Here is a 1,126,972-nt window from a genome sequence, read left to right as displayed (position 1 = left end):
TTCTATTGGGGAACCTGCCGCTCATTGGAAAATATTATTCTCGCTGTAAGAGACAGTGAGAATCAGAATGAAAACTGTTGGTTCGATGATATTGATATTTTATTTATATCGCGCTCGTACACAAGTGTTTCAGAGCGCAACAAGGCAAGGGAGGGGAACAAGGGAAAACAAAAGCAACGATCTTACTAGGCCCAGTGACATTGAGAACGCGCAAGTGCATGATGTGTTTACATCAGTGAATAAACAACGTTCAAATCAAACATCGTCGAAAAAATATTGCTGGCTATTACCTCGTTGTTCCAGCTTTAGAATGCGTACTGAAAAAATTCCTGTCCCTTAATTGTCATTCGATCATTATTGACAAAGCAGGACAGAGCCATTCTTTAATTTGATCCATTTGTTTATTTTCTTCACTCTCCCATTTACCATGCCCCTTTAGTAGGAGTACTTACTACAGTCTCTGCCGGTCTCCATGTCCACCCTGGGACCCAGAGAAACACTGCACAAGGATTCGATTTACCTGGCACCCTCCATCGCATCCAGAAACAACTAAGCCCTGATAAGATGGCTGCCGCCTTTTTCGGGCCTCCACTGAGCTCCCAGGCCACTGCAGGCACTGTGGAGCAAATCTGATTGGCTGCCCGGAACATCATCTTGGAGCTGCACCGGCAGCCCGGGAGGCGCAGCCGGCCACAAACGAAGGTCAGAAGCAAAGGTTGCTTACTACGGTAGGGTGACCAGATTTTTCAACAAAAAAAAAACGGGACAAGCCATATACATAGAAGTAGGACGAACGTAAAAATAAATTAAAATGTAGTCCTACTTCTATGTTGCTGGCCTGTGGAGGGGGTGTGCGCTCAGGCACACTCCTCTCATTGGGGGAGAGTGGCCGGGGAGGGGAAGGGGGAGGAAATGGGGGCGTGAAATGCTTTTCACGCCCCCATTTGCGCAGTAAGAGTTGCGCGGGGATCCACAGCCACGGGCAAGCCACCTACCGATGTTCTGCCCCACTACTTCTAGGGTCTTTTACATACCCAACCAGCACCTGCACCCCAGAGCTTGACCACCTGCCTCTACGAAGCGGCAACCTAAATCCAGAAGCTTAATCCTCCGCCAACGCACACCCAATCCCAAGGTGCTGCCCAACGACACGCACCTGACCCCCTTTCCTTGTACCTTCAAGCCCCGACCTGGTCACAACAATACCCTGAGGTACCACACACGATCCACATTTATTCCATGCGCACTAAGAAAATCTGAAGGCAGAAACCTATGCGTTGGAGCACGCACCCTGTGCCCCACACCAACTCTCATGCCCGGTCGCCGCCTCACACAACCACAAGAAAGAACTCCACCGCCCCACCATGTCCCACAAGTGTGATCACACTGACAGCTTCAGCACCGTCCAGGAGTATGCGACACCTAGCAAACCGACATAGAACACTACGGACACTCTCATGGTCCGCGCACCTGGAAACACTGCAATGAACATCACAAACAGAGGATGCCCTGCACAAACAGCAAAAATGAATGTACACATTGATAAGTATGGGGAAATTAATGTATGCACTGCACAAACTGCCAAAATTAATGTGTGCATTGATGCATGTACTGCCAAATTGGTCAAATCCAATATCTGCCTATCAATTCAGAGAAATTAATTTATGCATTGCTAAAACGCTCGCAAATAATGTACGCCCTGCCATCTGCATGCCCTGCCAAATCCCAGACCAAACAGCCATCACAAATGTAAATCCTGCTGTAGACACAGCTGCCCACCTCCAGCCTAGAACTACTTATTCAGACACCACCTCTTCCTCTGCTAACTCGCCCTCAACTGCCTCGCAACTGCACCCCTGCTCGGATGGAACCAACTACACTCACCCAAATCCTACAACCAAAAGCAGCCCCTGCAGCAACAATCCTTTGCTAAAATGTGCACTCATCAACGCCCGTTCTCTCCCAGTGTCACGCTCACCTGATTCCCACGGAGGCGCAGGTCCGGCTACGAGTGCTGATGCTTCTTCAATGGTGAAGCGCAGGACTCAGAAGATGGACAGGAAGGGCCCCTCTACTCTGGCTTGTCTGGCTCGCAGGAATATTCCCCTTAGGGTCTGGAAGGATGAGTTCTCCATCCTGCTTCTGATGCAGGGGCGCGTTGAAACCCAGTTACTTCACTGGATTGAGGTTTGATGGGAGTTCAAAATAAGCTTGACTATTCAGGTGAGGCGCTGTAAGAGTTCTGTTGCAAGTTCAAAAGTTCAAGCTTATAATAATGTTCATTGTCTTATTGCAGCAAGCGCTAATGCTTATGTCTTTTTCCCCTTTGGGGCCGGGGTTCGGAATGCCGGAGATATGGCGCCGACCCGAAATGAAACGTGCAGTTCCAGTAAATGACAGGTAAGTTCTGGATGAGCGTTCTGGTAATGTCTTTGCATTCGCTCACTCAATGTCTTTGTCTTTTTTCCCCATAGGGCCGGGGTCCGGAATGCCAGGAAGCGGCTGGACCCGAAATGAAATGGGAATGACCCAACAGGTAAGTCTTAGAAGGAAACTGAGCCTTTCCTATTCCCTTCCTTCTCTCACCTTGTCTTCTTGTCTTTTTCTCGCTAGGCTCAGAGAAGTGGGTGCGGATCCGGATGATCGCTGCTGAAGATGGAGGCGCTCAGGAAAGGTGAGTTAAATGCAGCGCTGCAGCGATCGAAGCGAAATGCTTTTAAAATGATGTCTTCCCTTTCAGGATCGTCGGTGTGATGTCTCCGTGATGCAGCTTTAGCTGGTAAGGTCTTCTTTCTCACCAATTCTCTCTTATCTCCCTTTGCAGGCGACCCAGGATGCTGACAGGCGTGGCTGAAGTCCAGATGCAGGAGCTGACACGGTGAGCGTCCAGCTGCGAGGAGCAGAACAACGCGAAGCGTGAGTTGCTGATCGGGCGTGGTTTAAATAGCTTTGGATGAAGTTCCAGGTATGTATCCTTCCACCGATCAGGTATGTATCCTTCCCTGACCACACCCAGGTGGAAAGTAGTCCCACAGGTAAAGTAGTTCCATTCAGGCCTCAAGAGGGCCTGGATGTAGCAGCATGGTCTGCATCAGGTAAGTGCACATTAAAACACTTGAACACATGTCTAGCTTTATGAGTCTGGCGCCTAAGGCGCCAGGACAGGGGTCTAACATGAGCCTGGCGCCGACTGTGTCCAAAGGGCCCCAGCTTGGGCCCGCTGGCACTTCCCTGGGGGGAATGATGCCTGCCTCTGGGGTTGCTGGGTCGGACCTGGCTCCTTGGAGGTAGGCATCATGACAGTACCCCCCCTCAAGGCCCCTCCCAAGGTTGTTCCCTCCGGGGGTTTTGGCTTGTTCGGAAATCTCCGGTGGAACCTTTGTATTAATCGAGGTGCGTGAACATAGTTACTAGGCTCCCACGATCTCTCCTGAGGTCCATATCCCTTCCAGTCAACAAGATAGAAGAGTTTTGACTTTAACACCTTTGAGTCTAAAATGTCTTTAACTTCGAATTCTAATTCCCCTTCAATTTGAACTGGGTCTGGAGGCTTGGACAGTCGGGTCCCTGGTTGTACTGGCTTCAAAAGTGATGCATTAAAAACTGGATGAATACGCATGTTAGACGGTAAATCCAGTTTAAAGGCCACGGGATTGATTATAGCCTTGATGGGATAAGGTCCTATGAATCTGGGATTGAAGGTTCGCGGGCCCTTGAGGGGTAAATGTTTCGTTGCTAGCCATACCTGGTCTCCTACTTGGTAAGGAGGAGTTTTACTTCGGTGCAAATCAGCGTTTTCTTTATACTTTTTCTTGGCTTGCTGTAAATGAGTTGCAGCTTCTTTGAAGGCTCGGGTTATTGTGGAATGCAGATGATTTACTGCGGGCATTTCCAGGGTCAGAGGTGGATCTAGGTCAGAGGTCCGAGGATGGTGACCATACAAAGTATAAAAAGGAGTTTGTCCGGTTCCAGAATGCACTGAATTGTTGTATGCATATTCTGCGATCCAAAGGATGTCTTTCCAATTTAACTCGGATTGGTGTAACATGCACCGAAGATATTGCTCGAGAGTCTGATTGGTTCTCTCGGTTTGTCCGTCGGTCTGGGGGTGGTGACTAGTGGATAACCGCACATCTATTTGTGCTAGTTGGCAACACTTCTTCCAAAAATGGGAGATAAATTGACTTCCACGATCCGAGACTAATATGGAAGGGAAACCATGTATGCGAACTATATTCTCCAGAAATTCCTTGGCCAAGGTGGAAGCTGAAGGCAAGCCTTTTAAAGGGATAAAGTGGGCCATTTTGGAGAATAGATCCACAATTACAAGGATAGTGTTGTAACCAGCACAAGGAGGCAGGTCAGTTATAAAGTCCATTGACAAGGTGTGCCATGGTGCCGGTGGAATATCCAAGGGTTGAAGTAGGCCGGCTGGCCTTTTCTTTTGACCCTTGTTTTGGGCGCGAATTCCGCAAGACAATACAAAAGACTTTATGTCTTTTCTCCAAGAAGGCCACCAGAAGTGGCGTTTGATTTTTTCCTCCGTTTTAGCGATACCAGGGTGTCCTTCCATTAATGATTCATGATGATGGGCAATAACAAGTTCTTGCAATTCTTTACTTGGCAGAAACAACCGCTCCTGGAAGTAGGGTAAATCATCCTTAACGGTGTAATGAGGACCCTTTTGACTCCATTCCAGTAAGGCTGAAGAGTCTAGAAGTTGTTTTACTTGCGTTTGGATGTCCTCAATAGTTTGCAATGAAGTTAGGCCTAAGATTCTTTGTTCAGGTATGATTGGCACAGGTTCTAAACTCGAATTGGGTTCTTCCATGCCAATCCGGGATAAGGCGTCCGCTTTACCATTCTTGCAGCCAGGGCGATAGGTAATTACAAAATCAAATTCCGCAAAGAATAGAGCCCATCGGAGTTGTCATGAAGATTGAGCTTTGGCCGTCTTTAAATACTGTAAATTTCTGTGGTCCGTAATTACGGTGATGGTGTGTCTTGCCCCGAGAAGGTAGTGACGCCAAGCCTTGAAAGCAGATTTAATAGCCAGTAACTCTTTGTCGGTAATTGCGTAGTTGATTTCAGGAGGAGAACATTTCCTGGACCAAAAGGCCACAGGGTGTAGTTGGTTAGTTTCTGGGTCTCTTTGCGACAGGACAGCTCCCATGGCCGAACTGGATGCGTCGGTTTCCACAATGTAAGGGAGATCTGGGTGCGGGTGCTTCAATACAGGTGCAGAGGTGAATTTGGTTTTCAGGTCCTGAAAGGCTTGTTCGGCCTCAAGAGTCCATTCAAAGCGTGTGTTTTTCTTTAGGAGAGCTGTGATGGGTTGGACTGTTCTGGAAAATTCCGGGATGAATCTTCGATAGAAATTGGCAAAGCCGAGCATGCTCTGAACTCCCTTCACCGAGCTAGGAGATGGCCATTTGAGGATGGCGTCCACCTTTCGCGAGTCCATTCGGACTCCTTGAGGTGTCAGGATGAATCCGAGAAACTCAACTTCTGTGGTATGAAAAACGCATTTTTCGAGCTTTGCAAATAGTCTGTGCTGGCGCAATTTCTCAAGAACTGCCCTAACATGTTTTCTGTGATCGGATTCTGAAGAAGAGTACACCAGGATGTCGTCAATATAAACAATGACACAGACATCGATAAGTTCCCGAAGAACATAATTCATAAAGTACTGAAAGGCGGCAGGTGCATTGCACAAACCGAAGGGCATCACCTGATATTCAAAGAGCCCAAATTTGGTGCGGAATGCAGTCTTCCATTCGTCGCCTTCTTTTATACGCACCAGGTGATAAGCTCCTCGGAGATCTAACTTGGTGTACACACAAGCGTCTTTCACCTGGTCGATAAGCTCAGGGATCAGGGGCAGAGGATAACGATTCTTAATCGTTATTTGATTTAGGGCGCGATAGTCTATACATGTTCTAAGGTCGCCCTCTTTTTTCGGCACGAAGAACAGAGCTGAGGAGACAGGAGACTTGGACGGGCGAATAAAACCATTGGCTAGGTACTGATCTAAATACTGACGCAAATGCAGGTTCTCAGGTTCCGTAAGAGCATAAATCCTACTACAAGGTAGTTGAGCATTGGGTACCAGATCGATTTGGCAATCATAAGACCGATGGGGAGGTAACGTGTTAGCCTGTTCCTTCTGAAAAACGTCTTGGAATTCTTGGTATTCTGACAGTAGCTGTACAGGGGTGAAAGTTGCTGAGGCTAGACCCATAACTGGATTTCTTGGATAACAAGTTGGTTCACAATCAGGAAAACTTATCTTCTTTGCTCGCCAGTCAATTCTGGGATTATGTGTTTCTAACCAAGGAATTCCAAGAATTACTTGAAATTGTGGGGCCTTGATCACATCAAACACAATTGCTTCCCGATGTCCATCCTGACCCACCAGTGTCATTTCAACAGTGGAATGCGTTACAGGCCCTGAGGCTATTTCGGTTCCATCTACTGTAGTAATGACATCTTGGGTTACTTTCGGGCGGAGAGGGAGCTTAATCCTGGAAGCCAATTCACGGTCTATGTAATTTCCAATAGCTCCACTGTCGATGTATGCTTTTATAGCATGCAACTGCTGAGGCTGTTTTGGGTCCACGAGCACCATTGGCATGACAAAATGCGAGGTCAAAGAGTTTGTTTTCAAGCTCGGCAAGCGGACCCCTACGCTTGTCGGGCTAGGTCGTTTCCTGAATCAGGTGTCAATAAATCGTTATCAGTGGCTCCAACCACCTTCTTAGGTGGTTTAACCGGACAATTTCGAAGAAAGTGACCAGAAGTCCCGCAATACAGACAAAGTTGGATTTGCCGCCTTCTCTCTTGTTCTTTCTGCGTTAATGGTCCTTTAACACCGCCGATTTGCATAGGTTCGGATACGTCGGTACTCTTGGAGTTAGCGTGGGTTTTGATCGGTACTCGGGTTTCGTACTTGAACCGATCTGCTTTTCTATTTTGAAGTCTGTGATCAAGTTGAACCACCAAGTCTATGTAGTCTGCGCAGACCTGGAGTAGATTTATAATCTGAGCTAGAACATCCTTAAGCTCTCCGCGCAGGCCTCGATGAAACAATGTAATCCTTTTGTTTTCTGGCCATCCAGTTTCCACAACCAGTCTATTAAAGGTGGCAACATAGGACAGGAGATCCTGATTACCTTGTCGTAAGGATAACAGTTCGTTATCAAGGGCCTGTCCTTGAGAGTGTCGAGCAAACAATCTTTCCATGCTGGCCTGGAAGCCCTGAAAATCCTGGAGAATGGGATCATCCTGATTTACCAATGGAATAGACCAATCGGCAGCACTGCCACTGAGGTAAGATAGTATAAAGGCTACCTTGGTCTGGTCGTTAGGGAAGGCCCCGGGTCTGCATAGAAAGTGTAAACGACATTGGTTCATAAAGACGGCATATTTCTTGGGATCCCCCGCAAAACGTTCAGGCGGGGCCAAAGGCATGTGTCCAGGTAGATTGATTTGTACCGGGTTATTCAAACCCATTGATGTGGAAGTACCTCCGGGATTAGGTAAAGGAGTGTGCCCTGCCTGGGCCTGCAGTAACCTTTTGGCCAGGTCATCTGTTCTTTCCTTTGATAGGATCAGTTCTCTTTTGAGAGCGTTAGTCTCCTGGCGGGCTGAGTGCACCTCTGCCTGTAATTCCCCCAAAAGCTGGGCCAGCTGATCTGTCTCGGAAGTCTCCATAGCGCCCGGGTGGGAAATTGTGGGTAGGCTTCGCGTTCTGTCACGCTCACCTGATTCCCATGGAGGCGCAGGTCCGGCTACGAGTGCTGATGCTTCTTCAATGGTGAAGCGCAGGACTCAGAAGATGGACAGGAAGGGCCCCTCTACTCTGGCTTTTCTGGCTCGCAGGAATATTCCCCTTAGGGTCTGGAAGGATGAGTTCTCCATCCTGCTTCTGATGCAGGGGCGCGTTGAAACCCAGTTACTTCACTGGATTGAGGTTTGATGGGAGTTCAAAATAAGCTTGACTATTCAGGTGAGGCGCTGTAAGAGTTCTGTTGCAAGTTCAAAAGTTCAAGCTTATAATAATGTTCATTGTCTTATTGCAGCAAGCGCTAATGCTTATGTCTTTTTCCCCTTTGGGGCCGGGGTTCGGAATGCCGGAGATATGGCGCTGACCCAAAATGAAACGTGCAGTTCCAGTAAATGACAGGTAAGTTCTGGATGAGCGTTCAGGTAATGTCTTTGCATTCGCTCATTCAATGTCCTTGTCTTTTTTCCCCATAGGGGCCGGGTCCGGAATGGCAGGAAGCGGCAGGACCCGAAATGAAATGGGAATGACCCAACAGGTAAGTCTTAGAAGGAAACTGAGCCTTTCCTATTCCCTTCCTTCTCTCACCTTGTCTTCTTGTCTTTTTCTCTCTAGGCTCTGAGAAGTGGGTGCGGATCCGGATGATCGCTGCTGAAGATGGAGGCGCCCAGGAAAGGTGAGTGAAATGCAGCGCTGCAGCGATCGAAGCGAAATGCTTTTAAAATGATGTCTTCCCTTTCAGGATCGTCGGTGTGATGTCTCCGTGATGCAGCTTTAGCTGGTAAGGACTTCTTTCTCTCCAATTCTCTCTTATCTCCCTTTGCAGGCGACCCAGGATGCTGACAGGCGTGGCTGAAGTCCAGATGCAGGAGCTGACACGGTGAGCGTCCAGCTGCGAGGAGAAGAACAACGCGAAGCGTGAGTTGCTGATCGGGCGTGGTTTAAATAGCTTTGGAAGAAGTTCCAGGTATGTATCCTTCCACCGATCAGGTATGTATCCTTCCCCGACCACACCCAGGTGGAAAGTAGTCCCACAGGTAAAGTAGTTCCATTCAGGCCTCAAGAGGGCCTGGATGTAGCAGCATGGTCTGCATCAGGTAAGTGCACATTAAAACATTTGAACACATGTCTAGCTTTATGAGCCTGGCGCCTAAGGCGCCAGGACAGGGGTCTAACATGAGCCTGGCGCCTAAGGCACCAGGACTGTGTCCAAAGGGCCCCAGCTTGGGCCCGCTGGCACTTCCCTGGGGGGAATGATGCCTGCCTCTGGGGTTGCTGGGTCGGACCTGGCTCCTTGGAGGTAGGCATCATGACACCCAGCCCACGCACTCGACATCAACAACCTACTCATCTCACACAACATTGACTCCCTAGCCATCCCAACCGGCTACACAATGTTTCAGGAAGACCACCCCTCGGGCAGAGGAGGGGGTGTTGCCCTTGTGACGAAGGCTACCTTTCATACAAGTCAACTGGTTAATGGCCATTTCATCTAAAACCATTGCATCTAATGCCATTCCATCGAAATTTTTCTATCTAAAAAACTTCCATCTAATGCATTTTTTTTCTTTTTCTTTTTTTGGGGGGTTCCCCCCCAGACCCCTGTTTTTTACCCTTTAAAATAGACCGGAACAAAAATTAACCCTTTACCCCTCAAAAACATGCATTAGATGGAAACATTTTGATGGAATGGTATTAGATGGAATGGGTTTAGATGAATTGACTAGATACCAAGTCAACTCCTCCCTCCAAGGAAACAGTGACATTCTATCACTCAAATTATCCATAGCACCCACTTGTACTATCACTGTCCACATCATCTATCACCCGCCTGGCTCCTTGGCCAGCTTCCAAGAAAGTCTCCTCCACATCTTGAGTGGCAACATCAAAACCTCAAAACCACATCTGAAATTATACTATTGGGTGACCTAAATCTGGGCCTCAACGACCCTCTTGATACCCATGCCACAGCACTTTCAAACGCCCTGGAGACATTAGGATTCAATAACTACTCGAGCAACCCTACACAACGTAAAGGTTGCACACTAGAACGGGTCGCTGAACTAAACTGCCCTATGACGATCAACTCTAACACCCCATGCCCCTGGTCAGTCCACCATGTGATCCATTTTTTCCCGCCCGCCCGCCCTGGTATGCAGCACCAGGAAGCTCACGAAAGAACAGCTTCTTCCCCATCTGAACATTCCCTAGCTCAAACATCCTCTATCTAGAGACCCCATCACCCATGCAGACGTTTATGCCTCCACATTAGCTAAGGCAGTAAATACTGTCGCCCACTCAGATCCCAAAAAGCAAAACCAATCAGACACTCTAACCCTTGGTTCATCCCACAGCTACTAGAACTCTGCAACAAAAAAATATGGACACTATCCTTGTGGTGGAACAACCCCACGGACTCAACGAGATCAGCGTTTTTTGTGATCTCCAAAGCATATAAACAACCGATTATCTCAGCCAAATCGTCCTCATTCAATGCAAGAATCACTCACGCGAAGTCAGACACCAGAGAGTTATTCTCCATCTTCAGAGAACTTGAAACTCCTGACACCGCCCCTCCCCCCCCCCCCCGAGCTTCTCACTAAGGACAAAGCCTAGTGCACCAGCATACAAACCGCCCTGGTCAATCCAATTGACACCCTATCAACAAAATCTCCTCCCTATAAAAGGACTTGTTCACAACCGATCCCTCAACAGTCTCAAATCATGGGGTGAATCCTCAGGAAATCCCCCTGTTCCATTTCACAGAGGTTACAGAACAAGAAGTACAAGCAATCATAGAAAAGATGAAACCGTCCAAATGCAAGAGGACGTATGCTCACCCTCAGTTGTCAAAGACTGCTCTGTCGCACTTACTCCTCTCATCACCAGCTTCATAAATGCCTCCTTCAATGCAGGAATAGTGTCCGCCAGCCTCAAGGAAGCCTGGGTTCGCCCACTTATAAAACAACCCTCACTGGACCCCCTTACTCCCAGTAACTACAGACCCATAACAACAGTCCCGTTCCTATTGAAAATCCTGGATAGAGCCACTACCTACAGGTCCAAAACTTCCTTGAAACCCACCGCATTCTAGGACTACGCCAGTCCGGCTTCCACCCCGGCCATGGCACTGAATATGCACTTCAGGATTTAAAAAAACAGATGGGTGAGATCAGGGACAATGGAAAACCAGCCCTATTCCTCCTTCTGGCCCTGTCAGAATATTTTGATTTAGTGGATCAAAAAATCCTTTGCCACCACCTCACCACTGCAGCCCACTTCCCTTCTGAAGTGTCCAGTTGGATCGCCTCTTTCCTCGAAGGGAGAGGCATGAGAGTGTTCTCAGAGTAGACCAGTGCAGCCCCTACTCCCATCACCTGCGGTGTACATCAAGGCCCATGCATCTCGCCCACTCTGTACAACATTTTCACGAGACCGCTCTTTAATATCCTGGACTCCATTGGCATAGCCTACATCAACTACGCTGATGACAACCAAGTCCTCCTCCCACTCTCTGGCAACTATGACCAACACTTGGAAACGCTCAACACGGCCTAAACTACATCCAATATTTGATGTGGTTTAGACCGTGTTGAGCTTTGCCTCAATGGGGAAAAAAATGAAATCCTGCTGGTCGGCGGTTTTCCCTCTATACTTAAAAAATAGAGTGACCAATACGTGGCATTCGACATAGACAACATCCGAATTCCCGTCTCCTCCACAGTCAAGACCCTTGGGGTCTACCTCGATGCAATGCTCTCCATGTCCCGTCAGGTGAACTCATAGCCTCCTCGGCAGCATACTCAACAAAACTATTGAATGCTGCAAAACCTTTCCTCTCCACCAACAGCTGCCTCACCATCGCCAGGGCAATCATAGGATCTAAACTTGATTACTGCAATGCCCTTTTTGCTGGCACCTCAGCAAAAAACATACAGAAACTGCAAGTCATTCAAAATAATGCACTCCGAGCTGCCCTCAGCATACCCAGAAGAGAACACATCTCGGGAGCCAGGAGAGCAGCCCACTGGTTACCCATCGAAGACCGTGTCCTTTTTAAAACTCTCCCCATTACCCATAAATGCCTCACCAACTCAGCGCCCCTCTATCTCTCACAAACGTTCACGAGAGACTGCTCCTCCAGGACCATAAGAACCCACTACGACCACCGCCTCATACAACCGAAAGTCAAGCGTGCCAAAGCCGGAGGGGTGAGCTTCCCATTCATTGTAGCCAAACAGTGCAACTCCCTCCCTCCCAGCCTCAGAGCAGAACCCTCCTACGAGGCATTCCGCAAAGCCCTGGAAACTCTTCTATTCAACTAATCAAAATAAAGTGATCTTCTACGCGGCATTCAACGCTCTAACCTTGTATAAAAGTACCTGACATGATGCACACTGTAGCCATGCATAGATGTTCACGACTATTCTCTGTAACAGCGCCGCGATGCATCCGGACTGCCGTGAGCTTTATAAATGAAAATAAATAAATACACCCCCCACCATGCCCACCCTGCACCTCATTTCACACTATCTCTCACTATCCTCGCCCTCCGTTGGCTCACATGAACACACCTGCTCAAATTTGCTCCTGCCTCTCTAGGCTTGCCCTTGGCAAATATTAACTGACACACATGCTGCAGGGCCACCTCTTTGCTTCTTCATTTCAGAGAACTGTGTTTTCCTGGGAGTTTCGGTGCTCAGACTCTGAACCGGCAAATAGTGTACTTGCAAGCATGGAAGCTTGTCTTGGGATTACTCGTGGCGTAAACGCCATCGGTGTTCCTTTTGCAAAGCTGTCATCATTTGAAATCAGAATCTTCCAGTATATATAGGATATAATGGTTTCATGCATAAAACGAAATGATGTAAAAGGGCACCCTTTTTTCAACGCTTTTTCTGTGGCTGGTGCTTAATTGCCCAATTTAATGTTAATGTTAAAGATATTTATATAGCGCACCGTCACCAACGGAGTTGGTGTCCAGGCGCAATTTAACCCATAGTTATCAAACTGCACTGAGTTAATCAATCTCAACTGCATCTTGGCCAGATTGTACTTGGTTACCTGTGAGCCAAGCCACTCAAATGGTTCATTGAGTCCATTCAGTGGGAGATACTGCACATATCCATGTTCCTTCAGTTTCTTTACAGTGCAAAGTTAATTTCAATATCTTGAATACATTCCGGAAATTCTGGTATAATTTTTGTATGGCTATATGGAATTAAGTAAAATGTCCTTTGCTGTGAATGTTTGCTTGGCTAGTCCTGTAAATTATAGTCCTGATTGCTCTAGGTTCTGCACGGCAGGCTGGTGAGGGGCGTTATTGCAAGGACATCATTCAGAGGCAGATTTATTCCCCCCATTTTGCTGATCCCCATGGCCCCCTCAATGTGCAATGTCTTATTACAGGTGCGTGTAGCAGTGGTCCACTAAACAACATGTCCATCCACTTCATTTAGGCAGGTGCTCATCTCACCATTTGTCACGCTAAAAAAAATCATTGGCAGTCATAAAAAAGCCTGGCACCTGGCGCAATGTTGGCATTGGTATCTGAAATAAATTGCATGAGCGCAGTCACAGAGATTGGCTGGGATGTGCGAACGAAGGGACGCAGAAGCCGAGATTTATGGTCTTTATTTGTGCAGAAAAAAATGGCAGCACAAAAACCAAAATGTATTAGGAACCAACAAGCAAAGTTTGTCATCCTGGTGCCCAGTCATCTTGTCTTCAGGTGGTTGCCACTTCTTTTTGACAGGAAGTGGGTGTTCCTGGGCCCTGTGCCAATGTATATGCAGCTACAAGCATCTGAACCTAGTTCACATCAATTTTCAGTTTCCTGGTGCTCCTCGTTGAAGTACTGTAGCACCAGATCATCACCACCTCCTCTGATTACTACTACTTCCTCCGGATCTTCCCCAGTCCTCTTATTACCACATGCTCCAGATCTCTAGCAACTCCTCTGGTTACTATTACCTCCTCCAGATGTTCATCATTCCTCCTAGTACCACCTGCACCAGATCATCAACACCTCCTCCAGTTACTACTACCTCCTCCGGATCTTCCCCAGTCCTCTTATTACCACCACCTCCAAATCTCTAGCACCTCCTCCGGTTACTATTACCTCCTCCAGATCTTCATCATTCCTCCTAGGACCTCCTGCACCAGATCATCAACATCTCCTCCAGTTACTACTACCTCCTCCAGATCTTCACCAGTCCTCCGATTACCACCTGCTCCAGATCTCCAGCACCTCCTCTGGTTACTACTATCTCCTCCAGATCTTCACCAGTCCTCCTATTACCACCTGTTCCAGATCACCACCTCCTCCGGTTATTACTGCATGCTCCAGATCTTCACCAGTCCTCCTATTACCACCTGCTCCAGATCATCACCACCTCCTGCGGTTACTAATACATGCTCCAGATCTTCACCAGTCCTCCTATTACCACCTGCTCCAGATCACCACCTCCTCCGGTTACTACTGCCTGCTCCAGATCTTCACCAGTCCTCCTATTACCACCTGCTCCAGATCATCACCACCTCCTCCGGTTACTAATACCTGCTCCTTATCTTTACCAGTCCTCCTCTTACCACCTGCTCCAGATCATCACCAACTCCTCCAGTTACTATTATCTCCTCCAGATCTTCATCATTCCCCCTATTGCCATCCCCCTACTGCTCTAGCTCATCACCACCTCCTATGGTTACTACTACCTCCTCCAGATCTTCACCAGTCCTATTAAGACCAGCTCCAGATCTTCACCAGTCCTCCACTTACCACCTGCTCCAGATCTTCACCAGTCCTCCTATTATCACCTGCTCCAGATCATCAACACCTCCCCCAGTTACTATTACCTCCTCCAGATCTTCATCATTTCCCCTATTACCACATGCTCCAGATCATCACCGCCTCCTCCAGTTACTATTACCTCCTCCAGATCTTCATCATTCCTCCTATTACCACATGCTGCAGATCATCACCACCCCCTCCAATTACTACTACCCCGTCCAGATCTTCACCAGTCCTCCTATTACCACCTGCTCCAGATCATCACCCCATCCTCCAGATACCACTGCCTCCTCCAGATCTTCGCCACTCCTCCTATTATCACCTGTTCTGGATCATCAACACCTCCTCCAGTTACTACTACCCATTCCAGATCTTCACCAGTCCTCCTATTACCACCTGATCCAGATCATCACCACCTCCTCCAGTTACTATTACCTCCTCCGGATCTTCATCATTCCTCCTATTACCACTTTCTCCAGATCATTACCACCTCCTCCAGTTACTACTACCCCCTCCAGAGCTTCACCAGTCCTCCTGTTACCACCTGTTCCAGATCATCACCCCATCCTCCAGATACCACTGCCTCCTCCAGATATTCACCAGTCCTCCTATTACCACCTATTCTGGATCATCACCACCTCCCCCAGTTACTACTAACTCCTCCAGATATTCACCAGTCCTACTATTACCACCTGCTCCAGATCTTCAGCAGCCCTCCTATTAACACCTGCAACAGATCATCACCACATCCTCTAGTTACTAAAACCTTCTCCCGATCCTCACCAGTCATCCTATTACCACCTGCTCCAGATCTTCAGCACCTCCTCCAGTTACTACTTCCTCCTCCAGGTCTTCACCAGTCCTCCTATTATCACCAGCTCCAGATCTTTACCAGTACTCCATGTACCACCTGCTCCAGATCTTAACCAGTCCTCCTATTACCACCTGCTCCAGATCTTCACCAGTCCTCCTATTACCACCTGCTCCAGATCTTCAGCACCTCCTCCAGTTACTGCTACCTCCTCCAGATCTTCACCAGTCCTCCTATTACCAACTGCTCCAGATCATCACCCTCTACTCCAGTTACTATTACCTCCACCAGATCTTCACCAGTCCTCCTATTACCAACTGCTCCAGATTCTCACCAGTCCTCCTATTACCAACTTCTCTGGATCATCACCACCGCCCCCTGTTACTACAACCTCCTCCAGATCTTCACCAGTCTTCCTATTACCACCTGCTCCAGATCATCACCACCTCCTCCAGTTACTACTACATCCTCCAGATAGTCACGAGTACTCCTATTACGACCTTCTCCAGATCATCAACACCTCCTCCAATTACTAATACCTACACCAGATCTTCACCAGTCCTCCTATTACCAACTTCTCCAGATTCTCACCAGTCCTCCTATTACCACCTGCTCTGGATCATCACCACCTCCCTCAGTTACTACTTCCTCCTCCAGATCTTCACCAGTACCCCTATTACCACCAGCTCCAGATCATCACCACCTCCTCCAGTTACAACAACCTCCTCCAGATCTTCACCAGTCCTCCTATTACCACCTGTTCCAGATCTTCACCAGCCCTCCTATTACCACCTGCTCCAGATCATCACCACCTCCTCCTGTTACCAATACCTCCTCCAGATCTTCACTGGTCTTCCTATTACCACCTGCTCTGGGTCATCACCACCTCCTCCAGTTTCTACTACCACCTCCATATCTTTACCAGTCCTCCTGTTACCACCAGCTCTGGATCATCACTACCCCCTCCAGTTACTACTACCTCCTCCAGATCTTCACCAGTCCTCCTATTACCACCTGATCTGGATCATCATCACCTCCCCAAGTTACCACTACCCCCTCCAGATCTTCACCAGTCCTCCTATTACCACCTGCTGCAGATCTTCACCAGTCCTCCTATTACCACCTGCTCCATATCTTCAGCACCTCCTCCCGTTACTACTACCTCCTCCAGATCTTTACCAGTCGTCCTATTACCACCTACTCTGGATCATCACCACCTACTGTGTCCTCCTATTACCAACTGCTCCAGATTCACACCAGTCCTCCTATTACCAACTTCTCTGGATCATCACCACCGCCCCCTGTTACTACAACCTCCTCCAGATCTTCACCAGTCCTCCTATTACCAACTGCTCCAGATTCTCACCAGTCCTCCTATTACCAACTTCTCTGGATCATCACCACCGCCCCCTGTTACTACAACCTCCTCCAGATCTTCACCAGTCCTCCTATTACCAACTGCTCTGGATCATCAGCACCTCCTCCAGTTACTACTACCTCCTCTGGATCTTCACCAGTCCTCCTATTACCACCTGCTCCAGATCATCACCACCTCCTCAAGTTACTACTACCTCCTCCAGATCTTCACCAGTCCTCCTATTACCACCAGCTCCAAAATTTCACCAGTCCTCCTATTACCATCTGCTGCAGATCTTCACCATCCTCCATTTACCACCTTCGCCAGATCTTCATCAGTCCTCCTCTTACCACCTGCTGCAGATCTTCACCAGACCTCCTATTACGAACTGCTCCAGCTTTTCACTAGTCCTATTACCACCTGCTGCAGATCTTCACCAGACTCTTATTACCACCTGTTGCAGCTCTTCACCAGTACTCCTATTACCACCTGCACCAGATCTTCATCAGTCCTCCTATTACCACCTGTGCCAGATCTTCACCAGTCCTCCTAATACCACCTGCTGCAGTTCTTCACCATCCTCCTTTTACCAACTGTGCCAGATCTTCATCAGTCTTCCTATTACCACCTGCTCCAGATCTTCACAGTCCTCCTATTACCACCTGCTCCAGATCTGCACCAGTCCCCCTATTACCACCTGCTCAAGGTCTTCAGCACCTCCTCTGGTTACTACTACTTCCTCCAGATCTTCACCAGTCCTCCTATTACCAACTGCTCCAGATTCTCACCAGTCCTCCTATTACCAACTTCGCCGGATCATCACCACCTCCCCCCTTAACTATTACCTCCTCCAGATTTTCACCAGTCTTCCTATTATCACCGGCTGCAGATCTTCACCAGTAGTCCTATTACCAACTGCCCCAGATCTTCACCAATCCGCCTATTACCACCTGCTCCAGATCATCACTACCTCATCCAGTTACTACTACCTCCTCCATATCTTCACCAGTCCTCCTATTACCACCTGCTGCAGATCTTCCCCATACTCCATTTACCACCTGCGCCAGATCTTCATCAGTCCTCCTATTACCACCTGCTGCAGATCTTCACCAGTCCTCCTATTACCACCTGCTCCAGATCTTCACCAGTCCTCCTATTACCACCTTCTGCAGATCTTCACCAGTACTCTTATTACCACCTGCTGCAGATCTCCACCAGTCCTTCTATTACCACCTGATCCAGATCTTCACCAGTCCTCCCATTACAACCTGCTGCAGATCTACACCATCCTCCATTTACCACCTGCACCAGATCTTCATCAATCCTCCAATTACCACCTGCTGCAGATATTTACCGGTCCTCCTATTACCACCTGCTGCAGATCTTCGCCAGTACTCTTATTACCACCTGCTGCAGATCTTCCCCAGTACTCCTATTACCACCTGCACCAGATCTTCATCAGTCCTCCTATTACCACCTGTGCCAGATCTCCACCAGTCCTCCTATTACTATCTGCTGCAGATCTTCATCGGTCCTCCTGTTACCACCTGCTCCAGATCATCACCACCTCCTCCAGTTACTACTACCTCCTCCCGATCTTCACCAGTCCTCCTATTACCACCTGCTTCAGATCTTCACCAATCCTCCTATTACTACCTGCACCAGATCATCACCACCTCCACCGGTTACTACTCCCTCCAAGGAGTCAAGTTCCAGGGGAAAGGAGGGGGAGTAGGAGTGCAGTGGACAGGGAGGACCAAGTTGGGCTGGTCCGGCAAAGGGGGCCCAAGGGCAAGTGCTGGGAAAGGATGCTGGGAGGACTGCTAGATGGTGGCCTGGCCCCTGTATGACTGTGAAGGGACCAGGCCCTAGGCACAGAGGCAGATGGAGAGTTAGCACGGGAGGGGGGGAAGAAAAGGAAGAGGAGAATAGGAAAGTCTTGAGAAGTTTCCTGAACTTAAGAAGATCCGGCTCAAGTATGGGGGAGTGGAGGGAGGCAGTTCCAGTGGAAGGAGCCAGCCGAGGAAAGGGATCTCCGTCCCACTCTTTGCTTGGAGAAACGTTTGATCTGCAGACAGTTGGAACCAGAAGACCAAAGGACTTTGGCTGTGAGTTATCTAGGGAGGGAAAGCTGGATGTAAAGAGGTCCCATGCCCCAGAAAGCCTTGTGGATGATGCAAAGGGTTTTGAATTTGATACTTGCGGTCACTCGTAGCCAGTTGAGAGATTTTAGGGCTTTAGAGGTGCGGTCCCTGGACTTGAGGCCATGGATAAGTCTTGCAGTCCTATTCTGGATTAGTTGAAGGGGGCGAAGGGAGGAAAGAGGCAGGTTGATGAAGAGGCTGTTGCAGTAGTCTAGCCTAGAGAGAACCAGGCCTCTGGAGACATTGAGCTTCTGGGGGAAGGTGAGGAAAGGAAGAATGCCCCTGAGGAGGTGCAGTTGAAAATTGGACTTCTTGGCAAGGTCCCTGATGTGTGGAGAGAAAGAGAAAGAGGAGTCAAAGATGATCCCAAGGTTTTTTGCCTCACAAGTGCGTGAGGGGAGAGGACCCTGGGAGTCTGGCCAGAGAGTGGGGGAGGGAGCAAGGAGCAGGCATCCCAATGAGAAGGATCACTGTCTTACTGGCATTAAGGCACAGATCATTGGCAGAGCGCCATGTCTGACTAGCAGTCAGACAGTCAGATATGAGGGAGGAGTGGGGGAAGGAGGTAGAGGATGGCAGCTTGAAAGAGACCTGTGTGTCGTCTGCAAAACACTGGAAATTAAGGAAGAAATTGGAGATCAGGTGGGCCAGAGGGGCCAGGTAGATGTTGAAGAGCCATGGCGATCGGATATAGACCTAAGGGACGCCACAGGTGGAGAGTGAGGAGGAGGAGAGAAAAGAACCCATTTTTACTTGTGAAGGTCTGTTGGAAAGGAAGGAGGTAAGCCACGCCAGTGCCCTGTCCATGATGCCTAGGGTATCTTGGAGACGGTTTATGAGGATGGAGTGGGTGACTGTGTCAAAAGCAGAACAAAGATCAAGGAGGATCAGGATTGAGGGAGAGTTAGAGTCCAGGTTAGACAGTAGGTCTTCACGGGTGTTCAGGGGAGTAGTTTCCATGGTTTTGGCCAAAATGACCGAATCTAAATGACCTACACCACCAAATGTCCTAAAAGAGATACCACTAATTGTTCTACTCACCAAAAGTTTGACTTTTGGTAAGTAGAACATAAAAATGACTGTGGCGGCTGCGGGGGTGTCCCCCACAACCCCTGCTCACTATACTACATAGTATAGTGAGCAGGGTTTGCGGGGGACCCGCAGCTGTCCCGCAGTCACAAAAAAAGGCTGCAGGGGTGTCCCCCGCAAACCCTGCTCACTGTACTGTGATTGGGGATAGCAGGGGACACCCCTGCAGCTGTCCCGCAGTCACAAAATAAAAAAGGCTGCAGGGGTGTCCCCCGCAAACCCTGCTCACTATACTACATAGTATAGTGAGCAGGGTTTGCGGGGGACCCGCAGCTGTCTCGCAGTCACAAAAAAAGGCTGCAGGGGCATCCCTCACAACACCCCCTCACTATAATATACAGTGTAGTGAGTCAGGGTTGCGGGGGACACCCCTGCAGCTGACCCGAAGAAAAAAGAAGTGTCTTCTGTTTAACTTGGATAAAGACTTTTATCAGAATACGTGTGTTTTGTCACAATTATTGTTTCTGTTGTGTTCTTCTTCTCTACTTACCTTTCTCCCCTCTGTCCCTTCTTTCCTTTCCCAATAAAACTGTATATATTTTGAATATATTTGAAGATGTGTGTATATATGTTTACCTATCTGTGAAAAAAATGTTTTTCATTTATGAAACCAACAAGTGGTTAGATTTATGTTCACTCTTAAAAATAAATATATATATATATCTTTTTCTCTATATGTATTCTTTTGAGTTCTTTATGATATGTGCTACCAATAATAGGCACAATTGAGGTTTAGGGCGACTGGTTTTATAGGTATATATGTCAAACTTAATGATTTGTTCTGTTTTAACTATTAGTTGAATATGCACTGATAGCTTTTTAAATTACTTTATAACTTTAGCCATATGGGAACATCTCGTGTTTCTTGTTAGCTTTTTGCTCCACTGTGTTCCCTAGGCATTTGGAGTTCCTCTCTGTTGATATACTATTATTATATGAGGCCCAGCTACCATTTTGGAATTGCTTCCAGTCTCTCTCTATACCTCCTTGTGTCTGGATGCGCTGTGCTCAGTACTAGCAAATAATCATCTGGTGAAGGTGACCCAGAAATGCAACTACGAAGGCGTTGTCCTCCCATTCTTTTGTTATAGGTTGGGTTGGTAGGAATGAGTGTTTGCCGGGACAGTCTTGGTTCGGGTATTGCCATATTTCTGTCTCTGAGAATGCTAGGCAGACAGGCCTGGAAAGCTAGAACCGCCAGCACTGGTTTCAGAAGCCAGAAAACAACAAGCTTCAGGGAGTGTGCTCTTCCCATGAGCACCAGGAGCACACACACCTCATGTAATATGTCCTTGAGGTCTGGAGTTCATTCCACTGCTTGCATGTGAATATTGATGTTTCTGGACTTACACTACTGATACTAGTCCTCCAAACATTCTGGCCAGGCTGTGGTGTCATGCTTAGAGCTGCTGGGCTCCGGTGAGGTGTTCCGGAGGGGGTTACAAGTGTTGAGAATCTGGGCAGTGGTGGTGTGACCGTTCGCTGACCAGTAGCCGGCACCGGTGGAAGGTAGCCATCTGATCCTCCCGATTCCGCCCCCAGGCCTGTCATCTACTGGCCTTGGGCCCCTGAGACACTTTCTTGGAGTGGTCCACAGAGCAAGGGAGTGAACTCGGTCAAAGATCCTATAAGATTTTTGCCAAATCTCCTGCAAGATTTGCATCTGTATTTATTCTTATTGTTTTGCCTGCTTTGTCCAGTTCACCATGGGATTTCCTTATGTGCTTTCCATAAACCCATGTCCCTACCAGTTGTCATATCCTTCTCTGGCATCCACCATCGTTAGATCTATGCAGCATAACCATTTCTTTGCTTTTTATAATGTAATTCTCTGATCCTACCAGATAATTATGCACATGGATTACGACTCTACATGTAACATAACAGCTGTATTTGTAGAGTTCACGTTCACGTTCATCTTGGCGCTATTGACAGATAACAGATGTTTACTGTTACCCAACTCAATGGTACTCATTTTATCCTCCTTGGAAGGATGAAGGGCTGAGTGGACCTGCCGGGATTTGAACCACACCGGCCCCTTTGGTGGATGCATTAGTCTGCTAAGCCACAGACCCGGCTGTTATTGTTGGAATATATATGTTTCAGGATTCCTTGGAATACAAAGGCCTGCATTATGAGTTCAGCGGTATTACAGGAAGTAACACAGCCACACAGAATTAATTTTACTGCGGGTGGTAAATGGTAAGTGTCCACCTGAACATGGCTTTCAGTTATTCCCATTAGACTTCTTTACGGATTGGAGGTATGTCCACCGGTGTTAATACCACTGCCTGCAATCCTGCCATTTTTCTCGAGGTAATACCTCCCGCCATGTAGTGGAGGTATTAAAATCCTGTGGGTTTTTAAAGGCCATACATAATCTGGCAGGCTAGAAAGGTCATCTGTAGTGTCATAACCGCCTCAAGCTTCCTTCACAAGGTGTAGCTTCATTAAAGTCATGTTCTAGCAAAGGGTCATTTTGTTGGGTTTGGGCGGAGTCTTAGAGTGTATGGGCGTCATTCCGAGTTTGGAGGTAGCCATGGCGCTACTTGCGCCATGGCTGCCTCCAAACCCTGGTCCGTGTCCGGTCTGGGTGAATGAGGATTTACCGAGAGATTCCGACCTGTGCGGACCCGGTGAGTCCCCATTCACCCAACCATTCTTCATTCCCATTTGAGCCCCCATAGGGCTCAATGGGAATGGGGAAGGCGCTAATTACAGGCCTGCTCATAGGAGGCACGTAATTAATGCCCTGGTCCCTTAGCGGGACCTGTAAAGAATGTGTGGTCCGACCACACATCCTTTGCGGTACCCGCTAAGGGACCACGGAATTGGGCGGTAAGGGATTACCGGCACCGGTTTCCTTACCGGTGCCCGGTATCCCTTACCGCCCAACTCAGAATGACCCCCTATGTCTGGGGTGTTGCCTTAACTGATCAATTTTTCTGAAATGAAACATGATCAGATCGAAAGTAACTGCTTGAAAATGCGATAGGTTGAAAAATAAATACTTCAAGCCTCAATAGATAGAAAAATGTGCCAATAGCAACTTTTATTTATTTATTTATTTATTTATTTTGATATTTATAAAGCGCACCCAACCCAGAGGCATCTGGTAGCTGGTTTACATGAAGGTAGTGGTTGCAAACATAGGTGGTACATACATGGTGCATAGATCTGAGTTTCTGGTCTCTGCCGAGGTGGCGATTGCACGTGCTTACGAGCATAACATGGTGTATTCTTAGATGTTAGAAAGTGAAAGGAGTGCTTTTTGAAAATCAATACATATGATATTCATACACTTTAAATAAGGGAGCTCTGGGAATGCAACATTAAATGGTGCTTGAGTTTTCCTGCTTTCTGAATGTGTTGGAGAGCTTTTAACTGGCGTGGCTGCAGATTAGAACAGTCTGTGTTTTTGAGTCAGTCCGGGGTAGGTTCAGATTGCTCTCCAAGCCTTATTGTAAGTGATGCAGTTAAAGGAGGTAGAAGGGTCTGCAGGAGGGTTTCCCTGTTCTGTATGGATATAGGGGTGAGGGGTAAGGAGGGGTGATCTGGGACTGACGAATACGGTGGTGATTGGCACATTATAGGGACTTTCCAACATTTTTATTTTTAACATCAATACTCCAGGAGCTTTAGAAGTTACTCAAAAGGCATAGTAGGCTCGTCCATTTTCCCTTTTCCCCCCACTACTCTTAAATATTGTTCTTTGTAGTGTGTCTCACTCTCCTGTTCCCTCCCTTTGCCCTGTGGGCACTCTAAAACAGTATTGTACTTGCTGTATAAGTGCCTAACAAGCAAACAATAAATAAATAAATAAATTAATGTAGACATTTGGAGTGTTTTAAGTGTGGCTGCTTTGTTTTGGTTTGTTTTTCCTCTTTTTTGTTTTAATGTCATTTGGTTAAACCATAAGCTCTGACATACAATAAAATGCACAGGTACTTGAACACTTTCAGCATTCAAACATTAAGATTTGCAATCAAAATACCAAGTTCACTCAAAATGCATGCAAAGTACAGACTAAATCCCATAACAAAAGAAACAATATTAAAAAGTGGGATGCAGTGATTATATTGAATACAAAACAACTGATGAAAAATAAGAAATGAAAAAACAAGTACCAAAATAACTAATTTTGAAAAAATCTAAAAATGGGGTTGTGGGAGAGGGAATAGTGGTTATGGGGGTGTGGGGAAACTATTATTAAAGGGCCCCCCACCCCAGAAACAAAAAAATGAATTTGTTATTTTGAAATGAGTTATTTTGTATTTGTTATTTTTTTTCATCAGTTATTATTTCATTAGTTAGAATAGCATGTAAGCTAAAAGGTTTACATCAATGTCAAGCAGCTCATAAAATCAACCACTGCAACCACAATTGAAGTAGACGCTCCCCTCACGCAACAATCCCAAAATTGCTCACAATCCGTCGAAGCACCCGGATACACACATTTCTTAAAAGATGCGGTACGCTTCCCCTGCACGGCAGGGCAGTACACTAATAGATGTTTCAAGGATTCCTTCTCCTTGATGTCATTACAACATCTACAAGAGATAATGCCATCCTCCAAAAGAACATATTTAATCAAAACCTGCTAGGTTGGCTACAGATTGAACCTAAATCTTAAAAAGGATACTCAAATAGTTTTGTTTTATTTTATTGATTTATTGAGCATTTGTTAGGTGCCTATACAACTGGATAGTGTTTCAAGGCACCACAAGGCTAATTGGGAAGGGAACAGGGGAGTAAATAACAGTAGCAAGAACAGTAAATATACAATTGTGGTCCTACTAGGCCTTCGGGCATTTGGACATGCAAGTGCAGCGAAGAGAAGTGCAGGAGATAGGGAGGGGGGAGTGTGTGTGGAGGAGGGGGAAGCAGGGTACCGACGCGACTTGGTGGGACCCCAAGAGGGAAGGGCAAAGGGAGCCAGGGAGGAGGCCACTTGCAAAATGCTAGGGTGGATGAATCCCGTGGTTAGTTTGCACAACCGCTAGGCTTGGGGCCCGTAAGAGCCGTGCTGAGGTCGCGGTGGAGGTGGTGGGGTGCTGGTGTCGACTGGGTAGAGGGCTGAGTAACTTGGGAGATTCATGAAGGACCAGGCTTCCAGTCTCAGCTGCAGTAGGGTGATTAGCAGGGAAGGGGACGAGGGAAAGAGTTAGAGAAAAGCAGAGTTTAGAGAAGTTTCCAACACTTGAGGAGGTCTGGCTCAAGTCTGAGAGGGGCAGCGAGGCTGTTCCAGAGAGAGGCATTGCTTGGAGAAGTGTTTGGAGTTAGAGGAGCGGAGGGCTCGAGTAGGGAGGCATTTACAGAGGGAGAGTTGGAGATTGCGTGGTCCCGGGACCCAGCAAGCCTTGTGGATGATACAGAGGGACTTGAATTTGATCCCTGCAGCCACTGGGAGCCAGTGGAGAGTCTGGGTACTGTAAGAGGCCCAGTGCCAAAACGCCACTCTTTTATGCTCCATTTGAGGATGCCTTAACGACTCATAACCGTGAAAGCACTCAATCGCTGCAATCCAATCCAGCCTATCTAGCTTCTGTTTAATATTGCCTGGATTAATAATCGGATCACACTTCGTGCAATCCATCTGCTGCAATAGTTTACAACAGTTCTCTCGCAGACTACATAACGGCTGCACACTGCTTTATGATGCCCCAATCCTCCATTTTCTAAAAAAAAATGTATTTCTTTAGTCGACAAGTTAACTTTTCAAATTCTTTTCATTACAAAACTTATTATACATATATTTTTACACAAATAACAAAGATATTTTCCAACCAGCTACAAAGTAGTTATTACAGTCATTACTATTGTGATTCTTATAAAAACTTAAAACAGATATAATCCATCTATTGATTATTATTTAGGACTTCAGAAACAAAGCAAAATAGAAGCATATACCCAATCACTACACATTGTTGATGAGAAGAGGAAAGAAAGAGAGCTTATCACCTGTTTTTACATCAATGTTCAAATATCAGTAAAACCACATCAAGATAATGTACTATGGCTATTTGCACTGTTAGTTTCAGGCTTGGGAAAATCTACTGCCATATCCGATCATGATGTAAATTTCTATGCAGATCAAATACTCTCTTGAAAAACATTTCTCGTATCACACTTAATTCAGGGCATACCACAATGAGAGGTTGTAAAGTCTCTTTTTCGTTTACATTCAGACAGTAGCGACAATGGTTCAGTGTTGAGGGTACCAATTTCCTACTACATAAAACTTCACGGGGTGTGCCATAAATTCAATCTAAAATGCATATATTGTGTGCGAATGTATGGAGATGGACATTTATTCAAATATTCAGCCATTACTCCATATCTCTTGCTCCCAAACAGAAAGGTATTGAAATCTTTATATGAGGTGCATTTGGCTACACTATCTGTCCAAACATGTTGGTATATTTTTATTTTGGCACGTCCTGGATTTGTAATGAGTAAATCCAGGGTGACTGAAGCATCCTCTAGCACATTCGTGGTACAATTCCGCCAAGCTAATGGACATTCATTTTCAGATGTTAGCAGATAATGTGCCACTACTCTAAGAATATTGGATGTTTCTAAGCCTAAGAGACATTTTTGAAATAGTGCACATCTCTTTCATGTCACCTGCGAATGTAAAGACAGGGCTCCAATTTCATATCGTATCATGGATAAGGGAGTGCCATTCGGTAACTGCAGAATTTGGTTCCAAAATTTCGACTCCAACACGTCCCAAAGTTTCTGTTTTGTGGGCGAAGTAGCTTTCACCCCATAAAGTAAGATAGGGACCACTTTAATTTGATAGAATGTCACTATTTGCTTGAGGGAGTATTTTCCAAATCTATTGGCAAGAATTTTGGCTTGCGAGATTAGTGTTTGCAATTTACTTCTGAGTTCTAAGCTGTACAGATAAAAACAACGTGTATCTTGTACAACCACCCCTAAGTATTTATATTGCTGAACATTAAGTAATTCGCTACTCTGTAGATACCATTTATGCTTGTACTTTTTGGCCTTCACATTATTGTTGCAAACTGCTATTTGGGTCTTGCTTGTGTTTATAACCAAGTTGTTCTTTTTGGCATACATCTTTAATTGGTTTAACATTTTTTGAAGACCCACTGGTGTTTTTGACAAAAGCACCAAATCATCCACATACATGGAACTTTTTGGGTGCCTAATCTAGGGGGATCACCAGAGCAATTTCTAAACGATTCCCCTATATCTAGTATGAAAAAGTTGAACAGAAAAGAGGTGAGCGTGGAACCCTGCTTTAATCCTCTTTGCGTGAAAATTGAGGGAGGTAATTTACCATCAAAGGTTACTCGCACTTGCATTAGGGTTTCCATGTGAAATAACATTATCAAGGATATTAGGGTGGTCGGACAATCATGTTTTCTTAATTTTGCGTATAGAAGTACTCGATCTATGGAGTCAAAGGCCGCCCGAAAGTCAATGAATCCTAAATAGAGTGACTGACCCTGGGCAGCATAATGGGACTTGATTATGCTTAAGGTGAGTATGTTCGGGATTGTGCCTAGGCCCCTGACAAAACCGGATTGAAATGGATCTATAAGATTCTCTTTCACGGTCCACGTTTTTAGTTCTCTGAGGATTATTCAACAATAAATCTTGCCTGGCACATCTAACAGCGAGATGGGTCGATAGCTATTTGGAGAATGCTGATCTCCCTTTTTATAAATGGGCACTGTGATTGCTTGTGTCCAAGTTTTAGGTAGAGTCTGGGTATGATTTATAGCAAATAAAATGTTGTACAAGACAGATGCCCAGATCTCTGGATGACATTTCATTGTATGATTCGACAAGCCATCTGGGCCCATCTCTTTGGAGGTACGAGCTGTTTTGATGAAATAAAGAATGTCATTTTGATCAAAGGAAAGATGGAATTTGATGGGGATTTTTAACGATTCCAAAGTTTCACAACCATTAGGGACAGAGTATAATTCCTTAAAATGTGTTACCCATTGATGTGTATTCACAGCGGTGGATTGCATGGCTGTTTGAGGGCCTATGCTAGATTTATTTATAATGGCCCACATTTTAGATGTATTTTTGTTTGCCAAGATCTTTAGCATGTCGCCACCATATCTCTGATATAGCTGCGCTCTGTGACTCTTGATTCAGTTCCTATAGTCAGCTCTGATTTGTTTTGAGAACTCGTCTCTGATAGAAGGAGGATAATTGACGAGCTTTCTCAATTCAGCTTGGTAAAGCAATTTTCTTTTTCTCGCAACATTATCATATATATGCAAGTGATGTTGTTGCCTAGTGACGTGTATTTCGCGTCTGCTGAAATAGATGCATCACATCGCTATATACTATGCCCACGTTTTCCAATTGCGTAACTCCACTACTCAAAGAGTGAGTTAGATACTGATTGAAATGAAAGAGATCATGCTCCGACCATCAGAGATGATTCTTTCCAGAGTTGACCACTAAACATCCTTTTGGTTGTCTTACTTCTCCCACAACATTTCCAACTTTGGTTTCCCATTCTGCTATCAACATATTATGGTCACTCATAAGGGAATTGATCACATGAAATTTCTTCACAAAAGGCAAAAGATCATGATTGACAAAGATATAGTCGATGGTTGTTGCACTGGAGCCTCTGCTCCATGTCGGTGCTGGTGGTATATCAGAGTCAAAAGTGCCATTTAGCATATGTAAACTTCGTGATTCAACCAATAAATTCCACCAATGTAATCACTTCTTGTTATACATGTTAATCAAGCCAAAGCAGTTGAGATTCGGATCCCCAGCTAATTTGAGGTATGCTGACTTTTGATCTTCAGCCACTAAATACAACAAAGCCTTTAGATCTCTAAAGAAGCAATCATCCGACAACACCACTGGATTCCAGTATATATTAAGTATGGCGTATTCAGTATTCTGGATCTTTAGTTTTACCAACAGCATGTACTTATTTGGGGCAGCCCAAAACTCAGATGAGAGTCCCTTGCCTATCTTTACAGCTGTAAGTAAGCCCGAGGCTGGTCTTCCTTGGAGAGATTTGGATGCTGGGTTCAAGTGTACTTCATGATTATCCCAAATTGGAGGTTGAGTCAACCACGTTTCCTGCAGTAAAACTATGTCGAATTTGCCTATATTGCTATGATCATTATTTAGCAGATGTTCAAAGCCTCTTGTTTTCCAATTTATGAGAGAGATATCACAATTACCAGGCACAGAGACTAGTTAACATTGATTGCCATTGCATTTGCAATGGCATTGCTTGTCATTTTGTTGAGCACTATTTACTCTAGTGCTCACTAGAGGTTTGATTTGTTCAGGTTGGAATTGTTTCTTGTCAGAGGGAAACTCCCCACATGGGGTTGGATCTACAGAAAGATTGAATCCCAATTTGTGTAGAGCTCCCTTTGCTTGCAAAATTAGATTTTGGACTACTCGCAAGTTCATCTACAATCTAACAGAGTTTAGATGTGTAGTGTCTGTGAATTCAACCAGTGCAATGTCAGTAGAAATGATATCCCCAAGCTGGTGTACATCTGAGAAACTCGCCATCACTGACCTTCGATTAAGTTCATATTTGATGGCAGGAGAAGGCTTACAGGCCAACACTAAAGAATGGGAAGCAGGTTGTTTGCAAAATGGTAAATTGGAGCCCTTGTTCATGTCACCATTGTGGGAAGTGGTCACATCAATTTGTCTGTTGAGAGTGCTTTGCTCCTTAAACTTGCTCAATGCACTCTCAATGAGACGCATTAGGGGCTGTGGTGTGAAAACAAAGCGAAAATATCGAGGCTGAGTACCCCAAAAAGAAATACACCGAACACAGGTTACAAAGGAACATACAAAAGATCTTTTAATTTATACTGAACAGTTTCAAAGGACAAAATAATCAGATAGCTATCAGCCCTCAGTACAACACAGCGAACTCCAGCAAGGTTCGGTGTGTTCAGCGAGTGGGACTGTACAATTAGTCGCACTTTTATACCATTTGCGAACATGATGTCCAACCCTACTGCGGATTAATATTCCTCTAATACATTACTGATCTAGGGTTCATGCCGAGTTCACACATCTATATGCATAGGGTTTGCCTTTAATACATTTGCCAACAAGTCTACACGGTAACAGTGTATTTTAGGATTTCTCATAAAGTCTTCTCAGACATTAATACAATGTATGTCAGTCCAGAAAAACCAAACACCCCTTGAGGGTCCGGAAATGAATGATACTTGGTTGGCCGAAGACCAACCGCCTCATTTACAGTGTTAGGAATATATATTCATTAGTTATTACGTAGCTATTAGTTCAACTAGAGTGAGGCCATTTAAAGATGACCAGAATCGCCATTTTTTTTTCTCTCTCTGCTCTCTCTAACGTTGCCACTTTGCCTCATGTAAAACTGCTTTGCTGTAGATATTATTTCGCTTCAATGGTGCAAGGCTAAGAAACATGTTGAAACATTACACTGGAGATGTTACGCTCACCTGGTTCCCACGGGGGCGTCGACCGGAACTGGGCCACTGTTGTTTCCACCAGCGTGACGTGTAGCGCCGAGATGACTGACTGGACTGGTCCGCTCAGCCTAGTTTGTCTGGCTCGCAGGAATATACTTCTGCAAAGGAGAAGAGGAATTAACCACCCATGGAATTGAGTGTCAACCCACCTTCCCCACTTCCGTTGTCTTCCCACAGATCACTCTTGATGTCCCCTCCTTAGTCTCACCTGATGGTTTGGAAGGATGAGCTCTCCATCCTGCGTCGACCGCAGGGGCGCGTTGATGACCAGTTACTTCACTGGCGTAGAGGAATTGGTGAGTTCCAGTATTGACTCTAAAGTCCAATTGTTCATAAGAGTTCAAATGTCTGATCTTCACTCTGTCCGATTCCTTGCAGGTTGCCGATTAATCCACTCGAAGATTTCCAAATGGCAATTGGTAAGATTCAGGTAAGTCTATTGTGGTTTTCCCCTTAGGGACCGGGGTACGGCGATGAAGCAGAGTTGACTGCGCCGACCCGAAATGAGGTGAGTACCCCCCGTGGTAAATCAGGTAAGTCTTTGGGGGTAGCTTGTATAGCCTTAGAGAGTCCCCTTGCTCACCTTGCTGTCTTTGTCTCCTTAGGTGTCGGAGGGCGGCCGCGAGATGGAGAGAGCGTGATGGAATGCTGAAGTACCGCCAAGCAGGTGAGTTCAACGCGGCACCGTAGGAATGCGAAGCGATGCTTCAAAGACTTCTGTCTTTCAGCTCCGTGGCGAAATGGATCAGGATTCAGGTAAGGATTAAAGTTAAAACTCCTGTTCTAACCTTTATCCTTCTTTTCTTCTTGTTTCAGGAGTCCCAGGACTGAAGCGGGCGTGGCTGAAGACTGGAGCTGCTGAAAACACGGTGAGCGTTACGCTGCAGCAAGCAGAATAACGCGAAGCACGTGTGGCTGTCCTGGCGTGGTTTAAATAGCCTTGGAAGAAGATCCAGGTAAGTATTCTTCCACAGCCCCACCCAAGTAACAAAATAGTCCCTTCAGTAAAATAGTCCCTCCTAAGCCTCATTTGGCTTGAGTCTTCATGCAGCATGGTCTGCCTCAGGTGAGTATGCAGCATGGTCTGCTTCAGGTAAGTTATCAATAATGAGCCTGGCGCCCATGGCGCCAGGACTGACTTTATCTTTATGAGCCTGGCGCCATAGGCGCCAGGACTGCACCCAAACAGCCCCTAACTGGGGCTTTTGGGCATGCTCCAAGTGGCATGATGCCTGCTTCCGGGGCTGCTGGGCCTGGTCTGGTCTTTCGGGGGCAGGCATCATGACAGCACTCCCCCTCAAGGCCCCTCCTAAAGTCCTTCTCCCCCTTGGCCGTGGTTTGTCTGGAAATTCCCGATGGAACCTCTTCACTAAACGAGGTGCATGCACGTGGTCACTAGGTTCCCAAGACCTTTCCTGCGGACCATAACCTTTCCAGTCAATTAGGTAAAAGAGTTTTGATCTCACTCTTTTTGAGTCCAAAATATTCTTGACTTTGAACTCGGGCTCCCCGTCTATGAGGATAGGTTCAGGTGGAGTGGTTAGCCTAGTTCCTGGTTGCACTGGCTTCAAAAGAGACACGTGGAAGACGGGATGGATTCGCATATGAGCAGGTAGGTCCAACTTGACGGCCACTGGGTTAATAATTGCCTTGACAGAAACAGGTCCCAAATACCTGGGGTTAAAGGTTCGAGTCCCCTTGAGTGATAAGTGCTTAGTGACTAACCATACTTGGTCCCCTATTTGGTATTGAGGAGCTTCACTTCTGTGCTGATCCGCATCCTTTTTGTATTTTTCCTTAGCCTTTTGCAAATGGATGGTTGCTTCTTTAAAGGCTTGTGTAATAACAGCGTGGAGATGGTCCACTGCGGGCATATCTAAATGCTGGGGTGAGTCCAAATCCGAGGTTCGAGGATGGTGCCCATAAATGGTAAAAAAAGGACTTTGTCCAGTTCCTGAGTGTACGGAATTATTGTACGCATACTCTGCGATCCACAGACTGTCTTTCCAATTCCCCTCAGACTGATGTAGCATACAACGGAGGCACTATTCAAGAGTCTGGTTGGTCCTCTCCGTTTGACCGTCAGTCTGAGGGTGGTGACTGGTCGAAAGCCTAACATCAATTTGTGCCAGTTGGCAGCATTTCCTCCAAAAATGTGAAATGAATTGACTGCCCCGATCTGAAATTAACACTGAAGGAAAGCCATGCAGGCGGACAACATTTTCAAGGAATTCCTTGGCCAGGATTGAAGCTGAAGGTATCCCTTTTAAAGGAATGAAGTGGGCCATTTTAGAAAAAAGATCTACAATAACTAGAATGGTATTGTAACCTTGGTACGGGGGTAAATCCGTGATAAAGTCTAATGACAAGGTATGCCAAGGGGTAGGTGGTATGTCTAATGGTTGCAATAATCCAGCAGGTTTTTTCTTTTGCCCTTTATTTTGTGCGCAAATGCCACAAGACATGACAAATGACTTGACATCCTTTCGCCAGGTGGGCCACCAAAATTGCTTCCTAATTTTAGCTTCGGTTTTTGCAATACCCGGATGCCCTTCTATTAAGGTGTCATGGTAATGGGAAATGGCAAGTTCCTGTAGTTCTTTAAGCGGTAAAAATAGCCGGTCTTGCTAATAAGGTAAATCATCGATGACAGAGTACTCTGGACCTTTCTTTGCCCAGTCCTGTAGGGCAACGGAATCAAAGAGTTGGTGGATCTTGTTTTGAATGTCCTCCAGTGTCTGTATGGATGTCAGGCCAAGGATTCTCTGTTCCGGAATTATGGGTACGGGTTCTAAAGTTATTTCTGCTTCTCCCATTCCAATCCGGGACAAGGTGTCTGCTTTACCATTCTTACAACCTGGTCGATAGGTTATTACAAAATCAAACTCGGCGAAGAACAATGCCCAACGGAGTTGGCGCGAAGATTGGGCTTTAGCTGTCTTTAGGTATTGTAAGTTGCGGTGATCGGTGATGACCGTGATGGTATGTCTGGCACCCAGTAGATAGTGCCGCCAAGCCTTGAAGGCGGACTTGATGGCCAGCAGCTCCTTGTCGGTTATGGCATAGTTTAATTCGGGGGCTGAACATTTTCTTGACCAAAACGCCACTGGGTGAAGCTGGTTAGTTTCGGGATCCTTTTGGGAAAGGACTGCTCCCATGGCTGAACTGGATGCATCTGTTTCCACTATGTAGGGAAGCTTGGGGCGCAGGTGTCTTAATATGGGAGCAGATGTGAATTTAGCTTTTAACTCTTGGAAGGCGTTCTCGGCTTCCTCTGTCCACACAAAGCTTTTGTTTTTTCGCAATAGCGTCGTAATGGGATGTACAATGTGCGAGAAGTCTGGGATAAACCTGCGGTAGAAATTGGCAAAGCCAAGCATGCTTTGAACTCCTTTGATTGAACTTGGCGAAGGCCAATTAAGAATGGTATCCACTTTTCGTGTATCCATCTAGATTCCTCTCGGGGTCAGAATAAATCCAAGGAATTCCACTTCCGTAGTGTGGAAGATGCACTTTTCCAGTTTAGCATATAATTTATGCTGGCGTAACTTCTCTAGGACTGCTCGGACGTGTTTTACATGCTCAGATTCAGATAAAGAGTATACTAAGATGTCGTCGATGTAAACGACCACACAAACGTCGATAAGCTCTCAGAGGACATCGTTCATGAAGAACTGGAAGGCTGCTGGTGCATTGCATAGTCCGAAAGGCATCACCTGGTACTCAAATAGTCCGTACTTGGTGCGAAAAGCAGTCTTCCATTCGTCACCCTCTTTGACACGTACCAATTGATATGCCCCCCGAAGGTCTAGTTTCGTGTATATACAAGCGTCCTTCACCTGGTCTAGTAGTTCTGGGATCAAAGGCAGTGGGTATCGATTCTTGATGGTTATCTGATTCAGTGCGCGGTATTCTATACATGTTCTAAGGTCGCCTTCCTTTTTCGGTACGAAGAACAAAGCTGAAGATTCAGGGGACTTGGACGGGCGAATGAAGCCATTAACAAGGTACTGGTCTAGGTACTGGCGCAAATGAGGATTTTCGGGTTCCGTAAGGGCATAGATTCTGCTGCAAGGTGGTTGTGCTCCAGGTACAAGATCTATTTGACAATCATACGATCTGTGAGGTGGTAAGGTGTTTGCCTGTTCCTTTTGGAAGACATCCTGAAAGTCTTGGTATTCAACAGGTAATTGTATGGCTACTGGAATTACTGGGGCCAGGACTGAGTTTTGAGTTTTCCTTGGGTAGCAGGTGTGAGCACATTCTGGGAAGGTTAGTCTCTTCTCTCGCCAATCAATACAGGGATTATGTTTTTCCAACCAAGGTATCCCCAGTATCAGCTGAAACTGTGGGGCCTTGATTAAGTCAAACACCATAGCCTCTCGATGCCCATCTTGACTCAGCAATGTCATCTCTGCAGTGGAATGAGTTACGGGTCCAGAGGCAATTTCCGTTCCATCTACAGTGGTGACAACATCGGCCGTGGTCTTGCGGGTGAGAGATAGATTCATCCTGGTAGCCATTTCCCAGTCCAAGTAATTTCCTATGGCTCCACTGTCTACGTACGCCTTTACCGCATGCATGCGTGATGGCTGCTCTGGATCTACAAGGACCATGGGTATGGTGAAATGCGAGGTCAGAGTGCCTTCTTTAAGCTCGGCAAGCGGACCTCTACGCTTGCCGGGCGTGGTCGTTTCCCGAGTCAGATTTCACATGGTTTTCGTCTGCTGCTCCTATAACTTTCTTGGGTGGTTTTACAGGGCAGTTCCGAAGAAAATGACCAGTAGTTCCGCAATATAAACATAATTGCAGTTGCCGTCTTCTATCTCTTTCCTTCTGGGTTAAGGGTCCTTTAACCCCCCCAATTTGCATAGGTTCTGAGACATCTACTCCCTTGTAGCTTACGTGGGTTTTAACCAACACCCTGTTCTCAAACTTGGTTCGGTCAGCCTTCCTGGTTTGAAGTCTGTGATCGAGCTGGACCACTAGATCTATATATTCAGCACAGTCTTGAGGCAGGTTCACGATTTGGGCCAAAACATCTTTGAGTTCTCCCCGAAGTCCTCGATGGAATAATGTGATTCGCTTGGCTTCAGGCCATTCAGTTTCCACTACTAATCTATTGAAAGTTGCAATGTAAGATAAAAGATCCTGGTTACCTTGACGTAGGGATAAAAGTTCGTTGTCCAAAGCCTGTCCTCGGGAGTGTCGGACGAATAGTCTTTCCATGCTTGTTTGAAAACCCTGGAAATCTCGAAGAATCGGGTCATCCTGGTTAACTAGTGGAATGGACCAATCCGCCGCACTGCCGCTGAGATATGACAGTACAAAGGCTACCTTGGCTTGATCGTTTGGGAAAGCTCCAGGTCTACATAAAAAGTGCAAGCGGCATTGATTCATGAATGTTGCAAACCCTTTTGGGTCTCCGGCAAAGCGTTCAGGCGGAGCCAAAGGAACGGCTCCAGGTAAATTTATCTGCACCGGGTTACTCGATGGTACAGGAGCTGGACTTGCCCCAAGTCCTGGTAGAGGTGTTTGTCCAGCCTGGCTCTGTAATAGTTGTCTGGCCAACTCATCAGTTCGTTCTTTTGACACTATCAGTTCCCTCCTGAGGGCATTGGTTTCTTGGCGGGCGAAATGCACTTCGGCCCTTAATTCCCCTAATAATTGGGCCAACTGATCAGTTTCCGAGGTCTCCATGACGCCCAGGTGGGTATTTGTGGGTAGGCTTTGCGTTCTGTTACGCTCACCTGGTTCCCACGGGGGCGTCGACCGGAACTGGGCCGCTGTTGTTTCCACCAGCGTGACGTGTAGCGCCGAGATGACTGACTGGACTGGCCCGCTCAGCCTAGTTTGTCTGGCTCGCAGGAATATTCTTCTGCAAAGGAGAAGAGGAATTAACCATCCGTGGAATTGAGTGTCAACCCACCTTCCCCACTCCCGTTGTCTTCCCACAGATCACTCTTGATGTCCCCTCCTTAGTCTCACCTGATGGTTTGGAAGGATGAGCTCTCCATCCTGCGTCGACCGCAGGGGCGCGTTGATGACCAGTTACTTCACTGGCGTAGAGGAATTGGTGAGTTCCAGTATTGACTCTAAAGTCCAATTGTTCATAAGAGTTCAAATGTCTGATCTTCACTCTGTCCGATTCCTTGCAGGTTGCCGATTAATCCACTCGAAGATTTCCAAATGGCAATTGGTAAGATTCAGGTAAGTCTATTGTGGTTTTCCCCTTAGGGGCCGGGGTACGGCGATGAAGCAGAGTTGACTGCGCCGACCCGAGATGAGGTGAGTACCCCCGTGGTAAATCAGGTAAGTCCTTGGGGGTAGCTTGTATAGCCTTAGAGAGTCCCCTTGCTCACCTTGCTGTCTTTGTCTCCTTAGGTGTCGGAGGGCGGCCGCGAGATGGAGAGAGCGTGATGGAATGCTGAAGTACCGCCAAGCAGCTGAGTTCAGCGCGGCGCCGTAGGAATGCGAAGCGATGCTTCAAAGACTTCTGTCTTTCAGCTCCGTGGCGAAATGGATCAGGATTCAGGTAAGCATTAAAGTTAAAACTCCTGTTCTAACCTTTATCATTCTTTTCTTCTTGTTTCAGGAGTCCCAGGACTGAAGCGGGCGTGGCTGAAGACTGGAGCTGCTGAAAACACGGTGAGCGTTACGCTGCAGCAAGCAGAATAACGCGAAGCACGTGTGACTGTCCGGGCGTGGTTTAAATAGCCTTGGAAGAAGATCCAGGTAAGTATTCTTCCACAGCCCCACCCAAGTAACAAAATAGTCCCTTTAGTAAAATAGTCCCTCCTGAGCCTCATTTGGCTTGAGTCTTCATGCAGCATGGTCTGCCTCAGGTGAGTATGCAGCATGGTCTGCTTCAGGTAAGTTATCAATAATGAGCCTGGCGCCCATGGCGCCAGTACTGACTTTATCTTTATGAGCCTGGCACCATAGGCGCCAGGACTGCACCCAAACAGCCCCTAGCTGGGGCTTTTGGGCATGCTCCAAGTGGCATGATGCCTGCTTCCGGGGCTGCTGGGCTTGGTCTGGTCTTCCGGGGGCAGGCATCATGACAGGAGAGCCAGACATAAATGCCCGATTCCCTCCCTCACATATCCTTGAAGACAGGGAGCAAGGCATTTAATCAGTACACGAATGCCAGCGAGTCTCCTGAAAGAATAGCAATGTACGAAACTAGCATTTAAAGAGTTGAATTATGCTCTTCTTTAGGGCCCCCTTTCTGAGCCCAGTGAGGCCCCGGAGAGTGGGCTGACCTCTAGAGCGAGAATCGAAACTAAGAGATAGTGAGGTCTGGTATGTGCCAGTCTCATACGCGCAGCTTGCCCATGAAAAACAGAAACGTTGTGTTCTCGCAAATATAGAATGGTGTCTGCAAAATTGAAGATTGCAAACCGTTACTAAATATGGTGGTCTAAGGTGTCATATTTATCACACTGGTCAATCATTGCCTCTAATTCAAAGGGAAATGAATTGGGGGCGGCATCAAATGTGTCATACTGTGTCATTGCTGATTGTAAGGTGCTCGGTTTGTATATATGTAACTGATGTACGTTTCATTCTCTCTTGCGTCCCCCGAGGTCTGTTAGACACATGTCGTGGGGCGTGGGACCATTTGGCCAACTGGGACTTCTTTGTATTGCAATAAACCCTAGATTTTGGGAACGGAACCTCGTGTCTGCTGTATCTATTCGAGTGTGGTGACTGTGCCTTGTTTCCACATCCGAGGGTCCCTCAGGGGCCCCTTCAAGATGATGCCCGAATAGGGACCCTCCCCCACTTGTTCCATCGTGTACGTTGCAAAACAAGGAAGGCGGTAAGAACGGCGAGGACAGGAGCGATCGAGCCGGGATCAAGAGGTGTACGGGGCGCCCCTGCGAAAAGTGATGAGAGACTCCTTTGCAGATCTGCACACCGCTGATCCCTGATCGACGTCCCTGGCCAGCGAACAAGGAGGTGGGGGTCCTGAAATGAGGCAGAGCCGAGATACGCAGACACAATGGGCCTCATTACACGGACGGCGGTAAGGGTTAACGGTCACCGTTAATGGCAACGGTGACCGTTAACCCTTACCGCCGTACTACGAGGTCCCTTTGCGGGTTGGAGGATTTAACGCCTGCTTCTTGCAGGCGTTAATATCCAACCCGCTAAGGGACCTCGTAGCTAATTACGGCACCGCAAAATTGCGGTGCCGTAATTAGCGCCTTCCCCATTTCCATAGAGCCCTATGGGGCAGAAATGGGAATGGGGAAGGGCAATGGCGGAAAGGGGATTTACCGCCCCTCCAACCTTGGAATGGGGCGGTAAATCCCCTTTCCGCCAAGGCTGTGCCGGTATTTTACCGGCATGGACCAAGGTGCTAATAGCACCTTGGTCCACCGCCTACCGTGTAATGAGGCCCAATGTCATTGGTTGCGTCAGTATACGGACGTATTGCGTCTTGAAAAGACAAATTGACTAATCAGGTGAGTTGTGCCCCGATTCGATTTTGCAAAATCAAACACCCAAAGCAAGTTTGATTAGCCAAGGGAAAGGTTAAAACATGCCTGGCGTAATGTCCACCTTAGCGGGATTTTTCTGCTGCGGCGATCAATCTTTGGAAACTGGCCAGGAAGCACCACCGGAAGGAACGCGGGTTTATGATATGTACATAAAGTATGGTATGGGAGCGATAATGTTTTGTGAAACTTGGCATAAGCAAACCGGAAAACAGGAAAATCTTCAGTGGCCGAGGGATGGGAGTTTTGAGATGGAACGTATAGATAACCTGGAAAAGGTGTTGATAAGTAAGAGAGCACGCCCTGGGGCACTTGATATCCTTAGGGACTGGTGGAGGGAAGCAATGCTCCGATTTAGAAGTAGAGAGAAACATGCGCGCAGGCATAAGTCAAAGGCAGAGAAAGCTGAGGAGAAGGAGGAGGAGGAGTGGAGTAATGGCTTGAGAAAGAAAAGACGGCGCGATGAATTAAACATAGAAAAAATATATCCACAAAGAGAGCTACACTCATCGGACGAATTAATAAACAAAATCTTAACTGAAACAAAACAGGGCCCGAGGAGTGAAACTAAAAAAACTACGTCAGTAGCTGCCACTCAACCCCCTCCCGTTGCTCAGCCCCTCCCAATCCCAGCACAGCCACTGGCTACATCAGTAACTGCACTGCCCACTAGCCAGCCAGCCCCGAGTGTTTCACAATTACCACAGCCCCAGCAGACGTATCCAACTCTCACTGCCCCCTACGCACCTCCCGATCAAGAGGGTGCCACTGTTCCGACCACGCGAGAATCGAAACTAAGAGATAGTGAGGTCTGGTATGTGCCAGTCTCCTACGCGCAGCTTGCCCATGAAAAACAGAAACGCTGTGTTCTCGCAAATAAAGAATGATGTCTGTAAAATTGAAGATTGCAAACCGTTACTAAATATGGTGGTCTAAGGTGTCCTATTTATCACACTGGTCAATCATCGCCTCTAATTCAAAGGGAAATGAATTGGGGGCGGCATCAAATGTGTCTTACTGTGTCATTGCTGATTGTAAGGTCCTTGGTTTGTATATATGTAACTGATGTACGTTTCATTCTCTCTTGCGTCCCCCGAGGTCTGTTAGACACACATCGCGGGCGTGGGACCATTTGGCCAACTGTGACTTCTTTGTATTGCAATAAACCCTAGATTTTGGGAACGGGACCTCGTGTCTGGCGTATCTATTCGAGTGTGGTGACTGTGCCTTGTTTCCACATCCAAGGGTCCCTCAGGGGCCCCTTCATGTAGTTAAACAAGTGTTCTCAGTTCAGTATTTGGATACATTGTTCTTAACATATGCTCGCGGATTAGTTTCAATGGCACGAGTAATCCTTTACACACAGGTCAGCGAAGGACAAGGTCTCAGTTCATGTAACGCTCACCTGATTCCTGTAGAGGCGCCGGTCTTGACTGGGCGTATACCGTATCTTCAAAGGTGATGTGTAACACACGGCTGGCTCTTTGGGCTGGACCTCTGTGCACTGTATGTCTGACTCGAAGGGTAAGATGTCTGCAGATAGAAAATATGGGATTAAGGAACTGGGTTATTGAATGTCTCTCTCTTCTTCCCTTTCTCTTCTCCTGTAGAACCCCAAAGGTTAACGCTCTCACCTTAGGTAAGTGAACGCTGTGCTCTCCATCTGCCTCGGGGCAGGGTGCTGTAACCAGTTTCTTCACTGGATAAGGGGAGCAGGCCTCTTGACTTCAGAGGACTGCTGTCCGTCGTTTACTGCACGAACGGTAAGTTTCGAGTAATTCTAATGTCTTTAAAGTCTTTAGTAATGATGTCTCTTGTTTTGCAGGGTTCCGGCGATGGCGGATGACGGGCTGAAGTGAGTTGAAGATGGAGCCCGTGTGATGAATAGAAGCGCCTGGAAGCACGTAAGTAAGCGCTTGTTGCCTGCTTCACGATGCGCTCTAACTGTCTTTTTATTTTGCAGGTACAAGTTCGGAGCGGCTGCAGGGTGCCGGAATACCCACTGGGTTAGATGTGGAAAGGAGTAATGGCACGTGAGTATTAAAGTTCCCCAATGTCTTTAAACGCACCTTGTTTTGTCTTTCAGATGCGGGATGCAGCGCCGAAGGCCTCCGGAGCGTGCGAAGAGTTGGTAAGCTTTGGAAGCAGAGATCATGACATTACCCCCCCTCAAGGCCCCTCCCAAACCGGGCTTCTCCGGGGGTTTTGGCTTGTCAGGAAATGTTCGGTGAAATCTTTTGATTAGGCGAGGAGCGTGGACATATTCAGCAGGTTCCCAGGATCTCTCTTGGGGGCCGTAGCCTTTCCAGTCAATTAGGTAAAATAGTTTAGATTTGGAGATCTTGGAGTCCAGAATGCTTTTGACTTCAAACTCGAGTTCTCCATCAACTAGGATAGGTTTTGGAGATTTAGTTAGTCGGGTTTGAGGTTGCACGGGTTTTAATAGAGAGACGTGAAAGACCGGATGTATCTTCATGTGCGGGGGCAAGTCCAACTTGACCACTACTGGGTTTACTATGGTAGTGATGGAATAGGGACCAAGGTATCTTGGGTTGAATGTGCGTGGCCCTTTTAGAGGTAGATATTTGGTGGATAACCAGACTTGATCCCCTACTTGATATTGAGGGGCTTCCTTCCGATGTTGATCTGCTCCTTTGTTCTTTAGCCCTTTGAAGGTGAGAAACAGCTTCCTTAAAGGCTTGGGTGATTGTAGAATGCAGGTAGTCTACTGCTGGTGTTTCAAGATCTTGGAGGGGATCCAACTCCGAGGTTCGAGGGTGACTGCCGTACAAAAGAAAAAACAGGGTTTTCCCAGTTCCCGAATGGACAGAGTTATTGTAGGCATATTCGGCTATCCAAAGGATGTCTTTCCAAGTTTTTTCAGTTTGTTGCAGCATGCAGCGTAAATACTGTTCCAGAGTTTGATTGGTCCTCTCGGTTTGTCCGTCGGTCTGAGGGTGGTGACTGGTCGATAGTCTCACATCAATTTGAGCCGACCGACAGCAACTTCGCCAAAAATGAGAAATAAATTGACTACCTCGATCCGAAATTAGAACCGAAGGAAAACCGTGCAGTCGGACGATGTTTTTGAGAAATTCTTGGGCCAGAGTTGCTGCTGTTGGCAAGCCTTTGAGCGGAATGAAATGCGCCATCTTGGAGAATAAGTCCACGATTACTAGAATCGTATTGTATCCGGAGCATGGAGGTAGATCGGTGATGAAGTCCATAGAAAGCGTATGCCAAGGGCGAGGTGGGATGTCAATAGGGCGTAAGAGGCCTGCTGGTCTTTCCTTTTGACTCTTGTTTTGGGCGCATACTCCACAGGACATTATAAAGTCTCTGATATCTTTTTTCCAAGACGGCCACCAGAAGTAGCGCTTGATCTTTTCTGAGGTCTTGGCCATACCGGGATGTCCTTCCATTAAAGAATCGTGATAACAAGAGATTACTTTTTTCTGTAAATCTGTGCTGGGTAGGTATAATCGTTCTTGGAAATACAATAAGTTGTCCTTTACTGCAAAGTCCTTTCCCTGCAGATGCCAATTCTGTATGTCTGCTGGAGTTACAAGTTGCCTGGCTTTATCCTTAACTTCCTCTATGGATTCTGTGGCGATTACACCCAGAATTCTTTGTTCGGGAATGATTGGTACAGGTTTAGGGTTGATTAAGTGTTCTTCCACTCCCATCCGAGAAAGGGCATCAGCTTTACCGTTCTTTGTACCAGGTCGATAGGTAATTATGAAGTCAAACTCGGCAAAGAATAATGCCCAACGGAGTTGTCTAGAGGATTGGGCTTTTGCGGTTTTCAAATATTGCAGGTTTCGGTGATCCGTAATCACAGTAACGGTGTGTCGGGCCCCCAGCAGATAATGCCGCCAAGCCTTAAAGGCAGACTTGATAGCCAGAAGTTCCTTGTCAGTAATCGTGTAATTGATTTCAGGAGGCGAGAATTTGCGGGACCAAAATGCCACGGGATGCAACTGATTGGTTACCGGGTCCTTTTGTGATAGAACTGCCCCCATGGCAAGGCTTGAAGCATCAGTTTCCACGATGTAGGGGAGTTCGGGACGAGGGTGTTTTAAAATTGGTGCAGAGATAAATTAAGTCTTCAAATCCTGGAAATCTTGTTCCGCCTCGGTAGACCATTCAAAACGTTTGTTTTTCTTTAACAAGGCAGTGATGGGCTGGACTATTCGAGAGAATTCGGGGATAAACCTGCGGTAAAAGTTAGCGAAGCCTAACATGCTTTGCACACCTTTTACGGAGGATGGTGATGGCCATTTGAGAACTGCATCGACCTTCTTTGAATCCATACGCACTCCGCCAGGTGATAATATGAATCCCAAGAATTCAACTTCAGTCACGTTGAAAACACATTTTTCCAACTTAGCGAAAAGTTTGTGTTGACGCAATCTTTCGAGGACCATTTTCACGTGTTTCCGATGTTCAGAATCCGATGAAGAATAAACGAGGATGTCGACAATGTAAACAACAACACACACATCTATGAGCTCTCTGAGGACATCGTTCATAAAATATTGAAAGGCGGCCGGGGCATTGCAAAGTCCGAAGGGCATGACCTGATATTCAAATAGCCCATACTTGGTGCGGAAGGCCGTCTTCCATTCATCGCCCTCTTTTACTCGTACCAAGTGGTAAGCTCCTCTAAGATCCAGCTTTGTATATATGCATGCTTTTCTGACTTGGTCCAGGAGTTCAGGGATCAAAGGTAACGGATATCTATTCTTAACGGTGATCTGGTTCAGGGAGCGATAATCTATACAAGTTCTAAGGTCTCCTTCCTTTTTTGGAACGAAGAACAAAGCTGAAGAAGCAGGGGACTTGGAAGGACGAATAAACCCATTTGCCAGGTATTGATCCAGGTATTGTCGAAGGTGAAGGTTCTCAGGCTCGGTGAGGGCATAAATTCTACTACAAGGAGGAGTAGATCCAGGTATCAGGTCTATCTGGCAGTCATAAGACCTATGAGGAGGTAGAGAGTTAGCCTGATCCTTCCGGAAAACATCTTGGTATTCTAGGTATTCGGGAGGTAACTGGGGAGTCTCTGAAGAAATTGCTGCCAGTGCAACACCAGGTGGAGGGTGACAAGTAGAGACACATTCTGGAAACTGGACCGTTCTTGCTCGCCAATCGATCAGAGGATTGTGTTTCTCTAACCAAGGTATTCCTAGAATAATCTGAAACTGAGGGGCCTTGATCACATCGAACACGATCTTCTCATGGTGTCCATCTTGACTTACTAGCGTCACCTCTTGAGTGGTATGCGTTACTGGCCCGGAGGCTATCTCCGTACCATCCACCGTAGTAATGACGTCCTTTACAGCCTTGGGACAAAGAGTTAGATTCATCCTCAAAACCATTTCATGATCCACATAATTGCCGATGGCACCGCTGTCGACGTAAGCTTCAATTGCATGTAATCGATCCGGATTATCAGGGCTAATGAGGACCATAGGTATCACGAAATGCGAGGTCACGGAACTGGTTTTCACGCTCGGCAAGAGGACCTCTATTCTTGTCGGGCGAGGTAGTTTCCCTGCTCAGAGTTTGTAACTTTGGTAACTGCAGCTCCTACTGCCTTCTTGGCAGGTTTCACCGGACAGTCTCGAAGAAAGTGCCCTGAGTTTCCGCAATAGAGGCATAATTGCAACTGTTTTCTCCTTTCCCGCTCCTTTTGTGTTAGAGGACCTTTCAGACCCCCTATTTGCATGGGTTCCCCGGAGTCTACTCCTTTGGAAGGAGTTGGCGGTTTGGAAAATACTCGAGCATCAAACTTGGAACGATCGGCCTTCCTGTTCTGCAGTCTGTGATCTATTTGAACGACTAAGTCTATATAGTCCGAACAATCTTGTGGGGGATTCACTACTTGGGCTAACACATCTTTGAGCTCTCCACATAGACCTCTATAAAACAGCATAATCCTTTTGTCCTCAGGCCATTGAGTTTCCACTATCAGTCTGTTGAAAGACGCAATATAAGCCAAAAGGTCTTGATTACCTTGTCGCAACGAAAGAAGCTCATTGTCCAAGGCCTGCCCCTGTGAATGTCTTGCGAACAGTTTTTCCATACTGAGCTGAAAAGCTTGAAAATCATGGAGGACCGGATCATCTTGATTTACTAGAGGGATCGACCAGTCTGCCGCATTGCCACTAAGATACCAAAGCACGAAAGCTTCTTTAGCTTGATCAGTTGGAAAGGCTGCTGGCCGGCATAAGAAATGCAACCGGCACTGATTGATAAATACTGCAAACCTCTTTGGGTCACCAGAAAATCGTTCGGGCGGAGCCAGAGGTACATTCCCAGGTAGGTTGATCTGCACTGGATTCATAGAGGATGTAGAAGGAAGATTTCCCCCAGATGCGGGTAACGGGGTCTGTCCGGCTTGTGACTGTAGCAATTGTCTAGCGAGATCATCTGTTCGCTCCTTGGAAATAATCAGTTCCCTTCTTAGAGCGTTCGTTTCCTGACGGGCTGCATGCACTTCTGCCCTTAGTTCCCCAAGTAACTGGGCTAGCTGGTCGGTATCCGAGGTTTCCATAGCGCCTGGACGGGAGTTTTGTGGTAGGCTTTGCGTTCTGTAACGCTCACCTGATTCCCGTAGAGGCGCCGGTCTTGACTGGGCGTATACCGTATCTTCAAAGGTGATGTGTAACACACGGCTGGCTCTTTGGGCTGGACCTCTGTGCACTGTATGTCTGACTCGAAGGGTAAGATGTCTGCAGATAGAAAATATGGGATTAAGGAACTGGGTTATTGAATGTCTCTCTCTTCTTCCCTTTCTCTTCTCCTGTAGAACCCCAAAGGTTAACGCTCTCACCTTAGGTAAGTGAACGCTGTGCTCTCCATCTGCCTCGGGGCAGGGTGCTGTAACCAGTTTCTTCACTGGATAAGGGGAGCAGGCCTCTTGACTTCAGAGCACTGCTGTCCGTCGTTTACTGCACGAACGGTAAGTTTCGAGTAATTCTAATGTCTTTAAAGTCTTTAGTAATGATGTCTCTTGTTTTGCAGGGTTCCGGCGATGGCGGATGACGGGCTGAAGTGAGTTGAAGATGAAGCCCGTGTGATGAATAGAAGCGCCTGGAAGCACGTAAGTAAGCGCTTGTTGCCTGCTTCACGATGCGCTCTAACTGTCTTTTTATTTTGCAGGTACAAGTTCGGAGCGGCTGCAGGGTGCCGGAATACCCACTGGGTTAGATGTGGAAAGGAGTAATGGCACGTGAGTATTAAAGTTCCCCAATGTCTTTAAACGCACCTTGTTTTGTCTTTCAGATGCAGGATGCAGCGCCGAAGGCCTCCGGAGCGTGCGAAGAGTTGGTAAGCTTTTGTCTTTCAGATGCCGGAATGCAGTGTGAAGACCTCCGGAGCGCACGAAGAGTAGGTAAGCCTTTGTCTTTCAGATGCCGGAATGCAGCGCGAGGCGTTGGTGACAGCCGATGGACCAGGTAAGTGAAGAGCTGTCACTGAAGACCGTAATGCTAACCTGTTCTTTCTTGTCTTTATAGGTGTTGCTGAAGACTGGATTCAGGATGGCAAGCCTTTTTCCTTAGGCCCAGGATCAGATGCAGAAGACACGATGAGCGTTCTGCTGCAGAGGATGCAGAATAACGCAAAGCAAGATTCATCCATCGGGTGTGGTTTAAATAGCCTCCTGTAGTGCTTAGGTGTCTCCTTCCACAGCCACGCCTAGGTAAGAAAAGAGTTCCTGCTTTCCAGAAGAGTTCCAGTGTTCTGAATCTAGGGAGTGGCTCCTGCCCCACCCAACAGGAAAAGTAGTTCCAAACAGAAGAGGATCAGAGGCTCAACTGGCAGGCAAGTAAGCAGCATGGTCGGCTGCAGGTAAGTCCACCCAAGCATTATGAGACCGGCGCTTCCAGCGCTGGGACTGGGCATATTTATGAGCCTGGTGCCACTGGCACCAGGACTGGGTCCAAAAGGTCCCAATTAGGACTGGTTGGCACTCGGAACCTGGGTTATGGATCTGCTTCCAATGGAGTTGGGAAAACCCTGACCTTTTGGAAGCAGAGATCATGACAGTTCACGACCGCAACAAGTGGCCTGCAGGCAAGTTACATATTAATTGCACACAGAGGTCAAGACGGCCATGTTGTATTTCGGAATGACATCATCCACCATTTTAACTCACAGGGTGATTTTACAAAATGGCAGATTGACCTAAAATGGCGGCTTACATTGATTCTAAGGTCAGGACCTTGCAACACGGATTTCTTCGCAAGTGGCTTACAGGCAGCTTGGCGTAGGCCAATATACGTATATTCATTGCAATAGGAGGCACGATATAATTTCCCGTTTGACAAACCCTCCTTTTGGCCTATGCCAAGTGCTAAACTACTTCTGATCTCCTTGCAAACAACTCCATGCATCATCGTCCATGCACCCTGAATCGCTGTTAGAAATATCTATTGCCATCAGATCATTCGCTAAAATTTCTTTTAACACATATTCCTTGGAAGTTTTATCTGGGGCATACACTTTATGTCCTATTGTACCTATCGCTTGTGCGCAACATCCCCCTAGCATTGAACATATACTAGGTAAACACTGGATACAACAACAAAGGAACAACAGAATCCCCAAAATGATCAGTAAGACCGAAAGTACCTTCCAACCCCAAGATCGCAAGAAGTCCCAGAACCAAGCTCTAAGATCCCAATTTCCCTCGGGAACATGCACTTCTGAACTAAGGACGTGCAGATTCTGTATTGCTTTGAACATAGTTGGGGAGGAATCTGGCACGAAAACACAGCAAGCGGACCCACTAATTTACACACTCCACCACGTTCAGCCAGAATGACATCTAATGCCATCCGGTTCTGGAGCGCTACTAGTCTTATCGCTTTCTGTTCTAATGTCATATTATAGAGTATGTCTGTGGTCCGGTTGATGGTTCTTTCCAGTACTCTCGCTAGTCTTCTGAAATCTTCGGAATTCGCTATCTGCCCCCAAAATGGCACAATTGATTTTGCTACATCTCCCAAGACCTGTGCTGGAGTGTCACCATTCTCGTCCCGCCGTGCACGAGCCTTTTCAACCTCTATAGTACTAGCTATGAACACCCCAGGTAACAGGATCCCTAAATAACAGGTTCCCTGCCAATCCCTGGGCAACCATGGAAATGCTACATTACCGCAAACAAAGTAGACAGGTTCGCCTACATACAAAGGTCAGTCTTCCCCAGTCAAGTTGGCAACATTGGCACAACCTTTAAAATCTCCCATTGACTGAGTACCATTCCTCTGTATGCAGAAAGAAACTGAATCGGGGCTATGGTTAACAGTGTAAGAAGGAGGCATGGCATCCTTATTGCCTATCAGAGCCATCGTGAAGGAAATCAAAGATTGAAAGGGACGAGACAGTCTATCAGAAGGCCTAATAGAAGGAACGTTGAGCTTACTCCTATTTGCGAAAAGCGAGCAACCCAGGGGAGTCAGAACACGTTCTTCAAACTAATTCAAATTAGTGCCATCAAAGTTCCCTGAGATGCTATCGTTCCATCGGCCAAAGAACAGTACTCTAAGAGAAGCATCACAAGCAGTTGTCAAAGGTAAAGGATGAATATACCAACCTAGCCCCTTATCCCCATGTTGCAGTAAATGCGAACAGACCTAACAGTTGGACCTATTAAAAATGGCATGCGCAGCATTCATGATAAGTAACAGAGTATTGTTATGGTACCTTTGTCTATGCTGGGAGTCCCTAAGGGACAGAGTATGCAAATGTACGAAGGGAGTAGGAACAGTGGGCACATTTTCAGTCCGTAACAAGGACTCTAAAGGATGAGTTTCCTCGAGGTACCATAGGCCTAAAACAGTGACCATTATAAAACCAAATATTATTATAAAAACACAGAAATACATTTTCAGGGCCCAAGTGCTTTGTCCATTATCCCAGCTGGTCACACAAGCATTTACAAGTCCCATACGAGCGGTAGCGGTGGCAGGCATTGTAATCTTCAAACGGAAACCCCAAATGTTCGTTCCTGGCGACCTCCCGGCCGCGTGACTTCTTAGTCCTTCCACAACCCTAGCCAACAGAATCCCCTTTTTCCTCAAACAATTATTTGGGCAAAAAGCAAGCCTTTGATGATTCTTCTCCTTCTTCGAAATGCACAGCGGAACCGTGCCGTAAGTCTATCAGATGAACAGCAAAACCGTGCCGTAAGTCTATTTTCTTGGACGCAGATTGTGCCTTGCTTTTCCCGGTACTGATTGATCCGGAAACAATGTGTCGTCACTTCTCGTTGGAAGCAACGTATCAAGAGCATGTGAAGATGCCGAATTTGAAACGACAGTTTCCGGAAGTGAAACTTTTGGAGAGTGTGGAGACAGAATGGCAGGTTCCGCAAGCCTCACGGGCTCAGAAAGATTCTCCGATGCACTCTCAGCGCTATTTACTGCTTTGGGATCGTTGGTTGCAGCGTTAGCGAGGGGTTCTGTTTCCTCTGTATCGTGTGGCACTGGGTGAGGAAGTCTCTTGACATGCGTCACGTGGATCCAGTTCTTTCTGCCTGAGACACGCACTGCCGTTTGTGTGACCAACAGGATCTGGAATGGGCTCCGCCAATGAAGTGCGAGGCAGGAAGAACCCTCAAATGCCTTGATGAGCACCCAGTCCCCAGGCCGTATGCTGTGGCCTGGGCCCTCGTATCGCACAGGTAAAGCCTCTCGCATCTGGTGATAAATCAAATACAGGTTTTTAGTCAACTGGCTGCAATAATCTGAAAGAAGTACATTTTCAACATTTTTCAAGGATCTACATTTAGGAAGATTCCAGATATTGGCAGGTCTCCCCATTACCACCTCAAATGGAGAGAGCCCAGTCTTAGTTTGAGGGGTTGTACGCATGGCTAATAACACGATTGGTAAGGCGTCCGGCCATTTTAATTTACTGCCGGGCACACGTCTTAGTGAGCTTGTTCTTGATGATACCATTGTGTCTTTCCACTAGTCCGGTGCTCTGAGCATGTCTGGCCAAATGGAACCATTTATCAATCTGTAATGCCGCACATATCTGCAGAATTATGGCAACGACAAAATGTGGACCATTGTCTGACCAGATGACTCTTGGTAGCCCGAACCGAGGAAAATATTCCTTTAACATGGTTTTTGCAGTAGTCATGGCTGTAGCATCTTTGACAGGGAAAGCCTTGACCCATTTACTAAAAGCACAGATGACAACTAATACATACTTCATATTGTTGCACCGTTCCATTTCAATAAAATCTCAGTGAATGACTTCGAAGGGGACAGAAGGTGGCCCAAAACTTCCCCTTGGAGTTGATGTCCCGTTTCCCACATTGTGTTGTAGGCAAATCATGCAGTCCTGAACATAGCGCTGGGCAATTTTCGAAAGTTCGTCATTTGCCCAAACTTTCTCTAACATTTTCGTAACTTTCTGGGCACATATATGCGTAGGACCATGGGCCATAACGACCATCATCATCACATAAGCGTCTGGGAGTAGCCATTTCCCTTCAACTATGTCCACCCAACACCCATCATCATCGAGTTTCCCCAAGCCTTCAGCCCACCTCTTGGATTCTTCTAACGTGGCATCGACTTGGATATCCCGTACAAACCCAACACCCTCATCCATTGCATAGGCATTTACAGTCTCCCTTGAAACATACATCTCCGTAAAGAGATCAGTGGCAGTTTGTCTAGCTATCTGATCAGCAAAAGCATTCCCTTTACCTATATCATCTATAATCTTTCGATGTGCCGCACATTTCACGACAGCTAACTGAGTAGGGAGCGCAAGCGCTGAGAGCAGTTGTACTATTAGGGAGCCATGTTGGATCTTTGTGCCATGCAAAGTTAAGAACCCTCTCTCTGACCAAAGTCTCCCAAAGTTGTGAACCACCCCAAAGGCATACTGACTATCAGTATATATGTTTACTGTAAGCCCTTCGGAAAGTTCACAAGCTCGGGTCAATGCTATAATCTCTGCGGCCTGCGCGGAGTTATGCGTGATTCTCTTGGTTTCCACGACTGTGCTCAATGTGGTGCTTGCATAAGCAGCTGTGGATGTACCATCCGGAAGTTTGAAGCAGGAGCCATCACAAAACAGCTCTCCTTGTGGATTGTTGAAAGGAGTGTCTTTTAGATCAATTCTACCCTTTGTCTCTTGTTCGGTAGTATACAGAAAGTCATGTGACTCTTTGTCGCCGCAAGCAGTACCTTGCGGGAAAGGTAGGAGTTCAGCCGGATTAAGAACACAACACCTCTTAATTTGGATGTGAGGAGCAAACAAGATCAATTCATATCTCGTCAACCGTGCGGAAGTGAGGTGTTGCGTTTGGGTTCTGTTCAGTAGAACATCTACAGAGTGAGGCACCATCAGGGTTAGATCATGGCCTAGGACCATTCCCTCACTCTGTTTTACAGACGCAGCAGCAGCAGCGACAGCTCGCAAACATCTTGGCAAAGCGTATGCTACAGGATCAAGGTCGGAAGAAAAGTAACCGCACGGCCTATTCTTCCCTCCATGTTCCTGCAATACAGCCAAAGCACATCCATCACTTTCATGCACAAACAACACCAGGACCTTTTCATAGTTTGGTGTGCCCAAAACTCGTGCCGAGCATAATGCAGTCTTGAGCAGATCAAATGATTGCTGGTGCTGTGTGTTCCACGGCAATGGCGAAGAAATGCCCTTCTTTGTCAAAGCCAACATCGGTTTAATCACTAGTGAGAAGTTTAGGATCCACAACCTACAGTAAGAACCCATACCTATCAAGGCTCTAACTTCCTTCTGTGTATTTGGGACAGACATGCCAGAAATGTGTTTTATTCTTTCAGGTGTCAATCTTCTTCCCTCCTTTGACAGGAGATAGCCTAAATAGGCGACCTCCTGGCAACAATATTGAAACTTTTTAAGCAACGCTTTGTGACCATGTTTAGCTAGATGAATAAGCAACAACACAGTGCGCTCCTTAGAGGCACTTTCGGAGTCTGCAGCTAAAAGCAAGTCATCAACATACTGAAGCAGTGTACAAGTAGAGGGCAATTCAAGAGTATCAAGCTGTTCTTTCAAAGCCCTACTGTAGATGCTAGGACTCTCTGTGTAATCTTGAGGTGCACGAGTAAATGTGAACAAGCGTACCCCAAAGGTGAACGCGAACAAATATCTACTGTCCTTCTGTATAGGAATACTAAATAAAGCATTCTTCAGATCCACAACACTAAAGTAAGTAGCTGTAGCTGGAATCATAGTTAATATTGTCGTCACATCAGGCACAATTGGAAATTGCAGAGCAACGACTTTATTAATGGCACGTAAATCAATTATGAAACGGAATGGAATTGCATTATCGCCTTTTTTGTACAAGGGTAAAATCAGACTATTGCACAAACTACCTGAAATTTCCTCAATTACCCCGCGATGCACAAAATCGGAAACAATGCATTTCAAAGCTTGCTCGCCCTCAACTGAAATCTTATACTGTGGAATGCGTGGCAGCTCAATTCCATGTTTCAAGACTATCTTAACAGGCTCAATCTGTAGAACACGGACATCATTGTCGTCAATTGCCCATAAGCACTCTGGTACATCAATGAATTCTGGCGGCAAAGGTCTAGTTAAGAATTGAGAGACAGAAAGTTGCTGTGGTGAAATCGTGAAACACACTCCATCAGAAGAACAATGAATTACCGCGTTTAATTCTTTCAATAGATTCAACCCCAGCAAATTCTCTCCACAATTTGAAGTCAACAGAAAAGGACAGTGGTCCATAAAGGGACCCAAAGAAATAGGTACCGGCGAAGAAACTGGACAAACAACTGGTGTGCCAGAAAACCCTACAGAAACATTGGTTTGCCCTGACAGTGGAATGTTTGGAACCCGTTAATGATCAATGGAACACTTGTGCTCCAGTATCTATCAAAAACGGATGTTTCCTATTTCCCACTACCATTTCAACATAGGGACCTTTCTGATTGACGGGAATAGGTGTAGGTTCCAAACCCTGCTTCGGGCAATCCTAATGAAACAGAATGTCATCAAAAGGAAGCTCTTCATATAGATATGCAGCAGAAGGATGATCAAATATGTTTCTAGTATCCACACTCGGAGTCTGATTATCCTGTGAAAAAGTGTTATTCGACCTCTGTCGAAGGACGGGGCATTGTGCACGCCAATGACCCTCTTGTCGACAATAGGCACACTGGTTAATGTTCACAGGACACAAGGGCACATTCCCTTGTGGAACATACTGACCTTTAATCTGCGAACTACCCTCTCTGGGGCCTCTAACAATTTGCTGTAATAATACTTTAGTCTTTAAATCATCTTTTCGCTTCTCAACTCTATCTTTTTCATTGTTGACACGAGTCTCGTAGTACTGAGCCATGTGCAGTACTTCAGATTGGGACTTCGCCTGCCAAGCGCTCTCAGAAGACATCATTTGTGACTGGATGTCAGGCAGCAATCCACGCACAAATTTGTCCACAAATAATCTCTTTCCAGACTCTGTGCCTAAGTCTGGTCTGCTGAAATCCGAGAATACCTGTTCAAACCGATTAAAGAACTCGTTAGCACCCTCAGACTTCCCTTGGACACAGGCCGTAAGCTTGTCCCATATAATCCTCTTTTCGGTAATTATAGTCTTCAATTTTGCAATGATTCTATCAGGCAAAGTTAGTATCACCTGGGGCGGTCTCTCACCAGCTGGCCTTTCTTCATCGAGTCTAGTTATGTTAGCCCATGTATCTCCCAACCCTGGTACGTCGTCTATAGTCCTAACTTGTTTCCACAAATCTATGTGCAGGAGTACAGGAAATAACAAATCAATGTCACCTAGGGTGAATGCTGAGGACTGCAAGACAGACTCTATTTCTTTATAGAATCCTGTTGGATTTTTACTAATATCAGGAATAGATTGTCTAATAGTATTCACTTCCTGTCTTGAGAATGGGACGTGAACAAACTGTGATACATAATGTGCAGGAACGTTCACAGCAACTATACCCGCTGCAGCATCGGCCGCAATCTCAACCTTCGGGACAAATGTTGGAGGAACCTCTCTCATAGGCAACTGAGAAGTAGGCAACTCTGAACGCTTACTAAGCAACAGAGCCAAGTTGAGCGCTAAAGCAGTTGAAGAAGTGTCAAGTGAAAAAGCTCTCTTATAAATACTCAATAACTCTATGGGACAACTAATCTTTCTCTTCACACAATCATCCTGTATGTACTCTATCATTACCTGTATCACTTTCCTCTGCATTTCTGGCGTATACTGACTGTATGTGTGATATACCTCAACTGGAGTTATCGACATATCTGAAATCCATCTAAGCGCGTCTTTCGTACAAAATCGTACTTCCTCAGATATTGATTTTCGACAAGGAAGGAACCATTTCTGTACATACATACTTCCCCCCTCGTCATCCTCATTCTGTAACCTTTCCAACTCCTTTCTATACTCAAATAACCTCTCGACATGCTCATTTACTTTCTCCATAGTGTTTCTTGAAAACGCTAAAGTGTTTAGATCCCTTAACCCTTGCGAGAGATCTGTGTTATTTAATTTGCCCCACTTTACACATAAATGAACCCCTAAACCTTCAATGAAAACATTTTTCTCAGGAAATGTATCCATATTAGAAAGTGTGGCAAAAACGTTAGTTTGATCATCTCTCTCTATACAATGCTTAGCCCATGCAATCAATTCCTGTTTCTTTTCTGGAGATACGGTGTTACGAGTGACAACCCTTGACCCCGCACCCTGATCGATTACAAGCGGTACAAGACCACTTGGAAGAGGAGGGGCAGGCAAATTCCATGTAGGTACTGTTACTGGTGCAATAGGAAGAGGTGGAGGAACAGGTGGAAGAGAAACAACTGGAGGAAGAGGAACATTAGGAGGAGCAGGAACAACAGGTAGAGCAGGAATAACAGGAATAACAGCAGGAAGAGGCACAACAGCAGGAAGAGGAACATACAGAGGTGGCGCAGTGGCACCAGACCTTCACTCGTTTAACAATTTGCCAATGAATTAATCAGAAACATGGAAATCTTTAGAAGGATAGATTTTCTGAATACCAAGTGAGAAAGCCCTATCTATATTCCTAGCTGACAGACTGTTTATCTTGGTCATACAATAATGCTTTTTCGGCGTTCGTCTTATGACGGCGCGCATGTTTTTCCCTACTCCTAAATTGCTGCAATGCTTCTTTTTTCCAATTTTGCAAAACATCGAATGCTTCAGGTCTAGCCTTTTTCTTTAATAGAATTGACTCTAAATACTCAATACGAGGGATTTCAAAACTACCATTGATTGGCCACTGAAGTTCGGAGACATGTCTGGTTTGTCTGTGCCAAATATCATTAAACACTATACTTAAAATGCCATACTTACAGTACATAGTACACGCCGGCGACCCCTCCTGTGGTGCTGGACGGCTAAATTCCAAAGATTGTCTATCGCTGCGGAATAACGCCCTGAAGCAGGTAGACAATTTGTCAGGCATATCAAAATATTGGTGTTACCTGGTCAATAATTGTGTCTGCAGATACAATACCTCAAAATCAAATTATCAGGATATTTAAGAATCGCGTCACAACTCACCTGATAAATCCTAAGGAGGTCCGATTGGAATACAAAGAATCTTACCTAACAAATCTTACCTCGTGTTTGGTGATTTCGGCAAATCTGCCCGCCTCGATAAGTGGACCCTCGTCAAGATGCCGTCTCGTACCACAAGCTAATCGTCCAGGGATCGGGTCGTGCAGCGCTGCTGAAGTGTCGCGTCTCATTCAGAAGGGGCCCCCTTCATCGTCCGAACCCGGTTTGATAGCGCGTGTCAACCTTTGACAATCCGGCATCAATCTTGAGGGTCCCTATTCGGGCGCCAACTGTGAAAACAAAGCGAAAATATCAATGCTGAGTACCCCAAAAAGAAATACACCGAACACAGGTTACAAAGGAACATACAAAAGATCTTTTAATTTATACTGAACAGTTTCAAAGGACAAAATAATCAGATAGCTATCGGCCCTCATTACAACACAGCGAACTCCAGCAAGGTTCGGTGTGTTCAGCGAGTGGGACTGTACATTACAATTAGTCGCACTTTTATACCATTTGCGAACATGATGTCCAACCCTACTGCGGGTTAATATTCCTCTAATACATTACTGATCTAGGGTTCATGCCGAGTTCACACATCTATATGCATAGGGTTTGCCTTTAATACATTTGCCAACAAGTCTATACGGTAACAGTGTATTTTAAAATTTCTCATAAAGTCTTCTCAGACATTAATACAATGTAGTTAAACAAGTGTTCTTAGTTCAGTATTTGGATACATTGTTCTTAACATATGCTTGCGGATTAGTTTCAATGGCACGAGTAATCCTTTACATTCAGGTCAGCGAAGGACAAGGTCTCAGTTCACGACCCCAACAAGTGGCCTGCAGGCAAGTTACATATTAATTGCACACAGAGGTCAAGACGGCCATGTTGTATTTCGGAATGACATCGTCCACCATTTTAACTCACAGGGTGACTTTACAGAGAGAACCTAAAATGGCGGATTGACCTAAAATGGCGGCTTACATTGATTCTAAGGTCAGGACCTTGCAACATGGATTTCTTCGCAAGTGGTTTACAAGCAGCTTGGCGTAGGAGAATATATGTATATTCATTGCAATAGGAGGCACGATATAATTTCCTGTTTGACACTGGAATGTCTGGTGTAACTGTCTTAACATCCGAAATCAAAGGTGTAGCATTAGCTAGTGGAGGCGCACTGGGTTTAGATATGGCTATTGAGAGGTTTATTTCCCAACTCTTATCCAAGCTAGCTAATGAGGTTGGCCTAGGCTGTTCTGATGTGGATGCTCCTAGTATCTGTGACCGCTGCATTTCGCTACGATCCTGCTCCTTGTGGAGTGGTTCAGCTCCACTGGATTGCTCTCCCACCTGTTGGGGCCCATTTTTAGATCCCGAGACTGCAAGACCTGTTACTGCGAGGCCCGCCATATAGGCATCCACTGTCTTTCAAATTTCAGCTCTATGTAAGTCCATCGCTTTCTCATTTCCAACATTAGTTGCTTTGTTACTTGATGGATCTTTGGGAAAAGACGCTGGGCATTTTTCTTTGGATTCAGCATTTATGATCTTATAATTCGTAACTTCTTTTACCAATTTTTCTAAAGGTGGATAATCAAGCACATGCACAGGTTTAAATGGAGTGTCAGCTCTTTTTTCGCTTGTGATTGCTGTAAGTATTTTTTCTTAACAGCCTGAGAGGCTATTGAAACACTCCTTTTGGGCAAAGTAATTGCCTTAAAAAATTGTTTCGAAATGGCACTCCCTGCACCTTTGACTGCTTTCTGATTTTTGGTCAGTTTTGCTAACACAGTGTTGTTATTATTGATGGATATTCCTGGAGTGAATATCGTGTACGTTTTCTTTTTTCCCTCTCACCAAGTCATCGAGTTCCAAGGGCTTTGAGGTTGGAGTACTGGTAGATTAGTATCCTCTACTGTGTCCTCCTAGATTACCTTGTCTATGAATGGTAATGTTATGTTTACATCCCTTTTTCTCTTATGATGTGCAACTGGTTGTGTTGAGTGTTTGTGCTGTTGCTCCATATCCGTTTGACAAGCTATGGAGATTACAGGGACTTGTAAGGATATTGGTTGTTGTCACAGGCCCCCTTTCAAATTCAGACATGCACCCACTGAGTTTTGCCATGCATGCATTTTTTCCAAGTGATCTCCCTGATTGGAAAATTTTCGATCTAGGGATTCGAATAATTTACCCAATGATTGTATTCCGAAATTCATTGCGTGTAGTTCAACCTCTACTAATTTATCAGTATGTGTTATTTGCGTAGATGTATCTACACTGTGCGTTGATGATTCCGGCCTCCGTGGGGTAGGTTGAATAAATGAAATGACTGAATCTGTTATGCTATGACTAACATCAGGGAACATGACAGGTGAGCCAGATAGGTTTTCAGGCAGCGTTTTAGCTGAAACAACTGAGTCGTTAGGATCTAAGTCAATTACTGCCTCATCCGCTGCGATTGCCTATACTAGCGAAACAGGCTTGGTTGTTTTCCCTGTTGGTGGAACCATGTTCAGGATCGGGGTGTCAGACAAGGATACATTATTCTTGTTAGTTTGTATTTCGGCATTTGGAATTAGTGCCTCTGCTGGGGGAGTCATTTGAGAGGGGATTTGTTCTACAAGAGACACACTTTCTATTTGCAGGACCTCCTGCTTGTGTCCAGTGGGATCTTTGTTTCTAGATTGCCACCCCCGTGCCGCCCCCGGATTTGGCCATATGAGCGAAAGCGTTCCACTGCAAAAGGCTCTGATATCATAGTTTATGAGGCCACTCGGTGACGCTCTAAATGCTTTTTCAGTTTTGCGTCTCATAGGTGTAGAACATGAGTAGCTAACAGCTCTTGAACGCGCTACAGATTTTTCGTTTATCGGTAGAGCGGGGAGCTTAATGCAGGGCATACCCGTTTTCAATGTTCGCAGTAACATTTTGTTGCTACTGTCAGGAGTTAATGTGAGCCTTGAAGCCCGGGGAGACTTTGTTGCCTCGACATCACGACGAACGCGGCGAAGAGGCAAAGAGGTACTTCCAGGTACTTGCACTCGGTGCACAAGTGCTGGTGATTTTGTAGTGTTGCCTGAGAAGTGGGCGTGGTTTGGCAACAGTTAACAATGGAAAGCCAGATTAATGTTCAAAAAGGCTCTTTAGCAAATCAGAATGGTGGTCCGTCTACTTAATGGTGAGAAGACGTGTTTGGTTATAGCAGTCGTGGGCTTCATGGAAAGCCAGATTAACGTTCAAAAAGGCTCCAAAAAGTCTCTTTAGCGAATCAGAATGGTGGTCCCGTCTACTTAATGGTGAGAAGACGTGTTTGGTTATAGCAGTCGTGGGCTCCTTCAGACAGTTTGGCTTGGACAATTCATCAAAGAAGGGACATAATCGTCCCACTGAAATGATCGCTGCTGTTCTTGGAACGTCTTTGAGGGGAGGGGATCTCTCAACCTGATAACCCTCAATCCGCCAAAAAGCAAAACAGCTACACCTCACCCTTTGGTCCTCAGGGCTTACGGCACAAGGGCGGAGGAGGTGTGTTTTTATGGACAGCTGCACACAATGGGCCTCATTAGGACCCAGGCGGTAAGGGGTTTACGCCGGCGTAAACCATGCCGACCCTTACCGCCTGAGTACGAGTTCCCTTAGCGCCATGGTGATTTTAACGCCTGCTTTTAGCAGGCGTTAATATCCATGGCGCTAAGGGACCTTGTTGTTAATTACGCCACCGTAATTTACGGTGGCGTAATTAACGCCTTCCCCACTCCCATTATGCCCTATGGGGCCAAAAATGGGAATGGGGAAGGGTAAATGGGGATTGGGGACTTACCGCCCCGCCAAGGTCGGAATGGGGCGGTAAGTCCGCAAACCACCATGGCGGAGTTGGCAGCTTAGCGCCATGGACCATGGTGCTAATAGCGCCATGGTCCTCCGCCAAGGTCCTAATGAGGGCCAATGACTCGTCAGCAGTCTTGTGTAACTTAAAGGTGCAGGTTTTGTTTATTTCGTTTCTCTCTGTTGCTGAAGTGTGTGTTTTTCAATCCATACACACTTTAACAGCATCCGGCTGGATGATGAATAATCATGCACCAATGGCAGATCTGTGTGATTAAATAAATAAATAAAGATCAACAGACTCAGTACCGTAGGGGAATCCACACAGCAGCAAAACAGCTACACCTCGGCCTTTTGTCCTCAGGGCTTAAATCCTCCATTAAGGAGTCAGACTCTGGGGTTATAAGCTTATAAAAAAAGGTCAAGATCCAATGAGCCAAAATCTGCAGCGATCTGATCCCCAATTCGTACCTTATGGCTGCAATTGGCACATGATTTGGCAAACTCAGTACCTTTCTCCAGATAAATCCTTCCAATTTAGGAAGGATATCAAGAGCCCAATACCATACAGTAACTTAGGTACGATTTTACTTTCTGGCGTGAGCAAGAATTTACTATGCTTGACATCTAGTCTGCATGGCTGATTGGTTAAGGATTTGATCTTACTTAACAGCCATTCTTTAACCTGTGATCTGTGGGGCTCCGATGTTACAGGAGAGTCAAGGTAAACAAAACTGTCTACCCCTTGCAACGGTTCTGTCATTTCATCGCCTGCAATTTCATCCACTAGTATTTTAACGTGTACATTCTAACGGAAACGCTCGTTTTTTTGTTTTTTTTGGTGGGATTACCGCCCAATCCTCCTTGCCCCACTTAATTTTAGCTATTCCTTACCCCCCCAAACCCTTATCTGCCATTTCCCACGCCCGCCCTAAAAAATTCAATGAGCATATTCATTGTAATATACATGTTAAAATGTCAGGGGATGAAATTGCAGGCGATGAAAGGATGTTGTACCCTTCCAACGCTTCCGATGAGATGCGCCCCTTATATTCCCCCAGCTTTCTCTTTCGGGTACACTGTATCACAGTAGTCGTACGCAGACTGATTTCCATAAAAAGGATCAATGAATAATCGATAAAGGCATTAATCAATCGCTGTATGCCCCTCTGTGCAGAATCAAAGAGCAGGGAATCATCCACATATGCTACCCAAATACATTCGCGATCCCCCAATCTTGGAGGAGTGACACCTGCTGGTTCCAATACTCCTCCGATATCTGAGACGCATACATTAAAGAGACAAGGGGCTAAAATGCACCCCTGCCTCACTCCGACACTCGTTGGTGTTTTTCAGGAGCGGGAACCTCAATGATCCAATTTCACCCGAATGTTAAGAGGCTCGTGCATGGATATAATAAGACACAATAAACCACAAGGGAGTCTCCATCTCTTTAACTTACTCCTTAGCAGCCCTCTATCTACGGTGTCAAAAGACCCCGAGCTGTCCAGTGAAGGAACTAATACAGATTTGTATAAATCTTAGACTACAACAGGTCTTGAATACACCCTAGACGGAGCAGCCCTCTTGGTGTGATCATTTCACGTCCTCGTTCCCCTCTCCCGCTGTGGTCCCCCACAATTACCTTTCACACATTCAATTCTTGACTCTGTCGCTCCTGACTGTTGGCTTGGCAGCCCCAGATTATTTTCCTAGGGTTTGCGGGGGTACCCAAAAAAACAAAACACGCTACCTGCCAAACCTGGCTTGCACACTTCAAAGGCTCACCTCCGCACTTTGTTGGGTTCACCACGCAACCATTCTTTCACTCATTCTACGATTTTCACATTACATGGTTGAAACGGCATCATTGGAAAATGCGTGTTATTAGACTGTGGGCCTCATTACGAGGTTGCCGGTAGGGCCCCGGTAATCCCAGCGGCCTATGGGCAACCTCGCTTTACTGTTTCTGCCGCCTGATATCCCGGTGTTACTGGGATATCAAAGGCAGTGGAGGAACAGTAAGTTCCTATTCCCATGAAGCACTGGCACCATCAATAAGGGTGCCCGTGCTTCCGTGAAAAACCCACTGTTACGGGCCTGATCTACTGGCAGTTCAGGCCTGCCGGTAGTTCACAGCTCCTACTGGCAGACTTGAAGTTAGCCGGTCCGAAAAGGGTGCCGGTAACACTGTTACTGGCACCTTTATTTCCGGACCGGCTCACTTGTAAATGTCTAAATTCCCCTTGTTCTGATCACCATTTGTTTTGATCCACTTCCGACCATTATACATGCCCCCTTTTAGACTCTTTCTACCTAACCCTCCTCTCTGAAACCTTCCAAGTTGTTAGCCCCTGTGTCTGTTTAACCTACATGCTTCTCCCATCCCTTTTTTACCTCCTTTTCTAATTTCCTCCATAGGATCTGGTGCCTTAACACCACTACGAAAGATATTGGACTTGTATAAAAGGTTAATACTGTTATGTTATGTTACTGGGATGTATACTACGCTGGCTGCCATTTTAAAGGTCTCCAGGCACTCTGATGGACCTGAGAGTGAGGTGGGAGAGGCAAGTAGGGCAGAGAGGGAAAATGCAAGATAGCTCTGCTGTTGTGTTAATGCATGCAGACCGGAAGTACCCTGCACTCTGCGTGGGGTCAATTTCCAAGCGCCCTGTGTCAAGTGCATAGAGGTATTTGTGTCTCCAACTATTTCATTGAACAGAAGATGATGAGGCTTAACTCAAACAGGTGAAAACCCCGTCTGTTTCTCACCACCCTGTCAATTGTGGCTTCTCTAAAACTCATTTGTCAAAGCCTTAATGTGTCTGAAACGCAAAGCAGCCATTTTGAATGTCAGCCCCTCACGTTTTCAATATTTTCAAAGAAGATGAGGACAGAAGCCATTTTGAAAATCTCGCCTTACTTTGAAAATAATGTCACAAGCGGCTGCAGGAAGCGCTTCGGTGAAGCAGAAGCAAGTAAAAGTCTCAGGTCATTAGGCGCTCTTCCTTTTTCGGTTTGTAAAATGAGTATAATTCAGGCAGACAGTCTGGGCAATTTAAAAACTCCTGCATTGCTCTGCACCACAGCATGAAGTGCCTAAGAGCAAAGTCAACTTGACAGTCCTAACAGGCCCACTGAAAGGGCTAATGGGATGGACCCAGGAAAGCCATTATGGGCCATTTTTCTTCAGAATGAGCATGTAAGGTTGGAAAAAATGTGTCCGCCACTTGCGACTTCATTGAGGGCTCATTTGCAAGGATTTGTCAAGGCCTGTGGGATGCATTTTCTGCAATAGTATGGCAGTACCAAACAGACATTTGCCTTCATTTTCAATCCGGCAGGGTCTGAACCCTTATTGACAGCACAACATATATTAATTTTACACAGAACTCATTACGAGTTTGGCAGTAAAAAGGTTTAACATTACTGCCACTCGCTCCCATGGCATTGCCACAGGATTACGGATGGTGGTAGATGGTGTAAATCCCCATTTTTGCAGTACATAGGACTCCATGGGGATGTTTTGCGGATTTACCGCGAGCGGTAATCAGGCGTGGACTGAGAACCAAAAAAAGACCTGGAAATGCCCACCCTATTTCCCTTAAGAAAGTGTGTAGATAAAATAGGTAACGACACAAAAGATGTCCTTGATGCAAAGGCCCCACAAAAAATGTCCAGAGTTCCCCACAGGCCAGTCTACCCTTGGTGGTAATTCCGCATGGTAAATCCACCAGTAAAGTAGGGGATTTACCTCCCGCAATTTACCTGAGGTAAATCCTCTTCAAGTTCAAACTCAGAATTCGGCACGGCTGTAAAAACTGTGGTAATTCCATTAATACCAATAAAAAAGAAGCGGTAACAGAATTACTGCTGCTTTTTTACCGCACCGCCATACGCATAATGAGGCCGAATATACCGACAACTGGGCCTTTTAAGGATCCACAGGGGTTGCGCACTATACGGGCAAAGAGCCTTAAGACAATTTATAATATATTTGCAATATACTGTGGTTTCGTGATTCCATATACTACAAAAAATGATACGGGTACCCATCCACCTTTTGAGGTAGTCAATAATAGTTAATAGTACTTAGTTAATAGTAGCTCGAAGATAGGAGAATGTTTCAGTACTGAAAGAGGCCTGTCTTGTGTAGTGTAGCTCGCTACGTATTAGGCACCAAGGTGCCTTCCTTGTGAGTAGCGAGCGCGCATCCGTAGGCGGAAGCTACGTCCTATGAGCCACTTCCTGTCAGTATCTGTTCAGTGGCATGGCACGTTGCAGGTTTCATGTCTGCACTAGTGGATTGTAGATGAGATGAAGAACCCGCACCTGTGCATTATAGGGAACCTGCAAGAGCCCAAGGAGTGCCCTAAAATGCAATGGCACGAGACCGGTGTCTTTCTAGGGTCATGTAGGGTCATGTAGTATCAGTTTTATCATGTAAAGTTGGTGGGGGTTTTTTCATTATAAGAAAGGTGTAGAGAATTGCATGCCTGTCTCGCGGCGGTCGCGCGTGCTCTCTGGTCATATTTAGAACGAGAGCCGCGTAACCGCAGTGGACGGTTGCTGTGTTTGAAAAAGTAATTGGCCCTGCAGCTGTTGAGGGCTCCGGGGAGCTCCGTAAAATAAAGGACCTACCTGTTGTCGTTGTACCGCCTCACTTTCTTTCAAGTGGCGACGAGGATTACGCACACGGAGCTCGCCGCGGAGCCTGGCGACATCTCTTCCAGAGCCGCAAAGGAGAACGTGTCGTCCGCGGCACGGAGGTCGGGCCTCTGCGACCGGCAGAGCGGGCCGCACAGCAGTGAGCGGAGAGGTGTGGGGGCGGCAGAGGGACTGTCTCCGTGGCGCCCAGGGAGCGTGGCGCTGCAAGAGGACGGTCTCCCCGCCTCTGCTCAGAGCAGCTGCACAGGGAAAGGCAGCTCTTCTTGGTAAGTGCCGCCTATCCTGGCTCTCATTGGATAGAAGAAGGTGAGGAGCAGGGAGAGGGGGGGTTGGGCACAACCAGAGGGGGAGGCACATCTGAAAGGGAGGACAGGGCCAACCATAGGCCATTGCAGTGAGGGAGTGCCTCCCAGAAGACATTGAACCCACTGCAAGGGAGAGAGTGCCTCACACAGGACATTGTGTGGAACAAGCAGATAGACGGTGAACTGGCACCAGGAGAAAAGTTGCTACGGTGCATTTATGCACTGAAAGACTGGCAAGCACTGCATAAAGAATACAATAAGGGACATAAGAGAGTGCATTGGTGCACTTTGTGATATTTGGTGTGACTAGAACACAAGATTCTTATAAAGATGGCTGCAGCTAGTATGTCACCCCGCCACCGTTTCTGTCAGAACCTGGTGCTCCAACTATAAGGTGGGACAGGTGGAAGAAGTTATTTGACACTTACCTGATTGCAATTGGAGGGGATAAGTTTGCAGCGGCGAGAAAAGAGGCGATCTTTCTTCACAATTTGGGTACTGAAGGCAGAAGTGTTTATGATGGATTACCTGATCTTCCACAGCAGGGCCAAGGGGGGTGGATCAATATTCCATGGCGGAAAGGAAGTTGGAAGTCCATTTTGAAGCCAAGAAAAACATAACATTTGAAATACAGAAGTTCTTCCAAAGGATACAAGACCCACAGGAGCCAGTGGAAAACTTTATTGCGGCGTTGAGGTCCCTTAGCCATACATGCGAATTTGGACTACTCACTGATTCCCTCATAAGGGACTAATTGGTTTGATGTACGAATAATATAAAAATACAAGAGAGGCTATTGTCAAAAGATGCATCACTGGAGTCGGCCATAGACACGGCGAGAAGCATGGAACAGACCCATAAATATATGACCACTATGAAGGGAGACAAGTCGGAAGGAGAAGTGGCTGTGGTGAAGGGATTTCAGAAGGGAGTCCCCAACAAGGAAATTAAGTGCTACAAATGTGGGAGTAACCGTCATATTTCCACAAGTATGTTTTGTCCAGCCAGAAATATCTCGTGCTTGAAATGCAAGAAGAAAGGTCATTTCGTGAGAGTTTGCCGTGAATCAGGGACAGTGCAGAGCATTGAAGCAGGTGGAAGAGTACCTGAGCAAGAAGAAGATCTGGGAATGGGAATGAGCAGCCAGACGAAGCATGTGCTGGAAGTATCAGAAGTCTCAAACAAGGGTGGTGCACCTACAGATGTATTTATGGTCAATGGAAGAGTGGTGACAATGAAGGTGGACAGTTGTTCACCATGGACTTTGATGTCGAAGGCAACATTTCTGAGTTGTATGCAAGGAGACGTGAGACAATTGAAGAAGCACGATATAGAACCCTATGCATATGGGAATGTGAGAATTGAAATTGTAGGGATGTTCCAGGCTTCCATTAAATATAAAGGGAGAAGATGTGAGTCAGAGGTATATGTTACCCAAGAAGGTTCTTCACTCCTGGGATGGGGTGAGCAGTGGAAATTGGGAATCAGAATACAGGCGAACGCTGAGAAACCGATTGATGTAGCTGAACTGAAGGACAGATGGGAAAAGGATTACCCCATGGTGTTTCGCGTGGAATTAGGTATGTTGAAGGGATTTGAACATGAGATTCAGCTGAAAGCAGGTGCCAGTCCAAAGGTGCACAAGGTGAGGCCAGTGCCTCATGGGTTGAGTGAAAAACTCAAAGCAGAAGTGGAGTTGTTACTTCAAAGAGGAGTAATAGAGGAGAGTGAAAGCTCGGAATGGCTGTCGCCGGTAGTGGTAGCCGCTAAGTCTAATGGAGATATTAGACTGTGTGTAGATCTGCGAGACCTGAACAGGAACATCTTAGTGGATAGACATCCTCTACCAATAATTGGGGACAAGTTATCTGTGCTGAACAATGCCAAAGTGTTTTCTGTCATTGACCTTTCCCAGGCATACCATCAGATTCCGCTGAAGGAGGATTGTCAACACTTGACGGCATTCATTACGGTGTTCGGCTCATTCAAGTTCTGTAGGATGCCATTTGGGCTTGCCTCGGCGGCAGCTGTATTCCATAGGGTGTTGAGTGGAGTAAAGAACATTATTGTGTTCCAGGATGATGTTCTGATATATGCTAGCTCTACCGAAGAACATGATGAGGTGTTGAGACAGGTGTTGGGCAGATTGAGTGAGGCAGGGTTGACGGTGAAGAGGAGCAAGTGTAAGATTTCGGTGCACAGGGTAGAGTATCTTGGCCATGAGATTGATGAGCAAGGGGTGAAGCCTAAGAAGAATTTGGTGGAAGCAGTGAAATGTGCACCTGTGCCAAAAGATAAAGAGCAAGTGAAAGAATTTTTGGGTTTGGCCGAGTATTATCATAGGTTTGTAAAGAATTTTGCCAAAGTATCAATTCCCCTTAGAATGTTACTCAAGAAGGGGGTAAAATTTGAATGGTCCACTGAATGTGATGTGGCTTTTGAGTGCATTAAGCAAGCAATGGGTGAGGCACCATCCATAGGTAGATTTGACCCCAAGGACAAGATTGTTATGGTGGTAGATGCGAGTATGTTGGGTCTGGGTGCGACATTGGTGCAGTACGACAGAGACAATACAGAGAGAGTTATCGCATTTGCGTCTTGGACGCTGAGAGGTGAGGAGTGCAAATATTCTGTTATTGAAAGGGAAACGTTGGCCATGTTCTGGGCGGTGAGTCATTTTAAGTACTTCTTGTGGGGGAGGAGATTTATTGTCAGGTCGGACCACAAGTCCATGGTTCAGATGTTTGAGAGTGGAAGATGGGCCATGGGTTCTCCAAGAATAAGCAGGTGGGGTTTGGGACTCCAAAACTTTAACTTTGATGTGAGCTATTTGCCCGGGAAGAGAAATGTTGTGGCGGACTGTCTGTCCAGACTGCCAGTCAAAGGTAAACCTATGGAAGATAGAGAGACAGAGGAGGAGTCAGTAGTGGCAGAAATACAAAGTGCGGTTAGTAAGGAAAAATGGACACAAGAAGAAAGTTCAGATGAGGATCTCAAGCTAGTAAAGTGTTGGACTGTGAGGGGGTGGCCAGCAAAAAAGGACTTGGATAGCAAATTCAACACTTGGTGGGAGGTAAGGGATGAGTTGAATCTGTGTGATGATAGGTTAAGGAGAGGAAGGTGCATTGTTCCTCCTCACTCCCTTAGGTCAGTGTTGGTTGGGCTGGCTCATCAAGGGCATCCTGGAGAAGCGGCTATGAAGAGGAAATTGAGACAGAATTATTGGTGGCCGGGAATAGATAGGAGCGCTGAAAGGTATGTCAAAGATTGCATGGCTTGCCAAACAAGTGACAAATGCAGAGTGGTGAGAGAAGCTCCGTTAATACCTAATGTGATACCAGACCAACCTTGGAGCAAGTTAGCGGTGGACATAATGGGTCCTGTAGCGGGTCTGGGAGAAGGCTTGAAGTTTGTGTTTGTTGTGGTAGACTTTCATTCCAAATGGTTTGAGTGGGAAGCAGTGAAGGAGGTCACGGCTAAGGAGTTGATTGGCTTCTTGGAAAAAGTTTTTCTTAAGGAAGGAGTACCTGTTGAAATTGCCTCTGATAATGGGGTGCAATTTGTATCTAAGGCAATGAAAGAATTTCTTGCAGGATACAGCATAAAACACACAAGGACTGCTTTGTATAACCCTAAAGCTAATGGACTTGTTGAAAGAGTCAACAGATACATAAAAGGGGGCCTGCAGATGGCCATGAAATCGAGACAACCATGGAGGGAGGTTTTAAGGATGCTAACATGGAATTATGTCACTACGCCACATTCTGTGACAGGTGTGTCTCCATTTGTTTCTACGAAAGGGAGGGAACCTGGAACAAGACTTTGTCCAGGTTGGCTGGGAATGGCCAAGGTGGTTAATGTGGATCAGGACCACATTATGAAACTCATTACATTGAGTCAAGAAAGAAATAAGGAACTGTTTGATGACAGGATGAAAATGAAGGAACAAGAATGGAAGGTTGGGGAGATGGTATATGTCAAAAATCCCAGGCTAGTGAACAAATGTGTGGAAAGTAGGTTCCTGGGACCGAAGAAGATATGTGCTGTGAAAAGTAATGTGGTCATCTTGGAGGGAGGAGAAGTTTGGTCGAAAGGAAGGTTGGCGAGAGTGGGTGATGGGAATGAGAGTAAGTCGGATGAGCTGTTGAGCGGAAGGGTTGTGAAGGTGGATAATCATAAATTGGAAGAGGAGACGAAAGGAAGGGTGCCTGATGAAAACAATAATAATACAGGTGCGAGAGTCAACGAAGATTGTTTACATAGGGCAAGATCTAAGCCTGTGTGGATGAGAGATTATGAAACTTGATATACTTATGTTTTTCTCATGTCATGTCTAAGCTGTGCACTATAGTGTACAAACAATTCTTTCCATTTAAGACAAATCTTCTAATATTACTGTGTTGGTTACTTTGGTTAAGTTTTCTCTTTGCTATTAGTATTATTATAGTGTCAGTTATTTATTCCGTTTAAGGGGGAAGATGTGTAGAGAATTGCATGCCTGTCTCGCGGCGGTCGCGCATGCTCTCTGGTCATATTTAGAACGAGAGCCGCGTGACCGCAGCGGACGGTTGCTGTGTTTGAAAAAGTAATTGGCCCTGCAGCTGTTGAGGGCTCCGGGGAGCTCTGTAAAATAAAGGACCTACCTGTTGTCGTTGTACCGCCTCACTTTCTTTCAAAAGGATCCCGGGTTTTATGGTATTTATTTTTCTGTTATTTTCATCTTTATTTGTCCATATTTATTATCTGGTCATTTTTTCTCTATTTATCCTCATTTTTTATTTGTCATATAAAAAGTGTATTTACAACCAGTACTTTTCTGCGTTTATTTGAATGAAAAAAATCAATTTATTAAAACACATGTGCAACCATACGGGACACAAATAGAATTGGTATTAGATTTGTTCATTTTTATTTGGCCGAATGGTGCATTTGACTGAATTTGGCCTGTACCATTCGACCGAATAAAAACAAACAATTTGGCTAATACCTACCAAACATGTGGACAGGGGGTTATGTAGGTGTTTTTTCCCCGCTCCACATATTCGGTACGTATTAGCCTTGAGGGGTTGCGGGGGTGTCCCCTGATTCCTCAATATTGGAGGCGGGGGAACAGGAAAAAAAAAGAAAAAGGACCCTGCAGCGTCAGATCCGACCCACGTGAGAGGGAAATGAGAGGGACGGATCTAATGCTGCAGGCCTGAAGTGGACCAGGCGTCGAGCGAATAGGTAAGTAGGGAAGTAGGGAAGGGTGTGGGTGGTGGTGGGGTGGGTAGTGGTGTTTGATCATTTGAGAATTGATCGCATGCAGGCTGTTTTTTTTCGAACAGTTTGCCGTGATCAATTCTCACACGATCAAACACCCACAAACCATGGAATTGGTTTCTTCCACATCAATGTTAGTTCATTTTTTACCTAACAAATGATTGCTCCTGTAATTGCTGCTGAAATAAGATGCATGTTGTCAGCTATTTAAAGTAGTTTAATGCTATTTTTCATACAACATTTTCATTCTCCATGCTGCCAATCAGCAATGTGATTGGCCTGCAATTCATGATTGACAGCTTAAGGAACCAAGCTGTAACACCAGCTTCTCGGTTTTTTCCCCATTTTCTATAAATACATACAGACAGAAAAACGATGGATTTCTGTCGGTATGTTTGTGTAAATAGGGACCCTACCTATAATAAATTATCAGAATTGTTTTTCCCTTTTAAGATTTTAGTTCTCCTTCTCTGCATCTATTAAACTTTGTAATTTTGCCACTTGTTTTTTGGCATGTCAAGATTTCGGTGAGAAAACTTGTTATGATCGAGCGCCTGGCGGACCGTTTATCATAACAGCACCACATCTGCACGGTGAGTCTGCGTCCGCTCTGACTCTCCGCGCCTTGGTGAATTGAACTGACTTTGTAGGTCACGAGTGTTCCTGTAAGGCAATTGGCTTATCCCTGCTCGATTAATCTGTTTGCCAACTCTGCCCAACTCGCAGGAGCCTGTTGGGCGAAGCCCTTAGATCCGTGTCAGTTGCGTATACAACTGGATATGCGGCGGAAAAATAAGAGATATCGCCTGAGCGAAAATACCATTCCAGTGGAATTGGCCGATACTTTTCCTCCAACACATCTTGACCCCAAAGTGGTTGTTATGGACAAGGTAAAATACCCCCTTTTTTCCCATGAAGCAACTGGCAACCTATTCAGAGGCCACTCAAGCAGGGGCAAAAATGCCTGATAAAATTGTTATGAACACCGCTGACAGCAATATCTCATGACCAGTTCTATCCCAAGCAAAAGAGGATGGGAATATATCCATGTTCGAAGCCTGTGTGAGCTTGGAAAATGAAATCCAAGCAATCGAATTGATAAGGGACCGCTTGAGCACATCCCCTGGTCTCTTTCGAACATTAACGAATCCGACTGAGGTAATTGGAGATACATTTGTATCGGAAACCTGTAAGTCCATTGATATGCCGGCGACAGGGGACTGTAATTCTCAACTTCCTTTTGGAAATTAATCGACCCGTCATGATACCTCAGAAACAGGCGAGAGCCCTCTTACAGCCCCCATTATAGTGCTGCAATCCTTCATCCGCCGCTATGATATGGTGGCGTATGAAGTAAGAATGAAATCGGGGCTACTAACTGAGATAAGGTCACTTCTTCAGAATGGACTCAAGCAGCAAGCAAACTCCAGTGAGTTCTCGGCTTGCAACCTACCGATTAAAGAAATCAGTGAAGCAGCTATAAATCACACTCGAGTGCTCATTGGAATAAACGCCAAGAAGGTTGCACAGACAGATTTTTTTAGAAAACTTTATTTTTGTTTTTTGTGTAAGAGTAATGCAACAACGTTGCACAGGCTACAGCCGAAGATCCTCTCCTGCCCCCCCCCCCTCAAACCCAACAGCGACCGAGTCCACAAGTAATGTATTTAGTCTATATTCTGCAGATGGCATTTGCATCGTATCGGTGACCTCAACGGACTGGACCAGGGGATGAGTTCTGTGATGAGATTGAGTCAGTGGTGGACATCAGATATTTGATGTAGGGGCCCCAAATGTCTGGGAGTGGAGTTGCAGCGTCTTTATGAAGCTTGTTTCTATATCTTGGCTGTATGTCACGTCTTTTAGCCAGCATTGCAGGTTAGGGGGAGGTCCACATCCCCATGTCATTGCCACCCTTCTTCCCGCTAGGACCAATAGTAAAGCTGCCAGTTTGCGACCACAAGACGGTAAGAGTCTGGTTAGCCCCAGGAGTGCCAAAGTGGGGTCGTGGTCTAGTTGAGTTCCAATGATTCCTGCAATTTTCCCCAGCACTGAGTTCCAGAAGTGAGTTATGATTGGGCATGTCCAAGCTAGATGTAGGAAATCTGCCTCTGGGGGCTTGCATCGCTCGCATGTTGCCGGGGCCATCGTCAATTGCGAGTGAAGTTTTGCTGGTGTGTACTACACTTGGTGTACGTAATTGAAGTGTATTTGTTTGTAGCGTGTGTTGAGTGATACTTTTTGAGTTTGATGCAGGATGTAAGACCAGTACTCGTCTGTTATTGTGGTTTGTAGGGCTTTTTCCCACCTTCTTTTAGGTGCTAGGGATGTGGGCGCCGTGTCGTTCAGGAGTGACTTGTATATCTACGATACCAGTCTCCCACTGCCTTGCGATTGTTCATTCCGTGAAAAAGTTGCCACGTCGGTGGCTGTTGAGGGAACGTGGTGAAGATGGTTTGGAGTGAGTGGCGTAGTCGAAAGTATATGAACAGGTCCAGGGCGTTGCTACCAACTTTCAGAGTAATTCATAGAAATTCGCACAAAAATGGCGCACGCAGCTGGCGCACAGTGTCCCCGTGCGATACACTGCGCCAGCCACGTGCGAAAAAATCCTTTTCATTCATGGATTTTAGCCTCAGAAACCAGCCGTGGCGCAGAGTGGCGCAGCGACCCTGCAGCAGCGCCAGTTACACCCCCAAGAACGCCCTCGCGCAAGGAAAAGCCTTCAAAATCCCCAAATCATCGCGAAGGGCTGTGCTAACCCTGGACCAGTTCACAGGGCTGCCAAACAGCAAACGCCAAGCGGGGAACGTGTATTTCAGTGGTTCGCAGGAAGTTCCACACGCGATTGTCCTGGGTACGTGTACATCAGGGGTGCGTGGGAAGTAACACACGCGATTCCATCAGGGCACGTGTATTCCAGGGGTGCGCGGGAAGTATCACACGCAAAAACAGCTGTGTACGTGTATTCCAGGGGTGTGCAGCAAGTATCACACGCAAAAGCAGCAGGGTACGTGTATTTCAGGGGTACGCGGGAAGTATCACACGCAATTCCATCAGGGTACGTGTATTCCAGGGGTGCGCGGGAAGTATCACACGCAAAAGCAGCAGGGTATGTGTATTCCAGGGGTGCGCGGGAAGTATCACACGCAAAAGCAGCAGGGTACGTGGATTTCAGGGGTGCGCAGGAAGTATCACACGCAATTCCATCAGGGTACGTGTATCCCAGGGGTGCGCGGGGAGCACCACACGTGAATTGCACGTGTGGGTCCTCCCAGGTGTTCCCTCTACACCCTCCACGGCCCCTGCAGGTGGCCCACACCACAGGGGCCTACCCTGCACATGTCCCGCAGGCACCCCATCCACCATGGCCATGCCCCCCAACCAACCCACATGTCACCTTGCGCTACTGCCCACCAACGGATGTCCCCCTGCACCCCCAGCCACCAGGGGCACCCTCCACCAGACCCCCACCCATGTCCCCCATCACCCCCACCCCCCAGCAGTGCAGGGGCAGCCTCCACCAGGCCCCCACTCATGTCTCCCACCACCCCCACCCCTCAGCTTCCAGGGGCACCCTCCACCAGGCCCCCACTCATGTCTACCATCACCCCCACCCCCCAGCAGTGCAGGGGCAGCCTCCACCAGGCCCCCACTCATGTCCCCCTGCACCCCCACCCCCCAGCATCCAGGGGCACCCTCCACCAGGCCCCCACTCATGTCTCCCACCACCCCCACCACCGAGAATCCAGGGGCACCCTCCACCAGGCCCCCACTCATGTCCCCTATCACCCCCACCCCCCAGCATCCAGGAGCAGCCTCCACCAGGCCCCCACACATGTGCCCCTGCACCCCCACCCCCCAGCAGTGCAGGGGCAGCCTCCACCAGGCCCGCCACTCATGTCTACCACCACCCCCACCCCCCAGCATCCAGGGGCACCCTCCACCAGGCCCCCACACATGTGCCCCTGCACCCCCATGCCCCAGCAGTGCAGGAGCAGCCTCCACCAGGCCCCCACGCATGTCCAACTCATGCCCCCCTGCACCCCCACCCCCAGCATCCAGGGGCAGCCTCCACCAGGCCCCCACTCATGTCCCCCAGCCAACATGTCACCACAATCTAGATCCCTGGCCCTTATGGTCAGCCTCCAAATGCCAAACACCCACCTGAGTATTGCATCCACCCACTTAGAAATGGCAAAAACATGATAGAACCCCAATTGCAAGTTTGGAAATGAACACATGTCCCTCACATACACCCAATGGGTGTCAGTGAATGTCAAAACCCATATCATGATATGCATGAAACCAATGAGATGATACTACACATTGAAGTTTGAAGAAAAAATATGTATTAAAAGCAACATAAATTGAATCAAAAATAAACAAACAATAATGGAAATAAAAAATAAAAAAAAACAGCAGGTACGTGAAATAATGCAAAACCACAAATCATAATGCAAAGGAAAGGTGTCCAAAGTCACAGTCCATTTCCAAGTAAATCCAATGGAAAATTAAAATCGAAAACCATTGCTCCATGGGGAAATCATTAAAAAAAATGAAAATCCAAAAGTCAACTATATACAGATAAACAATCCAGGGTCCATGATCCCAACCGAAGAAATGAAACCTATCTAATAACACTGCCTAAAAAAAAAACTATATACAAAAATGTGGCCCATTGTCCAAAAGGTCCAAAAAAAATGCTAAACCAAAGGAAACCTAACACTAACTACAGAACTATTTACAGTCCGACGGCTCACTTCGGGATGTTCCGGGCCAGGGCATCATCGAACTCCTGCTCAATGTCCCGGAGGCGGTCCTCCTCCATGGCCCCGAGGATCCGCAGGGCCGTCCACATGTTCACCCCAAACTCCCTGCGGATTGCCTCGAGGCACTCGTCCCGCCTCAGGGCCCTCCGCATGGGGTTCTCCGCCCTGACCATCGTGAGACGTGCCTCTTCCGCCCGCTGCCGCTCCGCATTTATGGCGTGGCCCAACCGCTGCCACACGGAAGACATTTCCCATCCTGGGTCCTCCTGCCCTCCGGCCGATGCCTGCCCCTCCGATGTCGAAGGCCCCGAGCCATCATGGCTCCCACCACGTTGCTGCTGCTGCTGCGCCTCTGCCCGTGCACTGCCTCCTGCTGCCTGCACAATCTCCGCTGGCTGGGGTGCAGTCGTTGATGTGGCCACCCCTGCTGGACGTCCGACTCCCGACTGTGGCAGGGATGCCTCCTCCACCAGCCTGGCCGCACCGTCAGAGGCAGCTCCACAGGGCACCCAGGTGACTGATGGGTGGGAAGATGGCACGGAGGACGACTGGCGCATAGGGGGTTTCGTTGAGGAGGGGGTCTGAGCAAGCCCCATCAAACGGAGGAATCCGGCCTGAGTGACCTGTCCCAGTAGGCCGACGCGGTCAACGAGCCATTCGAGATGACGTGCAGTCTCCTCATGAAAAGACTGCAAGTCACCTCGCATTGCCCGTTGACGCAACGCCACACCAGTCAGGACAGGCTAACCTGGACCCAGATAGCCACGTCCGCAGGCAGAGGAAGGCCAGTTGTCGTGAGCACATCCCCTGCCTGAAAACGGGTCTGGACGTAGGCATCCCTGCTGGTGCAAGATGATGCAGTGACAGGATTGCACACAGGCACCTCCGCGGCGACCTGTGCTGCCTCCTGTCCCTGGTCCTGCACTGCACCACTAGCACCAGTGGAATCCCCACCTCCAGACCCCGTCTCTGTTGCTTGCACGGCCTCCTCCTCCACCAAACCCCCCACCAACCTGGATGACTCCATGCCATCTTCCCCCGTTGGGCCCTGTGGGGTCCCAGCTGCCCCTTCTGCTGCCGAGGAGTCCAACTCCGACCTCCGCCTCTTGGACCTACCCCCGGCAGCTGCGGCCTGGGACACGGCACCGGACTCCTCACTCCCCGACGAGATCACAACCTGGGAGGGGAGCCGGGCCTTGCGTCTCCGGCTGGCGGTGCGATCCCCGCCGCTGTGCTCCACAGCACCTTCTCCGCCCTCTTCATCAGTTGACGCTGCAGACAGGGAGAAATAAAACACAGGCATCAGGGCACTGTACAATGGACACATACACACATGACAGTTGCACATGAGTGGCATTGGCAAACCTCAGACATGGCATCACAATTGGCAACACACATGTCATTTCAACTTGCACACATGAGCCATACCACAGCCACATTGCAACTGCCAGCACCATCCATACACATACAACAGCATGAGCAGGCAAAGGTGAGCCAGACATCACATGCAACACAGGGAGTGCACTACACATGCACGCACACCACCACACTTGCATGCATGTGTACACCTCAGCCAACTGTCGCAGTGTTCCGATGGGCATCCATGTCACATCTGCCCATCAGGCTTCCACATCCCGCTGTCACATGCATCCATGTTGCATCACTGTTGCACCCTTGTCAAATAAACACACATGCACATGTACACAGTGCTGATACATGCAGCTGAAAACAACATACATGCGTGACATCACGAACATGCCTACTTACATACACATTCATCCAAACATGTGTGCCCACACAATTGCATTTGGCATGCAAGCATACACACACAAGCACCATCCATGTCTCACACATGACAGCCCTCGCATGTGTTAGCCTCATGGTCCTGTACACCCCCACCCATACTCGGCCCCATACAAACAGATGTGCAACCGGCACACTACTGGCACATCACGACACGCACAGCTTACAATCATGATGCATGTACACTTACCGCTCGACTCCAGACGGGTCTGCCTCTCAAGGACCTGGACGTGGAGCGCTGGGGATATGCGTTCCAGGACCCTCATCTGATCTTCCGACAAGTGGCCCCGGTGCCCCTTAGCATCCGCTGCCTTCAAGAGGCGCCGGGCCTTGTTCAGGGTCCTGGACCTGAAGTCCTCCCAGCGTTTCTTGACATGTTGGAAGTCGCGGACTGCCACCCCCTCTGCGTTGATGGCAGTCACAATGTCCGTCCAGATCCGAGTCCGTCCTTCTTTGTCGGCGCGCACACTTCCGTAGAGGGCATCATACTGCCCCAGGACTTGCTCCACCAGGACACCAACTTCCCTGGCACTGAAGCTGGTGCCCCTCTGCCTCTCTGGCCGGGGGTTGTCAGTGGTGCCAGATGTTGCAGTGCCCGACATGACAACCCCAGAGGCAGGAGTGGGTGGGCAACTGGGTCCTGGGGCTGGGCTGTGGAGCGATGGAATCCCAGTCGGGAGTCTTCGGTTCCAGCAGGGGTGGTCACAGCAACAGCACCCCTGGCTGATATGCAGGCAGCAAATGGCAGGGCACGTGGGCAGCAGGCAGTCAGGCAGCAGCAGATGGCAGGTGGGAGCGTGCTCGGGGCTCTGGGGGCAGTAAATCGGCTTTCTGGGCAGGAGCGTGGTCTTCCGTGTGCTTACGCGTGGCCAGCTTGATACGGAGTGATTTGGCACGTGAAAAGTCCTGCACGTCTGCGTGTAATTCGAGGAAAGGCCCTTAGCGCGTCTGCACGCATACGCGATTTCATTGGCCCAAAGGCCCCCATGCGCAGCTATGACGTCACGCGCATGGCCGTAGAGAATGGCGCGTGTAAAAAAAAAAATACACGTCTGAGTGTCAAAGCGTGTAATTGGTGGAAATGGCCTCATCGCGTATGCGCATCTGTGACGTGTGTATAAAAGGTACGTGTAGAACGCCATTTCCTTGTACGTGCTTTTCGTGGAGAGCGAGTGGGTGAAATCTGTAGTTCTTGTCAGTTCACACGCGATTTACTTCACGGCGTTTCAAGTTCGTACTCCCTGTTACCTCTGACAGCTTTTTCTCTTTTCCTCTTTTTCATGGGCCTGTTTCCTCAAACAGCGTTCCCTTCTACTGTTGTCCTGTCTCCTCAGACAGCGTACAATTCTTCTTTTGGCGGGGGTGTTGCCAACGCGCACACGCGCATATTTTCCACGCTTTTGTTCCTGGCAGACGGTGAGTCGCGCACGTATTTAACATCTGTGCTTGCCCCGTGTGTCGCGTACCCCTTCAGAGGTCATTCTAGGCTGCGTGTGACACACATATACGTTCATTCTTGTGTTTCTGGGTGCCACAGCGTAGTGCAGGTTTATTTTTCCACACACGTGGTCTAGGAGGGGTTGCGTGCACCTTACTTCCCTTTTTTGGGGTGCCTGTGCGTTGCGTGACCCGTCATCTTTCCCCAGGGGTGACATACAGCCTTGCTAGAGCACTAGGGTACGATTACCATCTGGTACCCAACCCCTTTGACCCCCAATTACCCAGGACAATAGTTCACATCGACTCCCATACGCACAATAACATCAGTGCCATGGCTGGGAGGCGAACAAGCCGTAAGGGTGGCAAAGGTGGCCGAGCCCCAAGTGCTGGCCGTGGTGGATCCGGTAGGGGACGTGGCCGTGACTTGCAGGGTGCCCCTAGCCCCCCATGTGTGGAGGAGCAGTCAGGGACACCCATGCCCCCCCCTGGCTGAGGTTGACGTGGCTGACACCATCCATGCTCAGCCCTTGTTGGACCAGCCCACTGTGGAACCAGACCTGGCACAGGGTGACTCCATGGCTGACTTCCAGGTCAGCAGGTCTAGGCCATGTGCGCCGGTGCACGTTGGTGTCATCAGGCCACGTGGATGAGGGGCAGCTAGGTCATCTGCTGCCCCGCGTAGGCAGGCTGGGGAGGCTGCAGGGGCAGCTGGGGCTCCATCCACCCCACCTCTCACACACTCAGCCAGGACAGTGTCGGTCCAAGTCCATCATGCTGACATTCCCCCTGACACCATCACACTTGAGCTAATGCCTGCACCAACTCCCATGCTGAGTGTGCAATCCCACACTCCTAGTACAGACTCCACCGGGGCTCCTGCCCCTAGTGTCCAGAGCGGCGTAGGACACTCAGGATCCCCACCACCTTCCAAGCGGAAGAGGAAGAGTGCTCGTCCAGTAGAGGCTGATGCCCCAGACATGGCTACACAGTCCGGCCCGTCAAGGAAGCCCAGCTTCAATGAGGCCGAACTGAATGCACTTGTAGAGTATGTGTCCGCACATGACCGCGAAATGGTGATTGTTGCAGGATCCAAGACCACACCTGCACAACGTCAGGCACACTGGCAGACCATTGCGGACATCATAAGTGCCCTTGGAATCGTGAGGCGCACAGCTACTAAATGCTACAAGCGCTGGAATGACCTGAAGCGCAGGACAAAGAATAAGCTGGCCTCAAGTCATGCCGCAACTCTAGTGACTGGAGGTGGGTCTCCAGCAGAGGACACAGAACTCACTCCACATGAGCAGGTTGCTGGGACCTACGTCACGGAGGAACAGATCCAAGGCGTGGGAGAACTGGCAGATTACGAGGCATTGTCCGGTGAGTGCACATGCATGTGTGTGTCATCCATGTGCATGGTGTGTGTGGGAGGGCTTCTGTTTCGGTGCCAGGTGAGGGTGTGTGTGCCTGAGTGGTTTGGGTCACCCATGTGCCTCATCCAATACATTCTGCGCACCAGCATTTGGGTATAGCAGCATCCCTTCTGCCAACATTAGACATCCAGCCCAACACCACGCCAGTTGCCCTTGAAGTGTCATCTTGCCACAACATTGTTGCTTATTTTCCTCTCTTTATTCAGGCAGATTGTTTGCATACCACCACTTTTACTCGGGATTTCTCAGTCCTATTGTCACATGTCTGACATGGCTATGGTACAGTGGACTGGCTTTGTTTCCTGGACATGATTTGTTTAGACATGTCCCTGTGCTATAGGACCATTTTGGACTGGCAGCTCCAGGTTAAACATTTGAACCATTTCAATGAAAAAATCAATTTCATGAGCAAACTGGACTGAATGAACATTGGTGCCCTCTTCTCCCTCTTCACTTTATGGCTAGGGTACATGCCATCTGTGTGATGGCATGTGTATTTGACCTGCCAATCACTGGCCAATGTGTGATGCCACTGCTAGGCAGCATGCAGCAAATGTGTTCATCTTCCATCTTGGTGTCATCAATGTGTGCCATCTGCCTACCCTTCACACACAGTGACGGTGCATGCATGGGAGGGTTTTAGTCATGTGGGACATGTGTCAATCAAGTACTGTTTCTGTAGCCTCTCAGCCCTAATTGTGTGCCATAGTGCTAATGCCTGTTTCCATTTTTTTCTTTTATGTCTTTGCAGGGGATGACGCACTTGAGGGGTCTGAGGCCCGACCGACCACCAGTGAGGGACGTGGTGTGGTGGTGGGTGAGAACCCACAACTGCTGCAGGCTGTGCTCTCAAGGGGTGTCTCTGGCTGCACCTCCCCCGAGCTGTATTCAGGTGTCGATTCGGATGATGAGACCTATGTGCCGTCACAGGTGAGTGTTCCTGGGAGGGATTCTGTTCTGTCCGACCCACCTGCACCAGGGTTAGAACCCTCAATGAGGATGTCAGTGTTGGCAGGTACGCCGTTGGTGGTTACGGATGCAGGGTCACACTCCGCGACATCTGATCCTGTTCCTGGGCCAGCAGATCAGAGGGGGAATGCAGTCCTGCAGCCTCAGGCAGTGCCGGCACAGCAAGGCGCAGTTCGCCTTGCCCCAGACAGGTGTGGTGCCCGCCGACGTGGTGGCCGTCCGCCACCTGGCAATACCGCATGGGAGCAATCCATATACGGTATGGCAACCCAACAGGCAGCATCATCAGAGATGATGGCTCAGGCCATGGATAGGGTGGCCACTTCCATTGTCCCCCCGAAAGGCTGATGGAGCGACTACAGCAGGCAACAGACTCCATCTGCCAGTCACATAGGGAGGACATGTTGGCATCCGACAGGGACAGGCGGGCGGCACTGGCGACTCTCCGGGAAGCCATTTCCATAGAGTCCCAGGGCCACAGGGAAGCCCTGAGGGTGGAACTCCTTCACCTCAGGACGACTCTTGTTGAGCTTGAGGCTTCAACAAACAGAAGGACAGAACAGCAGCTGGAGCGTCTCACACGTACGCTCTCAGCTGAGATGCAGGCAACTAGGGCGGCGGTCCGGGCATCCCGTGAGTTGTTGCATGGGGACCTCCGCACAATTATCCTCCAGAACGAGACCTACCACACCCGCATGCTTGCTGCCATGGAGGAACAGACTAGGGCTTTGCGTAGGCTGCCTCCCATAGTGCCACCACCTCCTGATGCAGCTGCAGAGGGTGAGGAGAGCGACAGCAGTGATTCTCCCACAATAGGGTAGCCATGTAGGCCATGAGCCCATGGAGGTGTTTTTTTTTTCCGCAAGATCCACACTGGTGGGTTTTGGTGTGCACCCTGTCCTCGGACCTCCTGGGTGGCCTCCCACACTCCCATTCGATGTGTGGGCAGTCTGTAGTCAATACTGTGTATACATTCATAGTGCATATTGTTGTTGTATTGTACACTCATCCTCCTAATTTGCAGGTCCATTTCTCATGTCTTCACAAGGCGGTCCACCTTGGTACTGGAGTCCATGTTGTAAGCAGTGCGCCTACACTCTTGCGTGGCACTAACACTGTATACTTGGAAGTGTTTGAAGTGCTGGCATCATCAGGTAGTGAGGCTAGCAAATTTTTAAGTCTGTAATGTCATGTTAAGGTAGGTTGGAGGTTGTGTAGGTGATTGGTATTCTTGGTAAGTATTTGGTAATGTGTGTTGTAGGTCCTGCATTACTGTGAGCATTTCATGTGTGGCCATGTTTCCATTAGGGACACTGTAGCTGGTGACACTTGGGGCATGTTGTGGGGATTAATTTGTTTGCTCTCACATTGCATGACATGCCATGGTGTGTTGTGTGGCCGTGCCGGGGAGGGGTTGGGTGACATGGAACTGTTCTCATTTAGTATTTTGCAAGTGGGTATTCATTTCTGCAGCATGGAAGTGTGTCTTTTGATGACACTGCATTGGTGGTGTTTGTGTAGGTAGGGATGCACACATTGTGACACTTCCACATGAACAATCTCAGGCTGCTATGGTTCTGATAGTTGACTGTCCCTTTGTTCGTCATAATTGTCAGGTCGAGTCATCATTGCTTATCAGATGGTATGCGCCAGGGCTGTGTGCACTCCACAGGGGTGTGATTTCTATGTGAAGTAATTAGCCACCAGCTGCGTACGGGCTGCCTCACCCCGTGCCCTTTCCCCTCCCATGCACAGTGGGCGTGCATGTGGTTGGGGATGTGGGGATGTGGGGGCACCACCATGTCCACAGCCAGGCCCCGGCGTGTTGCAACATTGTGCGGGACACATGCTGCCACTATGATCCTGCACACTACTGGGGGCGCATATAACAGCTGCCCGCCAGAACGGTCAAGGGAGCGAAAGCGTGGCTTGAGCACTCCGAATGTGCGCTCCACTATGCCCCGGGTTGCAATATGGGCTGTGTTGTATCTTACCTCGGGAGGCGTGATGGGGTTCCGAATTGGCGTCATCATGTGGGTGCTCAGAGGGTAGGCACTGTCCCCTGGTGAGGAGGTGATGGGTATCATTAGTGGGGTAGTGACATAACTCTGCATCTGACATGCATGCATGTGCAGTGGCATTCATACTCACCAAGCAGCCATGTATCGCCATGCCGCCCAGCTTCTAGGTCCCGGCTTAGGGTAGACATTCGGTAAATGAAGCTGTCGTGGGTGGACCCTGGATAGTTGGCATATACTGAGGTGATGATTCCCTTGGCATTACATACTACCTGCACGTTGATGGAATGCCAGTGCTTGCGGTTCCTATAGATGTGCTCAGATGCCCTGGGGGGACGTAGTGCGACATGGGTGCAGTCAATTGCACCTAGCACTTTGGGGAATTGTGCCACACCGTAGAAATCGAGGGCGGCAGCCTGCCTTTCTGCAGGTGCCCTGGGCAGGTATATGTGCCTACGGACTGATGGGCGGGCAGTGATGATGTTCAAGTCCTGGTGTAGTCAGCGTGACTGCGTGGCCTGTGACACCGCACCCACTATGGCACTTGTCCGCTGAAATGATCCTGTGGCCAAGAAGTGCAGTACATTGAGGACCTTCTCCAGGGGGCTGAGTGCTTGGGAGCACAGGGTGGGTGATATGAGGTCATCCTCCCACTCACTGACCAGGTCCAGTATTATGTGTGGTGGAAACCTGTACCTCCCATACACCTGGTCATCAGGCATCCCAAAACGGCTGGTACTGGGAGTGAAAATTCGGGGCCTCACTATCCTCCTCCTCCTCCTTTGGTAACCCACGGCCGCTGCTGCTAGGAACGGTATATTCATCCTGGCATCTGAGCTTGTTTGTTGTTTGCGCGCACTTTTATGCTGCGCGGGTCGACGTACGCCTGCTTCATGCTGGCGTACGTGTTTCAGGATTGGACCATTTATTTTTTGGCGCGTTGTAGGCGAACGTGTGAATCTTCCCGCCTACCCCAGGAATACACGTAACACGCTCTCCCAGGCCCAGTCGCGAGTAAATATTCCAGCCCACCCCTGGAATACACGTACCCCACTCTCACAGGCCCAGTCGTGTGTGGAAGTTCACGCGCACCCCGAAATACACGTACCCAGGGCAATCGCGTGTGGAACTTCCCGCGAACCCCGTAATACACGTAGCCTGCTGGTATCGCGTGTGGAAGTTCACACGGACCCATAATACACGTACCCTGATGGTATTGCATGGGAGACTACCCGCGCACCCCGGGAATACATGTACCCTGGAAAATCGCACTGCTGGGGGGTGGGGGTGTAGGGGGACATGTGTGGGGGCCTGGTGGAGGCTGCCCCTGGATGCTGGGGGGTGGGGGTGGTGGGAGACATGAGTGGGGGCCTGGTGGAGGCTGCCCCTGCACTGCTGGGGGGTGGGGGTGCAGGGGACATGTGTGGGGGCCTGGTGGAGGCTGCCTCTGCACTGCTGCGGGGTGGGGGTGATAGGGGACATGAGTGGGGGCCTGGTGGAGGGTGCCCCTGCACTGCTGGGGGGTGGGGGTGCAGGGAGACATGAGTGGGGGCCTGGTGGAGGCTGCCCCTGCACTGCTGGGGGGTGGGGGTGGTGGGAGACATGAGTGGGGGCCTGGTGGAGGGTGCCCCAAGATGCTGGGGGATGGGGGTGGTGGGAGACATGAGTGGGGCCTGGTGGAGGCGTCACATGAGTTGGACATGAGTGGGGGCCTGGTGGAGGCTGCCCCTGCACTGCTGGGGGTTGAGGGTGATGGTAGACATGAGTGGGGGCCTGGTGGAGGGTGCCCCTGGATGCTGGGGGGTGGGGGTGGTGGGAGACATGAGTGGGGGCCTAGTGGAGGGTGCCCCTGCACTGCTGGGGGGTGGGTGTGCAGGGGGACATGAGTGGTGGCCTGGTGAAGGCTAACACTGCACTGCTGGGGGTGGGGGTGATGGGAGACATGAGTGGGGGCCTGGTGGAGGGTGCCCCAAGATGCTGGGGGGTGGGGGTGGTGGGAGACATGAGTGGGGACTGGTGGAGGCGTCCCTGCACTGCTGGGGGGTGGGGGTGCAGGGAGACATGAGTTGGACATGAGTGGGGGCCTGGTGGAGGCTGCCCCTGCACTGCTGGGGGGTGGGGGTGGTGGGAGACATGAGTGGGGGCCTGGTGGAGGGTGTCCCTGGTGGCTGGGGGTGGGGGTGGTGGTAGACATGAGTGGGGGGCTGGTGGAGGCTGCCCCTGCACTGCTGGGGGGTGGGGGTGATGGTAGACATGTGTGGGGGCCTGGTGGAGGGTGCCCCTGGATGCTGGGGGTGGGGGTGGTGGGAGTCATGAGTGGGGGCCTGGTGGAGGCTGCCCCTGCACTGCTGGGGGGTGGGGGTGGTGGGAGACATGTGTGGGGGCCTGGTGGAGGGTGCCCTGCACTGCTGGGTGGTGGGGGTGGTGGGAGACGTGTCAGGGCCTGGTGGAGGCTGCCCCTGCACTGCTGCGGGGTGGGGGTGATAGGGGACATGAGTGGGGGCCTGGTGGAGGGTGCCCCTGCACTGCTGGGGGGTGGGGGTGCAGGGAGACATGAGTGGGGGCCTGGTGGAGGCTGCCCCTGCACTGCTGGGGGGTGGGGGTGGTGGGAGACATGAGTGGGGGCCTGGTGGAGGGTGCCCCTGGATGCTGGGGGGTGGGGGTGGTGGGAGACATGAGTGGGGCCTGGTGGAGGCGTCCCTGCACTGCTGGGGGGTGGGGGTGCAGGGAGACATGAGTTGGACATGAGTGGGGGCCTGGTGGAGGCTGCCCCTGCACTGCTGGGGGGTGGGGGTGATGGTAGACATGAGTGGGGGCCTGGTGGAGGGTGCCCCTGGATGCTGGGGGGTGGGGGTGGTGGGAGACATGAGTGGGGTCCTGGTGGAGGGTGCCCCTGGATGCTGGGGGTGGTGGGAGACATGAGTGGGGTCCTGGTGGAGGGTGCCCCTGCACTGCTGGGGGGTGGGTGTGCAGGGGGACATGAGTAGGGGTCTGGTGGAGGCTAACACTGCACTGCTGGGGGTGGGGGTGATGGTAGACATGAGTGGGGGCCTGGTGGAGGCTGCCCCTGCACTGCTGGGGGGTGGGGGTGGTGGGAGACATGAGTGGGGGCCTGGTGGAGGGTGTCCCTGGTGGCTGGGGGGTGGGGGTGGTGGTAGACATGAGTGGGGGGCTGGTGGAGGCTACCCCTGCACTGCTGGGGGGTGGGGGTGATGGTAAACATGTGTGGGGGCCTGGTGGAGGGTGCCCCTGGATGCTGGGGGTGGGGGTGGTGGGAGACATGAGTGGGGGCCTGGTGGAGGCTGCCCCTGCACTGCTGGGGGGTGGGGGTGGTGGGAGACATGTGTGGGGGCCTGGTGGAGGGTGCCCTGCACTGCTGGGGGGTGGGGGTGGTGGGAGACATGTGTCAGGGCCTGGTGGAGGGTGCCCCTGCACTTCTGGGGGTGGGGGTGGTGGTAGACATGAGTGGGGGCCTGGTGGAGGGTGCCCTGCACTGCTGTGGTGTGGGGGTTGTGGGAGACATGTGTGCGGGCCTGGTGGAGGGTGCCCTGCACTGCTGGGGGTGGGGGTGGTGGGAGACATGTGTGGGGGCCTGGTGGAGGGTGCCCCTGCACTGCTGGGGGGTGCGGGTGGTGGGAGACATGAGTGGGGGCCTGGTGGAAGCTGCCCCTGCATTGCTGGGGTGTGGGGGTGGTGGGAGACATGAGTGGGGGCCTGGTGGAGGCTGCCCCTGCACTGCTGGGGGGTGGGGGTGCAGGGGGACATGTGTGGGGGCCTGGTGGAGGGTGCCCCTGGATGCTGGGGGGTGGGAGTGGTGGGAGACATGAGTGGGGGCCTGGTGGAGGGTGCTCCTGCACTGCTGGGGGGTGGGGGGTGGTAGACATGAGTGGGGGCCTGGTGGAGGGTGCCCTGCACTGCTGGGGGTTGGGGGTGGTGGGAGACATGTGTGGGGGCCTGGTGGAGGCTGCCCCTGCACTGCTGGGGGGTGGGGGTGCAGGGGGACATGTGTGGGGGCCTGGTGGAGGGTGCCCCTGGATGCTGGGGGGTGGGAGTGGTGGGAGACATGAGTGGGGGCCTGGTGGAGGGTGCTCCTGTACTGCTGGGGGGTGGGGGGTGGTAGACATGAGTGGGGGCCTGGTGGAGGGTGCCCTGCACTGCTGGGGGTTGGGGGTGGTGGGAGACATGTGTGGGGGCCTGGTGGAGGGTGCCCTGCACTGCTGGGGGGTGGGGGTGGTGGGAGACATGAGTGGGGGTCTGGTGGAGGCGGCCCCTGCACTGCTGGGGGGTGGTGGGAGACATGAGTGGGGGCCTGGTGGATGCTGCCCCTGGATGCTGGGGGGTGGGGGTGGTGGGAGACATGAGTGGGGGCTGCCCCTGCACTGCTGGAGGGTGGGGGTGGTGGGAGACATGAGTGGGGGCCTGGTGGAGGGTGTCCCTGCACTGCTGGGGGGTGGGGGTGCAGGGGGACATGAGTTGGGGCCTGGTGGAGGCTAACCATGCACTTCTGGGGGTGGGGGTGGTGGGAGACGTGTGGGGGCCTGGTGGAGGGTGCCCTGCATTGCTGGGGGTGGGGGTGGTGGGAGACATGTGTGGGGGCCTGGTGGAGGGTGCCCCTGCACTGCTGGGGGGTGGGGGTGGTGGTAGACATGAGTGGGGGCCTGGTGGAGGGTGCCCTGCACTGCTGGGGGGTGGGGGTGGTGGGAGACATGTGTGGGGGCCTGGTGGAGGGTGCCCTGCACTGCTGGGGGGTGGGGGTGGTGGGAGACATGTGTGGGGGCCTGGTGGAGGGTGCCCCTGCACTGCTGGGAGGTGGGGGTGGTGGCAGACATGAGTGGGGGCCTGGTGGAGGGTGCCCTGCACTGCTGGGGGGTGGGGGTGGTGGGAGACATGTGTGGGGGCCTGGTGGAGGGTGCCCCTGGATGCTGGGGGGTGGGGGTGCTGGGAGACATGTGTTGGTGATCAGTAGTGCAAGGTGACATGTGGGTTGGCTGGTGGGCATGGCCATGGTGGATGGGTTGCCTGTGGGACATGAGCAGGGGTGCAGGGTAGTCCCCTGTGGTGTGGGCTGCCTGCTTGGGCCGTGGAGGGTGTAGAGGGAACACCTGGGAGGACCCACACGGCCAAATCACGTGTAGCATTCCCCGGCACCACCGAAATACACGTACACTGCTGAAATCGCGTGTAAAACTTCCCGCGCACCTCGGAATACACGTACCCAGGCCAATCGCGTGTGGAACTTCCCGCGCACCCGAAGTACACGTACCCAGGACAATCGCGTGTGGAACTTCCCGCGCATCCCGAAGTACACGTACCCAGGCCAATCGCGTGTGGAACTTCCCGCGCACCCCGAAGTACACGTACCCAGGCCAATCGCGTGTGGAACTTCCCGCGCACCCCGAAACACACGTACCCAGGCTAATCGCGTGTGGAACTTCCCGCGCACCCCGTAGTACACGTACCCAGGCTAATCGCGTGTGGAACTTCCCGCGCACCCCGAAGTACACATACCCAGGCCAATCGCGTGTGGAAATTCCCGCGCACCCAGGAACACACGCACACGCTATTTTTCACACAGCGGGTGTCCGTGTTTGTCGGTACCCCTTTGCACCTCATTTGTCCTAGAGGGCCACTGTATGGACCATTCATCATGGCTGTATATGGGTGCTTTTTGTTAGCGCACATTTTGGCGCACATTTTTTTCAGGCACAGGGGCGCTACCGCCTGCTTTCTTGTGGCGTACTTGTTTGGCCCTGTGCGCGTCTTTGACCGTGCGCTGGTTTGCCCTATTCGATTCCATGAATGTGGGTTGTAGGCGAGCGTGTGGGCGTTCCGCGCACTTGCCTCCTGTACTTCCCCCGTGACGCCCATATTTTCACGCGTTGTTCCCCATTCCGAGTGTTACGCCCCGTGTTACGCCTACTTTTGTGATGCGCGCCGCGCTATGTGTGATTTCGCAGTGGACATGGCGCACGCTGTTGGATGACCTGTGCGCCGGCGTCCGCGGCGCACATTTTCAGCGCACATCCAATGTTTTTCTCGCGCACGGACTTCCATGAATCGATGTGCGCTGGTTTCCCTGCGATTTTCGCACGTGCACTGCGATTTTTCGCACTTTTACTGCGAATCGCACGTTTTGGCACCTCTGCGCAGGAATTTTCGGCGCACATTAATTCCATGAATCGACCCCTTTGTCTCTGGCCTGTTGCGGAGTGATAAACGTGCCATCGACGAAGAGGTCTCCCAGCGACTTTATTTGCAACTTGTCCGTCCATCTTAGATATGTTCTCTCGGTGGTTAAGGGGAGTCCTGTTATGAATCTTGCTGGAATTAAAGGGGAGAACCTAGTCTGGATGCAACTTTTTTGTGCAATTTTTTTCCAGCCGGCCTATGTGTTGTGAACTACGTTAAGCGTGGTGTGGGATATGCTGAGGCTTGATCCTGATCTTTAAATCTGTGTTTGAGGATGAGTGGAGTACACCCTTAAATGGATGAGGAGGTATCCGGTTATATTTTTCGAAAACATATTTTCGAAATACCATTTTGTCAAAAACAATTTGCCGAATTTCTTTTTTTTAATGTATTATTTTTTTATTTTATATGTTTTTTTTGTTTAGTAAGTTAAAAAAAGTGCTATAAAGAAAAAACGGGGGGTTGAGAGGGGAACCCCCATTTTAAAAAAAAGAATAAAAAAACATTCGACATTTTTTTTTCTGCAATTTTGTGTCAACAAAATGGCATTTCAAAAATATGGCAGTCGAAAAAATCACTATAAACCGAATGAGGATTGCTGGCCTTGCTATTAACTAACCCGGAGCTCAGTACAATTTCCTCTGGAGACTTAAAGTTTGTTCATCTGTTCAACGGTGCCTGCTTGGGGAAACGCGCTGTTCATTTCCATTCTAAAATGATAGAAAGGATGGTCCACAGACAACAAGGAGAATTTCTTTTGAAGGGTTTGAGTGCTATCAGGCTCGCCATGGAGAAGCTGCACTTACAGCGTCCTAACCTTACAGTAAGATGCTACTTCGATCAAGATCAAATGAAGTATGTGCCCGAGGAGTTTGAAAGTCCGAGTTGGGGCTGGCTTGCTAGTGCCCTCCGAGCCTCAGCAGTAAGGGGACCAAGCTTCTAGGGATGTGTGTCAACTATTAAGTTGGAACCCACTGGGTCATTACTCCTTTTGACTAGAGACCAGCGAGGGGTCTTGGACAAAATCAATATTATTCCCCTTCAAGAGACATGGCTTGGGACGGGTATTCAATCTGCTCCATGCTGGCAAAGAAAGGATAGAGGGGGGAGGCTGAGGGGAGGGCTTTTAACAGCTGTGAAAATATTTTTTTTTGCCATACCAAGAAAATACCCACAAACCCTGAAGCCATTCTAGCAATAACAATATGTGAAACGAGCGAAACAGACATACTGGCCCTCATTACAACCACGGCGCTAAACCATGGCGCTATTAGTCCCATGGTTGGTGCCGGTGTTGTAACGAGTCCGCCATGGTGGAATGGGGAAATACCGCCCCATTCCAAGGTTGGCGGGGCGGTATTTCCCCATTTCACCATGGCCCTTCCCCATTCCCATTTTCGCCCCATAGGGCTCAATGGGACTGGGGAAGGCGCTAAGTACGGTACCGCAAATTGCGGTACCGTAATTAGCACTGAGGTACCTTTGCGGCACCCTACTTTAACGGCTGGTAAAACCAGTCTTTAAGGTCGGGTCCCGCAAAGGGACCTCGTAATCAGGCGTTAAGGTTTTAACGGCGCCGACAACTTTTACGGCGCCGTTAAACCCTTAACGCAACTATCCTGCAGGTACTGCATAACTTCCATCCAATAGGCACTCTTGTTATATAGGCCCTCATTACGACCCTGGCGGAATTCGGAAAACGATGGCGGAAATGCAATACCGCCATCGAATAGCGCTCGGTGCGACTATGACCCGTCACCGCAAAGTACGAAGCCATTAGCGACACCGTAGTGAACGCCAACGCTAACTGCACCAAGCACGCGCGCGCGCGCCATGCCAAACCGCAAACACCACCATGGCGCAAGGGTACGCCAATTCCGACCCTAGCGGACATGTACCTAACGCCATCAAGCATGGCGGAATGTACCATTCCGCCATGGTGAGAAGTACGGCATCGCGAATCAACCGTAAACGGCCCCACTGAGTGCCTGTACACCGCTCCCTGCCCACAAAGTACAACTCCCCGTAGGTGCAATGAAGTCACAATGCAACCAGTGAAATGTACAAGTCACCCATGCATGCCAACGAACAAAAGAAACACAACAGGGGCCAATGGGAGCTGCAGGGCACAGATGGCACGAATACAGAAGCCATCCCAATGGACATGACCACAGTCCCCCACCAAGAAACGCACGCAAACACAGGCACCTGTGACCAGCAATATTCCGAGAATCACATCATTCCACCAGTCCACCTGGCTGACCGGCATCTGTTACACAAAACCCAATCCCCCGCCCCTGAGCATGACAACATTCAAACTGTCATATTGGCAGCCCCCATCCCTGACCACACGGGCTTCGTAGGCAAACGCGCCCAGTACAGTACCACGCAACTAAACTCCGAAGCTGGAACCCAATGCAGATCTCCTCACAATACATCGCCCCCCAAATAGGCATATGCCACATCACTTGCAAAGAAAAACGCTACACGGGCCAAATCAGAATAGAAATTTAATGCACATCAAAATCACCAAGCCCATACAGCCATCAGGCCATGAACTCCAAAACACTTTTCACCATTGTGGGCTGCATCCGCAAGAAATGACCAGCCACTACTTGTGTGACGCCCTGTTCCATCATGGTACACAGAGCCACATTCACGTACGAAAAGGCAACATGGAAGCGCACAGAACCGCAGGGCCGTCCCGATGGGGAGGCACTAGTCCAGCTGAAAGGCCGAAATGTTGCTCCGAGCCACCAGTACTGCGTAAGGGCATGTGGGCCATTGGCGATCGTCCCATAAGATCGTAATGCTGCTCCACTGATTAACACGAAGCAGCAGGTGTCGGGAGTAAAACCCATCTGCAGGAGTGGCATACAGATGGCAGTGGCAAAAGGGGAGGAGATACCTGTCAACCAAAAGAAAAGAAAAATAACAGAATGGCCATCAGAACTACATTCCAACAACACACTCCAATGACCACACTAAATCCACAGCCATATGCATGCTAGCCCACTCCAAAGGATCATCACCACCCCAAAACCACTTGCGACTCATAACCATCTATATCGAGGTGCAAACACCATCACAAACGAGTGTACCTGTGCATGCGTCTGTCAAAACAGAATCCATCAGATGGGAATGTTAACGTGCATGGACACAAGTGTCTGAGGGCGCGTCGAGACAGGGAGGGCTCAACAAGGCCAGATAGACGATGGTCCCACTATGGCAGCCCTGCATCACATAGCGTAGGGGAGGCGGATAGATCCCAAGAAGCCCTGTACATGGCAAACTCTGTATCAAATCACCTGCCCATGCATCCATTCATCATTCCCTCATCCCGGGATTAAAACGCCTGAATATTTACTCACATAACATTAGAAATATCCATTGAGTCTGTGCGTTATGCAGCCTGCAAAATCCACAGTGCCCCAGCCCGTAATTCCAGTGTAGTGGAGTAACATGTATTTGGGAACGTCCGGCCTCATCGCCCACGTCGCAATTGCGCATCCCAAACTATTCATATCAATCATTGCATCCTCGCCATGGCCCCTGTCTCAAGGACATTGAACAATAGTACGTTATATTTGCAGTCAGACCTGTGGGCATTTCCTCGCCGCTAGCTGAAAACCGAAAGCGCCGCCCTTCGAATTCCTCATTTGCAACATCACGTCGAAGAGGCATCTGTGGCCGTTTGAAATCACTAATTATTCCATCGAGTGCGGCTGTGTGTGAAAATGGCAACTGCCTTCACCCACAAATGGGACGCCCCGCCCGTCGTTGCAACTCGGTACAGTGATGCATGAGGGCCCACCGTTACTCGAGTACTACGTTCCACTGACCCTTCACAAGTCTGTTCGCGACTGCACAGATAGTATGTGAAACAATGGGACCACAGCAGAATGAACATATCAACCAATCTTACACGGCCATCGGGTACAAATACATGATTGCAATAGCAAGATGCCATTCCCCGAATTGCAGCGTTGTGCGCGGGACGTGCCCGGCCAAAGGGGAGAGCAGTTTGCACAGGTGGAATGAATCACCACAGGTGGAGGCCATACAGCCTGAAAACACATAAATTGCACACCCAGTCTCCTCCCACAACCACACCGAAATGCTACCGGCAGGACTCGCGATGTTGGCCCTGGGGGACCTGATAGCACTGCAAGTACTCCAACTCCAAGAAGAAGACGAACACCAACTACAACCGGCCGCACGGAGGAGACGCAGGAGGAGGAGGAGGGCAAGGCAGGGCCAGCAAGGGCCGCCAGCACAGCCACTACCACCACGCAGGCAGCCCGCAATCCCACGCCTCCGAGCACATCCGTTCAACCTCACTGATGAGCAGATCCACACCCTCTACCGCCTGGACCGGGACACCATAGCCGCCATTGTGGACATGACACAGGCTGACCTTGTCAGCATGATAGATAGCCCAACCGCCAACCCACCCCTACTGAAGGTGGTGTCTGTACTACACTTCCTGGCCACAGGCACCTACCAGCACACAGTCGGACAGTTGCATGGCATTTCTCAGCCACTGTTCTCACGGACACTATTTCAAGTGCTCGATGCCCTCCTGCAGCACGCAGACGACTACATCTCTCTACCACGCTCGGAGCAGGAAATTACCAACACAAAGGTGGGATTCCATGCACTTGCCGGCATACCGGGTTGCATTGGTGCCATCGACTGCACCCATGTGGAATTGGTCGTCCCACATGCCATGGAGGCCCAGTACCGCAACCGAAAACAATTTCATTCCCTCAATGTACAAATGGTGTGTGACTCCAACAGGATCATTACACATTGTTGTGCCCGATTCCCTGGATCAACCCATGATTCTATGGTCTTGAGGAACTCAACAATACCACGCTACATGGAGCGACATGCAGGGAACAGATCCTGGCTACTCGGTGAGTCTCATTACATGCATGATTATGTGGGGTATGTGATTTGGCAATGACCTGGCAGGAAGGGGGGGGGGTGTGCGTACGTAGCAATGGCATTCCACATCATACGTTTCTCGTCCACATACAGGTGATGCTGGATATCCACTGAAGAGATGGCTCCTCACACCAGTCCGGAACCCACGGGACCAGCATGAGGAGGACTACAACCATGCCCACTCACGTACCCGTGTAGTCATTGAACAGGCATTCGGCCTACTGAAGGGTCGTTTCCGCTGCCTCAGCAGGTCTGGCGGGGCACTCCTGTACCGCCATGTGAAGGTTGCAAAGATGGTGATGGCATGTGTCATGCTCCACAACATGTGCGTACGTAGAAATGTGCCCATGCCCCCTGACGCAGAACTGCAAGCACCTGATGATGGTCATGATGAGGGTGGGGATGTGGCAGCACCTCATGGAGTCTGCGAGGCACCGGAGGCCCGTGACATTCGTCAGCATCTCATTGATGCATGCTTCTAGCACTCACGCCTGGTGGCTGATACATGGACACGGGACTCGTGGCACTGTGTGTGTCTGGGACATGCACAATATGGACTGTACGCCTATGATGGCCTAGTACACAAAGATCAATGTCTACACATCTCATTGGTTGATCGTGCACTGTTTATGGCATATGTGATATCATGTTAAACACCCTATCGACCCGCCACCCAAGTGAGCCCAACACACCCCCTCCACCCTCCTACCTCCCCCCCGAACACCAGTGTCCAAAGATGCTCATTGTCAGTGGGCTGTCGCTATTGCAAGCCCCCTCTGCGGGTATCAGGGGCACCCCTGCCTGTGGAGCGCAGGTTCCTCCCAGATCTACGTTGGGGGCTGCCCTGGACGGAACTTGCAACGGATGATGTGTCTGCCTGCTCACGTCCATGCATGTCCCTAAGGGTTTGCGAGAGCTCAGTGAGCACACGGCGCACTGCGGCAAGTTCGGCACATACGTCTTTGGACGTCGCATGCAGTTCCCCCCTCAGGCTCTCGGTGCTTCTCTCCATTTGGACTCTCAGGCTCTCGGTGCTACTCTCCATTTGGACTCTCAGGCTCTCGGTGCTACTCTCCATTTGTGCCCTTAGCGTCTCTGTACCTCTCTCCATTTCTGCCCTAAGTGTCTCAGTTGATGTTTCTATGTCTGCCTTAGTGCCCCCACATTCATCGGCATGGTCCTTGAGGAGCGTGGCCAGTTGCTGCTGTTGCACGATTAACTGGTCGAGGGACTGTTGCCTCTGCTGGGCCATGGCCATTTGCGGGGGTGTCACAGAGGGGCTGTTGTCCTCATGTTGCCTTGCCACAGGGCTTGTGGGGGATGGCCAGTCGTCGTCTTGTGGGTGCCCCTGCGTGGTATCCTCATGTTGTACGGGATGGGACAGACAGGGGGATTGGGACAGGTCATGGATGGATCTGACTTCGACATCCCCGTTTTCTGTGTCCGAGCATGCTGCCATCAATGGGGTGTCACCTATGGTGCTGCTGCCACCAGAGGCAGTGCCTTCTGTGGCATCCATTGGGGGGACCTGTGGTGGTGGTGTTGTGGGCATGCTGGCTGCTGGGGTGCCTGTTGATGTTCCCTCCTCTGTGCTGCCACCTGATTTGTGCTGCTGCCGTGTCTTGATGCGTGCAGCTGAGGTGGAGGGTCTCTGGCCGTTGGTCTTGGCCCTCTTTGCAGGTGTGCTGGTAGGGGTGTCCTGTAGCTCGTCGTTTGGATCGGACCCTGTGGTGGAGTAAAGGAGGGCGAGGGTTATTGATGGGTCTGTGGGAATTGGAATGGCATTGTATCACATGCATTGGGGTGGTACCTGAGGGTGATTTGGGTCGGGGCCTTGGAGGTGCTTTCATTTGTGTGTGGAGTGAGGGTGCAGTTGTTTGGCAGCCTGCAGTTAGGGTGTGCCTGCTGCACGTGTAGTGGGTGTTTTAGGGGTTTTTAATTATTTATGTATTTATTGTGGGTTTTAACGTGCGCTATCAGGCCGATGTGTGTGGACGTTCTCCTGGACATGTGTTTCTGTTGCACTATGTGGACGCATGGTACTTCACATGGATGGACTGTGTGGATTTGGCATTGTTTTATTTGGCCCACCTACCTGAATCTTCGGATGTCTGCACTCCTTTCTCCATCCCTCCGACTCCCTCTATGCTCTCCATTCCGATGGTGGAGGCACAGATTTCTTCCCAGGGGGTCAACTTGATGGGTGATTCAGGACCTCCCCCGGTGGCTGTGGCAATGTTGCGGTTGGCAGAGAGTATGCTGCGGACGCGTATCCGCAGGTCGTCCCATCGCTTGCGGCATTGCTGTGGGGTGCGGGGTGCGGTCCCCACCGCACTTACCCGCTGTGCCACCAGAGCCCATATGGCCTTCTTGTTTGCAAGTGCCGTTCTGGTCATTTGCGTGGAGAAGACGACGGCAGCATTCTCCTGGAGGGTCTCTGTTAGCACGGTGAGTTCCTCACGGGAGAAGTGGACCTGCCGCTTGCGGTCGCACGCTTTCTTCGCTACTTTTCCCATTTTTCTTGGTTTCGCTAGGGTGGATGACGGGTTGGGGTGTGTTTCAGGGTAGTGATTTTAGTGGTTGTGTGGATTTTGTGGTTTTATAGGTGTACGGCGGGATGTTTCCCGTTCCGGGCCCATGTTTTTGCTTCCGTTTCCGTATATTTCCGGTCACCGTACTTTCCGGTAGGCGCACACTGCGGTGACCGCTAAGTGGGGTGGCGGTATTGCACCTAGGGCGCCGTACGGCGGCGGTGTGGGCCGTTTTGGGGTCATTTCCGCCATCGCGGACTTTGCACTTCCGCCATGGCGTGGTGCTCGTGCCCGATGGGTCGGAATGGGCCGCACTTTGCTCCTTCGTGCAATGGCGGAAACGCTATTTACGCTGTGGCGGTCCGGTCAGTCACTTTCCGCCAGGGTCGTAATGAGGGCCATAGTGTGTATATTGTCTATTGTTTGTTTTATTCATATACAAAACTGTTGCATAAGTAAATCTGCAGTATGAAAGAAACCCCATAAATAAGTAAAAACAAGCATTGGCAAAGCTGTCAGTTTTGTCTTTTGTGTCGTCATTGGTGGAGGCATTTGCCAGACACTCCCATCATAGCATTAATATGAGGTGAACATCAGGAAAATGGTGTGAATACGTGGGCGTATGTTTGAAGTGCCTGGCAAATGCCTATTGAATCCCTCAAAAACAACACAGTTCAACATATAGCATTCAGACTTCAAGTGCAAAGTACATCTGGTTAAAGCATATGCCATTTTGATATCACTCGGTACTGTTTCGAACTTGTCTATATTTCAAATCTTTGGCTACCACACTACACTCCAAGACTAAGAGCCTCATCACGAGTTGCGCGGTATTACGGGGGTAATACCGCCGGGATACTGACCAACATTAATAGTACTATAGCAACTCGGCCCGGTGCAATTTGCGCTGGATCGAGAGTTGTGGGTGACGTTAAATCCCCATTCCCGGAGTGCTATTACCGCCGGCGGCAATTGCGCCAGCAGTAATAGCACCGAAAACGGCCCAAAATTGTCATCATAAAGCTGGAGGTAAATATATCATTTTCCGCCCCAATTTGGCCAGCCCTTACATGCGGCATTAATACTGTTACCACTGCATTTAAGAGCGCATTACAAACTTGTGTTGAGGCCCTAAGACTTCACCCCTTAGGTGTGTAGTGGCAACACAAAATCATGTTTATGCCTCATTCACTATTATGCCCTGAAATGCTCCAGCATTCCTCCATCCGTCATCACAACCCTGTCTCACTGTTGTTCAAAAGGAAGGTGCCCAGTGACTGTGCTTTAGCTACTGACGTAAAATGGTGTACTGCTGCAGAACCCTAAAGGAATGACTTCACAAGTCGCAGCATCACATCTGAGCGGTCACCTCTCTGGCCGCTGCCCGAGCTGGTTTACACTCCTGCACCAGTATTCACCCCCCACTAGCCATTTAGTCTCAGGTGGAAGGCTTTCAAACATTAAATAAACTGTTATCTGGCAAAGGTCTTAAAAGTGGTTGTTGACATGGCAACCTACTGTGGGAGGAGTCTCACAATGCCCCATGTTGACCAATTATCATTCATTAAAATGAAGCAGCACTACACTGGGGAAGACTAGGCCAAGTCGGTCATAGCTAACACACCAGCCCGCAACCTCATGTACCCACTGCTGCCCAACGTGCACCTCTGTCTCGTCTATCTCCTGCTTCAACAAATGAAAACAATCACAAATGTTTCTTCAAATGGTGAGTCGGACTTTAAGTAACGTCACAATACACATTCAAATGACACCAACAGGGAATGAAATGCGAAAAAGACACCCCAAAAATTCTCTGAGCGGCTGCAGCACAAACTCTCGTGTTTGTGTCCTAGTGTAGGTCAGCCATGTCCCTCCAATAGTCAAGCACCACGGGCAGAGAACGAGGAAGTAAGCTGAGCATTACCTCCCTAGAGTATCAGGGACTCTGATTGGCCCACCAAAGCTCACTGAGTGTTTCAGTGGTTCTGATTGGCCCGCAGAAAGAGGTTGCACCTGCTCATTCTCTCATACGAGGTCAAGACCAATTTTGGGCTGCTGGTGCTTACCATGAGATCTGCCAAAACAACTGGTTCCCAAACACTCGCTCTGGCTTGGCCGGAATCCGTAAAATAGAACGGAAACAAAAACTGAAGGGTACATTTTGTACAGCTGAAAATTTCAAACACATCTACCACTCGGTACCATTGTAGCGAACAGGTCGAGCGGGGGTATCCCCCGCACCCTTGTTTGTTGAAATGTCATCGGGGTTGCAGGGGTGGCCACCACTCAGTCAAAAATAAAGTTTAAAAAAAGGACCCTGCAGCGCTGGTACCCATGCACGGAAGTGAAGGGAACCGGCGTCACAGAGGGATGGAGGAGTCGCCGGCACACAGCGAAGTGTGCCGCAAAAGGTAAGTAAGGAGTAAGGGGGCGGAGGGGTGCGGGTTACCAGAAATGTCCGGGGAGAGAAAACTGAAAGTCATTTTCATTCAAATGACTTTCGATTTTTTCTCCCTCAGACATTTTTGATTTGATTAAATCGTGGCCAACCGGCTTGGCCCATGAGCCTGCCCAGGCCACGGTTCATCCAGCCGTAGTTTTGGGACTGTAACCATTTTTTAAACTGCGGGCCAACCAGTTTTGGCTCAGGTAAAGATGAGATGTAAGAAAAGGATTTGAGTTCCATAAATACAATGGTAGAAGTGTACCGAAAAAAGTAGTGGAACTGTGGTCTCGGCGGCAGGGGAGAGGGTAGGCAGAAGCATAGTGCGACATGTGCCAAGGTGTTGCAACCGGGGGACTGCAATAGTCTTAAGTAACTAGTAACTAATCTAAGTAACTAGTAACTAAGGCTCATATTACAACTTTACACTTGCACAGGGACATGAATGGACAAATCCTCTGTATAGAAGGATGAATATGGTCGTAAAAAGTAGAGGAATGGTAAACAGAAAAAAATAAAAGTAGTGGAACACCGCTCCCGACCGTTCCCGCTCACTTCGATCACTGCATAAATAACAGCACAGGACCTTGGCTCCTCCTATAATTCCGTGTATGTTGAGCCATGGCTGTGACTAAAGCACAGATGCCAGACTCAGGACACACAATACATGTCCAGAGATGAGTGAGAGGGAGAGAGACATGGAGGGAGGGACACGGAAGAGAAGACTGCGACAGACAGGGTGGGAGGGGCAGCATAACGAGAGAGAGCGATTGAGGAGACAGAGACAGAAACAGAGAGAGGGGGAGGGAAACAGGGAAAGGGAGTGAGATATGAAAGTCAGGAAGAGGTGGAGGGTGGGAAAAAGAGAGAGAGAAAGGGAGAGGGAAACAGGTGAAGGGGGAAAATAATATGAAAGTGTGAGTCAGACAGAGGGAGAAAGCAGAGAGAGAGAAAGAGGGAGAAAGAGGTGGAGGCTGGCAGAACATTTGAGAAGGAGAGAGAGGGGGGAAGCAGTGAGAGAGGGAGGTAGGGGGAATGTTCAGGAGAGAAAGTGAGAGAAGGAGGGAGAGAGTAAACGAAAGAGGAAGACAGCAAGAGCACGCGTGCAAGAGAGGGGGGAAGGAGTGAGAGAGGGAGCGAGGGAGGGTGGAATGTTCAGGAGAGAAAGTGAGAGAAGGAGGGAGATAGTGAAAGCAAGAGATAGAAAGAGAGCACGAGCACGCGTGCGCGAGAGCGAGAGAGCGCGCGAGATGCATTAGCGCCACGCGCCACCGCGGCACGGGGCTTAATGATGTCGGCAGATGCTGTGTGTGAGCAGTTTCCTGCATCCGCTCCCCCCGAGGACGAGAACCTAATGAGGAGTGTATTAATGGAGTGGCGCTGATGAGCTGGACCTCATGGCGCAATTTCAATGTGTCATGCTTTATATGCCACGGTGCTGCGAAGCGGAAAGAGGCGCAAAGGAGCAGGGCGCAGACCGGGCCATGCAGCCCCACCGCGGCACACAGTGTCCTTTCATACACGTACAATTCAACATTAAAGCGGCATGACATCGCCAGCCGCCCGTAGCCACCCTCCGTGCCCTCTCTAAGGTAAAACACACACAATCACATCAGCGCTTTCAATTCTCTCTTTACTTTCTCTGGAGATGTCCTCGCGTGTGAACTGCTGCGCCACGAAGCAGCATCTGTTTGCAAAAGTGGACTGTTAAGAACCAGCAATATGATGAAATGCTCCCAAAAAGTGATGTGGGCCTCCGTGCCCAGCACCAAAGCCATTAGTCTTAAAATGTTTAATGTGCCTTGCATGGGCCTAGCACTGTTGAACTGACCAGTAAATACAGCTGTATATTGCATAGCACAGTTCCTTATAGGATATAGTGACTGTTCAATACATCAGTAAATACAGCTGTATATTGCATAGCACAGTTCCTAGTAGGATATAGTCACTATTCAATAGTCCCAGTAAATACAACTGTATATTGCAGAGCACAGTTCCTTATAGGATATAGTCACTGTTCAATAGTCCCAGTAAATACAGCTGTATATTGCATAGCACAGTTCCTTATATGATATAGTCTCTGTTCAATAGCCCAGTAAACACAGCTGTATATTGCATAGCACAGTTCCTTATAGGATATAGTCACTGTTCAATGGGCCAGTAAATAGAACTGTATATTGCATAGCACAGTTCCTTATAGGATATAGTCACTGTTCAATGGGCCAGTAAATAGAACTGTATATTGCAGAGCACAGTTCCTTATAGGATATAGTCACTGTTCAATAGTCCCAGTAAATACAGCTGTATATTGCATAGCACAGTTCCTTATATGATATAGTCTCTGTTCAATAGCCCAGTAAACACAGCTGTATATTGCTTAGCAGTTCCTTATAGGATATAGTCACTGTTCAATGGGCCAGTAAATAGAACTGTATATTGCATAGCACAGTTCCTTATAGGATAGAGTCACTGTTCAATAGACCAGTAAATACAGCTGTATATTGTGATAGGCAGTCAAACAGGTATAGCAGAGAGTTAAAGAAACGCAGAGGTAAAATAGTGGGGAATCTATAGGAGAAAACAGGTGGGGACAGATGAAGCTCAAGCTGCGCAGCTCCTAGCCAGCTGCTAAAATCACGCAATCACTATATTTCGTAACACACCCGACCACGGTGACGCCAGCATGAACCTTAAGGATAATGGCTAATGCTGGTCTTACCAAGATGACGTGGGATTAATAAAGCATATTTGTTGTTTTTACCATTCCTTAGTCAAAGCCTTCTCACACCAGGGGTAGCCTATAAGGGTAAGACCCTCAGAATTAGATTGCCCGCCTCTATGCATAATATCAATGATGGCTTTTTGAAATAGGACCCCATGAAGATGTTCTACTAGGGGGGGTTGTGGCCTGGAGCTCATGGTGGTTAGAGGCTGAGACGCCGAGCTCCGGCCGAGATGCCGCATCTCGATCCTATTCCGCGGAACGCAGACATTTCTTTCCAGTGGCAATTACCTACGGTGGTGCGGGAACTGAATCCGAGCATAGGACGACTAGTCTTTTGAAAAATCGGAGCTGCGTTCAGTTCCCAGACTCGCCCGTACTCCCCTGCCCCCCGTCCCTGCCTGCACCTAAGATGGCGGCCATCGTGTGATGCCGCAACAACCCGAGACAAGGCAATCGAATTCCCCAGCTGCAGTGGCCACAGAGGGGGAGATTGGCTGCGACTGGGACCACGGAGAACGGGGACCCTAGCGGGGACACCGAAGACCGCCGGGTTCCCCTAACTCCAGTAACTTTAAACGCTCACCATACGGCAGCCGGGGGCCGACCCCGAGGGAAGAGGAAACTTCGCCCGCAATACGCCGGACACTGGAGAGGGGCACAGCCGAAGAAGCCAGTCATGACACGACCGCTCCTTCAGCAGACCGCTGACCGGAGTGTGTCAGAGCACACATCAGGCCACAGAAAGGACCGCCGCTACGAGCGACGCCGGGTGAGAAAAGGGAAGGGGCGCTGCATTGGCTCTCCATCTCCTGATCAGCTGCTGCATTGCCACGCACGGCGGGGTCTGAAACCACAGACCTGGAGGTGAGGAGGCCTAGGGGGCGTATAATCTAGGCTGCAGGAACCACCACCTGGTTCAGTGCCTCGTGACACCTTGGCTGCAAGCCCACTGTGGCCCCCCCCAGAAATCACTGAGGGGAGGAAGACATTGTTTCCACACGGCTCTGGGAAACACTAGCCTCACTGCAATGTGCATTATCCGAATCACGCAGCGGCAACAAAGAGACATTTAAGCCATTAGGCATATCCAAAATGCTGCGACACCGGCGCTGCAAATCACGAGCTGACCACACTCCACTAGGGGCTGCTACAGGTCCACTTCCACGCATCTATCTGACCCTAAGATCCTCCATCTGGGCCAGAAGTGAGAGTCAAGGCGTGACCCTTTCCAGACAGGCTCAGCGCCACAGCATTGAGGCTTTGACATGGCTGCCAGAAGTAAATCGAAACCTTCCACAATGGACACTTTTGTCACCACCAAGACAAAGAACTTAGCCAACTCGCACCCCTCCACTCCTGAACCTACACACGCAAAAGGACCCGACTCCACTGAGAGTCAATCCCAAGTACTAGAAGCCATAGCATCGCTGCGCACGTTCATAGACTCGAAAATAGATGAATTCAGATTAGACATCCAGCTGGTGCGCCAAGATGCCAGGAAAATAACAGAGAGAGTGACAAACACCGAAGCAACCATAAAGGAGACGACAGAAGACACTGTCAAATTAAAAGCCAAGGTCGTGGACCTTGAAAGGAAGGTCGTCATCCTCGAGGCGAGGGCCGAGGAGGCAGAGGGACGGGCCAGACGGGGCAACATCAGGATACTGGGAATACCGGAAGGCGATAAGGGCCCGAACCCAACAGCATATGTAGAGTCCCTGCTGCAACAGAAATAGGCATTAGAAAACTCTCACAAGGCTTTGCAGTTGAGAGGGCACACCAGTCCCTCCAAAAGAAATACCCCCCACCGGGCTCACACTCTCGCCCGATAATCGCCAAAATGCTTAATTTCCAGGTCCGAGAAATCATCCTGAGGCACTCCAGGGAAGAGGGCCCCATTGAATGTGGCAACGCCAAAGTATCTGTCTACCCAGACTACACCCCAAAGGTGCAAAGGGAGAGGAACTCATTCGTACCAATTAAAGCCCGGCTTCGCCAATTAAACCTAAAATATATGCTACTCTACCCATCAAGACTGAAGGTCATCTTCAAGGGTCGTGCGATCTTCTTAGAGTCCCCAGCGCCCGCCAATATGTGGATGGAAGACAACAACCTCGCAGAAGGCGGGGACGCCCACCACAAGGACAAATAATGAAACCCATTCACCGGCACGCACGAAACACAAGTGCTTGCCACACCTCAATCCCCCATACGAACATGAGTAATCTGCAACCAAGGAGGTAACTTACACCATAATTAGCTGAACAGATGCGGCTCTCGCTTGGCCTCGCACCAGGCACAGGACTCAACCCCCACGAACAGACCAGGACAGGCCAGTTGCCTGTCTGACCTCGCTCGAGCCCGATACCCAGATGGGTCCTGACAGTGCGAGAAAAACGCAGTCGCTGGGCGCACCAGTTCCAGTTTTGTTAAATGTTCCACTGGTTACACAGTCTTCATAACACCAACGACAATAAGGCAGAGGGCAGGGCTACCACAGATCCTAAACAGTATCAGAACTATGAACCGTGAATTGGGAGTCTCCAGGGAAAATCAGCAGCCTCTGAGAGACGACAGAATGGGCAGACACAAATGGTATACCACTCCATTCCAATGGCAACACAATTGAAAGTAATAACGTGGAACGTAAGAGGGATGGACTCGTATTTGAGAAGGAATCGAATTCAATCTTACCTTCGCAGAAAGAAGATCTCGATCGCAATGCTCCAAGAGACCCACCTGTCGAGGGAGGCCTCATCCAAGTTGGCAGAAGGGTGGGGAAGCACTGTGAAAGGAGCACCCTACTCGAGGTACGCTCGAGGAGTCTTCACGTGGGTGAACCCGAACGTACCATTCCAACTATTGCGTTCGGAGGATGACAAAGAAGGCAGGTACCTAATAATGTGGGGGACCATTGAGCACACCGTGGTCTGCCTTGTGAACTCCTACTTCCCGCAACATGGAATTCCCTCACATCTTAAAGCACTATTTCCAAAATGGCACACCACAGGGAAGGGACATTCATATGGGGTGGCAACTTCAACTGTGTCAGAAACGGGAACATGGACAGATATGCTCCTCCTCAACAACCACACAACACCGCCACCCAAGCACTCAACGATACGCTGGAGCACCTTGACCTAATAGACATCTGGAGAGAACAACACCCCACCGAGAGAAGCTACTCATACTACTCGGCCCCACACAAGATCCACACAAGGACTGACTATTTGTTTATCAACAAAGAGCACACCTCAATGGCAGACGCAACAGAATACCTAGGCAGAACGATCTCTAATCACTCACCTTTACTTATGCTGTGGAAATTAAGGGGGCCCAGACCACCGATCCCGACATGGAAAATGCCCACCGCAGCTCTCAATGATCACAAATTTAGGGAAACCCTCGGCACCAAACTTGAGGACTATTTAGACAACAACAAGGGATCCGTATCAAGCTGGAGTACACTGTGGGAGGCCATGAAGGTAGTGACATGAGGAGAGGTGATATCGGGGGCTGGAGGCATCAGGAAGCACTTGATGGCAGCACTCGAGGAACGGGAAGCCGAAATATCGTGCCTCGAGAACTGCTCTGAAGCCTCTCCGGAACTAGAAGCGACCCTGCATGAACTCCGAGATGAATGCCACACAGCCTGGGATAGATTAGCTAAATTTGATTTTACAACGAATACCGCCATGGCCCACAAAGAAGCCGATAAGCCGGGAAGATTACTAGCCTAGTTGTGCAAACGCGAACAGCCTAGACACTTTCCAACAGAGATCATAGATGAGAACGGGACAATATACAAGTCCCAACATGATATCAACAACGCTTTTGCAGAGTTTTACTCCAGGCTATACTCCCACGACAATCAAATATCCAGGGAAGAAATCAAGGCTACCCTAGAAGAGATTGGGCTGCCTAAATTAACCGAGGAACAGAGAGAGATGTTAGGAATGGAGATCACCACAGAAGATGTTACGGAGGCTACCAGGTCTCTAGCTACTTGTAAGACTCCTGGTAGCGACAGCCTCCCACCCAAATGTTATAAAGCCTACGAACCCACCATCACCCCAATTTTACATGAGGTCTTCATGGAGGCATACGAGAATGGAATACTCCCTAACACCATGAAGGAGACAATTATAGTTCCTATGCTCAAGCCCAACAAACCACCCACAGATTGCAAATCGTATCGCCCATTAGCAATGCAAAATTATGATAGCAAGATCCTGACCACTATTCTGGCTAATAGACTTGCAAAGGTGGTGGGTACCTTGATCCACAATGACCAAAACGGCTTCGTTCCGGGACGCAACACCACGGCAAACCTGCGAAGACTTCAAAACACCATGGCGGAAACCCACACGAGAGACAAGGACCTTGCAGTGTTCTCAATTGACGCCATCAAGGCTTTCGACTCCATATTCTGGGAATGGCTGGTTGAGGTGCTAAGAGAGTTTGGATTTGGTGAAGGGTTTGTGAGATAGATCAAGCCATTCTAGCAATAACAATATGTGAAATGAGCGAAACAGACATACTGGCCCTCATTACAACCACGGCGATAAACCATGGCGCTATTAGGCCCATGGTTGGTGCCGGTGTTGTAACGAGTCCGCCATGGTGGAATGGGGAAATACCGCCCCATTCCAAGGTTGGCGGGGCGGTATTTCCCCATTTCACCATGGCCCTTCCCCATTCCCATTTTCGCCCCATAGGGCTCAATGGGACTGGGGAAGGCGCTAAGTACGGTACCGCAAATTGCGGTACCGTAATTAGCACTGAGGTACCTTTGCGGCACCCTACTTTAACGGCTGGTAAAACCAGTCTTTAAGGTCGGGTCCCGCAAAGGGACCTTGTAATCAGGCGTTAAGGTTTTAACGGCGCCGACACCTTTTACGGCGCCGTTAAACCCTTAACGCCAGGGTCGTAATGACCCCCACTGTCTGCTATTCTGATGATCAATATCTGCTTTAACCCTTTGAGTATGGATGTGGATGTGGTCATAGATGACATTGAGAGCGTGTTAACAGCGTGGCTCTCTGATCATCCCAACAGACCTATAGCCTTGTCTGGAAATTTCAACTGCTGATGCTTGATAATGGAAGGGGGTGGGAAGATTTAGATGATATTTCTGGCCTCTCTCGGTCCACTCATTTGTCTAAAAGGGAGAATTGTGGTAAAATGTGTTTGAAATACCCTTCTAGAAGTACCTTTGTACAAACTAATGATCTCTTTGGACGGATTATCGCGGAGGTTCCAACATGGTCAAATGCTTTCTCAATCTCTATTTTCGATTATATTTTTTGTAAAGAATTTCAAAGTAGATGAGGTGGATAAAATTAAAACAACGAAGTCAAGTTTCACCGACCACTCAATGCTACAACTAGTCCTCAGCGGTATTGGTCCCAGGGATCCTGTAGAGCTGATGGAAAGTCGCTCACTGGTGGTCTCAGGTCAAGGCACTAGGGTTGCCCATTATAGTAAAAACTTGGATCAAATTAATGAGTACTTTTTTGATTGGTGGAACAACTTGACTAAAACAAACCAGTGTTTACATTCAGCTCCAGGGGCATTTCCGGAATTGTTATCAAGGCAGAGGGAAAGAAAGAAAGCAAACACACTGATCCAATCTAAGATACTTGTGCCAGGGAAACGCCATAAATTTGACAGGGATATCCAGTTTTGAAAATGCCAAATGAGGAGAGAGGTTAGGGATCTTACAAGTAGTTTATCTAAAATTTAGGAGGAGAAAGAAAGGGGTAAAAATGTGGTAACACAACACTTCAGAAACTGGTATAAATCACATTAACATAGGAAATTAATAGCAAACAATCAAGATATACTAAGTAAAATTGTTACTAAGGATACACGTGCCATAAGGTGGGTTCTGAACAATAAAAGTAAGAATCAGTCACACTACTCTGGAGTTTCAGAGGAGGCATGGGTAAAGCATTTTACTGATAAATCTGTGGCCAAATGCAACATTGGGAAGTCCTTGAATGCTCTAAATATTCCCCAAGCACCCATTGTGCCTGTATTCTTTTATCGACTGTATATTAAGCTCACGATCAGTAAATTAAATACCTCTCGGGCTTCTGGCCCTAATGGGGTGACGAATGGCATCATGAAAAGCAACCCCGTCCTGTGAGCTGACCCCCTCTACCATCTTTGTACTCACATTGTAAAGGATAGTATCTCCTCCACTTGCTGGAACTCTTCGATACTCGTCTCCATTTTTAAAAGAGGTGACAGAGATAACCCCTCTTGGTATTGATCAATTCCTTTGACTGATACAACATGAAAAATCTTCGCGACACTTCTTCTTAGAGAACTGACTACTTGAGCTGAAGGGGCCAATATCTTGAGCCCTCTCCAAACTGGGGTTTAGGAGAGCTAGCGGCACAGTAGTGAGAGGGATTGCCTTAACAGCATGCCTGTCTGATATTGGACCTCCTAGGGGTCGATCTCTCTTTGTCGCTACAATTTGGGGGCCGGAGGTGTACTTTATGATGGGCACAAAGGTTTTGCAATGCTGGGCTTGAGCCGATTGTCACCCCCCCACCCCCAATGATGGACGCAGCAATGCATCTGTGAAGGTGATAGAAGACAGGATGGGCGTGAAAGCAACTGCTATCATAATTCAAGTAGAACACCTTCATTTTTTTTTAAAACGTATTTTATTGGCATTTAGACATACAAGCTTGGGCTGTCATGTGTCAAATTAGGATTTTAGCGGTTCGTCTGATTTTTATGAATAACAACATATAACGAAAAAGAAAAAAACAACAACATAAGGAACAAATAAACAAAACAGTCTTCATTTGGTGCTGCGGCGTCTTCAGCGTCCGTTCCGGGGCAGAGGTATTCGGGGTCCCAAGTTCGAGTGCCAAGAGTGAACCATGTCGAGTCTCTTCGGGAGTTTGGGTGAGTCTCTTTCCGAGGCTGTGCTGATCTAGGGATTCCCTTCAGGGGGGTTTGTGATCCGCGGTAAAAGGTATGTCTCTCAGAAGGGCTTTCCACGCTTCCAGGGTGTTGTTTGCTTTGTCCGCTCCAGAGTTGGCCCCTTCCTGCCATGCTCTAGTCTCAGCCTCAGCCCACCTTTCAAATTCCTTAATCCAGCGCTCGTATCTCGGGCCCCCTGGGGACTTCCAGGCCATTGCTATGGTTCTTTTTGCAAGGATTCATGATAAGTCCATCAGCTTGACTATATGTTTTTATTTACCTATTCTGGGGTGAGCACCCAATAGGCAGTCCTTCGGGTCCCATTTATATCTAGTGATACCCGCAGTCGAGCAGGTCTGCCTGACTTTGGACCAGAGTTTCTCGGTCTTATTGCAAGTCCAGAACATGTGGATCAGGTCAGCTGTGTCGTTGCCGCACCAGGGGCAATTCAGTGATATTTTCTTGTTGAAGCTAGCAACCTGCTGTGGGGTCATGTACGTCTTGTAGAGGACATTCATTTGTATCTGCCTAAATCTGGCATTGCGGGACACCTCTTTGGGGTATAGCAGTATTCTTTCCCATTCTTTGTCCGTAAGTGTAATGGCCAGGTCGGTTTCCCATCTTTCCTTAAATGCTGTGCTTTTGGGATTTGGTTTGTCCATCTATCGGCTGTAGAGTCCCTCTACCGTGTGCAGTGATTTGAAGTCTCTGAATTTGTTCTTTTCAAACATATCCCCCCATACATAGATCCGGTTCTCTCCCAACTTCTCGCCACCTTGAGGTCTGCTGTGGTTTTGCATGCATCCACTAGGATGGGAGTGTTGGGTGAATATGGATGGCTAGACTGTAAGATGGAGCGGGTTCTAGTCCAAATCTGTCTTCCCAATTTCGTGATCATGGGGACTTCATGAACCTGTTTCAGTGGGTTCAAAAGTGCCTCTTTGGGGAACAGGTTAGAAGGTATCTGTTTTAGTAGTTCTGACTCGCTGTTCTGCTCGTCTTGGAGCCACCTTGTCGCGTGACTGAGTTGCGCAGCTAAGTAGTACATTTGAAAGTCAGGAAGCTGCACTCTGTCTTCTTTGTGGCGCAACGTGAGATTCGACAGGGGCAGTTTGTGTCTGGATGAGCCCCATAAGAAGTCTCTGATTATCGATTCCAGCTTCTTGAAAAAGGGCGGGTGGATATAGTGGCAGATATTTGTGAAGAAGTAAAGGAAGCGGGGGAGAATTATCATCTTCGCAATGGATGCTCGACCCATCATTGCGAGTGGTAATTTCGACCAAAATTTCATTGAATTACAGAGTCCTTTCATTGCTAATTCGGTGTTGTAGTCATGTGTGAGTTCTGGAGTATGATGAATGTTGATTCCTAGGTATCGGAATGCCTCTGGCTGCCATTTTATCCCCACTCCCAGTAGGTCGGTTTCTGCCAGGCCTCTGAGTCATGCCAGCGGGAATGCACAGGATTTCGATCTGCTAAACTTGATCCCTGAGTAAAGTGCATAGTTGTCAAGCACGTCTTTTATGACTTGTGCATGCACATGTGGGTCTTTCACATACAAGAGTATATTGTTCGTGTACAGGGATATTATAGAGTGTTGGTTGCCCAGTTTGATGCCTGCATCAAAGAACTGCCTCCTGAAATAGATAGCAATTTGTTCCAAGCATAGGATGTATAGCATTGGCGATGATGGGCATCCGTGCCTGGTACACCGCTGTATCTCCCAGGGTTTTGAAATCATTCCTCCAGTTTTCACCCTTGCCACCGGTGAGTTATAAAGTACCTTCATCTATCTCACAAACCCTTCACCAAATCCAAACTCTCTTAGCACCTCAACCAGCCATTCCCAGAATATGGAGTCGAAAGCCTTGATGGCGTCAATTGAGAACACCGCAAGGTCCTTGTCTCTCGTGTGGGTTTCCGCCATGGTGTTTTGAAGTCTTTGCAGGTTTGCCGTGGTGTTGCGTCCCGGAACGAAGCCGTTTTGGTCATTGTGGATCAAGGTACCCACCACCTTTGCAAGTCTATTAGCCAGAATAGTGGTCAGGATCTTGCTATCATAATTTTGCATTGCTAATGGGCGATACAATTTGCAATCTGTGGGTGGTTTGTTGGGCTTGAGCATAGGAACTATAATTGTCTCCTTCATGGTGTTAGGGAGTATTCCATTCTCGAATGCCTCCATGAAGACCTCATGTAAAATTGGGGTGATGGTGGGTTCGTAGGCTTTATAACATTTGGGTGGGAGGCTGTCGCTACCAGGAGTCTTACAAGTAGCTAGAGACCTGGTAGCCTCCGTAACATCTTCTGTGGTGATCTCCATTCCTAACATCTCTCTCTGTTCCTCGGTTAATTTAGGCAGCCCAATCTCTTCTAGGGTAGCCTTGATTTCTTCCCTGGGTATTTGATTGTCGTGGGAGTATAGCCTGGAGTAAAACTCTGCAAAAGCGTTGTTGATATCATGTTGGGACTTGTATATTGTCCCGTTCTCGTCTATGATCTCTGTTGGAAAGTGTCTAGGCTGTTCGCGTTTGCACAACTAGGCTAGTAATCTTCCCGGCTTATCGGCTTCTTTGTGGGCCATGGCGGTATTCGTTGTAAAATCAAATTTAGCTAATCTATCCCAGGCTGTGTGGCATTCACCTCGGAGTTCATGCAGGGTCGCTTCTAGTTCCGGAGAGGCTTCAGAGCAGTTCTCGAGGCACGATATTTCGGCTTCCCGTTCCTCGAGTGCTGCCATGAAGTGCTTCTTGATGCCTCCAGCCCCCGATATCACCTCTCCTCATGTCACTACCTTCATGGCCTCCCACAGTGTACTCCAGCTTGATACGGATCCATTGTTGTTGTCTACATAGTCCTCAAGTTTGGTGCCGAGGGTTTCCCTAAATTCGTGATCAGTGAGAGCTGCGGTGGGCATTTTCCATGTCGGGATCGGTGGTCTGGGCCCCCTTAATTTCCACAGCATAAGTAAAGGTGAGTGATCAGAGATTGTTCTGCCTAGGTATTCTGTTGCGTCTGCCATTGAGGTGTGCTCTTTGTTGATAAACAAATAGTCAGTCCTTGTGTGGATCTTGTGTGGGGCCGAGTAGTATGAGTAGCTTCTCTCGGTGGGGTGTTGTTCTCTCCAGATGTCTATTAGGTCAAGGTGCTCCAGCGTATCGTTGAGTGCTTGGGTGGCGGTGTTGTGTGGTTGTTGAGGAGGAGCAGATCTGTCCATGTTCCCGTTTCTGACACAGTTGAAGTCGCCACCCCATATGAATGTCCCTTCCCTGTGGTGTGCCATTTTGGAAATAGTGCTTTAAGATGTGAGGGAATTCCATGTTGCGGGAAGTAGGAGTTCACAAGGCAGACCACGGTGTGCTCAATGGTCCCCCACATTATTAGGTACCTGCCTTCTTTGTCATCCTCCGAACGCAATAGTTGGAATGGTACGTTCGGGTTCACCCACGTGAAGACTCCTCGAGCGTACCTCGAGTAGGGTGCTCCTTTCACGGTGCTTCCCCACCCTTCTGCCAACTTGGATGAGGCCTCCCTCGACAGGTGGGTCTCTTGGAGCATTGCGATCGAGATCTTCTTTCTGCGAAGGTAAGATTGAATTCGATTCCTTCTCAAATACGAGTCCATCCCTCTTACGTTCCACGTTATTACTTTCAATTGTGTTGCCATTGGAATGGAGTGGTATACCATTTGTGTCTGCCCATTCTGTCGTCTCTCAGAGGCCGCTGATTTTCCCTGGAGACTCCCAATTCACGGTTCATAGTTCTGATACTGTTTAGGATCTGTGGTAGCCCTGCCCTCTGCCTTGTTGTCGTTGGTGTTATGAAGACTGTGTAACCAGTGGAACATTTAACAAAACTGGAACTGGTGCGCCCAGCGACTGCGTTTTTCTCGCACCGTCAGGACCCATCTGGGTATCGGGCTCGAGCGAGGTCAGACAGGCAACTGGCCTGTCCTGGTCTGTTCGTGGGGGTTGAGTCCTGTGCCTGGTGCGAGGCCAAGCGAGAGCCGCATCTGTTCAGCTAATTATGGTGTAAGTTACCTCCTTGGTTGCAGATTACTCATGTTCGTATGGGGGATTGAGGTGTGGCAAGCACTTGTGTTTCGTGCGTGCCGGTGAATGGGTTTCATTATTTGTCCTTGTGGTGGGCGTCCCCGCCTTCTGCGAGGTTGTTGTCTTCCATCCACATATTGGCAGGCGCTGGGGACTCTAAGAAGATCGCACGACCCTTGAAGATGACCTTCAGTCTTGATGGGTAGAGTAGCATATATTTTAGGTTTAATTGGCAAAGCCGGGCTTTAATTGGTACGAATGAGTTCCTCTCCCTTTGCACCTTTGGGGTGTAGTCTGGGTAGACAGATACTTTGGCGTTGCCACATTCAATGGGGCCCTCTTCCCTGGAGTGCCTCAGGATGATTTCTCGGTCCTGGAAATTAAGCATTTTGGCGATTATCGGGCGAGGGTGTGAGCCCGGGGGGTGTATTTCTTTTGGAGGGACTGGTGTGCCCTCTCAACTGCAAAGCCTTGTGAGAGTTTTCCAATGCCTATTTCCTGTTGCAGCAGGGACTCTACATATGCTGTTGGGTTCGGGCCCTTATCGCCTTCCGGTATTCCCAGTATCCTGATGTTGCCCCGTCTGGCCCGTCCCTCTGCCTCCTCGGCCCTCGCCTCGAGGATGACAACCTTCCTTTCAAGGTCCACGACCTTGGCTTTTAATTTGACAGTGTCTTCTGTCGTCTCCTTTATGGTTGCTTCGGTGTTCGTCACTCTCTCTGTTAAGTTCCTGGCATCTTGGCGCACCAGCTGGATGTCTAATCTGAATTCATCTATTTTCGAGTCTATGAACGTGCGCAGCGATGCTATGGCTTCTAGTACTTGGGATTGACTCTCAGTGGAGTCGGGTCCTTTTGCGTGTGTAGGTTCAGGAGTGGAGGGGTGCGAGTTGGCTACGTTCTTTGTCTTGGTGGTGACAAAAGTGTCCATTGTGGAAGGTTTCGATTTACTTCTGGCAGCCATGTCAAAGCCTCAATGCTGTGGCGCTGAGCCTGTCTGGAAAGGGTCACGCCTTGACTCTCACTTCTGGCCCAGATGGAGGATCTTAGGGTCAGATAGATGCGTGGAAGTGGACCTGTAGCAGCCCCTAGTGGAGTGTGGTCAGCTCGTGATTTGCAGCGCCGGTGTCGCAGTATTTTGGATATGCCTAATGGCTTAAATGTCTCTTTGTTGCCGCTGCGTGATTCGGAGAATGCACATTGCAGTGAGGCTAGTGTTTCCCAGAGCCGTGTGGAAACAATGTCTTCCTCCCCTCAGTGATTTCTGGGGGGGGCCACAGTGGGCTTGCAGCCAAGGTGTCACGAGGCACTGAACCAGGTGGTGGTTCCTGCAGCCTAGGTTATACGCCCCCTAGGCCTTCTCACCTCCAGGTCTGTGGTTTCAGACCCCGCCGTGCGTGGCAATGCAGCAGCTGATCGGGAGATGGAGAGCCAATGCAGCGCCTCTTCCCTTTTCTCACCCGGCGTCGCTCGTAGCGGCGGTCCTTTCTGTGGCCTGATGTGTGCTCTGACACACTCCGGTCAGCGGTCTGCTGAAGGGGCGGTCGTGTCATGACTGGCTTCTTCGGCTGTGCCCCTCTCCAGTGTCCGGCGTATTGCGGGCGAAGTTTCCTCTTCCCTCGGGGTCAGCCCCCGGCTGCCGTATGGTGAGCGTTTAAAGTTACTGGAGTTAGGGGAACCCGGCGGTCTTCAGTGTCCCCGCTAGGGTTTCCGTTCTCCGTGGTCCCAGTCGCAGCCCATCTCCCCCTCTGTGGCCACTGCAGCTGGGGAAGTCGATTGCCTTGTCTCGGGTTGTTGCGGCGTCACACGATGGCCGCCATCTTAGGTGCAGGCAGGGACGGGGGGCAGGGGAGTACGGGCGAGTCTGGGAACTGAACGCAGCTCCGATTTTTCAAAAGAGTAGTCGTCCTATGCTCGGATTCAGTTCCCGCACCACCGTAGGTAATTGCCACTGGAAAGAAATGTCTGCGTTCCGCGGAATAGGATCGAGATGCGGCATCTCGGCCGGAGCTCGGCGTCTCAGCCTCTAACCACCATGAGCTCCAGGCCACGACCCCCCCTAGTAGAACACCTTCATGGGGTCCTATTTCAAAAAGCCATCATTGATATTATGCATAGAGGCGGGCAATCTAATTCTGAGGGTCTTACCCTTATAGGCTACCCCTGGTGTGAGAAGGCTTTGACTAAGGAATGGTAAAAACAACAAATATGCTTTATTAATCCCACGTCATCTTGGTAACACCAGCATTAGCCATTATCCTTAAGGTTCATGCTGGCGTCACCGTGGTCGGGTGTGTTACGAAATATAGTGATTGCGTGGTTTTAGCAGCTGGCTAGGAGCTGCGCAGCTTGAGCTTCATCTGTCCCCACCTGTTTTCTCCTATAGATTCCCCACTATTTTACCTCTGCGTTTCTTTAACTCTCTGCTATACCTGTTTGACTGCCTATCACAATATACAGCTGTATTTACTGGTCTATTGAACAGTGACTCTATCCTATAAGGAACTGTGCTATGCAATATACAGTTCTATTTACTGGCCCATTGAACAGTGACTATATCCTATAAGGAACTGCTAAGCAATATACAGCTGTGTTTACTGGGCTATTGAACAGAGACTATATCATATAAGGAACTGTGCTATGCAATATACAGCTGTATTTACTGGGACTATTGAACAGTGACTATATCCTATAAGGAACTGTGCTCTGCAATATACAGTTCTATTTACTGGCCCATTGAACAGTGACTATATCCTATAAGGAACTGTGCTATGCAATATACAGTTCTATTTACTGGCCCATTGAACAGTGACTATATCCTATAAGGAACTGTGCTATGCAATATACAGCTGTGTTTACTGGGCTATTGAACAGAGACTATATCATATAAGGAACTGTGCTATGCAATATACAGCTGTATTTACTGGGACTATTGAACAGTGACTATATCCTATAAGGAACTGTGCTCTGCAATATACAGTTGTGTTTACTGGGACTATTGAATAGTGACTATATCCTACAAGGAACTGTGCTATGCAATATACAGCTGTATTTACTGGGACTATTGAACAGTGACTATATCCTATAAGGAACTGTGCTCTGCAATATACAGTTCTATTTACTGGCCCATTGAACAGTGACTATATCCTATAAGGAACTGCTAAGCAATATACAGCTGTGTTTACTGGGCTATTGAACAGAGACTATATCATATAAGGAACTGTGCTATGCAATATACAGCTGTATTTACTGGGACTATTGAACAGTGACTATATCCTATAAGGAACTGTGCTCTGCAATATACAGTTCTATTTACTGGCCCATTGAACAGTGACTATATCCTATAAGGAACTGTGCTATGCAATATACAGTTCTATTTACTGGCCCATTGAACAGTGACTATATCCTATAAGGAACTGTGCTATGCAATATACAGCTGTGTTTACTGGGCTATTGAACAGAGACTATATCATATAAGGAACTGTGCTATGCAATATACAGCTGTATTTACTGGGACTATTGAACAGTGACTATATCCTATAAGGAACTGTGCTCTGCAATATACAGTTCTATTTACTGGCCCATTGAACAGTGACTATATCCTATAAGGAACTGTGCTATGCAATATACAGTTCTATTTACTGGCCCATTGAACAGTGACTATATCCTATAAGGAACTGTGCTATGCAATATACAGCTGTGTTTACTGGGCTATTGAACAGTGACTATATCATATAAGGAACTGTGCTATGCAATATACAGCTGTATTTACTGGGACTATTGAACAGTGACTATATCCTATAAGGAACTGTGCTCTGCAATATACAGTTGTATTTACTGGGACTATTGAATAGTGACTATATCCTACTAGGAACTGTGCTATGCAATATACAGCTGTATTTACTGATGTATTGAACAGTCACTATATCCTATAAGGAACTGTGCTATGCAATATACAGCTGTATTTACTGGTCAGTTCAACAGTGCTAGGCCCATGCAAGGCACATTAAACATTTTAAGACTAATGGCTTTGGTGCTGGGCACGGAGGCCCACATCACTTTTTGGGAGCATTTCATCATATTGCTGGTTCTTAACAGTCCACTTTTGCAAACAGATGCTGCTTCGTGGCGCAGCAGTTCACACGCGAGGACATCTCCAGAGAAAGTAAAGAGAGAATTGAAAGCGCTGATGTGATTGTGTGTGTTTTACCTTAGAGAGGGCACGGAGGGTGGCTACGGGCGGCTGGCGATGTCATGCCGCTTTAATGTTGAATTGTACGTGTATGAAAGGACACTGTGTGCCGCGGTGGGGCTGCATGGCCCGGTCTGCGCCCTGCTCCTTTGCGCCTCTTTCCGCTTCGCAGCACCGTGGCATATAAAGCATGACACATTGAAATTGCGCCATGAGGTCCAGCTCATCAGCGCCACTCCATTAATACACTCCTCATTAGGTTCTCGTCCTCGGGGGGAGCGGATGCAGGAAACTGCTCACACACAGCATCTGCCGACATCATTAAGCCCCGTGCCGCGGTGGCGCGTGGCGCTAATGCATCTCGCGCGCTCTCTCGCTCTCGCGCACGCGTGCTCGTGCTCTCTTTCTATCTCTTGCTTTCACTATCTCCCTCCTTCTCTCACTTTCTCTCCTGAACATTCCACCCTCCCTCGCTCCCTCTCTCACTCCTTCCCCCCTCTCTTGCACGCGTGCTCTTGCTGTCTTCCTCTTTCGTTTACTCTCTCCCTCCTTCTCTCACTTTCTCTCCTGAACATTCCCCCTACCTCCCTCTCTCGCTGCTTCCCCCCTCTCTCTCCTTCTCAAATGTTCTGCCAGCCTCCACCTCTTTCTCCCTCTCTCTCTCTCTGCTTTCTCCCTCTGTCTGACTCACACTTTCATATTATTTTCCCCTTCACCTGTTTCCCTCTCCCTTTCTCTCTCTCTTTCTCCCACCCTCCACCTCTTCCTGACTTTCATATCTCACTCCCTTTCCCTGTTTCCCTCCCCCTCTCTCTGTTTCTGTCTCTGTCTCCTCAATCGCTCTCTCTCGTTATGCTGCCCCTCCCACCCTGTCTGTCGCAGTCTTCTCTTCCGTGTCCCTCCCTCCATGTCTCTCTCCCTCTCACTCATCTCTGGACATGTATTGTGTGTCCTGAGTCTGTCATCTGTGCTTTAGTCACAGCCATGGCTCAACATACACGGAATTATAGGAGGAGCCAAGGTCCTGTGCTGTTATTTATGCAGTGATCGAAGTGAGCGGGAACGGTCGGGAGCGGTGTTCCACTACGTTTATTTTTTTCTGTTTACCATTCCTCTACTTTTTACGACCATATTCATCCTTCTATACAGAGGATTCGTCCATTCATGTCCCTGTGCAAGTGTAAAGTTGTAATATGAGCCTTAGTTACTAGTTACTTAGATTAGTTACTAGTTACTTAAGACTATTGCAGTCCCCCGGTTGCAACACCTTGGCACATGTCGCACTATGCTTCTGCCTACCCTCTCCCCTGCCGCCGAGACCACAGTTCCACTACTTTTTTCGGTACACTTCTACCATTGTATTTATGGAACTCAAATCCTTTTCTTACATCTCATCTTTACCTGAGCCAAAACTGGTTGGCCCGCAGTTTAAAAAATGGTTACAGTCCCAAAACTACGGCTGGATGAACCGTGGCCTGGGCAGGCTCATGGGCCAAGCCGGTTGGCCACGATTTAATCAAATCAAAAATGTCTGAGGGAGAAAAAATCGAAAGTCATTTGAATGAAAATGACTTTCAGTTTTCTCTCCCCGGACATTTCTGGTAACCCGCACCCCTCCGCCCCCTTACTCCTTACTTACCTTTTGCGGCACACTTCGCTGTGTGCCGGCGACTCCTCCATCCCGCTGTGACGCCGGTTCCCTTCACTTCCGTGCATGGGTACCAGCGCTGCAGGGTCCTTTTTTTAAACTTTATTTTTGACTGAGTGGTGGCCACCCCTGCAACCCCGATGACATTTCAACAAACAAGGGTGCGGGGGATACCCCCGCTCGACCTGTTCGCTACAATGGTACCGAGTGGTAGATGTGTTTGAAATTTTCAGCTGTACAAAATGTACCCTTCCGTTTTTGTTTCCGTTCTATTTTACGGATTCCGGCCAAGCCAGAGCGAGTGTTTGGGAACCAGTTGTTTTGGCAGATCTCATGGTAAGCACCAGCAGCCCAAAATTGGTCTTGACCTCGTATGAGAGAATGAGCAGGTGCAACCTCTTTCTGCGGGCCAATCAGAACCACTGAAACACTCAGTGAGCTTTGGTGGGCCAATCAGAGTCCCTGATACTCTAGGGAGGTAATGCTCAGCTTACTTCCTCGTTCTCTGCCCGTGGTGCTTGACTATTGGAGGGACATGGCTGACCTACACTAGGACACAAACACGAGAGTTTGTGCTGCAGCCGCTCAGAGAATTTTTGGGGTGTCTTTTTCGCATTTCATTCCCTGTTGGTGTCATTTGAATGTGTATTGTGACGTTACTTAAAGTCCGACTCACCATTTGAAGAAACATTTGTGATTGTTTTCATTTGTTGAAGCAGGAGATAGACGAGACAGAGGTGCACGTTGGGCAGCAGTGGGTACATGAGGTTGCGGGCTGGTGTGTTAGCTATGACCGACTTGGCCTAGTCTTCCCCAGTGTAGTGCTGCTTCATTTTAATGAATGATAATTGGTAAACATGGGGCATTGTGAGACTCCTCCCACAGTAGGTTGCCATGTCAACAACCACTTTTAAGACCTTTGCCAGATAACAGTTTATTTAATGTTTGAAAGCCTTCCACCTGAGACTAAATGGCTAGTGGGGGGTGAATACTGGTGCAGGAGTGTAAACCAGCTCGGGCAGCGGCCAGAGAGGTGACCGCTCAGATGTGATGCTGTGACTTGTGAAGTCATTCCTTTAGGGTTCTGCAGCAGTACACCATTTTACGTCAGTAGCTAAAGCACAGTCACTGGGCACCTTCCTTTTGAACAACAGTGAGACAGGGTTGTGATGACGGATGGAGGAATGCTGGAGCATATCAGGGCATAATAGTGAATGAGGCATAAACATGATTTTGTGTTGCCACTACACACCTAAGGGGTGAAGTCTTAGGGCCTCAACACAAGTTTGTAATGAGCTCTTAAATGCAGTGGTAACAGTATTAATGCCGCATGTAAGGGCTGGCCAAATTGGGGCGGAAAATGATATATTTACTTCCAGCTTTATGCTGGAGGTAAAAATGACAATTTTGGGCCGTTTTCGGTGCTATTACTGCTGGCGCAATTGCCGCCGGCGGTAATAGCACTCCGGGAATGGGGATTTAACGTCACCCACAACTCTCGATCCAGCGCAAATTGCACCGGGCCGAGTTGCTATAGTACTATTAATGTTGGTCAGTATCCCGGCGGTATTACCCCCGTAATACCGCGCAACTCGTGATGAGGCTCTTAGTCTTGGAGTGTAGTGTGGTAGCCAAAGATTTGAAATATAGACAAGTTCGAAACAGTACCGAGTTTAGTTTAGTTTAGTTTATTATTTGTATAGCGCCGCCTGGCCCTAGGGCATCCAGGCGCTTGCGATGAATACAACAAGAATAATGAATACAACAAGAATAATGCAGCAGAAATGTACAAATCGATTACATATTTACAAATTTACAGTCTTGGTGCATGCTAGTGCGGTAGGGCTAGGCAGTTTCTTTGGATAGAAGCCAAGTTTTGGTGTTGTGTCTAAATCTGTGAAAGGACGGTTCTGATCTCAGCTCGAGTGGAAGTGAATTCCAAAGTTTGGAGGCAAGCACGGGGAAGCTGGAGCCACCTGCTTTTTGGAGCTTAAATCTTGGGATATTTAAGCAGTGTGTTTGAACTGATCTGGTAGGGCGCGCTGGGGTGTGGTGCTTGAGGTTGTCGGATAGGTATCTGGGTGCTTGGTTAGCTAGGCATTTGTGTGTGAGTGAGATGGTTTTATATTCAATTCTTTGTGGTATGGATAGCCAATGGCAGGTGCGTCTGGCGTCCGAGATGTGTTCATGTTTGGGTATGTTCAGGGCTGCTCGCAAGGCGTTGTTTTGTATGACTTGTAGTTTGTTGATATTTTTCTGACTGGTTCCCAAGTATAGCGCATTGCAGTAGTCAACTTTGGAAAGGACTAGCGCTCTGGCTAAGGTGATGCAGTTGGATGGTGAGAGGTAAGGTCTGCTGGCATTGATAAGTTTACAAGTGTAAGCAGTGGCTGATGAGATGGAATTGATCTGTCTTGTCAGTGTGAGGGAGGAGTCGAGGTAGATTCCTAGGGTTTTGACGCTGTTAGAGACGATGATGTTATTGCCGTCTATAGTGAATGCTTGATAGAGTTTGTCGAGTTTATTAAGTCTGGGTTGGGAACCTAGGAGAAGAAGCTCGGTCTTGTCGTCATTAAGGCATAGGCCATGCTTGGCCATCCATTCTTGGATAATGGAATAAATGTTGTTGAGAGCAGTGAGGTCGGTGGAGTAGTCGCCTGTTAAAGGGATCAGTATTTGGGTGTCATCTGCGTAGTTGGTGTAGATGACACCCAAACGGTCCAGTATGTCAAAGAGGGGTTTCGTGAATACATTGTATAGAGTGGGGGAGACGCAGGAGCCCTGGGGGACACCGCAAGTGACTGGGGCTGGGATGGCAGAGGCTGTGGGTGCGAAGACTCTCATGGATCTGTTGTTAAGGAAGGAATGGATCCATGCGTTGGCGTTATCTGAAAATTTGGCTGCTGAGGATAGATGTTTGCAGAGGATGTCGTGGTTGACCAGGTCGAAGGCGGCCGATAAGTCAAGGAGGAGAAGGAGGGCTAGTTTACCATTGTCTTTAATGTTGTCCATCTGTGTCTTAAGGTCAATCAGGGCGGTCTCAGTGCCGTGTTTGGGGCGGAATCCTGATTGTCTGAGTCCTAGTAAGTTATTTTTCTCAAGGTGGTTCTGTATCTGGAGATAGGCAGCTCTGTCGAGGATTTTTAGTAGGAAGGGTACAGTCGTTATGGGTCTGTAGTTGGTGGTATCAAAATGGCATATGCTTTAAACAGATGTACTTTGCACTTGAAGTCTGAATGCTATATGTTGAACTGTGCTGCCCCTTCCCGCCCCCACCGCTGGTTAGGACTGGGAAAACCACCCTTAGCCTGGCCATGAAAAATCCCTGACTTCCTGTTAGGGAGTTTTACACAAGTCCACCAATTGTGGGACTTGTGAAAGCTTACACTTGATACACAGGGCTCCAACTCTTATTATAGGCCTGGACCACACATGTTTTTTTTTGGCAGCAATGGCTGAGCCGCCAGGCTTATTTTAGGAGGGGGGGAAGGGCTGTAGGGGGGTACAAAGAACTAAAGAGAATACACGTAGGCCAAAGAAACACAGACACGCTAAAGCTATATAAACATAATTGTTTATTTTATATATACAATAAGGTAAAGGTAAATGGTAAGTACTGTAACACACAATCAGTAATTTAGAAAAACCAAAGCATTATTCACAGTAAGAAATTCACTTTGTGACACTGTTAAAATGGCGGTATGCAATTCAAAGGTAAGTAACACGTTTATAATAACTTTTCAGAATGCATGTTTCATGTAAAATAAATGAAACAAAACCAACATACGGTAAGAAAAAACTGTGCAATATTTTCTCAGAGGCCTAACACTTTAGAAGTCCATCCCTAACTAGTTATGAGTGTCTTCGAGTCAGATTGGAGGGCACAACAGGTAAGGCACAGCTGTAGAAAGTTCAAAAGTTCCACGAGAAGTCTTCAGTAGCAAGTAAGAAACAATCTTTGTTGGAAAAAGGGGCAGGGACTTTGGAGAAGTCTCCCTGTAGGCTCACTGGTGGTGTTAGGCCTGGACATACGTGTATGGGCAAATTCCCAAACACACAAATCAGCACTCCAGCAACACAGAAGCAGCAATTCAGCTCAAGGTAAGTTCTACCAAGAGTCTCACAGTACCTTAGGAGTGAAGAAGAGGTTGCAGCACAAGGCGCCGCAGAGCAGCAGACCCGGTCACCGGATTCTTGGTCAGGCGGACGACGGAAGGGACACTGGAAAGAATCTTGCAGCAGCAGCCGAGTGGAGAGGCCGCAGACGAAGGATTCTTCTGGGTCCTGTGATTTTGGCACATGTTGGGAAGCACCAGGGAAGAATGGGTACCACTGGGTCGATTTGTTTTGCTTTCTCAGTCCTGCACTCTGGTGAGGGGACTTAAAGGAGTGGAATATTGCCTCTGGAGGATCCGATGGGTCCAAAAAAGTGTTGGGAGGATTTGATCATCGGAAGATAATGCACTGCACAGTCACCACAGGTTCCAGGGTGTTGTCGGTTTGCAGCCTGTGAAGGTCACAGCTCGTCCTGGGATGGCTTGAAATGCAGGTTGTCTCAAGACTGATTGGTCCCACCAGTCTAAGGGGGAGAGTCATACTCTTCAGAGTTCTCCTGACGCTTGAAACAAGGGGTCAGACATCAGCGATTACACAGAAGGCATCTCTGGTCACCTGGGAGCGGCTGCGGGCATCTCGTCTTCAGCCTAAGGATCCATGCCTTTTATGCAGGAACCCAGCCAATCAGCACCCATGCACCATTCAAACTCTGGGTGGTGGCTGCCCTTTTAGGACAGCCAGCCCCCCAGTTGGAACTGGTTCCAGGCAGGCACATCAGATGCCAAAGAACAGCAGAGGTTTGGACTCATCCCCCATTTCCTGTCCTCTCAGACACACTGGAGCCTTGGTGGGCTCCATAAAGGATTCTCGCCAAATACAAAAGTTAAACCAGGACCTCCCCCACCTAGCACGGCAGAAGAAGTACCAAGAAGGAACACACAACCTGGGCATACTTTTACGGTGGGACAAGGGTGTTAGTTCGCACCAACGTTTGCGGCACACCATTTTGTCCCACTCATTTGGAAGGTTGTATACGAATTGTTTGTATTACAACTGTTCGAATGATAATTGACCTTTTCACAATTGACCGAATTGTGAAGGTCAATTGTAACATATATGCGGGGGGAACCCCCCTGGAACCCCCCCACCCAACCCAAACCCGCCCAAAACCCCTTTTATATATATATATATATATATATACATATATATATTTTACCAAAGCAATATATATATATATATATATATAAATGTGGTCAATTGTGAAAAGGTCAATTGTGACCCTTTAAATTCGGTCAATTGTTCCTTCGAACAATTGTAAACAAACAATTTGGGTAATACCATTTGGAAGGGGCCCCTTTCATTTAGATGTCATGTCCCCTCCAAATTTTCAGCAAAGTTACTCCACTGACAAGCAAACAAGAAATGACGAAAAAAAGAAACACAGTCGCCATTTTGGGTCATTGGTGACCCTTCTGTGCACTACCGTGGCTGTAAGTACAGCCAGGGAGTAAATATTGCACACATGAAGGTAGGATAGGACTACCGCCACCAGCTATTCAGGTTACCTTGTCACTGTAACCACAAAGTTACAGGAGCAGTGGGAAAGGGGATACTGCGAGCCACTCAGCACTCCACATAAGGTGGGGTGTGCTGCTCTCACAATAGAAAAAAATAGGAAGGATGAAAATAGGCCACTATAACAAAAAATAAAAAGGGAAGCCCAACAGCCTCACGGCAACACTGCACAGAGAGTGCCGTCTGATGCAAAAGTCAAAAGACAGATGTCATGCCACCAGGAGGAAAGTATAACTCCAAGAAGAATGTATCAAAAGAAAAACAAAATATCCCAAAAGCTAGAGTAAGAGTAAAAGAATGAGTGAGTGTGGGAAAAGAAAGGTTGCCACTCACTCAGGAGAACAGACCAAAATAAAAATCGAGTAGTCCAGCAAAAAGTGCTGGAAGACTTACATGTAGAGAAGATTGTGCATACAAATCCAAATCTACCTAACACTTCCACAACGCCATTTCACTCTCTTCATTTCCCCAGATGCGGATCGGCAAGGCATGGAGGCTGCGCAACCTCCTTCCTAACCCCCCTCTCTGACTCGTCCCTCTCCCCATCCTTGTAAGGTTCCGCAAAAGAAACAATTCCTTAGCCATGAATGACCATGACGTCCCTCGTATCCCTTCACTCGTACTCTCATTATCGCCCCCCTCCAGTATGGATCGCCAAAGCAGCCGCCGGCTCAGCCATGAAGGACCATGACCTCCCCCTCGCTCTGACTCCGCCCACACCCTCAGCGTGGTTATATGTTTTTTCTGAATGCCCTTGTACGTCCAGCTTTCAACACCTTAATTGTTTACGTACTGCTTGCATGTCCAATTGCTTACTCATAATATCTGACACCCACCGTCTCACTCGTCTTCGACGCCTGCATTGTTCTGTGAATTAACAGAATGCCATGCCTTGAAAGGCATTTTGCACTGCGCAAACTCGGTTCCCGCCCTCATGCCTCAGCCCTTTGTTCTGGACACCGATAACAGTTTCAGAACGGTATACAGTGTTTATGTCGAAATATTTTATATTAAATGGACAGATATTGAATATTTTATATTGAAAACTTTTATAGTGAATGCATTTAGGGGTGCAGTAAAGGGGTAAATATTTTTGGGAAATGGTCGGAGTGGGTTTTTAGGGGTGAGAAACAAGGGTTTGGGGGGACCCCGCCCCAAAAAATAAGCATTCACTATAAAGATTTCAATATTAAATATTCGATATATGTTCATTCAATATAAATATTTCGATATAAAGAGATGTAACCTTTCAGAACACCCTCTGAAACGAAATAAATGGCTCAACTGGGATGGAAGTGGAGTGGGAGAAGAGAAAGTCAGAAGTTAGGGAGAAGGGGGCAGTTGGGGGTCCTTCATGGCTAAGTCGAAGGCTGTGTTCTAAAAAAGTATACAGCTCTCCAGTACTTATGCACTTCATGACTATGCCCAAGACTGAATTCTAGAAGAGTAAACAGCTCCCCGGTACTTATACACAGACCTTGAGGAAGCACCTGCAGCCTGCGAAACACATGCCCCCTCAAAAGAATTCAATACAGAAATGGAAACAGGACCATACAACCATGCACTTCTGATCTAAATAAACAAATTTGTGAAACAAACAGCAGGAACCATTGTTGGTTAATTAAAATTCTGCTGACACAAGGAAGGAAGCCATGCAACAACTTTGACTTGAGAAGCATATGCTTCTCCTCTGGTATTGGTTGGTCGTAGCAATGAGGAACGTGCAAGTCTCATCTGGATTATTCCGTATCCCCCGCCGTCATTCGCAGTGGCACTTGCATTTGTCTTCTGCATTAATGAATTAATCTTTTGTAACACGCTTAATACCAGTGACCGGTCTCTAAGCGCGGGCCGTGTGTACTACATTGCCTTGTTTCCAAGACAAAAGTATTGCCCCTGAGCTATCCTCCCATTCCATTTCAGCTCCTAAGTTAGATGGAGTGAGTGCAAAATGAGGATTTAATGTGATGGGGCCCTTAAAGGCATCTCCACTTTAGATGTGCTTCCAACCAACCAGAAGAGCTGTGGGCGTGGCCAATGCCTGCCCGCCCCATGTCCCTCCAACCTCATTGGTTCCTGAAATGATATGCAGGTTGAGCACGCCTCTTTAAATTAAGATCTGGCTATGCAACGCTGGTCCTTGCTGCCTTGGCCCTCCCGCAACACCCAGAATCCTCTTTTTGAATGAGAGAACTTCTTTTATTTCTATTTATCATTTTACATGGATGGGCCCTTCTACCTGACATGCCACAGAGCGAGCAAAATTGGTGGGGAAGGCCGTCATTGTGCCTTTTTCTAGGGCAATTCACATATAGTTAGTTCTATAAGGTAGGGCGTGGAGACTTGAAAAGTGGACATTAAATACCAAAGCAAAATAAATGATTAAACAGTGCAATTGGGCGTTGCAACAGCGATACACACATAGAGTGGTTTAGTGTAAAATTAGTGTGGGCACTGTGCTAGAGTCTTAGGGGTAACACGTTCGTCTTGGCTTGGTTCGCAGGTTCGATCCCCGGGTCCGTGCTTAGAAAACCTTGGGTATTAAGCGCGTTATAAATAACCCATTACAATTACACAGAGGAGCGGGGAGTGCCTGGAGGGTTGTTGGGAGAGATTCACCCCTTCACTGGCTAGCAGATGGGGCTTAAGCCCGGTCTTAAATATTTTCACTGATAGGATTTCCTCAATATAGTGAGCCCTGCTTGCTGCGTGCAAACGCTTCACAGCATGCAGCAAGGAATGTTGTCAAATGGGGCACCTTTGCTTTGTGTAACACAGGGGTCTGCGAACTGTGATCTTTTGGACTTTGTCTCCCATGATGCGCTACCATTGACTATGCTGGCCAGGAGTGATAGGAGTTGTAGTCCAATATACCTGGAGAGCCAAAGGTTGCAGACCCCTGGTGTAACACGTGGAAAAGGGGAGCCGAGCAGCTTTGCTGAACTGCCTTGCGTGCCCCTTCTGGAACCTAAGCCCAGCCCCTCCCCCCTTCAGAGGACGGAAATAGCCAGCATGTTAGAATCCATCCAAACACAGTTTGGGTTCGTTACAGGAAGAGGGAACGTGGAACGGGTCCAATGCAAGGTTGTAATTAGGTTTAACATGTTCAGTTGGGAAAATCTGTTTAGTGTGCACAGGCTGACAGCCTGCGATAAGCATGTCAATTATACATGAGGCATGCTCTTAAATGCTCCTTTCCTCCTTCGACTCTAGGCCCCCACCGCATCCCCCGCACGGGCAAAATAACGCGCTCATTTTTGGGGTGCTGCTTGTCAGCGGCTGAGGTGGACTGGCCTTTAGGGAACTCTGGAGATTTCCCGGTGGGCCTCTGCACCCTGGGCCTCTTTTCTGTGGTATTTCCAAATTTTCTCATAGGAAAAGCATTGGGCTTGCTGAAAATGTGTCATATAGGGCCACGTTGAACTTCATTTCCAGGGCCTCTTTCGGTCCCCAGTAATTATTTCCAGGGCCTCTTTTAGTTCCCAGTCCAGCCCTGGTCAGCGGTTGGTTAGATTTGATGATAAAAGAGGGGCCCTGTGCTTGTGGAGGTTTCGTATTCTCTGAGGTAGCAGCTTTTAGTACCCCCAAAACGGCCATAGCTGATTGGCCAGGAAGAACTCAAGGGGTACACACGCCTGCAAGAATAGCAGCAATTGCAGAAATATGGGCGATCAAAGGCCATTTTACAGAAACTTTGCATCGATGCAAGCAAAATTAGCCTAGTGAAAAAAGCATGATTTCAATGCACATTTGTACCAAGGCAAGGGGTCTAGGACTAAGGCAAACATGACCCTGGCACAAACACGCTTTGAAGGACTGTGGGGCTGATTTAAATAAGTACCTTAAATAAGTGCATAAGTCATTTTTTCTACTTACACCTTTTTTGAGCTTAGTAAATTTAGGGCCCGATTCATCGCATAAGCGCTCAGGCCGCGCAAAGGACTCTGCACGTAACACCACTTTGCGCGTACCTGTATGCAAAGCATGTTATGCGCGTTCTGCGTATTAATGGAATTTCAACTGCAAAGTAACCCTAGGCGCAAGTAGCGGCCGGAACGGCCACGACACACTGCCACGCAAAGCAGATTCAGCCACACATACCAACCTTTGTGGAGTCTACATCCCAGCCATCATGCACCCCATAAATACTGCAGACCGTCACCCCACAATCAAGGCAGCACCCCAGTGACACTACGTACGGTCGCCCGTAACTCTTAACTGCACCCCGATAAAATGCGTTACATGTCACATAAGTCAAGTCGGCCAATGGTAAATCTGCGTGCGAACCCTGTAAATGACGGCTGCACCCTGCTAATCTGCATACGTGCACTCCTAACTTCAATCGGCACTTTAACTGCATTCTGGCACCCCTATATTCCTGACTGTATCTTACCTTACCTATGCGATTGGGACTTTCCGGGTGCTTTCATGTCACGGTAGGATCGCAAGCTTTGCATGCTTCCTCACCCGACGTCACGTTGCACGGTCAGATCCATAAATACGCCTGTGTTTGCGCATTGCTGGGCATGTGATTCCTTTGCACAGCCCGCCCCTCGACACGCCCATGTAAGTCCTTGTTCTTCCTCATTCTGCTTAGGGAATGGGCAATATGCATGTTCCAGCCCCTATTTATTTATTTGCGTAGGCCGGTCCCACTATTTGCATGGATTCTCACGCAGGGCGCCCGACTGCACACAAAGACACAACGGACATGCGCAAAGTCCCCGCAAGGTCCTGGAAATGCACACAAAGTCCGTTCCATGAATAGACAAAATTAGTTTTGTGCGCTGATAAGTGTATAAAATCACTTATCAGCGTACATGAAATTCTGTAAATCATGCCCTTAGTTTTACTTATACTATTCTTTGGAGCTTAGTAAATATGCCAATACAAATATATACATGAGAGTGAATTGTCAGGTCCCAGCGGCTTGAATGTATTGAAAGGAGGGTCATCCTTTCCTCTTTTTACCGAGGTAATGGTAACCACTGCCATTCAACAAATCAAGTCAGGTGCTCCTTCAGACGCGGTCCCACCAGCAGTCATGTAGGTCATCTCCCCCGAGTTATTGAGGGAGATCACGTTAGCTATTAATAACGCCTGCCAGTCGGGGGTATCCCTCCAGAACTCAAAGTTGCTACGGTGATTCCCCTTTCGAAAAAGCCATTGTTGGACCCATCACTTCTTTCCAATTTTTGTCATATTTCCCTTTTGCCTTTCCTTATGAAGCTTCTGGAGTCCTTGGTTTCACACCTTCTATCCTCTTTCTTGGAGTCCTCTGAACTTCTTGAACCAGCCCAGTCAGGCTTTAGGCCAGGCCGGGGGACACAGAAAGTTTCTTGGTCTCTGTCCAGGACGATATGGCCAGGCTGGTGTACGCAATGGGGGGGGGGGTGGGTTCTTGCCCTGATTTTATTACACCTGTCAGCAGCTTTTGACACTGTGGACCAGCCCACCCTGCTGCCCCGCCAAGCCCAGATTGGAATATCTTATCAAGTGTTGGCCTGGTTCTCCTTGTTCCTGGCCGATAGAACTCAAATTCTTTTTCTCGCCATGGTGGCGAGCCGATTGCACTATTGTAATGCCCTCTATCTGGCTCAGCCTAAGGGTATAGTCCAACAGCTTCGGTGCCTGCAAAATCTTGCTGCAAGGGTGGCAATGCAGTCAACCTATGGGTCCCATATTTTGCCAGTTTTGCGCTCCCTGCACTGGCTTCCGGTGGCTCAGCGCATTGGGTTTAAGGCACTCTGCATTGTCCTTCAGGCACTGCATGATCAGGGGGCAGAATACCTCTGGTCTAAATTAACTTTCCAAAGTGCTCTTTGCGATCAGCTTCGGCAGGCTTGCTCTGTGTGCCTCCCATCCGCTGTGCTCGTATTGGTGGTCGGGCCTTGTCGGTGGTAGCTGCACAATTACCGAATGATCTTCCATTGGCAGTAAAAAAACTGCTATTCAGAAAGGCTATAAAAAGCATATTGGTTCTAGATGACTGCTGATGATGGGCCTATGGTTCACTGTCCTTCCTCTCCAGCGCCCATGATACCTTCGGGTGACCGCACGCTTTATACATAAATTAGCTATTTGCACATGCACCGGTGGACAATGTATGTAAAACTGCCTCAAAGGAATAAACAGGCCTTGATATTTCAACAAGTTTCAACATCCTATAGCTGAGGTCTGGCTCTTCAGATGTATGTTTTTGACTGCAACTCCCATCAGCCCTACCCAGTATAGTCACTTGAGAGAGATTGTGGGAATAGTAGTCCAAAATATCTGGCTAGCTGCAGGTTGTTGAACCCTTCATGTACTGCAATCTTATGACAAAAGTACCCTTCAACAATGGCAGTGACAATAAAAAAGCTTTATATGTGATTTTGTTGAAAAAGCGTGCAATACTGTTGTTCTTGCTTCCTGGTCTTGCGTTTTTCCATGAAAAGATACAGGCAACAAAACACATATTGCACTTTTAAAAATGATACAGTTCAATACTAACGACATCCCCCTGTCTTAAATCAGATAATACATTATACACTTTTAATATGATAAAGTTCAATACTGTGCCACATGGCATCCCCCTGTCTTAAATCAGATAATACATTAGAAACTTTTAATATTTATACAGTTCAATACTGTGCCACATGACATCCCCCTGTCTTAAATCAGATAATAAATTAGACACTTTTAATATTTATACAGTTTAATACTGTGCCACATGACATCCCCCTGTCTTAAATCAGATAATACATTAGACACTTTTAATAATGATAAAGGTCAATACTGTGCCACATGACATCCCCCTGTCTTAAATCAGATAATAAATTAGACACTTTTAATATTTATACAGTTCAAAACTGTGCCACATGACATCCCCCTGTCTTAAATCAGATAATAAATTAGACACTTTTAATATTTATAGAGTTCAATACTGTGCCACATGACATCCCCCTGTCTTAAATCAGATAATACAGTAGACACTTTTAATAATGATAAAGGTCAATACTGTGCCACATGATATCCCCGTCTTAAATCAGATAATGCATTAGAAACTTTTTATAATGATACAGTTCAATACTGTGCCACATGACATCCCCCTGTCTTAAATCAGATAATAAATTAGACACTTTTAATATTTATACAGTTCAATACTGTGCCACATGACATCCCCCTGTCTTAAATCAGATAATACATTAGACACTTTTAATATTTATACAGTTCAATACTGTGCCACATGACATCCCCCTGTCTTAAATCAGATAATACATTAGACACTTTTAATATTTATACAGTTCAATACTGTGCCACATGACATCCCGCTGTCTTAAATCAGATAATACATTAGACACTTTTAATAATGATAAAGGTCAATACTGTGCCACATGACATCCCCCTGTCTTAAATCAGATAATAAATTAGACACTTTTAATATTTATACAGTTCAATACTGTGCCACATGACATCCCCCTGCCTTAAATCAGATAATACATTAGACACTTTTAATAATGATAAAGGTCAATACTGTGCCACATGACATCCCCCTGTCTTAAATCAGATAATAAATTAGACACTTTTAATATTTATACAGTTCAATACTGTGCCACATGACATCCCCCTGTCTTAAATCAGATAATACATTAGACACTTTTAATAATGATAAAGGTCAATACTGTGCCACATGACATCCCCCTGTCTTAAATCAGATAATAAATTAGACACTTTTAATATTTATACAGTTCAATACTGTGCCACATGACATCCCCCTGTCTTAAATCAGATAATAAATTAGACACTTTTAATATTTATACAGTTCAATACTGTGCCACATGACATCCCCCTGTCTTAAATCAGATAAAACATTAGACACTTTTAATATTTATACAGTTCAATACTGTGCCACATGACATCCCCCGTCTTAAATCAGATAATAAATTAGACACTTTTAATATTTATACAGTTTAATACTGTGCCACATGACATCCCCCTGTCTTAAATCAGATATTACCTTAGAAACTTTTTATAATGATACAGTTCAATACTGTGCCACATGACATCCCCCTGTCTTAAATCAGATAATAAATTCTACACTTTTAATATTTATACAGTTCAATACTGTGCCACATGACATCCCCCTGTCTTAAATCAGATAATACATTAGACACTTTTAATATTTATACAGTTCAATACTGTGCCACATGACATCCCCCTGTCTTAAATCAGATAATACATTAGACACTTTTAATAATGATAAAGGTCAATACTGTGCCACATGATATCCCCCTGTCTTAATTCAGATAATACATTAGAAACTTTTTATAATGATACAGTTCAATACTGTGCCACATGACATCCCCCTGTCTTAAATCAGATAATAAATTCGACACTTTTAATATTTATACAGTTCAATACTGTGCCACATGACATCCCCCTGTCTTAAATCAGATAATACATTAGACACTTTTAATAATGATAAAGGTCAATACTGTGCCACATGATATCCCCCTGTCTTAATTCAGATAATACATTAGAAACTTTTTATAATGATACAGTTCAATACTGTGCCACATGACATCCCCCTGTCTTAAATCAGATAATAAATTCGACACTTTTAATATTTATACAGTTCAATACTGTGCCACATGACATCCCCCTGTCTTAAATCAGATAATACATTAGACACTTTTAATATTTATACAGTTCAATACTGTGCCACATGACATCCCCCTGTCTTAAATCAGATAATACATTAGACACTTTTAATATTTATACAGTTCAATACTGTGCCACATGACATCCCCCTGTCTTAAATCAGATAATACATTAGACACTTTTAATATTTATACAGTTCAATACTGTGCCACATGACATCCCCCTGTCTTAAATCAGATAATACAGTAGACACTTTTAATAATGATAAAGGTCAATACTGTGCCACATGATATCCCCCTGTCTTAAATCAGATAATACATTAGAAACTTTTTATAATGATACAGTTCAATACTGTGCCACATGACATCCCCCTGTCTTAAATCAGATAATAAATTCGACACTTTTAATATTTATACAGTTCAATACTGTGCCACATGACATCCCCCTGTCTTAAATCAGATAATACATTAGACACTTTTAATAATGATAAAGGTCAATACTGTGCCACATGACATCCCCCTGTCTTAAATCAGATAATACATTAGACACTTTTAATAATGATAAACGTCAATACTGTGCCACATGACATCCCCCTGTCTTAAATCAGATAATACATTAGAAACTTTTTATAATGATACAGTTCAATACTGTGCCACATGACATCCCCCTGTCTTAAATCAGATAATAAATTCGACACTTTTAATATGTATACAGTTCAATACTGTGCCACATGACACCCCCCTGTCTTAAATCAGATAATAAATTCGACACTTTTAATATTTATACAGTTCAATACTGTGCCACATGACACCCCCCTGTCTTAAATCAGATAATAAATTCGACACTTTTAATATGTATACAGTTCAATACTGTGCCACATGACACCCCTTGTCTTAAACCAGATAATAAATTCGACACTTTTAATATGTATACAGTTCAATACTGTGCCACATGACACCCCCTGTCTTAAATCAGATAATAAATTCGACACTTTTAATATTTATACAGTTCAATACTGTGCCACATGACATCCCCCTGTCTTAAATCAGATAATAAATTAGACACTTTTAATATGTATACAGTTCAATACTGTGCCACATGACACCCCCCTGTCTTAAATCAGATAATAAATTAGACACTTTTAATATGTATACAGTTCAATACTGTGCCACATGACATCCCCCTGTCTTAAATCAGATAATACATTAGACACTTTTTATAATGATACAGTTCAATACTGTGCCACATGACATCCCCCATTCTTAAATCAGATAATAAATTAGACACTTTTAATATTTATACAGTTCAATACTGTGCCACATGACATCCCCCTGTCTTAAATCAGATAATACATTAGAAACTTTTTATAATGATACAGTTCAATACTGTGCCACATGACATCCCCCTGTCTTAAATCAGATAATAAATTCGACACTTTTAATATTTATACAGTTCAATACTGTGCCACATGACATCCCCCTGTCTTAAATCAGATAATAAATTCGACACTTTTAATATTTATACAGTTCAATACTGTGCCACATGACATCCCCCTGTCTTAAATCAGATAATACATTAGACACTTTTAATAGTGATGCAGTTCAATACTGTGCCACATGACCTCACCCTGTCTTAAATCAGATAATACATTAGACACTTTTAATAATGATACAGTTCAATACTGTGCCACATGAGACCCCCCTGTCTTAAATCAGATAATAAATTAGACACTTTTAATATGTATACAGTTCAATACTGTGCCACATGACACCCCCCTGTCTTAAATCAGATAATAAAGTAGACACTTTTAATATTGATACAGTTCAATACTGTGCCACATGACATCCCCCTGTCTTAAATCAGATAATACATTAGACACTTTTAATAGTGATGCAGTTCAATACTGGGCCACATGACCTCACCCTGTCTTAAATCAGATAATACATTAGACACTTTTAATAGTGATGCAGTTCAATACTGTGCCACATGACATCCCCCTGTCTTAAATCAGATAATACATTCAACACTTTTAATAATGATAAAGGTCAATGCTGTGCCACATGACATCCCCTTGTCTTAAATCAGATAATAAATTAGACACTTTTAATATTTATACAGTTCAATACTGTGCCACATGACACCCCCTGTCTTAAATCAGATAATAGATTAGACACTTTTAATAATGTCCAAGGTATTTTTTTCAATGGAGAGAAGCGAGTACAGTATCAGATACAACAAACATGGCTTCAATCTCATCTATCTCTCAAAAGGGGGCGGCCTGGCAATGATCCTGATCTCCCTTGTTCCTATACATGCACAAAATAGAAAAATAATCAGGGTGCGTTTTCAGATAGACGTCAATGCAGCTGTGCTGATGCGAAATCACCTCAGCTGATCTATTTGTTCATCAAAAACATTTATTAGGTGATCATATTCATATAAAACACGTTGGTACTTCGAAATGAAAACAAAGAAAAAGCAAACATAATCATACGCATTTAAAACAACACGAATATACAAATACTTGACAATTTCAGAGACAAGTTGCACCAATACTAAAAACCAAACTGTAAAGAATAACACACAAAAAGTAATATGGAAAGGAATTAATTAACACAAGAACCTCAATGACTCTTTCTTGCATGTACTAAGTCAGATATCTTGAGGTTAAACCTATTTCTGTTCTTTCCCTCGTACCTTCCTCTAACTTACATGTACTCTTATTCTTAGTTCAATAATGACATATTTAAAAATGTTTATCGAAACATTGTGATAATGATGTCAACACGCAGTGTTTTGGCCCTGAGAGCTACTGGTCTTCATCAGGACTGTAGAATGTTTTTGTGTCCTAATAATGCATTTTTTTGTATAGATGGCCAAATATAATACATAAAATATGTTTTGAAGTTCTGTAATAGCCCAATAGTTCACCTGCGAGCTCGGACAGAGAGAATGAAAGCAACAGACCAGTCACAACTACAAATATGGAGGCCAGTGCGAGCGTTAGCAAAGTACCATCAAACAAAAAGAGCAATTTTTTAGATCAGAAAAACGAGGCCATTGGCAGGATGCAACAAAACACATACATTTCGCAAAACCAATTACCAAAGATATGTACATGTACATAATATACATGTGATGTAAGAAAGATCCCCAGTGGAGGTTACTATCCCTATTTGTTTGCAATTGAACACCAAACACGCAGCAACAATTGGTCCAACACTCATGAGGCCATAGCCGTGCACCTGTGTGAACACTACGTGCATCACCCAATGACCCGTGACTTGCTTCCTATCATGTGCAAATCACTATGCCCTTTGTGAATGTTCTAACTATATAAAATATCTCCATGAAGTTAGCTTTACTGTTGTTTCTTAAATAGTCATACAAGGTTTCACCGTATGTAACATTTTGGGGGTTGTGGTTTCTTGCAGGAAGCATTATCATGACCATGGCCCGAAAGTATGAAGAAGAATGGAGTCATACACTAGACATGGAACTGATTATCCTAAACGGCATTAGGTAGGAAAGACAACATGGAGCATTCACAGGTTCCCAGGCAGCAAATTATTTTATGCGAAAAACATAGTATAAGTTACTACATAGGAATTACAAAGGAGTAATACACCTTGGAGAACACTTACGTAGGAGGTACCTCAGTACGAATACATCCTAAGGTAATTGGCTAATCACATGTGCTTTGAAGCACTTCACTTGTTTATAAGCACTTTACAAATAAACAATTACAATTACAATTACAACACAAATCGTCAACAAAAATGATTGGAACACATTTATTTGGTTAAAAACGTTTTGGACAGACCTTTCTATTGAGTTATTACAGAAATTCAAAACAAATATATATAGATATTTGTATAGGCAATTTACACACAGGAATTCATTAATAGGACATATCAACATTCTACAGTCCTTATGAAGACCAAAACATTAAAAGAAAGAGCTCACAGCATAGCTCTCAAGGCCAAAACACTGTGTTTCGACATCCTTATCACAATGTTACGATAAACATTGTTAAATAGGTCTCTATTGAACTAAGAATAAGTGTACATGCATGTGAGTAGAAGGTACAAGGGAAAGAACAGAACTAGCGTAACCCTCAAGATATCTGACTTAGTACATGTGTTCATTCATTCCCGTGCAGATGACCATTTGTGTGTTATTCTTTCACGCTTGTTTTTAATACAGCGGCACATTGTCTCTCTCTACTACATTGATTGTACAATAAATTGAGATGACAAGTAGATTGGAATAAATTCTAATTAGTTTACCAATGTATTTATAGATCATGGGGCACACCCCACCCATCATAGAGGCAATGCGCAATTGTCAGTTGCCCTCCATTCTGAGGAAGGTTGGCAAAAAGACTGGGGCAAGACATCCTTTACCCGCCGTGAATTACAACCGAAACCATTGTCAACAGACATATATCTCCTATATTTGTATAGAGTGGCACATCTGTAAAACAAATGAGTCTAATCTTAAATATGTGTTTTGTATTATGGTATGGTGACAATGGACGCCTACGTTAGATATAGTTGTTGGTATGAACATGGTATGTATGAGTTATGAATGAAGTTTGAGTGGTGTAGAAAATTGTGTGAGTTTCTGTTGTGGTCTACATTATGAATTGGTCGTGATTAGAAATGAAATAAACATCATTCATTGTTTTTAAACAACTGTGTTTCACTATATGCACACGGAACCCTGTCATCATTTATCTATTGGTCCATTTATGTTATTTTGGTGTGTACACACCTGGAGGACCATAGAATCACACCAGGTACCCTTTTGGTATTATTATGTCTGAAATGATCAAATATTTCGATGTTTGTGTTGTCTTAAATGTGTATGATTATGTGTAACGTATTCTTTGTTTTGCTTTCGAAGTGCCCACATTTTATAACATGAATATGATCAACCAAAACATGTTTTTGATGAAAAAGTAGATCAGATGAGGTGATTTCGCAGCAGCACAGCTGAATTGACGGTCTATCTGAAAATTGACCCTGATTATTTGTGTACTTCGATCTCATCTAGAAAGATTTACTGGGCTGATTGTCAAAGGAGCTATGGAAAATAACTCTGAATGACCCCTGACTTACTCCAGGAGAGAGACAATTCCATTTGCAAAGAAGTTACCAGGAGTAACTCTGAAATAATCATGGCTTTCTTTTAAACAGAGACAGTTTCATTCTCTAAGTTTTTATCAAGTGTGATCCAGTCTCTCCAAGAGCAAGTCATTTTGACTGACAAAAACAAATCACGAGGAGTAGCTCTGACTTACTCTTGATTTACTTGTCGAGAGAGAATGTTCAATTCACAAAGAAGTTACCAAAGGTAACTCTGACATACTCCTGACTTACTCCTGAACAGACATTATTTGATTCACAGCGACTCTATCAAAAGTAACGTTGCCTTGCTTTGATTTTCTTCTAGAAACAGAATATCTGATACACAAAGAAGTCACTAGGTGTAACTCTGACTTATTCCTGGAAAGAGACTCTTTTGATTTACTAAGAAGTTACTAAAATGACTCTAATTTATTCCTGACTTACTCATAGAGCGAGATTATTCAATTCACAAAGAAGTTGTCATGAGTTACGTTGACTCACTCCTTGAAAGGGCAGAAGAAGTCAGAAGTAAATCATAGTTACAAAAAAGTTTGTTTGTGAACCGGCTCCTCTATTATTAGACATGAAATGGAATGTAAAGTGGTCATGTATGGCGCACTTAGGCCATTTTGGTAGCCTCTTGGCGCATATGCAATCACAACTGTGTCAATACCCTAGATGTCAATGTACCAACGGCTCTAGAAAGATATATAGTTTTACTTACTGGGGCTCATGTTCCAAAACTCCAGAGTGTAATAATAGTTGCTAAAGAGTAAAGGTGCTATAATTGTCTTAACACCTTTTTTGAAGCTCAGGGGCATGCTAGTGATTTTTTGGATGTGGAATAGTGGCACGTAACAAAGGGTACATTTCCGCCACTCTTTTTTCCCTCTAAAAACCACTTGGCTTTACGTCAGCATGCATTTTTATGCAGATGTTAGCTTTTTACACCAGAAAGAAGCAGGCAGATTCCATAGGAATCCATTGTAAATGTTTCCTCCCAGGCATAAATGACAGACAGCATTTACTCAGTTTGCACTGCACATTGCAAAAAGGAGTGAAGGGGATTTTGCCTGCTATATACAGTGCCGTTTTGCAAGTCATAGTACAATACGGAAGGGATCTGTTTGCAGGTAGGTTCAAATGTAAGTTGTGCCATTTGCCGATACATATGATGATCCATTCTTGTATGAAATGTATATCACGTTACAGTAATACTGTAACCATATTTGTCATAGTGTTCTTAGAAACAATGCTATGTGTTGCCACTTCCTTTTTTGTCAAGGTGTAAATGGTTGTGTTCTATCGCTTTCTGTGATGCCACTTCGGGGGGGTGGTCACATTACTTCACTTCCTGTGATGTCATCAGAGGTCAAGGGTCATGTGATGTCACTTCCGCTATCCCTGGGTTTTTTGGTAAAATGACGTCCCTGGACAACAACCTCTTAGGCCTGCGTCAATCTGGATTTAGACCTAGACATGGGTGTCCAGTCAACTCGTCGAAAAAAAACTGGTCGACTGCAATTTGGTCGACGCAATTTGGTCGAAAACCATTTCGTCGAAATTTTTTTTTATTTATATATTTATTTTTGGGTTTTCGTTTTGTTAAAAAATGGGTTTTTAGAGAAAAAAAGGGGGTTGGGGGGGACCCCCCCCAAAAAAAAAAAAAAGGGTTAAAATAGAAAAAAAAAAATTCGACGAAATGGTTTTCGACCAATTTGATTCGACCATTTGTCTGGTCGACCAATTTTTTTCGACGAATTCACTGGCAACCCTAGACATGGTACGGAAACAGCCATCCTCGACTTCAAAATCCAAATGGATGAATTAAAGGATAGAGGTAACATCGCCATCCTACTGCTGTTTGACCTCTCAGCAGCTTTTGATCTGGTTGACCACCAGATCCTTACCAATCATCTGACTACAGCAGCTGCTTTCTCTACTAACGCTGCTACTTGGATTAAATCCTTTCTAGCCAATAGGACCATGAGGGTCTTCTCTCCTACTTCATCTGCTAATCCAGTACCAATCTCTTACAGAGTCCCTCAGGGCTCCTGCGTCTCTCCTACCTTATATAATAGTTTCACGATGCTTCTGTTCAATCACTTTGATGGCTTGGGTGTTACCTACACCAACTATGCTGATGACACCCAAGTCCTCATCACTCTTACGGGCTGCTACGACAAGGATTCAAAAATATTAAACGATATCTATCTTCAGATCCAGGCCTTGATGGCCACCCATGGCCTGTGCCTAAATGATGATATGACAGAGCTTCTTATCACACGCTCTCAATCACGACTAATCAAGCTAGATGCACTCTACAAATCTTTCAACATCGATCGATGGGAACCTCATTGAGGTTTCTAATGAGGTCAAAACCCTAGGCATCTATTTAGTCTCCACCCTCTCCCTCACTAGGCAAGTCAATGCCACTGCTTCAACAACAGCATACACAACCAAGTTGATTAAGGCCTGCAAACCTTATCTATCTACCAGCAGCTGCATTACACTTGCCAGAGACCTGATTTTATCCAAGCTTGACTATTGCAACACTCTTTATCTAGGCTCTAATGAACATAACCTAAACAAACTTCAAGTGCTTCAGAATAACGCGCTCAGATCAGCCTTAAATATCCCTCAATTTAACCGTGTCTCAGCAATCAGGCGGCATACACACTGGCTACTAGTGCAAGATAGAATCTCATTGCGAACTCTAGTTATCACTCATAAATGCCTGTCCAACACGGCTCCAAAATACCTGGCTGACAAATTTACTAGGAGCCGATCCACCAGACCTACCAGATCTAACTACTCACATCACCTTCACATTCCATTATATAGGCGGATCCAGCTTCCCCGTACTAGCAGCCCAGCTGTGGAATACCCTGCCCAACATTCTCAGAGCAGAACCATCCTTCTGGTCCTTCAGAAACAGCGCAAAAGTTTGGCTCTTCGCCCAGTAGAACTAACTTACTCTCCTTGCCACTCCGTACCAATTGTTTCAGTGACTTTTCCTGTAACTATGCAGATCATTGCTTTCTATACACTCTCTATAAGCATATGTAGCCACTGTTCTGAAAATGTCTTTGTAATTCATGACACCCTTCCTATCTCCCTAATTCTCATTGTACTCCTGCCTGCCACCTGATTCTCAGATTTGTTATGTAACTTAAGTCAACTGCTATATGTTTGTCCCTGCAACTGTATGTAATTTAATTCTATTGCTATCTGTCTTGTTGTTGTAACAAGTATAAGCGCCTAGAGACCTGAGGGTTAATGATGTAATGATAATGATGTGTTATTTATATAGCTCCTTAATCCAAAGTGCTTTAGAGAGCACATATTTACATACAATATCACCCAACTGAAGTTGGTACTCATTTATTGACCTCGGAAGGATGAAAAGCTGAGTTGGCCTTGCCGGGATTCAAACCTGCGACATGCAGATCACGCTCAGATCGCAGCAGCGAGCGCTCAACCCACTGAGCTATCTTACCAGATTGCCGGGTTAAGTGTGCTCTATAAATAAATAAACGAAACTAAACTAAACTAAACAGCATGCAATTGCCCAAGCTCCAAGTTACAAGCAGGAGCAGATGAAGGGCTATTACCAGACGGTAAAGCCCCCTATCAAGGTGGATTTAGCTATTAAACCTTTTGGGGGGGGGTACATTTTTTCTTGGAGTTGTGAAATGCCATTCTGCCAGTTTCACAAGTGAAGGTCCCTTGTCCCTTCCCTGGTGGCCATCATGATGGGCTGGGAAAGTGACAGGTAAAAGGAGAGAAAGTTGTAGAGAAGTCAACCAGCTGGAACAGTGAGCGTGGCGGCTGGCACAGGGTAAGTTGGCCACGGAGATGAAGACGGTGGGGTGGCCGGAGCAAATTTAGGATTTATACCGGGGTAAGATGGTGCTGCCCCACTCATCGGCTTCTTGGTTGGATCGGAGGATGGGCAACGTCACAACAGGCGCTAATTATCATTAAAGATTGGAAGAGGCATCTGTCATGGCAGCATTTGCAGTGGGACCAGGGCTGCCGGAAATGTAGGTGTCCTGGACAAAATCCCTGTTATTTCCTTTGCAACATTGACATTTTATTAAAATAAAAAACAAGCTTGTCTGTGATTGTATTACAATAATCAGACCATGTCATAAAAGTATGGCAGGCATCGTTGCCTCCATCCAGCTGAACAAATCCTTGGTCAATACAATTTGTTGCAAACCTGTGCTTATTTCTCCAGCGACAACACAGTTACGCTCGATCGTATTTCCATCTGAATCAGGCCATTAGCTTATCTGTGTTCTTCCAATGATTCCCGAGGATCTTGGCTTCCAAGCTTCAAGGCGCCACTTTATCAGCACTTACATAATAATCTTTCATCGACTGCTTTTAACTCTCGAATCAATCACAGGCTAATTTAAGTTTGGAAGCCAACATCATTTGATCTGGTGTTTCTATGTCCAGCACAAGAAGGCAGCAGTTCTGCTTGATTGGGAATATTCCAGTAAACGGGGGGTTGGACTGACTCATTTCTATATCATTATCAGCATTTATTATACCAGCAAAAGTATAATAGTGGTTTAAGGATCATATTTGGCCTGCCTAGGGCCCCGAATGGCTTGCTTTAAGGTTGGCGAGGGCCACACTTGTAATATGCAATCTTGCCACGACTGTTTATGGACCATGAATATGTTTTACTGCCTTATGATTTTAATGTCATAATGAGGCTCATTGACTACCAACAGACATCAGGTTAAACCATAATAAGTAATTCCTGTACCAGCAGACATCAGATGCAAACATAATAAATCACAACCATTCTAACAGACATCAGGTTCAACGATAATAAATCATACCCATACCAGCAGACATCAGATGCAACCATACACAATCACAACCATTCTAACAGACATCAGGTTCAACAATAATAAATAATACCTGTACCAGCAGACATCAGATGCAACCATAACAAATCATATCATACCTGCAGACATCAGGTGCAACCATAAAACATCATACTCATACCAGCAGGCATCAGATGCAACCATAATAAATCACAACCATTCTAACAGACATCAGGTTCAACCATAACAAGTAATTCCTGTACCAGCAGACATCAGATGCAAACATAATAAATCACAACCATTCTAACAGACATCAGGTTCAACCATAATAAATCATACCCATGCCAGCAGACATCAGATGCAACCATACACAATCACAACCATTCTAACAGACATCAGGTTCAACAATAATAAATAATACCTGTACCAGCAGACATCAGATGCAACCATAACAAATCATATCATACCTGCAGACATCAGGTGCAACCATAAAACATCATACTCATACCAGCAGGCATCAGATGCAACCATAATAAATCACAACCATTCTAACAGACATCAGGTTCAACCATAATAAGTAATTCCTGTACCAGCAGACATCAGATGCAAACATAATAAATCACAACCATTCTAACAGACATCAGGTTCAACGATAAAAAATCATACCCACACCAGCAGACATCAGATGCAACCATACACAATCACAACCATTCTAACAGACATCAGGTTCAACAATAATAAATAATACCTGTACCAGCAGACATCAGATGCAACCATAATAAATCATATCATACCTGCAGACATCAGGTGCAACCATAAAACATCATACTCATACCAGCAGGCATCTGATGCAACCATAATAAATCACAACCATTCTAACAGACATCAGGTTCAACCATAATAAATCATACCCATACCAGCAGATATCAGGTGCAACCATAATGAATCACAACCATCCTAACAGACATCAGGTTCAACCAAAATAAATCATACCCATGCCAGCAGACATCAGGTTCAAACATATACAGCATACCCATACCAGCAGACATCAGATGCAACCATACTAAATAACAACCATCCTAACAGACATCAGGTTCAACTATAATAAATCATACCCATGCCAGCAGACATCAGATGCAACCATAATAGATCACAACCATTCTAAGGATGTGTTCACCTGGAGGGAGACATCAGGTTCAAACATAATAAGTCATACCCATACCAATAGATATCAGATGCAACCATAATAAATCATACCAGTACCAGCAGACATCAGATGCAACCATAATAAATCATAATCATACCTGCAGACATCAGGTTCAACCAGAATACATCATACCCTTACCAGCAGACATCAGATTCAAACATAATACATCATATCCATACCAGCAGACATCAGGTTCAACTGTAATCGGTCATAGCCATACCAGCAGACATCAGATGCAAACATAATACATCATACCCATACCAATAGACATCAGGTTGAACCATAACAAATCACACCCATACTAGCAGACATCAGATGCAACCATAATAAATCATGCCTGTACCAACAGACATCAGATGCAACCATAGTAAATCATAATCATACCTACAACATCAGATGCAACCATAATAAATCACAACCATTCTATCAGGCATCAGGTTGAACCATAACAAATCAGACCCATACTAGCAGACATCAAATGCAACCATAATAAATCATGCCTGTACCATCAGACATCAGATGCAACCATAATAAATCATAATCATGCCTGCAGACATCAGGTGCAACCATAATAAATCATAATCATACCAACAGACATCAGGTTCAACCATAACAAATCACACCCGTACTAGCAGACATCAGATGCAACCATAATAAATCATGCCTGTACCATCAGACATCAGATGCAACCATAATAAATCATAATCATGCCTGCAGACATCAGGTGCAACCATAATAAATCATAATCATACCAACAGACATCAGATGCAACCATAGTAAATCATAATCATACCTACAACATCAAATGCAACCATAATAAATCACAACCATTCTATCAGGCATCAGGTTCAACCATAATAAATAATACCCATAGCAGCAGACATCAGGTGCGACCATAATAAATCACAACCATCCTAACAGACATCAGGTTCAACAAAAATAAATCATACCCATGCCAGCAGACATCAGATGCAACCATACACAATCACAACCATTCTAACAGACATCAGGTTCAACCAAAATAAATCATACCCATGCCAGCAGACATCAGATGCAACCATAGTAAATCATAATCATACCTGCAGACATCAGATGCAACCATAATAAAGCACAACCATTTTAACAGACATCAGGTTCAACCATAATACATCATACCCATACCAGCAGACATCAGATGCAACCATACTAAATAACAACCATCCTAACAGACATCAGATGCAACCATAATAAATCATACCCATGCCAGCAGACATCAGATGCAACCATAATAGATCACAACCATTCTAAGGATGTGTTCACCTGGAGGGAGACATCAGATGCAACCATAATAAATCATACCAGTACCAGCAGACATCAGATGCAACCATAATAAATCATAATCATACCTGCAGACATCAGGTTCAACCAGAAAATATCATACCCATACCAGCAGACATCAGGTTCAAACATAATACATCATACCCATACCAGCAGACATCAGGTTCAACTGTAATAAGTCATAGCCATTCCAGCAGACATCATCTGCAGCCATAATAAATCATAACCATACCAACAGACATCAGGTTCAACCATAACACATCATACCCATACTAGCAGACATCAGATTCAACCATAATAAATCATACCTGTACCATCAGACATCAGATGCAACCATAATAAATCATAATCATGCCTGCAGACATCAGGTGCAACCATAATAAATCATAATCATACCAACAGACATCAGGTTCAACCATAACAAATCACACCCATACCAGCAGACATCAGATGCAACCATAACAAATCACACCCATTCCAGCACACATCAGATGCAACCATAACAAATCACACCCATACCAGCAGACATCATGTACGACCATAATAAATCATACCCGTAACAGCGGACATCAGATGCAACCATAATTAAGCAATAAGCCCCGAGTTGGGGGCATTACTGCTTCAGATAATGCCCCGGGCCCATAGTTACCTGGAGACATTACCTGAAGGCATAACCTGGGGCTCCCAATAACAGGTTTTACATTTAATGAATCTTTCAAAGTTTCTATCTATGGCATAACAACCACATTAAGCTAGAAAATAACACGATCAACCAGAGAGAACGTCAAGTATCAGGGTTAAACTAGGGAATTGATCTGTGTGATGCCCGGCACCTATTATCGTTTGCCCAACTCCAGGCAAGGCACCCCATCCAGAACATAGAATGTTATCATTTTTTAAGTTAAGAGCTTGCCTTTCAGAAACTCATCTGAAAAATTCTCCAGCAGATATCATTGCAGTACCACATAACTATGAGTTCAAGACATACACGGCATCCAAAATGCGCAAGTTACTGAAGAGAAAGAAATCTACAGCATGCGTAGAAATTGAGCAGACGCAGAATGATGACTTGCGCTGACACCACCTGTCACCGACCAAGACAGATGGCCTTTAATCTGCAATTCTACCCATTTATTCAAATTCTCCACAACCGTCTCGCAGAGTAGATCCCTCTCACTGCACTGTACAGCTTGGACTCTAGATAAAATATGCCAAGTTGGAATCAGGGATAACAACCTATGCTTGCACTGCTCTGATGGTATAGGCGATCTAATCCATATGTCATTTTGGTGCAAAGATTTGTAACCTTTCTGACAGGAAATTGAGAGAGAGAGATTAGCACGGGTAGTATAGCTCAGTGGCAACACGCTCGTCTTGGAAGCAAATTGACAAGAGAGAGATTAGCATAGGGAGTATAGCTCAGTGGCAATGCGCTCGTCTTGGAAGCAAATTGACAAGAGAGAGATTAGCATGGGTAGTATCGCTCAGTGGCAACGCGCTCGTCTTGGAAACAAGCTGGCGCCGAGCAACACAGGTTTGAATCTTGGATCTGCGCTTAGAAACCGTTTTGGTATCAAGCGTGTTCTAAAAAAACAATTTTAACATTTTTAAAATCACTCCTGAACTCGACTGTCGAGGTGCCTCTGCCACCCAACTCATAAACAATGTCAACCATCAATATCTTCTCCTTCTTGATTTCTACTTATTCCCGCTACAAGCCTTTAAAAGAAACACTGACGGTATCGACAATTGAGTATTTTGGCATACATTAGATAAATGTTCAAGCAATACCCCAACCCACTCAAATTAATGAATAAACCCAATTTCAAATGTGGTCCCCAGAGAAGCTACCTATATTAAAAAACTCCAATCAAGTCACTGCGTATAAATTTCGGGTCCCCGACTGTTACAATCTTACAATAACTATGCCACGTCCTGTACGCTTCTATTCTATATCCCGTTCTAGGTGAAAAGATATTTTTTTGAAGATCTTTTCACCTAGAAACCGATTTAGAAAAACGGCTCCGTGACGGCACGGAGCTGTCTTTCTAAATGCAACTGTAACACCCCTGCTGCACACGAGTGCCTGCAGAGACTGACAGGCATGTCTGGACCCGGAAGCGCAGGACAAGGAGAATGGGCAAGTGTGTGGGTGCATGTGTGTTGGTGTGAGTGTCGTGTGTATGTATGTGTTTTAGTTTGGGGGGGTGGGGGTTGGGAAGATGGGGAGACGGGGGAATGGGGCTGGGTCTGGGGGATGGGGAATCCCATGGGAGAGGGGGGGGGGTGGTGTGAGGAACAATGGGGTCCTTGGGCATGAAACTCCCCAATATTAAAAAAAAAACACATTTTAAAGGTCTCAAAAGATAAAGAACTTATCAATGCTGGTTTTCCGATCAATATAAAATCGAGCATTGTAAATCGGTCTTTTTCTCTTGAGACCTTTAAAATAAGAACCCTATCTCCTCCACTCATCTCAACCTCCTCCCAATCTCCTTGCTCTCACCCCCTCCCTTCAATTTTCTACCCCTATTCACACCGGTTCATATATTTGGTGGCAACTTGTGTCTCTTATGAATATTAATTTGTTAATCCACTTATTCTTCATGGAAGTTGATAGTTGTATTTTGCTTTTAAAACCCAATAAACAAATGTGCACATTTAAGGAACTCAAGTCAGTTGCAAGTAATACCAATGATTATATGTGAATTAATATTGATATCTTTAAGTTCTGTACAAAACTAAAATCTATTAGAAAAACACAAAAGATCAAAGCAGTGATCAGAAATTAGTGCTGCATTTTAGAAGACGAACCCTCACAGGTTTGGGTGATCAAGATGAATATACTATCTACAGATATATTGTTGAACAAACAATAGACACCGAAGTGACAAAATCCAGCAACCTGAAGCCTAAATCAAAATGCATCTTGGCTTTACTGCAAGCACTTTGACTGATTGTATCTATACAATGGTTATGAGCGATGGAAGACAACTGCAAAACAGCAACCATAAGAAAGAAATGAATTCTGAAAAAAAGTATAATCTCAAAATAAAAAGAAACAGAAGCATTTGAAAATCACAGTAATGATAATAATATTATCATCAAACTGGCTGAGAACTGAGGAACGACTGTATTTATGCATAGAAAAGACTAGGTTCCAGGAGGTTTGAAACAAATCAACAATTAGAACTGTTCTGGGACCATAGTCAAATCTGATTTGTAAGCAGCCAATGAAACATGGCCAGAGCAGCTCAATAAATAGAACCAAAGAGGCCTACTAGATGATGATGATAGTGTATCTACATGCAAAACATTAAGTAGTATTTACAATATATTGTTTCCCAAAATCCCTAAGGAATATCACATTTTCCCACCATGAGGACCAATTATTAAAGGCATAGTTTCACTGAATGAACCAGTATCTGAATATATTGATCAGTTTCTAACCCCTCTGATTCAAGTATAAAGATACAACAGAAGTAATCAAACAATTGGAAAATATCAGCTTCCAAAAAACTATATATTAGTGACATTTGGCATTATATCGTTTTGCACAAGTATAAAGCATGAAAAAGGGCTACAAGCCATATGTTATTTCCTCAAATCAAGATCAGTGTCTCATTTTCCCAAAACCAGATGATTGTTGAAATGCTACGAGTTACGCTTAATAGTAATATGTTTTGTTTCAATGTCTATGTTTACAAACACATATAAGGGACTGCAATGGGAGACAAATATGCTCCTTGAAATGCTTGTCTATGTATTGGTTTCTTTGAATTGAGCAATGTATGGGCCCATCTGGCCATCATTACAAACAATAACATTGTCTATTGGAGCAGATGTAATGATGACATCCTGACAATATGTATTGGAGACAATGTTTCACGAAATCACTATGGTGATTTTCTAAATAACAACAACTATATCATCAAGCTAACCACAAAAAGATCATATTACTTTTCTTGATTTACAATTATACATATAAAATGATTGCCCGTGCACTATTATGTATAGAAAATGGACATTGGCCACACAAACCTACATTCCAGCAGTAACCATCCACAGCAAACAATCAATGGTATCACCTATGGTGATATTTGTATGAGCCAAAAGAAATTGTAGCAAATTCAAAGAGTATGAGATAATTGCACAAGACTTCATGAAAAGAGTCAGAGACTGGGGAACAGCAAATGCACTATAGGTAGAGCACATTAGAAATCTAAGCAAGTGATCATTATCGGAATCAAAAAAGCATAGTATCAAGAAACGTGAAGGTTAGGTTTGTTCCAACACGCAGTTCTGAAACCTTTCTTCTATGCAGACTATTGAACAAGCACTGGAAGATATTTCAAGAGCGATGAAAATATTCAGAAACATATATCAAGAAAAACGATTTAGATTTTTCCGTAAAGCAGCAACTTAAGAAAAAATCATAAGTCACCCTTTTTCTCAAGCCAGATGGGGAATTATTGACAAGGAATAATATCTGGTTGGCAGTTAGACCAAAAGGGATCTCATGTCTGTGGAAATCACATTATCTGACCACTCATACCTCAAAAAGTAAAGCTCTGTGAAAGGAATGTTCATGCTGGCTGGCCACAAACAATGTCAATATTGCCACCGCCCTCTAAAGCATATGTTCATGATGGCTGTGCAGCATACATGCAGCATTGCCAGCGTAAAACCCATGTTCATGCTGGCGGTGCTCAAGATGTGACAGAACAACATATATGTCAGAATTACCACTATTTTTATGATGACAATCTAATATAGGTCAGCATTAGAATGTACATCAAATGTTCAATGCTGTCAGCACATGAAAAAACAATATGTGTTAATTTTGCTCTCTGAAACAGGGTTTTCATGTTGTCAGAGCTATTTTCCTAACATTCATGTTACTCATTCAGGCCCTCCTCCAGCTGCTAACCTTCACACATACACACATGCTCACAAACATTCAGACTAATTCAAACCCTCACAAATACATACATGTGCAATGTGAACACACAGAAGCACTTTTATACTCCTACGTTTGCTTGCACTTGTGGTGGTGTGGCCCTGTGGTGCAGCCTCTCTTTGGGCAGCAGTGGCAGAAGATGGCAATACCCAGGGGTGAGGGTAAAGTGACTCCTCCAGTATTCTTTCTCAAGGCTTCTGAATCATGTTGGGCCTGGTGTCAGCATTCCAGCCCCACCCTTAGTTTGAGACAGACAGGTAGTGGGAGAGGTGAAGACCTTCATTGTTTTCTATAGGCCCTGCAATCTTTAGTGCCCACAATGAAGACTGTGACGTCAATGTCACTGGTGTGTGGCCCTCCTGATAGCATGCCCGGTGCAGTGCATGTGTCATTGTCAGTGCTGTTTTGCAATAACCACACCTTTGGCGGCTCATGAACAGCACTGTTTAGACTGACAGCACTGGCATTTGCCTTTGTATAGAATCTAAATATGTGTAGACTCTTTGCAAATGCAAAGTCTCTACACTGCAAACCCCCCTCGCATTAAGGAGCAAGTGAATGACTCTAGCATGAAACATGGAGTGAACAGGTTTACAAGAGGAGAGGAAGTGTCCAGCTGCTCATCAGAAACTTGGAAACAGCAGAGTGAGGTTGTCAGGATGGGGGACGGCAGCAAGCCCTGTTGGCATCTTTTCCATATTCCTGTCCTCCTCCCTTTCCACTCATTAGGCCGGCACATGGTCTAGCTCATTTAATAAATGATGGGCAGGAGTGAGTTGAGTAGATGGCGCATCAGCACATTGGTGCTGCTCACTGCAGTAAGAAGGTTGTTCTGAGAACAAGTTGAAATCTCCCCAGGGCAACCCAGGTATTCCTTCAATTGCCTGACATGAGAAAATGAAGCATCAGACTACTGTTCCCACATGTACAGTTATATTTTGAAGTTTGAAGGTGTGTCAGTGTGTATGAGTGTGACTGACTAACTGAGCTTGTGTGCATTTGTGTGGGTGTACATGTGCAAGTGCCTTGTATACATTAATGTATTTGATTAGTCGAGGAGGTTGGCTGCACCGGCAAAGTGAACAGGTCTTAGAGTGGCAGAGCTAGCATATACTGTATATGCAACATCATTAAAATAATTTACAGTAGGAATGTTGCCATATATTGTGGGCACAGCTTCAGAGTTGAACACTAGCATATACTGCTGGTGCAGCTTCATGCAAGTGGTACATCATGGCAATGCTAACATGTACTAGTTGTACTATATCATCAGAGTGATTTACAGAGTGAATATTAGCATATATCTTGAGTTCAGTATAATGGATAGTCATTTACAGTGGCAATGCAGACATACATCATTGAAGAGATTTACAATAGGAAATTGAGTTTATATTGTGTGCACAAAATCATGAAAGAGATCTACTGTGAGGATGCTGGCATATTTTGTCAGTAAAGCTCAATGGAAATGATTTACTGTGGCATTGCTGAAATGTATTCTGGATGCAGATACTTGAAAGGGATTTATAGTCGGAATGCTGACATATATTCTTGGGGCAGCTTTGTGAAAAGCATTATAGTGATAATGCATGCATAATATGGGTGCAGCATCTTGAAAGTGGTATACAGTGGACATTCTGGGCTAGATCAAAGTGATTTACAGTGACAATGCTGGCATGTACTGTGAGCGCACAATCATGAAAGTGATTAGGAGGGTTAGTACAGGCCTGTGTTGTGGGCACAAGCATTATGAAAATGATGTACAAAGCTCTAAATTGAATGGCTTTTAATCCAGTTTTTCACAAAAATGGTGCAAAAACACACCGACCCAACCTAATATTTTAAACATTTTCTTGTGAGTAGAAACATTTCCCAAGCCCCCTTGGACCGCTATACAGTAAGAAGGGCTCCCCCACTATGCTTAGTTTTGCTTATGCTAATTAAGGAGAAATATGACAGCAAATGTTCCCCAAAACACCCTGCCCTTGAATCATTGTTAAGGCTGCTTCCCGCTCAGGAACTCCCTGCCCACTGGCACCAAAAAGCAGCCGCTGAATACGCTGTTGGATGAGAATCCCGCAGAATAACCGCAGTCCTGAGGACTGCCGATGCATCCATGGAGAGACTGAAGACCATTCACTCAGGGAGACAGTGTCCAAGGAAGTGAAGCTATTTGAATTGGTATTTATGGGGGAAGACTCTCACTTCATCCTCGTTGCATTTAGAGGCTATCATTCCATGCAGGCTGCTGCCTTTGTTCAGGTACCGTGAACTTTGCACTGTCGGGGGGAATCTTTACTTTGGAGTAGTAGTGGAGTGTATTTGAATGTTCTCTAAGAGGTGTGGGTAGTGGGAATCCCTGCATTTCTCATTCACCATCTGTCGTTGATGGGGGGGACTTTGGCTGCTGAAGTCCTGTTTCTGCATCTTTGCCAGCCACCAGGAAGAGGCATCTGTTTCCATCTTATCAGTCTCACTGCAGGGACGTCATTTCACCAAAATGCCTGGGGTAGCGGAAGTGACATCACACAACCCTTGACCTCTGATGACATTATAGGAAGTGATGTCATTTGAGCCCACCCCGAAGTGATTTTGTGGGACGCGATGGAACACACACTTTCACCCCTTGACAAAACAGGAAGTGGCATCAAATAACATTGTTCCTAAGTACACAAAGAAAAATATGGTTACGATATCACTGTAATGTGATGTGCATTTCATGCGAGAATGGATCGCCATATGTATCGTTAAGATCAGTGTGTATAGGCCCATATTACCAAATTACTGTGAATACAAGCAGACGTCCATGGCCAAATGATAATGATGTGTTATTATATAGCACTTTACGCTTAAGCGCTTGATATAGAAAAAATATACACCCAATATAACCCAACCTGTCTTGGTACTCATTTATCGACCTCAGAAGGATGAAAGGCTTAGTTGAGGTGTTTAAGAAAAGACTGAATCAGTGACTCACCCCCTGAAGTGTGCCTGAAATAAACCTTTAATGAGTCTAGCAATTATTGTATACAATTCCAGAAAGACACATTATTTGGTATTCCTATTCTTTCTTATTTAGGTTCGCTGCTGAAAGTGTTGGATCCCCTGTTTTTTTTTTGTTTTTTTTTTTTTAACAGGCCTGATCAAGAAAGCCAGCCACTGCAGACGCAAGGAGCCACATGGCGCTGGCCACAGCCCAGGAGCTTGCAATAATAAAAAAAAAAAGACTTATTTTTTACATTTATTGTTTAGGGGTAGCAAGGGAGACCACAGGGGTAGCAAGGGAGACCTCAGGGGTCGCAGTTGCAACCCCTGGCGACTCCTAAATGACGTCCCTTTCTCACTGTGTGTGAGACTTAAGCTACACCTCACCAATGAGGCTGAAACAAGTCTGAGTTTGCTTGTGGTATTGTGTAGAAAGGATGTGGCCTAGCTATTTGGGCTGGACTGCCTTTTTTGATGTGGGACAAAGCCTGACTTCCACATGGTCTTTACCCTTCTGTAAGGTAATCGCTGGCTGAAATAAGCCAGCATAGAAGGTTGCACAGAGCAATGTTGGAGCGTATGATTAAATCAGAACCTCCCAACCATCAACCGTGCTGCATTGTCCCTCCCTTGCGATGGGAACGGTAGTGTTCTCGGCTATCTCCAACTTCCGAATGGCCGCCATGGAAAGGGAGAAGGGACTACGAGTAGGTCCTTTCTCCACGATCCATGAAGGCCATCTTTTTTTGTAGTTTTATCATGAGCTGCGAAAACGGCAAATACGCCGTTTCTCAGCTTGTGAAAAAAACACTATTAGTACCCTGGTAGAACGTGCCCGGGTACTAATAGCAATATAACCATTGGCGTGGGGCATTATCGTGGGAATGCCCCAGGGCTCACAATAAAGCCATTGCTTAGATCTGGCTTCTATCTGCTGCCTTTGGGGCATTAGCTCACCGGTAATACCGCCGTCCTCAGGTTATATTGCTTAAGAAATGTGAGAACATGGAAATGCTTATTTGAATATGCAGAACAAAATGGGTAACTATTTAACATTAATAGAAAATAGATCATAGGGTTGAGGGATTGCTGACACTGAATTTAAAAGACCTTCTGATATACTGAATAATTGTCAACCCTATGTTGTGATATTTTGGGATGAAACAGTTATTAGCAGTTCTTTCAGTCGAAATTGAAATGTATGTTTGTTTGTGCCAAGATAGTAAAAGGGAGAAAAGTAAAGTTAATATGTTCTATTTTATAATGTCCCATTACCCATTCAAAAGAGGTATGCCCGAAATCACACCACGTGTCAGCAACATCCATGATTCCCAGTTCTGCTGCGCAGCCTTAGATTGATCCCACTGCCGAAGAAAGTGGTTTCAAAAGAGTGCCACCCACATTCCTGCTGCATTCAGAACATTTGTTTGGGTGAGGCAATGCTGGTGACTAGGTGCTTGCACCTCTAGGGCAAGGGCATTCGTGCACTCACTGCTGGCACCATCTGCTGTCCCCTCTAGGATAACTCTATCCACACATGTACTGCTGGCACGATGTGTCTTCACCTCTTGGTTAAATCCATCAAGGGTAGGGCTAAATTCCTGCTGCCCTGAGCATTCTGAACATGTGCTTATGTAGGGCAATGCTGGTGACTAGCTGCTTACACCTCTAGGGCAAGTCGATCTACTCTCCCCTAGAGGTCACTGCATGCTTTTACCTCTAGGGCTAGTCCATCCCCGCTAGCACAGCTGTCACTGCAGGCTTTTACCACTAGGGTACATCCATGGAGTCACTCACAGCCATTACTACATGTGTTCACCTCTAGGGTAAGTCCATCTCCGCTCCCACAGCTGCACTGCAGGCTTTCACCTCTCGGGTACATCCATGCAGTCACTCACAGCTCTTACCACATGCGTTCTCATCTAGGGTAAGCCCACCCACTCTCCCCCAACTGGCACTGCATGCCTTCATCTCTAGGGTAAGTCCATCCTCGCTCCCACAGCTGTCACTGCAGGCTTTCACCTCTAGGGTACATCCATGGAGTCACTCACAGATCCTACTACATGCGTTCATCTCTAGGGTAAAGCCATGCAGTCACTCATGGCTCATACTGCATCCGTTCACCTCTAGGGTACATCCATTTAGTCTATCGCATTGCTTACTGCATGTGTTCACTCTAGGGTAAGTCAATCCATGCTCCCATACCTGCCACTGCAGGCTTTCACCTCAAGGGTACATCCATGCAGTCACTCACAGCTCTTACTACATCCGTTCACTTTAGGGCAAGACCATGCAGTCACTCACAGCTCTTACTGCATGCGTTCACCTCTAGGGTACATCCATTCTGCCGCTCACAGCTTTTACTTCTTGCATTCACTCTAGAGTAAGCCCACTCACACTCCCACAGCTACTACTCCAGGCGTTCACCTCTAGGGTACATCCATGCAGTCACTCACAACTCTTAATACATGCGTTCACTCAAGGGTAAGTCCATCCACTCTCCCCCAGCAGGCACTGCATGCGTTCACCTCTAGGGGACATCCTTGCGGTCACTCACAGCTCTTACTATATGCGTCCACTCTTGGGTAAGTCCATTTACTCTCTCCCTGCGGGCACTGTATGCGTTCACCTCTAGGGTAAGCCCATCCACTCTACCCCAGCTGGCACTGCATGTGGTCACCTCTAGGGTAAATCCATCCACTCTCCACCAGCTGCCACTTCATGTGTTCACCTCTAGGGTAAGTCCATCCACTCTACCCCAACTGGCACTGCATGCATTCACCTCTAGGGTAAGTCCATCCACTCTCCCCAGCTGGCATTGCATCTGTTCACCTCAAGGGTAAGTCCATGCACTCTCCCCCAGCTGGCACTGGATATTCTCCCCTCTTGGGTAATTCTATTCACTCTCCCCTAACTGGCACTATATGCTCTCACTTCTAGGGTATGTCCATCCATTCTACCCCAGCTGGCACTGCATGCACTCACCTCTAGGGTACGTCCATCTAATCTACCCAAGCTGGCACTGCATGTGTTCACCTCTGGGATAAGTCCATCCATTTTCCTCCAGCTGGCACAGCATGCGTTCACCTCTAGGGTAAGTCCATCCACTCTCCCCCAGCTGGCACAGAATATGTTCAGCTCAAGGGTAACATCACCCACTCTACCCCAGCTAGCAATGCACGCGTTCACCTCTAAAGTAAGCCCATTCATTCTCCCCCAGCTGGCATTGCATGCGTTCCCCTCATAAGTACATCCACTCTCCCCCAGCTAGTACTGCTTGTGTTCACCTCTAGGGTGAGTCCATCCACTCTCCCCAGCTGCCTCTGCAGGCTTTCCATTCGAGGGTAAGTCCATCCACTCTCCCCAGCAGGCACTGCATGTGTTCACCTCTAGGGTAAGAAAAGAACAAACAGGGAAGTAAATGGGCACCACTAGTTTAGAAATTTTTATATATCCAGGTAGATGTAGAGGTAAAAAATGTATAATAGTAGATATTTGAATGGAGCTGGCTGTGACAAGTCTGGAGACACCCGGACTTCAAAATACACCAACAGCTAAAGACCAAGTAAGAATACAAGGTCACACAACCGCTCTCTAAAAGGGCCCGGATCCGGGCTTTAAATCAAGACATTCAAAAATATAGTTCTTATCAGGGTATCACAGGAGTACTTCAAGGTTGGTAAATAATAAAGATGAGGTTGTCAGTTGATTTTCATATAGTATTTTATGGGAAGAATAAAGCTGTCACTAATATTTCCTTACTGAGGGAGCATTTGCCGCAACCCATATATATTTCAGACTAAGCCAATGCATTTCGGAACATTTTTCCTTCATCAGGGCAAGTCTATGTAATTCAACATTGAAAAAATAATATGCCGATTATAATACACACAATACAAACAGTGATATAAATAATGAAAACATACCGATCAGTAGCAAGTGCACACATGTTCATAAAATAGAGAAAAACAAAAATGTAACATAGTAAGTGGATTAATGGTAACCAAATACAAAATGAGAATCAGAACAACAACTGCTTTTACCTTGGAAGATTTGAATGGAAGCTGACAAGCGTTAAAGCTGCCCACAGTAGGGTGCAGCGGTGCGGCATGCAGCAGGCAGCCGTAATGTTAACACGTACGTGTTTCAGAGTGAAATCTGTTTGGAAACAAAGGTCGGGTTCAGAATGTCAGCGTGTCTGACAGGATCTGTGATAAAGGCAGTGTGAAATGGAAATGCTAGCGAAAATCGCGGCGAGAAAGTCGCGTACCTTAACGCATCTGGAGCACAGAAAAGCTCCTGCGTGTAGCCGCCGTGCTTAGATTCCACTGAGCAGTGTTTAGGCGGTTGCCTGGACGACCTCTCGTGTTATAGCACACGTGACTCACGAGCGCCATTAAGTGGCCGGTGCTCGCGGATCACGCTGCATCACAGGTGTGGGCCTGCAACATTACACAAATTAACCAATTTAGAGGCATGCTAGGGTGAAATGCATCCTAAAAATCAAATTTAGCTAGAACCTAAAATGTGGAGATTTTCATAGAAATAGAAAAAACAGTCAAGGGTGATGAAATAAACAGACAAGTGTGGATGTATCTAAAATATTGGAAGTAAAGCAGAAAACAAAACAAAATACAAAATGCAAAATACAAGTTTTAGCGGGAGGCACTATGTTGAAAATTAGTGCATAGGCAAGGCTGGTACAAATATGCGCAGTCATGAAAAGTAAAGAAAGGTCAACAGACAGAATTCATTAGGCATATCCTCGTCCAAAGTGGTGTTGCCCACAGGAGGCAGCACCTTGGGTCCCAGACCAAGGTCCGGGAGGTTGGACGAGGAGAATACAAAGATCACAAGCAATCCTAGTGATGCATGATGTCTTAAACGTTTTAAACATATTGGTCAGTATTGGTATGAGCACAACAGGAACATCAACAGCCAGCACAATAAGCGTGCAGAAATGGATTCAAATATAACAATGGTAATTTATCTCTTTGTTCAAACCATGGGGGACCAAACTACAGAGTTTATCGATCCAGAATGTTTCTCTACGATTAAGACGTAGGCCCGAGTCCTCGTGGGGATTGTTTCTGGTTAGAACCTCTAACACCAGGAATTTGATCTGTGACAAATTATGGTTATTCGTGGCCCAATGTCGTGCTACAGCAGAGTTAAGATTGGAAGTTCGGATGCAGGATCGGTGTTCGTTCCATCAGATCTTTGCTGCTCTGGTGGATTGGCCCACGTAATATTTTCCAAATGGGCATTTAATGCCGTAAATGATGTTGGTGCTGTCACAGGTACCAAATGTTTTTAGAAAAATCTTTTTGCCTGTTCTTGGGTGAAAGATAACGTTTCCTTTGATTACCGAGTTGCAGTTAATGCAATGGAGGCAGGGGAATGTACCCATGCGCTGTGTGGACATTTTGGTTGGAGATAATCTTGTCTGGACAAGTTCATCCCTAAGATTCCTGCTCCTCTGGAAGGCAAATACTGGTGGTTCACTAAATAGATCCTGGACTCTTGTGTCGTTCTTAAAAATGGTCCAATGTTTCTTGATTGTGTTCTTGATTTTGTTACTTTGAATTGAAAATTTCGACACATACACCGGTGATTTCAATTCTCTAACCGGTTTCTTTGAAGCAGAGAGTAGGGTGTCCCGATCGAGGCTATTGATTCTATTAGCAGCAAGATCCAGTTCCTCCTGGCGGTAGCCTCTCTGAAGAAATTTCTCTTTCACTACCAGTTGTTGTGCAATGCAGTCTTCAGGGTCACTAACAATCCTTTTTACTCGTAGTAGTTGGCTGAATGGTAGATTCCTGAGAAGGCTGGGTTGATGGAAACTCAGCCTGTGGAGAAGATTATTACGATCGTTTGGTTTCCGGAATAATGTAGTCTTGTAGGTCATATCTTTCACTGTAATTTGCACATCAAGAAATGTAATTTTCTCTCGTGATGATTCTCTGGTAAACTGTATCCGTGGGTCAATGCTATTGATGTATTCCTGGAACTCATCGAATCGTTGCTCAGTGCCTGTCCATACACCGAAGATATCGTCGATATAACGGGTCCACATGTGGATGTCCTTCTTCCATTCTTGTTTGGTCAGTATGTGATCCATCTCATATTTAAACATGAAACAGTTGGCGTAAATTGGTGCCATGGTGGCACCCATAGAGGTGCCTAGAGTTTGTAAATAAAACTTATTGCAGTATTGAAAATAGGAATTTTCAGAGATGAATTGCAACAAAGCTAGGATAAATTATTTTTGTGCGCGTACATCCGGTGATTGAAGTAACAGCCATTCAACGGCTTCAATGCCGAGGTCGTGTGGAATGGAGGTGTACAAACTTTTGACGTCTATGGTGAACATCAATTGGTTCTTTTGTGGGTTGATTGAATTCAGTTTTTGCAGAAAATGGATAGTGTCTCTGGTGTAGGTCGAGGTTTTCTGTATCAGCGGTTGAAGGAAAAATCAATGTAGATTCCTAAGGCTTGATTGAGACTGTCCATCCCTGCGACTATGGGTCTGCCAGGGGGTTTTCTGAGATCTTTGGATTTTTGGAAGTGTGTAGAAGTTGGGAACTCGTGGGTGGTTGTTGAGGAGAAACTTGCGTGTAGAATCACAAGGGCACCCCCCTTGTCAGCTGGTCGAATTGTGATTCGTGTATCAGCTCCCATACAAATCTTCCAAGGTAAAACCAGTTGTTGTTCTGATTCTCATTTTGTATTTGGTTACCATTAATCCACTTACTATGTTACATTTTTGTTTTTCTCTATTTTATGAACATGTGTGGACTTGCTACTGATCGGTATGTTTTCATTATTTATATCACTGTTTGTATTGTGTGTATTATAATCGGCATATTATTTTTTCAATGTTGAATTACATAGACTTGCCTTGATGAAGGAAAAATGTTCCGAAATGCATTGGCTTAGTCTGAAATATATATGGGTTGCGGCAAATGCTCCCTCACTAAGGAAATATTAGTGACAGCTTTATTCTTCCGATAAAATACTATATGAAAATCAACTGACAACCTCATCTTTATTATTTACCAACCTTGAAGTACTCCTGTGATACCCTGATAAGAACTATATTTTTGAATGTCTTGATTGAATGCCCGGATCCGGGCCCTTTTTGAGAGTGGTTGTGTGACCTTGTATTCTTACTTGGTCTTTAGCTGTTGGCACCTCTAGGGTAAGCCCATCCACTCTCCCCAGCTGGCACTGCATATGCTCATCTGTAGGGTAAGTCCATTCACTCTCCCCTAACTGGCACTGTATGTGCTCACCTCTAGGGTATGTCCATCCACTCTACCCCAGGTGGCACTGCATGCGTTCACCTCTAGGGTAAGTCCATCCACTGTCCCCCAGGTGGCACAGCATGCGCGCACCTCCAGAGTATGTCCATTCACTCTCCCTCAGCTGGCACTATATGCGCTCACTTCTAGGGTACGTCTATCCACTCTCCCTCACCCAGCTGGCACTGCATGTGCTCACCTCTAGGGTAAGTCCATCCATTCTAACCCAGATGGCATTACATGCATTCACCTCGAGGGTAAGTCCACCCACTCTACCTCAGCTGGCACTGCATGTGTTCACCTCTAGGGTAAGTTCATCCACTCTCCCCCAGCTGGCACTGCATACGTTCATCCCTAGGGTGACTCGATCCACTCTACTCCAGCGGGTACTGCATGCGTTCATCCACTCTACCCCAGCTGGCACTGCATACGTTCATCCCTAGGATGAGTCGATCCACTCTACTCCAGCGGGTACTGCATGCGTTCATCCACTCTCCCATAGCTGGCACTGCATGCGTTCGCCTGTAGGGTAAGTTCATCCGCTCTACCCTAGCTGGTAAATGCATGTGCTCACCTCTAGATGAGTAACTCCATTGACTCTACCCCAGCTGGCACTTCATGTGTTCACCTCTGGGGTAAGTCCATCCGCTGTCCCCCAGCTGCCACTACAGGCTTTCACCTGTCGGTTAAGTACATCCACTCTCTCCCTGCTTGCTTTGCATGCGCTCATCCCTAGGGTAAGTCCACCCACTCTACCTCAGCTGGCACTGCATGTGCTCACCTCTAGGGTAAATTCATCCACTCTCCTCCAGCTGCCACTGCATGCGTTCACCTCTAGGGTAAGTCCATCCACTCTCCCCCAGCTGGCACTGCATGCACTCACCTCTAAGGTAAGTCAATCCACTCTAACCCAGATGGCATTACATGCGTTCACATCTAGGGTAGGCCATCCACTATACCCCAGCTGACACTACATGCGTTCATCTCTAGGGTAAGGCCACCCATTCTACCACAGCTGGCACTGCATGTGTTCACCTCTTAAGTCCATCCACTCTCCCCCAGCTATTACTGCATGCGTTCCCCTCTAGGGTAAGTCCATCCACTCTCCCCCAGCTGCCACTGCATGCATTCCCCTCTAGGGTGAGTCCACCCACTCTAGTCCCGCTGGCACTGCATGCGTTCACCTCTAGGGTAAGTTTACCCACTCTACCCAGACTGGCACTGCATGTGTTCGTCTGTAGGGTAAGTTCATCCACTCTGCCCCAGCTGGCACTTCATGTGTTCACCTCTGGGGTAAGTCCATCCACTCTCCCCCAGCTGGCACGGCATGTGTTCACCTCTAGGGTAAGTCATCCATTGTTAGGGCCCAAGGACTAAATCCAGCAGTGGTGGATTGACACGTCGTGATGCAATTGAGTCTTTCTTACAATATACCCCTCAAGAGTACGAAAGGAGTGAGGTGAGCATTGCCCGAAAATATTGGTACACCCTGGTACCTAGACAGCTGGCTGCAAGAAAAAGTAACCAAGTATTATGACTTAGGACGATGTAACAACTAAGCAAGATGATGAGCAGATACTCACAAGCTAGAAATGTAGACTGGGACTGATAGTTCCACGCTAGATTGGTGAGTATCCTGAAACAAGAGAGGCAGCTATTACCATTAGTACAGGATAGTAAGAAAAGGAAGAACCAGGCAGTTGTATGCTTACCAATGATTGTCCTGGATGGATTCTGAAGAGGAAATTGTAGTAATGAAGTGGTAGTCCTGGGAACACAAAGTCTTGTTTCCTATTCCCGCCGGCACGAGGACGCCTAAAGAAGTCTTTGATCCTTGCACAGTTGCGCTAATGTCCTTGGATCCTTGCGCTGTTGTGCTAGTGTCCTTTAAGTTCCTTAGAGTCTTTGGACCGAAAAAAGAAGGAAGACTTGATTATGGTTTGGAGATGAAGCAGTCCAATAGACGTTCCGTTTGGCAGTAGGCAGGTAAGACGTGAGGGATGAGATGAATGCAGTCCAATGGACATTCCGGTTTGGCAGCAAGCGGGTAAGACGTGAGGGATTAGACAAATGCAGTCCAATAGACGTTCCGGTTTGGTAACAAGACTTGAGGGATGAGACGAATGCAGTCCAATAGACGTTCCGGTTTGGCAGCAGGCAGGTAAGACGTGAGGATGAGACAAATGCAGTCCAATAAACGTTCCAGTTTGGCAACAGGCAGGTAAGACGTGAGGGATGAGACAAATGCAATCCGTGGACATTCCGAGTAAACAACAGATACCAAGTAAACAATGACAAAGAACGAGGCAAGGAAGGTTAAAAAGCAGACCAGGGAATCGAAGAACAGGATAACAAGGTACAAAATACAGAGCTTGGAATTACAAATTCAGAAGCAGCGCCGTGCAGCAGAGGCGGGGTTAATATACAGATCAGCTGACCGTACGCACAATGCGCCGCCGTAGGCTTGAACGCCTAAGTGAATGCAAAGGGCGCCAGCGTGTCCATGGCAACCCATATCGTTCTCTGAAGGAACGCGTAAACAGGGATGAACAAGGGTTCTGAGGGTTTAATGAGAATCCCGAATTCAAATGTATACTGTTAAACCTACTGGGGAGTCGGGAATGTTTCTTCTTGTGTGTACCAGATCTATGGTAAGAAAAAGGAATCAAACGGAACCCTGACATCCACTCACCCCCAGCTGGCACTGCATATGCTCACCTCTAGGGTAAGTCCATCCACTCTCCCCCAGCTGGAACTGCATGTGTTCACCTCCAGGGTAAGTCCCTGCACTCTAACCGAGCTGGTACGGCATGCATTCACCTCTAGGGTAAGCCCATCCATTTTCCCCCAGGTGGTACTGTATGTGTTCACCTCTAGGGTAAGTCCATCCACTCTCCCCCAGCTGGCACTGTATCCATTCACCTCTAGGGTAACTCCATCCACTCTACCCCATCTGGCATTGCATGCATTCACCTGAACGGTAAGTCCACCCATTCTCTCCCAGCTGGCACTGCATGCGTTCAACTCTAGGTTAAGTCCATCCACTCTCTCCCAGCAGGAACTGCATGTGCTCACCTCTAAGGTAACTCCATACACTCTACCCCAGCTGACACTGCATGCATTCACCTCTTAAGAACATCCCATCTCCCCCAGCTAGCTCTGCTTGCATTCACCTGTAGGGTAAGTCCTTCCATTCTCCCCAGCTGCCACTGCAGGCTTTCCACTCGAGGGTAAGTCCATCCACTCTCCCCCAGCTGAAACTGCATGCGTTTGCCTCCAGGGTAAATCCATCCACTCTACCCCAGCTGGCACGGCATGCGTTCACCTCTAGGGTAAGTCCATCCATTTTCCCCCAGTTGGTACTGTATGTGTTCACCTCTAGGGTAAGTCCATCCATTCTCCCCCAGCTGCCAGTGCAGGCTTTCCACTCAAGGGTAAGTTCATCCACTCTTCCCCAGCTGGCACTGTATGCGTTCACCTCTAGGGTAAGTCCATCCACTCTGCATGCGTTTGCCTCTGGGGTAAGTCCATCCACTCTCCCCCAGCTGGCACTGCATATGCTCACCTCTAGTGTATGTCCATCCACTCTACCCCACCTGGCAAAGCATGCGCTCACCTCTAGAGTAAGTCCATCCACCATCCTCCAGCATGCAATGCATGCGCTCACCTCTAGGGTAAGTCCATCCACTCTCCTCCAGCTGGCACTGCATGCGTTCACCTATGTGGTAAGTCCCTCCACTCTTCCTCAGCTGGCACTATATTCGATCACCTCTAGGGTAAGTCCATCCACTCACCACCAACTGCCACTGCATGTGCTCACTTCTAGTGTAAGTCCACCCACTCTACCTCAGCTGGCACTGCATGCTTTCACCTCTAGGGTAAGTCCATCCACTCTCCCCCAGCGGACACTGCATGCGTTTGCCTCTAGGGTAAGCCCATCCACTCTACCCCAGCTGCCACTGCATGCGTTTGCCTCTGGGGTAAGCCCATCCACTCTACCCCAGCTGCCACTGCATGTGCTCACCTCTAGAGTAACTCCATCCACTCTCCCCCAGCTGGCAATGCATGTGCTCACCTATAGTTTATATCCATCCACTCTACCCCACTTGGCACTGCATGCGCACACCTCTCGAGTAAGTCCATCCACTCTCCTCCAGCAGGCACTGCATGCGTTCACCTCTGTGGTAAGTCCCTCCACTCTCCCTCAGCTGGCACTATATTCGCTCACCTCTATGGTACGTCATCCACTCTCCCCAGCTGGCACTGCATGCATTCACCTCTAGGGCAAGTCCCCCCACTCTCCCCCAGCGGGCACTGCATGCACTCACCTCTAGGGTAAGTACATACACTCTACCCCAGAGGGCACTGCATGCGTTCACCTCTAGGGCAAGTCCCCCACTCTCCCCCAACGGGCACTGCATGCACTCACCTCTAGGGTAAGTACATACACTCTACCCCAGAGGGCACTGCATGCGTTCACCTCTAGGGCAAGTCCCCTCACTCTCCCCCAGCGGGCACTGCATGCACTCACCTCTAGGGTAAGTACATACACTCTACCCCAGAGGGCACTGCATGCGTTCACCTCTAGGGCAAGTCCACCCACTCTCCCCCAGCGGGCACTGCATGCACTCACCTCTAGGGTAAGTACATACACTCTACCCCAGAGAGCACTGCATGCGTTCACCTCTAGGGCAAGTCCCCTCACTCTCCCCCAGCGGGCACTGCATGCACTCACCTCTAGGGTAAGTACATACACTCTACCCCAGAGGGCACTGAATGCATTCACCTCTAGGGCAAGTCCCCCCACTCTCCCCCAGCGGGCACTGCATGCTCTCACCTCTAGGGTAAGTACATACACTCTACCCCAGAGGGCACTGCATGTGCTCACCTATAGTGTATGTCCATCCACTCTACCCCACTTGGCACTGCATGAGCACACCTCTAGAGTAAGTCCATCCACTCTCCTCCAGCAGGCACTGCATGCGTTCACCTCTGTGGTAGGTCCTCCACTCTCCCTCAGCTGGCACTATATTCGCTCACCTCTATGGTGCGTCATCCACTCTCCCCAGCTAGCACTGCATGCGTTCACCTCTAGGGTAAGTACATACACTCTGCCCCAGAGGGCACTGCATGCGTTCACCTCTAGGGCAAGTCCACCCACTCTCCCCCAGCGGGCACTGCATGCACTTACCTCTAGGGTAAGTACATACACTGTACCCCAGAGGGCACTGCATGCGTTCACCTCTAGGGCACTTCCCCGGGTACATCCGTTCATTCGCCCACAGCTGGCACGCCCAGCCATAAGCTCTTCCACCCTATCGATTCCTTGCCTGCAGCCTAATTCTTTCCTGCCACACAATTCTCTCCAGCTGCCTCGTCCATTGAATCTAATCAACCTGCTGGCGCGAGCTAAATTATTAAGCCCATGCGGCTGATTGAAATGAGCGTGTCTCACCACTTAACCCCGGTGCGAGGCCGCGCGCGGAGCGTTGGACCGCCGGGCCACCTGAGCAGAGCTCCACAGACAGCGGCCTCCGGGAAGTGGGCCGCGTGCCCGCGTGAAAGGAATTAGCACAGAGAGGGGGGTGGCCGCTGAAAGCTGTCTGCAACTGCCGGCGGGTCAAAAGATGCATAACAAAGTACTCCAGTGTCTCGATGGCGAGGCTCGTCAGGAACACACTCCCAGACAGCCAGCACACAATCCTTCTGGCTGCACGGAGCCTGCACCCCCAGGACTGTGTAACTCCGTATTGTGCCATGCTTATATCTCCCAGGTGTGCATTAAGGAGACCTTGCATGCACCCCACACCCAATTAGTGAATAAAGGCTTGGCAACCCCCTTCCCAATACATAATTAAGATTTGTTTTCATTTTCAAACAAAGCATGCCCTGAATTGCATGCTCTGATTATGCATAACAGTGTCTTCTTTTACATGCATCATGCAAATGCACAGTTATTCTGCAAATGTTTCGGCCATAGCCCTTCTTCAAGGCTTCATTTCAGACAACAAACCGTTAATCTACAGAAAAAAAAGACAACGGTCTACTACCTTACTACCTGACTCTGCAACCCGTGATTTGTCTGATATTTTGGACTACAACTCTCATGATCCCTCACTATTCACCAGGCTAGCTGTGACTGATGGGAGCTGTAGTCCATAGCATTTGGAGAGCGCCAAAGGTTGCAGGTCCTTGATCTACAATGACTAGCATTCAATAACATCATTAGAATGCAGAATAATGAGAATGTGAAAGGAACTGAAATTGCAGAGACCATACCACGGCGCAGAAACCAGTTCCTGCAACAGCTCATGGATCTCTGCCAGTCGTGTTATTTCCCTTTGTTGAATAGTTTAAATAAATTCACTTTTTATTACATAGTTACAGGTCAGATACACATCTATGCAGTCTCTTCCCGAGCAAGCAAGTATGCATGAGGTGGTTTTTGCAGAAGGGCTGTGGGTTGCATGTGTTCTAGAGCTTATTTGTTAGTTCAGAATGGTTCATGTTTATATGTTCATGGTTGTCATTTTGGCATAGGGATGTCTTATCGTGGGAGAATCCATTGAATTCGTTTTCAATTAATTTTTTTGATCGAATTTTTTTCAATTCTTTTTTTGATCGAATTTCTTTCCAATGAATTCTTTTGATCGAATTGTGCCCCAGATATATGTGGGAGGTAGGTTTAGGGTAGTAACTAATGTGGAGGGGTTATGGAGAGGGTGCGGGGGTGCTCCCCCCGTATATTTTTGCAGCAAAATCTATCAAAAGACAAAATAAATTAGATGAAAACTCATTCGATGGATTGTTTTTGACCACATCACCTAGAGCCGTCAAATTCAGCGCAGCAGCAAAACGCGGGAGGGGAAAACACCCCGTGCACCCCCATAATGCCCCAAATGTGCTCTCCACCCCCAAATAAGCCATGATCCCGTTTTCCAAACATCCTAATTGCAACATTCTTCCAAATATATATTATAGGTGATTTTATGTGCAATGGTTTTTCAACATTAAAAAATGTGTACAGTGGCTATTCTTCTCCGCAATCACTGGGTACCGGTCAACATAGGCTGAAAAATCCTTCACATTTTTTCTTTGAGACTAGACAAAAACTGCTGGTGTTTGAGAAACTCCTTGGCTATTGGAGCATTTTAAAGTACATTTTCTAGAATAATCCCTTTCACAAAGCGACTGGGCTGGGAGGATAGCTCAGGGGCAACATGCTCGCCTTGGAAGCAAGACGACTTGAAGCAATAAAGGTTTGATCCCCGGGTCCGCGCTTAGAAGCCTCTAGGTATTAAGCGCATTATAAATTTACAATTACTGGTACTGAATATCTCTTGATGCACACTAGTTATTGCTCCTTAGGAGGCTCACAACTGGTTTTGATCACCTGTATTGATCAAGTAAAGTGACCCTTTAGCATGCGTACCGCTATATTTTGTAGAGCGTATCCTCTTTTGGGATATCCTTCATTTGTACGTGGCGAGGGACAATCAAATTGTAATGATCTATCTGATAAGCCCTCACCAAATCTTTACCAGGCCGACAATGCCTTACCTGCAGGCATGTCCCTCGACGTTATTTATTTGATTTATTTTTGCATTTGTTGCAGCACACTGAATGCTTGGGTATCTAGGCGCTAATTACATTGTGAGACAAAAAATACAGAATACAAAGAATACAAGAAACAAACGTGAACACACAGGGGTGGGGGAAGAAACCTAGAAACACTTGTGTACAGGTGCATTATAAACGACTGATCATATCATATCAATGGCATTTTAAAGTCTTGGTTCGAGCGGCAAGGGGGGTTAGGAAGGGGAGACAGATATCCGATTGTCTTAGTCTGTTAGCCCAGGGAACTTTAAGCCGAAAACCCACATTTTTAGATTTTTTCTGAAGGTCCAGTAGGAAGGTTCCATTCTCACGGTGATGGGGAGATTGTTCCAGAGCTTGGCGGCCATGACGGGAAATCTCTGTCCCCCTGCGGTCTTTCTGGTGAAGGTGGGCACTCTGAGAAGATGGCTGTTTGTGGATCTAAGAGGGCGAGGACCGTGTATTTCTCCACCTGCTATATGTAGGCTGGGGCAGTGCTGCACCCGTGTGCGATGGGGAGGGTCTTGAATTTAATCCGTTCACGGATCGGAAGCCAGTGGGTGTTTTCCTGGCATTTCTGACATGGTCGTGCTTGCACAGATCTAGAGCTACAGCATTGTTTTGGATGGTTTGCAGCTTGCACAGGTTACGTTCAGAGGTTCCTGCAAAGAGACCGTTAGAGTAATCCAATTTGCCTCTGGTGATGGCTCTAGCTATGGTGAGGTGGTTGGTTATGGAGAGCAATGGCTTGCTGGTGTTCAGTAGTTTTGTGGGGTAGGCAGCGGACGAGGCAATGGCGTTGACCTGACAAGCGAGGTTTATGGTGGTGTCTAGGTAGATGCCTGGGGTTTTGGCTGCAAAAAATGTTTGGATCTAGTTGCTTTCAAGGTCAAATGCTTTGTAGGCTGGGTCCATGCTGCGAAGGGTAGAGTGAGAGCCCACAATGAGGATCTCGGTTTTGTCATCATTGAGGCATAACTGGTGGGTGCCATCCGGTTTCGGACAATGTCATAAACTGAGTTGATGGTTGCAGCATCAAGGTGGTAGGTGCCTGAGAGAGGGAGGAGGATGTGGGTGTCATCGGCATAATTTGTGTAGGATATGCAGAGGACATCCAGATGATTGAAAAAGGGGTTTAGTATAAATGGTATACAAGGTTTGGGAGGTGCAGGATCCTTGAGGGACTCCACCGGTTACTGGTGTTGGTGGGGCAGCATGGTCGTCCATGAAGGCACAGGAGGATTTGTCTGCTAGAAAGGATCTGATCCAGCCTGTTGCTGCTAGGGAGATGCTTTCTGCTGTGGTGAGGTGGTTGCAGAGTTTGAATGTTGCTGATAGGTCCAGCATAAGGAACCGGAACCGTTTGCCTGAGTCTTTGATGTCATCTAACTGGTTTTTAGGTCCAGTAAGGTGGTTTTGGTTGCATGCCCTGGTCATAAGCCTGAATGGCGGATGCCCAGGATGTGGTTGTCCTTGAGGTACTGTTGGATCTGGATATATGCGTGGTCAAGGATTTTAAGGATGAAGGGTACCGTGATGATGGGGTTGTAGCTGGTGGGGATGGTGGGGTTGAGGGCAGGTTTTTTAGTAGTGGGAGTATCCAGGCTTCTTTTGGGGCAGTTGGCACAGTTTTTGTTGCGAAGGAGAAGTTGATGATAGACATAACGATGGGTGTGAGCGTTTTGGCGCAGTCTTTGATGATAGGGGCCGGACAAGCCTCTCTTTTGCATCAGGAGGGCTTGAGGACTTTGATTATGTTTGTCACTTTGGTCTCCGATACCATGCGGAAGTCAGATTGGGAGATGGGTCTGCTGATCAGGAGGATGAGGTGCACGGAGGTGGCTGGTGGTGGTTTGGCAAGGATGGCTAGTTGATTGGTGCAGATACTTGTCTGGAGGGAGGCAATTTTCCCCATGAGGGCTTCTTGTGCCTTGGTACACCAAGTGTGATCTATGATGAGGTCAGTGGGAGGGGAGACTGGCAACTCAAGCTCGCGTAGGATTGTGAAGAGTTTGTAGGTGATGGATTGTGCGTTGTTTATTCAGCAATTGTAGCTGCTGGCTTTGGCGGTGTGAATAGCTCTTTTGGAATCATTGGCTAGGGAGGTGTACTGGGCTTCAGAGACTGTAGAGGGGTCTTTCCTCCATGCTGTTTCAGCGGTGCGTTTCTTGGCTCAGGAGGCAAGGAGCTCTGGGGTGATACAGGCATTCTTTTTTAAAGCTTGCTTGGCTTTGTGCCTTTTTAGCAAGGCTAGAGTGTCGACAGCTAGAGCAATGGTGTTGTTGTACAGTTTTTCCAGGGACTCTGGGTTCGTATACATGTTGTATAGATTTGTGAGGGTTGAGAGGAGGGGTGTGTGGCGGTCCTTGTTCAGGTATTTGGTGCAGTGGGTTAAGGCTTCAGGTTTCCTTGGGTGACAGGGGCTGGGCAACTTGTTGTCAGGGAGGTCGAATATAATCTTATGGTGGTCAGGCCACGGGCAGGTTGTGGTGGTGAGGCTGGTCAGTTTGTAGTTGAAGTCAGCAATCCAATCGAGGGTGCGGCAATAGATTTGGGTGGGTTCAGTGGTTCGCTGAGCAAAGCCAAAGTTCCGGAGGGCTGTGGCTGGGTATTTTGCGTGTGGGTCTGTGAGTTCATTGAGGCTAAGACTGATGTCTCCCCGGATTAGGATTTTAGGCTGGGCTTGATGGTGGGATTAATGATAAGCATGAGGCCTTCCTCGAAAGACGAGATGGGGCCTGGTGGGTGATAAATGAGGTGGAGGTTGAGGGTACTGGTGGTGAGAGGGTATGTTTGGAGGACTGCATTTTGCAGTTTGGGATAGGGTTGGACTTTGTGGCCCTAATGGTGATGGTATTTTGTAGACCAGAACGACTCCACTGCCTCTACTGTGGGCTCTGTCAATGCACGTGATGGCATATCCTGGGGGGATAGGGATGAACAGTGCAGGGCCTGCTGCAGGGTGAAGCCATATTTCGGATTTAGCAAGCAGTTTGAGATCGTTGGAAGTGAGGAGGTTGTACATTATGGGGCCGTGCGTGGGGACTGATCTGGCGTTGATCAGAGCACATTTGAGGGGCTTGTTAAGGGTGGCCGCTGGGGGAGCTGCGGGGGCGTGAGCAGGAGCAGAATTTTCTGGAGGGTGGTAGGGGGGCAGGTGTGCAAGTGGAGGAGCTTGTTTCTGGAGTGAATGGAGGGTGGTTTTGAGGGGGGCGGCGTGAGCTGATTGTGGATGTGGGGTTTTCTAGTGCGGAGCTGGGGGCGCCGGTTCCTGATAGATATCGAGGGAGGTAGGCAGGTGGGAGCCATGGTGTCTACAGATTTCGAGACGGGTGTTTTCCTGTGAATTGTGGGACTAGGCAGGGCACAGGTGCAGTGCTTTAGTGCACGTGGCGCGATTGTGCTTACCTGATGTAGCGGGTGGCGGGCCTGGGCGGGAGTCGGGCGCAGCTCAGGGTACGAGATACAGGGTATGGGTGCAAGTGGCACGATTGCGCTTACCTGATGGGATGTTGGGGTTCCCCATATTACGGCGCTCAACACCTGCAGCGCACAACACTACAACATTTGCCTGTGTCGGCTTCAGTACCTGAAAGATATGTAGTCCATGTCAGAAGTTGCACCTACGTGGCGGAAGTGTAGGCCGGATGAATGGTCGAGCACAGTCTTGCGCACCTATGGCACACAACACTGTGGCCTTTGCCTGCGCGGGCTTCGTTTCTTCCCTTTCTCCTACATGCCACCATGGAAAAGGAGAAGGACTGCGTATATCCCTTCTCCCCATTCCAATGGCGGCCATTCACTTTCTTTGCTTTTTTTCCCCTTTTAATTGCCGCAATGGAAAGGGAGATGGGACCATGTGTATTCCCTTATCCCCGTTTCATGGCGGCCGTCTTCTTTCTTTACTTTTTCAATGGCCATCATAAAAAGGGAGAAGGTACTACAAATAGTCCCTTCTCCCTGTTCTATGGGGGTCATCTTTTCTTTTTTTTTCAGTTGCGAGACGCATGCGACATCTTGCAACTTAAAAAATACACTATTATTACCTTATGGGATTTGGTACAAATAGCAATAAGCCCCGAGCTGTGGGGGAGGGGGGGCATTTGTTACGCTCACATGGTCTCTTCAGGGGCATTTGATGCTGCTGTTCCTCTTCGGATGGTGGGCAATCTCCCCTTGGTCCACTGGCCAGGATAACTCAGAACAGGTTTCTTGGGGGTCAGTCCTATGTAGACAGGGAGAGGGGGATGAGTTGAGGGCAGCCCCAGGTTGTGCTACCCACCTCCTGTACCCCCTTTCAGTTCGTAACCCTCTTGTGAGGAATATTCCAGATGGCTCACCTGGTAATTAGTAATGCTGGGCTCTCTGTCCTGCTTTCTTGCAGGGGCACAGTGCTTCCTCGGACCAGTTACTTCACTGATCCCTGATGGTCTGCTGTGACGTAGCTTTGTCGGTTGCTGCCTTTTCCCTTTGCAGTTTGTTAACTGTCCTTGTCCTTTCAATGCTCTCCTTATCTTTCTCCTTGTTGTTTGTCTGTATAATCTGTGTTATTTGTCTTATTATGTGTTGTTCGCTCTGTGTTTTCCGTGTTATTTGTCTTATTCCGTGTTGTTCGTTCGGATATTCTTGGGCCTTGTATAACATTGTTCTTTCTCTTCCCCAGGTGCTGGATTGGCAAGAAGACAAGCCGGGACAGCCCCAGGAGCGGCCCGCGATAGCAGAGGCGGAGGCGCGATGTCCAGAAGTGAAGACGCAGTGCACAGGATGGAGCCGCGGTATGCAGGATGGATCGAGACGCAGGTATCTAAGTTCGAGCACGCCCGCGAGCGACTGAGCTGCAGCGCGTGGTTTCTTCAACTTGCTAACCTCTCTTCCTTCTTCTCTTACAGCGGTCGTGGAGAGGCATTGGATCCACAAAGGTAAGTGTATGCGAGGATCCCGGTTTAGCCGCTGCTGAAGTCGGAGTCAGCTGCAGGTCGGTGGAGGTGAGTGTTGCTGTAGACAGGATCGCAGTGAGTGTCACGTTGCAGAAACAAAGTAACGCAAAGCATGGATCAGTGTGAGGGTGGGGCTTATATAGCTCTGGGCTGTTTAGACACGCCCTCGAGCAGTCTGGCTGGGCATGCCCTGCCACACCTAATACTAGATTCACGTGCCGAGTGAGCCTGGAACGTTCCCAATGATTCGGACTTCTTCATGAGCTTGGCGCCCCAGAGGCGACAGGACAAAGCCCACCTGGCTCCAAGTTGTGTCCCATAAGGGACTTGGGAGTGCCCCAAGGAGTGCCCCAAGGAGTCCCCACAGGAGGGCGGATGGTAACTGTGCCCCTGCCTGAGTGTCCATAACAGTTCTCCCCTCAAGGCCCCTCTCAAGGGTGGTCTTTTCTCGGGTCCCGGTTTGGTTGGATGGTCACGATGGAACCGCTTGATCAGCCGTGGCGTGTGGATGTGGCTGCTAGGTTCCCAGGTTCTGTCTTGAGGCCGGTACCCCTTCCAGACCACAAGGCAAAACAATTTGGTCCAGATACGTTTGGAATCAACGATGTTTTTTACCTCAAATTCTGGTTCATCATTTACGACCCCCGGACCCAGTGGTGTATAGATCCGTGTGCCGGGTTCTACGGGTTTCAGAAGGGAAATGTGGAACACTGTGTGGATCCGCATGTTGGATGGCAGGTCTAATTTCATGGCCACGGGGTTGACCACGGTCTTGATGGGGTATGGGCCTAAATACCTTCGGCAGAGTGTTCGGGATCTTTCTATAGGGATATATTTGGATGCCAACCATACCGCGTCTCACACCTTATATGTAAGGGCCTCCTTTTCCGTAAAAGTCTTTTGTCTGTCTTTGGCTTTCCTTTGGTGTTCTGTGGCTTCTTTTGAGAATCCGAGTGATGGTAGAGTGACGGGTAGCTACCACTGGCATTTCTAACACCTACAGTGGATCAAAGACTGATGTGCAAGGGGGTCGTCCATACACCACATAGAAGGGACTTTGTCCGGTGCTGGTATGGATAGAGTTGTTATAAGCGTATTCTGCTAACCACAATACATCTTTCCAGGTGTTTTTCGGTTTTGTGCAGCATGCATCTCAAGTATTGCTCCAGCGTTTGGTTGGTATGCTCCGTTTGCCCATCAGTTTCGGGATGGTGCCTTGTGGAAAATCGTAGATCGATGTTAGCTAGTTCGCAACTTCTTCTCCAAAATGTTGAGATAAACGGACTCCCACGATCTGATACCAGGGCTGATGGGAATCCGTGCCATCGGATGATCTGCTCCAGAAACACCTTAGCCAGGGTGGAGGCAGTCGGAAGTCCTTTCAGTGGGATGAAATAGGCCATCCTTGAGAACAGGTCTACTACCACCAGGATGGTATTGTAGCCCCTACAAGGGGGAAGATCTGTAATGAAGTCCAATGAGAGTGTGTGCCAAGGTATAGGTGGCACTGCTAAAGGATGTAAAAGACCCGCAGGTTTTTGTTTTTGAGATTTGTTTTGTGCACAGACTCCACAGGTTGCGATGAACCGGATGACGTCTTTTCGCCAAATTGGCCACCAATATCCCTTTTTAATCTTTGCCTGGCTCTTAGAAATGCCTGGATGTCCTTCCACAAGGGAATCATGTTGACTGGTAATTATTTGGATTTACAGGTCCCTGTTTGGGATTTAGAGGCGCTGTTGGTGATATGGTAGGCCATCAGTAACGGTGTGATACTTTCCTTTTGCTATCCACTCTTGTTGTGCCTTCTTACTCATACAACCTTGAAGTTTGGTCTTACATCGTCCAAGACTGAGGGTACTGTAAGAGCACCTAAAATCTTTTCCTCCGGAACGATCACCACTGGATCCTGTGTAGCATATGCAGCATCCCCTCTCCCATGCGAGACAAGGCGGCGGCCTTGCGTTGTGCACTCGCGGACTGTACGTGATCACATAATCGTATTCGGTGAAGAAAAGTGCCCACCTAACTTGAAGGGATGATTGAGCTTTGGCCGTTTTTAAATACTGTAAGTTGCGATGATCAGTTTTCACGGTGACCGTATGCCGGGCTCCTAAGAGATAGTGTCTCCAGTCTTTGAATGCTGCCTTGATCGCCAACAATTCTTTATCTGTGATCGCCTAATTTAATTCAGTTGGAATAAATTTACATGACCAGAACTCTACCGGGTGCAATTGTCCCGTGTCGGGGTTCCGTTGAGAGAGGACTGCTCCCATTGCAACATTGGAGGCATCAGTTTCAACCACATACGGGAGGTCTGGTCGAGGGTGTTGCAGAATTGGTGCCATGGTGAATTCCCTTTTTAGTTTCTGAAAGGCTTCTTCCGCTTCTGCGGACCAACTGAATGGCTTGTTTTTTCGTAATAAGGAGGTGATTGGATGGACGATTTGGGGGAACCCTGGGATGAAACGACGGTAGAAGTTAGCAAATCCAAGCACACTCTGGACCCCCTTTAAGGATGTTGGTGAGGGCCAGTTGAGCATGCGTCTATTTTGTGTGTGTCCATTCGAGCTCCATGCCTGGTGAGGATAAAGCCTAATAACTCGACCTCCGTTACATGGAAAAAACATTTTTCCAGTTTGGCGTACAACTTGTGCTGCCGTAGTTTTTCCAAAACGTCACGAACATTGTAACATGGTCCTCTTCATTGGCTGAATATGTCAAGCTATATACCAGGGTACAGACGTCCAGCAGCTCCTGAAGCACGTCGTTTATAAAGAACTGAAACGCCGCTGGGGTATTTCAAAGCCCAAAGGGCATGACCTGGTATTCAAAAAGGCCATACTTTGTACAAAAGCCGGTCTTCCATTTGTCTCCTTTTTTAACTCTTACTAAGTGGCAATCCCCCTTCAAGTCCAATTTTGTGTAAATCTTTGCATACTTAACCCGGTCTAGGAGTTCCGGGATGAGTGGCAGAGGATATCAATTTTTTACATTTATTTGGTTGAGTGAGCGGTAATCGATGCAAGTACTCAGATCCCCCTCCTTTTTAGGTGCAAAAACTGGAGGTGGGCGCAGCAATTGAGTGGCAGGGTCTGGTCAATGCTTTTTGTCAGCTGCTGGCCTAGCTGAACACTCCCTTAAAGTAGTGTTTCATGCAGCAAACAGGAGTATTGTTTGAGCCTGTATATAGAACAGCCTACAGCCTATTTTTCTATCTTTGCCTAGGCTTTGGAAATTCATTTTCATTTCAAGGTTGTTTGTCTAGCTTTTAAAATATCCTAATGAAGGAGGAAGGAGAGCTCATCAACAAACCAGGCCTGCAGAGGGTTATTTGTCAAAGTCAAATATTTTAGCCTGGGTGATGAGGCTGCAGTGACTATGGGGAGATTAGGTACTGACACACGCTATCCGATGTAGGGCTCATAGGGAAAAAAGGAAGGGACCCCAAAGCTCACCATCCCATCACAAGACTATAGAGATACACTTTCTAAGCCCATGTCATGAGACTCCGAAATATAGGGGGAATTGGTGGCATAGCGCAGAAAGATAACAATAACCCCGGAGGGGGAAGTTCACATGGAGGAGTACTATATTAATTTAAGTACCCAATTTATAGGAATAGAGGTGGAAAGGAATAGTGGCCCAATCATAACAGATTCGTATTTTCATATTTTAATAATCATCAAAAAACATTATAAAATTACATAATACGTAAACAGTATAACGACAATAAAATAGATGAATTAATGTTAGTATAAAATGCTTGTCAAGTCTAATACATTAAACCATTCAATCGCAATTTAGTTACCACAATTCATGACTCAGTATTAGTCAGGGTAAAGCATCACTATCTTCATATTTTTGAATTTCATTCGAATGATAAGGATGCTATGAAACAGGAAATTACTGCCAATGGAACGAAGTGCTAGGTGCAAAAGGGTAATGAGTGCCTAATCCAAATAAAGCATCGTTGTCTCATGTTTTTTAAAATTTCATTTGAATGATAAAGATGCTGTTGGAAAGGAAATTGCTGCCAATGGAATAAAGTGCTAAGTACAAAAAAAGTGCTAAGTGCAGAAAGATACCTTGAAAACAGCAGAAAGTACTTAACAGAAATTTGCACCATTTGAGAGTGAAGATGGAGTTTTTAATCCTTTGGGAGGGGGTAACAGAGATGAATCCTTTAGCCCCTATGCCTGCTGGGTACAACCCCCGTAAACCTCATGGTCTCCATTATGAGAAGCATCTACCCCATCTTTGTAGAGAACCCCCAGAATTATTCGGGATTTGTATGCCACGTCTCTATGACCCTTCCCTTAATTTTACAGCCCTCCACCCAGACCACTGAAACCTATTATTTTTCAAACCCTCAAAGCCAGAAATCCTGTCCTTTCAAAAAATCCTGCCAAATCATAGCGCCCTCAGGAGGGCAAACACAGAACACACGAAAACCTTGCCCAGAGACCGTTGCACCAAACAGAGCGTATCATCAAAATCTTTAGAAGGACGCACAACCTGGGTCAAAGGTGGGTGTCGGAGTTGGTGGAGGAGTGATAGAAGTGGAGTCACGAGATAAGAAGGAGAGAGTAGAGATTAAGAACTAAGAAAGGTCCCGAATATGCAGAGTACTGCGCTGCAGAATTGGTCTCAGGAGAATTGGTCACAATTATTTTTGACGCATTTTGCCGCATATATGTGAGGGGGTATTGGGATATAATTATTGCAGCAAGGTTAAAGGGGGAATGCTGGGGGTCTCCCCCGCATATATATGCAGCAAAATGCACCCGACAAAAAAAGAAATTCGACCAATTCTCCAACGTCCAAATAGATTTGACCAAAGCACAACAAACCGGAAAGTGCTAGTGAGGGGAAAAGGAGGATGATGGGAACAGCAGAAAGGAGAGTGAGGAGACCTGGAAAATGGAATATAAGGGAGAGGCAAACAGTACAAAGGCGATAGGAAGGACCTGAAAAGGAGAAGCGGATGAACAGAAATAAGGACAGAGGAGAGACCGAGAGTGGAGGAGAGAAAAGCGTGAAGGCTTAATTAAAGAATGGAAAGTGGGACGATATAGGAAGGAAGGGATAGCAAAAGGAGAAGAGGAAAGCACAGCGGAGAAGAATAGAAGTTAAGAGGTGCCATGAAGCAGAGCAGGATAAACACCAACCAGAGAAAGATATTGATTAAAAAGAAATGTATTGAGGGAAGCTGCAACATTTGGCATTTAAATAAAAGGCCTTTAAACTGCTTGCCAGGCCTGTGGCATTATCCTTGAGGAACCAGGACTGTGATTGCAGAGTGGAGTTTCTCTAAGGCATCAGTAGTGTACTAGAACTCAGAATGACTTCTCCATAGACAGCCATTCTCCTGGTCACATCACCCTCATTCCCAATAATCTAGGGTTTACCAGCTAAGAAAAACAGAACTCGTCTAGGGGGTGTCTTCACCTTGGGGTTCATACAGCCATTGGTGAGTACAAATACAATCTCTGGATTTAAATATGCCTCTGGGTTTAGAAAAGTCTCTGGGTTTCATTATTCCTTAGTCCACGGATTCCATTTGTAGAATATCCTCACTTCTCAGTCACTCACAGTCTTGGAGGTTGGAGTGTCCCCACAATTATTTCTTGGTTACTCCTTCTATAGATTCAGGTCCTCTTTTTCTTGTCCTTGACTCCTGCGAGATCCCTCGCCAGAGTCTCAGACCGCATATGTTTTCATCTCAGGCTTGGATAATGGTAAAAGTGAGTGCCACGAGATACTGGGGTACAAGTGTCCACTAGGAGGCAGGCCAGATGAGCTCTTTCAGCTGATTGTTCGGGGTACATTCTGCACCTCACTGTCCTAGGGTTACCACCCTACTCTACTTCATAGATGAGTTATAATGGTCTAGTGCCCAAAGTGACTTTTCTAGCACCTCATCTTCATGTGCTCGGAGCATCCCTGTCCCTTGCCACCAGGGGTGTTGCTAGGTCTGGAAAAGATCTGGGGCTACGCTAATGTTGGGACTGGCGGGACTCGGGGCTCGCTAGCCTTTTGGTTGCAGAACCTGAGCTTCTATCCGGGGCTGTAGCCAAAAGACCCGGGACTATAGCCCCCTTAGCGCCCCCCCTAGCAACGCCTCTGCTTGCCACCACTTTATCTTGTACTTCCTTAATGCCCAATCACGTGCTCATTCCTCCGCCCTTCCTTAACTCTCTCTTTTCAGTTTTGTAACATCTACGTTCCTTCTCTTCAATTCCTCCAACCTCTTGTCTGCTATTGCAGTCCTAATACTATCCCAATCCGGATTAAGGAATGCCATGCCAGGATGCTTTGCGGTCAGTGGTGGTCCAGTATTAACCATATACGATGGCTTTTGTGTATGGTTATATGCTGGATGGGGAGGTTGTAGTTTACATGCACTACTCATGATTCTTTTAATGGGACTGTGGCACATTCCTTCCTAATGTGACAAACTCTTGCAGATGGCTTAGGCATGGTAGTGTAGGCCTGGAGATTCTTCTCACACAACCCCATGTCCAGCATCAGGTAGCAGGTGGTGGACCCCGGTCACCTTGGCCACCACTTCCTCCAACTCAAAGGCCAGACATGGGAATTTGTCAGATAACAGAGGTACAGAGGCCCACCTTACTGCAGGACATCCAGGAGAGGGACAGAGAAGATCAGAGGCAGAGCACAACAGAACAGGAAGTTGAGGAGTGTTCTAGGTAGGGCCCGGGGGAAGGGGTGATCATTGCGGCTGGCACCACCTGAGGCAGACGCAGCTATCTGTATCCTGGTGCTCATACCTAAAGCTCCCAGAACCCAATGGAAACTGACAAAACCTATTGCAGATGTGGTGTCATCTTACTGCAGTGGACTCCTTGAATTTGGCAAGTGGAGACGACCACCTAGAGAGCTCATCACCCTGACTCCGATGATGACTACAGCAGAGAGGACCACACACACCAGGAAAAAGTGTGAGGGATGCTTAAAACCAATAAACTTTCATTTTCACCACCAGGGGGTGGAGCCCCAGAGAGGTGAGGGGTGCACTGATGGACTGTGGTCCTCAAGCAGGGGTAAGAGCCTCCATTATCATTTTTTTTAAGTCCCCTCATATATGTATCATTCCTAGGCCTATTTTGAGTTGTAAAATCAACCAGATTGAATCTTACTTTGTGATTCCCAGGTTAAGTGGTGATCCCTCAGCCTTGACAGTCGACACAGCGCCTTACAGGGAGATTTAGGACTGACACTGCCAGAGGTAAGACTTTGCCGCCTGATATCATGCTATAAATGAGCATATTCCAATGTTGTGAAAAAATCAAAGTACCCAACAAAACCCTCTACGGTCCATCAATCGGTTTATTGAATCGCCCTGACTCTTATAATGTGAAACACTATGCAAGACTACATTTCATAAGCCATCACAAACAAAAAGATTGCCCTATTTTATCATTAAATCATTAATATTTAAAAGACAGCCCAGCAAGGCATACTTAGCATACAAGATCATTAATACAAGTTACATCCGTCTGTGTCTTTTATAGTCCAGACACAGCCATAGCTTCAGAGTGATGGGCAACATCCTTCGAATCATTAAGCATCTTCATGGGGAAACTATTCTGTAGTCATGCTTCTTCTTACTTTCCAGTCTATGCAAATATAGTTGGCAACAGCCCAATAGGTTTTAACGCAATCTGTATATACACAGAGGTCTATAGAATGGTGCAGTTGCTGAAGACATTTTAAACCAAGTAGCGCCGGTTAATATATCTACCGCTTATCCACCTATACACTGGATAGAGTAGGAAAAAGCAAATTAATGAGTCCTGAATCATATTGTGGTGCTCTGAGACATCTGAGCTTCCCTCTTCGATCACAAAGAGAAATAAGCACACTTTAAACATTGAGTCCTGAGGAAGTACTTGTAGCACGAAACATGTGTCAACTCACTTTGGTCACAAAGTATGGACCTATAGGTTTGGTAGAACTTCTTGTGATGCAACGTATACTAATACATTGTTCTTCAAAAAACAAGAGGGGTCCTGGGAGTCCCTCTGCCAGGCATTAGTCCCGGTTACAAGAGCCTTACATAGATTTGTTAGCTGACTAACTTCCACTGAGGAAAAATATCCAAAACATATCAGTCTTTGTCCTGCCCTGGGGCAGTCCAGCACCGAAATGCTAGGCAATTTTCCTATGAACAAGAGTACAAACAGCCAGGGACGTCATTTAACCAAAATGCCAGAGGTAGCGGAAGTGACATCATATGACCCTTGACCCCCCTGATGACATCACATGAAGTGATGTCATTTGACCCCACCCCGAAGTGATTTCGCAGGAAGCGATGGAACATGACCTTTCACCGTTTGACAAAAGCGGAAGTGGCATCACATAGCATTATACACTATGAAAAATATGGTTACGATATCACTATAATGTGATGTACATTTCATACAAGAATGGATCGCCATATGTATTGTTAAGATCAGTGTGTATGGGCCCATATTACCAAATTACTGTGAATGCAAGCAGACGTTCATGACCAAATGATAATGACGTGTTATTATATAGCACTTACGCTTAAGCGCTTTACATAGAAGAAATATACACCCAATATCACCCAACCTGTGTTGGTACCCATTTATCGACCTCAGAAGGATGAAAGGCTGAGTTGAGGCATTTAAGAACAGACTAAATCAGTGACTCACCCCCTGAAGTGTGCCTGAAATAAACCTATGAGTCTAGCAATTATTGTACAGAATTCCAGAAAGACACATTTTTTGGCATTCCTATTCTTTCTTATTTAGGGTCAGTGCTGCAAGTGTTAGACTTGTGGCACTCCTGTTCTTATTTTTCTTCTTTTTTAAGGGGCCTGAACAAGAAAGCCAGCCAATCCAGAATTAAAGAGCCACAATCCAGGAGCTTGCATTACCAAAAAAAAAAAAAAAAAAAATCACATTTTTTTTTCATTTTTTTATTAGAGGTCGCAAGGGAGACCACAGAGGTCGCAAGGGAGGCGACCCCCAAATGACGTCCCTGCAAACAGCAACGAAGACACGTGTTTGTAACTTAAGGTGAAACCCAAAGGTTTCACCTTAAGTTACAAACACGTGTCTTCAACCAGACCGAAACACGTGTCTGGGTTGCTGTTGGTACTCCTGTTCAGAGGAGAATTGCCTAGCATTTCGGTGCTGGACTGCCCTAGGGCAGGACAAAGACTGATTTTTTTTTGGATATTTCTCTTCTATGTAAGATAGTGAGCTAAAGACTCTGGGTAAGTCTCTCGTAACCAGGACTAATGTCTGGCAGAGGGACTCCCAAGACCCCCCGCCCCTTGTTTTTTACAATACATTGTTCTGAACACTACCTGAAATCTGTGGACTCATGTTCCTAACATACTGCTACAGATGAAACCAGATATAATTGTAATTGTTGTTTGCTTTATAACATGCTTAATACCAACGAGTGGTTTTCAAGCGCTGCGTTGTCTTGCTTCCAAGACAAACGCTTTGCCCCTGAGCTATCCTTCCTCCCCATACACCGAGAAAGAGTCAATGAATAGCATAATTTGGATTCAGAGCATGTCCTGTTTGAAGCGGACATGCCATGTCACACCTATAAACTCCTGTATTATCATGCTAATTTCATACGGGAGTTAGCAAATCAGGGTAGGGCCCCAAAGCTGAAGATTAACTCATCTTAACCCTTTATGCGCAGTAGGAGAAATATAGTTATACAACCCCAACTCTTACTCATAGGCAACGTACCATAAAATAATCAGCTTGGTCTTATTCTTCTCCAGGAGGTCTTCTCTTTTCATACGCCAAAGTCTATCTTCTACTCCTGTTACCATGGCGGTCCTACCCGTATCTTCACCCTCAAAAGGACTCAGTGAGACTTGTTGGGATTCATAGAGTCTGCTGAGCTCCAAACTACTTTCAAACCAGCAGTGGTCCCAATCATAAGGGTGAAACCGGCACAGCCTGGCAGGCATACCCACTTTGTCTCTTTGGCAAACATGGCAGAGGGTGAGCCATACTCTTCCGGAGGAGCGTGAGCTAATACAGTTGCAACACGAACAACGATAGCGTGGTTGTACCAAAATTAAAGAATGTCCAACAAAGGGTCTCGGAAATGTAACAATGCACAGAAGTAATTGATAACACCAAATACCCACCCAGGTAAATGAACCTCGTAGACAGCAGACTCTGAGAGCAGAGAGGAACTCCCTTGTTTCTCTGCGCCTCTCACCATGTTCTTCCCCCTATGATTGTAAGCGCTCTGTTGCTTCCCGGAGCTAGGTTTGCCCTCAAAAAATGCCATAATAATGATAATAATAATAATAATAATAATAATAATAATAATAATAATAATAATAATAATAAAAATAGATGAAGATAGCAGTGCAGGCAATTGATTTGAGCAACAAATGTAAAAATGACCTGTAAGATGTTTCTTTAAAGGGTAGTGAAGATGGGCTTTAAAGTCGCTAGTCTCCTTTAAGGCGTACCAAGGGGTCAGGACTTTTATTTATTTATTATTTATTTATTGAACATTGTATGGAGCCTAGACAGCTGAAAAATGTTTCCAGGTGCCACAAGACTAAAGGAGAAGGGAGCAGAGGAGGATAAAAACAACAGTACGCTGTCCTACTGGGCCTTGTGACGCTTGGTTCATGCAAGTGCAGCAACAGGAAGTGCAGGGGGGGTGTTGGAGGGGCAGGGTGAGGGGCAGGCGAGGGGCGGGGCAGGTAGGATGCAGGAGGGAAGGGGCGCAGGGCTTGGTAAGTGCTAGGTGAGGCTTGGTGGGAAAGTGCTCTGGAGGATGGGGTGAGGGTCAGGTAGTGCAAGGAGGGGGGAGGTCCAGACTCAGTTGTCTGATCAGGTAAGAGTACCCCAAGGCAAGTGCAGGGTGCTCAGACAGATTGGTCGAGGGGGAGGGCTGGCCCCTGTGTGACTCAGAAGGGACCAGGCAGCAAGGCGTATCAGCGGGGGGCCATTTAGCAAGGAAGGGGGAGAGGGGAGAAGGAGACGAGGAAGTCCTTGAGAAGCTTCCAGAACTTAAGGAGATCAGGCTCAATTCTGCGAGGGGCAGGGAAGTCGTTCCAGAAGGAGGTCCCTGCTGAAGAAAGAGTTCTACCCCCCCCACTCTCTGCTTAGAGAAACGTCTGACCTGCAGAGAGTTAGAGCTGGAGGACGAACGACTCTAGCAGGGTGGTATTTAGTGAGGGAAAGTGTAATATAGCGCAGTCCCTGGCCACAGAAAACCTCGTGGATGATGCAGAGGGTCTTGAATTTGATCCTTGCATTCACTGGGAGCCAGTGGAGAGCCTTTTGGGCTGGAGAGATCCGGTCCCTGGGCTTGAGGCCAAGGATACATTTTTCAGTCCGATTTTGTATTAGTTGAAGAGGGCGAAGGGAGGAAAGAGGTAGATTAAGGAAGAGGCTGTTGCTATAGTTCAGCCTTGAGAGAACCAGAGCACTGGAGACATTGAGTTTCGGGGGGAAGGTGAAGAAAGGGAGAATGCACCTGAAGAATGTGAAGCTGAAAGTGAGCCTTCTTGGCAAGGTTAGCAATATGAGGTGAGAAGGTGAGAGAGGAGTCGAAGATGAACCCCAGGCTGTTTGTCACACAAGAGGGTGAGGGGAGGGGGCCCAAGGAGAAGGAGGGCCAGAGTGTAGGCGGGATTGAAGGGGGTGAGTACCAGTGAGAGGAATCTTGGTATTAGTGGCACTAAGACAAAGATCATTAGTAGCACACCATGCCTCAATAGCAGTGAGATAATGAGGAGTGAGAGAGGAAGGAGGAGGAGACCGAGGAGGGAAGCTTAAAGGAGAGCTGGGTGTCGTCCGCATAACACTGGGAGTGAGGAGAGAAGGTGGAGGTCACGTGGTGCAGTGGAGCAAGGTAAATGTTAAAAAGCCACAGCGATAGGATAGAACCCTGAGGGACACCGCAGGTAGAGAGTAAAGCAAAAGAGAGAATCCTTTTCTTCTTGTCCTTGGGGGTCAACATCTTCGAACCCGGCTTTTCGCAAAGAACCGAACCGTGCCGAGTGGGAGTTTTAAAACTCATTTTAGTTCCAACTTCAAAAATAGGGAGCACAATGCTCTCTCTTTACAATCTTATCTAGAACCCTGCCTACAAGCACGCCTCAGAGCCTTCTCTGTGACTACTTTAGGCATAGTTAGAATAACGTATTTCTTGCAAGTTTGCCGGAATGCGGACCTTTCCACTGTAACACATGAGAGCCCCTGTCTCATGACCGTACTCCTTCTCCAGTTGACTACATCAGTTTCTGGCTTTTCTGTCCTCTTGATAAAGGAAGTGATGGAGAGTAGGAAGTCAGGGAAACTTAAGAGCAAATAAAAAGCCTTTCTTCTTGGGCAGTGCTCCAGGGTGGGGGTCAGTCCAAAAGCAACATCAAGTGAGTAATGGTCGTAGACAATTGTTTCTCTGTACACTCAAATGCCCTGTAAATCCATTAGGGAAGTTAATTGGATTTCAGACACGTTTAGTGGTCATGATGTTATAATGCAAAGTCATAGATTATTCAAGAGCTTTGTCCACTCTGTAGGATACGGCAGGTGTGGAATAGTTTTGCTGATGGCTTAGTTTAATTAGCAAGCCTTGAATGACCATTTTGTGTGATAATGTGGAAAAGATCTCACAAGTTGTTTAGTTCCTGAAAGAGCAGTTGAACTGGAAGGTCCTGTGTAGTGGTATCGATTAATTTATTGAAGATTTTTATAACATGCAAAGCGTGTTGACAAATGGCTGCTGAAGATCACAGAGTGTGAACATAGTTCCCAGAAACAGGCAGACCCTTCATTAGGTATTGCTGAGTTATTATTATTAATTAGAACACAGCAGTGGGGGTGTGGCAGCCTCTCAGCCAATGAGGAGGCTGGAACAGGGGATTACCAGCGGTAATCCCCCCGCTCCGAGCTGCCTCACGGCTGGAGGCAGCCATCCTCCCCTGCCGGGGAGTGAGGTAAGTGTGGTCTTCCCCTCTCCCTTCTCTCCTCCCCCAGCCACATAATTCCCTCCCCGCACTCCACCCCCTTCCCCCAACCCCACTTACCTTCTTTTCAGTCCATTTCGGGAGCAGGCGTGATGGGAACACTTCTGTCCCCAGCGCGTCCGCTCCAGATCTGCGACAGGACATCATGGAAAGCAAGAAGGGACTACAAGTAGTCCCTTCTTCCTTTCCATGGTGGCCATTTTCTTTTTTACTTTTTTTAATGGGCGCCATGAAAAGAGACAAGGAACTACGTGCTGTCTCTCTCCCGTTTCCATTACAGCAATTTTTTGTTTACTTTTTTCAATGGCTGAGAGGGAAAGGGAAACAGACTTTGTTTTCCCTTCCCCGGCGGCCATTTATTTAAATGTTTTGTTCCTGTTCCAAAACACTGGTGTGTTTCGGAACAGAAACAAAAATGCTTTTAGTACCCTGGTCTTACGGGCTGGGGTAATAGTAGCAATAAGCCCCTCTCAGAGGGGCATTAACACTTCAGGTAATGCCATAGGGAATTCTTTAAGGCCCTTTTTTCACTCGGGCCTGTAACTATGGGTCCGTGGGCATTACCTGAAGTGGTAATTGCACCCCCTGCTCGGGGCCTATTGCATAAGTATTGCATTCTGTGTGTTTGGGCTTTCATGCATGTTCTCTGATTCAGACCACCGCACTTTAGCCCTCAAACAGTTTAAGTTTGAGTGTCTGATCTTACATTTCAAAGGCTTCTCTGAATAGAGAAAACTTCACGGGCGTGGTTTCAATTGTTTTTTTTTCCTCAGACCATGATCCAGGAAATTCAAAAGCTGGTGACCTTGAGTTTTGAGGGACTTTCCTTTGTACCTGATCAAGTGGAATATGGTTTATTTGTATCGAGTGGGAGGAATTTGATGCAAGGCGCTTGAAAGATTTGGTGAATGGTTCATACAGTTTTGTACATGAATCTGGAGGATATGTCAGCCTAGGGCCTACCCTTTCTGCAGGATAATAGCCAACATATAGCTTTTGAAGGAGCTTCTTGCAAAGGGACAAGTAAAAAGCTCTTCATATCACCAGACACGTGGTGATTTCCACAGATTATTCAGAGTGTAACACATGGTCATTTCAACAAATATTCGGAGTTGAACATTGGAAGTATTCTCCTGCTCAGATGTCAATTTCTGTGTTTTATTTATAATTGGAGTTTTGTCACGCTCATTACTTTTTTTACTTTCAGTAATGCCGAAGAAACTCCTGGACCAATGAATTCACAAATAGAAGAAAAACCTGGGATACGCAGGGTGCATTGTGAGGAAACCTGCAAAGTCCTCACAAAGACCCTACCTATAGTCTCTTTCCAGGTGGCCAGGCAGCCGCTACCTGATCCTGACCCTGGGGTTGAATCACCTGGTAGGAGAAGGACTCCATTGTGAGAGACGCAGTACTTGTCTTCATCAGAGGACGAAATGTCAGTGATGCTGGAATTTGTAATGCTTGCTGTCGGAGGGAGCTTTTCTTTCCCAAAGCGAATTATGCAGATGGTAGTCAAAACTGCCATAACAAATCATTTATTGGGAGTAAGAATTGCCCCCACAAAGTCTTTCACATTTATAAAGGTGAAAGCTCCTGTGATCAACAGAGGAATGTTAAATGTGAATCTCCGAACATTAACATCTCAGATTCTGAAAATCCTAATTCCCCTGTAAATCTGTAATGCTCACCAGGTATCCACGGGGACGTCATTCAGCCTGTTCTGACCTCTTACGACCTCAAACCCTTCCCTGGAGGATATTCGACTGGAGACTGGGCCCGAAACACAGGATTGGTAGAGTTTAACTCCCTATTGTCTCTGTGTGCTTGAACCCATTCTTCCCCGGGGTCCAACCCTTCCCTTTGAGTTCAAGCACACAGAGACAATAGGGAGTTAAACTCTACCAATCCTGTGTTTCGGGCCCAGTCTCCAGTCGAATAGGCTCCAGGGAAGGGTTTGAGGTCGTAAGAGGTCAGAACAGGCTGAATGACGTCCCCGTGGATACCTGGTGAGCGTTACAGATTCACAGCTCACCTTGTTTTCTTGGATAGTGTGCTCTCCGTCCTGCTTTCAGCGCAGGGGCGCGTTGATTGATGCGCGCTCGTGGCTGCCTGGTTACTTCACTGGCAAGAGTCCGACTGGTAAGTATAATGAGTCTTTGAACAGTTCTCTAACTTCGTTTCTTTCCCTCCTTAGATGATAGCCGGCGCACAGGGATGGCGCTGTGCTGCTGAGATGAGCAGCGCTGAAGGTGAGTGAGAGCGCGATGCGCGATGCACCCCTTTCGTATTTGCATTGAACTGAGTTATTTTTCTGTGTCTTTTAGGTGCCGCGACGTTTTCAGCGTGGATGCCGGTTATGAAATACAAATGCGGTGGGTAAGCGCGGTATGCGGCGCCTCTAGATGTTTCCACGCTAACCTGGAGTGTCTTTTCCCTCTTGCAGATGGATGAGAAGTTCCGGAGACAGAGTTCCCCCAGAGCGGCTGGGATTCATGTAAGCGTTTGAAGCTCGTACAGTATTTAAAAATAAGCGAAGATTTGCAGAATACTTACTAATTCCTTTTTTCTGTTCTTTTCCCTTTTCCTTAGGAAGCAGCGTGCCGGGATGGGAATGACACCGCCGAAGGTGCCCGCAGAACAGAAGGAGAGATGACTGATGGGCAGAAGCGCTGCAAGGTAAGGCTGTTCCTAACGGTGTTCTTGTTCTTGCAGGAGCTGAGCGCAGAAGAAAGATGCAGGCCTACTGGAGACCGATCCGAACATGGTGAGTGTCACGCTGCAGGTGCAGAAAATGCAAAGCAAGTTTCTCAGCCTGGGTGTGGCTTAAATAGCCTCTGGGTATCCCAGGTGCCTCTGGGCTGAACCACACCCAAAAGACTAGACCGCACATGCAGTTCTGGGAACCAAAATATGTGGGGGCATCCATCTTGTCCCCATCAATGCACTACAAGTCCAATCCCCAATGTTATCCTATGGGAGTGAGTGAGTCTGGTGCCACAAGCGCCAAGCCTGACTCCAAGTGGGTCTTTGGAGGGATGGAGAGGCCCTTGAGGGCCATGTAGTTGATCATGGCCTGGCTCCAGCCTGACATCTTGGAGGGCTGGGGTCATGAGGGGCAGGAATCATGACAGCACTCCCCCCAAGGCCCCTCTCAAGGTGGCTCTTCTGTCTGGTCCTGGTTTGTTTGGATGGTTTTGATGAAATCGTCTGAGCAAGCGAGGTGCATGGATGTACTCACAAGGCTCCAATGTCCTGTCTTGTGGACCATACCCCTTCCACTCTACTAAGTAGTATAATTTGGATCTGACGTACTTTGAATCTAGGATGTCCTTGACTTCGAATTCTGGCTCCCCGGCGACTACTACTGGCTGCGGTGGCGTTGCTACCCGGGTCCCAGGTTGAACAGGTTTAAGGAGAGACACGTGGAACACAGGATGAATTTGCATGTTTGACGGCAAAGCTAGTCTGACAGCCACAGGATTTATCACGGAGGTGACAGTGAATGGACCCAGGTATCTTGGACAGAAAGTTCGGGCTCCTTTAATGGACACGTGTTTAGACGCCAGCCAGACTTTTTCTCCCACTTGGTATTTGGGGGCCTTTGCTCAGTGTTGATCAGCAAACTTCTTTTGGTGATTCTTAGCTTGAAGTAGGTGTTCAGCTGCCCTTTTAAAGGTTTAAAGGTTTGAGAAATGGTTGTGTGCAAGGTTTTGACTGCTGGCATTTCCAGGGTTGTAGGAACGTCCAACTCAGAAGTACGTGGGTGGTATAAAAGGGTGTCTGCCCAGTGCTGGTGGGTAGGGAATTATTATAAGCATATTCAGCTATCCATAATAGGTCGAACCAGCTTCCTTCAGCTTGGTGTAACATGCAACGCAGATACTGCTCGAGCGTCTGATTTGTCCTCTCAGTTTGACCATCCATTTGGGGATGGTGACTGGTGGATAGCCGGATGTCAATGTGGGCCATAGAGCAGCATTTTCTCCAGAAGTTAGATACGAATTGAGTACCTCGGTCTGAGACCAAAACTGAAGGAAACCCATGGAGCCGTACGATGCCTTCAAGAAATACCTTTGCCAGAGTGGAAGCATTTGGGAGCACCTTAAGAGGAATTAAATGTGCCATTTTTGAAAATAGGTCCACGACCACAAGAATAGTGTTAAACCCTTGACTTGGTGGTAAGTCAGTAATAAAATTGAGGGACAACGTGTGCCATGGTGCTGGTGGGATTTCCAATGGTTGTAATAGCCCAGCCGGTTTCTGCTTGGATGACTTGTTTTGAGCACACACTCCACAAGATAGGATGAATTGGATAATATCTTTACGCCACGTGGGCCACCAATAATTTCGTTTTACCTTGGATAGGGTTTTAGCGATTCCAGGGTGGCCCTCGATCAAGGAATCATGATAACCGGACATGACTTGTTCTCGTAGTTCTTGGTTTGGTAAGAATAAACGATTCCTGAAGTAGGGCAACTGATCTTTTATCATGTAATGTTCTCCTTGTGCACTCCATGCTTGTAATTGCTCCGGACTCATCAGGTTTTGGATTTCTTCATGTAATTCTTTCTGAGTTATGATTGCTGTGATTCCTAGGAGCTTGTCACTCGGGATGATTGCTATTGGGTCAGGGGTCTGATACCCTTGCTCTTCCACCCCCATACGGGAAAGGGCATCAGCCTTCCCGTTTTTCACCCCTGGTTGAAATGTAATCACGTAGTCATATTCAGCAAAAAAAAGAGCCCAACGTAGTTTGCGTGAGGATTGGGCCTTTGCCATTTTTAGGTACTGGAGGTTCCGGTGGTCAGTTATTACGGTGATTGTGTGTCTGGCCGCCAAGAGGCAGTGCCGACATGCCCTAAAGGCTGACTTAATGGCCAGGAGTTCTTTGTCTGTGATAGCGTAATTGAGTTCAGGGGGTGTGAATTTACGTGACCAGAAGGCAATAGGGTGTAACTGGCCCGTTTCGGGATCCTTTTGTGAGAGGACGGCTCCCATAGCCATGCTTGAGGCATCCGTTTTCACCAGGTATGGGAGATCAGGGAGAGGGTGGCGTAAGATTGGGGCAGATGTGAATCTTGCTTTGAGTTCCTGGAAAGCCTCCTCGGCTTCTGTTTTCCACTGGAACTTTTTGTTGCTTTTCCTTAGTAATGACGTGATGGGATGCACGATTTGCGAAAATCCTGGGATGAACCGACAGAAGAAGTTTGCAAAACCCAGCATACTTTGAACCCCCTTGAATGAATTTGGGGATGGCCAGTTCAGGATAGCATCTAGCTTGTGCACATCCATTCGGATTCCATTCGAGCTGAGAATAAAGCCCAGGAATTCCACCTCGGAGGTGTGGAATGAGCACTTTTCGAGCTTGGCGTAGAGCTGGTGTTGACAGAGTTTCTCCAATACGGATCGGACGTGTTTAACGTGGTGCTGCTTTGATGCAGAATATACTAGGATATTGTCGATGTACACTAGAGCACAGACATCAATCAATTCCCGTATGACATCCTTCATGAAGTATTGAAATGCAGCAGGTGCGTTGCAAAGGCCAAAGGGCATTACTTGATATTTGTACAAGCCGTATTTGGTCTGAAAAGCGGTTTTCTATTCGTCCCCCTGTTTTACGTGAACAAGGTGATATGCCCCCCTCAGGTCTAGTTTTGTGTAGATTTGGGCATCTTTCACTTGATCAAGCAATTCAGGGAACAGTGGCAGGGAGTAGCGATTTTTTATGGTAATCTGGTTCAGTGCGCGATAGTCAATGCACGTTCTCAAGTCCCCCTCCTTTTTTGGTACGAAGAATAGAGGACTGGCTGCTGGAGACTTCGAGGGACGGATGAACCCGTTGGCCATGTATTGGTCAAGATAGGCCTTCAGGTGCTGGTTTTCTGGTTCCGTGAGTGCGTAAATTCGCCCACCAGGGATTTGTGCACCGGGTATCAGGTAGATTTGGCAATCGTATGGTCTATGCGGTGGCAGGGTATTAGCCTGTTCTTTCTGAAAGACATCTTGAAAGCCCTGGTATTCACTTTGCAGGGTGCCGATTGCCACAAGCGTGGCGGTTCTGGTATCTATTGGTTGTTTCTCTTGGCGATAACATGTGTGGGCGCAAGTCTCAGGAAAAGCCAATTCTTTTGCTCACCAATCGATTCAAGGATTGTGAGCTACCAACCATGGCATTCCCAAAATCAACCGGAACTGTGGTGCCTTAATGAGGTAAAAAACGATAGATTCTTGGTGTTCATCCTGGCACAGAAGGGTTAAAGCTGCAGTGCATTGGGATACTGGGCCAGAAGCTATTTCCATGCAGTTGACTGTGGTAACAGTGTCGGTGGTTGATTTAGGGCGTAACGGAAGCCCCATCTTTGCCGCAAGATCCTGGTCGATGTAATTCCCAACAGCTCCACTGTCTATGTACGCTCTTACTGCGTGCATCCAAGATGGTTGTTGGTGATTGATAAAGACCACAGATAGTGCAAAATGGGAGGTCTGTAGTTCACTTTCTTCGCTCGACAAGTGGACCCCTACACTTGCCGGGCTGGGGAGTTTTCCGATTCCTTGATGGTATCTTCCTTGTCCGTGGCCCCTACCATCCTCCTCGGTGGCTTCACAGGGCACTCTTTAAGAAAATGACCTGACATTCCGCATTACAGACATAACTGCTGCTGTCTCCTTGTATCCCTTTGTGCTTTAGTCAAGGGGGATCTAACCCCCCCGATTTGCATTGGTTCTCCTGAACCTTCCGTTGTTAGGGCAGTATTGTCCTTTGAACGCACATACATAGGGCGAGGGTCCGGTCTGGTTCGATCTGCTCTTCGGTCCTGCAACCTATGATCCAGTTGAACAACAAGGTCCATGAATTCTGAGCAGTCTTTCGGGGGGTTCACTACTTGTGCGAGAACATCCTTGAGCTCCCCCCGCAACCCCTGATTAAATAACGTGGTTCTCTTCTCCACTGGCCATTCTGCTTCAACTACGAGTCTATTGAACGTGGCTATGTATGTTGATAGGTCTTGATTCGTTTGAACGTATCGAGCCACACAACACTGAGAATGGCAATCGCACCGCAGAAATAATTAGCATATAAACTTGTTCAATACAAACGTTAAATATATCAAGACCAAAGAAACGATTTTTGAGATACTGTGAAACAAGCTGTGAATTTGAAAAACTTTAAAGAAAACAGAAACAAAATACAGTGTTTCAATTAAACTTCATGTTGAAAAATCTAGCCGTCACACCCCTGAAGAACCGTTAAATTGAACAAACGGAGAAACACGTGTCAGGATCAGGCTAGTCGCTGTATAAATGGGATCAGGCTAGATTCCCATAAATGAATTTGCATACCGTTTGACCACAATAAGAGCACAAACATAAGAACAATAATTGAATGACATTAATTCAATGAAGATAACCTGTTTGTGAGCTCAAAATTTAAAATTTGGATTAAACCGAATTTGCTTAGATTTCCGTTTTGAGTTTTCTCTTTTTTTCTGCATGTGAAAGCGCGCAGTACGTCTGGATCAAATTCTCTTTTTGTGTATTTACTGTGCCCTTTGCAGTCTTTTGGGCAGGGATCCAGAAACCGCAACCACCACTAAAATAATACACAATCTGACTGAGAGAAGCGCGTTTAACAGTACATAAGACTGTGCGAAAAGTATTTGCAATAGGTCTTGATTCCCTTGGCGTAAGGACAGAAGTTCGTTGTCTAATGCCTGCCCATGTGTACGACGGGCGAACAGCTTTTCCATCTCCTGCTGAAAGCCCCTGAAGTCATGTAGCAAAGGATCGTCTTGGGCCACAAAGGGTACAGACCAGTCCGCGGCGCTACCACTCAGGTAGGATAGCACAAAAGCAAACCGTGATTGGTCATTCGGAAAGGCCCCTGGGCTACAAAGAAGTGCAGGTGGCACTCGTTCATGAATGTTGCAAACCTCTTGGGATCCCCGTAAATCATTCGGGCGGGGCCAAGGGAACTGCCCCAGGAAGGTTTATCTGAACGGGATTGGCTGATGGCGCTGGCATCGAGGGCACGCTTCCCGGCAATGGTACATGCCCTGCTTGTGACTGGAGAAGTTGCTGGCTTGAATCATCAGTGCGCTCTTTGGCTACTATCAGCTCTCTCCTCAGGGTGTTGGTCTCCTGCCTGGCTGCATGTACTTCGGAACGTAGCTGCCCCAACATGTGGGCTAACTGGTCGGTTTCTGACGTTTCCATGATGCCCTGGTGGATTTTGATGTGAGGCTTTGCGTTCTGTAACGCTCACCTGGTATCCACGGGGACGTCACTCAGCCTGTTCTACCTCTTACGACCTCAAACCCTTCCCTGGAGGCTATTCGACTGGAGACTGGTCCTGAAGCACAGGATTGGTAGAGTTTAACTCCCTATTGTCTGTGTGTGCTTGAACCCCTTCTTCCCCGGGGTCCAACCCTTCCCTTTGATCCACAGCTCACCTTGTTTTCTTGGATAGTGTGCTCTCCGTCCTGCCTTCAGCGCAGGGGCGCGTTGATTGATGCAGGCTCGTTGCTGCCTAGTTACTTCACTGGCAAGAGTCCAACTGATAAGTGTAATGAGTCTTTGAACAGTTCTCTAACTTCGTTCCTTTCCTTCCTTAGATGATGGCCGGCGTCCGGGGATGGCGGCGTGCTGCTGAGATGAGTAGCGCTGAAGGTGAGTGAGAGCGCGATGCGCGATGCACCCCTTTCGTATTTGCATTGAACAGAGTTATTTTTCTGTGTCTTTTAGGTGCCGCGACGTTTTCAGCGTGCATGCCGGTTATGAAGAACAAATGCGGTGGGTAAGCGCGGTATGCTGCGCCTCTAGATGTTTCCACGCTAACCTGGAGTGTCTTTTCCCTCTTGCAGATGGATGAGAAGTTCCGGAGACAGAGTTCCCCCAGAGCGACTGGGATTCAGGTAAGCGTTTGAAGCTTGTACAGTATTTAAAAATAAGCGAAGATTTGCAGAATGCTTATGCCTTTTTTCTGTTCTTTTCCCTTTTCCTTAGGAAGCGGCGTGCCAGGATGGGAATGACACCGCCGAAGATGCCCGCAGAACAGAAGGAGCGATAACTGATGGGCAGAAGCACCACAAGGTAAGGCTGTTCCTAACGGTGTTCTTGCAGGAGCTGAGCGCAGAAGAAAGATGCAGGCCTACTGGAGACCGACCCGAACACGGTGAGTGTCACGCTGCAGGTGCAGAAAAGGCAAAGCATGTTTCTCAGCCTTGGTGTGGCTTAAATAGTCTCTGGGTATCCCAGGTGCCTCTGGGCTGAACCACACCCAAAAGACTAGACTGCACATGCAGTTCTGGGAACCGAAATATGTGGGGGAATCCATCTTGTCCCCATCAATGCACTACAAGTCCAATCCGCAATGTTATCCTATGAGAGTGAGTGAGTCTGGTGCCACAAGCGCCAAATCTGACTCCAAGTGGGTCTTTGGATGGATGGAGAGGCCCTTGAGTGCCATGTAGGTGATCGTGGCCTGGCTCCAGCCTGACATTTTGGAGGGCTGGGGACATGAGGGACAGGAATCATGACAAAAACAGAACCACTCATTACATTCTTATAATACTCCTTTAGAAAATGTGCTTAAGGATAGTAATGAAGTTGGTAACAATATTCCCATTAAAATAACTAATTTGAACATTGAGGACTTCAAATCGCACAATGCCCAAAGTACTGGGACGAAGAAGAGGGATGCAAAGGCAGAGGACTGCAAGTTGCAGCCTAATAGTGTTAATGACCCACATCTGAGAGAGCACCGGCGAAGTCCCGAGAAAGTCCCGCTTTGCCGCTGCTCTCTGCTACTTTCCTGCCACCTCCGTGAACATTTGCTACAGAAAACAACTGCAGTTCCCATAAGGCTTTGCTACCTCTTGTGTGGGCGTGCCTATTTAAGGGGAAACGCGCGCGCACCGCGCGCGCGCACCGGCGAAGTCCCGAGAAAGTCCCGCTTTGCCGCTGCTCTCTGCTACTTTCCTGCCACCTCCGTGAACATTTGCTACAGAAAACAACTGCAGTTCCCATAAGGTGAAGACTTCAGGATTAGCAGAGTTTTGTGACTAAGTTGTTAAGTTGTTAACTTAATATAACTTGATAGATATATTTATTTTCACACTGTGTCTTTTATATCTAGGCTTTGCTACCTCTTGTGTGGGCGTGCCTATTTAAGGGGAAACGCGCGCGCACCGCGCGCGCGCACCGGCGAAGTCCCGAGAAAGTCCCGCTTTGCCGCTTCGCCGCAGCGTCGCGAGCAAAGCGAGGACCGGGGGTCTATCGCCAGTAACAGTGATTGCTGGTAACCTAGAGAGAGAAAGTCCGCGTATCTCCAAATTGCTTGAAGTACAAACTGTCGGAATCTTCTCTTCAAAGACCTTGATAGGTACGGGCAATCACCTATTATTATTACTATTATTACCATTATGAAACGAAATTTGTACACACTACGCACGGGCATGCCTCCAATCCAAGGGCTGTCCCTAAACGGCATTGATAAATCAACTGGGGCAGTGCCATGCGTATCAACTCCTTGTACAGGTAAAACAGAAATGCCAAAGAACTCCAAAGTAAAAAAGCGCGCTGTGACTTCGGTCACTAATGCTCGAAAACAAAATCCAAGTACTACAGATATACGCTCATTCTACCCTGACTGTATTACGCAGAGTGCATCCTTAAAAAACGCTAAGGATCCAAAGACAGCAAACCACAACCAGGGCTGTGGCACCACTCTGCATGTCTCTTTATCGGACAGTACAGTTTTAAGAGGAGAATCATTGGCGCAACTTTCTGATACAAAGTCTAGTCCGGCCCCAGCCAAAACGCTGGGGGATGCAGCAGTGATTGACTTACCCTCTCCCGGTTCGGATTTCACAATACAAGAGTCACTTGCGAATCTTTCCTTCTCCCCCAAGTTGTTCTCAAACGGGGGCTATACGAAATCAAATCTTACCTCCTCCTTTCTTTTTCCCACACCGCGGCTGCGCTCACCTACGCAAAAGGTTCAATCGACATCAAATGCACCAAACATAATTGAACTAACCTTAGGAGCAATGAATTTAACGTTACAAACTATTACTACTCTGTTCAACACATTGAACACGAAACTGGATGTACAAGGTGCCCAGTTATTAGCTCTTTTAGCTTGGCAGGCTAAGCAAGAAACAGGGCGAGCGCCTGCACACTCGACTAGTAAAGTGCCCTATCACCCGTCGAACAGTCCGATAGAATTGCCCTTAATGCCAACTAAATTGGTTACTGTAGCCACTATGACATCAGCTATAACTCCAATTACCATTTCTGCTAATGAATCGGAAAATACTCCAGTAGTACCAAATTCATTTGCTCAATTGGAGAATCAACTGTCTCCAATTACCATAGACAACTCCGGCATATTGTGTTCTTTGCCGTATATAGGACAGGTGATTAGAGAGGTTGTTGTTGTTAATGAAAAAGAGATAGAGCGTGACTCTACCAGCACACCAACGCCAGAGCCCTATACAATATTTTGTAAAAAAGTGACTCTACCTACTTTGAAGTCCAACTCATCTGGGAAAACAGTACAGCAAAAAAGGAAAACTCTTGAGACTGGCAAAAAAACAAAAAATGTTAAAAAAAATGAAGTACAGGCGCCAACAAGTTCAAAACAATTCTTTAACAGGCTGACCATTCCAAACAAACATAGTCAACAAACGGCCTGTGCTATCACGAAAAAGTACTCCCAATTGAACCTAATTCGCAAAAATAAATTGGGCTCTGCAATGAAAGAGCAAACATCTGCAACGCCCTATGAGCCCTTAGATAATTTGATTAAAGCAGTTAACAACCATGAACAAGAACAAGCTGATCTGAAAATACATCACTCACTGACAATATCAGAACCCAATGCGAATCTATCTTCTGCCAAAAGAGCTAAACCTCCATGTAATAATAAAACTAAAACAACTGTAGCTCGCGCCTCTCAATCATCTTCAGTAAATGAAGATGATTATGGACAAGACACGCTTATTAGCTGTCGTGCTGAAATCAGAAAGGAAGTTGATGCTTACATGAGCAGAATTACTGCAGCACCGATACTCAAAGCCCCCTCACTTGAACCACAGAAAGCTGACAATTTTCAAACGCATTATTCATCATTGAAACCCTCAGTCTCATTTAAACTTGATAAAAACACAGAAGTAATAGAGTCGCCTCCTCCTTTAGCTACCCACAATGATGAAATTGTTACTATGCTAAAAACTTTACGCTCGTCTGTAGTTAAACCAAAACCTACAGTTGCGCAAAATACTCCTAATAAACTACCAAGTAAATCAATTTTGAAATCCAAAATAGCAAAGAATAATAATATTGCATTAGTATTGGGATGCCGGCCAGCCCCATACCCGCAATATGTGCTAAATCGACAAAGTATATTACAGGTGTTCTCCGATATTCCGCTACTGCAGGATATTGGTTCTGCAGACATAGCACAGGTGGAGTTTTTTAATGACAACTCAGTAAGCACGGCATGCATATGGTTGACGTCAAGAGTCGTCAGAAATCTCATCTGGGAAGCTAAAAACCAACTTTTGTCACTGGGATTCATACTACTTCTGGGTCCCACGAATTCATCTAATGGTTCTTTTAGTGCTGAAGCGTGGACTGATTCTGCTATAAGGGAACTTAATAAAGGTACTGTTTATATTGATAGCGATGTAACTATGGAGGCTCCCTCCAAATGCTGCTGTAATTGCGATCCCAGGAGTTAACTCGCGCACAAGGTGGAGAAGGAAAGATATGTCTCGTTGGTCTCATGGAACACGCGTGGTTTTAATCATTTGGTTAATAATACACAAAACATCTTAAATAATCACGATGTGATCCTCTTACAAGAGACATGGCTAACCACTGTTCCCTTATGGAACAACCACGAAATTCATTTTTTGCCAGCTCTCCAAGGAAATAGAGGCCGTCCGATGGCTGGTCTTATCACAGCAACTAAATTAAGCGCTAACATCAGTATAATATTCTCCTATATTCCAAACTCCTTCACGCAGTTGACTATTATGTCAATCGACTCAACCTTGTACGCTATAGTTAATCTCTACTGGAACCACAAAAGCATTGATAATTGGAAGTTCTTGGGTGATGTTGCTTCCTTGTTGGATTTCACCATGCTTGTCCCAGAAATTCAGCATACAGTCGTTGCTGGTGATTTAAATATCCATTGCCTCCCCTCGATGGGCATATCAGGAGACTCAAATTGTAAGCTGTGGGAACAACTTATGCTGACGAGAGGATTTTGTATGGTGAATGAGAGTAAATTTGACAATAGTGAGTTGACTCATACGTGGCAACAGGGCAACGCAAAAGCCACAATTGATTACATTTATGTGGATGACAGACTTTTCTCACAAATTCATTCTTTTAATATTGTAACAAATCCAAATAGTGATCATCGATTGCTCACGTTACAGTGGGCTTCAAAAGTGACAAGAACTAAACGTAGTACAATGGTGAATTCGGGTCAATTAACAGTCTCTAATCAGCTGAATCGTATTATTTGGACTGAAAACAAACTAAATGACCTCAACACTACGCTGCAAGCTGCCTTCCGTTACTCACGGAATAATATACCGTTTACCCCAGTTCCTTATTATGATATAATACATCATTTCGCAGAAAACAGGGTACGGAAAAACTACAACTTTAAAAGATCACATGTATTTGACCTGGAAATCCAAAGCAAGAAAACTGATTTTCGCCTTAAAAAAAGAGAAGCCATGAAACTTCCATTGTGTATTAGGTTTACAATATTGACTCAAATCAAAACATCATATAGAAATTGGCGAAGGAATCATCGAAGTAAATTATTTCAACAAGATGGTGAAATGATGTTACGAAATATTCGTGATAGCAATACAGCCCAAATCTGGAAAGCCTTGACCAGCGCTGTCTCTCCGACGCAAACAAAGTGCCAAACACAGAGTGTTCCAAAAGCAAGATGGATTAGTTATTTCTCTAAAATCTATGCCAATCCGTCTGACGGTAAACCTCCTGTAAGTTCCACTCCTCTTAAACGGTTTCATATTAAGATTGATAAAACTGACATCTTACATTTTATCAATAAAATAAGTCAGTCTAGGGCGCCCGGCCCGGACGGACTATCAAACAAAATTTTCAAAGAACGCCCAGTAATATGGTCAAATATTCTATATCATATATATGAGCATATTAATGTATCCCAAGAGCTTCCGGCATCATGGACTCACTCTTTGATAGTACCAATTCATAAAAAAGGTGATCGGTCTCTCCCACAGAACTATAGACCCATCGCCTTATTAGATGCACCAGGCAAACTTTACAGTCGCATTATTCTGCAAGAATTGAATAACTGGACCCTAAATGAGCTTAAAAGAGACCCTTTCCAGACTGGTTTTGTTGCAGGGCTAGGCACCTCAGTGAATCTAATCACATTAAATATGCTTAAATCTAAATATGCAGAACTTAATCAACCCCTGTATATGGCATTTGTCGATTTTCGGGTAGCTTTTGATTCAGTCGATAGATCATTGTTATTCCAGAAATTACAGAACTATGGCTGCCCATCGTCATTGTTAACTATAATCAAGAAATTGCACTCGAATACGACAATGCAAGTTAGACTATCGCTTGATGGGCTGTTGTCTGCAAACATCAATACCATGAGAGGATTGAAACAGGGGTGCATTTTGGCGTCCACCCTTTTCAACCTTTTCATTCTAGACATTGGGACATCCTTTGAGGAAGTTTTGTCAGATTGTCCCAAATTAGGTGTCCAAAAAATCACATGGCTCTTGTATGCTGACGATCTTGTCCTAATTTCGCAAACGCCAAGCGGATTACAGAACCTTTTGAATAAATTGGATACTTACACTCATACCAATAATCTAACTATCAATGTGGATAAAACTCAGATAGTGATTTGCCAAAGAAAAAGGCACACACAAATGGTGAGAAGTCAGTGGTTTTTGCGTGAAGTTCCCTTACAGATGGTACCAAGCTATAAATACCTAGGATTACCTTTCTCTGGCCTTATGTCAAATCAAATTTATGATGACTATGTAAAAGCCAAAGTCATGACCTTGATTTCACAAGCCAAAATAATCCTATACAAGTACGGCAAATTCACTATAATGCATGTGGCAACCTTTTTCAATCAAAAAGCTGTTCCGATTTTATCTTACGGAGCAGAAACTCTGTTACCTCAATCTAGAACTTACTGGGACCGACTTGAAGGGAAATTTTGGAAAACAGTTCTGTGCTTGCCAGTGTGTACTCCCTTGTGTATGTTAAGGTATGAACTTGGTAGTATTTCCTTGTTTGGTCTAATTCTTTGGAAATTTTGCAATCTTTATCGAAAATGTCTTCTGGGTATACAAACTAACAATATGTTGGGTGCAATTGCAATGTATATTTGTGAATCCAATGATGTATTCCCCAAAAAGTGGACAAGTGAAATCATTAATGCTCTAGCCAGTGCAAATGTTTCAATTGACTTGTTACTTAAAAATCCTGTGCTAGCAAAAAAAAGATTGTATTGGCATGATTGGAATGTAAGCCAAGAGCTATGTAAAAAATATGTAGATTTTGATCAGAATTTATTTCCTCACAAGAAGTTTAAACAAATGGCCTATTATCTTTTAAAATCTCCATCACATCATGTTCGTTCTGAAATGTTAAGATTGCGTTTGAACTTACAGACCACAAACCAAATTCTAGCGCGAAGAGGTGCAATTCCAAAAACTGAGGCATTTTGCCGTTTTTGCAAAAACGCTATGCAATTAGAGTGCTTAGCTCACCTAGTAGTGGATTGCCCTGCTTTGAGTGACATACGAAAACATTACTTTTGTAATGTATTACAACTATACTGTGATCGCTCAACTTATGAGATATGGATTATATTAATGACAAGCAATCGCATTGCTATTAACATCGCTCTAACGCAATTTATAAAAACGATATTACCACGCAATTTGTCGCCCATAGCCAATTGACAAATGTATTTTAAATTTTAGGATATATGTGATTTTTATGTATTTATATGAGTCTCAACTTTTAACATTATTTGCCAATTATCTCTGTGAATTGAACACTGTTTACTATTTTTGAAACAAATTTGTAAAATTTATCAAATCAATCAAACATGTATATAGGCTATGGAAAGTATGAATAAGCGTAAAAATTGGTAAAGTGATATAAATTTTGTAAAAATGATACATGTAAATTTGTAAAACTGGAAAAAATCAATGTATTTTGTAATGAAGAAATTTTTGAAAGGTTGAATGCTTTCAGCCAACCAAAATAAAATAAAAAAAAAAAAAAAAAAAAAAAAACATCTGAGAGAGACTGGGAGGCATAAAAGGCCCCCTGAGGTGCAGGCCATAGAGAAGAGTAGTGGGAGGTGGAGTGATTGCAGTGACTCCACATTGCAGTTGCTGCTGAAGAGCAGAGACGCAGGAGCCACGGTTGTTTGCCGAATGGTTTCCGGTTCTGAGATGGTCTCTACCTTCAGAGACCTTTATTGCAGAGGTTGAACAGCGAGAAGCATTGTGTTTGGAAGCTTTCCCCCTGAAAACCGTAACTGCAGGGGTCGCGCTGCAGGAAGCTTTCTCCGTTGTAAGTTGGACCCCGGTTGCAGGCGACCACCGGAGTGCCCCAGGAGCGAGTAGAGTTCTTTTTCTGAGCGGCATGGGCTGCAGAAAGCAGAGAGAAGCAGTATGCTGGGCCGAGCGGAGCAGAAGAAGCAGAAGACCTAGAGGCAGCAAACCGAACGTACGCGTACGCGATACCCGGTGAGTTCACCAGCAATGTGTGACCCCATAACGATCTGTGATTGCCCACTGGCCAGATCGCACCATTTTGAATACCGAACTGATGTAAAAGAAAGGAAGTGGCAGAATAATAAGTATTTTAACCACCAAACTGATGTAAAAGCTGGGAGGTGGAAGAATAATAGTTATTTTGAATACCAAGCTGATACACAGAGGAGAAAGTGGCAGAATAAGAACTGTGGGAACAGGCCTTGAACTTATAAAGGCCAGAGTAATTGCCTAAACCAAGAGAGGGCAATATTCCAAGATGTGACTGCGAACTATTGTTGCCAAAGATAGAAGAGGGCAATAGAAAAGCAAGTTGATAAGAACCAGCATTGCCAAAGCCAAGAGACAGCAATTAAGAAGCATGTTGTTTGTAGACCCTATGGCCAGAATGAGAAAGAAGCAATAGTGGGAACTGGCCTAAACAAGCATTGGTTAAGCCAAAGAAGAGCAAGAATGAGAAAAAGCCATTATCAGCATTGGGTTAATACAAGAGTGGGAAAACACGAATGTAAGGCAAGCTGCCCTTCTGACAGAATGTTCAGTAGGAGAGGAGCGTGACCTGCATTGCAAGACAATCACGATCCTGTGTGAATCTGGGTAATCTGGGTAATCTAAGGAAGGGGAATTCACCCAGGTTACAAAGAGAAACAGTTATCAGGTTGAACATGACTGTTATTTATGTTATATTTGATTCAACATATGTTATCATGTTAGGTTGGTTGTATGTATAAGAGTGAGGGTCAGATTCCTTTCGTTAGAGTGTTTCTCATTAGGGTACGGAGAGTGAGACTTTTATCAAACTCTTATAAATTAATAAAATGGCATCTTATGACAAACTTTCACAATGTTATCTGCCTCACATTTCTGAGCCCTCACACCTTGTTTGAGGGAGTACTCGGGGTTTGATTTCCCCTAAACAGATTACTAAAGGGAATATAGCCAGCTATGCTATTCTATGCACCACAGTTACCCTTCAGCTATGCCCTACCTCTGCCCATGTCCACCCTTGAGAGAATAATCAAATATACCCAGTTATACAAGTAAGGGAATCGTTTGAAAAAATGGCTGACGAATACAGGGACAATAATATGTTTAGTGATGACGATATATGCAACCACATAAAGCATTCTGTAAACATTCACACACACAAAGTTCCCATTTACTTCAGAAAACAATAATAACATATTAAAAACAAATCTGTCCCTTTCTCCTTGTATTAGAGCTTTCCTGAGATGTACATCTGCCTACATGCAGTAATGGACTCCTTTGTGAACCGTTATGATCAATCAGTCTATGTATTTTAAGGCTAGTATGAAATGTAAATCTATATCAATTTAGTTATAACCTGCTGCGGAAATTCGCAAAGTAATTCAATTCATGCATGGGGTGTTCTGTTCCCTATTGGCATTATCGAACTTCCTCAAGAGGCATTGTGACATCCAGGGGAAAAAACAGCAATCTAGTTGATTCCGATATGAGTCAATTATTAGTGCTGGCGAATAGATCCCTTCAACCAGCCCTACAGATAATGGGTATGTCGGCCATTTTTACACCCTAAAAATTGGCAAATACTCCCAAAAAATAAAAATAGGGAGCAAAAATAAAACAACAACAAAAAATAGGAACAAGACATGTAGAGTCTTGCGCCACTGCTTTCCCCCTCACAGCTCCATGCATATGTTTGGACCAGTAGTGTACGTAGTACCACAGGAAGAAACTTCTATTTTAACTGCCTGATTGCAAGAAGTAAACCTGTATCTTTTAATGTGCATGAATAACTAGGTGCAAAGAAATAAACATTACAAAAACATTTCTGTATTTCAGTAAAAACATATTTTTACTCACTTATAATATACTGTCATTGAGAATTGGACTTACATTTTTACTCCCTAAAAAATCATTTTGCTCCCAACTTTAAAAAATAAGGTTTAAAATAGTGCCACTTCCAAATCTTATCTGTAGCACTGTCTTCAGCCATAATATGTCACGGTCTTAAGAGTAGCTCGAGAGAGCTGTTGATTCAAAATGTAATCCCTAATGATCACATTCCTCTTTTAGACCTAGTAGCCCATTTTCAAATGTTCTATTGTGGCTAGGAGGGTACCTCATTAGGACCATACAAAATGAAGATAACTCACTAGGAAGGGAGTGTCCAAACATTTACAATGATCCCATGATTTTCAATAGTATTTATAGGATGGTCTTCCTTGTTCATGATGAACTGTAGCATCCATAAAATAGGTGCTTCTTGTGTTGATATCATAATGAATTGCATTTTGATGTAACATAAATTCAAGTATTGTGTAAAGACACCTGCTTTGGTTGTAGAGTCAACACATACAAGAAACCAATGCATTGTGTGCAAAATCTGATGTGCTGTGACCTATCAGATAAAAAATTAATCTTGTGCAGTTATCCTGTATGAATATATCAGCCAAATTAGACACGGAAATTGGTGCCTGTAGAATTCCCGGGAGGATAGCTCAGCGGCAATGTGCTCGCCTTGGCAGCAAGACGACACGAAGCAACACTGGTTCGATCCCTGGGTCCGTGCTTAGAAACCTCTGGGTAATTAAGCACGTTATAAATGCGCAACTAAGACAAAAAAAACAAGTATGCAACTGAAAAACAAAACAATTCCTGTAACAGCACCTCGATGCCCGCAGGCTGTGTGAGCGCTTTAAAAATGCAAAAATAAAAATACATTTCACTAATTTATTTGTAAATTGAATATCATGTGTAGAAATGTGTTTTCGAGGACAACACTCAAAAATGTGATCACACAATCATGATGGCCCTCATTACGACCCTGGCGGAGATCCATGGTGCAATTTGCACCATGGTCCATGGCGCTAAGCTGCCAACTCCGCCATGGTGGTTGGCGGACTTACCGCCCCATTCCGACCTTGGCGGGGCGGTAAGTCCCCAATCCCCATTTACCCTTCCCCATTCCCATTTTTGCCCCATAGGGTATAATGGGAGTGGGGAAGGCGTTAATTACGCCACCGTAAATTACGGTGGCGTAATTAACAACAAGTCCCGTAGCGCCATGGATTTTTCCGCCTGCAAAAAGCAGGCGTAAAAATCACCATGGCGCTACGGGAACTCGTAGTCAGGCGGAAAGGTACGCCATGCTTTACGCCGGCGTAGACCCCTTTCCGCCAGGGTCGTAATGAGGGCCCATGTCTTTCCTTGACCGCAAAATGAAGCACTCTCCACCTAAGAATCTTAGTGCTTTCTTCCTGCGTTGTGCTTGCCTACAGCGGAATCAAATCACAAGCCTCCATAGTTATATTTGCATCTTCTAATCAAGTTGTTTGATTTTTATTAATAAAATCAGCAGGTGTTCCTCATAACATTTGTATCCCTTTTGATCAACTTGTGTTACGAGGTGTCGATGTACATTGATAATGGTTCAATAAATACTTCTTCCCTGTAACACGATTGGTCATTCTTCTGGAGGTCGAATCTATGTGTGAATACATGGTAAACAGACAATAAAATTGTTTAAAAAAAAGGGAGCAGGCGCTCCTCTCCAGAAAGAACATGGCATGATAACCTGTTCTGAGATGAGAGTTTGCAGCACACGCTTTTTGCTCACTATACCTTTCACAGATGGGAAATATCCATTTGCATATCAGTCTTTGTCCCGCCCACATGGGCAGTCCAGCACCGAAATGCTATGGCAATTACTCTCTGAACAAGAGTACCAACAGCAACCCCATACCCGTGTTTCAGCCTTGTTGGGCCTCATCAGTGAGGTGAAGCTGTGCCTCTCTGAGCACAGTGAGCAGGGAGTACACGTCTGGTTGCCCTCATGTAACTCAGGGTGACCAACCCCAAGTTCCTTGCAAATATTTCAAAAAAAGGTAGCAGGCGCTCCTCTCCAGAATGAACATGGCATGATAACCTGTTCTGAGATGAGAGTTTGCAGCACACGCTTTTTGCTCACTGTACCTTTCACAGATGGGAAATATCCATTTGCATATCAGTCTATGTCCCGCCCACATGGGCAGTCCGCCACCGAAATGCTATGGCAATTCCTCTCTGAACAAGAATACCAACAGCAACCCCATACACGTGTTTCAGCCTTGTTGGGCCTCATCAGTGAGGTGAAGCTGTGCCTCTCTGAGTACAGTGAGAAAGGAGTCCACGTCTGGTTGCCCCCAGGTAACTCAGGGTGACCAACCCCAAGTTCCTTGCAAATATTTCAAAAAAAGGTAGAAAATAAAATTGTGCTTTTGGATATCTTGCAAGTAAAATTCCTACTTGTTCTGTAAAATGTATTCCAATGAAAATCCTGCACGTACCACACCTTTATAAATGGGAAGTATGGACACCAATTCGTCCATTTGTTGCTTGAATTTTAGAGATGTAACCATGCCATTAATCAGAGGTCAATATAATATTCTGGCCAAACAGGATTCTTAAATTGCAACATTTTGCATCTGTCTGAATTCAGTGAAGGCTATTCTATTGCAATAAGAACACAACATTAAGAAAGGGGGACCTGGAATGCCTTTGAGCTGTTAGCTGAGGCCAGCAGAAGGTGCTCCAGCTTTGATTGCTTGATCCATGTGTATTCTTCCTTAAAACAGTCGACGTGAGAGGCCGGAAAGGCCGAATGAGAACGCCATCCCTTCCCCCTCTCCAATGGCTACCCACCATCTTTTTACTGCCTTTCCTGAATGAGTCACCTTTTCTGGGGCCATCCTATCTACCACACAGTGGAGCCTACTATTCTTAACCAATGAGATTATGAGAAGGTAGGCTGATGGGTAGCACTGGGAGAGATGGAGAGTTCACTGTTTTAACTGCAGTTCACAATTCACCCCAAGGATCCAGGTGCATTGTGGGACTTGTAGGCATGGAGTGTTTGTGGAAAGAATGCGACAAAGTGAAAAGTGGGTATTTTTGTTAGCATTTGCGCTTATGTCAGACAGATAGTGGTATAGCTTGATATTTATTTTTTTATTTTTTTATTGTGTATTACTCCAAAAATAAAATTAGACTTTTCACAAAGTAGAAAGCATTAAATTTACAATATATCAATTCAAATATATATTTAGTTTGTTATTTCAGTATTATAAAGTCAAAGTAATTTCACCTTAGAAGACATCATCAATAATAGGCCTTTAAAACTTCAATATATTGGTCTACTAGGGGACTTAGAACTATGGGGCCGATTCATGGAACAAACGTGCGCCGAAAATCCATGCGCAAGCAGGCGCAAGGGAGCGCAAGCGTGAGAAACGCAGCGCACGCACACGCGTGCGATTTAAGGAAGACGCTGCGCGTGTTTCCCGCTGTCCGTGCGCCCAAACCAGCCATGGCGCACGCAGGCATACACGGCGTGCGCTACGCGCACAGCAAAAGCGCACATAGCGCGGCGCACCAACCAAAGTGGGCGGAACAGTGGGCGTAACACGCGGAATGGGGAACAACGCGTGAAAAAGAAGGCATAACTGGGGAAGTACTGCAGGGAACTACACGGAACGCCCACACGCACGCGAACAACCCGTATTCATGGATCCGAATACAGGAAACCCACGCACGGCAAAAGACGCGCACAGGCGTCAACGCGTCCGCCACACGAAGGCAGGCGGAAGCGTCCCCGTGCACAGCATAAAAGTGCGCGCAAACAACAAACGTGTATATACAGCTACAATGAATGCCCCATTTGTCGCAGCACTGATCGTGGGACACCGCAGGAGGAGGAGAATAGCAAGGGCACGCATTTTCGCACCACAGACAAGCCTTTTTGGGATGCCTGACGACCAGGTCTATGGCAGGTATAGGTTTCCACCCCATATCATCCTAGACCTGGTCAGGGAGTGGGAAGATGACCTTACATCCCCCACCCTTTGCTCCCAAGCTTTGAGCCCCTTGGAGAAGCTGCTCAATGTCCTGCATTGTTTGAACACTGGGTCATTTCAGCGGACCACTGCCATAGTGGGGGGGGTCTCACAGGCCACGCAGTCACGCTGCCTACACCAGGTACTGGCAATCATGACAGCGTGCCCCTCAGTCCGCAGGCGCATATACATGCCCAGAACACCCGCAGAAAGGCAGGCCGTTGTCCTGGATTTTTTCAGGGTGGCACACTTCCCCAAAGGGCTCGGTGACATAGATTGCACCCATGTGGCCCTACGTCCACCTAGGGCCGCTGAGCACATCTACCGAAACCGCAAGCACTGGCATTCCATCAATGTACAGGTGGTATGCGATGCAAAGGGAATCATCACCTCTGTCTATGCAAACTACCCTGGCTCCACCCATGACAGTTTCATATACAGAATGTCCGCCCTGAGCCAGGCCCTGGAAGCTGGGCAGCATGGCGACACATGGCTCCTAGGTCAGTACAAATGCCCTTGCTCATGCATGCAAGTCACACACAGACAAATATCCAAACCCTAATAATCTCAACTATTATCACCTTCCCAGGGGACAGTGCCTACCCTCTGAGCAACCACATGATGACGCCAATCCGGAACCCCACCACACCACCCCAGGTAAGATACAACGCTGCCCATATTGCAACCAGGGCCATAGTGGAGCGCACATTCGGAGTGCTCAAGTCATGTTTTCGCTCCCTTGACCGCTCTGGTGGGCAACTACTCTATGCACCACCAGTAGTGTGCAGGATCATTGTGGCAGCATGTGTCCTGCACAATGTTGCAACACGGCAGGGCGTCCCGGTGGACATGGTGGTGCCCCCACATCCCCAACCACAGGCACAGGCGCTGCCCATGGGAGGGGACAGTGCACGTGGCGAGGAAGCCAGGACCCAGCTTGTGGCCACATTTTTCACCTAAACTCCCACCCCTGCGGAGTGCACACAGGCCTGGCACATACCAGGTGACAATCGATGATGACAAAGAGACAGTCAACTGTCAAATCCCTACCACCCTGAGATAGTTGCCATGGAAGTGCCACATCGTCTGCATCCCTAGCTACTTAAACACAAGCTATCCCATGTGACCAAAAGGCACACATATGACATATGATATGATATGGCCTATACACAAGTATTTCAAGGTGCGATGAGGCAGGGAGGGGGGAACAAGGGAAGACAGACAACGGTACTACTAGGCCAGGTGTCATTGAGATTGTGCAAGTGCAGGGGTAGGGGGAAGGGAAAAGTGCAAGGGGGTGGGGGGGAGTGCAGTACAGGGGAAGTAGCCCAAAAAAATAATACATAGGTCGGCTGGTGGCAACTGCAAAGGTAAGTGCAGACAAGTGCTGGGAAGGGTGGGCTGTAGGGATAGAGAGACAGTACCACAGTGCAGGGGTTGCCAGGGAGGCAGTGCAAGTGGAGAGTGGCTGGGCCAGGGACCGAGGTCGGTGAGAGTGGCCCAGTTGCAGCTCCAGTGCAGTTCCAGTGAAGAATTCTGCAAGGGAGAGGCAGAGAGAAAGCAGAAGCAAAGAGGAAGGCCTTGAGGTGCTTCCAGAACTGGAGATGGTTCCCCTCAAGTTCAAGTGAGGCAGGAAGGCTGTTCCAGAGGGAGGGCCCTGCCACTGAGAGAGATCTACCCCCAGCTAGTTGCTCTGAGAAGTGGATGACCCTGACATGCAAGGTGTGCATCACACACACCTGCAAAACAGGCCATGGCCATCACTGTCATGTCACTCAAACCCTCCCAAACCACAACATGACATGGCAAGCAATACCCATACACCAACACAGTAACGATAAGGTACACATTGCCATGTCCTAAATGTACAGTGGCATCAGACAATAATGCCTGACCCGGAATCAGATGAAATGACAGACCAACAAAATCTCCCACCCAAAATAAGTCATTTCCAAATGCATTACAAGAGTCATAGACGTAACATAACAATGAATGCTTGTCTACATGCACATTGTGCATTCCAAAATCAACACTGCAGCTCATGTGTGCAGTGTCCTACTCCTGCAACACACTGCTCAGCGCACAGCACAGTGAACAACCATTGTGTGTGATGCACACCCTGAGCATCACATCTAAGTGACAGACCACATCAAACAGCAAATTAGGCATGTACAGGATCCATAATCGGTCACAGAACATGTGCTGCAGGGACACAGTGGGCACCAGAAGGCAAACAGTGTACACGTGGATATGCAGGGGTGGGAGTACATGTAGTGCATCAGAGTGCAAGTGTGTGGTTCTGCAAGGACATGTACTCCACATATGCATGTGCAATCAAGTGACCATTAGTGTTCTCTCCACATCACATGTGAACATTCACCATGTGTACACCCCAGCATGTCAAACCACAACTATCCCCTCGCACCTGAAAGGTAAACACAACACATGAACAGGCATTGATCAGCAGAACACAACATGTACATAGGATACCACCATTACAATGTCAGAGTTCCCATCACACTGCAGGGCAAGGCAACTATCAACAACAACCCCCCTTCAGAAATGACCATGACCCACTGAACAACTGCACCTGGGTCATGGAGCCTTCAAACCTCAATTCCACCTGGCCACAGGATCACCTTTACCCTTCGTCACCATCTCCCACCTTGTGTGTAAAAAGGTGCCTGCACCCTCATAATCAATGTCCAAAATCACAAAATCCAACCCAGAAAAATGAACCAGCAGAACACCCTCCAGTAGATGACTTGACGTAGCAGTACCTCACAAAGGCCAAGTACTACCACAATGATGCAACAACCAAGGTAGCACAGTAAAACAATGTCACGACAGGATGTGAAACATGTGTGGTACATGACATAGGATGATGCACCATGAACGGATGTGTACTGTCACAGGTCCCCTGTACAGGCGCGGGAGTGTCACGAAACAACCACCCCTACCATGTCCCGGGTGCCTGCAAGGTCAAACTCACACAGGCCCCTGAGACCCTGGTGGGGAAGGAGGTTCAGGGATATGCAGTCGGGACAGGTGTTGACACACTGGATGACTGGAATGAGTGGCAGGAGAGGGGAGGAGGAATGACACATGAAACTAGGGAATGCACGAAAATGTACTACCTGCATGAACACATACACAATCCAAACAAACTTGGACATTATTGTCATGGCCTTCTGTAGTCCAGGCTCAGGAGTGGTACGAACCAACCACCCCCTCTAGGGTTTTGGCGCCTGCAAGTTCGGGGCTTACATAGGCATCCACAACCCCAGCGGGGAAAGAGGGTCAGGGAACGTTGCTTGGATAGGTACGGGAAGCAGGAACACCGGGTAGAGGGTACAGGGTTCAAAATTGCATAGGATCACGGGTGATTAGGGAGAAAAAACATACCAAATTGAACCACACATACATCCATGCATTAGTACACTCCCCAGCAAGCCTATGCAGAGCAGTTCGAAAGAAAAACAACAAGACACTTAGCTCTGGTTTTGAGTGCTGGCCTCCTGCCTGCGCACTCTCAGGTCCGGTTACAGGAGCACTGCAATGCTGCAAAGAGAGCCACAGTCAACAACCTGTACGTGCCAATTACACAAAAACACAACACCAAACATGCCCCATAGCAACAAACTACTCTACAAACAGACAATCTGGTGTAGATGCTTCATACCCATATATAACATCACCCCTGTGACGGGTCATACACAGTCAATGCAGTAAGTCAGCCGCTGGTGGGTGCGTGGCAAATGGAACACCAATGTGTCACAATTCACACAACATGCAATGTTCCCTGGGTAAGCAGACAGACCCATATAGCAAGCCATGACTTTAGAGCAAGTTGCGTGCCACCATGACCGAAACAAAGTTGGCAGTGCATTTATCATAAAGTACATGGAAAAGACATGCACTGCACCCGAGTATGACCCTTGCTGTATGTCCCTGTGAGCTGCCCCTTTCCATGTCTCGGAAGGCTACATGGTTGATACAAGTGCCTCAATGGACCTTGGTGTACCGGAGGGTATGTGCCACTGCCCCTGCATGTTTCCCAGACAACCCTACTATCAACAGCCATCAGTCCACCAACACATCTGAGCTGCATTGTGTGCTTCAACACCAATATTCGTCTAAGCTCACCCTCAGTGCTGTGACTAAGCCTGCATGTGCAACTCGCCTGGTGCAAGCTTTGCTGTGTCGTGGCCCCTCTGTGCTGCTCACCTTGCCTGGAGTTCCTTGGAACATGTCAGCAGTTCTAGGATGTGGGTCTGCAATCCCTGTGCCTCTGCTTGTGCACACATGTGCATGTGGGCACCAACAAACGGGTCCAGAATTCCGTCGTCCAATGGGCCATGTCTGCTGGCAAAGGTGCTCTGAAGGCTCATCCCCCTGCAGAAAGGGCATGAAACACATGATTAATGCTTCAAAGTCATCTGTGTGTGTCTCATCAGGCAACTCATTACTTGACCATGTCAGAGAGTCACATCACAAATCACACCATCAGTCCGTCTTTCACATCCAAAGTGTGGAACACTATCTACAGCATGAATTGCAACAAGCACGTGTACAGGAAAGATATGAAACATACTACACAATGCATAGCAATCAATGTACACATTAATCATGACACACCCCATCTAGCAAAAGCTGAACAGTGGACAATAACACCAAAATCATCCCCACTAGGGGTGTCAACACAAGTCACACAGCACCAGACATGCCACAGATATGACAGTCCAAAGCCCTTGTGTAATATTCTGTAACACCGAACCATTCTTGCGAGCCCATGGATAAGGGAGGCAGGAGTGGCATATGTGAGTCAAGGACCCCAAGCAGCAAACACATACACAAGACAAGCCTGAAGGGCCCAGCTGGAACAGACAGTGGATGCCTTCAAAAGCCACAAAGCACTGCACCGTCACATGAAAGCACAATAGACTAGCAATTTTAAACTAAATCAACTATTAACTAATTACACTAACAATGGAAAACCTACATTACCTAATTAAACTAACTATCAAACAGAAACTTAACTAACTAAACTAAAAGAAAAATCAAAAATGGCCACATACGACCCGGGGGAGGGGAGGCACCCAGGAGGGGGGAGGTACAGGGTGCTGCTCAACATCCACATGCGATGATGCTGAGCCAAAAAAAAAAACCTCCATGGACTCAACGCCTGCACAGCCCGACCTATGTGGGAGATAGATGGTCGTCCGAGTCTGGCTCATCCTGTAAAGGAGGACGTGGCACAGTAGCCTGGCCACGCCTAGCCGCAGCTTGCCCCTCGTCGGCAGCAAGTCTGCCGGACGGGTGAGCCTGGTTCTGTGTGGCGATGTGACGTAGGTCTGAATGCAGAACCTCACGTGATACACGTGCTTCCTCTTGCAAGGTAGCACATGTAACATGGAGTTTCTCCTGCAAGGCCTGGCTGGACAACCGCTGCACCTCCCGGCAAGCCTGTAGCTCGGCCGAGATGGTACGCTCAAGCTGTGTAAACCTCTCCTCTGCCTGCTGCCTCTGGGACATCATAAGGACACCCAGAGTGGATCTGAGGGAAGCATACTCCTCCCTCAGGGCATCCATGTACGCCTCTGCGTGAGCAGCAATTGCTTGACACAGAGACGACATTTCAGCCTGGCGTGCCCTGTCTGAGGCCGCCATGCCCAGCCTGAGCGAGCGGGCCGTGGACCGTGCCGCCTGCTGCTGGAGAAGCACCTGCCTAGCAGGGGGAGCACAGATCGGCCACACGCTCCATGCTCTCAGCCATGTTCTCCATTGCTGCCCCTTGCCGTTCGGAATTGGCAGTCATGTCTTGCTCCCACTCAGTATACAGCGGTTGCGCGCGGCTACTGCGTTGCCGGGCTTGACCCCTGCGGGACCCAAGGAACGGGGGTCCTCGCTGTGTTGACACCGCCCGCGGCTGCACGACTACATGCCCCCGTCGACGTGATGTCCCAGGCACATCAGTGACTGGTGTGGAGGGTGACCCTGCGTCCCGATCCACCACGGGCGGAGGAACCAAGACTGTCTGATCCCTCAGTGCAGGGGTCGCAGACAGAGGAGTGTCCACATCAGAATCACTCACCCCTGACACATGGACTTGATGCTCATCCAACTCAACATGGACGTCAGAGTCGTCATCAAGGCTGGACTCATAGGCAGCCAGAGACAGTATGGACTGCAGCACTTGGGGGTTTTCGTGGCCTACCACCCCACGACCCCCACTAGTGCCGGGTTGATGTGGTGTTACCAACCCTGTGTCTGGCATGACAACACCATCCTCTGCCTACATTGCGTCATCACCTGAAAAATAGAGAGAAAAAAGGTCACTACACATGTCAGAAGCACATGACACACACACACACCGAGAGCAAACGCATCCGGCAGACATGTGACACACAACATATAACCTGGCATGCATGCTGGGTCAACTTTGAATAGCTTCTGTGATCAGACCTGTTGAAAGGTGGCAGTTTCCATGGAAGTGGGTCTATGCAGTGCAGAAAATGTGTACACCACTCACTACCTACATGTACAAGCACTCCATGGTGTGTGCCAGGAAATGTGCAAATTCAGACATCACGTGCATTGTGCATTCAATGTGTACCATATCTAGAAGCCAAGCACCCCTCCACCCCAGTACCAAAGCAGGGATGCCTAGCATGGTATCAAAAGGCTGACCATACACCTGTGTATTGACAGGCAGTGTTGACTGGCATCAACAGCTTAATGTGATTCAAATGACAACACTGCAAATGATGCTGGGACAGTAGGCAGGACACATGATGAAAACTCCGGAGCCCGCCCATGTGTGAAGAAGACACAACAAGAGTTGGACAGAGTCATTGGCCATTGAACAGGCTGAGGCCTGTGAGCCACACAGATTGTCAGAGCCTAAACATGTGTGCAACGCAGGACTGAGCCACAGTTGACATGGGAAGGCTGATGAGATGGCAGGCAATGTATGTAACCAAGGACTTATATTACAGTGATCATCCAGTCAAGGACACATAGGGGCATGCGTGCAATGCACATGGAGCATGAATGGGCACTCATGTCCCTGCGGGACATCTGACCCATGCACAGTACAAGTGAGATACCCTGCATCGAGTACTAAGGCTGTACCACACGGCATATGTCTGGCAGATTCTACGCTGGAAGTTAGCATCTACACAGGACACATGAACAAGAAACTACACATTGGCAAGATTGAAGCAGACCAGTGCAAAGGTGGAACTGGGGTGCAGAGTGGCGGAGGAGGGGCAAGGGAGCATGCCTACATGGAGTCCCGCATGCAGGCAGAGGAGACATGCATGACGGAAGCATTGCATTACTTACACATCAGAACCATGTACACGTCACATGTAGCAGCAATCATGCACAACACATCCCACAAGTGAAACACACACGTCCTCAACAAACACGCATCAACACTCACTGGACTGCGCATCAAAGTCCAGCATCTCTCCCACTCCTTCGACCAATTCAGGTGGTATGAACTCCGCAACGAGAGCCTCATGCGGAGTGAGCTCTTCCTCCTCTGGTGCAGGCCCACCGCCAGTCACCAGAGTCAAGTTGTAATTAGAGGCACGCTTAGCCTTAGTGCTGCGCTTGATGTCATTCCAACGCTTTTTGCACTCGTGCCAGTGGGTGTCACGTTGGGCAGCCGTAGTCTGACTATTGGCACCCACTAGCATGTCACGGCTGTGGCCCCGCACGTAGTCCATGAGGAAGTCCAGTTCCTGCTTACAGAAAGGCTTCTTCCTCGACGTGCAGGAGGTCGTGGCTGTGTGTGGGGTCCCAGCCTGTGCTGCAGGTGCAACCTTCCTCCTCTTGGACTGTGGCGCAGATCCTGGCTGGCTAATGCCGCCCTGACCAGTATGGCCAGTGGGTTCGGTGGATTGAGCCAAGGGAGTGGCAGGTGGAGGGATGACCAAAGGCCTGACTTGTGTCAGTGGCAGCTGGGTGCCCACTAATGGACCCTGCGCAGCAACATCAGCTGTGGCAGGGTCATTGACCGCAACGGTCCTGGTTGGCAGACCCACAACCGGGGTGATGTTGGGTGCATCTGCCCCTGCACTTGCCAACACCCGGCTGTTCGGGGCAGCAGATGACATGACTGCCCCAGGGACATGTGTCTTGGTCTGAGCAGCCCGGCCTGCCCCTATGGTTTCCCCCCTGGCCTGTTGGAGATCTAACAAGGGCTCTTCAAGTGCCAACGCAGCCTGCGCTGGCAGACCCTGAGCCTGGGTGGCGGTGTCCACAGCTGCACCTGCAGCTACCACTACCCTTGGGCCCGTGGCAGTCGATGGAACGGACTGCCGGGTCGAACGGGTGCCAGTGCCAGATGCAGGAGCTGCATCCCCCGGAACCACAGGGGGTGGTGGCATGACTGCACCGACACATGGCACAACATTGTGCTCAAGTGGCGCACCCCTGCCTCTTCCCCCTCTGTGGCCGCCCTGGACACCCTGGAGTCCCCCTACTCCCTGGTCACCACGGCCACGTCCCCGACCACGCCCGCCACGAGGAGTACGCCCAGCTGAGGCGCCCCTCACATTTGGTGGCCTCCCAACCATGGCACTGATGTAGTAGTGCTGGCACAGATGGAGTGGTTCCAATGAGAGGTGTACACCACAATTGACCTGGGCAATTGGGGTGAAGGGGGTGGGAAGCAAGATGTTAACAGCCCCCCTGCACCTGCAAGGCTGTATGTGACCCCGGTGATGTGGTGACGGGTCACGCAACGCTCAGGCACCCCAAAACTGCAGTAAAACCGTGCACGCAACCCTGCAGCCTACGTGCGTGGATTCAACCTCCCGCAGTACGCGGTGGCACCCAGTAACACGAATAACGCGTACGTGTGGGACACGCAGGCTACTATGACATCGAAAATGGGTGCGATACACAGGGGCACCCGCAGTGGGAAAAAGAGCGTCTGCGACTCACCGTCTGACTAGCGCGATTCAGAAAAACATGCATAGCCAATACCCCCGCCAAAAGAAGAGATACGTCCTTGATAGCTGTGAAGTTGTGATGGCGCGCGAAACAACAGGAAGCAGCAACACACGTCGGTCTCCACAAAAGGCACGTACAGCGAACTGCTGGGCCCGCTCACCTTTAACCCGTGCTGAGGGAAACGCACGCGCGCGTCACATCACTTACGCGCATGGGCCCTTTCCTCGTATTACACGGACGTGCAGTTTTTCACGCGCGCTGAAATGCCCATGCACGCCTGTACGCATCACGTCACAGGGGCGCTTGCGCTTGAGGGGCCTTCTGTCCATTGAAAATGCATATGCGTGCAGACGCGCTTACGCGCTAAGGGCCTTTCCTCGAATTACACGCTGACGTGCCGAATTTTCACGTGCCAAATCACTCCGTATCAAGCTGGCCACGCGTAAGCACACGGAAGACCACGCTCCTGCCCAGAAGGCCGAACTACTGCCCCCCAGAGCCCCGAGCACGCTCCCACCTGCCATCTGCTGCTGCCTGACTGCCTGCTGCCCACGTGCCCTGCCATTTGCTGCCTGCACATCAGCCAGGGGTGCTGTTGCTGTGACCACCCCTGCTGGAACCGAAGACTCCCGACTCGGATTCCATCGCTCCACAGCCCAGCCCCAGGACCCAGTTGCCCACCCACTCCTGCCTCTGGGGTTGTCATGTCAGGGCAAACACCATCTGAGACCACTGACAACCCCCGGCCAGAGAGGCAGAGGGGCACCAGCTTCAGTGCCACCGAAGTTGGTGTCCTGGTGGAGCAAGTCCTGGGGCAGTATGATGCCCTCTTCGGAAGTTCCCGCGCCGACAAGGAAGGACGGACTCGGATCTGGACTGACATTGTGACTGCCATCAACGCGAAGGGGGTGGCAGTCCGCGACTTACAACATGTCAAGAAGCGCTGGGAGGACTTCAGGTCCAGGACCCTGAACAAGGCCCGGCGCCTCTTGAAGGCAGCGGATGCCAAGGGGCGCCGGGGCCACTTGTCGGAAGAACAGATGAGGGTCCTGGAACGCATATCCCCAGCGCTCCACGTCCAGGTCCTTGAGAGGCAGACCCGTCTGGAGTCGAGCGGTAAGTGTACATGCATCCTTATTGTGAGATGTGCGTGTGGTGATTTTTCAGTAGTGTGCAGGTTTCAGATCTGTTTGTATGGGGTCGAGTATGGGTGGGGGTGTACAGGGCCGTGGGGCTAACACATGCGAGGGCTGGAATGTGTAAGACATGGATGGTGCTTGTGTGTGCAGGCTTGCATGCCAAATGCAGTTGTGTTGGCACACATGTTTGGATGAATGTGTATGTAAGTAGACATGTCCGTGATGTCACGCATGTATGTTGTTTTCAGCTGCATGTATCAGCACTGTGTACATGTGCATCTGTGTGTATTTGACAAGGGTGCAACAGTGATGCAACATGGATGCATGTGACAGCGGGATGTGGAAGCCTGATCGGCAGATGTGACATGGATGCCCATCTGAACACTGCGACACTTGGCAGAGGTGTACACATGCATGCAAGTGTGCTGGTGTGTGTACATGTGTGGTGCACGTCCTGTGTTGCATGAGATGTCTGGCACACCTTTGCCTGCTCATGCTGTTGTATGTGTATGGATGGTGCTGGCAGTTGCGATATGGCTGTGGTATGGCTCATGTGTGCGAGTTGAAATGACATGTGTGGTGGCGATTGTGATGACATGTCTGAGGTTTGCCAATGCCACTCATGTACAACTGTCATGTGTGTATGTGTCCATTGTACAGTGCCCTGATGCCTGTGTTTTATTTCTCCCTGTCTGCAGCGTCAACTGATGAAGAGGGCGGAGAAGGTGCTGTGGAGCACAGCGGCGGGGATCCCACCGCCAGCCGGAGACGCAAGGCCCGGCTCCCCTCCCATGTTGTTATCTCGTCGGGGAGTGAGGAGTCCGGTGCCGCGTCCCAGGCCGCAGCTGCCGGGGGGAGGTCCAAGAGGCGGAGGTTGGAGTTGGACTCCTCGGCAGCAGAAGGGGCAGCTGGGACCCCACAGGGCCCAACAGGGGAAGATGACACGGAGTCATCCAGGTTGGTGGGAGGTTTGGTGGAGGAGGAGGCCGTGCAAGCACCAGAGACGGGGTCTGGAGGTGGGGATCCCACTGGTGCTAGTGGTGCAGTGCAGGACCAGGGACAGGAGGCAGCACAGGCCGCCGCGGAGGTGCCTGTGTGCAATCCTGTCCCTGATCCTGTCCCTGCATCATCTTGCACCAGCAGGGATGCCTACGTCCAGACCCGTTTTCAGGCAGGGGATGAGCTCACGACAACTGGCCTTCCTCTGCCTGCGGACGTGGCTATCCGGGTCCGGGTTGAGCCTGTTCTGACTGGTGTGGCGTTGCGTCAACGGGCCATGCGAGGTGACCTGCAGTCTTTTCATGAGGAAACTGCACGTCATCTCGAATGGCTCGTTGACCACGTTAGCCTGCTGGGACAGGTCACCCAGACCGGATTCCTCCGTATGATGGGGCTTGCTACGACCCCCTCCTCAACTGAACCCCCTACGCGCCAGTCGTCCTCCGTGCCATCTTCCCACCCATCAGTCACCTGGGTGCCCTGTGGAGCTGCCTCTGACGGTGCGGCCAGGCTGGTGGAGGAGGCATCACTGCCACAGTCGGGAGTCGGATGTCCAGCAGGGATGGCCACATCAACGACTGCACCCCAGCCGGCGGAGGATGTGCAGGCAGCAGGAGGGAGTGCACGGGCAGAGGCACAGCAGCAGCAGCAACGTGGTGGGAGCCATGAAGGCTCGGAGCCTTCAACATCGGAGGGGCAGCCATCGGCCGGAGGGCAGGAGGACCCAGGACAGAGAGTGTCTTCCGTGTGGCAGCGGTTGGGCCACGCCACAGATGCGGAGCGGCAGCGGGCGGAAGAGGCACGGCTCACAATGGTCAGGGCGGAGAACTCCATGCGGAGGGCCCTGAGGCGGGCCGAGTGCCTCGAGGCAATCCGCAGGGGTTTGGAGGTGGACACGTCGACGGCCCTGTGGACCCTCGGGGCCATGGAGGAGGACCGCCTCCGGGACATTGAGCAGGAGTTCGATGATGCCCTGGCCCGGGACATCCAAAAGTGAGCCGTCAAACTAGCCCGCTGCCCTTGTACATAGTTATGTAGGTAGTGTTAGGTTTCATTTTTTTATTTATTTATTTTGGACCTTTTGGACATTGGCCACATTTTTGTATATAGTTTATTTTATTAGTTAGTGTAGTTAGATAGGTTTCCTTTCTTTTGTTGGGATAATGGACCCTGGCTCGTTCGTATGTACATAGTTCACTGTTGGATTGTATTTTTCTTTCACATTTTAACCATGGAGCAATGGCTTTCATTTTTATTTCCCATTGGATTTTGTTTTGTGGACAGTGACTTTGGACACCATTACTTTGGATTTTGATTTTTGGTTTTGCTTTTTTTCACGGACATGCTTCTTTTCATTTTTGTACATTCCCATTTATGTTTCTTTATTTTTGATTCTATTTATGTTTCCTTTAATACATATTTTTTTATCAAACTTCAATGTGTAGTATCATCTCATTGGTTTCATGCATTTCATGATATGGGTTTTGAGATTCACTGACAGCCATTGGGTGTATGTGAGGGAAATGTGTTTGTTTCGGAACTTGCAATTAGTGTTCTGTCATGTAATTGCCAATTATGAGTGGGTGGATGCAATACTCGGGTGGGTGTTTTGCATTTGGAGGCTGACCATAGGGACCAGGGATCTAGATTGTGATGACATGTTGGCTGGGGAACATGAGTTGGACATGGGTGGGGGCCTGCTGGCAGGTGCCCCACAGTGCTGGGGGGTGGGGGGGGTGGGGAACATGAGTTGGACATGGGTGGGGGCCTGCTGGCAGGTGCCCCACAGTGCTGGGGGGTGGGGGTGGTGGGGAACATGAGTTGGACATAGGTGGGGGCCTGCTGGCAGGTGCCCCACAGTGCAGGGGGGTGGGGGGGTGGAGTACATGAGTTGGACATGGGTGGGGGCCTGGTGGTGGGTGCCCCTGCACTGCTGGGGGGTGGGGGGGTGGGAGACATGGGTGGGGGCCTGGTGGAGGGTGCCCCTGCACTGCTGGGGGGTGGGGGTGGTGGGGAAAATGAGTTTGACATGGGTGGGGGCCTGCTGGCAGGTGCCCCACAGTGCTGGGGGGTGGGGGGGTGGGGAACATGAGTTGGACATGGGTGGGGGCCTGCTGGCAAGGACCCCACAGTGCTGTGGGGTGGGGGGGTGGGGAACATGAGTTGGACATGGGTGGGGGCCTGCTGGCAGGTGCCCCACAGTGCTGGGGGGTGGGGGGGTGGGGAACATGAGTTGGACATGGGTAGGGGCCTGCTGGCAGGTGCCCCACAGTGCTGGGGGGTGGGGGGGTGGGGAACATGGGTGGGGGCCTGCTGGCAGGTGCCCCTGCACTGCTGGGGGGTGGGGGGAGGGTGGGAGACATGGGTGGGGGCCTGGTGGAGGGTGCCCCTGCACTGCTGGGGGGTGGGGGGGTGGGAGACATGGGTGGGGCCTGGTGGAGGGTGCCCCTGCACTGCTGGGGGGTGGGGGTGGTGGGAGACATGGGTGGGGGCCTGGTGGAGGGTGCCCCTGCACTGCTGGGGGATGGGGGTGGTGGGAGACATGGGTGGGGGCCTGGTGGAGGGTGCCCCTGCACTGCTGGGGGGTGGGGGTGGTGGGAGACATGGGTGGGGGCCTGGTGGAGGGTGCCCCTGCACTGCTGGGGGGTGGGGGGGGGGGGTGGGAGACATGGGTGGGGGCCTGGTGGAGGGTGCCCCTGCACTGCTGGGGGGTGGGGGTGGTGGGAGACATAGATGGGGGCCTGGTGGAGGGTGCCCCTGCACTGCTGGGTGGTGGGGGTGGTGGGGAACATGAGTTGGACATGGGTGGGGGTCTGCTGGCAGGTGCCCCACAGTGCTGGGGGGTGGGGGGGGGTGGGAGACATGAGTTGGACATGGGTGGGGGCCTGCTGGCAGGTGCCCCACAGTGCTGGGGGGTGGGGGTGGTGGGGAACATGAGTTGGACATGGGTGGGGGCCTGCTGGCAGGTGCCCCACAGTGCTGAGGGTGGGGGAGGTGGGGAACATGAGTTGGACATGGGTGGGGGTCTGCTGGCAGGTGCCCCACAGTGCTGGGGGTGGGAGTGGTGGGGAACATGAGTTGGACATGGGTGGGGGCCTGGTGGAGGGTGCCCCTGTACTGCTGGGGGGTGGGGGGGTGGGAGACATGGGTGGGGGCCTGGTGGAGGGTGCCCCTGCACTGCTGGGGGGTGGGGGTGGTGGGAGACATGGGTGGGGGCCTGGTGGAGGGTGCCCCTGCACTGCTGGGGGGTGGGGGTGGTGGGGAAAATGAGTTGGACATGGGTGGGGGCCTGCTGGCAGATGCCCCACAGTGCTGGGGGGTGGGGGTGGTGGGAGACATGAGTTGTACATGGGTGGGGGCCTGCTGGCAGGTGCCCCACAGTGCTGGGGGGTGGGGGTGGTGGGCAACATGAGTTGGACATGGGTGGGGGCCTGCTGGCAGGTGCCCCACAGTGCTGAGAGTGGGGGGGGGTGGGGAACATGAGTTGGACATGGGTGGGGGCCTGCTGGCAGGTGCCCCACAGTGCTGGGGGGTGGGGGGGTGGGAGACATGGGTGGGGTCCTGCTGGCAGGTGCCCCACAGTGCTGGGGGGTGGGGGGTGGTAGACATGGGTGGGGGCCTGCTGGCAGGTGCCCCACAGTGCTGGGGGGTGGGGGGGTAGGGAACATGAGTTGGACATGGGTGGGGGCCTGGTGGTGGGTGCCCCTGCACTGCTGGGGGGTGGGGGGTGGGAGACATGGGTGGGGGAAAGGTGGAGGGTGCCCCTGCACTGCTGGGGGGTGGGGGTGGTGGGGAACATGAGTTGGACATGGGTTGGGGCCTGCTGGCAGGTGCCCCACAGTGCTGGGGGGTGGGGGGTGGGGAACTTGAGTTGGACATGGGTGGGGGCCTGCTGGCAGGTGCCCCACAGTGTTGGGGGGTGGGGGCTTGGGTAACATGGGTGGGGGTCGGCTGGCAGGTGCCCCTGCACTGCTGGGGGGTGGGGGGGTGGGAGACATGGGTGGGGGCCTTGTGGAGGGTGCCCCTGCACTGCTGGGGGGTGGGGAACATGAGTTGGACATGGGTGGGGGCCTGGTGGTGGGTGCCCCTGCACTGCTGGGGGGTGGGGAGGTGGGAGACATGGGTGGGGGCCTGCTGGCAGGTGCCCCACAGTGCTGGGGGGTGGGGGTGGTGGGGAACATGAGTTGGACATGGGTGGGGGCCTGCTGGCAGGTACCCCACAGTGATGGGGGGCGGGGGGGTGGGAGACATGGGTGGGGGCCTGCTGGCAGGTGCCCCACAGTGCTGGGGGGTGGGGGGGGTGGGGTACATGAGTTGGACATGGGTGGGGGCCTGGTGGTGGGTGCCCCTGCACTGCTGGGGGGTGGGGGGGTGGGAGACATGGGTGGGGGCCTGGTGGAGGGTGCCCCTGCACTGCTGGGGGGTGGGGGTGGTGGGAGACATGAGTGGGGGCCTGGTGGAGGGTGCCCCTGGTGGCTGGGGGTGCAGGGGGACATGCGTTGGTGGGCAGTAGTGCAAGTTGACATGTGGGTTGGCTGGGGAGCATGGCCATGGTGGATGGGGTGCCTGCAGGACATGTGCAGGTTAGGCCCCTGTGGTGTGAGCCACCTGCAGGGGCCGTGGAGGGTGTAGAGGGAACACCTGGGAGGACCCACACGTGTAATTCACGTGTGGTGCTCCCCGCGCACCCCTGTAATACACGTACCCTGATGGAATCGCGTGTGGAACTTCCCGCGCACCCCTGGAATACACGTACCCTGCTGATGTTGCGTGTGATACTTCCCCCGCACCCTGAAATACACGTACCCTGCTGAAATCGTGTGTGGAACTTCCCGCGCACCCCTGAAATACGCGTACCCTGCTCGCACGGGGCCAATCGCGTGTGGAACTTCCCACGCACCCCTGAAATACACGTACCCTGCTGATGTCGCGTGTGAAACTTCCCCCGCACCCTGAAATACACGTACCCTGCTGTAATCGCGTGTGGAACTTCCCGCGCACCCCTGAAATACACGTACCCTGCTGAAATCGCGTGTGGAACTTCCCGCGCACCTCTGAAATACACGTACCCTGCTGGTATCGCGTGTGGAACTTCCCACGCACCCCTGAAATACGCGTACCCTGCTCGCACGGGGCCAATCGCGTGTGGAACTTCCTGCGCACCCCTGAAATACACGTACCCTGCTGATGTTGCGTGTGAATCTTCCCCCGCACCCCAAAATACACGTACCCTGCTGAAATCGCGTGTGGAACTTCCCACGCACCCCTGAAATACACGTACCCTGCTGAAATCGCGTGTGGAACTTCCCGCGCACCCCTGAAATACACGTACCCTGCTGAAATCGCGTGTGGAACTTCCCGCGCACCCCTGAAATACGCGCACCCTGCTCGCACGGGGCCAATCGCGTGTGGAACTTCCCGCGCACCCCTGAAATACACGTACCCTGCTGAAATCGCGTGTGGAACTTCCCGCGCACCCCTAAAATACACGTACCCTGCTGAAATTGCGTGTGGAACTTCCCGCGCACCCCTGAAATACGCGTACCCTGCTCGCACGGGGCCAATCGCGTGTGGAACTTCCCGCACACCCCTGAAATACACGTACCCTGCTGAAATCACGTGTGAAACTTCCCGCGCACCCCTGAAATACACGTACCCTGCGGGAATCGCGTGTGGAACTTCCCGCGCACCCCTGAAATATGCGTACCCTGCTCGCACGGGGCCAATCGCGTGAGGTACTTCCCGCGCACCCCAGTGATACATGTAGCCCGCTTGCCGTGCTGGTACAGGGTTAGCGCAGCCCTTTGCGCTGGATTGGGGATTTTGATGGCTTTTCCCTGTGCAAGAGGCGTTCTTGGGGGCGTAACTGGCGCTGCTGCAGGGTCGCTGCGCCACTGTGCGCCACGGCTGGTTTTGGTGGCTGGAATCCATGAATACGCTGTGCGCGGAAATGGATTTTAGCGCACGCGGCTGGCGCAGGGATCGCACGCGCACACTGTGCGCCAGCCGCGTGCGCCACTTGTGCGCTGAATTCTATGAATTACCCCCAATAGGATCTACTTTCCATCACTATAACATCTATGAAGCACTGTCCAGACCTAATGGAAGACCTGGATCCGGAATCAGACAGTTTTCTCTCTATATCTGCCACAGCTGGTCTAATGGAAGACCTGGAACTGGAATACATGATCTTTTAAACTCTACTTTCACCACAATGCATGGTGCTGATCTACCGGAAGCCTTGGGATTGGAATCTTCAATTTTAGCCTTCCAAAAACAGTCAGGATGGATACCATGTTGTAGAAGACTACATTTCCCAGAATGCAGTTTACTGGTCCGGTGTAAGGACTGGAACATGAATGTGAATGTTTCTGCCCCATTAAATAGGAACATCCAGGAAATGTACAATATATCTCATATTAAACATCACCAACATGTGCATGGTGCATTAAATAGATTCACAGCATGTAAGGTCCTCAGTTAGGCAGAGTGCATTCAGGCACATACACTGTGTTGTGGTAGTGCATTTCCTTTGCCTACATCTACTTTCCCCTGCAGCCATTGCACAGCATCCAACATTCAATACCTCCACGCATTCAAAATCAGTGCAAATGCCCCATGTCAATGCCCAGATAGCTTCCCTGCAGCTATATAGAAACACTTCTCTCACCCATAGTCTGGCTGTGTGCAAATACCTACAAACGGAGATTGCCCGGCTGTTCTTGTGGTTGTGTCTATCAGGTACATAATCCAAAATTTCAGTGGGATGGGTTTGGGACGTTGACTGTACATTGTTGTTAGTTTTCTAAGGGAGTTGTTGCACAGCGTGTAATATTTGCTGTGTGTTAATCTAGCTCGCTATACTTTGATCAATACAAAGATTTTAGAAATACACATTGGGTCAAATGCTGGAAACATTTAGGGAGATTTGGGGAAATCATCAGGCACATTTGGACGACACGTTAGGGAGATTTGGGGAAATCATCAGGCACATTTGGACGACACGTTAGGGAGATTTGGGGAAATCATCAGTCATATTTGGACGACATGTTAGGGAGATTTGGGGAAATCATCAGGCACATTTAGATGACACATTAGGGAGATTTGGGGAAATCATCATGCACATTTGGAGGTCATGTTAGGGAGATTTGGGGAAATCATCGGGCACATTTGGAAGGCATGTTAGGGATATTTGGAGAAATCCTCAGGCACATTTGGACGACACATTAGGGAGATTTGCAGAATCATCAGGCACATTTGAAACATGTTCGGGATACTTTGCGAAATCATCAGTCACATTTGGATGACACATTAGGGAGATTGGGGAAATCATGGGGCACATTTGGAAGGAACGTTAGGGAGATTTGCGGAAATCATCAGGCCCATTTGCAAGGCATTTTCAGGATATTTGGGGAAATTATCTGTCACATTTGGGCATCACGTTAGGGAGATTTGGGGATATCATCGGGCAGATTTGAAAGGCATGTTCAGGATATTTGGGGAATCATCAGTCACATTGAGACGACACGTTAGGGAGATTTGGGGAAATCATTGGGCACATTTGGAAGGCACGTCCAGGATATTTGGGGAATTCATCAGGCACATTTGGATGGCATGTTCATGATATTTGGGGAAATCATTGGGCACATTTAGAAGGCAAGTTAGGAATATTTGGGGTAATCATCAGGCACATTTGGACAACAATTTAGGGAGATTTGAGGAAATCATTGGGCATATTCGGAAGGCACATTAGGGATATTTGGGGAAATCATTGGGCACATTTGAAAGGCATGTTCTGAATATTTAGGGAAATCGTCAGTCACATTGAGGCGACACGTTAGGGAGATTTGGGGAAATCATTGGGCACATTTGGAAGGTATGTCCAGGATATTTGGAGAAATCATCAGGCACATTTGGAAGGCAAGTTAGGAAAATTTGGGGAAATCATCAGGCAGATTAGGATGACACCTTGGGGAGATTTGGGGAAATCATCAGGCACATTCGGAAGGAACGTTAGGGATATTTGGGGAAATCATTGAGCACATTTGGAAGGCAAGTGAGGAATATTTGGGGAAATCATCAGGCACATTTGGAAGGCAAGTTAGGAATATTTGGGGAAATCATCTGGCACATTTGGAAGGCATGTTCAGGATATTTGGGGAAATCATTGGGCACATTTGAAAGGAACGTTAGGGATATTTGGGGAAATCATCGGGCACATTTTCAGGACATGTTCAGGATATTTTGGGAAATCATCAGTCACATTTGGACGATACGTTAGGGAGATTTGGGGAAATCATCGGGCACATTTGGAGGACATGTTCAGGATATTTTGGGAAATCATCAGTCACATTTGGAAGATACGTTAGGGAGATTTGGGGAAATCATCGGGCACATTTGGAGGATATGTTCAGGATTTTTAGGGATATCAGCAGGCACATATGGACAACACGTTAGGGAGATTTGGGGAAAATCATTGGGAACGTTCGAAAGGCATGTTAGGAATATATCATTGGGCACATTTGCAAGGCGTGTTCAGGATATTTGTGGAAATCATCAGGCACATTTGGACAAGACCTTAGGAAGATTTGTGAAAATCATTGGGTACCTTCGGAAGGCACTTACGGGATATTTTGGGAAATCATTTTCCATGTTTGTAAGGCATGTTCAGGATATTTGGGGAAATCATTGGGCACATTTGCAAGGCATGTTCAGGATATTTGGGGAAATCATTGGGCAAATTTGCAAGGCATTTTCACAATATTTGGGGAAATCATCAGACACATTTGGACGGCACGTCAGGGAGATTTGGGGATATCATCGGGCACAATTGGAAGGCATGTTCAGGATATTTGGTGAAATAATCTGTCACATTTGGATGCCACGTTAGTGCGATTTGGGGAAATCATTGGGCACATTTGGACGACACGTTAGTGAGATTTGGGGAAATCATTGGGCACATTTGGAAGGTATGTCCAGGATGTTTGGGGAAATCATCGGGCACATTTCGAAGGCATGTTCATGATATCTGGGGAAATCATTGGGCACATTTGGAAGGCAAGTTAGGAATATTTAGGGAAATTTTTGGGCACATTTGGAAGGCAAGTTAGGAATATTTGGGGAAATCATTGGGCACATTTGCAGGACACATTAGGGAGATTTGGGGAAATCATTGGGCACATTCGGAAGGAACTTTAGGGATATTTGGGGAATCATTGGGCACATTTGGAAAGCAAGTTAGGAATATTTGGGGAAATTATCAGGCACATTTGGACGACACGTTAGGGATATTTGGGAAAATCATTGGGCACATTTGGAAGGAACGCTAGGGATATTTTGGGGAAATCATTGCGCACATTTCGAAGGCATGTTCATGATATCTGGGAAATCATCAGTCACATTTGAATGACAATTTGGGGAGGTTTGGGGAAATCATTGCCACATTCGGAAGGGATGTTAGAGATATTTGGGGAAATCATTTGGCACATTTGCAAGGCTTGGGATATCTTGTGAAATCATCAGTCACATTTGGATGACACATTAGGGAGTTTTGGGAAAATCATCAGGCACATCTGGGAGGAATGTTCAGGATATCTTGGGAAATCATTGGCGCATTTGGACGGCACGTTAGGGATATTTGTGGAAATCATCTGGCACATTTGGAGAGCATGTTAGGGATATTTGGGAAAATCATTGGGCACATTTTCAGGAGATGTTCAGAGTATTGTGCGAAATCATCATACACATTTGGACGACACGTTAGGGATATTTGGGGAAATCATCGGGCACATTTGCAAGACATTTCGGAATATTTGGGGGAAATCATCAGGCACATTTGGATGACACCTTAGGGAGATTTGGGGAAATCAATGGGGGCACCTTTGGATGGCACTTTAGGGATATTTGGGGAATAATTGTGCACATATGCAAGGCATGTCCAGGATATTTGGGGAAATCATCGAGCACATTTGCAAGGCACATTCACGATATTTGGGGAAATCATCAGGCACATTTGGATGGCACATCTGGGAGATTTGGTGAAAATATCAGGTAATTTAGCTTAATGAGTTGAACGGCCCTTTTTGAGGGGTGTGTGTGTGTGTGCGTGTGTGTGTACATGACCGTGCATGCATGCGTACATATGTGGACATTACTGGGCCTCATCACAGGTAGGGTGGTATTCTGGCCGTAAATCCATTGGAATACTGCCCAATGGCATTATAGTTATAGGCACTTGGTCCAGCAGAATTACCGCCAGATTACAAGTGGTGGTGCCAGAGTTAATCCCCATTTTCTGGACGCTAAGGGGCATTTTTAGTGAAATTACCGCTGGTGGAATTACTGCCACTATAATTTTGCTGATTTCACCCATTTTCATTGGAAGGCAGGAGGGTTTACCTTCAGCATGATGCTGGAGGTAAATCTCAGACTCCAGAGCCATTCTCATAGCATAGCGGAGCGGGAAAGTGGCGGTAATTCCGTTAACCTCAATTGTTTACTGCACCACCATACGCATAATGAGCCCCACAGACTCTATTCTCGGACATGTTTGAGCTTCTTCTCTTAATGAGCACAATGTATTTTGGGAAGTGTAGTCCTGTGGTTTCTGTGTACTTTGTGAACGTGGACGCTTTTTAGCATGTATTTTGGGCACCTAAGCGTGATGATGGACAACGTTGGCATGTTGGGTTATCTGGGCAAGTAGGGTCCTGCCTAACATACAAGGATCTATTTGGCATATGTAATCCACACGGCTCCAACATCAAGCCTTTGTTCCTGACTGGTGACAAAAAAAGAAAGGAGACCGGTGGGACTCCTAAGACCAGGGGATCTGGTAGTGGCTGAAGGATCTGGAGGCAGCTGAGTGCCAGCTAATGTTTGATGGTATGAGGGCAGCTGCTGCTTGTCCCAGATCAAGGTGGTTGCCAAAGATACCCACAGGGTAACACTTCTCCTGCACTCAGTTCTGTGTTATCCTCTGCCCACTCTGCACAGCTCTGTGAACCAGGGTGTTTGTTGGCAGTGTAAAGTCACTTTGCACCGTGCTAAAAATTCCACGAATCAGGCCCTCTGGCTCTTCTTCAACAACAAGCAAAATGAATGCCTGATTTGGCCGGTGAGCGGCAAAAAAAAGAGAAATCATTCACTAGCACCCAGGCACTCCCTTCACTGGTGAAAAGCTGCAGGTATTATAATAATAATAATAATAATTTGGCATTTATATAGCGCTACGAACCCTCAGGTATCTGAGCGCTGCTTATTATTACCCACGGTGTGTGGTGCTCATTTATCGACCTCGGAAGGATGAAACGCTGAGTTTGGCGCTGCCGGGATACGAACCTGCATTCGCAGGCTCTGCACTGATGTCAAAGCGAGCGCTCTACTCGCTGTGCCACTTGACCGGCATTATAAAATGTAAAGGGCTTTCACGCCAAAAAGCTTCATATTTAAAATGTTTATCGACAGTCACATGGTGCGAGCACCTGGTAACTGGTACACAGTATGACTACCACTATATATGATGTCTATACCCAGGTGTGGTAACAAAGGGCCTCATTATAACATTGCTGGTCTGGTAACAACGATGCCGGTAGGCTTACCAGCACCGTTGTTACCAAACCATTGTTCAAAACCCTGAGCATTACCCACAAATGCATTAACAACAAAGCACCAAAATATCTCCTTAACGCAGTTACCAAGAAACACCACACCAGACTCCTCAGATCGAACTACAGCGAAAATCTTGGCATCCCACCTTAGAAAAGTGAAAAAGCAGGTGGAATTAGCTTCAAAGTTCTCGCCCCCCAGCCACTGGAATGTCCTTCCCACTAATATCAAGAATGAAAACTCCTACCCCAATAGTGGGGTAGGAGGTTTCATTCTTGATATTAATGGGAAGAGCATTCCAGTTATAAAAAGTCACAAAAAAAACTGGATTTTCAATCAATTCTAACATGAATACAGAACCTAACTAGCGTATACCCAACCCACATGCTATGTGTGTATAACTGTTATAAAGTGTACTGTATTATTTCCTGTATTTCCATACTCTATTCTAAGTTTGTATATTGCCATTGTCTGTAACTACGCCGTGATACCTCAGGGTCTGGGCGTATAACAAATGTAATGAATAAAATAAATAAATAAAAATAAAGTACAAGTTTGCAGGCGCGAAAAGTTTGACCTGGAGGGCGGTACGGCACCCGTACGCAGCCTTCGACGGACGCACCGGCACTGTTGCACACGCTGCCAGTGCATCCGTCCTCCCCATTCCCATTGAGTCCGATGGGACTCCAATGGGAATGGGGAGTGGCATTTTCCGGCGCTTGGCTTCAGGGACCACCAGGGCTGTAAAGCCTCGGTAATTGCCCAAAGCCAGGCGCTGGAAAAAATGCACAACTTCGACCGCAACCTGTCGTAATTACCGGCACAGCTACCGCTGGGGTTGTAATGACCACCAATATCTGTTATATTATGTACATACCACAGCATATAATTGGCAATTGAGAAATTATGGCATTTCCCTAGTTATGTCACTTTGGAAAATCCCTCAAAAGCCCTTTCCAAACACTGGTTGGATTGCATTCAAACCTGTGGAAACGCACATTCATTTGCACCAAAACTGACCCACCGGCAGAGTAAACATTTTTCGGCCATAGGAAAAGGCGTGCTGCAGTTCATGCATTAAAAACATTTCTTTTATTTTTTTTTATTTTTTTATTTCATTTAGTTTATACAAACTTTTTGAAAATGAAAGAAAGAAAAAAGAAAGAAAAAAGAAAGAAAGAAAAAAGAAAGAAAAAAGAAAAAAAAGAAAAGAACAGAACAAAACTATTTGTCGCTTTTTGTCCTACTTTACAACCTTTAAAATGTTCAATTCATTCTACTCAATGTTACACTAATAAATGACTCTTGATTTCTTCCATTAGATCCTCATAGTTCCTTAACCTCTTAGTCTCGAGCTTCACTGTTCAAGTATAAGTAGGGTGACCAGACGTCCGGGTTTTCCTGGCACAGTCCGGGGAAATCACCTGACGTCCCGGGGTCCCGGGAGTTTTTTTAGTTTATAAACCCCGTCCGGGGTTTTGATTACAGACCTTTTTTGCCGTTTTTTTTTTTTGCCGGGCCCCGATTTCGAAATCCCGAAATCGGGTCCCGGCGCAACTTTTCCTGTGAGAATGGGCCCCATTTCCTCCCCCTTCCCCTCCCTAGCGCTCTCCTCCAATGCGAGGAGTGTGCCTGTTAGCACACCCCCTCCATGACCCCCGCAACGGGCCAACGAAACAGAAGTAGGACTAAAGTCGAATGTGTATTTTCTTTAGTCCTACTTCTATTTCCATAGCCCGTCCGGGTTTTTTTTTTAGAAAATCTGGTCACCCTAAGTATAAGGGCTTTTCTCTAATTGGATTTGAATATGCTCTAAGACTAAGAGTCTCATCCTGCCAATCATCAGCGCTTTACTTTCGCCAATGTGAAGATGTTTCCACCATTCTTCGGAGTTGTACGACTGGAATGAACTCTTCAAAAAAAAAACATTTCCCGATACCCTTTTTCCTTGAAAGGGCTTCCAAAGAGAGCCAGGTGTGTGCATGCACGCCTCTGATGGCAATGACCTGCAAATGGCGTGATGTCCTGAGCACACAGCGATTATGCCCGGCAAGTGGCAACGCGGAACACAAATGCTGTACAAAACGAACGCACAACTGCTGACATCGTCAAGATTTCTCGCCAGAAAGGGGACATGCCCATTTTTAAGTTCATGGCAAATCTATGGCTGCCCGTGGTTTGAACATACTGCCCCATGGACACAGTCTATGGATGCGCACGGCCTGTCCATGATGATTAGAATGCCCCAGGGACAGTGCATGGCTACCCAGGGTCCAGTGGCGTCCGTGGTGCCCTGCATGCACATGGCAGCCTCTGATTGTGAATACGCAAGAATAAACATGAAGCTTTACATGTCGTAGCATGCTCGTTTATACCTCCGATAGTTAACCGTTTCATTTAAGCCATATATGACTGTGGCTGGCAATATAGACCCCAGCGCAGCACTGTTCCTGGGTCCATTGCTGCAGCTGAAACAATCATCCCTGCTGCACATGTTGGCTCTTAGCAGTACTAGAGTACCGCTTCCAAGCAGACAACCATTAGGAATATGCAGAAAACATAAAAACAGCTGCCCTTTCTCTCTCTCTCTCGCTCTCTCTCTTTCTCTCTCTCTCTCTCTCTCTCTCTCTCTCACTCTCTTTCTCTCCCTTTCCCCTGTCTCGTTCCGCCTCCCTCTCTCCCTCTGCCTCTCACCTGCTCCCCCTCTCTCTCGCCCCCTCTCCCCTCTCTTCTCTTCATTTACCCTCTCAGTCTATCCCTCTCGCCCTCTCCACCTCCCTCTGTACATCTACGTCTCTCCCTCTCGCCTCTTTTCCCTCCATCTCCCCTTTATTCTCCGTCTCTCCCACTTTCCCTCTGCCTCTCTCCCACTCCCTCTCCCTCCCCCTCTCTCTCCCGGTCCCTCTACCTCTGTCTCCCTCTCTCTCCCCTCTATTCCCTCCATCTCCACTTTCTTTCCATCCCTCTCTCACTCCCCAATTCCCTCTCTACATCTACGTCCCCCTCTCCCTCCACTCTCTTCCCTCCATCTCCCCTCTTGTTTCCTCCCTCTCTCCCCTCCCTTTGTCTCTCCTCCCGTTGCCTCCCCTTCCCCCTCTCTCATCCCTCGCTCTCCCCTTTCTTCCCTCGATCTTTCCCCCCTCCTCTTTCCCTCTCCCTCCCTTTCTTTCCCTCTGTCTCTCCCCCTAGCCTCTTTCCCTCTCCCTCCCTTTCCCTCTTTCTCTCCCCCTCGCCTCTTTCCCCCTCCCACCCTCCCCACTCTCTCTTCCTCTCCCTGTTCCCCTCCCCCTCTCTCCATCCCCTCTCTTTCCGTCCGTCCCCCCTCACTCTCCCTCCCCTGTTTTCCTCTCTCCCCCTTTCTTCCTTCCACCTCCCCACTCGTTCCCTCCCTTTCTCTTCCTCTCTCCCTCTCTACCTCCCTGCCTCCCATCCTCACGTTCCCTCCCTCCATCTCCACCTCCAGCTCCCTCTCACTCTCCTCCCCTCTCCTCCCTCTCGCTCTCCCTATTCCCCTTTCTCTCTCCCCTTCTCTCTCCCTCTCTTTCACGCCCCCTCCATCTATCATCTCTCCCCTCTTTTCTTCCCTCCCTCTCCCTCTCTTCCCCGCTCTTTCCCTCTCCCTTCCTCTCCCCTCCCACTCTCTTCCCTCCATCTCCCCTCTTGTTCCCTCCCTCTCTCCCCTCCCTTTGTCTCTCCTCCCGTTGCCTCCCCCTTCCACCGCCCTCATCCCTCCCTCTCCCTTTTCTTTCCCTCGATCTCTCCCCCCTCCTCTTTCCCTCTCCCTCCCTTTCTTTCCCTCTGTCTCTCCCCTCGCCTCTTTCCCCCTCCTTCCCTTTCTTTCCCTCTGTCTCTCCCCCTCACCTCTTTCCCCCTCCTTCCCCACTCTCTCTTCCTCTCCCTATTACCCTCCCCCTCTCTCCATCCTCTCTCTTTCCCTCTGTCCCCCCTCACTCCCCCTCCCCTGTTTCCCTCTCTCCCCCTCTCTTCCTTCCACCTCCCCACTCGTTCCCTCCCTTTCTCTTCCTCCCTCCATCTCCACCTCCTGCTCCCTCTCACTCTCCTCCCTCTCGCTCTCCCTATTCCCCTTTCTCTCTCCCCTTCTTTCTCCCTCTCTTTCACGCCCCCTCCATCTATCCTTTCTCCCCTCTTTCGTTCCCTCCCTCTCCCTCACCCTCTCTCTCCCAGTCTCTCTACCTCTGTCTCCCTCTCTCTCTCTTCCCTCTCTTCCCTCCATCTCTACTTTCTTTCCATCCCTCTCTCACTCTCCAACTCCCTCTCTACATCTACGTCCCTCTATCCCAACCCCTCTCTTCCCTCCATCTCCCACTTGTTCCCTCCCTCTCTCCTCTCCCTTTGTACCTCCTCCCGTTCCCCCCTTCCCCCTCTCTCCTCCCTCCCTCCCTCCCTCCCACCCTCACGTTCCCTCCCTCCACCTCCACCTCCTGCTCCCTCTCACTCTTCTCTCCTCTCTTCCCTCCATCTCCCCTCTCTTTCCCTCTCGCTCTCCCTATTCCCCTCTCTCTGGCTTTTCTCTACCTCTCTTTCACGCCCTCTCCATCTATCCTCTCTCCCCCCTTTTGTTCCCTCCCTCTCCCTCTCTTCCCCGCCCTTTCCCGCCCCCTTCCTCACTCTCCCCTTCCCCTATCTTTCCCTCCCCTCTTTCCCTTTGTCTCTCCTCCCTCCCTCCCTCCCTCCTTCTACACCTCCTGCACCTCTCTTCTCTTACCTCCATCTCCCCTTTTCCCTTCTCTCTCCCCTCCCTACTCTTCACTCTCTGCCCCCTCTCTCTCTTCCCCCTCTCTTTATTTCCCTCCCTCCACCTCCCCCTCTCTCCCGGTTTTCGCTTCTTAGTGCAAGCACACACCTTAGATGGTCCTTAACACTGTTAGGATGCCTTTAATTAATTTGTTAGGATGCCTTTAATTAATTGTTTAGTGACAATATCTCGCATTCCTGTAAAGGATAATTGTACAGTAATGTGTCCATTCATGTGGGAATGGAAACATAGCTCGATGTAAATGTGCAAAGGCTTGTGGGTATGCAAATGGGCTCCGCCCCCAGCAAATAGAGCTGCAGTTCCCTACCCTGCCAGCAGAGGTCCCCACTCTGCCCTGCATTGCATAAAATGCACCCGCCTTGATCACATTTCACGCTGAATCTGCAAACAATGATTTATATAAACTGAAGGAAAACTGGAATCAATGGGATTGGTCTGAAATTGTGAATTTTAGGAGGTTGGAGTTTCCTTTCATGTGGTGAATGTGATTAATATCATAAATGCAAGATGTCCTACCAAACATTAGCACCACTACACACAACATGTATCCATAGAAAAAAGAAATGAGTGAAACGAAGATACGGTCAAATTCATTCCACACGATCAAGGCTGGCCACGTCTGGCAACGGAGAGCTGGGGTCTGCCCTGTCCATCCCTGCTTTATTGGCAGAGGCCATGGACCCAATGAAAGGGGTTCCTGGACAGATCATGGGCAAACATATGGTGGACAAAATGCCCTTAGAGAACAGGGGTGACCATGTTTATGCACCAACATCTGGGCTTACCCGTGACATAATGGACAACCGAAGAACGGGGCCCTTGACCGGCAGCGACGGCGACTAATGCTAGAGGACAATTCATCTGCCTCGGTGGCTCAACAGTAGTGAGCGGGGCCACCAAAGATTTAGAGAGTGCTGGAAATAGCTGCTGGCAAAATTGAAGGTCAGTGGCGGCTTCAACCCAAGTAAAGCTTTATAATCCCTTGTACATAAACTATAAAATACAGATCACGCATGCTTCCAGGAAACAGGACAGCATCTTTTCCTAAGAATTCATGTTGTTTCATGAGCCATTTGAATGTGGTTTGCCAGAGTTTTTGAACATAGTGCCAATGTTTTAAAATACTCTGAACAATCGTCATAAGACAATGGTACAGTGCATTAAAGTGCATATAATCTATGCCCCTTGCAATATCGTATTTAAAGGATAGTTCTGGGACTTTTTTTTTATTGTCCCTACGGTTCGGCCATGTGTTTTTAAGCATAAATCGGTAGATCGTAGAAAACTTTCCTATGGACCTTACCCGACTTTTCGTCCATTAACGCACTCGAAATCAGCCGCCATTTTGTGATAATCCTATCATTTCCCCCCATCGACCTGGCTCACCTGCGTTTGCAGAACTAAATCAAATCCCCCTCCCCTGAAACAGACTTTATCAAAACATTCATATTCCCCGCCTCTATCCGTGACGTGACTGTGCTGCGTAGGCAAACGCGCCCAGGCGTCTTCTACGCGACTCCACACAGAACCCGGAAACCAACACAGATCAGCTCACAACACAGCGCGCCACAATTCGGAATATGAAACTGTACTTTTAAATCAAACCGCAAGATTGTAAATTCGGTAAAGTACATTTATTTGACATCAAATGTTTAGAGAATATTCAGCGATTTGCATTTTTATTTGCTCACGTTCCAAAAAGTTCATTTTCAGGCACGCGATGTTCCTTTGCTGTACACAGGGTCTTAGATCATCTCACAATACAGCGCCACAATTCGGAATATGAAACTGTGGTTTAAAAGCAAACGGCAAGATTGTACATTTGGCAAAGTACATTTATTGGACATCAAATGTTTAGAGAATATTCAGCGATTTGCATTTTTCTTTGCTCTCGATCCAAAATAGTTCGTCTTGAGGCAAGCGATGTTCGTGTGCAGTACACAGGGTGTTGGTTTACGATAAAATAAGCTCTTCGGTCGCACTGATAATCGCATGGCTGTTCCAACAACGAGGCACTAGGCCACCACAACGGTATGTATGTTGCATCTAGCCATTAGTACCGCGTAAGGGCATACTTGTACTTGGCGATCGTCCCATAAAATAGTCAGGGTGGTAACGTTGTTCACGCGGAGAAGCAACTGGCGGTTGTAAAAGCCATCCGCCGGTGTCTGGTACTCGTGACACAGACAATAATGAAGGATGTACCTGTTTTAAAAACATAAAAAATGAAATTAGTCTCACCATCAGATCTTTATTAAAATTATTCATTTTATATATTAGGTCGGGAAATTATTTCATAGCTAGGACAGTGCAACTGGGTATTATACGTCATTTCCAGTAACCCACCCCCTCTCCTCCGCCTTTTTCAGAGCCGCCTGAGCGCCAGTGGACCACTTCGTCACTGATATGATATAATATGGCATTTGCAACGCGCCTATACACAAGTGTTTCAAGGCGTGGCGAGGCAGGGAGGGGGTGGGGAACAAGGAGAAGACAGACAGCGATCCTACTAGGCCAGGTGTCATTCAGATCGCGCAAGTGCAGGGGTAGAGGGAAGGTAAAAGTGCAAGGGGAAGGGGAGGGGGGAAGTGGAGTACAAGGTAAGTAGCATAAAATAATAAATACATAGGGCCAGCTGGTGGCGAGTGCAAGGTAAGTGCAGAACAAGTGCTGGGAAGGGGGGGCTGTAGGATACTGAGACAGTCCCCCAGTGCAGGGGTTGACAGGGAGGCAGTGCAGGTGGAGAGTGGAAGGGCCCAGGACCGAGGTCGCAGACAGTGGACCAGTTGTAGCAGGGGAGAGGGAGAGAGAAAGCAGAAGCAAAGAGGAAGGTTTTGAGGTGCTTCCGTAAAAGGAGATGGTTCTCCTCAAGATAGTGCGCGGTACAAAACAATATGCCACATAGAACGAACAAGTACAACTTAACCCGTCTTTAAAGCTACTGTATAGTAATTAAATTGCGGTATAAACTCATCTAAAGAGTTACTTACATTATATTTGCATTTTCCATTGTGTCTGTGCGTAGGGCAGCCCCGAAATACCACTCCTTCTATGCCGACGTTATTTCTTCTAATGAACGAACATTAAATGGCTATCGTTTCTGAAATGTTATTCATTATCGTTTCTTACGTTATTACACCACACCCCCAAAAAGAAGTCTTTCGGGATGGTCCCGGCCTGTCAAGGTCAAATAACAATAGAACCTTATACTGAGTTGTGGGCCATTCCGGCACCCGAGCAAAAAATCAAAGCAGCTGACCTTCACTTTGAACGAGCACACATTCCTAGTTAGCTACATTCAGTGTAAGGCCATCTCACAGGACTTGAAATTTACACTCCATCTTTGCATTTTGTCTGCGTGCTTTGCAGCCCCAGAGAACCATAAATACGGAGACATTCTATATTTTTTGAAAAATGATTTATATTACTGTTTGGTTTCATTTAATGCGCAAATGAACAAGGTTGGATAGACACTTTGCATGTACACTGAGCAATCACTTTTATTTACACAATACATAGCTACACATATTCAATGGGCCTGCGACATGAGGAGACTCGAGAGCAAAGTCACAGGTGACACCCGGGTGGTTCGCACTACTGCACGGTGAAGGGAGGGGCAAGGGTGGAGAGACACATTGCATGTACACTGAGCAATCACTTTTATTTACACATTACATAGATACACATATTCAATGGGCCTGCAACATGAGGAGACTCGAGAGAACAGACAATCAAATTACAATCATTTAAACCGTGATGTGTATTTCTCAATGAGCTCTGCTTTAGGTGGACATGGAACAGAGGCAATGTTGGGTGGAAATGCAGTTGTCCCCTGCACAGGTTCATTCACAACTCCATGTATGTGCCTATCTAGGACGTCAACAATAAGTCTCTCAATAAACTCATATTGCATATCCTCAAACACTGGTTTGATCACCCATTGTTTACTTCTTTTAGTGAAGGCATTATTGTAGCGAAGCGTCCCTAAAGTTCCGGTCGTCCTACTTTGTTGACGGCCAACATTATGGTTATGTGCCAAGACCGCTAGAAGAGTCCGATTTATCATGCCCTCCATGCCAAAATGCAATCGTTTTGGCCTGTACTTTAGGCACATATTGTGGAACACCTCCAAATCTCCTGTGTGGCAGAATTCCGTGAGTCCCCTCAAATCTCTTGTTATAGTTTTATCAAATACAATCTTTTCAATTGCTTTGTGAGTGGTTGATGAAGGAATCAACCACTTCTTCTTCCGTGCCTCCTCTGTGGACAAATGGCCATATTCACAATTGTGGAAATGTTGGTTTGTGGTCCAGCGGTGAACGTTGCTACAGTGTAGCATTACTGACCGCCATTTTTCCAGTAGAATTTCCAACGACCCTTCACATGTTTTTGAGCTCCACCAAAGATGGTTGCTGATTGACTTGGACCACTGTGAAATACCTTGCAAATCTTTTTTTTTACCTGCAGCCGACATTTTTTTATTGATTGTTTTTGCAAGATGCCATACATCAAATTGGTGATTTATATTTTTGTACTCTTCTCTCATTATCTTGGCAATTGAAATGTGTCTGTCCGTGGCTATTGGGTCGATCACCATTCCCCGCGATTGTAGTTCTTGCAATGATGCTACAAAGCCAACTTTCTCCATGGCCACTGAGGATGTACTTTGTGACACCTGCACGACCACCGAACTCACAATTTTCTTACTTTCCATGTCCTGAAAGTGGTAGGTGCAGTACTTGGCTGAAAATCCTGGGTTGTCGCACTGTCCATCACCGGCTAGCCTGAACCGTTTGCCCGCGAATGTACTTTCAATAGACATTTTTTCCATTCTCCAAGCTTCGCTAATGGCTGGAAATAGATAATCGGTTTGGTATTTGTAGAACTGAGTTTTCGCAATGAAGTGGATTCCCACAAACTGAAAGAAATACTCTAACTTTTTAAAACTTGAACCACTAAAAAGTGCGGCCGCTGCACAAAGTAGATTGCCTGCTGGCAGTTGCCCCAGCATGGGTTGTGCAGACCATGAGAACTGATGATATTGTGTACAGGTGGCATGTATTTTAAGGTTAGTGCCTCGAATTGCACGAGTCACATTAATCAAAGGCTCCCCACATACTTGCCCACCAACCGAATGCCCACATTTCATCTTAATAATAATATCAATCAAACAACTATCGAATACAATGAATTTGGCCTCTTTCCTTATACTGTCACTCTGCATCCCAGCTGGTTCGGCCTGTAACGTTGAGGACATGTCACTCACATTAAAGGTACAATCTCTGATATCGTCTTCCGCTATGTTCAGTGATATTGATGGTGTTTCATTGTCGTCCATTTCATTCTCTTCCATTGCAACATCTGTTCCTTCTCCGGCGATGGGAGAATAAAACAATTTCTTCAACTTTCTCGCGGTCTTAGTTTTTGCGGGTGTGGATTCTGTGAATTGATCTCCGACTGCATCCGAACTACCAGGAGGACATTCACTATCAATGGCTGGTGGTGGTATAGCTCCGTTGTCAATCACTTCATATTATTCCCATTGGCACGATGCATCTCCAGTCTCAAGTCCCTGCCAAAAGGTTTGACAAGCAACATCTCTCGTTCGCTTCACTGTCTGTGTAGATCTAGTTCGTACACCCACTCGCAACTAGAGGACAGATTGGAAAAGGGATGTTCAGTTTAAACACAACTTACAGTATTGAACTATTAACAGTGAAAAACAACATAATATAGTGACCAGGACACTAACCTTCTTTTGCTTTCTTTTCTTTGAAACTTTCTTGCCTCGAACTTCAACATCTGGACGCTGTTGCTCCGACTCGTGTGTGCATGTCTCCACTTCCTCTTGCGCTGCAACGACTATATTTTCATGATAAGCACATCCATCACGCACTGACGCTCCATCGACTCCCTGAAACATAGAACTTTCATTAGTATGTATAATAATATTGAAAACACAAAATGTACTTGGGGACCAATATCCACGTACATCTCAATAGCAAAACACGAATGAACGCATTGTGTAGAACATTCAAACGACAATTATTCACGCATTGTTGATCTAGTTAGATGGAACTGTCCAGATCCATACCTCGGGCTCCGCATAGACTTCCATTGATGATATTATTGAAGATGACGCTTCAGCAACTCCCTGAAACACAGTAATTGCATTAGTATGGTTTTCTATTTTGTTAAAAAGAACATAAACTTTGTGCAGGCGTCAACGGCTCATCTAAATAGACCTGCACAAATGATCAGTTGTCTAAAATAAATAATGGATATCTAAATATGATTCGATTTGCTCGATCGCTGGAAGTGTCACCACCCAGAGATCTGCATCAACTACTAGGGGTGATGTTCTTGTAGAAGAAGCTCCGTCATCTCCCTGAAACATAGTACTTGCGTTAATAAAGAAGGAAGTATAGCGGATGTAATCACGTCATATGATCTCGCTTGATCGAACTGTCAGTATCCATACCTCGAAATGCATAAGAACATCAAGGGACGCTGTAACTGCGGTGCACACTTCTGCAAGCTGTTGCGCCGACCCGTACCTGCATGCTCCCCCTTCTTCTTGGACTAATGCTCCATCGACTCCCTGAAACATAGGACTTTCATTAGTAATGAACACAATATTGAAAAAAGAAGACACATAGGAGGGCGACGACAGAAGGACATATCAATGGCTAAAAACGAAAGAAACATGGTGTGTAACAATCACGCTACAAGAATGCAAGATCTGATGATCTCCATCGATGGAACTGTCCGGAAACGTACCTCGAGCATCTGAGTGACATCAACGGTTGTCGTCAATGCGTTGGACTCCTCAGCATCTCCCTGAAAGACAGTACTTGCATTATTTTGGATAACAATAATTATAACTGAAAACAAAGACTAGAGGACGAGTACTAGGGTGTACCATTTGGTAAAATAATTACACGATAAATTAAAACTATTGATTTACATGCCTAAAACAAGTCAGTGGCAGAATAGCTAAGTAAGATTACCCGATAGGCGCTTGAAGTGGCTGATGACTGCAATAACGACACGGATGGAGAATCTTCCGCCTTCATATTGAGTGGATACATAAATGGGGAAATTATTGTTAGCTAATGCTACACACTACCGCAAGGCCGAGAGATAAATACGTAAACTTGACTCACCAGTGGAGGGATGTGGACGAATAGAGTGGGAATAGCGGTGGAGAGCAATTTTCGCGTCGCTCGCGGTGTTTTCTTCTTTATTAGCAATGATGTGGAGCACATGTCTGAGCTAAAGTGCCTGCTGCAGATGCGGTATCGATCACCCCTCTTGTCCGCAAAGACTTCTAGGACTCTACTTTCAAGCTCAGACGGTGGATATCCGCAATATCGGACCCATTCTCTTATCTGATCTATTGTCTTAGGGAAAACATGCATTATAATACCTTCAGATTTATTATGGGTCTTCGAAGGGCAACCGCCAATGGAACAGGCAGGCATTGTGGAAAGTTCTGAAAAGTAAAGATCAACAATTCTCTATGAATACCAATGTGTTAAAAAATTAAATGACACATAAAAGGTTCAATGCAAGGTTCTTTTTGGTTCTTGGAACTATACACGTTATTCACATGCGGATAAGTATTTGAATAACTTTAAAAAAATAGAAAAATAATTTGACTAAACTCAGAACATGTGACTAGTTCCTTGCATGTACTGTCTCGAACGAAAAGAAAACATGGATGCAATTTGATGACTACTACCAAATAGATATAAATTAAAAAATTGGACGCAAAATGATTATGGTACATGGCCTTACCTTGACAAACAAACAGTTAGATGCAGGGATCAGAGTAGTTTCTTGTCATAGAACAGGGAGCAGTTCACAGGTTGCAAACTGACGAGTTTGCTCGAAGTGGTCACGGAAGTTCACAGAGACGAAGAGCAGATAACCAGCACCTTCACGGGTTGACTAGCAAAGCGCAAAGAAGTTCTCATTAGAAATATGAAGTGGGTTATAAAGAATTCGAAACAGGGGTGTGTTTGTGAATGAATGACGTGTATATGTCGTGGCATTATGCGGTTTGCAGGGGGGCGTCCAGCGTGAGGGGGGATGCTTGGCAGGAGACACGGGGTCTGGAGGTAGACATGGGAACAACAACCCATGCTCTATAGACCACTTTGAAGTGTACATGGTCTTTGGCACCTCTTGGCCTTTATCGCTCCCTGACAGCTCCACTTGCCAGCGCAAGTACCCCGGTGCGAACTGCCTTTGATAGGGCGGGGGGTGGATTGGGGCGGTGGTCGTGCAGACAAGACACAGGAAGACTCGTGAATGGAGACACACTTATGTGGATTGCAGGGGGGCGTCCAGCATGAGGGGGGATGCTTGGCAGGAGACGCGGGGTCTGGAGGTAGACATGGGAACAACAACCCATGCTCTATAGACCACTTTGAAGTGTACATGGTCTTTGGCACCTCTTGGCCTTTATCGCTCCCTGACAGCTCCACTTGCCAGCGCAAGTACCCCGGTGCGAACTGCCTTTGATAGGGCGGGGGTGGATTGGGGCGGTGGTCGTGCAGACAAGACACAGGAAGACTCGTGAATGGAGACACACTTATGTGGATTGCAGGGGGGCGTCCAGCGTGAGGGGGGATGCTTGGCAGGAGACACGGGGTCTGGAGGTAGACATGGGAACAACAACCCATGCTCTATAGACCACTTTGAAGTGTACATGGTCTTTGGCACCTCTTGGCCTTTATCGCTCCCTGACAGCTCCACTTGCCAGCGCAAGTACCCCGGTGCGAACTGCCTTTGATAGGGCGGGGGGTGGATTGGGGCAGTGGTCGTGCAGACAAGACACAGGAAGACTCGTGAATGGAGACACACTTATGTGGATTGCAGGGGGGCGTCCAGCGTGAGGGGGGATGCTTGGCAGGAGACACGGGGTCTGGAGGTAGACATGGGAACAACAACCCATGCTCTATAGACCACTTTGAAGTGTACATGGTCTTTGGCACCTCTTGGCCTTTATCACTCCCTGACAGCTCCACTTGCCAGCGCAAGTACCCCGGTGCGAACTGCCTTTGATAGGGCGGGGGGTGGATTGGGGCGGTGGTCGTGCAGACAAGACTCGTTTGCCGCAGGGCCTCACCAAGGAGAGGCCATCTAACTGCATGTAAGAGGCAGGCTGCAGGATCTAGTACATGGAAGGCAGGGGGGTGAGTTTATAAATACCTCACCCTCCCAGGAGAATATATGGGTGCAGTTCACCCTGGAGACCCTGGATGCCTAGGCAGTTAGTCAGCAGCAGGCTGGCCTGTGGTGGCAAGGCGGCACGGGCCAGAGGGGGTCATCTCTGTACCCGGTGCCCAAAAGGATGATTTATTATGATCAACCATATTGATTATTTACCTATAACCATGTTTTGTATCAATATAATCCAACGGCCTTTTATTGCCAACGCTTGAACAAAGTGGTGTGGTAAGTATTTTTGGGAGAGGAGGCAAGGCCGGGAGGCTTGATGCCAACCCGCAAAATAACATATGTATGTCTGCTGCATATGGGTTCAACGGTTATGTGGATTGAAGGTGGGCGGCCATTTTGAGGGAGGATGCTGGCCGGAGACATGTGGTGTGACAAGACAAGGCACAGGAAGACTATTCAATGATTCATTTAAAAAATCAAAACAACCATTGTTAAAATATATGTTGGGTTTTATTTTAGATCTTAATTTCAATTGAACATAAATAATAAACATTACACATTGTAAAGTTCCGGTTGCAGCACATCCAGGGAAAATCTGCGGTATTGTCCACTGTCGCTGGGGAAATGTTGTCTAATGGCTAGTACCGCACAGGCAGGTATTACTCTCCGAACGCGGTGTCCGAGCCTCCCGTGAAGCCACCAAGTGAAGCAACGATAGGCCACCAGCCTGTACCACCTGTGAAAAAGAAAGATGCAAACTGTATTAAAATGACAAAACTTTCTTATCAATGTCGATTCAGGTAAAAAATGTCATTCTGCTTTGAAAAAAATTCTATCTAGAAAATGCACAATATGGAACCAATTTACATGCGTTCGAATGATATGTAGATGTAATTTTATATGTGGGAGACGACCATGAAATAGTAGTGGCATCACTGACATCACAACCAGAGTATACTTACTCGTTACTCGGATTACGCGGTCGAACAGTGCCGCGAAGTTCGTGCATAAGCACCATCATCATCCTCAACACGGTCCGTGAGAGGCAGGCTTCCCTGAACTCTGGCAGCTCGGTGATGCATTGCGGACTTAGCTCGCCTTCCGAAATGTAGGCCAAGCACCCGGAATTTTCACGGCAGCAGCAGTTCTCCTCCTCAGTTGGCATTAGCTCGCACCGATTGCACGTGCACCAGGTGGAGAAGCCGTCCATGCGACATGGTCCAGGCTCTTCATCCGTTGACTGGTCCTCCCAACTGCCGTCCGAATCCCCATCGTTTTCGCGTGCTTGCCTTTCCAGTAGTTCCTCCTTGGTGTACTCGGGCTCGTACATATACGGCATTATTGTAGCCATTGTGTGGTAAAGAAAGTAAAATAATTTACAGAGATGGTACAGGTGTTCACAAGGCCTAGAAGCGGCGAAGGTAGCTGACCAGAGCACAGAAACGAGTCACAGAATACTCAAAGTAACACAGAGAGAGTAATGGAATCGAAAATCTGCTGCTGTGTGTTGTGAAACGGTGTGTTTATACTTATTGAGGAAAGAGGCGTCCTGCCATTTCCATGGCGACACTTCATTAGCTGAGGCGCAGCGATTGTTGACACGAAACGTGCTTTGGCGTTGGGAAATGGGCGGTACGCGTCTGCTGATGTCAGGCTCAGGGGCGGGGGATTTGATTTAGTGCCGCAAACGCAGGTGAGCCAGGTCGATGGGGGGAAATGATAGGATTATCACAAAATGGCGGCTGATTTCGAGTGCGTTAATGGACGAAAAGTCGGGTAAGGTCCATAGGAAAGTTTTCTACGATCTACCGATTTATGCTTAAAAACACATGGCCGAACCGTAGGGACAATAAAAAAAAAGTCCCGGAACTATCCTTTAAGCCTTTAAATAATTCCCTTATCATAGTCAAGTGGGGACTTAACTTCTCACGTCTAATAAGGAAATAATATCACAACCGCAGTCGTAATAACTTATTACAGCTGGGCTGTGAACTTGCAAACCCTGCAGCATGGGCAGCACAGAGAAGTATTCCAGGTGCCATCGCAGCGCTTTAGTAAAGACGCCGCTAAGGTTTCAGATTCCCTTCACCTAAAGGACCTTCCTTTCACACTTGAGTCGCACTCATTGATAAGGAGTTCCTTATAGTACCGCATTTCTTATTCTGTGCACTGCAGGCGTCTAGCAGGCGATAGCGGGAACCTGCCAGCATGGCATCGCTCATTTTAGATCACAAGGACATCTTTGAGGTGCATGGGATTCAACTGCTTAACATGTCTGTTGCAAGATATTGCAGTCTGCATATTCGTGTTTCTGATTCTCTGCATGAGCAACTGGAAGGTCGCTTGTGGTAGAGTAAGCACAAGACCATGTTTTAAAGGGGATTGCAATGCAGCCATGTATTATAAGGAATAAAATGCTATCTATCTATCTATCTATCTATCTATCTATCTATCTATCACCCAGTCCCTATCTATCTATCTATCTATGACCCAGCCCCTATCTATCTATCTATCTATCTATCTATCTATCTATCTATCACCCAGCCTCTATCTATCTATCTATCTATCTATCTATCTATCTATCTATCTATCACCCAGCCCCTATCTATCTATCCATCTATCTATATATCTATCTATCTATCTATCTAAGACCCAGCCCCTATCTGTCTGTCTATCTATCTATCTATCTATCTATCTATCTATCTATCTATCTATCTATCACCCAGCATCTATCTATCTATCTATCTATCTATCTATCTATCTATCTATCTATGAACCAGCCCCTATCTATCTATCTATCTGTCTATCTATCTATCTATCTATCTATCTATCTAGCTATCTATCACCCAGCATCTATCTATCTATATATATATCTATCTATCTATCTATCTATCTATCTATCTATCTATCTATGACCCAGCCTCTATCTATCTATCTATCTATCTATCTATCTATCTATCTATCTATCTATGACCCAGCCCCTATCTATCTATCTATCTATCTATCTATCTATCTATCTATCTATAGCTGTCTCCCAGCCTCTATCTATCTGTCTGTCTGTCTGTCTATCTATCTATCTATCTATGACCCAGTATCTATCTATCTATCTATCTATCTATCTATCTATAACCCAGCCTCTATCTATCTATCTATCTATCTATCTATCTATCTATCTATCTATCACCCAGCCTCTATCTATCTATCTATCTATCTATCTATCTATCTATGACCCAGCCTCTATCTATCTATCTATCTATCTATCTATCTATCTATCACCCAGCCTCTATCTATCTATCTATCTATCTATCTATCTATCTATCTATCTATCTATCTATCTACCTATATATCTATCACCCAGCCTCTATCTATCTACCTATCTATCTACATATCATCCAGCCTCTATCTATCTATCTATCTATCTATCTATCTATCTATCTATCTATCTATCCTTCCATCTATCTATCACTATCTATCTATCTATCTATCTATCTATCTATCTATCTATCTATCACTATCTATCTATCTATCTATCTATCTATCTACCTATCATCCAGCTTCTATCTATCTATCACCCAGCATCCATCCATCCATCCATCCATCCATCCATCCATCCATCCATCCATCCATCCATCCATCCATCCATCCATCCATCCATCCATCCATCCATCCATCCATCCATCCATCCATCCATCCATCCATCCATCCATCCATCCATCCATCCATCCATCCATCCTATATTTTCTTGTATTGCGCCACACGCCCAAATCCCTCAAGGCTCTCAAAAGACAAAACAATATTAATACATAAAAGGAGAGAGAAGAAAATGGCCAATCACAGAGAAGAGGAAAGGGAAAGATCCAGGGGCTCAAGCTAACCCCTGTCAAACTGAAGTGTCTTAAGCTGCTTCCTGAACCTAGTTATTGAATCACATGCTCGCACTTCCATAGGCAGTGGGTTCCAGATGGTGGGCGCCCAGGCATTAAAGCCGACTGTATGGAGAAAGTATAATGCAAGCCACCATGGAGTTCTGTGAATTTACGCTACTGTGCCGTTCCACTATTTGGGCCTCATTACGACCCTGGCGGTAAGGGGTTTACGCCAGCGTTAGCTGCGCCGACCCCTTACCGCCAATTACGAGGTCCCTTAGCGCCATGGAGGTTTTAACACCCGCTTTTAGCGGGTGTTAAAATCCATGGCGCTAAGGGACCATGGAGTTAATTACGCCACCGTAATTTACGGTGGCGTAATTAACGCCTTCCCCACTCCCATTATGCCCTATGGGGCAAAAATGGGAATGGGGAAGGGTAAATGGGGATTGGGGACTTACCGCCCCGCCAAGGTCGGAATGGGGCGGTAAGTCCGCCAACCACCATGGCGTAAACGTAGTTTACGCCATGGTGCTAAAGTCACGGCCCAGGCGGTAACTTACCGCCTGGGTCGTAATGAGGCCCTTTGTCCGCAAAACTCTTTGGTGACTTGTATATCCTGTTAACATTGAGTTGGAGGCTCCCATATACCTGCGCGCAGCGGTTCAGTTCCGGCGGGATCAAAAGAGAAAAAGGGACCCGACATTGGCGGCGGCCATCAGAAGAAAAGGCTATGGGGGTCTTAGGCAAAGTAATTGATCCTGCGACGGAACATCGATGGATGTGTTCACTTAATTAGTGGAAGCGCTCCCCCAGGAAATCACCTAAAGTGTGGGCTTCTGAGAGGTGGTTAAGAGAGAGTGACCAGCGATCAATAACCATCAGACCGAAGATACGGCTAAATCCCAGCAAGGATTTAGTGCCGGCTAAGCAGATTATCAATAGCGTCTGATAATGCTCGAAAAAACGTCGATCCGCCAAGCGATAATATCGCCACGATAAATACAGTTTCTGAAAGAATATTTATTTCCCCAGAGCCACAAGCACTTTCTATAAAACAGTAAGCTGAATTGTATTGCTGTCATAACAACAAGTTTTCCTGCCAGGCATTAGTTATTTATTTATTTTGTGGCCTTTTTTTTGTACCCCCGAAGTGGCCCGTTCCGGGGGAATGAGCTGCCCGTCGGCTGACATTTGACAAGCTGAGAGCAGAATCATATACACACAGCAAAGCATGCTATGGGCATACCTGGTGCAGTACATACAACACATGAACATGGATGTAACAATACATCACTTGAGAGACCTCCTGACAATACTAGTATCTAACACCATATATCTGACATCACTAACATTTACATGTCCATTTATCCTCTAATGTCTATGGTATAAACATGAAGGCCACTGCACTTCACATTTACCCATAAAAAGAAAATGTGGGTGATTGAACGATCTAGGTTCATGGATCGTGGACCAACCACCCTGTTCCAGGCGGGATCGAGAACAAGGAGAAACATAATAACAAATTATTTTAATCGAAAGAAATGCAGGATTTTTGCATTTCGTTTTAAATAAATAGATGGTGGTTTGGTCGTTAGGCAATACATCAAGGTGGGGGGGGGGTGTGGGGAGACTGCGGTGTGTCGCGCACACATTAAAAAAAACAAAAAAAGTGTAAACAAACCCAAAAAAAAGATTGGGAATTCGATTTTCTTTTAAGGGCAGTGTTTTTGGCCTCTGTGTTTTTTTTTCTTCGTTATTTCAACGTAGATCCTTCTAGGCTGGGTTCATTTATTAATCAAATAGTGCCGGCATCATGGTTGCCGCAAGAAGCGCCATTCCTTCATCAGCCCCTTGTGGCTTTATTTCTTGTTGAGGCTTGAGGGTGAGGTTGGGAGGAGTCTTGTGTGGAGGAGTCTTGGCAACAGAGGCAGTAAGGCCATGCAAGGTGCCAACTAGCCGCAGTGATTAAGATCAGATAACGGGGCACTCTGAGGAGTGGAGACAAAATGGCTGCTAGAACCGAGGTAGGCACTTGTGTAGCTACATAGTAGGTGGTCTCTGGCTCTCCCAGCTCTGAGTTGCCTCAGTTCTCAGGGGTTCCCTCTCGCAAGTGTAGGGTCACTTCTCTGCATGGTGCTGGCAAGAATCGAAGGAAACATGACAATGAATGCTTTCCTCTCGACATGTCCCATTGAGACATGGAAACTAAGCACTCACTGTCAGAAGCGCTAGTCTGATACCCAAAGCAATGAGCAGCATTTACCCATCAGGAGGGCTTGCAGGTCCATGGAAGAGTTTTCCAATTACATGATCATACCAAGGTTCAAACTGCAAAAAGCAAGAGGTAAAAGCTTCCCAGTCCTCGCAGCCAAAACCTGGAACACACTGCCACCAAACATTAGCCTAGAACCCTCACTCAACAAATTCCGGAAAGAAGCCAAATCCTGGATTATGCTGAATGAAAACTAATCCTGCAGACCCTGACACATACCTTACCCTTGTGGACCCCCACGACATTCCAGCACTACTGTGTAAATATGTTTGATGTATATATGGTCCATAGGACAGTATTTTCTCATCTCCTGTGATGTTTACAAATACTTATATGAATATGACTGTAACTGTAAATTCTGCAACTCATGTATCAAGATATTTGCCCAGTTGCCTCAGGGCTTGGAGCGCTATACAAATAAATATAATACAATGTGGCAAACTGAGGATGTGTATTAATTCAGGATTAGAGACATCCCAGGTCGGGTGAATTCATCTGGTCTTGACCTATGCTGCCTATATGCCCACATCCATGTCACACAAAATGTTCATTGGAATAATGTCTGGCTGGAGGACCATGACATTGGATCGTACAAACGGGCCAGTGGGCTTATCCCAATGTGTACATGTGCTGGACTACTGGGACCCCCGTGTATTCTAACAGGTTTATGTCCTGTGCTTGATTTCCTTCATTTCTCTTCCTATTGTGTTAACCTATCCTTGCCTTTTCATTCTCACCAGTGGGTACCCTGAAACAAGGGGCAGAGGAGCGAGAGACCTATCGAATGACGGAGGTATGTTCACAAGGTGTGTCAATCTTATTGAAAAGCGATCACAGTGAGCGTAGTCTCGCGGAATGTTATCAGACTCATCGCCTTCAAAGGGGAGGAGGGATAGCTCAGGGGCAACGCGTTTGTCTTGGAAGCAAGACAACGCAGCTCGTTGGTATTACGCGCATTATAAAAGAACAATTATATATGATTATAATTAAGAGAAGAGAAGGAAAACACTAGGACTCATTGATCACTATAATGATATCAGAACATGGGGTGGGGTGGAGGAGGCTGAGGTCAGCTCTTATAGGAGCTACATGACCAGCGAGCAAATAAATGGTGTGGAAACTGGGTAACATGTAACATACTCTGGAATTTAAGTCATACAATTATAACAAATCTCATTAGGGCGCTGATGGGGATTGACAAATAGGCTAGGAGTGGTTTTATGCAAGTTCACATTGTAAGGAAAGACTAATATTGTATAAATGTACAACCTCTCAAAATGTGTCTTGTAAATATTTGTCTGTGTCCCAATTAGAACAATACAAAAAGTAAAAATGCCACCAGACACCTACCGACTCTCTTTGCATTTAAATTGTTTATAAGTAGATTGAATACAATATAGCTTCAACAAAATTTAATTTCAAAAATTGGATTTTTTCACACTGTGTTTTTTTTGATTATTTGATTTTAATATCTTTTCTTTTTTCTTTACATAAACATTGTTGTCACAGAAACAGTAATACAAAAATACACAATTGACAGTCACTCATTAGTATTACATGAAAGACCTGAGTGAAAAGCAATTGAACCTAAAATCTAATTTTGGTACAATGTAATTGTCTAAAAAACACCACGCCATACTGTGATCTCATATACACCCATCTCAATCACTTCCATCCTCATTCAAAACAACCATTCATACATGTACGGAAAAACGCAATAATGACCTTTTGGTTAAAACAAACCATTGGCGATAACCTTTAGGCCCTTGAAGTTAGACATTATTCATTCTCACAAAAATACATCACTCTTGTTCTATCTTATATGCATATTTTACAATCGTTCTAATATATTCAATTGCCCCAGCTATGTTTGTAATACAAGAAAGAACCACACATTTTTCCTCCTAAAAGGATTTTAAAACTGTTGTCATGTCGACTCGAGTTTCGGGTCATGCTTGAGGATAATATTCTGCCAAGGTCCTCATCAGGACAAATGAAAAAACACACTTTTGATTTTAGATCACATTAATATTTGTAGTTGTGGTTTTGTTCATTGAATTATTTGTGTCTGATTTAGAGCATCAAAGAAACACCCAGCTATGGGACCCTGAAAAGAAGGACACATTGGGGGTCATTACGACCCTGGGGCTAAGTGGTTAACGGCGCTGTAAAAGGCTGCGGCGCCGTTAAACTCTTAGCGCCGTACTACGAGGTCCCTTTGCGGGACCCGACCTGAACGGCTGGTCCCGACCTTTGGGGCAAAAATGGGAATGGGAAAGGGCCATGGGGAAATGGGGAAATACCACCCCACCAACCCTGGAATGGGGCGGTATTTCCCCATTTCACCATGGCGGACTCATTAGAACACCGGCACCAACCATGGTGCTAATAGCGCCATGGTTTAGCGCTGGTGTTGTAATGAGGGCCATTTTCTTAGACTTTGCTAAAGAGGTCTAGAATCAAGGAAAATTTGGTTCCCTAAATCATAGTGCGAGTATGGTAAAGATCCTCGGGAGATGGCTCAGCGGAGAGACCTTCACTTGTGGAAGAAACTGAGAGGCTTGCTGATACGTGGAGGAGTACCCAGGAAAAGGAGATACGCTACGACAGCCAGTGAGATGTTAGACTCGGAAAATGACATTGAAAGGTGTGATTCAAGATCAAGAGTCATACTCAAAACCTGCTCTCTGGAACAATAAGCAGGTTTTTGATAATGATAATAGGAGAGAATTTTATTGGAAGGCATGCAATCCCAGAGGGGTCATTTCACTTGATGAGGTCTGGTTGGACATCTCAGTGCTGACTTTTGAGTACTTCGTGTTTATATCCAGGGTTCCGGAAGTAGAAAGGAGGCGATATGGGCTTTTAGCAGAGTCTGATAGCCTTGATGGGACAAAGAGCACTGAAAATAGAGGGGGCAGCCGTGTTTCTCACCCTTCTTGGGAAGGGCTATGTATCCACCGCAACACTATACTGAAATCAGTCTAGGACTTATTTTGCTAGCGCTGAGAGGTGCTTGTCCTGTGAGGTCACAGATGAACAAAGCGTCATATGTTTGGATTAAGGTGAGCCTATACTGTAGAGCGATGTTTGTATGCATACCTCATAATGGCCTTGCATTTCAATATCTCAAAATAATTTGTTTTACAGGTTAAGGATTTCCAAGAGTAGTGTGTGGGTTAGAAGCAGAGGGTGTTCCTTGTGAGGCCCTTCCTTTTGGGTAAAAGTATCATTTCAGAAGAGGTCAGTGGAAGCCTAATATGGGGGACTGGTTGTTGTGAGGGGTCAGTAATCCGAGGTGGACAACTGCTTGTGATTTGCTCAAAAGTACATTTTTTGTTAAAGAAAACGATTTCAAGTAAATCCTTGCTAATCCTTTTCTATCAGGGAATTCCCTATCTGGTCTAAAGGCTAAGAGAATAACTCCTAACATAAACAAACTGGCCCTCACACTAAACAACAACACATTCAAAGGAAATCATAAACAATATAAACGAATGGACAATGTTTAACCAGTATTTTGGATGACATTCACCTGCGCTGTGTAAATCCCTTCCGCAGGATTGTCCAAAGTCAATTTCCCCAAATATTCAAAAGGAAAATGTACGTCTTGTACCAATTCTTGTAAGTTCCAAACAAAAGAAAAGTTAATCAAACAAAGATCCACTGGTAACAGTTCTTCGGCTTTCAGTTGAAAAGATCCCCTTCCAATTCCAGCCAAGGAAATAGCAGCAATGGTAATCCTGGATGTCCTCTTTCCAAGATTATTTTGCCACAGTTCAAATAATAGATTAACATATTCTCCTTCTACAACTTTACAAATGGTTATGACCTCTGCAGTGTATTTGGTATAAGTGTCAGGATGCTTCTTCTTGGGTTGTTGCTTTCCTATTGACAACCACCCTTCTACTATTGTTACCGTGGGAACAGACTCCTTTGTTCCACAGTATGCCACTTCTTCAGCCAACTTCAATGTAACATCCATTGACAGTGTTATACACAACCACAGTTCTGGTATTTCTGCTACAACTTTATACTTGAAGATTGTTAGGTATATAAAGGCAACACTCTTCGACCTCTACAGGTAGGCAAGGCACTTTTCTTTCCTATCCTCCAAAAAAAGGGCAGCCCCTTAGCCTCTTTGTCCACCCCATGCCACAAGGATAACCTGCCTCTTCTTCAAGACTGACTATCTCTAAGGTTCAGCAGTCTCTGCTTTACAGCTGATTAGCTCAATCTTCTTTACAAGCACCCAGCTCCCTTCCCCAGCTTTATTCACGCCTTCTTGGTTCCAGTAGCTACCCTGAAGCTGTATTGCCGCACTTCCAGCTTCAGATAACAATGTCACACTTGCATCAGAGGACACTGGACCTTTTTAACAACTTCGCAGATCAGGTGGATAGATTTTAACAGGGTTTGCTTCATTATAGAAAGGGTTTGCCTCTTTGCTTTTGTAATGCTTGTTCTTCACTTTGGTACGAGAAATTCTAGGTTTAAAGAATAATTGTTCTCAATGTAACAAGGTTCAGTGTTCAAAGGAAAACAGGTTTAGGTAGACGGGACCACATTTTGAGGTACATCTTTAACCTTAAATAACTGCAAATGATTGTATTCCCACGTAAAATCTCGGAGATGCTTTCTGAATCCTGTCGGAATCACAATTGGCCATGCACAACCTTGCTTTCATGCTGTATGGAGTTGTAACAATTGTGAAAGTGAACGTTACGGTTTTTGGAATGTTTTAGCAAGGACACACCATCACCTTCCTTTCCCCTCACTCTCTGGCCGGCCTCCCTTGACCCTCCTCCTATGCCCACCTGCGAGGCCAAGAACCTTGGTGTCACCTTTGATTCCACACTCTCCTTCTCCACCCACATCGCTCATTTATCAAAAAAGTCAAACTTCCTACTGCACCTCCTCAGAGGTATTCTTCCTTTCCTCTCATTACCCCAGAAGCTCACTGTCTCCCAAGCTCTGGTTCTCTCTAAGTTGGACTATTGCAACAGCCTCTTTCTTAATCTACCTGCCTCTACTCTCTGCCCTTTACAACTTATCCAGAACAGGACTGCGAGACTTGTCCTTGGCCTCAAGCCCTGGGATCGTATCTCTCCAGCTCTGAAATCTCTCCATTGGCTCCCAGTGGATGCAAGGATTAAATTCAAAACCCTCTGCATTGTCCACAAGGCTTTCTGGGGCCTGGGTCCAACATAACCTTAGCTATCCCTCCGCAAATACCTCCCATCTCGAGCACTCCGCTCCTCTACCTCTAACTCCCTCAGGGTCAGTCGTTTCTCAAAGAAACGGGCTTGGGCTAGATCTCTGTTTTCGGCTGGGGCCTCCCTCTGGAACAGCCACCCTGCCACTCTAAAACTTGAGGAGAACCAACTCTGGTTCCAGAAGCACCTCAAAACCTTCCTCTTTGCTTCTGCCTTCTCCTCTCCTCTCCCCTGTTGATTCTACTCTCCTTCAGCACCATGCACTTGGCCACCCTCTGTCCTCCGGGCCCAGATACCTGCTCACCTTGCCACCCTCATGCACTGCCTCCGGGCCACCCCCTGTACTGGGGTCTGTATCTGTACCCATACAGCCCTCCCCTTTTCTTCCTGCACTTTCATACCTACATGGCCTGCTGCCATAAACCCAGCACTTGCCACTTGCTGGCTGCACTCCCATTGTTTGTTGCCTTTTTATTTATTATTTTTGTTTTTTCCTTCTCGCTCCGCACTCTCCTTTTGTTCCCCCTTCCATGCACTTCTCCCCCTTCCCCCTCTACCCTGCACTTGCACGTTCTCAATGTCACTGGGCCTAGTAAGATTGTTGTTTTTGTTCTCCCCTGTTCCCCTTCCCTTGACTTGTCGCGCTCTGAAACACTTGTGAATAAGCGCGATAGAAATAAAATATCAATAACAATATCAATATCAATATCAATATCCCTCTTTAATTCGAGACACGCGACCACTCCGGCAATAGTAATAGTTCAACAATGGGAAATGAGATGCTTTTCTTGATACGCGAGCACTACGGCATTCATTAAAAGTGCGTGTGATACATTTCCATTGTTAGTAATACTTTTTGCAACAACAAACCGTTTACACTTGCTTTTACTCTTAAGCGAGCTACTTTAGAGCTGGTAACAATCACCGGCATGATTTTCGGAGTGAACCTGAACAGAGTTTCACCTTTTCTGGCATTGTGGTAAGAATCTCCCTGTCAGAGGAAGAACACTGTGTCTCATCGCACAGAATCTCCCCACTATCCTGGGCCCTGTCTCCTCCCAGGTGATCCTCCTGCAGTACACCACCACAGGGTTGGGATCAGGAAGCGTCTGCCCTCCCCAGGCCACCCGGGAGGAGACTTTAGGCAGGGGTTCAGTGATGGATCCGCAGGATTCTTCACATTGTTGAACATGAGTTCTCTTGTCCGCTTGCTGCCCAAAGATCTGACATTGTGTTGCCCTATTGCTCCCTCGTGTTATCAAGTCCTCATATAATTATAGTACCCGACAACAAGACCAACCACTCTTTCAACAGTCTTCCACTGGTCTGCTTCTTACGGCGCAAAGCGATATGCCTCGATACTGCTAGGGCGATGATACATCACCTCTTGCTCTCCTTAACCTCCAGCCAGTCTTTTAATATCTCCCAATAATGCTTGCCCAGGGCAGATCAACTTACAGTCAGCGAGAAGTTTTCACTTTGTACCAAACCTTCGAAATGTGAGAGCAATTCCATAAAATGTGTATCAGAGTGTCTTTGCCTCCACATCTCCTTGAACAGCTCGAAGGCAGAAAGTTACTTTTATTACGCATTCAGGTGAACTTACTCGGAAAGTTTTTTCTTGAAGGAAAATGGCCATATACGATACGTTCCAAACTACAAAATCACTGCGTAAGAGGTTTTGAACCCAGCTCAGATCACATCACTGCTCACTTCTTCAAATGCGAGTGGTCGATCCTCTACACTATCAATGCTGTGGTTATGAAGCACCCTCAAGCCTATATACGCTTAAACATAAAACAGTAGGTCAGCAAATGACAGAGACAACCATATCCCTTATTCAATTTATTAATTCATAATACAATCTGATAACTGGGGTGTAGATTCAGGCAGGTCTGCTCCATTTTCAGACTTGTTATGTGGTTGACTGTAATTGGACTAAGGTGTTAAATGGTACTCTGTATATCTCTGTTATTAACCATCTGTCATTTTGCCAAAGTGACTTGTCCACCTGTTAACAAAAATTAATTCTTGCCAAGACCCTGTAATCTTCCCAGTCAATGGGCCTCATTACAAGTTCGGGAGGAGCCTTGCCGGTAAAACCGGCAGTCTGCCGCCGAACCTGCACATTTTTCGGGCACCTGGCAATGGGGAAATACAGGGGCATTACAGCCCTGGCGGAACCTCTATTTCCCCATTGCCAGGCACCGGTATTCATTACTCCCCATTCCCATTTGAGTCCCATGGGAATGGGGAGGACGGTGGCACTGGCACCATTCAGAATGGTGCTGGTGCTACCGTCAGTGTCTGCTTGCGGGTGCCGGTATGCCCACCAGGTCAGACCTGGTGGGCGGGAAGGTGCCCGCGAGCAGAACTCGTAGTTTTCCAGTCTGGTAACAACGGTACCGGCAAGCTTCCCGGTACCATTTTTACCAGACCGGCAAACTTGTAATGAGGCCCAATGGCTTTTATAGTGAATGCGATGTGGCGCTCATAGTACTAGATGTAAGTCTTCCATTGGTCACATTGCCAAAGTTCAGACCCCTTATTTTACATCTTTTGTTTTACTTTGGACTAGGCCAATCTATTTATAAACAAAAAAACATATTTTAATCAGTATTTTTTTAATTGCAGGTCATTTTAGAGCTACAATACTTGTACAATTAAATACACTTATAGCGCTGGTGGAGAGGTTCAAACCCATCTCCTGGGGTGGCTGCCTCTTTTTAAAGTCAAGGTCATAATCCTCTACACTACCAATGCCCTGGTTGGCAAGCATGTGCAAACATATACAAGCCTAAACACAGCAAAGCATGTAACTAAATGCATGGTGCCACCTTGCGGATCACAATGCGCACCTCATCAGCAGGACAGAAAATTTCGCCGTATATCCAAGTCACTATGATTGAGCTAGCGTCTGAGGAAAATTGTAAAAAAGAGCAATTTGAAATTATAAACCTTTATTGGCAACACGACGCCTCCGAAGAATCAGACTTCCTTGATCAAATATGTGATCTGATCGACTCCTTACAAAGTGACGAAGCAAAACCCCTTATAATATTATGTGGAGACTTAAACATGACCTCCCTTCACCTTGCTGACGCCAATCAAACTGCTACTAAAGCAGCTGTGGCAAAAGATGTATACATGATAAAAATCGCATGGGTTGAAGAAATGGACATAAGGAAAATGTCTCTCTTGAATGGAAACACATGTGGGGACATACCTCCGCAATTTACATGGAGCAACGGAAAGCATCATTCGATTTTAGACTACTTCTACGTGTCAAAGTCAACCCTTGGACAAATCACCTCTTTTAATATTGTGGAAATGAAACAAAGCAATCATAATTTGGTGATAGCCACTATAGATGGAATTGTTCGAAATATCAGAGATCATTGGCGAACTCCAATTAATGTTGAACCAGGTAGAAGTAGAATTCGATGGAATGAAGGAAAAATCATAAATATGTCTAAAACCCTGGAAAACATCTGCAAGGAAGGTGTGGATACAAATGAAGAGTACACCACATTGTTTGATCAATACTCAGAGATCGTGTACGGTCCAATAAAGGCCAAGCTTATCCACAAACATAAGCATGATCCAAAGATAGTTCTAAAGAAACGAGAGCTGCGAAAAACTCAAAGACAACTAAAAAAAAAAATAGAAGGGGAGCCAGAATGGTGGACTGAATTTAATAAAATCAAAAACTCCTATGAAAATTGGCTAAAATTACATAAACAGAATATGCTACAAGAAGATGCTGAAGCAATCTTAAATCTTATGACAAATAAAAACTTAGCCAAATATTGGGAGGCTATAAATAAAATGGAAGCTCCCCAAAAAGCGCTTCTCTCAAGTTTAGTACCCGAGGCTCAATTGATAAAACATTTCTCAGACCTGTTCGCAAAACAAACTAATAACAGCTACGAACTAGTAGAAGTTAGAAAAGATTGGGAGCTCCAAATTACTGAACAAGACATATTAATGAACATAAAAAAACTTAGCGCCTCAAGAGCCCCAAGCCCTGACGGGCTTACTAACTACCTCCTGAAAGAATACCCTGAACCTTGGTCAAAGTTCTGTTTTAATCTGTTCCAGATCCTACAAATGAAAAAAAGAGTTCCAACTTTGTGGAAGATGAGCATTATCGTGCCCATCTTTAAAAAAGGAGATAGAAGCCAGTCAGGAAACTTCAGACCAATCGCACTACTCGATGTACTAGGAAAAATCTTTGCAACACAGATTCTAAAACACTTGACCAAATGGATAAACGATTCAAAGAATTTTGATATCAGACAAACGGGGTTTGTGAAAGGAGTCGGTTGCTCCCTAAACCTGCTGATGCTCAACATTTTGAAAATGGAAGCAATTAAGAACAGCAAGAAGGTGTATGTAGCATTTGTTGATTTGGCCTGTGCCTTTGATAGTGTGGATCGACAAATACTATGGAGAGAACTCGAGTCCCGAGACTGTCTAGGAAATCTTTTAACACCAATACATGAACTACACTCAGAAACATCAATTTGCATAAGGCTAAACCAGGCCGGGTTGCTCTCCGCTCCAATCTTGACATCAAGAGGGGTCAAGCAGGGTTGTCCGCTGGGGGCAACTCTGTTCAATTTCTTGATTTCCGATGTAGATGAAGCTTTGTCAGAAGTCCGATCCTTTCCTCCGAAGATAAACGAAAGAGCTTTTCACCACATGGCCTACGCTGATGATATGGTTATTTTAGACCAAACACCGATTGGATTGCAGCGAAAGCTAATAGCATTACAAATCTATATGGAAAGAAACAGGCTAACAATTAATCCGAACAAAACCGACATCCTGACCTTTCAAAATCTAAGGACAAAGACGAGAAAAAAAAAGAACCTAAATGGTATATTGGGAACAAGTTAATAGCCCGAGCAACCCAGGTCCAGTACTTGGGAGTAACAATCAGTTCAAACATAAATGACGATCCAATGACCCAAAGGATAAGGCGAAAATGTAGAATGCTAACAGCCCAAGGAGCTGTGATTAACAACAAATATGGGAAGTTTAGTCTGAAACCTGTTATGGACTATCGAGTCAAAGTAATACTGTCTCTAATATTTGGAGCCGAAACCATGCTTGGATGCTCGCATATAATCTGGCCATGGTGCGAAAACACTTTTTGGTCCAAGATTTTGCGATTACCGAAAGGGACTCCGACTGCGTGCCTTTGGTACGAACTTGGCATGACCTCAATAAACGCTCAAATCCAATGGAGCACTCTAACACTATACTGGAAAATCATGGGAGCGCATAACTTTCCTCAGTTCCAAATCTTAAATTCTGGATGTTCGGAGCAGAGAAAGTCTATCCTTGGTATGTGGAAGGAATCATGTGCAAAAATACTAAGTGATTTGGCTTCGGACCTTGACACATTAATCTACAACCCAAAAAATATTAATAAAAAGCTATGGGACCAGGATTGGTTCGAAACATCGGAACAGCGAAGGGCTCACCGCTGCATGAAGAATGCTCCTATAGAAGCACGAGAATGCCAGAAACTTCCTAAATATCTCGAAATTTTCCCTTCTAATCATAAAAGAAGATCATTTATGATGTTCCGCCTAAATCTGTCTCGAACCAAGGAAAAAATAAACATCTGGAACAAATCTGTAATAACAGACGATCAGTGCCGTTTCTGCAAAAAAGACAAAGAAAAACTAAAACATCTCGTCCTGACTTGCCCAAAGTTCAACGAAATAAGACAAACCATCCTTAAAAGAGTAAAAGTCTCAACAACATGCCGAAGCACAGAGAAGGCTTGGAGCATACTCCATGAAGGAGACATCAAACAAGTAACTTTTGCCCTAACATTCTTCTTGGAGGCTATGGAAAAGTCCCTAATCAGTGAAGAAAAATAATATCTGATACTGGAAGGAGGGTTCCCTATCCCTTTTACTCTTTTCTCTTTTCATGTCTTACTATTTTTTTTCTCCATATATAGATAGAAAGAGAGTGAGATTTGAGAAACCCATGTGATTCCTTTTTTACCTTTCTTGTTTTGTTTGTCTCCTTCTTTCACGGACAAATTGTATTTTAAAAGTTCGTAATGAACTATTAAAAATTTTTTTAAAAAAATTAAAAAAAAAAAATGGTGCAACATGTTGGGTATAGCAAATATCCTGGCCAAGGTCAGTGTGCATTCTATCCAGAATCACACAATGCAGAGGCGCATCAGCGATGAGGATAAGGAACTAATGCATGGCAGGCGGCTTGCCACGATGCATAATTATCATATGACAGAAAAGGTACATTGAGGGTTGGCCGATGTTACACATGCCAACGACAAGTACTGTTTCTAACCTTGCTGTGCATTTGGCCAAGTGTTCAATACATCTTTTGCAGTCAACTCTCTATACTTTTGTGTAAAAATTAATGTTAATGTAATGTTAAAGGTATTTGTACCGCGCACCGTCACCAACGGAATTGGTCCCCAGGTGCTCAGGCAGATCTGCAAACAAGAAGGCGGGGTGGGGTTAGTCGAGTGAAGAGAGAATAGGAAAGTAAGAAAAGTGGTGTGCTGTTGGCAACTTCAGTTATGTTTTCACAGTGCGTTCAGCTTTGGTGTGAATATTGGTCTCATAAGAAACTGTGGGCCTCATCACGAGTTGGGCTGTATCCCGGCTGTAATACAGCCCGACTGTAATAGCCCTAGCACCGACCGCTCCGGCGGTATTACCGCCGGATCACGGGTTAGGTGTTAACGGTAAATCCCCATTCCCCATTGGGTCCATTGGATTCAATGGGGCATTTTCAGCACTAATTATGTGGGCTAATACAGCTGGCAGTAATACATCCGAAAACAGGGGATTTTCACCTCCAGAGAAAGGCTGGAGGTAAAACAGCCCATTTAGCGCCCAACTCGTGATAGGGCCAGCCCTTAAATGTGACGCTAATACCGTTACCACCGCATTTAAGGGCTACAGCCCAACTCGTGATGAGGCCCTGTGTGTGCTGTTGGTGCGGTTTATGTGTGGGTTGTTTGTTGTTGCGGTGTGGTGAAGTGTGCGAGGTTTGTCGACCGAGAAGATGGTTGTGTGGATTTTTCGTGTGAGTTAGGTATGCAGAGATTTTAGCATAGGGTTAGTGGGATGGTAGGCAAACGTTATGCAGGCATGCTGTGGTATGCAACAGACTGCTTTTGTCTTTCAACATACCTTTGCACTGTCATGCACATAATTGACAGATTTGAATCCAGACATATTTTATTCTCTAAAGAGAGACAACCAAGTGCAGCCGGAGTCAGGCAAGCTGGCCCGCCGTCCCTGCCTTCTCCCACGCGCAACAGACGTCTGAAGGTCACGCTGCTGTCAGCGCAACGCGTTGACCCTGGCGCTCTGTCTGTTGCAATCTTCTTCCTTATCCATCAATTGAAAACTAAGTTTGAGCAAGGAAACGAGATTAGGAGCAGAGACATTGGAGTAAAGAGCTGGAGAGATGCTTGTGCGGGTGCCCGGCGCTCCCTTGCAGGGTCTGAAGTGTAATGGCCATGCTTCAGAAATATGATTCCGCCTAATTTAATTTTGCATTTAAAAAAAAATAGCATGTGGATATTAGATTCTGTTTTCTTGACAACTGCATTTATCTTGGGATTGCAAGAAGCGGCGGGAGTTTATGCGGTGGACATAGCTTCTGAGGCATTTAATGGAGTGAAACAGGAGTCAACGCGCATCAGCGGGGCCAGCATCAATGATTCCTCCTTATTCATGAAAGAATACCACATGTGTTGACAGATGCACGCAACCTCTTTCTTATTTTTTTATTTTTTAAAATATGTTTATTTTGAACAAGGCAGGATAATAACAGTACCGACATTTATCAATAATTAAGATGCATTATTGAAAACCCCTCTTTTCACATTTCCCACCCTCCTCAAGATTATCAACCTCTTTCTTGAACCATGATTGTCAATGTTATTGTGTGGGGATGGCAGGGCTGCAGTGGTATCATCAACTATATTTCTCTTCATACCATACACATATTGACAGCTTGTCATTAATCACAAAATCCAATGTGCTTTTTTGCAAATTGAGCACTGACTGGTGTGTTGTTGTACTTGTCAAATACATTTGTAGTGTCGCCGACGCACAATGCAAACTTTGCCCTGATTTGAGAACTTTGAGTGATTACTTTCCTTTTTGATTACTTTCTCTTTTCTCCCATCAATAGACCTAAAGGGAAACTAACTGCACCTCTCCACTCTGTCCACAGTGTGGCACTAGACCGAAACCGTGCTGCCCATGCAAAAGGATTTGGCCGAGCGCATGGTGATGCATGTGGATGTGCTAATGATCATCTACGCCTCTATTCGCTTCATATGTACGGCATATGGAAGCGGAGTGGTTGGGATACTGGCCAGTGAATGAGAAGGATTTGTAGAAGCTGAATTCAAATCAAACCAATCTTTTAATGGTCTTCTCCTCAACCACTGGGACATTTTAATGCATAACTTCATTATTTTGAAAAACGAAATGCTTCTTTCCTAAAATATGCAAATCTTTCAAATATTTCGAAGGGTATCATAGAAATGCAGTATTGGGGTCACAGCTTATGTATTCTGGGAGCATCGATTAGCCTTCCAGCTTGGTGAGCCTAGGGACCTTCTGAGCTCTCTTGCTAACAAGACAGGCCTTTTAATTCATCGAAATCTCCACGATGGATGCAATAATCCACCGAGGGATTAAGTAGAATAGGTTCTGAACTCCTTTACATCCAACTTCTTTTGTGTAAAATGCTAACAATTAGCTGTTAGAAACCCCGATGGTCGGAATTATCCCTCGCTCCGCAAACAGCTGAGGCTGCCTCGTTTAATTAATTTCCTTTGAATTTGTGGTTGAGTTTGTAGACCCCAGAAAGTCGCTCGCCTTGTGCGTAGCATATTGCACTTTTGCCGAAACCATTGGTGTCTCTTTATTGAAATGTGGGCTACCATTTGGGACCCCTTTTTTACATTTCTTTCTGTTACATGTTGAGTCTGTGTTACTGTGGTGGTGAGGGCCCCCCCAATGACGTGGAGATGTTAACCACCTGCAGGGTGACAGATTCAACCTCTGGCCTTTGGCAAGGAGAGTACACCTTTCCCAATGGGCGATTTCTGATACCTGGGGTGAGAAAGGCCAATAGACAATGAATAAGGTGCCCAGGTCGAAGGCTGTTCTCCAGATGATATTCTAAAAGGCAAATAAACTGCAGACATGTATGTGTGTTGTATACCCCTGCTCTCACCATACCCATCAAATGACCCTGTTTAGAAAATGTTGTACAGTTAGTCATTGGGATTTGCAATTGCAAACCTTCACCAGCTGTACCTGCCAGTCCTGCAATGTCTGAAATCATCGGGCCAGAGATATGCACCAAGCTGTGGGAGCTTTTTGATGCTGGGCATTCCATTAATGAACTCCAGCAATAGATTTACCCTCCCAGGATCTCCCATAGGTCGAAAGCCATCTACCACCATACCAGGGAATGCTCACTCACAGAAGAGGAAGATTAAGCATCAAGACGAGTGAGTGTTGCACAGTATATTTTAACAGGTAGAGCTCCTGCAGTGTAGTACTGCCTACGGTGGTCGGTTAAAATCTCGAAAAAAAAATCTCGACTAACAATAAGGTAGAAAAAAAAAAGTCGAATTTCTCTTTTTTTAATTATATATTTATTTTGGGGTCTGGGATTAAAAAAAATGGTAAAAAAAAAATTAAAATAAAGGGGTGTTGGGGGGAACCCCCCCATTTCGAATAAAAAACGTCATTAAAAAAAAATGCGACTTCTTTTTCGGCCTTTTTTTTTAGATTTTTTTTTCTCGGTTTTTATGGCCATAAACCACTGCCTACTGCAGGAGGTGTGGGTGCTCAGACATGTGTACCATCCCCATTATATTTACAGTGGGAGGATGGACTCCCAAGTTGTGCTCCGTCCCTCTTTCTCCCTCTCTAATATCTCTCACACCTATGCAATTCAATAAGCATATTCAGTGCTCACAGTTAGCCCCTGCCACAAAGCCGAGCAGGATCAATAAAAACACAGTCGTCTTTTCAGAGTGTTACCCCAGTATTTATCTAAGACAGGCTTAGCTGAATTGAGGTAGTTTATAAATAATACCTGCAAGCCTTCTCTTGGTCCCCGGGTTAATTAATTAATGTATGTATTGTTTGCTTGTTAGGCACTTATACAGCAAGTAAAATACTGTTTCAAGTAAAATACTGTTTCGATACTGTTCCCTCCCCTCGCCACAGGGTGAGGGGAGGGAATAAGGGATTTAAGTACATTACAAAAGACAACATTTAATAAGATCAGTGACGGGAAAAAGGAGGAAAGAACAAACCTGCTATGCCTTGTGAGTATTTAAATGTGCAAGTGCAGCAAGGAAGAGGGCAGAAGGCGTAAGTGCTGGGGAGTCCGTGCTCATGGGAGAGCCACAGATTAAGTGCTTGGGTTGTCGAGTGCTATACGGCCAGGGGGCACGTCAGAAGTAAGTGCAAATCTCCAGGGCAGAGCGTGTGCAGAGCAAGTGATGAGGGTAGACAGGAGCTGGGCTGATTGGGTATGGGAGGCCAAGGGGCCCCGAGGATGCATAAGGCCCCCAGACACCAATAACAGAAACTGTGGGATTAGCAGAGGAGATAAGAAGGGAAAGAGGAGGTAAAGTGAAAAGTCTCAAGGAGCTTCCAGAATTTAAGAAAGTCCAGAGGCAGGGGGGGGGGGGCTATTCCATAGGAGGGAGCCAGCAGAGGAAAGCGATCGACCACCTACCCTCTGTTTAGCAAAACGCTTTCCACACAAAGAGTTGGTGCCAGAGGAATGTAGAGGTCTAGAGGGTGAGTATTTAGTAAGAGAAAGTTGAAGATAGTGTGGTCCCCGGGACCAGACAGCCTTATGGATAATGCAGACGGATTTGAATTTAATCTGCACAGTAACCAGAAGCCAGTTAAGACTTTTTAGGGCAGGAGAGATGCAGTCCCTGGGCTTAAGGCCAAGGTTACGTCTCGCTGCCCTATTCTGGGTTAGCTGGAGGGGTCGCAGAGTGGAAGATGGTAAATTCAGGAGGAGGCTATTGCAATAGTCAAGCCTAGAGAGATCTAGGGTTCCGGTAACATTAAGCTTCTGCGGGAAAGTGAGAAAAGTGAGAATTCCTTGGAGAAGAAAGAGCTCAAAGTGGGACTTCCTGGCAATGTCCTGAGTGTGAGGGAGGAAAGAGAGAGAGGAGTCAAATATGACTCCAAGGTTTCTGGCTTCAGAAGAAGGAGCCGGGGAGAACCCAAGGAAGAAGACCAGAGTGAAGGGAAGAAGGAGGAATCAGGGGTCCTGGTAGGAAGGATTGCAGTTTTACAGGCGTTGAAGCAGAGATTGTTAGAGGAGCATGAGGACTAGATGCAGATAGGCAGTCAGGGATGATGAAGGGTGCAAGAGAGTCAGCAGGAAGTTGGAAAAAGAGATGTGTGTCATCTGCATAACACTGGAAGTTGCGTGAGAAGGAGTAGATGAGGCATGCAAGCAGAGCGAGGTAGATGTTAAAGAACCAAGGGGTGAGGATAGAACACTGGGGGACACCACAGGTGTAGAAGGAAGTAGGATAGGAGAAGGTACCCAGGATGACTTGGCAGGAGTGTTCAGTAAGGAAGGATGTCAGCTAGTCCAGTGCCCGTTTCGAGATACTAAGGGTATTGTGGAGCCTTTGTATGAGGAAGGAAGGGTTGACTGTGTCAAAGGCAGAGGAGAGATCAAGAAGGATGAGGACAGCTAGGGAATTGGAGTCCAGAGATGCGAGGAGTTCCTCACTGGTGTTCAGAAGAGCAGTTTCCATTCCTCTGGATGCTCAAAATCCAGATTGATGGTCATGGAGACCACCAACAAGTTGGGTGTGTGAGTTGAGTTGGGGCAATGCAACTTCCCGAGGAAGGGGGTGATGGAAATAGGCCGGTAGTTGGCAGGGCAGGTAGGGTCAGCTGAAGGTTTTTTCAGGAGTGGGCACACAAGGGAGTGCTTCAGGGGATAGGGGAAAGATCCAGTGTCAGAGTGATTGCAGAAATCAGCGAGTGCAGGGGCAAGAGAGTCAATGTTATCCTTGATGATCCTGGATGAGCAGGGGGAAAACCTGTTTTGAAGAAACCTTCAGAAGAGACCTTCATGGAGCGGACAACTATGGTAACTCTGACAACTCTGGTAACTTCGTCAAGTGTGACAGGGGAGAAGGAGGAGAAAGAGGAAGGAGGAGAGGGGGGGCAAGGGAGGCAAGGGGGTATGGGATGGGTTGGGAGGGTGTGAAGCAAGGGTGATCAGGATGACCTGCGTTTTGGTGTGGCCAGTGCTTTGCAGAGGGCCTGGGACGGAGATGGGGAGGAGGAGACTGCGGAAGGGTTGGCTAGTTCCCTGCAGTTCTTGAAAAGTTCAGCCGTGTTGTTGGATGCACCAGAAACTCTTTTCTTGACACGGATGGAGAGTCTGTATTGCCTTTGGAGCAGGCAGTAGGCCGATTTGTCAGAGGATGAGCCTGAGGTGTGCCACTTCCGTTCTGCCACCCTGCACATTCGTTTCAGGGCCACAGGTTCAGAGTCATACCAGGTGTTATGCTTAGAGGCAGGTTTCAGGCAGTTCCGCATGACTGGGGCAAAAATGTCAAGAGTATTGGTGATGGAAAGGTGGAGGTTGCTGAGAGAAGAGTCAGAGGTAGAATCAGAGGGGAGGAGTCAGGGGAAATGAAGGTGGAAGCGATGGTAGCAGCTGACACTCATTTCATTGGGCTGATGTTAGCGAACAAGGTTGGTGGGGCTTTTTGGGGGGTGGCCAGAGGGCCAAAGGGACCCCTGTGGGAGGAGAGAATGGTCTGACCAGGAGAGAGGGGTGACTAGTGGGGGGAGAGGGAGAGGTCCGAGTGTACGAGGGCATCCATAGTGTGTCCAGCTGAGTGGGTTGGCCCAGAAGGGGGAATGGTTAGGGAAATCGAGGTGCAGAGGTAGGTGAAGAGTGTTGATGCAAGGCCAAGGGAGTCCAGTTGAAGGTTGAAATCACCCAGGTGGAGGAGGTTGGAGGTGGCTGAAAGTAGGGAAGGGCAGAAATCGGCTCATTCAGAGAGGAACAGGGTGGTGGCGCCTGGAGGCTGGTAGATGGTAGCATTGGTCAAGGTGGAAATGGGAGAGATGACCAACCTGCAAACCAGGCTTTTAAAGGAAGAGTAGAGCTGGGTGGGTAAGATTGAAGCAGGAAACCACTCAGGGAAGATTAAGGCAACCCCCCCGCCTGTGCGGTGAGGTAGAGGTTTGGAGATGATCTCGAAGCCATCAGGGAGGAGGGAGTCAAAAGCAGTGACTGAGCTGGCATTGACCATGTCTCGGTGAGAGCGAGAATGTCGAGGTCAATGTCTTCAAGAAGGAGGCAGATGTCAGCGGAGTGTTTGTTGGCTGATCGTGTGTTAATAGTCGCAAGGTGGAGGAGGTCTGTGCCTTTGAACATTTTCTGAGGTGGTGCGCAGGGGTGTGGTACATGAGTCAGAGGAGGGAGCCAGAGTGTGGAAGGGAATATGCAGGAGAAGGAATGAAGTTAATGAGAGAAGGCAAGATCCAGTCAAAGAGAAGGAGGTTGGGTTGTGGACCCTGAACCAGGTTAGTGCCCATGAGATAGACATTAACGAAGCAACGCAAGGATGAGAAGCCGGCCAAGAGGACTTCTCACTTCGTGCCACCGTTAATGGTAGAGGATGTGGAAGGAGAGAGAGTGGAGATGAGATGTGGGTCGATAGGTCTGGCGAAGGGACAAAGAAGGGGATATCAGTGAAAACCTCTCCAGAGGAAGCGCTGACATAGGTGTCTGCGATGGGAAGTCCAGGGTTTGCACTCAAAATGTCTTTTTTGTGCTTTTTTCAACCGGTCTTTGTGAGAGAGGGGGGATAGGTGATAGTGTAGCAGTTAGAGAAAATAGGAGAGGTGGAGAGTGCCATAGGGGTGGCAGAGGTTAGTCAAGGAATCGGGAAGAGTGGCTGCACAGCAGAGTTCTAGCTAAACTCAGTAGGTGGCCTAGTAGTCACAACGGCATTAATGCAAACCAGAAAAGAATAGAATTTCAGCAGACAAGTGGTTGACAGATGAAAAAGCAAACACACCTACATTTAGGGAGGCACTAATGCAGTGAGAGAAATTGTAGGTTAGTTGAGGCGGGGAAGGTATAGTGCAAAGGCTCAGTGGAAGGTTCAGAGGAGGTTAGTGGAGGAGTTCAGCCAAACTCACCAGCAGCTCTGCAGGGAGCATCGATGTGCAAGTATCCAATAACATGGAGAAGCATTGAATTAATCTGGAGGCCATCTGCCCGTAAAGTGGAAGCCTTCAGGGCTAGTTTTCTGGGGTCTCAATCAGGTCACGATATTTACCCTCTCTTCAGTTTTTACTTCAGTTATGACGTTGGACGTACAGGATGGCTTTTGACTGGTTTCCAGTAAAGTAAATGTCTCTGGGGAAAGTAACACATTCTCAGTGAAGCCAATGGTCTCTGGGTAAAAAAATATTATACTGATGAAAGACAAAATCTCCTCTTCAGGGTGTCATTCTGGAACTGTTTGACAACTCTTGATCACACACAGTCTGTGTGGGTTTAAGTGGCCCAGCACTTGTTTTATTGGCTCTGGTTTCTCCTCTGTAGTTGTCTTCTCATCTTTCTTGTCCTGTTACATCTAGTTCCCTGGGGATTCCTCTTCCTTGGTCTCTAGATCTGGGTGCACTTGCACCTTACGCCTAGTCAGCAAAGAGAGCGCCACAGTGTTGCCACCCAGACCTGAGCTGCCAACGCTAGGATTTTGTCCTGGATTGGAGATTGCATCACTTTTCCCTGCTTAGGAAACATAGTTCAATTTCCCAGCTTCTGACCCGTCTCTGCCTCCTTGATAAGATGATTCTATCTCTACCCTAAGGGACTCTCTCCTTACTTTAATATCCTGGGTTCTCCACTTCTTGTTGATACTATGCTGCATGCTTGTGTCGCACCCCCCTTGTTCCATGCCTGTTTCTCTTCTCATTCTAGGCTAACCTCCAAAGGGCAACATTTGCATGCCTCTCTTCCTCTGTGTTCTATCTCACATTCTTCCACTCCTCTCACTCTCCTTCCGACCAGTAGAATCTCTTCCACCTCTTGCTCTTTTCCCTGCTCCTCCTTCTGACATGTTGCCTCCTTCCGCTCCTCATTCTCAAATGCCTCCTTCATTGTCTCTTCCTTCTCCTGGATGTTCATTAACTTCTGGTTCCCCACTACCTCCTTAGAGCTATCATCTCTTCTCTGCTCCTCCTCCTCCTCTTCTCTCTGTTGCCCTCCCCCCCAAGACTTGCTCCTTCTCTTTGGCCACTTCTCTGGCATTTCCAATGCAGGCTCCCTCTATCCACTCTTGTTCCTCCTGTTTCTCTCTGGCTCCTCCTCAGCCTTCTTCTCTCCAGCCTCCTCTTTCTTCTCCCTCTACTATCTTCTACTTCCTTCAGCATGCTACTGTATTGCTCCTCAGCTGCCTCCAACCTCCTATACCTTTCTGACAACACGCAGCCTTATATCCTAGGGATGTGGCTCCACGTCTGGAACATCCTTCCTCACAATGCTCATGTGTGTGGGATTTTGCATGGTGGAACATGATTGGATAATTTAAGATGCACCATTGGCCCTGACTTTCCACCTTGCGGAATCATGATAAGAGCCCTTGGCTTCCCTCATCTTTCATTAAGAGTTCATGTATGCATGAAGCAAAGCAGGCGAAGTCCACATGTATGTCCCAGGGATTCCCTTGATCGTGAACAGGACCTGAAACTGAAAAATGTTCTGCTTGTGGGAGCTCATGCATACTGGTTGGGTGCGTCCCTCCCAACTCCTGAGCATTTCTGAGCACTATGATCCCCATGTACCCTCAGCCAGTGTCCCACTGTATCATACAGATCTTGGGAAGGGAGTACATTCTCAGGAGGAAGCCAGTTTTGGGGTGCAGTGTGGCCCAGGAGAATTGGGTTGCTCTTAGATATGTTCAAATTACGACTCCTTGAAAGGCAAGTATCATGAGCAAGCTTTTTATGACAACCCCCGGGGCCAGGTGGGGTAAACATGGTGATCTTCCCTGACCCACCTCCTATTCCTGCATCGCATAATGGGTGGAGGCATAGAGTCCTCCTGGTTATCCCACCATTCACCCAACGTGTCAGGCAGGAGACTTACAAATAAAAGTATGAATGCTTGTAAACAATAACATGCCTGTGGTTTACTTCTTTACTATACTTCTAGGCACCCAAGTGAGAGATCATTGACGCCCTTCTTAAGGGAGATGCTGAACGAACTGTGACCCAGCTCAAACCTCTGCTGTCCTCCTGCATCTGGAAGAATCAATAGCAACAGTACCATGGGTTTCCTTTGTCACCCATCGCTGTCCCTCATCCAATTGAGTATCTTTCCCTTATAGAACTGTAGACAGGACAGAAGAGAACAAAGTGAGATAGTGTTTACCTCTTGCCAGAAAACAGCTGCAAGCACCTACAGTTTGGTTACCTACTCATTCATATGTGATAGATTTAAGGAGGAGAACATTTAAACATCACTTTGTCAACAGAGACAGAGGTTAGTGAAGCGGCATTGCCTGAGGCGGAAAGTAGTAAATATTGTATTTGCAATTGCTTATTTATAACGTGCTTAATACCCAGAGGTTTCTAAGGACCTGGGGATCGAACCTGTGTTGCTCCACATTGTCTTGCTTCCAAAGCGAGTGCGTTGACCGTGAGCTATCCTCCCTACACAATAAAGCCATGCAGTAGATTTCCAAAGATTTACATCTTCTCTTATTTACTCCCAAAAAGTCCTGACTTCCAGTTTGAGAGAATGCTTTGGGGTCTTTATAATACTCTCAGGATTCTCAGAAATGGTACCCAGCCTCACTTCCTTCAGAGTCTTCTTAATATGAAATAACCACCCTATTTGGCGGCAACATCCCATGGAGAGTATATACCTAATTAACCTTTTTATCAGTTGCCCTCCCTCTCTTGACCAAGGGAGAATTCCAGAAAATAATGGCCTTTAATGATAAAGGCTAGTAAGGTAAGATGGACCTGTCTCCCCGTGAGTTAATGTGGATGAGGAATCCTCCAACAGTTGGGCAAGAAAGTAATTCTTTGCTTTCTGAAAAGCATCCAGGTTCCCATAGCAACTCACTCTTGTAGGCCTCTGTGGCAATCCCCTAAATTGGTTATTTATAACGCGCTTAATACCCAGAGGTTGCTAAGCGTGGACCCCGGGTTTGAACCTGTGTTACTCCACGTAGTCTTGCTTCCAAGGCGAGCGCGTTGCCCCTGAGCTTTCCTCCCGAGTACTTGCTTCGATATACTGTCAACATTTGCTTCACGGAATGCATCTGAAGGGCACTGGCGAGTCTTAAGAGACCTCCTATGACCTGTAGCATTTTTGTCCATTGTCTTGCAATGTGATCTGTCCAGGTTGACTGCTCATTGGACTTATCCTGAAGTAATCGAGGTGATCACAGGACTATAACACATGACCATCCAGGGATATTTCCATGCACCACCTCTGTTTCCTGGGGATGCACAATGCATATCACTTTGCTACGTTCACCCATAGGCCACGATGCAACATATATTCACCAAACTAGTCTACCTACAAATGCAGAGATTTAGGGATCTTGGCCATCAGTACAGTGTCATCCATATCTCTTAAGAGCAGGAGCCTTCTACCCATCGAGAGTGGCGCAAGAGAACCTTGTCCTTCTAAAAAGGTAGCAGAGGAATTAACATTGAGGTTAAACAGAAGGGGTGCAGGTATGCAACCTTATCTGACACCATTTGCCACCTTTACAGAATCCCTTAGTTCGCATCCTTTTGCAAAATGGACACAGAACTGAGAATCAGCATGGAGGGCTTCCAGCACGTAAATCAGCGGTTTCGGAAAACCTAACTCATTTAGAGTATTCCGAAGGAGCCTCCTGCCATGTAGCCAAAAGCCGAACTTTGGTGCCTAAAGGCCACGTAGACATAAGACCACCAGACAATAGTGTGTTTAACCAATATTAAATATAAATTCAAACAATGGGGCACAGTCCCCATCCCCTCCTGAAAGACAAGTTGCATATCTGAAAGGATATTGGGCCTCATTGTAAGTATGCTGGTCCGGTAACAACGGTGCCAGTAAGTTACCAGCACCGTTGTTACCAGACCAGCATACTCCGAGTTCTGCGAGCGGGTGCCTTTCAGCCCACCAGGTGTGACCTGGCGGGTTGTAACGGTACCCGCTTGCAGACCTTGACAGTAGCACCGGCACCATTCATGAATGGTGGCAGTGCTAACCTCCTCCCATTCCCATTGAGTCCAATGGGACTCAAATGGGAATGGGGAGTAATTTTTACCAGCACCCGGCAATATGGAATTACTGGGACCGCCAGGGCTGTAATGCCCCGGTAAGTCCCGATTGCCGGGTGCCGGAAAAAAAATGGCATTTTTACCAGCCCGGTTACCACCAGGGTCATTCTGAGGCCCAATGTTCATGAACCCAATCCTCTAATCTCATCAACACAATCGCCGCAAGGAGCTTTAACGCACCGTCCAATAAAGTTACAGGCCGCATAAGAGGGAGACTTATTCCTTTTTTATTTTGAGCTATTAGGTGACCCTTGTGCCACCCATAAGCCAAAACTATTGCATAACTTATTGCATAAAAGTACAGATAGGGAGAAATGAGCATATGAGGAGTGACACAAAGCTTGTAGGCTTTGTTTGATTATTTGCCCACCCATCGACTGCCCATGGCCTTGCTAATCCCTATGGCCATTCCCACCCAGTTCCTGACCCTGCACGCCCCCAAAACACCTTCTCATGATAAGTCTTTGAGCAAGCTTGAATTAAGCTTACCATCAAACTTTGCACTCCAAGTGCCTGCCAGTGTTTTTTCAAAGCAGACTTCTGAGAGTTAATGGGGGTCATTCTGGTGGGATACCGGAAAACGATATTAACTTTCACGCTGCCGATATACCGGAATTGCCAGAAATATTACAGGTGGCAGGAATACTGGTAAATCCCCATTCTATGGACTCCATTGAGAGTATTGCTGGTATTGCCGGCAACGGTAATACCAGCTGTTTTTTGCCAATGGGGGCCTGATTTACCACCAACTCTTGGCTGGAGATAAGTCAGGTAACCGCCATCAGCAAACATGGGAGTTTGCTGTGTCGGAAACGTGCTGGTAAACGTAATTACCGGCACGTTAATGCTGGACCGGCAAACCCCAAATGACCCCCGATGACTTAATTTGAGCTGTAAACACGGGACTGGTGTAATAAAAATGTCCCAACTGGGAATCCCTTCAGCCACTCGATGTATAAACACTATGTGTGTCCTTCACTGAAGCCCTGTTAAAAACAAGCATTGGCAAAGCAAACAGTTTTGGCTCGTATATAAGTATTAGGCATTTGCCAGCCACTGCTATTAGATGCCCATGTACTATTGCAGCTGCTACCATCGATGGCCAATTCATACCACTATGGCAATGCCTAGCAAGTGCCTTTCCTATGCTTACACAAAAACCTGTTGGCATTGGTAATGCATGATTATAAATGAGAACAATAATGCCGGTTTTCCAGCTTTGGGGAAATTGACCAAGATAAAAAAATTGCACTGAAAATGTGCACCTCAACACAATTCTCACACCGTTAGGGCAAAATGTCACATGGAAACAAAGATTGTGCAAGCACAGTAACTAAAGGTGCTCTTGGGCATAAGACCTCAGGCTATTGTAGTGGTGAAGGGGTCATATACTGCATAATTCCCTAATTTAGGGATCAAGTCCCGAATAGCACAATGAAAGAAAGTGATTTGGTGACCATGGATGGCATCCCAATAGAGAGTCGGCAAGGCTACGCTGCATCATAGCCGTCTGCTGTTCTTACTATAAATATTGATAGTTCATTATGGCTCAAATTGGTTAAAAAACGTTCAAAATCAGTGTGTATCTTTGCGTGTCATCACTTGTGCCAAAAAACAAAACCGTGGCCCCCTGCATTCAGACACCCTTTTTCACCCTCTTTACACGTTTGCCCCAATGGGCCAGCAAATCACTTGCACTGCCGCATGGCATCCCTGACATGTGCAGGTTGCCTTAGTGCAAGGGACTGCAACCTGTCGCTCTCCGGATGTTTCGGACTGCAACTCCCATGATCCCTTGCCATTGGCTATGCTTTATGGGTCTGCTAGGAGTTGTAGACCAAAACATCTGTAGAGCCAAAGGTTGCAGACCCCTCCCTGCCTTAGTGGATAGGGTGACCTGGACATTTCTAAAATGAGTGCATGTGACTAAAGCCCCTCCCTTGTGCCTTTTCTCATTTGCATGAATTTGTATGTCCCTGTTGTATAATTTCCTTAGCCACCTTGGAATTCAGCCTCACCTGAACTGCACTCGGGCCGAGTCGAACCATCAGATATTCATATCTACACGAGCGGCTCAAATTCGGGGCTGAAATTTAGACCCACTTCGAGCCTCAATGTCAAATGGTTAGAACATTTTAAGCCAGGTCGAACCCCTTAAGCCAGGTCGAACCCCAATTGTCTAGATACCCCCAAATCTTTTTTCGAGCCGGTTTGTCCATCCCTATTTCTAGGTCATTGGGCCTCATTACAAGTTCGGCGGCAGCTTTGCCCGGTAAAACCGGCAGGGCTGCCGCAGAACTTGTGAATTAATCCGGTGCCCGGAAATGGGCAATTACCGGGGTATTAAAACCCCGGCGGAACCAGTAATTTCCAATTCCCAGGGGACGAAAAATATTCTTCCCCATTCTCAATCGGAATGGTGAGGCCGGATGCACCGGCACCATTTGTGGCGAAAAGGCACCCGCAAGCAGAACTCATAGTTTTTCCGGTACGGTATCAACGGTACCGGCAAGCTTACCAGTGCTGTTTTTACTGTACCAGCAAACTTGTAATGAGGCCCATTGTTTTGTTCCCGACAACTCACCCTGTGGGTGTAGTATTTTATTTCTCCCCTCACCGCTACTGTCTGGCAACCTGCTTGCTAATAGAAAAAAACTATTTGCATTTTAAAGTGTTGCAGTGTAAGAGTCATTCACAATTTGTTAAATGAGCGAATGCCTTTGTTAAAGGTTCGTTCACTGACAGTGACATGAACAGCTGAAAAAATGATACGCTACTGCACTTCAGTTCTGTGCATAACCTTTGCTGGCATGACATTCAACTTTCTGGAAAGACTTGAAATATTAATCAACCACAACCGCTATGTTCGCCTATTGTTAAATTATGCATGGGCAAAGTTGACCTACTCTACCATGGCAACGGAGCGCGTCCATCAAACGAACATTGCCCCGCCCTCCTTGCACGGCTTGTCAGTTTCAAGGGGGACCTAGTAAAAAAATAAATGCCAGCTGTACAAAGAGTTGCATATGCCTGTTTCCCCCATAATGTGTTACTGCCATAACATAGGAAAATAATATTCTTTTAATATTATTTATTATTTTTATGATACTTACTGAGTGCAGACTTAACTTCGGGAAGCATCGGAGCATGTTACAAACTAGTCGATTTCTAGTACGTTCCTGACAGTCCCTCTAGGTCGACGCCTCCCATACTGTGCATGAAATATACGTTTGTGAGTGTTCTTACCTGTGCTGTAACATAATTTGTAACTGGCTGAACTTTGAAGTAACCTACGCTGTGATACCTCTGGGTTTGGGCGTATAATAAATGCAATAAATAAATAAATAAAATAGGGGAAAGAAGCAAGATTAGGGATCTGGGAAACAAGGAAGTGGGGATCTAACAACAGGGGAGGGAGGGCAATTGTCAGCAAGGGATCTGCAAGCAACCAGGGGAGGAGACCGTGGGGATCAGTTCACCCAGTCTCATGTAGGGTGGGGAGTGGACGGTCTAAGGACCTAGTGACCAGGGGAGGGAACCGTGGGGATCAGATCACCCAGTCTCAGGTAGGGTGGGAAGTGGACGGTTTATGAACATAGTGACCAAGAGAGGAAACCGTGGGAATCAGATCATCCAGTCTCAGGTAGGGTGTGGAGTGGATGGTCTATGAACATTGTGACCAGGGGAGGAAACCGTGGGGATCAGAACACCCAGTCTCAGGTAGGGTGGGGAGTGGACAGTCTAAGGACCTAGTGACCAGGGGAGGAAACCGTTGGGATCAGATCACCCAGTCTCAGGTAGGGTGGGGAGTGGACGGTCTGAGGACCTAGAGACCAGGGGAGGAAACAGTGGGGATCAGATCACCCAGCCTCAGGTAGGGTGGGGAGTGGACCGTCGATGGACATAGTGACCAGAGGAGGAAACCGTGGAGATCAGATCACCCAGTCTCAGGTAGGGTGGGCAGGGGGCGGTCTATGGACATAGTGACCAGGCGAAGAAACCGTGGGGATCAGATCACCCAGTCTCAGGTAGGGTGGGGAGTGGACGGTCTATGGACAAAGTGACCAGGGCAGGAAACCGTGGGGATCAGATCACCCAGTCTCAGGTAGGGTGGGGAGTGGACTGTCTATGGACATAGTGACCAGGGGAGGAAACCGTGGGGATCAGATCAATCAGTCTAGGTAGGGTGGGGAGTGGACGGTCTATGGACATAGTGACCAGGGGAGGAAACCGTGGGGATCAGATCACCCAGTCTCAGATAGGGCGGGATGTGGATGGTCTAAGGACCTAGTGCCCAGGGGTGGAAACCGTGGGGATCAGATCACCGAGTCTCAGGTACTGTGGGGAGTGGACGGTCTATGGACATAGTGACCAGGCAAGGAGACCGTGGGGATCAGATCACCCAGTCTCAGTGACCAGGCGAGGAAACCGTGGGGATCAGATCACCCAGTCTCAGGTAGGGTGTGGAGTGGATGGTCTATGAACATTGTGACCAGGGGAGGAAACCGTGGGGATCAGAACACCCAGTCTCAGGTAGGGTGGGGAGTGGACAGTCTAAGGACCTAGTGACCAGGGGAGGAAACCGTTGGGATCAGATCACCCAGTCTCAGGTAGGGTGTGGAGTGGATGGTCTATGAACATTGTGACCAGGGGAGGAAACCGTGGGGATCAGAACACCCAGTCTCAGGTAGGGTGGGGAGTGGACAGTCTAAGGACCTAGTGACCAGGGGAGGAAACCGTTGGGATCAGATCACCCAGTCTCAGGTAGGGTGGGGAGTGGACGGTCTGAGGACCTAGAGACCAGGGGAGGAAACCGTTGGGATCAGATCACCCAGCCTCAGGTAGGGTGGGGAGTGGACCGTCGATGGACATAGTGACCAGAGGAGGAAACCGTGGAGATCAGATCACCCAGTCTCAGGTAGGGTGGGCAGGGGACGGTCTATGGACATAGTGACCAGGCGAAGAAACCGTGGGGATCAGATCACCCAGTCTCGGGTAGGGTGGGGAGTGGACGGTCTATGGACAAAGTGACCAGGGCAGGAAACCGTGGGGATCAGATCACCCAGTCTCAGGTAGGGTGGGGAGTGGACTGTCTATGGACATAGTGACCAGGGGAGGAAACCGTGGGGATCAGATCAATCAGTCTAGGTAGGGTGGGGAGTGGACGGTCTATGGACATAGTGACCAGGGGAGGAAACCGTGGGGATCAGATCACCCAGTCTCAGATAGGGCGGGATGTGGATGGTCTAAGGACCTAGTGCCCAGGGGTGGAAACCGTGGGGATCAGATCACCGAGTCTCAGGTAGTGTGGGGAGTGGACGGTCTATGGACATAGTGACCAGGCAAGGAGACCGTGGGGATCAGATCACCCAGTCTCAGTGACCAGGCGAGGAAACCGTGGGGATCAGATCACCCAGTCTCAGGTAGGGTGGGGAGTGGATGGTCTATGAACATAGTGACCAGGGGAGGAAAACCGTGGGGATCAGATCACCCAGTCTCAGGTAGGGTGGGGAGTGGATGGTCTATGGACAAAGTAACCAGGGCAGGAAACCGTGGGGATCCGATCAGCCAGTCCCAGGTAGGGGGGGAGTAGACGGTCTAAGGACCTAGTGACCAGGGGAGGAAACCGTGGGGATCAGATTACCCATTCCCAGGTAGGGTGGGGAGTGGATGGTCTAAGGACCTAGTGACCAAGGGAGGGAACCGTGGGGATCAGATCACCCAGTCTCAGGTAGGGTGGGGAGTGGATGGTCTATGGACATAGTGACCAGGGGAGGAAACCGTGGGGATCAGATAACCCAGTCCCAGGTAGGGTGGGGAGTGGACGGTCTAAGGACCTAGTGACCAGGGGAGGAAACCGTGGGGATCAGATCACCCAGTCTCAGGTAGGGTGGGGAGTGGACAGTCTAAGCACCTAGTGACCAGGGAAGGAAACCGTGGGGTTCAGATCACCCAGTCCCAGGTAGGGTGGGGAGTGGACAGTCTAAGGACCTAGTGACCAGGGGAGGAAACCGTGGGGATCAGATCACCCAGTCTCAGGTAGGGTGGGGAGTGGATGGTATATCGACAAAGTGACCAAGGCAGGAAACCGTGGGGATCCGATCAGCCAGTCCCAGGTAGGGTGGGGAGTGGACGGTCTAAGGACCTAGTGACCAGGCGAGGAAACCGTGGGGATCAGAACACCGAGTCTCAGGTAGTGTGGGGAGTGGATGGTCTGTGGACACAGTGACTAGGGGAGGAAACCGTGGGGATCAGATCACCCAGTCTCAGGTAGTGTGGGAAGTGGACTGTCTAAGGACCTAGTGACCAGGCGATGAAACCGTGGGGATCAGATCACCCAGTCTCAGGTAGGGTGGGGAGTGGACAGTCTATGAACATAGTGACCAGGGGAGGAAACCGTTGGGATCAGATCACCCAGTATCAGATAGGGTGGGAAGTGGACGGTCTATGGACAAAGTGACCAGGGCAGGAAACCGTGGGGATCCGATCAGCCAGTCCCAGATAGGGTGGGGAGTGGATGGTCTAAGGACCTAGTGACCAGGGGAGGAAACCGTGGCTATCAGAACACCCAGTCTCAGGTAGAGTGGGGAGTGGATGGTCTAAGGACCTAGTGACCAGGGGAGGGAACCGTGGGGATCAGATCACCCAGTCTCAGGTAGGGTGGGGAGTGGATGGTCTATGGACATAGTGACCAGGGGAGGAAACCGTGGGGATCAGATCACCCAGTCTCAGATAGGGTGGGATGTGGATGGTTTAAGGACCTAGTGCCCAGGGGTGGAAACCGTGGGGATCAGATCACCCAGTCTCAGGTAGTGAGGGGAGTGGACGGTCTATGGACATAGTGACCAGGCAAGGAGACCGTGGGGATCAGATCACCCAGTCTCAGTGACCAGGCGAGGAAACCGTGGGGATCAGATCACCCAGTCTCAGGTAGGGTGGGGAGTGGATGGTCTATTAACATAGTGACCAGGGGAGGAAAACCGTGGGGATCGGATCACCCAGTCTCAGGTAGGGTGGGGAGTGGACGGTCTATGGACAAAGTGACCAGGGCAGGAAACCGTGGGGATCCGATCAGCCAGTCTCAGGTAGGGTGGGGAGTGGATGGTCTATGGACATAGTGACCAGGGGAGGAAACCGTGGGGATCAGATTACCCAGTCCCAGGTAGGGTGGGGAGGGGACGGTCTAAGGACCTAGTGACCAGGGGAGGAAACCATGGGGATCAGATCACCCAGTCTCAGGTAGGGTGGGGAGTGGACAGTCTAAGCACCTAGTGACCAGGGAAGGAAACCGTGGGGTTCAGATCACCCAGTCCCAGGCAGGGTGGGGAGTGGACAGTCTAAGGATCTAGTGACCAGGGGAGGAAACCGTGGGGATCAGATCACCCAGTCTCAGGTAGGGTGGGGAGTGGATGGTATATGGACAAAGTGACCAGGGCAGGAAACCGTGGGGATCCGATCAGCCAGTCCCAGGTAGGGTGGGGAGTGGACGGTCTATGGACAAAGTGACCAGGGCAGGAAACCGTGGGGATCCGATCAGCCAGTCTCAGGTAGGGTGGGGAGTGGATGGCCTATGGACATAGTGACCAGGGGAGGAAACCGTGGGGATCAGATTACCCAGTCCCAGGTAGGGTGGGGAGGGGACGGTCTAAGGACCTAGTGACCAGGGGAGGAAACCATGGGGATCAGATCACCCAGTCTCAGGTAGGGTGGGGAGTGGACAGTCTAAGCACCTAGTGACCAGGGAAGGAAACCGTGGGGTTCAGATCACCCAGTCCCAGGCAGGGTGGGGAGTGGACAGTCTAAGGATCTAGTGACGAGGGGAGGAAACGGTGGGGATCAGATCACCCAGTCTCAGGTAGGGTGGGGAGTGGATGGTATATGGACAAAGTGACCAGGGCAGGAAACCGTGGGGATCCGATCAGCCAGTCCCAGGTAGGGTGGGGAGTGGACGGTCTAAGGACCTAGTGACCAGGCGAGGAAACCATGGGGATCAGAACACCCAGTCTCAGGTAGGGTGGGGAGTGAATGGTCTATGGACATAGTGACCAGGGGAGGAAACCGTGGGGATCAGATCACCCAGTCTCAGGTAGTGTGGGGAGTGGATGGTCTATGGACACAATGACCAGGAGAGGAAACCGTGGGGATCAGATCACCCAGTCTCAGGTAGGGTGGGGAGTGAATGGTCTGTGGACATAGTGACCAGGAGAGGAAACCGTGGGGATCAGATCACCAAGTCTCAGGTAGGGTGGGGAGTGGACGGTCTAAGGACCTAGTGACCAGGGGAGGAAACCGTGGGGATCAGATCACCTAGTCTCAGCTAGGGTGGGCAGTGGATGGTATAAGGACCTAGTGACCAGGGGAGGAAACCATGGGGATCAGATCACCCAGTCTCAGGTAGGGTGGGGAGTGGATGGTCTATGGACATAGTGACCAGGGGAGGAAACCGTGGGGATCAGATGACCCAGTCTCAGGTAGGGTGGGGAGTGGATGGTGTAAGGACCTTGTGACCAGGGGTGGAAACCGTGGGCATCAGATCCCCCAGTCTCAGGTAGTGTGGGGAGTGAACGGTCTATGGATATAGTGACCACGCGAGGAAACTGTGGGTATCAGATCACCCAGTCTGAGATACGGTGGGGATCAGATCACCCAGTCTCAGGTAGGGTGGGGAGTGGACGGTCTATGAACATAGTGACCAGGGGAGGAAACCGTGGGGATCAGATCACCCAGTCTCAGGTAGGGTGGGGAGTGGATGGTCTATGGACATAGTGACCAGGGGAGGAAACCGTGGGAATCAGAACACCCAGTCTCAGGTAGGGTGGGGAGTGGATGGTCTATGGACATAGTGACCAGGGGAGAAAACCGTGGGGATCAGATCACCCAGTCTCAGGTAGGGTGGGGAGTGGATGGTCTATGGACATAGTGACCAGGGGAGGAAACCGTGGGGATCAGATCACCCAGTCTCAGGTAGGGTGGGGAGTGGATGGTCTATGGACATAGTGACCAGGGGAGGAAACAGTGGGGGTTCAGATCACCCAGTCACAGGTAGGGTGGGGAGTGGACGGTCTAAGAACCTAGTGACCAGGGGTGGAAACCGTGGGGATCAGATCACCCAGTCTCAGGTAATGTGGGGAGTGGACTGTCTAAGGACCTAGTGATCAGGCGAGGAAACTGTGGGGATCAGATCACCCAGTCTCAGGTAGGGTGGGGAGTGGACGGTCTAAGAACCTAGTGACCAGGGGTGGAAACCGTGGGGATCAGATCACCCAGTCTCAGGTAATGTGGGGAGTGGACTGTCTAAGGACCTAGTGATCAGGCGAGGAAACTGTGGGGATCAGATCACCCAGTCTCAGGTAGGGTGGGGAGTGGATGGTCTTTGGACATAGTGACCAGGGGAGGAAACCGTGGGGATCAGATCACCCAGTCTCAGGTAGGGTGGGGAGTGGATGGTCTAAGGACCTAGTGACCAGGGGTGGAAACCGTGGGCATCAGATCCCCCAGTCTCAGGTAGTGTGGGGAGTGGACGGTCTATGGACATAGTGACCAGGCGAGGAAACCGTGGGGATCAGATCACCCAGTCTGAGATAGGGTGGGGATCAGATCAGGGTGGGGAGTGGACGTGGGGATTAGACCACCCAGTCTCAAGTAGGGTGGGGAGTGGACGGACTATGGACAAAGTGACCAGGGCAGGAAACTGTGGGGATCTGATCAGCCAGCCCCAGGTAGGGTGGGGAGTGGACGGTCTAAGGACCTAGTGATCAGGCGAGGAAACTGTGGGGATCAGATCACCCAGTCTCAGGTAGGGTGGGGAGTGGATGGTCTTTGGACATAGTGACCAGGGGAGGAAACCGTGGGGATCAGATCACCCAGTCTCAGGTAGGGTGGGGAGTGGATGGTCTAAGGACCTAGTGACCAGGGGATGAAACCGTGGGCATCAGATCCCCCAGTCTCAGGTAGTGTGGGGAGTGGACGGTCTATGGACATAGTGACCAGGCGAGGAAACCGTGGGGATCAGATCACCCAGTCTGAGATAGGGTGGGGATCAGATCAGGGTGGGGAGTGGACGTGGGGATTAGACCACCCAGTCTCAAGTAGGGTGGGGAGTGGACGGACTATGGACAAAGTGACCAGGGCAGGAAACTGTGGGGATCTGATCAGCCAGCCCCAGGTAGGGTGGGGAGTGGACGGTCTAAGGACCTAGTGACCAGGGGAGTAAACCGTGGGGATCAGAACACCCAGTCTCAGGTAGGGTGGGGAGTGTATGGTCTATGGACATAGTGACCACTGAGGAAACCGTGGGGATCAGATCACCCAGTCTCAGGTAGGGTGGGGAGTGGATGGTCTGTGGACATAGTGACCAGGCGAGGAAACCGTGGGGATCAGATCACCCAGTCTCAGGTAGGGTGGGGAGTGGATGGTCTATGGACATAGTGACCAGGGGAGGAAATTGTGGGAATCAGAACACCCAGTCTCAGGTAGGGTGGGGAGTGGATGGTCTATGGACATAGTGACCAGGGGAGAAAACCGTGGGGATCAGATCACCCAGTCTCAGGTAGGGTGGGGAGTGGATGGTCTATGGACATAGTGACCAGGGGAGGAAACCGTGGGGATCAGATCACCCAGTCTCAGGTAGAGTGGGGAGTGGATGGTCTATGGACATAGTGACCAGGGGAGGAAACCGTGGGGATCAGATAACCCAGTCACAGGTAGGGTGGGGAGTGGACGGTCTAAGAACCTAGTGACCAGGGGTGGAAACCGTGGGGATCAGATCATCCAGTCTCAGGTAATGTGGGGAGTGGACTGTCTAAGGACCTAGTGACCAGGCGAGGAAACCGTGGGGATCAGATCACCCAGTCTCAGGTAGGGTGGGGAGTGGACGGTCTAAGGACCTGGTGACCAGGGGAGGAAATCGTGGGAATCAGAACACCCAGTCTCAGGTAGGGTGGGGAGTGGACGGTCTATGGACATAGTGACCAGGGGAGAAAACCATGGGGATCAGATCACCCAGTCTCAGGTAGGGTGGGGAGTGGATGGTCTATGGACATAGTGACCAGGGGAGGAAACCGTGGGGATCATATCACCCAGTCTCAGGTAGGGTGGGGAGTGGATGGTCTATGGACATAGTGACCATGGGAGGAAACCGTGGGGATCAGATCACCCAGTCTCAGGTAGGGTGGGGAGTGGACAGGCTAAGAACCTAGCGACCAGGGGTGGAAACCGTGGGGATCAGATCACCCAGTCTCAGGTAGTGTGGGAAGTGGACTGTCTATGAACATAGTGACCAGGGGAGGAAACCGTTGGGATCAGATCACCCAGTATCAGGTAGGGTGGCGAGTGGACGGTCTATGGACAAAGTGACCAGGGCAGGAAACCGTGGGGATCCGATCAGCCAGTCCCAGATAGGGTGGGGAGTGGATGGTCTAAGGACCTAGTGACCAGGGGAGGAAACCGTGGCTATTAGAACACCCAGTCTCAGGTAGAGTAGGGAGTGGATGGTCTAAGGACCTAGTGACCAGGGGAGGGAACTGTTGGGATCAGATCACCCAGTCTCAGGTAGGGTGGGGAGTGGATGGTCTATGGACATAGTGACCAGGGGAGGAAACCGTGGGGATCAGATCACCCAGTCTCAGATAGGGTGGGGAGTGGATCGTCTATGGACATAGTGACCATGGAGGAAACCGTGGGGATCAGATCACCCAGTCTCAGGTAGGGTGGGGAGTGATGGTCTATGGACATAGTGACCAGGGGAGGAAACCGTGGGGATCAGATCACCCAGTCTCAGGTAGGGTGGGGAGTGGATGGTCTATGGACATAGTGACCAGGGCAGGAAACTGTGGGGATCTGATCAGCCAGCCCCAGGTAGGGTGGGGAGTGGACGGTCTAAGGACCTAGTGACCAGGGGAGGAAACCGTGGGGATCAGAACACCCAGTCTCAGGTAGGGTGGGGAGTGTATGGTCTATGGACATAGTGACCACTGAGGAAACCGTGGGGATCAGATCACCCAGTCTCAGGTAGGGTGGGGAGTGGATGGTCTATGGACATAGTGACCAGGCGAGGAAACCGTGGGGATCAGATCACCCAGTCTCAGGTAGGGTGGGGAGTGGATGGTCTATGGACATAGTGACCAGGGGAGGAAATTGTGGGAATCAGAACACCCAGTCTCAGGTAGGGTGGGGAGTGGATGGTCTATGGACATAGTGACCAGGGGAGAAAACCGTGGGGATCAGATCACCCAGTCTCAGGTAGGGTGGGGAGTGGATGGTCTATGGACATAGTGACCAGGGGAGGAAACCGTGGGGATCAGATCACCCAGTCTCAGGTAGAGTGGGGAGTGGATGGTCTATGGACATAGTGACCAGGGGAGGAAACCGTGGGGATCAGATAACCCAGTCACAGGTAGGGTGGGGAGTGGACGGTCTAAGAACCTAGTGACCAGGGGTGGAAACCGTGGGGATCAGATCACCCAGTCTCAGGTAATGTGGGGAGTGGACTGTCTAAGGACCTAGTGACCAGGCGAGGAAACCGTGGGGATCAGATCACCCAGTCTCAGGTAGGGTGGGGAGTGGACGGTCTAAGGACCTGGTGACCAGGGGAGGAAATCGTGGGAATCAGAACACCCAGTCTCAGGTAGGGTGGGGAGTGGACGGTCTATGGACATAGTGACCAGGGGAGAAAACCATGGGGATCAGATCACCCAGTCTCAGGTAGGGTGGGGAGTGGATGGTCTATGGACATAGTGACCAGGGGAGGAAACCGTGGGGATCATATCACCCAGTCTCAGGTAGGGTGGGGAGTGGATGGTCTATGGACATAGTGACCATGGGAGGAAACCGTGGGGATCAGATCACCCAGTCTCAGGTAGGGTGGGGAGTGGACAGGCTAAGAACCTAGCGACCAGGGGTGGAAACCGTGGGGATCAGATCACCCAGTCTCAGGTAGTGTGGGAAGTGGACTGTCTATGAACATAGTGACCAGGGGAGGAAACCGTTGGGATCAGATCACCCAGTATCAGGTAGGGTGGCGAGTGGACGGTCTATGGACAAAGTGACCAGGGCAGGAAACCGTGGGGATCCGATCAGCCAGTCCCAGATAGGGTGGGGAGTGGATGGTCTAAGGACCTAGTGACCAGGGGAGGAAACCGTGGCTATCAGAACACCCAGTCTCAGGTAGAGTAGGGAGTGGATGGTCTAAGGACCTAGTGACCAGGGGAGGGAACTGTTGGGATCAGATCACCCAGTCTCAGGTAGGGTGGGGAGTGGATGGTCTATGGACATAGTGACCAGGGGAGGAAACCGTGGGGATCAGATCACCCAGTCTCAGATAGGGTGGGGAGTGGATCGTCTATGGACATAGTGACCATGGAGGAAACCGTGGGGATCAGATCACCCAGTCTCAGGTAGGGTGGGGAGTGATGGTCTATGGACATAGTGACCAGGGGAGGAAACCGTGGGGATCAGATCACCCAGTCTCAGGTAGGGTGGGGAGTGGATGGTCTATGGACATAGTGACCAGGGGAGGAAATTGTGGGAATCAGAACACCCAGTCTCAGGAAGGGTGGGGAGTGGATGGTCTATGGACATAGTGACCAGGGGAGGAAACCGTGGGAATTAGACCACCCAGTCTCAGGTAGGGTGGGGAGTGGACAGACTATGGACAAAGTGACCAGGGCAGGAAACTGTGGGGATCTGATCAGCCAGCCCCAGGTAGGGTGGGGAGTGGACGGTCTAAGGACCTAGTGACCAGGGGAGGAAACCGTGGGGATCAGAACACCCAGTCTCAGGTAGGGTGGGGAGTGTATGGTCTATGGACATAGTGACCACTGAGGAAACCGTGGGGATCAGATCACCCAGTCTCAGGAAGGGTGGGGAGTGGATGGTCTATGGACATAGTGACCAGGGGAGGAAACCGTGGGGATCAGATCACCCAGTCTCAGGTAGAGTGGGGAGTGGATGGTCTATGGACATAGTGACCAGGGGAGGAAACCGTAGGGATCAGATCACCCAGTCACAGGTAGGGTGGGGAGTGGACGGTCTAAGAACCTAGTGACCAGGGGTGGAAACCGTGGGGATCAGATCACCCAGTCTCAGGTAATGTGGGGAGTGGACTGTCTAAGGACCTAGTGACCAGGGGAGGAAACCGTGGGGATCAGATCACCCAGTCTCAGGTAGGGTGGGGAGTGGATGGTCTATGGACATAGTGACCAGGGGAGGAAACCGTGGGGATCAGATCACCCAGTCTCAGGTAGAGTGGGGAGTGGATCGTCTATGGACATAGTGACCAGGGGAGGAAACCGTGGGGATCAGATCACCCAGTCACAGGTAGGGTGGGGAGTGAACGGTCTAAGAACCTAGTGACCAGGGGTGGAAACCGTGGGGATCAGATCACCCAGTCTCAGGTAATGTGGGGAGTGGACTGTCTAAGGACCTAGTGACCAGGCGAGGAAACCGTGGGGATCAGATCACCCAGTCTCAGGTAGGGTGGGGAGTGGACGGTCTAAGGACCTGGTGACCAGGGGAGGAAATCGTGGGAATCAGAACACCCAGTCTCAGGTAGGGTGGGGAGTGGATGGTCTATGGACATAGTGACCAGGGGAGAAAACCATGGGGATCAGATCACCCAGTCTCAGGTAGGGTGGGGAGTGGATGGTCTATGGACATGGTGACCAGGGGAGGAAACCGTGGGGATCAGATCACCCAGTCTCAGGTAGGGTGGCGAGTGGACGGTCTATGGACAAAGTGACCAGGGCAGGAAACCGTGGGGATCCGATCAGCCAGTCCCAGATAGGGTGGGGAGTGGATGGTCTAAGGACCTAGTGACCAGGGGAGGAAACCGTGGCTATCAGAACACCCAGTCTCAGGTAGAGTGGGGAGTGGATGGTCTAAGGACCTAGTGACCAGGGGATGGAACTGTTGGGATCAGATCACCCAGTCTCAGGTAGGGTGGGGAGTGGATGGTCTATGGACATAGTGACTAGGGGAGGAAACCGTGGGGATCAGATCACCCAGTCTCAGGTAGGGTGGGGTGTGGATGGTCTCTGGACATAGTGACCAGGGGAGGAAACCGTGGGGATCAGATCACCCAGTCTCAGGTAGGGTGGGGAGTGGATGGTCTATGGACATAGTGACCAGGGGAGGAAACCGTGGGGGTTCAGATCACCCAGTCACAGGTAGGGTGGGGAGTGGACGGTCTAAGAACCTAGTGACCAGGGGTGGAAACCGTGGGGATCAGATCACCCAGTCTCAGGTAATGTGGGGAGTGGACTGTCTAAGGACCTAGTGATCAGGCGAGGAAACCGTGGGGATCAGATCACCCAGTCTCAGGTAGGGTGGGGAGTGGACGGTCTAAGGACCTAGTGACCAGGGGAGGAAACCGTGGGGATCAGATCACCTAGTCTCAGCTAGGGTGGGCAGTGGACGGTATAAGGACCTAGTGACCAGGGGAGGATACCGTGGGGATCAGATCACCCAGTCTCAGGTAGGGTGGGGAGTGGATGGTCTATGGACATAGTGACCAGGGGAGGAAACCGTGGGGATCAGATCACCCAGTCTCAGGTAGTGTGGGGAGTGGATGGTCTAAGGACCTAGTGACCAGGGGTGGAAACCGTGGGCATCAGATCCCCCAGTCTCAGGTAGTGTGGGGAGTGGACGGTCTATGGACATAGTGACCAGGCGAGGAAACCGTGGGGATCAGATCACCCAGTCTGAGATAGGGTGGGGATCAGATCAGGGTGGGGAGTGGACGGTCTATGAACATAGTGACCAGGGGAGGAAACCGTGGGGATTAGACCACCCAGTCTCAGGTAGGGTGGGGAGTGGACGGACTATGGACAAAGTGACCAGGGCAGGAAACTGTGGGGATCTGATCAGCCAGCCCCAGGTAGGGTGGGGAGTGGACGGTCTAAGGACCTAGTGACCAGGGGAGGAAACCGGTGGGATCAGAACACCCAGTCTCAGGTAGGGTGGGGAGTGTATGGTCTATGGACATAGTGACCACTGAGGAAACCGTGGGGATCAGATCACCCAGTCTCAGGTAGGGTGGGGAGTGGATGGTCTATGGACATAGTGACCAGGGGAGGAAACCGTGGGGATCAGATCACCCAGTCTCAGGTAGGGTGGGGAGTGGATGGTCTATGGACATAGTGACCAGGGGAGGAAATTGTGGGAATCAGAACACCCAGTCTCAGGTAGGGTGGGGAGTGGATGGTCTATGGACATAGTGACCAGGGGAGAAAACCGTGGGGATCAGATCACCCAGTCTCAGGTAGGGTGGGGAGTGGATGGTCTATGGATATAGTGACCAGGGGAGGAAACCGTGGGGATCAGATCACCCAGTCTCAGGTAGAGTGGGGAGTGGATGGTCTATGGACATAGTGACCAGGGGAGGAAACCGTGGGGATCAGATAACCCAGTCACAGGTAGGGTGGGGAGTGGACGGTCTAAGAACCTAGTGACCAGGGGTGGAAACCGTGGGGATCAGATCACCCAGTCTCAGGTAATGTGGGGAGTGGACTGTCTAAGGACCTAGTGACCAGGCGAGGAAACCGTGGGGATCAGATCACCCAGTCTCAGGTAGGGTGGGGAGTGGACGGTCTAAGGACCTGGTGACCAGGGGAGGAAATCGTGGGAATCAGAACACCCAGTCTCAGGTAGGGTGGGGAGTGGATGGTCTATGGAAATAGTGACCAGGGGAGAAAACCATGGGGATCAGATCACCCAGTCTCAGGTAGGGTGGGGAGTGGATGGTCTATGGACATAGTGACCAGGGGAGGAAACCGTGGGGATCAGATCACCCAGTCTCAGGTAGGGTGGGGAGTGGATGGTCTATGGACATAGTGACCATGGGAGGAAACCGTGGGGATCAGATCACCCAGTCTCAGGTAGGGTGGGGAGTGGACAGTCTAAGCACCTAGTGACCAGGGAAGGAAACCGTGGGGTTCAGATCACCCAGTCCCAGGTAGGGTGGGGAGTGGACATTCTAAGGATCTAGTGACCAGGGGAGGAAACCGTGGGGATCAGATCACCCAGTCTCAGGTAGGGTGGGGAGTGGATGGTATATGGACAAAGTGACCAGGGCAGGAAACCGTGGGGATCCGATCAGCCAGTCCCAGGTAGGGTGGGGAGTGGACGGTCTAAGGACCTAGTGACCAGGCGAGGAAACCATGGGGATCAGAACACCCAGTCTCAGGTAGGGTGGGGAGTGAATGGTCTATGGACATAGTGACCAGGGGAGGAAACCGTGGGGATCAGATCACCCAGTCTCAGGTAGTGTGGGGAGTGGATGGTCTATGGACACAATGACCAGGAGAGGAAACCGTGGGGATCAGATCACCCAGTCTCAGGTAGGGTGGGGAGTGAATGGTCTGTGGACATAGTGACCAGGAGAGGAAACCGTGGGGATCAGATCACCAAGTCTCAGGTAGGGTGGGGAGTGGACGGTCTAAGGACTTAGTGACCAGGGGAGGAAACCGTGGGGATCAGATCACCTAGTCTCAGCTAGGGTGGGCAGTGGATGGTATAAGGACCTAGTGACCAGGGGAGGAAACCATGGGGATCAGATCACCCAGTCTCAGGTAGGGTGGGGAGTGGATGGTCTATGGACATAGTGACCAGGGGAGGAAACCGTGGGGATCAGATCACCCAGTCTCAGGTAGGGTGGGGAGTGGATGGTGTAAAGACCTAGTGACCAGGGGTGGAAACCGTGGGCATCAGATCCCCCAGTCTCAGGTAGTGTGGGGAGTGGACGGTCTATGGACATAGTGACCAGGCGAGGAAACAGTGGGGATCAGATCACCCAGTCTGAGATAGGGTGGGGAGTGGACGGTCTATGAACATAGTGACCAGGGGAGGAAACCGTGGGGATCAGATCACCCAGTCTCAGGTAGGGTGGGGAGTGGATGGTCTATGGACATAGTGACCAGGGGAGGAAACCGTGGGGATCAGATCACCCAGTCTCAGGTAGGGTGGGGAGTGGATGGTCTATGGACATAGTGACCAGGGGAGGAAATTGTGGGAATCAGAACACCCAGTCTCAGGTAGGGTGGGGAGTGGATGGTCTATGGACATAGTGACCAGGGGAGAAAACCATGGGGATCAGATCACCCAGTCTCAGGTAGGGTGGGGAGTGGATGGTCTATGGACATAGTGACCAGGGGAGGAAACCGTGGGGATCAGATCACCCAGTCTCAGGTAGGGTGGGGAGTGGATGGTCTATGGACATAGTGACCAGGGGAGGAAACCGTGGGGGTTCAGATCACCCAGTCACAGGTAGGGTGGGGATCAGATCAGGGTGGGGAGTGGACGGTCTATGAACATAGTGACCAGGGGAGGAAACCGTGGGGATCAGATCACCCAGTCTCAGGTAGGGTGGGGAGTGGATGGTCTATGGATATAGTGACCAGGGGAGGAAACCGTGGGGATCAGATCACCCAGTCTCAGGTAGAGTGGGGAGTGGATGGTCTATGGACATAGTGACCAGGGGAGGAAACCGTGGGGATCAGATAACCCAGTCACAGGTAGGGTGGGGAGTGGACGGTCTAAGAACCTAGTGACCAGGGGTGGAAACCGTGGGGATCAGATCACCCAGTCTCAGGTAATGTGGGGAGTGGACTGTCTAAGGACCTAGTGACCAGGCGAGGAAACCGTGGGGATCAGATCACCCAGTCTCAGGTAGGGTGGGGAGTGGACGGTCTAAGGACCTGGTGACCAGGGGAGGAAATCGTGGGAATCAGAACACCCAGTCTCAGGTAGGGTGGGGAGTGGATGGTCTATGGAAATAGTGACCAGGGGAGAAAACCATGGGGATCAGATCACCCAGTCTCAGGTAGGGTGGGGAGTGGATGGTCTATGGACATAGTGACCAGGGGAGGAAACCGTGGGGATCAGATCACCCAGTCTCAGGTAGGGTGGGGAGTGGATGGTCTATGGACATAGTGACCAGGGCAGGAAACCGTGGGGATCCGATCAGCCAGTCCCAGGTAGGGTGGGGAGTGGATGGTATATGGACAAAGTGACCAGGGCAGGAAACCGTGGGGATCCGATCAGCCAGTCCCAGGTAGGGTGGGGAGTGGACGGTCTAAGGACCTAGTGACCAGGCGAGGAAACCATGGGGATCAGAACACCCAGTCTCAGGTAGGGTGGGGAGTGAATGGTCTATGGACATAGTGACCAGGGGAGGAAACCGTGGGGATCAGATCACCCAGTCTCAGGTAGTGTGGGGAGTGGATGGTCTATGGACACAATGACCAGGAGAGGAAACCGTGGGGATCAGATCACCCAGTCTCAGGTAGGGTGGGGAGTGAATGGTCTGTGGACATAGTGACCAGGAGAGGAAACCGTGGGGATCAGATCACCAAGTCTCAGGTAGGGTGGGGAGTGGACGGTCTAAGGACTTAGTGACCAGGGGAGGAAACCGTGGGGATCAGATCACCTAGTCTCAGCTAGGGTGGGCAGTGGATGGTATAAGGACCTAGTGACCAGGGGAGGAAACCATGGGGATCAGATCACCCAGTCTCAGGTAGGGTGGGGAGTGGATGGTCTATGGACATAGTGACCAGGGGAGGAAACCGTGGGGATCAGATCACCCAGTCTCAGGTAGGGTGGGGAGTGGATGGTCTATGGACATAGTGACCAGGGGAGGAAACCGTGGGGATCAGATCACCCAGTCTGAGATAGGGTGGGGAGTGGACGGTCTATGAACATAGTGACCAGGGGAGGAAACCGTGGGGATCAGATCACCCAGTCTCAGGTAGGGTGGGGAGTGGATGGTCTATGGACATAGTGACCAGGGGAGGAAACCGTGGGGATCAGATCACCCAGTCTCAGGTAGGGTGGGGAGTGGATGGTCTATGGACATAGTGACCAGGGGAGGAAATTGTGGGAATCAGAACACCCAGTCTCAGGTAGGGTGGGGAGTGGATGGTCAATGGACATAGTGACCAGGGGAGAAAACCATGGGGATCAGATCACCCAGTCTCAGGTAGGGTGGGGAGTGGATGGTCTATGGACATAGTGACCAGGGGAGGAAACCGTGGGGATCAGATCACCCAGTCTCAGGTAGGGTGGGGAGTGGATGGTCTATGGACATAGTGACCAGGGGAGGAAACCGTGGGGGTTCAGATCACCCAGTCACAGGTAGGGTGGGGATCAGATCAGGGTGGGGAGTGGACGGTCTATGAACATAGTGACCAGGGGAGGAAACCGTGGGGATTAGACCACCCAGTCTCAGGTAGGGTGGGGAGTGGACGGACTATGGACAAAGTGACCAGGGCAGGAAACTGGGGATCTGATCAGCCAGCCCCAGGTAGGGTGGGGAGTGGACGGTCTAAGGACCTAGTGACCAGGGGAGGAAACCGTGGGGATCAGAACACCCAGTCTCAGGTAGGGTGGGGAGTGGATGGTCTATGGACATAGTGACCACTGAGGAAACCGTGGGGATCAGATCACCCAGTCTCAGGAAGGGTGGGGAGTGGATGGTCTATGGACATAGTGACCAGGGGAGGAAACCGTAGGGATCAGATCACCCAGTCACAGGTAGGGTGGGGAGTGGACGGTCTAAGAACCTAGTGACCAGGGGTGGAAACTGTGGGGATCAGATCACCCAGTCTCAGGTAATGTGGGGAGTGGACTGACTAAGGACCTAGTGACCAGGGGAGGAAACCGTGGGGATCAGATCACCCAGTCTCAGGTAGGGTGGGGAGTGGATGGTCTATGGACATAGTGACCAGGGGAGGAAACCGTGGGGATCAGATCACCCAGTCTCAGGTAGAGTGGGGAGTGGAACGTCTATGGACATAGTGACCAGGGGAGGAAACCGTGGGGATCAGATCACCCAGTCACAGGTAGGGTGGGGAGTGGACGGTCTAAGAACCTAGTGACCAGGGGTTGAAACCATGGGGATCAGATCACCCAGTCTCAGGTAATGTGGGGAGTGGACTGTCTAAGGACCTAGTGACCAGGCGAGGAAACCGTGGGGATCAGATCACCCAGTCTCAGGTAGGGTGGGGAGTGGACGGTCTAAGGACATGGTGACATGGGGAGGAAATCGTGGGAATCAGAACACCCAGTCTCAGGTAGGGTGGGGAGTGGATGGTCTATGGACATAGTGACCAGGGGAGAAAACCATGGGGATCAGATCACCCAGTCTCAGGTAGGGTGGGGAGTGGATGGTCTATGGACATGGTGACCAGGGGAGGAAACCGTGGGGATCAGATCACCCAGTCTCAGGTAGGGTGGGGAGTGGATGGTCTATGGACATAGTGACCATGGGAGGAAACCGTGGGGATCAGATCACCCAGTCTCAGGTAGGGTGGGGAGTGGACAGGCTAAGAACCTAGCGACCAGGGGTGGAAACCGTGGGGATCAGATCACCCAGTCTCAGGTAGTGTGGGAAGTGGACTGTCTATGAACATAGTGACCAGGGGAGGAAACCGTTGGGATCAGATCACCCAGTATCAGGTAGGGTGGCGAGTGGACGGTCTATGGACAAAGTGACCAGGGCAGGAAACCGTGGGGATCCGATCAGCCAGTCCCAGATAGGGTGGGGAGTGGATGGTCTAAGGACCTAGTGACCAGGGGAGGAAACCGTGGCTATCAGAACACCCAGTCTCAGGTAGAGTGGGGAGTGGATGGTCTAAGGACCTAGTGACCAGGGGAGGGAACTGTTGGGATCAGATCACCCAGTCTCAGGTAGGGTGGGGAGTGGATGGTCTATGGACATAGTGACCAGGGGAGGAAACCGTGGGGATCAGATCACCCAGTCTCAGGTAGGGTGGGGTGTGGATGGTCTATGGACATAGTGACCAGGGGAGGAAACCGTGGGGATCAGATCACCCAGTCTCAGGTAGGGTGGGGAGTGGATGGTCTATGGACATAGTGACCAGGGGAGGAAACCGTGGGGGTTCAGATCACCCAGTCACAGATAGGGTGGGGAGTGGACGGTCTAAGAACCTAGTGACCAGGGGTGGAAACCGTGGGGATCAGATCACCCAGTCTCAGGTAATGTGGGGAGTGGACTGTCTAAGGACCTAGTGATCAGGAGAGGAAACTGTGGGGATCAGATCACCCAGTCTCAGGTAGGGTGGGGAGTGGACGGTCTAAGGACCTAGTGACCAGGGGAGGAAACCGTGGGGATCAGATCACCTAGTCTCAGCTAGGGTGGGCAGTGGATGGTATAAGGACCTAGTGACCAGGGGAGGATACCGTGGGGATCAGATCACCCAGTCTCAGGTAGGGTGGGGAGTGGATGGTCTATGGACATAGTGACCAGGGGAGGAAACCGTGGGGATCAGATCACCCAGTCTCAGGTAGTGTGGGGAGTGGATGGTCTAAGGACCTAGTGACCAGGGGTGGAAACCGTGGGCATCAGATCCCCCAGTCTCAGGTAGTGTGGGGAATGGACGGTCTATGGACATAGTGACCAGGCGAGGAAACCGTGGGGATCAGATCACCCAGTCTGAGATAGGGTGGGGATCAGATCAGGGTGGGGAGTGGACGGTCTATGAACATAGTGACCAGGGGAGGAAACCGTGGGGATTAGACCACCCAGTCTCAGGTAGGGTGGGGAGTGGACGGACTATGGACAAAGTGACCAGGGCAGGAAACTGTGGGGATCTGATCAGCCAGCCCCAGGTAGGGTGGGGAGTGGACGGTCTAAGGACCTAGTGACCAGGGGAGGAAACCGGTGGGATCAGAACACCCAGTCTCAGGTAGGGTGGGGAGTGTATGGTCTATGGAAATAGTGACCACTGAGGAAACCGTGGGGATCAGATCACCCAGTCTCAGGTAGGGTGGGGAGTGGATGGTCTATGGACATAGTGACCAGGGGAGGAAACCGTGGGGATCAGATCACCCAGTCTCAGGTAGGGTGGGGAGTGGATGGTCTATGGACATAGTGACCAGGGGAGGAAATTGTGGGAATCAGAACACCCAGTCTCAGGTAGGGTGGGGAGTGGATGGTCTATGGACATAGTGACCAGGGGAGAAAACTGTGGGGATCAGATCACCCAGTCTCAGGTAGGGTGGGGAGTGGATGGTCTATGGACATAGTGACCAGGGGAGGAAACCGTGGGGATCAGATCACCCAGTCTCAGGTAGAGTGGGGAGTGGATGGTCTATGGACATAGTGACCAGGGGAGGAAACCGTGGGGATCAGATAACCCAGTCACAGGTAGGGTGGGGAGTGGACGGTCTAAGAACCTAGTGACCAGGGGTGGAAACCGTGGGGATCAGATCACCCAGTCTCAGGTAATGTGGGGAGTGGACTGTCTAAGGACCTAGTGACCAGGCGAGGAAACCGTGGGGATCAGATCACCCAGTCTCAGGTAGGGTGGGGAGTGCATGATCTATGGACATAGTGACCACTGAGGAAACCGTGGGGATCAGATCACCCAGTCTCAGGAAGGGTGGGGAGTGGATGGTCTATGGACATAGTGACCAGGGGAGGAAACCGTAGGGATCAGATCACCCAGTCACAGGTAGGGTGGGGAGTGGACGGTCTAAGAACCTAGTGACCAGGGGTGGAAACTGTGGGGATCAGATCACCCAGTCTCAGGTAATGTGGGGAGTGGACTGTCTAAGGACCTAGTGACCAGGGGAGGAAACCGTGGGGATCAGATCACCCAGTCTCAGGTAGGGTGGGGAGTGGATGGTCTATGGACATAGTGACCAGGGGAGGAAACCGTGGGGATCAGATCACCCAGTCTCAGGTAGAGTGGGGAGTGGAACGTCTATGGACATAGTGACCAGGGGAGGAAACCGTGGGGATCAGATCACCCAGTCACAGGTAGGGTGGGGAGTGGACGGTCTAAGAACCTAGTGACCAAGGGTTGAAACCATGGGGATCAGATCACCCAGTCTCAGGTAATGTGGGGAGTGGACTGTCTAAGGACCTAGTGACCAGGCGAGGAAACCGTGGGGATCAGATCACCCAGTCTCAGGTAGGGTGGGGAGTGGACGGTCTAAGGACATGGTGACATGGGGAGGAAATCGTGGGAATCAGAACACCCAGTCTCAGGTAGGGTGGGGAGTGGATGGTCTATGGACATAGTGACCAGGGGAGAAAACCATGGGGATCAGATCACCCAGTCTCAGGTAGGGTGGGGAGTGGATGGTCTATGGACATGGTGACCAGGGGAGGAAACCGTGGGGATCAGATCACCCAGTCTCAGGTAGGGTGGGGAGTGGATGGTCTATGGACATAGTGACCATGGGAGGAAACCGTGGGGATCAGATCACCCAGTCTCAGGTAGGGTGGGGAGTGGACAGGCTAAGAACCTAGCGACCAGGGGTGGAAACCGTGGGGATCAGATCACCCAGTCTCAGGTAGTGTGGGAAGTGGACTGTCTATGAACATAGTGACCAGGGGAGGAAACCGTTGGGATCAGATCACCCAGTATCAGGTAGGGTGGCGAGTGGACGGTCTATGGACAAAGTGACCAGGGCAGGAAACCGTGGGGATCCGATCAGCCAGTCCCAGATAGGGTGGGGAGTGGATGGTCTAAGGACCTAGTGACCAGGGGAGGAAACCGTGGCTATCAGAACACCCAGTCTCAGGTAGAGTGGGGAGTGGATGGTCTAAGGACCTAGTGACCAGGGGAGGGAACTGTTGGGATCAGATCACCCAGTCTCAGGTAGGGTGGGGAGTGGATGGTCTATGGACATAGTGACCAGGGGAGGAAACCGTGGGGATCAGATCACCCAGTCTCAGGTAGGGTGGGGTGTGGATGGTCTATGGACATAGTGACCAGGGGAGGAAACCGTGGGGATCAGATCACCCAGTCTCAGGTAGGGTGGGGAGTGGATGGTCTATGGACATAGTGACCAGGGGAGGAAACCGTGGGGGTTCAGATCACCCAGTCACAGATAGGGTGGGGAGTGGACGGTCTAAGAACCTAGTGACCAGGGGTGGAAACCGTGGGGATCAGATCACCCAGTCTCAGGTAATGTGGGGAGTGGACTGTCTAAGGACCTAGTGATCAGGAGAGGAAACTGTGGGGGACAGATCACCCAGTCTCAGGTAGGGTGGGGAGTGGACGGTCTAAGGACCTAGTGACCAGGGGAGGAAACCGTGGGGATCAGATCACCTAGTCTCAGCTAGGGTGGGCAGTGGATGGTATAAGGACCTAGTGACCAGGGGAGGATACCGTGGGGATCAGATCACCCAGTCTCAGGTAGGGTGGGGAGTGGATGGTCTATGGACATAGTGACCAGGGGAGGAAACCGTGGGGATCAGATCACCCAGTCTCAGGTAGTGTGGGGAGTGGATGGTCTAAGGACCTAGTGACCAGGGGTGGAAACCGTGGGCATCAGATCCCCCAGTCTCAGGTAGTGTGGGGAATGGTCGGTCTATGGACATAGTGACCAGGCGAGGAAACCGTGGGGATCAGATCACCCAGTCTGAGATAGGGTGGGGATCAGATCAGGGTGGGGAGTGGACGGTCTATGAACATAGTGACCAGGGGAGGAAACCGTGGGGATTAGACCACCCAGTCTCAGGTAGGGTGGGGAGTGGACGGACTATGGACAAAGTGACCAGGGCAGGAAACTGTGGGGATCTGATCAGCCAGCCCCAGGTAGGGTGGGGAGTGGACGGTCTAAGGACCTAGTGACCAGGGGAGGAAACCGGTGGGATCAGAACACCCAGTCTCAGGTAGGGTGGGGAGTGTATGGTCTATGGAAATAGTGACCACTGAGGAAACCGTGGGGATCAGATCACCCAGTCTCAGGTAGGGTGGGGAGTGGATGGTCTATGGACATAGTGACCAGGGGAGGAAACCGTGGGGATCAGATCACCCAGTCTCAGGTAGGGTGGGGAGTGGATGGTCTATGGACATAGTGACCAGGGGAGGAAATTGTGGGAATCAGAACACCCAGTCTCAGGTAGGGTGGGGAGTGGATGGTCTATGGACATAGTGACCAGGGGAGAAAACTGTGGGGATCAGATCACCCAGTCTCAGGTAGGGTGGGGAGTGGATGGTCTATGGACATAGTGACCAGGGGAGGAAACCGTGGGGATCAGATCACCCAGTCTCAGGTAGAGTGGGGAGTGGATGGTCTATGGACATAGTGACCAGGGGAGGAAACCGTGGGGATCAGATAACCCAGTCACAGGTAGGGTGGGGAGTGGACGGTCTAAGAACCTAGTGACCAGGGGTGGAAACCGTGGGGATCAGATCACCCAGTCTCAGGTAATGTGGGGAGTGGACTGTCTAAGGACCTAGTGACCAGGCGAGGAAACCGTGGGGATCAGATCACCCAGTCTCAGGTAGGGTGGGGAGTGGACGGTCTAAGGACCTGGTGACCTGGGGAGGAAATCGTGGGAATCAGAACACCCAGTCTCAGGTAGGGTGGGGAGTGGATGGTCTATGGAAATAGTGACCAGGGGAGAAAACCATGGGGATCAGATCACCCAGTCTCAGGTAGGGTGGGGAGTGGATGGTCTATGGACATAGTGACCAGGGGAGGAAACCGTGGGGATCGGATCACCCAGTCTCAGGTAGGGTGGGGAGTGGATGGTCTATGGACATAGTGACCATGGGAGGAAACCGTAGGGATCAGATCACCCAGTCTCAGGTAGGGTGGGGAGTGGACAGTCTAAGCACCTAGTGACCAGGGAAGGAAACCGTGGGGTTCAGATCACACAGTCCCAGGTAGGGTGGGGAGTGGACATTCTAAGGATCTAGTGACCAGGGGAGGAAACCGTGGGGATCAGATCACCCAGTCTCAGGTAGGGTGGGGAGTGGATGGTATATGAACAAAGTGACCAGGGCAGGAAACCGTGGGGATCCGATCAGCCAGTCCCAGGTAGGGTGGGGAGTGGACGGTCTAAGGACCTAGTGACCAGGCGAGGAAACCATGGGGATCAGAACACCCAGTCTCAGGTAGTGTGGGGAGTGAATGGTCTATGGACATAGTGACCAGGGGAGGAAACCGTGGGGATCAGATCACCCAGTCTCAGGTAGTGTGGGGAGTGGATGGTCTATGGACACAATGACCAGGAGAGGAAACCGTGGGGATCAGATCACCCAGTCTCAGGTAGGGTGGGGAGTGAATGGTCTGTGGACATAGTGACCAGGAGAGGAAACCGTGGGGATCAGATCACCAAGTCTCAGGTAGGGTGGGGAGTGGACGGTCTAAGGACTTAGTGACCAGGGGAGGAAACCGTGGGGATCAGATCACCTAGTCTCAGCTAGGGTGGGCAGTGGATGGTATAAGGACCTAGTGACCAGGGGAGGAAACCATGGGGATCAGATCACCCAGTCTCAGGTAGGGTGGAGAGTGGATGGTCTATGGACATAGTGACCAGGGGAGGAAACCGTGGGGATCAGATCACCCAGTCTCAGGTAGGGTGGGGAGTGGATGGTGTAAAGACCTAGTGACCAGGGGTGGAAACCGTGGGCATCAGATCCCCCAGTCTCAGGTAGTGTCTGGAGTGGACGGTCTATGGACATAGTGACCAGGCGAGGAAACCGTGGGGATCAGATCACCCAGTCTGAGATAGGGTGGGGAGTGGATGGTCTATGGACATAGTGACCAGGGGAGGAAAGCGTGGGGATCAGATCACCTAGTCTCAGCTAGGGTGGGCAGTGGATGGTATAAGGACCTAGTGACCAGGGGAGGAAACCATGGGGATCAGATCACCCAGTCTCAGGTAGGGTGGAGAGTGGATGGTGTAAAGACCTAGTGACCAGGGGTGGAAACCGTGGGCATCAGATCACCCAGTCTCAGGTAGGGTGGGGAGTGGACGGTCTATGAACATAGTGACCAGGGGAGGAAACCGTGGGGATCAGATCACCCAGTCTCAGGTAGGGTGGGGAGTGGATGGTCTATGGATATAGTGACCAGGGGAGGAAACCGTGGGGATCAGATCACCCAGTCTCAGGTAGGGTGGGGAGTGGATGGTCTATGGACATAGTGACCAGGGGAGGAAATTGTGGGAATCAGAACACCCAGTCTCAGGTAGGGTGGGGAGTGGATGGTCTATGGACATAGTGACCAGGGGAGAAAACCGTGGGGATCAGATCACCCAGTCTCAGGTAGGGTGGGGAGTGGATGGTCTATGGACATAGTGACCAGGGGAGGAAACCGTGGGGATCAGATCACCCAGTCTCAGGTAGGGTGGGGAGTGGATGGTCTATGGACATAGTGACCAGGGGAGGAAACCGTGGGGGTTCAGATCACCCAGTCACAGGTAGGGTGGGGAGTGGATGGTCTAAGAACCTAGTGACCAGGGGTAGAAACCGTGGGGATCAGATCACCCAGTCTCAGGTAATGTGGGGAGTGGACTGTCTAAGGACCTAGTGATCAGGCGAGGAAACTGAGGGGATCAGATCACCCAGTCCCAGGTAGGGTGGGGAGTGGACGGTCTAAGGACCTAGTGACCAGGGGAGGAAACCGTGGGGATCAGATCACCTAGTCTCAGCTAGGGTGGGCAGTGGATGGTATAAGGACCTAGTGACCAGGGGAGGATACCGTGGGGATCAGATCACCCAGTCTCAGGTAGGGTGGGGAGTGGATGGTCTATGTACATAGTGACCAGGGGAGGAAACCGTGGGGATCAGATCACCCAGTCTCAGGTAGGGTGGGGAGTGGATGGTCTAAGGACCTAGTGACCAGGGGTGGAAACCGTGGGCATCAGATCCCCCAGTCTCAGGTAGTGTGGGGAGTGGACGGTCTATGGACATAGTGACCAGGCGAGGAAACCGTGGGGATCAGATCACCCAGTCTGAGATAGGGTGGGGATCAGATCAGGGTGGGGAGTGGACGGTCTATGAACATAGTGACCAGGGGAGGAAACCGTGGGGATTAGACCACCCAGTCTCAGGTAGGGTGGGGAGTGGACGGACTATGGACAAAGTGACCAGGGCAGGAAACTGTGGGGATCTGATCAGCCAGCCCCAGGTAGGGTGGGGAGTGGACGGTCTAAGGATCTAGTGACCAGGGGAGGAAACCGTGGGGATCAGAACACCCAGTCTCAGGTAGGGTGGGGAGTGTATGGTCTATGGACATAGTGACCACTGAGGAAACCGTGGGGATCAGATCACCCAGTCTCAGGTACGGTGGGGAGTGGATGGTCTATGGACATAATGACCAGGGGAGGAAACCGTGGGGATCAGATCACCCAGTCTCAGGTAGGGTGGGGAGTGGATGGTCTATGGACATAGTGACCAGGGGAGGAAATTGTGGGAATCAGAACACCCAGTCTCAGAAAGGGTGGGGAGTGGATGGTCTATGGACATAGTGACCAGGGTAGAAAACCGTGGGGATCAGATCACCCAGTCTCAGGTAGGGTGGGGAGTGGATGGTCTATGGACATAGTGACCAGGGGAGGAAACCGTGGGGATCAGATCACCCAGTCTCAGGTAGGGTGGGGAGTGGATGGTCTATGGACATAGTGACCAGGGGAGGAAATTGTGGGAATCAGAACACCCAGTCTCAGGTAGGGTGGGGAGTGGATGGTCTATGGACATAGTGACCAGGGGAGAAAACCGTGGGGATCAGATCACCCAGTCTCAGGTAGGGTGGGGAGTGGATGGTCTATGGATATAGTGACCAGGGGAGGAAACCGTGGGGATCAGATCACCCAGTCTCAGGTAGAGTGGGGAGTGGATGGTCTATGGACATAGTGACCAGGGGAGGAAACCGTGGGGATCAGATAACCCAGTCACAGGTAGGGTGGGGAGTGGACGGTCTAAGAACCTAGTGACCAGGGGTGGAAACCGTGGGGATCAGATCACCCAGTCTCAGGTAATGTGGGGAGTGGACTGTCTAAGGACCTAGTGACCAGGCGAGGAAACCGTGGGGATCAGATCACCCAGTCTCAGGTAGGGTGGGGAGTGGACGGTCTAAGGACCTGGTGACCAGGGGAGGAAATCGTGGGAATCAGAACACCCAGTCTCAGGTAGGGTGGGGAGTGGATGGTCTATGGAAATAGTGACCAGGGGAGAAAACCATGGGGATCAGATCACCCAGTCTCAGGTAGGGTGGGGAGTGGATGGTCTATGGACATAGTGACCAGGGGAGGAAACCGTGGGGATCAGATCACCCAGTCTCAGGTAGGGTGGGGAGTGGATGGTCTATGGACATAGTGACCATGGGAGGAAACCGTGGGGATCAGATCACCCAGTCTCAGGTAGGGTGGGGAGTGGACAGTCTAAGCACCTAGTGACCAGGGAAGGAAACCGTGGGGTTCAGATCACCCAGTCCCAGGTAGGGTGGGGAGTGGACATTCTAAGGATCTAGTGACCAGGGGAGGAAACCGTGGGGATCAGATCACCCAGTCTCAGGTAGGGTGGGGAGTGGATGGTATATGGACAAAGTGACCAGGGCAGGAAACCGTGGGGATCCGATCAGCCAGTCCCAGGTAGGGTGGGGAGTGGACGGTCTAAGGACCTAGTGACCAGGCGAGGAAACCATGGGGATCAGAACACCCAGTCTCAGGTAGGGTGGGGAGTGAATGGTCTATGGACATAGTGACCAGGGGAGGAAACCGTGGGGATCAGATCACCCAGTCTCAGGTAGTGTGGGGAGTGGATGGTCTATGGACACAATGACCAGGAGAGGAAACCGTGGGGATCAGATCACCCAGTCTCAGGTAGGGTGGGGAGTGAATGGTCTGTGGACATAGTGACCAGGAGAGGAAACCGTGGGGATCAGATCACCAAGTCTCAGGTAGGGTGGGGAGTGGACGGTCTAAGGACTTAGTGACCAGGGGAGGAAACCGTGGGGATCAGATCACCTAGTCTCAGCTAGGGTGGGCAGTGGATGGTATAAGGACCTAGTGACCAGGGGAGGAAACCATGGGGATCAGATCACCCAGTCTCAGGTAGGGTGGGGAGTGGATGGTCTATGGACATAGTGACCAGGGGAGGAAACCGTGGGGATCAGATCACCCAGTCTCAGGTAGGGTGGGGAGTGGATGGTGTAAAGACCTAGTGACCAGGGGTGGAAACCGTGGGCATCAGATCCCCCAGTCTCAGGTAGTGTGGGGAGTGGACGGTCTATGGACATAGTGACCAGGCGAGGAAACAGTGGGGATCAGATCACCCAGTCTGAGATAGGGTGGGGAGTGGACGGTCTATGAACATAGTGACCAGGGGAGGAAACCGTGGGGATCAGATCACCCAGTCTCAGGTAGGGTGGGGAGTGGATGGTCTATGGACATAGTGACCAGGGGAGGAAACCGTGGGGATCAGATCACCCAGTCTCAGGTAGGGTGGGGAGTGGATGGTCTATGGACATAGTGACCAGGGGAGGAAATTGTGGGAATCAGAACACCCAGTCTCAGGTAGGGTGGGGAGTGGATGGTCTATGGACATAGTGACCAGGGGAGAAAACCATGGGGATCAGATCACCCAGTCTCAGGTAGGGTGGGGAGTGGATGGTCTATGGACATAGTGACCAGGGGAGGAAACCGTGGGGATCAGATCACCCAGTCTCAGGTAGGGTGGGGAGTGGATGGTCTATGGACATAGTGACCAGGGGAGGAAACCGTGGGGGTTCAGATCACCCAGTCACAGGTAGGGTGGGGATCAGATCAGGGTGGGGAGTGGACGGTCTATGAACATAGTGACCAGGGGAGGAAACCGTGGGGATCAGATCACCCAGTCTCAGGTAGGGTGGGGAGTGGATGGTCTATGGATATAGTGACCAGGGGAGGAAACCGTGGGGATCAGATCACCCAGTCTCAGGTAGAGTGGGGAGTGGATGGTCTATGGACATAGTGACCAGGGGAGGAAACCGTGGGGATCAGATAACCCAGTCACAGGTAGGGTGGGGAGTGGACGGTCTAAGAACCTAGTGACCAGGGGTGGAAACCGTGGGGATCAGATCACCCAGTCTCAGGTAATGTGGGGAGTGGACTGTCTAAGGACCTAGTGACCAGGCGAGGAAACCGTGGAGATCAGATCACCCAGTCTCAGGTAGGGTGGGGAGTGGACGGTCTAAGGACCTGGTGACCAGGGGAGGAAATCGTGGGAATCAGAACACCCAGTCTCAGGTAGGGTGGGGAGTGGATGGTCTATGGAAATAGTGACCAGGGGAGAAAACCATGGGGATCAGATCACCCAGTCTCAGGTAGGGTGGGGAGTGGATGGTCTATGGACATAGTGACCAGGGGAGGAAACCGTGGGGATCAGATCACCCAGTCTCAGGTAGGGTGGGGAGTGGATGGTCTATGGACATAGTGACCATGGGAGGAAACCGTGGGGATCAGATCACCCAGTCTCAGGTAGGGTGGGGAGTGGACAGTCTAAGCACCTAGTGACCAGGGAAGGAAACCGTGGGGTTCAGATCACCCAGTCCCAGGTAGGGTGGGGAGTGGACATTCTAAGGATCTAGTGACCAGGGGAGGAAACCGTGGGGATCAGATCACCCAGTCTCAGGTAGGGTGGGGAGTGGATGGTATATGGACAAAGTGACCAGGGCAGGAAACCGTGGGGATCCGATCAGCCAGTCCCAGGTAGGGTGGGGAGTGGACGGTCTAAGGACCTAGTGACCAGGCGAGGAAACCATGGGGATCAGAACACCCAGTCTCAGGTAGGGTGGGGAGTGAATGGTCTATGGACATAGTGACCAGGGGAGGAAACCGTGGGGATCAGATCACCCAGTCTCAGGTAGTGTGGGGAGTGGATGGTCTATGGACACAATGACCAGGAGAGGAAACCGTGGGGATCAGATCACCCAGTCTCAGGTAGGGTGGGGAGTGAATGGTCTGTGGACATAGTGACCAGGAGAGGAAACCGTGGGGATCAGATCACCAAGTCTCAGGTAGGGTGGGGAGTGGACGGTCTAAGGACTTAGTGACCAGGGGAGGAAACCGTGGGGATCAGATCACCTAGTCTCAGCTAGGGTGGGCAGTGGATGGTATAAGGACCTAGTGACCAGGGGAGGAAACCATGGGGATCAGATCACCCAGTCTCAGGTAGGGTGGGGAGTGGATGGTCTATGGACATAGTGACCAGGGGAGGAAACCGTGGGGATCAGATCACCCAGTCTCAGGTAGGGTGGGGAGTGGATGGTCTATGGACATAGTGACCAGGGGAGGAAACCGTGGGGATCAGATCACCCAGTCTGAGATAGGGTGGGGAGTGGACGGTCTATGAACATAGTGACCAGGGGAGGAAACCGTGGGGATCAGATCACCCAGTCTCAGGTAGGGTGGGGAGTGGATGGTCTATGGACATAGTGACCAGGGGAGGAAACCGTGGGGATCAGATCACCCAGTCTCAGGTAGGGTGGGGAGTGGATGGTCTATGGACATAGTGACCAGGGGAGGAAATTGTGGGAATCAGAACACCCAGTCTCAGGTAGGGTGGGGAGTGGATGGTCAATGGACATAGTGACCAGGGGAGAAAACCATGGGGATGAGATCACCCAGTCTCAGGTAGGGTGGGGAGTGGATGGTCTATGGACATAGTGACCAGGGGAGGAAACCGTGGGGATCAGATCACCCAGTCTCAGGTAGGGTGGGGAGTGGATGGTCTATGGACATAGTGACCAGGGGAGGAAACCGTGGGGGTTCAGATCACCCAGTCACAGGTAGGGTGGGGATCAGATCAGGGTGGGGAGTGGACGGTCTATGAACATAGTGACCAGGGGAGGAAACCGTGGGGATTAGACCACCCAGTCTCAGGTAGGGTGGGGAGTGGACGGACTATGGACAAAGTGACCAGGGCAGGAAACTGGGGATCTGATCAGCCAGCCCCAGGTAGGGTGGGGAGTGGACGGTCTAAGGACCTAGTGACCAGGGGAGGAAACCGTGGGGATCAGAACACCCAGTCTCAGGTAGGGTGGGGAGTGGATGGTCTATGGACATAGTGACCACTGAGGAAACCGTGGGGATCAGATCACCCAGTCTCAGGAAGGGTGGGGAGTGGATGGTCTATGGACATAGTGACCAGGGGAGGAAACCGTAGGGATCAGATCACCCAGTCACAGGTAGGGTGGGGAGTGGACGGTCTAAGAACCTAGTGACCAGGGGTGGAAACTGTGGGGATCAGATCACCCAGTCTCAGGTAATGTGGGGAGTGGACTGACTAAGGACCTAGTGACCAGGGGAGGAAACCGTGGGGATCAGATCACCCAGTCTCAGGTAGGGTGGGGAGTGGATGGTCTATGGACATAGTGACCAGGGGAGGAAACCGTGGGGATCAGATCACCCAGTCTCAGGTAGAGTGGGGAGTGGAACGTCTATGGACATAGTGACCAGGGGAGGAAACCGTGGGGATCAGATCACCCAGTCACAGGTAGGGTGGGGAGTGGACGGTCTAAGAACCTAGTGACCAGGGGTTGAAACCATGGGGATCAGATCACCCAGTCTCAGGTAATGTGGGGAGTGGACTGTCTAAGGACCTAGTGACCAGGCGAGGAAACCGTGGGGATCAGATCACCCAGTCTCAGGTAGGGTGGGGAGTGGACGGTCTAAGGACATGGTGACATGGGGAGGAAATCGTGGGAATCAGAACACCCAGTCTCAGGTAGGGTGGGGAGTGGATGGTCTATGGACATAGTGACCAGGGGAGAAAACCATGGGGATCAGATCACCCAGTCTCAGGTAGGGTGGGGAGTGGATGGTCTATGGACATGGTGACCAGGGGAGGAAACCGTGGGGATCAGATCACCCAGTCTCAGGTAGGGTGGGGAGTGGATGGTCTATGGACATAGTGACCATGGGAGGAAACCGTGGGGATCAGATCACCCAGTCTCAGGTAGGGTGGGGAGTGGACAGGCTAAGAACCTAGCGACCAGGGGTGGAAACCGTGGGGATCAGATCACCCAGTCTCAGGTAGTGTGGGAAGTGGACTGTCTATGAACATAGTGACCAGGGGAGGAAACCGTTGGGATCAGATCACCCAGTATCAGGTAGGGTGGCGAGTGGACGGTCTATGGACAAAGTGACCAGGGCAGGAAACCGTGGGGATCCGATCAGCCAGTCCCAGATAGGGTGGGGAGTGGATGGTCTAAGGACCTAGTGACCAGGGGAGGAAACCGTGGCTATCAGAACACCCAGTCTCAGGTAGAGTGGGGAGTGGATGGTCTAAGGACCTAGTGACCAGGGGAGGGAACTGTTGGGATCAGATCACCCAGTCTCAGGTAGGGTGGGGAGTGGATGGTCTATGGACATAGTGACCAGGGGAGGAAACCGTGGGGATCAGATCACCCAGTCTCAGGTAGGGTGGGGTGTGGATGGTCTATGGACATAGTGACCAGGGGAGGAAACCGTGGGGATCAGATCACCCAGTCTCAGGTAGGGTGGGGAGTGGATGGTCTATGGACATAGTGACCAGGGGAGGAAACCGTGGGGGTTCAGATCACCCAGTCACAGATAGGGTGGGGAGTGGACGGTCTAAGAACCTAGTGACCAGGGGTGGAAACCGTGGGGATCAGATCACCCAGTCTCAGGTAATGTGGGGAGTGGACTGTCTAAGGACCTAGTGATCAGGAGAGGAAACTGTGGGGATCAGATCACCCAGTCTCAGGTAGGGTGGGGAGTGGACGGTCTAAGGACCTAGTGACCAGGGGAGGAAACCGTGGGGATCAGATCACCTAGTCTCAGCTAGGGTGGGCAGTGGATGGTATAAGGACCTAGTGACCAGGGGAGGATACCGTGGGGATCAGATCACCCAGTCTCAGGTAGGGTGGGGAGTGGATGGTCTATGGACATAGTGACCAGGGGAGGAAACCGTGGGGATCAGATCACCCAGTCTCAGGTAGTGTGGGGAGTGGATGGTCTAAGGACCTAGTGACCAGGGGTGGAAACCGTGGGCATCAGATCCCCCAGTCTCAGGTAGTGTGGGGAATGGACGGTCTATGGACATAGTGACCAGGCGAGGAAACCGTGGGGATCAGATCACCCAGTCTGAGATAGGGTGGGGATCAGATCAGGGTGGGGAGTGGACGGTCTATGAACATAGTGACCAGGGGAGGAAACCGTGGGGATTAGACCACCCAGTCTCAGGTAGGGTGGGGAGTGGACGGACTATGGACAAAGTGACCAGGGCAGGAAACTGTGGGGATCTGATCAGCCAGCCCCAGGTAGGGTGGGGAGTGGACGGTCTAAGGACCTAGTGACCAGGGGAGGAAACCGGTGGGATCAGAACACCCAGTCTCAGGTAGGGTGGGGAGTGTATGGTCTATGGAAATAGTGACCACTGAGGAAACCGTGGGGATCAGATCACCCAGTCTCAGGTAGGGTGGGGAGTGGATGGTCTATGGACATAGTGACCAGGGGAGGAAACCGTGGGGATCAGATCACCCAGTCTCAGGTAGGGTGGGGAGTGGATGGTCTATGGACATAGTGACCAGGGGAGGAAATTGTGGGAATCAGAACACCCAGTCTCAGGTAGGGTGGGGAGTGGATGGTCTATGGACATAGTGACCAGGGGAGAAAACTGTGGGGATCAGATCACCCAGTCTCAGGTAGGGTGGGGAGTGGATGGTCTATGGACATAGTGACCAGGGGAGGAAACCGTGGGGATCAGATCACCCAGTCTCAGGTAGAGTGGGGAGTGGATGGTCTATGGACATAGTGACCAGGGGAGGAAACCGTGGGGATCAGATAACCCAGTCACAGGTAGGGTGGGGAGTGGACGGTCTAAGAACCTAGTGACCAGGGGTGGAAACCGTGGGGATCAGATCACCCAGTCTCAGGTAATGTGGGGAGTGGACTGTCTAAGGACCTAGTGACCAGGCGAGGAAACCGTGGGGATCAGATCACCCAGTCTCAGGTAGGGTGGGGAGTGCATGATCTATGGACATAGTGACCACTGAGGAAACCGTGGGGATCAGATCACCCAGTCTCAGGAAGGGTGGGGAGTGGATGGTCTATGGACATAGTGACCAGGGGAGGAAACCGTAGGGATCAGATCACCCAGTCACAGGTAGGGTGGGGAGTGGACGGTCTAAGAACCTAGTGACCAGGGGTGGAAACTGTGGGGATCAGATCACCCAGTCTCAGGTAATGTGGGGAGTGGACTGTCTAAGGACCTAGTGACCAGGGGAGGAAACCGTGGGGATCAGATCACCCAGTCTCAGGTAGGGTGGGGAGTGGATGGTCTATGGACATAGTGACCAGGGGAGGAAACCGTGGGGATCAGATCACCCAGTCTCAGGTAGAGTGGGGAGTGGAACGTCTATGGACATAGTGACCAGGGGAGGAAACCGTGGGGATCAGATCACCCAGTCACAGGTAGGGTGGGGAGTGGACGGTCTAAGAACCTAGTGACCAAGGGTTGAAACCATGGGGATCAGATCACCCAGTCTCAGGTAATGTGGGGAGTGGACTGTCTAAGGACCTAGTGACCAGGCGAGGAAACCGTGGGGATCAGATCACCCAGTCTCAGGTAGGGTGGGGAGTGGACGGTCTAAGGACATGGTGACATGGGGAGGAAATCGTGGGAATCAGAACACCCAGTCTCAGGTAGGGTGGGGAGTGGATGGTCTATGGACATAGTGACCAGGGGAGAAAACCATGGGGATCAGATCACCCAGTCTCAGGTAGGGTGGGGAGTGGATGGTCTATGGACATGGTGACCAGGGGAGGAAACCGTGGGGATCAGATCACCCAGTCTCAGGTAGGGTGGGGAGTGGATGGTCTATGGACATAGTGACCATGGGAGGAAACCGTGGGGATCAGATCACCCAGTCTCAGGTAGGGTGGGGAGTGGACAGGCTAAGAACCTAGCGACCAGGGGTGGAAACCGTGGGGATCAGATCACCCAGTCTCAGGTAGTGTGGGAAGTGGACTGTCTATGAACATAGTGACCAGGGGAGGAAACCGTTGGGATCAGATCACCCAGTATCAGGTAGGGTGGCGAGTGGACGGTCTATGGACAAAGTGACCAGGGCAGGAAACCGTGGGGATCCGATCAGCCAGTCCCAGATAGGGTGGGGAGTGGATGGTCTAAGGACCTAGTGACCAGGGGAGGAAACCGTGGCTATCAGAACACCCAGTCTCAGGTAGAGTGGGGAGTGGATGGTCTAAGGACCTAGTGACCAGGGGAGGGAACTGTTGGGATCAGATCACCCAGTCTCAGGTAGGGTGGGGAGTGGATGGTCTATGGACATAGTGACCAGGGGAGGAAACCGTGGGGATCAGATCACCCAGTCTCAGGTAGGGTGGGGTGTGGATGGTCTATGGACATAGTGACCAGGGGAGGAAACCGTGGGGATCAGATCACCCAGTCTCAGGTAGGGTGGGGAGTGGATGGTCTATGGACATAGTGACCAGGGGAGGAAACCGTGGGGGTTCAGATCACCCAGTCACAGATAGGGTGGGGAGTGGACGGTCTAAGAACCTAGTGACCAGGGGTGGAAACCGTGGGGATCAGATCACCCAGTCTCAGGTAATGTGGGGAGTGGACTGTCTAAGGACCTAGTGATCAGGAGAGGAAACTGTGGGGGACAGATCACCCAGTCTCAGGTAGGGTGGGGAGTGGACGGTCTAAGGACCTAGTGACCAGGGGAGGAAACCGTGGGGATCAGATCACCTAGTCTCAGCTAGGGTGGGCAGTGGATGGTATAAGGACCTAGTGACCAGGGGAGGATACCGTGGGGATCAGATCACCCAGTCTCAGGTAGGGTGGGGAGTGGATGGTCTATGGACATAGTGACCAGGGGAGGAAACCGTGGGGATCAGATCACCCAGTCTCAGGTAGTGTGGGGAGTGGATGGTCTAAGGACCTAGTGACCAGGGGTGGAAACCGTGGGCATCAGATCCCCCAGTCTCAGGTAGTGTGGGGAATGGTCGGTCTATGGACATAGTGACCAGGCGAGGAAACCGTGGGGATCAGATCACCCAGTCTGAGATAGGGTGGGGATCAGATCAGGGTGGGGAGTGGACGGTCTATGAACATAGTGACCAGGGGAGGAAACCGTGGGGATTAGACCACCCAGTCTCAGGTAGGGTGGGGAGTGGACGGACTATGGACAAAGTGACCAGGGCAGGAAACTGTGGGGATCTGATCAGCCAGCCCCAGGTAGGGTGGGGAGTGGACGGTCTAAGGACCTAGTGACCAGGGGAGGAAACCGGTGGGATCAGAACACCCAGTCTCAGGTAGGGTGGGGAGTGTATGGTCTATGGAAATAGTGACCACTGAGGAAACCGTGGGGATCAGATCACCCAGTCTCAGGTAGGGTGGGGAGTGGATGGTCTATGGACATAGTGACCAGGGGAGGAAACCGTGGGGATCAGATCACCCAGTCTCAGGTAGGGTGGGGAGTGGATGGTCTATGGACATAGTGACCAGGGGAGGAAATTGTGGGAATCAGAACACCCAGTCTCAGGTAGGGTGGGGAGTGGATGGTCTATGGACATAGTGACCAGGGGAGAAAACTGTGGGGATCAGATCACCCAGTCTCAGGTAGGGTGGGGAGTGGATGGTCTATGGACATAGTGACCAGGGGAGGAAACCGTGGGGATCAGATCACCCAGTCTCAGGTAGAGTGGGGAGTGGATGGTCTATGGACATAGTGACCAGGGGAGGAAACCGTGGGGATCAGATAACCCAGTCACAGGTAGGGTGGGGAGTGGACGGTCTAAGAACCTAGTGACCAGGGGTGGAAACCGTGGGGATCAGATCACCCAGTCTCAGGTAATGTGGGGAGTGGACTGTCTAAGGACCTAGTGACCAGGCGAGGAAACCGTGGGGATCAGATCACCCAGTCTCAGGTAGGGTGGGGAGTGGACGGTCTAAGGACCTGGTGACCTGGGGAGGAAATCGTGGGAATCAGAACACCCAGTCTCAGGTAGGGTGGGGAGTGGATGGTCTATGGAAATAGTGACCAGGGGAGAAAACCATGGGGATCAGATCACCCAGTCTCAGGTAGGGTGGGGAGTGGATGGTCTATGGACATAGTGACCAGGGGAGGAAACCGTGGGGATCAGATCACCCAGTCTCAGGTAGGGTGGGGAGTGGATGGTCTATGGACATAGTGACCATGGGAGGAAACCGTAGGGATCAGATCACCCAGTCTCAGGTAGGGTGGGGAGTGGACAGTCTAAGCACCTAGTGACCAGGGAAGGAAACCGTGGGGTTCAGATCACACAGTCCCAGGTAGGGTGGGGAGTGGACATTCTAAGGATCTAGTGACCAGGGGAGGAAACCGTGGGGATCAGATCACCCAGTCTCAGGTAGGGTGGGGAGTGGATGGTATATGAACAAAGTGACCAGGGCAGGAAACCGTGGGGATCCGATCAGCCAGTCCCAGGTAGGGTGGGGAGTGGACGGTCTAAGGACCTAGTGACCAGGCGAGGAAACCATGGGGATCAGAACACCCAGTCTCAGGTAGTGTGGGGAGTGAATGGTCTATGGACATAGTGACCAGGGGAGGAAACCGTGGGGATCAGATCACCCAGTCTCAGGTAGTGTGGGGAGTGGATGGTCTATGGACACAATGACCAGGAGAGGAAACCGTGGGGATCAGATAACCCAGTCACAGGTAGGGTGGGGAGTGGACGGTCTAAGAACCTAGTGACCAGGGGAGGAAACCGTGGGGATCAGATCACCCAGTCTCAGGTAGGGTGGGGAGTGGATGGTATATGAACAAAGTGACCAGGGCAGGAAACCGTGGGGATCCGATCAGCCAGTCCCAGGTAGGGTGGGGAGTGGACGGTCTAAGGACCTAGTGACCAGGCGAGGAAACCATGGGGATCAGATCACCCAGTCTCAGGTAGGGTGGGGAGTGAATGGTCTGTGGACATAGTGACCAGGAGAGGAAACCGTGGGGATCAGATCACCAAGTCTCAGGTAGGGTGGGGAGTGGACGGTCTAAGGACTTAGTGACCAGGGGAGGAAACCGTGGGGATCAGATCACCTAGTCTCAGCTAGGGTGGGCAGTGGATGGTATAAGGACCTAGTGACCAGGGGAGGAAACCATGGGGATCAGATCACCCAGTCTCAGGTAGGGTGGAGAGTGGATGGTCTATGGACATAGTGACCAGGGGAGGAAACCGTGGGGATCAGATCACCCAGTCTCAGGTAGGGTGGGGAGTGGATGGTGTAAAGACCTAGTGACCAGGGGTGGAAACCGTGGGCATCAGATCCCCCAGTCTCAGGTAGTGTCTGGAGTGGACGGTCTATGGACATAGTGACCAGGCGAGGAAACCGTGGGGATCAGATCACCCAGTCTGAGATAGGGTGGGGAGTGGATGGTCTATGGACATAGTGACCAGGGGAGGAAAGCGTGGGGATCAGATCACCTAGTCTCAGCTAGGGTGGGCAGTGGATGGTATAAGGACCTAGTGACCAGGGGAGGAAACCATGGGGATCAGATCACCCAGTCTCAGGTAGGGTGGAGAGTGGATGGTGTAAAGACCTAGTGACCAGGGGTGGAAACCGTGGGCATCAGATCACCCAGTCTCAGGTAGGGTGGGGAGTGGACGGTCTATGAACATAGTGACCAGGGGAGGAAACCGTGGGGATCAGATCACCCAGTCTCAGGTAGGGTGGGGAGTGGATGGTCTATGGATATAGTGACCAGGGGAGGAAACCGTGGGGATCAGATCACCCAGTCTCAGGTAGGGTGGGGAGTGGATGGTCTATGGACATAGTGACCAGGGGAGGAAATTGTGGGAATCAGAACACCCAGTCTCAGGTAGGGTGGGGAGTGGATGGTCTATGGACATAGTGACCAGGGGAGAAAACCGTGGGGATCAGATCACCCAGTCTCAGGTAGGGTGGGGAGTGGATGGTCTATGGACATAGTGACCAGGGGAGGAAACCGTGGGGATCAGATCACCCAGTCTCAGGTAGGGTGGGGAGTGGATGGTCTATGGACATAGTGACCAGGGGAGGAAACCGTGGGGGTTCAGATCACCCAGTCACAGGTAGGGTGGGGAGTGGATGGTCTAAGAACCTAGTGACCAGGGGTAGAAACCGTGGGGATCAGATCACCCAGTCTCAGGTAATGTGGGGAGTGGACTGTCTAAGGACCTAGTGATCAGGCGAGGAAACTGAGGGGATCAGATCACCCAGTCCCAGGTAGGGTGGGGAGTGGACGGTCTAAGGACCTAGTGACCAGGGGAGGAAACCGTGGGGATCAGATCACCTAGTCTCAGCTAGGGTGGGCAGTGGATGGTATAAGGACCTAGTGACCAGGGGAGGATACCGTGGGGATCAGATCACCCAGTCTCAGGTAGGGTGGGGAGTGGATGGTCTATGTACATAGTGACCAGGGGAGGAAACCGTGGGGATCAGATCACCCAGTCTCAGGTAGGGTGGGGAGTGGATGGTCTAAGGACCTAGTGACCAGGGGTGGAAACCGTGGGCATCAGATCCCCCAGTCTCAGGTAGTGTGGGGAGTGGACGGTCTATGGACATAGTGACCAGGCGAGGAAACCGTGGGGATCAGATCACCCAGTCTGAGATAGGGTGGGGATCAGATCAGGGTGGGGAGTGGACGGTCTATGAACATAGTGACCAGGGGAGGAAACCGTGGGGATTAGACCACCCAGTCTCAGGTAGGGTGGGGAGTGGACGGACTATGGACAAAGTGACCAGGGCAGGAAACTGTGGGGATCTGATCAGCCAGCCCCAGGTAGGGTGGGGAGTGGACGGTCTAAGGATCTAGTGACCAGGGGAGGAAACCGTGGGGATCAGAACACCCAGTCTCAGGTAGGGTGGGGAGTGTATGGTCTATGGACATAGTGACCACTGAGGAAACCGTGGGGATCAGATCACCCAGTCTCAGGTACGGTGGGGAGTGGATGGTCTATGGACATAATGACCAGGGGAGGAAACCGTGGGGATCAGATCACCCAGTCTCAGGTAGGGTGGGGAGTGGATGGTCTATGGACATAGTGACCAGGGGAGGAAATTGTGGGAATCAGAACACCCAGTCTCAGAAAGGGTGGGGAGTGGATGGTCTATGGACATAGTGACCAGGGTAGAAAACCGTGGGGATCAGATCACCCAGTCTCAGGTAGGGTGGGGAGTGGATGGTCTATGGACATAGTGACCAGGGGAGGAAACCGTGGGGATCAGATCACCCAGTCTCAGGTAGAGTGGGGAGTGGATGGTCTATGGACATAGTGACCAGGGGAGGAAACCGTGGGGATCAGATAACCCAGTCACAGGTAGGGTGGGGAGTGGACGGTCTAAGAACCTAGTGACCAGGGGTGGAAACCGTGGGGATCAGATCACCCAGTCTCAGGTAATGTGGGGAGTGGACTGTCTAAGGACCTAGTGACCAGGCGAGGAAACCGTGGGGATCAGATCACCCAGTCTCAGGTAGGGTGGGGAGTGGACGGTCTAAGGACCTGGTGACCAGGGGAGGAAATCGTGGGAATCAGAACACCCAGTCTCAGGTAGGGTGGGGAGTGGATGGTCTATGGACATAGTGACCAGGGGAGAAAACCATGGGGATCAGATCACCCGGTCTCAGGTAGGGTGGGGAGTGGATGGTCTATGGACATAGTGACCAGGGGAGGAAACCGTGGGGATCAGATCACCCAGTCTCAGGTAGGGTGGGGAGTGTATGGTCTATGGACATAGTGACCATGGGAGGAAACTGTGGGGATCAGATCACCCAGTCTCAGGTAGGGTGGGGAGTGGACAGGCTAAGAACCTAGCGACCAGGGGTGGAAACCGTGGGGATCAGATCACCCAGTCTCAGGTAGTGTGGGAAGTGGACTGTCTATGAACATAGTGACCAGGGGAGGAAACCGTTGGGATCAGATCACCCAGTATCAGGTAGGGTGGCGAGTGGACGGTCTATGGACAAAGTGACCAGGGCAGGAAACCGTGGGGATCCGATCAGCCAGTCCCAGATAGGGTGGGGAGTGGATGCTCTAAGGACCTAGTGACCAGGGGAGGAAACCGTGGCTATCAGAACACCCAGTCTCAGGTAGAGTGGGGAGTGGATGGTCTAAGGACCTAGTGACCAGGGGAGGGAACTGTTGGGATCAGATCACCCAGTCTCAGGTGGGGTGGGGAGTGGATGGTCTATGGACATAGTGACCAGGGGAGGAAACCGTGGGGATCAGATCACCCAGTCTCAGGTAGGGTGGGGAGTGGATGGTCTATGGACATAGTGACCATGGAGGAAACCGTGGGGATCAGATCACCCAGTCTCAGGTAGGGTGGGGAGTGGATGGTCTATGGACATAGTGACCAGGGGAGGAAACCGTGGGGGTTCAGATCACCCAGTCACAGGTAGGGTGGGGAGTGGACGGTCTAAGAACCTAGTGACCAGGGGTGGAAAGCGTGGGGATCAGATCACCCAGTCTCAGGTAATGTGGGGAGTGGACTGTCTAAGGACCTAGTGATCAGGCGAGGAAACTGTGGGGATCAAATCACCCAGTCTCAGGTAGGGTGGGGAGTGGACGGTCTAAGGACCTAGTGACCAGGGGAGGAAACTGTGGGGATCAGATCACCTAGTCTCAGCTAGGGTGGGCAGTGGATGGTATAAGGACCTAGTGACCAGGGGAGGATACCGTGGGGATCAGATCACCCAGTCTCAGGTAGGGTGGGGAGTGGACGGTCTAAGGACCTAGTGACCAGGGGAGGAAACTGTGGGGATCAGATCACCTAGTCTCAGCTAGGGTGGGCAGTGGATGGTATAAGGACCTAGTGACCAGGGGAGGATACCGTGGGGATCAGATCACCCAGTCTCAGGTAGGGTGGGGAGTGGATGGTCTATGGACATAGTGACCAGGGGAGGAAACCGTGGGGATCAGATCACCCAGTCTCAGGTAGGGTGGGGAGTGGATGGTCTAAGGACCTAGTGACCAGGCGAGGAAACCGTGGGGATCAGATCACCCAGTCTCAGGTAGGGTGGGGAGTGGACAGGCTAAGAACCTAGCGACCAGGGGAGGAAACCGTGGGGATTAGACCACCCAGTCTCAGGTAGGGTGGGGAGTGGACGGACTATGGACAAAGTGACCAGGGCAGGAAACTGTGGGGATCTGATCAGCCAGCCCCAGGTAGGGTGGGGAGTGGACGGTCTAAGGACCTAGTGACCAGGGGAGGAAACCGTGGGGATCAGAACACCCAGTCTCAGGTAGGGTGGGGAGTGTATGGTCTATGGGCATAGTGACCACTGAGGAAACCGTGGGGATCAGATCACCCAGTCTCAGGTAGGGTGGGGAGTGGATGGTCTATGGACATAGTGACCAGGGGAGGAAACCGTGGGGATCAGATCACCCAGTCTCAGGTAGAGTGGGGAGTGGATGGTCTATGGACATAGTGACCAGGGGAGGAAACCGTGGGGATCAGATCACCCAGTCACAGGTAGGGTGGGGAGTGGACGGTCTAAGGACCTGGTGACCAGGGGAGGAAATCGTGGGAATCAGAACACCCAGTCTCAGGTAGGGTGGGGAGTGGATGGTCTATGGACATAGTGACCAGGGGAGAAAACCATGGGGATCAGATCACCCAGTCTCAGGTAGGGTGGGGAGTGGATGGTCTATGGACATGGTGACCAAGGGAGGAAACCGTGGGGATCAGATCACCCAGTCTCAGGTAGGGTGGGGAGTGGATGGTCTATGGACATAGTGACCATGGGAGGAAACCGTGGGGATCAGATCACCCAGTCTCAGGTAGGGTGGGGAGTGGACAGGCTAAGAACCTAGCGACCAGGGGTGGAAACCGTGGGGATCAGATCACCCAGTCTCAGGTAGTGTGGGAAGTGGACTGTCTATGAACATAGTGACCAGGGGAGGAAACCGTTGGGATCAGATCACCCAGTATCAGGTAGGGTGGCGAGTGGACGGTCTATGGACAAAGTGACCAGGGCAGGAAACCGTGGGGATCCGATCAGCCAGTCCCAGATAGGGTGGGGAGTGGATGGTCTAAGGACCTAGTGACCAGGGGAGGAAACCGTGGCTATCAGAACACCCAGTCACAGGTAGAGTGGGGAGTGGATGGTCTAAGGACCTAGTGACCAGGGGAGGGAACTGTTGGGATCAGATCACCCAGTCTCAGGTAGGGTGGGGAGTGGATGGTCTATGGACATAGTGACCAGGGGAGGAAACCGTGGGGATCAGATCACCCAGTCTCAGGTAGGGTGGGGAGTGGATGGTCTATGGACATAGTGACCAGGGGAGGAAACCGTGGGGATCAGATCACCCAGTCTCAGGTAGGGTGGGGAGTGGATGGTCTATGGACATAGTGACCAGGGGAGGAAACCGTGGGGGTTCAGATCACCCAGTCACAGGTAGGGTGGGGAGTGGACGGTCTAAGAACCTAGTGACAAGGGGTGGAAACCGTGGGGATCAGATCACCCAGTCTCAGGTAATGTGGGGAGTGGACTGTCTAAGGACCTAGTGATCAGGCGAGGAAACTGTGGGGATCAGATCACCCAGTCTCAGGTAGGGTGGGGAGTGGACGGTCTAAGGACCTAGTGACCAGGGGAGGAAACCGTGGGGATCAGATCACCTAGTCTCAGCTAGGGTGGGCAGTGGATGGTATAAGGACCTAGTGACCAGGGGAGGATACCGTGGGGATCAGATCACCCAGTCTCAGGTAGGGTGGGGAGTGGATGGTCTATGGACATAGTGACCAGGGGAGGAAACCGTGGGGATCAGATCACCCAGTCTGAGATAGTGTGGGGATCAGATCAGGGTGGGGAGAGGACGGTCTATGAACATAGTGACCAGGGAAGGAAACCGTGGGGATTAGACCACCCAGTCTCAGGTAGGGTGGGGAGTGGACGGACTATGGACAAAGTGACCAGGGCAGGAAACTGTGGGGATCTGATCAGCCAGCCCCAGGTAGGGTGGGGAGTGGACGGTCTAAGGACCTAGTGACCAGGGGAGGAAACCGTGGGGATCAGAACACCCAGTCTCAGGTAGGGTGGGGAGTGTATGGTCTATGGACATAGTGACCACTGAGGAAACCGTGGGGATCAGATCACCCAGTCTCAGGTAGGGTGGGGAGTGGATGGTCTATGGACATAGTGACCAGGGGAGGAAATTGTGGGAATCAGAACACCCAGTCTCAGGTAGGGTGGGGAGTGGATGGTCTATGGACATAGTGACCAGGGGAGAAAACCGTGGGGATCAGATCACCCAGTCTCAGGTAGGGTGGGGAGTGGATGGTCTATGGACATAGTGACCAGGGGAGGAAACCGTGGGGATCAGATCACCCAGTCACAGGTAGGGTGGGGAGTGGACGGTCTAAGAACCTAGTGACCAGGGGTGGAAACCGTGGGGATCAGATCACCCAGTCTCAGGTAATGTGGGGAGTGGACTGTCTAAGGACCTAGTGACCAGGCGAGGAAACCGTGGGGATCAGATCACCCAGTCTCAGGTAGGGTGGGGAGTGGACGGTCTAAGGACCTGGTGACCAGGGGAGGAAATCGTGGGAATCAGAACACCCAGTCTCAGGTAGGGTGGGGAGTGGATGGTCTATGGACATAGTGACCAGGGGAGAAAACCATGGGGATCAGATCACCCAGTCTCAGGTAGGGTGGGGAGTGGATGGTCTATGGACATAGTGACCAGGGGAGGAAACCGTGGGGATCAGATCACCCAGTCTCAGGTAGGGTGGGGAGTGGATGGTCTATGGACATAGTGACCATGGGAGGAAACCGTGGGGATCAGATCACCCAGTCTCAGGTAGGGTGGGGAGTGGACAGGCTAAGAACCTAGCGACCAGGGGTGGAAACCGTGGGGATCAGATCACCCAGTCTCAGGTAGTGTGGGGAGTGGACGGTCTATGAACATAGTGACCAGGGGAGGAAACCGTTGGGATCAGATCACCCAGTATCAGGTAGGGTGGCGAGTGGACGGTCTATGGACAAAGTGACCAGGGCAGGAAACCGTGGGGATCCGATCAGCCAGTCCCAGATAGGGTGGGGAGTGGATGGTCTAAGGACCTAGTGACCAGGGGAGGAAACCGTGGCTATCAGAACACCCAGTCTCAGGTAGAGTGGGGAGTGGATGGTCTAAGGACCTAGTGACCAGGGGAGGGAACTGTTGGGATCAGATCACCCAGTCTCAGGTAGGGTGGGGAGTGGATGGTCTATTGACATAGTGACCAGGGGAGGAAACCGTGGGGATCAGATCACCCAGTCTCAGGTAGGGTGGGGAGTGGATGGTCTATGAACATAGTGACCGGGGAGGAAACTGTGGGGATCAGATCACCCAGTCTCAGGTAGGGTGTGGAGCAAACGGTCTATGAACATAGTGACCAGGGGAGGAAACCGTGGGGATCAGATCACCTAGTCTCAGGTAGGGTGGGGAGTGGATGGTCTATGGACCTAGTGACAAGGGAAGGAAACGGTGGGGATCAGAACACCCAGTCTCAGATAGGGTGGGGAGTGGACGGTCTAAGGACCTAGTGACCAGGGGAGTTAACCGTGGGGATCAGATCACCCAGTCTCAGCTAGGGTGCGGAGTGGACGGTATAAGGACATAGTGACCAGGGGAGGAAACCGTGGGGATCAGATCACCCAGTCTCAGATAGGGTGGGATGTGGATGGTCTAAGGACCTATGCCCAGGGGTGGAAACCGTGGGGATCAGATCACCCAGTCTCAGGTAGTTTGGGGAGTGGACGGTCTATGGACATAGTGACCAGGCAAGGAGACCGTGGGGATCAGATCACCCAGTCTCAGTGACCAGGCGAGGAAACCGTGGGGATCAGATCACCCATTCTCAGGTAGGGTGGGGAGTGGATGGTCTATGAACATAGTGACCAGGGGAGGAAAACCGTGGGGATCAGATCACCCAGTCTCAGGTAGGGTGGGGAGTGGACGGTCTATGGACAAAGTGACCAGGGCAGGAAACCGTGGAGATCCGATCAGCCAGTTCCAGGTAGGGGGGGAGTGGACGTTCTAAGGACCTAGTGACCAGGGGAGGAAACCGTGGGGATCAGATTACCCATTCCCAGGTAGGGTGGGGAGTGGATGGTCTAATGACCTAGTGACCAAGGGAGGGAACAGTGGGTATCAGATCACCCAGTCTCAGGTAGGGTGGGGAGTGGATGGTCTATGGACATAGTGACCAGGGGAGGAAACCGTGGGGATCAGATTACCCAGTCCCAGGTAGGGTGAGGAGTGGACGGTCTAAGGACCTAGTGACCAGGGGAGGAAACCATGGGGATCAGATCACCCAGTCTCAGGTAGGGTGGGGAGTGGACAGTCTAAGCACCTAGTGACCAGGGAAGGAAACCATGGGGTTCAGATCACCCAGTCCCAGGTAGGGTGGGGAGTGGACAGTCTAAGGACCTAGTGACCAGGGGAGGAAACCGTGGGGATCAGATCACCCAGTCTCAGGTAGGGTGGGGAGTGGATGGTATATGGACAAAGTGATCAAGGCAGGAAACCGTGGGGATCCGATCAGCCAGTCCCAGGTAGGGTGGGGAGTGGACGGTCTAAGGACCTAGTGACCAGGTGAGGAAACCATGGGGATCAGAACACCCAGTCTCAGGTAGGGTGGGGAGTGAATGGTCTATGGACATAGTGACCAGGGGAGGAAACCGTGGGGATCAGATCAACCAGTCTCAGGTAGTGTGGGGAGTGGATGGTCTATGGACACAGTGACTAGGGGAGGAAACCGTGGGGATCAGATCACCCAGTCTCAGGTAGGGTCGGGAGTGAATGGTCTGTGGACATAGTGACCAGGAGAGGAAACCATGGGGATCAGATCACCAAGTCTCAGGTAGGGTGGGGAGTGGACGGTCTAAGGACCCAGTGACCAGGGGAGGAAACCGTGGGGATCAGATCACTTAGTCTCAGCTAGGGTGGGCAGTGGATGGTATAAGGACCTAGTGACCAGGGGAGGAAACCATGGGGATCAGATCACCCAGTCTCAGGTAGGGTGGGGAGTGGATGGTCTATGGACATACTGACCAGGGGAGGAAAGCGTGGGGATCAGATCACCCAGTCTCAGGTAGGATGGGGAGTGGATGGTCTATGGACATAGTGACCAGGGGTGGAAACCGTGGGCATCAGATCCCCCAGTCTCAGGTAGTGTGGGGAGTGGACGGTCTATGGACATAGTGACCATCGGAGGAAACCGTGGGGATCAGATCACCCAGGCTCAGGTAGGGTGGGGAGTGGATGGTTTATGGACATAGTGACCAGGGGAGGAAACCGTGGGGGTTCAGATCACCCAGTCACAGGTAGGGTGGGGAGTGGACGGTCTAAGAACCTAGTGACAAGGGGAGGAAACCGTGGGGATCAGATCACCCAGTCTCAGGTAGGGTCGGGAGTGAATGGTCTGTGGACATAGTGACCAGGAGAGGAAACCATGGGGATCAGATCCCCCAGTCTCAGGTAGTGTGGGGAGTGGACGGTCTATGGACATAGTGACCATCGGAGGAAACCGTGGGGATCAGATCACCCAGGCTCAGGTAGGGTGGGGAGTGGATGGTCTATGGACATAGTGACCAGGGGAGGAAACCGTGGGGGTTCAGATCACCCAGTCTCAGGTAGTGTGGGGAGTGGATGGTCTATGGACACAGTGACTAGGGGAGGAAACCGTGGGGATCAGATCACCCAGTCTCAGGTAGGGTCGGGAGTGAATGGTCTGTGGACATAGTGACCAGGAGAGGAAACCATGGGGATCAGATCACCAAGTCTCAGGTAGGGTGGGGAGTGGACGGTCTAAGGACCCAGTGACCAGGGGAGGAAACCGTGGGGATCAGATCACTTAGTCTCAGCTAGGGTGGGCAGTGGATGGTATAAGGACCTAGTGACCAGGGGAGGAAACCATGGGGATCAGATCACCCAGTCTCAGGTAGGGTGGGGAGTGGATGGTCTATGGACATACTGACCAGGGGAGGAAAGCGTGGGGATCAGATCACCCAGTCTCAGGTAGGATGGGGAGTGGATGGTCTATGGACATAGTGACCAGGGGTGGAAACCGTGGGCATCAGATCCCCCAGTCTCAGGTAGTGTGGGGAGTGGACGGTCTATGGACATAGTGACCATCGGAGGAAACCGTGGGGATCAGATCACCCAGGCTCAGGTAGGGTGGGGAGTGGATGGTCTATGGACATAATGACCAGGGGAGGAAACCGTGGGGATCAGATCACCCAGTCTCAGGTAGGGTGGGGAGTGGACAGGCTAAGAACCTAGCGACCAGGGGTGGAAATCGTGGGGATCAGATCACCCAGTCTCAGGTAGTGTGTGAAGTGGACTGTCTAAGGACCTAGTGACCAGGCGAGGAAACCGTGGGGATCAGATCACCCAGTCTCAGGTAGGGTGGGGAGTGGACGGTCTATGAACATAGTGACCAGGGGAGGAAACCATTGGGATCAGATCACCCAGTATCAGGTAGGATGGGAAGTGGACGGTCTATGGACAAAGTGACCAGGGCAGGAAACCGTGGGGATCCGATCAGCCAGTCCCAAATAGGGTGGGGAGTGGATGGTCTAAGGACCTACTGACCAGGGGAGGAAACCGTGGCTATCAGAACACCCAGTCTCAGGTAGAGTGGGGAGTGGATGGTCTAAGGACCTAGTGACCAGGGGAGGGAACCGTGGGGATCAGATCACCCAGTCTCAGGTAGGGTGGGGAGTGGATGGTCTATGGACATAGTGACCAGGGGAGGAAACCGTGGGGATCAGATCACCCAGTCTCAGATAGGGTGAGTTGTGGATGGTCTAAGGACCTAGTGCCCAGGGGTGGAAACCGTGGGGATCAGATCAACCAGTCTCAGGTAGTGTGGGGAGTGGACGGTCTATGGACATAGTGACCAGGCAACGAGACCGTGGGGATCAGATCACCCAGTCTCAGTGACCAGGCGAGGAAACCGTGGGGATCAGATCACCCAGTCTCAGGTAGGGTGGGGAGTGGATGGTCTATGAACATAGTGACCGGGGGAGGAAAACCGTGGGGATCAGATCACCCAGTCTCAGGTAGTGTGGGGAGTGGACGGTCTATGGACAAAGTGACCAGGGCAGGAAACCGTGGGGATCCGATCAGACAGTCCCAGGTAGGGGGGGAGTGGACGATCTAAGGACCTAGTGACCAGGGGAGGAAACCGTGGGGATCAGATTACCCATTCCCAGGTAGGGTGGGGAGTGGATGGTCTAAGGACCTAGTGACCAGGGGAGGGAACCGTGGGGATCAGATCACCCAGTCTCAGGTAGGGTGGGGAGTGGATGGTCTATGGACATAGTGACCAGGGGAGGAAACCGTGGGGATCAGATTACCCAGTCCCAGGTAGGGTGGGGAGGGGACGGTCTAAGGACCTAGTGACCAGGGGAGGAAACCGTGGGGATCAGATCACCCAGTCTCAGGTAGGGTGGGGAGTGGACAGTCTAAGCACCTAGTGACCAGGGAAGGAAACCGTGGGGTTCAGATCACCCAGTCCCAGGTAGGGTGGGGAGTGGACAGTCTAAGGACCTAGTGACCAGGGGAGGAAACCGTGGGGATCAGATCACACAGTCTCAGGTAGGGTGGGGAGTGAATGGTCTATGGACATAGTGACCAGGGGAGGAAACCGTGGGGATCAGATCACCCAGTCTCAGGTAGTGTGGGGAGTGGATGGTCTATGGACACAATGACCAGGAGAGGAAACCGTGGGGATCAGATCACCCAGTCTCAGATAGGGTGGGGAGTGAATGGTCTGTGGACATAGTGACCAGGAGAGGAAACCGTGGGGATCAGATCACCAAGTCTCAGGTAGGCTGGGGAGTGGACGGTCTAAGGGCCTGGTGACCTGGGGAGGAAATCGTGGGAATCAGAACACCCAGTCTCAGGTAGGGTGGGGAGTGGATGGTCTATGGAAATAGTGACCAGGGGAGAAAACCATGGGGATCAGATCACCCAGTCTCAGGTAGGGTGGGGAGTGGATGGTCTATGGACATAGTGACCAGGGGAGGAAACCGTGGGGATCAGATCACCCAGTCTCAGGTAGGGTGGGGAGTGGATGGTCTATGGACATAGTGACCATGGGAGGAAACCGTGGGGATCAGATCACCCAGTCTCAGGTAGGGTGGGGAGTGGACAGTCTAAGCACCTAGTGACCAGGGAAGGAAACCGTGGGGTTCAGATCACCCAGTCCCAGGTAGGGTGGGGAGTGGACATTCTAAGGATCTAGTGACCAGGGGAGGAAACCGTGGGGATCAGATCACCCAGTCTCAGGTAGGGTGGGGAGTGGATGGTACATGGACAAAGTGACCAGGGCAGGAAACCGTGGGGATCCGATCAGCCAGTCCCAGGTAGGGTGGGGAGTGGACGGTCTAAGGACCTAGTGACCAGGCGAGGAAACCATGGGGATCAGAACACCCAGTCTCAGGTAGGGTGGGGAGTGAATGGTCTATGGACATAGTGACCAGGGGAGGAAACCGTGGGGATCAGATCACCCAGTCTCAGGTAGTGTGGGGAGTGGATGGTCTATGGACACAATGACCAGGAGAGGAAACCGTGGGGATCAGATCACCCAGTCTCAGGTAGGGTGGGGAGTGAATGGTCTGTGGACATAGTGACCAGGAGAGGAAACCGTGGGGATCAGATCACCAAGTCTCAGGTAGGGTGGGGAGTGGACGGTCTAAGGACTTAGTGACCAGGGGAGGAAACCGTGGGGATCAGATCACCTAGTCTCAGCTAGGGTGGGCAGTGGATGGTATAAGGACCTAGTGACCAAGGGAGGAAACCATGGGGATCAGATCACCCAGTCTCAGGTAGGGTGGAGAGTGGATGGTCTATGGACATAGTGACCAGGGGAGGAAACCGTGGGGATCAGATCACCCAGTCTCAGGTAGGGTGGGGAGTGGATGGTGTAAAGACCTAGTGACCAGGGGTGGAAACCGTGGGCATCAGATCCCCCAGTCTCAGGTAGTGTCTGGAGTGGACGGTCTATGGACATAGTGACCAGGCGAGGAAACCGTGAGGATCAGATCACCCAGTCTGAGATAGGGTGGGGAGTGGATGGTCTATGGACATAGTGACCAGGGGAGGAAAGCGTGGGGATCAGATCACCTAGTCTCAGCTAGGGTGGGCAGTGGATGGTATAAGGACCTAGTGACCAGGGGAGGAAACCATGGGGATCAGATCACCCAGTCTCAGGTAGGGTGGAGAGTGGATGGTCTATGGACATAGTGACCAGGGGAGGAAACCGTGGGGATCAGATCACCCAGTCTCAGGTAGGGTGGGGAGTGGATGGTGTAAAGACCTAGTGACCAGGGGTGGAAACCGTGGGCATCAGATCACCCAGTCTCAGGTAGGGTGGGGAGTGGACGGTCTATGAACATAGTGACCAGGGGAGGAAACCGTGGGGATCAGATCACCCAGTCTCAGGTAGGGTGGGGAGTGGACGGTCTATGGACATAGTGACCAGGGGAGGAAACCGTGGGGATCAGATCACCCAGTCTCAGGTAGGGTGGGGAGTGGATGGTCTATGGACATAGTGACCAGGGGAGGAAATTGTGGGAATCAGAACACCCAGTCTCAGGTAGGGTGGGGAGTGGATGGTCTATGGACATAGTGACCAGGGGAGAAAACCGTGGGGATCAGATCACCCAGTCTCAGGTAGGGTGGGGAGTGGATGGTCTATGGACATAGTGACCAGGGGAGGAAACCGTGGGGATCAGATCACCCAGTCTCAGGTAGGGTGGGGAGTGGATGGTCTATGGACATAGTGACCAGGGGAGGAAACCGTGGGGGTTCAGATCACCCAGTCACAGGTAGGGTGGGGAGTGGATGGTCTAAGAACCTAGTGACCAGGGGTAGAAACCGTGGGGATCAGATCACCCAGTCTCAGGTAATGTGGGGAGTGGACTGTCTAAGGACCTAGTGATCAGGCGAGGAAACTGAGGGGATCAGATCACCCAGTCCCAGGTAGGGTGGGGAGTGGACGGTCTAAGGACCTAGTGACCAGGGGAGGAAACCGTGGGGATCAGATCACCTAGTCTCAGCTAGGGTGGGCAGTGGATGGTATAAGGACCTAGTGACCAGGGGAGGATACCGTGGGGATCAGATCACCCAGTCTCAGGTAGGGTGGGGAGTGGATGGTCTATGTACATAGTGACCAGGGGAGGAAACCGTGGGGATCAGATCACCCAGTCTCAGGTAGGGTGGGGAGTGGATGGTCTAAGGACCTAGTGACCAGGGGTGGAAACCGTGGGCATCAGATCCCCCAGTCTCAGGTAGTGTGGGGAGTGGACGGTCTATGGACATAGTGACCAGGCGAGGAAACCGTGGGGATCAGATCACCCAGTCTGAGATAGGGTGGGGATCAGATCAGGGTGGGGAGTGGACGGTCTATGAACATAGTGACCAGGGGAGGAAACCGTGGGGATTAGACCACCCAGTCTCAGGTAGGGTGGGGAGTGGACGGACTATGGACAAAGTGACCAGGGCAGGAAACTGTGGGGATCTGATCAGCCAGCCCCAGGTAGGGTGGGGAGTGGACGGTCTAAGGATCTAGTGACCAGGGGAGGAAACCGTGGGGATCAGAACACCCAGTCTCAGGTAGGGTGGGGAGTGTATGGTCTATGGACATAGTGACCACTGAGGAAACCGTGGGGATCAGATCACCCAGTCTCAGGTACGGTGGGGAGTGGATGGTCTATGGACATAGTGACCAGGGGAGGAAACCGTGGGGATCAGATCACCCAGTCTCAGGTAGAGTGGGGAGTGGATGGTCTATGGACATAGTGACCAGGGGAGGAAATTGTGGGAATCAGAACACCCAGTCTCAGAAAGGGTGGGGAGTGGATGGTCTATGGACATAGTGACCAGGGTAGAAAACCGTGGGGATCAGATCACCCAGTCTCAGGTAGGGTGGGGAGTGGATGGTCTATGGACATAGTGACCAGGGGAGGAAACCGTGGGGATCAGATCACCCAGTCTCAGGTAGGGTGGGGAGTGGATGGTCTATGGACATAGTGACCAGGGGAGGAAATTGTGGGAATCAGAACACCCAGTCTCAGGTAGGGTGGGGAGTGGATGGTCTATGGACATAGTGACCAGGGGAGAAAACCGTGGGGATCAGATCACCCAGTCTGAGATAGGGTGGGGAGTGGATGGTCTATGGACATAGTGACCAGGGGAGGAAAGCGTGGGGATCAGATCACCTAGTCTCAGCTAGGGTGGGCAGTGGATGGTATAAGGACCTAGTGACCAGGGGAGGAAACCATGGGGATCAGATCACCCAGTCTCAGGTAGGGTGGAGAGTGGATGGTGTAAAGACCTAGTGACCAGGGGTGGAAACCGTGGGCATCAGATCACCCAGTCTCAGGTAGGGTGGGGAGTGGACGGTCTATGAACATAGTGACCAGGGGAGGAAACCGTGGGGATCAGATCACCCAGTCTCAGGTAGGGTGGGGAGTGGATGGTCTATGGATATAGTGACCAGGGGAGGAAACCGTGGGGATCAGATCACCCAGTCTCAGGTAGGGTGGGGAGTGGATGGTCTATGGACATAGTGACCAGGGGAGGAAATTGTGGGAATCAGAACACCCAGTCTCAGGTAGGGTGGGGAGTGGATGGTCTATGGACATAGTGACCAGGGGAGAAAACCGTGGGGATCAGATCACCCAGTCTCAGGTAGGGTGGGGAGTGGATGGTCTATGGACATAGTGACCAGGGGAGGAAACCGTGGGGATCAGATCACCCAGTCTCAGGTAGGGTGGGGAGTGGATGGTCTATGGACATAGTGACCAGGGGAGGAAACCGTGGGGGTTCAGATCACCCAGTCACAGGTAGGGTGGGGAGTGGATGGTCTAAGAACCTAGTGACCAGGGGTAGAAACCGTGGGGATCAGATCACCCAGTCTCAGGTAATGTGGGGAGTGGACTGTCTAAGGACCTAGTGATCAGGCGAGGAAACTGAGGGGATCAGATCACCCAGTCCCAGGTAGGGTGGGGAGTGGACGGTCTAAGGACCTAGTGACCAGGGGAGGAAACCGTGGGGATCAGATCACCTAGTCTCAGCTAGGGTGGGCAGTGGATGGTATAAGGACCTAGTGACCAGGGGAGGATACCGTGGGGATCAGATCACCCAGTCTCAGGTAGGGTGGGGAGTGGATGGTCTATGTACATAGTGACCAGGGGAGGAAACCGTGGGGATCAGATCACCCAGTCTCAGGTAGGGTGGGGAGTGGATGGTCTAAGGACCTAGTGACCAGGGGTGGAAACCGTGGGCATCAGATCCCCCAGTCTCAGGTAGTGTGGGGAGTGGACGGTCTATGGACATAGTGACCAGGCGAGGAAACCGTGGGGATCAGATCACCCAGTCTGAGATAGGGTGGGGATCAGATCAGGGTGGGGAGTGGACGGTCTATGAACATAGTGACCAGGGGAGGAAACCGTGGGGATTAGACCACCCAGTCTCAGGTAGGGTGGGGAGTGGACGGACTATGGACAAAGTGACCAGGGCAGGAAACTGTGGGGATCTGATCAGCCAGCCCCAGGTAGGGTGGGGAGTGGACGGTCTAAGGATCTAGTGACCAGGGGAGGAAACCGTGGGGATCAGAACACCCAGTCTCAGGTAGGGTGGGGAGTGTATGGTCTATGGACATAGTGACCACTGAGGAAACCGTGGGGATCAGATCACCCAGTCTCAGGTACGGTGGGGAGTGGATGGTCTATGGACATAATGACCAGGGGAGGAAACCGTGGGGATCAGATCACCCAGTCTCAGGTAGGGTGGGGAGTGGATGGTCTATGGACATAGTGACCAGGGGAGGAAATTGTGGGAATCAGAACACCCAGTCTCAGAAAGGGTGGGGAGTGGATGGTCTATGGACATAGTGACCAGGGTAGAAAACCGTGGGGATCAGATCACCCAGTCTCAGGTAGGGTGGGGAGTGGATGGTCTATGGACATAGTGACCAGGGGAGGAAACCGTGGGGATCAGATCACCCAGTCTCAGGTAGGGTGGGGAGTGGATGGTCTATGGACATAGTGACCAGGGGAGGAAATTGTGGGAATCAGAACACCCAGTCTCAGGTAGGGTGGGGAGTGGATGGTCTATGGACATAGTGACCAGGGGAGAAAACCGTGGGGATCAGATCACCCAGTCTCAGGTAGGGTGGGGAGTGGATGGTCTATGGATATAGTGACCAGGGGAGGAAACCGTGGGGATCAGATCACCCAGTCTCAGGTAGAGTGGGGAGTGGATGGTCTATGGACATAGTGACCAGGGGAGGAAACCGTGGGGATCAGATAACCCAGTCACAGGTAGGGTGGGGAGTGGACGGTCTAAGAACCTAGTGACCAGGGGTGGAAACCGTGGGGATCAGATCACCCAGTCTCAGGTAATGTGGGGAGTGGACTGTCTAAGGACCTAGTGACCAGGCGAGGAAACCGTGGGGATCAGATCACCCAGTCTCAGGTAGGGTGGGGAGTGGACGGTCTAAGGACCTGGTGACCAGGGGAGGAAATCGTGGGAATCAGAACACCCAGTCTCAGGTAGGGTGGGGAGTGGATGGTCTATGGAAATAGTGACCAGGGGAGAAAACCATGGGGATCAGATCACCCAGTCTCAGGTAGGGTGGGGAGTGGATGGTCTATGGACATAGTGACCAGGGGAGGAAACCGTGGGGATCAGATCACCCAGTCTCAGGTAGGGTGGGGAGTGGATGGTCTATGGACATAGTGACCATGGGAGGAAACCGTGGGGATCAGATCACCCAGTCTCAGGTAGGGTGGGGAGTGGACAGTCTAAGCACCTAGTGACCAGGGAAGGAAACCGTGGGGTTCAGATCACCCAGTCCCAGGTAGGGTGGGGAGTGGACATTCTAAGGATCTAGTGACCAGGGGAGGAAACCGTGGGGATCAGATCACCCAGTCTCAGGTAGGGTGGGGAGTGGATGGTATATGGACAAAGTGACCAGGGCAGGAAACCGTGGGGATCCGATCAGCCAGTCCCAGGTAGGGTGGGGAGTGGACGGTCTAAGGACCTAGTGACCAGGCGAGGAAACCATGGGGATCAGAACACCCAGTCTCAGGTAGGGTGGGGAGTGAATGGTCTATGGACATAGTGACCAGGGGAGGAAACCGTGGGGATCAGATCACCCAGTCTCAGGTAGTGTGGGGAGTGGATGGTCTATGGACACAATGACCAGGAGAGGAAACCGTGGGGATCAGATCACCCAGTCTCAGGTAGGGTGGGGAGTGAATGGTCTGTGGACATAGTGACCAGGAGAGGAAACCGTGGGGATCAGATCACCAAGTCTCAGGTAGGGTGGGGAGTGGACGGTCTAAGGACTTAGTGACCAGGGGAGGAAACCGTGGGGATCAGATCACCTAGTCTCAGCTAGGGTGGGCAGTGGATGGTATAAGGACCTAGTGACCAGGGGAGGAAACCATGGGGATCAGATCACCCAGTCTCAGGTAGGGTGGGGAGTGGATGGTCTATGGACATAGTGACCAGGGGAGGAAACCGTGGGGATCAGATCACCCAGTCTCAGGTAGGGTGGGGAGTGGATGGTGTAAAGACCTAGTGACCAGGGGTGGAAACCGTGGGCATCAGATCCCCCAGTCTCAGGTAGTGTGGGGAGTGGACGGTCTATGGACATAGTGACCAGGCGAGGAAACAGTGGGGATCAGATCACCCAGTCTGAGATAGGGTGGGGAGTGGACGGTCTATGAACATAGTGACCAGGGGAGGAAACCGTGGGGATCAGATCACCCAGTCTCAGGTAGGGTGGGGAGTGGATGGTCTATGGACATAGTGACCAGGGGAGGAAACCGTGGGGATCAGATCACCCAGTCTCAGGTAGGGTGGGGAGTGGATGGTCTATGGACATAGTGACCAGGGGAGGAAATTGTGGGAATCAGAACACCCAGTCTCAGGTAGGGTGGGGAGTGGATGGTCTATGGACATAGTGACCAGGGGAGAAAACCATGGGGATCAGATCACCCAGTCTCAGGTAGGGTGGGGAGTGGATGGTCTATGGACATAGTGACCAGGGGAGGAAACCGTGGGGATCAGATCACCCAGTCTCAGGTAGGGTGGGGAGTGGATGGTCTATGGACATAGTGACCAGGGGAGGAAACCGTGGGGGTTCAGATCACCCAGTCACAGGTAGGGTGGGGATCAGATCAGGGTGGGGAGTGGACGGTCTATGAACATAGTGACCAGGGGAGGAAACCGTGGGGATCAGATCACCCAGTCTCAGGTAGGGTGGGGAGTGGATGGTCTATGGATATAGTGACCAGGGGAGGAAACCGTGGGGATCAGATCACCCAGTCTCAGGTAGAGTGGGGAGTGGATGGTCTATGGACATAGTGACCAGGGGAGGAAACCGTGGGGATCAGATAACCCAGTCACAGGTAGGGTGGGGAGTGGACGGTCTAAGAACCTAGTGACCAGGGGTGGAAACCGTGGGGATCAGATCACCCAGTCTCAGGTAATGTGGGGAGTGGACTGTCTAAGGACCTAGTGACCAGGCGAGGAAACCGTGGAGATCAGATCACCCAGTCTCAGGTAGGGTGGGGAGTGGACGGTCTAAGGACCTGGTGACCAGGGGAGGAAATCGTGGGAATCAGAACACCCAGTCTCAGGTAGGGTGGGGAGTGGATGGTCTATGGAAATAGTGACCAGGGGAGAAAACCATGGGGATCAGATCACCCAGTCTCAGGTAGGGTGGGGAGTGGATGGTCTATGGACATAGTGACCAGGGGAGGAAACCGTGGGGATCAGATCACCCAGTCTCAGGTAGGGTGGGGAGTGGATGGTCTATGGACATAGTGACCATGGGAGGAAACCGTGGGGATCAGATCACCCAGTCTCAGGTAGGGTGGGGAGTGGACAGTCTAAGCACCTAGTGACCAGGGAAGGAAACCGTGGGGTTCAGATCACCCAGTCCCAGGTAGGGTGGGGAGTGGACATTCTAAGGATCTAGTGACCAGGGGAGGAAACCGTGGGGATCAGATCACCCAGTCTCAGGTAGGGTGGGGAGTGGATGGTATATGGACAAAGTGACCAGGGCAGGAAACCGTGGGGATCCGATCAGCCAGTCCCAGGTAGGGTGGGGAGTGGACGGTCTAAGGACCTAGTGACCAGGCGAGGAAACCATGGGGATCAGAACACCCAGTCTCAGGTAGGGTGGGGAGTGAATGGTCTATGGACATAGTGACCAGGGGAGGAAACCGTGGGGATCAGATCACCCAGTCTCAGGTAGTGTGGGGAGTGGATGGTCTATGGACACAATGACCAGGAGAGGAAACCGTGGGGATCAGATCACCCAGTCTCAGGTAGGGTGGGGAGTGAATGGTCTGTGGACATAGTGACCAGGAGAGGAAACCGTGGGGATCAGATCACCAAGTCTCAGGTAGGGTGGGGAGTGGACGGTCTAAGGACTTAGTGACCAGGGGAGGAAACCGTGGGGATCAGATCACCTAGTCTCAGCTAGGGTGGGCAGTGGATGGTATAAGGACCTAGTGACCAGGGGAGGAAACCATGGGGATCAGATCACCCAGTCTCAGGTAGGGTGGGGAGTGGATGGTCTATGGACATAGTGACCAGGGGAGGAAACCGTGGGGATCAGATCACCCAGTCTCAGGTAGGGTGGGGAGTGGATGGTCTATGGACATAGTGACCAGGGGAGGAAACCGTGGGGATCAGATCACCCAGTCTGAGATAGGGTGGGGAGTGGACGGTCTATGAACATAGTGACCAGGGGAGGAAACCGTGGGGATCAGATCACCCAGTCTCAGGTAGGGTGGGGAGTGGATGGTCTATGGACATAGTGACCAGGGGAGGAAACCGTGGGGATCAGATCACCCAGTCTCAGGTAGGGTGGGGAGTGGATGGTCTATGGACATAGTGACCAGGGGAGGAAATTGTGGGAATCAGAACACCCAGTCTCAGGTAGGGTGGGGAGTGGATGGTCAATGGACATAGTGACCAGGGGAGAAAACCATGGGGATGAGATCACCCAGTCTCAGGTAGGGTGGGGAGTGGATGGTCTATGGACATAGTGACCAGGGGAGGAAACCGTGGGGATCAGATCACCCAGTCTCAGGTAGGGTGGGGAGTGGATGGTCTATGGACATAGTGACCAGGGGAGGAAACCGTGGGGGTTCAGATCACCCAGTCACAGGTAGGGTGGGGATCAGATCAGGGTGGGGAGTGGACGGTCTATGAACATAGTGACCAGGGGAGGAAACCGTGGGGATTAGACCACCCAGTCTCAGGTAGGGTGGGGAGTGGACGGACTATGGACAAAGTGACCAGGGCAGGAAACTGGGGATCTGATCAGCCAGCCCCAGGTAGGGTGGGGAGTGGACGGTCTAAGGACCTAGTGACCAGGGGAGGAAACCGTGGGGATCAGAACACCCAGTCTCAGGTAGGGTGGGGAGTGGATGGTCTATGGACATAGTGACCACTGAGGAAACCGTGGGGATCAGATCACCCAGTCTCAGGAAGGGTGGGGAGTGGATGGTCTATGGACATAGTGACCAGGGGAGGAAACCGTAGGGATCAGATCACCCAGTCACAGGTAGGGTGGGGAGTGGACGGTCTAAGAACCTAGTGACCAGGGGTGGAAACTGTGGGGATCAGATCACCCAGTCTCAGGTAATGTGGGGAGTGGACTGACTAAGGACCTAGTGACCAGGGGAGGAAACCGTGGGGATCAGATCACCCAGTCTCAGGTAGGGTGGGGAGTGGATGGTCTATGGACATAGTGACCAGGGGAGGAAACCGTGGGGATCAGATCACCCAGTCTCAGGTAGAGTGGGGAGTGGAACGTCTATGGACATAGTGACCAGGGGAGGAAACCGTGGGGATCAGATCACCCAGTCACAGGTAGGGTGGGGAGTGGACGGTCTAAGAACCTAGTGACCAGGGGTTGAAACCATGGGGATCAGATCACCCAGTCTCAGGTAATGTGGGGAGTGGACTGTCTAAGGACCTAGTGACCAGGCGAGGAAACCGTGGGGATCAGATCACCCAGTCTCAGGTAGGGTGGGGAGTGGACGGTCTAAGGACATGGTGACATGGGGAGGAAATCGTGGGAATCAGAACACCCAGTCTCAGGTAGGGTGGGGAGTGGATGGTCTATGGACATAGTGACCAGGGGAGAAAACCATGGGGATCAGATCACCCAGTCTCAGGTAGGGTGGGGAGTGGATGGTCTATGGACATGGTGACCAGGGGAGGAAACCGTGGGGATCAGATCACCCAGTCTCAGGTAGGGTGGGGAGTGGATGGTCTATGGACATAGTGACCATGGGAGGAAACCGTGGGGATCAGATCACCCAGTCTCAGGTAGGGTGGGGAGTGGACAGGCTAAGAACCTAGCGACCAGGGGTGGAAACCGTGGGGATCAGATCACCCAGTCTCAGGTAGTGTGGGAAGTGGACTGTCTATGAACATAGTGACCAGGGGAGGAAACCGTTGGGATCAGATCACCCAGTATCAGGTAGGGTGGCGAGTGGACGGTCTATGGACAAAGTGACCAGGGCAGGAAACCGTGGGGATCCGATCAGCCAGTCCCAGATAGGGTGGGGAGTGGATGGTCTAAGGACCTAGTGACCAGGGGAGGAAACCGTGGCTATCAGAACACCCAGTCTCAGGTAGAGTGGGGAGTGGATGGTCTAAGGACCTAGTGACCAGGGGAGGGAACTGTTGGGATCAGATCACCCAGTCTCAGGTAGGGTGGGGAGTGGATGGTCTATGGACATAGTGACCAGGGGAGGAAACCGTGGGGATCAGATCACCCAGTCTCAGGTAGGGTGGGGTGTGGATGGTCTATGGACATAGTGACCAGGGGAGGAAACCGTGGGGATCAGATCACCCAGTCTCAGGTAGGGTGGGGAGTGGATGGTCTATGGACATAGTGACCAGGGGAGGAAACCGTGGGGGTTCAGATCACCCAGTCACAGATAGGGTGGGGAGTGGACGGTCTAAGAACCTAGTGACCAGGGGTGGAAACCGTGGGGATCAGATCACCCAGTCTCAGGTAATGTGGGGAGTGGACTGTCTAAGGACCTAGTGATCAGGAGAGGAAACTGTGGGGATCAGATCACCCAGTCTCAGGTAGGGTGGGGAGTGGACGGTCTAAGGACCTAGTGACCAGGGGAGGAAACCGTGGGGATCAGATCACCTAGTCTCAGCTAGGGTGGGCAGTGGATGGTATAAGGACCTAGTGACCAGGGGAGGATACCGTGGGGATCAGATCACCCAGTCTCAGGTAGGGTGGGGAGTGGATGGTCTATGGACATAGTGACCAGGGGAGGAAACCGTGGGGATCAGATCACCCAGTCTCAGGTAGTGTGGGGAGTGGATGGTCTAAGGACCTAGTGACCAGGGGTGGAAACCGTGGGCATCAGATCCCCCAGTCTCAGGTAGTGTGGGGAATGGACGGTCTATGGACATAGTGACCAGGCGAGGAAACCGTGGGGATCAGATCACCCAGTCTGAGATAGGGTGGGGATCAGATCAGGGTGGGGAGTGGACGGTCTATGAACATAGTGACCAGGGGAGGAAACCGTGGGGATTAGACCACCCAGTCTCAGGTAGGGTGGGGAGTGGACGGACTATGGACAAAGTGACCAGGGCAGGAAACTGTGGGGATCTGATCAGCCAGCCCCAGGTAGGGTGGGGAGTGGACGGTCTAAGGACCTAGTGACCAGGGGAGGAAACCGGTGGGATCAGAACACCCAGTCTCAGGTAGGGTGGGGAGTGTATGGTCTATGGAAATAGTGACCACTGAGGAAACCGTGGGGATCAGATCACCCAGTCTCAGGTAGGGTGGGGAGTGGATGGTCTATGGACATAGTGACCAGGGGAGGAAACCGTGGGGATCAGATCACCCAGTCTCAGGTAGGGTGGGGAGTGGATGGTCTATGGACATAGTGACCAGGGGAGGAAATTGTGGGAATCAGAACACCCAGTCTCAGGTAGGGTGGGGAGTGGATGGTCTATGGACATAGTGACCAGGGGAGAAAACTGTGGGGATCAGATCACCCAGTCTCAGGTAGGGTGGGGAGTGGATGGTCTATGGACATAGTGACCAGGGGAGGAAACCGTGGGGATCAGATCACCCAGTCTCAGGTAGAGTGGGGAGTGGATGGTCTATGGACATAGTGACCAGGGGAGGAAACCGTGGGGATCAGATAACCCAGTCACAGGTAGGGTGGGGAGTGGACGGTCTAAGAACCTAGTGACCAGGGGTGGAAACCGTGGGGATCAGATCACCCAGTCTCAGGTAATGTGGGGAGTGGACTGTCTAAGGACCTAGTGACCAGGCGAGGAAACCGTGGGGATCAGATCACCCAGTCTCAGGTAGGGTGGGGAGTGCATGATCTATGGACATAGTGACCACTGAGGAAACCGTGGGGATCAGATCACCCAGTCTCAGGAAGGGTGGGGAGTGGATGGTCTATGGACATAGTGACCAGGGGAGGAAACCGTAGGGATCAGATCACCCAGTCACAGGTAGGGTGGGGAGTGGACGGTCTAAGAACCTAGTGACCAGGGGTGGAAACTGTGGGGATCAGATCACCCAGTCTCAGGTAATGTGGGGAGTGGACTGTCTAAGGACCTAGTGACCAGGGGAGGAAACCGTGGGGATCAGATCACCCAGTCTCAGGTAGGGTGGGGAGTGGATGGTCTATGGACATAGTGACCAGGGGAGGAAACCGTGGGGATCAGATCACCCAGTCTCAGGTAGAGTGGGGAGTGGAACGTCTATGGACATAGTGACCAGGGGAGGAAACCGTGGGGATCAGATCACCCAGTCACAGGTAGGGTGGGGAGTGGACGGTCTAAGAACCTAGTGACCAAGGGTTGAAACCATGGGGATCAGATCACCCAGTCTCAGGTAATGTGGGGAGTGGACTGTCTAAGGACCTAGTGACCAGGCGAGGAAACCGTGGGGATCAGATCACCCAGTCTCAGGTAGGGTGGGGAGTGGACGGTCTAAGGACATGGTGACATGGGGAGGAAATCGTGGGAATCAGAACACCCAGTCTCAGGTAGGGTGGGGAGTGGATGGTCTATGGACATAGTGACCAGGGGAGAAAACCATGGGGATCAGATCACCCAGTCTCAGGTAGGGTGGGGAGTGGATGGTCTATGGACATGGTGACCAGGGGAGGAAACCGTGGGGATCAGATCACCCAGTCTCAGGTAGGGTGGGGAGTGGATGGTCTATGGACATAGTGACCATGGGAGGAAACCGTGGGGATCAGATCACCCAGTCTCAGGTAGGGTGGGGAGTGGACAGGCTAAGAACCTAGCGACCAGGGGTGGAAACCGTGGGGATCAGATCACCCAGTCTCAGGTAGTGTGGGAAGTGGACTGTCTATGAACATAGTGACCAGGGGAGGAAACCGTTGGGATCAGATCACCCAGTATCAGGTAGGGTGGCGAGTGGACGGTCTATGGACAAAGTGACCAGGGCAGGAAACCGTGGGGATCCGATCAGCCAGTCCCAGATAGGGTGGGGAGTGGATGGTCTAAGGACCTAGTGACCAGGGGAGGAAACCGTGGCTATCAGAACACCCAGTCTCAGGTAGAGTGGGGAGTGGATGGTCTAAGGACCTAGTGACCAGGGGAGGGAACTGTTGGGATCAGATCACCCAGTCTCAGGTAGGGTGGGGAGTGGATGGTCTATGGACATAGTGACCAGGGGAGGAAACCGTGGGGATCAGATCACCCAGTCTCAGGTAGGGTGGGGTGTGGATGGTCTATGGACATAGTGACCAGGGGAGGAAACCGTGGGGATCAGATCACCCAGTCTCAGGTAGGGTGGGGAGTGGATGGTCTATGGACATAGTGACCAGGGGAGGAAACCGTGGGGGTTCAGATCACCCAGTCACAGATAGGGTGGGGAGTGGACGGTCTAAGAACCTAGTGACCAGGGGTGGAAACCGTGGGGATCAGATCACCCAGTCTCAGGTAATGTGGGGAGTGGACTGTCTAAGGACCTAGTGATCAGGAGAGGAAACTGTGGGGGACAGATCACCCAGTCTCAGGTAGGGTGGGGAGTGGACGGTCTAAGGACCTAGTGACCAGGGGAGGAAACCGTGGGGATCAGATCACCTAGTCTCAGCTAGGGTGGGCAGTGGATGGTATAAGGACCTAGTGACCAGGGGAGGATACCGTGGGGATCAGATCACCCAGTCTCAGGTAGGGTGGGGAGTGGATGGTCTATGGACATAGTGACCAGGGGAGGAAACCGTGGGGATCAGATCACCCAGTCTCAGGTAGTGTGGGGAGTGGATGGTCTAAGGACCTAGTGACCAGGGGTGGAAACCGTGGGCATCAGATCCCCCAGTCTCAGGTAGTGTGGGGAATGGTCGGTCTATGGACATAGTGACCAGGCGAGGAAACCGTGGGGATCAGATCACCCAGTCTGAGATAGGGTGGGGATCAGATCAGGGTGGGGAGTGGACGGTCTATGAACATAGTGACCAGGGGAGGAAACCGTGGGGATTAGACCACCCAGTCTCAGGTAGGGTGGGGAGTGGACGGACTATGGACAAAGTGACCAGGGCAGGAAACTGTGGGGATCTGATCAGCCAGCCCCAGGTAGGGTGGGGAGTGGACGGTCTAAGGACCTAGTGACCAGGGGAGGAAACCGGTGGGATCAGAACACCCAGTCTCAGGTAGGGTGGGGAGTGTATGGTCTATGGAAATAGTGACCACTGAGGAAACCGTGGGGATCAGATCACCCAGTCTCAGGTAGGGTGGGGAGTGGATGGTCTATGGACATAGTGACCAGGGGAGGAAACCGTGGGGATCAGATCACCCAGTCTCAGGTAGGGTGGGGAGTGGATGGTCTATGGACATAGTGACCAGGGGAGGAAATTGTGGGAATCAGAACACCCAGTCTCAGGTAGGGTGGGGAGTGGATGGTCTATGGACATAGTGACCAGGGGAGAAAACTGTGGGGATCAGATCACCCAGTCTCAGGTAGGGTGGGGAGTGGATGGTCTATGGACATAGTGACCAGGGGAGGAAACCGTGGGGATCAGATCACCCAGTCTCAGGTAGAGTGGGGAGTGGATGGTCTATGGACATAGTGACCAGGGGAGGAAACCGTGGGGATCAGATAACCCAGTCACAGGTAGGGTGGGGAGTGGACGGTCTAAGAACCTAGTGACCAGGGGTGGAAACCGTGGGGATCAGATCACCCAGTCTCAGGTAATGTGGGGAGTGGACTGTCTAAGGACCTAGTGACCAGGCGAGGAAACCGTGGGGATCAGATCACCCAGTCTCAGGTAGGGTGGGGAGTGGACGGTCTAAGGACCTGGTGACCTGGGGAGGAAATCGTGGGAATCAGAACACCCAGTCTCAGGTAGGGTGGGGAGTGGATGGTCTATGGAAATAGTGACCAGGGGAGAAAACCATGGGGATCAGATCACCCAGTCTCAGGTAGGGTGGGGAGTGGATGGTCTATGGACATAGTGACCAGGGGAGGAAACCGTGGGGATCGGATCACCCAGTCTCAGGTAGGGTGGGGAGTGGATGGTCTATGGACATAGTGACCATGGGAGGAAACCGTAGGGATCAGATCACCCAGTCTCAGGTAGGGTGGGGAGTGGACAGTCTAAGCACCTAGTGACCAGGGAAGGAAACCGTGGGGTTCAGATCACACAGTCCCAGGTAGGGTGGGGAGTGGACATTCTAAGGATCTAGTGACCAGGGGAGGAAACCGTGGGGATCAGATCACCCAGTCTCAGGTAGGGTGGGGAGTGGATGGTATATGAACAAAGTGACCAGGGCAGGAAACCGTGGGGATCCGATCAGCCAGTCCCAGGTAGGGTGGGGAGTGGACGGTCTAAGGACCTAGTGACCAGGCGAGGAAACCATGGGGATCAGAACACCCAGTCTCAGGTAGTGTGGGGAGTGAATGGTCTATGGACATAGTGACCAGGGGAGGAAACCGTGGGGATCAGATCACCCAGTCTCAGGTAGTGTGGGGAGTGGATGGTCTATGGACACAATGACCAGGAGAGGAAACCGTGGGGATCAGATCACCCAGTCTCAGGTAGGGTGGGGAGTGAATGGTCTGTGGACATAGTGACCAGGAGAGGAAACCGTGGGGATCAGATCACCAAGTCTCAGGTAGGGTGGGGAGTGGACGGTCTAAGGACTTAGTGACCAGGGGAGGAAACCGTGGGGATCAGATCACCTAGTCTCAGCTAGGGTGGGCAGTGGATGGTATAAGGACCTAGTGACCAGGGGAGGAAACCATGGGGATCAGATCACCCAGTCTCAGGTAGGGTGGAGAGTGGATGGTCTATGGACATAGTGACCAGGGGAGGAAACCGTGGGGATCAGATCACCCAGTCTCAGGTAGGGTGGGGAGTGGATGGTGTAAAGACCTAGTGACCAGGGGTGGAAACCGTGGGCATCAGATCCCCCAGTCTCAGGTAGTGTCTGGAGTGGACGGTCTATGGACATAGTGACCAGGCGAGGAAACCGTGGGGATCAGATCACCCAGTCTGAGATAGGGTGGGGAGTGGATGGTCTATGGACATAGTGACCAGGGGAGGAAAGCGTGGGGATCAGATCACCTAGTCTCAGCTAGGGTGGGCAGTGGATGGTATAAGGACCTAGTGACCAGGGGAGGAAACCATGGGGATCAGATCACCCAGTCTCAGGTAGGGTGGAGAGTGGATGGTGTAAAGACCTAGTGACCAGGGGTGGAAACCGTGGGCATCAGATCACCCAGTCTCAGGTAGGGTGGGGAGTGGACGGTCTATGAACATAGTGACCAGGGGAGGAAACCGTGGGGATCAGATCACCCAGTCTCAGGTAGGGTGGGGAGTGGATGGTCTATGGATATAGTGACCAGGGGAGGAAACCGTGGGGATCAGATCACCCAGTCTCAGGTAGGGTGGGGAGTGGATGGTCTATGGACATAGTGACCAGGGGAGGAAATTGTGGGAATCAGAACACCCAGTCTCAGGTAGGGTGGGGAGTGGATGGTCTATGGACATAGTGACCAGGGGAGAAAACCGTGGGGATCAGATCACCCAGTCTCAGGTAGGGTGGGGAGTGGATGGTCTATGGACATAGTGACCAGGGGAGGAAACCGTGGGGATCAGATCACCCAGTCTCAGGTAGGGTGGGGAGTGGATGGTCTATGGACATAGTGACCAGGGGAGGAAACCGTGGGGGTTCAGATCACCCAGTCACAGGTAGGGTGGGGAGTGGATGGTCTAAGAACCTAGTGACCAGGGGTAGAAACCGTGGGGATCAGATCACCCAGTCTCAGGTAATGTGGGGAGTGGACTGTCTAAGGACCTAGTGATCAGGCGAGGAAACTGAGGGGATCAGATCACCCAGTCCCAGGTAGGGTGGGGAGTGGACGGTCTAAGGACCTAGTGACCAGGGGAGGAAACCGTGGGGATCAGATCACCTAGTCTCAGCTAGGGTGGGCAGTGGATGGTATAAGGACCTAGTGACCAGGGGAGGATACCGTGGGGATCAGATCACCCAGTCTCAGGTAGGGTGGGGAGTGGATGGTCTATGTACATAGTGACCAGGGGAGGAAACCGTGGGGATCAGATCACCCAGTCTCAGGTAGGGTGGGGAGTGGATGGTCTAAGGACCTAGTGACCAGGGGTGGAAACCGTGGGCATCAGATCCCCCAGTCTCAGGTAGTGTGGGGAGTGGACGGTCTATGGACATAGTGACCAGGCGAGGAAACCGTGGGGATCAGATCACCCAGTCTGAGATAGGGTGGGGATCAGATCAGGGTGGGGAGTGGACGGTCTATGAACATAGTGACCAGGGGAGGAAACCGTGGGGATTAGACCACCCAGTCTCAGGTAGGGTGGGGAGTGGACGGACTATGGACAAAGTGACCAGGGCAGGAAACTGTGGGGATCTGATCAGCCAGCCCCAGGTAGGGTGGGGAGTGGACGGTCTAAGGATCTAGTGACCAGGGGAGGAAACCGTGGGGATCAGAACACCCAGTCTCAGGTAGGGTGGGGAGTGTATGGTCTATGGACATAGTGACCACTGAGGAAACCGTGGGGATCAGATCACCCAGTCTCAGGTACGGTGGGGAGTGGATGGTCTATGGACATAATGACCAGGGGAGGAAACCGTGGGGATCAGATCACCCAGTCTCAGGTAGGGTGGGGAGTGGATGGTCTATGGACATAGTGACCAGGGGAGGAAATTGTGGGAATCAGAACACCCAGTCTCAGAAAGGGTGGGGAGTGGATGGTCTATGGACATAGTGACCAGGGTAGAAAACCGTGGGGATCAGATCACCCAGTCTCAGGTAGGGTGGGGAGTGGATGGTCTATGGACATAGTGACCAGGGGAGGAAACCGTGGGGATCAGATCACCCAGTCTCAGGTAGGGTGGGGAGTGGATGGTCTATGGACATAGTGACCAGGGGAGGAAATTGTGGGAATCAGAACACCCAGTCTCAGGTAGGGTGGGGAGTGGATGGTCTATGGACATAGTGACCAGGGGAGAAAACCGTGGGGATCAGATCACCCAGTCTCAGGTAGGGTGGGGAGTGGATGGTCTATGGATATAGTGACCAGGGGAGGAAACCGTGGGGATCAGATCACCCAGTCTCAGGTAGAGTGGGGAGTGGATGGTCTATGGACATAGTGACCAGGGGAGGAAACCGTGGGGATCAGATAACCCAGTCACAGGTAGGGTGGGGAGTGGACGGTCTAAGAACCTAGTGACCAGGGGTGGAAACCGTGGGGATCAGATCACCCAGTCTCAGGTAATGTGGGGAGTGGACTGTCTAAGGACCTAGTGACCAGGCGAGGAAACCGTGGGGATCAGATCACCCAGTCTCAGGTAGGGTGGGGAGTGGACGGTCTAAGGACCTGGTGACCAGGGGAGGAAATCGTGGGAATCAGAACACCCAGTCTCAGGTAGGGTGGGGAGTGGATGGTCTATGGAAATAGTGACCAGGGGAGAAAACCATGGGGATCAGATCACCCAGTCTCAGGTAGGGTGGGGAGTGGATGGTCTATGGACATAGTGACCAGGGGAGGAAACCGTGGGGATCAGATCACCCAGTCTCAGGTAGGGTGGGGAGTGGATGGTCTATGGACATAGTGACCATGGGAGGAAACCGTGGGGATCAGATCACCCAGTCTCAGGTAGGGTGGGGAGTGGACAGTCTAAGCACCTAGTGACCAGGGAAGGAAACCGTGGGGTTCAGATCACCCAGTCCCAGGTAGGGTGGGGAGTGGACATTCTAAGGATCTAGTGACCAGGGGAGGAAACCGTGGGGATCAGATCACCCAGTCTCAGGTAGGGTGGGGAGTGGATGGTATATGGACAAAGTGACCAGGGCAGGAAACCGTGGGGATCCGATCAGCCAGTCCCAGGTAGGGTGGGGAGTGGACGGTCTAAGGACCTAGTGACCAGGCGAGGAAACCATGGGGATCAGAACACCCAGTCTCAGGTAGGGTGGGGAGTGAATGGTCTATGGACATAGTGACCAGGGGAGGAAACCGTGGGGATCAGATCACCCAGTCTCAGGTAGTGTGGGGAGTGGATGGTCTATGGACACAATGACCAGGAGAGGAAACCGTGGGGATCAGATCACCCAGTCTCAGGTAGGGTGGGGAGTGAATGGTCTGTGGACATAGTGACCAGGAGAGGAAACCGTGGGGATCAGATCACCAAGTCTCAGGTAGGGTGGGGAGTGGACGGTCTAAGGACTTAGTGACCAGGGGAGGAAACCGTGGGGATCAGATCACCTAGTCTCAGCTAGGGTGGGCAGTGGATGGTATAAGGACCTAGTGACCAGGGGAGGAAACCATGGGGATCAGATCACCCAGTCTCAGGTAGGGTGGGGAGTGGATGGTCTATGGACATAGTGACCAGGGGAGGAAACCGTGGGGATCAGATCACCCAGTCTCAGGTAGGGTGGGGAGTGGATGGTGTAAAGACCTAGTGACCAGGGGTGGAAACCGTGGGCATCAGATCCCCCAGTCTCAGGTAGTGTGGGGAGTGGACGGTCTATGGACATAGTGACCAGGCGAGGAAACAGTGGGGATCAGATCACCCAGTCTGAGATAGGGTGGGGAGTGGACGGTCTATGAACATAGTGACCAGGGGAGGAAACCGTGGGGATCAGATCACCCAGTCTCAGGTAGGGTGGGGAGTGGATGGTCTATGGACATAGTGACCAGGGGAGGAAACCGTGGGGATCAGATCACCCAGTCTCAGGTAGGGTGGGGAGTGGATGGTCTATGGACATAGTGACCAGGGGAGGAAATTGTGGGAATCAGAACACCCAGTCTCAGGTAGGGTGGGGAGTGGATGGTCTATGGACATAGTGACCAGGGGAGAAAACCATGGGGATCAGATCACCCAGTCTCAGGTAGGGTGGGGAGTGGATGGTCTATGGACATAGTGACCAGGGGAGGAAACCGTGGGGATCAGATCACCCAGTCTCAGGTAGGGTGGGGAGTGGATGGTCTATGGACATAGTGACCAGGGGAGGAAACCGTGGGGGTTCAGATCACCCAGTCACAGGTAGGGTGGGGATCAGATCAGGGTGGGGAGTGGACGGTCTATGAACATAGTGACCAGGGGAGGAAACCGTGGGGATCAGATCACCCAGTCTCAGGTAGGGTGGGGAGTGGATGGTCTATGGATATAGTGACCAGGGGAGGAAACCGTGGGGATCAGATCACCCAGTCTCAGGTAGAGTGGGGAGTGGATGGTCTATGGACATAGTGACCAGGGGAGGAAACCGTGGGGATCAGATAACCCAGTCACAGGTAGGGTGGGGAGTGGACGGTCTAAGAACCTAGTGACCAGGGGTGGAAACCGTGGGGATCAGATCACCCAGTCTCAGGTAATGTGGGGAGTGGACTGTCTAAGGACCTAGTGACCAGGCGAGGAAACCGTGGAGATCAGATCACCCAGTCTCAGGTAGGGTGGGGAGTGGACGGTCTAAGGACCTGGTGACCAGGGGAGGAAATCGTGGGAATCAGAACACCCAGTCTCAGGTAGGGTGGGGAGTGGATGGTCTATGGAAATAGTGACCAGGGGAGAAAACCATGGGGATCAGATCACCCAGTCTCAGGTAGGGTGGGGAGTGGATGGTCTATGGACATAGTGACCAGGGGAGGAAACCGTGGGGATCAGATCACCCAGTCTCAGGTAGGGTGGGGAGTGGATGGTCTATGGACATAGTGACCATGGGAGGAAACCGTGGGGATCAGATCACCCAGTCTCAGGTAGGGTGGGGAGTGGACAGTCTAAGCACCTAGTGACCAGGGAAGGAAACCGTGGGGTTCAGATCACCCAGTCCCAGGTAGGGTGGGGAGTGGACATTCTAAGGATCTAGTGACCAGGGGAGGAAACCGTGGGGATCAGATCACCCAGTCTCAGGTAGGGTGGGGAGTGGATGGTATATGGACAAAGTGACCAGGGCAGGAAACCGTGGGGATCCGATCAGCCAGTCCCAGGTAGGGTGGGGAGTGGACGGTCTAAGGACCTAGTGACCAGGCGAGGAAACCATGGGGATCAGAACACCCAGTCTCAGGTAGGGTGGGGAGTGAATGGTCTATGGACATAGTGACCAGGGGAGGAAACCGTGGGGATCAGATCACCCAGTCTCAGGTAGTGTGGGGAGTGGATGGTCTATGGACACAATGACCAGGAGAGGAAACCGTGGGGATCAGATCACCCAGTCTCAGGTAGGGTGGGGAGTGAATGGTCTGTGGACATAGTGACCAGGAGAGGAAACCGTGGGGATCAGATCACCAAGTCTCAGGTAGGGTGGGGAGTGGACGGTCTAAGGACTTAGTGACCAGGGGAGGAAACCGTGGGGATCAGATCACCTAGTCTCAGCTAGGGTGGGCAGTGGATGGTATAAGGACCTAGTGACCAGGGGAGGAAACCATGGGGATCAGATCACCCAGTCTCAGGTAGGGTGGGGAGTGGATGGTCTATGGACATAGTGACCAGGGGAGGAAACCGTGGGGATCAGATCACCCAGTCTCAGGTAGGGTGGGGAGTGGATGGTCTATGGACATAGTGACCAGGGGAGGAAACCGTGGGGATCAGATCACCCAGTCTGAGATAGGGTGGGGAGTGGACGGTCTATGAACATAGTGACCAGGGGAGGAAACCGTGGGGATCAGATCACCCAGTCTCAGGTAGGGTGGGGAGTGGATGGTCTATGGACATAGTGACCAGGGGAGGAAACCGTGGGGATCAGATCACCCAGTCTCAGGTAGGGTGGGGAGTGGATGGTCTATGGACATAGTGACCAGGGGAGGAAATTGTGGGAATCAGAACACCCAGTCTCAGGTAGGGTGGGGAGTGGATGGTCAATGGACATAGTGACCAGGGGAGAAAACCATGGGGATGAGATCACCCAGTCTCAGGTAGGGTGGGGAGTGGATGGTCTATGGACATAGTGACCAGGGGAGGAAACCGTGGGGATCAGATCACCCAGTCTCAGGTAGGGTGGGGAGTGGATGGTCTATGGACATAGTGACCAGGGGAGGAAACCGTGGGGGTTCAGATCACCCAGTCACAGGTAGGGTGGGGATCAGATCAGGGTGGGGAGTGGACGGTCTATGAACATAGTGACCAGGGGAGGAAACCGTGGGGATTAGACCACCCAGTCTCAGGTAGGGTGGGGAGTGGACGGACTATGGACAAAGTGACCAGGGCAGGAAACTGGGGATCTGATCAGCCAGCCCCAGGTAGGGTGGGGAGTGGACGGTCTAAGGACCTAGTGACCAGGGGAGGAAACCGTGGGGATCAGAACACCCAGTCTCAGGTAGGGTGGGGAGTGGATGGTCTATGGACATAGTGACCACTGAGGAAACCGTGGGGATCAGATCACCCAGTCTCAGGAAGGGTGGGGAGTGGATGGTCTATGGACATAGTGACCAGGGGAGGAAACCGTAGGGATCAGATCACCCAGTCACAGGTAGGGTGGGGAGTGGACGGTCTAAGAACCTAGTGACCAGGGGTGGAAACTGTGGGGATCAGATCACCCAGTCTCAGGTAATGTGGGGAGTGGACTGACTAAGGACCTAGTGACCAGGGGAGGAAACCGTGGGGATCAGATCACCCAGTCTCAGGTAGGGTGGGGAGTGGATGGTCTATGGACATAGTGACCAGGGGAGGAAACCGTGGGGATCAGATCACCCAGTCTCAGGTAGAGTGGGGAGTGGAACGTCTATGGACATAGTGACCAGGGGAGGAAACCGTGGGGATCAGATCACCCAGTCACAGGTAGGGTGGGGAGTGGACGGTCTAAGAACCTAGTGACCAGGGGTTGAAACCATGGGGATCAGATCACCCAGTCTCAGGTAATGTGGGGAGTGGACTGTCTAAGGACCTAGTGACCAGGCGAGGAAACCGTGGGGATCAGATCACCCAGTCTCAGGTAGGGTGGGGAGTGGACGGTCTAAGGACATGGTGACATGGGGAGGAAATCGTGGGAATCAGAACACCCAGTCTCAGGTAGGGTGGGGAGTGGATGGTCTATGGACATAGTGACCAGGGGAGAAAACCATGGGGATCAGATCACCCAGTCTCAGGTAGGGTGGGGAGTGGATGGTCTATGGACATGGTGACCAGGGGAGGAAACCGTGGGGATCAGATCACCCAGTCTCAGGTAGGGTGGGGAGTGGATGGTCTATGGACATAGTGACCATGGGAGGAAACCGTGGGGATCAGATCACCCAGTCTCAGGTAGGGTGGGGAGTGGACAGGCTAAGAACCTAGCGACCAGGGGTGGAAACCGTGGGGATCAGATCACCCAGTCTCAGGTAGTGTGGGAAGTGGACTGTCTATGAACATAGTGACCAGGGGAGGAAACCGTTGGGATCAGATCACCCAGTATCAGGTAGGGTGGCGAGTGGACGGTCTATGGACAAAGTGACCAGGGCAGGAAACCGTGGGGATCCGATCAGCCAGTCCCAGATAGGGTGGGGAGTGGATGGTCTAAGGACCTAGTGACCAGGGGAGGAAACCGTGGCTATCAGAACACCCAGTCTCAGGTAGAGTGGGGAGTGGATGGTCTAAGGACCTAGTGACCAGGGGAGGGAACTGTTGGGATCAGATCACCCAGTCTCAGGTAGGGTGGGGAGTGGATGGTCTATGGACATAGTGACCAGGGGAGGAAACCGTGGGGATCAGATCACCCAGTCTCAGGTAGGGTGGGGTGTGGATGGTCTATGGACATAGTGACCAGGGGAGGAAACCGTGGGGATCAGATCACCCAGTCTCAGGTAGGGTGGGGAGTGGATGGTCTATGGACATAGTGACCAGGGGAGGAAACCGTGGGGGTTCAGATCACCCAGTCACAGATAGGGTGGGGAGTGGACGGTCTAAGAACCTAGTGACCAGGGGTGGAAACCGTGGGGATCAGATCACCCAGTCTCAGGTAATGTGGGGAGTGGACTGTCTAAGGACCTAGTGATCAGGAGAGGAAACTGTGGGGATCAGATCACCCAGTCTCAGGTAGGGTGGGGAGTGGACGGTCTAAGGACCTAGTGACCAGGGGAGGAAACCGTGGGGATCAGATCACCTAGTCTCAGCTAGGGTGGGCAGTGGATGGTATAAGGACCTAGTGACCAGGGGAGGATACCGTGGGGATCAGATCACCCAGTCTCAGGTAGGGTGGGGAGTGGATGGTCTATGGACATAGTGACCAGGGGAGGAAACCGTGGGGATCAGATCACCCAGTCTCAGGTAGTGTGGGGAGTGGATGGTCTAAGGACCTAGTGACCAGGGGTGGAAACCGTGGGCATCAGATCCCCCAGTCTCAGGTAGTGTGGGGAATGGACGGTCTATGGACATAGTGACCAGGCGAGGAAACCGTGGGGATCAGATCACCCAGTCTGAGATAGGGTGGGGATCAGATCAGGGTGGGGAGTGGACGGTCTATGAACATAGTGACCAGGGGAGGAAACCGTGGGGATTAGACCACCCAGTCTCAGGTAGGGTGGGGAGTGGACGGACTATGGACAAAGTGACCAGGGCAGGAAACTGTGGGGATCTGATCAGCCAGCCCCAGGTAGGGTGGGGAGTGGACGGTCTAAGGACCTAGTGACCAGGGGAGGAAACCGGTGGGATCAGAACACCCAGTCTCAGGTAGGGTGGGGAGTGTATGGTCTATGGAAATAGTGACCACTGAGGAAACCGTGGGGATCAGATCACCCAGTCTCAGGTAGGGTGGGGAGTGGATGGTCTATGGACATAGTGACCAGGGGAGGAAACCGTGGGGATCAGATCACCCAGTCTCAGGTAGGGTGGGGAGTGGATGGTCTATGGACATAGTGACCAGGGGAGGAAATTGTGGGAATCAGAACACCCAGTCTCAGGTAGGGTGGGGAGTGGATGGTCTATGGACATAGTGACCAGGGGAGAAAACTGTGGGGATCAGATCACCCAGTCTCAGGTAGGGTGGGGAGTGGATGGTCTATGGACATAGTGACCAGGGGAGGAAACCGTGGGGATCAGATCACCCAGTCTCAGGTAGAGTGGGGAGTGGATGGTCTATGGACATAGTGACCAGGGGAGGAAACCGTGGGGATCAGATAACCCAGTCACAGGTAGGGTGGGGAGTGGACGGTCTAAGAACCTAGTGACCAGGGGTGGAAACCGTGGGGATCAGATCACCCAGTCTCAGGTAATGTGGGGAGTGGACTGTCTAAGGACCTAGTGACCAGGCGAGGAAACCGTGGGGATCAGATCACCCAGTCTCAGGTAGGGTGGGGAGTGCATGATCTATGGACATAGTGACCACTGAGGAAACCGTGGGGATCAGATCACCCAGTCTCAGGAAGGGTGGGGAGTGGATGGTCTATGGACATAGTGACCAGGGGAGGAAACCGTAGGGATCAGATCACCCAGTCACAGGTAGGGTGGGGAGTGGACGGTCTAAGAACCTAGTGACCAGGGGTGGAAACTGTGGGGATCAGATCACCCAGTCTCAGGTAATGTGGGGAGTGGACTGTCTAAGGACCTAGTGACCAGGGGAGGAAACCGTGGGGATCAGATCACCCAGTCTCAGGTAGGGTGGGGAGTGGATGGTCTATGGACATAGTGACCAGGGGAGGAAACCGTGGGGATCAGATCACCCAGTCTCAGGTAGAGTGGGGAGTGGAACGTCTATGGACATAGTGACCAGGGGAGGAAACCGTGGGGATCAGATCACCCAGTCACAGGTAGGGTGGGGAGTGGACGGTCTAAGAACCTAGTGACCAAGGGTTGAAACCATGGGGATCAGATCACCCAGTCTCAGGTAATGTGGGGAGTGGACTGTCTAAGGACCTAGTGACCAGGCGAGGAAACCGTGGGGATCAGATCACCCAGTCTCAGGTAGGGTGGGGAGTGGACGGTCTAAGGACATGGTGACATGGGGAGGAAATCGTGGGAATCAGAACACCCAGTCTCAGGTAGGGTGGGGAGTGGATGGTCTATGGACATAGTGACCAGGGGAGAAAACCATGGGGATCAGATCACCCAGTCTCAGGTAGGGTGGGGAGTGGATGGTCTATGGACATGGTGACCAGGGGAGGAAACCGTGGGGATCAGATCACCCAGTCTCAGGTAGGGTGGGGAGTGGATGGTCTATGGACATAGTGACCATGGGAGGAAACCGTGGGGATCAGATCACCCAGTCTCAGGTAGGGTGGGGAGTGGACAGGCTAAGAACCTAGCGACCAGGGGTGGAAACCGTGGGGATCAGATCACCCAGTCTCAGGTAGTGTGGGAAGTGGACTGTCTATGAACATAGTGACCAGGGGAGGAAACCGTTGGGATCAGATCACCCAGTATCAGGTAGGGTGGCGAGTGGACGGTCTATGGACAAAGTGACCAGGGCAGGAAACCGTGGGGATCCGATCAGCCAGTCCCAGATAGGGTGGGGAGTGGATGGTCTAAGGACCTAGTGACCAGGGGAGGAAACCGTGGCTATCAGAACACCCAGTCTCAGGTAGAGTGGGGAGTGGATGGTCTAAGGACCTAGTGACCAGGGGAGGGAACTGTTGGGATCAGATCACCCAGTCTCAGGTAGGGTGGGGAGTGGATGGTCTATGGACATAGTGACCAGGGGAGGAAACCGTGGGGATCAGATCACCCAGTCTCAGGTAGGGTGGGGTGTGGATGGTCTATGGACATAGTGACCAGGGGAGGAAACCGTGGGGATCAGATCACCCAGTCTCAGGTAGGGTGGGGAGTGGATGGTCTATGGACATAGTGACCAGGGGAGGAAACCGTGGGGGTTCAGATCACCCAGTCACAGATAGGGTGGGGAGTGGACGGTCTAAGAACCTAGTGACCAGGGGTGGAAACCGTGGGGATCAGATCACCCAGTCTCAGGTAATGTGGGGAGTGGACTGTCTAAGGACCTAGTGATCAGGAGAGGAAACTGTGGGGGACAGATCACCCAGTCTCAGGTAGGGTGGGGAGTGGACGGTCTAAGGACCTAGTGACCAGGGGAGGAAACCGTGGGGATCAGATCACCTAGTCTCAGCTAGGGTGGGCAGTGGATGGTATAAGGACCTAGTGACCAGGGGAGGATACCGTGGGGATCAGATCACCCAGTCTCAGGTAGGGTGGGGAGTGGATGGTCTATGGACATAGTGACCAGGGGAGGAAACCGTGGGGATCAGATCACCCAGTCTCAGGTAGTGTGGGGAGTGGATGGTCTAAGGACCTAGTGACCAGGGGTGGAAACCGTGGGCATCAGATCCCCCAGTCTCAGGTAGTGTGGGGAATGGTCGGTCTATGGACATAGTGACCAGGCGAGGAAACCGTGGGGATCAGATCACCCAGTCTGAGATAGGGTGGGGATCAGATCAGGGTGGGGAGTGGACGGTCTATGAACATAGTGACCAGGGGAGGAAACCGTGGGGATTAGACCACCCAGTCTCAGGTAGGGTGGGGAGTGGACGGACTATGGACAAAGTGACCAGGGCAGGAAACTGTGGGGATCTGATCAGCCAGCCCCAGGTAGGGTGGGGAGTGGACGGTCTAAGGACCTAGTGACCAGGGGAGGAAACCGGTGGGATCAGAACACCCAGTCTCAGGTAGGGTGGGGAGTGTATGGTCTATGGAAATAGTGACCACTGAGGAAACCGTGGGGATCAGATCACCCAGTCTCAGGTAGGGTGGGGAGTGGATGGTCTATGGACATAGTGACCAGGGGAGGAAACCGTGGGGATCAGATCACCCAGTCTCAGGTAGGGTGGGGAGTGGATGGTCTATGGACATAGTGACCAGGGGAGGAAATTGTGGGAATCAGAACACCCAGTCTCAGGTAGGGTGGGGAGTGGATGGTCTATGGACATAGTGACCAGGGGAGAAAACTGTGGGGATCAGATCACCCAGTCTCAGGTAGGGTGGGGAGTGGATGGTCTATGGACATAGTGACCAGGGGAGGAAACCGTGGGGATCAGATCACCCAGTCTCAGGTAGAGTGGGGAGTGGATGGTCTATGGACATAGTGACCAGGGGAGGAAACCGTGGGGATCAGATAACCCAGTCACAGGTAGGGTGGGGAGTGGACGGTCTAAGAACCTAGTGACCAGGGGTGGAAACCGTGGGGATCAGATCACCCAGTCTCAGGTAATGTGGGGAGTGGACTGTCTAAGGACCTAGTGACCAGGCGAGGAAACCGTGGGGATCAGATCACCCAGTCTCAGGTAGGGTGGGGAGTGGACGGTCTAAGGACCTGGTGACCTGGGGAGGAAATCGTGGGAATCAGAACACCCAGTCTCAGGTAGGGTGGGGAGTGGATGGTCTATGGAAATAGTGACCAGGGGAGAAAACCATGGGGATCAGATCACCCAGTCTCAGGTAGGGTGGGGAGTGGATGGTCTATGGACATAGTGACCAGGGGAGGAAACCGTGGGGATCAGATCACCCAGTCTCAGGTAGGGTGGGGAGTGGATGGTCTATGGACATAGTGACCATGGGAGGAAACCGTAGGGATCAGATCACCCAGTCTCAGGTAGGGTGGGGAGTGGACAGTCTAAGCACCTAGTGACCAGGGAAGGAAACCGTGGGGTTCAGATCACACAGTCCCAGGTAGGGTGGGGAGTGGACATTCTAAGGATCTAGTGACCAGGGGAGGAAACCGTGGGGATCAGATCACCCAGTCTCAGGTAGGGTGGGGAGTGGATGGTATATGAACAAAGTGACCAGGGCAGGAAACCGTGGGGATCCGATCAGCCAGTCCCAGGTAGGGTGGGGAGTGGACGGTCTAAGGACCTAGTGACCAGGCGAGGAAACCATGGGGATCAGAACACCCAGTCTCAGGTAGTGTGGGGAGTGAATGGTCTATGGACATAGTGACCAGGGGAGGAAACCGTGGGGATCAGATCACCCAGTCTCAGGTAGTGTGGGGAGTGGATGGTCTATGGACACAATGACCAGGAGAGGAAACCGTGGGGATCAGATAACCCAGTCACAGGTAGGGTGGGGAGTGGACGGTCTAAGAACCTAGTGACCAGGGGAGGAAACCGTGGGGATCAGATCACCCAGTCTCAGGTAGGGTGGGGAGTGGATGGTATATGAACAAAGTGACCAGGGCAGGAAACCGTGGGGATCCGATCAGCCAGTCCCAGGTAGGGTGGGGAGTGGACGGTCTAAGGACCTAGTGACCAGGCGAGGAAACCATGGGGATCAGATCACCCAGTCTCAGGTAGGGTGGGGAGTGAATGGTCTGTGGACATAGTGACCAGGAGAGGAAACCGTGGGGATCAGATCACCAAGTCTCAGGTAGGGTGGGGAGTGGACGGTCTAAGGACTTAGTGACCAGGGGAGGAAACCGTGGGGATCAGATCACCTAGTCTCAGCTAGGGTGGGCAGTGGATGGTATAAGGACCTAGTGACCAGGGGAGGAAACCATGGGGATCAGATCACCCAGTCTCAGGTAGGGTGGAGAGTGGATGGTCTATGGACATAGTGACCAGGGGAGGAAACCGTGGGGATCAGATCACCCAGTCTCAGGTAGGGTGGGGAGTGGATGGTGTAAAGACCTAGTGACCAGGGGTGGAAACCGTGGGCATCAGATCCCCCAGTCTCAGGTAGTGTCTGGAGTGGACGGTCTATGGACATAGTGACCAGGCGAGGAAACCGTGGGGATCAGATCACCCAGTCTGAGATAGGGTGGGGAGTGGATGGTCTATGGACATAGTGACCAGGGGAGGAAAGCGTGGGGATCAGATCACCTAGTCTCAGCTAGGGTGGGCAGTGGATGGTATAAGGACCTAGTGACCAGGGGAGGAAACCATGGGGATCAGATCACCCAGTCTCAGGTAGGGTGGAGAGTGGATGGTGTAAAGACCTAGTGACCAGGGGTGGAAACCGTGGGCATCAGATCACCCAGTCTCAGGTAGGGTGGGGAGTGGACGGTCTATGAACATAGTGACCAGGGGAGGAAACCGTGGGGATCAGATCACCCAGTCTCAGGTAGGGTGGGGAGTGGATGGTCTATGGATATAGTGACCAGGGGAGGAAACCGTGGGGATCAGATCACCCAGTCTCAGGTAGGGTGGGGAGTGGATGGTCTATGGACATAGTGACCAGGGGAGGAAATTGTGGGAATCAGAACACCCAGTCTCAGGTAGGGTGGGGAGTGGATGGTCTATGGACATAGTGACCAGGGGAGAAAACCGTGGGGATCAGATCACCCAGTCTCAGGTAGGGTGGGGAGTGGATGGTCTATGGACATAGTGACCAGGGGAGGAAACCGTGGGGATCAGATCACCCAGTCTCAGGTAGGGTGGGGAGTGGATGGTCTATGGACATAGTGACCAGGGGAGGAAACCGTGGGGGTTCAGATCACCCAGTCACAGGTAGGGTGGGGAGTGGATGGTCTAAGAACCTAGTGACCAGGGGTAGAAACCGTGGGGATCAGATCACCCAGTCTCAGGTAATGTGGGGAGTGGACTGTCTAAGGACCTAGTGATCAGGCGAGGAAACTGAGGGGATCAGATCACCCAGTCCCAGGTAGGGTGGGGAGTGGACGGTCTAAGGACCTAGTGACCAGGGGAGGAAACCGTGGGGATCAGATCACCTAGTCTCAGCTAGGGTGGGCAGTGGATGGTATAAGGACCTAGTGACCAGGGGAGGATACCGTGGGGATCAGATCACCCAGTCTCAGGTAGGGTGGGGAGTGGATGGTCTATGTACATAGTGACCAGGGGAGGAAACCGTGGGGATCAGATCACCCAGTCTCAGGTAGGGTGGGGAGTGGATGGTCTAAGGACCTAGTGACCAGGGGTGGAAACCGTGGGCATCAGATCCCCCAGTCTCAGGTAGTGTGGGGAGTGGACGGTCTATGGACATAGTGACCAGGCGAGGAAACCGTGGGGATCAGATCACCCAGTCTGAGATAGGGTGGGGATCAGATCAGGGTGGGGAGTGGACGGTCTATGAACATAGTGACCAGGGGAGGAAACCGTGGGGATTAGACCACCCAGTCTCAGGTAGGGTGGGGAGTGGACGGACTATGGACAAAGTGACCAGGGCAGGAAACTGTGGGGATCTGATCAGCCAGCCCCAGGTAGGGTGGGGAGTGGACGGTCTAAGGATCTAGTGACCAGGGGAGGAAACCGTGGGGATCAGAACACCCAGTCTCAGGTAGGGTGGGGAGTGTATGGTCTATGGACATAGTGACCACTGAGGAAACCGTGGGGATCAGATCACCCAGTCTCAGGTACGGTGGGGAGTGGATGGTCTATGGACATAATGACCAGGGGAGGAAACCGTGGGGATCAGATCACCCAGTCTCAGGTAGGGTGGGGAGTGGATGGTCTATGGACATAGTGACCAGGGGAGGAAATTGTGGGAATCAGAACACCCAGTCTCAGAAAGGGTGGGGAGTGGATGGTCTATGGACATAGTGACCAGGGTAGAAAACCGTGGGGATCAGATCACCCAGTCTCAGGTAGGGTGGGGAGTGGATGGTCTATGGACATAGTGACCAGGGGAGGAAACCGTGGGGATCAGATCACCCAGTCTCAGGTAGAGTGGGGAGTGGATGGTCTATGGACATAGTGACCAGGGGAGGAAACCGTGGGGATCAGATAACCCAGTCACAGGTAGGGTGGGGAGTGGACGGTCTAAGAACCTAGTGACCAGGGGTGGAAACCGTGGGGATCAGATCACCCAGTCTCAGGTAATGTGGGGAGTGGACTGTCTAAGGACCTAGTGACCAGGCGAGGAAACCGTGGGGATCAGATCACCCAGTCTCAGGTAGGGTGGGGAGTGGACGGTCTAAGGACCTGGTGACCAGGGGAGGAAATCGTGGGAATCAGAACACCCAGTCTCAGGTAGGGTGGGGAGTGGATGGTCTATGGACATAGTGACCAGGGGAGAAAACCATGGGGATCAGATCACCCGGTCTCAGGTAGGGTGGGGAGTGGATGGTCTATGGACATAGTGACCAGGGGAGGAAACCGTGGGGATCAGATCACCCAGTCTCAGGTAGGGTGGGGAGTGTATGGTCTATGGACATAGTGACCATGGGAGGAAACTGTGGGGATCAGATCACCCAGTCTCAGGTAGGGTGGGGAGTGGACAGGCTAAGAACCTAGCGACCAGGGGTGGAAACCGTGGGGATCAGATCACCCAGTCTCAGGTAGTGTGGGAAGTGGACTGTCTATGAACATAGTGACCAGGGGAGGAAACCGTTGGGATCAGATCACCCAGTATCAGGTAGGGTGGCGAGTGGACGGTCTATGGACAAAGTGACCAGGGCAGGAAACCGTGGGGATCCGATCAGCCAGTCCCAGATAGGGTGGGGAGTGGATGCTCTAAGGACCTAGTGACCAGGGGAGGAAACCGTGGCTATCAGAACACCCAGTCTCAGGTAGAGTGGGGAGTGGATGGTCTAAGGACCTAGTGACCAGGGGAGGGAACTGTTGGGATCAGATCACCCAGTCTCAGGTGGGGTGGGGAGTGGATGGTCTATGGACATAGTGACCAGGGGAGGAAACCGTGGGGATCAGATCACCCAGTCTCAGGTAGGGTGGGGAGTGGATGGTCTATGGACATAGTGACCATGGAGGAAACCGTGGGGATCAGATCACCCAGTCTCAGGTAGGGTGGGGAGTGGATGGTCTATGGACATAGTGACCAGGGGAGGAAACCGTGGGGGTTCAGATCACCCAGTCACAGGTAGGGTGGGGAGTGGACGGTCTAAGAACCTAGTGACCAGGGGTGGAAAGCGTGGGGATCAGATCACCCAGTCTCAGGTAATGTGGGGAGTGGACTGTCTAAGGACCTAGTGATCAGGCGAGGAAACTGTGGGGATCAAATCACCCAGTCTCAGGTAGGGTGGGGAGTGGACGGTCTAAGGACCTAGTGACCAGGGGAGGAAACTGTGGGGATCAGATCACCTAGTCTCAGCTAGGGTGGGCAGTGGATGGTATAAGGACCTAGTGACCAGGGGAGGATACCGTGGGGATCAGATCACCCAGTCTCAGGTAGGGTGGGGAGTGGACGGTCTAAGGACCTAGTGACCAGGGGAGGAAACTGTGGGGATCAGATCACCTAGTCTCAGCTAGGGTGGGCAGTGGATGGTATAAGGACCTAGTGACCAGGGGAGGATACCGTGGGGATCAGATCACCCAGTCTCAGGTAGGGTGGGGAGTGGATGGTCTATGGACATAGTGACCAGGGGAGGAAACCGTGGGGATCAGATCACCCAGTCTCAGGTAGGGTGGGGAGTGGATGGTCTAAGGACCTAGTGACCAGGCGAGGAAACCGTGGGGATCAGATCACCCAGTCTCAGGTAGGGTGGGGAGTGGACAGGCTAAGAACCTAGCGACCAGGGGAGGAAACCGTGGGGATTAGACCACCCAGTCTCAGGTAGGGTGGGGAGTGGACGGACTATGGACAAAGTGACCAGGGCAGGAAACTGTGGGGATCTGATCAGCCAGCCCCAGGTAGGGTGGGGAGTGGACGGTCTAAGGACCTAGTGACCAGGGGAGGAAACCGTGGGGATCAGAACACCCAGTCTCAGGTAGGGTGGGGAGTGTATGGTCTATGGGCATAGTGACCACTGAGGAAACCGTGGGGATCAGATCACCCAGTCTCAGGTAGGGTGGGGAGTGGATGGTCTATGGACATAGTGACCAGGGGAGGAAACCGTGGGGATCAGATCACCCAGTCTCAGGTAGAGTGGGGAGTGGATGGTCTATGGACATAGTGACCAGGGGAGGAAACCGTGGGGATCAGATCACCCAGTCACAGGTAGGGTGGGGAGTGGACGGTCTAAGGACCTGGTGACCAGGGGAGGAAATCGTGGGAATCAGAACACCCAGTCTCAGGTAGGGTGGGGAGTGGATGGTCTATGGACATAGTGACCAGGGGAGAAAACCATGGGGATCAGATCACCCAGTCTCAGGTAGGGTGGGGAGTGGATGGTCTATGGACATGGTGACCAAGGGAGGAAACCGTGGGGATCAGATCACCCAGTCTCAGGTAGGGTGGGGAGTGGATGGTCTATGGACATAGTGACCATGGGAGGAAACCGTGGGGATCAGATCACCCAGTCTCAGGTAGGGTGGGGAGTGGACAGGCTAAGAACCTAGCGACCAGGGGTGGAAACCGTGGGGATCAGATCACCCAGTCTCAGGTAGTGTGGGAAGTGGACTGTCTATGAACATAGTGACCAGGGGAGGAAACCGTTGGGATCAGATCACCCAGTATCAGGTAGGGTGGCGAGTGGACGGTCTATGGACAAAGTGACCAGGGCAGGAAACCGTGGGGATCCGATCAGCCAGTCCCAGATAGGGTGGGGAGTGGATGGTCTAAGGACCTAGTGACCAGGGGAGGAAACCGTGGCTATCAGAACACCCAGTCACAGGTAGAGTGGGGAGTGGATGGTCTAAGGACCTAGTGACCAGGGGAGGGAACTGTTGGGATCAGATCACCCAGTCTCAGGTAGGGTGGGGAGTGGATGGTCTATGGACATAGTGACCAGGGGAGGAAACCGTGGGGATCAGATCACCCAGTCTCAGGTAGGGTGGGGAGTGGATGGTCTATGGACATAGTGACCAGGGGAGGAAACCGTGGGGATCAGATCACCCAGTCTCAGGTAGGGTGGGGAGTGGATGGTCTATGGACATAGTGACCAGGGGAGGAAACCGTGGGGGTTCAGATCACCCAGTCACAGGTAGGGTGGGGAGTGGACGGTCTAAGAACCTAGTGACAAGGGGTGGAAACCGTGGGGATCAGATCACCCAGTCTCAGGTAATGTGGGGAGTGGACTGTCTAAGGACCTAGTGATCAGGCGAGGAAACTGTGGGGATCAGATCACCCAGTCTCAGGTAGGGTGGGGAGTGGACGGTCTAAGGACCTAGTGACCAGGGGAGGAAACCGTGGGGATCAGATCACCTAGTCTCAGCTAGGGTGGGCAGTGGATGGTATAAGGACCTAGTGACCAGGGGAGGATACCGTGGGGATCAGATCACCCAGTCTCAGGTAGGGTGGGGAGTGGATGGTCTATGGACATAGTGACCAGGGGAGGAAACCGTGGGGATCAGATCACCCAGTCTGAGATAGTGTGGGGATCAGATCAGGGTGGGGAGAGGACGGTCTATGAACATAGTGACCAGGGAAGGAAACCGTGGGGATTAGACCACCCAGTCTCAGGTAGGGTGGGGAGTGGACGGACTATGGACAAAGTGACCAGGGCAGGAAACTGTGGGGATCTGATCAGCCAGCCCCAGGTAGGGTGGGGAGTGGACGGTCTAAGGACCTAGTGACCAGGGGAGGAAACCGTGGGGATCAGAACACCCAGTCTCAGGTAGGGTGGGGAGTGTATGGTCTATGGACATAGTGACCACTGAGGAAACCGTGGGGATCAGATCACCCAGTCTCAGGTAGGGTGGGGAGTGGATGGTCTATGGACATAGTGACCAGGGGAGGAAATTGTGGGAATCAGAACACCCAGTCTCAGGTAGGGTGGGGAGTGGATGGTCTATGGACATAGTGACCAGGGGAGAAAACCGTGGGGATCAGATCACCCAGTCTCAGGTAGGGTGGGGAGTGGATGGTCTATGGACATAGTGACCAGGGGAGGAAACCGTGGGGATCAGATCACCCAGTCACAGGTAGGGTGGGGAGTGGACGGTCTAAGAACCTAGTGACCAGGGGTGGAAACCGTGGGGATCAGATCACCCAGTCTCAGGTAATGTGGGGAGTGGACTGTCTAAGGACCTAGTGACCAGGCGAGGAAACCGTGGGGATCAGATCACCCAGTCTCAGGTAGGGTGGGGAGTGGACGGTCTAAGGACCTGGTGACCAGGGGAGGAAATCGTGGGAATCAGAACACCCAGTCTCAGGTAGGGTGGGGAGTGGATGGTCTATGGACATAGTGACCAGGGGAGAAAACCATGGGGATCAGATCACCCAGTCTCAGGTAGGGTGGGGAGTGGATGGTCTATGGACATAGTGACCAGGGGAGGAAACCGTGGGGATCAGATCACCCAGTCTCAGGTAGGGTGGGGAGTGGATGGTCTATGGACATAGTGACCATGGGAGGAAACCGTGGGGATCAGATCACCCAGTCTCAGGTAGGGTGGGGAGTGGACAGGCTAAGAACCTAGCGACCAGGGGTGGAAACCGTGGGGATCAGATCACCCAGTCTCAGGTAGTGTGGGGAGTGGACGGTCTATGAACATAGTGACCAGGGGAGGAAACCGTTGGGATCAGATCACCCAGTATCAGGTAGGGTGGCGAGTGGACGGTCTATGGACAAAGTGACCAGGGCAGGAAACCGTGGGGATCCGATCAGCCAGTCCCAGATAGGGTGGGGAGTGGATGGTCTAAGGACCTAGTGACCAGGGGAGGAAACCGTGGCTATCAGAACACCCAGTCTCAGGTAGAGTGGGGAGTGGATGGTCTAAGGACCTAGTGACCAGGGGAGGGAACTGTTGGGATCAGATCACCCAGTCTCAGGTAGGGTGGGGAGTGGATGGTCTATTGACATAGTGACCAGGGGAGGAAACCGTGGGGATCAGATCACCCAGTCTCAGGTAGGGTGGGGAGTGGATGGTCTATGAACATAGTGACCGGGGAGGAAACTGTGGGGATCAGATCACCCAGTCTCAGGTAGGGTGTGGAGCAAACGGTCTATGAACATAGTGACCAGGGGAGGAAACCGTGGGGATCAGATCACCTAGTCTCAGGTAGGGTGGGGAGTGGATGGTCTATGGACCTAGTGACAAGGGAAGGAAACGGTGGGGATCAGAACACCCAGTCTCAGATAGGGTGGGGAGTGGACGGTCTAAGGACCTAGTGACCAGGGGAGTTAACCGTGGGGATCAGATCACCCAGTCTCAGCTAGGGTGCGGAGTGGACGGTATAAGGACATAGTGACCAGGGGAGGAAACCGTGGGGATCAGATCACCCAGTCTCAGATAGGGTGGGATGTGGATGGTCTAAGGACCTATGCCCAGGGGTGGAAACCGTGGGGATCAGATCACCCAGTCTCAGGTAGTTTGGGGAGTGGACGGTCTATGGACATAGTGACCAGGCAAGGAGACCGTGGGGATCAGATCACCCAGTCTCAGTGACCAGGCGAGGAAACCGTGGGGATCAGATCACCCATTCTCAGGTAGGGTGGGGAGTGGATGGTCTATGAACATAGTGACCAGGGGAGGAAAACCGTGGGGATCAGATCACCCAGTCTCAGGTAGGGTGGGGAGTGGACGGTCTATGGACAAAGTGACCAGGGCAGGAAACCGTGGAGATCCGATCAGCCAGTTCCAGGTAGGGGGGGAGTGGACGTTCTAAGGACCTAGTGACCAGGGGAGGAAACCGTGGGGATCAGATTACCCATTCCCAGGTAGGGTGGGGAGTGGATGGTCTAATGACCTAGTGACCAAGGGAGGGAACAGTGGGTATCAGATCACCCAGTCTCAGGTAGGGTGGGGAGTGGATGGTCTATGGACATAGTGACCAGGGGAGGAAACCGTGGGGATCAGATTACCCAGTCCCAGGTAGGGTGAGGAGTGGACGGTCTAAGGACCTAGTGACCAGGGGAGGAAACCATGGGGATCAGATCACCCAGTCTCAGGTAGGGTGGGGAGTGGACAGTCTAAGCACCTAGTGACCAGGGAAGGAAACCATGGGGTTCAGATCACCCAGTCCCAGGTAGGGTGGGGAGTGGACAGTCTAAGGACCTAGTGACCAGGGGAGGAAACCGTGGGGATCAGATCACCCAGTCTCAGGTAGGGTGGGGAGTGGATGGTATATGGACAAAGTGATCAAGGCAGGAAACCGTGGGGATCCGATCAGCCAGTCCCAGGTAGGGTGGGGAGTGGACGGTCTAAGGACCTAGTGACCAGGTGAGGAAACCATGGGGATCAGAACACCCAGTCTCAGGTAGGGTGGGGAGTGAATGGTCTATGGACATAGTGACCAGGGGAGGAAACCGTGGGGATCAGATCAACCAGTCTCAGGTAGTGTGGGGAGTGGATGGTCTATGGACACAGTGACTAGGGGAGGAAACCGTGGGGATCAGATCACCCAGTCTCAGGTAGGGTCGGGAGTGAATGGTCTGTGGACATAGTGACCAGGAGAGGAAACCATGGGGATCAGATCACCAAGTCTCAGGTAGGGTGGGGAGTGGACGGTCTAAGGACCCAGTGACCAGGGGAGGAAACCGTGGGGATCAGATCACTTAGTCTCAGCTAGGGTGGGCAGTGGATGGTATAAGGACCTAGTGACCAGGGGAGGAAACCATGGGGATCAGATCACCCAGTCTCAGGTAGGGTGGGGAGTGGATGGTCTATGGACATACTGACCAGGGGAGGAAAGCGTGGGGATCAGATCACCCAGTCTCAGGTAGGATGGGGAGTGGATGGTCTATGGACATAGTGACCAGGGGTGGAAACCGTGGGCATCAGATCCCCCAGTCTCAGGTAGTGTGGGGAGTGGACGGTCTATGGACATAGTGACCATCGGAGGAAACCGTGGGGATCAGATCACCCAGGCTCAGGTAGGGTGGGGAGTGGATGGTTTATGGACATAGTGACCAGGGGAGGAAACCGTGGGGGTTCAGATCACCCAGTCACAGGTAGGGTGGGGAGTGGACGGTCTAAGAACCTAGTGACAAGGGGAGGAAACCGTGGGGATCAGATCACCCAGTCTCAGGTAGGGTCGGGAGTGAATGGTCTGTGGACATAGTGACCAGGAGAGGAAACCATGGGGATCAGATCCCCCAGTCTCAGGTAGTGTGGGGAGTGGACGGTCTATGGACATAGTGACCATCGGAGGAAACCGTGGGGATCAGATCACCCAGGCTCAGGTAGGGTGGGGAGTGGATGGTCTATGGACATAGTGACCAGGGGAGGAAACCGTGGGGGTTCAGATCACCCAGTCTCAGGTAGTGTGGGGAGTGGATGGTCTATGGACACAGTGACTAGGGGAGGAAACCGTGGGGATCAGATCACCCAGTCTCAGGTAGGGTCGGGAGTGAATGGTCTGTGGACATAGTGACCAGGAGAGGAAACCATGGGGATCAGATCACCAAGTCTCAGGTAGGGTGGGGAGTGGACGGTCTAAGGACCCAGTGACCAGGGGAGGAAACCGTGGGGATCAGATCACTTAGTCTCAGCTAGGGTGGGCAGTGGATGGTATAAGGACCTAGTGACCAGGGGAGGAAACCATGGGGATCAGATCACCCAGTCTCAGGTAGGGTGGGGAGTGGATGGTCTATGGACATACTGACCAGGGGAGGAAAGCGTGGGGATCAGATCACCCAGTCTCAGGTAGGATGGGGAGTGGATGGTCTATGGACATAGTGACCAGGGGTGGAAACCGTGGGCATCAGATCCCCCAGTCTCAGGTAGTGTGGGGAGTGGACGGTCTATGGACATAGTGACCATCGGAGGAAACCGTGGGGATCAGATCACCCAGGCTCAGGTAGGGTGGGGAGTGGATGGTCTATGGACATAATGACCAGGGGAGGAAACCGTGGGGATCAGATCACCCAGTCTCAGGTAGGGTGGGGAGTGGACAGGCTAAGAACCTAGCGACCAGGGGTGGAAATCGTGGGGATCAGATCACCCAGTCTCAGGTAGTGTGTGAAGTGGACTGTCTAAGGACCTAGTGACCAGGCGAGGAAACCGTGGGGATCAGATCACCCAGTCTCAGGTAGGGTGGGGAGTGGACGGTCTATGAACATAGTGACCAGGGGAGGAAACCATTGGGATCAGATCACCCAGTATCAGGTAGGATGGGAAGTGGACGGTCTATGGACAAAGTGACCAGGGCAGGAAACCGTGGGGATCCGATCAGCCAGTCCCAAATAGGGTGGGGAGTGGATGGTCTAAGGACCTACTGACCAGGGGAGGAAACCGTGGCTATCAGAACACCCAGTCTCAGGTAGAGTGGGGAGTGGATGGTCTAAGGACCTAGTGACCAGGGGAGGGAACCGTGGGGATCAGATCACCCAGTCTCAGGTAGGGTGGGGAGTGGATGGTCTATGGACATAGTGACCAGGGGAGGAAACCGTGGGGATCAGATCACCCAGTCTCAGATAGGGTGAGTTGTGGATGGTCTAAGGACCTAGTGCCCAGGGGTGGAAACCGTGGGGATCAGATCAACCAGTCTCAGGTAGTGTGGGGAGTGGACGGTCTATGGACATAGTGACCAGGCAACGAGACCGTGGGGATCAGATCACCCAGTCTCAGTGACCAGGCGAGGAAACCGTGGGGATCAGATCACCCAGTCTCAGGTAGGGTGGGGAGTGGATGGTCTATGAACATAGTGACCGGGGGAGGAAAACCGTGGGGATCAGATCACCCAGTCTCAGGTAGTGTGGGGAGTGGACGGTCTATGGACAAAGTGACCAGGGCAGGAAACCGTGGGGATCCGATCAGACAGTCCCAGGTAGGGGGGGAGTGGACGATCTAAGGACCTAGTGACCAGGGGAGGAAACCGTGGGGATCAGATTACCCATTCCCAGGTAGGGTGGGGAGTGGATGGTCTAAGGACCTAGTGACCAGGGGAGGGAACCGTGGGGATCAGATCACCCAGTCTCAGGTAGGGTGGGGAGTGGATGGTCTATGGACATAGTGACCAGGGGAGGAAACCGTGGGGATCAGATTACCCAGTCCCAGGTAGGGTGGGGAGGGGACGGTCTAAGGACCTAGTGACCAGGGGAGGAAACCGTGGGGATCAGATCACCCAGTCTCAGGTAGGGTGGGGAGTGGACAGTCTAAGCACCTAGTGACCAGGGAAGGAAACCGTGGGGTTCAGATCACCCAGTCCCAGGTAGGGTGGGGAGTGGACAGTCTAAGGACCTAGTGACCAGGGGAGGAAACCGTGGGGATCAGATCACACAGTCTCAGGTAGGGTGGGGAGTGAATGGTCTATGGACATAGTGACCAGGGGAGGAAACCGTGGGGATCAGATCACCCAGTCTCAGGTAGTGTGGGGAGTGGATGGTCTATGGACACAATGACCAGGAGAGGAAACCGTGGGGATCAGATCACCCAGTCTCAGATAGGGTGGGGAGTGAATGGTCTGTGGACATAGTGACCAGGAGAGGAAACCGTGGGGATCAGATCACCAAGTCTCAGGTAGGCTGGGGAGTGGACGGTCTAAGGGCCTGGTGACCTGGGGAGGAAATCGTGGGAATCAGAACACCCAGTCTCAGGTAGGGTGGGGAGTGGATGGTCTATGGAAATAGTGACCAGGGGAGAAAACCATGGGGATCAGATCACCCAGTCTCAGGTAGGGTGGGGAGTGGATGGTCTATGGACATAGTGACCAGGGGAGGAAACCGTGGGGATCAGATCACCCAGTCTCAGGTAGGGTGGGGAGTGGATGGTCTATGGACATAGTGACCATGGGAGGAAACCGTGGGGATCAGATCACCCAGTCTCAGGTAGGGTGGGGAGTGGACAGTCTAAGCACCTAGTGACCAGGGAAGGAAACCGTGGGGTTCAGATCACCCAGTCCCAGGTAGGGTGGGGAGTGGACATTCTAAGGATCTAGTGACCAGGGGAGGAAACCGTGGGGATCAGATCACCCAGTCTCAGGTAGGGTGGGGAGTGGATGGTACATGGACAAAGTGACCAGGGCAGGAAACCGTGGGGATCCGATCAGCCAGTCCCAGGTAGGGTGGGGAGTGGACGGTCTAAGGACCTAGTGACCAGGCGAGGAAACCATGGGGATCAGAACACCCAGTCTCAGGTAGGGTGGGGAGTGAATGGTCTATGGACATAGTGACCAGGGGAGGAAACCGTGGGGATCAGATCACCCAGTCTCAGGTAGTGTGGGGAGTGGATGGTCTATGGACACAATGACCAGGAGAGGAAACCGTGGGGATCAGATCACCCAGTCTCAGGTAGGGTGGGGAGTGAATGGTCTGTGGACATAGTGACCAGGAGAGGAAACCGTGGGGATCAGATCACCAAGTCTCAGGTAGGGTGGGGAGTGGACGGTCTAAGGACTTAGTGACCAGGGGAGGAAACCGTGGGGATCAGATCACCTAGTCTCAGCTAGGGTGGGCAGTGGATGGTATAAGGACCTAGTGACCAAGGGAGGAAACCATGGGGATCAGATCACCCAGTCTCAGGTAGGGTGGAGAGTGGATGGTCTATGGACATAGTGACCAGGGGAGGAAACCGTGGGGATCAGATCACCCAGTCTCAGGTAGGGTGGGGAGTGGATGGTGTAAAGACCTAGTGACCAGGGGTGGAAACCGTGGGCATCAGATCCCCCAGTCTCAGGTAGTGTCTGGAGTGGACGGTCTATGGACATAGTGACCAGGCGAGGAAACCGTGAGGATCAGATCACCCAGTCTGAGATAGGGTGGGGAGTGGATGGTCTATGGACATAGTGACCAGGGGAGGAAAGCGTGGGGATCAGATCACCTAGTCTCAGCTAGGGTGGGCAGTGGATGGTATAAGGACCTAGTGACCAGGGGAGGAAACCATGGGGATCAGATCACCCAGTCTCAGGTAGGGTGGAGAGTGGATGGTCTATGGACATAGTGACCAGGGGAGGAAACCGTGGGGATCAGATCACCCAGTCTCAGGTAGGGTGGGGAGTGGATGGTGTAAAGACCTAGTGACCAGGGGTGGAAACCGTGGGCATCAGATCACCCAGTCTCAGGTAGGGTGGGGAGTGGACGGTCTATGAACATAGTGACCAGGGGAGGAAACCGTGGGGATCAGATCACCCAGTCTCAGGTAGGGTGGGGAGTGGACGGTCTATGGACATAGTGACCAGGGGAGGAAACCGTGGGGATCAGATCACCCAGTCTCAGGTAGGGTGGGGAGTGGATGGTCTATGGACATAGTGACCAGGGGAGGAAATTGTGGGAATCAGAACACCCAGTCTCAGGTAGGGTGGGGAGTGGATGGTCTATGGACATAGTGACCAGGGGAGAAAACCGTGGGGATCAGATCACCCAGTCTCAGGTAGGGTGGGGAGTGGATGGTCTATGGACATAGTGACCAGGGGAGGAAACCGTGGGGATCAGATCACCCAGTCTCAGGTAGGGTGGGGAGTGGATGGTCTATGGACATAGTGACCAGGGGAGGAAACCGTGGGGGTTCAGATCACCCAGTCACAGGTAGGGTGGGGAGTGGATGGTCTAAGAACCTAGTGACCAGGGGTAGAAACCGTGGGGATCAGATCACCCAGTCTCAGGTAATGTGGGGAGTGGACTGTCTAAGGACCTAGTGATCAGGCGAGGAAACTGAGGGGATCAGATCACCCAGTCCCAGGTAGGGTGGGGAGTGGACGGTCTAAGGACCTAGTGACCAGGGGAGGAAACCGTGGGGATCAGATCACCTAGTCTCAGCTAGGGTGGGCAGTGGATGGTATAAGGACCTAGTGACCAGGGGAGGATACCGTGGGGATCAGATCACCCAGTCTCAGGTAGGGTGGGGAGTGGATGGTCTATGTACATAGTGACCAGGGGAGGAAACCGTGGGGATCAGATCACCCAGTCTCAGGTAGGGTGGGGAGTGGATGGTCTAAGGACCTAGTGACCAGGGGTGGAAACCGTGGGCATCAGATCCCCCAGTCTCAGGTAGTGTGGGGAGTGGACGGTCTATGGACATAGTGACCAGGCGAGGAAACCGTGGGGATCAGATCACCCAGTCTGAGATAGGGTGGGGATCAGATCAGGGTGGGGAGTGGACGGTCTATGAACATAGTGACCAGGGGAGGAAACCGTGGGGATTAGACCACCCAGTCTCAGGTAGGGTGGGGAGTGGACGGACTATGGACAAAGTGACCAGGGCAGGAAACTGTGGGGATCTGATCAGCCAGCCCCAGGTAGGGTGGGGAGTGGACGGTCTAAGGATCTAGTGACCAGGGGAGGAAACCGTGGGGATCAGAACACCCAGTCTCAGGTAGGGTGGGGAGTGTATGGTCTATGGACATAGTGACCACTGAGGAAACCGTGGGGATCAGATCACCCAGTCTCAGGTACGGTGGGGAGTGGATGGTCTATGGACATAGTGACCAGGGGAGGAAACCGTGGGGATCAGATCACCCAGTCTCAGGTAGAGTGGGGAGTGGATGGTCTATGGACATAGTGACCAGGGGAGGAAATTGTGGGAATCAGAACACCCAGTCTCAGAAAGGGTGGGGAGTGGATGGTCTATGGACATAGTGACCAGGGTAGAAAACCGTGGGGATCAGATCACCCAGTCTCAGGTAGGGTGGGGAGTGGATGGTCTATGGACATAGTGACCAGGGGAGGAAACCGTGGGGATCAGATCACCCAGTCTCAGGTAGAGTGGGGAGTGGATGGTCTATGGACATAGTGACCAGGGGAGGAAACCGTGGGGATCAGATAACCCAGTCACAGGTAGGGAGGGGAGTGGACGGTCTAAGAACCTAGTGACCAGGGGTGGAATTCGTGGGGATCAGATCACCCAGTCTCAGGTAATGTGGGGAGTGGACTGTCTAAGGACCTAGTGACCAGGCGAGGAAACCGTGGGGATCAGATCACCCAGTCTCAGGTAGGGTGGGGAGTGGACGGTCTAAGGACCTGGTGACCAGGGGAGGAAATCGTGGGAATCAGAACACCCAGTCTCAGGTAGGGTGGGGAGTGGATGGTCTATGGACATAGTGACCAGGGGAGAAAACCATGGGGATCAGATCACCCGGTCTCAGGTAGGGTGGGGAGTGGATGGTCTATGGACATAGTGACCAGGGGAGGAAACCGTGGGGATCAGATCACCCAGTCTCAGGTAGGGTGGGGAGTGTATGGTCTATGGACATAGTGACCATGGGAGGAAACCGTGGGGATCAGATCACCCAGTCTCAGGTAGGGTGGGGAGTGGACAGGCTAAGAACCTAGCGACCAGGGGTGGAAACCGTGGGGATCAGATCACCCAGTCTCAGGTAGTGTGGGAAGTGGACTGTCTATGAACATAGTGACCAGGGGAGGAAACCGTTGGGATCAGATCACCCAGTATCAGGTAGGGTGGCGAGTGGACGGTCTATGGACAAAGTGACCAGGGCAGGAAACCGTGGGGATCCGATCAGCCAGTCCCAGATAGGGTGGGGAGTGGATGGTCTAAGGACCTAGTGACCAGGGGAGGAAACCGTGGCTATCAGAACACCCAGTCTCAGGTAGAGTGGGGAGTGGATGGTCTAAGGACCTAGTGACCAGGGGAGGGAACTGTTGGGATCAGATCACCCAGTCTCAGGTGGGGTGGGGAGTGGATGGTCTATGGACATAGTGACCATGGAGGAAACCGTGGGAATCAGAACACCCAGTCTCAGGTAGGGTGGGGAGTGGACGGTCTATGGACATAGTGACCAGGGGAGGAAACCGTTGGGATCAGATCACCCAGTATCAGGTAGGGTGGCGAGTGGACGGTCTATGGACAAAGTGACCAGGGCAGGAAACCGTGGGGATCCGATCAGCCAGTCCCAGATAGGGTGGGGAGTGGATGGTCTAAGGACCTAGTGACCAGGGGAGGAAACCGTGGCTATCAGAACACCCAGTCTCAGGTAGAGTGGGGAGTGGATGGTCTAAGGACCTAGTGACCAGGGGAGGGAACTGTTGGGATCAGATCACCCAGTCTCAGGTAGGGTGGGGAGTGGATGGTCTATTGACATAGTGACCAGGGGAGGAAACCGTGGGGATCAGATCACCCAGTCTCAGGTAGGGTGGGGAGTGGATGGTCTATGAACATAGTGACCGGGGAGGAAACTGTGGGGATCAGATCACCCAGTCTCAGGTAGGGTGTGGAGCAAACGGTCTATGAACATAGTGACCAGGGGAGGAAACCGTGGGGATCAGATCACCTAGTCTCAGGTAGGGTGGGGAGTGGATGGTCTATGGACCTAGTGACAAGGGAAGGAAACCGTGGGGATCAGAACACCCAGTCTCAGATAGGGTGGGGAGTGGACGGTCTAAGGACCTAGTGACCAGGGGAGTTAACCGTGGGGATCAGATCACCCAGTCTCAGCTAGGGTGCGGAGTGGACGGTATAAGGACATAGTGACCAGGGGAGGAAACCGTGGGGATCAGATCACCCAGTCTCAGATAGGGTGGGATGTGGATGGTCTAAGGACCTATGCCCAGGGGTGGAAACCGTGGGGATCAGATCACCCAGTCTCAGGTAGTTTGGGGAGTGGACGGTCTATGGACATAGTGACCAGGCAAGGAGACCGTGGGGATCAGATCACCCAGTCTCAGTGACCAGGCGAGGAAACCGTGGGGATCAGATCACCCATTCTCAGGTAGGGTGGGGAGTGGATGGTCTATGAACATAGTGACCAGGGGAGGAAAACCGTGGGGATCAGATCACCCAGTCTCAGGTAGGGTGGGGAGTGGACGGTCTATGGACAAAGTGACCAGGGCAGGAAACCGTGGAGATCCGATCAGCCAGTTCCAGGTAGGGGGGGAGTGGACGGTCTAAGGACCTAGTGACCAGGGGAGGAAACCGTGGGGATCAGATTACCCATTCCCAGGTAGGGTGGGGAGTGGATGGTCTAATGACCTAGTGACCAAGGGAGGGAACAGTGGGTATCAGATCACCCAGTCTCAGGTAGGGTGGGGAGTGGATGGTCTATGGACATAGTGACCAGGGGAGGAAACCGTGGGGATCAGATTACCCAGTCCCAGGTAGGGTGAGGAGTGGACGGTCTAAGGACCTAGTGACCAGGGGAGGAAACCATGGGGATCAGATCACCCAGTCTCAGGTAGGGTGGGGAGTGGACAGTCTAAGCACCTAGTGACCAGGGAAGGAAACCATGGGGTTCAGATCACCCAGTCCCAGGTAGGGTGGGGAGTGGACAGTCTAAGGACCTAGTGACCAGGGGAGGAAACCGTGGGGATCAGATCACCCAGTCTCAGGTAGGGTGGGGAGTGGATGGTATATGGACAAAGTGACCAAGGCAGGAAACCGTGGGGATCCGATCAGCCAGTTCCAGGTAGGGTGGGGAGTGGACGGTCTAAGGACCTAGTGACCAGGTGAGGAAACCATGGGGATCAGAACACCCAGTCTCAGGTAGGGTGGGGAGTGAATGGTCTATGGACATAGTGACCAGGGGAGGAAACCGTGGGGATCAGATCAACCAGTCTCAGGTAGTGTGGGGAGTGGATGGTCTATGGACACAGTGACTAGGGGAGGAAACCGTGGGGATCAGATCACCCAGTCTCAGGTAGGGTCGGGAGTGAATGGTCTGTGGACATAGTGACCAGGAGAGGAAACCATGGGGATCAGATCACCAAGTCTCAGGTAGGGTGGGGAGTGGACGGTCTAAGGACCCAGTGACCAGGGGAGGAAACCGTGGGGATCAGATCACTTAGTCTCAGCTAGGGTGGGCAGTGGATGGTATAAGGACCTAGTGACCAGGGGAGGAAACCATGGGGATCAGATCACCCAGTCTCAGGTAGGGTGGGGAGTGGATGGTCTATGGACATACTGACCAGGGGAGGAAAGCGTGGGGATCAGATCACCCAGTCTCAGGTAGGATGGGGAGTGGATGGTCTATGGACATAGTGACCAGGGGTGGAAACCGTGGGCATCAGATCCCCCAGTCTCAGGTAGTGTGGGGAGTGGACGGTCTATGGACATAGTGACCATCGGAGGAAACCGTGGGGATCAGATCACCCAGGCTCAGGTAGGGTGGGGAGTGGATGGTCTATGGACATAGTGACCAGGGGAGGAAACCGTGGGGGTTCAGATCACCCAGTCACAGGTAGGGTGGGGAGTGGACGGTCTAAGAACCTAGTGACAAGGGGAGGAAACCGTGGGGATCAGATCACCCAGTCTCAGGTAGGGTCGGGAGTGAATGGTCTGTGGACATAGTGACCAGGAGAGGAAACCATGGGGATCAGATCCCCCAGTCTCAGGTAGTGTGGGGAGTGGACGGTCTATGGACATAGTGACCATCGGAGGAAACCGTGGGGATCAGATCACCCAGGCTCAGGTAGGGTGGGGAGTGGATGGTCTATGGACATAGTGACCAGGGGAGGAAACCGTGGGGGTTCAGATCACCCAGTCTCAGGTAGTGTGGGGAGTGGATGGTCTATGGACACAGTGACTAGGGGAGGAAACCGTGGGGATCAGATCACCCAGTCTCAGGTAGGGTCGGGAGTGAATGGTCTGTGGACATAGTGACCAGGAGAGGAAACCATGGGGATCAGATCACCAAGTCTCAGGTAGGGTGGGGAGTGGACGGTCTAAGGACCCAGTGACCAGGGGAGGAAACCGTGGGGATCAGATCACTTAGTCTCAGCTAGGGTGGGCAGTGGATGGTATAAGGACCTAGTGACCAGGGGAGGAAACCATGGGGATCAGATCACCCAGTCTCAGGTAGGGTGGGGAGTGGATGGTCTATGGACATACTGACCAGGGGAGGAAAGCGTGGGGATCAGATCACCCAGTCTCAGGTAGGATGGGGAGTGGATGGTCTATGGACATAGTGACCAGGGGTGGAAACCGTGGGCATCAGATCCCCCAGTCTCAGGTAGTGTGGGGAGTGGACGGTCTATGGACATAGTGACCATCGGAGGAAACCGTGGGGATCAGATCACCCAGGCTCAGGTAGGGTGGGGAGTGGATGGTCTATGGACATAATGACCAGGGGAGGAAACCGTGGGGATCAGATCACCCAGTCTCAGGTAGGGTGGGGAGTGGACAGGCTAAGAACCTAGCGACCAGGGGTGGAAATCGTGGGGATCAGATCACCCAGTCTCAGGTAGTGTGTGAAGTGGACTGTCTAAGGACCTAGTGACCAGGCGAGGAAACCGTGGGGATCAGATCACCCAGTCTCAGGTAGGGTGGGGAGTGGACGGTCTATGAACATAGTGACCAGGGGAGGAAACCATTGGGATCAGATCACCCAGTATCAGGTAGGATGGGAAGTGGACGGTCTATGGACAAAGTGACCAGGGCAGGAAACCGTGGGGATCCGATCAGCCAGTCCCAAATAGGGTGGGGAGTGGATGGTCTAAGGACCTACTGACCAGGGGAGGAAACCGTGGCTATCAGAACACCCAGTCTCAGGTAGAGTGGGGAGTGGATGGTCTAAGGACCTAGTGACCAGGGGAGGGAACCGTGGGGATCAGATCACCCAGTCTCAGGTAGGGTGGGGAGTGGATGGTCTATGGACATAGTGACCAGGGGAGGAAACCGTGGGGATCAGATCACCCAGTCTCAGATAGGGTGAGTTGTGGATGGTCTAAGGACCTAGTGCCCAGGGGTGGAAACCGTGGGGATCAGATCAACCAGTCTCAGGTAGTGTGGGGAGTGGACGGTCTATGGACATAGTGACCAGGCAACGAGACCGTGGGGATCAGATCACCCAGTCTCAGTGACCAGGCGAGGAAACCGTGGGGATCAGATCACCCAGTCTCAGGTAGGGTGGGGAGTGGATGGTCTATGAACATAGTGACCGGGGGAGGAAAACCGTGGGGATCAGATCACCCAGTCTCAGGTAGTGTGGGGAGTGGACGGTCTATGGACAAAGTGACCAGGGCAGGAAACCGTGGGGATCCGATCAGACAGTCCCAGGTAGGGGGGGAGTGGACGATCTAAGGACCTAGTGACCAGGGGAGGAAACCGTGGGGATCAGATTACCCATTCCCAGGTAGGGTGGGGAGTGGATGGTCTAAGGACCTAGTGACCAGGGGAGGGAACCGTGGGGATCAGATCACCCAGTCTCAGGTAGGGTGGGGAGTGGATGGTCTATGGACATAGTGACCAGGGGAGGAAACCGTGGGGATCAGATTACCCAGTCCCAGGTAGGGTGGGGAGGGGACGGTCTAAGGACCTAGTGACCAGGGGAGGAAACCGTGGGGATCAGATCACCCAGTCTCAGGTAGGGTGGGGAGTGGACAGTCTAAGCACCTAGTGACCAGGGAAGGAAACCGTGGGGTTCAGATCACCCAGTCCCAGGTAGGGTGGGGAGTGGACAGTCTAAGGACCTAGTGACCAGGGGAGGAAACCGTGGGGATCAGATCACACAGTCTCAGGTAGGGTGGGGAGTGAATGGTCTATGGACATAGTGACCAGGGGAGGAAACCGTGGGGATCAGATCACCCAGTCTCAGGTAGTGTGGGGAGTGGATGGTCTATGGACACAATGACCAGGAGAGGAAACCGTGGGGATCAGATCACCCAGTCTCAGGTAGGGTGGGGAGTGAATGGTCTGTGGACATAGTGACCAGGAGAGGAAACCGTGGGGATCAGATCACCAAGTCTCAGGTAGGCTGGGGAGTGGACGGTCTAAGGACCTGGTGACCTGGGGAGGAAATCGTGGGAATCAGAACACCCAGTCTCAGGTAGGGTGGGGAGTGGATGGTCTATGGAAATAGTGACCAGGGGAGAAAACCATGGGGATCAGATCACCCAGTCTCAGGTAGGGTGGGGAGTGGATGGTCTATGGACATAGTGACCAGGGGAGGAAACCGTGGGGATCAGATCACCCAGTCTCAGGTAGGGTGGGGGTGGATGGTCTATGGACATAGTGACCATGGGAGGAAACCGTGGGGATCAGATCACCCAGTCTCAGGTAGGGTGGGGAGTGGACAGTCTAAGCACCTAGTGACCAGGGAAGGAAACCGTGGGGTTCAGATCACCCAGTCCCAGGTAGGGTGGGGAGTGGACATTCTAAGGATCTAGTGACCAGGGGAGGAAACCGTGGGGATCAGATCACCCAGTCTCAGGTAGGGTGGGGAGTGGATGGTACATGGACAAAGTGACCAGGGCAGGAAACCGTGGGGATCCGATCAGCCAGTCCCAGGTAGGGTGGGGAGTGGACGGTCTAAGGACCTAGTGACCAGGCGAGGAAACCATGGGGATCAGAACACCCAGTCTCAGGTAGGGTGGGGAGTGAATGGTCTATGGACATAGTGACCAGGGGAGGAAACCGTGGGGATCAGATCACCCAGTCTCAGGTAGTGTGGGGAGTGGATGGTCTATGGACACAATGACCAGGAGAGGAAACCGTGGGGATCAGATCACCCAGTCTCAGGTAGGGTGGGGAGTGAATGGTCTGTGGACATAGTGACCAGGAGAGGAAACCGTGGGGATCAGATCACCAAGTCTCAGGTAGGGTGGGGAGTGGACGGTCTAAGGACTTAGTGACCAGGGGAGGAAACCGTGGGGATCAGATCACCTAGTCTCAGCTAGGGTGGGCAGTGGATGGTATAAGGACCTAGTGACCAAGGGAGGAAACCATGGGGATCAGATCACCCAGTCTCAGGTAGGGTGGAGAGTGGATGGTCTATGGACATAGTGACCAGGGGAGGAAACCGTGGGGATCAGATCACCCAGTCTCAGGTAGGGTGGGGAGTGGATGGTGTAAAGACCTAGTGACCAGGGGTGGAAACCGTGGGCATCAGATCCCCCAGTCTCAGGTAGTGTCTGGAGTGGACGGTCTATGGACATAGTGACCAGGCGAGGAAACCGTGAGGATCAGATCACCCAGTCTGAGATAGGGTGGGGAGTGGATGGTCTATGGACATAGTGACCAGGGGAGGAAAGCGTGGGGATCAGATCACCTAGTCTCAGCTAGGGTGGGCAGTGGATGGTATAAGGACCTAGTGACCAGGGGAGGAAACCATGGGGATCAGATCACCCAGTCTCAGGTAGGGTGGAGAGTGGATGGTCTATGGACATAGTGACCAGGGGAGGAAACCGTGGGGATCAGATCACCCAGTCTCAGGTAGGGTGGGGAGTGGATGGTGTAAAGACCTAGTGACCAGGGGTGGAAACCGTGGGCATCAGATCACCCAGTCTCAGGTAGGGTGGGGAGTGGACGGTCTATGAACATAGTGACCAGGGGAGGAAACCGTTGGGATCAGATCACCCAGTCTCAGGTAGGGTGGGGAGTGGACGGTCTATGGACATAGTGACCAGGGGAGGAAACCGTGGGGATCAGATCACCCAGTCTCAGGTAGGGTGGGGAGTGGATGGTCTATGGACATAGTGACCAGGGGAGGAAATTGTGGGAATCAGAACACCCAGTCTCAGGTAGGGTGGGGAGTGGATGGTCTATGGACATAGTGACCAGGGGAGAAAACCGTGGGGATCAGATCACCCAGTCTCAGGTAGGGTGGGGAGTGGATGGTCTATGGACATAGTGACCAGGGGAGGAAACCGTGGGGATCAGATCACCCAGTCTCAGGTAGGGTGGGGAGTGGATGGTCTATGGACATAGTGACCAGGGGAGGAAACCGTGGGGGTTCAGATCACCCAGTCACAGGTAGGGTGGGGAGTGGATGGTCTAAGAACCTAGTGACCAGGGGTAGAAACCGTGGGGATCAGATCACCCAGTCTCAGGTAATGTGGGGAGTGGACTGTCTAAGGACCTAGTGATCAGGCGAGGAAACTGAGGGGATCAGATCACCCAGTCCCAGGTAGGGTGGGGAGTGGACGGTCTAAGGACCTAGTGACCAGGGGAGGAAACCGTGGGGATCAGATCACCTAGTCTCAGCTAGGGTGGGCAGTGGATGGTATAAGGACCTAGTGACCAGGGGAGGATGCCGTGGGGATCAGATCACCCAGTCTCAGGTAGGGTGGGGAGTGGATGGTCTATGTACATAGTGACCAGGGGAGGAAACCGTGGGGATCAGATCACCCAGTCTCAGGTAGGGTGGGGAGTGGATGGTCTAAGGACCTAGTGACCAGGGGTGGAAACCGTGGGCATCAGATCCCCCAGTCTCAGGTAGTGTGGGGAGTGGACGGTCTATGGACATAGTGACCAGGCGAGGAAACCGTGGGGATCAGATCACCCAGTCTGAGATAGGGTGGGGATCAGATCAGGGTGGGGAGTGGACGGTCTATGAACATAGTGACCAGGGGAGGAAACCGTGGGGATTAGACCACCCAGTCTCAGGTAGGGTGGGGAGTGGACGGACTATGGACAAAGTGACCAGGGCAGGAAACTGTGGGGATCTGATCAGCCAGCCCCAGGTAGGGTGGGGAGTGGACGGTCTAAGGATCTAGTGACCAGGGGAGGAAACCGTGGGGATCAGAACACCCAGTCTCAGGTAGGGTGGGGAGTGTATGGTCTATGGACATAGTGACCACTGAGGAAACCGTGGGGATCAGATCACCCAGTCTCAGGTACGGTGGGGAGTGGATGGTCTATGGACATAGTGACCAGGGGAGGAAACCGTGGGGATCAGATCACCCAGTCTCAGGTAGAGTGGGGAGTGGATGGTCTATGGACATAGTGACCAGGGGAGGAAATTGTGGGAATCAGAACACCCAGTCTCAGAAAGGGTGGGGAGTGGATGGTCTATGGACATAGTGACCAGGGTAGAAAACCGTGGGGATCAGATCACCCAGTCTCAGGTAGGGTGGGGAGTGGATGGTCTATGGACATAGTGACCAGGGGAGGAAACCGTGGGGATCAGATCACCCAGTCTCAGGTAGAGTGGGGAGTGGATGGTCTATGGACATAGTGACCAGGGGAGGAAACCGTGGGGATCAGATAACCCAGTCACAGGTAGGGTGGGGAGTGGACGGTCTAAGAACCTAGTGACCAGGGGTGGAAACCGTGGGGATCAGATCACCCAGTCTCAGGTAATGTGGGGAGTGGACTGTCTAAGGACCTAGTGACCAGGCGAGGAAACCGTGGGGATCAGATCACCCAGTCTCAGGTAGGGTGGGGAGTGGACGGTCTAAGGACCTGGTGACCAGGGGAGGAAATCGTGGGAATCAGAACACCCAGTCTCAGGTAGGGTGGGGAGTGGATGGTCTATGGACATAGTGACCAGGGGAGAAAACCATGGGGATCAGATCACCCGGTCTCAGGTAGGGTGGGGAGTGGATGGTCTATGGACATAGTGACCAGGGGAGGAAACCGTGGGGATCAGATCACCCAGTCTCAGGTAGGGTGGGGAGTGTATGGTCTATGGACATAGTGACCATGGGAGGAAACCGTGGGGATCAGATCACCCAGTCTCAGGTAGGGTGGGGAGTGGACAGGCTAAGAACCTAGCGACCAGGGGTGGAAACCGTGGGGATCAGATCACCCAGTCTCAGGTAGTGTGGGAAGTGGACTGTCTATGAACATAGTGACCAGGGGAGGAAACCGTTGGGATCAGATCACCCAGTATCAGGTAGGGTGGCGAGTGGACGGTCTATGGACAAAGTGACCAGGGCAGGAAACCGTGGGGATCCGATCAGCCAGTCCCAGATAGGGTGGGGAGTGGATGGTCTAAGGACCTAGTGACCAGGGGAGGAAACCGTGGCTATCAGAACACCCAGTCTCAGGTAGAGTGGGGAGTGGATGGTCTAAGGACCTAGTGACCAGGGGAGGGAACTGTTGGGATCAGATCACCACCAGTCTCAGGTGGGGTGGGGAGTGGATGGTCTATGGACATAGTGACCATGGAGGAAACCGTGGGAATCAGAACACCCAGTCTCAGGTAGGGTGGGGAGTGGACGGTCTATGGACATAGTGACCAGGGGAGAAAACCATGGGGATCAGATCACCCAGTCTCAGGTAGGGTGGGGAGTGGATGGTCTATGGACATAGTGACCAGGGGAGGAAACCGTGGGGATCATATCACCCAGTCTCAGGTAGGGTGGGGAGTGGATGGTCTATGGACATAGTGACCATGGGAGGAAACCGTGGGGATCAGATCACCCAGTCTCAGGTAGGGTGGGGAGTGGACAGGCTAAGAACCTAGCGACCAGGGGTGGAAACCGTGGGGATCAGATCACCCAGTCTCAGGTAGTGTGGGAAGTGGACTGTCTATGAACATAGTGACCAGGGGAGGAAACCGTTGGGATCAGATCACCCAGTATCAGGTAGGGTGGCGAGTGGACGGTCTATGGACAAAGTGACCAGGGCAGGAAACCGTGGGGATCCGATCAGCCAGTCCCAGATAGGGTGGGGAGTGGATGGTCTAAGGACCTAGTGACCAGGGGAGGAAACCGTGGCTATCAGAACACCCAGTCTCAGGTAGAGTAGGGAGTGGATGGTCTAAGGACCTAGTGACCAGGGGAGGGAACTGTTGGGATCAGATCACCCAGTCTCAGGTAGGGTGGGGAGTGGATGGTCTATGGACATAGTGACCAGGGGAGGAAACCGTGGGGATCAGATCACCCAGTCTCAGATAGGGTGGGGAGTGGATCGTCTATGGACATAGTGACCATGGAGGAAACCGTGGGGATCAGATCACCCAGTCTCAGGTAGGGTGGGGAGTGATGGTCTATGGACATAGTGACCAGGGGAGGAAACCGTGGGGGTTCAGATCACCCAGTCACAGGTAGGGTGGGGAGTGGACGGTCTAAGAACCTAGTGACCAGGGGTGGAAACCGTGGGGATCAGATCACCCAGTCTCAGGTAATGTGGGGAGTGGACTGTCTAAGGACCTAGTGATCAGGCGAGGAAACTGTGGGGATCAGATCACCCAGTCTCAGGTAGGGTGGGGAGTGGACGGTCTAAGGACCTAGTGACCAGGGGAGGAAACCGTGGGGATCAGATCACCTAGTCTCAGCTAGGGTGGGCAGTGGATGGTATAAGGACCTAGTGACCAGGGGAGGATACCGTGGGGATCAGATCACCCAGTCTCAGGTAGGGTGGGGAGTTGATGGTCTATGGACATAGTGACCAGGGGAGGAAACCGTGGGGATCAGATCACCCAGTCTCAGGTAGGGTGGGGAGTGGATGGTCTAAGGACCTAGTGACCAGGGGTGGAAACCGTGGGCATCAGATCCCCCAGTCTCAGGTAGTGTGGGGAGTGGACGGTCTATGGACATAGTGACCAGGCGAGGAAACCGTGGGGATCAGATCACCCAGTCTGAGATAGGGTGGGGATCAGATCAGGGTGGGGAGTGGACGGTCTATGAACATAGTGACCAGGGGAGGAAACCGTGGGGATTAGACCACCCAGTCTCAGGTAGGGTGGGGAGTGGACAGACTATGGACAAAGTGACCAGGGCAGGAAACTGTGGGGATCTGATCAGCCAGCCCCAGGTAGGGTGGGGAGTGGACGGTCTAAGGACCTAGTGACCAGGGGAGGAAACCGTGGGGATCAGAACACCCAGTCTCAGGTAGGGTGGGGAGTGTATGGTCTATGGACATAGTGACCACTGAGGAAACCGTGGGGATCAGATCACCCAGTCTCAGGAAGGGTGGGGAGTGGATGGTCTATGGACATAGTGACCAGGGGAGGAAACCGTGGGGATCAGATCACCCAGTCTCAGGTAGAGTGGGGAGTGGATGGTCTATGGACATAGTGACCAGGGGAGGAAACCGTAGGGATCAGATCACCCAGTCACAGGTAGGGTGGGGAGTGGACGGTCTAAGAACCTAGTGACCAGGGGTGGAAACCGTGGGGATCAGATCACCCAGTCTCAGGTAATGTGGGGAGTGGACTGTCTAAGGACCTAGTGACCAGGGGAGGAAACCGTGGGGATCAGATCACCCAGTCTCAGGTAGGGTGGGGAGTGGATGGTCTATGGACATAGTGACCAGGGGAGGAAACCGTGGGGATCAGATCACCCAGTCTCAGGTAGAGTGGGGAGTGGATCGTCTATGGACATAGTGACCAGGGGAGGAAACCGTGGGGATCAGATCACCCAGTCACAGGTAGGGTGGGGAGTGAACGGTCTAAGAACCTAGTGACCAGGGGTGGAAACCGTGGGGATCAGATCACCCAGTCTCAGGTAATGTGGGGAGTGTACTGTCTAAGGACCTAGTGACCAGGCGAGGAAACCGTGGGGATCAGATCACCCAGTCTCAGGTAGGGTGGGGAGTGGACGGTCTAAGGACGTGGTGACCAGGGGAGGAAATCGTGGGAATCAGAACACCCAGTCTCAGGTAGGGTGGGGAGTGGATGGTCTATGGACATAGTGACCAGGGGAGAAAACCATGGGGATCAGATCACCCAGTCTCAGGTAGGGTCGGGAGTGGATGGTCTATGGACATGGTGACCAGGGGAGGAAACCGTGGGGATCAGATCACCCAGTCTCAGGTAGGGTGGGGAGTGGATGGTCTATGGACATAGTGACCAGGGCTTTAAGTGGGCCGGGGCCTGCCGGGGCTGAGCCCCGGCAGGCTCCGAAATTTCGTTTTGAGGCGGGGCCCTGCCGGGGCCCACTAATCTCCCCTTGCAGCCCCAGCCACTACATGAAAAGGCTTTTTTTCTATAGCCTGAAGCTCTCGCTCGTGTGCGAGAGCTTCAGGCTTCAGAAAAAAATGCCTTTCAGCCATAATGGTGGCGCCGCACCTGCGAGGCATCCCTTTAATCAAGGGATGCCTGTGGGCCGGCGCCACCATTATAGAGAAAACGTGAGGCCGCTGGAAGCAGAGGCCTTGCTTTCTAAATACTGAAGCTCCCGCGGATTCGCGGGAGTTTCAGTATTTAGGAAAAAGGCCTCTGCTTCCAGCGGCCGCACCCTTTCAACCTTAATAGTGATGCTTCCCCTCCCCAGCTGGCGAAGGGCAGCGCCACCATTAAGGCTGAATAGGCGAGGCGCTGTCCCCTGCCAGGCAAGCCTATAGAAAACAAATGCAGAGATCAGCACCCTCTCCCCCATGGTGAGAGGGTGCTGCTCTCTACAAAAGGCTGCCTGGCAGGGCTGCCAGTAGCCCATTGAGCCAGGGCTTGTCAAGGGGGCGTGGCCTCACGGGCCAGCAGGACCCCCGCTGTTAGGCCATGCCCCCTCGATGGGCCCCGGCTCGATTTGTAGTGCCACTTAAGGCACTGATAGGGACCATGGGAGGAAACCGTGGGGATCAGATCACCCAGTCTCAGGTAGGGTGGGGAGTGGACAGGCTAAGAACCTAGCGACCAGGGGTGGAAACCGTGGGGATCAGATCACCCAGTCTCAGGTAGTGTGGGAAGTGGACTGTCTATGAACATAGTGACCAGGGGAGGAAACCGTTGGGATCAGATCACCCAGTATCAGGTAGGGTGGCGAGTGGACGGTCTATGGACAAAGTGACCAGGGCAGGAAACCGTGGGGATCCGATCAGCCAGTCCCAGATAGGGTGGGGAGTGGATGGTCTAAGGACCTAGTGACCAGGGGAGGAAACCGTGGCTATCAGAACACCCAGTCTCAGGTAGAGTGGGGAGTGGATGGTCTAAGGACCTAGTGACCAGGGGATGGAACTGCTGGGATCAGATCACCCAGTCTCAGGTAGGGTGGGGAGTGGATGGTCTATGGACATAGTGACCAGGGGAGGAAACCGTGGGGATCAGATCACCCAGTCTCAGGTAGGGTGGGGTGTGGATGGTCTATGGACATAGTGACCAGGGGAGGAAACCGTGGGGATCAGATCACCCAGTCTCAGGTAGGGTGGGGAGTGGATGGTCTATGGACATAGTGACCAGGGGAGGAAACCGTGGGGGTTCAGATCACCCAGTCACAGGTAGGGTGGGGAGTGGACGGTCTAAGAACCTAGTGACCAGGGGTGGAAACCGTGGGGATCAGATCACCCAGTCTCAGGTAATGTGGGGAGTGGACTGTCTAAGGACCTAGTGATCAGGCGAGGAAACTGTGGGGATCAGATCACCCAGTCTCAGGTAGGGTGGGGAGTGGACGGTCTAAGGACCTAGTGACCAGGGGAGGAAACCGTGGGGATCAGATCACCTAGTCTCAGCTAGGGTGGGCAGTGGATGGTATAAGGACCTAGTGACCAGGGGAGGATACCGTGGGGATCAGATCACCCAGTCTCAGGTAGGGTGGGGAGTGGATGGTCTATGGACATAGTGACCAGGGGAGGAAACCGTGGGGATCAGATCACCCAGTCTCAGGTAGTGTGGGGAGTGGATGGTCTAAGGACCTAGTGACCAGGGGTGGAAACCGTGGGCATCAGATCCCCCAGTCTCAGGTAGTGTGGGGAGTGGACGGTCTATGGACATAGTGACCAGGCGAGGAAACCGTGGGGATCAGATCACCCAGTCTGAGATAGGGTGGGGATCAGATCAGGGTGGGGAGTGGACGGTCTATGAACATAGTGACCAGGGGAGGAAACCGTGGGGATTAGACCACCCAGTCTCAGGTAGGGTGGGGAGTGGACGGACTATGGACAAAGTGACCAGGGCAGGAAACTGTGGGGATCTGATCAGCCAGCCCCAGGTAGGGTGGGGAGTGGACGGTCTAAGGACCTAGTGACCAGGGGAGGAAACCGGTGGGATCAGAACACCCAGTCTCAGGTAGGGTGGGGAGTGTATGGTCTATGGACATAGTGACCACTGAGGAAACCGTGGGGATCAGATCACCCAGTCTCAGGTAGGGTGGGGAGTGGATGGTCTATGGACATAGTGACCAGGGGAGGAAACCGTGGGGATCAGATCACCCAGTCTCAGGTAGGGTGGGGAGTGATGGTCTATGGACATAGTGACCAGGGGAGGAAATTGTGGGAATCAGAACACCCAGTCTCAGGTAGGGTGGGGAGTGGATGGTCTATGGACATAGTGACCAGGGGAGAAAACCGTGGGGATCAGATCACCCAGTCTCAGGTAGGGTGGGGAGTGGATGGTCTATGGATATAGTGACCAGGGGAGGAAACCGTGGGGATCAGATCACCCAGTCTCAGGTAGAGTGGGGAGTGGATGGTCTATGGACATAGTGACCAGGGGAGGAAACCGTGGGGATCAGATAACCCAGTCACAGGTAGGGTGGGGAGTGGACGGTCTAAGAACCTAGTGACCAGGGGTGAAAACCGTGGGGATCAGATCACCCAGTCTCAGGTAATGTGGGGAGTGGACTGTCTAAGGACCTAGTGACCAGGCGAGGAAACCGTGGGGATCAGATCACCCAGTCTCAGGTAGGGTGGGGAGTGGACGGTCTAAGGACCTGGTGACCAGGGGAGGAAATCGTGGGAATCAGAACACCCAGTCTCAGGTAGGGTGGGGAGTGGATGGTCTATGGAAATAGTGACCAGGGGAGAAAACCATGGGGATCAGATCACCCAGTCTCAGGTAGGGTGGGGAGTGGATGGTCTATGGACATAGTGACCAGGGGAGGAAACCGTGGGGATCAGATCACCCAGTCTCAGGTAGGGTGGGGAGTGGATGGTCTATGGACATAGTGACCATGGGAGGAAACCGTGGGGATCAGATCACCCAGTCTCAGGTAGGGTGGGGAGTGGACAGTCTAAGCACCTAGTGACCAGGGAAGGAAACCGTGGGGTTCAGATCACCCAGTCCCAGGTAGGGTGGGGAGTGGACATTCTAAGGATCTAGTGACCAGGGGAGGAAACCGTGGGGATCAGATCACCCAGTCTCAGGTAGGGTGGGGAGTGGATGGTATATGGACAAAGTGACCAGGGCAGGAAACCGTGGGGATCCGATCAGCCAGTCCCAGGTAGTGTGGGGAGTGGACGGTCTATGGACATAGTGACCAGGCGAGGAAACCGTGGGGATCAGATCACCCAGTCTGAGATAGGGTGGGGATCAGATCAGGGTGGGGAGTGGACGGTCTATGAACATAGTGACCAGGGGAGGAAACTGTGGGGATTAGACCACCCAGTCTCAGGTAGGGTGGGGAGTGGACGGACTATGGACAAAGTGACCAGGGCAGGAAACTGTGGGGATCTGATCAGCCAGCCCCAGGTAGGGTGGGGAGTGGACGGTCTAAGGACCTAGTGACCAGGGGAGGAAACCGGTGGGATCAGAACACCCAGTCTCAGGTATGGTGGGGAGTGTATGGTCTATGGACATAGTGACCACTGAGGAAACCGTGGGGATCAGATCACCCAGTCTCAGGTAGGGTGGGGAGTGGATGGTCTATGGACATAGTGACCAGGGGAGGAAACCGTGGGGATCAGATCACCCAGTCTCAGGTAGGGTGGGGAGTGGATGGTCTATGGACATAGTGACCAGGGGAGGAAATTGTGGGAATCAGAACACCCAGTCTCAGGTAGGGTGGGGAGTGGATGGTCTATGGACATAGTGACCAGGGGAGAAAACCGTGGGGATCAGATCACCCAGTCTCAGGTAGGGTGGGGAGTGGATGGTCTATGGATATAGTGACCAGGGGAGGAAACCGTGGGGATCAGATCACCCAGTCTCAGGTAGAGTGGGGAGTGGATGGTCTATGGACATAGTGACCAGGGGAGGAAACCGTGGGGATCAGATAACCCAGTCACAGGTAGGGTGGGGAGTGGACGGTCTAAGAACCTAGTGACCAGGGGTGGAAACCGTGGGGATCAGACTGAAAACCATGGGGATCAGATCACCCAGTCTCAGGTAGGGTGGGGAGTGGATGGTCTATGGACATAGTGACCAGGGGAGGAAACCGTGGGGATCAGATCACCCAGTCTCAGGTAGGGTGGGGAGTGGATGGTCTATGGACATAGTGACCATGGGAGGAAACCGTGGGGATCAGATCACCCAGTCTCAGGTAGGGTGGGGAGTGGACAGTCTAAGCACCTAGTGACCAGGGGAGGAAACCGTGGGGTTCAGATCACCCAGTCCCAGGTAGGGTGGGGAGTGGACATTCTAAGGATCTAGTGACCAGGGGAGGAAACCGTGGGGATCAGATCACCCAGTCTCAGGTAGGGTGGGGAGTGGATGGTATATGGACAAAGTGACCAGGGCAGGAAACCGTGGGGATCCGATCAGCCAGTCCCAGGTAGGGTGGGGAGTGGACGGTCTAAGGACCTAGTGACCAGGCGAGGAAACCATGGGGATCAGAACACCCAGTCTCAGGTAGGGTGGGGAGTGAATGGTCTATGGACATAGTGACCAGGGGAGGAAACCGTGGGGATCAGATCACCCAGTCTCAGGTAGGGTGGGGTGTGGATGGTCTATGGACATAGTGACCAGGGGAGGAAACCGTGGGGATCAGATCACCCAGTCTCAGGTAGGGTGGGGAGTGGATGGTCTATGGACATAGTGACCAGGGGAGGAAACCGTGGGGGTTCAGATCACCCAGTCACAGGTAGGGTGGGGAGTGGACGGTCTAAGAACCTAGTGACCAGGGGTGGAAACCGTGGGGATCAGATCACCCAGTCTCAGGTAATGTGGGGAGTGGACTGTCTAAGGACCTAGTGATCAGGCGAGGAAACTGTGGGGATCAGATCACCCAGTCTCAGGTAGGGTGGGGAGTGGACGGTCTAAGGACCTAGTGACCAGGGGAGGAAACCGTGGGGATCAGATCACCTAGTCTCAGCTAGGGTGGGCAGTGGATGGTATAAGGACCTAGTGACCAGGGGAGGATACCGTGGGGATCAGATCACCCAGTCTCAGGTAGGGTGGGGAGTGGATGGTCTATGGACATAGTGACCAGGGGAGGAAACCGTGGGGATCAGATCACCCAGTCTCAGGTAGTGTGGGGAGTGGATGGTCTAAGGACCTAGTGACCAGGGGTGGAAACCGTGGGCATCAGATCCCCCAGTCTCAGGTAGTGTGGGGAGTGGACGGTCTATGGACATAGTGACCAGGCGAGGAAACCGTGGGGATCAGATCACCCAGTCTGAGATAGGGTGGGGATCAGATCAGGGTGGGGAGTGGACGGTCTATGAACATAGTGACCAGGGGAGGAAACCGTGGGGATTAGACCACCCAGTCTCAGGTAGGGTGGGGAGTGGACGGACTATGGACAAAGTGACCAGGGCAGGAAACTGTGGGGATCTGATCAGCCAGCCCCAGGTAGGGTGGGGAGTGGACGGTCTAAGGACCTAGTGACCAGGGGAGGAAACCGGTGGGATCAGAACACCCAGTCTCAGGTAGGGTGGGGAGTGTATGGTCTATGGACATAGTGACCACTGAGGAAACCGTGGGGATCAGATCACCCAGTCTCTGGTAGGGTGGGGAGTGGATGGTCTATGGACATAGTGACCAGCGGAGGAAACCGTGGGGATCAGATCACCCAGTCTCAGGTAGGGTGGGGAGTGGATGGTCTATGGACATAGTGACCAGGGGAGGAAATTGTGGGAATCAGAACACCCAGTCTCAGGTAGGGTGGGGAGTGGATGGTCTATGGACATAGTGACCAGGGGAGAAAACCGTGGGGATCAGATCACCCAGTCTCAGGTAGGGTGGGGAGTGGATGGTCTATGGATATAGTGACGAGGGGAGGAAACCGTGGGGATCAGATCACCCAGTCTCAGGTAGAGTGGGGAGTGGATGGTCTATGGACATAGTGACCAGGGGAGGAAACCGTGGGGATCAGATAACCCAGTCACAGGTAGGGTGGGGAGTGGAGGGTCTAAGAACCTAGTGACCAGGGGTGGAAACCGTGGGGATCAGATCACCCAGTCTCAGGTAATGTGGGGAGTCGACTGTCTAAGGACCTAGTGACCAGGCGAGGAAACCGTGGGGATCAGATCACCCAGTCTCAGGTAGGGTGGGGAGTGGACGGTCTAAGGACCTGGTGACCAGGGGAGGAAATCGTGGGAATCAGAACACCCAGTCTCAGGTAGGGTGGGGAGTGGATGGTCTATGGAAATAGTGACCAGGGGAGAAAACCATGGGGATCAGATCACCCAGTCTCAGGTAGGGTGGGGAGTGGATGGTCTATGGACATAGTGACCAGGGGAGGAAACCGTGGGGATCAGATCACCCAGTCTCAGGTAGGGTGGGGAGTGGATGGTCTATGGACATAGTGACCATGGGAGGAAACCGTGGGGATCAGATCACCCAGTCTCAGGTAGGGTGGGGAGTGGACAGTCTAAGCACCTTGTGACCAGGGAAGGAAACCGTGGGGTTCAGATCACCCAGTCCCAGGTAGGGTGGGGAGTGGACATTCTAAGGATCTAGTGACCAGGGGAGGAAACCGTGGGGATCAGATCACCCAGTCTCAGGTAGGGTGGGGAGTGGATGGTATATGGACAAAGTGACCAGGGCAGGAAACCGTGGGGATCCGATCAGCCAGTCCCAGGTAGGGTGGGGAGTGGAGGGTCTAAGGACCTAGTGACCAGGCGAGGAAACCATGGGGATCAGAACACCCAGTCTCAGGTAGGGTGGGGAGTGAATGGTCTATGGACATAGTGACCAGGGGAGGAAACCGTGGGGATCAGATCACCCAGTCTCAGGTAGTGTGGGGAGTGGATGGTCTATGGACACAATGACCAGGAGAGGAAACCGTGGGGATCAGATCACCCAGTCTCAGGTAGGGTGGGGAGTGAATGGTCTGTGGACATAGTGACCAGGAGAGGAAACCGTGGGGATCAGATCACCAAGTCTCAGGTAGGGTGGGGAGTGGACGGTCTAAGGACTTAGTGACCAGGGGAGGAAACCGTGGGGATCAGATCACCTAGTCTCAGCTAGGGTGGGCAGTGGATGGTATAAGGACCTAGTGACCAAGGGAGGAAACCATGGGGATCAGATCACCCAGTCTCAGGTAGGGTGGAGAGTGGATGGTCTATGGACATAGTGACCAGGGGAGGAAACCGTGGGGATCAGATCACCCAGTCTCAGGTAGGGTGGGGAGTGGATGGTGTAAAGACCTAGTGACCAGGGGTGGAAACCGTGGGCATCAGATCCCCCAGTCTCAGGTAGTGTCTGGAGTGGACGGTCTATGGACATAGTGACCAGGCGAGGAAACCGTGAGGATCAGATCACCCAGTCTGAGATAGGGTGGGGAGTGGATGGTCTATGGACATAGTGACCAGGGGAGGAAAGCGTGGGGATCAGATCACCTAGTCTCAGCTAGGGTGGGCAGTGGATGGTATAAGGACCTAGTGACCAGGGGAGGAAACCATGGGGATCAGATCACCCAGTCTCAGGTAGGGTGGAGAGTGGATGGTCTATGGACATAGTGACCAGGGGAGGAAACCGTGGGGATCAGATCACCCAGTCTCAGGTAGGGTGGGGAGTGGATGGTGTAAAGACCTAGTGACCAGGGGTGGAAACCGTGGGCATCAGATCACCCAGTCTCAGGTAGGGTGGGGAGTGGACGGTCTATGAACATAGTGACCAGGGGAGGAAACCGTGGGGATCAGATCACCCAGTCTCAGGTAGGGTGGGGAGTGGACGGTCTATGGACATAGTGACCAGGGGAGGAAACCGTGGGGAGTAGATCACCCAGTCTCAGGTAGGGTGGGGAGTGGATGGTCTATGGACATAGTGACCAGGGGAGGAAATTGTGGGAATCAGAACACCCAGTCTCAGGTAGGGTGGGGAGTGGATGGTCTATGGACATAGTGACCAGGGGAGAAAACCGTGGGGATCAGATCACCCAGTCTCAGGTAGGGTGGGGAGTGGATGGTCTATGGACATAGTGACCAGGGGAGGAAACCGTGGGGATCAGATCACCCAGTCTCAGGTAGGGTGGGGAGTGGATGGTCTATGGACATAGTGACCAGGGGAGGAAACCGTGGGGGTTCAGATCACCCAGTCACAGGTAGGGTGGGGAGTGGATGGTCTAAGAACCTAGTGACCAGGGGTAGAAACCGTGGGGATCAGATCACCCAGTCTCAGGTAATGTGGGGAGTGGACTGTCTAAGGACCTAGTGATCAGGCGAGGAAACTGAGGGGATCAGATCACCCAGTCCCAGGTAGGGTGGGGAGTGGACGGTCTAAGGACCTAGTGACCAGGGGAGGAAACCGTGGGGATCAGATCACCTAGTCTCAGCTAGGGTGGGCAGTGGATGGTATAAGGACCTAGTGACCAGGGGAGGATACCGTGGGGATCAGATCACCCAGTCTCAGGTAGGGTGGGGAGTGGATGGTCTATGTACATAGTGACCAGGGGAGGAAACCGTGGGGATCAGATCACCCAGTCTCAGGTAGGGTGGGGAGTGGATGGTCTAAGGACCTAGTGACCAGGGGTGGAAACCGTGGGCATCAGATCCCCCAGTCTCAGGTAGTGTGGGGAGTGGACGGTCTATGGACATAGTGACCAGGCGAGGAAACCGTGGGGATCAGATCACCCAGTCTGAGATAGGGTGGGGATCAGATCAGGGTGGGGAGTGGACGGTCTATGAACATAGTGACCAGGGGAGGAAACCGTGGGGATTAGACCACCCAGTCTCAGGTAGGGTGGGGAGTGGACGGACTATGGACAAAGTGACCAGGGCAGGAAACTGTGGGGATCTGATCAGCCAGCCCCAGGTAGGGTGGGGAGTGGACGGTCTAAGGATCTAGTGACCAGGGGAGGAAACCGTGGGGATCAGAACACCCAGTCTCAGGTAGGGTGGGGAGTGTATGGTCTATGGACATAGTGACCACTGAGGAAACCGTGGGGATCAGATCACCCAGTCTCAGGTACGGTGGGGAGTGGATGGTCTATGGACATAGTGACCAGGGGAGGAAACCGTGGGGATCAGATCACCCAGTCTCAGGTAGAGTGGGGAGTGGATGGTCTATGGACATAGTGACCAGGGGAGGAAATTGTGGGAATCAGAACACCCAGTCTCAGAAAGGGTGGGGAGTGGATGGTCTATGGACATAGTGACCAGGGTAGAAAACCGTGGGGATCAGATCACCCAGTCTCAGGTAGGGTGGGGAGTGGATGGTCTATGGACATAGTGACCAGGGGAGGAAACCGTGGGGATCAGATCACCCAGTCTCAGGTAGAGTGGGGAGTGGATGGTCTATGGACATAGTGACCAGGGGAGGAAACCGTGGGGATCAGATAACCCAGTCACAGGTAGGGAGGGGAGTGGACGGTCTAAGAACCTAGTGACCAGGGGTGGAAACCGTGGGGATCAGATCACCCAGTCTCAGGTAATGTGGGGAGTGGACTGTCTAAGGACCTAGTGACCAGGCGAGGAAACCGTGGGGATCAGATCACCCAGTCTCAGGTAGGGTGGGGAGTGGACGGTCTAAGGACCTGGTGACCAGGGGAGGAAATCGTGGGAATCAGAACACCCAGTCTCAGGTAGGGTGGGGAGTGGATGGTCTATGGACATAGTGACCAGGGGAGAAAACCATGGGGATCAGATCACCCGGTCTCAGGTAGGGTGGGGAGTGGATGGTCTATGGACATAGTGACCAGGGGAGGAAACCGTGGGGATCAGATCACCCAGTCTCAGGTAGGGTGGGGAGTGTATGGTCTATGGACATAGTGACCATGGGAGGAAACCGTGGGGATCAGATCACCCAGTCTCAGGTAGGGTGGGGAGTGGACAGGCTAAGAACCTAGCGACCAGGGGTGGAAACCGTGGGGATCAGATCACCCAGTCTCAGGTAGTGTGGGAAGTGGACTGTCTATGAACATAGTGACCAGGGGAGGAAACCGTTGGGATCAGATCACCCAGTATCAGGTAGGGTGGCGAGTGGACGGTCTATGGACAAAGTGACCAGGGCAGGAAACCGTGGGGATCCGATCAGCCAGTCCCAGATAGGGTGGGGAGTGGATGGTCTAAGGACCTAGTGACCAGGGGAGGAAACCGTGGCTATCAGAACACCCAGTCTCAGGTAGAGTGGGGAGTGGATGGTCTAAGGACCTAGTGACCAGGGGAGGGAACTGTTGGGATCAGATCACCCAGTCTCAGGTGGGGTGGGGAGTGGATGGTCTATGGACATAGTGACCATGGAGGAAACCGTGGGAATCAGAACACCCAGTCTCAGGTAGGGTGGGGAGTGGACGGTCTATGGACATAGTGACCAGGGGAGGAAACCGTTGGGATCAGATCACCCAGTATCAGGTAGGGTGGCGAGTGGACGGTCTATGGACAAAGTGACCAGGGCAGGAAACCGTGGGGATCCGATCAGCCAGTCCCAGATAGGGTGGGGAGTGGATGGTCTAAGGACCTAGTGACCAGGGGAGGAAACCGTGGCTATCAGAACACCCAGTCTCAGGTAGAGTGGGGAGTGGATGGTCTAAGGACCTAGTGACCAGGGGAGGGAACTGTTGGGATCAGATCACCCAGTCTCAGGTAGGGTGGGGAGTGGATGGTCTATTGACATAGTGACCAGGGGAGGAAACCGTGGGGATCAGATCACCCAGTCTCAGGTAGGGTGGGGAGTGGATGGTCTATGAACATAGTGACCGGGGAGGAAACTGTGGGGATCAGATCACCCAGTCTCAGGTAGGGTGTGGAGCAAACGGTCTATGAACATAGTGACCAGGGGAGGAAACCGTGGGGATCAGATCACCTAGTCTCAGGTAGGGTGGGGAGTGGATGGTCTATGGACCTAGTGACAAGGGAAGGAAACCGTGGGGATCAGAACACCCAGTCTCAGATAGGGTGGGGAGTGGACGGTCTAAGGACCTAGTGACCAGGGGAGTTAACCGTGGGGATCAGATCACCCAGTCTCAGCTAGGGTGCGGAGTGGACGGTATAAGGACATAGTGACCAGGGGAGGAAACCGTGGGGATCAGATCACCCAGTCTCAGATAGGGTGGGATGTGGATGGTCTAAGGACCTATGCCCAGGGGTGGAAACCGTGGGGATCAGATCACCCAGTCTCAGGTAGTTTGGGGAGTGGACGGTCTATGGACATAGTGACCAGGCAAGGAGACCGTGGGGATCAGATCACCCAGTCTCAGTGACCAGGCGAGGAAACCGTGGGGATCAGATCACCCATTCTCAGGTAGGGTGGGGAGTGGATGGTCTATGAACATAGTGACCAGGGGAGGAAAACCGTGGGGATCAGATCACCCAGTCTCAGGTAGGGTGGGGAGTGGACGGTCTATGGACAAAGTGACCAGGGCAGGAAACCGTGGAGATCCGATCAGCCAGTTCCAGGTAGGGGGGGAGTGGACGGTCTAAGGACCTAGTGACCAGGGGAGGAAACCGTGGGGATCAGATTACCCATTCCCAGGTAGGGTGGGGAGTGGATGGTCTAATGACCTAGTGACCAAGGGAGGGAACAGTGGGTATCAGATCACCCAGTCTCAGGTAGGGTGGGGAGTGGATGGTCTATGGACATAGTGACCAGGGGAGGAAACCGTGGGGATCAGATTACCCAGTCCCAGGTAGGGTGAGGAGTGGACGGTCTAATGACCTAGTGACCAGGGGAGGAAACCATGGGGATCAGATCACCCAGTCTCAGGTAGGGTGGGGAGTGGACAGTCTAAGCACCTAGTGACCAGGGAAGGAAACCATGGGGTTCAGATCACCCAGTCCCAGGTAGGGTGGGGAGTGGACAGTCTAAGGACCTAGTGACCAGGGGAGGAAACCGTGGGGATCAGATCACCCAGTCTCAGGTAGGGTGGGGAGTGGATGGTATATGCACAAAGTGACCAAGGCAGGAAACCGTGGGGATCCGATCAGCCAGTTCCAGGTAGGGTGGGGAGTGGACGGTCTAAGGACCTAGTGACCAGGTGAGGAAACCATGGGGATCAGAACACCCAGTCTCAGGTAGGGTGGGGAGTGAATGGTCTATGGACATAGTGACCAGGGGAGGAAACCGTGGGGATCAGATCAACCAGTCTCAGGTAGTGTGGGGAGTGGATGGTCTATGGACACAGTGACTAGGGGAGGAAACCGTGGGGATCAGATCACCCAGTCTCAGGTAGGGTCGGGAGTGAATGGTCTGTGGACATAGTGACCAGGAGAGGAAACCATGGGGATCAGATCACCAAGTCTCAGGTAGGGTGGGGAGTGGACGGTCTAAGGACCCAGTGACCAGGGGAGGAAACCGTGGGGATCAGATCACTTAGTCTCAGCTAGGGTGGGCAGTGGATGGTATAAGGACCTAGTGACCAGGGGAGGAAACCATGGGGATCAGATCACCCAGTCTCAGGTAGGGTGGGGAGTGGATGGTCTATGGACATACTGACCAGGGGAGGAAAGCGTGGGGATCAGATCACCCAGTCTCAGGTAGGATGGGGAGTGGATGGTCTATGGACATAGTGACCAGGGGTGGAAACCGTGGGCATCAGATCCCCCAGTCTCAGGTAGTGTGGGGAGTGGACGGTCTATGGACATAGTGACCATCGGAGGAAACCGTGGGGATCAGATCACCCAGGCTCAGGTAGGGTGGGGAGTGGATGGTCTATGGACATAGTGACCAGGGGAGGAAACCGTGGGGGTTCAGATCACCCAGTCACAGGTAGGGTGGGGAGTGGACGGTCTAAGAACCTAGTGACAAGGGGAGGAAACCGTGGGGATCAGATCACCCAGTCTCAGGTAGGGTCGGGAGTGAATGGTCTGTGGACATAGTGACCAGGAGAGGAAACCATGGGGATCAGATCCCCCAGTCTCAGGTAGTGTGGGGAGTGGACGGTCTATGGACATAGTGACCATCGGAGGAAACCGTGGGGATCAGATCACCCAGGCTCAGGTAGGGTGGGGAGTGGATGGTCTATGGACATAGTGACCAGGGGAGGAAACCGTGGGGGTTCAGATCACCCAGTCTCAGGTAGTGTGGGGAGTGGATGGTCTATGGACACAGTGACTAGGGGAGGAAACCGTGGGGATCAGATCACCCAGTCTCAGGTAGGGTCGGGAGTGAATGGTCTGTGGACATAGTGACCAGGAGAGGAAACCATGGGGATCAGATCACCAAGTCTCAGGTAGGGTGGGGAGTGGACGGTCTAAGGACCCAGTGACCAGGGGAGGAAACCGTGGGGATCAGATCACTTAGTCTCAGCTAGGGTGGGCAGTGGATGGTATAAGGACCTAGTGACCAGGGGAGGAAACCATGGGGATCAGATCACCCAGTCTCAGGTAGGGTGGGGAGTGGATGGTCTATGGACATACTGACCAGGGGAGGAAAGCGTGGGGATCAGATCACCCAGTCTCAGGTAGGATGGGGAGTGGATGGTCTATGGACATAGTGACCAGGGGTGGAAACCGTGGGCATCAGATCCCCCAGTCTCAGGTAGTGTGGGGAGTGGACGGTCTATGGACATAGTGACCATCGGAGGAAACCGTGGGGATCAGATCACCCAGGCTCAGGTAGGGTGGGGAGTGGATGGTCTATGGACATAATGACCAGGGGAGGAAACCGTGGGGATCAGATCACCCAGTCTCAGGTAGGGTTGGGAGTGGACAGGCTAAGAACCTAGCGACCAGGGGTGGAAATCGTGGGGATCAGATCACCCAGTCTCAGGTAGTGTGTGAAGTGGACTGTCTAAGGACCTAGTGACCAGGCGAGGAAACCGTGGGGATCAGATCACCCAGTCTCAGGTAGGGTGGGGAGTGGACGGTCTATGAACATAGTGACCAGGGGAGGAAACCATTGGGATCAGATCACCCAGTATCAGGTAGGATGGGAAGTGGACGGTCTATGGACAAAGTGACCAGGGCAGGAAACCGTGGGGATCCGATCAGCCAGTCCCAAATAGGGTGGGGAGTGGATGGTCTAAGGACCTACTGACCAGGGGAGGAAACCGTGGCTATCAGAACACCCAGTCTCAGGTAGAGTGGGGAGTGGATGGTCTAAGGACCTAGTGACCAGGGGAGGGAACCGTGGGGATCAGATCACCCAGTCTCAGGTAGGGTGGGGAGTGGATGGTCTATGGACATAGTGACCAGGGGAGGAAACCGTGGGGATCAGATCACCCAGTCTCAGATAGGGTGAGTTGTGGATGGTCTAAGGACCTAGTGCCCAGGGGTGGAAACCGTGGGGATCAGATCAACCAGTCTCAGGTAGTGTGGGGAGTGGACGGTCTATGGACATAGTGACCAGGCAACGAGACCGTGGGGATCAGATCACCCAGTCTCAGTGACCAGGCGAGGAAACCGTGGGGATCAGATCACCCAGTCTCAGGTAGGGTGGGGAGTGGATGGTCTATGAACATAGTGACCGGGGGAGGAAAACCGTGGGGATCAGATCACCCAGTCTCAGGTAGTGTGGGGAGTGGACGGTCTATGGACAAAGTGACCAGGGCAGGAAACCGTGGGGATCCGATCAGACAGTCCCAGGTAGGGGGGGAGTGGACGATCTAAGGACCTAGTGACCAGGGGAGGAAACCGTGGGGATCAGATTACCCATTCCCAGGTAGGGTGGGGAGTGGATGGTCTAAGGACCTAGTGACCAGGGGAGGGAACCGTGGGGATCAGATCACCCAGTCTCAGGTAGGGTGGGGAGTGGATGGTCTATGGACATAGTGACCAGGGGAGGAAACCGTGGGGATCAGATTACCCAGTCCCAGGTAGGGTGGGGAGGGGACGGTCTAAGGACCTAGTGACCAGGGGAGGAAACCGTGGGGATCAGATCACCCAGTCTCAGGTAGGGTGGGGAGTGGACAGTCTAAGCACCTAGTGACCAGGGAAGGAAACCGTGGGGTTCAGATCACCCAGTCCCAGGTAGGGTGGGGAGTGGACAGTCTAAGGACCTAGTGACCAGGGGAGGAAACCGTGGGGATCAGATCACACAGTCTCAGGTAGGGTGGGGAGTGAATGGTCTATGGACATAGTGACCAGGGGAGGAAACCGTGGGGATCAGATCACCCAGTCTCAGGTAGTGTGGGGAGTGGATGGTCTATGGACACAATGACCAGGAGAGGAAACCGTGGGGATCAGATCACCCAGTCTCAGGTAGGGTGGGGAGTGAATGGTCTGTGGACATAGTGACCAGGAGAGGAAACCGTGGGGATCAGATCACCAAGTCTCAGGTAGGCTGGGGAGTGGACGGTCTAAGGACCTGGTGACCTGGGGAGGAAATCGTGGGAATCAGAACACCCAGTCTCAGGTAGGGTGGGGAGTGGATGGTCTATGGAAATAGTGACCAGGGGAGAAAACCATGGGGATCAGATCACCCAGTCTCAGGTAGGGTGGGGAGTGGATGGTCTATGGACATAGTGACCAGGGGAGGAAACCGTGGGGATCAGATCACCCAGTCTCAGGTAGGGTGGGGGTGGATGGTCTATGGACATAGTGACCATGGGAGGAAACCGTGGGGATCAGATCACCCAGTCTCAGGTAGGGTGGGGAGTGGACAGTCTAAGCACCTAGTGACCAGGGAAGGAAACCGTGGGGTTCAGATCACCCAGTCCCAGGTAGGGTGGGGAGTGGACATTCTAAGGATCTAGTGACCAGGGGAGGAAACCGTGGGGATCAGATCACCCAGTCTCAGGTAGGGTGGGGAGTGGATGGTACATGGACAAAGTGACCAGGGCAGGAAACCGTGGGGATCCGATCAGCCAGTCCCAGGTAGGGTGGGGAGTGGACGGTCTAAGGACCTAGTGACCAGGCGAGGAAACCATGGGGATCAGAACACCCAGTCTCAGGTAGGGTGGGGAGTGAATGGTCTATGGACATAGTGACCAGGGGAGGAAACCGTGGGGATCAGATCACCCAGTCTCAGGTAGTGTGGGGAGTGGATGGTCTATGGACACAATGACCAGGAGAGGAAACCGTGGGGATCAGATCACCCAGTCTCAGGTAGGGTGGGGAGTGAATGGTCTGTGGACATAGTGACCAGGAGAGGAAACCGTGGGGATCAGATCACCAAGTCTCAGGTAGGGTGGGGAGTGGACGGTCTAAGGACTTAGTGACCAGGGGAGGAAACCGTGGGGATCAGATCACCTAGTCTCAGCTAGGGTGGGCAGTGGATGGTATAAGGACCTAGTGACCAAGGGAGGAAACCATGGGGATCAGATCACCCAGTCTCAGGTAGGGTGGAGAGTGGATGGTCTATGGACATAGTGACCAGGGGAGGAAACCGTGGGGATCAGATCACCCAGTCTCAGGTAGGGTCGGGAGTGAATGGTCTGTGGACATAGTGACCAGGAGAGGAAACCATGGGGATCAGATCCCCCAGTCTCAGGTAGTGTGGGGAGTGGACGGTCTATGGACATAGTGACCATCGGAGGAAACCGTGGGGATCAGATCACCCAGGCTCAGGTAGGGTGGGGAGTGGATGGTCTATGGACATAGTGACCAGGGGAGGAAACCGTGGGGGTTCAGATCACCCAGTCTCAGGTAGTGTGGGGAGTGGATGGTCTATGGACACAGTGACTAGGGGAGGAAACCGTGGGGATCAGATCACCCAGTCTCAGGTAGGGTCGGGAGTGAATGGTCTGTGGACATAGTGACCAGGAGAGGAAACCATGGGGATCAGATCACCAAGTCTCAGGTAGGGTGGGGAGTGGACGGTCTAAGGACCCAGTGACCAGGGGAGGAAACCGTGGGGATCAGATCACTTAGTCTCAGCTAGGGTGGGCAGTGGATGGTATAAGGACCTAGTGACCAGGGGAGGAAACCATGGGGATCAGATCACCCAGTCTCAGGTAGGGTGGGGAGTGGATGGTCTATGGACATACTGACCAGGGGAGGAAAGCGTGGGGATCAGATCACCCAGTCTCAGGTAGGATGGGGAGTGGATGGTCTATGGACATAGTGACCAGGGGTGGAAACCGTGGGCATCAGATCCCCCAGTCTCAGGTAGTGTGGGGAGTGGACGGTCTATGGACATAGTGACCATCGGAGGAAACCGTGGGGATCAGATCACCCAGGCTCAGGTAGGGTGGGGAGTGGATGGTCTATGGACATAATGACCAGGGGAGGAAACCGTGGGGATCAGATCACCCAGTCTCAGGTAGGGTGGGGAGTGGACAGGCTAAGAACCTAGCGACCAGGGGTGGAAATCGTGGGGATCAGATCACCCAGTCTCAGGTAGTGTGTGAAGTGGACTGTCTAAGGACCTAGTGACCAGGCGAGGAAACCGTGGGGATCAGATCACCCAGTCTCAGGTAGGGTGGGGAGTGGACGGTCTATGAACATAGTGACCAGGGGAGGAAACCATTGGGATCAGATCACCCAGTATCAGGTAGGATGGGAAGTGGACGGTCTATGGACAAAGTGACCAGGGCAGGAAACCGTGGGGATCCGATCAGCCAGTCCCAAATAGGGTGGGGAGTGGATGGTCTAAGGACCTACTGACCAGGGGAGGAAACCGTGGCTATCAGAACACCCAGTCTCAGGTAGAGTGGGGAGTGGATGGTCTAAGGACCTAGTGACCAGGGGAGGGAACCGTGGGGATCAGATCACCCAGTCTCAGGTAGGGTGGGGAGTGGATGGTCTATGGACATAGTGACCAGGGGAGGAAACCGTGGGGATCAGATCACCCAGTCTCAGATAGGGTGAGTTGTGGATGGTCTAAGGACCTAGTGCCCAGGGGTGGAAACCGTGGGGATCAGATCAACCAGTCTCAGGTAGTGTGGGGAGTGGACGGTCTATGGACATAGTGACCAGGCAACGAGACCGTGGGGATCAGATCACCCAGTCTCAGTGACCAGGCGAGGAAACCGTGGGGATCAGATCACCCAGTCTCAGGTAGGGTGGGGAGTGGATGGTCTATGAACATAGTGACCGGGGGAGGAAAACCGTGGGGATCAGATCACCCAGTCTCAGGTAGTGTGGGGAGTGGACGGTCTATGGACAAAGTGACCAGGGCAGGAAACCGTGGGGATCCGATCAGACAGTCCCAGGTAGGGGGGGAGTGGACGATCTAAGGACCTAGTGACCAGGGGAGGAAACCGTGGGGATCAGATTACCCATTCCCAGGTAGGGTGGGGAGTGGATGGTCTAAGGACCTAGTGACCAGGGGAGGGAACCGTGGGGATCAGATCACCCAGTCTCAGGTAGGGTGGGGAGTGGATGGTCTATGGACATAGTGACCAGGGGAGGAAACCGTGGGGATCAGATTACCCAGTCCCAGGTAGGGTGGGGAGGGGACGGTCTAAGGACCTAGTGACCAGGGGAGGAAACCGTGGGGATCAGATCACCCAGTCTCAGGTAGGGTGGGGAGTGGACAGTCTAAGCACCTAGTGACCAGGGAAGGAAACCGTGGGGTTCAGATCACCCAGTCCCAGGTAGGGTGGGGAGTGGACAGTCTAAGGACCTAGTGACCAGGGGAGGAAACCGTGGGGATCAGATCACACAGTCTCAGGTAGGGTGGGGAGTGAATGGTCTATGGACATAGTGACCAGGGGAGGAAACCGTGGGGATCAGATCACCCAGTCTCAGGTAGTGTGGGGAGTGGATGGTCTATGGACACAATGACCAGGAGAGGAAACCGTGGGGATCAGATCACCCAGTCTCAGGTAGGGTGGGGAGTGAATGGTCTGTGGACATAGTGACCAGGAGAGGAAACCGTGGGGATCAGATCACCAAGTCTCAGGTAGGCTGGGGAGTGGACGGTCTAAGGACCTGGTGACCTGGGGAGGAAATCGTGGGAATCAGAACACCCAGTCTCAGGTAGGGTGGGGAGTGGATGGTCTATGGAAATAGTGACCAGGGGAGAAAACCATGGGGATCAGATCACCCAGTCTCAGGTAGGGTGGGGAGTGGATGGTCTATGGACATAGTGACCAGGGGAGGAAACCGTGGGGATCAGATCACCCAGTCTCAGGTAGGGTGGGGGTGGATGGTCTATGGACATAGTGACCATGGGAGGAAACCGTGGGGATCAGATCACCCAGTCTCAGGTAGGGTGGGGAGTGGACAGTCTAAGCACCAAGTGACCAGGGAAGGAAACCGTGGGGTTCAGATCACCCAGTCCCAGGTAGGGTGGGGAGTGGACATTCTAAGGATCTAGTGACCAGGGGAGGAAACCGTGGGGATCAGATCACCCAGTCTCAGGTAGGGTGGGGAGTGGATGGTACATGGACAAAGTGACCAGGGCAGGAAACCGTGGGGATCCGATCAGCCAGTCCCAGGTAGGGTGGGGAGTGGACGGTCTAAGGACCTAGTGACCAGGCGAGGAAACCATGGGGATCAGAACACCCAGTCTCAGGTAGGGTGGGGAGTGAATGGTCTATGGACATAGTGACCAGGGGAGGAAACCGTGGGGATCAGATCACCCAGTCTCAGGTAGTGTGGGGAGTGGATGGTCTATGGACACAATGACCAGGAGAGGAAACCGTGGGGATCAGATCACCCAGTCTCAGGTAGGGTGGGGAGTGAAGGGTCTGTGGACATAGTGACCAGGAGAGGAAACCGTGGGGATCAGATCACCAAGTCTCAGGTAGGGTGGGGAGTGGACGGTCTAAGGACTTAGTGACCAGGGGAGGAAACCGTGGGGATCAGATCACCTAGTCTCAGCTAGGGTGGGCAGTGGATGGTATAAGGACCTAGTGACCAAGGGAGGAAACCATGGGGATCAGATCACCCAGTCTCAGGTAGGGTGGAGAGTGGATGGTCTATGGACATAGTGACCAGGGGAGGAAACCGTGGGGATCAGATCACCCAGTCTCAGGTATGGTGGGGAGTGGATGGTGTAAAGACCTAGTGACCAGGGGTGGAAACCGTGGGCATCAGATCCCCCAGTCTCAGGTAGTGTCTGGAGTGGACGGTCTATGGACATAGTGACCAGGCGAGGAAACCGTGAGGATCAGATCACCCAGTCTGAGATAGGGTGGGGAGTGGATGGTCTATGGACATAGTGACCAGGGGAGGAAAGCGTGGGGATCAGATCACCTAGTCTCAGCTAGGGTGGGCAGTGGATGGTATAAGGACCTAGTGACCAGGGGAGGAAACCATGGGGATCAGATCACCCAGTCTCAGGTAGGGTGGAGAGTGGATGGTCTATGGACATAGTGACCAGGGGAGGAAACCGTGGGGATCAGATCACCCAGTCTCAGGTAGGGTGGGGAGTGGATGGTGTAAAGACCTAGTGACCAGGGGTGGAAACCGTGGGCATCAGATCACCCAGTCTCAGGTAGGGTGGGGAGTGGACGGTCTATGAACATAGTGACCAGGGGGGGAAACCGTTGGGATCAGATCACCCAGTCTCAGGTAGGGTGGGGAGTGGACGGTCTATGGACATAGTGACCAGGGGAGGAAACCGTGGGGATCAGATCACCCAGTCTCAGGTAGGGTGGGGAGTGGATGGTCTATGGACATAGTGACCAGGGGAGGAAATTGTGGGAATCAGAACACCCAGTCTCAGGTAGGGTGGGGAGTGGATGGTCTATGGACATAGTGACCAGGGGAGAAAACCGTGGGGATCAGATCACCCAGTCTCAGGTAGGGTGGGGAGTGGATGGTCTATGGACATAGTGACCAGGGGAGGAAACCGTGGGGATCAGATCACCCAGTCTCAGGTAGGGTGGGGAGTGGATGGTCTATGGACATAGTGACCAGGGGAGGAAACCGTGGGGGTTCAGATCACCCAGTCACAGGTAGGGTGGGGAGTGGATGGTCTAAGAACCTAGTGACCAGGGGTAGAAACCGTAGGGATCAGATCACCCAGTCTCAGGTAATGTGGGGAGTGGACTGTCTAAGGACCTAGTGATCAGGCGAGGAAACTGAGGGGATCAGATCACCCAGTCCCAGGTAGGGTGGGGAGTGGACGGTCTAAGGACCTAGTGACCAGGGGAGGAAACCGTGGGGATCAGATCACCTAGTCTCAGCTAGGGTGGGCAGTGGATGGTATAAGGACCTAGTGACCAGGGGAGGATGCCGTGGGGATCAGATCACCCAGTCTCAGGTAGGGTGGGGAGTGGATGGTCTATGGAAATAGTGACCAGGGGAGAAAACCATGGGGATCAGATCACCCAGTCTCAGGTAGGGTGGGGAGTGGATGGTCTATGGACATAGTGACCAGGGGAGGAAACCGTGGGGATCAGATCACCCAGTCTCAGGTAGGGTGGGGGTGGATGGTCTATGGACATAGTGACCATGGGAGGAAACCGTGGGGATCAGATCACCCAGTCTCAGGTAGGGTGGGGAGTGGACAGTCTAAGCACCTAGTGACCAGGGAAGGAAACCGTGGGGTTCAGATCACCCAGTCCCAGGTAGGGTGGGGAGTGGACATTCTAAGGATCTAGTGACCAGGGGAGGAAACCGTGGGGATCAGATCACCCAGTCTCAGGTAGGGTGGGGAGTGGATGGTACATGGACAAAGTGACCAGGGCAGGAAACCGTGGGGATCCGATCAGCCAGTCTCAGGTAATGTGGGGAGTGGACTGTCTAAGGACCTAGTGATCAGGCGAGGAAACTGAGGGGATCAGATCACCCAGTCCCAGGTAGGGTGGGGAGTGGACGGTCTAAGGACCTAGTGACCAGGGGAGGAAACCGTGGGGATCAGATCACCAAGTCTCAGGTAGGCTGGGGAGTGGACGGTCTAAGGACCTGGTGACCTGGGGAGGAAATCGTGGGAATCAGAACACCCAGTCTCAGGTAGGGTGGGGAGTGGATGGTCTATGGAAATAGTGACCAGGGGAGAAAACCATGGGGATCAGATCACCCAGTCTCAGGTAGGGTGGGGAGTGGATGGTCTATGGACATAGTGACCAGGGGAGGAAACCGTGGGGATCAGATCACCCAGTCTCAGGTAGGGTGGGGGTGGATGGTCTATGGACATAGTGACCATGGGAGGAAACCGTGGGGATCAGATCACCCAGTCTCAGGTAGGGTGGGGAGTGGACAGTCTAAGCACCTAGTGACCAGGGAAGGAAACCGTGGGGTTCAGATCACCCAGTCCCAGGTAGGGTGGGGAGTGGACATTCTAAGGATCTAGTGACCAGGGGAGGAAACCGTGGGGATCAGATCACCCAGTCTCAGGTAGGGTGGGGAGTGGATGGTACATGGACAAAGTGACCAGGGCAGGAAACCGTGGGGATCCGATCAGCCAGTCCCAGGTAGGGTGGGGAGTGGACGGTCTAAGGACCTAGTGACCAGGCGAGGAAACCATGGGGATCAGAACACCCAGTCTCAGGTAGGGTGGGGAGTGAATGGTCTATGGACATAGTGACCAGGGGAGGAAACCGTGGGGATCAGATCACCCAGTCTCAGGTAGTGTGGGGAGTGGATGGTCTATGGACACAATGACCAGGAGAGGAAACCGTGGGGATCAGATCACCCAGTCTCAGGTAGGGTGGGGAGTGAATGGTCTGTGGACATAGTGACCAGGAGAGGAAACCGTGGGGATCAGATCACCAAGTCTCAGGTAGGGTGGGGAGTGGACGGTCTAAGGACTTAGTGACCAGGGGAGGAAACCGTGGGGATCAGATCACCTAGTCTCAGCTAGGGTGGGCAGTGGATGGTATAAGGACCTAGTGACCAAGGGAGGAAACCATGGGGATCAGATCACCCAGTCTCAGGTAGGGTGGAGAGTGGATGGTCTATGGACATAGTGACCAGGGGAGGAAACCGTGGGGATCAGATCACCCAGTCTCAGGTAGGGTGGGGAGTGGATGGTGTAAAGACCTAGTGACCAGGGGTGGAAACCGTGGGCATCAGATCCCCCAGTCTCAGGTAGTGTCTGGAGTGGACGGTCTATGGACATAGTGACCAGGCGAGGAAACCGTGAGGATCAGATCACCCAGTCTGAGATAGGGTGGGGAGTGGATGGTCTATGGACATAGTGACCAGGGGAGGAAAGCGTGGGGATCAGATCACCTAGTCTCAGCTAGGGTGGGCAGTGGATGGTATAAGGACCTAGTGACCAGGGGAGGAAACCATGGGGATCAGATCACCCAGTCTCAGGTAGGGTGGAGAGTGGATGGTCTATGGACATAGTGACCAGGGGAGGAAACCGTGGGGATCAGATCACCCAGTCTCAGGTAGGGTGGGGAGTGGATGGTGTAAAGACCTAGTGACCAGGGGTGGAAACCGTGGGCATCAGATCACCCAGTCTCAGGTAGGGTGGGGAGTGGACGGTCTATGAACATAGTGACCAGGGGAGGAAACCGTTGGGATCAGATCACCCAGTCTCAGGTAGGGTGGGGAGTGGACGGTCAATGGACATAGTGACCAGGGGAGGAAACCGTGGGGATCAGATCACCCAGTCTCAGGTAGGGTGGGGAGTGGATGGTCTATGGACATAGTGACCAGGGGAGGAAATTGTGGGAATCAGAACACCCAGTCTCAGGTAGGGTGGGGAGTGGATGGTCTATGGACATAGTGACCAGGGGAGAAAACCGTGGGGATCAGATCACCCAGTCTCAGGTAGGGTGGGGAGTGGATGGTCTATGGACATAGTGACCAGGGGAGGAAACCGTGGGGATCAGATCACCCAGTCTCAGGTAGGGTGGGGAGTGGATGGTCTATGGACATAGTGACCAGGGGAGGAAACCGTGGGGGTTCAGATCACCCAGTCACAGGTAGGGTGGGGAGTGGATGGTCTAAGAACCTAGTGACCAGGGGTAGAAACCGTGGGGATCAGATCACCCAGTCTCAGGTAATGTGGGGAGTGGACTGTCTAAGGACCTAGTGATCAGGCGAGGAAACTGAGGGGATCAGATCACCCAGTCCCAGGTAGGGTGGGGAGTGGACGGTCTAAGGACCTAGTGACCAGGGGAGGAAACCGTGGGGATCAGATCACCTAGTCTCAGCTAGGGTGGGCAGTGGATGGTATAAGGACCTAGTGACCAGGGGAGGATGCCGTGGGGATCAGATCACCCAGTCTCAGGTAGGGTGGGGAGTGGATGGTCTATGTACATTGTGACCAGGGGAGGAAACCGTGGGGATCAGATCACCCAGTCTCAGGTAGGGTGGGGAGTGGATGGTCTAAGGACCTAGTGACCAGGGGTGGAAACCGTGGGCATCAGATCCCCCAGTCTCAGGTAGTGTGGGGAGTGGACGGTCTATGGACATAGTGACCAGGCGAGGAAACCGTGGGGATCAGATCACCCAGTCTGAGATAGGGTGGGGATCAGATCAGGGTGGGGAGTGGACGGTCTATGAACATAGTGACCAGGGGAGGAAACCGTGGGGATTAGACCACCCAGTCTCAGGTAGGGTGGGGAGTGGACGGACTATGGACAAAGTGACCAGGGCAGGAAACTGTGGGGATCTGATCAGCCAGCCCCAGGTAGGGTGGGGAGTGGACGGTCTAAGGATCTAGTGACCAGGGGAGGAAACCGTGGGGATCAGAACACCCAGTCTCAGGTAGGGTGGGGAGTGTATGGTCTATGGACATAGTGACCACTGAGGAAACCGTGGGGATCAGATCACCCAGTCTCAGGTACGGTGGGGAGTGGATGGTCTATGGACATAGTGACCAGGGGAGGAAACCGTGGGGATCAGATCACCCAGTCTCAGGTAGAGTGGGGAGTGGATGGTCTATGGACATAGTGACCAGGGGAGGAAATTGTGGGAATCAGAACACCCAGTCTCAGAAAGGGTGGGGAGTGGATGGTCTATGGACATAGTGACCAGGGTAGAAAACCGTGGGGATCAGATCACCCAGTCTCAGGTAGGGTGGGGAGTGGATGGTCTATGGACATAGTGACCAGGGGAGGAAACCGTGGGGATCAGATCACCCAGTCTCAGGTAGAGTGGGGAGTGGATGGTCTATGGACATAGTGACCAGGGGAGGAAACCGTGGGGATCAGATAACCCAGTCACAGGTAGGGTGGGGAGTGGACGGTCTAAGAACCTAGTGACCAGGGGTGGAAACCGTGGGGATCAGATCACCCAGTCTCAGGTAATGTGGGGAGTGGACTGTCTAAGGACCTAGTGACCAGGCGAGGAAACCGTGGGGATCAGATCACCCAGTCTCAGGTAGGGTGGGGAGTGGACGGTCTAAGGACCTGGTGACCAGGGGAGGAAATCGTGGGAATCAGAACACCCAGTCTCAGGTAGGGTGGGGAGTGGATGGTCTATGGACATAGTGACCAGGGGAGAAAACCATGGGGATCATATCACCCGGTCTCAGGTAGGGTGGGGAGTGGATGGTCTATGGACATAGTGACCAGGGGAGGAAACCGTGGGGATCAGATCACCCAGTCTCAGGTAGGGTGGGGAGTGTATGGTCTATGGACATAGTGACCATGGGAGGAAACCGTGGGGATCAGATCACCCAGTCTCAGGTAGGGTGGGGAGTGGACAGGCTAAGAACCTAGCGACCAGGGGTGGAAACCGTGGGGATCAGATCACCCAGTCTCAGGTAGTGTGGGAAGTGGACTGTCTATGAACATAGTGACCAGGGGAGGAAACCGTTGGGATCAGATCACCCAGTATCAGGTAGGGTGGCGAGTGGACGGTCTATGGACAAAGTGACCAGGGCAGGAAACCGTGGGGATCCGATCAGCCAGTCCCAGATAGGGTGGGGAGTGGATGGTCTAAGGACCTAGTGACCAGGGGAGGAAACCGTGGCTATCAGAACACCCAGTCTCAGGTAGAGTGGGGAGTGGATGGTCTAAGGACCTAGTGACCAGGGGAGGGAACTGTTGGGATCAGATCACCACCAGTCTCAGGTGGGGTGGGGAGTGGATGGTCTATGGACATAGTGACCATGGAGGAAACCGTGGGAATCAGAACACCCAGTCTCAGGTAGGGTGGGGAGTGGACGGTCTATGGACATAGTGACCAGGGGAGAAAACCATGGGGATCAGATCACCCAGTCTCAGGTAGGGTGGGGAGTGGATGGTCTATGGACATAGTGACCAGGGGAGGAAACCGTGGGGATCATATCACCCAGTCTCAGGTAGGGTGGGGAGTGGATGGTCTATGGACATAGTGACCATGGGAGGAAACCGTGGGGATCAGATCACCCAGTCTCAGGTAGGGTGGGGAGTGGACAGGCTAAGAACCTAGCGACCAGGGGTGGAAACCGTGGGGATCAGATCACCCAGTCTCAGGTAGTGTGGGAAGTGGACTGTCTATGAACATAGTGACCAGGGGAGGAAACCGTTGGGATCAGATCACCCAGTATCAGGTAGGGTGGCGAGTGGACGGTCTATGGACAAAGTGACCAGGGCAGGAAACCGTGGGGATCCGATCAGCCAGTCCCAGATAGGGTGGGGAGTGGATGGTCTAAGGACCTAGTGACCAGGGGAGGAAACCGTGGCTATCAGAACACCCAGTCTCAGGTAGAGTAGGGAGTGGATGGTCTAAGGACCTAGTGACCAGGGGAGGGAACTGTTGGGATCAGATCACCCAGTCTCAGGTAGGGTGGGGAGTGGATGGTCTATGGACATAGTGACCAGGGGAGGAAACCGTGGGGATAAGATCACCCAGTCTCAGGTAGGGTGGGGAGTGGATGGTCTATGGACATAGTGACCAGGGGAGGAAACCGTGGGGGTTCAGATCACCCAGTCACAGGTAGGGTGGGGAGTGGATGGTCTAAGAACCTAGTGACCAGGGGTAGAAACCGTGGGGATCAGATCACCCAGTCTCAGGTAATGTGGGGAGTGGACTGTCTAAGGACCTAGTGATCAGGCGAGGAAACTGAGGGGATCAGATCACCCAGTCCCAGGTAGGGTGGGGAGTGGACGGTCTAAGGACCTAGTGACCAGGGGAGGAAACCGTGGGGATCAGATCACCTAGTCTCAGCTAGGGTGGGCAGTGGATGGTATAAGGACCTAGTGACCAGGGGAGGATGCCGTGGGGATCAGATCACCCAGTCTCAGGTAGGGTGGGGAGTGGATGGTCTATGTACATAGTGACCAGGGGAGGAAACCGTGGGGATCAGATCACCCAGTCTCAGGTAGGGTGGGGAGTGGATGGTCTAAGGACCTAGTGACCAGGGGTGGAAACCGTGGGCATCAGATCCCCCAGTCTCAGGTAGTGTGGGGAGTGGACGGTCTATGGACATAGTGACCAGGCGAGGAAACCGTGGGGATCAGATCACCCAGTCTGAGATAGGGTGGGGATCAGATCAGGGTGGGGAGTGGACGGTCTATGAACATAGTGACCAGGGGAGGAAACCGTGGGGATTAGACCACCCAGTCTCAGGTAGGGTGGGGAGTGGACGGACTATGGACAAAGTGACCAGGGCAGGAAACTGTGGGGATCTGATCAGCCAGCCCCAGGTAGGGTGGGGAGTGGACGGTCTAAGGATCTAGTGACCAGGGGAGGAAACCGTGGGGATCAGAACACCCAGTCTCAGGTAGGGTGGGGAGTGTATGGTCTATGGACATAGTGACCACTGAGGAAACCGTGGGGATCAGATCACCCAGTCTCAGGTACGGTGGGGAGTGGATGGTCTATGGACATAGTGACCAGGGGAGGAAACCGTGGGGATCAGATCACCCAGTCTCAGGTAGAGTGGGGAGTGGATGGTCTATGGACATAGTGACCAGGGGAGGAAATTGTGGGAATCAGAACACCCAGTCTCAGAAAGGGTGGGGAGTGGATGGTCTATGGACATAGTGACCAGGGTAGAAAACCGTGGGGATCAGATCACCCAGTCTCAGGTAGGGTGGGGAGTGGATGGTCTATGGACATAGTGACCAGGGGAGGAAACCGTGGGGATCAGATCACCCAGTCTCAGGTAGAGTGGGGAGTGGATGGTCTATGGACATAGTGACCAGGGGAGGAAACCGTGGGGATCAGATAACCCAGTCACAGGTAGGGTGGGGAGTGGACGGTCTAAGAACCTAGTGACCAGGGGTGGAAACCGTGGGGATCAGATCACCCAGTCTCAGGTAATGTGGGGAGTGGACTGTCTAAGGACCTAGTGACCAGGCGAGGAAACCGTGGGGATCAGATCACCCAGTCTCAGGTAGGGTGGGGAGTGGACGGTCTAAGGACCTGGTGACCAGGGGAGGAAATCGTGGGAATCAGAACACCCAGTCTCAGGTAGGGTGGGGAGTGGATGGTCTATGGACATAGTGACCAGGGGAGAAAACCATGGGGATCATATCACCCGGTCTCAGGTAGGGTGGGGAGTGGATGGTCTATGGACATAGTGACCAGGGGAGGAAACCGTGGGGATCAGATCACCCAGTCTCAGGTAGGGTGGGGAGTGTATGGTCTATGGACATAGTGACCATGGGAGGAAACCGTGGGGATCAGATCACCCAGTCTCAGGTAGGGTGGGGAGTGGACAGGCTAAGAACCTAGCGACCAGGGGTGGAAACCGTGGGGATCAGATCACCCAGTCTCAGGTAGTGTGGGAAGTGGACTGTCTATGAACATAGTGACCAGGGGAGGAAACCGTTGGGATCAGATCACCCAGTATCAGGTAGGGTGGCGAGTGGACGGTCTATGGACAAAGTGACCAGGGCAGGAAACCGTGGGGATCCGATCAGCCAGTCCCAGATAGGGTGGGGAGTGGATGGTCTAAGGACCTAGTGACCAGGGGAGGAAACCGTGGCTATCAGAACACCCAGTCTCAGGTAGAGTGGGGAGTGGATGGTCTAAGGACCTAGTGACCAGGGGAGGGAACTGTTGGGATCAGATCACCACCAGTCTCAGGTGGGGTGGGGAGTGGATGGTCTATGGACATAGTGACCATGGAGGAAACCGTGGGAATCAGAACACCCAGTCTCAGGTAGGGTGGGGAGTGGACGGTCTATGGACATAGTGACCAGGGGAGAAAACCATGGGGATCAGATCACCCAGTCTCAGGTAATGTGGGGAGTGGACTGTCTAAGGACCTAGTGACCAGGCGAGGAAACCGTGGGGATCAGATCACCCAGTCTCAGGTAGGGTGGGGAGTGGACGGTCTAAGGACCTGGTGACCAGGGGAGGAAATCGTGGGAATCAGAACACCCAGTCTCAGGTAGGGTGGGGAGTGGATGGTCTATGGACATAGTGACCAGGGGAGAAAACCATGGGGATCATATCACCCGGTCTCAGGTAGGGTGGGGAGTGGATGGTCTATGGACATAGTGACCAGGGGAGGAAACCGTGGGGATCAGATCACCCAGTCTCAGGTAGGGTGGGGAGTGTATGGTCTATGGACATAGTGACCATGGGAGGAAACCGTGGGGATCAGATCACCCAGTCTCAGGTAGGGTGGGGAGTGGACAGGCTAAGAACCTAGCGACCAGGGGTGGAAACCGTGGGGATCAGATCACCCAGTCTCAGGTAGTGTGGGAAGTGGACTGTCTATGAACATAGTGACCAGGGGAGGAAACCGTTGGGATCAGATCACCCAGTATCAGGTAGGGTGGCGAGTGGACGGTCTATGGACAAAGTGACCAGGGCAGGAAACCGTGGGGATCCGATCAGCCAGTCCCAGATAGGGTGGGGAGTGGATGGTCTAAGGACCTAGTGACCAGGGGAGGAAACCGTGGCTATCAGAACACCCAGTCTCAGGTAGAGTGGGGAGTGGATGGTCTAAGGACCTAGTGACCAGGGGAGGGAACTGTTGGGATCAGATCACCACCAGTCTCAGGTGGGGTGGGGAGTGGATGGTCTATGGACATAGTGACCATGGAGGAAACCGTGGGAATCAGAACACCCAGTCTCAGGTAGGGTGGGGAGTGGACGGTCTATGGACATAGTGACCAGGGGAGAAAACCATGGGGATCAGATCACCCAGTCTCAGGTAATGTGGGGAGTGGACTGTCTAAGGACCTAGTGACCAGGCGAGGAAACCGTGGGGATCAGATCACCCAGTCTCAGGTAGGGTGGGGAGTGGACGGTCTAAGGACCTGGTGACCAGGGGAGGAAATCGTGGGAATCAGAACACCCAGTCTCAGGTAGGGTGGGGAGTGGATGGTCTATGGACATAGTGACCAGGGGAGAAAACCATGGGGATCATATCACCCGGTCTCAGGTAGGGTGGGGAGTGGATGGTCTATGGACATAGTGACCAGGGGAGGAAACCGTGGGGATCAGATCACCCAGTCTCAGGTAGGGTGGGGAGTGTATGGTCTATGGACATAGTGACCATGGGAGGAAACCGTGGGGATCAGATCACCCAGTCTCAGGTAGGGTGGGGAGTGGACAGGCTAAGAACCTAGCGACCAGGGGTGGAAACCGTGGGGATCAGATCACCCAGTCTCAGGTAGTGTGGGAAGTGGACTGTCTATGAACATAGTGACCAGGGGAGGAAACCGTTGGGATCAGATCACCCAGTATCAGGTAGGGTGGCGAGTGGACGGTCTATGGACAAAGTGACCAGGGCAGGAAACCGTGGGGATCCGATCAGCCAGTCCCAGATAGGGTGGGGAGTGGATGGTCTAAGGACCTAGTGACCAGGGGAGGAAACCGTGGCTATCAGAACACCCAGTCTCAGGTAGAGTGGGGAGTGGATGGTCTAAGGACCTAGTGACCAGGGGAGGGAACTGTTGGGATCAGATCACCACCAGTCTCAGGTGGGGTGGGGAGTGGATGGTCTATGGACATAGTGACCATGGAGGAAACCGTGGGAATCAGAACACCCAGTCTCAGGTAGGGTGGGGAGTGGACGGTCTATGGACATAGTGACCAGGGGAGAAAACCATGGGGATCAGATCACCCAGTCTCAGGTAGGGTGGGGAGTGGATGGTCTATGGACATAGTGACCAGGGGAGGAAACCGTGGGGATCATATCACCCAGTCTCAGGTAGGGTGGGGAGTGGATGGTCTATGGACATAGTGACCATGGGAGGAAACCGTGGGGATCAGATCACCCAGTCTCAGGTAGGGTGGGGAGTGGACAGGCTAAGAACCTAGCGACCAGGGGTGGAAACCGTGGGGATCAGATCACCCAGTCTCAGGTAGTGTGGGAAGTGGACTGTCTATGAACATAGTGACCAGGGGAGGAAACCGTTGGGATCAGATCACCCAATATCAGGTAGGGTGGCGAGTGGACGGTCTATGGACAAAGTGACCAGGGCAGGAAACCGTGGGGATCCGATCAGCCAGTCCCAGATAGGGTGGGGAGTGGATGGTCTAAGGACCTAGTGACCAGGGGAGGAAACCGTGGCTATCAGAACACCCAGTCTCAGGTAGAGTAGGGAGTGGATGGTCTAAGGACCTAGTGACCAGGGGAGGGAACTGTTGGGATCAGATCACCCAGTCTCAGGTAGGGTGGGGAGTGGATGGTCTATGGACATAGTGACCAGGGGAGGAAACCGTGGGGATCAGATCACCCAGTCTCAGATAGGGTGGGGAGTGGATCGTCTATGGACATAGTGACCATGGAGGAAACCGTGGGGATCAGATCACCCAGTCTCAGGTAGGGTGGGGAGTGATGGTCTATGGACATAGTGACCAGGGGAGGAAACCGTGGGGGTTCAGATCACCCAGTCACAGGTAGGGTGGGGAGTGGACGGTCTAAGAACCTAGTGACCAGGGGTGGAAACCGTGGGGATCAGATCACCCAGTCTCAGGTAATGTGGGGAGTGGACTGTCTAAGGACCTAGTGATCAGGCGAGGAAACTGTGGGGATCAGATCACCCAGTCTCAGGTAGGGTGGGGAGTGGACGGTCTAAGGACCTAGTGACCAGGGGAGGAAACCGTGGGGATCAGATCACCTAGTCTCAGCTAGGGTGGGCAGTGGATGGTATAAGGACCTAGTGACCAGGGGAGGATACCGTGGGGATCAGATCACCCAGTCTCAGGTAGGGTGGGGAGTTGATGGTCTATGGACATAGTGACCAGGGGAGGAAACCGTGGGGATCAGATCACCCAGTCTCAGGTAGGGTGGGGAGTGGATGGTCTAAGGACCTAGTGACCAGGGGTGGAAACCGTGGGCATCAGATCCCCCAGTCTCAGGTAGTGTGGGGAGTGGACGGTCTATGGACATAGTGACCAGGCGAGGAAACCGTGGGGATCAGATCACCCAGTCTGAGATAGGGTGGGGATCAGATCAGGGTGGGGAGTGGACGGTCTATGAACATAGTGACCAGGGGAGGAAACCGTGGGGATTAGACCACCCAGTCTCAGGTAGGGTGGGGAGTGGACAGACTATGGACAAAGTGACCAGGGCAGGAAACTGTGGGGATCTGATCAGCCAGCCCCAGGTAGGGTGGGGAGTGGACGGTCTAAGGACCTAGTGACCAGGGGAGGAAACCGTGGGGATCAGAACACCCAGTCTCAGGTAGGGTGGGGAGTGTATGGTCTATGGACATAGTGACCACTGAGGAAACCGTGGGGATCAGATCACCCAGTCTCAGGAAGGGTGGGGAGTGGATGGTCTATGGACATAGTGACCAGGGGAGGAAACCGTGGGGATCAGATCACCCAGTCTCAGGTAGAGTGGGGAGTGGATGGTCTATGGACATAGTGACCAGGGGAGGAAACCGTAGGGATCAGATCACCCAGTCACAGGTAGGGTGGGGAGTGGACGGTCTAAGAACCTAGTGACCAGGGGTGGAAACCGTGGGGATCAGATCACCCAGTCTCAGGTAATGTGGGGAGTGGACTGTCTAAGGACCTAGTGACCAGGGGAGGAAACCGTGGGGATCAGATCACCCAGTCTCAGGTAGGGTGGGGAGTGGATGGTCTATGGACATAGTGACCAGGGGAGGAAACCGTGGGGATCAGATCACCCAGTCTCAGGTAGAGTGGGGAGTGGATCGTCTATGGACATAGTGACCAGGGGAGGAAACCGTGGGGATCAGATCACCCAGTCACAGGTAGGGTGGGGAGTGAACGGTCTAAGAACCTAGTGACCAGGGGTGGAAACCGTGGGGATCAGATCACCCAGTCTCAGGTAATGTGGGGAGTGTACTGTCTAAGGACCTAGTGACCAGGCGAGGAAACCGTGGGGATCAGATCACCCAGTCTCAGGTAGGGTGGGGAGTGGACGGTCTAAGGACGTGGTGACCAGGGGAGGAAATCGTGGGAATCAGAACACCCAGTCTCAGGTAGGGTGGGGAGTGGATGGTCTATGGACATAGTGACCAGGGGAGAAAACCATGGGGATCAGATCACCCAGTCTCAGGTAGGGTCGGGAGTGGATGGTCTATGGACATGGTGACCAGGGGAGGAAACCGTGGGGATCAGATCACCCAGTCTCAGGTAGGGTGTGGAGTGGATGGTCTATGGACATAGTGACCAGGGCTTTAAGTGGGCCGGGGCCTGCCGGGGCTGAGCCCCGGCAGGCTCCGAAATTTCGTTTTGAGGCGGGGCCCTGCCGGGGCCCACTAATCTCCCCTTGCAGCCCCAGCCACTACATGAAAAGGCTTTTTTTCTATAGCCTGAAGCTCTCGCTCGTGTGCGAGAGCTTCAGGCTTCAGAAAAAAATGCCTTTCAGCCATAATGGTGGCGCCGCACCTGCGAGGCATCCCTTTAATCAAGGGATGCCTGTGGGCCGGCGCCACCATTATAGAGAAAACGTGAGGCCGCTGGAAGCAGAGGCCTTGCTTTCTAAATACTGAAGCTCCCGCGGATTCGCGGGAGTTTCAGTATTTAGGAAAAAGGCCTCTGCTTCCAGCGGCCGCACCCTTTCAACCTTAATAGTGATGCTTCCCCTCCCCAGCTGGCGAAGGGCAGCGCCACCATTAAGGCTGAATAGGCGAGGCGCTGTCCCCTGCCAGGCAAGCCTATAGAAAACAAATGCAGAGATCAGCACCCTCTCCCCCATGGGGAGAGGGTGCTGCTCTCTACAAAAGGCTGCCTGGCAGGGCTGCCAGTAGCCCATTGAGCCAGGGCTTGTCAAGGGGGCGTGGCCTCACGGGCCAGCAGGACCCCCGCTGTTAGGCCACGCCCCCTCGATGGGCCCCGGCTCGATTTGTAGTGCCACTTAAGGCACTGATAGTGACCATGGGAGGAAACCGTGGGGATCAGATCACCCAGTCTCAGGTAGGGTGGGGAGTGGACAGGCTAAGAACCTAGCGACCAGGGGTGGAAACCGTGGGGATCAGATCACCCAGTCTCAGGTAGTGTGGGAAGTGGACTGTCTATGAACATAGTGACCAGGGGAGGAAACCGTTGGGATCAGATCACCCAGTATCAGGTAGGGTGGCGAGTGGACGGTCTATGGACAAAGTGACCAGGGCAGGAAACCGTGGGGATCCGATCAGCCAGTCCCAGATAGGGTGGGGAGTGGATGGTCTAAGGACCTAGTGACCAGGGGAGGAAACCGTGGCTATCAGAACACCCAGTCTCAGGTAGAGTGGGGAGTGGATGGTCTAAGGACCTAGTGACCAGGGGATGGAACTGCTGGGATCAGATCACCCAGTCTCAGGTAGGGTGGGGAGTGGATGGTCTATGGACATAGTGACCAGGGGAGGAAACCGTGGGGATCAGATCACCCAGTCTCAGGTAGGGTGGGGTGTGGATGGTCTATGGACATAGTGACCAGGGGAGGAAACCGTGGGGATCAGATCACCCAGTCTCAGGTAGGGTGGGGAGTGGATGGTCTATGGACATAGTGACCAGGGGAGGAAACCGTGGGGGTTCAGATCACCCAGTCACAGGTAGGGTGGGGAGTGGACGGTCTAAGAACCTAGTGACCAGGGGTGGAAACCGTGGGGATCAGATCACCCAGTCTCAGGTAATGTGGGGAGTGGACTGTCTAAGGACCTAGTGATCAGGCGAGGAAACTGTGGGGATCAGATCACCCAGTCTCAGGTAGGGTGGGGAGTGGACGGTCTAAGGACCTAGTGACCAGGGGAGGAAACCGTGGGGATCAGATCACCTAGTCTCAGCTAGGGTGGGCAGTGGATGGTATAAGGACCTAGTGACCAGGGGAGGATACCGTGGGGATCAGATCACCCAGTCTCAGGTAGGGTGGGGAGTGGATGGTCTATGGACATAGTGACCAGGGGAGGAAACCGTGGGGATCAGATCACCCAGTCTCAGGTAGTGTGGGGAGTGGATGGTCTAAGGACCTAGTGACCAGGGGTGGAAACCGTGGGCATCAGATCCCCCAGTCTCAGGTAGTGTGGGGAGTGGACGGTCTATGGACATAGTGACCAGGCGAGGAAACCGTGGGGATCAGATCACCCAGTCTGAGATAGGGTGGGGATCAGATCAGGGTGGGGAGTGGACGGTCTATGAACATAGTGACCAGGGGAGGAAACCGTGGGGATTAGACCACCCAGTCTCAGGTAGGGTGGGGAGTGGACGGACTATGGACAAAGTGACCAGGGCAGGAAACTGTGGGGATCTGATCAGCCAGCCCCAGGTAGGGTGGGGAGTGGACGGTCTAAGGACCTAGTGACCAGGGGAGGAAACCGGTGGGATCAGAACACCCAGTCTCAGGTAGGGTGGGGAGTGTATGGTCTATGGACATAGTGACCACTGAGGAAACCGTGGGGATCAGATCACCCAGTCTCAGGTAGGGTGGGGAGTGGATGGTCTATGGACATAGTGACCAGGGGAGGAAACCGTGGGGATCAGATCACCCAGTCTCAGGTAGGGTGGGGAGTGATGGTCTATGGACATAGTGACCAGGGGAGGAAATTGTGGGAATCAGAACACCCAGTCTCAGGTAGGGTGGGGAGTGGATGGTCTATGGACATAGTGACCAGGGGAGAAAACCGTGGGGATCAGATCACCCAGTCTCAGGTAGGGTGGGGAGTGGATGGTCTATGGATATAGTGACCAGGGGAGGAAACCGTGGGGATCAGATCACCCAGTCTCAGGTAGAGTGGGGAGTGGATGGTCTATGGACATAGTGACCAGGGGAGGAAACCGTGGGGATCAGATAACCCAGTCACAGGTAGGGTGGGGAGTGGACGGTCTAAGAACCTAGTGACCAGGGGTGAAAACCGTGGGGATCAGATCACCCAGTCTCAGGTAATGTGGGGAGTGGACTGTCTAAGGACCTAGTGACCAGGCGAGGAAACCGTGGGGATCAGATCACCCAGTCTCAGGTAGGGTGGGGAGTGGACGGTCTAAGGACCTGGTGACCAGGGGAGGAAATCGTGGGAATCAGAACACCCAGTCTCAGGTAGGGTGGGGAGTGGATGGTCTATGGAAATAGTGACCAGGGGAGAAAACCATGGGGATCAGATCACCCAGTCTCAGGTAGGGTGGGGAGTGGATGGTCTATGGACATAGTGACCAGGGGAGGAAACCGTGGGGATCAGATCACCCAGTCTCAGGTAGGGTGGGGAGTGGATGGTCTATGGACATAGTGACCATGGCAGGAAACCGTGGGGATCAGATCACCCAGTCTCAGGTAGGGTGGGGAGTGGACAGTCTAAGCACCTAGTGACCAGGGAAGGAAACCGTGGGGTTCAGATCACCCAGTCCCAGGTAGGGTGGGGAGTGGACATTCTAAGGATCTAGTGACCAGGGGAGGAAACCGTGGGGATCAGATCACCCAGTCTCAGGTAGGGTGGGGAGTGGATGGTATATGGACAAAGTGACCAGGGCAGGAAACCGTGGGGATCCGATCAGCCAGTCCCAGGTAGTGTGGGGAGTGGACGGTCTATGGACATAGTGACCAGGCGAGGAAACCGTGGGGATCAGATCACCCAGTCTGAGATAGGGTGGGGATCAGATCAGGATGGGGAGTGGACGGTCTATGAACATAGTGACCAGGGGAGGAAACTGTGGGGATTAGACCACCCAGTCTCAGGTAGGGTGGGGAGTGGACGGACTATGGACAAAGTGACCAGGGCAGGAAACTGTGGGGATCTGATCAGCCAGCCCCAGGTAGGGTGGGGAGTGGACGGTCTAAGGACCTAGTGACCAGGGGAGGAAACCGGTGGGATCAGAACACCCAGTCTCAGGTAGGGTGGGGAGTGTATGGTCTATGGACATAGTGACCACTGAGGAAACCGTGGGGATCAGATCACCCAGTCTCAGGTAGGGTGGGGAGTGGATGGTCTATGGACATAGTGACCAGGGGAGGAAACCGTGGGGATCAGATCACCCAGTCTCAGGTAGGGTGGGGAGTGGATGGTCTATGGACATAGTGACCAGGGGAGGAAATTGTGGGAATCAGAACACCCAGTCTCAGGTAGGGTGGGGAGTGGATGGTCTATGGACATAGTGACCAGGGGAGAAAACCGTGGGGATCAGATCACCCAGTCTCAGGTAGGGTGGGGAGTGGATGGTCTATGGATATAGTGACCAGGGGAGGAAACCGTGGGGATCAGATCACCCAGTCTCAGGTAGAGTGGGGAGTGGATGGTCTATGGACATAGTGACCAGGGGAGGAAACCGTGGGGATCAGATAACCCAGTCACAGGTAGGGTGGGGAGTGGACGGTCTAAGAACCTAGTGACCAGGGGTGGAAACCGTGGGGATCAGACTGAAAACCATGGGGATCAGATCACCCAGTCTCAGGTAGGGTGGGGAGTGGATGGTCTATGGACATAGTGACCAGGGGAGGAAACCGTGGGGATCAGATCACCCAGTCTCAGGTAGGGTGGGGAGTGGATGGTCTATGGACATAGTGACCATGGGAGGAAACCGTGGGGATCAGATCACCCAGTCTCAGGTAGGGTGGGGAGTGGACAGTCTAAGCACCTAGTGACCAGGGGAGGAAACCGTGGGGTTCAGATCACCCAGTCCCAGGTAGGGTGGGGAGTGGACATTCTAAGGATCTAGTGACCAGGGGAGGAAACCGTGGGGATCAGATCACCCAGTCTCAGGTAGGGTGGGGAGTGGATGGTATATGGACAAAGTGACCAGGGCAGGAAACCGTGGGGATCCGATCAGCCAGTCCCAGGTAGGGTGGGGAGTGGACGGTCTAAGGACCTAGTGACCAGGCGAGGAAACCATGGGGATCAGAACACCCAGTCTCAGGTAGGGTGGGGAGTGAATGGTCTATGGACATAGTGACCAGGGGAGGAAACCGTGGGGATCAGATCACCCAGTCTCAGGTAGGGTGGGGTGTGGATGGTCTATGGACATAGTGACCAGGGGAGGAAACCGTGGGGATCAGATCACCCAGTCTCAGGTAGGGTGGGGAGTGGATGGTCTATGGACATAGTGACCAGGGGAGGAAACCGTGGGGGTTCAGATCACCCAGTCACAGGTAGGGTGGGGAGTGGACGGTCTAAGAACCTAGTGACCAGGGGTGGAAACCGTGGGGATCAGATCACCCAGTCTCAGGTAATGTGGGGAGTGGACTGTCTAAGGACCTAGTGATCAGGCGAGGAAACTGTGGGGATCAGATCACCCAGTCTCAGGTAGGGTGGGGAGTGGACGGTCTAAGGACCTAGTGACCAGGGGAGGAAACCGTGGGGATCAGATCACCTAGTCTCAGCTAGGGTGGGCAGTGGATGGTATAAGGACCTAGTGACCAGGGGAGGATACCGTGGGGATCAGATCACCCAGTCTCAGGTAGGGTGGGGAGTGGATGGTCTATGGACATAGTGACCAGGGGAGGAAACCGTGGGGATCAGATCACCCAGTCTCAGGTAGTGTGGGGAGTGGATGGTCTAAGGACCTAGTGACCAGGGGTGGAAACCGTGGGCATCAGATCCCCCAGTCTCAGGTAGTGTGGGGAGTGGACGGTCTATGGACATAGTGACCAGGCGAGGAAACCGTGGGGATCAGATCACCCAGTCTGAGATAGGGTGGGGATCAGATCAGGGTGGGGAGTGGACGGTCTATGAACATAGTGACCAGGGGAGGAAACCGTGGGGATTAGACCACCCAGTCTCAGGTAGGGTGGGGAGTGGACGGACTATGGACAAAGTGACCAGGGCAGGAAACTGTGGGGATCTGATCAGCCAGCCCCAGGTAGGGTGGGGAGTGGACGGTCTAAGGACCTAGTCACCAGGGGAGGAAACCGGTGGGATCAGAACACCCAGTCTCAGGTAGGGTGGGGAGTGTATGGTCTATGGACATAGTGACCACTGAGGAAACCGTGGGGATCAGATCACCCAGTCTCTGGTAGGGTGGGGAGTGGATGGTCTATGGACATAGTGACCAGCGGAGGAAACCGTGGGGATCAGATCACCCAGTCTCAGGTAGGGTGGGGAGTGGATGGTCTATGGACATAGTGACCAGGGGAGGAAATTGTGGGAATCAGAACACCCAGTCTCAGGTAGGGTGGGGAGTGGATGGTCTATGGACATAGTGACCAGGGGAGAAAACCGTGGGGATCAGATCACCCAGTCTCAGGTAGGGTGGGGAGTGGATGGTCTATGGATATAGTGACCAGGGGAGGAAACCGTGGGGATCAGATCACCCAGTCTCAGGTAGAGTGGGGAGTGGATGGTCTATGGACATAGTGACCAGGGGAGGAAACCGTGGGGATCAGATAACCCAGTCACAGGTAGGGTGGGGAGTGGAGGGTCTAAGAACCTAGTGACCAGGGGTGGAAACCGTGGGGATCAGATCACCCAGTCTCAGGTAATGTGGGGAGTCGACTGTCTAAGGACCTAGTGACCAGGCGAGGAAACCGTGGGGATCAGATCACCCAGTCTCAGGTAGGGTGGGGAGTGGACGGTCTAAGGACCTGGTGACCAGGGGAGGAAATCGTGGGAATCAGAACACCCAGTCTCAGGTAGGGTGGGGAGTGGATGGTCTATGGAAATAGTGACCAGGGGAGAAAACCATGGGGATCAGATCACCCAGTCTCAGGTAGGGTGGGGAGTGGATGGTCTATGGACATAGTGACCAGGGGAGGAAACCGTGGGGATCAGATCACCCAGTCTCAGGTAGGGTGGGGAGTGGATGGTCTATGGACATAGTGACCATGGGAGGAAACCGTGGGGATCAGATCACCCAGTCTCAGGTAGGGTGGGGAGTGGACAGTCTAAGCACCTTGTGACCAGGGAAGGAAACCGTGGGGTTCAGATCACCCAGTCCCAGGTAGGGTGGGGAGTGGACATTCTAAGGATCTAGTGACCAGGGGAGGAAACCGTGGGGATCAGATCACCCAGTCTCAGGTAGGGTGGGGAGTGGATGGTATATGGACAAAGTGACCAGGGCAGGAAACCGTGGGGATCCGATCAGCCAGTCCCAGGTAGGGTGGGGAGTGGACGGTCTAAGGACCTAGTGACCAGGCGAGGAAACCATGGGGATCAGAACACCCAGTCTCAGGTAGGGTGGGGAGTGAATGGTCTATGGACATAGTGACCAGGGGAGGAAACCGTGGGGATCAGATCACCCAGTCTCAGGTAGTGTGGGGAGTGGATGGTCTATGGACACAATGACCAGGAGAGGAAACCGTGGGGATCAGATCACCCAGTCTCAGGTAGGGTGGGGAGTGGACTGTCTAAGGACCTAGTGATCAGGCGAGGAAACTGTGGGGATCAGATCACCCAGTCTCAGGTAGGGTGGGGAGTGGACGGTCTAAGGACCTAGTGACCAGGGGAGGAAACCGTGGGGATCAGATCACCCAGTCTCAGGTAGGGTGGGGAGTGGACAGGCTAAGAACCTAGCGAGCAGGGGTGGAAACCGTGGGGATCAGATCACCCAGTCTCAGGTAGTGTGGGAAGTGGACTGTCTATGAACATAGTGACCAGGGGAGGAAACCGTTGGGATCAGATCACCCAGTATCAGGTAGGGTGGCGAGTGGACGGTCTATGGACAAAGTGACCAGGGCAGGAAACCGTGGGGATCCGATCAGCCAGTCCCAGATAGGGTGGGGAGTGGATGGTCTAAGGACCTAGTGACCAGGGGAGGAAACCGTGGCTATCAGAACACCCAGTCTCAGGTAGAGTAGGGAGTGGATGGTCTAAGGACCTAGTGACCAGGGGAGGGAACTGTTGGGATCAGATCACCCAGTCTCAGGTAGGGTGGGGAGTGGATGGTCTATGGACATAGTGACCAGGGGAGGAAACCGTGGGGATCAGATCACCCAGTCTCAGATAGGGTGGGGAGTGGATCGTCTATGGACATAGTGACCATGGAGGAAACCGTGGGGATCAGATCACCCAGTCTCAGGTAGGGTGGGGAGTGATGGTCTATGGACATAGTGACCAGGGGAGGAAACCGTGGGGGCTCAGATCACCCAGTCACAGGTAGGGTGGGGAGTGGACGGTCTAAGAACCTAGTGACCAGGGGTGGAAACCGTGGGGATCAGATCACCCAGTCTCAGGTAATGTGGGGAGTGGACTGTCTAAGGACCTAGTGATCAGGCGAGGAAACTGTGGGGATCAGATCACCCAGTCTCAGGTAGGGTGGGGAGTGGACGGTCTAAGGACCTAGTGACCAGGGGAGGAAACCGTGGGGATCAGATCACCTAGTCTCAGCTAGGGTGGGCAGTGGATGGTATAAGGACCTAGTGACCAGGGGAGGATACCGTGGGGATCAGATCACCCAGTCTCAGGTAGGGTGGGGAGTTGATGGTCTATGGACATAGTGACCAGGGGAGGAAACCGTGGGGATCAGATCACCCAGTCTCAGGTAGGGTGGGGAGTGGATGGTCTAAGGACCTAGTGACCAGGGGTGGAAACCGTGGGCATCAGATCCCCCAGTCTCAGGTAGTGTGGGGAGTGGACGGTCTATGGACATAGTGACCAGGCGAGGAAACCGTGGGGATCAGATCACCCAGTCTGAGATAGGGTGGGGATCAGATCAGGGTGGGGAGTGGACGGTCTATGAACATAGTGACCAGGGGAGGAAACCGTGGGGATTAGACCACCCAGTCTCAGGTAGGGTGGGGAGTGGACAGACTATGGACAAAGTGACCAGGGCAGGAAACTGTGGGGATCTGATCAGCCAGCCCCAGGTAGGGTGGGGAGTGGACGGTCTAAGGACCTAGCGACCAGGGGAGGAAACCGTGGGGATCAGAACACCCAGTCTCAGGTAGGGTGGGGAGTGTATGGTCTATGGACATAGTGACCACTGAGGAAACCGTGGGGATCAGATCACCCAGTCTCAGGAAGGGTGGGGAGTGGATGGTCTATGGACATAGTGACCAGGGGAGGAAACCGTGGGGATCAGATCACCCAGTCTCAGGTAGAGTGGGGAGTGGATGGTCTATGGACATAGTGACCAGGGGAGGAAACCGTAGGGATCAGATCACCCAGTCACAGGTAGGGTGGGGAGTGGACGGTCTAAGAACCTAGTGACCAGGGGTGGAAACCGTGGGGATCAGATCACCCAGTCTCAGGTAATGTGGGGAGTGGACTGTCTAAGGACCTAGTGACCAGGGGAGGAAACCGTGGGGATCAGATCACCCAGTCTCAGGTAGGGTGGGGAGTGGATGGTCTATGGACATAGTGACCAGGGGAGGAAACCGTGGGGATCAGATCACCCAGTCTCAGGTAGAGTGGGGAGTGGATCGTCTATGGACATAGTGACCAGGGGAGGAAACCGTGGGGATCAGATCACCCAGTCACAGGTAGGGTGGGGAGTGAACGGTCTAAGAACCTAGTGACCAGGGGTGGAAACCGTGGGGATCAGATCACCCAGTCTCAGGTAATGTGGGGAGTGGACTGTCTAAGGACCTAGTGACCAGGCGAGGAAACCGTGGGGATCAGATCACCCAGTCTCAGGTAGGGTGGGGAGTGGACGGTCTAAGGACGTGGTGACCAGGGGAGGAAATCGTGGGAATCAGAACACCCAGTCTCAGGTAGGGTGGGGAGTGGATGGTCTATGGACATAGTGACCAGGGGAGAAAACCATGGGGATCAGATCACCCAGTCTCAGGTAGGGTGGGGAGTGGATGGTCTATGGACATGGTGACCAGGGGAGGAAACCGTGGGGATCAGATCACCCAGTCTCAGGTAGGGTGGGGAGTGGATGGTCTATGGACATAGTGACCAGGGCTTTAAGTGGGCCGGGGCCTGCCGCCCGGCAGGCTCCGAAATTTCGTTTTGAGGCGGGGCCCTGCCGGGGCCCACTAATCTCCCCTTGCAGCCCCAGCCACTACATGAAAAGGCTTTTTTTCTATAGCCTGAAGCTCTCGCTCGTGTGCGAGAGCTTCAGGCTTCAGAAAAAAATGCCTTTCAGCCATAATGGTGGCGCCGCACCTGCGAGGCATCCCTTTAATCAAGGGATGCCTGTGGGCCGGCGCCACCATTATAGAGAAAACGTGAGGCCGCTGGAAGCAGAGGCCTTGCTTTCTAAATACTGAAGCTCCCGCGGATTCGCGGGAGTTTCAGTATTTAGGAAAAAGGCCTCTGCTTCCAGCGGCCGCACCCTTTCAACCTTAATAGTGATGCTTCCCCTCCCCAGCTGGCGAAGGGCAGCGCCACCATTAAGGCTGAATAGGCGAGGCGCTGTCCCCTGCCAGGCAAGCCTATAGAAAACAAATGCAGAGATCAGCACCCTCTCCCCCATGGGGAGAGGGTGCTGCTCTCTACAAAAGACTGCCTGGCAGGGCTGCCAGTAGCCCATTGAGCCAGGGCTTGTCAAGGGGGCGTGGCCTCACGGGCCAGCAGGACCCCCGCTGTTAGGCCACGCCCCCTCGATGGGCCCCGGCTCGATTTGTAGTGCCACTTAAGGCACTGATAGTGACCATGGGAGGAAACCGTGGGGATCAGATCACCCAGTCTCAGGTAGGGTGGGGAGTGGACAGGCTAAGAACCTAGCGACCAGGGGTGGAAACCGTGGGGATCAGATCACCCAGTCTCAGGTAGTGTGGGAAGTGGACTGTCTATGAACATAGTGACCAGGGGAGGAAACCGTTGGGATCAGATCACCCAGTATCAGGTAGGGTGGCGAGTGGACGGTCTAGGGACAAAGTGACCAGGGCAGGAAACCGTGGGGATCCGATCAGCCAGTCCCAGATAGGGTGGGGAGTGGATGGTCTAAGGACCTAGTGACCAGGGGAGGAAACCGTGGCTATCAGAACACCCAGTCTCAGGTAGAGTGGGGAGTGGATGGTCTAAGGACCTAGTGACCAGGGGATGGAACTGCTGGGATCAGATCACCCAGTCTCAGGTAGGGTGGGGAGTGGATGGTCTATGGACATAGTGACCAGGGGAGGAAACCGTGGGGATCAGATCACCCAGTCTCAGGTAGGGTGGGGTGTGGATGGTCTATGGACATAGTGACCAGGGGAGGAAACCGTGGGGATCAGATCACCCAGTCTCAGGTAGGGTGGGGAGTGGATGGTCTATGGACATAGTGACCAGGGGAGGAAACCGTGGAGGTTCAGATCACCCAGTCACAGGTAGGGTGGGGAGTGGACGGTCTAAGAACCTAGTGACCAGGGGTGGAAACCGTGGGGATCAGATCACCCAGTCTCAGGTAATGTGGGGAGTGGACTGTCTAAGGACCTAGTGATCAGGCGAGGAAACTGTGGGGATCAGATCACCCAGTCTCAGGTAGGGTGGGGAGTGGACGGTCTAAGGACCTAGTGACCAGGGGAGGAAACCGTGGGGATCAGATCACCTAGTCTCAGCTAGGGTGGGCAGTGGATGGTATAGGACCTAGTGACCAGGGGAGGATACCGTGGGGATCAGATCACCCAGTCTCAGGTAGGGTGGGGAGTGGATGGTCTATGGACATAGTGACCAGGGGAGGAAACCGTGGGGATCAGATCACCCAGTCTCAGGTAGTGTGGGGAGTGGATGGTCTAAGGACCTAGTGACCAGGGGTGGAAACCGTGGGCATCAGATCCCCCAGTCTCAGGTAGTGTGGGGAGTGGACGGTCTATGGACATAGTGACCAGGCGAGGAAACCGTGGGGATCAGATCACCCAGTCTGAGATAGGGTGGGGATCAGATCAGGGTGGGGAGTGGACGGTCTATGAACATAGTGACCAGGGGAGGAAACCGTGGGGATTAGACCACCCAGTCTCAGGTAGGGTGGGGAGTGGACGGACTATGGACAAAGTGACCAGGGCAGGAAACTGTGGGGATCTGATCAGCCAGCCCCAGGTAGGGTGGGGAGTGGACGGTCTAAGGACCTAGTGACCAGGGGAGGAAACCGGTGGGATCAGAACACCCAGTCTCAGGTAGGGTGGGGAGTGTATGGTCTATGGACATAGTGACCACTGAGGAAACCGTGGGGATCAGATCACCCAGTCTCAGGTAGGGTGGGGAGTGGATGGTCTATGGACATAGTGACCAGGGGAGGAAACCGTGGGGATCAGATCACCCAGTCTCAGGTAGGGTGGGGAGTGGATGGTCTATGGACATAGTGACCAGGGGAGGAAATTGTGGGAATCAGAACACCCAGTCTCAGGTAGGGTGGGGAGTGGATGGTCTATGGACATAGTGACCAGGGGAGAAAACCGTGGGGATCAGATCACCCAGTCTCAGGTAGGGTGGGGAGTGGATGGTCTATGGATATAGTGACCAGGGGAGGAAACCGTGGGGATCAGATCACCCAGTCTCAGGTAGAGTGGGGAGTGGATGGTCTATGGACATAGTGACCAGGGGAGGAAACCGTGGGGATCAGATAACCCAGTCACAGGTAGGGTGGGGAGTGGACGGTCTAAGAACCTAGTGACCAGGGGTGGAAACCGTGGGGATCAGATCACCCAGTCTCAGGTAATGTGGGGAGTGGACTGTCTAAGGACCTAGTGACCAGGCGAGGAAACCGTGGGGATCAGATCACCCAGTCTCAGGTAGGGTGGGGAGTGGACGGTCTAAGGACCTGGTGACCAGGGGAGGAAATCGTGGGAATCAGAACACCCAGTCTCAGGTAGGGTGGGGAGTGGATGGTCTATGGAAATAGTGACCAGGGGAGAAAACCATGGGGATCAGATCACCCAGTCTCATGTAGGGTGGGGAGTGGATGGTCTATGGACATAGTGACCAGGGGAGGAAACCGTGGGGATCAGATCACCCAGTCTCAGGTAGGGTGGGGAGTGGATGGTCTATGGACATAGTGACCATGGGAGGAAACCGTGGGGATCAGATCACCCAGTCTCAGGTAGGGTGGGGAGTGGACAGTCTAAGCACCTAGTGACCAGGGAAGGAAACCGTGGGGTTCAGATCACCCAGTCCCAGGTAGGGTGGGGAGTGGACATTCTAAGGATCTAGTGACCAGGGGAGGAAACCGTGGGGATCAGATCACCCAGTCTCAGGTAGGGTGGGCAGTGGATGGTATATGGACAAAGTGACCAGGGCAGGAAACCGTGGGGATCCGATCAGCCAGTCCCAGGTAGTGTGGGGAGTGGACGGTCTATGGACATAGTGACCAGGCGAGGAAACCGTGGGGATCAGATCACCCAGTCTGAGATAGGGTGGGGATCAGATCAGGGTGGGGAGTGGACGGTCTATGAACATAGTGACCAGGGGAGGAAACTGTGGGGATTAGACCACCCAGTCTCAGGTAGGGTGGGGAGTGGACGGACTATGGACAAAGTGACCAGGGCAGGAAACTGTGGGGATCTGATCAGCCAGCCCCAGGTAGGGTGGGGAGTGGACGGTCTAAGGACCTAGTGACCAGGGGAGGAAACCGGTGGGATCAGAACACCCAGTCTCAGGTAGGGTGGGGAGTGTATGGTCTATGGACATAGTGACCACTGAGGAAACCGTGGGGATCAGATCACCCAGTCTCAGGTAATGTGGGGAGTGGACTGTCTAAGGACCTAGTGACCAGGCGAGGAAACCGTGGGGATCAGATCACCCAGTCTCAGGTAGGGTGGGGAGTGGATGGTCTATGGACATAGTGACCATGGGAGGAAACCGTGGGGATCAGATCACCCAGTCTCAGGTAGGGTGGGGAGTGGACATTCTAAGGATCTAGTGACCAGGGGAGGAAACCGTGGGGATCAGATCACCCAGTCTCAGGTAGGGTGGGGAGTGGATGGTATATGGACAAAGTGACCAGGGCAGGAAACCGTGGGGATCCGATCAGCCAGTCCCAGGTAGGGTGGGGAGTGGACGGTCTAAGGACCTAGTGACCAGGCGAGGAAACCATGGGGATCAGAACACCCAGTCTCAGGTAGGGTGGGGAGTGAATGGTCTATGGACATAGTGACCAGGGGAGGAAACCATGGGGATCAGATCACCCAGTCTCAGGTAGGGTGGGGTGTGGATGGTCTATGGACATAGTGACCAGGGGAGGAAACCGTGGGGATCAGATCACCCAGTCTCAGGTAGGGTGGGGAGTGGATGGTCTATGGACATAGTGACCAGGGGAGGAAACCGTGGGGGTTCAGATCACCCAGTCACAGGTAGGGTGGGGAGTGGACGGTCTAAGAACCTAGTGACCAGGGGTGGAAACCGTGGGGATCAGATCACCCAGTCTCAGGTAATGTGGGGAGTGGACTGTCTAAGGACCTAGTGATCAGGCGAGGAAACTGTGGGGATCAGATCACCCAGTCTCAGGTAGGGTGGGGAGTGGACGGTCTAAGGACCTAGTGACCAGGGGAGGAAACCGTGGGGATCAGATCACCTAGTCTCAGCTAGGGTGGGCAGTGGATGGTATAAGGACCTAGTGACCAGGGGAGGATACCGTGGGGATCAGATCACCCAGTCTCAGGTAGGGTGGGGAGTGGATGGTCTATGGACATAGTGACCAGGGGAGGAAACCGTGGGGATCAGATCACCCAGTCTCAGGTAGTGTGGGGAGTGGATGGTCTAAGGACCTAGTGACCAGGGGTGGAAACCGTGGGCATCAGATCCCCCAGTCTCAGGTAGTGTGGGGAGTGGACGGTCTATGGACATAGTGACCAGGCGAGGAAACCGTGGGGATCAGATCACCCAGTCTGAGATAGGGTGGGGATCAGATCAGGGTGGGGAGTGGACGGTCTATGAACATAGTGACCAGGGGAGGAAACCGTGGGGATTAGACCACCCAGTCTCAGGTAGGGTGGGGAGTGGACGGACTATGGACAAAGTGACCAGGGCAGGAAACTGTGGGGATCTGATCAGCCAGCCCCAGGTAGGGTGGGGAGTGGACGGTCTAAGGACCTAGTGACCAGGGGAGGAAACCGGTGGGATCAGAACACCCAGTCTCAGGTAGGGTGGGGAGTGTATGGTCTATGGACATAGTGACCACTGAGGAAACCGTGGGGATCAGATCACCCAGTCTCAGGTAGGGTGGGGAGTGGATGGTCTATGGACATAGTGACCAGGGGAGGAAACCGTGGGGATCAGATCACCCAGTCTCAGGTAGGGTGGGGAGTGGATGGTCTATGGACATAGTGACCAGGGGAGGAAATTGTGGGAATCAGAACACCCAGTCTCAGGTAGGGTGGGGAGTGGATGGTCTATGGACATAGTGACCAGGGGAGAAAACCGTGGGGATCAGATCACCCAGTCTCAGGTAGGGTGGGGAGTGGATGGTCTATGGATATAGTGACCAGGGGAGGAAACCGTGGGGATCAGATCACCCAGTCTCAGGTAGAGTGGGGAGTGGATGGTCTATGGACATAGTGACCAGGGGAGGAAACCGTGGGGATCAGATAACCCAGTCACAGGTAGGGTGGGGAGTGGACGGTCTAAGAACCTAGTGACCAGGGGTGGAAACCGTGGGGATCAGATCACCCAGTCTCAGGTAATGTGGGGAGTAGACTGTCTAAGGACCTAGTGACCAGGCGAGGAAACCGTGGGGATCAGATCACCCAGTCTCAGGTAGGGTGGGGAGTGGACGGTCTAAGGACCTGGTGACCAGGGGAGGAAATCGTGGGAATCAGAACACCCAGTCTCAGGTAGGGTGGGGAGTGGATGGTCTATGGAAATAGTGACCAGGGGAGAAAACCATGGGGATCAGATCACCCAGTCTCAGGTAGGGTGGGGAGTGGATGGTCTATGGACATAGTGACCAGGGGAGGAAACCGTGGGGATCAGATCACCCAGTCTCAGGTAGGGTGGGGAGTGGATGGTCTATGGACATAGTGACCATGGGAGGAAACCGTGGGGATCAGATCACCCAGTCTCAGGTAGGGTGGGGAGTGGACAGTCTAAGCACCTAGTGACCAGGGAAGGAAACCGTGGGGTTCAGATCACCCAGTCCCAGGTAGGGTGGGGAGTGGACATTCTAAGGATCTAGTGACCAGGGGAGGAAACCGTGGGGATCAGATCACCCAGTCTCAGGTAGGGTGGGGAGTGGATGGTATATGGACAAAGTGACCAGGGCAGGAAACCGTGGGGATCCGATCAGCCAGTCCCAGGTAGGGTGGGGAGTGGACGGTCTAAGGACCTAGTGACCAGGCGAGGAAACCATGGGGATCAGAACACCCAGTCTCAGGTAGGGTGGGGAGTGAATGGTCTATGGACATAGTGACCAGGGGAGGAAACCGTGGGGATCAGATCACCCAGTCTCAGGTAGTGTGGGGAGTGGATGGTCTATGGACACAATGACCAGGAGAGGAAACCGTGGGGATCAGATCACCCAGTCTCAGGTAGGGTGGGGAGTGGACTGTCTAAGGACCTAGTGATCAGGCGAGGAAACTGTGGGGATCAGATCACCCAGTCTCAGGTAGGGTGGGGAGTGGACGGTCTAAGGACCTAGTGACCAGGGGAGGAAACCGTGGGGATCAGATCACCTAGTCTCAGCTAGGGTGGGCAGTGGATGGTATAAGGACCTAGTGACCAGGGGAGGATACCGTGGGGATCAGATCACCCAGTCTCAGGTAGGGTGGGGAGTGGATGGTCTATGGACATAGTGACCAGGGGAGGAAACCGTGGGGATCAGATCACCCAGTCTCAGGTAGTGTGGGGAGTGGATGGTCTAAGGACCTAGTGACCAGGGGTGGAAACCGTGGGCATCAGATCCCCCAGTCTCAGGTAGTGTGGGGAGTGGACGGTCTATGGACATAGTGACCAGGCGAGGAAACCGTGGGGATCAGATCACCCAGTCTGAGATAGGGTGGGGATCAGATCAGGGTGGGGAGTGGACGGTCTATGAACATAGTGACCAGGGGAGGAAACCGTGGGGATTAGACCACCCAGTCTCAGGTAGGGTGGGGAGTGGACGGACTATGGACAAAGTGACCAGGGCAGGAAACTGTGGGGATCTGATCAGCCAGCCCCAGGTAGGGTGGGGAGTGGATGGTCTAAGGACCTAGTGACCAGGGGAGGAAACCGGTGGGATCAGAACACCCAGTCTCAGGTAGGGTGGAGAGTGTATGGTCTATGGACATAGTGACCACTGAGGAAACCGTGGGGATCAGATCACCCAGTCTCAGGTAGGGTGGGGAGTGGATGGTCTATGGACATAGTGACCAGGGGAGGAAACCGTGGGGATCAGATCACCCAGTCTCAGGTAGGGTGGGGAGTGGATGGTCTATGGACATAGTGACCAGGGGAGGAAATTGTGGGAATCAGAACACCCAGTCTCAGGTAGGGTGGGGAGTGGATGGTCTATGGACATAGTGACCAGGGGAGAAAACCGTGGGGATCAGATCACCCAGTCTCAGGTAGGGCGGGGAGTGGATGGTCTATGGATATAGTGACCAGGGGAGGAAACCGTGGGGATCAGATCACCCAGTCTCAGGTAGAGTGGGGTGTGGATGGTCTATGGACATAGTGACCAGGGGAGGAAACCGTCGGGATCAGATAACCCAGTCACAGGTAGGGTGGGGAGTGGACGGTCTAAGAACCTAGTGACCAGGGGTGGAAACCGTGGGGATCAGATCACCCAGTCTCAGGTAATGTGGGGAGTGGACTGTCTAAGGACCTAGTGACCAGGCGAGGAAACCGTGGGGATCAGATCACCCAGTCTCAGGTAGGGTGGGGAGTGGACGGTCTAAGGACCTGGTGACCAGGGGAGGAAATCGTGGGAATCAGAACACCCAGTCTCAGGTAGGGTGGGGAGTGGATGGTCTATGGAAATTGTGACCAGGGGAGAAAACCATGGGGATCAGATCACCCAGTCTCAGGTAGGGTGGGGAGTGGATGGTCTATGGACATAGTGACCAGGGGAGGAAACCGTGGGGATCAGATCACCCAGTCTCAGGTAGGGTGGGGAGTGGATGGTCTATGGACATAGTGACCATGGGAGGAAACCGTGGGGATCAGATCACCCAGTCTCAGGTAGGGTGGGGAGTGGACAGTCTAAGCACCTAGTGACCAGGGAAGGAAACCGTGGGGTTCAGATCACCCAGTCCCAGGTAGGGTGGGGAGTGGACATTCTAAGGATCTAGTGACCAGGGGAGGAAACCGTGGGGATCAGATCACCCAGTCTCAGGTAGGGTGGGGAGTGGATGGTATATGGACAAAGTGACCAGGGCAGGAAACCGTGGGGATCCGATCAGCCAGTCCCAGGTAGGGTGGGGAGTGGACGGTCTAAGGACCTAGTGACCAGGCGAGGAAACCATGGGGATCAGAACACCCAGTCTCAGGTAGGGTGGGGAGGGAATGGTCTATGGACATAGTGACCAGGGGAGGAAACCGTGGGGATCAGATCACCCAGTCTCAGGTAGTGTGGGGAGTGGATGGTCTATGGACACAATGACCAGGAGAGGAAACCGTGGGGATCAGATCACCCAGTCTCAGGTAGGGTGGGGAGTGAATGGTCTGTGGACATAGTGACCAGGAGAGGAAACCGTGGGGATCAGATCACCAAGTCTCAGGTAGGGTGGGGAGTGGACGGTCTAAGGACTTAGTGACCAGGGGAGGAAACCGTGGGGATCAGATCACCTAGTCTCAGCTAGGGTGGGCAGTGGATGGTATAAGGACCTAGTGACCAGGGGAGGAAACCATGGGGATCAGATCACCCAGTCTCAGGTAGGGTGGGGAGTGGATGGTCTATGGACATAGTGACCAGGGGAGGAAACCGTGGGAATCAGATCACCCAGTCTCAGGTAGGGTGGGGAGTGGATGGTCTATGGATATAGTGACCAGGGGAGGAAACCGTGGGGATCAGATCACCCAGTCTCAGGTAGAGTGGGGAGTGGATGGTCTATGGACATAGTGACCAGGGGAGGAAACCGTGGGGATCAGATAACCCAGTCACAGGTAGGGTGGGGAGTGGAGGGTCTAAGAACCTAGTGACCAGGGGTGGAAACCGTGGGGATCAGATCACCCAGTCTCAGGTAATGTGGGGAGTCGACTGTCTAAGGACCTAGTGACCAGGCGAGGAAACCGTGGGGATCAGATCACCCAGTCTCAGGTAGGGTGGGGAGTGGACGGTCTAAGGACCTGGTGACCAGGGGAGGAAATCGTGGGAATCAGAACACCCAGTCTCAGGTAGGGTGGGGAGTGGATGGTCTATGGAAATAGTGACCAGGGGAGAAAACCATGGGGATCAGATCACCCAGTCTCAGGTAGGGTGGGGAGTGGATGGTCTATGGACATAGTGACCAGGGGAGGAAACCGTGGGGATCAGATCACCCAGTCTCAGGTAGGGTGGGGAGTGGATGGTCTATGGACATAGTGACCATGGGAGGAAACCGTGGGGATCAGATCACCCAGTCTCAGGTAGGGTGGGGAGTGGACAGTCTAAGCACCTTGTGACCAGGGAAGGAAACCGTGGGGTTCAGATCACCCAGTCCCAGGTAGGGTGGGGAGTGGACATTCTAAGGATCTAGTGACCAGGGGAGGAAACCGTGGGGATCAGATCACCCAGTCTCAGGTAGGGTGGGGAGTGGATGGTATATGGACAAAGTGACCAGGGCAGGAAACCGTGGGGATCCGATCAGCCAGTCCCAGGTAGGGTGGGGAGTGGACGGTCTAAGGACCTAGTGACCAGGCGAGGAAACCATGGGGATCAGAACACCCAGTCTCAGGTAGGGTGGGGAGTGAATGGTCTATGGACATAGTGACCAGGGGAGGAAACCGTGGGGATCAGATCACCCAGTCTCAGGTAGTGTGGGGAGTGGATGGTCTATGGACACAATGACCAGGAGAGGAAACCGTGGGGATCAGATCACCCAGTCTCAGGTAGGGTGGGGAGTGGACTGTCTAAGGACCTAGTGATCAGGCGAGGAAACTGTGGGGATCAGATCACCCAGTCTCAGGTAGGGTGGGGAGTGGACGGTCTAAGGACCTAGTGACCAGGGGAGGAAACCGTGGGGATCAGATCACCCAGTCTCAGGTAGGGTGGGGAGTGGACAGGCTAAGAACCTAGCGAGCAGGGGTGGAAACCGTGGGGATCAGATCACCCAGTCTCAGGTAGTGTGGGAAGTGGACTGTCTATGAACATAGTGACCAGGGGAGGAAACCGTTGGGATCAGATCACCCAGTATCAGGTAGGGTGGCGAGTGGACGGTCTATGGACAAAGTGACCAGGGCAGGAAACCGTGGGGATCCGATCAGCCAGTCCCAGATAGGGTGGGGAGTGGATGGTCTAAGGACCTAGTGACCAGGGGAGGAAACCGTGGCTATCAGAACACCCAGTCTCAGGTAGAGTAGGGAGTGGATGGTCTAAGGACCTAGTGACCAGGGGAGGGAACTGTTGGGATCAGATCACCCAGTCTCAGGTAGGGTGGGGAGTGGATGGTCTATGGACATAGTGACCAGGGGAGGAAACCGTGGGGATCAGATCACCCAGTCTCAGATAGGGTGGGGAGTGGATCGTCTATGGACATAGTGACCATGGAGGAAACCGTGGGGATCAGATCACCCAGTCTCAGGTAGGGTGGGGAGTGATGGTCTATGGACATAGTGACCAGGGGAGGAAACCGTGGGGGCTCAGATCACCCAGTCACAGGTAGGGTGGGGAGTGGACGGTCTAAGAACCTAGTGACCAGGGGTGGAAACCGTGGGGATCAGATCACCCAGTCTCAGGTAATGTGGGGAGTGGACTGTCTAAGGACCTAGTGATCAGGCGAGGAAACTGTGGGGATCAGATCACCCAGTCTCAGGTAGGGTGGGGAGTGGACGGTCTAAGGACCTAGTGACCAGGGGAGGAAACCGTGGGGATCAGATCACCTAGTCTCAGCTAGGGTGGGCAGTGGATGGTATAAGGACCTAGTGACCAGGGGAGGATACCGTGGGGATCAGATCACCCAGTCTCAGGTAGGGTGGGGAGTTGATGGTCTATGGACATAGTGACCAGGGGAGGAAACCGTGGGGATCAGATCACCCAGTCTCAGGTAGGGTGGGGAGTGGATGGTCTAAGGACCTAGTGACCAGGGGTGGAAACCGTGGGCATCAGATCCCCCAGTCTCAGGTAGTGTGGGGAGTGGACGGTCTATGGACATAGTGACCAGGCGAGGAAACCGTGGGGATCAGATCACCCAGTCTGAGATAGGGTGGGGATCAGATCAGGGTGGGGAGTGGACGGTCTATGAACATAGTGACCAGGGGAGGAAACCGTGGGGATTAGACCACCCAGTCTCAGGTAGGGTGGGGAGTGGACAGACTATGGACAAAGTGACCAGGGCAGGAAACTGTGGGGATCTGATCAGCCAGCCCCAGGTAGGGTGGGGAGTGGACGGTCTAAGGACCTAGCGACCAGGGGAGGAAACCGTGGGGATCAGAACACCCAGTCTCAGGTAGGGTGGGGAGTGTATGGTCTATGGACATAGTGACCACTGAGGAAACCGTGGGGATCAGATCACCCAGTCTCAGGAAGGGTGGGGAGTGGATGGTCTATGGACATAGTGACCAGGGGAGGAAACCGTGGGGATCAGATCACCCAGTCTCAGGTAGAGTGGGGAGTGGATGGTCTATGGACATAGTGACCAGGGGAGGAAACCGTAGGGATCAGATCACCCAGTCACAGGTAGGGTGGGGAGTGGACGGTCTAAGAACCTAGTGACCAGGGGTGGAAACCGTGGGGATCAGATCACCCAGTCTCAGGTAATGTGGGGAGTGGACTGTCTAAGGACCTAGTGACCAGGGGAGGAAACCGTGGGGATCAGATCACCCAGTCTCAGGTAGGGTGGGGAGTGGATGGTCTATGGACATAGTGACCAGGGGAGGAAACCGTGGGGATCAGATCACCCAGTCTCAGGTAGAGTGGGGAGTGGATCGTCTATGGACATAGTGACCAGGGGAGGAAACCGTGGGGATCAGATCACCCAGTCACAGGTAGGGTGGGGAGTGAACGGTCTAAGAACCTAGTGACCAGGGGTGGAAACCGTGGGGATCAGATCACCCAGTCTCAGGTAATGTGGGGAGTGGACTGTCTAAGGACCTAGTGACCAGGCGAGGAAACCGTGGGGATCAGATCACCCAGTCTCAGGTAGGGTGGGGAGTGGACGGTCTAAGGACGTGGTGACCAGGGGAGGAAATCGTGGGAATCAGAACACCCAGTCTCAGGTAGGGTGGGGAGTGGATGGTCTATGGACATAGTGACCAGGGGAGAAAACCATGGGGATCAGATCACCCAGTCTCAGGTAGGGTGGGGAGTGGATGGTCTATGGACATGGTGACCAGGGGAGGAAACCGTGGGGATCAGATCACCCAGTCTCAGGTAGGGTGGGGAGTGGATGGTCTATGGACATAGTGACCAGGGCTTTAAGTGGGCCGGGGCCTGCCGCCCGGCAGGCTCCGAAATTTCGTTTTGAGGCGGGGCCCTGCCGGGGCCCACTAATCTCCCCTTGCAGCCCCAGCCACTACATGAAAAGGCTTTTTTTCTATAGCCTGAAGCTCTCGCTCGTGTGCGAGAGCTTCAGGCTTCAGAAAAAAATGCCTTTCAGCCATAATGGTGGCGCCGCACCTGCGAGGCATCCCTTTAATCAAGGGATGCCTGTGGGCCGGCGCCACCATTATAGAGAAAACGTGAGGCCGCTGGAAGCAGAGGCCTTGCTTTCTAAATACTGAAGCTCCCGCGGATTCGCGGGAGTTTCAGTATTTAGGAAAAAGGCCTCTGCTTCCAGCGGCCGCACCCTTTCAACCTTAATAGTGATGCTTCCCCTCCCCAGCTGGCGAAGGGCAGCGCCACCATTAAGGCTGAATAGGCGAGGCGCTGTCCCCTGCCAGGCAAGCCTATAGAAAACAAATGCAGAGATCAGCACCCTCTCCCCCATGGGGAGAGGGTGCTGCTCTCTACAAAAGACTGCCTGGCAGGGCTGCCAGTAGCCCATTGAGCCAGGGCTTGTCAAGGGGGCGTGGCCTCACGGGCCAGCAGGACCCCCGCTGTTAGGCCACGCCCCCTCGATGGGCCCCGGCTCGATTTGTAGTGCCACTTAAGGCACTGATAGTGACCATGGGAGGAAACCGTGGGGATCAGATCACCCAGTCTCAGGTAGGGTGGGGAGTGGACAGGCTAAGAACCTAGCGACCAGGGGTGGAAACCGTGGGGATCAGATCACCCAGTCTCAGGTAGTGTGGGAAGTGGACTGTCTATGAACATAGTGACCAGGGGAGGAAACCGTTGGGATCAGATCACCCAGTATCAGGTAGGGTGGCGAGTGGACGGTCTAGGGACAAAGTGACCAGGGCAGGAAACCGTGGGGATCCGATCAGCCAGTCCCAGATAGGGTGGGGAGTGGATGGTCTAAGGACCTAGTGACCAGGGGAGGAAACCGTGGCTATCAGAACACCCAGTCTCAGGTAGAGTGGGGAGTGGATGGTCTAAGGACCTAGTGACCAGGGGATGGAACTGCTGGGATCAGATCACCCAGTCTCAGGTAGGGTGGGGAGTGGATGGTCTATGGACATAGTGACCAGGGGAGGAAACCGTGGGGATCAGATCACCCAGTCTCAGGTAGGGTGGGGTGTGGATGGTCTATGGACATAGTGACCAGGGGAGGAAACCGTGGGGATCAGATCACCCAGTCTCAGGTAGGGTGGGGAGTGGATGGTCTATGGACATAGTGACCAGGGGAGGAAACCGTGGAGGTTCAGATCACCCAGTCACAGGTAGGGTGGGGAGTGGACGGTCTAAGAACCTAGTGACCAGGGGTGGAAACCGTGGGGATCAGATCACCCAGTCTCAGGTAATGTGGGGAGTGGACTGTCTAAGGACCTAGTGATCAGGCGAGGAAACTGTGGGGATCAGATCACCCAGTCTCAGGTAGGGTGGGGAGTGGACGGTCTAAGGACCTAGTGACCAGGGGAGGAAACCGTGGGGATCAGATCACCTAGTCTCAGCTAGGGTGGGCAGTGGATGGTATAGGACCTAGTGACCAGGGGAGGATACCGTGGGGATCAGATCACCCAGTCTCAGGTAGGGTGGGGAGTGGATGGTCTATGGACATAGTGACCAGGGGAGGAAACCGTGGGGATCAGATCACCCAGTCTCAGGTAGTGTGGGGAGTGGATGGTCTAAGGACCTAGTGACCAGGGGTGGAAACCGTGGGCATCAGATCCCCCAGTCTCAGGTAGTGTGGGGAGTGGACGGTCTATGGACATAGTGACCAGGCGAGGAAACCGTGGGGATCAGATCACCCAGTCTGAGATAGGGTGGGGATCAGATCAGGGTGGGGAGTGGACGGTCTATGAACATAGTGACCAGGGGAGGAAACCGTGGGGATTAGACCACCCAGTCTCAGGTAGGGTGGGGAGTGGACGGACTATGGACAAAGTGACCAGGGCAGGAAACTGTGGGGATCTGATCAGCCAGCCCCAGGTAGGGTGGGGAGTGGACGGTCTAAGGACCTAGTGACCAGGGGAGGAAACCGGTGGGATCAGAACACCCAGTCTCAGGTAGGGTGGGGAGTGTATGGTCTATGGACATAGTGACCACTGAGGAAACCGTGGGGATCAGATCACCCAGTCTCAGGTAGGGTGGGGAGTGGATGGTCTATGGACATAGTGACCAGGGGAGGAAACCGTGGGGATCAGATCACCCAGTCTCAGGTAGGGTGGGGAGTGGATGGTCTATGGACATAGTGACCAGGGGAGGAAATTGTGGGAATCAGAACACCCAGTCTCAGGTAGGGTGGGGAGTGGATGGTCTATGGACATAGTGACCAGGGGAGAAAACCGTGGGGATCAGATCACCCAGTCTCAGGTAGGGTGGGGAGTGGATGGTCTATGGATATAGTGACCAGGGGAGGAAACCGTGGGGATCAGATCACCCAGTCTCAGGTAGAGTGGGGAGTGGATGGTCTATGGACATAGTGACCAGGGGAGGAAACCGTGGGGATCAGATAACCCAGTCACAGGTAGGGTGGGGAGTGGACGGTCTAAGAACCTAGTGACCAGGGGTGGAAACCGTGGGGATCAGATCACCCAGTCTCAGGTAATGTGGGGAGTGGACTGTCTAAGGACCTAGTGACCAGGCGAGGAAACCGTGGGGATCAGATCACCCAGTCTCAGGTAGGGTGGGGAGTGGACGGTCTAAGGACCTGGTGACCAGGGGAGGAAATCGTGGGAATCAGAACACCCAGTCTCAGGTAGGGTGGGGAGTGGATGGTCTATGGAAATAGTGACCAGGGGAGAAAACCATGGGGATCAGATCACCCAGTCTCATGTAGGGTGGGGAGTGGATGGTCTATGGACATAGTGACCAGGGGAGGAAACCGTGGGGATCAGATCACCCAGTCTCAGGTAGGGTGGGGAGTGGATGGTCTATGGACATAGTGACCATGGGAGGAAACCGTGGGGATCAGATCACCCAGTCTCAGGTAGGGTGGGGAGTGGACAGTCTAAGCACCTAGTGACCAGGGAAGGAAACCGTGGGGTTCAGATCACCCAGTCCCAGGTAGGGTGGGGAGTGGACATTCTAAGGATCTAGTGACCAGGGGAGGAAACCGTGGGGATCAGATCACCCAGTCTCAGGTAGGGTGGGCAGTGGATGGTATATGGACAAAGTGACCAGGGCAGGAAACCGTGGGGATCCGATCAGCCAGTCCCAGGTAGTGTGGGGAGTGGACGGTCTATGGACATAGTGACCAGGCGAGGAAACCGTGGGGATCAGATCACCCAGTCTGAGATAGGGTGGGGATCAGATCAGGGTGGGGAGTGGACGGTCTATGAACATAGTGACCAGGGGAGGAAACTGTGGGGATTAGACCACCCAGTCTCAGGTAGGGTGGGGAGTGGACGGACTATGGACAAAGTGACCAGGGCAGGAAACTGTGGGGATCTGATCAGCCAGCCCCAGGTAGGGTGGGGAGTGGACGGTCTAAGGACCTAGTGACCAGGGGAGGAAACCGGTGGGATCAGAACACCCAGTCTCAGGTAGGGTGGGGAGTGTATGGTCTATGGACATAGTGACCACTGAGGAAACCGTGGGGATCAGATCACCCAGTCTCAGGTAATGTGGGGAGTGGACTGTCTAAGGACCTAGTGACCAGGCGAGGAAACCGTGGGGATCAGATCACCCAGTCTCAGGTAGGGTGGGGAGTGGATGGTCTATGGACATAGTGACCATGGGAGGAAACCGTGGGGATCAGATCACCCAGTCTCAGGTAGGGTGGGGAGTGGACAGTCTAAGCACCTAGTGACCAGGGAAGGAAACCGTGGGGTTCAGATCACCCAGTCCCAGGTAGGGTGGGGAGTGGACATTCTAAGGATCTAGTGACCAGGGGAGGAAACCGTGGGGATCAGATCACCCAGTCTCAGGTAGGGTGGGGAGTGGATGGTATATGGACAAAGTGACCAGGGCAGGAAACCGTGGGGATCCGATCAGCCAGTCCCAGGTAGGGTGGGGAGTGGACGGTCTAAGGACCTAGTGACCAGGCGAGGAAACCATGGGGATCAGAACACCCAGTCTCAGGTAGGGTGGGGAGTGAATGGTCTATGGACATAGTGACCAGGGGAGGAAACCATGGGGATCAGATCACCCAGTCTCAGGTAGGGTGGGGTGTGGATGGTCTATGGACATAGTGACCAGGGGAGGAAACCGTGGGGATCAGATCACCCAGTCTCAGGTAGGGTGGGGAGTGGATGGTCTATGGACATAGTGACCAGGGGAGGAAACCGTGGGGGTTCAGATCACCCAGTCACAGGTAGGGTGGGGAGTGGACGGTCTAAGAACCTAGTGACCAGGGGTGGAAACCGTGGGGATCAGATCACCCAGTCTCAGGTAATGTGGGGAGTGGACTGTCTAAGGACCTAGTGATCAGGCGAGGAAACTGTGGGGATCAGATCACCCAGTCTCAGGTAGGGTGGGGAGTGGACGGTCTAAGGACCTAGTGACCAGGGGAGGAAACCGTGGGGATCAGATCACCTAGTCTCAGCTAGGGTGGGCAGTGGATGGTATAAGGACCTAGTGACCAGGGGAGGATACCGTGGGGATCAGATCACCCAGTCTCAGGTAGGGTGGGGAGTGGATGGTCTATGGACATAGTGACCAGGGGAGGAAACCGTGGGGATCAGATCACCCAGTCTCAGGTAGTGTGGGGAGTGGATGGTCTAAGGACCTAGTGACCAGGGGTGGAAACCGTGGGCATCAGATCCCCCAGTCTCAGGTAGTGTGGGGAGTGGACGGTCTATGGACATAGTGACCAGGCGAGGAAACCGTGGGGATCAGATCACCCAGTCTGAGATAGGGTGGGGATCAGATCAGGGTGGGGAGTGGACGGTCTATGAACATAGTGACCAGGGGAGGAAACCGTGGGGATTAGACCACCCAGTCTCAGGTAGGGTGGGGAGTGGACGGACTATGGACAAAGTGACCAGGGCAGGAAACTGTGGGGATCTGATCAGCCAGCCCCAGGTAGGGTGGGGAGTGGACGGTCTAAGGACCTAGTGACCAGGGGAGGAAACCGGTGGGATCAGAACACCCAGTCTCAGGTAGGGTGGGGAGTGTATGGTCTATGGACATAGTGACCACTGAGGAAACCGTGGGGATCAGATCACCCAGTCTCAGGTAGGGTGGGGAGTGGATGGTCTATGGACATAGTGACCAGGGGAGGAAACCGTGGGGATCAGATCACCCAGTCTCAGGTAGGGTGGGGAGTGGATGGTCTATGGACATAGTGACCAGGGGAGGAAATTGTGGGAATCAGAACACCCAGTCTCAGGTAGGGTGGGGAGTGGATGGTCTATGGACATAGTGACCAGGGGAGAAAACCGTGGGGATCAGATCACCCAGTCTCAGGTAGGGTGGGGAGTGGATGGTCTATGGATATAGTGACCAGGGGAGGAAACCGTGGGGATCAGATCACCCAGTCTCAGGTAGAGTGGGGAGTGGATGGTCTATGGACATAGTGACCAGGGGAGGAAACCGTGGGGATCAGATAACCCAGTCACAGGTAGGGTGGGGAGTGGACGGTCTAAGAACCTAGTGACCAGGGGTGGAAACCGTGGGGATCAGATCACCCAGTCTCAGGTAATGTGGGGAGTAGACTGTCTAAGGACCTAGTGACCAGGCGAGGAAACCGTGGGGATCAGATCACCCAGTCTCAGGTAGGGTGGGGAGTGGACGGTCTAAGGACCTGGTGACCAGGGGAGGAAATCGTGGGAATCAGAACACCCAGTCTCAGGTAGGGTGGGGAGTGGATGGTCTATGGAAATAGTGACCAGGGGAGAAAACCATGGGGATCAGATCACCCAGTCTCAGGTAGGGTGGGGAGTGGATGGTCTATGGACATAGTGACCAGGGGAGGAAACCGTGGGGATCAGATCACCCAGTCTCAGGTAGGGTGGGGAGTGGATGGTCTATGGACATAGTGACCATGGGAGGAAACCGTGGGGATCAGATCACCCAGTCTCAGGTAGGGTGGGGAGTGGACAGTCTAAGCACCTAGTGACCAGGGAAGGAAACCGTGGGGTTCAGATCACCCAGTCCCAGGTAGGGTGGGGAGTGGACATTCTAAGGATCTAGTGACCAGGGGAGGAAACCGTGGGGATCAGATCACCCAGTCTCAGGTAGGGTGGGGAGTGGATGGTATATGGACAAAGTGACCAGGGCAGGAAACCGTGGGGATCCGATCAGCCAGTCCCAGGTAGGGTGGGGAGTGGACGGTCTAAGGACCTAGTGACCAGGCGAGGAAACCATGGGGATCAGAACACCCAGTCTCAGGTAGGGTGGGGAGTGAATGGTCTATGGACATAGTGACCAGGGGAGGAAACCGTGGGGATCAGATCACCCAGTCTCAGGTAGTGTGGGGAGTGGATGGTCTATGGACACAATGACCAGGAGAGGAAACCGTGGGGATCAGATCACCCAGTCTCAGGTAGGGTGGGGAGTGGACTGTCTAAGGACCTAGTGATCAGGCGAGGAAACTGTGGGGATCAGATCACCCAGTCTCAGGTAGGGTGGGGAGTGGACGGTCTAAGGACCTAGTGACCAGGGGAGGAAACCGTGGGGATCAGATCACCTAGTCTCAGCTAGGGTGGGCAGTGGATGGTATAAGGACCTAGTGACCAGGGGAGGATACCGTGGGGATCAGATCACCCAGTCTCAGGTAGGGTGGGGAGTGGATGGTCTATGGACATAGTGACCAGGGGAGGAAACCGTGGGGATCAGATCACCCAGTCTCAGGTAGTGTGGGGAGTGGATGGTCTAAGGACCTAGTGACCAGGGGTGGAAACCGTGGGCATCAGATCCCCCAGTCTCAGGTAGTGTGGGGAGTGGACGGTCTATGGACATAGTGACCAGGCGAGGAAACCGTGGGGATCAGATCACCCAGTCTGAGATAGGGTGGGGATCAGATCAGGGTGGGGAGTGGACGGTCTATGAACATAGTGACCAGGGGAGGAAACCGTGGGGATTAGACCACCCAGTCTCAGGTAGGGTGGGGAGTGGACGGACTATGGACAAAGTGACCAGGGCAGGAAACTGTGGGGATCTGATCAGCCAGCCCCAGGTAGGGTGGGGAGTGGATGGTCTAAGGACCTAGTGACCAGGGGAGGAAACCGGTGGGATCAGAACACCCAGTCTCAGGTAGGGTGGAGAGTGTATGGTCTATGGACATAGTGACCACTGAGGAAACCGTGGGGATCAGATCACCCAGTCTCAGGTAGGGTGGGGAGTGGATGGTCTATGGACATAGTGACCAGGGGAGGAAACCGTGGGGATCAGATCACCCAGTCTCAGGTAGGGTGGGGAGTGGATGGTCTATGGACATAGTGACCAGGGGAGGAAATTGTGGGAATCAGAACACCCAGTCTCAGGTAGGGTGGGGAGTGGATGGTCTATGGACATAGTGACCAGGGGAGAAAACCGTGGGGATCAGATCACCCAGTCTCAGGTAGGGCGGGGAGTGGATGGTCTATGGATATAGTGACCAGGGGAGGAAACCGTGGGGATCAGATCACCCAGTCTCAGGTAGAGTGGGGTGTGGATGGTCTATGGACATAGTGACCAGGGGAGGAAACCGTCGGGATCAGATAACCCAGTCACAGGTAGGGTGGGGAGTGGACGGTCTAAGAACCTAGTGACCAGGGGTGGAAACCGTGGGGATCAGATCACCCAGTCTCAGGTAATGTGGGGAGTGGACTGTCTAAGGACCTAGTGACCAGGCGAGGAAACCGTGGGGATCAGATCACCCAGTCTCAGGTAGGGTGGGGAGTGGACGGTCTAAGGACCTGGTGACCAGGGGAGGAAATCGTGGGAATCAGAACACCCAGTCTCAGGTAGGGTGGGGAGTGGATGGTCTATGGAAATTGTGACCAGGGGAGAAAACCATGGGGATCAGATCACCCAGTCTCAGGTAGGGTGGGGAGTGGATGGTCTATGGACATAGTGACCAGGGGAGGAAACCGTGGGGATCAGATCACCCAGTCTCAGGTAGGGTGGGGAGTGGATGGTCTATGGACATAGTGACCATGGGAGGAAACCGTGGGGATCAGATCACCCAGTCTCAGGTAGGGTGGGGAGTGGACAGTCTAAGCACCTAGTGACCAGGGAAGGAAACCGTGGGGTTCAGATCACCCAGTCCCAGGTAGGGTGGGGAGTGGACATTCTAAGGATCTAGTGACCAGGGGAGGAAACCGTGGGGATCAGATCACCCAGTCTCAGGTAGGGTGGGGAGTGGATGGTATATGGACAAAGTGACCAGGGCAGGAAACCGTGGGGATCCGATCAGCCAGTCCCAGGTAGGGTGGGGAGTGGACGGTCTAAGGACCTAGTGACCAGGCGAGGAAACCATGGGGATCAGAACACCCAGTCTCAGGTAGGGTGGGGAGGGAATGGTCTATGGACATAGTGACCAGGGGAGGAAACCGTGGGGATCAGATCACCCAGTCTCAGGTAGTGTGGGGAGTGGATGGTCTATGGACACAATGACCAGGAGAGGAAACCGTGGGGATCAGATCACCCAGTCTCAGGTAGGGTGGGGAGTGAATGGTCTGTGGACATAGTGACCAGGAGAGGAAACCGTGGGGATCAGATCACCAAGTCTCAGGTAGGGTGGGGAGTGGACGGTCTAAGGACTTAGTGACCAGGGGAGGAAACCGTGGGGATCAGATCACCTAGTCTCAGCTAGGGTGGGCAGTGGATGGTATAAGGACCTAGTGACCAGGGGAGGAAACCATGGGGATCAGATCACCCAGTCTCAGGTAGGGTGGGGAGTGGATGGTCTATGGACATAGTGACCAGGGGAGGAAACCGTGGGAATCAGATCACCCAGTCTCAGGTAGGGTGGGGAGTGGATGGTGTAAAGACCTAGTGACCAGGGGTGGAAACCGTGGGCATCAGATCCCCCAGTCTCAGGTAGTGTGGGGAGTGGACGGTCTATGGACATAGTGACCAGGCGAGGAAACCGTGGGGATCAGATCACCCAGTCTGAGATAGGGTGGGGATCAGATCACCCAGTCTCAGGTAGGGTGGGGAGTGGACGGTCTATGAACATAGTGACCAGGGGAGGAAACCGTGGGGATCAGATCACCCAGTCTCAGGTAGGGTGGGGAGTGGATGGTCTATGGACATAGTGACCAGGGGAGGAAACCGTGGGGATCAGATCACCCAGTCTCAGGTAGGGTGGGGAGTGGATGGTCTATGGACATAGTGACCAGGGGAGGAAATTGTGGGAATCAGAACACCCAGTCTCAGGTAGGGTGGGGAGTGGATGGTCTATGGACATAGTGACCAGGGGAGAAAACCGTGGGGATCAGATCACCCAGTCTCAGGTAGGGTGGGGAGTGGATGGTCTATGGACATAGTGACCAGGGGAGGAAACCGTGGGGATCAGATCACCCAGTCTCAGGTAGGGTGGGAGTGGATGGTCTATGGACATAGTGACCAGGGGAGGAAACCGTGGGGGTTCAGATCACCCAGTCACAGGTAGGGTGGGGATTAGATCAGGGTGGGGAGTGGACGGTCTATGAACATAGTGACCAGGGGAGGAAACCGTGGGGATTAGACCACCCAGTCTCAGGTAGGGTGGGGAGTGGACGGACTATGGACAAAGTGACCAGGGCAGGAAACTGTGGGGATCTGATCAGCCAGCCCCAGGTAGGGTGGGGAGTGGACGGTCTAAGGACCTAGTGACCAGGGGAGAAAACCGTGGGGATCAGATCACCCAGTCTCAGGTAGGGTGGGGAGTGGATGGTCTATGGACATAGTGACCAGGGGAGGAAACCGTGGGGATCAGATCACCCAGTCTCAGGTAGGGTGGGAGTGGATGGTCTATGGACATAGTGACCAGGGGAGGAAACCGTGGGGGTTCAGATCACCCAGTCACAGGTAGGGTGGGGATCAGATCAGGGTGGGGAGTGGACGGTCTATGAACATAGTGACCAGTGGAGGAAACCGTGGGGATTAGACCACCCAGTCTCAGGTAGGGTGGGGAGTGGACGGACTATGGACAAAGTGACCCGGGCAGGAAACTGTGGGGATCTGATCAGCCAGCCCCATGTAGGGTGGGGAGTGGACGGTCTAAGGACCTAGTGACCAGGGGAGGAAACCGTGGGGATCAGAACACCCAGTCTCAGGTAGGGTGGGGAGTGCATGGTCTATGGACATAGTGACCACTGAGGAAACCGTGGGGATCAGATCACCCAGTCTCAGGAAGGGTGGGGAGTGGATGGTCTATGGACATAGTGACCAGGGGAGGAAACCGTAGGGATCAGATCACCCAGTCACAGGTAGGGTGGGGAGTGGACGGTCTAAGAACCTAGTGACCAGGGGTGGAAACTGTGGGGATCAGATCACCCAGTCTCAGGTAATGTGGGGAGTGGACTGTCTAAGGACCTAGTGACCAGGGGAGGAAACCGTGGGGATCAGATCACCCAGTCTCAGGTAGGGTGGGGAGTGGATGGTCTATGGACATAGTGACCAGGGGAGGAAACCGTGGGGATCAGATCACCCAGTCTCAGGTAGAGTGGGGAGTGGAACGTCTATGGACATAGTGACCAGGGGAGGAAACCGTGGGGATCAGATCACCCAGTCACAGGTAGGGTGGGGAGTGGACGGTCTAAGAACCTAGTGACCAGGGGTTGAAACCATGGGGATCAGATCACCCAGTCTCAGGTAATGTGGGGAGTGGACTGTCTAAGGACCTAGTGACCAGGGGAGGAAACCGTGGGGATCAGATCACCCAGTCACAGGTAGGGTGGGGAGTGGACGGTCTAAGAACCTAGTGACCAGGGGTTGAAACCATGGGGATCAGATCACCCAGTCTCAGGTAGGGTGGGGAGTGGACGGTCTAAGGACCTGGTGACCAGGGGAGGAAATCGTGGGAATCAGAACACCCAGTCTCAGGTAGGGTGGGGAGTGGATGGTCTATGGACATAGTGACCAGGGGAGAAAACCTTGGGGATCAGATCACCCAGTCTCAGGTAGGGTGGGGAGTGGATGGTCTATGGACATGGTGACCAGGGGAGGAAACCGTGGGGATCAGATCACCCAGTCTCAGGTAGGGTGGGGAGTGGATGGTCTATGGACATAGTGACCATGGGAGGAAACCGTGGGGATCAGATCACCCAGTCTCAGGTAGGGTGGGGAGTGGACAGGCTAAGAACCTAGCGACCAGGGGTGGAAACCGTGGGGATCAGATCACCCAGTCTCAGGTAGTGTGGGAAGTGGACTGTCTATGAACATAGTGACCAGGGGAGGAAACCGTTGGGATCAGATCACCCAGTATCAGGTAGGGTGGCGAGTGGACGGTCTATGGACAAAGTGACCAGGGCAGGAAACCGTGGGGATCCGATCAGCCAGTCCCAGATAGGGTGGGGAGTGGATGGTCTAAGGACCTAGTGACCAGGGGAGGAAACCGTGGCTATCAGAACACCCAGTCTCAGGTAGAGTGGGGAGTGGATGGTCTAAGGACCTAGTGACCAGGGGAGGGAACTGTTGGGATCAGATCACCCAGTCTCAGGTAGGGTGGGGAGTGGATGGTCTATGGACATAGTGACCAGGGGAGGAAACCGTGGGGATCAGATCACCCAGTCTCAGGTAGGGTGGGGTGTGGATGGTCTATGGACATAGTGACCAGGGGAGGAAACCGTGGGGATCAGATCACCCAGTCTCAGGTAGGGTGGGGAGTGGATGGTCTATGGACATAGTGACCAGGGGAGGAAACCGTGGGGGTTCAGATCACCCAGTCACAGATAGGGTGGGGAGTGGACGGTCTAAGAACCTAGTGACCAGGGGTGGAAACCGTGGGGATCAGATCACCCAGTCTCAGGTAATGTGGGGAGTGGACTGTCTAAGGACCTAGTGATCAGGAGAGGAAACTGTGGGGATCAGATCACCCAGTCTCAGGTAGGGTGGGGAGTGGACGGTCTAAGGACCTAGTGACCAGGGGAGGAAACCGTGGGGATCAGATCACCTAGTCTCAGCTAGGGTGGGCAGTGGATGGTATAAGGACCTAGTGACCAGGGGAGGATACCGTGGGGATCAGATCACCCAGTCTCAGGTAGGGTGGGGAGTGGATGGTCTATGGACATAGTGACCAGGGGAGGAAACCGTGGGGATCAGATCACCCAGTCTCAGGTAGTGTGGGGAGTGGATGGTCTAAGGACCTAGTGACCAGGGGTGGAAACCGTGGGCATCAGATCCCCCAGTCTCAGGTAGTGTGGGGAATGGACGGTCTATGGACATAGTGACCAGGCGAGGAAACCGTGGGGATCAGATCACCCAGTCTGAGATAGGGTGGGGATCAGATCAGGGTGGGGAGTGGACGGTCTATGAACATAGTGACCAGGGGAGGAAACCGTGGGGATTAGACCACCCAGTCTCAGGTAGGGTGGGGAGTGGACAGACTATGGACAAAGTGACCAGGGCAGGAAACTGTGGGGATCTGATCAGCCAGCCCCAGGTAGGGTGGGGAGTGGACGGTCTAAGGACCTAGTGACCAGGGGAGGAAACCGGTGGGATCAGAACACCCAGTCTCAGGTAGGGTGGGGAGTGTATGGTCTATGGACATAGTGACCACTGAGGAAACCGTGGGGATCAGATCACCCAGTCTCAGGTAGGGTGGGGAGTGGATGGTCTATGTACATAGTGACCAGGGGAGGAAACCGTGGGGATCAGATCACCCAGTCTCAGGTAGGGTGGGGAGTGGATGGTCTATGGACATAGTGACCAGGGGAGGAAATTGTGGGAATCAGAACACCCAGTCTCAGGTAGGGTGGGGAGTGGATGGTCTATGGACATAGTGACCAGGGGAGAAAACCGTGGGGATCAGATCACCCAGTCTCAGGTAGGGTGGGGAGTGGATGGTCTATGGACATAGTGACCAGGGGAGGAAACCGTGGGGATCAGATCACCCAGTCTCAGGTAGAGTGGGGAGTGGATGGTCTATGGACATAGTGACCAGGGGAGGAAACCGTGGGGATCAGATAACCCAGTCACAGGTAGGGTGGGGAGTGGACGGTCTAAGAACCTAGTGACCAGGGGTGGAAACCGTGGGGATCAGATCACCCAGTCTCAGGTAATGTGGGGAGTGGACTGTCTAAGGACCTAGTGACCAGGCGAGGAAACCGTGGGGATCAGATCACCCAGTCTCAGGTAGGGTGGGGAGTGGACGGTCTAAGGACCTGGTGACCTGGGGAGGAAATTGTGGGAATCAGAACACCCAGTCTCAGGTAGGGTGGGGAGTGGATGGTCTATGGAAATAGTGACCAGGGGAGAAAACCATGGGGATCAGATCACCCAGTCTCAGGTAGGGTGGGGAGTGGATGGTCTATGGACATAGTGACCAGGGGAGGAAACCGTGGGGATCAGATCACCCAGTCTCAGGTAGGGTGGGGAGTGGATGGTCTATGGACATAGTGACCATGGGAGGAAACCGTGGGGATCAGATCACCCAGTCTCAGGTAGGGTGGGGAGTGGACAGTCTAAGCACCTAGTGACCAGGGAAGGAAACCGGGGGTTCAGATCACCCAGTCCCAGGTAGGGTGGGGAGTGGACATTCTAAGGATCTAGTGACCAGGGGAGGAAACCGTGGGGATCAGATCACCCAGTCTCAGGTAGGGTGGGGAGTGGATGGTATATGGACAAAGTGACCAGGGCAGGAAACCATGGGGATCCGATCAGCCAGTCCCAGGTAGGGTGGGGAGTGGATGGTCTAAGGACCTAGTGACCAGGCGAGGAAACCATGGGGATCAGAACACCCAGTCTCAGGTAGGGTGGGGAGTGAATGGTCTATGGACATAGTGACCAGGGGAGGAAACCGTGGGGATCAGATCACCCAGTCTCAGGTAGTGTGGGGAGTGGATGGTCTATGGACACAATGACCAGGAGAGGAAACCGTGGGGATCAGATCACCCAGTCTCAGGTAGGGTGGGGAGTGAATGGTCTGTGGACATAGTGACCAGGAGAGGAAACCGTGGGGATCAGATCACCAAGTCTCAGGTAGGGTGGGGAGTGGACGGTCTAAGGACTTAGTGACCAGGGGAGGAAACCGTGGGGATCAGATCACCTAGTCTCAGCTAGGGTGGGCAGTGGATGGTATAAGGACCTAGTGACCAGGGGAGGAAACCATGGGGATCAGATCACCCAGTCTCAGGTAGGGTGGAGAGTGGATGGTCTATGGACATAGTGACCAGGGGAGGAAACCGTGGGGATCAGATCACCCAGTCTCAGGTAGGGTGGGGAGTGGATGGTGTAAAGACCTAGTGACCAGGGGTGGAAACCGTGGGCATCAGATCCCCCAGTCTCAGGTAGTGTCTGGAGTGGACGGTCTATGGACATAGTGACCAGGCGAGGAAACCGTGGGGATCAGATCACCCAGTCTGAGATAGGGTGGGGAGTGGATGGTCTATGGACATAGTGACCAGGGGAGGAAAGCGTGGGGATCAGATCACCTAGTCTCAGCTAGGGTGGGCAGTGGATGGTATAAGGACCTAGTGACCAGGGGAGGAAACCATGGGGATCAGATCACCCAGTCTCAGGTAGGGTGGAGAGTGGATGGTCTATGGACATAGTGACCAGGGGAGGAAACCGTGGGGATCAGATCACCCAGTCTCAGGTAGGGTGGGGAGTGGATGGTGTAAAGACCTAGTGACCAGGGGTGGAAACCGTGGGCATCAGATCACCCAGTCTCAGGTAGGGTGGGGAGTGGACGGTCTATGAACATAGTGACCAGGGGAGGAAACCGTGGGGATCAGATCACCCAGTCTCAGGTAGGGTGGGGAGTGGATGGTCTATGGACATAGTGACCAGGGGAGGAAACCGTGGGGATCAGATCACCCAGTCTCAGGTAGGGTGGGGAGTGGATGGTCTATGGACATAGTGACCAGGGGAGGAAATTGTGGGAATCAGAACACCCAGTCTCAGGTAGGGTGGGGAGTGGATGGTCTATGGACATAGTGACCAGGGGAGAAAACCGTGGGGATCAGATCACCCAGTCTCAGGTAGGGTGGGGAGTGGATGGTCTATGGACATAGTGACCAGGGGAGGAAACCGTGGGGATCAGTTCACCCAGTCTCAGGTAGGGTGGGGAGTGGATGGTCTATGGACATAGTGACCAGGGGAGGAAACCGTGGGTGTTCAGATCACCCAGTCACAGGTAGGGTGGGGAGTGGATGGTCTAAGAACCTAGTGACCAGGGGTAGAAACCGTGGGGATCAGATCACCCAGTCTCAGGTAATGTGGGGAGTGGACTGTCTAAGGACCTAGTGATCAGGCGAGGAAACTGAGGGGATCAGATCACCCAGTCCCAGGTAGGGTGGGGAGTGGACGGTCTAAGGACCTAGTGACCAGGGGAGGAAACCGTGGGGATCAGATCACCTAGTCTCAGCTAGGGTGGGCAGTGGATGGTATAAGGACCTAGTGACCAGGGGAGGATACCGTGGGGATCAGATCACCCAGTCTCAGGTAGGGTGGGGAGTGGATGGTCTATGTACATAGTGACCAGGGGAGGAAACCGTGGGGATCAGATCACCCAGTCTCAGGTAGGGTGGGGAGTGGATGGTCTAAGGACCTAGTGACCAGGGGTGGAAACCGTGGGCATCAGATCCCCCAGTCTCAGGTAGTGTGGGGAGTGGACGGTCTATGGACATAGTGACCAGGCGAGGAAACCGTGGGGATCAGATCACCCAGTCTGAGATAGGGTGGGGATCAGATCAGGGTGGGGAGTGGACGGTCTATGAACATAGTGACCAGGGGAGGAAACCGTGGGGATTAGACCACCCAGTCTCAGGTAGGGTGGGGAGTGGACGGACTATGGACAAAGTGACCAGGGCAGGAAACTGTGGGGATCTGATCAGCCAGCCCCAGGTAGGGTGGGGAGTGGACGGTCTAAGGATCTAGTGACCAGGGGAGGAAACCATGGGGATCAGAACACCCAGTCTCAGGTAGGGTGGGGAGTTAATGGTCTATGGACATAGTGACCAGGGGAGGAAACCGTGGGGATCAGATCAACCAGTCTCAGGTAGTGTGGGGAGTGGATGGTCTATGGACACAGTGACTAGGGGAGGAAACCGTGGGGATCAGATCACCCAGTCTCAGGTAGGGTCGGGAGTGAATGGTCTGTGGACATAGTGACCAGGAGAGGAAACCATGGGGATCAGATCACCAAGTCTCAGGTAGGGTGGGGAGTGGACGGTCTAAGGACCCAGTGACCAGGGGAGGAAACCGTGGGGATCAGATCACTTAGTCTCAGCTAGGGTGGGCAGTGGATGGTATAAGGACCTAGTGACCAGGGGAGGAAACCATGGGGATCAGATCACCCAGTCTCAGGTAGGGTGGGGAGTGGATGGTCTATGGACATACTGACCAGGGGAGGAAAGCGTGGGGATCAGATCACCCAGTCTCAGGTAGGATGGGGAGTGGATGGTCTATGGACATAGTGACCAGGGGTGGAAACCGTGGGCATCAGATCCCCCAGTCTCAGGTAGTGTGGGGAGTGGACGGTCTATGGACATAGTGACCATCGGAGGAAACCGTGGGGATCAGATCACCCAGGCTCAGGTAGGGTGGGGAGTGGATGGTCTATGGACATAATGACCAGGGGAGGAAACCGTGGGGATCAGATCACCCAGTCTCAGGTAGGGTGGGGAGTGGACAGGCTAAGAACCTAGCGACCAGGGGTGGAAATCGTGGGGATCAGATCACCCAGTCTCAGGTAGTGTGTGAAGTGGACTGTCTAAGGACCTAGTGACCAGGCGAGGAAACCGTGGGGATCAGATCACCCAGTCTCAGGTAGGGTGGGGAGTGGACGGTCTATGAACATAGTGACCAGGGGAAGAAACCGTTGGGATCAGATCACCCAGTATCAGGTAGGATGGGAAGTGGACGGTCTATGGACAAAGTGACCAGGGCAGGAAACCGTGGGGATCCGATCAGCCAGTCCCAAATAGGGTGGGGAGTGGATGGTCTAAGGACCTACTGACCAGGGGAGGAAACCGTGGCTATCAGAACACCCAGTCTCAGGTAGAGTGGGGAGTGGATGGTCTAAGGACCTAGTGACCAGGGGAGGGAACCGTGGGGATCAGATCACCCAGTCTCAGGTAGGGTGGGGAGTGGATGGTCTATGGACATAGTGACCAGGGGAGGAAACCGTGGGGATCAGATCACCCAGTCTCAGATAGGGTGGGATGTGGATGGTCTAAGGACCTAGTGCCCAGGGGTGGAAACCGTGGGGATCAGATCAACCAGTCTCAGGTAGTGTGGGGAGTGGACGGTCTATGGACATAGTGACCAGGCAACGAGACCGTGGGGATCAGATCACCCAGTCTCAGTGACCAGGCGAGGAAACCGTGGGGATCAGATCACCCAGTCTCAGGTAGGGTGGGGAGTGGATGGTCTATGAACATAGTGACCGGGGGAGGAAAACCGTGGGGATCAGATCACCCAGTCTCAGGTAGTGTGGGGAGTGGACGGTCTATGGACAAAGTGACCAGGGCAGGAAACCGTGGGGATCCGATCAGACAGTCCCAGGTAGGGGGGGAGTGGACGATCTAAGGACCTAGTGACCAGGGGAGGAAACCGTGGGGATCAGATTACCCATTCCCAGGTAGGGTGGGGAGTGGATGGTCTAAGGACCTAGTGACCAGGGGAGGGAACCGTGGGGATCAGATCACCCAGTCTCAGGTAGGGTGGGGAGTGGATGGTCTATGGACATACTGACCAGGGGAGGAAACCGTGGGGATCAGATTACCCAGTCCCAGGTAGGGTGGGGAGGGGACGGTCTAAGGACCTAGTGACCAGGGGAGGAAACCGTGGGGATCAGATCACCCAGTCTCAGGTAGGGTGGGGAGTGGACAGTCTAAGCACCTAGTGACCAGGGAAGGAAACCGTGGGGTTCAGATCACCCAGTCCCAGGTAGGGTGGGGAGTGGACAGTCTAAGGACCTAGTGACCAGGGGAGGAAACCGTGGGGATCAGATCACACAGTCTCAGGTAGGGTGGGGAGTGAATGGTCTATGGACATTGTGACCAGGGGAGGAAACCGTGGGGATCAGATCACCCAGTCTCAGGTAGTGTGGGGAGTGGATGGTCTATGGACACAATGACCAGGAGAGGAAACCGTGGGGATCAGATCACCCAGTCTCAGGTAGGGTGGGGAGTGAATGGTCTGTGGACATAGTGACCAGGAGAGGAAACCGTGGGGATCAGATCACCAAGTCTCAGGTAGGGTGGGGAGTGGACGGTCTAAGGACCTGGTGACCTGGGGAGGAAATCGTGGGAATCAGAACACCCAGTCTCAGGTAGGGTGGGGAGTGGATGGTCTATGGAAATAGTGACCAGGGGAGAAAACCATGGGGATCAGATCACCCAGTCTCAGGTAGGGTGGGGAGTGGATGGTCTATGGACATAGTGACCAGGGGAGGAAACCGTGGGGATCAGATCACCCAGTCTCAGGTAGGGTGGGGAGTGGATGGTCTATGGACATAGTGACCATGGGAGGAAACCGTGGGGATCAGATCACCCAGTCTCAGGTAGGGTGGGGAGTGGACAGTCTAAGCACCTAGTGACCAGGGAAGGAAACCGTGGGGTTCAGATCACCCAGTCCCAGGTAGGGTGGGGAGTGGACATTCTAAGGATCTAGTGACCAGGGGAGGAAACCGTGGGGATCAGATCACCCAGTCTCAGGTAGGGTGGGGAGTGGATGGTATATGGACAAAGGGACCAGGGCAGGAAACCGTGGGGATCCGATCAGCCAGTCCCAGGTAGGGTGGGGAGTGGACGGTCTAAGGACCTAGTGACCAGGCGAGGAAACCATGGGGATCAGAACACCCAGTTTCAGGTAGGGTGGGGAGTGAATGGTCTATGGACATAGTGACCAGGGGAGGAAACCGTGGGGATCAGATCACCCAGTCTCAGGTAGTGTGGGGAGTGGATGGTCTATGGACACAATGACCAGGAGAGGAAACCGTGGGGATCAGATCACCCAGTCTCAGGTAGGGTGGGGAGTGAATGGTCTGTGGACATAGTGACCAGGAGAGGAAACCGTGGGGATCAGATCACCAAGTCTCAGGTAGGGTGGGGAGTGGACGGTCTAAGGACTTAGTGACCAGGGGAGGAAACCGTGGGGATCAGATCACCTAGTCTCAGCTAGGGTGGGCAGTGGATGGTATAAGGACCTAGTGACCAGGGGAGGAAACCATGGGGATCAGATCACCCAGTCTCAGGTAGGGTGGAGAGTGGATGGTCTATGGACATAGTGACCAGGGGAGGAAACCGTGGGGATCAGATCACCCAGTCTCAGGTAGGGTGGGGAGTGGATGGTGTAAAGACCTAGTGACCAGGGGTGGAAACCGTGGGCATCAGATCCCCCAGTCTCAGGTAGTGTCTGGAGTGGACGGTCTATGGACATAGTGACCAGGCGAGGAAACCGTGGGGATCAGATCACCCAGTCTGAGATAGGGTGGGGAGTGGATGGTCTATGGACATAGTGACCAGGGGAGGAAAGCGTGGGGATCAGATCACCTAGTCTCAGCTAGGGTGGGCAGTGGATGGTATAAGGACCTAGTGACCAGGGGAGGAAACAATGGGGATCAGATCACCCAGTCTCAGGTACGGTGGAGAGTGGATGGTCTATGGACATAGTGACCAGGGGAGGAAACCGTGGGGATCAGATCACCCAGTCTCAGGTAGGGTGGGGAGTGGATGGTGTAAAGACCTAGTGACCAGGGGTGGAAACCGTGGGCATCAGATCACCCAGTCTCAGGTAGGGTGGGGAGTGGACGGTCTATGAACATAGTGACCAGGGGAGGAAACCGTGGGGATCAGATCACCCAGTCTCAGGTAGGGTGGGGAGTGGATGGTCTATGGACATAGTGACCAGGGGAGGAAACCGTGGGGATCAGATCACCCAGTCTCAGGTAGGGTGGGGAGTGGATGGTCTATGGACATAGTGACCAGGGGAGGAAATTGTGGGAATCAGAACACCCAGTCTCAGGTAGGGTGGGGAGTGGATGGTCTATGGACATAGTGACCAGGGGAGAAAACCGTGGGGATCAGATCACCCAGTCTCAGGTAGGGTGGGGAGTGGATGGTCTATGGACATAGTGACCAGGGGAGGAAACCGTGGGGATCAGATCACCCAGTCTCAGGTAGGGTGGGGAGTGGATGGTCTATGGACATAGTGACCAGGGGAGGAAACCGTGGGGGTTCAGATCACCCAGTCACAGGTAGGGTGGGGAGTGGATGGTCTAAGAACCTAGTGACCAGGGGTAGAAACCGTGGGGATCAGATCACCCAGTCTCAGGTAATGTGGGGAGTGGACTGTCTAAGGACCTAGTGATCAGGCGAGGAAACTGAGGGGATCAGATCACCCAGTCCCAGGTAGGGTGGGGAGTGGACGGTCTAAGGACCTAGTGACCAGGGGAGGAAACCGTGGGGATCAGATCACCTAGTCTCAGCTAGGGTGGGCAGTGGATGGTATAAGGACCTAGTGACCAGGGGAGGATACCGTGGGGATCAGATCACCCAGTCTCAGGTAGGGTGGGGAGTGGATGGTCTATGTACATAGTGACCAGGGGAGGAAACCGTGGGGATCAGATCACCCAGTCTCAGGTAGGGTGGGGAGTGGATGGTCTAAGGACCTAGTGACCAGGGGTGGAAACCGTGGGCATCAGATCCCCCAGTCTCAGGTAGTGTGGGGAGTGGACGGTCTATGGACATAGTGACCAGGCGAGGAAACCGTGGGGATCAGATCACCCAGTCTGAGATAGGGTGGGGATCAGATCAGGGTGGGGAGTGGACGGTCTATGAACAAAGTGACCAGGGGAGGAAACCGTGGGGATTAGACCACCCAGTCTCAGGTAGGGTGGGGAGTGGACGGACTATGGACAAAGTGACCAGGGCAGGAAACTGTGGGGATCTGATCAGCCAGCCCCAGGTAGGGTGGGGAGTGGACGGTCTAAGGATCTAGTGACCAGGGGAGGAAACCGTGGGGATCAGAACACCCAGTCTCAGGTAGGGTGGGGAGTGTATGGTCTATGGACATAGTGACCACTGAGGAAACCGTGGGGATCAGATCACCCAGTCTCAGGTACGGTGGGGAGTGGATGGTCTATGGACATAGTGACCAGGGGAGGAAACCGTGGGGATCAGATCACCCAGTCTCAGGTAGAGTGGGGAGTGGATGGTCTATGGACATAGTGACCAGGGGAGGAAATTGTGGGAATCAGAACACCCAGTCTCAGAAAGGGTGGGGAGTGGATGGTCTATGGACATAGTGACCAGGGTAGAAAACCGTGGGGATCAGATCACCCAGTCTCAGGTAGGGTGGGGAGTGGATGGTCTATGGACATAGTGACCAGGGGAGGAAACCGTGGGGATCAGATCACCCAGTCTCAGGTAGAGTGGGGAGTGGATGGTCTATGGACATAGTGACCAGGGGAGGAAACCGTGGGGATCAGATAACCCAGTCACAGGTAGGGTGGGGAGTGGACGGTCTAAGAACCTAGTGACCAGGGGTGGAAACCGTGGGGATCAGATCACCCAGTCTCAGGTAATGTGGGGAGTGGACTGTCTAAGGACCTAGTGACCAGGCGAGGAAACCGTGGGGATCAGATCACCCAGTCTCAGGTAGGGTGGGGTGTGGACGGTCTAAGGACCTGGTGACCAGGGGAGGAAATCGTGGGAATCAGAACACCCAGTCTCAGGTAGGGTGGGGAGTGGATGGTCTATGGACATAGTGACCAGGGGAGAAAACCATGGGGATCAGATCACCCGGTCTCAGGTAGGGTGGGGAATGGATGGTCTATGGACATAGTGACCAGGGGAGGAAACCGTGGGGATCAGATCACCCAGTCTCAGGTAGGGTGGGGAGTGTATGGTCTATGGACATAGTGACCATGGGAGGAAACCGTGGGGATCAGATCACCCAGTCTCAGGTAGGGTGGGGAGTGGACAGGCTAAGAACCTAGCGACCAGGGGTGGAAACCGTGGGGATCAGATCACCCAGTCTCAGGTAGTGTGGGAAGTGGACTGTCTATGAACATAGTGACCAGGGGAGGAAACCGTTGGGATCAGATCACCCAGTATCAGGTAGGGTGGCGAGTGGACGGTCTATGGACAAAGTGACCAGGGCAGGAAACCGTGGGGATCCGATCAGCCAGTCCCAGATAGGGTGGGGAGTGGATGGTCTAAGGACCTAGTGACCAGGGGAGGAAACCGTGGCTATCAGAACACCCAGTCTCAGGTAGAGTGGGGAGTGGATGGTCTAAGGACCTAGTGACCAGGGGAGGGAACTGTTGGGATCAGATCACCCAGTCTCAGGTGGGGTGGGGAGTGGATGGTCTATGGACATAGTGACCAGGGGAGGAAACCGTGGGGATCAGATCACCCAGTCTCAGGTAGGGTGGGGAGTGGATGGTCTATGGACATAGTGACCATGGAGGAAACCGTGGGGATCAGATCACCCAGTCTCAGGTAGGGTGGGGAGTGGATGGTCTATGGACATAGTGACCAGGGGAGGAAACCGTGGGGGTTCAGATCACCCAGTCACAGGTAGGGTGGGGAGTGGACGGTCTAAGAACCTAGTGACCAGGGGTGGAAAGCGTGGGGATCAGATCACCCAGTCTCAGGTAATGTGGGGAGTGGACTGTCTAAGGACCTAGTGATCAGGCGAGGAAACTGTGGGGATCAAATCACCCAGTCTCAGGTAGGGTGGGGAGTGGACGGTCTAAGGACCTAGTGACCAGGGGAGGAAACCGTGGGGATCAGATCACCTAGTCTCAGCTAGGGTGGGCAGTGGATGGTATAAGGACCTAGTGACCAGGGGAGGATACCGTGGGGATCAGATCACCCAGTCTCAGGTAGGGTGGGGAGTGGATGGTCTATGGACATAGTGACCAGGGGAGGAAACCGTGGGGATCAGATCACCCAGTCTCAGGTAGGGTGGGGAGTGGATGGTCTAAGGACCTAGTGACCAGGGGTGGAAACCGTGGGCATCAGATCCCCCAGTCTCAGGTAGTGTGGGGAGTGGACGGTCTATGGACATAGTGACCAGGCGAGGAAACCGTGGGGATCAGATCACCCAGTCTCAGGTAGGGTGGGGAGTGGACAGGCTAAGAACCTAGCGACCAGGGGAGGAAACCGTGGGGATTAGACCACCCAGTCTCAGGTAGGGTGGGGAGTGGACGGACTATGGACAAAGTGACCAGGGCAGGAAACTGTGGGGATCTGATCAGCCAGCCCCAGGTAGGGTGGGGAGTGGACGGTCTAAGGACCTAGTGACCAGGGGAGGAAACCGTGGGGATCAGAACACCCAGTCTCAGGTAGGGTGGGGAGTGTATGGTCTATGGGCATAGTGACCACTGAGGAAACCGTGGGGATCAGATCACCCAGTCTCAGGTAGGGTGGGGAGTGGATGGTCTATGGACATAGTGACCAGGGGAGGAAACCGTGGGGATCAGACCACCCAGTCTCAGGTAGAGTGGGGAGTGGATGGTCTATGGACATAGTGACCAGGGGAGGAAACCGTGGGGATCAGATCACCCAGTCACAGGTAGGGTGGGGAGTGGACGGTCTAAGGACCTGGTGACCAGGGGAGGAAATCGTGGGAATCAGAACACCCAGTCTCAGGTAGGGTGGGGAGTGGATGGTCTATGGACATAGTGACCAGGGGAGAAAACCATGGGGATCAGATCACCCAGTCTCAGGTAGGGTGGGGAGTGGATGGTCTATGGACATGGTGACCAGGGGAGGAAACCGTGGGGATCAGATCACCCAGTCTCAGGTAGGGTGGGGAGTGGATGGTCTATGGACATAGTGACCATGGGAGGAAACCGTGGGGATCAGATCACCCAGTCTCAGGTAGGGTGGGGAGTGGACAGGCTAAGAACCTAGCGACCAGGGGTGGAAACCGTGGGGATCAGATCACCCAGTCTCAGGTAGTGTGGGAAGTGGACTGTCTATGAACATAGTGACCAGGGGAGGAAACCGTTGGGATCAGATCACCCAGTATCAGGTAGGGTGGCGAGTGGACGGTCTATGGACAAAGTGACCAGGGCAGGAAACCGTGGGGATCCGATCAGCCAGTCCCAGATAGGGTGGGGAGTGGATGGTCTAAGGACCTAGTGACCAGGGGAGGAAACCGTGGCTATCAGAACACCCAGTCACAGGTAGAGTGGGGAGTGGATGGTCTAAGGACCTAGTGACCAGGGGAGGGAACTGTTGGGATCAGATCACCCAGTCTCAGGTAGGGTGGGGAGTGGATGGTCTATGGACATAGTGACCAGGGGAGGAAACCGTGGGGATCAGATCACCCAGTCTCAGGTAATGTTGGGAGTGGACTGTCTAAGGACCTAGTGATTAGGCGAGGAAACTGTGGGGATCAGATCACCCAGTCTCAGGTAGGGTGGGCAGTGGATGGTATAAGGACCTAGTGACCAGGGGAGGATACCGTGGGGATCAGATCACCCAGTCTCAGGTAGGGTGGGGAGTGGATGGTCTATGGACATAGTGACCAGGGGAGGAAACCGTGGGGATCAGATCACCCAGTCTCAGGTAGTGTGGGGAGTGGATGGTCTAAGGACCTAGTGACCAGGGGTGGAAACCGTGGGGATCAGATCACCCAGTCTGAGATAGGGTGGGGATCAGATCAGGGTGGGGAGTGGACGGTCTATGAACATAGTGACCAGGGAAGGAAACCGTGGGGATCAGATCACCCAGTCTCAGGTAGGGTGGGGAGTGGATGGTCTATGGACATAGTGACCAGGGGTGGAAACCGTGGGGATCAGATCACCCAGTCTCAGGTAATGTGGGGAGTGGACTGTCTAAGGACCTAGTGACCAGGCGAGGAAACCGTGGGGATCAGATCACCCAGTCTCAGGTAGGGTGGGGAGTGGACGGTCTAAGGACCTGGTGACCAGGGGAGGAAATCGTGGGAATCAGAACACCCAGTCTCAGGTAGGGTGGGGAGTGGATGGTCTATGGACATAGTGACCAGGGGAGAAAACCATGGGGATCAGATCACCCAGTCTCAGGTAGGGTGGGGAGTGGATGGTCTATGGACATAGTGACCAGGGGAGGAAACCGTGGGGATCAGATCACCCAGTCTCAGGTAGGGTGGGGAGTGGATGGTCTATGGACATAGTGACCATGGGAGGAAACCGTGGGGATCAGATCACCCAGTCTCAGGTAGGGTGGGGAGTGGACAGGCTAAGAACCTAGCGACCAGGGGTGGAAACCGTGGGGATCAGATCACCCAGTCTCAGCTAGGGTGCGGAGTGGACGGTATAAGGACATAGTGACCAGGGGAGGAAACCGTGGGGATCAGATCACCCAGTCTCAGCTAGGGTGCGGAGTGGACGGTATAAGGACATAGTGACCAGGGGAGGAAACCGTGGGAATCAGAACACCCAGTCTCAGGTAGGGTGGGGAGTGGATGGTCTATGGACATAGTGACCAGGGGAGAAAACCATGGGGATCAGATCACCCAGTCTCAGGTAGGGTGGGGAGTGGATGGTCTATGGACATAGTGACCAGGGGAGGAAACCGTGGGGATCAGATCACCCAGTCTCAGGTAGGGTGGGGAGTGGACAGGCTAAGAACCTAGCGACCAGGGGTGGAAACCGTGGGGATCAGATCACCCAGTCTCAGCTAGGGTGCGGAGTGGACGGTCTAAGGACCTAGTGACCAGGGGAGTTAACCGTGGGGATCAGATCACCCAGTCTCAGCTAGGGTGCGGAGTGGACGGTATAAGGACATAGTGACCAGGGGAGGAAACCGTGGGGATCAGATCACCCAGTCTCAGATAGGGTGGGATGTGGATGGTCTAAGGACCTATGCCCAGGGGTGGAAACCGTGGGGATCAGATCACCCAGTCTCAGGTAGTTTGGGGAGTGGACGGTCTATGGACATAGTGACCAGGCAAGGAGATCGTGGGGATCAGATCACCCAGTCTCAGTGACCAGGCGAGGAAACCGTGGGGATCAGATCACCCATTCTCAGGTAGGGTGGGGAGTGGATGGTCTATGAACATAGTGACCAGGGGAGAAAACCATGGGGATCAGATCACCCAGTCTCAGGTAGGGTGGGGAGTGGATGGTCTATGGACATAGTGACCATGGGAGGAAACCGTGGGGATCAGATCACCCAGTCTCAGGTAGGGTGGGGAGTGGACAGGCTAAGAACCTAGCGACCAGGGGTGGAAACCGTGGGGATCAGATCACCCAGTCTCAGCTAGGGTGCGGAGTGGACGGTCTAAGGACCTAGTGACCAGGGGAGTTAACCGTGGGGATCAGATCACCCAGTCTCAGCTAGGGTGCGGAGTGGACGGTATAAGGACATAGTGACCAGGGGAGGAAACCGTGGGGATCAGATCACCCAGTCTCAGATAGGGTGGGATGTGGATGGTCTAAGGACCTATGCCCAGGGGTGGAAACCGTGGGGATCAGATCACCCAGTCTCAGGTAGTTTGGGGAGTGGACGGTCTATGGACATAGTGACCAGGCAAGGAGATCGTGGGGATCAGATCACCCAGTCTCAGTGACCAGGCGAGGAAACCGTGGGGATCAGATCACCCATTCTCAGGTAGGGTGGGGAGTGGATGGTCTATGAACATAGTGACCAGGGGAGGAAAACCGTGGGGATCAGATCACCCAGTCTCAGGTAGGGTGGGGAGTGGACGGTCTATGGACAAAGTGACCAGGGCAGGAAACCGTGGGGATCCGATCAGCCAGTTCCAGGTAGGGGGGGAGTGGACGGTCTAAGGACCTAGTGACCAGGGGAGGAAACCATGGGGATCAGATTACCCATTCCCAGGTAGGGTGGGGAGTGGATGGTCTAATGACCTAGTGACCAAGGGAGGGAACAGTGGGTATCAGATCACCCAGTCTCAGGTAGGGTGGGGAGTGGATGGTCTATGGACATAGTGACCAGGGGAGGAAACCGTGGGGATCAGATTACCCAGTCCCAGGTAGGGTGAGGAGTGGACGGTCTAAGGACCTAGTGACCAGGGGAGGAAACCATGGGGATCAGATCACCCAGATTCAGGTAGGGTGGGGAGTGGACAGTCTAAGCACCTAGTGACCAGGGAAGGAAACCATGGGGTTCAGATCACCCAGTCCCAGGTAGGGTGGGGAGTGGACAGTCTAAGGACCTAGTGACCAGGGGAGGAAACCGTGGGGATCAGATCACCCAGTCTCAGGTAGGGTGGGGAGTGGATGGTATATGGACAAAGTGACCAAGGCAGGAAACCGTGGGGATCCGATCAGCCAGTCCCAGGTAGGGTGGGGAGTGGACGGTCTAAGGACCTAGTGACCAGGTGAGGAAACCATGGGGATCAGAACACCCAGTCTCAGGTAGGGTGGGGAGTGAATGGTCTATGGACATAGTGACCAGGGGAGGAAACCGTGGGGATCAGATCAACCAGTCTCAGGTAGTGTGGGGAGTGGATGGTCTATGGACACAGTGACTAGGGGAGGAAACCGTGGGGATCAGATCACCCAGTCTCAGGTAGGGTCGGGAGTGAATGGTCTGTGGACATAGTGACCAGGAGAGGAAACCATGGGGATCAGATCACCAAGTCTCAGGTAGGGTGGGGAGTGGACGGTCTAAGGACCCAGTGACCAGGGGAGGAAACCGTGGGGATCAGATCACTTAGTCTCAGCTAGGGTGGGCAGTGGATGGTATAAGGACCTAGTGACCAGGGGAGGAAACCATGGGGATCAGATCACCCAGTCTCAGGTAGGGTGGGGAGTGGATGGTCTATGGACATACTGTCCAGGGGAGGAAAGCGTGGGGATCAGATCACCCAGTCTCAGGTAGGATGGGGAGTGGATGGTCTATGGACATAGTGACCAGGGGTGGAAACCGTGGGCATCAGATCCCCCAGTCTCAGGTAGTGTGGGGAGTGGACGGTCTATGGACATAGTGACCATCGGAGGAAACCGTGGGGATCAGATCACCCAGGCTCAGGTAGGGTGGGGAGTGGATGGTCTATGGACATAATGACCAGGGGAGGAAACCGTGGGGATCAGATCACCCAGTCTCAGGTAGGGTGGGGAGTGGACAGGCTAAGAACCTAGCGACCAGGGATGGAAATCGTGGGGATCAGATCACCCAGTCTCAGTAGTGTGTGAAGTGGACTGTCTAAGGACCTAGTGACCAGGCGAGGAAACCGTGGGGATCAGATCACCCAGTCTCAGGTAGGGTGGGGAGTGGACGGTCTATGAACATAGTGACCAGGGGAGGAAACCGTTGGGATCAGATCACCCAGTATCAGGTAGGATGGGAAGTGGACGGTCTATGGACAAAGTGACCAGGGCAGGAAACCGTGGGGATCCGATCAGCCAGTCCCAAATAGGGTGGGGAGTGGATGGTCTAAGGACCTACTGACCAGGGGAGGAAACCGTGGCTATCAGAACACCCAGTCTCAGGTAGAGTGGGGAGTGGATGGTCTAAGGACCTAGTGACCAGGGGAGGGAACCGTGGGGATCAGATCACCCAGTCTCAGGTAGGGTGGGGAGTGGATGGTCTATGGACATAGTGACCAGGGGAGGAAACCGTGGGGATCAGATCACCCAGTCTCAGATAGGGTGGGATGTGGATGGTCTAAGGACCTAGTGCCCAGGGGTGGAAACCGTGGGGATCAGATCAACCAGTCTCAGGTAGTGTGGGGAGTGGACGGTCTATGGACATAGTGACCAGGCAACGAGACCGTGGGGATCAGATCACCCAGTCTCAGTGACCAGGCGAGGAAACCGTGGGGATCAGATCACCCAGTCTCAGGTAGGGTGGGGAGTGGATGGTCTATGAACATAGTGACCGGGGGAGGAAAACCGTGGGGATCAGATCACCCAGTCTCAGGTAGTGTGGGGAGTGGACGGTCTATGGACAAAGTGACCAGGGCAGGAAACCGTGGGGATCCGATCAGACAGTCCCAGGTAGGGGGGGAGTGGACGATCTAAGGACCTAGTGACCAGGGGAGGAAACCGTGGGGATCAGATTACCCATTCCCAGGTAGGGTGGGGAGTGGATGGTCTAAGGACCTAGTGACCAGGGGAGGGAAACGTGGGGATCAGATCACCCAGTCTCAGGTAGGGTGGGGAGTGGATGGTCTATGGACATACTGACCAGGGGAGGAAACCGTGGGGATCAGATTACCCAGTCCCAGGTAGGGTGGGGAGGGGACGGTCTAAGGACCTAGTGACCAGGGGAGGAAACCGTGGGGATCAGATCACCCAGTCTCAGGTAGGGTGGGGAGTGGACAGTCTAAGCACCTAGTGACCAGGGAAGGAAACCGTGGGGTTCAGATCACCCAGTCCCAGGTAGGGTGGGGAGTGGACAGTCTAAGGACCTAGTGACCAGGGGAGGAAACCGTGGGGATCAGATCACACAGTCTCAGGTAGGGTGGGGAGTGAATGGTCTATGGACATTGTGACCAGGGGAGGAAACCGTGGGGATCAGATCACCCAGTCTCAGGTAGTGTGGGGAGTGGATGGTCTATGGACACAATGACCAGGAGAGGAAACCGTGGGGATCAGATCACCCAGTCTCAGGTAGGGTGGGGAGTGAATGGTCTGTGGACATAGTGACCAGGAGAGGAAACCGTGGGGATCAGATCACCAAGTCTCAGGTAGGGTGGGGAGTGGACGGTCTAAGGACCTGGTGACCTGGGGAGGAAATCGTGGGAATCAGAACACCCAGTCTCAGGTAGGGTGGGGAGTGGATGGTCTATGGAAATAGTGACCAGGGGAGAAAACCATGGGGATCAGATCACCCAGTCTCAGGTAGGGTGGGGAGTGGATGGTCTATGGACATAGTGACCAGGGGAGGAAACCGTGGGGATCAGATCACCCAGTCTCAGGTAGGGTGGGGAGTGGATGGTCTATGGACATAGTGACCATGGGAGGAAACCGTGGGGATCAGATCACCCAGTCTCAGGTAGGGTGGGGAGTGGACAGTCTAAGCACCTAGTGACCAGGGAAGGAAACCGTGGGGTTCAGATCACCCAGTCCCAGGTAGGGTGGGGAGTGGACATTCTAAGGATCTAGTGACCAGGGGAGGAAACCGTGGGGATCAGATCACCCAGTCTCAGGTAGGGTGGGGAGTGGATGGTATATGGACAAAGTGACCAGGGCAGGAAACCGTGGGGATCCGATCAGCCAGTCCCAGGTAGGGTGGGGAGTGGACGGTCTAAGGACCTAGTGACCAGGCGAGGAAACCATGGGGATCAGAACACCCAGTCTCAGGTAGGGTGGGGAGTGAATGGTCTATGGACATAGTGACCAGGGGAGGAAACCGTGGGGATCAGATCACCCAGTCTCAGGTAGTGTGGGGAGTGGATGGTCTATGGACACAATGACCAGGAGAGGAAACCGTGGGGATCAGATCACCCAGTCTCAGGTAGGGTGGGGAGTGAATGGTCTGTGGACATAGTGACCAGGAGAGGAAACCGTGGGGATCAGATCACCAAGTCTCAGGTAGGGTGGGGAGTGGACGGTCTAAGGACTTAGTGACCAGGGGAGGAAACCGTGGGGATCAGATCACCTAGTCTCAGCTAGGGTGGGCAGTGGATGGTATAAGGACCTAGTGACCAGGGGAGGAAACCATGGGGATCAGATCACCCAGTCTCAGGTAGGGTGGAGAGTGGATGGTCTATGGACATAGTGACCAGGGGAGGAAACCGTGGGGATCAGATCACCCAGTCTCAGGTAGGGTGGGGAGTGGATGGTGTAAAGACCTAGTGACCAGGGGTGGAAACCGTGGGCATCAGATCCCCCAGTCTCAGGTAGTGTCTGGAGTGGACGGTCTATGGACATAGTGACCAGGCGAGGAAACCGTGGGGATCAGATCACCCAGTCTGAGATAGGGTGGGGAGTGGATGGTCTATGGACATAGTGACCAGGGGAGGAAAGCGTGGGGATCAGATCACCTAGTCTCAGCTAGGGTGGGCAGTGGATGGTATAAGGACCTAGTGACCAGGGGAGGAAACCATGGGGATCAGATCACCCAGTCTCAGGTAGTGTGGGGAGTGGACGGTCTATGGACATAGTGACCAGGCAACGAGACCGTGGGGATCAGATCACCCAGTCTCAGTGACCAGGCGAGGAAACCGTGGGGATCAGATCACCCAGTCTCAGGTAGGGTGGGGAGTGGATGGTCTATGAACATAGTGACCGGGGGAGGAAAACCGTGGGGATCAGATCACCCAGTCTCAGGTAGTGTGGGGAGTGGACGGTCTATGGACAAAGTGACCAGGGCAGGAAACCGTGGGGATCCGATCAGACAGTCCCAGGTAGGGGGGGAGTGGACGATCTAAGGACCTAGTGACCAGGGGAGGAAACCGTGGGGATCAGATTACCCATTCCCAGGTAGGGTGGGGAGTGGATGGTCTAAGGACCTAGTGACCAGGGGAGGGAAACGTGGGGATCAGATCACCCAGTCTCAGGTAGGGTGGGGAGTGGATGGTCTATGGACATACTGACCAGGGGAGGAAACCGTGGGGATCAGATTACCCAGTCCCAGGTAGGGTGGGGAGGGGACGGTCTAAGGACCTAGTGACCAGGGGAGGAAACCGTGGGGATCAGATCACCCAGTCTCAGGTAGGGTGGGGAGTGGACAGTCTAAGCACCTAGTGACCAGGGAAGGAAACCGTGGGGTTCAGATCACCCAGTCCCAGGTAGGGTGGGGAGTGGACAGTCTAAGGACCTAGTGACCACGGGAGGAAACCGTGGGGATCAGATCACACAGTCTCAGGTAGGGTGGGGAGTGAATGGTCTATGGACATTGTGACCAGGGGAGGAAACCGTGGGGATCAGATCACCCAGTCTCAGGTAGTGTGGGGAGTGGATGGTCTATGGACACAATGACCAGGAGAGGAAACCGTGGGGATCAGATCACCCAGTCTCAGGTAGGGTGGGGAGTGAATGGTCTGTGGACATAGTGACCAGGAGAGGAAACCGTGGGGATCAGATCACCAAGTCTCAGGTAGGGTGGGGAGTGGACGGTCTAAGGACCTGGTGACCTGGGGAGGAAATCGTGAGAATCAGAACACCCAGTCTCAGGTAGGGTGGGGAGTGGATGGTCTATGGAAATAGTGACCAGGGGAGAAAACCATGGGGATCAGATCACCCAGTCTCAGGTAGGGTGGGGAGTGGATGGTCTATGGACATAGTGACCAGGGGAGGAAACCGTGGGGATCAGATCACCCAGTCTCAGGTAGGGTGGGGAGTGGATGGTCTATGGACATAGTGACCATGGGAGGAAACCGTGGGGATCAGATCACCCAGTCTCAGGTAGGGTGGGGAGTGGACAGTCTAAGCACCTAGTGACCAGGGAAGGAAACCGTGGGGTTCAGATCACCCAGTCCCAGGTAGGGTGGGGAGTGGACATTCTAAGGATCTAGTGACCAGGGGAGGAAACCGTGGGGATCAGATCACCCAGTCTCAGGTAGGGTGGGGAGTGGATGGTATATGGACAAAGTGACCAGGGCAGGAAACCGTGGGGATCCGATCAGCCAGTCCCAGGTAGGGTGGGGAGTGGACGGTCTAAGGACCTAGTGACCAGGCGAGGAAACCATGGGGATCAGAACACCCAGTCTCAGGTAGGGTGGGGAGTGAATGGTCTATGGACATAGTGACCAGGGGAGGAAACCGTGGGGATCAGATCACCCAGTCTCAGGTAGTGTGGGGAGTGGATGGTCTATGGACACAATGACCAGGAGAGGAAACCGTGGGGATCAGATCACCCAGTCTCAGGTAGGGTGGGGAGTGAATGGTCTGTGGACATAGTGACCAGGAGAGGAAACCGTGGGGATCAGATCACCAAGTCTCAGGTAGGGTGGGGAGTGGACGGTCTAAGGACTTAGTGACCAGGGGAGGAAACCGTGGGGATCAGATCACCTAGTCTCAGCTAGGGTGGGCAGTGGATGGTATAAGGACCTAGTGACCAGGGGAGGAAACCATGGGGATCAGATCACCCAGTCTCAGGTAGGGTGGAGAGTGGATGGTCTATGGACATAGTGACCAGGGGAGGAAACCGTGGGGATCAGATCACCCAGTCTCAGGTAGGGTGGGGAGTGGATGGTGTAAAGACCTAGTGACCAGGGGTGGAAACCGTGGGCATCAGATCCCCCAGTCTCAGGTAGTGTCTGGAGTGGACGGTCTATGGACATAGTGACCAGGCGAGGAAACCGTGGGGATCAGATCACCCAGTCTGAGATAGGGTGGGGAGTGGATGGTCTATGGACATAGTGACCAGGGGAGGAAAGCGTGGGGATCAGATCACCTAGTCTCAGCTAGGGTGGGCAGTGGATGGTATAAGGACCTAGTGACCAGGGGAGGAAACCATGGGGATCAGATCACCCAGTCTCAGGTAGGGTGGAGAGTGGATGGTCTATGGACATAGTGACCAGGGGAGGAAACCGTGGGGATCAGATCACCCAGTCTCAGGTAGGGTGGGGAGTGGATGGTGTAAAGACCTAGTGACCAGGGGTGGAAACCGTGGGCATCAGATCACCCAGTCTCAGGTAGGGTGGGGAGTGGACGGTCTATGAACATAGTGACCAGGGGAGGAAACCGTGGGGATCAGATCACCCAGTCTCAGGTAGGGTGGGGAGTGGATGGTCTATGGACATAGTGACCAGGGGAGGAAACCGTGGGGATCAGATCACCCAGTCTCAGGTAGGGTGGGGAGTGGATGGTCTATGGACATAGTGACCAGGGGAGGAAACCGTGGGGATCAGATCACCCAGTCTCAGGTAGGGTGGGGAGTGGATGGTCTATGGACATAGTGACCAGGGGAGGAAACCGTGGGGGTTCAGATCACCCAGTCACAGGTAGGGTGGGGAGTGGATGGTCTAAGAACCTAGTGACCAGGGGTAGAAACCGTGGGGATCAGATCACCCAGTCTCAGGTAATGTGGGGAGTGGACTGTCTAAGGACCTAGTGATCAGGTGAGGAAACTGAGGGGATCAGATCACCCAGTCCCAGGGAGGGTGGGGAGTGGACGGTCTAAGGACCTAGTGACCAGGGGAGGAAACCGTGGGGATCAGATCACCTAGTCTCAGCTAGGGTGGGCAGTGGATGGTATAAGGACCTAGTGACCAGGGGAGGATACCGTGGGGATCAGATCACCCAGTCTCAGGTAGGGTGGGGAGTGGATGGTCTATGTACATAGTGACCAGGCGAGGAAACCGTGGGGATCAGATCACCCAGTCTCAGGTAGGGTGGGGAGTGGATGGTCTAAGGACCTAGTGACCAGGGGTGGAAACCGTGGGCATCAGATCCCCCAGTCTCAGGTAGTGTGGGGAGTGGACGGTCTATGGACATAGTGACCAGGCGAGGAAACCGTGGGGATCAGATCACCCAGTCTGAGATAGGGTGGGGATCAGATCAGGGTGGGGAGTGGACGGTCTATGAACAAAGTGACCAGGGGAGGAAACCGTGGGGATTAGACCACCCAGTCTCAGGTAGGGTGGGGAGTGGACGGACTATGGACAAAGTGACCAGGGCAGGAAACTGTGGGGATCTGATCAGCCAGCCCCAGGTAGGGTGGGGAGTGGACGGTCTAAGGATCTAGTGACCAGGGGAGGAAACCGTGGGGATCAGAACACCCAGTCTCAGGTAGGGTGGGGAGTGTATGGTCTATGGACATAGTGACCACTGAGGAAACCGTGGGGATCAGATCACCCAGTCTCAGGTACGGTGGGGAGTGGATGGTCTATGGACATAGTGACCAGGGGAGGAAACCGTGGGGATCAGATCACCCAGTCTCAGGTAGAGTGGGGAGTGGATGGTCTATGGACATAGTGACCAGGGGAGGAAATTGTGGGAATCAGAACACCCAGTCTCAGAAAGGGTGGGGAGTGGATGGTCTATGGACATATTGACCAGGGTAGAAAACCGTGGGGATCAGATCACCCAGTCTCAGGTAGGGTGGGGAGTGGATGGTCTATGGACATAGTGACCAGGGGAGGAAACCGTGGGGATCAGATCACCCAGTCTCAGGTAGAGTGGGGAGTGGATGGTCTATGGACATAGTGACCAGGGGAGGAAACCGTGGGGATCAGATAACCCAGTCACAGGTAGGGTGGGGAGTGGACGGTCTAAGAACCTAGTGACCAGGGGTGGAAACCGTGGGGATCAGATCACCCAGTCTCAGGTAATGTGGGGAGTGGACTGTCTAAGGACCTAGTGACCAGGCGAGGAAACCGTGGGGATCAGATCACCCAGTCTCAGGTAGGGTGGGGTGTGGACGGTCTAAGGACCTGGTGACCAGGGGAGGAAATCGTGGGAATCAGAACACCCAGTCTCAGGTAGGGTGGGGAGTGGATGGTCTATGGACATAGTGACCAGGGGAGAAAACCATGGGGATCAGATCACCCGGTCTCAGGTAGGGTGGGGAATGGATGGTCTATGGACATAGTGACCAGGGGAGGAAACCGTGGGGATCAGATCACCCAGTCTCAGGTAGGGTGGGGAGTGTATGGTCTATGGACATAGTGACCATGGGAGGAAACCGTGGGGATCAGATCACCCAGTCTCAGGTAGGGTGGGGAGTGGACAGGCTAAGAACCTAGCGACCAGGGGTGGAAACCGTGGGGATCAGATCACCCAGTCTCAGGTAGTGTGGGAAGTGGACTGTCTATGAACATAGTGACCAGGGGAGGAAACCGTTGGGATCAGATCACCCAGTATCAGGTAGGGTGGCGAGTGGACGGTCTATGTACATAGTGACCAGGCGAGGAAACCGTGGGGATCAGATCACCCAGTCTCAGGTAGGGTGGGGAGTGGATGGTCTAAGGACCTAGTGACCAGGGGAGGAAACCGTGGGGATCAGATCACCCAGTCTCAGGTAGAGTGGGGAGTGGATGGTCTATGGACATAGTGACCAGGGGAGGAAATTGTGGGAATCAGAACACCCAGTCTCAGAAAGGGTGGGGAGTGGATGGTCTATGGACATATTGACCAGGGTAGAAAACCGTGGGGATCAGATCACCCAGTCTCAGGTAGGGTGGGGAGTGGATGGTCTATGGACATAGTGACCAGGGGAGGAAACCGTGGGGATCAGATCACCCAGTCTCAGGTACGGTGGGGAGTGGATGGTCTATGGACATAGTGACCAGGGGAGGAAACCGTGGGGATCAGATCACCCAGTCTCAGGTAGAGTGGGGAGTGGATGGTCTATGGACATAGTGACCAGGGGAGGAAATTGTGGGAATCAGAACACCCAGTCTCAGAAAGGGTGGGGAGTGGATGGTCTATGGACATATTGACCAGGGTAGAAAACCGTGGGGATCAGATCACCCAGTCTCAGGTAGGGTGGGGAGTGGATGGTCTATGGACATAGTGACCACTGAGGAAACCGTGGGGATCAGATCACCCAGTCTCAGGTACGGTGGGGAGTGGATGGTCTATGGACATAGTGACCAGGGGAGGAAACCGTGGGGATCAGATCACCCAGTCTCAGGTAGAGTGGGGAGTGGATGGTCTATGGACATAGTGACCAGGGGAGGAAATTGTGGGAATCAGAACACCCAGTCTCAGAAAGGGTGGGGAGTGGATGGTCTATGGACATATTGACCAGGGTAGAAAACCGTGGGGATCAGATCACCCAGTCTCAGGTAGGGTGGGGAGTGGATGGTCTATGGACATAGTGACCAGGGGAGGAAACCGTGGGGATCAGATCACCCAGTCTCAGGTAGAGTGGGGAGTGGATGGTCTATGGACATAGTGACCAGGGGAGGAAACCGTGGGGATCAGATAACCCAGTCACAGGTAGGGTGGGGAGTGGACGGTCTAAGAACCTAGTGACCAGGGGTGGAAACCGTGGGGATCAGATCACCCAGTCTCAGGTAATGTGGGGAGTGGACTGTCTAAGGACCTAGTGACCAGGCGAGGAAACCGTGGGGATCAGATCACCCAGTCTCAGGTAGGGTGGGGTGTGGACGGTCTAAGGACCTGGTGACCAGGGGAGGAAATCGTGGGAATCAGAACACCCAGTCTCAGGTAGGGTGGGGAGTGGATGGTCTATGGACATAGTGACCAGGGGAGAAAACCATGGGGATCAGATCACCCGGTCTCAGGTAGGGTGGGGAATGGATGGTCTATGGACATAGTGACCAGGGGAGGAAACCGTGGGGATCAGATCACCCAGTCTCAGGTAGGGTGGGGAGTGTATGGTCTATGGACATAGTGACCATGGGAGGAAACCGTGGGGATCAGATCACCCAGTCTCAGGTAGGGTGGGGAGTGGACAGGCTAAGAACCTAGCGACCAGGGGTGGAAACCGTGGGGATCAGATCACCCAGTCTCAGGTAGTGTGGGAAGTGGACTGTCTATGAACATAGTGACCAGGGGAGGAAACCGTTGGGATCAGATCACCCAGTATCAGGTAGGGTGGCGAGTGGACGGTCTATGGACAAAGTGACCAGGGCAGGAAACCGTGGGGATCCGATCAGCCAGTCCCAGATAGGGTGGGGAGTGGATGGTCTAAGGACCTAGTGACCAGGGGAGGAAACCGTGGCTATCAGAACACCCAGTCTCAGGTAGAGTGGGGAGTGGATGGTCTAAGGACCTAGTGACCAGGGGAGGGAACTGTTGGGATCAGATCACCCAGTCTCAGGTGGGGTGGGAAGTGGATGGTCTATGGACATAGTGACCAGGGGAGGAAACCGTGGGGATCAGATCACCCAGTCTCAGGTAGGGTGGGGAGTGGATGGTCTATGGACATAGTGACCATGGAGGAAACCGTGGGGATCAGATCACCCAGTCTCAGGTAGGGTGGGGAGTGGATGGTCTATGGACATAGTGACCAGGGGAGGAAACCGTGGGGGTTCAGATCACCCAGTCACAGGTAGGGTGGGGAGTGGACGGTCTAAGAACCTAGTGACCAGGGGTGGAAAGCGTGGGGATCAGATCACCCAGTCTCAGGTAATGTGGGGAGTGGACTGTCTAAGGACCTAGTGATCAGGCGAGGAAACTGTGGGGATCAAATCACCCAGTCTCAGGTAGGGTGGGGAGTGGACGGTCTAAGGACCTAGTGACCAGGGGAGGAAACCGTGGGGATCAGATCACCTAGTCTCAGCGAGGGTGGGCAGTGGATGGTATAAGGACCTAGTGACCAGGGGAGGATACCGTGGGGATCAGATCACCCAGTCTCAGGTAGGGTGGGGAGTGGATGGTCTATGGACATAGTGACCAGGGGAGGAAACCGTGGGGATCAGATCACCCAGTCTCAGGTAGGGTGGGGAGTGGATGGTCTAAGGACCTAGTGACCAGGGGTGGAAACCGTGGGCATCAGATCCCCCAGTCTCAGGTAGTGTGGGGAGTGGACGGTCTATGGACATAGTGACCAGGCGAGGAAACCGTGGGGATCAGATCACCCAGTCTCAGGTAGGGTGGGGAGTGGACAGGCTAAGAACCTAGCGACCAGGGGAGGAAACCGTGGGGATTAGACCACCCAGTCTCAGGTAGGGTGGGGAGTGGACGGACTATGGACAAAGTGACCAGGGCAGGAAACTGTGGGGATCTGATCAGCCAGCCCCAGGTAGGGTGGGGAGTGGACGGTCTAAGGACCTAGTGACCAGGGGAGGAAACCGTGGGGATCAGAACACCCAGTCTCAGGTAGGGTGGGGAGTGTATGGTCTATGGGCATAGTGACCACTGAGGAAACCGTGGGGATCAGATCACCCAGTCTCAGGTAGGGTGGGGAGTGGATGGTCTATGGACATAGTGACCAGGGGAGGAAACCGTGGGGATCAGATCACCCAGTCTCAGGTAGAGTGGGGAGTGGATGGTCTATGGACATAGTGACCAGGGGAGGAAACCGTGGGGATCAGATCACCCAGTCACAGGTAGGGTGGGGAGTGGACGGTCTAAGGACCTGGTGACCAGGGGAGGAAATCGTGGGAATCAGAACACCCAGTCTCAGGTAGGGTGGGGAGTGGATGGTCTATGGACATAGTGACTGTAAAGAAGACCGGTGGGGGGGTCTGTACTTCTGCTCTCTATATGGTAGAGGGGAGGCACAGAGGACCCCAGCCAAGATTCTCTAATACGGTAGCGATGGGCGAGCAATCAAGGCCTAGCTTCTCAGGAGGTGATGCAGGCTGGTTCTTAAGTACAGTGTATCCCCAAGCCCCCACAAAGGAATGTCCACACACTGTATTACTGAAAACACAGTCTTTATATAATTAATATTCAAGGGTTATGTACACTTATCACAATAACGCACTTTGTGCTCAGGAAAATCAGCAATGGTAAATATCTACAATTCTAAAGTGGTACCACTAATATTAGACCTCATTAAAGTGCATTCACAATACTGTAGAAATGGCACACAGATCAATAAGAAGGAAACCAGCAATAGAGAGAGGAGAGATAACAGAGGGTTGAAACAATAGGCAGAATACTGGCCCTTGCTACTGGACACAGTTCTGTGTGGAGATCCCCCCACCTGGGCAACCTGCAAAATAAAGAGATATAACACCAGCCCAGTCCAGATATTGTTCAATAGTCTATTTCTCTCCTATAATGTTTTTACCCCCCCAATGTACCTGGTGGAGTCGAGTTCCTCGAAAAGGCGTCGACAAGCGTCGAGGGACTCGCTGTTCGGCGACGGGGAATCGACGGCCCTTCTTGAATGCCTTCCTTTTCAGGCGGGAGGCACGGGGCGTCGAACGTCCGTCGACAAACGAGGCCGAACGTTGTCGAAGAGGCGGCAGCTCCGTCCGAGCGGTGCTCGTCGGCGTCGGGGCGTCGGCGTCCTGCAAGGCGGAGGTGTGCGGGGCACCTCGATGACAATAGTTCTGGACCGCAAAGATTGTAGAGACGGGAGCCCAGCAAGGGCGTCGAGTCGTCCGAGTCTTTGGGGTCGTCGGGTGGCGGGAAACCCACCGGCAGGTTTCTCCTCGGCGCGTTGGTCGTCCTCGACTTTCTCCGGCAGGATAAGCGGTCGACGATGCGGTCGAGAGAGTCCTTCGATTGAATGTTCTTAGGCAATGGAGCGGACGGCTCCGATCGTCGGCGGCACGGCGTCAAGTGGTTCCCACGGCTGGGCACACAACTTCGACGGGCCTCCAGCGGTTACACAGACCTGCGAACCCTGGTCGACGGCAATGGACTTCGACAGCGTCGATGTCCGGGTGCTTCACTTCGATCTCCTCGGCGGTCCCGTCTCGGGTCGGCAACCTTTCGAGGGTCTGACTTCCAGGGCGCTTCGGCGAAGATTCAGCGGTGCTCGATGGTCCCTCGGAGCACGGGAAGAGGGCGCCTTACCAGGTCCTCTCTCGGGTCAGCCCTCGACAATTTCGACAACCTTCAGTTCCGTCGAAGCAAATGCCACAGCAAGTCTTCTTCTTCCAGCTGGACGTCGAGGATCAGCAAATCCAGTTACTCTTGAGTGGAGACTCAGCTTCTGAATGCTTCTGAACAATTTCCAGTGGTGAGAGGTCCCCAGATATACTATTCTGTCTCTCATCCACACTGCTGGCACACACACAGCAGCCAATCACACAGAAGGGCATTCATGCAGTCAGTCAGCCAATCAGGCACACAGTGCATTCAGGCCACACTCCTCCCTTTCAGACACTCACAACAAGGAATGTGGATTGGGACAAGTACCCAGCCATTCAACACTACACACTGCATTCAGGCCAGTTTCGGGCAGGGCTGTCTCAGTCTTTGTCTCTCATGCCAGAAACCAGACAACCACAACAAGGAGTGTATATTGGTCACACACTCCATTCACCCAGGTCCCACCCACAGGAGGTACCCATAACATACAGTCACTGGGAAGGCTCCAGTCAGTCTAGCTGGGCCTTTACAACAACACCATATATGGAACTTCCACCCAACAGCCAGTCAGGGGGAAGGGACAGAGTCAGGGCTTCCCAGGACTTTGGGAAAAACAAGATAACAGGCAATAGAAAGCAAGAGGCCTCAGGGGCCATCTTGTTTCCTATCAGGAATCAACTGATTCCAATGGCAGGGCCTGGGTATCCCAAAATGGAGGACACCCAGAGCACCTGTCAAATTCAGCATGGAGCTGCCACCAGCCCATACCCTGCTCTGTGGGCCACCCACAGGTGCCCAAAAACATACACTAGGGGCACAGGGTTGTACCCCTACCCATGGGTGCCATAAGGGTATCCCATGGGTCTGTTCACCAAACCAAAAGAGAGCTGCACTGCCAGGAGTCCCTCATGGACTCCTGGGCAGAAAACATGACAGAACACACGGTAAAAACAGAAAAAGGACAAGGATTCAGAGGCCCTGTCCCTCAGATGCATTTCCGGCATCACAGTCGCCCCCCCCAGACTGAGGTGGAGGGTGCCTAATCTCCCACGGGATAGACACCCTCATCCAGACGGTCAACATACCTTCTGGAAAGGCCATCTGCATTATCGTGACTCTTCCCTGGTCTGTGCTCTATGGTGAAGTCTAGCCCTTGTAGGCTAATCGACCACCTGAGCAATTTCGGATTCTCACCCTTCATCTGCATAAGCCACTTCAGGGGCTTATGATCTGTTTGGACCTTGAAGGTGGACCCCGTAAGGTAGGGCCTAAAACGCCTAAGGCTCCAAACTATACTAAAACATTCCTTTTCAACAGTAGCCCACCTAAGTTCTCTACCCTTGAGTTGTCTACTGATGAATATGATAGGATGTTCTCTCCCTTTGTCATCTAACTGGGACAAGACAGCTCCAATTCCGGTGTCGCAGGCATCCGTCTGGACGATAAAGGGTCGGCTGTAGTCAGGCGCACTCAACACAGGTGCCCTACACAGACTTTCTTTCAAGCCATCAAAGGCCCTCTGACAGTCTTCAGTCCAATTAACCTTCCTAGGCTGTTTGGGCGAAGTTAGAGCTGTCAGGGGTGCAGCTATGGTTCCATAGTCTGCCATGAAATTGCGATAGTACCCAGTGAGGCCCAAAAAGGCTCTCACCTGGGTTTGAGTAGTGGGAGTCTCCCAGTTCTGTACGTCCTGTACTTTACTGGAAAGAGGCTGGATTTGACCCCCTCCTACCTCATGACCAAGATAGGTAACTTTCCCCTGAGCTATCTGGCACTTGGTGGCCTTGATAGTGAGGTTAGCCCTTTTCAAGGCCTGCAACACCCTATCCAGATGTGTCAAATGCTCTTCCCAGGTGGAACTGTAGACGGCAATGTCGTCTAAGTAAGCCACACAAAAGGCTTCCAGCCCACTGAGCGCATGGTTGACCAATCTCTGGAAGGTGGCAGGGGCATTCTTCAACCCAAAGGGCATGACCCTAAACTGGTAGAGTCCCTCAGGTGTGGAGAACGCCGTCTTTTCCTTGGCATGGTCCGTCAGAGCTATTTGCCAATAGCCTGAGGTAAGGTCAAAGGTGCTCACAAATTTGGCAGCACCTATAGTGTCCACGAGCTCATCAGCCCTGGGCAATGGGTGCGCGTCAGTTTTGGTGACGGCATTGACTCCTCGGTAGTCCACACAGAACCTCCAATCCTTGGTACCCGCCTGGGAACTCGCCTTGGGGACAAGGACCACTGGACTGGACCAGGGACTGGTTGAGGGTTCAATAACACCCAGATCCAACATCTTGGCGACCTCAGCCTGGATGTGGTTTTTGACGGTATCTGACATACGATAGCTCCTGCTCTTGACAGGCACGCTGTCACCAGTGTCAATTTCGTGCTTACACCACGGTGTAAGGCCCGGTGTCAGGGAAAACAGAGAGGCATACTGCTGGAGCAAAGCCCTGCAGGCCCTCTGCTGCTCTGTTGTCAAATCTGGAGAGAGTTGTACTCCCTCCACTGAGCCATCCTGAGGGTTGCTATGCAGCAAATCAGGAAGGGGCTCACTCTCATCCTCTTCTTGCCCTGAAGCTAGCAAGAGACATGAGACCTCTGCTCGCCTGTGGAAAGGCTTGAGCCTGTTGACATGGAATACCTGAGGGGCTACCCCAGAGGCACCCATGTCAACCAGATAATTGACTTCGCCCATCTTGGAGATGATCCTGAAGGGTCCAGTCCACTTGTCTGCCAAAGCTCTAGGTTTGGTAGGCTCCATCACAAGGATTTCCTGTCCCGGAGTCCAATCCACTTGCGAGGCTTTAAGGTCATGCCAGTACTTATTCAATTCCTGGCTGGCCTTGAGATTCGCTGTTGCCTGACCCATCATCTGTGTCATCCTCCGCCTGAGGCCTAACACATAGTCCCCCACTTGCTTGGCGGGACCTGGAGGGGTGGCTTCCAAGCCTTCTCGGATCAAGGCGAGGGGCCCCCTCACGGGATGTCCAAAGAGTAACTCAAAGGGGCTGAACCCAACACCCTCTTGAGGTACTTCTCTGTAAGCAAACAGCAGGCATGGCAGGAGGAGATCCCATTTCCTCCTTAGGGGCTCTTCCAAAGCACCTAGCATGCCCTTGAGAGTTTTATTAAATCTCTCAACCAGACCATTGGTCTGGGGGTGGTAAGAGGTGGAGAACTTGTAGGTTACCCCGCACTCTTTCCACATGGTTTTCATGTAACTAGACATGAAGTTGGATCCTCTGTCAGAGACGACCTCCTTGGGGAATCCAACACGGGTGAAAATGCCCAGGAGAGCCCTGGCAACCACCTTGGCAGTAACAGTCCGAAGGGGTATTGCCTCTGGGTACCTGGTGGCATGATCTACCAAGACCAGGATGAACCGATGTCCACCTGAAGTGGGAGGGTCAAGGGGACCGACGATGTCGATGCCCACCCTCTCAAATGGTGTGCCAACCACTGGTAATGGCTGCAGTGGGGCAATGATCCTGCCTCCAGTCTTGCCAGACAACTGACAAGTGGGGCAGGTCCTGCAGTGGGACTCCACCTCTACTCCCATCCTTGGCCAGTAGAAATGGGCAGAGAGCCTCTGCTTAGTCTTCTTAGTCCCAAGATGACCAGCCAAGGGCACCTCATGCGCCAACTGCAGTAGGAAGGGCCTGTAAACCTGGGGTACCACCAACCTCTTGCGGGCACCAGGTTCAGGCTTAGTGGGCTCACTAACAAGGAGCTCACCCTCCCAATAAATCTTGAATGTCCTAGGCACTTCACCTTGTGCCTGGGACAGGGCCTGCTTCCTCAGACCCTCGAGAGAGTGGCACTCTCTCTGTCCTTTACAGAAGTCTGCCCGGGAGGGTCCCCCTTCAGCTAACAAGCATTGAAGGTCGGGATGATCCTCCGGGTTGAGAACCTCTCCCACAGGAGAGTCTTCTGTCTCTTCTCCCACAGGAGTTGAGTTTGGGTTTTCCACTGGACCCAGCCCGTCCGGAGCATGGATCCCACTGGGTGCTGTCGGAACAGCAGGAAGAGAAGGTGTTCCCTCCACAGAGGTGGCCTTCTTGGTCTTCCTTCTTCTTGCCTTAGGCCTCGCCTTTGGCTCGGGTACCTGACTCACAGCCAGACCCGGTGTCACCTGTGACCTAGTGACCGCAGCAGCAGTCAGGGGAAGACCATCCGAGATCAACCCCAACTCCACTAGATCATTACCTAACAGAATGTTAGCAGGGACATTGTCCTGAACCAGGACAGGAAGCTTTGCTGTCTTGTCTCCAATCATGAGGGTGACTAAGGCTACAGGTGATAATTTGGGAGGCCCACCAGCTAATCTGGTGGTTTGCAGAGGAGCACCTTCATAGTCCTCTGGCTTGAGCAGGGTCCTGTCCACCACTGTCATGCTTGCCCCAGTGTCTCTCAAACCAGTAGAAGGCTGGCCATTCAAGAGGACACTTCTCAAAAACCTACGGGTGTTCTGTGGGATAGTCGCCAGTACTTCTGCGTACTGGTCCCAGGCCCCAAGGGACACTAAGGAAATCTCTACCGGAGCACCAAAGGTGATTCCGGTAGAGGAGGGGAGGACAGTGGCCTCCACCTCAGACACGGGGTAAGGGTAGGTCAGGCTGACAGCCTGTACTCCAAGTGCCTTACCTTTACACTTGGGGTCACCCCTTTTGTGATCCAGAGCCCCACAATCCCAACAAGTGCCAGGAGTGCGGGGTACGGTACTGGAACCACTGGGAACCTGCTTTGCAGCAGGTGGACCACTACTCTTATTCCCACCCACAGAGGACTTATCCCCACTAGATTTTTGGGTCTTAGGAGAGGAAGGTTTTGGTTTACCCGACTGTGACTGCTTTTGGGACTCCTCAGCTTTCTGAGAGGCCCCCTTTTCCTTGTCCTTGTCCTTCCCACTGGAGTCCTTAGGGGACACCCGGTGGGAGACCCACTTGTCAGCCAACCTAGCCAGCTTAAAGGGGTCCAAAATGTTCTGGTCAGCCACATACTGACGCAGCTCTGGTGAACAGGCTTCAGAAAAATGCTCAAAAAACAAGAGGTGGGACAACTCAACAAAAGTTTTCACCTTGTATCCATCAATCCACCCCATCATGTTCATGTGCGCAGTACTCACCCAGTCAACCCAAGACACATTCTCTCTTTTCTTAAATTCCCTGAACCTTTTAAGGTATTGGGTAGGTGTCTTGCCAAACTTGGCAATCAAAGCAGACTTCATACACTCATACTGACCCCTTTCTTCCACACCCAGCTTCAGAATACAGTCATATCCAGTTTGAGGCACTCTGCTTAACAAACACTTAGCCCAATCTCTTTTATCTACATCATGAATTGCACAAGCCATTTCAAACGCTTCAATCCATTGGAGGATATCTGAACCCTCCACAAACACACCAACCAAATCTTTCATAAACTTGGTGGCTGGGGACCTGACACTCTCACTGGATCTAGCTGAAGTCTCCACTCTAGCTTTCTCTAGCTGGATTCTCTGACATTCAGTGTCCTGGCTTTTGAGTTCAAGGTCCTTATTTCTGAGTTCAAGATCCCTATTCTTGAGTTCCACTTGCTGTGCCAGCTCCTCTTTCTTAAGCTCAGCTTCTATTTCCAACTTGCGATATTCAAAGGCTAACTTCATCCTCAATAACTCAAGTTCCATGGAATTGCTGGGGTTTGGAACAGAGGCAGCAGGAATGGTGGCATTCCCAGAAACAGATTCAGCGACAACCCCAGGGGCAGAGTCCTCACTGGTTGCATCCCCCCCTTCCTCAAGAGTTTCACCATCAGTCTGGTAATCCACCAGGGCAGCTATCAGCTCAGCCCTAGACTTATCCACAAAGTCTAACTCCCTGGCTTCACAAGCACTCTGGAGAGCCTCTAAGCTCATCCGAGTCAATTTACCATTTGCAATGGCCTCCATTGCTTGTAATGCAGTTATTTGGTACACACCCAAACCTTAATCTAATAAAAGTGCGGATATTTTGTAAGTGGCACGGTTATACACTGAGTCTTAAAACCATAAGCATCCCACCGCTGCCACCAGCTTTGTAAAGAAGACCGGTGGGGGGGTCTGTACTTCTGCTCTCTATATGGTAGAGGGGAGGCACAGAGGACCCCAGCCAAGATTCTCTAATACGGTAGCGATGGGCGAGCAATCAAGGCCTAGCTTCTCAGGAGGTGATGCAGGCTGGTTCTTAAGTACAGTGTATCCCCAAGCCCCCACAAAGGAATGTCCACACACTGTATTACTGAAAACACAGTCTTTATATAATTAATATTCAAGGGTTATGTACACTTATCACAATAACGCACTTTGTGCTCAGGAAAATCAGCAATGGTAAATATCTACAATTCTAAAGTGGTACCACTAATATTAGACCTCATTAAAGTGCATTCACAATACTGTAGAAATGGCACACAGATCAATAAGAAGGAAACCAGCAATAGAGAGAGGAGAGATAACAGAGGGTTGAAACAATAGGCAGAATACTGGCCCTTGCTACTGGACACAGTTCTGTGTGGAGATCCCCCCACCTGGGCAACCTGCAAAATAAAGAGATATAACACCAGCCCAGTCCAGATATTGTTCAATAGTCTATTTCTCTCCTATAATGTTTTTACCCCCCCAATGTACCTGGTGGAGTCGAGTTCCTCGAAAAGGCGTCGACAAGCGTCGAGGGACTCGCTGTTCGGCGACGGGGAATCGACGGCCCTTCTTGAATGCCTTCCTTTTCAGGCGGGAGGCACGGGGCGTCGAACGTCCGTCGACAAACGAGGCCGAACGTTGTCGAAGAGGCGGCAGCTCCGTCCGAGCGGTGCTCGTCGGCGTCGGGGCGTCGGCGTCCTGCAAGGCGGAGGTGTGCGGGGCACCTCGATGACAATAGTTCTGGACCGCAAAGATTGTAGAGACGGGAGCCCAGCAAGGGCGTCGAGTCGTCCGAGTCTTTGGGGTCGTCGGGTGGCGGGAAACCCACCGGCAGGTTTCTCCTCGGCGCGTTGGTCGTCCTCGACTTTCTCCGGCAGGATAAGCGGTCGACGATGCGGTCGAGAGAGTCCTTCGATTGAATGTTCTTAGGCAATGGAGCGGACGGCTCCGATCGTCGGCGGCACGGCGTCAAGTGGTTCCCACGGCTGGGCACACAACTTCGACGGGCCTCCAGCGGTTACACAGACCTGCGAACCCTGGTCGACGGCAATGGACTTCGACAGCGTCGATGTCCGGGTGCTTCACTTCGATCTCCTCGGCGGTCCCGTCTCGGGTCGGCAACCTTTCGAGGGTCTGACTTCCAGGGCGCTTCGGCGAAGATTCAGCGGTGCTCGATGGTCCCTCGGAGCACGGGAAGAGGGCGCCTTACCAGGTCCTCTCTCGGGTCAGCCCTCGACAATTTCGACAACCTTCAGTTCCGTCGAAGCAAATGCCACAGCAAGTCTTCTTCTTCCAGCTGGACGTCGAGGATCAGCAAATCCAGTTACTCTTGAGTGGAGACTCAGCTTCTGAATGCTTCTGAACAATTTCCAGTGGTGAGAGGTCCCCAGATATACTATTCTGTCTCTCATCCACACTGCTGGCACACACACAGCAGCCAATCACACAGAAGGGCATTCATGCAGTCAGTCAGCCAATCAGGCACACAGTGCATTCAGGCCACACTCCTCCCTTTCAGACACTCACAACAAGGAATGTGGATTGGGACAAGTACCCAGCCATTCAACACTACACACTGCATTCAGGCCAGTTTCGGGCAGGGCTGTCTCAGTCTTTGTCTCTCATGCCAGAAACCAGACAACCACAACAAGGAGTGTATATTGGTCACACACTCCATTCACCCAGGTCCCACCCACAGGAGGTACCCATAACATACAGTCACTGGGAAGGCTCCAGTCAGTCTAGCTGGGCCTTTACAACAACACCATATATGGAACTTCCACCCAACAGCCAGTCAGGGGGAAGGGACAGAGTCAGGGCTTCCCAGGACTTTGGGAAAAACAAGATAACAGGCAATAGAAAGCAAGAGGCCTCAGGGGCCATCTTGTTTCCTATCAGGAATCAACTGATTCCAATGGCAGGGCCTGGGTATCCCAAAATGGAGGACACCCAGAGCACCTGTCAAATTCAGCATGGAGCTGCCACCAGCCCATACCCTGCTCTGTGGGCCACCCACAGGTGCCCAAAAACATACACTAGGGGCACAGGGTTGTACCCCTACCCATGGGTGCCATAAGGGTATCCCATGGGTCTGTTCACCAAACCAAAAGAGAGCTGCACTGCCAGGAGTCCCTCATGGACTCCTGGGCAGAAAACATGACAGAACACACGGTAAAAACAGAAAAAGGACAAGGATTCAGAGGCCCTGTCCCTCAGATGCATTTCCGGCATCACAGTGACCAGGGGAGAAAACCATGGGGATCAGATCACCCAGTCTCAGGTAGGGTGGGGAGTGGATGGTCTATGGACATGGTGACCAGGGGAGGAAACCGTGGGGATCAGATCACCCAGTCTCAGGTAGGGTGGGGAGTGGATGGTCTATGGACATAGTGACCATGGGAGGAAACCGTGGGGATCAGATCACCCAGTCTCAGGTAGGGTGGGGAGTGGACAGGCTAAGAACCTAGCGACCAGGGGTGGAAACCGTGGGGATCAGATCACCCAGTCTCAGGTAGTGTGGGAAGTGGACTGTCTATGAACATAGTGACCAGGGGAGGAAACCGTTGGGATCAGATCACCCAGTATCAGGTAGGGTGGCGAGTGGACGGTCTATGGACAAAGTGACCAGGGCAGGAAACCGTGGGGATCTGATCAGCCAGTCCCAGATAGGGTGGGGAGTGGATGGTCTAAGGACCTAGTGACCAGGGGAGGAAACCGTGGCTATCAGAACACCCAGTCACAGGTAGAGTGGGGAGTGGATGGTCTAAGGACCTAGTGACCAGGGGAGGGAACTGTTGGGATCAGATCACCCAGTCTCAGGTAGGGTGGGGAGTGGATGGTCTATGGACATAGTGACCAGGGGAGGAAACCGTGGGGATCAGATCACCCAGTCTCAGGTAGGGTGGGGAGTGGATGGTCTATGGACATAGTGATCAGGGGAGGAAACCGTGGGGATCAGATCACCCAGTCTCAGGTAGGGTGGGGAGTGGATGGTCTATGGACATAGTGACCAGGGGAGGAAACCGTGGGGGTTCAGATCACCCAGTCACAGGTAGGGTGGGAGTGGACGGTCTAAGAACCTAGTGACAAGGGGTGGAAACCGTGGGGATCAGATCACCCAGTCTCAGGTAATGTGGGGAGTGGACTGTCTAAGGACCTAGTGATTAGGCGAGGAAACTGTGGGGATCAGATCACCCAGTCTCAGGTAGGGTGGGCAGTGGATGGTATAAGGACCTAGTGACCAGGGGAGGATACCGTGGGGATCAGATCACCCAGTCTCAGGTAGGGTGGGGAGTGGATGGTCTATGGACATAGTGACCAGGGGAGGAAACCGTGGGGATCAGATCACCCAGTCTCAGGTAGTGTGGGGAGTGGATGGTCTAAGGACCTAGTGACCAGGGGTGGAAACCGTGGGCATCAGATCCCCCAGTCTCAGGTAGTGTGGGGAGTGGACGGTCTATGGACATAGTGACCAGGCGAGGAAACAGTGGGGATCAGATCACCCAGTCTGAGATAGGGTGGGGATCAGATCAGGGTGGGGAGTGGACGGTCTATGAACATAGTGACCAGGGAAGGAAACCGTGGGGATTAGACCACCCAGTCTCAGGTAGGGTGGGGAGTGGACGGACTATGGACAAAGTGACCAGGGCAGGAAACTGTGGGGATCTGATCAGCCAGCCCCAGGTAGGGTGGGGAGTGGACGGTCTAAGGACCTAGTGACCAGGGGAGGAATCCGTGGGGATCAGAACACCCAGTCTCAGGTAGGGTGGGGAGTGTATGGTCTATGGACATAGTGACCACTGAGGAAACCGTGGGGATCAGATCACCCAGTCTCAGGTAGGGTGGGGAGTGGATGGTCTATGGACATAGTGACCAGGGGAGGAAATTGTGGGAATCAGAACACCCAGTCTCAGGTAGGGTGGGGAGTGGATGGTCTATGGACATAGTGACCAGGGGAGAAAACCGTGGGGATCAGATCACCCAGTCTCAGGTAGGGTGGGCAGTGGATGGTCTATGGACATAGTGACCAGGGGTGGAAACCGTGGGGATCAGATCACCCAGTCTCAGGTAATGTGGGGAGTGGACTGTCTAAGGACCTAGTGACCAGGCGAGGAAACCGTGGGGATCAGATCACCCAGTCTCAGGTAGGGTGGGGAGTGGATGGTCTATGGACCTAGTGACAAGGGAAGGAAACCGTGGGGATCAGAACACCCAGTCTCGGGTAAGGTGGGGAGTGGACGGTCTATGGACAAAGTGACCAGGGGAGGAAATCGTGGGAATCAGAACACCCAGTCTCAGGTAGGGTGGGGAGTGGATGGTCTATGGACATAGTGACCAGGGGAGAAAACCATTGGGATCAGATCACCCAGTCTCAGGTAGGGTGGGGAGTGGATGGTCTATGGACATAGTGACCAGGGGAGGAAACCGTGGGGATCAGATCACCCAGTCTCAGGTAGGGTGGGGAGTGGATGGTCTATGGACATAGTGACCATGGGAGGAAACCGTGGGGATCAGATCACCCAGTCTCAGGTAGGGTGGGGAGTGGACAGGCTAAGAACCTAGCGACCAGGGGTGGAAACCGTGGGGATCAGATCACCCAGTCTCAGGTAGTGTGGGGAGTGGACGGTCTATGAACATAGTGACCAAGGGAGGAAACCGTTGGGATCAGATCACCCAGTCTCAGGTAGGGTGGGGAGTGGATGGTCTATTGACATAGTGACCAGGGGAGGAAACCGTGGGGATCAGATCACCCAGTCTCAGGTAGGGTGTGGAGTGCACGGTCTATGAACATAGTGACCAGGGGAGGAAACCGTGGGGATCAGATCACCCAGTCTCAGGTAGGGTGGGGAGTGGATGGTCTATGAACATAGTGACCGGGGAGGAAACTGTGGGGATCAGATCACCCAGTCTCAGGTAGGGTGTGGAGCAAACGGTCTATGAACATAGTGACCAGGGGAGGAAACCGTGGGGATCAGATCACCTAGTCTCAGGTAGGGTGGGGAGTGGATGGTCTATGGACCTAGTGACAAGGGAAGGAAACCGTGGGGATCAGAACACCCAGTCTCAGATAGGGTGGGGAGTGGACGGTCTAAGGACCTAGTGACCAGGGGAGTTAACCGTGGGGATCAGATCACCCAGTCTCAGCTAGGGTGCTGAGTGGACGGTATAAGGACATAGTGACCAGGGGAGGAAACCGTGGGGATCAGATCACCCAGTCTCAGATAGGGTGGGATGTGGATGGTCTAAGGACCTATGCCCAGGGGTGGAAACCGTGGGGATCAGATCACCCAGTCTCAGGTAGTTTGGGGAGTGGACGGTCTATGGACATAGTGACCAGGCAAGGAGACCGTGGGGATCAGATCACCCAGTCTCAGTGACCAGGCGAGGAAACCGTGGGGATCAGATCACCCATTCTCAGGTAGGGTGGGGAGTGGATGGTCTATGAACATAGTGACCAGGGGAGGAAAACCGTGGGGATCAGATCACCCAGTCTCAGGTAGGGTGGGGAGTGGACGGTCTATGGACAAAGTGACCAGGGCAGGAAACCGTGGGGATCCGATCAGCCAGTTCCAGGTAGGGGGGGAGTGGACGGTCTAAGGACCTAGTGACCAGGGGAGGAAACCGTGGGGATCAGATTACCCATTCCCAGGTAGGGTGGGGAGTGGATGGTCTAATGACCTAGTGACCAAGGGAGGAAACCGTGGGGATCAGATCTCCCAGTCTCAGGTAGTGTGGGGAGTGGACGGTCTGTGGACAAAGTGACCAGGGGAGGAAACCGTGGGGATCAGATAACCCAGTCTCAGGTAGGGTGGGGAGTGGACGGTCTATGGACATAGTGACCAGGGGAGGAAACCGTGGGGATCACATCACCCAGTCTCAGGTAGGGTGGGGAGTGGACGGTCTAAGGACCTAGTGACCAGGGAAGGAAATAGCAGGGATCAGATCCGCCAGTCTCAGGTAGGGTGGGGAGTGGACGGTCTAAGGACCTAGTGACCAGGGGAGGAAACCGTGGGGATCAGATCAGCCAGTCTCAGGTAGGGTGGGGAGTGGACGGTCTATGGACATAGTGACCAGGGTAGGAAACAGTGGGGATCTGATCACCCAGTTTCAGGTAGGGTGTGGAGTGGACGGTCTAAGGACCTAGTGAACAGAGGAGGAAACCGTGGGGCTCAGATCAGCCAGTCTCAGGTAGGGTGGGGTGTGGATGGTCTATGGACATAGTGACCAGGGTAGGAAACCGTGGGGATCTGATCACCCAGTTTCAGGTAGGGTGTGGAGTGGACGGTCTAAGGACCTAGTGACCAGAGGAGGAAACCGTGGGGCTCAGATCAGCCAGTCTCAGGTAGGGTGGGGAGTGGATGGTCTATGGACATAATGACCAGGGGAGGAAACGGTGGGGATCAGATGCGCCAGTCTCACGTAGGGTGGGGAGTGGATGGTCTAAGGACCTAGTGACCAGGGGAGGAAACGGTGGGGATCAGATCAGCCAGTCTCAGGTAGGGTTCGGAGTGAATGGTCTATGGACCTAGTGACCAGGGGAGGAAACCGTGGGGATCAGATTCCCCAGTCTCAGGTAGTGTGGGGAGTGGACGGTCTATGGACATAGTGACCAGGCGAGGAAACCGTGGGGATCAGATCACCCAGTCTGAGGTAGGGTTGGGATCAGATCACCCAGTCTGAGGTAGGGTGGGGAGTGGACGGTCTATGAACATAGTGACTAGGGGAGGAAACCGTGGGGATCATATCATCCAGTCTCAGGTAGGGTGGGGAGTGGACGGACTATGGACAAAGTGACCAGTGAAGGATACCATGGGGATCTGATCAGCCGGTCCCAGGTAGGGTGGGGAGTGGATGGTCTAAGGACCTGGTGACCAGGGGAGGAAACCATGGGGATCAGAACACCCAGTCTCAGGTAGGGTGGGGAGTGTATGGTCTATGGACATAGTGACCTCGGGAGGAAACCGTGGGGATCAGATCACCCAGTCTCAGGTAGGGTGGGGAGTGGATGGTCTATGGACATAGAGACCAGGGGAGGAAACCGTGGGGATCAGATCACCCAGTCTCAGGTAGGGTGGGGAGTGGATGGTCTATGGACTTAGTGACCAGGGGAGGAAACCGTGGGGATCAGATCACCCAGTCTCCGGTAGGGTGGGAAGTGGATTTTCTATGGACATAGTGACCAGGGGAAGACACCGTGGGGATCAGATCACCCAGTCTCAGGTAGGGTGGGGAGTGGATGGTCTACAGACATAGTGACGAGGGGAGGAAACCGTGGGGATCAGATCACCCAGTCTCAAGTAGGGTGGGGAGTGGATGGTCTATGGACATAATGACCAGGGGAGGAAACGGTGGGGATCAGATCACCCAGTCTCACGTAGGGTGGGAAGTGGACGGTCTAAGAACCTAGTGACCAGGGGTGGAAACCGTGGGGATCAGATCACCCAGTCTCAGGTAGTGTGGGGAGTGCATGGTCTATGGACATAGCGACCAGGGGAGGAAACCATGGGGATCAGATCACCCAGTCTCAGGTAGGGTGGGGAGTGGGTGGTCTATGGACAAAGTGACCAGGGCAGGAAACTGTGGGGATCAGATCACCCAGTCTCAGGTAGGGTGGGGAGTGGACGGTCTATGGACAAAGTGACCAGTGGAAGAAACCGTGGGGATCAGATCACCCAGTCTCAGGTAGGGTGGGGAGTGGACGGTCTATGGACATAGTGACCAGGGGAGGAAACCGTGGGGATCAGATCACCCAGTCACAGGTAGGGTGGGGAGTGTACGGTCTAAGGACCTAGTGACCAGGGGAGGAAACCGTGGTGATCAGATCACCCAGTCTCGGGAGTGGACGGTCTATGGACATAGTGACCAGGGGAGGAAACCGTGGGGATCAGATCACCCAGTCTCAGGTAGGGTGGGGAGTGGACGGTCTAAGGACCTAGTGACGATGGGGAGGAAACCGTGCGGATCAGATCAGTCAGTCTCAGGTAGGGTGGGGAGTGGACAGTCTATGGACCTTGTGACCAGGGGAGGAAACTGTGGGGATCAGATCGCCCAGTCTCTGGTAGAGTGGGGAGTGGACAGTCTAAGGACCTAGTGACCAGGGGAGGAAACCGTGGGGATCAGATCAGCCAGTCTCAGGTAGGGTGGGGAGTGGACGGTCTATGGACCTAGTGACCAGGGGAGGAAACTGTGGGGATCAGATCCTCCAGTCTCAGGTAGGGTGGGGAGTGGGTGGTCTAAGGACCTAGTGCCAGGGGAGGAAACCGTGGGGATAAGATCAGCCAGTCTCAGGTAGGGTGGGGAGTGGACGGTCTATGGACCTAGTGACCAGGGGAGGAAACCGTGGGGATCAGATCCCCCAGTCTCGGGTAAGGTGGGGAGTGGACGGTCTATGGACAAAGTGATCAGGGGAGGAAACCGTGTGGGTCAGATCACCCAGTCTCAGGTAGGGTGGGGAGTAAATGGTCTATGGACATAGTGACCAGGGGAGGAAACCGTGGGGATCAGATCTCCCAGTCTCAGGTAGTGTGGGGAGTGGACGGTCTATGGACAAAGTGACCAGGGGAGGAAACCGTGGGGATCAGATAACCCAGTCTCAGGTAGGGTGGGGAGTGGACGGTCTATGGACATAGTGACCAGGGGAGGAAACCGTGGGGATCACTTCACCCAGTCTCAGGTAGGGTGGGGAGTGGACGGTCTAAGGACCTAGTGACCAGGGGAGGAAACCATGGGGATCAGATCAGCCAGTCTCAGGTAGGGTAGGGAGTGGACGGTCTATGGACCTAGTGACCAGGGGAGGAAACCGGGGGATCAGATCACCCAGTCTCGGGGAGTGGACGGTCTATGGACATAGTGACCAGGGGAGGAAACTGTGGGGATCAGATCACCCAGTCTCAGGTAGAGTGGGGCGTGGAGGTTCAAAGGACCTAGTGACCAGGGAAGGAAATAGCAGGGATCAGATCCGCCAGTCTCAGGTAGGGTGGGGAGTGGACGGTCTAAGGATCTAGTGACCAGCGGAGGAAACTGTGGGGATCAGATTCTTCAGTCTCAGGTAGGGTGGGGAGTGGATGGTCTAAGGACCTAGTGACCAGGGAAGGAAACCGTGGGGATCAGATCAGCCAGTCTCAGGTAGGGTGGGGAGTGGACGGTCTATGGACCTAGTGACCAGGGGAGGAAACCGTGGGGATCAGATCCCCCAGTCTGAGGTAGGGTTGGGATCAGATCACCCAGTCTCAGGTAGGGTGGGGAGTGGACGGTCTATGGACAAAGTGACCAGTGGAAGAAACCGTGGGGATCAGATCACCCAGTCTCAGGTAGGGTGGGGAGTGGACGGTCTATGGACATAGTGACCAGGGGAGGAAACCGTGGGGATCAGATCACCCAGTCACAGGTAGGGTGGGGAGTGTACGGTCTAAGGACCTAGTGACCAGGGGAGGAAACCGTGGGGATCAGATCACCCAGTCTCGGGAGTGGACGGTCTATGGACATAGTGACCAGGGGAGGAAACCGTGGGGATCAGATCACCCAGTCTCAGGTAGGGTGGGGAGTGGACGGTCTAAGGACCTAGTGACGATGGGGAGGAAACCGTGCGGATCAGATCAGTCAGTCTCAGGTAGGGTGGGGAGTGGACAGTCTATGGACCTTGTGACCAGGGGAGGAAACTGTGGGGATCAGATCGCCCAGTCTCTGGTAGAGTGGGGAGTGGACAGTCTAAGGACCTAGTGACCAGGGGAGGAAACCGTGGGGATCAGATCAGCCAGTCTCAGGTAGGGTGGGGAGTGGACGGTCTATGGACCTAGTGACCAGGGGAGGAAACTGTGGGGATCAGATCCTCCAGTCTCAGGTAGGGTGGGGAGTGGGTGGTCTAAGGACCTAGTGCCAGGGGAGGAAACCGTGGGGATAAGATCAGCCAGTCTCAGGTAGGGTGGGGAGTGGACGGTCTATGGACCTAGTGACCAGGGGAGGAAACCGTGGGGATCAGATCGCCCAGTCTCGGGTAAGGTGGGGAGTGGACGGTCTATGGACAAAGTGATCAGGGGAGGAAACCGTGTGGGTCAGATCACCCAGTCTCAGGTAGGGTGGGGAGTAAATGGTCTATGGACATAGTGACCAGGGGAGGAAACCGTGGGGATCAGATCTCCCAGTCTCAGGTAGTGTGGGGAGTGGACGGTCTATGGACAAAGTGACCAGGGGAGGAAACCGTGGGGATCAGATAACCCAGTCTCAGGTAGAGTGGGGCGTGGAGGTTCAAAGGACCTAGTGACCAGGGAAGGAAATAGCAGGGATCAGATCCGCCAGTCTCAGGTAGGGTGGGGAGTGGACGGTCTAAGGATCTAGTGACCAGCGGAGGAAACTGTGGGGATCAGATTCTTCAGTCTCAGGTAGGGTGGGGAGTGGATGGTCTAAGGACCTAGTGACCAGGGAAGGAAACCGTGGGGATCAGATCAGCCAGTCTCAGGTAGGGTGGGGAGTGGACGGTCTATGGACCTAGTGACCAGGGGAGGAAACCGTGGGGATCAGATCCCCCAGTCTGAGGTAGGGTTGGGATCAGATCACCCAGTCTCAGGTAGGGTGGGGAGTGGACGGTCTATGGACAAAGTGACCAGTGGAAGAAACCGTGGGGATCAGATCACCCAGTCTCAGGTAGGGTGGGGAGTGGACGGTCTATGGACATAGTGACCAGGGGAGGAAACCGTGGGGATCAGATCACCCAGTCACAGGTAGGGTGGGGAGTGTACGGTCTAAGGACCTAGTGACCAGGGGAGGAAACCGTGGGGATCAGATCACCCAGTCTCGGGAGTGGACGGTCTATGGACATAGTGACCAGGGGAGGAAACCGTGGGGATCAGATCACCCAGTCTCAGGTAGGGTGGGGAGTGGACGGTCTAAGGACCTAGTGACGATGGGGAGGAAACCGTGCGGATCAGATCAGTCAGTCTCAGGTAGGGTGGGGAGTGGACAGTCTATGGACCTTGTGACCAGGGGAGGAAACTGTGGGGATCAGATCGCCCAGTCTCTGGTAGAGTGGGGAGTGGACAGTCTAAGGACCTAGTGACCAGGGGAGGAAACCGTGGGGATCAGATCAGCCAGTCTCAGGTAGGGTGGGGAGTGGACGGTCTATGGACCTAGTGACCAGGGGAGGAAACTGTGGGGATCAGATCCTCCAGTCTCAGGTAGGGTGGGGAGTGGGTGGTCTAAGGACCTAGTGCCAGGGGAGGAAACCGTGGGGATAAGATCAGCCAGTCTCAGGTAGGGTGGGGAGTGGACGGTCTATGGACCTAGTGACCAGGGGAGGAAACCGTGGGGATCAGATCGCCCAGTCTCGGGTAAGGTGGGGAGTGGACGGTCTATGGACAAAGTGATCAGGGGAGGAAACCGTGTGGGTCAGATCACCCAGTCTCAGGTAGGGTGGGGAGTAAATGGTCTATGGACATAGTGACCAGGGGAGGAAACCGTGGGGATCAGATCTCCCAGTCTCAGGTAGTGTGGGGAGTGGACGGTCTATGGACAAAGTGACCAGGGGAGGAAACCGTGGGGATCAGATAACCCAGTCTCAGGTAGGGTGGGGAGTGGACGGTCTATGGACATAGTGACCAGGGGAGGAAACCGTGGGGATCACTTCACCCAGTCTCAGGTAGGGTGGGGAGTGGACGGTCTAAGGACCTAGTGACCAGGGGAGGAAACCATGGGGATCAGATCAGCCAGTCTCAGGTAGGGTAGGGAGTGGACGGTCTATGGACCTAGTGACCAGGGGAGGAAACCGGGGCATCAGATCACCCAGTCTCGGGGAGTGGACGGTCTATGGACATAGTGAGCAGGGGAGGAAACTGTGGGGATCAGATCACCCAGTCTCAGGTAGAGTGGGGCGTGGAGGTTCTAAGGACCTAGTGACCAGGGAAGGAAATAGCAGGGATCAGATCCGCCAGTCTCAGGTAGGGTGGGGAGTGGACGGTCTAAGGATCTAGTGACCAGGGGAGGAAACTGTGGGGATCAGATTCTTCAGTCTCAGGTAGGGTGGGGAGTGGATGGTCTAAGGACCTAGTGACCAGGGAAGGAAACCGTGGGGATCAGATCAGCCAGTCTCAGGTAGGGTGGGGAGTGGACGGTCTATGGACCTAGTGACCAGGGGAGGAAACCGTGGGGATCAGATCCCCCAGTCTGAGGTAGGGTTGGGATCAGATCACCCAGTCTGAGGTAGGGTGGGGAGTGGACGGTCTATGAACATAGTGACTAGGGGAGGAAACCGTGGGGATCATATCATCGAGTCTCAGGTAGGGTGGGGAGTGGACGGACTATGGACAAAGTGACCAGTGAAGGATACCATGGGGATCTGATCAGCCGGTCCCAGGTAGGGTGGGGAGTGGATGGTCTAAGGACCTGGTGACCACGGGAGGAAACCATGGGGATCAGAACACCCAGTCTCAGGTAGGGTGGGGAGTGTATGGTCTATGGACATAGTGACCTCGGGAGGAAACCGTGGGGATCAGATTACCCAGTCTCAGGTAGGGTGGGGAGTGGATGGTCTATGGACATAGAGACCAGGGGAGGAAACCGTGGGGATCAGATCACCCAGTCTCAGGTAGGGTGGGGAGTGGATGGTCTATGGACTTAGTGACATGGGGAGGAAACCGTGGGGATCAGATCACCCAGTCTCCGGTAGGGTGGGAAGTGGATTTTCTATGGACATAGTGACCAGGGGAAGACACCGTGGGGATCAGATCACCCAGTCTCAGGTAGGGTGGGGAGTGGATGGTCTACAGACATAGTGACCAGGGGAGGAAACCGTGGGGATCAGATCACCCAGTCTCAAGTAGGGTGGGGAGTGGATGGTCTATGGACATAATGACCAGGGGAGGAAACGGTGCGGATCAGATCACCCAGTCTCAAGTAGGGTGGGAAGTGGACGGTCTAAGAACCTAGTGACCAGGGGTGGAAACCGTGGGGATCAGATCACCCAGTCTCAGGTAGTGTGGGGAGTGCATGGTCTATGGACATAGCGACCAGGGGAGGAAACCATGGGGATCAGATCACCCAGTCTCAGGTAGGGTGGGGAGTGGGTGGTCTATGGACAAAGTGACCAGGGCAGGAAACCGTGGGGATCAGATCACCCAGTCTCAGGTAGGGTGGGGAGTGGACGGTCTATGGACCTAGTGACCAGTGGAAGAAACCGTGGGGATCCGATCACCCAGTCTCAGGTAGGGTGGGGAGTGGACGGTCTATGGACATAGTGACCAGGGGAGGAAACCGTGGGGATCAGATCACCCAGTCACAGGTAGGGTGGGGAGTGGACGGTCTAAGGACCTAGTGACCAGGGGAGGAAACCGTGGGGATCAGATCACCCAGTCTCGGGAGTGGACAGTCTATGGACATAGTGACCAGGGCAGGAAACCGTGGGGATCAGATCACCCAGTCTCAGGTAGGGTGGGGAGTGGACGGTCTAAGGACCTAGTGAAGATGGGGAGGAAACCGTGCGGATCAGATCAGTCAGTCTCAGGTAGGGTGGGGAGTGGAAAGTCTATGGACCTATTGACCAGGGGAGGAAACTGTGGGGATCAGATCGCCCAGTCTCTGGTAGAGTGGGGAGTGGACAGTCTAAGGACCTAGTGACCAGGGGAGGAAACCGTGGGGATCAGATCAGCCAGTCTCAGGTAGGGTGGGGAGTGGACGGTCTATGGACCTAGTGACCAGGGGAGGAAACTGTGGGGATCAGATCCTCCAGTCTCAGGTAGGGTGGGGAGTGGGTGGTCTAAGGACCTAGTGACCAGGGGTGGAAACCGTGGGGATAAGATCAGCCAGTCTCAGGTAGGGTGGGGAGTGGACGGTCTATGGACCTAGTGACCAGGGGAGGAAACCGTGGGGATCAGATCCCCCGAGTCTCGGGTAAGGTGGGGAGTGGACGGTCTATGGACAAAGTGATCAGGGGAGGAAACCGTGTGGGTCAGATCACCCAGTCTCAGGTAGGGTGGGGAGTAAATGGTCTATGGACATAGTGACCAGGGGAGGAAACCGTGGGGATCAGATCTCCCAGTCTCAGGTAGTGTGGGGAGTGGACGGTCTATGGACAAAGTGACCAGGGGAGGAAACCGTGGGGATCAGATAACCCAGTCTCAGGTAGGGTGGGGAGTGGACGGTCTATGGACATAGTGACCAGGGGAGGAAACCGTGGGGATCACATCACCCAGTCTCAGGTAGGGTGGGGAGTGGACGGTCTAAGGACCTAGTGACCAGGGGAGGAAACCATGGGGATCAGATCAGCCAGTCTCAGGTAGGGTAGGGAGTGGACGGTCTATGGACCTAGTGACCAGGGGAGGAAACCGTGGGGATCAGATCACCCAGTCTCTGGGAGTGGACGGTCTATGGACATAGTGACCAGGGGAGGAAACTGTGGGGATCAGATCACCCAGTCTCAGGTAGAGTGGGGCGTGGAGGTTCTAAGGACCTAGTGACCAGGGAAGGAAATAGCAGGGATCAGATCCGCCAGTCTCAGGTAGGGTGGGGAGTGGACGGTCTAAGGATCTAGTGACCAGGGGAGGAAACTGTGGGGATCAGATCCTTCAGTCTCAGGTAGGGTGGGGAGTGGATGGTCTAAGGACCTAGTGACCAGGGGAGGAAACCGTGGGGATCAGATCAGCCAGTCTCAGGTAGGGTGGGGAGTGGACGGTCTATGGACCTAGTGACCAGGGGAGGAAACCGTGGGGATCAGATCCCCCAGTCTCGGGTAAGGTGGGGAGTGGACGGTCTATGGACAAAGTGACCAGGGGAGGAAACCGTGGGGATCAGATAACCCAGTCTCAGGTAGGGTGGGGAGTGGACGGTCTATGGACATAGTGACCAGAGGAGGAAACGTGGGGATCACATCACCCAGTCTCAGGTAGGGTGGGGAGTGGACGGTCTAAGGACCTAGTGACCAGGGGAGGAAACCATGGGGATCAGATCAGCCAGTCTCAGGTAGAGTGGGGCGTGGAGGTTCTAAGGACCTAGTGACCAGGGAAGGAAATAGCAGGGATCAGATCCGCCAGTCTCAGGTAGGGTGGGGAGTGGACGGTCTAAGGATCTAGTGACCATGGGAGGAAACTGTGGGGATCAGATCCTTCAGTCTCAGGTAGGGTGGGGAGTGGATGGTCTAAGGACCTAGTGACCAGGGGAGGAAACCGTGGGGATCAGATCAGCCAGTCTCAGGTAGGGTGGGGAGTGGACGGTCTATGGACCTAGTGACCAGGGGAGGAAACCGTGGGGATCAGATCCCCCAGTCTCGGGTAAGGTGGGGAGTGGACGGTCTATGGACAAAGTGACCAGGGGAGGAAACTGTGGGGATCAGATAACCCAGTCTCAGGTAGGGTGGGGAGTGGACGGTCTATGGACATAGTGACCAGGGGAGGAAACGTGGGGATCACATCACCCAGTCTCAGGTAGGGTGGGGAGTGGACGGTCTAAGGACCTAGTGACCAGGGGAGGAAACCATAGGGATCAGATCAGCCAGTCTCAGGTAGGGTAGGGAGTGGACGGTCTATGGACCTAGTGACCAGCGGAGGAAACCGTGGGGATCAGATCACCCAGTCTCGGGGAGTGGACGGTCTATGGACATAGTGACCAGGGGAGGAAACTGTGGGGATCAGATCACCCAGTCTCAGGTAGAGTGGGGCGTGGATGTTCTAAGGACCTAGTGACCAGGGAAGGAAATAGCAGGGATCAGATCCGCCAGTCTCAGGTAGGGTGGGGAGTGGACGGTCTAAGGATCTAGTGACCATGGGAGGAAACTGTGGGGATCAGATCCTTCAGTCTCAGGTAGGGTGGGGAGTGGATGGTCTAAGGACCTAGTGACCAGGGGAGGAAACCGTGGGGATCAGATCAGCCAGTCTCAGGTAGGGTGGGGAGTGGACGGTCTATGGACCTAGTGACCAGGGGAGGAAACCGTGGGGATCAGATCCCCCAGTCTCGGGTAAGGTGGGGAGTGGACGGTCTATGGACAAAGTGACCAGGGGAGGAAACTGTGGGGATCAGATAACCCAGTCTCAGGTAGGGTGGGGAGTGGACGGTCTATGGACATAGTGACCAGGGGAGGAAACGTGGGGATCACATCACCCAGTCTCAGGTAGGGTGGGGAGTGGACGGTCTAAGGACCTAGTGACCAGGGGAGGAAACCATAGGGATCAGATCAGCCAGTCTCAGGTAGGGTAGGGAGTGGACGGTCTATGGACCTAGTGACCAGCGGAGGAAACCGTGGGGATCAGATCACCCAGTCTCGGGGAGTGGACGGTCTATGGACATAGTGACCAGGGGAGGAAACTGTGGGGATCAGATCACCCAGTCTCAGGTAGAGTGGGGCGTGGATGTTCTAAGGACCTAGTGACCAGGGAAGGAAATAGCAGGGATCAGATCCGCCAGTCTCAGGTAGGGTGGGGAGTGGACGGTCTAAGGACCTAGTGACCAGGGGAGGAAACCGTGGGGATCAGATCAGCCAGTCTCAGGTAGGGTGGGGAGTGGACGGTCTATGAACCTAGTGACCAGGGGAGGAAACCGTGGGGATCAGATCACCCAGTCTCAGGTAAGGTGGGAAGTGGACGGCCTATGGACAAAGTGATCAGGGAGGAAACTGTGGGGTTCAGATCACCCAGTCTCAGGTAGGGTGGGGAGTGGACGGTCTATGGACATAGTGACCAGGGTAGGAAACCGTGGGGATCTGATCACCCAGTCTCAGGTAGGGTGTGGAGTGGACGGTCTAAGGACCTAGTGACCAGAGGAGGAAACCGTGGGGCTCAGATCAGCCAGTCTCAGGTAGGGTGGGGAGTGGATGGTGTATGGACAAAGTGACCAGGGCAGGAAACCATGGGGATCAGATCCGCCAGTCTCAGGTATGGTGGGGAGTGGACGGTCTATGGACATAGTGACCAGGGGAGGAAACCGTGGGGAACAGATCACCCAGTCTCAGGTAGGGTGGGAAGTGGACGGTCTAAGAACCTAGTGACCAGGGGTGGAAACCGTGGGGATCAGATCACCCAGTCTCAGGTAGTGTGGGGAGTGGATGGTCTATGGACATAGCGACCAGGGGAGGAAACCATGGGGATCAGATCACCCAGTCTCAGGTAGGGTGGGGAGTGGACGGTCTATGGACATAGTGACCAGGGGAGGAAACCGTGGGGATCAGATCACCCAGTCTCAGGCAGGGCGTGGAGTGGACGGTCTAAAGACCTAGTGACCAGAGGAGGAAACCATGGGGCTCAGATCAGCCAGTCTCAGGTAGGGTGGGGAGTGGATGGTCTATGGACAAAGTGACCAGGGCAGGAAACGGTGTGGATCAGATCACCCAGTCTCAGGTAGGGTGGGGTCAGATCACCCAGTCTCAGGTAGGGTGTGTATCAGATCAGCCAGTCTCAGGTAGGGTGGGGAGTGGGCGGTCTATAGACATAGTGACCAGAGGAGAAAACCGTGGGGATCCGATCACCCAGTCTCAGGTAGGGTGGGGAGTGGACGGTCTAAGGACCTAGTGACCAGGGGAGGAAACTGTGGGGATAAGATCAGCCAGTCTCAGGTAGGGTGGGGAGTGGACGGTCTATGGACAAAGTGACCAGGGGAGGAAACTGTGGGGATCAGATCATTCAGTCTCAGGTAGGGTGGGGAGTGGACGGTCTATGGACATAGTGACCAGGCGAGGAAACCGTGGGGATCAGATCACCCAGTCTCAGGTAGGGTGGGGAGTGGACGGTCTAAGGACCTAGTGACCAGGGGAGGAAACCGTGGGGATAAGATCAGCCAGTCTCAGGTAGGGTGGGGAGTGGACGGTCTATGGACAAAGTGACCAGGGGAGGAAACTGTGGGGATCAGATCATTCAGTCTCAGGTAGGGTGGGGAGTGGACGGTCTATGGACATAGTGACCAGGGGAGGAAACCGTGGGGATCAGATCACCCAGTCTCAGGTAGGGTGGGGAGTGGACGGTCTAAGGAACTAGTGAGCAGGGGAGGAAACCATGGGGATCAGATCAGGCAGTCTCAGGTAGGGTGGGGAGTGGACAGTCTATGGACCTAGTGACCAGGGGAGGAAACTGTGGGGATCAGATCACCCAGTCTCAGGTAGAGTGGGGAGTGGACGGTCTAAGGACCTAGTGACCAGGGGAGGAAATAGCGAGGATCAGATCCACCAGTCTCAGGTAGGGTGGGGAGTGGATGGTCTAAGGACCTAGTGACCCGGGGAGGAAACCGTGGGGATCAGATCAGCCAGTCTCAAGTAGGGTTCGGAGTTAACGGTCTATGGACCTAGTGAACAGGGGAGGAAACCGTGGGGATCAGATTCCCCAGTCTCAGGTAGTGTGGGGAGTGGACGGTCTATGGACATAGTGACCAGGCGAGGAAACCATGGGGATCATGTCATCCAGTCTCAGGTAGGGTGGGGATCAGATCACACAGTCTCAGGTAGGGTAGGGAGTGGATGGTCTATGAACATAGTGACCAGGGGAGGAAACCGTGGGGATCATATCATCCAGTCTCAGGTAGGGTGGGGAGTGGACGGACTATGGACAAAGTGACCAGTGAAGGAAACCGTGGGGATCTGATCAGCCGGTCCCAGGTAGGGTGGGGAGTGGACGGTCTAAGGACCTGGTGACCAGGGGAGGAAACCATGGGGATCAGAACACCCAGTCTCAGGTAGGGTGAGGAGTGTATGGTATATGGACATAGTGACCAGGGGAGGAAACTGTGGGGATCAGATCATTCAGTCTCAGGTAGGGTGGGGAGTGGACGGTCTATGGACATAGTGACCAGGGGAGGAAACCGTGGGGATCAGATCACCCAGTCTCAGGTAGGGTGGGGAGTGGACGGTCTAAGGAACTAGTGAGCAGGGGAGGAAACCATGGGGATCAGATCAGGCAGTCTCAGGTAGGGTGGGGAGTGGACAGTCTATGGACCTAGTGACCAGGGGAGGAAACTGTGGGGATCAGATCACCCAGTCTCAGGTAGAGTGGGGAGTGGATGGTCTAAGGACCTAGTGACCAGGGGAGGAAATAGCGAGGATCAGATCCACCAGTCTCAGGTAGGGTGGGGAGTGGATGGTCTAAGGACCTAGTGACCCGGGGAGGAAACCGTGGGGATCAGATCAGCCAGTCTCAAGTAGGGTTCGGAGTTAACGGTCTATGGACCTAGTGAACAGGGGAGGAAACCGTGGGGATCAGATTCCCCAGTCTCAGGTAGTGTGGGGAGTGGACGGTCTATGGACATAGTGACCAGGCGAGGAAACCGTGGGGATCATGTCATCCAGTCTCAGGTAGGGTGGGGATCAGATCACACAGTCTCAGGTAGGGTAGGGAGTGGATGGTCTATGAACATAGTGACCAGGGGAGGAAACCGTGGGGATCATATCATCCAGTCTCAGGTAGGGTGGGGAGTGGACGGACTATGGACAAAGTGACCAGTGAAGGAAACCGTGGGGATCTGATCAGCCGGTCCCAGGTAGGGTGGGGAGTGGACGGTCTAAGGACCTGGTGACCAGGGGAGGAAACCATGGGGATCAGAACACCCAGTCTCAGGTAGGGTGAGGAGTGTATGGTATATGGACATAGTGACCACGGGAGGAAACTGTGGGGATCAGATCACCCAGCCTCAGGTAGGGTGGGGAGTGGATGGTCTATGGACATAGTGAGCAGTGGAGGAAACCGTGGGGATCAGATCACCCAGTCTCCGGTAGGGTGGGTAGTGGATTGTTTATGGACATAGTGACCAGGGGAGGAAACTGTGGGGATCAGATCACCCAGTCTCAGGTAGGGTGTGGAGTGGATGGTCTATGGACATAGTGACCAGGGGAAGAAACCGTGGGGATCAGATCACCCAGTCTCAGGTAGGGTGGGAAGTGGATGGTCTAAGAACTTAGTGACCAGGGGTGGAAACCGTGGGGATCAGATCACCCAGTCTCAGGTAGTGTGGGGAGTGGACGGTCTATGAACATAGTGACCAGGGGAGGAAACCGTGGGGTACAGATCACTCAGTCTCAGGTAGGGTGGGTTCGTGGACGGTCTATGGACAAAGTGATCAGGGCAGGAAACCATCGGGATCCGATCAGCCAGTCCCAGGTAGGGTGGGGAGTGGATGATCTAAGGACCTAGTGACCAGGGGAGGAAACCGTGGTGTACAGATCACCCAGTCTCAGGTAGGGTGGGTTCATGGACGGTCTATGGACAAAGTGATCAGGGCAGGAAACCATCGGGATCAGATCACCCAGTCTCAGGTAGGGTGGGGAGTGGACGGTCTATGAACATAGTGACCATGGGAGGAAACCGTGGGGTACAGATCACCCAGTCTCAGGTAGGGTGGGTTCGTGGACGGTCTATGGACAGTGATCAGGGCAGGAAACCATGGGGATCCGATCAGCCAGTCCCAGGTAGGGTGGGTAGTGGATGATCTAAGGACCTAGTGACCAGGGGAGGAAACCATGGGGATCAGAACACCCAGTCTCACGTAGGGTGGGGAGTGGATGGTCCATGGACATAGTGACCAGGTGAGGAAACCTTGGGGATCAGATCACCCAGTCTCAGGTAGGGTGGGGAGTGGACAGTCTATGGACATAGTGACCAGGGGAGGAAACCGTGCGGATCAGATCACCCAGTCTCAGGTATGGCGTGGAGTGGACGGTCCAAGGACCTAGTGACCAGAGGAAGAAACCGTGGGGCTCATATCAGCCAGTCTCAGGTAGGGTGGGGAGTGGACGGTCTATGGACATAGTGACCAGGGGAGGAAACCGTGGGGATCAGATCACCCAGTCTCAGGTAGGGTGGGGAGTGGACGGTCTATGGACAAAGTGACCAGGGGAGGAAACCGTGGGGATCAGATCACCCAGTCTCAGGTAGGGTGGGGAGTGGACGGTCTATGGACATAGTGACCAGGGGAGGAAACCGTGGGGATCAGATCACCCAGTCACAGGTAGGGTGGGGAGTGGACGGTCTAAGAACCTAGTGACCAGGGGAGGAAACCGTGGGGATCAGATCACCCAGTCTCGGGGAGTGGACGGTCTATGGACATAGTGACCAGGGGAGGAAACCGTGGGGATCAGATCACCCAGTCTCAGGTAGGGTGGGGAGTGGACGGTCTAAGGACCTAGTGACCAGGGGAGGAAACCGTGGGGATCAGATCAGCCAGTCTCAGGTAGGGTGGGGAGTGGACAGTCTATGGACCTAGTGACCAGGGGAGGAAACTGTGGGGATCAGATCACCCAGTCTCTGGTAGAGTGCGGAGTGGACGGTCTAAGGACCTAGTGACCAGGGGAGGAAATAGCGGGGATCAGATCACCCAGTCTCAGGTAGGGTAGGGAGTAAACGGTCTATGGACATAGTGACCAGGGGGGAAACCGTGGGGATCAAATCTCCCAGTCTCAGGTAGGGTGGGGATTGGATGGTCTAAGGACCTAGTGACCAGGGGAGGAAACCGTGGGGATCAGATCAGCCAGTCTCAGGTAGGGTGGGGAGTGGATGGTCTAAGGACCTAGTGACCAGGGGAGGAAACCGTGGAGATCAGATCAGCCAATCTCAGGTAGTGTGGGGAGTGGACGGTCTATGGACTTAGTGACCAGGGTAGGAAACTGTGGGGATCAGATCACCCAGTCTCGGGAAGTGTTTGGTCTATCGACACAGTGACCAGGGGAGGAAACTGTGGGGATCAGATCACCCAGTCTCGGGTAGAGTGGGGAGTGGACGGTCTAAGGACCTAGTGACCAAGGAAGGAAATAGCGGGGATCCCATCTGCCAGTCTCAGGTAGGGTTGGGAATAGGCGGTATAAGGACCTAGTGACCAGGGTAGGAAACCGTGGGGATCAGATAAGCCAGTCTCAGGTAGGGTGGGGAGTGGACGGTCTATGACCTAGTGACCACGGGAGGAAACCGTGGGGATCAGATCACCCAGTCTCAGGTAAGGTGGGGAGTGGACGGTCTATGGACAAAGTGATCAGGGAAGGAAACCGTGGGGATCAGATCAGCCAGTCTCAGGTAGGGTGGGAGTGGACGGTCTATGGACCTAGTGACCACGGGAGGAAACCGTGGGGATCAGATCACCCAGTCCCAGGTAAGGTGGGTTGTGGACGGTCTATGGACAAAGTGATCAGGGAAGGAAACCGTGGGGTTCAGATCACCCAGTCTCAGGTAGGGTGGGGAGTGGACGGTCTATGGACATAGTGACCAGGGTAGGAAACCGTGGGATCTGATCACCCAGTCTCAGGTAGGGTGGGGAGTGGACGGTCTATGGACCTAGTGACCATGGGAGGAAACCGTGGGGATCAGATCACCCAGTCTCAGGTAAGGTGGGGAGTGGACGGTCTATGGACAAAGTGATCAGGGAAGGAAACCGTGGGGTTCAGATCACCCAATCTCAGGTAGGGTGGGGAGTGGACGGACTATGGACAAAGTGACCAGGGCAGGAAACCATGGGGATCAGATCACCCAGTCTCAGGTAGGGTGGGGACGTGATGGTCTATGGACATAGTGACCAGGGGAGGAACCCGTGGGGATCAGATCACCCAGTCTCAGGTTGAGTGGGGAGTGGACGGTCTAAGGACCTAGTGACCAGGGGAGGAAATAGCAGGGATCAGATCCGCCAGTCTCAGGTATGGTGGGGAGTGGACGGTCTATGGACATAGTGACCAGGGGAGGAAACCGTGGGGAACAGATCACCCAGTCTTAGGTAGGGTGGGGAGTGGACGGTCTATGGACCTAGTGACCAGGGGAGGAAACTGTGGGGAACAGATCACCCAGTCTCAGGTAGGGTGGGGAGTGGACAGTCTAAGGACCCAGTGACCAGGGGAGGAAACCGTGGGGATCAGATCAGCCAGTCTCAGGTAGGGTGGGGAGTGGACAGTCTATGGACCTAGTGACATGGGGAGGAAACCGTGGGGCTCAGATCAGACAGTCTCAGGTATGGTGGGGAGTGCACGGTCTAAGGACCTAGTGACCAGGGGAGGAAACCGTGGGGATCAGATCAGCCAGTCTCAGGTAGAGTGAGGAGTGGACGGTCTAAGGACTGAGTGACCAGGGGAGGAAATAGCGGGGATCAGATCCGCCAGTCTCAGGTATTGTGGGGAGTGGACGGTCTATGGACATAGTGACCAGGGGAGGAAACCGTGGGGAACAGATCACCCAGTCTCAGGTAGGGTGGGGAGTGGACGGTCTATGGACCTAGTGACCAGGGGAGGAAACCGTGGGGATCAGATCAGCCAGTCCCAGGTAGGGTGGGGAGTGGACAGTGTATGGACCTAGTGACCAGGGGAGGAAACCGTGGGGCTCAGATCAGCCAGTCTCAGGTAGGGTGGGGAGTGGACGGTCTATGGACAAAGTGACTAGGGCAGGAAACCGTGGGGCTCAGATCAGCCAGTCTCAGGTAGGGTGGGGAGTGGACAGTCTATGGACAAAGTGACCAGGGAAGGAAACCGTGGGGATCAGATCACCCAGTCTCAGGTAGGGCGGGGTCAGATCACCCAGTCTCAGGTAGGGTGGGGATCAGATTAGCCAGTCTCAGGTAGGGTGGGGAGTGGACGGTCTAAGGACCTAGTGACCAGGGGAGGAAACCGTGGGGATCAGATCAGCCAGTCTCAGGTAGGGTGGGGAGTGGACGGTCTATGGACAAAGTGACCAGGGGAGGAAACCGTGGGGATCAGATCACCCAGTCTCAGGTAGGGTGGGGAGTGGACAGTCTATGGACATAGTGACCAGGGGAGGAAACTGTGGGGATCAGATCCTCCGGTCTCAGGTAGGGTGGGGAGTGGACAGTCTAGGGACCTAGTGACCAGGGGAGGAAACCGTGGGGATCAGATCAGCCAGTCTCAGGTAGGCTGGGGAGTGGACGGTCTATGGACATAGTGACCAGGGTAGGAAACCGTGGGATCTGATCACCCAGTCTCAGGTAGGGTGGGGAGTGGACGGTCTATGGACATAGTGACCAGGGTAGGAAACCGTGGGATCTGATCACCCAGTCTCAGGTAGGGTGGGGAGTGGACGGTCTATGGACCTAGTGACCATGGGAGGAAACCGTGGGGATCAGATCACCCAGTCTCAGGTAAGGTGGGGAGTGGACGGTCTATGGACAAAGTGATCAGGGAAGGAAACCGTGGGGTTCAGATCACCCAATCTCAGGTAGGGTGGGGAGTGGACGGACTATGGACAAAGTGACCAGGGCAGGAAACCATGGGGATCAGATCACCCAGTCTCAGGTAGGGTGGGGACGTGATGGTCTATGGACATAGTGACCAGGGGAGGAACCCGTGGGGATCAGATCACCCAGTCTCAGGTTGAGTGGGGAGTGGACGGTCTAAGGACCTAGTGACCAGGGGAGGAAATAGCAGGGATCAGATCCGCCAGTCTCAGGTATGGTGGGGAGTGGACGGTCTATGGACATAGTGACCAGGGGAGGAAACCGTGGGGAACAGATCACCCAGTCTTAGGTAGGGTGGGGAGTGGACGGTCTATGGACCTAGTGACCAGGGGAGGAAACTGTGGGGAACAGATCACCCAGTCTCAGGTAGGGTGGGGAGTGGACAGTCTAAGGACCCAGTGACCAGGGGAGGAAACCGTGGGGATCAGATCAGCCAGTCTCAGGTAGGGTGGGGAGTGGACAGTCTATGGACCTAGTGACATGGGGAGGAAACCGTGGGGCTCAGATCAGACAGTCTCAGGTATGGTGGGGAGTGCACGGTCTAAGGACCTAGTGACCAGGGGAGGAAACCGTGGGGATCAGATCAGCCAGTCTCAGGTAGAGTGAGGAGTGGACGGTCTAAGGACTGAGTGACCAGGGGAGGAAATAGCGGGGATCAGATCCGCCAGTCTCAGGTATTGTGGGGAGTGGACGGTCTATGGACATAGTGACCAGGGGAGGAAACCGTGGGGAACAGATCACCCAGTCTCAGGTAGGGTGGGGAGTGGACGGTCTATGGACCTAGTGACCAGGGGAGGAAACTGTGGGGAACAGATCACCCAGTCTCAGATAGGGTGGGGAGTGGACAGTCTAAGGACCTAGTGACCAGGGGAGGAAACCGTGGGGATCAGATCAGCCAGTCCCAGGTAGGGTGGGGAGTGGACAGTGTATGGACCTAGTGACCAGGGGAGGAAACCGTGGGGCTCAGATCAGCCAGTCTCAGGTAGGGTGGGGAGTGGACGGTCTATGGACAAAGTGACTAGGGCAGGAAACCGTGGGGCTCAGATCAGCCAGTCTCAGGTAGGGTGGGGAGTGGACAGTCTATGGACAAAGTGACCAGGGAAGGAAACCGTGGGGATCAGATCACCCAGTCTCAGGTAGGGCGGGGTCAGATCACCCAGTCTCAGGTAGGGTGGGGATCAGATTAGCCAGTCTCAGGTAGGGTGGGGAGTGGACGGTCTAAGGACCTAGTGACCAGGGGAGGAAACCGTGGGGATCAGATCAGCCAGTCTCAGGTAGGGTGGGGAGTGGACGGTCTATGGACAAAGTGACCAGGGGAGGAAACCGTGGGGATCAGATCACCCAGTCTCAGGTAGGGTGGGGAGTGGACAGTCTATGGACATAGTGACCAGGGGAGGAAACTGTGGGGATCAGATCCTCCGGTCTCAGGTAGGGTGGGGAGTGGACAGTCTAGGGACCTAGTGACCAGGGGAGGAAACCGTGGGGATCAGATCAGCCAGTCTCAGGTAGGCTGGGGAGTGGATGGTCTATGGACCTAGTGACCAGGGGCCGTGGGGATCAGATCACCCAGCCTCGGGGAGTGGACAGTCTATGGACATAGTGACCAGGGCAGGAAACCGTGGGGATCAGATCACCCAGTTTCAGGTAGAGTGGGGAGTGGGCGGTCTAAGGACCTAGTGACCAGGGGAGGAAAACGTGGGGATCAGATTAGCCAGTCTCAGGTAGGGTGTGGAGTGGACGGTCTATGGACAAAGTGACCAGGGGAGGAAACCGTGGGGATCAGATCAGCCAGTCTCAGGTAGGGTGGGGAGTGGACGTTTTATGGACCTAGATACCAGGGGAGGAAACCGTGGGGATCAGATCAGCCAGTCTCAGGTAGGGTGGTGAGTGGACGGTTCATTGTCTTAGATGTTAGGGTTGAGCCATTCCTAGAAGCAGAGGGTCTTGAGCTCCATCCTGAACTGCAGAAGCGAGGGGTTGAGCTGGGTGTTGATGGGTACAAGTTTAAAGTGATGACTTAATTGTGGTATGTATGGATTTCTTTTTTATTCCAAGCCAAGGTCTTTACCTATGCTCTGTTCCCACTTAACTGCAGAAGTGGGCGGAGCCTGCAATGATTCCTTTCAGAAGTTCAGGACGAACATCCTTGCCCTTAGCTTATGTGGGATGGAATCAGGCTGCAGTGTTGCCCGAGTTACACGTCCCCCTACTTTGACGCCCTCTTCCCAGTTCATCTTGTTTTCAGTTTCACTAAATAAGTTGACACGGCCATTAAATGTCAATGGCCCTGTGGTGCACTGTGTTTGGGTTGTACTGATAACGTCAAATTGATGTGCCGCAGTGCAGATTACACACAACTGCAAGGCAAACTGCAAAATTCACGCTGTGTCACATCTGCACATGGTACGAATTAATTGCATTGAGTGACCTGTTCCATCTGTCACGTGTGGTTCATTTCTTTATTAGTTTTGGTTATTGGCTGGTGTTGAAGGGCTGCCTATAAGCCAAAACTGTTGGCAAGGGAAATAAAAGTAGAGGAGAGACGGCACGTGAGGAGGGCAAACTAAAACCCTGGTGCTGTGGTAACATAGATTGACAAGTCTGACCAGGACTTTATAGGTTTGGCTATAAACATGTATTTTTATACAAAATAGCAATCCTATCTATTCGTAAGTAGAGGTGGCTCCCCTACCTTAACCAAACTAAAACCCTGGTCTGTCAGGAAGCCTGTGATGTCCAAATACAGGGTATACATCCTCATCCGAACTTCTAAACTATACCTACCACTTAAAATCCAAAGCAACAAAACCATATTCCAGTAGAATGCCTCCCTTCTCCTGGGTCAAAATGTCTTTGGATAGGAGAGTGACTTCGTCCTCCTAGCTGTAGGTTAAAGCCTTTTTGACTTATTCAGCTCTCTCTCTCTCTCTCTCTCTCTCCTTGGTTGTTTCCGTTAGATAAGGGTTTCTTCTTCCTTTTAGTTGAAAAGAAAGGGGGAAAGAGGAAAGAACAGACTCTTGTGGTGATGCGGTGTTGAGAGTACGCTGCTTCGATGGGGTGCCTCAATGCTACCAAAGGATGCTCGTTTCTCCTTACCGGGTTTCGTCGGTTCCCTTTTTCCCTTCCGTCATTTAAACACAAATCCCCAAGTTAACGGAAGAGTGTGTATCCCAACACAGGAGAATGACTCCCTTCTCCTAGATAGAAGTCTCTCACATTCCACAAAGTTCCACAATATCACGCGACTAAAATAATGGGCCTCATTACGACTCAGTTGGTAAGGGGTTTACGGCGGCGTAAACAGCGCCGACCCTCACCGCCTGAGTACGAGGTCCCTTAGCGCCATGGAGGTTTTAACACCTGCTTTTAGCAGGTGTTAAAATCCATGGCGCTAAGGGACCATGGAGTTAATTACGCCACCGTAATTTACGGTGGCGTAATTAACGCCTTCCCCACTCCCATTATGCCCTACGGGGCAAAAATGGGAATGGGGAAGGGTAAATGGGGATTGGGGACTTACCGCCCCGCCAAACTCGGAATGGGGCGGTAAGTCCGCCAACCACCATGGCGTAAACGTAGTTTACGCCATGGTGGTAAAGGTACGACGCAGGCGGTAACTTACCGCCTGGGTCGTAATGAGGCCCAATGTCTGCCTTCTCCTAGTTTACCACCTGTTTTTAGCAGGCTTTTCTTGGCTTTAACACTGTCTTTCAACTTGCCCCACCGGGATGAGGGAGAGACGCCCCAAGCTCTCCTTGTCTCTTCAATGTGTTCTTAATCTTAGGTTCTTCATCAATTCTTTAAGTTCTCTATATGGGTTTAGTATTTTCTCTATTTGAATACTGTCCTTCAACTAGCCCTCACCGGGACAAAGGAGAGGCTTCCCAAGTCCTTCTTGACTCTTCAATACCACATTCTTATGTAAATGACCAGGGAGTTGTCTTACAAAATTATCTGCTTCTCTCTTGTCTTCTAGTTTCACCTTCTCAAGATTTCCTGGCCCCCCTCCCGACTTACTACCGTTCCCATGACCTTCTCTCTGGGAACTCTTCACCGGTTTTGTCGGGGGTTGCAGGTTCATTCTTTCATCTTCTTCTCTTCTTCAGCCCACTTTGTGGCTGGTTACTGCTGCCAGTCTGGGTGCAAGTTTCGGACCAGACTGTCCACCCGTTACAACCACCACAGTTCCTCGTACTTCCCATGCAATCGCCTACGCGGCTCCATAGTAGGCTAGTATTAGTGCTCTCAGCATAATTCTTGGACCGCACCAGGTCACGCCACCACCATGCTGACTCTCAACTTCAGCATTGTCGACTCCGTACCGACAGACAAGGCACTTTCATGGTGTACCTTTGTTCCTTTTCGTCACTTCACACTGATGTTTTGACACAGCCTTCGAATGCCCTGCTTCCAACTCGCTGGCTATTTGGTGGCATCCTAGCTCGCTGACTTCTCCTTTCAGATGTTGCTCTCCTTGTCCCTCTTTACTGTTTGGCTGAAGTAGCTGGGACTGTCCCAGCGTAACGTCAGTTTGATTGACGACAGCTGGGTGAACACTCTTGATGCTTGACGGTACCGATCTTGGTTTCTTGACCATCCCAGTACATATCATAGTGAGACTGTCTAACACATTACAGTAACAAATAGTCTTGGACTTTATCACAGTTAAGGAAAGGTTGTATGTTGTTTTTACCCTGTGCGGTTGGGAGATAAAGGGGACTATCGGTTAGAGGCCACACCTCCCTCGCCTCATGGAAAGAAGCTCCTCTCTGGGGAAAAGCAATGCCATCTGAAGGATCGTCGCAGTGTTTTTTAACTACTTGCTATTGAGCGCCCACGGCCTCGCTGGTGCCTACAGTTATGCCCAGCAATTTTCTGATGCACCCATCGCAAAACATATATAAACATATGAGAAGGAAATGGGGGACGGAATAAGCATTTTAATGGAAAACAAAACAGGTTGCTACAAAATACATTAGCAAGAAATAAAGGGTTAATGTTCCTATTAGGGCCTGTTCCACATATCCGTGTTTCTGAATGCCACATTTAATGAAGCAAGCACAAGGTATTAAAAATCACAACTCCACATGGATGTGGAGTAAGATATTGTTTCGGATTATTGCAGGGATCTACCATCGCCCGAGGACTTTTTTCAAATTGCTTCTGCTTCCCCTCTCAATAACACCAGAGTGAGAAATAGATTTTTCTCCTTAGAAAGAGCACCCAGCACAGAATCCGGAAAAAAAACACCCACAAAAGCAAGAGAGCGATTCCTGGAAAACAAACTGTGCCAATAAAAAAATAAAAAAAACAGAAGATCTACAAATTAATAATAAAAATGGATTTATTAACTTTGATACATAGATTGAATTTTTTATCATTTTTAAGAGTAAATAACAACCAGGGACATAGGAAATTTCCGCTGCAAATGCATAGAAGAGGGTGCTAATTACAGGAATTTCTAAAATATATACGTGCGCAGTGCGGCCACCTCCTATAAACTAATGTACACTAATTATAGTTCTTAAAATTCATTTATGCAAATTTCATTTTAATTCATTTTCGTTGAGTTCTGTACAAATGTTGGGAACTAAAAATATATAGTCTGAAATAAATCTGTAGACTGAGGCTAATAAAGGAAAAAAATACAATTAAAGGAGAAAATAATTAGAAGGCCAGTTTTTCAGGTTGGTTGGATGACGTCATAGAAAACGTGGAAATCAGCAACGTTGACCTACGTGATTTCTAAGTGCACTTAAAAATGTGGCAGCAAAAAGCCGCTGCCGCTTTTCGGATGAATCCCAGGACCAGGAAAGCTTTGTTGGAGCGTCCCATGAATGACGCCACGCCTTTTTTACCGTATTGCATTGTGTGATTTTTTTCTTTTTCAATTAAAAAAAGGACTGAAGATTGGTTTGCTAAAATAGCAACTTGTGACTGTGTTGTGATTTAAACCAGGAGCTTAACGGATGTGCCTTTTCGAAAAGTAGACTAGGGGCTACCGGTTGTTCGGTTGATCATGGCTACGCTTGGAAACAACCACCGCAGATTCTCAGAATGGGCTCCTTTGCTAGATTAATATAGCACTTCTGTATGTTTGTGTACCCTTTGGGCTATGCAGTTCCATGCTTTGAGTAATTGTGTGCATGTTTGTTAAACCCCCTTAGCTCACAGATCTCAAATTCCAATTGCCAGTGACTGTGTGATGAAAAACATCAGCATGAAGACTCATCAGCCCCCCAGAGGTTCATGGTAACGAGGTACACAAATCACTTCCTTCTGCAGGGGGGGAATCCGGAGATGAGGCAGGTACAGCGTTGAAGCCGTGCTCTGGAGCAGCTGAGGCCTCCAAGGCACGAACGCGCTGCACAAACGCGCGTCAAGCCGCCGGCCTCACAGAGGGTAGAACTGTGACGCAGCTTCCGAGGACTGGATTTCCACCTGAGCCATTTTGAACTGGGTGCACTGCAGCCACTTGCGGAGCACCGCCGCATTGTGGCTGATCTGCCCCGACCCCTGCAGCATCCTCAGGCTGTGGTGGTGCACGTTGTTCTGGATGGCTTGGAGGCGGAGCTGCAGACCAGCAGATAAATTCTGTGGATAAACAGAAAGACCATGAGCCTAATTTCATGTTAATACAAATGTTATAACAAAAATATTTTAGTACCATCACAAGCAGGCATACGTGTTACAGCTTGATATTGTTTAATGTTATTTCGGATTCAGGAAGGCCCATTGCACTGTACATTGGTACGGTATTACTCATTATGTGGTGTGACAAACCTAGCGATATCGTCACTGATTCCCTGGAGGGAAGCTTCTCTTACGTAGCCAGGGAAAGGCATCACCTACCTGACTCTGACCCTGAGGGTGGCTATCTGAGGGAGGACCACTTAGGAGAGGTCAAACTCCAGGGAGACAGAAAAATACTTAATATGAATAATTCTTAAGCTTTAATTCTCAATGGCACCCATGTGCCTTTGAAACATTCCGAATGGCTTATTGTGATGGAGATGGAAAATTCCAGGGTTTTCATGAACCCCCTTGCATTGTACTCAGACAAGGAAGGGGAATGGAGTACTGGGGATGGCTGGAAGTGGTAAGCCACCGCAGCGTTCGAGTCTTTGGAACATGCAAACAAATGCTGGGACTTTGAAAATTGACACAGCTGAACAGAACACGCGAGACAGAGAGACAGACATTGCTGCTGAAGCCAAGTTGTTCTGACGCTGTGTGGGACACCAGAGGCGAACAGTCTACAGGACGCAGCACGGGGGCTGAAGAGAACAGCATACAGAGAAACCGAACCAAGAGAAGTTTGCTGCATTGCTGGAGCTGCCAAAAGTAGAGGATGCAAAGCAGGAACCAAGCAGCTAACGGGACGCACTCCCAGTCAGCGGGCCAAGAGCAAATAAGACAGTGAGATGCGAGGAACACCGAAGCCGCCAGTGAAGACCGGTAAGCCCAGTGAAAGTGAATGGGACAACAGGGCGCTTCAGGGCAAATGTTGCATGCCACTGACAGCATGGGAGAGCCTAATTAAAGAAACTGGAATAGTTCATATGAATACAAATATTGTTAAGAAAGGTCAGTGACCCAGTACTTGAAAAGCATTATTTTCTGGATGCAAAATAGAGTGAATAGAGAATGGAAAAGCCCTGGCAGGATAGTAAACCAGGCAAACAGTGAGTCTGGGACTCACACACATGAGGGGATAAAAAAAAGGCCTAGCAGGAAAGTAATCCAGGCAGTGTGCGGGACTGGGGCTAGCATCCAAGTGGGATACCCTGGCAGGAGAGTAAACCAGGGGTAAGAAGAGAAGGGAGAAAACACAGGGGTAACACCCCCGTTCTGAAATTGTAGAATAGTGATAACCAATATAAAAAGGGAAGAATCATAGCCCTTTTAAGGATAACTAACAAAGTGGCAAATACCCTGGCAGGAGAGTACACCAGGGTAGAAATGGGATTGACAAAGCCCAGGGGTCAAGACCCCTTCTTGAAATTGTTGAACAGTGGCCATCAATACGAAAAGGGACATACCATACCTCTTTTAAAGATAACTGAGACCCAGAGAACGAGAGAAGTAATAATGCTGCAAGTACCCTGGCAGGAGAGCACACCAGAGTTAGAAAAAGGACTGAGAAATCATAGGGATCAAACTCCCTCCTTGAAATTGTGGAACAGTGATAATCAAGGGAAAAGGGAAGAATCATACCCCTTTAAGGATAACTGAGATCCAGAGAGTGAGAAATTGAAACATTCAAAAGAACTGTGTGCTTTAGGATACTCAAGGAAGGAGTCGTCCCCCTTGAAACTGTGAATTAAAACATTGTATGATTGGAGAATCGCAGGGGAAGAGTCGTCCCCTTGTGCAGCAGTGGAACATTATTGCTTTTTGCGGAAGTGCTAGATAGACAATGGAAGACCAGGAGAAATCTAGGGGAAGGGAAGACCCCTTTCCTGGTGGAACTTTATTCCTTTTTGTTTCTGCACCTTTGAAAGAAAGCTATAAATGTATTCCTTCCAGAAATCCCTGAGTTGCACATTATATTGAGTTTAGCGTGTAAGGGTCAGTTTAGGGCCTTTGGACATAGGGCAGAGACTTCTTTTGATTTGGATATTCTGGCACAGAAGTTCATTAGTTTTCTTGAGGAAAGGAAACCCCTCCTACAGTCCCCAAACCCCTATTTTATCTTATTAATACAAGTCTTTAACCAACACCAAAAATTCCACTGTGTCTGAGTCTTACTCTTGATCCCTTACAATGGCCATGCAGGTGTCTTGGACTACAATTTGCATGATCATCCTTCACCATGGACTATGCTAGCTTGGACTGATGGGAGTTGTAGTTCAAACATCAGGAAGGCCACATCATGTGTAATCATGAGGGATGGTTGCGGGGGAGTGTTGATAATCCTCACAACATTGCATACTTTTGCCATCATTTATTACTATTTATGGCAGAGGTCTGCAACCTTTGGCTCACCAGATGTTTTGGACTACAATTACCATTACACCTGGTCAGCATAGTCAATGGAGAGGGATCTTGGGAGTCGTAGTCCAAAACATTAGGGGAGAGCCACAGGTTGCAGAGCCCTTATTATGAGCATCAAAGGGTAGTTAACATTCACAGTTACATGGGAACATATAACAACGGTGAAATGTATATGAGGGTGGAACAGGGGAGGGAGTGAGGGGTTGATAGGCATTTTAAAACTCAAATACATCCCAAATAGCATGGTATGGTTATAACCAGTGCATGCTACTACTCCATGTTCACAGAATGTTCATTAACGTCCTTTAATTGACTTGCAATACACGTCTAATTATATTTGCAACATATGGATTAGGGTGTCGTCGATAGTTACGCACTATTTAAGGCCAAATATCGAATACCATTTTCAACCTTATGTGGAAGGGCAGCAAATTATGCCCATCTCCACCAAATTTGTGAACAAAAAGATTATAATAATTGTTCCTACTTTTTTTTGTTCCTGCTAGTCCTGGAAAAGATTTTTGATAAGCTACTAAAGTTGAAGATGGGGCATAAAAACCACCCACCCATTCTAAGGTGTACTGGAGTGCTGCTTCTGCATGGTGACCTGTCTTTGTGTTGCGCTGGCCAACGAGCTTCGACAATAAAAGTAAGGGCCCCAAGTCACAATAAAGGCCCCGTGTAAGCATTTAAGAATCCCTGCACAGGCATGCACATGGCACTAAAAAAGGCAGTGAGATAATGCTTGTTTGATGTCAGGCAAATGCGTACAGCTCCTAATTAAGTGCTTTATTTTAGCATTTTAATAAATGGCAAATAATAAAAAGCCAGTGAACCTTTTATAAGCAGCTGCGGAAATACTTGCAGGAGACAGGTGCTCATCACTGCTTAGGAACTGTTATTTAAACATTCCACCTGTTTGAAAAGTGCTTGAGAAATGTAAAGCAAGCCTTTCACTTTGACCAGGGTCACTACTTCTTGCTTGAAGTCAAGAACATTTTGCAGGTGTCTTTTGCAGCCGCTGAGGACTCTGGTGCTTACCACGGTCATAGTTACAACATGTTTTTAAAGTATTTCATATGGCTTGATTTAAGGGTCTACTAGATTGTTTGAATTGTCTCAGGCGCTTGAGCTATCTTCAATGTTACACTTTTTCTGTGAGGCAGAAAGTTAGCACAGTTATCTGGGACTGCTGGCCCTTTCAGTTTGGAACCCTGGCAGGCTCGGACAGCCCCATCGGGCAATTGGCCCATGGCCGAACCAAAAATGCAATATGCTGGTTTGGGCCTGTTTTTTGGGTCATAGTGGGCCATTGTTTTGGCCAGTTTGATGAGTTACTTCACTATGCGGCTCATAGTTTTGACCAGTGTTGCTGAATAAATATTCTTTAAAATCAACCATTTGCATCACATTGTATCCCCAAAAAACATTGGGTACTATTCAAACAGTGTCACAAAAGGAATGCATAGCCATTTGCAATTGTGGGCCACTTTTTTGTTGGTGCCTGAGACAATTTGATGGTCCAGTCCGAGCCTGAACCCTGGTTGGCTGCAGACTCCTCAGAATCGCTGTGCGGTAACGATCGCTGTGCGGTAACCTTGTGCATTATCTGCGGACGCTGAGCGGGCCAAAGGCTAGACCCAATGTATGGCGCGTTTCTATTACAATGTTGGAGCCCACTCTACATGCAATGTCATGGAGCAGCAATATGTGCATCCAAAATAACTGGCTAACTCAAAACATAACATTAACATAATTAGTAAAGGCACCAGGATCGGTATTTGCTTGTACATGTTACACTTTTCTCTATCTGTCCTCTATAACTACCCTAAATCTTCCTTCTCGCTCTTTACATATTGTTTAAAAGAATTATGAGGAACTAATCATCTTCGGTGCAATGATGTCTTTACGAGCACAATTAAAACACAGAATCTATTTTGTCTGATGTGTCGGCCTCAATTTATATGTGGGAAATGCTCTTTGATACGACAGTCGAGTGACCCGGTGGAACAATACTACGCCCAACCCCTGCAGGCAAATCCTCACCCGAACATATGTTCATTGGGAGTTTGGTGGTATTAGCCAAATTTGGAAATACCACCTGATTTTGCTATTTATATATAATTGGTTATTTATAACGTGCTTAATCCCCAGAGGTTTCTAAGCGCATACCCGGGGATCGAACCTGTGTTGCTCCGCATCGTCTTGCTTCCAAGTCTAGCCCATTGCTCCTGAGCTATCCTCCCGAGACAACATGTGGTATTGCTTTTTAAACTATCTTTAGTATGTACCACTTAATTTTTCCCCAGAGTCTGTCCATTCCTCCATCTATAGGGAAGGGGTTTGCAATCCTTGGTTCTCCAGATGTTTCAGAACTACAACTCCCATCTGCCCTTGCCAGCCCAGTCAATAGTGAGCGATCTTGGGAGTTGCAGTTGCAGACAGTGCAATATAGGAACTATATTGTTTGGCATGGATGCAGTTCCAAAAACAGCATTGCCAAATAGGCAATGAACCCTCCTTCTATTGAGGGAGGAACCTAAGAAGGACACAAGCTTAACTACATCCGTGTGTACCCTCTCAGGAGCCAACCTTACGGGTACATAAGGATCGCTTTCATTCGCAAACATACTTCAATTCACTTCTCCAATGTGCATCCGTAAAAGCAGAGCGTCCCAAAAGCATTCCAAACGTATCCATGGGAAACTCTGGTCATTTCAAAGCGAGTTTGCTATCGCAATGTGCAAATGTCCAAAAACAATCATTTCGATTCGGCGTCTGTAACCCGCGGCGTACCAGAAACTGTAGACTACAACTCCCATGATCCCTCCCCATCGACTATGCTGCATAGGGTTAGTGGGAGTAGTAGTCCAAAACATCTAGAGAGCCGCAGGTTGCAGGCCCCTGAAACAGGTGCATGCTTGTCCCTGATAGAATCCTATGGTCAATCCTGTCTTATACGCCACCCGACCGCGACTTTCCTGAACCTTTTCATGACCTACAGTATTGGACACTGCAGTTTGATTTTCATTGGGATCAAAAAAGTATGATTAAACCAACCCAACAATTCCTTCAAGTTACAATGTTATCTTTTGCATTCTGATTGGCTAGCGGACTAGCAGTGTTCTAACTAAACGCGTCTTCAGCTCATATTAAAATGAACCGCAAATTAACACATGAAAGCAAAAACTGGGGCCATTCAAAGGTCACCGTAAGCAGTTTTGAAGGAACTAGAAAAATAGGTAGTAACAGAATCACCTCTTGTTACCCCGGGGAGGTAATACGTTCATCTTATGCATGGCGGTATTACCACCCAACCAATTTAGGAATTACCACTGGGGGAGTTACCGTCATTCGTATGGGACTTCAGAATGGGGACTAACCACAGCTCATAATCAGGTGGAAATTCACTCGTCAGTTGCCACTGACAGTCCCTGTGACAGTCCCTGTGATTCCGTTCCGGGGCATTCGCGATGCAAAGCCCGACCAACGGGCTCGCTTGAATCAATGAGAATGAAGAAGGCACGCGGGAGCCCAGCATGAAAAGTAACATTTACCTTGAGGTTGGATTGGATCATCGGAAGCCACATGGCGATCAGCTGCGTTGAAATGAGAAAGAGGATTGTTAGTAGCCGGACACCGTATAAACCACTCCTTTCCAGCACAGCAGCAGCAGGGCACTAAAACGAGTTATTTCTAAATGCAACCATAACTTAGCTTTCCAGTATATTGAAGGTCACGCCTCTGGATTAAAGACCCCCACCCATCCTCCAAAAAACTATTGCCCTAGAGCATGGGGGGGTCGGTTACTCTACTCCCTTCAATCCCCACCCAGCATAGTCGACTGTGATGCGTCTTGGGAGTCGTAGTCCAAAGCATCTCCAGAGCTGCAGGTTCCAGACCCCTTGCTTAGAAGACAATGATGATGTTGACTATGTGCTTATTAATATATTTTGAACATTGCTAATACATACATGCCAATATGTCCCACTCCAGTCCAGAGATGCTAGTAATGACATGTTTTGAACATTGCATTCTGGGACTTGTAGTCCAGGTTTTATAACGGGGAGATCCGAGACCACAAGTCCCAGAATGCAAAGTTAAAACCAGGACTGGGCTAGCATCTCCAGAATGCAATGACGTTTTGGGGTGTGGGTTTTGTAGTCTTTTTAATAATGTGTTCCAGTAGATTACAGTTAATGTTTGCCCTGGTTTTGGGATAGTGTGGTTTGGGATAAACCTCTTTGCTTCTTTACTTATTATCTGGGCGTTTGTTCAATTTTTAGCAGCAGTGCAAATGTTAGATATTCTGGCCCAAGAAGAGTAAACCACGTGCACACAGGAAAAGATAAAGGGGGAAAGAAAGAAAGAAAGAAAGAAAGAAAGAAAGAAAGAAAGAAAGAAAGAAAGAAAGAAAGAAAGAAAGAAAGAAAGGAGCAAGAGAAAATAATAAGAAAGAAAGAAAGAAAGAAAGAAGGAAGGAAGGAAGGAAGGAAGGAAGGAAGGAAGGAAGGAAGGAAGGAAGGAAGGAAGGAAGGAAGGAAGGAAGGAAGGAAGGGAAAGAAAGAGAAAGAGAAGTAAAAAGAAGGAAAGAAAGAGAGATTGAAAGAAGCAAAGAGAGAAAGAAAGAAAGAAAGAAAGAAAGAAAGAAAGAAAGAAAGAAAGAAAGAAAGAAAGAAAGAAAGAAAGAAAGAAAGGAAGGAAAAGAAAGAGAAAGAGAAAGAAAGAGAGAAAGAAAGAAGCAAACAGAGAAAGAAAGAAAGAAAGAGAAAAGAAAAAGAAAGAAAGAAAGAAAGAAGGAAGGAAGGAAGGAAGGGAAAGAAAGAGAGAGAGAAATAAAAAGAAGGAAGGAAAGAGAGAATGAAAGAAGCAAACAGAGAAAGAAAGAAAGAAAGAAAGAAAGAAAGAAAGAAAGAAAGAAAGAAAGAAAGAAAGAAAGAAAGAAAGAAAGAAAGAAAGAAAGAAAGAATATTAAGCAGTTGAGACAGGTAAAGGGAGGGAATGGGAGCTACAAAAAGGAGAGTGAGAAACAGTGAGGGGGCAGGGGTTGAAGACAGAATTAAGGAGTGAAGCAAAAAGAGCATGGATTGGTAAATGATCCAACGAGCGAATGCAGGATATAAAAATGAAAATGCTTGCAATAGCACCAGTGGCGCAGCCAGGGTATTGGAAGGGGGGCAGCTGTCACCCATGGCTCCCCCCTGGTGCCCAGTGCACCCCCAGCCTCCCGCTGGTGTCTATTAACTGCCCCCTGGCACCAAAAGCTGCTAGTGCCACTGAATAGCGCCTCAAAGAAATAAGGCGCTATTTTGTACTGCCCTATTTTGTAATCCCCTTGAAAAACGCGTTGTAAATCAGGCCCATACACTACTAAGAGCTGGGGAGGAAGAAAGCATAGGAAGAGTGGGCATGTTGTATATCTAAATCAAACACGTTAAATGCCAAAAGGATGCCAATGGGCGGGACGGAGGCTAAGGCGCCACCCAGCAAGCTAATCCCAGTGTACCAGAAAAATACCAAAAGCGAGCTAACCCAATCAAGCCCCCAATTCCATGCAGCATCCAGTGCCAGCTTCAAATCAGAGCTGAAATACTCTTTAATGAGTTGTGTGGTCATCTGCACATGTCAGTCCCGATTAGAGATGTTTATGGGACGAGGAGGCATAATTGGTAAATTGCAAGCCCCAATGGCACTCAACGCCGCACCGTTCCGATTCCATTTCGTGAATTGCAGACGTATCCGATGTGCTGTGGCGTAAATGCTGGGCGTTGCATTTACGAAAGTGACCTCAAACGTTTTCTGTGGCACGCCCAATGCTTGAGCCCCTCGATTCTCGTTTTAGAAAACTTGTTTTTTGTTCACGACTCCATACATGCCAACATTCTGTGACCAAAAATCTGTAGGAATTTTAAAGTTTCAAAAATAGTCAGGCGAGGAGGTAAGGATAGGAATAGGGCGCGTCAGCAGCCCATTGTCATTGAATGAGCCCGCCGCCGCGGGTGCATTCAATGACAATGAGGCGCCTGCCACGCCTTCTGCCACCACGCCAGCTCGGAGGAGCCCTTGAAAGACTCCCCCGAATTGGCGTGGTGGGGGGCTAATGGCGCCTTTTGTGAAAGGCACCTGCGGCGGAGTGGCGCCCTTAGCCCACCGCCGTGGGCGCCTTTTACATCAAAAGCCTGCATGCTGCGCCTTCTCCTGCTACGCCAGCTCGGGGAACCCCTTGAAAGACTCCCCCGAGCTGGCGTGGTGGGGGGCTAATGGTGCCTTTTGTGAAAGGCACCTGCGGCGGAGTGGCGCCCTTAGCCCACCGTCGTGGGCGCCTTTTACATCAAAAGCCTGATTGCTGCGCCTTATCCTGCTACGCCAGCTCGGGGAACCCTCTGAAAGACTCCCCCGAGCTGGCGTGGTGGGGGCTAATGGCCCCTTTTGTGAAAGGCACCTGCGGCGGTGTGGCGCCCTTAGCCCACCGCCGTGGGCGCCTTTTACATCAAAAGCCTGCATGCTGCGCCTTCTCCTGCTACGCCAGCTCCGGGAACCCCTTGAAAGACTCCCCCGAGCTGGCGTGGTGGGGGCTAATGGCGCCTTTTGTCAAAGGCACCCGCAGCGGAGGGGCGCATTTAGGCCACCGCCGTGGGCGCCTTTAACATCAAAAGCTTGCATGCTGTTCCTTCTCCCACTACGCCAGCTCGGGGTAGCCCTTGAAAGACTCCCCCGAGCTGGCGTGGTGGGGTGCTAATGGCACCTTTTGTCAAAGGGACCCACGGCGGAGGGGTGCATTTAGCCCACCGCCATGGGCGCCTTTTACATCAAAAGCCTGCATGCTGCGCCTTCTCCTGCTACGCCAGCTCGGGGAACCCCTTGAAAGACTCCCCCGAGCTGGCGTGGTGGGGGGCTAATGGCGCCTTTTGTCAAAGGCACCCGCAGTGGAGTGGCGCCCTTAGCCCACCGCCGTGGGCGCCTTTTACATCAAAAGCCTGATTGCTGCGCCTTCTCCTGCTACGCCAGCTCGGGGAACCCTCTGAAAGACTCCCCCGAGCTGGCGTGGTGGGGGCTAATGGCGCCTTTTATGAAAGGCACCTGCGGCGGTGTGGCGCCCTTAGCCCACTGCCGTGGGCGCCTTTTACATCAAAAGCCTGCATGCTGCGCCTTCTCCTGCTACGCGGTAGGCGGTAGGACTGCTTAAAAAGCGGTATCCTACCGCCTAAATCGGTAGGGTTGGCAAGTATGCGACTCTTTGTTCCTTGAACGATTACTTCCATTGTGATGATAACTGGAAGATCGGCTAGTTAAGTCGGTATCGGTAGAATTTACGGAGAAAAAAAAGTTCAACGTATACAAAAAGGTCATAAATGCATGACACCAAAGGTTCAAACACCAAAAGATCGAACATTTGGCGGCATGAATTTAAAAAAAGAACACTCCAGGGGCTGTGGGGGTGTCGCCCGCAGCACCCCGCTCAGCATACTATACAGTATGGTTAGTGGGTGTTGCGGGGGGAGACAACGAAAAAAACACGAAAACAAAAACGGGGGCTGTCCGCCGCAATACCCTGCTCACTACACTGTACAGTATAGCGAGCGGGGTGTAGCGGGGGACACCCCCGCTGCACTCCCGAGAAAAGAAAAAAAAAGGGGGGCTGCGGGAGTGTCCCCTGCAACACCCCGCTCACTATACTAGACAGTATAGTGAGCAGAGGTTGCAGGGGAAACCCCTGCAGCTGCCCACACAAAAGAAAAAAGAAAGGACCCTTTGGCGCTGGTTCCTGTTCACAAAAGTGAAAGGGAACTAGCGCAAGGTAAGTAGGGGGCGTGTGGGGTGCGGGTGGGGGAGTGTTGGGGGCGTGGGGGTGTTGTGGGTGTGGGTGGGGTTGTGGGTTTTGTAGTGTTTTTAATAATATGTTTGCATGGGAAATGTACGAACATTTTGTGTTCGTGCATTTCCCATGCAAACTTTTCCGTCGCAGTAAAAGAAGCCATGGTTAGATCACACAGATCCAGTTAAGTCATTTTTTATTTTTTTATTTTAATAAATGTATATTGCGCACACATGGACCCTTGGGCTTTAGGACGCAGACAGACACCCAACAGGGAACGTAAACAGGGAGGGGAGACCATCGATCATGATTACAGAGAGTGGCAAGAGTCAGGGGGCTAGGAGAACCATAACCCAAGCAAAAAACTCCAACTTCTTCTTAAAGTTTGGAGCTTCATTACGAGTGTGGTGGTAAATCTACCCAAATTACCGCCAAGCTCAATTACTGTTAAACCACTCGGGGAAGTGGCATTACCCGGGGATTGCAAGTGATGGAGATCAGTGTAAACATCCATCTTTGGAGTCCATGAGACTGCATGAATATTTATGGTGGCTTTGCCGGGGGCGATAATACGGTGTGTTAAATCTGCCGCTTTAATTTGGCCTTAAAGTGGAGGATCTACCTCGAACAACATGTTGGAGGTAAATCCACCAGGTCAAGGTCGGGAACCCAGAATTCGGCTTTGCAGTAAAGTTGGCAGTATTTGTTGCTGCCAAAAAAAAGTGACCGTAACGATTTACCCCCACGCTTTTACCACACTGCCGAACTCGTAATGTGGCCTCCACGCTTGTTAGCACGTGCTCAAATGTTTTATGCACAACTGACATAAATTGCAAGTTAAAATAGTGTTGGGTCTGACTCTGACTCAGCCTATGAGGTTTATGAAATGAAAACTATAATAATTATAATTAGTTTATTTATAACGTGCTTAATACCCAGAGGTTTCTAAGCGCGGACCCGATTGAACCTGTGTTGCTCCGTGTCATCTTGTTTCCAAGGCAAGCTATCCTTCCGAGACTTTCGTGTGGTATTCGTACATAATTGTAGACACTAAGCACTGGCAAACATATTTTAGCAAACCTCTCAAAGTTCGATGAGGTCAACCAGGTCTAACTTCTCTAACTCCTTTCAAGGCTCCAGCAGATGAGGTTTGAGCAAGTTCTACCTCACAACTATACAAAGGCAGACGCATCACACAGCAGTTCACTCTGTGGCACGCATTTGATGAGTGGGCGGACTTATTAGTGTAGTTTGAGGCGGCATAGGGAAATGTTTATTTAGAACAGGAGTAGAGTAGAGTAGAGTGGAGTAAAATACCGTAGGCCAGAGTAGAGTAGAGCAGAGTAGCGTAGAGCAAATTAGAGTACAGTAGAGTAAAGTCGAGTTGAGTAAAGAAGAGTAGAGTAGATTAGAGTAGAGTTAAGTAGAGTAGAGTAAAGTCGAGTAAAGTAGAATAGATTAGAATAAAAATAGAGCAGAGCTCTAGATAGACAAATTAGGGAATTTGGAGATGGTACTATTTTGAGAAAGGTTTTTTCAGGGTTGAACACCGTCACACAGGGAACACATAAATCCACTGAGGGCCACATTACAAGTACGACGGGGCAGGTAAAAGCAGCAGTAATGCAGCAGTAATTCTGTTCTAATAACTATTGTTACTACCATATTATCACCCCGCCGTACTACAGGTTTGGAGGTAAGGTGGAGGATTTTCCTCCAGCAAAAAGCTGGAGTCAAATCCTCCATTTTAGTGCCAAAAATCGTCACAATCGGGGGAATTACTGCCGGCGGAATTAACGGAACTCGTAATGAGGCGCATAGTCCTGTGATTATTTGGGCACAAGGACAGAGATATCAAACAGATTGGCACGTTATGATTATTGGCTCATGAAAAGAGAAACCAAGTCACGGATTGAAGGGATGTTTTTTTCGGGCAAAGGATAGGAGCCACCCCATGCATGGATGCTGGGCCAGAGTACCTGCAGCAGTTGAATAGCCAGAGAAGGTAACACAGGTGAAAGTTCAGGAGAAGGGGCAGCCCACTTTAAATGGTGCTGGAGAGGTGGAACTGGTGTTGTCAAGTCATGTACAAGGGAGGAGAAGCCAAACAGGAGGTAGATGAGCCATATATTGAATATTTCCAGTACCACAGGTAGAAAATGTTGCGTATGTCTACGGTATGGTGCTGTGGATGCGTGGATGATGTCATAGCTGGGGTTGGAGGGCATCATGCTGAGGGGTGAGGTGCCTTAAAGTTCCATGAGCCCCCCTTGTTGGAGGTGCCTTCTAAAGTGAAGATCCGCTGGTGGGTCTGTTCCACCTGAGGAGTCTCATCTTTTTATCTTCTATTAACCTGCAACTTTTGTGATCTGGACTCAAATCTAATCTCCTTTCAAAATGTAAGGCTTCTGATTGGCTGCTCGAGCTTCATTCCGCAATGCGATGCTCCGGTTGCAGGCTCAAATCACTGCAAGTGCCAAGTTTGTACACTCAGGACATCCACAGAAGTTCTACACGAGTGCTTGAATGTCCCCTAAAAGATCAAAGGTCTAGGTTGGAGTATAGTATGATTAGCAAGGACCAAGAGGCCATCAGTATTGCACTATGCCACAGAGGTGTATTCTATGGAATTATTTTGTTGCTATTTTCTTAACTCTTAACATGTCATATCATGTCATATCATATGCCACAAAACCTAACTCTGTACGCTGCATGTAGGAGCATGTTTTGGACAGGGGCTATGAAAGCAAAGTCGGGGCGCATTCGCTCTGCAACTGCAATAGTAGAGAGTTTGCCTACCTTCACAAAAATGGTTGAGTTGCACTCCTGCAGGGCCTCCATTAAGCTGATGACATGAAGGCACACCATCTCCACCATCTGAAGAAGAGAAATGGGTCACAAATGGTCAGTGGGACATAACAGACACAACTAGTGTCAAGTTGCAAAAGTTGATATGAAATAAAACAATTGCTTTTCGTTGGGCTCCCCCAAGCTATTGTCACCAGCCAACGGCATCACCTACATGAAACAACCTCACAGTCTCTCATAGTCTCACAGGTTTGATATGTGCTTTTGAGGTTGGCTGGATCTGCTTGAGGGTCCTGGCATCAGGATCACCCCGCAAACCTCTTTCTTTCTGGTAGATGCAGCAAGACCATTGCTGGCGCACCTTCCAGCAACCTGGCACCTCAAATTAAGGGGCAGGAAGGAGGGGGTGGAGGCCACAAGAAATCACTGACGCATCGTGGACCCCACCACCGTGTAATGTGTTATGTCTGCAAGTGCTGCTGTGTTCTCTTGCCACTTCTAGAAGGTAGGGGTGTGCGCGAGATCCCCAATACTAGAAGATCTCACAGTGACCTTTAAAGGGGGGATTGGACCAAAATATCGTATATAAAAGACTGAATGCACAAATAGTGTGCATTGGGTCTAGTATAAAATACCTACTACCAAAATACCGAACTACGGAAGCGAGATCGCTATTGCTAGAAGAGCTCGCAGCGACCTTCAAAGGGACGTTCCTCCACCCGAAAGCAAGAACAATATACAAAGAGAGTGCCGGTGAGCGCAGCTTGAGCGCAGGTATGGAATGCTAAGACAAACACCATCGGAGTGCCCCACTGATCTCACATATATGCTACTCACTTAATAATATTGGCATCATCCTGTCCCCAGTTTATGTGTTGTACTATCGGAGGTATAGAAATGGAAATATTCTGATATCGGCATCATATGGCTTCGTAATATGGCCACACTTTGCATTGGCCAGCCTTACATTTGTATACCAATGTAATTGTGATCACAAAAATTAGATTGCCACCATGGAAGTGGGCCAAGGAATAGGGTTGAAAGGGCATGTGATTGACGGGCGCCCGGTCATCAACACTGCCTCCTTAGAGAAGTCCAGAATTCACCAACAGGCGTCAATCGACAAAAGTGGTACATCTGACATCAACAATGTTGTCTCCAACACTCAGTGAATCGTGAATCCAAGTCCATGGCCGTACTACATCTGTAGCACTAGATGCCCACTTTAGGACAGATCGTTGTTAGATGCGGACCTCGTTCTCAGCAAAACACTATCTGTAGGTATGGACCTGCCTCTACTCAATGTACAACACAAGTTTCACCTGTGCATTATCATCTTCCCGTGTCAATCCCTTGGCAATTCAGGCTGGCTCCTCTCCACCTCCTGCCAGCCAGGCCTCCCCACCTTAACCCTCACTGTTTAGTCAGTTCAGTTCAAGTAGGTTTATTCGGATTGCAAAAATCCATCAAACTGCACATAATAAACAGTGAATCCCATCATAAGATAATGAAGAGGTAAAACCAATGCAATATCACATGGTAGGGTGTCAGGATTGAATCACCTATAACAACAAACAGGGTATGTTGTTGGGGTAAAAAACCAAGGGAGGGCACGGACAAGCCGTTGGATTCCTTTTAACCGTTAAATATGGATCAAGCGTGGTAGCACAAAAACAACGGTTTTGTAGGAAATAATGTTTTAATGCTTGAAAAATCTGAGGCAAAAAGCTGGAGGTGTGTATCCTCTAACTCGTAAGTGCAAGGCGTTACAGGAGGGTAGCAAATCCAAAGGGGTTGGTGCTTCACTGTCCAGGACTGGGGATTAGATTCTGGAGCTGTGAGGTGGTAGTCCGATCTGGATCGGGTTAGCTGTTCATATTCTGTGTTCTGTATAGTTTCTTTAATGGTTCCCGTGGGTAACAAAGGATAGGAGATTTTTGCCGCTTGGAAATGCACAGATTAAAAAGAATTCTTTGGCCAAGGGGCCAAGTGTTGAGGGGAGGCTCTTCTAAAATTTCACACTCATACCATCTGGGAGTGTGCTGGAGCAGTTGTTTACGCAATATCTTATTCCTTTCGATTGAGATATTTGTTATAGGTCATGAGAGCCCTCATGACCTGTAGGGTCGACCGGTTTCAATGGCTAATGATATTGGAGCCATCTTCTTCAGGACCGTTGTTCAAAACAAGGGGTAAATCCAGAGGTTTCAGAGTGTCTGAAACAAGGACAAGCGCTCTGTGCAGGCTGGATGTGCTGCAGGAGGACTGTCGCTGTCTGATCGGTGGCTCTGGTTAGCGTCTCCGTGGAGGCGTCTGCTCGTTTCAATGGTGCAGCTCCAGCACACTCCCAGATGGTATGAGTGTGAAATTTTAGAAGAGCCTCCCCTCAACACTTGGCCCCTTGGCCAAAGAATTCTTGGATTGAATCACCTTCATATTCTCACAATGGAAATAGAAAGCAGGTTAGTAAGTTTAGGATTGAATCGCTGTCATATTATCACAATGGAAATAGAAAGCAGGTTAGTAAATTTAGGATTGAATCACCTTCATATTTACACAATGGAAATAGAAAGCAGTTTAGTAAGTTTAGGATTGAATCGCCTTCACATTCTCACAATGGAAATAGAAAGCAGGTTAGTAAGTTTAGGTTTGAATCACCTTCAATTTTTCACAATGGAAATAAAAAGCAGGTCAGCAAGTTTAGGATTGAATCACCTTCATATTTATACAATGGAAATAGAAAGCAGTTTAGTAAGTTTAGGATAAAATCGCCTTCACATTCTCACAATAGAAATAGAACGCAGGTTAGTAAGTTTAGGATTGAATCCCCTTCATTTTGTCACAATGGAATTAGAAAGCAGGTTAGTAAGTTTAGGATTGAATCCCCTTCATTTTGTCACAATGGAAATAGAAAGCAGGTTAGTAAGTTTAAGAATAGAGGGGAACACACTGTGTAGACGTTACTGCATATCTGTCGCAAGGCACAATTTAGATGTTGGGTGCCCATAGGGCTCAATGGGAATGGGGAGGATGCTAACAACGTGCCCGTTAACAACGGGCCCGTTGTTAGCATCCTGGACTGCTAGCGGGACCCGCTAAGGATGCCTGGTCTGACCAGGCGTCCCTTAGCGGGTCCCGCAGCAGTCCTCGTAATAGGGCAGCCCGTAATGACGGGACCGCCAGGGTCCTAATGAGGTCCATTGTCTCTGTAACGTTGTAGAGAGGGCAGAGCAGCACAAAGTGCGCCAATGTGTCTAACTCTCCCCACCAGCAATTGCCATCACCCGCATTTGATGTGCCCGACCACTTACGTGTTATAGCTTTTAAGTGAAAGGCATTCAGCCGTGCTCTGGTCAAAAGAATTTGGTGGTACGTGTTTGAGACCACAGTAAGGTACTCCACTAAGCCCCTAGCAGGGCACAGCGGGAGACACATCCTAACAGAGGGTATGCCCGGATTTGCCTCCTCTCGGATAAGATCCTGGGCAGACCAACATTTTGTTTTAAGAAGCTGGATGTGCAGGCTTGCAATGCTTTGTGGATTATCCTAATAGCAAGCCATCCCCATGGAGGACAACAATGGAGACTAACCAACCTATTCTGTAAGAGTTCCCAAGACTCAAATGATTCTTGAGCAGTAGTCTGTCTAATCAGTGTCCCCTCTTTATTGGTCTACACAGATGACCACATCATGATCAATGTTAGTGTTAGTACATCCGTGAGGAAGGGTAGGCCAGTTCCAAGTGTGGTAGATACGTTGCGGTAGTTGGAGGTAGGCCATGGAGGCAAGAAACATGTTCTCCCCTCTGTAGTGTCTCCATATTCCTACAAACCCATAACTCACATCCCCAGGCCCTAGTAACAATTGCCTTATCCCAAAATGGGGTTAACAGCGATGCGTCTCACAGTCTTTACGAATCTGAACAAGCCGCCAAAAGCTCGGCTCATTCTAAGCCTCTGTTTGGCAGTATTGGTATTCCAGGTAAGGCGTTGGTTGAAAGTGATCCCAAGGTAAGCAAAGTCCTGTTGGACCAGAAGCCTATGGCCATTTAATGATATATGGACCACATGGGATCTCTGAGTATTATTAGAAAAGCGTATCCCAACATATTTCCCTGCATTTGCCGTCAAACCTTGGTCCCGCATAAAGCTACCACATGTATCGACCAGTGCTTGCAGAGATCTGGGGGTTCTATGTCAGCATAACTTACAACGGACAGCCATCTGCCTCCACATTAGAGGACATCAGCACGTGTCGCTTTTCAAATTTCCCTCTGTGATGTTTACAAACTGGTCACTGGACAAAGAGACAGGGATAAACTCTGGCAGAGGAAGTCCCAGGTGAGGCTTCCGTCCCATCCCCCGCACAGGCTCTAGTAGCATTAGAGCCCTTACAACCAGGCTCTACTGTGTGCTGGGTGACCCTCAGCCTCATTGCAGATCCCTTGTCTGTGGCTCGGGACCACTCACTGGGGTGGCAGTCCACTAACACACAATAAAGCCCTCTGGTGCAGACTCTAACCCTTTGATAACTCACACACCAAAGAACTGTTGCCGCTCAAAGTAATATCTCAGTCTTCTTGCAAAGAGGTAAAGCCCTGACAGCACCCTGGGCAGCAGACATCCCTCTTTCTAGAAAAGGAAGCGCCTTCTCCATGTCCAGAAGCTTTGAAGCAACATGTGCCATATGGATACAATCAATGCCTGCACTTTAATAAAAGACACCAGACATGTATACACTGCAAGCTGGATGCATTTCCTTCAATGTCTCTGTCCACGGTAAATGTCTGCGGCTAACAGAAGGTATGGGCATGGAAGAATTGGTCGAATCCGATATCATCTAAAAAATGTTTACGATACATGAGTCGGGAGGGTTTAGGAGAATAACTAATGTGGAAGGAGTATGGGGGAGCCGCGTGGGGTCTCCCCCGCATATATTTGCGGCAAAGTCAAAAAAAGAAATATAGATGAAATCGTCTTCGACCAAATAAATCTGACCAGATCACAATGAATCATGTCAGCGTACTGACAATTCAGTAGAGAGACCAAATAATTTCGACCAGATCACAATGAATCATGTCAGTAGAGAACAGTTGATAGACTTTTTGGATTTCAAGATGTAACCTATTAACAACAAAACTAACTATTTTATGGAATGTTAAGTACATTAAGAGTGAAACACATTGATCAAAACACAACAGTGAGTAAGATAATATGTCCAAAAAAGGATACACTATACACAGAAACTTGGCGAAACTAGCCCTTTAACCAATAGAGTTTAGTTAAAGTACCTTCTCCAATCAGACTTATTTGTTATAGGGCCAGTCTAACCTCATTTCTGTTTTCTTCCAACAGGGGGCTCTGTTGTGTTTTTACAGAGAAGCTAGGTCATGGCAGCCCTGCAAATGTAAATAACTCACCACCTTATTATGTGCCATGAGCTGAAGGATGCTGGGCGTCACGCGGCTCCAGAACTCCAGCGCCGTGAGGATGGCCGTGAAGCTGAACTCGGTCTGGTTCTGGATGGACGGGGCGACCGCGGCCTGCTCGCAGTACACGGTCCACAGCTGGGCGAAGATGAACGCATGGAACAGCGAGCACATGTGCAGCACGGACGTCTGGAACAACAAGAGTAAGGCGCTATATAAACAACAAATACATACAAATACAAGAGAAGAAGGCGTGCCTTTGCTTCCCCAGTTGCGATTGGCTGAAGGAAATGTGATCCAAATGAAAAGAAAACATATTCACACAAACTTGCTTGAGTGATTTTTCTACAGTCATGTTTATTGATACTTTTTCCCGCCTTACTCCGGCGTCCAACTTAAGGACCTTTGAGCAACAGTGTGGTAGCTGTGTTATAAAATCAAACCATTTTGAAACTATGTGAGCTGCAGAAGCCTTGTTCGACATATCTAACATAACCCAGCAAGCATGAGAAGGATATGGCGGGATGAATCGGGTGCCGTTCCTACACTCTGGGGGTCATTACACACTGTAGCAAATTGCAGTGCTGGAATTGGGGAAAATGTATTGGGGGAACCCTCATATCCTTGGAGCGATGGGTCGTTGAGGGAGGAGTGGGCAGCGGCGAGGACCCAGGGCAGGTCATGAATACAGTGGCCCTCATTACGAGTCCGGCGGTAACCGTGCCGGTAAAACTGGAAGGTAGCCGCCAGACCCGTAATGATTTAACGGGACCTGACATGCCGGAAACACCGGGGCATTACAACCCTGGCGGTCCGGCAAGTCAGGCGCCGGTAAAATGTTGATCTCCATTCCCATCGAGTACCATAGGACTCCCTGGCAGTGGGGACCACTTAAGCATCGGCACTGTTAATAACGGTGCCGGTGCTTCCGTGAAAGACTGCGGGTGGCTGTCGTTTCGCCCGCCAGGTCTGACCTTGGTGGGTAGAATGGCACCCGCCTGCAGACTCGTAGTTTGCCGGTCCGGAAACAACAGTGCCAGTAAGCTTACCAGCACCGTTGTTTTCGGACCGGCAAACTTGTAAGGAGGCCCAGCATCTCTTCACAGAACCCAATCCTGGTGATTTGCATAAAAGCAAAGAGCATTATGGGAGCGTAACTATGTCCAGAACTTTACATTTGAAACATGTCTTTTTGAGGTTCAGTCAGAAAGCCTTTTGAGAGAACAATGGAAGTTGGGGTCTGCAGTTTTAATTGGTCACACTACTCACCCTAAGAAAAAAAGTCTCTACATCGCAGGACATATATACCAGGCAGGACAGCAGCAACAAGCATGTGATGATGTGACTGTTTATGTATTCAGTTATACATTTACTAAAAGTGTCTGATGAAAGCATGTGATAAGTCTTCTCACTCCTGTTCTGAAGCAGAGGTGTCACAAGCAACCCTCACTTCAAGATTTGGCGCATCCCGCTCTTCTGTGCTGGCAGCTTTTTACGTTTGGCCCGTAGGACAACCCCGCAACCCCTGCTCCCACAAATTACCCCCCCCCAAACATATCGCCTATGGCGAGACAAACGGCCATATGTACGCCAATATTTTTGGTGGGGATATTTTGTAGGGATACCGAAATATTGAGGTTTCCTTATAAAACAAGACCCTGAATAATTTGTCTGTAAATGGAAACTTTTGTAAGAAAATGCACAGAAGTGCAAATGTAAAGAAAAAAATGTCACAGCAAATGAATCTGAGTTAAAAAAAAAAAGAGTGTTCTCTTCTTGACGACACCATGTTGACGACTTGGAATGACAACATAGAGTAACTGGCAAGGGAAATAAAACAAGTGTGATAAGAGGGAACATGTAGGTAAAAGTAGGGTGACCAGAGGTCCTGGTTTTGCTGGGACTGTCTGGGTATTTACACCTCCGTCCCGGGATCCAGAGACTTTTTTAAGTTTAAAAACCCCATCCCGGGATTTGGGGATTCGGTGGATATCACCACGGTTTAAGTTCGGATATCATGATTTTTGCCAAAAAACTGGAATGGTATCCACCCAATCCCCAAATCCCGAATGGGTTTTTTAAACTTAAAATATTCTCGAGACCCCGGGCGCTGCAACATGACACGGGACAGGCCACCCACATAGAAGTAGGACTACAGTTTCACCGCTGAAGCTGTAGTCCTACTTCTATGTCAGTGGCCTGTCCCGGTTTTTTATTTTCAAAATCTGGTCACTCCAGATAAAAGAGAAGAGATTTTAAAAGGATAAAAGAGATCATTGAGTTTTACAATAAAGGAAAGGGTAAGAGTTTGACAGAGGTAAGGGCGGCGCTATGGGTGGTGTGGAAACACGCATATTTAACCAAAATATTGGAAAAGAATTCAAAGACATTAGAAAATATTGGGTCATCGGAAGAAGCTATCTCAGAAAGTTAGTCAAAATGACAAAGTTGCAGTTTGACAAAAGACAGAAATGTAATTCTGCACAATTTGCCATCACCAAGCGCAAAAGCCCTCCTGTGTAATGTATCAGCGAAACAACACAGAATTGCTTGTCTACACAACGCTCCTAATTTGCACCACCCAGCGCAGTTTAGAACATTTGGCTCAAGGTCAAGAGATACCCCCCCCCTGATGCTTCAATTCACTCTAGCCCGGTAAGTAAGAAAGGCCAGCAGACATTAATGCTCAATACAGGTGGTGCCCCTACGGCCTTTTAAAGTGCCTTGCCGCAGTTTGCTACTTTCAAGGATTAGGCACGCGTCTGGACATTGACAGCAATGTCAGCTTCAGCTGGCGGGTAAGTGGGTTATATTGATGTTTGAGTGAGTCGGCGTGCTAGGTTGATACAATACAACACATTCGCACCTGCGAAAGACAGATTGACCAATTACAATCTGTCTTTCCCGGGCGCGATTGAGCAAACACTGCCTGCACCAATAAACTTCTTGCGCTTTAATGAACAAACATGAAAAAAATGGCCAACGTAAGTTGAACAGGAGCATAGTCCCATTCCTATTTTAATGACAACAGCCTTTTTCCCCTTTTTTTTCCTTACATCAAGAGAGCACCTCCATTAAAATAGAAAAGGGACAACGTCCCTGTTCAACTAACGGCAGCCATTTTGCTTTTGGACTCATGCATTATGAAGTCCATCTCCCGACAGAGAAAAAAAAAATGAAAACCATCCTCACCTGGTAAATCCCAGGGTGAGAATGGCTCCAACCACCCGACGGGGGGCGGACATGGCCTTTAACGGCCTGCTGCTCAAGCTGAGACCCTCGCTAAAGGCCATGTCGGCCCCCCCTGCTGGGGCGTGACATCCACATTTTCTCGACATTATTTATTTATTTATTTATTTATTCGCATTTGTTAAGCGCACAGAATCAGCCCTGAGGCATCGTGGCGCTGGTTACAGAATAGCGCTGGTTACAGGGAAAGCGCGTCTTAGTTACAGCATACAGAGGCATACATGCATACAGTTTGGGCAGTAGCAATAGTTAGCAGTGTGTGCCTGAATGGCAGTAGGTAGAGGAATTTTAGTTAAAGAGAGAGGTTTTGAGTTTTTTTCTAAACGCTGTGAGGGAGCCTTCTGCTCTTAGAGCGTGGGGGAGATTATTCCAAAGTTTTGGTGCTATGTAGGGGAAACCCAGCCCCCCGGCTGTAATCTTGTGGATGCGTGGTACAGTGAGTTGGTTAGTGTAGCAGAGTCTGGTAGGTCTGGATGAGGTCTGTCTGAGAATGGTGTCTGAGAGATATGATGGTGCAGTGTGGTGGATACATTTGTGGGTAGTAGTCAGTACCTTGAAGGTGATGCGTTCTTTGACAGGGAGCCAGTGAACTGATTGCCTTGCCAGTGAGATGTGGTCCCTTTTGGAGATGTTTAATGCTGCTCTTAGAGCGTTATTTTGGGTGACCTGGAGTTTGTTTAGGTTTTTTTCAGAGGTGCCGGCTAGAAGTGCATTGCAATAGTCAAGTTTAGCGCCTATGGTAGCTCTTGCTATTGAAAGGCAGTTTTCTTTGGAAAGGAATGGTTTAATGGCGTTGATGAGTTTAGTGCTTAGTGCAGATGCGGAGACAATGGCACTAACTTGTTTGTCCATGGACAGGGTTGCATCAATGTAGACCCCTAGCGTTTTCACAGAGGATAGGACTGGGATAGTGCAGTTGTCGATGTTGAAATTGGCATAGCAGCTGTCTAGCCTGGCCAGTGTGGATTTTTGGCCGAGGATAAGGATTTCAGTCTTATCCCCGTTAAGACATAGGCCGTTAGTGGCCATCCAGGCTTGAATGGTGGCATATATGAGTTTTAGAGCTAGGGCGTCTTTGTGGTATGAGCCTGATAGAGGGAGGAGCACTTGGGTGTCGTCGGCGTAGTTGGTGTAGGCAATCCCAAGTGCATCAAGTTTCTCGAATAGGGGCTTAGTGAATAGATTGTAAAGCGTAGGTGCTGTACAGGAGCCTTGAGGGACACCGCAGTGTATTATGGATGGTGTTGCGCTCGAAATGTTTGAAAAGACTTTCATGGCCCTCCCTTCAAGAAATGAGGTTATCCAGGAGGTGGCTTGGTCAGAGAAATGTGCGGAGTGGGAGAGGTGTGAGGTGAGGGTCTTGTGGTCCACTAGGTCGAATGCCGCAGAGAGGTCGAGGAGAAGTAAAAGGGCGGGTTTACCTTTGTCCAATATCTTGGTTATTTGGTTTTTTAGGTCCAGCAAGGCAGTCTCTGTTCCATGACCTTTGCGGAAGCCTGACTGTCTGGTGCCTAGGATGGAGTTAGATTCGAGGTATAGTTGGATTTGGCTGTGTGCCACTTTATCTAGAATCTTGAGAAGGAAGGGGACAGTTGTTATAGGTCTGTAATTGTTAGGCATCGTGGGGTCGAGAGTGGGCTTTTTTAGAAGTGGGCGCACCCAGGCTTCTTTAAGACTGTCTGGGACAGAGCAGGACTTGAATGAGGCATTAATGAATGCGGTAATGATTGGGGCAAGTGGTTCAGCGCAGTCCTTGATTAATTTCGGGGGGCATGTATCGGCTTTGCAAGTCGATGGTTTCAGATGTTTCAGTATGTCCAGGACTTCTAGTTCTGAAACTTCTTTAAAGGCAAATTTGGGAATGTTAGTGGTTTTGCTATGGGATTGGGAATCTAAGTGTCGACTCTGTTTTGGCAAGGTATTGTAGTGGTCGCGGATTTTGTTTTGTAAGAGGTCTATTTTGTTGAGCATGTGACATGTGTCTATTGGCAAGTCAGAATGACTCTTGCAAATAATTTGGGCAATTGCACGGACCACAATTAATGCAGATCACATTTTACAACCCATGAAAGAGTAACCCGCGTCAGCAGCGGGCCAGATGCCACTGCATTATGCTTGGTACAACATACTGAAGAAAAAGACTGGCTAGGATCTAAGTCTAGCCGCCCAGTAGAATGCGGGCTTGAGAGCCAACTTTGTTGAGATGACGCCTGATTCTGGTATAAGAGATGAAAGTGAAGAGTGCCATCGAAGCACAAGGGCTTGGCATATGTATCCTACAGGGCGTTTCAATGGCAACAGCAGTGGCAATTAAATGAGCTGCATGCAGGAGTAATTTCAACCATAGTGTTTTTACAGCTTCATTTTTTTGTTCCAGGTGTTAGTGGGCGTTGTGAGATTATATTCAGTAGATGTAACTACATGTGCAACATAGATGGTACTTTCTGCATGGTGAGATGCCATCAATGGATCAGCTACAACGAAGAAAGGAAGCGTCTGTTTTCTCTGCCTATGACCATGTGACCAGGCCTGCAGCACTGTGGGCACTTCACCTAACATGAGACCAGAATAGGAGGAGTGTTCCAGACTGTCCAGAGTGTGCGGTACTTGCAGATCAAATGTGGAGGAAGGTTTCTGGTGTTTCTGGTCCAGAGATTTAACGTGTCCAGCTGTGAGAAGTTACACTGTTTGACCTGACTGAGAAGATGCTGTCTGAGTTGGAGTGGCAGAGAAGCGAAAGAAAGAAACCATCGTCCAAGCTGGAAAAAAGCTGCGAGCAATGGGAGATATCACCGCCCAAATATGGAACAACATCAGAGCTGGGTTGGAGTATCTAAAAGCGGAGTGTTTGCAGAACTAGAGGGGAAACCCGAGAGAGGGAGAGAGAGACCTTCTGCCAGATAGTAAGATGCACACAAGGGCCCAGAGCAATAAGCAAGGGACCGAAACACGGTGCCAGAGAGACAAAGATGGCCTAGCGACCTTTGGTCGAAGTGGCCTATGTGGCAACACCAAAACCACAGACCTCAGAAAGAAAATCCTGTCGCCGAGACTGTACCTCTATCAAGAACTGAGCGCGAAGAGAGGGTTGGATAGGAAGAATAAGTAGAAAAAGGACCATATTAGAGAATTGAGGAGCAGGACAGGGAAACCTGAGAGCCAAGTAAGGGTTGAGATAGTGACCAGCACAGAAAATGAGTTCAGCCCAAGACGTATGACTAAGAAACAGAATATCAAGGACTTGGGGATTTGGGAAGGCTCCTGGGTGCATGCTGGGAGATGGAGTTCAAATTGCCAGCTTAAGCCAAAGTAGCTGAAACAAGTTATTTACAGTGTGCACTGATCAGCCTGGGATTAAAGACAAGCCCAAGACTAAAGGTTAAAGAAACTAATTGACTTCACCGGTTGATAAAAGTCACTATAAAGACAATAGGAGATGAATAAGGTGAGAACAAATTTAGGATCCAAGATTCAAACCGTGGTGCAAAAAGCAATACAGAAGTGAGAAGCGTGTGACCCTTCTGAGCACTAAAGCATGTATCAAAAGAAGCACAAGTATTTTATTTTTTAATCAAATTCTGATAAATGGCATTTTATGGTTGTGAGTAGGAAGGATAACATCTCGTTGCACACACACACACACACGCATGTACGCACAAAAACATGCGCGCGCATGCGCGCACACACACACACACACACACACACACACACACACATATATACCTTTTCTTGAAAGTGACCACTACGAGGAGAAAATGACATCTCAAAGAGAAACAAAAAGTGGCCTGGGCATTTTATGGGGGTACCAATGCCCCCTCCAGAATCTAGTGGTGTGATTGGCCAGCTGAAACACTCATAGATGCTCATTTGTTTCCAATTGCCCTGACCAAAGCGAGTTTGAGTGAAATTTTGAGAGAATTGCAAGAACTGTCAAGGTGGCCCAAGCCTGAAAGAGTTGTGGTCAGCTCGCGAGCTCGGCCAAAGGATCTTGTAACAGCAATATTCATGGTGACTGCAATCTCCCTAACAAGTAACATGGTTTCTCGGTTTCCAAAATGGCTGCCGTCCTCCGTATGTGGCCTTTGGAGCAAGCAAGACAAGCTTTAAGGTTTTCCAGTTTCAATGCATTGTACAGTGATTTTTGCAAAAATGTGATCAAGGGATTTGAATTTGCTTTCTGACATTTGCATATTTTATGATGAAACTGAAATGTTTATGAAGGCCCTGCCTTTCTGCTGACTTCAGCACGGCCACCTGTCCCCTGTAACTCAAACCTGGCGGAAGGGGTTTTATATAATCATGTGAGATTTATTCCAAACGTTATATCAGATACGTGCTCTCTTCTGCAGAGTGAGACTTGTGTTCCCTATGTCTTCCCCGCCCATGCATGGTTGCACTTTGAAACACTTGTGTATAAGCGCATAATGAATAAACAATCAATCAATCAATCAATTCCTGCAGCTGTGAGGTGATGCTGAACGCAGAACCGACAGAAACATAAACTATCTAGCACATCATTCCTCTACCAATCGTAGATAGGCTGTGCCGAGGTGTGTTTGAGTTTCATAACAACATACAAGTCAACCGAAACTCATAACTGGCATATGCGCAACAGAATTTCCATCGATAACAGTAAGGAACAGCGTGCCGACCTTTGGGCTGTTGAACCAATCAATGGACCGCCAGATGACAATCCTATTGCTTGACCGGCTTGAGAAAATGTAATAGATTGTGCAAGTGAATAGTCCCTGTCAAGGGTGGATGGAGACCCCTCTCGACTTGGGGCAAGAGGCTTACCAGGGTGTTTGCCAGAGCCAGTCCTGCCCCGGAGGCGGGGTTAGGGAGTTACAAGAGCCCTCGTCTCTCTTTCCCCCACACGTGTTTGGTTGAAAATGGAGAGTTCCACTCTTGATCACCGTATGCCGAACGTTCAAACTTGCTGGCCGATGTTCTCCTACGATGCACAAGGGACAATCCAACCCACTAGAGAGCGAGCCGCTCAAGAAACTCGAACTACCAGGCTATCATACAGCAAAAAGGGAAACAATCTGACCTACATAAAAGAAAGCCGCCGGGAGACAAGAATATTGGCAACAAACAGGTTATAGCACATCTGCAGCACTGGTGCCTCACCGCTGCATATGAGGAAAGCGGAGACCAGTGATCTAGAATGTGGCGGGGCTAAAATGACCATTCATATTTTTCCACCTGTGTAACGTCACCCTTGGGGGAAGTCATATAGGGAATGGCCTTTGGGAGGAGGTGAGCGCTCAAGCCAATGGGAGGGGGAGGAAATGCCTACAACGTGGAAGTAGCAGTATTAAAGGGGGAAGATGAAAGGGCTGGGTGTGGGTTGTTCGGGTGAGGTCAAACAGCTGAAATGTGACCAAAAGACCAGGTGTTGGCAGGCCAATGGAGCAGAGCATGGAGGTGACTAAAAGAGAGAGTGTTGATGGTATTGATTGGTGAGATAACGTGGTACTTGGGTGTGGGAGTGTGTGTACGGTGAGCAAGGTGGGTGAATGGATCAAAGTGGGAGAGAAGGGGAGAGTGAGTGAGCGGGAAAGGTGACTGGGAGAGAAAAAGGAGAGTGAGTGCGAGAGAAGCAGGGGTGGAGTATAATGTAGAGACTAGAGTGGAGGGGAGAGTAGAGGGGAATTGAGAGTAGTAGAGTGGATTGGAGACTAGAGGAGAGTGGGTAGAAGAGGGGTGTGGAGAGTAGTGGAGAGTAGGAGAAAAGGTGATACCGGATAACATCAGAGACACAGACGAGAGAGAGAGAGAGAGAAACTAGGAAATGGGAAGACAAGGGGAAGTAGAAGGAAGCGAAAGGAAGGATAGAAAATCAGGCTCTGGATACAAGAGCATGAGAAGGACACTAGTGAGTGAGACCTGAGCAGCTGCAAGGCACCATTTCCTGTTTTGAAGACCATTATAATTATTGTGGGATGCCAGGCTAGGATGATATGATATGATAGGTTATCTATAACACGCTTAATACCCAGAGGTTTCTAAGTGCTGACCCAGGGATCGAACCTGTGCTGCTCCGTGTCATCTTGCTTCCAAGGCGAGCACGTTGCCCCTGAGCTATCCTCCCGAGATGCCTAGAAGAACCCCGGGGGGTGGTTTAGGCCCTCGCCATAGTAAGCACCATAGACACTGGGGCTTACCAATCTCTAGTTACCCACATTGATGGTAGGGAAGTCTGGGCACAAGGGAACTGGGACGACCTGGGAGACGAGAGAGAGACGGCCATTAAGAGTGTCCTGATGCTCCCACACTTTAACTATCGTCCACAAAAATTGATTATAGTAAAATAAAAAAAACCTGAACCATCTCTTGAATCATTGTTGTTCTTAAGGCTATCTGTAATGCTAAATACACACTTGCACAGATATATATATACACACACACACATACACACACAATGGTTTTAAGGACCCTGAACCACTCTTGAGTCAAGGATGGTCTGTCCACACGCTAGAGTGACTATCAACACCTTTCTCCGAGTCCTGGCTACCGCCCAGTGAGAAGCCAGGATTTCACGACTCTACACAGGACATTTGAGGGCGGCCGTGCAGCAGCGCCCCCTACGTCCTAATGGGCTGCCGTACATGATCCACCATGCTCAATGAGTCATTAAAGGCTGTGGGAGCAAAACGCACCCCCCGTCTTCCTCCACAACATGGACCGACCCAAGGGTACACCCTCAGCTACAAGTAGAAGCCGAAGGAGCACTCAGGGGTCCACTGGACCTGCCCTCTGGCTCCTGCACAATGGGTTGTAGAGCAGTGCTCTGTCGCCAATTGTGGGTGACGCGCCCCGAGTTCAATGTACACATTAAACTCTTTATGAAGTTGTTTCTTTTGCCTCTACTTCACTATGTGTTACTACAAATGAAGTAATGAAAGATTAAATATATACATATAGTATGTAATATAATAATAACATGTACAAATGGCGTAGTACTGCATTACATGGTTTGCAGGCTGCTCGTGCAGAACTTAAGCTGGAGACAGTAGTGTGGCAGATATGTGTTTGATTACTGCTATCACTCAGAGGAATATTCGGGGTGAGGTTCAGCCAATCAGGGTCCTAGGAATGTAGGCACTCACTGCTGGTAGTTGATCATCTGCGATCCTTTTTTGTCTGGCTTCCTCGAGTTGATTTGCTCTCCCTCCTGTTGCTTGCACTGTTCTGCTTTCATTTATCTCCACATTCTCAACTCCTCAGCTACACACTAGGTCATTTAGGCCATGGCTTCTATCGTTCCTCCCTAATTCTGTTTCTCTTCACACGTTTGTGTTTTTGCCTGTGTCCCGCAGCACCTACTCACCTGTTTTATTTCTTTTAAATGACAGGTAAATGGGACCTCTCCTCTCCTTTCTTACCAGTTGCGTGTGTTTTGTGTACATGGCGGCCATCTTTGAACAGAGTCTTTCTTTTCTTTCACATGCTTTGCATGTTCATGCACCGATTGCTTAGTCATAGCTCTCAACTATTTGTGTTGCACAGGCGGGTGAAATCACCCGATTTTGTTTTTGGCGGGTGAGACGCCCATTGAAATGAATGGGAGTGCTGGAGGCCTGAAGCCGCGGGCTTATCGCTTAAGTGTCCTTTACCCTTGTGAGCGTGAGTTTCACATGGGAATATTTATTTGGGCTAGAGGCAATTCCAACCCCGTGCCTTAACACTAAATGAACATATGAGCTAAGCTGTAAGATGTACGCACATTGAGGCTTCATTTAGCATCTACCAAAGGTTGTTCCTTAACGTTAAATTTAGCCTTTGGTCAGGATCCGGCAACTGGCCTATCGATTGCCAGCTATATAGATCCAGTGACATCATCTTCAGCGGTGCGGTGACCTCATCTTTTAAGATTATCAGACACCACTGCGTGACTAAGGAATGAATTCATAATTTTTATTAAAACTGGGCCTGTATTTTTTGTTTGTATAATATCGTATCCTTTTGATGATGCTTTCATTTTGTATACTGTACTTCGTCATTCGAAGATGCATATTTTCTTTTAGCATATACAATGTTTCATATGATATGATATTTATAACGCGCTTAATACCCAAAGGTTTCTAAGCGCGACCCGGGGATCGAACCTGTGGTGCTCCTCGTCGTCTTGCTTCCAAGGTGAGCACGTTGCCCCTGAGCTATCTTCCCAAGACAATGAGGGCCCTCATTGGGTCTTTTGCAGACAGGGATAAGGCATGTAGCAATTATTATCATTATTGCAGATGGTATCCTGAGGGGTGTGCACACATCATCATTTTACCATCACTATGGCAGTAGCATAAATGGCAAAGATGCACTGTTTTTTAAAATACTGCATGTAGAATTCAGAAGGTAATCTTGTATGTGTTTTAAAAGTGTAAATAAATGCATTTCTATCTGTGGTTAAAAGGTGTTAATGATATGTTGTAGCAGCGGTTCGTATGGCTTGACACTGTTCATCTCTATGCAAAAAGCGGGAAGAATGTGATCATCAAAGGCATAGATGTGAGCATCAAAGGCATAGATGCGAGCATCCAAGGCATAGATGAGAGCATCAAAGGCATAGATGTGAGCATCAAAGGCATAGATGAGAGCATCAAAGGCACATATGTGGCCATCAAATGCATGCTCGTAAGCTCCAGGGTATAGATACAAGCATCAAAGGTATAGGTGCAAGCATCAAAGGTATAGGGGCAAGCATCAAAGGAATAGTTGTGAGCATCATAGGCATAGGGGCAAACATAAAAGGCATACATGAGAGCATCAAAAACATAGATGAAAGCATCACAGGTATAGCTGTGGCCATCAAAAGCATGCATGTAAGCTGCATGGTATAGATGTAAGCATCAAATGTATAGGTACAAGCATCAAAAGCATTCTTGTGAGGATCAAAGGCACAGATGCAAGCATCAAAGCCATAGATGTGGCCATCAAAGGCATGCATGCATGCTCCATGGTATAGAGGCAAGCATCAAAGGTGTAGGTACAAGCATCAAAGGCATAGTTGTGAGCATCAAAGGCACAGATGTGAGCATCAAAGGCATTTATGTGAGCATCAAAGGCATAGGTGTGAGCATCAAAGGCATAGTTGTAAGCATCAAGGGCATAGTTGTGAGCATCAAAGGCACAGATGTGAGCATCAAAGGCATTTATGTGAGCATCAAAGGCATACGTGTGAGCATCAAAGCAATAGTTGTGAGCATCAAGGGCATAGTTGTGAGCATCAAAGTAATAGATGTGAGCATCAAAGGCATAGATGTGAGCCTCAAAGGCACAGATGAGAGAATCAAAGGCGTAGATCTAAGCATCAAATGCATAGTTGTAAGCATCAAAGGCATAGATGAGAGCAGAGCATCAAAGGCATACATATAAAGGCATGATCATAATAAGCCAAACTAGCACTGTAACCGCTGAACGTTTCGCCAGTCCTGCACTGCCAGTCAAAAGCAGCCAATGTTACTGACCTTTGACTGCTCTGGAAAGCCAATCAGGATGACAATCAGATGATCCGCAATCTGGGAGCCGGCATCCAGAGGTATCGGCATGCAAGAAGAGGGGGAGTTCAAGCAGACCACACTATGGGTCAGAGAGCCCAGGAGCAGCCACGACAGTAGGCGAATATGGGTTACACACTCAATAAACTCTTTGGGCCTGTCGGAGGGAAAAGATATACAAGACATTAGGAATCGATATGTCCACAGGGCCACACATGGAGCCGTAAATATGCATAGCGCACCAGAAATTGCAATGTGTGAATGTGAAAAGAACAATGCAATGAGGATTCAGATTTTGATTGGAAGGTCCCAAAAACCTGCCCCACAGAACTTACTCCTCATTGGCTCATTGTTAAATAATCTTTACGCCCCTTTTCAAGGCATTCAATAACTGATATAATGGTCTTCTGAATTCCAAATGAATCCAAAATGGATCAATAAATCAATCTATGTAACGCATCTTAAAACATTGACAATTCATACAATGCACACATCCAAGCCACCTGGAGCAACTGCCCACATATGCCTGCATTTGGAGGGGAACGACAGGGCGTCAACTGCAGGACGAATCCTTTTCATTTGGAAAGCTCTCCCACTAAACTGGGAAGTCTTCCAGAGATCCATAATTTATTAGTTGCTCTACACTTTCAAGCAGGTCAGGATTTGCTTTACCTCTCTTCTAGGCTAGCCTGATTTGTATTTTGCTAATCCTAAAGATCTACTACTATGCCTAGAAATTAAGAAGCCTCATGTCATTGACCGCTTTGGCGTGGGTGATAACTAACTAACAAGTCTAGGACTTCAACACAACTAATTGAACACATCTCCCATTACTGAAGCCCACAGTAAGAAGAGAGGTGTTAAGTTATTTCAGTTGAAGCCCTCGGCTCACGACTCAAGGTAAGGCTACAATATGCTTGCTTTTATGCAGGTGTTGCGAGTGGGATTGAAGAAGACCACGTCCAAATTATTGGAAGCAGCTTTTACCAAAATCAATGCCACAGTGCATCAATCCACCGCAACTGAATCCTCACCTGAATCACCCCACACAGCAACAGGGTCAATCCCTGCTTGAGTCATCATGCTCGTCTTGTCGCGGGCACGGTCCTCCGCTGTTACCAGGCGACGACTGGTACGGACACCCGCTAAAGACTCCTACGTGTGGTGACATTGATTTGGCTCGACTCACCATTCGTTTACTACAAGGTGCAACCTTGCTTCTGCAAAGCTTCGGCAATAAAGACTCGTCCACTTCTTGACTTCCTCTTGTAAAAATCATTACTGTTTTTGATTATACACAAGTAATAAAAAAAAAATTTAAAAAAATGATTATGATGGACCTGACTTTGAAACAATGGCGTCATTCTTCACTTTGTATACCCTTCCCCATGATATGCTTTTTTAAAATGTTGCCTTTAAATGTAATAAGCAATTTCCCCTGTGGAATGTCGGATAGTTGCTAAAGGACCGAAACGTGTTGGGGTATGATGCACTGCAACACTAAGAAAAATGTTTTAAACTAGAGGTGTTTTTTTTTTTATTTTGCCTTCAAATGTAATAAGCGATTTCCCCTGTGGAAGTTCTGATAATCGCTAAAGGACCGAAACTTGTTGGGGTGTGACGCACTGAACGCTAAGAATTATTTTTTTTAATAAGTGAATGGTGGTTGTGTTAAAAAATGACTGTTGTTTGGGGCTACAAGTGATATACCGACTTAACATGACATCTGTATATTTCTTAATGATCTGTGGAGAGGAAGTATTACGTGCTCTTGCTGCTGGTCAAGAAAAGTTTGTTGCAGACATTGTCTATAACAATTGTTAACGGTGACGTGATTAATAATCTGGATGATTTTTCGGTATAATTTAATACATAATTGTGTTTGTTAAGATGTATTGATGTATAGGTCATGGATCCTCTAAAACAAAGCTGTGGAGTTATTCAAAGATGTGATTAGTGTGTCTTACGATATTTGAAAGAACAAGCACTGAAGTATGCTACCATAATTTAGATATTTTGTGTATGCAAAATGTTTGATGGGTTTAACTTTGAAGGCTAACCATCCAAAATGAGAACCAATATATCCACACTTATATTCATCAAAATGTATTTTAGTAACCTTATTCTGGTAAGTAGTATAGTTTTACGTGCATATGGGAATTTATTTTGCTGCTTAGTTATACAATCAGAGTGACAGTTCCATGGTTCTTTTTAATTTAAATATCCTCAGCACCTCGAATCTGGATGGACCGGATGTCCCCTGATTTTACCACAAGATAATTAATTGCTTATGGTGGTATTTTAGGCACACTCGTCCATGGGGCTGACTACCGCTCTATGCTGAGTGAACGTATGTTAATACGTATTTTGTGGTTGCGTTTTGCTGCCAGGAAAAGAAAAGTTCCAAAAAAATGTTTCCGTGGTGGCCATAGTAAACAAAGAAACAAAGAAATGCCCACCATGGAGTACGCGTAGTCCCTTCTCCCTTTCCATGGCGGCCATTCACTTACATTGAGAAAAAATAAACATAAAAAATGGCCACCTTGGAAAAGGGAGAAGGGACTACGTGTGGTCGCCTGCATAACAACAGTGTACCCGGAGTGAGTCCACGGGATTACACTGTAGTATGGCTCAGAAACGAGCCAATCCACATGAAGTGTATCCCGTGGATCCCGTGTGCCGGGTACTAATGGTAGCATGTATATTTTGGCGCTCCTGGAGTTTGTGATCAAGAATCTGCAGGTTACTGCATATTTGTTAGCACAAAATGTAAGTTCTTTTTCCGCCACTTTTTATTCAACTACTTGAACCAGTTTTCTGCACCACAACGCAAGCTGCATTTGTGGTTTCTTTTTATATCCAAACAGATGATATGGACCAACAAATGTAAGATCTCTTACATTATATTAAGCAAGAGACGAGGTATTACAGAGAATGACAGTATGTGGTAATGTACTATAAGGAATACAATACCCACTACCTTACAGAAGAAGGATGTCACCTTGGAGGTCTGTGACCTTATAAAGGAACTCAGCCTTTGGCCTCACTCCTCTATTGGGTCATAAACCTCCTGAGTGACTTGAAATATACTTATAACGTACAGTATGCTGTACTATATCCCATGTATAATATGTGGTGAGCATCCGTTTATGCTATTTTAATTGCCTGCTTTTTTAATTAGGCAACACGTTCTTTTGATCTGTATTTACCTGCCTGGTTGTGAGTCTTCTGGAATGCACAGATTCAAGCTAAGGACCAAATTAGTTTGCAGGATATTGCGGTCATGGGGTATTTTTAGGTCTTATGCATGGTATAACATTGCCCTGTATGGCTATGAGTGAATCGCACATTTTATTTCTCTAGTAAAATTATGCTTTCCCCCTTTTTTTTTAAAAAACAGAGCTTTATAACCTACCTCTTGAAAGCAATGGGAACCAATGTGTCTATGGTTCTGGTACCTAGAATAGTGTCCTATCTTGCTTGGTAATAACACGTCGGCTTGAGTAGTGCCATTACTGAGCAAAGCTAAGACAGCTGCCATCTTAAATTGGCTGGAAGTACTGGCCTTTTTGGGCAACGCCATCATAGGTGTGTTCTTACAGGTACAGCACAGGCATTACCGGGCAAAACAAAGGCCAGCGTGTTCAACGGTGGCTTGCCGATCTGGCCTTATTGGGAAGGCCAAGACAAGTGTATCTTACAGTGGCAATATTGGCCTTATTGAGTGAAGCCATTATGGGTGTGGTCTTCATACAGTGTAAATGCTGGCACGTATTGTGGGCACTGCCTTGCATCCTGAAATGCTTCTGTGTACTTTTGGTGGCCTGGCATATATTGGATTCTTTTCATGTGTTACCCTAACCAATTTTAGATTGTGTGATTTTTTGTCAAAATGTTCACAGAAAGTATACATAAAATACAAATTTTAACCAATTATTAAAGAAACTTCTTGGGCCGAACCCCTCTAGAACCCCTTGAAACTCGCCTGCTATAATTGGTCACTCATACACATTTGCGCCCCCCTTAAAATATTTCATCAGCTGCCACAAGTTGAAGACCCTTAATGTAGAGGATCAATGTGACGGACGAATAAATGTGTGATATTTGCAGGTGATATGTTCCAATCCGGGGAACACAGCCTACAGGATTAATACGCTTATTGTTCAGCCTTCTTTCGATAAAGTGTGATAATAGTTTCAGGCTTTAGCTTCACTCTCCGTAATGTAAATATGTTTTTATGTCTTCTTGCATAAGCTTCAAGCATCATTGCATCTGGGCAAACACTGGGGCGTCCAACAAACGATCATAAAGCAACGCATGAGGCCAAAGGAGACGTTGACGATTATTGGATACTATTGTTAAAGGAAAAACATATACGTAGCTGTGGAGATGCAATTTAATTACACGGGTTACGTGCTTTCCATTGTGTATCGTTGTGTGGTTTAGAACAAGATACACGTGACATCAAACATTTTCCTAATCAACTTCTTCACAAATCTGTATACGCGATGGTCGAACATGCCATTTCCCCTCCCTGGAATGTCTGTTGTTGATACTAAGCATTGCAAATCAATATTGGATCTTACCCTTGTTGCATTGCAGAAGGAGGGTGATACAGCCAAGGCAAGTATCGAACCACTGCTTTGTTGTCCCGATGGTTTCCCCGTGTGATTTCCATGGAAGCTATCTGCGCTAACCCCACTTTAAGATGGCCGCCAAAGGTGTCCTCATGCAGTGGCTGGGAGCAAGTCTTCATGTGGCTCTGAAAGGCAAAGCATTGGTTTCGATTTCCTTTTATTTATCTCTCAAGCTCATTCAGCTCCCCCTTCCTGCTTGCGTGACGTTTGCAAGCACTGTTTAGTCAAATCGTTCAACTGGTGAAGAGATGGTCACATGGCCAAGAGGAAATTCAAAGTGGCAATTCAAACTGAGATGCCATTGCCTGCTCTTTAAGGCGGCTATTTTCACATTTCCCTGCCTGCTGGTCTGAGAGGCCCAAATGATGAAGCAGGGAGTTTGCACTAATACATTTCATAGAATTAATATATAGTCAAGCTTTTAAGGAATTCTTCAGGGTTCGTTTGTTTAGAATATATAACTTGACGGCTTTTTTGAGTTGATGGTCAATGCACCTTTAAAGGAGTACAATCTATGCATACCCAGGCTGAACCCTGATTGGATGACTCCCTACTTGGCCCCATATATACCTGTAATTAAGATTTGTTTCGGGAGGATAGCTCAGTGGCAACGTGCTTGCCTTGGAAGCAAGACGACACGAAGCAACACAGGTTCGATCTCCGGGTCCGTGCTTAGAAACCTCTGGGTATTAAGCGCATTATGAATAACATATCATATCATAATTTCTTATGATTTTGGACATGGACACAATTACCCTGTATCCCCGGAAAAAGAATATAAATATTGGAGAATAACAGATGGAATATGGGGTGAAGATATTATCCATTTATGGGCGTTGTCACTCGAGATTGCGGGCCCCTAACACTATTCCCACAAATTAAACTGGCCCTTTTATTTTGTAATCCTATCCTTCTCCAATGGTGCATATAAAATATGGGTAATTACACAATGTACAAAATGGAGGCAAATTCAAAGGGAGAGATTATATGAACAAACAACAGTTTTTATAAACACTGTAAATACATCGAACAGGGAGTGCTGGCTGATAATCTTAAATGATTGTGGGTCAGAGAACTTTTGAAAAAGTTTTCACTGCATCCTACATACTTAGTGAGTAAAAGGTCAGCAAGTTTGTCCTCTAAAGTTGACCCTTAGAAGCTGAATTTCTACCTGACCAGGAAATCCTACTCCCTCAACACTGAAAAAACTCAGAACAGCTATTGACTTTCTAATTATTCTCCAAGAGTTCTGGAGTTCACTAAAATAAAGCCATGGGGCCAGAAAATAAGGAAGGTTGACCAAGTGTCTTCCGTCCACAACGATAGCATGAATGAGTCATGTTCATGGCAACAAAGTGGCTCGGCCAATCAGAGAGCAGCATATATGGGCCAATCAGAGAGCAGCATAGATGGGCCAATCAGAGAGCAGCATAGATACAAACATGACTGATAGGAAAGAATAATGTATTCAAATAGAAAAGTTAGAATGAACACAAATAGTGACTGGCATTCAAATTCTTCTGAGCATGACAACATTACAGATTCTGCCTTCATACTTTTTGATAGCCTGGTAAAAAGCATGGAGGGCATTTTTAGAATGAATCTTTGTTTGTTCACTCAACTGAGAAGCGTGGATTTTCTGAATGCACCCGGAGAGAAAACTGATTAATATGCGCCCCACGCATTCTCCAACCTATGAAAAAAAATATGATTTCTTTGATTTTCTTTTCAGAGATCCAGACTAGAAAATAAATAAGACTGCGGAAACAGAATCACTTTGCAAATAAATGAGTGTAACCAAGGTGTATCCTTAAGTAAAAAAACTGAGGAAGTGGATTGGCCAATTTTATCTGTCAATAAACAGCATCGGCCAATCAGGTAGCCGTAGGGGAGGGCTAACAGGCAAATGGCCATTTCTCTTGAGCAAACATCCACCTTACCCACCACCAACAACAATAAATAAAATTGTGATTGGTTTCAATCCATCTATATTTCCATCTTGAGGTCTCGTTAGCAAAATGTGTAGTTTTTATTATGAAATATAGACCTATTCGGACAGTATTTGGTAGTCACTGGCATTGAGCGCACTAGCCCAGCACAATCATGTCTCCTCTTGCCATCAAAGCCAGTTGCCATATGCATGTAGGTCTAGTGACATCAATAGATTGATACATAGATGGACAGGGATGCACAGATGGACCAATCATGTGTGCACATGAATATACACAGGACATTAATGCTACCGCTAACAACACAGATGTGTACTATTTCGACTATCTCTGTCAGGCGCCCTTTGCCCCGTGGCATTGCCGGAGCACAGTACACTCTCAGAAAATTGCAGAAAATTCACAGTGAATACATGACAGGAGGTGGAAAATAAAATAAACTGTAACCATTGTCCAGAATCTTGGCAGACTGTGGCTGTGGTAGGTCATGTCGAGGAGTTCCAAGAGCATTGGCGATAAGTGTTTTGGTCACAGTCCCGACTGCCAAAATATAGAAAGGGAGCGAAGGCAGTGCGCTCCCTGAAGTCTCCACTTGTACAAGGGGAATCGGGGTAGGGGGGCGTTTCAGCTAGCCAATTCTGAAAGTGCCAATTTTTGTTTCCAATACAAGTCCACAGTTTGACCAATAGAAAGGCTTGTGGAGCGTTGGAAGGGCGATTGACGGAATGGGGCAAAGTTGCGTATTCTCGTCAGATTGGAATGGGGAAGTTCTCAAATCATCGAACTAACGGGAGGACGGGGTGGAGGGTTGAGGATTCCCAGAGTCTGCTGAGCCCAGGCCCACACACAAATACTTGGATGATCACATATACAAAATCCAAAAAAGAGACATTTGAATGGAATGTTTTGAAAGGTGCCCGTCCCGCCCAAGGCCACCAAGAACACGTGACAAAATAACAAGAAAAGAAATCCAGAACAGGAAAGCCAACGCTCTAGGTAGGAGGAAGCACCTGTACTGATTTAAGAAAAAATCGCCAATCGTTGTTATTAGTGGTGCTAGGTCTTGGAATTATTATTTTCTTTAAGAGCTTGGCATAATGGTGTAGTTACATATGATTTCCAAACTCCACTAAATACACTTTGTCACACTCTTGTCCCAAATGATAGGAAATTCGGCAAAGAACGCTGGGTTCCCGATATGCCGATCTTGAGCATAGCGGTCGGCCATTTTGTTTAAAAAATATCTGAATTCGCTAACATAGAAATAGCTCAGACATTGGGGATTTTCTCTTAAAACAGTTGTGTTGCTTCACCAAAGCACGTTTACTGCAAGGCAGTCCCTCTAAGGAAAAAAGGAGTCAGAGATGCTGTGCAGTAAACGCTTTCACCACTCTGTAGCAAATTAGGTTCTCAAGAGTGCTCCCGCCAAACCCTAACATAAACCTCACTGTTCTGGACCCCCTTTCAGAATTTGTTGAGGACATTACCGACAGTATCAAGAGACGAACATCGCCAAAAAAATGCCTTTGTTTCTGAGGGGAAAAAATAACATTTTAAAACCTAAAAAAATATTCTGTGACATAATTTTATTTACAATAACGAACACTGTAGACATGCATTAGCTGTTTGGTTAAAGGTAGCTCTTGATAAAAAATCTTCAAGACCACGAATAAGGCAGGGCCCTAACAGTACACAGACGCCTCACAACACTGTTAAACCACATGTCCAAGAAATGTCCATTGACTTCCTATCACATGACAACACACAAGGGCCTACCTGATACACTAGATCGGCTACCGTACCTTGAGTTTGGTGAGCGTGTGCATATCCGCAATAAAATCCAGGAGCTCGCTTATGTACTGCCTCATGCATTCCATGGCTGCCGTTCCACACTGGAAATATGAACGAGAGATAAATAAAACAGATATACCTCCTAACATCAGTCTGCATTTGCATTCAGTGGCAGAAATTAATACGTAACATTACATACAGCGTTCGACAACTTGAGTGCCGTTGCCCAGGTAGGGAATGCCCCTTTTATAGCTTAGACGGTTGTCACATGCCACCTCATTAGCATGCTGGTATCTCTTTGTGCATGTCCGGGGGCAGAGCTAGTAGTGATTTCTGCATTTTTATTGTTTTATTATTTTTATAATTGTAAAGCATTCCGAAAGTCATCTGGAATCAGGTTTGTGCTATGTAAGTAGATTACTATATAATAAAAAGGCCAAATGTATGTTTGTCCTAAGCCGTCATGTGCCTGCTTCACCTGGTACCACCGCTAGAGGGAGCTGTTGCCTTACACATACAACAATAAGAGACTTCCCGCTTCGCCTGTTATCACTGCTAGAGAGAACTATTCTCATATGCATACAATAATAAGACTTCAAGTTCATCTTCCAGGCAAACAAAAAGGTGTATTACCCCAATGATAACATACAATTAGCTGCAGAAAAGGCCCAAGACACGGATATCACTTTAACAGCATACTTCAAGTTGCATACATTAAGAAAATATATACATTTAAAAAAACATGTAAACGGAAATTAATTTGATTAAGCACTATTTCTCCAACAAAACCTTTAAAAAAATGTTTCCCCATACAGAGGGCTTTCTGTAAATACAATTATTTTCAGCCTATCACGCCTCCACAATGTCTCTATTAACACTCTGAAAATGTCTTCATTCACACACTTACACTGGCTGTTCCACTAGTCCAAAAATAAACTAATAAAGGAAATCTTCTGTAAAACTCAGAAGGAAAGTGCATGACAATACTAGTTAAGGGGCTAACCTGAGGTCAACCCTTCTAGACAAGAAAGAAGGCATGGAAGTAGCACGCCTGAGGACCAAAACCTGGAGCTCTAATTTCCCAATGGAAGGGTAGCTTATTCACCTGCTCGCTAAATATGCCACTCAAAGTGTGCAATGGGGGTGGCACAATGGGATGTGGGAAGTCAACAGAAACCAAACAATTTCGTTCTCCTCAATCCTTAGATAAGTGGTCAAGTAATGGCAGAAAGTAGCATTAACTATGCGCAGATACATTCCTTGACAACAAGACCACTGGTACAAGTCTACAAAAAAGTTCAAAACTTTACAGTAAGTCCTGGAAGGTTGTTTCCTATCCAATTTTAGTGTAAGGGGATGCGGAAATGGAGGAAGGTAAATTATATTATATTTATGGGGAAGCTGTTATGTAAATTTTTGAGCTCCGCCAGTGTTCATGTCCCTCTCCATGTCCAGTCCCAACCATTAGCTTCGCCCACGTTCCACTCCTCACATTCCGACTCCATCATCCCGCTGAGTGGTTACCATGGCCTCCATGTGTTTCCCAGAGCACGAGCCACACTACACATCCTCCTCTCTTCACAAAGGTTCTCCATCCACATAGGGAAGCTTCAGGAGTGATCCCCCTTTACACATACTCTGTGAGAGACATAGGCTTCCGATAGCACCTCACGGACCTCCAAATGAAATATTTCCCAGCTGTACAGTTAGACAAGGAAAATGCCTCATCTTTGGGTCCCACAGGCCTCATCCCATCACCATCATCACTCTTGCTGGCACTTGATTCCACATCTCTCTCACACCTGCCGGTGATCTTCTCTTTCTCACCACCTTCCACTCTTCTCACCAGAGACATCTCAATGTTCCACACCATACCATGGTCCAATCTTACAGCATGTTTGAAAACCTCTCTCACCCTATTGGGCTTAGACCATCTACAACACCCATCTCTGAGAGCGGGAGGTAATCTGATTCTCACCATATCCCCAACAGTGGGAAGAAAGTGTTCCTCTCCACACCCACACCATCACATGCTTCTTTGTTTCTCAATTGACTCTTCCTGATATTCTCCACGTCACTCCCCAGTTTACTCCCCACATCGGAAGTTCTGCCCATCCAAGCAGGTAGTAGTTTAGTGTTGGCCTTACTGCCCCTCCTAAGTTTGATCAGGGAAACACCTGTTGTGCAATGAGGAGTTAACAACTACATCCATCACCGCTCCCGTCCAGTCCCTGCCATTGGCCCAGGCCCATCTGATTGCATACTTCAACACTTAGTTAAAACTTTCCACCATTCTGTTGGTTTGGAGATGGTATATAGCACTCTTCCTGTGTTCAATAGAATTATTCGACAGCACTCCACCATCTCCCTCAACCTGAATTGTGACACATTATCTGTCACTATGACTATGATATGCCTCACATCCACAAACCTCCTCCAAAAAAACGTGATCACACCCAGTGTTGTCACATTTGGTCTGAATAAAACTTCAACCCATCTAGTAAGTAAATCTATGACAACCAGACAAAAGGACTGTACACCATCACTCCACATGGGACCCAGCACATCCATTCCCAACTTGTCCCATGGAGGCTCTGGAACATCTGTCATAACCATGGGATGTCTGGAACCCACGCACACTTTGTCACTGTTATTGCAAAGGATACAATGGGCCTCATTACAACCTGCCAGTCCGGGACCGTGCAAAATCCGTGACGGCGGTAAAAACGTTTCCGTGTCCGCAAGGTTGCGGAAAAACCGTCCGATTACACGCTGTCGGTCGCGCGCACCACACGGACTCGGAAACGTTGTTACCGCCATCACGGAAAACCCCACGGAAATGGAAATAATGCAGCCACAAGTGGTGCAAAACCCGTGTCCGCCTCCGCCGCCACGTTCACGGAACCGGAAATACCATGATCGCCAAAACAGGAAACAGAGAGGCGGCCACCATATAAAAGCACAATCCATTGCCATCCAGAGCCAGCACAAGCACAATCCTAACTCTGAGAAGCCAAAAGGGACCACCAGCATGTCTGCCAGGATTCCTGCTCAGAGGCAGCGCAAACAGCGCTTCAGCGAGGCGGAGCTAACCGTCTTGGTGGAGCACATTGTGGACAATGCGGAGATGCTGTTCAGCGCTGACCAACGGCGTGCCACACAGCAGTGGAGGAAGGAGGTGTGGGCCGAAGCTGCACGCAAGTGCACCGCTGTGGGCGTGACAGCGAGGAGCGTGAAGGACTGCCACAAGCGGTGGGACGACCTGAGGCTGAGGGTACGCAACCTCATTTCCATGCACCGCCAACGCAGCAGTGGGACAGGCGGAGGACCCCCTTCCCCACTGAGGCTGCAAGCATGGGAGGAGAGTTGCAGCAGCGTCCTCCACCTAGAGGGAATCCATGGGATCGGGGAGGCTGAGGCAGGAGTGAGCCCACCTGCAGATGCCGGTAAGTGCCCAAACATGAATGCCACATGAAAATATGCAGTTGTGAGTACTGGGCCAAAGGACCCATTAACAACCCCCCAACCCCCAGACAGTGCATGTGTGGGCCAAAGGACCCATTAACAACCCCCCCCAGGCAGTGCATGTGTGGGCCAAAGGACCCATTAACAACCCCCCCCCCCCAGGAAGTGCATGTGTGGGCCAAAGGACCCATTAACAACCCCCCCCGGCAGTGCATGTGTGGGCCAAAGGACCCATCATGAGCCGTATGGCAACCAATATCACAGAATGCATACACCAGCAATCAGATGCATGTGACTAACACTATTCAATGTACAATCTTAATGACGCATGTGATGCACCCATCTGCCACCACAACAACCCTAATTGCATGCCCTTTGTGTCCCCACAGCCGTTTCAAGTGACAGTGATACTGCACAACAGGCCAGCCAATCTGCACCGGCAAGTACAGAAGCCACCGCCACCACACAGGAGGATGCTGCCGGCAGTTCTGCACCTCTGGCCACATTACCAGCCACTACAGATGTGCGGCCCACCACCACCACTGTTAAGACGGATTTCTGAACTCTGTCCTGGTGGCGCAGAAGTTCAGAAGGCCAACCTAATTACTTGGAACAGGGTAACCTCTGGACAAGCCAGACCAATCAAGGTAGCGATCGCGGCGGTCAAGACTAGGTCTCAAGAGGGGTGAGGGTGACTGAAAGCCCGCAGTGAGCACACAAAGCAAGAGCGCTTACAAACTACTCCAAACAGTTGTTTATATCAAAAATAGATACACATTTATTATAAGGCCTCGAAACTAATAACCACAGTAAAAGCAGCAAGATACAACGATATTAAACCAACACATACACTATCCACCCAATATATATACAGAATACACAGTTTCACAGCATTAGCAGCACGAAATATGTTATCCACCTGCAGGGGAAGGAAAACAGGCAGTGCGAACCAATGCGTGTAATATGTCCGCCTTCTGAGGCCCCTAACTGGATGGTAGTCCAATCCCTACGAAGAGTGGAGCCTAGCGCTCAAAAGTACCTGCACACGCCGGTGCCAATGGGCAGAAGGTGAAGCTCTTCGGAGGACGTTGGACAGCTCTGTAGGGCGCCCTAATGAAGGAGAACACGGTCCGCGACTCTAGCGCAGCCTCCACTGTGAGGCAGAAGCAGGGCGCGAGTACGGACAAGGGGTGCTGTATTTACAGCGGGGAAAAGCAAAGGGCACTGCAGGAGGGCGACCAGATCCTAGCTAATCTACTCACCGGTCCCCGAAGCAAGCAGGCCCGAGCTTCTCCTCGATAGATGCAGCTTCTGGCAGGTTCTGAAGAGCAGGGAACGTCTCGTCGTCGTGCAGAGTAAAAAGACGTCCCGATCGAAGAAACAAGCACAGTTTTGTCGCCACAGCAGGGCAACGGAACGGCCGGGTGTATTCAAGCCAAACGAGCACCGCTCACCTCTAGCTTAGGGTTGCTAAGCAAACGAAGCGTGTGAGCGTGCCCCGGACTCAGAATACCACCCAACCTGTCGGCGATTACAGAGCAGGACTCCTTAGTAAGCTGGTCAGTCAACTGGATGGCCCAGAGACACTTCCGAAGGCTTACGGCAGGAGTTGATGAAGGTGCCGGGAATAGCTGGTCCTGCTATTCCAATAGGTCGAAGCGCCAGTACAGGCCTTCTTGTTCGATCTTAGGTGGAAAGGGCTTCACCGGACGACAGCAATGAGGAGCAGAAGTTCTTCAGGGGGTCACCAGCGATTCCTCGGTCCAGCCTCGTGTTCGCAGGATACTTGGCTCCTGTATCCCTGGGTTCGTAAGAACTCAGGAGATCGACATGGTAGTGGTGTTTCCAGCCCCCTCTTATCCACGGTTCCCTTCGCGCCAAAACGGAGGGGAGCCAACGGGAGATCCGCTCATCAAAACACATACCATACGTGGACCAATCACGGACCACAGTGGTCCCAGGCATTCACACCACCCTAGACTCTCTGGCACCCAGGATGTGTATTGGGACCAGACAGCCCAGCCCACATCCTGGGGGCACTCAAACGACATGTAGAAGCCCGCGAAAGCAACCGTGTTTCGCGGGAAACTACATGCCCAAATAAGGAAGGCCCCGGGTCGCCTGACCCGGGGGAAGGTAAAGGGAGCAAGACGGACAGTGGACGAGACAAAGGAGCCTCGTGGTCCGGCCATTTTGGGTAGCCGGGCCACCCTTTTGTGTTCGCGGCAAAAAGGTGCTCAGAACGGCAAAAGGAGCTCAAAATAAACCAAATGATCGCTGCCACCAGCCCAGTCCCTGAATGACTTGCACCGATCCAAAAACCATCCTAAAAGAGTGTCTAGGGTCTGTAGAAGGCTAGAGACCCAAGAGAGCTGTAACTTAGCTTACAGTGCCCTCTTGTGTCGTGTTGCACTAAAATGGCGACACGGTAAAAGAAACTACGGGAAACAGCGTTCCCCGGTACTGACTGTCTTAAGGGCATGTCAGTTTCCCCGTAAGAAAAGGAGCGAAAGCCCAGAGGAGTACGGCAGAAGGCTGCACTTCTCTGGCAAAGTCAAGAAACAGGTTGAAAACAATAGCAAAAAGTTTAGGGGTTGCCACATGGAAGGAAAGTTCCCTACAATAACGAAATCTTTCCTAACACTCGCCCCTCCCAGACTATGGACAGGGGGAACTAATCCACCCCTGGATGAGTCTCTTGTTCAGGTCGGTAAAACATTCTGGACAACCCATCAGCATTGCTATGTTGGACACCTGGCCTATGCTCAATAGTGAAGTCGAAGCCTTGTAGACTTATGGACCACCTAAGCAACTTTGGATTCTCCCCCTTCATGTTCATTAGCCACTTTAACGGCTTATGGTCAGTCTGCACAGTGAAGTGGGTCCCATAGAGGTAGGGCCTCAGCTTCCTTAGGGCCCACACAACAGAGAAACATTCTTTCTCTACCGTGGACCATCTGAGCTCTCTGTCCTTAAGCTGGCGACTAATAAAACCGATAGGGTGTTCCTTACCCTTCTCATCTACTTGTGATAGTACAGCTCCTATCCCAGTGTCAGAGGCATCCGTCTGCACGATAAAAGGTCTTTGATAATCAGGGGCCCTGAGCACAGGGGCCTGGCACAAGGAGTCTTTCAAGCCATTGAAGGCCTTCTCACACTCGTCAGTCCAAGTTACCTTCTTGGGTTTCTTCGGAGTTGTGAGGGCAGTCAGAGGAGCAGCTATGGTGCCATAGTCTGCCACAAAATTGCGGTAATAACCCGTGAGTCCTAAGAAGGCTCTCACTTGGGTTTGCGTAGTGGGGGTAGGCCAGTCTTGTACTGCTTGTACCTGACTGAGTAGAGGCTGTCTCCTCCCTCCAACTACTTCATGTCCAAGGTAAACCACTGAGCCTTGTCCATTTTGGTGAGGGGCCACTCGGACACCCTCAAAAGAGCTAACTGAAGGACTGCTTGGGAACAGGTCGGGGAGAGGTTTAGACTCCTCTTCCCCAACATCTGAAGCCAGTAGCAGTGCTGCGATTTCGACGCTTGGGCCGAAAGCCTTCAGCCTATTCACGGGAAGCACTTTTGGGGCCTGTCCAGGCCTTCCAAGGTCCACTGAATAGTTAACCTCACCCAGGGGCTCCACCACTGGGTAAGGGCCTGACCATTTGTCCTGTAAGGCTCGAGGCCTTATGAGATTCATGATCAGGACTTGCTGACCAAGTGTAAAGTTGATGAGGGAAGCTTTCTGGTCGTACCAATGTTTCACCAGCGCTTGCCCTGCCTTCAATTTATCACTGGCCAAGCCCATCAGAAGTACCATCCGTTTTCTGAGCCCTAGCACATAATCAACTACATTGGTAGTAACAGGGGGAGTGGGCATCTCCCATCCCTCTTTGACGATGGCTAAGGGTCCCCGTACGGGATGACCGAACAGAAGTTCGAAGGGGCTGAAGCCAACACCCTCCTGTGGTACCTCTCGGTAGGCAAACAGTAAGCATGAAACAAGAAGATCCCACTTTCTTCTCTGAGGCTCCTCCAGAGCCCCAATCATGCTCTTCAACGTCCTGTTGAAACGCCCCCCCAGACCATCGGTCTGGGGGCGGTATGCAGAAGAGAACCTGTAGGTGACCCCACATTCTTTCCACATAGCCTGCCTATACTTCGACATAAAGTTGCTGCCATGAGCCGACACAACTTCTTTAGGGAAGCCAACCCTAGTAAACATGCCGAGTAAAGCTTCTGCAACTGGCTTGGCAGTTACAGTTGTAAATGGGACGGCCTCAGGATACCTGGTTGCATGGTCGACCAGCACCAGGATAAACCTATTGCCTGAGGATGTTTGCGGGTCAAGGGGACCAACGATGTCGATCCCTACCCTTTCAAATGGTACCCCCACAACTGGGAGCGGTACCAACGGAGCTTGGATTGTCGCGCCAACCTTACCAGACAACTGGCAGGCGGCACAACTCCTGCAGTGACTTTCTACTTGCTCCCCCATCTTGGGCCAGTAGAAGTGCATGGATAACCTTTGCTCGGTCCTCCTCATACCAAGGTGACCAGCAAGGGGAACGACATGCGCCAACTGCAGGAGGAAGGGCCTAACAGCAAGGGAAACCACCAACCTCCTATGGTCTCCTTCTGTAGACTCTGTGGGCTCACTATAAGGGAGTCCACCTTCCTGGTAAATCCTTTGCAACCCAGGAGGTTCACCCTCAAGCTGGGAGCAGGCCTGTCTCCTTAGGCCTTCCAGAGATGGGCACTCACGTTGGCCCTTACTGAAGTCGTCCCTATCAGGACCTCCTTCAACTAACAAGTCTTTTAGTTCAGGATGGTCGTTGGGGTCGAACACTTCAGGCATCGCCACCTCCTCGTCAGGCTCGGGCGATTGACCAACTCCCTCCACCGCAGTGGTAGGCGAGTTCGGGGGAATATTCTCTTTCCCCCGTCGGGACTTGTTGACTCCTTTCGCCTTGGGTTTCCCCTTCGGCTGGGGCGGCGTATTGGACTTGGCCAATGCTGCCCGTGCTTGAGACCGTGTGTAGGGTCTTTCGGCAGTGTCTCCTACGAGCCCTAGAGCTCTGAGATCATTGCCCAACAAGACCTTTCCCGGGACGTTTCTCTGAATGCTCACTGGAATCCTAACTGCTGTACCATTTAAAGTTAGATTAACAGGGATCACGGGAAACATACGGAGGGGGCCATCAGCCAACTTAGTGGGCATCAGAGGAGCTCTGGCAACTTCCTCTGAGTCTACCAAGGTAGAATCCACTACAGTTCGACTGCACCCACTATCCCTAAGAGCTGGAGTATCCACTCCATTGATCAGCACACTGTCTTTAAAGTAGTGCTTGGTATTATCCGGAATCCTAGCATACGCCTCTGCGACTTTAGGCTCCCAGGAACCCAGGGACACTAAAACTACCTCAGCCTCGATCCCGCTGGGAAACGAGTCTGAGGAGAAGGATGCTCCTGTAATCTCTTCTTCCTCGTAGGAGGAGAAGGCCAGATTAGCGGAGTGGACCCCCAAAGGTTTAACCTTACACCGGGGATCCCCCTTCACATGGTCAGTTGCTCCACAAGAAAAACAAGCCCCATTGGGTCTGTTTACGTAGGGAGGCTTATTATAACCAGAGTTCTGTTTCGGAGGCGAACCTCCGCTACCCTGTGAGTTCTCGTATGGCTTACCCTTATTTTTCTTTTTGTGGCCCTTTTGGGAAGAAGATTTAGCAGATTCCCCACCCTCCATATCTTTGGACTTTTTCCCTTCCTCCTGCTTACCAGGATGAGTTTTGTCCTTATGGGACACTCGATGTGACACCCATAAGTCTGCTGCAATGGCCAGCTTCTTAGGATCTATCTCCTTCGAATCGGCCAAATGCTGCTTAAGCTCCGGGGAAGAAGAAGCAAAAATGTGTTCCAGCATGACCAGATTGATCATGCCTTCGAAGGTAGAAACCTTATAACCTTCAACCCAGCCAGTCAAGTTTTTCAGGGACTCAGCTACATACGACACCCAAGTACCACCTTCCTTTTTCTTATACTCTCTAAACCTTTTCAAATATTGGGTCGGAGTCTTCCCAAACTTTAAAATGAGAGTCTGCTTCAACATTGCAAAATCAGCGCGCTCAGCCTTCGACATTTCCATAATGGCACTGCAACCAGAATGGGGCAGTCTGCTGAGTAACCATGCAATCTTATCCGCATTATCAACCTCTTGAACCTCGCATGCATACTCAAACGCATTTAACCAGTCCATAATGTCATTTCGTTCCTCATACACACTGAGCAGATCTTTTGGAAACCGTGGATGAGAGGCAGCCCCAGAACCATGTCTAGGACCCTTGGACCCATTTGCGAACTGAAGCTTGGCCAGTTCCAACTGGTGATCCCTGTCTTTTTGTTTTTCTGCCTGTTCGATTTTTAGTTTGGCTATGCTGAATTCAAGCTCCTGCTGCCTAACCCGCAGCTCTTGCTTCTTGAATTCAAGCATAGCCTCCCCATCAACACTGGCAGAGGAAACGTTAGACATTACATCCTCCCTGTCCTCGTGGTCGTGATGGATCAGTGCAGCGGCAGAACCGTCGGTTCTGCCAGTGAGAGCAGCCCCACCACCTTCTGCACTGTCCTCGGAAGTTATAGCGTCAAGCTGCGCTTCTTGCCACGCCACGATTCTCTGGATCATTTCCAATTTAGTGCCTTGAGAGGAAACCCCTCTCTCCGCACACATCTTCTTCAATGTTTCAGATTTCGAAGCATTTAAGGTTAATAAAGTATTCGTTTCCATACTGTCGATAGGACTATGGCCTTTTTAACGTTATATTCAATACTTTACTGCGTGTCCTGGTTGGAATAACCTGAAAACGCCTTAGCTCGTGCGCAACACTGGATACCTTCAGTCGTATCCCACCGCTGTACACCAATTTGTTAAGACGGATTTCTGAACTCTGTCCTGGTGGCGCAGAAGTTCAGAAGGCCAACCTAATTACTTGGAACAGGGTAACCTCTGGACAAGCCAGACCAATCAAGGTAGCGATCGCGGCGGTCAAGACTAGGTCTCAAGAGGGGTGAGGGTGACTGAAAGCCCGCAGTGAGCACACAAAGCAAGAGCGCTTACAAACTACTCCAAACAGTTGTTTATATCAAAAATAGATACACATTTATTATAAGGCCTCGAAACTAATAACCACAGTAAAAGCAGCAAGATACAACGATATTAAACCAACACATACACTATCCACCCAATATATATACAGAATACACAGTTTCACAGCATTAGCAGCACGAAATATGTTATCCACCTGCAGGGGAAGGAAAACAGGCAGTGCGAACCAATGCGTGTAATATGTCCGCCTTCTGAGGCCCCTAACTGGATGGTAGTCCAATCCCTACGAAGAGTGGAGCCTAGCGCTCAAAAGTACCTGCACACGCCGGTGCCAATGGGCAGAAGGTGAAGCTCTTCGGAGGACGTTGGACAGCTCTGTAGGGCGCCCTAATGAAGGAGAACACGGTCCGCGACTCTAGCGCAGCCTCCACTGTGAGGCAGAAGCAGGGCGCGAGTACGGACAAGGGGTGCTGTATTTACAGCGGGGAAAAGCAAAGGGCACTGCAGGAGGGCGACCAGATCCTAGCTAATCTACTCACCGGTCCCCGAAGCAAGCAGGCCCGAGCTTCTCCTCGATAGATGCAGCTTCTGGCAGGTTCTGAAGAGCAGGGAACGTCTCGTCGTCGTGCAGAGTAAAAAGACGTCCCGATCGAAGAAACAAGCACAGTTTTGTCGCCACAGCAGGGCAACGGAACGGCCGGGTGTATTCAAGCCAAACGAGCACCGCTCACCTCTAGCTTAGGGTTGCTAAGCAAACGAAGCGTGTGAGCGTGCCCCGGACTCAGAATACCACCCAACCTGTCGGCGATTACAGAGCAGGACTCCTTAGTAAGCTGGTCAGTCAACTGGATGGCCCAGAGACACTTCCGAAGGCTTACGGCAGGAGTTGATGAAGGTGCCGGGAATAGCTGGTCCTGCTATTCCAATAGGTCGAAGCGCCAGTACAGGCCTTCTTGTTCGATCTTAGGTGGAAAGGGCTTCACCGGACGACAGCAATGAGGAGCAGAAGTTCTTCAGGGGGTCACCAGCGATTCCTCGGTCCAGCCTCGTGTTCGCAGGATACTTGGCTCCTGTATCCCTGGGTTCGTAAGAACTCAGGAGATCGACATGGTAGTGGTGTTTCCAGCCCCCTCTTATCCACGGTTCCCTTCGCGCCAAAACGGAGGGGAGCCAATGGGAGATCCGCTCATCAAAACACATACCATACGTGGACCAATCACGGACCACAGTGGTCCCAGGCATTCACACCACCCTAGACTCTCTGGCACCCAGGATGTGTATTGGGACCAGACAGCCCAGCCCACATCCTGGGGGCACTCAAACGACATGTAGAAGCCCGCGAAAGCAACCGTGTTTCGCGGGAAACTACATGCCCAAATAAGGAAGGCCCCGGGTCGCCTGACCCGGGGGAAGGTAAAGGGAGCAAGACGGACAGTGGACGAGACAAAGGAGCCTCGTGGTCCGGCCATTTTGGGTAGCCGGGCCACCCTTTTGTGTTCGCGGCAAAAAGGTGCTCAGAACGGCAAAAGGAGCTCAAAATAAACCAAATGATCGCTGCCACCAGCCCAGTCCCTGAATGACTTGCACCGATCCAAAAACCATCCTAAAAGAGTGTCTAGGGTCTGTAGAAGGCTAGAGACCCAAGAGAGCTGTAACTTAGCTTACAGTGCCCTCTTGTGTCGTGTTGCACTAAAATGGCGACACGGTAAAAGAAACTACGGGAAACAGCGTTCCCCGGTACTGACTGTCTTAAGGGCATGTCAGTTTCCCCGTAAGAAAAGGAGCGAAAGCCCAGAGGAGTACGGCAGAAGGCTGCACTTCTCTGGCAAAGTCAAGAAACAGGTTGAAAACAATAGCAAAAAGTTTAGGGGTTGCCACATGGAAGGAAAGTTCCCTACAATAACGAAATCTTTCCTAACAACCACCAACATCCCCACCGTCTCCACACTGCCTGAGTCTAGACAGGTGCCACTGGAACCTATCATGGCCACCCAACACAACACCGAAGGCAGCAGCACTGCAGAGGGGGCGGCCTGCAGTGATAACAGTGCCCCGCAAGAGCACTCGGAAACGGGGCCACAGGGGGAGAAGCCCACATTGGGCTCCTTCCATGAACTGGAGTTCAGCCCCACATCACTGGGGAGTCCCATGAGGTCGCCCACCCCATCCATGGCCGAACTGAATGCCCACATGCAGCGGATGGAGGACCAGCAGGCTACCCTCACCCAGCTGGTGGAGAGGCAGCTAGAGGAATCCAGGCTGCAGAGGGAGAGCTACAGCGCCTCAGTGCGTCGCCTGTCGAGGTCCATCGGACGCTTTGCGAGCACTATAGTGATCCTTGCACGCCATGTGCGGGAGGGCAACAACCACACCTCCAGGCTTGTAGAGGCCATGTTGGTTGGCCAACAGGCAAATCTGGCACGGATGCCCTCAATCCCAGATTCTGCGCAATCAAACACAACCACCCCATCCAGCTCCACTACTGCCAGTCCAAGGAGGCGCTCGGTGGGGGTGGGCACGTTTGAGTGGTGGGTGGCCCCGGGTGTACAGCTTCCCTAACCAATGCACCTCCTTCCCTGTTGTTATTACATCAATACATCACCATTTCGAATCAAGACATACATGTGTGGACATTGATCAATTATTTTGCAGTGCAACTATTAATTCATTGTCGTCACCATGTTCGTGCATTTCTGTGAATGTGCTGTGACTCAAATGTAAATGCGAATCAGGGCATCCCGTGCTCTCTGGCCATCATGTGGACCCCCAGGGGGAGGCGGTGCCATCCCATCCCCATCTCCATCCCCATCCCCATCTCCATCCCCATCCCCATCTCCATCCCCATCTTCCTCATCTGCATCTGGTGGCATTGGGATGTTCCTGCGCAGGCATATATTGTGCAGCATGGCACATACGAGCGTGATTTTACCCGTCTTCACTGGGCTGTACAGCAGTGATCCGCCAGATCTGCTCAGACAGCGGAAACGGGCCTTCAGCAGTCCAAATGTCCTCTCAATCATTCCACGTGTGCGGATATGTGCCCTATTGTATGCCTCTTCATGCCTGTTCCTTGGTCTCTGTACAGGTGTCATCATCCATGGCGTGAGTGCATATCCCGCATCACCTACATGGGATGTAGATGGGGGAACATGTCAGTGTTTGTGGCATCATGTCCTCATCTGCTGCTGTGCGTTCTTGTATCATCATTCATTCATGCATATGTACCATGCAGTGTATGGAGGTATGTTTTGGGCATCACGATGTATGTCGTTAACTGGATATGGGCCTACACATTAACTTGCGTGTTTACTGTGCCCTGCGGGTGACATTTGATTGTGTGCATGTCACGGTGCAGTGCTGTCCACACATGGCAGAGTGACTCCACTGTACGGAAGTAGTAAATACACGTTGTCTCATTTACACGCCTCTCGTGCCTTTTGAGGCAGTGTTTCAATTGAGCGTGGGTGTCTGCAGTGGCACAAGGTTCATGTGACAGTGACGGGATTGGCTGTGCCAGCGTGTGCACGGGCACATTGTGGTGCCCTGTCATGTCTTCCTTCATGATGCTTGGCATCCGCTGTGTATTTGGTAGATGGAAGGGGGGTGATGCATGTGCGGTCACAGCGGCACACTCACAATGCTCATTGGCCTGGACACACACACACCACTTCGACAGGTTTGTAGCATCGTCAGCTGTACTCACCCAATAGCCATGTTTTGTCCGGCATAGCGTTCCATGTACCGTGGCAACGTGGAATTCCGCAGTACCATTGAGTCATGTGATGAGCCTGGGAAACGTGCGCAGCAGTGTGTAATCAGTTGCATGGCATCACACACCATCTGGACATTCAAAGAGTGATACTGTTTCCTATTGCGGAACACCGCCTCAATTGCACGTGGTATTGTCAGCTCAACGTGGGTGCAGTCAACTGCACCTATGCAATTTGGCATGCCTGCTATGGCATGGAAGGCCAACTTGGTGGCAATGACCTCGGGGAGGGTGCAGGGTAGGGCTATGTGTTCCGACACATGGCGCAACAGGGCATCCAGTACCTGTACCAGGATTTTGGAGAAACAGGGTTGTGATATGCCGTGCAGCTCACCAACCGTGTGTTGATAGATGCCAGTGCCAAGGAAATGCAGTACTGAGACAACCTTCAAGAGGGGGGGGATCGCGGTGGGGGTGTCAATTAGGCTGCTGATGTTGTCCTCAATCATAGCGGTGATGTGCAGGATTGTTGCACGGTCCAGCCGGTATAGTGTGTGGATCTGTCCTGGGGTGAGGTTCCAGGGTGAGGCCCTGATGCGTGGTATTGCTGGCTGGCGGCGGGGTCGGGCTGGCTGGGCAATGGGGTTTGCCATAGCTGCAGGGTTGTCTGGTTGCCGCCTGCGCCTCCTCCGCCTACGCCTCCTCCTCTGCGCCATTACTGCCACCATGTGCAGTGCTGCCTGTTGGTTGAGTAGGCCCAGTCCCAGTGCTACTAGACCTGCTGCCTGCATGGTTATGTGTTGTGTTGGGCTGGGTGTGGCCTTTTGTAGGCTCCCAGTGGCCTGCTAGGTCCAGCTGGGCTGATTTGGTGCACCTGTGCCCTGATTCAGTTCAGCAGGCAGTGTATAACGCCATGTTCGCGGTGGCAGCGGTTCCGCCACCGTGATCACGATATTTACGCCATTTTTTTGCTGGTATTTCCGTGTCTGCGCTAGTTGTGATGCTCACGGTGTTTCGTGTTGACGGTAACGGAGGGGTTTCCATGCAGACGGACTTAACGGGACCCCTATTTCCGCGGTGGCGGTTGAGGGTGGTGCTATTACCGGGGCCGCGGGTCATGATTGGGCGGACATGGAAACGGTGCCGGTATGGTTTTACCGGCAGTGTTAATTCCGGACCGGAGTACTTGTAATGAGGCCCAATGTCTAACAATCCTCTTGATTTGTAGATCACATCCTGGCCACCAGTATTCATTTCTGATTCTTTGCTTCATTTTGTGTGCTTGCATAATCATTGTTTCTTTTATTAGTGAGGTTTGCTCAGTAGTTATTAACTGCTTTCAATGAGTGCACAAGGGATGGTATATAGCACTCTTCCCATGTTCAATAGAATTATATTCACAATACTCTGATTATTATATACTATTTATTGGGAAGCTGTTATGTACATTTGGAGCCCCGCCAGCCTTCATGTCCCTCTCCATGTCCAGTCCCAACCGTCAGCTTTGCCCACATTCCACTCTTCGCATCCTGACTCCGTCATCCCACTGAGTGGTTACCAGGGTATCCGTGTGAGATCCCGAGTACGAGCCACACTACATCAACTAAGTCTTCTGAGATATAAATGACTAAAAGGCTTAAAAATGACTTCAGACATTATAAAAACAGTAATGGAAGTGAGACATATGTTACCAATGCAAAGTACTTAATGAGCAGAAAAAAAAACTTCACGGGGTCCAATTCACAGAAGTTAGTTACTACGAGGAAGGAAGTCAGGAGTATGTTCACGTTACGCAGAGTCACCTCTTTTAAAATCAAATGCGATCTGCAGGTTTAAGTCATGTGTATGTCAGAGTTAGGTTAGCCACTCTGTTGTAAAATAAACAGCCATCTTAAAATTTATGTCAAGTGTAAGTCAGAGTTACTTCTTTGTGACTCATGTATTTACATATATATATATATATATATATATATATATATATATATATGACATACATTACTTACTTTAATAGCATTTCTGATGATTGTACCTGCTTAGATTCACATGGTGTGCATATAGTCTTACATCTAGTGGTAATCGCAGAGTATTGCATCTTTCTTTCGAAGATCAAAAGGGGACGTCGACATGGGCGTGACTGTAACACTATACCTAACGTGATGTGTAGTGCATGGGATACATTACTCACCGTAATCGTATTTCTAATGCTTGTATCTGCTTAGATTCACATGTTGTGCATAGGCCAACATCTAGTGGAAGCTGCGGAGTATTACAGTTGTTTTTTTTTTTTTATTTGAAAAGGTACGTCGACAGGGCATGCAAGTAATACTATCCCTAGTGTGACATCCACTGCACCCATGGTCCTTCACGCGTCGAGGTCCCTCAGATTGTTTTGCATGAAAATGGTATATGTTGGTAATATGTCTGCCCATAAAATATGGTTTTACTACTACTAATACTTTCATTGCACAGAACGCCATCAATCTGTGGGGTCAATTTCACAGCTGCTGAAGGGGGACAAGCATCCTTTAATGTGATTGTGAAAAAGTATAGTGTCGTATTAGGAGTACGTGAGGAAATATGCAGACATTTGTTGACTCATTGAATCAACCTTATCTGGCTTGCAAGAGCAGTCTGGCCTTTCTGTCCGTTAGCAGAGGGAGAAGGGAATGCAGAACTCAGATAAATTGGAACACCCAAGATGTTGTGTCTCCTAAGAGAAGAGCAACATATCAGAGATTTGACAATTGTACAACTGAGGCAGACTTTACTGAGTAACAGAAAGGTTTTCAATTGGCTTCTAAACTGGAGGCGGTCCTCAATGCATCTGATTGACGGGGAGGGGAGAATCCCAGAGGCGGCAGCACTGACCAAGAAGGTATGATAACTCATGTGTTTGAGCCTGGTTTTTGGCACTAGGCAAAAGAGGCCTAGTTGCAGATCTTAATGGTTGAGAAGGCACACACTCTTGAAATGTGTGCAGAAGTCCCCTGTTTCTATTTGGGCATCTGTGTGCCAGGAAGAAAGATTTGGACTCTTCAAGGAAGGCAGCCAATGCAGCTCTCTGTGTGCCCGTGAACTACGCTCAACTCTATTCAGCCTCCGGAGGAGGCCGGCCGCCATGTTCTGGAGGCCTTGAAGACTGTTCTTCAGACATTTTGCATGGCTTGCATATTTTATTTATTTAAGTATTTATTTGTATTGCTCATAGCGCAAACCTAGTGCAACAGCATTGGGCTTGGCATTTGAAACAGTAGCGCAGTACTGTCGGTGAGGGAGAGAGTATTCTGCAGTCAGGAATAAGCAAAATAAGGCGAAAGTTACTGAGAATCTACTAGAAAAGTTCCTGAAAAAATAGCACTGTTCTCAGCAGTACAACATAGTTACATTGCCAGGCTCTTTTTCGCTGATTTGTTTGCTGAACATGTTCGGGTGAAAAAAGCTCATATGGGTGGGTGGGTAAGGTGTTATAAGGGGTATGCGTGTGTGGGGAAAAGGGACTAGATAATAGCAAAGGTGGAGTTTGAGGTGGAAACCCCAAGATTTCTTATTTATTTTAATTCAATGATTTTTTTCTGCAAAAAATATTCGGCAAAAAACCCAGCAAAAAAACCCAGGCCATCTAGGAACATAGAGCCCTTCTCAGCAGCCTCAAGGATTGGAATCATCTCTTGAGTATTGCACCCACCTGATGGCTCATGGTGGCATTGGCACCCAGTGGAACTCCCTTATTCTTCACCATCATAGTCAAGGAGGGCAGCAACCCAAGCTCCTTAGGTCACAGATGCTAGATATCCTATAACTGAGATCTCCGTCTTGATTGGCTGTATTTTTAGACTGTTGTTTTGCACCCAACCCCCGATTGCAAGGAAGCAGTCAGCAAAGTAGGTGGGCTCCTGGAGGGGGGTCAGACCTTTCATAACGGGACAGATTTAGGAGCCCCGGTTGTCATTTTGTTACCAGTTACTGGGCCCCCGCCCGCAGAACCTTTCATCCCAACGGGCTTCAGGGAACCAGAGAGTAATTCCATTGGACATGGATGTATGCTAATATCCCCACGGCGGTTTCAGGTCAATCCCTCACAGGTACCGGGGAGGTCCGGAGCTCACAGGTCTAGCAGACAGACTGCACCCTTTACAAAACCCATCTCCGACCCATCTTTTTGTGAGAGTATCCCGTTTTCCCTCAAGACGCCTCAAGACCTCATAGACATTCTAGACCTGGCTTTCCATAATAGCAAGCTGTTTCCCTAAGGTATACTCCGGATAAGTTTCCTTCGGTATGATGGTATGGGAAAGATGATCGGGTTTCAGTTTAATTTAGTATGTGTCATAGCACCTAATTGGTTGGACGACCCAAGCGCGGCCACTGGATTTAATCTGCCTTGGTAAATAATGTTGGATGATACTACATCCTGCCGAGCTCAGGACTCGTTGGCGTTCCACGTGTATGTCTTCAAAGTCTGCAAAGGCGATTGTTTTGTAAAACACCCTGATGAAGCCATGTGGGCGAAACCATTGCCATCATGTCAGCACTTTTCCTTATGTTATGATTCAAAAAGACACTTTTTTCATATTGAGACTTAAAAGGACATTATTTGAACTGTTTTATCTAATGAATATAGGATTAATAATCTAATAACTATAACGGGGGCACACACATTTATTTATTTAAATTTTGAATAACGCGCCAGCTCGCTCAAGGGCCTCAGGGCACACACGGAACGAACAAGACAAAAGTACAAAAAAAACAATATGGGGGGGGGGTCAGAAAGTGACTTTAGATTCAGTATGCATTGAAAAGGAAGGTTTTTTGCCTTTTTTATTTTTCTACTCAGTCGGGTTTTGGATTTTTTGAGTTCAGGAGGGATGGTGTTCCAAATGACAGGGGCAGAGACATCGAAGCTTGTCCCCCCCATACCTAGCTGTACAAGTCTGGCCTGGTCCTGTGATCTAAGGGAGGGCGAGGGTAGATATGGCTCTGCGAGGTAGATAGGCGCCACCTGGGTTAGGCACATAAGAAGGACATCGCAATTCACACACACAGTTATAGAAGGGGTGCATAAGGGTTGTATGCCAAGCCCTTCTCATTGTTTAGCAGCCCCAATCAGGAATGGCGATATCAGATAAAGTATATTTTTATTTTATTTTTTTATTGTGTTTTAGCCTACAAAAATAAGCGTTTCACAAAACAACGAGATAAGAAAAAACAGGAAAAAGTCAATGGGTGTCATCACGACCCTGGCGACCGCGGAATGAACGGTGCCGGTAAGGGACCGGCACCTGTCATTCCGGGCCGCCACATTACGAGGTCTGCTCGCGGGTGCCGCTAAGGACGTCTGGTGAGACCAGACGTCCTTAGCGGCACCCTCGAGCAGACCAGTATGCTAACAACGGGCCCTTCATTAACGGGCCCGTTGTTGGCTCCCTCCCCATTCTCATTGAGCACGATGGGGGCTCAAATGGGAATGGGGATGTACCGGGCCCGGGTCCCGCGAAAGGGATTTACCGGGCCCTCCAAGGTTGGAATGGCCCGGAGAAGTCCCCTTTTGTGGGACCCGAACCCGGACGGAAGTTTGGAGGCAGCTATGCCCTTATTAAGGGCATGGCTACATCCAAACTCATAATGAGGCCCAATGAGTCTTACAATACAAAGACAAAGAAAACATTTGCAATTATTTAATAACATTTCATCTAAAATACGAACCAATGAAGATCAATTAATAACATCACATGGGATGCAACCAGATATAGCATAACTGATATTCCAAGGACACAGGGGAAGTGTGGTGGTGGTGCAGAGATTTATACTGTTAAGATAACCCCCTACCTATTTAACTAACAGACTTTCAATGGGGAGCTTATATAAACATGATGTAGAAGAGGGGGATAGCACTGACCCCTGCAGGACTCCACACCTAACATGTTGTGCCTTGGAATGAACATCTGTTTCAACACCTGCAGGAGCAAAACCTGCCCCACCTCACCTGTCACCCTAATCCGAACTCTTGCCACAGAACCCGCTTCCCGGTTTCCACCTGCAAGTTAGATGTACACTTCTATAAAAAGCTGCGATGGGTTGAGTCGCCTGCTCTGCCTCCTCTTTATCTTCAATCTTCTCCTCCCCTCGACCATCCGATGCATGTTCTATCCTCATTACAAATGCCTAATTTCTGTAAAGCGGCCCGATATGGGAATGCTCGGACTTTGGTTTTAACCTTTATACAGTGTCGAGGAGGTCTGTAATCTTGAGGAAATAAACACAAAAACAAGGAGCCCAACCTGCCAGCAAAGGCTGTATGCCTCCCCAACACCAGAAACATCCCCCTCCTGGATCCCAGCTACTGGAGTGGTCGAAAGAGGATTGCATGCAGTAGCCTTTGCTGGGACAGCAGGTCTGCTTAATGTGTTGGGTAGAATTCAGATCCTGGCATGCATTGATTAAACTAGGGCAGGAGCAGCCAACCTGCTTCTCTCTCGATGCTTGGGACTACAACTACCAGTAGCCCCAGGTGGCACAGTCTGGGGTTCTGCTTAGGTTAACCTTTTTGTGAGAGCCAATCATAACATTCCAAGTAATAGAAGTTAGAAGTCATTAATTTTTCGGTATGACGTTCATTCATCAATGATGTTTATTTTGCCGAATGTTTTTTATGAAACAAATAGGAGGTTGTTGTTAAGGGTATATAAGGGGGGGGGGGGGGTTCGGGAATAGTGTAAAATGAATAGGGTAGCAGAATTTGGGCAGAACCCCCAAAAATAAAAAATAAAGTTTTCTATGATTTATTTCAAGGAAAACACCTTTGAAATAACTCTTTTGAAGAATGAACATAAGCCATTTTTTATGGAAGCTAAAATACTTCTAGGCTTAAACGTTTGGGAGTAAATGACTTCTCTGACAAAAACAAACGGTAGCCAAAGTAGTTGGGCAACAAGATTTGAAGAATTCTCCTGCTTACTGATTTTCAAGTCTGAGAAGATAAAAAGCAGCGAACGTAGAACATGGATTCATAAAATTTCCAATCTATGAGACGTTCAAGGAAAATAACAAAAATACCCCCAGCATGTGTACGACTACTACTTCCGCATAACAACTGGAAGTTATTGTTTAAAAAGAGTACAATTTATCGACGTCTTTTAGTTACTGGATCACATTTTTGGACATTTCTGGTCTTTTTATCGACTTTAGAAAACATCAAAAGATATCTAATTGAAGCACTGGGCAGTAGTGGGGGATCATGGGAGTTGTAGGTCAAAACATGTGGCATGAATGGGTTGGATTGTGAGGGGGTGACTACCACTGAGTCCAGTGGATTATACCTCCAAGCCGTGAATGCCTAGTGCTGAGGGTAATAGGACCAATGGTCAAACCTTCCAAACCATCTGGCAAAAACCCTCTTCAGCATTGCACGCATTGCCCTTTAGTGTAAAACCTTCTACGTTCCAGCCATCGTGGATGCATGACCTTGTGTGATATCTAACTGGGAAGTAAGAGTTCTTCCTAAGACTGCTATTGGCCAGTGAGACAGCCTATCCAAACGTTCTACATAATTGAATACAAGAATTAATGAATGATTCTGTTGCAAGCTTTGGCTGGCTCAATAGTACCAACTGCTGACGAGTCTGCCTTTGACACAAATACACTGGTTTTAGTTTTAAGCACTCCTCGATCAAGTGTGATCAATTTCAACCAAGTGGTGACTGATTAACACCCAAAGAGATCCAAGTTACGCTTCTTGGGCTTCAAACCAAAATCTACTTTTCATCTCGGGAGGATAGCTCAGCGGCAACGTGCTCGCCTTGGAAGCAAGACGACACGGAGCAACACAGGTTCGATCCCCGGGTCCGCGCTTAGAATCCTCTGGGTATTAAGTGCGTTATAAATAACCTATCATATCATACCATAGGAGATAAACTGTGGCAGGCTGGATTGAAGTGACTCTCGGCTAAAAAAAAGTGGATGGTTGCCTCGCTTGAAGAGCCCCCTGGTTGACATCACGTAGCCCTTACAGTGAACCATGTCAGGGTCTACACACGCCAAAGTAAGTCTACACATTGGGGTAGAATTGTGCGGCCTATACTGCAACAGGACATGGATGACTTGGCTGGTGGTACAAGGCACTTACGTCTATGAGAGTAAGCAGAGGTCTGACTGGAAGCAAACAAAAATAGAGTTATGAGTAAGTATCACAAAAGGAACGCCTGAGCACAGTGAATTAAGGTACTGTAGCCTCCAAAATGAATAGTATTAGCATAATTGACCTAAAAACATTTGCTCAAATTAATTTGACTTTTGTTTTTGGTCAAATTTAATTAAATATATATATGGGGGTGGGTAAGGGTATAGATTAGGTTGAGGGGAAGTGGGGGTGGTAGTGGGGGTCTAACCCAGCATTTTAGACAAAAAAAAGGTCAAATAAATTCGATAAAATTTGATTAGGTCAAATGTTTTAGGTTAAATAGACCCAAACCAAATAAATAAATAAAGTAAGGTGTCTCAGAGAAGTCCTTCAATGTGTCCCATAGTTCACAGGAAGAACAAGTCAAAGTTCGATCCTTCCAATCTAAATACATTGAGTAGTGACAATATGGGTTATAGTAACAATAACAGTGAGAGAAAATGGGAAAACTGGGGAAGTAAGCATTAAATACAAAATAAAAACAGTATTCAGTTTACACATGAGCGAACTCAAACCAGAGATTTCCTGTAAAGGTGCACTGTAATGATCATACAATATAGGGGCAGAAAGCACCATGCAGTGCTTTGCAACTACTTGCTACAACGTGCAATGCTATCAGGTAATATTATCGCCACCAATAATGTCACAATATTATGGAACCCCTGCAATGAAGCAGTCAGTGCCCAAGTTGCCTGATGAAAACTAGAGTGAGAAACATGTTTCGCCGGTGAAAATATCCACTTTCTACATTTACAGCTGGACAATGAACATTCAGAAAGTGAGGAGGAAAGTATGGACTTGTGCCTAATTTGAAATTGTCCTATAACAATTTTTGACCTAGGCTGGCTGCCCTCATCAAATAGTTGTGAGATCTCTATATCTAAATGCAGTCTCCGGCCGGATCCTTGTGGAAACGCTGGCCAAGGTTCCTCGTGTTTCCAGCCGGCAGAGGCAAGTAACTCTGGCTCCGCTATGCAAATCGAATCGGCATTGTTGTGAACCGCACCACCTCCTGTCTCTGGAAATGCTACGCCTGTCAGTTCCCCTGACAGGATAACAAACGGCGGAGAGAGGGTCCCTGCCAGCCCTGTCAGAAATGGCTGCGCCGTTCTGCCCATTTTACCTGAACTCTGCGGATTCCATTTTTTTCGTAATATCAAGCGGTTGAATTATAAATGACAGGATGCTTGCTTGCTCTGCATAATAATATGGCCTGACAATGGATTTTGCCCTCATGTTTGTCATTGCTTTAGAGAGCGAATACATATCTTTGTGGGAAGCACCGCACTTTTCGTCCTCCTCTTGGTTCGCTGATTTTCTAATGTCAATTGGTGTCAGCGTCGCAATGTTGAAATATCAAAGATGAACTACTTTATTCTACAGGTAATCTGCTTAGATTGCGAATGGGGCTGTCGGCTTCAATTGGTATGATGAGCCAATTTAGTGAGCCTGCGTTTAAGAAAGTCCTATATAACAATGCCCAAGGATGGTCCAATTAGAGACTTGGTCAGTGATCATAGGAATTTTATAATGTTATGTTATGTTTATTGAGTTCACATAGCGTTTTAATCCAAAGCGCTTTACAGCATAACAACAAGATACAATAATGAAGAAGCATATTTACAAACATGAAACAAACCAGTGATACAGTATGTAGAACAATTTACTTAAAAGGCGGAGAGATAGGGAGTTCCAGTGGAGGGGGGGCAAGAGTTGAAAGGAGCGGGAGCGTGAGGAGGCACAAGGGGCTGGGAGTACAGTGAGAAGGTAGAGATCAGCTGAGCGGAGCGAGCGGGAGGGAGAGTAAAATGAGGGGAGGGAAGAAAGACAGGAGGGGCGAGGTCATGGAGAGATTTGTAGACAAGACAGAGGAATTGAAATTTCAGTTGTGAGAGGAAGGGAAGCCAGCCGAGTATAATCACCAATGTTGAAGAGCCTTGTGAGAGAGAACCAAATGAAGCGTTACCAAATAAAGTACTGGCATGGCTTCGTCTAAGAACGGGTCCAGGTGTTGTCAGAAGTTTCGATCTGAAGTTCCTACGTACGGTAAAAATTGAGGGCTGGTGCACCCTGAAGAATAGGGACTGCGATTGGGTGGGGTGTGCAACCAGTAATCTCCCTGGCTTTCTAAGTACTTGTAATTATCTGCCAATGGGCTCTTCCAATCTAAGACTTGTAGTTTGATACCTAACCTCTACCAAATGCCTTTTGCCTTCGGGGACCCCCTTGATGCCTTCTGTTTGCTCTTTTATTTTTGTTTATCTATTCTGTCTATAATGTTTGTAAGTTTTTGTTTTGTGTAGCGCTCTGAGGCCTAGCTTTGAGCCCTGAGTGCTTTACAAGAATTCTAATAAATAAATAAATGTTCACGATACCGCAACATTTCCACACTGTTTTAATGATTACAATTGGTTATTTATAACACATGTAATACCCACAGGTTTCTAAGCGCAACGCCGGGGATTCACCCTGTGTTGCTCCGCGTCATCTTGCTTCCAAGGCGAGCACGTTGCCCCTGAGCTATCCTCCCCAGGTTCATAAAAGTTGCGCAGATACCAGGTTTATGTTACAATCCTGACTGATGCTCTTTGCATGAACCTGTCCAAGGACCAAGTCGAGGGCCACGGCCCAGTTCAGCAGCGCAATATTTACTTGCTGAATTCTGAAACAAAACGTTTGTATAACTATGTAAGTATGATAACAGGTTACATTTATAGCACAGAACTCCAATCTCTGTGAAACAAATAATAGCCTTATTTGAAATGGGGTGGAGTGGTAAATCAGACCATAAAAGCAAAGGCTTAATGCTCTTATGCCTCCCATTTTTCGCGGCCTCATTTTTATGCGTGACAAGATGGAGGAGGGGCACAGAGCAGAGATAAGATCTCTGTCGTGCATTCCGCCTCCGTCTTGACCGTGCGTTTTGTTTCAGGCCAGCAGGACCATTTCACACAGGCATGAAACTAATGGATTCGTATGGAATCCGTCTCGGTTTAGCACCTTGTAAAGACCAGGCAAATTCCATAGGAATCCATTAGTAGCTGCAAGCAATGCATATTTGCAGGCGGCGTTTAGGTTCCCATGAGACAGAGGGGGAAATGAAAGGGTAAAAGTGAGTTTGCCTTGCCTTTACTCTTTCCTTCTGTCCCTGGCTTGCGAAGATTTAATATTGCACACAGGGCCCCAATAACACATAAGTGCTAATGTTGGCGGTCCACTGTATCTAATTTGGATTTTTTAATATTTATAAAATAGCCCAGTAACATTCATAAAACAAACCTTTAGTTGAAGTGATATTAAGGTTATGATGCAAGACCCCAAAACAATAATAAATTGCAAGTTAAAGTAACTGTACAAACATAACCCCAGCCCTTATGCACTGCTCATATACTAACATGTGCTGCCTCAACAGCACATAACATACAACTATGACATCAAACATTGTAATGTATGTTGTCATAAAGGCATCAAAGATGAGCTGCACTGTTCACACCACATTCAGAGTCTTGGCACACACCGGCATGGCATGGGTCCGTGCTCAGTGTGTAGGGCACCCCATGGCATGGCATTTTGCCATCTTTAATAGCATTGGAGGTGTTTGACGTCACTTCCTGTTGTGTCATTGGGGGACTAAGGGAGAGTGGTGACGTATGCGCTGATTTTAAGATTTTGTTGCTAAGAGACCACTGTTTAGATATGTGACTGTTCCAACCCTCCCTGCTTCATGGATCCTCTGGTCACAGTGAGGGATGTTAATGTTAAAGGTATTTGTACCGTGCACCGTCACCACCAGAAGTGGTCCCCAGGAACTCTGGAGAATCTCAAAGAACAGGGCTGCGGGTAGTAGGGTGTAGTGGGAGTAGGAGAACGAGAGCTGTGATGTCCTGTTGGCAGATTCAGTTTGGTTTTCACTGTGCGCTGAGCTTGAGTGTGGTTATCGGATCGGTGAGAGTTCCCATGTGCTGTTGATGCAGGTAATGTGTATTTGCTTCCTGGTCGTTTCCTTCTGGTTCTGGGGCAAAGAGCCAAGTTTTGAGTAGTTTTCTGAAATGAAGATGATCTCTTGTGTTACGTATGTTTTTTTGGGAGCCCGCCCCAAGTTATTCGAGCCAGGTGAGAGAAAGATGATCCTGCAAATGTTCTTTTGTTGTATGGTTTTGGTTCAAGGCGGATGTCGTTGCTTGATCTGAGTGGTCTTGTTGGGTGGTCGATGTCTATTTTCTCTTTTAGGAACTCTGCTCCTTGGAGCAGGAATGCATCTTCGGATCAGAGTCTTTTTCCTCAAACAAGCCGTTTGCATAGGGGACAGAGGATATCCATCGATTTGCTATTTTCGTTCTAGGGTACCCAAATGAGTCTGTTTCCGGGCAATGAAGAGAAGAAACTGGACCCTTTAAACTCCAGTGATCCATAATTGCATGATATATATCAGGTCAAATACCACAGACTGCTTACTTGGATTCAGATACAGAAGCAACTCAAGCCATTACTGAACCAGGTGGTTTGTGACAATTCAATAAAGTTAATATTTCTTAACACACTTCCATTTGTTTTTTGGGTACTCCATTGCTAGCTGCTGGGCTGATGAGTCATTAAAGACCTCTTACTCACTGATGTTGCAGATTAAAGGTCATGCATCCTTATGCACAATAAGTAAGTTGCTGAAACTGGAAGAGGTGTTACCTTCCGCCAACCACAGCTGTAAAAATTGCGCATAAGGAACGCAGTAGAGAAGAGAGTGAGATTTCTGCTTCTAGGTAGTGTCATGGTCATTCCATGAAAGTGCCAAATTCTCTAGACTCACGGTAGAAAAAAGGATACGATGCATGCATGGACCCTAAGGACATAGCGCTGGAGGGGTGTATGATTTGGAAAAGCGCTACTGGCTTAAACACATTTCAGAGGCCTAATCCATGCCTAGAAATCAGGGCAGTGGAATGTTGGTTCTTGCAGAAAAGGAATTTATCTCACAGCTGTCGGTAGAGCTTGGAGCGGCAAAGCCGGCAGAGCGATCCGATAGGTGGATTTCCCAGGATTCAAGGTTTAGCTTCCAGCATTGAGGGCCCATGCAGAGAGAAAGAGACCTACAGGTGCCAAAGTTCATCTGGAGTTTTAGGGCCTGTGTGTCAGGATTACAGTCTTCAGACTTATAGCTTAAAAGGTACTCTGGCGGCATTATGGTAGCTTTGTGGCTGGCACAGCACAAGGAATGGCCCGCAAAGATGTCTTATGCGCCCGCGTATGCAAAACATCTCTATCTGTGTTCTTATTTTAATGACGAATGCATGCATAGGTTTCCCAACGGATGCTAAACCGATAACAGTGCATTTTATATTGACTTTTCTAAGCAACCTACCGAAGCACTCTTTGTCTAAACTATATTTCTGCAGAAAGATGATTCATCCAACTACCCATCCACCCATCCACCCACCCATCCACCCAGCACTCATCCATCTATCCATGCACCACCCTTCCACAACCCTTCCATCCATCCCATCCATGCAACCACCCATCCACCAACTTATCGATTCATCCCGTCAATCCATTATCCCTCCATCATGAATCCACCAAGAATCCACACAACCATCATCCATGCATTCATCCATCCACCCCTCCATCCAACCATTCCTCCTGTCCATCCGTCCACCCATCCACCCATCCATCCGTCCACCCATCCAGCCATCCATCCATCCATCCATCCATCCATCCATCCATCCATCCATCCATCCATTGATCAACTATCCATGCACCACCCATCCACCAACCCTTCCATCCATCCCATCCATGCAACCACCCATCCAACAATCTATCCATTATTCACCCCTCCATCATGAATCCACACACCCATCATCCACGCATTCATCCCTCCATCCATCCCTCGCGTCCGTCCGTCAACCGTCCGTCCATCCATCAATCCATCCATCATGAATCCACGGAACCATCATCCATGCATTCATCCATACATCCCTCCTGTCGATCCATCCATGCATCCCCCATCTATCCATCATTAATCCACAGACCCATCCATCCCTCCTGTCTAGCAGTCCACCCATCCATCATTCAACCATCCACCCATCCATCCATTGATCATCTATACATGCACCAACCCATCCACTAAGCCACCCATCCATCCGCCTTCTCTGTTGAAAGCAAAAGCAGCTCCTGATGAGTTTGTGCTCTCTTTGCTGTTCTGTCTCGTCTGTGATGTCCTTTCGCGAGTATGCTGGAGACACTAGTGGGCCTCATTACGAGTCCGGCAGTAGCCATGCCAGAAAAACAGGCAGGCTCCCGCCAGACCCGTAATACCATTCCGCCTCTGTGATTACCGGAATCACTGGGGTATTACAACCCGGGTGACCCAGTAATTCTGGAGGCGGAATTCTGTAAATCCCCATTTCCATGGAGTCCCATAGGACTCCATGGGGATGGGGACCATGGAAACACTGGTTCCGTCTATGACAGAGCCGGTGTGTCCATGTCCGCCTGCAGGCGGGTGGTGTTACTCCCACCAGGTCAGACCTGGCGGGAGTGACACCTCCCGCCTGCAGGGAATCAGCCGGTCCGGAAACAACGGTGGCAGCAGATTTATCACCACTGTTGTTTCCGGACCGGCTGACTTGTAATGAGGCCCATTATCTCTCTTTAGTAACAACTTTCAGATTGGCAAGGGCTAAGATTAAGGAACATCATACAAATACTGTAATACTTATAACTAGGACACAGGGGTCTGCACCCATTGATTCCAGATGGGCTAGAGTTCATCTTCCATTAGCCCTAACTAGTCAATGACAAAGGCTCATGGGGGCCATAGTCCAAAATATCTGGAGCTCATTAGGATGCAGGTTCTACTGAGGAGTAGCCATTCTTTTCTGTAGCTGGAATCATACAGCGATTTGGAAGACCCAAAGAGAGCAGAGGTCACCGACTGTAATCCCCATGGGGTTGGGGTAATGGGCGTTGGGGGATACAAACACACCACACAGGGCATTCTTTTCAAGGTCTTACTGGCATGTAGGAAGATTCCAAATGGTGGCATCCAACAAAGAGAACATAGAGTACTCTGTGTTCTCAGGATTGTTGAATAACAACTGTTATTGCAGTAATTAGATACCTGCGGGTTTGTAGCGCTATATAAAAACTAGTTATTATTATTATAGAGAACATGATTAAACAATTCACTAGAACAACACTGGAGGATACAGTAAGTTGTAGCCACTGGGCACTTACCCCAGGCACGCAGGCGATCATCTGCTTGTTGAGAATTGTCGACTCTGCAAGTTTTGTTCCAACGTCGGCACAAATAAACTGGATGGAAATTGAAAGCATGTTCATTTTTTTTACATATGCTTTATAACCCTCACTGTGTTACAATGTGAGCATATGAAGCACAAAATGTGAACCTAAGTCAGCCAGTCAAAAGTTTGCGTCAATGTACAAAAATAACACATCACTTTCACAATTCACTAAGTAAATGCTTACATCAAGATCAGTTTGTTAATTGGTACAGTTCAGAAATTGGGCTTACAATTCTATATATTAAATCTGAGCAGGGTTGCTGAATTTACATAAACATGTTAGCATCACAGCGGGGATCACAGTACGTGCCTTGAGCATTGCAATGGACCAGTCACAACCATGTCTTTAGTGCCCATCCGCATGCAACAGAATACTAGACGTTGCACTAGCAAAGCTTAGATCGCTTATTACATGCATGTGCAATGCCCATTTCCATGTGTGTTCGTTTGCTTTGCAATTGCGCACGCGCATACAGCCACAAATGGGCTCTTCTTGCTTATGACATCACAGTATGCATTCTGTTATGAGCACGTCTGTGCTTAAAAACACGTTTGGAGTTTGCATGTTGCAATGCATTGCCAGAAAAAGTACTACAATCCTACCGTATAGGTGACAATTATCACTGACATATAGCATAGACTATTGACCCCTGTCCCCCCAAGATGAAGTATGCTTAGGTCAAGGGGTTAGACAGATTGGTTCATTACCCATATCCGTCCTTAGCAATCTCTGGCCTTTACAGGCTCTCAGATTTCAACAAAGTATCTCTGGGGTTACCTAAAAAATGCATGAGTGCACCCCCATGCTGTTTGGCTCCTATTGGGTGTAAGGAAGTACAGCTTGGTCTTTGAATATAGATTGAAACTGGGCAGACTCACAAAATAGCTTGGCATTAATTAAAAAGCTATGGTATTTCTTTGATGAGGTCCACTGCTCTGCAGCAGTACGGGCATGAGTAGTGGTGACCCGCCTTCTCAGCCCCATGCTACCACTATCCCAATTGCAAAGCTGAAACAGGCCCAGCCCGACAGGTATATATCCTTCGCCGCTTTTGGTAGTGCAGGCTATATGTGCACGATACGTGTGAGCTGGTACAGTTACAACACAGCCAACATCAGTGCAGTGGTACCAAAATAAAAGAATGTCCAGCCAAAGTTCAGAAACACTTGAACTTTTAATACAAACTAACAGTGCAAATACCTTGTCTGCAGGAAAAGAAGAGGAACATATTTTGTAGAGAGCCCTAGCAGAAACCAAGATGGTGGAACCCCCCCTCTCAACCCACCTCTCTACTCTAACTTCTCTAGGTCTGCCCCCTTCTCATGTCAAATGGAGTCCAATCGTCAGCACCCTGGTTTGAGAGTGTCTTTGTTATGTCAGTGTTGCTATTAAAGCACTGATTCCTAGGTTGGGCCTGTGACTGGGAGGAAGGTGTCCTTCCTTCAGGAAAATCAAAGGGGCAGGTGCTGGTCATTGTCCCACATGGCAGTCGTGGAGCCATGCAGAGAAGCCAGCTAATAAAGATGCCTGTCATAGCTGAGCACTGCTCACCAAGCTGGCGCTAGTAATATATGAAATGGCTATGGCTGTATAATTGTGTAACCATAAGAGCTACCATGCCATAACCAGGCATGGCTTATATTTGCAGTTTAACATGCCATCAGGTTGGTTAGGACACTCACTTATTTTAATTGTAATCAGAGGTGCAGACAATTAAAATAACACCCCTTCCAGCTATAGCTTTGTGTTCCAGCAGCTATCAGCAATGCACATGTGAATTCTGAGCATTCTCGGGTGCCACTGAAAGCCTGTTGCTAGGGTGTCAGGAGACTCAGCAAAGGCACACAAGTGCACTATAGTGTTGGCATGGAGAATGATGACCTCAGTTTCAGTAAAATAATTATCTGCATAATTGTACATATTAAAAATCAAAAAAAGCTAAAGCTTTTTACTCGCAATTAGATGTCATTCCATCACAGGGCAACAGTTCTGGTGTAAGCAAGCCATCTCTTATCTGCGAGGGAGAACCCTTCTCTCGTCTTGCAATAACAAGTTAAACGAGTGGAGGACTCGAATTCTGAAAAGAGTCTGAAAATGTTCACAGGCCTGGAGGAGGATAATGTTAGGAAGTCTTTACCCTTCAACATCTCCCATCACACAGCTTTCAGTATCTTATCAGCAAGTAAAATGGGTTTCATGTAATTTAATCTCGGGATGTTTTTTGCAGGGTTTTTGACCACAAATATTTTTACGAAAAAACCCACTGAATCTTTTTCACATTATTTTTCAGGGGGTTTCCCCACCATACCACCCATTCCCTTTAATTTTTTATCTATTCCCAAACAGCAACAACCCATATATACAATTTTCTAACACCCCCTAAAAAATTTGATGGGTTCTTTCATAAAAAAAACTGTGCTGTAAAAAACCTGCGAAAAAACATCCTGCGATGAAAGCACGTTGTACCGTAAAATGACACCTACTTGAATATTGGTGCATTTCTTTAAGACTGAGTTTAATCCTCTGGATTGAGTTTGCTTTGAGGAGCCAGGAATGAGACGCAGACACAGGGGTTCATGATTTTGACCATAAACCTTTATTAAAAAATGAAAAGGGGGTTGGGAAATGCCTCTCTATCCCTCCTCTAAGAGGTATTTCTCTATCTAAGACAAAACTAAGGGTCTTTTCGATGTCAAGATGTCCAAAGCAAAATGTCCTGTGTCCAAAGTACTATTCTGGCCCCCGCATTCTAACAAAATTAACTCTAAGGTGAAACGGGTAATGTCTTTGCCCTTGAAAGTGCACTAATGTTCAAGTTCAAAAGGAAAGGCGTAACTCCAACATAAAGTTCCCAATGGATAAAGTTCACAGTTGCAGGGGATTGTTCCCTTCACCTATGATTCCTCTTCAGTGTGCTTTACACTTTTATAGACATTAGTTTCCTTAAGTTTCTCTTATTCAACAAAACAACTGGTATGTAAAAACAACTTGGCTGTTGGTTTTAATCTTGGTAGGATATCTGGTGTACTCTCGTGCCAGGTTTCTTCTCCTCTCAAAGATGCCTTTAATTCAGTCTTTGGCTATTCCTGATGCATCCTTATCAGGGCTTCGTCATGTGTTGTACTTTACACATTGTTCTGCTTGACCTTGCCTGCTATATTCTCCTGCCAGGGCATTCTCTTGCCAGGGCTTTCTCATATAAACATACTTGTAACTTGAATGTACCTGGTATACTCTCCTGCCAGGGCTCTACTGTATGAACACACTTTTAACTTGCATCTGCCTGGTATACTTTCCTGACAGGATTCTTAGATGAACAGATGAACACACTTTTAGACTTGTGCTTTTGTAAATGTTCACGAGGTGAAGGGCTCTCTTTCTCCCCCCTTAACCTCTCTGGTGTTGCTCCCGTTGTATTTGGGTCCCACACTCGCAATCACTATTGTTTTGTAAAAGTTCACGATGTGAGGGGTTTCTTCTCCTCCCTTGACCTCGCAGGCTTTGCCTCCTAAAATTATACTGTTTAAGAGATATCGAGTCTTTTGTTCATTCTCATATGTTTAATTCCTTTCTATTTGCCTTCGGTAGGTTTGCTGAAGTGCCTCGGTGTTCCCGCTTACCTTGGGTGGACTCACCGGCTCTCTAGGGTGTGCATTGTCTCTCCTGCGGCAAACCTGCAGCGGCTCTTCAGCATCCTGTGCCGTTTCTCTGGGTTTGCTGCATCTGCTCAGTGGTTTCTGTGCCCCTCACGGTTCCCATTTGCCTGCTCTGGGTGTCTTCGGGATTGATCGGCCTGGAGGCTGCCTTTCGGTACCAGAGTACGCCAGGAAGCCTTTCCTCCACTTCCTCTCATGGCATCCCCGCTGTGTACCATCTCCTGCAGTCTGATCTCTCTGTTTCTTCTGTGAGCCGGTTGGCTCCACAGGCCGCACACCAGCCCAGTGATCCCTCAGTCGGCACTGAGAGTATAAGACTCCTCCAGCCAGTGTCTCTCAGCAGCAGCGGTAGCAAACTTAAACTACCTGCTTTCAACTCTATTTCCCCAGTGAGGGAGCCCTTAGCCTTTCTCTGGCATACCCCTTTCTGGGAGCCACAGTAGATCCCAGTGTTTCTCAGCAGTCCCCCGTTCTCCACAAGGTGTTGGGGGGCAAGGGTTCCCCCTTCTTTACTCTGGAACAGCAGTCCAAGGCCCCTTCTTCTGCAATAAATGAATCCTGCAACCAGGTCCTCCGGGGAGGGCCTCTCTCACACTTCCTGAGTCTTTCCTTGCTTTTACACTGGCTGTGGCCAATAGGATTTTGGGAAAGACTAGACTGCTGTATGTTGCTTTCACGTGTAATTCCCATTCCACCATTCTTCTCCTTCATCACAGTACCAAGTCACACATTCCACAACGCCACCTAGTAGCCATTGCTAATTTACATACCCACAATGCCTTGCTGTTGTGGCTCAGAACTGGAGGTGAACTTCCTGCGATGGCTACTAGGTGGCATTGTGGAATGTCCGACTTGGCTTAAATTGACTTTCCTACTTTCCCATTTCAGGTGAAAGTGTTTTTTTCAAACCTTTTTAAACCCACCATAACTTTCTTGGCATTGAAAAAACATGGCCAAATGCTCCACCCACAAGGCTGTCGGGAGCTGGGGACGGGGTGTGAGTTGGTGGGGAGCGTTTGTTTGCGGTAGGGTAGCTGTTGGTGTGGACCGGGGGGTTGTGATTTTTGCGGTAATGTGGCTGGTGATGTGAAATTGAAGGGAGTGGTTGTTTGTGGTTTGGTGGCTGGAGGTTTGTGTGGAAGTATGGGTGTCGCTCCGGTTGGTCGCGGTGGGTGGGTGGCAGCGCGCGGTGCCTCGCCTGAAGCGCATGTGTAGGCGTATGGGCCGGGGTCTCGCGGGTCTGCGCGCCGGTCTCCAGGGCTCGCTGGGTGGTGTTTTGAGTGGTGGGAGGTGGGAGTTTGGGGTGTTGTGGCTGTTGGTGTAAATTGGTGGGGAGTGGTTGTTTGCGGTAGGGTGGCTGGTGGTTTGTGTGGAAGTGTGGGCTGTGTGTTGACTGGTGGGTCTGGTGCACATCATCCTTTAGGATGGGGAAGCGCCTGCGTGGGTCCGCCCACGCGTTCGATAATTAAGAAGAAGAAGAAGAAGGCTGTCGGGACTATACTGCACTGATGTTCCCTAATAAGGGTGAAACCAGGTATGTAGTTGTCCTGGCAGCCTTGCAAATGTTTTGGGTTTGGTTAAGCTATGTATAAATTAGTACTGTCCTCTTAGACAAAGAATTTCCTGGAAAAAAAGGTTTGCATGAGCTAATTTGCATACCCACAATGCCTTGCTGTTGTGTCTCAGAACTGGAGGTGAACTTCCAGCAATAGCTATTAGGTGGCGTCGTGCAAAGTGTGACGTGGCTCAAATGGACTTTGCTACACACACAACACACATTTATGCACTATTTTGGCCCTTTGCACATTTTAGGGTTGCATAAGCTTTATCTATATTGCCATTCCATTGCGGGACATACTTCATCCCCTTTACATTTATACGTGGAGACCATTGTCCTTCTTATTTGCTCAGTCCCTCTTGCCTCATAATGGACCTGCAGCTATTTACAATTTACAGAATTTCTTACAAAACAGGGCTTTAAACCTGATAGTCACAATATCTAAATTAAATATTATTTCATGTCTAACTGACCATTAAAATACCAATCAAAATTCTTGACGAATTACATTTTTGTATTAATGATACCATGTGGTATTTCTTTGGCTCCCAGATGCGACATCGGGTGCCTGTAAGCAAAAATACTCCAGACTGCTAATTGTCGTCCATGTTATGTTAATGTGATTTTAATTATTTTAACTCATCGTTAGCCAATTAAATTAGTCCAGTAACAAAATTAGTGCAATATGCTGAGTCTAGCATGCATCCTGATAATGTAATGCCAGCGGACTGTGCCAAGTCAAAACCCTGCACTCATGCCAGGGCATCACTCTGAATAATGGGAAGCATGTGTGTTTATCCGGTTCTTGGCTATGGAACCTCTTAGCTACCAAACGGAGGCTGGGCAGAATCAGCCATTTCATTCCTACCCCTCCCTCAGAGATTTCTAAAACCAGTGCCATTGAGGTTTATAGTAGTACACTATGGAGAGTTCATGGAAGACAGTGCCCTCTAAAAGGCTCAAAGCTAGGGCACAGTCAGTGAAACATTAAAGGGATCCTTTTCAAATGTGCAAGGCGGCATTTACTAATGGATTCCTATGGAATCCACCTGCTCATTAGCAGATGGAAATGCAAAGCGGATTCCCTAGGAATTCATCGGTTTAGGCCTGCACGAAAATCCCATGCAGGCCTAATATCCAGTGCTCTTCCAAGATGGAGAAGGAAAGCAAAGAGGAGGTGCAAACTCTGCTTTGTGCCCCTCCCAAAGAGGAGATGCAAACTCTGCTTTGTGCCCTTCCCAAAGAGGAGATGCAAGTCTGCTTTGTGCCCCTCCCAAAGAGGAGATGCAAACTCTGCTGTGTGCCCCTCCCAAAGAGGAGATGTCCCTCCCAAGGAGGAGATGCAAACTCTCTTTTCTGTCCCTCCCAAAGAGGAGATGCAAACTCTGTTTTGTGCCCCTCTCAAAGAGGAAATGCAAACTCTGTTTTGTGCCCCTCCCAAGAGGAGATGGAAACACAGTTTTGTGCCCCTCCCAAAGAGGAGATGCAAATTCTGTTTTCTGTCCTTCCCAAAGAGGAGATACCAACTCTGCTTTGTCCCCCTCCCAAAAAGGAGATGCAAGTCTGCTTTGTGCCCCTCTCAAAAGGGAGATGCAAACTCTGCTTTGTGCCCCTCCCAAAGGGGAGATGCAAACTCTGCTTTGTGCCCCTCCCAAAGAAGAGATGCACATCTGTGTTGTGCCCCTTCCAAAGGGAAGATGCAAACTCTGCTTTGTGCCCCTCCCAAAAAGGAGTTGCAAGTCTACGTTGTGCCCCTCCCAAAGAAAAGGTGCACGTCTGCTTTGTGCCCCTCCCAAAGAAGAGATGCACGTCTGCGTTGTGCCCCTCCCAAAGTTGTGATGCAAACTCTGCTTTGTGCCCCTCCCAAAGGGGAGATGCAAACTCTGCTTTGTGCCCCTCCCAAAGTTGTGATGCAAACTCTGCTTTGTGCCCCTCCCAAAGGAGAGATGCAAATTCTGCTTTGTGCCCCTCCCAAAAAGGAGATGCAAGTCTGCGTTGTGCCCCTCCCAAAGAAAAGGTGCACGTCTGCTTTGTGCCCCTCCCAAAGAGGAGATGCAAACTCTGCTTTGTGCCCCTCCCAAAGAGGAGATGCAAACTCTGTTTCTGTCCCTCCCAAACAGATGCAAACTCTACTTTCTGCCCCTCCCAAAGAGGAGATGCAAACTCTGCTGTGTGCCCCTCCCAAAGAGGAGATGCAAACTCTGCTTTCTGCCCCTCCCAAAGAGGAGATGCAAACTCTGTTTTCTGCCCCTCCCAAAGAGGAGATGCAAACTCTGTTGTGTGCCCCTCCCAAAGAGGAGATGCAAACTCTGCTTTGTGCCCCTCCCAAAGAGGAGATGCAAACTCTGTTTTCTGTCCCTCCCAAAGAGGAGATGCAAACTCTGTTTTGTGCCATTCCCAAAGAGGAGATGACACCTCTGCTTTGTGCCCCTCCCAAAAGGAGATGCAAGTCTGCTTTGTGCCCCTCCCAAAATGGAGATGCAAAGTCTGCTTTGTGCCCCTCCCAAAGGGGAGATGCACACTCTGCTGTGTGCCCCTCCCAAAGAAGAGATGCACGTCTGTGTTGTGCCCCTTCCAAAGGGGAGATGCAAACTCTGCTTTGTGCACCTCCAAACGGGGAGATGCAAACTCTGCTTTGTGCCCCTCCCAAAAAGGAGTTGCAAGTCTGCTTTGTGCCCCTCCCAAAGAAAAGATGCATGTCTGCTTTGTGCCTCTCCCAAAGAGGAGATGCAAACTCTGTTTTCTGCCCCTTCCAAAGAATAGATGCATGTCTGCGTTGTGCCCCTCCCAAAGCAGAGATGCAAACTCTGCTTTGTGCACTTCCCAAGGGGAGATGTAAACTCTGCTTTGTGCCCCTCCCAAAGGGGAGCTGCAAACTCTGCTTTCTGCCCCTCCAAAAAGGAGATGCATGTCTGCGTTGTGCCCCTCCCAAAGCAGAGATGCAAACTCTGCTTTGTGCACTTCCCAAGGGGAGATGTAAACTCTGCTTTGTGCCCCTCCCAAAGGGGAGCTGCAAACTCTGCTTTCTGCCCCTCCAAAAAGGAGATGCAAACTCTGTTTTGTGCCCCTCCCAAAGAGGAGATGCAAACTCTGCTTTGTGCCCCTCCCAAGAGGAGATGCAAACACAGTTGTGTGCCCCTCCCAAAGAGGAGATGCAGACACTGCTTTGTGCCCCTCCCAAAGAGGAGATGCAAACTCTGCTTTTTGCTCCTCCCAAACAGGAGATGCAAACTCTGCTTTGTGCCCCTCCCAAGAGGAGATGGAAACAAAGTTCTGTGCCCCTCCCAAAAAGGAGATGCAAGTTTGCTGTGTGCCCCTCCCAAAGAGGAGATGCAAATTCTGTTTTCTGTCCCTCCCAAAGAGGAGATGCAAACTCTGTTTTGTACCCTTCCCAAAGAGGAGACGCAAACTCTGCTTTGTGCCCCTCCCAAAAAGGAGAAGCAAGTCTGCTTTGTGCCCCTCTCAAAAGGGAGATGCAAACTCTGCTTTGTGCCCCTTGCAAAGGGGAGATGCAAACTCTGCTATGTGCCCCTCTTAAAGGGGAGATGGAAACTCTGCGTTGTGCCCCTCCCAAAGGGGAGATGCAAACTCTGCTTTGTGCCCCTCCCAAAAAGGAGTTGCAAGTCTGCTTTGTGCCCCTCCCAAAGAAAAGGTGCACATCTGCTTTGTGCCCCTCCCAAAGAAGAGATGCACGTCTGCGTTGTGCCCCTCCCAAAGGGGTGATGCAAACTCTGCTTTGTGCCCCTCCCAAAGGGGAGATGCAAACTCTGCTTCGTGCCCTTCCCAAAGGAGAGATGCAAACTCTGCTTTGTGCCCCTCCCAAAAAGGAGATGCAAGTCTGCGTTGTGCCCCTCCCAAAGAGGAGATGTAAACTCTGCTTTGTGCCCCTCCCAAAGAGGAGATGCAAACTCTATTTTCTGTCCCTCCCAAAGAGGAGATGCAAACTCTGTTTTGTGCCCCTCCCAAAGAGGAGATGCAAACTCTGTTTTCTGTCCCTCCCAAAGAGGAGAGGCAAACACAGTTTTGTGCCCCTCCCAAAGAGGAGATGCAAACACAGTTTTGTGCCCCTCCCAAAGAGGAGATGCAAACACTGCTTTGAGCTCCTCTCAAAGAGGAGATGCAAACTCTTCTTTGTGCCCCTCCCAAACAGGAGATGCAAACTCTGCTTTGTGCCCCTCTCAAAGGGGAGATGAAAACTCTGCTTTGTGGCCTTCCACAGGGGAGATGCAAACTCTGCTTTTTTGCCCCTCCCAAAGAAGAGATGCACGTCTGTGTTGTCCCCCTTGCAAAGGGGAGATGCAAACTCTGCTTTGTGCCCCTCTCAAAGGGGAGATGGAAACTCTGCTTTGTGCCCTTCCCAAAGGGAAGATGCAAACTCTGCTTTGTGCCCCTCCCAAAAAGGAGTTGCAAGTCTGCTTTGTGCCCCTCCCAAAGAAAAGATGCACGTCTGCTTTGTGCCCCTCCCAAAGAAGAGATGCACGTCTGCGTTGTGCCCCTCCCAAAGGGGTGATGCAAACTCTGCTTTGTGCCCCTCCCAAAGGGGAGATGCAAACTCTGCTTTTTGCTCCTCCCAAACAGGAGATGCAAACTCTGCTTTGTGCCCCTCCCAAGAGGAGATGGAAACAAAGTTCTGTGCCCCTCCCAAAAAGGAGATGCAAGTTTGCTGTGTGCCCCTCCCAAGGAGGAGATGCAAATTCTGTTTTCTGTCCCTCCCAAAGAGGAGATGCAAACTCTGTTTTGTACCCTTCCCAAAGAGGAGACGCAAACTCTGCTTTGTGCCCCTCCCAAAAAGGAGAAGCAAGTCTGCTTTGTGCCCCTCTCAAAAGGGAGATGCAAACTCTGCTTTGTGCCCCTTGCAAAGGGGAGATGCAAACTCTGCTATGTGCCCCTCTTAAAGGGGAGATGGAAACTCTGCGTTGTGCCCCTCCCAAAGGGGAGATGCAAACTCTGCTTTGTGCCCCTCCCAAAAAGGAGTTGCAAGTCTGCTTTGTGCCCCTCCCAAAGAAAAGGTGCACATCTGCTTTGTGCCCCTCCCAAAGAAGAGATGCACGTCTGCGTTGTGCCCCTCCCAAAGGGGTGATGCAAACTCTGCTTTGTGCCCCTCCCAAAGGGGAGATGCAAACTCTGCTTCGTGCCCTTCCCAAAGGAGAGATGCAAACTCTGCTTTGTGCCCCTCCCAAAAAGGAGATGCAAGTCTGCGTTGTGCCCCTCCCAAAGAGGAGATGTAAACTCTGCTTTGTGCCCCTCCCAAAGAGGAGATGCAAACTCTATTTTCTGTCCCTCCCAAAGAGGAGATGCAAACTCTGTTTTGTGCCCCTCCCAAAGAGGAGATGCAAACTCTGTTTTCTGTCCCTCCCAAAGAGGAGAGGCAAACACAGTTTTGTGCCCCTCCCAAAGAGGAGATGCAAACACAGTTTTGTGCCCCTCCCAAAGAGGAGATGCAAACACTGCTTTGAGCTCCTCTCAAAGAGGAGATGCAAACTCTTCTTTGTGCCCCTCCCAAACAGGAGATGCAAACTCTGCTTTGTGCCCCTCTCAAAGGGGAGATGAAAACTCTGCTTTGTGGCCTTCCACAGGGGAGATGCAAACTCTGCTTTTTTGCCCCTCCCAAAGAAGAGATGCACGTCTGTGTTGTCCCCCTTGCAAAGGGGAGATGCAAACTCTGCTTTGTGCCCCTCTCAAAGGGGAGATGGAAACTCTGCTTTGTGCCCTTCCCAAAGGGAAGATGCAAACTCTGCTTTGTGCCCCTCCCAAAAAGGAGTTGCAAGTCTGCTTTGTGCCCCTCCCAAAGAAAAGATGCACGTCTGCTTTGTGCCCCTCCCAAAGAAGAGATGCACGTCTGCGTTGTGCCCCTCCCAAAGGGGTGATGCAAACTCTGCTTTGTGCCCCTCCCAAAGGGGAGATGAAAACTCTGCTTTGTGCCCCTTCCAAAGGAGAGATGCAAACTCTGCTTTGTGCCCCTCCCAAAAAGAAGATGCAAGTCTGCTTTGTGTCCCTCCCAAAGAAAAGGTGCACGTCTGCTTTGTGCCCCTCCCAAAGAGGAGATACAAACTCTGCTTTGTGCCCCTCCCAAAGAGGAGATGCAAACTCTGTTTTGTGCCCCTCCCAAAGAGGAGATGCAAACTCTGCTTTGTGCCCCTCCCAAAGAGGAGATGCAAACTATGCTTTGTGCCCCTCCCAAAGAGGAGATGCAAACTCTGTTTTCTGTCCCTCCCAAAGAGGAGATGCAAACTCTGCTTTGTGCCCCTCCCAAAGAGGAGATGCAAACTCTGCGTTGTGCCCCTCCCAAAAAGGAGATGCAAGTCTGCTTTCTGCCCCTCCCAAAGAGGAGATGCAAACTCTGTTTTGTGCCCCTCCCAAAGAGGAAATGCAAACTCTGTTTTCTGTCCCTCCCAAAGAGGAGATGCAAACTCTGTTTTGTGCCCCTCCCAAAGAGGAGAGGCAAACTCTGTTTTGTGCCCCTCCCAAGAGGAGATGCAAACACAGTTTTGTGCCCCTCCCAAAGAGGAGATGCAAACACTGCTTTGTGCCCCTCCCAAAGAGGAGATGCAAACTCTGCTTTGTGCCCCTCCCAAACAGGAGATGCAAACTCTGCTTTGTGCCCCTCTCAAAGGGGAGATGGAAACTCTGCTTTGTGGCCTTCCACAGGGGAGATGCAAACTCTGCTTTGTGCCCCTCCCAAAGAAGAGATGCACGTCTGTGTTGTCCCCCTTCCAAAGGGGAGATGCAAACTCTGCCTTGTGCCCCTCTCAAAGGGGAGATGGAAACTCTGCTTTGTGCCCTTCCCAAAGGGGAGATGCAAACTCTGCTTTGTGCCCCTCCCAAAAAGGAGTTGCAAGTCTGCTTTGTGCCCCTCCCAAAGAAAAGATGCACGTCTGCTTTGTGCCCCTCCCAAAGAAGAGATGCACGTCTGCGTTGTGCCCCTCCCAAAGGGGTGATGCAAACTCTGCTTTGTGCCCCTCCCAAAGGGGAGATGAAAACTCTGCTTTGTGCCCCTCCCAAAGGAGAGATGCAAACTCTGCTTTGTGCCCCTCCCAAAAAGAAGATGCAAGTCTGCTGTGTGTCCCTCCCAAAGAAAAGGTGCACGTCTGCTTTGTGCCCCTCCCAAAGAGGAGATACAAACTCTGCTTTGTGCCCCTCCCAAAGAGGAGATGCAAAATATGTTTTGTGCCCCTCCCAAAGAGGAGATGCAAACTCTGCTTTGTGACCCTCCCAAAGAGGAGATGCAAACTATGCTTTGTGCCCCTCCCAAAGAGGAGATGCAAACTCTGTTTTCTGTCCCTCCCAAAGAGGAGATGCAAACTCTGCTTTGTGCCCCTCCCAAAGAGGAGATGCAAACTCTGCGTTGTGCCCCTCCCAAAAAGGAGATGCAAGTCTGCTTTCTGCCCCTCCCAAAGAGGAGATGCAAACTCTGTTTTCTGCCCCTCCCAAGAGGAATCGCAAGAACAGCTTTGTGCCCCTCCCACACCTTGGAAGGGGCACCAAAATGATATAGAGCACAAAATGAAACCGTAAAAAGCATTATTCCTAGCTTTTATGCTTTCAATCTGCACTCCTTTGTAAGGCAAGCACATCTTTGGTGTAGCATATCCACGGCACCTCTGGTGATGGCAAAGCCCTTCCAGCGTTTAGGAGGCACAAAAAGCAAGTTAGAGCTGGTCTTTATGAGTCTCACATGCTGCCACATTCTTCATTGTCAGCAGAAGTAATTGAGGGGAAAAAGTTCCAGTCCAAAGTGAGGAGGTGGGGGCGGCAGTGGACTAAAAGCAGAACCAGGATTTTCTGGGCATGTAATAAAGGACTCAGCATCAAGATGGCTGCCAGAATCCCATTGGACAACTGAGACTTGTAGTCCCTTTTGCTTGCAGTGATTTTCAGCCACCAAACCCTCCTTGCCCACTGTCGCCTAATGTTGCTAGTAGGTGATGGAGGGATAATCAAATCCCTTGGGGGGCTTCACCCCTAGTACAGGGGTATGCACATGTTGGCTCTCCAGATGTTTTGTTCTACAGCTCCCATCGGCCCCAGCCAGCAAAGCCAATGGTGATGGATCCTGGGAGTAGCAGCCTAAAAGCCACAGGTTGCAGACCCCTGTCCTAGTGGACCCCCAGACAGTGTGGATGAAAACCTGGAATTGCCAAAGAGACAGTAAGAAAGTTTCATTCATGGGGCCTGTGCCACACTGGGAAAGTCTTCAAGCAACACCCAGGGCCTTATTACGACCCAGGCGCTCCCGTAATGAAGGGTGCCAGTACGGGACCAACACCGTTCATTACGGGACACCCTATTATAGGTTCCCTTGCGGGACCCAGTAAGGACGCCTGGTAAAACCACGTGCCCTTAACAGGTCCCGCTAGCAGACCAGGGAGCTAACAACGGGCCTGTTATTAATGGGCCCATTATTAGCTCCGTCCCCATTCCCATTGAGCCCTATGGGTGCTCAAATGGGGATGGGTTTTTTCAATGAGGAATTACTGGGTCCTCCAAGGTTGGAATGACCCTGTATTTCCACATTGAAGGAACCCAGTACTGGAACCAGTTATGGGGGCAGCCATGCCCTTGTTAAGGGCATGGCTGCCTCCATACTCGTAATGAGGCCCCCAGTGGGTTCACGGCGGGAAGGGCAGGTAGATGGACCTCTTAGAATGAGCTTGGTGGACAGGGCAGGGTTCAAGCTAGCAGTGCTTAGCAACATACAAGAGCGGGCTGAACATATTAGAATGGCAGAGCGCTGTGTGTGTGCCCTTAATGTGACTGGTCACAGAGGTGAGGGAGAAGGTGGCAGGGCTGAAGCTGATAGTGAAATGTCTGGAAAGAAAATGCACCAACCAAATGCCCTCCAGACTCTTAAAGATTCTTTTTAAAATAGCAATGAAAGAGCTGGAGACAAGAAAGAAATAACTACCATACAAATATAGGATATTCAAGTTCTGCACCTCCTCCCCACTATCCTATTAACACTCCTTGACCTTAACGCTATCCTTTTCATGACAAAAAGTTGTGGCAATCTAGAAAAGGAGATGTTACTTCTGCATGGAGTCACACACAGAACAGGGCACATCTGGAGACATCTGTACTTTTCTCACAAGTGCTCCCCGCTAAGAATGAGGGTGAAGGTTTATCATTCAAGGAAGATTTGGAGGATCGCATGGGGCAGAATATATGCCCAAAGGTATTGGAGGAATCCTTAAAAATATATAGGCAATGATTTTGGCAGTATGGTAAATCTTTGGCGCTAATTCTGTTATCGCCCCTTTCATTGGCAGTAACGGAATTACGGGCAGTTTTATGGCACCACTGAATTGTGTCTTTGGATGTGAAATAGGGAGTTTACATCCAACATATTGCTGGATGTTATTCCTCCGCCTTCCTTCCAAATGTTGGAGGATTTACCACAGTGGAACGTCTGCTTACTGCAAACCCTCCAAAATCCCATGGAGTCCCCAACGATTGGGTCAAACACCTCCATTACCATACTCATAATCCAGTGGTAATTTGGCTAGACCGAGCGGCAGTAATTGAATTGAATTGATATTTTATTTCTATCGCGCTCGTACACAAGTGTTTCAGAGCGCGACAAGGCAAGAGAGGGGAACAGGGGAGACCAATGGCAAATGAGTCTGGCCATAATTCCGGCAAAACTGCTGCCAAACTCCTAATGAGGCTCAATGTCAGCCTCCCTGTATCAAGATTCTGTAGATATTGTCAGAAAGGGTTCACCTCACAGCTACGTAGCCCGACATGTCGGGCAAAGGTTGAAGGAATGAGGAAGAAAAACTCTGTAGCAAATGTTGTGAGGTTATATAAAGACTTGGGTTGATTGGGAGGTGGGTTATACATTTTTCCATAAAGATATGGATTTGACGGTAATAACACTATTGTAGTACAAGAGAAAATATCTAAAATGCAATTTTCGTTAGGAACAAGTTAAGTCACAATAGGTGTACTCATTTACAAATCCCACACAATTTCCGTTTTCACTCTTATACCTCCAAGTCGAAGAAAATCGATGTTTTCTAAATGTGCATTAGGTTTACCTAATTCTTCCCCCAGGTTTTCTGTTCATAAAGAGGTGGGTATTTCATATATTGAAGACGAGGTAATGACTGAGCCGGTTAAACTTTGGTTCAGAATCTGGTTGAATGTCAATGCAAATCTATCGCGTATTAGCATCGAAGGCGAAGTATCTACTGGTGCCCAGGGTTTCTAACGTCAAAAGGCATTTAGTCGCTGTGAACGCAGGCCCCCAGAACCTTGATCTACGGTTGAGGTTAGACCGTGAAGAAACAGAGCTATTAAAGGCTTCCAATCGTTCCTATATTATTTTGCCCATGGACCTTGATTACCGGTGTGGACCAACTTAAATGTGAACGTGCCTTGGTTAGGAGGGATAGGTTTAACCTACTGTCATTGACGGCTTTTACTCGTATGGTTTGACCTGTTTGTTATGTAAGGACCGCTGCTGCAAAAGGTGCTGCAGTACTGTTGGGCTGCTCTGTGGGCCGTCTGCTTTGCCCGGCCTGCACTCGATATTTCACCCTGCTCTTTTGCGAACTCGGGTTCCTGTCTGTGTATTGTCACTTTAAGGAGACTGGAGCTCGGGCCGGAAGACCTCCCCTTTGGAAGTACGCAGCTAGGCTCATAAGCCATACCCAGCAACCCTTGCGGCGAAGCACGCTGCTGAAAAGGGCGCTGCAGTCCTGTTGGACTGTGGACTAGACATGAGCTAATAGTTAAAAAGTAAGGTAACCACCACCTCTGCATAAAAGCTGCACTAATAAGAGTTGCCGACTGCGACCTCCTGATTAAGGACCCCAAGGTAGCAAGGGGGACCTTTTTGGTGGTATCGGGTAACACAGCACTCCGAATCCCCTGCTCCAGAGGACACAGAGGGCAGTGGGCACGTCGAAGCCTTCAGGGACTAACATACTATCCTCAGCAGAAAAATTATAGAAGCTATCCCGCTAGAAAAAACAGCAGTAACAATAACCCACTCATTACAAGCACTTTTTATTAAGTTGGCTTGATTCTCCACATAAAAATTATCCTGTATCAAGGGATGTGGATAACCTTAAATGCATACTACCTATCAAGGAGTAGTCCCTAAATTGCTGAGTGTATTGTTCTGTTTTTAATATGCACCGAACGTGATAGCTTTTTTTTTTTTTATCGATCATCTTAAGAAGTCTAAACTCCATACTGTTTTTTTAAAAACATATTTTTATCAATTTCCAAACCGCATCAAATCATATCATAAGTATACAGGCTTCGATTCTTTTTTCCCCTTCTTCCCCGCCCCCCCCCAACGGATGTTCACCATGTATGTCTCTGCACGCTGAGCTGTCTCTTTCCCTCCTTTAGTTAAACATGTCCAATATCCTTATTTTATGCGGGCACATTGTTCCATGTAGTCGCTTTGGAGAAATTCCAAGGCCATACCCCAGTCCACTCTGAATTTATGATATGCGCCTTGAATGTTTTAAGTCATGCGTTCCAAGGCTAGATGTGACCAGACTCTTCTTATCCAGTCCAATGCCAAAGGTGGGTGCTTCTTTTTCCATTTTTGGGCTATTGCCAACCATGCCCCTATCAGTAACCCCATAAAGTTGTGTTTCTGTACCATGTTTAGTTGGCCGTCCTGAGGGTCCCAGAGCCCGCATAACCATACTTCTTCCCCTGGGTTCCCCATGCCAGGGAACATTGTGAGCATTTGGATCTTTACATCTGCCCAGTATTGCTGAAGTGCCGGACAGTCCCACCAGTTGAGCCGTCAGTCTTCCTCCCCTCCACAGTCCCTCCAGCATTTATTTGGGGAGTTTTTATACATTGAGTGGAGTCTTTCTGGCATTGCCATTGCACCAGTATTTTCATCCACATTTCTCTGATCTGGATAGACCTCGTGAGCTTAGGTATCACCTTCCATATATATTCACACTGTGTCTTTGGGAGCGTGCCTTTAAGTGTCCTCTCCCAACTCTTTATATATTGCCATTTGACTTCTTCTTCTAGGGTGTTTATACATTTGTAGGTGTTTGAGACAATTTTTTTTGTGTCTGAGTGTTTCCTGATGTATGACTCGAACGGAGTCAGCTCACTTGTTCCCGCGTGTTTGATGCGTGGGGTGTTTAGCCAGTGGTATCATTGTTCGTATTTGTATATGTCGTTGGCGTTCAGGTCGAATTGTGTTGTGCATTCTGCAAAGGATGTTATCTGCTGCGTCTGATACATGTGCCCAACCATCTTACAACCCGCCCCCTCCAATTTTCGCAAAGACCCTTTCTCCATTCCCAGCGGGAACTCTGGATTATTGAATAGGGACATGAAGGGGGCTGGGTCTATAGTTAATGTTTCTTTCTGTGTGGCGTTGTCCCAAATACTTAGGGTCGCTTTTATGATTTCACTGATTCGTACATTGGGGTGTCTATATTGTTTTCCTAGCCAGAGGAGATGTCTGATGGGGGTGGTAGCTACCGCTCTGTCTTGTGCTGCCCAGATTTTCTGCGCCCTATCTGGTATCCATTCTTTCAACACCCATAGTTGTGCCGCCTCATAATATTTCTTGAAGTGTGGGAGAGCACAGCCTCCATCTTTCCTCTGTGCCGCGAGTACCGCGCTAGAAATTCGAGGGGACTTTTTTTGCCATATGTATGCTGAGATTATTTTCGTCAGGGATTTAAAGAAGGGCAGTGGGATTTTAATCGGTAGTGCCTGGAACAAATACACAAGTCTAGGTAAAATGGTAATTTTTACTGCCGTTATTCGGCCCCACCGTGATACTGATAATGGGTTCCATCTCAGTACATCCTGCTTGATTTTGGGGATCATTTTGAGCATATAATCCATCTATCTTTCCAGTCAGAGTGATCCCCAGGTATTTGACCCCCCTTTTTGCCACCTTCAATTGCAGGGCCGATGCTACTGCTTAGATATGTGCTCTAGTCCCAGCTAGTACCAGGATTTCTGACTTTTGTCTGTTTATTTTTAACCCGGATAGTGATCCGTATATCTCAATCTCCTGCATAAGGATCAGGAGGGATCTCTCTGGATCTCCCATGATCACCAACATGTCATCTGCATATGTGGCTATTTTGTGCGCGTGCCCTGCCATCTCTATTCCTTTATTTCTGGCATGTCTCTAATTCGTGCCAGTAGGGGCTCTAGAAATATCTCGTATAGGAATGGTGATAGGGGGCACCCTTGTTTTGTCCCTCTCTGGATCTGTACTTTCTTGGACAGCTCTCCGTTCACTGCTACCCGTATTGTTGGGGAGTTATAGTTGGCCCAAATCATGGCTATAAAGGTTTCCCTCAAACCCATTTTTCGCATATATGGAAGAGGAGTGACCAATCGACGCGGTCGAACGCTTTCTCCATGTCGAGCGCTAAAACTATGGCTGGGGATTGTGTTATCCCTATTTTTTCCACCAGATGTATCACCCTTCTGCTGTTATTGTGGGTTGTCTGCCCGGGACGAACCCTGATTGGTCCTGGTGGATCAACTTCGGGAGGATTTGCACCAATCTCGTAGCTAAGATTCTAGTGTATAGTTTCACGTCTAAGTTAATCAGCGTTATTGGGTGATAAGAGGTTGGGTGTTTCCCTTCTTCTTGAATGTATTGGATAAGTCTGTGAGGGCTGGGCTAGTATATCTTTGTATGTCTTGTAAAATTGTGCTGTATAGCCGTCTGGGCCCGGAGCTTTGTTTCTGAGAAGGTCCCGAATCGCCCAATTCACCTCTTCCACTGAGATCTCCCTATCTAGTTGTTGCCTTTCCTCTTCTGTTATCACTGGTAGGTGGACCCCGTCTAGATAGGCCGATTGCCGTTCCTCGTCGGGGTGGTCCGAGGAATACAGGTTTTGATAAAATTGCTTAAAGATATCCCCTATTTCAGACGTTACAGTCTTCGTTTGCCCCTTATCATCCATTAAAGCTTTTACTGCCTGGTTCTGTTTCTTCCCTTTCAACTGCCTGGCCAGGAGTTTGTTGTCTTTATTCGCTTTTATGTAATGCCAGTGTTTTACGTGCAGTAGGTCTCTCTCTGCATTTTTGGTGCGAAGAGATTCCAGCTGCCCCTGTACATGCCTCAAAGTTTTTTGTAATTTTGAGGAAGGTTTCTGCTGTATTTCGGCTTGGATCACCTTTATGTTTGCTTCTAATTCCTCTTCCCATTGCCTATTCTGTTTCTCCCTCTGAGTCTTAAGTGCAATAAGGTGTCATCTTGTCACTGCCTTTAGGGCTTACCCTAGTGTTTCCTGGATGTCTCTAGGAGGTCATTGCAGGCTGCATATTCTACAATGTGTTCCCTAAGTATATTCCCCATACCTGGGTCCTGTATAATATCCGTTGGGATTCGCCATCTCCATAGCCCTGAGGGTCCTTGTGTCAGCGCTATGTCTGCCCACAGTGGTGCGTGGTCTGAGAGCGATATGGAGCCTATCTCCAAATGTCGTATCTTCCCCAGCAACCCTGTTGAGACCCATAGATAATCTATCCTTGACCTGGTGTTGTGGACATGCGAGAAATATGTATAGCCTTTTTGTCCACCATTCATATTCCGCCAGATGTCTTTCAATGCTGGGTTGCTGATTTTTTGCCATAGAGCTTTTGATGGAGTTCCCTGACTCTGGTGATTGGGTCCCGATCTATCCAACTTTGGGTCCCAGGCAATATTGAAGTCCCCTCCCATCACAATCTCCCCCTTGGTTAAGCGCTCCATTTCGTCTAGAGTGTCTTTAATGAAGCCTTCTTGTCCCGAATTTGGGGCATATAATGTCACCAATGTGGGGGTTACCCTTCAACTTTCGTATTCACTAAGAGGAATCTCCCCTGTTTATCTGCTTCTGTGTTGTTCAGTGAGTCCCGGATGGCGATCATAACTCCCGCCCTTTTCTCTTGGGCATTAGCCTGTAGTATTTGATTATACCCTTTCAGTCTGACCTTTCCCTTATCCTGAGTTTTAATGTGGGTTTCCGGGAGCATTATAATATCATATTTCCCTTGTTGTAGAAATTGTTCCACTTTCTTCCTTTTAACCGGGGAGTTCAGCCCATGGACATTGAACATTAGAATGTTTAACCCCATTCTGTCCTGGGAGTGTGTGCATCCCTATGTGCATCGCACAGTGCCATTTTAGTATATTCCTTTCCAGTTCCCCCTCCTCCTTCCTCCCCCACCTGAACTACGCAATCCCCAACTTGCATCCCCCCCCCCCATAACTGCCCTGAGGAGGGCTCTGGGACCTATAATCGCTCAGGCGTGTCACCTTGTGCACCATACACTCTCCGGACTCAGGGATAACTTTGAGGGGAGTCCTAAACCCCTCACTCAGTACTTCAATGGCTCCCGCGTCGGTTCCCCACCTTCCGGCACCTGTATGATGGTCTTTCACTCCTTGGTATGCTTGGGAGGAGCGCCAATGGGTGGTCAAATTCGACTGTGGCGAAGTCTCTATCCGCCATCGTTTCTTCCATGAGTTCCAGTCTATTTCTTTTTGCTGGGACATCTCGTTCTCCTATTTATTGTCTTACATTCCGACAGGTAGTCTTTCTTTGCTGGTATGTGGTTGATCGTTTTCTTATTCTTGCAGTTTCAGCAGTTGTATTCCTTCCTCCCTTGTCGTTATTCATTGTTGTTTCCCTTCCCACGAGCGAAGGGAAAGGTCCACTTGTACCTGATTTGTTTCGCTGTCAGTTCCCTCATCACCTGGGCCATTTCTCACCTTTTTTAAGTGTCGACATTGCCAGGTCTTGGTATAGGTAGATGTCTACCCCATTCATGCGGATATGGTCCATTGCTCTTACTTTCCGGAGTATTTTTTCCTTTTGGGAATATGAGGTTAGTGCTACCAGAATGTCCCTGGGGCGGGCTCCCGGTTCGTCTGTTCTCTTCGGCCCCACCCTGTGGATCCGGTCTATTGGAACCTATGTTTCGTCCGCTGTGTCCGGTATATCCTTGAAGACCTATTGCACCGCCTGTTTCAGATCCTTATCTTCCACAGATTCCACCATATTTTTTATCCTAATGTTCGATCGCCTAGAACAATCGTCTAGATCCTCGCATTGCAGCTCCAGATTGTGCGTTAGGCGGGTCAGATGGTCCTGCATCTCTGCGCCTTGCTGGGTTTCTTCCTCGATGTTCTGCACTATTTTCTCCAGGGTGTCTGTTCTCTCCCCAATATTTGCTATTTCTGTCTTTAGCTCTTGCACTGCCATTTTTATTTTGCTTCTCATAGTTTGAAATTGAGCGTTCATCAAAGTCATGAATTGAGACTAAAATTCCCAGAACCATGTCTTCATGTCCTCTTTTGTGGCCATTTCTTATGGGGAGGAATCTGTGTCTATCACTGCCGTTTGGTCATTGTGCGGTTTCGCTTTTTCTTGAGTTGTTTTGTCTGTTCCCCAGAGGTGGACTAAATTCTGCTCCTGCCTTGCTTGAGGGAGCTGTGACTGTGATTGTGGCTGCCTCCGCCTTCTTTTTGACATGAGTTCTGCCCTCGTATGATCTGGCTCTTCCTGTGTGTTACTTGTTTCTTTCCCTTCCCGTGAGTTTGAGTGGGTTGTGAGTATCTTCCTCCTAGTCTCTCTTTCCTATCACGACCCAGTCTTATACTTGCGGCCGATGATTTGTACCAATCCGTATGTGATCCTAGGGGGTATTAGGGCTATCTGGCGGGGATTCGTCTCCCTTCCCCTTTCCCCCGTGCTTCTTTTATTCAATTGAGTGAGTTACCTTCACAGGGGTTTCTGCGAGTGGATTCGGACTCCTTTTGCGTACCTCTGTCTGTCTTGGAATCTTCTGTTGACTCTGAGGATTCAGCTTTGTCGCTTGCCCTTTGCCCCTTTGTGTGCCTGTTGTTTAATGACTGCTTGTGTGCCAGCAGCTGTTTGCATCTGGTTATAACTGATATGGCTTATGGCCCCGCTGTCTTCCAGATGTATCCCGCTGTTTCTTGGCTCCTAGTAGTCTTGCAGCTGTCTCTGGGCGTTCTCACCCACAGGGGGGGTTCTGTTCCCTGTGTGTGTTTCTTACCGTCTGGCACTGCGTGTTTCCACGTTGTCTGTGTGGTCCCTCCTAAGGAGCCATGCAGTTTCCCACTCTTCTCTTAATGTTCACTCCTTTCTGCTACGTGGCTGTGTGGTTCCTCCTATGAAGCTGCAAATTTCCCACTCTGCTCTCAAAGTCTGCTTTTTCCTGCAATATGGCCCAGTGGGGGGAAGACTGTCTCTGCGCTCTCAGTGCTCTGTGCTCTTATTATATCCTCCTGGTATTTCCTGGTGTCTTCGATTCGCTCTCACCCGTAGTGTTGCTGGGGGAGGGCCAGGGCGGTTATCGAGAGTTTCCTCCCTTGCCCGCGTACACAGCTCAGTGGGGACTCTCTCTGTGCCTTTATCTGGCAGTCCAATCCGCCCTGTAGTGTTGGGTGCAAATCACCCTCACCGGCACCTCTTTCTCCTATCGGTGCCGCTCTTCTCCGGCCACAGTCCCTGGCGCGGCCTCCACCTCGTCTGATCGTTCTTCTGTGTGCTTGTGGTGTATCCGGTGTTTCTTGTGCCCACTTGCTCTCCGCCGCCTCGGCCTCTCATGTGCCGGTCCACCAACCCGCCCTGCTGTGCGTCGTGCCCCGTCCCGCTACATCTCTCTGGTCTTGCTGTGGCAGCTCCGGGCTTCTACCCCTTTGTGCAGCCCTTTTGTCCTTGGCTCTGACTGTGCCGTGGTCTTCCTCTAAAATCTGGTGTCTGCTTGGCTGCGCATCTCCTGCCTGCACACTGGGGTGTTGTCCTTCGGGGCCGTTGCGTCGGCTCTCCCTGTTCTCCGCCTCCCCCGCCACCTTCTGTGGCCACTCCGGTACTTCCCTTCGGCGCTTACCCTTCTGGGCGTCCTTCGGGGGAGTGCGTGGTTGTGGCAGGCGTCTCCTGGGTTCCCGGGTTTCTCTTCGGGTGTAGCCTCTTTGGATCTCATCTACTTGCCCCGGTCTTGCTGTGCGGCTCATCCCTTTCAGGCCACTGTCACCTGGTCTCCTGGCCGCCGAGCCCAGGGCTCCGTCCCCCCGCACTGCCTCTCTGTTCCGGGTTCCAGCTGATGTTCGTTCTTCCTACTGTGCACCCATGTGCCTCTAGATCGCAGACTTTTTACTCCTCGTGATCCGATACTTCGGGGTCCCGGGTCACGTCTGCCTGGTTCTCTTTCTCCTCTGTGCCGCGTCTCTGCCTGGCTCCCACCACTGAGTTTTCCTTCAGTGCCCGTAGCTCCGACCTATTCAATGAGGTTAGTTCTTCTCTTCTCCTCCCGTTTTTTGGACTGCCATGTACCGAGATGAAGAGCGAGAGGCCCGCTTTTTGATGTGCGTTGTTGTGGCCCGGGAGGGGAGACAGAGCACCACTCACGCACGTCTTCCCTCCACGGCCGCCATCTTGAAGTCCATCAATCCATACTGTTTTAATAAACTCTGTATCATCATTTATGAATTACTCTTGTACCACATGTTTATTATTTTATTTTATTAATTCATTCATACAGCGCACCGAGCCCTGGTGCATCTGGGCGTATTGCTTGGTTACAATGACAATATTTACAATTACATGTGATGCAGGAGGAAACATATGAATTATTTACAGTTGCATACGTGTATCACCATTAAACTTGCATGACCACATATGAATTGTTCATGTATTATGTGTATTATTAATTGTGTTGTGGCTAATGACTAAAGGTCGAATGAAAGCCCTATGAAATGAGTAATGCACCATAAGAAGATCTTATGCAGCATGTTTTACTGTTTTGTCAAGTCTATACTCGGATCAAAAATAGTACCATAAAGTTGGTTTTGCGCGACATGCACTTTAGGCAATGTAGACCCGCCATCATTTTTATTTTGTCAGCTAATATCCTCACAGTAGCTTGGTCTCTGCTTCTTTATTTACGGAGTACAATGAAGCTGAGAATGGTTCATAGTGATAATGCCGAATTCAAAAAAGTCGAATACAAAAATGTCGAAAGAAAAATGTGAATTTTTTTTTGTTTTCTTTTTAAATGGGGGGGATCGCCCCCAGTCCCCCTTTTATTTTTACTACCCAAACCCAAAAAAAATACAAATAAAAAAAAAAAAATTCTATTTTTTTTTTTGACATTTTTTTTTCTGACATTTCTGTTTTCGACTTTTTTGCAGTCGACATTATGACTGCGCACCCATCTTATTATTATATGTGCTTTTTTATTGCTGATGTGTGTACTTTGATGGATTTTTAAACAAGCTGAATAAAGTTGTCTGACTGACTGGCTCTCTCTTAACTGCAACCTGAAATAGCTCTTTCAATGAATTGATTAATGTTGGTGTATATCGCCCCCCCCCACTTTTTAAGTCTGCAACAAAGGATAGAGTAGCGCACAATAAACCATACGACCATCTGAGCTTGCATTAGGGTTCCCAATATTATCATCTCTGGTGCATCTGTCGTGCCTGAGATTCATTTAACGATTGAAGGATCTCCACTTCTCATCTTTTTTTTTGTTCTAAGTTCTTGGTGGAAGAGTTGAACTGAAGCAAGCGAGCCAGAGGCTGTGCATTGAGCCCGTAAAGGATATATATGTTCAAAGTTATCCGCATTCATGCTAAATCTTGGGTTGGACGGTGAGCTCTGAGTTACCCAGATAAATACATTGAATCCACTTGGGACCTCTCCAATCTTAAGTTCCGGCTTGCACTGTTAAACAGTAGGAGTTAGATCTTTTTGAGATCAGAGGTTTCTTTTTTGTGTAATCCAGTGAATTATGTGTTCTTTTTTGGGATAGAAACCAATCAAATGAATGAAAGTTCTTTTTGTTGGTTTAAATAATCTATTTTCCCTCCTAGTGTGACCAACATCACTGCAGATGTAAGAAGCATTAAAAAGATAGAATCCTCCTTTTTGATAATAATACTGTATTTAAGAGTATGCGCCCGGTTGCCCATGGGCCTGGTGCGCTTTACAAATAAACAAAACTTCAAACTTCAAACTAATACAATCTCAGTTTTCCATTCACTTTTCTAAGAAATGCTCTGTCAATTCCTATGGCTATGCCAACTTGGTTCAAAGCCCTCACTGTTAAAGGGCTAATTCACATAACTCATTATAACATGGCAGCAGCTGTCAATAAAGGGTTTTTCAGACCAGGCCATGAAACATGCAAGCATTCATTGTCCTTATGGACCGCCAAGTATTTCAGCACCCACACCTCCTTTTACTCAAATCCTATTTGTTTCACTATTGTGTTTTATAAAAGTCTTCTGTGTGCCGAAAACATCTGCTTCTTAGCTACACAATTTGCTTCATGTGGTTCAATTCTTTAGGTGCTGAGGACATTCATATAAACGTTGTGTTCTATTTAAATTCGGCTGGGTTCTAAAGCAACTCTCTGTTTTCTGACTCGCATCAAGGTCACTTGCTCAGCATATAGATTCTATAGAATTTGTCATGCAAAGTAACTTGTACTTGAGTTAAGGAAAAAAGCATTCTGTACCTGTATCAAGAGCAGCAAGTTTGTATCCGGCAATGGGACCTTCAGTTTTAGAGCCTGCAACAAGTCTAGGATCACACTACGAGTCAGGTAGAACTTGTCTCTCTCCTATAAAGATGGTAAGAGAAGGAATAGATTAACAATGTCCTTAGCTTGAAACCATGCTGACAATAATAACAGTAATAATAATAATAATAACAATAGGAAGAAAATGGAGACGAAGTAGGTGTAGATGAAGAAGAAGAATGTGATGAAGAAGAAGAAGAAGAAGAAGAAGAATGTGATGAAGAAGAAGAAGAAGAAGAATGAGAAGAAGAAGAAGAAGAAGAAGAAGAAGAAGAAGAAGATGATGAAGAAGAAGAAGAATGTGATGAAGAAGAAGGAGAAGAAGAAGAAGAAGAAGAAGAAGAAGAAGAAGAAGAAGGAGAAGAAGAAGAAGAAGAATGTGATGAAGAAGAAGAAGAAGAATGAGAAGAAGAAGGAGAAGAATGTGATGAAGAAGAAGAAGAATGAGAAGAAGAAGAAGACGAAGAATGAGAAGAAGAAGAAGAAGAAGAATGTGATGAAGAAGAAGACGAATGAGAAGAAGAAGAAGAAGAAGGAGAAGAAGAAGAAGAAGAGGAAGAAGAAGAAGAAGAAGAAGAAGAAGAAGAAGAAGAATGTGATGAAGAAGAAGAATGAGAAGAAGAAGAAGAAGAAGAAGAAGAAGAAGAAGAAGAAGAAGAAGAAGAAGAAGAAGAAGAAATAGAAGAAGAAGAAGAAGAAGAGGAGGAAGAGGAAAAAGTACAATATATTATATGCAGAAAACTACCCTCAACTGTACATTATAAGGATATTTCAACTCATCTGACAGTTCCACAAACACATAAAAGCACCAGCCTGCATGCAGGGTGCCTTTATAAGGATGTGGATCTCTTAGTTGACTTGTAATATACGATTTTATGTACAGTTGGGGATATTCTATTCCTTATAATACACATTGACATCACCAATCCTTTAATATTTTGTCTGTTATTTCATCTGACATCTCCCAGGTGTGGGTAAATCGAAGGTGTGTATAATCTGTATTGTAGCAAAAGCCACTCCAGGATGTAGCTTGCTGCATTCCAACATAATTATTGGGGAGCAGGTGCAAGTGGATCTAGGTCACCTGGCCTAAGCCCTGCCCACCTGGCTCCTTCCTGCCTGCCGCTCTTTTTCACCACTTAGCAAGCCCTGCCCAACTGGTGCCTTCCTGCTTGCCGCTCTTTTTCACCACTTAGCAAGCCACGCCCACCTGGTGCCTTCCTGCTTGATGCTCTGTTTCCCTACCTAAGGAGCACTCCAGCCTCTTTTCCTTTGCAGGTGGGGAGCAGGTGCAAGTGGATCTAGGTCACCTGACCTAAGCCCTGCCCACCTGGTGCATTCCTGCCTACCGCTCTTTTTCACCACTTAGCAAGCTACGCCCACCTGGTGCCTTCCTGCTTGCCGCTCTTTTTCACCGCTTAGCAAGCCCCACCCACCTGGTGCCTTCCTGCTTGCCGCTCTGTTTCCCTACCTAAGGAGCACTCCAGCCTCTTTTCCTTTGCAGGTGGGGAGCAGGTGCAAGTGGATCTAGGTCACCTGACCTAAGCCCTGCCCACCTGGTGCCTTCCTGCTTGCTGTTCTTTTTCACCACTTAGCAAGCCCCGCCCACCTGGTGCCTTCCTGCTTGCCGCTCTTTTCACCACTTAGCAAGCCCGCCCACCTGGTGCCTTCCTGCTTGATGCTCTGTTTCCCTACTTAAGGAGCCCTCCAGCCTCTTTTCCTTTGCAGATGGGGAGCAGGTGCAAGTGGATCTAGGTCACCTGGCCTAAGCCCCGCCCACCTGGTGCCTTCCTGCCTACCGCTCTTTTTCACCACTTAGCAAGCCCCGCCCACCTGGTGCCTTCCTGCTTGCCGCTCTTTTTCCCTACTTAAGGAGCCCTCCAGCCTCTTTTCCTTTGCAGATGAGGAGCAGGTGCAAGTGGATCTAGGTCACCTGACCTAAGCCCTGCCCACCTGGTGCATTCCTGCCTGCCGCACTTTTTGATCACTTAGCAAGCCCCGCCAACCTGGTGCCTTCCTGCTTGCCACTCTTTTCACCACTTAGCAAGCCCGCCCACCTGGTGCCTTCCTGCTTGATGCTATGTTTCCCTACTTAAGGAGCCCTCCAGCCTCTTTTCCTTTGCAGATGGGGAGCAGGTGCAAGTGAATCTAGGTCACCTGGCCTAAGCCCCCCCACCTGATGCCTTCCTGCCTACCGCTCTTTTTCACCACTTAGCAAGCCCCGCCCACCTGGTGCCTTCTTGCTTGCCGCTCTTTTTCCCTACTTAAGGAGCCCTCCAGCCTCTTTTCCTTTGCAGATTGGGAGCAGGTCCAAGTGGATCTAGGTCACCTGGCCTAAGCCCCGCCCATCTGGTGCCTTCCTGGCTGCCGCTCCTTTTCACCACTTAGCAAGCCCCGCCCACCTGGTGCCTTCCTGCTTTGACGCTCTTTTTCAGCACTTGCAAGCCCCTCCCACCTGGTGCCTTCCTGCTTGCCGCTCTGTTTGCCTACTTACGGAGCACTCCAGCCTCTTTTCCTTTGCAGATGGGGAGCAGGTGCAAGTGGATCCAGGTCACCTGGCCTAAACCGCACCCATCTGGTGCCTTCCTGCCTGCCGCTCTTTTTGACCACTTAGCAAGCCCTGCCCACCTAGTGCCTTCCTGCCTGCCGCTCTTTGTCACCACTTAGCAAGCCCCGCCCGCCTGGTGCCATCCTGCTTGCTGCTCTTTTTCCCTAATTAAGGAGCCCTCCAGCCTCTTTTCCTTTGCAGATGGGGAGTAGGTGCAAGTGGGTCTAGGTCACTTGGCCTAAGCCCTGCCCATCTTCTTAGCTCTGCCTCTTCCTTTCTGCTCTTAACTATTAGATCAAGGGCGTCTCTCGCACAGGCGTCTGCAGTGAAGGGCAGATGAAGAAAAGGGCAATTCCTGTTTGGACCTGTTTGGACCAGGAGGACCCAGGGCCCGACCCCCTGCTCAGACAGCAGGTAAGCATGCACCAACATGTGTTACCCCCGCTGTCCCCACAGGCCATCGCCACCCCTTCTGGTCCCCCTGTGGTGTTCCCTTGTGCCCCCCTTCTCGCACACAAGTGTTGTCTGTTTTGCTTGATTCTTCTACCCTGCTCCCCCTAACCCCCCTCCAGCCTACTTCTGCAGGAGTCTGTCCTGATACATTCTGGTTTCACCATCACCATCTTGTGGCCAATGCTGGATTTGACTTTTATGGACTTCATCATTCACTGTGCGTCACCCTTTCTCAACTCTCATGCTGGACTTCCTTTGCATCTTGTACTCATGGTGGCCCTGAATCATGCTGTTCCCATCTTCATCTTGTATCCTGGCTTGCAACGTTATGTGATACTACTGACTTCTGCAATTGTATTTGCTCTCCACTCTTGCCTCTCCACTCATTTTGACTGCTTACTCGCTGTCCTCTCCTCCTTTCCCTTCTCCCTTTTCCTATCTCCTCCCCTTACTTTCTTCTATGCACTTACTCTATCAGAATTGTCCCTGGACCTAATATGATAGCAACCTCGACTGTTTCCTCCACCCTCCCATTACTGTTTTTTTCCTCCCCACCCCTCCTCCAGCACTATCTGAAATGTTGTCAGGCCTAGTATGATAGTCGCTTGTTTTGTTCCTCTCCTCCCTTTCTGCACCCCTCTCCCTCACCTTTTGTTTTTCCCCGGCTCTACCAGAAATGTCGTCAGGCCTAGTACAGTAGTCGCCTGTCTGTTTCTATTTTCTTCCCACGTTCCCCCTCCCTTCCATATCTATGTCTTGGCTCTTGCACTATCTGAAATGTCGTCAGGCCGAGTATGATAGTTAATTTCACATCCTTACTGTTCATGGCCTGTAAGAATGTCATTGCATTTTCCCTTGTTCCCTCCCTTGCCTTGAAGCACTTTGAAACACATTGTTTATAGGCGCTATATAAATAAACTATCATATCATACAAAAAAAATCACTTGAAAAGCCGACTTTGTGATTAACAAGAAAGTAGGCTCTTTCTAAGTCTCTTCTAAACTCCAGCTATAAACTGAACAACATACTAGAAACTGTAAATATACATCTATATTTTTTTAAATGCGGATCAGAAATCTTGAGATATTCAAGCTTTAAGATGTACATAGATCTCAAATGTGCACAGAATGAATGTACATCTCCTATATGAAATGTAAACTTACATCAAAGTCAGTCTTCACTTTAATACAAGTTTTTATACATATTGAAAGCATGTAGAGCATTTGCATTTCATATGACTTTATAACAAAAGCTCATACACTACTCCTACACCAAACATGGATATGCCATGCACCATATGGTCAGACGCCATATGCTCTAACTGCTTACACTCACATGTTAGACTTGTTTACACCATACACACATATGCCATACACTCCTACATCATAAGTTTGATGTGATTGTTCATATGTACATGTACGAAATGGTCAAATACATTTTAAAAATCGAGATGAGAACATTAAAAATCTTTTAGTGTTCAGATGTACCTATATCTGGCGCATGTGTACAATGAATGTTATTGCACATTTCAGACATGTACATATCAGGACTAAATTTGATATGAGTTTTAATGTCCATACGGGATGTACAGGAGATGTATATTTCCTACATTATAAAATGTGTATGTACATTTCAAAAAGTGAGCTTGTTCATTTTTACATGTTGAACTTTTAAGATTTACATAGAGCCCATGCATGTGCAGATTGAATGCACATGTCCTATATGAAATGTACATATTCATGTATGAAATGTACATTAACATTTTTCAAATGCACATGTTAAGGCTGACTTTCATTTCAGTTTGTATACCTATTGGAGATGTATATTTCCTAAATGTACAAAATGGCATCTTGTACACTTCCTACATGTATGAAAACTTACATGCATGAAACCCAGGATTGACTTTGCTGTGACTTTAAATGCATATAGGAGATGTATAGAAGCTATACATAGGGTACATGAACAAAACATACATGTACCAAAATGTAAATACGCACATACATGCACATGTAATTTACATGCATGTATACGTACATTTCAGGACTCTCTTTGAAGTGGCTTTATGTGGTAGGAGATGATTAGCAGATGTCATTTTAATACATTTGCAAAATGAAAACTTCTATGAGGATCCTATATGTATAAAAAATCACATTAATTGTAACTTTTCATACATTTAGGAGGCGTATCACAAATGTGCATTTCATGGCTCCTCACATCCAACCTGTAGTAACTCTTCAACAAGAGTATTCGCTAGACCCTGCCTCTATTTCTTCATTATCATCACTATACAATAACACTGTATCTCTAAATATGCACGATTACTGTATCTGTAAATATGTATTGGAACAATCCTGTATCTGTAAATACTTATGATTACTGTGCCTACTAATACTTATGGGTTCACTGTATGTGTAAGTATCTATTGACTGTAAATGTGTTCAATCTGGCTACATGTCAAGCCTATGTCCACCATTGTTGCCTGTGGTAACACTTGTACATTGTAATACCTGCTTTCCAGCACCCAGATACCCACGGGTTAGGCGCGCTTTACAAATGCCAAAGAAATAAAAATAAATAAAATGTGTGTTCATACCAGAGACTCATTTGCTACTTATATGCCAAACACTGCTATGTCATAATATTATTGTAATTCATTGCAGGTTTCTACCATGAACAAATTGAAATCAGTGGAGAATGAAAACAATTTTAAAAGTAAAGTTAAACCAACAAAAACTGAAAGTCAAACATGAAAAAAACAGTGTTACAAATTATGCAAATTTGAAAGTATATTAAACATAAATCAAATATAATGGTAACCCTAACTCACCCAAAGCAATTGAATTACAAGCAAAGACACTCAAAGTCTGACATCATAATTAAAAAATTGCCACTATAATTAAAAAAGTTAAAACATAAAAAAGCACATGTACAAATTACAAAAATAAAAAAGCATACATGCAACAAAGTATACACAACAAAAAAATAATAACATACACAAACAAATCAAACAATAATAACCACAACTTTAAAAGAAATACTACAATTCATAAAAATCAACTGAAAATGAATGCACAAAATGAATTACAAACTTCTAAACACAGCTATATAGACGTATACTTAATGAGACACATTCATTGCCTTTGTATAAGAATACATCAAGTGAAAACAAACAGTTGCAATAATTAACTAAAAATAACAAACACTAATGCAAAACAAATCATAAAATGACATATGAGACAAAATATTTAAACACTTAATTCATAAACAAAATATGTATAACTAAAAAGTACAATAAATACATGATTTTACTAAAGCAAAATTTTCAAAGAAAAACACTAAACATTTACCACAGCATCAAAAGCAAAACAAGGTTCAGTTAAGGTTATGATGATGTTAGATTTAGGTTGAATGTACTTTACATTTTGCATAAACAATTCATTGTATTGTTGTTGTAAAGTTATTTCTAATGTTTGTTCACTTTACACTTTGCCTAGTGGTTTATATTCACACATAAAAAGCACATGTGAATGTACCAGAAAAATTGCTCAAAAACGAACTGAGAAAAGTATAAAGAGCATCTTGGAATAATTAACCACCCCTGAGAACAAGTACACCTCGCTGTGCGTTGTGTTTAGATGGTCATGGCGCAAACAGAAGCACTGTGCATATTTATTTTCCTTGCATTTTAGGTTTGAATAAATAATAAGATCGAAAACTAAGTTACAAATGAGAATTCATCTTTTGTAACAAATGATGCTTTTTTTCAGTGATACCAACCTAGTATTTCAAAATTTATTTTTCAGAGTCCTTGTGCTGTGTGCATAACCATCAAGGTGTTCGACAAATGTAATAAATTGTTTGAAACCAGACCTCTTTGCTGAACAACTGTTTTGTTTCTAATGGGTCCTATTCATTTTAAGGTTTTGTCATGTTATGGTTGCCTGTTGCATACTTTTTCCACTCTTGCGGGAGCAGATCATTTTTGCACTTATAATTTAATTTACACTCTAATTATAAGAACAGTGTATAAAAGCATGAGTATGCACGGTCTAGTTTACATCCATTCAACGCGCAGTCAATGGGGTACATTACTATAAATGGTCAGTGGCAGCAGAGTCTTTGCTCAAGGGTGAGTGATTGTCATTACACCAATCACATGTGTTACAGCTCCTCAAATCTACAAGACTACAATTAAAACATCCAAAACCTGACTCTCTAGGAAGTGCAAGCGCAGTTCAAAAATAAACAAATGAAACTTTCATTTGTAATTGAAATAGAAACTCAACCAAACCTGTCCCTGTGATAATCCAGACAGGTATTTAGCTGTTTTAGTGCTTCATGCATGGTTCGTACAACATCTAGGAACTGTGATTATTTTGTAACTCAGTCGATAGTCATTTTACTGACCTCTGAAGGATGTTTGCCAATAGAATAGCTCAGCCGGTTGAACACACGTTACTGCAATCTGTTGGTGATCTGTAGGTCGCAGGTTTGAATCCCGGCAAGACCGACTCAGCCTTTCATCCTTTTCAGGTCGATAAAGGAGTACCAACTTCGGTTTGGCAATAATTGTGATAACTATATTCTATGTACATTGCTTTGCTAAAAGCGTTATATCAATAACAATTCGACCATGAGATTAGGTACAGCATTTTGCAAGGAGTCCTTGGGCCTCATTACACGGATGGCAGTAAGGATTTACCGTTACCGGTAAAATACCGGTACCGGTAAATCCTTACCGCCTTACTACGAGGTCCTTTTGCGGGTTGGGGGATTTAACGCCTGCTTTTTGCAGGCGTTAAAAACCAACCCGCAAAGGGACCCAGGGAGCTAATAACGGTACCGCAATTTGCGGTACCGTAATTAGCGCCTTCCCCATTCCCATTATGCCCTATGGGGCAAAAATGGGAATGGGGAAGGGCAATGGTGGAAGGGGGAATTACCACCCGCCAACCTTGGAATGGGGCGGTAATTCCCCTTTCTGCCAAGGCGGGGCCGGTATTTTACCGGCATGAACCATGGCGCTAATAGCGCCATGGTTCTCCGCCATCCGTGTAATGAGGCCCCTTGTCTCTCTGCACTGTTGTATCATAACATTGGCATGCCATTAGGTAGTAATAGTCCCATGAAATAAAGACTTTCATTAAACATCAAAAGACAATTCTGCTATCAAACCTCAAAACAGACAATACAATTCATGTTTGCTTTACTATGTAATTGGCTAGGTGTTTGTGTTATCAACATTTAAATATATGCAGGAGAGATCAGATGGCTGACCGAAGAGGAATAATGAACGGTGTATTCTGTCACAATGCAGAAAGCTGGCGCATGGTAATGAATTCCACATAGTTTCTGCACACGTCGGCTGGATGTCACATACATTTTACTCGCTTGCAAAGGAGAAAGCTAATTTTTCCTTTCTTGAATTCACATTTTACTCCAAGCAACTCAAAATCTTATCTGCAGCACTGACTGTAATATGTAGACTTTATTTGGTTTAATGGATGGTGCACAAAAGAAAAATATATTGATTGATCAAGTCTTATTCTGTGCCTATCCATAAAGATTTAGTTGGTAAAACCTGAGTTTAGTAGATGGCATCATTTTGAAGTAGTCAAGGATGATGGATTAGGAGGATTGGGAGAGCAAATATAAGACTTGTATCAATTATTTAATAGTGAATTTGGTAAATAAAACACAAAAATGAGGCACAACTTTATCCAAAATGTACTGCCCAATGTAACAGAAAGTTCTTAACATGTGATGCAGCAGATAAACAGCCAACCATTGGGGACATGAGGTATCAAACCCCAGGAACCAGGCAGATCCTGGGGGGGGCGGGGTGGCTGATCCCTGCAACTGCCTCATTCAATAGCTGTACCATTCCCTCATTCTCCTGGAAAGCCTGATTGGATCCATGCATCCTATTGACCTAACAGTGAAGTTTCCGTTTGAACAGATCATCACGTTTCAAGAGATATTAACCACATCAGTGCCATTAAAAAAACACAGGCCCAGAGTAATCCAGCAAAACTCCTTCTCCAACTAAATGAAGCCAACATTCCCAGATTCACCTTGGACAACCACCTGGCTTTAAATAAATCAGAACAAATTTAAGGGGTCGAACCCTTCTCAGCCTTGCACCCACTATCCGTTGCAACCTGTCTTCACAAGGGCCGGCCATTCTCCCCCTTTCCTAAGTGTTTTAAAACCGACTTCTTCCTTTATGCCTTCACTAGTCTATATTTTCTACTCTAAATGCCTTCATTGAGTATGAGTGCTGTGAGAAACCTGAGGACATCCTCACTTCTACTCCCCTTGGGTCCTCTTTTCAGGTGGTTAGGGAAAGACCAATGCTTTTTAATCCTGACCCTGGGGGTGGAGAAGCAATGGAGGATCACCTGGTTGGAGGGTCCTTGGGGATTGGGGACAAGATGTTCTCAGTTGAGACGCAGTGTTCAGCATTTCCCCTTCATGAAGAACCCTCTATCCCAGAGGCAGTTATGGGATATTGCTCTCCCTATCCCACTGACCAAGAACACACCAGGAGATATTATCCAACCGGAAGCACCAGAGAGAGGGTGAAGAAGAGAGGGGTTAAGGGTGAGGTAGGCGAGACATGGTATCCCCCTTTCCCTATTGAAGACCAACCTAACCCTCCCCCGGCCTTTGTGGGCTATTGTAAACCTCTCCTGTTCATTCCCCACCTTTTACCTCTGATAGTACTGGAACGAGGAAGAGGTGGCTAGGAGTGATGAACACTAAAACCTCCTTTCACCACTCTACTACTGGGAGGAAGAAGATGCCTGTAGAGTGCTTTAAAGGTCAGTCATGTCCCTCCTAATTATAGTCTGGCAAGCCCAATTGAGAATCCACACTTGCAACATGTGAAGGGGTTACAGGTGTATAAGGGGAGCACCTAAGAGCAGCAAACAGAGCAACAGGGAGGCCTGTGTGGGAGAGACTAGCAGGGGACCCGTGTCATGAGGAGGCAGCAGTGGAGGGACCGGAGAGGAGGCCAGGACACCGGACAATGTCGCAGAGGACCTGTGGAGCACAGGGAAAGCTGGGCTGTTAAGCTGTGAGTGAGGTAGAAAGAAGAATGAACGCCGTCCATGTCCGTGCCAAAGCAGCAGAGCCGCTGGCATGTGGAGACCAGCATCCGGAGTACAAGCAGAGCCCTCCGATCTGCGAGGTAGAAGAGAGAAAATGGAGCCACCGGAGAGGAACGCAGAGGCCGGTGAGTGTCGGAGAAAGTCACTGAACACCGGGGCACTTCTAGAGGGCTACGCATAGGCAATCAAGTGCTTTATGAGTTATATTGAATACCCAATTGAATTGAAACAAAGCTGAATTACAATTTTTTAATACCAAACTGAATGAAACTTTGAAATAAAGCTGAGTTAAGTTTATTGAATACCGAATTGAATGAAACTTTGAAACAAAGCTGAATTACGTATCGAACTGAATGAAAACTTGAAACCAAGCTAAAGTAAGCTTATTGAATACGGAACTGAATAAAACTTTATGGGCAAAGCTAATAGCGGATGAAAGCCAAAAAGGGAAAGTGCCCATTTGAAAGCAATCAACTGAAAAAAGCGCAAGGTATGAAAGAGTGCAACAGAAAGGTGGGACATGAAGAAGACCACCACAAAGTGAACTTTATGAATGGATACAGTGCTGCAAGGCCAAAGACTGGCAAGAGGTGTGTGACACGTTATGGCAAAGCCAAGGGGCTACCAGGAGAAGACAGGAGAGTGTGAAACTGCATATAGCACCAAGAGGCCGACAAAGAGAAGCCAAGTGAAGGTGAATCTGTACGCAGGTTCAAGTATGGGCGAACCTGTGTGGGCTGAAGAGCCTAGGGTTCCTGGTTGCGTGACCTCTGGTGGGTGGAGCGTGTGGTCTGACAACTGCGCCTGGACCAGTGAGCTCTGAAGTGTGAAAGTCAAAGACATTGTGAAATGCACCAAGTCGGAGCAGTGTGAGTGAACTGATAAAGCGAGCCAGAGGGGGGGAGGGTGAAGTGGACCTAGATTCATTTTGAACTTTGAAAGATTGGAACCAGTACAAGTTGCTACATTAAAATCTTGGGGAAGGGAACCCTGAGATTTGATGTACTGCAAATACTGTCTTGAGGATGGAGTCTCAAGGCCCCTTTTCGTTTGAACTGTGTTGTATTGAACTTGGTAAGGGAACCCCGAGGATTATGTGGAACTATATTGCCTTGAACCTGGGAGAGGTAATCTTGAGATTTGTTGGTGGAACTTTCTTGACCTTGGGGAAGAGGAGCTGAAGAGGAAGCTACGAGCTAGAAGAATCTCAGAACTTTGTGTTGATCACCATTTCTTTCATTATTGACATCCCTACACGTTGTTTAGCTTTAGTTGTGATGTCAAGGATAGGTTTTGGACACAGACAGACTTTCAAGTTAAACTCGTTGACTCAGACTTTCCTTAGTTTCGTTCAGGTAGGGAAATCCCACCTTAACATAAGGCAAGTTAGGCCTTCTACCATCCTGACATTTGATTTAATTAACAATTTTCTTTTGAACCTGTTGTCTGCGTCTTGCTTCATGATGCCTTCACAGTACCCATCCAAAACAAGCAATATTGCAATAACTTATATAACATAGGATAACACGCAATGCAAACTGCTAGCTGGTAGTACATTTTAATCACTAGCACCAAGAGTATTATTTGAAGGCGTGATTGGCATGGTGTCCGCAAGTTCTGTGCAGCTATTTCTCTGCATTTAGGTGTGGGACATTTTTATTGCATATAATGCTGTATTCTTTAGTGGGTAGCAGGGGTAGGGAGTACAAAAAGGGTGAGGTTATGCATAGAGGCGGAATAATGGGTGAATGAGGGGGTTGCAGCAAATAACAGAGTGAAAGGTCCCATCCGGGGAGGTGTCACAGACTCGACAGCACGCAAGGCCAAACTCAAATGCTTGGTTAACCCGATCGAGGCATCATCAGGTGCCGAACACAATACAAGTCAGCGGCAACCCATTGGTGAGCTGTTCAAAACTCAGGTCCTCCCATTGTACAGCCACCCACTGTACCCAGAGTCCACCGATCAATACTATTGATTAGACACTACATCAACGTAATTGCTGATTAGTGAAACCGCACCGAAACCGCTGACACATCCCAGGCGCCACATCGATTGCAGGGTTTAGCTCCTGCCTCACTCTAGTGGCGGGAATAAATTGTTTTTTTTTCCGGCTGCTGAAACAGAAAAAGTGTATAGAAGCATAATCACCTTGGCGAAGGCCCGGTAGCATAATCCGCAGAGCTCCACCAGGTAGGCCAGGGTGAAGACCGCATTCTGGAGAACAAAGCTCAGCAGCTTGGAGAAGGGCTCCAGCAGGCTCTGCAAAGAAATATGATTTTTGTAGAAAATCAATAGCTGAAATCCTTGAAGAAAATAAGTAACACAACAGATCAAAAATGCTTTTGTAGTAATAGGGTCGTTTCTTCATTTTTCAAGATAAATTGTTGAGGGAGATAACGCCACAGAATATTATCAGTCTGATGTTTGTGTGCTTGCAATACCAATTATTTATTTGCTTTTTTTTTCATCCCTCTTCTATACCTTGGTTTCAAGTGCCGGGAAATGGGATTAGCTGTCCCCCGGTGAATTGCTTGACGTTAAACAATTTTATCCAGTGTCTAAACTGTTATCAAGTTGGAAACCTTTGTTTAAAAATGTTTTAAAAAAGGGATGTGTGTTTTTGAGGACGCCCCACAATCCTAATGACCCATATACTCTGTTCTATAATTTGTGGTTTAAAGAGCAAGCCTTCGATCTAGTAGACGTTAGGGATGGCTGGCCATCACAATGTACGCCTCCAGGGGGGGTGCGAGTAAGGCACAGCGCAAAAGTATCACTGGCGTGGGTGCCTTCATTGGGAAGACATTTGTTATGGTCACATATTTATTATATTTAACACATTTTTATGACTTGTACGTAAAACATGATTATGACACTACATCAACGTAATTGCTGATTAGCGAAAATCGCACCGAACCCACTGACACAACCTACGCGTGACATTGATTGCAGAGTTTAATGAGTTCATGCCTCAAATGTATTGTCCCACTTCTTTAAAAGCCAGAGAGGGGTAGGGCCAACTGGGCCCCATGCTACCTCCTGTCAGTCAGCCAGGGATGACCCCCAACATTGCCAAACCCCTAACAAGCTCACTAAACATATCAGGGGACCAGTTCCGGAGATCCAGATCTCCTTCTCTACACACTTACGGCCAAGGCCTGGCCAAGCTGTCTCTTGAGATCCTCACCGTACCAAAGACAATGACTATCCGAGGAGGCCTCAAAATGCATATAGCTGGCAACACCAGAACCTAGAAAGAAATCACCTATACCAATTATACTGCTATGATTCAAGGAATAGACAGAAACCTAGAGGATTGTGAAGACTTCTACTGCACCCTAAAGAGAGCCAAGGAGAACATATTGTTATTCTCTTGCTCCCCAGAGAATTGGCACACATTCACAAGACGTCCACCGAACCTCAAACTAATCCCTACGATTCTAAGGGGAATGGGACAAATGTCTGTGACACCTACTTAACACCACCAAACCACCAAATCCAGTTGACGTATCCTTAGAGCAGTGTTTGGCACCTGGATCACAACCAACGAGATCAAACATAAAGCCTGATCGGTGCACAAATCATTGCAAACAACGTTGACCAAGTATATCCTGAAACTGCCATCACCGGCACCTCGTTTTCTAATGTGAGGCCACATCAAACATAAAAAAAAGACAGCACAGTGGAGCATCTGTACCGTGCCGATCATGGAGTCATAAGCCAACTCGGCACTGAAAGTGGACCTTAGAAACATACACCAGAGTGTGTACAGTTAATTTCATGGGCTACTTTTTCATAGCAATGATCTAATGGCTGACATGTCATGTCCCACCGTTCTTGGAAGATATCCTCACGATAACCCAGCGGCTGCAGTCCATTGCCATGAACATTGTAACCACCGGCAACTTCAACCCCTGGATGGATACATCTGATTTAAGGCCAGCAGTGGATTTCCTTGAAAACAAGAAGGCCCTTTGCTCCGACCAAACGATGGGTAGTCCAACACACACACACACCGCCGACCACTCCCTTGTCAACTGTTTTCACACCACATCACTAACTCAAACCTGATGTTACAGCCTTTGATCGGGTCAGGACCACTGACCAGTCAGCCTCGCCCTCGCAGCATGAAATGTTGCCTTGGCTCTCACAGAAGGGGATATACCAGTAAGAAAATATGATCGGAGTAGAGTTCAGCTAAGTAGGCAAATCACTTGACGTACCCCCATGGGCATACATTGTCTGATTGGATGATGGCATAAGGCAGCATGAAGTGGTAGATAGGGCATGCATTGTAGGGCATGCATTGTCTGATTGGATGATGGTGTATGGCAGTGTGAAGTTGTGGCTAGGGCATGCGTTGTCTGATTGGATGATGCCATAAGGCAGTATGAAGTGGTGGCTAGAGCATGCGTTGTCTGATTGGATGATGGCATAAGGCAGTGTGAAGTGGTGGCTAGGGCATGCATTGTCTGATTGGATGATGGCATAAGGCAGTGTGAAGTGGTGGCTAGGGCATGCATTGCCTGATTGGATGATGGCATAAGGCAGTATGAAGTGGTGGCTAGGGCATGCATTATCTGATTGGATGATGGCATAAGGCAGTATGAAGCGGAGGCTAAGGCATGCGTTGTCTAATTGGATGAAGGCATAAGGCAGTATGAAGCGGTGGCTAGGGCATGCGTTGTCTGATTGGATGATGGCACAAGGCAGTATGAAGTGGTGGCTAGGGCATGCGTTGTCTGATTGGATGATGGCATAAGGCAGTATTAAGCGATGGCTAGGGCATGCATTGTCTGATTGGATGATGGCATAAGGCAGTATGAAGCGGTGGCTAGGGCATGCGTTGTCTGATTGGATGATGGCATAAGGCAGTATGAAGCGATGGCTAGGGCATGCATTGTCTGATTGGATGATGGCATAAGGCAGTATGAAGTGGTGGCTAGGGCATGCGTTGTCTGATTGGATGATGGCATAAGGCAGTATGAAGTGATGGCTAGGGCATGTGTTGTCTGATTGGATGATGGCATAAGGCAGTATGAAGTGGTGGCTAGGGCATGCATTGTCTGATTGGATGATGGCATCAGGCAGTATGAAGTGATGGCTAGGGCATGCATTGTTTAGATCCTGGCTATTCATTATGTGGTCCCCTCCAGATGTGCTGGACTTCAACTCCTGTGATCCTTAGGCAGCATAGTCACTGGTGAAGGATGGTGGGAGCTGAGTCCAAAGCATCTGGCGGGCCAGCATAGTTGAGAGCAGGGGCCTGCAACCTTTGGCTCTCCAGATATTTTGGACTACAACACCCACCTGCTCTAGCCAGCATAGTCAATGGGGATGGATAATGGGATTCATAGTCCCAACCATCTGGAGAGCTGCAGGTTGCAGGCCCTGGTGTATGGTGATATGTAATATAATGGCTCACATGTACTCACCCGGGTAGCACTGGTGGTGGGAATCTTCAGCAGGCAGATCATGAGTCTTAAACTGGAGTCCAATGAGCACTGTGGGGGGACATAATAAAGCAAGGGGGTCAATAGCTTCTTTATGGTCCTCTGCTGATTACACGCAGATATGCATATGCAACGATAAGTGCGCATTTACAAGATGGCGTTCATGCGTACCAGAGCATTAGACAAGAGGAGGCATCTCGTGGCTGGTTTTAGTGTGCAATATTTGGAATACCATTCAGCAACTTATGTTAACCAACAGCGCCTGAAACCTATGAACGGGTTAACACCGCTGATGTGGGATATAACAACCAGGGATTCCCTGGCAATGATTTAAAGCAAAGGTGAATGCCAACAACCAGGAATCCCCAGGCAATGCCTGCAACCGCTGAGGGATATAACAACCAGGGATTCCCTGGCAATGCATCATAGCAAAGACGATTGGCAATGCCCACAAACCCCAGGCATTGCCTGCACAGCTGAGGTGGGATATAACAACCAGGGATTCCCTGGCAATGCATCAGAGCAAAGATGAGTGGCAATGACCACAAACCCCAGGCAATGCCTGAACAGCTGAGGAGGGCTATAACAACCAGGGATTCCATGGCAATGCATCAAAGATAAGATGAGTAGCATCAACCACAGGCCCCCATGCAATGCCTGCACAGCTAAGGATGGATATAACAACCAGGGATTTCCTGCAGATGCATCAGAGCAAAGACGATTGGCAATGACCAGGGAACCCCAGGCAATACCTGCAACAGCTGAGGAGGGATATAACAACCAGAGATTCCCTGGCAATGCATCAGAGCAGAGACGATTGGCAAAGCCCACAAACCGCAGGCAACGCCTGCACAGCTGATGGATTACCTGGCAATGCATCAGAGCAAAGACGAGTGGCAACGACCACAAACCCCAGGCAATGCCTGCACAGCTGATGTGGGATATAACAACCAGGGATTCCCTGGCAATGCATCAGAGCAAAGAGGAGTGTTAACGACCACAAACCCCAGGCATTGCCTGCACAGCTGAGGTGGGATATAACAACCAGGGATTCCCTGGCAATGCATCAAAGATAAGATGAGTAGCAACAACCACAGGCCCCCATGCAATGCCTGCACAGCTAAGGAGGGATGTAAAAAACAGGGATTTCCTGGAGATGCATCAGAGCAAAGATGATTGTCAATGGCCAGGGAACCCCAGGCATTGCCTGCAACAGCTGAGGAGGGATATAACAACCTGAGATTCCCTGGCAATGCATCAGAGCAAAGACGATTGGCAACGCCCACAAACCCCAGGCATTGCCTGCATAGCTGATGTGGGATATAACAACCAGGGATTCCCTGGCAATGATTTAAAGCAAAGGTGAATGGCAACAACCAGGAATCCCCAGGCAAGGCCTGCAGAGCCCGGAGGGATATAACAACCAGGGATTCCCTGGCAATGCATCAGAGCAAAGACGAGTGTCAATGACCACAAACCCCAGGCAATGCCTGCACAGCTGAGGTGGGATATAACAACCAGGGATTACCTGGCAATGCATCAGAGCAAAGACGAGTGGCAACGACCACAAACCCCAGGCAATGCCTGCACAGCTGATGTGGGATATAACAACCAGGCATTCCCTGGCAATGCATCAGAGCAAAGAGGAGTGGCAACAACCACAAACCCCAGGCATTGCCTGCACAGCTGATGTGGGATATAACAACCAGGAATTCCCTGGCAATGCATTAAAGCAAAGGTGAGTGGCAACAACCACAAACCCCAGGCAATACCTGCACAGCTGAGGAGGGATATAACAACCAGGGATTCCCTGGCAATGCATCAGAGCAAAGACGAGTGGCAATGACCATAAATCCCAGGCAATGCCTGCACAGCTGAGGTGGGATATAACAACCAGGGATTCATTCCCTGGCAATGAATCAGAGCAAAGATGAGTAGCAACAACCACAGGCCCCCATGCAATGCCTGCACAGCTAAGGAGGGATATAACAACCAGGGATTTCCTGGCGATGCATCAGAACAAAGACGATTGGCAACGATCAGGGAACCCCAGGCAATGCCTGCAACAGCTGAGGAGGGATATAACAACCAGGGATTCCTAGGCAATGCATCAAAGCAAAGATGAGTGGCAATGACCACAAACCCCAGGCAATGCCTGCACAGCTTAGGAGGGATATAACTAGGGATTCCCTGGCAATCCATTAAAGGAAAGATGAGTGGGAACAACCAGGGACCCCCAGGCAATGCCTACACAGCTGAGGTGGGATATAACAACTAGGGATTCCCTGGCAATGCATCCAAGAAAAGATGAGTGGCAACAACCAGAAATCCCCAGGCAATGTCTGCACAGCTGAGGTGGGATATAACAACTAGGTAATCACTGGCAATGCCTGCACAGCTGAGGAGGGATATAACAGCCAGGGATTATCTGGCAATGTATTAAGGAAAAGATGAGTGACAACAACCAGAGATCCCCAGGGAATGCCTGCACAGCTGAGGTGGGTTATAACAACAGGAGGTTCCCTGGCAATGCATCAAAGCAAAGGTGAGTGGCAACAAGCAGAGACCTCCAGACAATGCCTGCACAGCTGAAGTGGGATATAACAACCAGGGATTCACTGGCAATGCATTAAAGCAACGATGAGTGACAACAACCGGGGAACCCTAGGCAATGCCTGCAACAGCTGAGGTGGGATATAACAACCAGGGATTCCCTGGCAATGCCTCAGAGCAAAGATGAGTGCAACAGCCACACACCCCAGGCAATGCATGCACAGCTGAGGTGGGATATAACAACCAGGAATTCGCTGGCAATGCACCAAGGAAAGGATGAGTGGCAATAAGCAGGGACCCCCAGGCAATGTCTGCACAGCTGAGAAGGGATATTATAAATAGGGAATCACTGGCAATGCCTGCACAGCTGAGGGGGGATATAACAACCAGGGATTCACTGGCAATGCATCAAAGAAGAGTGGCAACAAGCAGACGACCCCAGGCAATGCCCGAGCAGCTGAGGTGGGATATAACAACTAGGGATTCCCTGGCAATGTATTAAAGAAGAGTTACAGCAACCAGGGACCCACAGGCAATGCCTGAGCAGCTGAGGTGGGATATGCCAACCAGGGAATCACTGGCAATGCCTGCACAGCTAAGGTGGGATATAACAACCAGGGATTCACTGGCAATGCATCAAAGAAGAGTTACAACAACCAGGGACCCACAGGCAATGCCTGAGCAGCTGAGGTGGGATATGCCAACTAGGGACCCACAGGCAATGCCTGAGCAGCTGAGGTGGGATATGCCAAACAGGGACCCACTGGCAATGCCTGAGCTGCTGAGGTGGGATATGCCAAACAGGGACCCACGGGCAATGCCTGCACAGCTGATGTGGGATATAACAACCAGGGATTCCCTGGCAATGCATCAGAGCAAAGAGGAGTGTTAACGACCACAAACCCCAGGCATTGCTTGCACAGCTGAGGTGGGATATAACAACCAGGGATTCCCTGGCAATGCATCAAAGATAAGATGAGTAGCAACAACCACAGGCCCCCATGCAATGCCTGCACAGATAAGGAGGGATGTAAAAAACAGGGATTTCCTGGAGATGCATCAGAGCAAAGATGATTGTCAATGGCCAGGGAACCCCAGGCAATGCCTGCAACAGCTGAGGAGGGATATAACAACCTGAGATTCCCTGGCAATGCATCAGAGCAAAGACGATTGGCAACGCCCACAAACCCCAGGCATTGCCTGCATAGCTGATGTGGGATATAACAACCAGGGATTCCCTGGCAATGATTTAAAGCAAAGGTGAATGGCAACAACGAGGAATCCCCAGGCAAGGCCTGCAGAACCCGGAGGGATATAACAACCAGGGATTCCCTGGCAATGCATCAGAGCAAAGACGAGTGTCAATGACCACAAACCCCAGGCAATGCCTGCACAGCTGAGGTGGGATATAACAGCCAGGGATTACCTGGCAATGCATCAGAGCAAAGACGAGTGGCAACGACCACAAACCCCAGGCAATGCCTGCACAGCTGATGTGGGATATAACAACCAGGCATTCCCTGGCAATGCATCAGAGCAAAGAGGAGTGGCAACGACCACAAACCCCAGGCATTACCTGCACAGCTGATGTGGGATATAACAACCAGGAATTCCCTGGCAATGCATTAAAGCAAAGGTGAGTGGCAACAACCACAAACCCCAGGCAATACCTGCACAGCTGAGGAGGGATATAACAACCAGGGATTCCCTGGCAATGCATCAGAGCAAAGACGAGTGGCAATGACCATAAATCCCAGGCAATGCCTGCACAGCTGAGGTGGGATATAACAACCAGGGATTCCCTGGCAATGAATCAGAGCAAAGATGAGTAGCAACAACCACAGGCCCCCATGCAATGCCTGCACAGCTAAGGAGGGATATAACAACCAGGGATTTCCTGGCGATGCATCAGAACAAAGACGATTGGCAACGATCAGGGAACCCCAGGCAATGCCTGCAACAGCTGAGGAGGGATATAACAACCAGGGATTCCTAGGCAATGCATCAAAGCAAAGATGAGTGGCAATGACCACAAACCCCAGGCAATGCCTGCACAGCTTAGGAGGGATATAACTAGGGATTCCCTGGCAATCCATTAAAGGAAAGATGAGTGGGAACAACCAGGGACCCCCAGGCAATGCCTACACAGGTGAGGTGGGATATAACAACTAGGGATTCCCTGGCAATGCATCCAAGAAAAGATGAGTGGCAACAACCAGAAATCCCCAGGCAATGTCTGCACAGCTGAGGTGGGATATAACAACTAGGTAATCACTGGCAATGCCTGCACAGCTGAGGAGGGATATAAAAGCCAGGGATTATCTGGCAATGTATTAAGGAAAAGATGAGTGACAACAACCAGAGATCCCCAGGGAATGCCTGCACAGCTGAGGTGGGTTATAACAACAGGAGGTTCCCTGGCAATGCATCAAAGCAAAGGTGAGTGGCAACAAGCAGAGACCTCCAGACAATGCCTGCACAGCTGAAGTGGGATATAACAACCAGGGATTCACTGGCAATGCATTGAAGCAAAGATGAGTGACAACAACCGGGGAACCCTAGGCAATGCCTGCAACAGCTGAGGTGGGATATAACAACCAGGGATTCCCTGGCAATGCCTCAGAGCAAAGATGAGTGGCAACAGCCACAAACCCCAGGCAATGCATGCACAGCTGAGGTGGGATATAACAACCAGGAATTCGCTGGCAATGCACCAAGGAAAGGATGAGTGGCAATAAGCAGGGACCCCCAGGCAATGTCTGCACAGCTGAGAAGGGATATTATAAATAGGGAATCACTGGCAATGCCTGCACAGTTGAGGGGGGATATAACAACCAGGGATTCACTGGCAATGCATCAAAGAAGAGTGGCAACAACCAGACGACCCCAGGCAATGCCCGAGCAGCTGAGGTGGGATATAACAACTAGGGATTCCCTGGCAATGTATTAAAGAAGAGTTACAGCAACCAGGGACCCACAGGCAATGCCTGAGCAGCTGAGGTGGGATTTGCCAACCAGGGAATCACTGGCAATGCCTGCACAGCTAAGGTGGGATATAACAACCAGGGATTCACTGGCAATGCATCAAAGAAGAGTTACAACAACCAGGGACCCACAGGCAATGCCTGAGCAGCTGAGGTGGGATATGCCAACCAGGGACCCACAGGCAATGCCTGAGCAGCTGAGGTGGGATATGCCAAACAGGGACCCACTGGCAATGGCTGAGCAGCTGAGGTGGGATATGCCAAACAGGGACCACGGGCAATGCCTGAGCAGCTGATGTGGGATATGACAACCAGGGACCCACAGGCAATGCCTGAGCAGCTGTGGTGGGATATGCCAAACAGGTACCCATAGGCAATGCCTGAGCAGCTTAGGTGGGATATGCCAAAAAGGTACCCATAGGCAATGCCTGAGCAGCTGAGGTGGGATATGCCAAACAGGGACCCACAGGCAATGCCCGAGCAGCTGAGGTGGGATATGCCAAACAGGGACCCACAGGCAATGCCTGAGGAGCTGAGGTGGGCTATGCCAAACAGGGACCCACGGGCAATGCCTGAGCAGCTGAGGTGGGATATGACAACCAGGGACCCACAGGCAATGCCCGGGAAGCTGTGGTGGGATATGCCAAACAGGTACCCATAAGCAATGCCTGAGCAGCTGTGGTGGGATATGCCAACCAGGGATCCACAAGGGCAGTGCCTGAGCAGCTAAGGTGGGATATGCCAACCAGGGACCCACAGGCAATGCCTGAGCAGCTGAGGTGGAATATGCCCACAGGCAATGCCTGAGCAGCTGAGGTGGGATATGCCAACCAGGGACCCACAGGCAATGCCTGAGCAGCTGAGGTGGGATATGCCAAGCAGGGACCCACAGGCAATGCCTGAGCAGCTGAGGTGGGATATGCCACGCAGGGACCCATAGGCAATGCCTGAGTAGCTGAGGTGGATTATGCCAAGCAGGAACCCACAGGCAATGCCTGAGCAGCTGAGGTGGGATATGCCAAGCAGGGACCCACAAGCAATGCCTGAGCAGCTGAGGTCGGATATGACAAGCAGGGACCCACGGGCAATGGCTGAGCAGCTGAGGTGGGATATGCGAAGCAGGGACCCACGGGAAATGCCTGAGCAGCTGAGGTGGAATATGCCACGCAGGGACCCACGGGCAATACCTGAGCAGCTGAGGTGGGATATGCCAAGCAGGGACCCACAAGCAATGCCTGAGCAGCTGAGGTCGGATATGACAAGCAGGGACCCACGGGCAATGGCTGAGCAGCTGAGGTGGAATATGCCACGCAGGGACCCAAGGGCAATACCTGAGCAGCTGAGGTGGGTTATGCCAAGCAGGGACCCACGGGCAATGCCTGAGCAGCTGAGGTGGGATATGCCCACAGGCAATGCCTGAGCAGCTGAGGTGGGATATGCCAACCAGGGACCCACAGGCAATGCCTGAGCAGCTGAGGTGGGATATGCCAAGCAGGGACCCACAGGCAATGCCTGAGCAGCTGAGGTGGGATATGCCACGCAGGGACCCACAGGCAATGCCTGAGCAGCTGAGGTGGATTATGCCAAGCAGGAACCCACAGGCAATGCCTGAGCAGCTGAGGTGGGATATGCCAAGCAGGGACCCACAAGCAATGCCTGAGCAGCTGAGGTCGGATATGACAAGCAGGGACCCACGGGCAATGGCTGAGCAGCTGAGGTGGGATATGCGAAGCAGGGACCCACGGGAAATGCCTGAGCAGCTGAGGTGGAATATGCCACGCAGGGACCTACGGGCAATGCCTGAGCAGCTGAGGTGGGATATGCCAAGCAGGGACCTACAAGCAATGCCTGAGCAGCTGAGGTCGGATATGACAAGCAGGGACCCACGGGCAATGGCTGAGCAGCTGAGGTGGAATATGCCACGCAGGGACCCAAGGGCAATACCTGAGCAGCTGAGGTGGGTTATGCCAAGCAGGGACCCACGGGCAATGCCTGAGCAGCTGAGGTGGGATATGCCAAGCAGGGACCCACAGGCAATGCCTGAGCAGCTGAGGTGGGATATGCCAAGCAGGGGCCCACAGGCAATGCCTGAGCAGCTGAGGGCTACTTTCAATATCTATTATAGAGGGTGGTGATAATGATCAGGGGGTCCCAGGAAATGCTGCTCAATAGGGGAGGGCTATAAAGCCCAGAGACTACTTTCTATTTCTATTGTAGAGAGCGCTGATCACCATCAGGTGTGCTCAGTCAATGAAGCACAGCAGAAAAGGGCGATACATGCAGATGTTCATGTGAATGCAGAACAGGGTGGTTTTAACAAATGGGGTTAAGGCACAACATGTAAGATGGAGAGTGATATCTACGAGGGAACCCCATGCCACACAGCACAACATGGAAAGCAACCCAGAGCTGTCACAGGCTTATGCTATTGACAGACTTCTTATTGTGTCGCCCCCCGCGCTCAAAGCCTGTCCACCTCCCCCTCGCCCTGCCACCTGTCTCAGCACCTTCTTTCTCCCTCCCGCTGCCTCCGTCAAGTCCCGCCCCTGAAATCAAAGCACCCGGCTTCTGATGTTTACAAATGGCTGCCAGGGAGAGCGGGTCAGGCCAACTATTGCCCTTAGTCGTCATTGAAAAGGCAGGCTTTCTTCAGACCTAACAGCCTAGGCTAGGGTGCTGTTACCATCCATGTACGCCCTGTGTGGCCCCATGAATGCCTCAATACAAAAGTGAAGTGCTTCGGCTCTGCCTCGTCCTTACTACTTTCCTCACAGGCCCTGACTCCTACATATTCACAACAGGCTACTGGATAAGGCCACCAGACTTCCTACAGGTCCCTAAAGAGCATTCTGCTCAAGAAAACCTCCAACTAATTACCATTTAGGCTTTTCCCTCTGTTCTCCCTCTGTTCTCCCTCTATTCCGCCACCTTTATTCTTTTCCTCGTTCTCCCGCATATCGCAGCCAGGAGTTGTGGTTTCCCATTACCCCTTAGACAAAGACATATTCCTGGAGCAAAGGCTTGGCATTTGAGCTAATTTTCATACCCACAATGCATTGCCCATCCGGCTCTGAACTGAAGGTGAACTTCCAGTGATGGCCACTGGTAGGCGCTGTGCTGTGTGTGAATTGGCTCAAATGACGTAATCTATTTTCACTATTACTGCTATGAAATTGATTGGCGGTAACATCTTGGCCTACACTGGCCATCAATCTTCCAATATCCAACATATTATGTTGCCCTACAATTATCCTATAGATATTCCATGTCACCAATCATCAAAAATGAAGAGTAACTTCCTAATTGGTCTGTGTGTTATGGTATCAGGTGTAGGCAATTCTGGAACTTTAACATTTGCATCTACTAAAATCGAACATCAGGCTTATAATGCCATTCAGATGCTGTACCCTGAAACAGGAGATGACACGCGTGTCACCCGGATTTGCATACATCAGGATTCCAGCTGTCAGAAAGCATGTCCTGCCCTGCTCTCAAATGAACCGTGCCAGAGCCGGCACCACACAGACTCAAAAACATTTTACAGACGAGGCAACAAGATGGAGCAGATGCCTGCTAAATGTGCTTGATTTTATGGTCAAATCGATTCATAAGGAAGAGATTCGGTCAGTCTTGGGAGGATAGCTCAGGGGTGACATGCCCGCCTTGGAAGCAAGACGACGTAGGGCAACATAGGTTCGATCCCCGGTCCCTGCTTATAAACCTCTGGGTATTAAGCGCGTTATAAATAACCAATCATACCATAACCACGTTTCAGACAGGTAGGTACGCAGTCGCCCCTTCCGCTCTGTCACTGACGCAGAACCGGTGAAGGTGACCCCCAACATTCCAGCGGTGGAGTGAAGTAGCTCCAAAAAGAACTCCCTGCTCTGTCAATTATATGGGCATTTTGTTCACTGGGGATCCAGTCTTTTTACCAGATAATTTTCAAAACAAATTTTCTATTGCACTTGGTATTTCTGATTTTTTTCCAGAAACATTCTGGAGGGGCTGTTTGGGTGAGACAAAATGGGATGGTGGAAGGAAGGCGGATGGGGTTCTCCTTCACATTTAGCAGCAAAGGCAAACCTGGCAAAAATATGATATGATAGGTTATTTATAACGTGCCTAATACCCAGAGGTTTCTAAGCACGGACCCAGGGATTGAACCAGTGTTGCTCCGTGTTGTCTTGCTTCAAAGGCGAGCACGTTGCCCTTGAGCTATCCTCCCAAGACAAATATTGCAGTAAACTATTACTGTGGCGAAACCTTTTCCTAAAAGCACATGGAACAGTCTCTCTGTCATACATTCTTCCATTAAATGGTGGTTTCACACTCTGAAAACTGTTATCTGATCTAAAACCTCAATACACCTTTAATTATCAAGTCAGAACTTGTCACCTCGCGTTGCAACATAATTTGTTCAAGTTCACTTTCTGGCCCGATACAGGTCAATTTGTGCTTGGATCTCATACTACAGTAACAGCTGTTATCCAGCACTCCATTCAATGAAATGCTCTATTAATTGGCCCCTCTCATTGCCGGTAACAGTACCATGCCAGTTTATACAGTAAGACTGCTGATAAATGGAAAAGAGCAGGAAGGTAGGAATATCTACAGGAAGGTAGGAATATTGGCAGGAAGGTAGGAATATTGACAGGAAGCGAGGAAGCTAGGAATATTGGCTGGAATGTAGGAATATTGGCAGGAAGGTAGGAATATTGACAGGAAGGTAGGAATATTGACAGGAAGGTAGGAATATTGGCAGGAAGGTAGGAATATTGGCGGGAAAGTAGGAATATTGGCAGGAATTTTGGCTGGAAGGTAGAAATATTGGCTATCAGACCTTTTTTCTGTTTTTATTTCTGTTTTCTGGTTCCCTTCCATCCAGCATGGCAATATCGGGTTATCTTGCATTTTTCGTTATCCGACACTATTGGGTCCTCATGGGTAATCGATGAACACACTTGTTTAGTATAAACAGTTAAATCTCAATTAAAGAGTATGTTTCCTGATGGATTTTATTTTTCAATTGATTGTAGACAGCGTGAAGCGATGCAGAGGAAAGGTCTGCTTTAGATATATTGGAAACTCCCACATTTTATTTTACGCTAACTTCAAGAGGAAACCAGCAATGTTTCCTCCCATCAGTGCAAAAGCATAATGTGGGGCCATTGGTTAATAGAATGTACCAAAGGATGTTAATATCTGTCAATTTAGAGGTGGGGTATACGGTTCTTTCTTGCCGCCACTGCCTGTAAATTAAGATGCTTAAAACCCCATACCATTTTCATGGGAACCACTTGTGTACGAGCGCTTCTGAGAACCCTTCTCATAGGCTAGGTCCTTCCTTCGACGGAGGGAGCGGTCCCTGCCTTCCTTCCGGCATTCTCGGCATCTCCCTGGCCTTCTGAGCGGGGCTCGGCATATCCCTCGCCACCCGTCTCTGGCCGTCAGTGGAAACTATACGAGCCAAGCTCTCGACGATTAATTTCTCCGTCGAGGGTTCTTCTGGCGTCGTGTTTTGCGGTGCTGAGATTTTCTCGCCGACGGCCGCATTCTTATGAGGCACATCGTCTGGCGTTTTGTTGGTAACGCCCTTATCTGAGGGTGACCCAGTCGCTAGTCGCGTCTGCGGTGGCGGGGAGGGCTTGCGGCCCTTACGGTCGCCAGAGATCGCCGGTAGGCCCGGCGTCTCCATTGGCGCTAGGGGTTTCTCCGTCTCTGACGAAGAAGTGCCGTTGGTTGTGTGTTTATGTTTCTTGTGTGTGTCAGTGTTGCAGGGTGTTCATCCCCATAAGTAGGGCGTGAGCCGAACTTGTTGGGGCCGGGGACAGACGCTGAGGAGTGGCTACGCTCCCTAGAGAGGTCTACAACCTCCGAAATGGAGGTAGTGTTATCACTGTCCTCGTCACACTTCGGCGGCGGCGGAGGCGGGTGAGGAATCAGCTCTAGACATAGCGTAGGGTGCCCACCTCTTGACCTTGCGGTCCGTTAAAGTTTTTGGGCGAAGAAGTTTACAGGCCGCACAGTCGTTCTCGTTGTGGTCGAGGGGTAAGCAACGGTTACACTGTTTGTGCTTATCCTTCCATGTGAATTTGCCCTTGCAGCGCGGGAAAAATCTAAAAGGAGTCCTCTCCATAGCTGAGGATACAGTTAAAAGTGATACCGACCCCGAAGGAAAGGGGGTGAAAGAGAAAGGCATTCTTAGAAAGAAACAGTAATGTCCCACGACCCCCACTCTCCCTAATGTTTATTTCGGCGAGGCCGGGCCACGTGTTCGGCAGCGCCGAAGGATCGCCTCCGTCTAAGTCACCGCCATCGAAGTTCTTAATCGGCGGTGAAAACAGCTTTGCCGTTGAAAGAATGGATCAGATGTAATCTTTAAACAAGAACGACCAAGGGTCAAATAAATGTTTTGCAATTTCTCTCTAACGAGCTCCGCATGAAGGCGACCAATATCTGGGTGGAAAAAAACAATCTGAGGGACCTCGACGCGTGAGGGATTGTGGGTACACCGCATGTCACTATAGGGATAGTGTTACAGACACGCCTATGTCGACGTCCCCTTTTCGACTACGAAAAACAAAATGCAATGCAATACTCCGCAGTGACCACTGGATGTCGGACTATGCACAGCATGTGATTCTAAGCAAATTAACAAACATCAGAAATATCAATTTCAATAACCAAGGTAGCTGGAAAGGAAAAGCTCTATTGATACTACACACATCAGCCAGGGCCTGGAAATCCCTCACCTGGAAATCCCTCAGGAAACCAACACTTCCTTTGCCCTGCTGTTCTTATGTGGCTGAGCTTTAAAAATATTCAAGAGCTTCAGACAGCACTCAATTGCACTACCTTCTCCGGGTGTTGTATTGAACCCAGTTGGTGGAAGCATTTCTGCGCAGGAGATGTCCACCTCTCAGCCGCTTGTTGCAGCCTGTACTTTTAATGAAACAGGTTTGCAGACTCCCAGCTAGTCGGTCTGGTGCTGGAGTGGGCGCGTGACACATACACAACTTGGCGGTCACCATTACAAAATCTGGAGTATTTTCTTGTCCAAAAAGGGGCGAATACAGAAGTATAGGATATAATGGTCAGGGCTCAAGTCGAGGGTACACTTGGGTGGACAGAGTCCTCCCACTTGTTTCAGAGAGGACACCTTGATATGCTAATTTCTAGTGACACCACCTCCAGGGCCTAATTCACAGAACGTATTGCAATGGGGTTTTGCCATTATAAAATGCTTTTGTGAATTAGGCCCTTAATTGGCATGTTAATGAGTCCCCCCGCTATTCTTTTTAGGACTTGGCCCATGAAAATGGTAACAGTGAACGTGATACAAGAGTGGCACTAGGCCCGAGCAGCAGCCCCATCTTAGTCTTGGTCCCATGTCACCTTCAAGATTCAGTGCTGAAAAAGGAATCGGCCCTCTCCAGAAACAGTTAAGGCAGTCCATGAAAGATGGACAAGTTGCATCAAATATTTTACCAATTAATGCAGGCATTGAGTGTCATCGTTGGACAAATCCAGTAAACACTTGTGTACGAGCGCAATATAAATAAAATATCAATATCAATATCAATATCTGTGGTGTAAAAGGGAGTTATAGCCCTCCACGGGCCATGCATTGGCTCGCTCGGTAAGTGCATGCCCTCTAAACATTTTGTTCCAGGTTTCCTTTTTCTGTGTACACTTCAATCGTTTACTAATGATCGCATGTGAAAAATTTGTATTCAGTGCCCTATTCACAATCCTACATGCTACGGCTGAGAAACGTCATTGGGTTTGCGGCCGGGATTATATAATACTGTCCAACATTTTGAGGCTCCAAATTCTGAGATCCGGGTCTTTATGTTACACTCTATTGTGTTACTATGTTCTTTTACTGAGCCAAATCACTACTGTAGTAGTTTCACAATGCCGATTCTTGTACGTGGTGTATTGTAGTCCTACAACTATAGCTCACGAAAACCAAAGAGGTCTCACAGCCAATGCAGCGTTTATGTGTGGGATTTATAAAGTGCAAAGGTAGCTGGAAAGTAACAGAGCCGTAAACACAGGGGAACCGCACAGGAGGTAAAAGTAGGGTGCATGGTAGCAGAGAAGCTGGGCTGGGAAGGCGGAGGAGTGTAGGCGAGGGATAAGGGGAGAAGTAGGGTTGAGTGGCGTGATCAGTGACTGGCAGTGGTGGACCGGCCTACAAGCAAACCCTGCAGATTTCATGCGGGCCCCTACACCATAGGTCCCTTTACTGTGGATCTCCTGGTTTTCTGCTCCTCTTTCCCTCTCCCCCATGCACCCCACCCAATTCAGTTCCTTCCCACTCTGCACATCCCCCACATCGCCTCGAAGCGTAGAATCTTCCAGAGCCCGGCCTACCTTTAGAGGTAAAACACTGGGCAGCTTAGTGAAGAAAGTTTGAAACTGGTTGCAGATGGTGGTCCAGAGATTGCTGGGCGTGTCCATAGGCAAAGCTTCCATGAACGTGGCAATGTTCTCCAGGCACCGCAGCATGGCGCCACCTGCTGGTAGGTTCTTCTTATTATTCAGACCCTGGAAAGGAAAGCAGAATTCGAAACATGTCAGCATTACGACAAGAATGTTGGACCGTGATGCTGGCGCACCCAACTGGGAATTTAATTCCCGCCAGATGACATAAGTTGTAGAAATGCTTAAAATGCAGTAAAATTCACATTTAGCAAATGCATTGAAAGCCAAAACAAGGCTGGAGTTCCATTAGTTACAAACTATTAAAGATGCTGTAGGATAACAAGAATGTGCTTATAATTGAAACAACCTGCGCAACTCAAGGAGATGTGTTGGCACCTAATTACCAAAAGAAAATCAAATAGCGTTTTGGTGATGTACAAATCGAGTTTTTGGATACGCAATCAAATTAGATGTGCAGGCACAAAATGTCATTTTTCGGTTATTATGGAGCAGCAGTCATGTGCTGGCCTCTAGTTTTCTAAGTCAAGGCTTTGCATCTCAATGACTGTCCGGCAGATTACTAAATGATTGCTAGGTCCTGAATCTCTCACTGTCACCCGCACCTCTTTAGGAGGTCTCCCAAGGATCACACTTGAATGAATGAATGAATGAATGATAGTTTATTTGTATAGCGCCTATACACACATGTGTTTCAAAGTGCTTCAAGGCAAGGGAGGGAGCAAGGGAAACTACAATGACATTCTCACATGGCCTTCAGACATTAAGAATGTCAAATTTGCTATCGTACTAGACCATGCAACATTTCAGGTAGTGCTGGAGGGGGCGGGGAGACAAACAAGTGCAACTTAGAGATGCTTCTATTATTTACTGCCTTGCTCTGGCAATTAACCTGTTTCTAGGCACTCCTAGGTCTGGCAGGTAGTGAGACCAGGGGGATAACACTTCGAATAGGGCCACTGCATGCTCCGCTGATGGACTGAGCCCCATAGGCCAGGGGATACCCTGCAGGTCCCCCAATGTATGCTTCACTACGGAATCCTCTGACACCTTATGTTGCAGGATCTTTGCTGAGATCCAAAGTCTAATAGAGGAAGGCATTTTTCTGGCCCTGGTGGTGCAGTCCATTGTATGAAACAGCTCTTATCTCTGGCCGAGGGTTCTTGGGGCTCTCCGGGATGATCTCAGTAAGACATGCATTGCTTACCGTAATAGCATTTCTGATGCTTGTGAATCTGCTTAGAATCACATGCTGTGCATATAGTCCAACATCTAGTAATCGCAGTGTATTGCATCTTGTCTTTCGAGGATCGAAAGGGGATGTCGACATGGGCGTGCTTGTAACACTGGCATCGCTCACAATCTTGGGCAACAGGATTTCCCACTGACGGAAATCGGGATGAATGGGGGTCTCTGATTGTGAACGTCATGGAGGTGTACTAGTACTTCAAAGCTATCCAGAGCCAGGGTCCACAGTGTCTCTCAGAGGGGAGCTACAAATGGAAGTTTTTTAAGTGTATTCCCACCTCAGGTTCCCAGCTCTATCTTCAGATCGAAAACATGTTGCTGTCCTGCCCAATCAGCAATGGGTCTGTCACTCAATGCAGCCAAGTGGCATGTTACTAAGTAACATCCATTCTCCAAACTATCCTCTTACTGTCTGCCTCAAACTCCTGCCATTTGCTGGTCCATTCCTCATCTCCCTATTCCAGGGCTCTGCAATCTATTGCTCGCTGGATGTTTTGGACTACAACTCTTGTGATCATTCACCATTGACTAAGCTAGCTAAGGATAAAGGGAGTTGTAGTCCAAAACATCTGAAGAGCCAAAGGTTGCAGGTCCCTGCCCTATTCGAAGACAACTTGTGGGTTGGAGCAGTCTCCGCCCCCCTTTGCACTTTCCTTATGCCTATAAGGAAGGTCTAGGCTAGCATCATGTGTTAGTTGTCTTTTCTTTCTCTCCTCCACTCCTTCCTCTTTCTGCATGTCAATAACAACTCCTCCTATCATCTTAGATCTTCCAGCTTTTTCCACTTCTGCCCCTCCTTGTCCCCCTCTAACCTTCTCCAACTGATCTTGCTTGACCTCTTCCTCCCACACTTTCACCTCCTTCAACCTCTCCTGCTTCAACACCTCCTCCTCCTCTTCCTTCACCCCATTCCACCTCTCCTGCTCCACCGCTTTCTGCTCCTGCACCTACGCTTACTCCGCCGCTCTGCTGCACGTTGTTCTGCTACTCTATGCTCCCACACCACAACCCTGATTGCTCACTCTTTAATGCCTCTTCATCCCCACCCACTGGGCCTGTTTTCCCCCAATGCTCTGCACCAAAGTTTGATCATAGTTTCCTTCCATGGATTGGCAGGAGCAGAAGTGTACTCTGGATACAGGTGTGTTTGGTTTCTTTTCTTGATCTTGCCCGGAATTGTGGGCAGAGCCATTAAAAGGCTGGTAGGCCATTTTGCTTTTGTAGACTTTGCACATGCACGCCAAAGCCCTCATACTAGTTCCCATACTAGTTCCCATGAGCGGTGCAGTGAAGACATATTTCTTTGCTGTGTTGTCTGTTCTTTAGGGATACATGTAGCAAGCATGTTTCTAAGCGGTTCTGTACCACTTAAACTCACCTTGTTGCAACAGTGAGGACCACTACGGCCACGTGACAACCCCCTGCCGGCCAGCTCTCGTGCTTCAGACGGTACCATGGGATCTTCCCCATACAGTCTCCAAATCGCTTATCATGTGGTGAAGCCAGACCCTGGTGTCGCCCCACATGCACCCAACGGGTCAGACCCAGGACATCGTCACAGCTCCCATTGGTCGGACCAAAGTGGGATTCTGTATGGTAGATGGGATCCCATTATGTGGATTCCTGCACTCGTAACCATCAATCCTGGTGTGTTTTGCCTTATTTACATGCCAATCACGAGGGAAAAGTTCTTCGACACTCTTGTCCCGCATGAGGAACAAATTCAGTCCGAAGGAATCACTCACAAATTTACTGTGCATTTATATTGTGTACGTAACATAACAGTATAATCAAATAATTGTCCTTTAAGGCCATATCAAAATGGCGGACTTCAAATGGCATTTCAGTAGCACGGTTGGAATCTTAGCAAGTGATAAAGATCCAAAGCAGATTGATTGACAGCCACACATGTCCATCTACATGTTATAGGTATATAGCGCTTGCCTCGTCCCTAGACAATGGGAACATACAATGCTCGCGGCGAGTCAGAAATCACAATGGCCGCCTCTTTGCACCGCCACCTTACCTCCAGGAGCTGACTCAGTGCCGCGATGGAACTCAGCTCATTGAAGTCCATCAGAGAGGAGGCCAGCGTCCGTAAAAAGCTTCCATCTGGGAAGGAAAAGAGCACTGTCAGCACGTATTCCATATGGCGCAGAGCGACGCTTGAGCGCAACCCATTTCGGGACGCCGCATTACCTTTGATATTGCTCTGGAAAAGCTGCGGGAGGATCCCGTTGGGAGCCAGCTGATGGAAAATGCAGCGGAGGAATTGCTTTGCCACCCCGGCGGCGTTTCCAGGAATCATCATGCTTCGTTAAAAATAAGAACAAATATAAGTGTATGTTATTTCCAAAGTGGTGACCCATAGGTTTTAACTCAAATCTCATTAAGTAGAAGGAAACAAGTGCTAACTCACTGCAGCAATACCCCCAAATTATTCCAATGTCTCCTGCTTCTAGGGAACAAGGTGATAAAGATGGAACTGACCGGAAGGTCCTCTGCGGAGTCAACGATTAGAACCCCTTTCAAGGCACTGGTGTTAAGTTGATAGAGTTTAGCAAAGATACTAACTGGCCACCTGGTGGCAGAAAGATAATTCCAAGGGTCTAAAGAGGAAAAGATTTCTGGGTCTGAAAGACGAGAAGAGTACAGATGAGAATGTTTCGAAGTCACATACACTTCCGGAAAGCCATTGAAAAAACCTGGCTTACAAAATGGCGGATGTTTAAGCTCAATGCACATGATCCAGCCAACTTGCCAGACTCTTTGAGGACAACCTTGTGAATATTTATTTTTTAAAACCTATTGCCTATGTTATATTTTTTTGAAACTGTTAACCTGCAAATCTCTTTGTAAAGAATTTTGGGTCAAAAGAATCAAGGAAATCGATAGCAGCTAAAGTTGGCCACCACATCCTGTCTGCCCATAGGCGTCCGGCCCTGGGCTCAAAGAGTTGGGCTGGGAGGATAGCTCAGGGGCAAAGCGTTTGTCTTGGAAGCAAGACAACGCATAGCAACACAGGTTTGAATCCCGGTCTCGCGCTCAGAAACTGGTCTCCGGTATTAACTGCATGATGAAAGAAGAATCAGGTGTGCTCTAGACCATAAGTATTGGCCAGAAGACTGCAATGGTAGCTGCCATGACAGACATGGTGGCCATCAATGCTACATTGGTTCCTGTGAACTGCAGCCTCCTTTCTCCAGGTGCAGTAAAAGCAGGCACAGTTTCTGGAAATTAAGCTGCTCCAGCAGCATCAGAATACTGTCCCTCACCATACACAGAATCCTATCACTCCCATACTCAGAATCCTATCACTCCCATACTCAGAATCCTATCACTTCCACAATTGAAGGGTGCGCATGAGGAGGAAGGGGCAACATGCATCACTCTGCCCCTTCAATTCATATCTACCCTTTGGGGATGAGACCCCACTAATCTTCCATTAATGATCTAAAGTCATTCGTAAACTAGTACCTCAACATGAGTGCTTTTAGGACAGCAGTGGCAATCTGACATGCAGAGCAATATCCTGTGTACTGCATATTAATTTCCCTCTCAAAACAATTGCAAGGGCATATTTGCACATTGATTTGACCACACCCTTTCCTACTGCACATATCCCTTTAGCCATATAGCTATTTCTAGTGCTTCTGGAAGGAAGCAGCAAAGAACACCCCACACATCTCTAGTAGCAAGATGAAAACCTGGGGGACATGTTAAAAAATGTGTAATATTTACCTTTCTGCTTGATTAGAAAAACTGGTACTTGATGCCAATCTAGAGAAAAAGAACATTGATCAATATTTCACACACAAGGTACACATTCAAAATAGTGATGAGATCACTGGTACGAGTATTGTTTTGAAACATCAAATGGCAATCGTTTTTGACCTCCTCTCGGCCAATCAGAATCTTCAGAGGGAAGTCAATAACTGCTGGTATTGACTGCAGTCTAAACACTCTGGGCCTCATTACAATAGTGGCGGTAAAGTGATAACAGCGCCGGTAGTGCTGCCGGCGCCGTTACCACTGTACAGCCACATTATGAGTTCTGCTCGCGGGTGCCGCTCTGCACGCCTGGTCAGACCAGGCGTGCAGAGCGGCACCTGCGAGCAGAGCAGGATGGTAGCAGCGGTACCGTTATGAACGGTACCGCGGGTACCATCCTCCTCATTATCATTGAGCCCTATGGGGGCTGAAATGGGAATGGGGACGTACCGTCTCCAGGTCCTGCGCAAGGGGAATTACCGGGCCCGCCGAGTTCGGAATGGCCCGGTAATTCCCCTTTCGCGGGACCCAGAGCCAGACCAGAGTTTGGGGGTAGCCATGCTGGTAGAAACGGGTTGGCTACCTCCAACCTCGTAATGAGGCCCTCTGACTTCATAACTAGACAGGAAACAAATAAGGCAATTTCCTGGCAAGATGCCTTTCAACAAGACACTTCCTCTCTAGGAGAACCTTTTTTTTCACTGCAACTTCCTATTTATCACACCAACGAAAAAGCCAAAACACAGGAAAATGCTTTCCCTTTCTAATAGAGAAACTGTTTACTTTTACACGCCCCCTTATGGAGGCTTACCTTAAACACGCTCCAGTTTAACCAAGTTTGCAATTGAAATGCTTAGTGTATGAAGACAAGCTTGTGATATAAATACTACAAAATATAACGACCTTTAATTTACTAACTCTGTTTGTCCTGTCTAGTTATTAAACTAACACTGTTTACTTCAGCACCAAAGCTTCAAAACATGTTTTGCTTCTACTATTAACCAATGAATAAATAAATATGCTAATAAACTTATAGACCAGAGGGGACATTATCCTCTGATAATGACCCCTTCCACTCTCTCTATAAGTCTATATTAATTTTCAGTATCTACGTCTGAAAGAAATGTGTCAACTTGGCTCTGAACATTAAATTATATGAGACACAAAAATAAGTATAGATTGTGGGACGCGTTACAAACCAAGGCCTTCCACACATGTTCTTCAGCAGGGGACGGCCTATTGGTAGTGTAAGTTCAAAGCTACCATTATTTAAACCCTTGCAGCCTCACACAGTTTTGAAACACTGCAATGCAAGTTGCATCAGAGTGTGGGTGCTTGTCTGCACTCAATCACTACTGAAATATATATTTTTTTATTTAATGTGTTTTATTTGAAAAAACCTTTCACATATCATGCAAATAGACTAAAGCAACAGATCAAATAAATCAACATAATACAGCATTAATAGAATATACATGATAATCATCCTATAAAAGACTTTACACCAAACATAGCCTTTACACATACAACGGGCCTCATTACGACCCTGGCGGTACGGGGTAAACGGCTCCGTAAAAAGGTGCCGGCGCCGTTTACCCGTACCGCCTCATTAGGAGGGCCCCTTGGGGGCCCAGGAAGCAACGCCTGTTTAAACCGGGTGTGCTTACTGGGTCCCGCGAGGGGAAGAGGGAGCAAACAACGGGCCAACTCGTAATGGCCCGTTGTTTGCTCCCTCTCCCATTCCCATTCAGCCCTATCGGGGCTGAAATGGGAATGGGGAAGGACCGGGTCCTGGTCCTTGGAGGGAGGAATTACCGGGCCTTCCAAACTCGGAATGGCCCGGTTATTCCTCATTCTGAGGACCCGGACGCGATTTCGGCGGCAGCCATGCCGCCAATAGCGGCATGGCTACCGCCGAACTCGTAATGAGGGCCATATCTCTCTCACCCGTTTCCTTTGTGCAGTAGTAAATAGGCTACTGTAAACATCCAGCCGTTCATTCTATCCCTCACCTGTAACCACACATGATATATGGCTAAATGTACAGGCTTATTATCAGAGTTTACACAACACCACCAAAATTCATCATTCCTCATAATGTCCAGATTGTCCACATACTTTCCCAAATTACACATCTAGAGGGGACCGTTAGCAGAGCACTGGGTGGGAACATGTTGAGGCGTTTCTAGAACATTCTGCAATTTACACATACAGCAAATTCTTTCTTCCCATGGAATGCCAAGTCCCGGTCCTGTATTACTTCAGACCGGTCATTTATTTACCCTCAGTAATGGTATAAATCTCCGCAGTGCAGGGCAGCTACACAGCTTTGCATGATATTGCGGGACCGTAAATGTGTGCATTAGATGAATAGTTCCTCTCCCTTGTGTTAGCTTGGATAGGTGATCGAAGTTAGCCGTCCAATCCCGGGCCACCAGATTTTGTGTACATTTTTTTTCTCTGAGCTTAAAATTCCTCCTCCCAGTTTGGGGTCCATTCCATCTCCTTGAAGGAGCTATGTACAAGTTTAGCAAATGGATCCCCACTTTCACTGGTGGCTAAAATTCCAAACAAGTTCATGGCAGGGCACGGAAGGTCGGTCCTAGATTCTATATATAGTAAACATCTTCTCTTTGGGTCCACGGCTGGGAGGGAAGTCAATCCTAGTTCTAATCTAATTAACTCAATCGGGACGCACATAGGAAGCCCCAGCATACTTTTCCAAAACGTCCCTTCCACAGCCTTCAACCAGCCAAAATTACGCATGCAGAGGGCCGGTAAACCATACAGCCTGGTGGCGCATAGACATTGCTGTACCATGCGCATTCCTGTATGTTTCCCAGTCATGGCCGCAAGCGCAACTGCTTTCCTTTTCTTGTCGGCTATTATGGGTGCGTAGTCTCCCTTAGTGTCGGCGGTATTAGCCCTACTGCCGAACTCCCCGGCGCTAGTAGCGCCAGATCACGAGTTCGGCAGTAATGTTAATCCCCATTCCCCATTGAGCCCATTCGGGAATGCCCCATTCCCCATTGGGCTCAATGGGGAATTTTCACGCTCTTACCGCCAGCGGATTTCCTGCCGGCGGTAATAGCGTACATTTTCAGCAGATTTCCCCCAGCTCAGAGCTGGGGCGAAATCCGCCAAAGTCCTGATTTGGCGGACCCTTAAATCTGGCAGTAATAGCGCTACCGCCGGATTTAAGGGTTACCGCCAAAGTCGTGATCAGGCCCATATTTCTAAACCGAGATGTTTGTACTCGCTCACCTTCTCGATGCCTATAGCCATCACATCTATCTTAGGTGTTTACAAAGTTATGTGTGCAAACTGTATTATCTTGTTTTTTTCCAAATTAAGGGTTACACCGTTCTGCCCAACATACAGGACAGGGCCTGTAGTGGGTGTCTCAGCCCTTTGTAACTGTGATCACAGATTATTACATCATCAGCATACATTATGCAAATTACTTTTTCATCACCTAACCTCTGGGGGCTGTTATCTGCCTTTTCCAAGAACCCTGAGCAAATCCGCCAGGTAAATGTTCAGCAGAATGGGCACCAACGTACACCCCTGCTTCACCTCATATTAGTGGGAATAGGTTGTGTGTCGGCGCCCCTGCTGTCCAACCTAACCTGGACCGTAGTGTCCTCGTGGAGGCCACGGATCGCCCGTACTAAGTCCTCCGAACACTGGGATGCTTCAATCTTTTGCCACAGACAATCACAGTCTACCATGTCGAAGGCGCATTAAATTCTACGCGCGAAACATACAGATCTGGGCTCCCTTTTACCTTGGTCTTCCTTATCACTGAAATATAAACTGTAGTGTGCTGCCTTTGAGAAGAATCTACATGCATGTAGATTTTATGCAAATTCAAAGATTCATAGCCCAATGACACCATCTGTCAAAATGAGCTGAAGAAATTAACGGTGAGAATCCGAGATGGGGAGTTAAATGGTGAGGATTGATGTGGTGAGATAAATGATGAGGATCAGAGAAGGAGAAGTAAATGGTGAGGATTGAAGCGGTGAGATAAATGATGAGGATCAGAGAAGGAGAAGTAAATGGTGAGGATTGAAGCAGTGAGATAAATAATGAGGATCAGAGAAGAAGAAGTAAATGGTGAGGATTGAAACGGTGAGATAAATGATGAGTATCAGAGAAGGAGAAGTAAATGGTGAGGATTGAAGCGGTGAGATAAATGATGAGGATCAGAGAAGGAGAGGTAAATGGTGAGGATTGAACCAGTGAGATAAATAATGAGGATCAGAGAAGGAGAAGTAAATGGTGAGGATTGAAACGGTGAGATAAATTATGAGTATCAGAGAAGGAGAAGTAAATGGTGAGGATTGAAGCAGTGAGATAAATGATGAGGATCAGAGAAGAAGAAGTAAATGGTGGGAATTGAAGCGGTGAGATAAATGATGAGGATCAGAGAAGGAGAAGTAAATGGTGAGGATCGAAGAGGTTACACTATGTTACCGAGGATTTGTCTAGTCATTTACATGACCTAATGGAGCCGATGGTCTTTTCGTCTGATTGCCGAGTTCTTTAGCTGAGGTGTATCTGAGGGTTGGTGATGGGGTGTCGAGAAGAAGGGGAAAAACAAATAAACCACCCCATCCATCACCCATGATTACAAACAGTGCCCCAAATAAGATCTGGAAGTGAGAGTATTTTACTCACTATTTTTTAAAGTTGGGAGTAAAGGGATTTTTAGGGAGTAAAAACGGATGTCCAATTCACAATGGGAGTATTTTTTTATTGGGTAAAAATATGTTTTAACTGGAATTTTTTTAATTTTTATTATTTCTTTGCACCTAGTTATTCATATACATTAAAAGATACATGTTTACTTCTTCCAAACATGCAGTAATAATAGTTTGTTCCTGTGGTGCTATGTACACGAGGGATCCAAATATATCCATGGAGACCATGTGGGTGAAAACATGGGCACAGGGTCGTATGTGTCTGTTTCCTATTTTTTGTTGGGAGTATTTTTACTCCCTGTTTTTTTGGGAGTATTTGTCTATGTTTGGGGAGTAAATTTGGCGGATGCACCCCTTATCTGTAGGGCTGAGTATGAGTTTGAAAGTGGTGGGACCTGGCAGGTGGGAGAGACCGAGTGGATCTCCTTGTCACCTCCGACTCTGGGATGAAGTCTTGTTTGTGCATCTGTGCCTGCATCCAGCCCAGTTCCTTGAAAGTGTGTCGTGGTGCGTCTCAGTGTGGTCGGAGCCATTCCTTGGCAACAAGGGACAGACATTGCAGAATGGTAAATATTTAACATACACACAAAATCCTGTTCGTAGTGATGCATGTTTCCCACTATGGGACATGTGAGGGGCTACTCACCTCCTAGCACGGGCACAGAATTCAGACCATGGAGTAGCTGCTCAACATTGTGCCCTACCCCTGCTGACAGGGCAGCCACTGCCCACTGACACATACAGGGCCTGGTTTGCGTGCACCAGGTGACCCTCCTGCACCCACCCTCTGAAGAGGCCCCTAGGATCCGCCAAGGAAAGTTGAGAATGCCAGAAATGACCTCCACCAAGCTCCATGGGGAGCCCTCAAGCCTCGTCAAAGTATGGAGGCTCTTTGAAATCGCACTCACGAAGTGGCGGGTGACCCCACTACTCCCTGAGTGCAATTAGTATTAGAAGCCCAGGCCCACACTTGTTAAATGTGTCCCTGCACTCCTGACCAAGGCAGTACTTCTGCAACTCCACCACACAGGCTGTAAGGCAGGTGGAGGCATATTTTGCCAGTGCCTGATGCAAAGTCTTGGCGGCACAGTAAAATTAAATGCAGCCCCGTGGCTTTTCGGTAGCATAACAAACGTCCTTTCCATCTGCAACCACTGGGTCTACAAGAACAATGGGCCTCATTATGAGTACAGCGGTGCAGTAAAAAGTGGCAATAAAGTGGCTGTATTTCTCTTACTACTCCTTTACTTCCTCATTAACTCACTGCTGTACATTGAGCTTTGGTGTTCAGGTGGAAGATTCCACCTTAACTTCAAACCCGTCAGTTTATTGCATGGTATTACCGCTCTTGGAAAATCTGCCAAAATTCCCATATAGTTCTATGGACTCCAGAATGGGGACTAACACCACCTGGTCGCAGCTCATAATGCCTTCATAAATCCACGGGAATAAGTGGCCGTTACCACCAATTTACAGCCAAACTCGTAAGGAGGCCCACAGTTTTTATTACCAGTGACTGCGATAACTTTATTAAATGTTAAGTCAGAGAGAGGCCCCAGCACCTACCTTCCCACGGACTGCATGATATCCAGGAGCAGGGGGGCAGCCAAATCGGGGCTCAGGTGTATAAAGGTAGAGAGCACCACTACGGCAAGACCTAGTGTTTCCTCGTCGTATTCCTCGAGAATCGCCCCGCAGTCATGGCACCTGCAACAGACACGAATATCCATGAAAATGCCCTCTATCACTTGGTCTGGCTTATGCACTAGCCAGGACACCACAAAGACTGCTCAACAAAAGTATATTATCTAAAGAGATCAATAGGAACTCAGCTCTAGCAGACATCTTGCATGTTTGAGTAGACTTTTTATCGTCCCGGTTGTGTTGGGCATGCTGTGCCAGTTCATTGATCCCTTAGACCTACAGCTCTCCAGATGTTTTGGACTATGACTTCCATGATCCCTTACCATTGATCAGGCAGACTTGAATGGATGGGACTCATGGGAATTACAGTCCAAATCATCTGGGCAGCAGATGGGTGCCTGGGTTGGTGAGTGGCGGTACTGTTCACCTAGAAACATCCCAAGACGCATAGATGGAGCTGAACCCTTCACAGCTATGTCTATGATGCAGCAGAACTAGCCTGTTGGGAAGACAGCCAATGAACCCCTTCCCAATGCACCACTCGACCATGCCTAACATCACAAAATGTCTACTTTCTCTTGAGTACAGACCAACACCTGGAAACGCAAGTACAAGCTGCTACTAATGTACTGAAGCTTGCGAAGATCCCAGAGTTCAGAACCGATGAAAATAGGATGTCCTTACTTGTCCGTCATCACAGTGGGTTGGTCATCGGAAAACTCCTCGGGAGCGGGCACAAACATGCTGACGATGCTCGGGGCGGACAGCAAGCTGGACTTCGTGGCACCTAGCAAGAGAGCAAAGAGAAGAAACTGCCATGGGATGGAAGCTTTGGGCTTCATAACAATTTTGGCGGCAGTGTTCAAAAACAGTTGCTAACGTTGTTACCGTCTGTTTTACCAATCTGCCTTATTGTGGGTTTCTAATCCACGAGAGAGAAAAACTGCCTGCATGTGCACGGCTGTAATAGCTCCAGGAAAATGCAGCAATCGGGCTAGAGAGTATTAGCATGTAATGCTGCCATTCCCCGGAATGGGGAATAACAGCGCATTCCCCAATGAAGTCCAAAGGGACTTCAGCCAGAATGGGGAATAACAAAACATTCCCCAACGAAGCCCAATGGGACTTCAGCCAGAATGGGGAATAACAAAACATTCCCCAACAAAGTCCAATGGGACTTCAGCCAGAATGGGGAATAACAGCACATTCCGAAGTCCAATGGGACTTCAGCCAGAATCAGGAATGGGGAATAACAGCAATCTCATAATTAGGAACACATGCCCGGGTTTGCATTGGTGGTAACAGTAATTTCATTTGGCAGTATTCATATTATAATACCACTAAACACTTAATGAGGCCCAAATTTGAATTTTAAATGAGTAAAGTAGAAATAGCATAAGGTTGGGTAGTAGACGGCACAATTAATGCAGCCAATGAAAGAAAGAATGCTACTTAGGGGATAGCTTAAAAGGCAGCATCGTTATCATTGTTTTGCAATGACTTTCAAAGCAATCAGCAGACCCTTCCCACATGCTGTGGACATTAGGTGATATTATCCTCTTTGGCATGATATTGCTTTGCTCCGCGAGACTCTGCGTCCAATTATCCAATACAGAGTTTTATTTATATCACTGAAAATGTGTTTATTTCTAGCAATTAACTTTACACTTTAAATAATCACCTTTATTCAAAACCCATGCCGTGATGCCCCTTCTCAATTGTTGGTTGCCCGCTGCCAGTCGTTAGAAGAAACGCCACGTCTCTGATTGCATGCCGGCAGGGAGATACTTCCTAATCAGAAGCCAGGTCCCCGCGCGGCATGAGGCTACCCATCACTCTGCGGCGGATCCCAAAGACCAATGAGAGGAAAGGTGCACTTACCAATCTGTATGTAGGGGATGCTGGTCCTACCCATGGATACTTCGGAAATGCTGCCGAGAACCTCGTGCGCGGCTTTCTGCTCTTCTTGAAAAGAAATAGGTGAGAATAGAGAAGGCGTTAGTTAGTGTCTAGTGTAAGTGCAGTTCCTGCTTATCCTCAACCCATCAATAAGCAATAACTAGTAAATCACTTGCAGACAGTGGGCTTTACTATGACCCTGCCGGACTGGTAAAAAAGTGCTGCTATTTACGTATAACGGCACTTTACCAGACCGTCCGAGTACAAGTTTGCTGGTGGGAGTAACCTGACTTGCCTCCAGCCAAGAGCTGGAGGTAATTCAGGCCCCCACTGGTACAAAAAAGTCAGTATTTTCGGCACCGGTATTGCCGGTGGTTCCACCGTCTGTAATATGTGGGTATTACCAGGATATCAGCTGGCGGAAATGGTGGGTGCGTTTGCCGGTGTCCTGGTGGATTTTCCACCAGGATACCGGCAAACTTGGAATGAGGACCAGTGTTTGGTCAGTGCCATATCTTTGCTGCAAAGCCACCGTAGTGTAGGGTCCCGACCGCGCCACAGTTGGTACCCGGGAATGATCAAGGGATCAAGTTGGGGTTGGGGGCGTAGATAGGAGAGGGAGGAAGGGATGCATCAGGGAGGCATTTGTACGAGGGCAGCGGCATACAAAGGGCTACATGCAGAAATGGCAAACAGGAAGGGGAAGTGAAATAGAAGAAGCACAGAACTGGGCTGGCCAGGTAAATGGCTGAGTGGAGGGGGTAAATTGAAGCAGAAGGAGGGCATCCCCCTTCCATAGTCACTCACCCACGGACAAGGACTCAGCACTTTAAGATCACCACGGTGGTGACTCATGCACAGTAAATAACATAGCGATAGACAGAGCGGTAGGCGAGGGGCCGGGAAAGCACTCTTCTCCCTTTCTTGCGACTTTGCAGCATGGGAGGGAGAACCGCAAAGGAAAGGTCAGCGCACCAAATGCAGCCTAGTAAAGTCCTGCGTACTGTTTACTGCACAAGAAAGACATAGGGAGTCATTACGACCCTGGCGGTAGGGGGTTAACGGGGCCGGTAGAGCTGCCAGCCCGTTAACCCCCTACTGCCTCATTACGAGTTCTCCTCGCGGGACCCGCTAAGGATGCCTAGTTTTACCAGGCGTCCTTAGCGGGTCCCGCGAGCAGGCCAGCATGCTAACAACGGGCCCGTTGTTAGCATGCTCCCCATTGACCCCTATGGGGGCTCGAATGGGGATGGGTTCCTGGAATGGAGAAATACCGGGCCCTCCAAGGTCGGAATGGCCCGGTATTTCCCCATTCCAGGAACTAAGAACCGGTACCCGGAATGGGAGTAGCCATGCCGCAAATAGCGGCATGGCTACCTCCAGGGTCGTAATGACCCCCATAGACCGGCTCGGTCCACTGCCCGGGCAACCCTATTGTCATTTAACCGCGTTCTTTCCAATCCCCAATAAGATGTTGATTTATACAAGATTTACCATGCTCAGCAAAAGGTCATGTGGATGGAGAAAGGTGTGGCTTATCAGCTAGGTTTTCAAATATGGCACAACCAAGAAGATTGGGGCCAATGGCAAATTGCTGCCCTCTATACTAGAACACATTACCCCTATTCCCTGTCTCCCTGCTTCGACAAATTATTAGATACTGGACAGTTCTCTGTATTTCATTCTCTGCACCAGTAGATTCCCTTCCCTGCCTACATCTGGAGTGCTTAAAAACAGATAAAAAACAAGTTGTCAGTTGTGCTTAAAAAATCTAGGCTTTTTTTTCTAACTATATGCATTATCCCTACTTCACAGAAAGCAAGTTGGGGGGCAAAATACAGATGTGGGCTATTTTTAAAACAACTCCCAAAGCGCATGGATGTCCCATAGAAGACCGGGTCACACAAAGCAGAGCGGTTTAAGACATTTGGCCTCATTACGAGCTTGCCGGTACAGTAACAACGGTACCGGTAAGCTTGCCGGTACCGTTGTTACTGTACCGGCAAACTATGAGTTCTGCTTGTGGGTGCCTTTGCAGCCACCAGGTCTGACCTGGTGGCCGTACCGGCACCCGCTAGCAGAACATGATGGTACCACCGGTACCGTTATTAACGGTACCAGTACTACCACTCTCCCCATTCCCATTGAGCCCTCTGGGGCTCAAATGGGAATGGGGAGGAATTTTTTCTGGCGCCCAGAAAAGGGTAATTACCGGGTCCGGCAAGGTCATAATGAGCCACTAATTGCTCTTTTCTTGGCGCCGGAAAAAAATGATTACCAGCGACAGCTGTGCCTGTAGTACAGGCACAGCTACCGCCATCCTCGTAATGAGGCCCATTAAGTTAGGCAACTGAGGAAGATGGTTTAGTGAAAAGGCATATAAGCATACATTGGGCCTCATTACAAGTTTGGATATAGCCATGCCTTTAATAGAGGCAGGCTACCACCAAACTTGAGAAAAAATCTGGCACCCGCAAATGGGCAATTACCAGGTCATGCCGAGTTTGGCAGACCCGATAATTGCCCATTCGCGGGTGCCGGTATTAAGGGACTCCCCATCCCCATTCGGCCACATAGGGTTGAATGGGAAAGGGGAGGGTGGTGGCACTGGTACCGTTAGTAACGGTACCGGTACTACCATCATGTTCAGCTCGCGAGTGCCGGTACGGCCACCAGGTCAGACCTGCTGGCTGCAAGGGCACACGCGAGCAGAACTCGTAGTATGGTGGTACGGTAGAAGCGGTGCTGGTAGCAATCCCGGCGCAGTTGTTGCCTTACTGCCATACTTGTAATGAGGCCCATTGTCTAGCTGTATCATTTTTCTCTATATTTTTTATTATGGTATATAAGGTTGGGTTTAGAGTGCTATTTACAGGAGAACCTGTCTTGGATCACGTTAAGCCTCGACGGCTCCATCCAGGAAATTGAAAGTTCACATGTCTTCCTCTTGAAGTGGTAGGACTTCAGAACTGTTTGGAGTGCCAGTTCTCTGATTTATCACCCCATTTCTTCCAACTCTGTTGGGGTTATCTTCCGGGACAGAGAGGACTGCCGATATATTAGGGAGTTGGCTACCATCTATGGGGAATTTGAAAATGATGGAGTGGACACTTTGTTATCAAGTCCTTAATCGCGGAGTAATAAAGATTTTTAGAAAAACAGAACACAAAAAATATTGAACTTGAACACTTATATTTGGTTGAGAACATATACCCACTAGATTTTGTAGTAGTTGTGAGGACAAGCATAGGTTTTGACACAGACAGACTGTTGATTTTGACTTGTAGTCTCTGGGTGTTCGTTGCAGTTTCCCGGGTCCCGTCCAATCCTCCATCCGATTGGCTACAAAAGACCACTGTTGGTAGCCAATGGGCTGGAGGTGCGGGCGGGACCAAGAAGAATGCAGACGGGAGCAAAATAAATGCAGCAATACTGCTTTCAATCAGGTGTCATTAATGACACTGGATTGAAAACAGTATTACCGCGTTTGTTTTGCTTAAGCTTTCATTCTTTTTGGGCCAGTTTGCCTTATGTTTTAGTCACCCTAAATTGAAGGCGACTAAAATATAAGGCAAACTGGCCAAAAAGAATGAAAGCTTAAGCAAAACAAACGCGGTAATACTGCTTTCAATACGGTGTGACATCAGATTGAAAGCAGTATTCTGCGTTTCTTATTTTTCATTCTTTTGCCAAGTTTGCCAGGGCTCAAGACGAGGGTACACGCGGGTGGACTGAATCCACCTACATTATCGGCTCGTGGTTTTGTGTGTGTATTGATTTTATGGCAGGCATATGCCACTAGTCCTGTGCAATTTGGGTGGTTATGAATAGCCAGTTTAATGAAATGTATTGCACTTTAAAGTGCAAACTGAAAACGTGTTTCTAATGCCAGCTACAACGACCGAGTTTACCTTTTTGGCGTGTGGGCGGAGCTGTGTGCAAAGGGGCGGAGTCTTGTGTGGCTGTGAGCGGGGCACACATCTCAGGGTTTTTGATTTTCAAATGTAGGCAGTTATGGGGTGCCCTGATTCGGGCACAGTCTGTGGAGATGGCCCTGGCTCACTTAAAGCCCTGGATAATGGTAATCAAGTTTGATGGTAATTCCACGCAGTGCCGTAGCTAGGGGGCCCCCCATGTACCCCCCTACCTAAGACGAGCAGTGACCATGTTCTCCCCTTACTTTTGTCTGTGCCCCCCTACTTTTGTGTTCGGCCCCCTCTGTGCCCCTCCTAAATTTGATTCCTGGCGACGCCACTGATTCCACGGCCCATTTTATAAACTGCTGCCACTGTGTGCTCACTTTGCGTGAAAAGCGCCCCCACCCATCAGCTCAGGCTTGGAGATTCACAAGTGCTGCTCTCAGCAAATTCGCGCGGAAGTCAGTACACGCGAGCAGCACTTTAGAAAGGTTTTAGACCCGTGCGTTATCGGAGGAACTACTCAGCATCTTGATGGAGGGGTGCAATTAATTCCCTGCCCGTGACACGCTTAGGCCATTTATCTCGGCCGGGCCCCGCGACCGGCCTCCATTACTGCAATTAAGCTTTCAGTGCATTTGTTGTTTCTATGCAGATGCCTCCGCGTCTGGATAATGGCGAGCTGGTACCCGCACGCGCAGTGCCTCCGCCCTGCGCCTCAAGGTCACATCCCTCCCGGATATCGACTGGGCCAAGAGGTATGCCCAACCAAGTATGGCTGCCGGCTAATTGCCTCCTAAATCAGGCGACGCTCTGCACCCGCGTCCTCTCTTGGCTCTGTGGCTATCTCCGCTCCAAGGTGTTAACTTTAAGTAAAATAGAACACCAAGCAGGGCATCGATTGCTCGCGGAGGGATTGGCCTCAGGAAATGATCCCCAGTGACATCTTTAACCCCTTAAGTGCCGGGGACGAGTATGCTCGTCCTTTTTGCATGGACCGGCACAAAAAGCGGAATGAAGAGCGTATACTCGTCAGTTCAGTTTCTGACATGACCAAACTCCTCTGCTCCAATTTCCTCTCTGCTTAAGGACCCCCGCATCCTCCCCCACCCCCCCCCCCCGCTTACTTCTCATAACCGACCTTGGCCTTGGCATGATTGAGTTTATTTTTGGGGCCCATGATCAACAAAAATAAACCGGTCTGGCATGTAATGGGAGAGTAGAATCGGTCATTTCAGTTAACAAGCTGCACTTGGCAGCGACACAGAGTAGCCATCCCGGTTCATTCCCGCTGCAGCGCCAAAGAGCCAAGTGCGACAGAGAGTAGCCTTCCCGGTTCACTCCCGCTGCAGCGCCAAAGAGCCAAGTGCGGCACAGAGTACCCATCCCGGTTCGCTCCCGCAGCAGCGCCAAAGAGCCAAGTTCGACACAGAGTAGCCATCCCGGTTCATTCCCGCTGCAGCGCCAAAGAGCCAAGTGCGACACAGAGTACCCATCCCGGTTCACTCCCGCTGCAGCGCCAAAGAGCCAAGTGCGACACAGGGTAGCCATCCCGGTTCACTCCCGCTGCAGCGCCAAAGAGCCAAGTGCGACACAGTAGCCATCCCGGTTCACTCCCGCTGCAGCGCCAAAGAGCCAAGTGCGACACAGAGTAGCCATCCCGGTGCGGAGCAAAGTGCTATGGGAGTGTGCAGCCTTTACATGAAGTGCTTGCCTGTTGATGCGATTAGTGTGACACTATTTGTAGGCATAGCTGTCTCAGCCAGGGAGACACCCCTTTGGGATACACGTATTTATTTATTTATTATGTATCTGCACTGCACGTGCAAGTGCATCAGCACCGGTGCAAATGCAGTGCCCGTTTACCTCTGTTGGCATGGTATTGCGATTCTACCTTTATTTATTTATTTTATTTACACTTTCGTAGCTCAAAATGCTGCGCATTGACGCATGCACGGCCTACCATAATGGGCCAGAGACGTTCAGCTGTACATAATTGTGGGCAGCGCTGGTCTTGTACCTATATCCTTCTTCATGCTTGCCGCTGCATTGCTGGTACGCGATGGGAGTGGACTGCCGCTGTCCAATGGAATCCTTTTTTTAATGAGTACATAGGGACTGTGCCACCGAATTAGCCTCAGCCCCAACTTAATTTCAGGCTTTTCTTTCTCCCTGTCTTCATTTATCATCCCTTCTTTGCCTCATTGTTTCTCTTCCTCCCTTTCTTTCTGTCTCACTTAGTTTTGTGGCTGGCTTTTATATAGCGCTGCTTCTGGCATTCCTGCTGCCTCTTGGCACGTTTGCTACTGTTTCACTTCTTCTTCCAGATTTTCTCTTTTTCGTCTCTTCTGATCTCCTGCTCCCTTTCTTTCTTTGATTTAGGAAAGAAGAGAAGGTAATATAAAGATTTCAAGGAAAGGAAAGGCTCTGTAATGGTTTGGGGGTGTTTGATCGTGTGAGAAACGATTGCAGCAAACGGTTCGAAAAAAAAACAGTCCGCATGCGATCACTTCTCAGATGATCCAACAAGCTCAAACCAACCCCCCTGCTCCCCCACCCACCACCCCCTCACCTACCTACCGCTTTACTTGCCACCTGGTGCACTTCAGCCCTGCAGCGTCAGACCCGTCCCTCTAACGCTGTCGGATCCGATGTTGCAGGGTCCCTTTTTCTTCTTTTTTAAAATTTCTTTTGGGTCCCCTGCCTCCAATATTAAGGAACCGGTGGGCAGCCCTGCAACCCCCCCCCCCTCCCCAAGGGCAGGCTAATACATACCGAACATAGGGAAAACGGGACACCCCTGCAACCCACAAAGGCTAATATATACGAACATAGGGAGCAGGGGTCAACCCCGCTCCACATGTTCGGTATGTATTAGCCTGATTGTTCGGTTTTATTCGATCGAATGTTACTGGCCAAATTCGGTCAAATGTAACATTCAGTCAAATAAAACCGAACAATTATATTAATACCTCTGTGTCAAGGTCCTGGATCCTCTCCCACTGGTGACCCAGTGGGTGGGGCGGGTTGGGGACGTGTGTGTCGAATGATAAATAACCTCGGGTAAGGTCAATCCGTGCAAAATGAAGGGAAACCTACATGTTACGTAATATAGAGCAGCAGGTGTCTCCCCTCCAATGGAGGGTGCTCTGTCATGTTTTAAGCTGGTTGCACATGTGTGCATTGTACACGCCATAGAAGTGGAACCTGCTTCCAATGGCAACTACCACTAAAACAAAAGTATTTTTGTATTTTATTCGTTTTTATATAGCACCTCCCACCAAAGCGCCGAACATAAGAGCAAGCTCAGTACAAATAATGAATGCACATTTAAAAACACAGAACATCTCTGTGATTGCAGTAACCCTCCTTAACCAGACGAAATAAGGAAGGATCGTAGAGAGACCCAAAAGAGTGAATAAACAGTAATAGAACGGATGTGTCTATCTAAAGCATCACATAGCATCATTGAATGAAAGAGTGGCACCCTTTACAATAAAGAGTGCTCAGAGACAGGGCATTGCAGGTTGGGGGTAGGCCTGCCCTTCCCTTAGCAATCCGTAACACAAGGCCCCACTATTTGGAATGACCTCCTCAATAGCAACTGTACCAGGCAACTAGACTGAAGAAGGCCACTTAAGTAAAGGGATTCTGGATGAATGCCCTTGCAAACTTTGTGGCAGTCCTGATATCCTGACCATAGGCATGCATGAAACATTGCTTCAAAATCCTGGCAATAGGCGTGCATGCAGCATTGCTTCAATATCCTGGCACTAGACATGCATGCAACATTGCTTCAATATCCTGACAATAGGCATGCATGCAACATTGCTTCACTATCCTGGCAATAGGCATGCATGCAGAATTGCTTCAATATCCTGGCACTAGACATGCATGCAACATTGCTTCAAAATCCTGGCAATAGGCCTGCATGCAGCATTGCTTCAATATCCTAGCACTAGACATGCATGCAACATTGCTTCAATATCCTGACAATAGGCATGCATGCAACATTGCTTCACTATCCTGGTAATAGGCGTGCATGCAGAATTGCTTCAATATCCTGGCACTAGACATGCATGCAACATTGCTTCAAAATCCTGGCAATAGGCCTGCATGCAGCATTGCTTCAATATCCTTGCACTAGACATGCATGCAACATTGCTTCAAAATCCTGACAATAGGCGTGCATGCAGCATTGCTTCAATATCCTGGCACTAGACATGCATGCAACATTGCTTCAATATCCTGACAATAGGCATGCATGCAACATTGCTTCACTATACTGGCAATAGGCGTGCATGCAGAATTGCTTCAATATCCCGGCACTAGACATGCACGCAACATTGCTTCAAAATCCTGGCAATAGGCCTTCATGCAGCATTGCTTCAATATCCTGGCACTAGACATGCATGCAACATTGCTTCAAAATCCTGACAATAGGCGTGCATGCAGCATTGCATCAATATCCTGGCACTAGACATGCATGCAACATTGCTTCAATATCCTGACAATAGGCATGCATGCAACATTGCTTCAAAATCCTGGCAATAGGCGTGCATGCAGCATTGCTTCAATATCCTGGCACTAGACATGCATACAACATTGCTTCAAAATCCTGGCAATAGGCCTGCATGCAGCATTGCTTCAATATCCTGGCACTAGACATGCATGCAACATTGCTTCAAAATCCTGACAATAGGCGTGCATGCAGCATTGCTTCAATATCCTAGCACTAGACATGCATGCAACATTGCTTCAATATCCTGACAATAGGCATGCATGCAACATTGCTTCACTATCCTGGCAATAGGCATGCATGCAGAATTGCTTCAATATCCTGGCACTAGACATGCATGCAACATTGCTTCAAAATCCTGACAATAGGCGTGCATGCAGCATTGCTTCAATATCCTGGCACTAGACATGCATGCAACATTGCTTCAATATCCTGACAATAGGCATGCATGCAACATTGCTTCAATATCCTGGTAATAGGTGTGCTTGCACATTGCTTCAAAATCCTGACAATAGGCGTGCATGCAGCATTGCTTCAATATCCTAGCACTAGACATGCATGCAACATTGCTTCAATATCCTGACAATAGGCATGCATGCAACATTGCTTCAATATCCTGGTAATAGGTGTACTTGCAACATTGCTTCAAAATCCTGACAATAGGCGTGCATGCAGCATTGCTTCAATATCCTAGCACTAGACATGCATGCAACATTGCTTCAATATCCTGACAATAGGCATGCATGCACATTGCTTCACTATCCTGGCAATAGGCATGCATGCAGAATTGCTTCAATATCCTAGCACTAGACATGCATGCAACATTGCTTCAATATCCTGGCAATAGGCATGCATGCAGAATTGCTTCAATATCCCGGCACTAGAAATGCATGCAACAGTGCTTCATTATTGTCAACAAGGGAGGCCTAGTGGCTGCTGTGCTGTAACAGATCTGCAACACAAGGACAAGTTTGCTAGTAGGAAAAAAGACTCCACATTAGGTAAAGCAAGCAAGGTATACACCTCTTATGGATGGGTTTGTTGGTGAAGTCTTAATCATACTCCAATAAATGAATGCCAGAGTCTGGCGGAATGAATGATTTGGGAGCCTTTTAGAGTGCAACACCTTCCGCTGAAGCACATTTAGGAACTTCCTGGCAGACAAGAATGTGCAATTTATGGTATGTAGTCTTTATATAGAAAATTTCATTTGGAATTGATCATATCTCGAATATTTTTTAACAAACATTTTTATTGAGAATGCATTTAGGGATGGGATAAAGGGTTAAATATTTTTGGTCAACGGTTGGAGTAGGTTTTTAGGGGTCTTAAATGGGTTTTTGGGGGAGGACGCCCCCACCCCCAAAAGTGCATCCTCTGTTTCATTGTTAACTGTTAACTGTTCGCTTTATGTTCATTCTTTATAAAGTATTTCGGTATAAAGACATGTAACCCAATTTATCTATGCATATTTGGCACCCGGTGCCTTATGTTTGAGATGAACCTTCGGATTATGCCAATCTCTAACAGATCTTTAGCGGATCTCTAGCATCTCTGATCATAGCAGAACATCCTACTTTAGACATTGTGATCAGCGTGCGTGCGTGCTTCAGAGGAACCAGCTCCTTGCCAAATTCACAGTGGAGTACGAACCAGTGAAAGCATGAATGGCAGACCGTGAGCAAACCTCTACGGCGCACAACCTTCGATTAAATCACAAATAAGAGCTTCTTCGGTGATCTGAATTTCCGGAAGTGCTCCTAATACTTACTATGCCCAGTAACATTGAGGAGACGGCCTACATAATTAATACCTCTAATTCTTGCCCGCCTATAACGAGTCATAGCCCCGAATCGATTGTTTTTGATCAACGTGTACTAACAGAATTGGCAGCTTTAGAATCCAGCATACTCCAAAAAAAGTTATTTTACAACCTTAGCCAGCGGGAACAACAAGCAATTGACTCTTAAAGATTAAACCGTAAACTAATAATCAGAAAGGCAGATAAGGGAGGTGCGATTGTACTCACTGAAAGAACTGACTACATTAAAGAATGTGATAGACAGTTTAGCAATGCCTCCTTCTATAAGGAAATTACGATAGATCCTACACCATATTTACTTTCCTTGATCACCACAAAGGTAGAAAAAGCCAAGGAATGAAATTGGATAACTAAGAAAGAAGCAGATTATCTGGTTGCCAAAAATCCAAGTATACCAAAGTTCCACATTCTACCTAAGATCCACAAGACACCCATTAACCCTCCAGGTAGACCTAGAGTGTCAGGCACAGGCTCATTATTGGAACCATTGGCCAAGTTTGCTGAATTTTTTTCTGAAAGGCTACGTTTCTGAGATGCCCTCTTATGTACAAGATACCACTAGCATCATTAACATTATTGAAGGTCACTTATTCAATAACCAGACCAATATTTTGTTGACCATGGGCATTGTATCTTTATACACTAAAATCCCACAAGAGGCAACTCTCGGAATGATAGAAGAACTCTTATTTTCTAAAAGACAAGATGGCATCACCCCCAACTCGTTCATCCTTTGGCGCAATGAGATGGCGCTGACCAAAAATGACTTCCAATTCAATAATAGATTTTATAAACAAATACATGGCACTGCCATGGGGTCAGCTGTTGCACCTACTCTGTATAACCTATATGTCAAATTATTAGAAAGTAATAGAATTTTGAACGATACTAACCCCTACCATGCCCACATCATCGAGTGGAAAAGATACATCGACAATGTGTTTGTGATTTGGCATGGTGATGAGACCAGTTTATCAAACTTATTCGAATGGTTGAATACACAAAATCTGTATTTACAATTCACGATGACCAGTAGTAATGTCCAACTTAATATTTTGGACATCACCATTTATACTGACAATATTGAAGGGGCTTTAAAGGTAAAATCATTTCACAAACCAACGGATTGTTAATTTACGAAAGCTTTCATCCAAGGCATATCCGAGAAAATCTCCCTCTGACAATTCTTGAGGCTTAAACGTAACAGTACCAACACAGAGGAATTTATTAAAGAAGGTAAGGCACCAAGTACAAATTTACAAAAAAAAGGCACCCATGCAAAATTGTTAAAAGGTCTTTAAAAGAGCAGCCAACAATAATAGGGAAAAATTGTTGGAATACAGACCTAGAAACGATGTTGGAGACCGAATTGTCTTTGTAAGCACATTTAATGCAGTGTCCAATCAAATCAAACGAATAGTGACTAAGAACTGGCATTTGTTGTCAAAGGGAACGAAATCTATTGCTCCTCCGAGATGCGCATTCAAAAGGGGCAGGAACCTGAAGGCACTGATCATGAAAAATTATTATTATGAACCTACGACCATACAGACCAACTTAATAGAGACATGGGGTCTCAACAAGCCGAGAGGCCACAATGCATGTGGTAAATGCAGATGCTGCAGCTCGACTAACAGAACTACAACCTTAGACAAAGGTATACAGAAACAGTGGCAACAAAAATAATTCACCAATTGCAACACATCATGGGTGATCTACGCTATTTGGTGTCCATGTGATAAAATGTATATTGGAAAATTTGAGAGACCAGTGAAAGTTTGCATTGGCGAGTTCAAAAGTTGCATAAGAAATCAATGATTAACAACCCCTATGGTTGACCACTTTTTTGGTGGCAGGGCATTCATGCAACGATGTAAGGTGGTCCATATTACTTAAACTCCATCAGAGTGGGAATATATCAATGGACAAACACAAACTAGCAAGGGAGGAAACACAAATGATTTTCCTGACTAACAGCCATGTGTTGGGGCTAAACGAGATGATTGACTGGCACTTAATCAGCTGAGTAGTTGATTTGACACCTGATTCCTCTTTTTGGTCAAGCAAGGTTGTTTAAGCCACTGTTGTGCTACTGGGGGTGTGTAGAATATTTCTTCACCTAGCACTTGCATCAGGTGATATATTATGCTGATACTCAATTCGGGTCTCCATTGGATATCAATTAACCCATTTTTTAATAAGGTTCTAAATTGGGTTATCCCAAATGCGCATGGAAATGTGTAACAGTCCTCTTTCTATCCATACAGCCAGAAAAGGTTATTTGGCTTGTTTTTTATTCCCAATTCAAGATGGTTTTTGCATATGACGTTGGAGTGTGTAAACCATGTGATCGAACACCATGCTAGCTAACATGATACATTAAAGCAGAACGAACACGGATGAACAGGATGGGTTTGTGAGAACGTTCCCACTGAATGACTGAACAAACATGGCATCCCACATAGAAAGTAAGTACACTCTACCAGCCGTTTGCCACAACGGTGTAGGTACCACCGTTTATTCATGTTGATAACTGCTCGAAGTAAGACTGCCGTCTCAGTTGGCACATTGATTCACTCTGACACATCTCTGTTTTTACCTTACAGTGTCGGTGACCATAAGAATTTTGATACTTGAAAACCCTCGAGAAGACTAATATATGTCTGCTTGATATCAGTGCCGAAGTCTGACACAAATTGAATCTAACAAATGCATTACAATTTCGTCAAATACTAAACACTTAGAGTGAGTCCATCTCTTGTTTTCCAGTCTTTTTGAGATGTAAACAACTACTGGATTGTTCTTCAAGACTAACTAGGAGTGCTTGAGGCAGGAGAACACATTTTTTAGTTCTTAGCTTTATGAGCTTGTCAAAGATTTATAGATAGATAAAAAATTGCTAATTATATCCAAAGTTGATGAGTATCTCTGTTTCCTACAGATCTCCAACGGGGTCTTGTGACATACCTGACACCTTTGTGATGGCAGAATTACCCACTCACAGACACCGTTCGACGCTTTGGCCAGTTGTTCAACCCCCACAAAGATGAATCACATGCCCCATGTAAGTTGACTAAGTATTCTAACCAACGTTCGGCTGGTCTCTAGATAGAGCAACTGACAATTTGGTTTTAATTAATCAATCACTTGTGATTTATTGTTGTTTCAAATAGTGGAGAATAATGACTTCATGCTACTAATCACTGGTCTTTCTCTTTACACCTGTGTAGGGTGAAGCTGGTATGGCGGATTGATACCTCTACGCCCTTACTACCATTGTTAATTGGTACCAGTGGTAAGTTAATGAGGAGATTATGAGAGTGATTAGCACGCCCTTTTGAGTATATCTCTATTGGCAATGATTAACCATTAGCCTATAAGCAACCACTAACAACTTGCTTTTATCTCATTTGTGGTCCATATTGCAGAGTACCAAATAACTGGACAGAACAATATGTATTGCCCAGAATGAATGGCAGAGACACTGCACTCAGAACCAAACCCCTGAAGAATTTCCATTTTAATGATGTGGATATGGGAAAGAAACATGTCAGGTCACTTTGAGGTTCATTAATATTGCTCTTTCATTTTGTATGATATATTTGCTTAGATGTTTTTCTGTATTTATGTTGTGTAATTGTAATGTCTTGTGTTCCATGCTCTCTCGATTCATTTTGAGCTTGATCAATGTTTTGATTGCCTGTTCTTTGTTAAGTGGTGAGTCTTTTGTCGCCACAAGAGTGTAAGATATATGTTTACCTAGTGTAACCTACACCTGTAAATGTGGCTCTTAAATTTTGATACTATAATGAGTAAATATTGTTTGAATTAAATACAAAATATTTTATTTCCCTTATAGAGTGACTATTAAATCCTTAGTGGGCTCTGTCTACCACACTTAATAATCTTATTCTAACTTGTCTAAATGTGGGGAGTACAGCCAAGGGGGGGAGACCACTTTTTGGGGCTTGGGTGGATTTATCCCAGGCCTTTGATACTGTAAATAGGGAGCGCTTGTGGTGGAAGCTGAAAACTTGGGGGATTCCTGAATCACTGTTTGCCATTCTTATTGAATTACATCAGAATTCTACACTAAGAGTCAGATTATCAACTGCAGGTGATCTATCACAGCTGATTGGAATTCAGAGAGGGGTTCGTCAGAGTTGCTTGGTGGCCCCTTTCTTTTTTAATCTCTATATCTCAGATATATTAAATTCCTTTCTGACTCTTCTGTTGGCTAGTCCTAAGATTGGTGAGACTAAGCTTTCCTTTTTAGTCTATGCGGACGATATCATGGTCTTGGATTATACGCAAAAATTCCTACAAAGGCTAATGAAGGCACTGGGAGATTACGCATTACCTAATGATCTGAAAATCAACCCATATAAATCCAAGGTGATGATCTTGAAGAGCCCTCTGACGAAAACAAAGCCTTTTTTTTGGAAAATCAATGGTACAGTTGTACCAGTGGTGAGGGAACTCACTTATCTGGGCTCGAAGATCAGCCCATGCCCAACTAAAAGAGACCTGATAAGCCTATTAGACCTGAAAGCAGAAAAATTGGGTTCTCATATGATAAGGATACATCTAAAATACTGCAAATTTACACTTACCCCCTTGATAAAGTATTATGTGGGTAAGGTCATACCAAAGCTGCTTTTTGGTCTTGAGTGCAATATTCAAGGTTTTCTTATTAACTGGGAACGTGTTGAGGTGAAGATATGGAAAAGGGTTCTTAGTCTCCCAAACTCTGTTCCAATGGCCTTGGTTCGATATGAGCTGGGTCTCCTGTCTCTTTTATTCTCCATGGAACTAAGATGGGTCTCATTATTTAGACTGATAAAGGATCCCCAACGTGACACTCTCTATGGGGATGTTCACTGCCAAGTGATTAAGGGGGATAATACCTTTTTGGAAATGCTGAAAATAACATCTCTTGATATCATCATAGCAGCAGACACGGATGTTGATACCCTGAATTCCAACCCTTTGAGATCGAAGGAATTTATTAAGAGAAGGGACTGGTCTAGGACCATTGAGGGGGTAAGGGCAGCTAAATTGTCTACTAACTTCTCCCTATATGATAGACTAAGAGCTACCCCCCCACCTATCTGAGACAGTTTCCAGATCCTAAGGCAAGGATGAACTTTCTTCGATTTAAATTGAATATTTTGCTGACGCTAGAAATATTGCATATTCGTGGTAAGTGTGTTTATCCATCGGACATATGCCAAGAATGTGATGGAAACGTTAAACAGACTATGAAACACTTAATTCTATCCTGTTCGGGAACAAGGGAACTGATTCAGGGGAGATTGCAGAGGTTCTTTGACAGAGAGAGATGGCCCAGCCCTAATGATTTCTGGGAAAGAATAATTGCTGGTAATGAAGGTTTTCTGTCAATAGAAGTAGTGAGACTACTTAAAGTTTTAAAATTAGTTGATTATGTGATTGTATAATTTTTGTAATAAGGCAATATTTTAGTGTTCTTTTTGATATACTGTGTAAAAAGTGGAAATTCTGTTTGGCTAATATGCACAATAAAAAAAGAAAGAAAAAAAAAGAATCCTTAGTTACTATTTTAATTTTGCTCATTTTATGTACTCTCTCTGCAATTCGGATGAACTATAGCAACCAGTCTCTGTGTATTGTCTGTCTATAGTTGCTTCCAGGGCTGACTCTTGTGCTCTCCTTTCCCTGGAGATCCCCTTTGTAAACAGTGACAGGTCCTCCACCAGAACCTCAGCAGCCTGATACGTCACGCTTGGCTATTGAGAGGCTGAGATACAAGGAGAGGGACTTGTGGGACGCCATCCTTGATGTGCTTCTTTCAGCTCAGAGGCCCTCTGCGACATCCATTTATGCCTACTGGTGGCGTACATTTTCGATTTGGAGATGGGAGAGGTACCTGGATCCATTATTCTTTCCTCCAACCTTTGTGTTGGATTGTCTGCTATCTTTGGCCCAGGCGGGCCTGCAGATTGGCAATGTAAAGTTACCTCGCTGCCATTTCGGTATTCAAGAGGTCCCCGGAACAGGGCTTGTTTTTCACAATCCCCACTGTTATGCAGTTTTTGTGAGATTTTTGTAACCAGTTTCCTTCCCGCCAGTTTGCGGTTCTAGCGAGGGATTTGAATTTAGTTTTAACGTTTCTTATGAGTGCTCCGTTTGAGCACCTTCATTCCTGTTCTATTAGATTGCTCACCCTTAAGATGATTTTCCTGGTCGGCATCACTTCCGCGAGATGGGTGAGTGAGCTCCAAGCATTGTCTATTTTACCTCCTTATTTGCTTTTTTCTAAAGAGAAGGTGATGTTGAGAGTGAGACCCTCTTTTCTCCCGAAAGTGGTCTGTGATTTCAATCTCTTCCAGAAGATCAATATTCCTGTGTTTTTCCTCCACCTCACCCTTCCAAGGCAGAGGAACAATTCCATCAACTGAACCCGGGATGGGCCCTTAAGTTCAATGTCTCTCATATGAGAGAGGCTAGGAAAGTTGACCAGCTCTTTGGGTACGCTGGTGCGCGTGCTGGCAGGGCTGTGGCCAAACAAACCCTGTCCAGGTGGATCCATCTCTGCATCTCAGAATGCTATGATCTGGCTGGCAAGGATGTGCCTGAGGGTCACAGGGCTCATTGTACCAGGGGGGTGGCAGCCACCTCTGCCATGCAGAGGGGAGTCCCAATCGTGGATAATTGCCAGGCAGCAATGTGGGCATCCTTGCACACGTCTGCTAAGCATTATTGTTTGGATTCCCTTGCGGGTCAGAATGCCGTTTTGGTAGGGCATTCCTCCAGACTGTTCTGGTTTTGGTGGTGTTCTTGCTTCCTCCCTCCTCCACCAGGCTTATGTACTGCTTTGGGAGTCTATTATACATGAGGAATCCCTGGGAGGAAAGAATCCATTAGAAGAACAAATTACTTACCTCTATGTTCTTTCTGATGGATGTTCCTCCCATGGATTCCTCATCGCCCTTCCTACCTGCCCCGCTTCATGGGCAGTTAGCACAGTATTGGTTTTACAGTCCCTCAGCTTCAGAGTGCTAGGGAAAAAGGGTGGAACTGAGATCATGGGGCTTTTTATACTGACCCTGGCGTCATGTCCGATGCAAGGTGCATAGACGTGATGGACGCAGCCAGCGCAGAGACATACTGTGCCCCCTGGCGGCGGAAATGTTTCCGGAGAACAGCTGCACTTGGATGGGGATATGATAGACGAGGAATCTGTGGGAGGATCATCCATCAGAAAGAACATTGCCGAGAGGTAAGTCATTTGTTATTCACATCACATTATATAAAAATGAATTGGGGTTAACAACATGTTGAAATTATTTAAAACATTGTAGAACTTATTTTAAATAATATTTGATATATATTAAAGTACTATTAATATTATTTTAAAGTTAGAAGCGTTTGTTGGGATATTTTGAATTGTAAATGCTGGGTAAATGTTATTCTTGAGCTAAAATATGGTGCTGGTGCGCAGTGTATTCTGGGGGCACTCAGAGCCATAATGGATATTTACTCCATGCCTCAGTGAAAAGCTGTACTTACTTTGCTGAGAGCTGAATTTACTTTGCTGAAGAAAACATGCTTTCCAAACCTGGTATGCAGTCAAGGACATTCTGCTGGGAAAGCTGGTTTTGTTATGTCTTGTTATGAGTTATGGGACTGTTTTCCGTGGCGTTTGTTCTTAGGAGAGGAGGGAAGCGCTTTGCTCCTTGAGGTTACTGTCGGTTGACCCAGCTGGCAACCAACGGTTGCCCATCAATGCGCAAGTGCATTGCCAGAAGGTTCGAGAAATTACCACCCCTTTTTGAGGAGTGCATATTTGCGGAACCCCTCAATGGTCAGACAGGACAAGTACAAAGACCTCAGTCAGAAGGGGGACGCCTTTGTCCGGCATACCTGTGGGCTGTTGTGCTCTCGGCCTGGCTGTTATCGGGGTCTTCCAGCTGCTTCTGGCGAGATGAGTGATTCAGTTACGCCCACATTGATGTATTTTCTTTTAAATTCTCTGTCTTGTCTGTGATTTACTTCTGTGTTATCACTTGTTGCTTCCAAGCTTTGAATAAATAGCCGTATAAGTGCTCAATATTTTCTAAGCGTGCGTGTGGTTGTAAGTCATTGCGTCGTCTACCTGCGTTTAAAGTATTGGCTCTGCAATTGCTCTGGTGATAAATGACTGTCCGTGCACTCTGGGCGAGCAATACATTTTGGCGCTGTGAGCAGGGTATTTGTGATGAATTGTTCCAAATATTAAATAATCTGTTTGAATGCAGATAGGCTTTGTTTACATTGCAAGCAAAAGTAATTTGGCAGCGAGTGTTGGACTCTGTTAATCTGTTTTTTTTTGGTGTGTGCGTGCCTGCGTAAGTGACTGCAGTGTGGAAAGGAAAAAAATATATATATATATAAAGAGGGTTTGTACATTATTGCAATGATGAATAGTTTGTTCAGGAAAAAGAGCGTTCCCACTGGCGGTGAATGTACTGATGTTATCATTCCAGGCTGGGCTAAGAGCCCATATGATAAATTGGCCCAGGTGTGGGCAAGCGGCGCGGGGCTAAGTGAAATATGGGATCAGGGATTGGGAGATGCTGATCCGTCTGATGTAATGTTGTGCTTACAACAAGTTTCAGTGGAAAGGGGAAGGGAATGCACTGCGCTGGGTAGGCGGGGTTGGGTCCTCCTGCATGCCTTTAGGAAAATACATCAAAGGAATTTGGAAATGAAAAATGATATTTTGCGATTGGAAAGAGAGTTGGCTGCAGAAAGGCAGATTGTGTTAATGCAGCAGATTCAAATGAAACTTTTTAAAGATAAAGCCGACACATACCAGGCCGTGGCCGAGAGGGCAGCAGTCAGAGTAACCCGGTATAAGTATAGGAAAAGACGGGGAGGGGTCAACCAAAGAAAGTGGCAGCTGTAATCGCTACCGCCGGTGTGGACTGGGATCTGGATAATTGGGATGGTGACATTTTTAACTCAACCAGTCCAGAGAGCAGTTCGGCAAATGAGTCAGATCCCAAAACGGAATTTAAGCAGAAGACAGTGGTGGCTAAGCCAGTTAGAAGGCGGTGAGCCGGGCCCTACCCGCAGGATCCTGTGGGCGGGGTTGTGGATTTAACCACACTGGAGGATTACACCCAGCAGGAGGTTGGGGAAATTATTACCTGTTTGAGGCAAAAATCAGGGGAACCTTTATTGACATGGATGGTGAGGTTGCTAGATGGGGGCGCCGGGGGGTTGTTGGTAGATTCCACGGACTCACCGCATTTTCTACCCTTGTCAACTGACACCAATGTACAGGAGGTCTTAAGGTCAGGGCCGCCCCCTGATGAGAATGGCCAAGATTTACAGGTGTCTTTGTTGCACCTAGTTTCCCAAGCATGTAACCGTAAATACCCCATTACCACAGATTGGCCTAGCGAGGAAACAAAGTGGTATACTTTGAAAGATGCAATTCAAAAGGTCAGAGAGCATGCTATGAAAGAGGCAATTCACGTAGATGCTCCAGGACACATGGGGGCCGTGCCGCTCTCAGTTTCAACTAGAAATATGGTGATCAGAACTGCACCGTCCGCATACAAAAGTGTCATTATGACTTTGCTCGTAGGTATGACGGGCAAACCCACTGATGAGGTAGTGGATGCCATTCGGCAACTGGCAGATTTAGGGAGGTGGGACAAGAGTGATGACAAGCCACGGGAGAGAGAGGGGCGTAGTGAGAGAAGAACTGAAGGCAGGAGGCAAGATAGTAGAGACTCCCGAGTGTCCAGAAAGGACATGTTTTTGGCTTTGTTAAAAGATGGTGTGCCACGAGAAGAAATTGATGGCATTGAAACTAGGGTAATGTATGAATTATACAAAAAGAGAGGGCTTGCAGCCAAAGAGCGCTATAAACAGGTTAAGAAACAGGTAGTAACCAAGCCACAGGGGGACACCTCACCTTCCGCTCCTCGTGAGGAAGAACAAGAAGAAGGGTCTATGGGGACACCTTCCCCGTACCAGCCAACATACGCTGATTTGAGGAAGGTGGTGAGTGCAATGCTAGAGGCAGAGTCAAGTCACACTCATTCAAAATTTGACTAGGGTTACGGCCAAGCTCCGGCAGCGTCTGCCCGCATAAAAGTGGATAGGCGGCCTCGTGTTAATGTTAAGATTTTTTGGGGGCCAGGAAATACGCAAGGGGTGCGAGCATTGATAGACCCCGGGGGGGAGGCCTCTCTGATTCATGGCAATCCAGCACGATTCAAAGGCAGACAATTTACTATTTCAGGTCTCGGGGGAAAGGAGACCCCTGCAGTACAAACTGAAGTGGAGATGAAAATAGGCAATTTGAATAGGCAGAAATACTAACAGGCCGATTCATGGAATAAATGTGCGCCGAAAATTCCGGCGCAGAGGGGCCTATACGTGCGCTGCGCCGAAAAATAGCGAAAAGCGCAGGGAAACCAGCGCACGTCGATTCATGGAAGTCCGTGCGTAAGAAAAGCATAGGACGTGCGCTGAAAAAGTGCGCGGCGCACGCCGGCGCACAGGTCAACCAACGGCGTGCGCCACGGCCACTGCGCTATCACTCCGAGCGCAGCGCACAGCTCTAAAGTAGGCGGAACACAGGGCGGGACACTCGGAATGGGGAATAAAATGGGGCACAACACTCGGAATGGGGAAGAATGTGGGCGGCACGGGGAAGTACAGGAGGCAAGTGCGCGGAACGCCCACACGCTCTCCGGCAACACGTATTCATGGATTCGAACAGGGCAAAACAGCGCTCGATCAAACCAGCGCACAGGCCCAAAAACGTACGCCACAAGTAAGCAGGCGGTAGCGTCCCGACGCACTCAACGAAAGTGCGCCAAAACCTGCGCCAACAAATACCACCCACATACAGCAATGGGCCATACCGTGACCCCAAAGGACTAATGATGTGCAAAGGTGTACGCCATTTACACGGACACCCACTGTTCAAAAATTCGCGCGTGTGTGTACAACGGGTTGCGCGAGAAGTCACTCGCGCGATTGCCCTGGGTACGTGTATCCCGGGGTGCGGGGAAGTCCCACACGCGATTGCCCTGGCCACGTCGATACCAGGGGTGCGTGTGAAGTTCCACACGCGAAAAGCCAGGGTACGTCATTTACAGGGGTGCGCGGGAAGTTTCACACGCGAAAAGCTAGGCTACGGGAATTCCAGGGGTGCGCGTGAAATCCTACACGCGAAAAACTAGGGTACGTCATTTACAGGGGTGCGCGGGAAGTTTCACACGCGAAAAGCTAGGCTACGGGAATTCCAGGGGTGCGCGTGAAATCCTACACGCGAAAAACTAGGGTACGTCATTTACAGGGGTGCGCGGGAAGTCCCACACGCGATTACAGCAGGGTACGTGTATTTCAGGGGTGCGCGGGAAGTTCCACACGCGAATAGCCTGGCCGCATGTATTTCAGGGGTGCGCGGGAAGTTCCACACGCGAATAGCCTGGGCGCGTGTATTTCAGGGGTGCGCGGGAATTTCCACACGCGAATAGGCTGGGCGCGTGTATTACAGGGGTGCGCGGGAAGTCCCACACGCGATTACAGCAGGGTACGTGTATTTCAGGGGTGCGCGGGAATTTCCACACGCGAATAGCCTGGCCGCGTGTATTTCAGGGGTGCGCGGGAAGTTCCACACGCGAATAGCCTGGGCGCGTGTATTTCAGGGGTGCGCGGGAATTTCCACACGCGAATAGCCTGGCCGCGTGTATTTCAGGGGTGCGCGGGAAGTTCCACACGCGAATAGCCTGGGCGCGTGTATTTCAGGGGTGCGCGGGAATTTCCACACGCGAATAGGCTGGGCGCATGTATTTCAGGGGTGCGCGGGAAGTTCCACACGCGAATAGCCTGGGCGCGTGTATTTCAGGGGTGCGCGGGAAGTTCCACACGCGAATAGCCTGGGCGCGTGTATTTCAGGGGTGCGCGGGAAGTTCCACACGCGAATAGCCTGGGCGCGTGTATTTCAGGGGTGCGCGGGAATTTCCACACGCGAATAGCCTGGCCGTGTGTATTTCAGGGGTGCGCGGGAAGTTCCACACGCGAATAGCCTGGGCGCGTGTATTTCAGGGGTGCGCGGGAAGTTCCACACGCGAATAGGCTGGGCGCGTGTATTTCAGGGGTGCGCGGGAATTATCACACGCGATTTGGCTTGGTACGTGTATTACAGGGGTGCGTGCGAAGTTACACACGCGATTAGGCTGGGTGGGTCCTGTCACCCTCGACGGCCCCTGCAGGCAGCCCACAAAACAGGGGACTACCCTGCACACCTGCTCATGTCTCCCACCACCCCCACCCCCCCAGTCACCAGGGGTACCCTCCACCAGGCCCCCACCCATGCCTCCCACCACCCCCACCCCCCAGCAGTGCAGGGGCAGCCTCCACCAGGCCCACACTCATGTCTCCCACCACCCCCACCCCCCCAGTCACCAGGGGCACCCTCCACCAGGCCCCCACCCATGCCTCCCACCACCCCCACCCCCCCGCCACCAGGGGCACCCTCCACCAGGCCCCCACTCATGTCTCCCACCACCCCCACCCCCCACCATCCAGGGGCACCCTCCACCAGGCCCCCACCCATGCCTCCCACCACCCCCACCCCCCCGCCACCAGGGGCACCCTCCACCAGGCCCCCACTCATGTCTCCCACCACCCCCACCCCCCACCATCCAGGGGCACCCTCCACCAGGCCCCCACTCATGTCACCCACCACCCCCACCCCCCCAGTCACCAGGGGCACCCTCCACCAGGCCCCCACTCATGTCTCCCACCACCCCCACCCCCCACCATCCAGGGGCACCCTCCACCAGGCCCCCACTCATGTCACCCACCACCCCCACCCCCCCAGTCACCAGGGGCACCCTCCACCAGGCCCCCACCCATGCCTCCCACCACCCCCACCCCCCCCCACCAGGGGCACCCTCCACCAGGCCCCCACTCATGTCTCCCACCACCCCCACCCCCCAGCAGTGCAGGGGCAGGCTCCACCAGGCCCCCACCCATGCCTCCCACCACCCCCACCCCCCCGCCACCAGGGGCACCATCCACCAGGCCCCCACTCATGTCACCCACCACCCCCACCCCCCCGCCACCAGGGGCACCCTCCACCAGGCCCCCACTCATGTCTCCCACCACCCCCACCCCCCAGCACTGTGGGGAACCTGCCAGCAGGCCCCCACACATGTCCCCCTGGCCCCAGGTCCTGACGATACACAATCATGGCAGTAATGGCCAGCATACCCAGCACAAACACCCAGGCAAGGATTGCATCCACCCACATAGTGAATGCAATCACATGACACAACCCCAATGCCAAGTATGCAAAAGAACACATGTCCGTCACACACACATACACAATGGGTGCAAGTGAATGTCAAAACCCATATCATGACATGTAACAAACCAATGAGAAAATAACACAAGTGTAAGAAAATATAAAAAATGTATTAAATACCAAAAATAAGTGAATTTCTCAAACATACAACGATGTGGCTAAGTAAATAAATGGTCCATGTCCGAGAACAAAAGTGATAAACAAAAAAACAAAGGAAAAAAAAATTAAAATGAATTTGTCCAAAGCAATATCATGTAATAGGAAATTAATGAAAAACCATTACGTCATGGTGAAAACAATAAGAAATTAAAAAAATGTATCTCCCAAAAAAACCAACTATATGCAGGAATGTTCCAGGGTCCATGAGCCCAACACCAAAAATGAAACCTACCACTAACTAATGAAAAATATATGTACAAAAAAGTGGCCATTGTCCGAGCGGTCCAAAATAATAAAAATAAATAAAGGAAACCTAGCACTAACTAACTAAATAACTATATACAAAGGCAGCGGGCAAGTCCTGCGGCTCACTTGGTGATGTTGCTGGCCAGGGCATCATCGAACTCCATGTCGATGTCCTGGAGGCGGGACTCTGTCCTGGCCCCGAGGTCTCGCAGGGACAACCCCATGTCCACCTCAAACTCCCTGCGAGCTTCCTCGAGGCACTCAGCCCGCCTCAATGCCCGACGCATGGAGAACTCCGCCCTGACCATGGCGAGCCGCTCCTCTTCCGCCCGCTGCCGCTCCGCACCTATCCGCTGGCCAAACTCCTCCCACACGGAACACACCACCATCCCAGGGTTGCCCTGCCCTCCGGCCGATGCCTGCCCCTCGGATCTTGATGGCCCCGAGCCATGATGCCTCCCACGTCGAGCCCGCTGCTGCCTCCGACGCCACTGCCTCTGCCAGCACGACAGCATCCAGGCTGATGGAAACCACCGACGCCGTCGTGCACGTGCTCTGCCCGATGATGCCGTCACATCTTCCATCTGCTGGGGTCCACTTGCTGTGTTGTCCACCCCTGCTGGACCTCCGACTCCCAACTGTGGCAGGGATGGGATCCCCACCGAGCTGGCTGCATTGGTCGGGGCAGGTCCACAGGGGGCCCTGGTGTCATCTGGGCCGGAAGACGGCAAGGAGAACGACCGGTGGATAGCCTGCACTGAGGAGGAGAGGGCCGTCAGATTGGCCAACACATGCAGGAAACCCCCGAACATGGCCGATCCCAATTGGGCCACGTCGGCACGGTGCACTTCGTGATGACGTGCGTGCTCCTCCCGGGAAGCACGCACGTCATCACGAATCACAGCCGTGCGCATCGCGACCCCAATCAGGACCTTCTCCACGCGGCCAGGGGTTACCACGTCCGCAGGTGGAGGGGAGTCAGGTGACATGGACATCCCCTCTACCTGCGGACGGGCCTGGGACGGGGCATCCCTGCTGGTGCATGGTGGTGCACTCACAGGGACAGTGACATGCACAGGCCCCTCCACGGTGACCTGTGCTGCCTCCTGCCCCTGGCCCTGGACTGCACCACTTGCACCAGCAGGGATGCTCCCACCAGGCCCCATGTGTGCACCAGTGTCGGCCTCCTCCTCCTCTGTGCAAACCACCAACCTGGATGGCTCCTCACCGTCTCCCGCCGTAGCAGGCCCCTGTGGGGGCTCACCCACCCCTTCCGCTGCAGCCGTGGGAGCATCCCCGCCGCCTTGCTCCACAGCGCCGTCTCCGCCCTCTTCTTCACTAGCCGCTGCGTAGAGGGAGACAAAGGACACAAGCATCAGGCTACTGTACAATGGTCCCCTAGACAGGAAGCAATAGCAGATGAGCACCACTGTCAAAGTACACTTCCATCATGTCCCTCCACAACACATGGGTCAGTCCAGGCAAAACACACACAGTAACAGGCATGGTGCATGCCATGGACATTTCCATGCATGTCCAATGGACTCTAGAAACATTCAATGATATGTAACTCACATGCATCATGGCTCATGCATATTACATGCACACACTTCACCTCAGTCACATCCATCTGGCCCCAAACACACTGAACACAGGCGAAACAAGGGTAAGTTGGGTGCGTCACTGAATCTGTGCATTGTCACACACATGTGTCATGCATCCATGGCATGCACAAGTCACAGACACGCAGGTCAGGCACACAGACATGGCTACCATATATGTACCTGGCATCAGCACCCATCCTTCACCCCCATCCATGTCCAGGTACAGAGACTGGCATGCTCTCATGTCCAAAATCTGCATAGGGCTCCCCATGCCGCATTTCAACACATGCAACAACCATGTGGGTCACACATCACTGGTCGCACATGCATTACCATGATGTCCCTGCACACATACATGCATACATGGCCCATGGCACACATACAGGCAAGTATCATAGAACCAGCACACCGCAACATGCCCTGTCTCACACAGTAATGCTTGGACACATACCGCTCAACTCCAGACGGGCCTCCCTCTCAAGGACCTGGGCGTGGAGCGCTGGGCGTACGCGTTCCAGGACCCTCTTCTGGATGGAACTCATGCGGCCCCGGCCCCTCTCCACGAGGCGCCGGGCCTTCACAAGGGTCCTGGACCTCAAGTCCTCCCAGCGCTTCTTGATCTTCTGGACGTTGCGGGTTGCCACCCCCTCCGCGTTGATGGCAACCACACAGTCGGCCCAGATCCTCTCCCGTCCTTCCTTGCTGGCGCGGGACGATCCAAAGAGGGCATCATACTGCCCCAGGACATGCTCCACCAGGACACCAACTTCGGTGGCAGTGAAGCTGGTGCCCCTCTGCCCCTCTGGCCTGGGGTTGCCACTGGTGCCAGATGTGGAAGTGCCCGACATGGCAACCCCAGAGGCAGGTGTGGGTGGGCAACTGGGTCCTGGGGCTGGGCTGTGGAGCGATGTAATCCCAGTTGGGAGTCTTCAGTTCCAGCAGGGGTGGACACAGCAACTGGACCCCTGCAGATGGCTGATGTGCAGGCACCAAATGGCAGGGCACGGTGGCAGCAGGCAGGCAGGCAGGCAGGCAGCAGCAGATAGCACGTGGGAGGCTGCTCGGGGCACTGGGGGGCAGTAACTCGGCCTTCTGGGCAGGAGCGTGGTGTTCCGTGTGTTTTCGGGTGGCCAGCTTGATACGGAGTGATTTGGCACGTGAAAATCCTGCACGTCAGCGTGAAATCCGAGGAAAGGCCCTTAGCGCGTAAGCGCGTCAGCACGCATACGCGATTCTATTGGACCAGAGTCCCTCAGCGCGTAAGCGCGTCTGACGTGACCCGCACGGGCGTTCCCCACTCAGCACGTGATGACGGAACACACGTGGAAATACTGCACGTCAGAGTGTCATCGCGTGATTGGCCTATGTACGTGTATTTAATGGGTGCGCGGCCACTTACACACGCAAGTACGTCAGCGAACCTGTATCCCGTGGTGCGTGTGAATTTCCACACGCTATTGGACTGGGAACTGGATTCCAGGGGTGCGCGGGTCACACGCTGTATCCCGTGGTGCGTGTGAATTTCCACACGCTATTGGACTGGGAACTGGATTCCAGGGGTGCGCGGGTCACACGCTGTATCCCGTGGTGCGTGTGAATTTCCACACGCTATTGGACTGGGAACTGGATTCCAGGGGTGCGCGGGTCACACGCTGTATCCCGTGGTGCGTGTGAATTTCCACACGCTATTGGACTGGGAACTGGATTCCAGGGGTGCGCGGGTCACACGCTCGCCTAGAACACGCGCAACGCATAATATTGCGGACTTTAACAATAACAAGCTCAGACGCCAGGATGAACATACCGTTCCTAGCAGCAGTGGCAGTGGGCTACCAAAGGAGGAGGAGGAGGATAGTCAGGGCCAGAATATTCACACCCAGAACCAGCCTTTTCGGGATGCCTGATGACCAGGTGTATGGGAGGTACAGGTTTCCACCACACATCATACTGGACCTGGTGACTGAGTGGGAGGATGACCTCACATCACCCACCCTGTGCTCCCAAGCACTCAGCCCCCTGGAGAAGGTCCTCAATGTACTGCACTTCTTAGCCACTGGATCATTTCAGCGGACAAGTGCCATAGTGGGTGGGGTGTCACAGGCCACCCAGTCACGCTGCCTACACCAGGTCTTGAACATCATGACTGCACGCCCATCAGTCCGCAGGCACATATACCTGCCCAGAACACCTGCAGAAAGGCATGCTGCCGCCCTGGATTTTTACGGAGTGGCACGATTCCCCAAAGTGCTAGGTGCCATCGACTGCACCCATGTGGCTCTACGTCCCCCCAGGGCATCAGAGCACATCTATAGGAACCACAAGCACTGGCATTCCATCAACGTGCAGGTAGTATGTAATGCCAAGGGAATCATCACCTCAGTATATGCCAACTATCCCGGGTCCACCCACGACAGCTTCATTTACCGAATGTCCACCCTATGCCGGGACATAGATGCTGGGCGGCATGGCGATACATGGCTGCTTGGTGAGTATGTATGCCACTGCACATGCATGCATGTTGGATACTGAGCAAGGTCACAACCCCACCAATGATACCAATCACCACCTCCACAGGGGACAGTGCCTACCCTCTCAGCCCCCACATGATGACGCCAATTCGGAACCCCACCACGCCACCCCAGGTAAGATATAACACAGCCCACATTACAACGAGGGGCATAGTGGAGCGCACATTCGGAGTGCTAAAGTCACGCTTTCGCTCCCTTGACCGTTCTGGCGGGCAGCTGTTATACGCTCCCCCAGTAGTGTGCAGGATCATAGTGGCAGCATGTGTCCTGCACAACGTTGCAACACGCCGGGGCCTGGCCGTGGACATGGTGGTGGCCCCACATCCCCAACCACATGCACAGCCGCTGCGCATGGGAGGGGAAAGGGCACGGGGGGAGGCAGCCCGTACACAGCTAGTGGCTAATTACTTCACATAGAAATCACACCCCTGTGGAGTGCACACTGCCCTGGCACATTCCATCTGACAATCAATGATGACTCAACCTGACACTGATCCTGAATGTCTGGTGAATGAACCGGGAATACCATGTCAGCCTGAGATTGTTCACCTGGAGCTGCCAGTCTGAAATGGTCCAATTGCACAGGGACATGTGTGTACAAATGATATCCAGGTAACAAAGTCACTCCACTTTACCATACCCATGTCAGACATGTGACTAGTGGACAGCGACATGCCTAGTGAAAGTGGTGGAATGCAAACAAACTGACTGAATGAACAGTGAAAAAGAAGCAAATATGTTGTGTCAAGGTGACACTTCAAGGGCAACTGGCGTGCAGTTGTGCTAGATGTCTACTGTTGGCAGAAGGGATACTGCTATGGCCAAATGCAGCTGCGCAGGAAGGATTGCATGAAGCACATGGCTGACCCATACGACTCAGGCGCACACACTCTCACCTGGCACCCGAACAGAAGCCCTCACACACACACCATGCACATGGATGACACACACATGCATGTGCACTCACCGGACAATGCCTCGTAATCAGCCAGATCTCCCACGCCTTGGATCTGTTCCTCCGTGACGTAGGTCCCAGCGACTGACTCATGTGGAGTGAGTTCCATGTCTACTACTGGAGACCCACCTCCAGTCACTGGAGTTGCGGCATGACTTGATTCCAGCTTACTCTTTGCCCTGCGCTTTAGGTCATTCCAGCGCTTATAGCAATCATTGGCTGTGCGCCTCACGATTCCAAGGGCACTTACGATGTCCGCAACGGTCTGCCAGTGTGCCTGGCGTTGTGCAGGTGTGGTCTTGGATCCTGCAACAATGACCATCTCGTTGTCATGTCCGGACACATACTCGACAAGTGCATTCAGTTCATCATCCGTGAAGCTGGGCTTCCTGGACGGGCCGGACTGTGTAGCCGTGTCTGGGGCATCAGCCTGTGCCGGACGAGCACTCTTCCTCTTCCGCTTGGAAGGTGGTGGTGATCCTGAGTGTCCTGCCCCGCTCTGGACACTAGGGGCAGGAGCCCTGGTGGACTCTGTATCAGGAGTGTGGGATTGCACACTCAGCATGGGAGTTGGTGCAGGCATTGGCTCTAGTGTGATGGTGTCAGGGGGAATGTCAGCAGCATGGACTAGGACCGACACTGTCCTGGCTGGGTGTGTGTGGGCTGGGGTGGATGGAGCCGCAGCTGCCCCTGCAGCCTCTCCGCCCTGCCTCCTTGGTGCAGCAGATGACCTTGCTGCCCCAGATCCACGTGGCATGATGGCATCAACGTGCACCAGCGCACGTGTCGTAGCCCTGCTGACCTGGAAGTCAGCCATGGAGTCAGCCAGGTCTGGTGCCACAATGGGCTGGTCCAACAAGGGCTGAGCATGGATGGTGTCAGCCACTTCAGCCTCAACGGGAGGGGGGGGAGGGGGGCAGGGGGGGGGATGATGGGTGCCCTTGACTGGTCCTCCACACATGGGGGGACAGGCTCACCCTGCAAGTTACGACCACGTCCCCTACCGGATCCACCACGGCCACCACTTGTGGCTCTTCCACCTTTGCCACCCTTACGGAATCCTCGCCTCCCAGCCATGGCACTGATATTAATGTGCGTATGGGAGTGGCTGTAGACAATTGTCCTGGCCAATTGGGGGTCAAAGGGGTTGGGTACCAGATGGTAATTGTACCCTAGTGCTCTAGCACGGCTGATTGTAACCCCTGGGGATAGATGACGGGTCACGCAACGCACAGGAGGCCCAAAAAAGGGAGATGACGTGCACGCAACCCCTCCTAGACCACGTGTGCAGAAAGAAAAACCTGCACTACGCTGTGGCACCCAGTAACACAAGAATGAACGTATGCATGTCACACGCAGCCTAGAATGACCTCTGAAGGGGTAGGCTACACACGGGGCAAGCACAGAAGTTGGATACGCGCGTGACTCACCGTCTGCCAGGTAAAAGAGCGTGAAAAATGAGCGCGTTTGGCTGGCTAAACCCCCGCCAAAAGAAGATGTGTACGCTGTCTGAGAAGACAGGACAACAGTAGAAGGGGACACTGTTTGAGGGAACAGGCCCAGGTAAACCAGTAAAAGAGAAAAAAGAGAAAAAGCTGTCAGAGGTAACAGGGAATACGAACTGGAAACGCCGTGAAGTAAATCGCGTGTGAAACGACAAGAAGTACAGAATTCACCCACTCGCTCTCCACGAAAAGCACGTACAAGGAAATGGTGTTCTACATGTACCTTATATACAGGCCCACACGTTCAGCGTCACTTACGCGGCGTGTACGTTCACCAATCACACGCTTTGTCACTCCTGCGTGTAGATCCATTTTCACCAATCACACGCTTTGTCACTTCTGCGTGTAGATCCATTTTCACCAATCACACGCTTTGTCACTTCTACGTGTAGATCCATTTTCACCAATCACACGCTTTGACACTGGGACGTGTCACGCAACAATTTCCTGCACGTGCAGGTGACTATAGGCGCGCATATGCTGTTGACGGGTTTACGCGCTAAGGGCCTTTGCTGACGTGTGGGATTTCACTCCCTATCAGGCTGTCCACGCGTTCACACACGAGAGACCACGCTCCTGGCCAGGAGGCCAAATTACTGCCCCCCAGAGCCCTGAGCACGCTCCCACCTGCCATCTGCTGCTGCCTGACTGCCTGCTGGCCACGTGCCCCACAGTGCTGGTGGGTGGGGGTGTTGGGAGACATGGGTGGGGGCCTGGTGGAGGGTGCCCCTGGTGGCGGGGGGGTGGGGGTGGTGGGAGACATGGGTGGGGGCCTGGTGGAGGGTGCCCCTGGTGGCGGGGGGGTGGGGGTGGTGGGAGAAATGGGTGGGGGCCTGGTGGAGGCTGCTCCTGCACTGCTGGGGGTTGGGGGTGGTGGGAGGCATGGGTGGGGGCCTGGTGGAGGCTGCCCCTGCACTGCTGGGGGTTGGGGGTGGTGGGAGGCATGGGTGGGGGCCTGGTGGAGGCTGCCCCTGCACTGCTGGGGGTTGGGGGTGGTGGGAGGCATGGGTGGGGGCCTGGTGGAGGCTGCCCCTGGTGGCGGGAGGGTGGGGGTGGTGGGAGACATGGGTGGGGGCCTGGTGGAGGCTGCCCCTGGTGGCGGGGGGGTGGGGGTGGTGGGAGGCATGGGTGGGGGCCTGGTGGAGGCTGCCCCTGCATTGCTGGGGGTTGGGGGTGGTGGGAGGCATGGGTGGGGGCCTGGTGGAGGCTGCCCCTGCACTGCTGGGGGTTGGGGGTGGTGGGAGGCATGGGTGGGGGCCTGGTGGAGGCTGCCCCTGGTGGCGGGGGGGTGGGGGTGGTGGGAGACATGGGTGGGGGCCTGGTGGAGGCTGCCCCTGCACTGCTGGGGGTTGGGGGTGGTGGGAGGCATGGGTGGGGGCCTGGTGGAGGCTGCCCCTGCACTGCTGGGGGTTGGGGGTGGTGGGAGGCATGGGTGGGGGCCTGGTGGAGGCTGCCCCTGCCCTGCTGGGGGTTGGGGGTGGTGGGAGGCATGGGTGGGGGACTGGTGGAGGCTGCCCCTGCACTGCTGGGGGTTGGGGGTGGTGGGAGGCATGGGTGGGGGCCTGGTGGAGGCTGCCCCTGCACTGCTGGGGGTTGGGGGTGGTGGGAGGCATGGGTGGGGGCCTGGTGGAGGCTGCCCCTGCACTGCTGGGGGGTGGGGGTGCAGGGGGACATGAGCAGGTGTGCAGGGTAGTCCCCTGTTTTGTGGGCTGCCTGGAGGGGCCGTGGAGGGTGTACAGGGAACACCTGTGAGGACCCACCCAGCCTAATCGCGTGTGACTTCCCACGCACCCCTGTAATACACGTACCCAGCCAAATCGCGTGTGATGATTCCCACGCACCCCTGTAATACACGTACCCAGCCAAATCGCGTGTGATAATTCCTGCGCACCCCTGTAATACACGTACCCTGGCTAATCGCGTGTTAAACTTCCCGCATACCCCTGTAATACACGTACCCTGGCCAATCGCGTGTTAAACTTCCCGCGTACCCCTGTAATACACGTACCCTGGCTAATCGCGTGTTAAACTTCCCGCGTACCCCTGTAATACACGTACCCTGGCTAATCGCATGTTAAACTTCCCGCATACCCCTGTAATACACGTACCCTGGCTAATCGCGTGTTAAACTTCCCGCGTACCCCTGTAATACACGTACCCTGGCTAATCGCGTGTTAAACTTCCCGCGTACCCCTGTAATACACGTACCCAGCCAAATCGCGTGTGATGATTCCCACGCACCCCTGTAATACACGTACCCAGCCAAATCGCGTGTGATAATTCCTGCGCACCCCTGTAATACACGTACCCTGGCTAATCGCGTGTTAAACTTCCCGCATACCCCTGTAATACACGTACCCTGGCCAATCGCGTGTTAAACTTCCCGCGTACCCCTGTAATACACGTACCCTGGCTAATCGCGTGTTTAACTTCCCGCGTACCCCTGTAATACACGTACCCTGGCTAATCGCATGTTAAACTTACCGCATACCCCTGTAATACACGTACCCTGGCTAATCGCATGTTAAACTTCCCGCATACCCCTGTAATACACGTACCCTGGCTAATCGCGTGTATAACTTCACGCGTACCCCTGATATGCACGTTACCCGCTTTGCGTTCCTTGTTTGGCAGCCCTGTAAACTGGTCCAGGGTTGGCGCAGCCCTTTGCGATGATTTAGCGATTTTGATGGCTTTTCCTTGCGCGAGGGCGTTCTTGGGGGCGTTACTGGCGCTGCTGCAGGGTCGCTGCGATACTCTGCGCCACGGCTGGTTTGGGAGCCTAAAATCCATGAATACGCTGTGCGCCGGATTCGGTTTTGGCGCACGCGGCTGGCGCAGACTATCGCACGCGCACGCTGTGCGCCAGCCGCGTGCGCTACTTGTGCGCTGAATTCTATGAATTACCCTGTAAGTGTTGATTGTCCCGATACCTGAGTATATAATTGGCTTTGACATTCTGGAAGGGTTGTCTTTGGGACTCCTAGGTAAAACGTACCATTTTGGGGTGAGTGCATTAACCTACACACCCATTACCGTAGGCAAATTGAAGATGCCCCCAGTACAAGTGCCTGTGGCAACCAAGCGGGTAGCAATGAAGCAATACCGCATTCCTGGGGGGCACAAGGAAATTTCAGACACCATCAAAGGGTATGTGGAGGCGGGTGTGTTACGCCCTATCACTACCGCATGGAACAATCCTCTCTGGCCTATCAAAAAGGGGGATGGGTCTTGGAGGATGACGGTGGATTACCGTGAGCTGAATAAACACACTCCTCCCTTAGTGCCCGCGGTCCCAGGTGCCATTACCTTGATTGAGAATGTCCAAAAGTTTGAGGGGACTTGGTATGCAGTGGTAGATTTAGCCAATGCATTTTTCTCTGTGCCAATTGCTGAAGAGTGTCAAGAGCAGTTTGCATTTTCTTGGAGCGGGCGTCAGTACACCTTTACAAGGTTACCCATGGGGTACATACATAGCCTGACTATCTGTCACCGGCTGGTGGCAGAGCACTTAGACAAGATACCATGTAAACCTGACATACAAATCTCTCACTACATTGATGATATTTTGATTCAGGGCAAGGATGAGCGCAGTGTGCAAAACCAGTTAGAAGTCATTATGGAAGGATTGAAGAAGGAAGGGTGGGAGATTAACCCGAATAAAATTCAAGGCCCAGCTGAAACAGTGATATTCCTAGGGATTCAGTGGCATAATGGGCATCGAGAAATAGTGCAGAAGGCCCAACAGGAAATACTTGAGTTCACCACTCCAATGACCAAAAAGCAAGCTCAGCAGTTCATAGGGTTGTTTGGGTTTTGGAGACAGCACATTCCCCATTTAGGGCAGATATTGCCCCCCCCTCTACAAAGTGACACGCAAGAAATATGAGTTTCAGTGGGGGGAAGAGCAGCAGAGACCATTTGATTTGGCGACAGACACCGTGCAGCAGGTGCTTGATTTATGGCCCTTGAAGGAAGGCGAAGTGGAATTGAATGTGTCTGTACAAGACAATTATGCTAACTGGAGTGTGTGGCAGAAACAGGACAGGAAACGTGTGCCATTGGGGTTCTGGAGTTGTAAGTTACCCAATGCTGGTAACTCATACACTCCGTTTGAGAAGCAGTTGCTGGCATGTTATTGGGCCCTTGTTGATACCGAGCAAATGACGGTGGGCCATGATGTATTGATGAGGCCAGAAATACCGATTATGCAATGGGTACTGAGCTCTCCTAAAACACATAGAATAGGACATGCTCAAGAAGCCAGCATAATTAAATGGAAATGGTACATTCAAGACAGAGCCAAATCTGGGAAGGGAGGAGTTGCAAAATTACATGAGCAAGTAGCCAACATACCGCCCTCAAATTACATACCACCGGAAGTGCCTGAAAAACGCGAGTCTCCCGTGAAATGGGGAGTACCTTGTGGCGATTTGACCGTGGAGCAGACAGAGCATGCCCGGTTCACGAATGGCTCAGCCCGATATGTGGGAACAGAGCGATACTGGAAAGCAGGGTCGTACAATACCAAGACAAAAAAGATTTTGACAACGTCAGGGAAAGGGAAGAGCAGTCAGTTTGCAGAGCTTTACGCAGTTTACCAGGCATTGAAACAAGAGACCCCTGGTCGATGTCATTTGTACACGGATTCAAGGTCAGTGGCGAATGGTTGTCGGTGTAGTTGCCAACCTGGCAAAAGAATGGGTGGAAGATTCATTCAAAAGAGTTGTGGGGAAAAGAACTGTGGCAAGATATTGCAGAAATGTTATCACAAAGTGAAGTCACTGTGTATCATGTGGACGCGCATTGTGCTACAGACTCATTAGAACGTTGGTTTAATTCTGTTGCAGATGAACACACCAAGATTTCATCTGTGAATGCGGAGGCTCAGGAAGACGATTTGGAGGGTTTGGCCAAGTGGGCTCACCAGAAATGTGGGCACCTTGGAGAAAAGGCTACTATCAGGTGGGCACAAGCTCGAGGAATCAGTATTCCTTTAGGCAGGGGTGCACAACTGATTTTGGCAGAGGGCCGAAAGTACCTTACTTGAGGACTATACTGGGCCGAAAAGTAAATGTGGGCGGGGCGGTAGGCGGGGCAGTAGGCGACTACCGTCCTAGGCCTGACAACATTTCTGGTAGAGCCGGAGAATTACACAAGGTGAGGGAGATGGGAGGAGAAAGGAGGGAGAGGAACAAAACAAGCTATTACAGATCTACGTGGTGATGCCGATTTGGGTTTGGCCCGGGATTTATACACTGGGTGCAGTTGCTATACATCAGGCCAGTGGCCAGGGTTCGCACTGGCAAACACATTTCACCTGCCTGGGTGATCCTACGGGGCACCAGGCAAGGCTGTACGTTGTCTCTGATGTTATTCATCCTGACACCCTCCACCCCCCAACTCCGAATCCCCTACCCCCCAAATCAGCACACTCTGAAACATGCACCCATTCAGAACCGAACCCCCCACCCCTCAAGTCAGCACACTCCCAAACATGCACCCATACAGAACCGAACACCCCACCCCCCAACTCGGCACACACAAACATGCACCCATACAGACCCGAACCCCCCACCCCCCAAATCAGCACACTCTCAAACAAGCACCCATACAGAACCGAACCCCCACACCCCCAACTCCAAACCCTCCACCCCCCAAATCAGCACCCATACAGACCCGAACCCCCCACGCCCCAACTCAGCACACAAACATGCACCCATACACACCCGAACCCCCCACACCCCAACTCCGAACCCCCAACTCAGCACACACAAACATGCACCCATACAGACCCGAATCCCCCACCCCCCAAATCAGCCCCACCCCTGCATCTCAACATACACACAAAAAACATTCAAATCCAAACATTCATACACATCCGACCCCCCCAGCCCCGCATCTCAACATACACACAAAAAACATTCAAATCCAAACGTTCATACACATCCGACACCCCCCACCCCCGCATCTCAACATACACACAAAAAACATTCAAATCCAAACATTCATACACATCCGACACCACCCCACCCCCGCATCGCAACATACACACAAAAAACATTCAAATCCAAACATTCATACACATCTGACACCCCCCCACCCCTGCATCTGAACATACGCACAAAAAACATTCAAATCCAAACATTCATACACATCCGACACCCCCCCATCCCCGAATCTCAACATACACACAAAAAATATTAAAATCCAAACATGCCTATACATCCGACACCCCCCCACCCCCGCATCTCAATATACACACACAAACATACAGCAAAACAGACCCGACACACAAACACAAACAGACCACTTACCGGAGACGTGCTGGAAGGCAGGTAAACTGGAAGTCGCCGGAATCGTACTACGGCTGGCGTGGTCCAAGGCTGAAATGCCTTCCGGCATCAAGCCATATGGACTACTCCAGCCGTAGTGCTGGCACTCCATTGGTGCAGCACACACACACTACGTGGCTCGTAGGAGCGACGTGGTGCGTGTGTGCTGAGCCAATGACGCCCAGTGTTTTGTCCAGCCCGGAAGACAACAAAGACTTTCCTAATGGAGGGTGGCCGATGCTGCTTGCAGGCCGCCCTCCATTAGGAAAGTGTTTGTGCCTCGCGGGCCGGACAAAAGAGCATGGCGGGCCGCAACTGGCCCGCGGGCCGTATGTTGTGCACCCATGCTTTAGAGGTAGTGAAAACAATCATTTTGCAATGTCCTGTGTGCCAACACCAACAGCATAGGCCTATCCCTCAGATTGTTCGGGGTACATTGCGAAGAGGAAAATTACCAGGTCAAATTTGGCAGATTGATTATATCGGTCCCCTGCCAATCAGTAAAGGTTGTCAGTATGCATGCACTATTGTGGATACATACTCAGGATACATGATGGTTTTGCCGTGCAAGCGTGCCGCACAACTGAACACCATTAGGTTGTTAGATCAGATCATATTGCATTACGGAGTGCCTTTGCAGATTCAAAGTGACAATGGGTCACACTTCAAAGGCAAATTGATTCAGGAATATTGTCAGGAAAAGAGCATTGTATGGCTCTACCATGTGCCTTATTACCCTGCCGCTTCAGGGCTGATTGAACGAATGAATGGTTTGTTGAAAGAACAGCTGCGCAAATCTGGAGATGGCAATTTGGCAGGCTGGCGTGATCGTGTGTTTTATGCGGTGCAAGTGCTAAACAATAGGCCTGTGAATGAGCATGAAACTCCTTTGATGCGGCTAAAGACTCCTGCTTTACAGATTCAACCCAACTCAGTCAGAGAGACCCTATTGTACTGGGAAATTACCCCGGGTTCTTTAGCTCCCTATCGGGCGACTCCAGAGTCAGCAGGGGTAGACTTGCATTCCCATGAGGAAATCAGATTAGACCCAAGAGGGATTGTCGTAATTGAAACAGGGATTGGAGTACAAATTCCCCAAGAGCATATGGGATGGATTTCCCCTAGATCTGGCCTAGCATTGAAGGGAGTTCAAGTGTTGGGAGGTGTAATTGATGCTGATTACCAAGGTGAGTTTAAAGTCATCCTGATGAATGGTGGGGACCAATTGTTACCAATCCACAAGGGCGATCGGGTGGCCCAACTAATTATTATCCCAGTTAAGTTGTCCATGATTAAGAAGGGGGGGCCTCCTACAGTGTTAACTACCCGTGGGGATCGTGGTTTTGGCTCTTCAGAAGTATGGTCCCGGGTGCGAATGTGTGGGTGGAAAGGCCAAGTAGCCCACCAGTACCCGCAGATGTCATTGCATCAGGCAAAGACCAAGTAGTTTTAGTAATCGAGCCCGGTAGAAAGAAATGGCAATATGTGCCCGCAGACAAATGTTACCTAAGAGAGTGATTTACAACACTGATATCTCTTTTCTGGGTTTGCCTTGTAGATCCTGTGTCTGGCTAGTGGAATTGTGGGACTAAATGGACTCTGTTGAGGAGAGTCAAACGGCATGCTGCTACCAATGACAAATGTCACATCTGTGCCAACGATCAAGGAGAAACTGATAATGATGAGTAATGATGTCCAAAAGCAGCCCTATGACGATGCCGAAAAGCCAGCCAGACCGAAGACATGGATTCGTGAAATGCGGCAGACACGTCAGGCGCAAGTGAAAACAACATTGATGCCAGTTATGCAAGAGGCATCTTCAGGACGGCGAAAATATTCTCCAATGATTACCCAAACGGAGAATATGTGGACATACCTGGCACAACAGGTGCTCAACATTACGCACTTTTTCCTTACTGACGTGCCCAATGCTGAAGCCTTACTGACTACGTGCTTAGTAGCACTGCCGACGCCAGTTCCGGTTCTAAAGCATATTTTTGGCGTCACGCACAATGATTCTCTGGTTCAAGATTGCGATATCAGGCAATCCTTTTCCATCTATGAGTACTGCAGGTTTTGCCAGGAAACAGATCGCAAATGAAGAAATTTGACATGTATTATAACCTATAATATAACTCAAGGTGATGTGTGTTACCTTATGACATGCAATGCAAAAGAAATTGGCAAATGCCAACAGCTCAATTTAACCAAACAGCAAAATCAAACTGTGTTCGAGAAACGATTGTGTTCACGAATTCCACGCACATGTACCAGTGTGAATAACACTATGGGCCTCATCATGACTTGGGCGGTAATGGTAATGCTATTAGCGCGGGCGGTATTAGCCCTACCGCCGAACTCCCCGGCGCTAATAGCGCCAGATCACGAGTTCGGCGGTAATGTAATTCCCCATTCCCCACTGAGCCCATTCGGGAATGCCCCATTCCCCATTGAGCTCAATGGGGAATCTTCGCGCTAATACCGCCAGCGGATTTACCGCCAGCGGTAATAGCGCAGATTTTCGGCAGATTTCCCCCCAGCTCAGAGCTGGGGCAAAATCCGCCGAAGCCCTGATTCGGCAGACCCTTAAATCTGGTGGTAATAGCGCTACCGCTGGATATAAGGGTTACCGCCGAAGTCGTGATGAGGCCATATGTCTTGTAATCATACAGTGATAGCTGCCAGTCATCTGAATCATGTGAAACTTCCAACAGGATGGCTCTTTTCATGTGGCAACATCACATACACTTATATTTCAGCTAACATTTCCGGAAGTCCATGTGCCTTAACTCGATTAGGACTTATGATGTTCCCTTTACACCCAGTGATATCTCGAGGCAAAAGGTCAACTTTCGAGTCTGTGGGTCTATCCCCCGATTGTGATTCACATGTGCATTTGATATCAGAAGCTGAGGTTCTAGCATTAACCCTTTCATTAGTGGGAGTTTGGAGTTTAGATGCTGGGGGTTACAAATCTTTGATCAAATTAGCATGTTTAGTAGTCAAAGGACTCAATCATACTTCTCAAGCATTAGAAGAGTTACTCCTTGATAGCAAGGTTATTAGAAAAGCAACTTTGCAAAACAGGGCTGCTGTTGATTATCTATTGCTAAAGCATAATTTAGGTTGTAACGCAGTTGAAGGTATGTGTTGTTTCAATCTAAATGACCATTCACAATCCATTGAAAGTCATATTCGAGGTTTGAGGGATCTCATTTCTCAAGTGTCCCAAGATCATACTGGGAATTGGTGGGATTTGTTATTTTCATGGATTCCTAATATTGGGGGTACACTGTGTTACGCTTTTGCTTGTATTTGCATTATATTAGCTATCATAATAGCTTGTTGTTGTTGTATTCAATGCATTCCCAACTTAGTATTAATATGTCGTCGGTTTCAGAGACCGGCTCCTCTGCCACTGGGCTATGGAAGATAAATATCCAAGGGTGGAATTGTTATGCTTGAGCTAAAATATGGCGCTGGTGCGCAGTGTATTCTGGGGGCACTCAGAGCAATAATGGATATTTACTCCATGTCTCAGTGAAAAGCTGTACTTACTTTGCTGAGAGATGATTTTACTTTGCTGAAGAAAACATGCTTTCCAAACCTGGTATGCAGTCAAGGACATTCTGCTGGGAAAACTGGTTTTGTTATGTCTTGTTATGAGTTATGGGGCTGTTTTCCGTGGCCTTTGTTCTTAGGAGAGGGAAGAGCTTTGCTCCTTGAGGTTACTGTCGGTTGACCCAGCTGGCAACCAACCGTTACCCATCAATGCGCAAGTGCATTGCCAGAAGGTTCGAGAAATTACCACCCCTTTTTGAGGAGTGCATATATGTGGAACCCCTCAACGGTCAGACGGGACAAGTACAAAGACCTCAGTCGGAAGGGGGACGCCTTTGTCCGGCATACCTGTGGGCTGTTGTGCTCTCGGCCTGGCTGTTATCGGGGTCTTCCAGCCGCTTCTGGCGAGATGAGGGATTCAGTTACGCCCACGGTGATGTATTTTCTTTTAAATTCTCTGTCTTGTCTGTGATTTATTTCTGTGTTATCACTTGTTGCTTCCAAGCTTTGAATAAATAGCCGTATAAGTGCTCAATATTTTCTAAGCGTGCATGTGGTTGTAAGTCATTGCGTCGTCTACCTGCATTTAAAGTAGTGGCTCTGCAATTGAGCTGGTGATTAATGACTGTCCGTGCACTCGGTGCGAGCAATACAGTAAACAATAATCCCGGATTGAGAATGTTTTGAAAATGTTAGAATTAGTTATAGATATATAGATATGTTAAAAGCATTTTATGAAGGTGGAATTAGTTACAGATATGTTAAAGGCATTTTATGGAGTTGGAATTAGTTATAGATATCTTAAAGGCATTTTATGAAGTTGAAATGAGTCATAGATATGTTAAAGGCATTTTATGAAGGTGGAATTAGTTATAGATATCTTAAAGAAATTTTATGAAGTTGGAATTAGTCATAGATATGTTAAAGGCAGTTTATGAAGTTGGAATTAGTTATAGATATCTTAAAGGCATTTTATGAAGTTGGAATTAGTTACAGATATGTTAAAGGCATTTTATGAAGTTGGAATTAGTTATAGATATGTTAAAGGCATTTTAGTTATAGATATGTTAAAGGCATTTTATGAAGTTGGAATTAGTTATAGATATCTTAAAGGCAGTTTATGAAGGTGGAATTAGTTATAGTATCTTAAAGAAATTTTATGAAGTTGGAATTAGTTATTGATATGTTAAAGGCATTTTATGAAGTTGGAATTAGTTATAGATATCTTAAAGGCAGTTTATGAAGTTGGAATTAGTTACAGATATGTTAAAGGCATTTTATGAAGTTGGAATTAGTTATTGATATGTAAAAGGCATTTTATGAAGTTGGAATTAGTTATAGATATCTTAAAGGCAGTTTATGAAGTTGGAATTAGTTACAGATATCTTAAAGGCATTTTATGAAGTTCGAATTAGTCATAGATATGTTAAAGGCATTTTATGAAGGTGGAATTAGTTATAGATATGTTAAAGGCATTTTAAGAAGGTGGAATTAGTTATAGATATGTTAAAGGCATTTTATGAAGTTTTAATTCTTAGATATAAAACTATAAAATTTCAGGACTATTTGAAAATGTGGCAATTGTTAGTACTAAACCTATTGAAATGATATTTTGAAAATGTTCAATTAGATTTTAAAAAGTGTGTAGAGTTTCCCCCAAAAAATAGGAATTATTTAAAACAGTTGGGGGGTTGTTTAAACAGTGAAGCAGGCAGATAAAATGCTTTAGCCATCATTTTGCGGGCTGTTTTGAAAATATGGAATTGATCATGAAACTCCTCTTTGATTTGATGTTTCAAGCATTTCTAAAGTAGTTGTGTAATATTGCAATCAAATTTGAATTCTTAACTCAAAATACCTCGACATTTCTAAGTACAAATAAAAAAATGAAAAAAAAATACTTACACTTTATGCTAATTACTTCAACAACTATTATTGGTTAGCGATTGTAAACATTTTAAAAGGCATATATTTTTAAAGAGGCTATGAATATAAATGACCCAACAACTTGCATAAAGTTCCAGTAGCACATTTTGTCACCAAGGACTAAAAGTGATGCATTTCCATCTTCAATCCAACAAGCTGTATCTTACTGGTTAAGGATGAGTGGCTGCTCGTCTCAGGTATACCCGCTTCTAAGGTTGGCGCAGACGAAGATTCCTTAGGCATTTCCAAGACTGCAGTGCTTTTCTCAGCAGGCTCTGCAAGTGAGAACGTATGTTGTCAAGATTAAGGGCAGTTTGTACTTATTCTCTTGATCACTTCCACTTTTTCATTCAACGTAGACTCAGGGTCTATTCCCATGCGATTCAAATGGCCACATGGCAGTGTGAGGAAATACACCATCATCACCAAGAGATCCTTAAAGACCCTCCACACCTGTTTCAGAGTCTGCATAGATAATCCTGCTGTGGGATATCTCACAACACTATAGGCATCTTCCAGTAGTTGCCCCCATTTGTATTTCCTGATTCAACAGTGGAATATTGAGATGACCAGTTACAACTGGTCTCTATATGACCCAGTTACAGACCATGACTAAATAATAATACAAACATAAACTAGTAGATACCCTTTGGAAATTAAACTAGTCCCCGGAGGTAAGAGCGTGGAACTAACTGGGGTTTCCTCCAGGGCAGTTTAGTCGAAAGATAATATGTATGTTCCAGCAAATGGCTTCAGCGGAAACCACATGTACCTTTACAACCAGAATATCCACCAGTGACACCATCTTATTTCTAAATTTAGAGTTTTCTCCATATGTGCCTCAAATACAGGCTAGTCTTAGATCTTGTTGGTATAAGAGTTTGTATCTGCACCATCTTTAAAATTGTTTTTCTATATTCAGTTCTAGACTATTTAATCCTTTAATTGTGTTGCTGTCAATGCCACTTACACGGTACCTATGTGATCACTGCGCCACCCATAACTGAGCCGACGAAAATGTCGATGCCAATTATGGCGTGGCGCAGTGGTCAAATAGATCACTTTATAGGCATCCCATCGGGCCGCATTCCCCTAACCGAGCACCGCCCCCTCACTTACCTTTGGGCCGCACACTACTGTGTGCGCCCTCGACTGCCCGATATGCCTGCGCCGTCGGTTACTCCTACTTACGTGGGTCGGAGCTGACGCCGCAGGGTGCTTTTGTTTTCTTTTCTTTTCTTTTTTCTTGTCCCACATTTACCACAATGGTAAGCAGGGGACACAACCGCGATCCCTGACTCCTGTTACTGTGCCCAAGGAGAGTGAGGGATACACTCGCAACCCCCGCTCTGCCTGGGTGCAGTAATGGGAGTCGGTATTTTGTGCGCCTCCAAAGTTGCAGTGACTGCAGGAGTGCACAAATGAGGGCGATATTGTTGTACGATTCCCTTACAAGCACCTGCGTCTTTTGCTGTATACTTTCTAGTAGCAGTTTAGAATAGACAAATGTGCTACAGTGCACAAGTTATGATATCCTTAGATGTTGCAAACTGTCCTACGATGACCAAAATTCTCACAGATGTTTTTAGAACTACAAATGTTACTCAGAAAATGTTGCCAAAAATATGTGACAGTTGCAGCAAACGAAATTCGTCTCAAGCCAAACCAATACTTAAAGTTGTAATTTGGTGGTTCGGCATTCTCCTGCAGTTCCGCAAAACTTTGGAACTCACTCCTGAAGGAAATACGAAGAACAGAAGAACAACTAACATTCAGATACTGAAGACAGGGCTCTTAAACTCACCAAGCTAAACAGAAAACTCTGCCAGAGGGAAACAGCCACCACAACATAACATAAACACCAAAAACATCATGAACCTAATGAGCCAAATCCTGGATACCCCAATGAAATAAAACACGTTAATGCAGGCCACCATCGAAGAATCTGAGCCCTGCCAAACCAATGTAATCCTCGAAGAGTAGGGCACAGACTACCCTCATCACTAACCGTATGAACAACCTTCCATTATCCTGCATACTCACTCAAACACCAAACTAAAACGCACACACAACTCCACAGGTGCTGAAACCTGAAACTGCCTGCAAACTGTACACAATCTGCAATACCCCTCTAAATTAAACAAAGTACAGAAAAACAAACCACAAACACACACGCGACACCCCATACACAATCATACAGAAAAACATTGCCAAACCATTACCGACTAACAAACGAACCCACATCACAGTGACCAATTTTTCAAAACTGAAGCTACCAACAGAAAATCAAAGCTCTATTGCACTCTCCCTCACAATCCAGCTAATGAACCCTCGCGAGCCCTCCATCCTTTTCAGATCCGCCAGAGTGCCTGGAGACCATTAAAATGACAGCGGTGCACATTATAAATCACAATAACACAACAGGAAGAAAGCACACTTTTTGGGCCTTTTGGGTACAAATTCTGTCTGGTCAACACACTGGTAAGCAGTAACCTAGAACTGATGTCGAAATGGCTGTTTCTTTCCACTTTGTTGTTTTGGCCCTGTTCCTTCATGCTTAATTGGAGGTGGGATGCTCTGAGGTCCGGAAGCATTTCTGTGAACGGAGTGCTTTCCTTGGTCTGGGATAACACCAGAGCTTTGGTCTTAGGCAAAACCGTCAAAAAAAACAATTCCAAATAAAAAATACAAAAAACGACTTTCATTTGGTTGCATGAGTTTACCTTAGTGCTTTTCATCAGTATGAATTTGCAAGATTGTAAAAGAATCAGTCCTGGGGCATTGCTATTTTTAATGCACAAATGGGAGGGGCAACACTGTGCCCCCTTATCTTTATGATATAGCCCTTACCACAAAACATGTATTTAGTTTGTGTACTGTGGTGAATCCAGTGATGTCATCCCTCCATCCCTTGGGAAGTTCTCTTCCCATGTGGCCAGGGGAGGATAGCTGCCCCCAGACCACGAGGGAGGATATGATATGGCATTTATAACACGCCGGTACACAAGTGTTTCTAGGCGCCACAAGACAAGGGAGGGAAGACAAAGGGAAGACAAGACAAACAACCTTACTAGGACTTGTGTCATTATGATTGAGCAAGTGCAACACGAGAAGTGTCGGGGGAAGTGCAAGGGAGAGGGTAGGGGGAAAGTGCAATCATGGCAGCAGGCTAAGAGTAAGTGCAGCCAGTGCAGCACGGTTCTGGATAGGTGCAAGGAGGCAAGGATGCAGGGGGGCTGTAGGGGTTACAGTTACAGCCCCTAAGTGAGCTGTAGACTAAGAGGCACTGCAAGGAGGACTGGTCGAGAAGGAGCCTGGTAACCAGTGAGACTTTGAGTGTACCAAGCAACCAGTCGGAGCAGCAGACAGGTTAGTGAGCAAGGAAGTGAGAGAGAGAAGGCAGAGGAGAAAAGGAAGGTCTTGTGGCGCTTCCGTAACTTCAGGTGGTCCGGCTCAAGTCTGAGTGGGGCAGGGAGGCCGTTCCAGAGGAAGGCGCCTGCAGAGGAGAGAGATCTACCCCCCCACTCCCAGCTTCTAGAATATCTGACCCTCAGAGAGTTGGAGGTAGCTGAGCGAAGGGCTCTAGAAGGAAGATATTTCGGCACAGAGAGTTGCACATAGTGCAGCCCTGTAGCATTCGGAATGACGAGGATACGGAAGGTAGGTAAAACAAAGAGGGGTTTATTGTTAACTTGGAAACAGATATTGCGAAGCTGGATAAATACATAATAAAACCAGCAGATAAGGGTTGTAATATAGTCATAATGAACAAAAGCGACTACATTGCTGAAGCTTACAAACAATTAAAAGATGTGAAATGCTACGAACTGCTATGAACGATTAAAGACTAATCCCATTAAGCAATTGGAAAATGATGTATGGACTTTCCTAACTAAATGGCAAAAGGCAGACATTCTTGAGGAGGAAATGGTGAAATTCTTATTTTCCAAGAACTCAATAACTCCCACTATCTACTTCCTTCCAAAGGTCCATAAGAATCCCCTCAAACCACCTGGCAGACCAATTGTGACACTGTGCGGGTCACTTTTGGAAAATATGTCCCAATTTATAGATGAGGTTCTTTGCACTTTCGTAATTACACTACCATCATATGTTAGGGACACAACAGATTTTCTACTGAAAATTGACGAACTTCCTTGGGAACCCACTTACTTACTGGCAACCATGGATGTTGAGTCCCTTTACACGTCTATTAAACATAATGATGGGATTTTTGCCTGCCAAAACCTCCTCAATACAAGATCATTGAATCATTTACAACATTCCCAGATGATCCTAGAGATGATCAAAATATGCTTGAATAACAATGTTTTCATATTCAATAATGACATTTTCCGCCAAACCCAGGGAACTGCGATGGGCACGACCTTCGCACCATCATATGGAAATTTAATGATGGGATATTGGGAGAAAATGACAGTATGGGCAGAAGCCAACGAAAAATACAATGAAAAAATGTGTTCTGGCTCCGTTACAATGATGATTTATTTGCAATTTGGGACGGCTCCATTGAGTTGTGGTGTGAATTTGGTAAATCACTCAACACTAACAATGTTAATCTCAAGTTCACTGAACACCACAGCCGCCAATCTATGGTATTCTTGGATGCAGAGGCGCAAAAAATGTAGTCTTGTCTCTAAAGAAAAATCACAGGTGCCAACATCCCTCTACACGCAAACAGTGCCCATCCCAAGACTCTTCTATGGAGAATTCCATATGTAGAGTTCATCCGCATCAGACATAACTGCAGCAACATCGTGGATTTTGATTTAGCCAGTAAAGTAATAGCCCAAAACTTCCAACAACAGCAGTACCCAAAAAAGATAATTGAAAGGGCATATCTGAAGGTCCGAGAAATGAATAGACATAAAATGCTAATAACATCCAAGACAAACCTAGTAAAAGAAGAAGAGGAAAACACCACCAGGCTTATTTTGACATTTGGAAGCCACTCACAAATTATCAAACGGATAATCAACAAGTATTGCAAGGTGCTGAAAGCAGATAAAGACATAGGTAGTATGTTACACAACTATCCTGATATTACCTTTCGTAAAAGCACCTCCATAAAAGACTTGTTGGTGAAAAGCTACATGGCTGTGGAAAGGAATGATATGAATACCAACTGGCTTTCCACAACAGGAGTTGGTTTCTTTAAATGTACCAGGTGTAAGATTTGCAAATACGCAAGGAATTGCAAAAGTTATGTGCATCCAATATTGAAACATCTGGTCCATATCAATAGCAAAATTACATGTGAATCAGAACTGGTGGTGTATGTCTTGATGTGCCCATGTCTCAATGGTACGTTGGAAGTGCCAAATGCAAGCTCAAAGTACATATCCTGCAATACGTTAGTGCTATTACTAACAAGAACTGCTCCTACCCATTGGCGAAACATTTCTCTGAAACACACAATGCTTATCCAGCCTATCTAACATTTTTTGGCATACCAGGTCATTCCAGGTCCCAGGGGAGGAGATAATGAGAGAACACTCCGACAAGAAGAGACTAAATTTATTTTAGACTTTAAGAATAAGGCCCCGGTGGGACACAACATTGATGAGGAGCTTTACACCTTTTTGGGGACATAAGGACTATACTTTATATGATATAGTAACCCCAATAAGCTCATCAATTTTAATGACCCTATATTGGAACCGTATGTGTTTGACTACTTGTGCAAAGTTTTCTTTCTTTCCTTTTTTACTTATCACTTTTTATCTTTCACTTTTTATGGTGACTTGCAATATGCCTCAAAATCTAAATTTACTTGGCAAACCAGTGTATACAAGGGGGCATTTGTATCCATGAAAACACGATTTCAGCATGTTATCTGAGCAGTGGTATCTTTTACACATCTTTTAGATGTCTGATGCTTTTACAATAGTGTGATTAGAAATGTATTTTAGTGTTAGGACTTGGTTATTCTTTGTCTTTCATATGCACGTGGCACTTTAGAACATATTTCTCTTTTATACTCATTTTGATCCTACTATGCCTAATATAGCAACTATATGAATGCATCATTGCATACTTATTATTTGAGGTAGATTTTATGCATGTGATTCTGCAAGAAATTTGTTTTTTTAGGGTTGTATTATGCCATTTTGTACATATCAATGCAGTTTAGAGAACCTCAGTAGTTTGCACTATGCACTTTATACTATGACAATGTTGTTCTTTTCAATGAAAAATTATCCTCATCATAGCAATGCATTTTCTGCACATGAAAATATCTGTGTATACTGAAATATCCTCTAATACACTAGGTATGCACTATGCACTTTATATTTTCACAACACTGTCGTATAACTGAGAACCCAATTTGAATTACATACATATATCCCCACTATTATGGTGATATACATATTCAATGACTACCTTGGTCCATAAACACCTTTTGCAGATTTTAATGCATTATATCATTTTTATCATGGCTCAGGGTAGAGATTGTTCCATGTATATGCACTTGGCATTTTTTAAAAATCATTTATGATGATGAATTTATCAACTTTAAAAGGGATTTTGTGAACATATCCCTGGTTTTTAAATTGGAGAAATGTGTCATTTTAAAATATGTCCATAACACCATACTAACAACATTATAGTAAGCACGACTAGGCTCCGCCTTTTCATCACGGACCGAGCAATATGCAATTGTTCAGTTTGTAAATACTAACATCTAAATGCTACCAATTGTGTTTTCATTACTTTTGTTTAAAAGTCATGTTTTACTTGTGTAATACAAACTAAACAGGTTGAATTGGGCGTAACTTTACGTGATTAGTAATGAGACCTAGCAGCCCAAGCCAAAATGGGCACCAGCCATGATGTTGATTTTGTAAGTCACCTTTTCTCTGTTTCCACTGAAGTGTGGTGTTTTCTTTATAAAAAACGAACTTCCTGTGGGTGATGAGTGACTGTGAACAAGCCACTGGGTTGTGGCGAAACGCGTCAGGCAGCCGTCTGGCAAGAAACTCTCACTGGGCGAATTTAATGGATTTTTTAACTGCAGCAAATGAAAAATAAAGGTTGTTTTATAACATACAACCAGTGTTGCAGTGTTTTCTGTTGGCTGCCCGTGATTACCATCTGCTATTTGGAACACTTTTTTGTGTGGAGTGCTGCTCGCCTGAACAGTGTCTTTTTATGCCATTTACATTTGAAATATATATATATATTCAGTCTAACCCGGAAGGAAGTATTTGTGTACAATGCCATGATAGGTAGCAGAATCTCAAGAGGGCAAGACCATGATAGTAATTTTTCCCATAACTTCTGACGATTGATGGTATCAAAAGCTTGTTACAGATCTATGAAGGCGAGGAACACATTATTGCCACTCTTGATGGCTTCCAGTTTTATGGTATTTAGAATGATTAGATTCACTTCTACGCCGACTCCCTTGGTGAATCCTGTTTGGCGTTTGTCAATTATCTTTGCTTGGTCGGCCCAGAGTGCTAGTTTTTTTTGTAGGAAAGCGGCAAATATTTTTCCGATGGTATCAAGCAACGTGAAGGGGCGATAGTTTGTCGGATCGCTACAGTCTCCTTTTTTGAAAATTGGCACAACAATTGCTGTATTCCAGGATTCTGGTAGGGTTTTACATGTAGCGATCCTCTCAAACAATGTGAAGATGAATCTTGCCCACAGAGAACTATTTGTTTTCAGCATCACGTTGGAAATACCATCTGGGCCAGCGGCTCTGGAGTTATTTAATTTTTGAATGGCGCGTTTGATGTCCTCCGCTGTTTCAGGAGTGGGCCAATTACAAGAGTTCCCAATTGCTGGTTTTGTGCATTCGCTATTTTGTATATCAAAGACTGCTGTGTAATGGGAGACCCATCTTGCGTCATTTACCCCATTCGCCATATCATAGGCTGATTTAACTGATCCAGTATTTATTATTTCCCATAACTGACGTGCGTCTTTTCGCAAAATGGTCTTCAGCATGATTTCCGCTTGCTCCTGATCGTGCTGGGTCTTGAATGCTTTTAGCCAATTTCTATAGCGCAGCTGCCGCTTTTTCATTTGGTCGGCACTTTTTTTGCCTTTTCCTTTCTTTATCTTTGTTAGATCGCTGCGTAGTTGTTTCTTAGCTGAGCACAGGATTTCGCTGAAAGGATGTCTATTGATTACATGATGGATCTTTTGATTAGCGATGTCTGCTCTGAACTGCATCAGGAGCGGACTATAGTTGATATTTGGAGTCGCTGTAGCAGTTGTCACGTAATTTTCAGTGAACGTGGACAGTTGTTTGGCGTTAATTTTCAGCCTTGATCCTGAGTTGTTTGTCGTAATCGGCTCCGTATATTTGGCTTCTAGTCGTGGCACCGCCATATCGTGCCATGTCATCATTGATGCATCATGATCACTTATTGTCGATTTTACTTTTGTCAGGTGAATGATTTTGCTTAATAGATTTCTCGATGTCCAAATATAATCTAGAGTTTTGTTACGTGATCCACGGTGCCATGTCGGTGCAGCAGGATGTCTCCATTTGTGCAACCATTTAGCATCGAACAGTTTCTTGTCATCATCTCGTTCATCCAGCGAGCGCCTCTGTCGATTGCATCATCAGCTGACAGGATGTTTGTTTTTTGATGTGATTTGCATTCCGTGAACCAAGAGTAGTTTAGATCACCGCAAATGATTATTCTTGGTTCAATGTAAGTGATTAAACAATCATCGATCAATGCAGCGACAGTAGTTATAAATTTGATTTGGGAGATCATCGCTGGATTCCAATACACGTTGATGATTAACATGTGGTCTCCCGGCCCCTTATTGATCATCGGTAATTTTACCGTTGTTGCTTGAATGAAGAGGTTTGGGTTTATGGCTTTTATAATGGCCCAGTTTAAGTTGTTTTTGATCATCGTGATAAGCCCAGCGAATGGTCGACCAGACTCATTCTTGCCCGCGGCGTTGAACAGTATTGTGTATCCATCGCAAGATGGTTTAAGCCTGAGCCACGTTTCTTGTAGGCATATAAGCGTACAATCATCAAATTGTGAACATTTCTCCTGGAATAAATGGGTGAATCCTCTTGTGTTCCAAGAGACCAAGCGGTGAGTGACGATCTTTCCGGGGATCGTTTCCTAGAGGTCCTCAGAGCTTTGGAATTCCAGCGTGAGTTTGAAGAGACTGTTTGGGCCGACGTGGGTGAAGGTCTTAACTGGTCTCGTAGATCAGCGCGTTTTCGCTCATCGTTCTGTTGGGCGAGTAGGCTTGAATTTGGGTCTCGTTGATGGGGGGCACCTTCGTCTGAGAACTGTACATCAAAGCCAAAAAATAGCAGATCCTCTTTTGCATCGAGTAATTGTCTGGCAATTAATTTTGACTTAAGGTGTAGAGTAACCCAGTCTAATCTTGCCTCTGACATGTATTCCACGACTACAATGTCGTTGGAATCAATTGTGCGTAAAGTAGGTATTGTGTGCAATAGTTTGATGATATTGCGGCGATTGAGGTTTACCTCATTTTGGTCGCTTAAGACATTTTCGAGTTGTAGTTTCCAGCTGTTCTATGTGACATCTCCCGAGGTAGGCACTTGAAGGTTCCACTTTTCCACTCACTCCCAAACATCTTCAAAGTAGGCATTATGTATATCCTACTCATTAGCATACTCCTGCCCCCCGGCTTCTCTATGTTGCCCTCCAATTCACCCCACCCGTTGGCCTCTTGCTCCAGTTACAACGTGTCAAACTGTGGAAATAGTTTGAATTCAAGAAGCACTCACAACCATCTATATGCATCAAAGGATTAGGTGGCAGACATTACGGCAGTTTCTAATGTGCTGTGTTCCACCATCGGATGGATCACAGCTCAAGCTACAGAAGAAGAAAACCCTTCTCCGATCTCCAAGGTTACCACTTGAACGGCACCGCTGCTCCATCCACAAAATCGCTGCTACCTATTCATATTTGACACTAAACTCTTTGCTTATCCCACAGACTCATTGGGCCTCATTACGACCCAGGCGGTAAGTTACCGCCTGGGCCGTGACTTTACCACCATGGCGTAAACTACGTTTACGCCATGGTGGTTGGCGGACTTACCGCCCCATTCCGACCTTGGCGGGGCGGTAAGTCCCCAATCCCCATTTACCCTTCCCCATTCCCATTTTTGCCCCATAGGGCATAATGGGAGTGGGGAAGGCGTTAATTACGCCACCGTAAATTACGGTGGCGTAATTAACTCCATGGTCCCTTAGCGCCATGGATTTTAACACCCGCTAAAAGCAGGTGTTAAAAGCACCATGGCGCTAGGGGACCTCGTAATTGGCGGTAAGGGGTCGGCGCAGCTAACGCTGGCGTTAACCCCTTACCGCCAGGGTCGTAATGTGGTAAGAACTCTAATGAAGCTTACCTTATTGAATACATATGTCTTGGATTTCTCATGATGGCAGCAACATCTCCTCCCACCTCACCCATGGCAATGCGTCGCAGACATAGTTTGTGGCTGTGGCCCATCCGATGACAGCAGAAACTCAAACTGGCCTGCCGCCGTCTCACTCTGCATCTCTGTGGAGTGTGACTTCAGGTGCACTAGTGAGGGGACAGCACGCTGTGCCGCTCCAGGTGTTTTTGGACTACCACTCCCATGATCCCTCACCATTGACCATGCTGGCGATGGCTGATGGGAGTTGTTATCCAAAGATTGCACACAGCCCTGGCATGAGTGGATTTCCTATAGTGCAATACCCGCTGCTCGCACCTGAAGCACATCTTCTGAGAGTCCCCCTGCTTCCGCTACCACTCTAGGACCAGTTAATGCCATTTGACTCGGGTGCTCCTTGTTTGAACATAACAGATCAGATGAGACGTACTTAATACTTCGCGCTTAAGTCAAATGACATTTTTCAGGTAGACTGTGGCCTATGATATGATATTTATAACACACTTAATACCCAGAGGTTTCTAAGTGCAGACCCGGGGATCGAATCTGTTGTGCTCCATGTCGTCTTGCTTCCAAGGCGAGCACGTTGCCTCTGAGCTATCCTCCCGAGTAGTATGGGTCATATGACAGGGTTTAGCAGCTGTTCTTAATGATAAAGCCTGTCAAACCAAACGCCTCAATGCTGTGGTGAAACTAAACAATGCAAGAAAAACCTTATACCGGGAATGTAATAGTAGAAACGGTCCTTTCAGTTAAAAAGCCAAGCATGCCACAGCACCACCTAATAGCCACCGCCAGAAGGCCACCTATACACCAAAGCCACAAAGCAATGCACAGTGGGTATGCAAATTAGCGAAGTCTGACCTCTCATTTTCTAAGATCTATGTTATAGAAATGAACCCGTTTGACTATGCCTCACTCTTTTAACTCAATGTAAGGTCAACTCTGAAGGTATAGTATGCTGGGCCTCAGTTTTCCCCCCCAAACCTCCTGAATTCCTAGAGCTTGATCCTTCAAAAGAGGATGGAACACCTATTATATACATCCAAACACATGTAACTGCTGGCCATTGGACTACGATATGTTGTATCAGTATTAGAGCTCTTCCACCTCATCTATTGGGCTGGGAGGATAGCTCAGTGGCAACGTGCTCTCCTTGGAATTAAAACAACACAGCACCACAGGTTCGATCCCGGGGTCCGGGCTTGAAACCTCTGGGTATTAAGCGCATTATAAATAACCAATTACAACTATCAGTAATGAGTCTTACTGAAAAAGAGCCCTGTAAAAGCCTACAGGTCAGGCTATGTACATACGGAGTGTACAATATATATATACTTTCTTGAGTGTTTACTTGTTAAACATTGTATACCCTCTACATTAATTAAGCCAATGGCAGCAACAACAAAAAAAAAAACAAATAGAAAATGCTCCATCATGTACATATCTTGCGGGTTTGTGCTATCGGAATCTCTACACTGCAAAACCAAATGGTCAGGCCAGGGGCTCTGCAACCTGCAGCTCTCCAGATGTTTTGGACTACGTCTTCCATGATCCCTCACACTTGATTATCCCAGCTAAGGCTAATGACATATCTCTGGCCTAGGAGTACAAATGGGCATACTGCAAAAATTATGCTATGCAATTTTTTGGCAAAAAAGACTTGTCATAGCGAGGGGGGATTTTTCTATTTATTTATTGTATATTTTGCGCTTTTCAGTGCCCCATTGATTTATGGCCAAAACAAATGGAAACGGCTTGAAACCTTGCCAAATTCAGAGCACTGAAAATTTCATTTTGCAAACAAAATTCTCGATTTTGCAGCAGTGGGCTTGTCATAATTATAACTGGTTATTTATAACGCGCTTAATACCCACAGGTTTCTAAGTGCGGACCCAGGAATCGAACCTGTGTTGCTCTGCATTGTCTTGCTTCCAAGACTACCGCTGTGCCACTGATTAATCCTCCCGGCCAGAACCACTCAGTGTCAGAACCACTGTGCGGCAAACGCAAATATCTCTGGGGCACTGCTAAAACAATGGTACATCATTGTTTTGCTGGCCAATAAAAATATTTGCAAGTGCTTAGGGCATTGGTCTTCAAGTTGTGGGGCACGCTGGCCCCTGAGAGGTCACAACAGCATGTCCAGGGGATGCACATCCCTGCGCATGGGTATTAGCAACATGTTATGCAGTTCTGGTTTGTCCTGGTCTGGTTGAACAGCCATCAAGGGTGTGTCCGCTGTGTGAAAGGGAGGAGGTGAGGTATGGCCTGTTGTCCATCCGTGCATGCCATGGAATGTTCCTGAAAGCAGCGCGCATGTGCAGCTCAGGAGAAGGCTGGGTGCAGAATGGAATTCAGTGCTCAACTCTGACCGAGAGTCTGGCGTCTCTGTGGACCGGCACTTCATTCATTGGCTGATTTTTTCTATTATTTTTTTGCTTAAAAACTTTGGCTGAAAAAACTCTTTGGAAAATATGGGGGGGTGGGGTAAGGGAATTTAAGGGGCAGGAGGGGGGCAGGGAATAGGGAATAAATAACAGGGGAGGGGATTGGGGCAGGAACTCCCCCCCCCAAAAAAATTAGAAAAAAAAAATGTCACCCAAAATGTTCAGCAAAAAACGAAAAAAACTGGGGATGAATTAACATAGAACCGTCTCCGTGAATTGCCAACTAAGAGTAGCTTGAACCAAGTGATATAACTAGGGAGGCCATTTTGTAAAAAAAAATGGCCGTTGCGTGTGGTGGCTCACCATCTGTAGCACTTACGGGCTGTTGGGTCCTTTCGTGCAATTTTCCCTTTTCCCAAAACTGAGGCCACAAAGAAAGTAACTACAGGCGAAATTACCATCACGCTTTCCTTTTACACTCCATTTTGTGAAAAATGGAAATGCTGCCTGCAAATGATTCCTTGTCACTTGAGCACCACAGGTTCGATCCCCGGGTCCGTGCTTAGAAACCTCTGGGTATTAAGCGCGTTATAAATAACCTATCATGCCATGCTTTTCAGATAGCATTTGCAAAGGATTCCTAGAAAATCCTCTTGCTTTTTGTAGGTGCTAAAAAGATGGCGGATTCCAAAGGAATCCATTAGTTTTAGACCAGCATGAAAACCTCATGCTGGCATAAAACGGAAGGGTTTGGCAGGCAGAGCGGGAAAGTGGAAGAAGAAGCATAGCCCTCCTCTCATCACCCACTCCACCTACAAAACCTGAGAAAATGGTCCAGAGTCATAAAATGGGTACCAACACTTGTTTCCAAGGCATTTTACACTTCGTTTTTATACTTATTTTATTGCTGCGGGACAAAATGAGCCGCTACGCAAACGAAGAAGTGTTCGTTCACGGCCTATGTCTGCTGTGCGCAAGCACCTGACATAAAATTTAAAAGTGGTGACGAGTGAAAACGCTGTGCTTCAGAGGGGGCACAACAAAGACTGCATTGTGTAGTAAAGAAGGCTCCACAGCTCTCTAATGTCCAGGTCCAGTTCCTTCTTCACATAACAGGATTGTAGGGGAAACACTAAGACAAGCAGAAGGGAGAAACACTGGGACAGCCCCACACCCCATAAGCACCTTAACTCCACTGACTAGTCCCAACCGTCAATAGTAGAACTTCTGAACCCACACATTCCACACGATGACACCCTCATCATTCCACTAGCTCATAAGCCTACATTATAACACAGTGCCCACTACCCAAAATTATTTTGTGCCTTTCAGGCTACGAAAAGTGGCACATTTTGCTCTATTTCAGGGAGCAAACCCTTTAATGTATGCAATGGCAGTAGAGATTTAGGGAGAGAGAAGTTAAGAGTGCAGGGAATGGTGTACTGTGATTTTTGTTGCGGTTGCGCACCCTGGTGGCTGGGATCCCATGGATTGGGGGCTGCTGCAGCTGTAAATTAGCTGTGTCAAGAAGGCTGTGCGCCTCATTATAAGCGTGCCAGTCCGCAATAGAATTCCAGTAATTCCGGCTCCAGCATTTTTTCAGGACCGGCACACTTCCAGTTTCAAGTGATAGGGGCCTGACCTATCAGGGGTTCAGGGCCCTAGCAGCAAATTAATGCCTGAATCTCTGCCACTGTTACTAACGGTCCCAGTGATTCAGTCAACTATTGGGACTCCATGGGAATGGGAACTTACCGGCTCTCCGCTGCCTGTAATATCCTGGTAATGTCGGGATATTGGGCACTGGAGAGGGTAAGGCAGGTTTGATGGTATCTTACCAGACTTGCCGGTCGGTTACCGGCAGACATATGAGGGCCTATGTGTTCATCCTGGCCATAGTAAGTGCAGGGTTCCATGTAGTAATGTCCCCGCAAAAATGTCCCCTGACAAAAATGTAGCCGTTTTTTGCAGAGACATTATTACATAGAACATGCGGGGGACACCCCCGCAACACCCAAATTTCTTTTTATTTTTTACAAGCGGAGCGGAGCAGGGGACATCCCAGCAACCCGTCCCCATACATCTTGTCACCATATATAATGTTGCCAATGGATTTTCCTGGTGACATGATGTATGGGGACATTATGTATGGTGACATTATGTATGGGGACATTATGTATGGGGACATGATGTATGGGGACATGATGTATGGGGACATTATGTATGGGGACATTATTACCTGATACCGAGTGCAGCAGGCATTTCAGCGTCAGGCTCATCAATCAAGGTGACCATTCTTCTGTGGGGATACCACCTAGGGAACAGTAAAGGGCTGCCCAGTTATATAGGCTGGCACACTAAACATCGTCAGTGAGTCCGGCCAGGAGAAGACTGAAGGGTCAGTGCCAGAGAAGCTGGGAAGTCTTATGTCAGTGCTGGCTGCAGTGCATATGTGGAGACAAACAGCAGTTAAGTGTGAGGCGCATCCTCGAATTGTGTGGCTGGCTGAGGAAGTATGAATTACCAACAAGCGTAATCAAGAAGCGTGCCAATGTGAATACGAAGTCTTCGTTTGTACCTGTGGCCTGCATCGGTTTTGTGCAAAGAGTTGAGACACACTATAAAAAGTTGGTGGAGGCTCCCAGGGGTGTTGCTAGGCTTGGAAAAGATCTGGGTCTACGCTAATGTCAGGACTGTCGGGACTCGGGGCTAGCTAGCCTGTTGGTTGCAGTCCCTGAGCTTCTATCCGGGGCTACAACCAAAATACCCGGCGCTACAGCCCCCTCAGGTTCCCCCTAGCAACGCCTCTGGAGGCTCCCATTGGACATAGCCCCAAGGGGGGTGGCAGCGGTTGAATAACACAGATCACAGAGAGATCACCCCATGTGGAGCATTCCTCCAGCCATGACAGGAGGGTTTATGGGGACCATGGAGGCGGACAGCTGCCACTTTCTACGAAACCAGTAGTTAGGAATGAATGAAAAGGAGGTGATGGAGGAATCAGGGGAGAGAGTATTCCCCTAGAACAGGTTGGAGAGGCAGAGAGGGAGGAGTGGAAGAGGGTCAGAGACATAGACAGGGTGGGGCCTGAGCGGGCAAGGCCCGCCCAGTATCTGTAAACGCCCACTCAGCAGCGCTGTGTGACTCAGCTGTCACTGCGGTGGGCCCAACTACATTAGCTTCAGGCCCACTTGTTAGACAAATCCTGGCACCGCCTTTGAAGAGGGCAAGCAAGATTGCAGGCAGAAGGAGTAAAAGAACAGAGCCCCAATGGGAGAGGAAAGGGGGGAAATAAAGGGGATCTGAGGAAGAAGAGAAAGGAGACAACAGGAGAGAGCGAAGAGAGACAGAGTGACATAGACAGAGGAGAAAGTGGAAGGTGAGACAAAAAGGACACCAAACTGGATGGATCTACAAGAGAGACTGAACAAGTGGCAGAGAGATACCTAAAATAAGAGAAATGAGCTACATAATATGAGTGAGAGAAAAGGATAGGGAAGAGGGGAGGGCCAGATCATGATAGAGAGCGGAGGAAGAATGCAAGAGGGAGGAGAGAAACAAAAGCAATAAGAGAGCAGGAGACAAGCTAGAAGGGAGACATCAGAGAGATGAGGGACAGTACGAGAAAGAAGACAACGGAAAGAGAGAAGACAATATGGGAGGCAGAGCGAAATCAAGTGGGAGAGCACAGAGGCAGGCGGGAGAAAGGCAAAACTGAAGAGCGATGTAAATGGCCCTGAAAGGACAAATATAGAATTACAGGACAAATGAAGAAAGGGGTGGACAAAGAACAGACTTGAGTTGTTGGATATGTGGAAACCATGATAAAAACAACAGTCGGACACTGCCCATGGTAGTAGCATGTGCATTAAATAGCGCTCACTTGCACAGGACTCTGCATGAGAATTCCTGAACTTAACATAATCAGAGCTGCAGAATTGGGCAGAGTGCTTTATAAGAAGACTAAATACATGCTGTAGCATTTGGAGACGGAAGTGTTATGCATGCATGCTTGATTTAAACACGAAGATGTGAACAAATCAGGAGTTTCAGTTTTCCAAATGGTCAGGTGGTGGAGGCAGGCCTTGCTCGGTGGAGTGAATGCACTCCACACAGCTGAAGTTGGACTATTCACTACCAGTGGCCCCTTGCAATGCTAGGCTGTTCCGACCTGCAGTGTGTGCTGTCCGCCTACCTGACTTCATCTGCTGCTGGACCCTGCTCTGCCGCCTGGATTGTGGACTTTCCACCTGTAGGTAAACACTGCTGCGGGCTCCCCTCTTTGGCCCGCCCCCGGGATGTGCAGGAGGGGTCACGTGACTGTCACCTGAAGTGGGAGTCTGGGTCCTGAGATCACCTCTCTGCCCCAGTAAATTCATGACGATAGGAAAGGCCAGAAATGCTCGCAGCCACCCAGCTTATTTCGAACACATCCCAAACACACCAATGATTGACAAGTACACTGAGAGGTACCCGCTCAGCCACCCATACAGACCAAATACAATGCAAATCTTTCCATGTGTGGGAGAAGAGCCCATGATCGTAAACAGAAACACCTATATGGACAGCCTGGACTAAGCACCAAGTAGCCATATTACTGGCATCATTAGTGACACCACGACATGGCAGCGTTAGACATGAAGCACACGTGCAGTCTGCACTGCGCCACACAAACACACACTTGAATACATGAAGAGCATGAGCATACAGTTCTATAGCTAGAGGACAGATACACATATATATTGTCAATGCTTTTATTATTTTGCCATTAGCCAAATGCAATAATGCAAAAGCTGCAAGGCACAAGAGATCCTGAGCAAGCTTGCTGATGTTTAAAGCCAATAGTCACATGCACATACAGGAATATCTATGGAACCGGATTGAATCACGTATAGCTAACCTATAGGGAATGTAGTATAACATGGCCAATGTAGAAACCACAGTATAAGGATTAGGAAAAATACAGCATGAGACAAGCAGAGCTGACTCAGGCTGGAGAGGGAGCAAGATGCGTGAAACGGCCCATGGCCCACAGTCAAGGTCAGAGATATGAAGAGACATTCCAATCCCCAGACGACAAAGGGACCAGCTGCAGAGAAACGGAATACATCCTCATAATTAGGAGCTGCAGAGCTCGATTTTGTGATCTCTAAACACGTGGCACAGTAAATGAAACAATGGACAGTCTTCCATGGTGGGAAAGAGAAGCCAGTCCCAGCCACCAGATGCAGATTGCAACAAGTGTTGCTACCTTTAGGAGAATATTCTCATAAGGCGAGGTGGTGTACACGAGTTACAATACAGACACATAATCGTTCACATCACCTTCAAAAGGTACACAGCAAGCAGAGACTTCCCTCGTTCGAGTCCCAGGCCTGGGGGGAACAGCTCTAACCCATCACAGTTTAGTATTCCAGGGGTGCATGGTAACGGATAAGAACCAATGGTAATCCACTACTCTTCAACAATGTAATAGATGGTGAATTGTGGACGGGAAAGGCCAGCCACCTGACATGCGAGGGCCAGTAGAATAACTTCTATAGGTAGCAATATAGTTAATAGAGGCCTCAGTATCCAATCCCTCACAATTATATGTTTTTGTAGAATGGTCCAAGTAATGACGGTGTAATGACGCAATTCTGGACTAAAACTGGCCTGTCAGACAGGAGACGTTGACAAGGATTGGAATCCACCTGTGTTCTTGTATTGCTCCCTTTTGGTTTTATTTGCAATAAACCGCAGTTTGAACTTGCCGTTGACTGAGTCCTCCGTGTATACTGGGGGAGGGAGTTGGGCTCTCCAAGTCTGCGGACTTCCAGCATCGCTCAGGCACACCTGGGAATTCGACACAACACGCCTGACTGCTACTTCGCGAAGGGGCCTGCAGCTTCCTTTTTGCTTCCTTGCAGTGCTAGGCTGTTCCGACCTGCAGTGTGTGCTGCTCACCTTCCTGACTTCATCTGCTGATGGCTCCTGCCCTGCTGCCTGGATTGTGGACTTTCCATCTGCAGTGTTAACACTGACACTGTCGCGGGCTCCCCTCTGTGGCTCCGCCCACCTGGACGTGCAGGAATGGTCACGTGACTATCACCTGACTGCTACTTCAGGAAGTGGCCTTAGGGCATCCTTAACCTTGGGCGTCCCATTGAAAGGGCGACCCTTTAAGGGCATTGTCTTTCCCTGTTTGCCCCTGTTCACACCTGATCATGCGCTCATCTTTAACACTATGTTTTTCATGCCTTGCCCTTTTCCATCTAGGATAAACCTTTGATCCTTTCCGCTGGTCGTCTCTGCTCTTTCTCGCCGACATTCCAATCTATGTTCCTCTCTGTCTTTGCAATGCCAGCTGAGTCTGCAATAAGTCTCAATTGATTCTTGATCTGTATTTCTTTTCTAATTTGCATTTTCTTAGTCTAATCGAAACTTGGATTACTCCTAACAAATCCTTTATACCAGCTTCATTTCATAATGCTTCTACCCTATTCTCTCATAGTCCTCGCCCACTTGGGCGCGGCGGAGGTACTGGGATTCTCTATAATTCCTCCTGGACTCTTTTACTATCTTTTTCTGGCCTTCCAACCTTTTAATTATTTTGACTATCATTGTTCTTCCTTCTCTGGCCCATTTTCGGTCTCACTTCTTGTTGTGCATCGTCCCTCGGAGCCAGCCGGTGATTTTCTGGACCATCTTGATCTCTTTCTGTCCTTTTGTATTCCTTGTCACATTTTTTCCTTTTGGGTGACTTTAATCTCCCTTCTTCTAATCCTTCCAGCTCTCAGTTGATCTCACTTACTGACTCCAATTATCTTCAGTTGTTCCCATCCCGCCCTCCCATCAGTCTGGCTCATCTCTTGACCTAATATTTTCCTCACTTCCTTCAGCCGAGCATTTGTCTTCTTGTCCCTTCTATGCCTCTGATCTCTTTCTACTTTCCTTGTCTACCCTTTCTACTACTCGTCCTTCTTCACCTACTTTTACTCGTCATAATCTTTGTTCCTTTGACTCTGTATCATTTCTCTCTTCTTTACACTCTTCCCTTCCTTCTATTTCTACAAGCTCTTCTTTGTCTCCTGATGTGGCTACTTGTACCCTCCATTCTACTTTGCTGACTGTACTTGATTCTGTCTCTCTTCTTGGTTCTTTTACCCCCACTCGTAAAACTCCTCAGCCTTGGCTTACTTCTGATAATATTGACCTCCGCGGCCATCTCGTAAAGCTGAAAGGCACTGGAAAAAATCTAGATCTCTGATTGATCTTCCTGCACTTTCATCTTTACACTCTTCTTCTGACTCTGCCTTACTTGCGGCAAAATAATCGTACCTCATCGGCTTTTCCAACTTCTTCACAACATCCTGTCTCTAAATCTCCTGACCCGTCCTTCCATTTATCTTTTTCTTCCTCTGATTTTGCCAGCTACGTCACATCTAAAGATGCTAATCTTTGTTCTGCGTTTGCTTCTTCTTCCACTCCTCCTCCCTCCTCTTCTTCCAGTGTCCCTTCATACTCTTTATCCTTATTCTCTCCTCTTACAGATTCTGATACTTGTGCCCTTCTTACCCGTGCTCATCCAACGGTGTCTCCGTCTGATTCTCTTCCCTCGTCTCTTATTCCACATGTCTATCCTCATCTTCTTCCTTATCTTACTGCACTCAGTAATTCTTCTCTTCTGAACTCCTGTTTCCGTGCTATCTTTAAGCATGCTCTTATTCTCCTGATTCTAAAAAAAATACTCTAACCCTTCACCCTTCCACTACTGCCAGTCTTTGCCCAATTTCACTTCTTTCCTTTCTCTCTAAAATTCTTGAGTGGGCTTCATATGACCAGGTAGCCAGTTTCCTAAATCTTAATTCTCTTCTACTACCTCTCCAATCTGAATTCCATCCTTCTCATTCTACTGAGACTTCTCTTTTGCATGTCTCTAACTCTATTCTCTCTGCTCGTCAGTCTTAGCACTCCTCTATACTTATCTTCTTGATCTATCTTCGGCATTTAATACTGTTGATCACCTTTTCCTTTTTCTTCCCTTTCTTCTTTGGGTATTACTGGGTCTGTGCGTGAATGGTTTTGCACACATCTTTCTAAGCATCTGATTCTGTAACTTGGGTTGCACACACCTATTCCTCACTTCCTCTTCTCTACAGTGTCCCTCAAGATTTTGTACTTGGCCCTCTCTTTTTCTCTCTCTATACTGCCCCACTCTCGGCTCTTATTTCTTCATTTAATCTTTCCTTTCGCCTGTTTGCAGATGATGTACAAATCGTTCTCAGTAACACACCTCTCATCAATCTCATCACAAGATCTGAAGTTTGTGCATATGAGTGACCAAACGTGCTTAGGTAAGCACACTGTGTATTTTTCCTCAAAATTGATTGAAGACCTGGTCTACATGCACCAAGAGGATATTTTATTTCAGGGCTGGGCCTGAAGTATTACACACACCAGGTGTAAAACCTAGATGTGTCATGTCATTATGACTATGATCGCTGTTGGCCCACTAACCGATCTTACCCGGACGCAGAGTGGAGATGGCTGGCAAGTGCCGGACCCCCAATCCCAGCCCTGCGACCTGGATTCTAGATTGAATTTACTGTGTTGGAATACACAAGGATTTAATTTCTTTCTACAAGAAGCACAAGCAAACAAGTTGCTACCCTATGATATTATCATTTTTCAAGAGACGTGGTTGTTGGAGAGCCCAGTGATTGATGGCCGGAACGATCAATCATAAACATACCATCAAAGGGACACAGGGCTGTCCAAGGGGCAGTTTGCTAACGGCTGTGAAAAACAGTCGAAATTGCTCAGTAAAGAAGTGGCCATGTAAAACTACTGCTCTACTGGCAACTGTGATCTCAGAGAGTTCGACTCTCTCGATTACACAGATGCTCATACAAAATATTAAACTCAATATCTTCCCCGATTGAGGAGGTGTTTAATGAGTTGGAAAATATGCTGATTAAATGGTGTGTCGTTTAGCCCCAATCTCCTATTGTAATAGGTGGGGACTTTAACTGCGAGGGCATAGTTTCGGAGGAAGGCGAAGTGTTCGGGATGAGGGATTTTGCACTACGATTATTCACACAGCTAGTATGGGGCAAAGAGGGGCGCATAGTAGATTGTGGTCGCAGTTGTTGTCCAGATGGGGTTTCTTTCAATCCAATCTACTTTTTGAGGAGACGGGGCGAAGACACCGACATGGCAGAACCATGGCGCTGAATCCACAATTGATTCTACATTCTTGAAAAATGTGGATCTGGGTAACATGCATGGATTTAAAGTGGAGATGGCGCCATTGAGTGACCATGCTAGGCTCTGTCTCACTATTAGTGTGGGGGCTACAGGGGTAGCTAACAGCAACAAACCTGATAATTACTAGTAAAAAAAGAGCCTGGAAAATAGGGAAGGTCGATAAAGCCAATTTTAAGGTCGACATTGGTGGGCAGCACTGTCAGAAGATCCAAAAAATGAACTCACTCTCCCAGCACAATTTGCTACTATCTATGTTAAATTGGGCTCCTCAGGGTTGGAATCACAGGTACCGTTAATCATGCCACTGTGTTTGATCAAAGTATAAATGATAAGAAAAAGGAGTTAAGGCAGAAATTGAAAAAAGTTGAAAGATAATGTTGGAATAGGGGAAATCCTTACAGAAAGGACAGAACTACTCAAAAGAGAATACAGTACATGGCATAAGTCACATAGACTCCAACTCTACATTGTCAAAAACCAAAGACACCTGATTGATCTGGAGGATGCTGAACGGTACTCAGGATCAGCAATCGACCCTGCAATCATGCTGTATATTGGACATTGAGTGGCATGAAAACTATTATAAAACATTCAACGCTGATGACTTAAGCATGTTATGGGACCAAGAACCCACTACTAAGCCCAAGATATGGAAGTTTGAGTTTGATATGACAGAATTCCTATGGCAATCAAAACGCTGAATAATTCTAGGCAAGTGGTCCGGATTGGGTGTCGAATCAATTTTACGAGGAAGACCTGATCTTTGGTCTGACATCCTATTCAGACTTTTTTGGCGTATTGCCAGCGGTATGGACTACCCGGAATCATGGGGAACAGCGACTGTCATAGCGATCTCTAAAGGTGGCGACCGATCGAGCCCAGCTAACTACAGACCAATCGCAGAAGATTTTTGCCAAATTGGTGTTAAAAGATTTGACCAAGTGGGCAGAGAAGCAGATAATTCTTTGCCCTCTTCAAACTGGGTTTAGGAAGGGCGTAGGCACCCTGATGAGTGATGTTGCCCACTCTGTCTGCACCTCAGAAATAGGAGGAAATGTTGGTAAAACAATATGTGGGTCATTACGATTATGGAGGTAGCCATGGTGCTATTAGTGCCATGGCTAGCCCCATACCGCATACCTGGTCCGGGTTCCTTGAATGAGGAATTACCGGGCCATCCCAACCTTGGAGGACCCGGTAATTCCTCATTCAAAATACCCATCCCCATTCCCATTCGAGCCCCCATAGGGCTCAATGGGAATGGGGAGGGAGCTAGTAACGGGCCCCGCTAAAGGACATCGTAATGCGGCAGTAAGGGGTTAACAGCACCAGCACCCTTACCGGTGGCGTTAACCCCTTACGGCCAGGGTCGGAATGAGGCCCAATATGTAGCAGTGTTGGATCTGAGCGCTGCTTTTGACAACATCAACACTCAAATCCTATGGGGAAAACTAAGACAGTGGGGTATTGAAGAAGGCCTGTTAAGAATGATTCAACTGCTATACAGGGACAATTCAGTAAGAATCCGGCTAAATAGTCAGGAGGATTTGTCCAATTCTATCACAATCACTAAAGGGGTGAGACAGGGTTGCAAAGTGGCCCCAACAATATTCAATTTATACTTAGCCAACCTATGGAAGGAAAGCGCGGCCTGGTGGGGGGGTTATGCTCCTAAATGACGGGATCTACGGTGAATATCATCGCCTCTGCCGATGATCTGATGTTAATGGATTATACCCGGGCATGCCTTCAAAGGCTTCTTGATGCAGTCCAAACCTTCCAGGCAACAAACCATTTGAATATTAACCCCCTAAAATCTTATGCAATGACTTTTACAACTAAACGCTCAGGCAGCAGATAAACATGGAAAGTAAATCAAACCCGGATATAGCAAGTTACCAGCATAAACTATCTGGCCTTCCCGATCTCTACAAAGGAACACCTTATTATCCAAAATGGGAAGACGGAGGCAACACTTAATGCATCTATCATTCTGATGAAAGTTTTAAAAAATAAACTTTGCGCATACTCTTCATCACCATTAATTGAGCTATATAAACTGAAGATAAAGGCAACAATATTATACGGCTGTGAATTAATACTGTTCAGAGATCGGGTTTTCCTAGATCGTTTAGAAAGTAAAATTTGGTAGTCAGTGCTGAACCTACCAAAATTCATCTCAATCAGTGCAATTAGACAGGAACTGGGCCTGACTCCCTGGTGGGCGCAACACATAAAAAGATTATTCTCTCTATTGGTCCAAATAGGGGAAGGTGAAGAATATTCGCTCTGCTCGTACATACAAGAACGTATGCAAACGGGTCTTGAGCAGAAATCCTTCCTATAAAAAGTATGCAAAAATTGTAAGACCTATTCGAATATGATGTAAGTGGACATCACAAATAGTACTTATACAATAAAAACAAAATAACAGGCTACTATTATATACAAAGAATCAACATCTACGTATTCCCACGAACAAGATAAAATCCTATCTACAAAAATGTCCTTCTAAAAAGCACAGGGACCTATATCTAAGATTTCGCTTGAATATCCTCCCGACAATGGAAGTTTATGGGCTGAAACTCCAAGTTCCAAGGATAATGCGATGCTGCCGTGCTTACGGTTGAGTCACACAATAATATCTGCCCCATTTGGTCCTGGAATGGCCAGTCTTTCGGGAGCAGAGAATTTGTTTATTGGGAAAGTTTACCCACTCAACCTCATGGGTACTATCAGACAATCTGTGGGTGAGGCTGATGATGACCACAAATGAAGGTCTCATAATAGCCCTGGCAACTCTGCTGGCACAAATATTTCAGGAACTGAAAAAGAAAATGTTGCAGGGAGAAGCAGATTGGAGAACGATTTGGGGGTATTAAGTGCCCGCCCAAATGGTTTTCAGGGAGCAGGACTGAGGAAAGGTGCAAACAAAGACTTATCGTACTAGGCCTGACGACATTTCTGATAGTGCAAAGGATAAGACAACAGGTGGGGGAGGGCAGGGTGGGGGTGGAAGGAAGGAAAGTGGCAAAGAAAGACTTATCATACTAGGCCTGACGACATTTCTGATAGTGCAAGGGATAAGATAATAGGCGAGGGAGGGGCGCTGGCGGGGGAGGAAGGAGAGGTGCAAATAAACACTTATCGTACTAGGCCTGACAACATTTCTGATAGTGCAAGGGATACGACAATAGGTGAGGGGGTGCGGCGGTGAAGGGGCAAACAAAGACTTATCGTACTAGGCCTGATGACATTTCTGATAGTGCATGGACATTGACAATAGGTGGGGGAAAGTAGGGAGGGAAGGGGAGCAGGGAGAGGACAAAATCAGTGGCTATCATACTAGGTCTATGGGTAATTCTGGTAGTGCAAGTGCATAGGTTATGAGAGGGAAAGGGGAGGAGAGGTGAGAAGGTTAGAAACGGAGGCAAGGGAGAAGAAGAAGAAAGGACTGAGAAACAGTGAGTAGGTGAACAGGCGAAGTAGATGAAATTCAATGATAAGGGTCAAAACCAACCAAGGTGGAATAACCACTGCCTTGATCCAAAGTCAAAACTGAGCAAATCATGAAGCAAGAGTCCAGAATGTGAATGCCATGATGCAAAGTCATTGCTGTGCACAATATGATTCAGGATCACAATGATTATGTAGTGCTCAAAAGGTCCAGCATGGGAACGTCAAGATTCCGATGGGGTGAAGCAACGTGAATCAAAAGTCAATCAATAGCATCAGCAACATAGCGCTGATGGAACCTCCATAATGTGGCCGTCAGATTCAGACTTCGGTCAAGGTGGGGTTTGTTGAGGCAGAAGAGGTAATGCAGCTGCTGTATAACGAGGGAGGGGAATGAAAAGTGTGGTGGCAGAGATGCTAAGGTGCCAGGAGGGACAACGCCAAGGGAGGGAGGTGGAGTGGGGGAGAAGGGGAGGCAGAAAGGTTGGGTGAGGAAGAGGCAAGGGAGTGGGAGAGGGAAGGGGTGGCCCAGAACACCATCAGTGCTGGATCAGGGAAGAGTAAATATAATTATTCTGGCAGGCACCCACATCCATACACCAAGGGGGGGCAGCTAAATACAATACACAGGCAGGCAAGCACATCCAATGGGGGGGGCAGCTAAATATGATACAAAGGCAAGCAAGCACATCCATACACCGGGGGGGGGCAGCTAAATACAATACACAGGCAGGCAAGTGGAAAGGAATGAAGGAGCCCTTCACAGAACTGACCTTAGGAGGCAGCAGCCTCAGAAGAGCGGGGTGAATGAGCAGACCCTTGGGACTGGCCTGGTGGTAGACAGGGAGCAGACAGGGGCCTTAGGAGTGGGCCTTGGGTCAATAACAAAATATCCTGGAGTGTCAGGTAATACATGGGCGAGAAGCCGGCCCTGTTGAATGATTCAATTAGTGGGCTGGTGGTTTTGGAATGATATGAAAGTACATGAAAGACAGGCACTCCTGAAAAGGTTTGGAAAAGGGCAACGAAAACGGTAAGTGGAGATTATTTTTGGTGGAGCCTTGTATCTACTCGCTGGTGGGAGCTTCGTGTGAGACGCACGCCCTCTGAATAACTGGGCCTGCTTCTGAAGGGTTGGCATTGGCAGACTGCACAGGATCTACTTGATTTCCCTTGGCAAGTGTGCTATTACATGTTTTGCAAGCACGCAAGACTACTGAAAGTACAGCTAGCTTTGTCTTTATTTGAATCGCTTCCTAACACCATCCCTTTCACACCCTTCAACCTGATCTTCCCCATACTGGGCTTAGCAATAGCCTTGTGGCTGTGTTAAGCACGAAACGAGTAACTTAACATGCATGACAGAGTGTAATGGTGTTGTGGTTATTGTGGTCGACGCATCATAATTCGGGTAAGTCGTTTTCTGTTGCCCTGAACCATGTGATCCTCACATATTTGGCACTGTGTCTACAGGAAGTGTTCATTGCCAACAATCCATCCGTGGGGATTGCCCCCAGCCTCATTTGCTGCCTCTGGGGAAAGAAGGGGAACCGTCCTACCAGTAGTGCCATGCAGGCTGTTTCCAAGCATTTTTATTATGTCCATTACAGAGTCACCATATGGATCCGGCTCGCTGTTGGCAAGCACTGTAAAGCAGGTTGTGTCCACACTTCTCCGTCCACATCAAAATTGTGATGTGAGTGAACACACCATCAGATTCCCTGCACAGAGTGGTTTTCCAGCTGAGCATCCCGCCCCATGCAGGAAATCAGTTCAGATGAGTGCATAAAAGCCGGTATCCATTTTGTGTTTCTTATTACATTTTTTAGATTTTGTACTTTCCCCTTGATTTTTCTTGCATCTGTGTGGCATTGTAAAGTCCAGCATCTAGGAACATGCATTTTCTAGCAATCCCCCAAACATGTCTAGTAACTCTGAAAATATTTTTACTACCCTTGCCAGCGTACTACCCCTCTGAGGGCAAAAAAGGAATATGTCAAGACATATGTGCTTACCTTTCAACATCATCCAATGACTCTGAGCTCAAACTGCTACCTAACCAATCAGGGCATGGCGGAGCTCAGGTCAAACACGAACTGTACTAAAATGTCGGCCTCATTTGTGCACCACCGCAGTCACTGCGACTTTGGGGGGCGCACAAAATACTGACTCCCATTACTGCACCCAAGCAAAGCGGAGGTTGCGGGGGTGTCCCCCTCTCCTTGGGTGCAGTAATGTGAGCCAGGGACTGCAAGGGACAAGAAAATACAACAACAAAAAAGCACCCTGCAGCATCAGCTCCGACCTATGTATCTGGGAGGAACCGACGCCGCAGAGATAGCGGGGAGTCAGCAGTGCACACAGAAGTATGTGCTGCAAAGGTAAGTGGGGCAGGGGGTCGGGTAAGGGAATATGGGCCAGGGGACACATATAAAGTGATCTAACTGATCACCGCACCGTAATTGGCGTCGACATTTTCATCTGCGCAGTTATGGGCGGCGCAGAGATCACATAGATTTGTGAAACATGTGTAGCCAGATAATAGCCGTTGCATGAACAGTCCATTGGCAACCTATTATTTTAAGGCATTAGAAGCCACAACCAATGCCCACATTTAGTGGACTTTTGAACTTGATTAATAAGTACCCAACCAGTAGACTATCCCTTTCATTCAAACTTACCGGCTGCTTTCTGCTCTCCCAGTTTGTCTAGAATGTTGAACGTTATGTCAAGGTATTCTCTTTGTATGGCACTGACAGCAATCTTTCTCTGTTTCCGCTGCCTGGGAACAATTTGGATCTTAAACTCTGACTCTTCGGCTTCTTCCTTCTGTTCCACATTTTGTTCTGTATCTGATTCCATGCCAGGATCCGGCTTCTCGCTGTCTGTTTGGTTTTCAGAATCCTCAGGCACTTCGGGTTGAGCAGCTTTAACCTCGGCATCTGAACCCTCTTCATCGGGGGTCTTGGCTTCCTCTAACTCACAGTCATCGTCAATGGACGTATCATGAAGGGCATTCGACTTTCGCAACTGATCTCTCTTTTGCTTCAGTGTTAATGGGCTCCCACTGGGCATGTCTTGGATCTCCTCTGGTTTGGCTAGTTCTTCCAAGTCTGTTTGGTTTTCAGGAGTAGGGAAAGAAACGTCTTCCTTTCGCGATACTTGGTTATGGCTCAGATCCTTGGACGAGAAGTCTTTGGAGCAATCCTCAATGCTTACATGTACAAGGGGAATCAAGCTTAAGCTCAACGCTGAGGCACTTATGGGACTTGATGGAGAGGAAATGATCATTTTGACTGATATTCCATCGTTCAGTTGACTGATGACATCAAAGTCTTCATCGTCACTTTCCACTATTCTGAGAGGAGGCAGTGGCTCAAAAACTAAAGAATCACTATCTGACGTTGAGAGAATTGACTGCTTTTCAGGTCCCGAAGTTGAATCGGAGGATAAGTCAATTAGATCCACATCCTCCCGATGAGTAGAAGGCTTCACTGGAGAATCAATTTTGACCTCAAATGTTTCCATACAGCTAAGCCTGACTTCTGGTATCACTGGCCTCCTGATCTCCTGAAAATGATCTCTTGTGGGTGGGGTCACATGTATTTCTGTGTGCTCAACTTTGTTGGTAGAGTTCTGCCTGGAACGGCCATAGTCATTTTGTCGATTGGCGGAATAGGTCGCTGTGGTGGGGTGAATAAGGTCACAACGGTCGATGCAGGACTTTCTGCGATGCTCATCTAAGCTAAACAGCAGGGAGTCTGAATTCCCAATGTCAAGGGATTTTTGTTTTAAGGATCGCAGCCTTTTTTTCTGGATGGTCTCTTCTCGAACGCAGCGTAGAATACTGTCTTGCAAAGCCCCACTTTCTCTATTTTCAGCCAGTTCAATTTCACCTATTAGGAGAGATAAAGAACATTTATATAAAGTCAGACACAACCAAACAGGTGTTTTTCCTATTTTCTTCGGTTGTTCATTTATTGCTAGTTATTTATTTTGGTACTGGGTGACCCTATGGTTGAGATTTTTAGAGCCTTTTGGCTCATGACCGGGCTCATCATCCCAACCAATATTAAAACAGAGTTTAATTTCAGGCGATTCATGATGGATACGTAAGAAATTCATAAATTTTGGGCCATCTGCATGACCTGGATAGATTTTGTTATTTGGTGGGTTGATGAGCGCTGCGGCACTTTGAAACTTCGATGATGGTGATTTGGTGCAATATAAAAGCACATTAACATAACATAATATTGTACAGCATAGCCTTTGTTGTGTTTGGTGGTAATTTGCCTTTAAATCAGCTGAATTGCTGCCAAACGCATTTACTGTTACCGCTACTTGGCCCTCTGGGTTTACTACGCCATTACACGGGGTGGAAGGGCGGTGTTCATCCTTAATTCTGAAGTCCATAGGACTCCCTAGGGATTTCAGGGGAAATACATCGAGTGGTATTTCTGCCGCGATAATTCCTCTGATATTTGGCCTCAAAGTGGCTGGTTTGCCTGCAGCATGATGCTGCAGGAAAATACTCTACTTTAAGGTCAAACTTGTAGTTCGGCGATGTGGGAAAAACCAGCAGTAATTCCATTACTGTCCAAAAAAGTGGCAGTAACGGAATTGCAACCAGTTTCTTCCCGCACCTCCAAACGTATAATGAGGGCCATTGTCACAAAATAATTTTCTATATTTGGTATAAGCTTTGAGGAGTATTTAATTCTGACTCCTATTTTACTGCATATTCAGCAACCCAAACAAGCTAACTAAGTACAGAAGGCAGAACTAGAACAGAGAACCCTGTTTAGTAAGCCTTGAAATATTGTTTTTTTTCAATCTGGATAATGTGGAATTAAAATATAAAACAGAAGTAAAAGCTGGGAAAATAAGTATCCTGAATCTGTGATTGATTAATACAATATCCAAACAGTATTGCCTGTTAAGGTTTCTTGAACAGCCATGTCATGGGGTACATAATGGTCTCCGGGTTCGGTGTCCAATAAGACTTTGAGGACTAAATCGCTGGTAAGGAATTACAATGCGTTCTTACATTTGCCCAAAATGGGCATGCCCTAAACTGACTTTGTTAAATAGCATTCAGGGTTGTCCAACTTCTGGCCTCGAGGACCGGGATCCTAGCGGGATTTCAGGATAGCCCTCATTAATATTCATGAGGAAAAATGTGCATACATTTAGAATAATGGTATGCAAATTCATCACATGAATATTAATGAGACGTATCCTGAAAAACAGACATGGATCTGGCCCTCGAGGCCTGGAGTTGGACAACCCTGGATGAACGTGAATACGGGTCCTAATTTTACTCACATCAGGCAAGGTGTCACAATTCAGTGGGAAGAGTGTTTTGCGGTTATATAATATTGTGAGCTATGTCTAGTGTGTGTTATGAATGTGGAAGCAAAGTGCCACGAACTTCTGTAATATTTTAGCAGATTGCCATATCGCAGGAAGGGTCGGTCATGGGTACAAAAATGGAAAACCAAGTCAGCGTATATATTAGGACTAGAAAATGTGACTACATATCCAAAAAGTAAATGCAATACTCCATCAAATTGACAGAAGAATAATTTACTTATTTAAGGTTCTTTTAACATGCCCCAAAATATAAATAAGGGAAAAGTAATTTCACTGTATGCAGTCTTGATTGGACCATGTTCAGAATCCCCCACTCGGTTTTGCCACATTCTAAAATGAAACACTGATACATTTTGAAAAATACAGACAAAGGTGTCAGAACAGATGTAAAGACTGCAGTATTTTATTCACTAGGAAGGACTAAAATAATCTTACAAATTAGAGACTGAAAACACAAGGAGACTTGCAAGGGTGTAGATAGTGCTATACAAATGTTGTTGGGGAGAATCGACCAGCACAGCTGGAAACCCATTTTTATACAGCATCAAAAACAATTGATAATTATCGCGCACAACAGCATTGGGATGTGTTGCCATGGTCCATGTGGCCTGCAAATAACATCTCTATGTGCTGTGCAGGACAAGTTCTACAGCTATGCGATTCTAGGCAGTTGCCTAGGGCACGTTTTGCACGGAGTATAAGACGTGCATCGGATTGGCCCAACGGGTATAAAATCAGTCTTGTTTGTAGGGCTGGGTGAACGAGATTAAGGGATAAGTCAAACCACCAAAATTTAGAGATGCTTGATGTCCTCCAAGCCTTCCAAATTTTCAGGAGATTGGTCCAGAAAAGTCCAGGGTTCACCCACGGGTCAATCGTTAGAGCTCTGGTGCTGCTATTTGAACGGTACCCCATAAAAGGCCCCAATTTCTCAAATCTGCTCTAGTCTGGATTGTCTTCTACCTGGAATGTTGCTCCTTTAAAATCTCCTGGACCTCGCATCCCTCTGATCCCACCCCTTTCCCTGTCGGCTCCCCCCAAGGACCAGTCCTTGGGCCTACGCTTTGCACCCTAGGTAGGCTTATCTCGTCCTTTGGCTTTCACTATCACTTTTCTGGCAACGCTCACATCTTTTTCTCTTTTTCTTCCTTCCCCCCAGCCAACGCAAAAACGGATTGACACCTGCCACACTGGATGGCTCTCGGCTGCTTCATACTGAACTATTTATGAACAGAAGTCACTATTGACCCGACTTCCGATGCCATGCCTACTCTCCCCACCTTCCTTCCGGACCTTCTATCATTCTTGCCCAAGGCTCGTGACCTTGGGTCCTCTTTGATAGGAACCTCTGACTACAATCATTCATCACTACCACTGCCTCTGCTGCTAATAGGAGCCTTCACAGTGTTTGGAAAATGAGTCACGTCTTAGTGACTACTCTTCGAAAATTCTATTCTCCATCTTCATACTCGGCAAACTGCTCATGCCTACTCCTTGGCCTTCCTCTCTACTCCTTCCTCTCTCGAGATAAAGTCCTCAAGGTTTGTCACCAAATTCTCTAGAATCTACGCTGATCCTCCTCTACCCACCAACACCTTGCTTGCTCTACGCATAACTGTGCCCTTTTCCAGTTCCTTCTCCTGGTCTACCAAGCTATCAGCGGTCTTGCGTCTCAGTTACTGGCTGTCTGTATCTCTGTCTACTCACCATCTCGTTCTCTCTGCTCCTCTGCACACAACCTCACTGTCACACGCCCCTAACGCCTCTTCTTGCTCCTTCTCCCTACTCACCCCGCTCTATTGGAACCCGATGCTCATCGTCAACAAAGCAGATGCCGGACTGTCGATCTATTTAAAGCTTGGCTTAACATCACCAACTGGGTAAAGAGGAAGCCACCTCCCCCACATACTACAACGTAGTTCCTACCTCATGACAACACTCGCTCCAGTCATACGTAATAGTGTAATTTGGTATATTAGTACAGTACTACAATTTAGTTGGCAACACTTGCAACCTTGGTTGATGTTACCCTTTCTTTACACCGTCACAAACTTGCACACCTCTAATTCTCATTTTAGCACAAGCACCCTTTTTTATCAAGGAATTCCTTTGTTATCTGTAAATGCGCTATTGTGAGTCATTTTGTCAGTGACACTCCTGTTCCTGAAATGAATAACAATCAAAACAAAAAACAACCTCCCCACGCCCCTTAGTGGGGTAGGCCCACACAGGATATCAGGCCATGTTAAACCTTTTTTCTATTTCCATTGTACAGTTCTTGGGATGGATGGTATGAGGAGCCAGTGGACGAAGGGGGCAGTGAGAGAAACATAGGGTGCGTAGGAGGTGAGGTGGCCGGTTTGCTCCCAAATGTCCATCGAACTTTCACATTTCACCGATCTTTGGAATTGGTGGCCGGCAAGTCACTTTTTGGGGGGGCCACTTGCGGTAACTCTGTACCAGAGAGAGGAGGAATGTGAAATGCTACTTCAACTGAGTGGGCTTAACTGTTTGCACCCCCTCTTTTGCTGTGTATAGCCCAACCCATAAGTAGTCATGCTTCTAGTGTGGTGACCTCTTAGAAGCTATGTGTGAATTTAGAACATGCACGTCATGATCCAATGGGCAGTCTTGAAATGCGCTTACGGAGTACCGAGGCAGCCAATAAGAGACGGTGGCCTTGGAAGATGCAGCACAGCAAATCTCAGCTACCTCGCATCATCAATGAGCCACCTTCATGAAATAGGAATTGTATCCATCATTATGGGAGTGGCATTTGGTAGGGAAACAAGCACACATTAAAGACCCTATAGAAGTCAATATTCACATAAAGAACTTTACAGGTCAATAGTCCATACTTCTCTGTGCATTCATGTCCACTTGATGGTATTTCACCATTTTGCTGCCGCCTATTCGTTTCAGTCTTGCGAAGAACGTTTGCGACTCCTTGTTGCCAGCCCCAGTGGGAGTGTCATGTACGTCGGACTCGTCAAACACGCTGTCCTCTTCTGTTGGGATAAAGTCAAGACACCGCTTAGAGTTTGACCAACAGTGTCAACATGATATCTACCATTCAAGGGGTCAATTAAAAATACATTTTAGTCAATGTATGGGGCGTAGGGAGACTGGGAAATACATTTTCATAGACTTTAGCATACTGGGAGAGGGTAACATATATATTTTAATGACATGTTCACAATGTATATGTATGAACCTTAGTATGTTCTGTGAGTGTGAGCTAGAGCGGGGTGCACAGCGATTACGAGTTTCTATCTAATTCAGGATGAAAATATAGGGCCTCATTAGGAGTCTGGCGTAACCCTGCCGGTGCTACCGGCTGGTTGCCGCCGGACCCGTAAATATTTACCGGCGCCTTAGTTGCCAGTGCCACTGGGAGATTACAACTCCGGCAGCCCGGAAAGTGAGGCACCGGTAAAATGTAAGTCCCCATTCCCATAGAGTCCCATACAACTATCTGAATGGGGACACGGAACATTGCTAACGGTGCCTGTGCCTCCATGACTGGTCTGCCAGGTCAGACCTGTCGGCATAGCGGCTCCGGCAGGCAGACCTGTAATATGCCGTCCAGAAACAACGGTGTCCGTGAGCTTACCGGTACCCTTGTTTCCAGACCGGAAGAGTCATAATGAGGCCCATAGACTCTTGCCTCACATGAATAAACCTACAATATTATGGCTGTACAGACCGAGGGAGCGAGGAACCGAGGTACGGGTCATTATCAAGGGATAATGATCCGCCGGTCATTATCAAGGGATCAGGGGATAATGACCCGCACCTAAATTAAAGTTGGGGAAGAGTATATATCCCTTGCGATAATTACCCCTTTCGAGGTCTATGAGGTTATTAGCACGTCGAAATAACAACAAGACAGGTTTTGGAACTGTGTAAAAACGTTAAATTAACAGTAAGTAACGAAAAAAACACAAAGCATCTTTGTAAATGAAATGTGGTTTTATTTTGGAATATTTAAATGAAAAAGATTGTTTTCATAAGATAAACATTTTAATTGTAAACTTCGATGAACTGGAGAAGTTTGACAATGCGCGTGCCTTATGGGAAATATAAAAGTAAACAGGTTCTCTGTACAAGAGTTAAAGCATTGTTACTTTGGTGCAATAAACTGGATGTTGCCAGTCACGTTGAAGGTGCAGTAAAAAAAAAGCTTGCAGAGTGCGAGTATCTTATGAAAGGAAATCTTCCTATTTCATTGCAATGCTGTTTCTAGAAAGCAGAGAAAAGCTTTGTAATTGTAATTGGTTATTTATCACGCACTTAATACCCAGGGGCTTCTAAGCGCGGACCCGGGGATTCAGCCTGTGTTGCTCCATCTCATCTTGCTTTGCCCTTGAGCTATCCTCCCGAGACTTTGTGTTTTCCTCTCTGCTTCTAAAGTCCAAACATTTGGATTGGAAAGCATTAGAAAAGAAAAATACACCTGCGCTGCTTCATTCAGAGCAGCGGCCGGGGAGAGTCAGGCAGGGTTGCCATGGAAATAGAAGATGGGATTCCGCTCGGAGCCCATCTTTCATTTCCATGGCTTCAAGAGGAAGCCGTGCCACCTGGGCAGAGGAGCCCTTAAGTGGAAGGTAAGGAGTTTTGGTTTGGGTGGGTGGGGTGTCTGGGAGGCGTGGGTTGGGGGCCGGATTTGTATGTGGGAGGCGGCAAAAGAGCAGCCCCGGATGCAGCGACCACTAGGGAAGCTCTGAACCCTGGCTTGTATCAGAAGATTCAACCTGGGTTTCGAGCAACCTGATTGGCTGCCGCACCCGCCGGGGGTGCTAATATTAGTTATTGACTGCATTCCTCTATTCCAATTGGCTGCAAGGAGGTCAAGAATGCATGTGCTAAAAGTGAAGCGGTCACTCCACTTCCTATGACACTATCAAGCAGTTCCTGACAGTCACAATTAGAAATTAATATGTAGGAGAAAGGGTGGACCTATGAGTTGAACCACAGCCAATCTCACTCTTATCCACTCGGCTCAACTGCCCGCCAGTGTAGACCTGCCAAAAATCGGGGAATATTTTTTCCTAAAATGTCCAATGGCACAAAGGTGGATTTTACACACCTCTGGATGGATTAGTCAACAAAGGATGTCAGGACTGGGTTGAAGGTGACATGTCCATGGGTGGCAGATGTCCCCATGTACCGCTGATTGTCCAGCAATCAGTTTCATTGTCCTGGGACCTGCACCAAGTAAAGTAAGTGCAGTCTGACTAGTGATGGGTGGACTACCGTGAATTTTGGGTTGTCTCGCCAAAATACAAAATAGACGTGTTAGGAGGCAGGTTGGATAGAGGGGCGTAGTGTAAGGAAGGCATGGTATCAAACAGTGAAGACAGACACAAGTGACCACAGTTCAAGAGTGTTTATCGAACTTCAATGGGTTGGTAGAAGTCCTATCTAAACCTAAATGTAAATATGACAGCAAGCTATGACCGTCAAATAATAATAATGCAGTCCTAGGGGAGACTGTCAAAATAAAAGGGCCTATACTAATAAACCAATTCCCAATCTTTACTTCTAAATACAAAATGAGTGGGATAACAATGTAAGCAAAAGAAAAGTGTTCAAGAAATGATAAGTCAGGATAGTTAAGCGGTTAGGTTCCCATCCCCACGTTTTCAGCACGGGGCAAGGCAGCACGTGCGGGCTTCACACACACTCTGGCTTCTTGGCCACAGGGTAACAGTACAACACTTAGGCATCAGGGCCTTCCGCCAAAGTCTCTCTCACAATGACAGTCTCTTATTGCAGAGGGCCTGATGCAGCAAACAAAACACAAAAGTTCCTTTGCTTGGTCAGGGTTTTCACTTTCACAAGTTCACGACAAAAGTTCCTTTCCTTTTCCAGGGTTTTCTCTTTCACAAGTTCAAGACTGGTCTCCCTCCTTTGGGCTTGGACCACGGGTCCCCCTCGTCTGGGCTCAAACCCCTTTTCTATAATGTTCACAATTTGGTCTCCCGGGTTCGGGCTCGGACCATGGATCCCCCTCGTCCGGGCTCAGATCGAAGACTTTTGAATGTGCAATGGGTTTTTGCTTTAACCGTCGCAGGACCACTTTGATTCACTTCACACAATTTACACTTCACATCAATCTTCTACTTTTGTTTCTTTTATCAGGGTACCATACAGAGTCATTTGACTGAGCGCATTCACAGTGCTGGACCACTGTCAACGGTATCATATCTTTCCTTTTAATGTTGAAATATTCACCAGCAATTTAGCTTCACTCACATCTTTCATCACACGCATTTAACAATGTTCATTCTAGCACTCTTTTTACAATGTTGCCGCTTGCAACCTTGACTTCAACACAGACCGGTCTTCCCAACTCGCCGGCTGTGCTGTTCTCTGTTGCTTCTTTTTTCTTGGAGCCACGGACGATATAACGGCATCTGCTACTCCTCCCCACCTTGGTTAGTTACAAAGAAGGACCCTCTGTATCTCCGACACACAATGCAGGATTCTTCAGCCTGGTTTCCTGGTCTTACGTTTTGTCGGGGGGGAAATTCTGCCGGGGTCGGCCGGGCCGTCCGCAGACCTCCGGGCAGGGAGGCCCCAACTCCTCCCGTATATCCCAGATGAGATAGAGTATGAGAAACACGCAAGAAGCAAGGTGACTCTGCTGTTTATTAGACAAAAACGGCAGGGATGGGTCAAGGATCGTACGCGTCCGTCCTGACACACACACAATCGTGGGGCTCGCAGGCCCTTTTTACCTTAGTATGACGCGCTACTTGCGTCACCTTGGAAAGTTAGCAAAAAACCTATCGCCACTCTTAATTGGTTGCTCGAGTGGTAGGGTTAGTATAGCATACGTATAGAGAACAATATTAGTGGACAAGAGTTAGTCAGGTGATATATCTGGGTTGTCCCTACAATTAGATACATGAGAATTGTTACATGAAGACCCCTGATGATTGGTTAATGTTAATGGCGTCAGTGATAAGAGCCCCATGTTCTGATTGGTGCGCCCGCGAGCTTCCCAGCTTGGGACCATCGCTGTTCCCAGCTCTCGGTGTACCTGTCATTTGCAACAATGTTTCACTATGAGTACGTGCAGACAATGTGAGGACTTATTCATGAGCTGGAAGGCCGACTACTCCCACTGTCGCAGATGTCCATTGAGCCTTTTAATTGTATCTGCCTGTGTCTTGTAACGAGGGATCCAGACACCTTCTTCCTCCTGGGCTTGGCATCCTGTCAGGTTCGGCTTGGTCACGTGAGGTGGGACCGTGTTTGAGGCAGAATTCTGCACAATTAATATTGTTTTTCCACTGTGTGCCTGGTTTAATTTGCAGGTGTGATTTTATCGTTGGTGTGCGGCGTGCGAGGTTGCAACATTGTTCCCTTGATGGTCTGCTTTCGGAATGTGGGTTTGCAACATTGCGACCTTGGCTGTTTGCCTTCGCCGGGTCCATTCTGCAGCATCAGCAACCTGACTCTTGTTCTTTTAACGTCCATGGAAGCTCTTGTTTGCGGCCTACTTAGGCCTGGTGTATAGATAGAACCGTTTGGTGCACAGGCGCTTTAGGTTATAGTATCATATAGTCTTATGACCAGTATCGTGTCTTCGTTATATTTCTCATTATGGCACCTGGGTTTAGGAGAAGCGTAAGCAAGCTCTTTAGATGAGTTCATGATGCGTCTTGCGTTTCTGCGTTTTGAGAGCCTATGTGGAAAATAATAAAGATGCACGTCCGTGAGTATGTCTGTCGCCTACGTCATAGCACTGAGTATATTCTTCGTGTAGATTGGTGCGGGAGTGTCCAGTGTGTATATTTGCACAGGTGTGCTGACCGTTGGCTAGGTCGTCATGGCATCTCTAACGATGTGTAGGTTTTAGTCTAGTTGATCCGTGCCGCAGGTGTCGGCATGGGCAGGGCAGGCTGCTGGGCAGGCAGATGGACACATCCGTATGTTCCTGTACCAGGGTATTTGGTCGTCTGGTAGATGGGCAAACTCTTCTCGTGGCAGGTGCCTGGGCCGTGATCCTTTAGGCCAGGCACGAGAGGGGAAGGACGGGAGCCTGTTTTTCCATTCTCCCACTTCAGTCCCCCCTCTGGTCGACTTGTCGACCACAAACATATCCTTTTCGTTATCTCCTCTTACTCTCCATATCTTAGTTATTCCTCCTAAATGTCCATAGTGGTTAACATGATCTTCAAATGACCAATACATATATTCACAGGTTCCTCCAGGAGTACAGTATACCCATTTCCCTATGTAACTCCTGGGGTTTCTTGGGTTCTCGATCTTCACCGATGGTGGGTCCAGGTGGTTGGTGATGATCTGGTTGCGCAATTTCTCTCTCTCTTGTATTATTATGCCTGTGTGTTGGCCGTCATCTGCTGGCATCAAGGGGTGCATACCGACCATTTCAAGCAACTCGTCAGTGGTGCGTGCCTTCCGGGCCTTCCAAAATCTTATTATGATCAGTGTAGCTCCAGCCAAAATAGTACAACCAACTATAATTTTCAGTCCATCTGACAGCCAAGATGGCATCCATGACCATAATAGCGAAAACCAGCTCTCATCCTTTTTCACACCTTTACTTTCATCCATCATTTTGGAGTGCATCTGGGCCAATTGTGAAACTGCTTCTGTCAGTGTACCGTTTTCAGCATCGTTGGCAGGAATGAACGTGCAGCATGATTGTCCTATCTTTGCGCAGATTCCTCCTTCCATGGCTGTGAGGAGGTCCAATACATATCTGTTCTGAAGTGCTACCATCCTTATAGCTCGCAGCTCCTCTTTTATTGCGTTGAATCCATTTACTGTAGAATTGATGGTCATCATTAGTTCCCATCTAGTTATCTGGAGCCATTTAGCGTTTGCGTAAGCCTGCAGTCCCGGATGTATTATTGAGGAGAAGAACATTGCTGCTCTGCTGAATAGTCTGTGTTCTGGCGGAATTGAAGTGAGTGCCGTTTCCGACCTTCCCCATAGGTAATTTCCTGTCAGAGGTTCTCCTTGTCTTTTCCTTCTATTTAGGACAGTATTATTGCTGTTGGTCCTGTTCCCTGGCTCCTCCTGAGGTGGTGCAGATCTCTTCTTTCTCTTGTCCCCTTCATCCATTTTGGGAAAGTTCGCCACATTCACATGCTTCTGGGGTACCACTAGTGATGGTACATTGACGTGCACCATCGTGCATACACCATTCCACAGAGGGGGCAGTGTGTGGTATGCCTTTTCTCCACAGGCCCAGTAATGGTCCATTATCACTGCTGTTCCTGCTCCCCCCTCAGGTAACTCCATCACGCTTGCACAGTTGGTGTTGTATCCTACGTCCACCTCTCCTTTATGTTGGTAGCATACCTTAGGCGCAGTCAGCGGCAGTATTGTTATTGGGTCTTCATCCGTCTCTATCCACGTGAGCATGGGTACGTACTTGATCCAAGTCGTCCAACATCTGTGGTTGTGTGCATCGATAGTTGAAATAGTCTCTTTTGTTACCATGTTGCTGCCAATCACTCCTATCTCCCATTTGTTGTCCAGGTACACCTTCCCTGTTATCGTCACCAATGGCCTCTCCCAACATCCTGGTTTACCAGGAACTTCAGTGGCGTACCAATCACATGGTAAATACTGCAGTGTTACTTTCTTTGTTTCCCCTTTTGCAGGACCACTTGTTATGTATCTGAATGCTTCAGCATGTAAACTGCTCTTGTGGTAACTCAAATAAGTCTTGAGGAAGTTGTTTTCGTATGGGTATGAGTCTCGTGTTTTCCACACCATATGCACCACTGTCCCTTGAAATCTTCCTTTCGTTTGGAACAGTGCCAAGTATATTATGCATCGTGCTGTCTTTTCATCTATTTCTGTGGCAACAAATGTTCGAGAAGCGCTCATGGCGTATGGTATTAATGAGCAAACGTAGCAGCTGTCTTCTGTTGTCTGCTTACCAATGCGGGTCATGTGTTGGTACCATATGTTGTTTGAGACGTGTGCTGAATCTTGTATATAATTGTCAATACCTTTATTATCTGAGTATGTGCTGCGTTGAACTCTATTTAGCTTGTGCGCAATTTTACTAGTATCACCTGACGTAACACCTGTTGCAGCTGGGGATGGGGGTGGATTAGGTTTGGGTACAGCAATAATATTGATAGCATAGCTGTACTGCCATACAGAGGCAGCCAAGAACCCGGTGATCATCAAAATCCCTATTATTTTTATTACACATGCTAATTTCACCGGCATTTTGCTCTTACCTTGCTGCAGTCCGGCAGCGTATTCTTGCGACGTTAGAGTTGCCCGCCTGAAAATTCTCAATATGCTGGTTATTAAATGTTAGTTGTTGTTTTTTAAGCTCTCCCTATCAAATAGTCATTCAGTGCCCAGGCGAAGAGCTGTTCCCACGCTAATCTAAGCGATCTATCTCTTAGGACAGGCAAGTATGGGTGGAGGTGGGGCATTGAGTATTCTATGGCCAAGAGGAATGCTGTGTAGTAGACACGTACCCTTCTTCTTTTCAGGTACGTTGGCCTTTTTATTTCATATACAAATTGGTGTGACAATTCTTCTGGGTAGTTATCGTCTGAGGGAACCATCTACTCCTGGGCAGTGAATTTGTTAGTTATCTATTTTCTTAGCAGTACAATAATACACAGTTCCTGCATGTGCGAGAGAAAAGAAAAGAGAGCATTCACGTGTTTACATGTGTACGTGTGCAAGATAATGTCCTTCAGTTCAGTTATTACTGCAGTGGGGGTAGGGGTCAATGGGCAGGGGGTTTGGGGCTCAACTGGCGGAAGTATCTTTACTCTTTGAGCGTGTGACCATGGGGTGGGCAGTATGGGGATCACCCCTTTCTTCTTCAGTTATTGTCTCTGGGGAGTCTGGGGAGTGACAGGGTATGGGAACACTTGGGCCATTGGCTGTGGTAGAACTTTCTTCCTCCGTTGGTGATGTTGTTGCTGTTCTCCCAATGGACCTGTCGGTGGCGCTGGGGCGGGTCTGGAGTTTGTAGATCTTTACATCGTGTAGGTGGTTCCAGGCACACTTGTCCTGTAGCTTTACTGCTCTCGTTGATACCTCCTCTACCAGATGGGGGCCAGTGAATCGTGGACTATTCCATTTCCTGTTGAAATTGCGAAGTAGTACGTGGTCACCTTTAGCAATTTTACACAGTCTTTCCTTTTCCAGTTCTTTATCCGCGTCTTCTTGTTGATTGCTGTTAGACCCGCCCCGTATGCGCTCGAGCTGTTGAGACACAAACACTACACTAGTAATCAAAGAAGACACATATTGGTACATTTCATCACCAAGAACACTCGCTGTACTTTCGTGGTCGGTAAATGCTCTTGATGTTGGCGTTAGGGGAAGGCGCATTTGACGTCCGGTAACCACCTCGTGAGGGGTGAGGTGGTGGTCGGACCCTGGTCTATTCCTTAGCTCAAATAGGACTCTTCTTTGTTGTTTGCTGTATCTTTGCAATTGCCTCCTTTAATAGGCCATTCAGGCGTTCAGATACACCGTTGGCCTGTGGGTGGTATGCACATGCAAATTTATGCTTGATGTTCAGCAAGGATGTGATGTGCTGGAACATTTCGTTTGCGAAATGTGGGCCATTGTCTGACCTTAACACCTCGCACACTCCCCACCTGGGGAAGACCTCCCTCACTAGGAATTTAGCTGCTCTAAATGCATCTGGGTGTGAACAGGGCCCTGCCTCAATCCACCTAGAGAATGGGCATACTACTACAATCATATACCTATTTCCTTGACATATGTTGATCATATCAACATAGTCAATATGGAGATGCCGGAAAGGTCCCTCTGGCCGGGGTATAGTACCTCTTATCACCTTTAGAGTATGGCCGGCCGTAAACTGTTGACATGTGAGACAATTACTGATAAAGTTTGACACATGAGAATTTAACTCGGGGCAGAACCAGTCTTCCCTAATTCGTGCTGCAATTACTTCCTTGCCTGTGTGGGCTGGATGATGTAGTTGGCTCAGGGCGGTGTTCAAAAGTGCCAATGGTATTACAACCTTTCCAGTGCCACCCTGGCGCCATAGTGCGTCGGTTGGTGACATTGTGCATCCTCTTTTTACCCATATTTCTTTTTCGGCCATTGGTGCAGCCGCTTGTAGCTCCATAATCTGTGTGGCTGGGAGATGGGTGTACCCTTCTCTTATCAACATCTCCTTAGCCATTCCCCTCCCTCTCCCTCTCTGTGACTCTGGGGGGTTCCATATCTCACCAAAGTATGCAGCATACTTCGCATGTGCGTCTGCTGCTGCATTCCCCTTCGAGACGTGGTCTTCACCATTGGTGTGTGCGGTGCATTTTACTAAAGCTAATTCTTGGGGGTCATTTATTACTTCAATTAGTTCAGCCAATAAGAGAGCATGTTGCACTGGAGTGCCATCAGCTCTCCTAAACCCTCTTCTTCTCCATTTCGACAGCCCTGAGTGGACAGTGGATGTAACATATGCGCTGTCGGAGTATATGGTCACCCGTTTGTCAAAGCTTTCCTTCAACGCCAAGATCAGTGCAACTAATTCCGCTGCTTGAGCAGAGTAATGCTGTGGTAATTGTACACATTTCATTGCCACACACACCGGTACCTCCATCATTTTTACCACTGCTGCCCCAGTCCTCCTTATACCATCCCTTTGATCGATAGTTGATGACCCATCAATAAACAAGAGCTCACCTCCCTCTAGTGCGTTTTCTTCAACCTTTCTAGTACATGAGTACATTTCAGTTATTTGCGTACAGTCATGGGCATAATCTCCCTCCTCAATTACTTCTGCTAGGAACCTTGCAGGGTTGACCGTGCTACATCTAACAATTGATAGTTCAGCTCTGGATAAAATGATCTCATAACCTGATGCTCTTTGCGTGGTTAGGGTGGATTTAGGTTTATTCAATATCGCAAATAGTGCATGTTCCACAAACAGTGTAGTTGGGCACCCCATGGTGATTGCTGATGCTTTTTCCACCGCAAAAGCAGCTGCGGCGAGACCTTGTTCGCAAGGGAAGTGACCTAACATCACAGGATCTAAGTGGCCGCTGTAAAATGCTACTGGTTTGTAGCCCATGCTTGTTTTTTGAGCCAACACTGCTTTCATTACTGCTGAGTCGCAATGTGAAAATATAAAAAATTGTCGCTCATAGTCTGGGGATGCCAGTACCGGAGCAGTTGATATTGCATCTTTCAATTCATCAAAAGCCTCTTTCATTTCCATCGTCCACCCCAGCTTTTTCTCCCCTTTATTAGCTTCCCTTAACGCCTCAAGCAGGGGTCCTATGTACGAACTGTAATCAAATACCCATGCTCTACAGTAGTTGCACAGCCCCAGGAACTGCTGCAGTTCCCTCACAGTTTGTGGCATTGGAGTGTTTGAAATGGCCTGTGCTCTTTGTGGTGCAATCTTTCTTCCATGTTGGGATATAAGCTGACCAATGTAAAGTACCTGTTCTTGACAGTACTGTATCTTTTCCATGTCTACCTTGTAACCTTTTTCAGCCAATATTGTCAACATCTTTAAGGAGTCCTCTCTGCATGTTCTTTCGTTTGTACTGCAAATTATTATGTCATCCACATACTGCAACACTGTGCTTTCCACTTCAATGTTACCCAAATCCATCTGTATTACTCTATTGAAAATTGAGGGTGATTCGCAATACCCTTGTGGCAATCTGGTGTGCTTCCACTTTGTGTTTCTGTAAGTGAAGCTCGTCAGATCTTGTGACTCTAGGTGTAATGGTATTGAGAAAAAAGCATTTTTAAGGTCGATCACTGTAAATCGTGATGCTTCTGCTGGAATGCCACACAATATTGTGGCCGGGTTTGCTGCTACGGGATAGTCTGCTTCTACTATGTTGTTCAATGGCCTGAGATCCTGTATGAAGCGCCAAGACCCCCCTTTAGCCTTGCGCACTGGGTACACAGCCGTGTTACATGGTGATTCTGAGGGGACCAATATGCCATTATTTATATGGGCCGTTATGGTTTCATATATGCCCTCATCTGCCTCTTTTGATAGTGGGTACTGTTTTACTCTGGGGAGTATTGCACCTTTTTTCAATTTTATCCTTACTCCCCCTATACTTTTTATGCACCCCACGTCATAGGGGCTAGTAGTCCACAATGATTTGGGTACCTTTGACATATCCTCCTTAAAGAAGGGGACTGGGGTGCATGCGGGTGCCTCAAGTGCCATTGCAATTTTCTGTGCTACTTGTTTGTAAGCCACTCTTAGCCATATTTCCACACTCATCATAAACACCATTTCACCTTCCTCCTTTTCATCTGAGAACAGCTCCTCATCTGACACCTGGGTGAGCCTACATCCTTCTGCTAATGCTGTCACGGCCCTCCATGCTCTTCCTTCTCTGTCTTGGGCATGTACAGCAATGTAATCAGCTGTTGCAATAATGCTCTCAATGTCCATTAGAACCACCTTTCCTTCTGGTTCATTAACAGGTGTTTCTGGTCTGAACAGATAGGCTGCTGGCCTCCTCCATATGTTCCCTTCTATCCCTGCCATCCATGCAATTGCCATATCTGTTCCATACTGGAATAGTTTGCCATCTACTGGCTCCGCCCTAATCGCTGTCTGTCCGCAGTATGCTTGCATAATCTGTCGTGCTGTGAGCATGTTAATCCCTGGAGTAGAGCAAATTATGCCGTCCTCAGTAAAGGAGATCGTCATATTCAACCTGTTCATTATGTCTCTCCCCAGTATATTTACTGGTGAGGCACTATAATATAGAAGTGGAACTGACAGATCATAATCTCCAATAGATAAGGGAATGTTATCAGTAAAGGGAACCAACCCTCTAGCCCCAGAGAGTCCTTGGGTGTTCATGGCTTCGCCTGACATCTTAAATTTACCTTCCCTTATGCAAGACCGGGTCGCCCCGGTGTCAACAACGAATGATAATTTTTTGTCACCTATCGTTACCTCTATGCGTGGTTCCTCCGCACTATTAGGTGTTACTGACAGGATGGGACACACCAAGGCCGTCTGTGGGCTGTCCTCTTGATGGTACAACGACTGGCCATTTCCTGTGTAAGGGTTGTGTCCCAAAACCGTCACCCTACCCAGTTGTGTTTGTTGTGCTTGGGGTTGTTGTGTCATCGCTACCTGTTGTTGTGGCAGTGAATATGTTTGTGGCTGTTGTTGTGTTATTTGTTGTTGTTGTTCATTTCCCTGTTGCAACGTCTGCTGTTGTTGTAGGCCCTGCTGTTCCTGTGAGGGCCTTGGTTGTCCCTGTTCACTCCATGATGGTGTTCCTGGTCTAACTCTACACGTGCGTGACATGTGCCCTAATAGTCCACAACTCCAACACACCGGTGGTTCCCTACTCTGCCATGGAAAGCTCCCTGTGTTGTCCTGGTATACTGGTTGCCCTGTGGGGTAGGAATTTCTAAGTCCTCCCACCTGCTGTTGGGTGTTATATCCGTATCCTCTCCCTCTCATAATTCCTCCTCTCCCCCTGTTATAATTATAATACCCAGCTCCTGCCATTGGATGTCCTCCTCCCATGTTATTCGTGTATGGTTGGATTGGCGGCGCCTGTTGTGTTATAGTCTGTGAAGGTGGTATTTGGGAGGAATCTTGTGCAGCCACTACTTGTGTGGGGCTTTGGGTCATTGTTGTAGGCGTAGTTATTAGTGCCCCTTCCATTGTGTATTTAGTAAGCTTTTTCTGTACTAGTTTAGCCTCTTCCGTTTTCCTGTCCTCTTCCTTTTGTTTCATTTTTCCTTGCCATGTCCTGCAATGATGTACTATAGTCAGTTGTATTTCTGGCCATGGTTTTGCTTCCATTCCCACTACTTTCTTTAGTTGTTTCTGAACTCCTTCTGGGAGCCCTTGTACTAGTATATGGTAAAATATTGCTGGTGTTTTTTCCCATTGTTCTCTAGTTTCCATGCGCCACTTCTCTTGTATTTCCTGGATATAATCAACAGGATCTTCGTTCTCACGCATCTTGCGGGAGGTAATTGCTCCTATGTCTGATGTGTCTGGGTACTGTACCCTCAGTGCCTGCCATAGTGCATGTCTGCAGTTTGCGAATGGTGCCCCATCATGCGATGTGTTTGTTATTGTTACCCCATGGAATCCCGCTCTCTTCCAAATGTCATCCGCTCTATCCCCTAATATTGATATTAAAAGGCCCTTTACATCTCCTACTGTCAGTTTCTGTCCTGCGGTGTGTTTTTCCATTTCATATATCCACTTACCCGCACCTCCACTTAATGATGGGAGCCTGCATTTTATATTTTCTTTATCGGTATGTTTCCAAGGGACATACTGTGGTCTAACCCCTCCTCTCTCCAAAAGTGGCATTAAGTTATGTCTCGTTTCACCCTTTGTGTTCCATAATATCGAGTCCTCACACCCTTCCTCCTCTTCCCTTTCTTCTACATCTTCAATTTCGTCCGTATTTCCCCTGCTCGTAACTCTTTCTTCTCCATCTTTTCCCCTTCCTCCATCATTTCCTGTATTTAATGTGGGCATGTGTATTCGTCTTTCCTGCCTGCGACTAGGGAGGTCTCTAAGCCGACATGCATAGTGTGTCAGTTCGTCTGTGAAGGGCGCAAGTTTTATTTTGCGTAACGAGCGTGAGGTGGTTGAGCATGTAGGGTGCGATGGGGGAGGGCGTGATGGGGATGGGGATGGTGCGGCCTCATGTGTCAGTCTTTCCGCTATTCCTTTCTCTCCCTCCTCACTTCTCTCCAGCTCATCCTTTCTCCTACTGATCCATGGTGAGTCAGTGTTGGTCCGGGTGATGTATAGTTTGTCTAAGCTTTCCCTTTCACTGTTTCTTCCTTCCTTCTCCACTCCTTCTTCTTCCTCACAACAAAAGTCAGTCATAAACGGCACCCCCCACTCGGTCTTTTTCCCCTTGATCGTTACTGTTTGTAAGTCTATTAGGTCCAGTTCTCCTTTTTCTCCTTTATCAACCGCTCCCCTTTGTGCTGATGTTGTTGCTACTTCTGTGTTTCTATATACATCCCCCCATGCTCCACTCTCCCTTCTCCTATCTTCTCTTTCTCCTTCATTTCTCTCCTCCATCTCCCTACTATTTTCCTCCCTTTTCCTTTTTAATTCCTCCATCACTTCACTGCTCATCTGTTCCAATATTCTTTCATCCTCTTTCTTCCTTTCCCATTTCACCCTTTCTCTTTCTACTATACTCTCTATCATCCTCCCTTCTTCGTATTTCTTAGTTGTTTCTGATAGTAACTGTTAGGAAAGATTTCCTAATTGTAGGTAATTTTCCTTCCATGTGGCAACCCCTAAACTTTTTGCTGTTGTTTTTCACCTTGTTCTTGACTTTGCCAGAGAAGTGCAGCCTTCTGCGGCACTCCTCTGGGCTTTCGCTCCTTTTCTTACGGGGAAACTGACATGCCCTTAAGACAGTCAGTACCGGGGAACGCTGTTTCCCGTAGTTTCTTTTATCATGTTGCGGCTTTAGTGCAACATGACACAAGAGGGCACTGTAAGCTAAGTTACAGCTCTCTTGGGTCTCCAGCCTTCTACAGGCCCTAGATACTCGTTTAGGATTGTATTTGATCGGTGCAAGTCATTCAGGGACTGGAATGGTGGCAGCGATCGTTTTGTGTATTTTGAGCTCCTTTTGGCGTTCTGAGCGCATTTTTCGCGCTGAACCCAAAATGGTGGCCTGGCTCCCAAAATGGCCAGACCACGAGGCTCCTTTGTCCTGTCCACTGACCGTCTTGCTCCCTTCACCTTCCCCAGGTCGAGCGACCCGGGGCCTTCCTTATTTGGGCATGTACTTTCCCGCGAAACACGGATGCTTTCGGGGGCTTCTACATGTCTTTTGTGTGCCTCCAGGATGTGGGCTGGGATGTCTGGTCCCAATACACATCCTGGGTGCCAGAGAGTCTAGGGTAGTGTGAATGCCTGGGACCACCGTGGTCCGTGATTGGTCCACGAATGGTGTGTGTGTTGATGAGCGGATCTCCCATTGGCTCCCCTCCGTTTTGGCGCGAAGGGAACCGTGGATAAGAGGGGGCTGGAAACACCACTACCATGTCGATCTCCTGAGTTCTCACGAACGAAGGAATACAGGAGCCAAGTATCCTGCAACCAAGAGGCTGGACCGAGGAATCGCTGGTGACCCGCTGAAGGACTCCTCCTTTGCACTGCTGTCGTCCTGTGAAACCCTTTCCTCCTTTGATCGAACCAGAAGGCCTGTACTGGTGCTTCGACCTTTGGAATAGCAGGAACAGCTATTCTCGGCGACTTCATCATCTCCTGCCAGTAAGCCTTCGGAAGCGTCTCTGGGCCATCCAGTTGACTGACCAGCTTACAAGGGAGTCTTGCTCTGTAACCGCCGCCAGGTTGTGTTGTATTTCGAGTCCTTGTCACTCTCACACGCTTAGTACACTTGGCGTTCCCAAGTCTGAAGTGAGTAGTGTACATTTGGCTCAGATACACACGGCCGCTCCGTTGCCCTGCTGAGGTGACAAAACTGTGCAGGTTTCTTCGATTGGGACGTCTTTTTACTCAACACGACGACGAGGCGTTCCCTGCTCTTCTGAACCTGCCAGCTGCTGAAACTGACGCGGAGAAGCCTGGGTCTGCTTGCATCGGGGACCGGTGAGTAGTTTAGCTAGGATCTGGTCGCCCTCCTGCAGGAGCCCATTGCTTTTCCCCGCTGTGTAAAACAGCACCCTTTTGCCGTACTCGCGCTCTGCTTCTGCCCACTGTGGAGGCTGCGCTTGAGTCGCGGAACTTGTTCTCCTTCATTTGTGCACTGAACTGAACTGCCTGATTTCCTTAGAAGAGACTCTCCTTTTGCCCGTTGGCACCAGCGTGTGCAGGTACTTTGAGCACAAGGCTCCACTCTTCGCAGGGCTCGGACTTCCATCTAGTTAGGTGCCTCTGAAGGCGAACTGAGTCTAAAGCATTGTATCGCACTGCCTGTTTTCCTTCCCTTGCAGGTGGACTACACATTTCGTGCATATAACGCTTGCGACTGTCGTATTTGTATATATATTGTATTGGTATGGTATGTGTTGGCTTAATATTGTGATATTGTGATTTTCTCGCTACGGTCATTATTTTAAAGGCCTTAAAATAAATGTGTATATATTTTTGATATAACAACTGTTTGGAGTAGTTTGTAAGCGCTCTTGCTTTGTGTGCTCATTGCAGGCTTTCAGTCACCCTCTTGAGACCTAGTCTTGACCGCCGCGATCGCTACCTTGATTGGTCTGGCTCCTCCAGAGGTTACCCTGTTCCAAGTAATTAGGTTGGCCTTCTGAACTTCTGCGCCACCAGGACAGAGTTCAGAAATCCGTCTTAACAAATTGGTGTACAGCGGTGGGATACGACCGAAGGTATCCAGTGTTGCGCACGAACTAAGGCATTTCAGGTTATTCCAACCAGGACACGTAGTGAATTGTTGTAGTATAACTTTAAAAAGGCCATAGTCCTATCTAACAGTATGGAAACAAATACCTTGTTAACTTTAAATGCTTCCAAATCAGAAACATTGAAGAAGATGTGTGCGGAGAGAGGTGTTTCCTCTCAAGGCACGAAATTGGAAATGATCCAAAGAATCGTGGCGTGGCAAGAAGCGCAGCTTGACGCTATAACTTCTGAGGACAGTGCAGAAGGTGGTGGGGCTGCTCTCACTGGTAGAACTGACGGTTCTGCCGCTGCACTGATCCATCGCGACCACAAGGACAGGGAGGATGTGATGTCTAATGTTTCCTCTGCCAGTGCTGATGGGGAGGCTATGCTTGAATTCAAGAAGCAAGAGCTGCGGTTTAGGCAGCAGGAGCTTGAATTCAGCATAGCTAAACTGAAAATCGAACAGGCAGAAAAACAAAAAGACAGGGATCACCAGTTGGAACTGGCCAAGCTTCAGTTTGCAAATGGGTCCAAGGGTCCTGGACATGGGTCTGGGGCCTCCTCTCATCAACGGTTTCCGAAAGATCTGCTCAGTGTGTATGAGGAAAGGAATGACATTATGGACTGGCTGAATGCGTTTGAGTATGCATGCGAAGTTCAACAAGTTGACAATGCTGATAAGATTGCATGGTTACTCAGCAGACTGCCCCATTCTGGCTGTAGTGCCATTATGGAAATGTCGAAGGCTGAGCGAGCTGATTTCGCAATGTTAAAGCAAACTCTAATTTTAAAGTTTGGGAAGACTCCGGCCCAATATTTGAAACGTTTCAGAGAGTATAGGAAAAACAAAGGTGGTACTTGGGTATCTTATGTCACTGAATCCTTGAAAAACTTAACTGGCTGGGTCGAAGGTTATAAGGTTTCTACCTTCGAAGGCATGATAAATCTTGTCATGCTGGAACACATTTTTGCTTCTTCTTCCCCGGAGCTTAAGCAGCATTTGGCCGATTCGAAGGAGATAGATCCTAAGAAGCTGGCCATTGCAGCCGACTTATGGGTGTCACATCGAGTGTCCCATAAGGACAAAACTCATCCTGGTAAGCAGGAGGAAGGGAAAAAGTCCAAAGATATGGAGGGTGGAGAATCTGATAAATCTTCTTCTCATAAGGGCCACAAAAAGAAAAATAAGGGTAAGACACAAGAGAACTCACAGGGTAGTGGAGGTCCGCCTCCGAAACAGAACTCTGGTTACAATAAGCCTCCCTATGTAAACAGACCCAATGGATCTTGTTTTGCTTGTGGAGCAACTGACCACGTGAAGGGGGATCCCCGTTGTAAGGTTAGACCTTTGGGGGTCCACTCCGCTAATCTGGCCTTCTCCTCCTACGAGGAAGAAGAGATTACAGGAGCATCCTTCTCCTCAGACTCATTTCCCAGCGGGATAGAGGCTGAGGTAGTTTTAGTGTCCCTGGGTTCCTGGGAGCCTAAAGTCGCAGAGGCTTATGCTAGGATTCCGGATAATACCAAGCACTACTTTAAAGACAGTGTGCTGATCAATGGAGTGGATACTCCAGCTCTTAGGGATAGTGGGTGCAGTCGCACTGTAGTGGATTCTACCTTGGTAGACTCAGAGGAAGTTGCCAGAGCTACTCTGATGCCCACTAAGTTGGCTGACGGCCCCCTCCGTATGTTTCCCGTAATACCTGTAAATCTTACTTTAAATGGTACAGCAGTCAGGATTCCAGTGAGCATTCAGAGAAACGTCCCGGGAAAGGTCTTGTTAGGTAATGATCTCAGAGCTTTAGGGCTCGTAGGAGACACTGCCGAAAGACCCTACACACGGTCTCAAGCACGGGCAGCATTGGCCAAGTCCAATACGCCGCCCCAGCCGAAGGGGAAACCCAAGGCGAAAGGAGTCGACAAGTCAAGACGAGGGAAAGAGAATATTCCCCCGAGCTCGCCTACCACTGCGGTGGAGGAAGTTGGTCAATCGCCCGGGCCTGACGAGGAGGTGGCGATGCCTGAAGTATTTGACCCCAACGATCATCCTGAACTAAAAGACTTGTTAGTTGAAGGAGGTCCTGATAGGGACGAATTCAGTAAAGGCCAACGTGAGTGCCCATCTCTGGAAGGCCTAAGGAGACAGGCCTGCTCCCAGCTTGAGGGTGAACCTCCTGGGACGCATAGGATTTATTGGGAAGGTGGACTCCTGTATAGCGAGCCCACAGAGTCTACAGAAGGAGACCATAGGAGGTTGGTGGTTCCCCTTGCTGTTAGGCCCTTCCTCCTGCAGTTGGCGCATGAAGTTCCCCTTGCTGGTCACCTTGGTATGAAGAGGACCAAGCAAAGGTTATCCATGCACTTCTACTGGCCCAAGATGGGGGTGCAAGTAGAAAGTCACTGCAGGAGTTGTACCTCCTGCCAGTGGTCTGGTAAAGTTGGCGCGACAATCCAAGCTCCGTTGGTACCGCTCCCAGTTGTGGGGGTACCATTTGAAAGGGTAGGGATCGACATCGTTGGTCCCCTTGACCCGCAAACATCCTCAGGCAATAGGTTTATCCTGGTGCTGGTCGACCATGCAACCAGATATCCTGAGGCCATCCCATTGAAAACTGTAACTGCCAAGTCAGTTGCAGAAGCTTTACTCGGCATATTTACTAGGGTTGGCTTCCCTAAAGAAGTTGTGTCGGATCATGGCAGCAACTTTATGTCGAAGTATAGGCAGGCTATGTGGAAACAATGTGGGGTCACCTACAGGTTCTCTTCTGCATACCACCCCCAGACCAATGGTCTGGGGGGGTGTTTCAACAGGACGATAAAGAGCATGATTGGGGCTCTGGAGGAGCCTCAGAGAAGAAAATGGGATCTTCTTGTTTCATGCTTACTGTTTGCCTACCGAGAGGTACCACAGGAGGGTGTTGGCTTCAGCCCCTTCGAACTTCTGTTCGGTCATCCCGTACGGGGACCCTTAGCCATCGTCAAGGAGGGATGGGAGGTGCTCACTCCCCCTGTTACTACCAACGTAGTTGATTATGTGCTAGGGCTCAGAAAACGGATGGTACTTCTTATGGGCTTGGCTAGTGATAAATTGAAGGCAGGGCAAGCGCTGGTGAAACATTGGTACGACCAGAAAGCTTCCCTCATCAACTTTACACTTGGTCAGCAAGTCCTGATCATGAATCTCATAAGGCCTCGAGCTTTCCAGGACAAATGGTCAGGCCCTTACCCAGTGGTGGAGCCCCTGGGTGAGGTTAACTATTTAGTGGACATTGGAAGGCCTGAACAGGCTCCAAAAGTGTTTCACGTGAATAGGCTGAAGGCTTTCGTCCCAAGCGTCGAAATCGCAGCACTGCTACTGGCTTCAGATGTTGAGGAAGAGGAGTCTGAACCTCTCCCCGACCTGTTCCAAAGCAGTCCTTCAGATAGCTCTTTTGAGGGTGTCCGAGTGGCCCCTCACCAAAATGGACAAGGCTCAGTGGTTTACCTTGGACATGAAGTAGGTGGAGGGAGGAGACAGCCTCTACCCAGTAAGGTACAAGCAGTACAAGACTGGCCTACCCCCACTACGAAAACCCAAGTGAGAGCCTTCTTAGGACTCACGGGGTATTACCGCAATTTTGTGGCAGACTATGGCACCATAGCTGCTCCTCTGACTGCCCTCACAACTCCGAAGAAACCCAAGAAGGTAACTTGGACCGACGAGTGTGAGAAGGCCTTCAATGGCTTAAAAGACTCCTTGTGCCAGGCCCCTGTCCTTAGGGCCCCTGATTATCAAAGACCTTTTATCGTGCAGACGGACGCCTCTGACACTGGGATAGGAGCTGTACTATCACAAGTAGATGAGAAGAGTAAAGAACACCCTATCGGTTTTATTAGTCGCCAGCTTAAGGACAGAGAGCTCAGATGGTCCACGGTAGAGAAAGAATGTTTCTCTGTTGTGTGGGCCCTAAGGAAGCTGAGGCCCTACCTCTATGGGACCCACTTCACTGTGCAAACTGACCATAAGCCGTTAAAGTGGCTAATGAACATGAAGGGGGAGAATCCAAAGTTGCTTAGGTGGTCCATAAGTCTACAAGGCTTCGACTTCACTATTGAGCATAGGCCAGGTGTCCAACATAGCAATGCTGATGGGTTGTCCAGAATGTTTAACCGACCTGAACAAGAGACTCATCCAGGGGTGGATTAGTTCCCCCTGTCCATAGTCTGGGAGGGGCGAGTGTTAGGAAAGATTTCGTAATTGTAGGTAATTTTCCTACCATGTGGCAACCCCTAAACTTTTTGCTGTTGTTTTTCACCTTGTTCTTGACTTTGCCAGAGAAGTGCAGCCTTCTGCTGCACTCCTCTGGGCTTTCGCTCCTTTTCTTACGGGGAAACTGACATGCCCTTAAGACAGTCAATACCGGGGAACGCTGTTTCCCGTAGTTTCTTTTATCATGTTGCGGCTTTAGTGCAACATGACACAAGAGGGCACTGTAAGCTAAGTTACAGCTCTCTTGGGTCTCTAGCCTTCTACAGGCCCTAGATACTCGTTTAGGATTGTATTTGATCGGTGCAAGTCATTCAGGGACTGGAATGGTGGCAGCGATCGTTTTGTGTATTTTGAGCTCCTTTTGGCGTTCTGAGCGCATTTTTCGCGCTGAACCCAAAATGGTGGCCTGGCTCCCAAAATGGCCAGACCACGAGGCTCCTTTGTCCTGTCCACTGACCGTCTTGCTCCCTTCACCTTCCCCAGGTCGAGCGACCCGGGGCCTTCCTTATTTGGGCATGTACTTTCCCGCGAAACACGGATGCTTTCGCAGGCTTCTACATGTCTTTTGTGTGCCTCCAGGATGTGGGCTGGGATGTCTGGTCCCAATACACATCCTGGGTGCCAGAGAGTCTAGGGTAGTGTGAATGCCTGGGACCACCGTGGTCCGTGATTGGTCCACGAATGGTGTGTGTGTTGATGAGCGGATCTCCCATTGGCTCCCCTCCGTTTTGGCGCAAAGGGAACCGTGGATAAGAGGGGGCTGGAAACACCACTACCATGTCGATCTCCTGAGTTCTCACGAACGAAGGAATACAGGAGCCAAGTATCCTGCAACCAAGAGGCTGGACCGAGGAATCGCTGGTGACCCGCTGAAGGACTCCTCCTTTGCACTGCTGTCGTCCTGTGAAACCCTTTCCTCCTTTGATCGAACCAGAAGGCCTGTACTGGTGCTTCGACCTTTGGAATAGCAGGAACAGCTATTCTCGGCGACTTCATCATCTCCTGCCAGTAAGCCTTCGGAAGCGTCTCTGGGCCATCCAGTTGACTGACCAGCTTACAAGGGAGTCTTGCTCTGTAACCGCCGCCAGGTTGTGTTGTATTTCGAGTCCTTGTCACTCTCACACGCTTAGTACACTTGGCGTTCCCAAGTCTGAAGTGAATAGTGTACATTTGGCTCAGATACACACGGCCGCTCCGTTGCCCTGCTGTGGTGACAAAACTGTGCAGGTTTCTTCGATTGGGACGTCCTTTTACTCAACACGACGACGAGGCGTTCCCTGCTCTTCTGAACCTGCCAGCTGCTGAAACTGACGCGGAGAAGCCTGGGTCTGCTTGCATCGGGGACCGGTGAGTAGTTTAGCTAGGATCTGGTCACCCTCCTGCAGGAGCCCATTGCTTTTCCCCGCTGTGTAAAACAGCACCCTTTTGCCGTACTCGCGCTCTGCTTCTGCCCACTGTGGAGGCTGCGCTTGAGTCGCGGAACTTGTTCTCCTTCATTTGTGCACTGAACTGAACTGCCTGATTTCCTTAGAAGAGACTCTCCTTTTGCCCGTTGGCACCAGCGTGTGCAGGTACTTTGAGCACAAGGCTCCACTCTTCGCAGGGCTCGGACTTCCATCTAGTTAGGTGCCTCTGAAGGCGAACTGAGTCTAAAGCATTGTATCGCACTGCCTGTTTTCCTTCCCTTGCAAGTGGACTACACATTTCGTGCATATAACGCTTGCGACTGTCGTATTTGTATATATATTGTATTGGTATGGTATGTGTTGGCTTAATATTGTGATATTGTGATTTTCTCGCTACGGTCATTATTTTAAAGGCCTTAAAATAAATGTGAATATATTTTTGATATAACAACTGTTTGGAGTAGTTTGTAAGCGCTCTTGCTTTGTGTGCTCATTGCGGGCTTTCAGTCACCCTCACCCCTCTTGAGACCTAGTCTTGACCGCCGCGATCGCTACCTTGATTGGTCTGGCTCGTCCAGAGGTTACCCTGTTCCAAGTAATTAGGTTGGCCTTCTGAACTTCTGCGCCACCAGGACAGAGTTCAGAAATCCGCCTTAACAGTAACCTCCTCTTCCACATTGCCATTTCCTTTTCTTTTTCTTCTTCTTCCCTTTTCTTTTCTCGCAGCACTACTCTTGATACCCTTTCTGCTGCTGCTTTTACCCTTTCAGCTTCTCTCCTTTGCTCCTCATTTCGTTCCCTTATTTTTTCCAATTCGTTCTTACCTTCTTTCCTTTTCCTCGCTCTCTCTCTCTCCTCCCTCTCGAGCTGCTTGATCAATTCATTCTGCTCATCCCTTAATTTTGCTAGTCGTTCCTCCAAAATCTCTTCCTTTTGTCTTAACAGCTCTTCCCCCCTCATTTCACTCTCCCTGGCATTATCCTCGTCTGTTTTCTTTACTACCTCCTTCTCTTCTCCTGTTAATGAACCTCGTAATTTTAATAATATCTGTGCAGCTACCCACTCATCATTTCCTATTTCCGCAGTCTGGTCTTCTCCAGTCCTCCCCTGCCCTGCTGGCATCTTCCTATGATCCACATATGGTGGAGGGCTGTATGCCGGGTTCGAGTATCCCTCAGCCGCCCTTAACTGTCCTCTTTCTATTTCTCCTAATTCTCTTAAAGGGTACAACCCCCCTCCCTCTGTTTTCACTCCCTTTGCTAGGGGTATATCGTTGCTCTGTTCCTTTTTTATTTCATCTGATGTATTATTCTTTTCTCCTCCCTCTCCTCTGTTCCCCGTGTTCTTTGGGTCCTCACTCCCCTTTTTCCCATCCTCTCCTTCCTCCTTAATCTCTTTTTCTTCCGGTATTTCCCCCATAGTGAACATTCCATTTGGTCCTGGTCGGGACCCTTGGAACATCCTCCATAAGTTAAACACCTCCATGTGGTTTGCCAACTTCTTCCCTATATATATATTGTGCAGATGGTTTAATAGTGAATGTTGGGCATATGGATCGAAGCTACCATTAGGCGGCCACGGTGTTAGCATTTTGTTATCCGTCCCCTGGGTCCATTCTATGCTGTTCTTAATCAGTTTCTCCCTATGGGGTGGCAGTGTTGTGCATATGTGTTGTAGTGGGGTAGTGAGGGTGTTCCCCCACCCTCCCGATCCTGTCCCGTATGACATAGTAGCGCTCCACTTGTTACCCTTCCCCTATCTGGTAGCAGTTTATCTCACTAGCAGTTTACAATATACAGCCTTATATCGTTACCTGGCCCCGTAAGTTTGGGGACTTACGATAGTCCGCTAAGGAAAATTATAAAAAATATAGTATTTTACATTTGTATATTTTCTTCTGTCTTTCTTTCTTTATACAACACCCTTACGGCCCCCTGCCGCCGAGGCGCACGTAGCCCCCTGCGGCTGCGTACCCCTTATGACGTTCTTATACAGTCGTCCTATTTTCACGTGCTCCTCCCCCTTCTACACTTGCCTTGGCCGGCGTTCTCCATGCGCAGCCACGTTCCCCGTTTCGCCTTTCCCCGATCAACTCCTTTACCGTTTATCTCCGTTTCCACTCCCTTACCACACTTCTCTTCCCCACCACCCTCAAAACGAAGATGCCTTGTGCTCGCGATATCCTGTGAAAGCCCTACTGGTGACGTCACCGATCTCTTCGAGCTACTGGTAAGTTCTTCATATATTCTTTAAGTTCAAAATACACTTGCAATCTACCCCCGTTAACCTTACAGCTGTCTTCCTGTCACTCCTGGAACAAGGTAATCAAATCAATAATATAATCGGACTGTGCACACTGCGTCGCCTCGCGTGTGATACGCCCCTCGACAGGAGGGCTTAACCAGCCAATTATCTTCCGTATTGGGCAACTAACTAGCTACCGCCTACAGGGAAACGTCATCTACCTATCGAGTGTCTTGCTCGAACAATAGGGATCCTCATCTACTCATTGATCAATAAATGCCAAATCGTAGGAAACCACACACACCCACCCTTGCATGTATTCGCGACCTAGGCCAATCAGTTTCTACGAGCGGCCGCACGTGATGTTTTCGTGCTCCGCCCCCCTCTCTCGCGTAACGTAGCCGACTGCTCTCGCACTTGTTCGGCTACCATTCATTCCATTGCCAACACTAAATTGTCAAACCTTCGCCGCGCACCTGTGCAACACCTCCCCCTCCCGTATTTAATTCCTCCCCCCTCCCTCACAATTTCACATTGCTTGTTGTGCGTGGCATGCTCACCAAGTTCTCTTGATGCGGGGCTGCTCGACTGCGTGCACCCCTCCAAGCGGCTCGTCACCTCCCCTCGTCTGGACCACGTCTGGACACTCGCCAACCGCGGGCGGGATACTTCTCAACCGGCTCCCGAGGGCCAATATCCGGATTGCGCTGTCCGGTCTTCTCGCAGCTCCGCGATGGTCCTGTAGTCCTCAGAAGGGGGCAACGGCAGAGGGGGCCGCGCCGCCGGGCCTCCTCGCAACGGGAGTGCCTGGAAAAAGTAAAAATAAAAAGGCAGATCTTAAACAGATCTCAGCAGTGCCTCCAACTTGTCGGGGGGAAAATTCTGCCGGGGTCGGCCGGGCCGTCCGCAGACCTCCGGGCAGGGAGGCCCCAACTCCTCCCGTATATCCCAGATGAGATAGAGTATGAGACACACGCAAGAAGCAAGGTGACTCTGCTGTTTATTAGACAAAAACGGCAGGGATGGGTCAAGGATCGTACGCGTCCGTCCTGACACACACACAATCGTGGGGCTCGCAGGCCCTTTTTACCTTAGTATGACGCGCTACTTGCGTCAACTTGGAAAGTTAGCAAAAAACCTATCGCCACTCTTAATTGGTTGCTCGAGTGGTAGGGTTAGAATAGCATACGTATAGAGAACAATATTAGTGGACAAGGGTTAGTCAGGTGATATATCTGGGTTGTCCCTACAATTAGATACATGAGAATTGTTACATGAAGACCCCTGATGATTGGTTAATGTTAATGGCGTCAGTGATAAGAGCCCCATGTTCTGATTGGTGCGCCCGCGAGCTTCCCAGCTTGGGACCATCGCTTTTCCCAGCTCTCGGTGTACCTGTCATTTGCAACAATGTTTCACTATGAGTACGTGCAGACAATGTGAGGACTTATTCATGAGCTGGAAGGCCGACTACTCCCACTGTTGCAGATGTCCATTGAGCCTTTTAATTGTATCTGCCTGTGTCTTGTAACGAGGAATCCAGACGCCTTCTTCCTCCTGGGCTTGGCATCCTGTCAGGTTCGGCTTGGTCACGTGAGGTGGGACCGTGTTTGAGGCAGAATTCTGCACAATTAATATTGTTTTTCCACTGTGTGCCTGGTTTAATTTGCAGGTGTGATTTTATCGTTGGTGTGCGGCGTGCGAGGTTTCAACATCGTGGCCTTGATGGTCTGCTTTCGGAATGTGGGTTTGCAACATTGCGACCTTGGCTGTTTGCTTTCGCCGGGTTCATTCTGCAGGATCAGCAACCTGACTCTTGTTCTTTTAAAGTCCATGGAAGCTCTTGTTTGCGGCCTACTTAGGCCTGGTGTATAGATAGAACCGTTTGGTGCACAGGCGCTTTAGATTATAGTATCATATTGTCTTATGACCAGTATCGTGTCTTCGTTATATTTCTCATTATGGCACCTGGGTTTAGGAGAAGCGTAAGCAAGCTCTTTAGATGAGTTCATGATGCGTCTTGCGTTTCTGCATTTTGAGAGCCTATGTGGAAAATAATAAAGATGCACGTCCGTGAGTATGTCTGTCGCCTACGTCATAGCACTGAGTATATTCTTCGTGTAGATTGGTGCGGGAGTGTCCAGTGTGTATATTTGCACAGGTGTGCTGACCGTTGGCTAGGTCGTCATGGCATCTCTAACGACGTGTAGGTTTTAGTCTAGTTGATCCGTGCCGCAGGTGTCGGCATGGGCAGGGCGGGCTGCTGGGCAGGCAGATGGACACATCCGTATGTTCCTGTACCAGGGTATTTGGTCGTCTGGCAAACTCTTCTCGTGGCGGGTGCCTGGGCCGTGATCCTTTAGGCCAGGCGTGAGAGGGGAAGGACGGGAGCCTGTTTTTCCATTCTCCCACTTCAGTTTCCGGCCTTGAAGGTTTCTTGAAAGTAACAGCTTCCTGCCAAAAAGGTCAAGGATGTTGTCCCTCTCATGAACCTCTTGTGCCTGGCTGTCTTTCTACCCTCGTTCAACTGCTGACTCCAAACTGCTGTACCATTGTGTGTTTTGCCTTGCTCTGAGTGTGCTCTCGTGCTCCGCCTTTTATCTGTGTGGGAAAGTGCAGTGGAAGTCAGGTGTGGATGATTGTCAACAATTGCCTGACCTCGCCTGACCATACTATTGAGACATGTCAGGTACACGGCTCGGGGTGTGTGTCTGTTTTCTCCCAGAGTGGGCTGTCCATGTAAAAGTGTTTGTGCAGCAAACGGGAGTCAGGGGTAAAAACATTTCTAAATATCACATCGAGTAGGATGGGGTAAAGGTGTTACAGGGAAAACAGGGATACCGCGTCTCACCATCCAGTGTCCCACTCTCACTCATTGAGGACCCCTCACCCAGGTGATCCACCCACACTGGTCCAACCCCAGGGTCTGGACCCAAAGGCGGGGACCGTGCCCTGGCCACCTGCGAGATCCCCGGGGACTAGTGGGTGAGACACCTGGTTTATCACAGTAGCAAGAACAAATATAGTATTATGCATCTGTGAATGTAAACACAATGAGACAGCCCATTAAACTCTTGAGGAAAATACTGCTATAGGTTAATGTGCCTACTGGAGATATTTGTGAGGAATGTGCAAGTAACAAGCTTCAATCGGGCGAGGAATGACTTAACCTTGCATCTTTCTGCAAGAGCCGTTACGGTGAAAAACGCTGTCATTGCATGGCAGACTTCCACCTCTGTGGATCTAGGCAAAAGTCAATCACATGTCAAGCAGGCCTGGATCACATGTCAAGCAGGCCATTTCAGGCAGACCTCCTCCTCTGTAGGTCTGGGCTACAATCACATGTCAAGCAGGCCTGGATCACAGGTCAAGCAGGCCTGGATCACATGTCAAGCAGGTCATGTCAAGCAGACCTCCACCTCTGTAGATCTGGGCTCGAATCACATGTCAAGCAGGCCTGGATCACATGTCAAGCAGGCCTGGATCACATGTCAAGCAGGCCATGTCAAGCAGACCTCCACCTCTGTAGATCTGGGCTCGAATCACATGTCAAGCAGGCCTGGATCACATGTCAAGCAGGCCATGTCAAGCAGACCTCAACCTCTGTAGATCTGGGCTCGAATCACATGTCAAGCAGGCCTGGATCGCATGTCAAGCAGGCCCGGATCACATGTTAAGCAGGCCATGTAAGGCAGAACTCAGCCTCTGTAGATCAGGGCTTGAATCACATGTCAAGCAGGCCCGGATCACATGACAAGCAGGCCTGGATCACATGTCAAGCAGGCCATGTCAAGCAGAGCTCCACCTCTGGACATCTGGGCTTGAATCACATGTCAAACAGGCCTGGATCACATGGCAAGCAGGCCTGGATCTGCCAATCATAGTTTGCAGGTTAGTAAAGGGAATGCCATTGAGGTATGTATTTCTAGGCCAAGGAGGTTCATTGCAGATATTTTACAATGAAATATCTGTAATGCTGGGGCACAGTCAGTGATATGTCTGGCATGTGGCTGAGTCTAGCCAAGTCATTTCATTCTTTTAGGCACTTGTTTTAACCGTCTTACTCTGGTAGAGACATCTGTCTGACATATGTCTGACTCTGCGACAGTCTTGATGGAATTTTATAGGTGAGCCTGGTATATCGAAGTCTCTTTTGCAGGCCTGCAGTCTTCGTTCTCGCTTGGTTCACAAAGTGTTGCAACACTGCAAGTAATTTTGTTAGAACCACAGATGATCCTCCGTAGAAGGGCAAACTCAGCAGAGGGACACTTACAACCGCATTCGTTTCTTAATGGATACTGATAGAAATCTGTGCCAAACCCCTGTCCACAGATTACCTCTGATTGCAATCCGGCCGGCAGGTTGAATTCCTGCACTAGTGCCAGAACTCCTCATGCATTCCAATTACAATTTCTGCAAAGAACGATGACTCCAATAGAGAATGGTTGTTTTATCTCCAAATGGCAAAGATGGCGCCATTCTTTGGAATCAATGAGGCAATAGCGGCAGCCCTTTCTGCAGTGACGGCGGCCATTTTAGATCTCTTACACACACAATGTAAATCACCACAGACTCACATTGATAGAGAACAACTGCACAGAAAAGTCATGCATTCATAGGATGACCTGCTTTACAGTGCCTAGAGGTCATACAACCATGTACCAGTGAATTTTGAAAAATAAACGTAATTGCATGTTGTTCACAAACTAATTCCACCATCTCGCATTGATTTCTAGTAATGCAAACCCAAAGAAGAAGTTCCCAAAATTGCATCGCATATTTCATGATTGCTCAGGACATACCTTTCTCTTTCTCGCTGTAGCGACTGATGTTGCTGTTGTCGCTGTAGAGTGGGCCCGCAGTGGCATGGGGCTTGCAGCTGTGATATTGCGCGTTCAGGGTGTTGACAGTGATGTATATCAGGTGCAGCATAATCTTGCCAAGCTCAGGATCCATGTAGGGATACTGCTCGAGAGGTGAAGCACATTGCATGTCAAAGATATCATCAATGCATGTCTTTACTGACAGACTCCCCAGTGATCATCAATGCATGCCTTTACTAAAAGAAGACAGACTCCCCAGTGATCATCAATGCATGTCTTTACTAACAGAAGGCAGAATCCTCAGTGATCATCAATGCATGCCTTTACTAACAGAAGGCAGAATCCTCAGTGATCATCAATGCATGCCTTTACTAACAGAAGGCAGAATCCTCAGTAATCATCAATGCATGCCTTTTCTAACAGAAGACAGACTCCCCAGTGATCATCAATGCAGGTCTTTACTGACAAAGACAGAATCCCCAGTGATCATCAATGCATGCCTTTTCTAACAGAAGACAGACTCCCCAGTGATCATCAATGCATGCCTTTACTAACAGAAGGCAGAATCCTCAGTAATCATCAATGCATGCCTTTTCTAACAGAAGACAGACTCCCCAGTGATCATCAATGAAGGTCTTTACTGACAAAGACAGAATCCCCAGTGATCATCAATGCATGCCTTTTCTAACAGAAGACAGACTCCCCAGTGATCATCAATGCAGGTCTTTACTGACAGACTCCCCAGTGATCATCAATGCATGCCTTTAATAAAAGAAGACAGACTCCCCAGTGATCATCAATGCATGTCTTTACTAACAGAAGGCAGAATCCTCAGTGATCATCAATGCATGCCTTTACTAACAGAAGGCAGAATCCTCAGTGATCATCAATGCATGCCTTTACTAACAGAAGGCAGAATCCTCAGTGATCATCAATGCATGCCTTTTCTAACGGAAGACAGACTCCCCAGTGATCATCAATGCAGGTCTTTACTGACAAAGACAGAATCCCCAGTGATCATCAATGCATGCCTTTTCTAACAGAAGACAGACTCCCCAGTGATCATCAATGCAGGTCTTTACTGACAAAGACAGAATCCCCAGTGATTATCAATGCATGCCTTCACTAACAGAAGGTAGAATCCTCAATGATCATCATTGCATGTCTTTACTAACAGAGGGCAGAATCCTCAGTGATCATCAATGCATACCTTTACTGACAAAGACAGAATCCCCAGTGATTATCAATGCATGCCTTCACTAACAGAAGGCAGAATCCTCAATGATCATCATTGCATGTCTTTACTAACAGAAGGCAGAATCCTCAGTGATCATCAATGCATGCCTTTACTAACAGAAGGCAGAATCCTCAGTGATCATCAATGCATGCCTTCACTAACAGAAGGTAGAATCCTCAATGATCATCATTGCATGTCTTTACTAACAGAGGGCAGAATCCTCAGTGATCATCAATGCATACCTTTACTGACAAAGACAGAATCCCCAGTGATCATCATTGCATGTCTTTACTAACAGAAGGCAGAATCCTCAGTGATCATCAATGCATGCCTTTACTAACAGAAGGCAGAATCCTCAGTGATCATCAATGCATGCCTTTACTAACAGAAGACAGAATACTCAGTGATCTTCAACGCATGCCTTTACTAACAGAAGACAGAATCCTCAGTGATCATCAACGCATGCCTTTACTATCAGAAGGCAGAATCCCCAGTGATCATCAATGCATACCTTTACTAACAGAAGGCAGAATCCCCAGTGATCATCAATGCATACCTTTACTAACAGAAGGCAGAATCCTCAGTGATCATCAATGCATGCCTTTACTAACAGAAGGCAGAATCCTCAGTGATCATCAATGCATGCGTTTACTAACAGAAGGCAGAATCCCCAGTGATCATCAATGCATACCTTTACTAAAAGAAGGCAGAATCCTCAGTGATCATCAATGCATGCGTTTACTAACAGAAGGCAGAATACCCAGTGATCATCCATGCATGCCTTTACTAACAGAAGGCAGAATCCCCAGTGATCATCAATGCATGCCTTTACTAACAGAAGACAGACTCCCCAGTGATCATCAACGCATGTGTTTACTTGAACGCAAGACAGAATCCACAGTGATCAGAAATGTAGACCTTAAAGAGATGATCAGCCAATGTGAACCCTAAAGGGGGAACATTTAGGTGTACATGTATGAGCCAGTGAAACAAATCTCACGATGATGGCAGTGGTACGAACACCCAACAGAAAAGAAGCCTCCATTACTCATAAACATAAGTCGACGAATGGTTATGAACAGGAAAGGCCATTTCGAAGGGTCAAATTCCGGACAGCATTTGAAATAAATAAAATAGCTGTGCATTTCAGGGTGATCTGTAATTTACAATTTTACTGAAAAGTTGAATCACACTCAAAAGCTTTCTGGGCAGTAAATCAAAAAAGCTCAAAGTTTAGTCCTCCAAAGGGCTAGAAACACAAAGAGAAAGCGTCTTGCAAAGCCATGCGTTTCACCAGCCCCCCCTCCCCAGCTTTGTCGTCTGCGTTTTGACAAATATACTTACTGCTGCATTGATGCATTCGCACAAAAGAACGCCCTTTGTGGGATTCATCTTTTGTAGAGAACACATGCTTGATAAGAGGGCCGCCCCGAGATTGGACGATATAGCAACAAGGTGTGCGCAGTCCCTTCTATAGTGTAGTTCCAGCTCAGATGCATATGTTTTTGATTTTGTGCATGGTCAGTTAATTGTCCACTATGTAATCTGTGACTAAGAATTAGTCCCATGAACTGGATTGGGAAATATGTACCATGTTATTGACATTATGTATATAAAAAAAATTGAGAATGGAAAATGAAAGTAACTTTGAAAGTATGCTAGTAAAGTGCTAAGACCCCCCCCCCACCCTCAACAGTGGACTATAGCGCAGAGATCACAAAAAAACGTGCCTGAAGAAAGATGTTTGTCTTTATCTATTTAGGAAAGCGAAAAGCCTTGGGATTATAATGATCCCTTACGTGTGGGAAAAATTGCACCGCACAAGATGGCATCCGGTGAGAACAAGGGTTGCTCTTTCTCCATTCTAAAAGTGTGAGTGGACTACCAAGAGGGGATGTTACTTAGCTGAGTGGTGAGCCTGTCAAAGGTGGTAAGCGCGTCTATGAGGAACTTGGGAACTAAAAGTCAGAAGACCATACATGCCAGCAAGCCACCCGTAAACTTGATGTCTTCCGCCAAGAGCAGCCAATGAAGCTGCCGCAAGGGGGGTGAAATGGGGGGCGGGGGGGTTTTACTCGGCAGCATCAAGAGGAGACTTCAAGCTGTAGTCTGTAGTCTCTGGAACGCGCTGGTAAAATGCGTATGGCACCCCAAAGAAAGCGGGCAACAATAATCAGCCCTGGCCAAGTTGTATGCATCGTTGTTCTATAGCCAGACGCCAGAGTCCTGCCACTGTGAAGAGCTGTGACAATAGGTGTTACCATGAATCAATCTAATGGTACTTCATTTGTCCACCTCAGAAGGGTGATATGCTGAGTCAGCCATGCCAAGATACCAACTTACAGTGTGAGGGCTGGCCCCATATGTGCCGCAAGAGCTTAACTTATGAGCTATCCCCCTGGAGGACCAGGGTGAACTGTTGGCCACTTCTTTTATTATCTGGGGGTTAAGGTGAGTTGATGATCTGCTAATAACCCAAGATTATGCACCTTGGTAAACGGGGAGGGAAAGGTTTGAGAGCACGTGGCCAGAGAGTGGAGTCCCATGTGATATGGGGGTGCTGCAGAGTAATACCTTGGTTTTGAAGGCATTCAATTTTAATTTGTTGTAATACATCTACCCGCTACCGGATGACACAGAAGGGGAAAAGTTGATGTTGAACGATTTCATCTAATCGGAGCAAAATGTCAACGCGAAGGATGCAAGTTTTAAACCCCACCCCCAGTGTAGTCGCGCCAAGGATGAAGTTTTAAAACACCCCCCAATGTAGTTGCGCCAAGGATGCAGTTTTAAAACACCCCCCAGTGTAGTCGCGCCGAGGATGCAGTTTTAAAACACCCCCCAATGTAGTCGCGCCAAGGATGCAGTTTTAAAAGACAACCCTGTGTAGTCGCGCCAAGGATGCAGTTTTAAAACAACCCCTGTGTAGTCGAGTAAATTGGACTGCCGCTAGAGGTGGGTTTTGGTTCACAAATGCCATTAATCGAGAATTGGCTATATTGGCCTTTTACTTTTTTTCTTTTTTTCGTGAATTCAATTTTTTTACCCCATACTCTCTTCCTAGACTGTCACACACCAACCTGTTGTCCAACTTTTACACTCCTATCCCCACTTTTTCATCCCCTTTTCTTTGACATTTTTGCTCATTTCAGAACTACACAAACATTTTCTTTCCCAATTTCCTTCATCTTCAAATCTGCAGGAAGATGAGATGGGGGCGATGATGTCAAATGCAGCAGACAAATCTAAAACCACCACCAAACCGACAACAGCTACATCTCCTCATATAATCCATTGGTGCTGTGTAAATGGCTTTGCTATGCATTAGAACAAGGAAGCCCTCCTCAATGCTATCTGGGAGATTAAACACGACAACATGACAACTCCTTAAGACCTTCCTCTTCTCTTCCTCCTTCTCTCTCCCTCTCCCCTGCTAACCTCTGTTCTTTTTCTCTCGACCCTCCTTCTCCTCTATAACTCTGTTCAGTTTTTCTGACTGATCGCCTGGTTCACCTCCAGAGCCTTACAGGTCCCAGGCTCTGCCGCCAGTCCTGCACTTGCCTCCACTCCTTCGCACTCTGCCTTGCACTACTGCACTCGGAATACCTTCCAGGAGACTGGCAACCACTCTGCACTTAACCCTGGCCCCCGATCGTCTGGGTGCACTTTGTCCCCCTCCCTTCCTGTCTACGCACTTGCACAACCTAGAAGGTACTAGGCTTAGCAGGTTTGACTGTCCTGTCCTACTCTGTCTCCCCTCCCTAGCTTGGTTGTGCCTGAAATACTCATGCATACACGCATTGATGACCAACCTTTTTTGTCTTGGTATGCCCTTCTCCCCCCCTCCCCCACTTCTCCCCCCACTGTTCACTGTTTGTCACACACTTATACTAGTAGAAATTCCCTGGCCTAGTATGCTAGTTATGCCTTTTTGATCATTCAGAATCTTCAAGGCCTATGAATGACTAGGATATCCCCTTGTTCCATTCCCACTTTGAAGCCCTTCACTTGTGTATAAGCGCTCTACAAATTTACAATTACAATTACCAGCAAACTACAGAAATGCTCAAATTCCTACCTTATAAAGTATAACAAGCAATGCCTTCAGCCACATCTGCCGAATGTGAGGTTTCAGCGACCAGAGCGAGCACCGGGGGGGCTGCTGAAAGTGATGCCGCAGCTGAGGGCAGGTGCAGTACTTCAGCACCTGGACCACAAGCGGGAGCAGGTGCTTTCCCAGGTTAATGTTGTAATCCATGACCTGAAAGAGACGCGCACAGAGATCAGAATTTCAATGCCAGGAAGTAGTATCCAATAGTCATAGGAGAATACTCTGCCAGGGGGGATTAATACATGGTTTGGTCTGAGTTCATCTGTGGTAGTAGAAGAGCAGACAGCATGTGCAACTTCACACTGCTGATTAGGTCAAATGTGCCCACCCTAACAGCATAAGAAGCCAACTCCCTGAGAATGTAGACATCTATATTAAGGGAACTGATAGGGTCAATTTATTGGTTGGTTGAATAGTTAAGATTTAAACAGAGAAAGCTGAAGTTGGGCAAGAGAGATACTTTGGACATGTGATGCGACACCAGCATTAACCAGCCCTCCTATTCTACTTATCATATACCCTTCCTCACCCACCGGGAACTCAAGGAGTTACGCAAGGACAATTCCACTATTTTCTTACTGCTACCCAAAAGACGCCACTTTGGGGAAACACCATGATGGTGATGTCCAAAGAAAATCAACCATTCGCTGGAACGCAACAAGACATTTTGTTTAAACTTATTTTATTGTTCATTTATAAAGCACTTAACACCAGCGAGTGGTTTCTAAGTGCGGGATCGGGATTTGAACCTGTGTTGCGCTGTGGTGTCTTGCTTCCAAGACAAACGTGTTGCCCCTGAGCTATCCTCCCTCCTAAAGGCTTTTACAACAAATGTTCTTCAACTCTTGAAGACATTTTCCTTCCCACTGGGGCATCCTTGTGGAATACTGGCCTAAATTGAATCTCCTCCCAAAGATAACAGAGTTAAGAAGGTGATTTTACACCATTCTGAATTCTGCAAAAATTCCTTGTGACTCATTGAAAGCCCCAACTCAAGGACTTTTAACTTGTGTGGAATTGAATTCAACCATCCATCTTTCAATGTAATAGACTAAAAAGATGTCATTGCTCGCCTCCTCACAGTCTTCCACTGTCTCTCACTGGCTAAATGCAGCCACCTGTTACGCAATGACAATATGGTAATTTGTGTGAGTGAGTATGTGAATAAGTGAGTGAATGAGAGTTAGTGAGTGAGGGAGGATCTGAGAGCATGTGAGAGTTCGTAGTTGGATCTAGTGGAGTTAGGAGTTTACAGAATTCTCCAGAAGCTAGACCATATTTATAAACAGTTTACAAACATCATATTCTAAGAATCTACAAGGAGGAATGATTTGGCAGAATACAATGAACTCTTTCTATTTAATTAATTAATTATTTATTCATACGGCACTATGGCCCAATGGGAATCAGAGCTTATCTACTTCACGCAAGGAAGGCAGGAAGGACCTTCGATAAAGGTCCTTCAAAATTTTGTAGTAGTTGGCCAATTGTGTGCACATCCCCGAGAATAGAATTCCAGAGCCTGGTCTTTCATGACTGATCTTCAAAAAAGCATTCCATGACTTGTGTCCATCAGAGGACACTGCAAAGCAGCCGCCCTTCTCTAACTCGTGTTCTCTGTGATCACAAAGCATGTGGATCTTGCACGTATAGACCCCACGATTACAGCTGTTTCGGTTCAAATAAATTACGGCATTTCCTTCGGTCAACAGGGTGGGCACATGTGACTCTAAGCAGATACAAGCCAGCGGAAATATGATTACTGGGTAAGTACCGTTTGTCTTCTGAGGGTGTGGCTCTACTTATCTTCACATGCTTTGCATGCACCAAAACACATGACAGTTTTCTTAAGGTTATTTCAACCACCATTTTTTTCATTATCAGTGTCATTCTGTAGTAAACGGGGAATCCAGTCAATAAATCTGTTTATTTTGACCAATGTACGAAGAATAAAACATCTTATAATCATAATTTATCTGAATTGCAGAAAATAAAAATTCAAGCAAATTCAAGCAAATGTTAAGATGTCCTTACAATGATAAAAAATGCAACACATCGATATGTTCACACCTAATTGAATGGAGTGTTTTAATAGTTTGGTCAATGAAAACAATGTGCAATTTGTAAATCATTTGAATCTTTCATTAACAGTGAATCGTTTTTCACTGCTCAAAGTGAACGTGCCTTCTTAGATATATTTTGGGCTGTCATTTGCTGAAACTTGTTTGCCTATGACGGTCCTGCGTAGCTTCACTATCTGCCCATTCAAGGGGCCCTTGTGATTTGGTCAATCAAGCAATATATATTGGCCCATTGACATCTTCTGCAGCAAGTTCACCTCCAGTTGAGAGCCAGATCGGCAACGCATTGTGGGTAATGCCATTAACCTCAAATGTCAAGGCTTTGCTCCTGGAAAACGTCTTTGTCAATGGGCTAGTGCGGTTTTGGGCATACCATTGTTCAACCCAAGACAGAAAGACAGATTGCAAGGATGCAGACAACCGCATATACACCTTATTAGGGATTGCTAGTGCAGTGTAGTCTGAACTCTTGTGGTTAGAGCATTGGGCCATGTTGCACAAAATAAATATATAAATATATACATATATATATATATATATTGGTGAATTGTAGTTAAATTTGGTCCCAAAGAATAAAGTATTTCAAAATTCCAATGCCTTCAATGTAATAGATGTTGTCCATAGGATGTCTCGGGCAGTGAACCCTCAAACCAGATTAAGTTCTGATTCTTATATATTCATTCTTCACCAGGCTGGCCATCCCACCTTCCTATTAATGTGATGACTGGAAGTCAATCAAAGGTGATTTCAGTAATCCATTATGTGAATCACTTAAAGATGGTTACCCCATTATGAGTCTCTGTCGATGTTTTGGAATACAACTCCCATGATCCTTTACAGCTAGCTACGGCGACTAGGGATGATGCGAGTTGAAGCCGCATTGAGGGCCATATAAGGAGTAACCATTATATTTGTGAGGAAAGCTCTGAATGCAGCCGGAACAGGACTGTGTGTTCATTTTTGCTCCAGAATGGATTTCTAAAACGGGTCTTGGATCTTCGCTCGTGGATCCTGTTTCTATAGAAACGCTATCTTCAATCCTCATTGAATTCTCAATGCAACTTAATCGCATCGGCATTGCATCCTCAATGCATGCTGACTGCGTCCTCATCGCATCCGCATCACACCATCATTCTTGTTATGTCCTCATCACAACCTCATTGCGTCCATCATATCTCCTTTGATAAAAGAGGACCAGAACACTTGTCCAACGTCTCTATGACTGAAGATGTTAGCACAGAACTCCAGAATACCCTCTCTCTGGCTCCAAGGTCTGAGCCGGAATATCTCAGATTGAGAACAGACATTTTCTAGCTGACGCATGACTGCAAGATGGCCGACAGAGGCGGTTTTTATCATGCCAGGAGGATAATTCAGGGGCAAGACCGTTGTCTTGGAAACAAGAGAACGCATAGCAACGCAGGTTCGAATCCTGGTCTTGTGCTTAGAAACTGGTCTCTGGTATTAAGTGCGTTATAAAAGAACAATTATTATTTCATTTTTATATCGCGCTACATGCCCGTGGGCCTCAGAGCGCATAACATGAAGCCAATTTCTACGAACTTCGTCTCCAGTCAACACACACTGACCAACTGCCCCCAGTGCCCAAGAACATCTCTCCTCACTTCTCAAATACAGTCCCCTCCAATTTTGATACCAAACAAGCAAACTAACCAAACACAACATAGATAGGTGCCAAGTGGCCCCACGGCTTGAGCCTGTCCTGGGTTTTCACTTTGCATGCTGGGACATGTAGCCCATATTTATAACAGAAGCGAATAAAACTACAAGACCCAGCATGCCAAGTGAAAGGTCTGTGTGTGACATGGGGCTACTTGACAGCTATGCATGGATGAGCTACACAACTATCCTGCAGGTACTGCATAACTTCCATCCAATAGGCATTCTTGTTATATAGTGTGCATATTGTCTATTGTTTGTTTTATTCATTTACAAAACTGTTGCATAAGTAAATCTGCAGCATGAAAGAAACCCCATAAATAAGTAAAAACAAGCATTGGCAAAGCTGTCAGTTTTGTCTTTTGTGTCGTCATTGGTGGAGGCATTTGCCAGGCACTCCCATCATAGCATTAATATGAGGTGAACATCAGGAAAATGGTGGGAATACCTGGGCGTATGTTGGAAGTGCCTGGCAAATGCCTATCGAATCCCTCAAAAACAACTAAAACGGTTGGCTTTGCCAGTGATTGTTTTCATAGGTTTTCAGTGCAAGGAACAAATGCAAGGACATACTCATTGCTTATAAATCAAGTGCCTCATGGCACACTTGAATACAGCATTTTTATTAAACCATTAGTGAGTTTACAGCTGCAATTAAACCATTAACTCTAAAGACGGCTTAAAAATAACACTTGCAGGCCCGACAGCAGAACATAGGTTGATGTTCTGTGATAGGTCTGGTTCAGAGAGATCCCAGGAGCTTGTATTTTGAGCAGGGAGGGCAGGTAATGTGTGGGGTTGGCCATACGGAGTAGCATGATTATGGGCAGTCAATTGGTGGGCAAAAAACCAAACAACACCCATAGGCTGTGTTTCCCTCCGCAGATCCCATCTCTCCACTATCTGTGCACCCACAGGCTGTGTTTCCCTCTGCACATCCCATCTCTCTGTACACCCACAGGCTGTGTTTCCCTCCGCACATCCCATCTCTCTGCTATCTGTACACCCACAGGCTGTGTTTCCCTTCGCACATCCCATCTCTCTGCCATCTGTACACCCACAGGATGTGTTTCCCTCCGCACATCCCATCTCTCTGCTATCTGTACACCCACAGGCTGTGTTTCCCTCCACACATCTCACCCCTCTGCTATCTGTACACCCGCAGGCTGTGTTTCCCTCCACACATCCCATATCCCTGCTATCTGTACACCCATAGAATGTGTTTCCCTGTGTTTCCCTGCGCACACCCCATCTCTCTACTATCTGTACACCCATGGGCTGTGTTTCCCTCCGCACATCCTACCCCTCTGCTATCTGTACACCCATAGGCTGTGTTTCCCTCTGCAATCCCATCTCTCTGCTACCTGTACACCCATGGGCTGTGTTTCCCTCCGCACATCCTACCCCTCTGCTATCTGTACACCATAGGCCGTGTTTCCCTCTGCACATCCCATCTCTCTGCTATCTGTACACCCACAGGCTGTGTTTCCCTCTGCATATCCCACCCCTCTGCTATCTGTACCCCCACAGACTGTGTTTCCCTGCGCACATCCCACCTCTCTACTATCTGTACACCCACAGGCTGTGTTTCCCTCTGCACATCCCATCTCTCTGCTATCTGTACACCCGCAGGCTGGGTTTCCATCCGCATATCCCATCCCTCTGCTATCTGTACACCCGCCAGCTGTGTTTCCCTCTGCACATCCCATCTCTCTGCTAGCTGTACACCCACAGGCTACGTTTCCCTCCGCAGGCTGTGTTTCCCTCCACACATCCCATCTCTCGGCTATCTGTACACCCGCAGGCTGTGTTTCCCTCCGCACATCCCATCTCTCTGCTATCTGTACAACCACAGGCTGTGTTTCCCTCCACACATCCCATATCCCTGCTATCTGTACACCCATAGGATGCGTTTCCCTGTGTTTCCCTGCGCACATCCCATCTCTCTGCTATCTGTACACCCATAGGCTGTGTTTCCCTCTGCACATACCATCTCTCTGCTATCTGTGCATCCATGGGCTGTGTTTCCCTCCGCACATCCTACCCCTCTGCTATCTGTATACCCATAGGCTGTGTTTCCCTCTGCACATTCCATCTCTCTGCTATCTGTACACCCACAGGCTGTGTTTCCCTCTGCATATCCCACTTCTCTGCTATCTGTACACCCACAGACTGTGTTTCCCTGTGCACATCCCACCTCTCTGCTATCTGTACACCCACAGGCTGTGTTTCCATCTGCACATCCCATCTCTCTGCTATCTGTACACCCGTAGGCTCTGTTTCCCTCCGCACATCCCATCCCTCTGCTATCTGTACACCCGCCAGCTGTGTTTCCATCTGCACATCCCATCTCTCTGCTAGCCGTACACCCGCAGGCTGCGTTTCCCTCCGCAGGCTGTGTTTCCCTCCACACATCCCATCTCTCTGCTATCTGTACACCCGCAGGCTGTGTTTCCCTCCGCACATCCCATCTCTCTGCTATCTGTACACCTGCAGGCGGTTTTTCCCTCCGCACATCCCATCGCTCTGCTATCTGTACACCCGCAGGCTGTGTTTCCCTGCGCACATCCCATCTCTCTGCTATCTGTACACCCACAGGCTGTGTTTCCCTCTGCACATCCCACCGCTCTGCTATCTGTACACCCACAGGCTGTGTTTCCTTGCACACATCCCACCTCTCTGCTATCTGTACACCACAGGCTGTGTTTCCCTCCGCACATCCCATCTCTCTGCTATCTGTACATCTGCAGGTTGTGTTTCCCTCTGCACATCCCATCCATCTGCTATCTGTACACCCGCCAGCTGCGTTTCCCTCCACACATCCCACCTCTCTGCTATCTGTACACCCACAGGCTTCGTTTCCCTCTGCACATCCCAGCTCTCTGCTATATGTACACCCGCAGGCTGCGTTTCCCTCCGCAGGCTGTGTTTCCCTCCGCACATCCCATGTCTCTGCTATCTGTACACCTGCAGGCTGTGTTTCCCTACACACATCCCATCTCTCTGCTATCTGTACACCCGCAGGCTGTGTTTCCCTCGGCACATCCCATCCCTCTGCTATCTGTACACCCGCAGGCTGTGTTTCCCTCAGCACATCCCATCCCTCTGCTATCTGTACACCCGCAGGCTGTGCTTCCCTGCGCACATCCCATCCCTCTGCTATCTGTACACCCGCAGGCTGTGTTTCCCTGCGCACATCCCATCTCTCTGCTATCTGTACACCCGCAGGCTGTGTTTCCCTCCACACATCCCATCTCTCTGCTATCTGTAAACCGGCAGGCTGTGTTTCCCTGCGCACATGCCATCTCTCTGCTATCTGTACACCCGCAGGCTGTGCTTCCCTCCGCATATCCCAACTCTCTGCTATCTGTACACCCGCAGGCTGTGTTTCCCTCCGCACATCCCATCTCTCTGCTATCTATACACCTGCAGGCTGTGTTTCCCTCTGCACATCCCATCGCTCTGCTATCTGTACACCCGCAGGCTGTGTTTCCCTGTGCACATTCCATCTCTCTGCTATCTGTACATCCACAGGCTGTGTTTCCCTCTGCACATCCCACCCCTCTGCTATCTGTACACCCATAGGCTGTGTTTCCCTGTGTTTCCCTGCGCACATCCCATCTCTCTGCTATCTGTACACCCATAGGCTGTGTTTCCCTCCGCACATCCTACCTCTCTGCTATCTGTACACCCATAGGCTGTGTTTCTCTCCGCACATCCCATCTCTATGCTATCTGTACACCCACAGGCTGTGTTTCCCTCTGCATATCCCACCCCTCTGCTATCTGTACACCCACAGGCTGTGTTTCCCTCGGCACATCCCATCTCTCTTCTATTTGTACACCCACAGGCTGTGTTTCCCTCCGCAGGCTGTGTTTCCCTCTGCACATCCCATCTCTCTGCTATGTGTACACCCGCAGGCTGTGTTTCCCTCCGCACATCCCATCGCTCTGCTATCTGTACACCCACAGGCTGTGTTTCCCTGCGCACATCCCATCTCTCTGCTATCTGTACACCCGCAGGCTGTGTTTCCCTCCGCACATCCCATCTCTCTGCTATCTGTGCACCCGCAGGCTGTGTTTCCCTGAAGAACATCCCATCGCTCTGCTATCTGTACACCCACACGCTGTGTTTCCCTGCGCACATCCCATCTCTCTATCTGTACACCAGCAGGCTGTGTTTCCCTCTGCACATCCCATCTCTCTACTATCTGTACACCCGCAGACTGTGTTTCCCTCCACACATCCCATCTCTCTGCTATCTGTACACCCGCAGGCTGTGTTTCCCTCTGCACATGCCATCTCTCTGCTATCTGTACACCCGCAGGCTGTGTTTCCCTCCGCATATCCCAACTCTCTGCTATCTGTACACCCGCAGGCTGTGTTTCCCTCCGCACATCCCATCTCTCTGCTATCTATACACCTGCAGGCTGTGTTTCCCTCTGCACATCCCATCGCTCTGCCATCTGTACACCCGCAGGCTGTGTTTCCCTGTGCACATCCCATCTCTCTGCTATCTGTACACCCACAGGCTGTGTTTCCCTCTGCACATCCCACCGCTCTGCTATCTGTACACCCACAGGCTGTGTTTCCCTGCGTACATCCAACCTCTCTGCTATCTGTACACCCACAGGCTGTATTTCCCTCCACACATCCCATCTCTCTGCTATCTGTACACCCACAGGCTGTGTTTCCCTCCACACATCCCATCCCTCTGCTATCTGTACACCCGCCAGATGTGTTTCCCTCCGCACATCCCATCTCTCTGCTATCTGTACACCCGCAGGCTGCGTTTCCCTCTGCACATCCCATCTTTCTGCTATCTGTACATCCGCAGGCTGTGTTTCCCTCCGCAGGCTGTGTTTCCCTCCACAGGGTGTGTTTCCCTCCGCACATCCCATCTCTCTGCTATCTGTACACCCGCAAGCAGTGTTTCCCTCCGTACATCCCATCTCTCTGCTATCTGTACACCCGCAGGCTGTGTTTCCCTCCGCACATCCCATCTCTCTGCTATCTGTCCACCTGCTGGCTGTGTTTCCCTCCGCACATCCCATCTCTCGGCTATCTGTACACCTGCATGCTGTGTTTCCCTGCGCGCATCCCATCGCTCTGCTATCTGTACACCCGCAGGCTGTGTTTCCCTCCGCACATCCCATCGCTCTGCTATCTGTACATCCGCAGGCTGTGTTTCCCTCTGCACATCCCATCGCTCTGCTATCTGTACACCCGCAGGCTGTGTTTCCCTCCGCACATCCCATCGCTCTGCTATCTGTACACCCGCAGGCTGTGTTTCCCTCCGCACATCCCATATCTCTGCTATCTGTACACCCGCAGGCTGTGTTTCCCTGCGCACATCCCATCGCTCTGCTATCTGTACACCCGCAGGCTGTGTTTCCATCCGCACATTTCATCGCTCTGCTATCTGTACACCCGCAGGCTGTGTTTCCCTCCGCACATCCCATCGCTCTGCTATCTGTACACCCGCAGGCTGTGTTTCCCTGTGCACATTCCATCTCTCTGCTATCTGTACATCCACAGGCTGTGTTTCCCTCTGCACATCCCACCCCTCTGCTATCTGTACACCCATAGGCTGTGTTTCCCTGTTTCCCTGCGCACATCCCATCTCTCTGCTATCTGTACACCCATAGGCTGTGTTTCCCTCTGCACATCCTCCCTCTCTGCTATCTGTACACCCATAGGCTGTGTTTCTCTCCGCATATCCCATCTCTATGCTATCTGTACACCCACAGGCTGTGTTTCCCTCTGCATATCCCACCCCTCTGTTATCTGTACACCCACAGGCTGTGTTTCCCTCGGCACATCCCATCTCTCTTCTATCTGTACACCCACAGGCTGTGTTTCCCTCCGCAGGCTGTGTTTCCCTCCGCACATCCCATCTCTCTGCTATGTGTACACCCGCAGGCTGTGTTTCCCTCCGCACATCCCATCTCTCTGCTATCTGTACACCCGCAGGCTGTGTTTCCCTCCACACATCCCATCGCTCTGCTATCTGTACACCCACAGGCTGTGTTTCCCTGCGCACATCCCATCTCTCTGCTATCTGTACACCCGCAGGCTGTGTTTCCCTCCGCACATCCCATCTCTCTGCTATCTGTACACCCGCAGGCTGTGTTTCCCTGAAGAACATCCCATCGCTCTGCTATCTGTACACCCACATGCTGTGTTTCCCTGCGCACATCCCATCTCTCTATCTGTACACTAGCAGGCTGTGTTTCCCTCTGCACATCCCATCTCTCTACTATCTGTACACCCGCACACTGTGTTTCCCTCCACACATCCCATCTCTCTGCTATCTGTACACCCGCAGGCTGTGTTTCCCTCTGCACATGCCATCTCTCTGCTATCTGTACACCCGCAGGCTGTGTTGCCCTCCGCATATCCCAACTCTCTGCTATCTGTACACCCGCAGGCTGTGTTTCCCTCCGCACATCCCATCTCTCTGCTATCTATACACCTGCAGGCTGTGTTTCCCTCTGCACATCCCATCGCTCTGCCATCTGTACACCCGCAGGCTGTGTTTCCCTGTGCACATCCCATCTCTCTGCTATCTGTACACCCACAGGCTGTGTTTCCCTCAGCACATCCCACCGCTCTGCTATCTGTACACCCACAGGCTGTGTTTCCCTGCGTACATCCCACCTCTCTGCTATCTGTACACCCACAGGCTGTGTTTCCCTCCACACATCCCATCTCTCTGCTATCTGTACACCCACAGGCTGTGTTTCCCTCCGCACATCCCATCCCTCTGCTATCTGTACACCCGCCAGATGTGTTTCCCTCCGCACATCCCAACTCTCTGCTATCTGTACACCCGCAGGCTGCGTTTCCCTCTGCACATCCCATCTCTCTGCTATCTGTACATCCGCAGGCTGTGTTTCCCTCCGCAGGCTGTGTTTCCCTCCACAGGCTGTGTTTCCCTCCGCACATCCCATCTCTCTGCTATCAGTACACCCGCAAGCAGTGTTTCCCTCCGTACATCCCATCTCTCTGCTATCTGTACACCCGCAGGCTGTGTTTCCCTCCGCACATCCCATCTCTCTGCTATCTGTCCACCCGCTGGCTGTGTTTCCCTCCGCACATCCCATCTCTCGGCTATCTGTACACCTGCATGCTGTGTTTCCCTGCGCATATCCCATCGCTCTGCTATCTGTACACCCGCAGGCTGTGTTTCCCTCCGCACATCCCATCGCTCTGCTATCTGTACACCCGCAGGCTGTGTTTCCCTCCGCACATCCCATCGCTCTGCTATCTGTACACCCGCAGGCTGTGTTTCCCTCCGCACATCCCATCGCTCTGCTATCTGTACACCCGCAGGCTGTGTTTCCCTCCGCACATCCCATATCTCTGCTATCTGTACACCCGCAGGCTGTGTTTCCCTGCGCACATCCCATCGCTCTGCTATCTGTACACCCGCAGGTTGTGTTTCCCTGTGCACATCCCATCTCTCTGCTATCTGTACACCCGCAGGCTGTGTTTCCCTCCGCACATCCCATCCCTCTGCTATCTGTACACCCGCAGGCTGTGTTTCCATCCGCACATCCCATCTCTCTGCTATCTGTACACCCACAGGCTGTGTTTCCCTCTGCACATACCATCTCTCTGCTATCTGTACACCCGCAGGCTGTGTTTCCCTCCGCACATCCCATCCCTCTGCTATCTGTGCACCCGCAGGCTGTTTCCCTCCGCACATCCCATCTCTCTGCTATCTGTACACCCACAGGCTGTGTTTCCCTCCGCACATCCCATCTCTCTGCTATCTGTACACCCACAGGCTATGTTTCCCTCTGCACGTCCCATCTGTCTGCTCTCTGTGCACCCATAGGCTGTGTTTCCCTGTGCACGTCCCATCCCTCTGCTATCTGTACACCCACAGGCTGTGTTTCCCTCCGCACGTCCCATCTCTTTGCTATCTGTACACCTGCAGGCTGTGTTTCTCTCTGCACATCCCATCCCTCTGCTATCTGTCCACCCACAGGCTGTGTTTCCCTCTGCAAATCCCATCTCTCTGCTATCTGTACACCCACAGGCTGTGTTTCCCTCCGCACATCCCATCTCTCTGCTATCTGTACACCCACATGCTGTGTTTCGCTGCGCACATCCCATCGCTCTGCTATCTGTACACCCGCAGGCTGTGTTTCCCTCCGCACATCCCATCGCTCTGCTATCTGTACATCCGCAGGCTGTGTTTCCCTCCGCACATCCCATCGCTCTGCTATCTGTACACCCACAGGCTGTGTTTCCCTCTGCACATACCATCTCTCTGCTATCTGTACACCCGCAGGCTGTGTTTCCCTCCGCACATCCCATCCCTCTGCTATCTGTGCACCCGCAGGCTGTTTCCCTCCGCACATCCCATCTCTCTGCTATCTGTACACCCACAGGCTTTGTTTCCCTCCGCACATCCCATCTCTCTGCTATCTGTACACCCACAGGCTATGTTTCCCTCTGCACGTCCCATCTCTCTGCTCTCTGTGCACCCATAGGCTGTTTTTCCCTGTGCACGTCCCATCCCTCTGCTATCTGTACACCCACAGGCTGTGTTTCCCTCTGCACGTCCCATCTCTCTGCTATCTGTACACCTGCAGGCTGTGTTTCCCTCTGCACATCCCATCCCTCTGCTATCTGTACACCCGCAGGCTGTGTTTCCCTCTGCAAATCCCATCTCTCTGCTATCTGTCCACCCACAGGCTGTGTTTCCCTCTGCAAATCCCATCTCTCTGCTATCTGTACACCCACAGGCTGTGTTTCCCTCCGCACATCCCATCTCTCTGCTATCTGTACACCCACATGCTGTGTTTCGCTGCGCACATCCCATCGCTCTGCTATCTGTACACCCGCAGGCTGTGTTTCCCTCCGCACATCCCATCGCTCTGCTATCTGTACACCCACAGGCTGTGTTTCCCTCCGCACGTCCCATCTCTCTGCTATCTGTACACCTGCAACCTGTGTTTCCCTCTGCACATCCCATCCCTCTGCTATCTGTACACCCGCAGGCTGTGTTTCCCTCTGCAAATCCCATCTCTATGCTATCTGTACACCCGCAGGCTGTGTTTCCCTCTGCAAATCCCATCTCTCTGCTATCCGTCCACCCACAGGCTGTGTTTCCCTCTGCAAATCCCATCTCTCTGCTATCTGTACACCCACAGGCTGTGTTTCCCTCCGCACATCCCATCTCTCTGCTATCTGTACACCCACATGCTGTGTTTCGCTGCGCACATCCCATCGCTCTGCTATCTGTACACCCGCAGGCTGTGTTTCCCTCCGCACATCCCATCGCTCTGCTATCTGTACATCCGCAGGCTGTGTTTCCCTCCGCACATCCCATCGCTCTGCTATCTGTACACCCGCAGGCTGTGTTTCCCTCCGCACATCCCATCTCTCTGCTATCTGTACACCCGCAGGCTGTGTTTCCCTCCGCACATCCCATATCTCTGCTATCTGTACACCCGCAGGCTGTGTTTCCCTGCGCACATCCCATCGCTCTGCTATCTGTACACCCACAGCCTGTGTTTCCCTGCGCACATCCCACCTCTCTGCTATCTGTACACCCGCATTCTGTGTTTCCATCCGCACATCCCATCTGTCTGCTAGCTGTACACCCGCAGGTTGTGTTTCCCTCCACACATCCCATCCCTCTGCTATCTGTACACCCGCAGGCTGTGTTTCCCTCCGCACATCCCATCTCTCTGCTATCTGTACACCCGCAGGCTGTGTTTCCCTCCGCACATCCCATCTCTCTGCTATCTGCACACACGCAGGCTGTGTTTCCCTCCGCACATCCCATCCCTCTGCTATCTGTACACCCGCAGGCTGTGTTTCCCTCCGCACATCCCATCTCTCTGCTCTCTGTACACCCATAGGCTGTGTTTCCCTGTGCACATCCCATCCCTCTGCTATCTGTACACCCACAGGCTGTGTTTCCCTCCACACGTCCCATCTCTCTGCTATCTGTCCACCCACAGGCTGTGTTTCCCTCCACACATCTCATCTCTCTGCTCTCTGTACACCCATAGGCTGTGTTTCCCTGTGCACATCCCATCCCTCTGCTATCTTTGCACCCACAGGCTGTGTTTCCCTCCGCACATCCCACCCCTCTGCTATCTGTACACCCACAGGCTGTGTTTCCCTCTGCACATCCCATCTCTCTGCTATCTGTACACCCATAGGATGTGTTTCCTTGTGCACATCCCATCTCTCTGCTATCTGTACACCCACAGGCTGTTTCCCTCCGCACATCCCATCTCTCTGCTATCTGTACACCCACAGGCTGTGTTTCCCTCCGCACATGCCATCTCTCTGATATCTGTACACCTATATATCTGTGCTCCTGTACCAAATATTTAGGTTGTACATGTGGTGCTAAAGTAGCAGCTAATGGCTACAATTTTTTTTAAAAAGTAACAAGAGCTCGTGGCCGTATGCACTTCCCCGTTAGTAATACAATCCAAATGCGCCACCTAGCGGAGAGAAAGCGTGATAACGCCAAGGCTCATCTGTGGAATAACTTGCTGCAAAGTCATGGCTTTAACACTACTTTTCCGGTGTTGATAGTGAAGCTAAATATTACCTGCTGTTCAAATGCAACAATTCACGCCCATTGTGTGCAGGGTATTCTAACATCCAAGCTTGCAGGTGCACACAACAAGGTTTGCAGCCCTGCGCAGATAGGTGCTACCACTGTGCACCCAAATTGGATTTTTTATGCAACAGAAGTATTTTTCTTAACAGAAAACATGTACATAAAAGTATTTATTTATGGATTGAACAATAGAACAATTTTTGAATGAGTACACGGGATACCGAAAGGCAAATATTTGTATTCTATTTAATCTATAACACGCTTTTGGCAAAGCTGTGTATGTGTATGTATACATATGTATAGAAAGTAGCACTAACGCCCGATTCATGGAAAAGTGCATAAAGATCCAGCAAAGGCCGCGCGCTGGAACACCTTTGCGCAACCCTGCGCGCAGAAGTTTTTCTTTGCGCTTTTTGTATTCATGGAATTGTTTGCGCAAAGTGACTGTATGCGCAAGTCACCCCCACGCAAATCAAAAAGAGCCACATACAGCTAGCTTTGCTTGCTCCTCGAGCGCGAACACATGCATCCTTGAAACAGTGCATGGAGTCCCCCACAACCAGGTCTGCAGCTCAGGAACGCTGCACGATTTCCCCTCCTAACTGCTCCCGGCACCCTGACAACATGCGTACAAATTTCTGTAACACAGGTAAAACTATCGAATGTCTGCATGCGAACCCCGTAAACGGTTCATGCACCCCGCTACACTGTGTGTGCGCACCCCTAAGTTCGTTCCGAACCCTGTGTGCGTACACGCACCCCCAAATCCAACATGCAATCTCATAGCGCACAGGTGATTCATATGCACAAGTGTCTGCATGCCTGCCTTTGGGTGGCGGATAGATTGAGGGCTTTGCATGGGCTTTCCCCGACGAGAGCCTGCGGGATCAGATCCATGAATACGTCTTTTCTTCTTGAATATGAATGTATTGAATTGACATAATAACTGCTGATATTCTTTTATAAACTGACTTCACCTAACTATAACCAAAAAAGTGATGGGTGGAAGGTTTTGAATGAATCTGAACCACTGGCATTGCTCTGGGCAACCTTCCACACCACCGTTTTTTAGCCCATCTGCGCCATTGCAAAAGGGGTCCAGCCATATGCAAATCAGTCAGCAGCTGCCGCCACCGAAGGTAGCGGCCCAGCCCGAACTGCTAGGCCAGGTCCCCTCTGCATGGAAACACAAGCAACCCCAGACATGTTTCGGCCTTGTTGGGCCTTCTCAGTGAGGTGCAGCTTGGTTCCCTATGGCGCAGCGAGCAAGGGGCCCACGTCTGGGCATACCCTCTTTCACATAGTGAAACAAACTATAACCAAAAAAGTGATGGGTGGAAAGTTTTGAATGAATCTGAACCACTGGCATTGTTCTGGGCAACCTTCCACACCACCGTTTTTTAGCTCGTCTGCGCCATGGCAAAAGCGGTCCAACCATATGCAAATCAGTCAGGTACTGCCACCAATGGGAGCAGCCCACCCCGAACTGCTAGGCCAGGTCCCATCTGCATGGAAACACAAGCAACCCCAGACATGTTTCGGCCTTGTTGGGCCTTCTCAGTGAGGTGCAGCTTGGTTCCCTATGGCGCAGCGAGCAAGGGGCCCACGTCTGGGCATACCCTCTTTCACATAGTGAAACAAACTATAACCAAAAAAGTGATGGGTGGAAGGTTTCGAATGAATCTGAACCACTGGCATTGCTCTGGGCAACCTTCCACATCACCTAGCTATAACCAAGAGTAGCAAAGGTTGTCTAATTGGATAGATACCATTTTCTACTGTTTTTCAATGACCTGCCTTACCTTAGGCCATAAGAAAGTGTGCAGGGGACATGAGTTCCCACGCTGGGAACTTTCTTCTTTCATAGTTCTACTCACAACCTAGATGCCAAGGTTGTTTTTTTCTCCCCTGCACCTGAAATTAATTCAATTAGAACTTACTTAAACCATGAAAGTAATGGTAGATACTCCTTAAAATTTCTAGTAATCTAATTCAAAAATATATATTGGAGTGCATTGTGTCAATTTGGTGTAGTTAATGCTGGAGGACCTCATGGGGAGGGACACCCCCTCCGGGTATGAGGGCAATCACCTGGGGTACAGCTCATTGAATGTTGCTACTCCATGACATTTCTCTGCCCTCCCTAATGTCCAGAGCCACTACATTGAAAGCACACCTATGTATTATTGTAACATAGGGGAAAAGTCCAAAAGTACTAGGACGAGGAAGAACACAGGAGACATAAAGATCATGAACTGTGATAACACTGGTACAAGGTGGCATGAGGATTAAGCCAATAACAAAGAAGGACTTGTGCAATCCTCATGGGAGGAACTGGATACAGAGCATAAAAATGAAGGAAGGGCTGTTAGATCAAAGAAGCCTGGCCGCAGAGTTGAGTGCAGCCATAACGAGAAGCACAGTAGTGGTATGAGTAGCGATATCCCATCCTGTTGGGGAAAGCAGCGGCATACGAAGTCTCCGGCGTGGGAGTTACGAACGCCAACCAATAGCTGCGGAGAACCAGAGAGCGGCAAGAGGACGCCTAGGATGTTCTCTGCCCGCTGTGTGAATGTGGACTGAAGCCAGGAAGACGCCACAAAGCTATGAGTGCAGCGGAGAGGAGCCCTTGGAGCCAGAGAAGTGAGCACCGGTCCCAGGAAGTCCTGGCAAGGTTCCAAAGCCCTGTAAGAGGTAAGGGGAGGTACATGAAAATCACAGGGGACACAGGGTTGACACAGAGGCTAAAGTGGCTTTTTCCCCGGCCCACTATTATCAAGGATGTTAATGGCATAACAAAAGAAGGGCCTGGGACCCCGACAGTGGGAGGGCTAGCATCAAAGGCCATCTTCTTCGGAGCAGTGGTAGCGAGGAAACTACTGTCTGCCAGAAAAGAGTTTGGAATCCCAACAGTGACAAATCACTGTACCAAACAACACCAGAAGAGAGTCATTCTCCTGGTATCAGACAAAGATCATGATAAAGACGCCAGGGGACGGGAGTCATTACCCCTAGCTATATTGTGAACTGAGCCAAGCAACATCAGAAGGAAGTCATTCTCCTGGTGAAGGCCCGGAACTCGTGTGAAGGACGCCTGAGAAAAGGAGGCATTCTCCCTGGCCTTGCGGTGAAGAACTGTACAAAGTAACACCAGGAGAAGGGAGCCATTCTCTTGGCACTGGGCTGAGAGTGGTACTGGAGACACCAGGGAAAGGGAGGTATTCCCCCTGGTTCTATTGAGAACTGAATAAACTTATACCAGGAGAATGGGGTCATTCTTCTGGACATTGGCTAAAGTCTGGGTGATGCCTGTAAAGGGGAGTCATTCCACCTGGCATTTCTGTTGTAAAAGAACACTTTTCAGGGTGCTGTTCCAAAGGCAGGAGAAGGGGGCTATTCTCCTGAAGGAGGAACTTTGTGTTTGTTTATCCTTTAGTTATAGTGCGAGGGTTAGAGCAGGATTTGACGGTGAAACTTTGATTTGACAGACATTGTGACAATTCCTTTAGTTTTAGTTCAATGCAGGGAATCCCCTCTTAGAGGAAGGGACAGTGACGTCTTTTATTTGAGAAATAAAAGTTTATAACCAAAACTATGCCGACTTTGTGTCAGTTTCCTGATTCGACACCCTTACAATGGTTAGTGGACTGCAAAGAAATCTTTTAGTGCAACATGTATGGTGGCCTCGGCTGAAGGTTTCAAGAAACAAGGGCAGACTAAAATGTGTAATGATTCATTCATTCTTTTTGTCATTTGTTATAGCGCCTTTCAACATAATTATGGTCCCAACACGCCTTTGGTTGAACGCCCTTAAAGCCATTAAAGTTATGCGAGGGTGGCCAAGACCCTGCTCCTCACCCATGTCTAAATGCAGTGTGTACAGGCGCAGCAGAGGGGTACTATGGACTAAAGGGGGGGTGTTTAAGGAGATAGAGAGTTATGTGGGATGCTACAGTTTACATTTTTGTGATTAAAAGTAGTTTCAATCCTATGACAGAGGTGCTGTGCAATAGTGTTTGTGTTATATGTGAGTGCAGGGTGTGTGGAATGATCCCGTGCCTTAAGCTAAGTTGCAAATGTGCGGTGTGCGAGAGGAACAATGGGTTAGTGATACAAACAACAATGTCTACTTCCTGCATTCCAATTATGTAGAAGGAACAGTGTTACCTTTCACGGGCGATCTGAGTACTAGATGAATGCATACCTTACACAATTAGGCTAAATGCAAGATATGGGTGACTAAAACAAATGGGCTAAAAGCAAGGTAAGGCTATCTTACACAATTAGGCTAAATGTGAGATATGGCTGGCTAACGCAATTGGGCTAAAAGCAAGGTAAGGCTACCTTACACAATTGGGCTAAATGAGGGGTATAGCTACCTAAACAAAAGGGCTAAAAGCAAGGTAAGACTACCTTACACATTTAGGATACATGTGAGATATGGCTGACTAACACAAATGGGCTAAAGCAAGGTAAGACTACCTTACACAATTGGGCTAAATGAGGGCTATAGCTACCTAACAAGAGGGCTAAAAGCAAGGTAAGAATACCTTACACAAATAGGCTAATGCAGAAGGTCACTAACTCAATGTAGAATGAGGTTAGCTTACAAAAATAGACTAAATGCAGAATGAGGCTAACTTAAACAAATAGACTAAATGCAGAAGGAGGCTAACTTACACAAATGGACTCAATGCAGAATGATGCTGACTTACACAAATAGACTAAATGCAGAAGGCGGCTAACTTACACAAATGGACTCAATGCAGAATGATGCTAAATTACACAAATAGACTAAATGCAGAAGGAGGCTAACAGACTAAATGCAGAATAAGGTTAACTTACACAAATAGGTTAAATGCAGAAGGAGGCTAACTTAAACAAATAGACTAAATGCAGAAGGAGGCTAATTTACACAAATGGACTCAATGCAAAATGAGGCTAACTTACACCAATAGGCTAAATGCATGTAGCTATTTGATATTAGGTAATAAGAGTGAAGGGGTTTTACTGGAGTCCAGTAATGGTTGTACTCCCCGCCCACACCACACTTACCTTATCAGTCGCTGCTGGTTGACTGTGGCATGTGTCCCAGGCGAACACGGGCAGACCAGGGGTAGAGCTGCTCCGTTGGGAGCAGCCTTTTGCTTTGTGGCCCTTAGCCGGTGGCTGCCAGGGCAAGCCTGTCCTACACAAGAATCTAAAATAGGCTCTTTCAGCAACGTGGGTCGCAGCAGGCCTATCCGCACCAGAGTCAGCTGGGGAGGAAGGAGAGGGAGGCGGGACAAGGGAGGTCAGGGGATCGCATGGAGAGGAAATAACTGGAGCGGTAGGGAGGATAAATAATTAAATAAAGGTGGACGGAGCCGGTGGGGAGAAAAAATAATGGAATAAAATGGGAGGAGCAGGAGGGAGTGGGAAAGAGAGATAAATAATTAAATAAAAATGGACGGACCAAAAATGGGTAGAAAAAGGGCAAAACTAAGGATTGGGCGTGGGAGCACTTACCAGCAGATGTTTCTACCTGTAATTGGCGCAGGGAAAGCTGTTCTGAGTCTTTCCGCATGAAGAGTGAAATGTACATATATGGTATGTAACAAAGCAGAGTTGTCATTTCAAAAAGCAATGAATCCAACCAGTGATATCAGTGAAGTCATGCATGATACCATAAGGACGACATCAGTGATGTCATGTATGATGTAATTATTGATCTCACCAGTGATGTCACCTGTGATGTCACCTGTGATGTCATCATCATGTCATCATTTTTCCTCATCCAAACCATCTCCACCCCCCCACACCTAATCCCACTCCCCTTTCCCCCCCTTCAGTTAGTTGCTCTTTGCACTGTTTTGTCGAATGATTCATGATGTAAGTTTGCTCCCACTGTTATTTTGTTGTTGTTATCTTGTATTATGTTGTTCCACTGTTCAGGGCCTTGGTGTAAAGCACTCTATAAATAAATAAATCAATCAATCAATCATTGTGGTCATATGCTGCGCAACAGGGGGCATACAGTTAAGGTGGACTTGCTTGAAATGCGGTTGCTGAATTTCAGGGGTTTTGTTTCATTAAGTCTGATCACCTTAACTCTCTCTTCACCAAGGTTTTTTTCACTGAATATATAGGATACATTACTCACCGTAATTGTATTTCTGATGCTTGTATCTGCTTAGATTCACATGCTCTGCATAGTCCGACATCTAGTGAGCGTCACAGAGTATTACAAGATTTGTTTTCGAAACTCAAAAACGGACATTGACAGGTTGTGTTATTAATACTATCCTTAGGGTGACTTGTACTGTACCCATGGTCCTTCACGCGTTGAGGTCCCTCAGATTGTTTGTTCTTGACATGAGATTGCATGAAGTGTAGCATGAGTACAAATGTGGTAAAGCAGAAACAGTGATAAACCAGAAATCATGTATGCGCCTTCGACCCCAGAAGGTGAGGAAGGGCGGGTCGCATGTGAATCTAAGCAGATACAAGCATCAGAAATACGATCACAGTGAGTAATGTATCCCTTCTGAGGCTTGTGGATCTGCTTAGATAATATGCTCTGCATAGATTAGCGAGCAGTATCTGGAGAAGGAGGTGGGTTGTGAGAAGGTACAGCAGCAAAAAGATGTTTTAGAACCGCTTGTCCCACCTGTGAATCTGCTTTGGAGTGAGTGTCAATGCAATAATGGTGTGTGAAAGTCTGAATGGAACTCCATGTAGCTGCTTTGCAAATGGCGTCTAGAGGGACGTTTGCAATGAATGCTAAGGTAGCTCCGGTACCTCTGGTAGAGTGAGCCCTGGGAGTGAAAGGTAAAACTCTCTTGGATAGGGAATAGCAGAGCTGTATGCACTTGACTACCCATTCAAAGATGTTTTTTTTTTTTATATATGATCGCCTTCTCTCAGAGGTGCTATGGAAACAAAGAGATGGTCTCTTTTCCTTGGTGGTTTAGTTTTGTTCACATAGTACACGACCCTCCTCCATACATCAAGTGTATGGAGGCTTCTTTCCGCTGAGTTAAATGGATTTTGAAAGAAGGTTGAAGTTCTATGGATTGATTAACATGGAATTTTGAAATGAACTTAGGTGAAAACCTAGGATGTGTTATGAGGCCAACTTTGTCCTTGTACATTATGAAGAAAGGGTCTTGTAGGGACAAAGCCTGTAGCTCACTGACTCGTCTTATAGAGGTGATGGCTATTAGGAATGCAGTTTTGTAAGTCAAATCTTTTAGGCTGGCATTGTGCATAGACTCAAAGGGCAGACCCATGGGTTTGGAGAGCACAATATTAAGATCCCAACCCAGTGGAGGGTTAGAGATGGGAGGTATAGCCTCTTTACCCCTTCCATGAATGCTTTAATGACAGGAACTTCCCACCAGGACACTATGTTCTGTGAAGTAGTCTAATTGGATAGAGCCGCCAAGTGTACTTTGATGGAATTAAATACAAGCCCGGAGTCTAGCAGTTAAAGCATGTAAAGTAGAATGTTAGCTGGGCAACATTCGATTGGGTTTATGGATTGTGACCTGCACCATATCACAAATCTCTTCCACTTGTTGAAATAGAAGTGCCTGTTGTTGGGTTTCCGTGCATTTCCTAGGATATCCAGACACCGTTGTGGAAGATTCAAGTGGCCGAACACTATGACTTCAGGAGCCAGGCCTACAAGTTCATTTCTTGTGGCGTGGGTGAAGAGATCCCTCCTCGCGTTGTGTTAGCATGGTGTAGGGGCACTGGAGCTTGATTGGGACGCACATCGCCAGTTTGAGCAGATGTGGAAACCAAAGTTGTCTCCCCCACATGGGAGCAACCAGGATCAGAGTAGCTTGTTCCTGGTGCATATTGTGTTATCCTGCTCAGGAGTGGTGTTGGGTGAAAAGCGTAAGCAAATTTCCCTGAATAGTTCATCCACAGGGCATTCTACTTGAACCCTGGTTGGGGAAACCTGGATTCGAAGTTTGGGCATTGTGCGTTTAGGCTTGTGGTGAACAAGTGTAAGGGAGGATGCTCCCATTGGGAGAAGTTTCTATCTACAATTTCCCTGTTCAGTTGTCACTCGCGTTCTTCTGGTAGAGGGTATCTGCTCAGGGTGTCTGCCAGGGCATTGGGTTCCCCTGGAACGTGTTGAGAGGTTAGGAATATGTTCCACCTGAGTGCCCACTTCCATATTTTCTGGGATAGTCTGGACAGACTTGGCGAGTGTGTGCCTCCTTGCTTGTTTATGCAGTACATGTCAGTGGTGCTGTCTGTGAGGACTTGCACTGTTTGACCTGTAAGATGTTGCTGAAAAGCTTGTAGAGCCTTGAGATCTGCCAGAAGTTCTAAGAAATTGATGTGATTCTGGGCTTTGGTGTATGACCACTGGCCGTGGGCTGTGTGATGGAAGAAGTGGGCTCCCCAACCGGCGAGTGAGGCATCTGTAGTTAGGATCGCTTGTGCTGGTGGAACATGGAAGGTTTTTCCTCTTAGCAGGTTGTCCATGGACCACCATTGAAGAGCCTGTACCAGGGTTAGCGAAACAACAGCTAGATCGTCCCACTGACCACTTGCACGCGTGTTGCACCAAGTGAATGCATGAGGCCATCATCCCAAGCAAGCGCGTTGCTTTGCGTATAGTTATCTGGCGACCTTGCAATGAGGTACTTGCAATAACATGTTTTCTACTCTCTCACTTGACAGGTAAGCCAGCCCCTCGTTTGTTTTTATAACGGCTCCCAGAAATTGTGGCTACTTCTGCAAGCACCTTCATGAGCACTCTTCGGGCTGAGGCGATTCTGAAGGGGAGCACATTGAACTGGTAGTGCACTCCCGCTATTTTGAATCACAGGTATTTTCTGTGTGCTGGGAGCATTGAAATATGAAAGTATGCATCTTTCATATCCAATGTTGCCATGTAATCCCCCCGATTTAAGAGGAGGATCACCTCTTGAAGCGTGGTCATGTGAAACTTTTGAGGTTTGGCATGTTTGTTTGCAGGGCGCAGATCTAGTACTGGGCGCATGGACAGGTCTTTCTTTGGCACAATGAAGTGTATTGAAAAAATACCCTTGTTTACCTGATTTGCTGGGACGAACTCTATGGCATCTTTTTCCAGCAGGGTCTTTCCTGTATCTAGGCGGGCGATTGGGTGGTTTTTACAAAGGTTCGATGCAATACCCACCTTCTATGATGGACAACACCCACTTGTCTGACGCTATCCCCTCCTATGCATGGGTGAAGTGTGAGATGCGACCTCCTACTGGAGTGGCATGGGAGGGGACCTGTAGCGGTGCATCATTGCTTGGGAGGGGTGGAGCCTCTCCCAGATGAGGTTAATGCCTCTTCCTCTGGATCATTTATGTCCTCTTTGAAAATTAGAAGCGGAAGATTGTCCTTGTAAGGAGCTCCATGTTGAAGACTGTCCGCCCTGATTGTATCCAGAAAAGCTTTGCGTGCCCTGTCCCCGAAACCTCCTGGGGTTTGCTGGTTAGTTGGCCGAGGGACTTAAGAATATCCTACTCTTCCTTTGCACTCTTGAGGGCATCTTCTATGGCCTTGCCGAAGAGGACGTTAGGTTCTACCGGCATGTTAAGGAGGGTAGCCTGTGTTTCCAATTTAAATCCAAATGGTCTAAGCCAGGCGTGGCCCTTGATAAGTGTGCCCTCTGCAATGATGCGGCCCGCATTGTCTGCTGCATCGAGGTTGTTCTTAAGGATGCAATTAGATAATTGCTTGCCTTTTGAGATGGTGGTTAGTAGTTGTGCTGTTAAGGGTTCTGGGACTGCTTCAACCTAGCGTTCCAACACATCCCACTTATGACAAACTTAACTAGCTAGGAGGGTAGAATTATTTGCAATTCTACGCTGATATGCTGCTGAGGATGCAACCTGCCTCCCAAAAGTGTAGACATTTTTACTCTGTTTGTCTGGCAGGGCTTCAGCCTTCGCCCTTTTCCTAGTGGTGGTAACGGTACCAAGTCAATATTTCAAAAACATTTTTTTAGACATACCAATATGTCGAATCCAAATTGTCGAAAATGTTTTTTAGAATTCTTTTTTTTTATAGTGTTTAGTTTGGTCTAGTTAGAAAAAAAAAGATGGTTTAAAAAAAAATGGGGCATGGCGGAGGGGGGGGGGCATTAGAATCCCCCAAAAAAAATAAAAAAAAATAAGGCATTCGAAAAAAAATTTTGGTTCGACATATTGGAATGTCGAAAAAGTGACTGTCGAAAAAGTCACCATAAACCGGTGGTAACGACAAGTAAGTCAAGTTTGAGCTGACCCCTAATGTACAGGTAGTCGGTGGGCGCTGGCCTGAACTATTTATCAATTTTAGTGTTAACCGCCCTTGTGAGGTTAGGCGTAAGTAGGGAGGGCTGTATACATCTTTGTATAGACTGTAACAGTGGAATGAAATGAGTGGCCGATTTCTTGTCTCCAAGAATGTCCCCCACAAAGTCTTTGGGGGTCATTACGACCTGGGCGGTAGCCATGGAGCTATTGGGTGTAAATACTGAACTGTTGGGCAGGCCTCAGCAGCAGTTTGTTGTATACAAGTTGATTATCTGATGAGAGATAGGTGGGCGAACCCTCTTTTTCCTAAAGGGCTTGACTCGAGAGGGTATTAAGTACAATGGAACAGAAAATGAGTCAAAGCTACCCTAACCAAAGGCGTGACAGTGACACAGCTCATTCCGAGGAAGAACCTTTGCCGTCGTCCGCCTCATCGCATCCTGGGACTCAGCTCCAGGCCTCTGACTTTTGCAGACAGCCTCCCGGTCCAACTCTCTGGACTCTAAAGAACTCGACCAAGGCACTACCTCACTTGAACATGGCAGACGGACCCTAATACTAACTTGACTCGATCAAACTGTCCTGAAGACGGTTCAGTACCTGGTGTATCAGCGCTGTTCCATCTCTTCAGCCACAGCCACCAGTCATTTACACTGAACCAGAAACACAAAATTGTGTTTCGACAATGCTAAATTTATCATTTAAAACAATACATGTAGGAAACTCTGTTTTTCACTCTGCTTACTAACCCACAAATACGCATACTCTAATGTGCTCATTATGCATACCTTCAACGCCACGGCGCAGTTTGTAAAAATTGTTTTTGCTTCTTTGTTAGTGTAAAATAAAAAACCCTGTTTTTGTTACTTTTACCTCTTCAGGGTTTTTTTGTCTATTGAGCTATCAGCCTTCTAGCTCCACTGCAAACCCGGTGACCCTATGTCACGCCTTTGGTTAGGATAGCTTTGACTCATTTTCTGTTCCATTGAAGTTGATTATCTACAGGTGAATCTGCTACAAGCTGGTCTTGGTGGTCAGGCAACTGGATGACCTAGATATCATCATCGTCGTCATCATAGTACTGGTCCTGACTTTATTGATCTCCCTGGTCTCCCCGAGACTCGGGGTCTTGCGACCCTGAGGGATCTATAACATATATATCTTGAGAGGGGTCTTGATGAATGGGGGGTTGTAGGGCTGAAGTGCTTGGCTGTGGGTCAAGACGTGGTTTTTCGGCAGGGGCTTGAAGTTTTGCAGCTCTTGACTGGGAGGCATCTCTAAGAGATGTAAGTTCTTCTGGATGCCTATCCATGAAGTCAACAAAGCATGACATCCTTTTCATAACCTTGTTGAATTGTTCAGGGGTCCACTCACAGGAGGGTGGGAAACCTGAAGGGGTAGGGGTGGTATGGGAGGGTGCCTGCTCTTTGTGTTGCATTGCCCCTGTGAGAGTATCTACAGGGGGGAGCAACCCATATCCTGGGAGCCCGAGGTCTGGAGAGACAAACGCGTTGAAGAGTTTGCCTTTTTCAGTGAATTTGGGCCTCATTACGAGTCCGCAGTAACCAAGGTGGTAAAACCGCCTGGTTACCGCCGGACTCGTATTACCATTCCGCCTCCGTGATTCCCGGAATTACCGGGCCATTACAACCCCGGTTTCCCGGGAATCACGGAGGCAGAATGGTGTTAATCCCCATTCCCATTGAGTCCTATGGGACTCAATGGGAATGGGGATCATGGAAATACCGCCAGCATCTTGTAATGCTGCCGGTGTTTCCTCGTCCGCCTGCAGGCGGGCGGTGTTAAACCCGCCAGGTCAGACCTGCCGGGAACATCACCTCCCGCCTGCAGGAGTCAGGATCAGGCGGTCCGGAAACAACAGTGGCGGCAGATTTACCGCCACCGTTATTTCCGGACCGCCTGATTTGTAATGAGGCCCTTTGTCTTTAAAAGGGTAGCAGGGACATGAATTTTAATAAGTTCCTGCATTTTTGGCGTATTTTGGGGGACACCGTGTGATGCTGGAAATGCATCTGAGGGGCAGGGCCTATGAATCCTTGTCCTTTTTCTGTTTTTACCGTGTGTTCTGTTATGTTTTCTGCCCCGGAGTCCATGTGGGACTCCTGGCAGTGCAGCTCTCTCTTTTGGTTTGGTGAACAGACCCATGAGATACCCTTATGGCACCCATGGGTGGGGGTACAACCCTCTGCCCCTAGTGTATGTTTTTGGGCACCTGTGGGTGGCCCCAGAGCAGGGTATGGGCTGGTGGCAGCTCCGTGCTGAATTTGACAGGTGCTCCGGGTGTCCTCCATTTTGGGATACCCTGGCCCTGCCATTGGGATCAGTTGATTCCTAATAGAAAACAAGATGGCCCCTGTGGCCTCTTGCTTTCTATGGCCTGTTATCTTGTTTTCCCAAAGTCCTGGGAAGCCCTGTCTCTGTCCCTTCCCCCTGACTGGCTGTTGGGTGGAAGTTCCATGTATGGTATTGTTGTGAAGGCCCAGCTAGACTGGCTGGAGCCTTCTCAGTGACTGTATGTTGTGGGTACCTCCTGTAGGTGGGACCTGGGTGAATGGAGTGTGTGACCAATATACACTCCTTGTTGTGGTTGTCTGGTTTCTGGCATGAGAGACAAAGACTGAGACAGCCCTGCCCGAAACTGGCCTGAATGCAGTGTGTAGTGTTGAATGGCTGGGTACTTGTCCCAATCCACATTCCCTGTTGTGAGTGTCTGGAAGGGAGGAGTGTGGCCTGAATGCACGGTGTGCCTGATTGGCTGACTGACTGCATGAATGCCCTGCAGTATGATTGGCTGCTGAGTGTGTGCCAGCAGCGTGGATGAGAGAGGATAGTATATCTGGGGACCTCTCACCACTGGAAAAGTGTTCAGAAGGGACCTTTGGTTGAGAAGCGACCATTGTGCTCCTAAAGCAGCCAGGGAGCTGAGTCTCCACTCTACGAGTAACTGGAACTGCTGATCCTCGACGTCCAGCTGGAAGAAGAAGACTTGCTGTGGCATTTGCTTCGACCGATCCGAAGGCTGACGAATTCGTCGAGGGCTGACCCGAGAGAGGACCTGGTAAGGCGCCCTCTTCCCGTGCTCCGAGGGACCATCGAGCACCGCTCCATCTTCGCCGAAGCGCCCTGGAAGACAGACCCTCGAAAGGTTGTCGACCCGAGACGGGACCGTTGAGGAGATCGAGGTGAAGCACCCGGACATCGACGTTGTCGAAGTCCATTGCCGTCGACCAGGGTTCGCAGGTTTGTGTAACCGCTGGAGGCCCGTCGAAGTTGTGTTGCCCAGCCGTGGGAACCACTTGACGCCGTGCCGCCGACGACTGGAGCCATCCGCTCCTTTGCCTAAGAACATTCAATCGAAGGACTCTCTCGACCGCATCGTCGACCGCTTATCCTGCCGGAGAAAGTCGAGGACGACCAACGCGCCGAGGAGAAACCTGCCGGTGGGTTTCCCGCCACCCGACGACCTCAAAAACTCGGACGACTCGACGCCCTTGCTGGGCCTCCGTCTCTACAATCTTTGCGGTCCAGAACTATTGTCATCGAGGTGCCCCGCACACCTCCGCCTTGCAGGACTCCGACGCCGACGAGCACCGCTCGGACGAAGCTGCCGCCTCATCGACATCGTTCTACCTCGTTTGTCGACGGACGTTCGACGCCCCGTGCCTCCCGCTTGAAAGGGAAGGCATTCAAGAAGGGCCGTCGATTCCCCGTCGCCGAACAGCGAGTTCCTCGACGTTTGTCGACGCCTCTTCGAGGAGCTCGACTCCACCAGGTACATTGGGGGGGTAAAAACATTATAGGAGAGAATAAGACTTGCAGAGCAATATATGGACTGGGCTTGTGCTATATCTTTATTTACAGGTTGCCCAGGTGGGGGGATCTCCACACAGAACTGTGTCCAGTGGTAGGGGCCAGTATTCTGCCTATTGCTCAACCCTCTTATTTTCTCTCCTCTCTCTATTGCTGGTTTCACTCTATTGGTCTGTGTGACATTGTACAGTATTGTTAATGCACTGTAATGAGATCTAGGGTGGTACCACTGTAGAATTGTATATATTTGCCATTGTAGATTTTGCCGGAGTACAAAGTGAGTTACTATGATAAATGTACATAACCTTAACTATTGATTATATAAAGACTGTGTTCTAACCAATACAGAGTGTGGATATTCCTTTGTGGGGGCTTGGGGAATACACTGTACTTAAGAACCAGCCTGCATCACCTCCTGAGAAGCTAGGCCTTGATTGCTCGACCATTGCTACTGAATAGAGAATCTTGGCTGGGGTCTCCTGTGCCTCTCCTCCACCATATAGGGAGCGGAAGTACAGACACCCCCCACCGGTCGTTGAGGCCCGTCTTTCACACACTGATGCGCCTTTCACTGCCTGTTTTTCAGCACACGAAAGGAGGGCCTTTTTTATGCACGGTGTCCAAACTGACTTTTGAGGCCAGTTTCTGAGGCATGTCATGAGGTGAAGGCATAAGTGATGGCCCAGAGGACAGGGAAGATCTAGAGGCTTTTTCTGCAGACACTGCGTGGGCTTCGGCGGTCAACAATTTCGTCAAAGGTCAGCCATGGGCTATGTTCTTGGTGTGTTTGGAAGTGTGTGTGCTCTGGCCGCCGGGTGTCGTCTCTGTCACAGAGCTGCGGGCCTGCTTAGTGGAGTAGGGGACCGACACATGGGGTACCGATGAACCTCAGTCGCCTTCGGCATCACTAGGGACACCAATACTTCCCTCGCTGGATTCCCCAGTCACGTCAATTGGGGCTTCGGCCTGCATGGCGTGGACGGGCCAGCGCTTGGTCTGGCGGTGTTTAAGAGTTTTTGGGCAGAAATGTTTGCAGGACTTGCAAAGCTTTTCTGGGTGGTCCTTAGAGAGACAGTAATTGCACATTTGGTGCGTGCCCTTTTACTGGAACTTCCTGTGGCAGGTTAGGGAAACATTTAAAAGGTGTATTTTCCATAATAAATGGAAAGGGCAGTTTGGCGACAATAGGGAAAAAGGGGTGGCAGAATATGCATTCTCTAAAAGGAGTAGCTATACGAGACCTACCCCCGCTCTCCCAACTGTGAGGGCCGAGGCCCGAAAAGGCCCGTAAAGGCTGTGTCTGATCATTGAGTCAGTCAGGTTTTGTTGACGATGGAGCTGTTCACCGAGGGCCGACAAGCAGTTGGATGATGCTGCAGCAATAAGCGGACAGTAAAAGAAAGAAAGAGAAGTCTACGAATAAACTTTAACTAGTCAAAGGCATCATCCTGAAAAGGAACTCTGCAACTAGCCACCGACTACGATGGCGGAAAGAAACAACCTGAGGGATCTCGAAGAGTGAAGCATTATGGGTACAGTACACGTCGCACTAGGGATAGTATTACTAACACGCCCTGTCGACGTCTGTTTTCGAGTTTCAAAAACAAATCTTGCAACACTCCACAACTACCACTAGATGTCTGCCTATGCAGAGCATGTGATCTAAGCAGATCCAGATGTCTCAGAAATATATATAAATACACACTCTATTACTACAGCATTCTGTTTGAAGAAATACATTTAAAAAACATATATAGGCAGCAAAAAGCTGTAGTGTGAAGTTGTCCCTGCACCGCAGTGAAAACAGTTGAAATGTGTCTTTAGATCCATATTGTTAACATTGTCCTTTTTCCTAAAATTAAGTGTTATTGGGTGAAAACTGGTTATGTTGGTTTGGTTCCCTTTAAAAATGTGCAAGTGATGTAAAATTCGGGACAGAACTATGGCTGGACAGATAGCTCAGGGGCAACGTGCTCATCTTGGAAGGAATAAAACGCCAAGCAGCATGGGTTCAGTACCCGGTCCTGCGCTTAGAGGCTGCACTCTAGCATAAAATATGATGTAAAAACACTTCTCTTTTCAGACACTTAGCACAATTTTTCTGCAGCTAAAGTATGCAAACTCATTCAACAATATTCTACGTTTAAGAATAAAAATGAAAATAACACAACCAATGTTTCAGCTGCTTTAGGTTGTGCATTTGCAGTGGCTGGGCCCGCACAGCCTTTACTGCCCTCATTGAAGACTGATTGCACTAACCTGAGCTATTCCAGCAATAAATGCGTTGAAGCACGTCGAGATGCGCATTTTCTGCGGCGCAATCATGAAGCAACCTTCCTGTTGGTCGTAGCCGAGCAGGACGTACAAATGGCGCTTGACGGTGTTGAAGGCTTTCGCGCTGCTGATGTCGGTCTCGGCGCTGCTCTGGTCTTTGGCCATGAACTTCATCAGGACCATGATCAGCTGGTGAACCGTTTGGTGATCAATGCCAGCATCCTCCGGGAGAAGGTCCTTTATAATGTTCTCATTTTCCGGCGAATGTTGGCCTGCAATTTCAAGCAGAATAGTTAACCTTCAGCTAGTTTAAGCGGTATTGGCATCATTGATATATTTGACTGAAATTGGCCAGTACCATTCGATCGAATAAAAACAATCAATTAGGCTAATATATACCAAAGATGGGGAGCAGGGGCTGCAGGGGTGTCCCCTGCTCCCTATGATCAGTATGTATTAGCCTTGAAGGGTTGCAGGGGTGTCCCCCGCTTCCTCAATATTGGAGGCGGGGAACGGAAAAAAAGGAAGAAAAAAGGGACCCTGTGGCGTCGGATCCGACCCGTGTTAGAGGGACAGATCTGATGCCACGGGGCTGAAGTGGGTCAGGCGGCGGGCAAACAGGTAAGTGGGGAAGAAGGGTGGGAGGGTGGGTTGGTGTGAGAGTGTTTGATCCTCTGATAATTGATCGCATGTGGGCTATTATTTTTTTAACAGTTTGCCGCGATCAATTTGCAGACAATCAAACACCACCAAACCATTTAAGCGGAAAAAAAACAAAAACATTCACTGCCTTTTACTTTAAACCAATACCTAGATTATGCTGTTGAGTGGTTATTCACGGCCTACAGCTGATGTAGTGCCTGTGTAAGACTGTTTTGAGCTGTGCAGGGCACTGCTTGCGTGTAGCTCATACCAGAGCCCCATACACGGGCCAAAGCAGGAGGGACTAGTTTCCCAGTCATCGCTGCTGAACAGTGGACCTCCCCCCCACACACACTAAGAGAAAAGGAATCCTACCGGGCCTTCCGCGGAGCCCCCAAAACGTGGCTGTTTGCCTAAACCTGCTCAACATTAGAAATGAGCCCTGCCACCAGTATTTTAGGAGGCTTCCCAAAACCTGGCTATTCAACAAATTCTAAACAGGATCATTATCCTTCTGATACGTTGGACCGATAGTGTACTGTGCGTCTGCCAAATTGTGTGAACTGTTTTGGTAACTAAGTATGCAACTAATACTGCCTGCATTGTAACTTCCATTGTAACGAGATAAGCACTCCTATGTAATCTACGCCGTGAGACCTCCAGGTTTGGCCGTGTAATAAATGCAATAAATAAATAAATAAACATGTGAGGCCCTAGATGAAGGTAGTACCACCGTAAGGCCCACTTTGCTTGTAATGCCATGTACTTGTATAAGCTTCACTGTGCTCACTGCCCGCGGGCCACTTGTAACTGTTCTTCTCAGCGGCCTAAAGTCTTAGGGTTTGTGTGTGCTCTACAAATGCAAAAATGATTAAATAAATAAAACAATGGCCTGTACAAAGGGTTGGTGCTTCATGTGAAGCTCTGTATTTGTGTCTCACTTGTGCTTGTGGTCCATCGCATAGCTGGTGTAAGGTGCCGGTGCGATGCAGGAAGTGGCATGATAGTCTATTGCCACATAGTCCGTGTAATGTGTTGGTGCCAAGGAAGGATCTACACACTTGTGACTCACCCATAGCCTGAATAATGTGAAGTCAAGCTATGAAGCATGCTATGCATGTGTGTCTCACCGCACAGCCTGTATGCAATGTGGATGAAGTATGAAAGAAGCTGCTGCTTCTGTCTGATATCTTATCTTGCATAAGAGGAGAATGGTGGTCTCAACTCCTGTCTAATACAACCTACGCCACAGCATTTAATGCATAAATGCATTCATTTCCAGACTATACGCATTTGTAACTAGTTTTATATTTGTTTTTGTAGTCATGTTGGATTCTTTTATTTTTTGTTGAAAAATCAGCTCCCAATTTTTTTAAGTTTCTGCCTTTTGTATAATAAAAGCACTCAATACATATCTTCCAAGTTAATATTTGACTAAATGTTGTTCTCATTCATAAAATGTTTCTTTACAGTCGTGAATACCATAGGAATGCAGGATTGTCAGTCCGAAAAGAAGGGAGCGCCTGCTTTTATTCTTTTTGCTCCAGCATTTGCAAGGCGGCCATTTTGAGGAATAGCGCTCCATCTATGCAGTTCAATGCTTGGACAAGGCGGCCATTTTGAGGAATAGCGCTCCATCTATGCAGTTCAATGCTTGGACAAGTTGGCCATTTTTCAATGGGATTTTTTCTCGCTGGAGTTGTTCAACAGGATGAGCATTTCCAGAAAGAAAAAGGAGTGGCATGTCCAAATGACACTGTAAAACAGAGCTTATCTACCAAGGCTTGAAGAAATTGCTTTGCTATACAGTCGTCCAGATACGCGGGGCACTATCAGAAAGGATGTTTGCTCGATAGGTGCTGCTAAGCAGTCTGGGATGTCTGTGTAAACACATACTTATGGACTCTAATCCAAAGCTGCATACATTTGTTTACGAGTTGAATTGCTCGGTTAAGCCTTGGGATCACCTATTTTCTAATTATTAGCAAAATGGAGGATACATTTAGACATGGTTAAAACATAAATTGTATGCCAGACCTACCAGCCTTGCTGAACAAAACAAGAAATTGCACTTGCCTGAATCTCATCACTTAGCTAATTTTAACAATCCCTTTTGGCCCTCAGTGCTGTTAGTAAAATGAAAGTACCCAACTCTAAAACATGTTCTCTGTCTTGCAGTATTAATTATAGGGTAAATGATACACTTCAGGAGCAGTAGCCGTTCCAGGGATCTGGGTGTCAGTGGGATGACATGCATTACTCACCGAAATAGTATTTCTGATGATTGTATCTGCTTAGATTCACATGCTGTGCCTATACTCCAACATCTAGTGGTAATCGCGGAGTATTATTACCACAACCCAAAATGTCCCCAAACCTCAAAGCCATGCAGTCTCACCTGGAGTTTGATCTGCAGTTTCTCCTAGAGCGGGGGCAGACTGCTCATGTCTGGTCAGTCTTACCGCTGTGAAGATAAAGGAGACAGCTGAGCACAGATTCCATGTCAGAGGAGACAACCAATGCATTTGCTTACCAATGTTCGATTGCTCGGCCCTTAGAATGACCATAGTACACAAGTTCTATGCACAAGGTTTCATTTGGAATGACCACACTTCTCATCGCCTTATACATGCATGGATCTGTGAAACACACCTCACCGCCCTACACATGCATGGATCTGTCAAACACTCCTCACCGCCCTATACATGCATGAATCTGGCAAACACTCCTCACTGCCCTATTCATGCATGGATCTGTCAAACACTCCTCACCGCCCTATACATGCATGAATCTGGCAAACACTCCTCACTGCCCTACACATGCATGGATCTGTCAAACACTCCTCACCGCCCAATACATGCATGAATCTGGCAAACACTCCTCACTGCCCTATTCATGCATGGATCTGTCAAACACTCCTCACCGCCCAATACATGACTGAATCTGTCAAACACTCCTCACCGCCCTATACATGCACAGATCTGTCAAACACTCCTCACCGCCCTATACATGCATGGATCTGTCAAACACTCCTCACCGCTCTATACATGCATGGATCTGTCAAACACTCCTCACCGCCCTATACATGCATGGATCTGTCAAATACTCCTCACCGCTCTATACATGTGTGGATCTGTCAAACACTCATCACTGCCCTAAAATGCAAACACCAACGGGTCTTCAGAAATTACCAAGATACCTGGCTTATGGCCAAGGCAATCCATAACATTCCGATTCTCCAGTCATTAGGAGTGTCAAGGACCTAATTTATCGCTTTTTCGCTTGTATCATTTGATAGAAGCATATTAAGGCCCTGGGCCCTCTTGCATTGCATACTGAGGGCCAGGGTGTTTGTAACTCTCGTTAGGAGCCAAGACATTGGACTCTATAACAGTTCATAGTTAGGGCCTAATAGGGAATATAGACAAGGACTTGTAATTTCCCTATTAAAGGCCTGGCTCTTGAATATGGGCCCTGTCTGAATCCCTTTTGTTGACATGGACATCAGAGTTCTAGGGGCGTTCTGTGGCTGCAACAAAGCACTCAGCTCCACCTCCCCAGAATGAAGGGGAAACCTAGTGTGATCACCTGCTGCCACTTACATGCGTGGATGTTGTATGACCGGTGTAGTGGCCAAGTTCCCTTGGACGGGTTTGGGGCCATTGTTAATGCGTAACTGTGTAAAGGATCCCCAGGAGATCCTGTGGCTGGCATGTAGGATCTTTAAAACATGACATGGTCATTAGTCATATCTAGATGAGGGAGATGGGTTGGCTGGTTCTGACTCATTTTGGTGGCAAAAGAATGCCACGGTTTGAAAAGATTGCTGGTGGAATTCACAGCGTTTTAAAAAATAAAAATAAACTCACTGTTATTGGGTCCAGCTGCACCACTAACAGAATATAATTGTACTCTACAATGAAGAATGAATACTGTGCAATTCTAAAATAATAATTTAAGGCGTCTGTGCATTTATTTAAACTCTTACAAAGTTCAGTGTGATATGATATGGTATGATATGGCATTTTGGTATTTGTAACACGCCTATATACAAGTGTTTCAAGACGTGATGAGGCAAGGAAGGGGGAACCGAGGGGGGACGGAGACAACAATCTTACTAGGCCAAGTGACATTGAGATCATGCAAGTGCAGGGGAGGGAGGAGGGGCAAAGTGCCAGGGGAACGGGGAGGAGGCAGTGCTGTACATGGGATCAAAACAATAACAAGTGCGGCCAGCAGGTGGCAGGTGCAAGGGTAAGTGCAGACAGCAGGGGTCCAAAAGTGCACATAGGGGGACTGTAGGGTTACAGATACAGACTCGAGTGCAAGGGTTGCCGGGAGGCAGTGCGGGTGTGCAACGGGTCGGGTAGGGACCTGGGTACGCACCACCAAGGTGCTTTTTCAGATCTAGAACAATTTAGACGGTGTATAGTCGTTTCATCAAAGTGAATTACTTTGTGGTAATTCACTTCAACGCATTTACTTCAAGGGGAAGTCATTTATACATGTATATTTTGGGAAGGGGGAATGAGGGTGGGGTTTGAAGGGTAGGGGGTGGTTGGGAGATGGGTAGGGAGGGTACGGAGAAATCTTCATTATAAAAAAAACACAGACAAAAATAGATTCGAAGTAAATCCATGAAAGTGAATTACCGCCAAGAAATTCACTTTGATGATACAACATATAACCATCTTTGCAGTAAGAGAGTGTGGGGGTGGGGGGTGTGGCGGAAGAGCTACTAAGCAATAAGGTACTTATTAATGTCCCTGCAGAGGCCTACAGGCTTATCAACATCCTTAAAGATTTGAGGAAAGGCGTCCCAAGGGAAAGAGACCAAGAGAGAAGGGGTTACCTCCAACCCCAGAGCTGCTGCAATGTGAGATAAGGGGGTGCTTGGAGGACTAGAGGCCGGTTGGTAAAGTTACATTTTTGCAAATTAGGAATTTGTATCCTTTTTGCTGATAACACCCAGCTCCCTATTTACATAACAGGTTACCGCCTAATTTATTTAAAGAAGTTCCAGGAGTTTCCACAATTTAGCAATCTCATCTCAAAGATGTTTCAGACACCTTTAATGAGACTTGGAAGCTATGCCTAAAGGTTTATATCACTAAATTTGCCAATGAGGGCATTATGAATTCCTGTTTTGATCACCCCCTTGTTTTTGTCCATTAAAATCCCAATGACCCCTCTTCCGTGTTCATTTCTCTTTCTCGCCCTCATCAAGTGTAGCTAGTGTGAGACTTTTGTAACATAATTATGCAGGACTTTTTGTCCTTAATCACTCTATCTAGTTATCAGTAGTTCTGCTATGAAACAACAAGATGTTAATCCTAGGCTGAATGGGAGCCCTTTCTCAATATTGTATTTACTTTAGACTAAATAAAAGTGGTTAACAAGAAAATAAAATAGACAATAAATGAATTGAAAATAAATATAAAAAAATGATCAACAAATACAAATGTCCAAAGCTACTCAACGGATTTTGGTGTTGAGGGTTTCCGGAAGGGAATGAGCCCTCTTGGATTCCAGCGGACCCTTCACGCTGTCCCTCAGGGAGCGCACACTCTTCTGGCGGTTGCGGGCAAAGCGAGCCCTCTTGATCTTCCACATGGCCGCATCGCTTAGGTTGGCCACGTTGGTCCGGACGGCGGTGATGGCTTCCCAGAAGAAATGGGACATGTTAATGGCATTTTAGCATTTAGAAATCAGACTGCTGGAGAACAGGCAACCTTTATTTTCCCTCCAAAAAAACATTTTTATCGGCAAGGACCTTAACTTCTGACACTTTTATACTGGGATTATGAGTACTGTCATCCCATAATGTTGCCTAGTGTAGTCATTGGATTCTGTCACTTGTAGAAAGCGATCTGCCACAGGCTCCAACAGGCTTCAATAGGCTACGGCTATGTATGATGGTATTGGATTATAAAGTTGTGACTTCTAATCAAAGCATATCCTTTCATGGTGGCCTATATGGTTCTGGCCAAAGTACTTGATTTTTTCCGGAGCCAGATTAGCAGCATAATTGGTATACACATTTGTATCAATAATGTCTTGATTAAGCACCTTATTGCCCCCCTACTTTTATCTATCCCCATATGGGATACATTACTCACTGTAATCATATTTCTGATGCTTGTATCTGCTTTGATTCACATGCTATACATACGGCGACATCTAGTGGAAGTTGCCGAGTATTACAGTTGTTGTTTTCGAAACTCAAAAAGGGACATCAACAGGGCGTGCCAGTAATACTATCCCAAGTGTGACATCTTGGTGTACAGTCAGGGGGTGAATCAGGAAATGGAGGTTGAAAAGGGTGGGTTCAGTATAGTGGAAAGGCTGGAGAGATTGGGTTGTGGAGAAGTGGTGCCTCCACTGGCAGGTGGTTGCAGTGGGGCATGGGATGGCAGCCTTTCCCCCCTCTCCTTGTACATTCTTTGATGGTATGCCATTTAAAGAGAAGGATCCCTGTGGTTGCTTTACTGTCACAGAGATCACACTCATCCAGTTAGTGAATGCTGTGTGAATATTCCAGACCGCCCTTTTACCAAGTCCCCCTGTCTCAGCACTAGTCACACATCAAGGTGCAGTGACCCATTCCACGCTTTAAGAAGAGCAGTCCAGGTTAAGTGCCTGCTGGGCCTAGAGACCCAAGCTACTCCTCACTGATGATGCCCAATGAGGCTGAAAACATGTCTGGGGATGCTTGTGCTCCCGTGCAGAGGGTGTGTGGCCTAGCAGTTCGGGCTGGACTGCCCCTTTTGAGGTAGGACCAAGCCTAGTTTGCATATGGTCTTTCCCATTTCTGTAATGCCATGGAAGGAGGAGAACGATGGTCTGGAGGGTTGCCCAGAGCAATGCCAGAGAATAAGATTAATTCTAAACCTTCCAGCAATCACCGCTTTTGTATTGCTTTAGACACTCTAGGTAGGACGGATATGCCCACACTTGTGGCTTCCGTGCCTGCTGGGCCTAGGGACCCAAGATACTCCTCACTGATGAAGCCGACACATGTCTGGGGATGCTTGTGGTCTTGTGCTGAAAGGATGTGACCTAGCAGTTCGGGCTGGACTGCCACTTTTTGGGTGGGACCAAGCCTGATTTGCATATGGTCTTTCCCTTTTCTGTAATGACTTGGCTTGGCAGGTGAAGGTCTGGAGGGTTGCCCGATGTGATGCCGTAGATTAAGATTAACCCTAAACTTTCCAGTTATCACCTCTTTTGTTTTACTTAAAGCTACATTTTATACTATTTCCGCAGATGCTTATGTTACCTTCCATTTGAGTATTCTTGCATTGTATTATTACTTTCATGCAAACTTGTCTCAAATAAGACAGATAACAAGAGATTGTTTCTAGGGTCTGCAACATTTAGCTCTCAAATTGTCTTGCACTACAACTCCCATCAGCCCTAGCCAACATATTCAATAATGAGGTACCATAGGAGTCACAGTCCAAACCTTCTGGAAAGCTGAAGATCAGTGCTCTGAACCGAACAAGATAGCGCCTCTTAATAACACCAACGGAAAAATGTAGGAGTTTAACGTGAGCAAGCCCTCAGTAACCCAATGGGGAGGTTAGGCAGCTGCGAGGAGGGTAAATCACAAGTGACTCTGAATGTGTTATACATTACAGAAACAAAACTGGTGTGCTTGCTTCGCTTACTTGTCGGGAAGGGGAACTCCTTGTTGCAATCGAGGTGAAGCTGCGCCTCCAGCGAGAGGGTCTCGAACCGGTTCACAAAGAACTCCCAGCTCAGGGCGGGGATGTCTTGCTTCAGGAAATGCAGTAGCAGCAGCTTACTCAGAATGGTGGGCCGGTCCTTGACGACGGTGTCGAACTGGAAGTCAAGGCACAGGCACAAGCCCTGCAGACGGGAGGAACAAAGAATTTATAAATCAAAGATGGCGGAGCAAGTGGAGTTAGCCTCACTGGTCACAAACCACAACTCGCTATGGATTCCAATCCTAGATATCAAGGTAGAGTTTTCCAGATATACGAAAGTGGATTTGTATTTTGTATTTGTATTTACTTAGTTAATCACGCGGCACAGAGACATGTGGGAGGAAACCGATGGTGCCATCAGTTCTTTCCCAGCGGCAGCCTCTTCCCCTGTGGCCGGGGGATGGCAGCCGCCACCTGATCCCGACCATAGGGGGAGTTATATGAGGGAGGATCACATGGGGGCAGGCTTCGGGGGGAGGTGTCATGACTTCATCGGACGAGACATGGTATCCCCCCTTTCTTTTCAGGATACCCCCTTCATTGCCCATGCCGTAATGGCATATTGTCATACCTCCCCACATGCACCAAGGAAGGGTGCAAAAAGCCCTTACACAGGATGGCCCTCATTACGACCCTGGCGGAAAGTGACTGACCGGACCGCCACAGCGTAAATAGCGTTTCCGCCATTGCACGAAGGAGCAAAGTGCGGCCCATTCCGACCCATCGGGCACGAGCACCACGGCATGGCGGAAGTGCAAAGTCCGCGATGGCGGAAATGACCCCAAAACGGCCCACACCGCCGCCGTACGGCGCCCTAGGTTCAATACCGCCACCCATCACAGCGGACACCGCAGTGTGCGCCTACCGGAAAGTACGGTGACCGGAAATATACGGAAACGGAAGTTAAAACATGGGCCCGGAACGGGAAACATCCCGCCGTACACCTATAAAACCACTAAAACCACACAACCACTAAAATCACTACCCTGAAACACACCCCAACCCGTCATCCACCCTAGCGAAACCAAGAAAAATGGGAAAAGTAGCGAAGAAAGCGTGCGACCGCAAGCGGCAGGTCCACTTCTCCCGTGAGGAACTCACCGTGCTAACAGAGACCCTCCAGGAGAATGCTGCCGTCGTCTTCTGCACGCAAATGACCAGGACGGCACTTGCAAACAAGAAGGCCATATGGGCTCTGGTGGCACAGCGGGTAAGTGCGGTGGGGACCGCACCCCGCACCCCACAGCAATGCCGCAAGCGATGGGACGACCTGCGGATACGCGTCCGCAGCATACTCTCTGCCAACCGCAACATTGCCACAGCCACCGGGGGAGGTCCTGAATCACCCATCAAGTTGACCCCCTGGGAAGAAATCTGTGCCTCCACCATCGGAATGGAGAGCATAGAGGGAGTCGGAGGGATGGAGAAAGGAGTGCAGACATCCGAAGATTCAGGTAGGTGGGCCAAATAAAACAATGCCAAATCCACAAAGTCCATCCATGTGAAGTACCATGCGTCCACATAGTGCAACAGAAACACATGTCCAGGAGAACGTCCACACACATCGGCCTGATAGCGCACGTTAAAACCCACAATAAATACATAAATAATTAAAAACCCCTAAAACACGCACTACACGTGCAGCAGGCACACCCTAACTGCAGGCTGCCAAACAACTGCACCCTCACTCCACACACAAATGAAAGCACCTCCAAGGCCCCGACCCAAATCACCCTCAGGTACCACCCCAATGCATGTGATACAATGCCATTCCAATTCCCACAGACCCATCAATAACCCTCGCCCTCCTTTACTCCACCACAGGGTCCGATCCAAACGACGAGCTTCAGGACACCCCTACCAGCACACCTGCAAAGAGGGCCAAGACCAACGGCCAAAGACCCTCCACCTCAGCTGCACGCATCAAGACACGGCAGCAGCACAAATCAGGTGGAAGCACAGAGGAGGGAACATCAACAGGCACCCCAGCAGCCAGCATGCCCACACCACCACAGGTCCCCCCAACGGATGCCACAGAAGGCACTGCCTCTGGTGGCAGCAGCACCATAGGTGACACCCCATTGATGGCAGCATGCTCCGACACAGAAGACGGGGATGTCGAAGTCAGATCCATCCATGACCTGTCCCAATCCCCCTGTCTGTCCCATCCCGTACAACATGAGGATACCACGCAGGGGCACCCACAAGACGACGACTGGCCATCCCCCACAAGCCCTGTGGCAAGGCAACATGAGGACAACAGCCCCTCTGTGACACCCCCGCAAATGGCCATGGCCCAGCAGAGGCAACAGTCCCTCGACCAGTTAATCGTGCAACAGCAGCAACTGGCCACGCTCCTCAAGGACCATGCCGATGAATGTGGGGGCACTAAGGCAGACATAGAAACATCAACTGAGACACTTAGGGCAGAAATGGAGAGAGGTACAGAGACACTAAGGGCACAAATGGAGAGTAGCACCGAGAGCCTGGGAGTCCAAATGGAGAGATGCACCGAGAGCCTGAGGGGGGAACTGCATGCGACGTCCAAGGACGTATGTGCCGAACTTGCCGCAGTGCGCCGTGTGCTCACTGAGCTCTCGCAAACCCTTAGGGACATGCATGGACGTGAGCAGGCAGAGACATCATCCGTTGCAAGTTCCGTCCAGGGCAGCCCCCAACGTAGATCTGGGAGGAACCTGCGCTCCACAGGCAGGGGTGCCCCTGATACCCGCAGAGGGGGCTTGCAATAGCGACTGCCCACTGACAATGAGCATCTTTGGACACTGGTGTTCGGGGGGGAGGTAGGAGGGTGGAGGGGGTGTGTTGGGCTCACTTGGGTGGCGGGTCGATAGGGTGTACAACATGATATCACATATGCCATAAACAGTGCACGATCAACCAATGAGATGTGTGGACATTGATCTTTGTGTACTAGGCCATCATAGGCGTACAGTCCATATTGTGCATGTCCCAGACACACACAGTGCCACGAGTCCCGTGTCCATGTATCAGCCACCAGGCGTGAGTGCTAGAAGCATACATCAATGAGATGCTGACGAATGTCACGGCCCTCCGGTGCCTCGCCGACTCCTTGAGGTGCTGCCACATCCCCACCCTCATCATGACCATCATCAGGTGCTTGCAGTTCTGCGTCAGGGGGCATGGGCACATTTCTACGTACGCACATGTTGTGGAGCATGACACATGCCATGACCATCTTTGCAACCTTCTCATGGCGGTACAGGAGTGCCCCGCCAGACCTGCTGAGGCAGCGGAAACGACCCTTCAGTAGGCCGAATGCCTGTTCAATGACTACACGGGTACGTGAGTGGGCATGGTTGTAGTCCTCCTCATGCTGGTCCCGTGGGTTCCGGACTGGTGTGAGGAGCCATCTCTTCAGTGGATATCCAGCATCACCTGTATGTGGACGAGAAACGTATGATGTGGAATGCCATTGCTACGTACGCACACCCCCCCCCCTTCCTGCCAGGTCATTGCCGAATCACATACCCCACATTATCATGCATGTAATGAGACTCACCGAGTAGCCAGGATCTGTTCCCTGCGTGTCGCTCCATGTAGCGTGGTATTGTAGAGTTCCTCAAGACCATAGAATCATGGGTTGATCCAGGGAATCGGGCACAACAATGTGTAATGATCCTGTTGGAGTCACACACCATTTGTACATTCAGAGAATGAAATTGTTTTCGGTTGCGGTACTGGGCCTCCATGGCATGTGGGACGACCAATTCCACATGGGTGCAGTCGATGGCACCAATGCAACCCGGTATGCCGGCAAGTGCATGGAATCCCACTTTTGTGTTGGTAATTTCCTGCTCCGAGCGTGGTAGAGAGATGTAGTCGTCTGCGTGCTGCAGGAGGGCATCGAGCACTTGCAATAGTGTCCGTGAGAACAGTGGCTGAGAAATGCCATGCAACTGTCCGACTGTGTGCTGGTAGGTGCCTGTGGCCAGGAAGTGTAGTACAGACACCACCTTCAGTAGGGGTGGGATGGCGGTTGGGCTATCTATCATGCTGACAAGGTCAGCCTGTGTCATGTCCACAATGGCGGCTATGGTGTCCCAGTCCAGGCGGTAGAGGGTGTGGATCTGCTCATCAGTGAGGTTGAACGGATGTGCTCGGAGGCGTGGGATTGCGGGCTGCCTGCGTGGTGGTAGTGGCTGTGCTGGCGGCCCTTGCTGGCCCTGCCTTGCCCTCCTCCTCCTCCTGCGTCTCCTCCGTGCGGCCGGTTGTAGTTGGTGTTCGTCTTCTTCTTGGAGTTGGAGTACTTGCAGTGCTATCAGGTCCCCCAGGGCCAACATCGCGAGTCCTGCCGGTAGCATTTCGGTGTGGTTGTGGGAGGAGACTGGCTGTGCAATTTATGTGTTTTCAGGCTGTATGGCCTCCACCTGTGGTGATTAATTCCACCTGTGCAAACTGCTCTCCCCTTTGGCCGAGCACGTCCCGCGCACAACGCTGCAATTCGGGGAATGGCATCTTGCTATTGCAATCATGTATTTGTACCCGATGGCCGTGTAAGATTGGTTGATATGTTCATTCTGCTGTGGTCCCATTGTTTCACATACTATCTGTGCAGTCGCGAACAGACTTGTGAAGGGTCAGTGGAACGTAGTACTCGAGTAACGGTGGGCCCTCATGCATCACTGTACCGAGTTGCAACGACGGGAGGGGCGTCCCATTTGTGGGTGAAGGCAGTTGCCATTTTCACACACAGCCGCACTCGATGGAATAATTAGTGATTTCAAACGGCCACAGATGCCTCTTCGACGTGATGTTGCAAATGAGGAATTCGAAGGGCGGCGCTTTCGGTTTTCAGCTAGCGGCGAGGAAATGCCCACAGGTCTGACTGCAAATATAACGTACTATTGTTCAATGTCCTTGAGACAGGGGCCATGGCGAGGATGCAATGATTGATATGAATAGTTTGGGATGCGCAATAGCGACGTGGGCGATGAGGCCGGACGTTCCCAAATACATGTTACTTCACTACACTGGAATTACGGGCTGGGGCACTGTGGATTTTGCAGGCTGCATAACGCACAGACTCAATGGATATTTCTAATGTTATGTGAGTAAATATTCAGGCGTTTTAATCCCGGGATGAGGGAATGATGAATGGATGCATGGGCAGGTGATTTGAGACAGAGTTTGCCATGTACAGGGCTTCTTGGGATCTATCCGCCTCCCCTACGCTATGTGATGCAGGGCTGCCATAGTGGGACCATCGTCTATCTGGCCTTGTTGAGCCCTCCCTGTCTCGACGCGCCCTCAGACACTTGTGTCCATGCACGTTAACATTCCCATCTGATGGATTCTGTTTTGACAGACGCATGCACAGGTACACTCGTTTGTGATGGTGTTTGCACCTCGATATAGATGGTTATGAGTCGCAAGTGGTTTTGGGGTGGTGATGATCCTTTGGAGTGGGCTAGCATGCATATGGCTGTGGATTTAGTGTGATCATTGAAGTGAGTTGTTCGAATGTAGTTCTGATGGCCATTCTGTTCTTTTTCTTTTCTTTTGGTTGACAGGTATCTCCTCCCCTTTTGCCACTGCCATCTGTATGCCACTCCTGCAGATGGGTTTTACTCCCGACACCTGCTGCTTCGTGTTAATCAGTGGAGCAGCATTACGATCTTATGGGACGATCGCCAATGGGCCACATGCCCTTACGCAGTACTGGTGGCTCGGAGCAACATTTCGGCCTTTCAGCTGGACTAGTGCCTCCCCATTGGGACGGCCCTGCGGTTCTGTGCGCTTCCATGTTGCCTTTTCGTACGTGAATGTGGCTCTGTGTACCATGAGGGAACAGGGCGTCACACAAGTAGTGGCTGGTCATTTCTTGCGGATGCAGCCCACAATGGTGCAAAGTGTTTTGGAGTTCATGGCCTGATGGCTGTATGGGCTTGGTGATTTTGATGTGCATTAAATTTCTATTCTGATTTGGCCCGTGTAGCGTTCTTCTTTGCAAGTGATGTGGCATATGCCTATTTGGGGGGCGATGTATTGTGAGGAGATCTGCATTGGGTTCCAGCTTCGGAGTTTAGTTGCGTGGTACTGTACTGGGCGCGTTTGCCTACGAAGCCCGTGAGGTCAGGGATGGGGGCTGCCAATATGACTGTTTGAATGTTGTCATGCTCAGGGGCGGGGGATTGGGTTTTGTGTAACAGATGCCGGTCAGCCAGGTGGACTGGTGGAATGATGTGATTCTCGGAATATTGCTGGTCACAGGTGCCTGTGTTTGCGTGCGTTTCTTGGTGGGGGACTGTGGTCATGTCCATTGGGATGGCTTCTGTATTCGTGCCATCTGTGCCCTGCTGCTCCCATTGGCCCCTGTTGTGTTTCTTTTGTTCGTTGGCATGCATGGGTGACTTGTACATTTCACTGGTTGCATTGTGACTTCATTGCACCTACGGGGAGTTGTACTTTGTGGGCAGGGAGCGGTGTACAGGCACTCAGTGGGGCCGTTTACGGTTGATTCGCGATGCCGTACTTCTCACCATGGCGGAATGGTACATTCCGCCATGCTTGATGGCGTTAGGTACATGTCCGCTAGGGTCGGAATTAGCGTACCCTTGCGCCATGGTGGTATTTACGGTTTGGCATGGCGCGCGCGCGCGTGCTTGGTGCAGTTAGCGTTGGCGTTCACTACGGTGTCGCTAATGGCTTCGTACTTTGCGGTGACGGGTCATAGTCGCACCGAGCGCTATTCGATGGCGGTATTGCATTTCCGCCATCGTTTTCCGAATTCCGCAAGGGTCGTAATGAGGGCCGATCTGTTTACAAGTCAGCAAACCTGACTTGCCTTCTAAGACTCATGAAAGTACCTTCCCCATACGCTGCATACAAGTCAACAAGAACTGCCTTCCAAGACTCCTAAAACCACTTTCCCATACTCCTATTTCCCATTATCCTATTTCCGCAGATGCTCGTGTTACCTTCCATTTGAGTATTCTTGCATTGTATTATTACTTTCATGCAAACTGATGTTTCCTAAGAGACTACTAATAACACTGTCCCAGACTCTGCCTACAATTCATTAAGAGGTGATTTGCCTTTCAAGATCACTGAGAACACTATCCCAGACTTTGAATACAAGTTATCAAGAGCTGACTTCTATTTTCCTAAATGCAAAAGTACTGTGACTCGAAAGATGAACTGAGCAATGAAGATCACTGAAGGCCAAAATACTATTTGAGAACCTGCACATTACCCCAAGAGCCAGTGAGTCCACACAAGGGACGTGGGGACACTGGGGCACATTGGCAAGCATGCCAAAAGCACATAATGGCGAATGCAATACATAAGAAAGAAATGTGCATGGGAACATTATTTAAAGAGACAAAACGAAGCAAAGATAAGGGACTTTCTGTCAAGTTTGTAAATGTGCAAAGTGCATATATAAGGGAAGCCCTGGCAGGATAGTACCAGGCAGACTCAAGACATAAGAAGATACCTTTAAGAAAAGCCCTGGACAGAGAATATACCAGGCTTGTTCAAGTCATGAGAGGGGAGCCTTGGCAAGGGAATATACCAGGCAGCATCAAGCCACAGGAGAAAAGCCCTGGCCAGAGAATATACCAGGCAGATTCAAGTTACAAGGGAAAAGCCCTGACAAGAGCATATACCAGGCACATTCAAGTCACAAGAGAAAAGCCCTGACAAGAGAATATATCTGCATATTTAAGTTACAAAAGAAATCCCTGGCAAGAGAGTATACCAGGCAGTTGCAAGTGTGTTCATGTAAGAAAGCCGTGGCAGGAGAGTATACCAGGCAGTTGCAAGTCTGTACATATAAGAAATCCCTGGCAGGAGAGTATACGAGGCATTTGCAAGTGTATTCATACAAGAAACCCTTGGCAGGAGATTATACCAGGTGGATGCAAGCACAAGTGTGTTCATGGCAGAAGGCCCTGTTAGGGAAACACACCACGCAAGGAGAAGTTGAACAAGTGTGTGTGAAATATCTCATCTAAAGAGATCCTGAGAAGAATACATCAGGACCAGAAAAGGCTGTGTTAAAGCATATTGAAAAGGAGCAGACACCTGGCAGGAGAGTACACCGGGTATCGTATCAAGACACAGACTAACAACCAAGTTATTGTGTGTACCAGTTATGTTGTTGAACAAGGGAAAAGTAAAGAACTAATATTATAGAAAATCTAGAGCAGAGTGACGAGAAGTCCAGAGGAAGGGAACCACCATCTGGAACAAGGAACACTATCCTTCTGGAGCATGTGTGTTGTAGTTAAACATTTTCTTTTGAAAATGTTTACACTACTCAAGGCCAAAGACATTTTCCCCTTTCACCTTAGAATTGATTTTTAGAATTGAGGGCCAGAATAGCACTTTGGACATAGGAGATTTTGCTTGGGGCATTCTGGCATCTGACGGACCCTTTGTTTTGTTTGAGGGAGGGAAGAACCTCTTAGTGCAGGGACAGAGAGGCATTTCCCAAGTCCCCTTTCTTTCATCAATAAACATTTATGGACAAAACCATAAGCCTCTGCATCCGTGTCTCACGCCTGGTTCCTCACACATGACATTTGAAGATATTATTTTGCCATGGGCTAACATTAGGTATTTTTATTGATTTTGAATTTATTTCAAAATCCACACCAATTTAAGTGGGCAGTGTCTTGTCTGATATAGTTCACGGCACCCTCTGTGGTCTATAAACCTTTGCCAACTGGGACCTTGGGCTCTCGAGGGAGATGAACCTCAGGATATGCATCAGATAAAATGACCATCATTTCTTCAAGTTATACCCACGCGATGCCATAATAATCATTTTTTGTGCCTGGGCATAGTATAGACCCCGAAGAAGAAATTCTCTAGACCAGAAAACAAGATACGCCCTTGTGAGTCAGTGTTGCCTCCAAAGCTTTAGCTAAGCTCTTTTGGGGGAATTTTTAATTCCGGAAAGAGCCAAACAACTTCCAAATAACAGGTGGCTGGAAGTCAAATACTTACATATAATACAGTGTGACGTCATTTTGTGAGCTCGGATCAGTGAAATAATGTAAACACAATGCCTAAAAGGATCATGGCAGTGTTTCTTCCACATTTTCCGCCCCATCTGCAAAACCTTTCCCAGTTTTACGGCAGCCTGAGAGTTCCGTACTGATTTACAACGAATGGATTCCTATGGAATCCGCCTGGTTTACTTTAACACCTGCTAAAGAACTTTATTCCACAGGAATCCATTGTCAATGCCACCTGTAAAGCATCCTTTCCAGGTGGTTTCTCGATTGTTTACAAGACTGAGAGGAAAACAGAGTGACAGTGATGTTATATGTTTTTACTCCTTACTTTTGCAGTCTGTTTTGTGAAAGTAGAAATTTACAAGCAGGGATTGCATGATAGTAAAACCGCTCCCTAGGGTGTTTTAAGAATAGACTTCCTTTTGGGGAGCCTCAGTCATATATAGAGCTATTTCTATTGCGCAAAACCCAGGTTACCTCATCAGGGCTTATCATATGAGCCTTCTCACTTCGGTACTCCGATCTGGCACGTCGGAATCGCTCCATAAACTGTAAAGTTCAGTTAACTTTACAGTTTATGGAGCAATTCTGACAAGCCAGATCGGAGCACCGAAGAGAGAAGGCTCATATGATAAGCCCTGATGATGAAGTAAAACTCAGAAATGCATTGGCTTTGAGTCACATTTTGATTTATGAGTTAGTTCTGCCACAAGATAGCCAATCTAATGATTGGTCTGCATTTTGAATAAAATGGTTTTTTTTTAAAATATTGTTGTCAACTGCACCTTTAATTCTCTAAACCTTAAAGATACTACAGAAGAGTATGAGATGAACGTATCGAACATTGTAAATAATATTGCATGAATTACTAGCTAATTTTTGGAGCATTGTGAGAGCACCAGGCATTACTGGGCGGTCACACCTGGTTCTTTTTTTTTGTTGCGGTTATTACGGATCCTTGTGTCACAGGATCGTCTACAGCCTGATAGCTCCTATGAACATTACCAAGTTTTGGTTTATTGTAAAAGAAACAGTATTTGAAGGATTGTGGTGCCCACTTCTTCAATTTTTCTGTCGTAAATCTACCCCCGTCTCACCTGGGATCGCTTCTTGCTCTGCTCCGCAGGAGAGTTCCTCTTGTGGACGGATCGGGTCTTGTATAGACTCGCTCGAGTCTCGTCCGGCTGCAGAGCACGTTCAGAGTTCCGGGAATGCCGCTGTTCCAGGATGTCCAGGAAAGTAGGTAGCGGTCACTAAGAATGGGGATTCCAGGAGTCGAAAAGGGGGAAAGGGAGAAGGAAGGAAGAAGGGAACCAGGATCTTGGATAGAAGATTCGGCGAACAGCACACACACCTCAAGTCACTACCTAAATATAGCGTTGAGACGCGCGGGGCTGCGGGGGCGTGGCCAGTTTATAGGACGTGCCATGTGCGACGTGAAAGCTGGTGTGAGGCAAGTTGCTTGTTGCGGCCATGTTGGGAGTAACAAGGAATACAAGCCCTGGCGCGATAAGGACCAGGAGGTCCAGAAGGGACAAGTTCTATGGGTCATGACAGCATGCCTCCTCCGAAGACCTGTTCCACCAGGTTTGCCCGGGTGTATGAGAGGGAATCTTCTAAGCAGTCGAGGGGTATTTAAGTTACAAACTGGTTCCCAGGTTCTCTCGCTAGGAGGGTATCCTTTCCATTCAACCAGGTATTGAAGTCTACCCCGTTTATACCTGGAATCGCATATTCGGGACACTTCATATTCTAGCTGATCATTCACAACAACAGGACTGGGTCTGCAGGATTTTCGGGAGGATTGGAAGAAAGGTTTCAATAGGAAGGTGTGAAAGACTGGGTGTATTTTCTTCCAGGAATCGGGTAGCCTGAGTCGGAATGAGACAGGATTGACGACTTCCTTTATGGAAAATGGTCCATAGTACCGAGGAGCCAATTTGTTTGGCCGTAGATGTTGGGGTAATAGTTTCGAGGACAACCAGACTTGATCACCAACAGAATAAGAGGGCGCTGGTCTTCTCTTGGAATCGGCATAGAGCTTAGTGCGTGTTTGGGCCTCTTTCAATTGTTCCTCGGATTCCTTGCAAATGTTGATGAGAGTCTGTATCCAAGAGTCGAGAGTAGGTACTGGAGTGGGATGTGGAAGAACAGAAGGTAAAACGGACGGGTGAAAACCTTGACTGCAATAGAAAGGGCTGACCTTGAGTGCTGAGTGGTCGGAATTGTTTTAGGCAAAATCGGCCAGGGGTATGAGGAGAGACCAGTCATCCTGAACCTTGGTGGCAAAACATCAAAGATATTGCTCCAGAGTTTGATTTACACGTTCCGTGGCTCCATTGGTTTGTGGGTGATAACCTGATGAGAGAGCGCGTTGGATCACTAGAATACGACAGAGATGTTTCCAGAATTGTGAGACATATTGAGGTCCTCGGTCCGATATGATCTTGGAAGGAAGTCCATGGAGACGGAAAATATGTTCCAGGAAGATTCCAGCAAGTTCTGATGAGGATGGTTGTTTATACAAAGGTGTGAAATGAGCCATATGAGTGAACAAGTCTATGGTTACCATGATGGTCGTGTACCCTCGGGAAGGTGGTAACTCCACAATGAAGTTTGTAGCAATAAACTCCCATGGTCTTGTTGGCAGCGATGGTTGCAGTAGAAGACCCGCCGGTCTCTTGTTATCATGTTTGTTATGACTGCAGACAGTACAAGCCTTGACATACTGTTGTACATCGGTCTTCATTTGAGTCCACCAAAACTGTCTTTGTATAAAACGAAGGGTGTTAGTTATACCACGATGACCGGAGTGAGGGGTATCATGGCAAATGTTTATTACCTTGTGTTGTAATTTCTGCGTAGGAATGACCAGTGCATTGTCCTTGAATAGATATTCCTCCTTGACTCTTAGATTCCATGGATTCTTGCTTGAAATTTCCATCCAGAGGTCAGAGGACTGGGTTTGCGCTCGGATTTCTTACAGGAGTTTCATTGCTTGAGCTACAAAGATAGTTTGGGGAAACATCTTAGGATAGGCCTTGTCCTCAGTGGCTGCGTAGTCTGGACGTCGAGATAAGGCGTCAGCACTCATGTTTTGTGATCCGGGAACGTGAGTGATTTGGAACTGGTATTGGGCAAAGAAGTAGGCCCAACAGGCCTGACGACTGTTCCTGCACTCCAAAGACTGTAGGATTTGGAGATTCCGATGATCTGTGCGGGCCTGGACTGGATATTTAGCACCCAGAAGTAGGTGTTGCCACTCAGTGAAGGCTTGGCGGAGGGCCAAGAGTTCCTTTTCCAGGACGGAATAGTGAGTCTCACTGGGGGTCAGGGTTCGTGAAAGGTAAGCAATGGGGTGTTTCATTCCATCCTCAAGTTCCTGTTTCAAGACCGCCCCTATGGCGTAGTTAGAGGCATCCGTTTCCACTAGAAATGGGTGATTTGTGTCGGGCTGGGTCAGGATGGGGGCTTGTGTGAACTCTGTCTTCAATCGTTGGAATGCTTTATCTTGCGATGTAGACCAGATAAAGGGGGTTTCCTCTTCAATAGAGCTACGATCGGCTGAACAATCTCGGAAAAGGTAGAAATAAACTTCCGGTAGAAGTTGGCGAGCCCAAGGAAAGATTGCACCTGTTTCACAGAAGTGGGAGCGGGCCAAGCCAGTATGGCCTTAACCTTCGAAGGGTCCATGCCAATTCCTTCTGGGCTAAGGATGAATCCTAGGTAGTGAACAGAAGTAACGTGGAACAAGCATTTTTCGGGTTTGGCTAACAGTTTGTTTTCACAAAGTCGTTGTAGTACTGCCTTTACGTGTTCTTCATGTTTTAGAGGATCTTTGGAAAAATCAATATGTCATCCAGCTAGACAATGACGAAGAGGAACAACATATCAGAGAACACCCTGTCCATAAAACGCTGAAAGACTGCGGGAGCATTGGCTAGTCCAAAAGGCATGACAAGGTATTCAAAGTGACCAAAGGGTGTTCTAAAGGCTGTATTGCATTCGTCCCCTTCCCGTATTCGAATTAAATGGTAGGCTCCCCAGAGATCCAGCTTTGTGAAAATTACGGCTCCTCTCACAGCTTCCAGGATATCTGAAATCAGGGGCAGTGAGTATCGATCTTTGAGGGTGCAATGGTTTAAGCCTCGATAGTCGAGACAAGGTCTGAGTTCCTTGGTGTCTTTCTTGGGAACGAAGAACAACGAAGCACCCGCTGGAGATTTCGAGGGTGTTATGGTGCCGTTTTCAAGATTGGTGTCGAGGTACTCCCGAAGGGCCTTTTTCTCAGGTTCGGAAAGGATGAACATTCGGCCGAAGGGAATTACAGCTGAGGGATCTGTATCTATGGCGCAGTCTTCAGGCCTGTGAGGGGGTAATGCTTGGACTATGGCGGTAGAAAATACATCAGTAAACTCCTGATAGTACTCTGGAACTTGTATGATATTGGAAACCATGAGCAGTGTTTCTTGGTCTCTTGGAGGTTCTTTAGGAGTTACTGAGGAGGGATCCAGGGACAGACAGTGGGACATACAGAACTCTGAGACTAGGAATAATGATCCTGCTGTCCAATTGATATACGGATTGTGCTTTTGTAACCAGGGCATACCCAATACCATGGGATAATGAGCTGACTTAATGATGTCGAATGTAATCCGCTCTTGATGATGATTTATGGAAAGTTGGATCTCTTTAGTCTGCAGGCTTATGGGTCCTGAAGAGAGCGGTCTTCCGTCAATTGCTGCATGGTGTTTCGTGTCTCATACGGAATATGATGACTAACAACCCAGTCTTGATCAATGAAAATTCCCATAGCTCCGCAGTCCACCAAGGCCAGAATGGGATAGGTCTTGTCTTTGGAGGGCGAGAGGAAGGCCTGTAGTATCACCAAACTATTTTGTCCAGGAGAGTTCAAGGATGGAATTGATGTGGAGCAAACATCTCTCTCCGGAAACATCTCGCTCCATCTAGGATTGGGAGCTGGCGTTTCCCGAACGCCGTGGAGGGGCTAGAGGGCATTCTCTAACAAGATGTTTATCTGAGGCACAATACATGCACAGGCCTGTGTGGATCCTTCTCATCCTTTCTTGAGGGGAAATAGGCCCACGGAAGGCTCCGATTTGCATGGGTTCCGGATCTGTGCCAGGGGTTGGGTCAGAATCGGTTTTAACAGAGGTCTCGAGGGAATTCTTTTGAAAAGGTGTCTTGGTCTTCTTCCTTTCAGCCTTTCTTTCCTGGATTCGAAAGTCTATCTGCAGGGCTAGATCCATAAGAGCCTCAAAGGAACTAGGACGAGCCACCCAGGCTAATTCATCCTTAATGTCCTCGTTTAGACCCCTGCGAAATAGAGTGAAACTTGCTTCAGAGGACCAATCCACTTCCTTGACCAGTTGTTTGAATCTGGTAACGTTTTTTAGCATATCCTGGGTACCCTGTCGGAAATCAAGTAAGCATTCTTGAGCACTAAAAACCTGTTCTGGGCGGTCGAACATAGTCTTGAGTGCCTGAATGAATCCATCATAATCATCCAGGAGGGCATCCCCTGAGTTGACTAATGGAGTGGCCCAGGTTAACGTGTTCCCTGTGAGGTGCGAGATTATGAAGCCCACCTTCGCACTAGAAATAGAAAAATAATCGGGCTTAAAGGTAAAATGCTCCAAGCAGGAATCCAGGAATCCACGTAAAGATTTTGCCGATCCATCATATTTGTCTACCACTCCACCCAGTAGCACACTGTCCTTGTTAGCGGGGTCGCGAGACAAAACAAGCTGCCTTAACGCAGCATTCTCAGCCTTTAAGTTCTGTACTTCAGTTGTGAGCTCTTGCATGCCACGCATGAGGTCCTGGACTGCTTTCTCCATAGCTGTATCTGTGTCGGTCGTTTGGCGTCTCAAACTGTCGCAAATCTCCCCCCCCCGTCTCACCTGGGATCGCTTCTTGCTCTCTTCCGCTAGAGGATTCCTCTTGTGGACGGACCAGGTCTTCGCTCGAGTCTCGTCCGGCTGCAGAGCGCGTTCAGAGTTCCAGGAAGGCCGCTGTTCCAGGATGTCCAGGAAAGTAGGTAGCGGTCGCTAAGAATGGGGATTCCAGGAGTCGAAAAGAGGGAAAGGGAGAAGGAAGGAAGAAGGTAACCAGGATCTTGGATAGAAGATTCGGAGAACAGCACAACACGACAAGTCACTACCTAAAGATAGCGTTGAGACGCGCTGGGCCGCGGGGGCGTGGCCAATTTATAGGACGTGCCGTGTGCGACATGAAAGCTGGTGTGAGGCAAGTCGCTTGTTGCGCCCATGTTGGGAGTAACAAGGAATACAAGCCCCGGCGCGATAAGGACCAGGAGGTCCAGAAGGGACAAGTTCTATGGGTCATGACATTTTCTACACCCAGGGTACCTCCCATTTCCTCTGCCCAGACCGGACATTTCAACAAACCAAAACAGGCGTTTGGAGGCGAACGCTATCCATTTCCTTACCCAACTATTTCACTTAACTATTTACGTGTATTTTTTTGCTATGCAAGTCATTTAGTCTGAAAATGTCAAGCCATAGAAATATTTTGACTGCCTGAAAATGGAATGACGCCCACCTTTTTATGCTTGGAACTTCCTCTGCCACAAAGTTAAGGGAGGCGCTGGTTCCCTCTGCCCAACAAGATCAGCACAAACCTAAATATTTTGTCAACATCTGGCCAGGCGCCAAACCCTTAGATCGCTGTTCATTGCGATCCTCCACCTAAGACAAGAGGGGCTGTACCCGGTAATGCCCGTTATGGGGATTCTGGTGGTTGTCTTGAAGGCCCTGCCTAGCACGCCTAAATCATGTCTGCTCCGAGAGGCTCGTAAGGTTCACTTTGTCAGTTTCATCTTCCAGTGGCTCCTCTCTTTAACTGGCAAATGTTTCATTGTATCTTTAGCAGTAACCTTTAAACATTGTTTCTTTTGCTTCTGTGTCTGTATTCAGCCGCACGCCCTGACCGCCATGGACTTCTTGGCACCGTTCAATATTTACCAAGCGCTCAAGCAGATCCACACAAAAGCTTTGCATTGGAGATATGGAAAATACAGGTCTTCCTGGAGAAAGACTGTCACAGCCTCCTTTATCTTGGCATGGCGGAAATCCTTAAGCCAGTCCGCGGCTCAGTATTGTGATCGCGGTGTAGGTTTTGATTCCTGCTGGCTGTTCCCACTCCTCCTGCAGTAGCAGTCCCTAGGAATCAATGGCGTGCCCCTTTGTTTGTCCTGTAGGCTGCCATTGCTGACCGGAGACATGCACGCATGCCCAGGTCAGAGGTCACTCCAGATTTACCACGTGCAGTAGTGAAAGGAACCGGTGCATGCAGTAAACCGCCAGAATCCTCATGAACAAAGCCAATCCCAGTAGTGATATGATATGATAGGTTATTTGTAACGCGGTTAATACCCAGAGGTTTCTAAGCGCGGGTCCGACCCGGGGATCGAACCTGCGTTGCTCCGCGTTGTCTTGCTTTCAAGCCGATCACGTTGCCCCTGAGCTATCCTCCCGAGTGGACGCGGTAGCGAGCAGGCTCATTCACGCTGATTGTCCGGGCTTGACGGAATGAGCCTGTTAACAGTAATGTGTCCTCTTTCTATTGCGGCTAAGGAGTGAAGTAGAATTATTATTTTCGCAGATAACATTCCAAAACGCTACACATAAAATCCAGTAGTATCATCATGGGTAATTGATTAAACGTCACTAAAAAAGGAAAAGAAAAAGGGAAATAACTCTGTTCTCGGATTCTGCAATCTTTAACTCGCCAGATGTTTTGGACTATAACTCCCATCAGCCCTAGCCAGCATAGACAATGATGGGGGATCATGGGAGTTACAGTCCAAACCACCTGGAGAGATGCATGATACAGATTCATGGGATGACCTTGAATGAGGCGCGCTGTAGAGTGCAAGCTACCCTGCTAAGGGCATCAGAACAGTGCATTTCCTACATGCTTACAATCCTCTGCTGCCAGGTGACACCGCACAGACTGCAGGACATGAAGATACATGTTCATGAGTAGACATCCACTTTAGCACATGTCCTGGCAATATGTCACCATGCTTCGGCATGGTAGCACAAAGGCACATCACATCATCTCCAAAGTTCCCCTTTTTTACCCCTGGTTAAGGCATTGTTCACTAACTCCCTTCTATATGCCTTAAGTAGCGCTTTCGCCTGTAGGTGTTTGAGCTGTAAAGGAAGCAATGAAGAATCAATGGCACACATATTGATAGCACCGTGAGATAGCTACTGTCTGATACACTGCAGTATGACATTAGTTCAGCCATCAATGACAAGTTTCCTACAGTAAACTCACTATAGGATCCGGCTCTTTCCTGCAGGGTATAGTCATACTCTATTTGTTTTGATAGCTATGACGGTATGGTCTTTGACTGCCACCTAGTGGCCAATTGTATGAAGTGCAAACTGAACTATTGCACAATGGGCCTCATTACGAGGTTGGATGTAGACATGCCGTTAATAAGGGCATGGCTAAACCCAAACCCCGGGTCCTGCTCCGGGTCCCGCGAAAGAGGAATTACTGGGCCATTCCGTCCTAGCAGGGCCTGCTAATTCCCCTTGCACGGGACCTGGAGCCAGTACGTCCCCATTTCCATTTGAGCCCCCATAGGGCTCAATGGGAATGGGGAGGATGGTAGCAGCGGTACCATTCATAACGGTACCGTTGCTACCATCCAGTTCTGCTCGCGGGTGCCACTCTGCACGCCTGGTCTGACAAGGCGTGCAGAGTGGCCCCCGCAAGCAAAACTTGTAATGTGGCGGCATGGTAACAAGGGCGATGGTAGCACTACCGGCGCCGTTGTTGCCTTACCGCCACAATCATAATGAGGCCCATTGGCCCTCATTACCACTTTGCATAATTAACGTGCCGGCATTACCCTATACTGGCACGTTTCCGCACCAGCAAAGCACATGTTTGCTGGTGAAGTGGCCGAAATGAAGCTACAGGTCATTCCGCTACCTCACCACCAAATAGTAGCCGGTATTACTGGTGCCGATAATACCAGCAATACCCCCATAGAGTCGATTTACCACTGTTACCAGCACTCGGAATATGGCAGACTATACACCGAACCGGGTGCCAGTAACGGTATTAGGCGGTCATTCTGAGTTTGGAGGTAGCCATGGTGCTATTAGCGCCATCGCTGCCTCCAAACTCGGGTCCAGGTCCGGGTAGTCAGAATGGGGACTTACCGGGTCATTCCAACCTTGGAGGACCCACTAAGTCCCCATTCTGAAAACCATTCCCCATTCCCATTCGAGCCCCCATAAAGCTCACATTTCTATTTGTTGTTTGTCGTACTGATTGAAATTGTAATTTGTTTTCATTTTAGAGTCATCTCACTATCAAGCAGAGCTATTTTTTAGTTTCTGCAGCCTGCGTCCATCGACACGACATGTTTCGCAACTGTTCTCCTACTATGCCACTAACGACACCCCTTCCTCCTTTCTTAGAGATCCACAAGAAGCAAGGCCACAAAACTGCCAGAAGGATGCTCTCATTACCTTACATGTGTCTCTCAAGGAGGCACCAGGAATCTCCAGGTTCACTCCATATTTAGGCTTTATGAATCAGCACTTACAGAGATCTCCTAATTTTGCTCCAGTGCAAACCTTGGTGAATCAGGCACAGAGGGTGTCAAGTGTCCATCTGCACTGTCCTCCACCTTGCCCTCGTTTACACTGGGCCTCATTACGAGTATGGAGGTAGCCATGCCGCTTTTAGCGGCATGGCTACCCCTATACCGGGTACCGGGTCCGGGTTCCTGGAATGGGGAATTACGGGGCCATTCTGACCTTGGAGGGTCCGGTAATTCCCTTTCGCGGGACCTGGACCCGGTACATCCCCATTCCCATTTGAGCCCCCATAGGGATGATGACGGACCCGTTGTTAGCATCCTGGTCTGCTAGCGGGTCCCGCTACGGACGCCTGGTTTTACCAGACGTCCTTAGCGGGACCCGCAAGCAGACCTCGTAATGAGGCGATAGAGGGTTAACGGCACCAGCAGCTCTACCGGCGCCGTTAACCCTCTACCGCCTTCCTCGTAATGAGGCCCACTGTCTTCCATCACAATTAGGCAAATGTTATCATCGACCACATTGACCACCCAGACCATGCAACAGTACCGCCATGGAATAATATGCTGCCAATACAGAAGAACAGACATCGGGCCTCATTACTAATCCAGGCACACCCACGTTTCTGCTCAGTATTTGCACTTTCTAGTGCACACGAGTCTACATTTCATGCACCAAGTACGCGTGGCGCTAGCCTTTAACATGGATTCCATAAAAGCAAGACTTTTGGCAGGCATGGGGGGGGAGGTGGGAAGGTGGAAACGTTCATTTCATTCCGTGCACCCGCACAATGCCTTGGAGTGTTAAAAGAAGTGTAAAACCACACCTAAAACTCTACGCATGGTTTGTACATGCGTTTTAACACTCTAGTCGCCTCATGTAACACGGGCGGGGGGTAAACAGAAGCAATGCTTTTATGACTCCTTTTTCACGGTCTGACAAGGCATAGGAGCGGCATGGAGCAGAGAGAAGCCCTCCTCCCACCCCCTGCGGTGACCGCCTCTCTCCAGTCTCGTTTTGTTGGACGCCCGAATTACCTTTCCAAGCAGCTGTAAAACAAATGGATTCCTATGGAATCCGCCTTGATTTTAAACCTACTAAAACCTAGTGGATTTGATAGGAATCTATTAATAAAGGCCCACATAGCCTAATTTACAGGCAGTGTTTATTTTTCACAAAACAGAGAGAAAACTGAACAGTAAATGGGACTGTGCACCAGTTTAGTCTTTAGTGCTCCACTGAGTCCTGTGAACATTTAAAAGTGCATGCAGGGGGCCTAGCAGTTTAGGGATGCTGGCATTACCCCTTTGCATGCTGTTAATGGTTTTAGTCAAATGACCCTGACCGACCTCAAAATGTCCCCCTGTGCGACAGGTGCACGGTTTCATTAACCAACATTTTCTCTTCATTGAGAATTTTAGATGCTCATATCTGTGCCCAAGTTCAGAATGAGATTAGTGAAGGCACTGGAAAATGATTATGGCCACCAAAAGAGGGTTTATATAAGTGAGGTGTTATGTTATAGTGCCTTTGCATAGCGCCTTATGTACCACTAGTATGATCTCAAAGCACTGTGGGTTGAACGCCCTCGGGGACCGTGGTCCGTATCACTTGAGGGAGTAGTGTAGCATATAGTGCTTTGGCAGCCAATGATTTGATTATTGGAAATGGTAATGTTAATTCTGATTAAGTGATAATGTCATAATTGGTGTAATATGTCTCACTAAGACCTGAAAAAAGAGAGTGGGTTGATTGGCAGCAGCATTGTGTCTTTACGGGCAGAAAGTGGACCACTGCTTGCCAGATGCCACAGTGCAGCCGACGCTAATCGCATGAAAATCCCGAACAAGTGCACCCAGTGGCCTGCCCGGGATCTTTAAAAAGGAAGGGCCCGGATTGCAAAACTGAACTTAGTAAGACACTTGATGTCTGCACTTACCCCTGCACTTGCCACATGCTGGCCGCACTCTTACCTACTGTTTTTATTTATTCTTTACTGTTGATCCTATACAGTGTACTGCCCCCACACTTACCCTCTCCCCTCCTCCCCTGCACTTGCACGATCTCAATGACACCTGGCCTGGTAGGATCGTTGTCTCTGTCTTCCTTCTGTTCCCCCTCCCTTGCCTCGTCGCACCTTGAAACACTTGTGTATAGGCGCGTTATAAATGCCGTATCATATCATGGGTTTCCTTCAAAGGGCAAGGTCCACTTCTCAGGGTGCCACCGTCAACCGTGTCTTGCAGTGCTTCAGTGTTTTGCGGGCACAAACATAGACTTGTCTACTGCTTTACTGGGGTGCCCACCTGATTGGCACACCCATGGTTTGCTGCTGACAAATGTTGTGAACTGTTGGTCAACTGTCATGAAGTGCTTGCGTTCGCCTGGCAACCTGCTTGTAAATCCTGCGGGGCCCTATAACGTTGTGGGTAAAAACAGCAGTAATGCAGCAGTAATTCTATTACCGCACTATAAGTTTGGAGTGATGGTGGTAGATTTGCCTCCAGTAAAAAGCTGGAGGCAAATCTTCCAATTTACTAGCAAAAATCAGCAAAAATTGGCAGAATTACTGCTGGCGGTCATTTTTATTTATTTATTTAATGTTATTATTTATAAAGCGCTAAGACAAGACTAGTAGGTATAGGAGCGCTTAAAAGACTGCCAATACTAAACAAAACCCGTCCACATTGGGTCCTAAGGACTCCAGAAATGGGGACTTTCTCTACCCTGCCACCAAATGTAATCACACTGTAAATCTTTGGGGCCAAGTGCCGGTAATGCTAAGGAGTTTGCGGTGCCCCACACCACCACTTTACCTTCAGATGTCACTGTGCATGTTCATGAGTCTGGCTGTTGCCCAGGAAAGTCACATTTCCATCCAAACCAGCCCCCTGTCCGATTGAGTTTGACACCCACGACAAGGTAAGAATGGGTTAATTTTAATGTCTTGGGCACCATCCAACTTTAGTAGATTTTCCTCATCTTAAAATAAATGGTACATGACTTTAGACAGTCAAGGAGTCAAACAGGCCTTCTGCGGAAAGCGGCACACGCACTTGTAGTGTGCCACTCCCCCTTTGGGCCAATCAGCTGTTCGACCACCCAAGAATGACTCAAGGAGTAACATTAGTTGGGTACTAGTAACACCTGTTATTTACAGCACTGGAAATTCAAAGCGCTATGCTAGGAAGCGCTATATAAAAGTCATGCAGTTATTCTTGTGTGGGACACAGCAACACCTTCCATTGTGGACCACAGAGGATTAGGCACTGTATGGACTGACTTCAATTTCATAATGCACATTATTGGTTTTGTATTTGCTGCGCCATACCTTCCTCTCGAAAGCATGACTGATATGTGTGTAACAATATTCCCAATGAAAAGACACAGACAAACCAAAACACACCCTTCGGTGACGGCACCAGTGTCAGGGGAGGTGTATTTGCACCCCAGATAGCCCTGAAACCTTACTAGTGATGCTACAAAGCAAAGAACAGCACAGCAGAAGAAACCTGAGAATGACACAGTGCTTAATTTGTAAGAAAATAAGTGCCAGGGCCCAAATATTTTCTAGCACGCTTGTGACACTGCGGTCGGGCAGTTCCCCACCATTGCTGCCACCACCCACAGCTGCTCCCCACAGTGTCGAGACATTTGGGGTTAAACTACAGTTCGCACCTGCTCATTAGGGTTGATGGATGCTCTGGCTATCATCACTTCATAATCAGTCTGAGACAATAAGTGCCGGCGCTCAGAAATAAGTGCCGGGGCAGAGCCCCGGCAAGCACCCCCACAAATAACGTACTGGGTGACCAGTGCAAACCAAGCACTTACCTGCAAAGCGGGCCTTTTGATGGTGTCAAGCAACAACCCTGCTCTTGTGGCCACAGCCGGATTGACGTCCTCCACCGCGGTCAGGAAGCAGCAGAAAGCGTGAGCCAGCGAATACTTAAGCAGGTGGTTCTTGGTCACTGAGTGGATGTCCAGGAAGCGGCACAGGACGGCCACTTTCTCAACTGCAACAATGGATGCAATACAGTTATTGATTGATTGATAGATATTTTATTTATATCGCGCTCGTACACAGGTGTTTCAGAGCGCGACAAGGTAAGGGAGGGTAATAAGGGAGAACAAAAACAACGATCTTACTTGGCCCAGTGACATTGAGAACGCGCAAGTGCATGGGAGAGGGAAAAAGGGGAAAAGTGCATGGAAGCGGGGGGAAGTGGAAAGTGCAGAGCAAAGGAATACAGATAAAAAATAAATAATAACAAGCAACAAACAGTGGTAGTGCAGCCAGCAGGTGGCAAGTGCTAGGTTTGAGGCAACAGACAGGGTGAGTCTGGTAAGTGCAGAGAGAATAAGGGGAGGGACTGTATGGTTACAGATACAGGCCCAGTGCAAAGGTTTGCCAGGAGGCAGTGCGGGTGGGTGCCAAGGAAAGCGAGTACCTGGGCCCCGAAGTCAGAAGGTAGGCCAGGAGCATGGTGCCAAGAGAGAGCAGATCAACAGGGGAGAGGAGGGGCAAAGGCAGAAGCAAAGAGGAAGGTCTTGAGGTGCTTCCGGAACCGGAGATGGATATAGTCATCAGTGGCCAGGACCGTAATAGTATAAGAGATAATAACGGTTGCCACAGCGGTGGACTATCCTGCAGGGAAATCAACAGAGTTCCGGACACTCCAATTGAGGAATAGCCAAACAGTCACCCTCACCATGCGTTGCCATAAAACACCCATGATCCCTCAACACTAAGAATGGTGGCTGGAGCAGATGGGGAGTTGTTGGCCAAAATATCTGGAGGGTGACAGGTTGGGTACCCCTGGTTTAACCCCCTTCAAAAGGCCTCTTTGGATATCCTTAACCCGCTATAACTAATTCCTATTTCATATGATGATACAAAAGTGATGCAGGATTAAATTGGACGAACAATGAGAAATGGGCATTCATACATTGCGTCCTGTTCAGTTTCCACAATTTCTTGCTATTTTTGATCATTGTTTACAATTGTGTGGCAATACTGCAACATATAGCACCGGGAATTCCTAGTTGGGGGCCTCAATGGTCTTGGATCTTGAACCAATCACGGTGAGAGGGAGGAGTGACCGAAAGACCCTTGTGAAGAGGAATGGTTCAGGACTTTCCTGGAACCTGAAGCGGCCTCATGGTTCTTGCAGATCAAATGGAACCAAGTGGCAGGTAAAAGGCTCAGCCACAAACAAGGCACTGTCCCCAGAGGCCATTTTGTTTGTGGGCATCATACGCCGCCAAAGGCCATACAGTGTTCGATTGTAAGGAAAGAGATGGATAATCAATTAACCTTAAAAGGCACATTGTAGGTTTTCTTTTCTCTCTAATATTATGTTGACATCAAAAAAGTTGTATCCAAGTCTTTCTCGACACACAAGATGAGTTGTTCCACAGATTCCACAGATTCCACAGATTCCACAGAATCCATACCTGCCAAGTCGGCAGGAGAGGAAATCCCTGGCCCTTAGCAAAAGTAATGGAGAATGTGCCCTCTGTAGCCAGATATTCATGTTCTAGAATGAGGGTCTGCAGGCAGGGAACGCAGCTTCCTTGTTGGACCAGTTCCTACGCAGGTCTAAGTTTTCATATGTTGTATTCCAGAAACATGGAAGTTGATATCTCCAGGTAATATATGTGTGTCTGTTCCCACCCCTTATTTACTGAAATGGCACTCCTTTACTATTTTTTTGTTACAATCTTACCTTTAAATACCCTTCTGCAACTGTCCAAAGATGTTCGATAACATATTTGAATCGAGGGAGCTGATTATGTGTGGGATAAGAGGGTATTGAATCAAAAAAACCAAAAGAGTAGACTGTTAGGATTACACTTAGAAGGGCGTGGAGAGGCAGGGATAGTGGGTACGGTGGGGAAGGCTGTCCCAGTTTTCTTCATTTGTTGGGGAGCTACCGATATACTCTTTTTAACATTATATTCCTGTAACTTTCACAGGATCCAACCTTGGACATTGTACTTTTGAGCCCCAGAGCACGCACTAGCAATTTACTCCCCTTTCTCCTCTTGCAACTCCTGCAGAATTGGCATTGCCGTGACACTAATATTGGTCGATATCATTAATAAATATGTTAAAAAAAGAATTGGGGGGCCAAAGCCAAGCTTGACTACCTCCCTTTTCTAGGTTAAATGGGCTAGTTAACAGCCACCATCTTCACCAAACGATCGGGGTATCATTAGCCGATGATTTGGATAAGAGGGGTGCTTTGAGTCCATCAATGCCAAATTACTGCGTATGAGATCTCTCTTAGCTATGAAGAAAGCAGTGTTCCCATCGAACCAAGATTAAATACTGATATGTCCTAATAGTCAAAGTTTTAATGTAAATGAATGAAATGTATTGAATCCGAGGATGTCGCCTGTAACTCCCTAGGGGGAGACCTCTCCCGGAAGTCTAGGACAGTACATACACAATATAGGGACTCCCTTGCAGGTGACACACAGGGAGAGGGTTATCTGGAGAAGCGGTTTCCCTGTGGGGTCAAAGACAAACAATATCACAGGGTCCATCCGACGTAATACATCCTGCACCTTCTTTCTCTATAAATCCTTCTTATACCTGCTCAGATAGAACTGACATGTTTTATCGCCAATGTACTCCATCTGGCTTGGCCGACAACTTTGAGAATCCAAAAACTTCCAGATATCAGACATATAGCTTTGAGACTAGTACTAGGGGAGGATGAGGACCGCGAGTACAAGGATTATGCCTGAGAAACATAATGAGCGGTCTAGACTCCAGAGACCAGTGATTGGGCCGAAGCAGTATAATTATCCTTCGTGGGAGTTTCTAAGGTGTTCCGCCTCTGCAGCAGCTGGGAAGGGGAGAGCAAGAAGAGGGCTAGCCCCTGGGAAGCCGAGCACGGAGGGGAACAGTGCGAGAGAGATCCCCGACGCCAGGACTCCTTACACTACTACTGTGAGAGACCTCCAGGCTCCCATTTCACCGGCGAACAATCCTAGTACCCTGATAGAAGCCTGAGAGAGTTGGCTACTTTGCAGGAGGAGTTATTGAAACAAGGGATAGATAACACCGATGTGCGAGTCGAGGACCTGCACCTGCAAGAGAGGGTCTGGGACACTGAGGAAAGCTCGAGCGAATTGTCTACTTGGCAGGAGAGTGATAACGCCATTGTGCGATCTCGAGGGCCTGCACCTCACAGAGAGTGTCTGGGACCCTGAAGTAACACAGAGACAACTGTCTAATAAGCAAGGGAGTAAACCTAAGCAAAACAACAGCGTTGTGCAAGTCGTAAACGTATACACATATTAGAAGGCAATTCATAAAAGGCTTCCATTTCTAATAAAGAAGATAACGAAAACCTTACATAAGAATCTCATAATTTGGCAAGACGAAGAATCAAGCCAACCATTTTCCTGGAAGTCTGGGCTCCGCCCACTCAAGAAACCAAAAAGCAGGAAACCTGTGACTCTAAGACTGATAAAAAAGGAACCTCACTTTTATAAGACCTCCAGGTGGGAGGAGGCCAAGAGGGTGTACAAAGGCAATCCTTCACATACTAAACAGCATTAAAGAAGAATAAGTAGTGTAGGGGGGAGGGGCATCCCCCTAGCCTTTAGAACTCTGCATTTTTGAACATTACTTTCTTTATTACTTAAACACCAGCAAAGCAGAGAAATTTTCTGTTTGGCGAAAATACGATGAACACTTGAGGCTTTGAGAAAAGACCTTCCTTGCACATTTATCTTAGAGTATTAGTTCTTTTCACGCAGGCAAATCCCGCCTAGAGACAGGGACAGCGAGGCCTTCTTCAAACCCTTTTATTATTTAATAAAAGTCTTTAGCCAAAATCATGCCACCGTTGTGTCCGACTCTTACTAGAGGCCGGAGGACAGCTCAGGGGCAACGCGTGTGTCTAGGAAGCAAGACAACGTATAGCAACACAGGTTCAAATCCTGATACCGTGCTTAGAAACTGGTTTCTGGTATTTAGTGCATTATACATGAACAATTATAATTATTTCTGACTTCTTACAGAGCCCAAGAACTTTGATCTAACCTAAGGACGTCCAGATGTGTTGGCATACAACTCCCCTCAAGCATAACCAGGATAGTCAATGGTGAGGGAAGATGGATACTGTAGTCCAAAACATCTGGAGGGCCACAGGTTGCCCGCCACTACTCAGGTAGCCTGATAGTATCATTTGTTTTCCATAGACTGATTCATTGTGGCACCGGCCTGGTGACAACATTTGGGAGTCGTTCTGCTCCTTGCACTCCTATGTGTCAAACCCTGGCAGTTCTTAAAACAAACAAAAAAGATACATTGTTCAGTCTTGGTAATTTCTGCAAACAGAGAAACGGTTTTTGTGGGAACATCTACCAACAAGAGTGGTATAGTTTTGAGGTCTAAGCAACATAATAGCTCAAAAACCTAAGATCTTTGATGGAAGGTTGTCTGTAGTATGTCCTCTGGGTGAACGGGGTAGTTGTGAAGATGGCCGCCTTTTAAACGCAGAGTCGCGTCTACTTGCCCGATGCGATTCCTGTACGCCAGTCTATATTCACCATTTTGGTCAGACCCGAATGAGGGAACTAAACACTGTACATAACACACTAAAACGAATAGGTATTGTGTTTAAGAACAACATTACGGGGCAAACTCAGAGGGTGTGGGGGGAATGTGCCTTACAAGACGCGCGTAACATGCACAACTAAAAGCATAGTAAGAGCTTTTGAAACTTTGTGACGCATAGACGATGTAGAGGTGACGCAGGAAACAAAAACAGCTCCTGCAGGGGAAAATCCTGCGCGGAACCTTCGAGGGACAGAAGTCATCCATGGGTCTGGCCCAGACGTAGCAAGCAAACGGCGCCGGCTGCTTACGCTAGCAGACAGCCTGGCTTCAGGAGACCACAAGGTTGGCAGGTCCTTGTTACAGAGGTGACACTTGCAGAGAGACTGTGCGTGATGACTCCCCTCCAGAGAACATTCACTTGGGACCGGATAGGTCAGTAATGATGGCGGTACGTCAGTGTCAGCAAGGCTCACCCACAGGCACCCCTGCTGAGGTCCCACACAGCTGGCAGCCTTAATAAGGTCCAATAGGAGAATGTGTCGTCGTAAGGGCATGGACGTTTGTTTCCTCACATCAATTGTCTCACTTGCTCACTGTAATTGTAATTGTTATTTATAATGCGCTTAATACCCAGAGGTTTCTAATCGCAGACCCAGGAATCGAACCAGTGTTGCTCCACGTCGTCTTGCTTCCAAGGCGAGCATGTTGCCCCTGAGCTATCGTCCCGAGACTGGTTCGGGTTCTTAGCTTAGTCTCTTGCCATGCGCCACCTCTCCGATATCTCAGCAGACCCAGGGATCGAACCTGTGTTGCTCCGCATCGTCTTGCTTCCAAGGCGAGCATGTTGCCCCTGAGCTATCGTCCTGAAACTGGTTTGGGTTCTTAGCTTGGTCTCTTGCCACGCGCCATCGCTCTGATAGCTCAGAGACACTGGTGCCAATGGACTACAGACTACTGTTCTTGAAATCATGCGCCCAATAAGGTTGAACACTAGATGGTGTTGCTTTTGGTACCAGGCAGAATGGATGACCTTGCAGGTTGGCCTGGATTCCCCTTTTTGGGTGTCGGGGCACCAAAAGTAATATGTACATTGCTTTCCCACCTCTGGGCGCATATTGGATGAAATACAAAATAATCAAATGGAAAGCTGACCAGAGGAAACACCAGTAGTCTTTATTGATTTACAGCTTTGCATCAACATCATTTCTTATGGGTATTTTTCAGTACATTTGCCAGCATCCCAAAATACCATCTGGTTGCACCGGGTCCGCTCGCACATCAGGAAGTAGCTGATGACCCTGCTCTTCGAGGAACGCTCAGCGGCCGGTCAGGACAGGTTGCTGACAACACACTTCCCTCTCTTCCCTAGATCCTCCCCCTACCATGTACCCTTCCCTTTGCGTGCGCAGGTACCCGCTTCTCTCTTCCTAGTGTCATTGCAACATCAAACATCTACATCCATGAGTAAGGAACATCCAAAATAATTCCACACCAGAACATGTTTTCTTCTTATTAGAATATCAAAAGGCCTGGGCCCCAGGTCCAACCATCAATAGACCTCCTCATTCTATGCTTCTCCTTCTTTCTTCTCACTGTGTAAAGCTTTTCAGCCAATCAGCAAGTTTGGAATGGAAGCTCTTACCACCTGCCAAAGCTGCATTCGAAGCTTCCCATTGTGTACTCGGGAGGATACCTCAGCAGCAACGTGCTCGCCTTGGAAGCAAGACACGCGGAGCAACACAGGTTCGGTTCCTGGGTCCACGCTTAGAAACCTCTGGGTATTAAGCGCGTTATAAATGACCTATCATGTGTACACACTAGGCGCCGGTCGAGAAGTCATGGACAAGCTGTGTCACGGGAAAGCCCAGATGAAGCTGTGTTAGGTAAGATACATCTTCCTGACCTGTGTGAACCGCAGAACATTTTGTTTCTACTGATGGATTATTTTTCCTTATACCTCTGTGAGTGGGAATCTTTTTTCCATACTCACAGAATTACTCTTTAGATGGGTGTCATTTTTAAAACTCTCCACAGTGTCTTTTAAATCCTCTTTGACAACTTTTTGGCAATAATTTACCTTTCTTTGGTTAATTTTGTGAAAACATCTGTTCCCAAGGGTAGAAAGGATCTTTGGATCCCTTTTACATATGATTAGGTGAGGCCAGCACCCCCCACCTTATGTGGAGTGCTGGGGGGATACTGGGTATCACTCCCTTTTCTCATTCTAAGGTAACATTTATTTTACAAGGACAAACTTACCTTTAATGACTGGTGGCAGTGAAACATTTTATTAATTCTTTGCACCTTTACTGCGTGCTGTTTCCACAGGCCCGGTAAAGGCACCCATGAGTGCTTGTTTTACCAAAATGTGCCCTGTCTTCCTTTTTTTGCCATTTTAGTGTTCCTTGTCCTTTCTTGTTACTTCCCCTGACCACCAGGGTGGGAAATTCCTTTGCGTGATTTTTATATTCAGGGAGAGTCCTATGGACTCCCCCGCCCAGGCTCCAGAGTGTCTGTGAAGGAAGGAAGCGAGGGAGGAGTCCAAAACTCTGCAGGCCTTTGTCTTCCAGCCTGAGTGCCAGATCCCAGTTCAAACTGGGAGGCTGCCTGAAAGGACTGCCAACCCCCCAAGTTTGAATGTTGCATGGCTGTTTGATTGGCTGGGGTCCTCCATAAACGTCTGATCATGGAAGCTGAAGATGTAGTTGACCACTGGAACCAAAACTGAAGAGGATGATGAAGAAAACATGGCTGAGACGATTTCTAGCGACCGGGGAGCCTGCTGTCTAACCAGAACCTGCTGTTACCCTTCCTTCCAAGCTACCTGTGAACTCCGAAAACGACGACCCTCACCAAGAGCCTAGTGAGACCTACAAGACTCAAGAAGACCTGCATTTTGAGTCATCCCACAACGTGCGGCGACCTTGCAGGGCAGCAATACCCCAATTGTCTGGGAACTCCAGCCATTGTGTGTTGCACGGTCTTCTGAATTTCCGAATCTCAGTGAAACTTTGTGGGCATCCTGCTGGATCTCCAGACGCATGATTCCAGTCTGAAAAGTCACTTCACCAGAGTGCTGGACCTTACAAATGATGAAAATCTGACCAGCGATATTCTGTCTTCTCCTGGCTCCTGAAAAAGGCGCCACATCCACAGAGCCATGACCAGCTGCAAAGAAACTCTTGCCTGAAGCCTTCTGCGTTGAGCTCTGCTGAAAAAGCCCATCCAGAGTCCTGTCTTCTGTCCTCCGGACAAGGAATGCAGTGCCTGGATTTTTGACTGCAGATCCTGAAATCCCTCCTTTGGCATCCTCTTCTTCTGTGCTGAGTAGTCCACGTGAAGAACATTTTGTTTCGAGCCTTCCCCATGATCCCTGCTGAAAAAGTCCTTCCAGAGTCTTGTCTTCCATCTTCTTGCCAAAGGAATTCACTGAGTGGGTTTTTAGTTGCAGCTCTTGAAGTCTTCTTGCAGGAACTCTTCTTTGCTGATAAGGTACTGTGCTGGCTTTGGTATTTACTCACCTTGAGCCTGAGTGATTTTTGTGTATCCTTGGGGTGCTGCTGTGCTGGAGAGGCCACCCATCCAGTTCACCCAGGCCCACTGCTGGAATCCTCTTAGGGTGTCTTCTGCGAAGCTCCGGACCCTCAAATAACGTTTCAAATAAAATACTTACTTGTTTGCCCAGTCTTCCTCTGAAACTCTGACTTTACCTGCAACCGAGCCTTATCTCACCCTGCCTACTGCTGGCTTCTAGACCACTAGGGTCCCTCTTGTGCCTCTGAGAGAACTCATGTACTAGAATTGGGAAGGGCTAGATAGTTTAAGGGGTCTGCCTTTTAAAGTAAAATAAGTGTTGAAAAGTGTACTTACTTCTAACAGAGTTAGTTGGTAACTTTAAACTCTCTGAGTGAATAGTTACAAACAGTTATTACTTACATTAGCAATGTGCTGCCATGTTAAAAGGTATGTATAGGATTTTCTTACCTTGAATAATTCTAACCGAAAGTAGACTGAAGGCTGTTACTCACCTGTGAATTGTATCCTCCACTTCCCAAACGTAATGCTGCTGGTTTCACTTTATTATTCCTGTTAGGATATACATGTATGAGTGTCCCCAATTGGGTCTTGCATCCCCTGACTTGCTGTTAGCCTGTACAGAATAAGACTGCTTAGGTTATACTTACCTTTAGGTTGCTGGTAGCCCTTTACAAAGGTATAGAGGTCTCACTTACTTTGAGCTAGCTGTGTGCCAATCTAAAATAAATTACATAGTTCCTGATTGTCTTAGTGTGTCACTGAGCTTAAAAGTAGCGGTAATGGTATATTACACAAAAGGGTTTACTCACCTTGCGTATAACTGGGTTATCCCAAATGAAGTTAAAGGTTTATACTGTTCCTAGAATAAGTGTGTCACTATTCACAAAAGTATGTTGTGCAGTTGACTTACTATGTGATTTTTTAGCTCAGTGTCACAGTACAACTGTTAGGCTCTACTACCCTTGAATTACTGTATGTAATCTAAAAGTAATTATTGGTGGGCCTTCCCTAGAACACCTGTTAGGTGTTCCAAATAAATATGCGTTGGCTTCTGTGCCTTCATGCATAGTGATGTGTGTTTTTTTAAAAAGTGTTTATGACTGACTAGTACTTACCCCAAGACTGGCCTATGTGTGTAATTATAATAAACCTTTATTTTTTATATTACTCCTGGTTGCCAGTGTTTCTATCGTATCCTTGATGTACTACACGTTCAATATACTTCCCTACAGCCCTCTCTCCCTCCTATGATAAGCCTGGCTGCTCTGTCTACGCTACCCTATACTCAGGTGGTACAGCCTTATACTCAGAGTGGAGTCTTGTACTGCCTCAGTTGAATGGGTTCACTAAGCCCTTAGTTGGACTTCATAAAAACTGTCCTAATAGGCTGCCCTTTTTACCCTTGCACAAGTTACAATGGTGTTTAAGCCCTTACCCTCAGGCTCTACTGTGTAATAGTGGACCTTTATCTTCATTAGAGGCCTTCGCATTTGGCTCAGCACCAGTAACTTAGACAGCGGCCGCTTACTGCACAATAGGACCTTCTCGGGCAGCCTTTAGCACTTCAGAAGGATCTGATATAAGGAGTGATAGGTTAGATGTTCATATGTATGCTAAATCTCCCACACCTGTGAGACCCCCAGCATGTCTAGCTGGACTTGTGGATTATTTTTCTATGTTCCCGGGGGAGTGGGAACCTTTTACCCCACTCACCCTTTTTTTACTCTTTGCATGGAAGTCATTTTTGTGACTCTCCATACTTTATTTGGGGAATCATACTTTCTGGGCATCTACATTTTATTGTTGCAGCACGCAGCACTTTCGGTGCAGTGTTGCTTTGGGAGCCCCTTGGCTTCCATTTTTATTTTCTCTTGGGATCCTTGTGTGAACAACTGTTCTCAGGGGTAGAAGGATACTTGTTATCCTTTCTGCAATTCCCATTGTGAGAACAGTACGCCCCTGTCTTATGTGGAGTGCTGAGGGGTTACACTGTATCCTCTTTCTCCCTGGCTCTGTAACATTTCTCTTTCAGCCCTTTACTTGCCTTGCAGAACACATGTTCTCGAGGGTTTAGAGGAAACTTTTTTATCCTTTCTACAATTCCCATTGTGAGAACAGTACGCCCCTGGCTTATGTGGAGTGCTGAGGGGTTATACTGTATCCTCTTTCTCACTGGCTCTGTAACATTTCTCTTACAGCCCTTTACTTGCCTTGCAGAACACATGTTCTTGAGGGTTTAGAGGAAACTTTTTTATCCTTTCTACAATTCCCATTGTGAGAACAGTACGCCCCTGGCTTATGTGGAGTGCTGAGGGGTTATACTGTATCCTCTTTCTCACTGGCTCTGTAACATTTCTCTTACAGCCCTTTACTTGCCTTGCAGAACACATGTTCTTGAGGGTTTAGAGGAAACGTTTTATCCTTTCTACAATTCCCATTGTGAGAACAGTACGCCCCTGGCTTATGTGGAGTGCTGAGGGGTTACACTGTATCCTCTTTCTCCCTGGCTCTGTAACATTTCTCTTTCAGCCCTTTACTTGCCTTGCAGAACACATGTTCTTGAGGTTTTAGAGGAAACTTTTTTATCCTTTCTACAATTCCCATTGTGAGAACAGTACGCCCCTGGCTTATGTGGAGTGCTGAGGGGTTATACTGTATCCTCTTTCTCACTGGCTCTGTAACATTTCTCTTTCAGCCCTTTACTTGCCTTGCAGAACACATGTTCTCGAGGGTTTAGAGGAAACTTTTTTATCCTTTCTACAATTCCCATTGTGAGAACAGTACGCCCCTGGCTTATGTGGAGTGCTGAGGGGTTATACTGTATCCTCTTTCTCACTGGCTCTGTAACATTTCTCTTACAGCCCTTTACTTGCCTTGCAGAACACATGTTCTTGAGGGTTTAGAGGAAACTTTTTTATCCTTTCTACAATTCCCATTGTGAGAACAGTACGCCCCTGGCTTATGTGGAGTGCTGAGGGGTTACACTGTATCCTCTTTCTCACTGGCTCTGTAACATTTCTCTTACAGCCATTTACTTGCCTTGCAGAACACACATTCTCAGAGGTTTAGAGGATATTTGTATCCTCTCTACATTTTATATTGTGAGATCAGCACACCCCACCTTATGTGAAGTGCTGAGGGGTTACACTGTATCCCCTTTATCACTGTTCCTGTAACATTTATGTTACAGTGACAATCATACCTTTTTGGCTGGTGGCAGTGGACGTGATCTTCTGACTTTTGCACGGTTTTTAATTGCAGGCTGTCAACCCAGCTGCGGTAATCCACAGAAGCGTCCCCATTCATTTAGAATGGTGGTTGTATTCTTTTTTTGCCATTTTAGTGTGCTTGTGATTTCTTGGTGCTTCTTCTGCCATCCAGGGAGGGGGAGGGCCTGGTTTGATTTTTGTCGTCAGCAGGATCCGTTTGTGTAGCCTGCCGAGGCTCGAGAGTGTCTGTAAAGACAGGAAATGAGGGTGGAGTCTGAAATTCAGCAGCCCTTTGTCTTCTGGAATGACTGCCTGGAACCAGTCCTAACTGGGAGGGTGGCTGTCCTTGGGGAGGCTGGCTGTAATTAAAGGACAGCCACCCCTTAAAGTTTGCCTGTAGCTTGTGTGCTGATTGGCTGGGTTCCTGGATAAATGGTCTGGATCTGGACGCTGAAGGTAAGTAGACCACTGGACCTGAATCCGATGAGGGAGAAGAGAAGGCGGCTTTAGCTGATTTCAGTGACCGGAGATTCCTGCTGTGTAACCGCTGTCTGTGCTGACCCCTTCTTTCATGCGACACATGAGCCCCAAAGACGCTAACTCTGACCCTCAGGCTGGTGGGACCATTCAGTCTTAAGAAGACCTGCATTTCGAGTCATCCCACAATGTGCTGTGAGCTTCCTGGACTGCAAACCACCCATATCCTGGGACCTCGAGGCTGAATGCTGTACAACCTCTTTCTGTGAACGAATATCGCTGAAATGATCAGATGACGACCGTTCCACATCTCGTACCTTGAAAAAGGGTGCCAAATCCACAGAGCCACAAAAAGCACAGAAGAATCCTTTGCTGGGAGCGTTTCCTCTTGACGGCTGCTGCAACTTACCATACAGTGTCCTTTCTTTCTTTCGTCACCACGACCAAGAATCGAGATACTGGGTCCTGTACTGCTGCATCATGAAAGTATCAGTCTCCAAGCTCTTCACTGCTGAGGTACTGTGTGGCTTGAAGTGAATACTTATCTAAAGTCTTGTGTCACTCCTGTGTCACTGGGGTGGTTATTTGTGTGTTTGGGAGTTCGCCCATTCTGTTCGCCCAGGCCTAAAGCTGGAATGTATCTATGGAGCCTTCTACGAAGTCCCTGAAAACTTTCTACTAACTCTAAAGTCTGTACTTACTTATTGGACGAGAAACCCTCTGGAACTCTGACGTTCCTGCATCTGTGCCTTATCGTGACCTGCCTACTGTTGGCCCCTGGTCCACAAGGGTCCCCATTCTGCCTCTGAGAACACTCATGCCCTAGAATAGGGAAGTACTGCTAAAGATAAGACCAATGTGAAGAAAAGGTAACAAGTGTTACAAAGTACTTGCTATGTGTTAGTGCTGCAACTGCATATTCCTGAAATAGAATAGGTAACAAGTGTTACAAAGTTATTACTTGCCTGTCAATTGCTCGATGCCATTCTGAAAAGTATTACAAAGTTTGAACAAGTTACTTACCTGTAACTGTTGTTCTCCAGCATGGGTCTGGCATGGATTCACATGCTCATGAATATTCCCCGTCGTCAGGCTGGGAATCCTCGGTAAAGAAAAAACCAGTATCAGTTTCGTTTCTGATCTGTCTTTCGTAGTAATGACCAATCACTGGTCTCTGCGTCATACTGACCACAGCCAATGACTGCCCTCTACCTAAGCACCGCCTCTGGCAGCCATCTTCAGATTTGGAAGCACGTGAAGTGGCAGTATGACCAAGTGAAGAGCCGCAGAGGGGTAGGCGGGAGGGTTCGCATGTGAATCCATGCCAGACCCATGCTGGAGAACAACAGTTACAGGTAAGTAACTTGTTCCTTCTCCAGCATGGGGTCTGGCATGGATTCACATGCTCATGAATAAAGAATACATAGCAGTACACACATGCACAACCACGGGAGGTGGCAAAGGCTCAACATTAAGCATCACATCAACTCAACATTAAGCATCTTACCTCCTCACCAGGCTCACCTCAGGCGAACAGGTTGCGCAGCACTGCTTGGCCGACCCTGGACTCCTCCCTGGAAACCCGGTCGACGCAGTAGAATTTCGTGAAGGTGTGCGTCGACCTCCACGTAGCAGCCCTGCATATGTCCAGCAGGGGCACACCAGATAGGAACGCCGTGGTAGCTGCGATCGCTCTGGTGGAATGGGCTCTCGGACGGCCAGGCAGCGGTCGGTTTGCCAACCGGTGACAGCACATGATACAGCCGGAGAGCCATCTGGAGATGGAAGCCTTCGAGAGAGCCTTCCCCTGATTGACAGGTCCAAAGTTCACAAAGAGTTGTGACGTCTTCCGAAAACCCTTCGTGCGGTCCACGTAGAACTTCAGCGCTCTAGCTACATCCAGCGAGTGCAAAGTCCTCTCAGCCGGCGACGAAGGCGACGGGAAGAACACAGGTAACACCAAGGGTTCGTTGAGATGGAAGTCCGACGGTACCTTGGGCATGAAGGAGGGGTGCGTCCTGAGCACTACCCTCGTGTCGTGGAAAATCAAGTACGGGGCCTTGCAGGAAAGGGCCTGGATCTCTCCCACTCGTCGTGCGGAGGTGATGGCCACAAGAAAAGCTGTTTTCCACGATAGAAACTTCAACGGGGCCGAGTGCAGAGGCTCGAACGGAGGTCCCATGAGCTTGGTCAGCACCACGTTGAGCTCCCACGCCGGGGCCGGAGCCTTCACCGGCGGGAACGATCTGAACAGTCCCTTCATGAACTCTTTCACCAGACGATGAGACCACAAGGACGCCCGCCCCGTGGTTCTGGTGTATCGGGAGATCGCAGCAAGATGAATCTTGATGGACGCGTGTGCCAGACCAGCTTTGGCCAGCGTCAGCAGGTACGGCAGTACTTGGGGAGCCGTAATCCGTAGAGGGTTAATCTTCTGTGCGTGGCACCAGACAGAGAACCTCTTCCATTTGTGTCCGTAGCATTTAAGAGTCGAGGACGCCCTGGCCTTTGCAAGAACCTCTCTGCAGTCGGCCGGTATGTCGTATCCTCCAAACTCTAGCGCTGCAGGAGCCAGGCCTGCAAGTTCAGCGACTTCGGGTCGTGGTGGAGGATGGCGCCTCCTTCCCTGGAGAGTAGATCTGCGTCCGCCGGCAGCTTGATCGGCGGGGACGCTGACAAGTCCAGAAGGTCCGGGAACCATATCTGCCTCGGCCACGCAGGTGCGACGAGGATCATCCTGCACCGTGACCTCTTGAGCTGGTTGACGAGCCGGATTAGCAGAGGCAAGGGAGGGAACGCGTAGAGGAACAGGCCCTCCCAGGGGAACGAGAAAGCATCGCCCATGCTCCTCGTCTGGGGAAACCTGCTGGCGAACCTCCGGCACTTGGTGTTCGTCGCCGTCGCGAACAGGTCGATCTGGGGTGTGCCCCACCGTCGGAAGAGGCGATCCACCAGATCCTGCCGTAGTTCCCACTCGTGGCACGAGCGCAGCTCCCTGCTGAGTGAGTCGGCGATGGTGTTTTTTATCCCTGCCAGATGAAACGGCACCAGAAAAATCCCTTGGGCGACGGCCCAATGCCACAGGTCCTGCGCCTCCTTGGACAGCGCTGGGGACCTGGTTCCGCCCTGTTTCCTGATGTAAAACATGGTGGTGGTGTTGTCGGTGAAGATCCTCACCACCTTGCCCTTGAGGGACGGAAGGAAGGACCTGAGGGCCCAAAACACTGCACGGAGCTCCAGGACGTTGATATGCAGGGACTTCTCCGTCGGGAGCCAGAGTCCCCTTGCGTGCAGATTTTCGGTGTGCGCTCCCCACTCTTCCAGGGAGGCATCCGTGGTCACAGTCTCCTGGTGGGCTGGGGTCTGGAAGTCCATGCCCGCCGTCAGATGCGCGCGGGTGCCCCAGCACCGTATCGCTCGTCGGAAACTCTCGTCGAGCTTGATCCTTTCCTCGAAGCTGCCCGTCGTCTGGATCCAGCGCGCATCCAGGAATTCTTGCAACGGGCGCATCCGGAGCCTGCACATGGGAATGAGGTAGATGCAGGAAGACATCATCCCGAGGAGGGACTTGATGGACCTCACTTTGGCCGCGTCGGCCACCAACATCCGCTGCACCTTGCCCAAGATGGTCCTGGTCCTCTCCTCCGACGGGGAGGCCAGAAGGGACACTGTGTCGAGCCTCGCTCCCAGAAACAGTGCGACTTGCGCGGGCACCAGGTGGGATTTGGCGTAGTTCACGGAGAATCCCAGGTCCGTGAGGAGTTGGACGGTCCTTGCCGTGTGGACCACGGCGAGCTCCCTCGTCTTGGCGCGGATGAGCCAGTCGTCCAGGTAGGGGTAGACGTGAATCCCCTCGCGGCGCAGCTGCGCCGCCACCGGTGCGAGGCACTTGGTGAATACCCTGGGTGCCGACCGTAGTCCGAAGGGAAGGGCTTTGAACTGGTAATGACGCCCTTGGACCACGAATCTGAGGAATTTTCGGTGCCCCTTTAGGATGGGAATGTGGAAGTAGGCATCCTCCAAATCCAACGACGATAGGAAGTCTCCCTCCTCCAGCTGACCCAGGACGTGCTGGAGGGTGACCATCCGGAACTTCTGCGCCTTGATGAACTTGTTCAGACGTCGCAGGTCTAGGATGGGGCGCCATCCTCCCGTCTTCTTCTTCACGAGGAAGTATCTCGAGTAGACTCCGGAGCCCCGAAGCCTCTTTGGGACGAGTTCGATGGCGCCCTTTCTGAGCATCGCCTTTACCTCCAGGAGAAGTTGAGGGACGTGAAGTTCTTTCCTGGCCACGGGGGGGACGCGCGGGCACCTTCTTTGAAACTCGAGCGCGTGGCCCCGGGCCAGGGCGTCCAGCACCCAACGGTTGGTGGAGATGGACTCCCACACGCTGACGAAGCCAGCCAGCCGGCCTCCCACCGGGGTGCTTCGGTGGGGGCCCGACCCCACGGCCGGTTCAATCCTGCTTGGACGCGGCCTTGCCGCCTTGACCTCCTTGGCGACGACGGCGGGGTCCGCTAGACTTGCCTCGTCCTCTGTAGGCCTCTTGCGACGACGAGCGGGCCGCTTGACGGTAGGAAGCGAAACCGCCGCCGGAACCTTTGGAGGCGCCCTTGCCTCCGCCGCTCCGAAAGGGCGTCCGTCGTTGCTGCAGGACTCCAAGGGCCCGGGCCGTCTCAGTATCCGCCTTGATGGCCTGAAGGGAATCGTCCACTGTCTTCCCAAACAGGTTGTTCCCGTCGAAGGGCATGTCCAGGACTCTGGTCTGGACGTCCTGACGGAAGTCCGTAGCTTTGAGCCATCCACGACGTCGAAGGCAAACGCCGTTGCCCAGCTGGCGGAACCCAGTGTCGGCGATGTCCGTCGCCACAGTGATGGCGTGGTCCGAGGCCACCTCACCTTCCTGCAGGATCTCCAGGGCCTCCGCCCTCTTGTCGTCCGGCAGAAAATCCAGCAGGGGAGCTATCTTGTACCAGAGCTCCCTGTCGTAGCGGGCCACGATAGCCAAGGCGTTGGCCGCTTTAATCGTTGTCGCTGCCGACGAGATGACTCTACGTCCCATAGCATCCAATTTCTTTCCCTCGCCGTCCGGCGGGGAAGTCGATGTGGAGGCCGCACCCCCCCCCCCGCTTTCTTCCTGGCTGCCGCGGAGACGACGGAATCCGGGGTAGGCTGCGCCCGGAGGCATAGGGGGGCCGTGTCCGGGACCCGGTACTTTTTCTCGTACCGGTCTCTTCTAGCTGGCGTCGTGGAAGGGTTCTTGAGGAGGGAAAGGCCCTCATCCCAAATGTCGTCCAACAGAGGCACTGCGAGGACCGTCTTCCTCTTGGCCTCGCGCCGCTGATAAAGGAAGCCTTCCTTTTTCTTCTCCTCAGGGCAGAGTTGGAAAAGCTCGGAAGCCCTGGAGATCATGGAGTGGAAAGATCCGATCTCGTCGGGCGGAGAAGCCCTGGTGGGAGGCGACGACGGAAAATCCTCGTCGTATGCCTCGTCGTCCGTACCCGTCGCTGCCGTGTCAGTCCCCGTATCATCCCCTCGGGTGGACGGGGAGGAGGGCTGGACGGGGCGCGACGGTTGAAAAGGAGGTGGTGGATGGATCCTTCTTTTCTTGGTAGGGGGAACACCAGAAGGTCCCGGTTCTGGATCCCCCGACGGGAGAGGTTCCTCCGTCGGTAACGGTAGCCTCGTCCTTATCTCGGAGCATAAGGACTGTATGGCCAACAAAATGGCCGCCGAGTTGTCTTGCGGCGCTGGCAGAGGGGAGTCCGACGGGCGAGCAGGGGCCCCGTCGGTATCCTCGACGATGTCGTCGTCGTCACCTGCGTCGGGGTCCATTCCGACGGGCTGGCCTTCTTCCACGCCTAGGCCGTGGCTTAAGACCTCGATCAGCTCCTCTTCTGAGGTTGAGGCCGAATCTACGACGACGCCCTGCCCCCCCTTCTTCTTCCCCACGGAGGGTTTCACGGGGGTCCTATCGATGGGCACAAAAGAAGACTCCCTCCGAGGAGGCAGGGAGATTCTGGGCCCTGAGGTCGCCACCACTGGTGCAGCCACCACAGGCTGAGCCAGGGCCGCCGCGACCGTTTCGATAGAGGGCTTGGTCGGATGGATCAAGGCCTTCACCACCTTAGGTGCGCTCACCGCCTTATCCTTGAGGGAGGGGGCACTGCCACGCTCCTCCTCTGCCTTAGAGCTCGACCGGAGCCTCTCCAGGAGCTTCGCCGGGTGCTCGGCCTTCCTCTTACCCGACCCAGAGCGTTGGCTCGTGGCTGATGGTGCCGGGGAGGGTGCGCCCTGCCTGGCGCCCGTAGAGCCCGACCGTTCGGCGCTCCCGGTGCCAGCGGACTCGCGGTGCTTGGCCTTATGTTGGGCCCCCGTCGCCGGGGCGCCCTCAAAGGTCTTAGAAGACCGCTCGGATTTCTTCTTCTTCTCGCCAGACGGGCTCTTACCCTCCAGCCAGTTGGCGAGACGTTGATGGCGGTCCTTCATGGTCCGTTCCGACATGTTGCCGCAAAACGCACAGTCCTTCTCCACGTGCGTCTTGTCCTCATGAAGGCAGTAAAGGCAGAAAGAGTGTTCGTCCTCCTTAAAGACGTTCTGCAGCTGGCATCCAGGGCAGACCCTGAACAGCTTTCCGGGCGTCGAGCTTCCCTTCTCCTGGGCCATCTCCGAGACCGGGCCTGAGAAGCTTCTGGAGTCCTCCGAAGCGTAGCTCGACGAAATCTTCACCCTTGAGGGGCACAGATGAATCCGACACGGGTCCCCGTTGATCGGATGTAGGATCGGTGGAGCTTGAGGCTCTTTTGACCGAAAGAATCGAAGTTTTTTGTGAAAAAGCGCGAAAAAAAAGCACTAACGCTCGAGAGCAATAGCACGAGGATCCCAACACATGAACGTGCGGTAAAAATCTGAAGATGGCTGCCAGAGGCGGTGCTTAGGTAGAGGGCAGTCATTGGCTGTGGTCAGTATGACGCAGAGACCAGTGATTGGTCATTACTACGAAAGACAGATCAGAAACGAAACTGATACTGGTTTTTTCTTTACCGAGGATTCCCAGCCTGACGACGGGGAATATTCATGAGCATGTGAATCCATGCCAGACCCCATGCTGGAGAAATTTAATTACCCTTGAATAGTGTTCCACCATTCTAGAAAGTAATATTGCTGGTATAACTGTATTATTGCTTGAAACAGAATACATGTAACAGTTTACCAACAATAGGGTCTGCTTACCTTGAATAGCCTTGGGTCATTCTAAAAGTCTACTAATGTGCTTGTACTGCCCCCATGAATAGCAAACTGCCATTCTAAATGTGTAACACTCGGGTGCACTCACCCTGAACTGCATACTGCTATTCTAAATGTGTAACACTCGGGTGCACTCACCCTGAACTGCATAGTGCTATTCTAAATGTGTAACACTCGGGTGCACTCACCCTGAACTGCATACTGCTATTCTAAATGTGTAACACTCGGGTGCACTCACCCTGAACTGCATACTGCTATTCTAAATCTGTTTAGATACTTTTGTTTGCATACCATAAGTACTGTGTTGGTTTTTATTCTCTGTTTATGATTTATAATAGTACTTTCCATTTCTGAAGAATTATCTTTGCCTGTGTATATATAAAATAACCCATTATTTTTGCAAAATATCAGTGTATACATGTTTCTTTGGACCATATGTATGCCTCAAGTTCTTTGTACCTTTCTACAGGCCTCTCCTCCTCCTGAGATAAGACTGGCTGCTCCGTCATTGCTACCAGCATACCAGGTGGTACAGCCTTATACTAAGAGTTGGAGTTTCTATATTGCCCAAGGTATAGTTTTATAAAGTCCCTTTGGGAGGAGTATAGAAAAACTGTCCTAACAAGGAATTCTAGGTTCCAAGAGATATACTGATAACATAACACCAATACCTTATAAATGTACAATTCCATGCATTCATATATCAACAGCAACAACAATAATTAAGCCTAATGGCCCACGGGAATGGTCATTATCATGTGATAATTGCTGACATGAACGCTCTGCCCCAAACAAAGCTGAAGTAAAAATAAACTGTGGAAGGACAATTATCCAGAGTGATAATGACCTCTCCACAGGTCTGCGAGGACATTGGCCCTCATTCCAACCCAGGTGGTAAGTTCCCTACTTTACCACCATGGTGTAAACTATGTTTACACCATGGTGGATGGCGGATTTACCGCCCCATTCCAAGGTGAGTGGGGCGGTAAATCCCCAATCCCCATTTACCCTTCCCCATTCCCGTTTTTGCCCCATAGGGCATAATGGGAGTGGGGAAGGCGCTAATTACGGCACAGTAAATTACGGTGCCGTAATTAGCGCCAAGGACGCTTAGCGCCTTGGTACTTAACGCCGCGTATGAAATGTCGTGCGTCGCATTGGTTTACCTGCTTCAAATCTCATCTTCCAGTCCTTGCTGTTGAAGTTGGTGTTTATGATGGTCCAGAAAATGTCTGCCCCGTAAGGCAGGGAGAGAGCGTGGAGCAAGAGGGGGACGCCCAGCGAGGACAGCTGCGAGAAGTCTGACTTCAGAACACGCCACAAGCTGCAAAGCAACAATGCCAAGGTTAAGAGCCAAATCATGAATTTAGTGCCTTTCGTAGGTTTATTTATTTATTTGTATGGTATTTATAGCACGCAGAAAGACTGCGAGGATTCGAGGCGCTAGGGGTCTTGTATTGTTTTAGGATAAAAGACCTTTGTGTGATGCATCTGTACCCTACAATGAAACTGGTTTCTGCTGGTAATGTGTTTGCGGTCAGTAATTGCCTTTGTGACTACTACTTCTAAACCGGGACACAAACATACTGCAAAGTTCTCATGTTATAAAGTAGTTCAGTGGAATGGTGTGCTTCAATTAAGCAAGCCAATTGCAAAAACATATTTGCATAGACCTTTCCCGGTGTCTGTTTGCATGTTTCAGCCGTGGTGCATGGAAAACAGAAATCAAAACATGAAAGGCATAGATACCGCTACGGAGTACAATTTGTGTCTTCCCACCAAACAGCAAAAAAAAAAGAAAAGTTCTTAATCAAGGGCCTGCAAACTACAACTCCCGTCATCCTTAGCTATCATAGTCAAAGCTGAGGTGTCATGGGAGATGTAGTCCAAAACATCTGGCCTTCCCTGGTTACAGCAATCTGGTAGCTATCCCTCAAATTAGGTTAGTGAGCGATTGAACATTTTTACAAAGCACCAAAGGCTGTGTGTGGATTTCTCCAGTCAGACGTCTTCTGAGCTTGTTTGGTTGCTTCATGAAGAAAAGGGTACCTTCCTAAGGACACATTGGGCCTCATTACGACCCTGGCGCTAAGGGATTACCGGTACCGGTAAGGGTACCTGTACCGGTAATCCCTTAGCGCCTGATTACGAGGTCCCTTTGCAGGTTCACACCTTAACGGCTGGTTTTACCAGCCGTTAAGGAATGGACCCGCAAAGGGACCTTGGTGCTAATTACGGTACCGCAATTTGCGGTACCGTAATTACCACCTTCCCCATTCCCATTGAGCCCTATGGGGCAAAAATGGGAATGGGGAAGGGCCATGGAGGAAGGGGGAATTACCGCCCCGCCAACCTTGTAATGGGGTGGTAATTCCCCCTTTCTCCATGGCGGAGTCGGTAATTTACCGGCATGGACCATGGTGCTATTACCACCGTGGTCTTCCGCCTGGGTCGTAATGAGGCCCATTGTATATTGCCTATCAACGAACGTGTTTATTCTCTCATTTTATCTATTTATATGTTCTTTTAGAGCATGAACAAGGCCACAATGTTTGTCTGAGCAGGGCACGAAATAAGGTATATGCAACTTTGAAGAAAGGCACACGTCCAATTCAAAATGTAAAGTTAACAACAATATTAAACAACTACAGGCAGTCACTTCCTACCTCATCATGAAAAAATAATAGGTGACCATCCCATACATAGGAAACTTCTACATTAAAAATAACTCTTTCCTAGGGCTAGTTTGCAGCTTCTTCCCCCAAGGAAGATCTCTTCAATGTTGATGACTAGAGAAATGACCTTACCTCTAACCGGCGGACCTCTTGACTCTTTGTACAGCCTGCGACCATCAATTTAGAGGCCGGATGACCTCGAGTGTTAAGGGCCTGATCACAACTTTGGCGGTAATACCGGCAGTATTACCGCCAGCAGTATTAGCCCTATCGCCGAACTCACCAGCGCTAATAGCGCCGGATCACGAGTTTGGCGGTAATGTTAATCCCCATTCCCCATTGAGCCCATTCGGGAATGCCCATTCCCCATTGGGCTCAATGGGGAATTTTCGCGCTCTTACCGTCAGCGGATTTCCCGCCGGCGGTAATAGCGCACATTTTCGGCGGATTTCCCCCAGCTCAGAGCTATGGCGAAATCTGCCGAAGTCCTGATTTGGCGGACCCTTAAATCCGGCGGTAATAGCACTACTGCCGGATTTAAGGGTTACCGCCAAAGTCGTGATCAGGCCCATAGTCTGCTTTGTGTGGCAGCCAGCCTACCTTCAACACTATCCCAGCTCTCTGGGGATGCCAGTGAAATTGTTATCAGATGGGAGTTGTAGGATTGAAATTGAAAACCAATCACTTCAGAATACCTTCAAGGTCTAAATATCACAGTTTTACAAAGGTAGCGGGCGCCCCTCTCTCGCAAGAACGGACATGATAACCTGTTCAGTGGTTATTAACCACTTGAGAGTTCGCAGCCACTGCTTTTACTCACTGTGCCTTTCACAGATGGGAAATATCCATTTGCATATCAGTCTTTGTCCTGCCCAGGGGCAGTCCAGCACCGAAATACAATGGCAATTCCAATCTGAACGAGAGTACCACCAGCAACCCCATACACGTGTTTCACCCTTGTTGGGGATCATCAGTGAGGTGAAGCTGATGCCTCTCTAAGCACAGTGAGAGGGAGACCACGTCTGGTTGCCCCCAGGAGACCTAGGGTTACCAATCCCAGGTTCCTTAACAAATAGTTTTACAAAGGTAGCGGGCGCCCCTCTCTCGCAAGAACAGACATGATAACCTGTTCAGTGGTTATTAACCACTTGAGAGTTCGCAGCCACTGCTTTTACTCACTGTGCCTTTCACAGATGGGAAATATCCATTTGCATATCAGTCTTTGTCCTGCCCAGGGGCAGTCCAGCACCGAAATACAATGGCAATTCCAATCTGAACGAGAGTACCACCAGCAACCCCATACACGTGTTTCACCCTTGTTGGGGATCATCAGTGAGGTGAAGCTGATGCCTCTCTAAGCACAGTGAGAGGGAGACCACGTCTGGTTGCCCCCAGGAGACCTAGGGTTACCAATCCCAGGTTCCTTAACAAATAGTTTTACAAAGGTAGCCGGCGCCCCTCTCTCGCAAGAACAGACATGATAACCTGTTCAGTGGTTATTAACCACTTGAGAGTTCGCAGCCACTGCTTTTACTCACTGTGCCTTTCACAGATGGGAAATATCCATTTGCATATCAGTCTTTGTCCTGCCCAGGGGCAGTCCAGCACCGAAATACAATGGCAATTCCAATCTGAACGAGAGTACCATCAGCAACCCCATACACGTGTTTCACCCTTGTTGGGGATCATCAGTGAGGTGAAGCTGATGCCTCTCTAAGCACTAAGGGGCGCCTGCTACCTTTTTTGTATTTTTGAAAGGAACTTGGGGTTGGTCACCCTAGGTTACCTGGGGGCAACCAGACGTGGACTCCCTGCTCACTGTGCTTAGAGAGGCTCAGTTTCACCTCACTGATGATGCCCAACAAGGCTGAAACACGTGTATGGGGTTGCTGATGGTACTCTTGTTCAGAGAGGAATTGCCATAGCATTTCGGTGCTGGACTGCCCTTGTGGGCGGGACAAAGACTGATATGCAAATGGAAATTTCCCATCTGTGAAGGTACAGTGAGCAAAAAGCAATGGCTGCGAACTCTCAATGTGGTTAATAACCACTGAACGGGTTATCATGCCTTGTTCTTTCGAGAGAGGGGCGCCTGCTACCTTTTTTGTATCTAAATATCACAGGATGAATGTTTAATTGACTCATCTTTATTCACCCTCGACGCTATGTTGGTTTTTAAGAACTGAAAAAAATCATTCCACCTGAACTGGAAAGTAGAATAAACCATTTCGGCTAACAAGGACACAAGCCCCAGCGCCACGCAGCAACCACCCCTGGAAGTTCACTTACAGCTAAGAGCCACATGAGCAATGGATTGTGGGTATGCAAATTAGCAAAGGATACACACATTTTGCTCCCTATTAGTAAAGTGCCCTTGCCTAATATAGCAGTGCTATTTAAGCAATAAGCCCCGAGCTGGGGGGAAGGGGGTGCATTACCTCTTCAGGTAATGCCCGGAGCCCATAGTTACAGGCCTGAGCAAAGCAAGGGCCTTAACGAAGGCCCCGGGGCATTACCTGAAGGGGTAATGCCCCCTCCTGCGAGAGGCTTATTGCTATTAATACCCCTGCCCGTAAGACCGGGGGAACTAAAAGCATTTGTTTTCTGTCGCAAAACTCTCCTGCGTTTCACAACAGAATAAAACGTTAAAGAAAATGCCCACCGGGGAAGGGAAAATGAAGTCTGTTTTCTCTTTCCATTGCGGCCTTTGAAAACAATGAAAAAGGTAAACAAATAAAATGGCAACCATGGAAATGAGAGAAAGGACTATGTGTGGTCCCTTCCTCCTTTCCATGGTGCCCTGTCACAGATCGGGAGCAGACGTGCTGGAGAAAGAAGTGTTCCCAGTGCATCCGCTCCCGAAAAGCAGGTAAGTGTGGGAGGGAGGGAAGGAAGTAAAATAGGGGCAGTCGGGAGGCCGGTTAGAAGCCCTTACCTGATTCCCCGTCGAGGGCAAATGGCAGCCAGCTGCCCTGAGGAGGCTCAGAGCAGCGGGATTACCATCTGGTTACGCCAGCGTTCTGAACCTCCCTATTGGCTGGGAGGCCACCACACACCCCTCGCCGGGTACTCATTCATGCATAGCTTTATCAACTCAGGATATGCATCCCTCAAGGATACTGACAGCTGCACATATAGACACATGGTCTATTGCTGAATGAGGACAAAACACAGCTCATCATCCTGGGTACGCCCACCAACCTCAATAAACAAGGCCAGGATTACTCATCCTTCATAATCGATGGTAACCTCATTAAAGTGGCCAGGGAGGTAAAGACCCTTGGTTTCTCCCTCGATTCCACTCTCTCCTTTACCAAACAAGTGAATTCCATGGCCTCTGCCACTGCCTACACTTGTAAGCTTATTAGAACCAGCAAACCCTTTCTCTCTGACGACAGCTGCATTATCCTGGCCAGAGCCCTCATCCTCTCTAGGCTAGACTATTGTAACACCCTCTACATTGGTGCCAATAAATCGATTATCCAGAGGATCCAAATCCTCCAAAATAATGCCCTTAGACCAGCCCTCCGTGTGGCTAGAAGAACCCATATATCTGAGATTAGGCGCCAAAGCAATTGGCTCTCGGCCTATAACAAAATCCAGCTAAAAACTGCATCCCTTACCTACAAAGCACTGAATAACGCTGCCCCCAGCTATCTCACGGATAGATTCTGCAGAACAACATCCATCAGACCCATGAGACCAGTTAACACCAACTGCCTCACCATCCCTAGATTCAAGCTCTCGAAGGTTGGTGGTTGCAGCTTCCCTGTCAAAGCGGCCCAACTCTGGAACGCCATGCCACCTTCAATTAGAGAAGATCAATCATACCTGAACTACAGACTTAACAAAATCAACTGGCTCAAGTCTACCGATCATTAAGGCCTGTTCACCCCCTCCTGCTATACCGACCAGCCAATTTACCCACGGCTAACTTACGGCCTGCCGGTTTTCGATTGCTCCTCAGTGCTTTCACTGATTTATATGTATTTACTGTACCCGTATATGTTCTTCAGTGTATTTATTGACTTATACTTGTTTTGCGCCTGCACTATCTCTTCTCATCATGTGTAACTTGTAATCTAAGCCTTGCATATCCTTGTAACTTCTGTGCCCTGATACGTCTGGGTCTGGCGCGCAATCCAAATGAATAAACAAACAAACAAACATATGTTTCACCCTCCTGGGGAATTGCCGGTGTAGTGCAGTCTGACATCCTTCTGGCTGGAACATTGGGGCATGTTTACCAAATGCCTTCAACGTGATGGGGGGTTTAAAATATATAATCAATATCATTATGATTATGACGGCTTTATATGGATAGAAAAACTTGTGTTTAGGTTTTAACGAGAAGCCCAATGATCTTGAAGTGCATCATGATATCATGAGGAAGGCTTTGAAACTTGATGGGATATGTGATTATTTTTACAGGATGCCCTTAGGAGCCACGGATACGTCCTCATTTTTTGGCAATAAAAGGGTTTCACTGGTTCACATGAGAGTCACACTGTGGACTACTCCTGCCTGAAAGCACTTATCAGATTTCGTGATGACTCCTTAACGTGGTTGCAATGATTTCCCTGTTGCCGTGAGATCGGCTACAGGTGTGCTTTGTTGCTGAACCAAACCTCCTGCGGAACCAGGGCTCAGCTCGTCACTCACAGAGAGGCAGCAATGTTTCTTGAAGGCCTCTATGCTAGCAGTTTTGGTAGAATTGCTGTACTTAAGGTTATCTAGGCAGGTTGTCCATCAAAAGATCGAATAGAGAATACTGAGGCAGAAAACGCCCAATTTTTTAATCAAATTTTTGGCTTGAAATGTGGAGAACACCCGACGCAGGCCATCCACCCAACATTCCTTCTACTCTAATATATCGACCTATCCCACTCCCCATCTATTAAAAAGTCAAAAAATGTTAATTCATAAATTCTGCATTTTCTTCCTCAGTTTTTTTTTCATTCAAATTCTTCTGTGGGTACCATCTAGCCACACAGTGATGTGGTATTCTTAGGGTTCCATGTGTTAATATCCCCGCAAAAATATCGCCATACAAAAATATCGCCATACAAAAATATCGCCATATTTTTGCTGCGATATTAAGGCATGGAACCTGTGGGGGACACCCCTGCAACCCCTGCATTATTTTTGAAGGAGCGAGGGACACCCCCGCAACCCCTGCTCCCAAACACCCCAAAAATTATCCCCCCCCCCCCAAAAAAATATCGCCTATGGCCGTTCCAAACGACCACAAATACGGTGATATTTTTGGTTGGGATAATATTACCTGATACCATTCTGAATTGTGTACCTGGCAATCAGCAGGTGCTCTTGAATGTAGGCTAAGAACTGAGGTTGGTCTTTCTTGGCAAGGTACAGACACTCCCCATTAAGGCAAAGAATCTTAAGGCAGTTCAGCATATTGAAGAGGATGTCCGGCTCTTCAAACTTCGCCATCTCCTGCGTGGGAACAGTACAAGATTATTTATTATCGTACAGTCTACAAGAGCAGCAACAAAAAAACAAGTACGTAGACCAAAGGAGAACCCTACCTGTAGTATGGTGTATATCAGCTTCAACGTAACCGGCAGCTGCTGGTAACAGAACTTTCTCTCTGTGTCATTCTTTACTGCTGTCAGGAAAATAAGAAGACGACGTATCCGTGTTAGGGAGTTTTTTCTGAAGTCCACTTTATAAGACTATCTTCTTGGTAATACAGAGCTCCAACTGCTAGTATAAATCTTTACCACACAAGGTTTTGGTAAGGTAGCAGAGCGGCCAGGTTTATCTTAGGAGGGAGAGAGGGGGCTGAACGAAGGTACAAAGATCTTGAAGTAAACAGATAAAACCAATGCAATACTTTTGTTAAGTAAACCACATTGTACCAGACTTATAGAATGGGAGTATCCTAGTCATGGTAAGTAAAAACCACTTTGTAATACACTGTGTTATATTTTCTAGATCGGCCTTATGAAATTCTAAGGTGAGCAATAACTTTGTGAGTTATTCAGTTTCAGGAATGACATGAAGGTACAAGACCAAAACAAGCAGGGATACACTTTACAGAGCGTGCAGTTACTCCTCAGAATAGTAGAACTAATTCAAAGGTAAGTAGGAAGTTTGAAATACTTTTCAGAATGATTGTATGCGGTTCAATGGTAAGTAATAACGTTGTAATACTTTTTAGAATAGGCACAATTCAAAGATAAGTACTTGGTTTCAGTTCCTTATGACAAAATCCACACCAACACAAGGTCATGTATTTAGTAATCCTTTTCATAGAGTCTAGGCTTTCGGAATCCTTCCCTACCTAGTTCTGAGTCTTCCTCAGGGTCAGACTGACTGGAGGTCAAAAAAGGCAGGGGCAAGCTGTGTAAAAGTCAAGAGTTCCTGTGGAAATCTTCAGTAGCAGTTAAGTAACAGTTCTAGTTGGTAAAAGGGTTCAGAGACTTCATATAAGGGTCCCTGCATACGTTCCAGAGTTAGGCCTGGGCAAACGTGAATGGGTGAACTCCCAACTACACAAATCACCCCCCTCAAGCCACAAAGCAGTGACAGAATGACTAAGTAACTATTACCTTGAGTCCCAGAGTACCTTAGGAGTGATGAAGAAGATGAAGCTGGATGCCTTCACGATGTAGCAGTTGCAGACTCGATCTCCTGTTCCTTGGTTGTGGTGACGAAAGGAGGGACTCTGGGTGGCATTTCACAGCAGCAGTCGAGAGAGGAAGCTCCCAGCAAAGGATTCTTCATGTTCCAATGAGGATCTGTGGATTTGGTGCCTTTTCAGAGACACCAGTGAAGAACGGTTCACGTCTGATCGGTTTGACTCACTTGCTCGGTCTTGCACTCTGGTGAGGGTCTTTTAGGATTGTAGTCCACCAAAGTTCCAAGAAGATTAAATCTTCAGAAGACAATGCACTGCAGGATGGTTGCTGTTCGCAGGTTATTGGCGGGTTGCAGACCAGGAACGTTGCAGCATGTAGTGGGATGGCTCAAATTGCAGGTCGACTTGGGTCTGATTATGCCCACCAGTCCGTGGTAGCAAGTCATCTCTTCCGAACTTCCCTGTTGATTCAGAAATTGGGTCTGGACAGCAGCAGTCACTTCAGCAGGCTTCACTGGTTACTGGAAGGGGATGAAAGTGTCTCTGGTCATCTTCATCTTCGGTTCTTCTGTTCCAGTGGTCGACTTGTCTTCGGCTTCAGGATCCAGGCCATTTATTCAAGAACCCAGCCAACCAGCACTCATGCTACAGTCAATCCTTACAGGGTGGCTGTCCTTTCAGGACAGACAGCCTCGCAGTTGGAATTGGTTCCAAGCAAGCATGTCAGAAGACAAAGGACTGCAGGGTTTCTGACTCCTCCCTCGTTTTCTGTCTTCAACAGACAATCTGGAGCCTTGGCAGACTTCCTAAAGGATTCCCGCTGAAGACAAAAGTCAAACCAGGACCTCCCCCACACAGGAGGGCAGACGAAGGACCAAGAAAGGACAGACAAGAAATGGTGAAAAAAGAATACAGCCCCCATTTTGGGTCAAAGGTAGCATTTCTGTGCATTATCGGGGCTGTGAACACAGCCTGTGGGTAAAAATAACACAAAAGTCGGTTGAACATGTCCACTGCCACCAGCCATGCAGGTATGCTTGTCACTGTAAGAGAAATGTTACAGGAACAGTGAGAAAGGGGATACTATGTAACCCCTCAGCACTCTACATAAGGTGGGGTGTGCTGACCTCACAATAGAAAATGTAAAAAGGATAAAAGATATCCCTCTACCCTTGTGAACAGTAGTTCCCAAAAGGAGAATAAAAGACAATCAATACAAAGGGAAGCCCAAGGGCTCCAAGCAGCACTGCACAAAAGGTGCAGGGTGCTACAGAAGTAAATTACCGATGCCCTATAAAATATGGAGGAAAACATGACTTCATCAAAATAAAGTACAAAAGTAATGAACAAGGGTTCCCATAAACAGAGTAAAAGAATGAGTGAGTGGGAAAAAGGGTCCCACTTACTCAGGAGAACAGACCAGAAAATCCATGAGTCCAGCAAAAATGTTGGGTGTCTTGCAGATGAAGGAGAATTGGCATAGAAATAAATAATCGACCTAACAATCAGTGCATCCTCTATATACACACCCACTAGACAACACACCAATGGGCAATGTAAGGGGTTGCAAGAAGCATGCCTCATTCGCTTGTGTGAGTTGCTTGCTACACATCAACAGTTTATCAGAAGGTCACAGAGGCATTAGCAGTGAAGAGCGAGCCACTGAAACTCAAAGTGAACCACAGCATCAGTCCTTATAGACTAATGATGAAAATATTATATTTCAGTAAATGTGGGCCTCATTCCGACTTGGGCGGTAAGGGATACCGGGCACCGGTAAGGAGACCGGTGCCGGTAAACCCTTACCGCCTATTTCTGAGGACCCTTAGCGGGAGCCGCAAAGAACATGTGGTCTGACCACACGTCCTTTACGGGTCCCGCTAAGGGACCAGGGCGCTAATAACGGGTCTGCTATTCGCGGGTCCGTCATTAGCGCCTTCCCCATTCCCATTGAGCCCAATAGGGGCTCAAATGGGAATGGGGAATGGTTGGTTGAATGGGGATTTACCGGGTCCTCCAGGGTCGGAATGACCCGGTAAGTCCCCATCCAACCAGACTGGACCAGCTATTGGAGGCAGCTACAGCGCTAATAACGCCATGGCTACCTCCAATCTCGGAATGAGGCCCTGTGTCTTCCTCTTGACCCTGCGCTTTACATGTACAATCGACTACCAGAAAGGGTTTGAAGGTGTGAAGGGACTACAAAGAGCATGTTGAGGGCAGGAACCCCAGTTCAATAATGTCTAATGCCACCCCATTTGGGTTCACTATTTAACACAGCACCCCCCCCAATTACCAAAGGCTGAACTTGTTACATCTTTGATTTAGCTTTTTTTCTGAAAGGTTTTAGAGGTACCAGAAAGTCCTGTGTAATGGTTTTCCTGAGAATACATAAAACAGACAGGGAGGTGTTAATGCTCGCATTTGACAGTGCCGCCACCTCTTAGCTGCCAATCAGTACTGCTGGTTTTGGATAATGTTGAAGGCCGGTAGGATAGTTCAGGGGCAAAATGTTTGTCTTGGAAGCAAGACAACACAGAGCAACACAGGTTCGAATCCCTGTACCATGCTTAGAGATTGGTCTCAGGTACTATGCGAGCTATAAACATTAATTAATACATTAATTTTACCTCTCTCACTATGGGTGATGAAGGCTAGGTAAGATTTTTATATTTGTGATAAATCTTCCTGACCTGTGTCAACCCCAGAAATTTTTTCTTTGACTAGGTAACTATTTTACCTTGTCCCTAGGCGAAGGGGAATCTTTTTCCCCTCTCATCTAATCTTTTACGCTTTCTATGGGTGAACTTTTTATGCCTCTTCATAGTGTGTGGTTGGAGTTATAGGGCCTCATTCAGAGTATAGCGGTCCGGAAATAAGGGTGCTGATATCAACGTACCGCACCCTTTCTGGACCCCCATATGACAACGATGCCGGTAGGGGGCACGGATCTCCCGGCAGGCCTGACCTGCTGGGTTTTCAGGCCCCTACCAGCATGGTTGTCATGGAAGCACCGGCACTGTTAGCAACGGTGCTGTGGCTTCTGTGTCCACATTTCCATAGAGTCCTAAAGGACGGCATGGAAATGGGGAGTAACCGTTACCACTGCTCTTATGATATCCCAGTGGCCCCGGGATTAGAGGTGGCGGTAAGGGTGTTACAGGGTTGCCGGTCCTGCCGCCTACCAGTGGGTTTTACCGGTAAACCTGTAATGAGCCCCATAGTTTCCTATAACGTTTGGACTTTGGCTGGGTTGCCCCCTTGGACTTCTCTGTTAATTTCTTTTTAATCTCAGCTCAGCGCATGATGAAAACCGAACTGAAGCTGCCAACAGGACACCACCTTCTCACTTTCCTACGCCCTCTTCACCCCACTAACACAACCCCCACCTCCTTGTTTGCAGATCGGCCTGAGCTCCGGGGGACCAATTCCATTGGTGACGGTGCACTATATAAATACTTTTAATGTTAACATTAACATTTAATGTACTTGGGTGAACTACCATTCCCAAGGGGTAAAGAGGGATTGTCATCCCCTTTACATGTTATATAATGAGCCAGAACAACCCAACTTATATGGCGTGCTGAGGGGATACAATATATCCCCCTACTTACTTACCGGTAGCATTTTTGTTACAATTGCAGGTTAACTTGAATGGCTGGTGGCAGTGGTTTTGCCTTATGACTATTTAGTCTTATAACTCGCAGGATGTTAATTCAGCTTCGGTAATGCACAGAAGGGCAACCATTCTTCTAGAATGGTGGGTTCCTTCTTTTTTTCGCCATTTTTAAGTATCCTTGTTGTTTCTGATGTCTTCACCCGCCATTCTAGGTGGAAACGACCTCAGTGGAAGTTTTCTCTTCAGCGGAAATCCTTTGTATTCCCCGCCCAGCCTCCAGACTGTCCGAGAAGGCACGAAGCGAGGGAGGAGTCCAAAACTCTGCAGCCCTTTGTCTTTCACCTTGCCTGACAGGAATCAAGTCTCAATGTGGGGCTGGCTGTCCTGAATGGACAGCCAGACCGCCCTTTTCTGTAAACTGAAGAGAGAGATTGCAGAAGTTGTGCTGTAGTTCCTGATAAATGCTCAGATCCTGGAAGCTGCTGACAAGTCGACCACTGGAGCTGAAACTGAAGAGGAAGATGAAGAAGACGCGGCTAAGATGATTTCCAGCGACCGGAGAGCCTGCTGTAAAACCAGAACCTGCTGTTACCCTTCCTTCCTAGCGACCTGGGGGTCCCGAATGCGACAACTACTACTCAGTGGCTGGTGAGATACACTAGTCTCAAGAAGACCTACATTTCTAGCCATCCCACTACTTGCTGTGACCTTACTGGTATGCAAACCACCAATACCCTAGGACCTTGAGCCCGAGTGCGGTGTATGGTGTTCCAAAGTCCAAATCCATCCAAAACGTTGGTGGACTCCTGCTGAATCTCCAGAGACACAAATCGAATCCCTGAAATCCCCTCACCAGAGTGCAGGACCGAGAGAGTGAAGAGAAATCGACGAGCAATATTCAAACTTCAACTGGCTGCTGTAAAAAGGCACCAAATCCACAGAGCTGTGAGAATCCATGAAGAAACCTTCGCTAGAAGCCTTCTCTGACAACTGCTGCTGCAAGTTCCCATCCAGTTATTTCGTCGCCAGACCAAGAATCCAGGGACCGGGTCCTGTGCTGCTGTATCCTGAAGGTATCTACTCCGAAGCTCTTCTTTGCTTCTAAGATAATGTGTGGGCTTGCAGAATACTTAATGTGAGCCTGGTGTGCATCCTGTGAGTCTGAGTGTCTGATTAGTTTGGTTGGGAGTTTGCCCATCCCACTTGCCCAAGCCTAATGCTGGTGTGCATCCTGTGAGTCTGAGTGTCTGATTCGTTTGGTTGGGAGTTTGCCCATCCCACTTGCCCAGGCCTAATGCTGGAACGCATATAGGGAGCCTTCTGTAAAGTCCCTGAACACTTTAACTAATTCTAAAGTGAATACTTACTTGTTTTAAGAAGCTATTCTCTGGAACTTTGACTTTCCTGCAACTGAACCCTATCCTGACCTGCCTACAGCTGGCACTTAGACCACTAGGGTCCCTCTTCTGCCTCTGAGATCACCCATGCTTAGAATAGGGGAAGGACCTGAAAGTATAACAAGTGTAAAACTACTTAATTGCTAAAGAAATTAGTGTGGTAACTATCTCTGTGAAAGAAGAAGTTACAACGTTTCATTAAGTTCAGGCTTACCTTTGAGTTACTTTCTGCCTCTCTAAAAAGTAACTTTGAATAGTGTTTCCCTCATTCTGAAAAGTAATTGGCACTTTTGTATCATTGCTTAAGTGAATGAGTGTAAAAGCTTACCAATAGGGTTTACTTACCTTGAATAACAGCGTCATTCTTAAAGTGTACCATAGGGTTTTGCTTTCCCTGATCTGCTTTATAAAGTCCTAAAACAGTCTTGAAGTTAATACTTGCCATATGTGTGGCTTGAAGCCCTTCTTAAAAGTATACAGGTCTTACTCACCCTGATAAGCTGCTGCTCTTCTAAACTTGTAACCCTGAGTTAAGCGTCCCTGAATTGCTTTGGTGCAATTCTAAAATAGTTTCATAAATATGTTACTTACCCTAGAAACTATATTATACACTTCTAAAAAGTATACTGGGTGTAACTACCTATTAGGTAGTGAATAGTTATGTACCAATAGGTCAACTACTTACCTTAAAATACATTGGCCCTCACTACGAGTTTGGAGGTAGCCATGGTGCTAATAGCGCCATGGCTGCCTCCAAACCCGTGCCCGGGTTCGTGTAGTCAGAATGGGGACTTATCGGGTCATTCCGACCTTGGAGGACCCGGTAAATCCCCATTCTGAAAACCATTCCCCATTCCCATTCGAGCCCCCATAGGGCTCAACGGGAATGGGGAAGGAGCTAATAACGGGCCCGCAATTAGCGGGCCCGTTATTAGCTCCATGGTCCCTTAGCGGCTCCCGCTAAGGTACCTCGGAATGCGGCAGTAGGGGGTTAACATCACCGGCATCCTTACCGGTGCCGTTAACCCCCTACCGCCGTACTCATAAGGAGGCCCATTGTGTCTTTTTTAAAGTGTAACCAGGTTTTGCTTTCCCTGATTTGCTTAGTGCATTCGAAAATAGTCATTGAAGTGTTCATACTTATCATTGAGTAGCTTGAAGTCCCTCCAGAAAGCATATGAGTTGATTTAATAACTCTGAAGTGAGTTCTAAATGATAATATTACAAGTAGTATACCTGCAACAGGGTTGGTTTATGATGTGATTTTATAACTGAGTGTCACGGCATGACTGACAGGGTTAACTACCCCTGAAATACTGACTGTATTCTAAAAGTTGATCTAACATGGTCTTATACTCCAAGCGTGGTATATTACTATCCTGAATGTATAACCTTAGGTTTGACTCACCTTGACTTGCTTCTTGCTCCTCTAAATAAGGTTATACCTTGGTTTGCATACCATAGGTATTGAGTTGGTTTTTATGAGTGTGTTTATATGATATTATATAACTTACTTACCCAAGAATTATCTTGTTCTACTTGAATTTAAATAAACCCTTTATTTTGACAATACATAGGGCCTCATTCCGAGGTGGGCGCAAAAGGATACCGGGCACCGTTAAGGATATCGGTGCCGGGAAATTCCTTTGCGCCCTATTCCGACGTCCCTTAGCGGGACCCGCAATGGGCACCTGGTTTTACCAGGCGCCCTTAGCGGGAGCCGCTAAGGGACCAGAGAGCTAATAACGGTACCGCAGATTGCGGTACCGTTATTAGCTACTTCCCCATCCCCATTGAGCCCTATGGGGGCTCAAATGGGAATGGGGAATGGATTTTTCAATGGGGACTTACCGGTCCCTCCAGAGTCGGAATGGACCGGTAAGTCCCTATTGAACCACGTCGGACCCGGATCCGGTATGGGAGGTAGTCATGGCGCAAATAGCACCATGACTACCTCCATACTCTGAATGAGGCCCATAGTGTTTCGGTGTTTCTTTGGACCATACGTATACTTCCATTCCTTTGTACCATGCTACAGCCCTCTCCTCCTCCTAAGATAAGCCTGGCTGCTCTGTCCATACGAGCACATTCCCAGGTGATACAGCCTTATACTGAGAGTGGAGCTTATGTACGGCCTTCGATACAGTTTTTATGAAGGCTTGGTAGGACTTTAGAAAAACTGTCCTAGCAATGAACTGAAGATTGAAGTCCCTAGCTTTGTTAAGGTTTAGAAAGTGCTTATGTACGTGGAAAGGATTACACTACAAAGGTGTAAAATGCTGCTTGAAATATCTGGGTCTTAATATACACAGAATGAAAGGGAAAACACTCCTAATTGAGCAGGTGATCACCAAGACCAAGCACATGGCTTGCCAAATGAAGTCATTACATTGCCGTTTTGCCAAATTCTCACTTAAGCCTCTGCTTAAGTTTTACTAATCAAAGGTTGTCCAGACAGTACGCAATGGGCTAGAAGTACATTACCAGCTAACAGAGTACGACTTTGACTATGTTGAAGGTTTGCTTTGTAAAAGCACCCTTGGCCTTCCAAGATAGTTCCCAGTGGCGGCCATCCAAGCGGAATTGGGCCTGAATTCACAAAATTCGAAAATATGTTGGAAAAGGACCCAATTGTGCCTGAAGGTCTACCAACCACCTGCAAATTCTACCTTTATGCAGATGGATATTAACGAGGCTTTAAGCGAGAGTGTTTTGGCCCAATCGTGTAGCAGAAATTCGGGTTTGGCATCCTCAAGTTTGGAAGAGGCATCCATAACCCACATGCTAGCCTACATGATTGAATCGACACATGGGGAAAATCTAGGTCTTATAAGAGCAACAGAGATGCAGGTGGACGCATCCGACATGAGCGTGCTGTGCTCCATTATTGTTGCTGTATCCGTCCTGGGGTTTTGCTATGCTTTCGCTTAAATTTACTACAGACAAAGGAAAACAAATTCCGTTGGAAACTGAAAGATGTAGATGCTCCAAATTGCAGCCACTTTTGAGTCCTTAAAACACCTGGTGTCTGAATGTGCTGGTCTGGTTTCCCTTAGGAATAATATCTCTGGTCACTTGATCCAGGGACTTAGACTCCAGCCTTGGGATTCACTCTGCGAGCGCTCCTAATCGGATTATTTCCCGAGATCGATATTGACTGCTTTATATTCCTTCTTAAGAAAATTGAACCTGTAAATTATAGTGTTTCTTTTTCTTACTTTTGTTCGAATGTATGCAATATAGAATTTTATAATCTTATGTAAAAATTGGAGTTTTGTGTTGAGGCCTATTTATTTAGGCTACAAGATACTAAATACATTTTTTTAAAAGTAATATGCTACATAGGCAGTGCACCCACCCTCCACCGATTTATCCTTGTCCTCTAACCATTGCTTCAAGTAACACCTTAGATCTACAACTTGTGGCTCTTCAGACATTTAATTCTGAAAGCATCCCTTTCTAGTAAAGAAGAACATCCTCAGATTAACAACGTGTGGATTCTTGGCAAAAGAAGGCATCGAAAAAGGAAATCATTTCATAAAATAGAAATGCAGGAGACCACCAGGTATGGCAGCTTAGCATGTCTCCCTCACTCAAGACAGTAATAAGGCAAAGTGGAAGCACCGAAGGGTCGGATTAAAGGAATGAGAGAACCGTGAAGCCGTACGAAGATACTGAGAATTAGGTGATCCCCTAGATGAGCCGACTGCAAAGCTAACCCTGATTGCCGCTTCTTTTCACGGGCGGCCTGGCCCGTGCACTAGAAAAAACAACGCAGCAGTGCGGAGTGGCTATGTACTCCGAGCGGATTCAGGGAATCCTACAACACAACTAGCGGAGGGCTGAGACCCTGATGGTTGAAAATGGGAGTGCTGGCTGTGCCTGAGTAGCACGACACCAGGGAGGCAAGGGAGGGACAGGGATCAATACTCCCAATCGCAGCGAGGAATCATTAAAGCGACCAGCAGGCAAGTGAGCGCGTGAAGGGACCCGAGAATATCAAAGGGTCAGGATGAATGTTAGAAGTGGCGATATGCGAGGTTATGGAGGGACATAATGCCGGAACCGTTAAAGGGAGCAATGCACCGGTGTCCGTTATTATCTTTCTTTTGTTCTTTGCAAAGAACCGGTGTTAGAGCATTTGGAGTGTGACTGTGATGAGCTGTGGCTCAGACTGTGGAGGTACCCCTATACATCGGATTACTTGATATTGAAGTAGCGAGAAAGAATTGGCCTTGTTAACAGATAGCTCCACAGAAGAGTTGGCGATTGTGCTGATTACAGTTTGTTGGAAGCTAGGTGAAACTAGGTTTATGATGTAGCATCAGTTTCTACACCCCCTTCATTACCTTATATGGTGGTGGAAAGCTAGGTCAGGTGACTAGTGGAATACGTAAACTGAGCCACCAGATACGGTAAAAGAAATATGGGACACACCCACAGGCTGAGTGCAGTCTAGCTGATTCCTTGAACGGGCCTCGGAATGAGGAGAAGCTGCCTGTTTTGCTTGTCGAATTGCAGGTGAACCTGCCAAAGCGGCACTGGTGCAACGCACGCTAAAAGCAGAGATGTTGGCCTCCCTTCATAACCTTTGCCATACATGTAAAGAGGAGGGAATGGATCAAAAGGACAACCCTGAACTGGTAAGTGGAGTGATGCAGGAGGCTGCCACCAAGTGAGACATACACCTACTACTGGAGGAAATTAAATAATGAGGGGCGATAGCCATACCTCTATGGCAGAACTGAAGGGGAGAATGGATAAGATTGAAGACAAAATGGGAGCAGTGGAAAATAATCAGCTGTCATCGGATATAATTGTGATGAAACTTGATGCTTAATGCAAGACCTAGAATCAAGGGTTCCATGTGATATTTTCGCCGCAAAAATATCGGCATACAAACATTTCGCCATATTTTTGCAGCGAAAATAACACATGGACCATGCGGTGGACACCCCCGCAACCCCCGCATCATTTTTTTATGTGTGGAGGACAACCCCGCAACCCCCGCACCTGATATTTTCGCCACCAAAAATATCGCCTATGGCCGTTCCCGACGACCATATGTACGGCGATATTTTTGCTGGCGAAAATATTACCTGATACCTAAACAAGGGAAGTGGACCTGGCTCTGAATGTGGACGACCTGGAGAGTAGGGAGCGGAGATGTAATATCCACATCATGGGGCTGCAGGAAAAACAAGGGGAGTCAGCTGCTTCCCTCGAAAGGTTAGCTAAAGGTGTAATAGCGACCCTCCTTGAAAGCTCTGGAGACACTGAGATATCAGGTGATAGGATACATAGGGGCAATGGCCCCCAGGAGCTGCAGGGTCAATTCTGGACAAATGTCACGGTTTTAAACAGAAAATGGACATTCTAGCGAGAGCAAGAGAAAAGGGCTCAATAGAATATGGAGGTTCATACGGCGCATTTATCACGACTTATCAGCGTTGACCGTGACTGAGCGCAAAGAGTGTCAACCATTGACTCAGTGTCTACGTGATCATGACATACGATACAGATGGAGATATCCATTTTCATTATGCTTTGAATATCATGAGAATACTATAGAATAATGACAGCTGAGTAGGCGGAGGGTGTTCTGAAATATCTGAGAGAGGACGGTCGGGAGCCAAGACCAGTGGAGGCAAACAGCACACCACGACCCATCAGCAGAGGATTGAAACATCAACCGAGGAGAGGTCGACAAAATGGATCCAGGAAATTCTGTAAACTTAACACCCCTAAAATGTTCTATCTATCTCTGCAAAGACAATTTGCCTACTAAAAGGCATGGATATGGTGGTTTAATCTTTGATGGGGGGTGATTTGGAGTGATAACATAATACAGGGCTTTATCACGGTATACACAATTTGTAACTAAAGTGAACGAAGTACGTGGAGGGTTCCTTCACAATATTTTGAGTTGTTTACTTGGTGCGAGGGGTGACGTGTTGGTGGCCCTAATTTGGCCTCCCTTCATAACCTTTGCCATACATGTAAAGAGGAGGGAATGGATCAAAAGGACAACCCTCAACTGGTAAGTGGAGTGATGCAGGAGGCTGCCACCAAGTGAGACATACACCTACTACTGGAGGAAATTAAATAATGAGGGGCGATAGCCATACCTCTATGGCAGAACTGAAGGGGAGAATGGATAAGATTGAAGACAAAATGGGAGCAGTAGAAAATAATCAGCTGTCATCGGATATAATTGTGATGAAACTTGATGCTTAATGCAAGACCTAGAATCAAGGGTTCCATGTGATATTTTCGCCGCAAAAATATCGGCATACAAACATTTCGCCATATTTTTGCAGCGAAAATAACACATGGACCATGCGGTGGACACCCCCGCAACCCCCGCATCATTTTTTTATGTGTGGAGGACAACCCCGCAACCCCCGCACCTGATATTTTCGCCACCAAAAATATCGCCTATGGCCGTTCCCGACGACCATATGTACGGCGATATTTTTGCTGGCGAAAATATTACCTGATACCTAAACAAGGGAAGTGGACCTGGCTCTGAATGTGGACGACCTGGAGAGTAGGGAGCGGAGATGTAATATCCACATCATGGGGCTGCAGGAAAAACAAGGGGAGTCAGCTGCTTCCCTCGAAAGGTTAGCTAAAGGTGTAATAGCGACCCTCCTTGAAAGCTCTGGAGACACTGAGATATCAGGTGATAGGATACATAGGGGCAATGGCCCCCAGGAGCTGCAGGGTCAATTCTGGACAAATGTCACGGTTTTAAACAGAAAATGGACATTCTAGCGAGAGCAAGAGAAAAGGGCTCAATAGAATATGGAGGTTCATACGGCGCATTTATCACGACTTATCAGCGTTGACCGTGACTGAGCGCAAAGAGTGTCAACCATTGACTCAGTGTCTACGTGATCATGACATACGATACAGATGGAGATATCCATTTTCATTATGCTTTGAATATCATGAGAATACTATAGAATAATGACAGCTGAGTAGGCGGAGGGTGTTCTGAAATATCTGAGAGAGGACGGTCGGGAGCCAAGACCAGTGGAGGCAAACAGCACACCACGACCCATCAGCAGAGGATTGAAACATCAACCGAGGAGAGGTCGACAAAATGGATCCAGGAAATTCTGCAAACTTAACACCCCTAAAATGTTCTATCTATCTCTGCAAAGACAATTTGCCTACTAAAAGGCATGGATATGGTGGTTTAATCTTTGATGGGGGGTGATTTGGAGTGATAACATAATACAGGGCTTTATCACGGTATACACAATTTGTAACTAAAGTGAACGAAGTACGTGGAGGGTTCCTTCACAATATTTTGAGTTGTTTACTTGGTGCGAGGGGTGACGTGTTGGTGGCCCTAATTTGATAGGGCATCTCTCAAGAGGGAGTTGGCACTCCAGACGATGGAGTGTTGGATTGAAGCAAGTGGAAGGGGAAAGGGATTTGAGGGGGGAACAACGTGTTTAATCCAAGATTTAATTGCGTTTCAGGTTGGGGTCTAAAGGGGTAGAGGGTGTCACTGAAATGAAAGCTGTACTTAGCAGTGAAAGAATAGAACATAGAAGGAATGGAATTTATAGGGGCATGCAAATGGAAGGGAAATGATGTCTAACTAATGTGATACGAATAGGCACCCTGAATGTGAAAGGCCTGAACTCACCACAGAAGAGTTCTATGGTTGCAAGGCAGATCAAGCAATCTGGCCCAGATGTGCTTTTTATTCAGGAAATCAAATTTAAGAGAGGGGGAGAATATCAAATAAAGGGGAAAGGCATAGGTACAGGTTTGTGGGCCTCGTATGGTGCAAGAAAGTCTGGTGTACGGTTGACGTTACTAATTTCTCTGGGTCTGGCAGTATGTCAGATAAAGAGGAGAATGAAGGGTCATCCCTTGGTTTTAAAATGGAGGATATGTGCCTTGGATGTGACTTTATGCTCAAAATATGTGCCAAACCAACATCAGCACATTTTTGTAATGCACGGTTAAGGTCCTTAAAAGGATGGAAGGTGGGGATTCTGATCTGTGGTGTCGATTTCTATATGTTAGCGGATCCGCAGAAGGACTGGTACTCCCTTCGAGAGGGGTTTGTCCATCTGACGAGTGTAACTGAAGATAATCTCTAGTCGTGATTATGAGGAAATATTACGTAATAGGCTTGTGGAGAACAATACACTGATATCAAGGTCCTATACTTTTTATTCCCACCTCATAAAAAATATACACAATTAGATTAGGTACTTGTAGATCCGGCAAATGAACATGATATTGTGGGGTCAGATATACAGACGGTTGCTTGGTTAGACCATTATATGTGTAGATGGTCAATAGATCTGGGCTATCAGCCATTGTTGGATAAACTCTGGATATGCAATGACACACTATTTAGGGTCTACCTTTTTCGAGAAACCATTAAGGCTGAAATACGTGAATTTGTTAAAATAAATGACACAGGAGAGGTCTGAATACGCATCGTGTGGAAGGCAGCTAAGGCCACCTACCAAGGCATTTTGATTTCTGAGGGAGCAGCAAAGAGTAAGAGCTTTGAGAGAAACCAAACTCAGATATGATATGATATGATATGATATATGATATGATATATGGCATTTATAACGCGCCTATACACAAGTGTTTTCAGACAAAGCATGAGGGGGAAAGAAGAGGAACTGAGAAGTGATCAGTGCTTTTCAGAGGATACGCTGCAAGAAGTGACAGATCTGAGACAAGAGCTTAGAGATTTATGGAGGGGCAATGGCCGTGTCGCAACTTCGGTATTCAATGCAAAGGTTTTACGAAAATGGAGACATGGCCTGCACACTATTGGCCGCCTGTCTTAGGGGACAGAGGTCTGATAGGGCGGTACATACGATTAGGGATGATTCTGGTGTTATTTTGACCCATCCTGGAGATATAGCCCAAGCATTTGGACAATTTTATGCCCGACTGTACACCACGGAGGGAGGGACGAGTGAAGTAGAGGTGCGATTGTACCTAGATGAAATCCCGCTACCCGATCTATTAAAAAATGACATTGCACAAACGGATGCTCAAGTGGAGATGGAAGAAGTGCTTCAAGTAGTTCAGTTTCAAAGCTAAAGGCTGGATCAGCCACAACCTTCTATAAAAGACGCGGAGTACAACTAGTGCCATTCTTGAGTAAACTATTCAATAGCATCGTAGGGGGGGATGGGGCCCCAGAATCTTTCAAGCAGGTAAGAATACTGATTATCCCAAAAGAAGGGAAGGACAAAATAGAGTGTGGGTATTATCATCTTATATCACTGTTGAATGTGGATGCAGAAATGTACACAAGTGTATTTGCAGAAAGACGGTGAGTTTTTCACTCAAGATAATACATACTAATCAAGGGTGTTTTATTACAGGCAGGTCGGGTGTGGATAATATTCGCGAATCACTAGATCTTATGACTGGCCTAGTTGAGAAGGACCGGGAACCCCTCTTGGTGTCGTTGAATGCTGAGATGGCCTTTGACCGGGTTGAGTGGCTCTTTCTGAAAGCGCTTCTGCAAAAAGTGGGGTTGGTTTCGAGGTGGTACATGGGAGTCATGGCACTCTATGAAAGCCCAGTGGTTAAGGTGGTAGTGGTATATTGTCCGAGGGATTCTGCCTGAGTCAGGGAATGAGACAGGGGTGCCCCCTGCCACCCTTGATTTTTGCTTTAAAATTGGAACTGTTAGCAGTGTCAATTTGAAAGGAGAAAAGGCAGAAGCAAATTCAAGGCCTAGAGACATATATGGGAAGCAAAATAAATTGGCCCTTTTGCCGATAATAATTTGGCATACATATCGAGTCCAGGTACTACTCTACCTAAATGTATTGAGGTTAGAGAGTTAAGGAACTCTGTCGGGCTCTAAAATTAACTTTAACAAGTCTGTGGCCCTTCCAATGAAGAAGTATGCATCAGAGGTGGGCCAACATATTTCAAAATATGAGACCGAGGGCCTAAAATACGTACGTACCTTCATCACGAGGACGATAACAGATATATATGCTGCGAATTAGCCAGCCTTAAGGGAAAGCATTAAGGAGCATTTAACATGGTGGGCTGGGACAATGTTGTTTTAGGAAGGGTTGTCTCACTACACTTAAGATCGGTTTATAGTGATATAATCGAAAACAAAAAGGTCAAAAGTCAAAATGTCGAAAAAAAAGGTCGAAAAAAAAGTTGAATGTTTTTTTATGATGGTTTTTTTTCGAAATGGGGGGGGTTCCCCCCCAGCCCCCCTTTTTTACATTTTGTTGTTTATTTTTACCCATTTTTTTTATTCCCGGACCCCAAAATAAATATATAATTAAAAAAAGAGGAATTCGACTTTTTTTTTTTTACATTTATTTTTTCGACATTTTTGTCTTTCGACCTTTTTTTTCGATATTTTGACTGCACACCCTTAAGATCAATGTCTTACCCGGATTGAGATTTCTTTTCCAAGCCCTGCTGACAGAGATACCGGCCTCATTCTTTGATGAAGCAAAGAAAGAGTTTGTACATTTCCGTTGGGGGGTGAGGGGGAAATCATGGATAGCATATACAATGCTGATATTGCCCAAGGAGGAAGGTGGAAGAAATCTAAGGATATGGAAGGAGTCACCTCTTGGACTTCCTCTTATTTGCCTGTGGGCCCCTCCCATTAGAGATAAAATAATTTCTCCACTCAGATACCAGCAATACTATGAGGGGGGCTGGTGAGAGCGGGCCAGTTATGGCGGGATGGGATTTATTTTAGCAAGATTAGGTTGGATGCAGTGTTGCATGTAAGGCCTATGACCCTATTCATGTTTTTACAATTAAAGGGTGTTTTAACAGATCGACATTGGGTAGGACAACTTATTCGGTCATTAACACCATTTGAACAGGTCCTAGATAAACAAACTGGCTCTGGAGGCCTCATCTCTAAACCATACAATGCTTTGTTTACCAGAGGACACATTTGTGCTCCACACACCAAGCCGTTATGGGACAGGGATTTGGGTATACAGGAAGCAAAGACGCGTGGTCGGCCATCTACAGAAAGGTCTGGACATCGAAGATCGCTATGCAATATAGAATGCATAATTACAGAATACTCCAAAGATGGCAATTGACACCATACAGTTTAGCCAAGATGTATCCTGGAGTAAGTCTGTTATGTTGGAGAGGGTGTGGAAACATAGGCACTTATTGGCATATCTGGTGGAAATGTCCATTAGTCCAATTGTTCTGGAAGGAGGTCTTGGCATGGGTGAAAGAGATAGATGGGACAGAAAGGTCCCTAGCCCCAATATTGATGTTATTTGGTCCGGAGGATTCAGGGCACAGGTATACCGGATTGACCCACATGGCAAGGAATTTATTTCTCTCGGCGAGGGTATGCATAACAATTCATTGGAAGACACGGCATCACCCAACACAACGAGAATGGGTTAGTAAGGCCTATGAAATATATGAGATAGAGAGTACAGCGGTTATATTGTTCGAAACTCACAATCATACAGAATCAAAATGGCTTCCATTTTTGTCACACTATAGAAGTCTAACATCATAAGATGGATGGGTGTCATCCTGAGAATAGATCAAGATAGGTGGAATCGTATGAGTAGTGCCATTGTCGAAGAGAACCTGAGTTCACCAGACGCAAGAGATGTCTCCCGTTCAACACCATCTCACTTAGACGATTAGCTTACCTTAGTCAGATTGGATACTCGTTGTAGCCCGGAAAGAGGCACGGTGGGAGGCAACAGGGACAGGGGAGGGTAGAACATGGAGTTTACTAAACACTGCTGAGGGACAGATATTGCTAGACATGTGCTATAACCTAATAAAAGGTTGTTGCTTTGTGGGATCACAACCATCTCAAATTGTATGTTGATTTTGTTGCTCCTGGAAAAATTCAATAAACAGTGTGTAAAAAAAAATACAAACTGTCCCTTTTTAAAATGTTACTCTGTTAATTTATGATGATCGCTGCAGAAGCAGAACCTCATTTATTCATAACAAGACTGATACACTGAGCACATAATCAAAAACTACAGTAAAGTTAAGGTAAGAAACGAATCACAGAGATCAGATTCCGGAAGTTGAAATCATAATATTTACTTTTTGAAAAATAAAATAGTGGAAAAAAGAAATGGTGGCAAAGATGTGCAGGAAATGGAGAAGAGCACTATCACAGAAATGATATTGCGAAAATTAGATCTGGAAATTAAATCTACGAGGGTGATATTTATGGCCTGTTGCTTATTCCGACACGATTAGGGTACCTGGAGTGCAGCTTCATGGACAACAGCAGAATGCATAGGCTATGCTATGTTATGATATGTTATTTATAGCGCGCTTAATACCCAGAGGTTTCTAAGCACGGATCTGGGGATCGAACCTGTGTTGCTTCATGTCATCTTGTTTCCAAGTCGAGCAGGTTGCCCCTGATCTATCCTCACGAGACTAAGGACTGTTATGTTACGTTGTGTTATGTTAATGGGATTCACACCACGCAGCGCTGCAATTTGCATGGTGTCCAGTCACTCTGAGGAGTCAACAACTATGTCAACGTAATAGATCAGACTTTAGTGCAATAATTTCGAGCTAACGCGAAATAAAATTGCACCAACAATTTGGGCGTAGATGCCGCTAGTCAGATGTTCTAATGCCTTAGGGCATGGAAACATGTTTGGATGTTTGGAATTTCTTCAATTAAAGCCGGCATTAAGGTGTATTAGGGGTGCAATAGCGTGTTTATTTATTTACTGCATTTGTAAGGCGCGCTCGGTAACTGGGCGCTATTTACATGGGGGACAGTTGATAAACATGAGGGTAGCAAGTATCAATGAAATGTCAAGTTGCAATGCCAGGGCGTTGCGGCAGGAAAAAGGAGTCGGCGAAGTGTTCTTCAAAATCCCAATTTAATATTGTAGTGTTTCCAACATACCACATTTTAAGGGCAATTTTGGTCTGCTATTATATTCCAAAAGCAAACCAACTATGAATGTTATACCGGTTTTACAATATTCTGTACCCCCAAACTACTGAGATGCACATACCAAAGGCATTTATAGAGGTTGCAGCAACATTTATATATTTTAAATTAAAACTAAGAATCATTAGTGACTTCTACATACCTTAACTTGTGTATTAGGACCTACCTGTATTTTCTGGCACCGCCGTGTGGTTCCCTGGGTTTTCTCCATGTTTCGCCGTTGAGTTCTCCTCCTCCTCTCCCTCTCCGATGGTAAACTCTGCTCTGGTGAAGAGTAGGCCTTCCTCAAGGCTATCAGTGGGTTCCTGAGGCAGAAAAGCAAAGTTATATACTCAAGCTGCAGGCACAGGAAGAAACAAGAGCTGGGCTGGGAGGATAGCTCAGGGGCAACGCGTTTGCCTTGGAAGCAAGACAACGCATCGCAGCATAGGTTCGCATCCCGATCCTGCGCTTAGAAACTGGTCTCCGGTATTAAGCGCATTATAAACAAACAATTATCCTAATAATGGCTAAAGTCTTGACTCTTATAAATCAAGTGCCCCCTCAAATGTCCCACTAGCTGCATCATATGTCTTCCGCAGTCACCATGTAGTAAGGTATAGTCTCACATGCACTTTACATGTAATACAATATCTGTTCATTTTATTGTACAGATTTGATTTTTTTATTTAAATTTATTTGTTTAGTTTCATAAAAAGGCAATTATCATAGAACGCTACTCAGGTTCGGATTTTCTTCTATTCTCATTGACTTCTTTGTTACTGATATGTTTATTTATTTATTTATTTATTTATTTATTAACATTTATATAGCGCACAGCAGCCCTGAGGCATCGTGGTTGGGTCAATCATTTTCAGGTTCTTATCCCCTGTTCTTCTGCTCTGGGAGACCAACATTTGTTTTTTTTGGGGAGAGGGTTGAGGGAACGCGCACGAGATTAAACTCACATTTTTGGGATATTCATGCCAAGACCTATGGCGCTTGTCCATAGAGAGCGCAAACCAGAGTGCTTCCATTTTGGTTCTTAACTGCTGATTCCTATAATGAATGCCGTTTGAGCACATATTTTTCCGACAGCCATTATTTGGAAGGGGATTGGTAGAGAGAAAGTTGTTTTCAGGAGGTATTGCCATTGGTGAGCAGGGAGGCAGATCACTTGGTGGTGTGTAGTGCATTAATGGTCAGTGTTGTCAGGGGTAAAGATTTCAAGTTGCAAGCTACTATCCAGGCATACACAGTTGCTAGCCCCTCAGTAGTCAACGTGCATGCGGCGCACAGTTTCTTGTTCTCCGGGGGCTGGTGGTTTACCGGCCAGTGGGTGGTGACGAGAGCACGCATTCTATTATGATCTGCCTTCCGGCCTCTTACAATATGTACAGAAATCTTGAACTTTTTCCATATCTGCTGACATCCTCCCACTTCCTTGCCTTCGCCTTCTTCTGCTTACTCTTCTCTCCCTATTCATTTTCTTGACACATTCAACACATACAATCAGGATTGGTATCCCGGGTCATTGGACAGCCCACCTATCATGACCTTCTCAAACCTTGCCCGCAGCATTCTTAGGTTTTGCCCAAGCACATCTCGAGCCCCTCACCCACCCAAACTTAACATATGTACGCACAACGCCTCAACTACATACTTCAATCACTGACTTACACAGCTTTTCCCTTTTGTGAATACACACAATTCCAGCCTCAACACACTCTACTATCTCTCTCTTATATCACACTATTTTCCGGACAATGTCTTCAAGCAGACTATGGGACTGCGTTCCCCAGGAGGGACTGAACTCGGACAAGGTTAACACGCTTTGAGACCACTATGGTGGTGAACTGGTGCAGTATAAAAGAAAAATTCATAATACAAAATACCCCCTCTTACATGGCCATCGGTTATTGGATGGTCACCAAATCCACTATCAGGGCAACAACGCTTGGAGTCATAGTCAAGTCCTATCTATCCTGAGACTCCCAAATGAACTTTATGTGCAAAAAAGGCAAACCTCCACATCCATGCACGCAAAAACATAACACCCCTTCTATAGACCCAACAGCGACTAAACCTAGTGAGTGCTCTAGTACTCCCACACCTTGACTAGTCATTAGTTTCCAACCAGGCACCCAAGGAACTCATCAAATAGATGCAATAGTCCACAGCAGAGCATCCAGGCACATCCATAAGATAAAAAGAATAGATCAGATTTCCCACAGCCTTAGAATCCCATGGCTGGATCCCAGTAAAAGAACAGATCCCCTTTAGGATCCCCTGCCTCATTCCCAAATCTTTACTGGATCTCACCAAAGAGTATATGAGAAAACTATGCACACCATACGCAACTTATAAGAACTTTAAATACATCAAATAATCTCATCACCGCCTTTCTCTATCTCCTAATAGTATAACCAAACTATGTCCAAACTCTCCCCCTCTCGTCGTGATGTTACTGCCTTCTCCACCCTTTTACTGCCTCTTCCTGATTCCCTCTCCCCTTGCCTCCAACAGCTCCTACACCGCCAAAATCCCTATAAAGTGTCCAAAATCCTCTGCCTCCAGTCTCACCAATCTCCAGTTCTGTCCGGTCTCCATCGTGCTCCGAACATGAGCCTCCCTCTCCTGCGCATGGATCTGCCGGGCTTACATGGGGCTGCAACCTCTCCCCCTGGTAGGGCTGCCCTTTAGTAGCTGCACATGTGCAATATGGGTCTTGCTGGGCTGTGATTGGACCATGTGCCTGGGGTCATATGAGCTGAGTGGGGGCCAGCCTAAACCTATATAAAGACTGACGGCTGTTTGGCATTTCAGGTGTGTGTGTGTGTGTGTTGAGCATGGAAGAGTTGTGTGTATGTGGAGGCAGCCTATCGGCTGTTGTTGATGGGGTACGTACCATTTTGGAGGGTTAGGGATATTTTTACAATACTTCCCTTGTTCCCCATAGTGGTTCCCTGAATTGGCAGGCTATGTTAGTGATTGTGGCGGTCTCTGTGTGACTGGCCTCTGCGACCCAGTCGGTGCGACTCTGGGATGCTCCCCATTCTACCCCAATCCCACCATCCACCGGTGTGGGGAGGTACCAGCCATCTGTGTCCCCCAGAAAGAGGCCGGGAACTGCTCAGTTTGTGTCCAGCCTCACTTCTTGCCATTCCCCCAGGATTTTCAGTGGTCTGCTCACTATGTAGCATGTTACCAAACCCTAATAAAATAAAAATCACTCTGGTGTGTACTTACACGTGTAGTATATACACATGGTGGTGCTTGGTACATGCATACAATTGATTTTACCTATAGCCTTTTCAACCCAACAGAATTCCAACCAGTGGAAAGGCATTAGCTCCCCCCACCTGATGACACTTATTGTAAGGGTGCAGAGATAAGACTCTGACACAATGGTGGCATGATCTTGGATATAGACTTTTATTAATAGCTAGCAAAAAGTAACCGTTCTCCGAACAGGTTCTGTGGACAGACATGACAACACTTTCATCCATTGTTGAAAATCGTTGATCCTGTAGGTCGCTGTTACAATTCGCTTTATCGCTTGATGTGCTTTGCACTCTGAAGTAAACTGGACTGAGAATGTGTGTGTGTGGCTGGCTGACATACCCCTGAGTAGACATAGAGGGGAGGCGAGAGTTGGCGTGCTGCCTTCTATGAGCTCCCCCACCTGTTGCCTCCCCCTGGCATGGTGCAGTTCATTGCAGTGCATTGCCGAACAAATGGCGCATAAACCATGCATTCTAGGGTTAAAGACCGGTCCTTCTATGACCACATTGATGTTTCGCCGATTTCAGGCAACCGTCTCATATGTGAAGGTGTTGAAATCCAGGGAAAGGGGTGGGGCGTCCAAATGTCATGTAGCCAGTAATGTCCAGAGTGTCCTAACAGGTAACTATGCAAACTTTGGTGCAGATTAGTGAAATAGTGTGAAATTGTATAAGGAACAGCCTCTTCGCCAATCCACAAACCCAGCCTCAAACCCATCCATTTTCCCTTTTATGAATATATTCATAAAAGGGAAAATGGATCTATGTATACATAGATAAATGAGTTGGAAAATCCATAAAGCTAAGAGGGGCTTCCCTACCTCAAGGGAAACTGATGTTATTGTCAGGTTGTCTGAACCTAAAATGTCTGTCACTGTCACATTCCAAAACTCTACTTCTGTCCCTAAAACTAACAAACTAATATAAGTGTGCAGGGTTGATCTCCTCTCAGAGGAAAAAGGGTTCTTTATGTTTTCAAACAACTGAAAAGCTCCCAGTCTTACTGGCTGTAAAAAGTTCCAAACTTAGGGATGGGCTCCTTTCCCCGAGCTTCTTCTTAGTCTGTGAGTGCCGTGCAAGGAACTGTTCTTCTAGCTCATAGCTCAGGTGTGTTACTAGTATAGGATTCCTCTGTCTTCAGTGTTAGGGATCTTGACTATTGCTTCAAATATGTAATTGTCTCTTATTTGTTTCAGGGTCCCAGACCCTTTCATCAAAGTAGATACATGTCAATTGTGGATTTCAGGGTTCCGGACCCTCATGGTTTTGGGTGCGGGTCCCAGATTTGCACAAGTATGTTGTATTCGTCTGGTTGACTCTCCTGCCAAACATACTTCATTCTTTGGTTTGTTGTAGGGTCCCAGACCCTCCTTCTCCAGCTCCTCAGCTCACTCCTGCACTTCCCCAGACCTCCTACAGCTCTGGGGTGTCCTGCGTACCTGCTTGCCTCCTTCGTGGCAGTCTCCGCAGTCCCTGGGCAGCTGTCTCCTTCGGGGAGGATCCGGAAACAGACACACGTCCACTGGGGTCTGCAGCCTTGCTGCAGACTAAGGCTTCTCCCCAGTTGCGCATTCTGTTCTTTCCGTCCTTCATCTCTTCTCTGGTTTGGCTATCTGTTTGTCTTTTTTGGGGGATGGCTCTCTGTTTCTCGCGTCTCTTAGACGCTTTTGTTTCAGCCTAAGCTTGAACTGAAGCTTGAACCACTGAGTAACTCCCGTGTTGGAGTGATTACCTCCTTTAAGCCAATCACAAGCTTTTGAACCCTAGACCCCTGTTCGTTTGCTTGCAAGTGATCTTTGTACTCCTGACCATCTTCCTCGTCACAGTACCATCTGTCAAACCACCTGCACAATATTTCCTATTATCAATGGTGTTATAGATATTAGTTTGGCTATGCATTTTAGTGTTCTTATGCTTGTTGGTTTGATTATATGTATTTTCAATGTTATTATGCAGGTCAGTTTGGCTATGTCCATAATAATCTATACTGTCTAGGTCTTCAAAATTCACATTTTATCGCAGCTGCAAAAATCGACAGAGGAAGCCACTACCTGATCGGGCACACATACTATCAAAACTGGCGCTATGGGCTACGGGATCAGCTAGAAGGTCAGCAATGTCTTCGTTTTCACTAGAATTACTACATTCCCCGATCACCTCCTCCTCACCTGAATAGTCCAGTTTCTTTCTGCGGGTAAGTCCAATGTAAGGTTTCTTCTTTTTTTGAAGATAGGGTCTACCTTGGAAGGAAGCCACGGTGACTGAAAACTGAGAAATCCCTTGGTGACTCCCCTCCGCGACAGCCAGAGGGGAAAAAGCCACTTGATGGCAAAAAACCCCTGGATCCGGAGTGGTCGCAAGGCAATGGAAGTCGCCGGATCCGTAGCAGGTAGGAATGATGAAAGTCGCCAGATCCGTAGCAGGTAGGAATGGTGGAAGTCGCCGGATCCGTAGCAGGTAGGAATGGTCCTCCGCCGAGTACCCAGGGACCGTGAGGTCAGCGTGTCTATGCAGACCGGCTGAAGGAGGTAGCTGGATACAGGTGAGTTCCCCACAACGTGGAGGACAAGAGAGAGCGGGATAATACGAGATGTCCGAGGGAACCCAAGGGAGCGAGAAAAGGCAGCGGAGGGAAAAAACAGCACGGGAGCAAAGGGAGAAGGCAAGCGGAACAGAGAGGGAGAGAGAGAGCAACGGGAACGGGAGGAGAAGGAATTAAACAGACGCCGAAAAGGCGTGATAGAAGGACAAAACTGTCAACAGGGAACTAGCACAAGCAACGGGGGCGAGAAAGAACTCAGTTGCAACTGTCACCCGCAGGCGTTCCGACTGGCGGTTTCTTCCGCGCTGGGTTTTGGGACATAGGTACGGGAGGTACTAGTCCCTCCTTTGTGTCCGTTATTTTTTCCTCCTTGTAGCGCGGGGCCGCTGGGAGTATATCTACTCTCCCGGCCCAGCGGTCCCTGCGTTGCAACTTTCCTTTGGAAGCTCTCGCTCTTCCGGGTTTCTTCGCTCCTGCCTCGCTCTGTCCAGGCTCCAGTCACTCGCGCCCTACAGCGAGTGTTCTTCTTACTTTCTCTTCCCTCCAGTTTTCTCTGCTGCCACCGTGCCTCGGCGGTTTCTGTTTCTCTTTTCTTGCGGCCCCATCCCCGCGCGGATAGGCGCCGCCCCTTTTCCCTGCGCTTTTCTTTTCTTTTTTCTCTCCGCTACTTGCCTGGCGCTTTTCTCCTTTGCTTACCTCTCCTCCGGTCCTGGCCCCCCTTGCAGGCCTTGGCTGGTGGGAGTTCCGGCTCCCACGACAGGATTCCCCTGTTCCACTGCAGTGTTACCTTCAGTTACACATACGGATCCACTCTACTATCTACGTCCTACCCATCTGAAAGTCTACGTTTCTGCTAGAACTACGTCTTCCGGCCTACAGACCAGAGGAGTCCAAGGGTTTTTCCCCATTTGGGGTTTTTCCCCTATTTCGGCTTGGTTCCGGAAGGGAGGTCCTCGACAGCTGTTCTCTTCAGCGGTCACGGTGGCCTCCCTCCGTGACAAGCAAGCTCATCGGAAAAAGGAGAAGGATTATCTACTCCGACGGCGTCTGCAGGACCCCGACAGCGATTCCGGCGGCTCAAGTGAGGAGAGTTCGACAGAAGGGGGAGAAAAGGGAGACCAGGCACTTAAACTGTCACAGATTGCAACGCCAAAGAAAGACACCATGTCAGCCGAAGGGCAAGTGCAAGAACTTTGGAAGGCAATTCAAGCTATGTCTCAGGAACTTCAGGGAGTCAAAGCTGAGAACGCCCTCCTTAGACAAATGGTATCCGCCCGGGAACCTCCTCCTCCAGAATTACCGCCTACAACACTATCCTCGGGAAAATTTGATGGTGCCCCCAAGAAAGTGAAGGAATTCTTAGAGGCGTGTACCGTCTACTTTACTTTCCGACCCAGCACTTTCTCTACAGACCAAGCGAAGGTCGGCTTCCTAATCTTGAACATGACAGGCAACGCTCTGACCTGGGCCACTCCCCTAGTCACAAGCAACAATGCCATTCTCCAAGATTACGCAGCGTTCCAAAATTCTCTGAGACAGACTTTCGAACGCCCAGAGTTGTCATTTACTGCTTCTGAAGAGTTGTTGGATGTAAAGCAAGGTTCTTTGGACGTCCTGTCGTATATCTCTGCTTTCAAAACAGTAGCCTCTGGCGCAGGCTGGCCAGAACCGGCACAGTATGCCATTTTCAGGAGGGGTCTAAAAGAGGAGATTAAGGATGAGTTAGCCAGATCTACTCGCTCACCTACTTTCTCGGACCTGCTAACTGCGGCACTACATATCGAGTATCGCCTACAGGAAAGGAAGATGGAAAGACGCAAACAACGAGGCTCAGGATTCCTCCCGGATTCTCGGACATACTCTCCCCCTAGTCGTTCTCCCGCTGCCGCTTCAGAGGAACCGATGCAGATTGGCTTCACAAGAGCACCTCTGACTGCTGCCGAAAGACGGCGAAGAAGAGAAAAAGGACTTTGCGCTTACTGTGGGTCGGACCAACACCTTCTAAAGGACTGCACAGAACTGCCTAACAAGAGGCAGGGAAACGATCACCCTCGGCATCAATAGGGACTAGTGTCCGGGGGTTTCCAGTTCTGTCTACTCGTCCCTATGTTTCTCTAACTGTTTCTTCTTCCAACTCCAAGGAAGATTCCCGACTCATGGTAGTTTCAGCTATCATCATGATAGAAGGCGAGAAGGTGGAGACTCTCGCGTTATTGGACTGCGAAGCAGCAGGAAACTTCGTTGATACCCTATGGGCCGATAAGGTCGGTCTACGCAGGATACCCCGGAAGGAAGGTCAGAAGATAGAAGGAGTTGACGGCTCTCCACTATCATCCGGACTCATCACCCATACCACTGAAGAGCTATCCTTAACAGTTTTTCAGCACTCGGAAGTGATAAGGTTCGACATCATCCGGGCTGCACATTTTCCAATTATTTTGGGGATCACATGGCTTCGCAGATACAATCCCCAAATCGATTGGACTAATAACCAGCTGAGTTTCTGTTCTACATACTGCACCGAACACTGTCTTCCACCGAAGAGTCAGAAGGCCCCTCAATCTATTACGGCTCACACCTCCAACTGTGTGGGGGTTTTTGCATTACCCAGTTTTTGTTTGAAATACTCCGAAGTATTCCAAGAAAGCCTTCACTCCAAACTGCCACCCCATCGGCCCGAGGACTGTACCGTGGATCTGGTGCCCAATGCACTAGTTCCCTTCGGCAGAATGTTCTCTCTAACACTTACGGAGAAGCTTGTGTTACGTAACTATTTGGACACGAATATGGCGAATGGTCTGATTCAGCCTTCGAAATCCCCTGCAGGGGCTCCCTTATTTTTCATCAAGAAAAGGGATTCCACTGAACTTAGACCCTGTATAGACTACAGAGGCCTAAATAAGGTGACTATCCGAGATTGTTATCCCATGCCATTGATCTCCGATATCATCGAGGCTGTACAAGGAGCCAGAATTTTTACCAAACTCGACCTCAGAAACGCATACCATCTGCTCAGAATCTCCAAGGGTGACGAATGGAAGACGGCATTCCGCACTCCATTCGGCCTGTACGAGTATAAGGTGATGCCATTTGGACTGGTTAACGCTCCTGCAGTGTTCCAAAGATTTATGGACAGAATGTTTTCCGACATGCTTTCCACTTCTGTCATCATCTATTTGGATGATATCTTGGTCTACTCCTCAAACTTACAGGAACACATCATTCATGTCACTCAAGTTCTTGAACGTCTACAGAAGAACGAGCTATTGGTTAAAGCGGAGAAGTGCAAATTTGCGGTACCTTCTGTGCAGTATCTGGGTTACAAGTTATCAGAAGAGGGAATAGACATGGATCAAAGGAAGGTGCAGGCCATTCTTGAATGGCCCGCCCCCACTTCTGTCCGAGAGGTGCAGAGGTTCCTGGGACTCTCCAACTATTACCGAAGGTTCATCCCCAACTTCTCGGAAGTGGTGTACCCCATCACTCGCCTACTCAAGAAAGAGGCCTTGCCGTTCCGCTGGTCAACCGATACCGAGAACAGTTTCAAGTTGCTCAAACATCTCTTCTGCTCAGCTCCGATACTCCGACACCCGGACCAAACTCAGCCCTTCATCCTGGAGACCGATGCCTCTGCAATTGCCATCGGAGCGGTACTACTTCAGGCTGTCGGTGGAGTGGAACATCCGGTAGCTTACTTATCTAAGACACTCTCACCCAGTCAATTGAATTATTCTGTCCTAGAAAAGGAGCTGTTGGCAATGAAATCGGCTTGCGACGAATGGCGCCATCTGCTCATGGGGGCCCGACATCCCTTCCTTATCAGGACTGACCACAAGAACCTGAAAGCCCTCCAGGAAATGGAGTGTTCTAATTCCAGGCAAGCACGTTGGGCCTATCTTTTCTCGCAATATGATTACCAGATTTCTTACATTCCTGGGTCACTAAACCGTCTGGCAGACGCCCTATCCCGCAAGGACTCCAGCAAGGAAAGGGCTTTGTTATCCGCTGAACCTATGTTTCCTCGCAACCCGATATTGGCCCTCGTTAGCTCTTTCCTACAAGATGTTAAAGCCGCTGTGGTTCAGGAACTTCCCCAATTACCGCTACACTCCGACTCTCATTACCAGGAGAAGGACGGCTGGCTGTTCTTCAAGAAAAGACTGTATGTTCCGGAAGGCATGCTGCGAAAGAAGATTCTGGATTGGTGTCACACTTCTCGCCTTGCAGGTCACCGTGGGGGAATCAACACCCTGAAGCTCATCTCGAGGAATTTTTCCTGGCCCACTGTGAGAAGAGATACCCTGAACTTTGTGAAGACCTGTCCTACTTGTGTTCGGTCTAAATATCCTACAGGGAAACCGTTGGGATTACTCACCCAAGTTGAGATGCCTACTCGCCCCTGGGGGTTGGTTTCTACGGATTTCCTTGTAGACCTACCGGTATCCGAATCCTGTACCTGCATCATGGTCACGGTGGATGCGTTCTCCAGGATGGCACATTTCTCTCCTCTTTCTGGTGTTCCTACAGCCACCAGGATGGCTGAGGTGTTTGCACGAGATATTTTCAGACTTCACGGTTTACCTGACAAGATCATCTCTGATCGGGGTAGTCAGTACACCTCGAGATTCTGGACAGCCCTGTGTACCCGATTGGGGATTGAGAGAGCACTCTCTTCGGGATTCCATCCCCAATCCAACGGGATGACGGAACGTCTGAACGCTACTCTCGAACTATATCTGAGATGTTACGTCACTCAGCATCAAGACAATTGGGTTTCTCTACTGCCTACTGCAGAATTCTCGTATAACAATACCAGGCACGCTGCCATTGGTCTCTCGCCATTCTTTTGTACTTATGGGGTCCACCCTAAGTCCATTCTTCCTAAGGTTCCCAATTTCACCAACTCCCCAGCGGCCGAAGAGGTATTGGATCAGATCAAAGATGCCCATGCCACGGCATTGCAGAGTTTAGAGAACAGCAGGAGACGATCGAAGATCGGAGCAGATAAACACCGCAAAGAATGTCCAGACTGGAAGCCAGGCGACAAGGTGTGGTTGTCCACTCGGTTTTTACCCAGATGGACAAGGCCCTCTAAACTCTCCCCTCGCTTTCTGGGTCCTTTTCCCATTCTTCTCAGGATCAATCCTGTGGCTTTCCGTCTTCGGCTGCCTCCTTCTCTAAATCGCATTCACCCTGTATTTCATTCGTCTCTCTTGAAACCTTTCTATTCCGATTCTCATCACAGACCAGTGCCCAGACACATTCCCTCACAGACACCCAATCAAGCAGAATTTGAGGTCTCCAACATTAGAGACTCTAGGTTCTACCGAGGAAGGTTGGAATACCTTTTGTCCTGGAAGGGTTATCCGGAGTCGGAGGACTCTTGGGAACCTGCTTCTCAGGTGCATGCTCCTCGCTTGCTTGCCAGGTTCCACCGCCTGCACCCGGGGAAACCTGGTGTGGTGCGGACTGGAAGGGGGCATACTGTCACCCGCAGGCGTTCCGACTGGCGGTTTCTTCCGCGCTGGGTTTTGGGACATAGGTACGGGAGGTACTAGTCCCTCCTTTGTGTCCGTTATTTTTTCCTCCTTGTAGCGCGGGGCCGCTGGGAGTATATCTACTCTCCCGGCCCAGCGGTCCCTGCGTTGCAACTTTCCTTTGGAAGCTCTCGCTCTTCCGGGTTTCTTCGCTCCTGCCTCGCTCTGTCCAGGCTCCAGTCACTCGCGCCCTACAGCGAGTGTTCTTCTTACTTTCTCTTCCGTCCAGTTTTCTCTGCTGCCACCGTGCCTCGGCGGTTTCTGTTTCTCTTTTCTTGCGGCCCCATCCCCGCGGATAGGCGCCGCCCCTTTTCCCTGCGCTTTTCTTTTCTTTTTTCTCTCCGCTACTTGCCTGGCGCTTTTCTCCTTTGCTTACTTCTCCTCCGGTCCTGGCCCCCCTTGCAGGCCTTGGCTGGTGGGAGTTCCGGCTCCCACGACAGGATTCCCCTGTTCCACTGCAGTGTTACCTTCAGTTACACATACGGATCCACTCTACTATCTACGTCCTACCCATCTGAAAGTCTACGTTTCTGCTGGAACTACGTCTTCCGGCCTACAGACCAGAGGAGTCCAAGGGTTTTTCCCCATTTGGGGTTTTTCCCCTATTTCGGCTTGGTTCCGGAAGGGAGGTCCTCGGACAGCTGTTCTCTTCAGCGGTCACGGTGGCCTCCCTCCGTGACAAGCAAGCTCATCGGAAAAAGGAGAAGGATTATCTACTCCGACGGCGTCTGCAGGACCCCGACAGCGATTCCGGCGGCTCAGGTGAGGAGAGTTCGACAGAAGGGGGAGAAAAGGGAGACCAGGCACTTAAACTGTCACAGCAACGCGCAGAGCCGCCGGCAGCAGAGTGAGATAAACAAACGGCGGCGGCCATCTTGGAAACAACTAGACCGTGGCTAGTAGACGGAGAAGAAACGTAACGGAACACTTTAATGGTGTCCCTGTTTCCACCTTCGCCACAAACGCCAGTCGCCGGCGGCAGTGACAGTATGCCCCCTCCGAAGGCTTCTCCCTCACGGCTTTTCAGGATGGAGCCGGTGGAACTTGTGTAACAATCGAGGAGAATGAATGTGAAAATGGGGCTCCCAAGTATCTTCCGAGGAGGGATACCCTTTCCAATGTACGAGATATTCAAGACGTCCCCGATGATAACGGGAGTCACGTATCTGAGAAACTTCGTACTCCTCAAAGGCTGGAACAGGCAAAGTCCATAACTTGGGGGATGCTTGTTTCTGGGTATCTGACACAAAGGGACCTAAGAGAGATGAGTGAAACACAGGGTGAATCCGCCTGAGTCCTCTAGGCAACTTGAGACGGTAAGCCACAGGATTGATCCTTGAAGTTATTTCGAAGGGTCCGATGGAGCGGGGTGACAGTTTAAAAGGCCGAACCCATCGAGGAAGGAACTTGGTGGACAGCATGACCTTAGAGCCTTTATCCCAGGCAGGAACTTGTTTCCGGTGTTTGTCGGATTGCTCCTTGTAGTGTCTGCTAGCCTTAAGGAGGCTCTGGGGGTTGGTTTCTACGGATTTCATTGTAGACCTACCGGTATCCGAATCCTGTACCTGCATCATGGTCACGGTGGATGCGTTCTCCAGGATGGCACATTTCTCTCCTCTTTCTGGTGTTCCTACAGCCACCAGGATGGCTGAGGTGTTTGCACGAGATATTTTCAGACTTCACGGTTTACCTGACAAGATCATCTCTGATCGGGGTAGTCAGTACACCTCGAGATTCTGGACAGCCCTGTGTACCCGATTGGGGATTGAGAGAGCACTCTCTTCGGGATTCCATCCCCAATCCAACGGGATGACGGAACGTCTGAACGCTACTCTCGAACTATATCTGAGATGTTACGTCACTCAGCATCAAGACAATTGGGTTTCTCTACTGCCTACTGCAGAATTCTCGTATAACAATACCAGGCACGCTGCCATTGGTCTCTCGCCATTCTTTTGTACTTATGGGGTCCACCCTAAGTCCATTCTTCCTAAGGTTCCCAATTTCACCAACTCCCCAGCGGCCGAAGAGGTATTGGATCAGATCAAAGATGCCCATGCCACGGCATTGCAGAGTTTAGAGAACAGCAGGAGACGATCGAAGATCGGAGCAGATAAACACCGCAAAGAATGTCCAGACTGGAAGCCAGGCGACAAGGTGTGGTTGTCCACTCGGTTTTTACCCAGATGGACAAGGCCCTCTAAACTCTCCCCTCGCTTTCTGGGTCCTTTTCCCATTCTTCTCAGGATCAATCCTGTGGCTTTCCGTCTTCGGCTGCCTCCTTCTCTAAATCGCATTCACCCTGTATTTCATTCGTCTCTCTTGAAACCTTTCTATTCCGATTCTCATCACAGACCAGTGCCCAGACACATTCCCTCACAGACACCCAATCAAGCAGAATTTGAGGTCTCCAACATTAGAGACTCTAGGTTCTACCGAGGAAGATTGGAATACCTTTTGTCCTGGAAGGGTTATCCGGAGTCGGAGGACTCTTGGGAACCTGCTTCTCAGGTGCATGCTCCTCGCTTGCTTGCCAGGTTCCACCGCCTGCACCCGGGAAACCTGGTGTGGTGCGGACTGGAAGGGGGCATACTGTCACCCGCAGGCGTTCCGACTGGCGGTTTCTTCCGCGCTGGGTTTTGGGACATAGGTACGGGAGGTACTAGTCCCTCCTTTGTGTCCGTTATTTTTTCCTCCTTGTAGCGCGGGGCCGCTGGGAGTATATCTACTCTCCCGGCCCAGCGGTCCCTGCGTTGCAACTTTCCTTTGGAAGCTCTCGCTCTTCCGGGTTTCTTCGCTCCTGCCTCGCTCTGTCCAGGCTCCAGTCACTCGCGCCCTACAGCGAGTGTTCTTCTTACTTTCTCTTCCGTCCAGTTTTCTCTGCTGCCACCGTGCCTCGGCGGTTTCTGTTTCTCTTTTCTTGCGGCCCCATCCCCGCGGATAGGCGCCGCCCCTTTTCCCTGCGCTTTTCTTTTCTTTTTTCTCTCCGCTACTTGCCTGGCGCTTTTCTCCTTTGCTTACTTCTCCTCCGGTCCTGGCCCCCCTTGCAGGCCTTGGCTGGTGGGAGTTCCGGCTCCCACGACAGGATTCCCCTGTTCCACTGCAGTGTTACCTTCAGTTACACATACGGATCCACTCTACTATCTACGTCCTACCCATCTGAAAGTCTACGTTTCTGCTGGAACTACGTCTTCCGGCCTACAGACCAGAGGAGTCCAAGGGTTTTTCCCCATTTGGGGTTTTTCCCCTATTTCGGCTTGGTTCCGGAAGGGAGGTCCTCGGACAGCTGTTCTCTTCAGCGGTCACGGTGGCCTCCCTCCGTGACAAGCAAGCTCATCGGAAAAAGGAGAAGGATTATCTACTCCGACGGCGTCTGCAGGACCCCGACAGCGATTCCGGCGGCTCAGGTGAGGAGAGTTCGACAGAAGGGGGAGAAAAGGGAGACCAGGCACTTAAACTGTCACAGCAACGCGCAGAGCCGCCGGCAGCAGAGTGAGATAAACAAACGGCGGCGGCCATCTTGGAAACAACTAGACCGTGGCTAGTAGACGGAGAAGAAACGTAACGGAACACTTTAATGGTGTCCCTGTTTCCACCTTCGCCACAAACGCCAGTCGCCGGCGGCAGTGACAGTATGCCCCCTCCGAAGGCTTCTCCCTCCCGGCTTTTCAGGATGGAGCCGGTGGAACTTGTGTAACAATCGAGGAGAATGAATGTGAAAATGGGGCTCCCAAGTATCTTCAGAGGAGGGATACCCTTTCCAATGTACGAGATATTCAAGACGTCCCCGATGATAACGGGAGTCACGTATCTGAGAAACTTCGTACTCCTCAAAGGCTGGAACAGGCAAAGTCCATAACTTGGGGGATGCTTGTTTCTGGGTATCTGACACAAAGGGACCTAAGAGAGATGAGTGAAACACAGGGTGATTCCGCCTGAGTCCTCTAGGCAACTTGAGACGGTAAGCCACAGGATTGATCCTTGAAGTTATTTCGAAGGGTCCGATGGAGCGGGGTGACAGTTTAAAAGGCCGAACCCATCGAGGAAGGAACTTGGTGGACAGCATGACCTTAGAGCCTTTATCCCAGGCAGGAACTTGTTTCAGGTGTTTGTCGGATTGCTCCTTGTAGTGTCTGCTAGCCTTAAGGAGGCTCTGACGGGCCGTATTTTGGGCCTCCTTGATCTGCACGAGGGTGGTCTCCAATGAAGGGATGTTAGTCTCCTCCCAGAATCCAGGAATGATGGACTGCGGGTTGAAACCGTATGTACAGAAGAAGGGGCTAACCCCTGTAGCAGTGTGAACAGCATCATTGTATGCAAACTCTGCTGTGGGGAGCAGGTCCACCCAATTGTCTTGCTGCTTATTTATGAAACACCTTAAGTACTGTTCTAGGGTTCCATTTAACCTTTCGGTCTGTCCATTTGTCTGGGGGTGAAACCCCGACGAAAGAGCTCTCTCAATGCCCAATGAGTTACATAATGCTGCTCAGAATCTGGAGGTATATTGGCTGCCCCTGTCGGAAATTATCTTATGGGGAAGCCCATGTAGCCTGAAAATGTCCTTGAGGAAAACGTCAGCCATAACCGAGGCTGACGGGATCTTGGCCAAAGGAGAAAAATGTGCAAGTTTCGAGAACATGTCCACAGTTACCATTATGCAGGTACAGCCTCGGGAAACCGGTAACTCCACAATAAAATCTGTAGAAATGCATTTCCAGGGACCATGTGGGACCGGTTCCTGTTGTAACAACCCCAAAGGTTTCGAGGTGGAATATTTGCTTTGTAAGCACACCATACAGGATTGAACATAGGTTTGAGTATCGGCCTTCATGTTGGGCCAAAAGAAAGCTCTTTGCAGAAGCTCCAGAGTACCTCACACTCCTCGATGACCTGCTGTCTTGGAATCGTGGCACCACTGAGTAACCCGTCGTCTGAGACTTTTGGATGGAATGAACAGTCTTCCGTGGATGAAGAGCAAACTGTCCTTAGTGGTGACTGGAAGATTACCCACATTGAGAGTTGGTTCGTGGAGGTAGGCTCCTCTTACTTCTTCCAAAAAGCTAGTCACTGCAGATATGATCCGAGTACGAGGAAACATAAGCTCCTTGCTGTAGGGAAACATAACATCGTCTCTGCGAGAGAGAGCATCGGCGACAAGATTTTGAGAGCCAGGAATGAATGTGATGACAAAATCAAACTGGGCGAAAAAATGAGCCCATCTGGCCTGACGGGTGTTATAACACTCTTGCTGCTTGAGTATTTGCAGATTTCTATGATCTGTTTGTATCTGGAACGGGTGTAGGCTCCCTTGAAGCAAATGCCTCCACTCCAAACAAGCCAACTTCATAGCAAGTAGTTCCTTTTCTATGACAGAGTAGTTGCGTTGGCTAGGATTCAAAGTCTTGGAGAAGTAAGCCACTGGATGCTCGAGGTCCTTGACTCTCTGAAGAAGAACGGCACTTACTGCAGCTGCAGAAGCGTCGGTCTCCAGAATAAAGGGTAGTAGCTGATCTGGTTGTTTCAAGATAGGAGCTGTACAGAACTTATGTTTCAAACTGAGGAAGCTTTCTTCAGCCTCATTGGACCAGATGAAAGGACCCGTGGATTTCTTGAGAAGGGATGTGATGGGAAGAGTGAGTAGGGAAAACTTCGGAATAAATTTCCGATAGAAATTTGCCAGCCCCAAAAAACGTTGAATATCCTTAACTGAAGAAGGCGACGGCCAGGACAAGATGGCATCCACCTTCCTTGGGTCCATGGTAACCCCTTTGTCGGATAGGATGAATCCTAAGTATGACAACGAGGATTGAGCGAATGCACACTTCTCAGGTTTTACAAGAAGGCTGTGATGTTGTAATCAGCGCAAAACCTCCTTGACATGCAGAGTATGCTCTTCCTGGCTCCGTGAGAAGACTAAAATGTCATCCAGGTAAACCACTGTGTTAAGATTCAGAAGGCCAGAAAATAATCGGTCCATGAATCTCTGGAAAATTGAAGGTGCATTGACTAGGCCAAACGGCATGACTTGGTATTCAAACAAACCATAGGGAGTGCGAAACGCCGTCTTCCACTCATCTCCAGTTCTTATGCGGAGTAGATCATAAGCATTCCGTAGATCTAGTTTGGTAAACACAACGGAGCCTTGAACAGTCTCTAGAATCTCTGAGATGATGGGCATAGGGTAACGATCTTTTATGGTCACTCTCTTTAACCCCAGATAGACGATACAGGGCCGCAGCTCCTTAGTATCCCGTTTGGGTATGAAAAACAGAGAGGCCCCTGCAGGGGATTTGGAAGGCCTTATGAGTCCATTTGCTAAATTATCATCAAGGTAGCTTCGGAGCACAGCCTTCTCCCATACCGAGAGAGGATACATCCTCCCAAAGGGGACCAATGCCTGAGGTACATGGTCGATACGGTATAGTAGTAAGGTAAATGCACACCTAATTAGAGAAAGTATTGCGAAGTATTGTTTAAACACCCACAAGGAGTGATCTCTATATTCTTATGAGGTGCAGAGGAGGAATAGAGGGTTTTGGCACAACAACCCTATAGTAAATAAGAACAAAGGAAGAGGACCCAAGGTTGGAGTCCTCCCGTCCCCTGCACACTCTAAGTCTACGCAACAGGGGCGTAGATATTTTAAGGTAAAATTCAAAATATTTGTTTTTAGACTATCTATAGGAAAATGATTTGTCGAGACTATTAACTTAGAACAGAAGGACAATCGTTTTGGTTTATTAGGTGTTCAAAAGTGGAATGAGCACCTATTTATTAATACATAAAACAATGTGTAGTCAAGGCAGGAAAAACACAACAACATTATAATGTCAACGTAAAGATGATTGATTGAGATTCCACTTTCTGTGGCTTGACGCGTTTCGAGGAGATTCCTCTTCTTCAGAAGCCTTTGTGGATCTACTGTCTAGTCATTGTGTACATAGAAATGAAGATCAAAAAGAAATCAATCAATCAAACGAGAGTATATGTCTATATAAGCTTCATTGATCAATAAAATACAGTTTCATACCTACAATCAGATTGAATATATACACATATTGTGCTCTATATTGTTCAAATTCAGTTTAGTACACCCAGGGTTGCTATATTTTTAGTTGAAAACAACTCCAAAGAATATCAGTCTAGTGCATTCCCTAGCACCTCTAGTGGGAGTCTAGCAGACATGATGACCCAGAGGAGGACAATTTAATTGAGTCTGGTTGACGCGGGCTACTCACCCAACGAAGTTGTTTTGACAAGGAAAAACATTTTCTAGGTAAAGTGTACTAACCTATAGAGGTCTAATGTTGTGGCTGAGAAGCCACCCACAGTGAGCGGTGCGTCAAAAGGTTGCATATTAGAGGAGCCAAGTTCTCGATGTAAGTATTTTCCTGATGCCGGTTGGTGTTCCGACACTCTCGATATGACCTGTATGAAATAGTAATCACGTACAGGTCACCATGTGTGATTCGATGTAGCTATACAAGTGTGAAAACCAAAATACATTGGTCAGGATATGCCAAAATACCTTTCTGCGGCACGATTCAATGATGTGGTAGTCTCTGGGAAACGTGTAACATCTCAGGGGGAGCAGGTGAAAATTGATCGGCGAAGTCCTAAAGCCAGCCGTTGTCTGTGAAAAGACAATGGAGTGTAGGTAAGCCTGCAGAACTTAGTAAAGTATAGATAGCGTGAGTCGAGTGTGCAGAAAGTTGGAAGAACGCGTACCTAATCCATCGCGATGTTCTATTGAATCGGCAATGTTCTGCTCGTTGTTAGCACGATCTCCATGGAAACCAGGGACCGTGTAGAAGAAGTCTGGTATTTAGCGGGCTAAATTCAGTGGAGAGACATCAAAGACGGACTAACCCAATCGTAACAGAATGTGGCGGCCATCTTAAGCAGTCTGGGTAACACTAGTAAATCAATGAAGTAGCATGTAAACAATTCATAGTGGCATCATCAAATAACTGAAACAGGATGATGATGCCAATAGCATGATTTTAAGAAGTCCATGCTTCACCCATAGTGATCAAATATAGAAATCAGAATAATTTTCTCAAATGGTTTTTTACGTGATAGTGCTAAACAATGTGGCATTACTAAGGCATTCAAGTATAGGTGAGTCCCCATAAACATTCATTTCTTTTATTACACTTCGCTGAAACATCTGATAAAAAATCTACCAGGTGTCCTCACATTCTTTGTGATTGGCTGAACCATCTGGTTACGAGTACCAGGTGTCCTCACATTCTAAGTTGTACGTGACATATTCAATGTTTAGCCTTAGGGGATACCAATGTAGATTACATCTTATGACAAGGGTCTCAACTATGGATCCTTGCTTGCAACTGAGCATTTAGGAGTACAAACTGTGTAACATGACGTAGATACTCTACTTAAATGGTGGCGTCCCCATAGTTGGTGCTATTTGTGCAACAGATGGCTATTGTTCAATCGGGAGCCATTATGTTACTGATCATCTCATATATCAGGTGGGTAATTATTGGATCGTTGCTGACAACCCATGTCCCAAGACTTAGTAAATATGTTGGTGTATACTATAGGGTGCAGGGTCTACAGGACAAAAATATCTAGACTGTTAAAAAATGCTCAGATAAAGCAGTTAAGGGATGTTTCCTCATTGAGTCCCCTTGGGTATTTAGTGTCTAGAAGGTATATCCAGAATTTTTCTCTTTGTGCCAACAATCTTGTATAGTTACCACCTCGCTGTGGTTTGCTAACAACTTCAACGACCTGAAATCTCAATTGGCTGATGTTATGTTTAGCTTCCATGAAATGTCTGGCTACCGGTGATTTCTGATTTAGGCAACGGATGGTAGACTTGTGCTCTGAAATTCGTTCTCTTAGGGACCTCGTGGTCTGTCCAATATACAATTTACCACATGGGCATTTCAAAGCATATATGACGCCTGCTGTTAAACAGGTGGCGAAGCTTCTGATCTTTATCTTCCTGCCAGTCGATGGATGAGAGATGGTGTTTCCCTTAATTACATTATTGCAATTGGTGCAGTTAAGACATGGGAAAGTACCCATTTTTTTAGTCTGTAGGAATGTTTGTTTCTCCTTGTCAGGTCTTTCAGCTTTCACGAGTCTATCCCTAAGGTTACGACCCCTTTTAAAAGCCATCATTGGTGCTCTTGGAAAAAGTTCTTTCAGATGTTCATCACTCTGTAGTAGTGACCAGTGTTTTCTTATTGACTTTCCAATTTGGAAACTTTGACGTGAATATTTAGAAATATACATCAATGGAGTGGAACTAGTTTTAGATTTAGGTGCTAACAGATCTTTCTGTGTTAGATGATTTGATCTAACGTTGGCATCTTGTAAAATATCATGGGGATAACCCCGTTTCTCAAAGCGTTCAATCAATTGAGTACATTCAATGTCGAAGCCCGCTGGGTCTGTTATAATCCTTTTCAGTCTCAGCATCTGACTGTAGGGGAGACTTTTTAGCATCGGTTTGGGATGAAAGCTGGTGAAATGTAGGAGATTATTAGCGTCTGTAGATTTATGATAAATGGTGGTCACTATCTTGCCTTCATAGATCTTCAAGCTTACATCCAAAAAGTGGAGATCTGGTTCCCCCACATCCATTGTGAATTTGATTTTGGAATGTACTGTGTTCATGTAGAGCAGAAAATTGTCCAATTCCCTTCTTGTGCCGCACCAGATTCCAAATATGTCGTCTATGAATCGTTTCCATAATATGATCTTACTCGACCATATTTGGTTCTCTAGGACATGTTCTGTTTCAAATCTATGCATAAAAGAGTTTGCATAGACCGGTGCCATAGCAGAGCCCATGGATGTGCCAGATATTTGATTGTAAAAGGTCTTTTGAAATCTGAAGTAACTATTATGTAGAATGAGTTTCAGTAATTCTATAATGAACTCTGGGTTACCTCGTATTTGTTCCGAGTTGAGGAGCAACCATTCCACAGCGTTAATACCTTCCTCATGGGGTATGGAAGTATATAGGCTGCATACATCCATGCTGAATATGATGCAGTCACTACTGATAGCTGAAATTTCTGCTAAGCAGTTGAGAAAATCAGTAGTATCCTTGAGATAGGTAGGAATTACCTGGATCAGAGGCTGGAGAAGGCGGTCTACATAGATAGCCAGGGGATCGAATATACTCTCCGTCCCTGCAACTATGGGTCTTAGTGGAGGTTTCTGACTGTCCTTATGGATTTTGGGGAGTCCATAAAATACTGGTGTTATAGGATATTTATTGATAAGGAATTGACTGGTTTTAACACTAATCCAATCATTTTCGAGTGCATTATTGATTAGGGTCTCGATGTTAGTTTTTAGGCCCTGAAGGGGGTCCCCGTTCAATCTGTTGTATGTTGTCTGGTCGTTAAGTTGTTCAAGACATTGAGTGGTATAGTAGCTCGTATCCATAACTACTATGGCTCCGCCCTTGTCTGCAGGTTTGATGGTGATATCTTCATCTTTAGCCAAGGTTTCAATGTGCTCAAGTTGACTATTCTTGATATTAATCGGAGATGATTTACGGTAGTTAATCTGTTTCAGATCATTAAGTACCTTTTTCTCAAATAAATCAAGTATAGGGTTTTGAATGGGTGGGTCGAACAAGCTCTTAGGTCGTAGCTCTAAATTGTCTTCAGGAGTGTCATCTTGTCCAGGGTCATTTTCAAAAAACATCTTGAGTCTAATCTTTCTCATGAGACGGTGTAGGCACACTTGTTCATCAAACATTGATGTATTGTTCGTGGGTACAAATGATAGGCCCCGATTCAGGATAAAGAGTTGATCGCTTGATAAATGTTTGCTTGAAATATTCATCACGATATTCTCAACTACTTGTTCTTTGTTTTTGGAGGTCTTTTTCCCTCTTCGGGTCTTTCTCTTAACCGGTCTCTCAGGCCTAAAAAAACCCCAGCTGTTGTTGCTGCTCGTCCCGTATGTTGATCTATTGATGATTCTATTCTGGCGCTTTCTGTCTCGCTCTGGGATACTGTTGATTGTTGTCCTGAAATTTGACCAATCGGGTCCCCTAAGCTCCCACTGCTGCTGTCGCTACCCGAGTTGGGGGAATTCGGGTGTGGTGGTCTATTTCTGTTCTGGTTTCGATGGTGGTAGAACTCTTGCCAAGAGTAGACGATGTCGTTCAAATAATCGAAGGTATCACGTTTGAACTTCCTTAATTTTCTTTGTTCAATGTCAACCTTATAATGATTTAATTTCACGTTGATGTCCTCCAACAGACTTTTGAGCTCCTCCGCTGTTTTAAACTCTGATAATTGTGTTTTAAGCGTATCGATGTCTGTATCTAAACTTGTCAATGATTTCGAAAGTTCTTCAATCGTTAGTAAAATAAGGTCAAGTGAGCATTTATTCAAAATTTGGTCCCATTTAGCAATAAATGCTTTACTTTCGCTGCACAGGGTCGGTCTCAGATATACCCTAAGGCCTCTGGGGATCCTCTGGGATTTATAGTATTCAACTAATGTAGTAGCGTGAAGTTTTTGAGATATTTCACGCCTGATCAATTTTTCCAACTGAGAGACTAGTTTCTCCGGGTTTGATGTGGATTGTAAACTATGTTCTGTATTCTTGATAAGGGACAAAATGCGTTTTGCTTCCTCACTGCCAAATGCGAAGGTTGTAGCGTGTTTATCAGTCAATTCGTTGATACGTGAAAATGACATGTTAGTTAAATGTTATGGAAAAAGGGTGCTACCACCGGTTGTGCCACACTGGAAAGGAACCAATGAACAAACAACAAGGTATAGTAGTAAGGTAAATGCACACCTAATTAGAGAAAGTATTGCGAAGTATTGTTTAAACACCCACAAGGAGTGATCTCTATATTCTTATGAGGTGCAGAGGAGGAATAGAGGGTTTTGGCACAACAACCCTATAGTAAATAAGAACAAAGGAAGAGGACCCAAGGTTGGAGTACATGGTCGATACCACAATCCTCTGGACGATGTGGAGGAAGTTTGATGGGGGTCTGTTCCTGAAAGACTTCCGTGTATTCAGAAAGGCGCTCCGGTATACAATGGATGGAACTACTTTCAACAGCGGACATGGTCTTAACAATTTCGAACGTTGGTTCCGGAAGGCATTCTCGTAGACAGAAAGCGGAATGAAAACTTAGTAGATTCTTAGACCAATCCACTGTTGGATTGTGTTTCCGGAGCCAGCCAATTCCTAATATGACCGGAAAATGGGCAGCGTATGATGTCAAATTTTATGGTTTCAGAATGCTGGTGAATGGATACTTGAATCTCCTCGGTAGTGTGAGTAATGAGTCCCGAACATAGAGGTGTACCATCCACTCCTTCGACCTTTTGGTCCTCTTTTTTCTCAATCCTAAGCAGACCCAATTTATCAGCCCAAAAGGTGTCAAGGAAGTTTCCAGCTGCCCCACAATCCAGTAGAGCCTGGACTTCCACTAGAGCCTGGACTCAGTAGAGCCAGTAGTTCCACTGACTATCGAGGGCGGTTGTTTCCCGATCTCCTTGGGGGCACATCAGGGCAATCTCTCAGCAGATGGTTGGCAGCTCCACAATACAAACAAAGATTCCCTTCGCGCCTCCTCTTCTTTTCTTCGGCAGTCAACGGAGACCTGGTGGTTCCGACCTGCATGGGTTCATCTCTGACAGGACGCGATGCAGGTGAGGAGGCAGATGGGTGCGTATTCAAGAAAGGATGTGGACCTCGAGCCTTCTTCTTTTCGTTCTTTCGTTCCGTCAGGCGAAAAATCGATTCTTAGAACAGCAGTCTGCAGAATATGGGGTACTGGGCCTGCTCTTGCCAACCGGCCTCTGCAGCGAGCTTCTTGAAGGTGGAAATATAGGACAGTAAGTCGGTACTCCCTTGACGCACATCCAGCAGGTCTTCGCTAGCCACGTGTGAGCATTCGTTTCGCAAAAAGGTGTGTATCAGTAGTTCCTTAAAGGCCGCATAGTCCTGCAGAACTGGGTCAGATAGGGATACCAATGGAGTAGCCCAGGCCAAGGCGTTTCCCGTCATATGTGTAATCATGAAACCCACCTTGGAATGATCGGTGGAAAATGCATTCCTGCGGAAGGTGACGTGGATATTACAGGCTTCCAGAAATTCCTTAACCTTTCTTTCCGAGCCGTCGAATTTACCCGACACCAAGGGTAGTGGGGGCAAATCAGATGTCTGTTGTTCTCTTGCAGCCACTCTTTGCTGGAGCGCCACATTGTCAGCTTTGAGTGTTTGGACTTCTGCGTTGAGGGTTTGGACAGCTGTCACTAGCTCTTGCAGTTGTTGTGGCGTAGCCATAACTTCTTCCTGGCGTTGCAAGCTATCAAAACTGGCGCTATGGGCTACGGGATCAGCTAGAAGGTCAGCAATGTCTTCGTTTTCACTAGAATTACTACATTCCCCGATCACCTCCTCCTCACCTGAATAGTCCAGTTTCTTTCTGCGGGTAAGTCCAATGTAAGGTTTCTTCTTTTTTTGAAGATAGGGTCTACCTCGGAAGGAAGCCACCGTGACTCAAAACTGAGAAATCCCTCGGTCACTCCCCTCCGCGACAGCCAGAGGGGAAAAAGCCACTGGATGGCAAAAAACCCTTGGATCCGGAGTGGTCGCAAGGCAATGGAAGTCGCCGGATCCGTAGCATGTAGGAAAGATGAAAGTCACCAGATCTGTACCAGGTAGGAATGGTGGAAGTCGACCGGATCCGTAGCAGGTAGGAATGGTTCTCCGCCGAGTACCAAGGAGGTAGCTGGATACAGGTGAGTTCCCCACAAAGTGGAGGACAAGAGAGAGCGGGATAATACGAGATGTCCGAGGGAACCCAAGGGAGCGAGAAAAGGCAGCAGAGGGAAAAAACAGCACGGGAGCAAAGGGAGAAGGCAAGCGGAACAGAGAGGGAGAGAGAGAGCAATGGGAACGGGAGGAGAAGGAATTAAACAGACGCCGAAAAGGCGTGATAGAAGGACAAAACTGACAACAGGGAACTTGTGCAAGCAACGGGGGCGAGAAAGAACTCAGTTGCAAGGCGCAGAGCCGCCGGCAGCCGAGTGAGATAAACAAATGGCGGCGGCCATCTTGGAAACAACTAGACCGTGGCTAGTAGACAGAGAAGAAACGTAACGGAACACTTTAATGGCGTCCCTGTTTCTACCTTCGCCACAAACGCCAGTCGCCGGCGACAGTGACACATACAACAAATTACCACCTAATCTGTTAGGTCCGTATAGCGCACCACTCCGGTGGGCACTGACCGCAGGCATGGCTACCCGCACAAATCAGAATACAGAAGCGTCTATGACAAAATCAGTCATGCTGGTCACATAGTTTTCTGCCTACTTACACCAGACTACGCCTCAACACCTCTGACATCAGTATGCAGTCAAGACATATGACAGATGTACCCTGAACACATAGCGAGTCTCTAGCACTCATGCCATCTCCTGACACCACTCAGCACCCATCCTCATGCCTGACCACATGGGTTACTTTCTACCGGAGCCTGGACAGCTCGGCTAAGCCTGATCATGGCCAAATGCACTCACTCATGCTAATCCTATTTCATGACCTCCAACACTCTGGACTTTGGTTTAATGAGGGTGTTCCCACCACCAGCGCATTGTGACTATAATAATGGTAAACGGTGCTATATAAATAACAACTACAATGCAATGTAGGTTAGTTTTACTAACTTGGCATTAATATATATTAGCTTTATCGAGGGAGGGGATCATAGAGCGTAATCTTGGAAAAGGGGTCGGGTGAGGTAAAGCGGGTTGATACCATGTTCCCTAATGAGGATCGGCCCCAATCCCATAGAACAATTCCTTCCCCATGTGATCCTCCCTCGGTGCACCACCCCCATGGGGACAATTGTGCTGTGGACGCACCTCCTTGGCCCATGGAGAGGTCTCCATCTAGGTAAGAAGGGACGACATCCTCAGATTCGTCACATTATATAAATACAGTAAACCGCGCAGGGTCCCTTAACCAGGAGGATAGCTCAGGGGCAACGTGCTCGCCTTGGAAGCAAGACGACACAGAGAAACACAGGTTCGATCCCCGGGTCCACGCTTAGAAACCTCTGGGTATTAAGCGTGTTATAAATAACCTATCATATCATAACAGCAGTGTTAGAAATCATTTCACTTTATGTTCGCAGCAAATCATGACTCAAGATTTGTAATTCAAGAAAGCTTCCTATGCATGGATCATGCCAATAATCAAAGATCAGGAATGGACTAAGAGCGGAGGATATAAAAAAAAGGAAATGCTGAAACATTCAACACCACCGCAGGGCAGGCCCTGGTGCCTTTGGAGAAGAAAAAAACAAGGCAAGAACCCCATTTTCTGATGCCATGTATCTATCATATTTACCAGCTATGACAGGAACATGTACACAATGTCTCAGCAGGCAGCTCAATTTCAGATGAAATTGTAATTTATGGCAGCGCGCCCAGTGTGAGACTCTGCTGCGTGCCCAGCAGTGCCGCTACCTGACACATCATCTTTTAGAAAAAGGCAAGGCCATTCATCATTCGGGGGGGGGGGGGAATGTGGCCGGGCAACATCAATGTGAATAACCAGTAGCATACAATTTACGACACAACCATCTATTGTGGGGTCACCAGTAAGAAAGAGGAGTAGGAGACCCTCACTCAGGCACCTCGGTAAGTGGGACTCTCACTAAGGCACCTCATTAAGTGGGACCCTCACTAACCTCACTAAGTGGGACCCTCACTTAGGCATCCACCAAAGAGTAGAGATTAGCGTGCAAGAATTACTACTGCTGGAAAAGCTTTAAGTACTGGAATTCCTTTAAATATCTAGTGAAACACCTCACAGATCCGTAATGCAGCAAATAAGGTTTAAACCATTGTTATCTACATGCCAAAGAAAATTGATATCTCTTAATAATAAGGGGCACTAACAATGCCTTCATGTATACTTAATATGTAACAAAAGTGAAACAACTTTTTAGATTAAGTAATAAGCAACTAATTACTAGTTATTTTGTCAGGGGCAAAGAACATCTGATCTCTACATCCAGGAAATCATGATTGTGAGATCTTTGCAAAGACTTTGGGCCTCATTACGACCCTGGCGGTAAGGGGTTTACGCCAGCGTTAGCTGCGCCGACCCCTTACCGCCAATTACGAGGTCCCTTAGCGCCATGGAGGTTTTAACACCCGCTTTTAGCGGGTGTTAAAATCCATGGCGCTAAGGGACCATGGAGTTAATTACGCCACCGTAATTTACGGTGGCGTAATTAACGCCTTCCCCACTCCCATTATGCCCTATGGGGCAAAAATGGGAATGGGGAAGGGTAAATGGGGATTGGGGACTTACCGCCCCGCCAAGGTCGGAATGGGGCGGTAAGTCCGCCAACCACCATGGCGTAAACGTAGTTTACGCCATGGTGCTAAAGTCACGGCCCAGGCGGTAACTTTCCGCCTGGGTCGTAATGAGGCCCTTTGACTGCAATGCTCATCGGGATCACAGTGGGGTCTTCCACTCTCATGCCGCAGATTGTATCATGGACAGGTACTCAACAAACGTAGCCATACCTTTATCCAATACCCGTGATTTGGTAGCAGAGTCCAACAAGCTGAGATGGCTTTCAATCAGTTGTATCTATCAGATTAATCTAGCAGATGTTTCTAGTGGTTGTATCGAGCAGCTGTATCTATCAGATGTCTCTAGTAGTTGCGTCTAGCAGCTATTTCTAGCAGATGTATCTAACAGATGACTCTAGCAGTTTTATCGATCAGATGTCTCTAGTAGTTGCGTCTACCAGCTATATCTAGCAGATGTATCTAGCAGATGACTCTAGCAGATGTCTCTAGCAGTTTTATCTAGCAGATGTATCTAGTAGTTGTACATAGCAGCTGTATGTTTAGCAGATGGATCAGTGGGTTGACCTTCCACTACTCATATCTTTGTGTGAGCTACAAGGTGACTCCTCAGTCCTCCATCCTTTCAAAGTCAATACATTGAATGGCATTAAGTTAGGCAATAGGATCACCTGCTATTTGCCCACCTATAAAAGGGTGAAACTGTTGAAGCAAGCACAATATAAAAGGTTGAGATTTTTATTATTAGTGTTATTTTTCATTTGCCCAAATTGGTAAAATATTTGGTATACAGTGTTAATGTTTTGATACAGATTGTCTACTTGTATCTTTAGGTGAACTAGGGGGGGCCTCTGGCGACTGCTGCGCGTTGAACTCGGCGGCTTGGTCACTTGTACAGATACTCCACCAAGGGCTTGCTTCATTCGCATCCCCCTTTGGGGAATTTGAAAGTTGGACAGTATACCAGCAATCGTGTAGAAATGTGGACGGAATGACAGCAGACCCATATCTTTAAGGCATAGAATGACCCCAATTCAAAGCGCTACCGTCACTTATCATTTACACAAGTTCATCACACAACACATCAGTTAATGTCAGTTAATGAACATGAAACACCTTAGGAATTGTAGATTTGGGAAGTATACCATCAAAGTTGGATGCATGTGGAAAGGAATGCCACCAGACACATATGAAACGTTACACGAAATCGTCACTTATACATAACTTCATCAGTGACTGAACTCCAGTGAATGGATTTCAAACGCCTCAGGAATTGCAGTTTGGACTGTATATCATTAAAGTGGGTGAAATGTGGAACGGAATGACACCAGACCCATGTCTGTAGGACATACAATGACCCAATATAAAGCATTACAAAAAAACAAATATACGTGACACCAAATCAACATGTATACACAAATTCATCAGTGTATGAACTACATTGAATGGACTTCAAACGCCTCAGCAATTGCGGTCTGGACAGTAAACCATTAAAGTGGCCGAAATGTGGAACGGAATGACACCAGAACCATGTCTGTAGGATAAAATGATGCCAATTTCAAGCGTTACAAAAATCGTTACACAAAACCGTCACTTATACACAACTTCATCAGTGAATAAACTTCAAAAGCCTTAGGGACTGCAGATTTTGACAGCATACCATTAAAGCAGGCTAAATGTGGAACAGAATGACACAAAAACCATGTCTGTAGGAAATACGATGACCCCAATTTCAAGTGTTACAAAAATCGTTACATAAAAACGTTATGCAAAATCGTCACTTATGATTTTATATTATAAGGTTGATTGAAAAGAATCTGACCGGGACCGCAAACAAGAGCTATCTGCCAACCCACCTTCTAGGACCCAAGGCCACACACCCCAATGCTTATGAGGATACTTGTACGTGGACCTCACATCGGTAATTGCTCCCATTTGTAAAACAAAATGAAGCAAAGTCCTTACTGGATTTCTTCCCTGAATCTTCATATTCTAGCCATTTTTTGGGACGCGATGTGTCTACACCTCCTTTCTTTACCCCTAGCAGGCAGACACAACACAACCATAATCCAGAAGTGGACAACCATGATCACTGTGCTGTTTGTGGGACCATCAGGATTGTGCAGAATTTCCAGGGACATCTTTTTCCACTCGATACCTGATGCAGCCACCATGTGAAGGAACATACTCAACTTCACAAATTGATCTCCTTTCGGCCACTGTGCCTTTTTGTGCATCAACAACGAAAAGACGTGTGTTCGCCTTTTTTGTCTCCTCACATAGCTTAGCATGATGATAGAAAGAAACCCCAGATCCTCTGCACGCATGTTGTGACCCTCTCACCACATGCACGTGAAGAACCCTTGTGCCGAATCCAAAGGGAAATAATTCCAAGGAGAATCCCCAGGGACAGGGGTGTTGCTAGGTCTGGAAAAGATCCAGGGCTACGCTAATGTCGGGACTGTCAGGACCAGGGGGCTAGCTAGCCTTTTGGTTGTAGCCCCTGAGATTCTATCACCACTTGACTGTCTGCAGCACTGCCGCCACAAAGCCTATTACGTCCCACTGCATGCCAAAAATGTCCAGACGTCAACACTTGTAGCTGCTTTCCAAACTTACCACTAATCGAATTTCAATTTTTGGCGCCAGGCGCTCCAGCAGCTCGCACGCCAGCTGGTAGCACAGGATGCTGGATTGGCAGAGGTTGCACTCCACCGCTTTCTCGTCTTTCTGGCACGTGTGCGAACCGCCCCACGGCGCCTGGAACACGTTGTTGATGATGGAGATGATGTCTTTGGAAAGGATGTTCTCGAGGCCCATGGTGATGCCGTCATCCTGCAACTCCATCTAAAGATTGGAGCGGAGGAAATATAGGATGATATTTAAACAAGCAGCTGATTGGTTGGGGCACGTGCAACTATGGAAGCAAGACAAACGCATAGCAACACAGGTTCGAATCCCGCTCTTGCGCTTAGAAACTGGTCACCGGTATTAAGCATGTTATAAAAGAACAATTATAACTATAATTATGGTGGTATGGAATATATGCCCAATGGTTCCTGAAGACAGAATCATTTGAGAAACAGTAAATAATAAATATGTATTGTTGTGCTTGACTACGGCCTCATAACCTCAATATATTTGTATAGCTCTATGTCAAGCACCTTCTTGGAAAAAGAGGAAAGTTGTGGTCCAGGATCAGAACAATATGCTGAGTTCTGCCTTGGGAACCCTGTGAAATTTGCTATGGTGTTTTAACCCCTTAAGTGCCTAGGTCAAGTAAGCTCGTCCTTTTTTACATAGACTTACATAATAGCCTGGCACTTAATAGTCTGGGTAGAAGGACTGAGAGATGTAAACACCTTGCCTGCAGTGCGAGGGGTCATGAAACGAGACAGGGAAGGCGCAAGGGTAGGAGGGAAGGGTTTTCCTATGGAAAGAGGGTAACATTCCTATGGAACCAGCACCCAGCTCTGGTGACCGCTAGCAGGTACAGAATTCAAAAAGGGGTTGACTAGACACTAAGGGGACACTAAGGGGACATTCGCAGTGCCAGGTAAACGCAATATCGCAGTGGAGATGGATGGTTCTATGTCATTTCATCGATGGGTGAAATTTCGATGAGTTTTTTTTTTAAAGTATTTTTCATCGAAAAAACTCATCGAAATTGATTTTTTTTATTCCCCCACAAAACCCCCACCCCCTATTATTTTTTACCTATTCCCGACCACCACACCCCTTATATATACTTTTCCGACCCTCCCCTAAATATTTCGATGAGTTTTTTCAGAAAAATGTACTCTGAAAAAAACCCATCGAAATTTCACCAATTGACGAAAGAACGATATACCAGAAGGTCAAGGGCAGTGTAGATGAGGTACCACCTGGCTCAGTGTAACTTCTGAGCGCCTTGACGCCGCTTCAGAGACCATGTGGAGCGCTTTACAAGTTATAAATGCAATGCAAATACTAAGTCATTCATTCATGACATGTTATTCGGATTTCACCATTAACATGATAAATACAGTAAACACGTTACACAGTAAAACAAAAGATTTAAATGTCAATTAAATATAACGTAATCCATCTAAAACAGCATCCTTTACGGTTTAATATCACCTTGACACTTTTCCTCCTAAACCGGTGCCAGAATGTGGTATGAAACACTTGTGTGTAGGCGCGTTATAATGCCATATCATATCATATCATGCAGAACCTCTTCTTTAAAGACTGACCTCACTAGTTCATCAGATCGTGAAGAAATTGTGAATTAATACAGTAGAAAATTAAAACCATGGCATCCTTACAGGATCAGATATTTGTTCCGAGAAAATGAGCTCTCAGCCATCTCACCCTCTCCCTTTTATAAAATGGTCATAACAAAATAATGTGCATCAGAGCTTCATCCGCCCCCATGTCACAGTTACATTTTGTTGGGGCCTTTAATTGGGCAGTTGTTTTTCACCGGTGGGAGCAGGTTTAGCCTGGCTTTGAGTAGCAGTCTTCGTTCCTCCGTGGAATTTAAATCAGATATCGGCCCCGGGGCATCAGGGTCCTCTTATAGTGTACATACGCTGCGAGGGACGGAAGAGCACACATTTTCCACTCATCCATTTTCCCTGGGCAAGGTTTTTATTTCTGTCTTAACTTGATCATAAATGACTCTTCCTCTTCCAGCCAGGAACCTTTCCCAAAGCCTGCTTCCAGTCCTATGCCATTCCGGCTTTTGTACCTACAGGGCGGCTTTCCATGACTGCGAATCCCACACGGTGATTCCTATTTGCATTTAGTTTTATTCTTCCAAAATAAGCCAGTTCTCTTGCTCGTGCCAGAGATGTAATACTTTGGATCCCCAGCGCGACTCTCAGCGCGCTACTTGGACAGCCATTTGGAAGCCCTGGAGTTTGGTGCCAGAATTGCAGTTGTACTACCTCAAGGGGTTCACAGGGACAGTAACCCCAGACCTCACTTCCATAAACCATTTGGGTTAAAACTTTGCTTTTAAAAACCTCAATGCATTTATCCAGTGTTCGGGCACCATATTTGAAGTAGAACCTTCGTAAACCCTGAAAGCTGATTCGGGCCCTCTCTGCCTGTTTAATGCAGTCTTTCGAAAATGTAATACTTAGGTACGTATCCACTATCTCCACTGGGGCCCCTTTCAGTTGCCAATTGGGTTTCCTATCCTTTCCTCCGAATGTCACAATCTTAGTTTTATCCTTGTTTGATATTAGTTTGTTAACCTCTAGGAATTACTGTTTCGTCGGCATACAGTAGAGCGCTGAATTCCTTGTCTCCCAGCCTATGCGGGCACACCCTGCTGTTATACTTCGCAGGGTCAAAATCCACCATAAAAAGGATTAAATTTAGCGGTGCCAGGGGGCAGCCTTGTTGTACCCCACTGTTTGAGTCAAAGAATTCAGTTTTGTTCCCTATTCCCCCGTGTCTGGCTGAAATTGTGGTTCGATCATGCATAATTGTACAAGTCTGAGCAGATTTGACGTTATTCCCGGTGCCGATAGTTTCTTCCACAATACACCCCTGTCAATCCTGTCAAATGCTTTTTCCCGCTCTAAAAAGGCAGCGTAAACAACCCCTCCAGGGAGCTTACAGTATTTATCAGTAATTAGTGACAGGATAAAACAGTGGTCCAATGTGGAAAGACCACTCCTAAACCCTGCCCGTAGGTGACCCAGGTTATTGTCCTCTGCTACCCATTCTTCTAACCTGCCCAAAATGCATTTAGCATACATCCTTGCTGTGATATCCAAGAGTGTAGTACGGCAGTAGCAATTGGAGTCGTCCGACTTACCTTTGTTAAAGATCGTGACTATAATCCCGTCCCTCCACTTGCTTTGCATCCTCCCAATCTCCTCAATAACTTCAAAAAGATTTGAGAGGATAGGGGCCGACCATTCGCCATGACCCCCAAATACCTCTGAGGGTATCCCGTCTGGGCCCGCCGCTTTTCCAGATGTAAGTTGTTTAATGGCCCTCGTAATTTCCACCTTAGTGTAGTTCATTTTTTTATTGGAACAATCATACTTTAGCACTGGGTCTCCACCCCCTTCTATGTGGAAGATGTTTTTAAAATGTGTCACCCATCTCTCTTCTCCTATAGGTCCTCCCTATTCGTTCTCTGGTTTTCCCGATCCATTGGATGCAAGTTTCCAGAACAACCGATGGTTATTATTGTTTATTGCCTGGGCGAGTATATCCCATTATTTTGTGATGGCAGTTTTTTCTTTTTGTTTTAAAAGGTGACCAGAAACAGGGTCCATCCTTGAAATCTGACCTCAGTAAAGGGGTAACCTGGGTACCCATCTGTGGTTGGACGGTCTGGAGTTTCCTCCCAAAGTGGGGAGTGTATTCAGTATTTATTTTACTTTATTTACGATATTCTTTGACCCTTACAGGTTTTGAATGAGTTGGTGGTTTTGGTGTGTATTATCATCATTAGTTTTTGGGAGTTTTTCTCCCATGTCCAAGTTTCCCTTTAGTTGTACAGGTTTGTGTATTTGGGCTATAAAAAAATTCTTTTTTAATATTTTTTTCTTTTTAGTAATTTTGGTAAGTATCAGCAGTTAATTAGCATTTATTGTAAAATTATTTTTTCAAACATTTTTTTTTTGCTTATGAGTCTTTCTTCTATGTCTGACTTTCCATGGAGTCTTGCTTAACCCCCTTTCTTTGTTTTGGTACTATTTAGGTAAGTGTTTATAATTCTTTGGAGCGTTATTGGTATTCTGCTGTAAACTAGCATTAGGTAGGTTTTATTTGATGGTCTTTTTAACACGTGAATGTATGAAGGGCTATGTCATACGCCTTTCGCACTCGACTTTGGCTTTTCCCTAAGTGATTGCAATTTTCACATGGTTTGTAGAAGAATACTCTAGCAAAATTTTTTTGACATGAATTCATTGTCCGAGTGCATGTTAAAGATCATGCAATCGGTTGTAGGTCAAAGGATCGAAAAAAAAAGGGTCGACAGGACAAACGATCGACACCAAAGGGTCGACAGGACAAAGGATCGAATTTTGTTTTTTAGTTACTTTTAGTATCCGAGGGTCATGTGATCACATCATGTGACCGCAAGAGCCCGGAACTAGCATAAATAGAGTTAGGCAATGCACCCGCGGTTCGGAATCAATGCATTTGAATGGGAGAGGAGCCGTTTCATATAACGTGAAGAGGTGCTTCTCGTAAGGTAAGACTTAGTTTTCAGAACGTATTTGGGCAATTTTTTTACATTTGAACGGCGTTTTAAGTTACAAGGTCCAGTATGTGTTTGTTTATTTCAACAGCTCCATAGCACGATTCCACTAAAGGCAGGATGCCTCATGTTAGATGCGGATTTCTTCGTTTTTAATTTTTTTGAAGTCCATGTACTGGGATAGGTTGGCAGGAAAACATTTCAGGTAAATATATCACTGTGGAATTCGGGGTTGCATTCACATAAAGGGTTTTTCCTGAGGATGGGTGATGTTAATGAATAGTTTTCAGTAGAGGTGGGAGCATAAGGTTTACCTTGATTTTGGGGATTCACAGATTGGCTGGTGACTTGACTTAGGTGCACTTGAATTTAGTTTTACTTCAGCAATTAAGTTGTTTTAGTTGAGTTTGTTCAGTTTGGTTTTATATACATGTTTTGGCATTTTAGAGTTATTCAACCATTCCATTTTGCTGATGACTGCAGGAGTTTCCGCAGGGATCTTGGCTTCTGTGCATGTATTGCACAGACGTGCATTAAACATTTTGGCAATATTCCCAATTTAAGGTACATAAAAAGGTTTTTTTGCTTTTGTAAAATGCACTTTGAGGTTTATTTTTGGAGTCTCACCAGTTGCATAACTGTGATTTAGCAACCACTTGACATGAGCATGCATAATATTTTTGGATTTGTGTGTATATATGGCATGTAATGAACAGCTCTTGTAGAATTTGTTTAGGCAGTGTAAATTTTGAGTGAACTATGAGGTGATTGATAATCTTGTATATATATGTATATGCAGATCTTCTGCTCCTGAAGAAGGGGTTTTCCCTGAAACGCGTAGAGCTTGAAGCTGTATTTCAACTTTGGGAGTAACTCTTTTCATCTGTTTTCAGTTGTTTCTCATGTTGGCCATATGTGAAGCCATATGATATCTGTTTTTTTACTCAAGCGAATATATGCTGTTATTTACATTCTAATGTAACATTTTTGTATATAAAAGTTGAAATGTTATGAAAATTGACTGCTTTATTTCAGCATGTAAGGTGTGCAGGGGACGGGAGTGTCTTCAAGTTTAGACACATTTTGGTTCTCAGTAAAGGGGTGACCTTTAAGCAGTTTGACAGCTTAGAGGATATGGGGGTGCTAAGGAGAGGGAAAAGGGAGACTGCGAGTTTGACTTTTGCAGGCTGGCCGAGACAGGTTGGGATCCACATGAGGATCCATTAAGAAATCCACATGATCCCATAGAAACATTGGAGGAGCTTGGGAGTCCCACATTGTCCTAGCCCTACAAACTCACATGGTGCCATGCCTTGCACACTCTAGTCATTTGACTACTGGGTGTACTGCATAATGAATGGGGCTCATAGCCCACTGATTCTGAACTGGGCAGCATTGCAGTTGGCACAGAATGGTCTAGAACAAGGTTATCCAACTCCTGGCGTTGAGGGCCGGATCCATGCCGGTTTTTCACGTTACCCCTCATTAATATTCATGAGATTCATTTGCATACAAGGATGCTAAATGAATGCTCATATTTCCTCATGAATAGTAATGAGGCATATCCTGAAAACCCATCAGGATTCCGGGCCTTCGAGGACCGGAGTTGGACAACCCTAGTCTAGGAGGAACCCAGTTGTAGGATGTGTGGCTTGATGCATTTACCATCCTTTGTATGAAAAGGAACATTTTTAAATTACTAATGAGCATCCCCTGGGGAGACTTATACATTGACTTAGGACAGTACATCTGCTAGAAGAGACTCAGCCTTCTCTACTGATATATCCCTGATCAATTCATAGTGGGATGAAGGTGGCGGTCCTATGGTCGGTCTAGCGATGGCAGACACCATGGCGTCAAGGACAGGTACCTGTTTCAGGATCAGGTCAAACATGAGGATGAAGCAGTTCAGGTTCATCTCTTCGTCGTCGCAGTCAAAATCGATGGTTCTGCCGGCGGCGTGGCCGATGTTCTTGAACGGACTGCGGAAGGGGCTCCGCATGGGACTGCGGAAGGGGCTCTGGAAGGGGCTTGGAAACGGACTCAGCATGCCATGCTGGGCTCTGCGCCCCGGGTCCGAAGCAATGCTCCCCTGCAAAAAACAAAAGCAAAAGCAATGACCACGCCCGCTCACACATCCGATATAACTATTTGCACCCGCTACACATCGATGTGCGCCCAGGGTCAAGGCATACCTCAACAGACAGGATTAAGAGGAAATAAGGTAAGTTGTTACAAGTAGTGATCATTAGAAAACAATTGATGGGACAATCCTGAGCTAAAACAAGGGGGAAGAGTAATGTCCACCTTCTACAGGTCCAACCAACTCAAGAGCAGCCTTGTTGTTAGTGTAATCCAGTGATGCAGATTAAACGGACGCAAAGGAACGATGAGTTGTAAATGGCGATGAACTATGGAGCGGCCGTGAGTGGAGTTGGCAATGGAGAGGGGGTTACATTTGAACCCTTGCACTGCTGATGGGACTGGCCAAAGGACACCAAAAGAGGGCCATTGTCCCCTGTGGGAGCCTCCGCGCAGCCCAGCTTTTTCTTTTCCTGAGCGAGGGGCCTACTCTAGATTAGAGCCATCCTTCTGTCATCCCAGAAAGGTCTCGGGAGGATAACTCAGGGGCAACGTGCTCGCCTTGGAAGCAAGACGATACGGAGCAACACAGGTTCGATCCCCGGGACCACGCTTAGAAACCTCTGGGTACTAAGTGCGTTATAAATAACCAATCATATCATACCAAGTGGATGTGGTCTGCGCCAAACCATTTCAAACAAATTTTCGTGACACAGGAAAGTGAACAATGCACTTCTCATATTTCTGGTTGTACGTGGTGCTCTCTCTCCCTCTCACACACACCACACTTTGGCCCTCATTACGACCCAGGCGGTAAGTTACCGCCTGGGTCGTACCCTTACCACCATGGTGTAAACTATATTTACACCATGGTGGATGGCGGATTTACCGCCCCATTCCAAGGTGAGTGGGGCGGTAAATCCCCATTTCCCATTTATCCTTCCCCACTCCCATTTTTGCCCCATAGGGCATAATGGGAGTGGGGAAGGCGCTAATTACGCCACCGTAAATCACGGTGGCGTAATTAGCACCATGGTCCCTTAGCGCCATGGATTTTAACGCCTGCAAAAAGCAGGCGTTAAACTCACCATGGCACAAAGGGACCTCGGAATCAGGCGTTAAGGGTCGGCGCTGTGTACGGCGCCGTTAACCCCTTAACGCCTGACTCGTAATGAGGCCCTTTGTCTCTCTCTGTCTCATTGTATTCTTCTACGTTTGCCAGAGCCACCCCAGCAGTTGCTGACATCTCTGTGACATAAGGTAAAAAGTAGATATCGTGAAGGGGGCTTTGTGTTTTAGCAACAACAACTATAAAAAAAAGTACATTATTAAACTTTATTAACATTTTAAGCTGGCTCTTTTTTTAATTTTACGATTTATTTTGCAGTCATAATAAGAACGTCTTAATGATTAAAGGGCATTATCAATTCTAGAATTCTGTCTCGGCAGGATAGCTCAGGGGCAACGCGCTCGCCTTGGAAACAAGATGGCGCAGAGCAACAGAGGTTCGATCCTTGGGTCCGCGTTTAGAAACCTCTGGGTATTAAGCGCGTTATAAATAACGGATCAAATCAATAACCATATGTATTATCTTCTGATGATATGTTATCATTATATGATGGTCAGCCTGGAACATTACAACTGAACTCTTTTGAAATCTATCTGTGAGAAATGGGGAAGATGGCAAATACCACCAGTGAGGTTACCTGCCTGTTTAGCATAAAATAAAAATGCATTTTGGGAACATAAGAACGGCTATGAGACTTTTTAATTGACAAATGTGTCCATCTTTGATATAAAAAAAACACACATGATATGTGCATGATAGACGCAGGACCACTGAATGCACAATGCGCACTGGGCTTTGTGTTCATTTCATTTTCATTTTTCACAGCTCTCACCCTAACTTAGAAAAGGTTTGTAACATTGAAGTAAATGAGATTTTGATTCAGGTTTGAGGTTCAATATCTGTGACATTAGTCTCTCTATTGGGGTTCAAGGGACTTCTGAAGACAGTGTTCCCTTTCCCCCTGAGGAGGCGGCTCGGGATAAGGATCGCTGTGCACATGCTAAGTTCCCAATGCACAAAGCATCACTAAACCATTGAATATAGAGTTCCTAACCAGTAAAGGCCTTCTCCCAGCGTGGGGTTTTGGCTTTCATTCCTGAACACTGTATATGTTGCTTATTACACTTCTGACCCAAAACACGCATGCTGCTTTTCACAATTCCTATGTAAAGTTTCTTATGGTTTTCTCTGTGTGTCTGAATCAGGAGGGCCAATGAGGCTTCAAGAAGGCCTGGCTTTCCTTTGCAAATCAGGCTTTTGGGCAGAAACACACTTGTACTCCACACAATTGGGTGCTTATCCCTTACAGCAATTTCTAATTGATTTTCCTAAAAGGATCCTATCAGAATCCTTTAAGATCTTACATGTATGTTAAGTCAAACCTATAAGATTCAGTACATATTTGCATGTCATATAAATTCTTATTATTTTTCACAAAATCCCACTCATTTCTCACAAGTTCTTATAAGCTATTTATAACAACCCTATCAGGCATTTTTGTATCGACAGTAGCACACAGAAAAGCTAGGAATTAAGGTACAATTTAAATGAACATTATTTTGATATGTGCCTCTTACTACCAGTGAGGGGGCAATTAGTGTAATGATGTTAATGAAAACAAACACAGTCGAAAACACCTTACAGTTTAGCAGAAGCTCAAAACCGAATTGTCCCGGAGCTATGTTGAAAAGGCTTGCATTTATAGAGATAATTTGTATTTATTTATTTATTTATTTTTACATTTGTATAGCGCCCCCAACCCAGAGGTATCTAGGCACTGTAATTGACATTGAAAGAGACTTGAGGTTATGTGGTTACATAGTTACAGACGTGTTCTTGGTAACAATAGGTACTGAAGTTACACATATGCATAGCGAGTTACCTTACAATCTTAGCATTAAGCAGACATGTTAATTTAGACATTGATGAGGGGCAGAATGCTGAAGGGCTGTCATTTTAAAGGTTCTTGTGTGAAGAGCCACGTTTTCAGATGTTTGTGAAATGTCCACTGTGATGATATTGTGTGCTTTTTCTTGGGTCATTGAAGATAAATGCATGGGGGGGTCTATGATACAAACAAATAGACCTTCTGTGTGTCCCTGTGTTCTGGGGCGGGTGTCCTCTGGTGGGATGCCTGTATGGCGTGTGTGTGATCAGTACCATGTTTCTTGCTAGCCATCATTTAAGGGCAGCTTGTAGTAATAATCATAACCCGTGTTACTACGTGTGACCTTTGTGGGCTGCTCTGTAACCGCTGTGATATGATCAGTCAGACCACCCCTCTCTGAAAAGTTCCCTTCACTTGGCTCAAGGAAGGGGTAGGTTTGGTGATTGTGTGGCGGCCGTCACTAGGATACCCACAGATAATCGCACATCCCTGACATCAAGCAGCGAGGGAGGGAAGGAAGGAAGGAAGGAAGGAAGGAAGGAAGGAAGGAAGGAAGGAAGGAAGGAAGGAAGGAAGGAAGGAAGGAAGGAAGGAAGGAAGGAAGGAAGGAAGGAAGGAAGGAAGGAAGGAAGGAAGGAAGGAAGGAAGGAAGGAAGGAAGGAAGGAAGGAAGGAAGGAAGGAAGGAAGGAAGGAAGGAAGGAAGGAAGGAAGGAAGGAAGGAAGGAAGGAAGGAAGGAAGGAAGGAAGGAAGGAAGGAAGGAAGGAAGGAAGGAAGGAAGGAAGGAAGGAAGGGGGGGGGGAGACAGGGCCTGCAATTAGTCGTGTGGCAGGTGTTGGATAGCCTCTTGCAGGGCAAGTCTATGGCAGGAAGGCCCACCATTAGAGCACTGCCTGGTATTGAGTCTTGATAACACCCGTGCCTTCAGAGCAGAGTGCATTTGGGACTTGTTTGGGGAGAATGTCCACAGTCAGGAGAGCTGCCGCATAGCTTTGAAAGGACACGCTGATAGTCGAAGATGAGCAAAGCACAAACTCGCTCTTGCCGCTGTTTCAACATCCATCTCCAGACCTTTCGGAGACAGTCCATAAGGGGCCCCATACCTGGTTCCATAGCGGCCTGAAGGGGTAGCTGGGTGTCACTGCTCTACACACAAAGCCCATGTCCTTGGTCTGGTCCCACTGAGACTCCATAGAGATCTCCAGCAACCTATCCGCCACAATGAAGCCTTGGGTCGGTGGGGGTGGGGATAGCGTATCTTCTAATTTCACAAGTTGGGCTCGATTTTACAGGAACGCGGAGAACCAGCTATCGCTTTGTGGTCCCTATGTCTACCGGTCACAGAGACAATCTGCGATCCACCGTATTAAATGCACTGCTCAATTGGGACCACACAGCCATGGCCCTACTCATTCGAGGGGTGCAGTAACCGAGTCAGCTTTTGGTGCCGGGGGGCAGCTAATAGGATGCCGGCGGGAGGCTGTGGGTGCATTGGGCACCAGGGGGGCCAGCCGCCCCCTCTGCTGCCTCCCTGACTCTGCCACTGGTGCGATGGCAGCTTTGGAAGCTACAGATAGATGTGAGATTGATTGTTATTAAACCTTTGAAATCCCTCGGGAAGCACTAACATCAACTGAGCTGCCTTGCTACGCAACACAGTCTCGACTGCAAAGGTAACAACAGCACTCGGGCAAAGCTTGTGGAGGTCTGTGGGGTCAGGAAACCTTTTCTGCAGGAGCAGAAGCAGTGCGGCTATTTTTAGACTGTCCAGAAATACCCTTTCGACAGAGAGATCTTCATCGCATGTAAAAGAAAGCCGTTAACCTTTGCACTCTGATTTCATTGGTTGAGCAGGACTGAGGCAGGCTGGGAGTCTGAATTCTTTCTGTCCAGCAATAGACCTTATGTCGTGCTGTGGATTTTTCTTTAAGAAGTGCACAAATTTGAGGCCCTTTTCTGCAGCGCGTGGGGATAGTGTGGAGGTGGGAGTGTGTAGGGCGAGTGGGCATTGTCTGTGGGGGCTGCTTACCCTGTCGATTAGGGCCTTCATAAAGAAGGCATGAGCGTGCACTACGTCATTTCCGGATGGCCGTATAAACTAAGATGTTTTGTCGCCATGTTCGTCCTCTGGCTAAAAACATGCTGTACCCTGAAAGCTTCTAGTAAAGATTGTGCTCTAGGATGTAATTCTACACCACCGGTGTCAAACATGATCTGATGTCTATTTTTTTGATGTCACTGAGTGGGTCAAAGGTCATATGATGTGATTTATTCGACACTACCTCCGGATTTCTTCGTAATTACCCACTGCAGTGACTCTTGGGTGACTTTTTTTCTTGCCCATCATTTCATTGATGCTGTTCTGTATAGCCCAGTCAGCCGGAAATACCGCTCTAAACGAGACTTTGAATTTTATATGAATGTTTATGGCTTTTATGACCTTGGTCGAAATAAAGTTTTAACAAACAAACGAAATGAGATTACTTGGGACTGTCGTCTACATTGGAAGTGATAATCCAACCAAACCTAATCATAAGAAGGCCTGATGAACAATAAGGAAAATTAGGCACGGTCCCAATGTGTATTGCATATTGCAAGGATCAAGTGCAAGACCCTCTGCATCGTCCACAAGGCTTTGTGGGGCCTGGGACCGCTCTACCTCCCTCTTCCAAAAATCTTCCTTCTCAAGCTCTCTGCTCATCCACCTCCAACTCTCTGAGGGTCAGGCGCTTCTCCAAGCAGAGAGTTGGGGGTAGATCTCTTTCTTCGGCTCGGGCCTCCCTCTGGTACAGCCTCCCTGACTCTCTCAAACTTGAGCAGAACCACCTCTGGTCCCAGAAGCAACTGTGGATCTTCCTTTTCACTCCCGCTCTTCTTCTCCCCTGCTGATGAATCTGACTGCTCCGCGCGCTGGTCACCCTCTGAACTCGGGCCCAGGCTCCTGCATGTCCAGTTGCCCTTGCAGTGCATCTGGGCTTCCCCAGCACTTAGGGTCTGTATCTGCAACCCTACAGTCCTGCTCTCTGCACTTATAGCCACCCGCTCTCTGCACTTATAGCCACCCGCTGGCTGCACTTTGTCCTTCCCCTCCCCCCTGGCACTTCTCCCCTTCCCTTTTCCCTGCTCTTTGCACGATCTGAATGACACAAGGCCTAGTAGGATTGTTATTTTGTCCTCCCTTTGTTTCCCCCCCTTGTCTTGTCACGCCTAGAAACACTTGTATACAGACGCGTTATAAATGCCACATCATATGTATGACTGCATGTGTGTGCGTGCACGCATGTGTGTGTGTTTCCTTAATACATCTGTTTTGTGCCTTAATTTGCTGGTACCCAGAAAATGTACATATCAGATTTTCAACACTCAGTGTGCCTCTTTAAAAAGATAAATGGGGCCCTGTATGAGCGTTAACAACGCGTACCCTCTGAGCTGTGAGATTCCCCGCCAGCTCACTGACCCGTGTCTTCCGCTGATTCGCAAGTTCTTTGACCGAATTCACACCGTCTGCAAACATGCCGATAAGCAGCTCCAGCGGCACCACAATGTCCAATTCTGATAACACCTGTGATTGAAGAGAGACGCTCACATTATTAAAATAGAACAGCGATTACAAGGAACTGCATTGTGCTAGGAATCAGTGAACAAACGACCACCATAAGCGAAACAGGACTTTAGTGAATTGAGAAAGATTCAAAGATGGCTGCCAATTTAAGGAAAGGAATGCAAGACATGGGGCCTCATTAGGAGTTGTCAGATGCGGTGTTAACGCGCCAGTAATTCTGTTTACTGTGCAACGGCCAACTCCGAGTTTGAGGGTTGCGTGGCCGGAATTACCACCAGCTCCGAGCTGGAGGTAATTCCAGCACTCCACCACCAAAAACGGACGGTATTACTCACCTATCAGACTCCACAGAATGGAGAGTAACTACCCTTACCAGCACTTGTAATATGCCGGTAATTCCATAATCTGCCGGTAATTCCAGCAGACCAAGTGCCGGTAACAGTAATTCCGCTTGGTGATATCCCACCGGATTTACCAGCAAGATATCACTAAACATGTAAAAAGGCCTGTGATGTTTAAAATGAGCAGCTGAAACAGCTGTGTTAGGTTTCTTACAAAAGAGGATGCGTAGAGGGCATTTGTTTGCTCTTCAGAATTATTTAAGCGGTAAATAAAGAAACAGGTCATATCAGGAATTATCAGGGGACGTGTCCAACGATGGAACCCTCATGGGAATCGCACCCATCGGCCTCCAACGCTCGCTTGATTCTTTGGGCGAATACGAGATATGCCTTTGTCAACCATCAGAAAACCAAAATCAGGCATTTTTTGGGGGGGAAGTGAATAGGGAAGCATCTTGCCACATTTGTAAAGGACACTTAGAAGTGTTTATCTGCGTGGACATACCTAGGAATTAGGTTGTATTCGAAAGTTGCTAGGAAGCAATAAGCTATGCCACATTTTTTAAGTGTTTTTCGGATGTTTTTAGGTCCAGAAAAAGCCAAATAAAACACCCAAAAAACAAGAGCCAGGAAGACCAATGATCCCAATAGAGTCCAATCTGTTTAAAATATGACTTCCAATGGTGAGGCCGTAGATGTATTCTTAAGCTTGGTGATGGTCTTGTTATGTTCGTTGCATATTTGGGAAACCCCCATTACTGCGCAGCCAAACACTGCGCAGCCAAACACTGCACAGCCGAAAATGTTGCATTTCTTATGCCGCATATATTTGTTGGGGGGTGGAATAGGGTGATAATAAATGTGTGTGATTACAGGGGGCTCCGGGGAGTCTCCCCCTTATATATATGCTCCAAAATGGGTTCAAAGAATAACAAGTTAAATTGTTCGGCTGCGCGTTACTTGAGTCATAGTAATCGCGGAGATCCGCGTATCTCCTTAGTCGCTCCCTCCACTGTAGGTAATAAATGTGGGAGTTGAGCAAATCTAGTAGCCACTTTCTCCACCTTTTCTTCTTTTTCTCAGACTTCCACATGAGAAAGCCGGAGTAGTTTACAAGCCTTCTTACCTATATATGTACTTCCATTCATTTGTGATGGATACCATTTTCTCCCAAAAGTCCAGCATAGAAGAATTTTGGATTTCCGGCAGAATCAAATGACTTCCAAAGTTTTAGGATTGGAATTATATGGCGACCTTTCACAAAATGTTAACTGAAGAACTGGTCATATGTTATCAATCCACCCAATAAAGCCTTCCAATTAATGGTGACTTCCTCTGGCTTCGAAAATAAATATAGAGGGCTGTGAACAGCTAAATTATCTGACGCGGTCGATGTAAAGATGGCCTCATGAATCGATACATGGCGTCAGAGTTCAGCTGCCTATCTGTTGTATTAGGTCAGGTGAGCGAAGGGTGCGATTATTGAGGAGACACTTGGCCTGAACCAGGGAACCCGTCCCAGTTCATAAATCTGACGTAAGGCTTCAAATGAGTCGCCTCATTGGCTCTTTTCACCTACTTAGCCTTCTGCGGCAAGATATGGCCCTTCGAACATAAAAACATATTAGTATCTGTCAGGTCCAGTCTTATTTGCCTTCGTGGGAGAGGCTGTGCCCTTAGAACCGCTTGAATGTAGCATCAGAGACAGTGAAGAAAGACTGCAACAGCTTGAAAGCAGATTGGAGCAAAATAATAAAAGATACTAGACGCTTCCAATCATTCGGAAATCTTCAGAATGAGAGGACGACTGAAGAACAGTTTTAATGTTCACCCAACACCTCAATCCTCCTAATAGAATTGCTCTTGTTCCTGGTTTCTAGTTGTCTGGATATTTTTGCCTCTTTGCTAAAAGGTGACATTAAGAGACTGGAGACTGACTAGATGTATCACTCCTGTTGTACTTGGTTCTAACTCTATGTGTAGCCAGGGCCTTCACTTGGTCCCCTTCAGTGTCTTGCTCTCTGATAGGAGAGAGGAAGTCTCTGAATTCTCTGATAACACCAGTAAGTTCTGAAGCCCCCTTAGTCCTGCAAGAACTGCTTCTCCGCATCCATAGACCACTGGTCCTTCAACTTCTTCTTTGAACAAGGAATGAAAAGCCTAACCGAAAGTAGCTAAACTTTGACAATGCCGAACTCATTCTAAGCACCACTTACACTATGATATGACCTCATTATATTGCTAGGTTTTTCTATTAGTCTTTGAAATGGGAGCCACTTGTGGACTTCAGAAAAGAGGCTGGGAAAAAAAAGAGGTCTGAAAATCAACAATATTCTTATCTAATTCCAGGCCCCTTGCCAGCCAGACACTGCCCAAGGTCCTGAATAATGCTGCGGAACACTACTCTTGCCTCTCATCCCTCTGAACCTTATAGGACCAGGGTTGCTTCTGAAATCCCAGAGCTGAAGTAAGCAAACAGTCTAGCATGCAGGTGAGTGCGGCTGCGCGGCGGGGGTTTTGCCAGCGCTCCAGCTTACTGTTTACACAGCTGTTGGGGGTCAGTGTCAAAGACGTGGACGAGCATGCAGGCACCCCCGCTGCACTCCAGAGGATGTCTGATGGATTACGATGCTGGATCTTCCAGCTGCTACTGTTATTTGGCTCAACACCTCAGGAGAGGCAGGTGTGAGGGCTGCCTATGATGATGGTCTGGATGAAAGACAGTTTTAGAATGTCTGCCTGCACTCATGCAGCGCCCACACTCTGCTCGTGAGATCATCATCTACTGCGGCCTCCTAAGACTCCATCTTGGTATGGGGAAGGATTCACTTCCCATATACCATATATACATATTAAGGAATTTCCTCAGCAAGAATACATTATAATCACTCCAGAAACACCAAAAAAGTTTTCTTTACCAAAATGTTAAGCAGTCCCACTAGGAAACCCCTCATGGGCTGAACCCTAATTACATCTCATCAATACTCCTGGCTGCTATCCACCAATTCCAAAGCCAGGGTTGCTCTACCAATATCTTTAGGACCACTGCATACCTATTCAAGTACCTTGCATAGTATCTTGCCCAATATCTTGCACAGTATTCTGCACATAATCCTGCACAGTATCTTGCACAGTACCTTGCACAAAATGTTGCAGTATCTTGCACACAATCTTGCACATTATCTTGCACAGTATCCTGCACAATATCTTGCACAAGATATTGCATTGTCGCTTGCACAGTATCTTGACCAGGCTCTTGCACAGTACCTTGCACAGTATCTTGCACAGTACCTTGCAAAGTATTTTGCACAGTCTCTTGCACACAATCATGCACAGTATCCGGCACAGACTCTTGCATTGTCTCTTGCACAGTACCTTGCACAGAATCTTGCACAGTCACTTCCACAAAATCTTGCACGGTATCCTGCACAGAATCTTGCATTGTCTCTTGAACAGTATCTTGCACAGACTATTGCACAGCATCTTGCATAAAGTTATGTTTTCAAACTAAACATTTGGTTATAAATGTAGGACGAGACAAAAATGCCCAAAACTTCTGAAAGGGGAAAAGCATTGCAAAAGTATATCTTCGGCTGTCCGATGGGGAAAGTGGGGTGCTGAAGGCAGTTCACCTAGATGTACTTACATGGAGCCATAGTAAAGCCTGCTCCTGCACGGAGGAGGGGTACCCCGTGAAGCGACAGCTGATGAAGCTAAACATCTCCTCCATGGTGAACGGAAGCGGGCACAGCTCGATATCAAACATTTTGCTGCAAAGCACAGAAAATACGCACATAAACATTGGGCCTGCCAAACGTACCAAGACGCGTCTAGTCAACGAGACTCCAGCACGCAGAATCAATACAGCATGTGACAAAGTATTAGCATAATTGATCTAAAAACATTTGACCTAAGACACTTGATCGAATTCTTTGGACCTTTTTTTGGGTCAAATTTAATTAAATATATATATGGGGGTGGGTAAGGGTATAGATTACGTTGAGAGGAAGTGAGGTGGGGAGTTGCAGAGGTTCTCCTCCCGCATTTTAGACCAAAATAAAGGTCAAATAAATTTGATCAAATGTGATTAGGTCAAATGTTTTAGGTCAAATAGACCCAAACCATTAAACATAGTATACTAATAAAAACATAATACCATTAGCATTTAAGGGAGTTTATCTCCTTACAATACTTAATATATATGGGATAAAGTACCCTCTTCGGTATGTTCTGAGGATATCACTGGGTTGCAAGGATATTTGCGGCCAAATAGTGGCGACGGGTAGAAGGTTGAGTTCCATTCCCAGGCCGTGGAACTCCAAGGTGGCTTGCTATATCCTTTTTAAGTAGGTGGGAGACAGAATCTGCATTCTGGTTTAAAATTAAGAATCAAGTTTCCTCCGGCAGGCCGACTGTCTATCAACAGGAGACATTGTGCAATACACAGAGCAGAATTGCATAAAGCTTGCTACTGGAGCCGGTCCAGAGCCTATTTGATCATAGTTGCATGCTCATGTCTTTGAAATGCCTCGCCTAATCCGCCTGCAGTTTTTGGGCCTTTGCATCATTGTATTGGAGCTATGGTGGGGGCGTGATGCAAAGGGGCGCAGTAGTACAAATGGTTTTGTAGTATGCCCCACAAAGTGTCCGGCATTACCCGGGAGTGACGAAATTCAATTTCTGAGGGGTATCTTTTCTTCGAGTTACATTGAGAATTTGTTTATTAAGAGGGGAGTTTTTGTAAACAGTCTTGCAATGTGTCTTGCATTTGCTCGAGGTAGATGTGTTCCCTAAAATACCTAGACGGACACAGGCGAGTGACCTTTGCTGTAGACCCATTTTACTCTTGGAAGACCTTCGGAAAGGTACTCATCGAGGACTGAGAAGTTGCTTCCTTGATTTGTGAGTTTTGGTTTCGCCAGTGGCAGCTGCTTGTATAGGGCAGGGGGGCGCCACCACCCCCCCACATACCAGCCAGGGCCCCCACCCACAGAGTGTGCAGAGAACATTGTGCACAAGGTTCTCTCTCTGTTTTGCAGCGCAGCGCGGGGTGCCGGCAAATCGATGTTGCAGAGCGGCAGATTAATTATAAATAAACAATGAATCTACCGCTCTGCAATGTTCAGTCTTCAATGTAGGTGGCTGAGCCTGCCACCCTAACACAGGGGCGCGTCCCGTTTTACAGAGCTTTTCCCTTTTGTAAAGTGCGTGGCGCTCGTAGCTCCACGCACTCTACGTAAACATTCACAATGCAGGAGGCTGGCGGGGCACTAGAGGGGTGGCCCTGCCAGTATTATTCTGTGCACAAGCAGCGCACCAGGAAGATCTGAACTTACTGTGAGGCGTATGCTACTGGCTAGCAAGTTATACTGAACAATGTCATTGGCTGTTTATCAGCCAATGATATTCAGTATTGTGGGTGAGGTCGGATGATGGACACATGCGTGTGCCACTTTCTCTCACTTGAACGTATCGTTTATGTCCCAGTGTGGGTCCGAACAAGCGTGTTTCCCAGTAGTGGACCTTGTACAGTGTAGTTGTGCAGGTAAGAATGCCTCACTATTCATTCCTTTGGGATAATTTCTCTGATGTTTGGAAAGCGCGGCCGCAGAGGGCCGCGCACTGGGGAGACGAGGATGATCCTCGGTCTTGTCTCGAGCCGGGAGGTAATGCATCAGACCAGGCCTGGAACACTTGCCCTCTTACTGCACTACGCATTCTGAAACTGTCTGCAAGTTTGTTTTCCCATAATGGCAGTACTTATTTTGAGAGAACACACGTGCAGACATTTTCATAATGCATAGTGCTGAAGCAATTATGGGCTTGAGACTTACACAGGAGGGCCTGGCCGCTTCACTGTACCACTACCACACTCTCTTGAGTTCATCATCCAGCGATTAGCAACACGTGTTTCAGTTCCTTCCCATTTGTTAAAGAGTGTAACCTACATGTTTTTAACATTACAGTGTTTGGCCATCTTCATCTCGGCTCCCCAGACTGCAACTCATTTGCCATCCAAACCTCTCCCTTTGGATCCATCTGGCAGTCCCAGACTGGAATATAGGCCAGTTCTCCAGGGCTGTCCTGAAAGCCTTGCATGGGCCAGGCTGATGCACCGTGTAGCTGATAATGTTGGCAAATGCAATGGGCCCAATGTGCTTTCAAATAGGCCGCTTGCATCCTGTTCCTAGAAGGCACTCTGTGGTACCATTTAAGTGTGCAGAGAGAAATCATTAATTAGAATGTCAGAATGTGGCCTCTTTGATTTTTGGAGTCCAGGTTTTTTTTTACTTGTTCTGTCTTTTGGCTCGTCTGTGTCCTGGAGCATTCCTCTTTCATAGGACCTACAGACAGGCGCACACACATGTGTAGAAATACATGGTGTACCACCTGTTCTCAATACAAGCTGCTGTATAATACACAGTCACACTTGCACCCATAAGAATTAAGTTTAGTTTAGTTTAGTTTATTTATTTGTAACGCGCACCAAACCCTGGGGTAACTGGGTGCAAAGGCAAAGTAAAAGCGCCACCATTAATATCTAAAACCTAATGCTTTTTATGGTAAGTGTGTGTGGGTTTGTCAGTAAATTGCACATTTGGGAGCCATTTTTCCATAATGTTCATGGGGAGATCCACCCCTGAGGACCACCCTTCACGTGGGTCAGGCTTGCTCGCTTACAATTTCGTCCCGAAAAATTTTTCGGCCCACCACCTTTCAAAGTCACCAGCTGCCACTGGGTTCGTCCATATATGGCCGGTGGAGCGTCCTATCATCCCAGTATTATTTTGAGCAGCAGGAGGTTCACATTTTAACAATGACTGGTGAGAGAGAGGTTTGGTGCCTGCCGGATCCTAAATCGGAGGTCGCCTAAAGAGGTGAAGAGATCTTAACCATTTAATCGTGAGGATAACGCCACTACTGACCGGCTAAAGGTTCTGACCAAATACTCAAACCAAATCTAGGAGCGATCAGATTGCAAGGCAACCATCTAGAAAGAGCAGTTTTCTATGCACTCATCAACGCAGTTTCAGTACACAAGCCTTTTCTAAAATCCAGCCCCGTTGCCTGCGCAAGAATGACGAAGGTATAAATACTGACTCTGTTATTTCCTTTCACTCCCCTATACAGGACGGCAAGGGCACGGGTGCACATGGTCCACGAGCTAGAGCTGCGTACCTCTCTGTAAAAAAGCAAAGAACAGAAAGACCACAGCTGGCAGAACACGCCGTTCGGCATGGAGGTTTCCTAGGTCTAAGTGGTTTCAAAATTGCCCTAAAAACGATTTTGGCAATTCTAACTGGAAGAGTCTATAACCCCTATCCTCCAGTAAGCACGAATGGACGGTCAACAAGACGCCCGCGATTCATAGAAAAGCTGCTCATTGGCTACCTGTCAGAGAGCCGATCAACTTTAAACTACTCTCCATCACTCATTACTGCCTCTCCAACTCTGCACCGCCTTAAACATCTCCCTCGTCTAGACCAACTAGACCGATCTACAGCCACAGACTCACCACTCATCGTTTCAGACGCACTAGAGCTGGGGCTCTAGCTCCCCAGTCATTGCAGCATGTTTATGGAACAACCTACCTCCTCACCTATGATCTGAGCCCTCATACAATCTACTTTTACTTTACTTTACTTTGTTACATTTATATAGCGCGGCCATAGACCCTAAGGCTTGAGGGTGCTACAAGACACATACAACAAATAACGAAAATCATAAAAACACAGGTGTGAAAGCTAAAAAGAGGTAGCACTCAGATAAAACTATACATAAGTTAGTTAAAAAGGTAGGTCTTCAGTCTTTTCTTAAAGATTTTAAGTGACTCAATGCGTCTCATGTACAATGGTAGGGTGTTCCAGACCTTCGGTCCGCTGGAGAAGAAAGCTGAGTTGGCCACTCTGGTGGTTCGGCATTTCAGTTCGAATAAAAGGTACTGATTGTTAGACCTTAGTGTTCTAGTGTTGTTTCTCATGATGAGGAGCTGTTGCAGATATTCACGCATGTTACCAGATCTACATCTTTGTACTAGAGTCTTAGTCCTGAATAAGATTCTGGACTCTATGCCGTTGTGACGTGATCTCTTTAAGTTTCATAACAACTCTGATTGCCCCGTTTTGGCATTCTTACACTCTGTTACAATCAGACGTATTAAGTCCCATAAGGAGACTAGAACAATAGGCTATTTTTGAGCCTATTATCGCTCTGGCAATTGTCTCTGCATTATCTTGAGATATAAGGGGCCTTAAGTGTGCTAAAAGTTTGATATAGTAGGCACATGATGATACCAGGCTACTAACATGTTGTTTCATAGTCAGATGTTAGTCAAAGGTCACCCCCAATGTTTTCACCTTTTTTAGAGGCATGATAGATTCTTCTCCCATCTGAAAACCAACATATTGTGGGCTGAGTTTATTTAGAGTGTTTGGGGATCCTATCACGAGCAACTACGTTTTTGATTTGTTCAGGGCCAACTTGAAAACCATCTTGTTCCACTGACATCGGTCTCACAGAAAACATTTTGAAAATGCGCTACGCCACTGACACTGTACCAGACAATGAACTATGTAGCTAACTATGCCCCGACCTACCCACCTTCACCCCTCTTTCTACCTTATCCTCCATCCACTCCCCTCCCCCCCTCGCAAGCAGCACCTCGATGCCGCTGGGTTCTGTGAGCTCTTCAAATGTAAAAATAAATAAACCCCAAAGCAACATTGCGTTCTGGCCTCACCACTCCCTTGTTCTGTAATGTTTGCATTGTACTCCCTTGTACTCTTCGTGGGCTGCAATGGAGCACATGTTGAATACCTGCTATTTACAACTGGCCCAATGCAAAAAGGCAAATCTTTTGCTCTCACTAATGTACGGTGCTCTCCAACCTAGCACTGGGTTTAATGCCCACTTCAGCAGAATGCCCACGTAACTCATACAGAACAGCGTTGGCTATCCTTGTGCACCCCAACTTTATGCCACCCCAATAACACGCTACGGCCATGTCCAGCTGGTACAACGTTCTTGTATCGCTAGGCTTGCGAACGCCTGCTGTTTCGACGTGGAAAGAATAACGAAAACATTTAATCGATTTTTTGGGGGGGGAGTGGGAAAGGGCAGACAAGAGGTTGGGGGGTTTGGGGATAGTTAAGAAAGAGTGGGTGAGGTGGCCTTAGGGGGGGTCGGCGTTTTCATTATTCTTTCCACGTTGAAACAAAAGGCGTTCGAAAGCCTAGCGATAAAAGAACGTTGCACCAGCTGGACATGGCCGTACCGTGTTATTGGGGTGGCATAAAGTCGGGGTTCTTAATAAAAAGGTCACATGTTCCCCAAATATTCTAGGGCTAGAGTTTGTGGTTATTTCAGAAGGTTTTCCTGGGCCATGACCCATTTTTCCCAATCAAGGTTTTTTTTCCAAAGCTCTACTGCAGACTGCAACTGTATTGTGTAGTGTGCTGCCTTCAAGACAGGTGCATGGCAACATTGTCATACCCTGTCCCTTGGTGGGTTTCCTCACCCAGATAGTGTGTCAATGTTCCAGGTTGGTGGCAGCTCTTTACCTCACTTCACTCTGATAGTAGCCATTGCCTTCATGCTGAAAATGGCTTCTTGGTAGAGTCTTGTGTCCTAGCCAGGCTCTTTACTGTGCTACGTGTCTGTGTTCCATTGCAGGAACGGCCATCTTTGCCTGTTTGCCTACCTGGGCTCTGACTCTAAAGTCTTGCCTAACCTATTGGAAGTGAAAACCAGGTCTAGATGGCCGAGGGTCTGCCAGACACCTTAATCAACACCCCTTTGTGCGCCCATGAAACAAGAGTGAGGCTGTCCTCCACAGCTTTGGAGGCTGTCCAAACTTGGAACAGTGCATGATTTGTGATTGAAGGGACTGCACACCTGTGTAACTAGAATTAAAGAAGACATGGTTGAGGTTCCTGATGGAAGCTTTGTTTGTTGGCTCCTGATCCTCCTAAAGGCAAAGATCTGCCCTTCCTCCTAGAGTAAACGATTTCAGTGAACCCTTCTCTTGACCTCCACCTCTGCAGCTGTGCTGTGCTCCCCTGAACCACCTGGCTATGTGGTGTACACGCCCAGAAGTGTCAGCACTTAATTGGTTGCAGGAGACTGGACAGCATTGTTTCTGCCGTCAGGAAGGGCTCGCTCAATTGCCGAACCCATCATTGATGACTCTGCTGATACCCTTCCACCAAGGGGACCACCCTTGTCCTGTTCTGCAGCATCCAATGACCCAACCCAAAGGGACAGTATTGTGTTAACTCATTGGTCCACAGACTTGAGGGTGGTCTTGTGGTGGTCCTCCAATCTCTTCTGAATCACTGGGTCCATCATTCCTTCACCAGGATCTTTGCCTGCAGTTCTGCTGCCCAGAACCAAAACCCGCGACAGTAGAAAGCTCAATGTTGGTTTTAACATCTGCACCCTTATCCTCTGCCCACTTCCTCTGGACTCACACATCCCTGCTGACCTCTTGAGGGGTCTTCTGACTTCCTTCTAATCTGCCACTGGCTTGATGTTAGGTGTCTGGGTTCTGCCTACAGACCCTGATCCTGTTCACCAGACTCCATTCACCTCTGCAATCCCAGTGAGACTCTTTCTGGTTGATTCCTGGACTCCTCTGGCAGGGTCCCTTTTCATTATCTAGCCAAAGATTGTCTCCTCTGCATCTCCTCTGTGATCTCAGTAACTTTCAACTGTTTTATGCGGTCTTCGACCAGTCATTCTTTATTGGCAAACCTTGCGAACTCTCTAAAAATATTCCAAAGTATCTGATATTCGTACTTACCTGCTAAGAGCTATGGAAAACGTGATTGAAGCATTTTCCCTACTGCTTGAATGTGCTACTTAGGATTCTGAGGTCTTACCCCTAATATGTTATGTTATGTAATGGTATGTTATGTTAATAAGCTTTTAATCTGTCCCCATCATCGCCATGGTGGTTTTACAGCACTGGGGCGAGTCCGGATTTGAAGAGTTCATGTCCAGAAGTATACTGCGTGGACTTTGCTTTGCTGTGTGCTTGTGTGACTGTAAATTGTATTAAACTGCCACCCTGTTTCCTCCTGAGGGAGAAGCATTTGCTTCTCTGCCATCCACCAATGTGAGAGTCAGGAACAACTTAAGGGAAACCTTGTTTACCATTGAGAGCTTCAGATTATTCTTACGGCCTGATCCGGGGACCGTTGTAAAATCGCCACAACGTCTAGAACACGTGCAGACGCCACCATTGGTACAGTGTAAATCAGCTGGGGCGGAAATCTCTCGAACTGATTCAGCAGATGGCGGAAATGCACCCAGGTGAAACGGATCCGGGAACGTCAGTTTAGTTCGGGTTGTCCAACTCCAGGCCTTACGAAGGCCGGGATTCATACAGGTTTTCAGGATATCCCTCATTAATAATCCAGAAGAAAAATGTGCATACACTTAGAATCATCGTATACAAATGTATCTCATGAATATTAATAAGGGGTGTCCTAAAAACCCGACATGGATCCAGGCATTGAGGCCAGAAGTTGGACAACTCTGAGAATACACAGAAAGGAACAATGGAGTAAAGAAGCACCTCATCCACAGTTAACAGGGATTCGCATCAGAAGAACAGTCTAGATTTACAACAATATCATATGTGTTAGTGCCAGCATCAGATTTATGCGATTAAGGCTGATAGCAAGGTCAAGTACACGTGTGGTACTCTCTAAGATGTTTCACATCTTGGAAGGTCTCCAGTGTTAAGAAAATTCGAAGACAACCCATTACCTTTGCTGGCGATGGGCAATGCCAGTGGCCCGATGCAACCCTTCTTGTTGGAGGTAGGCCTATACATATGGGAAATTGCCAGGCTGATAAACATGGCATTTAGAACAAATCTGCCTTCCAACACAAAATTCTGCAGTCGTCTACCTAACAAATGTGGCTGCCTTCTACTTGGGAATTGCTCCTGTTACTCATGATGACGTCCCTCCAACCCCTACTGAATTTAATGCACTTTTGCAGGTGGTAAAATGTTAGTGATGTAGAATATTCCTTCCCCCAATTTTTTCTTTTTTTTCGTACTTGGTTTTCTCTCCAAATATCCATCCTTCTTGTACCTTCCCCTATCTTTCACTACTTTAGGTGATCTTCAATTTTATAGGAATGCTGTGGATGTGTTGAGGCTGTGTTTTATTTGCTGGTTATTTTTTATCTGTTCTGGCGGTATCTTTAAAAACCAAATAAAGTTAAAAAAAAATTTATAACAAAGTTTACAAATATATTAAAACAATTACAATATTGATATCCTTTCTTAAACTCTACTTGCTTTTTAAGACTTTACTTGTCTTTTTAAACACAAGGCCACAACAGATTAAAACGTGTGCTGCCCTCTACACACAAATGTTTGGAATTAAAGTGCATGCTCGACGTTTGTGTTAATCTGTAGATTTTATTGGGAAATTCAATTTCTTTTTAAACAAAACGTGTTGTTTTTTTGTACAGAGAGAACATACCTGAGTACTTCCCTGAACTCCTTCAGATGGTTATCCGGAACCTCTAGCCGGATGGCTTCCAACCACTCGGGCATGATGCACTCCCAGACCGGCTGGTTGATAACATTGTACGGAATCAGGCACAGGAGTCGGTTGAGACCCTCCTTGAGCTGCGTGACCGTGCTGCAAGACTTATCCCAGTAGCCGCCCACCTGAGGGGTGTTTTGACACAACAACAGGGAGAAACATTTGTCAAGCAGTTGACGAAACGGCATAGGAAATTTACCGTGCAGGAGTTTTGATCGAATCCAAATCCATCTCATTTTTGGGACTGAATTTGGCCGCAAATATATGTGGGGGGGTGGATAAGGGGAATAATTAAGTTAGAGGGGGAGAAGGAGGCATTGCAGGGGGGGGGCCCCTGCATATATTTGCATTCAAATGGATTCAAATGAAATAAAAATCGATGGATTTGGATTCAAGCAAATCTCCTCCACGTGATCACATAGAACCAATGTGACAATTGCAAAGGCTTAATTTATTGCGTATAATAGGTGTACAGTAAGTCACTCTAAATAACTTTATATAAAATCACTGATCGCTCCACTCATCCCTATTCTCCCCCTCTGGAGAACCCCTCTTCTGACGATTCCCCCCTGCCCATCCCGACCCATCTGTTAACCCTGCATTCCATGGTATTAGCATAATGGACCTAAACACATTTGACCTAAAACACTTGATAGAATTTTTTTGACCTTTTCTTTTGGTCAAATCGAATTAAATATACAGATGTGGGTGGGTAAGAGTATAGATCAGGTTGAGGAGAAGTTGGGGGAGTTGTGTAGGGTCTCCCCCCACATTTTAGACCAAGAAAAAGGTCAAATAAATGTGATCTAATGTGATTAGGTCAAATGTTTTAGGTCAAATAGACCGAACCCCATTCCACTTGTAAACTCTGGGCGCGCCCCCTTTGTAAGGCACTGTGGCACTTCCCATCTAGGTTTGCACTTTATTATTCCTATACATACAGACATACATACAAAATACATAGCAACAACTGTGCCATAAGTTTATCTATTTTGTATTTCATTAGAATAAAAAGTAGAAACATCGGACATGTTGTTTCAAATAAAAAACAAGAAAGAACGATCAGGTAACAGGTACACGAAGCACATGTAACATGCAGAGTTGTTGTGGGGAGAAGCTTGAGTTTGGGTTAAGTGAACAGACTTGTACATTTTTTGAAGTCAAATGGATTTGTGTCAATGTGGCCAACCTTGCTACAGTGTGTCGAGAATAGAAACTTTTCACATCAACGTCACTATCCGATCCACCTCTTCCTTGACCAAGTCCTCAAATCTCAGTACAGCTCTTACGGAAGATGTAAATTAGGCTTAGCAGGCAGTGAAGAAGGCCACAAACCTCACGTTGTACCTTGACACCATCTGCAGACCTATATGAAAGGGAGCCATGTATTGTGTTCTGTGATTATGTCAGTCCACATGTGGGCTTGCTGAGAATGTTGAGGAAGACTTGTAGCATTGTATAGGAATCTACACATGTCAAGATCTTCGATAAATGCCACCTGAGATCACCACGTGATGATGAGTGAATCTGTTGGGTGCATCCCCAATGAAGCTTCTACGTGGAAGACGTGGAAGACTTTCTAGGTCTAGACGTAGGTTCGTCGTTGGGCAATGATGGTGCAGCATCTTCGTGTCAGCCCCCAAAAGGGGAGCGATATCATTATATGTCCAGACTTGAGCAAGCATTACAGAAAAACCCTTAGGTTTCAGTTTTTCCAAGCATAGGACCAACACATTGTCACAAAGGGGCAGCAGTACTGTTCTAATTGTACCTTAATCATACAAAGACTGCTATTGCTGACGAGTTCACTTTGAGGAATTTCTGCTTTTGCATGTGTCGGGGGGAGGGCGGCTTTTGTCATGGGAAATATATTGTATCTTCTCATTATAGTGCATGGCATTCCCAGAATTATATGCAAATTGTACAGCACCAACAAAACAATTTGAATCAGGGCGCCATTTTGTCTGTTGCTGACCCCCTGCAAGATCAGCATGTTTACAGTTGCGTATTCTTTTCAAAGTAAGGCAAGTCTGCTTGGATGTCCGCCCTCCCTGGAGGAATGGCCAGGGGGGAGACTTCAGCACTTTAGTGTGAACTACATGAAAGCCCAAAAGAATGCGCGAAACAAACCCATTGGCTCTTCTTACTTACCCTCGCGAATTCCATTGGCTTGGGGAGCAGGCACATGACCATGACATCAAAGCGAATGTCGCACACGGTCTTCAGCCACTTGGTGACAAACTGGGGCTTCAGCTTCTCCACCAGGCTGCCCACCTCGTCGTCCATCATGTAGGCCGTGGAGTGGAACCACTGGAACACCATGCTGACCAGCCGGGCGAGGCTCTCCGTGGGCGTGTTCTCACTGGGTGTGCAGAGGCTCACCTGCAAGATGGGTAAAGGAGAGTTAAATCATCCACCATCACTCCTCTTGACGTGTCTGCAAGAGTCTTTGACGAGTGATGAAGCAGGTTTGTCCAACTTTAGGCCTGGGGTGTGGGGGGTTTTCCAGATACCCCTCATTAATATGCATGAGATACATTTGCATACTATGATTCTAAATGCAAATGCAATTTTTTTTCCTCATGAATATTAATGAGGGACAACCTGTAAGGATCCCGGCCCTCGAGGCCCGGTGTTGGACAACGTACTGGTTCGTTGTGATTTACCAACCCTTAGCAGCCCTTCAAAATGTAGCAATTTGAAACATCAGCGAAATGTCCGTGACTCAACTGAAAAAGGCCACATTTATCAGTGTAATGGATTCATGTTTATTTCCCAAAGCATAATTCCCAAATATTTTAGACCGATTTTGCTCAGGGCGTTTGTTGGTCCTGAAGACGTATAAAATCAATGTAAGCCCCACCCACTGCCTCATTTAGGTGGAGAGCTTATCGCCCTATCCTCAATCGAACTACCCCATTGTTATCTACCAATGCAATCCGCCTTAGTTTTTATGAGTTTTGCTTTTAGAAACCGATATTCATTTTTGCTTTTAGGAAGTTTTGCTTTTCTTCTGTCTTTCCGATTTTCCCACACACTCCCAAAGTAAGTAAGGAGAATATGAAGGCTGGGGTACAACCACATGTAAGTACGCTGAGACACAATACCAAAGAAACTAAGGCCAGCAGCGTGGCTAAAGAGCCGAGACACAATTCTAAAGAAACTAAGGCCAGCCGCGTGGCTAGTGAGCCGAGACACAATACCAAAGAAAATAAGGCCAGCCGCATGGCTAATGAGCTGAGACACAATACTAAAGAAACTAAGGTCAGCCGCGTGGCTAGTGAGCCGAGACACAATTCTAAAGAAACTAAGGCCAGCCGCGTGGCTAGTGAGCCGAGACACAATACCAAAGAAACGAAGGCCAGCCACGTGGCTAGTGAGCTGAGACAAAATACCAAAGAAACTAAGGCCAGCCGCGTGGCTAGTGAGCTGAGACAAAATACCATAGAAACTAAGGCCAGCCGCGTGGCTAGTGAGCTGAGACACAATACTAAAGACACTAAGGCCAGCCGCGTGGCTAGTGAGGTGACACACAATACTAAAGAAACTAAGGCCAGCCGCGTGGCTAGTGTGCTGAGACACAATATTAAAAGACACTAAGGCCAACCGCGTGGCTAGTGTGCTGGGACACAATACTAAAGACACTAAGGCCAGCCGTGTGGCTAGTGAGCCGAGACACAATACTAAAGAAACTAAGGCCAGCCACACAGCTAGTGAGCTGAGACACAATAGTAAAGAAACTAAGGCCAGCCGCGTGGCTAGTGAGCTGAGACACAATACTAAAGAAACTAAGGCCAGCCACGTGGCTAGTGAGCCGAGACACAATACCAAAGAAAATAAGGCCAGCCGCGTGGCTAGTGAGCAGAAAAACAATACTAAAGAAACTAAGGCCAGCCGCGTGGCTAGTGAGCCGAGACACAATTCTAAAGAAACTAAGGCCAGCCGCGTGGCTAGTGAGCCGAGACACAATACCAAAGAAACGAAGGCCAGCCACGTGGCTAGTGAGCTGAGACAAAATACCGAAGAAACTAAGGCCAGCCGTGCGGCTAGTTTGCTGAGACACAATACTAAAGAAACTAAGGCCAGCCGCGTGGCTAGTAAGCTGAGAAAATACCAAAGAAACTAAGGCCAGCCGCGTGGCTAGTGAGCTGAGACAAAATACCATAGAAACTAAGGCCAGCCGCGTGGCTAGTGAGCTGAGACACAATACTAAAGACACTAAGGCCAGCCGTGTGGCTAGTGAGGTGAGACACAATACTAAAAAAACAAAGGCCAGCCACGTGGCTAGTGTGCTGAGACACAATATTAAAGACACTAAGGCCAACCGAGTGGCTAGTGTGCTGAGACACAATATTAAGGACACTAAGGCCAACTGCGTGGCTAGTGTGCCGAGACACAATACTAAAGAAACTAAGGGCAGCCGCGTTGCTAGTGAGCTGAGACACAATAATAAAGACACTAAGGCCAACCGCGTGGCTAGTGAGCCGAGACACAATTCTAAAGAAACTAAGGCCAGCCGCGTTGCTAGTGAGCTGAGACACAATAATAAAGACACTAAGGCCAACCGCGTGGCTAGTGTGCTGAGACACAATACTAAAGAAACTAAGGCCAGCCGCGTGGCTAGTGTGCTGAGACACAATATTAAAGACACTAAGGCCAACTACGAGGCTAGTGTGCCGAGACACAATACTAAAGAAACTAAGGGCAGCCGCGTTGCTAGTGAGCTGAGACACAATAATAAAGACACTAAGGCCAACCGCGTGGCTAGTGAGCCGAGACACAATTCTAAAGAAACTAAGGGCAGCCGCGTTGCTAGTGAGCTGAGACACAATAATAAAGACACTAAGGCCAACCGCGTGGCTAGTGTGCTGAGACACAATACTAAAGAAAGTAAGGACAGTCGCATGGCTAGTGAGCTGAGACACAATAATAAAGACACTAAGGCCAACCGCGTGGCTAGTGTGCTGAGACACAATAATAAAGAAACTAAGGCCAGCCGCGTGGCTAGTGTGCTGAGACACAATACTAAAGAAAGTAAGGCCAGCCGCGTGGCTAGTGTGCTGAGACACAATAATAAAGAAACTAAGGCCAGCCACGTGGCAAGTGAGCTGTGGTTGTCCCCACACCAACGAGCTAAGAGACAGTGTAAGATTGTAAGTGCCTGGTATTCTCATGTAATGGATGTGACATCAGACAAAGTAGACTTAATACTCATGGAAATCAGAAGAATTCCAGACACGCTGGAGGCTTCTCCCAATTTCAGCTCAGTCCACCACTGCGAGTCATTACACGGGGCTGTCTCATGCAGGTGACCCTATGATTACAAATCTGGCGATTACATTTTAAGCATTGGGTTGACTGTGAATTTTACAACTGGAAGAAGAATAGTATTAAAAAATGTGCAACCTGGTGGAACCTGGAAGAACTTCCATAAAGTTTCAATTGTTCTTTTATTTAAAACTGCCTTTTAAAAAGGCCGCTCTGGTCTCATTTTTATTGTTGCATGTTAATTTGTTTCTTTCCTACAGACATATCGTCAAGGGTTTAAACAATATTCACAAAAAAAGGCCCTACCATCTGGCTGCCCTTTTTACAATTGCTTGATCCGTCTTTCTGCAAACGGATGGGGGACACTGGGGTGACTATAAAGTCTACAACATAAACAACATGGTCTTTAGGCTCTCAAATAACAGGTGTTATGATTATCCAGTATTTCACATTTTTTTTTCACCTAATCAAAGATGGAAGCTGAAATCGGCCCAGCCAAGATTCGAACTAGTGGCCTACCGGTCTCCTGATGTGCTCATGGCTCTCTAACATATCAATGTTGTGGCTCTGCATCCCTCTTTGGAAATTCTGTTTTGGTGTTGGGCAGAAATACGGGTGCCTCAATGACCAGCATGTAAGCCCTTTCCGTTATTAGCGGTTATAAACACTAAAGAGGGATTGGGTACCTGCACTGGAGACATTGGTCGGCCTGCTGAGGAAATAGAGGTATGTGTACAGGAGTTACAATATATTCTAAACGCTTAAAATGAAGAAAAAATACCAGCTACGCCCAGTTCTTTAAGTGGGCAGGGGCTCTTGGAGGCTCAGTTCTGGCAGGGTCCAAAAATTGCTCTCGATCTGGGACCCTGCCAGGGCTCCGTGACCAGATTTTGCGTGTGGTAAAAGTCAATGAAAAGATCATGCGTGGCAATACTGCTCTTGCCCAGTAGATGTCACTATCACTACATGTTTAGAATCGGATCAACATCAGTTTGGCAAATCTGGAGTTTGATCATTAATTTTTAATACTCTGAGAGAAAAATATAATAAAGAGTATACACTGTTTAATTTTTGCAACAGATTTTGATGAATTAGAATTTTTGAATAAAATTAGTTAAGGCATAACAATCATAGATTCCCATAAAAACAGAGAGATTGGAACCTGCATTGGCCTATTTTAACTGGAAGTCAATTTCGATTTTGAATATTTGTATTATAGTCATGCTTTGACTGATGATTAATTATATTGCAAATTATACACCCTTTTAAACAGATTGGCCCTCATTGGAAAAAAACAATAATAATATGTAACGCTCACCTGGTATCCACAGGGACGCCACCCAATCTGGTTGGACTGCCTTTGACCCGGATCCTTCTTCCCTGGGTTCCCACTCTGCCAAGGATCTGATCTTGGATTCGGAGATGGTGTGCTCTCCGTCCTGCAACTCTGTGCAGGGGTGCGTCGTGGTTGGGGCGCTTAGCAGCCGAGTTGCTTCACTGGTGCGGGCCCGTGAGTCCAGTCCTGCTGCGACTCAGTTCTTCAGGTAAGTCTTTTGCTTGATTTATTGGTCCTTGATTGTTATTGCCCCTGTTAATGTCTTGTATCTCCGTAGGTGCGGAAGAATGGCGGAGGCGCCGAGCAGGCTGGGGCTGCGCCTGAGATGGTAGGTGACTGCGCAAAGCGCGGCGCTATATGCGCTTTTATGATGTGCTAACCTGTTCTTCTCCTTCACAGGTCGCCGTGATGTTGCAGATGATGGCTGGCGAAAGGATGCGGAGCGATGAGAGGAAAATGTCCGGCTCCACTGTCGAGTAAGTCTGCGTCAGATTGATGGAAAGCCAAGATGCGAATAAGCCCACAGCGACTTCTGTTCAGGTAAGCGTTTTTGCGAATGATGGCTTAAATGAAAATTAAATGTTTACTAATATTGTCTTTCGTTTCCTTTCTTCCCTTCAGGTCGATTCCAGAGGGAGCGTCTGCCGTGATGCTGGAGGTGCAGGACACTGGAGTGAACAACAGATGCTGGATTCTCGCAGGTAAGGATGAATAATGCTGTTCTGCTTCTTCTCTCCACAGGTACAGGCCCGAAATGCAGGGATCAGACCCCGGTGAATGTCACGCTGCGAGTGCAGAGCAACGCAAAGCGTGTTCTGCAGCTCGGGCATGGCTTTTATAGTCTGTAAGCATCCCAGGTATCTTCAGGCCTGACCACACCCAAAAAGCTAGACCGCAAGGTTCAGTTCTGGAACTGAACCATGTGGAGGCATCCATGTTGTGCTAGTGCCATTGGGGATTATGGCTTCTCCATTAATAACATGAGCCTGGCGCCAAAAGCACCAGGCCTGATTCCACGGGAGTCTTTGGAAGCATGATTGGGCCCTTGGGGCCCCGCATGAGTACTGTGATGTGGTCCTGAGGACCCGAAATGTCAGGACCAGGGGCTGTGGTCATGACATAATAATTGTTCTGTTATAAGGCACGATTGGTTTCTATGTGCAAGACCAGGATTTGAACCCATGTTGCGCTGCGTTGTCTTGCTTCCAAGACAAACGTGTTGCCCCTGAGCTATCCTCCAGGTATGCTCTGGCTTTCATCCTAAATGTTTGAGTGGTTCTTTAACTTGCTAGGCGTGACCATGGGCATTAGCCTCAATAGCCCATGCACTTTTTCCAGGTATGCCATAACACAGTATGGTTTGCTGCCTCCTCGCAAATGTGGCTGCACATACAGCTCTCCGCCTGGACACTCCCGTTGGGTATATTTCCCTTTTTGAGTGAAATTCTCTGCACTGTGTGAGCCCCCAACCTTTTCAATGGGCTATTGATATGATATGATAGGTTATTTATTACGCGCTTAATACCAAGAGGTTTCTAAGCGTGGACCCGGGGATTGAAGCTGTGGTGCTCCGAGTCTTCTTGCTTCCAAGGCAAGCACATTGCCCTGAGCTATCCTCCCGAGACACTATTGGATTTTTGGACTGATTCTCCTGAGTGAGTGCGAACCTTTTTCCACACTCACTCATTCTTTTACTCTAACCATAGGAACCCTGTTTGATCACTTTTTTATACTTTGTAATGGAGTTATGCTTTCCTCCAGTTTTTCTGGCATCTACATTTTATTATTGCAGCACACGGCACTTTCTGTGCAGTGTTGCTGAGATCTCTTTGAGCTTCCCTTTTTTATTTCACTTGTGATAACAGTTGTTACCAGCACAAGGGGACACCCTTTTGCCCCACCTGTATTTTATTTTGCTAGATCAGCACAGCCAACCTTAAGTGGAGTGCTGAGGGGAACCATGTCTCCCTTTTCCCGCTTTTCCAGTAACTTTTAGTTACTGTTGCAAGTTCATCTGACAGGTTGGTGGCAGTGAACCTTTTTGCACAACCTTTTGTGGACGTTTGTCGCATGCTGCCTTCGTAGCTGTGTCAAGGGACACAAGGATCACCATTTGCCTAAAATGGTGGTTGTACTTTTTTTAAGCCCTGTTCTTGATGCCTTGTTCTTCCTTGAGCCTTCTTCTACCTACCTAGGTGGGGAAGGTCTTAATTGGTCTTTTGTCTTTGGCGGCCTTCGCTTGGAAAGCCCACCAAGGCTCTCTGAGTGCCTGAAAGGACAGGAAGTGGGGAAGGTGACCGAGAACGCCCCTGGTCTTTGTTCTGCAGTATGCCTGCCTAGGTGGGGAAGGTCTTGCTTGGTCTTTTGTCTTTGGCGGCCTTCGCTTGGAAAGCCCACCAAGGATCTCTGAGTGCCTGAAAGGACAGGAAATGGGGAAAGTAACCGAGAACTCCCCTGGTCTTTGTCCTGCAGCATGCTTGCCTGGAGCCATTTTGTTCTGTGAGGCTAACTCCCCTGGTCTTTGTCCTGCAGCATGCTTGCCTGGAGCCATTTTGTTCTGGGAGGCTGGCTGTCCCCATTGGACAGTCACCTCCCAAGTTTGAATTAATGTTGGGTGATTGGTGAGCTCAGGCAGTTTCCTGCATAAAAGGCAAGGGTTCTGGAGCAAAAACTGAGAGTCAATCACTGGACTGAAGATCCAAAGAGGAATTTGTAGAAAGACGTCCGCAGCAACTTCCAAGCGACCGCCAGAGCCGTTGAGTGACCGCTGCCGACCCGACCCTGAATTCTGAGCGACTGGGAAGTTCTCCTGAAGACGACTTCCTCCCCTGGACTGGTGGGCCTAACCAGTCTCAAGTCCACCTGCATTTTGCGCCATGCTTCGAAGATCTGCGACCTCCCGCGCCTTGCAATCTCCCAAAACACTGGTACCTTTGCCATTTTGCGATGCATCGCATTGTGAAGCGCGGTTTTGGCTGAAACCTTGTGGGCATCCTTCTGGGCCTGCCGTGACTCTTTCCCACTCCTAGACATCCCCTCAGCTGATTCGAAGACCGGGAATGGAGAGAAGTTTGCCGGACGACAACCGTCACAGTCCCGAAGCCTGTCAAGGGCTCCAATGACCCAGTACTGTGAAGATCCTCTGCTTGCCATCCCACTGCAAGAGTGCAACCATCTTATCCCTCCAAAGTTCCTTCTTCATCCGCCAAGGCCAAGAACCCCGAACTGGGATCTGCTGTCGGCTCACCTTGGGACCGTCCTGTGTCATCGTGTTATTCATTGATACAGTACTTTCCCACTCCTAGGTACTTATCAGGGGCTTGCTGCATTGTTCTTATGCTCCTGGGGGCTGTATTCAATTAATCCTTGCACCCCTCCAGGACCTATCTTGAGTTACATTGCTGTTGACAACCCAGTGTGCTCTACCTTGTCTTGGCGCACTTATCGTTGGGGTAATCCAACTAGGGAAGCAGTTAATTTCCTTACCAATACAAGTCTGACTGTTACCAACCTGCAAACTTGAAGAGTTTTCAGCTGGACTCCGCTCCTTTGATCTGTGAACTCTGCTTTCTTGCCTTATCTTCCTCAGCCCTCGGTCACCGGTGCCCCAGTATCCCCTCAGACTTTGTGAGACTCACCTAAGATAGGGTTGGACTTTCTAAAGTAGGCTGAGCTCCAGTTATAAAAAAGTTATCAAAGTTTCTATAAATTTGCAGGAGTGTTGATTATGTGATTTGTTTCAATTATTGTTATTCTGAAGTATGTAGCTCTGTGAATATTGCAACTGTTCTTCTATTATATTATTGTGTGATAGTACTTACCATACTTGAATGCTACAACCCTTAATGTGCATAAATAAATACCTATGTTGTATATAACTCCTAGTGTGTAAGAGTTTCCTTGAACTAAGTGTATGCTCTGATTTCTCTGTACCTTGCTACAGCCATCCTGCCTCCTAGACTAAGTGTGACTGCTCAGCTATTGCTACCAAACCTTTGGGTAGCTCAGGCTAAACCTAAGGGTCGTAACCCTGTTAATCGAAGGTGGACTTTCTAATGCCTTGTCACAGACAGGACTTTGGCCAAAAATAACTAACCAGCCTGTGATCTCAAAGAGCCTTAAATCATTCTGTCGGTAGTTGGCATTAAGGTAAGGGAGCAACTCTTCCTTACAGCTTGCTACCCTGGTGCCCCATTCAGCTAACTCTTCCAAGTGGCAGTGAGTACCTACATTTCCAGCCGCAAACACTGCCTTTATGACCCGGCCAACCTTCTCTCATCTGCAGAAATATCAAGAAGGCGCAATCTCTGTGGCCTCATTTTAGATCAGCAGTGATTAAAAGCATACATATTCAGATTGCCTTAATCTTACTTGTTGCAGAATGTACTGTGTTCATGCCACCTATTTAATGGTAATTGCTTGACACATTGGGCATGAAACAAGGGTATTCTGTAGGTCATTAAAAAGGTTTAGGTCAACGCCACTCTGCGCATGGCCATAATGATTACAGTGAGTTCTCCTCTTCCTAGCACCATTGAGTCCTCCAAAGGACAAAGCGGTGAAGGTGTGCCTGCCTCTGCCTGCCGTCCCAGGTCTCGGTAGAGTCCTCAACAAGTCAGAGGTCTGCAACCTGCTGCTCTCCAGGTATTTTGGACGGCAACTTCCTCACCATTGACAATGCTGGCTAGGGCTGATGGGAGTTGTAGTCCAAATCATCTAGTGAGCCAAAGGTTGCAGGCGTGTCTGGACTACAGCAATGGAACCTGGTGGTAGGGTTGCACTGTTGAAGTCGATGCTTATATGAAGGTGGCCCATCGAGTGGTAGGTCAATTTCTTTTATTAGAGGGTGGTCCATGGGAGGTGGACGCACACATGTCATGAAAGACGGGTGTAGAGGGTTTGGGGTAAGGAGAATACAGGTCATCCACAATGTGAGACGTCTTGCACAATATGAAATAGGTGAATAATCGCTATCAGGTAATATTATCCCCACCAATAATGTTGCCATATATATGGTTGTGGGGTAAGGCCATAGGCGATATTGTTAGTGGGGATAATGTATGGGGTTAATGGGACAGGGGGTTTCAGGGTTGTCCCCTCCTCCATTAAAAAATGTAAGGGGGTTGTGGGGTGTCACCTGCAGGTTCCAGGCTTAATATTGCCACTAAAATATGGCAATATTCTTGTATGGCGAACTTTTTTGCAGGGATATTAACACATGGAACCGAATAATCGTCCACAAACATAGAATTCAAAGGTGATATTCAAATATTCCATTCCTGAAGCAACTGGTATGGGCTTGGATGTGCAGCCAACTTATTCTTCACAGCTGGTCCTAGTTGACATCCTTTTGTGCACCCTAAGCCAAGAGTCCAGTAGTGCAATTGGTGCTGGGACAATATTGGAATCTCGCCCACTATCCAGCGCACTCCTAGACTTGAGCAAGAGGTTCCAGGCACCTTGGTGGGAGTGTATAGCAATGTACTCTTAAGGGTTATGGGGCATTCAGGAGAATTGCTAAAGGAAGAAGCAGCAGAAAGGATGGTCCAGGTAGGGCAAAGACATTCAATCATGGCTGCCCACATCCTTACCTCCAATAGCCCGGGCCATTTCTCAGGGTAGTCATCCTTCTCTTTGTGGGACATTTTACATAAAGACATGTCTTGCAACAAGTAATCTCTCACCAGGAACCAGATGCCAAACTGGCTGAGGAGGCGCTGGTCGTGTTTGTCGTCGTCTTTGTTGTCGAAGTCTGTGTTGTCGAGGGAGTGATGCGATGAAGACAGACCCATTTGCCGCCTGCGGTTCAGCTCGTACTCTCTCTGCTCGGCGTGGAACTCGGCTTCTTTCAGCAAACTGCCAGGCCGATGCGCATGCGTGACAGGGGGTGGGGAAAAGAGGGCAAGCAGATTAGGAATTCAATAGAGTGACATGGCGCGGGTGCTGTATAGCGCGGGCCAGCAGAGGTGCGCAACACAAAGCTCTCTACACAACATTCATTACTATCCTATCAATAGTACTTACTTTCTCAAAATTCAATCTATGAAAGGCAGACTGCACTCTCGGCATGATTAAGCCCTTGCCCGAGTGATGAGGGCATAAGTAAGGGGGAGTTCTGGGAGTTTCTCTACTACCTGCCTATATCCCGGCTGTGAGTCTCAACCAGAGTCTTTAGCTCACCATCCTTTCACAGAAGAGAAATGTCCACTACATATCAAGCTTTGTCCTGCCCAAGGGCAGACCAGCACCGAAATGCCAGGCAATTCTCGTCTGAACAAGAGTACCAACAGCAACCCCAGACACGTGTTTCGGCCTAGTCGGGCCTCATCAGTGAGGTGGAGCTGTGCCTTTCTAAGAACTGTGAGCAAGGGTTCCACGTCTGGATTCCCCTAGTAACTTAGGGTAAAACCCAAAGCTACTTAAAATGCAAAAACCTGCATGTATAGCCTTGGATCTCAAAAGGGTGCACTTAGCCATACACCCTTCATAGGTATATATATTGCATAGCACTGACTTGGGCAATGCAATCTGTGTTGTAGAGGACGTAGGACCAAGATGAAGCAGGCATAAAGCTGTATATGAAAATGGGATGTTATTTATTTATTTTTTGAATTGCTGAAACAATGGATGTGCCTTACAATCAGGTCATGGTCAATCGTGGAGAGTTTTGCTGCACATCATGGTAGTCACCATTTGCACAGTTTAGTTACTATAGAAATGTATGTTAAAAATAAAAAGCATTGCAGTCGGCCCAAGAAAAACTCTAGACTAAGGCGAGGCCAGTTAAAAAAGGAGCACAAGTACCACATCTGGGAGACCTGATTTACATTTCACATGCAAGACTTATGCAGGAAGTACAGGTGCCAATGAGTAAGTGAGGCAGTCCACGGGCATTTGCCCACTGCACACTATGGCAGATAAAACCTCTGGGTGGAGTGGGGGATGAAGAAAGAGGGAGTAGAGACTAAGGGATGGTGCAGCAGTTCATTGCCTTTGGTGGTATCTCAAAATTAAAATGATAGTAGGAAAGGTTGAAACAGAAGCAATGAAGAATAAAAGGAAATTTGTGAATTTCCCAAACAGCAAAAATGGTGTCCATTGCCATAGTAAGATTAACAGTCAGAATGTCTGGGGCAGCTAACATCTTTACTGCAATGTATGATTTTAAAAAAGTGTCACTCAATTTATCAATGCCACCACTGACAAGAACGCATTCTCCAAAACAGAAGCAATCCACATTAATGTGACCTACACATATCAAAAAAGCATTGCCCTATCACAAAACCATCTTGATTTCAAAACTGGATTTCACCATTGCACCTCTCGCCCCCTCTTGGCATGAACGAATGAAAAATGCAAGGTCATACTTTTTGTCCACATTACCTGATGACAGCCTCCACTGCACACACAAGCTCCTCCGCACCACACTCACGCGTGTTGATGGGAGGAGGCGATGTCTGGTAGAGGTGCGTCTCTGCTGGCGCTGCCGCAGCCGCTGCCCCAACCTCACTGCTATGGTGGTAGGAGTGGCATCTTTTGCAGTACCGTACCGGCCGGTTCCCATGGCGATCACAGCATTCAGATGAGAAGCATGTTACCACTGCCCTCCTTACATGGGAGCTACAGTTCTGCAAGCAAGCAGAAACACTCAGAAACTAAGAAAATGTCCAGTGTGCGTTATTTTCCTGTTATCTAACTGTGTAAGCGTGTTCTTACTAATAGAGAAACCTATATTTATTTTTTAAAATATATCTCAAATTAACCTTTATTTGTGCCAAGTTAAGAAGAGACTGGGAAAATAATGAAATGGTAATGTAATGCATATCTTAGATGTTTGTCACAAAATTAGACAGTCTATACAAATGATAAAATTATATTTTCGATAGACTTCGATTGGCCGCCAACTCCTAATATTGACTGAGGATGTCAGTTTCTCTGTTCACTTACATTGGCTCGTCCACCACTGACCAGGGTTGAAAATGACAACATATGAGTACATTGCTAGCCCTCTAAATGGCAAGTTAGCCTTTATCTTATGTACAGCAATTTAGTTTGCCGAAACACTTACATAGCGCACACCACAAACCCAATTGCTTCTAGGCACTGACCGACTTCTAAAGATCAGACAACACTGACAGGCTCGAGAAGGATTTTCAGAAGGGCTATTTCCTTAGTATGTGCACTTCTCCTGCGTGAACATATAGCAGAGAAATCAGGAGGAGGTGAAGGTCTGGTACTCTCCACTGAAGAGTGATGTCTGGAAGGGCTTGGATGTATCAAAAATACGGTAATTGCTCTGGACAACCTTCCAGACCATCAATATTCCGCCTGCATTGCCATTTCAGAAAGGGGAAGACCCTATACAAATCAGTGTGGCACAGTCCCGTGGGTATCAGGTAATATTGTCCCTGTATATAATGTCACCATACATATAGTCGCCGGGAAGTTGCTAAGGGTACTTAAAGTCCTTCTACCCATCAATTCTTTTGTTTACGGTATGTCTCCAAATGTAGGAGAGTGTATGCGCAGTGTGCTGCACATCACTGATGAAGCTCAAGCAGGCCGAAACATGTCTAGGATTTCATTATTGTATTAAGCTGGTTTAGCAGTACTTCCGGCACTTATCATTATTTCCCTGTATCTAGGCTGCAATCGGTGTGCGTAACGCGTCGCACCTGTAACGGCATCTATGATTTATAGGTTAAACTTTCAAGCTTTTCACCAACGCACTGACACAAAAGTTCTTAAACAATGTAATTATATTTAAATCCAAACGCACAGTGAAACTAATACATTTAAACTTCTATGAGATATGTTTCTCATGGTATATTTCTGAAGTTATACAAACAAATTAAAGGACAATTCATGTGCTCCTCTGCATCCATACCTGCAATAATCTTCAGAGGTTTCTAAAAAGAGGATACAACTGTGATATTCTAAAAATATGCATCACAGAAGGCAAAGATGAAAAAGAGAGCGGGACTTCCAAAGCCAAGACCTGCTTAGTAAAAGAACAACTCAGTGAGGTTTGTATTATAACAAAACTAGCGCAGGGACGTCATTTCACCAAAATGCCAGCAGTAGCGGAAGTGACATCACACGACCCTTGCCCTCTGATGACAACACAGGAAGTGATGTCATTTGACCCCACCCCAAAATGACATCACGGGAAGCGATGGAACACGACCTTTCAGGCCTTCACAAAACAGGATGTGGCCTCACGTAGCATTGTTTCTAAGTACACTACGAAAAATATGGTTACAATATCACTGTAGAGTGATACATTTCATCCAAGAATGGATCCCCATATGTATTGTTAATATCAGTGTGTATAGGCCCATATTAGCATATTACTGTGAATGCAAGCGGACGTCGAAGGCTAAACGATAATTATGTGTTATAACACTTAGGCTTAAGCGCTTCATATAGAACAAATATACATACAATATCACCCAACCTGTGTTGGTACTCATTAATCAACCTCAGCAGGATGAAAGGCTGAGTTGGCCTTGTCGGGAGTCGAACCTGACACCTTCAAATCACACAAGCATTACAGCAGCAAGCGCTCAACCCATGGAGCTATCTTACCTACTATAGCTATCAGAAAACCAGGCACTCCAGAAACAAAGCGCCACATGGTACTGTCCACAGCCCAGGAACCTCAATTAAAACAAAATGTTAAAATATATATACTTTTTTTTTAGGGGTAGCAAGGGAGACCTTAGGGGTCGCACGTGCGACATGTAAATGATGCCCCGGGACTAGCGGTACCACCCGGCATTTCCCAGGTCTGTAGTTGACATGCACGTTGGGGTCTGCTATAGTCTTGTGTATGTTTTATGGTGTCATAACTTCCAAAAATCACAAAATTATCAATCTCCCAAAATCGCCTATACTGATAGCACAGGGCTTGTCTCTGCCCTACGCAGGGCGAATGGGTGGGGTTGGTCAAATGTCACTATCGCCAGTACACTCCAGATTGGTAAACCGACCGTGGGCCAAAATATCAGCCCACCGACTGTTATGGGGCTGGAGCTAACCCGAACATACCAACTTTCACAAATATATATATATATATAGAGAGAGAAGGAGAGAGAGAGAGAGAGAGAGAGAGAGAGGGAGAGAGAGAGATAATACTCAAACACATGTATACTTAAATGGTTGAAGAAACACTGGCAGCTGCTCCAAATCCATTTTTGTTGATAAAATGCAGAACATTGTTTAGAAATGGGTCAGCGCCCTTGGATGATGAGTCTGAAATCAGAATAATAGGTAACCCTGTGTATTCACTCTTTGCCGGAGCACATCCTCGACCCTGGTTGTCCTCTGGGCAGGAGCCAGGGGAGGGGTGTGACCCCTATCTGCCAGAGTCTTACATTAAATGTGGATATCTTGCATTTAGGCCTGGGTGGGAGTGTATAAAGCACTTTTGAAGCCATTTTGAAATGGTGAAGACAAGATGGAGACTCCAGCGATGAGATGATTATGATGGCCTAATCCTTTGTAGGACTGCACACTGCACGTGTGAGGCCAGCGTACAATCGTATAGAATCTCGTGACTGCGGAAAATCTGTGCACTACCAACTGTGAGGGTTGTTTCCTCTACCCAGAAGCTATACTTTGCCAAGAACCTGTTGGTACGAGTGAGTGAGACAAATATGATATGATAGGTTATTTACAACCTGCTCAACTCCCAGAGGTTTCTAAGCGCGGACCCGGGGATCGAAACTGTGTTGCTCCGTGTCGTCTTGCTTCCAAGGCGAGCATGTTGCCCCTGAGCTATCCTCCCGAGACATAGAGAGAGTGTGAAACCGTTGTACAGTAAGAACTGGGCCCATACTATCCTGGGTGGTTGTCGCAGAATGCAGCCATACCTTTTATGGCGTGTTAGCAGTGGTAGAAGTGTACTAAATAAAGTAGTGGAGCTGTGACCCGGGCGGGGAGCGGCGTGCAACACATTTTGCAAGGGTTGCAGCCATGCTGCTTGACAGCCAATTGAGTTGAAACAGATTTCAGTTTAGCTGTAAGTGACATCCGGTGGTAAAGTGGAGAAGTGTGCTTTAACTTCACAAAGAACAGTTCTGGGAATGATGAACATTGTTGCCAAAAGTACTGGAACTGTTAACAGTAAAAAATAGTGACACACTGCTCCGGAGTGTTCCCGCTCATGTCGACCACTGCGTGTTAGGCTTAGTCAACAGTTTCAGATCCCCAGAGCAAGGTCTAGTTTTCTTCATCCGGAATCAGTAGGACCAGGGTTTGGGCATCTGCTATCGTCCCTGGTGCCCACAGCCTTTTAAATCATTGCTGCACTTCCTTTGCTTTGTCCTATGTGTAGGGAAGCTAGACACAAGGGATTGCTACACAGTGTACGTGCAATAGGGCTTAGGCAGTGCAGGCCTGCGGTATTATGTTGCTTGATGGCTAATAGGAAAGGAGTAACATGGGTACGACAGCAATTTTTAGCAACGGCCATGCAGCTAGGGATTAGAGGAATGAAAGTCCTAACCTCAGTTTAAGTGGCAGTTCAGAGTGATACTCATTGTGAGTAAAGCAAGCAGTAACAAATGCTGGCACAGTGGCGGTAATTTCGTTACTGAACCGCTGTACTGAAGGTTTGGAGGTTAAGTGCGCCCAGGGCCCCAGTATTTTGCTTGAGGTAAATCCTCCACTTTACCCCCAAAACCTGGATAATTGACTGCACAGTATTACCGCACGTGGTAACTCTATCGAAAATCCCCAGGCATACTATGGACTCCAAAAACTGGAATTTACCCATAGTCCCATTTGGGAATCATTACGGCTTGGACGCAGTGGTAAAAATGCAGCGGTAACACTATGACCGCCGCATTACATCTCTGCCCAATCCAGAATTCGGGCGGAAAGTTCGGAGAAGTAAATCTGCAGACTTTTTACCCATTTTCGGCACATTTACTGCAGTAAATGCTCCTAAAATGCCCCATAGAGTACTATGGACTCTGAATAAAATGGGGATTTACAACCTTGACGCAACTCGGTATCCGGCGCTAATAGTGCCGGACCAAGTTGCGTTAACGCTATTTTCATTGGGCACTATCTTGGTGGATTTATCAGCAGGATCCTCCCAACTTGTGATGACCCTGGCCCTCATTAGGAATTTGCCAGTAACACGCTGGTGCTACAAGCAGGTTAACAGCAAACTCCTCTTACCTTCACCCGCACCCGATAGCCTGGTGTTACCAGGATATTATGGGCACCGGCAACAGTGGTAAGGTCCCTTTCCATTGAGTATCATAGGACTCCATGGGATGGGAACCACTGAAGCACCGGCACTGGTGTTGTTAACGGTGCCGGTGCTTCATTGATTTTCCTGCCGGTAGGGCCTGTACTCCTGGCAAGTCGGGTCTGTCAGTAGTTCACTGCCCCTACCGGCACACTCAGAGTGAGCCAGTCCAGTAACAATACCGGAGCCGGTCGTACCGGCATTGTGACCGACCCGCTCACTCATAATGGGGCCTAAAGTGTCAGTAGGTGCCCCCTTGTCATTCAACAGGGATTCATTCACCTGCCCCTGCTGGCCCTGTCCTAAATACACATGGGCAGACTTCATGCACTATGCACTGCGTGTCAACCAACGGTGGCGGATGCCAGTGTGACGTAAGTCCTTTACATTACATAGCTATTGAGGAGCCTGTCATTCCTGTTGTGCTTGAAGGCCGGTGGATAGAACACCACTGGAGAGGACCTCAATAAAACTGGAGGCTGGTACTGTTGAGTCGAATCCCCCCTAACGGCCTGGCCAGCTGATCCGCCGAGTCGGGCTTTGCGTCATCAGTACTGTACAGGCGACTGTACCACCTGTTCTAAAGATCATGATATGATGTGATAGGTTATTTATAACGCACTTAATACCCAGAGGTTTCTAAGCACAGACCAGGGGATCAAACCTGTGTTTCTCCATGTCGTCTTGCTTCCAAGGCGAGCACGCTGCCCCTGAGCTATTCTCCCAAGGCAAATGATAAGAGACGCAGTATAAAGCCTATCAGCCAGAGTTTGCTCTTCTAAAGTCCGCCATATAGGGCAAAGAACCCGATCCACATAGATGCCTCTTATGCAAGAGCGTCACCTAGAATAGGGTTCTTGAGGACGTTGACGTTGTTACAAAACCCAAGTAGGGAACAACAGGAATCCATCACAGAACTAAATAACAACACTAGCATTGTAATAAAACCAGCAGACAGAAGGGGAGGAATAGTCACCATGAACAAATAAGACAGTAGTATGGATGCAGGAGGCAACTGAATGATGAGTAGGGTTGCCCACTGTTAGCCACTGACCCCCATAAAAACACCCATAACAGAGATCCAAGAGCAGGCACAGAAACATAAGGAAAGTATAGATACAATCAGGAGAACACAAGGTGCAGCACACACAGCTCCTTTATACACAACCCTGAACATACACCACCACTCAAGGGGACCATCAGATCGTGTGAGAATTTCAGCGGTTAACATCATATTGGAACTTTTGCTCAAATATGCAGACTATTTTCAAAAAATGTATGCTGACCATGACATCATACAGTAAGGGCACCAAAGATATCAACCAAGAGAAAGGCAGATCCTTTGATGCAGACACTCATCTTTTCAAAGCATGATACTCTAACCCCCCTATATTCAAGGATACCCCAGCAATCGGCTTTGGACATAAGACACGACCACCTGAAGGAATACCTTGGCAAACTCGAGGGGTGGAAACAAGGTCATGTGTGTAATGGTTTGCAGAAACTTCTTCGAGAATCAAGGACCATGTCAACCTACAGATAGAGCAAAGAGCCATGGTCTCTGCCAAAACTCCTAATGCAGCCAATCTTTATGCAGAGAACATTGGAGAGGAGTACGTATGTACAACTGGCAATGCCACCAATACCTGTGCAGGCGGCTCATTGGTACAGTTGCAAAAGTAGCAGAGAAGAAGCAATTTGTTTTGTTTACTGGTTCAACTCTCCAGATCCAACTTATTTTAGACTTAATCTGAGTAATTAACAGATTTGTTTCTTGGCTATTACACTACACATAGAGGAACAGAGCCTGAGGGTGAGACCTTACACCAAACTCACTGACACCCAAACTCACTGTTGGACTACAAGAGTTTTCACTCTCCGGTCATTGAGGGATGTCCTACCCTGTGGACATTGTTCAGGCTTTAAATATAACAGTATATGGAAAAGGGAGTGGGGGTGGGCCCTAGTATTGGAACACTGCAGCGCTTCGCTCTAAAATAAGGTGGTTGGTTATATAGTTGCAAGGTCACGGGGAGTGGGAGGTGGTGCCCTCACCTCCTTTGGTAAAGAGTAAAAGTAGGGTCCCAGATACCTCGCACTAAGGATGAATATCTGCACACTTATTTGAGTGAGTTCAGTGGTATTTATTCAGAAGAAGACATATAGGGCCTCATTACGAGTTTGGCGGCAGCCATGGAGCTACTAGCTCCATGGCTGCCGCCAAACCGGGCTCCTTTACCGGGTTCCCAGAATGGGGAATTACCAGGCCATTCCGAGTTCAGAGGGCCCGGTAATTCCTCCCTCTGGGAACCCGGGCCCGGACCTTCCCCCTTCCCATCTGAGCCTCCATAGGGCTCAATGGTAATGGGAGAGGGAGCTAACAAAGGCCCGTTGTTAGCTCCCTCTTCCCCTCGCGGGATCCTGTAACGACGCCTGGTTTTACCAGGCGTCCTTACCGCAAGGGGACCTCGTAATTTCGCGGGACGGGTTTAACGGGTCCGTCTCCATTAGCGGAGCCCGTTAACCCCTTCCGCAAAAGTTGTAATGAGGCCCATAGTCTTTTGTGGCTAGCCGACATGTGTTTCGACCTCTAGGGTCCTTATCAAGGCAATCATGTAGGTAAGTGGGCCCGAATCTTCCTGGGTGTTGGTTCCTGTATAGGCCGTAGTGGAGGGGTTTGATCTGTTTCTGTCTTGGGTTGGTTGGTTTGTTGCCTGTTAGGCTGAGTAATCCTCGTTTGTACGTGTTCAATTTCTTCGTTTGAGATGACTGACATATCATTTAGTCATCAACATTTAAACATAACAGCACACTTTACGTGGAAGAGGCAAGCTCCTTATCTGTAAAACTGCGACAAAAAAAGTACCCAAAGGAAATAATAAGAGCATGAAAAAGAGCTTGGAACAAAAACTAGGAGCATTGCTTAGAGTGTTGTATGGAGAAAAAAGATAGTAGTCTAAGACATGTTATCTTCACACACCTATTGTTCAAAACTTAACGGATAATTTAAAAACAATGGCATATTTCAGCTAAGGCACAAAGCTTTAAATACAACCAAGATTTGGGTATGAAAACAGCAGACGCCTATGCAACACACTGCTTAGAGCAGACATATAGCAATCCTGCCCACTCCACTATTACAGCACTACAGGGATAAGAGCCCTTGCACATGTGGTCACTACATCATAGGTAAACACGCAGAGCAAAGCGCACAAGTGGGTGAAGGTTTGGAACACCAGTAGAAACAACACCTTCACACAAAGTGCAACACTGCCAAGATAATTTATGAAATCACAGGCCAATGCATTAAAAGGTATAACCACAAGAACATTAAAAACCTCCAGCACTGCACCTGCAGCAAAGGTATGACACAATGTCTAGTCGCAGGTTACGTTTAGCAGCATAATGAGGATGATTCCAGATGGACTGCCCTTACACATTTAATGTAGGGATGCAAACGGGATATAAAGTTAAACAAGTGTTAACAGAATCTAGTCTTTAAGATAAACACCTCCTGAAACGGTTTCAGTGAAGAGGTTGAATGGATCTTATGAGTTGATTAGCATTTACATGAAAGCACCCCATTAGAGGCCATCCCAGGCAACAATTTCCAACACATTTAAGTTTATTTTCATAGAGGTATGCCAATTAAGTAGCTCACCCACATACTGTCATTTGGCATTGTTGTTTTTCTTCCATCCATGACCTTTTGCCAACCAAAATATGGCTATGGCCACTCTCAATATGGCCTCCATAACCCAACCATGCATGCCTTGCATAACATCCATAAACCGGTTTCAACAAGGTACATATGGCAGCCTTGCAGGGCCCTTTGAGGCATCACAGGGGACACTGTGTATGCACTAGCTATTCTTCACATAAATGGAGAATCCAGGCACATTCCGGTCCTTTTGACACAGAAACTCACTGCATACTATACAGTAGTGGACTCACCATGGTATTCCATGCACACACTTATCGCGTGTCACTGTCTGAATGTAATAGCACAGTTAAGTTCCCGTAAGGCCCTCCCAGTTCATTTTCTGATGCGTATTGTACTCTCCCCCTCCACATAAGAAGAAACCGTAATGTATATGCATGCATAATAACATGAAGGTAAATTGCTTTCCTTGTCCTTCTCTATTCAATGGGTGCACTTTACATGTTGCAAATAAACACTTATACATGTTCATACAATACAGGATAATACAGCCCAGGTAGAGCCCTACAGATTGGTCTGCCAAGCTGTATAGGAATGACCCAGAGAAACCATTTTCAAAAACAACCCTAAACACCCCCACGCCATGAAAGTCAGCAGAGCTAGGTATCCAAGAGTGTGTTGGGCAGAGACCTTCCCCAATTCATTCAAGACAAAGTGCAAATAAGAAAGACCTACTCTCTTTGGGCCAGAGGTCCACCTTGAAGTATACAAAGCCATGCACTAACAAAAACATTCTTGTGAACAGGACACATTGGAAGCTTTACCAACCAGTCAAGTTACCCCTACTTATCCGAAATAAGTGAGTGAGGAATTTCACTATGAGTTGTCAAAATCCTGTAATCCCACCAGCTTTATTTCTGAGTGTATCACATAGGCTATAGCGCATCACCTTAGCAAATATTTTTCCCTGAGGAAGGCCTAGTAGTAAAATGGGGCTGAAACCTGGCGGCGCGCAGTCTCTATGAAAGATCTATGAGTCAGCACATTATTTTATAAAAATATATGTACAAAGGTGCATGTTTGTTGTTATTGCCTGTGTTCAAAATCCTAAAAATATGCATTTGTGAAGAATGTTACACTCTGCTCAGATGGAGACAGGTGATTGAAGCACAAGAGAAAGTGTAAAAAGAGACATACAAATGCAACATATGTGTTGAATTGAGAAACACATAGGACAATTGAAGCACGGAGGCTGGAGAGATTGCTTTGTTTTTACACTTTGATTGAAACCCTGCGGATCCTGTGTCTTAATCCTATACCGGGACCCAAACACATAGGACAATTGAAGCACGGAGGCTGGAGAGATTGCTTTGTTTTTACACGTTGATTGAAACCCTGTGGATCCTGTGTCGTAATCCTATACCGGGACCCAAACACATAGGACAATTGAAGCACGGAGGCTGGAGAGATTGCTTTGTTTTTACACGTTGATTGAAACCCTGCGGATCCTGTGTCTTAATCCTATACCGGGACCCAAACACATAGGACAATTGAAGCACGGAGGCTGGAGAGATTGCTTTGTTTTTACACGTTGATTGAAACCCTGTGGATCCTGTGTCTTAATCCTATACCGGAACCCAAACACATAGGACAATTGAAGCACGGAGGCTGGAGAGATTGCTTTGTTTTTACACGTTGATTGAAACCCTATGGATCCTGTGTCGTAATCCTATACCGGAACCCAAACACATAGGACAATTGAAGCACGGAGGCTGGAGAGATTGCTTTGTTTTTACACGTTGATTGAAACCCTGCGGATCCTGTGTCTTAATCCTATACCGGGACCCAAACACATAGGACAATTGAAGCACGGAGGCTGGAGAGATTGCTTTGTTTTTACACGTTGATTGAAACCCTATGGATCCTGTGTCGTAATCCTATACCGGGACCCTCTCTACAGTTCAAATAAATAGAAATTCTATTTATTCATTTGGTCACTTTTGAACAGTGTCAAGAACGGTTTGGTAAAAAGACAGCTTTGATGATCTGAGGACCACCCATCGGCCTTTTGTCCATGGAAGATTCCCAGGGGATAACCACAAGCGCCTTGAGGACAAGATACATGAATTATGAGGATGCTCTGATGGCATGCATGGCCACCTTTGTGACTCCATTAGCCTGCATAGCACCCCTCCCTTCCCCTCACCCCCATTTACCAGGCTGCCCAACACATCGGACCTCCAACAACTCTCCTGGACAGACCACCCCTACGGGACACCACCCCGATAAATGGGGACTTATTCATTCATTTATGAATGTCCTAATTTATGTATGTGTAACAAAGTTCTTGGTGACTCAATATCTGGAAATGAACAAAAAACCAAGACTACTCTCCATCTTTCGGTCTTAATGTGAGCACAGGTAGGGAGTCAAGCCTGCCCTAAACCCCAATGGTCACGTCAATTGACATTGCGAAACATCAGGGACACTACACTAGCAACCTGCGGATCTCCAGATGTTTTGTACTACAACTCCCATGAATCTACCTCATTGCTGATAATGGCAAGGGTTCATTGGAGTGGTAGTCCAAAACATTTGGTGAGCCAGAGGTTATTCAAACGGCACCCACAACTGAACTCTAGCCAGTAGTGCCAGTGTCAAAGGAAGTGGGGATTTGTAAGCAAAAAGAAGAATTAAATATCTATTGACAGCACCCAAGTGACTGTACCTGGAAAAGTACAGTACACTGCAGCCAGAGTGCCCCCCTGCACCATGTTCACCACCACACAGTAAAGGGAATGACCGCAAGCTTGCCGATCCCTCCCCAATATGTACTGCCTGGTCAGAGTTGCAGAATCAAAGAGTCGCTGATGAGAATGAGCGCAGCTCACAAGCAGACATGTGTTTGTGCTTCAAAGGATATCAGGTAATATTGTCCGGATACATATGGTCGCCATACATAATGTCGCCGGGAAAAGGTTTTGGCCATATATATGGGGGTCAAGCGGAGCGGGGGTTGCGGGGGTTGCGGGGGTGTCCCCCACTCCCCTTGACAAAAAACAAAGAGTTTGGTGGTTGCAGGGGTGGCCCCCGCATGTTAAACGTAATAATGTCCCTGCAAAAAACTGCAATTTCAAGGTGACATTTTTGCAGGGACATTATTACATGGAACTCTTCAAAAGTCAGCAAGACTAAGGTGTGTCCCATAAGCAGGTGGACAAGTAACACTATGCTGCCCATGCCATTGGCAGGCATGCTGATTATGCCACATCGACCTAGAGGGGGCAAATTGCTGCAACTGGTAGAGTGAAGAGGCAGTTTACAGAATCTAGGTCTCCAAAAAGAGAGCGCCTGCTCGGTGCAGCAGCCATTGTGCTGGGATCTAGCTTTGATAGTATAACATCATGCTTTCATATAGTGCTTCATGCTAAATTCCTCCAGCTTCCAAGAACTTTAGTGTTATATCATTTTTCATAGTACTACCTTCCCCTTAGTTCAAAAAGAGTACCACAAAGGTCCGCAAACGTCTTATACAGGGACTGAGTAGAAGGCCTTGCTTGATATGTGTTACGCACTAAGGAGAATTTGTTCGCTCAACATTAGAGTCTGTAAAGCGAGGAAGTCCACTAGCTCCTTTTGCGGGGGCTTGTGTCAAGTAAGCTAAACGGGTCAGTTTGCACCGCATAGCGAATACTGACATGTCCGCTTTCTGTCCGCCCTGCTCCACTCATGTCTGCCATTGGGAAGGGTTCTGAGAAAGAGAATCCCTCATCTATTGACTTCCTGTTTCCCACGACTTCCTCCCCAGCCGCTGGAGATCACCCTTCAGAAGGAGTATCAAAAAACTGGGACCAGTGAGGTTTTACACTGAGTTAGACATTTCCTGATCATTGTCCCCAGCTCCATAGTGCGTGCAGTTCCCTTAAGAATGTACGTTAGGGCTGTTATGACGGCTTCGGTCGGCATTTAAGAGTATTTCTATGTTGACGAATATAATCTGGATTTTTTTTTTCACATTACTTATATTATGTGACTACCGCTGGCGCACCACACGTTTAGCTCATTTTTGCATGTTTTTTAAAATAATGATTTTATGTTTTTTACAGTGTTTGTCGATAAGCATTGTACATAAATTGACAAAAATTGAAGAATGGGCAATCAAACAGCATAGCGATGAAGAAAAATACCATGAACGGACAGTAAATATAGAAGTAAGTGAATATGATCGTATTTTGATATGATTCGCAGTCACACATCCGTCTTAAAACTGGCCTTCCAGGGAGTCATTTGCAAGAAATAACCTCCGAAAAGTTTTCATGAGCAAGTGATACGTTGAGGGTAAATTCTCTATATTGGGATGCTTTTTTTAACAATAATAAACAAATAAAATTGGCATTTGAAATTGGCATTCAAAACAGCATAGGATTATATGGTTATTTTTACCTATTTTCTTTACCCAATCTCCAAGATCTATAATTTGCATTTGGCGGAATTTTGTTATGTACCCAGCATGCGGCCACTGCATTGTTCAATAGAGGTTTCATGTTGGGGGAAGCCTTCTGTGGCCTAAAATTCAATATATTCACAGAGGATTGGGGGGTCACAAATTGTGGAAAGCGCAGTTATAGACGTCTGCATGAGGACATGGACGGACAAGCTCATCCATGGTCAAACTTGCATGCTATGATCACATGTCAACCCCTGCCTTAATGATTGCTATAAAAAAAAGCCACCAATGACGTACAATGAGCTTTTGAGCGATGGATGGTGGATGTACACAAATACGCCACTGTACACCAAGTCATGCCCACTGGCACGTCTCCACCACACACATGAACGGGCTTGATCTTACCTTCTTCTGACAGATAGCAGAAATTTCAGCTGTAGGGGGAAGGCACACAAAAGCATCAATCGTTCTGTCGCTCCTGCCCTCTTCTCTTGCTGAGTGAAGATACGGGACACAAGGCCTTCTCTAAGGGCAATATTGTAGGCAAGGACCTAAGATGATGTGACTTTTAGGTCAGAGCTCCGTAGGAGGTACCAAACTCCTGATTTATGTCAAAATCCCATAATTTCTAAATTTGTGATGTAATATAAATCATTTAGTCAAAATTGGGAATCTTTTGTTTCAATATATTTTCAGGAACGATAGAGTATTGCTTGAATTGTTTGCAATACTAAACAAACTGAAACAAAGCCCCAAAAAATTTACTGTAATCCCAGATTTGATTACATCATTTTTGGAGTTTTACGTGAACAAATGGCATCACGCATAATCCTTGTGGCATCTGGATGACACTGCATAGACCTGGAAACTGTTCAATTCTAGTGGAGTGGAACCACCTGAACTTTGTCCAAAGGTTGAACATTGGGATTTGACCTGACCATGACCTTCCCATTAAGGGAAATGGAAGTCTTGTCTATGAAATGCAGGGGAGGGCAAATATATGAGTGCCAACCTTTAAATGCTATGATGGTGGCACCTTATTCTACAATGCCCTGGTGATTAGACCAAAGTGTATTTAATCTATAAAACACAGAAACATATATTAAGGAAATAAGAGCTTGCACCTTAATAATGGGATCCAAAAGAGAAACCATACCACCAATATTTTCTGTTGACCTTGCATCACACTTTTGCTACTTCCTAGTGGCTGGTATAAGGACGATGTGCTCTAGGTAAATGAAATGCATAGCTCTGCGACTCTTTAAACAGAGGCTGCACCAATCGAGAGCTGCTTGCACAATAGCCTGGGACGGCACCACGATTGGTCAGTTGATGCACATGCATATTTTGCCCGGTTGCATGAGCGTAGCAGGGTGGTAAAGCCAGGAAGAGAAACCTGGTGTCCACAGGAGACCAATAATCTTCTCTTTACTGAAAGACAGTACAGAGGTGAATCCCGCTCCCCCCGTAGGTTTAAAGACCATAAAATACACTGCAGATTAATCTCCCATGTGGGGAGAACCCCTAATAGATATTATTTAAAGTATGATTACCTCTATCCCTAAAGATGACTAGACAATTCGCGGAGGCCTTTGGTGATAGACCCTCTTCCTAATGTGTGAAGGCTGCTGACTGTAGAAGTGGCAATCTATCACGTGTTTACTTTTAGAAGGGTTTTTGAAGCACGTAAAGAAGATTTAGACTATCTCAGAGAATCTCCGGCCTCATTTACAATTTCCTGCAACAAAGGTGCCCAATGGAGAAACTGATCAATCATTGTTTTTAACAATTTAAGGTTATATGTCACTCAGGTTACGTGTCATGACATTTGCCCTACGCCCCTGGAAGTGGCTTTTAGCCTTTTGTATATGCTGCTGGCCCTTATAGAATCTCTCAAGTGGAAACCAAAACATATTGAGATCAAGGGCTGAGGTGAGCCACCTATGGAAGAGTTGTGTTGGGAACCTTCACATTTTCCCAGAGGGATGTCCCTTAGTGGGCTTCAAAAACATCCAAAGGAGGCCCAAAGAAATACCCTTTGAGTTTGGGACTGACTAAGTCTCCTGAGACACCTTTGACTTCTTAAGATCATACACACAGCTTTTTTGTAAAACACTATTTTTGGTGGGAAATAATTGACTGTTTCTAATTCGATATTCCTTGTGCCAAATGGACTCACAGCACAAAATCCATTATTTGGCAAACCAAAGTTCTTTTATTTCATTATTTTACGTGCCGTTGATTCAATATCTTTGTGGAATAAATGTATGGGACTCAGTGAATTACCTTGTGAAATCAACCACTTCTACTTTTCTTTCTCAACATGATACACATTCTGCTACTAGACCAAATGCCGACAACTTCTACATTGAGAAAGAGCATAGACTTCCTGGAGGGTTTCTCAATGTCTCGCAAAGATGCAGGATGAAAAAATGGTCCATAAGACGCCACCACTGGCTGTAGACCTACCTTGTGGGAGAAGCACGTCTATCAGCCATTCGCTGTGATCCCTGAAAGAGAAGATATAGGTTCAGGTTGTCATATTTTAAAATGCACTTTCTTATGAATATGGCGGACAATTAGGTAACTCATGTGATGAGTTCCAAGCTAGTTATGGTGCACTCATCTCCCCTGCAACACATACGTGCTGTACCGGGTACCATTTGCTATGGGTTCTGTGCTCCCCCAGGCTGTTGCTGCATTTGTTGTCTTGTTATGAATGCCTCGCTGTATCATTTCCTGTAAAAGGCCCACCAAGGACTGTGTGATCAATGGACCATAGATATTGGCAGTACCTATTTAGCAACACCAAGGACGATGCGGCACAGCATCATATCAGCACTAATGATAATACTGTGCTGCACTCTAGCATCGCCAATTACAGTATTGGCTCCAAACTCATTCAGACATCCATCAGGGCCCAACATCAACCATACAGTGACACCACAGACATCCATCAGGGCCCAACATCAACCATACAGTGACACGACAACACAGAACCCTAGGCCTACGATAGTCCAATATCAGCAGAAATGGCAGAACTACGTCACCAATCCACAAAATTGCGGTAGGATCAACACCTGTTTCCTTATCTTGGATCTGTGTGATTTGGCCGTAGCAGAATTGTTTGTGGTGGAATTGACCGTAGTTAATTTTGCCACGAATGCAATTGTACCGTGACCAAACTCCACAAATCTCTGTCCACCCACCCCCCAATACATCGCCCCATTTCCCCACTTACCTTTTCCTCAGCTGCTGCCTCTGTTGACCCTGCGGCGTCAGTTCCATCCCTCCAACAAGGATCGGATTCGACGCAGCAGGGTCCACTTTTCTTTGTTTTTTTCCCCGCCTCCAATCTTCAGGAAGCAGAGGTCAACACTGCAAACCGCCATGGATAAAAATGCTGAACATGGGGGCCGGGGGACACGCCTCCTCCCCATGTTCGGCATTTATTACCCAATTTGATCGAAATTTAACGATCGAATGGTACTGGCCGAATTCGGTCAGATGTAGCATTCGATCAGTAAAATTCAATCAAATTGGGAAATACCCTTATCTTGCCTGTGTAACTCCATACTAACACTTACCAAATGGGACTTGAGGATCTCTATGACTTCCCTTACCTTTACAGTACATATTTTCATATTGAATCTACAGTAACTATATAATATAGTGAAACTGATCTGCTGCACCTATCAGCCTATGCAAACAATCAAGCCACAAGGTTTACAAAGTGAAGCAGCCACTTTGCTTATGGCTAACAAAAGTGAAACGACGAAGCTGCTTGCCTGCTCACTTCCCCAATTATATATCTTGTATTGCACTTGCGGGAAATCCTCAAAGTCGATATGTTTCCAGCTGTTCTTGGTGGTAATACTCTTATGCTTACCCTTGTTCTCTGTCGTACTAGCAATTGTTCCACAATTCTTCTCTGCTTGCCCGTGTATATCCTTTCTCCTCTTACGTATGTCTTCAGACCTTCTGTTCCTTTGCGTATCGGCACATATATCCTCTACACTTGCCTCCCTCTGATGGGTGCTCTTTTCTGCTGGGTTCCAATTTCACGTTCCCTAAATTGGACTTAAATGCATCCAAGCCGTGACCACGACCTCTTGATATGCTACATTGCACTCGTGCTTTATGATCTGCTAGTCCAGGGACCTGCAACCTGTGGTTCACTACGACTCCCATCATCCCTCACGTTTGACTATGCTGACTACGGCTGATGGGAGTTATAGTCCGAAACATCAGGAGAGCCAAAGGTTGTGCAAAAGTCAATTCTGCTGGTCTATACCCTCTCGCCCCTACCATCGATCGCGTTGTTGCTCCTTCTCTCAACTTGTACCTGTACCCTTGAATGCTTTACATCTCTTGTTCTGTTATGCACCAACCATCCACACTTTTTCTCCTCTTCTTCAAAGTAATTTCTTACCTTCTGACCAGTCTGATTAAATTATACTGAGTTAGGAAATTACTCCACTCAGCCAATTGTGTTGTTGAATACTTGCGCTAATGTTACCTGTATGATGAACGTACCATGTGTTATTGTAGACACGCCTTAATACACAGTTTTGCTACTATATCAATTTTAGATCGCATTTTATAGCGTGCACATACGCCACAATGATGCTTCGTCGCACTTTACTGTCCACGAAATCAGGAAGCACTTGGTAGACACCATTTTGATCAACATTTAATATGTTACCACTATACTCACCCTGTTATCCTCTGGCTGCATTCTTCACAAAGGTAGAGCGGTGGTGGTTTATCGCCCAATGCCACAGATAAAGAAGCATCTATACACATCTGAAAAAAGAAACAATAAGAAATGACTCACTGTGCCTTCATCAATCTCATCTTTATGAGATGTAGGTTCTCCTACCAGTCTCTAAAATGATCTGCTTTGCTGGGGAGACCCTGTGCTGTGAGTGTGGCTGCACTGTGGAGACGTGTAAAAAGCTGGTACCGATCCCAACATTATCCATTCCATTCAGGAGACACTAGTCCAATCCTGGTTTTAAATTTGGATTCTGGGGCTTGTAGTCCTCAATGCATCTTTTATAAACCCAGGACTACAAATCCCAGAATACAAAGTTAAAACCAGGACTGGGCCAATGTCTCCCGAATCGGAATGGATAATGTTGTCAGGTACAAGGTACTGAAGGATCTTCCCAAGGTAGATTTGACACATGTTTCATGCTCATGAATTATTGTTGTGTGTTCTGTGACTGTTAGGGCTGATACAGGCCTGCATTTTGAGGCTTCGAGGTACCGTAAGGGTCCGGAAGTAAGAATCATGACACAAGTACAGTGAAGATGATTATCATAGACTTTTCTTTATTCACAAAGAAAAGGGGTTGGGGAAAGGCATAACTGTCCCTAACCACTATGAGACGCTGTCCTGCCTCAACAAAAGAACACAGAGGACCCGCTCAGGATGTCCATCAAACAAAAGTGTCCACCATCCTGTGTCCAAACCTATCTCTGTCCCTTACACTTTCAATCTAACTAAAATAAAGGGGTGTGTCTTCTTAATTCCAGTAGGGGGGCTCTCCCGTTCTGGATGCTGACACCAAAGTGCAGTTCTTAGGCAAAAGAATGTTCACAGTTCAGCCAAACTTAAAGATAACCTAATTCCCCTCTCTCCTGGTGGCAACCTCTTCCTGGGTTCCTGGTTCCTTTTATTTGCAAATTAATGTTTCTCATAATCCTCTGGGAAATTCCGCTTCCCCTGTCTGTAGCACAAAAACTATCCTTCCCAGTCTCTTGGCAGGTCTGGTTCACTAACCTCACCATATGCTTTTCCAATAGGGTACCAAGTCTGGTTTACTCGCCTGCCAGACGTGATTTCCACAACCTTCACTTTCAAAGATATTTGTGTTTTTGGGCTCCAGACCACTGGTTATAATTCTTCTTGTACTGAGGTGGGTCCTCAACCCTTATGCATTCCACTGGTGGGCTTTGCCCGCTTTCATCTGGGTCCAAGACCCTGTTCCTTTGGCTTGGCAGGAGCCTAGTCCCTTCGATACCAGGTATCTACTTGGACAGACCTGGTATAGTCCTTCGCCAGGTGCTGTCCCACCTAGGTGAACTCCCAATGCTCGTATCTGACTGTATGCCTCTTCTATTTCCTTGTATCCCTTGGGACGTGTTTATCTGCTTCACACAGTTCGTATTATATTGTATATCTGTTTTCTCTCCCCCTTGTGCTCTTTGGGATGTTCTTATTGGGTTTATAAAGTTTGTATCTATTTGTATGCTTCCTCTTTCTTCCCCTTGTAATCTTCGGGGTGTTTTTATAAAGTTTGTAAAGTTTGTATTATATTGCATAGGATCCCTTTCACCCCTTGGGCATTGGGGGATGTTTTCAGGAGCTCCCTCAATCCCCCCGGACAGTTCCGGCCCTTTCTCTACCTTTGGGAGCTCTTGGGGCGGTCCCCGGTCTCTTCTGGAGTTGGAGCAAAGCTTCTCTGCTCCTGCCGCGGTCGGCATTCTGCTTCTCATGGTTCTGCAGCTCCAGCGTCTCTCTCTCACCTTCAGCTGACCCACGTATCTGTTCCTGGTTAGTTCTCGCTGGTCAGGCTTCCTGTGTCTCTGCCACCAACCAAGTCCACCTAGCTAAGACCTCTCAGGTACCTGTGGCAGTTTGCATTCCGGCGGCCAGTCTTCGGGTTCCTCAGTACGGGACCAGCGTCTCCTTCCCTGTTCCTCCAGGGGTGGCTGCTCAACCACAGAATGAGTCCTTCCTCCATTTTTACCATCAGCCTTCCCTTTGGGCAGCTGTACCACGTGTGTTGGTTCCTACGGTGGGTCTTTGCCTCCTTGCTTCTTCTCCCTCGTCACAGTGATATTTTGCATCAGGCTTGGGTGAGTCTCCCTCTCCCTCCTCCCTTTTAAGGATGTCCTCGGCTAAAGCATAACAAATAGTGGTGTGGGGGACCAGAGGAACTTGAGTGTGTGTTTAGGAAGATGGAGACACCAAAGGGGTCAATGAACACTGCAATCTCCTAGGGCCATTGTCACTAATTCCATTAAGGATTTCCCCTCCCATGAGATCCACCCCAAGGTGGACTGTCGGGTAGCGACTTCATGGAAAGGGGCCTCCCCCATGGAAGATGTGACAATATCATGGGATTCGTCACAGTACACACATTGAAAGGAGGCCCCTAATAAGCCCCTGTGTTGTATATGGACGTCAAATAATCATGCAAGACGAGACACGAAAAATTGCCTATGCATATTGGCTGCCGCAGGGTTGGGGTTGTAGAAACACAGTGGCACTGAAAGGGTTAATTGTCAAATAAAATGCACAATGAGTCAGAGGTCTTACTGTACAACACAGCAGCTTCCCTTCCTAATGAACAGGAGGGGCTTTGTCCACAATGCACATCAACAGACCCACGAATGCGGAAGAGTAAACCATAGTTGTACCTTAACAGCTGGCTTGTTGATGGCGTTGTGGCATTCGATATGCTGGCAATGGATGGGATTCCAGGCTGAAAAAGTAGTATTGAGTAAATGTGCAGATTCAAATCAAGCAATCAGAAAACAATTAACACATCAAATACAGCACTAGCATAAGAACAAATATAATTGTTCTCCCCTGTCATGGCTTTGCCAGTGCAACAACACCACCAGGGTTCAGGGTTGTGTGCCCGACACTACACAATTATTTCATAACAAAGATTGCACATGGGTTTACTGAAATCAAAGGTTCATAATTAGGTATTATTTCCAGTATCTAGCAAAATCCTTCTCAGAAGCACCCTATTGACATGGCTGGTGGCCACCAGCAGGGACGCGACTACTTGCCACAAAGGAAAGAGGAGGCAATGGGTGTCATCACCAGTGTCCAGAGGGTGCAGTGGCTTTAAAGGGGTAAAAAGCAGACAACCTAAAGACAGGCACACTTTACAAAAATACAAATGTAGTATCACGTGGTTAGATCTTTGAGGATGCGGTTGGAGGTTTTAGTGGCGGCATATTTGCTACGCCAAATGAATTTGCGTCAATGGTGCAGTCAATCTAGTTGAACTCTTGAAATATTGGATGGATAGATACAAAGTTTTTATTTTGTATTTTGTATGTCACCAATGATGTCATCAGTGATGTCATCAGTGTTATCAACATTGTGGTCTTCAGCTGCACAACAGGGGACACGAAGTTAAGGTGGCTTTCAGGGGTTTTGTTGCGTTAAATTCGGACCTTAACGTCCCTGCAACTTAAGTTCTTTCCTTGAATATGTGGGTTATATTACTCACCGTAACCGTATTTCTGGTGCTTGTATCTGCTTAGATTCACATGCTCTGCATAGTCCGACATCTAGTTAAAACTCGAAAATGGACGTCGACAGGGCGTGATTAGTAATACTATCCCTAGTGTGACGTGTACTGTACCCATGGTCCTTCACGCGTCGAGCTCTCTCCGATTGTGTTTATCCACCATCGAAGTCGGTCGCAAATGCGGAATTCTCTTCTAGGCTGATGCCTTTGATTTACTAAAGTTATATTGGTAGAATTTCTTTCTTTCCTTTACTGTTCACTTTGCTGCACGACTGTTCATCCACTCGACGGCTCCTGACGAACACCCACAGTGTCGACGACTGATCAATCGACGCCCAGATGCGGCCGTATGGGCCTCTTCGGGCCACGGCCCAGTACAGTAGGCAGAGGCGGGAGGTTCTCTATATTGACTCCTTTTAGAGAATGTTTATCCTATTAGCCCCTTTCTTCTCTTTTCGCCCAACTGCCCTGTTTATACATAATGGACAAAACCCTATTTAAATGTTGTCCCTCCAACCACTGTCTCCCGAGGATCACGCCGAAAAGCACTGTAAATATTGACAGCTTTTCCAGCTGTGACCCTAAAATATCAACAGAGGAAGCGCTGGCCCGCTCACGCTATGCAGGCCGAGGCTGCCATAGAGGTTACGGAAGACTCCAGTGAGGGCAGTTACGGAGTCATGAGTGACGCTGAGGGCGATCAGGATCCATCTCCGGACCTCTAGTGCAGGCCCCCCACTCTGAGAAGCAGGCCGGTGGTCCTGTGATGGAGACGACACCCAGCGGCCATGGCACAAATAGGCATAAACATGCTAAAGACATACCCCACGGCTGACACTCGAAGACACTGTCGAGCGTCGAGGCCCATGCAGTGACCGTAGATAAAGCCTCAGGTACCTCACTGTCCTCTGGGCAATCGCGCACGCTTTTGCTTATTGATAGCTCCCGAAAAGACGAAAGACAAGGTCGGTTCGGACACCACATATAAAAGGTCCCTCCTTTTATATGTGCCGAAAAACAGGCGTCGAAAGGCATATCGGAGTCTCCCAAGAAAGCACCGAAAATACAAGCGCTAATTCAAAAACATGTTGGCACCTCTCTTCTAAAGGCAAGGTCACCGAAAAAACACAACATTCCAACACCATTAACTTCTGAGGCCACCCAGACAGAGTCTTTCACTCCCTTAGACACCCTCTCTGGGTCTATGCACCATAAAAACACCTTTCCAACAAAAACCACCCCTACAAAAGATGTTACGCCTTCCCAGGGCCCTAGCACCTCAGGCTTCCCACCAGAATGTCCGTTTACATCAGGACAATTTAAGAAGATTTTAGGGCGAATGTCCTGTTTCATGGACTTTATGGACGGGCACCAAGATCAGTTAAAGGGATGGTCAAGTAAAAATGTTTATTTAAAAAATAGATAGGCAACATAAAAAAAAAATACTAGCATTCTCCGTTTTAAAACTTCCTATGTAAAATTTTGAGCTATTCAAGCTCAAAATTCGCAAAAGCAAGCACATGGGCGCAGCCATTTTGTGAAATGGAGGCCCTCCTGTGCTGGCTTTTGCTTTTGCGGCACTAATGAAGGAAAAGCCAGCCAGCTGTAGTAAACAAAGGCTACCGGAGGGGACCGGAGACCAGAGCAGGAAAGCTGCAGCTGAATCTTGGCAAGTGCTATTTATTTTTTTTACAAAAAATAAGCACTAGCTGCGTTTTTTTTTCTAAGTTTTCCAGCCTGGAGGAGCCTGGAAAACTTAGAAATAAAACTGCAGCTTTAAAAACGTATTTATGTTTGCGGTCGCTTTTGAAGCGACCGCAAACATAAATACAACGTTATTGTGTTGGAAAACGCTGCGGTTTTTCTTTCCAAGTTTCTCAGGCTCCTCCGGCTTGGCTCTCGTGCTCCCTGTGGGGAGCCCGAGAGCCCCAAATGGAAAAGCAGATTCAGGCAGAAACAACGCGGTTGTTTTCCGCAATGCCGCATTGTTTCTGCCTGAATCTGCTTTTGCATTTGGGGCTCATCTGGGCGTCGATTGATCACTCGTCGACACTGTGGGTGTTCGTCAGGAGCCGTCGAGTGGATGAACAGTCGTGCAGCAAGGTGAACAGTAAAGGAAAGAAAGAAATTCTACCAATATAACTTTAGTAAATCAAAGGTATCAGCCTAGAAGAGAATTCCGCATTTGCGACCGACTTCGATGGTGGATAAACACAATCGGAGGGAGCTCGACGCGTGAAGGACCATGGGTAAAGTACACGTCACACTAGGGATAGTATTACTAATCACGCCCTGTCGACGTCCGTTTTTGAGTTTCGAAAAACAAATCTTGTAATACTCTGCGACTTCCACTAGATGTCGGACTATGAAGAGCATGTGATCTAAGCAGATCCACAAGCTCCAGAAATATATATATATATGGGACACATTACTCACTGTACTCGTATTTCTGATGTTTGTATCTGCTTAGATTCACATGCTATGCATAGGCTGACATCTAGTGGTTGCCCCAGAGTATTACATTTTTACAGTACACGTCACACTAGGGATAGTATTACTAATCACGCCCTGCAGGCATCCATTTTCGAGTTGCCAAAGAAATCTTGTAACACTCTGCAACTTCCACTAGATGTCGGTCTATGAAGAGCATGTGATCTAATAAGATCCACAAGCTCCAGAAATATATATATGGGGCACATTACTCACTGTAATCATATTTCTGATGCTTGTATCGGCTTAGATTCACATGATATGCATAGGCCAACATCTAGAGGTTGCTGCAGAGTATTACAGTTTTTGTTTTCGAAACTCGCAAAGAGACGTCAACAGGGCATGCCAGTAATACTATCCCTAGTGTGACGTCCACTGTACCCATGGTCCTTCACGTGTCAAGGTCCTTCAGATTGTTTTGTTTCTGACATGAGGTAGCATGAAGTGTAGCGTGAGTACAGGTGTAATAAAGTAGATAAGAGTAGATAAGCCAGAAAACATCTATGCACCTTCTACTCCACAGGGGAGGAAGGGTGGGCGCATGTGAATCTAAGCAGATAAAAGCATCAGAAATATGGTTACAGTGAGTAATTTATCCCTTCTGAGGCTTGTGGATCTGCTTAGATCACATGCTATGCACAGATTAGCAAGCGGTGTCTGGAGAAGGAGGTGGGTTGTGAGAAGGTACAGCAGCAAATAGATGTTTTAGCACTGCTTGCCCCACCTGTGAATCTGCTTTGTTTTAGAATGTGTGTCAATGCAGTAGTGCTGAGTAAAGGTATGAATAGAGCTCCATGTAGCTGCTTTGCAAATGACATCCAGTGGGACATTTGCAATAAAGGCCAAAGTAGCTCCTGTACCCCTGGTAGATTGAGCTCTTGGTGTGAAAGGCAGAGTCTTGTTTGATGGGGAGTAGCAGAGCTGTATGCATTTCACTATCCAGAGATGGTGTTTTTGAAACGTGACCCCCTTCCCTGCCAGGTGCTATGGAGACAAACAGTTGGTCTGTTTTTTGTAGCGGTTTTGCCTTGTTTACATAGTAAAGAACTGCCTTCCTTACATCTAGTGTATGGAGGTTTTTCTCAGCTGAGCTTGATGGGTTTTGAAAGAAAGCGGGTAGTTCGATGGCCTGGTTGACATGGAACTTAGATATGAACTTAGTTGAAAATCTAGTGTGTGTTCTTAGTACCAACTTGTCTTTGTGGATAAAAAAGAAAGGGTCTTGCACTGACAGAGCTTGTAGTTCACTGACTCTTCTTATGGAGATGATGGCCACCCGAAAAGCCATTTTACAGGTTAGGTGTTTAAGGCTGGACTTGTGCATAGGCTCAAAAGTGGGCCTATGAGCTTTGTGAGCCACATTTAGATCCCACCTTGGGGGTGGGTTTGAAATGGGGGCAGGGGTGAAGCCTTTTTAGTCCTTCCATGAATGCCTTAATGACAGGGACTTTCCACTAGGACACATTGCTTTGAGACATGGTGTACGCGGAAAGAGCCGCTAGGTGGACCTTGATGGAGTTGAATAATAGACCGGACTCTAGTAAGTGGAGCATGTAATGAAGAATGTGTGATGGATTACATTCGATCGGGTTTACATTTTTTGACTGACACCATATTAAAGAATAGCTGTGTCTTTACGGGCTCTGGAACTGAGTGTTTGTTGTGCAACCTCGTCCCACTTGTGGCAATTATAGCTGGATAACAGTGTAGTGCTGTTAGCTATTCTTATTTGATAGGCACCCAAGGAAGCTACTTTCCTCCCCAGGGTGTAGATTTTCTTACTCCCTTGTAGGAGGTGCTTTTGGCAGAGGCTAGGGTTGTGTTACTGCCTCTTTCTTGTGGTGAAGGCTACTAGAGAGTCATGCTTTAGCTGCCCCCTACTTTATAAAGGGTCCAATGGGGCTGGTCTGAAATGTTTTTCGCTGCGTGGGTTGACTGCCCTTGTCAGAATGGGTGTAAGTAGAGATAGTTGAATATGCCTCTGGACAGATTGGAGCAGAGGGATGAACTGTGCTTCAGACCTCTTATCCCCAAGGATGTCCTCTACAAAGTCTTTATCGACTTGAGCTTCTTGGGTATCTATCGTACAGTGTTCTGCTGCCTTTAAGAGCAGGTCATTGTACTGCAGCTTGTTGTCCACCGGGAGAATCAGCCACTGGTTGGTTGGCATGATCTGGGGATTGGATGATGTACTCGTTGTCATCATCATCATCATAGTATTGGTCTATGTCCCCTGTGTCCCCTTGTCTTTTGGGTCTGTAAATGAGCCAGGGTCTTGTGAGCCCTGAGTGGCATATTAATATGTGTCCTGACCTACGTCCTGATATGACGAGATATTAGTCTGTGCGTTGGGCTGTTTGCCAGCTGTTTAGTCTTGGGTGGGAGTGGGGCTGGAGGTTGTGGAGTTGATCTGGGTGCTGATCAAAGAAATGTACAAAACTAGACATTCTCCTCATGACCTTATCAAACTGTTCTGGGGTCCATTGGGAGGAGCTTGGCAACACTGAGGGTGTAGGTGTAGGTAGAGGCTCTGAGGCAGGGGGCTGTTTATGATGAATTGCCCCTGAAAGGGTGTCCTCAGGGGTAGGATAATCCCCACTCTTTGGACCCTGTGATTTTGATGTTTGGTGCGTCGAAGTATTTGAGTTTTTCGACGTTCGATCCTTTAGAAGGGTGTCAGGGACGTGTTTTTAATTAAGTCGCTCATTTTAGATGTTTTTGCGGGGGCCGTCGAGGTGTCTTTCAATGCCCCGTTGTTGGAACCGGATGACTTCCCAGATTTGGGCACAGTGACGGAAACAGACTTTGGCATTTGTTTCGGGAGCCTGTCATGTGGTGATCGCGACCGCGACGGCACCGAGTACAGGGGATGTTCAGACCTTCCATTGGACATCGTGTGTGGCTTATCGGTCGACGACGCGGTCGACTGTCGGCCATGAGGGATGTGTTTGGTGTGGCATGTAATGGAGGTGCTTGAGCTGCTGGGTGTCGTCTCTGTAGCAGAACCGCCAGCCTGCCTGTTGGAGTCAGAGGCTATCATGTGGGAATCCATTGGATCCCGGTTGCCCTTGGCATCACTTAGGACGCCGACGCTGCGATCACTGGGAGGCTACCTCGACGTTCATGGCAGCCTCTGCCTGCATGGCATTCTAGGCCCATCGTTTAGTCTTGCGATCTTTTAAAATTTTAGGCCTTAACAGTTTGCAAGACTTGCACTGTTTTTTGGCGTGGTCCCTAGGGAGGCAAAGGTTACAAAGGTTTCCTTCCAGGAAAACTTCCTGTTACAGGAAAGACAGAATTTAAAGGAGTATTTTCCATAGTGTATAAAGATAGCAGCCTGGAGGGATACAAGGCGTATAGGGGAATATGCATTCTCAAAGTGAGATGGAATATAAATCTCCCCCTGCTCTCCCTACTGTTCAAGGCCGAGGCCCGTTGGGACCTAGAAAGGCTGCAGACAAAGTTCACTGAGATGGGAGACTTTGTTGTCGACGGATGGTCTTGTTCTCAAAAGCCGTTGCCGGAGATCTTGTGGTGTACGGTTGTCAAAAGGACAGAAAGAAAGACTAACTTTAAAAATTTTTCTAAGTAATGGCGCTAGCCAAGAAGGAACTCTGTGATATGCCTCTGACTACGATATCGGAAGAAAACAATCTGAGGGACCTCGACGCGTGAAGGAGCATGGGTACAGTGGAAGTCACACTAGGGATAGTATTACTGGCACGCCCTGTTGACGTCTCTTTTCGAGTTTCGAAAACAAAACATTTAATAACCTGCAGCAACCACTAGATGTCGGCCTATGCATAGCATGTGATCTGAGCAGATCCACAAGCCTCAGAAATATATTTATATCTACATATAGATATAAATAAATATAATGAATATATAAATCATACACCCAAAAATGCATGTCTCTCTTCCAGCCCATATTATTAAAAAGGTTTAGACCCATCAGTGGGAACTCCCCAGAATTACCATCAGGCTTAGTTACTGTCACTAGGGGCCGTGGCACTACCACGGGATCATGAGTGGTGGTAAGGGGCGGAAATACATTTGTTTGGAGTCTATAGGTACATACGCCTTGTTTTGGAGGTAAGGTGGACGATTTAAATCCAGAAAAATGCAGGCAGTACATCACCCACTTTACCTCCAAACCTCATAGTACGGTGGTGCAGTAATTCAGTGGTAAAGCTGCAGTAATGGAATAACCGCCTCTTTGCAGCAGTTTTTACCGGACCAACGTACTTGTAATGAGGCCCCTTGTTTGCCAGTCTTTATTAATGACTTGGTTTTCTTGTAAATTCTTTCACCGTTCATTGCAGTCAGGTTTTTATCCGGCTTCCAGCATGCGACAGGCCTCAACAGGTTATCGGTACATCAGACATGCGTAGGCAGCAGCAATCATTAACCTGAGGTGCCCATATTCTGAATGGCATGGGAGCAGCGTGTGGTTATTCAATACTTACAAGCTAGCTGGCATTGTCCTTGGAAATGCTGCAATATCTATTGATTGGCTGATGGTCCTGTATCGCCTCACTGAGGGACGGGCGCGCTGGTTCCTAAGGTAACATGTTTGCATGAAGGTCAGGGGCATGAAATAAAATGCTGCAAATACTGCCATCGACGGTATACACCGGTACCCATTGAAAAGAAAGCAAAGACTACCATTCTGAGGCTGTCCTAGCTGAGATCAGGAAATAGCAAAGTAGGGATAAAGGTGTGATGTATTTAAATATGGAAAGATAGAGGTAGATGCTCATCCATTGGGACAGAGACAGTGACAGGGGGAAGGAGAGGGAAGAGGAAGGGATATTGAGTACGAGTGAACGAGGTGGGGATAGGCTGGGCCAGAGATAGGCATTAAGGGTTTATAGTGTTACATCGGGAAAAAAAACGACAAACCAAAGCACCTAATAAAAAAGATTGAATGCCAAAGCATCAACAGGCTATCTTTTACATGTAAAAGTGCCTTTCCATCTAAACGATGTAAAAGATAGCATTTCAACCCTTCTTTTTGTAACTTTAAAACGTTACATGGGGCTGCCAGTGCAGAAATTTCTGCAGTGGCCAGCTCCTTGTTAAGTTTTAAATTATTTTTGTATATGGGGGGGTTCCCCCTTCAGCTCCCAACCCCCACGCCCATCCTCCAACCCTAACCCTAGCCCCAACCCTAACCCGAATGTAGCCCTTAATCTAACCCTAACCCCAACCCCAACCCTATCCCTAGCCCCAAACCTAACGCCAACCCCAACCCTAGCCCCAACCCTAACCCTAATGTAACCCTTAATCTAACCCTAGCCCTAACCCTAACGCTAACCCCAACCCTTACCCTAATGTAACCCTAAATCTAACCCTAGCCCCAACCCTAACCCAAACTCTAACCCTAACCCTAGCCCCAACCCTAACCCTAATGTAACTCTTAATCTAACCCTAGCCCCAACCCTAACCCTAACCCTAATGAAACCCTTAATCTAACCCTAGCCCCAACCCTAACCCTAATGTAACCCTTAATCTAACCCACCCTAGCCCCAACCCTAACCCCTAACCCTAATCTAACCCCTAATCTAACCCTAGCCCCAACCCTAACACCACTAATTTCGATGGATCCATCGAATTATATACAATGAAATGGCTATTCGACTAAATGGAATTTCGTTGCATATAATTCGATGGTATGGCTGTCGATGCATTGGTTGTCAATGGATTGACCAGATACCGCATTAAGACATGCACATTTAGGTAGCAGACATGTGGTTATACAGAACCCCTGGTATACACTAATAGAGGTACATTGTTACCAACTCAGATATATATTGTCAGACGCATTACTGCAGTCATAGAGAAGTGCAGACTTAGGGATAGCGAGGGAAGGACAATGAGTGTGAGTGAACACGATGGGGAGAAGCAGGAGGAGCGTGAGGCCAAGGCTATGTCCAGCATCTTTGGGTAACATACATGTCGCTCTATAACCCTTGAGTCTCAGCCGATAGAGGTACATTGTAACCAACAAAGAGACATGCTGTCAGACATGTCACTGCAGACAGAGGGAGTGCAGGAGAGAGTTGGAGGGAGTTAGAGAGAAAATAAAAGGGAGGTATTTTGAGCGTGAGTGAACGAGGTTGGGAATAGGCAGGGCGTGAGTGAGAGATAGGCCTAACAGCAGAGTAAGACCAGCCGAGAGGGGGCCATTGGGAGCAAGAGACATGGGACATCTCTGCAAATGGCCAGGGGTTTGAGTGCAGGGTTGCAGGTTGTTTTGCCTTGTAAGGCCTACTCTCGCTTTCCCGACTAACCAACTCCCCTCTAAGACCACCTACCATCCTACACTACACATACACCCCTCCCCCCACCAGAAAGACCACCACAGACATAGCCATTAGCACATCAACACTAACCGAGCCACGGCTAAGCTTTCCTCTTTAGCCCTGTGGCACTCCCCCACGTCAGCGGCTAACCAAACATAGAGAGCTACAGTCCATCAGATCCTGGGGTCTTCCCAGGTCCCTTTCGCCAAACCCACAGAAAGCAGCTTGGCACTCAGGAACTGGGCACTTCTGACCTGCACCCATCAACACCACAGGTTCTGCCTTTCCCGCTGTCCCACTAAAGAAGTCCTGTCCATTCCCCTTTTCTCTTACAGAGCCAACCAAAGCGAGGCCACCAGGAATGGCAAAAGGGGTCTATACAAGACCCTTTACATTACTCTACATTACATCTATCAGACAAAGCCTGTGATGGTGTGAAAAAGAAGCTTAAGGATCAGGACATGCTGAGTAATAAGGCCCCTCAGAACAGGCCTATGCTTTCAAACTAGCACAGGGAAAGCAAGAGAACACGTATTGTCAATGCTCTCAATTTGCACATGATAGGTTATGGACCTGCTTTTTTCTAAGACTTGCAGTTTAGTTTCTCGCATTGCAATAAAGACTGTTGGGAACTAGAGAGTAAAGGGCAAATCTATGACCGTTGGGACCTGGGTTCATCTTGCAGAAATGCACGTAGGCCGCCCACTATCGAGCAACAATGAACAAAATCCAACATACAACAAAGGCCATAGAAAACTACTCGACTCGATAAACACACTGAAACTGACCAACTTCAGTACGGCTCTTTACCCAGAATAGAAAAGAGATAATATCAGTGAAAAACAGGAGGGGTCAAGCATAGCGCTATTGTAAATCGAGGCGCTTCGAGAGCCAAGCACGCATGCTGTACCAGTGACAACACTGGATGCACTTGTATGGCTTTTACAGTTTACGATGTACCGCCATAGAGCTTCAAAGTTTCATACTTCCGATTTGCCTGGTATCCCAGAGGTAGCCGGCTTTTTGTGCCTGTTGGCGCTCTCTCTTCACCAAACTGTGATCCCGCGCGTATGGCTTGTGAGAGGGATGCATTACATACATTCAGAGGACTGACTGGGTCATCACGAGTTTGGCAGTAACACTATTACCGCCGCATTTAAGGGTCCGCCAAATCACGGGTTTGGCAGGATTTACCCCCCCCCAATCTGAGCTGGGGCTAAATCTGCCATGAATTTGGCGATTTTCGGTAGTAATACCGCCGACAGTAGTCGCGCCGAAAATTCCCAATTGGGCCCAATGTGGAATTCCTGAATGGGCCCTGTGGGGAATGGGGAATTCCTGTTCCGCCAAACCCGTGATCCGGCGCTAATAGGCAGTAATGCTATTAGCCCCGGTGGTATCCTGATGGTAATACTGCCGGGATACTGCCCAACGCGCGATGAGGCCCTGTGTCTTCGGCATTGCGCGGACCGCAGCCAGGGCACACAGGGGATAGGGCAGCACTCTTGTGCTCACGAGCAGGTTGCGCCACACACAAACAAGCATGAGGCGCAGCTCCCAGGATTAGTACCCCTGTGGGTACACAAGCAGGAAGGACAGGGCTTTGCGTCTCACCATATGTTAGGGCACTTGCAGGAAACCTGTGCAAGATCGAGCAGCAGAAAGACGCCCCCAAATGCCAGATCATATGCTGCATAGTGATTATTTTGCAAAAACTGTAATTAAGGCATTGGAACATGACTACCATCTGACCCCTCCCCCTCCTCTGCCCAGGAATAGTAAATGACAGAGCGTTTCCCAGGGAGGACTGAAAAAAGGGGACGGACGTCTGAGCCATGTTGACAGTAGTATTGCCTGGACTTGGGTCCAGGATCACTTGAGATTTACTTCCTTAAACGTTTGGTGGGGGAGGAATCCTGTGGGGATCTCCATTGGGGACACTACACAAGTTACGCACAACAATCCATGGAAACCCACAGGATATGAGTTTAATCATGAATTATGTTAAGAGATTCCCTTTTAACATGGGCGCCATGATCGGATCCCACTGGTACAGCTTTTGGTCCAATATAACATGTCTAGGGCAGCTAGTGAGTAAACAATGAAAAGGGACTGAATAAAGAAATAGTATTTCAAGATGGCTTCCAAAGTTCTCTGAATGCTTATCGGAAAGTGCTGTGATGGGAATTACTGAACAGCTTCCGTCTAGTTTGCATTTCTATTTGCAGCAACTCAAGTGCATTGCTTGTGTACCAGATGCCCCTTGCTTCTTGACCCTTTGTTTTGAATGTCTTTGTCACTTCTTTGAATTGTATGACATTTCTAATATATTTATTTATTTGCATTTTTAAAGCGCTCACACAACCCTGGGGCATTGCGGCACTGTTACAGGAGTATGTCTTAGTTGCGTATTTATAAGGCGCTTAATACCCAGAGGTTTCTAAGCGCAGACCCGGGGATCGGACCTGTGTTGCTTCGTGGCGTCTTGTTTCCAAGGCGAGCACGTTGCCGCTGAGCTATCCTCCCAGGAATATATCACCTGAGAGCACTTTTGATTACCATCCACAGAACTATCCAAGTAAGGTACTATTGCTGAGGGACTAGGGTACTGGGAAGGCAGCCCATGAAAAGTTGGAAAATCTGTCTTTTTTCTGCTCCTGTCCTGGGGCCTTTTTGTGTGCACCCATTTACTCAGAGATTTCTCTCTTTCTCTGTATGCATTTTGTATTTGGGGGATCAGGCTTCAAGCTTGTGGAGAAGGTGTTGTTCCTAAAGATATTGGCACACCCTCTCCACAGTTCCTTGCCATATGACAAGTTGATGTTCAGATGTCTGTAAGAGATTTTGCCACCACCCATGTTTATTTCAAGTACCGTCCAGCTAAAATGTTCCCAACAGTAGTAGTGCAACGATTCTGAAATAGCTGGGAATTAGGACCCTGGCATTTGGTGCCAGCTCAATTTTGTTTTGCCTGCCCATCCCACCGATTCTACACATATGTGCAGTGTCTTCACAATACAGGCCTGCCATGGAAATGGTTGAAGGACTCTGACTGGAGCGCCGGCGCCATTTCCAATGCAGCCATCTTGGATGTCATTTTTTCACACCAAGGAAATGGCCGCCAGCACGCCAGACGTTTCACTCAGAAGGCTAATTGCAATAATGCCAAGAACTACCACCACAATTATTCACCTTCGCTTAACTCGGGCCTATTAATTTGGATGGTGGAATGTTTAATAATCACCTGCTACAGCCTGCTTGATGCAGCATTATTCCATAAATGTCTCGGGAGGATAGCTCAGGGGTATCGTGCTCGCCTTGGAAGCAAAACGACACGGAGCAACACAGGTTTGATCCCCAGGTCTGTGCTTAGAAACCTCTGGGTATTAAGCGTGTTATAAATAACTTATCATATCATATCATAAATAACATAATAATGCTGAAAGCTCTGACACATCACAGAAAACCCCTTAGAGGCAAAGCATAGTGCCATGTGAATGAAATCAAGTCTCAGAAACGTTTGGTCCCCTAAAAGACCGATGGTGCGGGTGTGGCGGTGGGGCTCTGCCTGCTCCAAAGAGCCGCAATCCTTCTGCACATCTGCTAAGCTCCACAGATTAAATATATGGCAGGATGCGTATCCTGCAAACAAGCCGGTGAGACTCTTTTTATTTCCCCGGTAACTAGCGCCTAGATGCCCATGGGCTATGGGCGCTGCTATAAATGTACAAATAAAATAAAACAAATAAATAAATATTGAATTCCCATGAGAACTTGTAACAGGAAAGTGTTAGGTTTATGGTTTATTTTCTTTCCTTGAGTTTTCATAGCGTATAGCCTACTGAGATCGGAATAAGCCAACGCGTATGACTGACGGTCAGCAAAATTTCACGTAGATGGGATTTTACCCATTCCAGCTCAACTATACAAAGAAAAACTGACTCCCCGCAAGGGAATGAGATGGATGTACATGTGATTTACTAGCCCTGATTTGAGAAAGGCCAGGAAGGGCCGAAACAAGTGTTATCACCAAAGGGCCAACTTGACAAATAAACACGTTTCTACTAAATTGGGCGCAAATGTCCTGGATTTTCTTTTTGTTTTGTTAATATCCTACTTTGTATATTCACTGTAAAATATTTTGAATTTTTATTTTTATTTTTGAAAATATTTTTTTATATTAAAATAACTTTAAAGAGAGCTGTGACTGGCATGGAGCCTGTGGATGATACCACAAACTGCATGCAATGGGGGGAGGGTCTAATTGACATGTATATGTTAACCCAGCATTAGCGTCGTGGAAAAATCAAAGCTTCTTCCAGCTAGGTCTACACCCGTGTTTTTATTAAAACACAACTCTCTGATTTAGTGTAACTAGAAAAACCGAATCCTGAGTCATGCCAACAAAAAAAGAAAGAAATAGGTTAAAAAAAGAATAATAATATCTTGATAAGGGATCTGAAACTTTTGGCTCACCAAATGTTTTGGACCACAACTACCATGATCCTTTTACTCCACTGCCTATGCTGGCTAGCTAGGGCTGATGGGAGTTGTAGTTTTAAACATCAGGAGAGCCAAAGGTTGCAGACCGCTGACCTAGGTTAAGAATTTGTTTTTCATATAGCATTTGCCAACAACATTTGAGAGGAAGAAAATATTCTAAATGTGAAAAGGTTATGTCTGCTTGTGTGAGCATATTTGGATGAATTTCTGTATTTTGCAGACATTATGCAGTCTTGCTGCTAAATTGTTGGCTGTGTAATTAGGGGTTGGTGTACGGCAGGCTTCCCCATTTAACCTGATCCCGGGAAAATCCCCTTCTCTCAAAGTGCCTCCTCTCTCTTACCCACCAACCAACATCAAATACACCTATAAACAGTGGGACTTCTGGTCTGGAGCCCCATATTATGAACTGCCCATTTGCTGAATGTTCTTACCTGTGTACTGCAGTCCTCTGTACTCGCTTATTGCACCTGGTGGTTTTAGATTTGGCCAGTAGTGGAACAGCATCTGAACGGCGGGCGGCTTTACTTGAGATGGCCCGTAGGCTATGACGTACAAGAGGTCCTAGCGGAAAGAAACAGCCATGTCAACATCATTGGCAAGGACCAACCGCAACCCAATTAGCAACCAAGATCTTACATTTGGGCCCTCATTGCCCGCTTCACGGTACCAACAAAAATGTATTACGATTTATTGACCAAATTCTTGTAGCATGTTCTGCAAATTTCCTAACCAAGCTGTTGGGTGCTCTTGAGTGGAATTAATTAGCCGCCTTTGTAAAGAATTCCACAAAAATCCTAATCGGATCCTTAATAGGAAAATGAACAGTGAATGTCAAGGGAGGGTGGGGGGAACGACGGGAAGACAACAAAATACTAGCAGGAGAATAAAGGGACGGAAGGTGAGATGGTGACATGTGGGTGGATGAACAGAAGGGACAGGACGCGTGGGAGGAGAGAGAACTAGAGCAGAAAAAAAGTGAAGAGGACAGAAAAACCATCCTGCGGGGAAAGGAGATAGGAAGAGGGGTCCTTTAATAAAGGGGTTGGTTGGAAAAGGGCTTCTGAAGTAAAGGGAAGTTACAGGTGGACTTCTGTACAGAAGTGTCTCAGGAAAACAACTCAGCTGTGCCCTGGTGACTAGTCTTGGGTGAACTAGTTTGATGAAATCTCAAACACCCTAATTTTGTGTGATTAGAGGCCTCTAAAGCGATCAAGGTTTTTCTGCGGTTCAACTGGAAAAAAAGAATGTAGGGTTTACCCAAAAGAACCCTACGGAAGGAGGATCACCTGCATGGTCCATGACATGTCCCACCGGCCGGGCCTGGCAGGCCCCCTGCAGAGCCGTGGGGAATCTTCAATATGTTCTTTTTAAAGAAAGGTAAGTGCTGAAAATATGAAAATAAGGTGAGCACGCTTGAAATAGGAAAGATGTTTTTATTTTTGGTGCCAGTGGGTGCACACTTGCGAGAGAAATAGAAAATTCATTTTTTTTATATTTTCAGCAAAAGCTCACCAGTGCTCCAAAAAGATCATTTTTTTTTCTAATTTAAGATAAAGATAAAGAGAGGTCTTGGTAGAAATAGAAAAACCTCCTTTTCTGTTTTCAGAGCTGCTGGGCTCACCCACCCAAAAAGATGTTCCCCATTTCTATCGTGGCCTGGTTCTTCCATAATAGAAATAGAGGCAAGCGTCTCCAAAGCGGCAGCAGGCAGTGCGCGGCAGCAGTAACTACAAAGTAAGGTTGCTAGGAGTGATCTAAAGGCACGAGGATGCTTCAGGAAGTGTTTATTAGCTTGAGTTGAGGAATCTTCCTGGAGTGGCAATTGAATAGTGAAGATTCAAGAACATTAAAGGGTCACTTTGGGGATGTTTCCAGCTGCCCTTACTACTGTCTCTTAAAGGGAAGCTTTAGCCACAGTACAGAAGACCTCCCAAAACACCCCCTTTTACTAGGTAAGAAACCCCTGAAGTACTTAAGCAGGGAAACCAAAGGGCAGGATATGATTTTAGGGAAAATGAAGTGAAGAAGCAATCCTCAGGGCCCAACTGTAATCTTAAAAGCACTGCAAATATTTAGATTCAGGCCACAGTTTTCGATTAAGCTCTGTTTACAGATGCTGCATGGTATATGAGTGCCACTAACGCAGAGGTGTGAAGCTTCCCGCGCACCATGCAGGCGGTCGGTGGACCCTGCACAAGGTCAACATCAAAGGATGAAATTACAAGACCACATAGCCAAATGGAACCCAGAAGTTCATTTCCTGGGTGGGATGGGGAACACACTGAGTACCTAGGTACGCGGACGCGCGGACCTCTGATTCCTTCTGATTCCCACAATCTAAAGGGAAAATGAAGGACAAAACAGCAACTATGGGAGGTGTGCAAGGAAAACAAAGACCACCAGGAAGCTTAGGGCTACTTCCCCAAGCTCCACTCCTGGAACTCATATTTCAAACAGAGTGCAATCTACAGAAGGTTTGCATATCTTGATCCTATTTCTGGAGGTTTGGTGCTTTTTCTGCATTTAGGAAGTCCATAAATGGCTCAGTGAAGCACAGGACAAATATGAAGACATGAAATTACATTTGAAATGTTTACAAGTGATGAAGATACAGTGCAGCCTTTCCCACAAAGGTCTTTAGCACAGTTCTGCTCCAGCTGAGCCCAGGGGGAACTAACATTAACATTTTCAGCAGTTCATTTATTCCGGATTTAAGATTTTCTGGGTTAAGAGGGGATTGTCACTTCTAATTACCCATTGATGATAAAGAAATGAAATGTAATGAAATGATATTTTATTTATATCGCGCTCGTACACAAGTGTTTCAGAGCGCGACCAGACAAAGGAAAGGGAACAAGGGAGAGCAAAAAATAAACAGCGATGGTTCTAGGCCCAGAGACATCTAAGATAGTGCAAGTGCATGGAAAAGGGGGAAAGTGCATGGAAGGGAGGGGGGTGGAAAGTGTGGAGAAGAGGAGAGAAAACACAATAAATATTAAATTAGATAAATAAATAGGGGCAAAAAACCATGGTAGTGCAGCCAGCAAGTGGCAGGTGAAAGTTGGTCAGATAAGGTATATCTGAAAGTGCAGAAGAAAAGTGGGAGGGGGACTGTATGGGTACAGATACAGAACCCTGTGCAGAGGGGGGCCTGGAGGCAGCGCAGGAGGGTGGCAGGGTGAGCAGGTACCTTGGCCCGAAGGACGGAGGGTGGCCAGGTCCACAATGAAAGAGTGTTCAATCTTAAAAAGGTGCATGATGTGTATATGATCTGCAGATGAGTACTCTACCTCTACCCAAAAATCCTTTCTAGCATTACTTTTCACCCCACTAATGTTTTCCCTATCCCTCTGTTTTTTACACACAACCCTTAAATTGCTGTCGCTCTTCTCAAATAAACACTCTGGCTTTCCTTCCTCCCAATCTTCTGACGCCGACATCCCCTCTGTCGTTATTTATCTCGCGTCCACAAGTCGATTTAAACCTACAGAAAATGTACACTGGTTCAAGCCGCACATTTTCTAGGGGGTCAGGGGGAGGTTTCCCTAGTGCCAAAAACATATTCTTTCGATGCACCTTTGTACCATGGCAGTGTTCGCCAGTTCTTTGCGGTGGTGTGAAAATGCATTGGAAGTAAGCGTTATTTCTACTAGAGCGATTTTCACCATAGTGGTAACGGAACTTGCACCCGTGCAAACTTTCTTTGATACCGCCCTTCATCTTTACTTAACTTAGGGGTCTTGTAAGGTGCTTTGCACATGCATGACCACCTTACCTTGAAGCTTTTAACTTTTCCTTTGGTCTCCTGATATCTTTTAGACTTTGATTTCCATATAATATTTGCCATTGTTTGTCCACTGTTATGTGGGAAACCACTCACTCACACTCCTTTGTTATGCAGGGTGCCTCCAGCAGCTCTGGCCTTGGACATTTCCAATTCTTTTCTCTATGTCCACACCTTCTGATGTTATTTTATTTCTTTTGGTCTGTCTAATCTTTTCTATTTTGATGATTGCCAGATGTTTTACCTGAAGATATCATGATCCCAGCTCTCAGTTATGAACTGGAAATTGGGAGCAATAGAAATGCAGCACCATCGCGCTTGGTAGTTTAGAATGTTGTATATCCTGCTGTGCCTGGAACCGGTCTCATAGGGAAGTGCCCCATTATGCCTGTTGGTTGATAGACCATGTACACACTGGACACTCGAGCTGGACATCCACCTTAGAACACGCTGCAGGAGCTTACCAGATCTCATGGCCTTAAAGATGACCTGCAAGGTCGAAACACGTGTCGGCAAATCACAATATAAGAAACTCTTTTGAAACAGAATACATGATTCCGTGAGCATGACTAAAAGATGATTCAATTGCAATAATCCAAGAGAGAATTCCTCGAGTGTCCAGCGCATACATGGTTGGTCTCCCACCCAATTGTCTATCCCATCTGTATGTGCCTGACCATTAATAAGTACTGGATAGCCTCTCAGATTCTCCTTTTAAAATGTTATTTTGTTTGGGTCAATCAGCCACTGCCTACCCTAAACCCACTACCACTTATTATGTTCCTACCACCTTCTGTGCCACGGCACTGAACTTAGATGTCATCTTCGATCATGCTAACTCCTTCTTCCGCATACTTTCACTGACCCTCGTGAAGGCAGGGTCAATTTATCAAATCATCGCATTGTCTGGTATCTCGTCACATTTACGGCTTCAAGAAGCTCTTCTGCTTACATTAGCATTTTCCACATCAATGAGTGTCCTTCTTTGCTTTTTAGTCTCCCTCTGCCCTCTCTTATCCCCCCGCAATCAAATCTTCTATTCATCTACCCACCTATTCCACTTCCCTAGACATCCCTCTATATGGGGCACAGCTCAACATCTGGCCAGCAGTCAATAGATTAATGTTATGTTATGTTATGTTAAGTGAATTTCTAAAGCGCAACATTCACCAGGAGGTATCTTGGCGCTAGGGTAGAAAGTAAGGTACGCCAACAAGTACTAGAACAAAAAGGTCTTCGGGTTTCGGCAGAAAACTAAATGGTTTTCGCAAGCGCGAAGATCGAAGGGAAGTCTGTTCCAGGATAAGGTAGCCATTACAGAGAAGGTGCGATCACCAATCCGGGACAACCTAACTCGTGGAACCGCGATCAGTAAAGCCGACTGGGATCGCAAAGATCGGGATGGCACATAACGGGAGAATTTTTCCTGTAGGTATTTGGTGCCTTGATTGTAAAAAGCGTATTGTACTAGGCACAGGGATTTAAAAAGAATGCGCTTCTCAATCGGGAGCCAATGAAGTTGCTTGAGTAGCGGAGTCATGTGGGCATGGGGAGGAGGACGAATCGCTGCCCGAGTCACAGAGTTTTGAAGCAGTTGAAGGCGCTTAGTGAGGTAGCTAGGCTGGCCCAGGTATAGCGAGTTACAATAATCTGTGGTGCTCAAGACCAGGGCTGCCACCACAGGAGCCCAATGTTTAGCTGGAATAAATGGGAGCACTTTACGTAAGATCCGGAATTTAAAGTGCCAGATTTACAGACAGACACCACCTGGGGTGCCATGGAAAGAGAGGATGAAAACAGAACACCCAAATTCTTAACTGAGGTCGCAGGTGTAGGGCATGTGCCTAGTGAAGTCGACCAGAACTCAGAGGTCCAGAAAGAGTGGGGGCTAGAGGTGCCCACCACCAGAACCTCCGTTTTAGAGCCATTGAGCTTCAGCTAATTAGTCGCCATCCAGGCGCCAAGGTCTTCCAGGCAGCTACGTATCCGGGCCACAGTGTCAGCCCTGGTAAGGTCAAGCCCAACCAGGATCTGCGTATCATCGGCATAGGAGTAGTATCTGAACCCATGTGCCAATAAAAGAAGCAGAAGAGGGCGAATGTACAGGTTGAAAAGGAAAGGGGAAAGTGCAGATCCCTGAGGGACACCGCAGAAAAGCTGTCCTGTGAGGGAGCAAAAAGGAGGCAGAGACACTGGCTGGGTCTGATCAGTCAGAAAAGCTTGAAACCAGTCGAGGACCTGACCTGAAATGCCTGCATCAGACAGCCGGTCCAGAAGAGTGGGGTGGTCTACAGTGTCAAACGCGGCGGATAAATCCAATAATAGAACCGCTGCCACCCCACCCTGGTCAACTAGCCGGGCAAGGTCGTCCATGACAGAATTAAGTACAGACTCTGCACCCCTACCAGGGCGACAGCCAGACTGAAAGGGGTCCAAGAATCCAGAAGATTCCAGAAACGAAGAGAGAAGAGGGGAGACCAAAGGCTCGAGCAGCTTCATGTTAAATGGAAGCAGAGAGATAGGCCTAAAGTTAACCATAACCTTAGGATCAAGCGTAGGTTTCTTCAGCAGAGGAAGCACTAGCGCATGTTTACGTTGGCTGGGGATTACACCAGTTTGGAACTTGTTATTTATGGCAATCGCATCTGTACAGTTCTCCTAAACCATTAACTACAACTTCTGGCCTTCACTCAGACCTGACTCTCTGACGCCAATGTCACCATGCGCTCTAATCTTAACCTGCTTGCCTTTTCCAGGCCAGGAGCTTTGGAAGTGCTGCTTGGAGTTACACTTCTCTGATAGCATCACTTGAAAGGAGATCCCAGTGTCCAATTACAACTCCTCTGAACACATTGCTGCCAAGTGCTCATCCAGCCTCGCCTCCTCCTTTTCTATGGCCAACCACCCAAGTGGGTAGCAGCTTCCCTTGAGTAGAGCTCAATGATCTGGCCCAGCTCTTGTCTCCCTGTCCAGGCATTCCTGCCTGTTAGGAAATGTTAACACACCTGAAGAGGACGCTTCATACAACTCCACAGGCAAAGGGATCACAGAAGCAGGCTTTTTAGATTCCATGCCACTCTTTCAGCAACCAATCCGCAAACCTGGAAGAAGTTTTAAGTTGCTGCACGCCCCTAACAAGCACAACATTATCTCGAATTAGAACCGCCTCTAACATCATTCTATAATCCTCATTAGTATTTTGATTAAGCTTGACCACCATCCATTGTTTAAAAAACAGCACATGACCCCAAATTATATGATATGATTGGGTATTTATAACGTGCTTAATACCCAGAGGTTTCTAAGCGCTGACCCGGGGATTGAATCTGTGTTGCTCCATGTTGTCTTGCTTCCAAGTTGAGCACGTTGCCCCTGAGCTATCCTCCCGAGCCAAGTGGCCAAATGGCCTTAACAATGTGACTTCTGCTGTCATTACTTAAGCGTTCCCTTCAATTAACATTCACCTAGATGAGTGCCAGCTGTGATGTTCAACACTGGCAAACACATTATACCCTAGCCCCTAACAAGGCGGTCCACCTGTAGCAATACTAGCATAAGTCCAGCAAACCTAAGACTATCATTTATTTCACTGAGGACCTCCCATCCCTGGTAAGCCATGGTATGCATCTGAAATACAATACGAGGAAGTACAAGCCTATCTCTGAATGGTTCCATGTCATTTCATCGTGGGATGTTTATACGCTGGTTTTTTTACAGCAGATTTTTTAACGAATAAAACTCATCGATTTTTTTTATTTTTTATTTTTGGGGGATTCCCCCCCTCAAGTCCCCTATCCCCACCCCATATATATATTTTTCTATCCCCGCCTAAAAATTTCAATGTTTTTTTTTTCGTTAAAAAATCAGCGGTATAAAACCCAGCGAAAAAACATCCTGCAATGAAAGGACGTCGTACCCTATGAACGAACAGCCTACCACATCGATAGTAGTCGATACAAGCCAGCCATAAGTAGAGATAAAACTGCCCATCTCCTGCGTGACCAATGTAGATAATTGTTCAACTGGAGTTTCCCACACATGTTCAGAGGGGCTCTCCCAGAGCAAGTCCCTAATTACAACTCCATGGAGACTTGATGCAGCACTTTCAATATTAAATCACATCCCAGAGGTAAAGGTCAACATTGCTGCATCCCCCTTTCTTCAGGCATGGCGTGACACACTGTCACCCTGAGCAAAACTCTTGATCAATTTCAGGCTTTGATGTTCTAAGATCCTTTAACCCCCCTCATTGTCTAGTTACAACGGTATCACCAGGGTTAGGACCTTTCACCATTGACAATAGCCCAACTCATCAAAAAGACCTGGGACAAATTCTTGTAACCTGAAGAATGCTTTTATCAATACTCTACGTAGAGAGCCGAATGCTGATCCCAAGGTCCTAGGAAACATCTGGTGAATTTCAGGCTTCCCTTTTGCCGGGAAAGTCCTTTAAATGGTGCCCCTCACACCGCTATACTCCCAATTCGAAAGCACCAAGTTCCAATTTGGTTTCACACCACCACGCAGCACCAGAACCTCTAAAAAGGGGCGGCAGCCAGGAGGCCTTCCTGACCAAAGGTCAGGTCTACACCTGTGCCTGAGTCTACCTATCCGTGGTCTTTGGCACTGTCAATGACCACATACTGCATTGTCACCTGATGAACAGATCGATGCCACAGAAGTGTCCGTCAAAGATCTGCCTTGTCACATATCCGTCTTAATAGCTTTAATTCTCTATTAGCAAAGATATTGGATTTCCTGTGTTTCTGATCAAGCTTCACTTCAAACTTCAGGTGTGAGACCGGTGAGACTGCCTGCCTCCGGCATATTTGCTAGGTGTATGCCAACCACCTTCATTTTAATGCTTCTGACATTAGGGCCTTTATATTTCATTAGGACTTGTAGTATTACTGCACTTGTAACCTCATCCTTGGATAATGCTTGATCACATACACCTTAAGGACACTTCCAGGGTATTTTCCTAGCTGCAGTGTCACAAAAGAACGCAGAACCTAATTCTGCCTTTGTCCATCTGAGGTTCCTATGTGGGTTTATTTCCTTATCTACTGGTAGCCTAAAGCAGGGGCCTGCAACCCATGACTCTGCAGATGTTTCGGGCTACCACTCCACTGATCCTTCACCATTGACTATACTGCCTAGTGCAGATGGGAGTTGTAGTACAAACATCTAGGGAGCAAAAGATTACAGACCAGTAGCCGAAAGGATCATCTTGGTGCTTGCAGGAATGCTATCCCAACTTGACGACTGCGATGGCGTCTTTAGTGGACCACGCTGCTGAAATGCTACGTAACCTTCAGCAGGCTCATGGTCACACTGTCCGCTGCTTCCTTGATTTAAAGAGCTCTGACCTCAAGAATATGATATTATAATATCGGCCAACCAATGTATTGACTTTAAGATCTGTGCCTTACTCATAATAAGCACCTGAGTTGGGTGCCGCAGCCAATCAGCCTGCTCGGATCACAGACTGAATTCCACAATCCAAGCCCATGTTTCGAGCAGGCTGGGAAGTGGGAGCGCCCACTCTGCCATCTTGCCCCAACCTCCCCTTTCCTCCCGTCTACTCCCCATCCCCATCAGCCCTCCCCACCCTACTTAGTTAATTCCTCTGGCGGCGATGACAATGTCGCCATCGCTCGCGCATCCCAGCCCACCATGGAAATGGAAGAGGGCCTCTGCCTTCCATTTTCATGGCGACCATGATAGGTAAGTATTTGTTTGACGGAACGATAAGCCACGAGTGCGCCTCCAGTTCATTCAAACAAATTGATTGCTATCAGCACCCCGGATTAAAGATGCTAATAGCAATAAAACCCTCACTGCCACGCCTGATTGGGTGGTAACGTGCATGGTTACATTGTCTGTAACTTATTTTTGATCAGCTCCTAGAAGTTACTGTTTCGTGGCATTGTTAAAAAGCCCATAATAAGAAAAGGTTGTTGCTTAGAGGGGGGTCACTTACCTTCCAAACTTCTTGCTTATATTTCATAAGGCATTCCAGTAACTGGCAGTGATAAACTAGGAGGAATATTTCCAAAAGAAGAGAGTAATTAGTTTATACATTGAAATTACAGAGGGTTTATTTAGTTAGATCAATTAGTAGAGGGTGAATTTTCCGGTAATGTCTTGCTCTGTTGGGATCAATGTGTCCTTTTCCCAAAGCTAAACACATGTTAACTAGAACCTGAGCGTGAATGTAGGTACTTATTCACTCCTTTTGGGGGGGGGGAGAATATGATGTCAGTTTCCTTTTATACTAGCTGGTTAGGTCAATCTAGAGTGCTAACTAGATCATACACCCCTGTTTTGTTGCCTTTGATTAACAGTACACAGAAACTGCAGGCCAGGGTAAAAAGTCTAGTCAAAGGCTGGATTATGTAAATTAGCTCCCATAAGTGCCAAGCCTCAGCCTAAGAGGATTTCTGGCCCGCTCACCAATATAACCATTACCGAAAGGACCCTAGCAGGACCCAGAAACCTCCAGGAAGGCCGGGCGGGGCTTCTGCTCCCAAGGAAGCCATGGTTGAAATCCCACCCTCACTTACATGTGCCCATCATTCCTTCCAACTTTCCATCTACAGAACCTGGCAATTTGTGGCGCTTGGGGGAGTATGTAGGGGGGATTTGCAAGCTGTGTTTTTCTTGGGAATGTTTTTTTACATGCCTTACATCACCATGACACTGGTGATGACACTGTGGAAGGCTCAAAGGTCTGGCCATAAGCAATTTGGTAACCATGACATGAATGAGCAAACCAAAAACTGTGAGGTTTGTTTGCTCGCTTTTCAGGGAGCTTTTGCACACTTTCCAAATTTGGATATCTGACAGATGGTGTCTGGGGCTTTGTGAAGCAAGCAGAAGGGCTTGTTTTATTGGACTTGGCTTCAACATGCCCAGACTCACCATGCAGCGAGTAAATACCAGACATACCCCCACCCCAGCACAGCCAAGCCCTCTCTACAGCCATCTCCCCTTTCAGCGCGGCTCCCCCTAGAATACAGTTGAGACCCACCATCATTCGGACCAATTGTATTCATAGCTCTTCCACCTTTTTCTTCTCATGCCTTGCTGTGCATCTTATCTATCCCTCACCCCAACTATCTACCCGACGTTGCTTTTCCCTACTGCTGCTGAATGTTCCATCATACTCCTCCTGTGCCTCTCTGACAGTCAAAGCACTTTGCCACAATAAACTATGGCAGAAGGTGCTATACAAATACAAGATGACAACATTTACTTCTGGTACTTTATCATTGTCTATGCAATCATACATACATTCTCGCCGATGCCAGTCTGTACCACAGGCGTCTAAAACCTGTGGGTCTCCAAACATTTCAGACTGCTGATGGAGGCATTCAGAGAAGATATGAATCAAGGTTCTGCGCACAAAAGCAACCTGGCATTAAACTGAACTGGGGGATGCGCGCCACAGACCAGCTGTGTAGTCAGACCACATTTGGATACAGTGAGCAGAGAAAGAACCGCTGCTGAGTGTTACATCTAGAGAGACGAGTGATATAACTTCCAACAGAGATGTCACACATGAGTTCACAGCAGGAGATCAGAGGTGGAGGATCGTAGAGTGGGTCATCATACTGAGGGAGATTACAGTGTGTGAGATGCGCTGATGAGCAGCCCCGCCCCTTGCATGCACAGTGACCATGGATTGGTGGTCCCCTGAGTGGGAGGAGCAGACAGATTAAAGGACAGGGACCTGATAAAGTGATGGCTATTAGCTACATCTCCACTTAGAGTGATCCCCGAAAGATCAGAAGCTCAGGACAAAGAAGATGGGGTGACCATCACAGGAAGCCGTACTGCGGCTGAGGTGCCCAAAAATCCCAAATACAAAATGAAAAGATTTTCTGGCCATAGTGTCTGGTTAAATCCTGCGCTGAACCTTAGTTTATGAATTGTGTCACTTGTTAGGACCACATATTTGCATGGTGGCACCAAGGTAAACACATGTAGTATTTTAAATATCTCCTTTTTTCAGAGTAGCGCCTAATTATGAGTTAGGATTGCAAGGGATTATTTACAGCATGGGATACATGGAAAGTAGTACATGGGGTAAATAACACAGGCATTGTAGGTTTTGGTATAGTCACGATTGGGGAGAGTTGAGAAACACACAAGAGGTCATAGTAGAGAAGAGTGAACAGAAATAGGCCAACTGGAGCGTCATACAGTATCCTTGGCTACGGATGAACAGTGTTGGATATGATATGATATGATATGATATGGTATTTGTAACGCGCCTATACACATGTGTAGATAGAGTAGAAGACGCCAGTATAATAGAGTGGAGTAGAAAGGTCTACAGCAAAGTAGGTGAAAGTAGTGTAAAGGAGTAGACGGTGGAGGAGGGGTGCTCAAGTAACATACGTACCAGGGTTGGAGGTATACTGCATGGCGATCATGAGCATGGACGAGGCAGAGAGGTTGACGTGGGCAGGCACTCCACTTTCTCGCCTGCTCGAGCCTACGGAAACACAAGTATACAGTGAGTGGCTTAAAGTAATCTGGCTAGCACAGAGCCTGAAGCATCATTGCTCAAACACTCATCCAGTGGGAACAGGGCCGAATACCTCCTGGGGCGGGTTTTCCACACGACTGAGATATCCGCTATGAGGTCAGGTGGAGATGGGTCACTGTGCGCAATATTGGCTAAAGATGGGCACAACCGGTGGCCATTGACTGACACTGGGGCCATGACAGGAAGAAGAGATCTTCCCAGAATCCTTATGTAGAGTGCAGCAACCCCTACCATTTCAACTCAAGCACTGCCCTATATGTCTTGTTTATTTAAACATGACGGGTCTTTGCCATACAAAAGTACATGTTTGTCCTAGAAAAGTAAACTTTTGCCCTCCTAAAGGAAGTTCAGTGCTGAACAAACGTGAAAAAATCCCAGGTTCCCGAAAATAATCCTGGGAAGATCGCTGGAAAAAGACGGAAATTATCTTTGACCTCAACGACCAATAATCATACTCAAGAGACTGTAGCATGTTATCATATAATTCAGGGTTCGGCAACTTGTGGCTCTCCAGATGTTTTGTACTACAACTCCCATGACCCCTCGCCATTGATTATGCATCTAGGGTTGATGGGAGTTGTAGTTCAAAACATCCCATGTTATATATTGACCGATAAGGATAAACCACCAGAAACGAATCACACGAGCCACTATTAGAAAGCATGCTTTGTTTCAAATAGACCAGGATCCAAAATGTGCATGAAGGGTAGAATGAACATGATACGCGTAAGGCAACTAATGGCGTGGGGGAATTGGCGGACAATACAGCATACACTTCTGCGACACAGGATTCTGAGCAAAAACTCTGCTAGTTCTTTTTTGGACAGAATCCACCTAATCAGGTAAGTGACATTCAAACCAATCAGAGGGTGCAGAACATTCCGGCCTCCAGATTGGTCGAAATGTGCCTTGTGCTGCTCAGGACAGATTCGAGCAGGCACATTTCCTGGATATTAGCAAAGTGGCAGGCATAAGAAGAAAAGTTGGGGTTGCAAGTCACAACACAAGGCTATTGCATGACCCACTATACATCCCAAGTACTACACAATGCCAACAATCAATTGTCTTTGTATGGTTTGCACCAGGCTCATGTTCTTAATAACAATATACACGGCTAATGAGATTCATAAACACCTGAAGAAGGTCTTACTAATGTTATTAACATCTGCATGATAAAGAGTCTGGTTCATAGTACACTGCTGTCCTCGTGGTGTCTTTAGATGTTTTTAGCAATGGTTCTGTAAACGTATTGTGATGAATCCAATAGTGTCATCACTTTTTTCCCGGCGGTGACCTCTCCCCATGTGGCATGGGGACGGCAGTCGCTATCTGATCCTGACCCTGGGGGCTGCTATATGAGGGAAGATCACATGGAGGGAGGTGACCATCAGGGGAGTGGCATGACATCATTGGATGAGACATGGTATCCCCCTTTTCCTTTTAAGGATCCCCCCTCTATTCCCCATGCCTTATTGGTATATTGTCATACCTCCCCTCACCCACCTAGGAAAGTTACTGAAAACCCTTTCCCTAACTTTCTATACAAGTCATCAAAACCTGACTTGCCTTTCAAGACTACTGAAAACACTTTCCCTAACTTTCTATACAAGTCATCAAAACCTGACTTGCCTTTCAAGACTACTGAAAACACTTTCCCTAACTTTCTATACAAGTCATCCAAACCTGACTTGCCTTTCAAGACGACTGAAAACACTTTCCCTAACTTTCTATACAAGTCATCAAAACCTGACTTGCCTTTCAAGGCTACTGAAAACACTTTCCCTAACTTTCTATACAAGTCATCCAAGCCTGACTTGCCTTTCAAGATGACTGAAAACACGTTCCCTAACTTTCTATACAAGTCATCCAGACCTGACTTGCCTTTCAAGACGACTGAAAACACTTTCCCTAACTTTCTATACAAGTCATCAAAACCTGACTTGCCTTTCAAGGCTACTGAAAACACTTTCCCTAACTTTCTATACAAGTCATCCAAGCCTGACTTGCCTTTCAAGGCAACTGAAAACACGTTCCCTAACTTTCTATACATGTCATCCAAACCTGACTTTCCTTTCAAGATGACTGAAAACACTTTCCCTAACTTTCTATACAAGTCATCAAACCCTGACTTGCCTTTCAAGGCTACTAAAAACACTTTCCCTAACTTTCTATACAAGTCATCAAAACCTGACTTGCCTTTCAAGACTACTGAAAACACTTTCCCTAACTTTCTATACAAGTCATCAAAACCTGACTTGCCTTTCAAGACTACTGAAAACACTTTCCCAGACTTTTCATACAAGTCATCGAGAACTCACTTCTGTGATGAATCCTATCACCCAGCCTAAAATCTCTTCCCATGTGGTCAGGGAAAGCAGCCGCTACCTGATCCTGACCTTGGGAGTGGTATCCTGGGGGTGGATCATATGGGAGGAGATGGCTGTCAGGGATATGATATGATATAATATGATATGATATGATATGGCATGGCATTTATAACGCCCCTATACACATGTGTTTCGAGGTCGCAACGAGGCAAGGGAGGCAGAACAGAGGGAACACAGACAACGATCTTACTAGGCCAGGTGTCATTCAGATCGCGAAGTGCATGGAAGTGGTAATTACAACAGGAGGGACGCAGTATCCTTCCCTACCTGGTGAAGAAGACTCTTTAATTCCAGAATCCCTGTTGCCATGTTGCTACTATTAAAAACCCTTCAGTGGCAAAGCCCTGAAACCCACATCCACTAAACAGAACTCTATTCACTCTTTACATTCACATACCACCTCTAAAAAACATTTAGCATTGATGGGTTATAATGGTTGTTATTATAACACAAGTTTCCAACAATGTAACTTAAAACAGTATAGAAATCCTTTGGACTCTAAGTCCCAGAAAGCCTCAAGTACTGAGATGAAAAAGAGGAGCAAGGAGTTAACAGGGAATGAAAGTGATACCAAGTACAACGTGCTGTCTAGTTGTCAGGTTCACAATAAGCTTTGGGGGGTAACCTTGAAAAACACCTGCAAAGAAGAAGGAGAGGTGAGGAGAGCTGCAGAGAGCACACAGTGGGAAGTGAACCCAGAGGCAGAAGCAGCTTCACAGAGACGAGCTGTGAAGGAAGAAGATACCGGAAAACACTGTAGCAGACCTGAGGGGAGGGACTCTGGTAAAGTGATAGCAGGTGCCCTGGAGGGACCACTAGAAGTAAGGCGTTCACCACGGGACCGGAGGAGACGCAGTCCTGTGGCGTAGCAATGGTTCCATCAGCGACTGAGTGAAAAGCCGACGCAGGAACCGGAGAGGACTATGCCTGAGAGAGGAACCTTGCCCGACCAAAAAACATTGCCATAGCTGCACGTTACACCGGTGAGTCAACCCAGAAAAGTTTGGGGCCCCAAAGACGTGCCAACAAGCTAATGAACACTTGGGGCATTACTTTGAATACCGACGAAGTAGAATTGAAAGGCAAAAGTGGTACAGTTCTCCCTATATGAGATGTCAATTTGGGGAAAATTGGAACAAGCATTGCTAAAAGCCAAAAGATATTAAGATAGAAGTTGGCAGACAGAACTTGAACAAACCCCCTCATGTGGGATATCACTAAGGGGGAAGATGGAGCAAGTAATACCTGGAGTCAACAAGGTATAACCAGTAAAGAAGTACAACTGTGTTATATTTCAAAGGAAAGTGAATTTTGTACAAAAGACATGGTGAAAGATATGCATCAGAAGGTGAGTCCTTTTTGGAAAGAGATACCCGGCAGGAGAGTACACCCGGGGATCTGCAAGAACCAGAAGGGGCAATTCCTGGCAAGGGAGTACACCAGGAATCCATAAAGTAAAACGAAAGAAAAAGAGACCTTGAATGATACCTGGCAGGAGAGTACACAAGGATATCTAGAGATTCAGTTGAGAAATTCCTGGCAGGAGAGTATCCCAGTAAATCTTAATTTTGAACAATTGTGTGAAAAAGATACGTTATAATTTGAAGCAATTGGTGAAGTTAAACAGATTTGTTTTGCCATGCTGAGAAAAGTGATTTATGAAAAAAGACATTTGCTTTGCCATCCTGAGAAAAGTGTTCTATGAAAGAGACATGTGTTTTGCCATCCTGAGAAAAGTGTTCAATGGAAAAGACATTTGTTATATCATCCTGAGGAGTGTTTTATGAAAGAGACTTGTTTTGCCATCCTGAGAAAAGTGTTCTATGCAAAAGACATTTGTTATATCATCCTGAGAGGAGTGTTTTATGAAAGAGACATTTGCTTTACCAATCTGAGGAAGGTATTTTGTGAAAAAGACATTTGCATTGACTTGAATAGAACATTATTTAAACAAAACTCTTTCTATAGTTTTCTTGAATTACTTCAGGTGAAGGGAACCAACCCCTGGACACAAGCATTGCTTTTTTGGAATTATACCATTGAACTTTTGTGTTGATTTGGAAACAGAGACATTTCCTTTGCACCTTTTGAATGGGTATGTTAGTGTGGGGGGCAGATATAATGCGGACACAAGGCCAGCTAGCTTTAGTTTTATTTCACAGGCAGGGACACTCTAACTAGCATAGGGACAGATAAGCCTTTATCCAAACCCCTTTTTATTTTAATAAATATGTAAATGTTGAAAACAATATAACTTTGTGTCTGCCCCTCATTTCTGAACCCTCACACTTCTCTTTCCTTAAACACAAAAATACTGTAACAAAGAAGATGAGCCAAGTAATGAAGATCAATGGAGACCAAGAGCACAAGCTGCACTCTAGTTGTTGCAGGAGCATGACTGATGCCGGGAGATTGAAACCGAGAAACCAGCTGACAAGGAAACTCTGGCTGGAGAACTCTAGTCCTCTCTGTGTCGACCGAGGGACAGTGGGGCTGGTGTGAGGTCTGTGGAGCCAACTGACTTACTGAAGAGACAGAGGAGAGCTGACTGCAGAGGAGAGCATGCTGTGAGGACACCAGATGCAGAAGAAAGGCTTCCTGATCGTTTGCAGTTACTGAAAGGTGGCCTCCACATTGCCGAAGACCAGAGAGATGCCAAACAGTCAAGCAGGAGCTGTGAGAGACACAGAAGCTGCAAAGCAGAGGTAGGGAAAGAGAGCAGAATTCCAAAGAGCTGCCAGAGGATTGCTGTGGTAGAGTCTACACACGCCATGAAGAGCCGGTGAGTCCACCCAAGGGAAGCGGGGACACCAGGGTGCATTGGCAACCCTAGCAAAAGCAAATAACAGTGAATGAAGTATATGAGAAAGAACAAGCAAATGAATATTTCTTAAAGAGACAGAACATAATAAATATAAGAGACTGTTAAGTTTGTAAGTGTATGCAGTATACCTATTAGAAAAGCCCTGTCAGGATAGTACACCGGACAGATTAAAGTTGCAAGAGTATGTATATGAGGAAAGCTCTGGCAGGAGAGTATACCTGGCATATTCAAGTCACAAGAACATACATATGAGGAAAGTCCTGGCAGAAGAGTATACCGGGCAGATACAAGTTGCAAGTGTGTTCATATAAAAAACCCTGGCAGGAAAACATACTAGGGAAGATCAAGTTGGGCAGTGTGAAAAATACATCACCTAAGGAAGTCCTGATAAGAATACATCAAGACTAGTAAAAGGCTGTGTTGAAACATAGTAAAGAGGAGAGAAAGCCTGGCAGGAGAGTACACCAGGTATCCTACCAAGTCTCAGACTAACAGCCAAGTTGTTATGTATGCCAGTTGTGTTGTTGATCAAGAGAAACTTAGGGAACTTATATTCTTGAAGGTATAAACCAGAGTAAAGAGAAATCCAGGGGAAGGGAACCACCCTCTGGAACAAGAAACTCTTTCCTTCGGGATCGTTTGTGTTGGAGTTACATATTTCCCTTTTGAACATGTGTATACTATTTAAAGCCAAACATATCAATCTTTTTCACCTTAGAGTTGATTTTTAGAATGTGAGGGCCAGAATTGTACTTTGGACACAGGACGTTTTGTTTTGGACATCTTGTTATGTTATGTTGTATTACTCACGCTTGTAGCACACACGTTCACGGAAAGGCATCTTGGCACGAGGATGAACAAGGTAATATAGCCAAAAAGCTAAAATAGAAGAGTTTTGAGAGAACGTCTAAATTGAAGATGGTTAACAGTACTTCTGAGTGCAAAAGGGGATTCATTCCATAAAATACTAGCAGGTCCCGAGAATGCATGCCCACCTAATCTTGCTCGACGATGTTTAGGAATCCCTAGTAGATGAGCAAGGCTTGAGTGCAGAATTCTCTCAGGAGCATAGTGTACACATTTCTCCTGAAGATAATCTGCGCCTTGATGGTAATAGGCGCAGTGAACTATGCAAAGAGAATTCAATTTGATGCATTGAGCTACAGGAAGCCAATGCAGAGCCCTGATCACAGTGCTAATGTGGGCGCCATATGGAGCAGCGGTAGCAATCCGAGCAGCCCTATTTTGCAGGAGATGGAGGCGGCGAACCAATCTCAGTGGTTGGGCCAGATAGAGACCATTCCAATAGTCAATGGCGGCTATTGATAAGTGAGGCCACAACCATAGGGTGGAGGTGGGCTGGAAAAAAAGGCAATATTTTGCGAAGAGTTCACATGATAAAGAGGCCGGTTTTACATACTGCGCCGATCTGAGAAGCCATACATAGAGCGGCTGGAAAAAGGATCACTCCCAGATTTTGTACTTCCTTCTCTGGCTGGGGAGGGTCACCAAGTGAGAGAGGCCAGAAAGATGGAGAGAGCGAGAAAGAGTCATAAATAGGGCCCACCGCCATGTTCTTGGTCTTCTCCCCATTCAGATTGAGCCAAATGAGGTCCATCCATCCTTCCACGGCTCCCAGGCACTTGCGCAGAGCCGAGGACATCCCAGCCTGGTCAAGATCTAAACGCACCAGGATCTGGGTGTCGTCAGGATATGCATAGCACCAGAAGCTGAAAGAGCGGATCAGTTCCATCAATGGATGCATGTATATGTTAAAATAAATTGGGGACAGGGCAGAGCCTTGAGGGTCTTTGCAGGACAGTGGGTGGGTAGGGGAAAGTAAAGGAGGGAGCAGAAGAGATTGACACCTTTCCTCCAAGAAAGAAGAAAACCAGGACAGGACAGGACCAGAGAAGCCAGATGCCATCATGCAAGACAGAAGAGTGGAGTGGTCGACAGGATCAAATGCCGCAGAGAGATCAAGTAGAATCACTGCACCCACACCACCCTTATCTGCCAGCAGGGTAAGATCGTCGAAAACCGACACCAGGACACTCTCGGTCCCACACCCTTGTCGAACGCCAGATTGGAAAGGATAAAGAAAAGAGGATGATTCCAGAAAAGCAGAGAGGTGAGATCAGAGATTCAAGATGTTTCATAGAAAAAGGCAAAAGAGAGGTAAGACGATTGTTAGATAGAACCAAAGTATCCAGTGAAGGCGTTTTCAAGAGAGGGATCACAGTGGCTTGTTTTGGCGCAATTGAGACCAGTTAATCGCATTAGTGAACCACGGTAGAATGGAAGGCATCATTTCCTGCATTACCCCCAGAGGCATCGGGTACAAGGGAGAGGAAGAAGACCATTCACTGCTGACAGGACGTCCTCAGAAGTGAACTCTGGGAAAGAAGCCCAGGAGGAGGAGGTGTCAGCATTGCAGTTACTAATATCAGAGCGAATCTTATCAATTTTAGCTATGAAATAAACGTGACAGAGTCACATAACCATTGAGAGGGTATCGCACTAGAGGCACAGCGTGCTGACGAAGAGAGAGAGGTGACCAACGAGAATACTTCTTTAGGCTTATTAACCACAGATTCCATTTTCTGTGAAAAAAAAGCTTTGTTTTGCTGTTTTAATTGCTATATTGTATTCCAATGTGACCTGATATGTGATATGATAGGTTATTTATAATGCACTTAATACACAGAGGTTTCTAAGCGTGGACCCGGGTATCGAGCCTGTGTTGCTCCGTGTCGTCTTTCTTCCAAGGCGAGCACGTTGCCCCTGAGCTATTCTCCCGAGACTATCCTCCCTGAAAAAGAGATTTACAGTTAGCTTCGCAGGATTGATGCCATCTTCGTTCAGCTTGTCTAACCCTGCGAGGCAAAGATTTAACATTGGACAGCCCCTTCGTTTTGGTTCTAGGTGGGGAAACACCTCTTAGAGCAGGGACAGAGAGGCAATTCCCCACCCCCCTTTTCATTTTAATAAAAGTCTTTGGCTAAAACCTTGAATCCCCTGTGTCTCCGTCTTATCCATGGCTCCCCACAGTATAAAGATTCAGTTCGCAAGTAGTAATGATCGACCCGCAACTTGCAGCCTTATGTCTTGATTTGAACATTTTAGGGAGTCAATTCATATTAAGGGCTAACTGTATGTAGTGGACCACCAACTCAAGCACCTAAATGCCGCTGGGTCCCCTCCATGCAGGTTTCATCCTTTGTAAACCAGAGTGCAAATCCAAAGGGTAAAAACTGTGAAATTGCCTTGAGGGCTTCTCTTACGCTCCCTTTTGTTAAAAATTGTAAATGCCACGTGCCATGTATGCTTAGCAGTGGCATTTACAATGAATTCCATACAATCCATTCATTTTTCTGCGAGTGTTAAAAGCTCATGCGGGTGTAAATCCAGGTGGCTTTGCAGGCAGAGCAGTAAGAGGAGGCGGAAATGTATATTTTCCCTTCAGTCTCCCTCTCAAGCAGCCCTTTTACAAGCCCTGGAGTGCGCGGCCATTTTACAAGCCCTGGAGTGCGCGGCCATTTTACAAGCCCTGGAGTGCTTCGCTCTCTCACTTGGATGCATATGACGCGACGACATGATCAAGCTGGGAATCGCACCAGGTATAAACTAGACATAGGGCCTCATTACGAGGCTTGCGCTCCCGTAATGAAGGGTGTCACTACGGGACCGGCACCGTTCATTACAGGATGCGCAATTACGAGGTTCCCTTGCGGGACCCGGAACAGACATCTTGTAAAACCAGACATCCTTTCCGGGTCCCGCGAGGGTACCAAGGAGCTAATAACGGGCCCGTTATTAGCTCCATCCCCATTCCCATTGAGCCCCATGGGGCCCTATGGGGCTCAAATGGGAATGGGGATTGGTTCCTTCAAGGAGGAATTACCGGGTCCTCCAATGTTGGAATGATCCGGTTATTCCTCATTGAAGGAACCCGGTGCTGGAACACGGTATGGCTACCTCCATACTCGTAACGATGCCGATAGTCTGGGGCAGAAGACTGCATTCCCTCAGTGGAGAGGCTGACGGGACCACTTGCCACAACACCAGGCATACCCACCGCGGACCAGGAGTCTTAATGGACCACGGTTAGCCCGCACTCGCAAGAGAGGAGCTTGTTTTGTATGGAGAGACTTCAGGGTCTGATCTTGAGAACCTGGATTCCCATAAAACACTGTGCTCTCAATAGCCGAGACAGGGATTAGTCCTTCTCGGGGGTCTGCAGAAGCCACCCAATGTCCAGGGCAAGTTAGACAGGCCAGAACACGTCAATGTTTATGAGGGAGTTCTCTTGGGTGGTGATCCCGAAGACTCTCTGTAGGCAGCCAACTAGGCGCGGGTTGTTCTCGGAAGACAGGAGATCTTCTTGATGCAGTTACCTCGCGAGAATCTCTTGGAGAGACACTTCATGTTGGTGAAGCTCGAACTGACCCAGACAGCTCGTAAATGGAGAGTCTCATTGCAATACCTGCTTGTCATTGATCTTGTAATTCCAGCGATCGAACAATCGGAAACCTTGCGCCATAGCCAGCAACGGGGGTGCACTTTGAGACGATCAGGATGGACACGCTCATTTCTGGTGACCCCTCCTACTATCTCATGGCAGGGACACGTCATGGTTCTGATCAGCCACGCCATCAAGTACCCTGAGGCAGCGCACCAGGGAAGCCGCAATTCCTCGGTGGTAGCATAAGCTTGCAGGTGGATCCTTGCCAGGGTTCGAGTCCTGAAAGAGGTCTCTTCGAACCAGAGCGCCACTTCTTGTCTTCATACATGAAGATGATGTAGACGCACATATGATATGATAGGTTATTTATAACGCACTTAATACCCAAGGGTTTCTAAGCGTGGACCCGGGGTTCGACCGTGTGGTGCTCTGTGTCGTCTTGCTTCCAAGGCGAGCACGCTCCCCTGAGCTATCCTCCCAAGTCCAACGTACAGACCGCAACCCGCAGTACTGCGCTACGGTTAAGAGATGCCAGACGAAATGCTGGCTACCCACACTCTGTACAGCGCTCTGCTGCTCTCGCGCAAGGTCTGCGATTTAAATGATAATACTAAATAAATAAATAAACTACAGAATGTGGTATGGCATACAAAGATTTCCCCAGCTTATCGCTCCACACTCATGGATTAGTTAAACATCCCCAGCAAGCTTCTGGAAATTCCGACAATACCCTGGGTAGAAGTGGAATCGCGTCTGCACATGCTTGCGCATGGTCTACTGGGCTGTGCCACAGAAAGGATTGTACTTTGAGCTCCTATTTGGTCACTCTGTGCATTTACAGTGAGCTACTGTTTTTTGTCCACAAAAGGATAATGCATTATTGGCTATCCAGTCATTTTACTGAAAAAAATTCAGAGTGGTACGTAAAAAAATATCGAAAAATATTGAGCATTTTAAATAAATATATATATGGGTCCTCATTACGACCCAGGCGGAGGACGATGGTGCTATTAGCACCATGGTCCATGTTGGTGTCCGCCATGGCGGAATGGGGAATTACCACCCCATTGCGAGGTTGGCGGGGCGGTAATTCCCCATGCCGCCATGGCCCTTCCCCATTCCCATTTTTGCCCCGTAGGGCTCAATGGGAATGGGGAAGGCGCTAATTACGGTACCGCTATTAGCGGTACCGTAATTATCGCCAAGGTCCCTTTGCGGCACCCAACTTTAACGGCTGGTAAAACCAGCCGTTAAGGTTGGGTCCCGCAAAGGGACCTCGTAATTAGGCGCTAATAGGTTAATGGCGCTGCAGCCTTTTACGGCGCCATTAACCCATTAGCGCCTGGGTCGTAATGAGGCCCATGGTCTGGTGTCAGGGGTTAAAATGTGTGGGGATGGGGTAAAAAGGATAGGAAAAGAGGAGTTTTGGGGGGCCCCCTAAGTTTTTTAAAAAAGTATATTTTTTCGGTATCCTCCGCCAGTGGCATTTCTGAAATTCTGCCCAATTCAGAATTTACCACTGGTTGAGGTATTCCAGAAATACCACCGCCATCCGTGGGAACCTAAAGCAGTATTTTTTAAACATACTCTAATTTTTCATTCGGAAAACGGTCCATACTGACACGTTTATAGATGACATGGGTATGGTGGTGGGGGGAGAGGGGGCACCTAATATGCACACCTTTTCATACACTTACCATGACCCATAGCAAAAGCATTTTTTACGTATCGAAGAGAAGTGCCTGCACTTTAGAAATAGACATTTATAAAAGTTTTTTTTAAAACCTGTTTTGTGCAAGTTTGGAATTTTTGAGTTGGAGGTCAAAATAGCCATGTTTTTGGCAGAGAGTCAGCCTGGAATTCCACCGATGGTATTCCCATGGAATGACAACGGTGCTATTCACCCAACTTTGAAGTGGGTGGATGGTAAAATATGCTGTATTCGGCAAATACCAGCAGTTTTACAGTTACTGCTAAACTCTAAATAGGCCCTTTGTATTGTGAGGGAAAGGTGGCGTCTGTCCCTTGCCGGGGGCAGGGATTACAGAATGTCGGAGAGCAGTGTCTATAAGGGGCAAGCAGCGTGAAATCACACAAATTCCGACACTGTGGGGGTTTACATTTTAATTACCTCCTTTTGGTAGTGTGACATTTCAAAAGTAAATCATTGGGGGAAAGAATTGTTGGATTAAATAGGTATTTATTAGTCCTGCATGTAAAGTCCCACTCCGTTAGGCAATATCAGCAGAAATCTATCGCTAGGCATTCAAAAAACGATTTGATCACTAGCATTCTCGAGGACATTTTAGGAGGGTCGAGTACCATTTTTATTGTGATCAACCCTGTGGGCAAGTATCCCTCTTCAGATACTAGTTTGCACTACCTGCACTGTTACCAGCTGCCCTCTAGGTGGCAGCAGCGCTCCAAGCAAATCCCAATGACCAGGAAGTCCATTTCTTGCAGCTCACCTTCCAAGCCTATTGATGGAGGCGGTATGGGGAGTGGGCGTTTGAGCAGCTGGAGGTGCTACGTGTAAAACCACCACAGGAGTGTGCTGGCGCGGGGCTGTGCAACTGCAACCTGGAGTGTGCTTTCTGCAAAAAGCCTTCACGGAAGAGTGCTCACTTCTACCAATCACAGAAATGTACCCTGGTGGCCTGCAGAATGGTACAACAAAGATCTTCTGTTACACCATTTAGTATGTTGGCGTACCCCCACATCAGAGCCCCAATGTCCTCACTGCGACTTGCTTAGTGAAGTTTTTGGCTAGGTGAACCCGGCCTATGGATGATTAATTAGATTCTGTATAGGTGTCTTATTACAGCATTAATAATCATTTGGAAAAATGATTCACTACCGATATATGTACGTTTGCAATATATAAACTTGACCCAAGTGTGTGGCAGATCTGAGACGTTATTTAGGGTTCACCAGGGGTCACCCTTGCGACCCATGGGGTCTCCCTTGCTACCCCAAAAAATGACATTTTTAATTTGTTTTGAATTAAACAGAGGCTCCTTGGCTGTGGCCAGCAGCATGTGGCTCTTTGTTTCTGGAGTGGCTGGTTTTCTGATAGCAATAGCCAGTAAGTTAGCTCAGTGGGTTGAACGCTGGCTGCTGCAATGTGTGTCTGATCTACAGGTTGCAGGTTCGACTCACAGCAAGGTGAACTCAGCCTTTTTTCCTGCTGAGGTTGATAAATTAATACCAACACAGGTTAGGTGATATTGTATGTATATTTGTTCTATATGAAGCGCTTAAGCGTAAGTGCTACATAATAACACATCATTATCGTTTTGGCCTTGGACGTCTGCTGCGTTCACAGCAATTTTGTAATATGGGCCTATACATGCTGATATTAATGATAAACATGGTGATCCATTCCTGTGTAAATATATATCACTTTACAGTGATATCATAACCATATTTTTCAAAGTCTACTTAGAAACAATGCTATGTGATGCCACTTCCTGTTTTGTCAAGGGGTGAAAGGTCGTGTTCCATCGCTTCCTGAGATGTCATTTCGGGGTGGGGTCAAACAACATCACTTCCTGTGATGTCATCAGGGGTCAAGGGTCGTGTGATGTCACTTCTGCTACCCCTGGCATTTTGGTGAAATGACGTCCCTGTGGCAGATGTGGTGCTGCTCACTGCGGTGCTAAGGAAGAGACGCACTGCGAGGGGGTTGAAAAAATGAACATATTGTCCGTAAGAGAGCTAAGGATGGAGCGACGGCTGGGAGGCCAGGCACGGCCAAAGTCTTGCTGTACGGCATTCCAAGTGGCCCCCAGGGGGCACTGAGTGATGCACTCAGCTCCCTGGGTTCCCAGCTCAATGCATTAAGCAAGAAGTGCAGGACCATCTACTATGTGTTCTTTTCAGGGAAGGAGGACTCAAGAGTGTAGGCTAGCTGAGAGTCCCCTGGAAATACCGCACCATAGGCAGCGGAGGTAAGAAATCCGAAGAGGTAAGAAGGACAATAATAATGTATTTCTTATATACTGCTACACACCCATAGGAGCTCAAATAACAGAAGACATTATTATGCCAGAGAGTGGTACTCATTTTATCGATGAAAGGCTGAGTTGACCCTGCTGGGATTCGAAACTGCCACAGCAGGATGCACACAGATATGACGAGTGCGAGCGCTTAGCTCACTGTGCTATCTGAAATGACATTACAATGACTTCAACGGGCTTATGGGCACCATTTTGTACATTTCTCACATGGCAGATCATGAATGAGGGGCAGGTTGTTTAGGGAACAGTGCCCGTGGCACCGCTTCCGGTTGTACCCACAAGGCCCCAGCCCACTCCCCGGTGCAACGGGGCTGGCAGGTTCCCCCATGCCTACATTGAAGCCCTTCAATTATAGCTTGTGCAGAGGGGCCAGACTCCCAGCGCATTTGTATTCGCCAGCAGCCCCGCCCATCCATTTTCATAAAGGTAGACTGAGCCGCTGCACCATGTGACATCATTATGGGGTGCAAAGGATTGACTCTTTAAAAAATGCATGCAATGTTACTCGTTTTACCGTATTTCTGCAGCAGTTTGCGCCTAGCAATTTTTTATCCGGTAAACATCCTGCACAATTTAGTGCTGCTTTTGTTTACTGAGTGTAAACACTGACTCACACGTTAACCTTAACATGGGCTTCGCTGTTCGACCAGAGCATGTGGGGTGATTCATCCGAACCCCCACTCAAATGCTAAATTTAAGTCTCAGTCTATCCCTAACTTGATTCAACGAGACTCCAAGCCCAAAGGTAGCACACACACATATCATAACCCACATATTAAATTTGGGTAAAAGCACTACGAATGCAAGGTAGTGCACTCTCTGCGGCCTATCAGAAACTCCAACATGTTCGATAAGACGGAGACTAGTGCAGATAATGCGTCAACGTGTTTTTCCCCTAAAAATAATATGATGCCATCAGATTCAGGGGTTGGGTTCATTTTCCTTAGGAGGGGAGATAAACTTAGCTACTCATCCTTTAGGTCTGGCATGAATAACGGTTTTCCCTCTGCGCCCGACCGTGGAACGGACGCGCTTGGAAGTTGCCCGGTGATTCCATGATATAGGTGATAAATTTGATTGGGACGTCCCTGATGCCCACCCTTGATATCCAGCCTTTGCATCATTTTTAGGAGGGCCCCTCAGCCCTCATTTAGAGTTTCCTCCTACTTACTAATATATTCACATCTGTCAGGCACCCTGGTGTCTTGTGAATTGTAGCGGGATGGAGTAAGGAGGCTGACAAGGTGGTATCATTTTGGCTATAGACTTTTATTCAAATAAATAAGAGAACCTGCCTCACCCTGTTTCTAGAGGGGTTTCCCGACCTCAACACAAAATAACTCGGGTGCTCGTCAGGATGTAAGTAAAAAAATAAAATATATATACTGTCCTCTGTCCAAACCCACTACTCTATTCCTACCACTAACAAATAAACCAAGAAGAAAAGTGTTCAATTAACCTTTTGTCCAAGGCTCCCTTCTCCTGGTGAAGAAATCCAGTGTTAGACTGACTTAACAGCAGTCTCTTCTACCTCGGTCTGATTGACCAAATACACCTAGACCAGGAGAATTACTCCCTTCTCCTGGTCTATCTGGAAGAGTTTTGGAGGCTGTTCCTTGATAGTCCTTTACAAGTCTCTTTACTTGCTCCCAAGTATTTGCAAACAACAGAGTTAAGACTTTATCAACTCTTCTTATTGCTGGTGCTTTGTCAGGACTTTTGTATCTTGTCTATTTGGGAGATTACTCCCTGACAGTTCTTGGTCCTTTAAGTGTCTTTCACATATGTTGGGTTTCCCACTGTGAGGAGGGAGTTCACTCCCGGGGCACTCTCAAGATTTATGGTTTCTCGTGTCACCACTTTGGTGAGCGAGATCACTCATGAGGAATACTTGATTCTTGGTTCTCTGGGTATCACTACTGTGACGAGGGAGATCACTCCAGAGGAAAATGTGACTCTTGGTTCTCTGGGTATCACTACTGTGAAGGAGATCACTCACAAGGAATATTTGACTCTTGTTTCTCTGGGTATCACTACTGTGATGAGGGAGATCACTCCTGAGGAATATTTGACTCTCCGGGCTCCATGGACCCCACCTGAGTTTCTTGCAACTCCTGTTGCCTGAATCTTCACTGGGGAGAGCTACCGGTTCTTCCATGTGTCTCAGGTTGCTGTGTTTTCTGCATGCATTCAGCGCATATTCCTGCTTTCCTCTCTTTGTCTGTGTGGCTCCACAGAGCTGTTGCCATGGCAGGCTCTGCATGTTTTAGGACCATGCGGTCCACATAAGAGAGGCCACACCACTGCTGGATTCTTCCATCTTCTGCAGTGAGTCAGGTTTACTCTGGCTCGTGTGGTTCCTTTCAGACCATACTTCCAAGACCAACCGTCTCTTGATGCTTCGGGGGATGCAGGTTTCAACTACCCCAGCCCTGTAGGACGTAAGCCAACTTCCCTTACTGCTCTTCCTGCTCCCGAGCACCTTTAGTCCTTCCTCTGTCTTTACTTTATATTGCTGGGTCCGCCCCAACGTAACGTCGATGTTTATCGTCAATGCCTTTTAAGTTATCTTCATGCCTCCTAGTGGCCACCTCGTCACAGTTCATTGGTAATGCCTTCTACTGTTGTTCTATATGTTTCTTTCGTTGTTCTTCATCTCAGTCCTATCTAGTATTACAGTTGCGATAGTAAACACTTCACAATAACACACAGTAATAGTTTCAGGTTGGGAGGCAGAAGGAGTCAATAGGGCCATGGCTTCTGGGAACAAGGGTTTAGGGATGTCTTTCACGGGACGGGAGTCTTTATCCGCATGAGGGGAGTCTTTCCCTATGAGGACTATTGGGTAGCGGCCACACCTCCCATGCCTCATAGGGAAGGACTTGCCTCTGGGGGAGAAGTGACAAGATCCCGTGAATCGTCACAGCATGGCTGGTGAAGGGGTGAACCACGTCTGCAGGTGGCCCTACTCACAAGTGAAATGCCGATGAGGATGAGAATCGGAGGAGCGGTAAACTTCTGCAGGGTTTCCAGCCCACAGAGATTATGAGAGCCGCTGGCCCAGGCATTGCACAGGCTCTTGATGCATAATTTAATTGTATTTATTTTTTACATTTGTTCCGTGCACTAAACCTGAAGGCATCAAGCCGCTTAATGGATTTCCAGTTACATGCATAATATTATAGTGTAGTGGGGGGAGAAGAGATGTAACACCCGACTGACTCTAATTGAAAAGCCAAGTCTTTGGCGACTTCCAGAAGACTCTAAAGTGCCACCAAGACACCCATCATCGGCCTGAAGAGCTCACCCTGAGCCGGCCCGCTAAGGTGAGACACACCCTGATAGATCCTCCCCAGCCAGAGGTGGATGGTCTTCCAGAACAATAGTACTGGGAACGCAGCATCTGCCTCCGAGTAGGACACCATCAAGTCATCTTTGCGGCTTTTGCAGCTACTTCTGATTACATCAGAGGTACTAAATAGTGCCATGAAATCCAATTGGGCAAGTAAACAAAGTACTCCTGAAAAACTCCTCCAGATCTACAGCAACATCTCCTTTTCGCATTGCTCTTGGCTACTCGGCCGTCAATGACAAGCACGGGCCACTAGTCAATTTAGCCCGTCTTCCTTTACTACCCTTACAGTACTGACGCAAGTGCTATCAAAAGTCTCTATGGATCTCTAGTCTTCCCATTGGCCACCAATTAACTTGCAATTGCCTTTGTCACGCTGGGGGCTGTGTCGGCCAGTACAAACAACATCACTGAGTTGCAGTCCTTCATTCAATTTTTTCATTGCAGGCCTACCCACTTTTTCTCTGTAGTTCAGGCATTGCACCAGTGAGTGTTTAGGTGCACATCCTGACAACTACTAAACTGCTTGCATGTTACATTTACCTACTGGGATTTTTTCAGACTGAAATTCAGGACCATAGCGTCTGGTTGAGCCCTGAGAGCAGTTGCCTCTGAGGGGTATGGGACAGGGTCACCAGGTAGGCTGGAGGCTCTGGGTCTTTGTACAAACCACACAGCTAATCCAGTGAAGTCTCTCAGCCAGCATCAGGGCGGCTTTAAATGGACAGCTGTAGCCTCAGAGACCGCATGTCCCCCTCTCGGTTGCACATTGTTGCATAGACTCATTTTCGTAAGTCTACAATTTCATCTACCTATCTTTCACCTTTTTTCTTTTTTTTTATATGTAAAAGGCTATACAGACATGTATTGAGTATGCAACATATCTAGTAATGATCTAAATATGCACTGTGCTGCTCTGTATAGGTTTTGAATAATAACCTTGCACATTCGGCATAAGACCCGTGTGTTGGCCTGCTGCAGCTTGCCCATCATGACAATGAAGTACCCTGCAGGTTACTTCTGCAGACATATTTATCACGGTTGAGCGGTCGGTGGGAATTTGAGACAAAATGTGATTGGAAAGCTCGCCCCGTATGGCGGAGCGGTGCTAATTAAACGCTAAACAACTCAAATCGGCTTCAAGTGAAGCTGCTGTATCTTTATACTCAAATATTAAGCTTCAGATCTTGCCAGGATGTATATTCTCATATACAAATGCATTTGTGTACAATATCTCTTCGTCAAGCTCATTCTTGCATCTTCTTCCTTTGATTTGCAAAGAAAAGTCTGAGGCTGTGTTAGTCTAGTTTTAAAATCACAATAGAAACAAGATTTTGATACCTTCTATTTGACTAGCTGAAAATACTATGCAGAGATGGAACAATGCATTAGCTTTTGAAATCCAAAAGACCTCTTCATCAGATGGTGCAGAGTGAAATAATCTGATTGGTCCTTCAGTCCAAGAGGTCCTCTTTCTTCCACTCTTCCCTGGTTTGGGTTGCCAGGCTGACTTAGCCTCCAGTACCATTAGACTTATTTTCCTCTTGTCGCAGGGTTGCCAACTGAGAGATTTCAACTTTTCTTCTCTCCTGCTATTTCATGTCTCGATGGATGTGTTCCGTCCTTTGAAGGTCTTTCCATGGCCAAGGTCTGGCCTACTACAGCTTAGTTGAAAATCTCAGGCTTTCAGCTATTTTTCTACAATGCCTCAATCCCTACATGGGTTCTTACCTTTCTTAACTTCATGTAACAGTTCCTCCAAGTCCGAGTATGCAAAGTTCTGTTATTATCTATAATATCTATCTGTTCATAAGAATACATTGCAACTTTTTCTTCAAATCCCAGAATACAGTGTTGTCATATCAGATGTAGTCTCTCCCTCATTCACAGAGCACGTCAGTTCTTTATAACATCCTTACTCTAGGTTTTGCCATTGCGCGAAATAATATCCCTCTTTTGACTGGAACTTTGGTTTCGAACAATTATAAAATCAATACATGGGGATTTATAAATTCAGTTGATTAAGATTAGTGGTCTTAATCAATTCAATTTTTTATTACATTAAAAAAGCATTACACATTTTTCATATTACACCTCTTCTTTTTGGATACCAAACTGAAATTAATTGTTAAATGTTAAACTATCTGCTTACTATACCCAGCTTACTGTAACGAATAGTGTTTCTTGCTAGTGACATTAGTAGGTTGGAATAAGGAGGTTTTGTCGCAGTAGAATTTGTTGAATTCAAATTCGTCTAATTTGTTTAGCCGAATTTGGCCACAAATATATGTGGGGGGGTGCGTAAAGGTAATAATGAACGTGAGGGGAACGTCAGTGGGTTCTGCAGGTTCTTCCCCTGCATATAGTTGCAGCCAAATGGAATAAAAGACAAATAAATTCAACAAAATCGAATTTGACGAGATACACTTGACGAAATCACATAGAACCGTGAAGTCAATCCCTGAGTAACCTGAGACTGGGTAATCTGCTGTCACCTGTTTCCTTCCCTGGTTGCGCATAGATCCCTTGATGCCAACTTGCCCTCCCTTCCCCTCTCCCACTGTTAACTTCCCGTTCCCTTGTATTGATCCCTTGTGACCTGCTTCGCGCACAGTGTACTTCCCCCTATGACTTGTAAAGTGCTCTGTTGCTTTCCAGAAGCTAGGTCCACGCACAACGGATGCCATAATTGATATGCAATAAATAATATTAATCATAATGCCAATGTGATTTCCTGAGGGAAATTACAATGTTGCATATAATATTAGGTGATTTTCTGATACAGTTGCCAACATGACCCATTTCAATCTGTAGGTGCTTATCCAATCCTGGGACTTTTCTTTACATCATGGGACATGTAATTCCACTTTTCCCATTATAAAGATCAGACTACAAGTCCCAGAATGCAAAGGAAAAAGCAGGACTGGATAAGCACCTACAGATTGCAATGGGTCATGTTGGCAACTATGCATTTGGTTTAGGGATGATCAGTTATTCTTAGTAATAGCAAATAATAAGGAGAAAGAAAGGGAGATACAAACGTATATTTATTATAAGGTCTGTAGGAAAAAAAGACTTTCTCTGTCTCTAATGATATTACAAAAGAAAATTGAGAGTTCAATTACTAGCTATTTTAACACTTTTACACTGGTCTTGATTAAAAGATTTGCTTTTTGTGTGGATTTTGGGCACCTCCTGCTTTTTATTAATCAGTCATTGTTTGACTTGTGGGAGTGAGATTGCTTGAGATTACTTTTTGAAAAAATGTCAGCGTTATTTTTAGAGTTAAATTATTAAATTATGTCTACTGATTTTTTAAAATATGAAATATAATTGATAAAGACCTTTTAAAACTACACGACTGATAAATAATATACTTTTTTTCTTCGTTCCCTTTCCTTCTCTTCTTAGTTACATTTTGTCACAAAGAATACGAGATAAAGACTCATGAACTAAAATTACCCGTATCTAACTCTATGGGCAAATCACACAATATTGTATTTAACATTTTCATTTTCCTAAAGAAAGTATGTTTTTTTGGTGTAATCTAAGGTGGCGGGCACGAAATAGCTGTCGAAAGCAAAGTTACCATATATCGATGAATTTCAGGTGCGCCTCCAAAAGGAAGGGGTGTAATATAAACAACTTGTGATGCGTCTTAATTTGTTGAAAAGATGAATTGATTAAGAGAACAGAGAATGAATGAAGTGAATTTATAAAACCTCATGTACTTAATTTATAATTGACTGAATAACATATGTATAGTCCAAAGAATGATAATATCTTGCTCAGTGGAAGAGCATTGAATAAGCACATTAGAGAATGCTCAACATTTTAACGGGTTGACGTACTAACTTATCTAACTAGTTACATTGTAATACTTCAAATATACGGATTGCGCGAGTCCGCGAGTGATTCGATTATCTGTTTTTGTTTCACATTTACACATGGTGCTTTGCCTATGATTCCCAGCATTCGGTGCTGTTAGATGTCCTTTCTTCTCATTCTGCGAAACCTTTAGTACTTTGCCTCCGTCTCCAAGAATTCAGTGTTTTCTTCTTACATGCAATCTCTTTCTCATTCATGGAATGATTTGGGAGTTTGCCTCTGACTCCCAGAATTTACCGTTTTCTTCTCACAGGCAATTTCCTTCTCACTTATTGCACTATTTGGGGCGTTGACTTAATTTCCTAAAATGCAGTTTTTCTATTTTACATGTAGTCGCTTTCTCATTCACAGCACTCCTCGGGACTTTAAATTTCTTTCCCAGAATGCAGTACTTCTTCCATTGTGCAATTTCTTTCTCATTAATGAAGACTCTGGGGCTTTGCTGCCAAATCCCAGAATGCAGCGTATTCTGACTCTCTTTATTCGCTTCTCACTACCTTTAATTAACCTTTACCCTCCTCCACTGCTTTCACTTGTCTACCTTAATCTTCCTATCCTTTCCTGAAAACATTTTGCAACTTCTTTTATTCAACTCCCATCTTTTCAATATTTGAACCCTTTAAGGTGCTCCGAGACCCTCTGGGAACGGCCAGCACTGAACAAAAACTCAAATAAATGGGCACTCCGTGTCGTTCCACTCTCTCCGCCACCTGCAAATTAAGCGTTTTTTACAATCGTTCCTATGGAATCCGCCTGCTTGGAGCAGGTGCACATTGGAGGCGGATTCCATAGGCATCCATTTATTTTACTCCCGCTTGAAAATCTCATGCAGGTGTAGGATTAAATGCGCTACCAAGACGGAGGAGGAAAGCGCGGTCGAAATGTTCATTCCATTTGGTGCCCCTTCTCCGCCTTCGAAGCGATTGAAAGTGATGCAGATCTACAAATAGATCTATTCCTTGTTTTTAAAACTTGGCTTACCACGCTACACATAATGAAATGACCCGCTTGCTGTTTAAAAGGAAATGTGATCAGTAGGTCAAGCAAGAGAAAAACACCAAGTAGACAGAACCAAAAAAAATGACCGGCATTTCTCCAACTGCACATTCGAAGGATATTAAAAGTAATTCGGGATTTCTGTGGCATATGAGGTTAGAGGCCACGCGTTGTACACTTTATGCAGGCACAGAAGTCCGATGTGATCTTCAAAATTCTTACAATGTACTTTTGGGTATATATTATTCTTTAAAATTTTTAGATGAAGCATTATTTTGCATAGGTCTCGAGTTCTGACATTGGTAATGGTAATGTGAGGTATTGTAAAGTGGTCTAACGCCATGTTGGCGGCTTCTAGGCGCAGCACCAGGGATGGACATTTGGGCAGAGGGGAGCCATGTGGTAGCTTTGGGCCTTAAAGTGGGAATGGGCCTCGGGAGGAGAGTTAGTTCTTAGGACAGGGATAGGCCTAAGGATAGGGATGGCTATTGGGGCAGTGATGGAACTCAGACCAAGGATGGTTTTGGGAGTGAGAAAGCCTGAGAGAGGGTTGGGCCTCAAGGTGAGAATGGGCATCGGGGAGAAGATGAGATTGAAATCATGCTGGAATGGTATGGTAGGGATGGGCCGTGGCTCAAGTGTGGGGACAGGCCATTAATGAATGTTTGATAAGGCTATGCCACGAGTTTATTTGATTGATTTGAATATTTGCAACGCGCGTACCCAGAAGGGACCAAGCATAAACTGCACCTAGGCGCGGATGTAAACAAAATACTGATAAGAAAGAACTGCACAGGTATCTCATGAGCCTACAGATGTATTGCAACTGTTACATGAAGAGATAGGTTTTTAACCCTTTCCTAAAGACAGTCAGAGGGCCTCATGACAACTTTTCCGGTCCAGAAACAACGGTCCCGGTAAGCTTACCGGGACCGTTGTTTCCGGATAGGCAAAGCACATGTCTGGTGGGCAGGTCCCTTCGGTCTGGCATGTCTGACTTGCTGGGTGGACAGGCACCCTCCCACAGACTTTCACTGAAGCGCCAGCACCGTTATTACCAGTGTCATTGTTTCCGTGGTCCCCATTCCCATAGAGTCCTAACGGACTCTTTGGGAATAGGGAACAACATATAACCGGCACCTGACTTTCTGGCTGCCGGGGTTGTAATACCCCAGTGTTACCGGCAAGCCAGGTGCTGGTAACTGTTAATGGGTCCTGCGGCCACCTGCCGGTTTTTCTGTCACGGTTACCGCTGGACCCGTAATGAGGCCCAGTGAATTAATCCCTCGAAATTCCAACGGAAGGGAATTCCAAGACCGGGGACCAAAGGAGGAAAACAGCCTGTAACCCCAAAGAGTTGTTCTCACAAATGGGACTATTAAAAGGTGTTGGTCCTTTGAACAAAGTTGTTGTTGCAGGCAGTAAACTTGGATTTTTGGGGTCAAGTAAGCTGTTGCCAAACCATGAATACATTTGAAAACCAGACATAGGACTTTGAACAGGATTCTTTGCTGTACTGGAAGCCAATGAAAGTTCGTCCAATGCTGTGAGGTGGTTGTCTTTGTAGGTAACGAAAATATGAGCCTGATGACAGGTTCTGGGCAACCTGTAATCTCTTCATATGACATTTCGGTGCCCCATAAATAGGGCATTGCCGTAGTTTAACTTGGCATTAGTAAGTATGCCTATTACCGTTGAACGGTCCTTCTCAGCAATAAGCGATACAACAGGCTTTATGAGTCTCAGTTGATAGTATACAGATTTGACCGTCTGGCAAACCTGAGAATTGCAGTCCATGCTCGACTGCCATATGCAGCCCAGGGCTGAGAATATAGTAGGGACACCAAACAGTGAAGGAAAAGGAGTAAACTGGGAAGTATTTCTTACCCTTCTATTAGGGCCAAGCAAAATAACCTCTGTCTTTGATGGGTTTAACTGGAGTGTGTTTTCCAGCATCCAATTTTTGATTTTATTAGCAGAGGACAGGACTCGATCTATTGCCTCCCATGGTTGCTTAAGTCGTACATAAATGTGGGTGTCGTCAGCATATTAGTGGTAGGACAAACCAAATTCAGAAAAGATGTTCAACAATGTACGAATATAAATGTTGAACAGCAGTGGTGACAATGAAGACCCTTGGGGGACCCCACATTCCACGGGTATATCATTGGAGAGATAGGCCTCCATTTTCACCTGCTGAGTTTGATTGGTCAGAAAAGACAAAATATCACAACTAGACTGCATGTCGTTGGCAAGCTGTGATGTCATAACTAGCGAATTATAAGAGTAGTCTGAACTGCAAATGCTAATAATACTGTGTTACGTTTGGAACTGTTACACAATTGGCATATTTACGTCTGTATGCGGCACGCCGCTAAGTTGGAAAATGGAGTGACTTACGTATGGCCATAGGTAGAAAAGAGGTGCTAAGATACTCAATGATGTCCTTGTGCAGAAATGGCGGGAACGTCGCGAGGGTGGAGATCATAGTGTAGGGTAAAGTGCTGAGGATGTCGTCGCTGAGAAAGGGCAGCAGACACGTCGTCGTATAAAATATGGACTGGCCAAGATCTGTTGAATAAAGGATTGCATTCAGAGTTATTGCATGCATCAATATACTAGCGTAGACCTCTGAGAATATTGCATGCATCCTATATGATATACTAGCTTAGACCACCAGTAATATTGCAGGCATCCTATATGATATACTAGCATAGACCTGTGAGAATATTGCATGCATCCTATATCATATACTAGCTTAGACAGCCGATAATATTGCATGCATCCTATATGATTTACTAGCTTAGACCGCCAGTAATATTGCATGCCTCCTATATGATGTACTAGCTAAGAGCGCCAGTAATATTTCATGCATCCTATATGAAATACTAGATTAGACCGCCGGTAATATTGCATGCATCCTATAAGATACACTAGCATAGACCGCCTGTAATATTGCATGCATCATATAAAATATGCCAGGATAAACCTCTGATAATGTCCTAGGCATATCTCAAAGCTGGGCAAGTCTTTCAAACAGCACATGCCATTACTCATTAGGTGACCCTGCAGGTGTTCTTGTTTACAACGCCCGTTATCCTTCAACACTGACTACGCTGACTTGGGCTGGTGGGAGTTGAAGCCCAAAACACCTGGAGGACCACATAAGAAGTAACCACATATGTAGGTTTGGTGTGGTGTGAGAAAGTAGAGTGGGTGAGGCATTGTATAGAGGTGGGGAGGAGTGCACTGTTATAATGCGTTCCTTATGCAATTCTTGTCTGAGGAGAGGTGCTTAAGACCTATAGACAGAGGCCTATAGCTATAGAGTTCGGTAGATTGTTCACAAACACATTGGGCACAGACATGTGCTAAACGGTTTGGTTTTGATTGTGATTTTTGTTCTTTCTGACCTGGTGTGCTAGCTTGGCTTTATGAAATCTGGACACGATGTGCTGGCTGGGACTAATGCAAATTGTACATGGCATGCTAACTGGGATTAATGGAATTGCAGCCTGCTGAACTAACTAGCCCTCATGGAAACTGGGAACCAGGTGCTAATCGAGCCCAATGGATTCTCTCCCTGCTGTTTTAATTGAGCCTTAAGAAGTCTGCCACTGGAGTGGCATGTGGGCATAATGGAATCCTGGCACAGTGTGCTGACTGGGCATGTGTGCTGATACAGCTAAATAGAATATGGGTATGATGCAGTAACTGTCTTAGTGCACTGGAGATAATGTCTGACTGGTCATTATGGAAACTGAGGATTATTGCCTATAATGCTTTGTGGGAATCTTAATTTCTGCTGCTACCTTCTGGTTTTATTATTAATTTCCATACCACCAGTTTGGTTTTTCAAACATTTTCTTGGCAGGAGAGTCTACATGGATTTTTAGGATGTATCCATTTAACAATAGTATGCATTTCCGCTAGGGCACGATGTGCATAAAGCACCTCTTTTCAAGCCGCTCCACATTCCTCTAGTGTGATTCCAGTCTTTCTATCAGGGGCTGAATGTCCTGATGGGCCCCAAGCATTGGCTGCTTTGGGAGCATAGCCCTTCTGGGGGTGGGTGGCCTAATTATTTCAATTCATTCTTCATGGAAGACCCCACCAAACTACTATTAAAGTGTTGGGCTTTCCCTGTGCAATTGGGAGCTGCCATTGGATTTATTTTCCTAACCCAGAGCTGCAATTGTTTTTCAATCCACTATCAAGTGTCAAAATGAAAAAATAGTTCCTTTTTGAATTCTTATCAATTTCCACCACTCCCTTGTGCTAGAAACCCGCTCCAAATATTTACCATATTTTCTATGAAAAAAACATGCATTGTTCATCCCAGTGCTCCCATTTATAAGTAAAATTGCTTAATCCAGGTGTCTGCAATCTTTGGCTCATCAAATGTGTGGGACTACAACTCCCATCAGCCCCAACCAGCGTGACAATGGTGAGGGGTCATTGGAGTTGTAGTGGAACATATCTGGAGAGCCATAGGTTCAGACTGCTGACATAACCTCTTCTGGTAGAATGGCAGCTCCATCACTCACCTTCTCAACTTGACACCAATGACGTTCACTGCCATACCGTTTTTTAATTCAAGGGCCTACATACAACCCATGGTTCACCAGATCTTTTGAACTACAACTCCCATGATCCTTCCGCTTTGGCTATGCTGATAGCGCTGTTGGGAGCTCTAGTCCAAAACATCTAGAGAGTCACAAATTGTAGGCGTGTCTTCTAAACCCACAGGTATAACAGAAAGGCAACTCCCCCAAAGCTGCAACAGACCCACCACCCAGAAGAAACACCAGGTGCATCATTTAAGAACTCAATAGAAGAAAGGGAATTGGCTTACCGTGCTGACCATGCTGCAGCAAGGGGACTAGGTCCAGGAGGGTCACCAGGGTGACGTAGAGACCCTGGTAGTCCAGGGACGGGTACTCTGATAACTGAGCGTCGCGGCTTTGCTGGCCTCGTTCCGACGGAGCATCTCGCAGGACGCTGTAAAGGAGGGAGCGAGTAACAGTGGGGTTGATGGAACTGGCCTGCGGTCTTAAAGATGGGGTGAGTGGGAAAGGCACAGGAAAGAGACACATAGTCATGGGCACTGTCAAATTGGTGGCCTCTTGGTTCTCCTTCTTGCCTGAGCGGGACAAAATGCTGCGGGGGGGATAAAGGAAAAAAAAGAGACAACAAAGACACAAAAAACAGCACATTACATTGAAATGACACTATAAAACAAATAATAGAAGGCCAGATACACCCCACATAAGATGCAATGTCAACCAGTGCAGAGCCCAGAAATTCAGCAGCCATACTCAACCATGCTTTCGAAATAGGAAATTAAAATTGTGTCTTTATGAAAAATTCTCATTGCATCCCATGTGTTATCTGGTTGATAAGGAGCAAAACTATAAAAACACATGTTTCAGTGCCAAACCTATGTTTTACAGTTCGGTCGACCAGCGTAAAGAGGTGCTCGTGGCGGGGAACGGACAGCACTGTCCAATCGGGGAGACGGAGAGGTCTTTTTTGGCAAAGGAGGCGGGGAAAAGAATTGGAAAAAGATATCTGTTTTTGTTAGAACACAATCATGTTTTTTTGAAGTCCATTAGCAGAAACCTGTAAAATATAGGTGTGGCACTTGCAGAAACATGTTTTAGCCAGGAATAAACATGTGTGTTTGTTAAGACACTCTTAAAAATCACATGTTTATTGCATCAAAATAATGTCTGTATGTAGGTCATGATACTGTGTAATGACATTCCGTCAGTATCATTAGGGGAGAATGGAGTTCAAACAGGCACATGGATTTAGAAATAATATTATATTTCTAAAATGTTAACTAAACTACGTTGGGAAAAGCTAAAAAAATAATATATAGGAAATGATCTGTAGCTTATGTTTGTGAGCTAATGGTAATGGCTGTGCATGTGCTTTATTTTAGTTTTGGCCCATATTTGGGGAAGAAACATTTCTTTCTTTTGTTGTTGTAAATTTTATGAATTCAAACACTATTTCGGTAAACCATTACAGTACCTCTAAGATATTTTTAAGGGCTAAGCAAGCAATACCTGTCATTCATTTAACTGTACACCATGTTATCCACACGTTACTGTGCTACTTACATTGTTACTGAACAAAATTGCTACAAGACTAAAGGAAAGATAATTTTAAACAAAATAAAAAAAAGGTTTAGTGGGAAAAAATTGAAACTCTAAATATTATCCAGATTGCGGTCTTTTGTAATTAGTTACTTTCCCAGCTCCTTTTTTTAATAAAGAGTACTCTTCAGTTAGGTTTGCCAGATGACTCCATGTCACTGGAGGCACCATGTCCAGTACTGGGTTTTCACTTCTCCACCAATTGCCTGCTGGAGGTTGTAGTGTTGGGTCACTGCAACTGAATCCAATGGATTGAAGTTGAACTAAGGTAAAAGCAAAGTCCATGAATGGAGCAGGATGTCCATAACACGGAGTCACCTGGCAACCCGAGCTACAGTTCAATCGAGTAATGTTTTGATTCAACACTGACTGGTAACAAGACTGGCTAATCGATAAATGGTTAGCTGATCAGCTCTACATCCTCTTTCTCATATAAAAATAGATTTAAATACACTTGCTTGCTGCGTAACCTTTGCAGCACTTGTACAATATATGCATTCACTGAACTAAACATGTTTCTTTACAGTGCCTTCCCTGGCATTTCTGGAAAAACCACTGCGATAAAGAACCAGAGGGAGTTTTGTATTTTAAATATATCCTAAAAACACATTGTCATTACTGTTATGCACATAATTCTTCTCTGTGTCTGGTTCACGACCTAAAACAAGGATCTCCAATCTTTGGCTCTCCAAATGTTTTGAACTACAAGTCCCAGCAGCTCAACCCAGCTTAGAGAATGGTGAGTGATCATGGGTGTTGTAGTCCAAAACATCTGGAGAGCCACAGGTTGCAGACCCTGTGACCTAAAACAATAGTTTTGTTTCTGTTTTCCAAAACCCATCCCAGCAGACACCACGTTGGAATATAGCTCCCTAAAAAGAAGAGGAAAGCTCATCAATGCTATTGGTCAAGAATCATGTATGGTTTGTTTTTTGTATTAGCTGTGCTTCACCGAATCAAGATTCACGAGAGGATCCCAAAACTCTTTTGTTATGTTCGAGCGACAGATTTCTCCAAACAACTAAGGATGGTATGACATGCATTACTCACTGTGATAGCATTTCTGATGATTGTATCTGCTTAGATTCACATGCTGTGCATATAGTCCAACATCTAGTGGTAATCGCTGAGTATTGCATCTTTCTTTCGAAGATCGAAAGGGGGCGTCGACATGAACGTGCCTGTTACACTATCTCTATCGTGATGTGCAGTGTATCCAAAATCCCTCACGCGTTGACATTCAGACAATTTGCATCAATGCAAACGTTCAAGAACATCTCATTTAATGGCTTGGAATTTTATCTGCTCTCCTCCGCACTGTGCTCTTTATGTATGTTTTTACTTTCAATAATGATACATTGAGGTCAATTTCCTCCTGGCGTAATGTGAAAAGCATGTCTTAATATCTTACACCTGCTTTTTACACTGATTTTCATTGCTTGTATGGGTGAATTGTGGCACTGAGTGGAATAACCACTTCCGCAACACCCATACGGTCTGCCTTCCACATCCGCATGCGTTGCCACCAGCACCAGAACATGATGCTGACAGCAATCCCTTGGATTTCCATGGAATCCGCCTTCTTATGAAACCTGCCGTAGCAATCCATTATAAATGCTGCCTGCCATGGGGATCTGGCGGGCGGCATTGAGACAATTCGCACTACGACATGCACAAGGAGGGCCTCAAGGCGATTTCACCTCTAGAGGACCTTTTTGCATTCACGTGCTAAAGTAACAGGTCCCCGCCGAACAGCTTACGAGGTTTTAGAAAAGGTCCTCTGTTCTCTTCAAATGTGTTCCTAGTGCTGCTCCTACTGTCTCTCCTCTCTTCATAACTCCCTGAGTTTCAGCCCAGATTTTGCCCCTAGTCTTATGAATCACGTAGGTTGCTCCCTGTGCACCCTCTTCGGTTTCGATGGTTTTCCTCAGTTGTCCACTCTTGGGCTCTTAATAATCAGTTTCCCCACGAATCTACAGACTACCATAGCTGGGTTAATTTCCCCCTTATCTCGATGCTCATCTCCTTGGCTGGGTCTAGCCTGATTGATGAATTTCTGTCTTTCACTTTTATTATATCCCATACAAATTCTCCTTTCGTAAAGATTCTCTCTTGCCAGGCTATCGTGTTCGTAAACTACACAAATCCCCGTGGCGTGCAGCACTCTACGGTTCGGTAACTACGTCTGTGGAAGGAAGGAAATGCGCAGATGCCTGGAACTGCTCCGAGGTGCACTTCAGCAAATCTTTGTCAGTTCCCTTTGCACTCAAGAGTCTGAAGGAAAGTGGCTATGGTAGAAAACGGAGGGGGGAAATCTGCGCGTCCCGGAGTCCAGGCATCTCCTAATTTGAATCCTTCAAACATTAGTAGGCACAGGATATATTGTCACATGCAGATCACCACATCACCTAAATGCCACCTGTTGACTCAAGCATACTTCTCTAGTGTTTAGTTTTTGGAGTGCAGAGTAGGACAGAGAAGACTGGGTCATTTTATCCATGAGCCTCTTGGCCACCCTGTGTCCTACCGTTTTCTCTCTTTTCACTGCCTTTTTCAAAATTTTCTTCCAAGGGGGCCTGGTTACATAGCCGCAAAATACAGATGTGATGAGTGTTAGAATGAGGGCTGAAGCAGAGTTTATCACACTAGCAGACATTTTTTAAATGTATTTAATTGTTTTTTTAACAACAGGCCTAATACCGTAACTAAGTTTGGTTTCTAAGCACGGATCCAGGATTTGAACCTCTGTTGCTCTGCGTGGTCTTGCTTCTAAGACCAGCGCGTTTCCCCGGTGCTATCTTCCGTTCACATGGGCTCTTATTCTATGCTCCGGAAAAGGAATGCTTTCGAGAAAATAATGGCAATATTATTAGGGGGATAAGGATCTGACCTAATCCTCAGTAAAAAGGAATTGGCAATTGATTCTAAGGGACTTTTTGAAAATGATTCATGACTAATTAGAACAATTGTTATATAGGATCCGGAAATAATAGTTGAATATAGGTAAGCTATTATTAAATTATAGTAATGAGAATTTGGTGCTGTTTCTTTTAAGTTTATAGCATAATTGTTGAAAGCTAGATAATGAATGAATTATTTATTATGGTTTTAGATTTGTTTTTTATTTTTATAATAATGAGGATATAATGTAATTATGATGTATTTTAAATCTCATCTTAGTGTTGTTAATGACATGAACATTATTTGAATTTATCATTAATTCATTGTTAAGTTTATGTTGTTGTAAATAGGTAAATGGTATAGTTGTACCAATAAACCTAATACATTGTTTTTTTAAAAGGTTTTTTTAAGTAAAACGTGACCTCGCCCGAAACGCTTCTAAACTATGAACAAACAGCAGGAAGTAGCAGGTGTCACCGTGCAAATGACGCCCAAGACATTTTCTCACCCTCGCTCCAGCTAATCACACACTTTGTTACCGAAGTTCTACAGTTCCGTCTGCTTTTGTGTTGTGGTGACTATGCCGCACAAAAGCTTGACCATGTGCCATATTATCACATGCTGCAATCCCACGCCATAATGAGGCATTTCCCCCCATGGAATCCTTTTGAAATCCCAAATGGGGAATAGCCGAAGGGTCTGCATGACTCAGAATCATGTGTTCCCAGTGCTTAATTTGAGGGGGTGCTTGCCAGGACTCAGTCCCGGGACTTATTTCTGAGCACCAGTGCTATTGTCTCGGACTCAGTGAAATTGTGATCTGGTGGTTTGGCAACTATATTCTTTTTAACTGTAAGTCAGTCTAAGTCACACAACAAGCACCAACACTGTCAGCCACTCTAACAGCGCTGGGTGCTCGTGCTGGTCATGCCAGCATAACACTCTAGTCAGACTACATGACATGACATTGGTGCCACTCTGCGGCTGTAAAAACTGGCAGCACTGCTACAGCATAGTGGGTGGCTCAGCCATGTAGCGTGGGCAGCAGCCAGGCAGCCATGGGATGAACAGCAGCTCACTGGCTCAGCAAGCAGGTTGCCACACACATATATATATGTGCCAGCATCAGTAGGATGTTGTTTCTGCTGCACCTCTAAATGTGGGGGAACTCTGCCACTGCATGCAGGGTCTTCCCATTTATCTTCCACCATGCCGCCAGCATGGCGCGCACCGATATCTTAAACGCACACTGGCATACGGCTATGATCAGTACTTTACGTTCACCAGTGCCATCAGTGAGGCAGGGGGGCACTTGGCATAGAGAGGACAACAACATGACAGCAGCACGATAGGGGTAAGGCTAGGAGAAGGTTGAGTGCCAAGCAGCGGTTCCTGTGCTCTGTGCCCACGTAGAGAACAAGGTCTTGCTGAGGGTGTTTTTCACTTTTCTGCATTTGTAAATCACGCATTTGCCACGGGCCGTGCCTAAATCACCCCTGATGAGAAGCTGGGAGTTGCAGCTGCAACCACCCAAAATATGTTGAGACTGCAGGGAGCAACAGTGGGTGGGGACAGGAGTGAGTGGAGAGCTACCGTCTCGACATAGTGTATCCGTGCTAGAAAGCATGTGGGCCCTGGCACTTATTTATTTATAAAAGAAGCCCTGCGCGGCCCCTTCAAGTTCCTGCATGCTTAATACACGCAATACAAATCAAAAAATAGTCCATAGGCGCCCCTCTGCGAGAACGAACACGGCTAAATGACCTGTTCTTCGGGAAGGTACCCACTCGAGAGTCCGCAGCCACACTTTTGCTCACTGTACCTTTCACATATGGGAAATATCCATTTGCATATCAGTCTTTGTCCCGCCCACATGGGCAGTCCAGCACCAAAATGCTATGGCAATTCCTCTCTGAACAAGGGTACCAACAGCAGCCCCAGACATGCGTTTCAGCCTTGTTGGGCCTCATCAGTGAGGTGGAGCTGTGCCTCTCTGAGCACAGTGAGCAGGGGGTCCACGTCTGGATGACCCTAGGTAACCTATGGTGACTAAACCTAAGTCCCTTAAACTATCAAAAAATAGTCCATAGGCGCCCCTCTGATTAATACACGCAACAACCATATTCCGTCTGGAGAAAAAATACAGCCAACTGTGCCATCTGGCCCTTAGTGGGTTTTTTGGGTTGGGAGCTTTCACAAACAGTTCTGCACCTGCAGACATTTATCCTCCCTGTGTCACATTCTATTGACCCACCGATAAAGTTCATGGTGGCGTCCTGTTGCTCCTACCAAGGAAGCAGGAGTGGCTGAGAAGAGGGCAGGGGGGTCATAAGAAGAAGCAAATGGCTAGAGACCACAGCTATCATCGGGTCACCATCAGCGTCACCAAGGAGCACATGTTGACCCAGGTTTGATTAATCCTGAATCCTGTGATTTCTATGCGTTCAAGTAATTATAGTCAAAACCTACCTCTGGTGGGAATTTTAGCTAAGGGCGGGTTTCATGCTGCTCATTTGACCGGCATCAGTGTGCCTCATTCTATCCTCCCACTCACTACACCACCACCTCTTTGATTTACTTACCATGCACTTTCTTCCTGCCAAACCAGTTCCCTGCACATCATGCCATCCTTGATGCGCCATTCCATTGCCCTTCTTGTGTGTTTGGGTGCCTGTTTAGTCCTTTTTCGCTGGACAATTGCCCTTCTTTTTCACTGTAACTTCCAGGCTCTCTATCTCCTTTTGGCTCCCAACTACCCCCGTGCATCCTTCTCTGCACCCCCATCCTCCCCAGCATCTACATATCTCTTTCCCCAGCAAACCATGTCTCTGTGCATGCAGCGTGCTGGCCTCTTAAGGCGCACATGAGTTTGGTGCATCCGCGCATTGGCGGCGTTGTGCAACGTCTTGAACTCTGGCATAGTTTTGTGAGCATCATAATCCCAGAGGGCCAAGGGCATCTCAGGGAGGGTATGTTATTCTTTGTTATCTAATACATATTAGTGTGCTGACTTTGTGTGATAAGGCTTTGCATTCCAAGAATGTCTGTCGGGCAGAGCATTGAAAAAACAGAAACACAGTATAGGCTGCATACATTTCTAATGCAGTGCTTTTATCTATCTGAGAACTCGGGAGTATTTTGAAGCTCACCTTAATAATGTCTGAGAAAAGTACTTCAGGGTGTTGGCTATGTCTGTTCCAGATGGCACCGGATAAATGTTGTGAAGGACTCGGTTGTGGTACTCCTGCAGGTAGCGAATCTTGGACGCAACTGGGAAGAAAAAAAAAAAACAATCACAAAAAAGGAATGGTCTTGCCTTTTGTATTGTACATGTGATTGAACGTCCATTTGAAATGCAAACTATGATAAAGGATCCATAGGTTGCTTGGATTGCGGGCTGAATCCCACGAACCAAGCCCATAGTCCGAGCAACCTGGCAGCTGCTTCCCTGCCCCGCCACCTTCCCCACGTCTGCCATTCCCTTAACTTTCATTTTCCCTGTCCCTCCCACTCCCACTTACCTGATGGATGTGGCGGCAGCCACTCCATCTTCCTTCTTCTGGCCACTATCGAAATGGAAGAGAGGCTCTGCTTGGAGTCCCGTCTTCCAGCTCCGTGGTGGCCATCTTGAGACAGTCGTTTCTATAAATGAATGGGCCGCCACGAGGCATCCGGTTCATTCATAATACAGTGCTATCAGACCCCGGGTTACCAGATTGGCAACCCGGAGTGCTTATAGCAATAATCACCCATTCCGGGGACCCGCGTTAAAAGCCCTCGCTATACACACGCATCTAACTGGCCCATTACCATCCGTTCCAGCCCATGGAACGTGTGATTATTCCTATAATATTGGGTGAAGGACATTGTTGTGAAGTCAGACCTTGGTGACAGCATTTTCTTCACTACTGGTGATGTGGTGTGGTCCAGAGAAAGAAATTGGAGATTTATAGCCCAGTAAGGTCTTTGGGCCTCATCACGAGTTTGGCGGTAACCCTTAAATGCGGCGGTAACGCTATTACTGCTGCATTTAAAGGTCCGCCAAATCATGGCCTTGACTGATTTCCCCCCAGCACTGAGCCGATTTTCGGCGCTATTAGCGCCGTCGGGAAATCCGCCGGCAGTAATAGCACAAAAACTCCTCATTGGCCCCAATGGGGAATGAGGAATTCCCGAATTGGCCCAATGGGGGATGGGCACTAACCGTTCCACCAAACCCGTGATCCAGTGCTAATAGCCCTGGGGGGTTTGGTGGTAGGGCTATTAGCGCCGGCGCTAATACCGCCGGCATTACCGCCCAACTCGTGATGAGGACCTTTGTGTTGAGGGGGCCGGCAGAGGAGGCAAATGTCCACAACTCAGCTTGGGAGAACCAAAGGTTACCTCTCATCTTTGGGTATCACTCTCACCCCTTGAGGAAGAACTCCATGGATTCTCACCACAAAGTCCCAGAAGGGCATTACATTGCAATCCAAGTTCTTAAAATATAAAAGTACTCCCCAACATGATACAGCACTTGTTCACGACATTTGTCATATCGGCTGTCGCACAATGCACCCTATGTCTGTGTTTCTAGCACATGTATCTCTTTGTTCCCTATGGCTGATAAGTCTAAAGGCAAATGGCTGTACCTCTCGGCTCACCCAGCATTGTGGCTCTAGACCCAAAGAGCACTACCCATGAGCAAGGTTTTAGCCATACCCAACACATCACATCATCTATTCTCCTGCAGCGTGGGCACTCATTGCCATTACCAAGATGGAGCAGAGTGTTGACTTTCACTTAGGTACAATTGTACCGGCTTCAAGAGGCAAAGCAATGGTAGTGTAGAGGTTTGAATATTTGACTTAAATAAGTCATCAGCCAGGGGTGCAGGATTCAAGCCTCTCCTTTTATGCCTTTCTTTTTAATGAGAACTGTTATGGCCAAAACCAACTTATAATGAATGGACTCCAATTAAAACTAAATGACAATAATGTGCTCAGGTGTACAATATATCAGTTTCCATCTTAAATAGAGGGGCTCTCAACTATGTACTTTGTACTTGCTGTACAGTAGCTCTTCAATTGCCTACAATTAAAAAGCATGCATACGCCTATTTTTGATCAGGAGGTGGGCAGTAAAAAATCTGAGCTACGGAAGGAGATTAGAGAGTTGGTTCAATTACCCACGACTATAGGAAATAGCACAACTAGAACGCTGAGAATGCGTTATAAGAATTGGCTGAAATCGCATCGCGCTACCTCTTATCAAAGAGATTCGGCTGCAATGCTTAACGCCATAGCTGCTAAAAACAGTGCCCAAGTTTGGAGTTTCCTAAACACAGCCAACCATCTTAGTCTCGGGAGGATAGCTCAAGGGCAATGTGCTTTCCTTGAAAGCAAGACGACACGGAGCACCACAGGTTTGATCCCTGGTTCCGTGCTTAGAAACCTCTGCGTATTAAGCGTGTTATAAATAACCTATCATAACTCCTGTGTCAGGTTAACTCTGTTTCAGAAGACATGTGGATTCAACATTTGAAACATCTCTATGCCTGCGAGAGGGGCAGCAGCCAAGTTGGTGCAGTCTCTAATTGATCCACGCCTGATAATCTACGATTTGATAACAAGATACAATACCTAAGCTCTCCTGATGGTCTCACAAATGTCATGCTCAAGGCCCATCCGGAGGCAGGGGTCGAAACATATGTTGACCACCCTTGTGGGCCACACTGAAGAGCCTTAACCACCTTTCAGGCCATACCTAAGGGTCCTCTGACAAAATTCTAAATTCTGTTCATATGACTATGCCTTCTTGTGTCACTATCTGTAATTAGGAAGTGTCCTGTAAGATCAGGCTTTTTGCCGTTTTTCGTTCTTTCTGATCAATTAGAAAGCATTGCACATGTTGTACAAGACTCACAGTCACGTACTAACCCCACTACAGATAGTTTTTGATTTGACACATATGAAAAATTATAAGTGAAACAGTATTTTCTGCTTGCAATTTATGACCAAAGAAATTGTTATTTTATTTGAAAACATTGTTTTAAGAATTGAATAAAACATATTGACAAATACAGGTGCTTGTTGCAATACAGTGTTACAAATTATACACAGTATTAAGATGATGGCCTCTACCAATAGTGTGGACTTTAGGGAGGGGCAACCAGCTCACTCTCATGTTCTACATACTTTTGCAGTCTTTCCGCAATTGAACTGGTTCCCCGAGAACAAAAAATAGGGTAGTGCCCAATCTTAGATCGCCATATGTCATGTAGCCAGTAATGTCCAGAGGGTCTTAATAGGTAACTACGTAAAATTTGGTGCACATTGGTGGAACAGTGTGGAAATATATAAGGAACAAACTAACAGATGTTCTGCTTTAGATAGCTAGATAGACAGACAGACAGACAGACAGACAGACAGACAGACAGACAGACAGACAGACAGATAGATAGATAGATAGATAGATAGATAGATAGATAGATAGATAGATAGATAGATAGATAGAGAGAGATAGACAGACAGACAGACAGACAGACAGACAGACAGACAGACAGATAGATAGATAGATAGATAGATAGATAGATAGATAGATAGATAGATAGATAGATAGATAGATAGATAACAACCATCACAAATGCAATCAAGAGGTTGGAAGAGATACTGAGGATAATTGTTTGGTTTGATTTGGTGAACTGTTGTGACCTAATTACACTAAAAACAAAATAGTTTTAATGTGAACTATAATGCCATTGATAATGGTCAGTGAGTTCGACAACATCAAAAGAAAAGAGTATTCATTGGTTGTGTTGTGTAGAGGGGCCATGTTGACTGATGTAAGACACCAGTTCATCGCATTAGGGATTGCTTTCCCCATCTTAGGTCAATTCACAGCTAACAATGGCCAGTTAGTAGGGACCGCACTGCCTAGTGGGTAAATGTGTGGCAGGGCCGCAACTTCCTCGCGACTACCAATGCCCTGCCGGATTCAGCGCTTTAGCCTCACCACCCATGCTCTCTTTTTTATTTTTGTTAACTACATGCATACATTTATATTTTCAGTCACATAAAAAGGGATGGTTTGTTCTCTAAAAAGAATATTTCACAGACCTATTTTATGGTGAACTCAACTCCTGCAATTTTCTCGGATATAAACACTCTTCCTAAATGTGTGGCTAGCCATTGTGCAAAAAAAATATACATATAAATACAACTATAAAAATGCATAAATAATAAATATATAATGACATAAAGTTAACTCTATAGGGATTCCCTGCAATGGAGACATTAGTTTATATCAGAAGTACAATATGAGACACATTTCTCTCATGGAATTTATATATTTTTTTGTAGTTATTTCCACGCCTGCCTCCTAGGGGTGTTGCCAGGTCTGGAAAAGATCCGGGGCTACGCTGATGTCGGGATTGCCGGGACACGGGGCTAGCTAGCCTTTTGTTTGTTGCCCCTGAGCTTCTATCCTGGGCTACAACCAAAAGACCCGGGGCTATAGCCACACCATGAGCGGAATCTTGATATGAGTATTGATATGATAATGATACGATGCATCATTTGTAACGCGCCTGCACACGAGTGATGCATGTAACACATGGGCCTGCAACCCATGGCTCCCCAGATATTTTGGGGCTCCAAGACCCTCTCAGCTCTATCCAAAGACTTCTGTGTTTCAGGAATGCTTAAGATATGTTATTGGGTTTCATATAGCGCAACGGCTGCCATTTTCATTGCCTCTTGGCACTTGTGTATTTCACAATTAGAAACATGCTAACACTAGATGAAGTAATGCAGGGAAAGTGCACATTTTACCCGGCCGAATACCTCTTTTTGGTCCTTGTTGCCACACACTTGGAGGGTATGTGGTATTATTCCCCAGAACACTCATTTGGATGGATGAAATGCTGGCCTCATCTGGATTCCGCACACAGATGTCTGCAGAATATGCATAAACCCACGGGGCTGAAGCAAGGACTAGGCTGGAGACCTGGGTTGATAATGGGCACCATCCAGAAATACAAGTCCCAGAATGCAAAATTAAAAACGGGACTGGACCGCGCCTCCTGAATAGAACGGATAATGTTGACGTGTACACAGCTAAGCGACTAACAGGCCGATTCATGGAATTAATGTGCGCCGCGAAAACGTGCGATTCGCAGTGAAATAGCGAAAATCGCAGTGCGATTATCTCACAGAAAACATCGCAAATCTATTCATGGAAGTCCGTGCACGCGCAAAATGTGGGATGTGGGATGTGCGCTGAAAAAGTGTGTGGCGCATGCTGGCGCACGCTAGCGCACAGGTCATCGAACGCCGTGCGATAAGGCCACAGCGAATTCGCACATAGCGCGGCGCACATAACAAAAGTAGGCGTAACACGGGGCGTCTCACGCAGAATGGGGAACAACTCGTGAAAATGTGGGCGTCACAGAGGAAGTACAGGAGGCAAGTGCACAGAACGCCCACACGCTCGCCTACAACACATATTCATTGAATCGAATAGGGAAAAACAGCGCACGGCCAAAGACGCGCACAGGCCCATACATGTCCGCCACACGAAAGCAGGCGGTAGCGTCCCTGCGCAGGAAAAAAATGTGCGCCAAAGTGCTACACGCGCGAGAAGGCCCACATGCGATCGGGCCTGGGGGAGCGTGTGCGTGTATCTCAGAAGTGCGCGAAAAGTTTCACACACGATCGGGCCTGGGGGAGCGTGTGCGTGTATTTCAGAGGTGCGCGAGAAGTTTCACACGCGATTGGGCCTGGGGGAGCGTGTGCGTGTATTTCAGAGGTGCGCGAGAAGTTTCACACGCGATCGGGCCTGGGGGAGCATGTGCGTGTATTCCAGAGGTGCGCGAGAAGTTTCTCACACGCGATTGGCCTGGGCGCGTGTATTTCAGAGGTGCGTGAGAAGTTCCACATGCGATTGGCCTGAGCACGTGTATTTCAGGGGCTCGCGGGTGGTTTTACAAGCAATCAGGCCTCGGGGAGCGGGGTACGTGTATTTCTGGGGCTTGCGGGTGGTTTCACACGCGATCGGGCCTGGGGGAGCAGGGTACCACTCACCCGTCTGCCTTGTGTGTAGAAGAACGCGTAGCCAACACCCACTCGCTGTGAAGTGATAGCGTGTGATCCCCAACGCCTGCAAAACACACGCACCGCACCCCACGAAAAGCAACGCCCGTGCGCGATACGTCACAGACGCGCATACGCGCTAAGGGCCTTTGGTCCAATGGAATCGCGTATGTGTGCTGACGCGCTTACGCGCTAAGGGGCTTTCCTCGAATTACACGCTGACGTGCAGAATTTTCACGTGCCAAATCACTCCGTATCAAGCTGGCCACACGTAAGCACACGGAAGACCACGCTCCTGCCCAGAAGGCCGAACTACTGCCCCCCAGAGCCCCGAGCACGCTCCCACCTGCCATCTGCTGCTGCCTGACTGCCTGCTGCCGACGTGCCCTGCCATTTGCTGCCTGCACATCAGCCAGGGGTGCTGTTGCTGTGACCACCCCTGCTGGAACCGAAGACTCCCGACTGGGATTCCATCGCTCCACAGCCCAGCCCCAGGACCCAGTTGCCCACCCACTCCTGCCTCTGGGGTTGTCATGTCGGGCACTGCAACATCTGGCACCACTGACAACCCCCGGCCAGAGAGGCAGAGGGGCACCAGCTTCAGTGCCACCGAAGTTGGTGTCCTGGTGGAGCAAGTCCTGGGGCAGTATGATGCCCTCTTCGGAAGTTCCCGCGCCGACAAGGAAGGACGGACTCGGATCTGGACTGACATCGTGACTGCCATCAACGCGGAGGGGGTGGCAGTCCGCGACTTCCAACATGTCAAGAAGCGCTGGGAGGACTTCAGGTCCAGGACCTTGAACAAGGCCCGGCGCCTCTTGAAGGCAGCGGATGCCAAGGGGCGCCGGGGCCACTTGTCAGAAGATCAGATGAGGGTCCTGGAACGCATATCCCCAGTGCTCCACGTCCAGGTCCTTCAGAGGCAAACCCATCTGGAGTCGAGCGGTAAGTGTACATGCATCCTGATTGTGAGCTGTGCGTGTGGTGATGTTTCAGTTGTGTGCAGGTTGCACATCTGTTTGTATGGGGTCGAGTATGGGTGGGGGTGTACAGGGCCGTGGGGCTAACACATGTGAGAGCTGTAATGTGTGAGACATGGATGGTGCTTGTGTGTGTAGGTTTGCATGCCAAATGCAGTTGTGCGGGCAAACATGTTTGGATGAATGTGTATGTAAGTAGACATGTCCGTGATGTCACGCATGTATGTTGTTTTCAGCTGCATGTATCAGCACTGTGTGCATTTGTGTGTATTTGACAAGGGGGCAACAGTGATGCAACATGGATGCATGTGACAGCGGGATGTGGAAGCCTGATTGGCAGATGTGACATGGATGCCCATCTGAACACTGCGACACTTGGCAGAGGTGTATACATGCATGCAAGTGTGGTGGTGTGTGTACATGTCTGGTGCACTTCCTGTGTTGCATGTGATGTCTGGCTCAGCTTTGCCTGCTCATGCTGTTGTATGGGTATGGATGGTGCTGGCAGTTGCGATATGGCTGTGGTATGGCTCATGTGTGCGAGTTGAAATGACATGTTTGTTGGGGATTGTGATGGCATGTCTGAGGTTTGCAAATGCCACTCATGTACAACTGTCATGTGTGTATGTGTCCATTGTACAGTGCCCTGATGCCTGTGTTTTATTTCTTTCTGTCTGCAGCGTCAACTGATGAAGAGGGCGGAGAAGGTGCTGTGGAGCACAGCGGCGGGGATCCCACCGCCAGCCGGAGACGCAAGGCCCGGCTCCCCTCCCATGTTCCAATCTCGTCGGGGAGTGAGGAGACTGGTGCCGCGTCCCAGGCCGCATCTGCCGGGGGGAGGTCCAAGAGGCGGAGGTTGGAGTTGGACTCCTCGGCAGCAGAAGGGGCAGCTGGGACCCCACAGGGCCCAACGGGGGAAGATGGCACGGAGTCATCCAGGTTGGTGGGGGGTTTGGTGGAGGAGGAGGCCGTTCAAGCAACAGAGACGTGGTCTGGAGGTGGGGATCCCACTGGTGCTAGTGGTGCAGTGCAGGACCAGGGACAGGAGGCACCACAGGCCGCCGCGGAGGTGCCTGTGTGCAATCCTGTCCCTTATCCTGTCCCTGCATCATCTTGCACCAGCAGGGATGCCTACGTCCAGACCCGTTTTCAGGCAGGGGATGAGCAAACGACAACTGGCCTTCCTCTGCCTGCGGACGTGGCTATCCGGGTCCGGGTTGAACCTGTCCTGACTGGTGTGGCGTTGCGTCAACGGGCCATGCGAGGTGACCTGCAGTCTTTTCATGAGGAGACTGCACGTCATCTCGAATGGCTCGTTGACCACGTCAGCCTGCTGGGACAGGTCACCCAGGCCGGATTCCTCCGTTTGATGGGGCTTGCTACGACCCCCTCCTCAACTGAACCCCCTACGCGCCAGTCGTCCTCCGTGCCATCTTCCCACCCATCAGTCACCTGGGTGCCCTGTGGAGCTGCCTCTGACGGTGCGGCCAGGCTGGTGGAGGAGGCATCCCTGCCACAGTCGGGAGTCGGACGTCCAGCAGGGGTGGCCACATCAACGACTGCACCCCAGCCGGCGGAGGATGTGCAGGCAGCAGGAGGCAGTGCACGGGCAGAAGCACAGCAGCAGCAGCAACGTGGTGGGAGCCATGAAGGCTCGGGGCCTTCAACATCGGAGGGGCAGGCATCGGCCAGAGGGCAGGAGGACCCAGGACAGAGAGTGTCTTCCGTGTGGCAGCGGTTGGGCCACGCCATAGATGCGCAGCGGCAGCAGGCGGAAGAGGCACGGCTCACAATGGTCAGGGCTGAGAACTCCATGTGGAGGGCCCTGAGGCGGGCCGAGTGCCTCGAGGCAATCCGCAGGGGGTTGGAGGTGGACACGTCGACGGCCCTGCGGACCCTCGGGGCCATGGAGGAGGACCGCCTCCGGGACATTGAGCAGGAGTTCGATGATGCCCTGGGCCGGGACATCCAAAAGTGAGCCGTCAGACTAGCCCGCTGCCCTTGTACATAGTTATGTAGGTAGTGTTAGGTTTCCTTTGTTTTTTCTTTTATTTTGGACCTTTTGGACATTGGCCACATTTTTGTATATAGTTTATTTTATTAGTTAGTGTTGTTAGATAGGTTTCATTTCTTTTGTTGGGATAATGGACCCTGGCTTATTCGTCTGTACATAGTTCACTGTTGGATTAAAATTTTCTTTCACAATTTACCCATGGAGCATTGGCTTTCAATTATTATTTCCCATTGGATTTGCTTTTGTGGACAGTGACTTTGGACACCATTACTTTGGATTATGATTTTTGGTTTTGCTTTTTTTCACGGACATGCTTCTTTTCATTTTTGTACATTCCCATTTCTGTTTCTTTATTTTTGAATCTATTTATGTTTCCTTTAATACATATTTTTTTATCGAACTTCAATGTGTAGTATCATCTCATTGGTTTCATGCATATTATGATATGGGTTTTGAGATTCACTGACACCCATTGGGTGTATGTGAGGGACATGTGTTTGTTTCGAAACTTGCAATAGGTGTTCTGTCATGTAATTGCCATTTCTGAGTGGGTGGATGCAATACTCGGGTGGGTGTTTTGTATTTGGAGGCTGACCATAGGGACCAGGGATCTAGATTGTGATGACATGTTGGCTGGGGAACATGAGTTGGGGCCTGCTGGCAGGTGCCCCACACTGCTAGGGGGTGGGGGTGGTGGGGAACATGAGTTGGACATGGGTGGGGGCCTGCTGGCAGGTGCCCCGCAATTCTGGGGGTGGGGGTGCAAGGGGACATGAGTTGGTGATCATTAGTGCAAGGAGACATGTGCCTTTGCTGGGGGGCATGCCCATGTTGGGTGGGCTGCCTGCGGGACATGACCAGGGATGCAGGGTAGTCCCCTGTGCTGTGGGCTGCCTGCAGGGGCAGTGGAGGGTGTACAGGGAACACCTGGGAGGACCCACACTGCCAAATCACATGTAGGACTCCCCGGCACCCCTGAAATACACGTACCCTGCTGAAATTGCGTGTAAAACTTCCCGCGCACCCCTGAAATACCCGCACGCAGCCCAATCGCGTGTGAAACTTTCCGCGCACCCCTGAAATACACGCGCCCAGGGAAATCGCATGTGACACTTCCCACGCACCCCTGAAATACACGCGCCCAGGGCAATCGCGTGTGGAACTTCTCGCGCACCTCTGAAATACACGCGCCCAGGCCAATCGCGTGTGGAACTTCTCGCACACCCCTGAAATACACGCGCCCAGGCCAATCGCGTGTGGAACTTCTCGCGCACCTCAGGAATACACGCGCCCAGGGCAATCGCATGTGGAACGTCTCGCGCACCTCTGAAATACACGCACACGCTCCCCCAGGCCAATCGCGTGTGGAACTTCTCGCGCACCTCTGAAATACACGCGCCCAGGCCAATCACGTGTGGTACTTCTCGCGCACCTCTGAAATACACGCGCCCAGGCCAATCGTGTGTGGAACTTCTCGCGCACCTCTGAAATACATGCGCCCAGGCCAATCGCGTGTGGAACTTCTCGCGCACCCCTGAAATACACGCACACGCTCCCCCAGGCCCGATCGCGTGTGGAACTTCTCGCGCACCTCTGGAATACACGCGCCCCGGCCAATCGTGTGTGGAACTTCTCGTGCACCCCTGAAATACACGCACACGCTCCCCCAGGCCCGATCGCGTGTGGAACTTCTCGCGCACCTCTGAAATACACGCACCCAGGCCAATCGCGTGTGGAACTTCTCGCGCACCCCTGAAATACACGCACACGCTCCCCCAGGCCCGATCGCATGTGGAACTTCTCACGCACCTCTGGAATACACGCGCCCTGGCCAATCGCGTGTGGAACTTCTCACGCACCCCTGAAATACACGCACACGCTCCCCCAGGCCCGATCGCGTGTGGAACTTCTCACGCACCTCTGGAATACACGCGCCCAGGCCAATCGCGTGTGGAACTTCTCGCGCACCCCTGAAATACACGCACCCAGCCCGTTCGCGTGTGAAACTTCTCGCGCACCTCTGAAATACACGCACACGCTCCCCCAGGCCCGATCGCATGTGGAACTTCTCGCGCACCTCTGTAATACACGCGCCCAGCCCGTTCGCGTGTGAAACTTCTCGCGCACCTCTGAAATACACGCACACGCTCCCCCAGGCCCGATCGCATGTGGAACTTCTCGCGCACCTCTGTAATACACGCGCCCAGGCCAATCGCGTGTGGAACTTCTCACGCACCCCTGAAATACATGCACACGCTCCCCCAGGCCCGATCGCGTGTGGAACTTCTCACGCACCTCTGGAATACACGCGCCCAGGCCAATCGCGTGTGGAACTTCTCGCGCACCCCTGAAATACACACACCCAGCCCGTTCGCGTGTGAAACTTCTCGCGCACCTCTGAAATACACGCACACGCTCCCCCAGGCGAGATCGCGTGTGAGACTTCTCACGCACGCGTGTTCCCGAAACCCGTAATACACGCTCCCCGCTTTGCGTTTGCTGTTTGCCAGTCCGGTAAACTGGTACAGGGTTGGCGCAGCCCTTTGCAATGGTTTTGCGATCTTGCTGGCTTTTCCTTGCGTGAGGGCGTTCTTGGGGGCGTAACTGGCGCTGCTGCAGGGTCGCTGCGCCACTCTGCGCCACATCTGATTTTGGAGGCGAGAATCCATGAATACGCTGTGCGCGGAAATTGATTTTATCGCACGCGGCTGGCGCAGACATTCGCACGGGCACGCTGTGCGCCAGCCGCGTGCGACACTTTTGTGAGGAATTACATGAATCTGCCTGTATATCCCGTTGTCGCCCGAAACAGGGATATTGCAGGGAGGATAGCTCGGGGGCAAGGGAAGATAGCTCAGGGGCAACGCGCTTGCCTTGGAAGCAAGATGACGTGGAGCAACACGGGTTCGATCCCTGGGCCCGCGCTTAGAAACCTCTGCGTATTTAGCGCAGAAAAAATAACCAATAACAATCGGTGGTTTAAGCTGACAGAACGTGTCACCCCTAGCCCCCCCTGTTAGCATCGCTTTTTTAAACATGCACATGAGAACTCTTGTCGCCCTGCTATTTTTGAGGCTTGCAAACACTTTGTGATGTGTTGCTGAATAACATTCACAGCTTTCTTTCTATGTATAAAGCATTTGTCTTCCGGTTGGCACTCTAATTAAAGAGCCTTTCACACAGTTCCTTTGGTGAGAAGGCTTTTAGAATAATCACTCACATGAATTCGGTAAAAATAGCGAGGCACAGCTCTTAATTATAATTAATTATTTATAACGCACTTAATACCCAGAGGTTTCTAAGCACGGACCAGGGGATCGAACCTGTGGTGCTCGTGTCGTTTTGCTTCACAAGCACGTACCCGAGACTCTTTGGATGTGTTCTCCATCATTACCCATCACTGCTGGAAAATAGCCTTCTATGAAACTCAGGCCATACAATAAGGGTAAGCCTACAAAAATACAGAGGTCTCTAATTTCCCCGTGCCATGTGTGAGAAGGTCACCCAGTCCTGCATGTTCCTTTGAATTCTGGAAGGGTTTTTTTATTTATTTATTTTTTATTTAATTGCTTGTTTTATTGGATTAGTTCATTTAGAACTTTGACAATTTCATGTACTTATAATACAATTATCCAGCTATTACGTAATCATTTCATGGATGTACTTGTACATTAGAACATTTTGCATTTTTAATTTAGGAAACGTACACATCCCAGAATTCCAAGCAAATAACAGGACTGGGTGACTTTCTCACGCATGGCATTCTTGGGGAAACTTGAGTGCTCTGAAAATATGATTACTTCCTCGTGAGGGCATCATTCAGTATTGGTCAGATTAGTCCCTGGTACCCCTGGCACTGCCCTGGTGACTCCAGGTTTAGAGTTTGCAGGCACTGCACACAAACTGAATGCAAACACTCTAGAAATATTCATAGGTGTCCCTCCGCAAGAACCAACACTGATAAATTACCTGTTCTTTGGGAAGGTACCCACTCGATAGTCCGCAGCCACACTTTAGCTCACTGTACCTTTCACAGAGAGAAATACCATTTGCATATCAGGCTTTGCCCCGCACACATGGGCAGTCCAGCACCGAAATGCTATCGCAATTGTCTTCTGAACAAGAGTACTAATAGCAACCCCATACACGTGTTTCAGCCTTGGTGGGCCTCATCAGTGAGGTGGAGCTGTGCCTCTCTGAGCACAGTGAGCAGGGAGTCCACGTCTGGATGACCCTAGGGAACATAGACCCCTTGCTCACTGCTCTTAGAGAGACACAGCTTCACCTCACTGATGAGGCCCGACTAGGCCGAAACACATGTCTGGGATTGCTGTTGGTACTCTTGTTCAGAGGAGAATTGCTTAGCATTTCGGTGCTGGATGGCCCCTGGGCAGGACATAGACTGATATGCAGGGATATTTCTTCTCTGTGAAAGGTACAGTGAGCTAAAGACTCGCTTGAGACTCTCCCAGGGACCATCCACCCAAGAACAGGTCAATGGGCCGTGTTCGTGCCGGTAGAGAGACTCCCAGAAACCCTCTTGTTTTGCATATTAAGCAACTTTGGGTTTCACCCTAAGTTGCCTGTGGAATCCAGACATGGACCCCATCCTCACTGTTCTTAGAGAGGCACAGCTCCACCTCACTGATGAGGCCTGACTAGGCCGAAACACATGTCTGGGGTTGCTGTTGGTACTCTTGTTCAGAGAATTGCCTAGCATTTGGTTCTGCACTACCCCTGGGCAGGACAAAGGGCCTCATTACAACCCAGGCATTAAGGGGTTGACGGCGCCGTAAAAGGTGTCGGCGCCGTTAAACCCTTAATGCCTGATTACAAGGTCCCTTTGCGAGTTGCACTTTAACGCCTGCTTTTAGCAGGCGTTAAAAAAACCAACCCGCAAAGGGACCTAGGAGCTAATTACGGCACCGTAATTTAAGGTGCCGTAATTAGCACATTCCCATTGAGCCCTATGGGCCAAAAATGGGAATGGTGAAGGGCCATGGTGAATGGGGAATTACCGCCCCACCAACCTTGGCATGGGGAGATAATTCCGCCATTCACCATGGCGGATTCCGGCATGGACCATGGTGCTAATAGCACCATGGTCCACCGCCTGGGTTGTAATGAGGCCCAAAGACTGATATGCAGATGGATATTTCTCCTCTGTGAAAGGGCCAGTGAGCTTAAGACTTGCTTGAGACTCTTCCGGGGACCATCCACCCAAGAACAGGTCAATGGCCCGTGTTCGTGGCGGTATGGGGACTCCCACAACCCCTCTTGTTTTGCAGAATGCAAAATCAGCCCTCTAACAGAAGTATTTTCTTTTTGCATTTCTCCCCATTGCCCCTTTAGAAGCCCCCCATCCCAGAGGCATTTCTAATGGCTGATGATGTAAAAATGGCACAACAGAGGGGACTTGTCTTCCCACGCCTCGCCACACCAGAAAGCAGAGTGTGTGGGCGGGGGTCAATCATGCAACCCTCTGGTGAACTGCCCAAAGGCCAGGGAAGCAGAAGACACAAGGGTTCAGGAAGCCCCTTACTATGGGCCAGGAAGCAGAAGACACAAGCGTTCAGGAAGCCACTTTCTATGGGCCGGGAAGCAGAAGACACAAGGGTTCAGGAAGCCCCTTACTATGGGCCGGGAAGCAGAAGACACAAGGGTTCAGGAAGCCACTTTCTATGTGCCGGGAAGCAGAAGACACAAGGGTTCAGGAAGCCCCATACTATGGGCCGGGAAGCAGAAGACACAAGGGTTATCGAAGCCCCTTTTTATGTGCCGAGAAGCAGAAGACACAAGGGTTCAGGAGGTCCCTTACTATGGGCCGGGAAGCAGAAGACACAAGGGTTCAGGAATCCCCTTACTATGGGCCGGGAAGCAGAAGACACAAGGGTTCAGGAAGCCCCTTTCTATGGGCAGGGAAGCAGAAGACACAAGAGTTCAGGAAGCCCATTTCTAGGGGCAGGGAAGCAGAAGACACAAGAGTTCAGAAAGCCCCTTACTATGGGCCGGGAAGCAGAAGACACAAGGGTTCAGGAAGCCCCTTACTATGGGCCGGGAAGCAGAAGACACAAAGGTTCAGGAAGCCCCTTACTATGGGCCGGGAAGCAGAAGACACAAGGGTTCAGGAAGCCCCTTACTATGGGCCGGGAAGCAGAAGACACAAGGGTTCAGGAAGCCACTTTCTATGTGCCGGGAAGCAGAAGACACAAGGGTTCAGGAAGCCCCTTACTATGGGCCGGGAAACAGAAGACACAAGGGTTCAGGAGGTCCCTTACTATGGGCCGGGAAGCAGAAGACACAAGGGTTCAGGAAGCCCCTTACTATGGGCCGGGAAGCAGAAGACACAAGGGTTCAGGAGGTCCCTTACTATGGGCCGGGAAGCAGAAGACACAAGGGTTCAGGAAGCCACTTTCTTTGGGCCGGGAAGCAGAAGACACAAGAGTTCCGGAAGCCCCTTTCTAGGGGCCGGGAAGCAGAAGACACAAGGGTTCAGGAAGCCCCTTACTATGGGCCGGGAAGCAGAAGACACAAGAGTTCAGGAAGGCCCTTTCTATGGACCGGGAAGCAGAAGACACAAGGGTTCAGGAAGCCCCTTACTATGGGCCGGGAAGCAGAAGACACAAGGGTTCAGGAAGCCCCTTACTATGGGCCGGGAAGCAGAAGACACAAGAGTTCAGGAAGCCCCTTTCTATGGGCCGGGAAGCAGAAGACACAAGGGTTCAGGAAGCCCCTTTCAATGGGCAGTGAAGTAGAAGACACAAGGGTTCAGGAAGCCCCTTACTATGGGCCGGGAAGCAGAAGAAACAAGGTTTCAGGAAGCCCCTTTCTATGGGCCGGGAAGCAGAAGACACAAGAGTTCAAGAAGCCCCTTTCTATGGGCCGGGAAGCAGAAGACACAAGGGTGTAGGAAGCCCCTTACTATGGGTCGGGAAGCAGAAGACACAAGGGTGCAGGAAGCCCCTTACTATGGGCCGGGAATCAGAAGACCCAAGGGTTCAGGAAGCCCCTTACTATGGGTCGGGAAGCAGAAGACACAAGGGTTCAGGAAGCCCCTTACTATGGGTCGGGAAGCAGAAGACACACGGGTGCAGGAAGCCCCTTACTATAAAAGTGAGTGGGAGCAGCACGATCTGAGCACCTGGACATATGAGGCTGTACAGTGCATACTATGACTAGGCTTGAAATATGGGGCAGTGGCTGCCACTAGAAGGCGGTACTGGGCCATTTAAGGCTGCACTTGGCATATGCTGGCAGCGTCTGGACATGTGAGGCTGTACCTTACATACTATGACTATTTCTGAAATGTGCGGCATTGGCTAGCATTGGATGCCATAACTGCGGAATTTGAAGCTGCGCTTGGCCTGACTATAAGAGGCATATGACAGCATAAGCTGGCAGCATTGGGTACTTGTGGATGCACTCGGCATATGATGGATATGTGAGCCTAAAGTGTCTTATATAGCGTGGCATTACCAGGCATGTGCAGCATTGACTGGCACAAAAACGAAGTGCTGCGGCACTCGATGCTTCACCTGCACCTTTGGATGTAATCGTGGCATAGATAATTTTGCTTGCCGGCATACCATGGCAGCAAAGGGCCATATGAGGCTCGACTTGTCATATAATGGCTTCAACTGGACATATGAGGCTGTATTTTTAGATATGGTGACTATACCAGGTATATGATGCGTTAACTTAAGTAACATGGCAGTAGACATATGAGGTTCCGATTGGCATAGGATGGCAGTACCTGGATATGTGAGACTGCACCTTACATACTATGAGTATCCAAGGCATAAGAGGCAATGATTTGCATAGGGGGAAATTATGGGGGCATGAGACTTCACCTTACATACTATTTCTATACAAGGCATAAGAGGCAATGATTTGCATAGGGGGCAGTAAGGGGCATGAGACTGCACCTTACATACTATGACTATCCAAGGCATAAGAGGCAATGATTTGCATAGGGGGGCAGTATGGGGCATGAGACTGCACCTTACATACTATGACTATCCAAGGCATAAGAGGCAATGATTTGCATAGGGGGACATTATGGGGGCTTGAGACTGCACCTTACATACTATTTCTATACAAGGCATAAGAGGCAATGATTTGCATAGGGGGACCTTATGGGGGCTTGAGACTGCACCTTACATAATATTTCTATACAAGGCATAAGAGGCAATGATTTGCATAGGGGGGCAGTATGGGGCATGAGACTGCACCTTACATACTATGACTATCCAAGGCATAAGAGGCAATGATTTGCATAGGGGGACATTATGGGGGCATGAGACTGCACCTTACATACTACTTCCATACAAGGCATAAGAGGCAATGATTTGCATAGGGGGGCAGTATGGGGCATGAGACTGCACCTTACATACTATGACTATCCAAGGCATAAGAGGCAATGATTTGCATAGGGGGGCCGTATGGGGCATGAGACTGCACCTTACATACTATGACTATCCAAGGCATAAGAGGCAATGATTTGCATAGGGGGACATTATGGGGGCTTGAGACTGCACCTTACATACTATTTCTATACAAGGCATAAGAGGCAATGATTTGCATAGGGGGGCAGTATGGGGCATGAGACTGCACCTTACATACTATGACTATCCAAGGCATAAGAGGCAATGATTTGCATAGGGGGGCAGTATGGGGCATGAGACTGCACCTTACATACTATGACTATCCAAGGCATAAGAGGCAATGATTTGCATAGGGGGGCAGTATGGGGCATGAGTCTGCACCTTACATATTATGACTATCCAAGGCATAAACAAGGCATAAGAGGCAATGATTTGCATAGGGGGGCAGTATGGGGCATGAGACTGCACCTTACATACTATGACTATCCAAGGCATAAGAGGCAATGATTTGCATAGGGGGGCAGTATGGGGCATGATACTGCACCTTACATACTATGGCTATCCAAGGCATAAGAGGCAATGATTTGCATAGGGGGACATTATGGGGGCATGTACCTACCATACTATGACTATACAAGGCATAAGAGGCAATGATTTGCATAGGGGCCAGTATGGGCACATGAGACTGCACCTACCATACTATGGCTATAAAATACATAAGAGGCAAATATTTGAATAGGGGGCAGTATGGGGGCATGAGACTGCACCTACCATACTATGGCTATACAAGGCATAAGAGGCAATGATTTGCATAGGGGGCAGTATGGGCACATGAGACTGCACCTACCATAATATGGCTATAAAATACATAAAAGGCAATTATTTGCATAGGGGGCAGTATGGGGGCATGAGACTGCACCTACCATACTATCGCTATACAAGGCATAAGAGGCAATGATGTGCATAGGAGGGCAGTATGGGGGCATGAGACGGCACCTAACACACTATGGCTGTACAAGGCATAAGAAGCAATGATTTGCATAGGAGGGCAGTATGGGGGCATTTGAGGCATAGGATGGCAGCCCATGACCACATGAAAATGTGCCTTGCATATGGTGACCGAACGAGCTCTAGGAGGCATTGGCTAGCATAACAAAGCAGTACTGGGCATTTGTAGTTGTGCTTGGCACGGCGGCAGCTACACAACATTTCAGGCCAGGGCTGTACTGAAACTTTTGAGGTTGCGGTCGGCATATTATTTTATGTTATTCAGATTTGGAATTAACCACAGTGCCATTTTGAAGGGCAACCCCAGTTAAAATATGGCTGGTAACCAAAAGAACTTTTACCTTAGGTGCTAATTTTAATAGTATTAATCATAATACATTTTTCTCATCCGCCATGTCGCTTCTTGTGTTATCATTAGGCTCAAAGGTCATGTGATGTCCCTTCCTGTAATGTCGCTGTGCATGTGACGTCACTTCCCCTAGTCCTGAAATATGAATGTTTCAGCGGCCTTTTTGCCATATTCAGCGAGTTCTTTAATCTCTTAATCTTTCTGAAGTAGGAATCCCTAGGCTGGCACACAATTCTGGGCAACTTTGTGTGTAAGACAATATAATTATAATTATAATGCTGGGCAACTTTGGGTGTAAGACAATATAGCAGCAGTATGACCCAATTTGATCGAATATTATTGATAGAATGATACATTTGGCTGAAATTCAGCCAGTACCATCCAATCGATTTAATTCGATCAAATTGGGAAAAACATACCGAACATGGGGAGAGGGGGTGTCCCCCGCTCCCCATGTTCGGTGTTTTTGACCTTGGAGGATTGCGGGGATATCCCCAGCTTCCTGATGATTGGAGGTGGGGGGACAAAAAAAAAGGAAAGGGGACCCTGTGGCATCTGATCCGAGCGACAAAACTAACGCTGCAAGATCAGGAGAGGAAGCGGACGGAGCAAAGGGAACTGGGGGGGGTGTATTGGGGGTGGACGAACATAGATTTCTTGAGTTTGGCTGCAGTAAAATTGTATTTGCGACAAAATGGACTACGGTCAAATCCGCAGCGAACAATTCTGCCACGATCAAACAACCCAGATCCATAGCAACGCTATCTTTATACAGCCATTTTTAAGTACATTGATGCATGGCACATATTACGCAGGCCTTTGTACTAGGTACGCTAAATCATTCTGGGCTAAATTGCTGATCTTATCCAAACACGTCAAATAACCTGCATATGTCAGTGTGATACTTTCTGGGGTGCTCTTGAAACAGATACCGAGCTGTTTTTTAGGATTTAGTGAATAGGACTCTGATGGGTGACTGTGTTTTGGAATTCAGTTATACTGGGCAGTACGAAGGAAGATGGCAGCTAGTTGGGCGGAGTCCTCCATTTTGGCGTTAGTTTTTTTGCTGCAAATAAACACTTTGCGCTTTCACGGCTGAAGTGACCCTGAAGGATAAGAGGGATTTGTGTTTTGAAAAATCTTGAAAGGTGAAAGAACTTGTTTTAAAGCCTAAAACTGGTTAAGTGGTGGAACGCACTAGAACTCTTGATTAGAAGGGCCACTGTCATTGGCAGATGCAGGCGTGTCCATGGATTGGACCAAGCAATGGCTTGGAACAAAGCATGATTGGTGGGGATTTCCCTCACAAAACAAGTAGCACGATAAAGGCAGATAAAACAACTTGCTGTATAAAACCCGGGAGGATAGCTCAGCGGCAACGTGTTCACCTTAGAAGCAAGACCACACGAAGCAACACAGGTTCGATCCCCCGGTCGGCGCTGAGAAACCTCTGGGTGTTTAAGTGCTTTATAAATACACAACTAAGACACACACAAAAAATAAAACAATTACACAACTTAAAAAAAAAAATACCCAAACAATGCCTCGATGCACGTAGACTGTGTGAGCGCTTTAAAAATGCTAATAAAACTAAACTAAAACTATGATTATTCCGGATCTTACGCTAAACTCTTCTCTAATCTCTCCTATTGTCTCTTAAGAGTTACAAAATGGGGTAAAAACACTTCTGAAAAACCACACTGTAGATCCTTAAATAACATGACACCTTAGGCCAAGCGGGAAAGGTCATTCAGATTGGCCGTATTCGCACAGCTTGCTAGCAGCTTCGTAGCACTATAAAGTTGTCATGTTTTGACTATTCAGCTCAAGGATGATCTTTTCTGTGGTGCCATCCCTGCCTGGATTAAAAACTGTACCCTTTACGTTGCGTACAGATTTCTACTGGCGGTTCATTAACCTTCGAGCTATCTGACCACCGGCCTGAAGCAGTCTGGGCTACTGTGTGGCACTAGCCTGGGGTTTGAAATCCAAGTCTGGTGTGCAGGAGGAGCTGATAGCCTTCCAGTAAAGAGTGTGGAGGTGGTGGTTGACCAATCAAGCTATCACAATGCTGCACAGTGTGCTGTGCAGGGTGATGGGTGGCAGCATTGCAGAGTCATTTAGAATCATTGTATGCAAATTTATCTCATTAATATAAATGAGGGGTATCCTGAAAACCCAGCATGGATCCGGCCCTCGCGGCCTGGAGTTGGCCAACCCTCTGAAATGCATTTGCTGGGCAATAGACAAGATGTTATGAAGGTTGAATTGGCACAAATGTATGATTTGTGGGCTGCAACTCCGACAGCAACCTGCTGGGCAGCTCCTCGGCCATCATGTCGCTGAACTTGTCCAGTGAGAGCAGTGTTTGTTGTGACCCGCTATTATGTTTCTTCTATAACAGGAGAGCGGCAGGTGACGCTCCTCTCAGCTGCTTTATAATTCTCCTTGGCAGTATTGACCCCTTCTCAGCCAATGGCGTTGCAGCACGCAGACAATACACTATTTTCCACATGGCACAGTCTTGTGGCTGTTGAGTGCTTGAAATAAAAGAAATGCAGCTTACTCGTTTTGGGCCTCTTAGTAAGACAGTAGTTTTTCACGTGATACCTGTGCACACAATTCTGCTGCAAGCGCATTAGCACACTGAGCTTTCTTACGCAGATTGCCTTTACTTGCTATTTCATTGTTCTGCTTCAAATCTGCTTTGGTGTCTTGATTCGTGGTGCTCGAGGTTGGACTGGAACATGAAATCGGCCCGGGCACCAATGAAAAATTGACCAACAATTACACATTACAATGTGTTACTTTTCGGAACCTACTGTTTGAGTACTACCCAAGGGGGTATATTTGGAAAAATATGTTGCCAATAAAACATTTAAAAGCATATTTGCTTAGTAACAGTGGTTAAAATGAGTGTAGTAACGCTCTGTCCAAAGACTAAGGGTCTCTCCTGGTAAGAAAGCCCTGCTTACCCCCCACCCTCCTGGTAGGATGAAACCTTCCTTCCCCCAGTTCAGATTCAGGCCCCACATTGCAGACTTTTCCCAAAATGGCCGAGTGGCCTGTGATCTACGGGGCCACAAGGATTCAAAGTGGGTTAAGACGAAGTGTGTGAAGGGGGCTGGGACGGTGGCATCAGGAAAAAGTAGGATAAGCTGGGATAGGCCTGAGGAGCACGAAGGCTGGACAAAGGGGACCCGGGGGGGCGCGGCTGATGGGATATCATTTTAGGGTGGCACAGGCAAAGGCCCCAGGGCTTAGAAAGGGGAGCAGAGAGGGGGTTGGGTGTCAGTGACTCATGATACATCTCCAGTGGACACCTGGACATGCTCAAAACAGATGATCCAGTGGCTGATGCCAGTTTTGGTGTTTTTGGTGTTTTTGGAGGGAAATGTTAATGACCAGTTGTAGATTCTTACAGAACGTAGCATATTTTCCCTACGTTTGGACTGGCTCCAGACCTGGACCCTATGTGCCATATTCTGCCTGGTGGCTCAGGTCTTGGGTACCGTATATTGACCCACATAAGATGGCCCCTATAAGCACCCCGATTCTTTACTCTGGGAGCAGGCTCACACAATATGCCCCCACCCCCTCTATATGCACTGTGACCGTGTACTCACATTCCATTCCCCCTCCCCCGACGAGCTCCATAGGCAATGTGGCCTGGTACTCCCATTCCATGCCCCCTCCCGATGGCCTCCATATGCACTTTGACCTGGTACTCCCAACCCAGGCCCCCCTCCCCCAACGAGCTCCATATGCACTGTGGCCTGGTACTCTCATGCCATGCCCCCTCCCTATGACCTCCATATGCACTTTGACCTGGTACTCCCAACCCAGGCCCCCCTCCCCCAACGAGCTCCATATGCACTGTGGCCTGGTACTCCCATTCTATGCCTCCCAATGACCTCCATTTGCACTGTGACCTGGTACTCTCATGCCATGCCCCCTCCCTATGACCTCCATATGCACTTTGACCTGGTACTCCCATCCCTTGCCCCCTCCCCCGATGAGCTCCATAGGCACTGTGGCCTGGTACTCCCTTTCCATGCCCCCTCCCTATGACCTCCATATGCACTTTGACCTGGTACTCCCATCCCTTGCCCCTCTCCCCCAACGAGCTCCATATGCACTGTGGCCTGGTACTCACATTCCATGCCCCCTCCCCATGACCTCCATATGCACCGTGGCCTGGTACTCACATTCCATGCCCCCTCCCGAGGACCTCCATATGCACCGTGGCCTGGTACTCACATTCCATGCCCCCTCCCGAGGACCTCCATATGCACCGTGGCCTGGTACTCACATTCCAAGCCCCCTCCCGAGGACCTCCATATGCACTCTGGCCTGGTACTCACATTCCATGCCCCCTCCCGAGGACCTCCATATGCACCGTGGCCTGGTACTCACATTCCAAGCCCCCTCCCGATGGCCTCCGTATGCACCGTGGCCTGGTACTCACATTCCATGCCCCCTCCCGATGACCTCCATATGCACTGTGGTCTGGTACTCACATATCATGCAGAATTGCCCCCTGCTACAAACCATTTCAGACCTTGCCTGCCACCAATTGTCTGTCCTGCCCCTATCACTCTTTCCCCTGCAACCCTGTTAGCCGCTTTGCCACATACCATATTCTCTCTCTTCTGCCACACAATCCAACCTGTTGCCACTTAATTGTTGTCCCGTACCCTATGCCCTTCAATTCCCTCCATCGTCCAAACTCCCTGTCCTTTCATCTGTCACATTAACTACAATCTATGCCCTGTCTCTCCTCCAACGCTGCTTCCCCTGCCCCATCCATTGCCCTCCTCTCATGCCCCATCCCTGCCCTATCCCCTCTCTCTCCTCCAAGGCTGCTTCCTCTGCCCCATACATTGCGCTCCTCTCATGCCCCATCCCTGCCCTATGCCCTGTCTCTCCTCCAACGCTGCTTCCCCTGCCCCATCCATTGCCCTCCTCTCATGCCCCATCCCTGCCCTATCCCCTCTCTCTCCTCCAAGGCTGCTTCCTCTGCCCCATACATTGCGCTCCTCTCATGCCCCATCCCTGCCCTATGCCCTGTCTCTTGTCCAACCCTGTTTCCTCTGCCCCATCCATTGCCCTCCTCTCATGCCCTATCCCTAGCCTATGCCCTGTCTCTCCCCAAGGCTGCTTCCTCTGCCCCATCCATGGCCCTCCTCTCTTGCCCCCTCCCTGCCCTATGCCCTCTCTCTCCTCCAAGGCTGCTTCCTCTGCCCCATCCATGGCACTCTTCTCATGCCCCATCCCTGCCCAATACCCTGTCTCTCCCCCAAGACTTCTTCCTCTGCCCCATCCACTGCCCTGCTCTCTTGCCCCATCCCTGCCATATGCCCTGTCTCCTCCAAGGCTGCTTCCTCTGCCCCATTCATCGCCCTCCTCTCATGCCTCATCCCTGCCCAATATCCTGTCTCTCCCCCAAGACTACGTCCTCTGCCCCATCCACTGCCCTGCTCTCTTGCCCCATCCCTGCCCTATGCCCTCTCTCTCTCTTCCAAGGCTGCTTGCTCTGCCCCATCCATGGCACTCTTCTCATGCCCCATCTGTGCCCAATACCCTGTCTCTCCTCCAAGGCAGGTTCCTCCTACCCATCCATGGCCCTCCTCCAATGCCCCATCCCTGCCCTATCCCCTGTCTCTCCCCCAAGACTGCTTCCTCCTCCCCATCCATGACACTCCTCTCATGTCCCATCCCAGGACTCTGCCATGTCTCTCCTCCAAGGCTGCTTCCTCTGCCCCATCCATCGCCCTCCTCTCATGCCCATCCCTGGCTTATGCTCTGTCTCTCCTCCAAGGCTGGTTTCTCCTCCCCATCCATGGCCCTCCTCCAATGCCCCATCCATGCCCTATGCCATGTGTCTCCTCCACGACTGCTTCCTTTGCCCCATCTATTGCCCTCCTCTCTTGCCCCATCCCTGCTCTATCCCCTCTCTCTCCTCCAAGACTGCTTCCTCTGCCCCATCCATGGCCCTCCTCTCATGCCCCATCACTAGTCTATGCCTCGTCTCTCCCCCAAGGCTGCTTCCTATGCCCCATCCATTGCCCTCCTCTCTTGCACCATCTCTGCTCTATGCCCTGTCTCTCCCCGAAGACTGCTCCCTTTGCCCCATCCCTGCCCTATGCCCTGTCTCTCCCGAAGTCTGCTCCCTATGCCCCATCCATTGCCCTCCTCTCTTGCCCCATCCCTGCCCTACGCCCTGTCTCTCCCCGAAGACTGCTCCCTTTGCCCCATCCATTGCCCACCTCTCTTTCCCAATCCCTGTCCTATACCCTTTCTCTCCTCCAAGGTTGCTTCCTCCTCCACATCCATGGCACTCCTCTCATGCCCCATCCCTGTCCTATGCCCTCTCTCCTCAAGGCTGCTTCCTATGCTCCTTTCATTATCTCCTCTCTTGCCGATCCCTTCCCTTTTCCCTTTCCCCAAGGCTGCTTCCTCTGTCCACCCATTGCTCTCCTCTCATGCCTCACCCCTGCCCTTTTCTCTGTCTCTGACTCAAGGCTGCTTCCTCTGCCCCATCCATGGCACTCCTCTTGACTCTAATCTCCCTTCTGTCCTCATTCTCCTTGATCTAGCCTCTGCTTTTGACACAGTCAACCATGCAATCCTGCTCAAACGCCTCTGTGACAGCCTTGGTATCACTGATCAGGCCCTGGCCTAGTTGACCTCCTTTCTCACTGATCGACCCTCTCAGGTCCAACTCAGGTCCTTCCTCTATTCTATCCCTCTCTCTACTTGTGGTGTTCCCGAGGGGTCTAATCTCTCTCCCTAGCTTTTCATCCACTACCTGGCACCTCTTGACCACTGCATCGCTACTTTCTTCTCCAATTTCCAATGTTATGCGGATGGCACCCATCTCTCTTTCAGGCTCCCATCAGCCACCTCTGCTCCTTCTCTCATCCCAGACTGTCTGGCCACAATTCAGGAATGGTGTGCCGCCAATGATCTCTGCTTTAATGCCAGTAAGACTGAGATCCTCCTCATCGGGACACCTGCTCCCTCCTTTCCTCCTGGCGGCCCACTCTGGGCCCTCTTCCCTGCACCTTGCTGTGAGGCTAGGAACCTTGGTGACATCTTCGACTCCACCCTCTCCTTCTCGCCTCACATCTCTGATGTCTGTAAGAAGTCAAACTACCAGCTGCACCGCCTCAGAGGTATTCTTCCTTTCTTCTCCTTCCCCCGGAAGCTCACGTTCTCCATATCTCTGGTCCTCTCTATGCTGGACTACTGCAACAGCCTCTTTCTAAATCTGGCTGCCTCTACTCTTCGACATTTACAACTTATCCTGAACAGGACTTCGAGACTTGCCCTTGGCCTCAACCCCATGGATCGTATCTCTCCAGTTCTGAGATCACTTCACTGGCTCCCCATGGCTGCAAGGATCAAGTTCAAGACCCTCTGCATAGTCTGCAAGGCTTTCTAGGGCCTGGGACCGCTCTACCTCCAACTTTCTCTTCCAAAACATCTTCCTTCCCGAGCTCTCTGCTCATCCACCTCCAACTCTCTTACAGTCAGACGCTTCTCCAAGCAAAGAGTTGGGGCAGATCTCTGTCCTCGGCTGGGGCCTCCCTCTGAAACAGACTCCCTGCCTCTCTCAAACTTGAGCAGAACCACCTATCGTTCCGGAAGCAACTGAAGACCTTCGGTTTCACTTCTGCTTTCTCTCTTCCTCTGCCCTGTTGATGCACCCGACTGCTCCTCAAACTGTTCTGAAGTCTGTCCCAGGCTCCTGCATGTCCTGTTGCCCTCGCACTGACTCCGGGCTCCCCAGTCGTTAGGGTCTGTATGTGCAACCCTACAGCCCCTCTCACTGCACTCATGGCCACCCGCTGGCTGCACTTATTGAGTTACCTGCACTTTGCACTTCGCCCATGCCCTCCCCGTGGCACTTCTCCCCTTCCCCCCTCCCCGCATTTGAGCGATCTGAATGACACAAGGCCTAGTAAGATTGTTGTTTTGTCCTGCCTCTGTTTCCCCCTCCTTGCCTTGTTGCGCCTTGAAACACTTGTATAAAGGCGCGTTATAAATGCCATATCATATCATATCTTGCCCCATCCCTGCCCTATGCCCTGTCTCTCTCCCAAAACAGCTTCCTCTGCCCCATCCATTGCCCTCCTCTCATGCCCCAACCCTGCCCCATGCCCTGTCTCTCCAACAAGACTACTTCCTCTTCCCCATCCATGCCACTCCACTCATGCCCATCTCTGGCCTATGCCCTGTCTCTCCAACAAGACTGCTTCCTCTTCCCCATCCATGGCCCTCCTCTCATGCCCTATCCCTGCCCTATGACCTCTCTCTCTCCTATAAGGTTGCTTCCGCCTCCCCACCCATGGCTGTTATCTCTTGCCCCATCCCTGCCCAATGCCCTGTCTCTCTCCCAAAACAGCTTCCTCTGCCCCATCCATTGCCCCCCTCTCATGCCCCATCCCTGCCCAATGCCCTGTCTCTCCTCCAGGGCTGCTTCCTCTGCCCCATCCACTGCCCTCCTCTCTTGCCCCATTCCAGTACTATGCCCTATATCTCCTCCAAGACTGCTTCCTCTGCCCCATCCATGACACTTCTCTCATGCCCCATCCCTGCCCTATGCCCTGTCTTTCCTCCAAGACTGCTTCCTCTGCTCCAACCACTGCCCTCCTCCAATGCCCCATCCATGCCCTATGCCATGTGTCTCTTCCAAGATGGCTTCCTCTGCCCCATCCATGGCCCTCCTCTCGTGTCCCATCCCTGCCCTATGCCCTGTATTTCTTCCAAGGCTGCTTCCTCTGCCCCATCCATGGCACTCCTCTCTTACCCGAGCTCTGGAAAACCTGCCCGTCCCCAGCACAAACCATCGCATTCAACAGCCCCTAGTTCAGATCCCAGTCGCCCCTCGGCCCAGTTGTCTGCTTTCTCCCAGCCCTGTATTCTGCACCCCCTCCCAATTCTCCTTGGTAACAGGGCATTTCCCAGCATCTCTATCCCTTCCTCGCGAGCCCTGCACCCCGCGTGCCAATGATCTGCTTCCAGGAGCAGGGCTACCCTGTGCACCCCCTGTTCGCGGCTCCTTCCTGTTAACGCTCTACCTCCCGCTTCCGCCATCTCGTGCGCCTGCCACGCCGCCCTGGCGCCCAGGCACCGGCGCATCACAGGAGGCGCTTTTGAGCAGTGGGGTTGCGCCACACTGCGTGGATGTAACCCCTGGTTCTCAGGCCCGTCACCTGCATCGTATGTGGCAGCGACGTGCAATGAATGAGCTGTTTTTTAGAATTCAGGCCCTGGCTCTCCCTCTTCCATACACCCCTGCCTCCGAATGCCACCCTCCTTCCTGTGCCCGGGGCGCTGAGCTCCCCATCCTTTCTCCCTGCCCTGGAGACCCTGGCATGCGCCTGACGACCAGGCCTGCCCCACTCCCCCCCTCTACCTCTTGCATTTACATAACAGTGCCACCTCGCTTCCCTTTCGCCCTCTGCCTCCTCACCCCTTTCCGTCGCCCCACGAACCCCTTCTTTCTCCCTACACCTTGTCCAATCCCCCGCCCCCTTCACCGTTCCTGCCTTTTCGTCCCCCTTCACCCACTCCCCATCCTCCCTACTGTCCCACGCTCGTGCACACCTGCCACGTTACCCTCCTTTCCCCAACACCGCTTCCCTGCCATGTCACCCCGTTCACCTGCTCCCCTGTCCCCTACCCTTCCTCCCAGCACATACACCCCTGCCTGCATCCCCTCCTTCCTCTACACACTGGTGGCTGCCCTTTCCCGAGGCCTCCCTTCTCTGTCCCCTACCCTTCCTCCCAGCACATACACCCCTGCCTGCATCCCCTCCTTCCTCTACACACTGGTGGGTGCCCTTTCCCGAGGCATCCCTTCCCTGTCCCCTTCCCATCCTCTCAGCACATACACACCTGCCTCCTTCCCCTACACACTGGTGGCTGCCCTTTCCCGAGGCGTCCCTTCTCTGTCCCCTTCCCATCCTCCCAGCGCATTCACACCTGTCTGCTTCCCCTACACACTGGTGGCTGCCCTTTCCCGAGGCGTCCCTTCTCTGTCCCCTTCCCATCCTCCCAGCGCATTCACACCTGTCTGCTTCCCCTCCTTCCCCTACACACTGGTGGCTGCCCTTTCCCGAGGCGTCCCTTCTCTGTCCCCTTCCCATCCTCCCAGCGCATTCACACCTGCCTGCTTCCCCTCCTTCCTCTACACACTGATGGATGCCCTTTGCCGAGGCATCCCTTCCCATCCTTCCCCCCTGCCCCTTTCCCCCCTGCGGCCCTGCCCCCGGGCGCCCTGGCCTACCGCCCCTCCGCCGCCGCCACCACCACCGCAGCGCCGCACGGCCTGCATGCACTCACACTGCTCCGCCTTGGTGGACATCGCGTCCAGGTAGAAGCGTCTCCCACTGGAATCCGTGATGGCTCCGGGGGTCCGGCCCTCGCCCGCGGCGCGGCTCTGTCTGGGTGGAGGCCCCGCGAGGGCGGCGGGGGCAGCGGCCGCGGCCCGGACTCGTGCATCAGCAGCAGCCAGCGGTGCACCCGGGGAGGCGCGGGCGCCCAGCTCAAGGACGGTCCCTGCGGCGGCGGCGGCAGCAGCAGCCCCTGCCCCGGCTCTGACGTCTGCCGGCTGCCTCCGAGCCGCCGGGCTGCAGGCGAGGCAGAGGAAATGAGCGAGGGCAGGCAGATCTGATTAGCAGCAGCAGCAGCGGGGCTGGGCACTGGCCGCTCCATGCACAGGACGAGGCTGGCAGAATGGCGCTGGCGGCAGCAGCAGCAGCAGCAACACACCAGCGGCAGACGGAGCCCCCTGCCACATCCTGCATATATTACCCCGCAGAGCTGCTGCTGCTGCTGTGTGCGGTGTGTGTGCGCGAGCATGCACGCACACGCACACCGTGCACACACCCCTCCCGAACACCGCTTCATGGACAGGCATTCATCACGTGTGCCCAGGAGAGCTACTATAGTTAACATTTAAGCCCCCTGCCCCCCCAGCTGCATGCCTAACCTGTGCATACAAAGGGGGGGCTGCTTTGTATGCAAAATATGACATGATATGTGATTTATAATGTATAGTATTTCAGAGAGGCTCTGGGTTTGCTTTCGTGTAGTGTAAAATATGCCTGTATACATCTATGCATGGCCAGCATTATGAGAAAGTTGTGCTGCTCATATTTATAATTGAACTATTCTATTTTTAGTTTGACATCTGGCTGCTGTTCTGCCAGTGGGCGACGCTGAGTGCCGCCCCATGCCTCCATGCAAGGTAAGCAGGTCCGCTCTGAGCGTTCCTCTTCATGAGAACACATAGTCCTACCTATCACACGTGTTTACAATTGTTTACGGTGCAGATATAATTAAACATATCAAAACACCAACATAATTACACAATGAGATCTAACAACACATAAGCATGATAACTTCTGCTCAGTGAGGAAACTCCATGTTACTCCAAATGCTAAGGACTAGGAGACATATAACCCACTAACACAAAAGCTCAAATTTCTGCATACTTAGCTCACCCAAAAATCCACACAACCGCAAACCGCACACACTTCACCACACCGCAACAACAAACAAACAACACATAACTCACACCAAAGGCACACAAGGACTCACATTGATCCGATATTCACACCCAAACTCAGTGCACGTGAAAACCAAACTGAAGCTACCAACAGGTCATCACTTTTTTCACTTTCCTACTCCCTCTTGACCCGATTAACGCCCCCCTCACCCCTGCCTTTGTGTTTGCAGATCCGCCTGAGCGCCTGGGGACCAATTCCGTTGGTGACGGTGCGCAGTACAAATACCCTTAACATTAACAGGTCGTGCGCCCTCTTGCCGGCCCATTCCCAGGGAAATATCCAGAATACTGTTTCCTCTGGATGTTTTGCGTCCATGTAAATTCTGACTGCAGTGCCATGCAGGGGCACTATACACATGTGCTCACACCTCGTTCGTGTGAGGGCCTGGCATGGCTCTTACATGGTCACAGAATAACCTGCCCACTTATTACGCTATTGTCACAGAGTTCCCCCCTTCTCACCTGAGTCCGATCTTTGCTGGATTTCCTGGTCGACGCCTTCTTGCGGACGGATCGGGTCTTGAATAAGGCTGCACGAGTCTCTTCCGACTCCAGCGTGCGTTCAAAGTTCAGGGATGCAACGATCCAGGAATGTGGGAAATGAAGAAAGTGCACTACTTAGCACACGAGTCCAGGAAGTAAGAAAGAAAGGAGAGGGACTAGGAATGGAGTTAGTAGGGACAGAATCAGGGAAGCAATACCGCGAGCAACAGAGCACACGTCTGGTCGCTACTTCGCAATAGCATTGCGACGCGCAGAGCCGCGGGGGGCGTGGTCTATTAATAGAACATGCTACGTCCAATGTGTAGAGCGAGGAAGGTGTTTCACGCTGGACGGCCATGTTGGGAGTACCAGGGAGTGCAAGCCCCATTGAGACAAGGACCAGGAAGTCCAAAAGGGGCACGTTCTGTAGGTCATGACAGCATGCCTCCTCGGAAGACCCGTTCCTCCAGGTTTGCCCGGGTGTATGAGGTGGAATTTTCTGAGCAGTCGAGGGGCCTTGAGATTAGAAAGTGGTTCCCATGTTCTTTCACTAGGAGGATATCCCGTCCATTCAACCAGGTATTGAAGCTGACCCCGTTTATACCTGGATTCGCATATTCGGGACACTTCATATTCCAGTTGGTTGTCGACCAGCAGAGGAGGGGGTCTGCAGGATTTCCGGGAGGATTGGATGTAGGGTTTTAATAAGGATTTGTGACAAACTGGGGGAATTTTCTTTCAGGAGTCTGGTAGTTTGATCTGGTATGAGACTGGATTTATAATTTCCTTGATGGGAAATGGACCATAGTACTGAGGGGCCAATTTGTTTGGCCGTAGATGTCGGGGTAGTAATTTCGAGGACAACCAGACTTGATCACCAATTGCATAAGAAGGCCCTGGTCTTCTTTTGGAATCTGCATACCTCTTAGTCTGTGTTCTGGCCTTCTCTAAGTATTCCTTGGCCTCCTGGAGTATGTTGATGAGGGTTTTGATCCAGGAGTCGACAGTAGGTATCGGTGTGGGATGAGGGAGAACAGAGGGTAGAACCGATGGATGGAAACCTTGGCTACAATAAAAAGGACTGGTCTTAAGTGCTGAATGATCGGAATTGTTGTAGGCGAATTCAGCCACGGGTATCAGGAGCGACCAGTCATCCTGAACCTTGGTGGCGAAACATCGAAGATACTGTTCCAGGGTCTGATTTGCACGTTCTGTGGCCCCGTTGGTTTGGGGATGATAACCTTATGAGAGGGCACGTTGGATTCCCAAAATGCGACAGAGATGTTTCCAGAATTGTGAGACGTATTGAGGTCCTCGATCAGATATGATCTTGGAAGGAAGTCCATGCAGACGGAATATGTGTTCCAGAAAGATTCCAGCAAGTTCGGATGAGGATGGTAGCTTACACAGGGGTGTAAAATGAGCATATGAGTGAACAAATCAATGGTAACCATGATGGTCGTGTATCCTCGGGAAGGTGGTAATTCCAAAAGGAAGTCTGTAGCAATGAATTCCCATGGCCTTGTTGGCAGTGTAGGTTGCAGTAGAAGACCCGCCGGTCTCTTGTTATCATGTTTATTTTGACTACAGATAGCACAAGCTTGGATGTACTGCTGTACGTCAGTCTTCATTCCAGGCCACCAAAACTGTCTTTGTATGAGGCGGAGGCTGTTGGTTATGCCACGATATCCGGAGTGAAGGGTATCCCGACAGAGGTTTATTATTCTTTGTTGTAATTTCTGTGTGGGAATGACCAGTGCATTGTCCTTGAATAAATACCCTTCCCTGACTCTTAGATTCCATTGATTCTTCCTTGAAATATCCTTCCACAGATCAGAGGATTGGGTTTGCACTCAAATTTCTTCCAGGAGATTGACTGCTTGAGCTACAAAGATCGTGTGGGGAAACATCTTAGGATAGGCCCTATTTCCAGTAGTTACATAGTCAGGAAATTGAGATAAGGCGTCAGCAATCAGGTTTTGTGATCCAGGAACATGAGTGATGTGGAACTGGTACTGGGCAAAGAAGTAAGCCCAACGCGCCTGACGACTGTTCCTACACTCCAATGACTGTAGAATTTGAAGATTCCGATGGTCCGTGCGGACCTGAACTGGATGTCTAGCACTCAGAGGTAGATGTCGCCATTCAGTGAAGGCTTGGCGGATGGCTAACAGGTATTAATAGAACACGCTACGTCCAACGTGTAGAGCGAGGAAAGTGTTTCACGGTGGACGGCCATGTTGGGAGTACCAGGGAGTGCAAGCCCCGTTGAGACAAGGACCAGGAAGTCTAAAAGGGGCGCGTTCTCTAGGTCATGACAGCTATTGGCCAGACTCCTTCGCTCAGCAATCCTGCCCTTTTACGAATGGGAGTCTTGGATTACGGGTAATTTAGTAATCTGGGCATTGCCTCATTGGATCTCCTTCTCGTTGCCTTGATCATCAATAAGGATGTTGACAGTGCACACACTTTGACATGAGAAACATACAACACAGTGCAGAAAAGGATTGCTACAGAAAGCAATGTTCACGGTACCACAAGATCTGCTTGTCAATCGGGCTTTTTCCGAAGGACTCGTTTGTGTCAAACAGGAATATGAAGTTTGTAGTGTCAAGAAAAAAGTCAACGCAGAAGCCCAGGTGGCCGCTCTGCAGATCTCTGAGATAAAAATCCTCTGTTGAATCGGATCAAGCAGCGGCCATTCCTCCAGATCAGAGATCTGAAAACATTGTCTCTCAAGATGTTTAGGACAACAACTCATGTCAGCCCAAGCCAGCATAGTCAATGGTGAGGGATACTGGGAATTGTATATGAGGGATACTGGGAGTCGTATACAAAATCTGGAGAGCCGCAGGTTGCAGGCCCACGTTCAAGTTGATAGTTCATACTTAGACAAGATCAAGGCATCTGCTTAAGGACATGAAATAGAGAAATTAGTTGCCAGATCCACTGACCGATAGAAGGTGTGGAGTCCCTTTAACCCCAAGACCAAAAGACACAAAAGGAGAGCTAGTTTTGCAAAAAAAGAGCTGGTTTTGTCCAGGTGCATGTTAATTGCCCTGGCCATGCCTTAGAGATGAAGAGGACAAAAGAAGGGACATCAATCCCTGAGACTGGAAGAAACAAGCCCAGGGAATTGTTGGGAGAAAGATCAAACCCTCAGGGAGATATCAAAGGTAAGGATCGGAAAAAAACAGAAAACCCAAGTGTCCTAATTTCCAGACTGGGATACTTTCCATCACGAAAAACAAAAAATTAAAGTGTTTAATGAAGCCTCAGGAATGTTCTTGAAGAGGTTGGAGGTTCTGTGCCACCAAAGAACAAGGGGTCCAAATTGGACTTTGAGAGATCGAGAAAGGTGCCAAGAAAATAAGAACCCTTTTAGGAGCCCAGAGGTCAAAGGCTTTCTAGAACCGGGGCTGCCCAGGTAGCCTGAACGAACCTCACAGAGGCTAATGAGCTTTTAAGGATGGGAGACATTTCAGCCCACCATAAAACTCTCCTCGAGAAAGGCTAATATGTGAATTGGAACAAAAGAGGGACAATTCAGGTGTTTTGAGGAACACCAAGGAGTCAAAGAAAACCGAAACATCCAAAAAGTCAGAAAAAAAGACTGAATGGGAGATTTTGCAAAATTTCGGCTGTTTGAAAATTCTGAACAGCCGAAAAGTTCGACCAAATCCCGCATTCGGTGGCAAGGGCGGCGAGTGTGTCCCCTGCACTCTTGTTCACTATATTGTGAGTGGGAGTCCCGTAAAAAGTAAAACAAAACAAAAAAGGAAAGGACCCTGCGATGACGGTTCCCGATCACGGAAGTGAAAGTGAACAGGCTTTGCAGGGACACAGCAAGTCAGCGGCACACAGCGAAGTATGCTACCACAAGGTAAGTAGGGGCGTGGCGGTGGGGGCAAGGGCAAAGGCTGAAATGTTCAGGGGAGAGAAGACGGAAGTTATTTTCAGAAAAATAACTTTCAGTCTTTTCTCCCTCGAACATTTCAGCCACGGGCTTCCAACCCCAATCCAAAGAATACCAGTGTCTTTTGAATTGTCTTAAGGTGAAAGGACATCTGGACTGTCTAACCGAGACCTGAATGGTCAATTTCAAAGCCCTAGAGTCTAAAAGCAAGGTGTGAAAGCAAGGTGTAAAGTAAGGTGTAAAAGCAAGGTGTAAAGTAAGGTGTAAAGCAAGGTGTAAAAGCAAGGTGTAAAGTAAGGTGTGAAAGCAAGGTGTAAAATAAGGAGTAAAAGCAAGCTGTAAGCCATTTACAGCTTACTTTTTCATCACAATACTTTTTGCAGCCATTTGGAGGCAGGATAGGACATGAAACGGTTAATGTATCTTCCTTCTTTCCTCCTCCGCCTTGAAGGGCACTTGCTTCTATTCTGGTGGGAGATTTTCATGGAGGGGTAAAGGGAACAGATTCCCTTGGATTCATCCTGTTTTTAGCAGCTGCCAGTCAGATTCCATTGGAATCCATTGCAAAGGATATCTGCAAAAGTATAATGTGAAGGGGGTATTAACAATTTTACAGAACTGAGAGTAAAAGCAAAAATGTAATGGTGATACTGCCTGGTTTTACTTTTTGCTTTTTCACTCAGCTCTGTAAAAGATGCACATTGCATGCAGGGAAACCAACACCACGTAAGGAGTAATGCTGGCCACCCGCTTCATGCAATTTGTACTTTTTGCAATATGACCTTGCAGTCCTTCGGCCAGCGACTGTTTAGATAAACATTTGTGTTTAATATCCAGTCCTATGTGCATAGACGCCTCATGATGAGGAGAGACAGGGGGGGGCACCTCAGTGACAGCGGAATCACTGGAAACACCCAAGGAGACCACCATTTTTGCTGAAAATTCATCCACAATGTTGTTTGCTTTATGCGAGAGCAGGAATTGCCAATGTGGTTTTCATTTTGAAATGTACATTTTCGGATGTTCCTTGATGTCCTCCTCCTAGCACTCTTTCATGCCTCAGCAATCATCAGGGTGGCTGGTTGGATTCAGTTGTTCAGGGTTGATTCCCTCTGGTAAATCCCAGGGTGTGGGAGCAGAGAATTCTGGTAACTGTAGTGTAGAGCCAGCCAGGATCTCTCCCCCATTTTTTTAATATTAGTCCTCAGTGGGGAAGGGGGGAGTTACCATTAGTATGGCAGTCCAAAGTCAGGCATGTGTAGCCCTGGACTCTGGACCCCCAGCCCCCAGTTAGATATGTAAACATAAACAAAGGGTGGCATATATATACTGCAGGTGAGCAGAAGGAGGAGAACGACACACAGGTGGCATAGTGATTGCTATAGACTTTTATTTAAGATCAAAATAATGAGAAAACCTAATTTTCCCTAACTCGAAGAGGGGTTTCCCGACCTCAGCTAAAATACTACAGGTTTCGTCCAGATGCCTGTATAAATCAATCGTCCACCGTCCAGCATCAAAAAGCCTACTTTTTTCCCTCACACTTGTAACTAAAGAGGTAGAGGATCTTCTTGGTCCAGAAGAATGGCTCCCTTCTTCTGGACAGCGGATCACAGTTCCAGTTGTTAGGTGGGATCTTTACCTGAAGGAATGGCTCTCTTCCCCAGATCTCAATCCCTTTCCAAGGCACAAAACAGAGTTCCAGCTTGTTTGTTTGTTTGTTTGTTTGTTTTATTATTTATAGTGCGCGCCAGACCCGAGGGTATCAGGGCGGAGGGAGAAACAAGAATATTTTCAGCTTGGTTACAGCGCTGTAGAAGTATAAACAACAGGATATAGTTAGCAGTACTGTACAAATGTAATCAGTCGGGTCGAATCAACCATTCCGAAAAGAAGTCAAGAGGTCATATACAACAGATAGAGTCAATAATTGCATTACATGTTATATACAGACAGAGGTCGACATGGCGACAGATCTAGGGGATATAAGCAAGGGGATAGGGTGGATCTAACCGTCAATAAGTATCAGAGATGAGATATTATATACAGAGAGGGCATAGGGTGCTTGTGAGTTAGCAATCATTTTCTTTGAACCAGTTTATTATGTTGTGTGTGAAGTGTGGGTATGTTTGGTTTGCCCTTATGGCAGGGGTAGGGAGTTCCACAACTGAGCGGCTTTCACTGGGGAGCTGCATCCACCCGTTTTTGAGAGTTTGAACCCAGGTACCGTTAGGGTATTAGAGTTGGCCATTCTTGTTGGACGGTTGGATGCATGTCTCTTAAATCTTTTTATCAGGTAGCGTGGGGCCGCATTGTTTGGACGCTTGTGTGTAAGTGAGGCCGTTTTTAGTAAGATTTTGTCCTTGATAGTGAGCCAGTTGTGCATACGCCTTGTCTCTGAAATATGTTCCTTTTTTTTTGCTATACACAACGCTGCTCTGGGGGCATTGTTTTGGAGAATCTGTATTTTATTGGTGGTATACTTGTTGGCTCCCAGATATAGGGCGTTGCAGTAGTCGAGTTTTGAGAGAATAAGGGCTCTGGCCAGGGAGATGCATCTGTGCGTGGAGAGGAAAGGCTTGGCCGCTCTAATAAGCTTATAGGTGTAAGCCGTGGTGGATGCCATGGAGTTGACCTGTTTGGTGAGGGATAGGGGGGAATCTAAGCAGAAACCTAATGTTTTAACTTCTTTAGCAACTTGATGGTGCTGCCATCGATGTTAAAGCTGGAGTATTTATGGCCTAGTTTATTCAGGTTGAGGGTGGTGCCTAGGATTATGAGCTTGGTTTTGTCATCATTCAGGCATAGACCATGGGTGGCCATCCAGGCCTGGATGATGAGGTACACTTTGTTCACCAATGCCAAACCCTTATCATAATCTCCCGTCAGCGGTATGAGGATCTGGGTATCATCTGCATAGTTAGTGTAGGTGATTCCAATATCATCGAGATCATCAAAAAGGGGCTTAGTGAATATGTTGTACATCGTAGGGGAGGCACACGAGCCCTGTGGTACCCCACAGGTAATTGGGATGGGATCGGCAGATGCAGAGGGTGAAAAGACCTGCATAGTCCTGTTATTCAGGAAGGATTGTATCCAGCCTATTGCTTCTTGTGAGAAGTGTCGAGCCGAATCGAGGTGATTACAGAGTACTTTATGGTCTACTAAATCAAAATTCGCTGAGAGGTCAAGTAATAGTAGCATGGATGTTTTTCCATTGTCTCCGAGTGTGTCAATTTGGGCCTTGAGGTCTATCAGCTCTGTTTCTGTCCCATGTTGGGGCCTGAAGCCAGACTGACGACTCCTAAGAGATGGTTTTGTTCTAGATACTGTTGTATTTGAAGGTATGCTATCTTGTCAAGGATTTTGAGCAGGAAGGGGACTGTATTGATGCTCAGTAGTTGGTGGGATGAGGGCTCTAGGGATTGTTTTTTAAGGAGGGGAGTACCCAGGACTCCTTGAGGTTGCTGGGGATGGTGCCGGTGGAAAAGGATGCGTTAATTAGCTTCGAGATGAAAGGTTATTGGTCTCTAGCTAGGTCTTTAATGATTTGTGCTGGGCATGGGTCATCTTGGCAGTTAGAGGGTTTGAGAGTGAGGATGACTTTTTCCACCTCTAGGATAGAAACGTTGGAGAAGCTGAAATGATGCATAGGTTTGTGTGAATGTGGCGTGGGCTTGTGTGATAGTGGCGTGGGCGTGCTGGGATGTAGTGTAGGGTTATGAAGGTTGTCTTTTTTATTGGCGATCTTGTCCTGGAGGCATGATACTTTGCTAGATGGGGCTTTTTGAAGGCTAGTGCACCCATTTTTATCCTTCTCACAGATTTCAGGCACAGGGATCGGAGTTTTAAGTTCTTTGAGGATTAAGAGGAGTTATTTTATGCTGGAGTTGACTTCCTAGATTCTTTTGTTATAAGAGTCTTGTTTAGCTAGGAGAATTTTTTTCTTGTATATGGAAGATATGTTGCTAAGGTTGGACCTCTTTAGGTCCGATGGTTGCTGTCTCCATATATCTTAACTTTTTCTTTTTTCTAGTCTCAATGATTTGAGATGTGGAGAGAACCAAGAATTCGGGTGCATTTTGGGTTTGCTCTTTCTAAGTTTTAGTGGAGCAATGGAATCTGGGGCTTCAGACATTACTTTGTTATGTTCGTCGACTAGGATGGAGGGATCAGTGGATTCTGGTAGGGAGTTCAGAGTTGGTAGTATGAGAGTTACAAGTATGTCAGCAGTGATGCTTTTTTCGTTCCTAGTGGGAATGGATGGGGCTGTTAGGTTGTTTTTGGTGTTCTGTGTTATAGCTTCTAGAGATAAAGGGCCTCATTAGGACCCTGGCGGAGAGGGTGTTACGCCAGCGTAGTGCATGGCGTACCTCTCCGCCATACTACGAGTTCCCGTAGCGCCATGGCGGCCTTTTCCGCCTGGTTTTACCAGGCGGAGAAAACCATGGCGCTACGGGACCTCGTTGTTAATTACGCCACCGTATTTTACGGTGGCGTAATTAACTCCTTCCCCACTCCCATTATACCCTATGGGGCAAAAATGGGAATGGGGAAGGGCAGAATGGGGATTGGGGATTTACCGCTCCGCCGAGGTCGGAATGGGGCGGTAAATCCGCCAACCCCCATGGCGCTATCGGCGGCTTTCCGCCATGCTTCGCGGTGCATTTAGCACCGCGAAGTCCGCCTGGGTCCTAATGAGGCCCAAAGTATTTAGGTGGTGGTCTGTTCATGCCAGTGGGATGATAGACATAATAGAAGCACTGTAGTTGTAATCCACCACCCAATCAAGGATTCTACCTTTGTTGTGGGTGGGAAGAGTCACTTTTTGACTGAAGCCTAGTTCATTGAGAGTGGTGGCGATTAGTGTTGCTTGAGTGTCTTTAGGGTCTTTAAACCCTAGGTTAAGGTCACCTAGCAGAAGGATTTGTGAGGTATTCTTTAGATTGTCGGACAGGATGGTAGTTTGGTCCTCTTCAAATGAACCGATGGGGCAACCAGGGATTCACAAGATTTGCCATCTGATGATAGGGCTATTCTCATAGCTAGGTTGGTTTTAGCTATTATAGATATGCCTCCACCACATGCCTCAGTTCTGGCTGCTCTTAGAATTGTGTAATCCTCTGGGATTGCTAGCATGAGGGCGGGACCAGCTGCATCATGCAGCCACGACTTGGTGATGACAAGGAAGTCACATTTTCTGTCTGTAAAATGTTGGCTGTCTCCATGGTGTGTGCCACTAAGGAGCGGGAATTTATTAGGGCGCCTTTGAGGTGTGGGGCGAGGTTATTAGGTAGTGATTTAGTGGGGCTCTGGTTATCAATTACATTCTCGAGAGGCATAATTGGTGGTTTGTTCCGCTGGCAATTCCTAGATAGCTGGAGGTTAGAATGGGTGCTGTTTGAGATAGATTTGGTAGGTTTAAGTTGTGGGCATGCTTTCTTGATATTTGTGTTGGGTGTTGACCTGGCAAGAGGTTAAAATAGTTTGGGTAACCTGGAGCAGAGTCTGTGGTTTCTGATAGGGAAGCTAAATGGTCTGTAGGTTTTAGGTGGGTCATGGATCAGAGCGTTTGGAGTTGATGGTTGGGCAGGGTTTACGTAATTAGGTGGCAGTAGTGTTGGTGGGAACTCCATAAGTGCTGGTGGATGGCCTATCATAACTGCGTAATGTGCAGGTGGGGAGTATTAGCCTATGGTGTTAGTTAGAGAGATCAAATCTAAAATGGCCCTTAGTAGGACTGTATATATGCCCGTCACATACATAGTGGTGAAACGTGGTCTGGAGTGCTAGGCTGTTTCGTGTTGTTGCCAATAGGTTGTGAAAGCAGTGTGCAGTATCGCACTATATCACGGTACGGCATAGCAGGCTAGTTGCTAACGGTGGGTAAAAAAATGGTTTCGCATGATAGGCTAGTTCAAAATGCTGCAATAGGATGCAAAAATACATAACGGGCTAGAACAAATTGCTACCAATCAGATGCAGTAACAGGCTAGATCAAATTGCTACCAGTCAGGTGCAGACACATCACTTGGCAATCTAGGCTGGTAGCTTGTAATGCCAACAAGCAGTAAAGTTCTCAATTCAACTCAAAGAGTAAAGTTCCAGTCCAAAACCTCAACATGCCTTATTGTGCATAGTTGCTTCTTCACTATTGGGTTCCTGGAGAATGCCTCCCTTCTCCAGGTATCTTGGCACAAAGCCAGGGGGAATGACTCCCTTCTCCAGGTATCTTGACACAAAGCCAGGGGGGAACAACTCCCTTCCCCTGAACTCTCTTTTCACTTGGGTTCATGTTTTCACAATTCCAGAGGAATGGTGCTGTTCTCTTGGGCTTGCTTGGCTTTGTTCTAACACGGTCTGGACTTTTGATTTCACAGTTCACAACGCCAGGGGGGAATGGCTCCCTTGCCCTGGCCTTCCTTGGTTTTAGTTTCACAGTTCAGAGCACCAGGGGGAATGACCCTCTTCCCTTGGCCCCTCTTGGCTTTAGTCTCACAATTCACAACACCAAGGGGAATTACTTCCTTCCTCTGGCCTTTCTTGGCTTTACTTTCACACTTCACAACACCAGGGGGAATGACTCCCTTCCCGTGGCCCCTCTTGGCTTTAGTCTCACAGTTCACAACACCAGGGAGAATGCCTCCCTTCCCGCGGCCCCTCTTAACTTTACTTTCACATTTCAAAACAACAGGAAGAATTACATCCTTTCCCGCAGCCCCTCTCTGCTTTAGTCTCACAGTTCACCACACCTGGGAGAATGACTCCCTTCCTGGCCTTTCTTGGCTTTAGTCTCACAGTTCACAAAACCTGGGGAATGTCTCCCTTCCTGGCCTTTCTTGGCTTTACGTTCACACTTCACAACACCAGGGGGAATGACTCCCTTCCTGTGGCCCCTCTTGGCTTTAGTCTCACAGTTCACAACTCCAGGGAGAATGACTCCCTTCCCGCGGCCCCTCTTGGCTTTACTTTCACACTTCACAACACCAGGGGGAATGACTCCCTTCCCGTGGCCCCTCTTGGCTTTAGTCTCACAGTTCACAACTCCAGGGAGAATGACTCCCTTCCCGCGGCCCCTCTTGGCTTTAGTCTCACAGTTCACCACACCTGGGTGAATTACTCCCTTCCCCTGGCTTTCTTGCCTTTATTTATACATTTAACAATGCTAGGGGCAATGTCGCCCTTCCCCTGGCCCTTCTCTGCCTTTTTTCATAGTTCACAATGCCAAGGGGGCATGCCTCCCTTCCCCTGGCCTTTCTCATATATAAACCTGTTGGTGGGTGTCCCAGACCTGGGCTTCTTTAGAGCTTTGTCTGTGCAGACCTGGTTCACCCACCTTCCAGGTACTGCCACGAAGAAGATGACTAGTGAAGATCTCCTCCTCAAGCTGCAGGTTCCTGACCCTGTTTTCTCCTCTGTCATTTCTTCCTGATATACCTGGTTCACTCTCCTGCCACCTACTATGATATGGCCAATTGCTTAAGATATTCCCCATGGGTATATCTGGGCCCCAGTCCCTAGGTTTGAGGTTTCTCTCGCCCCATTTCTCGATCTTGACAGCCCATGTACCTTCTGGAACTCTGCCGGTTCTTCTCCATCATTTGTGTGCTTCTATGATGTCGTGTTCGGCTTCTTACGTTCTTGTGCTACTTCTGCAGCGGCTCCGCAGTACTTCTTTCTGGGAGGGTTGGACGTCTTGCCATGACCACATGGTCCGGTTACTGATTCCACCCGGACCTCTGCTCCTCTAGTTCCTTGGTCTGCCTCGGCACAGTGGACCGGATAGGAATGCCTCGGCTCCTTCGCACGCATCCCGGCAGGCCTCAGCCTTTCTCTTCCACCCTGTGTGTCCTCCAAACTTGCAGATCATCCTGGGAGGGTCTGACAAAAGATAAGCCCTTCCTCTTTCTTTATGTTGAATGAACGATGGCTGCTAGAATGCTCGTTCAAGTTGTTAGGCAGACTTTTCATTGTTCTGCACCTCCGCCTCATCTCAGTACCTGTCAAGGAGATCTTCATTAAGTCATCCCTACTATTCCTCGTCTAAATAACTGTATGGTAGTCAGTCTCACATATATACGTGGTAGTGCAAGGTATTGAAGTGATGGATGGTAACGTGGGCCTCATGGACTGAGGGGAGGTAAAGGAAGTGGGTGGAAGGTGAGGGGTGTTGTACTGCATTCTCCCGAGATGTCCTCCCTAATCCCCAGAGGGGGAGTCTCTCCTCATGATATCCTCCCACTGAGTACCACCCCTAGGGGGACTATCGGGTAACAGCCTCAGCTCCCTGGCCTCATGGGAAGGGGTTTCCCCTTGGGGAGAAGTGACGACATCTCGGGATTTGTCACTATATATATATATATATATATATATATATATATATATATATATATATATATATATATATATATATATATTAGGGCAGCAGTCAGTACCCTATAGTTACTGAGGAGTCATAGGAAGTTCAAAAATTCTATTGCTAATAGTTTTTGACTTTGAAGGACACATTTTTTCCGAACAAAGAGTTTGTCACTCCCCCTGCCAGTCTGGACATTTTTGGAAAGATATGTTTGAAAATAGAAACGTTATTAAGAAAACAAAAAAATGCTTCTTTTCGGCCTACTGCAATTAATTTTCCCATAGAGAAAAGGTCCACTTTTGGGTAGGACCAAATAGGAAACAACTTGGGCATGAATCGTTGACTCTATTTCCAGGAAAAGATTGGGGTAAAACCGTCCAACAATTTTAAAAACATTCAACGGGAAAGGGGGTGCCCCCTGCTCCCATGAAATAGCCATATCCTTCATAGGGCTTTGCACCAGAGAGGCTTTAAAGATATGAAATCCCCCCATTTATTTTTGTTGCTCGATGCTAGCGATTCCACCAGTAATACCTGGCGTATGAGAAAACTGAAGGTGCTCAAAAAGCAAGGAGGAAAGGCATGCAATCACATCAGGCTAGAGGTGCAGAGGGGGAAAGAGGACACAATGTGAAGTTGGGGAGCTGCGGGTGGTCTAGGGGAGCCAGTTACGGTTTGGATGGTCTCAGTTTATCAGGGAACTCTCGCGAGATTGCAGTAATAATGCAAGATGCACTGGAAAAAGAAAAGGCATCATAGATAATGGGAGAGGGCTAGTGAGGGAAGAAGAAGTTGAGGAGAGTGAGGGGCAAGGAAAGAGGAGTGGGGCACATGGTGAGTGCCTGTGAGGATAGGGAAGAGATTTTGGTCTTTGAGCTTTTTTCTGCTTATCATGTGATTACCGTAGCAATTGTCCCTCGTTTTACCATTATTGGGGGCATACCAGGTTAATACAGTAGGAATAGGGAGTGGGAAAAAATGTACATATGCAGAGATCACAACTAATAGGCCGGTGGGATAGGTGTTTGGGAAGAAATTATTGGTGTAACATGTACAGTAGCCACAGCAAAGGCCTTGGCTAGTGGGCCCCAAAGAAACATGTTTGTGCATGAGCCCCAAAGAAATGTATTGGGGTCACATTTACAGTGGTCATGGCCAAATGCCATGGTCGCTCATCATGGCTGTAGGAGTGGACCTCTGATCAGCTTAACCCACAGTAGGCCCACCAGTTAAAGAGAAAGTGCGGGTTTGTCTGCAAAATAAGTTTATTGTACAAATGCCTTGAGGGGTTAGATGACATCAAAGAGTCAAACTAACCTGCGTCTCCTCAAACCACCCAAAAGAGCACACATTTTATACACTTTGCAACAGTTAAAACACTCCCACAGTTTTCGTTAAAAAGTCAACCCTCCACACATGATTGGTCAAATGTATACAATGTAATCATATCCCCTTCCGGGTAAACAGTGTTTATAACAGAAACAATGTAATGAATAGCTGTTTCAGTGAAAAATAAATAATGATAAAAATGACAAATGTTTGGTACAAGTATATATGGCGGTGGGGTAAGAGATTAAAAAAGGGTGGAGGTGTTTGGCAAGGTTATAAAGCTGGGGAAACAAGTGGTCTGGGGGGGCCCCCCAAATTAGAAAAGAGGACAAAATCAACATTTTCAATTATTTTTCATTCACTGAAAACGTTTTTGTTGTTTGAGTATTGGTTATACAGACATGGAACCCCCTTTAGTTCCCACACTTCTCTTGGATACATTCATTTTACCACCATCCTCTTTAAACGTATAATTGCATGTTTCATATTCACAATACCCCTCTCTGGGATCCTTCCAAATTTGGTCACAGCCCCATCGCTTCGTTACACAGTTACACAGCTACAGTTTACAATTATTACAGGTTGCATCTGGTTGTAAACCTTTACCCCTACTTGTGACGCACACGGCCATTCTAAGGAAATTCCATTGATGGGAAGAGGAGGAAAAACAAACAAACCTCCTTTTGATCTATTGTTGCTGGTTATATCCGCCCAAACTTGTTGGTGTCCACGTTTCATTCTAAACTATGCAACTTACCATTCCTGCACACATGGTCTCAACCAACACCCTGACAACTTAATTGAAAACCCATGATCTATTGGTACACCTTCCCCGCAAGCAACCATTGCATCAGGTTAATTGTCCTGCCTTAAATCCAGCCGTACCAGGTGGACGGAATCACAGAGTCATTGAATAACATGCTCCCATGTAATTACAGTGATTACATCTCTCCTCAACAATAGCACCAGGCCATAAAGCAGGCCTGTCCGAAACTGACCACAACTGTTGCTTTCCCAGCCTTCAATCTTGCTAAACCAGTTTCCCGGCAATTCATAATTTTACCTCACAGACCCAAGCATCCGTGATTCACACAAACTCCCACAATGAGGGAACACACAGCAAACAGAATCATCTATTCACAATATACTCCAATATTTCCCAAATATGCCAAAAATCTTCCTGTGTATGTATGTTCATGCATGTGGGTGTTATAAATTACTCTGCCCCCTCATCCCAATCTGCATTCCCAACCTTCTATCTCATGTGTGCATGTTTACCTCATTGTTTCTCATTAAGGCTGAGTAACACTCCACGCATTTGCATTGCATCTCTAACAAAGTTGCCATTATATTGCTACGTGCGTGTAAATCTAAAATTGTACAATCTTACACAAATAACACAAAAAATAACATTCTTCCCATTCACATTAACTATACTATATTTGTGCCAATTTACAACATTTCATCAACATCACTGTCACTCCAGTCCCCAATATGGCGAGCGCAATTCAAACTTCTCTCTACCCGTGCAACCTCTATCAACTACCCAACCATTCCCCCTTTAGATGAACTTACAAACCAATATCCACTTCACCAATCTCACCTTCTCGGTGGAATGAGGACCCTCACAGCCATCTCTCATACTGGTTGCACCAGACCATGCTCCTCTGCTGAACAATCCCAATCCACCCTTCCACCAGTTCCGCAATCTACCTGTTGTTCTACACATTCACCCCAACCTGGTGGAGGACACAAGACCACCCCAGTACTTATTTCACAATCAGTTTGAGAACCCATGATATGATAGGATATGATAGATTATTTATAACATGCTTAATACCCAGAGGTTTGTAAGTGTGGACCCGGGGATCGAACCTGTGTTGCTCCGTGTCGTCTTGCTTCCAAGGTGAGCACATTGCTCCTGAGCTATCCTCCCGAGACCATGTGAGATGAAACGGCAGTGGCCCTAGCCTTAGACAGGGTCACAATCATCATGGCAGCGGTTCTAGTCATTTGGGCAGACCAGCAGCGTAGACACAGTTGACAGAAACAAAAGATAATTACAATAACAAAAGAAATAGGCATAGATATGCTCATCCACAAAGGCACCGAAGAAAAAAAGAGAGTCAAAAAAAGAGTCATTAGTAGTTCCTGCCTCCCTCTCCATGGTCCCCCTTAAGTTGTGCAGTGCGGCAATTGTCCGGGCCAGAGTTCCATTGTCCAAATCATTGGGTGATATGTATCTACAACACATATTCTCGATCTTCTGACAAATCCGCCCTCCATAGCTGTTAAGAGGTTGAGGATATATTGATTCTGCAACACTACAAGCCTCAAGGCCCTGAGTTCCTCTTTAATTGCATTAAATGCTGACTCAGAAAAATTTGCAAATAATAATAACTCATATCAGACAATTTGAAACCATTCAGAATTCACCAACGTTTGTATGCCAGGGGCCAAAAGGCAAATGAAAAACATCTTACTCTGACTAAATAGTCAACATTTTTCTAGAATGTTCATAAGAGCCTCAGTGGATGCCGATGAGCTTTAATTTGACCTTCTCGATCGTTTCAAGGAGTCTGTTTCTCAGAAAGTCTGTAAAATCAATGGATTGTCCGTATCTGATGGTGCAAGTGATGCAAGGAGCACAGGGGATAAAGGGATCATGAATGTAAACTCATATTTTGAATTGGCAAGTGTCAAGTGGCTCTGGGAACCACAAGGACAGGCACGTGCAGGGTGGTGAGACTGCAAATGGCTTGCCAGGCCAGAGGCAACTGCTTATAGGAAAATGTTCAGCTGGACCAAAACAAGACGAAGTTTTGCCGTGCCGCCAACCAGATCAGCAATGCGAAGCATGCAGCTACAGTTTTGATTTGTGACTACAGGCACCATCCCATCGCCTTTAGAACCCAGAGAAAAATGGATAAATAACTGGATCTTAACAGGTTCCTCTGGCACTTTTCCAGCGGCTTACAAAGGAACGCACATAGATGTAGTCCTTGGGGAGTAACAATAGTTGTTGATGATCATCTTGTTCCGTACCGTCTTTTCTCATTGCTTGCTGATGCTGTAACCTGCAAGGACACAATTCTGATGATCTTAGTTAAGGCCATAAGATAGTCCCAAATTATTCTCCAAGAATTTCTGCTGACTCTTGTGCAGGTGAGAGTGACGTATATGATTTATGGCCTGTCACCATCTCATGAGGGCTGAAGTGGTGATCGTTCCCTGGCTTATTTCATAAGTAAAACAGGGCCAATGGAAGACAATGCAACCAACCTTTTTGCATTTCACTTTATAGTTTAGACAACTGCATTTTAATCAAACCATTAAGTCTTTCCATTATACCCTTGGCTTGTGGGTGATACAGAAGTGATGTAATCTCGGCAAATAATGCATTATAAAAATGGGTCAGATTATTTTATCTCAGGACCTCACAGATTCTCCACCATGGAAATACCTCACTCACCAAAAATGTAGCCACTGATTTTGCATCAGGGTGTACGCAGAGACCAACCTCAAGTTACCTGGAAAATGCACATACAACTACAATCAAGTACCTAAAATGATCGCACTTCTGTATAAAATCGAAAATGCTCACTGTGTTTGTATTGACTTTTTCGTATTCTCTTGGAGTGCTCTTGGCTACTAGTTTCCATTTTATTCGTACTGTCCTGCTTGACCTGTCTCCTTTTTCCTGTGCCTTTTTGGTTGCATGTCCCCTTGTCTTGTTCTTGTGTCCTATCTGCGCATTCGCGCCTGCATGTCCTTTGCTTTGTCTATATGTGTCTTCACGTTGGCACGCCTTCATTGATGCCTTACTTTATCCCTTCCTTTCAGGTTACAGGCTTCTGGTCATGCGGTAGAGGAGCCGATTCTCGAGTCCGGAAGATGCCTTGAACGATGAGGGACGAGCATGATAACGGTAATACCAAAGTCTTTGTCCTTTTGTTTGTGGTCGAGCATCTGACTGTTGATAACTTTGCCTTTTTCTTCTGCAGGGGGCCGGAGATGCTGGACGCAGGTTGAGGTGAACTGAGAGCCGGCGGTAAGTGTTGCACTGCTGGCTACAGAGAAACGCAAAGCAAGCATAGAAGCCTGGGGTGTGGCTTATATAGCGACCACACCCATGTTTGCTAGACTACATTTCTAGTAGGCTGTCTGTGGACTCTGTGGTGGCCATGCTGGGTATGAACAGAGTGGCTGTACAGGGTGGCCATGTTGGAAGTCCCAAGCTCCATGCCTCAGTGTGGTCTGGTACTTTCTCCAAACAAATCCTCCTTCCAATGTGGCAATGTTTTCCTAGCGACGAGCACGGTCTTTGGTACCTCCCTTTGCTCTATCATTACCTGGCAAGACACCACAATTTCAAAAACTATCTCTCCTGTGTCCTCTGCATCCTCAAACAATTGCTCATCGAACACTTCTCTTAATGAGGGGGTTGGATCGATACACAACACAACACTGTGCGCCATTCGCCTCCTTGCTCATTGGTGACTGTCCTTCTTGACAACCACTGCTTCTAACAGAATAGTAACAATAGTCCCTGGCACTATTTCCTCTCACTCAGCAGACTGAAACAAAAATTAGAGAGGTAAATGCAATGTTTGATCTTTTATTCCTGTGACCCAACTCCATCACCCCATACAGAAACAATAAAGAATGCACAGACACCTGCCTGGTTGCGCTGTCACTATAATATACGGGGCAAAGTGCTGCTTCTCTCACCGGTATAATCCTGGAGTCGAGCATAGTATGCCATCTTTCAAAAAAGTAATCGACATATTAAGCAGATAAAATGTACTTGCCTACCTTAATACACAGATCCTTGGTGTAAGGAACCTACAGGACAGCGACAGAAAATCCCTGTGTGTCCATAGTTTTATCTGGCAGGAGATACTCATCTTCTTTGATACATGATTTCGTGGCACCTGTATCCACCATAAATGAAAACGTCTGCTCACCTACCTTTCCTCCTACCCGAGGTTCCTCTTCCAGATCAGTAGTAACTGATAGAACTGGACACACCAGAGATCCCTATGAACTGTCCTTGTCCTGGTACGGATGAACATCAGGAAGCAAAAAAGGGTTTACTCCAAATGCACTTGCTCCGGTGTAGTCAGTGATTGTCCAGTGGGGTCGAGGACTTTTCTTCCAAGCCTGTACTGGCTGACACGGTCGGTGGGGGTGCATATGTTAATGCCATTCCAGTTCTTGGGTTCTGATCAACCTGGACTTGCTGTGAACGCACAGAGCTGGGGACATATGGCAACGTTGTGGGATTTATTTGTGGGGGACCTGCATTGAAATATTGTGAACGGCTTCAACAGTCCCATGCCACATGTCCCATTCTCCCACATGCCCAACACTGCACTAAATACATTCATCCATAGCCTCCTCCCATCATCCCATTAAACCCGGGCCCCATCCCTCCAAACCCACCAAACGATCCACCACCCCATGAAAATCCTGCCCTACCACGGGGACATCCTCTAATCGGTCTCGGTCCAGGTGCATACTGTCCATCCATCCTTGTCCCATTCTGGTTTACATTTGTCCCTGCTGTCCTGACTGTCCCAGCTGTCCCTCTGTGGAGCTGGTTATCATTACTCCTTCTAAGCAGAACTTTGCCAACATTTTCTAAACCAGCTTGGCCTCTGCCTTCTGTGCTTGCTCCATGCTTTCCTTCTCTTGCCTCCTTTTACAAAAATGCACAATCTGTGATTGAATCTCCAGCCAACTCATGGCCTCTATTCCTACCACTTTATCCGGATCGTGCTAGACTACTCTGGCCATTCCCTTCTTTAACATTTGGTAGAAGATAGCCACATTCTTGTCCCAAGCTTCTCCCTTCTCTGCCCTCCACATTACTTGAATTAATTGTGTGTGGGCGGTAAGATCCTCATCTAGTTTCATCGTTTTCACCAAAAATTGAGTTTATGTCAGGAGTATCAGGATACATCAACTTCAACGCCCCTCAAACCTGTGCCCTATAATTAGTAATGGCTGTTCCATCATGGGTGTTTGTGTTCAATTGAACCCCTGGATATCCCGCTTTTTCCGAGAGCTAATCTGCCTGTTCCCCAATCAAGGCTGTGAAAAGGCTTTTCATGTTCCCGATCGCTAACATGATACTGGCAGTTTGTTTTTCCAAAGCATAAATCCACTTCCCCAACCCTGTAGTGAGCAAAGGAAGCATCCTCATTAGATTATTCCAGTACATGTGTGACCACGGGACATAACATGCCTTCCCCTGATTCTTCTCGATTATTTGGAATTGGGTTGCCCCTACCTTCATTGGGTCATTCCCCATCTGTCCTCTGCCTCTCCCTACAGTCATGTGAGCTCCACGGCGCATCCTAAAGCTCCATGGTGTGCTTTCCTTGGTTACTACTGGAGCAAAAGTCTTAACCAGTCCTCCCTGCTTGTCATCTGTTTCCCATTCATCCTCTTCCTCCTCTGTCCCTTTTACCACATCCCCTAATCTAGCATGCCACCTCCCTTTCTCCTCGTTCTGATTCCTTACCTGTGACAGCACGTCCTTCCTCCAGATCTACATTTACTCCCTTTATAACTGATTTGTCTAACCTAACGAGGATCTGATCCTGTCTCCATCTCTCTTCCTCAACCTCCTTCACTTGCCTGTTCCTATCTTCCTATTCTTCACTAGTACTTTGTTGTAACCGTGTTACTTCATTCCCACTAACCTCACTGCTTCTTCCCATTTCCATTGCTCTTCCCTGTCTATTGGCATTCAAATTCTATCTTCTATTCTGGTGAGGGGTGCACCTCTTCCCTTCTTAGCTCTCCATTGCTCCTTCCTCTTATGATTCTTCCCCGCTCTTTTTCCTCCCGCTTCAATTTCGGTGCTGTCTAACCATTGAATAAACTTTTCTCATCCGTCCTTCCAACCGAGGCCCATCAACAACTTTTATTAAGGAAGGTGTTATCCTTCTGCTCTCTTAAACATCCCATCTTTCAGAAATTGGAGCCGACAGAGGTGTCACCCCTGTACGTCTTGTAACCACCAGAGTGGTTACCGCAGAATATGGAGGCTCAAACACCGGGTTGGCATATCCTTCTGTGGGCAACAAAGGATAGCACCCATACGCGAGCAGTGCGAATGAAATTCCTACATTCTCCTTTCTCGTCCCCTCCTCAATGGTCATAATTTTATGGGCCTTCCTGCCCTTCTCATACAATCGCCAGAACTCCAAGATTTTCAATCTATTGTCCAATTTCAAACCTTTATACTTAGTTACTAAGGAAATATGCAATTTCTCCAACATGCCCCTATTGTAAGACCCTTCAGTAGGCCAAGAATTAAGCATTTTGCCTTTCGTTTCCCTTAACCATTCTCAATGATATTTTAAAATCTTTACCTTATATTCGACGAGTACCTGACATACATTATTCAAGTTAGTCGCCATACTCAAAACCAATCTAACTCAAACACATTTTTTAAAAATCACAACACATCCCAAGAACCAAAACTACAGCCCAAATAATCCCTGCACAAAAATAAATCTCTTTTCCTTTCCCCTTTCCATAAAAAAGAATTTCACACACTCACTCTCCTTACTCGCTATCACCACAACTGTATGGGTAATTATACACTCCTCAGGCATACATAAAAGACAGCTTATTATCAACACCTATGCTGGCAAAAAATCCTCTTTACTTCTAGGAGATTTCTCTTTCACTCGAGCACAAAAGGAGCACAATGTTTTCCACTACAAAACCACTGTATCTCTCTCTCTTCTTTACTAGTACAACACTCTTGATTAAAGTGCTATCTTTTCAGGACTACAGGAAGATACCCATCCCTATTACAGGCAACTTCACCCAAGACACCAATCCCATCAACACTGTATACAGCAATTGGATGGCCACATACAATTTGAGCTTGAACAATAAAAAAACTGAGCTCCTCATAGTTGCCCCCCCTACCGCCTCAAAAACCTGGATCCTTCCTTCACCTCCCTCTGCATAGATGGCACCACCATTCCTGTCCTGAAACAGGTAACCCCGCCTGGGAGTAAACCTAGAAGCAGAACTAACCATGACAAAACAAATAAATGCCCTGTCATCTGCCACGGCCAACACCTCACAGCTTATCTCACTAAGCAGACAATTCCTGGCTCCCAACAGTTGCCTCACACTGGCACATGCTCTCATCCTCTTAGAATTGGAATACTGCAATGTACTTCTCATGGGCACCTTAGTCGCCAATTTAGCCAAATTACAACTATTGCAGAATAAATCTCTGCGAGCCGCACTTATGTGCTCTGACTCTATCTCTGCCATCAGACGATAGGTCCACTGGCTACCAGTTAAAGAACAAATCAGGTTCAAAACATTATCCCTTGCACACAGGTGCATCTAGAAAGTAGCACCCACCTATCTCAATGAAACACTCTCCCTGAAACCCCCAGGTCGAGTACTTAGATCCATCACCTGCATCTCGTTGATCACCCTGCACTTTACAAACAAAGGGCTGGAGGCTCTAGCTTCAGGGTAACTGCACCTGCGCTCTGGAACATTCTCCCCATGGATATAAGAAATGAGCAATTGTATAATGTTTTTTTAAAACGTGCAAAAACATGGCTTTTCAGGTGTGACATTTGGCTTCAGGTGTGAGCCATTAGTTTCAATTGCCTGTCTTCAGCCATGGCTATTAGGCTTAATTGCCTGACCGCTACATCTACTCTACATGCCTCTTCAGCCCTCTTCCTCCTCTCAGAACCTCTAGGATTCTGGGACATGAAGCTTGTTTTACCAAGGTTAGATTTTTCTACGTCTTTATTACTTATAAGGGTAGATTTAATTCCCTTAACATTTTTAACACTTTGGGTTTTTAACTTCAATAGAGGAAGATGATTTAGAGAAGACAACATTTCCACAATCCTTTGTAGTGCACCCTTGGAATTGAGGAGGGAATTCATTTTTAAGTACCAAAAAGTGTCTTTCTTTTGGTATAGTGTACTTAGATGTTACAACATTAGGGTTCACAACCTTAGATTTAATGGAAGGTTGTGAAGCAGACCGGAGAAACTGGGACATAATGGTAGCATGGCCCTGTTCACCATCAGAAAAGCCCTGCAAAGTTGGCTGGGATTTTTCCCCTTTGAGCTTTTATATGGGCGAGATCCCAGAGATGTGTTGGATATGCTTAGGGATACCTGGGAAGAGAGGGAGGAGGTCATATTACCCCTAACCCAAACGGCACAAAGAATCAAAGAATATATGGCACTTGTAAGGGATATAGTAAATTTCAATTTAACCAAAGCCAAAAAAATCAAAAGAGCCTCCGTGATAAAAAAATGGCTACCACCCACACTTTCTCCATCAAACAAAAAGTCCTTGGCCTCCTTCCCGCATCAGAACATAAAATGCTGTCCCGTTGGTACGGTCCATATGATATCTATGAACAGACCGGACCTTGTAATTACTGAGCCTTTCAACCTGACAGACGCCTTAAATCCTACGTCTACCACATAAATCTTTTAAAGGAGTGGAGACAGAGTCCTGTAGAGTCCTCAGTAGTTATGGCTAGTCTGTAATAGATTCAGGTTGGCATGAAGAGAATGCCAACCTGAATCTATTGCCTAATGACCTTTCTTTACTGCAACAGAAAAAAATCGACATGACCTTTTGAATTAGTACCCCAATGTGTTTAGTTGTCTACCCGGGAGAGTCAGGGGGATTTATCATCATATCTGCACAGCCCTGGGAAAGGTTATACATTTTAGACAATATCGGATACCAGAGGCTCAAAGGGAAATAGTCATTCATGAGGTGGAGAAGATGATGGCAGATCATATGGTAGAACCATCACAGAGTCCATGGTCCTCGTCAATGGTCCTGGTAGCCAAACCAGGTCAGTCGTGGTGGTTTTGTATTGATTTTCAAAACTTAAACAGGGTTTACCAGCTAAATAACTACCCGATGTCAAGGAATGATGACCTCATTGATCGGCTGGCCACCGCAGTTTACATCTGCATGATTGATCTGGCCATGGGCTTTTGGCAGGTCCCTCTGAACCTTGATGATGAAGAAAAAAAACCTTATCCACCCCTAGAGGACTATTCCAGTTCAAAGTCCTTCCATCTGGGCTTCGCAGTGCCCCAGCAACCTTTCAATGGTTAATGGATCAGTTGCTTCTGCCATATACCAGTTTTTGAGGGCGCTACCAAGACGACATTGTCATGCACAGTTGAAACTGGGAGGAACATATGTCCCATCTATACCAGATCACAAGAGCCCTACATCAGGCTGGACTAACCGTCAACCCAAAGAAATGCCAACTTGCCCAGTCAGATGTAAAATACCTGGGTTTCTTTGTGGTTAACAGCATGGTCAGCATCAGCTAGAGAAAGTCAAAACCGTGAAAGAAACTCCCATACCTAAAATCAAAAGTGACTTAATGGCTTTTTTTAGGATTGGTAGGCTATTATAAAAGGTTAATTCCCAATTTTTGTCCATTACTTCATACCTAACTGATAAAATAAATAACGCAAAGCCACAAAAGATACAATGGGTGAAGAAAGATCAGACTTCCCTCCATTCCCTTAAATCAATTTCGTGTTGTGAACCCATCATCAAAGGGCCAAATTTCAACAAATAGTTTTTACTCCAAACCGATGCCTTAAAGGTGGGACTAGGAGCAGTTGTGTCTCAAGTCTATGACAGAATAGAACATCCTGTGCTGTATATTGGCCGGATGTTATTCCCTAGAGAAAGAAACTATGCCACGATAGAACTTGAGAACTTGGCAATCAAATGAGCAATAGGGCATCTCTGTTATTACCTCACCGGGAGAGAATTCACCCTAATTACTGACCATTCCCCTCTCCTGTGGCTCAGTTTGAGGAAAGACACCAACCCCCAGCCTATGCAATGGTTCCTTGACTTACAGCCTTGTTGTTTCAGTGTGGAACATCGCAAGGGTAAAGACCAGGGGAATGTGGATTTCCTGTTCGGGTTCCGTGTAGGGGAAGAGGTACCAGACAGAATCAGGGGAAGGGAATGTGACGAATCCCAGGATGTCGCCACTGCTTCCTAAAGAGAGTCCCTTACCATGAAGCCAGGGCGGTGAGGCTGTTACCCAATAGTGGGGTGGTACTCAGCAGGTGGATCTCATGGGAGAGGGCACTCCCTTTGGGACCAGTGACAACCATATAAGGAGAACGTGGTATCCCTGCCAATCACCTGACCCTAGACCTCCCTCCCTACAACAACCCCACTTCCTCCCTCTCCACTCCTACCCTCATATACCATGTACTTTTGTGGCCCAGGAAAAGTAGAGTGTACGGAGATGAGGAAGATCTCTAGTGAGTTGCAACATCATAACTCACCCAGTACTGAAACACAGAGGAGGCGCAGAGCAGTACAGAATACTTACCAGAACCACTTTGCCCATTCTAGTGGTTCTCGGCAGCCGTTTGGAAGAAGCTGTGTTAAAAGCAAATAAGTACTTGACAAAGTGTCAAGGCCACCCTGGAGGAACCGCGAGACAGAGAACGCTCAGGGAAGAAGAAAGGCAGACTGGGTGAGCCAAGCAAGGAGAAGGTCGCTGTCAAGCTGGTCTGGAGTGCAGGGACAGTGCAGTGAGCAGCAGGGAAGATGCTCCTGGCATCCCCAATGGTCGGCAGCTATGGAGGAACGGTCCTACACCGACGAGAGTGAAGCAGGTACTGTCATGGATGGTACCCCTGAGGACCTTTCACGTTACTGCCCCCAGGCTACAGTGGGACTGCAGCATCCAAACATGGCCCTACAGGCCTCTAGGAACTGGAGGAAGAACACCCGGTCCCAGTCCTGGTGCCTTTGGCACCAGGCTCATTACAGTGAATAAGGGCAAATACCACCTGAATCCAACATGTAGGCCTACACCACAGTCTTGTTCCTCAACAAGACCATGCAGACTAGTGTTTTGGGTGTGGTTGGGTCCTTGGGTGTGGCTGGCTATTTAAGCCACGCCCCAGCTGAAAATCACGCTTCACGTTATTCTGCATCTCTGCAGCGTAACGCTCACCGTGTCCAGCTCTGCTTTCCTGAATTCCAGTCCCAAATCCAACCGCTGATCTACAAGGAAAAAGAGTAGATCAAGGAGAAGAATAACAGCGCTTACCTGCAAGCCATAGGATCTTGAACTCCATTCAAGCGTTCCGCTCGATCATCACTCCAGGAGCCTACCGCAGCTATATAAGCCACACCCCGGCCGAAAATCACGCTTCACATTATTCTGCATCTCTGCAGCGTAACGCTCACTGTGTCCAGCTCTGCTTTCCTGAATTCCAGGCCCAAATCCAGCCGCTGATCTACAAGGAAAAAGAGTAGATCAAGGAGAAGAATAACAGCGCTTACCTGCAAGCCATAGGATCTTGAACTCCATTCAAGCGGTCCGCTCGATCATCACTCCAGGAGCCTACCGCAGCCTGCAACGTTGGAACAGGAGAAAACACAGACAGCAGGTTAGCATCATTCACTCTCATCCCAGCCCAATGCTAGCTCTACTTCACTAGAACTTACATCTTCGCCAGTCTCTATCCCTGGGGCTCTGCATCCATCCTTCTACGATGAGCTAAATCAGCCTGCGGCTCCACTCCACTTACTCCGTCAGAGACTGCAACTGCGGAGACAAAAGAGACAGTACATAAGTCAGGAATAAATTGAACACTGGGAACGAACATTGAAAAATAGAACAAACACGGAAAGAGAGGCCAGAGACAGAAGCGGAGAAGGGTAATACAAGAGGACTCTCTTAAAGAACAAAGAAAGGACAGTTCTCCCCTTAAGACAGCAAAGCAAGAGTCAGAGTCACAGCCGGTCTGGACTCAACGCACAGGCCTGTGGACCAGTGCAGCAACTAGGGCCATTCATTGCCTGCATCCACAATGGTGCCCCTACTTAGAAAAGCAGGACAGAGAGTTCTTCACTCATAAAACCAAGGTGAGAGCTAACCCTGATTGAAGGGGCTTATGAGCAGAGGGTGGTGGGGGTCACACCAAGAACAATTCCTAATAGCTTCCCTCGCCTACCATAGGAGCAGCCTCCCCCAAGGTTGATCATTGACCAGAGTGCTAACCTATATTGCTACCTTCAACAGACTAGTAGTTGAAACTGGGTGGCCTGAAGAGAAGCGGACCACACTATTCCATCAGGGCCTGCGTGGAGAGCTAGAAGATGTTTTAGCCCAAGTAGTAAACCCCCCACAAGACTGTGCTGAGTTCATGGACCTGGTAGTACAATTAGACCACAGGCTGCAGGATTGTAAGACTGATCAAGCCTGATTGGAGGGCCGCACTATGTACGTACGCCCAAAAGAGAATACCTCACGTCCGTTGGAGAACCCTTCTGAATCTATGCAGATCAGGGGGGTACGTAGTCCATTAACCGAGACCGAAAGAGACAAAGGAAGGCAACAGCAGTTATGCTTGTACTGTGGGAAAACCAAGCCACTTCCTCTGGGAATGTCTGGTGAAACTACCCAGGAGAACAGTCGGAGCTACAGACAGAGAGGATACAGAACAAGAGTCGGAATACTCCCAAGCCCGGAAAGCATAGTGGTCCATTTGTCGAGCGAAAAGAAGGAACCACAGACCTCGCACCTAGCTGTGCCTGTGATCTTGATCAACCACCAACAACCGTCTAGAATGCATGCTATTGAGGCATATGTAGACAGCGGAGCAGTTGGTAGCTAAATAGACCAAGATTTGGCAACTAGAATGGGTCTCCCCCTTCATCAAAAGAGGACATCGGAAAAGGTCACCACTGTCGACCGCACAGAAATATCTTCAGGTCCTGTGACGCACTGTATAGCGGAAGTGACTCTTCTATGACAAGATGGCCATCGGGAAGCTATTGTCTTCGATCTCATCAAGGCTCCTCAGTTTTGGGTGATCCTGGGGATACCATGGTTGGAGACTCATAATCCCCATATTGACTAGCGTGCGAAAAGTCTGACCTTCTCCGATGATTGTGCTCACACGTGCTACAAAGTAGAAACTTCTCTGTCTGAACATAAAGGGGTGGTGGTACTGGGTCTAACAAATACTCTACCAAGGGAATATCAAGACTACCAAGACGTCTATCAGAAGGAGCAAGCTGATACATTACCCCCCCATAGGCCTTATGACTGCCAAAATGATCTCAGACCAGGGGCGCAGATTCCCTGTAGCCGGATATACGCCTCACTGAACCGGAGAACATCCACCTGAAGGCATACATGGACCAATATCTGGCAAATGGTTTTATCCGTCCATCCAAATCCCCTTCAGCGTCAACCCTCTTCTTCGTGCCCAAGAAGGAGGGGGACCTAAGGACCTGCATTGACTATCGGGTATTAAATTAGGTAACAGTAAAAAACCGATACCCTCTGCCCCTTATTCCAGAACTATTAGACCAAGTCAAAGACGCCCAAATCTACACCAAACTGGATCCGGGGGGGGGGGACATACCATCTCAAACGCGTGAAAAAAGGAGTTGAATGGAAAACCGCAGTTCGTACCGAGTACGGCCTGTACGAGTACCAGGTTATGCCCTTTGGGCTTTGTAATGCACTGGCGGCATTCCAGTTTTTTATGAACGATGTACTGCGTAAGCTAATCGACATTTGTGCATTAGTTTACATCGATGACATTCTGGTAACTCGGTCTCTAAGCAGGACCATGTTAAGCATGTCAGCGCCGTCCTTGAGAAACTCTGGCAGCATAAATTATATGCCAAACTCGAAAAATGCTCCTTCCACGTCACCGAAGTCGAGTTCCTAGGTTTTATCCTCAATCCCGAGGCGTCCGGATGGATATGCACAAGGTAGACACCATCCTCAATTGGCCATCACTGTCATCAGTCAAAGGGGTTCAGAACATGCTCGGCTTTGCAAACTTCTACCGCTAGTTTATTCCCTGATTTTCCCATATCGTCCACCCGATTACATCCTTCCTTCGAACAAACAAACGTTTTCAATGGACTGACGAGGCGGAAAAGGCCTTTCAGGAACTCAAGGAAAGGTTTACCTCGGCTCCAGTACTACAACACCCCCGTCCGGATCTTCTCTACGTAGTAGAGACCGGCTGTCATGATGCCTACCCCCGGAGCACCAGGCCAGGCCCAGCACCCCCGGGAGCAGGCATCATGCCCCCTGGTAAAAGCCCAGCGGCCCCTTATAGGGGCTCTTTGGACTCTGTCCTGGCGCCTTTGGCGCCAGGCTCATGTTGGGCATCAATCCTGGCGCCATAGGCGTCAGGCTCATAAAGGAAGGTGTTTTGTGCACTTGCCTGATGCAGACCATGCTGCAAGATTCAGGCCTCCCTGAGACCTGAAAGGGACTATTTTTTCATTGGGACTATTTTGCCACTCGGGCGTGGCCAGGGATGGATACTTACCTAGAACTACTTTGGGGGCTATTTAAGCCACGCCCAGACAGTAGATCACGCTTCGCGTTGTTCTGCATCCAAGCAGCTGAACGCTCACTGTGTCTGCTCCTGCATCTGGTCTCCAGCCACACCCGCCTCGATCCTGGAAAACCTGTAAGGAAAGAAGAGAAGAGAAAGGCGAAAACCAAGAATTTTATCAAACTTCTTACCTGCATCCGGAACCTTCACGCCAGCGTTCCTGAGAAAAGACTTTCATTTAAAAGCACCGCATTGCTCGCTGCAGCGCCACGCTTCACTCACCTGTCCTCGGGAGTTCTTCTGGCTCCACTGCGACTGTCTGCACCGGTCGCCACATCTCTGCGCCTAGGGGAGAGAAGAAGAGACAAAAGGTGAGCAGAAGGAACATATGAGGAAAGCCTAATTTTCCGCCATAACACTTACCGGTCTTCTGTTGCTGGATCATTCCTCATTTCGGGTCGGCGCCGCTTCATTGGCAGGTACCGCACCCCGGCCCCTATGGGGAAAGGACAAAAGACATTACTGGAGGAATATAAAGACATTAAGAGGCATCGCCCCCATCGCTAACTCACCTGAGTTTACCATCGGCAATTCAAGCCCTCAACGCATCGCCTTCATTCTGCACCTGAAATAAAGGACAGATCACAGATTAGGAAGGCAACAGAAAAGGAGGCTCAACGCTTGAACTTTTGTAATCTTCATACTTACAGCGTTCCGCTCGGAAAAGTCAAGTGGATTTTGCCCGCGCCATTCTGAAAACCAGTGAAGTAACTGGACAAACACGCGCCCCTGCACCAGAAGCAGGATGGAGAGTTCATCCTTTCAAACCATAAGGTGAGCTTCAACCGGGGATTTCGGAGGAAGTTAGAGAAGAACGAAGGGGGGAAGGGGAGAGCAAGCACACTATTCTGCAGACTGTTAATCCCCTTTCTCATCTGCAGAAGGATATTCCTACGGGCCAGACAAGCAAGATTTGAGGGTCCTGTTCAGTCGGTGTTCTGAGTTCTGCGCATCACGCTCGAAGAGGCCACAGCAACCCAGACTAGACCAGAACCTCTGTGGGAGTCAGGTGAGCGTTACAGAACGCAAAGCCTTCCTACAAATTCCCACCCAGGCGCTATGGAAACTTCTGAGACTGATCAGTTGGCCCAACTACTGGGGGAATTACGGGCCGAAGTACACGCCTCTCGTCGAGACTAATGCTCTCAAGGAGGGAAGTGATTGTATCAAAGAAAAGAACTGATGACCTAGCTAGACAGTTTTTGCAAGGTCAAGCTGGACACCCTCCTCTACCCGGTTCCGGGGGGAACCCCGCTCCTGTGGTTCCCAGTAACCCTGTGCAGATTAATCTACCTTGAAACATGCCGCTGGCCCCACCCGAACGCTTTGCTGGGGACCCCAAACGATTCGCCGTATTCATGAATCGGTGTCGTTTGCACTTCCTATGCAGACCTGGGGCCTTCCCTAATGACCAGACCAAGGTAGCCTTTGTATTGTCATATCTCAGCGGCTGTGCTGCCGATTGGTCAGTTCCACTAGTTACTCAAGATGACCCGATTCTCAGTGATTTGCAAGGATTTCAAGCAAGCATGGAAAGGTTATTTGCTCGACACTCTCAGGGGCAGGCTCTGGATGACGAACTCCTATCCCTGCGACAGGGCAATCAGGACCTCCTATCCTACATTGCAACCTTTAATAGACTAATTGTGGAAACTGGGTGGCCAGAGGATGAAAGAATCACGTTATTTTATCGAGGTCTATGCGGAGAACTTAAAGATGTCCTGGCCCAAATTGTAAATCCGCCCCAAGAATGCACAGAATATATAGACTTAGTGGTCCAATTGGATTACAGACTTCAAAACAGAAAAGCAGATCGGTCCAAGTTTGAGACCCGGGTGTTGGTCAACACCCAGGCTAACCCCAAGGGTGCTGATGTCTCTGAGCCTATGCAAATCGGAGGGGTTAAAGGACCTTTAACTCAAAAAGAACGTGAAAGAAGACAGCAGATGCAATTATGTCTTTATTGTGGGTCCTCTGGACACTTTCTACGAGATTGCCTGGCAAAACCGCCCAAGAAGGTGGTAGGAGCCACTGATAAAAACCATGAAGACTCTATTTCGGGAAACGACCACGCCCGACAAGCGTAGGGGTCCGCTTGCCGAGCTTGAAAACTAACTCTCAGACCTCGCATTTCATTGTGCCAATGGTCCTCGTAGATCCGGAACAGCCTAAGCGGTTGCATGCAATAAAGGCATACATCGATAGTGGGGCTATAGGAAATTATGTCGATCGTGAATTGGTCTCTAGGATTAACCTCCCTCTGCGTCCTAAAACCAGCAAAGATGTCATCACCACAGTCAATGGAACCGAAATTGCCTCTGGACCGGTAACACATTCCACTGCTGAGGTGACACTTATAGGTCCGGATGGCTATCGGGAGGCAGTTGTGTTTGATATAATCAAGGCTCCACAGTTTCAGGTTATTCTCGGAATCCCTTGGTTAGAGACACATAATCCTCTAATTGATTGGCGAGCGAAGAGAATAACCTTCCCGGATTGTACAAACCTGCTACCCAGAAAATCTGAAGATTAGTCTAGCGTCTGTAACCTCTGTCTCCATGCAACTACCTCCGGAATACCAAGACTTTCAGGACGTCTTCCAAAAGGAACAGGCCAACACGTTACCTCCCCACGGATCGTACGGTTGCCAAATCGATCTGGTGCCCGGTGCACAACCCCCTTGTAGCAGGATTTATGCCCTTACTGAACCTGAGAATCTGCATTTGAGACAATATTTAGATCAATACCTAGCCAATGGTTTCATTCGCCCGTCAAAGTCTCCGGCATCCTCGGCTTTGTTCTTCGTGCCCAAAAAAGAAGGCGACCTTAGAACTTGTATCGACTACCGCGCATTGAAACAGATAACTGTTAAAAACCGTTACCCTCTGCCTCTGATCCCTGAACTCCTTGACCAGGTGAAGGACGCTTGCGTATACACCAAGTTAGATCTCCGGGGGGCTTATCATCTGGTGCGAGTAAAAGAAGGCGACGAATGGAAAACGGCCTTCCGTACAAAATATGGATTAATTGAATACCAGGTGATGCCTTTCGGGTTGTGCAACGCGCCTGCTGCCTTCCAATTCTTCATGAACGATGTCCTTCAGGAACTCATCGATGTTTGTGTTGTCGTATATATCGATGACATTCTTGTGTACTCCTCTTCGGAATCTGATCACAGAAAGCATGTCAGGGCCGTCCTTGAGAAATTGCGCCAGCACAAACTGTTTGCAAAGCTGGAAAAGTGCGTTTTCCATACCACCGAGGTTGAGTTTCTTGGATTCATCCTGACACCTAAAGGGGTCCGAATGGACTCACGAAAAGTGGATGCCATCCTCAAATGGCCATCACCTAGTTCGGTGAAAGGTGTCCAAAGCATGCTTGGTTTTGCCAATTTTTATCGCAGATTTATCCCGGAATTTTCACGTGTGGTACAACCCATCACTGCACTCTTGCGGAAAAATAAACACTTCGAATGGACTGGGGAAGCCGAACAGGTCTTTCAGGAATCGAAAGCTAAATTCACGTCCGCACCTATTTTGAAGCACCCGCGTCCCAATCTCCCATATATAGTCTAAACCGACGCGTCCAGCTTAGCCATGGGAGCTGTACTGTCTCAGAGAGACCCTGAAACCAACCAACTGCACCCCGTAGCATTTTGGTCCAGAAAGTTCTCTCCGCCTGAGGTAAATTATGCAATCACCGACAAGGAATTATTAGCCATTAAGTCCGCCTTTAAGGCTTGGCGGCATTATCTTCTTGGCGCCAGGCATACCATCACCGTGATCACTGATCACCGAAACTTACAATATTTAAAAACTGCCAAGGCTCAATCGTCACGTCAGCTCCGATGGGCTTTGTTCTTTGCTGAGTTCTATTTTGTAATCACTTACCGCCCCGGCTGTAAGAATGGCAAAGCGGACGCGCTATCTCGAATAGGAATGGGAGAAATAGACACAAACTCAGAACCTGTGCCGATAATTCCCGAACAAAGAATTTTGGGGATAACCTCTTTACAAACCCTTGAAGACATTCAAGCACAGGTAAAACAACTCCTGGACTCTACAGCCTTGCAGGATTGGATCCAAAGGGGGTCTTACTTTTCGGTCAACGATGGCCTACCTTACTTCCAAGGACGCTTATTTCTGCCAGAAAAGGAATTGCAAGAACTGGTTATTTCCCGTCATCATGATACCCTGATGGAAGGACATCCTGGCATTGCCAAAACTGAGGAAAAAATTAAACGACAATTCTGGTGGCCTTCCTGGCGAAAGGATATTAAATCTTTCTGATGTCCTGTTGAGTTGGCGCCCAAAACAAAGGCCAAAAGACAAAACCCGCCGGTCTTCTTCAGCCTTTAGACATTCCACCAGCACCTTGGCACACCTTGTCACTGTCACTAGATTTTATCATGGACCTGCCCCCTTGTAATGGATACAATACTATTTTGGTTGTGGTGGATTTATTTTCCAAGATGGCCCATTTTATTCCGTTGAAAGGATTACCTTCAGCTTCTGTCCTAGCCAAGGAATTCCCCGAAAATATCATCCGTTTGCATGGATTCCCATCCATACTAGTCTCCGACCGGGGAAGCCAGTTTATTTCTCATTTTTGGAGAAAGTGTTGTCAACTGGCACAAATCGACGTAAGACTCTCAACCAGCCACCACCCACAGACCGATGGTCAGACGGAGAGAACGAACCAGACCCTTGAACAATACCTACGATGTATGTTGCACCAATCGGAGGGTAATTGGAAGGATATTTTATGGGTGGCCGAATATGCATACAATAACTCGGTACACTCTGGAACTGGACAAAGCCCCTTTTATACCCTACATGGACATCACCCTCATACTTCAGACCTGGACTCACCTCTGAGCCTTGAAATGCCCGCAGTGGACCATTTGCATTCCACGATAACTAAAGCCTTCAAGGATACAACTGCACATTTGCAACAAGCGAAAGGGAAATACAAAAAGAATGCGGATCTGCATCGGAGTGAGGCGCCTCCATAATAGGGGATCAAGTATGGTTGGCTACCAAACACTTATTGCTCAAGGGACCTCGAACTTTTAATCCAAGGTATTTGGGCCCTTACTCGATCAAAGCTATAATTAACCCAGTGGCAGTCAAGCTCGATCTACCAGCTAACATGCGGATTCACCCTGTTTTTCATGTGTCACTTTTGAAACCAGTTCAACCAGGAACCAGATTAATAAAGCCACCAGAACCAATCCAGATAGATGGGGAGCCTGAATTCGAGGTGACGAACATTTTGGATTCTAAGATCTCAAAATCAAAACTTTTCTATCTAATTGATTGGAAAGGGTACGGGCCTCAGGAAAGGTCTTGGGAACCCAGCGACCACGTACATGCACCTCGTCTGGTAAAAAGGTTCCATCGGAATTTCCCAAACAAACCGATACCTCCAGAGGGAACGACCTTGGGAGGGGCCTTGGGGGGGAGTGCTGTCATGATGCCTACCCCCGGAGCACCAGGCCAGGCCCAGCACCCCCGGGAGCAGGCATCATGCCCCCGGGTAAAAGCCCAGCGGCCCCTTATAGGGGCTCTTTGGACTCTGTCCTGGCGCCTTTGGCGCCAGGCTCATGTTGGACATCAATCCTGGCGCCATAGACGCCAGGCTCATAAAGGAAGGTGTTTTGTGCACTTACCTGATGCAGACCATGCTGCAAGATTCAGGCCTCCCTGAGACCTGAAAGGGACTATTTTTTCATTGGGACTATTTTGCCACTCGGGCGTGGCCAGGGAAGGATACTTATCTGGAACTACTTTGCGGGCTATTTAAGCCACGCCCAGACAGTAGCTCACGCTTCGCGTTGTTCTGCATCCAAGCAGCAGAACGCTCACCGTGTCTGCTCCTGCATCTGGTCTCCAGCCACGCCCACCTCGATCCTGGAACACCTGTAAGGAAAGAAGAGAAGAGAAAGGTGAAAACCAAGAATTTTATCAAACTTCTTACCTGTATCCGGAACCTTCACGCCAGCGTTCCTGAGAAAAGACTTTCATTTAAAAGCACTGTGTTGCTCGCTGCAGCGCCGCGCTTCACTCACCTGTCCTCAGGAGTTCTTCTGGCTCCACCGCGACTGTCTGCACCGGTCGCCACATCTCTGCGCCTAGGGGAGAGAAGAAGAGACAAAAGGTGAGCAGAAGGAACATATGAGGAAAGCCTAATTTTCCGCCATAACACTTACCGGTCTTCTGTTGCTGGATCATTCCTCATTTCGGGTCGGCGCCGCTTCGTTGGCAGGTACCGCACCCCGGCCCCTATGGGGAAAGGACAAAAGACATTACTGGAGGAATATAAAGACATTAAGAGGGATCGCCCCCATCGCTAACTCACCTGAGTTTACCATCGGCAATTCAAGCCCTCAACGCATCGCCTTCATTCTGCACCTGAAATAAAGGACAGATCACAGGTTAGGAAGGCAACAGAAAAGGAGGCTCAACACTCGAACTTTTGTAATCTTCATACTTCTGCTCGGAAAAGTCAAGTGGATTTTGCCAGCGCCATTCTGAAAACCAGTGAAGTAACTGGACAAACACGCGCCCCTGCACCAGAAGCAGGATGGAGAGTTCATCCTTTCAAACCATAAGGTGAGCTTCAACAGGGGATTTCGGAGGAAGTTAGAGAAGAACGAAGGGGGCAAGGGGGGAGCAAGCACACTATTCTTCAGACTGTTAATCCCCTTTCTCATCTGCAGAAGGATATTCCTACGGGCCAGACAAGCAAGATTTGAGGGTCCTGTTCAGTCGGTGTTCCGAGTTCTGCGCATCACGCTCGAAGAGGCCACAGCAACCCAGACTAGACCAGCGCCTCAGTGGGAGTCAGGTGAGCGTTACACCGACGCCTCCAGCATGGCAGTGGGGGCTATTCTCTGGCAAAAGGATCCCGAGACCGGCCAATTACACCTGGTGGCATTTTGGTCATGTAAGTTTACGGCACCCGAACTTAACTATGCAGTAACGGATAAGGAGCTCCTAGCGATAAAGGCAGCATTTAAGGCATGGCGACATTACCTTCTAGGTGCAAGACATACAATCACGGTTATCACAGACCACCGTAATTTACAATACCTCAAATCAGCGAAAGCTCAGTCATCCCGTCAACTCTGATGGGCTTTTGTTTTTGGCCGAATACGACGATGTGATCACGTACCGGCCCGGGGTTCAGAATGGAAAGGCTGATGCTCTGTCCCACCTCGGCATCAATGAAAACATATACTCGAATCCAGACACAGTAGCCATCATCCCGGGTGAAAGACTGTTAAGGCTTACAACAACTCTGTCCCTGAACGATCTCCAAAAAGAAATCCAGCTTCAAATGAATGAGAAGGCTCTAATGGAATGGGCCGCAAGGAGTGAACATCACACAACAGTAGACCAACTCCCCTACTTCCAGTGATGCCTATACTTACCAAGCCAAAAGCTATAGGAACATCTCCAGCAACCACGATTCCCTGGTAGTAGGACATCCAGGCATCGCCAAAACCTTGGCTAAGGTAAAAAGAAATTATTGGTGGCCAGCCTGGTGGAAGGACATAACTCAATTTGTGCTATCCTGCGGAATCTGTGCACAAAACAAATCTCAGAAACAAAAAACTGCGGGCCTTCTACAGCCCCTGGAAATTCCTCCCACGCCTTGGCATACGCTTTCACTCGACGTTATAGCAGACCTGCCTCCCTGCAATGGCTGTAATACCATCCTGGTTGTGGTAGACCTGTTCTCCAGAATGGTCCACTTCATCCCATTGAAGGGTCTACCAACCGCATCCATTTTGGCGAAGGTGTTCTTGGAACAAATTGTTCATTTACACGGTTTCCTCTCCATCCTGATCTCAGATCGAGTCAGCCAATTAATCTCCAATTTCTGGAAGAAAAGTTGTGCGATCGTACAAATTGGCATTCGACTGTCCACTAGTCACCATCCCCAAACAGATGGCCAGACCGAACAGACAAACCAGACATTAGAACAGTACCTAAGGTGCATGCTACATCAGGCCGAAGGCAATTGGAAGGACATCTTATGGATAGCCAAGCATGCATATAATAATTCCCTACACACCAGTAACGGACAGAGTCCATTTTACGTCATGTATGGACAACACCCACGTACCTGCAGTCTGGATCCTCCCACGACCTTGGAAATCCCTGCGGTGAAAACCTTACACACAACCATCACGTATGCCTTCAAAACGGCATCAGAGCACCTAGCTTGAGCCAAGGAAATACATAACAGGTTATCAGACCAGCACCGTAGAAGGGACCCAGTGTATCAAGTCGGGGATGAAATCTGGCTGGCTTCCCGGCACGTACCCCTGAAAGGAACCCAGACTTTTCACCCCAGTTATCTAGGGGTGGCGAGGGCAGGAGCCCCCACCCTCCCCAGCCCAGGATCAGCTCACCTGAGCTGCTGCACCATGCCACGAGGCACGAAGAGGATCGCCGCCCAGACAGGCCCCCATGAGCCCCCACCAGCACCCCTGTGCTGCCCACCCTTCCAAGAGCGCCTTTCCACCACCCTGCCACCCACCCCTCACCCAGAAGCGGCCCGGGTCGCGCTCCTGCAGCCGCGCCGACATCAAAACAAAAAAAAAAGAAAACAAAATGTCGGGCGCGATGCGGCGCCAGAGCGAGGCTCAGCGTCCTGGTTGCTAAGCAACCGTGCTTAATAGCACCCAACATCCGCCGGCAGGCGGAAGAGCCGGCCACCTTCAAAGGCCATTCTAAGGCCCAGTTTGCCCCTCTGCACTCAGTCTCATCGGCCAGGTGGCGAGGGTAGGAGCCCCCACCCTCCCCAGCCCAGGATCAGCTCATCTGAGCTGCTGCACCGTGCCACGAGGCACGAAGAGGATCGCCGCCCACACAGGGCCCCACGAGCCCCCACCAGCACCCCTGTGCTGCCCACCCTTCCAAGAGTGCCTTTCCACCGCCCTGCCGCCCACCCCTCACCCAGAAGCGCCCCGGGTCGCGCTCCTGCAGCCGCGCCGACATCAAAACAAAAAAAAAAAGAAAACAAAATGTCGGGCGCGATGCGGCGCCAAAACGAGGCTCAGCGTCCTGGTTGCTAAGCAACCGTGCTTAATAGCACCCAACATCCGCCGGCAGGCGGAAGAGACGGCCACCTTCAAAGGCCATTCTAAGGCCCTGTTCGCCATGCTCGGCGCGTGGCGAGTTGCCCAGGATATCCTTAAATGAACTCTGCCCCATCATGGACAAAAACCCGCTGTAAGTACCACTATGCCATTCTAAGCTGCTCTATAGAGCATACATATGCACATTAAAATGTACGCAGCTCCCTAGCGTGACTCTCGTTCCTGTACGTCTGATTCAGGCCCCACTCCTAGCCACTGCCCAGGAATATTAGTGAATTGCTGCATTGTGCCTGTGCCCCACACTGTTAGTGAATTGCTGCTATGTGCCTAACTCCTATGCCCCACACTGCTAGTGAATTGCTGCTATGTGCTTGTGCCCACACTGCTAGTGAATTGCTGCTATATGCCTGTGCCCCACACTGTTAGTGAATTGCTGCACTGTGCCTGTGCCCCACACTGTTAGTGAATTGCTGCTATGTGCCTGTGCCCACACTGCTAGTAAACAGGGCCCAAACCTCTGTTACCTGACTTCCACACTGTGCCTTAACTAACTGCACCTACAGATGACTGCTACCCTATGCTCACCCATCATGGCCAATACCACACCCCCACCATCCGCACTCATCGCTCCTATGCCTTTCCTCCCATCTTTTTTCACCAAACCTACAGAACACAAACCCAACCAACCCTCAACGCACCCCAGAACCACAAACTCTAGAAATAAAAAATTGGGTCTCCGCTCCAGTCACTCACAGCAAACCCCTCTAAGCAAAATTGAAAACAAAATATCCCCTGAACACAAGAAACTGTCCACTCCCAAGAAGGTAGCCAAAAAGCCCAATACCACTCCCACACCTCGCCCAGACCTACAGTGTGCATTAATTAATGCCAGATCCCTCCCCGCCCACGCCACCGAAATCCATGACCTTCTCACCAACCTTGACCTCGACATTCTTGCCATCACTGAAACCTGGCTACACAACGCCGCCGGCCCAGCCATCTCAATAGCCATTCCACCAGGATACTCCATCCTCAGACAGGACAGAACATCATCTACAGGTGGAGGAGTGGCACTCATAGTCAAAGACCACCTTGAATTAAGACAAACTCCCTCCAAACTAGGGGATAACATCGACTTTCTATCTGCCAAGATCGCACTATCTCACAACACCACCATCACTCTCAATCTAGTATATCGCCCACCAGGCCCTTTACTGGACTTCCAAGACAACCTCACACACCTGCTAGGTGAAAACCTTAAAACCACTACCAAAACCATTCTCCTAGGAGACCTCAACTTGGGGCTCCACGACCAGAAAGATAAACCATCCACTAAGCTAGCACAAGCTCTCCAAGAAATGGGCTTTGTACAAAGAGTTCTCCAACCTACCCACAGTAAAGGGCGCACTCTTGACTGGGTAGTTGACCACAACTGCGGCATCGACATCAGCTCCACCACGCCCACGCCATGGTCCGACCACTTTCTCATTCACTTCTTCATCCCCCTACCTATCAACTCGGTAAAAAAACTCTCACCTGCACCCCCAGCCATGGCCAGGAGCGCCAAGAACCTCACCAAAGAAAGCATCACACCCTACCTAGCTCCTCTCACGAACAACCTCCCTGCCTCATTTGACCCAGCTGCACTGGCAGATATCTACAAAACCACCATTAGCACTGCCATTGACATCATCGCCCCCCTACAAAAGAAAAAATCCAAAAACTCCAAACACTCCAATACGTGGTTCTCAGCAGAACTAAAAGAACTACGAACTAAAAAACGCAAAGCCCTCAACGTATGGAAAAAAGCACCCAATGCCTCCTCACTATCGTCCTACAAATCACTGGCCACCCAATACAAAAAAGCATCATAGCAGCCAAATCTGCATCATATAATGAAAGAATCTCCAACGCCACCTCAGAATCCAAAGAGCTCTTCGCCATCTTCAAGGAACTCTCCACACCAGCCACTAAGTCACAAGAGATTGTCAAGGACCAAGCCTGGTGTAACACCATACAAACCGCCCTTCTAAAAAAAATCGAACTCCTCCAAGCCAAAATCTTAAACCATCACAAAAATCTCACTCAGCAAATCTTAGCTGCATCCCCTAAGGAAACAGTGAATGAGAACAAAAAGATAAGTCACATCACACCCTTTAAATTTAGAGAAGTCTCAGAAAAAGAGGTAATCGATATCGTTAACAGAATCAAACCCTCCAACTGCAAAGGCGACGCCTGCCCCGCCAAACTAGTCAAAGACTGTGTTGAGACACTAGCACCATTCCTCAAATCCTTCATTAATGCATCCTTCAACTCTAACTCAGTCCCAACCAACCTAAAAGAAGCTTGGGTGCGCCCCCTTCTCAAGAAACCCACTCTAGATCCAGAAAACGCCAACAACTATAGACCCATTACAACAGTTCCCTTCCTGCTCAAGATCCTCGACAAAGTCGCCTACTCACAAATACAGCACTACCTCGAAGAAAATCGCATCTTAGGCAAAAGGCAATCGGGCTTCCGCCCGGGGCATGGGACCGAATCGGCCCTTCTAGACCTTAAAATTCAACTTAATGACATCATGGACAAAGGCAAACCGGCTCTCCTCCTACTATTAGACCTATCTGCTGCCTTCGACCTGGTCAATCATGACATTCTAGGTACACAACTTAAAAATGAAGCTCACTTCTCGCCGGAAGCCGTCTCCTGGGTCAAATTCTTCCTTGAGGGTCGACTTATGAAAGTCTTTTCTGAATCTGCAAACGCTACCCCAACCACCATCCACTGTGGCGTCCCACAAGGATCCTGCACCACACCCACCCTATACAACATTTTCACCCTCCCTCTGTTCAATGACCTCGACCATCACCACATAGCTTACACCAACTATGCTGACGACACACAAGTCCTGCTCCCCCTTACTGGCTTATATGAACAAGACGCCGCAGCACTAACTAAAATATACACAGCCATTCAAACCTGGATGGCAGCCAACGGACTCTGCCTTAACGGGGACAAAACAGAGATCCTACTAGTTGGCACCAAAGAAACACTAAACAAACTCCCGCCTCTATACAAATCCTTTAACGTCGATAACTGCACCATCACAGTCTCCACTGCGGTAAAAATGCTAGGAGTATACCTCAACTCCACTCTCTCCATGACACGGCAAGTCAATGCCATAGCCTCCTCTGCTGCACTAACCACTAAGATAATCAACGCCGTTAAACCCTTCCTATCCCCTAAAAACTGCCTGAATGTAGCCAGAGCCACAGTAGGTACCAAATTGGACTACTGCAACGCCCTCTTCCTAGGCACATCTGCACAAAACATTAAAAAAATGCAAGTGACACAAAACAATGCTCTAAGAGCAGCCCTAAGAATTCCAAAAAGGGAGCACATCTCCCAAGCCAGAAAAGAAGCACACTGGCTACCTATAAAAGAACGCATACTATTTAAATCCATGGCCATCACACACATATGCCTCTCTGCCAATGCCCCACCCTATCTTTCTGAAAGGATCACCCTCCATACCTCCACTAGACCTACAAGGTCACACCTGACCAACCAGACCTATGTACCCACTTTCAAAAGAAGCAAAGCCGGAGGGTCCAGCTTCCAACACCTAGCACCCAAAAATTGGAACGCACTCCCCACCGCCTTAAGAAGCGAAAAATCATACCATGCTTTCCGTAGACTACTCAAAACCACGCTGTTCCACTAACCCCGCCTCACCTGTATTCTCACCAGTGTAATTATGGAAATAACAGCAAATGTATGAAATAACGCGTCTATGCTAATCTGTATATCTGTATATTCACCATGTATGCCTGTAACAAGTAAGACTTCTTAGCGCCACGATGCCCCCGGGCAGATGTGCGCTCTACAAATCCAAATAAATGAATAAATAAATAAATAAATAAATAAATAGGTCCATACACCATTAAGGCCATTATCAACCCTGTGGTCGTGAAGCTGGCTCTACAATCCAACATTCAGATCCACCCGGTGTTCCACGTGTCACTCCTAAAGCCTGTCCAATCTGATACTCGGATTAAGACACCCCCAGGCCCTATTTTGATCAACGGTGAACCAGAGTTTGAAGTCAAAGAAATCCTGGATCCGAAACTAACCAGGTCCAAGTCATACTATTTAGTAGATTGGAAGGGATATGGCCCTCAGGACAGAACATGGGAGCCCAGCGATCACATCCACACAGCACGATTGGTGAAACGCTTCCTTCGTAACCACCCAACCAAGCCAGGACCAGATCGGGAATCCACCATGAGAGGGGCCTTAGGGGGGAGTGCTGTCATGGTTGGTACCCCTGATGACCCTTCACGTTACTGCCCCCAGGCTATAGCGGGACTGCAGCATCCAAACATGGCCCTACGGGCCTCTAGGAACTGGAGGAAGAACACCTGGTCCAAGTCCTGCCACCTTTGGCACCAGACCAACATGGTGAACCAGAGTTTGAAGTCAAAGAAATCCTGGATCCGAAACAGTGAATAAGGGCAAAGTGTCACGAATACCACCTGAATCCAACATGGAGGCCTACACCACAGTCTTGTTCCTCAACAGGACCATGTAGACTAGTGTTTTGGGTGTGGTTGGGTCATTGAGTGTGGCTGGCTATATAAGCCACGCCCCAGCCGAAAATCACACTTTGCGTTATTCTGCATCTCTGCAGCGTAACGCTCACCGTGTCCAGCTCCCCTTACCTGAATTCCAGTCCCGAATCCAACTGCAGATCTACAAGGAAAAACAGCGCTTACCTGCAAGCCATAGGATCTTGAACTCCATTCAAGCGCTCCACTCGATCATCACTTTGGAGCCTACGCAGCCTGCAACGTCAGAACAGGAGAAAACACAGAGACAGCAGGTTAGCATCATTCACGCTCACCCCAGCCCAATGCTAGCGCTCGCGCACTAGAACTTACCTGTCATCCTCGCCAGTCTCTATCCCTGGGGCTCTGCAGCCACCCTGCTACGACAAGCGGAAATCAGCCCGCGGCTGCGCTCCATGAACTCCATCAGAGACCGCAAATGTGGAGACAAAAGAGACAAAAGAGACAGTACATTAGTCGGGCATAAATTGAACACTGGGAACAAACATAAAGAGGAACAAACACGGAAAGAGAGGACAGAGACAGACGAGGAGAAAGGTAATACAAAAGGACTCTCCTAAAGAACAAAGAAAGGACAGTTCTCACCATAAAACAGCAAAGCAAGAGTCAGAGTCACAGCCAGTCTGGACTCGACGCACAGGCCCGTGGACCAGTGAAGCAACTAGGTCCATTTGTCGCCTGCATCCACAACAGTGCCCCTGCATAGAAAAGCAGGACGGAGAGTTCATCACTCATAAAACCAAGGTGAGAGCTAACCCTGAGGGAAGGGGCTTTTGAGCAGAGGGTGGTGGGGGTCACACCAAGAATAATTCCTAATTGCTTACCTTTCCTACCATAGGAGCCGCCTCCCCCAAGGTTGACCATTGACCAGAGTGACCTCAGAAGCAGTGTCTTCAGACAGCCACGCCCAGCATCGTTTGGCGCCCCCGCGGAGACCAGGTGAGCGTAACAGGTACGGTGGAACCGCTGATCTCCGGAAAGAAGAGATGGAAGCAGGGGAAGCCCCATCACTGACGGCAGGTGCACAGGATGTCCCGAGAATATTGCGAATCAAATATAACAAGGTATGTGGATGAACGGGAGGCATCGGGGGCCTTGTAACATGGCAGAGACAGTCCAAGGGTGGGTGAGTAAGCTCATAGAGCAACTTGAATGGGTCTGGGACCCTACCATAAGTCAAAAGACATTTGGAAAGCTTAATCAGATGAACAATTCTTGGCAGAACAGTGAACTAAGTTCAGTAGAGTATTGGCGGAAGCCCGCAGTGTTTGTTTGTTTGTTTGTTTATTTGTTAATGCGCGCCAAACCCATGAGTAGCTGGGCGCAACAGTTTACATGAAGACTTAAGCTTGTTACAATATTTGGCAAGAGTATATACAACACAGAGGCAAAGAGGAGCAAATATATGTGAGATTATATATATGCATATACAACACAATGGCACAAAGCAAATATCTACAAGAATATATACAAACATATTCCCAGAAGCAGGGCATGTCTTGTGGTGTCCAGGCAATGGATAGGTGGTGGCTAGGTAGGAAGCTAGCTGTAAATTATGTGTCATTGGGGCGCAGCCAGTTGATTATCTTGTGCCTGAATTTTGGGTACGGTTGTTCCGTTCTGAGTTCAAGTGGTAAGTTGTTCCAGCAGTGAGCAGCTTTGACAGGAAAGCTGTTTCCTCCCGCGGTGGAACGTTTAAACCTTGGAATCTCTAGTTTGGAGGTGTAGACAGATCTCGTGGGTCGCGTGGAGGTTTTCCTGTTGATTTTTTCCATGAGATATTGGGGGGCTAGGTTGTTTAGACATTTGGATGTAAGGGAGGCTGTTTTTAGTAGGATTATGTCCGTTATTTTTAGCCAGTTAACCTCTTTCCTGGAGTTAGTAATGTGCTCTCTGTAGGGGATGTTTAGTGCTGCTCTTAGGATGTTGTTCTGTAATCTTTGAAGTTTATCAGTGATATATTTATTAGTTCCGGAGTACAGGGCATTACAGTAATCTAGCCTAGACATGATGTGGGCGTTGGCTAATGTAATGCAGCTGGCACTAGAAAGGTAGGGTCTAGCTGCACGGATGAGTTTGCAGGTGTAGGTAGTGGAAGAGGCGAGGGAGTTAACCTGTTTCTTCAGAGTGAGGAAGGAGTCCAGATAGAATCCAAGGGTTTTAACCACATACATCACCTTGATAGGGTTGTTATCAATGCTGAAGGATGTGTAGTTTGGGCATAGTTTTTGGATATTGGCTTCAGAGCCTAAGATTAGTAGTTCTGTTTTATCATCATTCAGGCAGAGGCCGTGTGCGGCCATCCATGCCTGAATGATGGTGTATATTTTGTTCACCGAGGCTGAGTCTGTCTCTTAGTCGCACGAAAGGGGTCTGAGGATCTGGGTGTCATCAGCGTAGTTCGTGTAGATGACACCCAATCTGTCCAACTTGTCAAACAAAGGCTTTGTGAAGATATTATACATAGTGGGGGAGACACAGGATCCTTCTGGGACACCGGAGGTTATTTTGATAGGGTCAGCTGAGTTGGTAGTGGAGAAGACTCACATGGTGCGATTAGCTAAGAAGGATTGGACCCAGGCTACAGCATCTCTGGTGAAGTTGGTGGCGGATTTGAGGTGGTTGCATAAGACTGCATGGTCCACCAAGTCAAACGCAGCCGACAAGTCCAGTAGGAGGAGCAAGGCTGTTCTCCAGTTATCCTTTAGTTCCTCAATTTGTGTCTTGAGGTCTAGCAGAGCTGTTTCCATGCCATGGAGAGGACGGAAGCCAGATTGCCGTGAGCCAAGCAGGTGGTTAGCTTCCAGGTAGTCCTGGATTTGTATGTAGGCAGCTCTGTCTAGGATTTTTAGTAGAAAAGGCACTGTGGTGATAGGTCTGTAGTTGGTGGGGATAGTGGGGTCCAGAGTTTGTTTTTTCAATAATGGGAGGACCCATGATTCTTTGAGGTTGGTGGGTACCATGTTGGATTTAAAGGAAGAGTTTATGAGCTTGGAAATAAAGGGAGCTAGATCCCTAGCTGCATCCTTTATTAATTTTGCTGGGCAGGAGTCGCCCTTACAATTTGAAGGTTTGAGGGAGAGTATTATTTTTTCTCTGTCAATTATAGAGATAGATTTGAATCTAAAGGGAGCTGTGGTCTTATTCTCCTGGGATTGGGGTATTTGTTGGTCCAGAGGTGGAAGTGTGGTCTTTTTTTTTAGCAATTTTACATTGAAGCAAGGACATTTTATTAGCAAGGGCGTTTTGTATGTTTGTGCACCAAGCTATGTTTTTAGGGGCATTGTCTATTGGTTGAATAGGAGATTCCAGCTCACGGAGGATGGTGAATAGCTCTTTAGTATTGGAGTTGGCTTTTGCGATCCTGTCATTAAAGGTGTTCTTCTTGGTTTTGATAATTTCTTTTTTGTAAGATTTGGCAAATTCGGGTAGGTTGTTTTTGTTGTATTCAGTGGGAGAGTGGCGCCAGATGGATTGGAGCTTTCTTTTTTGTAGTCTTAGAGATTTGAGGTGGGGCGTAAACCAGGCGTTTAAATGGGCTTCCTGTTTAGCTTTACGTAGTTTGGCTGGAGCAACTACATCTAATGCTTTGGTCATAGCATCATTGAAGGTGTTTACCAGGGTATCTGGGTGTTACTTTCCAATCCAGATATGGCTGGAAGGAGGAGTGGGATAATGTTTTCAGCAGTTATGTCCTTCTTGCTTCTGGTTGGGAGAGGGGGAACCATGTTATTGATTTTGGGGCTAAGGAGGTCCAAAGTGGCGGAGAAGGTTATTAGATAATGATCCGTCCATGTTTGTGGAGCAATATCGGTGATACTGATGTTGCAGTTCAGTTCCGATACTGGGACCCACGCCCATATAAAGAGAACTGTGAGAGTGGTAGACTGTACATGCCGTACTTGGCAGGCGGGTAAACCAAGTCTGTTTGTGATGTCATAGCCGGGGAGTGCATCAAGGCTGTTCTTCTTCATTGCAGTGCCTGTGGGAGGGAACCAGTTCTGCTAACTAGAGTCAGTGACACAAAACAACTTGGGAGTGCATCCAGGCAATTCTTCTTTGTCACAGTACCTAATGGAAGTAAACCAGGTCTGCAAACCAGTGTCAGGCACCCAACAGAGCTTGGGGAGAGCATCCAGGCTGTTCTTCTTCATCGCAGTGCCCGGTGTGCGCAAACCAGGTTTGCCAACCAGGTTCAGAGACCCACCACAGCTTGAAATTGCATCCAGGCTGTTCTTCGTCTCAGTACCCGGTGGGAGGAAACCAGGTCTGTCAACCAGGGTCAGAGACACACTGTCACGTCTCCCGTTGCTCGTCCCATTAGGAATCAGACGAGCACACGCCCCACACCACACCTAATCACAAGAGCAGTCCCTACACACAGAAAGAACCAGCAGGTTGTCTGGTGTAGGAGGACACCAGCCTGTAGCCCCGGTGTTTACCGTCCTTTGTTTCGCTGGCAGTTACCATGGAGGTTCACTCACGGCTGGTCATGCCCACGGAGACTCCCACGGCAATCCCGAACATCCGGCGTCCCGTAACCACGTGATCACGTCACGTCTCGCACGTCCATGGGACACATCATGTGACTACTTAATCAGTTTAAAAGCATCTTGGCAACATGGGTACAGCGCTTCACAGCTGATCTCTTGAGGATTGTTTAGCGCTCTGGTTTACCTGCTTATGATCCCAGAGTTTGCGACCTCGGACTGTTCTTCGGATTTGTTTTGCCTGCCCCTCGGATTTCTGCCTCTTGGATTCCGCCTTGATTCCCCGGCTCCTTGACCTTGGAACCCTCTCTTGGACTGCCTTTGGATTATCCTTTCTGAACCTTGAATCTTGGAACTTGGTTTTTGACCTTCTTGTCTTACTGGTCCATCTACATCAGACCCAGGTGTGATCCACCTACGAGCCGTGCTGAACGCCTCTTCACCTCCATCAGCAATCTGTGGCTTTCGCCACGTTTAGGACTCTACCTACAGCACTCCTGGGTAAGCCTTGTTAATATTGATTGTTACCCGTACCAATTGCACTGCTCTTGTTTAACCATTAAACATTGCCTTGCAGCGGTCAGGGGTCCTTCCGGTGTTCCTGTTACCTGATTGACGGCTCAACACACCTGTGGCCTCAAAGATTGCACAGACAGTGTATCCTTTCTGTCTGTGCGGTACTTTTTGGACGGAGGTACAATAATCTGCACAACCATCAAGATCAGAACACACACCACAGCTTGGAGAGTGCATGTAGGTTGTTTTTCTTCGTCACAGTCCCTGGTAGAGGGGAAACCATGACTGCCCACCAGGGTCAAGGACCCACTCCAGTTTGGAAACACATCCTAACTCCTTTTTGTTTGTGCAACTAACTGTGCCTGGTGAAAAGCAACCAGGTCTGCCAATCAGGGTCCGGGACCCAGGGACAGAAAAGAAGCCTGAGCAAGGCCGTGGAAGGGAAATATTCCCCAATACTTCCAGGTCTGAATATTCCAGCGCTGTCTTTTGTCCAGGGGAAGAGTGCCACTCCCTTTGGGCTAGAAAGATCCGCTTTTCATTTAGTTTATACTTAGAGGGTGAAGGACAAAATTAGGATTTTGACTTGGACATTGGGACTTTTGCTTCGGGAAGTCTAACACTAGTTATTTCAGTTCAGTTCAGTCTTAGAGTTATGGCAAGATCAGGTTTTCTTTGCCGTTTGCACTTACATAAAAGTTTCTAATAATCACTGTGACCCCTCCGTGTCACAGTCTTACTTCTGCACCCTTACATTTGGTGTCAGAGTGAGATCTGATCTGGTTGATACAACCCGGGCAAACCTAAAATTCACAAAATTAACAGACAAGGCCAATGCCCCAATAATAGTCACCCGGGAATCCATTGGGTTCGACCTCTGTAGTAGTCAAGATCTGACCATTGCCCCGGGAGAGAGACAGGTAATACCAACTGGCCTAATTCTAACCCCACCTCCAGGTACATATATCCGGCTAACCTCCAAATGTGGCTTAGCCTGGAGATATGGGTCGGACGTGCTATCAGGAGTGGTAGGCCCTGAGTATAGAGGGGATGTAAAAGTACTCCTGAAGAACAATGAGAAATACCCCTACCTGGTTAAAATTAGTGGTTAAGTGGCTGAAGGAATTTTGGAAAGGGTAGTATTCAATGATATTGTAAAAGTCCCAACCTCTAAGAGAGGGACAAAAAGATTTGGTGAGGCTGACCAAATTCCAAACCCAAATATAGTGACAAGCCACAAGAGCAAGCATGAAGAGACTGAAATAATCCTGCACTTAGCCTTTGCACAATGGAATGATCCGATATTAGCCAAGGCATTCCTGAAAGTCTTACTCCTGTACTCTAACGCCAACTTGCTGAAAACAGTGAAAGGTCAAGCTATACACTCGCCAACTATATGCATAAATCATTATTGAAGCAGAAATAGACAGTGGATTCAATTTAAAGAGAAATTTGGCAATTCCCATACTGGATAGAATAACACCTTTAACCAAATGATTTACAAAACTAGAGAGGAGACTAGGAAATAGCAGAAATATAAACTGTAGACAATGTGTGCACCTGTTGAAAAGGTAAGTGGTACCACACCAGCAAAACAAACCCGATTTTTAAAATCGGGAGATTACAGCCCTTACTGGGGTTTTTTTCTGATTGATTACCTAGTGAACTCTTTATGAAGATCTGATACCAGTAAGGTGAACATACAACTAAGTGCGGAGGGATACAATTGGTGAGGAAATACTGAAGTAAGTGACATTTAGAATGAAGACAGTACTACGAATGATAAATTACCTCTTCTAGGTTATAACGTATTGTTCTATCTTTTAGGAAATCAGAAATCACTGGGGGAGAAGAAGGATTTCACAGTGAATTACATGAGGTTACTGATACTCTTTATGAGATTTATTCAACAGATAATAGATTAGAATAGTAACATTATATTTGAATTACTTGCTAGAAAGACAATACAGGCATTCCTGAAGAAGGGAGATTGATCTCGAAACACATAGAAAGATTCCATAAGATACCTTTGGAATGAAGTCTGAATGTTTGTTGAATTGTAAGATTTTCCAAGGTGAATCTGAGAAATTGAATTCTCTCGTTGCATATATTATGTGAATGTCATTTATGTGAATATTGAATTTATTATACATTTTCTGGGAATAATTTTTTGCTGTGATCTAAAGAAAGGTTATAATTTGTTTTAATAATTGAATAGAATAGTAGGCTAACGTGTAGGGTTAGTACATTTAATTTGAAACGATTATACAATTCACAAAGTGTTTGAAGTTGTGTTAAACTGTTAAGAGTATGGAATAAAAAATATTCTGAAAACAATATAGAAAATTGTGATGAATAGATTGATAAAATATAGTTAATGGCTCAGTTCATTATTTGAAATTACGAATAATAATTCATAATATTCAGTAAGGGCTGATTGCCCGTAAAGGAGTGTGTATGGGATCCTCTTAGGGTTCTAAAAGGAATTTGTTGGATTATTGATTGCGATACCAATTAAGCCTAGTTGATATATCCCATACACATCAGAAGATTAGGTAACTTTCAATTACATTTTTCACCTTATTCAAATAATGTATTGAAGATTATTGTGCACTTCCTTGGTAGTTGTTTTGTTAGTTGAGTTAGTCATTGGTGGAGGTAGCAACCAATATATAAAAGTATGTTGTTTGTTCAAATTGATAATTTAACACAGAATAGAGCTGAAACATTGAGCTTCTCTAAAGATTAGGTCAAGAGAATTTAAAATTTTATGAAGATTACAGAGGGTGGAGCTACAACCACTGAAAAGTCATAAGAAGTGATTAGACAATTAGAGAGCTTCATTTGTAGGGAGATAAACCAGAAACTGCATGCCTCAACAATAGTGTAATATCACAAGCCACAGAGGATACCGAGAGGGTTGAGGATAGCTTAGAGACAACATGGTGCAAAGAAAATCCAGATGCTGTTAAGAAGTGCAGATCAATTCTTAATAAGTGCTCACTTGACTTAATTATTTTAACAATATAAGAGTTATTGTTCTCTTTCCAAAAATTAGATAGTGAAATTAATGTATTGAAGGATAATATTAGATAGTGAAATGAATGTATGGAAGGATAATTTAAAATAAGTGATAAGCATAGAAGACCTTAAAGAAACATTGGAAGATATCATGTATATAAGTTGGAGACATGCCATAAGGATCTTGAATCTAAGAAGATTAGGAAGTTTAGGAGGGACACCCAAGACTATAAACTTGATATTGTCTACTGTTGGCAGGAATATTATCAGCAACATACAGGTTCTAGACAATGCAATAGAACACCAAAGAGGAGTAAGTGTCATGCCCGCGCCGCTGGCACACACATTGGCAACCATCATGGACTACTTATTACTCATTTATCCTCCTAATACTCTTTGAACAACTCCTATTCACGCCTTGGTCTTTAATTTCCATTTGCTCGACTTTGGTTCTTTCTGATTTTATTCAACTAACTACATTTACCACAATGCACCTTGCTACAGTCCTCAATTCCTGGCTATTCTCATTCATCGTTATTGGGACCACAATCCTCAGAAGCCCTAGCGGCCAGTGCTGCTTCCACCTGCTCAGGACCAGTGAGGGAGGAGGCAGATTGTCTTCAGGTGTGCTGCTCCAGGTGCCGTCAATTAGCCTGCCTCAGAACAGGGCAGGGCTGTATATAAGCAGCTCTCTGCAGGAGCACAGGGTCTTGCATCTTGAGATCTCCCCGCTCCTGTTTGCCTTGACCCTCTACTTTGTATGCTGTTCCTGTTGCTGCTTTATCCTGTTTTGATCCAGTGCCCTTTACGGGCTCCCTGCTTTGCAGCCTACTACAGTCCTCTGCAGCCCTCTACAGTCAGTGACCCTGCTCCTCTGGGCTCACTCCCTGCTGCCCTGCTCTTCTGGGCTCCCTGCCTTGCAGCTGATCACGCTCTGCTGCCTTCTACCTACAGCCCTTGTCCTCTGGGCTTCCTGCCTTGCAGCCTGCTACAATCCTCTGCAGCCCTCTACAGTCAGTGGCCCTGCTCTTCTGGGCTTACTTCCTGCTGCCCTGCTCTTCTGGGCTCCCTGCCTTGCAGCCGATCACGCTCCCCTGCCTTCTACCTACACCACTTGTCCTCTGGGCTTCCTGCCTTTCAGCCTACTACAGTCCTCTGCAGCCCTCTACAGTCAGCGGTCCTGCTCCTCTGGGCTCACTCCCTGCTGCCCTGCTCTTCTGGGCTCCTTGCCTTGCAGCCTGCCCCACTCCGGCTGCCTACAGTCCTTGTCCTCTGGGCTCCCTGCCCTGCATCCTGCCTCACTCCGGCTGCCTACAGTCCTTGTCCTCTGGGCTCCCTGCCCTGCAGCCTGCCTCACTCCGGCTGCCTACAGTCCTTGTCCTCTGGGCTCCCTGCCCTGCAGCCTGCCTCACTCTGGCTGCCTACAGCCCTTGTCCTCTGGGCTCCCTACCTCGCAGCTTGCAACCCTCTGCTGTCTCCAAGCCCTTGTCCTCTGGGCTCCCTACCTTGCAGCCTGCACCTCTTCGCTGCCTACAGCCCTTGTCCTCTGGGCTCCTTCCTTGCAGCCTGCTCCCTCCACTGCCTACAGCCCTTGTCCTCTGGGCTCCCTGCCTTGCGGCTTGCTACACTCCTCTGCCTTACAGCCTGCTTTACACTTAGCTGCCTACAGCCCTGCTCCTCTGGGCTCCCTACCTCGCGGCCCTATTCTTTTGGGCTCTCTGTCTGTCGCCTACTACTAATCTCTCTCTGTCCTGTTCTTCTGGACTCCCTGCCTTGCAGCCTACTACAGTCCTCCGCAGTCCACTACAGTTTGCCTGCACCTAGTGCCACTCTTCACTGCAGACCTGCTTCCTACTTTGCAGCCCTTCTGTTTTCCTGACTGCTGCTCCCTTGTTCTCTTCCTTGAGTCCTCTGTACTCCACCTTAGGTTATCTACTTCAGTCTAACTGCCTTTCCTTCATTTCCTTCTGCTAGATTGCTCATTGACTTCCTTTTCGCTGGATATTTCTGTTCTTGTCTTCTCATGTGTCTTATGTAATCCCTTTGTACAGAGCTTGCCCGTTGGTTTCCCGCAGGCAACCTCTGCCCCTTCCCTTGTCGCGTTTTCAGTGTTACAGACAGCCACTGCTGTTGTTCCCAGCCATGAGCATACAGCGCGGGCCTCTGTTGTAGCAATCTGTGCAGAAGGCTGGAGTTTCCTAAGGTTCGTGGAACACTCTTTCCCATTTCAGCATACACCCCAAGAGGGAATCCAGTTTGTTTGTACCTTTGTATCTTTTGCCCCTTTTGGCTCACAGCTACAGTTTCCTACTCTTCTTTCTTGTTGAACTTCCTGCTGTGTGTGCTTATCTGCTACCTTACTTCAGCACAGCCACCCAAACCCTACTGGGGTGCCCTGTGCCACTCTTGACAGAGTGCCATTCCTGACAGTAAGGAACAGACATCAGAAAGTACCTGAGGCTTTTAGTATTGATTTAGAGGAAAGTAGAAAGGTGGTTGAGATTTTTGACGCACAAGAGGATGTACTGCAGGAGAAATAGAAGATCCGTCTTGGAACAGACAGGTGACTTATTTAGAAGAAAGAGAAGAACACAGAGTGGCAAGAAAAAACTTTCTTTCTCCAAATAGAAGTGCTAGGCTGAAACAAAAACTATCACTGCCCATGTTTGAGCAGCTCAGTTTATATGGAAAGGAAGCACCATTAGAGAAGGTGAGAGGTTTTGTCCTCCTACTGCCCAATTGACAGAAAATGTAAAGGTAGTGTAACCACCATATATGAGCTACTGAGTTTTCATGCATACATTCACCACCTTGTACTTCTGAACATCTGGAGTAAAGAGTAAAGAGCATCTTATGTTAATTCATTTTTATGTATACTTGATATGGTTTATAATATCCAGAAATCATTACCTGGGACACTTGTAAATTAATACATTCAGTGACTGTTTTTGTCTTCCTCTTTGAAATTTAGTCCTGTTTCCACTAGTAGAATGAACCGAGTATCCCAATGTAGTTGTCAGCATTATCAGCTATGGAATGGGACAATGGAGATGCTTTTTCCCTATGTCTCTATGGCAACGATGGAAAGTCAGCAATACCAATCCAAGATGGCCAACATGCATTGCCTCCACGCTGAAGCCAGGACGTCGGCACATCCCGATGGTGTATCGTCAGACCGGCCTGTATCCTTCTGCAGGTACAACAATGCTGCAAACCATGAAGGGAGGTGCGTTGCAACAAATGACCTTTCTCAATGGTTCCGATTCTGTGCCTCTATGACCTTTGCTTAGCTTAGCTCCTGGTATTTCTTCTTGCCTGCTGAATCCTGTCCTCACTCTGCTTTTCTGTACTCGGATTTCCCCTGCCTTCCTGGACACCTTGAGCCTTCGTTAATCCGCAGCCTATTTCCTTGCTAGTTCTTCCTTGGAACCTGTGTGTACTGAGACTCTGTTCTGGCGGAACCTTTGTTGCCTTCACTGCGACTCCGTCCGATTTTGACTGCTCCAGCCACATAGGAGTTTGTTTTATCCCTGCTGTAGGGGATTTTTTCCTCTGTTCTGTGGACCATACTTTCCAGGCAGCCACTTCTGCTCCTGTATTAATCTCCAGGAAGCATAGGGGCATCTATGGAAGATAAGCCTTACCTCCACTCTTCACCTACAGGAAAAGATCCTGAGGTAAGGCCTTTCACTGATACTAGTGAGTGCATCTTAATATGTTCCACCATCTTGTAATTTAAGTTAAGTCAGTATGTAGTATGGTATAGTTGTCCTGTTGTTGTGTGTATCACGAGTTAGAACACTGATGATAATGCATTTTGTTATGTTTCAAGTCATCATCACTGCATTGACTGCAAAATGCCCCCATGTTAGGTTAAACAGGTGTAAACATTTAACTTGCTCCTGATAGTATTTGTTGTAGTATATACATGTTTTTAATGTATTATTATTTTCATGTTTGCCGTTGTTTCTCCCATATCATGGCCTCTAGTCATCTGGGCTGGCAAATACTATTGGTTCTGAGTGCATTCATTTTGCTCTTTCTATATGCAACTATTGCATTTATTTTACAGGAAGACAATAGTGCTGAGGTCCATACGTCTCATGTAGGAAGAGTTGTTTCTTATGAAAATATAGTCAACTGATTAGAGTGTGCAAATTATGTGTGTGTTGTCACATTACGTTACAAAATTAGTTAACAATGGGTTATAGAGAAATGAGGAATTGCATTAATAAAAAATGGGAGTAAAAACAATTGGGCAATGCCAAACTCATACATACAAAAATCTCATGAATGCATAAATACAAATATCTTATGAATGCATAAATACAAACATCTCATATATGCATAAATACAAATATCGTATGAATGCATAAATACAAAAATCTCATATATGCATAAATACAAAAGTCTCATGAATGCATAAATACAAAAATCTCATATATGCATAAACACACATATCTAATGAATGCATAAATACAAAAATCTCACATATCCATAAATACCAAAATCTCATAAATGCATAAATACAAAAATCTCATATATACATAAATACAAAAATCTCATGAATGCATAAATACCAAAATTTCATAAATGCATTCATACAAAATCCTCTACGTTGGCCCACATAGAACCTCATCCGGATGAAGCACCAATACTGCCCTTGATTTTTGCATGTATTAAAGAAAAAGAAAGACGTAGAAATATATATGGCAATCTGATCAGAAATCAAATTGAACATTTCTAAACAATGATTCATTGACTTTGCACATTGGTAATTTGACAAGGTAACAAATGAATGGGGCGAGGAATACAAGGAGAAGAATTAAAATACAAATACAAATTCTACCTGTCACAAGGAGACTCACTGACTTTAAAGTGTGATTTATTGAAAAAAATGGGGTCATAGGACATCGCAACTGATCACCAATTGACGATTGTGTGGCACCTCTTTGGCCATCCAGATTTTAAACTATAGACCACCCCTCTATCGAAAATAAACAGAACAGGACTCGATGTGCCAGCTGCCTATTTTATTACCACTTTTTGAGAGAGAGAGAGAGAGAGAGAGAGAGAGAGAGAGAGAGAGAGAGAGAGAGAGAGAGAGAGAGAGAGAGAGAGAGAGAGAAATAGACAGAAGTGGTTGAGTTCAGGTATAGGGAGGAAAGGTAGTTTTGACTTCTCCTTTTGGAAAAGCTAACTTGTATGGAAACGCAAGATCCCCAAGCAATAGATGGAATGCCTCATTCAAGATTCTGCAACCTCTGGCTCTCCAGAAGTTTTGAACTATGACTCCCATGATTCCTCGTCATTGGCTATGCTGGTTGGGACTCCTGGGAGTTGGAGTCCAACACCTCTGGAGAGCCAAAGTTTGCAGACCACTACTTCCTGACCCAGGAGACCAAACATCTGACGGAAAGGCGAGAAACCCTAGAGTTGGACTAAAAGTGGCTGCAAATACTTCCCCATTATGCCCAGTATTATTCCCCCCCCCCAACCCCCCTGCTGAAGTGGCCCATGTGGATTGCAGGCAGATAAGTGAAGAGCATGAGAAAAGAGGACCGCAGGAAGGTCAGCCCTTTTAGCACTTAGTGGGAGTCCAAAGCTGAATAATGTTTTGGGGAAGGGTTGAAATGTAAATGGGAGTTGAGTTTTAGAACCGGTGTAAGAGAATTTGTGTTGTCTGTCTTTCAGCTTCCAGGCCAGATGGAGAGGAAGCAGAGTTTGTTATTGTGTCCCAATACCCTTTCCCCCCAGGATTGAGCATATGTAGAGTAGTAGTATGAAACTATGCATGCTTTGGGTTAAGGAGATGTATTATAGCAGCTCCAGGGGACCATCCAACGAAGGTCCTGCAACGAAGCCACCTGCTGTGTCTACTGGGCATTGTCGGCTGCAAGACCCAATGGCTACTTTGCCCAGACATAGCTTACGGAAATGCCTAATGTCTTGCCATACTTAGCCAAAGCATGTCAGTCATATCTGGGTTTGGCTGTAATGTCCGAAGATCATCTGGGCCATTTTGAGGGCCAGAATTGGCCTAAATTTGTCTGCGGACCTGCAGACCTAACACAGGTCTGCATAGGCTGTAAGTGGTAACTAGATTAGCTCATCTAAATATGATCTGTCTGGTTTGTAGGGAGGGTAGGCATATTGTAAAGGCCTGCATTATGGCTCATACTTTTTCTCGTTAGGTCCAGGGACCCAAGAAGAACATTTGCAAAAATCTGGCATATCAAGATCTGACTGTTGAAATTGGGCCTAGAAAAAAAGAAAAAGAAAATGGCTGGTTTGGTCGTTGGGGTAGAGGAAATCATCTCCGGTATGAGACTACGAATTTGGTAGTGTGATAAAGCATCTGGTAGCCCGAAAATGTGGAATGTGTTACCACTATAGCTAAACTTATCATGAGACCCATTGTGTTCCCCCCACGCTTTGTGGCATCGCTGTAATCCCCTCGCTTTCCCATGGATATGTGGTCTCACCGGTTCTATGTGTTTTTACCATGCAATTCTTTACCGCAGATTTTGTTTACCACAGATCTTTTACCATTTTTGGCCACAAAATGCAGTGAAGACCCCATGTACCTACCCCCACACCTCCGCCCAATATTACCTTACCCAAACACCCCTGTGCCTTTTTTGGCAGAAATATTTGATTTAAAAAATCAACCATTAAAGAAACACTGGTTTAAAAAGTATGTGGTAAAAGGACTGGGTACCAAGAGGATTTTTTATCATCAGCATGAAGATACTGAAACTCCATTGTGAAAAGAAAGGAGAGTAGATATTCTGTCTGTGGGAATCCAGTATAGCACGCTATTGTCCATAGTGCGTGTAGAACAACCTCCATAGTGCTTGTAGAACAACCTACCAATACAATCACTGCAATTTCTCTGCAATATTGATCCCCTCTTAAGATGCAGTGAATCAGCGATGGGTGGTAGTAGGTGTTTACTTACATATTCTCTTTATACTATTTCCCCCATAAGGGTCCGGAATTGTTATCAAAATAAATATCTCTGCCACCATTGTTTTTCTACCGCTGGCAAACATTTTTCTATTTTAATTTAATTTTTCTTTCCGCAGCTGATACTAATACAGTATTGACATGATTGAGTGTCGCGAAACTAAAGTAACAGATAAAAAAAGCATTATCCTATTAATAAAAGAGCTATTATGGCATTAATGGTGGGCATACTTTCTCTGGCTGCATTGCTCATTCTTAAACTCACCCTATTAGTCTGACATTGTGCCCTCCTACATAAGTAAAAAAGATTCTCCCTCATTGTCTGGACTTGGTATAATATCTGCCAGTGTGCATTTCCATGTGATACCAGTGGTAAGTGGAGGCTGTCGATATGCCCACCCAGACCTGGAGGACAAATAACATAACAATTGTAATAACTATAAATATATAAAGGGCATATCCCCCTGGAATGCTTGAGTCACATCCAGTAATTATTGAGCCTTGGGTTAATAAATGTTCTTACCCCACTATGGGTCTGATTCACAGGAATGTTTTATAATGGCGCAATCCTACAGGAAAACACCCTGTGAATCAGACCCTATGAGTCTCATTCAGAATATGGTGCTAATTTTAAAGACATTACGAGCATGCCGGTCTGGTAAAAGGTACCGGTTACAACAGTTACTGCCACTTTTTCCCAGACCGGCATACTCAGAGTCAGTGGTTCTCATCCCTTGGAGTCCTAGGGGATTCCATGGGAATGGAACTCAACCTTCTGCCGCCGCTGTGATATCCGAGCGTCGGAAACGGTGAGCCGAGGTTGCCGGTACTACCGGCGGCCTAACGGCAACCTTGTAATGATCCCCAAGGCTTCAGGATTTTGATGTCCCTACTCAGAGAGCTCCAAGGGCAGTCTTAACACGGAACAGTGCAGAGCATGCTAGGCAACAAGGTTATGTGGGGAAGTTGCTGTATGCCCACCTGAAGGATTTTGACTCCACCTTGAACTGGAGGCTTCCAGCCCTTTAAGATGAGTAGTGGCACCCTTGAGATGGATGGGGATGCAGATTTTAATCAAACATCAATAATCAAGACGACACAAATAGTTTGCCAAAAGTTTGTTGTTTTAATGCAAGTATTTAAAACAGGGAGTACAACGAACATCAGCAAGCGCTCGATACTCTAACTCTCACTACTTCATAAAAAAGACGGGTTCTTATACCCATAATTGGTCATAGCTGACGTGTTGACCTGTGTCATTGACAACGTCATCCTACATGGCAAACTACAGAAACTTATCGGGAAACAGGATCGATTCTAAGTGAATAACTAAGCATAGGTTCTATATCTGTATGGAGTAACAGAGAGAGGTAATAGGACAGTTAACATCAGATGGGGCAACTAAGCCCTCCCTTCAAAATGGCCACTATGAACGTCACTAAATGTACGATGTCCGATTGGCTACACAAAGTATAGGACCCCACACTACGTGGTCCCTTACAATTGGTTGGCTACTAACCCCTGTCAGTAATTTTCCACCTACGTGAGCAGCACGCAGACCGAACAACCAGGTGCGGGTGAGCTTTTCTTGATATCAGCTTCCCACCAATTAAAAATGTGATTCATCATCACCTCGATGGTCCAGTGTCTATTAGTACTTTGAAGTTGGCCTTGAGTCTGTACTGTTCTCTGAGAATTTTTAAGGAGTATGGGTACTATCCGGCTTCTGTGCATAGGTGTGATCTTCTCATCCGTCCACCTTTCTTGCATCACGTGACTGGACACCATGAAATTAAGCCTTTCTGTTTATTTTTATCTATTTTTGAGTCTTCTGGCATCTTTCATTTTTTCTTGACCTCTCCGAATAGGGGCTTCTGTTCTTTCACGTTAATTGTATCTAATGTCAGACAACTCCTAGTTTGATAAGACCTTGGCTTTCTTGGCTCAGTGAACTTCTTAGCTGAAATGTATTCTCTTTAATTCAATTGCTTTTTGTAACTGCGACACTGAAATGAGGCCTTCTTGCGTAGTTCAGTACTGCTTTATACATAGTGGAAACATTAATTCTTTACTTACTACATATGTATCTATGAGGTATATAGGTATATGTTGGCGCCTGCCGCGGTCTAATCTATTTAAGCATGTGGCTAGCTTCATGATTGCTTTGCTCCTTGCGTTTCATTGCATCTGTACACATTTTAACTAAGTTTCTTTATCAGGTTTGTGGCATAAGTCTCTTCATCTTGAGCTGAAGAAGTCACTTATCTTTGGTATTTCTCTGTTCTTTATAAATCGTCTGCCTCTCTGGTCTAGTTATCTTTCTATATGGGTGTTGATTCAGCTTTGTATGACGTCACCATTCATCATGGTCATTCAGTTTCGTGGTTATATCAGGAATCTCGTTCAAATGGCCATCATATTGTCTTGGATGCAAGTATGGTTTCCTCAATGGGTACTTTACCTCCCATATTCTCTTATGTATAGGTGTTCTTATGGGTACTGCACATAGTCTGCTCTCTTCTCTTTGCTGGTTCACCTGTTCAGTATACGTCACATACTTTGGTTCATACGTTTCAGGTAATGTAGGCGGGGCAGGTGGAGTGTGGGCACTGGGCTCCTCCTCTACACTTGTCCCTCTGGGCGATTTATCGACCACTCTCACTTTGTCTTCTGTATCTAGACATCCAGGTCTGAAGAAATACTTCTTAGGGCTCCATATCTTTGACTCCCTTCAGGCATCCAGCTGGCTTCACATGCTCATCCTTGTTTCATGTCATGAGCATGTACTGTCCCCTTGGACAACAATAGATCCATCTTCCCACATACTTCTTACGGTCCTTTTGATACAGGAACTTTGTTCCCTCGGGTGCATGGATACTGGTCTTTACAAAGTCTCTGATTTCTTCATCAGTTAGATCTTTAGGCTTCCATCCTGGTTCAACATCAATCATGATTTTCATCCCTATGGCTTTCTTTGCTGTCTTCTTGCATTGTGAGATTAGTATCGTGATCACACAGAATCCAAGCATCACTAATAATAATAAAGCTCCTAAAAACTTGAAAATATCTGCCATCCATTGTGGAACCTATAAGAAGAGTTATTCGAACCAGCTGTCATCAGCAAAATCTTCGACCTCTTCTATCATCTGGCCATGGAGCTTCATTAGCATATCTGTGGCCTCTGTCAATGTTCCATTTTTGTCATCATGAGAAGGTGTAAATGTGCAACATGATTCTCCAATTTTGGCACAAACACCTCCATCCATCGCTGTGATCATGTCCAGGACATATCTGTTCTGGAGGGTCATAAATCTTACAGCTCTCAGATATTCTCTGATTGCATTGAATCCCTTTATGGTTGTATTAATCGTCTGTAGCAGTTCCCATCTGGCGATCTAAAGCGACTTGGTACTTGCTCCAACCTGGATCCTTGGCATAAAGATGAACGTGAACACTGAAGAAGTCTGGCTGAACAGTCCATGTTCATATGGTATAGCATCAAAGGCTTCTATTGATTTAGCTGAAAAGTAGTTCTCTCTCTTCATTCGATTTATCTGTTCCACAGATCGCTTCTTTCTTAGATGAGCATCTGCTTTCGGGAAACTATCAATGTTCAGGTCACCTTTAGGAATCACCAATGCAGGAACATGGACATTCACCAATGTGCAAATTCCTCCCCAATCTTTTGGCAGTCTTTGGATCCACACACCCAATAATGATCCATAATTACTGCTGTTCCGATATTCATTCCTGGTGCATAGAAGATTCGTTCACAGTTCTGATTTTCCCCCATTTTTCTTGTACCATTGTTCCTGAAGCACAAATTAGTAGAACTGTGTTACGCTCACCTAGTATCCACGGGGGCGTCACACGATACTGGATGGAGGTCTAAGCGCTATCCCGGACTCATCTCTGCTTGGTTATGTGCCAGACGTTGGGTAGTGCCTATAACAGGAGAATGGAGGGTTAAGATACTGGTTCTGTGATGGGTGGACTCCCACCTCCCTCTGGTCCAAATCCCCTCCCTTGGGGTTATTGCTCAGCTTAGGTTTTTGTGCATTGAACTCTCCGTCCTGCATCTCTGTGCAGGGGCGCGTGGTTGGTGCAGGCGTTCCGTGGACCTAGTTGCTTCACTGGTCCATGTGCCCTTATGTCAGGTCCAGACTGACTGTGACTCCGACTCTGCTTGCTGTCTTCCAGGTGAGCTATAATGTCTTTTCCGTCTTTATTCTGTCTCTTTCTATCACTCTGTTTTCTCTGTCTTCTCAGCATCTTGCTCCACTACACTGTTCCCTAACAATGTCTCTTTTTGTTTTTACAGGGATGGTTGCGATCTCGGAGTTGCCACACCGATGGCGAAGACCATGGTGAGTTATTGATGTGTGGAGTGCTGCGCTGTTTATTGGTGTTAATTGCTAACCTGTGTTCTCTTCCCTTCTTTGTACAGGTTGCGGTGATGTTCCGGAGTGATGAGCGATCAAAGCGCTGCTTGCCCAGGTAAGTGCTTTGTTAATGCTGACCTTGTTCCTTCTCCCTTGCAGGTTGCGGTGAAACCCAGAGATGGCCGAGGTAAGAGAAGCGCAGGGTGCTGCCAGGACTCGTTGCGTGCCCAGGTAAGAATGGATATTAATGCTGTCCTTGTTTCTTTACCTTTGCAGGTTGCAGCGAACTCGGAGATGGGCAAAGTAAGCGAAGCACAGGATGGATTCAAGACCGGTTACTTCACAGGTAACTGTTCTTGCTCGCTAATGCTGTTCTTGTTCTTCCAGGTTATTAATGGAATCCAGATCTAGGGCTTCAGGCTCAGGCCACCGGAGAAGCAGATAAGCAGGAGCTGGACAAGGTGAGCGTTATGCTGCCGGAGTGCAGAGTAACGCGAAGCGTGTTCTGCTGTTTGGGTGTGGTTTAAGTAGCCCAGGTAAACTAGTTCCAGGCCAAGTCGTTCCAGGCCCAGACACACCTAAAACACTAGACCGCATGGCTTGGTTCTAAGAACTGAACTGTGTAATAGACCTCCATGTTGGATTAAGGACCAAAACTGGTATTGCTTTATTCCTGATAATGAGCCTGGCACCAAAGGTGCCAGGACTGACTCCATGTATGTTTCTGATGGAGTTTTAAGGCCCTTGGGACCAGTGTGAAGGGCGTTAGCCCCACTGCTGCCAGGGGGCTGTTATACATGAGGGGGTCAGAGGCATGGATCGTGACAACTGTCGAATGGTATTATCTGTAAGGTTCCTCCTCTGTCTTTGACCCATGTCAGGAGTTTTGCAAGTTTTGGCCATAATGGCTTGCCTAACATTTGTGCATTCTCAATTGTTGGTTGGTGGTAACCTATTATTGCCCAGTCTCTGCAGATTACTACTCCTTCTTCCCATCTTTCTGTTGAGAGTACTCTTCCCCTAATCTGCATCTGGCCTCTGGTTTTCCATCTACGGATGTCTTCTGTAGAGTGTACTGGAACTTTTCATTTTTTATTTAGTTCTCTTCTTACTCCATTTACTTTTACTCCTGGTTTCTCGTATCTGATTACAATATTCTTTGTCCTGCCATTGTTTCTTGTCTTTATGTCTTGAGCATAGTCATCTTCATTTGGATCTGTTAGTTCAGTTGCGCATTTGAGAGAGGCTGTTCGACCCATGAATTGGCCTCTTGTACTACAGAAAGCTAGGTTCAGCAAGTCTTTCTTTATCCATCTGTCTTTTTCTGGCAATAGCTAAAAACGGCAATAGAGATTCTGCATCTCTGCATGTGGACTTTCTGTGTGGGACTTGTGCTTGGGCCTTTCGTTGCTGGTCTAGGTGTGTCTTCATGCATTATCTGTGTAGGCCGAACTGTTGTCAACGCTTTACTTTACCTGATCCGCCAACCCTGTCTCTGGCGTTTAAAAGCAGTGTTTGAGGCAAGTGCTGTGTGTGATTTATTACTGATAGCATCCATTTAATGCTCAGGTATCTTCCCATTTTTTCTTGGGACAGGAATGACTATGTAGGGTCTAGGCTGCCTTGTAATTGCCATGCTCACCTTTTCCTTCTGCACAGAAACATATACAGGAGTCTTAGCATCATGTCCTCCTGTCTCGGGAGGATAACTCAGCAGCAACGTGCTCGCCTTGGGAGCAAGACGACACGGAGCAACACAGGTTCGATCCCGGGGTCCGTGCTTAGAAACCTCTGGGTGTTAAGTGCGTTATAAATAACCTATCATATCATATCCTATATAAAAAAGCAGTTCTCACTGTCAGTGAAAGCAATATGAGCATGAATATAATACATGTGTAGATGATGTAGTGGTAAGTAAGCCTGCAGCATCTGCTTCTGGGACAATTTGTACATCTGTCCTCATGGGGCAACACAATATTGCTACTTTGTTTTCCCCTCGCGAACATTTGATGCTAAGGAAGTATTCATCCCTGATCAATTATCTGCTTTCTGGATCCCTTAAGAAGTGACTTTATCTTTTTCTCTCGAATCAGTTATTTCACCAATCAGGATGCAAATGTTCCTTTATCGTGAAGAGAAATGGCCTTGGTGAGCATCTATGAAATCTGCTTCATTTACTAGTTCCCAATCAATGCCTCGAATCTGCTTCAGTCCAGATGGCATGTTGCTTCTCTGTCAGCATGAACAAAGAGTTTTGTCCTTCATTCAATTCCTCAATCTGTCCCTCGGAGGAAAGTTTCTAAACATTTGATGCTAAGGACGGAAAAACAACTTTAATGGCTCTGCATTTTTAGATTGTTTCTGGAAGCTGTTGTCTTCTTTCAGTATTCATCCTTGATCAATTATCTGCTTTCTGGATGCCTTAAGAAGTGACTTTATCTTTTTCTCTTGAATCAGTTTTTTCACCAATCAGGATGCAAATGTTCCTTTATCGTGAAGAAAAATGTCCTTGGTGAGCTTCTATGAAATCTGCTTCATTTACTAGTTCCCAATCAATGCCTCGAATCTGCTTCAGTCCAGATGACATGTTGCTTCCCTGTCAGCATGAACAAAGAGTTTTGTCCTTCATTCAATTCCTCGATCTGTCCCTCGGAGGAAAGTGTCTAAACAGCTCTGTGATTTCTTTCAGAATAGATTGCCACCTGGAGGATAATTCCTTCCAGGAACACATTCAAATTTTCCGTATTTCTTGGATCTCTTAAGTTACCACGTCTGTGTGTCTTCGAACGAGATGTGAGTATTCTTCAATTAGATGAAAGAACACCACACTGACCAGTCTATGTGCTGCGTCGGTTGATAAGGGCATTTGTGTTTTCCCCACTGAACTCAGACAACTTCAAAAACTCTTCAGTGATGATTTTGAGCAATCTTCTAATACGTTTTTCATTGTCAGGATTTTGACTATAAACTGGAATGCGGCAAGTTCTCCCCACCAAAATAGGATAAGAACGTAACACCCACTCAAGAGATGTAAGTATGAACCTAGAAAGGTCATCATTGGGTAAAACCAAGTGTAGAAGCAAACAAGAGCTCAGTGTAAAAAAGAATCTGGGTACTGTACCCTCTTCCAATTACTGTGTCCACGATCAAAATTTGGCATATCCTTATTTTTATCAAGGCTTAAGTATGCCTCAGTCCGAAGTCAATAAGCTACTGTGGCTTTTAAAAATGCAGATCTTCTTTTACTCTGCAACTTAGACTTTTACCCTTTTATTTGTAGCTAAAAAGGGAGTGTCCAAATTAAGCCACAGTCCACTAGTAGGTTCCCTTTTTCCACTTGTCGGGTTATGCGTCCTTCTTCCACATCATAGATCTCGTCTGCACGTACTGTGGTTCTTCCCCGATGTTTGTAGCTTCGCGGTGGGGTGCAGGCAAAGGGGTCTCTCCAGAGTAGATCTTGATATCTCTCAGGAAGATCCAAGCTCGCCTACTCTGCAATTTGACAGCAGATGGCGTCACATCCTCAATAACGAAAGGACCATTGAAACGGGGCTTGTCCCACTTTTTCCTTGTGTGATTATAAATTAGGATCTTATCTCCTGAGTAGATTCTTGGACGTAGAAATTCAGGAGTTTGGTTTGTTGAAGCATCTCCTTCTGTGTTCTGTATTGCCCTACACCCTCGTCTCTGCAACAGTCCTGAAATCACAGAAAAACTAGATGTTAAACAGTTCAAATAGTTTTGCAATTCAAGTCCTAAAATTTCTCACGTTGGCTGAGCATCAATTCTAACTCGGGATGGAAGCATTAAAGGTATTCTCATTCGCCTTCTTGTCACAATTTCGTGCAGCGTAAAATGGTGGTCAGAACCTGGTTGGTTCCTCAATGCATACAATGCCAGTGGTAGGCAGTGCAACCACCCTTTTTTCAAAGTAAGCTTCAACTTGGCTATTCTTTCTTTTAACAGGCCGTTGAGCTTTTCACAGATTCTGTTTCCTTGCGGATGATAAGCCGAAGAAAACTTGTGTTTTATACCAAGCAACAAGGTGATCTGCTCGAAAACTGTATTTACAAAGTGAGGTCCATTATCCAATCTCATTACTTCGCACAGTCCCCATCTGGGAAACACTTTGTGCACTAAGAACTTAGCTGCACAGGTAGAGTCTGGGTGCATACACGGACCTGCCTCTATCCATCTAGAGAAAGGACATACTACAACTGATAGGTATCTATATCCATTGCAAACTTGTATAATGTCGACATAGTCGATATGCAAGTGCTGAAAAGCGCCATTGGGTCTTGGGGTGACTCCCCTCACTATGCGCAGTGTATGCCCAGCCGTGAATTGTTGGCAAACAATACAACTTACCATAAAAATGCAACATGCTCCATTAGGTTCGGTACAAACCCATCCTCAGCAATGGTTACAGCAAGATTCTCCCTAGTTGTATGTGCTGGGTAGTGTAATTGTTCTAGCACTACCCTTAATAAGGCTATAGGCATCACTGGTTTACCAGTGCTGTCTTGTCACCATAATGCTTCAGAGGGGTTTAAAGAACACCCTCTTTGCTTCCACAAGTTCTTTTCCTCTTGCAGTGCCACTCCTTGAAGCTCCACTATCTGTGTTTTAGACATATGATTATATCCCTCATCCAGAATCAACATCACAGTCATTCTTTTATTCACATGAATGGTTTCGATATTCATCATTCCTGTATCTGTATTTGCTTGGCTTCAGCATATGATGCTTGATTTCTGCACGTGATAATATATGTCCCTTTTGTGTGAGCTGCGCATTTAACAACTGCTATGCCCACCGGGAGTTGTAGTGCCTTAATAAGCCTGTCCAATAAGGCTGTGTGCTGCACTGGCGTGCCTTCTGCTCGGAAGTAGCCCCTCCTTTTTCAGCATGCTAATCCTGCATTCCACGTCGACGTCACATAGGCGGAGTCGCTGTACACTGTTATTTCCTGGTGTGCGTGATTCTCAATTGCGAGTATCAAAGCCAATAATTCTGCAGCTTGTGCTGAATAATGAGATGGCAATGGAATACTCACAAGCACTCGAAATTCTCCATTTGCCAGATGTTTCACTACCGCGGCACCTGTATATCTTTGCCCATCATCTTGATCGATCCTTGAAGACCCGTCAATGAAGACAATATCTCCCCCTGCAAGCACATTCTCCTTTACTCTAGGGAGTTCATTACAGGATTCTTCATAGTTTGCACAGTCGTTTATAGGCTCACCTTCGGTAATTGGCTCAGCTATAAAGATGGCTGGATTCACTACTTTACACCAAACTATTTTAATCGCCGGAGTTGATATGATTACCTCATAGGCAGAAGCCCTTTGAGTAGTCAACTTGCCTTTCGGTTTTTCTAAAATATCAAATAATGCGTGTTCAACAAATAACGTCATGGAGCATCCCATAACTATGCTTGTAGCCTTTTCTGTGGAGAACGCAGCGGCTGACAAACCTTGTTCGTATAGAAAGTGACCTCACATCACTGGATCCAAAATTCCACTGTAATATGCAAGGGGCTTGTACCCCAATGCGGTTCTCTGCGTGAGGACTGCTGTCATAAAGGTTCCATCTGTATGTGAGAATAGAAAGAATTCCTCTGCATAATTAGGGATCCCTAGAACTGGGGCTGTGCAAACTGCTTTTTTCAATTTATCAAACCCTTCTTCCATTGACTCAGTCCACACGATTTTTTCTTTTGTTGCATGTGCTGTTTTCAAGGCCTGTAAAAGGGGCCTCGTATATGAGCTGTAGTCAAAGACCCATGCTCTGACATAATTGCATAGTCTTAGAAAACTCTGCATTTGTTTTATCGTGTTTGGCTTGGCTGTTTTTAAAATGGCCTCAGCTCTTTCAGGGGTGACCTTCTTTCCCTCATATGAAATCAACTGGCCTATATACAACACTTTTTGTTGACAATATTGTAACTTTTCCTTGTCAACTTTGTAACCTTTGTCAGCAAGTATAATCATCAGCTGAACAGAATCACATCTGCATTCTTCCTCTGTGGTGCTGCAAACTAAAATGTCATCTACGTATTGCAGGACAATGCTCTCTAAAGCAATATTGCTCAAGTCCATCTGGAGGACTCTGTCAAAAATTGATGGGGGCTCACAGTACCCCTGCGGCAGCCTTGTGCTTTTTAATTGCACTTGTCTAAAGGTAAATGATGTCAAATCTTGCGAGTCTTTGTGCAATGGGATTGAGAAAAACGAATTTTTCAAGTCAATCACCGTGAAATATTGTGTATTAACAGGTATATTACATAAAATTGTAGATGGGTCCGGGGCTAGAGGGAACTCAGCCTATACAATTTTGTTTATCGGCCTAAGATCTTGTATTAGTCTCCAAGACCCCCCCCCTTTGATTTTTTAATAGGATAAACTGATGTATTACATGGTGACTCTGACATCACTAAGATACCTTGGTCCATCATGGCGGAAATCGTCTTAAAAATGTCTTCATCTGCCTCTCTAGACATGGGATATTGTCGTGGTTGAGGTAGAATTGCTCTTGGTTTCAATTTAATCTTCACTTCCCCAACTCCTTTCAGTAAGCCTATGTCATAGGTGCCAGCAGTCCATAATGAAATTGGCACTTCGCCATTTCGTGATCAAAATATTCAGGACGCTTCTTTGCTAGCATCATTCTCTGTGGGACTTCTCTCTTAGTCGCCTTGACCCAATAAGTAATGTACATTTCAAATATCACAAAATCATCAGATATGTCATCTCCAAACAAGTCCTCATCAGTGACGTCAGTCACTCTGCAACCTTCCTCAATGGCAATTATTGTGCTCCATCGTCTACCTTTATCATCAGTTGCATCAAGCAAAGCCATATTTTCTTGGACTATATAGCTGCTTCTCTATCTAAGGGGAAAATGTGCCACTCCTCTTTGTCCATGGGTATCTGAGGTCTAAATGGAAACTCATCTGGTATTCTCATGGTTCTGCCTACTAGACCTGGCAGCCATGTTAACAAAACACGTATCCCATATTGGAACACTTCGGGTTCCAACGGTATCGCTCTAGGCGCTATTTTCCCTGTGTATGCTCTGATAATTTTGCACACATTTGCATTCCTGGTGTTGAGCATACTATGCTATTGTCTGTAAACAAAATGGTCATATTCATTTTAGTCATTAAATCTCGTCCTGATATGTTGACAGATGTTTGCCTCGAACAAAGCAGTGGCACTGTCATATTGCATTCTCCTATGGAGACTGGTAATTCTTTTGTAAAAGGAACACGACTCGTTGCTCCTGTAAAGCCCTGAGTATTCATCGCATCGCCAGACATTGAAAATGTGCCCTCGCGTATGCGTGTTGCAACCGTGTCCACTAAGAGGGACAAAGCTTTGCCACTCATAATTACGTCTATCCTTGGCTCCTCATGAGGATTCAGCGTAATAGATAGGGCTTAACACATCAGGTCTCCCAGTGAGCTGTCCTATTTCGGGTACAGTCTCACTCCATCATGCATGAATGGATTTCCTCCATCAACAGTAACACCTCCTATTCTACGCATCATAGATGGTTCTTTGTTCGTGTTCTGTTGAAGTTGCATAGGAGATTACAGCGATTGTCCTTCCGGTGGATTACCTGTTACTTGCTGTGATTACAAGCCTTGCTGCACTCCCGGTGCTTGCTGCTGCACTGTTTGATTTTACGCAAATCCATTTCCGCCCTGCTGCGGATATTCAGGTGGATTTGGCATTCCCAGTCTTGTAAATTGATCATTCTGTACCATCCCTTGGCTTCTACACATACAAGCTATGTGCCCTGTCATTCCACATGTCCAACATACAAGCGGTTGTATTCCCATCTGCCCATATTGCATGTTCTGATTACCATTTTGCATATTCTGGAACGCTTCCTGATTATTCTGCCAATACCCTTGATTACCTTGTCAACCTCTCCCTCGATATCCCCTTCCTTGTGGAGCATATCCATTATTTGTCTGATCAACCTATCTTTGGTTATTTACTTGTGGCATGTGCACTGCCTACGTTAGTTAACATTGCCCCTTCATGGGCATACTTGGATAGCTTTTTCTGAACTAATTTAGCTCCTTCACCTTTTCGTGCATCGTCCTTTTTGCGATTCCTTTCCTGCAGGAGTCTGCAATAATGTGCAATGGTTAAATGGATTTCCAACCACAGTTTGGCTTCAATCCCCACTAATTTCTTGAGCTGTTTCTGTACCTGTTCTGGCAGCCCTTGGCATAATATTTGATAAAATACAGGTATAGACTTCTCCCAAACCTCACGTGTTTCAAGCGCCCATGCGTCTTGAAAACTTTGAATGTAAAGCAACGAGTCCTCTCCTTCCGTCATTTTTCTCGTCATTATAGCTCCCATATAAGACGTGTGCGGATATAACACTTGAAGCGCTTTCCAAA

General features: G+C 48.8%; 1 protein-coding gene across 9 annotated transcripts; it reads right to left on the bottom strand.

Annotated features, from left to right (window-relative positions):
• Positions 1 to 516,182: 516,182 nt before the first annotated feature.
• On the bottom strand, positions 516,183 to 1,055,176 carry UNC79 (unc-79 homolog, NALCN channel complex subunit). 9 transcript variants are annotated; one of them, XM_069637971.1, is made up of 52 exons: positions 1,054,658 to 1,055,176; positions 1,025,648 to 1,025,768; positions 1,018,289 to 1,018,593; positions 1,015,834 to 1,016,004; positions 991,356 to 991,448; positions 988,929 to 988,984; positions 979,593 to 979,722; positions 965,010 to 965,074; positions 962,296 to 962,384; positions 960,048 to 960,088; positions 957,984 to 958,012; positions 944,592 to 944,836; positions 942,893 to 943,064; positions 932,756 to 932,986; positions 930,539 to 930,729; positions 921,685 to 921,808; positions 917,557 to 917,697; positions 910,968 to 911,189; positions 904,504 to 904,731; positions 874,348 to 874,486; positions 855,141 to 855,220; positions 854,900 to 855,048; positions 848,083 to 848,240; positions 827,699 to 827,880; positions 805,189 to 805,390; positions 802,999 to 803,178; positions 799,917 to 799,982; positions 796,862 to 797,148; positions 766,105 to 766,287; positions 760,769 to 760,931; positions 731,551 to 731,700; positions 726,001 to 727,215; positions 697,967 to 698,074; positions 655,345 to 655,428; positions 654,148 to 654,250; positions 653,386 to 653,526; positions 647,084 to 647,122; positions 645,542 to 645,654; positions 645,369 to 645,454; positions 642,026 to 642,199; positions 628,089 to 628,157; positions 624,802 to 624,912; positions 612,472 to 612,576; positions 586,693 to 586,770; positions 557,040 to 557,129; positions 556,725 to 556,769; positions 553,241 to 553,416; positions 548,625 to 548,811; positions 535,897 to 536,094; positions 530,469 to 530,546; positions 523,411 to 523,452; positions 516,183 to 517,450 (listed from the first exon to the last, which is right to left on the bottom strand). In XM_069637971.1, the coding sequence occupies exons 1-52, from the start codon at positions 1,054,677 to 1,054,679 to the stop codon at positions 517,250 to 517,252; spliced, it is 8,058 nt and encodes a 2,685-aa protein (XP_069494072.1). In that variant the 5' UTR covers positions 1,054,680 to 1,055,176; the 3' UTR covers positions 516,183 to 517,249. The 9 variants fall into 9 exon arrangements, with proteins under 9 accessions (XP_069494072.1, XP_069494073.1, XP_069494074.1 ...); XM_069637972.1 differs by having other exon boundaries at positions 1,018,289 to 1,018,485; XM_069637973.1 differs by having other exon boundaries at positions 1,018,289 to 1,018,434.
• Between the last annotated feature and the right edge of the window lie 71,796 nt (positions 1,055,177 to 1,126,972).

This window comes from Ambystoma mexicanum, chromosome 14 (genome assembly GCF_040938575.1).
Source record: "Ambystoma mexicanum isolate Mex_15411 chromosome 14, UKY_AmexF1_1, whole genome shotgun sequence".
NCBI classification, from domain to species: Eukaryota; Metazoa; Chordata; class Amphibia; order Caudata; family Ambystomatidae; genus Ambystoma; species Ambystoma mexicanum.
This window is presented reverse-complemented; position numbering and strand designations above follow the sequence as displayed.

What these genes read in the sequence shown, in the direction of transcription:
- UNC79 (XM_069637971.1), bottom strand. Translation starts at nt 1,054,679, where the DNA reads ATGTCCACCAAGGCGGAGCAGT. An exon ending in GCAGTATACCTCCAACCCTG is followed by an intron (nt 988,985 to 991,355) that starts GTACGTATGTTA and finishes TATTCCTCCTAG; the next exon opens with TTTATCACTGCCAGTTACTG. An exon ending in AACTGCAGATCAAACTCCAG is followed by an intron (nt 797,149 to 799,916) that starts GTGAGACTGCAT and finishes TTGAAATTGCAG; the next exon opens with GCCAACATTCGCCGGAAAAT.